The sequence below is a fragment of the Marmota monax genome, unplaced genomic scaffold (genome assembly GCF_021218885.2).
Source record: "Marmota monax isolate L192 unplaced genomic scaffold, Marmota_monax_Labrador192_F-V1.1 WCK01_AAM20220418_F8-fsc00010, whole genome shotgun sequence".
In the NCBI taxonomy this organism is placed as follows: Eukaryota; Metazoa; Chordata; class Mammalia; order Rodentia; family Sciuridae; genus Marmota; species Marmota monax.
In genome coordinates, this window is record NW_026692321.1 from 19,672,501 (window position 1) to 20,733,278 (window position 1,060,778).

A 1,060,778-nucleotide genomic window follows, 5' to 3' on the forward strand; every position below is an offset into this window, starting at 1 on the left:
TTTTTTTTTGGTGAAATCCTGTTTCTCTGAAATGAGGAAAACCCACTGTGTTTAAGAATCAAATCACTGTTTATAGAAACAAATTAGACTACATCAAGGTTTTCCGTTGGATGTTGTATGACTGGACTGAAATGTCCCTCTTTCACTTTTATATTTTCCTCATCCTCTTCTTGCAGTGCTGGTTGAAAACAGGGGAGGACCCCATGAGGCTGTCAGTGGAGTGGGAACCATAGCTGCTGTCTGAGTCATCAGGGCTCTGAGGTATTCCAGCTTCACTCATGCCTGACATGGGCTCCTCAAAGACATCACTGCCCAATACACCATGGCCAGAGACATTGCCTTCTTCACTCTCTTGGGGCTCCATTTTCACATGAGCCAGGTTCCAAAGAGGAGAGGCATTTACCTCTGCACCTAGAAATGTAGGCAAAAAACACACACCTAGTGGTAAGCCACCAAACAAAGGAGAATGAATATCCCACCAAGGGTCCACTAATGTACTTTGAGCTCAGTTTTTTCACTCTAATTGTGTACTTGGCTGGAGAATGTGGTTGTTATTCTCTGCTTCAAAATGTCAAAAATATCTTCCTTTCTTATTCTTCTACCTTACCTTTATCTCACCTACTTGCATTTTTCCCCAAACCAAGGAAGTAAAACAATACAGGTGGAACAATCCCCTGCCTTGTCTCAGTGGCACGAAGGCAGACCTTGTTCAGTTCATTACTTTCCCTGTCCTTCCTTCCTTCCTTTTATGGGGCTGTCTTATGCCTCTTCCTTTTGTTTGGGTGCCTCTGATGCTCTCTAAGACTATGAAAACTTATTGATCACTACAAAATGCTGAAAGCAGTTCCCTTCCTCTTTCCACTGACAAGAGACATGCTCCCTGTGTCTTTGCCTGTCTCCCACCCCATGTATTCCAGCAATGCTGTTCTGTGATCATTACTTCTTCTATGGTGAAAGGCTCTCTTCCCTATATTTTCATGCTTGTATGTTTGTTTTTATTTTGTGGTACTGGGGATTGAACCCAAGGGCACTCTACTACTGAGTTACATCCTCAGCCCCCCCCACCCCCCTTTTTTTTGAGTCAGGTTTCTCTAAGTTGCTGAAGCTGGCCTTAAATTTGTAATCCTCCTGCCCAAGCCTCCTGAGTTGCTGGGATTATAGTTGTGTGCTAGTGTGCCCAGCTATTCCTGACACTTCCAACCAAAAGTATGGTCTTAATTCTATTTGGGCCACATTTGAGGATTTGTTATTTGAGTCAGTTGAGCATTGATAAAGTGACTGTATTTGTAAATAACTGAATGCCTAGATTAATTTCCAATTTAACTGACTCAAGTTATGGTACTTAAGGTAATCATAGCATTTATTTGGAAGAAGAGGCCATCTGCCTCTAGCTTGGTAGCCCTGTTTCAATCTCCAATTTCTTGGAGTATTCTAGCAAGGAAACTCAAGTTTATCCATCTATCTGGCAGCCTCCTGATTCATAATTACAAGTTTTAGGACTTTCCATTCTGCTCACTCCTATTTTTGTTCTCCCACCTGATTCCAAAATGCCACTAAGTTCTCAGATTGGCAGATCTCCTAGAATCAAAACGAGTATGTTGATTTCTCTTACTTGAAGCCTGTGGGGAAGCTTCCACTTCCAGATTAGATGGGAAGCGCTCACTCTGAGCCCCGAGGACTCCCATGGGCAGGGACTGGTCTCCAGAAGCAAGGTCAGCCTCCAGTTCCTCACTGACAGGAAAGGTGATGTCACTCACAGGTTCCTCCTTGATCTTCACGGGTTTAGTGTCCTCTGTGGCCTTCTCAGGATTGACAATCCTTTCATATTCTTCAGAGAGTTGCTTACTAATCTGTTGGCAAGCAAGAGTTAATTTTCCAAGGATATGTTAGAAGCAAGTTGGAGAGTCAACTTGCAGCATCCCATGGAAAAGCCAACAGAATATGAGTTAACAGATGAGATTTAAATTTCCGCTGCTAGGCTGGGCATGCAGCTCAGTTGGTAGAATGTGCAAGGTTCTGGATTCAGTCTCTAGCAGAGTATAACAGTTAACAACAAAACAATTTCCACTGTCAATGGAGGGAATCTATTTAAAATAGTAAGTTCCAATTTATGTGGCAAAGATGTATGTAGAAAATTTGTCAGAAAATTGTGTATCATTAAATGGAAGTTATATAAAAGCAAAACACTAAACAGACTGTTTTACAGGTAAATCAGAACTAGGATAAAAGATTACATTTTTGTCTACAAAAACTAACAATTGACACTCATATTCTGGGTAGATAGTGAACAATGTGGGAAATCTGTATTGCTTAGCTAAGTCCGTTGATTAGTGTTAATAATTAACAATTAAATTTTAGATTTGGGGAAACTTGAAACAATACTTAAGGCTCTAGGGGTTGGAGAAATATCTGTAGTCTAATAAAAACTGGTGCCCCCATTCTGAGGGCAATATCACCTCACCCTGTCTTGTTTTTCATAGCACTTAATGTTACTGAAATCATTAGTTTTTTGTTTACCTGCCAGATTCAGGAACTTGTTAACTGCCATATTCCACAATGTCTGACTCACAATAACTTCAAGAAATTTTTGTTGAATAAAAAAATGCTAACCACATTCTCTCAGACTCCATATCCTTGTGTATAACTTCTTCCAGAGGAATTATCAATGAACAGGGCCATCCTTGATTTAAGGAGGCTGCTGGTACCTGCCAGGTCAGTGATGAGGCCAATGGAACACAGTGAGGGCCATGAGAACAGTGTAAGTTCACTGTTCCCAGATACTGTGCTCTATACTCCAGAGCAAATATTGTGGGATCCTGCTGAACACCCCTAAGCTGGACCTCTATGCCCACTTCTCCACCATGTCACCTCACCTGTAGCATATAACTGTGATAGTCCTTGATGCGGTGTTGCCAGAACTTCTGGAGGGAGAGTACACTGCCAATACCCACTTCATGGAATACCTGCTCCATAACATCAGGGAAAGGAGTGTGTCCCAGCCGGGCTTCCCGATCCACAGCAAAGCGCAGCAACTTGGTGAACTTAAGGCAATACTCATGTGCCACATCAGTTAGTGTTTCCAGGACACTTTCATTAGCACATTCAAAGCCTGCATGAGCCAGGATTGTAGCCACTGCCTGGTAGAGGAGCTGCCGACAGGACTGCCAGCTGAGTTCAGTCACAGGTTCCCCTTTCCCACTGAAAGTGAAGACACAGTAGTGTTACAAGTGACCTATCCTGTTTTCCTGGAGGTTTTACAATTCTAGTCCAGTCACTAGCCTACATTTCCAAGGAAATTCCATCTAGGTATGCAGCTCAGTTTCATCCTGCTCTCAGGGCATGTCTCAGCAACCCTATTACAAAGTTTGAACAGGGAATACACGTTTATGATAAGCAGTTCAAAGGTTATCTAGTAAAAATGAAGCTTCTTCTCCTACCAACTGCTCAATTTTGATCACTTCTAAGATTCATTTTAATAGTACAGTTCAGATATTGCTCCATGATACTCCAATTATTTCACCACAACGTTAGTTTCCTGGGTAATATTTGTTTTTGTTTTTGTACTGGGGATTGAACTCAGGGATACTTGACCACTGAGTCATATCCCAGCCCTATTTTGTAATTTTAGAGACAGGGTCTCACTGAGTTGCTTAGTGCCTCACCATTGCTGAGGCTGGCTTTGAAATCACGATCCTCCTGTCTTAGCCTCTCAAGCCACTGGGATTATAGGCGAGTGCCACCACACCTGGACGTTCTGGGTAATATCTGAACTTTCAGAAGTGCATAGTTCCAATTAGAAGATTCTTAAACAATTATAAGAGAAGCTCTTTAACTGAGAGCTGTCAAATCAATTTTATAAAACCAATTTAATACACACATACCTAAAAAACGTTTTCAACCTATCCTATGCTATGAAATGGGTAGGGTCCATATTATTACATTCCTATTTGTCAAGTACGGAAACTAAAGTCAGAGAGGATGACTTGCTAGAGGTTGTTTAGGTATTGTTACTAAAATAGTGGAGCTTCTTATTCCAGATCCCATATTCTTCATATATTTGCCCCTAACCATTATGGCAAAAATGTTAATTTTTTCCCCCCAAAAAAGCTGTCTACTTGACTAAAAATAACTTTTAACAAGCTTTTAATAAGTTACTGACCCCGAAATTTCCCATCTTGCTTCTGTCCCTCTTTGACAAAGGAATTTTTTGTATAAATAAAAATAAAACACAGCATAAAAAACCATTAGTTCTTTGTCCATACCTGGCATATGTACATTGTGCCTGAAATATCCATTTTACTATTTTCTCTCTAGTAGCAACTACTGCAATTCACATAATAGTTTTTTTTGTTTTTTTTTTTTTGCGGTGCTGGGGATTGAACCCAGGGCCTTGTGCATGCAAAGGTAAGCACTCTACCAACTGAGCTATATCCCTAGTCCTCATAAAATAGTTAAAAAATATAAGACAACCAATGGCCAAGTAACCCATTTAATATTTCCATTATCATCCCCATAACCAGGCTAAAAACCTCAGGAATGACTAAAAAACAGCTAGACCAGTATCACTTTACTTGATTCATACATGAACTTTTTTCAATAGAAAAAAATTGGCACCCTATAGCTGATGCAAATTATTTTTGTTATATAGTTTTTTCAAATATGCATAAAACAAAAATAAGTATAAACTTTTAACAATTACAATTCTCATTATCGATTAAAATAGAAATTTGACACACAACTACAAGAGTAATGGTGCACACCTGTAATCCCAGCTACTGGGGAGGCTGAGGCAGGAATATGGCCGGTTTGAGGCCAGACTCAGTAACTTAGTGAAACCCTGTCTCAAAATAAAAACTTAAAATGGCTGGGGATGTTGTTCAGTGGGAAAGCATCACTGGGTTCAATTCCTAGGACAAAAACTAACCCCCCCCCAAAAAAAAAACCCAAAACCAATAACAACAACAACAAAACTCTACAAAATTATAAATGAAAGCATCAATTTAATATGATGGTCAAGTAGAAACTACATTGCCTTCAAAATGTGAATTTGGTACTGATTGCTACATAGCAGGTTTTTTGATAGTATTCATGTTAGTTTGTGCCATATATGGAATAACACAGTTATCCCCCTCCCACTTTCACTATCCAGTGATGACTGGCATATGTACATTGTGCCTGAAATATCCATTTTATTATTTTCTCTCTAGTAGCAACTACTGCAATTCACATAATAGTTTTTTTTTTGTGGTGCTGGGGATTGACAGAACCTTTAATTACACAATGTGTTTTGCCATCATATGGCCTGACTGCAATCCTTACATATTTATTTCTGTTTTTTTTTCTCATTAGTTTGGGACAGTTAAAATAGTAACTATTGGGCTGGGGTTGTGGCTCAGCAGTATCGCGCTCACCTAGCACGTGCAAGGTCCTAGGTTCGATTCTCAGTTGAAGTAAACAAAATAAAGGCATTGTGTCCAACTACATCTAAAAAATTAAAAAAATAAATAAAATCCCCCCTCTTCTTCCTGATGGGGAGAGTCACAGCCTTTGGGACAGGAGTCCCCTGTCCCACTGACCCAAAGGGGACTGTTTCTCCTTAGCTAGCAAAGCAATAAACCTTTAAAAAAAAATAGTAACTATTGAGCTGGAGTTGTAGCTCAGTGGTAGAGTGCTTGCTTAGCACATGTGAGGCCCTGAATTCAGTCCTCAGTACCACATAAAAATAAAGAAAGAAAATAAAGGTATTGTGTCCATCTACAACTAAAACATATATTTTTTAAAAAAACAGTAACTATCATCACGAATAGGCATATGTAATAAATGATATATGTAATATTCTTGTCAAACATCTTTAACCTGAATTTAAACTTGAGGATATAACCAGCAAATCCAGTAAAGAGGACATTCTACAAGACCAATGACCTGAACCTGTAAAGATAGTAAAGAGCATAAAAATCATATGCAATGCATGAATCTTTGAATTGGGGAAAATATATCTATAAAAGATATTTTGGAGACAACAGGAGAAATCTAAATCCGGACTTTTGAAACAACATTATTTAATATTTATTTACTTTGGTGTGGTGATAGTATTGTGCTTATGTAGGAATATTCCTTTATTCTTAGGATATGCATGCTAAAGAATTCAGGGGTGAAATTATTGTGACATGTAAAACTTTAAAACGTTTGGCATAAGCAGTATGTGTATGTGCATAACATGTATTTATTGTGTGTACATGTGTGTATACAAATGTATACATACATAATGTGAGAAACTTAATATGGTAAAATATTAATCATTGTTGAATGTAGGGAAAGGGTATTTGGATGTTTGTTGTACTACTATTTGAACTTTCCATAGGATTGACAAATTTAAAATGAAAAAGAAAAAAATTTGAAATGAAAAGAAAAAATGTAACTGGCATTCTGAAATCTAGTAGTAATGCTAGATTACAAAGCAGTCATTCAGAGGATCTGGACCAGAACTTCTCAAACTTAAATGCCTATATCAATCTCATGAGAATCTTGTTAAAACTGCAGATTCTGATTCAGTAGATCTGGGTGGGATCTGAGCTTCTGCATTTCTAAAAGCTCCCAGGTGATGCTGATGCTCCTGGTCTTGGACCAGATTTTGAGTAATAAAGATCAAACATTTTGGCATTATCGTTTCTTAAACAATGTTATCAAAATGAAAATACACAATTTAAAAATTCTTCTATAGACTAGCAGATTCCTAATAATACGAGAATAAGTCCATAAAATCCAATTTGAAGCTAAACCCATAATATTCATTTTATATTAAATAAACTAGACTCTGAAGTCTACAAGGCCAGGGCCCTTTCTACATACCAGTGTATTATCTTGCTCTTAGTAAAGCGCTTGGCACATAGTAGGCACTCAATAAATTTCTGTTGCGTCGGAAAGTCTGTAACTACAGACTCTGGATTCTGAAGATACAGGTTCAAGGTAGACACTTCTCACTAATTGGAGGAGCAACCTTGGCCAAATCAATCACTCTTATCCTCAGTTTCTTCATGTAGAAATGGAAATTCTATTATAGGCTTAACAGCATTGCTGGGAAGATTACTTGAGAAAAATAAGATACAGCAAAGTTTTGCCTTACCGATAAAAGTCACTCTCTGGGTCACTGTGCCGGATCTGGAATGGTGCATTGGGATTCTTACAATCTAAAGGTAGGAGATCATCAGGTAGAGGAGGTGACCCAGGGCAGGAGGGAAGAGGTTCACTCTCCTCAGTCTTTACACCTTCCATCTGCTGTTGATTCTGGGCTTGAGCAGCAGCAATAAGGTTGCGAAGACGTCGGTTATGTTGGATCAACTGAATGGTATGGATGGTGAGGCTGCATGGCTCTGAGGGGATGTCTAACATAGTGGGGGGCTTGGGTTTGTTGGCTGAGGGTTGGTGCAGGGGTGGGTCATGTACTTCTACCAGACGGAACTCCCGTGGGAGCAGATCAAAGGAACTTCTGTTGGTCTGGCTTGAGGACATTGGTATCTCTCCCCAGTATCTCAACATTTTTGGAGTAAGAAGGGAAGAGCTCTCAGGTTTAATGTAGAAGCTATCCTAAAAATAATGTTTAAATCTCTGGCAACTGTAGGTTATAGGCTTCTATAGTGAAAGATATGAAGTCTAGCCAATTATTTACATAAAAAGCAAGTTAAGAACACTTCAAAAAATGTCAGTATTGGCAAAACTGTAGGACCAAAGATGTTCTCCCTGGAGAAATGAAGAGAAATAAAACCATTAGATGTAGACAAAAGACAATTCCTACTAGACTGAACCACAAGGTAGAATCTGAGTTATTAGTAAATTAAGAGCTGCAATGGTGTCTGGGACTTAGTAACCATGTTTTCTATTTCATTTCACTAACTCATTACCAGAACTACCATCATGACAAATTCTAAACAATTTGCAAGGCATGATACTTAAATATGAAACCTGGAGTATTTCTCAGAACATTTTTGATACGCTAGATCAATAGGAGGAAGGAAGTAGTAGGAGGGGTTCTTTTTGTGTGTGTTAAGCATGGTAACATTTAACTGATCCTTGTGGGAAACTCTGTGAACATCTAATCTAGTCTCATGCTTTCAACTTTTGACATATCTAGGGAAGAATGTAAGATCTCTCTGCTTCTCATTGATATCCCTTACTCTGGTCTCTCTTTGTATTTAATAATCACACTGCAGCTAGAAAATCTTTTAAAAACTCAAATTTAATGACTTCCCATTGCCCACTGGAAAAAGTCAGAATTTTTTTGGCTTACCAATCAGCAAAATTCACAATCTGGTTTCAACCCACCTTTCTAGATTCATTGCCCATACGTCTCTTCAAGTTTAACAAATATTTATTGAATGTCAGGCATTATGTGAGGAAATGAAGACCAATAGTGCAAGTTCTCTGTCCTGAAATGAGAGAGAGAGGAACAAAATACTTGTGTTAAGTACTGTTCTAAAGACATAGACCTGTTACAGTAGAAGCCAAAAGAAGGAGCTCCCTGAACTAAATGGCCACTTTAATTCTAACAATATCATACTACTCATTTTTTTTTGAAAACGCTAGGTATTCCCACAGTTTTGACCCTTTAAACTGTGATCTCTCGCAGAAATGCTCTGCCACACAGAATACAAGTCCCTAGCAGACTTGTATTCACCCATTAAGTTACCACCTTCCATCACTTCCCCAATACATATTCCTAATACATATGCTAATGTTCATTGCATGCCTCTATCACAGCCTTTATCCCTTAATTTTAATCTGTATTTAATCAAATTTGTTCTCCCACGTATGGGAGATTATGGCTATAATTTGGGTACAGTGTCTGGCATTTATTGATACCTTATTATGTGCTGGACTTCACCTTTATTATTTACTTCAATTCTCCCTAGAACTCTACAAAGTAAATGCAAATATCCCCATTTTTCAGATGCGGAAGTTGAGGCGGAGTCTTGTGCAATGTCACAAATACGGAATGTGAAAGATCAAGACAGTCTCCAGAGTCGGCACTCAACCACTGAACTATGCTACCTCAATAATTCATTTCGGAAAGGAAAAAAAATGAATAAACGAAGCAACAACCACCAAAAATCACCCTCTTCCCTAACGTCACCGAAAAAACTAGGAAGGACAGGTACCGAACCTAAGGAATGCCCAAGTTCCTCCGGGGGCGCTCCTCGGTCACCGTCAGCAGGCGCAGGCGCCAATCACAGGATCCGGGGGACGCCTGACGAGAGGGCTGCCGGGAGATGGGCAGGTGGGGGTCTGAGCCCAGACGAAGAGACGCCACAATTCACTGTCGTGTTCCAGGAGCCGGCTGGGTGCCTGTCCGACTCCGAGAGGTTGAGCGAGGGTCGGGTCAGGTCCGGAAAACTGATTTGTTGCTTAGCGGTCCAACACTGTGCCGGAAGTGCTTCTATCCTATCAGGCTATGCCACAGGAAGTCATTACAATCCTGTTGCAACCTCTAAAGATGTCCCCATTCTGTAAGGCACTACGACAGCCTTTTCCTGTCATTATGACCTGCCTGGGCCACGCACCCCTTTACAAAGCTCTGGGACTTGACGGAGCAACCGAATCATCCCTGCCCAGAGAAACCGCTTCGAGTTGGGACGAGGGCGACACGGTCAGGAACGTAGAGAGCGAAGGGTGAGGATTCCTAGGAACATATTTCGACATCGCACTCGGTTAAGGATGGCAGATATTCCCTCTCTGTCAGAGCCTCCAGTGTCGCTAGAACTGAGTGGCGACTTTAAGAAGCCAGCCCTGCCGGCGACCCCAGCAGTGCGGAGTAAGGCTCCGACCGCCAGTCCCGCAAACCCTGAGGAGGTGAAGAAGGAATGGCCCACGGAGCCGCGGGACTCTGACTCTACGGAGCCCGACGTTCCGCCTCGGCGGGACAGCGGAGAGACTAGGAGTGTCCAGGAAGAGCAGCTGCGTCCCCCCACCGCGGTTTCCTCCCCTGGCGGCCCGGCTCGAGCTCCGCGGTACCGAGAGCCGCCGTGGGGCAGCCCAGCCACGGCCCCCTATAGCCTAGAGACCCTGAAGGGCGGCACCATCCTGGGCACCCGTAGCTTAAAAGGGACAAGTTGCTACCTTTTTGGGAGGCTGTCTAGCTGCGACATGTGCCTGGAGCACCCTTCGGTGTCTCGGTACCACGCGGTGCTCCAACACAGGGCGTCCGACCCGGACGGAGAATGCGATGGCCACGAGCAAGGCTTCTACCTCTACGACCTGGGAAGTACCCATGGCACGTTCCTCAACAAAACTCGAATCCCTCCCCGCACCTATTGTCGAGTCCATGTCGGGCACGTTTTCCGCTTTGGTGGTAGCACCCGGCTCTTTATTCTGCAGGTAAGTAGAAAAACCTAAAATTGAAATCTCGATTCTTCACCATGCTGGAATCTTGAGCTTCGTAAGCTTTGGTTGAGGAAGGGTATTCTCCCAGTCAGCAGTGACAAAAGTGGAGAAATCAGTCTGCATCCTTATTTCCGGACCTTTCAACTTACTGCCTTATTTCTGAAAGTAACTCATTCTTGAACTCTAAAAGTTTGTTTTGTTTTTGTTTCGGTGTGGTTCATCAGGGACCAGAAGAAGACCGAGAGGCAGAATCCGAGTTAACAGTAACACAGTTGAAGGAACTGCGCAAGCAGCAACAGATGTTGTTGGAGAAGAAGATGCTAGGAGAAGATTCAGATGAAGAAGAGGAAATGGATAACACGGAAAGGAAGAGGAATACTAGTAACCAAGATGATGAGATGGGTTGTACCTGGGGAATGGGTAAGAAATTAAAATTGCTGCCTGAGGTTAATATTTTGAGTTACTAGTGGTGCAAATTTAATTTTTTTTTTTATATATATATGACTTTTCATTACTCCTTGAACTAGGACAATTTGCACACCAGGTACCCAAATTCCAGAGAGTCATTACCTTTACTGATGTTAAAAAGGATTTAAATCAAAGACACTAGGATGTATATATACACACCCCTCCTCCTGCCCAACTCCCTTTCTGGGAATTGAACCCAGGTGCACCAAGCTATATTCCCAACCCCCCCCCCCCTTTTTTTTCTTTTTGGTGTTGGGGATTGAACTCAGGGGCACTCCACCACTGAGCCACATCCCCAGCCCTATTTTGTATTTTATTTAGAGGCAGGGTCTCTCTGAGTTGCTTAGAACCTCTCCATTGCTGAGGCTGCCTTTGAACTCATGATCCTCCTGTCTCAGCATCCCGAGTGGCTGGGATAACAGGTAGGTGTGGTGACCCCTTTTTATTTTTAGATAGGCCACTTGTTTGGAATCCTCCTGCCTCAGCCTCTCTGAGTAGCTGAGATTACAGGCATGTCCCACTGCACCCTGCTTCTGTGGCTATTTTAAAATGTGTTTTTTTTTATACATCTTTTTTTTTTTTAATTTTTATGTGATGCTAAGGATCAAACCCAGTGCCCTGCGCATGCCAGTTGAGCACGTTACTGCTTGAGCCACATCCCCAGACCCTGAAAATGTGTTTTTAATTCACTTTATGTTTGAAACTTCCAGAGCATACAGGTATGCTCAGGTGAAAATTACATTTTTCACCATTTAAAGATATATATTAAGTGGGCTAGAGTTGTGGCTTAATGGTAAAGCACTTGCCTGGAATGTGTGAGGCCCTGGGTTTGAGCCTCAGCACCACATATAAATAAGTAAAATAAAATGAAGGATCCATTGACCAACAAAAAATATTTAAAAAGAAAAAAAGATATATATATATTAATTACTGACCTCATTGCTATTCAATTATCACTGGAAGAGGTGTAACTACATTCAATCAAATAAAATAGAATGTTATTCAATATAGAATATTCTCTTGAATTTTCATAGTTTGTTAAAATACCCCAAAAGGTAAACCATCATTAGAGAAAGCTGGTCCCTTAGCCAAAGGAATGAATTGAATTTCCCACAAACACTGTAATTTTAGAGGATGGATATTCAGACAATAGAACTATAAAAAAAAAAGAGAATATGTCCTTAACGTGTAGGACGGAGCACAGGGTAAATATTCTGAAATTATTTGTGCTAAGTGCCAAAGTTAGGAATCACTAAGGGAGCAGTTACTGAGACTTCCATATACCTTTGCTGTCTAGCATGGTAGCTACTACCATATGTGGCTGCTTGTAACATGTAACATGGTTAGTACAAATTTTCAAGTTTTGTAAGTGCAAAATTACACTGGATTTCAAACACAGTATGAAAAAAGAATGTAAAATATCTTGGTCATGATAGTCTTGTTACATGTTGAAATGACAGTAATTTAACCTGTTTCTTTTTATTTTTTCAATATAGTTAATAGAAAATTTAAGATTAACATATGTGGCTTTCTGTTGAACACCACTGATTTCTTAGCTTCTTGGAAGACTTTATAAGTTTATAAGCAGAAGGGTTTTTGAGCTGGAACTTAAAAGAAAGGAAAAGTAGCTCCTATGAAGCTGAGTGTTAGAATTGGTACTCAGAGTAAGGACTGAGGATTTTAAGGTAGTGAGTCTACCAGTCTATTTGACAGGAGAAGTACTAAGAAATTATATTAGAGATAAAAATATTAGACCTGAGTTTGAGAGAAAGAGAATGCCAGGCTGAGGAACTCAAAGTGTGGTAGGTAAATTTTGCCTTTAAAATAAGTGATGGAAAAAAATTAAGGTGCGACGGAAACAAGCTTTGACTTGTCATATAATTTAGAAAATCTGAAGATACTCATAGTGCTGGCTTTGTGGCTATTTCACTTCCCACACCCAACTAACTTTCTTTTCATCACATATAACTATATCTTTATGTAGAATAAAAGAATATTGGGTATATTTCAGACAATGTCCTCTCATGTCTCATTATTTTTCCATTCTTTCTTATATCCTGCAGGAGAAGATGCTGTAGAGGATGATGCAGAAGAGAATCCCATTGTCTTAGAGTTTCAGCAGGAAAGGGAAGCCTTTTATATAAAGGACCCAAAAAAGGCTCTCCAAGGTTTCTTTGACCGAGAAGGTACGTAAACAGTTTCTGACTTAACAGTAAAATGAACTTCAAACTTAGAAATGCTTTATTTTATTTGCTGTCTTCCTTGTTCAGTTCTTGCCCTTATAGTCAGTTGCTTCAGGCTTATTTGGTTTATTGGTTGGTTGGTTTGTGATGCTGGAGATTGAACCCAGAACCTCATATATGCCAGGCAAGTGCTTTACTACTGAGATATACCCCCAGTCCCAGGTTTATTTTGAAAATAATAAAAAATCTTGTTAGCTTTTCTTCCAATCTTAGAAAAAGAAAGTACTTTTTTCTTAACTCATTTCATTCTTCTTAAAAGATCTTGGACTTTGTTGATAGGGAAATTGAGCCAATCCCTTACAATTTTTTGTTTCTACTGCACCTGATCTTCATAGTTCTTAACATGGATTTCAACTTAATGTGATTTTAAATGTTTCCACAGAAGATTGTTTCAGTAGAGGTACTTTAAGAGAACATCTAGGGGCTGGGGGTATGGCTCATCACTAGAGCGCTTGCCTCGCATATGCAAGGACCTGGGTTCGATCCTCAGCACCATATAAAAATAAATAAATAAAAGTTATTGTGTACAACTATTAAAAAAATAAAAATAAAAAGAGAACATCTGTGTATATTTATATGTGTGTTATGCATATATGTATATTATTTTACATGCACATGAACACACATACACAGAGTCATTCCTGTGCATCCTCAGGGATTGATTCCTCCTCCTCAGGATACCAAAATCCAGTGATGCAAGTGGCATGGTATTTGCATACAACCTACTCCCAGCCTCCCATGTACTTTACATCATCTCTAGATACATACAATATCTAATATGTGTAAATGGTTGTTATACTTATTGTTTAAGTAATAATGACAAGAAGAACAAGTCTACATGTTCAGAACACAATTTTTTTCCCTCTGAAGATTTGCAATGGATTGAATTTTAATAATATGATATATAATCGTGTGTGTGTGAGAGAGAGCTGGTTGCTTTCTATACTTAATATTTATGCTTCTAAAAATGAACTGCAACAAAAGAACTTAAATCTACAACTTATAGAAAGTGTGAAAACTACTATGGAGTGAACAAAACTGTGTATGGAGAATTGGTTTATTTTTGTTTGATTTTTAGTGGTACTAGGGATTGATCCCAGGGCCTTGCATATGCTTACCATGTCATCTATTGCTAAGCTGCCCACCCCCCTAGCCCAAGTTGATTGTTTTGATATGAGTTTTCGTTCCTCTGTATCATGCTCATTCTAGTTTTATTATCAGATGGTAATCCCTAGGAATGAGAAGTAAAATGTATTGAAATTTAGTATTCAGTGTGATATGGAAATTTGATTTCCTCATTTAACCTTTGCCTCTCTTATTGTATCAACCCCTAATTTTTAGATCCTATTTTTAAAATTATATTTCTTCCACAGGAGAAGAACTAGAATATGAATTTGATGAACAGGGACATAGCACTTGGCTCTGCAGGGTGAGGTATGTTCTTTTTTAGTAATATCTATTTCTGAAAAAGGGCCAATTTCAGGTTAATTTATGGTTGTAGATAACAACCCAAAGAGTAACTTTAGTCTGAATTTTAGACTATTCCTAAATTTGTGCCTTGATACTATAACTACACTTATGATATTGGAAGGGGGATGAGATTTGTAAGAGGTAGAAGGAAAAAAACTTGAAGTCTAACCTTGGCAAGATAGAACAAAATTGAGAGATTGAAAAGCCATCTAAAAAACATGAATGTCATCACAGCATATTAATTGTTTTCATATGAATTGGAGCTTTAATTCCCTCAAATTCCCCCAATGCAGATTACCTGTGGATGATTCAACTGGGAAACAGCTGGTGGCTGAGGCCATTCACTCAGGAAAGAAAAAAGAAGCAATGATTCAGTGCTCACTGGAAGCTTGCCGGATCCTTGATACTTTGGGATTGCTGCGGCAGGAAGCAGGTCAGCATATGGGGGTCATTTTTCTTTAAAAAGGAAAACTTAAAAGGCAATAAAATCTCTTTTCAGGAGGAATATGTAAATTGTATAGAATGTTTTAAAGAAAAAATTCCCTTTCTCAGTATCCTAAGGTAGCTATTGTTTATGTTCTTCCAAACATATTCTATACATATGTGTTTAGAACTAGATCCTGCTGAGGTTATAACTCAGTGGTAGAGTGCTTCCTAGAATGTGCAAAGCCCCTGGGTTTGATATTTAGAACTTAAAAAAAAAAATTAGAACTAGATTCTCTAATAAGAAACATACACTTGTCATCAATGCAGTCTTGTTACTTGTGCTTTTTTTTTACTTTCTTAACATAAGAATGTGTCATGGATTATTTGTATCAACACAGTAGATTTTCCTCATTTTAAAAAAAAAGTGGCTAGCTGGGTGCTGCGGCACACTCTTGTAATCCCAGCGACTTGGGAGGCTGAGACAAAGGGATCACAAGTATGAGGTCAGCCTCACCACTTAGCAAGGCCCTCAGCAACTTAGTGAGACCCTGTCTCAAAAAATAAAAAGGACTGGGAATGTAGCTCAGTGGTAAAGAGTCCCTGGTTAAATCCCCAGTACCAAAAAAAAAAGTGGTGGGCTGGCTATACAATCATTTATTAATGAGGTCTATATTATATTTTCAAATATCCTAAAATTAATTAATTAATTTTTTTTTTTTTGTAGTATTAGGGATTGAAGCCAGGGGCTCTTAACCACTGAGCCACATCCCCCCAGGCCTTTTTAAATGTTTTATTTAGGGACAGGGTCTAGGTGAGTTGCTAAATTACTGAGGCTAGAGATGAACTAGCTGTCCTCCTGAGGCTGGTGATGAACTCACTATCCTCCTGCTCAGCCTCCCAGCAGCTGGAATTAAGGCATGTGCCACTGTGCCCAGCTTCCAAAATTAATTTTTAACATTGCCAAGTAACTTATGGCTGTCTTTATTACAATAAAATGTACCTGTTCCCTGCCCTAATCCTGTTCATTTGTCGAGTTTTTCAACTTTTTTCAGTCATTTCTTCTGGCACTTAAAAAATACCTGTATTTCCAAGAAATAAGAATATAGTGTTTTATTTTGAGTCACTTATTTTAGACATTACCTATTGACTCCATTTAATTATTCAATATTTATTTGATTATGTTGATACAAATAATAGAGCTCAACAGTTTTGTTTTCCCTAAAGATAATGTTTATGTTTTTTTTTCCATGTGTTTGGATTTGTTTTTGTTTTTTATTAACCTCTTTCCCATTCTTCTCATACTTTTCAATAGGCTTTCAATATATTTTTTCACATTGTTCAATCATATTAATTATCAGTTCTGAGTATTTTTTGAGACATTCCTTCTGAAGAGTACTACTTTCCTTCTTTTAGACCTTTAGGCATATTGCTTTCTAGATCTGCTGCAAGACTGTCACCTGAGACTTGACTTGCTATCATCCTTGAGGATTTCCTTTGATTTTCTCTAGGATCGGATTTTCTGTTTCTTAATTCTCATATTTCTTGGCTTATTCCTTTGTTTTAGTGGTCTTTTTCTCATTTATCTTTTTCCTTTTTTATGCTGATTTTTTTCATTACTCACTGATTTTTAAGAGCCTTTTGCTCAGTAAACTGACCATTTGTTTTAATTTTTTTTAAACATTTATTTTTTAGTTGTAGTTGGACACAATACCTTTGTTTTATGTATTTATTTTTATGTAGTGTTAAGGATCAAACCAGGGCCTCGCACACACTAGGCGAGTGCTCTACCACTGAGCCCCAATCCCAGCCCTGTTTTATTTATTTTATTGTTGTAAAATGTACATAAGAGGGCTGTATCTTAGTGGTAGAGTACTTGCTTAGCATGTGCAAGGTCCAGGCTTCAATTTCCTGCCAAAAAGTAAAAAAGTGTATGTGTATATACACGTGTATATGTGTGTGTGTGTGTGTGTGTGTGTGGGCGCGCGCGCATGCGCACACACGCACATATATGTATATATACGTATATATGTATGCACACACATACACAACATAAAATATACCATTTTAAATATATAATTCAGTGGCATTAGGCGTATTCACATTACAACTATTACCACTGTTCATCTCAGAACTTTTTAATTATTCTGTGTTGCAACCGTACCAAGTTCTTTTTCCTCTCCAGAACCTTGAGAACTACCATTCTATTTTTCCCTGTGTGAATATGACTACTTTAGGTACCTTGTATAAATGGAATCATAGAATAAGTGTCCTTTTGTGTCTGACTTATTTTACTTAGCATAATGTTTTCAAGGTTTAGCCCTTTTTTGTTTGTTTGGTTGGTTGGTTGTTTTTTTTTTTTTTTTTTAGTGTACCAGGGATTGAACTCAGTGGCACATCCCCAGTCCTGTTTTGTATTTTATTAGAGACAGGGTCTCACTGAGTTGCTTATCATCTCATTTTTGCTGAGGCTGGCTTTGAACTTTTGATCTCCTGGCTCAGCCTCCTGAGTCGCTGGGGTTACAGGTGTGCACCACTGTGCCCAGCTAGCCCTTTTTTGTGTGTGTGGGTTGGCAGCTTGTGGAAATCCTGTTTAATCTGCTTGCCTTTTTTCTCTTTATAAAATTTATTTCATTATTATTATTCATTATCATTCTTTCATTTTATGACCTCTAGTATCTCGGAAAAGGAAAGCCAAGAACTGGGAAGATGAAGATTTTTATGATAGTGATGATGACACATTCCTTGATCGCACTGGCCTTGTGGAGAAGAAGCGTCTTAACCGAATGAAGAAGGCTGGGAAGATTGATGAGAAGCCAGAGACCTTTGAATCACTGGTAAGTTTTACTTATAAAATTAGCTGTGGTAGCTTGTTTGTTTTGTTTTTGTTTTATAATCAATGCATTATAGAAATCTCTTTTGTGATAATTATAATTTTAAAGTAGTATCATTAAAATCTATAATCTATAAATTTAATGATAACAAACACTAGTCTTATCCAAGATGTTGGAAAGAAAAATATGACTTGCTGCTAGAAACTTTGCTCCAGGATTATATTAATCCATTAATGAACATTTTTTTGAATATGATATTCCCCAAAAAGAAAAGAAAAATTTCCAAATTAGGGCATCCAAGGTGAAATTGACTTTAGGACTGTGGTAGTCAAGAGGAATCGAAAGGATTTTGAGAAATATAGTATAGTGTCAGTCTGGAACAGTATATCTTTCATGAAATTATCATAAGGTGTGGTATGCATTTAACACTGTGTAGTAGAATTCAGAGCTTAAAAACATTATCCAACATCTGTTCTTTCGATTCATCAATGAAAACAAATGCCTAGAAGTGCTTCCTTTGAAGTAAAATCTGAGTTACTTATTCTGTTTAATTCTGAATTCTTTCATTTAAAAATTAATTCAGCTAGAATTAAACCAGCAAAAAGTAATAAGGATCAGATTTTGCTGGCCTTTTGAACTAATCCGCTTAAAGCTTGTAGTAACAATAGTGAAAATAGGAGGATGATAAACAATTGCAAAGAGGGAAAACATTTGCTAACCCTGTTGATCTGGATGTTACAGGTTGCAAAGTTAAATGATGCTGAAAGGGAACTCTCTGAAATTTCTGAGAGGCTCAAGTCCTCAAGCAAAGGTAAGGCTGTCATCAAATATTATTGAGCACCTAGTATATATACTGCATTGTGTTAGGCTCTGGTTAATAACATATATAGAATATGAAGGTTTTCTAAGGAGCAGTATAGTATAGCATTTTGGAGCTAGAAGGAACATTGTAAATCGTTTGGGCTAACCTCTTTATTTAACAGTTGAGTTGAATGAAACTCATTCTAAGTCACTTCCCAAAGTCACATAGCTATAATCTGTTTTCTTATTCCTAATCTCAGTAATGTTCTCTAACTAGCTTTATATAAGTGATTTTTCTCTAGAAATTTTGGCTGAATTTAAAAGTATTTGGAGTAATCTGCCTAAATATGTATTATCCCTTTCTTGGACAGCTCTGTCAGAGTCCCCACCTCAGGATTCTTTAGATGCATTCATGTCAGAAATGAAATCAGGGAGTGCATTAGATGGTGTGTCCAGGAAGAAACTTCATCTCAGAACTTTCGAACTGAGGAAAGAACAACAGAGGCTTAAAGGGTTAATAAAAATTGTAAAGCCAGCAGAGATTCCAGAACTAAAAAAGTAAGTAATCCATTGATATTTGGAATTTTAAATAAATGTGGTGTTTAATACCCTGAATTTCTCTTTTATCTTCTTAAATAATTATTATAATTATAGAATTTTTTTTTTTTTTTTTTAAGCTGTGCTGGAGATTGAACCTAGGACCATCATGCATGCTAGGCATGTGCTCCCATATCCCAGCCTAGCACGGAAAACCTTAAAGCATTGGTCTTATAGAGTAACTAAAACCCCATTTAATTTGTGAACTATGGATTGTTGGAGGATTTTCAGAAGAAACTATGTAGATTCCTGATTCACTGGAAGGCTCTAAAGTTTTTTACTTCATCTTTTGCTGCACAATAAACTTTTCATAAAAACAACATGCACAGAAACCAATTTAAGACCTGTGAGCCTTACACGTAATGCACACCTGTAACCCCTATTTGGGATACTGAGGTAGGAGAAGTTCAAGTTTGAGGCCAGCCTGGAAATTTAGTGAAACCCAGTTTCAAAATTAAAAAGAAAAAAAAAATGGGGAGGAGGACCTGGGGATGTGGGGATACAGCTTAGTGTTAGAGCAGTTGCCTAGCATGCACAAGGCCCTGGCTTCAATCCCAAGTACTGGAAAACAAAAAAACAAAAACAAAACTATGAATAATAAATAGATAACCAACAACCCAAGAGAAAAATAGGGAAAGGATATCAACCAGCAGGCCTCAGAAAAAGAAATACAAATTATTCCTAACTATATGAAAATATGTTCGACCTCACTTGTTGTAAGAAAAATATAAATACTACAATGTAACACATTTTTTATCCATGAAATTCACAAAAACTCAAATATACTGTGCCAGTGAAGCCATGACTAAAAGACATTTCTTGAAAGGCAAATTATTATTATTTTGTTATTTTTTTTGCTTTGTTGAAAGGCAAATTGTGATTTTCCCTATACGGGGCAAATTGGCAGTTTCTATCCTGGTTACAAATACATATGACCTTTGAGTTAATTATTATTAGATGTAATTATAATTTCTAGAAATTGGTTCTTTACATTCTTAGGAAATGAACAATATATATTGTAGCATTATTTATAGTAGTAAAAGATGAGAATCTACCTAAATATTTATCAAAGGGAATGGGCTAACTAAATTATAATATACATATATAATTGAATATTATGTAGCTGTAAAAAAATAGGCAACTAAGTAAAATGTGGAAACATTGTCAGATATATTAAGTAACAGAAAAATGTGCATCAAGGATTGTCTGTGGTAAAGAAAGAATACATCAGTAGGCCATTGCTTGATTATATATGTATGATCTGTTTAGGTCAGGTTCTCTAAACACAGACTCTGAGATAGATATTTGTATGCAAGTGATTTACTGAGACAGTGCTCTTGGGAGAAATTTGTAGAGGAGTGAGGGAGCAGGATAGGTAGAGGAAGAAGCTGGGCAAAGAAGTAGTTTCAAGAGCTGTAATGGCATCACAGATGCCTTAGAGACTAAGAGCTTGGGCTTTTATACCCGCCACCCAACCTTTTATTGACGATGGATAGTTGAGAAAGGACACACAGGAATTCTGAGAAAGGTGCAAGTGTGGACCTTTAGCCATCAGTGTCTGCAGTACCTGGTTGTCCTCATTAAGAAAATCTGAGAAGGATTCCAGCAGCATATGCTACTGTATATCTGGCAAGATTTATAAAAAGCTGATAACAAGGGGTTGGGGTTTTGGCTCAGTGGTAGAACACTTGCCTAGCATGTGTGAGTCACTGGGTTCAATCCTCAATTATTTATTTTATAAAAATAAATAAATAAATAAAGGTATTGTGTCCACAACTAAAAACATTTTTTTTTAAAAGCTGATAATATGCAAATATGGTACAACAAAGCCCACTATTTTGAATAATTAATATGCACCAATAAAGAAAAAAAAAGGTTTCAAGTGCTTTGGTACACACCTATAATCCCAAATACTCAGGAGGCTAAGGCAGTAGATTACAAGTTTAAGTCCAGCCTGGGCAATTTCGCAGTAAAAAAGTATTGGAGATGTAGCTCAGTGGTAGAGCACACCTGGGTTTGATCCTCAGTAACTCTCTGCCTCCCCTCTCAAAAAACTTTTTTTTTTTTTTTTAAGAAGCTGATAACATAATTGACCCCTGGGAATGGGAACTACAGTGGGTGGGGGTCAGCAAAAAGAGAGAGACTTTTCACAATATATATATACCTTTATATACTTTCTGAGTTTTGAACCAAGTGAGTATACTTTCTATTCAAATATATTTATTTTAAAAAGAAAATCCTATGTCAAATATCCATACTGCTGTAGGTCTAAATTTATTGTAATGTGGTTACAGTTTTAGTTTTAAATATTAAATAGCTGGAAAATTAAATATCATACTAACAACTGGAGATGTGGCTTAGTGTAGAGTGCTTGCCTAGCAGGATTGAAGTCCTGAGTTCCATCTCCAGCATTGCCAAAAAAAAAAAATAGTATTATCATCATATTATCCGTTTTGTTGTAGTGAAACTATTTCTTTTTTTTTTTTTTTTTTTTTAAAGAGAGAGTGAGAGAGGGAGAGAGAGAATTTTTAATATTTATTTTTTAGCTATCAGCGGACACAACATCTTTGTTTGTATGTGGTGCTGAGGATCGAACCCGGGCTGCACGCATGCCAGGCGAGCGCGCTACCGCTTGAGCCACATTCCCAGCCCCGAAACTATTTCTTAATAAAAGCAAATCTATCCCTTGGGGGTGAGGAGAAACATCTCACTATAGATGTGTGAATATTTCTTTGGGTACATTAGGCATATAGTAGGCAAAGGTTTAGATGCCCTTTTTATTAGAAAAACCCCAGTTCTAACAATGAATGTGCAGAGAGAGAAGAGGGAGATACCTATGATGAGGGACCCCAGGAGCTGGACCCTGATTTACTTCTGAAACAAATGGCTGGAAGTTGTGAAGTAGGATGTAGCTTGCCATCTTTCTCGTTTTTCTTTTCTTCTTTCTAGTTGTAAATCTGGGGTTAAACCAGCAGAGCTAGGTTAGAGCTCACTAGATTAGCCTGGACAAGGGCTTGACACAGCCGCTTTTCATAATCAGGAATGATGATCTTGTAAAATAGTTTTACAATTTTTTTTTTTTCTTCTAATGTTGGGAATTGAACCCAGGGCCTTGGGCATGCTAGGCAAGTACTCTACCACTGAACTATATTTCCACCCCCTCCCATAGTTTTAAATTGAGTCTGTACATGTCATTCTTGACATTCTTTTCTCAGGAGTGATAAATCTTGGACTTGGATGCTTCTAAAAACCACAGAGAAAAAGCCAAAAGCACAAATTGGCTAACATTTACTAGACATTGAACTCAGTGGCACTCAACCACTGAGCCACATTCCCAGTCCTAGTTTGTGTTTTATTTAGAGACAGGGTCTCATTGAGTTGCTCAGTGCCTCACTTTTGCTGAGGCTGGCTTCAAACTCGTGATCCTCCTGACTCAGCCTCCCAAGCCACTGGGATTACAGGTGTGCACCACCATGCCTGGCTTACAAATTGTCTTTTAATTCCTATATTTATCATTCTTAAGAACCAGTTGAAAATTGTTCAATTTGTGTGAATTTTTTTTTAAAGCAAAATCTCTTCCTTTAAAGGAAGGAAGCATAATCTAGAAGTGAATTTTGTTAACTTTGCATTTGGGAAAATTATTGGGTTAGATTAATTCAAATTCATTTGGAGACATCTAGAAGATTATCAAGTCATTTCTAAGTCAGATTTTGAGGATAATTTATGAGTGAGAGAGTATGTATAGGGGCTGGGGAACGATCCAGTCTTTCAACTTGACAGTATTTAAAATTTTATTCTATATGGTCTCATTAAATTTTGAAAATGTAGAATAGATTGTTATAGAAATAAACAACCCCCAGGAGCACAGTTCAGGTGGGATCTCAAAAAGTAGTACTAGCTACATGGGTTCATCCACTTCTGAAGGTGGTTAACTGCAGGAAGTTTCTTATTTTCATTAGTTAATACTATTCAATATAGCACCCAATAGGTAGGTACATGTATTATTAAAGCTAAAATTTCTTTTTTTCTTCTGTTTTTTGTTTGTTTTTGTGTGTGGGTTTTGTTTTTTTTTTTTTTTGGTTTTGTTTTGTTTTCAATACTGAGATTGAACCCAGGGGTGCTTTACCTCTGTGCTACATCCTTGGCCCCTTTTTTTTTTTTTTTTTTTTTTTTAAATTTTGAGACAGGGCCTTGCTAAGTTGCTGAGGCTAATCTCAAATTTGTGATTGTCCTTCCTTAATCTCCCAAATTGCTGGGATTATAGGTATGTGCCACTGTATCTAGCTAAAATTTCTCTAAATAACATTAACTGTTCAGTTTTTCAGTTATACTAGCCACATTTCAGGTGCTCAGTAGCCACATGTGGCTGGTGTCTACTGTATTGGATAGTGCAATATAGAAAATTTTCATCATTGCAGAAAGTTCTGTTGGACTCTACTTTAGTTTGTCAGTAAATACTTAAGTCCCTCATCCCTGTGTATGAAATTTGTAACCTGATGGCATTATATAGGAATATCTACATATTAAAAGGTACCTTCTCAAGCCAGGTGCTATGGTACAAATTTATAATCCTAGCTACTTGGAAGTTTAGGTCTTAAAGTAAAATAAAAAGGGCTGGGGATGTAGCTCAATTATGGAATGCTTTCCTAGCATGTATGAGGCCCTGGTTCAGTCTCTGATAACATACCCACACATACAAAGATGGAAAGACAATAAATTTGTGAATGTATGAATAGGAGAAAATAAATAAAGAGCTTAGTGTTATCCATAGATTTAGGTATCTACTGGAGATCAGAGAGGACTACTGTGTAGTGATTCCTAATCCTAATCACAAATGTCCAGTTAACCAGTATGACATCTAAATTACCTAACTTAATGATGGTGAGAAATAGGTTCCACAGAGTTAGACTTCCTAGGTTTAATTCTCAGCTCTAGCAATTACTTTTTGGGTATTTTGAGGCAAGTTAATTTACTTCTTTGGTCATCACTTTTTTCATTTGTAAATTGGAGGTAATGAAGATGCAAAGATTAAATGGATAGCACTTAAAGTGCTGGTATACATATATTATTGACATGATTGTCTTAAGTTTTACTATTTCTGTTGTGTCTAGCAACTATTCATAACATTGTTTTTGTAAGTAAGAACTCAGGGGACATATGCAGGGTAAACAAATTACTTGTGAGTTTAATTTCACCTTGATCATCCTTTAACTTGTTAAGTCAGCCCCTTGGGTGGTGTTCTGAGCTAAAAGACATGTTTCTGCTTCCTCTGGAGGCTCCCTTCTTGTTGGTGGTCTGTGTGGTTGCCTGATTTCTCTTTTCTTTCCCTTCTTGGCTACTGGCCAGATGCTCCTAACTTCTCCCTCCACTTCTCTCTCCAGAGTTGAATTTCCAAAGTTTCTACCTAACTCTGCCTCCCGGACTTATCCTCCAAGCAACTCCTAGTTGTGATCCTCTCTCCTGCTCTTTCACTTCCTTTGAGCCAGTCTTTGCACATCCTCCAGACTAGCCCAGTCATTTAATAGCTATTAAATATCTGCTATTTAATGTAGTAGAAAAACATCTGTGTTATTACCTTTCTCTGTCTATGAGGCTTATAGGGATGGGTGCAAAGGGTCATGATTTAGCAGAGGGTATTTCAGGGTCAGGCAGGCAGGATTTTTCTGGTGGTCATAAGAAGAGAATGGGTTCTGACTCTGATAGGGAGAAAGGTGGTGAAGCTGGATCCCAAGAATGCCACTAGGGAAGGGGACAAGACTTAATTCAAAGATGGCAGGCAGCAAGTGAGCTTCAGAATAGGCCAGGGTAGTCAGTTCCTCATAAGGTCTAAAAGTGTCAGTCCTGTCCTTATATTCCAGTTTGCAGGAGTGTCCCATGGTCCAGGTGAAGGCAACATGGGGCTTTTTTCCCTGGTCTAGTTTGGTTCTTTTAAGTTTTCCTGTTTCCTTAAGCCATCTCCTCATTGCCTTTGTGACCTCTGCTTACTTTCCCCTGTGTCTTCATACATCTTCTAATTATTGCCTTTGCCTACCTCTCATTGTCACCTTTGCTACTCTGACAAGTTCAGTGTCTTGTTAACTGCTGTCTTTTTTGTTTTTACTGTTCTGTTCCTTCTCTTTTCTAATTTCTTCTTTTTTATTCTTTTTCAGCTTTACTCTCTTGGGCTTGGCTTTTATAACCATCTCTAGCCAATTAGAATGTTGACAACCTCAATAGTTGCACTCTCTTAATTATGCAAGCTATCTGACCTACCCCCAACCTATGCACACACTTCCTTTTTTTTTTTTTTTTAATGTCTTTGCTCATAGCACATGGTTATGGTTAAGTGTGAACTCTGGATAAGTAAAGTAAGTCACTTCAGAGATTGGTGGGAAATAGGGCTTTACACCGTAGATCCATCTCCTGCCACTTAATGGAAATGGGGTCATGCTTAATGTATTCTCCTTTACCAGTGACCTTTGTACTGTAGTCATCATTTGATGATGACTGTAGCATGTTGTAATTTATTCATCTAAGGGAGCAGTATCATCTTGCCCTTAATAATTCTGTTCATGATAGTCAGCAATGTCATTGTCCATTCAAACTCTGCTTGCCTGAATACCTCCTTCTTGTTGTATGCTCCAGATACTCATTTTGTAGTCACTTTTGTTTTACCAGCAGTTTCTTTGTCAGTGTTACAATATTTATAGATAAAACCTTGGACTCACCAGAATAGATATGTATAATTGTTCTTTCTTCCTAGGACTGAAAGTCAGACTACAGATACAGAAAATAAAGCTAAGAAACTTACACTGCCTCTCTTTGGTGCTATGAAAGGAGGAAGCAAATTCAAGTTAAAAACTGGAACAGTAGGGGTAAGTTGTGAGTCAAGGTAGAGTGTTATTTAACTGGTGAGTTATCCCTGAGCTAATTTTTATTTTACGAGTGACTCATTACACCAGTGTGTTAAAAAGGGTTATGGGTTTGGTATAGTCATATCTTTCCCAGAATTTGCTTGTTAGCTTTTTCTGTTCAATTTAGAATTATAAGAATTGGCAAATTAATTCATACCAGTCAGTTTGTAAGTAACTGATTTGTAAATTCAAGTAATAGTTTGTTAATTTCAAATGAATATTGGGTTTAGAAATAGATCTCTTACACTGAATGCTTTTTTTTTTTTTTTTTGGCGGCGGGGGGCAGGTGGAGTAGGTGCAGTAGAGATAGGGTTTTGCTAAGTTGCCTGTGCTAACCTTGAATTTGTGATCCTTCTGCCCCAAATTCCCAAATACCTGGGATAACAGGTGTGCACTACCACATCTGACTCAGTTAAATGTTTTTAACCTGGTGAATGGATGTAATAGTCAGACTCAAATAATATTTATTAGGAATGTAACGTATATGCTTGTCTCTGCCATATGATTTTCCATACTCTGTTTAATCCTTCCGATACCTTATAACTTGTGGGAAATACTATGTCTTAAAGAAGAAAAACCAGGCAAAATACCATATAACACTATCAGATCCATCTTTTATCCTAAGTTTTATGATCTTTCTACTCTTCTATAATGTCTCACTGATGGTTGTTTTTGCTTTACATATATTCCTATTTATAGATTTAGCTTTTAAAAGTTTTTTTTTTAATCACTCTAAAGAACTGAACCTGTGGGGTATTAGTTTGCTAGGGCTGCTATAACAAAATGCCACAAAATGGGTGGCTTAAAACACAAAAATTTATTTTCTCACAGTTCTAGATGCTGGAAGTCTTAAGATCAAGGTGCTGACAGTTGGTTTCCTTCTTGACTTGCAGATGGTTGCCCCCTCTTGCTGCTCTTTCACTTGATAGTCCCCCTGTGCATTTGCACTTTTGGAGTATCTTCTAGTGACACCAGTAATATTGACTTAGGGCCCTGTCCTAAATGCCTCATTTATTATGTTTAAATACAGTCACATTCTGAGGTCCTAGGGATTAGAACTTCAAAATGTGAATTTGCAGGATATGGAAGTAGGGAGGATTCAGCCCATTAATACCTTGTATTGGGATATACTGCCCTCTGGTGGCAGAGATGAAGTCTCAGCTATGTGTACTGAATGAGTTGTGTGGTTTATGGAAGAGGGAAGCTTTGGGGTAGGGGCAGTGTTTATGTTTTAAATAGAAGAAAAATGCTTTCCTAAAATGACTTTCTTAGAGGATTACCAAACTAAGTTATATATTTTTTAAAAAAGATATAAACAAGGTATACTTTGAAACTTCTGTTCCACAAATATGATCAACTTTTCCTAATAAGTGCTCATATTGAAAGGCCTTGATTTAAACGTGCTTTTCTGGATATGGTGGCATATGCCTATAGTCTCAGCTACTTGGGAGGCTAAGGCAGGAGGATCACTGGGAGCCCAGGAGTTCTAGGTCAGCCTGGGTGACATAGGAAAACAGTGTCTTTAAAAAAAAAAAAAAAATTATGTTGCTTTATACTTTAAGAAATGTCTTCCTATTCTTCAGGATCAGTTTTACTGTTTTACAAGTCTTATTTCCTTGAAATTACATTAAGTCTAAAAGGAAAAAAACAATACGATGACTTCTTTCTTGGGAATGTGTGTCTGATTTACTCCCTAGAAGATTTTGTAATAAATTAGGGTCCTTTAATATTAAGAGGTCAAATATGATAGAATTCCTACAGCTATTGCTCCTCTGGAATAAATGTTTTAATTCCCTCCGAGCTGTTTCAAATGTTTGGTATTTAATAATCTTTAGCCTGTTCTCTCCCCACCACTGCAACCCACATTGCTGGGAATCAAACCCAGGGCCTTGTACATGCTAGGCAAGCACTTTACCATTGAGTTACACCTCAGTCCTAAAAATGTTTTGATCCTATAAACTAATAAACATACTTGTTAAGGGTCCATAGATGGATACCATTTTATGTGAAAATTTTACTTCCAGCCTGCTTTTGCAGGATTTATCAACCTAGAGAGTTAGACATTCTATGCATTTAGTTTAACCTCCTGGGAGAAATTTGCCTCTTTTTTTTATCATTATGTAGAACTACACATTTGTGGTTTTGTTTCCCTCATAGAAATTGCCCCCCAAGCGTCCAGAACTCCCTCCGGCTCTAATGAGAATGAAGGAGGAGCCTGAAGTAGAAGAGGAGGAGGAAGAAGAAGATGAAGAAGAAGAGAAAGAAAAGGAGGAGCACGAAGAGAAAATGGAGGATGGAAACAGCAGGTTGCCACAGGAGATAGAGCCAGAAACTTCAGTGCAGGAAATGAGTTCTCCCACAGATCTCACATGTTCTAAGGAAACAAAAAACCATGGTAATATCTTTCTCCACCTGGTGCTATTCAGAGGGCCAGTTGTATTACTTATGGATAGGGTTAAAAAAGCAAACTAGTTCTTGTCTATGAGTTTTGACATTGTATATTTGAGACACTGACTCTGTACTAAGGAAATGTAGTTAGTCCTCTTCCTTTGATTGCCAGTCATTATTTATTCTATTGCATATTAAAGGGAAGTATTTCCAGTGTGTTCCAGAATGATAGAGGATTGAAATATGTAGATTATGTCATCACGGCTGCTGAGGAATGACCCTGAGCTGATGCCACTTTAGAGGTGGAGGGCAGGGGAGAAGTGTGAGTGTTGGGGCCTGATTAGGTGATCTCAGGATGAATCTCCCCTTACTCATTTTTCTCCCCACCCTTAAACGAGGCTAAGCCTAATGAACTAAAGTTCTCAACAAGAATCATGCCTTATTCATTTTTTTGTCTATAGTATCTAAAAGAGAATCTGGCACATAACACTCACCCTCATGAGAAAAGATTTAATGAAAAATATTGAGAGAGGGAATTGATTAATTTGAAAATAATTTTTGTGATTATGAAAAGAATATTTATGCATTTTAGAAATTTTAGATATAAAAGTCCAAAGAAGAAAAAAGAAATCTTTCCAAATCTCATCTCTAGAAATTACTATTTATCTTTTAGTGCCTCTTATTCCTTATTAACTGTAGGAGTTATTTTCCTGCAGGTTGCCAAACTGTTTAGCAAGATTAAGATCTCACAAAAAATAGGGAATGTGAGGAAAAATAAACACTGGTGTTAAATGTGTGTGGGAATGTGTGCATATCTACTTCAGAGACTACACCGGTGTACTTACAACAGTAGGCCTGGGGTACAGTCTTCCTCTTGAGTCACCTTCAACTGTGTCTGAGGAACAGAAAAGTTACTGTTTCCTCACCTATTTGCCTTCTTTGTTTAGTTGTTGGCAAAATACTTGCCTTTTTAAAAAGATACTTATATGTAGTTTTTTCTGCACCTGGGACTTTGGGCCATACCAGTAGGAAGGGGAGCAATAAGTATTATATTTTGTTGTTTAGGGACCAAAGTATACCTGTGTATGAAAATGGCATAGGTTTTAAAATCTGGTTTATAAATTTAAATTGGTAAATCCGTGACTGCTGAGGGATTGTTCCAGGCCTTTTTTTCCTCTAGTTTTTTATTTTTACAGCATGAGGATCCTATTTTACATGCTATTTTATAGCCTGTTTTTTTCCCTGTCTTAAAATGTTTTTTATTTAATTTTGTTTTGTTTTGGTATCAGGGATTAAACCCAGAAGTGCTTAACTACTAAGCCACATCCTCAGCCCTTTTTCTTTTTTGAGATAAGGTCTTGCTAAGTTGCTTAGGGACTCAGTAAATTGCTAAGACCATCTTTGAACTTGTGATCCTCCTGCCTCAGCCTCCCAAGTCACAGTATGGCAGGCATGTGCCACTGCACCTATCTTAAAATGCTATTTTTAAATGTTGTACTTAGGGGTAGGGCATCACTTGGATATGTCATAATTTATTAACTTTTACTTATTAAACATACAAATCACTTCTTAATGTTTGCTATTGTAAACACTTAATCTTGGTGCTTGACTCTGGTTTTTAAAAAAAAAAAAAAAATGTTCCTGGGAGTACAATTTCTACACCAAGAAATATGTATATTTTTAAGGCTTTTGGTAAGTTTTGCCAGTAAGTTTACCTCAAAGTTGGCTGGGTTTTTTAAGTGGAAAATTGGTCCTGTTAGATATCTAGAGAGATACATTTATTGGAAACCTCATTAAAGTTAGTTGAAGCTGCCAGGCACGGTTGCACATGCCTGTAATCCCAGCAGTTTGGGAGGCTGAGGCAGGAGGATCTCAAGTTCAAAGCCAGCCTCAGCACCTTATTGAGACCCTCAGCAAATCAGTGATACTCTGTCTCTAGATAAAATACAAAAAAGGGCTGGGATTTGGTTCAGTGGTTGAGTGCCCCTGGATTCAATCCCCAGTACCGAAAAAATAAAAAAAGTTAGTTGAAGCTAATGACAATAAAACTAGATTATCATATATAGGCATAGATTCTTTTGCTTTTTGTTTGTTTGTTTGTTTTGTTTTCTTGTCTGTCCACCATGAATTAAATAATAACAGTAGGCTTTGGTACTGTTTTTTGTAGAAAACATGTCTCAAATCAGCCACATGGAACAGAAGAAAAATTATCAAGAGATTAATGAAACATCTTCATCATGCAAAGAACCATCAGGTAAGTAGCATAGCAGACTCTTTTGCCTCTCTGTGTGCAGATACATCCTAACTTTAAAAAGAGGGGTTGGCAGCTGACCCTAAGGCAGCATAGGAAATGGCCATATAGATCCTAGGTAGGTGCAACCACCAGCACCCTGAATGAAATTGGAGTATGTGAAAGGTTTGTGTTTGGTGCTATCTCATGTGCCTTTTACTCCTCTTCTCCCTGTCCTACAAAGCACCTGATGTCTTGATGCTTCCCTCTAGCCATACAAAGCCTACCCCAATTTTACATCTCCCAATTGAATATGTCTTACTATGGAAATGATTCCCAATCTATTAAATTGCTTGAAAGGTTCGCAGTGCTGAGGATTTTTGTTGGGAATTGATCACATAGACATTCCCTGCCTCACATATACCCAAAATCCAGACTCCTAAAAAGAAAGCAGGTTCAGCATTAACCACACTATTTGTACAGTAGAGGCACAGTGAGCCTGGTAAAGTAGGATTGCTTGCTGGGTGCAGTGGTACTCACCTGTAATCCCAGCAGCTTGGGAGGCTGAGGCAGGAGGATTGGGAGTTTAAAGTCAGCCTCAGCAACTTAACGAGGCCCTATGCAACTTAGCGATATTTAATATTTTAATGAAATATTAAAAAAGGACTGAGTATGTGTCTCAGTGGCTAAGCACCCTTGGGTTCAATCCCTGGTACAAAAATAAAAAAAAGGGCTGAGGATATAGCTCAGTTGCTGGAGTGCTTGCCTCACATGCACAAGACCCTGGTTCAATCCCCAGCACCACAAAAAAAAAAAAATTAAAAAATATCAATAAAAGAAAAGGGACTGCTTTTATCTGGTTTTACTTATAATGGTTAAAATGTGGAATAATAGAAATAGCCTCATCATCCTCATCATACCTCAAGCTTATAGCCTTGTTTTAAAAACTAGGGATATCAGTGAAAGAAAAATGCTCTCCTTTTAATATGTTTTTTGTGTGTATGTGTGGCAGGGGGACGGGTACTAGGGATTGAACTCAGGGGCACTTGACCACTGAGCCACATCCCCAGCCCTATTTTTTATTTTGTTTAGAGACAGTGTCTCACTGAGTTGCTTAGTGCCTCACTTTTGCTGAGGCTAGCTTTGAATTCTCTTGCCTCAGCCTCCCAAGCTGCTGGAATTACAGGCACAAGCCACCATGCCAAGCTCCTTCATTTTTATAGTAGTAGATTGTCACTGATGTTTTCTTCAGTAATTTTAACACTGTCTTAGGAGAAGATCTTTCTTTGTCTATTACTTTTTCAGAAAATAGTTATTATCATTTTTCCCCCTTAAATTAGCACCAAAGAATGAATATGAGAAAAGCAGAGATGAATTGAAGAAAAAGAAAGCTCCTGGTCCAGGCAAGGTAAGTACTTTTCTTTGAAAGTTGAAATGAATGCTCTTATGACAGACCACATCTAGGAGTGTGAATCTTTGGAAACTGACAGAGTTCCCAACAGCCTTAGCCTCCTCTCCTAGAAATCTGAACTCTTTAATTTTTATATTTTTGAATTCTGTATTCTTATCTCCATTCACCCTATTCCCTATAACTGCTCATATACATGCTACTTTTTTTTAGATTAATTTGTGAATTTTTCTTCATATCCTAATATGCTATACAGACATTTGAATAACATGCTGTTTTCATCTTTTTATTACACAAAAGATATAAACACACTCCATTCTGTATCTTAATTTTTTTTTTAATCTGTCATGGAAATCATTCTTTATCAATATATCAAGAGCTTCTTAGTGCATGAATATACCCTGTTTAGCCAGTACCCTTTAGATAGACACTTGAATTGTTTCTAGGCTTTCATTACACCAGTGCTATAGTGAATAATTTTATGAATACATAATATTATATGGATATGCTAAGTTCCAAGAAGTGCAATTGCTGGGTTGTGTTGGCAGGCCCAAGACACCTCTCTGTAATTCACAAGAGGTCTCACAGGACTCAACATATGGTTGTATTTGCAGCTATGATTTCCTACAGTAAAAGGATACCAGGCACAGTTGGCAATATGAACAGGGTTGGGGTGGAATCTGGGGTAAACTAAGTATAAGATTTGAATGGTCCTTTTCAGTGGAGATACACAGGACATGCTTAATTTCCCAAGCAATAAGTTGTAACAGTTGTGAAATCTTGCTAACTAGAGAAGCTTGTTAGAGACTCAGTACTATTTTTGGTGGGAATGGATCATATAGGCATTCCCTGATTGGCATGTACCACAAATCCAGACTCCCAGAAAGAAAACAGATGTTCAGCATAAACCACATTGTTTGTATAGTAGAGACACAATGAGCCACCCTTATCAGTTAGGGTAATAGTAATAATCCTCCAGAAGCTGGGTGCAGTGGCACGCGCCTATAATTCCAGTGGCTCCGGAGGCTGAGGCTGGAGGATCACAAGTTCAAAGCCAGCCTCAGCAACGGTGAGGCGCTAAGCAATTCAGTGAGACCCTGTCTTTAAATAAAATACAAAATGGGGCTTGGGATGTGGCTCAGTGGTCAAGTGCCCCTGAGCTCAATCATCAGTACCAAAAAATAATAATAATCTTCCAAAAACTCAAGTTCCAGACACCAGCCAAAGATCAATCCTATAAGCAAGCTTTCAGAGAATAGCAGTTATTCTTGCTCTGTTAATTCTTTTTTACACTTAGGTCAAAAGGCAAATGCCAGATTTCCCTCTCCAGAGGTTATTTTGTTAAGCACTTATATCTGCCGTGTGTTTACTGCCCCTTTTAAAAAGCATGACATCACTCTCACTAATGAAAGCTCAGCTTGTTGAGGCTTTATGAGGAAAAAAAAAAATCAAGACTCAATGTTCCCCCAAATGGGTTATTAATGGCCACATCATTAATGAAAACTGTGCTTAGTTTTTGTTTGCAAACAGGCAACTATAAAGCCAGTAATTTATCTTAGAGTTAAAATTCTTTTGAGTAAAATAGTCCATATTTTTTTTGCAGTTTCCCCCCACACTTTCTTCTAAATATCCCGAAGATGACCCAGACTACTGTGTGTGGGTTCCACCTGAAGGTATAGTTTTTAAATTTTTTTTTCCTTTCCTCTTAGATTTCTTTATGTATTTGAATAAGTCATACATGTTTAAGGTTCAAAATAATAGTTACAAGAGTATGTAGTGAAGGTTTCCCTTCTGCAAGAATAGGTAGATTAAAAGATCTGAGAAGACATATCAACTAAATATAATCTGTGCACCCTGTCCTTACTTTAAAACAGCAAATAGCTGTTTTAAAAATTATGAACCAGCTAGATAATTTTGAACACTAACTGGATATTTGATAGTAAGATACTAAGAAATTATTGATTTTTTTTGTTTTAAAAGTGAATGATGTTGAGTTACATTTTTTGGAAAAAGTCCTTATATTCTAGACAAATATACAAAAGCATTTGTAGATGGAATGACATCTGGGATTTACCTTAAAATAATCCAGATAAGCCAGGCACAGTGGTGCACACCTGTAATCCCAGTGGCTTAGGAGGCTGAAGCAGGAGGTTCACTATTTCAGAGCTAGCCTCAGCAAAAGCAAGGTGCTAGGCAACTCAGTAAAACCCTGTCTCTAAATAAAATACAAAATAGGGCTGGGGATGTGACTCAGTGGTGGAGTGCCCCTGAGTTCAATCCCCATTACCAAAAAAAAAAAAAAAATTGAGAGAAGGTACTGAAGGGGGGGGGGGGGGCGGTAAGAGATACAGCAGGATTGGCCACATATAATAATTATTAAAGCTGGATAAGAGGTAGATGGGGCTTATTATATTTTTCTATTTGCTTTTGCATATATTTCAAATTTTCTTTATCAACAGAAAACAAAGTCTTCTGTCTGTGCCTCAGCTACTCATTTTTTTCCTCTAAAAACAACAAAATATTATCAGTTTCTTAATAATTCCTATATATTAAACAAAATGCCTATATAGACAATAAAACACATATTTCACCACTTTGCACAAGTGGAAGCATCTTCTACTCCTTGCTATTTTGTGCTTAGCACTATATAGAAAGCCTTCCATAATTACTTACAAATTTATCATTTTCGTTTTACATGGCAGCATAGTTTTTTTTGTTTTTGGTTTTTTTAATGGTGTGGCTATACCTTTACTTATTTAAATACTGTGTTTCCAGTCTTTTGCCTTTATAACAACTCTGCAATAAGTAACCGCTAATATAATAAGTGAAGTATAGAGGTCCATTTATAGAAAAAACTAATATAAGTTAACATACTAGATCACAGTTATTTTTAAGATATTATAAATTGTATTCTATAAAGACTACCAATTTTGTGTTCATATATGCACACCTAGGGCAATATATTAGATGCTTCTTTCTTTCTTTCTTTTTTTTTTTTTTAAATACCTACCATTTATTTATTTATTTTAAAGAGAGAGTGAGAGAAAGAATTTTTTAATATTTATTTTTTAGTTATCGGCGGACACAACATCTTTGTTTGTATGTGGTGCTGAGGATCAAACCCGGGCCGCACGCATGCCAGGCGAGCGCACTACTGCTTGAGCCACATCCCTAGCCCCAGATGCTTATTTCTTCATATGCTGATTATATGTTGTGTTTTTTATGGATGTTATTTTTGTTTATTTATTTATTTATTTTAGTTGTGAATGGACACAATACCTTTATTTTGTTTATTTATTTTTCTGTGGTACTGAGGATTGAACCCAGTGCCTCACACATGTGAAGCAAGCGCTCTACTACTGAGCCATAACCCCAGCCCCTATGGATGGTATTTCTAAGATACTATAATCAGAAGAAGTTTAGTTACTAGAATGTTTGCTTCTTATCTACTAACAAATGTTAGGGTAGACATGAAAAAAGGACTATATTCCAAAATTGTATACAAAAAGTAAAGTTTCTATCATGGAAGGAAACCTCAATATTTATTTTACTTAGGCCTACAAATATATGAATATCTTTTTTCCTCTCAACTTTGAAAGAGTAAATATCTTTCTTTTTTATACTTTGATTTAGGCCAAAGTGGAGATGGCAGAACCCATCTTAATGACAAGTATGGCTATTGATTACATCAGAGTCCCAGAGGAAGATCTTGTGGACTATGTGACATAGAGTATTTGGAATAATATGTGAAGTTGAATGGCCAGAGAAGTTCAGATGATCTTATGTAAAATCTGGTGACTGACTTTTTCTTCCATGCTCTTGGCTTCTTGAATTTATCTTGTTATCCAGTTCTCCTGATTTGGGAATTTATGTTTAAAAGTATTTATGTTTGTATGTATATATGTGTGTGTGTGTGTGTGTGTGTGTATGAAGGGAACCATATATTTTGAGAAATAGTAAAGTGAGAAACAGGGACGCTATTATAAAATGAAAAGTCAAAGTGCCCCTAATACTGATTTAAGATGATAGCCTGTTTGATTTAAGATTTAGGGACTGTGGGTTAGAGGTGTAGCTTGTCTAGCATGCTTGAGGCCTTGGGTTCCATCCCCAGAAACACAATTTTAAAAAAAGATGGAGAATTGTGCTTTCCTAAGCATTAGGCTATGTCTGGCAGTTAGGGTGTAGAATTCACTAATATTGCTTCCTCAGATGTGAAATATGAATATTTCATGGATCTGACTCTGGATGTCCTTGTCATTCTTAGAACTAAATTTAGATTGACAGTGAAAGTTTCCTACTGCCTCCAACCCTAATCCTCCCTCTACATTTGAGAATAGACCCTGACTTATCAGGACAAGGTTAACCATAGCACCATCTCATATACTCGGGCCCCAGTCTGATAAAAACTCAGCCCATTGAATATCTTGGCTCTGACTAATCAATTAGTCATCCTCCTCTTACAGAAGGGTGCAAATATTGTTATGGAATGAAAAGTTGAATGTGTTCCGCCCAATGTGTGTTTTCTCACCTCTGTGTTTTCCTCTTGGGAACAAAGAAATGTAAAAAGATGTCTTACTCCACCCCTTTTCCCCATGATTAATGCCTCACTTTACTTCCATAGATAGAAAGCGGGAAAGTGAAGGGATGCAGCAAGGTAGAGAGCATTTGGGTTAGGCTTAAGGCAGACATTGGGGAGAAATGCTGTGGCCCAGCCAGAGAGTGAATGAGACTGGTTGCTTTTTTATAATGGATTACGCAGTATATACAACAGTAGGCAGGAAGAAGTAATGAGCCATTCCAGTTACCGTGACAGATGGGGGAAGTTCTGGTCTACTAAAAATAAGTCCTTCATCTTTCAAAAGAGAGTGTTGGTACTCTGAGAAACTTACTTTGGACTTCATTCAGACCAATAGGGAGAACTGATTGATGATATAAGAAGTGTCAGGAATTTGGGGGCAGTGTTCGTGACATTTGGATTAAAACAATGGACAGAGGTCTGAGCCACATCAGTGGTCTTTGCATATGAAATTCTATTCAAACACAGTTGTATGTGTGAGCCTAATATTTGAATGGTAAAAATATATCTGCTCTGGGTGAAGTGAAGGTGCAGGGATTGGAGCTACTACACACACACATCCTCTCCTCCAGTGACCCTAAGGAATCCCAGGAGCTATAGGAGGATAGACAGCTTTAGGAGGACAGATTTCTAAGGTTCTGGGAATAGTAGGTATGCTTTCGTTTCTACAGACACTGAAAGCAAGTGGGATTCCACATGCCAAAATAAAATCTAAATATGTAATTTGTGGGCAGTGGACTTGATTTAAATGACCTACACATGTTTCTTAGCTGCCTTTTACTAAATAGAGACTGGGAATAGGACTAAATTCTCTGAGTCTCAATTTTGTTATCTCAAGCAAGGCTAGCAAAGCTTCCTGCTCCTAGAACCTCAAATGTACTTAAGGATTGGATGAGATGATGGAGGTGGATTTAGTACGGGACTTTATAGATGTTAGTAGTTGTTATTTTAAAAAGGGGACACAAGCCAGGCATGATGATGCACACCTGTGTAATCTCAGCAACTCAGGAGAAATTTAAGTTTTTAGTTATAGTACTTGGATCTTAACTGCAGACCAATTGAAGCAGAATCCCTGAGGTGACCCCTTCTACAAGGGGTCTCTGATGTACAACCCAGGGTGACAAACCTCAAGAGTACTTTTTTCCTACAGCCAATTTTTTTCTATAAGGGCCAGGTATTTTAGGCTTCGTAAGCTGTATGATTTGTTGCATGCAACTACTCAGCTCTGCTTTTGTAGTACACTTGTAAATAGCATTAACAATATATGAGTGAGTGTGACTTCTTTCCAATGTGTTTATTTATAAAAACAAATAGCAGGCTGGTTGGCAGACCCCTGGTCTAGACTGATTCATCTTCAAGGTCTTATTTGGTTCAAAATGTTCCCTTATACCTTTTTTTTAAAAAGCGTGTCCCAGTTCATGCATATTTGGAAGATTTGTATTCAGAATACCAATTATCTCCTCCTGAATATATGGGTTGCAGTTTATGGTTACCAGAAGTTAAAGTAAACCAGTCTCTGCCACGCGACCAGCACGAGCTTCATGAAAGAAGGTTCGGTTCATAAGAAATTGCTAGTGAGTTTTAAATTAAAGAGACAGACTCTCATTACCTTTAACACAGCTCCAAGATGGCTTCTCCTAGCTCCCGCCTCTAGCCACCTAATGTGGTGGTGAGGTTTACAGAAGAGACTAGTGAGAGAGGGAGAGCATGCCAGGGAGTGAGATTTTATTGGAGAACAAAAAATTCCAGGGAAAATCCCATCCAATGAAGGTTAAGGGGGGCAGCATCCCAAGGTCAGGGGCGGCGATTGGGTCTTCAGGTCAGTGGCCAGGCACGTCTCTGCACAGACAAGCCCTCGGACCTGGGAAAGGGTGGGGAAGGCTTTTAACACCGCTGTGTTTAAGCTCCTCTCACCCTCCCTCTTGCCAGGGAGGTAACTCAAATCACGTGCAAAGATCGCCTCCCACAAGTCTCCTTTTCTCAGAAATAAAAGTAAGGTTATTTAGTCATTAGAAAAAAATACTTGGTCGCAGCAGGAACACAATAGTTAACTGCAAGCAGGGTGTCCCTAGTCAGCTGTCCTGGACAAGAATTCTGAACCTTGAATTCTCCACACTCAACCTATAGTGTGGAGAAAGAGTGAAAAAAGGTGAGAAGACTCGGGGACCAGTTAGGAGCCAGTGGCAGCAGTCCAGCTGAGAGATTATGATGGCTTGAATTCAGTGGAGATCGAGAAGGAAAGAGACACATGGATCTTAGCAATATTTTTAAAAGTAGAATGACTTAAGTTGAGTGGTGGGGGGGTTGTGTAGGGTAAACGAAAGGAATCCAAGAAGATTCCTAGGCTGCAAATTTCCACATCTGAGTGGATGATGGGTCATTCATTGAGGGGGGAAATAAGAAGCGCTGGTGTAAAAGTGGAGGGGTCATGAATTCAACACTTTGAGGCACCTAAATAAAATGTCCACCAGGCAGTTGAATACATAGGCCTGGATCTCAGAAGAGAGGGCCTAGGAGCAGTTATGGCTGTCCAACAAATGAACCTCAGCATTGGGATGGGGAGATCCAGTAGGATTCATTAGAATCTAGGTGACCGACAGGAATTATGCAGAGAAACCACTGTCTTGGGCAGCTGATCTTCCTATCTTGGTGCAGGGAACAAATTTTTTTCCTGGTTATAGGTACTCATTTGTTGTAAGAAAAAGATAAAGTGTGGTACCATGTGAACAGTGGAGAAAAAATGTCAATGTATGTATTTAACATCAAAATAAGTCTCTTGATTCACTATAGGAATTAGGGGCCTAAAACTTACCTAAAAGGTCAAAACTTTTCTTAATTGTTTTTTATTTAAAATTTCCAAAAATAGCTAAGATTTATTTAATGTCCCCAGTGTGTCAACACTATGCTAACTGCCTGTATGATTCATTTAATCTTAGATCACTGAAGTAGTTCTATAGTTGAGGAAACTGAGGCCCTGAGAGTTAAGACTTGTCTAAGGCCACTCAGTAGTCTGTGAATTAGACTGAAGCCCAAACAGTCTAATATCTAAGTCCGGCTCTTAACCCTCCAGTACATTGCTTTAACATTTTTAATATACTGTATTTTAATTTTTTTAAATATTTATTTCTTAGTTTTAGGTGGACACAGTGCCTTTATTTTATTTTTACGTGGTGCTGAGAATCGAACCCAGTGCTTCACACATGCTAGGCAAGCGTGCTATCACTTGAGCCACATCCCCAGCCCAATATACTGTATTTTTTTACAGAAGTTTTAGATTCACAGCAAAGGTGAACAGAAAGTACAGACTATTTCCATCCATGCCCTGTGCCCCACACATATAGTTGTCCCAGTCCCCACCAGAGCCTGCATTTGTCACACTCAAACCTACACTGATATGTTATCACTGAAACTCCATAGTTTACTTTAGGGTTCTCTCTTGGTGATGCACATTCTGTGAATTTTGATAAATGTAAATGACATGTACCCACTATTACAGTACCAAACAAAATAGTTTCACTGCCCTAAAAGTCCTGCATGATCCACCTGTTCATTTTTCCCTCCCCACCAATCCCTGGCAACCACTGATCTTTTTACTGTCTCCATAGTTTTGCCTTTTCTAAAATGTCATATTTGGGTATTACCTTAATTTTTAAAAATTCCCTGAATAATTAAACAGGCCTCACAGAACATTCTTTAACCTTTTACTAAGAATATTTTCTTTTCTGAAATAATATTTAGTGAAGAGGTGCTTGCTTCAGTACCATATATACTAAAATTGAAATGACACAGAGATTAGTATGGCCCCTGCACAAGGATGACATGCGAATTTGTGAAGCATTCAGTTTTTTTGTGATTGAGTTCTACGCAGGGCCAAGTTCAAGTTCCCTGGCTGCCAGAAGATACACATCTCAATGAAATGGAATTTTACCAAGTTTAGCCGATGAATTTGAAGACATGGTGGCTGAGAAGTGGCTCATTCCTGATGACTATAGGGTCAAATATATCCCCAGATGTGGTCCCCTGGATAAGTGGTGAGCTCTGCATTCATGATGGCTTCCACTGTGTTATCCCTTTCTTAATCATACCAATAAATAATTGTTGTAGCCAAGAAAAAAAATAGAGAAGAAAGTATTAAAAGAAGCATAGTCATTTTAAGGATATTTAGAGAAAAGAGAAGAAATGAAGCATGTGTAAAGAAAATTCAAGATATAAAAACCTTAGCATCACTGGGCACAGTAGCACATGTCTGTAATCCTAGTGACTCTAAAGACTGAAACAAGCAGATTGCAAGTTCAAGGTTAATCTCAGCAATTTATGAGGCCCTAACCAACTTAGTGAGACCCTGACTCAAAAGGTGCTAAGGGTTATGGTTCAGTGATTGTACATACCCCTGAGTTCAATCCTCAGTTCCCCCCACCATATGCACACACACAAAAACTTAGCATTGCCATGACGTGAATACTGGTAAGGTCCATTTATTTCAGTGGAAAATTGGGATTTCATCTTGGGAATGGATCACTTCAAGTCCCATCTTCATATCATAAGCACAGACTTTGTCATTGTATTGTAAAGTAACCCCTTTCCTAATTTAGAGACCTGTTCTGTGTGGCTTCACTGCTTAGTAGCCTCTTGACCCAGAGCACAGCGTGAGAATAGGCTGGGATGATGGGAGGGATCTTTAGGATCACTCATCACACCACCTTGGTCTGCAGAGGAAGAGACCTGGGCTCTGAGAAGCTGTGGCTCACTCACAACTGCAGTCCCCATCTACTCTCTCTAGCGTAGCTGGAGCTGGATCACAGTAGGCTTTCCCTCACCCAGAAACTGGAGATTAATGTGTGCTATGCTTGTCTACTAGAACATTTGAGAGGATCAAATAATGTACATGAAGACACTGAATACCATAATTTGCTGTAAGGTGTGTCTCTTGCATTTGCCCTCCCCATCTTTTTCTTTTATGCCTTTCCCTGGGGGTTAGGAGTGATTTTCCCACTGCCTTCCTCAGTCCTCTCCTCCAGGTATATACAGGGTTACTGTGGGCATTTGAGGTCTCTTTTGTAATTGTAATCAGAGTACATTTTCAAAGTATTTTTTAGAGAGAGAAGATCTTACGTGACATTCTTTTAGGGCTATGTTCAAATATATAGTCCCTTAAAAGGATCACTACTACGAGGTTTTGGTTGATTTGTTGTGTCTAAATTTTGTTTTCTTGGACACAGCACTCCTCACCAAGTGGAGTGGCTTTGGGTGACTTCAGGGCAGGAGTATCTAATAACAAAAACATTAAGAAACTAGTGAAGTAGAAAGGCATTACCAAAACTTTGGGAAGGGAAAAGCAGAGTAAAGAGATCAGCTATAAGACTCTTGCTAGAATTAAAACACCTTGAGAACAGGGACTCTTGCTAGGTTTTTTGCATAGTGTCTGGCACATTCAGTTAATGTTTCTTGAATGCTTGCTGTGAATATTTTCCCTGGAATTGTCCCAATTGTTTAGGAAATATGAAGCCTAGCTATCTCCTTGAAGTCCACACCCTTACCCATTACTACTTCACTGGAACTGGAACGAGTTAGCCACTTTTAGAAATATGACACAATTCCCAACTGACTTTGAAGCTGTTAGCCACAGTCTAAGGATCTGTTGCTACTATTGAAATGCTGCCACCTCCCGGATAGGGTGTGACAAGTGGCCAGCAGCTGTGGACGGATTCCTGAGAGAGGGAACCAGAGGGACGCCTGCCAGCCCTGTGGCAATCAAAAGCAGGAATCAGTCTTGGGTAGGGTGAGGGCTGAGTTCCCATACAGGATTTAGTCCAACCAAATGCTGGACTGCTGGGAAATGACACAAAACTCTGACTTTTGGTGTTAGGAAGATGGGTCATAGCATCAAATTGGTATGGTCCCTTGTGACTGGCTATTCAAGTCCTGAGAATCCTCACTTGATGTGGGCATTGACAAGATTTTTCAAGACAACTTCTGGTGCCTGAGCAGACTTTGCTCTGCTTTGGGTTTAGGTGTTTGGTACACCATATTCCAGGGTGGAACTGAGACTAATTCCATAGGAGACCAGAAATTTTTCTCCCCACTATGACCTGGCATTGATGATGATGCAGGTCAGAGGACTCAGCACATGATGGGACAGTGATTCTCACTAAAGGTAGCTCTGCCTTCATCTCTCAAGTCTATTTTAATTTCTCTATGTAGAGGTTTTACATTTCTTCCTTTGCATTGCCCACTCTTCTAATCCGAGCTCCCCTCACCTCTTATAGGTCTTCCTTCCTGGTCTTTACCTAATTAGCTCTCCTCCACATAATCTTAAATACAACCCTGAGTATAATGCCACATTTTGAAATCTCTAAAGGTTTTCTAGTATCCAAAGGGTGAGATCTAATTCCCTTGTGGCTTTAAATTCCCTTATAGAGTTCCTGTCCCTTTGGGTTCTATCCTTAGCACCTCCACCCCCCAAAAACAAATGGAATTAATACATTGATTCTTAAATCTCTTTTCCAGTGATTTTGGAATACTTTGAGAGCAGAGTTTTAGGTTTACAGCAAAATGGAGTGGAAGGTTGAGAGATTTTTCCATGTATCCCTGCCTTCACACATACTTAGCTTCCCATTATCAACAACCCGCACCAGAGTGATACATTTGTTATAATTGGTGCACTTACACTGACACTTGGGGTGATGACCCGAAGTCCATAATTTATATTAGCGTTCACTCTCAGTGTAATATCCTATGAGTTTGTACAAATGTTATGCCATATATATACCATTATAATATACAGATACAGTTTCACTGCCTTAAAAAATCTGTTCTATTCTTCCCTCCCCCAGATTTCTTATTTTAAAAATGTTCAACCTTGAGTCTCACTTCCTTTAGGAAATTTCCCTGATCCCCATGGTTGTCACCAATCCCTCTCTCCTACCAGTCCTGTAGCACTTTATTTCTACTTCTATAATAGTCCTTACTCTAATGGCTTCATATCTGTTAATTATGTCTGTTGCTGGGCATGATGGCACAGGCTTGTAATTCCAGCAACTCGAGGCTGAGGCAGGAGGATCACAAGTTCAAAGCTAACTTCAACAGCTTTGCAAGATCTCTGTCTCAAAATTTAAAATAAAAGGGTCTGGGAATGTAGCTCAGTGGTCAAGTGCCCCTGGATTCGATCCCCAATACAAGAAAAGAAAAAAAAAATACATTTAAACACACACATGCACATATAGTTTGTGTATGTACGTGGATTATTTACATTTGTAAGTTTTATGAGTTCTTGAGGACAGGACCACATATTTCATACCCCACTCTGTGAAACCTAGTAGTTTACAAATAGGCCCTTAGTTAACTGTTGGTTTCAATGGGCTGGGGAATTGGAGGACAGGTTCTAGTCCTTGCCTTTCCTTCTCTTGGAAAAGACACATCACAGTTGCCTTCAACTCTTTCCTGGACAATTTAGGAACTGACTGTTTTAGCAAGATAATCCAGAGGCCTGGATTCTTGTCCTACTTGGGGCAAGGAACTATTACTTCCCATCAAGTAGTTCTGGATTTCAGCATCTAGCTTTCACTTGGGTTTTAAGTCCTCTGCTCGCCCTGGGAAATCCTGATCTTTGGCTTGGGTCTCCTCAGGTCTGCCATTGTCACATACACCCCTTCAGAAGACCATGCAACCATGGCAGAGAGTGACCATACGAGGGCAGTAAAGACCTGTTACTGTGCAACGAACTTGCACATGTGGCTGAAAGATGATAAATAAATGTTTGAAAATGGAACAAAGAGTAAAATAAAATCAGAAACACAGGATTCCGAAGGAGTCAAGGGCAGCAAGCTGATTCAGCTCAACAATGTCTCCCTGGGCCCAAGACCTGAAGTAGCAAGGTAGCCAGGGACATTGTTAAGGTCTAAAGGCTGCTTTCCAAATCTCTTCCCAACCTGTTGTTACTGTGATTAGTTACCCCTTGAGAAAGTCGTTCTCCAGTTATGATTCAAATATTTTGTGGAGGAATTAGGATATCACCTATTTATTCCTTATGTCCTATATTGCAGCTTTATAGTTTACAGAGCATTTTTAAACACACATTTTTTAATCTGAATCTCTTTTATCAGTTTTGAATGGCAGAAAGAAGAGATATTATCACTGAAGGAAAAGGATTGGGAACATGAATTGACTTGATCAAAGGCATACTGAATTTGTGGTAGAACCAAGTCTAGATGAGTTTCTTTAACTCCAGAGCATCTGCTTATTCCTTCTAGATTTCAGTTGTCCATGTTTGGAAGCTGAGGTTTGCTTGTTTTATGGTGCTATTGCTCTACCACTAAGCTACACTTCTAGCCCTGTAAGCTGAGTTGTTAAGAGCAAGGACTTCATCCCTGTCTGGTACCCCTTAATCTTTAGGGCTAGGACTGAGTGTGTTACATAAGGTCTGTCCCTTAGGATTCTGATCCTATGATTTATGTCTTGTCCTCCATAATTCAATGATTCTTTGACTTTAAGGCACAGCTCTGACAAAGATAGCCTTGGCCTTTAGTGATACTACCAGCTGAGCATTTCAACAGGGCACCCATTTGGCTGGTAACCTTTCAAGATCCATCCTTAATGATGCAGGGATGGTGATGGAATAGAACATATTAAATATATATCAACACACACACGATTGCTAAGAATGAGATCAACTTTTAAAGTGAGTCTATTTAAGGAAAACATTAAGTAAATAATAGTATGGTGATATGCAAAAGAAGAAAGCATGAACTTGCCAATGACAAATTCAAGGAATTGTGATGAAGTAGGAAGATACAACAAAACTAATGAGTCACAAAAATAATTCTAAGTTTGGCTCTGTCATACTTAAGCCATGTAACCCTAATGAAGCTGCTAACCTTAAGTGAGCCTGTTTCCTCATTTATGAAGTCGAGAAAGAATTCCTACCCTCCTTCCCTTGGAATGTTGTGAAAGCATGTTAAAGCCTGGAATGTACCAGGCTAATGTCTGGTGCTACTGATATCCTAAGTCCTTTTTACCCACATTTTTCCAGACCTCCTCTCTGCCACCACAGATTATGCCTCCCACCCAGCCTCAATTTCCTGGAAGCCCAAGGACTGATTCCAGTTCAGTTTGTTGTCTACACCTGGGTTTGCTATTCTGAAGGTGGGGAGGAGGGAAGGGCTGGAGAAATGCTGGAATCAGTCTGGGAACAAGTCCCAGCACATGTCACTGTTTGCTTTGTCATCCTGATTCAATGACCTCATACTAGGAAGGGAGGAGCAGCAGGAGCTGTTCAGTTCCAGATACCTAAGGCGGCTTCTGACATCTACTGTTTTCCTTGGCATGAAAGAGCAGGCACTGGGCTGTGATTTTTTAAGGTCTGAGCTAATCTGGGAAGTGAAGAACAGTACCTCCTGCAGCTGACCAGACTCCTCTTCTTGGGAGTTGCTTTGAACAAAGGGGTAGAGGGCACTGGAGAGGCATCAGAATCTGTGCTGTTGCTCCTGCCCCTTGGAGGGACTCCAGAACACAAGGTCTATTCCTACATTTTCATCCGTCTTAGTACTACCTGAGGTGAGTGCTAAGAATGGGCATATTGCCCAGTTAAAGGAGAAAGAGCCTGGGGCTTGGACAGCTACTGAATTGTTTCTTAGCCTGATCCTTATAGGATAGCCAACAAGCATTCACAGAGGCTCCAAAGCCCTTAGAAGCCAGAGAGCATCCTCATCCTCATGGGCTCACACATTCACTGAGCATTTTGACAGCATTTACTATGTACCAGGCCTTTTGGAGAAATGAGGCAGTCACGGTTTTACCACCAGGATCCCTTATCCCACCCCACCTGGCACCCTGGGCTTAATTGAGGTTTAAATAATTTTGTTGGCTGAACAATTTGGCTTCGTTAATTATTAATTTCCAGGTTTTTGATAATCAGATATTTGCATAACTAAAAATAAATGTTTCAGATCAAATTTTGTCTTCATTGGATTTACCAGCTATTTTTAAAAGTAGCTGGCAAGCCAGGCTTGGTGGTGTATGTCTGTAATTCTAGCTACTTAGAGGCTGAGGCAGGAGGATCTCAAAATTTGAGGCAAAAAAAAAAAAAAAATTGAGGCTAGCCTGAGCAACTTAGTTAGGCCCTGTCTCAGGAAAAGAGAGAAGGAAAAAAAAAAAAATCTGGGGATGTAGTTCAGTGGTAGTGCTCTTGCTTAGCATGCATGAGGCCCTGGGTTCCATTCTCCAGTACCACACACACACACACAGAGCTGGTAGAATACAGGGGAATGAGTTCAAGGTTTTAGAGTCTTCAGCTGGATTTTGAGGGGTAGATAAGAGTTCATAAGTAGAAAAAAAGAGAACACTACAAGCAGAGGGAGCAGAATGATCCAGGTGCTAGTCCCAAAACCTGTCCCAAGGCCAATCTGTTGTATTGGACTGTGTCTTGAGCTCAAAGGCGTGAACATTATATAATGTATTTTGTACTGGAGATCAAACCCAAAGCTTTGCACATGCTAGGCAAGAGCTCTACTACTGAACTACATTCCCAGCTCTTTGAGCTTAGTGATTTAGAAACCAGAGTTTAGAATAGAATTGATGAGGGTGGAGATGAGAACTAGAAATCTTATGGTTAAGTGTTCCAGTTTTTCCACATCATCGTTTTGAGAAATGGAGGCAGGAAATCCCATTGAAGTCCCTTTGGTTCCCAAGGGCAGAGGCGAAAAGAATATAGCAAAGGGTAAGCTAAAATTTTGCCCCAGAGCTGGCCTCAAAACCTGTCTCCCATCTGACTGCCCCACCCCGTAGCTCTAAGAGCAAACCATTTATTTTGTATGATTTTAAAAAACTGGCTCATCTCATAAATGTTCCAGAGTCAGAACAGGCTGTGCCATGGCTGAAATAAACCTGCTGAACAAATAAACAAGACAGGCTGTGGGCTGGGGAAAGCACTAGACATGGGCCCCATCAGATCCGGACCTCAGCAAGGCTCTCCTGAGTCTGGGCCTCTGCTTCTTCCCTTTAACAGAAAGGGTGAGATTTTGGGGGTCCCTCCAGCTCTGTGCTCTAGGCAAATCATAAAAAGGAGAGAATTATGAGCCTTCTTCAGAAGCCTCCTTCCTTCCACATCAGGAGGCTAAGGGCTGAAGAGGGGGATCTCTTCATGAGCAAACATTGGAACCAGAGCTCAGCCATTCTCTTGTTCATTCATCATATACTACCTGAGAGTCTAGTCCCTGCTAGGTGCTGTGCTGCCCTGTCTCTCAAGGTACATACAAGGAGTCATAGTTGGGTTAGCAGAAGAGAGAAGACTGATAGTTCCTTACACACACCTACCTCTTGCCCCCTGTCCCCATGCTTGTTCCTGCTGTTCCCACTGCCCAGATTGCCAACTCCTCCCTTCTCCTTCAATCTCAGTTTAAATGTCATTTCCCTGACCACATTATATATGGTAGGGTACCCCATCTCCCCCGTCACTCTCCATCACCCTTATAGAATTTGCAGAACTTTGTAAGTATATATGTCTGCCTGTGTAGTTTGTCACTTATTTTCCATCTTTCTGGCTAGAATATAAGTTACACAAAGGCAAGGATTCTATTTGTTTATCACTTCTGGACTCTAAGCATACATTTATAGAGTACATGAACAATTTCTTGGCAGATACCATGTTTTTTACATAGACTTCTTCATTTAGTCTTCTTAACTCCAAGAAAGAAGCATTCTTTTATCTTCTTTAGAGTGAAGTTCATTAGAAGCCTCTGGATGGATCTTGCAGTTGGAAGATTGAGAGATTGGGTTCAAACCTCCTCTTCAAGTTGGGACTGTTTTTACTTCACCAAACTGCAGGGACAGATAATATGAGGCTCTGAGCATGGCATCTGAGCTCTATTTTTTTTTTAGAAAACAAAATTTTTTTTCAAACCCAGGGGCACTCTGTCACTGAGCCACGTTCCCCCACCCCCTTTTTATTTTTATTTCTTGGGACAGGGTCTCACTAAGTCGCTTAGGGCCTTGCTAAATTACTGGGGCTGGCCTCAAATTTGCAATCCTCCTGCTTCAGCTTCCCAAGTTGTTGGGATTACAGTCATGCACCACCACACCCAGTTTATTTTGACATCATTTTAATTTACCTAAAAGCTGCAAAACCAGTACAAAGAACTCTAGTGTATTCTTCACTCAGGTTTACCGAATGTTCACATTTTGCTACATTTGTTTTAATAACTGAGTGTATATATACATATTTATACTTATTTTCTTTCTTTTTAACCATTTGAGAGTAAGTTGCAGACTAGCAATTCTTCCCCCTTAAATATTTCAGTGTGACTTTCTCAAGAACTTGGATACTTTCTTACATAAATCAGGGAACTTAACATGGATATAATGCTATTACTTAATATATAATGCATAGTAAAGTTCATTCAGTTTTCCAATAATGTTCTTAACAGAGATAGTCCAGGATCCAATCCAGATCACACATTCCATTTAGTTTCATATCTCTTGAGTTTTTACCATAGAACAGTTAGTTCCTCAGCCTTTCTTTGTCTTGCGTGACATTGATATTTTTCATGAGTACAGGTCAGTTCTGTAGTATGCTTCTTGGTTTGGTTAGTCTGACGTGGGCTCACAATTAGATTCCAAGTTAGGCATTTGCTGGCAGGAATCCCACAGAAGTGATGTTGTATTCTCAGTGTGTCATATCAGGAGCCATATGATGTCTCTGTCTTGGGATTGATGATATTAACTTTGATCACTTGATTTAGGAGATGTCTGCCAGGAAAAGTTACTCTTTCTTCTTATAATTAGTAAATAATTGGGTGAAGGATTATTTAAGGCTGTGAGTATCCTTTCCTCATCTAACTTTTACTTCCATTGATGATTCTTGCTTGAATCAATTATTAGTATGGTAGTTGCAAAACAGATCTTATTTCTGATTTTAAGGCTGATGTCTATCAGGATAAATGGGTAGGATGGAAGGGAGGAGGGAGCAAGAGACCTAATTCTAAAAACACCTGGTTTCTCAAATGTCTACTGAAATAGGAAGTGACTGATATTAATTTCCTACCTTACTAAGTAAAAAGTGAAAGAATGACATGGGATTTTTCATGAAAAATAAAAGATGTTCATTACTAGCCAGGTGCTGTGGTACTCGACTGTAATCCTGCTGAGGCAGGAGGATCATAAGTTCAAAGCCAGCCTCAGCCACTTAATGAGACCCTAAGAAACTTAGCAAGACCTTGTCTCAAAATAAAAAAAGAAAGCAGGGTGGCCGGGATTGTGACTCAGTGATTAAGTGCCTCCTGGGTTCAATTCCTGGTACCTCTCCCCTGCAAAAAAGAAAAAAGTTCATTCCTAATGGAATAATGATTTCCAGTTTTCAAGCACAGACTAACTCCCACACACCACACCAACCATTTAGAATTCATTATTTGTCTCAGTCCTCACAAAAACTCTGAGACTGTATTGTTGCCTCTGATTTATAGACTGGAAACTTAAAACTCACTCAGAAAGTTTTAAGTGAATTTACCTAAAGTCATACGGCTAGAAAGTGGAAGAGTCGGGATTCAAATCAAGATCTATTGGGCTCCAAAGCCTTTACTCTTTTCCCTAGGAAGAAGTCTTTTTGTGTCATGGTAGTCAGTCTCCATACATTCCAGGCAATGCCAGTTTCCAACTGTTTTCCAGCCTAAGGGTGAGTTATGCTGCAAAAGGGAATGTTAAATATGGGGGTCTGAAGCCTGCAAAGAGGCAGGTGAGGCCCTCAGTATAGTTAGTTATGGCATCAGCCAGGTGGCTCCTGATTTACAGACATCACTGCTCCCTGAGCAGCCCCATGGCTGGCAGTGGTCTGAGAGGACCTCCCACCAATTCAGCTATGACCCCCTGTAGCCCAAGTGGCAGAGCCATCCCTAGACATTGACTCATCAGTTCCCCTTGCCAGGTACTGCTGCATCTCCTGTGCTTAGAAAAGCAGGAAGCTGAACTCTGACATTTTAGAAAGTCTTTGAACAATAACCTTGATTGAGGGGATTTTCCAGTTAACCCTGGAGAATTTCATTTAACCAAAGGCTTACTGTATTCTTGTTCTTTGAAATGTGGTAATTCATGTACACTGCGTGTTTATGATAATTCTCATTAATCAGTCAAGTCAACCAAAAGTGATTTCTTCACCAGTTAGGATACACCATAGAACCACAGAAATACCAAATTTAAAAGAGCTTTGAGACTCATTATTTAATAGGACTCTTCACTGTATAGGGGGAAACTAAGGCCCAGAGAGGGGATAAAATTCATTCACATTTATATAGCCTATTACTGGCACAACCAGAACTAGAAATTCTCAGTTCAAAGTGCTTTCTGCCACATCAAAAAAAATTTTCTTTAAAAAATGTTTTTGTAGTTGTGGATGGATTGACTGCCTTTATTTTATTAATTTATTTTTTTATGTGGTGCTGAGGATCAAACCCAATGCCTCACAAATGCTAGGCAAGTGCTCTTCCACTGAGCCACAACCCCAGCCCCCCCACATCAAAAAATTTTAAGTTCAGGGTTTCCTGCAGGTTGAATTTAGACTGCAACCATGTTTTGTTTGGGTGTCATAGTATTTTGGAAATTGGGAGGTTTCATGTAAAAATCCAAATTTCGTGAGTTTTTGTTTTGTGTTAAAAGTAGGAAATATGGCCACACTGGGCCTGATGGCAGTGGAACTACTCAATCCCCCTCTAGACTGAGGCACTAGAATCTAGAAGCCACTTCCTATCACTCCCTGTCATCGTGCACCTGATCTGTTTCATGACCCACCTGACCTACTAAGCACTGGAATTTGGCTTCTGTGCTTTCTGGTGAAGGGTGCTCTTTGGTTAAAAAAAAAAAAAAAAGGAGGGGGGCTAAAGTGAGTCAGATTGAAAAACAGGGAAGATAATAAGAAATTAGAAGCTCTTGATATGGAAGTGATCTATGTTAAAGGATGGAGAAGCTGTGGGCAGAAAAAACATCCAGGGAGCTACTGGAAGGAAGAGATGGATGCCAGAGATCCCAAAGGAGATATAGACAGGATTTGATGCCTGCATGCAGGTGGGAAGAGAGGGAAAGAGAAGAATCAAAGCTGATGGAACCTTTGTGTTGGATGATCAGAGGAATGGTTATGGCCCAAACAGAAAAGGGAAACCAGGAGGGAAAGCTGGTTCGGGAAAAATAAGAAACTCATTTTTAGGTAGGTATTATTGGAAATGACAATAGGGCTTACATTTAAAGTTGTGCAGTGGGCAACTGAATTTGAGACTGGAATTTAAGAGATCAGAGCAGGTACCTAGAGGATATAGCTGAGCCCATCAAATTCAGTGTGATCTCTTCTGAAAGGCAGAAGGCCAAGAACAGGGAACTCAGTGCAGCATGATGAATACTGGAAAGTGGCCACTGTTTAAAAAATCACAGAACAGCAGGAGGAGCCAGCAACAGATAAGGAATCCGTGAGGCAGGAAGAGATTGAGGTTGGGGTATCACTGTAGAAGACATAAGGCAGAGATAAAGAATAGAAACATAACCAGAGAGTATCCTAGAGAAAATGGAAGATCTAATTAAGGTGGGAGGGAGGTATGTTTGTAGGTTGTGCTTTGTAGGAGTCATGGGGGGCAGTGAAGTGGCCCTCTTTTAATAACTATGGAAAAATGGGGGAATCAAGATCAAGTAGATTTCAAAGGCTGATTCTCATATTAGCTACTCTGTATGTGCCTGGGAATGGGCTCCTGACTTCTCACTCATTATTCCAGAGATAGCTCATCTCACATCATTTCCTTAGTTTGGACTTAACTCTGTCCATTTTTAAAAACATTTACTTCTTAGTTATAGGTGGACACAATATCTTTATTTTTATGTGGTGCTGAGGATCAAACCCAGTGCCCCACGCATGTGAGGCAAGCACTCTTCCTCTGAGCCACAATCCCAGCCTCTGTTTTTGTCCATTTTGACAATGAAACAAAATGCTTTATACTGGGTCCTTTATAAACCACAGAAATTTACTTCCCAGAGTTCTGGAGGCTGGAAAATCCAAGATCTTAAGGCACCAGCAGATCTGGTGATCTGGTGAGGGGCCATTCCTCATAGATGGTACTTGCTACGAGTCCTCGTATGGTAGAAAGGGCAAATAGGCTCCCTCAAGCCTTTTTTTTTTTTTTAATAGGAGCACTAATCTCATTCACAGAGGGAACACTTCTAATCTGATCACCTTCCAAAAGTTCCCTGCCTCTTAATGTGGGGGTAGAAGTTAGGTTTTAATATGTGAACTTGACAGTGGGGAGGGTGAGGATGCTCTCATAGACCATACAGCTTTAACTAAAATGTGCTTGCGCGTGCACACACACACACACATAAACACACACACACACTGGATGTTGCCCATTCTGAGGGGCAGCAAATTATGTGTAATTTAAAAGATGCAAACTAGGCCTCTTCCCTTGATAGAGGACAGTTAAAAGATGCCTTCCCTTGTACCAAATTAGTCATGTGATGAAGCTTTATTATTAGAATTTCCATTGCCGTAAACACAGTAGAAGTTCTGGGATGTCAAGATAGGTGTTAAATTTGAACCCAAGTCTCTTGGAATCCTAATGTAGGGTCCTTTCCACTACTAGATGCCAGCAGGACCCTGGTAGCAAACTAGCATGGAAACCTGGATATGCCACTACCCTTAGGAAGCAGTGTACAATCTAATCTTCACTTATCCACTTGCATGTGAAATGCTTGCCCATAAAAATACATCTTTAAAAACACACATTGATTATAATGAGGGAGATCAGAGGGTAGGGAGAGAAAGAAGAGAGTAATGAATCTGGGTGGGATGAAACTCCCAAGAAGAGATAGATGTATGCAATACCTGGGACTGAGCTGCGGCTTTTAACCTGGAGCCTCGGATTCCCAGGGTTGGATGGTCCAACTTCAGGAGTTGCTCACACCCGAAATTACAAGCATCATTGTAGTGACTTGTGTGCATGTGGGTTGCTGTGGTCATTTTCTAGGAGCAGGGCGCATACTTCATCAGATTTTCAAAATGGCCCTTGCCCAAAAAAGTTGAGAACCACTGATGCGGAAGCATGTACAGCCCCTTCCTGGATTCAGAACACAATGGCACAGTTTATACCCGGTGCCTGTCATTTTTTTCTAAATTCTCGCCTAGAAATCTATTCCAACTAGACTCTTTCTACCCAGGGGGGAAATCCCTCCTCCTGAAAGCCTATTTTTAGGAAAGCCTGGCCGAGTGACTCCCCGCAGTCGCAGGGGTGCTGCGCAGGGCGCCAGAGGGTGCCCGTGGCCCTGGAAGGATCAGCAGCGCCAGAGGGGGCTGCGGGCGAGCGGATGTCACGGCTTACCTCAGAGCCCGAATTAGAAGCCTGAAAAAATCACAGCAGGAAATAATGTGGTGCCTAAAATAGAAGCAGCAACTGGGAGAGAGGCCGGGGAGTAGGTGGCATTTGAGGCTCCTGCCGCGTCCCCCCAGCGGCTGCCAGCAAGTGCCTCTGAGGCGTGAGGATGTCACCCGGCTAGAGGAGGCCGCCAAGGCCCAGCCGCTGTACTTATGGCTGCTGGAGGAGGGGACTTATTACAGTCACACTGGCAGGTGCCCCGCCAGTCTCCTCCAACCTTTCCCGCTCCCTCCTCCCCTCCCCCACCGTTCCTCCACTGCCTTCTTCCTCCCACCACCTTCCCTTCAGCCCCTTCCTCCTCTCAACTTCCCACCATTTCCTCCTTCCCCTCCCTACATCAAGCCCCTCCCTTTCTTCCCTGTCTAGCCTCTGCCCCCTCTGCTCTAGGCTGCCAGGAGGCCCTTGGTGCACCCTAGGCAATCAAAAGTCACTTAACAGCAGCTTCACCAAGGTCAGCCTCCTCTCCTGACTGGAGTAATTCCTCCATCATCCTGCCCTCAGCACCCTTGCCACCTCTTTGGGAGAGGCTGGCAGGGCTAGTATTCCTTCCCTGGGCTCTTGCTTCAGGAAGGCAGAGAGAAAGCCCAAGCTTGCCTGCTGACCTGGGCTGGCCACAGGATATCCCTCAAATAAGTACACTGGTTGGGTGTGAGGTTTGCTAAGCCAGAGGCACTCTGTTACCAAGCTGTCAAGGGCAAAGGGCAGTGGACAAAAATAAGGAGGGCCAGCACTTAAGAACTTACCCATAATTCACTTCAGTTACTCCTCAGGACACTATGAGTTAGGAATTTCTATCATTCCTGTTTTACATATGAAGAAAGGGAGACACAAAAAGATGAATTAACATGGCATGTTCATAAAACATGCTGGTGGCCAGGGATGTTTGACTGCAGCATCCCTAAACATCCTACTGAACTTGAACAGACCTGTCAGCTTAGTGCTTGAATTAAGCTTCTCCACTTAGTGTTCTGCTACTCAGCTTTTCTAAAAAGTAATTGATAGCTTGGAAATTTCAGATTTTTTTAAATCCCATATTCCTGTATTCTTATTTTTACCTCCTGAGTATCCCCCTGCACCACCACCACCCCAGCTGTTTTCTACTGAAAACAAGCTCTCTCGGTTTTTGCTAGTTTGAGATGCTGTGAGTCCTCGGTACCATCTGGAATGGAATGGGCATTCATTTGTGCTTGAGTGTGCTGCCCACACACATGTGTTCCACTTGTTTCCTCTGCCTCATGCCTTTCTGTCACTCTGGGGTTAGTGGTTTATGATTTACCAAACATTCATAAAGAGGTATGTGGCTAATGTGGCATCACACAAGCATTGTTCCCTGGAGTCTAGATATTATTGGGATAAATGGTGAGAAAAAATGACTGAGATTGTGGGTAAGGGTGCAGGCACCTCCAAAGACTAAAAGAAATGTCAGAATAAAAAATATAGGGCTAGGGTTGTAGCTCAGAGTAGAGCACTTGTCTTGCACATGTGAGGCGCATTAAAAATACAGTTAGCATGCATTAATATGTCCTGAATGCAAGGTTTTGTTCTATATATTTTATAAGAATTATCTCACATAAATGATAATAAGAATCCTGTGACATGAGTATCATCACCATTTGACAGAAAACTCAAGTCATATAAAGCTTAGAGCTAGGGTTCTGATGCATTTAATCAGCCCACTAATTGCAAACAAAAACAGGGTGCTGTTTTTTTCGTTTTTTCCCTCCAAAATAGAAATATCTTTGTCTTTTTGCTAGCTTTGAAAAGGTTTACATGCTCACTGTGAAGAATTAAAATGATACAAAGTACATAAAGAAAAAAATAAAAGCCTTTCTCCATAAGCCCCCTCCTCATGGACCCACATTTAAAGGTTTCTGATATTGCCATTGTATCGGGGGATCAGAAAGGTATAAACATAAACATTTTGGCCATATACTGAAATAGACAAGTTATTTTATTTCAGCCTTGTAAAATGAAAGGTAAGGATGTAGAATAGGCTTCTGTATTGCTGGTGACAGTTTAATTAGTACAATTTTTTTTTTTTTCCTATACTGGGGATTAAAACCAGGGTTGTTCTACTGCTGAACTATAGCCCCAGCCCTTTTCATTTTGAGACAAGGTCTTCCTGAGTTGCCAGGCTGGCCTAGAACTTGTGATCCTCCTACCTCAGCCTCCTACCTCAGCCTGTTGCTGGGATTACAGGCATTTCCACCAAGCCCTGCTAATTAGTACAACCTTAAAGCAATTTGTTAATATATATTGAGTGACTTAAAAATATTCATACCTTAAAAAATTCATACCTGATACTTTATACCAATTCTACTTATGAGAGAGAGCCTATCACAAAGAAATAAATAAATGAAAAGCTAATATGTAATATTTTCATATTCAAAATTTTGGCATAACTTCAATGTCCTTCAAAAAGAGAATGGTTAAACCAGGTGCAGTGGCACATGATTGTAATCCCAGCAGCTCAAGAGGTTGAGGCAGGAGGATTGCAAGTTCAAGAGCAGTCTCAGCAACTTAGCAAGGCCCTGAGCAATTTAATGAAGACTGTCTCAAAATAAAAAATAAAAAGGTCTAGGGGATATGGCTCAGTGGTAAAGTGCCCCTGGGTTCTATCCCCAGTACCAGAGACAGAGATAGAGAGAGAGAGAGAGAGAGAGAGAGAGAAAATGGTTAAATATGTCATAAAAAAAATTAGAGCCCTCTCCTTGCTAGAATAACATACAGTCATTTAAAATGATGTGTAAAGACTCTAATAATATGATGGAAATGTTTAGAATATAAAGTCAAATAAAAAAATACACAGCCTGGTACTGTGGTAATATACCTTTAATTCCAGTGACTTGGGAGGCTGAGGCAGGAGGATCGAAAGTTTGAGGCCAGCCTAAACAGATTAGTGAAGCACTGTCGTAAAACAAACATGAAAAAGGCTGGGAATGTGGAAAAGTGCCTCTGAGTTCAATCCCCAATAACAACAGCAACAACAACAAAAATACACACACACACAGACACACAGAAACACACACACATATTTATACTGCATGATTAAAATTGTATAAAAGGAAATAATAGCAAAATGTAGAGTATAGGCTGGGGCTCAGTGGTAGGGCACTTGCCTGGCATGTGTGAGGCACGGAGTTCGATTCTCAGCACCACGTATAAATACATAAATAAAATAAAGGTCTATCAACAACTATAAAAAAAGAAAAAGAAAAAGAAATAATAGCAAAATGTTACCAGTGATTGTATTAGTATATGGAGACTAATGTGGTTTTCCTTTTTCATTCTTTCTGTAATGTGGTTTATTTTTGTAATAAGAATTATATCTGCTTAAAGACTGGAAAATAGATGCAAATTATCAAAGAACTCTTATTTCTTCTCTCCTCTCTGAATCTGAGATTTACTTCTAAAATGAAACAGATTAGAATTAGATGACTTCTAAATCATGCCAGCTCTAATATTATATATTTCCTGATAGTCAAGTGACTCCCTCTGTAATTGATTTAGAGTCAAAATTCATCTCACCATTATGTACAATAATGCACCAATAAAAAATATTGAAAAAAAACAAAGTCAACATTCAAGCTACGTGCAGTGGTGTGCACTTATAGTCCTAGCTACTTGGGAGGCTGAGACAGGAAGATCCCTCGAGCCTGGGAATTTAAGACAAGCTGGGCAGCATAACCAAGCCCCATCTCTTAAAAAAATAACAAAAAGCCAAAATTCAGTCACCACACTGAAATTGAACAGAACAGAGTAGAACTTGTTCTGTGACCATTAATTTAGGCTCTGCCTACCTTTATCAGAGTATCCATTCATTTAAAAAAACCAGAAAGTTGTTTGGATCTGCATAGAGGCTCAATCTAGGTTCAGTGTTCCCACTAGAAAGACATTTTTTTTTTCCTTAAAAATAGATATCTTTTTCATTCCCCACTGGGAAGGAGAGACTCCCAAACTTGGCAGTCCCAGAACTGGATAATTGGGGCAGTGACTTCTCAGCTTATCCTCATTTTGAGGGACTGTGTCCCAGCTTGGCTCTTTCATTCCTCATTCTATGAGCTGGAATACCAAAAAAAATGGTATGTGAGGCTCCCATGGCCCTGCCTTGCCCACTCCTCTGCAGTGGCAAGGGATGGATGGAAACTGTTTACTAGGTGGAGAGCTCCTTGAAGGCAGGGACCAGGGTTTTATTCTGGCACCTGAACATGGAATGAATGAATGGGTTATCAACTAAGTGTGAAGAAGCCCATTGCATGGGAGATCCAGTAGGAGTTCCATGTATCTATGAAATAAGTAAGGCTAGCAGTCAGAAGAAGTATATTGTGAGGTCACTGATCTGGAGGAGTTGGGGGTGGGAATGTGTTTGGGAAGGCACAAGGCTGGCACAGACTTCGTCAGAGCCCTGAAAGGGGCTGAGTGGGCTCTGACTCAGTTCCATGAGTCACTCACTGTACTGCTGTCTCCATCCTCTGGGCACATCTTCTGGACCATTGAGCTCAGCCTTAAGTGGAGGAGGGTGAAATTTGGGCCTGCACTTCCAGATGAGTCACCTAGCTGAGCTGGAAGGAAGGAGTTGAAGCACCACCCTCCTGTCCCCCATCAACACCTGTGCTTCCTCAGGGGTTCTCATGCAGACTCAGACCTCATGAGTAGGTTCTAGTTGCTCCATTAATAGCCTACCTGGCTCTGTCACACTCCCCTGCTCAATCTGCATAATTTCCATGGTGCCCTCACAGAGTTGACTCCTGGGATTCTCGTGGGCATCTCAAGTGAGCTTATAAAGAACTTTACATGGCTGCCTCATACCACTTGTCATTCTATATTCTTTACCTCCCCCCAAACCTTTTCAGTTTGAAAAGCAGTTTTATATTCCTTGTCTCATTGATTCTTCTGAGACCCTGGGCAGCAAATACCACCATTCTACAGGGAAGAACATGGAAGCTCCAAGAGGCACAGGAACTAATGAAGGGATTCATGAAGGGCCTTGAAGGGCAAAGGCATGCCACAGAAAGGGCAGAGCTGGCCAGTGGAACTTCCAGGCATTGGGTTGGGCAGTGGGCTGGGGAAGAGGGACAGTGCTGGCCATTCTGTGTCATGACAAAAAAGATAGCTGATTGGGAGCAAAAGACAGATGAGGTACTTTGTCTTTTCCTTATGATGAAAGGGAAGCCATTGCAGGGAGCAACATGGGTTTTAAAAACTTGTCTTGGGTAGAATGTGAGCAGGGAATTGGAACAGGGCCAGCCAGGAGCTGGCTCCACAGTTCAGGGAGGGGCTGGCCTGGTCTGCCTGTGGGCAAGTGCAGAGGAGTCAGGAAAGGAGGGGGGAAGCACTCAGAGATCTTCTGGAGGCTGGCCAAGAAGGCCTCTAGGCTGGTGTCACACAGGCAATTGAAAGTAGGGGTCTAAGGCTGTTACCCCTGAATAAATTATATATATTTATTCCACTATAAAGGCCCTGGCATGCTAAGTAGGATACAGTCCACATGCAGATGTGATTGTATTCAGTCAGGGGATGACAATGACTCAGGGTAGAAGGATGGTCACTAGGGCCACCAACCCCAAGGAGCTGAGCAAAGGCAGGTGCCACCTCTGTGACAATGCTCCTAATAGGGGAAGTCCTTTTGTAAAGTTAAAGCACCTGCCCACCCATTAAAAGCCCTATAAAGGAGACAGGTGACTCTTGCCTCTTGGTGGCTCTAGAATGAAACTATGTTCTTGTTCCTCCCTCCACCCAACGTTGGGCTCCACAGATTACCACCCAGGAATGAGGACATAGCCCTGGCAGATAGGCAGGCAGCCAGGAAGGGGCCTCTTGGGAGAGTTCCTAGAACTTCTGGTGGAGTGTGGCTCTGGATTGTAGAGATAGGTCTGGGGTCCTTGAGCCCTTTAGCCCAAGAGGGTTGGGGAGGGGTTAGTATTTCCAGATAAGACCAATAAAAATAAATAAGGCCAATAAAAATAAAGAACAGGGCTGGAGTTGTAGCTTAGTGGTAGAACACTTGCCTCACAAGCATGAGGCACTGAGTTGGATCCTCAGCACCACATAAAAATAAATAAATAAAAATACTGTGTCCATCTGCAGCTAAAAAGAAATATAGAACAGACACCTAGTTAAATTTGAATTTCAGATAAACAACAAATAATTTTTATAAGTATATCCTAAATATTCCATGGGATATACTTATATCAAAAATATCTGATGCTTATCTATCTAATTAGGTATGTGTCCTTTATTTGTATTTACTAAGTTTGGCAACCCATAAGGGATGCCTTACTACTTCTGCATCCCAGGGCCTTGGGAATTTTTCTCTGTCTAGACCATGGAAATAACTAGCTTATGCATGTCCTGGAACTTATGTGGGCTTCAAGGTCACATTAGGAGACAAGCCTGTCTCTGATGGCCTTTCAGTTTCTGGCTCAGCCTAGCAGTCATCTTGTAAACAGCAGTCCACTTCACGCTTTGACTATAACCCTTGCTGCTCTGATACTGTGGCTTATTTTTAAATTAACATTCCCCCCATCCTTTTCCCTCTCCCCCTCCCTACCCACAGGGGAAGCAAGATTAACCTTCCTGTACTAGGCTGAGTTATCTGTCCTGCAGCTCACAAACCACAGGAATGAAGAAATCCAGACTTTGGGGCTGGCACCTACAGATCTAAGAAACAGCTATCTCTCAAGTCTACAAATGAATTATAACTCCTGACAGGGTACAGCTGGAGTGTAGCCTTTGTATCCCCTCTTTAAAAGCCCACTGTTCCCCCCAATACTTACAATCATAGCCTCTGGGAGAGAAGCCCATTTTTTTTTTTTCTTCTTTTGTACCAGGGATTGAGTCCAGGGATGCTTAGCCACTTAGCCACATCCCCAGCCCTTTTTATTTTTTTATTTTGAGACAGGGTCTTGCTAAGTTGCTTAGGACCTCGCTAAATTGTTGAAGCTGGTTTTGAACTTGCAATCCTCATACTTCAGCCTCCAGAGCCATTGTGATTACAGGTGTGCGCCACTGGGCCCATCTAGAAGCCTACTTTACTAGCAAAGCAATAAAGCTACTTTTTCCTTTTTCTCAAAAACCTTGTCCTTGTTATTAGGTTGGCATCAGGGACAAAGACTGAGCTTTCGATATCAATCTAACCCATGCTACTGTGGCCTTCCACAGTAGATGGATGAATAGCTGTCACCTCTGATCATGATCATGTGACCTAACAAAGAGGGGATCAAGGTTCTCTTTCTCTAGCCAGCAGCATCTGCCAACGTGTCACATCCTGGCCCTGTAGGTGGCCCAGAAGCCTGTAGCCATCATTCAGTCAGAACTTATACCAAGGTCCAGTTCAGAGGGCTGTGGAGGAAAAGGGAGCTGGGCTCTGTCCTGAGCCTATGCAGTGCAGATCATGGAATTCATTTGTTAAGAGGCTAGCTGTCAGGAAATAGCAGCACCACAGCTTGGCTAGACCCTGCAGAGTTCAAGGAGTTTGCGTTCTAACCTCATTTGGATCAGACCACATTGGATCCTCACCATTTCATTGTCCCATGAGCAAAGATGATATTCCAGTTGCATGATGCATGATCTGAGACTGACAATAGTTAAGTCTTCCCCTGTAGTCACAGATCCTAACACATGTGAGCACTGAGGCTTCACCCCTACTCAAAGGAAAGTGATTAAGGATGCTGGAACTCCAAGGAGCCAGTTGATGCCCTGGGTGGAGTTTCTTGGTTTCCACGATAGGGTACAGCCCTGAAGTCCTGCCAAATGGGGTGGCAGACCTGTAATCCTAGCAACTCTGGAGGCTGAGGCAGGAGGATTGCAAGTTGGAAGCCAGACTCAGCAACTTACTGAGACCCTGTCTCAAAATAAAAAATAAAAAGATCTGGGGTATGGTTCAGTGGTTAAGCATCCCTGGATTCAATCTCCAGTACCCAACAAGCAAAACAAAGAATCAGGCTGAAAAGCCCTGCCCTGGCTACCTGCAAAAGACAGAAGGCCAGCAGTTCCTGTGTGCACATCTGATCTCTACCTGTCCCACAGGTGAAGTGGACAGCTGAATCTTGATGAGGACCTGCCTGGGGCAGCAGGACAGAGTGCTATGAGAGCTGTGAGTGGGGAGGGAACCTGGAGTAACTGAGAGGAGGGCACCAAACCCACATTCCTCCTGTTCCCCAAGGGGAACCCAGGCTTTCAGTGCTAAGCGCAAGAGCAGGTCAACCACAGCAGAGTCTGTGGATGTTAAATAGACTTTGAAGAGGAAACAGAGGAGTGCGCGGCAGATATTGCAGAGGTAAGAGTTGTATGTGTTCATTCCACAAATATTTCCTGAGCATCCGCTACATGCCAGACACCATTCTAGATACTATGGAATCTAGCAATGAGCACTGATGTCTCACAGACAGTCCTCTTGCTTGAGAGTTGACTGTTTTGACTCCAGCCAATGTAATGTAAAACCCAGACCCTTGACAATCTTCCAAAAAAAGTATTTTCTCACCAAACATGGAGCAGAGGGTTAATTTTACTGAAGATTTACTGGGTCATGATGACAGGCAGTTGCTCCTCTCACAGCCTGGCTATGAGGTCCTTCTCCCAAGTCTCTCTTGGCCAAGGGCAGGGGGGAATCACCTCCCCTCCTCCAGCTCTAGCCCCCCTCCAGCAGTTTGCTTCACAGAGGTCTGGTGGTGTTCAAAGGGGAAAACATTCCTCTCTTTGCTCTCTCACAGTTGGAGTCAGAAGGACACAGCTTCTTTCCCCCACACTCCTCCTTTCGGATATAAGGCCATTGATCATATCCCATTTCTGCTTCTGGGGTGAAATGAGTTCACACCTAAGAATGGTTGTACCCATAACATTCTAGAACAATGGATTACATCAATCAGTGATAGCACAGCTTCTACCTCACAGTATTAGGTCAACCAGAAAACCAGGCTCCATGTTTTAGACGGGTGGGGCGGGGGGAGTGTTGAGCTGCTGCCCTTTTATTTTGGATTGGATATACTTTAGCACCTCCTTCTCACTCTTTTGTTAATAAAATAAAACAATAAACACACACTGCAATAGAAGAACACTGACAGCCTGTGTTTATGTGTTTATGTTGCGTCTGTCTCTAAGAAGCTGCAACTGCTATGTAGATTTTCAACAAAATGAGTTTTCCCTCAGTGTTGGGGGGTATGATAATTAAGAACAAAACAAAACAAAAAAAGGAGGGCAGATTCTTTCAAAATATGTCTTTTAATTCTTGCTCTCTTCCTTTTTCTTTCCCTTTCTCTCCCCACTCCTCACCCTGCCACCCCTTAAAACAGGCATTGACCTGCTTGCGGCCATCTCTGACAAGGCCTAGACAGAGAAACCAGGTTCTGAAACTCTGTTCCCTGTAGGAAGATTCCATCAGAGTCAGCACACTGCTCTTTCCATCAGTTGTTCCCAGTGGCTTTGTTCTTTTGCTCTGCTCTTCTCTCCCAGAAAAGGACCTCAGGGTGAGTAGAACCCCCTGAACACAGCACCTGGGGGAGGAACATGTAAATTAGGAGACTAAACTAGAGAACAGGAGATGAAAGAAAACTAGAGAATCTGTGTGAATCTGGAAACAATCCTCATCTATACATTTTAATCAGAAATTCAGTCTTTTGGCTGAAAGTAACAGAAACACATCTCTTATTAGCTTGAGCCCCAAAGGAGAAGGTGTTGGCTCACATAAGCTCACTATGGACACAGCAAGGAAGGAATGACCAGGTTCAGGACCCAGCTGTCCTCTGATGTGGCAGTATCTAATCTGACTTTAAATGTGGAAATGTGGATACTAATGCTACTTCTCAAAATCCAGACTAAGGAAACATACTGGAGGATGTTACTTGAAGTATTATTTATAGGGAAAAATTAGGAATAATCTAAATGTTCATGTTTAAGCCATGGCACATTTTGTACTCTGAAAATGTGGAAATTGTTCAAAAGAATGAAGTTATATACTAACTTAAACCCCTAAGACATCTTGGTAAATGAGAAAAGTAATTTGTAGAATGATACATACAATATGGTCTTGCTCAAGCATCAGCAAAAACAAAAACAAAACCTTGAAATAGTACTAGATATATCTATATGTGTGCTTGCAACATATATTTTTCTTTTCTTTCTTTGTACAGTGCTGGGGATTGAACTCAAAGCTTTGTGTGTGTTAGGCCAGTGCTCTACCACTAATCTATATAATTAGACTTGTATTTTATTTTGAGACAGGGTCTCATTTTGTTGCATAGGCTGGTCTTGCACTTGAGATCCTCCGCCTCAGTCTCCTGAATAGCCAGGATTATAGGCCTATGCCACTCCTCCTGCTTGCAAACATATCTTTCTAAATGAATGCAATGCACAGAGAAAGGTCTGAATTCACAGATCTTCATTTCCTCCAAACAGGTAAATTTAAGGGGTTGGGATTGAAGCAGACTGTCAGGTTCATTTTTATTTTCTTTTAATTTTTTAAAATATTTATTTTGTTTTAGTTGTAGTTGGACGCAATACCTTTATTTTATTTATTTTTATGTGGTGCTGAGGATCAAACCCAGGGCCCCACATATGTTAGGCAAGCGCTCTATCACTGAGCCACAACCCCAGCCCTCTTTTAATTTTTTTTTTTGGTGCTTGGAATAGAACCTGGGGCCTCGTACATGTTAGACAAGTGCTCTACCACTGAGTTACATCCCCATCTCTTTGACTTTTTTCAATGATAACATATCCATTTATAATTTATATACATAATTAATTTTTAATTAATTAATTTTTAAAAATTTAAAGGAAAAAGATGTGGAAACTTTCTGACTGGATCGGCTTGGGTCATCTGACTTTTCCTAGACCAATCAACTACAACCAAAGGGCCACTAGAGTTTGTGATTGCCCAAGCTGTTTTATAAGCTGTGAACTCTGGTGCAATACACAGATTGGCAGCTCCCAGTGACATGCTTGAGTGAGTGATATGAGAGCAGTTCCCCAAGAAAGGGAATAAATATCAATAGGGAAAGCTTTTGGACATCATTGTTTTCACAAGTTTGTGCGTCATCCAAATCCAAAGTATTTTGTTCAATATATTTCTATTACAATACAGGTGGAGCATCTCCAATCCAAAAACTTTTAAATTTGAAATATTCCAAAACTCTGAAACACATCACAGATTGTCCACATTGGTGGCCCAGTGACTTATGACTCAATGGTGCTTCCTTTCTAGGTGACAGGGAGTTTGCAAATGCTCCCCTAGCCCATGTCAGAGCCACTGGGCAGCAGTGGGAGACCAGCCACTATGCAAGAGAAGATGGGCAGTTCACCCAGGGATGGTTCATCAGAGTCTTCTCTCATCCGCAAAGTCTGTCCCTTATCTGGGGGTGAGCACGTCCTCTACTATCCATCACCTTGTAGTTGTAGAAGTATCAGTCAAAACTTTTCTGAGGAGGCTCACCATGAAGAAGAGCAGAGTCCCAGGGACCAAGCATTGGGAGCCCCACAGAAAGCGGGGCAGGTTTGTAAAGAGTCCAAGAAAGGAAGAAGGGTGGTCTGAGGGAAGAAGAGAGGTTGAACCCAGGGTCTCCCACATGCTAGGCAAAAGCTCTACCACTGAGTGACATCTCCAGTTCTTAACTCTGTGCTTTCATTCTCGCTCTTGCACCAGCCCCAGTGATCACCAGAAACCAGGCTGCATTTTTCAAGTTCGATGGGTTTTCTAGTCAGAGAAACTGGGGAATTTTAGGGCTGGGGATGTAGCTCAGTGGTACAGCTGTTGCCTAGCATATGTGAGTCCCTGAGTTCAATCCCAAGCATTGAAAAGAAAGAAACAAACTTTGGAATATTAAATGCAACAACCAAACCCATTTAGGTGCTGAACCTTGGGCTGGGTTTGACTCAGTTGAATTTCCCACAGGGAACCAAGGGGAAGGTGAGAGGTGTATGACCTTAAACTGCAGTCTCCAAGCAGAGCAGATTTCAGTCTGCATTTTTAGATTATACCTTCTCTTTATTCCCCATCACCTAACCCCTTACCAGCCCTGTCACTGAGCGATTTCACTCCTACCACTGAGACCCTGCACCAACATCCATCTCCATCCCTCGCTGTAGTCATATTCCAGCATTTATGAGTGTCTTCATTCATTTAATATCAAATACCGACTATGTGCCACATACTATGCTGTACTGATGTTATAAGACACACCATCACCCTCAAGAAGCTTCCATCTACCCAACACCCAACTCAAGGGACCACAGAGGTCACCTAAACTCATCTGGGTGACCTAAAGATAGCGTTGCACTCCTTTCCAGAAAAAAACACACATGCACAGAATATTGCCTACACTTAAGGGTGGCACCAATGCCCTGGAGCCCATTTATGATTGGAGGGTCTGTGTACTCCACATTGAAAACACTTGATATAATTCAACCCTCTCATTTGACATAATCAAAATGGACTTAATTATCTGACAGAAAAAAAACTTAGACCTAGAGAGGAAAATGTCCAAGGTCACACTGTGGGTAAGGTGCTGAGTGAGTCCCAGAAGCCAGGCCTCCTGGCTCCCCAGATGCTGCTCTACCAGGCTTTTCCCATCCCTTGTTGGTTAGGAGAAACTGGATGGAGGGAGTGCGAGTGCCCTGTGCCAGTCCCCTTTCCAGCTGCCATGCCTGGGATTGCCAAACCTATAGCCTCCCTTTTCCAGCACCTCTCTGACACCTCTGGGAGGGGCCAGTGGCCAGGAACTCCCTCAATAGTGGCTTTGACCCTGACCACCCCAACTTGTTACAGACGTCAGGGGAAATGCTCTAGAGTGAACAGGATATGTTTTCCTACAAAATCATTTATCTCATCAGATAATTTGCATACATGTGGGGACATAAATGTCATTCCTTGCCCATTTCCTCCCTAAAGAAAAGGGTTCCCATCACAGCTTTCTTCTAAGAGAGGAGGCCACCACGCAGGCCCAGCTCCAGCTCTGGAAGATGATGCCTTCCTGATGGGGGTGGGGACTGGGGGATGAGTGCAGAGGTGGGGCCAGAGGTTAGTCAAGGCACCCAGAAGTGATCTGTAATAAGGCTCCTTTCTCAACCTCTCTTTTCTCAGGGCTTGGCTCCTAGGAGAGTCCCTGCTTTAGCTCTGGCAAATGACCTGCTCCTGTTACCCCAGGACCCTGGGTATCCCACGTTGTTCTTTATTGCACTTTCTTGGGGCTTAGTTATTGAATATTCAGTTGCTACCAAGGAGGATTGAGGCTGTGCATGGTGGCATACACCTGTAATTCCAGCTACTTGGGAGGTTGAGGATCCCAAGTTCAGGGCCAACCTGGACAACTTAGACCCTGTCTCAGGGGGAAAAAAGAAAGAAAGAAGGAAGGAAGGAAGGAAAAGGGGCTGGGTTCAATCCCTAGTACTAGGTGGAAAAATAGTAGGAAGTGCTTGTGCTATGCTTCAGACATTGATTTAAGTATGCTACATGTGCTGAAAATTCACTTAATCCTCACAGCAATCTATAGAAATTGACTCTTATTTTTCCATTGTCCACATGAGAAACTGAGTTTTAGAAAGGGTAAGTAATTTGCCCAAAGTCACACAGCTGGTAAGAGGCACTGATAGACTTTAAACTCAGTCTTTCTGGCTCTCATATCTAGGACTCTAAGTACTATGTCATAAGAGAGAGATTTCGAAGGTTGTAAGTCTCTTTTAACCCCTGAAGGCAGTGTCGTACTGTAATGTTGGTGTGACATTTAAGGTCCCTTATGATCTTCTTCCATGATCCACTTGTGGAAGCAGCACACGAACATGCGGGGCTGGTCCCCACAAAGTTTCATTTGCTCCAACAGCACTTTCTCATTTCTCTGTTTGAAACTTTTCTTTAGCCTCTGAGCTTCTAATATGTTTAGTTTGAGCAGGGCAGGCCCTTCTTTTCTTCTTTCCCAAGGTGGCTTTTATCAAATTGTCCCCTCTAATTATTGGTGATAATAATTAGAGGGGATAATTTGATAAAATTGTCTCTTATTTCTAGGTTTCACTTACTTCCAAGGGTTGGGTGTCTATCTTACTCATGTCAGAATTCTTAGCTTTAAGTCTAGCGTCTGACATGTGGAAAATACTCAATAGATGCCTGTTATGTACAGTAAACAAAATATGTTACAAAATAATGTGTTCATATGCTAAATACTGTGTAACATATACTATGTATACTGTACATAACCCAAAATATTAGTTTATTAGTGATTTTTTTCACAGAATTTTAGGGGTTACTGATTTTTACTTCTTTGCTTATATATTTTCCATCATGAACATGAACTACTTTTGTAATAAGAAACAATGCATTATTTAAAAATTGTTGGTATATGAATAATAGCTAAGATTTGTTGAGCACATACTACATAAAAATTAAGAGCTTTGCCAGGCACAGTGGTGCATATCTGTAATCCCAGCAGCTCAGGAGGCTAAGGCAGGGGGATTGCAAGTTTAAGGCCAGCCTCAGCAATTTAGCTAGGCCCTCAGCAACTTAGCAAGACCCTATCCCAAAACAAAATCTAAAAAAAAGTTGGGAATGGTTGGTACAAAAAAAATACATGTGGAAAATACTCAGGAGATGTGGCTCAAGCAGTAACAAGCTTGCCTGGCATGTGTGGGGCACTGGGTTCGATCCTCAGCACCACATAAAATAAAAATAAAGATGTTGTGTCCACCAAAAAATGAAAAATAAATATTTAAAAATTTCTCTCTCTCTCTCTCTTTAAAAAAAATCTATTAAAAAATACATTAAGAGCTTAATGCATACTGTCTCTAACCCTTACAAAAGTTCTCCTAGGTATGTACTATTGGTATTATTACCATTTTACAGATGAGGAAACTGAGAGGTCAAGGTTATAGGATTAGTAAACAGTGAAGTTGAGTCCTGGTCTGTCAGACTACAGAGATGTACCACAACCTCTCCATAGACCAGCCTCTGGTGGAAGATGGGTAGATGACTAAGTTTCTCTCTTTTTAAATATCATCTTTTAAATTTTGAAATAATTTCAGATACAAGAATAGTACAGTGAATTTCTGAATATCCTCCCAATTTCAACAGTGGTTAATATTTTTTGCCACATTTTATCTCTTACTTTCTCTGTTTCTCCATGTGTACATATTATTATAACAGCTTGATTGAGGTATAAGTCACATGCCATATAGTTCACCCAAATTATATAATCCAGTGGTTTTTAATACACTCACCCAAATATGTGCAACCATCACCACAGTCCCATTTAGAACCTTTTCATCACCTCCAGAAGAAACTCTGTACCTTTTAGCTATTACTTTCCTACACCCCTCCACCTGAGCCCTAAGCAACTGCTAATCTACTCTGTCTTTATAGATTTGCCTATTCTGGAAATTGCATATAAATGGAACCATATGTCATCTTTTATGACTCACTTTATTTCACTTAGCATAATGTTTTCAAGATTCATCCATAACGTAGCATGTACCAGTACTTTATTCCTTTTTTATGGCTGAAAAACAGTCCCGTATATGGATATATCACATTTATCAGTTGATGGACATTTGCGTTGTTTCTACATTTTGGTTATTGTAAACAATGCTGCTCTGAACATTTGTGTACAAGTTTCTGTGTGGACATGTTTTTCATTTCTCTTGGGTATATAAATGCTGGGTCACACAATATCCATGCACACTTCAAGCCTTGTCCATTGGCGGGTGCTGAGGTCAAGTCGCTTGGCTGCACAGGTAGGGGAGAGACAAGCCCTGGTCTCTGCCCACCTTCTGCAGCCACAGGATCCTACGGCAGGACACAGGGAGGGGACACGGGCTGTGGAAAATTCCTCACCTGGAAGATTCACTGGGAAGTGCCAAAGCAAAGAAAGAGGTTGTGTGGGCTTCTTCTGGGGCCTTTCCCAGGGACACTACGGGGCCAGCCATGCAGGAGGGAATGAGCCGGCGCCGACGCAAGCGTTTCCCGAACCTTCTCTGAAGACTCCAGGCCTCTCCAGACGAGCGGGCCTGGGAAAGCCGCAGCGAAGGGTGGGGGGTCGGGGGTCGGAGGGTGGCGAAGGCTGGTGGAGCCCGGAAGGCGCAGCCTGGCTGGGAAGGGCTGGTGCAAACGCTGCGGCTACGCTTGCTGCAGGTCGCACGGAGAGGCGGCGAGGGAGAGGCGGAGGAGAGGCCTGAGGGGGGAGGCTGCTGGCTCCCGGGCTCCCAGCTAGAGGGAGTCCCTTCCAATGGGGCTTTGGGGGTTGCTGGTCGTTGGGGAGAAGAGCCCCGAGAATCTTCCTGCTGCCCCCCAGCTCCTAAGCTCTGCCCGAGGGAGGCCAGAGGCTCCTTGGTCCCTCTGTGGCCTGGCCCTTGCTCCTCTCCCTTGCAGGTGACAGCCCTGAGCCCACTCCTGCCCAGTTTACAGTGTGGGTGACAACGGCCACCTTCAGGGAAGGGCAGGACCTCCATGGTCCAGCCATCCAGATGTGAAATGGGCATGACAGGCAGTAAAGGTGAAGTGGCACCCCTTTCTCCACAGAAAAGCCCTCTTCACCATGGCTGATTTTAGGACTATCAGCAAAGAGTTTCTGCAAAAGAGTTCAATGTAGATAAACTTCCTATTTTCCTGTCGACCTGTTTACTTGGCCACTGGCCGGGAAGATACCAGCGCTCCAGGTGCTGGACACCCCCTTACTAGTCTTTCACAAACATATCCAGTATAGTACTTTGTAGAAATGTGCAAACAAGGCCTCTGGCCTTGAGCTGGGCTTCACAGAGATGTCTACATTTTTAAGATAAGTTACAACTGGGCTCCATGGTAACAGCTGGAGGGGGAGGAAAGAAGGAGAGAAGAAGCTCTCCCCTTCTCAGGTGTTGTCCTTGAAGGGTTAACTTGCCCAGAACAGTGAGAGAAAAAGCTGCTTTTATGTGAACTTCTGCAGACTGTGAACTTCTGAGCCCCTCCCCTTACATGCTGGGTATAAAACTCTGAAACTCCCTGAACTCGGGGTTCGGGGGATTGATTGATTACAGCAAAAGCTGTGTCCTCTGAACCTGGCTGTAGTCAAATAAAACTGTTTCCTGCTGTCTTTGGTGCCTTGCCTCGTTTGTCCCCACAACAAAAGGAGCGTGTGCTCCAAAACCTGTGGGACCCGTGGCCATGCACACCCCCACCTGATGACCTGCAGACAGGTTTTCTTCTGCCCTCACAGGGTTTTGAAGTTTGGAAAAGTTCACATACAAATCAAGATTTCTGATTTTTCTGGACAAATAAAAAGATTTGGTAACATCCAGCTTGTGTTTCACTCGGCAGCCATTGCTGAGCCAGGAAGCCTCCCGGCACCTGGCAGTTCCCACCCTCCTGTTTGTTTAAACTCTCTGGTCCAGGGCCTGTGAGCTCCCTGGGTCCTCACCACCGCCCTGGGGGACGACAGAAACATTAACTCCAGGTTATACCGGAAGAAAGCAAGGACAGGTAAGCCACTTTGCCCAAGTCACAGCCAGGAAGAAGCAGGGCTGGACTCTTCATCATCCGCCTCCCTGGTCCTTCCTCTTGGCACTCCCCTCTGCTTTTGCTTTTCATTTTCTCTCTCTCTGAGAGCTGGTCCTTCCAGCAGCAGTTGGATGGACTGCAGATGTGACCAGCAAATGACAACGCCTTAGCGTCAAAGTGTGGGGCCTTCTAGGCCATTGCAGAGTCCTGAACTAGGCCAAATAGCTCTTAACTGAGACTCTGGAGAGGCACTTTCCCAAAGCATGAAGCAGGAAGGCTTAGTCAAGGAACCCACAGTAAACTCAAGCAGGCAAGAGGAGCTGGGCACCTCTGTAAGGAGACCCGGGCTCTGGTCAGCCTCAGTGGTGTTCTCCCTTCCTGGCTTCCCTCTTCTCATGGAAACCGAGGGAGAACAGAGCCAGGACCTCCTTAGTTTCTAATCACAGTTCAGTCCAGCCGGGCTTCCTTGAACAAACTCTGCTGGTCACTCTTTCTTACTTTCTCTTCTTGGAAAGGCTTGCTAATTCATTTCCTGTGTGGGTTTATCAATACTCCCTAGCAGTTTCTAGAAATGAATCAAGGAACAGTATCTTAGGTCTCAGAAAGTTGGTGGGAGCCGGTGGAACTGCTTTCTAATAGTTCAGCCATCTACGGCACTCTACAGTTTATAAGACCCTTTCACATCCATGAGTATTATGTAGTTCTCACAACCTTCTGAGCCAGATAGGAGTAATTTGTAAGCATGGTTCATACAAGTTAGGGCACAGAATTCTCAGTTCCTCTCAGTCCTGCTACTTACCTTGAGCAAATTCAAGTCATCTTATTTTTCTCTTATTTCCTCATTGATTAAAAAAAAAAACAAAACATAGCAATCTACCTGAGGCAAGTCCACTGTGTTTTGTATTTCCAGGGAGTGCTGTTCATATCAGATATCATGTGATTGGTTCCCTGGGATTGTGCCATGGGTGGAACTCCTCTAATATATATCATGAGGATTAAATGCCATAATTTATGCATTAGAACAAGGCATGGGAGACAGTAGGTGATCAACAAATGCTTATCAGGTGAGTGAACTCACTCAGTCATGATGGATTCTGAGGGACACTCACAGGAAGAAGGAAGTAGTACTGGCTCCCTGCGGCTGTTGTTGCTTTTCCTGCCCACTTTTCTGTTTCTTGCCAAGTTGCCCTTTGTCCCAAGTCTCTGGATTCCCAGCCGGCTGGAGGCACAGTTATCTGTGGAGCCTGGAGTGCTGGGTCTGGGCTGTGTAATGACCAGCCTTCCGCTTGCTTGAAGTTTCCGCTGGGGAGCTGGAAGCCACAGAATCCAGATGGCTAATTGCTTTGTGCCTGTTTCTGCAAATCACAGTGATTCACTGTCCCTGCTGAAAACATGCTCTCTTTTCAAAGATTTAATGGTTTCCAAAATTAATTTAGCCTCATCTGTTATCCCCCTGCCCTTCTGCACTGTCCCCTCCCCCCAAAGCTCTCCTTCCTTTCTCCCTGCCCTCCCCCCAGGATGGAGCTTTCTGTTCCACAAAGCTGGCTTTGACTCTGAGGGCCCTTCCAGGGTCACCTGAGCACAAGCCCAGTGTGGAGCAGTTGGCTGGAACCCCAGGAGGGAAGGGCTGGTGCCAGTGGCACACTTACCTCCCACCATTCTGCGTGCTCGGGCCACCCAGACAAGATACCCCCAGACAAGAACTCTAGCAGCGCCCTGTTTGCATTGCTTCACTCCTAAAACTCCCAAAGAATCACCTGTGTTTTTACAAGTGAATTCTTGTTTGTTTTTTTTGGAGACACATTATGTGTCCAGGAGACTTTGGCCAGAGCTCGACTAAGAGGGCAGAGGTTCAGGGAGTCTGCCTCCTCTCATACTGACTCGCTTCCTGATCATCTTGGGGCTTCTGTTCTTTCCCAGTAGCATAAATATTACCTTCCTCCAACTTCTGCTCCCTGTTTATGTATTTGATAAGCATCTATTAAGCCTCTCTATATGCCAGGCATATGCTAAGGACTGGGGATACAGTGGTAAAAAAAAATGTAATCCTGGTCCAGTGACTCAATCTAGAGAAAGAAAAGGCTTGAGATCTACAAATCTTTCTCTCTGTTATTCTACTGGATTTTGCTTTATATATTTCAAGGCTGTATAGTTAGTTAAGCACATTGAAATTACCAATTATGGGGCTGGGGTTGTAGCTTAGTAGTTGAGTGCTTGCCTTGCATGCGTTAGGCACTACTGGGTTTGATCCTCAGTACCACATAAAATAAATAAATAAAACAAAGATATTTTTTAAAAATCCCAATTGAACCTTCTTGGTGAATTACTGCTTTTATCAGCATGAAGTGTCCCAAATGCTTTTTACCTTAAATTCTATTCTATTTTGCTCATCAGCAGGGGGCTGGTTAGATCAATCATGATAGATATCCACAATGGAGTAATATACAGTTGTGAAAAAAGAAGAGATAGCCCTATGTGCTATTTAGAATGATTTCCAGCATGTTATTAAGATGAAAAACAGCAGGGTGGAGAAAATATGTATCATATTCTACTGTTTAATTTGTATGTATGCATATATTTGCTTATATACCAAAAAGCAGAAAAAATCATAATATCAAAAGAAAATTGTGAACCCAGGGTTTTAGGAGGCTGGGGCAGGAGGATCACATATTTGAGGTCAACCTCCACAGTTTTGCAAGGCCCTAACCAATTTAACAAGATCCTGTCTCAAAATAAAAAATAAGAAGGGCAGGGAATGTGGCTCCATGGTAAATCACCCCTGAATTCAATCCTCAATACCCGCCTCCAAAAAAAGCAAATAAAATGAGAGGGTGAGGAAACAGGAAGATGTTGGTTAAAGGGTACAAACATTCAATTATAAGTTGAATAAGTTTTGGAGATCTAATGCAGACCATGGTGACTATATACAGTAACTTATTAGTTTTTGTTGGTGGTGATGTTTTAGTTTTGGTACTGGGGATGGAATCCAGGGGCACTTAACCACTGAGCCACAAGCCCAGCCCTTTTTATTTTTTATTTTGAGATAGGGTCTCACTAAGTTGCTTAGGCCTTACTAAGTTGCTGGGGCTGGCTTTGAACTTATGATCCTGCTGCCTTAGCCTCCCAAGCTATTGGGATTATAGGCATGCACCACCATGCCCATCTAAAATATTGTATTGTATACTTGAAATTTGCTAAGAATAAATCTTAAAGGTTCTTAATGCTGTACCACTAAGCCATATCTCTAGCCCTATTTTGGGGGGGCATTTACTGGTACTGGGCATTGAACTCAGGGGCACTCGACCACTGAGCCATATCTCCAGCCCTATTTTGCATTTTATTTAGAGACAGGGTCTCACTGAATTGCTTAGCACTTTGCTTTTGATGAGATTAGCTGAGAATTTGTGATCCTCCTGCCTCAGCCTCCCAAGCTGCTAGGATTACAGGCATGTGCCTCCACACCCGGCTCTCTAGCCCTTTTTATCTTTTATTTTGAGACAGGGTCTTGGTAAGTTGCCTAGGCTGTCCTGGAATTTGTGATCTTCCTGTCTCAGCCTCCCAAGTAGCTGGGATTATAAGTATGTGCCAGCCTCAAATCATCATTTTATTTACCTCAAATAGATACAGTTTTTTGTCAGTTATGCCTCAAATAAAATTTGAGGGGAAGGGAAAAAAACATAAAAAAGTTGCTCAGGAAAAATTTTTTTAAATTTAGAATTTTCACTTTGAGAAGTGGCAGACACTGGACAGAAGAGTCAGGGATAAAAGACTGTTCTAAATAGATAATTTTACAGATTTGACATTGAATTATGTGTATATTATATATGACTATAAAATAAAATGGAAAAATTAGTTCTTAAAAAAGACAATAATAACTATGTAAGAACTTGGTTTCAAAACTCAGAATTAAATTTTAAGAGGTTCTAAAACACAGTACTTTGATTGTATGACTATTGAGGGATATACCCTGTGGGACAACAAATAACCCAGCAAAAAAATTTCTCCTTTTATCCAGGCGCATGGGGCATACTTGTAATCCCAATGGCTCTAGAGGTTGAGGCAAGAGGATCGAAAGTTCAAAGCTAGCACCAGCAACAGCAAGGTGCTTAGCAACTCAGTGAGACCTTGTCTCTAAATAAAATACAAAATAGGGCTGGGGATGTGACTCAGTGGTTGAGTGTCCCTAAGTTCAATCCCTAGTATCAAAAATAATAATAATACTCCTTTTAAAAATCATATTTTTAGAAACATTATTGACATTATAATTCTGAAACTATTATATACGGGGCAGATGAAACAAATAAGCAATTATTTTAACATTATGAGGATCCAAGATTTTCAGTGTAAAGAAAAAGAGATATAGGGCTGGGGTTGTGGCTCAGCGGTAGAGCGCTCACCTAGCACATTCAAGACCCTCGGTCCAATCCTCAGCACCACATAAAAATAAACAAAATAAAGGTATTGTGTCCAACTACAACTAAAATAAATAAATAAATATTTTTTAAAAAAAAGAAAAAAGAGATATAGAGAGAAATCAAAGTGAAGTGAAAATCTCAAATATGAATAGGAAATATAAGTGTGGACTTGGGATCAGTTTAAAATAACCTATTTCCTAGCAGAGTCAATTGAGAAGACCTAGAAACAATCATCAGTCTAGTAATAATGAGCACCCTCTAGCCCACAGATTGTGGTTTCTAAATTCCATGTCAGATAAAAGGACCAGGGCTCCCTGGGGAAAATTTTCATGCTTATCTGATGTATTATCTTATCCTGTGTGTTACAGGATACAAATGTGAAAATTTTGTGAAACCAGATAGAAGGAAGTTGCCAAAGACTATTAGGATCAAAAGAACCTCGCACCAACTTGTAGAGGCTCCCATTGCCCAAAGATGTGATAATTAAGCATCAATAGAATGATAACTATTGCATTATTCAGAATAGCCAAGATATGGAATGAACCCAACTGTCCCTCCACTCCTCCCTCCCTTTTTTCAGTCTCTTTCTCCATAGATTGTTACTTTAACTCTTTTAGCTCTTTTCTTCTGATAATTTCTGCTGGGTATCAAACTCAAGGCCTTGCACACCTTAGGCAAGTGCTCTCTCTACATCTGAGCTGGACCTCCAGGCTGCATATTTCAACATATGCTTATACTGATATATTTCTCCATACCTCAGGAGCACAGCTCTACCATGGTGTCTGATGACCTTGCATATATATCCAAATAGTCCTGTTTGTTAGTCAGCTTTTTGTTGCTGTGACCAAAGTGCCCAACAAGAACAACTTAGAAGAGGAAAAGTTTATTTTGGCTCACAGTTCCAGAGGTGTAGTCCCTTGTCTGCTGAGTCCATTGCCCTGGGACCAAGGTGAGGCTGAACGTCGTGGAGGAAGGGCATGGTGGGGGGGTCCTGCTCCCTTCATGACTGCCAAGAAACAGAGGGAAGGAGAAAAGGGCCACAGGGAAGATGAACCCTTCCAGGGCACGCCCCCAGTGGCCCACCCCTCCAGCCACGCCTCACCTGCGTACAGTTACTACCCAGTCAAGTCAGCCCATTCAAGCGAGGATGGACTGATTTGGGTATAGCTCTCATCATCGAATCATTTTACCCATAGACATTCCTGTATTAACATGAGAGTTTGGGGGGACACCTCATATCTAAACCACAATTTTTATCAGGGGCAAAGAACTGAACACAAATAATGTGAGACTTGGTGAGATACCGTGTGATGGTCTCAGAACACAGGAGGGTAGGAGACTTGTTAGGAGCTGCTAAGAAACCATGTCCCACCCACCTCCTATCTTCCCTTCCATTTTCTTATTGCCTTCTGGATTTTGAAGAGATATGAGACTTTCTGCCCTTCCTCTCCCCACTTTAGGTAATTAGTTTTTTCACATTCTTGATGTTCTCTAGTTTCTGTTAGGAAAAACTTGACACAGGTGATGCTGTTTTGAAACATGTCCTCCATCTTAGAACAAGAGTCCCCTCCTGGTCACTCTGACTCAGCCTGACCTAAACCCCAGACAATACTCTACCCTCATACAAAGAAAGGAAATTGTTACCTGGGACTGGAATCCTGAAAACACCGGTTCAACATGGAACAGTGATCACTTCAAAGAATGGAGGTGATGACCATAGGACCCTTCCCTGACAACCGCCTAACCACAAAAATTCCCCCACCCCCAATAACCACTCCAGGCCAGAAGCAAAAGACAGTCTCGGTCTCTACTAGTCGCTCTGCCACAGGTTTGTCCTGAATAGACCTAAGTCACTGTTGAGCAGTCTCCTCTCTCGTTATTTCTTTCATTTGCTTCTTTCCTTACCATTTCACCATTAATGATTTTATATTTCCTCATTCCTTGAAAATTCTCATCCTTTATCTTTTTTTTTTTTTTTTTTGGAAGAAATGGCTTTCAGACAACCTTTCTACTTTCTCCAGAATTTTGTTTTGTTTTGTTGTTGTTACTAGAGATTGAACCCATGGGCACTTCACCACTCAGCTACTTTTATTTTTTATCTCCAGCTCTTCAAAAAAATTTTTTTTTTATTTTGAGACAGGATCTTGCTTCAGGGCTTGCCAAATCGCTGAGGCTGGCCTCAAACTTGTGATCCTCTTGCCTCAGCCTCCCAAGTTCATGGGATTACAGACATGACTTCTGGATCTCCAGAATTCTTATTACAGGAATCCTGAGGGCTGGGGTGTATGTTGCTCAGGGTTAGGTGCTAATCTAGTATGTGCAAGGCCTAGGGTCCATACTCAGAGCTGAAAAAACAAACAAACAAACAAATCTTAACATTTCCTTTTTTTTTTTTTTTTAGTTGTAACTGGACACAATATCTTCATTTTATTTATTTTTATTCTGACCAATGGTACAGAATAGAGGACACAGAAACCAATCCACAAAACTACAACTATCTTATATTTGATAAAGGGGCTAAAAGCATGAAATGGAGGAAGGATAGCATCTTCAACAAATGGTGCTGGGAAAACTGGAAATCCATATGCAACAAAATGAAACTGAATCCCTTTCTCTCGCTATGCACAAAAGTTAACTCGAAATGGATCAAGGAGCTTGATATCAAATCAGAGACATGGCATCTGATACAAGAAAAAGTTGGCTACGATCTACATACTGTGGGGTCGGGCTCCAAATTCCTCAGTAGGACACCCGTAGCACAAGAGTTAATAACTAGAATCAACAAATGGGACTTACTCAAACTAAAAAGTTTTTTCTCAGCAAAAGAAACAATAAGAGAGGTAAATAGGGAGCCTACATCCTGGGAACAAATCTTTACTCCTCACACTTCAGATAGAGCCCTAATATCCAGAGTATACAAAGAACTCAAAAAATTAAACAATAAGAAAACAAATAACCCAATCAACAAATGGGCCAAGGACCTGAACAGACACTTCTCAGAGGAGGACATACAATCAATCAATAAGTACATGAAAAAATGCTCACCATCTCTAGCAGTCAGAGAAACGCAAATCAAAACCACCCTAAGATACCAACTCACTCCAGTAAGATTGGCAGCCATTATGAAGTCAAACAACAACAAGTGCTGGCGAGGATGTGGGGAAAAGGGTACACTTGTACATTGCTGGTGGGACTGCAAATTGGTACAGCCAATTTGGAAAGCAGTATGGAGATTTCTTGGAAAGCTGGGAATGGAACCACCATTTGACCCAGCTATTCCCCTTCTCGGTCTATTCCCTAAAGACCTGTAAAGAGCATGCTACAGGGACACTGCTACATCGATGTTCATAGCAGCACAATTCACAATAGCAAGACTGTGGGGGAGATAGTGACGCAGGGATACAGCGCTGCAGTTTCTGCCAGCCGTGCAAGCACCGTACTCAGGGCTGAATTCTGGGTTCGAGACAGGGGAAGGAAGCAGTCCATCTCGGTTCTCCACACTGGTCAGACCACAGAGGAGGCCAGCAGCCACCATGTTGGAAAGCTGATGTCACCATACCTGTTTTCGACTGACCGCAGCTCATTCAGCCATAGAACAGGTAATTTCAGGCTGCAATTCACCTGCGGCTTGCAGACAGATTGCTAGGGTTCAGTGCCTGGGTGCTTCTTAGAATCTGATCTTATCGGAGCGAACACCGAGCGTGGGGCGGCCGAGTTCCGGCTCCCAGAACCGTCCTGGAACCGCCCTGGCCCAGGGCTGCGGAGCCTGCGGAGGCTGCTTCTTGGACCCTGCTCCTATCAGAGCATACACCAAGCACTAAGCGGCCGAATTCCGGCTCCCGGAACTGAGCCCGTGGGGACTGCTTCTTGGAGCCTACACTTATAGGAGCTTACACCGAGCACGGAGCAGCCGAGTTCCGGCTCCCGGAACTTCCCTGGCCCGGGGCTAGGAGCCCACGGAAACTGCTTCTCGGTCCGGGTCCTGCTGAGGGCCGGTCAGGACTCACCTGTTGCTTTGGTTGCCCGGCAAGGGGAACGAAATGCTGCCATTCGCATAGGATACCAACATGGCAGAGATCTGATGTCATCAGAAAGCGGCGGAGGAGAGAACTTCATCAATACCAGCAGCGACAGAAACAGTTGGTCTCCTGGTAGGGGCGGTGAGGCACAGACACCCCAGTCTCCTCAATTTGTCGTCGAGCTAGAGGGGAGGAGACGGGCCTCCGCCAGCGCCCGGAGCAGGCCCAGCGGCTCGCCAGCGTGGTGACCGCGTGACCCCAATTGGAGAGGGGGCGGAGCGGAGCCGCCACCCGCACCCGCAAGGTGGGCAGACCCGCGACCCAGTGGTACATGGGCATGGTAGGAGGGGCAGGGCAGAGCCGCCGTTCGCGCTTGCAAGGTAAACAGACCTGTGACAGCCTGGCGGGTCAGGCCCAGTGGCCTGCCAGTGTGGTACACACGTCACCCCAACTGGAGTAGGGGCAGAGCAGATCCTTCTCCCACGCCAGGATCAGGCCCTGCCGGTGTGGTGGTCACGTGACCCCAATTGGAGTGGGGGCGGAGCAGAACTGCCACCCGTGCCCGCAGGGTGAGCAGACCTGTGACCAACCTGCAGATCAGGCCCAGGGGTCCACAGGCGTGGTAGGAGGGGCAGGGCAGATCCGCCGCCCGCGCCTCCAAGGTAGGCAGACCTGCAACAGACCGGCGGATCAGGCCCAGGAGCCTGCCGGCGTGGTACACACACCACCCTAATTGGAGTAGGGGCAGAGCAGAGTCGCCGCCCGTGCCAGGAACAGGCCCAGCGTCCTGCAGGCGGGGTAGTCACGACACCCCAATTGGAGTAGGGGCAGAGCAGAGCCTCCACCTGTGCCCGAAAGGTGGGCAGATCTGTGACCGACCAGCGGGACAGGCCCAGTGGCCTGCCGGTACGACAGACACGTCACCCCATTTGGAGTAGGGGCAGAGTAGAGCCGCCGCCCATGCCTGCAGGGTAGGCAAACCTGCAACCGACCGGCGGATCAGGCCCGGTGGCCTGCCGGCGTGGTACACTTGTCACCCCAATTGGAGTAGCGGCAGAACAGAGCCGCCGCCAGCGCCCAGAACAGGCCCAGTGACCTGCCGGCATGGTAGCCACGACACCCCAATTGGAATAAGGAGAGAGCAGAGCCGCCGCCCGCACCTGCAGGAAAGATACGCAAACAGTATGAAAAGACAAGGAAAGAAAGGACCACAAGCAATGCAGGTCAACGCAACTTTAGAAGAGGTAACAGCTGCAGCAGATGGAATGTCAGATAAAGAATTCAGGATATACATGCTTCAGATGATCTGGAGAATCAAGGAAGACATTAAACAGCAAAATCAGACAATGAAAGATCACTTCGACAATGAATTACGCAAACAAATCCAGGAAGCAAAGGATCAACTATACAGGGAGATAGAGGTTATAAAAAACAAACAAAAAGAAATCCTAGAAATGCAGGAAGCAATAAACCAACTTAAAAACTCAATGGAGAATACTACCAGCAGAGTAGAACACTTAGAAGATAGAACGTCAGACAATGAAGACAAAGTATTTCAACTGGAAAAGAACATAGACAGCTCAGCAAGACTGTTAAGAAACCATGAGCAGAACATCCAAGAAATAGGGGATAACATTAAGAGACCAAACTTAAGAGTCATTGGGATACAGGAAGGGACAGAGATCCAAACCAAAGGAATGAGCAGTCTATTCAATGAAATAATACGAGAAAACTTCCCAGACTTGAAGAATGAGACAGAATCCCAAATCCTAGAAGCCTACAGGACGCCGAATGTGCAAAATCATAAGAGATCCACACCTAGACACATTATAATGAAGATGCCCAACATACAGAATAAGGAGAGAACTTCAAAAGCTACAAGAGGAAGGAAGCAGATTATATTTAGGGGTAAGCCAATCAGGATAACAGCTGATCTTTCAACACAGACTCTGAAAGCTAGAAGATCCTGGAATAACATATTTCAAACACTGAAAGAAAATGGGTTCCAACCAAGAATTGTGTATCCAGCGAAATTAAGCTTCAGGATGGAAGATGAAATTAAAACCTTCCACGATAAACAAAAGTTTAAAGAATTCGCAGCTAGAAAACCATCTCTTCAAAACATCCTCGCCAAAGCATTACAGGAAGAGGAAATGGAAAATAACAATGAAAACCAACAGTGGGAGGTAGGACAGTAAAGGGGGGGGGAAATAATCAAAGAGGAAAACAAACCATGTTTAGTAACAGAAATAAACAAATATGGCTGGAAGAACAACCCATATCTCAATAATAACCCTAAATGTTAATGGCTTAAACTCACCAATTAAGAGACACAGGCTAGTAGAATGGATCACAAAACAAGACCCAACAATATGCTGCCTACAGGAGACGCATTTGATAGGAAAAGATATACATAGGTTGAAGGTGAAAGGTTGGGAAAAATCATATCACTCATATGGACTTCGGAAACAAGCAGGAGTGTCCATACTCATATCAAATAAAATAGATTTCAAGCCAAAGTTAATCAAAAGGGATAAAGAGGGACACTACATACTGCTTAAGGGAACCATACACCAACAAGACATAACAATCATAAATATTTATGCCCCAAACAATGGTGCAGCTATGTTCGTCAAACAAACTCTTCTCAAGTTCAAGAGTCTAATAGACCACCATACCATTATCATGGGAGACTTCAACACACCTCTCTCGCCACTGGACAGATCTTCCAAACAAAAGTTGAATAAGGAAACTATAGAACTCAATAACACTATTAATAACCTAGACCTAATTGACATATATAGAGTATACCACCCAACATCAAGCAGTTACACTTTTTTCTCAGCAGCACATGGATCCTTCTCAAAAATAGATCATATATTATGTCACAGGGCAACTCTTAGACAATATAAAGGAGTAGAGATAATACCATGCATCTTATCTGATCATAATGGAATGAAACTGAAAATCAACGATAAAAGAAGGAAGGAAAAAGCATACATCACTTGGAGAATGAACAATAGGTTACTGAATGATCAATGGGTTATAGAAGACATCAAGGAGGAAATTAAAAAATTCTTAGAGATAAATGAAAACACAGACACAACATATGGGAATCTATGGGACACATTGAAAGCAGTTCTAAGAGGAAAATTCATTGCTTGGAGTTCATTCCTTAAAAAAAGAAAAAACCAACAAATAAATGATCTCATACTTCATCTCAAAATCCTTGAAAAAGAAGAGCAAAACAACAGCAAAAGAAGTAGAAGGCAAGAAATAATTAAAATCAGAGCTGAAATTAATGAAATCGAAACAAAAGAAACAATTGAAAAAATTGACAAAACTAAAAGTTGGTTCTTTGAAAAAATAAACAAAATCGACAGACCCTTAGCAATGCTAGCGAAGAGAAGAAGAGAGAGAACTCAAATTACTAGCATACGGGATGAAAAAGGCAATATCACAACAGACACTTCAGAAATACAGAAGATAATCAAAAACTATTTTGAATCCTTATACTCCAATAAATTAGAAGATAGTGAAGGCATAGATAAATTTCTTAAGTCATATGATCTGCCCAGATTGAGTCAGGAGGATATAGAAAACCTAAACAGACCAATATCAATTGAGGAAATAGAAGAAACCATGAAAAGACTACCAACTAAGAAAAGCCCAGGACCGGATGGGTATACAGCAGAATTTTACAAAACCTTTAAAGAAGAACTAATACCAATACTTTTCAAGCTACTTCAGGAAATAGAAAAGGAGGGAGAACTTCCAAATTCATTCTATGAGGCCAACATCACCCTGATACCTAAACCAGACAAAGACACTTCAAAGAAAGAAAACTACAGACCAATATCTCTAATGAACCTAGATGCAAAAATCCTCAATAAAATTCTGGCGAATCGGATACAAAAACATATCAAAAAAATTGTACACCATGATCAAGTAGGATTCATCCCTGGGATGCAAGGCTGGTTCAATATACGGAAATCAATAAATGTTATTCACCACATCAATAGACTTAAAAATAAGAACCATATGATCATCTCGATAGATGCGGAAAAAGCATTCGACAAAGTACAGCATCCCTTTATGTTCAAAACTCTAGAAAAACTAGGGATAACAGGAACATACCTCAATATTGTAAAAGCAATCTATGCTAAGCCTCAGGCTAGCATCATTCTGAATGGAGAAAAACTGAAGGCATTCCCTCTAAAATCTGGAACAAGACAGGGATGCCCTCTCTCTCCACTTCTGTTCAACATAGTTCTCGAAACACTGGCCAGAGCAATTAGACAGACGAAAGAAATTAAAGGCATAAAAATAGGAAAAGAAGAACTTAAATTATCACTATTTGCAGATGATATGATTCTATACCTAGCAGACCCAAAAGGCTCTACAAAGAAACTATTAGAGCTAATAAATGAATTCAGCAAAGTGGCAGGATATAAAATCAACACGCATAAATCAAAGGCATTCCTGTATATCAGCGACAAATCCTCTGAAATGGAAATGAGGACAACCACTCCATTCAAAATATCTTCAAAAAAAAAAATAAAATACTTGGGAATCAACCTAACAAAAGAGGTGAAAGACTTATACAATGAAAACTACAGAACCCTAAAGAGAGAAATAGAAGAAGATCTTAGAAGATGGAAAAATATACCCTGTTCATGGATAGGCAGAACTAACATCATCAAAATGGCGATATTACCAAAAGTTCTCTATAGGTTTAATGCAAAGCCAATCAAAATCCCAACGGCATTTCTTGTAGAAATAGAGAAAGCAATCATGAAATTCATATGGAAAAATAAAAGACCCAGAATAGCAAAAACAATGCTAAGCAGGAAGTGTGAATCAGGCGGTATAGCGATACCAGACTTCAAACTATACTACAGAGCAATAGTAACAAAAACAGCATGGTACTGGTACCAAAACAGGCGGGTGGACCAATGGTACAGAATAGAGGACACAGAAACCAATCCACAAAACTACAACTATCTTATATTTGATAAAGGGGCTAAAAGCATGCAATGGAGGAAGGATAGCATCTTCAACAAATGGTGCTGGGAAAACTGGAAATCCATATGCAACAAAATGAAACTGAATCCCTTTCTCTCGCCATGCACAAAAGTGAATTGAAAATGGATCAAGGAGCTTGATATCAAATCAGAGACGCGCCGTCTGATAGAAGAAAAAGTTGGCTACGATCTACAGTCGGTGGGGTCGGGCTCCAAATTCCTCAATAGGACACCCATAGCACAAAAGTTAATAACTAGAATCAACAAATGGGACTTACTCAAACTAAAAAGTTTTTTCTCAGCAAAAGAAACAATAAGAGAGGTAAATAGGGAGCCTACAGCCTGGGAACAAATCTTTACTCCTCACACTTCAGATAGAGCCCTAATATCCAGAGTATACAAAGAACTCAAAAAATTAGACAATAAGAGAACAAACAACCCAATCAACAAATGGGCCAAGGACCTGAACAGACACTTCTCAGAGGAGGACATACAGTCAATCAACAAGTACATGAAAAAATGCTCACCATCTCTAGCTGTCAGAGAAATGCAAATCAAAACCACCCTAAGATACCATCTCACTCCAGTAAGATTGGCAGCCATTATGAAGTCAAACAACAACAAGTGCTGGCGAGGATGTGGGGAAAAGGGTACACTTGTTCATTGCTGGTGGGACTGCAAATTGGTGCAGCCAATTTGGAAAGCAGTATGGAGATTTCTTGGAAAGCTGGGAATGGAGCCACCATTTGACCCAGCTATTCCCCTTCTTGGTCTATTCCCTAAAGACCTAAAAAGAGCATGCTACAGGGACACTGCTACATCGATGTTCATAGCAGCACAGTTCACAATAGCAAGACTGTAGAACCAACCTAGATGCCCTTCAATAGACGAATGGATAAAAAAAATGTGGCATTTATACACAATGGAGTATTACTCTGCATTAAAAAATGACAAAATCATAGAATTTACAGGGAAATGGATGGCATTAGAGCAGATTATGCTAAGTGAAGCTAGCCAATCCCTAAAAAACAAATGCCAAATGTCTTCTTTGATATAAGGAGAGTAACTAAGATCAGAGTAGGGACGAAGAGCAGGAGAAGAAGATTAACATTTAACAGGGATGAGAGGTGGGAGGGAAAGGGAGAGAGAAGGGAAATTGCATGGTAATGGAAGGAGACCCTCAGGGTTATACAGTGGAGGGGGTAGAGAGAGAGGAGGGGAGGGGAGGGGAGAGGTGGGGAGGGGGGAGGGTGGAGGATGGGAAAGGCAGCGGAGCACAACAGACACTAGTATGGCAATATGTAAATCAATGGCTGTGTAACTGATGTGATTCTGCAATCTGTGTATGGGGTGAAGGTGGGAGTTCATAACCCACTTGAATCAAAGTGTGGAATATGATATGTCAAGAAATTTGTAATGTTTTGAACAACCCACAGTAAAAAATTAAAAAAAAAAAAAGACTGTGGAACCAACCTAGATGCCCTTCAATAGACGAATGGATAAAAAAAATGTGGCATTTATACACAATGGAGTATTACTCTGCATTAAAAAATGACAAAATCATAGAATTTGCAGGAAAATGGATGGCATTAGAACAGATTATGCTAAGTGAAGCTAGCCAATCCGTAAAAAACAAATGCCAAATGTTTTCTTTGATATAAGGAGAGTAACTAAGAACAGAGTTGGGAGGAAGAGCATGAGAAGAAGATTAACATTAAACAGGGGTGAGAGGTGGGAGGGAAAAGGAAAGAGAAGGGAAATTGCATGGAAATGGAAGGAGACCCTCATGGTTATACAAAATTACATACAAGGGGAAGTGAGGGGAAAGGGAAAAAAAAAACAAGGGGGAGAAATGAATTACAGTTGATGGGGTAGAGAGAGAAGAGGGGAGGGGAGGGGATGGGGGATAGTAGAGGATAGGAAAGGCAGCAGAATACAACAGACACTAGTATAGCAATATGTAAAACAGTGGATGTGTAACCAATGTGATGCTGCAATCTGTAAACGGGGTAAAAATGGGAGTTCATAACCCACTTGAATCAAAGTGTGAAATATGATATGTCAAGAACTATGTAATGTTTTGAACAACCAACAATAAAAATTAAAGGAAAAAAATCTTAACATTTCTTTTCTTTTTTTTTTTTTAGTTGTAACTGGACACAATATCTTCATTTTATTTATTTTTATGTGGTGCTGAGGATTGAACCAGGGCCCCGCACATGCTAGGCAAGTGCTCTACCACTGAACCACAATCCCAGCAGAACACTTCTTTTTTTATCCTATTTCTTTTGTCTTTCTTACTATGACTTAGGAGACTTCTTCATTTTGATTTGGAAAATCACTTTGACCCCATACCTCAGAAGAGCTGAAGAATATAAAAGTGCTTGACTACCCCAAAACTGTCTCCTCAGCAAAGATACCCTAAACCCATCTTTCAGTCACTGGTTCCTTTTGTTTTAGTGGCACCCTTTTGTGGTGTGTGAAAAGGATCACAGGGAGCTGGCTCTTTTGGCTTGTTCTTATTTTTGCTCTCTGTATAAGTAGGAAACTGCCTAAGTCTAGAAGTGGTTCTTATCTTTGCTGGTTGAATCTGCCAGGCCTTTCCTTATCTTGAATGCATGAGTTTAACAGATAGTATCTATTGATTTCCTGCATGATAATTAAAATTTTAGTTTTCTTACATTTTCCCTTTTTCATAGTCCTATGTAAGTGTAATATGATTTTTTAAATGAAATAACTAGTCAATGTTTATGTTTTCATGACTTTAAATATTATTCACTGCCAAACAATGGCATCGTATACCTGTATTCCTTCCAACTTTGTGTTTTTCCTGCAGTTAATAGTTATCACAATTTTTCTTTTGCTTCCCTTTAAAAATAGCTATTGATAATATTTTTGAATTCTCTAAGTACATCTGTTAAATATCCAGCAAAGTTTTGTTTGTTCATTTGGTACTGGGGATTGAGTTCAGAGGTGCCCTACTACAGAGTCATATCCAGGGTCTAAGTTGCTCAGGCTGGCCTTGAACTTGCAATTGTTCAAGCCTCAGCCTCCAGAGGAGCTGGGATTATAGGCATGCACCACCATTCCTGGCTTCTAGCAATTTTTTTCCCCCAAATGTTCAAATGTGTCAAAAAATCTATCACTATCCCGTCCCCACACACCCCATCACAGGCACACAGCTGGAGGCCTCCTTTCCAAACCTACTGTCATCTTGATCCAATTTGCATGGGTTACTCTACACCTGGGGCTCAGGTGTCATCTTAGGACTTCTCATCAGTGTTCCCTTTGGGTTGCCACTTCGTTTTCTGGAGCACCTTTATTCCTTGTTCTTGGCTTAGTCTTTCATTTCACTGAATCATATATCTCTTACTATCTTCCTAAGAAAAGCTGTGTGGGAGGTAAAATTTTTGAGTTCTTACGTATCTGAAAATATCGTTATTCCATACTTATCCTTTATTTGGCTAAGTATAGAACTCAAGGATAAAAATGATTTTCCCTCAGAACTTGGCGTGCCCAGTACTACTTTCCCCAGCATCATGCACTGCAGTTAAGATGTTTGATGCCCCACAGATTCCTCCTCCTTCAGACATGACATGATTTTGCTCTCTAGAAGTTAGGTTCCCATTATCCTGGCATGCTGAATTTATTGCTTTGGTATTTTTCCCCATTGTATTGAACATATAGTGGGCACTTTTAACTTGGAGATTTATATCTTTCACTTCTGGAAAATTTTCTTTTTTTTTTCTTCAGTGGAATTGGAGATTGAACATGGGATGTCTTATAACTGAGCCACATTCCTAGTCCTTTTGATTTTTTCATTTTGAGACAGGGTCTTTCTAAATTGCTGAGGCTGGCTTCTAACTTGTGATTCTCCTGCCTCAGCCTCCTAAATCACTGGAATTATAGATGGGTATCCCCACGCCTGGCTTTTTTTTTTTTTAATATAGAATTTTCTATAGATGTTGGAACTCCTTGAATCCTAACACTCTTTCTTAAGTTTCATTTTTTTTTTAAATTGTTTTATTCTGCTTTCTGGGAAGTTTTTCAACTTTATTTTCCTACGGTTTTTTGAATCTTTTGTTTTAGCTACCCCATTTTTAATTTCTCAAAGCTTTTTATCATCTTCTAATCATTCCTTTTTCCCCACCAACCTATTCTTTTTACTTTTTTTTATTTCCTTTTTTCTTTTTGACCAAGGAGTCACATTCCCAGCCCTTTTTATTCTTTATTTTGGGACAAGGTCTTGCTAAGTTGCTTAGGACCTTGCTAAGTTGCTGAAGCTAGCCTTGAACTTGCAATCCTTTTACCTTGGCCTCCTGAGTTGCTGGGATTACAGGTGTGTTCCACTGCATCTGGCTTTTTTCTTTTCCTTTTGGTACTGGGGATTAAACCCAGGGCGCTCTATTTTTTGAGACAGGGTCTCATTAAATTCTTAGGCTGACCTTGAACTTTCAATTGTCCTGCCTCAGCCTCCCACGTCTCTGGGATAATAGGTGTGCTCCACTGTGCCTGGCCATCCTATTCTTTTTCATAGATGTGCATCTTCTTTTAGATCTCTGAAGCTATTAGTTAAATACATACATAAAACTTTGAAAATATTTTCTTCTCACATCAGCTCTATCTCCTTTGAATTCTTAATTTTTTTTCCTGTTTGCTTGTTTTGGTATCTCTCTTTATATATATATATATATATATATATATATATATATATATATATATTTTTTTTTTTTAACTTGTAGGTGAACACAATACCTTTATTATTTTTATGTGGTGCTGAGGATGGAACTCAGTGTCTCACACATGTGAGGCAAGCGCTCTACCACTGAGCTACAACCACAGCCCCTGGTATCTCTCTTTCTGTGGGATACTTTTTACCAATGATTGGTGATCCTGTATCTATCCAGTCATATGGAATATGATTAGCACCTCTGTGTGGGGGGCAGGGTTTGATTGGTGGGCTTTATACTCAGTCTGGTCATTGGGAAACCATAAAAATTAAAACCTTAGAAGAGTTTTATCTGGGGTTAGTAAGTTTTTTTCCCTCCAATCTGACAAGAAATGTACCCACCACAGGCGCTCGGTGAGTGACAACTTCCTGATGTGTCCCAAGTGGTTGGCCAGGAAGTGTTTGCCTTTGGTAGGAGAGAGGAGTGTGCTCTCTAGGTTCTTCCTCATTTTGGACGAAGTGCTCAGAAGCCACTCTGGCTTCAAAAAGAGATAGAAGTATTCCTTCAAGGGTGGATGTGGTTAGTACTTGTCTCCTCATCACCTAGTTAATCCAAATGTGACGGAGACTTGGTAGGAAGAAAAGAAAGCAGAAAAACAGATAAAACAAACAGAAGGAAAATAATAGGGAAAGAGTGGTGATGATATTAATAAGAAGGGTTATAATTAATGATGATAATAATTACTTGCATTAGCAAAGCACTTCCACATGCTCCATCTCATTTATGCAGTATGTATAACAACCTAAAAAAGTTTATATTTTTAAAAAAGGTATATGTTCTGATGATTTAAACTATCTATGGTTTAAAATGACTTTAGTAGGTTCTAGAACTTGCTTATCATCTGCAGCTTTGGTTTGGAGAGACTTGTTCCAAGTTTCAAATAACAATTTATCAATGGAAACCTAGACCATGTGGAAGTTCAGGACTGCCTGAGAGGGTAGGGCCCACCAGGGCTTCTCTGAAAAAGGAGGATTGCTCCACAGGCCTTGGCATGACGTCTCCTCTGCGCCAGCTGTGGCGCTGAGTGCTGGGGCAATGTGAAGACAAGTAGTCAGGATGGCCCCAGCCCAATGAGAGGATCTAAGAAGAGTGCACTTAGTGCTGCCAGCTGGGTCAAGGGGAGGACTCTCAGAGAAGGCATTTAATAAGGCATCTCTCCAGCAGAGAAGGAAGGAATGTCAGCTCACAGTCTGAGGTTCAGTTCCAAGATTGGGTGGCCCCTCGGATTTGAGCTGTCATGGCAGAGCAAACTGCTCACATCATGAGTCACGAAACAGAGAGGACTGAAAGGCTCCCACAATCCCTATGAAAGGCGTCTCCCTAAGGAAGAGGCATGGTCCCACCTCCTAAAGGTCCACAGACCTCCCAATGGTGCCATGTGGGGAACAAAGTCTTTAACATGTAGGCCTTTGGGGAACACACCTCATATTCAAATGATTATAATAGCATAGGGCATTTAGTGCACAGAACATCATGGGCAAACACACGAAGGTATGATGAATAATCTGATATGGACAACTCATAGTGACATTCCTGTAGTGGACATGAAAGTTGTTACTACCCAGCAAAGAGTCCTGCTTCTTTGGGTATCAATAGACTGACTTTCTGTGGGGGACCCATTTCTCCCACGATTTGGGTGGGAGCGGGTGCATAACCCAGGTCTGACAATTCATCAGAGAAATTCACTCAGGGATAGACACATGGCCCAAGCTGGGCCAATGAGAGGTGGACTGGGACTTCTGTTGGAACTGTTGGAAAAGAAGCATGTTCTCTCCATGTCAGGATTGTAAAATAATTATGGATGGATGTGAAGGAAGTATCCCAAATGTTGACATCAATTAATTCTGGGTGGTTAGATGATTGGAGATATTTCTCAAGTTTTCACATTTACATATTATTTATATTTTGTATAAAGTAGGCTGCTGTTGTTGTTTTTGGTTTTGGTTCAGTCTGGGGATTGAACCTAGGATGCTTTACCATTGAGCTATATCCCCAACCCTTTTTATATTTTATTTTGAGAAAAGGTCTAAGTTGCTTAGGGCCTCATTAAATTGCTTAGGGCCTCACTAAGTTGCTGAGGCTGGTCTTGAACTTGTGATCCTCCTGTCTCCGTCCCCCAGCTAAAGTAGTTTATTATGCTTGTGTTAAAATAGATTCTATGGGCTGGGATTGTGGCTCAGTAGAGTGCTCCCCTAGCATGGGTGGGACCTGGGTTCGATCCTCAGCACTACATAAAAATAAAGGCATTGTGTTGTGTCCATCTACACCTAAAAAAAGAAATATTAAAAAAATAGATTCTAATGTTATAAATGATTATTTTAAATATATTTTTATAATCTATTATGAATAGTATAAATATGTGATAGTGTATGTTTATGCTTATATTATTACAGAAATAATATTAGTGTAATTTTTATGTTAATATAAGACAGAAGTATTTTAACCATCAAATGTCCACTTTTCCTTCCCTTGGTTCCTGAAACCCGTCACCCTAAGCCTGGCAGGGCATGCATTCTTACTCAGGGAGATCCAATTTTTTATGACAACTTGTTCAAAAGAAAGCATTTTATCTTTTTACAATAAAGTATTTAGGAAAAAGAAACAATTCAAAGTAAAACATTTAGGACCCAAGAGTTTATACTGTCAGCTTGCTTTGGGAAGGAATGGCATCTGGATAGGGTTGGTGCTGGCCTTCCCCCCTCACAGAGTACAGTGGGAAGATTCTGCTCTCATGGAGGGCTGTGGCAGGGACCAGAGATGGCTAGGCCAGTGTCACCTGACTTTGTAGCCTTTTGAGAGGGAGCTCAGTGGGTTCTTTTTTTTTAATATTTATTTTTTAGTTTTAGGTGGATACAATATCTTTATTTTATTTTTATGTGGTGCTGAGAATCAAACCCAGTGCCTCACGCATACTAGGCAAGCATGCTACCACTTGAGCCACATCCCCAGCCCCCTCAGTGGGTTCTTGAACTGGCTTGGATGCTCTTGGTAACCCTGCCATGGAGAGGAATAGAGTATAACTCCCATCCACCTGTTACCTGCCTTCAAGGTCGAGGTCCTTCTAGTTACCAAACAGGAAGAGCCCCAGCACTGTCCTGGCCTCCCTGGGTTCCTTCTCCCGGGGTTTGTGAGAACTCCTGGATATTCGAATACTGCCAGTCACTCCTGCTGGCTCCTGAGGAAACAGCCCCTGCCTGAACTCCCCATGGCACAGCTTGAACAGAACTTCCTACCTGTGAGATGCCACTGCTTCCCACAGCACAACACCTTTCACCAGACACCAGAGCCCTGCTCCACACCTCCTCACACCACCTTGCCTCCTTCCCAGAGGAGGAGGTTCCCATTTTATCCTTGTATAACCCAAAAACCTATTAAAATATTTTCCTAAAAATAAAAGGGATTACTCCCTTGAGCAAGTTACTTCCACCTCTACAGGAGACAGGGGAATTGGAATAAAAATCCAAATCCCTGCAGCTTCTCATAGCAAGCGGTTTGTCCCCCTTTTGTACCACTGTTTTATTGTTGATGTTTTGTGTTTTAAAACAGCAGAGGCCACTTTCTGCTCTTTACCTATTTAGAATCCAGAGACAAAGCTTGAAAAGGGGGCAAGGGCTGGTTTGGGGGGTTATGGGAGACACTCAGGAGGAGGGAATGAGGTCAATGGGCACAGGAGTCAATAGCTTTTTTATACTGGGAACTTTCCTTTTGGGGTCAGATGCAATGATTAAGGTCCAGGTGTCAGCTAGCTCTGGGATCATGAGCAAATCTTGGAAGCATCTGGAATAGGTGGACTTTCAAGCCTCTTCTAGTCTGAAAACTGTACACTTTGTGAAGCCTTTGCTCTCAGGTGTGGTTTCCACCTGCCTCTTCCTGGATTGCATCAGTGCTGCACGAAGATTCATTCCCCACCCCCAAGGCACCCACGCTCCTTCCTCCCCCTCCCAGAGCTCTAGATAACATCCTTTTGTTCTCCCTGTGACTCCACACCCTTGGGGGCAGGGAATGAGGAAACCTCCAGGGAAAGTGCTGCCATATCTGATAGAGGGAGGAGAGAAGAGGGGCAGCCCTGTGCTGTGTGCCTTCCAGGTAGCTTGTTCCAAGGGCCACCACCAGTTCAAGAGGCGTTTATGGGCTGCCCTTCCTGCCAGCGGGGAGGGCAGATTTTTATTTTGGGGATTCAGTAAGGATTTTTTCCCTAAGGAATTCTCCAGTGAGGGGTTGGGTACCTTACAGTAGCTTCATAGCAGACTCAAAATTGGGCTCAAACTCCTTAGGAGGGCATCCAGGATTCTGCAGAATCTTGTCCCAACCTTCCTTGCTAATCCTCTCCGCAGACCCAAGGAGCTCTGCCTACATAGAACCACCTACTATTTCCCTGGATATGTCATTCATTTCCGTGCCTCTGTGACTACTTTGCATATGCAATTTCCTCTGCCTGGAGTGCCCCCTGTCACTTCTTGTCTTAAAGAACTCCTGTTCAGCTTGGCATGGTGGTTCCTACCTGTAATCCCACCTACTTGGGAGGCTGAGGCAAGAAGACCACAAGTTTGAGGCCACCCTGGGCAACTTAGTAAAGAAGCCCTGTCTCAAAGTAAAAAATAAAAAAGCTCTGGGGGAGGGGCTGGGGTTGTGAGTGCAGTAGAGCACTCACCTAGCACGGGTGAGGCCCTGGGTTCCATCCTCAGCACCACATATAAATAAGTAAATAATTAAGATATTGTGTCAACTACAACTAAAAAAAATAATTTTTTTAAAGGTCTGGGAATGAAGCTCAGTGGCAAAGAGCCCCTAAGTTCAATCCCCAATACCAAAACAAACAAAAACGTTGATTCATGCTTTAAAACCCTACTTAAAATTCAGGTCCCTCTTCAAAGCCTTGCTTGACTCCCCAGACTAGGTTGATTGTTCTGTGCTTCAAGGAATAGGGTTCTTTTCCTGGATCATTACCCATTAGGGCAATTATTAGGATTTGCATGCTTATCTTCCTCCTAGTTGCTCCTCCAGGGCAGGGACTGTGTCATTTACCTTTTGCCAACCTAGTACATAGTGCCAGGCCCTAATAATTCCTTAAGTAATAGTTATGGAAGGATAACCCTACTTCTTTTGGATTTGTTTATTTTTGAGTAGCATTAAGAGAATGCTTCTGTCACTATGGATAGTCCTTGGCTTACGGTGCCATCCCTCCAGATGAGTCATATAATCATGAGTCTATGTACTCACACAGTATCAGTATGGTACTCCTCAGGTAATCCTACATCTAATTTCTTTTACACATTAATCCTATGGGTAGTTGTTGTTACCATCATAAAATAAGAAGACTGAGATGCCAAGAGATGAAGCATCATGCTCAGGTAACAGGACATGGTCCCCAATGATGGAGGCCAAGTATTCTGGCTCCAAGATTAGTGCTCTTTTGCCTACCCCAGAGATTCTCAATAATAATCTGCCTTTGAACCAGCAGATTAGCATCACCTGGAAACTTGTTAGAAATGCAAATTTTAGGTGCCACCTCAGACCTATCAATTAAAAAACTCAGAGGGTGGGTCCAGTAATATGTTTTAACCAGGCTACAGGTGATTCTCTTGCAAATTCAAATTCAAGAATTTTGGCCCATACCACAGGTGCACCAGTGGTTGCCCAGAGCCAGGGGAGGGCGCTCCAAGGCAAACTAACACCCCCCCCGAAACAGTCCTGGCAGCCAGGATGGAACTTGTTGGACAGGTTGGAAGGGGAGGAAAAGCATGGACTGAGAGTTAGTAGCCAGAGTTCTGGTCCCACCAGTTCTGCAGCTATTGCTTAGTGATTTGAGGCACACTATTTAATATTTAACCTCTCTTAACCTCAGTTTTCTCATCTGTAAAATGAGGATGTTGATGGAATGTTCTCATTTCTAATTTCCCTTTAGATTCTGATATTCATTTCTTGCTTGGAATAATATATTGTCTGTACCAAGAATGGAATGAAGAGAGAGTGTGGAGTGTGACTATTCATTTTTTATAGATTTCCACTCCTAGGCTTTTTTTTTTTTCCTCCCAGTATTGGGTATTGAACCCAGGCCTTGGGATGTTGGGCAAGTGCTCTACCAACTGAACTACACCCCCCATACCTTTTTATTTCATTTTGAGATATTGTCTCACTAAGTGGCCCAGGTTGGCCTCAAACTTGGGATACTCTTACCTCAGCTTCCCAGGTAGCTGGGATTACAAGTGTGTGCCACCATGCCTGGCAGAGTTTTTCCATTTTTGGAAATGGATAGTCTGGGCAGGCTGATGCAAGCTAGCTGGGCAAGTCACTACTTCTTTGGGCCTCAATTTTATCATCTATAAAATGGAAATATTGTTTCAGAGGTCCTCTGAGATCTCCCAGCTCTAATGTTCTGAAATTCTAGGGTCCATTCTGGCTAAAGTGGAAGGCTCAAAGGTTTTGCTTGTCACCCCACCCATGCCTAGGCGGAGGTGGGAGGGAGTACACTCTGTCAGGACAGTGGGGTGGACTCTGGGGCAGTGGAGGACTTTTCCTTCATGAACTTGAACTTGAGGACAGCCTACTAGGTGGAGCCTGGCTGGAAGGAGTGAGGTAGCTTCCCTGAGACTCTGGCCTCCCTGAGTGGTTGCCTCAAAGGCTGTTAACTAACCCTCCTTACCACTTCCTGGGGTGGGGAAGGGCAGGGCAGATGGGTAGCAGCTGATGCAACAGGCACACCAGGCTTGTGTTGTTCTTCGAGGACAAAGGCAAGGTCAGTAGGGGCGAGCCAAGGAGGGCTGCAGCTGCAAGGCCCTGCACTTAGCAACTTCAGCTTCCTCTTCTGTCCTTGACCTTCTTCTTCTCTCCTTATTACTGAAATGGGGCTCACCCTCTGAGCATCAGAGCTGATACATGATATTTTATGTTAGGATTTGCCCTCATTCATCCATTTGCGCTCTTTAACCTGCAGCCGCAAACAACAGCCTTGCCCGCTGGGAACATAGGCTGTGGGGGTGCCCAGAGTGGGATGATAGTTTTCAGAATCTGCTCCCACCGGACCATGATTCCCATGAACTCTTCCAGGAAGAAATAGATCCAGCCAGGAGGATCAGAGAGTATCACAAGGTCCAAAAATGCTCTCTGTATGGCCAAAGCCTCAAAATATGCCCAGGGGGATGGCCATTTCCATTCAGGCCCAGTCTCTCCAATAGAAAGGACACTCTAGGCTACTTTCCCATCTGCCAAGAATTAAGACGCCTAGAACATGTAAAGTCTTCTAATATTTTAAATTAAAATAAATTCTGTAGTAGGGAAGACATAGTGCATCAAGTCCCTGACAAAAGGCAAGTTGCTAAATATCACACTGGAGCCAACTGGATAATAAGAACTATTCTTTCATCATAAATTACAGAGAACTTAGCTGAGGCAGGAGGATCACAATTTAAATGCCAGCCTCAGCAACTTAGTGAGACACTGTCTGAAAAAATAGAAAGGACTGGGGATGTAGCTCAATGGTAAAGAGCCCCTGCATTCAATCCCCAGTAACAAAATACATAAAAATTATAAGTCAATTACAAAAAACTTTATCTTACTAAAACCATACTTTATTTTTTATTATTTTTTTTAACATTTATTTTTTAGTTTTCTGTGGACACAACATCTTTCTTTGTATGTGGTGCTGAGGATCGAACCCGGGCCGCACGCATGCGGTCTATTTCTATCTCCATTTTACAGATGCAGAAACTAAGGCAGAGAGATTTGAGTAAGTTGCCTAAAGATGTGCTAACCTGTTCCCTGGAGCCTGGATCCTATTCTCACAATCATCAGAGAAGCCCACATATACAAATATGTGGGATACAATCCTCCAGATCACAAAAGGATTCACCAGAATATTCTCTAAACCCTAAATCTCCTATAACTTTAATAAATAAAAACACATAATTTATTTATTTATATTTTTATTTTATTTTTATGTGGTGCTGAGGATCGAACCCAGTGCCTCATACATGCTAAGCGATAGTTCTACCTCTGAGCCACAATCCCAGCCCCCATAATTTATTTTTTAAAGTTTCTTAATGTCCACCTTTTAAACGACATATATATATATATATACACACACACACACATATTTTTTTTTTACTATAACATACAGAATTTTGCTCTTCATGGGAAATCTCACTCCTAAGCTTTTCACTGAATCAGTTAATTTTGATATGATAATTCTGGCAATAATTAGTTAATGATTAATTTTTTTATTGGTATTGAATAACTAAATTTAGAAAGGTGCCTTCGGCAAGGTAGTTTATAATTTAAGTATGAATTTTATAATTATACTTTCATTCGCATATAGTCATACATAATCAAATTTAATCAAATGGACAGCCTGAAAGAGTCCAATTATAGTATTAGTGTGATAGAGCAGGAGTTAGGGGCTTTCTTCTTGCATCAGCCTTCAACTTGATTTATAGATGTTTTATCTCATTAACCTTTAAGTCATAGAGGTAATTAGTGACTCTGGGAACAGCAAAATGCACTGAAGCAATCACGTAGCTCTTTAACTTTACCATGCACCAGATTAAACCGGACCCAATTATTCCAAATCATGGAAGGCATCTTTTGAAAGGATTTGCTTCTTTTTTTTCCAAATGGCTCACTGTATCAAAAATCAAATTTGATGTAGACCCTGATTTTCTCTCCTAACTGCATAACATATTGCATTAAAACCATTTAAATCCTTCAAAAGTACCTGCTTTACAGAGAGAAGAGATGCAGAGTGTTGTGATTAACCCTGTTTGGATCAAGTTTTTCCAGGACCCCATGGAGAGTGTCACTCTGAGGACAGCATTGCCTGCCTTCCACCTGCAATTAGAGATCAGGGAAGCTGGATGGGACCCAGCTGCTCAGGAGGCCTCCATCTTGAGGTTGGAAATATCCCTTGGGTACTAGCAGACTTGGAGGCATTCTTTCCTCTTCCTTTCCCTGTTTCAGCTTCTGAGACTTAAAACTTCACACAACCGAGACAGGGACCAAGACCCTGAGGTCTGAGTAAATACAGCCTTTCTTCTCTCCCAGCCTTTCATGGGAGGGTTCTGAACTGCTTGGCTCCCCACTTTTTGTGGCTGGATTAAGGTGATGGTTAGTATGGAATGTTGATAAAAATCTACCAGGCTAAATTAATCTGCAGAAGGAAAAGCAGGACCCTACTCTCTGGATTGAGGATGGGATAGGTATATCTAGCTGCCAAGGGGACTTTGGTTCCTAAAAATGGCCACCTCTTCAAGGCACTTACTGAAAACTAACATTATTTTAGGGCATTTGGAGTTAACTTTGTTTTGAGTAGAATACCACATGAAAGTGAACCTTCATAAGGGAGAAAGAAGGCTCCAGTTTATTCAAGTTACAGTTCTAATAATTTTCCAAGACAGGAAAATGATTTGGGTAGAAAAACAAAACAATGGCTTATAGTGTGCTTCTCAGAATTCTCGTGGTCTTAGAGTAAGTCTATGAAGTTAGGGAGTAGAAGGATGTGATGTTATCATGGTGGGGGCTTTGCCTGCCCCACACTTTTGGGTGAAGCTGAGATTTCTTTTGGGTGATTCCACATGAAGAGCAAACTCCAATGCTGAAGGCAGGTGACACCAAATTTTAATTTCTTTTTTTGGTTTAGTTTGAAAATGATCTACGTTGTTAACATATAGAAGAGTTTTTGTGTGGGTTCTTGCTCTTTAAGTGCCAAACTGCTGTTCTAATGCCTTTTGACAGATCTCCAGCTGAGTGACTCAGCCCGAGTCTCATGGACCCTCCACAGGCTCTCCCTCCCTCAGGGATGCAGGTGTGTCCCCACTTGGGGCAGAGGCCAGGAAACTAACCACAATCTCCTGGCTATGAGACCAGGCTCCTGCCTTGAATGGCAAAACAGGGTGAAACACAGGCAAGAACCCAAACCACAGAAGCTCAAGTTAGGTCACTCTTGTGAACACGACAACTCCTTGTCTCTTTAGGTCAACAAAGTAAAACACAGGCCTATTTGAAAATGATTTTAAAGGACTGAGTGCATGACTGTGGCAACTTGCTGACTGAGGAAATTAATTGGCCATTCTTTCTCACAAGCCAACAGAGGTACTGGGGTATATTCACATGGGTCTGTAGCAGGAGAGTTGAGTACTTGGCACTTAAGTCACTTGTTCCATAAGTAACGAGCATGATGTTGATTTCTTGTTTCCTAATCACATGCACCTGGCAACTTGGGAGAATGCACCCTCGTCAGGAACCATCTTTCAAAGTCCCAAGAGAAGCTGCAGAGGATTCTTTATTTTTTTTAATATTTATTTTTTAGGTGGACACAATATCTTCATTTTATTTTTATGTGGTGCTGAGAATCGAACCCAGTGCCTCACACATGCTAGGCGAGCACTCTACCACTTGAGCCACATCCCCAGCCCTTCAGAGGATTCTTTAGGATTGTCCCTCTGTGGGACCAGGCTTTTGGGGACAGTTAAAAATGAAGTGAGGCTGGTCGCAGTGACTCAGGAGGCTGAGACAGGAGGATCATGAGTTCAAAGCCAGCCTCAGCAATGGCAAGCACTAAGCAACTCAGTGAGACCCTGTTTCTAAATAAAATACAAAATAGGGCTGGGGATGTGGTTGAGTGCCTCTGAGTTCAATCTCTAGTACACTCCCGCCACTCACCCCCCCAAAAAAACTGAAGTGAGGATCAGGCCAGTGGAGAAGAAGAGTAGTGGAAAATAATTGTTTTTAAATGGTTATTCTTGGGAACCCTGTCATGGCTGGAGTGGTAATTTCATTTTATCTTAAACATGGGATCCAGCCCAAGGTGGAGGTAGATGTGTCCTTGGGAATGCACAATTACTGTCTATTCTGTTCACTGTGGGAACAGCAGTCTTATATTCACAGTATATTTTTCAAAATCATTAGAAAAAAAGACCTAGTATTTTGAAGAATTTGTCAGAAATCTATGGCCCTATTTTTTCTAAGGCATGATGAAAATGGGTATAATTTGGCTGAAATCCTAAATTTTTTTCAAGTTTATCCAGAGAGTCTGCATAATATAATATAATATAAAGAAAAAACAGAGATACTTCCTTTTCTAGACTGGAATCCCTGAGGTCTAGGAATAACGATTACTTCAAATACATTCCTCCAAGGTTAGTTAATAGTAACACTGTTGTTCTTTGTAGGATTTAACATTTGCCCAACTCACTTATTTTTTATTTTTTGGTATCAGGGATTGAACCCAGGGGCACTTATCCACTGAGCCACACACCCAGCCCTTTTTTATTTATTTTTTTGAATTTTGAGATAGGGTCTTGCTAAGTTGCACAGGGTCTTGCTTAGTTGCTGAGGCTGGTCTTGAACTTGTGATCCTCCTGCCTCAGTTTCCTGAGCTGCTGGGATTATAGGTGTGTGACTGACTCAACTCACTTATATCAAAAGGAATTGGGACTTAATCCACAAGAGCCATACTGGTTGGCTTTGACCCTGGGAAGTGTTATATTGACATCTATTTTGAATGCAGGGGAGGACAAGATTATTCTGAGTGTATCGAATTCTACCCAGTATAAACATGATTTAGGCAGGGTTCATGGAATCACCCTACAGACCATATGAGTTATTTCTTAGCCTGGAGCATCTCTGGCCACCCACTTTTTCACTGGTTGGCCACCCACTTTTTCACCTGGTCCTTATAGCAGAACTGCCCGAGAAGGCCAGTTTATTTATTTATTTATGGCAGTGCTGGGAATTGAACCCAGGGCCTGTGCATGGGAGGCAAGTACTCTACCGACTGAACTATATCCCCAGCCCCTAGGCCAGTGTATCTCTGTGGCTACTTTTCCATGTAGCCTTTTTAAAATAGTTTTTCATTTTCTTTCAAACCCAGAGCTTTGTGCATGCTAGGCAAGCGCTCTACCCCTGAGCTACATTCCCAGCCTCTTGTATGTAGCCTTTTAATATTCACAGATGAGATGACATACTCTTGCCTGTCATGGCCAAGAGTTCTGTTCTCTACAAGCATAAGGACCAAGCTTGTCTTAGATGGGGGCAGGAAAGACTTCTGTTCTAGTGGTTAGCATCAAGCAGTGGTGATTTCTGGCCCTTCACTTATCTCAAGCTCTGGCTCTAGAAATTGGACTCTTGTCTATTTATTTGACAGATATATTTAGCACTTATTATGTACCAAGCACTGTATCAGGCTAAAAAGTATAGCGGTAACTAAAACAGATACCCTTCTCTTATATTCCACATTAGTGAACTGAGGTTTGTTCTCCCACTGCCAAGTTTCCATCTTTGTTAGCTAATCAGAAAGCAACTTCTTCCAGCCAGGTGTGATGGCACAAGCCTGTGATTCCAGTGACTTTGGAAGCAGGAGGACTGCAAATTCAGGCCCAGCTTTGGCAACTTGGTGAGAATGTAACTCAGTGTAAAATAAAAAGGGCTGAGGATGTAACTCAGTGGTAAAGTGCCCCTGGGTTCAATCCCCAGTACAAAAAAGAAAAAAAAATAATTTCTTCCATAACAATACTTCTCAAACTTTAACATGTGTTCAAATCATCTGAGGGCTGTTAAAGTGCAGATTCTGATTCAGCAGGTCTAGGGTGGAACCTGAAATTCTGAGTTCCCAGAAAGATAAGAAAGAGTTCCCAAAAGATACTGATGTTGCTATCTGAGATTCCCCTGGGATTATACTTTGAGCACTAAGGAGTCACAGCCAGCAGTATGGGCAGCATCTACTAACGTTTTTTTCATCTACTAATTTAATGGAAAAGCAGAATATCAGGTCTCACTTCAGAAACCACTCATGGTGACCCTTTAACAAGACCCCAGGGTTTGAGAAACCCTGATCTAGAACATGATTCCCAAAGCACATAGCATTATGAATTGTCCCCAGACCATCCCAACCTGACTGAATTGTGTCATCTGGAGATGAGATGCCAGGTGATTCTGATGGGTACCCAGTTTGAAAACAAAAGCATTTTAAGAGGAAACTTTTCTTGGTTTATGGGACCTCACAAAGTAAACAGCCTTAGAAATGATTTGATGATGGTACTGGGGTTGGGGCTCAGTGGTAGAGCACTCGCCTAGTACGTGCAAGGCGCTAGGTTTAATCCTCAGCACCATATAAAAATAAATAAATAAAATGAAGGTATTCTGTCCAACTACAACTAAGAAAAAAAATTTAAAAAGAAATGATTCAATGATATCGTGAGCTCTTCTGAAGTTTCACAAATCCCACTCTAAAAAGGAAAGGCCAGGGCCCCCACTCAGCATCATGGGGCTAGTAAAAAGTGGCATCAGCCTTTAGGTGGTTTTTAGTTTTCATTGGCAGCCTCTCCTGCTGCTGAGGCCCAGCCTCCCACCCACAGCAGGAATGCCTCTCCTTGACCATGACCCCAACGTTTTCCTCCTTGGGTTGAGCAATACAGGCCATTACCTCTAAACTGCCACACCCTCACAGGTGTTTTATTTCAGTACCCACATGCTAGTCTCTCTCATTCTTGTCACTGACCAATCAAGCCACATGTTCACTTGGTTGACTTTCCCCAAAGACTGATTCTGTCAGCCTTTGATAGTGTTTGCGGCTCTTCCTGAAGCAGGTGAAGCATGTAGGTGGGAAGGGTGTCTGATGAAATTCCATTCATCTTTCCAGAACGCAATTACACTTCCTGCTTTCGGTCTTCTGTCTCAGAACTTCTTCTTTTGCTAAGGATTTCATAGCCTTTTAGAATATATATGAGTACTACTCTTTGCTTACAGCTTCAGGTCTTCCTCATTCTTTCAAATTGGCCACTTTCCCCACTTTCCTCCCTTCCTTACCCAGATAAATTGCTGCTCATCATGCAATGTGAATTAAATGGACACACCTGGAACTTATGTTGTATGATAGTGGTCTTAGCTTGGAATCCATGAATCCCTGGCTCAGTACTTTTTAATCTTGCCTATACTTTTGAATCTTCTGGGAAATTTAAAAAACTCATGGGGGCTGGGGACATAGAGCAGTATAAGATCACTTGCCTTGCTTGCATGAAGCCAGCACCACAAAAACAAACAAAACTGATGTCTAGAATTCATTTATATTAATTGGAGAAGCCTTGGGGTTAGGAAGCAGGCATGAATAATGTATAAAGTTGCAGTCAAGGTTGAGGACCACTGGAAGGTGCAGGTGCCAGGCATGTGGTGCACGCCTGTAATTACAGTCACAGGGGGAGCTGAGGCAGGAGGAGCACAAGTTCAAAGCTAGCCTCAGCAACTTAGTAAGACTCTGTTTCTAAATAAAATATAAAAAAGGTCTGGGGATATGGCTCAGTGGTTAAGTGCCCCTGGGTTCAATCCCAAGTACTGAAAAAAAAAATTCAGGTAAAATTGTTTGTGAGTGGCTTTCTGGAAAAGCTGACCTAGAGCTTTTATTAATTTATTTTTTGTGGTACTTGTGATTTAATCCAGGAGCATGCTACCACATCCCCAGCCCTTTTCATTTTTTATTTTGAGACAGTGAGTGAGCTCTGCCATTAACATAGACCACTTGTTTGTGTCTTTCCACATGTCAGAATTGTTTTATGTAATTTTTTTGTGGTGAAGGGATCAAATCCCAGGGCCTTATGCAAGCTAGGCAACCACTTTACTGTGGAGCTAAGTCCCCAGGTAACAGTGGTCTACTTTATGTGCTTTGAATAAGCCCTTGCTGCTCTGCCACAGCAACTTATTTTAAAATGGACATGTTCCTTTCTCTTCCCCTCTCCTCCTCCCTAAGAAATAGAATTACCTTTCATCCTGGGCAGAGTTGAGCACAAACCCACCACAGGAATGAAGTAATTCACACTTTGGGAATCGCACCAGAAGATTTCAGAAATGACTATCTCCCAAATTAACAAGTGAATTACAACTCTGGACAGAACCCGTGGAATGTAGCTTTTGAATAACCTCTTTAAAAACCTGTTCCCCCATGAGGAGAATCACAGCCTCTGAGACAGGAATCCCCTGTGCCTCTCCTTTGCTAGCAAAACAATAAAAACTTCTTTTTCCTTTTTCTCAAATTGTGTCCTTATTATTAGATTGGCATTGGGGACAAGGACCAAGCTTTTGGTAACACCCAGGTCCATAACTTATTGAATATAAATTCACAAGTTATTTTCAATGGTGGCAATTCATTGAATAATTGCGGGTCACCTGATAGTCATAAGCTGTTCTCCAGTAAAATACACACCGTTAGCGCAAAAGGACCAGGCCAGATGCAAACTTTATGGATTGGCTCAGCCCAGCTTTTATTTAGGAATGAAATGACGCCTCTGACGGACCCACTTTCCTGGTGGAAGATGAGCCCCTAGCTAAAGGGGGGTTTAGGGCCAGTTTAGGGTGGGATCAATGCTTTGGTCTCAGAAACTGTCATTTCAGACTTGATGGAAATTTCCTCCTTAGGGCCTGTCTTGTCACTGGGAAAGAAAGTGACCCCTTCATTCCTTCTCCCTGGGCCACATTATTTGGGGTTTGTCTTTTTCCATATCTAACACACACACACAATTTGTACCTTAAGGTTGTGCCAGGCAGATGGTGGTTGTTTACTTGTACAAACAATGTGTAGTTATTCTATCTTGGCATTTTTGCTCAAAATGGAGTAGCTTGTGGCAAAATACTGCTTTACAAAATGGAGTCACCTAGGGTAGGAACAGCATGAGAACTACTTACTGTTCTATATATCATGGAGTAACTCAGAGGAGGGCATATCCAGCTATCCACTTGTAGGATCTCATTAAGTTTCTGAGACTTGTCTCAAATACAAGATCCTCCTGCCTCAGCTGCCCAAATCCCTTGGATTACAGGTATGCACCTCCACACTCAGCAGGAAGAAGTTACTTTCTGATCAAATAATGAAGGTTGAAAAGCCAAAGCTTTTAGCAAATTGTCAAAGGCATCTGCGACACAACTCTCCATCCTTTTCTCCCTCTCAAAAAGGTAATAAACATGAAGAATTTGCAAATTGTTAAGGAAACACCAAATAAATGTGTTAACTATTAAACAGTCATTAAAATGCACAGCAGGGAAATGACTATGGGAGGGGGGGCCTTTGGGTGAGATTGGAGAGTCACTGCCTCCTTCCTAATTAGGCAAGAAAATGGCATGATCTCAGATGCTGCTACTACAGAGTCTGAATGCATCTCCTAACTCTTAAGGCTGCACACAGAACTAAGGCCTGACTCCCAACTCTACAATCCTGGTTCCCTGATTACCTGGTCCTGGGCCTTCCTTTCTAGTTGACCTGCTTCACTTATTCCCACTCTACAACAGAAAGATGCTCACAGTCTATTTTCTAGGTCTGTCTGTACTTTTGCTTTTGTCCTGTCTGTTCTTCCCACTAGGTATGGTTGAGGAGACAAAATGACCTGAGGCAGAGTTCCCTGGTGTAAAAGGTGGCCAGTTCCTACTTGTCAAAATTGTGAGTAGGACAGCATCTTTGTCTTAGGAGGTCCTGCCTGAGTGGAGTAGGAAGTGATATACAGAAAATCAGAAGCCCTTAGATCCCAGAGTAGGGAGCAGACTGGTGACCCCAGGAGCACAGGGAAGCCAGGCAGGTACTCTGAGGTCAGAAGGTACAGGGTCAGAAGATTCCCCAAGGGTAATGACACCCAGCAGGCCCCAGTGAAGAGAGATGGGCCAAATTGGGAAGGGGGCAGATGATGAGAGCACTGAATGTCCACTGAGGACATCTGCTACACAGAGATTGAACCGGTGGGTGGCCCCAGCTTTCATCCTTATTCCTTCAGGAAGTCTTTGCTGTAATACTAAACAATTGAGGTAGAGGACCTAATTTTGATGATACCTGATCTGCCTGGAGGCAGCCGAGCTTGTAAAGGTTCAACTCTCTGCAGGAAGCCTGGGCTTCTCCCACAAAGTCACCCTTCCATCACTACCCATGTTCCCAGGTCCCTGGGATAGGTTAGAAAACCAACATTACTAACACTATGGCAAGAGCATGGATATGCTCCCTGACTACCAGGCAGGCAGGATGTAGGGGTGACAGTGGGCTGGACAATGGGCAGTCAGGGTCCTACCAGCACAGCAGAGGGAAAAGGCACAGGCTCCAGATCCCTGGGCTTGAATCTCATCACTAAGTGATGGCAACAGTGTCTGCCAACATAGTGCAGATGCCTGGACCCAGAGTGGGTGTTCTCTTCCTTCATCTGCTTCTCTGGGCTGGGAATCCAGGCTGAACAGCTACATCTTTTCCTCCCTTTGGCACCCCATCTCCCAAAGTTGGTGCTCCTCCTCTAAAGCCTGCACCTTTTACCTCTGGACTGCCACAGTACTGTAATGGTTCTGCACTTTTATAAGGTACAGAGGGCTCATTATGTAAGTTCAGGTGAAAAAAATCATGAATTACATTTGTATTAATAAACATTTTAATTAACACTTACCAGCTGCCAATAGTGTGTTAGGTGTAAGTAGCAGGTGGATGCTGCATGAACTAATGAAACTAGAAAGCCATCACCTCCTTTCCACTTTATTCAAGAATTTAAACCTGGCATTGTGGCGCAAGCTGGTAAACCCAGTGACTTGGGAGGCTGAGGCCAGGAGAATCACAAGTTTGAGGCCAACCTCAGCAATTTAGCAAGGCCCTAAGCAACTTAGTGAGACCCTGTCTCTAAATAAGATATAAAAAGGACTGAAAGCTGTGCATGGTGGTGCATGCCTTAATCCCAGCAGCTCGGAAGGCTGAGGCAGGAGGATGATGAGTTCAAAGCCAGTCTCAGCAAAAGCAAGGTGCTTAGCAACTCAGTGAGACCACTTCCTCTAAATAATATACAAAATAGAGGGCTGGGGTTGTGGCTCAGTGGTAAAGCACTCGCCTAGCACATTGGAGACCCTGGGTTAGATCCTCAGAACCACATAAATGCACAAATAAAATAAAGCTATTGTGCCCAACTACAACTAAAAGATAAATATTAAAATAAATAAATAAATAAATAATATACAAAATAGAGCTGGAGAGGTGGCTCAGTGGTCGAGTGCCAAAAAAAAAATAAAAAATAAAAAAAATAAAAAAGGACTGGAGATGTGGCTTAATGGTTAAACATTTTTAGGTTCAATCCCTGGTACCAAAAAAACAAAAACAAATACAAAAAACCAGTTCACATGGTATCTTTTTTTTGTAAGCATTTATTTTTTAGTTGTAGATGGACATAATACCTTTATTCTATTTATTTATTTTTATGTGGTGCTGAGGATCGAACCCAGGGCCTACCCACATGCTAGGCAAGTGATCTACCACTGAGCCACAAGCTCAGCCCCAAACATGGCATCTCTTTTAAAAGTATTTCCTGAACTATGAAACTATTAACAGTATAAAATATGTATCTTGTGTGCCATTTAAATGTAAATATTAATAACTTAATATTTGATGCCTCTCATCTCAGATTTATTCATTTATTTGTTTGACAAATATTTGTAGATGTGGCAGACATTGTTCTAGGCCCTGGAGATACAGCAGTGAGAAAAAAATAGACAAAGCTTCTAATCTTAAGAAGTTATGTTTTGGGCTGGGGTTGTGGCTCAGTGGTAGAGCACTGTGAGGCACTTGGTTTGATTCTCAGCATCACATAAAATTAAAGAAATAAATAAAATAGATTGTGTCCATCTACAGCTAAAAATATTTTTTAAAAGTTCTGTTTTGATGGACACAGACAAAAAGGAAACCAACAAGTACACAAATAAAATTAAATGACAGTAAGTGCCATTGAATAAAAATATAAAGCAGAGTAAGTAGAATAGGGAGTTGGGGGTAGAGTTCAAGAACTGCTATTTTATGTAGGGTAGGTAGAGAAGTCCTCACTGATGAGTTGACATATGAGTGACAGGACTTACTGATGGATGTGAGATAAAGAGGTGACAAGTTGTTTTTTCACTAGGACAACTAGAATAGAATTGTTACATAACTGAGGTGGAAGAAGCAGTAGAGGATGCAATACAAGTTTGAAAAATTGATTTTGGACACGAAAAAATCATAGGTGATGCTCTAAACTTCATATGGCAACATGTTGGGACCATAGTTATAGAGAGTATCTCTGTCTGTGAGTCTGTCCTCATGCTTTTGCCTCTGCCTTTCCATGGAAACCACTCTTGTGAAGACCCCCTGACAGCTGCCCTGCCAAATCCCATCTCAGGACTCATATTTTACTTGATATTCATCAGTATCATTTTACACAGTTGTCCACTCTCTTCTCTTTGAAACGTGCTCTTCACTTGGTGTCTAATATTCTTTCTATGGTAAGGCAGTGTGGGAAGGAAGTTGCCCAGAGTGGGAACTATGGCAGGGGTTGCAGGACCCTGTGTGTGTGTGTGTGTGTTGCCTAAAACTTTGAACTAGAATCCAGGGCAATGGGACTAGAAGAGAGTGTGGCCATAATGTATTGTAGAGCTTCTGGCAACCATGGAGTCCAGGATTCTGAGAATATCTCTTCAGAAGTGTAGCTTCATTTTATTTTTATATTTGGTATCAGAGATTGAAGGCAGGGGTGCTCAACCACTGAGCCACATCCCTAGTCCTTTTTTAAATATTTTGTTTAGATACAGGGTCTTGCTGAGTTGCTTAGGGGTTCATTAAGTTGCTGAGGCTGGCTTTGAACTTGTGATCCTCTTGCCACAGCCCCCTGAGCTGCTGGGATTATAGGCATGCACAAGCACAGCTGGCTGCAGCTTCATTTTATACTGTAAACTTCTGAGTTAGATTTAATAAAGATTCCATGATTTTATTTTATTATTATTATTTTTTAAAATATTTTTTTGGTTGTTGATGAACTTTATTGTTTTTATTTTTATGTGGTGCTGAGGATCGAACCCAGTGCCTCACGCATCCTAGGCAAGCATGCTACCACTGAGCCACAACCCCAGCCCCTCCACGATTTTAAATAAAGTTTAAAATCAACTAATCTAGCTGGGCACAGTGACACACACCTGTAATCCCAGCAACTCAGGAGGCTGAGGCAGGAGGATTGTTAAGTTTGATGCCAGCCTCAGGAACTTAGCAAAACCTTAAGCATTAGCGAGACCCTGTCTCAAATAAAAAAGGGGTTGGGGATGTGGCTTGTGGTAAAGCACCTCCAGGTTCAATCCCAAGTATACCCCCCACCCCACAAATCCACTAATTTAGTCCAATGGCTGTGTATTAGAATGTATCTTTGAGAAGGAGGCGGAGGGAGGAGGAGAAAAGGAAAAGAAAATAGCACACCTTGGGGAAATAACTGATTCCAGGTTTGGTTTAGGGGAAGAAAGGGAACATGTCAAAAGAACATAGGATTAGCTGTAAGAGGCTCCTAATGATCAAATTTGGGGAAATCTGAGCATCAAAAAGAATAACATTTTGGATGATTATAAAACAATGAGTAAAAATCTACTAAGATGATATTAAAAGAAAGTTAAAGGGGAAGAATATTTTTGTCACCATTGAAATCAACTGTTCATACTCTAATTATTGATAAAGACAAAAAATAACTTACTTTGCCTTTTTAGGAGGATCATTCAGCCTCAGGTAATGGTGGAAAGTTTTTCTCTACAGAAACAAGCCAACTAATAAAGAAGAAGGAATGATAGAAATTAAAAAGTCGCCATTGTGCACCCCCAAATGAAATTACAGAGTGAAGAAAGGATCATAAATGAATGCTTAAAGCCATGAGATTAAAATTTGTTGTGGAAGAGAATATTCTTATATACCAAGGTATTACTCCAGAGAAAACTGCAAAGAGAGAAAGAATTGTATTGGATAGCATCTCCTATGAAGTCCCCTTATTCTAAGCTGAATTTTCTTTTAAATAATTTCATTGCTTTCAGTCAAGATAATCCATGAAATAAAATCTTATTTTATAGGTCTGTAAAACTTAATTAATAAATTAAAACAGATTAGAATAAAGCCCCAAGTCCTGATTATTAGTTGGGAAATGAAGTTACTGATGAGGTCCCTGATGTTGGAGGAACCCAGTTCCTTGCAGAGACACGAAGAATTAATGATGACAAAGTGGTAGGTCTCCATGACTAGCAGGAAAGGCACCGGTGTTTGTAGTCAGGTCTAAGATCTGGGTTTAAATTCTGACTCTACTATTTACTAGTTTTGTGGTATTAGGCAAGTTATGAGAGTGCACCCGATCACAGTTATTCAGCCCTATTGCCACGCACTGTGCTCGGTGTTTGGATACGGCAGTCAAGGATGCACAGGGGCCTGCTCTCCTGGAGACCCGACAAGTAATTCAGGAATAGAAGGTACTCAGGTGCGGTTCCTGACTCCAAAGGGACTGAGAATAGGTCTCAACAAGATGGATGGAGATAGAGTTGAGTAGGAGGAGGCTTTCTAAAAGGGGAAAACATTTTAGTGAAATACGTGGGGGCTGTTGGTCTGCTGATAGTCCACGTAGCTACTGAGGCTCTAAAGCAGGTGGTTCCCATTATTTAATGAAACAAGTAAGGAAAGCGCCTAATTCTGACTGGGCGCAAACTCTGAATGCTAATGAGGGCCATTTCCAGACAGTGGTTCGAACTTCTACTACAACACGTAAAGAACAATCAGCCTGGGCTGGGGTTGTGGCTCAGCGGCAGAGTGCTTGCCTTGCATGTGTTGAGGCACTGGGTTTGATCCTCAGCACCGCACAGAAATAAATAAATTAGCTTAGTTTCCATCCGAAATTAAAAAAACCCAGCTTTTTTCCCACATCTTGGAGCCTGTGGAGGCCTGCTGGGAAAAGGACTTCTAAAAGGCAGATATGTCTGGAAAGTTGTGGTGCTTTTGCTGGCTATAAGCGGGGTCTCCGGAACCAAAGGGAACACACAGCTCTTCTAAAAATTAAAGGTGTTTATGCCAGAGATAAAACCGAGTTCTATTTGGACAAAAGATGTGCTTATGTGTTCAAAGCAAAAACAAAACACCAAAAAACAAAAAAACACAGTGACTCCTGGTGACAAACCAAACAAAACCAGAATAATCTGGGGAAAAGTAACTCGTGCCCATGGAAATAGTGGCATGGTTCGGGCCAAATTCCGAAGCAACTGAAATGCTGTGTGATGCTGTACCCCTCAAGAATGTAAACTAATGGAAAATAAATAAAGATGGATTTGTGCTCTTGTATTTAAAAAAAAAAGAAGAAGAAGAAGAAGAAAGAAAAAGAACAGTTAAAAACAAACAAACAAACAAACAAAAAAACAAAAAACAATCAGCTAAACAATGTGCGGGTTCCAGGTGGGGGCGTAGCTTCAGGCAGCTCCTGGAAGTCCCCTTCCGGAATCGGCCCATGCCCCGGAAGCAATTGTTGGTTGGGCGCTTTGCGCGTCACGGAGACCCCAGGGGTGCGGTCGCCATGTTCCTGTCGGTGGTCTCCTGTAAGTGCGCCTGGAGGTGGCGGCGGGGGCCTACGGCGAGGGCGAGGGGGCCGTGAAAGGGCCCCGGGAGGATGAGGGGTGGGGAAAACGAACCGGCCGGGATGTTGCTGGTTCGCGGCGGCCTCACTGCGCAGCTGAGTAAACTGCTGGGGTCTGCGGGACTAGTCTGGATTCACTTAGCGTTTGCGGGACTTTAGAGTCTAGTCAGGAGGCGTGGGGCGCTTTCCCTCAGGTCTCTGTAGGGATGTGTCAGAAGAATCACAGGACGTCCCGGTTGGGAAGGACCTCAGAATTTCTAGCTCACATATTTCGTGCCCTAAAGGTGAGGAAATCAATCCCGTGAGGGGCAGTAGATGGCCCGAAACAACACACCTGGGCAGTGGAAGCAGGCTCCCGAGTCAGTGCTCCCCTGCACCTGGCTGGCTTCTTGTTTAGACTTAGTTTACCAACCCACCTAAAATGACAGTTGTTGCAGTTGCACAGGTTGACTTGTCAAACAAGACGCTTGTTCCATGCAAATAATTTAAAACTTTAAAAGGGGGGAAACAATGAAGTAGATGCGACCTTGGAAAGATTTAAAACGTTTCCAGTCCATCTGAAATGATGGTACAAAGCATTATATTCAGAATAGCGTTGATCTGATTGGCTCTTTTACTCTTTCAATAAAATGCTGTCGGGTTCTCAATATCTAGGGTGAAAACGATGATATACTTCATGAATTAAATGTTTTTGGTTATTACTGACATTTGCATTAACTTTGCATAAGATAATAAATTTGTGTTTTTATTTTCTCTTCCAACCTTTTCTCTACACATACACAAAAAGTTGCCAAGAGCAAGTCAAAGTAAGTAAAAGTTTTTAAAATTGAGCTTTGCTTGTTTACGTTAGTTTTTTTTTCAGTTCAGTTGCTGCTAATGTATCCATATATTAAACATTTAATCTTGATTTTTCTAAAAGTTGTTTTAAGGGTTATTTGTTAGATTTTTGTTCTTGTGAGCTCTTTTAAAAAGTGCAGATGTTTCTGTATTTATGATGTTGTTACCTCTGGACAAACTTGTTGTTAGTGGAAAATATTATAGCCAAAAATGGATTTAATACACCTCACCTACAGAACACTTGTGCTGCCTGTGTGCTGTATCTTGCTGCTTATTACTCTTAAGAAATGATCAAGATTTGAAGTTTGGCTTCTACTGAATGCTCTTCTTTCATATCATGGTATAGTTGAAAAACAATAAGTTGAGAACCGTCTTTATTTCCCTCCTGTCCAATGAAGCAGCTTCTGTGAGCATTCCTTTTTGCTTAAAGCAGCTTTCATGTCTTTTCTAGGCCCAGGGTTTATGAGCTTATTTTCTTGTTTCTAAGTAAACCATTGGTGTGCTGTTTGGACTATCACCATGTTTTCTGTTTCCTCAAACTGGAGACCAGGGGCCATTTGTCTGAATCTAGCAGAATAAGTTGTAATCTGGTTAAATCACAGGGCCTGTTTTATGAGTTTTGTAATCTTTAGCATTCATGGTATAAGCACTTTAAAAATAGTAAAGAGTAAAGATTCCATGATACCACAGAGACTAGAAATAACAGACTGGTATTTTAATTTTAAGATAAATTTTGTAAACAATAACTGAAGGTTTTCTTTTAAAAATAAAAATTCTAAAGGCTGTTTTAAAACAGCCTTTTAAAACAGTAAGATGTTAGCTGAGCATGGTAGTGCATGCCTGAAATCTCAGCAATTTAGGAGGCTGAGGCAGTTAGTTAGGATTGAAAGTTCACAGCCAGGCTTTGCAATTTAGCAAGGTCCTAAGCAACTTAGCAAGAACCTGCCTCAAAATAAATAAATAAATAAAAGTAGCTGGGGATGTCTCTCAGTGGTTAAGTGCTCCTGGGTTCAATCTCTGATTTAAAACACAAAGCAACTCTTAAAATTAGTTTTTTAAAAAAATTAAAGTTAATGAAAAACATGTATCTAAGTGTTTTTCCCCCCAGTACTTTTTATTTTTTTGATTAAAAAAATTTTTTTTTGTAGATGTAGTGGACAGAATGACTTTATTTTATTTGTTTTATTTTTATGTGGTGCTGAGGATTGAACTCAGTGCCTCATGCATGCTAGGAAAGCGCTCTACTGTTGAGCTACAGCCCCAGCCCCCTTTTATTGATTCACAAAGTTTTTCCTACAGTGCTTCTTATTGATTCACAGAGTTTTTCCTACAATTCGTTTATGTCAGAATTTCCCACTGCTACGTTCTGTAAGAGTCCCATGCCTTTGGTTTTTGTTGAGGTATTCCCTGCCTCTTGCGTTCTTTATATCTTGTGACATTTGCCATATATGTATTGCCTTTAGACCCTATACACCAACTCAATTTTCATAGCATACCTTTATTTCCTGGAGGACATAGACAGATACAGCTTTATATTTTCCATAGTGCTTTTCTCAGAGTAAGCACTTGATTGAGATTTATTGTCCATCTTAACTATAATCAACAGATGTATGCTTCTTTGGAAGTACTGTGTTGAACATTGAAAGCAATGCAGTGATGTGGAACGTAGTCTAAAGTGTTTCAAATTTATTTTGAAATTATATGAGAAATGACATGGTCTACATAGGGAGACAAGACACATGAAAAAGTTAGTATAGGAGAGTTAAAAGGTCTTTATTGCATGGACTTCATCCTTTGGATGACTGTAACTTAAAGTATGAAGGGACAAAAGGTTTGCTATGTAAGTGATATAAAACTTTCTGTTTATTTTGTTCCTTCCTCATTGTGCTCTTATCACTCATACTCTAGAAGAGAGGGCTTTTATGAGACAACCATTTTTACAATTGCCTCATTTGGTAACTGTGATCATCAGTACTTTTCTATTAATACCCCCTCCTCATGTGTTCCTCATGAGAGGTGGATGTCTGAGGTTAGTTCCCCAATGTGGCTTGATTGTTCTTACTATTTTCATAAGTCATTACCAAATCACTGTGTGTTAGATCAAACCCCCCAATTCAAACCATTGAAACTGCTCTCTGGGAAACATAGGCTGTGTTAGAACCAAACTTTCTCAGGGTCAACTAATGTCCACAACTGATATAACTCCTCAAGCTTCTCAAAATGTGCCATCCACTTATGACTGAGTTTAGTCCATTTCCTGAGCTTGTAACAGCTTACTTTTTAATCTTAGAACCCTTCTGGTGAAAATGGTGAGCCAAGCTGGGACAGGTTTCTCCTTCAACGCCAAGAGAAGCCGACTCCGGGAGAAACTGACTCTTTTGCATTATGATCCACTTGGTAAGATTCAGAGAATTACTGCACCGTAGATTCAGATGCTTTTAAAGTCTGTTGCCTTGGAATATACCAGGACACAAAGCCAGATTAAGCCCTTGTGCTCTTGACACTAGATTCAAGTTTAAATAGAATATGTCAGGGAAAATCTCCAGGAGGAGATAATTAACTAAAGACATGAAGGTAAGAAACCATCCATGTAAAGAGAATAGGCAGTATCCTGCTAGAAACAAAGAGAGTGTCTTGAGAAGGGGAAGGTATGGTCTGACAGTGGCAAGTTATAGGGTCTAGATGTAAGTTAAGGGAATGTAGTGTCTTTTTTTTTTGATTTTGAGAATAGGAAATGTTATTTTCCATTTTGTGCCATCCATTAAAAGACCATCATGCAATTTTAAATGGTGTGTATTTGTCTAAAACAGACTTGTATTCCCAAAGCCAGATAATCTGCTCAAACCTGATTGCTGTTGGTGGAAGCCCATCCTGTTTCTGTATTTGATGTGAAGGTTTATGCCAAAGCAAAAGCCAAAACCTGGCAAGCAAAATTTTTTTTTTTGTTTGTTTGTTTTGGTATTGGTTATTGAACCCATGGGCACTCAACTGCTGAGCCACATCACTAGCCCTTTTCTTAATTTTTAAATTTATTTAGAGACAGGATTCTCATAGATTGCTTAGGGCCTTGATAAGTTCCTGAGGCTGACCTTGATCTTGTGATCCTGCCTCAACCTCCCAAATTGCTGGAGTTACAGGTATGTGCCACTACATCTAACCATAATTGCTTCTTAATAATATTGACAAAGACTATGTTAATGTCAGGAAGTGCTTTTAAAAAGTTCTGAGAAGTCCATTTGTCAGCTTAAAATTGCTTGAGTTCCATTTGTTAGTAGAAATACAATTTCCTGCTCATATTGCTGATCATTCATTAACATAATAAAAAAGGAATTCTAGTTTTATACCTGAGAATTAGGAACTTGCACACTACTAATAAATATTGATTGAAAAACCTTTTGCAATAATAGGATGAAAAGGTATTGGAGTTTTCATCCTTAGTGTGGAATAGGTATCGGGAACTTATTTGTCACATTGATTTTAAGTTTTAAGATTGGGAAAGAGGGCTGGGATGTAGCTCAGTGGCAAAGCATCTCCCTTGCATTCGCAAAGCCCTGGGTTCGACCCCAGTTCCAAAAAAGACAAAAAAAAGAACCCCACCAAAAAAAAAAGATTATAGCCATAACTAGTTTTGATCATAAGTTCAAAAAATGGGAGAAAAGACTCGTATATAAATTTTAGATACAATTAGGACTTTCTAATAAGGAATGGTTTGAGCCTTGATAGCACAATTTTTGTCTTTTCTGAAGAAAAGTATGTTCTGGGATAGTAGACTACCTGCCTTTCTGTCCACTTATTGGATCCTTTGCAGACTTTTGTGATGAAGATGTTTGCCTTGGAGCCTGTCCCATTGCCCAGGGTACCTAATAGCTTGGCAATTTTCCTAGCATATTTTACTGACATGAGTTAAGTTAGTTTGAGGATAATGTTTTGTTAGTTTTATGAAGGAAATCAGGTAAGGAAATAAATATTCCCAGTTATTTGAGCATTTTCTAGTAAACTCTTTGGCAAGAACCAGCTGTATCTGCTCCTGTCCTTTCAGACTCAACTTTCCTAATGTAAAACTAGATGCTAATATCCAGGGAGGAAGGATTAAAGCTGAGGCCTAAAGCTTATTAAACTTTGTTTATCATAAAGAGAATGAAAACTTGTCAGTTTTAATTCCTTGGTTGACTAAACAAGACGATATAGACTTTAATTGAAACAGAATAGATTTAGGTTAGCTGTAGGGGAAGAACTTGACAGATTCATTCTTCTATGAATTAAGCAACAAATATTTTGACAGAAAATTTATGTTTACGGTTGTGGATAGCATTGTGTCATTTCAGCTCAGTTAATACATATTGAGTCCTTCTGTGTATCTGGAAACAACTCTATAAGTGAGTTGGAGTTCTCTCTCAGGGAAAGAAATAGGATAGAGTATTTTGGGAAATTTGTCCAGGGACTCAGAGCTACAAATGATGGAGTCAAAGTTTGAATCCAATGATTCTAACCCCAATTCCCTGTTCTTTCTGTTATAGGGAGCCAGTTTGATCTTTCTAAACGTTTAATTTTTTAAAAAATCAGAACTTTCCCCTGTGTTCAGCCTAGTATCTAAGATCATGAAGCCTCACTGTGATTCCTGCCACCTATCACTTTTCCTCCTTTAGTCATCCAAGTGCTGCTCCAAATGCTGCTCCTTTAAGGGCTAAGTTTTACTCTGTTGGGCCTTCTGTCACTATTACTTTCACCTTAATCTTTAGGTTCTTAAAGGGTTTATTGGAAATTCATACGGGTACCTCATGAGTACTAAATCAGGGATTCTTTTTTTGTGTGTGTGTATGTTGGGAATTGAACCCAGGGACTCTTAATCATTGAGCTACGTCCCCAGCCCTTTTTATTTTATATTTTGAGACAGGGTCTCACCAAGTTGCTTAGGGCCTCTCTAAATTGCTGAGGCTAGCTTCAAATTTATAATCCTCCTGCTTCAGCCTCCTGAGCCACTGGAATTACAGGCGGGCACCACTGTGCCTGTCTTTTTATTTATATATTTTTCCTAAGACAGGGATTCACTGTATTGCCCAGGCTGTCTTTGAAAATGCAATCCTCTGGCCTTAACTTCCTGGAGGGTTGGGATTATAGACAAGTGCATCTCATACTTTTGTAAACTTTGCATTGTCTAGCACAGTTCCTTGGAATAAAATGTTTGTTCTTTTGAATTAAAGGAATTACTACAGTGAATGAAAGAATTTTCCTGAATAAAACCTTGTTGTATTAATCTTATTTGTTCCTTGCCTTGGTCATTTAAATAATCTCCTGATTGCTTCTCAGTGAGATAAGTCCCCTGCCTCCCTTTGTTTTCTTTTTTGGTGGTGCTAGGGATTGAATCCAGGACTTTGCAGATGCTAAAGTACTCTTATCACTGAGCTACAATGCCAACCCTCCTTTTAGCTCAACTTTTGCCTCTGTGAAGAAAAACACACAGAAAATATTTCTAAACAGCATTATTTTGGAAAGTGTGTTGTGTCTTTACTAATATCTTGTAGTGCTTTGTAGGTCCTCCTTAGAGGAGTGGAGTCTTAGGAGGAGTAGTTCTACTTATATTTTGGATGATATGAAGTATGCAAAAAATATCCCATATATACAATGTCTGTATTATGTAGTATTCTTACTCATTTCTTAGGTGAAGTTCTGTTGACTGGTTAATGGTTTTTAAATTCAGCTGCCTTTTAGAATTGTCTAAGGAGTTTTTAAAAATGTTGTTTTCTAGTCCAATTCTAGCTCTACTGAACCAGAATTAGTGTAGGGGTGGAGGTGAGAAACAAGAATGTATTTTAAACAAGCTACTTAGCTATTTTTTTTTATAGTTATAGGTGGACAGTATGTCTTTGTTTAATTTTTTATGCAGTGCTAAGGATTGAACTCAGTGCCTCATATGTGCTAATAATAAGCAAGTGCTCTGCCACTGAGCTACAGCCCCAGCCCTATTTGGCTAATTCTTAGTCACACTTTGGGAATCTCATATACAGAGATTCTGTCCATTGTGATAAAGAAGAAGAAAATACAAAGCTAAAATTATTTTGTATGGTAGAGACTATTCGGGAGTTACTAGGTCACATTCCTTGAGTTCCTGAATCTTCCTTGGGTGCATTTCCTTTTTTGGCAAAGAGGAATCAAGTGGGGTGAGTGTAGGGGGAAGTGGTTAGAAGTTAATGGTGGGTTCTAGGGCATTAGGGGACTCTGGAACCCTTATTTTCCTAGCATGTAGCGTGTGCGCACGCGCCAGGTTTCTGTTCTCGCAACTAAAAGGCTCAGGGGTCACTCCAGTTAAACTGGGCTAATCGGGCTGCACAAAATAACCATACAAGAGACACAAATACCTTTTTCTTTGGGGTCCTGTGACGGCTCCTCTGACCTTAAGGGTCTGCAGAAAGAGAGAGCGCTCGCGCTGACCCCTTTTATTGAGGAGAAGCTATTCAAATGAGGCAAGGGGTCAGGTTTCAGGGGGCTGAGTCTATCTTCATGATGTTCACTGTCAGCAGGTTGACTGACACCTGGGTAGGCCATACCCAAGGGCACAGTAAGAGAAGGGGACACACACAAGGCACTTCCATGGAAGATTCTATCCTAAACAGGACAAGGGGTAATATTACAAAGGAACAGGTGAGCGTAGCTTCACCCATGGGGCTGTAGCAAGCACACCCATGCACGATGACAATGACCCTTGTACCCAAGAAGGGTGGGGAAAGCTCGGCCACATTTCTGCGACTGAGCCCCTCAGCACCCAGCCGGGGAGTGTAACTCAGTCACTTGTAAGGTTGGTCTCCCACGTGTGTGTGTGTGTGTGTGTGTGTATGTGTGTCACTGGGTATGAAATCTAGGGCCTTGTGTCTGTTATGCAAGTGCTCTACAACTGAGCTACATCCGCAGGTAGCTACCTGTCTTTTATCCAAGAAGATAGGGATCCCCCACCCCAGGGAACTATATTCTTGTCATATTTACAATGTTGAGATTTTGGTTATAATACTTCATTACTAAAGTAAGATGTTCCTATTTGGGTTTATTAGAACAGCTCTGGAAAGTAGAAGTACCGAGGTATTTACTCTTTCCATTAGGCTGCCTTTTCTTCCTTGTCCTGCTCAGTTCTTGCTGCTCTGGTTCTGAGTCCAGCTCCCAGCCTGCTCTTGCTTACTTGCTCCTGGAGTGGACCTCAGCTGGTGAAGACATTGAGTGTTTCCCATGTTTGTCACTTTCTTTTTTAATGTGAATATTTCACACTGATTAAAGTATGACCTTGTGGAATACTAAGGAAGCTACTAATTTGCTGGCGAGTAGTCTTTCCCTCCAGTCATTTCTTGACTCTGGAATTGAGGAACTGAGTTCGCAGATCACCTTCAAACTCATGACAGAGGAATAGTAAAATGTGAGAGAGGAGAGGTCTTAATGGCCTAATAACATATTTTTATTAAAAATGATGATGATGCTTTTTAGTTTTCCTCTACAACCCTTTTTTCTCCCCCCACAGTGAAAAAAAAAGTCCTCTTCACGGAACAGAAAAAAATACGCTCTCTCTGAACAATGGATTGAAAATGAACTTGATTTATAAATGAGAAGACTGAGGGCGGGGATACTGATTCAGAAATCCCACAGCTTGTAATAAAAGAAGAGGAAATGGCGTGGCATCACTGCCTCCTGTGATTTCAAGGCCATTGTGAAGGGAAACAATGCATTGAAAGAAAGTTCTTCATATTAGGACAGACATCGTTGCTTCACATTTATTTATCTTTCTGGATATTTTTATAGCCCTTAATAAAAAATATTAAAATAGCCTGTGCCATTGTGTCTTAGTGATGTTTTCCCCTCCCATTTGAAAATTTAAAAAGCAACCACATTCTTAAGAAAGAAACCATTGTTTCATTTAATAGAAGATATTTTTCCATGGTGAGACTTATGCAAGAACTTCTAGATTGTTTCTTGTATTTTATAGAATAGACAGAGCAGCACTCCAGGTGATCTTGAAGACCCCCCCCTCCCCGTATAATAATGGAATTGGGTGACAAGGATGAGCAGGAAGGACAACAAAGGAAACTAAGATAACTTCTGTTTGTGATTTGTGCTTATATAATTAGGAAAAATGCCATTGGTCCGTATTCTCAAGTCCAGATCACCAAAGCAGTACCTAGGATTTTTAGACAGTTTCAGACTCCTTTATCCCCTAGATCTCTTTTCTTGCTTTCCTTTTTTTTTTTTTTTGGTGATACTGGGGATTGAACCCAGGGCACAGTGTGTACTAGGCAATTGCTCTACCTCTTGAGCTATGTTCCCCAACCCTAACCTCCTCCTTTGTTTTTGGACTGGGGATTGTACTCGCGGACACTTAACCACTAAACTATATTCCCGGTCCTATTTATTTTGAAACAAGGTCTTGCTAAATTGCGAAGACTGGCCTCCTGTCTCAGCCTCTTGAGTCACTGGGAAAATAGGTACGCACCACCATACCTGGCCATTCCAGATCTTAAAATTTTATTTTGGGACAGGGACTCACCAGGTTGCCCCGACTGGCCTCAAACTTGGTAATCCTCTTGGCCCAGATCCATATATTTTCTTGCATAGGCTACTGTTACCCTCATATTTTCAAAACACTCCAGTTTTCTCCTTTATTTCTCAAAATTCTGGCTGAAAGGATTATTATTACTTTTTTTTTTTGTCCCCTCCTTTTCTTTGAACTTTGCTGGTTCATATCCTGTCCTATCTTAAGCACTTGTATGGGAGACGGATGAGTGCCTGCCCTGTCCACAGCATTGAGAAGCAGTGCTGTTCCAAAGTAGCAGGTGTTCCCTCCCTATGGCCCAATCTGTCTCTAGAGGAAAAGCAGGCACAGCTCTCTGGAAATGGAATTGGATGTGAACAGTTGTTGAGTCTTAAGGGCTTGTGGCATTATAGTCAATCAGCTATTTTATGGCATCTTTTGTTAAAGCTGTGGTTCAAAGCAGTAACAGGTGAGATCTCAGTTATATTTAGATTGAAACTGTACACAATAGAGTCTTGGGTTACAAGAGAAATCTTACATGATCCTAACTAAGCCATGTGAAGGATTTGTGTCATGCATGAATTGCTTTAAAAAACAAAAAGCCTTAACATCTGACAAATGTGTATTCAGCCCTTAAGCTGAACGAGGCCCACAGGGTGTTTACATTAAAAAAAAATAAGTTGCTGATATATAAACAATATTTCAATAAATATGGAAACTTTTGGTTTATGTAGAAAACCGGAAGTTTGATAATACTTGAGCTAAAGAATGAGTATCGGCCACCTCTTTTAAGTACTTGGGAGATTGAATCCTTATGCCTTTTCTCCTCATTGAACATTCTGTTCTCTGGCTCTAGAGGCTGGTATCCACCACCCCTGCTGTATGGTGCCACATAAAATTATCAGTCTACAGGCAATAGAATATGCTGGTCCTGAGTAGCGATAAGTTTTACCCAGATCCTGATTGTGGAATCTAATTATAGTTGGTTCTTGTGAATGTATGAAAAGCAAAGGATCATCCTTATAAATAAGTAAATGAAAACTTGAATGTGTTTCCTAAATGAACATAATATTTACAAAGAAGAGAGAGGACATTTTCTAGTAAGTGTTAGCTAGGAATGGTCACCTCAGGTACATTTTATTTCCAGGTATCTTTACTTGAGGGATAACAGTAATCAGAACAGAGTAGGAGGAAGGTCTTTTTTGTATGGATAAGATGACTGTGTTCCTGCAGCTTGGACACTGACTGCTGCGATGAAATTGGATCTCCTGAGCATTTCTTCCAAGGACAAATTTGGGTAATAAGCCATGTAGAAGGCCAGAGCTCCCACAAAGCTGTCACCAGCACCCTGTAATGAAAAACACAGTTGTGAAGATAAGCATGTAGTCAACCTGTTGCCCACACTGTATAGTTTAAAAACGTAATTTTAGAATAGTTTTAGATTTATAGAAAAGGGACAAGGACAGTGGCGTTTCCATATATCCCGCACACAGACCTGTTAGTATCTTAATGTGGTACATTTATCACAATGATGAAATGGTACTGATATATTAACTGAACTCTATTAGGATTGTGTTTTTGCTTCATATCCTTATTCTGTTGCAGGATCCCATTTAGTTGTCATGTTAGACTCCTATGGGCTGACAGTTTCTTAGGTGGTTTGATGACTTGGATAGTTTTGAGGACTGATTAGGTTTTGTAGAATTTGTCTCATTGGGATTTGTGTATTTTTTCCTCATGGTCAGGCTGTGGCTATAGTTTTGGAAGGAAGACCACAAGAGTAAAGTGTCATTCTCATCGTATCAAGGGTAGATACTGTCAATATGGCTTACCACTGATGATGCTAACTTTCATCACTGGGCCAAGGTTTTGCCACTGTAGTCACTTTGCTCTCTCTCATTATACTTTTTTTTCTCTCCCTTTCTTCCTTCCCTTCTTCCTTTGTTTCTTTTTGTCTGAACTGAGAATCAAATCCAGCTTTGGCTAAGTTGCTGAGGCTGGCCTCGAACTTGCAATCCTTCTGCCTCAGCCTCTCCAGTTGCTGGGATTACAGTCATGTGCCACCACACCCGGCTTAAAACAATTTAGATGTTACATGATATTACTTGAAAAATTATTCTGGTATTCAACAGATTCAGGGGGCACTTTCCAGTTTTCCCATTTGCTAGTTCTTTAGACCCAAGAGTTTTCATGACAAATCCCGAGGCTGTTCTTCAGCCTTTACAAAGAGCCTTGATTGGCGTGAGATTGTTTTAGTTGCAGCTGAAGTATTCAATGAGCTATGTGCCCAGCACAGTGATGGGTACTAGAAAAGAAGCAAAATCCACTGTGGATCAAACACTAAACAGTGGCAGAGCTTATAAATGCAGTTGGATTTTAAGAAAGGATTTGAATAAAGCCTCCCTGAAGGGAGTCCTTATAGAATGAACCAGATTTCTAGAGAGAAGGCAGGCCTTGAAGAACAAAGACCCCAGAGGCGGAAGGAACAGAGTGAGCTCAGGGAGTGGCTTTAAGGAGAACCACATTTCCCTTTGTTTACATAAAGCAGTCAATATTACACTTGCCAAGGAGTCATAGCAAAGCTTACATAAGTGTTTCCTGCGTGCCTCAGTGCTGCACAGTGTTCACCACTCTTGTCTGAAGGATGCAATGAAAAAAGATATGATTCCTAACTGACCTCCATTTCAGCATAGCAGTAGACATGAGAAAGGTCTGAAACCAGAGGAACTCTGAGCTGCATGGAGGATATATTATGAAATACCATTAGAAAGTCTTTGACCTACAAGAGATGGACAACACTACAAGATATGAATAGGAGTGGCAAACTCTTAAGATTCTAAGACTTTATTTCTCCTCCTTAAATTATACACAACTAAATTCCAGGTAGTCAAAAGGTTAGATATAAAAAATAAAACAGTAAAAATAATAAGATGAAAGTTTAGGTGAGTATTTGTATAACTCTAGGAAGCAAGGCCACAAGTAAACTAGTAAACCCCAAAATTCATAACAAAAAAAGGGAAGTATTTTAAATTAAAAATTATATGTCCTAAGACACTAAATAAAGTCAGAGGTACAAAAGCACAAATTTGATGAAAATTCTTCCAATACACATGACATCTCTAATGGTCAAAGAACACCTTTCAACTGCTTGCAAAAAGATACAGACATGCAGATTCAGAAAAGGAAATGTAAACAGTAAACAATAAACACATGAAAATGTGCTCAATGATTAGGAAATGTGTACACCCTTTAATTTGGCAATCCTGCTTTGGGGACTCTCCAGCAGAAGTAAAAACTCCTGTATTTTGGGCATAATTAGGGGTATATGTACAAATATGCTTATTGCTGCACTGTTTTCCAAGGAAATCACTGGAAATAGTCAATGAAACAGGAGAATGGATGAACAGACTAGTAGATTTTTAATTTGGAAAAGTATGCAATTATTAATAAGAAAATGTCAGCAATTTGGAGAAATGTCCTTTAGTTAAGCCAAAAAAGATATTTGAGCATAAAAGATATTTTCCCATGGAGGGAAAAAAAAGAAGGAAAAAAGTAAAAAAAAAAAAAAAAAAAAAGTCTTATGAGTATGTATGTATTTAAGAATATAGAGAATGAGGACAAATATGTATCAAATTATTGTATTTTTTTCTTATTTGCAAGGTATGGGGGCAGTATTTTTCCCCTTTATATTGTTTGTTATAAGCTTGTACATTTTTCAAAAAATTTTAATAAAAATGTTTAATGACTAGGTAAGCCATGCCTCTGTGCCTCCCTCACCTTGACCTTTCAGCCTGATCAGAGAAGAGCACAGGGCCGAGGGGAAACATTCTAGCATCATGGACAGGAATTAGATTTAAATATTTAAAACTAATTGTTAGATAATGGGATATTTATTTGGCTACAGAAAGTTTAAAAATGTATAATACCACATGTTCTCACTCATTTGTGGATATGAGTAAGTCAATCTTGTAGAAGAAAGGAATGGAATAAGTGGTCACTAGGGACTGGAAGGGCAGTGGGGAGGAGAGATGGATAGAAGTTCAGTAGGGGTTCAAACAACAGAATGGAGGAATTACTTCAGGTTCTTCTTTGGCATAGTGGGGTAACTAATCATTAAAACAATATATATTTCAAAATGACTAGAAGAGTATCACATTCCCCAGCCATAACAATGATGCATAGTGGAAGACAAGGCAAGCTTATTACCCTGATTTGACTGTTACACATTAGGTACATGTATTGAATCACTATAAAATATCCCATAAAGATGTGAAAATGTTATGTCTCAATAAATCAGATTTTTTTTTCTTTTTTTGGAGTGTACCAGGGATTGAACTCAGGGGCACTCAACCACTAAGCTACATCTCCAGTCCTATTTTGTATTTTATTTAGAGACAGGTTCTCATTGAGTTGCTTAGTGCCTCACTTTTGCTGAGGCTGGCTTTGAACTTGTGATCCTCCTGCCTCAGCCTTCTGAGCAGCAGGGATTACATGTGTGCGCCACTGCGCCTGGCTCAGAATAATTTTTTTAAAAGTTAAAAAAAAAAATTACATCAGTATCTGAAACCATTCTGTATAAAACATTCAATTGCTTTTCACTATTGCTAATGCCAAGGAAGCATAGTGTTTAGTGGAGGTGTATGTGCTGCAAGCATCTTTAGACAACAAGGATTTTTACAACTTGATTTCCCTTCATTCTCAGTGCTACACAGTGCTGATATAAACTGCAAAGATAAATTCTTCCTGTCTTAAAAATGAGGGGTTTTCCCACAAAGAAACTCTAGACTAGATGTTTTTACTGGAGAGTTCTTGCAAACATTTAAGCACAAAATAATATAAATTCTATGCAAACTTTCAGAAAATAGAAGAGTCAAGGGAATATTTCCCAAGTCATTTTATGAGGCCAGCATTATTACTGTGATACCAAAATCAGACAATGGCATTGCAAGAAAAAAGAAAAAAAAACCAAACAAACAAAAAACCAGATCAATATCCCTAATGAACAGAAATGCAGAATCTTAATTTTTTTTGGCAAAATGAAAAAAAAAGTATGTGTGTATATAGATAGATATAGACATATATGTACTTATATGTCTCTATATAACTATATGTAACACATTATTATCAAGTAAAATTTATCCAAGGAATGCAAAATTGATTTTTGTTTGTATGTGGTGCTGAGGATCGAACCCGGGCCCCACGCATGCCAGGCGAGCGCGCTACCACTTGAGCCACATCCCCAGCCCTGCAAAATTGATTTTTAAAAAGTCAATATAATTCAATATATTAAAAAATTAAGAGTAGACAAGGCATGTGACAAAATTCTACATTCATTCATGAAGATAATTCAGGAAATTTAGAATAGAAGGTATAACTTGATATTCTTGACAGCACTTATGAAAACCTACAGTAGATCATATTTCATGAGAAAGACTTGAGTTTTTTTCTCCTTCATATTGGAAAAATTCCAAGATGTCTGTTCTCACTACTTCTACTGATGTTATACTGTATTCCCTAGGCAGTGCAAAAAGACAAGGAAAAAAGGTGTACAGACTGGAAAGAAAGAAGCAAAACTTTTTTTTTTTTTTTTTTTTTTTTAAGATGGCATAGTGACCTATGTAGAAATCCTAAGAAATCCAGTTAAAAAGGTACTAAAAATAGTCAGTTTAACAAGGTAACAGGGTACAAGGTGAATATAAAAAGTCAATTCTGTTTCTGTATAGTGCACAATAGATCAAAATTCTCAAAACTACCATTTACAATAGCATAAAATATGAAGCATTTAGGACTTAATATAAATGAATATGTGCAAGATAGAGAAATTAGAGAAAATTTAAATGAATGGTGAGAGATTCAAGGATTGGAAAATCATGGATTTAATAGATCAGAAAGCCTGGGGGTGGAGCCCAGAAGCCTGTGTTAACTAACAAGCCATCCACACAATTCTGACCTCTCTGCTCAAGTTTGAGAAACTCCGGTTTAGAAGACATGGATTGTTATTAAGATGTCAGTTCTGCTCAAATTGATCTATAAGTTCAACACGGTTCCAAAATAATTCCAACTGACAATTGTTAGAAGTTGAAAAACTGATTTGAAAATTTATATGGAAATGCAAAGGACCTAGAAGAGTCAATGTTGAAAAAGAACAAAGTTGGAGAATGTAACACTGATTTCAAAACTTAACAGAATCTACAGTAATCAGATAGTGATATATTAATGTAAGGACAGACATGTTGATCACTTTGACCAGAATCAAATATATCCACAGATTATTTGATCAGTTTATTTTCAACAAAGGTTTCAAGGTAATTGAATAGAGGAAAGGACAGTCTTTTCAACAAATGGTGCTGGAATAAATACATACCTACATATAAAAACACAAACTACTCAAAATGAATCCATAGACCTAATGAGTAAACAACAAAACTTCTAGAAGAAAACAGGACACAATCTTTGTGACTTTGTGTTAGGCAGATTTCTTAGAAAACCAAAATACAAAAAAAATTAAAAAATGATAACTAAAAGATAAAAAAAGTTTGAGAACCTGTTTCATATGAAAGGAGACTAAAACAACAAAGACAATTAAATGTAACATATAATCTTTGATGGGATCTTGGAAAAAAAATCTGAAGAATACAATTGGGACATTATGGGATTATGCACATAAGATCATTTCAGTGTTAAATTTCCTAAATTTGATAACCACATTGTGGTGCTGTTATGTTCTTGTCCTTGGGAGATATATCCTGAAGTATTAAGAGGTAAAGAGTCATGATGTCCACAATTTACTCTCAAATGGTTCATCAAAAAAAAAAGTGTGTTTATATATTTTGAAAGACAGTAATAAAATAAATGTGGCAAAATGCTAACAACTAGTGAAACTTGGTTAAGAGTATCTGGGATTACTGCAACTTTTCAAGTTTTATCTTTTAAAATGAAAAACTATTAAAGAATAAAGAACTAAAAGAATCATCATCAGTCATTCTTTGTGAATTTGCAAATGGGCTAATTTTTGTCTCTGAATGATTTCTCTCTTTTTAAAGACCATGTGCATATCTGCTACAAGTCAGTGTGAAACGAACTGAGAAACCTCCTGCTCATTTGGGACTAGCCCATCTCACAGAGGAGTCTCCTCTGCAACTCAGGACCAGGCAGTGGCACCCACCTGCAAGTTGAGGGGACTGAGAAGAACACTTCCTGCTGTGACAGTGGATGCAGAAAAATGAGATTAGAGCTATTAGTGGCAAGTACAGCTGTGATGGTAGGAACATGCCAGGACTACAGCTAGTTTCTTTTGTTTTTTACCAAAAAAATGGAGGTGAGGCAACCCCCATGTGTTAAACTCTTAGGAGAGATCAGACATCTTGTCTCTATCTTTCCTTGATGAATCCTTGGAGTTACAATGCCTTATCAATACTGCACATTCAGTTAATTCTTGCTGAGGAATTACTCCTAGTTGCCTGGTCTTGACCTCACCAGAACTGAAATGCAGGGGGTTCCATGTTTTTTTCACAAAGAGGCAGCAGTTGGACCATGAAATTTCCAAACACAAAGATGTAGAGTGGCACCTGGTTGACGGGGCCATCAGGTCAAAAACATGAAGGCCCATCTGAAAAGCCCCATTATATCTAATAATGGAAAAGCTCCTTGAAACTGAATCATGAAAGGAATCGAAAAGTCCTTCTACTCCTTGCAGAGGAGTGGAAGGTAGGTAACTTTTACTCTTTGCTCTGTAGTAGGAAGCAACCTAGGTGGTGTGTGTGTTTGTGTGTGTGTAACTTCATTTCTTCTTTATGACAGTCCCACTTCCCCTGAAATGACACTAAATTATTTGTCCAGGATCACATCAGCTAGTTAATGGCAGAGCTGCAACCTGCATCCAGACCCAGCTGACTCCATGCTCTGTTAATATTATACCACCTGTAAATGTTTGTTGGAGGCAGGCAGCAGGGAGGAAGGACTAAGGGAAGGAATCACCAATCTCTTTAAGTATCTTGCATCTCTTAATATTTCTCAGGATCCTGAATACCTTGTTCTGTGTGTTTTTTGTACAGGTCTGTGACATGAGACAGTTTGAAAACTCTCTGTCCCCTGTGTCTCTCCCACTGCCTTTCCCAGTGCTTTGAGTTGACCTGACATAGTGGTTCTAGTTCCTCCATGTGTTCTTCCCAAGATCTCTTCCAAGGTGGCCCAGCTTGAACCACATGTTACTTTTCTGTTAGTGAAAATGGAGGTTAGGTTGTCATGGCCCAGAGTTCCTTGATAGTCCCATTGTTGAATCTATTTATACCACAAGGCTTTCGAGTGCTATTGATTCACATCTTCAGTATAACTATTTTTATACATTGGTATGATTTTTTAAAATGGAAAGTGCTTTAAAAGTGGAAGCTGTATTGTATCACTGTGATTTTCTTGTAAGTAAAGTACTTTCCAATCAATCATTCTTGGAATAATGGAACGGTTCTCATTGATACAACATGATGGTTTTAACCTTTTACTGAAAATTATTTTTGTGCCAAAAGGGGTAATGGCATAATCCATTTTCTTTCAAACAATTAACTATGTGGCTACTATTCATCACCTTCTCAGAATGATTTCCTCTTAAGGAAGAGCTGCTCTCACAGAATGGATGTGGCATTCTGAAATCCTTGCTTTCCTGAGGCCTTCATACTCCTGGGTTCTGAGAAGCTCTGATCTGTGGTACCCATGCAGGCACCTGGAAAGGACAGCAAAACATGCCCCATGGCATGCCAAGCCATCTAGTGGGGTGAGTGGAGAGGCGGGTTGAGGCAGTCACCAGCAATGGTGGGGCAGGGATGACACTCAGGAGCAGCTGGAGAGATGACTCCAAGGGTAGAAGCTAAGAGATGGGAGCTCCTAAGGATAGCACCCCAAAGCCAGGGTGTGGGGTTAGGTGGGTGTCCTCTGCTGCTAGCCCCCAAGATAGTGTTACCATGGAGATAGGACATTGTCCTGCCCTTTCTTCTTCCCCCTATTAGACTATCAGTGCCCACCTCCCTATTCCCCCTCATTGCCCCTTGCCTTTCTGGGGCCCTTGTCTATGACCATGGTCTGAGCTCTCACTAAACGGACCATCCCTTCTTATCACTCAGGGCTTGGCTCTCAGGTGAAAGAGAGAAGCATACTGGTGCTCTGTGGAGCTGGGCAGTAAATGCTTGAAAATAGTGGAATGTGCTACCTAGCATGGCATGCCCACGTGGTAGTCCAACTCCCAGTGGTCTGCGGTGGCTCTTTTTTCTGAGGCCCTACTCAGTCAGGCTCTCCTCTGGGTGCTTCCCATGTTATTACCTTTATTTTTCACAAGGACTCTGTGAGAGGAAGAATTGTGGTGAATGGTTCTGCCAAGTGGCACTATAGGAGGGTACCCAGCTGAGGGGGTGAGCGTGTGCCTGTGGGACATGCTTTGCTCCCCAAGCTGTGAGCCTACACAGGAGTGTCTTCTGATGGGTACAAAGTGCTATGGAGGCCAGCAGCACCCCTGTGGGGTCTTTATATTAAAGGCAAGAAATGAAATCCAAGGTAAAACAAACTGTCCAGTGTAAAAGAAAAGGTAGTAAATGGCAGTCAAGATTTGTACCAATGTCATCTGTGAAAGTCCAGCAACAGAGCAGGCGGGAAAGCTATTTTGAGGATAAGAGATTGGGATTTTGGGCTACTGATCAATTTTTCTCTCTTCCTCACTTCCTCTCTTTCCTCACTTCCATGCCTAAAGCCTTTTCAATGTTTCTCGTCTTTCTTAGGATAAAATTTTAGTTCCTTAACATGGCACACATAGCTCCCTGAACCACTTTTCCAGTTCCACTTCTTACTTCCTATTCACTTGTGGGTCTTTGTTCATGGAGATGGCTCCACACACTCTTCCCTGGACTAACTCCTATACTTGATTTCTAAGACTCAGGCATTAGCTTAATCATTACATATTTATTACTTGGCACTGTGTTTTTGCTGATCCCACCAGTCTAGGTTAGTTACCCATTTCCATGTTCTCTGCCCTCCTCTCCAAAGGTAGGAAAACAGACAGTCTTCATCACCTCCACATCCCGAGACCCACTGCCATCCAGCCCATGGCTGAAATACGTGCTGACTGAATTAGACACTGTCAGGAAGGATGCCAAGTGATCAGATGAGAAGCACACTCTGTCCCAAGAATGCCCTGTAGGAGGGAGGGCAAAGGACAGGCTTGTGAAAGTCCTGGTTGGCCAATTCCAGTTGATAGAAACTGGATGAGTTGGAAGGAATGATGGGCATCAAGGGTAGCTGGGAAAAACCCCATGTGATGAAAATCCCCAAGGTGAGATGGTGTCAGGCGGCACAACAGACCCCAGACGATCTTGCAGGAGTGATGTCATCGCCCAGGCTTCACTTGTTAGGAATCTGAGCCCACGCGGCATGATTCAGAGCCCACACTGCCAAGGGACCCTCACAGTTAAAGCCCGTGCATTCCTCCCTGATGTCTTCACACATTCCATTTGACAAGCAGACACCACTTTCTTTTCTTTTAAGAACCTCTCCCTGCACAAAGCGATTCAGAGCCTGCACTGCGGGCCATGGATTGCTCAGCCAGCCTTGTGGTTTTAGAAGTCAGAGGAAAGCAAATGATGAAACATGACTAAATCCCAAGCCAACACACTGTTTTTTCTTTAAAAAGGATCTTGCAAGGGGTTCAGGAAACAGGGAGAGAGTGAATGTAAACTGCCAGGGTCTCTGGTACCTTCCACCACCATGCTGGAGCCTTGGATCCCACCTAGAGGGTCAGCCTTGCTGTCTACACTGGGTTTGGGTTAAAATTTCCTGAGGAAAGAACAGTTCATGGAGGGTTATGTCAATTGCTGCCATAGCTCACCCTTAGGCTACTCTGGTGGCCAGTCCTGCTCTGATATGGTGTCCAAATTCTAAGAAGGGTGTCTGCCTTGTTTCTGGGTGCAGGAGGCTGAGGCATGATTATCTTGATTGGGCCTGAAAAGTAAAAGTCACTCTTTGTCCTCAAAGGGTTCATTCCTCACTGGCAAGAGGTATGGGAGTCATGAACCTTGAGGAGGTGGCAGAGAAAGAGCTTTTAAATCCTGTTTCTGTCCCTTTTTGTTAGCTCTGTCATATTAAGAATGGCTGATTTGGGCGGCCTGGGTTGTGGCTCAGTGGTAGAGCGCTTGCCTACCACTGGTGAGGCACTTGGTTGGATCCCTGGCACCACATAAAATAAGAATGGCAGATTCCCTGCAGTGAAGTCCCCCTGTTATTTATTATTATTATTTTTTAACGAGGTGCTAGGGATCAAACCCAGTGCCTTATGCGTGCTAGGCAAGTGCTCTACCACAGAGTCACAACCCCTGCCCTGTCATTTTTAGTTCTATCCACACAACTGGGAAGATATTTTCTCAACTGGAACAATGTTGCAGATGGTTTAAGGACAGACAGACCTGGTTTAAGTCCTGATTTTACCACTTGCCAGCTGTGTGACCTCTGGCAGGTTACTCAACCTTTCTGTATCTGTTTATCAGTACAATGTACCTTAGAGGGCTGCTGTAAATACTGAATTAGATAATTATGTCAAAGGGCCCAGCACAGAGCCAGTGTGCAACAGGGGTGGGGTAGACTAGGTGGTACCATCTCAGAGGCCCCTTACTTTGCTCACAGTTTTAGAGTGAAGGCCTAGGTCTGAAGGGGCCAGACAGGGTTCTAAGGAACACAGGGGCTACGATCCTAGGACACCATCTGAAGGATCCTAGGGCAAGGGGACTGGCTTTCTGTTCCTGGCTTGGAGGAGAACAAGGGTGGCCAGGGAGAAGCGGAAGACAGTATCCTGTAGCCTTTGATTATAAGGGAGGCCAGACTCCTGAGAGGTCCATCAGTGGTCCTCTGTATGTGCTTGGATCTCTGAAATCCATTCCCTTATAGGCCAGGGGACATACTCTGGGGACCTTAGAGGTTGTGAGGAGGAGACTGAAGTCATGTAAGGTAAAAAGTATAAAGGTTCCTTTAGTCAGCGTGAGACTGGGGAAGCCTGGGAAGTTCTTGCTTTCGTTTGGGGACAAGGAGCAGAGAGTGAGCAAAGAGAGGCTCTGAGCAGAGGCACAGAGCTGGGTTGGGTGGGGCTGGGGACTGCCTGGGAGGGGGGTCACCCTCTGCCAGGAGCCCTGCACCTGCCCTGCCCTGTTCTCTACTGTCAGGCTGAGGGCTAACACCCAGGGAGGGGTGGTGCTGAGCCCTGAGGGTCACAGGCAGGCTGAAGGGATGGTGTGAAATCAATGTGATTTTGGAGGGAGATTCTTCTAGCAGTACTGGAACCTGAGGTCAGGGCTTATCCCGGTTAGTGATGGACATCAGGCTATCTGATCCACCTTTTCCATGTGACCAGCCTCACCACTCACCCCAGGGGTGAGCAGGAAGGCCCTGCCTACTAAGGCCTTTATTTCATCAAGGGTGTGCATTTTCAATTGAGGCCACATCTCCAAGGGGGCAGAAATCGGTAAGAGGGTGAAAAATTTTTTTAGTTATTACAATAATTTGTGGCTTTCAAAGAGTCACAGTATACAGCTGTATGTGCATGCCTCTGTGTGTGTGTGTGTGTGTGTGTGTGGTATCTGTGGTATTAATATTTATGGGGGAAGAAAGAGGGCAATTGGAAAAAAATCTTAAAAGGCTCTTTGGGGTTGGAGTGGGATAATAATGGTAAAAAAAAAGAGGGGGGGCTAGGAAATACTGAAGTAGGGTCTCTTGTTCCAAAGAATTGTCAGTGGCCCAGTCAGGTCTTCTGGCACACAAAGAGGTCCTAACCAGCAAGCTCTGTGTTGCAAGGCATACAGGGCAGGTGCTAGTAGCCCTTGCTTTCTTTCCACTGAGCCTGTAGTTCCCACATCTCCCAATCAATTCTTCTCCTCTTTGCCTCAGTTTATAGTCTCCACCTCCCTGGGCAAGGCCCAAGCCCCAGTGTGAGGAATTTAGCAAGAAGATGAAGACCAGGGTGGCTGAGTACCCTCCCAAGGCAGGAAAGGGCAGAGGTTGCCTCCTGTGCAGATATGACAGAGGGTTCGCTGGTGAACAGACAGGCGACGCTGCTTACACAAGAGCCCAGTTCCACAGCTCACACCTGAATCTGTCCGTCTTATCAGCATGTATTTATCTCATAAAGATGAGATCACATCCTTCCCCAACCTCCACCTTCCCAAACCAGCATAGTTTATGACCATCAAGCTGGACAGTGAGAATCCAGATTTCATATCATTATTGTGTAAGTGCTGCTGATTTTCATTCTAAATAAATCTGTAGGGAATATGACAAACTATTATGTCACAATGTCCATGACTTTGCCTTCTACTGTCAGCCACTTTAATTTATGATAGTTAAATTTCAATTATTAGGCTGAGATAGTCCATTTTTAAAAGTATTCTAATTTGGGCTGGGGATGTGGCTCAAGCGGTAGCGCGCTCACCTAGCATGCGTGCGGCCTGGGTTCGATCCTCAGCACCACATACAAACAAAGATGTTGTGTCCGCCAAAAAAAACAAAACCTAAAAAATAAATATTAAAAAAATTCTTTCTCTGTCTCTCTCTTTTTAAAAAAAAGTATTTTAATTAATAGAGTAAACATTCTCTGACTTGATATATTTTAAATAATCAGTATTTCAAATTAATCAAGTATGAAATATGCAGCAATGTTTTGGTATTATTTTCATTTGTCTTTTCAGTACGCATAATTTTTTTTCCTTGCTATACAATTTACTGGTTATTAGGTTTTTTGTTATTGTTGCTGCCAGTTCCAGGGATTGAACCCACAGCCTTGTGCATGCCAAACACATGCTGTACCACTGAGCTACATCCCCAGCTCCCTCCAAAAAGACAGGTTGGAGATATAATTCAGACCATACAAGTCATCCGCTTAAAGCATACAATTCGGTGTTTTTAGTACAGTCACAGGGTTGAGCAACCATCACCACAATCTATTTTAGAAATTTTCATCCCCCCTAAAAGAAACCTCATGGTCCTTCATTCTTCCCTCTACTCCCAGCCTAGCAACCACTAATCTACCTGTTGTCTCTACAGAGTTGTTAAATAGACATACATTTTTGAGTAAAATCATTTCATATTTTAATTCTAGAGTTAACCAATAGCATACTATGCCACAATTAACCAATAATTTAACCCTAATTAACCAATTATATTCATACCTAATCTCTTGATTTTAGCTGGCACTTTGTGTGAAAAGTGAAGCTGATACTGGCCCAGTGGGAACTGCTCCGTGTTACTGAAACTTCATTCCTAATAAGCACCGAGGCAACAGGCTTAGCTTCCTTCTTGCTCAGAAGTGTTCACCAAAGTTTTCAAATTAAATTATAAATGCATCAGGAGCTTGCTGTTTAACAATTCCTATGGTGAAATTGTTTGTAAAAGCTAATCTCTGAGGTAAAAATCAACCCACATTCTTCCCTGACACATTAACTGGTCTGGTTTATAAATCTCAGTTCTATAGATTTGGTTGGCCCGAGGATTTTCTTTTCAGTTTTCTGTAATGATTAATGTGTAGCAATAAACTTCCTTCTTAAAGGTCAAGATTCCCTTGAACAGCCCTGTAGTAGATGGTTTCTGGAGAGACCATTCCAGGGCTGCTATGAGCCATGTATTGGGCACGAGAGCCTCAGCATTCACACAACACTGTCTGCCCTCACTGATCCTCAGAGCTTTCCTGAGACTCAGAGAAAACAACATGTCTGATCATGGCTATATTTCCTAGCCTCTTGCAGTCACTACTCAGGCAAAGGTTTTCTCTCAACTGCTGAGCTGAAATGGCCGAATCTGAGACCCATCATGTCCAGGACACTATGGAGACAGAAAGGTGGATCTGGCTGACAGGCCTTTTCCCACTCACATCCTTGAATGTGATGCTGGCACCACAGAATACTGCCTGCAGAGTGATTTGACTTTCACGTTTACAGAGCACTTTCTGGTTTACCGGGCATGTTTGCAGATGTGATTCAATTTGAATCTCATTACAATCCTGTGAGGTAGAAGGGTGAATCTTTCATTTTCCAGATGAGAAATCAAGTGTAAGAAATGGCTTGAAGACATGGTGAGATGGCACAATTAGGGTGCCTTTGGTGGAAGCACAGTCCCATTAACTGTCCTCTGGGGAGGCCATAAACATGTCTTCCATCTTTGCCAAAAAATATTTTGAAACTTTTTTGGAATACTATCAAAAATTGTAGCATATCTTTGAAAATCCTTCCTGGAAGCAAACATATCTTCTAAACCAGAGTTTCTCAAACTTGAGCAGAGAGGTCAGAATTGCGTGGATAGCTTGTTAGTTAACACAGGCTTCTGGGCTCCACTCCCAGCCTTTCTGATCTATTAAATCTAATGTGGGGCCCAGGAATTGCACTTCTAATGAATTCTCAGGTGATACAGATGCTGCTATTCTGGGGTGTCAGGGGCCACACTTTGAGAACCACTCTCCAGAGTAATTTATTTCTGGAAAGACTGAATCACTTGAAACCAAGTCTAGTGATGTAGAATCAAGCTAGGGAGTCCACCACTGACCCCAAACAATAGGCAACTGTAAGGAGCAAAACTAGCCCTGGTGGAAACCTGAATAAGGAGCTTCAAACAGGTTCTGAACAAAGGCAGCTGGATAGAACTAAATGTGAAGCTCCCGGGACTGCTTTACAGGGAAGGACACTGGTGGATTCGTGCCAAAGGGTTCCTGTGAACCATACACAACAGTACATTGTTCATATCTATTTTTGATTTTCCAGCTTTGGAAAAAGACACCATGGAAGCGACACATTAGAGAATCAGTATCCAGGGGAATCAACAGCTCATGACAGCAGATAAGCAGGCAGAGGTCCTTCCTCGACTGCAAACATGAAGGGAGTGGAGCATGACGGGAAACCAACTCTTTTCTCCCCTGGCTTTTGCTGTTGTGATTAAGAATGGAACCAGTGAAAAAGTTCAAATTCAGATGCCATTGATAAACATGTAACATTTTATGGGGAAAAAATCCCAGTGGAAAAGAAAAAAATGAAATACATTAATACTTAGGCTGGGAGAAAGTCAATCTTTCATGTCACAGCAGGGAAATAAGAGGCGGAGGAATGCCTAAATATTGGTTCTATTTTAATTTCAACTCTACATTACATTAAACTCTCCTTGTACTCCTCTTTAATTTACAGCAAATGCTGACACAAATTGGTGTGCCTTTTCTTCTTTGACATCAGTATTCCTCTTGAATTATGTATTTCTATCCAGAATGAGGTTTATGGGGCTAAAGTATTCTTTCATTTAGATAGATGAGAACAGAGAAGGATCAATGGGAGGTCAAGTGTAAAATCAAAGTAAGGTGGGGCTGAGGTATGTTCAGGGCACCATTTCACTGCCCACAGAGACTGTAAGTGGTATTAAAAATGACAGTGGCCTTTCCATTTTCAATATATTGATTAAATTTCAACTACTGTAGAACAAGAAAAACTCTGCCAACCTTCATCCCAGAGCTTCCAGATTCTCATGTATTAGTGCCCTACTAGTATTTAGTAACCATTTGCAAGAGTACAGGTAATCACAATAATCGCCCCACTGGGATTTAATCTAAAATTGAAACAAAGACAAAAAAACTTCCTGTTGGATACAGTGTGTTTGGCCACCTCACACTTCACACATGGGGCACGTGGCTGTGGTGTTGACTGCATCAGAGATCTGGCCCCACTGTTGGTGAAATGGCTCCTGATCCAAGTTAGCCAATGGTTCATACTGACAGAGGCCATTTGCTGGCTCCATCTGGGCCTGCCTATGTCCACTCAGGTCCACTCTCAGCTTCATCAGCTGGTGATGGCCTCTGAGCTGGTCAGTCACACCAGCACTGATGTAGAGTGTTGTGATGAAGCTGTTTTGAGCTAACACTTGAATCCTAACGACTTCATAAAAAGGCAGACGCACTGTCTCCTATCACTGAATGATATGCAAAGCAGACATGCCTGAGTCAACTCCTTTCTTCACTTCATTTCCCCTCAGCCAAGCCTGGGTTCCCCACTGTAAGCCATCCTCAGTTATCTCTGAGTCCTCCCTCCATTTAAAAATTCCACCCATCACCCACTCTATTCCAGGAATAGGAACTGAGGAAAAGCTGTTTACATGCTGCCTGATAATTTTAAAAAGGAGCATTTCATGTTTTACTTACAATTATATTAGCAATGTAAAAACCTCCCTGTCAATAAAACATTAAAGCTGAAACGGGCTATGCCCAGCAACTGTGTCATGATGTCACTTCCTCACTGGTTCATTCCTAGTTGGGCCAGTGGTTGGCCAGCTCAAAGAACATTTGTGGGACACTGTGAACCTGGAGTGGGTAGGCCACACATACTCTGCCTCCTCAGGTTCCCAGGCAGGGCCTGAGTGGCAGTGCTGGCAGGCGCTGCCCTCAGCCACAGCCCTTACTCTCTGCTGTATGGCTAGCCATAGAGGAAGATGGCCCCTGGAGACTGAAAACTGTCTCAAACCCCCATTCTGCCCAAAATGTCTGTGGCGGATTAATTTATTCTATAATTAATGAAAGAGAAATGGAATCTTGAGTATGAGCTAAAAATGGAATAAAAAAGGGCCCATTCTTCAGGCAACATTAATGAAAGCTTTGTGTATAAATAACTTAATATATCGGTGAATAAATGGCACTTAAAACTAAAAGGTCTGTTAGTGATTCACTTGTTCTAAAGACTGGCCTTGCCTTCTGTGGTCAGCAATCTTTTTTCTTTGTGACTCCACTCTTTAGACAGAAAATAGTTAATCCCATATGATTTAGTATCTTACAAGATTTGCTAGAACATCTTCTGCCAAATGTTCATCTTTTAACAGCTGCTTTTTAATTTCAGTGAGAGGTACTTGAAATACAATCATTGTTTTCTGTGAAAATTCCATGCTAGATAATATAAAGCTACAGATTATTAAACAGCAAAGGCATTTGATAACATTAGCACCAACCGCAGGTTCCACTTCTGCTGATGCACAGAGTTTTGAGTAATTAGTCATTGCACAATATTGTATTTATATCCTTTTCTGCTTGAGCTGTTAGGCCACAAAATCAGCAGGCAGTTGCTATTATAAAAGGGTTCTTTGGGTTATTATTAATGTTTCTGCTTTCTTAAAGTTGCTGCTTCACTCTTGGGTCTGGAGCCAGGTCCACACTGTGAAAATGAAGGAAGGAACTGAGCAATTGTTCTGTGACTCTAACTGTCCTGAAAGTTGATGTGGGTGATTTACAGCAAACTGTATGCCTTGGCTGGCACACCTGGTATTTTTATCTACACAACCCAAATTCATCACATGCTGGCCAATCTGTCACTTCATCGGGAAGGAAGCATAGTTACGTGAGGCCATGTTTCTATTGACAGTAAGCTAGCATCTAAAGCGTGTGTGGTACGGCACAGTATCTGAACTGCGTCACACTGCAAAAGCTTCCTTCAAATGTTATCACTTTATGTATGTATGTATGTATGTATGTATGTATTTATTTATTTATTTGCTTGCTTGCTTGCTTGCACTGGGGATTGAACTGAGGGATGCTGAACCACTGAGCCACATCCCTAGCCCTTTTGTAATTTTAGGCCTTTAGGTCCTTGCTAAGTTTCTGAGGCTGGCTTTGAACTCAATCCTCCTGTCTCAGCCTTCCCAACCTCGGGGGTTACAGGTGTGTGCCACCATGCCTAGATTGTTACTTACTTGAAATGAAAGCTATATTTCTGCTCCAAATTCTTGTCTGTTATGCAGATGAGTGATTCCCCCAAATGGGGAGGCATGTATATATATATGCCCAGTGGAAAGGCATGTGGAAATTGCCTGAGATTTTTATCTTTTGTAAAATATATGGGTATCTCCCTGTGCTACCTGCAACCACTGATGATACTCACAATGGAAACAGTGGTTCAGGAGGCTGAGACAGGAGGATCATGAGTTCAAAGCCAGCCTCAGCAAAAGCAAGGCTGCCAAGCAACTCAGTGAGACCCTATCTGTAAATAAAATACAAAATATGGCTGGGGATGTGACTTAGTGTTTGAGTGTCCCTGACTTCAATCCCTGGTACCCACTTCCTCTCCTCAGCCCCCCCAAAACAAAAACGTGGAAAAACACTGAGACTGCCAGAATATTTATTTGTTTTTTAAATTTTTTTTAGTTGTACATAACACAATACCTTTATTTTATTTATTTATTTTTATGTGGTGCTGAGGATGGAACCCAGGGCCTCACACGTGCAAGGCAAGCGCTCTACCACTGAGCCCCATCCCAGCCCCCAGAATGTTTGTTTTGAACATGAAATGACCACCTAACTTAGTCTCCCTCCTCCCACTTTTTTTTTTTTAAAGGAAATGAACTACTGTGCATCTTCTAAATTCTTAAGAGCTCTCATACCCTCTGCTCAACATGCCCATTGCCGCTTCTCCAGTCTAGGCTGCCATCATTTCCTACCCAGATCAATACTGAAGCCTCTGGCCTGTTTTCCCTGCCTCCAGTCTCATAATTTCCAATTTCTTCTTTATGCTACAGCCACATTAATCTTTATATGAAGTTTAAGTAGGACCCAATCTATCCCCTGCTTAAAATCTTCAGTGGTTCCCCCTGCCCTTAGAAGAAAGCATTAACCCCTAGTGTGGAGGATGTGTGGAGTGAAGGCTTCACAACCCATCCCTGTCCCCTCTCCACCTCACCCTTCTGCATTTAAAAAAATTTTTTTTTTAGTTGTTGGTGGAACTTTATTTTATTCATTTATTTATATTCAGTGCTGACACTCAAACCCAGTGAGTCACACATGCGAGTCAAGTGCACTACCACTGAGCCACAACCACCACAGCTCCTGCATTTTTTTCTTGTATCCTGAACTCATTCCAGTTAGAGCTCCTCCTACCTTCCAGGTGTGTGATGAGCTGCTACCACTCTTCCCGGCTACCCCCTACCAAGCTGCCTCTGGCATATCCCTCTGCCCACCCCTTCCTTTCCCCTCTCAAGCAGCTTCCCTGGGCTACCACAGCACCCAGGGGCATCCCCGCCTCTGCACTTCTCATTCTGACCCTGTGGGCTGCATAGTCTTCTAGGTTCCAAGCTCTCTGTGGCCAGGGGCTATCTTACTACACCTGTTACACCAGCCTGTGTCCCACGTGTGGCGTGCAGAAATTTCAAAGTGAGCCGAATAAATGGGTTCATAGTAGGAGCTCATCACCAGATTGCCATACTTTCCTATAGAGGAACTTCTCATTTCATACCCCCCACCAACCCTTTTCCTTTTCTTTTATTTCTTTTCTCTCTGTTCGCATTACTGGGAATTGAACCCAGTGCCTGGCACATGTCAGGCAAGTGCTCTACCATTGAGCTACAGGCCCAGCCCTTATTTTAAGAGTCTTGCTAAATTGCCTAAGCTGGTCTTAACTTACAATCTTCCTGCCTCAGTATCTTGAGGAAGTTTCCATTTCTTTTTTTTTATTTTTTTTTTAATCTGTTTGATGAATTTTTTTTATTAGTTACACATGGCAATACAATGATCTTGACAATTCATACATTTGAATCAAATGGAGTATAATTTCTCATTTTTCTGATTGTACAAGTTGCAGAATCACATTGGTTATACAGTCACCTATAAACATACAGCAATAATAATGCCTATTTTATTCTGCTGCCCTTCCTATCCCCCCTTCCCCTCCCATCACATCTCTCTACCCAATCTAATGTGACACACTTCTTTTTTTTCCCTTTTTTAAAAAAATATATATTTTTAGTTATAGATGGACAAATACCTCTGTTTTGTTTATTTATTTCTATGTGGTGCTGAGGATCGAACCCAGGGCCCCTGCATGTGCTAGGCGAATGCTCTACTGCTGAGCCACAACCTCAGGAAGTTTCCATTTCTTAAAGAACTGTTTCCAGCTCTAGAGGCACATTTTGTTAAATGAATCCTGGAACTCCCATAATGCTCTGAGAATAAGATGACAGGCAGCCCAAGAATCCTGTCTGTGGTCATTGGATGCGATGAGACCCCACTTAACCTCCTCTTTCAAGCAACGTTGTGGCCTAGAGACCTGAAAACCCTCCAGATGCCCAGGATGAAACAGAAACCTCATCACTGTAACTATGCCTAACTAGAGGATTTTTCCAGAATCCAAAACCAAATATGGAACCAAGAGGCAGAAAGCTAAGTGCATGAACTATGGCTGTCCTGGGGGGTTGTGGTCTTTATAATCTTAAGGCTTGGGTTTTAATGCTCATGGACAGACAGAGGTGGGTTTCAAGCAGAGTGAGATGCTACAGTCAAGGTTCCTACAGAAGCTGGTTCTTTGGGACTAGTGAGGCAAGCAGTAAATATATGTATTTGAAGCAAATTATAGTCACTTATAATGAGGTCTAAATGATTAGATTTCTAAATTCTAACACTAAAAGTTAATACAGAGAAGGACAAATAGAGAAGGAGGATTTTTCTAACTAGGAACAGGAAAGTTATTTAGTAGTTATAAACATAGTCTTTCTTTTTTCCAGTTTTGGTTTGTTTTGACCAAGAGAAGAAAGGAATATAAAGATTTTAATTTTTAGAGAATCTCTCAGGGAAGATATACTCTGGACTCCTTTTATTCCCAAATCAAATACCCTTTTCAGGGGTGGACCATTGTATAAAGCACTTTTCTTTATATATTTTGAAAGGAATAGAAGTAGTACGAGGAAAGCAAGAGAGACTCGCTTTAAAGATTTAAGCTTTTAACTCTATTCCACTGTATTCTGTGCACATACAAACCACCACAAACACACACACAAGGTATTTGTGCCACTAACAGGTCATTCAAACACAGCACATGTCATCAGGACAATTAACACACAAAGTGCACGTCACCAGCCTACAACCTGCACCGCTAGGTTCATACAAAGGGCAGGCTGATGTCCAGCAGGCTGTGAGCCACATACCATTCTTCCATTCCCTTGCCTACTTCCACCAGCAGTGATGGGCACTGGGGCCAAGGGGACAGTTGGATTCCAGGTAATTTTCTCATCTCCTCATAGTTTCAGGTTTCCCCAGGAGACACCCACTCTGTGGAAGACACTTGGAAGACCTACAGCAGAGTCCTGCAGGTCTGTCTCGGGAAGACCACTTGAGCAGCCTAGGAAAACAGGCAAGGAGCTGACCAAAGGCTCACTGCCACGCTGTCACACTGAGAAGTGGGGCTGAGGTGTAGGGTGCGAAGAAAAAAAGCCCGATCATGGATGAGCAAGCAAGCTCTGCCACATCATGCCTTCCCTTCCTGTTGGGCAGAGGGACTACTTCCTGCCCAGGCCCAACTCTTATCTAGATTCAGATGTTTCTCTCTTGACTTTTGCTAAGGCTTAAATTATTGTTCCTTCCCTTCCATGCCCCCTTCTCCATGGCCACACACTACCTTTAGTTTTATGTCATATCTGAGTCTGGAAGTAGGACCAGTGCCCACATCTCTTCAGGGAGCCCTAGAATGTAGGGTACTGGGGACCTGTAAATGCATATCCAGTCCTGGGGGACAGTACTTTGGGAAAACAGAAAAAAAAATACCCTCACATTTGGCCTTGGTTCAATTCTTCCAAGTGAAGATGACATTTCTGGTAAGCAATTACAATTAGATTTTTAGAGCCCTGGGTTTTCAACTGATCACATGCAGGAATAAGAAAGATAATTTCAAATATTGAATTCTGCCTGATTAGCTAATAAATGAGGTGATGTGCTGATGTGGAAGTAATGTAATAGAGCCAGCACGGCCCCCTGGGCATGGCAGATGTCTTGTGCCTTGTCTATCGCCTCCTTGGCAATTACCTTGTCCTCCACCCTTTCTTTACAGTCAGTGAACTTCTCTTTGCCTTCTTCATCTTTTCTGGCAGCCAGTGTGTGCAGAGTTCGCACAGAGTTTTATGATATTATTCCCAGGGCTGGGAGGGCTATTCCAGAACCTCAGTTGAGTTTTCTTTGTTCTCTGATGCCAAGTTCAGAGGTGTCATTCATTTTCGCTAACTTCTTCTTCTTCTTTTGGCCTGGCCTTTATAAAACTGCAGGTAAAACAATCTGAAGATATGTTTTCAAATGGAAAATGGGGGAGAATTACTTCATTTTCAAATCACTTAAAAAGAGTGTTTGTACCTCAGATTCTTCTTTCTCTAGGCATCTTAAATGTGGAATGTGAGGAATGTAAACAGCCCTGAAGATTCTAATCCACTGAGAAAACTGAAAAGTGACTCTTGTGCTCAGACTAGTTATTTTCCCAGAAGGAAATAGAACTCTTTCTTTATTTACAGAGAGCCATTATTGTAGACTAAGCATTGTTTTCAGCACTGAATTTCCCCAAAAGACTCTCCAGGCTAGGCTTTGAGGATGGGTAAGAGTTTGCTAGACAGGGCAGTGTGAGTATCCCCCCCGCCCCCCTCCCCCAATTAGAAAGCTAGTTTGGAAATGTTAAAAAAGAGGAATCACATTGTCACTAGGCTTTATAGTTAGCAGTTCAGGTTCCTAATTAAAGAAGTTTAGTGAAAAGATTATTTGATTATAGTCTTTCAAAGTAGTGTCTCTCTCTCTCATCCAGTGACAAGAATGAATGGAGGGGCTGGGGCTCACAAGTAGAGGGCTTCCCTAGCAAGCTTAAAGCCCTGGGTTTGACCCCCAGCACCACAAACAATTAAAATACATAAATAAAACAAATGAGTCCTGGGCCGGGGTTGTGGCTCAGGGGTAGAGCGCTTGCCAAGCACGTGTGAGGTCCTGGGTTTGATCCTCAGCACCACAGAAAAATAAATAAATAAAATAAAGGTATTGTGTCCAACTACCACTGAAAAAATTAATATTTAACAAAACAAAACAAAAACCAAATGAGTCCTGTCATCCATTGATGTACCTAATTAAAAAAAAAAAAAAAAAAGAGAGAGAAAACAAATGGATGTGAATTGTGCCAGAGTCTTTGCTCTCTGGAATGGGCACAATCCTGCCACACCACTCCCAGGTATTCCAGCCCTTTCCCTGTGGAGAGAGAGGCTGGAGTGGAATGGTGATGGGACCTGAGTGTTCTCTGGCTCAGGTAATGTCCATTCTGCCAGACAGTGGGTGGAGCAAGTTCCTGGTACAAGTTATCTAGTAACTCCAAATGGTCCACATAAAATAAATAATGAGATATCGCAAGACACACTGATGAGCTAACATTTACTGAGTGCTTACGTGAGCCAGGCACTGTTCTCAGGGTATGCGTGGATTATTTAAGTGAGTTCACAGGGTACCGTACAAAGTAAGCAAGGCCTTTTCAAGATCTGGCAGCTTCTGAAGATCTAGAGAAAAGGAGCAATTATAGAAGCCTGTATCATGACAAGTGACAAGAAACTCAGTGCTGGAATGTCAAATCAGAGAGAGTGTGAAGGCTAGGCAGACTGTCACCAAATCAAGAAGCAGAGCAGTGAGGTAGAAAGTACATGGCAGTTGGAGTCAGTCAGACAGACAGGTAGACCTAAAATCAACCCTGGCTCTGCCACTCACCAATTGTATGTCCCCAGGCAGGTCATATAACCAGGAGTCAGTTTCTTCCTCTCTAAAACAGGCAAGAGCCCATCTTGCAGGGTTGTTCTGAGAATGGGAGGAAATGCCTGAGAGTCCAGCCTAATTTCTGGCAAGTAGTACCCAGCTTTTATTATCAGCCCAAAGAGTCCTTGTGTTCCAAGGATGAAGGAATTTTAGAGGTCACCCACTCCAGAGAAGTCACGTTTGGAGGCAAACATAAAAAGTCATTTGCCAAAAGCAACCTGGCTGGTTAATGTCTAAGTCAGGATTAGCACTCAGGACACCATCTGTCCTTAGCCACAGGGCTGATAATTACAGCTGAACCATTTCAAACCCTTGAGACATTTAACTAAAAAGGTGACTAGGCTGATCCTGTTGGTGTCCCTCCGATTGTTTTCTCCTTACAGGATAGGTGATTTTCCAGCATTCACATTAGTCACTTCCAAATGGGTTTACTTGCTTCCATTTGTGCATTAGTCTGCTAGAGCTGCCAAAACAAAATGCTATTCTTAAGTGGCTTAAACGACAGTACCTTTTTCCCTCACAGCCCTGGAGGCTGGTAAGTCCAAGATCAGAGTGCTCATTCTGAGGCCTCTTCTCTTGTCTTGCTCTGTGCTCACATGACTTAATTGTTTATTTTTCACATGTGTTTACCGGACCAGGATGCCACCCTATGACCGCATTCAACCTTAATTACCTGTGTCTAGCCCCTATCTCTGCATACAGTCACACTGGAGACAGGACTTCAACAAGTGGATTTTGGTGGGGGCACAATTTAGTCTATAGCATTGTGTCTTGTGTTCTCCCTCCCTCCACAGCCATTCCACTCAGGACTGTTTCAAATAGGAGGGAGCTGAAAGGTGAAGCAGATGTACTATTAGGTGCCTAAACATGAGGTACCGAATGCTGGGCATGGTGGCGCACACCTGTCATCCCAGCTGCTTGGGAGGCTGAGGCAGGAAGGAGCACCGGATCAAAGCCAGCCTCAGCAATTTAGCAAGGCCCTAAGCAACTTAGACACCCTGTCTCTAAATAAAATATAAAAAAGGACTGGGATATGGCTCAGTGATAAAGTGACCCTGGGTTTAATTCCTGATACCCAAAAAACAAAACAAAACAAAAGTACCTAAAATTTAAGTACTTAAAAATGAGGCATCATCTCTGGGCTGATCCCCTTATCAACTCCTCCTGGTTACCTATTAATCAAATCCAAGAGGTGTGGCAAAAGCCAAAGTTCAGATGGTTCAATATATTATTAATTGTGAGAATGCGAGTTGAAGAGTTAAACTGAGGTATATAAGTAGATTCATTCAGAAGGAAAATTTGAATATGAGGAAAGTTTCTCTGAAGATCAGTCATACATCTGAATGATGAACAGAAACAGTGAAGCTCTGACATTTATTCTGATATTTCCAAGGGGAACTGTATATAGTAACATATTTTTGAGGAAACGTCTTTCTTTAGAAAGATTAAGGGGAAAAAAAACTGTCAAGTATGTAGTGAAATATCCAGATTTAAGAAGCCTCCAGGGTCCTGAGGATGAAGGTAATGCAGATCAGTTTTTTTGGTATCAGGAGTCTTTCCATTGTAAGTTGTCCTAAGTCAAAGGGCTACTCAGTCCAATCACAGAGAGGTTTTGGAATGCTTGAGAGGTTCCTTGTGAGACCAGGAATAAACTGTGACCAGTAACTAGCTCCTTTGTGAAGATAATTTGTGAAGATAATGCTCAGCACACACTTGGAGAAATGATCTCACCCATCTTGTTTGGCTATGTCCCAAAGTCATATTTATTCCAAGTTACAAAGTAATACATGAGAAATACAGGCTTATAGAAAAACTCATAGAAAGCAGAAGTCCTCCTTTATCTTTTCTTCCCACCAAATTATTCCCCTTCCCATGAAAAATGATCAAAACAGTTCAGTGAGGTTTGTTCTAGATTTTAAAATATGCATTTACTTTTAGATATCTGGAGAGTTGCTTTTAAATAAATGGCACCATACTATGAATATTTAACCTTCTCACACTGATGATAATGTAGACCTATCTTCTCAGTTTTTCCTTTATTACAAAGTTGAAACCAACATTCTTAAGTAAATATTTGTATATGTGAACATATCTGTATGATCTCTTAAAAGGGGATGTACTAGGTCAAAGGGAAAATATATTTAAAAAAATTATATTCTCAAATTGCTTTCTGGAAACAAACTGCTTTCTGGACTTATATTTGCATTAGAATATATGATATGAAAGTATGTGTTTTTGATCTATTTGCAATTTGACATTATCAATCTTTGACTTTTAAATTTCTATTTTCTTGTTTATTTTTTTGTACTAGATTGAACCTGGAGGCACTTTACCACTGAGCTTCATCCCTAGTTCTTTTTATTTTTGATTTTGAGATAGGGTTTTGCTTAATTACTCAGGTGGGTCTTAAACTTATGATCCTCCTGCCTCGGCCTCCTGAGTCACTGAGATTACAGGAAGGTGCTGGTTTAGCCTTTAATTTTTGCCAACCTTTTGGGCATTAAAGTGGATCTCACTGTTATTTTAATTTGTATATTCCTGATTTTTAATAGTTCAGCTGGCCTCATTTCTTTACAATTTTATATTGATTTTTCTGTGAATTGACTATTTATATTACTCTAGAGAAATATTTGATTTTTTTGAGTTGTAACAGCTTTTTGTAATAACATACATTAATCCCTTAATGTTGTAAATATCCAAATCTGTTGTTAGTAGACATTAAATGACAAGTGGAAGTGCATAGAAAAAAAAAAGGAAGGATTTAAACCAAAAGGTTAACAATGATTACATCTAAGAGATAGGACCTGATTATATGACTTTCCTCTTTTTTTTTTTTGATTAATAAGCACCTTATTACTGTTTTAATTTCTTTCATTAAAATGCCTATTTCTATTCTAATCATATTTCTAGAGATGAGCAAATTGGTTGAATCTTTATTTTCCTGAAGGTGTTTCTATCTAAGATACAGTTTCATAATGCCCTGTAAACATCACATGTATATGTAGTTTGATACGTTTTTTGCATTTGAAAATATTCTGTATTGTAAGTGGTTTTACACAAATACTGAGTAGTAAAAATTTTACAATTACGATAATGCAATTAAAAGTTTTAACCAAACAAAAAGTGACTTGCACAAGTTAAGCAGTGAGTCTTCTGAGATATTTGTAATAATATAACCTGATGATTCCATAATTTTCTCTATAAATAATTTTCAGGTTTTTTTCCTTCATTAAGACAAATTTTCTGAAGTTCCCTCTCTTTCAATTTATATTCCTTGTTTAAAACCAAATATTAACTGTCTTGGTTTCCATACCTTCTCTTTATCAAGTTTTGCAAAAAATATTTTATTTCTTGCTCTTCTGAAAATTCTTGGTTTTGATTAGAAGCCATACCAATAAAGACTAGGTTTCTATAGATCTCTAACATCACATCTCCATATAAAGTCTGCTGAAGGGTCCAGGCATTTCCATTTCTCTTCAGAAAAATCAATGGCCACACCCCTTAATGTCAATAGTTCCATTTCTTGGCTTTCCTGCTTAGTGTTCCCCCCTATAGTCTTTTTCAGCTCCTGTGTAGCACAGAAACCTGGGGCTCCAGATCTAGGATAGTAAACAGAAATGGATTCATATACGACTTTCCTCTTTATCTCTTTTGTGCATGTGTTTCCTTTCCTCCCTTGAACACAAGAATACATTAATTGCACAAGCAAAAAAAAAAAAAAATTTCAACAAAGCAATTAGTGTGCTAAAGGAAATGGTGAAGCTTTTCATGACAATTGTAAATGCAGATTTATTAAGAAACTTTGAGTGAGGTGGTATCGATGGAGTAAGTATTCTAATGTAACAATAGTTACTTCTTTGACAAAAAATTGATATGGCAGCTAAAAATTAGCCTTACTACTTGTAGTTACCTATTCACATCCAAGATTCTATCATTGTTTACCCATGTCATTTTATTCTCCCCCCCAAGTATCAGTGATCAACAGTGAGGGACACCCAAACATCTTGCCAAGTTTCTGGACAAAAATGTGCACAGGCTCTACACAAAGACAAAATGGCTTCTGAGTCACCAGCAGCCTTCAAAACCCTATTCATTATTAACAAATGCAAAGAAAGTGCATGCTGATCAGAAAGAAGGAAGTAAGAGGGAGGAAATGTGGTCTGCTGGGGAGACACAGTGCCCATGTGAGATCTCAGAGTTAAATACTATTTAATATGGAATTAAATAGTCCTCCCAGCAGACAGGAATGCCCCCAATTCCCTGGGTTGGGAAACACCTCCTAAGATCACTTAAGGTTATCAGTTCTTATTACATGAGGCAATACCAGTTTGACCTTCCACTAGCACTAGTGGCACGGGTGCAGGGTAGGAGAAAGGTTACACTGAGATGGGAATAATGAGCCAGGCATGTTGGCACATGTGATCCCAGCAATTTGAGAAGCTGAGGGAGGAGGATCACAAATTCAAGGTGGCCTGGGCAACTTAGTGAGGCCCTGTCTTAAAATAAAAATGAAACAAGGCCTGGTACTGTAGCTGAGTGGTTGAGCCTTTGCCTAGCATGTATGAAGCCCAGTACTAGGTTCAACCCCCAGTACTGGGAAAAAAAAAATGATGGGAATAGTGACCCCTCAGATGTTGGGCTTTCACAGACTAAATTGTTACTAATTGTTACTAAGAGGTGCATCCTTGGGAATCTACCCTTAAGAGCAGCCTAGATGGCCAAAGGCCAGACCCCAGGGAATACACCAAAAAGGAACTAACTTGGAAATCTGTAGGTAACCTGCCAACCTGTGATCATCTCATAAAGTGCTTTCCCACAACTTCAACAGAAACTGTCTCCACTTCCTACTGGTGGAATCTCTAAAGCAAATTCTCAACCCTGACTAGTCCTCGGAGGCAACCAGGCAGCTCAGCTGATGTTCCTAGAGCCTCACCAGCAATTCTGAATACTACAGGACTCAAATGTAATGGATAGAAAGACAGGTAAATAAATAGGGAAGATGAATCCCCAAAGCTCCTAGCTTTTGTTTACTTTCAGCTTATTTATATATCCTGAATTATGTTGCATTACTATAAAGCAAGCAACACTTGAGAAGGCAGATTTAGCATATGGGTTGAATTCTTGAAAGGACAGTGTTATTGTAGATCCTAGGACTTAGCCATTTACATATAGAAAAGCAATTTATATATCATGAATTTTACAGAGCTTATAGGGCAATATAACTAATACTATATTATACTACCATGATAATCCTAAAATATTATTACCATGCCTAAGTCTGTATGGTAATGCATACAGAATGTACATCCAGTATAATCCCAAATACAAGAAGGTAAAGCCTTTAGGTTAGAAAGAACAGAGTGAGGACATGAACACCCTGTCACTTTGAGGCTAAGATCCAGATAACATATAGAAATGGGAAAGGAGATACATCTGTCATGTCTTCCAAAATGAGCTGAGGACATCTGCAGCTTCTGCCATCATCTCACTGTAGCACAACGGCAAAAACAGATGTAAAAATAGAAGTGATATATTCAACTATTAACAGTGAAGCAAAACTGAATATAGCAGCCTGCAGCAGCACTGACGTAAAATGGGGAACAGCTTCTTCTGGGGCAGGCTGTCTCGAGTGGACAATGTGCCAACGAACTAATGATGTTCTCTCCATCCGTGTCATCCCTGACGTCTTCAGAAGGGATGAGGAGGAGGAGACAAGCGAGAAGGTCACAAACTGACTGCAGCAAGTGATATTCTCCTGACTGCAAAGTGAAGGAGCCCATTTGTTGGGAAGGAAACCCCTCCCCCTGGGAGTGCACCACCCACTGCAGCGCCTCCTAATGAAGTTCATGGGCAGGCATAAAGCTGTGTGCAGCCTGCGGGAGCTGCAGTAGGGAGAGTGCTGGACAGGGGGACAGGAGAGCACAGAAACAGATGAGGGAGATTCTAGAGCCAGGAAGTGACCACGCTGGTTTCCTGTCAGTGTCACCTCTGCTCCACTGGGGAGGAAGCTGGGAGCCCATTTGGCAGGTTCTGCAGAGCAGTTCACAGGAAGAGAGGAAGACCCTCTATCAGGAGAATATTTTCATTAACGGAGCACCTGGAGCTTTCTGGTTGTTTATTATTACTTGACTTTATTTTTTTCTAAATTGAGACATCATTCATATATCATAAAACATGCTCTCTAAACATGTATACTTGAGAGTTTTTAGCATGCCACGAGACTGTTCAACCATCACAGTAATTGCAGAGCATTTTTTATCACCACAGAAAGGAACCCTTACCCATTAATAAGTCACTCCCCCAACCTCTCTAGCTTCAGTTTACTTTCTCTTTCTATGGATTTGCCTATTCTGGATAGTTCATATAAATGGAATCATACTGCATGTGGCCTCTTACGCCTGTTTTCCCCACTTATCATGAGGTTTTCAAGATTCATCCATGCCATAGCATGAATTAGTACTTTATCCCTTTAAAGATAATAACTTATTATCTAATAATTTAGCCACTTAGACAGTGGCATCTGGCACATTCACAATGTGGTACAACTTCTATATGTTTTAAAATCTTCCCATCACTCCAGAGTAAAACCCCTTACCCATTAAGCAGTATCTCCCCATTCCCTCCTCTAGCCCAGAAACCACCCATCTCTGGGCTTTACCTATTTGGGGAATTTCATATAAGTGGAATCATATAATATGTGACCTTTGTGTCAGATTTCACTTAGCATTACGCTTTGAAAGTTTATTTTTTTCACAACACATGTTAGGTATTCCTTTTAATTGTCAGTAATATTCCATTGTATAGCTATATCACAATTTGTTTATCCATTCATGTGTGGGTGAACACTGGATTGTTTCTAATTTGGAATAATGCTACTATGAATATTTGTGTACAAGTCTTTATGTGAATACATGTTTTCATTTCTCTTGGGTATATATCTAAGAAGTAGAACTGCTGGGTCATATAACTCTCTATATTTTACTTTTCCAGGTACTTCTGGGCTGTTTTCCAAAGTGACTGTATTATCTTATACTTCTACCACTACTGTATAAGAGTTCATATAAATGGAATTCTCCAAATCTTTTTTTTTTTTTTTAAAGAGAGAGGGGAGAGAGAGAGAGAAAGAGAGAGAGAGGGAATTTTTTAATATTTATTTTTTAGTTTTGGGCGGACAACATCTTTGTTTGTATGTGGTGCTGAGGATCGAACCCGGGTCGCACGCATGCCAGGCGAGCGCGATACCGCTTGAGCCACATCCCCAGCCCTCTCCAAATCTTATATAACATTTATTACTGTCTGTTTTTGACTTTGGCTTTCCTAGTGGGTGTGAAGTAGCCTCACTGTGTGTTATTTTTTTGTTTTAAAATCAAAGCCACCCCTATACATAGTTTAAAAAGATAAGGCTCAAGTATAGATGCTCCATTCCTCTCCATTTCCATTTCCACAAGACACATACTTAAAATTCTTTCAGTGGTTTCTTCTGGTATTTATCTTATATTTCTTGTATTATGCTTCCACTGTTATTTTTAAATCCATTTTAGATACTATCTCTTGACTTCCAACTATGAAAGATGAGCATTTATTTTATGTGCACAAAAACACATACTCATTTTATCCTTCCTTCTTTGCAGTATGATTATAATCTTCATTTTTGGTTAAATCAGTAATTGGCATTTACATTGTTATGTTTATGCATTTATAGCCATGTGATGTACAAAGATTCTACTTTACTTAATCATACTTTTTCCCCCTTAGATTTCAGATGACCTAGGAGGAAAAATCTGCCTCATGTTTTCTATTTCCTCAATTTTCTACATACCAATTACAAATTCATTTTCAAATTCTGCAAGAAGACTAAAATCACTCTCTATATATTCAAACACATTGGACGTTCTATTTCTTTCTTTTTGGGGTGAACATGTAGCCAAAGCTCATTAGTATTTGTTGAAGGAATGAATGAAGATAACTAGCCAGAACAAAGACCTAGAGCCAGAAAACAACAACAACAACAAAAAACTTAGACATTACTTCTTCCCCCCCTGACCTTCTGGGTTACAGTATTTACAAGATGGGTTCACTTTAGAGGTGAGAGATATTCCAGGCCCATAGAAGTGACTGGACTTGCCAAAGCGTGAGAACAAGAGTTCAGAAGGAGCAGGGCTGGAACATCAGTCTTCTGGGCCTTAGAGCCCCTACATCAGGTTGCTTCCACAGAAAAAAAGGGCATTTATCCTGAAGCGGATGTGGACTTTGGATCTTTATCCTTTAAATATATTCAATTTCCTGAAACCTAAAAAGTAACTGCTTGTGCTAAGAATCCAAAAGAAAGGGCACAAAGAGTATTATCATAATTTGTAAACCCTCTTAGTGCTCATTGCTTCATTTAATATCCTCAAAGCTATAATCAGTCAAGATCTATGAAATCCAAACTTTCCACATGTAATTACTCTGAGGATTATTACTATTAATTTGAATTTGAATATTGCCAAGTCTAGTTACTTCCTAACAAAGTCCCATGCCCAAGCAGTGCTGTGCATGATTGTGGCAGGTATGAATTGCTTTGGTCTGACCAGCATCTACTTCCCCATCCTCGGATAAGAGTTCTTTGATTTTTATTTGATACCAGGGATGGGGTATTTGATACTGGTGTGGAACATGATGTCAGCATAGAGCTGCCATGGATCATATTGGGAGAGGACCTGCCTGAGCTCAAGGGCCACTAAAAAGAAAGGAGAACTGACAGGGATAGCACATGAAAAAGTCTCCATACCCTGCTGCGTCTTCAAACTTTCCAACAGTGTGCACAAATAAAATCCTGGATTTGGATTGTGCTTCTGCTGCTTACAACCAAAAGGAGTAATGACTTACACAGACACTGTAAGGAGAGGCTGAGCCACTTCTGTGTATCAACCTCCCAAACTCATGTTTTGAGACAACTGGGACATTAATTTCATATTGATTTCTTGTACTTATATTTTTCTAAGTGTATTTGTTTCTAATACATCATCTGCTTCCCCAGGCTTTTTTTTTTTTTTTTTTTTTTTGGGTAAATGATCCACATTTTAAAGTTGTGTCTCAGCATAAAAACAACTCAGAACATATTTTATAAATTATCACATATAACTTCCTTACAAATAAAAACCCTAACATTTTTCTTTTTCCTCCACTCTAGTTTCTTATCCCTAAATTTACTTACTTTTCCAAGTCAGCTCTTTTAAATTTTAATACTAGACAATTCTTATTTCCGTAGCTATAGGGGAACCATACATCTTTGTTCTAACTGGTTTCATTCCTACTTTGTAGCCATGACTTTTCCACTCAGCATACTTGTCCCTCCACAGTGTCTTATACAAAAAATGTCCGGGTGGATTCCACAGACTGTCTTTGGAACACCTAAGGCCTATGATTAAAGTAGGGGTGAGGGGCTCCAGCCCGGCTTTCTCATCCTCCAGGCACTATCCAGTCATTGCCAATGATGTAGGATTATACTCACTTATAAGATACAGCTATTTGTGTACTGTCCAGAGTCCAAGCTTCAGGATAGAATTCACCTGTTCATTACTAATGCTGAGCACCTAGCATATGACTGGCATGTGGTATTCAATAAACATTTATTAATTGAATAAATGAAAATAGGCAATACAGGTATAATTTTACTGATCGTCTGATTTTATGGATAAGGAAACTGAGGCGCAGAGAGTTTTAGTGACTTGTATAAAGTTCCACAGTGAGTTAGAGAGGGGTTAAGATACAGTTCTCCTGCCTGGTTGTTCTTCTCTTCTACCACATCACTTCCTGAGCATATATCCCATTATCAAAAAATTCAGGTATAATATCTTAGTTATTAAATAAACGAAGATTTTCAAGTGCCCAAAATGATTCTTAAAGTTTAAGACCTACCGTGGTATCCACAGCCTTGACCTTTTCTGTGGGAATGTGCTTTGGGACAGGTTCTGTCTGGGACAGCAACACACATCCTTTGTCCCCCAAGGTGATGATTACAACCTTGCAGCCCCTTGCCAGGAGTACCATTGCAGCTTTCCCAGCCTCTTCTGGGTTGCCCACCGTGAGGCCTGTTAAAGTCTCAGCCTGGAACACACAAAGGAGAAGAAACAGTGGTGAGAATGAGTAACTCAGATCCACTTCCAGATTTGCTTTACTTAACACAAATGCAATGGGAACCTTGATGGATACCAGTACAGGAAAATAAACAAGAGAGAACAATAACAATGACAACCAAAACTAGCTAAAAGACATTCTTGGGATAATCAGGGAAATATGAATGTGGCTCAGATATTACATGACAGTACAGAATTATTGAGAATTTTTTTAAGCGTGATAGTGGTATTGTGGCTCCCTGTAGGAGATGCATACTGAACTTACTCTCAATGAAAACACAATTCTTGTTTTTAGTTACTTTTTAATAAAAACAAAACCCAAATATATCCTGGGGAGGGAGAAGCAAACAGCAAAATGTTAGTACCTGTGTAGGCGGAGTGTTCACTCTATTACTCTTTCAGCTTTTCTGCTCATAGAATAATTTTTATGAAAAAGAGAACAAAAGGAATTCTACAAATAGAAGAAGGAAAGATGGGAAAAAGAAAGAAAAGAAAAAAAGAAAGAGTCATTGCCAATGATGTAGGATGAAATTGTACATATATATATATATTTTAGCATCTAAGGATATGATTCTTCCAGGTGTCTCCTGGGCCATGGTGCCTTTCTCAGTTACTAGTTAACTGGTTACTAGCCTTCCCTGGCTGCAGACGACTCACTATTTTTGCTCAGTTGTTTCTACTGGAGCCGCTGAAGGCAGAGAAGAGAGGCACCGATGGCAGAAGCCCTGGCATTCACTGACTCTGTGACCTTCCCTGGTCACTGACAATCTGCAAAATGGAGGGCAGGGGTGGGAGGGCTTACACAGGATCAGTATTTCTCTCTCAGAATATAAAAGGCCTATGATTAAAGTAGGGGTGAGGGGCTCCAGTCCTGCTTTCTCAACCTCCAGGCACTATCCAGTATCTCCAAGGAATCTCTGGTTCTGAGATAGGCAGTTTAAAAACCACTAGAGGAATTACATGGTACTTTTTGACTCAGAAAGTAGATAACCAAATTCTCTGTTTTTGCTATTACAATTTAATCATACACTACCTCTTCTGGAGAATGGATCTGTCTTCTTTGGGTTTGCTCATGTCCAAATCAATGCTTTTTGTCATCTATAAATCATTCCACAAGTGTCTGCTCATCCTGAGTTTGCATTTTCCCAGTAGTACAGGTTAGCACATGCTTCACCAACTTGACCATGGACCCCCCTCTTACCATCTTTTGTGTAGACCTTTTTAGTCTGGGTTGGTTATACTTTGAGGTCTTCCTTTCTCCCCACTACTGGGGACCAAACCCTGGGTCTTTTTTTTTTTTTAAATAACTTTTTTTAGTTATAGTCAGACACACACAATACCTTCATTTTATTTGCTTATTTATTTTTATGTGGTGTTGAGGATTGAACCCAGCACCTTGCATGTGCTAGGTGGTAGTGCTACTGTTGAGCCACAACCCCATCCCAAATCCAGGGTCTTACATGTGCTACGCAAGTACTCTACCACTGAGCTACATGACCGGCCCTTTTTGTTTTATTTTGATACAGGGTCTCACTAAGTTTCCCAGGTTGGCCTTGAATTTGTGATCTTCGTCCCTCAGCCTCCTGAGTAGATGGGATTATAGATGTGCGCCACTGTGCCCAGCTTCTGATACTATTTTTTTTTTTTTTTAATAAATTTTGCATTGGTTTTCCTTACTGGGATCACTTACATCTATTGAGTTGGATGGTCTCTTTTCAGAAATACCAACTTGTGTCTTTAAAAACTTTTTTTTAATTTAAATTCAATTTTTGCAATACTGGGAATTAAATCCAGGGACACTCTACCCTTGAGCTATATCCCTATTCCTTTTCATTTTTTGTTTTGAGAGAGGCTGTTGCTAAGTTGCCCAGGCACGTATCCAACTTGTGATCCTCCTGCCTATCTCCCAAGTAGTTGGGGTTATAGGCAGGCACCTCTACTCCTAGCCTTCTAGAAACCTTTTAAAAAAACTACTGTTTAGGGCTGGGGTTGTGGTTCAGTGGTAGAGCATTTGCCTAGCATGTGTGAGGCACTGGGTTTGATCCCCAGCACCACATTAAAAAAAACTAAATAAACTAAATAAAGGCATTATGTCCACCTACAACTAAAAATATTTTTTAAAAACCAAAAACTATTGTTTAATGAAAAAAATCTTTTAACATAGGAAATAATGCAACCAGCATCCATTTACCTACCACGGACTTTAACAAATCTTAACATTTTATTTGATTCAGATACATTATTATTATTATTATTATTAGGGATTGACATGCTAGCAACCAGGGCCTTGCACATGCTAGCAAGCAGTCTACCAAGCTACATTCCCAGCCCAAGACAGTTTTCTTTAAAGAAATTAAATTATCTCTCACATAATATTGTTTAACAAATATTTTTCTCTTGTGTTGATGATATGATTATTCTTGTCATTTACATTTAATCTCTTTTTCCCTCTGATCATTTAAAAATATTTTTGTTTTTATTCTCAGTTTTATGCAGTTCCATTAAAATGTACCTAAGTAGAGAATCAGATTTGTTTATTTTACATGGCACTTTTTTTTATATGTATATATATATATATTTTGGTTGTAGGTGGACACAATACTTTTCATTTTTCTGTGATGCTGAAGATCGAACCCAGTGCCTCACACATGCCAGGCTAGCGCCCTACCACTGAGCTACAGCCCCAGCCCTCCATGGCACTTTTATACACTTTTGACCTGGGGACTTGTGTCTTTTCTCAGTTTTAGAAAGCACCTTGCAGGTTTTCCTCCAGTATTGCTTTTCTTGAGTTCCCACAGTTCTCCTTTTACTCCAATTAGATGCAATGGGACCTCTCAAACCTCCATCTCTCTCTAATAGTCTTCTTTAATATTTAAAATATTTTTCTTTCTGCCCTGCTTTCTTGGTGAACTGAATTTTCTATCTCTAAGTGAATGGATTAAGAATCTTCCAATTCACTATTTCCTTATTCCAATGTGTTTACTTATTTATTGCAGTTCTGGTGATTGAACCCAGGGCCTCATATATACTAGATAAGCGCCCTATGACTGAGCTACATACCCAGTCCTAATGTTTGTTTATTTACTTATTTATTTGAATAATTTTTAGTTGTAGATGGACACAATACTTTATTTATTTGTTTTTATTTGGTGCTGAGGTTTGAACCCAGTGCCTCACACGTGCCAGGCAAGTGCTCTACCACTGAGCCATAACCCCAGCCCACCTAAATGTTTATTTTTTCATGAATGATGTAAAATTTTTTTCAGTGACCACTTTTGTTTTCAAGATGTCTAATGAGTTGTTTCTCATATTACATATTATTGCTTTGATTCTGTTTTTCTTTCACAATTTCTTCTTCAACAAACGTTAATCATGTTTACTTTACAGTCTTTCCTTGCATTGTTTTATTATTTGAATTTCCTCTTCAGACTGCCAACTCTGCTGGTTGCTGGTGTGTCTGCTGCTTTGTGCGCAGGCTCACTCTCCTTGCTGTCAGAAGGAGAGTCTTCATAGTTCACCTCCCACCTGGCCCATCTCTACCTTTCTAGAGGTTTTAGGGTTCTATTTATCAGGCGTCCACGGATCTCAAAACCAGAGCAAGGTATTATACTGGTCATAAAGCGTTCCTGCTTTTCAGTGATTGGGACATTGACAATGAAAACTCTTAAGTCATTGTTGGTTTCCCTCCTCCTCAGAGGCAGTGTCTCTGTCCTCCTGTCACCTCTGGTGGGAGCCTTAAATATATTGTAGCCTTGTGGAAGGGGTAGCAGCTTCTTCCACCTCTTATTGTTCACAGGCCAGCCAGGCCAGCATGTGTGGTTTCCAGCTATGAGCACCACTAGTCTCCCCATGTGGTCCACTTTTAGTGCCGGTTACCTAAGGATGTGAGATGCCCATCACTCTCCCAGCTTCCCGGCTTCCTGTACAGCACACCAAGGGCTGAATGCTCTGTGAAGCTGTTATAATTTGATCTGTAGAGTTATTTAATCTTATTTTGAAGCTTCTGAGTATCTTTTTATTGTTTTTGTGTGTGTGGTGCTGGGATTAAATCTAGTAGTATTCTACTATTGAGCTATATCTACCCTTTTTAATTTATTTTGAACAGGGTCTTGCTAAGTTGGCCAGGCTGGCCTCTAACTTGCAATCCTCCTGCCTCAGTCTCCAGAATTGCTGGGATTACAAGTGTGCCCACTGTGCCCAGCTCGTTGTTTCTTCTCTTTCCTTTTTTAAAAAATATTTTTATTGTAGATGGACATAATAACTTTATTTATTTATTTTTTAATGTGGTATTGAGGATTGAATCCAGTGCCTCACACATGCTAGGCAGATTCACTACCACCGAGCCACAACTCTAACCCCATTTTTAAAAAAATACTTATATATCAATGATTTAGGTTTGAAACAGAGGCAATATCTTAAGCATGAATGTACATTATTAGTGAGAATTATTTGAATCAATCTATAAGAACATTAAAACTTTTAAAGTTTTTCTTTTTTTTGATAGAATTTTTGAAACTAATTTTCTTAAAGACCCGTGTTCATGCATTTAATAAGCATTTACTAGGTGCCAACTTTGTAAGGTACAATGTAGCAGATGTTATTTTCCAAAGATAACCATATGAATGTTGTGCATGCACTTTTTACACTATGACAATGCAGTCTTCTGTTGAGAGGTGGGGTACCAAGGTGAACCTTACTTCTTCAACCAACAGAATGGGACAGAATGATGCTGTGGGACTTCTGAAGCTAAGTAAAAGGACATCATGACTTCTGTCTGTTGCACTCTCTCTTTCTCAGTGCTGGGATCTGGGAAAACAGCTACCATATTGTGAGGAATCCCAGGACACAAGGAAAGGCCATGTATAAGTGGCCCACAGCCCCATCATGCCCCCAGCTAACAGCCAGCACCAAACTGTCAAGCATATGTGTGAAAAAGACTTCAGATAATTCCATCCCTCAGCCTTTGAGTCTCCCATGGAGGGCCCAAGCATTATGGAGCAGAGATAAACCATACTGTGTTCTGTCTGAATTCCTGATACATGGAAACTACGAATGACAATAATTATTGTTATAAGCCAATTCATTTGGGGGGGTAATTTATTACTCAGCAATTGATAACATATACACATAGGGATGGCTACCGGGGATACAAGTGAATAAGACAGGTGCCCTGTCCTCATGGAACTTGTAATTTAATGGAGAAGATAGGAGGACTGAATAAATAAATTTAGGCCGTGATGAGTGTTTAAAGAATACCTAGAGTGCTGTGTAAGTATCTAGCAGGGAAATCTGAGCCAGTTTGGCAGTTGAGGGTAATGTAACCTCTTATTGTGAAATGGTCACTCTCTCCCACAATTCCTTTTTCTTAGTCCAATGCCTCGCTATGGTGGTTGCTCGAAATATTGCATAACCTATTGTGGTTTGTTAAATTAGTTTCCATGTAGCAGTCTTCTTTTTTGTGTCCTCTATGTTCTAAAAGATGAAATTATCAAAAAAGCAGGTCAAGAAATCCTAGAGACTTTCATTCAGCCTTTGAACTAAATGGCAAATGACCTTACAGTTCATTAATGACGTTTTCTATGCGCATGTCGCATTTGCCAATGTGTCTGCAGGTCCTGCATCCCAATCATGGGAGAGAGCTCTGGTCTAATGCTGTCTAACCTATAAAAAGGAGGAAATACTGAATTTTCTTCCTAAAAATACTGACAATAGCCTCATATCAACATACTGGGAGAGATTTTGTGCAGATGTGTACATTATGACCCTCAGATGGACTCAGAGGCTGCTGCCCTCATGCAGTGGCCCCCAAGGACTTTGCTGCGGCATCATGAAGAACCTTTGTCTGTCCACCAGTGCTGTCATGGGGTCTCACCACAGAAGGCAGCAGTCACGCCAGGAGTTGTATACTAACTAGGGTCATTAGATAAAATACAGGAAGCTCAGCTAAATCTGAATTTCAGATAAACAACCAATAATTTTATAGTGTAAGTATGTTTGGTATATTATTCACTGACTATCTGAAATTCAAATTTATCTGGGCATCTGTATTTTTATTTGCTCAGCCTGGCAACTCTAATGCTAATTAGTTCACAGAATATGAAATAATTAGAAAAGAAAACAAAACACCAGAGTGTGAGGGCAGGGAGGGGACTAACTAACGGGTTTGATAAGTACCACATTAAGGAGGTGACTCAAAGAATTCCCCCAACCCCCAGAACTTACTGATTTCCTTTTCTTCACACCCCAGCAAACTGAAAAATCTGTGATCATTATGTCTAAGACACTTGTGATCCAATCGACGTAGTTCATCCTGCCTCTGCTTTATCCCCTTACATGCAAGTCTTCCAGTTTCTCAAAGAATGGCCACCCCAGTTCATCCTTACCTCGCTTTCATTGCAGCAGAACACGTCCGAGAGGCTGTAGAACTGCGGATCCAGGTCAGCAATGGCAGGAGCTGGATTGAACAATGTTTTCACTACAAAGGAATGGGAAAGAGGTTTGATGGTTATCATTTTTAACATGGTGCATTTACAGACATTTGGTAGGACAAATCCCTGATTGCAATCATGTTTGCATTCATCCGATTAAATATCCATTTAGTACAGATGTGGAGAAGTCTGAAATCTCAGTCTCCATGATAGTTGAGCACCAGTGCCTTCTTATTTCTATTTCCTCTACTTTTTTACTTTACTTTCAGCTTCAAGGGCAAACATCAATATTTACAGCCAAGGTGATCACAGAGTTAAGGTAAGGGCAGGGAAAACATTAAAGAGGAATAAAGATGTTGTGGCATGAAAGGTTGTGTATGAGTGTGAACAGGTGGGTGAAGATTTTTGTGGGTTCCTGTAAGTGCTTAGTTGCAAGGCTAGTTCATAAATCCATTTTCTAGGAAAGAAAAAAAACAATGAAGAGTTCAAAATTTTCCTGAATTGAGTAGAATGAGGAAACTCAGGTACACATGTATATTTTATATACCCCTGGGTGCTTCCCAAATATGTTACATCACACAGACACACAGACACACACACAAGCTTACGCTTTTGGCTTTTGTGAGCAATCTGGGAATGTTTAAAAAAAAAAGGATTGCGAAAGGAGGAGAAATTAAGTCAGAGGCTGAGTGGTGGCTCAGACTAGGAGGTGACTCGAGAAGGATGGGTGGAGATAACTATAGTGGGCAAAGGAGAAGGTCACTGCTATCACAGTGACAGAGAAGTGCATTTTTTACAAGAGGAAAACAAGGCCGAGAGATGAGATCCTGTGTGGAAGGCCCTCCCTGGGATGTCATCTGGCAGGGCCCCTACCCAGGGTCCTCTGATTTTAAGTTCAGGGTTTGGTCCTCTCTAAAATAGCTTCTGTAGGCCAGAACTCAACTCTAAGAACTCTAAGCAATACATGCCTCCAACCCCAATTCACCATATCTTGAAATAGCCTTTGGTGTAAAATTTTAAATTATTTTAAAGTCTTCAGAAATTTTATTTGCACGAAGAACCTTCTTTGCCACAACTCAGGTACATATGTGTATTTTATATGCCTCCCATATATATCCTGCAGTACACTAAACTGGACTGGCTGGTTTTCTTTTCCTCAACCCAGGTCCACTGACTTAGGTGTGAAGTAGTCTCATCTGTCTATAGATGGGTAGAGTAAATTCCACTAGTTGCGGTTCTCCAAGATTCTTCCAGAACAGTGGCTTAGAAACCTGGCTGCCTATCAGCATCAGGGAGAGCTTGCTCAAGTGCATGATTTCTTTTTTTTTATTTCTTATCAGCATTATTAAGGTGTATTTAAGAAATGTACATTGTGTGTATTTTGGTGTACAATTTGATGTTTTTATTTATGTATATATTGTTAAGTGTTTATATCAGGTTAATTAACATATCCATCATCTCACATTTTTTCTAACAGTGAGAACATTAGGATCTACTCACTTAGCAGTTTTCAATCATTAAAAAAATGACATACTTAGTTAACATGCTATGCAATTACACTCCAGAATATTCATATCTTTTAAAAATTTTTATTATTTATTCTAATTTGTTATATATGACAGCAGAATTCAAGTGCATGATTTCTGGACTCCACTTCAAACCCACGACTCCACTTCAAACCCACTGAGTCAGAATCTCTGGGGGTAAGAACACGGTCTCCAGGTGGCTCTCACAGAGCCGCTTGGAAGTGACCTATCCCACATTCCTGGAAAGATGCTAATGAGCATGTGGCTGATGGAAAGAGTCCACCACTGCAGTCCCATGAGGCTGCCTAGTCTGCACCCTCCTAGGTCTTATATGATGTTTTGGTCCAGCCAGTGATCTTGTCCTGTATGGGCTAACACTATTTCCACATTTTTGTTATTGTAGATTCCATAATGTCCACCCACAGAAATCCTATTGTATATTTTTGGCAGTTCAAATTTTTGCACACGGCTATTGTGCAACTTCAATTAGAAAATGGACATGAAAGCCCTGGGTAAACTGTAAAGTGTTATACAAATGTAAAGGATTATCACTGTTATTATATTGTCCTTTACACACAGCCCAACACCCCCGCCAGTCCACCCATCCCTCTGCCTTCTGTGTAGCCTGGCAACAATCTCGCTCATTGGCTCTCTGGCTTCTGCGATGTCTTGGAGATGTCAGTTATGCATAAAGGTCCTCATTGTCCAGCATTTGAACACACCCACTTACTTTTTAGGTTTTCTGAACAATATATTGTTCCTTATTTGCCTCACACCCACCTAGGGTGATCTTCAAATTGGTACTCATTAGCATCAAAGCACAGGTTAGAGCAAGGTACCAGTATGGAACAGCAGGGTAGAGTCATTTCCTTTTTCTTCCCCTAAAAGATGCCTGATCTAGCAATTCCTTTTCTTCCTTTCTTTCTTTTCTTTGTACCAGGGATTGAACCCAGGGGTGCCTAACCACTGAGCCACATCCACAGCTCTTTTTATTTTTTGAGACAGAGTTTTGCTAAGTTGTTTAGGGCCTTGTTAAGTTGCTGAGTCTTGTTCTCAAACTTGCAATCTTCCTGCCTCAGCCTCCGGAGTTGCTGGGATTACAAGTGAGTGCCACCACACTGGGCTAGCAATTCCTTTTCTAAATCTATGCTCACAGAAATCTATAGGTATTCAAATATGATACACAGTGATGCTCATGGAGCTCTGTGCTAGAAAAATACAAAAAGAAACCTACACATCTATCAAATGGATTGGTTAAAATTATGACATATTCACCTGATGTAATTCTCTGCAGCAGCTAAAAAGAATGAAGTAGCTCCTTCCTTTGTGAGAGAAAGATTTTTATAATTTATCCGTACGTGAAAAAGGAAGGTTTCTACCAACTATTCATTTTAAATAAAACACATAAAAACATAACTACATGGGGCTGGGGTTGTGGCTCAGCGGTAGAGCGCTTGCTTAGCATGTGCAAGACCCTGGGTTTGATCCTCAGCACTACATATAAATAAATAAATAGAATAAAGATATTCTGTTTAACTACAACTAAAAAAATAAATATTAAAAAAACATAACTACACACGTAGTTACATTTCTATACTTGCATAAAGAGAAAAGCCTGAAGTAATTAGTTATAAAAGGTTAATTGGAATAAATCTGACTGTAGATTAAATGTTGTACATCATGCAGTTAATCTTCCATCAAAAAACAGGTACACTGTTAATGAAATGATATAATAGCTGTGTTGTGCAGTGGAGGGTAAAGAGTAATGAGTTGGGGTACAGATGAAAAAAACCCTGGTCATGTCTTGACATTTGTTGAAGCTAAATGAGAGCACATATGGACTTACCAATATAGTATTCTATATCCTTACATATTTGAAATTTTCCACAATAAAAACAATTTTAAGCTGGGCATGGTGGTATACACCTGTGGTCCCAGCTATGTGGTAGGTTGAGGTGGAAGAATCACTTAAGCTCATGAATTTGAGACCAACCTGGCTACCACAGTAAGAACCCCATTTCAAAGAAGAAAAAAATATTTAAAAACCTCACAAATTTTATTTTATGTTATTGTTTTGTTTTTAGTTATATATGATAGTAGAATCTATTTTGATATAATTATACAAGCATGGAATATGTCTTTTTCTAATTAGGACCTCATTATGTGGATGTACACGATGGTGGGATTTACTGTGGTGAATTCATATAGGTACATAGGAAAATCATGTCAGATCTACACTGTCTTTTCTTTCCCTATCCCCCCATCCCTTCCTTTCATTCCCCTTTGTCTAATCCAATGAACTTCTATTCTTATTCTCCCCTACTTATTGTGGGTGAGTTTCTACATATCAGAGAAAACAAGTGAACTTTGGTTTTGGGTTCTGGCTTATTTTACCTAGCACGATAGTCTCCAGATCCATCCATTTACTGTAATAAAATGTAATAAAGTCATTCTTCTTAAGGGCCAAGTTTTGTGTGTATGTGTGTGTGTATATATATATATATATATATATATATATATACACACACACACATATATATATATATCTCACATTTTATCATTTTATGTATCCATTCATCTGTTGAAGGGTACATAGGTTGGCTCCATAGGTTAGCTAATTGTGAACTGAGCTGTGATAAAACATTGATGTGGCTGTGGCACTGCAGTATACTCATTTTGTTTATTTTTATTTATTTATTTTTAATTTTTTTTTTTTAGTTGGAGATGGACACACAGTATCTTTATTTATTTGTTTGTGGTGCTGAGGATCGAACCCAGTGCGTTATACATGCCAGGCAAAATGCGCTACCACTGAGTTACAACCCGAGCCCCCAGTATACTCATTTTAAATCCTACATTTTAAATATATACCAAGAAGTGGGATAGCTGGGTTTAATGGTGATTCCATTCCTAGTTTTATGGGAGATCTCTATGCTGCTTTCCAGAGTAGATGCATCAATTTGTAGTCCTATCAGCAATGTATGAACGTAAATTTTTCACCATATCTTCACCAACATTTATTGTTACTTGTATTTTTGATAATTGCTATTCTGACTGGAGTGAGATGAAATCTCTGTAATTTTAATTCTCAATTCTCTCTAGAGATGTTGAACACTTTTTCATATATTTGTTGACCATTTATACTCCTTCTTTTGAGAACTGTCTGTTCAGTTACTTTGCTCATTTATTGATTGGGTTGTTTTTTGGTGTTAAGTATTTTTAATTCTTTATATATTCTGGAAATTAATGCCCTGTCTGAGATGCATGTGGCAAAGATATTCTCCCATTCTATATGCTCTCTCTTCACATTCTTGACTGTTTCCTTTGCTGTGAAGAAGCTATTTATTTTGATGCCATCCCATTTATTGATTCTTGATTTCACTTCTTGTGCTTTAGGAGTCTTGTTCAGGAAGTCAGATCCCAATCCTGACATGGTAGAGTATTGAGCCTACATTTTCTTCTACTATATGCAGGGTTTTTGGTTTAATTCCTGGGTCTTTGATCCACTTTGAGTTTTATGCCCCAATAGTGGAGAATCTTCATACAACCAACAAACTCTTCTCGATATCAAGAACCAAATAGAGCACACACAATAATACTGATGACTTTAACATACTTCTCTCATTACTAGACAGATCTTCTAAACAAAAAATTAATAAAGAAGCTACAGAACTAAAAAATAAAATTAGTTTAGAGACTACAGAGAATATTTCATCCATCAATGACTGGTTACTTTTTTTTTTTTTCAGTAGTACATGGAACTTTTCTAAAATAGACCACATATCAGGCCACAAAATAACTCTTAACAAATAAAAAAAATAGACTTAATACCCTGCATTCTATCAGATCAAATTGAGTAAAATGATAAGATAAAAATAGAAACTATTCTAATACCTGGAGGCTAAATAATTCACTATTGAATGATGAATGGATAGCAGAAGAAATCAGAGGTGATATAAAAGAAAATACTTAGAGGTAAATGAGAACAGAGAACACTATGAAAGCAGTTTTAAGAGGAAAGTTCATAGCACTGAGCTCATACATTAAAAGAATAGAAAGACAAAAAAAAAAAAAAAAAGAGAGAAAGATTAACTAACTAATCTAACACTTATATCCCAAGACCCTAGAAAAAGAATAAGTCAATGCTCAAATCATAGAAAACAGGAAGTAATTAAAAACAGTGCTGAAATCAATGAAATTGAGATTTTAAAAAATTAAAAAAAAATCAACGAAACAAAAAGTTGGTTCTTTGAATAAACAAAATTGATAAACCCTTAGCCAAGCTAACCAAAAGAGAGAAAAACCTCAAATTATTAAAATCCATGATGAAAAAGGAAACATGACCACAGACACTAGTGAAATAAGAAGATAATCAGAAACTGTTTTGAAAATTTATAGTCCAATAAGCTAGAAAATCTTGAAGATATCAACAAATTCCTAGAGACATGGAGGAAAAATTGAACCAGGAGGACATAGAAAATTTAAACAGACTAATTTCAAGTAAGGAAATTGAAGAAGCCATCAAAAGCCTACCAACAAAGAAAAGCCCAGGATCAGATGGATTCTCAGCCAAGTTCTACCATACCCACAGATTTTAAACAATGATTACAATGAATTTAAGTATCAATAGCTGGAATAAAGAACTTTATAATTGTCCATAAATATGTATAAAAATTGATCACATCTTATTTGCTTGTATTTTACCGAGGGACAGCATTCTTACCCATAGTAACTGGATACACGTGCTTATAGTCTGATACACAGTTTAGAGTAACTAAATTTAGGGGAAAAGTGGAGATACCATTAAAAAAGACTCCTCTTGGCTCCTGCTTCTATAAATGAGCAGAAATACTTTACTATGATGACGAAGCATGAAGAATCAGTAGACGTGAAGTTAATCAAAGAGGAATGCAAATTTGTAAGACAAGATAGAAAAGATGATGTCATTCTGGGACTAGGCAGAACTAGAGAACACACACTGTATCATGGAGTGACCTGGAGCTGCAGAGGTGACTGACAGCATCCTACAATAATTATTATTCATTACAATGTAAGATGGACTAAACTCCTGGTTATCTTGGCCACATGTCAATGGCTGACACAGCAATGTCAACAAGGAAGAGGTGAGGCCCGGAGGAGCAGTTGGTAGGCTAAAAGGCAGGGTAACAAGGCGGAATCTATTATTGGTTTTGGGGGGTGGGGTAGGTGAAGGTGTAGGGTTGGACAGTTGATGGCTCTAAGAAGTAGTTCAGAGAAATGGGTATAAAAATCACCCTAATCAAAGAAACCACTAGAAGGCTGGGATTCCCAAAACATGGGCTTGGTTATCTCTTTTTTTGCAACTTGAGTAGCAAAATCTCTCCAAACTTGAGCCGTGTGCTGGACAATGTTATTGTGAAAGTCTAGGTGGCCAGCCAAGGAGTTGTGTTTGCCAAATGGAAAAGGACTAAAGTCGCATTAAAAGATACACTGTATCATACCTAGGATTTAATCTTGGCGATCTTACAATTTCAATTATGTATAATTGTTCCTGTAATGTTCCATTTGCTTTGAAATGGATATAAAGACCAGAACCAACATGCATAATTTCATCACAAGCAGCTCTGCAGTGGCCCCCCTCACTGCACTGTGACCTTGCGGGGATGGGTGCTATTCAGGGGTACCGATTTTTTTGATGTTGTAGGTGATGCTGTGGTGAAGACAGGAGAGAGTTTTCAGACAGAATATTCAAAGATGGAGGGAACATTTCCTTTGTATTTTTTAAAGAATATTTTCAGTTGTAGATGAACACAATACCTTTATTTTATTTTTTTATTTTTATGTGGTACTGAGAATCGAACCCAGTGCCTCACATGTGCTAGACAAGTGCTCTACCACTGAGCCATGACCCCGCCACTACTTTGTATTTTAATAATTGATAGATAATCTAGTCATACAAGGTATATAATTCAAATTTTAATTCTTGGAAGCAGTGATGCTATGACAATAAAGTCAGACTATGACAATGAGAACTTTACCATCTTTCTTGAGGTGGCATAATGCTGATCAGCACATATGCCCTGGGCAAGACACTCAGAGCTCGGCAGATGATTAACTTTGCCTACTTTGCTCTGTGATGAGTCCATGGTGACATCAATGAATTGAGAACTCTCAGTCCAGTTCTCTTGTTTCACAGAAGAAGAACTGGAAACTCTGGGCAAGAAGTTGCTTTCTTGATTGAGGTTCCCTATTTGCTTGTGATTGATTCTGAATTAAAAACCATTCTACATGAATTACCAAACCATCACTCTCCTTTTACTATACCACAGACTAAGTGCACACACATGCTAAATAAACATGCATACACACATGTACACGCACACACACCCCATTCATAGTGTAGAATCTAAGGTGCACTTGGCTGTTATCTACCAAACAGTGACCAACTGACTTGGTCAGAGAAAGGTGCCCGATTCGGCAGAGTGCTTGTGTGTGTGTGCTGTACTGCAGTGTGTGGCAATGCATTGATGAAGCTCTAGGGCTTCTTCACTGTTTGTTTTTTTTTTTAATTTTCTTTATTTTTTTCCACACTTTAAAAAAATTGGTGCATTAGAGTTGTACATAATCATGGGATTTGTTGTCGTAAACTTGTATGTGTGCTCTTCACAAAAATAGCAAACACTTTCCATACTTAGGCTGTGCACTGGACAGTATTAAAATGTATGGATTTTACTCTTCTAGAGAAAATTCTTCATAATGGCTTAGTTCCTTAAAGTCAATGGCGTGTGGCACTTTCTTTTTAAAGTGTGGTCTAGGAGACAGAACTTGGGTCTTATAGTCTGAAATTCTATTTCCACACATACTAAAAGTGTGATGTTGGTTGTACAACTTCCTAAGCCTCTTTGAGTCTCAGTCTCTTCACCTTTAATCCTGAGAGAACAATGGCTGCCAAATTTCTGTCATAAGGTTTTTCTGAAGATCAAATGGGCAAGAAAGAACCTTATAAGGTATAAAGTACATTTAAATGCAAGGTATTACTACTTCCAATATTATTACACAATCACCCCCCCCCCCCCCCACAGCCATCTGTGGTTTTGCTGTCCACAGTTTTACTCAAGGTCAATCAGGGTCTAAAACTATTAAATGGAAAATTCCAGAAATAAGCAATTCATAAATTTTAAATTGTATACCATTTTGAGTCGTGATGAAATCTCACATCATTCTACTGCACCCCACTGGGAATGTGAATTGTTCCTCTGTCCAGCCTCCCCACACTGTATCACCTGCAAGTTAGTCATTTAGGAGCCATCTTGGTTATCGAATTAACTGCTGTGGTCTCATGGTACTATACTGTTCAAGGAACCCTTTTTTTACTTAATAAGGGCTCTAAAGTGTAAGAGTAGTGATGAGGTAACTTGATATTTGCCAAATAGAACTTATAAAGTGGTTCCTTTAGGTGAAAAGGTGAAAGTTCTTGAGATAATAAGGAAAGAAAAATTTTTATGCTAAGATCGCTAAGCTCTACAGCAAGAATGAATCTTCTATCCATAAAACTGAGAAGAAGGGAAGAGAAATTACCACAGGTTTTGCTTTTATGTCTCTCAAACTGCAAAAGGTTTGGTCATAATATGTGATGAGTGCTTAGGATGGAAAAGATTACATGATAGAGCTTGGTACTACCTAAGGTTTCAGACATCTTACTGCGAATCTTGGAATGTATTTGCCCCAGTTAAGAAGGGACTACTATACGGGAAAGATCATGTAGGTGTAATACTTAGGCACACTGGCTCTTAGCCAAAGTGTGAAATAGGCTGGGTGGTCATAGCCCACTTTAACCTATCCCTCTTCCTAATGTCCCAGGACTTCCAGCTCCTCAGATGGAACAGCTGCATGGCAGGTGACAGAGGAAGCATTTCTGGATCCCACCCAGTGACAGCCTGAGGTTAGGCTGCCTGCCCAAGAGGGTTACTCTAGCCTCACCTGTGAGAGGTAAGCTCACTGTGGCTGTACCTTCCTCTCCTCCACAAGATGGGTGGGCAACAGGAATTCAACTAGGACAGAGGAAACAGTGAGAGACATGGGACAGTGGAAAAGAAAGAGAAGTTACTTGAGAATATGTTTTGATCTACCCAGAAACAGGAGCAGGGTGAAGGGCACACTGGATTCACATCTCCTGAGAGGAGCGCAGTGCAGAGAATGCCTACCAGGAGCATTAGCCTTTATTTGTGACACTTCCAGAAAATGCAACCAAACGGGTTTTGGCTTAGAATTCTTTCTGACAGCTTCCAGTCCATTAAAAATACAGTAAATGTCAGTGAGAATTTGCCACGGCACATTGTTTTGCCAAGAGGAAAATTTGTTAAATCAGGACATATACTTTCTTCACAAAATCATTTCAGTGGTTTATTTTCCATTTATTGCTATATAGAACACCACACACACACACACACACGAACACACACACACACAGTTCTTCTTTTAGTTTTTTTATCTTGCTGAGAAAGTCTTATCTGGGAAAGTCAATGTGAATCTCTATTTTATTCTTATTATAAATCAAAGAAATAATGTCACCACATCAAACTGAAGCCACTGTCTTAGATTGGCTACTTTTTATTTTGATTTTTTTGACCAAATAGTGCTAGATCAGGATATTATCTTAATTTTTAATGTAAAGAGAGAAGTGAATGGAGAGAAGAAAACTGGGATTTGTTGGCTTGTACCATCCCATGGTTGGCATCACATTTAATTTTATTCCATTCTTAGAATAATCCTGTAGGCATATTTCCATTTGCATTTTACAGACCAGTTCAGAAAAAGCAGCAAATTCTGCTAAGACCACAAAGCTTACAGGGACAGAAATGGGATTCTATCTCAGAAGATGCTCTTCTCATAGGCAGTGGAGAAAAGGGAGGAGGAAGTATAAAAAACCTGTTTGTTATTTTCCAGAGGAAGAGGAGTGGGTGGGAGAAAAGATGAAATAAAATTAACCTTAGGTTGATAACTGTTGGGTGACTGGTTTCATTATGCAGCTTTGCCTTTTTTGGTAGGTTTAACCATTTCCGAATCAAAGATCAAAGAAAACAGCTGCTTTATACACATTGACAACATAGAAAACATTACATACAAATAATCTTTGGTTGCTTATTGAGAAAATGATAGTTTTACAAAAAGGAGAAAGAAAAAATCTTTGATTCCTTTTGAGGTTTATTAAAGTGTAACTGGGTAGTGACTGGACATGACAGACAGCTTAACTGCTGCTCCTCAGTGACTTGACATGATAGACAGCTTAACCGCTGCTCCTCACTCCTCAGGGTGTACCTTAGCCAATGCTCCTTCAGAGATTAATTAGTCCCTGTATCATTCTGCTAACAAGACTGCAGATTATACTGTGGGATGTTGGAGATGTTCCTCATGTTGCTTCTGCCCTATTTGTAAGTCTTTCTAACATTATCAAGAACTAAAGACAGTGAATCTCACAGATGGAGGAACGAATATTTTACTACAGAAAAAGTATTGCTTTGCTTAACTTAAAAGGTTAACTTTAATTAAGACAGCGATAAAAGCTTTTAAAGAAAGAGTGACAAATATGTAAAATTACCTCCATTGCTATGGGCCATTGTCAGAGCTTCCAAAGAAGTTGCTGGAGTTATTTCTAGCTGGCAGATCATGACTTTGGCTTGGCTAATGACACTGGCTGCTTCCTTCAGGTCTTCAGTATTCAGAAGTAAATTTGCTCCTGCCACTATGACGATGATATTCTGGCCTATAAAGAAATCCTACATATTTATATTAAAACCAAGCAAAGCCAAGCAATGATATTCTGCAATGTTACAATCATCTTTATAAAGTTATTATACAAAATGTATTGTAAGTATTAATTTTGACATTTTCAGGACATTCCGGTTAAATTTTGCGTTTCAAATGTATCTTTTAGAATGTCTCTTGAGACTCACATTATTCAGATTACTTTTTTTAGGAGACACAGTTTTGCTATGTTTTCTAGATTGGCCTTGAACTCCTGGGCTTAAGCCATCCTCCTCCCTTGGCCTCCTGAATAGCAGGGACTACAAGTGTGTGCTACCAGGCCTGGCTTATTCTGATTACTTTGAACAAAATTTTTAAAAGGTTTCCCTTATTAATATTCCTATGTATAAAGAATGCTAGTTAATACATTTTATAAAACATACTTAAAAATTTACTTAATGGGAAATGCTAATAAATATATATGACAAAGATTCTGAATTATAAATGACAGATGCCATATAGATGAGTAAAATAGGAATAAACTTGTATAAGCTTAAAACTAATGCTCTATTGTACGAAAAAATAGTTGATGTATGAACCCAATGGTATTCTAAGAGGTAATTCTGTCAATCCAAACACATTTTATTCTATCTAGCAGACAGAAAATTGTACCAGATAGAAGACTATCTAGCCTATGCTATACCAGAACAAATTGAGGCGACAGGACCAAGGAATTGATACATTCCTATCACCTGGGCCCACTCTCTGTAATCCCCCAACATGGTGGAGGGGCAGTGGTGCATTTCTCTCAGGTGAACTCTTAAGAGCTGTGTTCTCCAACACAGTATTACAGTAGCACATGTGGCCATTAAACACTTGGAATGTGGCTAGTCTCAATTGAAACTGTGCTTTAAGTAAAAAATACACACAGTGGATTTCAGACAGTACTGAGAAAAGGAGGTAAAAATCTCAACTTTTAAAACATTAAAAAGGTTTTAAATTTCAAATGACACTTTTGAATACATTTTGAAATGGTAATATTTTGGATTTTGTGGCTAAGTAAACAGTGTCAAAATTAAGTTTACCTGTTTTTTTTTTTAACTTTTTAAAATGTGGCTCCTGGACAATTTAAAATCCCCCCTGTGGCCTGCATCTTCTTTTTGTTGGACGGCACTGATCTAGGGGAATGCGTTGCAACAGGCATTTTTTGTGCTCCAGGCTGCTCGTGATGATCTTGTATAGACATGACCTAAAATTACCTCTCAGCACAGAACAAATTCTAGCCTATCATCTTACCACAGATGTGTTTGTTGGCCAGGAGGAGGAGGACTTAATAAAGTGGGGATGGTTTAGCACAAACCCAACCTCGGTCCTGGAAAAAATTCAAAGTACCCACTTGCTGAAAGACAGCATCTCTGCTTCCTGCACTGGCCTCATTCTCTCTGTTGGAGGCAACTGTAGCCTCTGTGTTCTGACCTCCAAATCTGCATTTCAGGACTGGCCTTAGCTACTGAGCAACAAGCTCAAGACTACAGCTGTCTATTTTGTGGCTCACTCTTTCATCCCTCAAGTTGAACTTTCAAAATGCAACTCAGGATTTTATCTTGCGTACTCAATCTCTCGACGAAAGGAACCAAGTGTCCCATTTTTGCATTTGTCCTAGGTCTTCTGCAGTCCCTACTCTTTTTTTTTTTTTTAAACATTTTTATTCATTGTTGATGATTTTTTTAATGTTTATTTTTTAGTTTTAGGTAGACACAATATCTTTATTTTATTTTTATGTGGTGCTGAGAATTGAACCTAGTGCCTCACACGTGCAAGGCAAGCGCCCTACCACTGAGCCCCTGCCCCAGCCCTTGCAGTCCCTACTCTTAAAGGCACTGCCACCCTAAGAACCAGGCAAAGTCTACCATAATAGGCACTGATACATAATGTGAAATTATACCTCTGCATGGAAAATGCAGGTTTTGTTTCACAGGTAAAGAAAAGAAAACTTGAAGCTATCCCTGGAACAAAATAAAAGGTTTAAGACAAGGAATGAGCTGATGTTGGCAGCAATAATTACTTAAGAGATAGCTTAAAGTAATGAACACAGACTTTCTATTGTTTGAGTGAAAACTTTGATCTACTGTCTTTAAATGGAATTTTAAAAATTATTGAAGCTCTAGGATCACTTGAGTTAAAAATCCCACACCTTCTATGCAAAGTGATATTGTAAAACTGCGTCACATTAGTCCCCTTTTCTCTGTGGTTTTACTTTGCATGGTTTCAGTTACTGTGATCAAACATGGTCCAAATATATTAAATACAAAATTCCAGAAATAAACAATTCATAGGTTTTAAATTGCATGTTATTCTGAGTAGCATAACGAAACCCTATTTCACCGGGCTCCAGCCCATCTGGGATGTGGATCATCCCTTTGTCCAGTGTCTTGCCCATACATACTACCCACCAGGGTAGTGTTTGATTTTCCTATCAATTGTTGAGACCTTGCAGTGGTCAAATAACCTTTACACAGTAGCCTAAAGCTACAATGCCTACGTCATTCATCTCACTTTGTCTTATCACACAGGCACTGTGTCATCCACATCATCACCCAAGGGGTGAGTATAGCACATAAGATTTTGAAATAGAGAGACTACATTCATATCAATTTTATCATAGAAAATTGTTATACAATCTCTGTTATTTTTAGTTATTCTTGTTCATCTCTTGCTGGTCCTAATTTATAAAATAAATTTTATCATTGGCATATATGTATAAGAAAAAAAACATGGTTTATATCGGGCTCAGTACTACCCACAGTTTCAGGAATCCACTGGGTGTCTTGAAATGTATTCCCCCACAGATAAAGGGGGGTGCTGTGCAAATAAAGAAATATCTTGATAAATCCTAATCTAACACAAAACACACTGACTGCCTATAATGTCTAACTAGGTCTGTCCTAGGTGCCCATGAAATGCTTGGTCTTTTTAAAAAATCTGTGTAGGTGTTTTTATACTTAAAACAGTTGGCAGAAATTATGAAAACCTAACTTGAAGGCAATCACTTTTTTTTTGGTAGTCACTGTTTTTAAAGATTAATGTTTTAATTGTGGTAAAGCCTCGAGGTGCACTTACTTGTATAGACTTTTGAAATCTGATTGCTGTTTAAAGAGCAGACAAAATTGAACACTAACGATAAGTTAGAAGTGATTAGTTGCTGCCATTTACTCAGTGAAGATTCTATAAATATGATCCAGCAAACTTTCTTTTGCACCTATTTACATTTACTTACTGAGTGTAACGGAAATAACAGATGAATACTTGACTGCTTTTAGAGACAAATGTCAATTCTGAGTTCACATGAAGGATGATGGGAACATAACAGAATACAAATATTTGGGGGAATTATAATGCTTCGTATGTGTCAGATGAGTAATGACATATTTAAGCAATCAATATGGGGAGTATAAAAAGGAAAACATATTTGGATTGGAAAATTCACATTAGGCTGTGAAATGGTGGGTGGGTAAGAGGTCCATAGGACTGGAAGCAGTGAGTGCTTCCAATCTAGCTCTGGAGATGAACTATCCGTTTTAGGAAATGACGCTCTAATATGCGAAACACATACCTTCATCATTGACAATTATAGAAGCAGCTCCTGTAGCAGCATCTTTAGTCTGATATGTAAATTCTACAAGAAAAGAAAAAGAAAATTACAATCACGTACATACAGCCTGGCATGGATAACTTATTTTAACAATTTCAATGCAACACTAATCCTCGAAAAAAACTTTTTAACCTTTAACCATCTGGAATGAGTTAAAAAATAAGTAACTAGTGCTAATTTATACCCATCACCTATACAATGAGGAAAATAGACATCTTTACATTTAGCAGCACCTTTTCTGTGCATTAATAACAACCTATCAAACCAGCCCCACTTCCAGTTCCCCAAATTACTCATAATTGTATACATATGCATTTTTCTAGATCAACACATTTCTTTTCTTCACTGAAAAAACGACAGACTTGAGATAAAAAACCAAAAGGTCGAACATATAAAATGAACTTGTTTTATTTTCTTCATTCTCATAAGCTTTCATCTGGTCAAGAATTGTGGTCTGGCATGTAAACATAAATGTTGATCAGGCAGCCTCTGGCAGTAGGAAAGAGCTCAGAACTGGAAACAAAAGACCTCCATTCTAGATCTGGCTCTAGTTCCAACTTGCTGCATGCTCTTGAAAAGCCAGAGAACCTTTCTGACCTTCCATTTTTCCCTTCTGTGATCACGGTTCAGCCTTGATGATATCTGTGATCGGTTTCAGCTTTAACAATAACACTTTTCTTAAAATATCTTTTGTGAACTTATCACTTGGTTTTCCTTGTCATTTGTCCATGAGATGAAGGTTCATAACCTCCCACCTGATTCCTGTCTGGAGGAATGTACATTAAAGAACCAGGAGACATTTAAATAAGACCAGACAAAGCTGTGCATACAAATTCTATGGCCACCAGAGGAGGATGTAATAATTCTATTCCATGTTCAATTTTATTGAAACAAGATCACAGAAGAAACTTATAAAAATTCACTTTTAAAAAAGATGAAAATTTACCTGTAGAAATATCATTCTGTTTTAAGTTTTCTATATAATCATTGCCAAAAGAATCCTTGCCAACCTATGCCAAAGAAATGGTGAACGTTAGATCTTTTACATTTAGTAAAATGCTATAGTGTAGTTTTTAGAACACTTAGCATTTTAAAAGGGCATATCTGCACAGTACTTTATAAACATTAACTAATTAATCTTCTTAATTTAAGATGGGAGACTTGATTTCAGCCCAAAGAATTGTTATATACTGTATTAATGTTTCACTTATATCCCACCTAAAATGTGACATATTTAACGTGAATCACAAGTTCTAGAGCTTCCTTCTCCTTTTGATCTGTTCATCTGACAATTCCCATTGAGACAGAGCCATCCTCCATCATCAATCTTCAATATTTATGAGAGTTTACTATAAATGAGGGCATCTTTGAAATGACTTGCCTGATATTCTAGAATCTCTCTATCTTTTCCCTGACCTTGACATGGGAGACAAAGAGAAGGGAATTTTAATAGCTCTTGCTAAACTGGGTAACTTGGTATAGTGGAATACTATTGTTTCTACATGCTACTTACCATCTCTCTATTAATGGCCCTTTGATTTTTTTCTTTACACCTCTATTTCTTTTTCATTCATAGACAATCTAAGAAGGTTGTCCAAGGGTCCCAGGCCTGATTAAAAAAGCAAGTACTACTACTCTGAGTGGGTGTATGACCCAAATTAGTTCACTAAGAGTCAATCCTGGGGATTTTATGGAGACCTCGAGGGAAGACAAGTCTTCCTCCAGTGGGAATGCTAACTATGAGATACCGTAATCCTGGAGCCCCTGGCTCACCATGTGCAGCCAGCCTACATGGAAACAGACACATAGCAGACAGGGGAAGGTGAAGACACGGGAAGATACAAACTCCTAATAGACTAATGGGCGCCTAAGCTGCCCTAAGCCAGCTCTGCCACGGGGCATTTCAGTTATATAAGCCATTTCACTCCTTTATAGTTTTTTTTCTTAAGCTATTTTGAATTGGTTGTTTATTGTATTGTCCAAAAAGTCCTGACTAGTCTAGAGGGCTAGTCCGCTTGCTCTGACCCTGAACCATAACTCGAGTGGTTGTGCTTCTGTCGGGATCCTCAGACCAACCTACTGCTTTGTGGCCCACTTTGGTCACTGGGTCTCTCTGTCAGAATGAGTGTGAATCCTAATCATCTGGTTAGTTCCCTAGCTCATCTGCCTAGTCAACCATCCCCAGAGGCCAGGCCTTTAGGTCTAGGCTCAAGCCCAGAAGACACTGCAAGGCCTGTGACATCAGCTACTTCCCATTCACATCCCTATTGCCAGTTCTGGCTTCCTGGTGCTGTGATGGCTGCATGCTCTGGCATCCCCTGTCATGCCACTCTGATATACAGCCACTTGTCTGACTGCCACCTTGGCTGGATCTTGGCCTGACTTCTAAGTTGAGTCCATAGCAGAAATTATAAACTGGTGGGTGAGAGTTGAATCTGACACTTAGATGCATCTTGTTGGTCCTACTATTTTTTAAGATATACTTTATTTTTAAAGGCAGTTTTAGGTTATTAGCAAAAGTAAGTGTTAAGTACAGAAAGTTCCCATGTACCTGCTGTCCCTCCCATCGCCCGGTCCTGCATCCCTTGTCATCAACATTCTGCACCAGAGTGGCATCTTTGTTAAAACTGATGAACCTACACCAAAACATCATTATCTCTCAAACTCCACAGTTTACATGGGGTTCACTTTTTGTGTTATATACACTCTTTGTGTATCCTGTAGGTTTGGATGAGGGTATAATGACAGATACCCACCATTATAGTATCATAAAGGATAGGGTAAGTATCATTCCCCTAAAAATCCTCTGGTCTCTGTCTATTCATCCCTCCCTCTCTCAGCCCCTGGCAACCAGTGATCTTTTCACTGTCTCTGGAGTTTTGACTTTTCCAAAATGTCATATTGTCAGAATCACACAGTGTGTAGCCTTTTCAGACAGGCTTCTTTCATTTAGTAATATGCATCTGAGGTCCCTCTGTATCTTTATGTGGCTTATGCACATTCCTTTTTAGAGCTAAATAATATTCAGTTGTCTGGATGGACCATATTTTATTCCTCATTTACCTGCTGAAGGATATCTTATTAGCGTCCAGGTTTTGGCAAATATGAATAAAGCTGCTGCAAACTTCCAAGTGTAGGTTTGTGTGTGATTGCCTTGCTATTTAAAAAAATTTTTTTTAAACCTGGTGCTGTGGATTGAACTCAGAGCTTGTGTATGCTAAGCACATGCCCCATCACTGAGCCCCTCAGTCCCTTATTTTAAATTTAATCAGCAATCATATTTAAATATTAAGAGATTACACAAAACAGATTTCCAGGAGGTCCTGAAAATCCAGAGATTCTGGTGACACTGGGTTCACACTCCTACAAGGCAGGAACTAAGAGGTGATGGCCCCCAAAGTAGGCACAGGTTCTCAAGTTCACTCAGCCCTACTTGGCCTACACAGCTCCTGTTACCTGCCTGGTTCCCCAGGCCCTAGGCTTGCCACCTCTTCACGGTACTTCTAGTTTTCTGTTCTGCAAGCAGCACTAAGATTTCCTGGTGAATATGTTCCTTCACAGAAAACTGTTTCATTTTGGAGCTATCAAGAAACATGGGGATTTACTTAGGTTAAGATCCTAGGGAGTCAGATATTGTGGCGCACACCTATAATTCCAGCCACTTGGGAGGCTGAGACAGAAGGATCGTAAGTTCAAATCCAGCTTTAGCACAAGCAAGGCACTAAGCAACTCAGTGAGACCCTGTCTCTAAATAAAATACAAAATAGGGATGGGGGTGTGGCTCAATTGTTGAGTGCCCCTGAGTCCAATCCCTGGTACCAGCCCCCCCCACCCCCCCCCCCCCGAAAAAGATCCAGGGAATGTGGATAAAATGGTCTGAGCAAACTTTGGGATCACCTAGACCAGGGGGTTGGAAACTCCTTTAATGAAGGGCCAGGCAGTATATATTCCAGGTGTTATGGGCCACATGATTTCTTTTGTAAGTATTCAACTCTCTGTTATAGTGTGAAAGTAGCCAAAAGACAATCTGAGACAAATGGGTGTGGCTGTGTTCTAATCAAGCTTTCTTTACAAAACTAGGCAGGTAGGTAGGATTTGCTCTGTGGGCTACAGTTTCTTGATTCCTGACTTTTGCTGAGGCTGGTTCTGAACATGCAATCCTCCTGCCTCAGCCTCCTGAGTCACTGGGATTACAGGCGTGTGCCACCGTGCTCGTCTGATTCCTGATTTAACTGCCATATCTGATACCTTCTTCCTTAAAGAACACTCTTCCTTTTGATCTTTTTCTGGCCTAAATGCTGATTAGGCAACAATCTCAAACAATGTATAATAACTTCTTACCAGCAGAATTCAATATGTACAGGGAAGTATAACCCATATAGCAAGTACTGTCATGGGGAGGGTTCCCTGTTGGAAGGAGCTCATCTATCAGAGGTTTCCCTGATGGAGGCCAGTTATTTATTTGCTAGGTGAATGCAAAGGGATCTCGTTCAACAGGTTAAAGATTCATGCCAGAAACTAAATCTTTGTTCTCTCATCTTACTTTATATAATAACTCTCTCCTGTGGGCAATCAAGGTGTCACACAGCTGGGAAAAATGTCCCTATAAAAACATGGCAGGGATTAGGAAAAGGCCATTCATTCCTAGGCATGAAGAGCTTGATAGAAATTAGAGCAATGAAACTTTTCTTCTCCTTTTTAACAGTTTTATGCAAGCAAACTCTATTAAAGGTGAACATCAAGGGCAGCCCTAGCAAGTGGAGGTGATGATACAGACATTACGGAGTTTAGGGGATTAGGAAGAATGTTTCAGAGCAGAAGGAAACCATAGAGCCTGCAGCTTTGCCGTCAAGAAACTGATCATCAAGGAATAAGAAATACAGAGGCACTGTACAGGTGGCATAGCATGTGCATCAGAGGCGTAATTAGGAAGAGATTTCATGCTCAGGGTGCACTTTGGAGGCTTGCTGTAACTGAATCTTACTTAGAGGCTGCCATCTCTGTCTTCTTCCTGCTCAGGGAATGACTTGATTTCTATATCCCTTGGTGATGGTTATCATTTCTGATTTATTCCAACATGGATTCCCTGACAAATCTGTTTGGCTGGTCTAGTTTTAAACTCTTAAGTGAAACAAAACATTTTGCTTTTGCGGCTTAGTGGTAGAGCTCTTGCCTAGCATGTCTGAGGCACTGGGTTCGATTCTCAGCACTGTGTATAAATAAATAAAAATGAATAAAATTAAAGTCCATCAACATCTAAGAAAATATTTTTAAAAATTTTTTGCTTTTGTTTCTTCGATATTCCATTGTTAAAAACAGAAATCAGATAACTAAAAACATAGTGGAAAAGTAATGACACTGCTAAGGATTAAGAGAAGTCAACCCTAGTGCCATTAATTTTGCATCTAGTCATGGTGACCCATTATAAAATAAAATGAGGAATAAAAAGCCTAAAAATAGGAAGGTGATTTTTTTCATTTGTGTTATGAAAACCAGAATCCTTTTCCTGCTAGCTGTGTGATTTGGGGCAAGCCAATTTAATTCTCTCTAGGCCTCAGTTTCCTTATCTAAAAATCACAAGTTTGCTGTGAGGAGACAAGAAAAAAAAACTATATGAAAACATACTTAGAATTGTAAGGGATTAGGGAAGGCTTCTGTGCTACTATCCTCCTCCTCCTCCTGAGGGCAGTGAGGCTGAGGCTGCTTCTCTGGGGGTTGGGGGAAGGGGACAGGACTACTGTTGCTTGATTTTCCTCCACTCCCAGTGCTGGGGATTGAACCCAGCACTTCATACATACTTGGCAAGTGCTCTACAAACAAGAATTCCACCAACCCTGAATTCTAACTTAAAAACCACTTTCCCTCCATCTGGTTCCAATTCTTCCAGTTCCCTGTTTTCAAACAGAAGAACACTTGGTCATGGAAGCAAGTACTTATGAGGTTACATTATTATTATTATTCTAATAAAAACACAATAACTGCTATTAATGATTTGGTGTAATTAATACTGTTCAATGCAATCACTTATCTTTATTTTTATGAGAATAATATCGCCAACTGGCAGCATCTGTGCCTTGGGCATCAGGAAAAATCTTTAAGTGTTAAGTGGATCGAACTCACACATTAACATGTGGACAAGAGCAATGGAAATCTGTGTCCTTTTTAAAATGCTCCTTTTCCTTTCTGCATTATAGGGTCGCACAGATAATACATGTAATGTTATATTGAAAGAATGCCCTCTTCCCTAATTCTTCACCTTCAGAACCTTTTACACATTTATTTACTCATTTATACTTCTGGAATTACTATTTTAAAAAAAGTTGAGAGAAGGGTATACCTCCCTATCCCTTTTGCTTCCTTTGACTCAAATTTAAGCTTCTTTCCCAGTTATTGGAAGTTGATAACCAAAAGTCAGAGGAGTAGAATCCAAGCAAAGGCTTTGTTTCCTGCCAACGAGAGCTGAGAGTATCTTGAAAAACATGGTGAATATCACAAATGGGAGTTCTGACAAAGGAAGCTGGTATTAATGAACTTAATATAAGATGATTTTAAAGAAATCTTTGGAGGGCTTCTTCTGTTTCCCCGGTCACACTTTGGCCATCAAGTTGATAAGAAAACTTTAAATGTAAGCATCTTGGCCATGAGGCAAATGGTGCATATGGGAGTCAGGAAACTTGGAGTCTAATTTCAGTTCTGCCATTATCAAGCTAATTAAAATTCTTTGCATTTTGCCTCAAATTGTTCTGTCTGAGCCAGGCTGTAGGGTGGGGGACTGGTGTGAATTCTCTCTGGCAGGCAGGAAACCAATGGTTCTCAACCTTGTCTGCACATTGGCATGTGTCCGTCCGGGAACTTATACAAGTCCTGACGCTCTGGTTACACCCCAGATCCATTAACTCAGACTCTGCAGCTGTGACTGTGGCAGGCTCCCCAGGTGATGATACTAGGTGGTCCAAGTGGAGGACCACTGGATTGCAGAAAGCTGAACAAGTGTCTCTAAAGCTTTTGTTTGGAATAGATGATGAAGGAGCGTTCAGCCTGGTGGTTCTGTGCTGGTAACTCTGCTAAGTGGGAGAAGGAGAAGAGTGGCTTTCGGAATCTGCTGGGGTGAGGGGCCCAGCAGGCTCCAACACTAGGATCAACATATGGTGCAGCATAGAAGTTTCCTTAGCTAGTGTTTGCTGACCCAGGTCTCAATTTCAAGTAGCCCAGGTGTGCCACCCCTTGCTTCTTTTGCTTCCATCTTTCTAAAATTCATATTTATCACACTCCCCCGGGGGGGAAAAAAAATTCTGTTTTTCACAGTGGTCCACAGAAAGGAACTATGAACTTGACATTATCACTTGATTGTGTTAGAATACAATGTGAGTACAAAGTCATGTTTATTTCCTTGTCTTCACTTCTGAGGACTCAGGAGTCATTTCTTTTCTCCTTCACCTACTCAAGCCTGACTTGTTTTCAAGCAGCAATTGAAGGTCGACCTTCCTCCCTATTTTGGCTCTCATTAATCCTCTCATTTCTGGTACTCCTACAGCATTCTTAATCAGTGCCATAATTTATTCAATGCCATCAGATATTCTTCGCAATTTCGTATTTGTCAGTTTAGGCTTCCTAAACCTTGCTGAAGACCCTAGCCTGAAATATTGGGAACCCTTCCCAAGCCTGTATACTAGAGGTGTTCCTATTAGGAATGGACCATCTTGATTACCTTTCTGTTCATTTTTCTTGGACCCATCTTGTTCCTGAAGGGACATGACTACAATTACTCCCGTATTCTAGTTGTGGCTGCAGGATGTTCTACAAGGTTCTGTTCCTACGGGCCCTCTTGAAGGCACCCTCACACTCTTTTGGCTGCAGCAGTGAAATTCTGTTGGGCAGAAAGATTCTTGAAAACTCATATAACCTGAGGTAGCTTATCTGTGTATGGCTGTTCCAGGCGAAAAAGGCTAGATCATCTATGGTTTCTTCTGTGGACAAGGATTTAAGCCAAGGCAACTCACAGAACCTAACTGGCACCTCAGGAAACCCTAGGCCCAGCTCTGCTCTGAGTACTATAGAGCAGCGTCAGCCAATGGCAGTTGGTATAGTGGTGATGTGCTTTACATCACAGGCCCTAGAAATACAGCCTGTGTGTTTGAGACATCCAGTTTTTAGTTTTGTTTTAATTACATTGAAATCTAAATGGCCACATATAGCTGGTGGCCACTGTACTTGACAATGCAGCAAGGTTCATGGAAGACAAAAGAGCTGTATTTACAGAAGCAAGGGTGCTTCCTCCAGCAGAGCTGCTTCTTTCAATCGACCACTGCAGGTTCTCTGGCAGTGAGGCTGGGCCTCAGTGTGGCTTCTGCCTTCCAGAACTATGCTCAGTACTGAGGAGGGAAACTTCAGTTAGCTCTCTGATACTAAACTACTAAACATTTCTACATTTTTTCTTTTGGTACTGAGACTGGACCCAGGAGTACTTTACCACTGAGCTATTTCCCTAGTCCTTTTTAATTTTAATTCAATACAAGGTCTCACTAAGTTGCTTAGGACCTAAGTTATTGAGGCTGGCCTTGAACCTGCAATTCTCCTGCCTCGGCCTCCGGAGTTGTGGGGATTACAGGCAAATGCCACTGTGCCCAGAAAATTTCTACTTTTAAAATGATTGCAAAAATGGTTCTTTAGGCTGCTTGGAATCCTTGAAAGGCAGACCCCATCTAGTAATTCCATCCTTCAATAAATATTCAAGGTAAATAAAACAGAAAGGACTAAGGTATCTTGCCCAAGGTCACATGAAATTGAATACTTTGCTGAAGAAATTATCATGGATATTAAAACAGGTTATAGATTTTCAAAGAGCATATATGAAAATATTAACAATAAAACAAAGATAAATGTCATTTAACCTTTATGATTCAAGACCTTTTGTGACTTTTCAGTGCCGGTGGGGGGGTGGTTATGACGATCAGCCAATTAAGGAGATGATTGTATTGTTGCTATACAGCAAAGCCCAGAAGTTTTTTTTTTTTTAATAAGTCTTTCAGATTAAATTTTTTTACTTGTCGTTTATCATCATAAAAGATAAAAGAAGTGCTGGGTGAGGTAGTACATGCCTATAATCTCAGCAACTTGGGAGACTGTGGGAGGAAGATCTCAAGGTCAAGACTAGCCTGGCAATCTACTAAGACTCTGTCTCAAACTGAAAAATAAAGAGACCTGGGATGTAGTTTGATGATACAGAGGCCCTGGGTTCAATCCTTAGGAACACAGATGTACACACACACACACACACACGATACAAGAATATATACAATATCAGTTATTTAAGCTGCTGGTTGTTTAAATCCTGGATATAGGAGGGTTTACCTTAATAATAATCTTTAGTATATAAAGCTAATGTAATAATCACCATTATTAAGCCTGATCATCTGGGAGTAGTGGTAGGTTTGGGTCATCCCATTATTTTCTTTCATTTCCGTCACTTCTTCCTATGTAAGGTGACATAAGGTACATACTATTTGTTTTGTTGGGGTCATAAGATCCCCTGTGTTTGGAACTCCAGTCAGCACAGCCAAGTGGTTTTGGCCCTGTTGCCCTTTTACAGAGTTCAGGAAAGGACAGATTTTATTTCATTATATATTACCTGAAAGGACCTGATTACTAATTTTTGATCTCTGAAGATGAAAACCTCAATGTGCAGCCAGCTGATGCTCCCACATCATCTAGCACAGAAGGCAGCTTGTAGGGTAAGCTGTGGGCACTCTCATGAACTACTTTTCAAGTGCTCTGTGGTGAATGTCCATTTTTTTTTTTACAACCCATTATGAATTAATAATTTTGTAAAATATAATAATAGTGAAATAAAAACAAAAGGAACTCTACAAAATATAAGGTCTGATTTATTATTACTGTTATAGTCAACAACTACAACATTACCATGTCAAATTGCTATAAATGATTCTCTGCAGACTTTCAAAGCCGTGACAGCCTGCAGTCTGGTACAGGCCTGAATGAACTTGGAATAGCATTGCCCTAACCTACTGCCTGACCTTTCTGAAGGGAAAACAGATGGCTACCTGTATTAGAGAGTTTAGATAGTCTCAGGTTTGTAGGAGGGAAGACCAGGCAATGTTTGAAGGTCATTCCAGTTTGCTGATTCCTGACCTGGGTCATTTGGGTCCATTTCTGCTCATGGCTTCCATTCACCTGTAATGAAAGCAGGGCTTCTGGGCTCATTTGTGTCTCTGTGTCTTGGGCTCCTTGTTCAACACGGTTCTCCTAAACTGCCAGTGTTTGATGCTTGGAAATAACTCCCTCCTCCCCAACATTTAGCTTCAATAGAAAGGAGGAGGAAACATTTACAATATCTCCCTGGATTTTTAATCTCAAAATACCATCTTCAATTGTCATTGGACTGTACAGTTTTAGCCCATGACACAATTCCTTTTTTTTTTGTACTGGGGATTGAACCCAGAGGTGCTTTACCACTGAGCTTCATCCACAACTCTTTTTATTTTGAGCAAGTGTCTAAGTTGCCGAGGCTGGCCTTGAACTTGGGATCTCCTGCTTCAGTTTCCCAAGTTGTTGGGATAACAGGCATGTGTCATTGCATGTGCCACCTGGTCATGACATAATTCTTAACTACTTCAAGTGTTTCATTACATATGTATCACTGTGCAAATTTTTTATTTTATTTTATTTTTGCTTTTTGCAATGCTGGGTATCAAACTCAAGGTCTTTTTTTTTTTTTTTTTAAAGCTTGGTCGAAAGTATTTGAATGGACTGAGACATGCACATAAGTAACAACCACCTTTTAAAAATAATTTTTTAATACTTATTTTTCAGTTTTCGGTGGACACAACATCTTTATTTTATTTTTATGTGGTGCTGAGGATCGAACCCAGCGCCCCGCACATGCCAGGGGAGCGTGTTACCACTTGAGCCACATCCCCAGCCCCAAACTCAAGGTCTTGTACATGCTAGACAAGTACTCCACCAATGAACTGCATCCCCAGCCCCTTACAGTTTAAATGTTGATGTGACTCATACTTTTCGTCACAATATCTTGACAAATAATTCTCTTTAGCAATATGAGCATTTTTGCCTGTGCCACCAAACAATCTTGCTTCATTAGAGCTTGACTTCTAACTTTTTATAGAGTAGGGATAGGTAAATTAATGTTGCTAAGAAAGAGGGAATTTTCTAGTTTTCTTTTCTCCTATCTGTTCATTTTTATCCTGATTAATTTCATGATTTTGGTTTGTTTTAATCAGTTATTTTTTTGTTGTTGTTGCTGTGAATAACCAGAACAACTGTAGAGGAGGAAAAGTTTATCTGAGGTCTCATGGTTTCAGAGGTCTCAGTCCATAGGAAGTTGGTTCCATTCCTTGGGGCTCAAAGTGAGGCAGAACATCATGGTAGAAGAGTGTGGCAGAGGAAGGCAGTTCACATGATGATCAGACAGCAGAGAGAGTGACTCTACTTACCAGATACAAATATATACCCCAAAGCCATGCTCCCAATGCTCCATTTTCTCTAGTCACACCCAACCTGCCTTCAGTTACCACTCAATTAATACCATCAGATGATTAGACCATGGATTGGGTTAAGACTTTCACAACCCAATCACTTCTCCTTTGAAACTTCTTGCATTATCTCACACATAAGCTTTTGGGGATACCTCACATCCAAACCATAAGAAGGTTTCTAATTTGAATTTATCATCTTTAAAAAATTTCTATAATCTGTGGTGGTGCATCACTGTAATCCCAGTGATTTGGGAGGCTAAGGCAGGAGGATGACATGTTTGAGGCCAGCCCCAGCAATTTAGTGAGAACCACAGCAACTAGGCATGACCCTGTCTCAAAACAGAGAATAAAAAGCAATGGGGATGCAGCTCAGTGGTAAAGTGCCTCTGGGTTCAATCTCCAGTATTCAAAATAAACAAATAAATGAAAATAAAAAATTACAATCTGCTATAAAACAAGTTTAGCCAATTTGCTTAATAAAAATATAATTTACGGGCTAGGGGTGTAGCTCAGTGGAACAGTACTTGCCTAGCATGAGTGAGGCACTGGGTTCTATCCTCAGTACCGCATAAAAATAAATAAATAAAATAGAGGTATTGTGTCCATCTAAAACTAAAATTTTTTTAAATCAAGAAAAATATAATTCACAGTGGAAAGACTTCATGATGAATGGATAGATAATAACTTCTATTATAAAAATAGTTTTCTTTTAAGAAGTCTAAGAATATTATACAATTTGGTCAAACTTTTAAATAAATCCCCATCTAAGGGTTCCAGAGCAGCTAAGCAAAGTTGCCCTGCAGAGGTTTTACCTGAAGTCATGTTTTCTTATTCTTTACTGTGCGGGCTAAATTCCACTGTGGGACAAGTATGAGATGACTATGCTGGAGCCACAGTAGATGTGAAGAACTTTTGAAACTGTTGAGATGCTAACATAAACCATCACACTCCAGAAGAAGACAGACAGCACCTGTGCTTCACAACCAGCCTCCTAACTGGAACATTTCCCAAAATACAGCTCCCTGCCATTCCTCTCACATCCACTCATCTGGTTTCATGATTCATTTCCCAAGTTCAGTTCTACAATTCAAATATTTCTATTTTGTGTTTCTCTCTTTGCCTCAAATTCAACAAACCTAAAATAAAATCAATCTCAAAATCTCAGTGTTGGATGAGATCCCAGGGGACATCTAATCTTGACTTCAATGGCTACATGAATAGTTTCTATAAGGCTTCCAAGAGGGAAGTTTCTCTAATCTCTTATTTCACACCTCCAGCTCCAGGGAACTCCCCTCTTCCCAGGACAGCCATTTTGGGAACCCAGCTTCCAACACCAATTCTACGTCCTGGGTTTTCCTGCCAGGAAATTATATCATCCTCTTTCTAGCTCTTCTGTCCCCTTAAGTCTGCAGTATTTGATTACTCCTAGACTATACTATTTAATCAAGTATGGGATGGGTAAGGCCTAAAGCTTTTCCTCAGCCCCTTCTCAGAGACCTTTAATTCCTAGAACACAATTAATTGCTGATTAATTGTACTGATAATTAAAATTAATCAAGAAATCAACCTTAGCAATTAAGGATTTCTTACTTTGAATGTTGTACTTCATGTGATGTTTTTGACCAAACAGCCACATGAGAATTATATCATGTAGCCATAAATTAGAAAGAGAGATGAAGTGATAATTGTGTAGTTTATATATCACTTACAGACTCCTGCTGAGAGAAAAGTGTTGTGTACAATGGGAAATGATATTTCAGAGAGACTTTGGCAAAATCTGCACAGTTCACAGAAGAGGGCTCATTTTTTTAAGTCATGTTTTTTTTTATCTGCTACTCTGTAAACCTAGCCTGTTATTTCCTATATAAAACAACAATAGTGAATAAACACATTTTTACATTTAAAGGTAAAAAACCCAACATAATCTACTTTTCCTGTTATACTAGTAATGCTAGCACTTCAAATTACATGAAAGATGCAAAATTTGAAACTTTTCATTGATTTTCAAATTATTTCAGTAGGATGAATAGAAATAGAATCCCTGAATGTTACATATCATTTCTCTCCACACCTGAACACAGACGTGTGCCAAAGGATGAGTTATGTGTAGTTCATTAAGGCCCAAATTCCTTTCTAAGATATGGCACTGGAAGAAAATGACTTCGTGATGAGTAAATCACCAGTTACTGGACTAATTTTCCAAAAGCTGTGTTGCTGCAAAGAGACCTGCTAAACACGGGGTGAGTCATGCTGCTGTTTAGAAGCCCACCAAAGAAGGCTATTCCGTCGCATCTCACACTTGAGTTAAAAACGTGTTCCACTCAGGGAGGGCAGCACTAAGTTATTTGAGGACTGCTACTTCCTAGAGGATCCAGCGAGGTAGAAACTAATAGAGAGGACAAGGAGGATTACTCTGTCTTGTTTAGATCTTTAATAATGAGCCCAAAGACTTTTGACTTTAATAATGAGTCAAAAGACTTGTGAAGAGGTGCTCTAACAAATGCCCATGCTGGCGTGTTCACAGCACACTATTCACAACAGCCAAATGGCGGACACCGGGCAAGGGTTCATCCATCAATCACTTGGCTATGGATGGATAGACAAATCGTGATATAGCCACACAATGGGATAGTATTTGTCCATAAAAGAATAGGATTACTGATAAATGAGGCAAGGTGGTTGAACCTCAAAAACAGCATGTTCAGTGAAAGAAGACAGTCACAAAATGTCACATATTACATATTCCACTTAGATGAAATATTCAAAATAGATAAATCCATAGACATGGAATGTGGATTGGTGGTTTCCAGGGCAGGGATGGGGGTGGGGGGAGGACAGGAAAGAGGAAATGGGAAGAAACTGCTTAAAGGGTTTTACTTTGGAATGACCGTGATATTCTGGAACTGGATAGAAGCATAAGTTGCACAACACTGTGAATATCCCAAATGCCATTGAATTATTCATTTTATAATGGCTAAGAAAAATAAAAGCAACAGATTTGTCTTAAAGCCAAACTGTTGCTTTTAGAATCCTCACCATTGGGCTTACCTTGCACACCATGGACGTCTTTGCTCCAAGCTTAGCAGCTTGGACACACTGGTTGGCACCTTTCCCTCCAAAGCCAATAAAAAACTTGTGTCCGTGGATGGTTTCTCCAGTTTTTGGCAAACGAGAAGTCAGACTATTATAATTTAAAAAGAGAAGAAATAAAGCACATTGGTAACTACAATAAATTTAAGTTCTATAGAAGCTACCTGGTGCTGCACTACATAGTCTTAACATTAAAACTGAGAGCTGACACAGGGGAGATCGCCTCCCCCTTCAGGGTGACATTCAGAGTTCCTATCATTGCTGGCATGGCCATTTTTTTTTTTTTTTAGAGAATTTCTTTTTAATATTTATTTTTTAGTTTTTCAGTGGACACAACATCTTTATTTTATTTGTATGTGGTGCTGAGGATCGAACCCAGCACCATGCGCATGCCAGGCAAGCGCGCTACTGCTTGAGCCACATCCCCAGCCCAGCTGGCATGGCCTTGACAGAACTCTCTCTCTATAGCCCACTGATGCAGCTGGACTTTGGGGGACAGCTGCTGGGATGCACTACATCAGGGTTAGTCACAGGTACTTCTGTTTCATACTCCCTCCCCAGTGGCTAGCACTGGGCTTTATTCACAGTGGGAGGTACAAAACTGGGATGAAGTCAACGTGTATTTCTGTACAGGATTAGTAGGTCACTTCTATAAGAGGGGAGAGGTGTACTAGGATTCTAGTGATCATGTACAGGACCTAAGGAGAAGAGGGAAAGTGTAATTCCAGGCAGGCAGGAAAAAATTCTATTTGTTGCTGGGTGCTGGTGCAGTGGCTCACACCTGTAATCCCAGCGACTGTGGAGGCTGAGGCAGGAGGATTGCAAGTTTCAGACTAGCCTCAGCAACTTAGAGAGGCCCTAAGCAACTCAGCAAGACCCTGTATCAAAACAAAAATCAAAAAGGGACTCAGGGCATAGCTCAGTGGTTAAGTGCCCCTGGGTTTAATCTTCAGCACCATCTCCCCCCAAATTATTAATTTACTTGGAGGTAGAAATAGGAGCAAGGTATTGAGGGGGCAGGATCAGATTTGGATCCTAGTCCATCATGAATGCCACATTATTCCATGCATTGACTAACAAAGAACATCTATTTAAAGCAATGGATCCTAAAGAGCTATTTAGTTTTTAATTTTTATTATGGAATTTTCCAAACATTAGAGTAGAGAAAGTAGTGTATTGACTCCCCTCACTCCTGTCACTCATCATCCAGACTCAGTAACTATCCACCCACGGCCAATCTTCTTTCAGTCCCTACCTTCACTGACTTCTCCAAAAGCTAAGAACTTTTTACCATGTTATTGCCTAATCATGTTTGTTCCAATATAAGATTTTTAGCACCTTAAAGATGGAAGATGTGAGCTGGGGTTGTAGCTCAGCAGTCGAGTGCTTGCCCAGCATGTTCGAGGCCCTGGTTTTGATCCTCAGCACCACATAAAAATAAAGTAAAGGTATATATATATATATAAATGATGGAAGATGTGAGGAAACAAAATATTTGGAGGAGGACAGCAAATGATTGACTATAAAATGGAGGAGGAGTTCTGGGTATAACAGTGAATGGAGATGGGCTCTAATGGCAGGAGGACTGGGTGCCTGGTCACATAGAAGAGGTCCAAGGGCCAGATGGAGCAGTTGGAGGAGGGTGGTGTGACCAGAAAGGTTAATTTAGGTAGGAAAGAAAGAGGTAAATTTGCAATGGTACACCCACTGAGAATAATGAACAAATTATAAATTCATATTAATTTTCAGGCTGTGATGTATCTGAAGTCAGTATCTTATTACATATCATTACATTAGAATAAAGAACAACGCCAGTTCCTACAGGTCACTAACAGCTTGTTTGCAAATGGGCTGACGTATAGTTGATGCCAAGAACACATAATTTCTTCAAAAGACGAAGCTCAACCTGTGAACCTTCTTTATGTGATTCTAAAAGTGTCAATAAGTTGGGCTAAACTATTCCATTCCCTAGCAGTATGCTGTCAAATATGGCTGAAATTCAAAAAAGACTCATCAATAATTTGAAAACATCCCACTCCTCCCCTTTTCAATTCTATTTTTACCTTGGATTCTAAATGCATTTATAGTACTGATGAAAAAAATATACATCTAGAAGGCTCACTTCTGAAAAAGGTACTCAATCAAGAGAAAAATTGTTTTAATGTAATGTTATTATCCTGTCATTTAATTTAGCAATGACAAGTGATGATGAGATTTTGATTTGCATCAGAAATCTTAAACATTTTAGGATTCTGTTATGAACAGGCAATGATGAGTAATCTGTGTGATTGAGTAACTATGTGAATTCTTGGCTTATTGATGCTGCTACAAACAACACTCATAACAACCTTATAAAGAAAAAATATCCAATGTGGCTAAAAACAGGCCAAATAACTTAATTAGCAAGACTGTCACTAAAGAAACTTATGGCTCTCACTATATTTATACTTATATCTGGGTCACAATTTGCTGGTTTGAATAAAATATCTTTTATTATTAGCTGTGGGAAATCATGAGAAATGTATCACCAGATTATTATTGGGATGTATATGTATGCAGGGGAGGGTGGAATCAGGGTATAGTGGGTGTCTGATGTGGAAGCAGATGGCTGGAATTTAAGCTCATTTCTAAATAAATGATATTAACACAAGCACTGTATTAATTCATCAATCACTGAAATTCTTCACTCCTTTGGTATTTTACTATTTTCGCTTCCTTCTGCATCTTTCCCCTGCTCTTGCTTCTTTCTATTTCCAGTTGTAGATTTTCCCTATACAAGGACAGGGATAGTTTACTATGTTCTCCATTTTATCCAAAGGGACTGTCACTTAGCAGACATTGAACAGATAATTGCTGATAGAACAAAATCATTTAAGAGTCTCCCTTTGTCTCTTTTCTATGTCCCCCCTGTATACCATCCATTCTTGCTTCTGAATCAAGGATGCTGAGGTGGTGATTAGGGGAAGGAGGAGACTGGCAGGGATGACTGTACAAGTGTCTGGCAACAACAATTCCATGTTTAACCAGATCTTGCCCACTGCATTCCCAATTTTAGTAGCATCCCCTTCCATAAGCAAAAACTGTCTAAGTCATATTATTATTCCTTCATTCATGCAATAATCCAAAAATGTTGATTCAATGTTTCCTGATGTACAGGACAAGATCAACTTGCTAACAATGGGATAAAATCCAAGCCTAATGCAAGTAACAGATGAGTGAAAAAAAAATAACAAACTCTTTATAGAGCAAGGAACTTATCATGATCTGGTTTCTGTCTTTTAAAAGGAAAAATATATCTACAGTCATGCTTGGCCTAACCAGAGGATTTGTTTTGAGAAATGTGTTGTTGGGTGATTTTGTTGTTTCTGTCACAATAAGCTTTTGAGAGATCACCTTTGTATATCAGTCCATGGTTGACAGAAATGTCATTATGCACTGCATGACTGCATATGTTCTCATATGATATGTAAATGCACGAAAAATGAAATGTTTATGACAGAAATCCTGGTGGGTCTAAAATTTTCATGTTTTACTTTATATAATTATGCACATGTAAGTGTATACAACAAGAATATATTTGTGTATTACGGGATACCATTCATCACTACTAATTCATTGTCTTTCCTTATTTTCCAGTCACCTCTTCTTCCTGTGCACCAATTGGCTTCTTGCAGATGAACCTCATGGAGCTCTGCCAGGGCTGCATGCTTTCTACTCTGTTTGCTGTGGCTCTTTGGGCTGTACTGAAAGACTGAACAACCAGTTACTTGGAGGAATGTCAACTAGAGCATGTCAAATATCTTCATATGGGCGCTTCCTGTTTCCCTGCTTCAATTCCATTGCCCCCTTATTCTTGCTTCCTCCATTACATTGCTGAGTAGAGTAGGTGCACTAACCGTATCTTGTATGCTATGCTTCTGTTTAACATAAACTAAAATATTTTATTGCATATTTTTTTATAAAAGTAAATTTAAAGAGTAAAGAATGGAATAGAGAGAGCAATTGGAAAGTTAATTACAAACAGGCAGAAGCATTTCTGAATTTTAAATCCTAATTTACTTTGAATTAAGCTTTCCTAATTTTTGCCTTATTGAAATCATGAAATTATGCTGATGTTTAAGAAAGGAGCTGCATAGAGCACAACCCCCTGGATTCAAGCATTACTCTTCTATCTAGCAGGGTGTTGAAGACAAATTAAAGTGCTCAAAGGGTGGAGGGAGGGCAGAAGCAGAAAAACACTATTGCTACCATTTAAAAATTAAAATAGTATACATTTCTGAAGGAGGGAGAAATCCCACACAGAAAAAAACACCCATAAGAAATACATTTGAATCCGAAACAAATTCGGAGTTTTAAAAATGTTATAACATTTTTGAATTGGACAGAAATGACCAAGTGACACATGGCCCTGTGCTCTTCCCTGCCATGAGAGGTCTCATGCTTAAGCCTGAGTATTTGAGGCGGGAGGCCTGAGCCTCTTGTGATGTATTACTTGACAGCTTTTCCCTCTTTGAACCAGCTTCTTCTCTTGCAAAACAGTTTAATAATACTTGTCAACTCCTGAAATGCCTGGGTTTTGTGCTCTGAGTTAATTCACTGACAGGTGTTACCAGAACAATTTATCAATTGCTTTTAACTTCTTGACAATGAAGTAGTTGTTTCAGATTCTCAGAGATTATTCAAACTGAGGGAAGGAATGACCTGGTGATAGGGGATAAGTTTTTCAACCAAAGAGTCATGCTCATAATGGCTTCAGCCCAAAGTCAAGGAATATGTGGCCTTTTGGCTTTTGCATGGGTCTATTCTTCTGGCAGCAAGCTTCTGACACACTGTAAGCCTCTACAATAGGAGATCATGCCATTAGTTAATACCCAATTAAAATTCATCACACTAATTTATTATTCTTACTGCCTGTATTCTTCAACCATATCTGTCCTTCTCAACGTTTGTGTATGTCATATTTAAAAGGCTGAGAGTAATTTCAAAATCAAGTTGTCACTTACAACAACATGGATGAACTTAGAGGACATTATGTTAAGTGAAATAAGCCAGGCACAGAGAGTTGAATACCACATGATCTCATTTGTTCTCAGAATATACAAAAGTTGAACTCACAGGAGTAGAAGCAGAGTTGAATGGTGATTGGAGGCTGGAGGGGAGAGGTGGCAGGGAACAGGGGAGACACTGGCCAATGTATACAGTTACTATCACATGGACAAAGCAATGATTCACATCCCAGGTGGGATGGAGTAGGACTGCATGGGTTTTCTGGTTGTAAATTCTTTCAGCTATTTTCCTGAACAAAGTCTATTTCTGCTTCATATTTAAAGAGTGTAGAATTCTATGCTTTTATTTTTAAAGTACTTTAAAGATTTTATTTTCTCCTAGTTTACATTGACAAGAAATCAAATCCTTTTTCTTCTATTATATGTCCCCTCCAAATGCTTGTATTTTTTTTTTTTTTAATAATGGACTTGCACCTGAATTTGATTAGAATGTGCTTTAATGTAGTTTACATTGTATTTATCCTGCTTTGGAGGTCATTGAAATTCTTAGACTTATGTTAACCTCCAAACTAAAACCTTTATAGCTTTCATAAAATTTGAAAAAATTTCGGTAATTATTTCTTCAAATATTTTTGTGCCTCTAGCTTTTGCTTCTTAGGCTCTAATTATACTTATGGCAGACCATTTGTCCCCCAGGTCACAGAGGCTCTATGCAGTTTTCCCGTTTCCATTTAGATCAGTCTTTATCATTATGTCTTCAAGTTCACTTACGCCTTCTGCCATTATATTCATTCTGCTGTTAGGTCCATCCAATTTTTAATTTTGATATTGCATCTTTCATTCCTTAAATCTTGAACCAGTTCTTTTTTGTATTTTCTACTTTTCTTATGTTCATGTTTTTCTTTGCATTTGTGAGCACATTTATAATGGCTCTTTTTCCCCCTGTTACAAAAGAGCACACTACCATTGAGCTACATCCCAAGCCCTTTTTTTAGTTTTGAGACAGGTCTTGCTAAATTGCCCAGGCTGGCTTTGAACTTGTGATCTTCCTGCCTTGGCCTCCTGAGTAGCTAGGATTACAGGTGTGCGCCACTGCCTCCAGGTTATAAAGGCTCTTTTAAAGTCCCTTTCTACTAATTCCACTACCCCTACTATTTCTGCCACTCGTTTGATTACCATTTCCCCCTCCCTCTTCATCTAGGATCAAATTTTCCTGATTATTTGCATGTCTAGTAACTTTTTATTGTTGTAGTGAGGACTGAACCCAGGAACTCACACATGCTGGGCAAGCATTCTAACAATGAACTACATCCACAGCTTTATTTTATAATATTTACTTATTTAATCTATTTTTAAAAAAATTCTCAGGAGTTGTGAGCTTTGCAAAATTTCTCTCTATGCCGGCCCATTTAATATCTAGCAATAGACTCCAGGGAATTTTGAGGCAGATTTTTATTTAAATTTCCCTTGGTCAGCTCCTTCTGCACTAGTACACTCTCCCACACATTCCAGCCTCCTTAGCCTCCCTCAGTTACGAACTTTGTTTTCTCAAGCATCAATGAATCCATGCTTTCTCTGAATTCTTCCTCTTTATGGCAGTGTCAGGAATATGACTTCAGGACTCACCTTGCCTGTTTCTTCTCTCTCCTGAAACAGTTGTTTTCTAGTTGTTAATGGTGGGAGGATACATCTGGTAGAAGTTACTACAAATTGATCAGGAGTAATATTTTTGAGTGAGTAGCCTACACCTTACAATTACGTTATGTACATAATAAAAAATTCAATGAAGTAAAATCAGGGAAAAGCTGTGTACTACTGTAGCCCTAGGAGAAAAGTAAACCAGTTATTAAATTTCCAAGTTGGAACAGTGAAAATGTGGTGGGAGCCCTTATAATCTTTGTCCAAAAATAATGGTCTGAATACTTTATAAAGAGGGACATGTTATTTTTATTTTTCCAACGTGAAATGAAGGACTGAGTAGAAGAGGCATATAGTTAGTTCAAAATATTAAAAACATTTTAAAATAAAAAATACTATCTAATGTCAACAACTATTTTGGATAAGCAAGAGAAGGCAGGAGAATTACATATGTGTGCACAGGGGAACAGGCAGTGGGGACTGGCAGAAGGTATATATGGGGCACTACAAAGTGGGAAAACCAGGATATGGAGAAATACAGCAGAAAGGGGACTGTTGACAAGACATTTGTCAAAGTTCCTAATGAATAACTTTTAAATTCATTGAAGATAAGAAAAGTAGGAATTTATGTAATAATAAAAACGATAGTGACAAATTACAGAACCAATGTTTTCTTTTCAATTTTGCCAATTAATTATAGTAAATTTTAAATTCCAAAATGACTTCTGTTACCACATTATAATTATCTGGGCTACATCTTCCTGCCATCTGCTGGTATACTTTAAAGAAATAGAAAACGGATTTTAATTTTATCCTAAACAAAACAGAATTAGAATGATAAATCAGCATAGGAAAAAATAATATATGCAGGAATTAATTATTAAATTTTAATTTATCTACTATTCTTGGTCTTTGGTGATCACGACTCTTACATTCCTATCATGAATAATCAAGAACTGATTATATTATATTTGCACTTAATACGCTTGTAAAATAGATTGGGGTAGGCATTAATATCTATGTTTTAGGGAGAAAGTGAGAATTCAAAAAAGAAATGGCTTATGAAAAATCTCTGAGCTGTTAGGCAGTTGAACTCGATTTTAATTCAGGTCTTCTGAGTCCACTGCTACAGTCCTTAAAGTATGCTGTGCTACTTTCTTTGAAAATTTATATTCTCTCAATTTTGACTGTAATTGTGGATATTCAGTTCCTATAACAAGTATTTTTTAAATACAGAATTTGTAAAAGAGCATTTCAAAAACCAGATTCTGTATCAAAAAACACTCAAAGTTTATTCCATCCCACCACTCCCTTGACTTGAGCACTAAGTGGTGTTAAAGGAGAGTGGCAGCTTCCACTGCAATCTCAAGATAGGGTTCGATCCTGAACTCTTCCTTGTATTTCAAATCCTTTGCAAATCCTCTCCTCTGTGCCTGAAAGTTCTTTCCTTGTTTCTTAGCTGAGCTAAAACATTCTCATCCTGTAACATTCAACTAACCCATCACTTCCTCCAGGGGTCCTAACGTAACAAGTCCAGGTGGGGTTAGGTACCCTGCCCTATTAATCCACATGAGTTTCTCTCATGGCATGGTGTTTACTTTTATCATCACGGCTTAAGACTGTGCACACATCAATAAACATTTGCTGAAATGATACACTGTGGTGGCAGATACTATTTTTTGAATGCATATTGTACCATAAATACTGACCACCAATTCATTTAATCATTACAATAACCCCAAGGAAAAGGTACTGGTATTTTCATCTCATTTTACAAACAAGGAGAATAAGAATCAGAGAGATTAAACAACATACCCTCAAATAAACAAATCAAAAATATACCCTTGTTCACTTACTAGAAGGTAGCGGAACCAAGGCTGGTCTGACTCTAACAATCATGGTAAGACAGTATTCAAATGTATCTAGGTGTCCCTGAACCTGTTTATATTTCAGATTCTTTTTATTTCTTGTGTAACTTCTGGCAATTATAATTCTAAAGAACCTAGATACTGGGGTGGGAAGGCCAAATAATGGTGTTCCTGTCCTAGAGTTCAAAAGGAGATAATAGACAACATATTATCATATATAACTCTTCTTAAACTCTTGGATATACTGCTTTTTGTAAAACTACAATGTAACAGAAGAGAACATGCAATTTCAGATGAAACATGAAATGTCTTACTTGTACTCTACAAGTTTGAAAAACAATGTTCTACAAAGCAGTTTATGTAAAATAGTATGTTTGAAATGAATCCAGATACATTGGAACTCAAAATATATGTGAATGAATTACATTCTCCAGTGAAAAGACAACGTTGTATTTATAAAAAAGTAAAAACAAACAAAAGACTAATATCTAGCTATGTATTTAATAAGAGACACATATATAAAGGTTAAATTATAAAAGGTAGGAGCTGGGCACAGTAGCACATGCCTGTAAACCCAGTGGCTTGGAAGGCTGAGGCAGGAGGATGGAGGCCAGCCTCAGCAGCTTATCAAGACTATCTCAAAATAAAAACAAAAAAAGCTGGGGATGTAGCTATGGTAAAGCAACCCTGAATTTAATCCTGGGTGGCAGAGGTAGAGTGGGGAGTAGGAAAAGATATATTGGCAACCACCAAGGAAAATAGCTCTGGATAGATTAAATTCAGCAGGAAAAGGCAATAGTTCCAGACTGAATTCAACTAATAAAATTGCCTCAAAACATATAAAACTCAATTTACCAACAAATGCCATAATCTCATTTTTCTTTAAGGCTGAGTAATATTCCACTGTATATATGCCACAGTTTCTTTATCCATTCATCTGTTGAAAGGCACCTAGGTTGGTTCCATAGTTTAGCTATTGTGAACTGAGCTGCTATAAACATTGATATGGCTGTGTCATGTAGTATGCTGATTTTAAGTCCTTTGGGTATAAACCTAGGAGTGGGATGACTGGGTCAAATGGTGGGTCCATTCCAAGTTTTCTTAGGAGAATATTATGCTAAACAAAATAAGACACTCCCAAAAAACCAAAGGCCCAATGTTCTCTCTGATATGCAGAAGCCAATTCACAATAAGCAGGGGGGATAGTGGTATTTTGGACTAAATGGAGGGGATTGAAGGGAGGGGAGGGGATGTAGGGGTAGGAATGATAGTAGAATGAATCTCACATTATTACCCTATGTGCATGTATGATCACATGACCTGTGACTCTACACCGTGTACAACCAAACTCCCTCTCTTGGCATTCTGCCTTCTACTGTGTGATCATGTAGAGCATGAAAGCCCTTGAGAGATGTGGGTCCCTTGATCTTGAATTTTCCAACCTCCAGAACTGCTAAGAAATAAATCCAAGCATTTATTAATTCATGCCACAAACATTTACTGAATAACTCTTATATTTTGAAAAGACTTAAACAAATGCTTAATTCTGTTAAGTACAAAAAGGACCACTAATTTTCTAATTATCCTTAACTATTCTAGATAATACCTTGCTTATTTCTTTATGGTCTTAACATAAAACCAAAGAAATGTTTATAACTTTAATTAGGATAGCCTAATGGACTTTAAAATTGAGTTTCTAAATGGGGTGTGGTGTCCTTGGTTGTAATCTCAGCAACTTGAGGCTGAAGCAGGAGGATCACAAGTTTGAGGTTAGCCTCAGCAATTAGATGAGACTCCCAATAACTTAGCAAGACCCTGTCTCAAAAAGTAAGAAGGACAGGGGATGTAACTCAGTGGTAAATTGCCCTGAGTTCAATACCGAATACCCTTCCTCCATCCCTCATAAATTGAGTTTCCATAAGATTTTTGGTAGAGTATTTGGCCGAAAATTTTGGTAATTGAAAATTAGATCTGTATTTCTTATTTTAAAATGAAGTCCTTTAATGAGAAAAAAATCCCAATATTGTTATCACAGTGTATAAATTGTAACTTTTCAAATCATTGGTAAAAAAGCAGATGTAAAATCTAATTAGTAGGTGGGCATGGTGGCTCATGCCTGTAGTCCCAGCTACTTGAGAGGCTGACAGGGAAGGATCACTTGAGCTTATGAGTTTAAGACCTGACAGGGCAACATAGCTAGATCCTGTCTCAAAAAATTTGTAAATGGTACTTAGGAACGGTTGCATAAATTACTTTGTACAATATTACAGAAGAATTGCATTGGAAACAATTTTTTATTTTTTTTGGCCACAAGGAAAAAAGCCAACACCTAAAATGTGATGCATTTGGGAAACAAACAAAACCAAACTAAAACACAACATCCCAAAACAAAAAAACCCAAACCTAAAACAAAACAAACAAACCCCTCAAATTTTATTTAGAAAACAAGTCAACCATATGCATACAAAGATAATTTATAGTTGCCTTTGTAGCTATACAAGAAACATTTCAAGTCAAGCTAGTCATAAAAATTGTTAAGAAAATAAAGCTGGGCAGACAGAAATCTTTTAAATGCTTATATGAAGACTTCAAGATCTCAAAGTGCCTTCAATCAACTGTTATAAAAACCTTATACAATTCAAAGAAATCTTATCTTTGGAGATCATATAATAAACCAGTAATTTATCAATATATAGCAAATACTAAAATGTGATTGAATTTATATTCAATGGGGCAAATTTGGATTTAGCGTATCTACGGAAGGAATACATTGGAACTGTCAGGGATCCTTTTGGACACTCACTCTGCCTTCAGCACTATCTCCTTCAAGAAGTTTCCTTATGCTTCCACAGAGCCTGCAGGCACTTGCTACATCAGACTACAATGGTATCTTTTTGTGTTGGCCATCTTCCTTGGGCTCTAGGTTCCTCTAGATCATTTTACTAATTGCAGCATCCCTAGCACCTAGCACATTCCCATAGCTCAATATTATACACAAGGTATCAAAACACTAGGGCAAAATTCATCACAGATGAAAACGTTGTTTTCCCTAGAATAGACATGAAGAGTCGGGGCACAGACTTGGCAGAGGGATGGATTGCTAGACTGCTTAGCAGTAGTACCTTGTAGGTGCCCTTTCTTTGTCATATGTTCATATTCACTTTTTTAAACATCTATTTTCATTGAAGAGATCAAAATTACCACCTATCTCATGGATGATTTCTTTGATGTTAGGCAGAAACATATTTACCAAAATATTATTTAAAATGGTAACTGATGAGCAACTTTCACGATCAAATTAAGGAGCAGAAATAATGAGAGGGGGATACATTTCTCTAATATTGGGAGGGTATGATAAGTTTGGACCTTCATTCCTATGAATTTTATTTTCCTACAACTGTGATTGTAAAACAGATTTTTCTGATCTAAATAGAAAGAGGCTTCTGGAGGGACCCAGGTTAGAGATGACTATGGTAACCTTTTCTAGGTAAGGAATCAAATTTTTTTTAAAAAAAGTAATCTAGGGGCTGGGGTTGTGGCTCAGTGTTAGAGTGCTTGTCTCACATCCATGGGGCATTGGGTTCGATCCTCAGCACCACATTAATAAATAAAAAAAAAGGTATTGTGCCCATCTACAACTAACTAACTAACTAAATAAATAAATAAATAAAAGTCTTTACAAAAAAAAGTAATCTTCATCTGTTTTATCTGTAAAGGCTTCCAAATTCACTAATTTCACTATCAAATCTTTTGATCTTTTGAGAACTAAGCAATAATTTCCTGATTTGCCAAGGATTAAATTTAAATGCTCGGGAGAACATGAGCCTTCTCTCTAAAACCATTACTTTTAATTGACAGTATGTTAAAGGATAACATGAGGGTATTAGTTGACATTATAGTCTATTGCAATGGAAATGTGTTTGTAGTAAGATTGTCTCAAACAAGTTTTAGGGGTACAGAGACTTAAAGGCAAGAAATAAATCATATGAAAAATGCATCCTCTAAATGTTGAAGTGCCACATGAGTTCAGACTCTCAGTGAGCTCATCTTGCTTCCTGGTTTTAAATACTATCTACACACTGATAGCTCTCAAATTTATATCTCCAGGTCAGTCCTCTCCTCTGAACTCCAAACTCACACATCTGTCTTCTGGATCTTTAATAGGTACTTCAACCCTAGGATGTCCACCCTGAGCTCCTGACACAGTCCTCTCCCTGCCCAGTTCTGCTCACAATCTTCTGCATCTCAGGAAAGGTCAACTTCCTCTCCCAGTTGCAGAGGCTGCAGAAATCAGGAGTAATCCTTGACCTCTCACTCCTCAACAAATCTTATCAACTCTACCTTCAAAATATAATCAAAAGATGCTCATTTCTCCCCACCGTAGAGCTTTCAAGTTACCACCATTTCTTGCCTGGATCACTGTGATCCATCCTGAACCCGTCTCCCTGCTTCTGCACTTGTCTTCCTTAGCTTTTTTTCTAACATAGCCCCCAGAATGATCCTATTACAATCTCAGTCAGATTATGTTACTCCTCTGCTCAACTCCTCCAGTGATTTTTCATCTTATCGAGTATGACCCAATGTCCATTGGTCACTTATTGCCCTCCTCTTTTCCTCCATGCTGGACTTCCTGCTGTTTACTGCACAGGGCCTTTGCATAAGCTATTCCCTCTGCCTGGAATGCTCTTTCCTCAGGTATATTTATGGATTGCTTTCTTTCTTCCTTTAGGTCTTTATTTAAAATCATCTTCCCAGTGAGGCTTTCTGTGGTCATTGATTTATACTTAGTACTTCCATCCTCCTTTCTTGCTTTCTCTCTGTGGCATTTGTTTAACATACCATATATTTTGCTTATTTTTACTGATAGCATCTGTCTCGCCTCTAGAATATAAGCTCCATAAGGTAGAGATTTTTTGACTGGGTATCCTTTTCTCCTAGAGAATTGCCTGATACATAGTGTAAATGTAATAAAAATGAGTTGGATAAATAACTTAAAAAAAAGGTGATGTATGTCATAAGAATTAAGGTCTATTAATGAAATCATGATTAATCAAGCTATGAACCTAATTTCTAAAAATGTATCTTATGTTGTTAGGTTTTCATGGAAATTTGTCTTTGGAGCAACTTTTGTCTTTATTTTCTATAAGAACAGGATTGATTTATCTTTGCAACAAGAAACTTCAGAGATAAGTGTTCAAGAAGGAAGAGGATGGTGATAAATATAGATGGATATTAAATAATGCCTATTGTTTGTCATGTTGGATGAGCTAATGAGTTTTTAAAATTATTATAACATAGCACTTACTATTCATAGCAATCTGAAGTTAGAAATGAAAAAAAAAGTTGCTCATTGATTGAATTAGCAGTGTCTGGCACACAGTAATGTAATATATAAAGAAAGTTGACTTGGATACAATCCAAACAGCTTAGCTATTGATGTAGTTTTATTTCCGAAGTGATTCTACAGTAAAGGCATGGCGTCCAGGTTGGTTACAGTTAAACTCTAGAAGAAAATAAGGGTTAGGGTAATGAAGATACTATCTTTAGACACAAGAATTATAAATACTTAGTTGATATTCTTTATCATATTATAAGGGAAACACTTAGTGAATACACAGACTAAAAGCTTTCATGTTAGGGTCTGTAAACAAGTCAAGATGGCGCCTGGCATTTTGCCAGGGGGAGTGGTTTGTGAGGTGGCCCCAGAGAGCCATTAAGTGTGGAGATTCCTTATTGGTTGACTTCTGTATCTAGTTTATGTTAATTAAGAAAAACTATGTGAAATATATATATACACACCCCTCCTGTCCTACAATAAACGGCTCCTACTCCTGCTGTATCAATGTACACAAGCTGCTCATCACCCCCCAGTTATTTTGCTGCAGCCGGACTATGGCACTTTCATATGAACCAAAGATGAAAAGGGCAATGTTACTAGTCAGAATTAGAGGTAGAATGACAGAATGGAAAGATAAGGGGTGGGAGACCTGAGTTTCAGCCTTCACTATGCCATTAACTGGCTATATGACTTGGGGTGGGCTGTTTAAGCTTTCTTAGTTACCTCATCTGCAAAATGTGAGGCTAGACTGATCAGATTCAAGGTTCCCTGAAAGTTATACAATTGTTTGATTTCAAAAAGAAACTACAATAAAGTAAGGAGATTATCCTGAATTATTGGCACCCATTGTAACCTCAGGGTTCCTTTAAAAGCAGAATGGTGAAGAGTGAGAGTGATGCCACATGAGAAACAGACCAACCACTGCTGTCTTCAAGGACAAAGGGGCTATGACCAACTGAGGAACACAGGCAGCCTCTAGAAACTGGAAAAAGAAGCCAACAGTCATTGCTAGAGCTTTAAGAAAAGAGCCCAGCCCTATTGACACCTTGATTTTAGCCCAATGAAACTTGTATTAGACTTCTGATGTTCAGAAGTATGTAAAGGACAAATCTGTTAAGATTTTAAATTTGTGATTTATTTCAGGAGCATTAAAAAATAATACAATAATGATATGCATTGTAACCAGCAAAGTTGGCCCCAGGTTTATCACAGATGCAGGATTTTTATAAAAATCCTACATTCAGGCTGAGCATGGTGGTGCATGACTAATTTCAGTTCTTCAAAGGCTGAGGCAGGGGGATAGCAATTTGAGGCCAGCCTCAGCAACTTAGTGAGACCCTAAAACAACAGTGAAACGGTCTCAAAAAAAAAAAAAAAAAAAAAAAAAAAAAAAAAAAAAGAAAAGGGATAGGGATATGGCTCAGTGGTTAAGTGCCACTGGGTTTAGTGCCTTGTACCAAAAATCTTATATTCAGAAATTTTGGAAAAATCTTCCTTATGATGAAAGGGAAGCCATTGCAGGGAGCAACACAGGTTTTAAAAACTTGTCTTGGGTGGAGTGTGAGCAGGGAATTGGAACAGGGCCAGCCAGGAGCTGGCTCCACAGTTCAGGGAGGGGCTGGCCTGGTCTGCCTGTGGGCAAGTGCAGAGTCCGGAAAGGAGGGGGGAAGCACTCAGAGATCTTCTGGAGGCTGGCCAAGAAGGCCTCTAGGCTGGTGTCACACAGGCAATTGAAGGTAGGGGTCTAAGGCTGTTACCCCTGAATAAATTATATATACTTATTCCATTATAAAGGACCTGGCATGCTAAGTAGGATACAATCCACATGCAGATGTGATTGTATTCATTCAGGGGATGACAATGACTCAGGGTAGAAGGATGGTCACTAGGGCCACCAACCCCAAGGAGCTGAGCAAAGGCAGGTGCAACCTCTGTGACAATGCTCCTAATAAGGGAAGTGCTTTTGTAAAGTTAAAGCACCTGCCCACCCATTAAAAGCCCTATAAAGGAGACAGGTGACTCTTGCCTCTTGGTGGCTCAAGAATGAAACTATGTTCTTGTTCCTCCCTCCACCCAACTTTGGGCTCTGCAGATTACCACCCAGGAATGAGGACACAGCCCTGGCAGACAGGCAGGCAGCCAGGAAGGGGCCTCTTGGGAGAGTTCCTAGAACTTCTGGTGGAGTGTGGCTCTGGATTGTAGAGATAGGTCTGGGGTCCTTGAGCCCTTTAGCCCAAGAGGGTTGGGGAGGGGTTAGTATTTCCAGATAAGACTAATAAAAATAAATAAGGCCAATAAAAATAAAGAACAGGGCTGGGGTTGTAGCTTAGTGGTAGAACACTTGCCTCACAAGCATGGATTTGGTGACTTATTTCTACTGTTATCCTTTGGCAAAACAAGATTTAGGGACAGATGAGGTCTTACTGCAGTATGCCTAATAATTTTTTAATGATATAAACCCTCATTATAATAAAACACTGTTCAACCACACATTAAACTGAAACAATCTGAGAAGTAGGATTTCCTTAAAATATTTGATTTTTTTCATACAATTAATTTTGTAGTTAGAAAATCAATTTTCATTAAAAAAAGATGACAAATCAGAAGGATCTGTTCTCCAAAGTCATGGACCTAATTCGTCTATCTTCATTTAGCACGTTTTTGGCTCCTGCTTGATTATATATTTTTAGTGGTTGTAAAGATTGTTTATGGATTTTTGTTTTGACTCACACTTTGGTTACCATAAGGTAACCCGTGATTACAATACTGAAAAGCAAGCTGTAACCGTAAAATACGGCAGGAATGCCAATAATCAATACAGTGAACGGTGTCTTTTTGACCCCTGCTTAACTCATTATTTTACACAACAAGCTCAGACGAAGAATACCCAATTCAGATAGTGTTTCGGCTGACAAAATACTTAATCTAGTCCTCACAACAACCCTGTGAGGTGGGCCTATTCTAGGAGGTAGGATGACGTGGCAGTCACCTGGCAGGTCACGGGGAAGGTGCAGCAGCCTGGCCAAGGAGACAGGCGTAGGTCTGGAGGCGCTTCTGATTATACTGGAGCCTTCACTAAACCCTGCCCTCTACATCCCTCCCCTGCCATGTACCTTTTCAAACCCGAATTCTCCCTTTTCCATATCAGAAAGGCGGGCTGCGGGTTGGGGAAACCTGTAGCTCACACCCAGGGCGACCCTGTCGGTCCCCAAAGTCCCAGTGCTGAGCACCGTCCACCCACTCCCGCGAGTCGCATGCCGGCGACAGACTAACCTGACCAGGTCGGTCACGCAGGAGCCCACCACTACCACCGCCGCCACCTCCTCCTGCCACTGCCTCCGAGGCTCCCCAGACGCCGCCATGGCTAGATGAGGTGCTGTCCAACCTGGACTCTACCCTTTGCACTTTGCCGGACCCTGTAACCAGAGATGCCGCTCCTACCCTCTTATCGAAGCGGGCCTTTCACACGCCTACGCGGGTCGCCCACCCGAATGCCCGAACAACCCCGCCCGACAACGGCCCCCAGTTCTTTCAGGAATTGTCTCCCGCACCGCCTCATGTTCCAGGACCCTCCTAATACTACGAGTGCCAGGCTCCTCTCCACGCGCGAGGCAGGCGCTGACCCAGAGCTTTCAGGCACTGCGGGGACGCCTTTCCGAGCTCCAGGCAGGAGCGGCACGGGGGCGCGCACGCCGCCAGACTCCCGAAGGGGGCGGGGCGGGACGTCCGGGAGCGCGCACGCATCCGGCCCGCGGTGCGCGCTCAGGTCGGTGCGTCGGTCGGGGGCGCGCTCGGGTAACCTGTACCCCACGTAGTCGCCGGTTACCGATCGGACTAAGTTCCAGGTACCAGGACTGGGGCTGGTGAGGGGAGGTTGGATCCCGAGTCGCACAGGTGGCGCAGAGATCGATGGCCAGAGGGCTTGCCTACTCTTCCTATAGAGAAGGCCCCCTGTTTCAAAGATGCCCTGCTCACCCCCATCACGCTAGTCCACTCAAGAACGAGTCCCCCAAACCTCAGAGTTACCTGTCTCCCTTTCTGGCCCACCCCTTGGTCCCTAATGAGCCCTCAGGGTGATCCCTCTTTCCGCTTGATGAGGGGATCATACAATTTGGGAGAAGGGGGAGCGTCCTCTTTTAAATGTTCTTGGAGTTGGGTGGTCATTCTTTGAGTCTGAAACGATTTGTTTTTCCTGATTTTGCCCCTTGGAGAAATTGCTTCCCCAGTGTGACTTCCCTCGTGTGCTGTATGACGTTGATGTGACGCAGCAAGGGGGGCCACCCCTTTCCGTTCCATGACGTCAACCGGACACGTGTTTCCGTGCTTGTCATCCTATCCTAATTGCAAGAGCCTGGACAGTGCTTTAGACGTCTTTGTATTCCCCAGGCAGCCTACCAGAAGACCTGATGTGACCTTATTTTGGGGCATTTTTGCATTTTCCTTATGCAGTACGTCAAAATCAGGAAATACAAATTGCAGAACTAGCATTCAAAAGAGGCTGGCTACCCCAAATTTCTGGCTATCTGGAATCTGTTACAATATTGCCATTGTCTCATTTGTCTTATTTGGGGGGAAGTGGACCAACCCATGTCCCTGCACACTGCACCAAAGGACCACCTTGTTTGGTTGTTGTTCAATGACCCGATTTTGGAACCAGTATTCTTTCCCTCTTTCTTAGATAAGTCACTCCTTCTCATGATTGAAAAAGATGTTAATCCTGCATGGGATCTAGCACTATCAAAAAAAAAAAAAAAATAGTACTATGACTGTTCCAGAAATAAAGACAAATTCATTCCCTCAGTGTCATCCTAAAGTCATGATACTTGCTGAATTGTTCACTGTTAGTATGGTTAGCTTCTGGTTCAGGTTTAGAATTTAACTATTGAATCATTCAAGCCAACTTCAGCAGTAGGTCCATAGTAGTCCAGTTTGTCTCTGGTTTTGAAACAATCATTTATTTAAATTCTGACTAAGTCTTGATGTCAAGAAAAAAAAAATCACCTTGATGTTTTTTAATTTATGTGATTTTTTAAAATTTATGTTATTTGATAGGAAGACAGGAATAGTGGATTTTGAGAATCCTCAAAATTCGAATTTGAATTTAAATTCTCATCTGTTTGCCATGTTTGTGACTCTGAATAAGTATCTTGCTTGCAGAGCTTCAATTTTCATGTCTGTAGAATGGGGACAGTATTCACCAGGGAACAGAGTTGTAGGGGGAAGTTAATAATTTAGGAGGTGAATAATTTAATCTGTCAGTAGTCGAGATTGAAAATTTGTTGATTCTGTTACCCCCCTTTCTTTTTGTAGAAACGAGAGGTAAAATAATAGTAGGTACTGTGGGGAAAAAAAAACATGGAAGAATAATATCTATGAGATCCTTATGCTTTTTTTTCTGAGGTGAATATTTGTGTGTTTGCTTATGATCTAGATAAGCATCCTTTCAGGAACTGTGACATCAGTGGATAGAAATAAAGTTAGAAATGTTGCAGAATAGGAAGAAAAGCCTTCAAAATGATTATGTGGATTAATATACTGTACAACCCCCCCCCCCCCAGTTATCCATATCATCTGCAAAATGGGAATTAAAATACCTGCCTTACTACCCAGGTTGTTAAGAGCAACTGTAATAATGTATGTGAAAACTCTTTGTAAGTGATAAAATGTTATAAAGTAAAGGTGATTTCTATGGTTGATAGTATAATGCGTAAATTTTTTTTTCCTTGTGATGACAGTGGTGGAGGTAGGTCATCTGCTAAAGAGTTAGAATAGGAGCTTTTTTAATATTTGCAGAAAAGATCATTTGGGAACTAAACACATAAAGTATAAAGCTTTTGCTACCCCAGAGGTACTTCTTGGTTTCATCACTAAAGAGTGTGACAAAGTTCTTATTTTTTGAAAGATCACTGCAGCCCTTCCCTTTATTGCTGTCTGAAATGAAAAACAAATACTAAATACCGAAAATAGTATTTATTGTAATTTTTTCAACATTTGTATGTTCTCATGTGGCATAATTCATGAAAAACTAGAATGAGAATATCAGTTTCTTGTAATTGTAACTGGATGGAAACTTATTTGTTTTTGATGTGGGATTATTCTTTCATGTCGAGGAAGAAAGTGATCATTTAAATTGAATTATTCACCTCGGAAAGTAGGCTTTCATTTAGAATTCTATTAAGAGGAATTCATGTACTCCCTCTTTAGCCCCATGAGTTTCCAAGTAATTTAGATATGATTTATTGGTTTTGCTTTATATTTTCAAGTATAAGGACTTCTCAGTGCCTTAAAGTCGAAGACTGAAAGATTTGTATTAGTCTGTGTTGCTTAGCATCTACATAGGTGTGTGTTTTCATGATTTAATTGTTATGTAATTTTTTCCTCTCATTTTGTTACATTTATTCTCCTGCCAAAATTTTTATGGGAATATTATATTTTTCCTATCCCTAAATATTTTTCTAGCATTTGTCCTCTTACTCATTTGTAAAATGTTACTGAATGCTTAGTGTTTGCCAGATACTTTTGTTAAAACACTAAAGATTCAAGTCCAAGTAGGGACAAGCACACATAAGCAGGGGGTTAGAATACACTGTGGAGGAAGGTATAATAGCTGTAAATAATTTCCGGTAAGTAAGAATTGCAAGCTATTTGTGCTTGTTTTAGAATTTAAAATATTATTATAAATTTTTTACTCCTTGTGGGGATACCAAAGAAGAGCTTCTTAACTGAGCGGAGTATTTTTTTGTATGCTGGGAAATAATTGCTAGTGAATGCTTCTTGGTCTGAACTGAAGTGGGAGAGGCAGTAAAAAGATAGAGGGGGACAGCTTGTTGTTGTTTTGAGATAGGATCTGTGTTGTCCAGGGTGGTCTTGAACTTGTGACCCTCCTGCCTCAGCCTCCTGAGTAGCTGATATTATAGGTACACAGCACTATGCCTGGCTAGAGTGGAATAGCTTTAAATAGAGTAGAGCAAGAATCATCTTCAGAAAGGAGGAGAGAGTTGTACTTCAAGGGTTCTGTCTCTAAAAAGCAGTGGTGCAGTCTATGTTCTGAGTGGCTGAGCAACAGGGAAATGATTTCTTTCGGAGGGTCATTGCAAGAGGCTCCTTAGAGGGGGAAATGAAGTATTTATTCATGCAAGGGAAAATTCTGAGGGCTGTGCCAGCTTTTAGGAAGCTTTGTTGTATCTAATTTTTTGTTGTTGTTGTTGACTCTGATCATCATTCTTTCCTTTTGCTTTCAGTGGTAGCTTACAAGTCAAGTTAAAATGTCCCCAGAAGTGGCCTTGAACCGAATTTCTCCAATGCTTTCCCCATTCATATCTAGTGTGGTCCGGAATGGAAAAGTGGGATTGGATGCTACAAATTGTTTGAGGATAACAGACTTGAAATCTGGGTATGTACCAGAACTGATTCAACCTTTACCTAATAATAAACATTTCTTACCAGAGTCATAAAAATGAATACCACAAACATTCCTCAAGTCATGAACTCATCATGTGCTGATTCAATTGCTTTTTTTAAATATTTATTTTAATTTTACTTTGTGATATTGGGGATTGAACTCAGGACCTCCTCCATGCTAGATCAGCACTATGCCACTAAGCCACATCCCCAGCCTGATTAATTGGTTTTGTTTCGTTCTTCACTTTTTATGTTTCATGTATTTTTTTTTTGTGTTGTGGGCCATTGTATGACCAGAATGTTCATTTCCCCGCCACCCCTCTGGCTTATCTCTTTGTGAACAGTGTACCATGTAGGTTTTAGCAAGTGTGTTTTTCATTCATTGGCTTGCTTCCTGTTTACTGCAATCCAGAATACATGATAAGAATTGGACTTTGAGATTTGGCATCTGACATAATTTTATAACCTCTTTTAATACAGAAATTATAATAGTAAGTCAAAATGAGTTGTTCCTCATACTGGGGTTCTTACACCTAGAAATGTTGTATTAAAAAGGAAACACAAAATTTTATTTTGAAATAAAATTAGATTTACCAAAATGTTAGAAGAATACTATAGGAAATTAGCATCATTTCAATATTATTAACTATTCTACAGCTCTTATTTGAGTTTTGCTGGTTATCCCTTTCATGTCCTTTTTTGGTCGAAGAATCCAATTCAGAATACAAATTGCATGTGGTTGTCAAATGCCTTTAGTCTCTCTGAAATGTGACAATTCCTCACTCTTTCTTTGTTTTTAATAACATTGATACTTTCAAAGAGCACTGATTATATATGTTGTAAAATGTCCCTCTATGTGGTTTGTTTAATGTTTAATATTTTCCTTTTATTAGTGTGAGAAATACATTTTTTTCTCACAGAAGAATATAGATGTATTGGACCATCTTAAGCCTCAAAGTAGATGTTCATATCTTTTTACTGGTATGTTAACTTCAATAACTTGATTAAGATTGTGTCAATGAGGTTTTTTTGACAGTGAAGTTATCTGATTTTACCTTTGTAGTTGTGAGTACCTGGTGGAGCAATGCCTTGAGACTCTGTAGGTAGCTTGTTTCTCATCATATCTTCGTCCATTAATTTCAGCATCCAAAGATGGTTCTTGCCTGCAACTATTACTCTGGTGATTTTCTAGTTCCTTCATTCTTTTCATATTTATTAGTTTGAATTCCACTGTAAAGAACCATTCACTGTCCCTTCTCTCTCAAGTGTTTGTTTATTCAATTTTAAAAAAAATATTTTTCAGTTCTATGTGGACACAATAGAATTTTATTATATTTTATTTATTTTTACTGAGGATCAAACTCAGTGTCTTACATGCGCCAGGCAGGCACTCCACCACTGAGCCACACCCTAGCCCTATTTATTCGATTTTAAAATTATGTCAGTATGAATTTTTAGATATTTATTTGACTGGATGGGTTATAATTCAAGCACAGATAGTCCCTGACTTATAATAATTTAATTTATGATATTTTTATTTTTTTAATATTTATTTTTCAGTTGTAGTTGGATACAATACCTTTATTTTATTTATTTATTTGTATGTGGTGCTGAAGATTGAACACAATGCCTCGCATGTGCTAGATGAGTGCTTTACTGATGAGCCACAACCCCAGCCCCCATGTTTTTTTCCTTACTAGAAATGTTATATTCTTGATTGTCTTTTGGTTTTCCATGTTAGACTTTTTTGCCTTTTACCTTCTACAAATCTTACTATATTTCGACCAAGGTGAATACTTGGATATAAAGACATAGACTTATGTTCTTCAGTAGTAAGATAAGAAGACTGGAGTTAGATACTTGGAATAGTAGGATGCTTTTTTCAAGACTTGGCATTATCTTCTATTTCACTAATTAAATACTTGTTAAACATTTACTATTTGTTAGTCTTTTTGCTAATGTTAGGCATGTATTACTCCTTTCTTTGTTGAGGAAAAAGAATGTGGTAGATAGAACTCTGGAGGAGTTGATAGGAAGAAGGTTGTAATTTTTTTGCTACTTCAAATCTAGAAGTTATCTATATACATTAGAGTATTTAAAAACTGTCATCCTTAGAATAGTCAATGATTAGAAATTGACTTTCTGTTTTCTTGTTTAGAATTTTGTGCCATTTAGTCAAGCAACAGGCCAGGTACACAGGCTTCTCAACTTTCACATGGCAAGGATGTGGGGATTGTAAATCGGAGGCTATGTGTAGGATTCATTCAATCTGGATTTCCCAGATGATTATAGACAAGCTAGATACAGATCAAGCCTCCTAGATTACTTCCTTTAGATGAACTTTATCTCTGAAGTCATTGGGATTAGATCTCAGGAGGGTATTTTCCAGTAGCCTATACTGTAATTTTTGGCCTATAGAAAGTAGAGTGATATACTTCATTTGCTGTGTGCTCATATCTTATCATTTATGTTGCTTTGATTTCATCTTTCTGGGATCTTTAAATCAGTTATTGTTACTTCTAGGTCTGGGAATAAAGATTTTCAGATGAACTGTGGGGCACTTTATAGAGTAACTCTTTAGGTTTTACCCTACTTTGAATTTCTTTTTCTGATTTTCCTTTTAAAATTTATGTTTCTGCTTTGTGCTCATTTCTCTCTGTGTGTTTTTGGAGGTCTGGTCTTTTCTTAAGTTCCTTTGGTTCAATGAGATGATGAACAATTCTACTTATTTTCTCTTCCTTTCTGCCGCATCTCTTCTCCTGAAACCAGCATATCTTGCATTTTACTGCTCATATCTCACACATTAAGGATTTTCTTCTTTTCTAGGAAGCGGGTAAGCTTGGAGAACCAAAGGCATTTCAGGTGTGGATTGAAAGCTTAGGTGTGTGTAGTCAGAGGTGGCTCCCATTTTCTGACTGGATCTCAGTTTCTTTATCCATAAAATGAGCAATCAGATTAGATGACTAAGGTTTTCATGGGCCAGAAATTCCCATGAAAACAGTCCAAATGTCCATCAACTAATGAACAGGTAAACAAATGTGAAAGAAGCTTGTCATAAAATGTCACACATTATATGACTGCACTTCCATGGACATCTAGTATAGTCCAGTCCATCAAGACAGAAAGTAAATTAATGGGGGAATGAGAAATACTTGATAATGGGTATGGAGTTTCTTTTTTGGGGTGAGAAAAATATTCTAAAATCAGATAGTTGGTGATGGTTGCACAATTCTCTGAATATACTAAAAACAACTGAATTGTATACTTTAGAGTAAATGTTATCACATGTGAATTATATTTCAGTAAAGCTATGGTGTTAAAAAAAGCAACCTGTGAACCAGTGATGTTTAATGGCTGTTTGCAGATAGGATATAGAAATAAGTTTTTCTTTTTTAGTTTGTCACAACATTCTTCTCAGAGGTGAAGACCTGGCAGGGAACTGATGGCCGTGGGCTGGAGACTGCTTTTTGTCAGGTGGTACAAACCTGAACTTCTCACTTTTTATGCCTATCCTGAGAGACCATTTTTATCAACATTAAGTCATGTTGCTTCTTTCTGCAGATTCCCTTTTGAGTGCTCCCAAATTGCTGAACGTTTAGTTGAGTGTTTAAATGCAAATGGTTGAGCTGATGAAAAAAGTCTAAAATGAATCCACTAGTCCTGGCCCTGTCTGGACTAGCTTTGCCTGAAAAATATTTGAAATGGCATTTAGTGATATTTACTATTGTGTTAACTTTCTGTCACGATAATAAAATACCTGAAATAATTGACTTTTGAAGAGACAAGCCTTTACTTGGGTTTGCAATTTCTGTGACCATGTGGACACATTGCTTTTAGCTCTCTGGTGGGGGTGCTGGATGGCAGTTGTGGGGAAGCAGGTGATTGAGCAAACTGCTTACCTCATGGCCAGGAAGCAAAAAAAGAAAGAGGTTGGAGTGGGGTCCCCTAATCCTCTCTGGGGACATGCCTCCGTAACCTAAGGACATAATGGAGCTTTCACAAGGCCCCTCCTCCTAAAGGTCCACAGCATCCTTCAGTAATGCCACCCTGGGGACCAAACCTTTAACACAGGGACCTTTGGGGAACATTCAACATCCAAACTATAGTATTTATGGAATTTGCTTTCTTTAGTTTTAGAAAAAGAAATAAAAATATCTCAACTAATTTTAGCAAAATTGCTCTGCTGAAAATGATGTGAAAAACCTTGTTAATTAAGAGCATTGTTGATGTTTTCTTAAAATGTCTATTTTTTTATTGGTGCATTATAATTATACATAATAGTGGGAATCACTATGCCATACTCGTACATACACCTCACATAATTTGGTCAATTTTATTCTCCAGTACTTTCCTTTTTCCTTCCCTCCTCTTCCCTCCCCCTGATCTGTTTGCTCTGCTCTACTGATCTCTCTTCCGTTATTATTGTTACTATTACAATTAGTGCATTATTTCACACATACATAGAAAGAGTCATTGTGGTATATTTGTACATTGACATAGCATAGTTTGGTAGGTTTCATTCCCTGGTACTTCCCATGCCTTTCTCTACTCCCTTCCTATCCAACCCCTCCTTATACTCTATTGGTCTCCCTTCTATTTTCATGGGATCCCTCTTTCATTCCTCTCCCCCCAGCTTCTACATATGAGAGAAAATATTTGACCCTTGACTTTCTGAGACTGGCTTATTTCACTTAGCTTGATATCCTCCAGTTCCATCCACGTACCAGCAAATCACAGAATTTCTTTTTTTGTGTGTGTGTGGTTGAGTAAAGCTCCATCGTGTACATACCACATTTCCCTCATCCATTTGTCTGTTGAGAGGCACCTGGGATGGTTCCCCAACTTGGCTATTGTGAATTGCAGAAATATCTAGTTTTTATTAACATTAATTATGCAGATTAATGAGATCCACTGTGATATTTCCATACATGCATACAGCATACATTGATCATATCTGTATCCACCGTCTACTCCTGCACTCTCCCATGCTTCCCTGTCCCTGGTGATCATTATTCTACTTTCAGGTTGACATTTTTTTTGTTTGTTTTTGTTTTTTTAGTTTTTGCACAGGAGAGAGAACTTGTCTTTCTGTGTCTGGCTTATTGTGCTTAGCATGATGTTTTCCAGTTCCATCCATTTTGCTGCAAATAAAAGGATTTTATTATTCTTTATCGCAAAATAATTCTGATATATATCAGTATTATTATAAAAATATTTTCTTTATCTGTTCATCTCTTGATGGGAATCTAGACTGATTTCATATTTTAGCTATTGTGAATTGTGAATAGTGGTACAATAAACATGGGTAGGCAGGTATCATGCTTTCTCTTTCTCACTTTCTCTCTCTCTCTTTTTATGGTACTGAAAATTGAACCTAGTGGTGTTCTACCATGATGTTAAATCCCCAGTCTTTTTATTTATTTATTTTGTGATAAGATCTTTCTTGCTAAATGCTCAGGCTAGACTTGAATTTGTAGTCCTCCTTCTTCATTCTCCCAAATAGTGGGATTATAGGTGTGTGCCACTGCTCCTGGCTCAGGTGTCTCTTTTGTGCTGATTTCATTCCTTTGGATGTATAATCAGGAGTATTTCCTGTAGAAGATGGATCATATGGTGGTTCTATTTTTAGTTTTTTGAGTTCCTTTTTCCTTACATCCTGTGAGTATTTGAAATTTTTTTTCTCACAATTGCCATTCTAACTGGATAAGATGGTATCTCATTGTACTTTTGATTTGCATTTCCCTGATGGCTAATGACATTGAACATTTTTTTCATATACTTACTGGCTATATGAACTTTCAATAAGTGTCTACTCAGACCATTTGTCCATTTTTAATTTGGATTATTTGGGTTTTAGTTGTTAAGTTTTTTGAGTTCCTTACAAAAATATTTTGGGGTATTACCCTCAGATGAATAGGTGTAGGTCGTTTCTTTACTCCATTGATTATTTCCTTTGCTGTGCAAAAGCTTTGTAGTTTAACATAATCTCATTTGTCAATTTTTGCTTTTGTTTCCTATGCTTTTGGAGTGTTATCCAGAAAATCAGTGCCTGTACCCATAGGTTGAAGTGTTTTCTCTAGTAGTTTCAGAGTTTCAGGTCTTACCTTAAGATTCTTGATCCATTTTAAGTTGATTTTTGTTCAGGCTTAGAGATGAGAATCAAGTCTCAATCTTCTACGTGTGGATATCCAGCTTTCCCAGAACCATTTGTTGAAGAGGCTGTCCTTTCTCCAACGTATGTTTTGGCACATTTGTTGGGAATCAGTTGGCTGAAGGTGCGTGGGCTATTGATGGCTTTTATATAGTACTTGTCTGAAAGATTCACAAAAGTTCTTTAGAAGCTTATTAACAATTTTTCTTCCATCCTTCTGTCAATCAAAGCGAATTCTTCAAGTTTCCATAACAAAACAGTGTCAGAATGAAGGAAAAGAATAGCTTCTTTTTGATGTCTCCCTTTTGGCATTTCTCTTTCTTGTTGTTTTGTTGTTGCAGGGCACCAGGCATGCTAGTGGTGGGAGCTCTCTTCCACTGAGCACTATCCCTAGCCCTCCCTTTCTGTTGATCTGTAATGGTCAGGGTTATGAGAGTTGGAGACTTTTTTTTTTTTTTTTAAGTGCTGGGGATTGAACCCAGGGGCACTCAACCACTGAGCCATATCCCCTGCCCTTTCTGTTTTTTATTTAGAGACAGGGTCTTGCTGAGTTGCTTAGCGCCTTGCTAAGTTGCTGAGGCTGGCTTTGAACTTGGGATCCTCAGTCTTGTTACTTACTATATGTAGCTGCTTACCCTGAAGAGATAAGGCCTAAGTACTGGTATAGTAGATCTGGTTTATAGGGGGACAGTAATCAAAGCAACAATTTTTAAAAATATTTTTTTAATGACATTTAAATTTTTCTACCTTATTTAAGTCTATGTATCTTTCTAAACTCTGTTGCTAGGGCATCAGTATTTTTTTTTAATATTTATTTTTTAGTTGTAGTTGGACATAATACCTTTATTATATTTATTTATTTTTATGTGGTGCTGAGGATCAAACCTAGGGCCTCACACCTGCTAGGCAAGTGCTCTACTTCTGAGCCACAACCCCAGCCCAGGGCACCAGTATTTTAAGGACAGAATTCTTGTTTATTTTTGTGCCTTAAGATCTGCCATGGTACCTTCCTCATGTAGTATGTAGAGGAAGTCGAATGAGGGAATGGATGGGTTAGGGTTTTCCTAGAGAGGTAGTGTGGTTTGTTCTTGTCTTGGAAGGCTGTTTATTGGCTTGGTAATATGTCACTTAAATTCTGTTAGGCATAATTCTTAAAAATGGTATTCCCTGACAAATGAGTTGATGTTTTGGAAATGAAAGTATGTTCCAGAATTGGGTTTATTCATTTAGGTAAAATATATACTGAGATCTGAAAGGTCCAGACTATTATTTTTAGGGAATTATTCCATGAGTTTACTGAGTGTTTATTAATTCTCTGCTCTGCGTTAAATTGTTCACAAGCATGTGCTATTTGTAGGATGCCATATTTTGTCATTTTCAGTGATTTTTGTAATCTTGAAGATGTCTAAGTGTCTGTTCAGCATTCTGGAATGATGCCTGGCAGCTATAGCAGGGAAGAAAGCAGAGAGGGCTCATTGCAACCTGTGGCAGCTGAGCCTTCATATCTTTTTTCAGCATATTGCAGTGACTCAACCTTACTGGCACATGGCTGTGTTTGGGGCATCTGCTGTGACATCTCATCCACCCACAACTACCTGTTGCATTTTTTTTGTCCATGTTCTGAATTTCATTACTTAGTTAAAAATAGATGCTCAGTGTAAGTACTTGATTACTAACTAGAACAATTTAAAACGATGAGTGCTGTAAGCTTTGAAGACGGATCTCAGTCTGGCTGCATTAGTCTCTGTAGCCTGCAGGCTGAACCTTTCTATATTAGTCTTGTGTCTGGAAGAAAGCTGCTGTCCTGGGTGTCAATAGTTTAATTTTGAAGTTGGGCAGTTTTTAATACTTTATTATATACATGCCCACTTGGCTTTTCCACATCACTTTCTTTTCTTTACTCTTATTTCATCTCATTTTCCTTTCTTCCTATGCATTTCTTCATACTTTCTGAATTCATTACACATAACTGTATCTCTAAGCAATATATGATATTATTTTGTATGTTTAAAAAGTTTACAGATGATATTATAAAATACAAATTCTACATATTCCATCTGCAGCTTGCTTGTTTTGCTTTCCCTTAAGTTAGAGACTTATCCATGTTAATACTTATAGTTTTAGTTCTTTCATTTGTACTATTATATCATATTTCATGTATTTCTCCTATTTTTAATTCATTGTTTTATTTTTTTAACAGAATGCCATAATTAAAATTCTCTCACATAAGCATAAGGAAATATATATGAGATTATTTTCTGGGGCAAAGTTTCTAGAATTGGGTATGTTTACCCATTAGTGGTTGTAAAATCAATTGAGTGAGTCACCCTCACATTTACGAAATGAGTAAGAACAGAATGGAAAGTCTCAGAATGTGTCACACGTAGTAAGAATAAGCACTGTTTTGTGACTTTCATTTTAGTTAAATAAGTAAGTGTGTGTATAGTGGATGACAATGACAAATATGTGTGTGATCAACAAAGTTTGAAAGCTACCCCTCAAGGGTATATTCCTAAGAGTAGAATTACTGGCATAAGGTTGAATGCATCTTTTTAAAAAACAAATACGGCCAGATTGTGTCAACTTCCTCCCACCACAAATGAATGAGAGTTCCCATTCTTTGTAGCCTCACCAATACTTGGTATTGTCAGACTTAAATTTTTGCTAAGCCGATGAACGTGAAATGGTATCTCTCCATGGTTTTTAATTTTTTATTTTTTTAGTGCATTATAGTTATGCATAATAGTGGGGTTCATTTTGACATATTCATAAAGACATATAACATAGTTTTTCCTCCACTTCAATTCCCAAAACTATATCCTTCCCTGTCTTCCCTTCCTTGATCCTCTTCCTGTATGCTCTATTCATCTTCCTTCTATTTATTTATGTTTTAATTGATGCGTTATATATATAATTGGAATGCATTGTGGCATATTGATACATGTACCTAGTATAATTTGGTCAACTTCAGTGGTTTTAATTCATATTTCTCTGATTGTTAATATGATAAAGAATCTTTTCATATGCTTATTGCAGTTTGAAACTCCTCTTTTGGGGATATCCTTTGTTCATCTTTTAAATGGATTGTTTGTATATTTGTTTAGATTTTTAAAGTACTCTGAATTTTGGCAGTTAATGTATTATAAATAACTGCATGCAGTCTATGACTTTGGTGTTATTAATATCCAGGAATTTTAATTTTAATAAAGTCAAATTTATCATTATTTTCCTTTTCAGGTTTGCACATGTGTGTGGTGGGCAGGAGAGAGAGAGAGTGAGAGAGGGAGGGAACAGGGAGGGGAGAGTTTTAAGAAATCCTAGCATATCTAGAAGTCTTATATCTTCCTCTAAGAATTGTAGTTTTCATTTTTAAATGGAAATTTGTTTATTCTATAAAATGTGGTGTAAGATAAGGATAAAGGATTTTTTTCTATATGGATAATTTGAACTTGTGATCCTCCTGCCTCAGCCTCTTGAGCTGCTGGGGATTACAAGCATGTGCCACCATTTTGGGCTCCTTAGTGTCTTAACTATTACAGCTTAATAGAATGTCATGATAGCTAGTAGGACAATTCTCTTCATTCATTTTGTTTGAATTTTTAAAAGTTGTCTTGCTTAACCATACATTCTAAATGCTTAACCATATATTGTAAATACTTTTTCAATAGGCTCATTTAAATAGATGTATTCTTTTCCTCCAGGAAACCTGTCATAACTCAGTTAACAAAAACCACTTTTTAATTCAGTGAGAAAAGTAAATGAGAAAAGTAACTGACTTGGTGAGGTGCTGGTTGAGAATTTTTGGTCAGGAAAGTTCTCTCTGAGGAGATGACATTTGAGTTGAGTCATGAGAGATGGGAACAATTCAATGTGAAGAGTTAGGGGATTTGATGTAAAAATAATCATGTGCAAAGGCAAGAAGAATCATGTGGTTGGCATGTGGGAAATTAATTGAGAGGGAAATGAGATGAGATTCTAGAAGTAGTCACCAGCTAGGTTATGTTAGCCTGGTGGACTGGATTTGGAAACTTGTGTTTTCTTTTGGATAGAATGAGAAGTTATTGAAGGATTTTTTATATTTTAAAACAAAATAACTGGTTGTTATATGGAAAATGCCTTATGTAGGATATGGTATTCTAGTTAACTGGCCATTACGGTATATATACATTTTTTTATTTTTTATTTTTTTGTGGTGCTGGGGCTTGAACCCAGTGCCTTATGCATGTGTGGCAAGCACTCTACCAACTGACCTATATCTCCAGCCCTGGCCATTACAATAGACTGGGTGAGAGATGATGAAATCTTAGAAATGAGGTGACAATGGGGCTAGAAAGAAATGAATAAATGGGTTAAAAAGCTGTTTAGAAGGTAAAATAATAAGGATATTGAATTTGGGTTTAAAAAAAATTTTTTTTTAGTTGTTGATGTACCTTTATTTTTTGTGTATTTATATGTGGTGCTGAGGATTGAACCCAGTGCCTTACACATGGTAGGCAAGCGCTCAACCCCAGCTGAATTTGGGTTTTGAGAAAGAATCAAGAAGGGTTTCCTGTTTCTTAGCTTGAGAAAGTGGGCAGATAATCATGCCATTTGCTGACCTGGGGAAGACTGGTGTAGGAACTGCTTTAATCTGGGTTGATGACTCTGTGGGTCCGCTACTATTGTCATTTTAGGTGTTTTCTTTGTCTTTCTTGTTTGAGTCTCATTTCTTATTTTCTTGTTTTGCCTTCTTGCTTTATTGAAGCATATACTCCTGTAATATCCCAAGAAAGGGAGAGGAGGAGATAAATTTTGGAGGTTCTTGAAAGTTTGAAAATGTCCTTATTCTTCTTTTAAACTTGATTGATAACTGGAACAGGTGTAGAAGTCACCTGCAGAAGATTGCAATTATTTCCTCTTCAAATGAGAGACCCCCAACACATGTACTTTCATAGTTCCATGGATGCAGGATCTTTTCTTATGTTTGTAAGGATGTCAATTATAGTAAAAAATTCTTCTGAACCTTGTGTTATCTCTTTTCTGCTCTGTCTTGTCGATGGCTTTACTTGGATTGATGATTCTTACTTGTATGTGTTTATTAAAGAATGAGGCTCTACAATGTGGATTAGAAGCCACTTGGCCATGGGTTGAGATGATAACTACTGATCTTTTCTGTAGTACGATCAGGCAACATCCAGGCCTTTTTTTTTGGGTAATTGCCAGGTTCATTATCTGGAAGACTTTCTCTGGGCTATGAAATAAAAGTCATGTAGGTGCATATATTCTATGCATCAACAAAATTTCAATTATTGAGCCTAAAAGCATGCAAATTTTAAGATGACATATTTAAAATACTAGAACATTATATTTACTTACATATAAGGATATATAATGAGAGTGCCAATTCCTCTACATTTTTAATAACATTAATATTATAGATTTTGTAAGCTTATTTTCTAATTCAATAGATGGAAATGGTATCTGATTGCTCTTTTATTTCATCTTATTGCTGTGTGTGTAACAAATTCATGCCATTTGTTCATGTTTTTTTGGTGGGGTACTTGTCTTTTTCTTATTCATTTGTAATACAGTCTTTTTATGTATATGTTATGAAATTTAACCTATTCACAGTATATTACAGATATTTCTTCCCAGCTTTTAAATGTTTTTCAATTACTTTATTTAAAATGTAGAAGCTCTTAAATATTTTTTTTATTTTTGAAACAGTAATAAATTATTCCATGTAAAAAGAAAGATATAAAAGGGTGATAAGTGGACAAAGTCTCCCATCTACTACTTTTCTCTAATTTTCCTCTCTGGAATTACCTTTTTCTTCTAAGGGTATTCTTTGTATATATAGGTCCTCTTTTTTTTTTTAACCCCCTTTTCTTTCTGTATAAGCAGTAGCAGTGCTAGATTGTTATAAGAATGGCCCTGGTAAATTCTGCCTTCGGATATAATGTTGCCATTCCTTTCACCAAGATTTAGAGTTTCTTACCTCCCTTCAAGAGTCTGGACTGGCTTTGTGACTAGATTTTGCTAATGTAGGATGTGGTGTGATGTGGGATTTTTGAGTCTAGGCCTTAAGAGGCCTTGCAGTTCCATTTCCACCATCTTGGAATAGCATTATTGCCATGTCAGTGTAGTCTGTGTGAGAAAGAATGGCCTGCATCCCAGCTGTGCTCAGTCCCACAGACATCCTGTCTAGCAGGCCCTCTTTAAGACAGTGTGCAGGCTGGCATAGGGACTTCATTCTAAGATGAGGATCTCTGCTGCTGGGGGCAGTGAAGGAGTCATAGATGTTACAAGGCAGAATTTTGGCTAGAGCTCAGGGGGTTTCTGTACGTACCATAAACATCTGAAACTTAGTGACAGTATATGGTGTTTATATTTTGAGAAATCTTACTGAGTTCAGTTTGTCCTTCAGAAACTATTTCTCGAATGTTTTCAACCAGAAGAAACAGGCTTCACTTACTCTTTATGTCCCAGCCCAACTTTTCAAGGTGCTGTTAAATGGGGTCTTCTGAGGTTTTAAATTTTGCATTCTGTACTTAGGATTTTAAATAGGGTTATTGGTTTTGACCCAGTAAACCCTGGAATTACTGACCTCAGGAACTGAATTTGGGGTAGTAAGTACTAGGATAAATCTGGGTCTGGGATTTTAGGTGATTTTGAATCACCTAAAAGAAGTTTTTTTTTTATGGGCCGTAATGACCTTATTTCAGGGGGACTTGATTTGGTATGGAGGCTGGGGTTGGGGAAGAAGTGAAGGGAAGTAGCCAGTCCAATGTATGAAGAAAAGGGAGTGGAAAATTCATAAAGTCTAGGTCTAACTGTACTTCATATTGTTCAAGGCAACAAAACAAGAATCACCCCACTGTTTATCTTTTGTTTCTTCTATATAGTTTTAAGTTTGTATTTTGGGGCTAGTTCTTGTTTCATTAGGATGAAAAATTTGCAAGCTTCCTTGAGTTTAGAAGATAGGTAAGGATCTTTTTAAAAAATTATTTTTGTAGTTGTAGGTTGGCAGAATGCCTTTATTTTATTTGTTTATTTTTATGTGGTGCAAAGGGTTGAACCCAGTGCCTCACACATGCTTGGCAAGTGCTCTGCCACTGAGCCACTGCCCCAGACCATGGATCTTTTGGTGTATATTTTATGCACATAAATTTGTTATAGCATTCCAAATTGATTATTCCTGTACCATCACTTACATGTTAAAAGGAGTCTTATGTTCAAGTAAGAGAGATGGAATAGCCCACTTTTTAGCTTCCATGTTGCTTGAATAATATTACTTTTTGGTGCCATGGTGCTTGGGAAATAATTTTATAACCTTCCTTCTCAGGGCCGCATTTCCTGAGTAATTTGGTTATCTTTGCTGTGGCATGTTATGAAAGTTTTTATCCTACTGACCTTGCTGCTCTTGACTTTTTGAAAAACATATCCTTTTTGTTTTCTGAAAAAGATTTTTATCTTAACCTTTGCTCTTGCCAGTTTATGGATAACAAATCTTGAATCGAGTGGAAGTTTTGGAGGACATTTTGAGGTTCCACTTTTAAGTGGGTATAATGCCTTCAGAATATTTTTTTTCCTTTTGTAGCCTTCTAAGACTTTTTTTTTCATTTAAAAAGCATTACATAAATTTTTTTTTGTGGCTAAGTAAATTATTAACATATTGGTTCAATTTTGAACCTAGCACATACTTTTTAAAAAACTTGGTAAAATATATGTCACATCAAGTTTACATTTTAGCCATTTTTTAATGTACAGTTCTGTGGCATTAAGTACCTTCACAAATGTAGCATGTGGCTACGCACATGTCTGAGACTTTTTTCATTTTTCAAACCATACTATACTTATCAAATAATAACTTCCCACACCCACCATTCTACTTTCTGTCTCTATGAATTTTACTACTTTGGGTACCTACATATAAGTGGAATCATGCAGTGTCTGTCCTTCCATGACTAATTTTACTTAGCATAATATCTTTAGGGTTCATGTATATTATATCATGTGTCAGAATTTTCTTTCTTTTTAAAGTAAAGTAATATTCACACGTGTGTGCTCATGTGTGTGTGCACACGTGTATGTATATAAATAGTAACACATTTTGTTTATGAATTCATCTTATGGTAGACATCTGTCTGTTGCATCTACCTTTTGACTGTTGTAAATAATGCAGTTGTTAGTAAGGGTGTACAAATGTCTGTTCAAGCCTCTTTTTAGTTCTTTCAGGTGTAGAATCAGAAGTAGAAATGCTGGATCATATGGTAATTCTATGTTTTGTTTTTGGAGGAATTGCCATACTGTTTTCTATAACAACTACACCATTTTATATTCTTAACAATAATACACAAGGGCTCTAATTTCTCCGTATTCTCACCAACACACTTGTTACTTTGTTTTTTGTTGTTTGTTCATACACACACACACACACACACACATCGAACTCAGGGGCGCTTAACCACTGAGCCATATCCCCAGCCCTTTTTGTTATTTTGAGACAGGATCTTACTAAGTTGCTTAGGGTCTCGCTAAGCTGTTGAGACTGTTGGACTTGTGATCCTCCTGCCTCAGCCTACTGAGCTGCTGGGATTATAGGCATGTGGCACTGTGTCCAGCTGTTTTTGTTTTTGATAATAGTCATCCAAATGCATGTGAAGTGGAACCTCACAGGGTTTTGGTTTGCATTTCTCTAATGGCTAGGAATATTGAGTATCTTTTCTTGTGCTTATTGGCTATTTGTATATCTTTTTTGGAGAAATGTTTATTCATTTAATTTAAGTACCCTTTGGCCACTTAAATTTTTTTTTTGTTATTGAGTTATTGGATTTAAAAAAATAGATTTTATATTTCAATTTCTTGTCAGATAGATGCATGATTTTCAAATAACTTCTTCCATTCCACAAGTTATCCTTTTACTCTGTTGATAGTGTCCTTTAAGGCATGAAATTTTCACTTTGACAAAGTCTAAGGTACTTAATATATATTCTTCACTTGGTAAATTGAGCCTTGGGGAACAACTTCTCAGGCCGGCCCCTTTCTTAGTACTTTTTGTGCTTTCTTCTCTTTAAAGGCTAGAAAAATCTGTGCTAAAAGGGAGAGGAAAGCCATTTATTAATGTACCTACTTCCCCTGGAGAGAATTAGTGATTCATAATATTTTATATTGTTAGGATTATGGTAGTAGTGCATAGAGTATGCTAAGACGTCGGCTGACTCAAGCAACTCTATATTCAGCAGTAAGGACATAATATATAGCTGTTGCAAGGAATAATGTTATCATTGTAATATAAGTGTAACGTAAGTGTTCCGAAAGATGTTCTTGCATATAATCCTTACACAACAGTAGTCTCTCGCTTATCTGCAGTCTTGCTTTCTGTGGTTTTACTTATCTGCAGTTAATCATAGTCCTAAAATGTTAATATTTGTCTTGACTCTTGAGAGTGACCACATTCACATAACTTTTCTTGTGTATATCGTGATAGTTGTTCTATTTTATTATGAGTTATTGATGTTAATCTCTCACTGTGCCTAATTTATAAATTAAACTTCTTCATAGGTGTGAATCAGTAGGAGAAAACAGTATATATAGGGTTCAGTAGTATCCATGGTTCAGGTATCTACTGGGGGTGTTGGAATGTGGCCCCCAAGGATAAGGGGGAATACTGTAATTGTTGTCTTATAGAATGAGTTTTTAAAAATCTTAGAGAAAGTAAAAAAGTAAATCAATTAATATTGGTATAAATAATACCCTTTTGTATATGTATAGATGTTGTATAAATCCAAATATACAGTGAAAGATTTGGAAAAATTGTTAGCCAATTAATATAGTGCTTAACGGGGAAAAGAAAGGAGTGTGAATGTTGAAGGGGTAATTGGTGCCTTCATTTCTATATTATTAGAATTTTACACTTTTTTTTTTTTACAATAAGGACATTTTATTATGATTTGTATGAAAAAAGTGAATATGGCTTAAAATCAGTGTCTGCTATAGGTCAAGTGAGAATAGAAGTTGAAATTTGTTTGGTATTTGGAGAAAAAACAGATTTTAGGATAGAAAATAAAAGAAATGGATTGGAGGAGAAATGAAATTTAAAAGAAAGCATTTATTTTTTTAATTAGTTATATATGACAGCAGAATGGTCTTTGATTCATTATACACAAATGGAGCACAACTTTTCATTTCTCTGGTTGTACATGATGCAGAATCACACCATTTGTGCAATCATACATGTATCTGGGGTAATGATGTCCATCTCATTCCATCATCTTACCTAGCTCCATGTTCCCCCCCCGCCCCCCGCCTTTGCCCAATCCAAAAGAAAGAATTTTTGTCACTTCTTTGTGCCCTTCCCAGTGTAGGACCTAAGAATTTGAGAGGTTACTAAACTCATTCATGGTTACTTTTCTGATAAGTGGTGGAGGGCTGGACTGGATTCCCAGTCTAATCTATCAAATGTTATACATATTTTTTTTCTCAAGAAAATATTGGCCAGGAAAAGATAGGTATCACTTAATAATTCAGTACAATCTAGAGTGGGTTTCCCTGACATCTACATTTAGGAAACATCTTTGGGTACGACCACTTAAAGAAAATCTAGTTACTGTTTAGAATTCAGATAGAAATTTGTTAGGAGATGAAGACTAAAAAATCAAAACTAAAACTAGCTCATTATTAGAAATGATTTAGAGGAAGGATGTGTCAAAAGAATACTCGGAAAGAAATAAGTTTGTTTCTAGGCAATAATTTACCACACCTGGGATAAATCTCAGAGCACTAGATAATCTGATAAGAATCTGTTAATGTCTAAAAATTAAAGAATAAAGGGGAAGGAATACAATATAATCATTGAACCTGGGGCATAATTGGAATGCATGTAGTTATGTTAAGAATGTGATTGATTTACTTTTTGACCTAAAGTCTCAGTCTCTTTTATTCTTTTTGTTTTTTTTTTTCCCTACCATTATACATGTTATTGAAGGGCTAAAAGCTTGGATGATGTTGCAGATCTTAATTAAAAGTATGATGCAATTATTGGCATTATGGAATAACTTCTTACAGCATAGTACTGTGTATTTAATTTTTCCTTAAGATAGTGTTCATCATATTTTGTGTAATAAAAATATTTTTTGGAGTTGTCATTGGCAGGTTTTTATAATTATATTTATTATGTACTTCTTTGCACACATTTATATAAGAAATTAAAAGGAATTTGTAAGTCAGCAAAGGATTCCAAGAACTAATATATAGTTCAAATAGAAGATTGCCAGTAGAGGTAGATTGGCCGAATTTAAGGTACCTCTTTAATTCTTTTGCACCTGAATTCAGGATGTAACAGGCTATGATTCAAAAACAAGTTTTGAACCTGAATTCAGGATGTAACAGGCTCACTTCAAATGATCACTTCAAATGTGGACGCCTGGGATTTAAAACTGAGCTATAGCCAGGCATGGTGGCACATGCCTGTAATCCCAGCGGCTCGGGAGGCTGAGGCAGGAGGATGGTAAGTTCAAAGCCTGCCTTACAACTTTGTGAGGCACTTAGTAACTCCACGAGACCCTGTCTCTAAATAAAATACAAAATTGGGCTAGGAATGTGGCTCAGTGGTTGAGTGCCTCTGAGTTCAATCCCTGGTAACCTGTCCCCCCCAAAACAAAACAAAACAAAACAAAACAAAAAAAAAACTGAGCTATACTACCTTTAGAATTTCTAAAAGCTTATGAGTTACTTGCAAGGATTATGCTAGCATTCATCTTGCAAGGTTAGGTGACCCCTCTGATCTGAGTCATCAGATTTGTTAATATTATCATATGAAGAATAAATTCAAGAATATGTTGAACTATATCTGGATGAAAATGAATTAGCATGATAGGTTCTGAGTAGTCAGATAATCTGATGATAAATTTTAGGCAGTGAACTAAATTGATATTGCTCTTAACTTATATGAAAAGAATACTCAGAAAGAAATAAGTTTGTTACTGTTTGGAAAAACTAAGATGAATATGGAGATTGGGGGACATCAAAGTAAAGCAGTTTATCTTCATATCCAAGGACCTTCAGCATCTAAAGAATCATTAGTGAAGTGTTTCTCAAATTGTCTTTGATGAAAGACTAGAGTTTAAAAAAAATTCCAATTGGTCATGAACTGATACTTTATAAAATATCATAAAGATGAATTGAAAAATAAAATGAAAAATACAGGAAACACCATAAACTTTTTTTTTTTTTTTGTACCAGGGATTGAACCCAGAGGCACTTAACCTCTGAGATACCCCTTTTTAAATTTTTTTATTTTGAGGCAGAATCTGGCAGAGTTGCTTAGGGCCTCCATAGAGGCTGCCTTTGAACTTATGATCCTCCTGCCTCAGCTTCCCAAGCTTGTTTTTGGATTCATTACACTTAACATATTGATAAAAAAGTTTAAAAATTCCTACACTCAATTTCTGTACTTGTCTCATTGTGGGTTAATAATAGTTCATAGGCCCGAATTGGTCCATGGACCTCAATTTGAGTAGCACTTGTATAGAAAGGTTTTAGCATTCTGACAGTCCAGGAGTTGGCTTTTTTTTTTTTTTTAAAGAATTCTGTCTCACAAGTGAGACAATAGATTTTGGATAATCTAAAATTAAACAAATATGATAGATGATTAGAAGAATGAAGACGTCTCTCAATATTCCCCAAATTTTCTGTTAATTGGGTCAGTAAAACTCAAGGGATCATCATTACTTTGCATTTGCCATTACTGAAAAAAAAAACATGACTTTTGAGTAAAGAGAGAATGTTTACAATAGTTTTTTTTTTTTTTTTTTTTTTTTTGTAATCACTGTCTGTAGTGTACTATCTGTATTGCTCAAATTTACTTTTTATAAGAAAAGCACATACTGGGTGCCTGGTAAGTGTGAGGCAGTGTGGAAATACCAGTGTAAATAAAGTGTATAGCTTGAACATCAAGGGAAACACATTGAAGCTCAAGATTCCCTTGAGAATCTGAGGCATCAGAGCATGCCAAGGTACCTACTCTCCAGTCTTTTCCTCTATGGGCAGGAACTTAGATGAGAAGTAGGTAAATAGTGTACAAATGATACAAAATATAAAGCTCCCAGAGTTCAGAGTATAGGGGTATATTCTACTTAGAACATGTTTTGGGTCAAGCAGCAAAAATGATGCTTACAGGAGTATTTTTACTTAAAGTTAAGAGTGTTTAGTGTAACAATTTTTTATAAAATTACATTATATATTAAATGTAGAAAAATAGCATGTCAGTTGACTTTGGCCCTTATAACTTTTATTAATGTGAGAATTACCAGCATTCCCACAGTTGGAATCACTATCAATCCACGACATTTATGTAATTTGCTTGACTTTGCAGTGATCTTGGAGCGTGCTTGTCCACTCCAGGCCTATCCTGCTCACCAATGCTAATTCTGAATGTTAGCAGGTGCCTCCTGTGTGCCAGCAGTTGCTGTGAGAGACACTAAGAGGTCTGGGGCTTAATGCACCCAATTTCTTTTTAGAGCTTCCAATCAAACAGTGTCTGATTCCTAGGTTTTGCAACTGAAGGGCAATTATGGGGAATGTTTTTCCTTCCACTCTCTTGACCAGATCCAGCTCATTCTTAAAGGCCCTTTTCCCCAATAAGCCTTTCTTGATTACTCTAGTAAAAAGTGTTTCTCTGCTCTCTCAAATGCAATTGCACTTATATTCTTTAACCACTAATTTGGCAATTAATCATGTTAATTGCTTTGTGACTTGCATCTATTGTTGTCTTGAATTGTTATTTAAGTGGTGTCTTGACTTTCATGGTTTGTTTTTTCTCTTCTGATTGTGCAAATTTCTTGAGAATGGCGATTCCTTTCTGTAACTCTAGTGCAGTGATCTCCAAACTTTTTTGATTATCTACCTGTCTTTGTCCCTCATGGCTACTATAACAAAATACTTCACAATGGGTAATTTATTAACAACAGAGTTTTATTGTTCAGAGTTCTGGAGACTGGAAAGTCTAAGACAATAATGCCAGCAGACTCAATGTCTGGTGAAGACCCATTCCTCATAGATGGTGCCTTCTGTGTGTCCTTTTGTGGTAGAAGGTCAAGGGGGTAAACAAGGTTCCTCAGGCTTCCTTTATAATGGCACTGGAACCAATGAGGCTTCTCAAGACTTAATCAGTTCCTACTTCTTAATACCACACATCAGGAATTAGGTTTCATTATGTGAATTTTGGAGGGACACAGTCTATGGCACATCTCAGACCATTTGATTAGGATCCCTAATACATGTACTTTTATTTAACTATGAAAATATATTTATATATTATAAAAATACATAAAATGTAAATTTTATGTATTTTCCCCATATATTTATTGAATCCCCACTGAATATCCAACATCATGCCAGGCGCAGAGTATCTGACAATGAATTAGATAGACTTGGGCTTGCTTTCATAAGAGTATGTGCTCATTTTTCTTTTTAAATATAAATGAAAAAAGTGACATTAAGATGAAAGAAGCAATATTGTTCCCTCAGGGCACTTGAACAACTGTATAGCAACCAACCCCAAGTGCCAGGATCAACCTGTATGTCACATATTGGTGAGGATGAATTTCTTTTATTCACAACACATGTATATTCTGCTTTTCCTTCCTCAAGATTTTTTTCTGTACTCTAGTGTGTTGTCTTCCATATTCACCTGAAGATAGATAAGTCACCTGTAGCATTTTCTGTCACAGATGTTCAGTTCAGTAAATAGTTTGAATTTACTGAACATCTGTGACTGGTATAGAAAATTTGGAGAATAAATGTGTATCCCCAATAACAAACTTCTGGAAAACTTTCTAGTTCACTAAGAGTTAAAAAGAGTTCTAAAACAGAAGAGCCTGAGAATGGACTGAGAATGGACTCCTTCAAAATGACTTATTGTCACTGGAAAGGAAAATGTGAACCTGCATATACAGGTGGCTGTGTTGAACCAAGAACCATAGAAAATCCAGCTCAAATTACTGTGATCATGGCTAAGCCCAGAAAGTGGTTTTCACACTTCAGTGTGCGTTAGATTGCCTGGAGGGCTTGTTAAAATACAGATAGGTAAAACATACATTTACATTGTAATAAATATTAAAATGTGAACATCTGAGGTTTTTCAAGTTGGTGGGATAGAGCAGGTCACTTTCCTGGCTGCTCCGTGACATGAAACCAAGAAAGCATGCAGTCAGCTTCTCAGCAGGGTGGATGAACAAAAAAAGAAGGGGGCAGTGTCTTTGCTGGAATTTAAAACTGGACACTTAAAACAAATGGGGGACTCATGGGCTTGGATATAGTAAAATAAGGAAGAAATTTCAAGTGACATAGCTATTGCTGCAGCCAGGCTGGGAGCATCAGCCAGAGTGATTTCTCTGTGAGCAATGTGGAGGGATAAAGGAACACGCACTTTGAGGAGGACAAGGCATGTCTGGGTATGGAGCGTTTATAGATCAAGGACGTTGCCCAACAAACCTGAAAGGTGTGCTGCACAATAACCTTGTTCAGAAAAGAAGCCACCATCTCTCTAGGCAGCATGCTGCAGACAAAGAAAGGAACCAATTTTCAGCTGCAGCATGGGGACCAGCAGCTGAGGGAGCTGATTCCTAGCAAACCCATGTTTGGCCCCAAATACAGGTCTAGTAAACACACATTGTACAACATAAAGTGTGCTTAAGTGATGAGGTGAAAATCAAATGTGGAGAGAGGGCTACACAGACTGGTCATGGAAACCCTCCTAGCTCTTTCCCTCCCCATCCAAACTGGCTGTTTGCAGGACTGGGTTGGGGGAGAGGCATCTGGCCCAGAACTTGGAAGGGCGGGGGTGGGAGAGATTGAGTTTGGATATTGAACCCAAAACCAGGACATGGGGGTCTACAGGTGATGTAGGGGGACTAAGAATTGGCTCCTCTATCACATGAGTAGAACCTAGGGGAAATCCCTGGAGTATAGTCTTCCAGCCTGGAAGAGATTCTGAAAAACAAACAAACAAACAAACAAACAAAAAACCCAGCAGAAATCATCAAAATAAAGGAATCAAGAAACAAAATTAAAAATTTGATTGAAAGCACCCCCAACAGACTAGATCACTTAGAAGACAGAGTTTCAGACAATGAATGCAAAACATATAATTCAGAAAAGAAAGTTGATTGTGGAGAAAAGATGTTAAAAGAGGGCTGGGGTTGTGGTTCAATGGTAGAGCGCTTGCCTAGCACTTGTGACACACTGGGTTTGATCTTCAACACCCCATTAAAAAAACCCCATAAAATAAAGGTATTATGTTCATCTTTAAAAATAAAAGATGTTAAAAAACCATGAACAAAACTTCTGAGAAATATGGGATAACTTGAAGAAACCAAATTTAAGATTTACTGGAATAGATGAGGGCTTGGAGATACAAATGAAAGGCATGAGCAATCTTTTCAATTAAATGATATCTGAAAATTTCCCAAACCTAATGAATGAAATGGAAAATCACATGCATGAGGTTTAGAGGTCCCCAAATATACAACATTATAATAGACCCACATTAAGACACAGTTATAATGGAAATGCCTAATATACAGCATAAGGATAGAATTTTAAAGGGTGCCAGAGAAAAACAACAGAGGGAAACCAACCCTGATCTCGGCTACCTTTCAACTCAGACCCTCAAAGCTAGGAGGTCTTTGAATAATACATACCAAGCTCTGAAAGAAAATAGACACTAGTGAAGAATAGTATGCTCAGAAAAATTTTAGTTTCAGAATTAATGATGAAATAAAAACCTTCCATGATAGACAAAAGTTAAAGAATTCACAACTAGAAAGCCTGTACTACAAAATGTACTCAAAAAGATATTTCATGAAGAAAAAATGGAAAGTAAAAGTGAAAACCAACAAAGGGAGGGACTATACTGATTTAAATTAAAAACAGAAGTAAAATGATAGGGGATAAAAGCTGTATTTCAATAATAACATTGAATGTAAATCGCCTAAACTTATCAATCAAAAGACATAGACTGGCATATTTGATTATAAAACAAGATGTGACAATATGCTGTCTCTAAGAGACTCACTTTATAGACAAAGACATCCACAGACTGAAGGTAAAAGGATAGGAAAAACCATATCATTCACATGAATCTCATAAACAAGCAGAGGTTTCTGTCCTCATATCAGATAAAGTGGACTTCAAGCCAAAATCAGAAAGGACCAAAAAGGACATTTTATAAGGCTTAAGGGAATTAAATATACATCAACAAGACGTAACACACAATGAGGGGGAGGGAAGAACAGAAGTTCATTGGATTAGACAAAGGGGAATGAAGGGAAGGGAGGGAGGATGGGAATAGGGAAGACAGTAGAATGAATCAGACAAACTTTCCTATGTTCATATGTGAATATTTGACTAGTATAACTCCACATCATTTATAACCACAAGAATGGGAAGTTATACTCCATGTATATACGATATGTGAAAATACTGTCATGTGTAACTAAAAATAACAAACAAAAAGTAAAAAATAAATTTAAAAAAATGTGAACATCTGTGTCAGCACCACTCAGGTTAGAAATAAAGTGTTGGCAATACCCAGGAGTCCCCCATGTTCATCTTCCCAGTTACCACTTCCTTCTTCCCCCACTGATTAAACCAATGTGCTGATTTTTTTTGTCATAATTTTTTTTAGTTGTAGGTGGACACAATATCTATATTTATTTATTTATTTTTATGTGGTGCTGAGGTTTGAACCCAGTGCCTCACACATGCTAGGCAAATGCTCTATCCCTGAGCTACAACCCCAGCCCCACTATGTTGATTTTTATGGTAATCACTTTCTTGCTTTTGTATAATACTTTTATCACTTAGTACACAAAATGCTACAGTTTTTTTCTAGTTTTGAACTTTAAATAATAATAGAATCATAGTTATACATTGTTTCATCAATATATTTGTGAGATAAATCTATATCATTTCACATAGGTATGGTTTATTTCATTGCTGTACATCTTTATTTATTTCCCTGTTCTAATAGTTGATGGGCATTTGTTGCTGAGTTTGAAATTACATTTTAATTGTTCAGTGTTTGAGGTTATTTCAAAGAATGCTCAGGCTGGGGATGTGGCTCAATCTGTAGCACTCTTGCCTGGCGGGCGTGCGGCTCAGGTTCGATCCTCAGCACCACATACAAACAAAGATGTTGTGTCCGCCGAAAACTAAAAAATAAATATTAAAAAAAAAGAATGCTACTGCTGTGTGCATTTTTGTCCATATCTTTGGTGAGAATGTGTATACATTTTCCTGGGGGGGGGGTTTGTCTAGGATTAAAATTGCTAGATCATAAATGTGCATGTATTCACCTTTAATAAACACTACCCAACATTTTTCTAAAATGGTTTTTCCAATTTATTCTTTCATCAACAGTGGGTAAAGTTTCTAGGCATTTACATCCTTTTCAATAGTTGTTATTATCAGTCTAATTTTAACCATCTTGATGGGGTTGTGGTTCCTCATTGCAGGTTTATTTTGCATTTCTTGGTACTAATTAGATTCAGCACTTTATCATATATTTATTGGCCCTGGATCCACTTCTGGGAAGTGCTTCTTTAGGTTTAGAAACTTGTCTACTTCAAGTTTTTGAAGACATTATTCTATTTAGTCCCCTTCCTCAGATGATCTTCTTAAAACATTTTTCTTTTATTTTCCACCTGTACTTTATTGTTGTGGATGATGTGAAGCAAAGGTTATTTTATATTTTCCTGGGATCCAATTGAGCGAACACCATTTAAATTAACACCCATAAGTCAATTGTATATATATATATACCAATAATGAATCCGCTGAAAGCGAAATTAGGAAAACTATTCCATTTCATTCACAATAGCCTCAAAACCAAAACCAAAACCAAAAAAAATACTAAAACAAAATTTGGGAATCACTCCCCTTGAAAATACTTTCTTTTCTTTTACTGTTCTGCAGAGCGGCCTTTACCATAAATTAAGTATCCAGGCTTGTGAGACTGTGTTGGGTCTTTTTATTTTGTTCCACTTGTGTATTCGTCTGACTATAGCATGATTATATTTTGATAAATAAAATTTATGGTAATTTTTTATATCAGAGGTAACAAATTTTTTCAAATTTAGCATTTTAACCATTTCTTAAATGTTAAAATAAAAAGTTCTGTGGCAATAAAAATATTCAAAATGTTCTACATCCATCACTGATATCCCTCTTAGTAACTCTTTAATTTTCCCCAACTGAAATTCTATCCTATTTTTTTATACCTTTATTTTATTTATTTATTTTTATGTGGTGCTGAGGATCAAACCCAGTGCCTTGCATGTGATAGGTAAGTGCTGTACCACTCAGCCCCAGCCCCAGCACCCTCTATCCTATTTTTTAAAAAATATTTTTTATAACTTTATTTTATTACTTTATTTTTTGTGGTGCTGAGGATTGAACCCAGTGCCTCACACATGCTAGGCAAGTGCTCTACCGCTGAGTTACAACCCAGCCCTGAAATTCTTTTTTATTAAATACCAACTCCCTGTGTTTACCTTCCCTCAGCCATTGGTAACTGCCATTTTACTTTTTGTCAGTATAAATTTGAAAATGGAAGCATATAGTATTTGTTCTTTTGTGACTGGCTTATTTCATGTAGCAAAATGTCTTCAAGGTTGTGGTGTCAAAATTTCCTTCCTGTTTTAAGGCTGAAGAATATTCCATTGTAGATATGTATGTATACCACATTTAAAAAAATTATATATTTAATGTGTATAATTTGATGGCTTGAAATACATATATATTGTGAAATTGTGTTATATATGTATACTATACCACATTTTGTTTACCTGTTTATCCATAGGTGGGCCTTTTGGGTTCGCTTCTATCCTTTGGCTGTTGTGAATAATCCTACCACAATTTTCAGGAGAATCTTGTCTATGTTTGGTTCTTGGCATTCTATTTATGTATTAGAACTCTCTTTTCAGGTTCTAGATTATTCTGAGAGAACTGACATCTTTTCAAGATGAGTCTTTTAATCCGCCAACATGATATCTCTATTTGTTTTCTTTTTTTAAATGACATGACAGTAGAATTTTGACATATCCTACATACATGGAGTATAACTGCCCATTTTTGTGATTGTACATGTTGAGAAGTTACACTGGTGGTGTATTATTTATTTTATTTATTTTTCTTTTACACAGTAATAGCTTTCTGTATAAAGATCTTGCACATCTTTTGTGACATTTATTTTTATATATTTGATCACTTTATGTTATTTTATTTTTCTGAGATGCTGGTGATCAAGCCCAGGGCCTTGCATGCTAGGCCACCTCTCTACCATGCATTACATCCCCAGCCCATTTGATGTTATTTTAGATGGCATTTTTTGTGAAAGTTTATTTTCTAATTGATTTTTAATGTTATATAGAAATGCAGTTGATTTTCTGCATGTTCTTTGTCAAGCAACTTTGCTAACTCACATATTATTTCTTATTGTGCATATGAAGATTTAAAAAATTTTCTATTTGCATGTACTTTCTGCAAATAATATGGTTTTATTTCTTCCTTTTCAGTGTTTGTACCTTTCCCCATACTCCTCTATCCTGGTTAGGACCTCTAGTACAATGCTGAATGAAAGTGGTGAGAGTAGGTATCCTTGTTTCATTATCTCCAGGAGAAAAACCTAATATTTTGTTATTAAGTCTGATGTTGCTATAGGTTTCTTTTCTTTTCTTTTTTGTAGATAGTCTATCAGATAAAGGATACTCCTTTTTATTCTAGTTTACAATAGAGTTTTTTTTTTTAAAAATCATGAGTGGATATTTAATTCTATCAAACATTTATTCAAATTGGGATAATCCTACTCATTTTTTTCTCCTTTATTCTGTGAACAGAGTGAATTAAATTTGCATTTTAGAAAAGAAGAAAGGTTAAAAATTAATGGGCTAAATGTCTATCTAAAAAAGTGAAAGGATTTTCCCCATCCTAGTTAACTGTTAAAAATAGTATTTGAGCCATCATTCTTACTTAAATTATATTGTAATTGAAACCATACTTTTGTTATAGGAACACCTACTGACATTTAAAAATTCTTGCTACTCTAAAATTGAAACTTACCATTTGTAAATGGAGACAGGGCATAGAATCTTGGAATAACTTGATGCCACATGAACTGGCAAACACGTTTTCTTTTTTTTTTTTTTTTTTTTAATTTTTTATTGTGGGTTGTTCAAAACATTACAAATTTCTTGACATATCATATTCCACACTTTGATTCAAGTGGGTTATGAACTCCCACCTTCACCCCATACACAGATTGCAGATTCACATCAGTTACACATCCATTGATTTACAAATTGCCATACTAGTGTCTGTTGTGCTCCGCTGCCTTTCCCATCAACGTTTTCTTGAATATTTTAATTTTGTAATTTTTAAAACGTTCTGGATGAGTCATTTATTTTGGTAATAGAATTTTGGAATCTAGTGCTAGGAATTAAATACATCATTTTCTAGTAGGGTCTAGGAATAGTTTTTAGACTTTGGAGATATAAGGTTATATTAGGAATATTGTATGTCATAGGTTGATAGTCCCATGTCCCTGGAGAACAATGTAAAAAATTCTGCTTTTTTTTTTTTTAACCAGTTTTAATTCTTGCCTTTCCTTGGAGAAGACTGTTAAGACTTGACTTTGTGGGATTTGATAGAGTCAACTAATTGGGTTATAATTTCCTTCCAATGTTGTCTATGTAGTATTCCTTGGATCAGAAGTTCAAGTGCTTTGCATTTTGTAGGTTATTTAGGTAGATGTCAGGATAACCTATGTCAAGTATTTTACATATATATATATATGTGTGTATATATATATATATATATATATATATATATATATATATATATAATATTTTTTAGTTATAGGTGGACACAATATCTTTATTTTATTTTTTTTATGTGGTGCTGAGGATCGAACCCGGTGCCTCACACATGCTAGGTGAGCACTCCACCTCTGAGCCTCAACCCCAGCCCGGTCTTTTAGCTTTTTCACTGTCTGGAAACCATGATGATTTTGAAACTGATTTGGTCAGAGTCAAGTTATTGATATTAGATTTAAACCAAAAACCAAAATTAATTCTATAAAATGAAAATGTGAATATCAGCTAACAATTATTCACCTCAGTTTGTGACTTAAAAGTTTCCAAGGCAATTATTGGTCTTCTAGCCTATTTTATTTCATAGGCACCTGTTATTTTAGGTTGCCAAAGCTGAAAACTTCCTTCTCAGCTGATGTTAAATATTGGTCAAGCACAAACGTCACTATCAAGAAAACAGGAAGCTGAGTTAGGAGAGCATGCCAAATGGTAAATGAATAGCCAGGGTAAAGGAAACTGACGCAGACTCAGGGAAGGAACCCTGGATTTGTTCTTTTTAGGTGGCTTAAAGAATAGAAATGGTCTAAATCACTATTTTTTCCAGAGAGTGTCAAATAATAGGTTTAGCCTTAAGCCAGAAAGAATGTATTTTCTTGTATTTTGCATTGTCTTAAGAATACTAATTTGGGCTGGGGTTGTGGCTTAGCGGTAGAACGCTGGTCTCACACGTGCGGGACCCTGGGTTCGATCCTCAGCACCACATAAAAATAAATAAGTGAAATAAAGGTATTATGTCCAACTACAACTAAAAAATCAATATTAAAAAATAGAATACTAATTTGTTAAAAGTTGTAGAATACTTTCATATTGCTTTTTAAATCCACATTAATTATTATTATTATTATTATTTTTTTTTTTAATTTTTTAATGTTTATTTTTTAGTTTTCGGCGGACACACATCTTTGTTTGTATGTGGTGCTGAGGATCGAACCCGGGCCGCACGAATGCCAGGCGAGCGCGCTACCGCTTGAGCCACATCCCCAGCCCCACATTAATTATTTTTTAAAAATACTTATTTTTAATTTTAGGTAGACACAATATCTTTATTTTATTTTTGAATGGTGCTGAGAATTGAACCCAGTACCTCACGAATGCAAGTCGAGCATGCTACCACTTGAGTCACATCCCCAGCCCCACATTAATTCTTGATTGTCACTAAAATCCTACTTAGTGAAATTGCCAACTTTCCCCTTTTATAAGAAAAGCTTGATGATTTGAATCATGGCTCAGTAACTAGAAACATAAAATTTCTTTCTTTTTTTATGGTATTGGGGATTGAACCCAGGGGTGCTCTACCACTGATCTACACCCCCAACCCCTTTTAAAAATTTGATCATTTAAGTTGCCAAGGCTAGCCTCAAACTTGCAATCCTCTGTCTTGGCTTCCTAAGTCTCTGGGATTAAAAATAGCTATGAACACATAATAAGTATAAGAGGAATCAAATCTAACTTTACTTTTCACCATTTTTAAAGAGTTTATTTAAAGAGTTTCCTAAATCAACAAATAGAGGCAACATTGTAGATCCTAAGTAATCAACTTACAGGACTTTATTTTCTCTTTTGCATCATTGATTTACATATAGACAGTTCTTATACTTGCTGATAAATAATTTTCATTAGTGCATATAGTAAAGAACCTCTTTTTGGCAATGTTTTGTGAGCTTTTACTTTGCATTATTATGGGTACTTAACAAAATATAATCTAAGAATGTATAATTCACATTTTTCACTAATTCTGGTGATCTTCTCTTTAATTATTGAAAGATGGTTTAGTGGAATGATGAATAAAATTGACCCTGGAACCAGGTTTGTTACTTACTAGCAAATTACTTCTCATCTAGGTGCCTCAGTTGCCTCTTTTGCAAAATGGAGGTAGTAATAGTACTCATCTTGGAAGGTTACTCTTAGTTTAAGTAGTTTAATCTAATTAAAAAACTTAGGGGGCTGCGGATGTGGCTCAAGTGGTAGCGCATTTGCCTGGCATGCGCGGGGTGCTGGGTTCGATCCTCAGCACACATACAAATAAAAAAAAAATAAAAGATGTTGTGTTCACCAAAAACTAAAAAATAAATATTAAAAAATTCTCTCTCTTAAAAAAAAAAAAACTTAGGGCAGTATCTGCCACATAGTAAATGTCAAAAAAAAAAAAAATGTTAGGAACTATTATTCTTTATTGTGAACATAGAATAATTTTAGTTAATGTCTTCAGGTTAAATCCTGGTTGCATGTACAGCTCTTCAAAGGGAAGCCCCTGTACAAATAATCACACTTTGCCTTTCTCAGAAGTAAGGATGAGAATATCATTTCAATTCTGGTTAAATCATCAATTTTTGTCATAAAAGATCACAAAACTGGGGGCTGGGGATGTGGCTCAAGCGGTAGCGCACTTGCCTGGCATGTGTGTGGCCCGGGTTCGATCCCCAGCACCACATACAAACAAAGATGTTGTGTCCGCCGAAAACTAAGAAAATAAATATTAAAAAATTCTTAAAAAAAAAAAAAGATCACAAAACTGTAGTCAAGTCTTAGGCATTCATAGAGGTCAGTGTCTTCTTGTTGGATACCAGTGCTAGATGCTGGAGATTTAAAGATCATTGTAAAATATGGAGGCCAAGGAGATTGCAGTGTGGCTGGAGTGCCCTGAAAGTGGCTTATAACTCAGTGCTCTTACTGAGTGCTTTTACAGAAGCCTGGAGGTTTCAGTGTCATCTTTTTAATTTAGTTGATGATTATTAGTATGTTCTAAAATTTTGCCAGTGCTGCACTTCACATAAGAAGAAATACTATTGGTCAACAAATATATGAAAAAATGTTCATCATCTCTAGTAATTAGAGAAATGCAAATTAAAACTATACCAAGATTTCATCTCATTGTAATCAGAATGGCATCTGTCAAGAATACAAGTAACATAAATGTTGGGGAGGATGGGGGGGAAAAGCTATACTCACTCATTGCTGGTGGGTCTGCAAATTGGTGCAACCACTCTGGAAAGCAGTATGGACATGCCTCAGAAAACCTGGGATGGAACCACCATTTGACCCAGTTATCCCAGTCGTTGGCACATACCCACAGGACTTAAAATCAGTGATGCAGCCACATCAATGTGTATAGCAGCTCAATTCACAACAGCTAAGCTATGGAACCAACATAGCTGCCCTTGAACTGATGAATGGATAAAGAAATCGTGTACATACACACAATGGAATATTACTCAGCCATAAAGAAGAATGAAATCATGGCATTTGCAGGCAAATGGATGGAACTGAAAACTATCATTCTAAATAAAATAAGCCAATCCCCAAAACCAAAGGCCGAATGTTCTCTGATGAGTAGATGCTAACTAACCCACAATAAGCTGGGGAAGGGGGAAGGAAGAGTAGAAGTTCATTGGATTAGACAAAGGGAAATGAAGGGAAGGGAGGGAGGATGGAAATGGGAAAGACAGTAGAATGAATCAGATACAGCTTTCCTATGTTCATATGTGAATACATGACTACTGCAACTCCACATCATGTTATACTCCACGTATGTATAATATGTCAAAATACATTCTACTGTCATGTGTATCTAAAAAGAAAAAGTAAAAAAAGCAAATTAACAAAAAATTTTGCCTATGTTAGATGAATAGCACTGTGCTATATGCTGTGTTGGTCTTTTTATTTTATTTTTTAAATTACAGAACAATTATTGGCATCAAGAATTTTATAATCTGGTTGAGAAAACAAAGCACAATTAGGAATTAGATAAATAATACTAGGAATTATATGATTAAATGTAAAATAAAAACCTGTAGAGATGAGAGTGTTCAAAATTTATTATGCTTATTTATTTTATCAATGGTCAACTGCAATTTCTGTAATAAAGTTCTAGAGTAAACTACCTCCTTTGATATCAAGAATTCCCACTTGTGCTGGGGTCTAGGCTTAGTGGTAGAATGCTTGCCTAGCATGTGTGAGACACTGGGTTCAATCCTCAGTACCACATAAAAATAAATAAATAAAATAAAGTATTATGTCCAATTGTGTCCAACTTAAAAAAAATTCTTATGTGATAATTCCTGTGTGCATAATCTATAGAATGAGTTTAACTCCCTTGGTTCTCCCACATATTTAAGTTTAAAGTAGTGCATTACTAGTATATTGAGTTAAGTTAAAATTTGCAAAATATATTTAAAATCCTTTTTATACTCTGATACCAAAATATGATGTCACTGCTGTATTCTCAGATCTAAGCACAGTGCATGGTGTATAGTAAGCACCCAGGAAATGGAGTTGAGGAACAAATTTGAAATTACCATTTAATTGTCACCAATTTAAAAAATTATTTTAAAATAATTTTTGTTGTTGAAAGTTTATTGAATTTTGGAATATTGCCATTTTTCTTTTTCTTTTTTCTTTCACTACTGGGGATTGAACGAAGGGTCTTGCACATGCTAGGCAAGTGCCCCAGCCCTGAAATATTGGCTTTTAAAAGCTTGGATCTAACTGTGAGGATAAGTTGCCATTATACAAACATAATTTTGATAATGCCAGTATCTTTTTTATTTTATTTTTATTTTTTATTTTTTTATTTTATTTTTTTTATTGGTTGTTCAAAACATTACAAAGCTCATGACATATCATCTTTCATACATTTGATTCAAGTGAGTTATGAACTCCCATTTTTACCCCAAATACAAATTGCAGAATCACATCAGTTACACATTCACAATTTTTACATAATGCCATATTAGTGACTGTTGTAAGGAAATGGATTTCTAGGTGTATGAATTTCCCTTCCTAATAATTATCTGTGACCAAATTCTGATTACAGCTGCCTGGGAGACTTTTAGCCCAGCCCAGCCATTCCCAAAATTCTGACCAAAGAGATTAAAAATGTTAGAAATGTGAAGCTTTGTGGGCTGGGGTGTGGCTCACTGGGACAGTACTTTCCTAGCATATATAAGATACTGGGTTTGACCCCAGCACTGCAAAAAGAAAAGAAAAAAAAACAACAACAGAAAAAAAGAAATGTAAAGGTTTTCATATACTTTACTTGAAGACTCTTATCAATAAATCACCCTGTATTCTTTCCTTCTGAAAAGGAATGAGGTATTTTAGGAGAAAAAGATAAATATGGCCAACATAACATGTTTCCATCAGTCAAATATAAAAAGGATGTATTTAAATTAAATATTTTTAAATTAAAAATTTAAATTGTTAAATATTTTTAAATCTCCCTAGTCAAATATGAGAGTGTATTTAAATTAAAATATTTAACAATTATAAAATATTTCATATTCATTATAAAGCTGAGAACAATGTGAAAAAAAAAAACAACAACAAAAAAACTAAGAACAATGCAGAAAGCTAATCAGAAGAAAGTTGTAAAGGCACCCAAATCTTGGCATGTTTTGGTGATTCTCCTATAATCTACTTATGTGTGCAGACATAGATACACACACACACACACACACACGCACGCACACTTCTTCTTTCTGTAAGTGGAATTACACAGTTCCTGTGTGGTTTTTTGATCTTTTCTAACCCACGCTGTTTTTTTTTTTTTTTTTTTTTTTTTTTAAATTGTTGTTGTTGTTGTTCCTGGTACTGGGGATTGAACTAGAACTTGTGCTTGCTAAAGCCTATACTCTACCACTGAGCCATACCCCCTACCCCCCCATGCTTTTCCTTGATTACCAAAAAAATGAGTGCTCACCTCGACAGTGATTTGGTTTTTCACAGTAAATTAAATAATAGGATCCAAACCAGTTTTAGACAAGAGTAATTTAAGAGGAAAGATTTTCCTTGATCTTAAAAGAATCTTTGTGTATGTGACATTGGCTTGTTTTTCATAATCCCTGTTCATCCCAGTAACATGGAAGATAGAGTATAAGCAACATTTTCAATAATGTCTCAACATTTATTGGAGGAGAAGGTGAGTACTGCTCAGGAGAAAGAGACCTGCTGATGGCAGCTTCCTTTGTCATCCCTTGGCTCCAAATCTGTAAATTCCTTTCAGCAAATCAGAAGCTCTGCAACCTACTGGAGATTATACCTTTTCACTTGAGTGTGCTCTTGTCGTGTCCCCCCCCCCCCACACCTCTTTCCAGGGAGCGATCTTTCCAATATCATATAGCATTTTTTTTAGGTGAGTTTTGGTAAATTTTTTTCTCATACCTTTTCTTCAGTGTTTAATTGACTTTTGTAGGTTGGCCCACCCGTCTACCTGACTCTGTTACCATAGAAGATTTGGTTGCCATCTTGCACTTCTCACTCTTGGCTTGGCTTCCCTTTCCCCTAAACTTGCTCCTCTCTTGCTCCCTAGGTAGCAAGTGCGTTTCTCTTCATTCCCCTTGCTGCCAGCCTGGTCCTGGTATTCCTCATCTTTCTTGCTTTCTACGGTCCCCTCTCTGGTCTTCTTTCCATTTTTTTTCATACAGTCTTTTTTAAAACTTTTTTTTTTTTTTGTAGTTGTAGATGGACAGCATGACTTTATTTGTTTATTTTAAATTTTTTTTAGTTGTAATTGGACACAATTCCTTTATTTTGTTTATTTATTTATTTATTTTTACGTGGTGCTGAGGATGGAACCCAGGGCCTCGCATGTGCTAGGCGAGCGCTCCACTGCTGAGCCACACCCCCAGCCTTACCGTCCTTTCCTTTTTTTTTTTTGTACTGTAGTCAGTAATCTCTTCAAAACGTTTAGACAAATGTTACTCCTATGTTAAAAACCATCATATGTGCTTGGCATAAAAACTGAATTAAGGTCTGGGGATGTGGCTCAAGCAGTAGCGCGCTTGCCTGGCATGCATGGGGTACTGGGTTCAATCCTCAGCACCACATAAAAATAAAATAAACATGTGTCTACCGACAAAAAGACTAAAAAATAAATATTAAAAAATTCTCTCTCTCTCTCTTTTAAAAAAAATCTGAATTAGTTGTCACCGCTTGCAAGACTCTGCATTATTGACATATCCCTTGCTTACCTTTTGTCTTCATCTTTTGCTGTTTTCTCCCTCATTCACTGTTCTCTAGCCTCATTGCCCAGATATGTAAAGATTTCTTCCTAGACATATCAGACTTGATTGTGCTTTCACACCTTGCATCCTCTGTTTCCTCTGCCTGGGATGCTCTTCCCAGAACTTTTCATGGTTGGCCCCGTAGTGTTATTCAGGTTTGGAATTTCTCCTCCTCTAGAGGTCTTACTTGATTTTCCATTGTAAAGGATCTCTTTTTTTTGATAGCACCCTGTTTTATTTTCTTCATAACATTGAGCAATCTTAAACAGTCTTTGTCTCTTGTTTTATCATTTCTTCTTCCCTTAATAAAGTTGAAGTACCTGCTGTACTTCATAGACTGTAGTCCTGTTGATCGTGGCCACCCATATTCCTGACACCTAGAACTATGCTCAGTCTGTCTTATTTAATTAGCAAGCAAACATACAAATAAACAAAAAAACAAAACCCAACAAGGGTGAATGAATCACTCAGATGGAGAAATGTCCTTTTCAACACCCTGTTCTTTCTAGAACCACCTGTTGCTGTGGTAAGGGAGGAAGGTGAAATAGCAGGGCATAGAAACACTTTCCCAGTCCTGGTGAAGCATAAAATAAATAATATAAAGTATGGCCCAGCAGGGAATATTTAGCAATTTCACATGGAAGGAGGCATGAAATTTGGTCCTTGAATTCAAACAAACTAGAATCAGATTAATCTTGAGGATTTTCTGTACTACTGCTGACTTCAGTCTTTAAGCCATATAGACAGATGAGTTTATCTTCAAGCTCCAAAACACTGTTGTCAGCAGTGTTTTCCATCACTTTAAAGCATTGCAGGTTGGATGCTTGTAGAGTCATTACTATCATTTGATTACCTTGTATATTATATGATGCTGGAATCTTTGTGTTTTCCATAAATCCTTTAAAATAACTTTTGTGTTGTGGGCAAGAAAACATTTTACTGTAAGTTGTGCATTCCTAATCTGGAAATGCCAAATCTAAAATCTTTCAAAATTTAAGACTTTTTGAGTGTCCTCATGATGCCCCAATGGAGAATTCCCCCTTCTGCCCTGTCCTGTGACAGGTTGCAGTCAAAATGTAGGTGCACTAAAATTACTACATAAATTTCACCTTAAACCTATGATGTAGAAGGCATATATGAAACATAAATGCATTTTGTGTTTAGATTAGGGTTATATCCCTAAGGTATTCCATTTTGTATGTGCAGATATTCTAAAATATGAAGAAATCTGAAATCTAAAGCACGTAGAGAGTTCCTAACATTTTGAATAAGTAATACCCAACCTATAGAAGGGAAATGTTTTGGTATCTTTTTATAAAATATTCCCTGAAGAATATTTTATACTGACAGTAAATGAAGAATGTGTTTTAAAAATCTGTGAAAAATTAAAATATGTTACTATTCAGTTACTAAACTTTGTAACTGAATAGTAAACATTTTTTTGGTCCTTGAATATAAAGAGGAATAATCTAGTGTGTTAACTATATCTGAGGTAAGTTTCTTTCTCATTCTGTTTTGTTTTATGTTCAAATGAAAGAAAATTTACTTTTTTTGAGTAAAAGTAAATCTGATAGGAGACCGAGATAGTTTCTTTAAAGCCAACATTTCTTGAATTTATCTTCATATGATCTTTACCCTTCAAAGTGACCATCTATAGAAGTTGTACATTTATTCCATCTGTGTTTCCATTCCTTAAACAACTTTTTGTAGGTTCATTTTCACAATTGCTTCAGAGTCAGTTTTGGAATTAGGAGGGAAAATTAGTTCCTTTGCTTTACTCAATAAATTGAAAGCCTAACTTATTTTTGAAATGAAGGGCAACCTCTATTGGGGTCCCCTCCTGCCCCTGCAGGAGTTCTGTTTCTATTCTTCACACTTGAATAATTCCTACTCTTTCCACTCTTAAAAAAAAGAAAGATCTAACTTCCTAAGTTGGCTTTGTGATAGCATTTTATTAGCTCATGAGGCCAGTGCTGTTGTTATGCACCTGAGGTTTTGACTTATAAGATCATAAGAAGTTTTGTAAAGTAGATGTGTGTGAAGAACAAAGAACATTGCAGAACTTTGTCAAGTAATAGATTAAAAAAAATAACCAAAACATTGCGTCCTTGATGATTAACTCAACCACCTCCCTTTTTAAATTTACATTTTACCTGAAACCAAGTATAATGCATTGTGCTTTCCTGCAGATGAAAGTTGCAGTGTGCCAAATCTAGATGAAGCATCGTACCTTTGTGGAAAGAAAGAAAACCATCTGGTCCCAGAAAAAAGGCCAAAAGTGGGCTCTTTTCTGTTCTGAGAGAGCGAAAGCTAGGAGTCTAGTTTAAAATATGACCATAAAATTACTCTTATTTTATAATTCTTGGCAACAAAGACTAGAGACCTGTTTTGGATCATATATATAGTTTTAAAAGTCAAGATATACTTCTTTGAGGGAAGTAGTTGAAACTGTTGATGTTATTAGAAGGCATGTAAGTTTTCTTGTTAGATAAATGAATTACTTGTTTTAGGTGAAGACTTGTTGTTTTAACCTCTGTGATTAAAGACTTATTTTGTTCTGTAAACCAGTATTTTTAACTTTTTGTCTATAAAGTTCACTTTTTATTTACTTTACTAAATATTATAAATAGGTGAGCTTTTAAAAAGTTCATTTAAAAAAATCTTTTCTTCTCTCTCTTTTTTTTAAAAGCTGTACATCATTGACTCCCGGACCCAACTGTGACAGATTCAAACTGCACATTCCATATGCTGGAGAAACATTAAAATGTAAGAAAATTATGACTGTTTTGATCAAAGTAGAGTTGTTAATTATTGGACTTTGCGCTTTAGTTTTTATTTCTAGCCATTAAGTGTTCTCTCTTGCTTCTGATCAACTGACATATACAACTTTTCTTATCTGTCAATCAATCCTAGCTCTGTTAAAAGGAAGGCAGTTGGCAGGGAATAAGTTGTAGGCAAATGGGCATGTACAAATATTCTTTTTAAAAATATTTTTAATTGTAGATGGACACTATATCTTTATTTTATTTATTTATATGTGGTGCTGAGGATCAAACCCAATGTCTCACATGTGCCAGGCCAGCACTCTGCCACTGAGCTATAGCCCTAGCCTCAGATATCCTTAATGTTTAGGCATGCACAATAATTCTTACGTGTGTGTGTGTGTGTGTGTTGTGTATGTTTTTTCCATAAGTAGCTCTTCTGTAATACCCCAATAAAGAGATCCACTGCTTTAAAATACCTATTTAGAGAGTTTTTAGGTAGGAATGGCTGCTATTCACCAGTATTTCTAAGCTTCTGGAGCTACTGATGCCAGGAACCATTATCACTGATATATTTCCAGTTGCCTCCTGACTGTGAGAGTTCTTCCTCAAAGATCTTGGCATGGCTTAGGCATGTTAACATGTTATCTCTTTTATAGTAAGGGTCAGAAATGCAAATGACCTGTGATGGCCAGAGTTGTAACATGAATGAGGGAAGCAGACTGTGTTGACAAATTGGGGCACCTTGTCTCTGAGGGGGCTACCTCTCTCGACCCAGAAAGTAAAGGTCACAATTTTCGTATGAATTCAGTTTTAGATGTTGGTTACTTTTTCAAAATTAAAAATCTGGTGGGGCTAACATTATGCAGGCTAAACTGAATGTGATGGGACCATAGGTTTCTTACCTTGGCTAGATAGGGTACAAGATGTACCACTGGATTTAGGTTACCCCTTAGAGCATCTCACCTGGGTAGCATCAGCCTTCTCTGCCACTATTACCAGTGATAAAGTGCTATCCTAGTGTAGAACTGACAAGAGCTTTGGTTGGTTAGTATCAGTAATCTCACCAGGATTTTTTTTTTGTCTTGAACCTACAGTTGTGGTGAACAGGGCATTAAAATCTCTCTGTTCTTAAGGAGGAATATAGTGCGTAGGCATTAAAGATGGGCCAGGTGGGTAAACTGCTTTTTGGATTCTGGATATGTTTTACCACTATATACCATGAGGGGCCACATCTTAGCATTCTCTAGAATCACTTTGTATTAATTTACCAAATGTAGCATTGAATGAAAAATTTAGGACATGCTGATTTGTTAACTTTGCATTATTTGACCATTCTTTAAAAAATATTAAAATATAAAAAGAATTTCACCTGTTTGAGGTAGTAGGACAATATTAGATTGCTACTTGTTGTGAAAATATATTAACTAAATTTAAAAGAAATGATCAAAGTAGATTACTCATATAGTTAAAAATGGAAATAGTGGCTCAGTGGTAGAGTACTTGCCTAGCACGTATGAGGCACTAGGGTCTATCCTGAGGACCACATAAAAATAAAGAAATAAAGGTCTTGCATCCATCTACAACTAAGAAAAATATTTAAAAAAATGAAAATAGCACTGAAATTATTTTGTGTAGGAGAGCTATAGTCTTCTGTCCTGTGACTCCCTCTCCCAGTCCTGTTTTCTGAGAGAACAACTTATAATTAAAACAAGAAAATTGTTTTAGTTTAGTTCTTCTGAGTTGGTCTCCATTTCTTTAAGTAATATGCTTTTGCCTCTGTTTTTTGATTTACATATTTGAGACATTATTACATTTTCACTTCCTCCCCTGATAAATGAAGCATCAATTTATTTTCATCCTAACCTTTATGTCATTCTTCCCCTTTAATGTAATTATATCACTGTTGACGTTCCGGTGTTTGTTATCCTGTAACTTAATAATTTTTTACTTTTTCTTGCTGTGCCGGAATTGAACCCAAGGCCTCTCACATACTTGGCAAGTGCTGTACCACTGAGCTACTTTCTTAGTCCCCCAATTTTTATTTTATTTTTCCAAAGATCACCTTAAACCATATATTTTATAGTTAAATGAACAGACCCTAAGAGTTCTTAGTAAGTGCAAGGCACAGAGTTAGCGTTGTTACTACTTAATGATAATTGCTGTGCAATAATGACACTTATTTGGTTTCCTACGAACCATAGATAGTGTCTTTTGGTTCTTATTCCTCTTTCTTTGCCTTCCTACTTTTGTCTTCTATTATTTTCCTTTTGCATTTAAAAAAATCGCTTTAGTTGTAGATGGACACAGTACCTTTATTTTATTTTTATGTGGTGCTGAGGATCAAACCAAGTGCCTCATATGTGCTAGGCAGGTGCTCTACCATTGAACTACAACCCAGCCTTCCTTTTTTTGCATTTTCATGATTGATAATTTATTATTTATTCTGAATCTATAATTTTCATCAGTACTTCATTTGTAAATTGCTTGAGTGATTACTCTGTAGTCTTGCCCCTGCATAATAACCAACATGAGATTTGTCTTTATTATTCACTTCTATTTTACCTTCTTTTGTTGAATGTAGGTATCGTGGGTTCTGTGTTTTATAGAATTATCTCTTAGTAAACAGGTCACCTACTTAACTTGCTGAAACCCAGTCTCAAATAACTTGCTCAAATTCCATACTTCTCTCTCCCTTTTCTGTAGCCCTGATGATCATGTTTTATTTCCATGTTCACAATTTAGATATCGTATGTTCAAAGAGCTCTTTCTTGCTCTCTGTTCCTTTTTATAGCATCTTGTTCTAATTTAATATTTACGTTATATTTTAAAATATTTCAGAGACTAAAAAAATTTAAAAAATTTTTGTTACCTGAGTTATTTTAATTTTTCACAGGGAGTATATTTTTGTTTAACATCTTTTTTCCCTCTCTTATTCTGTAGGAATAATAAAAGATATCCATATTTATTTGAGATAGTCAATAAAATACTGATTAGGGGTTTTTATTAATTAGGTGAGCAGGGCTTAAGGAGAGTATAATGAATTATGGGCCAGCTAATAGTATGAGGGACCCTATGTGTCATATTTTGTAGTTCAACTGTTTTTCCAAATAATTGGTTCTGTTTATTCAGGGAGTCTCTCGTATTTTTGCACTGAGGATACGTAAGTGGCTACCATTTTTGGGGTGCTATATAGAGTATTCTCTGAGGAGCTTTTAGTTAATATCCTTGTTTATAGCCCAGTGCCTTACTCTTGCCTCCCTTTAAAAGTTGGTAGAGGTTTACCAGTACATCTGGCTTCCTTCTTATCAATAGCCTACTCCTCACATATTGCAGGACAAGGCGTCCTTTGCCTTGTCTTGTCAATCACTATGTTTCCTCTGCATTCTGCCTTCCAGAAATTTGCTGAAATTTCTCATCTACTGATTGCTACTTTCTCCTCTTTCTCTTTACCCTCCTGTTATTTTGAATTTTTATCTACCTATCTTTTCAAACAGGATGGGGGAACTCAGAAGAAAGAAGAAATAAATGTATGTGGTCAGTTCATGGTTTTGAGACAGAAGTAGTGTGATTTCATTGGCATCTTTCTAGCTGTATGAGTTTCTGTTAGGAAGCATTTGCTAATATTCTGTATCTTCTCATTACTATAATATTTTCACAGGAAATCTTTTATAATATTTATGATTAGTCCTATTGCTGGCATTCATTTTATTGTAATTTTGTTCTATCATGATATCACTTTTTTTAAGGACTTTTTTTTAGGCCATTGGGTGCTCTTTAATGAATGAATAGCTATTATATATTGGGGTTCTTACAATAAAGTGAGTTTAAAGTAAGTCCTATTCTTAAGCAGACCAAATAAAAGAAAAATGTAATTGATCATGGAAACTATGTTTCAAGTTTTCTGAATTAAATGGATGACATTATTTTCTCCTTCTGAAAAACTTGACTTAATTTAGGAATGCTTTCTGAAGAATGTTGGCCATATGTTTCAGTGTCAGGGAGTGCAGACCCAGAGGAAGATTTTATTTATCAGATTAGTAGAAGGTGGTGTTATGTATAAATTTGTTGGCAAAATTCATTTCTTTGTGAAGTTGTAGTATGTAAGGTAGCACTTTGCCTTTTGTTTGAAAAAATTACCCTCTCAAATTTGTATCCTTTGGGGTACCCCTGTGCTTTAATATGGAGGCCACCTCAATAAGCTTATTCAAATTTCCAGACCGAATTTGTTTGTTAAAATTTGTTGAAAATATGATCGATTCATCAAAATAAACAAATCAGCCACATAAATTATGAAATATAAGTCATTGGTCTATGATTGTAAACATTGTGAAATACACATTAACTTAGAAAATCGAAACACACCCTTTGAACATGTAGTTAACACTCAAGTAAAGTTCACTTGAGTCACCTTTATTGGGCTTGTGTTTTTCTACCTGCCCACATAAATTTGTTCTCGTCAGCGCTTACAAAGCAAGATTGTTTTATGTTCCTTAATTTGTATGATATTTAGGTCATGGTCATTTAAGATTTCTTTATTTGTAACTTATATGAAAATTATTTCAAAATTAGTTCTGGTTGTAATCTTTCACAAACATTTCTAGGAGGGTTTGAGTCATGGTGTGTTGATAGTAGTTGTAATGTAGGACAATTAGATATTTTATTACCCTCAGTAATTAGTATAGTTTCTCTCTTTATAATTTGAAATTCATGGAAGTAGAAAATTTACTATATTAACCAGAATTTACTGTAAAGAAAAATCATAGCGAGTCATGAATCTTTAAAAACAGTAACATACTGCTGTATTGCTTCAAAATTATGTTAGCCTCACTCATTTTTTTCTTAAGTCATTCTTTTATTTTACTTAGAAAAATTTTTACAAAGATGTAGACTTAGGTATGTTTCTACTCCATCAATTTTTATAACCTTAAATTGATTATATCCAAGATCAATAATGTCATAGTGGTTAATTATCACAAGACTTGTGATTGAATTGAACCTCTTATAACCAACATAATATTCATTCATATTTAGATGAACAAATACAATTCTCAATAACAAACATTTTAACAAATGTGGTTTGCTAACACAAACATAGTTAAATGTAAGGTTATATAGTTTTACAGTCCTTGGACGATAACTATCACAGCAAACAGAAAAGCTCTTTGACTTTTAAGAAACAGGACCTAGAATGAAACTTAATTTTATGTAGAAGAAAACGAATAAGAACAGGTTTAAATTGTACTACATGGAAAATAATAGATAAATCTTTTCTTACTTTCTCCTTTTTTATTTCTAAGCAAAATTAGTTCAAAATTAGTTCTGGTTATAATCTTTCACAAACTTCTTTACACTCTTAAGCGATTTCTTATTTAAAGTTTCTCATTAAATTCCATTGAAAACTTGTGGCATGCAAGTTAAACTATAATTTTAACCAAGGTTCAATCAACATATTTGGAATTAATTGAATTTTATTTCATAACTTTAAGCTTAGTGAAGTTAGAGATGGAGGCTGTTTTGTTTATTTAATTGTATCTTCAATTCCTAGTGCAGTAGAGATATGCAGCTAAATATTTGTGGAAGGAATGGAGTGAACACATGCATGAATTAATGAATCGTAGCGTGCAGGTTTTTGTTGATTGTAGTGTTAAAAGAACGCAGCATTCTGTCACTTGTATCAGCATTTTGCCAACAGAAATTCAGTCTTTAGAAGTTATTTATTATACAAGGAATTTGTAATTGGAGCATTGCTCTTAACAATTCAGAAAACAGGAAGGACATACAGTACTTTGCAAATTTGGATTCTGAACCAATTTTGTCTTTATATATTTTGCTCTGCCCTCTGAAAGCAGATTAATGAAATAGCATATAATTAAAAATTTATATTTCAAAATATTTTGTATATTAGAAAACACTCCTTGTCCAAATCTGTTTCATCTGTGAATAAAGGAAACTTTATGCAGTTAATGATGAGAATGAAAGGTGAAAGAGAGGGCATATTTCTACCCATGAATCCGTGAACTGATTCCTGCAGAATTACCCATATTCAAAATTAAATAATTGAAATTTTAGAAGCCAGAAGATTATAGTACATTAGGAATGATGGTATTATTTCCTCAGCTCTTTTAATGCGAAGAGACAACTGCTGGCTAGAGAGAGAGTTGCCAATTTGTATAAGATACTCTTGGAAAATGTCAAAGGATAGAGCTCTTAACTGAAGAGAAGTCCTTCAATCTCACAGTCATAGAAGGTACAACTTACACTTACTTAAACAGGAGTGGAAATGTGGATCTTCAGTGATCAGGATTGATGTGAATAAAATACACGTTAAGGTCTAAGACAGCACCACTGAAGTGGAGAAAATTTACCAGCGACAGCAAAATTCACAGAGGCAGAGCCATAAGCTTCATATAAACATGTATTTGTAAAAATAGCCATCCTATCATGCTCTGTAGAATTTAATTCTAGAAGAAATTATTGAGTTTATTTTTTGTGTGCATATCCTATTTAAATAGGGCAGGGAGTGAGGCTGTTTTGCTCATTTTTTTTTCCATTCTCTAGCTTGGTGCCTGACATTTATAGAGGCTTAATAAGTGTTTGTGGAATGAACGAACCATGTTCTTTCTTTGGATCTGGCAATGATGAGGTTTGATGAGGAAGTGACAAAACTTAATTCTGCAAGTTCTTTGAATAACACTGTTTATGCAACTATGAAGAGAGATTATTGAAATATTATAAGTTATATTGAGCAAGTCTGTGGCCAGTAAATCAGTTTGCTAACATTGGTTTCAAATTTGAAATTATCTTTTGTTTAAAATTTCTGTATTTCATACTAACAATTTATTTTAATCAGGGACTGTTTGGTTATAAGAAACCCATTGGAACGAACCTAAATTAAAGAATTTGTTTATTTATCTTTATAAGTAATCAAGCAAATTTTATGGTGCCCAAAGGCAGAAAGAATAGCCAAGCTTCACAGGGATCAGAACCAGAGTCTGGAAGGCCAGTAGACACCATAGTGGCTAGTCAGCATCTGTGTCCTGTTGTGCAATATAGTCTATTGTCACTTTATTTTTTTCCCCCCAGATTTCTCTTTCTCTTCACATTGGATAAAAATGACTTCCTAAGCTCCTACATAGTGACTTGATTGCAGGCCATCAGAGAGGAAGTCACTGAGTCTAAATTCCTAGGAGAGGGGTTCTGACTGGTGGCTTGGGCTAAAAAGTGTCTACTTGTGTCACAGTCATATGTCCAGGGGGCTCTGGGTCATTTATTATCAGGCTGGTTGCTAGAGGTCAGCTTTAACATAAGGTAAACATGAATTGGGCAGGTACTTTGTTATAGGAAATCATTCTAAAGCACTTCTAAATGAAACTACTGACATTTCTCTTTGTCTTTAACAATAGAGCAATACTGTTGTTTATCATCTGAGAGGAATGATGAATATTTATCAAAACCATTTGTGACAGAGTGAAAAAGTCATGCCAAAAAGTTCTCCCCAAAGGTTTCAAAGTTGAAATTCTTTCCCTTCATAGGACAAAGTATGAAAAAAAAAAAAAAGATTCCAATTTGGATAATACATTTCTCTTGTGTCTTCAGAGGTTCAGCGTAAAAGTACTATTCACTTCCAAGTATTCAGTTCTGCTTTACTAAATTTAAATATGCAGTTTTTGGAGAATGAAACCAATTTCAGAACTGCTATTGAAATGGAATGCACTATTTAATTAAACAGTAGCCAAACATAAATGCAAAGATTTTTATAGACAAGTTGCAAATAGCATTTTAGAATTCTCCTTTACTAAATCTACTCAAATTCAGCTTTATTTTTGATCCTTACCTCCTTGAAGGGTTTTCCTGTTACATGTGTGCATGTGTGTGCATGTGTTTGTGTGTGTTAGCACAATGCTTATTGGCATCTCAGGTCTATTACATGTTAATTTTTTCTAAGAAAATAGTGTAGTAAGCTTAGAATGTGCTTCTTTTTCTGTCCCTTGCCCTCTAAAAACTTGCTGATACAGCACAGAGTAGAGGCACTGAGGGATGTGGAAATGATGGCTGTCACACAGAAACTGGTAACCAACCTGATGGCACCAAAGGACCAGTGGTTCTTTGGGGAAGTTTGTGCATCAGCTGAAAAAGATACCCAGGGTCTATTGATTTCATCTCATGTATAAGAAATTTGTACTTTGCTTTGTTATTACACCTTACATTCTGAACTTTGACCAGTAGGTCCCAAAGCTGACTGGTGTGGCTATAGGTGCTGGCATTTTTGTTGGGATGACAACTTATTGTACTGTTTAAAAGAAACAATCTATTTGGGAAATGTTAACCTAGTAATCTTTCTGCTTCAACCTCTCCTTCTTCCCCTCCAGTATTTAGTGGGTTGAATTCCTTAGCTTGACATTCAAGGCCAGTCAAGTCTAACATTCTGGTTTCCCAGTCCACCCCAGTTGGAGCTCAGCTAACAATTTAATGTGTGTCAAAAGCTATGGCACAATGGATTTGCTCATTGTGCTTCCCAGAGGCCTTGCTTTTCCTGCTTCTGCTTTTGTTCACACTGTTTTGGCTTTAGTTGGACAAAACAAGCAAATAATAAAATAGCTTGTTTTGTGACATATGTATGATGTTTCATTTGCACTTACAAATCAGCCATCGTGATGGATGTACTCTCCATTTGGGAGCCTCCTTAGGCTAGTACTTTTCTGTCTCTTGCAAGGAGAGTAGGAGTTAACTGTTTTTACTATGACTTGCAGTTGAGCTAAGTGAAAAGTTGGGCACTGTGTCCAGGGACTTAGCATTTTGCATCACGCTGAGAGGCACTGTAATTTTCTTTAGTAGCATAGTCCATTTTACTTTTATTTTTATCTTTTAAAAAAGATTCACTTACTTAAAGATTATTATTATCTAGCATTCAAGGTATTTTTAGAGGCTAATTAGGGAGGCAGGTCACCTTTGATTTAGTGACTGTTCTAAAAAATGCTCACTGAAAGGCAAGTAAAAAGTGCTAATTTTGTGGATTAGACATTCTCTCCCTTAGATTTTCAGGATTCCTTTGCCTTGCTCTTTTGGAATATTTTATTTTATTGGAATTCATGGACTATTAGAAATACCTAGAGTAGCAACTAATATTATTTATTTAAATTTGTAAAATCAGATTAGTTATAGTTAATAATACATATGTAATCTGGCTTTAATGCCAATAATGGTTTATTAAGAAGTGACTGATATCATTGCTAAGCTAACTTGTGGAGCATGATTTTAAAGAAAATAGAATTAGCATACATTAGTTCATTTAATCAACACAACTTGGAAGTGGACATTTATATACCACTCTTTTATATCTTTTTGATATTGTGGTATGATTTACATACACTAAAATGTACCCATTTTAAGTGTAAAGTGCCATGCATTTTGGCAGTTGTAAAGACCTGTAACCTAGACCACAGTCAAGATATAGAATGTTTCTTTCCCTCAACAAATCAAGTCGGTCTTCTTCAGCACCCTTCCCCTAACTCCTGAGTGTTAGCTTTTCTCTGAAACTATGCAACACTTTTGCCTATTTTAGAATTTTATATAAATGGAATCATATACTGTGAATTTAGGGTTTAGCATCTTTCATGCAGCATAAATGTTTTTGAGATTCATCCATATTGTTACTTTTATCAGTACTTTGTTTCTTTTATTATTGAATAAAAGAAAGTATACAAAGTATAACATTGTATAGACCTACTGTAGTTGTTTTTGTTTTTTTTGTTATTCATTCATCTATTGAAGGACATTTGGATTGTTTCCAGGTTTTGGCTATCTATTGTGAATAAAGTTACCACTACATTTTTATAGATGACTTTTTGTAGAAATATGTTTTTATTTTTCTTGGACAAATACATAGAAGTAGTCTGATCATGTTTTAAGCTTTATAAATATGTGGTTAAACTGTTTTCCAAAGTAGTTGTGCCATTTTACATTACTGATAGCAATTTATTGAATGTTCTAGTTACTCCATATTCTTGCCAATTTGGTATTGATCCATTTTGACCTAATTTTGACCATATATTTGTCATTAAACCATTTTAGGGTGGTTCATTTTTGGACCTTCCATTGTATTTCCTTGGTATGTCTGTCCTTAACCAAAGAACATCCTCTCTTGATTCCTGTAGCCTTATAGGATGTCTTTAAATAAGATTGTGTAAATCCTATAACTTCTTTTTTAAAGCTCTTTGTTGAAAGTTACAGAAGTCCTGCTGAATAGTGCATTGAATCTGGAGGTCAACTTGTGGAGCGTTAATATCTTACTAACATTGAGTCTTCCAGTAGATGCAAATGGTAACCTGTCCATTTATTTAGGTAGTAATTTTTTTCAGCAGTATTTTGTAGTTTTCAGTGAACATATCTTAAACAGATTTTGTTAAATTTACTTCTACATATTTAATATTTTTGTCAGTTAATTATATGATTTATTTACTTTGTTTAATTCTATTTGTTTTTTTACACATTTTTTTGGTGCATTGTGGTTATACATAATGGTCGGGTTTGTTACATATTAGTACATGTATATAATATAACAATATAATTTGGCCAGTATCACTCCCAGCACTTCTCCCCTCCTTCCTTGTCCCTTTCCTTTATTCTATTGGTTTCCCTTACTTTTCATGAGATTCCCCCACCTTTCTTTTCTTTTTTCTTCTCTAGCTTCCACATATGAGAGAAAACATAAGACTCTTGACCTGAGTTTGAATTATTTTGCTTAACATAATGACTTCAAGTTCCATCCACTTTCTTGCAAATGACATAATTTTATTTTTTCTTTATGGCTGAAGAAAGTTCCTTTGCGTATATACACCGCATTCTTTTTATCCATTCATTTGTTGATGAACATCTATGCTGTTTCCATAGTTTGTCTATTGTAAATTATGCTGCTGTAAACACAAATGAATGTATCACTGCAGTATGATGACTTTAATTCTTAGGATAAATACTAAGGAGTAGAATAGCTGGATCATATGGTGGTTCCATGCCTCATCTTTTGAGAAACCTCCATACTGATTTCCTTTGTGATTATACTAATTTACAGTCCTATCAGCAGTGTAAAAGTGTTCATTTTTCTCTTCATACTCTACAGCATTTATTATTGTTTGTATTCTTGAAGACTGCCATTCTTACTGGTATGAGATGAAATCTCAGGGTAATTCTGATTGGCATTTGGCATTTATTTAATTGATAATGGTGTTGAACTTTTCTTATATATTTGTTGGACATTTGTATTTCTTCTTTTGAGAAGTGTCTGGTTTCATTTGTCCATTTATTAGTTGGGTTATTTGTTTTTTTGGTGTTAAGTTTATTGAGTTCTTTATATATTGTAGATACTAATTCACTCTCAGAAGAATAGCTAGCAAAGATATTTTTTCCCATTCTGTTGGTTCTCTCTTTCCATTCTTAATTGTTTCCTTTGCTGGACAGCATTTTTAATTTTATGCCATCCCATTTATTAACTCTTAGCATTATTTCCTAAGCTTTAGGGGTCCTATTGAGAAAGTCATTGCTTGTGTCTATGTGCTGGAGTGTTGATCTGACATTTTCTTCTAGGAGTTGCATAGTTTCTGGTCTAATTTCTAGGTTTTCAATCCACTTTGAGTTTATTTATTTATTTTTTTGTTTGTGTGTGCAGGGTGAGAGATAAGGGTCTAGTTTCATTCTTCTACACATGGATAATCAGTTTTTCTAGTACCAATTATTTACAAGGCTTTTTTTTTTTTTTTTCCTCCAGTGTATGTTTTTGGTACCTTTGTCAAGGATCAGGTAACTATAGAAGTGTGGGTTTTTTCTCTGTGTCTTCTCTTCTGTACCTTTGGTCTATGTTTCTGTTTTTTTTTTTTTTTTTTTATACCAGTATCATAGTTTTATCACTATATGTCTATACTATAACTTGATATCAGGTATTGTAATGCCTCCAGTGTTGCTTTTTTTTTTTTTTTTTTTTGGCTTAGAATTGCTTTGGTTATTCTACATCTCTTATTCTTCCAAATGAATTTTAAGACTGTTTTTTCCCAGTTCTGTGAAGAATGTCATTGGTATTTTGATAGAGATTGCATTGAATGTATATACTGCCTTTGTGTAATATGACCATTTAAACAGTATTAATTCTGCCTATCCATGAGCATGGAAGGTCTTTCCATTAAATACTTAATATTTTTTGATCCTGATTTATAGTGTAAGTTTTTTAAACTTTTTTTTTCTGATTGTTGCTAATATATTGAAGTTTATATACTCAACTTTGGTATATTGACCTCATATACTGCTGTGTCTCTAAATTCTTTGTGATTCACTTGTTAGTTCTAGTAAAAATTTTTTTGGAGATTCTTTAGGTGTTTTTTCTAAAAATAATCATGTCACTTGTGAAAAAGACAGTTTTGCCTTTTCCTTTCCAATGTGTATTTTTTATATTTCTCATTCTTGCTTTATTGCAGTGGCTAGGACTTCCATTACATTGTTAAGTAAAGTGGTGGAGTTAGACATCCTTGCCTTGTTCCCATTCCTGAGGTTGAAGGAGTTGAGTCATCAGGCTCAGGTGTTCCTTTTTCAGTATGAGAAAGTTCCCATGTCTTTTAATGTGCTGAGAATTATTATTATGAAAATAATTTTAATATGTTAAAATATTTTTTTCTCTGTATACTGGGATATGGTATTCTCCTTTATTCTAGTAATATAATGAATAAACCTATTTTCAAAGGTTAAACATTTGTTGCATTCTTTTAATTAGCCACACTTGATCTTTGTGCATTGTTCATTTTATGTATTGCAGGATTCGATTCGATTCACTCATTCTTATAAAGTGCTTTGTGTACCTGTATTTGATACTGTGTTTCTGTTCTTGGAATTTTTTAGATTAGTTTTGTTATCAGAGTGATGCTGGCCTCATAAAATGAGTTGGAAAGTATTCAATCCTTTGTTTTCTGAAAGAGTTTGTGAAGGGTTAATTTTATTTTTTCCTTAAATGTTTGAGAAGGTTCACCAGTGTAGTCATCTAGACCTGGAGGGAGAGAGCGAAAGAGGGAGAGAGGGACAGAGGGACAGAGGGAAGAGAGGGAGGGAGGAAGGGAGGAAGAAAGGAGAGAAGGGGGGAAGGAGAGAAGGGGGGAGAGACACAGAGGGAGAAAGAGAGAAAGAGGGAGGAGGAGAGAGAAGTTTGTAACTATGAATATAATTTCTTTAACACATATAAGGGTAGCAAGTTATTTGATTCTTTCTTTTTTTTTTGGTACTGGGAATTGAAATAAGGGACACTCAACCAGTGAGCCACATACCCAGCCCTATTTTGTGTTTTATTTAGAGACTGGATCTCACTGAGTTGCTCAGCACCTCACCGAATTTGATTATTTTTAAGTGAGTTTTAATAGTATTGCTTCTTAAGGAATTGTCCACTGCATCCAAATTGTTAAATTTTTGGCATGCTGTTATTCATAATGTTCCCTTCTTATGTTTTTACTGCCTGTATGATCTATACTCATGTCCCTTCTTTCCTTTCTGACATTGGCAAATTGTGTCTTTTCTTTTTCTTTTTTCTCTTGGTAACAGGGATTGAACCCAGGGACCCTTAACCACTGATCTACTTCCCCTGCCTAACACTGTTACCATATGTGAAAACAGTGCCTTCTCTCTTCTAAAAATTGCGCTTGTACCTTTGGCAAAAATTCATTGATATGTGCAGCTCTTGGACTTCATATTTTATTTTGTTGATCTACGTGTATGACTTTATGCTGATATTATACTGTTTTGTTTAGTGTACTATTATGAAATCAAGTCATATGAATCCTTCAGCTTTGTTCTTTTTTCCAAAATGGTTTTGGAAATTCAAGTTTCTTTGCATTTCCATATAAAAGCTGGAATCAGCTTGTTTTTTAGTTTTGTGTTTTTCAGTATTTGATGTACTGGTCTTGCACTTTTTTAAATGCTTTTATTTCTAATTGCTATTATATACAGATATAGTTTTTTTTGGGGGGGGTCTATTGATCTTGGAGCATCTAAGTATGGTAAGCTCATGTCCGAGTTATATTTTTTTGTAGTTTTCTTGAAACATTCTATGCAGAAAATTTTGTCATTTGTGAATTCCAGTTTTGGTTCTTCCTGTCTAGTCTCAATTCCTTTTATTGCCTTAGTCCACTGACTGGAATCTTCCAATGTGTTATAGACTGAATATGTTCAAAATAGACTCTCTTACTTATTACAGATTGTAGGGGAAAAGAGTTCTTTTTTTCACTATTAAGTATAATGTTGGCTGTATGTTTTTCAGAGTTGCTCTTTATTAGGCTAAGTTTCCTCTATTCCCAGTTAATTGAAAATATTTTATTTTATTTAGTATTTTAAAATCAGGAGTGAAGTTGGATTTGGGTAAATACTTTTCTTCATCTACTGCAGCATTTTTTCTTTTTTAATGTTATGAATCTAGTGTATTTCATTGACCAGTTTTTGAGTATACAAACTACGTTGCGTACTTGGGATAAACTCCAGTTATGATGTTTAATTCTTTTTACATGTTGTTGTTTAATTCAATTGAAGTTTTGGAAAGTTTGCATTTATGTATAATTTGTGAATTATACTGGTTTATAGTTTCTCTTTAATTTTTCTCCCAGTTTTTGCATCATAATTAAAATGATGTCAGAGCTGGGCATGGTGGCATGCTTGTAATCTCAGTGGCTTGGGAGGCTGAAACAGGAGACTGGCAAGTTCAAAGCCAGCCTCAGCAAAGGTGAGGTACTAAGCAACTCAGTGGTCAAATGCCCCTGACTTCAATCCCTGGGACTCTCCAAAAAGGATTTCAGAATAGAATGAATTGATAAGTAAACACTTTTCTTAATTTTTATGAATGTTTATGAAGAATTTGTGTTATGTTTCCCTAAGTGTTCAGTGGCATTTATCAGTGCAACGGTCTGGGCCTAGAATTTTCTTTCTCTCTCTCTCTTTCTTTCTTTCTTTTTCTTTTTTGTGGCACTGGGGATTGAACCTAGGGGCAACTTACAATGAGCCACTTCCCCAGCCCTATTTTGTATTTTATTTAGAGACAGGGTCTCACTGAGTTGCTTATGGTCTTGCTAAGTTGCTGAGGCTGGCTTTGAACTGGCGATCCTCCTGCCTCAGCCTCATGGCTGCTGGGATCACAGGTATGCACCACTGCACCTGGCTAGGATTTTCTTTTTGTAAAGGTTTTAAAGTGCAAATTAAATTTCCTTACTAGATATAGCACTACTCATCTTATCCACTTCATATTGCATGAGTGTGGCTAGTTTGTGTCTTTAAAAGAAATTATCCATTTCATCTAAGTTGCTGAATTTTTTGGCATAAAGTTTTCATAATATTCTTTTATTTTTACAAATATATGTAAAATCCATAGTGATATCACCTCTGATTTCCTAATTTTGGTAACTTGTATTCTCTTCCCATTTTTTTTTAACTTCCTGGTTAATAATTTATCATTTTTATTAATGTCCTCAATCAGCTTTTGGTTTCATCCATCTTCTTTGTTGTAATTGTCTTTTATGTTTTATTGATTTCTAATCTTTTAAAAAATCTTTTTAATTGTAGATGGACCCAATATCTTTATTTTATTTACTTATTTTTAAGTGGCAAGCGCTCTACCACTGAGCTACAACTCCAGCCCTCCATTCTAATCTTTACTATTTCTTTTTACTTTTGAGTTTTACTTGCTCTTTTTTTCTAGTTTATTAAGGTGGCAGCTGAAGACACTGATTTGATACCTTTCTTCTAATGTTGGTGTGTAGTGCTGTAAATTTCCATCCTAAGTATTGCTTTAACTACTTCCTACAAATTTTTTTATGTCGTGGTATTTTCATTTATTACACTTTCTAATTTTCTGTTAGATTTTTTCTTTCAACCTCTGGCTATTTAGAAATGTGTTATTTAGTTTCTATAAATTTCTGGATTTTTCTATTATCTTTCTTTTATTGATTTTGAATTTAATTTCATAGTGGTCATAGAACATACTTTGTATGACTTCAATCATTTAAAATTTTTCAAACTTGTTCTATTTATCATAATATTCACTGTCTTAGTAAATGTTCCATGTGCACTGAAGAATGTGTTTCTGTTATTCTTTATGGAGTGTTCTGTAAATAAGAATTAGGTCAAGTGGGTTAATAGAATTGTTTAAATATAACATTGCTTCTTATTTTCTCTTAACTTGTTTTCACAAAGAAGGACATTGAGATCTCTGAGTATATTAGGGGTTTATGTTGTTTAAGTGTGTACTCTATTGATTTCTGTCTAGTTGTTCTGTTGCTTGTGGAGAATGATGGGGAAATTGCAGACTATAATTTTAGATTTGTCTACTTGTTTTTACTTTTCTGTCAGTTTTTGCTTCACATATTTTAAAGCTCTGTTAATCATATGCATAAACATTTAGGATCATTATATCCACTTGACTTGATTCTCTTTGCCCTTGGGTAAAATCTGCTTTATTGATATTAATAAAACATGGTACAACTTTTTTCATTCTTTTATTTTTAACCTATATTTGGGGCTTTACATTTAAAGTGGGTTTCATAAGGCAGTATATAATTATGTCTTGCTTTTAATTCTGACAGTCTTTGTCTTTTCATTGGTATGTTTAGATCATTTACATTTAATGTGATTATTGATGTGCTAGGTTGATCAATGATTGAGTTATAGATAGTATCTTGAGACAGCATATATTGTTAATACATACTTATATTTCTAATAATTATCTTTGTTTTTCAGGATGATTTTCTTTTTTTGTAAGACTGTAGCACTGCCAATAGTGTCTTCATATTAGAAAAGAAGGGACATGAACTTTTTCAGAGTAGGTCAAGCAGAGATTTTAAAATTCTAGTTTGACCTCAGAATGAGGGGTGTTTACAAAACTAGGTTTTTACTGCAAGTATCCAGAGGGATTTGATATCCTTCTCTATTTTCAAGTAGTCCTTTTTCTTTTTTCTTTTTTTTTGCCTCTTTAAGGAATTAAATTGTTCTTATCTCTAGGATATTTCAAATAGAAATTGGCATATAACCTTTTGGGGCATGTTATGGCCACTTCAGATGGTGTAGATACTCCAGATGGATTCTTGTTGCATAGCAGGCTTTACATGGCGTCATTTGATCTCCCTTGATTTTTGTTGGGGAATATAATTGAGATTTTATATTTCATTCTCCTAAAAGAAACCATGCTTTATTTTCCAGTATATAACATTCATATTTACTCATATATATTTAAACTTTAAAAATATTTCTCTATACCTGTGTATATATGTAGATATTTATTTTTGTGTCAGATGTGACTCTTCCATATCTTGAAATTAAAAAGCAAAACTTTTGTGTGATTTAAAAGTCTAATTCTTGATTGAATAGTTCTTTTAATACTATTTTAATACTATTGCTGTCAAACCTCCAACTTAATGAAATCCTTCTTTACATTTCAGATTTAGACAATATAATCATCTTTTGATTCTTTAGCCATTTCTATATCAGCACATGGAAAAGAAAACCATGTGGCTTTGCCCTTCATTATTTCTCTTTTGATACAATTCATATTAATATCTTTAGTGACAACCCCACAAATTTCTTGTTTTTCTTCTATCACTGGCAATTGGCTAGCTCCTAGAAGAAAAGGAACAAAATGTTTTGGTATGATTTATATTTTAGTAGTGGAGAATTATAGCCATTAAAAAATAAGCAACTTAACCAAAAATATGGTAAAAAAAAGAAGGTAGATAAAAGAGGATTTGGGAAGCTCCAGGGAATTTTGTAGATGTGGGATTTCAGATGAGGATCAAGTACATCTAATATGAGGGGAATCAAGGAATAGAAAAGGGAGATGATGGGAATAGACCTAGTTTGAGGAGAAAGAGAAAGGGATTTAAGAAAAAATGTTATTTTTGCCTGAATAAAATTTATGTTTTCCCCTGTTTTGAGCCTTAGATATTGGAATCTTCTCCTTTATTGTCTTCCTGTGTGGGAAGCCGGTTAGATAGTGGCTACATTCAGTGTATAGAAAAGTTACAACTCATTTCTAGTTAGTTCTTCCTTTGTACTTAATGCCTAAACCTCTCCATCTGGAGAAATGCCAGTTTGCCACTAAATTTAAATAAATAAGAACATGTCTCATCAATAGGGGTGGCAAATTTAGCCCCTCTTCAGAGCACTGAGCAATTTATGACCATATGTTAAATACCATAAAACAGCTTTAAAGACTTGGTCCCTGGCCATTGCCAGATTGTACCGTAGGAGTGCAGCATCACTGCGAGGGACTGGGAATGTTTCCTCCGGCCCTTGGAGGCCTCAGCAACTCACTGATGTCACAGCCAGAGAGGCCTGTTTTCAAACATTCCCTTTTTAAAGGTGAGATACTAAAAGATTCCATTTTGGCATTTGGTGCAAAGAAGGCAAGACTTCTTTTTGATTCTTCAGGGTCAAAATTAGTATGGAAAGTGTTGTGTGGGAGAGTGAGTAACTTGGCAGCAGTGAGTGCAGAAGGCAAGTCTAGGAATAGGTAATAGATATCCTACTCATTCTTTTTCTTGGAGCATGAACTGGACTTTTACATGGCATAAGCCAACCAAATACCGCATTTCTCACTCATTTTCTTTTTGCCAATTTTCATGGAATTAATATTAATATTAAAAACATTTTTTAAAATTTCATACCAAAGAACTGCCAATTGTAAGGTTTTCTTTTCTTCCAGGAGGATGACTCATTATTTGGTGAACTCCAAGTATTAGTTTTTCTTCTTACCATCCTCACCGCCCATGACTCATATATGGCATTCAGTGGGCCCACCACTGACAATATGAAGGTGTGTGCCAGCTAGCATGTGATGTGTGGTCAAGCAATGCTCTCGGACCTCAGATGGGCCCTTAACAGATGTGAGGAAACCACTGGCTCCAGCAGGGAGCAGTGCTATTCAACAGGAATAGTCACCAAAAAGCTTTGTACAAGGTTTTTCTGACTGTTCTTTTGGAAGGGTAGCTCTTCCTACAAAGGAAGATGATGAAATTTGGCTGTCAAAGGTCCAGGATTCCTAGCCTTCTTCAATGTGTAAGTGCCAGCCTGAGGGCTGATTTCCTGTCAGTTCCTGTGTGGTTCGCACTACATCCTCTTTGCAGCAGATCAGTATTTTCAGTCATCCATCATAACTGCTCTCCTGTAAGTTTTTGGCAATGTGATCTCAGCTAGCAGAAGGCAGCTGGCATATTTCTCTAGGAAGGGCAGCTGGAGCGCTCCCGTCTCACCCTTCCTACGTCCAGGAAGCACACCATTGTTACTTGTTGCTGCTTTCTTCCTTTGAAAGAACAAAAAACTTCAAACTTGGGTAAATTCTGAAGGTGCTGGCTGGCAGTTTGAAACGACCCATCCATTTTGTTGGTGTAGGACACATACTTGAGTGATGTCGTCTGGTTTTTCCATAAGGTAGAGGTTTTCTAAACTCCAGTTGTTAATGAAGTCATACTTGAATCTTAGAGTCACAAGAGGATTTTTTGTTTTGTTTTGTTTTGTTCTAGGCTTTAATTTTCAAATTCAGTCTAATTACTTAGGCCATACTATTGCCCAGTTACTTCTCTTAATTTTTTTCTTCCCTTTAACACTGGAATTTTTCTGTTCATGTTATCAGCATCTGTTGGGTCTGTTCACTTGGGATATGCCTTGGGTATTTGCATTGGATTTTCAAACGATATGGAACACAGAGATATTTAAAGCACATTTCTTTGCTGTTGAGTGTTAAAATGAAAGTATCATTTTAGTTGCTCCAGGTTATCATGCCATAGTGGGTGAACCATTTTGTGACTTAGAAAAGTAAGCAATTTTCCTCCTTTCTCATGACTTAGAGGTCACATCTTAGCATCCTGATTTTCTTTCTGAGGAATGGGAAATACCTTTAGCCCATTTCATCTACGAGAATAACCCATTTAAAAAGGGAATTCAAACTCAGGCATGGATTATTTTAAATGGTATCCTTAATCATATGTGATGGCACAGATCTTTTCTACTTCTGCGTCTTCTTTTTGTCTTTAGAAAAAGCCTGATTTCAATAGGGTTCACTAGCATCGGCTCTTGTTTTTTTTTTTTTTTTTAATGTTCTGACTCATATGAATGAAGTGAAAGGAAAGATAAATTTTGCTGCTTTATTTAAAAAAAACTGAATATTCTGAAGGTGGATTTTATGTTAGATTTGGGAATGTCAGATAATTAAGCAGACCCAAATCTTGATAATGCAGTAGAGATGGCATGAAGGAAGAAATCTGGATTTGAGGTATGGGAAAATATGATACTCAGATTATTTCTATCAAAACAAATCTGTAGGGGCCGGGGTTGTGGCTCAGTGGTAGAGTGCTCGCCTAGCATGCACGAGGCACTGGGTTCGATCCTCAGCACCACATACATGTAAAATAAAGATATTGTGTCCACCTAAAACTAAAAAATAAATATTAAAAAAAAGCCAAATCTGTAGTCTTTGAAATAACATGTTGTTAAACTCTAGGCGCAACCCTCCACCTGTGATGTCTAAGGTCTCTTGCAGTGTATAACATATGTAGTAGACCATCAGAAAGTATTATAAATGAGTAAAATAGTAATACTAAAACATTGTTTTTTTAAAAAACATTTGCTTTTTTTAAATCTACATTTTTTTACTGATGCATTATGATTGTATATAATGGTGGGATTTATTAAAATATTAGGTCTCATGTGGAAAATCTTAATTGAAAGAACACTGATTTGGGGACCCATTAGTGGGACAATGAAGTATCTAAGGCTTTAAAAAAAAAGCATCATTTCTGTGTTGAAGAAGGAAAGGAGAACTGCAAAGGTTGTATAGACCTGCTAGGTTGATATGCATAGTAATTACAAAGCACTCAGAAAAGGAACTTGTCAAAGTAGTTTGCCAGCATTTGGGCTAGAATGGGGCTAACCAGTTTGACCTTCTAAAGGACAATTTTTTTTTCTTTGAAGGATTTTTAAAAAATTTGTTCTAATTAGTTACATATGACAGTAGAGTGCACTTTGATACATATAAAGGACAGTTCATTTAAAAAAAATATCTTTATTTATTTATTTTTATGTGGTGTTGAGGATTGAACCCAGTGTCTCATACATGTGAGGCAGGCACTATACCACTGAGCTACAACCTAGTCCCTAAAGGGCAATTCTTAACAGGTTAGTCTCTTATTTTAGGGTGATGAATATAGTACATTGGGAAGGAAAGGATAAGTTGAATTTGTCCTTAGTGTGGCAGGGCTTTTGATTTTGTCCTTGGGATGGATCTGATAAGCAGATCATGAAATGATTAGATATAAAATGTGTTGTTTGACAATATGCCTAAGATTTGTCATGATGAAAGAATGAATAGTACTTAATGTTGAAATCAGGCAATTTAGTCATCTCGGTATAGAGCAAATTGCAAAATTTTCTTCTTCAGCTAATTTAAAAAATTCTTCTTACCTCCTTCTTTCTCCTTTAAATTTTTTTTTTCTAAATGTAATTTTACTACACATGGGTAAGACAAATTCCAGCTAATTGCAGGGGTGACCATCTCCTGCGTTAGAGAAAGAAAAGTCCATGGATCTCAAAGCATTATGGTTCATATATGGGACAAGGAAGTATCTAAGGCTTTTTTTTTTTTTTTTTTTAAAAAAAAGCATCATTTCTGTGTTGAAGAAGGAACTGCAAAGTTTGTATAGACCTGCTAGGTTGATATGCATAGTAATTACAAATTACTATCTGTCTGCCCATCTAATTATTATCGAGACCCTATTTAGGGTGAGTTTTGAAGCAGTGTTTGAAACCTTCATTGTTTGGTACCATCATAACTTTTCCAGCATTATCTTTCTCTTTATCCTGTATTCTACTAAACCAAATTACTCTGACAGTCTGTCCCTAGCCTTCCTTTTCAGCTCTCTTTGCTGTTCTCCCTTTTGAACATTTTGTTCCTTGGTACATAATTTGCTAAGTTTTGCTAAGTATTTTTCAACTGCTCGTAAGTAACTTTTTATTATTTCTTTGTTTAAGCATACTGTTCTAGTCTGTTTTCTGTTGCTATAACAGAATACCTTAGTCTGAGTATTTTATAAGGAAAAAAGAGGTTCATTTCACTAATAGTTCTGGAGGCACAGGAGCATGGTATAGGCATGTCTTGGCTCTGAAGAGGGCCTCATGGCAGATGCCATCATAATGGCAAGAAAGTATATTAAAATGATGAGTGGCAGATACAGAAGAGGGATTCAAAAGAGGTTCCAGGCTCACTTAGAGCAACCCACATTTGTAGGAACTAATTGAGTTCTGTGAGATTTGACCCATTCCCTCAAGATAGAGTTAATCATGTTGCTGAGGGTGGGCCCCATGACCTAACTTCCACTACCACCTTAACACTGCCACACTGAGGACCAGGTTTCCAGCACATGACAAACCATCCCTAAACCATCACCTCTACTCTGGAAAATGCTAACAGTAGATATTTTAAAATGTTGAGCATGATTTTAGACTGAAAGGAATTTATCAGTCAAGTAGGAGACTGGGAAGTTGTATTTTCCAAAGATGACTACAGCAGAATCCCCTATCCCCGAGTTCTTTTGTGCCACAAAAGGACCTCTTGCTGTACCTTCTTTATGGGGTGGAGTAATTCCTCTTGAATTTGGGTGGGTTTGTGCTTGTTTGACAATGGAGTATGGTATAAACGATGCCATATGGCTTCTGAGGCTTGGTCATAAGAGGCACTGGGGCTTTCATCTTGCTAGTGGGAACACTTGTGTTGGAGCTCTGCACTACTGCATAAGAAATATGACTACTTTGAGGTGGCCATGCTGTCCAGTAGCCAAACCACATGAAGAGGCCATATGGAGGTGCTGCACTGGGCAGTTGTCTTGGGGTTATCCAGCCCAGGCACCAGACATGTAAGTGAAATGATATTGGTCCTTTCAGGCTAGCTGGATCCCACCAGCTAAATACAGTGCTCTCAGTGCTGCGGGGAGCAAAAGAATCATCCATCTGCATTCTGCATGTTATTTCTGTCCTACAGAGTCTTGTGAGCGTGATGAAATGGGGGTGGCTTTAAGCCTCTTAGTTTTGGGTAGTTGGGTAGGTAGCAGTAGAGACTGGAACACAGATACTGGAGAATAGGAGTCGAACAAGAGCCTGTCTATGTGTAGGAGAGATGAGGATGAGAGCAGAGGCACAGAGGGAAGTCTTCTGAGGCAGGGGAGGAAAACTAAAAAGCAATAGATAAATTTTGAGGTGTGGGAAATTCATATTTGATGACCTATTACTGTCAATTTTATACTCATACCCATATTCACTCCCCGCCCCCACCATGAAGTTGGAGTTGAGGTCATTATCAAGAGGTAGAAGGTCTGCACAGGGCCTGACTGCTTAGTGGAGAGTATCAAAGATAGCACAGAATACTGACCCTCAGCTTTCTGCCTTTAACAGATAACTCATGAGGAAAGACACAGCAGTGACTTTTCATTATTATGTGTGGTATGGTCTGCCTTCCTCAAAATTTTGTGTGCAATCTAAACTATCAGTGTGAAGTACTTTGAGTCCTGCAGAAGTAGAGGGGATCTTCCCAGAGGAGTTCTTGGGCCCACTTGTAGCTCTGTGTTGATGGGTTCTGAACCTCAAGATGACTCTTGAGGATTATGAATAACCAAGAGCCACTTGTGGTTTTGTGAGATGGAAGGATCCCACTTTTTGAGTGGGATTTGTAAATAGGAGCTTTCTTGAGAGGAGAGCGGACCAGATCTACAGTTTTAATTCTGAAGCTTCAGAGGGCTTTTGTCCAAACGGAGGACTCTCCAAGTGCTGTTAATTGAGTGGCAGAATTGTTTCTATGAAAGTTAGAATTGTTTTCTGTAGTATCCAGCAGTCTGGTCACCAGCCACATGAAAGGCCATTTATTGTTTCTGTGGAGGGTGACGTGCTTCATGTCTGAATGCAGTCCCAAGAGCTTGGAAATCCTGCAAGTTTTAGACAGTTTTCATTTTGTGAAACGAGACATCTTTTGTTGAAACCTTGAGGAGAAATGCTGTATAGCCTCATTAAACACTGTTACTGGGTGACAGAACGGTGCTTTCGTGACAGGATAACCACAGTGTGCCCAATCCACTTCGTTATTGTGGTCCGCGGACAGGCTCTGCCCTGTCTTGTAAAGGTAGTTTACTATATTCCAGTCTTGAGGCATGTGAGGTGCCTCTATTTCACTGTTTCTTAATGCTTTATCTTTTTTTCCACTGTGTTAGGGTGACCTTGGCACTTCTGAGATGTTGTGACTTGTGTTTTGCTCCTTTCTCCACCCCTTCCCTGAAAATTGCAGCACATGGACTTACTTGCTCTTGCAGACCCTGCTTGATTTGTTGCTTTCTGACTTGCGCAATTTTCCTGGCAGAAGCTCGACTGTCTCTGTCCTTTATCATCAGCTTAAATTTAAGTTATCAGAAAAATTGCCATTGCAATGCCATTGCTTTTGAAAAAACTGCTTGTTTTCTGTTGCTTTTTTTCCCCCTTTTTTACTTTCTATAAAGTACAGACAGCTTATGTGACTGTAACTATTTTTTCTCAGGTAGTAGTTTTATTTATTCATTTTAATTTTTTCATTTGTTGTTTCTGAAAAGTGTTTTCTTAAATTTCAATATTCATTCTTGTTTTTCAGCATCTTTATTTTTCATTCCATTTCAATAGACTTTTCCCCACTTTTGGACTCAGTTTTGTTCATTGTTTAGTTTATTGTTTAGATCTGTGGTGTGTGAACTCTAAAGAATCCTTCATTGCCACTTTTTTTTTCTTCTTTTTTCATCTTTCTTGATCCAGTTACTGGACCTTTCAGAGTGATTTGACAGTAGAAAGTATTATTCAGTTTTGTTTTTCATGAATTCCACAGGCTAATGCTTGGTTTTTGCAGCTTGTGAACACGGGTCGACTGCATGATCTTGTGGACACTGTGTGGTGGGAGTTGAAGCCCAGGGCCCAGTCCCAGATTGTCCCAGATTGTCCTTGGTGGCAAGTGTGATTCTGCTGCCACTGCTCTGGTTTGTGCCTATGTGTGCAGTCAGCAAAGACTCATTGTTAAACAATGAAGTCACAATTGAAAGAAAGATCAGTGTGGTTTCTCCCCCCACATTTAGCATTCTGTGGTTATTTCTCCTGATATTTTGGTAAGTGTTGTTTGGGTCAAACTGTGCCATATCAGCCTTAAATTTCTTCTTTGTATGGTTCAGCCAGGAATTAGAAAGAAGTATTTATAATCAAACAATATTCTCTGTTTTCCAAGTAGTTTTACTTAAATGATCTCCTTTAATCTCCCAGCAACTTTCTGAGGGACAGCTGGCTATCTTGGTTTTCATGTAAGAGAAGAGTCACAGGGTCTGAGTGACTCGACTGATTGATGCCCATGTAGCTGGACAGTCAGGGACCCAGAACTCAAATTCAGAACTTCTGAGTCCCAACTCATTATGTTTTCTACTGTAGTGTGTTAGAAAATAAATATTATTTATTACCATACACTTATAATCGGCTTTGCAGTAGAAATAATTAAGAGCAAATCAATGTGAAAAACCAGTAGTTTCAGGTAAGAAAGTTATGCAGGAAATAAGAATAAGCAGTGGCTTTGCTGAATAGAAAGTAAATCCAGCATTAAATGCCAATGGCTTCTGCCACACATCAGCTGGGAAAAGTGGTGGTTAGTTGGCCTGATTGGGAAGCGTATTGGTCAGCTTTAGTCACTATACCAAGTACTTGAGATAATCAATTTACAAAGAGAAACGGCTTATTTTTGCTCCAGTTTCTCAAATGATTTGGGTTTTTTTCCTTTAATATGGGAAAGATGAAGGAAGAAAACTTAAAGGTCAGGACAATTTGAAGGTTAAGATAATAAGGTGGATGAAATATGTGTACAGTTAAACCAAGCATTTTGGGTGAAAAAACTGGGTTTTCATTTTAAAACATTTAAAAAATTTATTTAGAAATGAAATTATCAAAAGACTTTAGTTTTAACATATGCTAAAACCAGTTTTATTGTATGAATCATAAGGGATCTGAAAGAAATTAGATATGATCAAAATAAAATTTAATTAAAATAGAATATTCTCCCCCTCAATCTACTAGTCTTGCTGCAACACCTCTTAAGACATAGCTTTGTCAGAACTTATGTCATCCTTATAATTAACTGATGCCAAAGAACTATATATGTATGTTTTTTAGAGCTGAAGACCTTTTCATGTCATGTAATTTACTACTTTATTATAGCAATTTCTCTAGTAGTATCCTTGGCAAGTGGCTGTATAGCTACTGTCATTAATTGGAATCTTATTATCCATGAGGCAGTATTACACTGGTCATTCAAAAAATATTTTTGTCCTAGGGACAAAAGAATTTTCTCATCTGCATGGAAGTCTCATGGTCTTGAAACTTGTTTCTTGTCTGAATTAGTTACCCACACCAATTGATTACCTGTTCCTTTTGTTGTGGTTATCTTTTTGACACATGGAATTACTAGTATTACCACAAAAATCATCCGGTGAAGAAATTTTAGGTAAGGACAGCAGCCTAACACAAATCATGGTCCCAATGTTTAAAGAAAGGGGAGATGTATTCTTAAAGTCACTGTTTTATCTTTATAATAGTAATAGGGTAAGACAAGAGTTACAAATGGAGAACATTTAAAAAGTGTTGTATCTTTAGTAGACAACACGGGTTTACTTAGAAGTAGGTTATGCTAAACTAACATTTTTCCCCCCATGGTAGATCAGCTGACAAAGCAATCATTTCAGCTGAAAATTAAAAACTTTTCCTGTGATGTCTTTCTGGATATTTTATGTATTGTAGAGGAAAAAAAAATGGTTGACTGCAGTAAGTTGAACAATCATTGGAAAATCTCTAGGGTCATATTTTTTTACTATGTTTTGTTCAGCTTTTTAAAGTGCAATTTAATTAAAAAGAATAATGGGTTTGCTCAACATTTTTGTGAATGATATAGACATACTTGATTAAATTGTGAGGGTCTCAAGTTTAAGTGTCAGCTCCTTTGATATTTGACAAAATTTAAATTTATCCTAGTAGTTTAGTATGTTGGATCAGAAATGGCAGGTTTTGATAAATGTAAAGTTCATCATTTAGGTTTCAAAAATTAGTTTATGAGTAGAGGAAAACAGTTACATTAAAAAAAGATCTGGGATATATGGTATGAACCAATAATGAAATCTGACTGCTGAAAAAGCTATCACAATCTGTGCTGGATTAGTGGAAACATTGGGTTCACGGCATGGAATGTGGTGGTTGTGCTATGCCTATGACATAGCAGCCCATGCGTGAGTATTGTGTTGAGATTTGGGTGCCACAGTATAGGAGCAACATTATCAGACTAGTGTGTGCTTGACAGAAATCACGACACATTAGACAATGCTTAAAGAAAGTAGGAATGCTAGCTTTTCAAGATGGAAAGTACTGGAAATGAAGGCTCAGAGAGGTTAAGTGAATTATCCAAGGTAATTTTCTTGGCTGATGACAGAGCCAGCTTTCTACTCTTAGTTCAGGGTTGTTTCTGCTTGTCACATTTGGTTCTTCCAGAAAGGAGAACCAGTACTATCAAGGTAAAGATGTAAAGAAACTGTTTTTGACTATGCACAAGGGTGTTTAATAATTGGTATTGTCCTGTAATTGTAAGGAACACATTTTGAAAGTAAGGAGGCCCTTGTTGCAAATGAATTGGAATAGACACCATGTAACTTCTTTATATTAGAGATGCATGTTTTGAGGGATAGTTCTATGTCAGAAACAGCTATAAGACATGTAGAGAACAATTCACCACAAACTTTTTAGATATCTTGACTTGGTTAATTACTAATAATGCCCACTTTCTTACTCTACCCATTTTGGGTTATGTTTCATGTATTTTCCATCAGTCTTTACAAGATAGTATTGAAGCAAATCCAAAGTATCATATCATGTCATCCATAAATATTCAATAAGTCTGTTAAAAATAAGGACAATTAAAAAAATAACTGTAATACTGTTGTCACATTATACAAATTAATATTAATTTTTAAACCTTCCATTACTACTCAGTATTCAAATATTTCTGGTGCTGTGTATGAACAGACATACATGTATGTATATATGCAGATATATGTACAATGTCAAATGTGTGTTTTATAGTTCGGGTATTTGTAGTATATATGTTGTAATAGGTTGACAGGTCACTTAGGTCTTGACCTACTTATTGTCATCTTGCCCCCTCTACATGTTCTTTTGTTTTTGCCTTTTTTCCCTCATATCCTTTTTCCTATTCTTATTTTTGCTTTTTGTTACTTATTTTCTTTCTTTTTCTTTGTTTTAAATTTATTTGTGAAGACACAGGGCCATTATGCCACTTATATGGTTCATTTCACTGTGCTGTATATCCTGTATGAATTTGTAGTTTGATCTAGAGGCTTAGTCAGGTTCAGGTTTATTCTTTTCTTTTTTGTGATACTAGGGGTGGAACCCAGGGCCTCACACATGCTAGGCAAGTGTTCTACCACTGAGCTGCAGCCCAAGGCTTTTTATTTTAGTATGAGACAGAGTCTTGCTGAGTTGCTCAGGCTGATCTTGAACTTGGACTCCTCCAGCCTCTTGCCTCAGCCTCCTGAGTAGCAGGGATTATAGGTGTGTGCCACCATACCTGGTGAGGTTTATTCTTTAGGCAAGAATATTTCACAGGGTAACCTGTTCTTATTAGGAGGCCTTCTGTCTGATTGTCTCTTTTTTGATGCTGAGAATTGGAATTCAGGGCCTTGTACATGCTAAGCATGTGAACTCCACCCCCAGCTTGGTTCTCTTTTCATGTAGCAGCCTTTAATGGTCTTTGCTTAGATTCGTTAAATTGCTAAGAGTTGCAAAATGATGATATTCTGTCATCTCCTCTTCATTAATTAGCTGAAATACTTCTATAAAACGATAGTTTTCCTGTTCAAATGTTTGGTAATCTGAGTATTGTTTCTTTAGGAAGAATTGCTGTTTTCCTTCATTTTCAGGTTTTCAAAATAATGAGGTTCCTTTGCTTCTTGCAAAGGTACCTATTGATTTTTAAAATATCATTAACTCATGAGTTTAAAGTGATTTAATATGACTCAATCTGTTACACTTATTATTGTTATTGATACTTAAATTGGCCCATCTTGGGCCAGTGGAAGCTTCCTGTTGATGGCCTCTGAAGCCTTGTTAGTATGATCCCTCCAAAGCCTTTGATAGCTTTTTGCTTCCTGGCATGACCAGATGTTTCAGGCTCCTCTTGTACTTTTTATTCTGGGCCTTGGGCCAGCCTTTCCACTCTTCTTCTCCCTGTTCCCCACCAGTTATAACTCTCATAAGAAATTGCTGTACTTTGCAAAAATATCTGGCTGCCTGTAGTGAACTGCTGAGCCAGGCTCTCCCAGGGCTCAGACTCTGCTGTCGGATTGATTGTCAGGCAGCTTTTATAGCTTGAACTATTCTCCTTCATTTTAAGTTACTTTTTTTGTTTAGTTTTTTTCTTTCTTACTTGTCTTTTGGGCCCAGGTATACTGCCTTCCTTTACTAGTTATGGGACAGAAATAGAAGCATTGAAGCTCTCTCATGGCACTGATCCTTGGTGGCCCAGACTGAGTGCTGGCTTATTGTGGGATTGTCATTTAACGAGCAGAACTGTCAGCAATGTGATTTTGAAAAATCACAGAGGGCCCTGGTGAGATATTAAACATTTTGTTTCTCTAGGCAGAACATCTATTTCATCACCGAACAGCCAGACTTCCTTCCATAGCTTGGATTCTAGAAACAGCAGACCCAGAGACAAGGATTTGGGCATGTATAGTTCATTTGGGTGGTGATCCCTGGAAGCACAGAGAGGGACTGGGGAAGAGAGACAGGGGAGGGAGAGTCGTTTATTGCAGTGGGCAGGTGTGCTTAAATCCCATCAGCAACCTCCCAGCTGTGGAGAATTCTCCTTGGTGTTGTTCTAAGGAGGGGCAAGGAAGTTGTTCTGACAGCCACTCTTATCTTTTGTTCTTGGGGTCATTGGCTTTCAGCCAGCCCAGCATTTCCCCCCCACATTTCCAAAGCACCCTAATTTGTCCATTTCTTATGTTACTACTCCGTTTTTGCCTTATACTGATTTTTTTCCTCTAAAATTGCTTTTTAAAATAACGTGTACCTATAAAATTTTTGAAAGAGTTATACAATGAACATCTGTCCTTTATCTAATTTGTCAATTGTTAAGTGATTTTTGCCATTTTAAAAAACAATCTCTCCTTAAAAATGTGTATGTATATACAGATATGGTATATAATATCTACCTATACCTAAATCTTTTTTCTGAGTAATTTAAAAGTAAATTGCAAACATGTTGATACTTCACCCCCTAAATACTTCAAGGAAAGAACACTTTTATTCTTTAGGACCTCAGTGCCATTATCACACTCAAGAAATTTAATATTGCATGGGAGGGAAAGAGGAAATAAGGATGAATGATGTTGGCCAAATTATATTGTTATATTGTGTGCACGTACCAACATGTAATAATGAATCCCACCTTTATGTACAACAATAATGCACCAATAAAAATATGAAAAAAAGAAATTTAATGTTGACACAGGAGTGTCTTGTAAGTGGCCAACATTCCCATTTCTTCAGTTTTCACTGATGTCCTTTTAGCTTCTCCCCATCCCATTAAAGATTATGGTATTATATTTACTGCTCATATCTCTTTAGTTTCTTTAATATAGAACAGTTCTCTTAGCTTTTTAATTCATTTTTAGTGGCACAGATGATTTTAATACTTAGTTATTTGAAGACACTGAGTTGGTAAGTCTTTATATAAATGCTATGATAACAGAAGTAGTAAATCTTGCATCTGCTCAAGAATGTTAAGAAGCAGGTCTACATTTTCATCATTTTTTAAAAATTTAAATTTGTTGTTTTTAGATATACATGACAGTAGGGCGAACTTGGCATATTATACATACATGGGGTGCAACCCGTTACAATTTTGTTCCCATTCTTGTGTTTGAACATGATGTGGAGTTACACTGGTCATATATTCATATATGAGCTAGGAAAGTTCTGTCCGATTCATTCTACTGTCTTTCCTATTCCCACCCCCTCTCCCTTCCCTTCATTCCCCTTTGTCTAATCCAAAATGAACTTTTATACTTCCCTTCCCTACCCTCCCTTGTTATTTTTTGTCACTTATGACATGAATGGTTTAGAAGAGTCCAGACCTGTTGCTTAGTAGAATGTCCCACAGTTTGGTGTGTGGGATATTCTTTGCATGATTGCATTGAGGTTTTAAAACACCTTTGTTAAGCTCTCTAAGTAGGTGATGGTGTGGCCTCGGTGTAGTCATCAGACGATCTGTGTCCGTTTTCCTGTTGTAGCTGCTGCTGAGTTTGACAGCTTGGTTTAAATTAAGATACGGGTATATAATATCTTCCCATGCAGATATGGGTATATAATATCTACCTATACCTAAATCTTTTTTTCTGAGTAATTTAAAAGTAAATTGCAAATATGTTGATACTTCACCCCTAAATACTTCAAGGAAAGAACACTTTTATTCTTTAGAACCTCATCTGTTAGATTTTTCCATCATAAAGATATTTTTTCTCTGTTACAATTAATTAGCAATCTATGGAGTGATGCTTTGTGACTGTATTCTGCTTCCAAATAACATTTCGCCATTGATGATCTTGTTTTAAATAATTTGTTTGTTAGTATTTATAGTTATTTTCATAATGTCATCTCAAAGGTCACATCTCCTAGATTGAATCCTTTATTGAAACTGAATCTTTCTATTACTGATACCACTTACAATGGTATATGTGTTTAATATTTTTTTGAAGGAATCGAGTGAATTAAGACTATGTCTTTTAAAAAATGAGAAAAAAAATCTATTAACCCAAACCTCTTACATGTGAGAGTGTTTAGTACTTTACCATTTTTTTCTATTGCTTCACATCTCAGAATTTTTTCATAATGTCCTCTAAATGGCAATGTCTCCTTTTCTTCTCTATAAGTGCAAAACTACTTATTTTGTACATTTAAGTCTATCTTTTAACCTAGGTCACTATGATAGTTAGCTTATAGAAAGTGAAGTGTAAGTGCATGGTGCTCTAGAGGCCACACCTGTGTCAGGTGTGTGAGTGTATGGCTGTGTATAAAATCAAGCTGGGCTGCTAAAGTTTATTTTTGTTTTCCTGCCTTTTTAATCTTTCAAAACAGTGATCATTACTGACTTGCTTTAAAATTATATTCAATTCCTAACCACTTTTTAAAGCTGCAACAATCATAGAAAAGTTGAGAAAGCTTTCTTTCTTTTTATGATATAAGATTTATTGTGGCCATTAAAAAAGAATTGATAATAAATTGCTCTAATGAAACAGCTTGTGAATATGCATTGGAAGATTATTAGGATTAAAACTTTCTGCAGTAGAATATTTATTGCTCAATAAAGGAATGCTAATTTATAGAATTTGGCTTAAAATATCATTATTGTATGCACTGAAATAAATATATGAAAATACAAGTTAAAAGTTCATTTAAAACACATTATAATGTCTGAAGATGGGACATTGTACCCTTTTCCTAATTAGTCGAAGTTTCTACAAATCAGTCACAAAGTAGAGTCCCTCAAATAAACAGATTAATCATGTAGCTTAATTTCCTGAAAGCTGTCTTATTAAAAACCACTGAAAGAATTGGGCATGTTTAACCTGGAAAAGACCAACTGAAGATGTGATCATCACCTGCAGATAATTGAGGGTCTTTTGTGTAGAAAACTGCTTAGAGCAGACTAGCATTAATGGGGAAAAGTGGTTGGTGGGTGCATTTTCTTTTTTTGGGGGGGGGGAGGGGGTACCAGGGATTGAACTCAGGAGTACTCGGCCACTAAGCCACATCCCCAGCCCGATTTTGTATTTTTTTAGTGACAGGATCTCACTGAGTTGCTTAGCACCTCGCTTTTTTTGAGGCTGGCATCAAATTCACAATCCTCCTGCTTCAGCCTCCTGATCGGTGGTGGGTGTATTTTCTTTTTCAATATAAGAAACAACTTTTCCTAGCAACAGAATGTGCTGCATAATGAAGGCATGATCCCATTTTACCTGGAGATGGTCATGGGAACCTGGATGACTTTCCTTTCTTCCCTTTGCCTCATTCCCTCTGCTCCCTTCTTCCCTAATCAGTGTTTCCACTTGGTCTATGCTGTCTGGTACTGTCACTGTTAGCCACATGTGGCAATGTGGTCAGACATGGCTAGTCTGAATCAACATGTGCTGCAGCTGTGAAGCACACATCAGATTCTGAAGTGTTAGTATTGGAAAGAATGACATTGCTCACGAATCACTTTTATATTGATTATAAGTTGAAATGGTTTGTCTGTTGGCAATGTAAAATACATTTTTAGGGCCAAGGAATTTTATTAATAATTAATCATTAAAAGATGAATTATCAGTTTCAGATAAGGAGAAATCCTCTCTTTCTCACTGGTTATAATTGAAAACCCCAGAATACCAGAGAATTCATGCAGCAGAGTGCCTGAGGACTCTGAAAAGGACTAAGCTGTTGATGCATTTGGTTGGATCTCAGATATCGTAAGCTAAGTGAAGGAAGCCAGTCTCAGAAGTTACAAGACTTCTGTTGTTTGATGTTCTGGAAAGGCAAAACTGAAGGGACAAGGAACAGATCAGAGCTTGCCAGGGATGAGAGTTGGTGGGAAAGCTTAAATACAAAGTGATAGCATGAGGATATTTTGGTGGTGTATCCTAATTTTGGTGATACCATACTTATACATATCTTTGTGTGAGATATAATAATCTTACATACAAAAGTAAATTTTACTGTATATAAAATTTAAAAAGTAATTACAATTTAATTTCACATTTTTCTTTTTACTCTTTCAATGTGGATAGAATAAGTTTAAAATTGTGTGACATGCATTATTATTTGTGTTGCACAGTAGTATTTTAGATTTTAGAAATGCAAAGGATTTGGGATGGTCTAGTCTTGAGTGAAAGCTATTGTGGAATGAAGTCTTATAAGGAAAACAGGCAAACTGAAATGACCTAAGTTTAGCTCCCACCCGACTTCCATCCTTTTTTCTACAGATGTTTTTTGAGAGTCTAATCCATGCTAATTATGCCAGCTCTCAGCTATGATATTTCCTTATAGTCCCTGTTTCTTCATATTGGAAAAGAAATTCTGCCTCGAAAGACAAAAAACATACTGTTCCATGGAATCACTAACACATTAATCATTAACCATTGATGATGTCCTTGAATTTGTAGGCAGAATGGCACTTGACAAATTCCTCAACAAACTGTGACGATATCCTTATGATGAATGTTTAGGTCCATAGTACTATTGAGTAGATTTTATTGTTTAAATGATTGCACCCAAGAGGTACTGATTAATTGGAACTGTGATTGCCATCAAGGGGGTTTCTGGCACATGCTTAGCCAATTTGGTTATGATTTGAAGTTAGAGGCAGTGTCAAGCCCAAATTGGAATCGAATCTCAGAATATAATGATGAACTGTAAATAGGTAACTCTAACAAGAATGAAATATAATAGGGATAAATTTAAAATCCTGAAATGAATTCTGAAATTCAGCTGTCCCAATTAAGAATGAAGGATATGTATGTTAGCAATAGTATATATGGAAAAATCTTGGGGGCTTTAGTTGTCAGCAGCAGAGTCACCACTGATGTGGCTGTCAGAAAAGCTACTTCAGTTTGTTGTTGTGGTTTTTGTCAGTAGGAATTGAGTATCTAAAGCAAGATATGGATTTTATTGTTTCCATGTTCTCTAAAGCACACCTGGAATCTTATATTTAGTTCTGGGTATTATCTTCTTAAGAGGGTGATGGACAAACTGGTGCACATTCAGAGTGGGGTGAGGAGGACATTAAAGGAACTGAGACCAAATCAGATGAGCAATAATGAAAGAAACTGGGACATTTACCCTGGTCAAGGGGTGACTTCATGGCGAGGTTGAAAAAGAGGTCACAGGCACTGCCTTCAAATAATTGGAGGATTTTGATATCAAAAAGAAAGTATATTTGTTTCATGAATTCTAAGAACCAGTGAGTGGAATTTTTAGAGAGGGGTTGGGGGTGGAGAAACTATTAAACTTCATTGTAAAGAAACACTAGGTGTTTGAGCTAACTCTTAGGAATGAGTCACCTCTCTAAGGTCTTTTGTAAAACTCCATTGCTTGAACATACCTACCTGTCTTTTGAGAATTTTGTTGAGCTTAGTATTTCTGTAAGATTCTGGTTTCTACTTCCCAGAATCTTGGAATTTCATTAAGTAGTCATTTAATCCAGCAACCTGTAAGAATAATTTAGTTTCTTCGAAACTGTTTTTCTGAAAATTATTTAAACCCTAAATAGAGTGGCATGAGAACATTTCATTGTGGTAAATAAAGGAAGGAGCCTGTGGATAGGCTGTTTTTGATATTGGGGGGTAGGACACAGGGTTCACTTGGCAGCTGCGTTGACTGGGTCTTCCTGAGATATGGCTGACAACTTCTGATACAGCTGACAACTTCTGAAGTGTGTCCTCTGGCAAGGCACATGCACACAGACTACCTCATGCATAGAATTTCTGAGATTGCTCATATGTGCCTGTAGATATGCATTTGGAAATAAAGGCACTTCCACTCCATTGGTTCTTCTAGTTTAGCTTGTCAGTTTTGAGGGAATAATGGAAAATAAGATGCAAAACTACCATTTTGTTGTTATGTGGTCATAATGCTTCTAGACATTCTAGGAGTGTGTTTTTTTCTTTAACATTGCTTTGTATCACCTCAGATCCTATTTTTCTTTCTTTGAACTCTTGCCGACTCTTCCCTTTTTAAAAATTTATATATATATATATATATATATATATAAATTTTAAAAAATATATGTGTGTGTATTTTAGTTGTAGTGGGCACAATACCTTTATTTTATATTTATGTGGTGCTGAGGATCGAACCCAGTGTCTCACACATGCCAGGCAAGTGCTGTATCGCTGAGCCCCAGCCCCAGCCCCATGCCAACTCTTCCTTTTTATGAAAAGTTGAAGTAAGCAGTATCCAAGTAACCTGTACTCAGGGTTCACATCATCTTCTCCAGGGTGAAATAAAGGAAATTCGGTGTTATTGTCCCTCCCTGTGATTTGTGTTGGTCTTTTCTCCACTATCTCTGCCTGGAGGTCAGGTGCTCTGTTTCCTACTTCCTATATAACTCCCCAGGTGTCTAGTGTGCGCATCTGTGCATTGTGGGTTTTTAATAAGTGTACTCGACTGATTTACTGACTGTTCTCCATAGCAAGAAAAAAATGCCACAGTTTATTTCAAAGAGACTATATAGAGTATTGAGGCAAAGTATTTCAGGTTTTTTTTTTTTTTTTAAGTTGAAGGTAAGAGTTTGAGAATTCTGAAGGGTAAGAGTATAAGATTATGAAAGACATCTAAATTTCTTTTGTTTTGAAAAATACTCATATAATGTTTAACTATATACAGTATAGCAAAAAATTCAGTTATTTTGGCTGCCTAAAGTTTTTCTTTTCAAATCAACTAAAAATTTTTTAAAAATACATCTAATAACTCCTAATACTTTCTCTTAAAAGGACACATTTGAGAATATTCTTGAAAAGTAAAAGATTTTTTTCAATATTCATCTGATAAGAATATTCTCTGCAGTTTCTTTGCAGAGTTCCTTTAAATGCAGAATTCTTAAGATTGCATTTCAAGACAATTTTATTTATAAAAAAATAAATTTACCCACAACCATTCAGTAAACACTTTGTAATTTATTTGTGTTTAAGATCAAATTTCTGTAAAGTGGGTCACATTTTTGCATGAAATTAAAAAAATAACAGCTTATTGAATATAATTCACATACTATGCAGTTCGCCCTTTAAAGTGTGCAATTCAGTGGTTTTTAGTACAATGTTGTACAACTATCAACACTAATTCCAGAACAATTCCATTACCACAAAAAGAAAACTTGCACTGGTTAGCATTTACCCCCATTTCTCCATCTGCAGCTCCTGGCAGTCATTAATCTACTTCTGTCTCTGTGGATTTGCATATTTTGGATATTTCATATAAATGGAACCATATAATAATAATACAACAAATGACCCTTTGTGTCTGGCTATTTTCACTTAGCATGATGGTTTCAAGCTTCATCTAAATTGTAGTGTGTATCTTTTTTTTTTAAAATTGTAATTGAATACTGTTCCATTGTATGTATATATTACATTTTATTTATCCATTCAACATTGGGTGCATATATTACATTTCATTTATCCGTTCAACACCTGATGGACATTAGTTGTTTCCATTTTTTTAGCCATTTTGAATAATGCTGCTACAAATACTCACTTGCAGGCTTTTGTGTTTTCAGTTTTCTTGGGTGTATACCAAGAGGAGAATTGCAGAGTCAAATGGTAACTGCATGTTTAACTTTCTGAAGGACTGCCAGACTGTTTTCAAAAGTAGCTATATCATTTTACATCCCTGCAAGCAGTATATATAAGGGTACCAGTTCCTCCGTATCTTCACAATACTGTTGTTATCTTTTTTATTATAGCCATCCCAGTGGAAATGAAGTGATGTCTTTGTGATTTTGATTGTACTTCCCTGATGGCTAATGATGTTGAGTGTCTTTTCCTGTGATGATTGCCCATATTTATATCTTGGAGAAACAATGAATAATACTCTTTGCCTGTTTAAAAATTGAGTGATGTATTTTTTGATTCAGTTGTAAGAGTTTTTTTTTTTTAATATATATTCTACATACGAGTCCTTTATCAGATGTACGATTTGCCCAGTTTCCTCTGATTTTGTGGATTTTCACTTTTTAGATAGTGTCTTTGAAGGAGAGAAACTTTTAATTTTGGTGCAGAATAACTTACCTTTGTTGTTTGATTTTTTTAAAATGTCTAAGAAGCTATTAGGGTTCTCCAGAGAGAGAGAGAGAACCAAAAAAAAAGTATAAAGATATATGAGAATAGATTTATTAGGGGAATGACTCCTGTGATTATGGAGCCTGAGAAGTCTCATGATGGGTCCTCTGTAAGCTGTAGGCCCAGGATGCTGGCTTGTAGCATGGTCCTGATCCAGTTGAAAGCCTGAAAACCAGGGAAGGCAGTGGTATAATTCTCAATCTGAGACTAAAGGCTAAAGGACCCAGGGGTCAGCTGGTTTAAGTCCTGGTGGGTCTTCCCCACTTAGTTCACTCAGACTCACATGCCACTCTCTTTTGAAAATATGCTCATATACACTGGTAAAATAATGCTTTAGCAGTTTTCTAGGTATTTCTAGATATTTAGGTGTCAAGTTGACACCTAAAATTAACCATCTTAGAAATGATTGCCTCATCCAAAGTTATGAAAATTTGCTCTTATGCTTCCTGAAAGATGAATGTAGTTTTTGCTGTTACATTTTGCTGATCCATTTTGAGTTTGTTTTGTATATGGTGTGACTAGTTGGGACCGAAGTGTGTAGCTATCCAGTTGCCCTAGACCCATTTGTTGAAAAGATGCTTTATAAAAATAAAATTTTTAATTATGTAAAATATATATAACAGAATTTACCATCTTAACAAGTTTTACATGTACATTTCAATAGTGTTAAGTATAGTCACGTTGTTGTGCACCTATCCCCAGAACTCTTTTCATCTGGCAAAACTGATTCAGTACTATTGAACAAAATCTCCCTATCCTTCCCTCCCAAGACACTCCACTTTATCTCCATGTCTCATGTAAGTGGTATGATGTAGTATTTGTCTTTTTTGACTTATTTCACTTTTCATAATGTCTTCAAAGTTCCTTTATATGGTAGCATATGCAGAACTTCCTTTAAGGTTGAGTAATATTCCATTGTATGTGTAGAATACATATTTTTATCCATTCATCTGCTATCGGACACTGTGGTTACTTTCACTTTTTGGGTACTATGAATCATGCTGTTGTGTCCAAATATCTCTTTGAGACCTTGCTTTTTCATTTTTGGGGGGTCCATGGCCAGAAGTAGAATTGCTGGATCATATGGTAATTCTATTTTTAATTTTTAAGAAGCTACCATTCTGTTTTCCAAAGCACCTACAACATTTAACATTCCCACCAATACCTGCATTAGGGGTTCCAGTTTTTCTACATCTTCACCCACATTGGTTCTTTTTCTCTTTTCATTTCTTTTTGTTAGTAGTAGCCATCCTAGTAGTGAAAAGACTCTTTAGCACCTTTGTCAAATATCAATTAACCATAAGTGAGATTTATTTATTTATGGAAGATGAATTCTATTCCATTTATCTTTATGTCTATCCTTATGCTGCTATCCCACTGTATTTATTGCTGTGACTTTGTAACAACTTTTGAAATTGTAAAGTAAAAATCCTTGAATTTTATTCTTTCTTTTTCAGGGTTCTTTTGGCTAATTGAATTCCTTGCATTTCCATGTGACTATTAGGATTGACTTTTCAATTTCTGCAAAGAATCCAGCTAGGATTTTGATATGGATTGCATGGAATCTGGGTAGTGTAGCCACTGAGCAATATTAAGAATTTTGATACATGAATGTGAAGTGCTTTCCCAATTATTTGATCTTCTTTAATTTCTTTCAACAATGTTTTCTAATTTTCAGTGTATAAGTCTTACATGTCTTGTGTTAAATTTATTTCTAAGTACTTTGCTCCTTTTGAAGCTATTGTAAGTGAAATTGTTTCTTAATTTCTTTTTTGGATTGTTAATAGTATAGAAGAAATGCAGTTTAATTTTTGCACATTTATCTTGTGTTTGGCAACCTGCTGAAACTGTTTATTATTATAAGTATTTTTGTGAATTCATTAGGATTTTTTTATATGGAAGACCATATCATCTCTGGATAGAGTTAGTTTTGCTTTTTCTTTCCAATCTGGAGGCTTTTTTTTTTTTTTGCTCTGGCTAGGGTCTTTGATAATGCTGAATAGATTCGGCAAGAGTGGATATCTTTGAATCAGATTTTTAATATTTACTGCTCTGGAAATAGTCATTACTGCTAGTGTTGTTTTGAGAAATTGAAAATCCACCTTCTGATCCTCTTATTATGGTAAGTAACTAAAGTAATAAAAATTCTACTGGAACATGTTATTTATTTTTTAAACATAAGGCACAATAGATTCCAGTTTGGTTTTTCCAAAACTCTTATGCCTCTGCTGTTTTTTTCTAAAAGTAACTAAAGTAAATCAACTGAAGGAATTTTAAAAATGTATTTTTAAAGAATCTCATGGATAAAAAAGTCAAATGGATTTTCTTAAAGAATCATACTTGCTGTGTGTGTTTGAATAGATTGAGTAATCAGGACATTCATGTTGTCTCTGCTAGTGCTTCTTAGCCATGGCTTATATGAATGCCATAATTCTTAGTGCTTATCATTCATAATAGCTAGAGTTGACAATCTGAGATGATCGTAGTAGAAGGAGAGGTGGTGCTTGTACTACTTTTGATAATTGAATTCTACACCTAACTTCCATAGGGTATATTTTTTTGCTTAAGCTTATTCCTAAGCTCCAGAATGCTCTGGGAGCAATCTTCCTATCCTTTTTTCTTCTTTCTTCTTTGTTTCCTTCTTTCTTCTTTTTAGCGGTCCTTAGGATTTTCATTACAATGTTACTAGTCTGAGAAATAAAAAGTTGAAAACCATGAGACTGGCAAATAACAAGTATTTCAATTATTTTAATGTCATGCTTTCTTTATTCTTTATTTTAGATTTTCTTAGTATTTAGATATTCAATTCAAAGAATGAATTTCATTCATGTTTTGAACAGTTTTTAAGTATAATCTATAAGTATTTTGCTTTGCTTTCTCAGAGACGTGAGATGAATGTAAGAATGCTTGGTTTTTGGATGGTTACAGTATGTTTAGGAAAACAAAAGTATTTACCTTGTAGTGCTGTGTATGTTTTTTTTGTGGTGCTGGGGATTGAACCTAGGGCCTTGTTCATATGAGACAAGCACTCTACCAACTGATCTATACACCCAGTCTTTGTGTATATGTTTTATTTTCCTCATTAAATATAAGCTCTTTGAGCAATAAGTATCTTTGTATTTACACAGTGTGTATCACAGTTCCTCATATGTAGCTTGTGCTTATTATGATTTAAAAAATTAATTCAACAGTAAAACAATAAAAGAGAATTTATAATCAAATACTCAATTGAGTGGGGTATGATAAAACTGTTTATTGAATTCAAGAAGTAACAATGATCAGTGTTTTCCAGGTTTCTTAGGGAAGGCTTTGTGCAAGAGAAGGTAATATGAGCTGGCTCATAAAGGATGGTAAGAACTGAGCAAGAGGAGAGAACATTTCTCCTGGGTGTTTTAGCATTTGAAGGGCATTCAGTGAAACTTACCAACTGGAAAGAAGATTTGTTATGGTTTGTTGATTGAGAGAAGGGTGGATAAATAGATAGGAACATATTTTGGAGGTATTAAATACAAGTTTGAGCCAGGCTTGGTGGTGCACACCTGTAATCCCAGCAACTTGGGAGGCTGAGGATGGTGAGTTCATAGCCAGTCTTAGCAACTTAGTAAGGCCCTAAGCAACTCAGCCAGACCGTGTCTCTAAATAAAAAATTTAAAAGGGCTGGGGATGTGGCTCAGTGGTTAAGTGCCCCTGAGTTCAATCCCTGATACCAAAAAAAAAAAAAAAAAAAAAAAAGGTTGAGAAGTTTGCCTTTACTTCATTTGCCATTAGAGAATCATTGAAGTGTTCTGAGTTAGGAAATTTTGGGATAAAATAATACTTTAAGAAGACTTACTTGGTGATAATGTATCTTATAGGCTGGAGGGCAGCTAGTACTAGGATGCCATTTAAAGAGAATATGATTGAGTTCTTTTAGTTTGCCAGCTTTTTAATAGCAGGGTTCTTTGATCTTTAGTGTCTTTCATAAGTACTGAAGCAAAGTTTAAGTCTTTATAGGAAAAAAATCCTCATTTGGGGGGGGGAGTAAAGAGATAACTTGTTTTATTTATATATATGTGTGTATGTGGGTGTGTATTTGTGTGTGTGTATGTGTGTGTGTGTATGTGTATAGATGTTGTGTGTGTAAGTTTCAGCATGGGTCATTAAGGAATAATAGTGCTCTCCCTGGCAATAGGGTGAGGGTAGTTGGCTAGAGGAAGAGGGGTGGGAACAGGGACAGACATAATCACGTTTTTATGCTCGCTGAGTCTGACATTGAAATGCCTAGTACATAGAGATTTAAGGGCTCAAATTAGAACTGAAGTCTGAATGTTTAAATTTGGATATCATTATGTAGATTTATCATTCGAACAATAAAAATGATTGGACTTATAAACTGTAGTGTGCACGTGTTCAGAGGTTTATGTGCACTTATACAAATATATATACCCTGACACACTGAAACCCCAAATGGGTATTAAATTGTCCATGAACTAATCTTAGTTTTAGCAAAATGATGAGGACTGAATCTTCTGATGAATAAAGGGAAAAAAGGAGTTAAAGAAGGAGACAGGAAAGAAATAAGAGGTAGGAGAACACAAATTTGCTAATTAGAGTTTGAAATTAGTCTTACATTTAAAATACTACTGCTATCAAGCATACTAGTACTCCTGTTTCACTTGTTGAGTACTTATTCTAGACATAAACTAGATATCTCTTCTCTTCTCATAACAAATTTGTGATATCAGTACTATTGTATTCCCCTTTCACTGATGAGGAAACTGAAGTCTAAAGAAGTTGAAACTTGCCCAAGATCTCTGAGCTAATAGATAAAAGAGTTTTATTTACATTCATTTTATTCCAAGACAAGTATTCTTTCCATTATACAAAGGTATGAATGTTTAATTTTTTGTAAGGCATGGACTATGTTTATACCAAATCAGTTTTTCAGTAAAAGCTTCTTAATTAGCAGGCACTGATTGGACAGTAATGTTTCCTATAAAAAGAATCAGCATGTATTTTGGATGGGGCGGCTTCAACTTTTTTACTTGGGTATTTATATTCACAGTGTATTTAACTTTTTTGATTGTGTGTTATGAATGTTAATTTAAAAGAAGATACCAGTTCTTTTATTTGAAGAATTAATCTTTCATAAGTATTGGTCTTATACATTTAAATTTCTTTAGGAAGTTTTTCTGGTACATTCTTCAGAACATCCATATGTTAACAAGGAAATAAGAAAGGCCTTCCATTTTCTTTTATTTCAGGGGATATCATTTTCAATGCCCAATACCCAGAGCTGCCCCCCGATTTTATCTTTGGAGAGGATGCTGAGTTCCTGCCAGACCCCTCGGCTCTGCACGTGAGTACTTAGGCTCACTCAGATGTTATTTTTTGGTTGAAAAGAAAACAAAATTGGCTTTCAACAGTTGCCTAACAGATAACATTTGTCAAATGTGAATTTTTTGCCCACCCCACTTTTCTTTATATCATGAAATAAGTATAACTCTTCAGGTGCCAAAATAGTTAAAGAAGAGATTTTTATTCATTGAAGTTTTAGTTTCAGATGATTTCAAATCAATGAAAATCTCCAGCATATTGGTTAAAGTACTTTTACTTCATTTTAGGGAGACATATTGAAAACATTTTCTTTGTTTCAACGTGGTATTTTATGCCTGCAACCAATTTTCTAATGTTTACTAACACTTCATCCCAGGGCTGGTTTGGAGAGTATTTCTTGGCTTTTAAAGAGGCTCTCTCTCTCTCTCTCTCTCTCTCTCTCTCTCTCTCTCTCTCTGTAGAAGTGAAAGTGGCAAATTTGGATTTGTATGTGTATTATCTCAGTTTCATTTATAAAAAGGGTAAAGACCAGTTTCAGTGGTCTTTACTAAGCAAAACCAAAATCTTTGTAGTTGAAATAAAATGTTTCTGGAATTAAAGCAGCAATATTCCTTGTCAGGATAAGGGGTGGTGGCACTTAGCAGAGCACATGAGGTTTATATAAAAGTTGTGTTTTGCATGGCTGATGGAGGAAGACACGTGCCATTTTGTTTAAAAGGTTCTAACCAGACAAAATGACTGTCTTTCCCTTGTCAAATTTAAGTTTGTTGTGATATCTGTACTATCAGAGGTTTAATTGTTGTTTATAACTGTGTTCTTAGTTTTGTTTTCTGGAATTTTTTTGTGTCATTAAAGTTGTGTAATTAAATGTTTTGATGACTTTAAAATCTTTGCCCTTTGTCATTCCTATTATTAAAGGGCAATCATTAACCAAAACTTGAAGAATGATTTTAAAATTTAGAACATAGCTATAAAAATGTCATTGGCTAGAGTAGGATGGGTATGTTGTAAAATTTCTAATAATTGAATATAAGCTCTTATTTTATTTGATTTTAAATAGACTGTAAGTCAAATATGGCCCCTTTAGAGGCCATGGGTCATATATTCATTCCATATTAAGGTTGAGATGCTTACCTGCCAGAAGATGAGGCAGAAGTATCACTATCAACCTCTCTTGCCTTAAATCTGCCCAGTGGAGGGAAACATATGCTAGATGCCAAAGATGTATCGCAGACTAAGTGCCCCTGGAATTTAAAGAAGGTGGTCAGAGAAGCTTTGCAGTATAGGTGAGGTTTATACTTATTCATGAAAAGTAAAGGGAAAATGAAAAGTGGCAGACTATTTCAGGTAGGGGGACGACATAAGAAAATGTGAAGAAGCCATGGTTTGTGTAATGTGTTGCAGAAAAAGGTGCTGACAGATTGGCTGAAATGGAAGTTGATATAAGAAAGGGCTAAAAAGGGTGAGATAAACTGGGACAAGATTGTGGAGTACAGTGAATGCTGGACTAAGTGCCACTGAAGGAAATGATAGGAGACTCTCCTAATGGCAGTGTGGTCAATATAATGGATTAAGGAGCGATCGAAGACTATAATTGAGGATTGTTATAAAAATCCAGGACAGAGAGAAGGGGCTTTGAGCTAGAATGATGTAGGAGGGAACACTACGATAGAAAAGATGTGAAAGATGTGTTTACAACTTCTTTTTTTAGAATTGTCTTTATAATTTGTAGTGCATATCTTCAGTATTGGCAAATATTGTGGGTGTAGAATTTAAAGAAAAGACCTTAAGATTCATCTTATTTCACTCTTCTATTTTAGTGCTGAGGAATTTACATGATTTATATAATTCTGTGTCAGAGCTGATATTGTAATTGTACTCTTTTGATGTTTTTGTCCCTGAGTATGGTTATCACATTTAAAAAAAATTAACTGAAAAAGAACAGCTGAAAAATCAGAGCACTGGATCAAGAGACAGATTGTAAATGTAGGGAAACACTTACTCTTTAGTGATAGTTAGTCTAAGGCCTGAGGTAGGATTACTTAAGGCTTCTTTGTGGGTCAGTGGGCTGGGCAGGCCTGGATAAGCAAGCAAAGTACACCCCCGCTAGCTGGGTGATGTCCAAATAGCCTGGGAAGTTACTCTTGATATCTGTCAGGTTAAAATGCCATGACAGGTTTAACCATTAGGCCTCCTCCCCAGCAGACACTACCTGAGCACAGCTCACCTTGGAAGAGACTGTTCATTCAACTCTCAACAATTATGGTTTAATTCTTGGATTTAGTTCATACTTTCCTCCTTTTCTTGAAGTGCTCTCAGCACAGTGACTGATAACCTGCTTTTCTACATATGGTTCTGAATAAAGAGGGATTACATATTTCATCACCCATGGAGAGGGAAATAGAAGGCCTTAGACATTTCTACTGAACTACACATTGCAGAAGGGAATGAATATGACCCTTAGAATCTGGGAGTGTCGTCCCAAGTAGTTCTGTGGCAAATATAGGATTTCCTTGAAGTGTCTGGATTTTATCTTGAAAATCCATGAAAATTTGCATTTGATTCTGAAATATTTATTAATAATAATACGATATTTTACCTGCATTTAAAATTTTTTTGTAGACATTGATGGACCTTTATTTTATTCACTTATTTATATGTTGTGCTGAGAATTGAATCCAGTGCCTCACACATGCTGGGCGAGTGCTGTACCACTGAGCCACAACCCCAGCCCCTACCTGGATTTTTTAAATGTAAAATATGCTATTAAATTATAAATATTTGAGAAAAAAATGGATTCTCCAGTGTGGCCCACTGTGAGAAATATAGTTTTAGAGAATATATGTGATCTCTTGTATAGACCAATTTGTTTAAACCTGCTGTTTCTCCCTGGGAAAAAAAAAGAAAAAAAAAAGGAAGAGGATTTGAAATATTATAAGTAAAAGGCATACATAAGGTTTATAGAAATATGTGCAGGGTTGCGATGTTGAATGAAGTCACCTCTTTCTAAACTCAGAATCATTATCAAGTTCCACTGAGGAACTCAAGATTTTCAGATGAATGTAAAACACTAGACAAATACCTAATGTAGAGATAATGCCTCATAGCCACCAGAGAATCAAAAAATCATAGAATAAGGGCTTAGTGGTTCATTGATTCCTTATTCTGGACGTATATTGGAATAACTTGGGAAGCCTGTTAAAATAAATCTTCCTGGACTCCACTGGACCTGGAATTAGATCCTTTGGAAATCCAAGGACTATTAAATTTTTTTGGCTATTTTTTTTGAATATTTATTTTTTAGTTGTAGTTGAACACAATACCTTTATTTTATTTATTTATTTTTATGTGGGGCTAAGGATCAAACCCAGGGCCTCACACAGGCTGGGCAAGCACTCTACGGCTGAGCCACACCCCAACCCTTCTTGACTGTTTTTATGTTCTAGTCTGTGAACTGTTAATTGGCAACCACTGACTGAATTATATCTTTTGTAGAAACTTCTCCAACAGAAGACTGTTTGTCTTTTTGTTTTTCCTTTCTTTTTGTGGTGCTGGGGAGCCATCCCAGAGCTTTGCACATGCTAGGCAAGTGCGCTGCCACTGAGCTGCATCCCTAGCCTGGGTGGTTGCCTTTGCTTGCCATTATTTCCAGTGAGTATCACTTTCCATTTGGAGGACAGCCCTACTTTAAAAAAATAACAGTTTTAGTGAGACAATTTATATACCTTACAATACACTTATTTAAAGAGTCTAATTCAGTGGTTTTTAGTATATTCATAAAATTGTGCAACTGTCACTACAACTTTAGAACATTTTCATCACCCCCAAGAGAAACCCTAAACCCACTTTTCCTGTCCTCCCCACCCTAGGCAACAACTAATCTGTATGCTGTCTCTGTGGATATGCCTATTCTGGGAATTTTGTGTAAATGAAATCATATCATATATGATTCTTTATGGCTGACTGTCTTCACTTAGCATGATGCTTTCAATGTAGCATGTAACACTTATTTTTTTTATTGCCAAATAATATTCCATTGTATGCCTGTACCACATTTCATTTTCCACTTGTCAATTGATGGACATTTTGGGTTGTTTCCTTGCTTTGGTTATTATAACTACTGCTGTTTATGGACATGTTTTTATTTCTCTGGGTTATATCCTTCAGGCTTGCAATTTACAAGTGGCTACCCTGTTTTAACATTTTGAAGAACCACCAGAACTGTTTTCCAAAATCGTGTCTCATGGGGCTGGGGTTGTGGCTCAGAGGAAAGTGCTCGCCTAGCATGCATGAGGCACTGGGTTTCATCCTCAGCACCACATAAAAATAAAATAAAGGTATTGTGTCCACCTACAACTAAAAAATAAATATTTAAAAATGGTATATCATTTTGTATCCCCACCAGCAGTGCATTAGTTCCAGTTTCTTTACCCCTCACCAACACTTGTTTCCCGTGTGTTTAATAATACTGTTCTTAGTGGGTGTGAAGCAGTATTCCGTTGTGGTTTTGATTTGTTTTTTGCCTTGATGGCTAATGATGTTGAGTATCTTTTCTTGTACTTATTGGCTATTGTATCTTCATTGGATAAATGTCTATTCAGGTGCTTTGTTTATTTTTAAATTGAAGTTTTGTTTTGGGTTTTTTTTTTTGGTACCAGGGATTGAACCCAGGGGTGCTTAACCACTGAGCTACATTCCCAATATTTTTTATTTATTTATTTTTTTAATTTTGTAACAAAGTCTTGCTAAGTTGCTCAGGACCTTGCTAAGTTGCTGAGGCTGGCTTTGAATTTATGATCCTCCTGCCTCAGCCTCCTGAGCCACTGGGATTACAGGCATATGCCACCATGCCCAGCTTATTTGTGCTTTTAATTATTGAGTTTTCAGATTTCTTAATGGATTCTGAGTACAAGTACTTTATCACACATATGATTTGCCAAGTTTTCTCCCTATCTATAGGTTTTTTTTTTTTTTAAGGGAGTGTCTTTTAAGTGTCAAAAAATACTTTCAATTTGATGAAGTCTATTAAGCTAAGTTTTGCTTTTGTTGCTTGTGCTTTTGGTTTTATATCTAAGAAACCATTATACAATTGAAGATTATGGAAATTTACTCTTATGCTTTCCTTTAAAAGTTGTATAATTTTTGCTGTTATATTTAAATCTTTGATCCATTTTGAGTTAACTTTTCTTTGGAAACTGGGAGAAAATGAGGTGTATCCCTTTTCTTAAATTTTTACAAAATTTTAAAATTAGTTATACATGACAGTAAATGTACTTTGATACATCATATATAATGGAGTATAATTTCTCATTCTTCTGGTTATATATGATTAGACTCCCATCTGTCGTGTGGTTATGTATGTACATAGGGTAATAATGTCTCATTCATTCTACTTTCCTTTCTACCTGCTCCCTTCACTCCCCTCTATCTAATCTAAAGTAACTATTCTTACCTACCCCAACCCCACATTTGAGTTTTAACTTTTTGGATGTGATTGCGGTTGGCAATGAACTTAATTGTTTTGCAAGTGGATATCCAGATGTCCCAGCACATTAGAAAGACTATCTTTTCTTCATTGAATTTTTTTGGCATTTTTTTGTCAACCCTCTATTATCAAAAATGGTTATACATGTGAGCATTTATTTTGGACTCTCAATTCTATTCCATTGATCCCTCTGTGTACACTTATAGTTCTGTGACTTTGTAATGAGTTTTAAAATTGGAAAGTGTGAATTTTTCAACTTCTTTTCAAGATTGCTTTGACTTTTATGGGTCCCTTGCATTTCCATATGAATTTTAGGATAAACTTGTGAGTGTTTACAAAACATCTAACTGGAATTTTGACAGGAATTATTTTGAATCTATATTTACTTTTTTTTTTTGATTCTGAAAATACTTAAGTATTTAATGTTGCCCACTTCTATAAATATAGACATACATAAGAGTATCAGGAAAGAATATCAAGTAGTTCACTAATAATTTTTCAAAGTCTTAGATAAGTAGCATTTTTGAATGACACCCAGAAGGATTAAAATATCATAAATATAGATTCAAAGTTAGGACTGGGGATGTACATCAGTGGTAGACCACTTTCCTAGCATGCGTGAGGCCCTGAGTTTAATACCTAGCACCCTGCCCCCGCAAAAATCCTTTGTTTGAAAAAAAAAGGCAGTTTTTCTTAATTTTTTTTCCTTAGACTAGGGATTGTCCCAATTCCTTTCCTTTTCTCTGCCTTATGCTTCTCATATTCCACTGGCCATGAAGGAATGTGAAAAACTAGATTTCAGCCATCAAGTCATCTTCAATATAAAGAAACTCACAAATTAGGTCAGTTGAACTTGTCTGCGCTCCTGATGTTGTTCTTGGAGGTAGGAACTTTCCCTTTCTGCCATTCTTTTCCTACCTGCATGCCCACAGGATTCTATCTTTATTAATAAGACTCAACAAGTCTGCAAAATTTGTCTGGGAGCATGGCTTGATTGTGATAGACCTTTTCTGGAATACAGGGTGGTCTTGCTATCTTCCTGGTCAAGTCTTTATTTCAGAAAAGTTTCCACTATTATCTATAAATCTTTCGTGGTTTCACTGGTCATATTCTATCCCCCATAAACATAAATTGCATATATATTATATGTCCCTGTCATTCTTTTGTCACCTTTTCTTCTGTTTTTTTATTGTGTCATAATACACATTAATTTACCATCTTAACCATTTATTTCAGTGGTATTAAATACATCGTAAAGTTGGGTGAACATCACCACCATTCATTTCTGTAATTCTTTTTGTACTAAAACAACTCTTTACCTACTAATCAATAATTCCCTACTTTCCCCGTTTCCCCATTGCTTCCTAGAACTTGGAAACCACCACTCTACATTCTGTGTCTATAACTTTAACCACTCTATATCATGTAAGTACAATAATAAAATACCTGTCCTTTTTGTCTGACTTCTTTAACTTATAATATTCTAAGATTTGTCAAGTCTCATAGGGATGTAGGTAGAAAAAAAATGGCAGGAAGAGAAAGTCCCTGCCTCCAAGAACAATGTAAAGAGTGCAGACAAGTTCAACTGACCTAATGTGTGAGTTTCTGTTTATCAAAAATGCCTTGATGGTTGAATCTAGATTTTCTTTTTTTTTTTTAAATTTTTTATTGTTGGCTGTTCAAAACATTACATAGTTCTTGATATATCATATTTCACACTTTGATTCAAGTGGGTTATGAGCTCCCATTTTTACCCCATATACAGATTGCAGAATCACATCAGTTACACATCCATTGATTTACATATTGCCATACTAGTGTCTGTTGTGTTCTGCTGCCTTTCCTATCCTCTACTATCCCCCCTCCCCTCCCCTCCCCTCCCCTCTTCTCTCTCTGCCCCCTCTACTGACATTCATTTGTCCCCCTTGTATTATTTTTCCCTTTCCCCTCACTTCCTCTTGTATGTACTTTTGTATAACTCTGAGGGTCTCCTTCCATTTCCATGCAATTTCCTTTCTCTCTCCCTTTCCCTCCCACCTCTCATCCCTGTTTAATGTTAATCTTCTTCTCATGCTCTTCGACCCTACTCTGTTCTTAGTTACTCTCCTTATATCAAAGAAGACATTTGGCATTTGTTTTTTAGGGATTGGCTAGCTTCACTTAGCATAATCTGCTCTAATGCCATCCATTTCCCTGTAAATTCTATGATTTTGTCATTTTTTAATGCAGAGTAATACTCCATTGTGTATAAATGCCACATTTTTTTTATCCATTCATCTATTGAAGGGCATCTAGGTTGGTTCCACAGTCTTGCTATTGTGAATTGTGCTGCTATGAACATCGATGTAGCAGTGTCCCTGTAGCATGCTCTTTTTAGGTCTTTAGGGAATAGACCGAGAAGGGGAATAGCTGGGTCAAATGGTGGCTCCATTCCCAGCTTTCCAAGAAATCTCCATACTGCTTTCCAAATTGGCTGCACCAATTTGCAGTCCCACCAGCAATGTACAAGTGTACCCTTTTCCCCACATCCTCGCCAGCACTTGTTGTTGTTTGACTTCATAATGGCTGCCAATCTAACTGGAGTGAGATGGTATCTTAGGGTGGTTTTGATTTGCATTTCTCTGACTGCTAGAGATGGTGAGCATTTTTTCATGTACTTGTTGATTGATTGTATGTCCTCCTCTGAGAAGTGTCTGTTCAGGTCCTTGGCCCATTTGTTGATTGGGTTGTTTGTTCTCTTATTGTCTAATTTTTTGAGTTCTTTGTATACTCTGGATATTAGGGCTCTATCTGAAGTGTGAGGAGTAAAGATTTGTTCCCAGGATGTAGGCTCCCTATTTACCTCTCTTATTGTTTCTTTTGCTGAGAAAAAACTTTTTAGTTTGAGTAAGTCCCATTTGTTGATTCTAGTTATTAACTTTTGTGCTATGGGTGTCCTATTGAGGAATTTGGAGCCCGACCCCACAGTATGTAGATCGTAGCCAACTTTTTCTTCTATCAGACGGCGTGTCTCTGATTTGATATCAAGCTCCTTGATCCATTTTGAATTCACTTTTGTGCATGGCGAGAGAAAGGGATTCAGTTTCATTTTGTTGCATATGGATTTCCAGTTTTCCCAGCACCATTTGTTGAAGATGCTATCCTTCCTCCATTGCATGCTTTAGCCCCTTTATCAAATATAAGGTAGTTGTAGTTTTGTGGATTGGTTTCTGTGTCCTCTATTCTGTACCATTGGTCCACCCGCCTGTTTTGGTACCAGTACCATGCTGCTATACCGCCTGATTCACACTTCCTGCTTAGCATTGTTTTTGCTATTCTGGGTCGTTTATTTTTCCATATGAATTTCATGATTTTTTTTCTCCATTTCTACAAGAAATGCCGTTGGGATTTTGATTGGCATTGCATTAAACCTATAGAGAACTTTTGGTAATATCACCATTTTGATGATGTTAGTTCTGCCTATCCATGAACAGGGTATATTTTTCCATCTTCTAAGATCTTCTTCTATTTCTCTCTTTAGGGTTCTGTAGTTTTCATTGTATAAGTCTTTCACCTCTTTTGTTAGGTTGATTCCCAAGTATTTTATTTTTTTTGAAGATATTGTGAATGGAGTGGTTGTCCTCATTTCCATTTCAGAGGCTTTGTCGCTGATATACAGGAATGCCTTTGATTTATGCGTGTTGATTTTATATCCTGCCACTTTGCTGAATTCATTTATTAGCTCTAATAGTTTCTTTGTAGACCCTTTTGGGTCTGCTAGGTATAGAATCATGTCATCTGCAAATAGTGATAATTTAAGTTCTTCTTTTCCTATTTTGATGCCTTTAATTTCTTTCGTCTGTCTAATTTCTCTGGCCAGTGTTTCAAGAACTATGTTGAACAGAAGTGGTGAGAGAGGGCATCCCTGTCTTGTTCCAGATTTTAGAGGGAATGCCTTCAATTTTTCTCCATTCAGAATGATGCTAGCCTGAGGCTTAGCATAGATTGCTTTTACAATATTGAGGTATGTTCCTGTTATCCCTAGTTTTTCTAGAGTTTTGAACATAAAGGGATGCTGTACTTTGTCGAATGCTTTTTCCGCATCTATCGAGATGATCATATGGTTCTTATTTTTAAGTCTATTGATGTGGTGAATAACATTTATTGATTTCCGTATATTGAACCAGCCTTGCATCCCAGGGATGAATCCTACTTGATCATGGTGCACAATTTTTTTGGTATGTTTTTGTATCCGATTCGCCAGAATTTTATTGAGGATTTTTGCATCTAGGTTCATTAGAGATATTGGTCTGTAGTTTTCTTTCTTTGAAGTGTCTTTGTCTGGTTTAGGTATCAGGGTGATGTTGGCCTCGTAGAATGAATTTGGAAGTTCTCCCTATTTTTCTATTTCCTGAAGTAGCTTGAAAACTATTGGTATTAGTTCCTCTTTAAAGGTTTTGTAAAACTCTGCTGTATACCCATCCGGTCCTGGGCTTTTCTTAGTTGGTAGTCTTTTGATGGTTTCTTCTATTTCCTCAATTGATATTGGTCTGTTTAGGTTGTCTATATCCTCCTGACTCAATCTGGGCAGATCATATGACTTAAGAAATTTATCGATGCCTTCACTATCTTCTAATTTATTGGAGTATAAGGATTCAAAATAATTTTTGATTATCTTCTGTATATCTGAAGTGTCTGTTGTGATATTGCCTTTTTCATCCCGTATGCTAGTAATTTGAGTTCTCTCTCTTCTTCTCTTCGCTAGCATGGCTAAGGGTCTGTCGATTTTGTTTATTTTTTCAAAGAACCAACTTTTAGTTTTGTCAATTTTTTCAATTGTTTCTTTTGTTTCGATTTCATTAATTTCAGCTCTGATTTTAATTATTTCTTGCCTTCTACTTCTTTTGCTGTTGTTTTGCTCTTCTTTTTCTAGGATTTTGAGATGAAGTGTGAGATCATTTATTTGTTGGTTTTTTCTTTTTTTAAGGAATGAACTCCAAGCAATGAATTTTCCTCTTAGAACTGCTTTCAATGTGTCCCATAGATTCCGATATGTTGTGTCTGTGTTTTCATTAATCTCTAAGAATTTTTTAATTTCCTCCTTGATGTCTTCTATAACCCATTGATCATTCAGTAACCTATTGTTCATTCTCCAAGTGATGTATTCTTTTTCCTTCCTTCTTTTATCGTTGATTTTCAGTTCCATTCCATTATGATCAGATAGGATGCATGGTATTATCTCTACTCCTTTATATTGTCTAAGAGTTTCCCTGTGACATAATATATGATCTATTTTTGAGAAGGATCCATGTGCTGCTGAGAAAAAAGTGTAACTGCTTGATGTTGGGTGGTATATTCTATATATGTCAATTAAGTCTAGGTTATTAATTGTGTTATTGAGTTCTATAGTTTCCTTATTCAACTTTTGTTTGGAAGATCTGTCCAGTGGCGAGAGAGGTGTGTTGAAGTCTCCCATGATTATTGTATGGTGGTCTATTAGACTCTTGAACTTGAGAAGAGTTTGTTTGATGAACATAGCTGCACCATTGTTTGGGGCATATGTATTTGTGATTGTTAGGTCTTGTTGGTGTATGGTTCCCTTAAGCAGTATGTAGTGTCCCTCTTTATCCCTTTTGATTAACTTTGGCTTGAAATCTATTTTATTTGATATGAGTATGGATACTCCTGCTTGTTTCAGAAGTCCATATGAGTGATATGATTTTTCGCAACCTTTCACCTTCAGCCTATGTATGTCTTTTCCTATCAAATGCGTCTCCTGTAGGCAGCATATTGTTGGGTCTTGTTTTGTGATCCATTCTACTAGCCTGTGTCTCTTGATTGGTGAGTTTAAGCCATTAACATTTAGGGTTATTATTGAGATATGGGTTGTTCTTCCAGCCATATTTGTTTATTTCTGTTACTAAACATGGTTTGTTTTCCTCTTTGATTATTTTCCCCCCCCTTTACTGTCCTACCTCCCACTGTTGGTTTTCATTGTTATTTTCCATTTCCTCTTCCTGTAATGTTTTGCCAAGGATGTTTTGAAGAGATGGTTTTCTAGCTGCAAATTCTTTTAACTTTTGTTTATCGTGGAAGGTTTTAATTTCATCTTCCATCCTGAAGCTTAATTTCGCTGGAAACACAATTCTTGGTTGGAACCCATTTTCTTTCAGTGTTTGAAATATGTTATTCCAGGATCTTCTAGCTTTCAGAGTCTGTGTTGAAAGATCAGCTGTTATCCTGATTGGCTTACCCCTAAATGTGATCTGCTTCCTTTCTCTTGTAGCTTTTAAAATTCTCTCCTTATTCTGTATGTTGGGCATCTTCATTATAATGTGTCTGGGTGTGGGTCTCTTATGATTTTGCACATTCGGCGTCCTGTAGGCTTCTAGGATTTGGGATTCTGTCTCATTCTTCAAGTCTGGGAAGTTTTCTCGTATTATTTCATTGAATAGATTGCTCATTCCTTTGGTTTGAAACTCTGTCCCTTCCTGTATCCCAATGACTCTTAAATTTGGTCTCTTGATGTTATCCCATATTTCTTGGATGTTCTGCTCATGGTTTCTTAACAGTGCTGAGCTGTCTATGTTCTTTTCAAGTTGAAATACTTTATCTTCATTGTCTGATGTTCTATCTTCTAAGTGTTCTACTCTGCTGGTAGTATTCTCAATTGAGTTTTTAAGTTGGTTTATTGCTTCCTGCATTTCTAGGATTTCTGTTTGTTTGTTTTTTATAACCTCTATCTCCCTGTATAGTTGATCTTTTGCTTCTTGGATTTGTTTATGTAATTCATTGTTGAAGTGATCTTTCATTGTCTGATTTTGCTGTTTAATGTCTTCCTTGAGACTCCAGATCATCTGAAGCATGTAGATCCTGAATTCTTTATCTGACATTCCATCTGCTGCAGCTATTACCTCTTCTGACTTTGAGTTGACCTGCATTGCTTGTGGTCCTTTCTTTCCTTGTCTCTTCATACTGTTCGCATTCCTTTCTACTTGGTGAAACTGTTGTGCTATTGAATTTTCCCCCTATATATTTATATTGGTCTTGTATAGTTGCAAAGTCTCCCTCGCAGGCGCGGGCAGCGGCTCTGCCCTTCCTCCAATTGCGGCAATGTGCCTACCACGCCGGCAGGCCGCTGGGCCTGCTCTGCCGGTTGGTAGCAGGTCCTCCTACCTTGCAGGCGCGGGCGGCGGCTCTGTCCCTCTGCGGGCCGCTAGGCTTGTTCTGTCGGTGGTCGCAGTTCTGCCTACTTTGCAGGCGCAGGCAGCGGCACTGCCCCTCTGCAGGCCTCTGGGGCTGTTCTGCCAGTGGGTCGCAGGTCCGCCTACCTTGCAGGCGCGGGGGGGCGGGGGGCGGCTCTACCCTTCCTCAGGCGACTGGGCCTATTTTGTCTGTCGGTTGCAGGTCTGGCCTATTCTGATGGTGGTCACAGTTCCGTCTACCTTGCAGGCGCGGGGGGAGGGGGCGGCTCTGCCTCTCAGCAGGCCGCTGCTCCTCTGCTTCCGGTGGGTCGCAGGCCCGCCTACCTTGCAGGAGTGATTGGAAGCTCTGCCCCTCCTCGGGCCACTGCGCCTTTTCTGTAGGTGGTCACAGTTCTGCCTATCTGGCAGGCGCGGGGGGTGGGGGGCGGCTCTGCCCCTCAGCAGGCCGCTGGGCCTGCTCTGTGGGTGGTCACAGGTCTGTCTACCTTGCCGGCGCAGGGGGAGGGGGTGGCTCTGCTTCTCAGCAGGCCGCTGCTCCTCTTCTGCCGGTGGGTCGCAGGCCCGCCTACCTTGCAGGAGTGATTGGAAGCTCTGTCCCGCCGCGGGCCACTGGGCCTTTTCTGTTTGTGGTCACAGTTCCGCCTACCTATATTTACTTTTTAAAAAATATTTTTCAATTGTAGTTGAACACAATGTCTTTATTTATGTAGTGCTGAGGATTGAACCCAGTGCCTCGCATGTGCTAGGTGAGCACTCTACTGCTGAGCTACAACCCCAGCCCCTATATTTACATTTTAATGATGCTAACCCTTCCTCTAATCAGAACATGAAATGTCTTTTTATTTATTCAGGTTTTCTTTAAATATTTCAACAATGTTTTATAATTTCCAGACTGTGAGTTTTACACTTATCGTGCTACATTTATTCCTAAATATGCTACTCTTTTTGGTGCTATTATAAATGATTTTTATTTTAATTCTCAGTTTTTCATTATTACTATATAATGAGTTGATTTTTGTATCTTAATCCTTGTATCTTGTACCCATATAGTTCTAACTTTTAATGTGAAGTTTTTCTACTGAGCGAGAACATCTTTTTACAGTCATATGTTCTTTATTTTTTTTCCTGCTTATTGAAAGGAGATACATTTGTTGAGGAAGCTGGATTACTGTATATTTTGATGTTGAGATGTGAGTATAAAATGGTGATATTTAAAAAAAAACTTAACTGATCTTATAGCATTTCCCAAGCTAGAAGTGGAAGCAGCTTTGCAGTAAGCTTATAATATTTTTGAAAACTAATTTTAAAGTCAACACTACAAACTCTAGATTTTCTTTATTGCTTTATATTATATATGCTAATAATTTTTTCATCAAACTGTTTACTTCAATCCTAATTGAATGTTAGAATGGCACTAGGCCATGGAGATGAGACCTGGACTCTGCGCTAGCAATGTTCCCTGGATAGTAGGGAAGAGACAGATGCAGAACTTTAACAGTGTGAGACAATCATGCAGATGCAACATTGCTACATAGAGGAGGGAACAGTCATTTTGTTTTGATGGTAATCATGGAAAAATTTTAACAAAAAACATGAAAATGATCCACATGTGTTTAGAAGTATTTTTCAGGGCCTCGTAGAGTTGATTCTTGATTTAAGAGGTTGTTATTTGTAGAGCTTTTTTGTTGTTTGTACTTTTGCTCTTAGCTTCAAGTCTTAAGATTTGACTGACTGAAAAGGTGCTCCTGAAATATAAGTTAGTATGTTAGTGGTTATTTGTCTACTGAATCCTATTCTATCTGTTGTCCTACTGTTTGGGGTATAATATTATGAATAAGGCATAGACTTATTGGTGTCCTCCTTTACTAATGCAAAAGCATACAAATCAACAAAAGACAATTGAGAAAACTCCTATCCTTTGGTATTGATTGTACACTGTATGTCCATTGTGTAATGTAGGATTTTGCTTCAAGGAGGCTAAATTTTAGGGGGAAATATACAGATACATGAAAAAAAAAACATAGATATTATGTAATTAGATGTTGGAATAATTGCTACAAAATGCTATGAGATAGTTGAGTAGTGTTTTAACATATACTATATGATGCAAGAAGAAAGGATGCTCAATAAATGAGGCAGAGGCTTCATTATAATGAGAAATAGAAATTACTGTAGGTTGGAATTATGGGATTAAAATCACTTTGAAGAAGTTGGAATTTGTGCTGAGCCCTAAGTGATGGGTGGGTCATGCTCTGTCACCCAGTTGCTTCTCTCACCTTGTCTCCTTACACTGTGCTTCTTGCTGACTCCTCTCTAGCCACACAGGCCTCCAGACATTTTAAGCATGGCCACCTTAGGGCCTATCATTAGGAGATCTCCAGTTCCATTTACTGCCTGAAACTCTTGTTCCAGTTATCTGAATGGCTTGTTCCCATCCTTTCTTTAAGTGTCATTATATTAGAGATGCTACCCCCAATGTCTTTGTATAAAGTGGTAGCTCCTTCCCATTATTCTCCAACATTTATCATATTTTATTTTCTTCAGTGCAGTTATCACTATTTGATGATGTTTACTTATTTATTTATTTGGATGTAGGGGCCTCGTAGGAGGCAGTTAGATCATTGGGGCTCTTTCCTTGAAGGGAACTTTGGGATGGTAGTCTATCTCTATCTCTTTGCTTCCTGGTTCCCATAAGATGAACAGGTTTGCTCTACCACAAGCTCCCCTCCATGATGTGTTCTGCCTTACCATAGGCCCCATGTGATGGGCCAAATGACCATGAATTAAAACCTCTGAAACCATATAAGCTATTTTTCTCAGGTATTCTGTCACAGTGATGGAAAACCAACATATTTAGTGCCTGTCTCTGCTGGAGTGACCAACTGCCTGGCTTTGCCTGGGACTAAGGGTTTTGTGGGATGCAGGGCATTCAATGTTAAAATAAGATAGTCGCAGGCAGACTGGGATAGTAGATCACCCTTGTCTCTTTACTGTAGTGACAGCTTCATTAGAGAATGGATTGGTTTTGCTCACTGCTAGTAATCAGAAGAGAGCCTGGTATGTTAAGGGGCAAACATGTATTTATTAGATGAACATGTTTCCTTTCAAGTTCTGTCTTCCTTAAAGGACTTGCTGGTTTTTAAGAAAGAAAAATATACTTCAGATTAAAATTTCAAAACAGGAGCAAAAAATTTAATGTTGGAAAAATTAGGGGGATAGAAATCAGCTCACATAACCTCCAAAGCAATGATTTTTGGCCTCTGTTTTGCAATACCCTTGGTAAGTTCAGCTGCTTCAAAAGGCATTTTGAATTTCTTTCCCCCCAAATAATGATAATTCATTTTAATTCAAAATAAACTTGCATCAAGGAGGAAGGGTGGATTATAATTTAAATGAGAAGAGCATGTTGCAATCTCACTATGAGATTGGAAACCATTGCTACCTGAATTTCTAGCTTGAAGACAATAAGGGCTATTTAGTGTTCAGGACAAATTCTTCAGTGCCACTGCAGCTACTACTCCCTGGTGGATTGAGTCTTTCTTGACTCTTCTCTGCTTGCATGAAGTGTGAGTGTACTGACACTGTCTCACTTTTCCTCCTCTGCTCTTTACTGTGCTATCTACATCAAGACACCCTTTGAATGAGTTCTTGCAAAGTAGTTCCCATCCCCTGTATACATGAAATATATGCTACAACTGTACTAAGCTGAAATTGACTGACTGCATGTCACACTATTGAAAAATGCCATCCAGACATGTGGTGCTCCTATTTCCCAGACACTTCCAAGTGTCTTGGCCTACAACACATTTTAAAATAGAATGCTTTCTCATTTTTCAAATTCATTTTGCCTTATTTGAGATCTATAAAAGACTTATCTATGGTTTTAAGCTGAACATAGTGCTCAAGACAGATAAGTAAGAGAATTGCAGCCTCAAGTATAAGCACTGGGATGGAGGCGCATGCATAGGGTCCTATGGGAACACAGAAAGGAGCACTTTACCACAGCCTGCTTGTTTACTAAGCATGAGGGCCTTAGAAACATTCTGGTTATTTGTACATAGCATGTATTTTAGTGTGTACTATTAATGAATAACATAACATACGGAGGAATGAGTACACAAATCACAAGTGTATGCTGTGATTTCCCAAAGTGTATATCGTTTTCTTTCCCAAAAGTAACACATCCATGCAACTAGGTCCTTGATCAAGAAAGAGACCATTTCCAGCTTTGGGAGGCCCCCAATTGTACCCACTTCCATCTATTTGATCTCCCTGCCTCAGAGGAAATGCTATGTTGACTTACATTACCATTATTAATTTTACTTCTTTTTGATCTTTATACAAATGGAATCAAACAGATGTACTTGTGTGTCTGGCTTCTTTCATTTAACATTTATTGATAGTTTTTTTGGTTATTATTCATGCTCATTGCCAATAATATTCCACTGTATGAACGTACCACAGTTTATTTATTTATCCATTCTACTATTGACTGATATTTGTGTTATTTTCTGTATTTTTGCTGTTGTGAATAGTGCTACTGGGAACATTTTTGTGCATGTCTTGGTGACTATATGTATGCATTTCTGTGGGGATTTGTTGAGGGGAGAACTTGCCAGGCACACATGGTATAGAGGGTAAGTCAGTTTGAGATATCTGGTCCAGCCAGAATACAAATCATACTGGTAATTTGAATAGGGAAAATTGAATATAGAGAATTATTGACTACTTAAAGGACTAACAGAACTAACTTTAAAGAATGAAGATGAGCAGTGTACAGAGTAGCAGTACCTAAGAAAGAACCAACTTGGAAGACCCATTCTCCATCCCTCAACCCCGCTCCCTGCCCCAAGACTGAGATTTCTATCTGCTTGTTGGAGAGGGTATGGTTGCAGCCCACTGGAAGATGGGGACCCTCATTGGGGTGCTGGGAGCCAGAGCTGGTGCTGGTGGCCTACTGGATGCTAGTTGCCTGGGGCTGTTGAGTAGAAATGAGTTGTATAGAGAAATAGGCTGGAGGGCGGGCACTGCTGGTGTCAGCATGCTTCCGGCAACTTCACCCAAAAGTACCCCAGCTTCAGTGTGAGAAGTTCTTTCCTCTGCTGTGACTTGCACTATCCCTACATCACATGGCAAGCTAGACATTATACCAGGTGGCAAAGGAAAATATCTACAGGGTCCAGCCCCAGTTTCATAAACAGGTTAAAGAAGGGTGGATTGAGAAGACGAGAATCAATAAATGAGTAAGCGACCCAAGTGGTAATGCCAAACTTATTTTCCAATTTAGTATTTTCCTCTCTTAAACTCACCTAAGGAGTTCTTAACTTTGGATAATGTATTATTCAATTCTCTAGTTCTCTTTGGTTCTTTTCTATAGGTTTTCAATTCTCTGGTGAATTTCTTTTATCTTTTTACTTATATTCTACACAGTTTCTTCATTGTCTTGCATATCTTAACCATGTTCTTTTTTCAAGTCTTTATGAACTGATTCTAATATCTGGACCACTCTTGGATCTGTTTGTTTTGCTTGCTTTTGTTTTTAGTTATCAGCCACATGGTTCTGTATTTGGTATTTCAAGTAGTTTTAAATAAATGTCAGGTATTCCAGTTAAAAAATCCAGAGATTGGGCTGAGAATGTAGCTCAGTGGCAGAGTGTGCACTTGGCATGTGTGAAGCCCTGGGTTTGATCCCCCACACCAGAAAAACAAACAAACAAACAAACCACTCCAAAACAAAACAAACAAAAAAAATTACAGAGGCTCAAGGATGCCAGTTTCTTCTGGAAAGAGGGTTCATTGTTCTCTATGATAGGCACACAGGCTGATCATCTCCTCCAGATGGGTACTTTGCTAGTTGAGGCTGTTTTATGGCTTTGGTAAGGCCACGCCTGTTCCTGTAGGAGCCCTCCAGGGGTTATTGGGAGCCTGAAATGGTCAGTGTTGGCCCATAACACATCTTCAAACAGAATGCCGTGCTATTTATCAAATATTTGAACACATAAATAGTGTGGATCTTCACCCTCATGGAATCCAGATTCTAAATTTTGACTTGCAAAATAGCTGTGTTCTGCTTTTCAGATGCGTTTTCTTAAATTTTAGCCTCTCATCTTGGACTGTGCCAGAATTCATCAAAGTCTTGAGGGCAACTGGCTGCATGTTTGAGGTCTCTCAATACTCTGCCAACAGTTCCCATGGTTTTTTTGAGCCTCAGCAGCAGCTCTGTGACTGGATGTGGACTAGATTCCCAGCTTTCCTGCTGTGCCCAGAATTTGCAAATATTCACAGGGTGAAAGCAGCTGCAGAAGTCAGCTTCTCTGAGGTTCTCTCCATACTGGATTTTCTGACCTTCCAGTTCTTATTGTTTCTGCTGAGAGCAGATGCCTTCCAATTGATTTCTGTATTTTATGTTGCTTTTGAGTTGTTCTTATTGGGAGTGCTGGTCTTTACAAAGCTGCTGTATCCCCATAGCAGCATGTTATTTGTATTGTATTTGGAAAGCATATGATTTTTATCTTTTATTTTCAAAGCAAAAGTACAAAAGTCTTTAGTGAACCATAAAATCCCATATACTTTTTTGGTAAGAATACAGAATCAATCAGAATTAGTAATTAATAAAATGTTTGATGCTAATAAAAATGGCCTCTAAAATTAATTCATAAAAATTACACAGTGTTCCGTAACTACTGCTTCTTAAGAAAGCCTAGATTTTCCTTTAAGGCAAAATTGGCTTTAAAGGACAATGGCTATTCCAGCAGATGGCTTTCTGGGACTACTATGAATGCCAAGGGCATTCTTGTCAAGCTCATACTGTCCTAGGTTCTTCAAGAAGTTGTGAAAGATCACTACTAATTAATCTCAGTTATTGAGTGTTTACTGCATCCCAGGAATGTGCTTAATATATAATATATATTACTTCAATCTTCTTTACACTTCTTGAAATATGTATTACTTTTCTTCTTTTAAGAAAAGGAGACTGAAGCTTGGAGAGGTTAAGAAAAGCACTTAAGATCATATGATTAATAAATGAGTGTCTGAACCCTTAGTGCACACTTTTTTCGTTTTGAGACAGTTTATCCCTATGTTGCCATCTGGTCATCCACCTCTGTTTTCTGAGTCCTGGGGCCACACACCACCACACTCAGCCCTCCTTCTCACTGCTACCTCTAGTGCCTTCAGTGTTTTCTTTGTCTGAGAATCTGGCTCAAGGGAGAATGCAGGAAGCTCATTAGTGTTTTGTTTTCTGATGTTTAATCAAATCAATGTCCATTCAATCAATAAATATTTATTGAACATCTAAAAAAAAAAAAAACCTGGATTTTTAAGCTTCAGTAGATTTTCCTAGTGTAGAATAAGAATTTTACTTAGATAGGGTGACTCTGGTTCTCTTAGTCAGATGCAGCTTGTAATCAAAGGATGCATCAAAAAATGACCCAAGAGAATATGAGAGAATTACTAGAAATTTTGATGGAAAATTGGCTTATGCATTGATAAATTAAAAACTCTTACTTGTATTTCCACTATCGTCTATTTTAACTTATCAGTCATGGAAGCATTTTATGAAGTGGGAAGGAAGTCGATGTTATTCTTTTTTTAAAAATGTGTTTCCTAAAGGGAGGCAGTGGAAGATTTAAAAATGATGATTTATGATTTCATCTATTTTTCCAAAATTGTTGCTATTATAGCCAATTGTGGATTAAGGAGAAGATTATTAATATGCATACACACGTATAATTTTGAAAGCATGTGGTATAAACAAGGCTTTTAAAAGCATAGTTGTAGAAAAACAGAACATCTTGAAAGTACAAACAAGGTACATTTAAAATGTTCACACTCATAAGACAAATGATAAAAAGGCAAACCAAGTTATTTTTTGAAATCCAATGGCAAATATAACATTTAGCAGATGTTGCCAGTTTTGATTTACATGACTGAATTTGTAAAATATGCCTTTGGGAAAATGAGGCACTGAGTTGAGTATAAACCATTGCAGTTCAAGAATATGCTTATCTAGAGGAGCTCTATAATGATTGGTTGCAGAGATGATCCATTACCTTTGGTTGGTCCTCTGTTTTTGTCATCCTCTCATTATTATTTCCTATTCTCTCCACCATTCCCTTGGAAGAGCTGGATTTTTAAGTTATAATAATGAGGGTTTTTTTTTTGGGGGGGTACTGGGGATTGAACCCAGAGGTGCTTAACCACTGAGCAACACCACCAGGTGCTTCCCCCCCCTCCCCACCTTTTTGAAACAGGGTCTCGCTAAGTTGCTGAGGCTGGCTTTAAACTTTCAATCCTCCTGCCTCAGCCTCCTGAGCTATTGTGATTATAGGTGTGCACCACCATGCTCAGTGTATTTTCATTTTTAACATCATGTAAAATGCAAAGATGTACTGAGAAATACAGCTTCATTTAGAGACGAGTGTTACCCTTTTAGCTTACTTCCACTCAATGCTTTTCTGTGTCCTGCCCATGCACTTATGTCCTCCACATTTTTCAATGTATTTTTACTTGGTGGATTACCATAGTATTTTTCCTAGATATTACAGATTCACCGGAAGCATCTTTTAAAATTGGATTCTATCCTTTTGTCCTGCCCCTGATTATTAGTACCTCCTCAGGAATGTAAAAAATTTATCTCAAACCAGCCCTTTCTCTTAAATGTTGTTACTCATAGAAAACAATGAGCACCATTTAACACTGTTGACTTAGTAAAATGGTGGTAACTTGTGAATTTGTAACCCTATTGTCCCTTACTGTGAATAAGTAATAGTTGGCTATGGTTAATAACTTACTGACAAGCCATCTATTAATTCATCATTTTAAGTCTAATGTCTATGAACAGAGATTTTGCTGGTGTTTCTCTCTAGAGAAATGTGCAAGTGTTACTAAACTAACGTCAGAATTGTTTCTGGTTAACTTGTTAGCATTGAGTAATAGAGGAAGAACTACTTTTCAGGAAGATTGTGTTTTAATTGGAGAAACTGGATGCAAACATTAAAAGAGAAATGTTGTACAAGTTGTAGTACAGTGTATTGTCACAGTACAGTCACACACCTTGCTACTGATTGCTTATCTTTTAGTCTTCTCTGTAATTCCAAGAGCATTTTTTTTTTTTTGGAAGGATGTTCAAATTTTTTTTAATTGGTTGTTCAAAACATTACAAAGCTCTTGACATATCATATTTCATACATTTGATTCAAGTGGGTTATGAACTTAACTGTAGTGTAACTTCAATTGACTTTTAATTCTTCTTTGCAAGTTTTCAACTATTTGACTTTTCTTTTTAAATGATAAGAACATGTCATTGAAATATTTTTTACACAGACTGAAAAGGGAACCAAATTCCTAGGCTACCTCATTTTAAAGAAGCTTTTAGTAAGAATTACATTTGTGCTGTCATATCTGATCCCTTGTTTCATAAAAGAGATTACTGGTTTTTCCACATTGCAAGGAATGATTTTCCAAAGGTGAGGAGCTGATTCCAAGAGCATTTTGAAGACTGAGACTCTTGTATTACTGATCTTTGCTTTTCCTAATACCTCTAAGGTACCAGTAAGTACACACTAAGGTTTTGTATTTAAATGAACGAATGTATTTAGTACCACATCAGTGGTGCAGGAATCCTGCTAAAGTCATGATTGTTGAGCCTTGGGTGATTTGAGGCTTTATGGAAGAAAAAGGGTTTTAGCTGGGTCTTCAAGCAGGAGTAGGATTTAGAAGATGAAGAGAGGAGAGACTAACACTGTAGGCAGGGGGACAAGCTTCAGAGAAGGATGACATGTTGGAAGCACTGAGCAAACCAGTTTGCTTAGAGTAGAGTTTGCTGTCATAGGCAAACACTAGAAAGTACAGTTATAGAGGTAGGTCGAGGCAGATTCTGAGAGGTTTGGAATACAAAGCTAAGGGATTATTAATTTCTAGTTTATGTTGTGATTTTAAGAAACTATTCCAGACATGGGTTTTGTTTTCCTTTTTTCCTTCCTAATATGGTTTACCAGCATGTTAAAGCTTTTGTGAGCTGCTCATGAGCTGAGGATCATAGTTTTCCCCTTAGGGTATTGAAGATTCCAGGAATTTTTGATGGTATGACTTTTTAGCCACCTACTGTTAAGTGTACGTGTAGAAATAGTTATGAACTTCATGTGGATATAATAGTTTTTCAAAGTCAATTATTATGCATTTTTTAAAAAAATGTACAGTTGATTATTGATTATATTTCCTTAAGATGTCTAAATTCTCCACTTGCTTCCAGGTTGGTCTTATAACTAGCTTGTTCTGTGTGCTTTTGGTAAATAGGGTCCTATAAGAGAAGGGCTACTTTAAAAACATTTAAAAAAATTTTAATTTATTTTTATTTATATATGACAGCAGAATGCATTATAATTTGTATTACACACATAGAGCACAATTTTTCATATCTCTGGTTATATACAAAGTATATTTACACAATTTATGTCTTCATACATGTACTTTGGATAATAATGATCATCACATTCTACCATCATTTATAACCCCATGCCCCATCCCTTCCCCTCCCATCGCTCTGCCCTCTCTAGAGTTCCTCTATTCTTACCATGCTGTGCCTCCCTACCCCACTATGAGTCAGTCACCTTATATCAGAGAAAACATTCAGCATTTGTCTTTTTGGGATTGGCTTACTTCACTTAGCATTATCTTCTCCACCTCCATCCATTTACCTGCAAATTCCATAATTTTATTCTCTCTTATTGCTGAATAATCTTCCATTGTGTGTATATACCACATTTTTTTTTATTCATTCATCTACCAAAAGGCATCTAGGTTGGTTCTACAGTTTAGCTATTGTGAATTGTGCTGCTATAAACATTGATATGGCTTTGTCCCTGTAGTATGCTATTTTTAAGTCGTTTGGGTATAGACCGAGGGGAGAGAGAGCTGGGTCAAATGGTGGTTCCATTCCCAGTTTTCCAAGAAGTCTCCATACTGCTTTCCATATTGGCCACACCAATTTGCAGTCCCACCAGCAATGTATGAGTGTACCTTTTTCCCCACATCCTTGCCAACACTTATTGTTGTTTGTTTTCATAATAGCTGCCATTCTGACTGGATTGAGATGAAATTTTAGAGTGGTTTTGATTTGCATTTCTCTAATTGCTAGTGATGATGAACATTTTTTCATATATTTGTTGATTGATTATACATCATCTTCTGAGAAGTGTCTGTTCAGGTCCTTGGCCCATTTATTGATTGGGTTATTTGGTTTTTTTGGTGTTTAGTTTTTGAGTTCTTTATATACCCTAGAAATTACTGCTCTATCTGATGTGTGAGGGGTAAAAATTTGCTCCCAAGATGTAGGCTCTCTATTCACCTCCCAGATTGTTTCTTTTGCTGAGAAGAAACATTTTAGTTTGATTCCATCCCATTTATTGATTCTTGATTTTAATTCTTGCACCACAGGAGTATTATTAAGGAAGTTGGGGCCTAATCTCACATGATGGAGATTAGAGCCTACTTTTTCTTTTATTAGACTCAGGATCTCTGGTTTTATTCCTAAGTCCTTGATCCATTTGGAGTTGAGTTTTGTGCATGGTGAGAGATAAGGATTTAATTTCATTTTGTTGCATATGCATTTCCAGTTTTTCCAGCACCATTTATTAGTTTTAGAACTTTCAGTTTTAGATTTACAGAATTATTGCAAAGATAGTACAGAGAGTTCCTGTGAGCCCACATCCAGTTTCCTTTATTGCTAATTTCTTTGATTACATTAGTGACAAATAATGAACCAGTATTGACACATTTTTATTAATTGAGTCCAGATTTTATTCATACTTTCTTAGTTTTCTCTTATGTTCTTTATTGGTTCCAGGATCCCATATAGAATACACGTTACATTTAGTCCTCATGTCTGTTTAGGCCCCTCTTAGTTGTGACAGTTTCTCATACTTTTCTTGTTTTGATGACCTTGACAGTTTTGAGAAGTAGCTGGTCAGATTTTAATTGAATGTCCCTCAGCTGGAATTTGTCTGGTGCATTTCTCATGGTTTGACTGTGGCTATGGGCTTTTGGTTGGAAGACCTCAAAGTTACAATGCTGTTTTCATCATATGATGTCAAGGGTACACACTATCAATGTGAATTTTTACTGTTGATATTAACCTTGATCACTTTTCCTGAGGGACTATACTGTTTGAAAGGGAGTCAGCTCACACAGCTTCTATTTAGAATGTGGAGAGTTAAGTTCTCTCTCTTTGAAAGAAAAGTTATCTATAATAGGGGCTGGGGATGTGGCTCAAGCGGTAGCGCGCTCGCCTGGCATGCGTGCGGCCCGGGTTTGATCCTCAGCACCACGTACAAACAATGATGTTGTGTCTGCCAATAACTAAAAAATAAATATTAAAAAATTCTCTCTCTCTCTCTCTCTCTCTCTCTCTGTCTCTCTCTCTTTGAAAAAAAAGTTATCTATAATAAATTATTTGAAATTCTTCCACATGGAATATTTGTTTATTCTCCTTTGTTTTTCAATCTTTTTTATATCAGTGTCTACTTATAGTTATTTATTTTGTGTTTTATAACCCAAACCTATGTTGTTGATTTTATTACTCAAAATTTTCCAGTTCTGGCCTATTGTTACAGTTAGATTTTTGTTGTTGTTGTTGGGTGGCCTGCTTTGCTTTGCTTTACTTACCACCCTTCTCCCCTGCCTCACTCTCTCCCTTCCTTCCTTCTTTTCTTTTCTGAGCACTTTCTTACTTCTGGTGCTGTGAGGTACTGTAGGCTCATCTACTGTAATATTACCTGACCCAGTCCTGGAATCAACCATTTCTCCAAGGAGTCCTGCTTTTTTTTTTTTTTTAATTGAAGAAAGATATTAGAAACCAAGGTCCATGCTGTAGGTATGCTTGCTGCTTGCTACTGGGGTGTGATTGCTTTTGGGTCCTCTCAGCTAACAGAACAAAGAAGTGTGTGTGTGATGCGCACACACACACACATACACATGCATATATATATTCATATATACAACCATTTGTATATATATTATATGGATTTATCCAATTCCAATCTTCTACCACATGGATTGTTCTAGGATTATTTTAAGATCCAACTTGTTTAAGTGCTGGTCTCTGCTATTTGTAATATTATTGCCGTCTTCTCATTGATTTGCTGATTCCTCCTACAAACATGTATCAAAGTCTTGTACTAGCTGATAGGGATGCAAAGATGAGTGACTCATTGATGTAATCACAGTTTCTTCGTTACCTGTTTATTGAACACCTCTCATATTTTAGGCACAGTGCTCCATTCTCACAGTTCAGTGGTGGAGGAAATCAGGCTATTGATGGTTATAAGGCAGAATGTGACTGTGATATAAACTAGAAAAGGAAGGTCATAACAAAATTCAGATGGAGAAGAAATTACTTCTGGAAGGGAAATCACATGATGAGTTGTAGTAGTTGGAACTTTTTGGGATAGTATTGGCATAAAATGCACCCATATTGGTTCACATAATAGAAAAGAACCAGTTTATATCTAGCTTGGCGCATGACTAATTTTAAGGCTCTAACATTGACATCTGGGACTTGCTCTGCCTTCTGCTCATGCTGGCATTGTTCTCAGTCTCATCATAGCATTTCCCAGGATCTTTAGGCCAACATCATAGGTGAAGAAGACAAAGTCTTAGAATTGGGACTCATGTGGGTTATTGTATTCATGAACATTGTTGCTCTGGGGGATAGAATGTTCTGATTAGCTTAGTTTTGTGCATGTGTTCCATTCTTTTCATAGTTATTAGTTTTGTGATTATTAAGTTGTACATCTTTATTTTGTAAACATCTATTTGCCTGTTATGTTTTATAAAATAATGGATATATCTCACATGTGAAAATTAATCATTGTAATTCTTCAGGTTCAGGAAGTTCAGTTGATCCTAACAGGCTGCCTTTTAAGCAATTCACACTAGATACAACATGGCAAAATTACAAAAACAAAATACAACCACAAAATATCTGAAAACAGCCAGAGGAGACAAAAGGCAGCCACTAGATTGTTAGCTGGCTTCTTAACAGCAGCAATGGGAGACAGAAGTCATTTTAATAATAACTTCAATGATAAAAGAAAATAACTCGCACTTAAAATTCTATATCTAGCAAAAATATCCTTAAAGAATTTAAGTTAAATAAATACAAATTCAGGTAAACAGGAGTTTGTCATCAGCAAATTTTTATTAATTCTTCAGGGAGAAGAAGAAAAGCCAGTTGGAGGGTCAGAGATGCAGAAAAGAATGAGAAGCAGCAAGATATAATTAAGGGAGATAGCTGTAAAGATGGCATAAATTTGTACATCATTCAGAGGGCATTTTAGTTAGAGTTGTTTTATACATTTTAGTGGGTGTATATTACATTCCCAATATACTTCATGTAGGCATGAAATACAGTAACTTTTTTCTTGTGATTTCTGACTTGGGAATGGAGAAGTGGGTGACTGGGGTGGGGAAAAAATGACATTTAAACTTGGTTTTACAAGCAGATAATTGAAGATTGACTATGTCTGCCATCCTACCTACCTTTCTTTTTCTTTCTTTTTTTTTTCCTTTTTTGTAGTACAAGGGATTGAACCCAAGGATGCTCTACCACCTCCCCCTGCTCCCCTCCACCCTCAGGGTCATAAGTCTGTTTTTTATTTTTGGAGACAGGGTCTCACTAAGTTGCCCAAGGCTGGCCTCAGACTTTTGATTCTCCTGCCTTAGCCTCCAAAGTCCTTGGAGTTACAGGTGAATGCCACTGAGCATTCTACTCTCTGTTCTTGTATGCTGCATATAGTCTTATGATTTTTTCATGAGGACATCTGGAATATATTGATGGCTGAGTCCTATCTCCCAAAGATTTGAATTTAGTTACTTAGTCTCGAGAAGAGAGACTGGGCAATGGCTGTTTTTGGAGAGCCAATAGTAGTATATAACCAGAGTTGAGAACCACAGGTAGTGAAAATAGTATGGGTGAAGCATAGATGATTCTAGTCTGTTTATGGGATACCGGATGCTGGTGGTTATACTGCTCAAGGCACTTAGCATCTGTGCCTTATTGATAAGACTGATAATATTTTTACCTTTCTCACAAGGCTTTTGTGAGTAATGAAGAAGATAACATTTGAATGAAAAAAAAAAGGAAACAAAAAGAAGTTTGGAGACCAAAACGACCAAGGGCAACACATAATCATAACAAGAAAGAGCTCAGCGAATGTCTGTGTGTACAGAGAAGTCTTCTAGTTCTCCTTTATAATGGAAGCAACTTATTTTGATTTTTAATCTTATATTTAATCTATTAATACAAATGAGTTGTACTTACTAAAAGTTTTTAGTTGGGGATTATTATGCTGTACTTGAGTTAGCTGCGGGGATGGGAACATTAACAAAGAAAAAAGGAGTCTTAAAATTTTGAACTTGGTTCTAATATATGCTGTCTCCAACATTTTAAAAGACAAAAACCTTAGCCATTAAAAAACATTTTTCAGAGAAATTATCTGCATCCGACTGAGAATTTTATGCCAAATTGCAGCCCCCACAAAAGCTTTGGAGAGCCAAGATATTCAAACCTGTGAAGTGAAGTGCCAGCTCTACCCTTACACTGTTCTGATGTAATCCTTTAACCACAGAGTGGTTTGTAGCCTAGCATTGACAATGACTCAGGAGACCCTGTATACATTTAACAAAATGTTTTAAAGTTGTTGAGTTTTGAAAATACCATAGAAGTACAATATTATTATAAGCAAAACATTCAACACATTTACTGCATTTTCTTGAATGTGTTTCAAGAACATTTATGAAGAAACCAGATTGAAAAGTAAAAAGTCTGAATTATTATAGAATTTTAAAAAGAAGGGCAACTAATTACTTAGAGTATCTAAAGTAGTCTATCAGAGATCTTCCGTCACTTTTGAAAATTAAAGGAGTCCTTTAGGATATTAAAATATTGATTTGTAAGAGGAGTGAGTGATATAACAATTACATATAATTGGTATAAAGGTACATTTAAAGGGTCGAAGAGCAGGAGAAGAAGATTAACATTAAACAGGGATGAGAGGTGGGAGGGAAAGGGAGAGAGAAGGGAAAATGCATGGAAATGGAAGGAGACCCTCAGAGTTATACAAAAGTACATACAAGAGGAAGTGAGGGGAAGGGGAAAAATAATATAAGGGGGACAAACGAATGTCAGTAGAGGGAGCAGAGAGAGAAGAGGGGGGGGAGGGGAGGGGAGGGGAGGGGAGGGGAGGGGGGATAGTAGAGGATAGGAAAGGCAGCAGAATACAACAGACACTAGTATGGCAATATGTAAATCAATGGATGTGTAACTGATGTGATTCTGCAATCTGTATATGGGGTAAAAATGGGAGCTCATAACCCACTTGAATCAAATTGTGAAATATGATATATCAAGAACTATGTAATGTTTTGAACAGCCAACAATAAAAAATTAAAAAAAAAAAAAAAAAAGAACTATTTGTTAATTTGGAGATGCTTACAGCTAACATGTTTAGCTTAGCCAGTCCCTATGTGAATAATTTAAAAATAGCAAAATTTATCCCAATGGTATTTGATTTTAATTTAAAAACATATTTGTTGTATTAAAAGTATAAAGTAACAATTCATTTTAGTTTCAACCTCTACCTCAGTACTAATCCTAAACCCAAATTCACTAAATCTACTCTTTAAATAAAAAATATAGTCAGGAAAAAGAAATGTTTATTATTTCAAAGTGAGTTTGTTATATTTATACTGATATATTGAACTGAATAGAAATGATTTGGGAATTAGCTATATATTTATGATATATATGTATTTTTCCAGTATCAGATAATTGGTAACAGTAATTTTCAAACTTTTTAAACAATTGAGATGTTGTTTATTGAATTAATGACTAATTTCCTAAAGAGAGACCAGATACATCCATTATTTTTCTTCCTTTTTTTTAAATTTATAACTATAAAAATGGAACTGTAAACTTTTGTGTTAATTTTGCAACATGCCCTATGAGAAAATTTTTGTTTTCTAAGAAAACAATGTTATATGTTTATAACATTTAGAATAAAGGATTAATGAAGGTTTTGAGAATTAAGGAATTATTTAGCCAGATTGAAGACTTTAGATAAGTATAGTGACAGAGCTTTTTTAAAAAATTTGTTCAAATTAGTTATACATGACAGTGGAATGCATTTTGATACATTGTATACAAATGGAGCTCAACTTCTCATTCCTCTGGCTATACATGGTGCAGAGTCACACCAATAGTTATTCATACATGTATATAGGGTAATAATGTCATTCTCATTCCACCATCCTTTCCATCCCCATAGTACCACCCTTCCCCTCACTCCCCTCTGCACAATTCAAAGTTCCTTCATTCTTCCCTCATCCCCGCCACTGTGGAGATTAGCGGCATCCTCTTATCAGAGAAAACATTGGGCAGCCTTTGGGATTTTGGAATTGGTTTATTTCACTTAGCATGATAATCTCTAGTTCCATCCATTTACCTGCAAATGCCATCATTTCATTATTTTTTAAGGCTGAGTAATATTCCATTGTGTATATGTACCACATTTTCTATATTCATTCATCCGTTGAAGTGTATCTAGATTGGTTCCATAGTTCAGCTATTGCGAATTGAGTTGCTGTAAATACTGATGTGGCTATGTCACTGTAGTATGTATTTAAGTACATTGTATATAAACCAAGGAGTTGGATAGCTGGGTCAAATGGTAGTTCCATTCCAAGTTTTCTGAAGAATCTCCATACTGCTTTCCATAGTGGTCGCACCAATTTGCAACGTATGAGTGTACCTTTTCCCCCACATCCTCGCCAACACTTTTTATTGCTTGTATTCTTGATAATGTGACAGAGCTTCTTTAACATTTTAGCATCATGTCATGTCTATAAGTTTGTAATTAGCCATTTTTAGAAATCTAAGCATAATGCTCTGTTATGATTTTTATAAATCAAATTAACTACAACTATTATATATCTTCATTTGAAAAAGCTTCCTCTTTTGGAGATTTTTAAAATCATGTTTAAAAGAAGGAAGTGTTGTGTATGAAACCCCATGGACCTGTCGCCTGGTTTCAGTAATTGTCAAGTTATAGTTTTGTTTCATCTATACTCCTGTCCACTTGCTGCCTAAGATAGTATTTTGAAGCAAATCCTAAAATTATGCTGTGTAATCTATAAATATTTCAGTGTGTTACTCAAAACAATAAGTAATCTTTTTAAAAGCATAACCAAAATACAATTATCTTTTTTTTTTTTTTTTTTTGGTACTGGGGATTGAACTCAGGGGGACTTGACCACAGAGCCATATCCCCAGCCCTATTTTGTATTTTATTGAGAGACAGGATCTCACTGAGTTGCTTAGTGCCTCACTTTTGCTGAGGCTGGCTTTGAACTTTCGATCTTCCTACCTCAACCTCCTGAGCCTCTGGGATTACAGGCGTGCACCACCACCATGCTATTATCTTGTTTAAAAAAATTTAATAGCAATTCCCTAGCATCATCAAATAACCATTGTTTGGATTTCTAATAGTTTGAATTAAGGTCTATGCATTGTGATTGTTATATTTTTAAAGTCTCTTTTAATTTATAGGTTTTCTCTATCTTCTTTTTTTTCTTTACAATTTATGGTTGAAGAAATAGGGTCAGTCGTTCTATAAAATACCATAGATGCCATTTTGCTAATTGTGTTCTCATGGCATAGTTTTTAAGACACTATGTCCCAGATATCTTTCATTTTCATTCACCTGGTACATAGTCACAAACCAAAAATAACTCCTGGCCTCACTCCACCCATAATATTTTGAATTTTTGAAACAGCTGTGATAAGGACTGTACGATTTATTTATTTATTTATTTATTTATTTATCAAAAAATATTTTTAGTTGTCAATGGGCCTTAATTTTATTTATCTAGATGGGTGCTGAGAACCGAACCCAGTGCCTTGCACATGCTAGGCAGGTGCTTTACCACTTTGCCACCACCCCAGCCCCTGCATGCTGTATTTTATATATGAGCCATATAGGCATCTTTTGTTTGTATTTAGACACTGTTATAACTGAATTAGAATTTGTAGTAATACTAGTTATGTCAAAATGAGATGAATATGCTTAGGAAGTAGAAAAGAACTATCCAAAGCAACAGAAGGGCTGTAAGATCCAGTATCTTGGAATCATTTATTTCAAGGACAGGTAGCAGCTGTATTCACTTAAATCCCCTGAATGATATCACTCATTTTAAAAAGGGCAGTATTATATATTCTTATAATAATGACCTTGATTCATCAGGATAGGTTAATTATATTAAATATGGTTTATTTTAAACAATAACAATAGCATCTAGAGAGTTGGTATTTTGGCACTTGAAGGATTAAAGAATTAGATACCAAGATTGAAACATAACAGTGTTATGGTTAATCTATAATTTCTGTTAATAATATATGTAATGTTTACTTTTTAAAGATGAGAATCATATATAAAATTACAAAAGTTCTACTTTATCAATGAAATAAGGTATGCTGATTAATTAAATATTCATACTCATAAAAATTTACTGTATATGCTATACTTGAATCAACATTTTAAACATAATTGAATTTTGATAAAATACCCTTTACCCTAAAAATAGAACATAATTTGATCTTTGATCATCTTCTTTGATGATTCAGAAGCATTTAAGGAATTGTTTGTTGCATTAGGATTATTATAACCAACCTTAATAATCATTGTATTGTAGCTGCATAGCAGTTGATTAATGCAGAATCCCAAAGTAATGTTAGATAGCTTGAGTGAGAGTCACAGAATCACTTAAAGAGACCTAACAGGAACTAGTATTCATGTATTTATTTATGTTTGGCCGCATATGTAGACTTATGTTTACCTGTGTACATAGGTATACATATTACTGTTACATTTATAATGTATATTGTTAAACATACACATATATATTGACTTGTGACATGTGCAGCCATTACCACTACTAAGGAAGCTGCAAATGGAAGGAATTTGATCAGAATTTACCAAGAGGAAATTGGCTCCAAAATATAACGATTTTGGCTGGAGAAGATAGTGATCCTGGCACAGTATACTCTCTATTTCCTTGTGAGAGCTCCAAGATTAAAAGAATTAGCTACATAGAGGCAGATGCTTGGTAGTTTTCTGGAAGCACAATTATAAGGTTTATGAAAAACAGGAAGATCAACATCTCATGCAGGTTTTTTGAACTGAGAACTGATTTTATGTGCTATTTTGTATCCCATAGACTTTGTCTTTTGAGCCATGATAATTGTACTTTGTTTTTGTATCTGTTTTTTTAAAGCATTCTTATTTTAAGTGTGCTAGCCTTTGAAAAGAAATTATATTTTAGAATGCATGTGAGATACTATGTTTCAGACTGTTCAAACTTTTAGTGATTGATAACTGTAATTAGTCATATTTCAATATTGCACTTTTAGAATTACTGTGTAGTTTTCTTTTGTCTACTTCTGTTCATAACCATCAGATAAATTTTGACTCCCAATAGCCAGTATCTTTATTGACTCTGTATAATTTTGGGATCCTTTAATATACCTAATTTAGTTTATATTGAAGTGTACTGATGATCAGTTGAAAAATAATTTGAGTCCCCATGTTTTAGTCTTTAATGTCTGACATAGTATTTTGTAAAAAATGAATCAGATATTGTCCCTGTTATCAGATATTTTTATAGTTACCCAGAAAAGCAGTCATTACTTACGTGTATTAGTAGGTACATTGAATCAGAGAACTTTCTTTTTATCTTTAATTTTCAGGGACTGAAGAACTCTAACTGCTGTCTCTGCTGCATTTTGCTTATGTGACACTGATAAACACCTGATGCATGTAGCAGACATGAAGGAGCCATGGAAGGAACTAAACAATCTCTTTAGGAAATGCCTTAAAGTCTTAATTCAGAGGTTACAAACAGATGTTTGAAGGAGCCAGTCAAATCAAACAAATGAGTGAAAAAGCCAGATATAAAATATCCAGAATTAGTGGGGATTGTGACCTACTGAAGTGTGTATGCCTTGTCTAAAGATTTTCAAATAAAAATTTTGTGTGGGTCAAAGAAAGCATGTCTGCAGGCTGAGGCTGCCAATTTGCAAATGCTCCATAATTCCGTAATATTATTGGCACCATCACAAAAACCTTGGAGAGAAAAGATGATATTTAAAATTAAATGCAAATAAATATGTCCAATTTAAGAATGATCACACCATTTAGAAGGGTGTTTGGTGCTTTTTCCTGGGTCATAGATGACTTGAAATCAAGGGTGAAGGGATCCTAGGAGGAACTTGGAAGATATTACAGATCCAGGCACATAAGGGAGTCAAGCTTAGTAAAATTCATTGCGGTAGGAGAAATAAAAAATGAGCACAAATGAGGTAGGCTCTCTATTGTTGAATTTTGTCTAGTCTGTTTCCCCTCCCCCATCTAGGGGCAGCTCTGGATTCTAGGTGTTAATCATTGTTAGAAGTAGGTCAGACGTCTCAGGGACATTCTCATACTTCCCAGGAAACATGGTGGCAACCAGTGGAAAGCTCTAGTGAGGGTGGGGGGGATTGGTTATCGTTAACTCATTGGATCTTCAGTGGAAGGTCTAATGAGTTTGTGTGAAATTATTTTGACCTTTAATCACAAGGAGAGTATCTGTCAAAAAGATGGTTAATTTTTTTAGGATTCAGCCTTGCTGTCTAATCATGCCTAATCATGCCTCCAAAAATCACAACACAGATTCTTTAAGGCCAAGGAGTAGATCATACCCCAGGCTCTTTGAATCAGGGTTTCCAAGGGTAGGACCTGTGAATAAGCGTTTTTAAGGTGCTTTCACGGTTGTTTTTGGGATAGCCAGTTCTGGAGGTGGAAAGTTTCATATACTTGCTGCAAGATTGCATTCTGGCAAGCTTCTGTTGAGGGATTTTTTTTTTTTTAATGTTGTATTGATTGAGAAGAGGAACCCTATTCTGTTTGATGGCAGTGGGTTAGTGGTGATAGAAATTGGTAGGGCTTTGTAAAGGCTCCTGAAGCACATCATTGGATGAGGCATATTCTTGTGATGACTTGTGAAAACATTGGAATGGATGCTTTTCTTCATTTGACTGTGAGGGTACCAGTTTTGAAAGAACTGGGAAGGATTGGCTTTGGGGCTGGAGAGGTCTGATGAAGTGAAAGTAGATGGAACAGGGACGGATTGCTAAGTTGATATATGGTTCAAGGCAGCAGGCACTGTGGCCACTTTGTGGGGGTCCATTTTAAATCTCTCTGGAAAGAGAGAGTATGTGCAGAAGATGTAAAGGTTTACTGGTCTAAGGCACACATTCCCAGCTTGGAATGGAACCAGAATTCACGTGACTGCTTGCACATGCTCAACAAGTGAAGGAAAGGTAACAATGTCTCCTTTAAGGGACCTCGAAGCTTAGGGATGATGAATGCCTGGGTACTGCTTGTTGTATTCACCCCAAGATATACATCAATAATCGAAGTGTCTTTATCTGGCCTGGACTGCTTGTTCTCTTTCCTTTAGTGGATCTATTGGCTTCTTTAGCAGTCTCATGTTATTACCCAATCAATTTCCTTACTAGTGTTTGAAAATCTCTGGGATGGGGAACATTTCAGATACCTGTTTCAGATACATTTGAATTTAAATCCATTACATGAGTTGTAATCTACAAATGTCTAGTTCTCCATTTTTTTTTTTTTTGTTTTTCATTAGCAGAAATCATCGAAATCACTGTTGGTAGAAATGCATTAATTTTTTTTGGTAGGTTTTCCTACAGATTAATAAAAGGTATTCAACTTTTTTCTGTGGCAGAAAATATAAATATCCAAACTGAATATATATCTTTACTTATAAGGGCTCTTACAGCTGTGCTTAGTAAGAATTTCTGTAAACCTCTTTGTCCTAGAGAATATAAAATGGCAGTACGTGTTACAATATATCAGTATTCTTTCCTTCTCCTCTCCCTTTCTTATTCTTTCTTTAAGCAACAGAAACCTGAATCTAAGTGGCTTCACCAATAAAGGGAATTCTTTGGCTTACAGAACTTAGAAGCCCGGAGTTGGATTCAGATAAGGTTTGGTGCTGTGGCTGACATAATGCCATTTAAGGACCCAGTTTCTTTCCATGTCTTTTCTTCTCTGCCTTCCATTATGTTGCCTTTTTGTCTCTTTAGCCACATAGCAGCTCAGGCTTCTTCTCTTTTGAATATAAAACTGTTATTCCAGTTCAGATTGTATATTCTCCTTCTGTGACAAGAAGGCAAACCTTTGTTTCTCAACAATCCCAGCCGACATCTTCATTTATCTCATTTTGGTTTGATGGGGTATGTGCCCCCAGTTGAATCAGTCATTGAGGCTAGGTATATGGGAAACATTGGTAGGGTTTGCACTCAGAACTAATGGAGCTTTGCTGGAGGTTCTTACTCAAAACCCATCCTGAGAATGGGGAGGGGTTGTTTCCCAAGGGAAATTTGGGCTGGTGTTATAGGAGGGAGGAATAACAGACGTTGGATATTAAACAATGGTTGCCTTCTAAATATAGGTCAAGGTCAAAGACATTATGTGGGCCTGGGTCAAGGGGGTGGAGTTTTTAGGGAAAAGAGTGAAGGCACTGAAAGCTCCTACTACTATATAAAGTGCTCTGTGGATAACTTTTCCTTTAGTTAATCGTCTATTTCTCATTGCTTTTTCTTTCTTGCTCCGGTGGCTGCCCATGGCTGTTACAACAGGAAGAGCTGAGCTAGCCTCCTTTCTATTGGAGTTTCCTCTGTCCATTTACACACAATGGATGGCATTACTACATTGGTGGCTTTAAGGTCACTGGCCAAGAAGGTCCTTAACTGGGAATTTTACTGAAAGGAGGAGGTTCTGGCAAATACTGCAGGTTTGGAATAAAGTCCTGGGATGTCAGCTAAGATGAAGAGAAACAGAAAATATAAATCATTATAGCCTGGGAGCCTAGTCTGGCTAGGGAAATCATACAGGGCAGGGGTCAGAAACCAGGTGTCCGAGCCTGCAAGTGTTTTTCTAATTATAAATAACAACTTGGTTGAAGCTCTTTGTTCTGTCTTTTTCCGTTCTGCCCAATCGTATGGGTCTCTGTGATTACCATAGGTGAAGGAAATGAGGATCTACCATGAGATCTGGTCCTGATTGAGACAGGAAGTTATTATCTTGCTGTGGGGAAAGGCTAGGAGTCCTATGATGTCTTGATTCACCTGTGGGTATAAAACACTCAGGACCAGCAAAGGATCGAGAAGTTTGACTGATCTTTCGTTGAAACTTTTGTTTGTTTGTTTGTTTTTGTTTTGAGACAGGGTCTCTCTGTGTTGCCCAGACTTTCCTCAAACTCCTGGGCTTAAATCTCAGCCTCGGCCTTCTGCCTTAGCCTCCCGAGTAGCGGGGACTAAAGTTGCACACAGCTGGACCCAGCTCTTCACGGTGATCTAAGTAATTTGTTCCAACTTTAAAATCTATGGACAGAATTAGGATTCTTAACTTTCAAAATTTGAAAGCCTCCTGAAGACATTTTCTAATGAAAAGTGAAACACTAACAAAGTGTTTGCTTTAACTAAATGATTGCAGTTAATTTCTCGTAAAGAAACACAGAAGCACACATTAACTTAAAATAAGCTCACACTGTTGTTTCTTGTAGTACAGCCAGGAAAAACAGTAACAAGCTGTCTCCTTCAAAATCACATCCCTGGATGATATTCGAGCAACCTGGAAAATTTAAATACATCCCCAGGAAAAACAATTTGAATTAAGTTGAAATCATATTTGCTAATTTCCTTTCTGCCATTGCAGTATTGTCACTGAAAGTCCGAGTAGCACTGACTGAAAAAAATGTGTGACTTCAGTGGTCCAGGTAAACAGCAACATTAATGTCAGAGCCACAGCCAGCCTGGGCTGCAAAAAGATTTTTAATATATAGAGTTCAATTTTCAAATTTTAGTTTATACTGGTGTTTTGATCTATGTTGAACTTACTTGTATTTTTTTAAAAAAATATTTTTTAGTTGTAAATGGATCTTTTATTTATTTATTTATTTATTTATATGCGGTGGTGAGGATCGAACCCAGGGACTCACACATGCCAGGCAAGTGCTCTACCACTGAGCCACAACTCCAGCCCCTATTCGTACTTTTTTGAGAAACAATAGGTGTAAAACTTGAGCATTTTGGTATCAAATATGGTATTTAAAAGGTAGCACCTTAAAATTATGTGGATTAAGACAACACCTATGGAAGAAATAAGAGTAGATTCAGTTATTATTCAGTCTGGAACTCCCCAAGCTACTTACATTCAGTAGTTTCTGTGTTTTTAGCGTTAGTTCTCTTATACATGTTGTAGGAAGAGCATTGTTTTTCTCAAGTGGTTGTAGTGTCAAGAAAGACAGGAAGGCTAATGAAATTTCTTTTCCTCTGAAGGTACACTTTCCTTTGTTTTCCTATCCCATTAGGGGAGTTTCCAAGAGAGAAAGAAATGTACTTACTTTCTTTCTCTTAATATATAAGGAAGGCTGGAGCAAGGGATGTGCTGTAAGGTTTCTTCCCTCCTGTATTCTCTCCCACCCTTGTTTCCTCCCATTTATTCATCAGTTCTAAAGACAGAAACATTGCTTGGAAATGAGCTGGGTGATCCTCGTGACTCAGCTGAAGTGGGAATTAGCATGGAGTGGGGCTGTGTCCTTCTCTAAGAGCAACTGAAAAGTAGTTTGTAAGAGCAGCTTCTGATGGGCAAGAAGAGATATTATAGGCTTTTGAATTTTTCTAAATGGAGTCATAGGTTTACTTTTGGAATACTTTTACATATTTGGAGTTTAAAATATTGCTTATGAATGGGAGAATGGGAGAAGCTCTAGTGATTCTGATACTCTAGCACAAAATTATCATGATAGAGAAATTCTGGGGTGATTTGCCAGTAGGTTCATATCTTGATAAATATTTGAAATTACCCCAGAACTCCCCTGTTAGTTGGAAGTTTGGCATACCTAACAATTGGGTAAGGCTGCCTACTGTTCACACTTAGGATTTCTTATTTTACTTTTTCTCTTTCACGAGTTTTGTCATTACTATCACAAAAATCACATTTTTCAGCTACTAAGGTATTTGGGTATTTTGTCCAAGAATTACCCTTGTCCTTCTCAAGGATATATAATTGTCATGATCTATATTGACAGAAGAGTCAAGATCATATTACCACTCATAGCTAGAAAATTTTACTAATTATAAGCCAAGGAATGGACTGGTAGATTTTATCCTGAAAGTCAATTAAAAACAACAACAACAACACATAACACACACACACACACACTAGGGAGGTTTGAGGGGCAGGTCAGAACCTTGGAGAGCTCTATATGCATTGGCTGAAGGAAGGCTTAGAAGGCCTGGAGTGCCTCCTACTTAAGCTAATTCTGGCTCTAGCGTTACCACTGAACACAGGTCACAAATCACTATGTTTCATCTGTACATTCGATTTAACAGTTTGTTATAATTCCCACGTTGGTGTGAGGACTTAATCTAGCTTTATTTCTAAGACAACTTTTCCTGGCCCGCATTAATCCCAGAAATGACCTTATATTTGTGTCTACTTTGCTATTCATTTGGATAATAGAGATTTGCATTTTTTCTAATTAGGTTCCTCTGGGTTTTTAAAGACTGTAATTATCAACTTCAAACATCACAACAACAACCTCAGATCTCAGACTCAATAAGCTCTGCTTGCACTAGTCAAGAGAATTATTAGAATATTTGAAAATAAAGCCACTGAGGATCACAAAGCCACCTTGTTTAATTTTTTTGCAATATATTATTATATTTTACTTTATTTTTAGTTAATTAATTTATTTAAGTTAGGTATATATGACAGCAGAATGCATTTTGATTCATCGCAAACAATTGCAGCACAACTTTTAATTTCTCTGGTTGTATACAATGTAACATCACACCATATGTGCAGTCATACATGTACCTAGGGTAATGATGTCCATCTCATTCCATTATCTTTCCTGCCCCTATGCCCCTTCCAATTCTCCTTCCCCTTTTCTCCATCAAAGCTCCTCCATTTTTCCCATGTCCCCCCCAATTATGGATCAGCATCCACTTATAAGAGATAACATTCAGCCTTTGGTTTTTTAGGATAGGTTTATTTCATTTAGCATGATATTCTCCAACTCCATTCATTTACCTGCAAATGCCATAATTTTATTCTTTTTTAATGCTGAGTAATATTCCATTATGTATATATACCACAGTTTCTTTAAACATTCATCTAATGAAGGGCATCTAGGTTGCTTCCATAGTTTAGCTATTATGAATTGAGCTGCTATAAACATTGATGTGGCTGCATTACTATAGTATGCTGATTTTAATTCCTGTGGGTATAGACCGAGGACTTAAAATCAGCATAGCTGGGTCAAACGGTGGTTCCATTCCAAGTTTTCTAAGGAATCTCCATACTGCTTTCCAGATTGGCTGCACCAATTTGCAGTCCCACCAGCAATGAATGAGTGTGCCTTTCCCCCCACATCCTTGACAACATTCATTGCTGTCTGTATTCTTAATAACTGCCATTCTGTCTGGCATCTTAAAGTAGTTTTGATTTGCATTTCTCTAATTACTAGAGATGTTGAACGTTTTTTCATATGTTTGTTGATTGAATGTATATCTTCTTCTAAGAAGTGTCTGTTCAGCTCTCTAGCCCATTTATTGATTGGGTGGTTTGTTTTTGCCTTACTAGTATGTATGTCTATGAGTGGACCAAAGAGTACATGTAGTTCTCTTCCCTCTGGCAGCTCCATTTTGTTCTTAATGATTGAATGTAAGAATAAAATCCAAAAACAATAATTTCAAGTTAAAAATGTAGTTGTAGGGGATGAGGTAGGCAGTGCTCTGTTGTCGTCCTTGTGAGTCACGTGACTATAAATATTTGAAGTATGGTTACATGGAAGAGGAGTAGACTTACTCTGTGTAGTTTTAAAGCTGGTTTCTCTTAATCTACTTCTTTTCCTCCCAAATTCACATTATATTATTTCTACCTTAAAAAGTAGAAGTTGCTATATTTAGAGAAACTATGAAAAGTAGGTTTTAAATAGTTACACTTTAATTATTTCAGATGATATATTAGAGGAGTTCAACATGCATAACTGTGCTAATGTATGGTATAGATTTTCATTGCTGATAGTACTCAGTGCTCTTACAAATAGGTCAGTAGCAAATTTATTTATTTTTTTTGTTATCTTTTGTATTCTCTGGATGAAGTGACATTTAAAAAATTCATGCTTGTTCAGTTACTGTTCTGTTAGAAATGTAAAATGTCATTGGTCATTTCCTAAGACTTCCTATTCAAATGAGTATAATACAAAATAGTAAGAGTTTTGATTTAGAGAAGCATAAGAAATTACTACAACTGTGACCACTACATTCTAGCATATTGCATTAGCTTTAGGGAAGTATTCTGTGAGGCTTAGAATTTAAGAAATAATGAGTTCAAGGTTACTTGAAGCATAATATTTTAGAGTTAAATGATGCAAGATTTATTCTCCAGAAGACTGTGAAACCAGCTAACTTTTGGTAGGTTTGAAGAGACAGTTGAAGTCTTATCTCATAAAATGTATAAATGGCAAATGGAAGAGAATTTCTTAAATCTTGAGGCTGAAAAATAGATTGAAATTAAATATGTGAATATGCTGTTCTGTTTTTTAAAAATTATTTTTCCATTATGAAAGTATGTGCATGTCTTATATATACACACATATAAATATACCCTCAAAAAATTTGGAAATATGGAAAAATAGAAAGGAGGAAAAAATCCTTCTAAATTTCTGGCAATTTTTCTGTGCATAAATGATTTTTGCTGTGGTGGCTTGGAGGGAATGGAAGTAACCAAAAGTTGTGATCATAATATATATCTGTATGTGCAGATGTAAATCTGTTCATTTAATATTTTAACAAAAGTATTTTCATGTTAATACAATATGTGCTTAGAAACACTGGTGGCATCTTATTCCTTCGGATGACTTTTAACAGTTTTTGAGACATTTCATGATATTATAAGTGATCCTATGTTCATTTTTGTTTATAAATGACTTTTGTACATTTTCCTCCCCTTTATCTTGAGTTGTTTTCTTAGATTTTTAGAAATGGTATTGAGAATTCTAGAGGTAATGAGAAAAACATTTTCAAGATTCTTGAATAGGTATTGCTATGAAGTGAAGCTACTTATACCAGTTTTATTCTTATGTGTAAAAGTACCCATTAAACTATACCCTCACCAACATTAGCCCTTTGTTGAAAAAACAACTTGAAAAATTTATATAACTGAGTTTCTCATAATTTTTTTCCCTCAACTCTCCTTTCTTATGGGGAGTGCTGGGTGAGGGGTAGGACAGATCAGGATTTCCATGGAAGTAAGAAATAATTAGTAGAGCTTTCTGGAAGTGAAAGTCAGGCTAATGAGTGCAGTCAGATACTGATTTGGGGGTGAGTGATTGATTGAACCCTGAGAGCAGGTGATGGAGCCTGAAGGAATAGGGGAGGAAGTCCAGAATGGGAAGGCCACAGTAATCTGTAGGGGTATTCAAGAAAGGTCAGACATTGGTGTCCTGTGCAGTCCCCATGGGTAAGGGTAGTCTTCTGGGGAGGCCATCTGATCATTTATGTTGGGAGAGAGACTATTTTCTGTATACTCTTTTAAGCTATTTGAAAAAAATTATCATGTGCATATATTATTTTTTTCAATGAGAAATTAGCTTTTGAAAAAGGAAAGATGAGGAAAGTTACATTTCTTTGATTACTAATAAGGTGGTACACTTTCTATATGTTGTTAATCAGTTTTGGTTTCCTTTTATTTTATTGATATGCTAGACAGTTGAACAAAATTTTATAGTAAGAAGTTTAAGATACTTTTCTTGTTTTATTTTTAATCTATTCCTATACTTTATCCTTTAATTAATTGAAAATTTTATCAGAAGATTATTTTGTAAAAGAAAAAGTTTTCTTTGGGAAGATTTTCTTCCCTTCATTAGGCAGTGATGGTTCCAAGTCTCCTTTGTTCATTTGCTTATTTTCCATATTAATCTCCCCAAAGTAATGAACTACGGATACATTGTTTCCCAATATTTTCCATTTATTGACATCCCCGTGTGTGTCTGAATTTGCTTTGGTGTAGCTGAAAAGCTTTGGTTTTGAACAAGTGAGTCGAGGGTGAGCTAGGCCTCTGAAAACATTACGAGTCCCTGTCTTTCTGATATAAGGAAGCTCAGATGAAGAGCTATGGATTGGATTGGCCCATTGGAGTCTTTAGGATCGCTGACTTGGGAGTATACAGTGTAGTTGGAGTGTAATTATGACAGAGAAATGTGGGAAGGATGAGGGTCACATGAGCTGGGGCATTTCTCTGGTCAGGCAGCCTGGGCAGGGGAGTCATAGTAGGGAATGCACAACTACTGCTACACAGGAGATGGTCCTGACAGCTAGGAGGCAGGTGCTGATTCTTTGGATAGGAACTGGTATTTTAGTAAACTTAATGGGGGGAGGGTCCAGATTTAACATTTACATTTTCTTGTTATTGTCTACACTTGAATATCAGCAGAGTTATTCGACCTCTACAAACAGAACTAGTTTACCTCTAGTTAACAAGTCTCTAAAAAGAGTCTCTAACATAATACCTTCTCTGAACAACATCACAGGTGTTTTAGTGAGAATGAATCAGTTTCTACCTCAAGATACTAGTTAATTATTTTTTCCTTCTGTTATATATTTTAATCCTCATTTTAAAAATTTACATTAGTTTTTAAATTTTTATTTGTTCGTTTTAGTTGTACATGACAGTAGAATGTATTTTGGCATATCAAACATACATGAAGTATAAACCTCCTCCCATTCTTGTGGTTGCACATGATGTGGAGTTACGCTGGTCATGTATTCATATATGAACATGGGAAAGTCATGTCCTTCTACTGTCTTTCATATTCCCACCCCTACTCCCTTCCCTTCATTCCCCTTTGTCTAATCCAGTGAACTTCAATTCTTCCCTCTTATTCCTCATGTTTGGATTCTCTTTTTTACTCCCTTCCCTTGTTAGTATGTATTGTGTCCTAGCTGATGCTCTGTGGCCATCCTCATTTCAAATTTCTTGGTTTACACGTTACCCAAATTAAGAAGAAAAAGAACTTTGTGAAGAGAGAAACACACTTATTTCTCCTTTCTTTGTAAAGAGGTCAGCTAAGGTTTTCTTCCTCCTGTCCTCTCCCTGAAGGAACTTTGGGCATCTTTCTTTATGTCTACTCGAGAGAATGGAAAGTTGAAATATTCTGTATTTCTCGACTTGTTTTGAAAGTATGTCTAGTTTTAAGGAGTGACAAAACCCTTGATTATTTTCTGTGTTCTCCCTTTCTAGGTAAAGTGGTTCAAACCACAAATTACCTAACTAATCAAAGTGGTCATGTAGCAACAGTAAAGGGATTGATGAGGTTGTGCTTTGAATGGCCAAGAAGGTCAAATGAATTTCTAGGTATTGGGAGATTGTATTTTAATGGAAAAGGAGGGGCAGGTTGGCATGTCTTTTCTATTCATTTAACAATTAGATTGAATCACTTGAAATGAATTCAAGTTGGTAGTGATGTTTGCCAGCATATATGTTTTGATGATGATGATGATGATGATGATGATGATGATGATATGTGTTTGTGTAGGTGGGTGTGTAGGCTTGTTTCTTGCCAAGCTGCTGAAGTGGTAGTAGTTAAAAAATATAAATGGAGGTAACTAAAAGCTTTTTCTTTTTTTCACTCTAATACTGCAGCAAGAACTTGGCAGAATATTTGACCAAGAAATGGAATATTGTATATTTTTCCTATTTGTCAATGTTTAATGATATCTGAAGGAAAGTCATAGCCAGCTATGTAATGATCATTTTAAGTCCTATACTTTCTTGTTATATTTTGTTAACACTTTGAATGGTGTCTTGCATAGCTCAGAAGGAATTTCAGGCAGTGGTAGTTGAGGTCAAAAGGTTTGCCAGGGAAGACTTTGCCCTCTTTTTATCAAATCGTTTTTATATCAAGATGTTGCTTTTATTCATTGTCCAATGCTGAAAGACTCACCTTCCTTCATTCAAGTCTTTATGTGAACATCTGTGAAGGTCTGTGTTTCCTATAAATGCAAGAGCACTTTCCCCACTGTCATTTAGTTCCTGTAAATCAACCCAGTCAATAAAGTACCATTGTTCTTTGGTATCTGTGGGGATTGGTTCCAAGAGACCCCGTGGATACCAAAATCTGAATATGTGCAAGTCCCATGTGTAAAATAATGTAATATTTGCATATAATCTATGCACATCTTCCTGTGGATTTTAAATCATTTCTGTTGTTTAGATAATAATGACAGAAAAAAAATCTGTGCATGTTGGTACAGAGGCATGTTTTTTTTCCTTAGTGCTTTCAGCCCATGGTCGGTTGACCTTTGGCTGCTCTCCTTTTAATGAAAGTATCCCTTTACTTTTCGTTTGGTTTCTTTTGATAAAAGCCATGCTTAGTTTGTGTTTAAGCAATATAATGTAGTCTCATGGATCTAAAAGTGTGGTCTGCAGACACCTGGGGACTCCTGAGACCCTTTCAGAGGTCTACAAACTCAAAACCATTTTCAGAATCACATTAAAATATTATCCACCCCGCTGCTGTGCTAGTATCTGTACTTACACTACAGAAGCAGTGCCAGGTACAACTGATGCCTGAGCCCTAATTAGGGCAGTGCATACAGTGACACTGCAAGTAGTCACTCTGTTCTCTAATGCTGCATATTCTTGGGGGGAAAAAGTTCACTTAAGAAGGTCTGAAATGAAGTTCTAAAAATTACAATTTTTTAAAGTCCCAGTCCTTGAGGAAAACCCCTGTTGTGTTTGAGTTGCAAGTTGAATTAGTTGCTTTTTGTTTGTGGTGCTGGGGATTGAACCCAGGGCCTTGTGCATGCTGGACTAGCGCTCTACCAACTGAGCTATATTCCCAGCCCCCATGTGCTTTTATTCCTTTGTCCTTGAAAGAATGATTGATGGATGAACTATAGTTATTCAGACTTGAGTAGTTGACAGACATTTTCTCAAAAACAAACTGAGAGGGCTGGGGTTGTGGCTTAGTGGTTGGGTGCTCTCTTAGCATGCGTGAGGCACTGGTTTGAGCCTCAGCACCTCATAAAATTAAAAATAAATAAAATAAAGGTATTGTGTCCATATACAACTAAAAATATTGAAAAAAAAACCAAAGTGAGTTTATTACTTCAAGGTAAACGACTTGACAATATTTATTGCCAATGACAATTTTTTATCCTTCAAGTGAAACTTAGTGCTTTGGAAAACTTGTGTTTACTACCCTGAGGTTAATATTTTTACACTGTTTAAAAACTTTTCTGATGAGATTGGTGTTAGTATTAATGAATATGATTTATTTTACTTTTTACTTTTTTTCTTTTTTTTTCTTTTTTTTATAATTTTTATTGTTGGTTGTTCAGAACATTACATAGTTCTTGATATATCATATTTCACATTTTGATTCAAGTGGGTTATGAACTCCCATTTTTACCCCATATACAGATTGCAGAATCACATCGGTTACACATCCACTGATTTAGATATTGCCATACTAGTGTCTGTTGTATTCTGCTGCCTTTCCTATCCTCTACTATCCCCCTCCCCTCCCCTCCCTCTTCTCTCTCTACCCAATCCACTGTGATTCATTTCTCCCCCTTGTTTTTTTTCCCTTTCCCCTCACTTCCTCTTGTATGTAATTTTGTATAACCATGAGGGTCTCCTTCCATTTCCATGCAATTTCCCTTCTCTCTCCCTTTCCCTCCCACCTCTCATCCCTGTTTAATGTTAATCTTCTTCTCATGCTCTTCCTCCCTACTCTGTTCTTAGTTACTATCCTTATATCAAAGAAGACATTTGAAATTTGTTTTTTAGGGATTGGCTAGCTTCACTTAGCATAATCTGCTCTAATGCCATCCATTTTCCTGCAAATTCTATGATTTTGTCATTTTTTAATGCAGAGTAATACTCCATTGTGTATAAATGCCACATTTTTTTTATCCATTCGTCTATTGAAGGGCATCTAAGTTGGTTCCACAGTCTTGCTATTGTGAATTGTGCTGCTATGAACATCGATGTAGCAGTGTCCCTGTAGTATGCTCTTTTTAGGTCTTTAGGGAACAGACCGAGAATGGGAATAGCTGGGTCAAATGGTGGTTCCATTCCCAGCTTTCCAAGAAATCTCCATACTGCTTTCCAAATTGGCTGCACCAATTTGCAGTCCCACCAGCAATGTACAAGTGTACCCTTTTCCCCACATCCTCGCCAGCACTTGTTGTTGTTTGACTTCATAATGGCTGCCAATTATTTTACTTTTTATTTTCTTGTGGTACTAGAGATTGAACCCAGGGGCTCTGTACCACTGAGCTACATCCCCAACCCTTTTTAAAAATTGGATTTTGAGAACTTCCTAAGTTGCTGAGGGTCTCATTAAGTTGTTGAGGCTAACCTTGAACTTGCAATCTTCTTGCCTGAGCTTCCTGAGCTGCTGGGATTACAGGCATGTACCATTGCACCCAGCTGATTTGTTTTTTATATTATATGAATGAAATTTGTTAGCAATGGGAAGATATGCATAACTCAATGAATCAATATTTACTAAATGACCAATGCAGGATGTACAAAGTCATAAATGAGTAAAAGATTCATTCAAAGGATAGGATAGATGAATGGAATTTAATGTAAGAATATAAAATATTTATTGATATAGTTTCAGATTCTGCATTGCAGCTAACCTTTAAGAAAATACCACTTGTTGAGTGTCTTAATTTTTTTATTGCTTAAAAATGGTCTTGTTGTTTTGCCCAGGCTGGCACTGAACTCCTAGACTCAAGTGGTCCTTCTGCCTCAGCTTCTCAAGTGGCTGGGCCAACAGGTGTGTGCCAGTGTGCCAGGCTCTACTTGTTGAATTTTGGGGTGGTATCAAAGAATATTTGAAAAGTCTATTTAAAATACTCCTTTTCTCAAACTGCCTGTTAGATTGAGGCTGGATTTTCTTCATATACTTCAGCCAAAATAACATACTGCAACAGAATTGAATGCAGAAACAGATATGAGAATCCAACTTTTATTAAACCAGACAATAACGAGATTTATAAGAATGCAAAACAATGCCATCTTCGTACTGTTTTTGAAAATAGAGTTATTATTAAAAATGTCATTCATATTAACATGGGTTTACTTTTAAAAATGAATTAAATATTTCAGTTTTTATCTGTTTTAATTTTTAATGCAGTATATATTAATTATAGTAAATATGAATCCACATAACTCACAGAAGTTTTATGAGCTCTTTATGTAAAAGTTTCCTGAGACTAAAATGTTTGAGAACCTATGGTATAGTTATTTAGAGCAGGGACTTGGAGACAAATTGCTTATGGGTAGAACCCAGCTTTATTGTTCAATAACTTTGTGACCTTAGGCAAGATACTACTTTTTGCCTCAGTTTCCTCATCTGTGAAATGAGATAATAATATAACTTACAAGGTGTCCATAGTGATTAACTTGAATATATGGAAAGTTTTTAGACTTTTTTATGATTTGGCAAGTATGCAGTTACTACCTGCTGAACATTTGTAATGTATTGGTGTTTTTTTTAATAGATATTATAGTTCTAGATTTGTAGAGTAGGTGTTTTTAGATATTTCCCTGGCCTGTTAATCAGTAAAGTCCCTGATATCTTCAGCCCTCCCCTCCCCGCTTTCCTGTAAGTCTTTGGTTCTGAACCTTTGTTGCTTGTTAGAACTTTTAGGAAAAAAATTCCAGTACACAGGCTACACCCTGTTTGACCCAGTGAAATCAGAATATGTTGTGTGTGTGTGTGTTCGCGCGTGTGCATGCATGTGAGTGGTAGGGGGTGGCAGGGTAGGGTCCAGGCAATGGCTAAGGCTCTTCCGTGATTTCTTTGGGAAGTTTGAGAATCCCTGTTCTAAAGCCCGGCCCCCTCTCTGCCCTGAGATTCTGCCTCCTTTCCTGTTTCTCAAATAAGTGGTTATTTGAGAAACAAATAACATATACATCAGTAGTTGTTTGTACTAATGTCTGTCTTACCCCTGTGACTCAATGCTTGGAGACACTTGCCTTGCTCTTCATACTGCTATCAAGGAAATTCCTTTTCCTTCACCCTCAGCTCGAAACTTAGCCAGCAGCCTCAAGGACCCTGTGCTCTCTCCTTGTTATTTAAAGACCCCTGAGTCCTTCTCTTTATTACTTGAGGGTTTTAGCATGTTGCTCCTGGGCACCCTCTCAGCATTACTCTTGTCATGATTCTGGGTGATTTTAATGTTCATATAAATGATTCTTCTAATACCCCTGCCATTCAATCCCTGACCTCCTCTCCTGTCATGATCTCATCCTCCACTCTGCCTTAGCCATGCCAACCCTTTTTGGGGGTAGTACACCAAACTGGGTTATACCTATTATACTACCTCCATTATCTCCAGTGGCTAGCATCCATTCTCTGAGCACATCCTTCTGTCTTTCCAGTTCTTTCTTTTTTTGTGTCTCAACTTCCAACAACTCTTTTGACCCACCACCAAGACCTGCAGTCCATTGGTCCAGCCACCTTTTCATTAACTCTCATTTCCCTTAAGAACTTAATTTGGCTTTATCCTGGCTAAATGACTGTGGTTCATGATTATAATCATTCTTTTGCAGCCCCTCTAAGATCTCTTCCCCTAGAAAGCTCCCTAGTACTTGTCTGCAAAATCCCAACCTTTGTTGAATCCAAATCCCCCCTCCTCCACATCTATTCTGAGGCAGTAGATTGTAGGTTAGCTGGTCTCACTTACAAATCACACCTCCGACCTCAGTGGGCTTTTGGTGCTCTCTGGACTTCCAACTGCATTTCTCCAGTTCATTTATTTTTCTAAATGACTATTTCATACTTTTGTTTCGAACTTCCAGTATCCCATCCTGCTTCCTCACTTTCAGAGATCATCCTCTTCTTCCCCATCTCATGGAGACGATGTCAGCCATCAGAAGAGAAGTGCCACAAGCTCCTGCCAGCAGGTGGAATGGCCTGCCTGCTTGTGTACTTGTTCAGTTGGCCTTTCCTCTGTTTTCTGGGGATAGACTGCTCCTTTCTAAGGCCAGCCCTCTTGGAGATCCAATCCATCGCCACCCGCCCCTGGATCCCCACCTGCCTCACTATCCTCTGTTGGTGTTCGCATCTTCTCTCTATTGTGTCATCAGTTTTCCCTGTCTGCAGGAAGACTGTGTCAGGCCAGGGACCTCCATATAAAGCATACCCCTGACCCCGCATTCCTCTCTAGTTTCCAGTTTGAACTGTTTGTACTAGCGTCTGCAATTTCTTTCTCTGCATTCTCTTAAACCCCTGATGACCAAGCTTTACTCTACCAAATAGTATTTGTCGGGGATGCTACTGACCTGTGTGTACTAGAGCCAGAATTGACTCCTTAGACTTGTTTTACTCATCAGCACCATTGGACACTTAATGATCACTTCTTTATCCTTGAAGAACTCCCTTTACTAGGCTTCTGGAATAATATGCTCTATTTTTCTCAGTGTCATTTATCACATCTACTATATTTATTTATTCTTATTTTTCCCATTAAAATGTAAAATCTTAAGAGTAGGAACTTGAACTGTTTTCTTCCTTGCCTTGAACAGTGGCTGATACATGATAGGAATTGATACATATTTGTGTAATTAATGAATGTGAGCCTACAATTACTGTATACTTCACAGAGTTTCACCCATTTCCAGAAACTTTCCTGGTCATAAAATGTCCTAGTTATTTCTTTCCTTTTTTCTGTTAGATATGCCTTTCTTAATTGTATTTCCCCTTGTTTCTAATCTGTTCCTCTCTTTTTCAGGCTGAACCATCACCTTTGTGTTTATAGTTCTGTGAGACTCTCATGTTTACATCTGCTGTTGCTGATGCAGATGGCCTGTGGATCTGGAGTTAAATTACTGTAGCATATTATGCTGAATTTTAGTGCCAATTGAAAAAAACGCTAAAATTGTAAAAGAATAAGAAACAAGTTCTGTCTTCTGGGATATTTAGGTTTCTTATTTTGTTAACTACCCTTCTTGACATTTTTCGATTGCCTCCTATTCATGGCCAAACTCCTTGATTTTTCTGCACAGAGTTTTGGAAAGTGGAGAAATCACCAAGCTCACAAGACCCTTCTAACTTCATCTCTGGGGTCATGGCTAATTAAGAAAAGTCTATCACTGTGAGATTTTTATATCTCTTTTCCTCTGTATTGATGTGACATGGGATTTGTATGAAAATCGTTTTCACCTGTCGTATTTATGGCTCTGCAGAACCTCGCCTCCTGGAACCCTTCAAACCCTGAGTGCCTCTTGCTGGTGGTGAAGGAGTTGGTGCAGCAGTACCACCAGTTCCAGTGCAGCCGCCTCCGCGAGAGCTCACGCCTCATGTTTGAGTACCAGACGCTGCTGGAAGAGCCTCAGTACGGGGAGAACATGGAAATTTATGCTGGGAAGAAAAACAACTGGGTAAGGTGTTCAGAAAATGGGGGAGAAGTTATTTCATCTGTAACAAAATAAAACAAAATGAACTAACCAATTTAGATGTCTATTCATGGTAAACAACAGTCATTTCTTTAGGTAACCTGTGCACTTTTCCATAGTTTAGAGTTAAAGGGACCTTAATGTTTATCTGGGTTATTGTTTCTCAAAGATATCAACTGGGAACTTTGTAAAATTCAGAATGTCATCCCCAGTCCCTGATCTTCAGAAGCTAGGGGCAGAACCTGATGCAGGTGACCCATGCGTGCGATCTCTCTCTCTCTCTCTCTCTCTCTCTCTCTCTCTCTATATATATATATATATATATATATATATATATATATATATAATTTTTTAAAATTTAGCATCAGGGATTGAACTCATGGGCACTCAACCTCTGAGCCACTTCCACAGCCCTATTTTGTGTTTTATTTAGAAACAGGGTCTCACTGAGTTGCTTAGTGCCTCACTGTTGTTGAAGCTGACTTTGAACTTGCCATCCTCCTGCCCCAGCCTCCAGAGTGGGCCACATTTGGAGATGTTAACAAGTTCCCCTTCCCTTTCAAGGAGGGATTTCTCCTCTATCCCAGTCAGTTAAGGGAGGTCAGTGGTTCTGATGGCAGAGTCTTTAATATTTCCTTTACAGGAGCCTTTAATACTTCCTTTTTATAATTTCTTGACATTGTATAATCCTTTTATACTACAAGTCAGATCATGTAACTCCTCTGCCCAGAGTCTTCAGATACTGTTCTTTTTTCTCTCATGGTAAAAGGCATAGTCCTTCCAGTGGTGTGAAAAGCATGATTGCTGTTGCCACTGTCCTCTGTCCATTGTTCTTTTGCTCGCTGGGTCTCCTCCTCTCTCATGTTCATCTCTGGTTGCTCTGGCATCTTTGCTGTGCTGCAGACACACCAGCTATTTTCCTGCCCTGGGCTCTTGGCATAAGTTCTCTGTTCCCTGGTATGGTTCCCCTAGATATTCACCCGGCTAATCCCTTCTTTCTTCAAGTTTCTACTAATGTGTTTTCAGTAATGCCCTATTGACTCTCCCACCCCGCCCCCCACCTTTTTTATTTTGAGATAGAGTCTTGCTAATTTGCTCAAGGCCTTGCTAAGTTGCTGAGGCTGGCTTTGAACTTGTGATTCTCCTGTCTCAGCCTCCCAAGCTGCTGAGATTACAGGCATGTGCCATTGTTCCTGCCTCCCCCAATTGAAAAAAAAAAGAAAAAACTTTCTTGAGGTATAATTTAGATACCATAAACTTAACCTTAACCTGTTTTAATTGTACACATGAGTTATTTTCTTTGTAATTTATTCATTCATTCATTTATTTTTAACTGATTTTTTACAAAATAAACAACAGTGGAATGCATTACAATTCTTATTACACATATACAGCACCATTTTTCATATCTTTGGTAGTATATAAAGACACCAACGTTGACACCAATTCGTGTTTTCATACATGTACTTTGGATAATGATGTCTATCACATTCCACCATCATTGCCAGCCCCCTGCACCCTCCCTTCTCTTCCCACCCCTCTGCCCTATCTAGAATTCATCTATTCCTCCCATGTTCCCCCTCCCTACTCCACTATGCTAGTCAGTGATTTTTAAAGTAAATTTGCTAATTAAGCAGCCACCTCCGTGTTCTAATTTAGAACAGATCCATCACCCCAGTAAGATCCTCATGCTTATTTACAGTTATTCCTGTTCTTACCTTCAGTGCCAGGGAACCACCAAACTAATAGATTTTCTTTTTTGACTATTTCATGTAAGAGAATAATATAGTATTTGGTATTTATGATTGGTTTCTTTCCTTCTGTGTCATAAGCTTGAGAGCTATTCATGAACCACATGTCAGCCTTTCATTTCCTTTTATGGCTGAATAATATTCCACTGTTAGACATACAACATTTTGTTTATGCTTTCACCAACTACTGGGCATCTGAGTTCTACTTTTAAAAAAAATATTTTTAGTTGTAGATGGACACAATATCTTTATTTTATTTATTTATTTACATGTGGTGCTGAGGATCCAACCCAGTGCCTCATATATGCCAGGCAAGCACTGTACTGCTGAGCTACAACTCTAGCGCAAGTTTCTACTTTTTAAATTTTATGAATAATGGTTTATAAACATTCATATACAAGTCCTTATAATACCAGTTCTTAAAATTCTCTTCCATAAAAATCTCTACTCTTCTTTTTAAGGTGTATCTTTTTAAAAAGTTATATGTTGCTGGGTAAAATGATCATTCCAGAACTTTGTGGCTTAAAGTGATAATATTTACCCTTGTAGCTTTTGTTTATCAAGAATCTGGGTGGACTTTCTATTAACCCTCCCAGGATGCACTGGGGTATTGGCCAGAGCTTTAATCATCTTGTGGCTCCTCTGGAGAGGGATTTTACAAGCTTATTTATGTAGTTGTTGACACAATTCAGTTCCTTGTGGACTGTTGAACTGAGGGCCTCAGTTAAGTGTTTTCTGGAAGCTTCTTTGAGTTCCTTGCCTCTCCTTAGGGCTTTCCACAGGACAGCTCATAAGATGGCAGCTGGCTTCACCAGAGCAAGCAATTAGGAGACAGCAAGAATGTGTGAGCAAGACAAAAACCACAATATTTTATAACCTGACCTCGGAAGTGACATGCCATCACTTTTTGCTATATTCTGTTTATTAGGTCCAGCCCACACATAGGAGAGGAATTACATAAGAGTGTGAGTGCCAGGGACCATTGGGAGCCACTTAGAGGAAGCCTGTTACACTTATTTATTATGTTTATGGTTTGTCTCTCCCCATGGGAATTTAAATTTCTTGAGGGCAGGGGTCTTTGTTTTGTTCACTGATATATCCTAAATACCTGAAGCAGTACCTACTATGTCTTTGGTATTCCATGAAAATTTGTTGAATTAATTAATGAATAAACTCTAGTTAAGCATAGAATAAGTTTAGGTACTCTTTTCTTGTTAATACTTTTAGATTTCACTTAGTCTTTTCTTAGATTAAGTATGTTCTCACTTTTAGTCTTTAGCTTTTTCTTAAAAGATATAATTTCCAAGGTCTTCCACATGATTAATACCTTTGAATTGGCATGACTAAAATTTAAATTTTAGTGACTAAAATTTAATTTTGTTACAAATCTTTTTAATTAAGTTTTAAAATAAAGGTTTTTTTTCTTTTGTAAATTATTTATATTATAGGAAAAGATATATAACTCTAAGCCATGGTTCATTACTATTAAGTATGATCTTCACATTGCTAGGACAGTTGATCTCTAGAACATTTTCTTCCTGTGAAACTGAAATTCTGTACCCTTTAAACACTAATTCCTCCTTCCCTTATCCCTTGGCAAACACTTTTCTATTTCTATGATTTTGACTCCTTTAGATGCTTCACCTGAGTAGAGTTGTGTAGTATTTGTCCTTTTGTGACTAAGTTATATCACTTAACTTGATGTCTTCAAGACTTATCCATATTGTAGAATGTGATGGAGTTTCCCAAATTAAGGCTGCACATTATTCCGTTGTACACATACATCACATTTTGTTTATCTAGTTGTCTCTTGGTGGGCCTGAATTGTTTCCACCTATTGACTATTTTGAATAATATTGCAGTGATCATAGATGTACAAATATCTCTTTAAGATCTTGCTTTTTTCCGAGTGGGGGTACCAGGGATTGAACCTAGGAGTACTTAACCATGAAGTCACATCCACAGCCCTTTTTATTTTTATTTTTATTTTTTTTTCAATGAAGTCATTCTCCCTTAGTATTCCACTAACTATGTACTCCTTTCTTAGTCAGTCTTGTTAAATGATTGGGTTTAACTCCTGTTAGCCACCAGGTGTCTTATTGTATGTCACAAGGCTTTTCCTTCAGCCCTGTTCTGTGGACTATTTATTTATTAAGAGCTTACACAGATGACATAAGGCATGAGTTTCAGTTTTTGTGGTAGTATAGAGCTTGAAAAGATAGCTATTATGTAAAATCATGAAAATTTCTTATTATAAAAGATCACAGAATCTAGAAAATTATTTTTGTGTGCTGGAATGTTGCACTAAACCAACAACATTCAATTTAACAGGGTTAAAAAGCTAGTATAGGACCAATGTACATTTATGGGAAGTCTACTATGCTAGGTTTTGGGTAAATAAAGATGTGTATCATATTTTATGCTTATATCATGGCTTATGCTTCAGAGGGGATAAAGTTAAGTTGAGAAGATTCAATGCGTATTTGTAAAAAAAAATGACATAGCAAAACTAGATTATTTTTCAAATGTGTAAGTGTTCAGCAATACAGCCAACCACTGTGGAATAGAGGGACCAAGGAAAGTCTTTTCTGGTTACCCAAAACTGACCTAGGTCCTGAAGGAAGATGGACAAGGCACTGTCAGTGGAGGAGATGAGTGGGTCACATGGTTGGGGAAAACCTAGAGGCATGGTGTGGTGTACATGGGGAACAAGAATTAGGAGCTCATTGAAACTGGTTTACTGAATCTATTGTTGTAGTAGCATGTTGAGGCCTGAGGAAATTTTTATGTGAAGTAAATTGATGTTTATTAATTAAAACATGAAAATTAATATGCTCTCTAAATAAAACACTAAAAGAATCAATGTGTTCTTCCTGGCCTGTCAGTCCATGTATTTTGGTTTCTCTGGTCCAGGGTCCTTCTGATGAATGCTGTGCATGATTACCTAATACCTAATTACCTAATACCTCTGCACATACACAGCTCTCTAGTCATTGTAGAGGATGCTCTTCACTGTGGTCATCATCAAATCCTTCTGTCACATAAGTTTATACTCTTAACCTTCCACTTCTGCTCTAAAAGTATGAGCTTTTGAAAACCTGAGGTGCCTCTGTTTTTTACTCTCAGATAGTACAAGAAAAAATTTAAATTCATGTAAACTTCAATTCCTTGTCAGCCCTCTGACAAGCCTGCTAATTTGAAATACAGTGTTTTCATTCTCTGCAAAGTCATTCTTCTTTTTTCTCCCAAACCACCTTTCAGAAAATTTTATCAAGTTCACATTTGATAGTAAGCCTTAAAAAAAGGGCGGGGGAGAAAGAAGACCCCCCCCAAAAAACATTCCACTCTTTATTGCTTAATTGTTTGCCTTTGTCTTTTTATGAAGTCGTTTCTTTTTATTGCTTTGCCATTTCTTTATTGAGTTTTCTGAACATTCTATTCCTTGTCTATGCTGGTTTTGTAATTTTTTGGAAGCACTCAATTTTTTTTAAACAGGTGATACATTTGGATGTAAGCTTATATATTCAGAATGAAAACATGTATTATATGCCTGCATGGTAGGAATTTAAAAAAAAATTTTTTTTTCCAGTACAGGAGATTGAACCCAGGGCTTTGTGCATGTTAGGCTGGCACTTTGCTATTGAGCTACACATCCAGCCCTGTGGATATTTTCTTAATACTGATTTATGCTTATACAGTGGAATAGAAAGCAACCCCACCCCCCTTTGATGTTGTATCTGACCTAAATCCTGCCAAGATTTTAAAAATCTGAAGCTTATACACTTAAGTTCTCACAGCATCTAAAAATACTATACAGAGAGAACAGGAGCCATTTCGTGATAGCACCTCGTTTGAGTAATATCTTATGTTTCTGTCAGCCCCCCTTGCTGTGATATTATACTTGAAGGGGAAGATCTGAGCAGTGGCAGAGGGCAAACTCCTCCAGGACAGAGTCCATTCAGAGATGTGCTGCATAAGGTGATCTGAGAGGCAGAAGCCTTGGATTCTAATTCTGTTCCTAGCTCTTTTTGTGTGACTATAGGTTCTTTATGGGACATTCATGGAGATAACTACACTATTGCCCCAAAAATAGTGCAGAAATTAAATTAGATCTTGTATGTTGGAAACAGAGTTAAGCTCAACATGGAGTTAAATAATAGAAAGTATTAATATTATTATCATCATTAGTTTTTTTGTATACCCTTGAAAAAATTGTTATATTCAGTGCCCAATGAATGACAGTCCAATGATTGTTCTTATATTATTCTTCAAAATACTGTTAATCATGAAGTTACCATATGTGGATCAGCAGAAGGTGTCATCACCAAGGTGTGGATAAAGTATGAAAGACAAGGTGTAAATGAGTTAAGAAAGAAAGTTGCTTACTTTGGATGGACTTTTAAGGATGGAAGAACAAATTTCATAGCTTCAGGAAAAGAAATGGAGAAGTAAAGCCAGAAGGTTTAGATGACACATAGTTGGAAGAAAAAGAAAAAAGACCTATTAGCTGGAAGAGGCAGTGGGATTCCGTGGTCATGCCCACTGACCTGGAGGTATGTATCAGTCTGCCTGTCAGGAATGTTTTAGGTTCCTGTCTTTTGGTAGCTTAAGTATCTCTTTAGGTGTTTGTGGCAGGGAGTATCGACTTTAACGTGGGGATTAATGTTAACGAGAAAATGTCTAGAACCATCTTGTTCACCAGAGAAGCCCCAAGCCATACTGTGAGCACTGGGGAAATGGCTAGATTGAATTGACATGTATGTACACGTAAGCTACACACAGGAATTTTGAGAGTTAGTATGAAAAAAATATCAGTTTTTTATGTTGATTGTATGTGGAAAGGCTAATGTTTTAGATGCATTGGGACATAAACATTTCAACTGTTTCTTTTTACCATTTTAAATGTGGCCATGAGCAAATGTTAAATAGTCTTAAATGATCTATGTGGCTCACGTGTGTGCTTTTCATTATTTTTCTCTTGGGCAGCACTGGTCTAGCAAGATGGGAGAAGGAGAGCAAGAGTGCAAAGAAAAGGATCAAAATATCTGGTGGCTGGGGAGTGGATGGCCTTTTTCTTGCTGGAAGTGTTTGTAGTAGGTGTTCTGGTGATGCCAGCCAGTCTCAGGTAGAAGGATGTGCAAAGGTCTCTCATAATTCCTCTTGAATTTATGTTGCTTCGGGGGTTATACTCTGATGACATTTGACTTGTTCTTAAAAAAAAACTCTAGTGTGATGGTCAAACATGCATACTCTTAGGAATTGACCAGAATCATCTGTTTTGTTTTTTAACTACATGGAACCATTAGGATTTGGTTGTTATTTGAAATAAGGGGACCCATTACAGAGGCTCTCTTTTTTATTGTTTTTGCTGAGGAATTTGCTATACTGAATTGACCTGTATGTCAGCAAGACATACAGGTCAATTCAGTTTTTGGTTATGGTTCATGCAGCTTTTATTACAGATTTGGTGGTTTATTACTGAATTCCACTAAAAACATGCTGGGCAAAACAGCAAAATTTAAAATGTGGTGAAGTCATTTTAACAACTAGTTTTTAAAAATCACTTTTATTTATTTTTCTGTTCATTATAGTTGTACATAATGATGGGATTGGTTGTTACATATTTGTACATGCACACAACATAAGAATATAATTTTTGCCAATATCACTTCCCCCGCACTTCCCCACTCCCTCCTCACCTCCATTCTCTGGTTCCTTTTCTTTACTGATAACCCTTTGATTTCCATGAGGTCCACCCCCACTTCATTTTTCTTCTCTAGGAATGCTTTCTTAGAGTCTTGCTCACCGTGGTTTATATATCGGCTTTTTTACATTATTTGTAAGATGTGTACCAAAATTACCTTATATGTCAGGGCATTAAGGTAAAGATGATAATTTCTTCAATCTGTCTGACACTTAAAAGGAAATTCATTATTTTTTTTTATTAAATAATAGAGATATCAGTAGGAAATTTAAGTTTCTTTTAGCTGCAGGAAACATTAAGTGGAAAAGACCTTGTTTTACATAAGCATATGAAACACACAGGAAACCTTTTCAATTTCCTTTACACACTTCCAGAACTGCTTGTAAGGAAGGGCTAGAATTGTGCCACCTCCTTATGTTGTGAGGCTGCTTGCTTGTTGGAAGTCTTGGGTGCTTTACCCCATGTCCCCCGCGGCCACTCAGATGTGGTGTATACCTTGTTGTCCACACCAAGGGCATGGACAAATGCCTGTAGCAAAAAGCAAAAGATGAAGAATCTTCCTTCTATACAAAATGTCTTGTTTTGGAAATGTACAAATGACTCAATCTGCTTTCCCCTTCAGAAAAGAATTTCCTAGTTTTTAAATTATTTTCAATGAACCTATGGTACCATTAACTTACTAATTGCAAGGAACTGTGGGAATAGAGTTGATTAGATCTGGGAGGCACATAAACTAAACAGAATTCTTCCCTAGGGATTTGGAGTTAGTACTGAAATGGGGAGACTTTTTTCTTTATGAATTAGCTGGTCTTTGACATGTAAATCTAGAATCTTTTTTCTCATGTCATCTATCTAGTCAAAATAATCCCAAACTGGCACATAGGAATTAAAATGAAGCACAGAGACTGCAGAGATAAGAGATAAATAGAAAATTTGGAGGCTATTAGAATCCTTGGAACTAAGACTGGGCTGTATTTTTATTCGTAGGATACCTCATCTCCTTTTTTGGAGGGTAGAGGGTACCAGGGATTGAATTTATAGGCACTTGGCCACTGAGCCACATTCCCAGCCCGATTTTGTATTTTATTTAAAGACAGTATCTCACTGAGTTGCTTAGTGTCTTTGCTGTTCCTGAGGCTGGCTTTGAACTCGAGATCCTCCTGCCTTAGCCTCCTGAGCTACTGGGATTACAGGCGTGTGCCTCTATGCCTGGCTACTTCATATTCTTTTAATTAATTATTTTTTATTTGCTTAAGTTATTTTAAATTGGAATTCTGTCACATGAAACTTAAGAGTCCTAACTAAATTTCTCCCAAAGCATCCTATAAACATCTCTGTCAAAGCACTTATCACGCCATAATATTTGTTTGACTTTCTAGTCAAAATTAACTTTAAGGTCCTTAAGGACTGCTTTAATCTGTCTTAAGGTCTCTATTACCTAGCCTACTTCTCAGTGCAGTACGTTCTCAGTAAATGTTTGTGGATGAATGAATGGATGAGTGAACACATGAGTTGTAAGCATTTCCTTACATACATTTTACTTCTAATTTTTAAATTACTTAAAATTTTTCTTGAATTGATAATATATTCATATTGTTTAGTATTCATTATTTTCTGTATACACCCAAATCATTCCACTTTTCTTTCATTCTTCCACTTGCTAAGTACTAATACAATTTTTTTTTCTAGTATAGCTTTACGGAATTTCTTTTTACATGTATTGGCAAATACAAATATATTGTGCCCCTTTTATACATATTATTCATTATTTTGTGCCTTACTTTTGACTGACTTAATATTGTTCAGAGATTTTTTTTTCATTTATGTACCAAGAGAATACCTTCATTCTTTTTTACAATTGTATATTGTTACTTTGCATAATTGAAACATAATTTATTAAATCTGGACTCTGTTCTTGGCCATTGTTTCTGATCTTTTCCTTACAAACAGTTCAGTAATAAATAACATTGTATCAATGTCATTTTGCCTGTCCATAAAATAAGTAACTAGAAGTGGAATTACTGGATCAAAGATTATATGTGTTTATATTTTATCACCAAAAAGCTCCATAAAGTTTATACCAGTTAATGAACCCAGTAGCAATATATGAAAGTGGTTGTTTCTCCACACTATTGTCAATAGTGTATTGACAGATTTGTAGATTGCTGTCAGGTTGCACTTCTTTTAATGGCCAAGTAGCTCTTGCTGACCTAACCCTTCCACAGGTAACGACTTATAGCTCTGGACAAAAAGTAAAGCCACTGCCTGAAACTGCTGTAGAGTCAAAGCAGGCAGATCATGGGTGGGGCCTGTTACTTGGAAGAAGGGAAATCGGGGCCTGGGTTATAAGACAATAGCAAAACATTGTATAAGACTATGGAATCATAGGATGGTAGAGAAGAAGGAGAGAGAGCAGGAAACCACTTGTTGAAATAGTGCCCCTAGAATTCCAAATATGGTGAAAGACATATATTTACAGATTCAAGAGGCTCTACAAGCCCCAACTGGAATAAATGCAGGGGCAAAATAAATAAGGCACACTGTAGTCAAAATACTGAAAACCAAACAAAGAAGAGATCTTGGGCTGGGGTGTAGTTCAGTGGTGGCATCTTTTTATGTAGTTAAGAGTCATTCATATTTCTTTCCTGATATATCCTTTGCCTGTTCTCATAAGCTGATCAGCTTTTTTCATCAAACTCTTATCTTTGTGATAGAGTCGCACATTTTCTTCAGTTTGTCTATTGTTTTTTGACTTCGCTGTTGATGTTCTTTTGCTATTTGGAAAGGTTTTATGTTCTGGAGCCAAGCTTATCAGCCCTTTCCTTTAGGACTTCTGAGTCTGGAGTCCTTTTAGAAAGGCATTCCCTGGTACGAGGTTATACAGATGTTTGTCGTTTCCTTTTTTATGGTTTTAGTTTATGCTCTGAAATGCTTTATTCATTTGGGCTTTATCCTGATATTTTTTTCCAGTTACTTACCTATTGTCAATTATATGCCAATCATATACTATCATCTTATACTGAGTGTATTTGAGCTTGTTTCTTGTCGGACTTTCTGTTCCATTAACACCCATACTAGCATGCTCTAATTCTTACTTTTGAAATTCACTTTACAATCTGATGTAGATATTCCTCTCTCTTTGCTTTTCTCTTTCATACCTTTCCTGGTCACTTTTTTTTTTTTTTTTGGGTGAGGTGGGGTACTTGGGGTTGAATTCAAGGGCACTTGACCACTGAGCCACATCCCCAGCACTATTTTGTATTTTATTTAGAGATGGAGTCTCTGAGTTGCCTAGTGCCTTGCTTTTTCTGAGGCTGGCTTTTGAACTTGTGATCCTCCTGCCTTAGCCTCCCGAGTCTCTGGGATTACCGTGTGCGCCACTGCACCCAGCTCCTGGTCACCTTTATTGTGTATTTTTCCATGTGGTGTTTTGACTTGGTGTTTTAAAGATTTCCTCAAAGTCATGAACCCCAAACCCTAAATTGGGTCATATCTCCAAGAAATTTGCTCTCAGAGCACTCTGCCCTTTCACATCATTTATTAAATGTTATAATTTATAGGAGTGATTATTTTGATTAATGTCTGACTCATTCACTGGACTGTAAGCTTCCCAAGGGCTGCGGTCTTGTCTCTTTTTACTCATTATTTTGTGGTACCTAGCATAGTGCCAACACGTTTTAAGTTGTTAATTCATGTCAAGAATGCACAAATACACCTTGATTCTTAAGGTTGAGCTCTGTGACTCATTATTCTCTCAGTGATTATAGGCAGAATTCTTGACTATACTTGGCTTCAGTTTTCTCATTTTTAGAGCAGGTGTAAATGAATTATACCAATTGAACAGAATTGGGGGGGGGATAATTTAATAAAATATCTTAGAAAATTTTTATATAATTAGACTAACAATGGCTTTCCCTTTCACAGTCACGCATTTATGTATATGTCAAAGAACAGTCTCCAGAATTAGGCTTATAAGTTGTCAGTTTGAAGAATCACTCTTACCAGATTGTCACCAAACTAAAGTTAAGTCACCCTTTGCTGTATCTTAGCTTTTTAAAAATTTATTTATCTATATATGGTGCTGAGGATCGAACCCAGTGCTTCACACCTGAGAAGCAAGTGCTCTGCCACTGAGCTACAGCCCCAGCCCCTGTATCTTAGCTTTTAACTTATCTGAGTGGTAACAGCCAATTGCAGCTAAAGGCTTATTTGTTGACAAGAAAAATGTCTCTAAGAAAGGAGGCTTTCCCCTTATAGGACAACCTGAGCGTGGAGTACATTCAGCAGGAGAAGTCTACCTGTCACTTCCAAAGGAGAAAACCGTGCCACAGCTACTCCTATCAAAAGAAAAGCTTAGGCCTAATAAATTGCCAGCACCCAGAGCCTTGTTAGTTGAAGTTACTTGCCAACGTACCATAACTTGATAAAAGGAAGGACACACATATTTATTGCTAATGCTGGGGAGATTGCCATTAAGGCAGTTGGCAGAAAAACTGACATTTTAACAGTCATAGGTCAGGTAATTTTCTGCATCTATCCAAGAGAAGATTTAACCAAGCACTGACCAAAAAAGAAAAAAAATCAAATAATTCTGTTCACTTGGCTGCATCTAAATGTCTCATTTTCAGCCTACAGGAAAGGTTGCTGTGGAAGCAATCTTTGACGTTACAACAAAGTGACCATAAATTACTTGAACAACTGTTGAAACGTCAAAGACGCACAAAAAGTCATTGTCGGAGGTAGAAAAGGATTTTTTATTTATGGTTTCCTTTTTATATAATGTTTGTAACTTAAATTTTACACGAAAATATGTTTTAAACTGTCATTTGCTTAGTTTCACAGAGGCAGATTAGCTTGCGGGCTACAAGGAGACTCAACAGTAGAACCAAAAAGTGAATTCCCAGCATTAACAGTGTGATTAGAGACCAGCGCCAAGTCCTCTTTTCTCTTTCGACAGCAAAATGAATCTGGTGGGCTTGGAAGTTGGAGATCATAAAGTGCTTTTTATGGTTTCTAGTAGAACAAATTCCCTTCATAGACCTAAGTTTCTTTTATTATGACTTTAGTTTTGTACATCAGCCTCTTGCTGATAAACACAAATTTATATCAGTCCTGGGACCAACATTTCTTTTATTATGACTTTAGTTGTGTAAATCAGCCTGTTGCCAACACACACAAATTTATATTAGTCCTAGGATCAACATTTTGAGAAGGGATAAAGTAGGGATCATCTGAGAGTTTTTAAAAGAATGTTGGTTTAAAATAGCTAGGAGAATAAAAATACATTGTACAAACTAAAACAGGGCAAAAGAGCTACAATGCAGTTTGTGGACAAAAATAACTAGCAGTTCAGATGAGTCCAAGTGCTAAATATGTAATTATTTTTCCTATTACCTTATATGTGCAAGAGTTCTTTTAATTTACAAAATCCTACATTTCATTTGTTTTTTTCCAAATATGCATGTGTGTGTGTGTGTGTGTGTGTGTGTGTGTACACACATGAGCTATTGAGTTTAACAGAAAGTTTTGAAATTGCCACTTGAACCTATAGATTGACATTTTATACTAATAGTTAGAAATGGATATTTTTTATTTGTGGGTAGTTTGCCTTTATAAACTGGAAATGAAAAAGAAATGAGTTTGATTTTATTATCATCTCTCGAGTTCCCTTCCTCAACCACTTTGAAGCTCATAGTGCGTTTTAAAGAGCTGCCTTTACACCCCCAGAAATGACTTAGGAAATGTTCCACATACTTGTAGTCGCCATTTTAGTGTTCACAAATTTTATGAATGCTTGTTGGCACAGTCTGGGGGGTTTCAGAAATTGCTCACACTAGGGAGGAGTCTTTCTGGGTGACCTTTAATCAGTATTAGTGCTTATTTGCTTCAGTAACACTAAACTTCTCGTTGTTCCCTGCACTTGCATCAACCCTCCTGACACTTGCTGTTCTCTTTCTCTGGGATGTTTTGCTTCTTCACCTCTTTTGCATCTTTGTTCAATTTTTCCTCATAGTACTCTATACAGAAGCCAAATCTCTACCATTAGAGATTTTTGAGCAAATGATCATGATCTGACTAATGTGTTAAAAGAATCATTTTGCCTCTTGAGATGAGAATAAACTACAGCCAAACAAGAGCTGAAGCAGTGAGGGGCATTTGTGATTGTCCAGCCTTTCGATCTTGGTGGCTCAGACCAGGTGGTGGTGAGAACTGGTTGGCTTCAGGATGTGTTTTGGAGGTGGAGTAAGTAAGATTTGCTGTCTCTGAATGTGGGGTAAGAGAGAAAGATAGAAATCAGGATGATTCTGGAATTTTTTGCCTGAGATATTAAAAGATTGGAATTCCCATTTATTGAAATGAAGAATAAATATCAAGGGAAGAGCACAAAATTAGGAATTTGATTTTGTTCATGGTAGGTGAATAAATGAAACTTGGATTAGGAAAAGGTCTGAGATGGAGATCGAACATTTGGGAGTCATCAGCACATATTATTTAAAGTCATGAGCCTGGATGAGCTCTAATACAGTAAAGTTGTCTTGGAGTTAAGCCCAGGTGTATTCCCATGTTTAGAAGTTGAGGAGAGTGCAAGTGGAGTAGAGAAGACGCTGGAAACCAACTGAAGGAAAGGCATGGTCAACTGTCAAAATGGTACTGACAGAACACTAAGACGAAGATTGAGAAGTAAATGACCATTGGATTTGGCAGTGGGAGGCCATTGGTGACATTTTGAGCTGTTTTGCTGGAGTGGTAGTGAGGAAAGGCTGGTGGTAGAGAATAGTAAAAGAGGAAATGCAGACCTCAGGATAGACTCATTTTTTTAATAAGAAATTATTTATCAAATATAAGATAGTTGTAATTTTGTGGATTGGTTTCTGTGTCCTCTATTCTGTACCATTGGTCCACCCGCCTGTTTTGGTACCAGTACCATGCTGTTTTTGTTACTATTGCTCTGTAGTATAGTTTGAGATCTGGTATCGCTATACTGCCTGATTCACACTTCCTGCTTAGAGTTGTTTTTGCTATTCTGGGTCTTTTATTTTTCCATATGAATTTCATGATTGCTTTCTCTATTTCTACAAGAAATGCCGTTGGGATTTTGATTGGCATTGCATTAAACCTATAGAGAACTTTTGGTAATATCGCCATTTTGATGATGTTAGTTCTGCCTATCCATGAACAGGGTATATTTTTCCATCTTCTAAGATCTTCTTCTATTTCTCTCTTTAGGGTTCTGTAGTTTTCATTGTATAAGTCTTTCACCTCTTTTGTTAGGTTGATTCCGAAGTATTTTATTTTTTTTTGAGGATATTTTGAATGGAGTGGTTGTCCTCATTTCCATTTCAGAGGATTTATCGCTGATATACAGGAATGCCTTTGATTTATGCGTGTTGATTTTATATCCTACCACTTTGCTGAATTCATTTATTAGCTCTAGTAGTTTCTTTTTAGACCCTTTTGGGTCTGCTAGGTATAGAATCATGTCATCTGCAAATAGTGATAATTTAAGTTCTTCTTTTCCTATTTTGATGCCTTTAATTTCTTTCGTCTGTCTAATTGCTCTGGCCAGTGTTTTGAGAACTATGTTGAACAGAAGTGGTGAAAGAGGGCATCCCTGTCTTGTTCCAGATTTTAGAGGGAATGCCTTCAATTTTTCTCCGTTCAGAATGATTCTAGCCTGAGGCTTAGCATAGATAGCTTTTACAATATTGAGGTATGTTCCTGTTATCCCTACAAATGGTGCTGGGAAAACTGGAAATCCATATGCAACAAAATGAAACTGAATTCCTTTCTCTCGCCATGCACAAAAGTTAACTCAAAATGGATCAAGGAGCTTGATATCAAATCAGAGACACGGCATCTGATAGAAGAAAAAGTTGGCTACGATCTACATACTGTTGGGTCGGGCTCCAAATTCCTCAATAGGACACCCGTAGCACAAGAGTTAATAACTAGAATCAACAAATGGGACTTACTCAAACTAAAAAGTTTTTTCTCAGCAAAAGAAACAATAAGAGAGGTAATGGGGAGCCTACATCCTGGGAACAAATCTTTACTCCTCACACTTCAGATAGAGCTCTAATATCCAGAGTATACAAAGAACTCAAAAAATTAAACAATAAGAAAACAAATAACCCAATCAACAAATGGGCCAAGGACCTGAACAGATACTTCTCAGAGGAGGACATACAATCAATCAACAAGTACATGAAAAAATGCTCACCATCTCTAGCAGTCAGAGAAATGCAAATCAAAACCACCCTAAGATACCATCTCACTCCAGTAAGATTGGCAGCCATTATGAAGTCAAACAACAACAAGTGCTGGCGAGGATGTGGGGAAAAGGGTACACTTATACATTGCTGGTGGGACTGCAAATTGGTGTGGCCAATTTGGAAAGCAGTATGGAGATTTCTTGGAAAGCTGGGAATGGAACCACCATTTGACCCAGCTATTCCCCTTCTCGGTCTATTCCCTAAAGACCTAAAAAGAGCATACTACAGGGACACTGCTACATCGATGTTCATAGCAGCACAATTCACAATAGCAAGACTGTGGAACCAACTTAGATGCCCTTCAATAGACGAATGGATAAAAAAAATGTGGCACTTATACACAAAGGAGTATTAGTCTGCATTAAAAAATGACAAAATCATGGAATTTGCAGGGAAATGGATGGCATTAGAGAAGATTATGCTAAGTGAAGCCAGCCAATCCCTAAAAAACAAATTTCAAATGTCTTCTTTGATATAAGGATAGTAACTAAGAACAGAGTAGGGAGGAAGAGCATGAGAAGAAGATTAACATTAAACAGGGATGAGAGGTGGGAGGGAAAGGGAGAGAGAAGGGAAATTGCATGGAAATGGAAGGAGACCCTCATGGTTATACAAAATTACATACAAGAGGAAGTGAGGGGAAAGGGGAAAAAAACAAGGGGGAGAAATGAATCACAGTAGATGGGGTAGAGAGAGAAGAGGGGAGGGGAGGAGAGGGGGGATAGTAGAGGATAGGAAAGGCAGCAGAATACAACAGACACTAGTATGGCAATATGTAAATCAATGGATGTGTAACTGATGTGATTCTGCAATCTGTATATGGGGTAAAAATGGGAGTTCATAACCCACTTGAATCAAAGTGTGAAATATGATATGTCAAGAACTATGTAATGTTTTGAACAACCAACAATAAAAATTAAATAAAAGAAATTATGTATGAAGTAAAACAGAGAAATGAGATGGAAACTGATGAAAGATATGAAGTCAAGGAAAACCTTTTATTTATTTTTTTAATGATCTTTTCATGCTGATGGGAGCAAATAATGAAAGAAAAATGGAGTATAGAGGAGAAAGAGAAGGGGTCAGTGGTTGGGAGTATGTATTCTTTGATGTGTTTCTTCATAGCATTGTATATGGCACCAGGGGGAGAAGAATTTTCTGTTTTCTCTTCTATATCTTCATCTCCCACTGGGTTAGGTGGTGTTCTTATGAACTCCCATTTAACTCCATGGTGTTCTATGTTGCCTTTATACTTACTCCTTTCAAAGTATGATCCTTGTTCTTAAAAGCAGACTGAGGTCCAGCTATGTCCTGATCTAAAGAACCACACTTGCTAGGATATGTTAGCTTTAGAGTCCTCTAGGAGTTATACATAACACCAGAACCACACCTTCTGGAAATCTTCAACCAGAATTATATCAGGATCTCACCAATCTTCTCTGAAACACCAGAGCATAGGTCTTTAGGTGGCTCTTAAGTATTCTCTCCTGCCCTGGGTTGTGGGTAACTGACACATAATGACATTGAATACTGAGAGTAGCTGCTCAGCTCTGAGCACCAGTTCTGTTTCTCACCATTGACATTCCCGGTGGTAGAGTGGCATCTGGGACTCTATCAGGCTTCCCTGGGCTTTGGTATTTTAGACTCAATTCTCATTTCTCCTTTTTCTGTCACAAGTTTAGGCTTGTTTTGTTTTGTCCTTAGCCCGAGGTTGATGCAAGTTAAAGATGTTGTAAGAGGTAAAACAAACAACTAGGCAGATGTTAGTTATCATTGTTATCTTCTGAGCTCAAGGTTTATATTTCTGCCCGCATTTTCAAGGTTTTAGGTCAGAACTTTAAAATTGGGGCCAGAACCTTGAAGCCAGTTCCTGAGGGGCTTGTAGAAAGAAGTGATGACAGTGTGGAATTGTGTCTGTAAGGGGTGTGCATGGGTGCCTATTTGGTTCATCCTTTCATCCATAATAAATATTTGTAAATGCTTGGTCTGTTTAAAGATGTGTTTTGGGAAATTGGCATGGCTCATTTTTTAAGGTGGGAAAACAGAAGATACCAGGACCTCTTTAGTAGACACAGTATGAAGAACATAGAGGATATTCTTTAGAGTAGTTCTCAAGTATCCCTGGAGTTCTTTGTTGAAACATGTAGTAGGGGAAAATCCCAAGCCATGCTGCCTGTTTGCAGTGAGAAAAGGTGAAGAACCAAACCCTGCCACTCACACAAATTCGTTGCCACTGGAAGCTCCTCTTCAAGACCATGACAAAGTTAAAAAGAAATATCACTTCCTAGTCTTTTCCAGCATAAAAATTAAGAAGGAAACTTTTTTCTCTTACTCAATTTTTTCTCTTAGAAAATAGAAACAAGGTTGGGATGCAGCTCAGTGGTGGAATGTTTGCCTAGCACACACAAGGCCCTGGATTGGATCCCTCACATAGCAAAAAATACAAAAAAAGTCGCTGTTATTTATAACTTAATTAAATGTTTTAAATAACTAAACCTCTGTACGTATTTCTTTTAGAGGTGAGTTTATAGATGGAATTACTGACAGACATTAGTTGATGATAACGATGTTAATGGACATTCAAGAAATTGGCAACTTATTTGAAGGGTCCACTCAAGTACTTAGCACACGTTGAAGTTTGACCTTTGTATGTTTTTCCAAACAGACTCTAAAATAAGGTGACATATGTCTTAGCCTTGAGAGATATAAATATTAGTGACGAGGCTACATGTTTTAATAAAAGCAAATGAATCTAAGGGATAGGACTGTTCCTATTGTTTAAATTTTTAAAAATAATAATTGTACATTCATGTATTTTCATGCTTTTAAGAAAAAGGTAATACTGCCATATTATTGTACATTTAAAATGCAAATTTTAATAGTTCAAATTATGCTTTTTAGTAACTAATAATTTCAGATTTCTTTTTGACCCTGTCTTGCCTTTCCCACTTTCTTTGTTTGCCTGGTGTTGGGAAATCCAAATTGAAAATGCAGGCATTTTGAACAAGTTGAATGAATTGTGGCCTTGGCTATAATTGTCACTTCTCAAATTTTAAAAATCTTCTATCTTTCTTTCTACAGACTGGTGAATTTTCAGCTCGTTTTCTCTTGAAATTGCCAGTGGATTTCAGCAACATTCCCACATACCTTCTCAAGGTAAAAATATATGATTATCAGCAAAGGAATACAAATGATACCACTTAACTCATTATTTGTATAAATGGTTTGTCAGCATTGTATTCAGATGATAAATTCTACTAAAAATGTTTATAGGAAGATTCATTGAACTATTTGTTTACCTAAAAGTAAACTAGTAACCTTAAAAGTCATTTAGACATGAGTTTTTTGTATAAGGTAAAATTATTAAACTTTGGAAAGATCAATTTAATTTTATGGGGGTGAAAGATTCTTAGAAATTGTCTAATGCGTTCTTTCTTTAAATACGATTGCATATTAACTATGCTTTGTAAAGGACATTTCATTTTATGTCAGCAGGTAAACTCAGGAACTTTCAAAGTTGGGTTGTCTCAGAGACTCACACTGCAGTTAGACCAGTGTATCTGGCTTTCTTTAAAATGCGATGCAGGCAAAGTATGACCTAGGGCAGCTAGTTTGGGGGAGGGGTCTATAATGTTTTACAGAGAAAAGATTGACCACAAGGCTGTGTTTTGCAGAGAGACACTAAATGGACCAAGTAGCAAGTTCTGAAAAGGAAGCTCTAAGTCATAGGCCCAGGTTCATTCCAGATGAAGATTTTGGTGGTGGTTTAAGATTTGGCTGGCTGTCCTCACCCTCTATTTCAACCTGAGGTTATTTAATTTCAGTATAATGTAAGAAAAATTTCTGCCTTCTAATTTGATGATGTTCAGAGAGCTAATGGCATTTATAATCATCTGGTGAGAAGACAGAATCCTTGTAGAAGTTTCCCTGCATATTATAGTAGTCAATAAAAAATAAGCAGTTATTAATCTTAATAATGGTTAAAAGTATGGTTTGGTAGAATATAGTCTATAACCATAGAAAAGACTAGGGAACCTGTTTTATACATTCCATTGAAGAGAGAAAATTCCCCCTTTTTCCCCTTAAGTAAAACACGAGATTTTTGTGCCTCATTAAACTTTTATTTTTAGTTTCCAGTTGACTGGTTTTCCACTTGGTATCCAGTGGTTGTGAAGTCCAAGTGATATTGGAGGTCAGCAATTTATATCAGTCTTTCCACATTGGGAAATATACATATTAAATCGGTGATTACCAAGAATAGTTAATTTGATTCCAGTAATTATTTTGCTCTATTGGAATAGCAAGCAGTCTCCTTAGAAATCCCATTAACAAATATTTAATGACCTCTTTCATATATTCCAGTTAAAGTCTACTTCAGCTCATTTTGAACCAAATACAACAGTTTATACAAGTACATTGTTCATACAAGCATCATAATCCATAATGTACAGTTCCAGTATCTTTGTTTAGATTTGTTGGTCCTTCTCTATTTGAGTAGTCTTCCTGTTTATTTGACATTGATTTTGCTTCTGCTCATGTTCTTGAAGGTAAAAAAAAAAAAAAAAAAAAGAAATGCATTAGCCTGTAATCTGCTTTTTTCTCTTTAATATCATATTTCATATTTTCTGTTTTAACTTTATATCATACTCTACTTTTTCCTTGTCAGTCAGATAAGAGAAAGCTGGAACCTATATGCCAAAATTATAAATTCTTTTTCTCCCCTGAATTATTATAAAGTGATTTTTCTCCTATAGATGAAGTGCCATCATTGCAATGTTAATGTCTTTCTGGATCTTTAGTTGATGCAAGGAGAATAAAACAAGTACCAAAAAAGGAGAAGCTTTTGAATAATCCAAAACAACAAAATAAGTAAAACCCTTACTTTAAAAAAATACAACAACAACTGCTTAGGAATTGCTTTACATGTACTTTGCATTTGGATGCTCCTGACCTAATTACTTGTCCTAGAATTGATAGTCCAAAAGTAAAATAAGCTTCCCCACTTCTTAGGGTTAGGATAGTCTTTACCAGCATCAGTGTGGTTTCATCTAATCATTCCAAGCAATTAAATGGTAAAGCAGAGCTTTTAAATATAGAGATAGCATGGACTTTGACTATGTTCACAATTTATTTGCTACAATGAATTTTCATTTCACTATGATGAAGCCATCATCTATTCAGAAGTTTAGATTACCAGTTACACCTATTTTACCTACTAACAGGAATGTAAGAATGAAAAAAAAAACATTAAATATTCAGTGATGTGATTTTGCCTAATATTATACTCCAGGTATATATAGTTTTTAAATGAATAGAGTGAATATATTTAAAATGAAGCCTGGCTTCAGAGACTGAATATTATTCTTGGTTGAGTTAAGTCAAAGGGTTAGATAAATCATTTACATAAAAACTCAGTAAAAAAAAAATTTCTGTGTTCATTAGGATTCTTTATTTGTGGGTGGTATAAATCCAGCATGAACTTGTGTAAACCAAATGGGAAATGTACAAATCCTCTGTTCCCATAGTCCAAGGAGCAGGAAACAAGACTCACTGTTGCATAGTCTAAAGATCAAGATAGACCAATCTTTCCATGTCTGTACCACTTTGGCTCAGTTACATACCCTTGAACTTTTCAACTGGTCTCTTTGTTGGGGAGAAAACATGATCCACAGAATAAAAGGGAGATTACCGAAATCATTAAAGTGTAAGTATTCATTACAGTATTGAACCAAAGAAAGATTATTTTATAATTATATGCAGTTGGCCCTCCATATTCATGGGTTCTGCATTAATGGATTCTGTATCTGTACATTTAGCTAACCACAGATGACAAGTTATTTGGAAATAAAAGAATTGTGTCTCTACTAACATGAACAGGCCTTTTTCCCCCACTGGTTGTTATTTCCTAAGTAATACAGCATGATAATTATTTTTTAAGTTGTTGATGGACTTTTATTTTTTATTTTATTTTTTTAAAGAGAGAGAGAGTGAGAGAGAATATTTTAATATTTATTTTTTAGTTTTCGGTGGACACAACATCTTTATTTTATTTTTATGTGATGCTAAGGATCGAACCCAGTGCCTCATACATGCTGTGTGAGTGCTTTGCCACTGAGTCACAATCCCAGCCCAATTATTTACATAGCATTTACAAAGTTCTAGAGATGATTTAAAGTACATTGGAGGGTCTGCATAGATTATTTGCAGATACTGTGCTATTTTATATAAGGGACTTCAGCATCTTGTAGATTTGTATATCTATGAGGGATTCTCTAATCCCCTATGGATACCCATGTTTCTGTTAAAGAAGAGCCAATCACTAGAAACGGTTCCTTTTAATTTTATTAAGGTGAAAACTGGCATTCATATTCTCATCTTCATTTTTGTTCTGAGAACCACTGAACCTAACAATGTAATGCTAATTTAAAAAGAGCCCTTTTCCCCTGGGAAGCCATACTCCATAGTGAGGGACCTAAATAAAAGGTTCTAATTTGTCTACTAAAAATTTTATCTAAACAAGAAATATTCAGAAACTAAGAATATAGTATTTTAGCGAGGAAAGAAACATGATACTCATAAATGTGTTTGTATCTCTCAAAATAATGAGCCAATTTTATACAGGATATAATAAAGTTAAAAATCCTAGAGTTAGGAACCCCTTCAGTAGAATCATACAGAAATATGTGGGGAAATTACTCCACCCCACTGGACTGGATGGTTAAATAGGATTTACTTCTTGCTGGTGGTGGATTTGGCAAACATAACTTTGCAAAAAAATCAGTGGTAACTTTTTCTGTGTTGGATAAGAAAATATGATCATATTTCTAGGTAGTCTAAATAGTTCTGGAGTGTCTCTGAACCAGGCCAGAAGCAGGGCTGTAACAGTTTACTGTGACTGAGTACTTAGACTTCTGGTTTCTGCAGTAATCTTTTTGGCACTATTCGACATGACATAGTGAGCCTGTTCATCCCGATGGAATGCTTGCTGAAATTTAGTCCCACCATGGAATCTGAATCATGCCATTTGATAGAAATGAATTTCTGGTGAAAAAGCTAAAATAGATCATCTATGTCAGGAGGTGAGGCAATCATCCTCCTGAAGCCCCTGTGTCAGTACTGAACAGTCAGGGCGCAATCAGTGCCACATGTAAGTCATACTGCCAAGGAGAAGCAGAAAACAGGGTTAAGGTCAGATTATCAAGATGCATTGAAGAGACTAGGTCAGGCAGAGAATTATAGTGAACATCCACGTTGTTAGTTGGTTCACACCATCACTGATGTTGGGGAGGCATGCGAGGGTCCCTCTGTGCTGAGATGATCTTGTCAATACAGGAGCAGCCTCTTCAGCCTGAAATTGGCTAGCAGGTTACATACTTATAGTCAGTCTGCTTTCAGTCAAACCTAGGAGAGCAAATGCTCCTGGGACCAGGCAGGTACAGAGTCACGCCAGCTTGATAAATATCATATAGTAGGACTTGGTGAGAACTGTAATGAACTTACAAGTATGTGCTGCATCCAGAGGCAGCAGCTGCTGTACAGCTGCAGAATTGTTTTCCATGTGAGAGTATGGGCCTGGCGTTGCCAGATCTGCAGATGTTATTACAAGGAACTCAGAAGCTTGGGGTTTTTATTTTTCTAATATGAAAAATGCTGCCTTTTAAGTGATGGCAATGATAAATATTTTTTTAAAACATTTTATGGGCTAAACGGAGCACCTCTGTGTGTTTGTGACCCTTGCTCTGAAGCCTTACACTCTGATAACCAGCTGGGCAGCAAAAGGCACTTCTGCCCTTTCCTTGACTTATATATTCAGTATGACAATAAGGGGGATCTCACTATGAATGACACAGCAGATGAAAGGAGGAGGACCTTGAACTAGGGTTTTACTCAATATTCTGAGCCCCACAGTGTCCTGTGCTGCTTGCAGTAACTGTAGCAGAGTCCCTTAAATGGGCAGGGTTTGTTTTCTGTGTGCAGTACTATGCAGGACACTTAAGTGTTGATTTTGACTCAAACTGACACTAGGATTAGACAAACCAAACAACCACACACACAAAAAGAAATTTTAAGCTTAATCATTATTGTCAAATATCTTTTAAGATATTTGGTAAGCTAACAAACATTAATTAGAAAATAGTTAAGTACTAACTTGAATGCTACATGTACAGCAGGTTTTTAAAAAAATAAAAATGCATTAGAATGGTGAAGGAGATGTAGGACCAAGTTTGGGCATAAGCTTGACCTGTGAACAGTGTGGCTTTTTGAAGCTGGAAGGGGTAAGGGGACGGCTCAAGTGTGGGTGATGATGCAGCCAGTGGTGGGACTGTTGGATGTATTTAATTTGGACACTGTGTAGTAATCTAGAATGCAAGAGAAATTTCTCACAAGAGATTAATGAGGGATAAAACTGGAAAGATAAAATTGTAAAGGTCTTGAATGGTAGGAGATAATTCAGACTTCTTAGGCAGGTAGTTTTCATTCCCTTATGCTGGGATTATCAGGGTAATTACTTCCTATTTTGTTTTCTTGGATTCATTCTCTCCCATGTCCAGGCTCCCTACAGTTTTGGAGTAGTCTATTTTAATCTTCTCTTGAAACCAGTTGAATGCTCCTTTGAAGCCTGCCTCCCATGTAGGGCAGAATCAGACACAGGAGCAGGCAGCCATACTCACTATCCTGCCAGTGCTGCATGATTTCCAGAGGTACTGCTTCGCGTATGCTCTTCCCCCCTGCTTTGAAGCCCCCATTAAAAAAAATCTTTTCTTAGAGAATTTATTTAATTGACATAAGAATAGAGAGCCCCAAACCACACATTAAAAGTAGTTTAATTTCTCGCCCAAGACTGTGTTTATTTGAAACTTTTGACTTAATATCTAGTTTGAGTTATTTGTAGCAAGGAGGGGGAGGAGCACTAAGAGGTCAGAATGAAAAAGAGAGATAATAAAACCAAAGTGAGCCTCCTGAAGGAGAAGGTTCAGCATACACCTATGGGAAGCTAAAGCCTGAACCTGGAAGATCCAATGGAAGAGAACTGTCATAGAGGCAGAAGGTCAACATGAGCCCAGAGTTGTATAAGCCAGAGTTTTAAAAATATTCATAGAGGGCTGGGGTTGTGGCTCAGCGGTAGAGTGCTTACCTAGCATGTGTGAGGCCCTGGTTCGATCCTCAGCACCACCTAAAATAAATAAATAAAATAAAGATATTGCATTCAACTACAACTATAAATAAATAAATAAATAAATAAATAAATAAATAAATAGCGGTAGAGTGCTTACCTAGCATGTGTGAGGCCCTGGTTCGATCCTCAGCACCACCTAAAATAAATAAATAAAATAAAGATATTGCATTCAACTACAACTATAAATAAATAAATAAATAAATAAATAAATAGAATATTCATAGAGAAGGGAATGGCCAGATGCCATTGAATGAACCAAGAACATTTGAGAGTGAGAGTAGAGAGAACACTCTCAGAAGAATGGGCAGGATAGAGGCCAGATTATTGGTATTAATAAACTTGTAACTGATTATTAAAATATTAGTAGGTATTTAACAAAAAGTATTATGGGAAAGGAAAAGAAACTTAAAGAGCTGAAACGATCAAGTGAAATTGTCTAGAAGAAAGAACTGAAATGATAGTTTCAGATAGATATACTATCCCAAATAATTATACGTTTTTTTTACATGAGTTTGTTTAAATTCATAATATTCTTGAACATAATAATCTTATTGATGTTCTTCCTTTGGAGAGTTTAAAGAAATGTCACTGGGCTACTTCTATTTCAAGTGGTGCTATCATTCTTTCATATAGTTAGTAAAGCTAGGTAATGACATTGGTGTCTTAAAGTGTATGAGTGACAGTCACGTTTTGTGACTTCTCATCAATGACTGAGTTTTAGTAAATTGGGAGTTTAGAAATTTCTCATTCTTCTCACCTTCCCTTATGATCACTGGAGGATTTTGCATATTTTTTACATTAAGGAGGAGGCCCTAGAACTTTTTCTGGGGAGTTATCATTGCATTGTCCTTCTTAATTTAGAATTGTTTGGAAGTCCATTTGGTTTCACCTATTTCCTAGGAAGGAAATTGGTGGTTTCCCCAAAATATTCCCTTTTATTTAAAATCAACAAGCTTCTTCAGGTGATAAGTGTTGATTATAATTATTTCTCAGCAAGCAGGAGATAGAAAACATAAAACACCCTCTGATCCTCACAAATGAGTGTAAATTCAAAGGCTGACCTCACAGAGATTTGTCTCTTTACCACACATTAAATGATCCCTCCGAATTTGAGGTCTTTTAGTTGAGACAATTGTTTTGGGATCCAGTAAAGTCATGATTAATAAGCAGCTTTTAGGACGAAAGACTGCTTTAAGTCACTCTTGTGCAATCTGTCTTTAAAGCAAAGCAGTTGTCTGGAACTTGAAAAAGCATAAGAGATTCCTGGGGCGCCCTTATTATCTTATTTTAAAGGAATAGTTTCTGCCTAATCAAATAGGAATAGACAAGCTTTTAAAAAAGTAGGAATGTACACCTAGAAATATGTTCTAGAAAAGTTGGGTTGCATTTATTCCTGGAATAAGCCTGATTTATCATTACTAAATCTGACCCAAAATTTGCATGTGACATGGTTTGAGCATTTACTGAGTGGGGAAATGTCCTCTATTCCTGCATCAAGGAGGGGACCCATGACCTTCAGTTAGTTGTCCTTGTCCCACCTCCTTTTCCAGAAAGAGAAGCAGGGTTTAGAGAGCAGTTCTCTCTGGCTGAGGGGCCAGCAAGCTTCTCTAAAGGGCATGATAGTAAAATTTTGGCTGCTGTGCCATATGGTCTCTGTCATAACTATTCAGCTCTGCTGTCATAGCACGACAGCAGCTACAGACAATATGTAAATGGAAGAGTGTGGCTGGGTTCCAATAAAACTTTATTTTCAGAAGCAGGCATTGGACTGGATTATAAGGGCAGTAGTTTGCTGATCCCTTTACGGATTATGGAAGGGCATGTTTCTTCATAAAGGCACCTGGTGCATCATAGATAAGTAAAAGGATTTGGTTCTTTGAGTGGTTTTTTACCACGGCTCTGTGTTAGCTTTCCATCACAGTGATGAAATATCCTAGATGATCAGTTTATAGGGAGGAAAGTTTATTTTGGCTCATAGTTTGAGTCCTTTGCCACTTGCCCAGGTTGCTTTGAGCCTGTGGCAGCATAGTGCATCATGTCAGGAGTGTGTGGCAGAGGAGGCTGCTCACCATATGATGCTAGGAAGCAGAGAGAGAAAGAAAAGAAGGGACCTGGTTTAGTCAGCTTTTTCACTGCTGCAACTAAAGGACCCTACGAGAACAACTGTAGAGGAGGAAAGGTTTGTTGAGGGCTCATGGTTTCAGAGGTCTCAATCCACAGACATCAGGCTCCATTCCTCGGGGCTCAAGGTGAGGCAGAACATCATGGCAGAGGGAAGCAGTTCACATCATGATCAGGAAACAGAGGGGGGTGGCGGAGAATCTCCATTCTTGAGATAGAAAATATGTACTCCATAGCCACACCCCATCTGTCTCCAGTTCATCCAGTTATTAATTCAATGATTAAGTTAAATCTGTAACCCAATCATTCCTTCTTTTGGGGGACACCTCACATTCCAACTATAACAAGGCCTTAGTCTAAATGTCCCCTTCAATGACAGGCCACCGGTGACCTAATATCCTAATTTCGTTAGACCCCACCTCCTAAAGGTCTTACTGCCTCCCAATAGTGCCGCAGGCTGGTGGCCAACCTTGGGGGGATTCTTAAGATCCAAACTATAATAGTATTTTAAAAAATATTTTACTAGCACCTTCAACGCTGTTGAAATCTTCCTCCCTCCTTTCTTCTTCCCTTTCTTCCTTTCCTTCTTTCCTCCCTCCCTTTGTTCTCTTTACCCTCTTACTTTTAAATAATTTGTTAACATGATATAATTTACTCATTTCTTTTTCATATCTTAGTTTCCCCAACTGTTAAAATAAAGTCAGCTATTGCTGTGGTATGAAATTTTGTGTCCCCCCCACCCCAAATTCACATGCTGAAATCCCAACCCCCAAGGCAGCAGTATTAGGTGGAGCCTTTTGGGAGGTGATCAAGTCATGAAAGTGGAATCCTCATGAATGAGATTATTGCCTATATAAAAAGAGACCACACAGAGCTGGCTAGCCCTTCTACCATGTGAAGACACTATCTGTGAATGGAACACCAAATCTGCTGGTGCCTTGATCATGGACTTCTCAACTTCTAGAAATGTAAGAAATAACTTCCTATTGTTTATAGACTGTTCCATTTAACTAGGCTATTTATAAATTTATACAATTATAATAATCAGAACTAAGACAGCTAGGCACACCACACAGGATGGTTGGGCATGTCCATGAGATAACAAATATGATAGTACTTAATTTACTTTTGTTATAGTTTGGATCCTGAATGTATCCCAGAGACCTAGGTGTTAAAGATTTGGTCACCAGGGTAGCACTATTGAGAGGTAGTGGAATCTTTAAGAGGAGGGACCTAGTGTCGGTAGGTCTTTAGGTCGTTGGGGTTGTTCTCTTTAAGGGGATTTTGTGACCCTTGTCCTTTCCTTGTCCTCTCTTTGTTTCATGTCAGTGAGGTGAGCGGTTTTACTCTGCCACATGCTTCCACCATGGTGTGCTGCCTTGCCACAGGCCCAAACCAAGGGGCCAGTTGATCATGGACTTGAATAAACCTGAACTGAAAGCCAGAATTAATCTTTTCTGTTTTTAAGTTGATTTTTTAAGATATTTTATTTTAGTGTGAAGAAGCTCATGAATGCAACTTCTGAACTTAGAGTAGATGTGGAGTAGAAAAGATTTCAATATTACCAAGTAATTTGATTTTATTTCAAGCATGGAATTTATTCTGGACTAGAAAGAAAGAATTTAATTAAAATTAAGATACTTTTAAATTTACTACTTCACTTTTCCTCTCTCCTGATTTCCTCCATCTAGAATTCAAAGTTCAAACTTTTACTTGTCTCAGATACCCAGATGTCACTTAGAATAATTCTACAGTTTTCCTGAGATGAAGAGCAGTCACAGGCAGCTCTGTGAACTTTCTCCTTTTGTTCTTCTTTTCTTGTTTTACAGTTTATTTTTGTGATGTGCTTGTGTTTTCGTTTCTAAAATTTCAGTTTTAGAATGTATCTATCTCAAATGATTATCAATTGACTATTCTGTTACTCTGTCCCCATGTAGTGGTAGTTTTTCAAGTGTACTCTATTCTGTCATAGAGCATGCTTCAGTAATGAATCACATACAGATTAGTCCATATGTAATTGATAAATAGAAGTATGTCAGTAAAATGCAAAAGTTGTCATAGTTTATAGTTGATCTTTTAGCACATCAGTATTTTGACTATTGCATAATAGCAGCTGGATGCAAAGTACACTAATATGAATGACACAGAAAGCTGTGGGGGTACGTTGTATTGCATAGTGCCCATTCACCCCCATATCCTCATGCTTGGCTCAGTTTGCCATATGTCCTGTAACTAAGTATTTATTGCACCTTTTTTCCTTATCTTGGTAGAAAAGAAACAAACACAAGACAGTGAGCCAAAGCTGTCCTTTATGGTATCATCATATTGTCCAGAATCTGCTTCCCCACTGTAACTTCAGATGACCATGTCCCTCTATTTTTTTTCCATAACTCAGCAGTTTCAGTCTTTCCTTGTAACTGGTTTTATCATGTTACTTTTATGCGAAAAACTTCAAAACATTGTTGAGAGAAACTAAGAGATCTAAACAGATATATCATATTCATATGTCTGAAGACTCAAGATTGTAAGATGTTCTTTCTAAATTGGCATATGGATCTGACACAATCCTAGCAAGTCAAAATCTGAGCAGGCTTTTTCGTAGAAATAGACAGTCTGATTCTGAAATTCAGTTTGAAATACCAAAGATCTGGAATTGCTAGAAACAACCTTGGAAAAGAAGTGAAAAACTGGAGAACACACTGATTTCAGGGCTTATTAAACAAGTCCAGTAACCAAGACAGTGTGTTAATGGTCTAAAAAAACCAAAAAAATATCAGTCTAGATCACTGGAATCCAATAGAGTATCCAGAAATGGACCCACACATATATGGATGACGGATTTTTTTATATATAAAAGTGCAAAGGCAATTCAGAGGAGAAAGGATAATCTTTTCAACAAATGGTGCTGGAACAATTAGATATCTACCAATAATAATAATAATAATAACAACAAAAACAACTTCAGTCTATACCTTTGTAAAATTAACAGAACCCATCATAGACCTAAATGTGAAGCCTAAAACCACAAAACTTCTAGAAGAAAACATAATAAAACCTCAAAAAGCTGTTATTTTAAAAATATGTTTTAATTTTGAACACAGTAAATAGCAACAGAGTTGACACAAATGAAAGTTCTTTGAAGAGTTCAATACTTGTGAAAAGGAAAAAAAAAGTTTGAGAACCACTCTGTGGACATTGTAGCTTATATTTCCCTGTGGGCTCAGAGCCAAACCTAAACGTTTCCAGGATTGTTACATGCTAAATAATAATAATGCTAAACCAATACTTAAAAGTTGTAATATTGTCAGCTCTTATCAACAAGAGTAGAGCTGGTATCTTCATAAATTGCTCTTGGAAATCAATCCTACTCATAAACTACTAGCATCAAGGATTTAGCGACAGTATCATCCATTTAGTCACATTTGATGAACACGAAAGTGTAGAAATGTGAACTGCTTGTCCCTTGGGCTTCTGATATCTGCCATTCTGTGTCATGACTCACAACCAGCTACTTATTCAAGGAATGTATGGCTTAATGTCACTGGTAGCATTTCCAGAAGGACTTTGATAAGAATCTTGTCATTGTTAGAGAGGACTATGGTACATATCCCTAGGAAGTGGCACAGTAGATGTTTGTAGTGTTTGTTGGCCTAGCATCTCTCTTCCTGTTCTTCTAAAAATAGTATCCCATGTTCTTTTCCCTACTCCATCTGTTATAGTTTAGATTTGAGGTGTCCCCACCAAAGCTCGCATGTGAGACAATGCAAGAAGGTTCACAGGAGAAATGATTAGGTTATGAGAAGCCTTAACCCAATCAGTGAATTAAAACCCCCCAGGGGATTAACTGAGTGTTAACTAAAGGTGGGGAGGGTGTGGCTGGAGGAGGGGGCATTGGAGTTGTGGCTTTGGAGTATATATTTTGAATCTGGCCAATTGAGTCTCTCTCTCTGCTCTCTGATCATCATGCGAGCTGCTTTTGTCTACCACACTCTTCCGCCATGATGTTCTGCCTCACCTCAAGCCCTGAGGAATGGAGCCTCCTGCCTGTGGACCAAAATCTCTGAAACCGTGAGCGCCTACATAAATTTTTCCTCCTCTTCAATTGCTCTGGTCAGAACTTTTAGTCACAGCAGTGAAAAAGCTGACTAAAACACCATCTACTTGATTTTGGTGGGACCATTCATCACAGTTCTCCTGTGTAGTGGGGATTAATCTAAGAACTGAATTACATGATCCAAGCTTCCCTAGTCAGAGTCCTTCTTAGGACATTTGGAAACTGAAATAGTAAGGGAAAGTCTTTTCCTTTGCTGTGACATTTATAAGCTGGAAGAGTTGAGTCCAGGACAGCAGGCAGCCGTGTTCCTCCTCATGTGGGAAAAGCCTCTAGACACACTGTCTAGTGGAATCATGTAAGCCACATATATAATTGAACATTTTCTAGTAAACACATTAAAAGAACAAGTGAAATTAGTTTTAATACTGTCTTTCTTAACCTATTATGTTTAAAATATTATAAAATGTTAATATGTATAAATAAATATATAAAATATACCATATTATTTAAACATGTAATCAAAATAAAATTTATATATTTGTATATAGACATATATAGTGCCAAGTCTTTGAAATCTTGAATTTTATCCTTTATTACCTCTTGATTCAGAGGAGTCACATTACAAAATGCTCAGTGGTCACATTTGCTTAGTGGCATCCATGCTGGACACTGCAGCTCTGTGTAGTGGGATAAAGGAAATTGACTTGGACAAAGAGGCAAAGATGAGAGATGAAGATTGAGTGAGAGAGAGAGAGAGAGAGAGAGAGAGAGAGAGAGAGAGAGAGAGAGAGAGATAGTTCTGTCAGTGGTGAGGTTTTTGGTTTCAGTTCTTGAGGTCTGAGGAGCTAATTTGGCTCAAGCTTCTATAACCAAGCTTTTCTTTGGAGTCTTTGAGCCTCTTTCATAGCTTTCTAATAAATACCACTTTTTTTTTTTTTTTTGCATGAGTATGAGTTGGGTTTCTATCCATTATAATCAGAAAAATCTTGACTCATACAGTAAGACATTGTTATCCCCATTTTTTTAAGATGAAGAAACTTAAACTGAGGGAAATGAAGTAGGTTGGTTACCTCGAATTACCCTGTGTATGGCAGCCAGTGTGTGGCAGCCTGGTCTCTTTCAGTCCACTCTCACTCTGCCACCATAGATTATCCTGGAAGCTACTTGTGGAGCAGGCCTTTTCTTTCTATGAAACATGAAATCAATACCTAACATAGTTACATGTTTGGTGCCTGATGTAGTTCTTTTAGCCTCTGATTTAATGAAATTGTGAAAATGCTTGTTTTATGGTAGGAACTTTTTGGTGGAGTCTCAGTACTCGTCCTGTTAACATTTCTTAAAGAGTAACTTCAGCAAGTCACTTGGCAGTGACTGGAACCTAGTTCAGTATCACACTTCTTGTGATCACATGCATGCTATCATAGACAAAATGGAGTAATCCAACTCCGTTTCATTAAAAATATATTATAGCCCATCCAGGGAACTTTACTAGCACCTCTAAACAATGACGTCATTAAAGAATGAGACTTATGAGAATTGTTAAGCCTGCATAAGATCTGTATTCCAATCTGAATAAAATTAAGCAAGTCTTCAAACAATTTCAGAATGATTCAGTCCAATAGTTGCCATGACTGAAGTTGCAGTAAGCTGGATATCGACAGAAGGCTATTGTTTTCCATTGTTCAGAATCCTCCTTTTGAATGATTCCAAAATTCTAATTTTGAGTTTATAGTCGATCCATTTTAGAAAGGTGTCATAGATCCATATCCTTGAGAATTAACACAAAGGAGGCTGAGCTTTCATACTAGGGCACCCAGGCGACCTATAATTGCAGTAAAACAATTTATACTTGCTGGTATGCAGCTAAGAGTTCAACTTAATTTATTTGCCTCATTAGCACACTATCAAAAGTTTCATTATTAAACAATAGCATAACAAATTAAGGCAGTTTAATTTTAGTTTGCAGTGTAACAAAGCTGTGCAAAATTAAAATCTACAAAGCAAAAATGCTGGCTTGTTTATAAGTGTGAGGTCTGAACCTGCTGCCACTGTCACAATTTCTCACTTGAAAATTCCATCACTGCCTCTTTTATGCCATGTATTATTTTTTTAAGATAACTAGGTTTACACTGAGTCTTCCTATTTGTCATATCTTCATATAACTCTAGCTTTTCGCCCATAGGTATTATAAACTGGCAGTCAAATTTCAGTGTCATAGAAACTCTACCAATGAGATTGTGGCTGTGACAAGAGCTACTCCTTTGGTCTGGTTCTTCTTTCATCTCCCCTCTATTTTTCTGAGCACAAATAATCTGCTTCTTTCCTTTCTAAGATGAGGGAAAGGAAACTACATCTCCACATTCACACACGGCTTGAGAGACTGTGGGGTAGCTAGCAAAAGTTCTACTTCTTGCCCAGGGTAATTCTTCTCAGTGGTCTTTGTTTTTTACTGATTTACTAAGCTATAGATATGTTTTGTGTTTTTTGCAACAAAAAGGTAATTTTAAAAGGAAACAGATGTAGAGAGTACCAGGGAATTATATGTTCTCTTCATTTGTTCTAGTTTTGCCTTTTACCTAGAAACTCAGGGCCATGGAATCTATATTATTGTGAGAAAATCTCCTTCAATCATTTCCTTTGAAAGGAATCCACTCATCCCTTCAGCAGTATTTATTGAATTGCTCTGTGAGTCAGGAGCTGTACTGGATCCTCAAGATAAATGTGGTCTATATCCTTACTTGATTAGTAGTCATACCAATAATACCACAAGTTAAAAGTCTACTTATTCTTTCTGAAGCCATTACTAAGCCTTGGTAGACATTTATTGTTAGGTAGTGTATTAGTTATTGATTGCTGCATAATAAATTAGTCCAAAGCTTAGTGACTTAAACCAGTCAACATTCTGGGGTTTTCTGTGTTACGTATTCAAGATTCATTTAGCTTGGAGGTTCCAGCTCAGCCTCTCATGTAGTTACAGTCAGGATGTTGTCAGGGTCTATAGTCAGTCACCTGAAGGTTTAAAGGGTGAGTGGACCCACTTCCAAGATGTCTTACCCACATGGATGTTGGCAGAAAGGTTCGATCCCTCATCACATGGACCCCACTGTAGTCTGATTGTGTGTCTTCACAACATGGCACTTGACTTCCTCCAGAAAAAGCAATCAAAGATGGAGCAAGGAGGAAGCTGCAGTGCTTTTTATGATCTGTGTCTGAGCCATGTACTCTCATATTCCCTTTATTCATCTACCTCTAAGAAAGTCCTAGGGGTAGATGACCTTGAATTCTGACCAAGGAAAAATGAGATGATTGAGTGTAAAATGGTGGATTGAAGGGTTTGAACTTTAAAAGGTCATTTAAGGTTTTAAAACAGGCAAGATACAGAGTGGAACATTAAGATGTCACTGGGGAGGCTGCGTGGAGGGAAGGAGCATAGGTTAAAAGAGACTGTAAAGGGCCAGGAGTGAAGTGATAGACTGGTGCAGTCCAGTGGAAAGGAAGGACGGGTGTTTGTTGACGCTCCTTGTGGTAGAATGGGTCTAATTCACCTCTGGGCTTCCTTGGATTCAAGCACAGTGCCCTTTACACAGACAAGACAGTCATCCCTTAGTATCCTCAGGGATTGGTTGCAGGAGCCCCACAAATACCAAAATATGCATATACTCAAGTCCCTTATGTAAAATGACATATTATTTGCATATCTTATTCATATACTCTTGTATACTTTGAATTGTCTCTAGATTAATTATAATTCCTACTATTATGTAAATGTTACACAGATAATTGTTAAATTGTATAAGGAATTTATAGGAAAAAAGTCTACGTGTTCAGTTCAGGTAGAGTATTTTTCTTTTCCTTCTTCTTTTTTTTTTTAGAGTATTTTCAATTCTTGATTGAATTTTTACATGCAGAACCTTCAGAAACAGGACTGACTGAATATACTCATTAAGGATTTTCTTTTAAGAAAAAAACATCGTGTGTGTGTGTGTGTGTGTGTGTTTACATATATATGTACATATAAAATGATTTAATGATAATATAGTTGAGTGGACCTTTTTCTATGGTTTCTTTTTTTTTCCTAAAGAAACATTTTGATCCACAATTATAGCAATTAAAATCTTGAATCTAAAAGAAAAATAAAAGGAAATATAATTCTAGAAACCATTCTGTTTTTATTCAGCATATATATTTTGCTTGGTATGATGAGACTAACCTAATAAAGAACAGAAGCAGACTTCTGATTAGGTAATACCCTGCAATTATTTTTATGGCTATTGCATTCCAATCTTCTTATGCAATATTTACAGTGAACATGTGTAACAAGGGCACAAAATGCAAGTTCTAACAATCTCAGCCATAAATCAGAACCAAGTCACGCAATGTAACTTTTCTCTTTGTGAACTCCTTTAGCTGATGCAGACGACCTTTATTAAGAATATATAAAATGCTACATGTACAACTTTATGGTAGATTTGGGATTTCAAGTTCTAAAACCTGATTACTCCTACCCCGTAATTAAAGATTCTGCCAAGATCAGATATTGGTTTAATTGTGAATATGGTGAAAAACTTATATTACATTTTGAAAAAACAAAATGTTTTAAATATTGTATGAGTGTGATGAGAATTTTAGCAGATTATGACTACAAAAGATTATGATTCAGCCTGCAAACATAACCTATGGAAGATCATCAACTGTGCAGAATGAGCTCTGCCAGATGACAGATCTTACCAAGAAAACCTGCCAATGAAAGATAGAGAATGCTAGAAGAAAAAGAATCCCGTTGACTTTCAACATATGGCCCCGACACTGACATATCTTATAGTTTTTAGTGAATAGCAACTCAGAATAACTGGGTTGATAAAAACTAAAAAAATGAGTACATGAATTTAGAAAACTTCTGCTCTAATTTTTTTTTCACTTTTATTTCAGAGGATGTTTTAATGCAGAGTATGTGTGTTTGAGAGAGTGACAAAGGGTTACATCTTAATTCCAGTCTCCCCTTTCAGGATAGAAGAGACTCTTAGCAAACTGAAAATGAAGGCAGCTAACCATGTCCCCATGAGGAAGTTCCACATGTCTTGTGTCCCCTTCATTGGTCTTGTCCTTACATATACTCATAGAGCTTATTCTCTTCCTCTGTATTCTCTGCAGGAATCTCTCTTTTTATCCCCTTTAAGTTTTTTAATGACTACTTAAAAACAAAGAGGCCACTAGAGAACACCTGATTAACTTTCTTGGTATTAGGTGGATTATGCAGTATATCTGAATGTTCTGTAATTGTCATCTCATATATTTATTTTCACTTTTATTCAATATTTATTGAGTACCCACTGTGTATCAGGCATTCTACCAGAGAAATCTCTAGTTGACAGATCAAATCCTATCTGGTTGTATTTCCAGATCTCTTTGGAAAGTTACAGAAGTTAAGCATACAGTTCAAGCCCACTTTTAACATTTTCTTCCCTGGAATGGAACCTATTCAGATAGGCATTTTCTCTAGAGAACTCTTAATTCCTCCTAAATGCCATCAAGTCTGTCCCTCCACCATGGGAATTGTGGTATTCATTTAGAGCAGGATTGGCCAACAGGAAGGTTGGCTGTTAAGTAACTGCAAACAGTGGATAAGTGCAGACACACAGGAAGTCAGTATTCCAGCGCTGTTGCTTTCAAGTTGCATGCCTTGGCTTTCTTGTCTGAAACAAAATGAGGCCATCACTACCTACTTCTGAGAGGGCTTGCTAAATGAGTTAATACATGTAACTGGTTAGTCTAATGACTACCACAAGTGTATCTGTTATCATTCCTGTGACTATGATTATTATAAAAATTAATTCTGAAGTAATGGCAGATATTTACTAATTACTATGATTTACACAACAAATCCAAGCTTAAATGTTACATGGGATATACTTATGCGTTAAATGCACCCTTAGATACAGTACCAGATAGCGTCATTAAACTTAATATAATCAAGTTTTTTTTTTTTCATTCTAATTTTCCTTACTCCTCCAAGAAAATTTTAAATTTGTATAAGAGCTTTCTAGGGTCTATTTCTGCCTGCTCTGGGGTGCTGTGGGAGCTGTCCCCATTAAGTTTTATTCTCTTTTTCTTTGAGAGAAGCTCCTTGTCATTGCCTACCTCCAGTGGCCTGAATCTTAGCTTAAAAAAAAAACAAAAACAGGGAAGTTTCCATTTTGTTCAGCAGAAAAGGAGCATCATTCTTGATTGTCCTATCTCCAACTCCAGGAAAAGCCCACTTACTACTGCAGTCCTTAAAGTCCTTTTCTTTTTAATCTTAGATTGTCAGCAACTAGGCTTTGCACTGAAAGATGTTTTCCTAAGGAGGTCACACATTCATCTCTTTATATGGACACTTAAAACCTTGAGAACAAAAAATGTTTCATATGTAAAGTTTGTCTCAAGTAGAGAAGTTATACTCAAGACTTGTGCACTTAGGTTTTTATAAGCTATACCAAAAAAAAAAAAAAAAAGATGTGAAATTTCAGTGAAGCCCTGGGTAAGAGTTCATGCTTATAGTCAGCGTCTGACCTGCACACCCACCACCTGCTGGGTATTCTTGACAAGTCACTCCACAACCTAAGCCTCAGTTTCCTCAATTATAAAATGAGAATTGTAGTATCTGTCCCAGATGTCACTGGGTCAAGAGTTCTTTCTTGACTCCGTGTGCACTATTCCAATCAGAACCTTCCTCCTCCCGCAAGAGTGACACTGCACTGACTGCTAGGTCGTTTTCATTTCCTCAGTGTGTGTCCCTCAACTAGGGTAAAGTCTTACCTGTTGTTTTCAGTTGGGTATGTCTTTTTAAGTCTTTTCATCTACAGGGCTTCCCCCTCTATTCTTTTCTTTTCTTTACAAGTTTTTGTTGATAAACACACATTATTTACTTATAGTTTCTTACAGTCTGGATTTTGCCAGTTGGATTTCATTATGTTCCTATGGATTTGTTGCAAATTAGCAGCTGAATGAAGGGCTTCCTAAGACATGGATTCAGTTCCTTTGGCAACACTATAGGTGTGGTATGTTCTTTTATCCAGACACATATAATATGCGGTTGTCACTCTTTCTTTGATGTTTGTAGCTGTTAGTGCTTAATATGTAGATATGTTAATTCATCCAAGGGTTTCAAATGGTGATACTATAAAATGTGCTATTTTATCATTCTCTTTTCATTTACTAGCTTGAATAATTTTATAAGGACATGTTCCCCCTTTGTCTGCTATTTGGTTACCCAGTGGTGCAGTTCCTATAGGAAAGGTGGGATGAATGCTTGACTCCTGTCCTGTATTTGCTCAGTTTTCAAGGTAATGAATTGGTGTTTCATCCTTCAAAGCAGACTAATTATTTATATATTTAAATTCATCTTGAGTTTATGACTTTAAATATGTTTGATGGGTTTCAATTTATTGTAATTCCTACCCCTATTTAAATTAAGATCGCTTCATCTTTGGCCAACTGTGGCCTCTTGAAGTTGGCTCCTGAGTCCTTTTGACACGACGCCAGGAGACTTTGATATCTGGGATTACAAGATGTTTGAAACTCATCTTGCGTATTTCCTGACCCAAATCAGAAGCCAGCTATTGCCCCTGAAAATCCTGGCTTCCTTTTAATGGGAAATATTTTACTCTCCCAGTCTAGGCTTTTGGAATGCTCATTGCTCCTAATTTGATTTTAGTTTTATCTATGTCTTTTTGTAGTGCAGAGCTAGGAAATACTTATTTCAACAGGCTTAAGAAACTTTTATTATAGAAAAATTTGAATGATACCATAATGTAACCTGTTATCTAGTTTCAGTAATTATCAAAATGCTATTCCCTTTCAGCCATGTCCTCTCCTTCCTCTCTCCCATGCCTATGGATTATTATCTTTTTAAAATATTTTTTTAGTTGTAGATGAATACCATATCTTTATTTATTTTTATTTGGTGCTGAGGATTAAAACCCAGTACCTCACATGTGCAAGGCAAGTACTATACCACTGGGCTACAACCCCAGCCCCCATGAATTATTTTGAATCAAATCCCATATATCATTTAATTCTATTTATAAATACTCGCTCACGTTCAAATTTTAATGCCACCCTCTGTTTTTCTTCTTCTGCACCACTGAGGTTGAGTCCTCTGTGGCAGACCTAGCTCTGCCACTTATCAGGTAGGACTTGAAGTGTCTCTAGTCCTCCTCTTCTCATCTCTCAAGTGAGGGGCTGTTCTAGATGATTTCCAATGCTTTGTATACCCTTAACCTTTTTATCTTAACCTGTTTACTTTTCTGTTTTTTATAAATAGATGATCACTGTAAAAAAAAGAAAAAAATGTGTACATGTGCATAAAATGAAAAGGGAACAATCCGTGAAATACTACCCCATAAAAGTGACCATATTAATACAATGATACCTAACATTTCAAACTTTCTGGGTAATTTTCTTCATTGGCTTCTTTGAGTGAACCGTGTATTGTGGGCCTACCTCTTCTTTTAAAAAAACAAAACAAAATAAAAAAGGTTGTATAGGATTCTAGATGTTATTAAATGAACATGTCATAATTAAACTAATGGGTCCTAGTGCTAGATATCCAGATTTAAAAAAATTTTTTTGAAGGGAGAAGAGGGACTTTTATAAAGAATACTGCAGTAAACAGCTATGAACACACATGTATTTAATTGTCAATTTATAGTGAAGTCTCAGAAGTGGTGTTGCTGGGTCAAGGAGTATCTGAGAGTTTTTATACAGATGTGCTTATATGTATGAAAAGCATATATAAATATATGTATATATATTGACATATTTTTTTTTACTCCTGGAAGATTTTATTAGTTTATACTTCTTCTTCTAAGTTTATGAGTGATGCTTTAAGTCCTGTATACACTTGTTGGTACCTTTAGGGGTTGGATGGTGGACAACTTGGAGCAGACACGGATTTAGTTGTGTGGATTGCCATTCCTCTCCCCAGGGTTTTTTAACCTCAGCAATACTAACATTTTTGGCTAGGAAATTTCTTTTTAATTATTAATTATTATTATTATTATTTTGCAGAGATCTGTCCTATGCTTCATGGGACATTTATCAGCATTCCTGCGCTCACCCACAAGATGCTAGTTGTACTCTACCTGCCCTTGAGTTGTGAAAAACCAAAATATCCCCAGACATTGTTAGATGTCTCCCAGGGGACAAAATTGCCCCTAGTTGAAAACCATTGACTCTTTCTTCATTCAAAAGATACCAAATACCTTTATTCTGAGAGAAAGGGGTTAAGATCATGACTTAAAAGCACAAAATTGAGATTTAGCCCTTTATAGATTTATGTGTTTGTGAATAAAGGAGGATTTTTACTTCCCTAATCCCTACCAAAGAAATAGTGCCATAATATGCTATGGATACAGCTTAGTGGATGATTTCCCATTCTGTGAGCTTTTTCATATTCTCTTTCTCTTCTTTTTTTACTGCCCCCATGGTATTAGTTGGAGTGAGGGAAGATAAAAGCTTGAAGTATTTATGGGAATAAAGCACAACCCAAAGGCGCTCTCTCTGTTGATTTAGGTACGTTTAGATTTTCAAGCTCTTATGTGTGATATAAATTTAAATAAATACGCATTTAGTTAAAGAAGTACATACTTCTGCCAGTATTTTGGGTGGGGGGTGGAGAATGTGAGGTTTGATATAGACCAGAATAAAGGAGGGAACTATTTGAAGGAGCCCCTCCCTGTGCCTAGAGTTAGCCACAGATTTTTACCTGTTCAAGGACCCTTGAGACCACATCTACATTGAAGATTTAAGATTACAAAGTCTTAAGTCCATTGTTGTCCTTCCTGCCTCCATATTTCTTTCTTTCTTTTTCTTTTTTAATGGTGTTGGCGATGGAACCCAAGGCTTCACGCATTCTAGGCAAGAGTTCTGCTGCTGAGGTGGACTGCAGAACCCTTTCTAATACAGAGTGCACCCAGTGCAGCTAATACAAGTTCTGACAAGCAAGCCCTTTTCCTGGATCACAAGGAAACCTGGGTCTAGCAGAGTATGTTAGGACACACAGTTATCTAGATTAGACAAAAGCTCTGTTTGAAAGCTTAGAGGATTGTTTTGTTTTATTTTGTTTTAAAATGCAGATTAACTGGAGCTTCAGGTTCCTAACAAGTTGTAATGGAGCTGTATTAGTTTGGCACCCCACCCCTAGAGTAAACAGTGGCTACTGTACTGTAGGCATTCTCTACTAGAGAAAGAGAGTTTGCGCTTTGGATAAAAGTTGGGTCATTAAAATTGACATATAAAGGGCTGGGGATGTGGCTCAAGTGGTAGCGCACTCGCCTGGCATGTGTGCGGCCCGGGTTCGATCCTCAGCACCACATACAAACAAAGATGTTGTCTCTGCCAAAAACTAAAATGTAAATAAAATATTTAAAAAAAAAAAAAAAATTGACATATAAAATGTTTTGAGTTTATATTCATACAAGCATTATTTCCAGTCTACCATTAATGAATGTTATATCACATTAAATAAAAGTTAGGTTAGATTTCAAATTATAGACAATATAAAACAAAGACTGTGTATGTGTGTTTGTACATACATGTACTGCATCTTATGGGATATCACCTGCTTTTGCTTGTTGTGCAAGCTTTGTGTTTTACAGTTTGTGATTTGGAAAATCATTTTAACCAATATTCAGATGCTTAGTAGACAGTATTTGCTATGTACACTTCAGAAGTCACTGCAAGTAGGCAGCTAATTAGGATTGAATTTTTTGTTTTTTTAGAATTAATCATTTCTGAAACAATAATAGAATTATTTTCACTTCAATTAAATAAGATTCAGAACTTCCCCATTATCTCATGTATTTTTCTTTTATATGGTTTACTTTATATTGTACACATTGTATATTGTAGATTATTAGATTTAATTAATTTTTTGAGGTAGAATATTTCATCTCTGCTTTTGTAAAATTTTAGATTAAGAACTTTTGTGGTAATAACTTCTGTTTCAATAATTTAACCTTTAGTGTGAGATCATTTAAATCATAGATGACCACTTAGCATTTGTTTGGTCCTGAGGATTGAACCCAGGGGTGCTTTACCACTGAGCCACATCCTCAGCCCTTTTTATTTTTTTAAAGTTTGAGATAGTGTCTAAGTTGCTGAGGGCCTCACTAAGTTGCTGAGGCTGGTCTTGAACTTGTGATCCTCCTGTCTCAGCCTCCTTAGTTGCTGAGATTACAGACGTGCATCACCACACTTGGCCCACTTATTGGTTTTTAAATTAATTAATTAATTAGTACCAGGGATTGAACCAGGGCTGCTTGACCATCATTGAGACACATCCCCAGCCCTTTTTATATTTTATTTAAAGACAGGGTCTCACTGAGTAGCTTAGGGCCTTGCTAAGTTGCTGACGCTGGCTTTGAACTCGCCATCCTCCTGCCTCAGCCTTCTCTGATACATGCCTGTAATCACTAGGATTACAGGCATGTGCCACCACACCTGGACCACTTAGCGTTTTTTATTTTTTTTTAATTAATCAGTCTGTTTATTTTAATTAGGTATATATGACAGCAGAATGCATTTTGATTCATTGTGCACAATTGCAGCCCAACTTTTTATTTCTCTGGTTGTACATGATATAGCATCACACCATATGTATAGTCATACATGTACCTAAGGTAATGATGTTCATCTCATTCCACCATCTTTCCTGCCCCCATGCCCCCTCCCCACCCCTCCCTTCCCTGGAGGAACTTTGATTGGGCCACTTAGAATTTTTAATGAAAAGTTTTATCATCTCAACTTTTTTTGTTTGTTTATTTCATACGAAGGTATCTGTGCTGTGCATGCTTCAAGGGCGGACTCTAGGCTCTATTAAGCATGTGTCATCAGAACCTAATTTAGGTAATCAACAAGGTTTTATCAACTTGACAAATTCTTTGATTAATTGAAAATCGGCAATAGGAATAAATGACTTAAAATATAAATATTCTTATTTATTTATTTTTTGTGTGCATGCTTATGCATTTGATACTGGGGACATAACCCAGGGATGTTCAACCGCTGTGCTACTTTTAAATTTTTATTTAGAAACTGGGTCTCACTAAGTTGACAAGACTAGTCTTGAACTTGTGATCCTCCTGCCTCAGCCTCCAGAGTTGCTGGGATTACAGGCATGTGCCATTGCACCAGGCCAAAATCTGTAAATGCTCTCTCTGGTGGTATTGTCTTTCATTTTAAGAGTTTCACTAGACTTTTCAGCCTTTGGGTCTTAGAAACAAACACTAAAATTACCCAAAGCTTTGCCTACTTATTGACAATAGAATTAAATATAATTAATAATTAATGGGAAGGAGAGACTAGTTAGTTATAAAATACATGAGTGTTTGTTACAACAAAGCCCAACCTGCTATATTTGAATATCTTCTTACAGAATATTTAACAAAAGTTTCTTTCCTTTAAGGACTAAAGTTTTAAGAGAGGACTGCTGTTCTTTGTTCCTATATCTTTTATGAATTCAAAATATTTTTATAGCATGTATAAGATGCTATTAAAGTTGTGTTAACTTTTGGCTTTTATTCTATAGCATAATTATCCTTGATTACAGACTTCAGAGAGGTAGTATACAAAGGCACTGTTTATTTCATAAAAATTTCACATTAGGTTCTAGAACTTAGATTCTGAGAATAAAGGCTGTTCTTTTTAAGATAACTTAAACCTAAATAAATGTAATTTCAAAGAAAGATTAAAGTAAGTTTTTTTTTTGTGTGTGTGTGTGTGTGTGTGTGTTTGGGCTAGCTTGTCTTAGGTTTTGAAGAACAAGTATTGACATGGGCTGTGAATACCCAGAATATCTAGCATTTTATTATTTGACCATATCTCTTCTATTTCTTTCCTAAACTCCCTTCCCAATCCCTTAATCCCACCTCAAAGAAAATGTCCAGGAAATAGAGTGCCATATCATGCTATGAGACTGCCTTTCCTTTGTTGTCTAGAGTGCCAGTATCTTGGGAAGATAGGGCAGTGTTCAATGTAGTTTTCATGAAACCATTTATATGTCCAGAAAAGGAAATACTAATGGAAAAGAATCAGGATGACAACTGGGTTTGTGGCTTGAGTAACTATGTGCCTTTTACTTAGATGAAAGGGTAGGATTGAGGTGGGGTACAAATTTGGGGTATGGTGAGCAGTTTGAGGAGTTGGTCAAAAATTATGGCTTGGAAATGTTCATTTGGACTTGCAATTTAGACATCTCAATGGAGATGTCCCATAGGAAGGATATATAAATCTTGAGTTCAGTGTAATAGAATTCAGAAGGGAGATTGAGATAGAATTATAAACTTTGAAGTGTTTGGCATAAAGACATTACTTATGTCTATTGAAATACCCAAGGTCACCTGCCTGGGGAGATTCTATATAGGAAGAAGAGCCCCAAATCCTCATCACTATCTAGAGGTCAGATACAAGAGAAGTCAACAAAGGAAATTGGCAAGGATGTTTGATGAGATGGTACAAACCCGGGAGAGGAGCATTCCAGAAGCCAAGAGAAAGCATGTTGCAGAAAAGAGCCGGCTTAGCAGTGTTTGGTGCTGCTGAGCGCTGTCTCAGAGGAAAACAAGGTGTGCAGTATGGCAGCCAACTTGCTAATTTGTTTATTTGTTCATCATTAAACAAGTGGTCCTCAAATTACATTTAGCTTACAGTTATTAATGCTTAGATCACGAGCCATTTCATCTCTTATTTTCATGTCAGTTAAATAAATTAACATTTTCGAATAAGTTGGGGAATATTGATGTCACCTCCTCTAGTAACTTTCCGTCTAATTTTAAATTTGCAGGGAGGAAAAAATGGCAATAAAAATAATTTCTTAAAAAGCCCTCAAGTGGGGGCTGGGGTTGTGGCTCAGCGGTAGAGCACTCGCCTTGCACATACGAGACTCTGGGTTTGATCCTCAGCACCACATAAAAATAAATAAGTGAAATAAAGTTATTGTGTCCAACTACAACTTATATATATATATATATATATATATATATATATATATATATATATATATAAATTATTTTTTTAAAAAAAGAAGCCCTCAAGTGTGCCAGTCTCCTTAAAACAAATTTCAGGATGGGAAGGTAATAGGTCAAGGGATGTGAGGGGGCAGGGGCTGAACAGGCACTTCCTTTGCATCTAGTGTTGTATTTCCTTATCTGCACGGGGAGAGATTGGCATTCATTATGTCAGGGTCTGGGGGAACTTCATCTGAGGAGAAAACAAACTCGCATATGTTCCTCAAGAAAGTCTTCAGAACTTGATGACTCCAAGGACAGAATTTATTCATTAATAGGAGCCAAGAATTAGAGATAAAAATAAAAGCCCTTTGTTTCCTTTAGTCAGGTATGTAGCTTACTAAAGAGCAGTTTTATGCATATTGAATTGCATTGTTTTGTTGATGTATACTTGATTCTATGTAGTAAATGAGCACAGCATTTCAATGTGGAGAAAGGATGACCATTGTATATTTTCTTAAGTAAAACTTTGAGCTCCCTACTTAGTCAGGTATCCTTTCTTTTTATAGGAAATTTAGAGTCTAATTACATTGTTTGGATTTACAGTGCATATTAAGGAATGTAATTATCTGTAAATCTGAGCACTACCTTTAATTTGAAGTAAGGGTGGGTGGATTTCATTTTATCGATTGAAACAGTATCCTAGACACTAGGAGGTAAACTAGTTGTGCTTATGTTTTCACATGAGCCCCTTCAGAAGAGCCAGAATATATTTTTTAAAAATATATATTTATTTTTTAGTTGTATTTGTACACAATACCTTTATTTCACTCATTTATTTTTTTATGTGGTGGTGAGGATAGAACCCAGGGTCTCGCGCGTGTGAGACGAGCACTCTACTGCTGAACCACAACCCCAGCCCCAGCCACAACCCCAGCCCCCAGAATATCTTAATGTTTTGATAGCAGTCTTTTGTAATTAAAATTATTTATACCATTTTACAAATACCTTACCTAAAAAAATCAATCATTAATTTTGTCTAATAGTGAACTTTATACTATAGATTCATAGGTACATAATTTTGCATTGTGAATTCTTAAAAAGGAAGTGCAGGACTCATTATTCAAGCAAACTTCAGCCAGTCCTTTTATAAAATGAATAGTCTTTTGTAAGTTAATGTTTTAGATTACCTTTTTTTAAAGTAGTTAAATTTGGACACCCTTCACCATATTTGTCCTTATTTAAGTGGTGAGAAGCTGGGGAAGTTAAGAAATATCTTTGAGCTTCAGGCTTTCTATCTCTAATTCCAGAATAAAACTAGTTATAATCTCTGCAGTTCAGCATTAAAATTCTGTGATGCTCATTTGAAAAATAACAGTTCCATGTAGCATTTAAGGAAAAGTGTAAGGGACCTGTGTATCCTTAAATGAAAACAACATTGGAGGAGTATCAACAAAAAAAAGGAGAGAGTAGGTTTGGTCTCAGTACCTATATTTGTTTGTGGGTAGATTCAGAATCCATATATCACCTTCATCAGGAGGGGAAAAGCATCTCTGGAAGTAATGGGAGAGATGATGGTTACTTCTTTAGATGAGATACCATCAGATGATGACTTGTTGTGGTGATGGTTATTGAATAATGAGTAAATAAAACAAGTATTATGTTATGAGAGATCAATAATTGCCCTGGGTTATCAGTTCCCTATAGACCATGCTGTTAAGAGCATGGTTCAGATAATTGAAAGAAAAAAGAATATTGCTTTTAAAACTCTTTAGAACTCTTCAAATCAAAACTACTCCAAGATTTCATCTCAATCTAGTCAGGATGGCATCTATTCAGAATACAAACAATAGTAAGTGTTAGTGAGGATGTGAGGAAAAAGATACACTCATACATTGCTGGTGGGGTTGCAAAATGGTGCAGCCAATATGGAAAGCAGTATGGAGATTCCTTAGAAAAATGGGAATGGAACCACCTTTTGACCCAGCTATCCCTCTCCTTGGTCTATACACAAAGGTCTTAAAAACAGCATACTACAAGGACACAGCCACATCAGTGTTTACAGCAGCACAGTTCACAATAACTAAACTATGGAACCAACCCAGATGCCCTTCAGTGGATGAATGGATAGGGAAATTTTGGTGTATATACACAACGGAATATTACTCAGCAATAAAAGAGAATAAAATCATGGAATTTGCAGGTGAATGTATGGAGTTGGAGAATATCATGCTAAGTGAAGTTAGCTAATCCCCAAAAACCAAATGCCAAATGTTTTCTCTGATATAAGGAGGCTGATTCATAGTGGAGTTGGGAGGGGGAGCATGGGAAGATTAGACTAAACTCTAGAGAGGGGAAAGGGGTGGGAGGGAAAGGTATGGGGGCAGGGGAGTAGAAATGAGGGAGCAATGAGATGGACATCATTACCCTAAGAATATGTATGAAGACACAAATGGTGTGAATATACTTTGTATACAACCAGATATATGAAAAATTGTACTCTATATGTGTAATATGAATTGTAATGCATTCTGCTGTCATATATAACAAATTAGAATAAAAAAATTTAAAAAAGTTAAAATTACCTTAGTATTCTCATTTTAAGTAGGCATCTGTAAACATATTAATTTTTATTATTTCAATGAAGTCCCTATCTGATTAATCAGTGACCTGATTTAGTAAACATTTGTCAGGCTTTGTCTTTCCTGGAAATATGTTAAGCATGGAGCATGTAAGGTATTTTTTCCTCTTCTAACAGCATTCAGTTAGGAAAGTGTCATGGTAATATTGTGAGCACAATAGTCTAAGAACACGAAGAACCTTCATCTGGATCTTCTGTAACCATAAAAGGCAATGTGTCATGCTTTCCTGTTTTGTGTGGAAGAGAAGGGAGTAAAAAACACCAAAAGAATTTTTATTGCATAGAAATATTTCCTTCCTTGCAGTTGGTGAAGCAATAATGAGCCTACAAAACAATCTTCCTATAGCAGGGGAAGGGAGGGAGGGAAACATAGTGAAATCACACAGCTGTGCAGGCTGGTCACAGCTCCTTCCTCCAGCCAGGGTCCCTTCTACATATCTGCATGACACCCTCTCTTTGCTCAAGGGCAAAGCACCCAATTGTGCTGCTTCTCACAGCCCAAGACAGTAGCTGCCACTTTTCTAAAAAAGGAGCTTGTCCAAGTGTGGTACAGATAATTAGTGACAAAGACTAGAGCGACACTCACCTGGTTTCCCATCTGTGGTTGAGACCAGACACGTGCCCACTGTGTTGAGAGGGTGCTTTCTGTGAGGAAAATCACTCAGTACAGAAAATGATGCTCTTAGTATATCCCGCGGTAACTTCAACTGTATAGACCTTGCACTAAAAAAGATTGATTCCCTGAACTGTGCATTTGATAACAACTAAAAGCAGTTGCTGCACTTTAACATGACCTAAGAACCCACCTTTCCACCAGCCTAATTTACGTGTAAAGAGAAAGAGATGTAAAGAGAAAGAAAATAGAGGAAAGAAAATTTCTTTTTTTGTGCCCCCTTTTCTTTATTCCTCCCTCTCTCCTACCTTCCCTCCATTCCTCCCTCTCTCTCTTCCTCCGTCTCCCTCTCCTCCTTCCTTCCTCCTTTCTATTCGGGAGCCCAAGGCCTAGCACATGCTAGACAACACTCTACCCACCCCAGCCCCTGCTCACATTTCTTAATGCTCTGCTACTCCTACTTCTTTTTCTGTTTCTTTCATTTTGGCTTTAAAAGAATTTAGGTTGATGACCAGAAATGACCATGAATCCCTTTTGAACCAAATTAGGACACTCAGGATTTCTTGTTTCAGACCCCATTCCTTTTCACAAGATTGGGATTGGATGGAGGTGCCGAGCTCCCTAAAATGCACACAAATGTTGTATCAAATGTTCTAAAGATGTCATTTCATGCAATTAAATGATTATTTAAAAATGATTATGTACTATGTATAAGAATTAGAGTAATAATGCATAATACATTTTATGCTTTTAATAGTAAATTAATAGTAACAAAGTAGAGACAGCCTAGATTCATTTGTGTTCTTTGGAAGGCAGGAAACATACTGAGATGAACAGCTGCCTAAGATTTTGTGATATGACCATGGCACACTGCTGTGGGGAAAAACAAACAATAACACAAAATAAGCCATTCACTGTGTTATCAGTAAATTGAAAGTGAAGAACAATGGGTTTTTTTAGCATAATACATTTTGCAGTTTGAAGTTCAACATGTTTCTGGGAAGACACTACAGTGCCTTCTCGGTATTATGCAAATAAATGTGGGGTGGTAGATCTCTGATGTGGTTGAGAATTGATATCACATAGCTTAAAAGAAATATTTTAAAGATAAAAGAAGGAAGAACAGGAGTAGTGGAAGAGGGGACACTATGTCATCTGAATTCTGTTAGTGATTAAGAACAGCAAGGGCTATCAAGTTGCACTTGAGTTCTAGTCTGAGCTTTGTCACTGACTCTGACCTTGGGCAATGTTATGGTTTCTATATGAGGTGTCCCCCCAAAAAAACTCCTGTTACTGCAGGAATATTCAGAAGTAAACAATCAGATTATGAGAGCTGTAGCCTAATCAGTCCATCCTAGTTTGAATGGGCCAATTGGGTGGTAGCTATAGGCAGGTGGGGCAAAGCTGGAGGGATGGGGTAACCATCCCTTGAAAGGGTACATCTTCCCTACATCTCCCCATTTCCTCTCTGTTTCCTGACCTCACCATGAGCTGAGCAACTTTTTTCCTCTGGGCCCTTTCCCCATGATGTACTGCTTTACCCTGGGCCCAGAGCAGTGGAGTCAATCCTCTGTGGACTGAAACCTCTGGATCTGTGGGCCCCAAATAAAATTTTCCTCCTCTGAGTTGTTCTTGCTGGGTATTTTGGTCATAGCAACACAAAAACTGACTAAAACAGGCAAGTTATTTAACTTATTTATGCCTTTATTTTCTCTTCTCCAAAATGAATATAGTGTCTAGAAATTTCTAAAGTCTGGTTCTGAGCATGAAACAATATGATCATGTAAAGCAGTTCCTATAATGCTTAACATATAACTCTCCAGATGATGATTCAATGATTGTTATTTTGTGGTACCTTGATTTAAAAGCTTTCAGAGTATTTTACTAGCAAACTCATACTGGATTAACCCAGGCAACATAATAACAACTGCGTTCTTTGACTTGGAGACATAGTCCGTCATTCTCATGTTTATTTTTTCTTGCTCCTTTATATTGATTTACTCCATCATCCTAAGTGGAAATTGATTCTTCCCATTGCTATGTTGGCTTCACCTTTTCTTCCTTTTCCTGACTCTTGTTAAAGTACTGAAAACATAGTCATTTGTCCATCTGCACCACACTCTTCAATTAATCATTGCTGATTCCATCAACCCTAGGACTCATTTCCACTTTGCTAGAAGACCTGGGTTCCCTCTTCTGTCCTCTGCCAGCATCTTCACCAAATTGTCATGTAAAGAATGATCCATTCCTCTCATCCTCCCCCGAAACCCCCATATCCCTGAGAGATGCCAAACAAAATGTTACACAGCCATATTGTGTTCCTGAGATCTGACTTAGCCTTTAAGTAACCAGACATGTAACTCTTGCCTTTGTCCTGTCTTTATAAGATGTCCTTGAAAGATGGTGTTTCTTTACTCATATGAATATATGTGGTCATTCTATATATTCATATATATTTATTGATACAGTGCATTTATTGGTACAGTGACCTACACTAGGTAGGTAGTAAGGAAAATTAGAAAGAGAATAATAAAACACATAGACCACTTTTCCTTTCTATAAATTGAAAAGGTAGGTGACAAACATACCTAATTTCAGTAAAGCTTTATTATTATGTACTTGGTTTTAACCATGAATTTGGTTACCTTAAAGGCATTCTGCTCTTTCTTGTGATGCAGGAGTTAAGATGCGCCTTGATAGTAGCATGGCTCTTTTTCTTCCATTGTAGGGCTAGGATAGTTGTGGCTACACACACAGGTAACAGGGACACACAGTAGCAACCAAGCAGAACTTTCACTTGTATAAATGACTTGAAGGGGTCAAAAGGTCTCTGAAGACTGAAGAAAAAAATCAAAGCAGGCTGTGGAAAGGGAGAGGTGTCATTTGGTGAACTAAGGACATCTCAGGGATTTGAGTGACAATTTCAGCCAGTATAGCTTGAGACCAAGTCTTGACACTGATGTGAGATGAGGGCAGGTAGGCATTTCTCTAGAGGAAAATGTATATGGCAACCATTGTAGAGCTTATAGATAAAATTTGCCCATCACATTTTTTTGTTTGTTGAATTGTATTTGAAAGTAGAACTTGGATGTAACTGGCTCAGTTCTTTTCCTTCTAGAGCTGTGAGTATTGACTCAGGGGCATATGGAAGAAAAAAAAGGTTTGCCATGCAAGTGCCCATGTACGTCTTTATTTTGAGTGATTTTTCCAAAGAGAGTGTTGATGGCTTCTACGTGAGCTGTTGGCATTGCGTCTGCTGCTGGGGAGAGTAATCATGGGGGTTGGATGCATTGAAGGAGTGCAGCGAGGAGCCAGGCTGTGGACCCTGACAGTTCTAAGACAGTTTAGGGGCATGGTCCATGAAAATTTTATCTGAGGAGCTTTTCTTCCTTTTCACAGTCTTAGGAAACCATGATAGAGAAACTTAAGGCAACCTTTAGTGTCCCCATTTTTGACATTTTCCCAGTTCTGTGTGATTTATTTTAAAAGACAGAATGTGTATTCAGGCACTCCTACTGTCATTTTAGTGTATCATTGGAAGCAAATAAAACTAATTTATTCTTTATTTGGGCTTCAAAAAATTAAAAGAAGATAGGGACTAGTACTAGAAACAATAAAAGGAAAGTATTACCATTCCAATTCTACAATTGTATACTTCTGAGCCTTTCTGTTTCGTGCCTTTCCTCACTCAAATGCCACTCTAAAGTGCCCCCCCACTTTTTGTCAGACATAATATAATGTTTTAAGTGCCAAATATCAGTTTGGGATGAATAGAACATTACCCGTATTATGTTAACAAATACACAAATGTAAATCGTTTTAAGGTGCGTATTAAGCTTTATTGGGCACAGAGTTAAATATTTTGTCTCTGTTAATGTTTAACTCCAGTAATAGTAAATCTTTTAAATCCACCAAAACATGAAGTCATTGCACAATGAATGGTACCTTATAAATGTATTCCTCAGAAGTGATTTATGCATCTGACTTTTATGGCACTGAATTTCAAAACCTCGTAAAAAAGTCATTTTAGAGAAATGTCATGCTGACCTGTGTTGCGAGAGGTAAAATTTGGCTATGTGATCAACCTCAACAATTTGAGTTTTAGCTACAGATGTACTTGAAGTACTTACATATTATAGGTACTCAATGAATGCTTGTTAAATGAATGAGTGTTACTTAAGTATTAATGACCTTTTTAAATGTTGAGATTATTTAGTTTCAGGTGACTGAGAGTATTTCTTAGGTGTCATGCTATTGATTCTTATTGTGCTGCCCTTAAAAACTTCAGCATTTCTAGGGTAATGCCTCAGAATCAGCATAAACTACTTGTATTTAGTTTAAAAATTCTTATAAAATCATCCTTAATATATGGCAGTTTTAATATTTTGGCATCTCCTACACATTGACTTATCACAGAAGATTTTGTCTTTATTTTACTTTAAATGAAGTACTGTTTTCAGAGATGATTTCCTTAAATCCATCTGCACTGAAAAAATGTAATTAATCTGACATTTTGTAAAGGTTTCATTGAATTATATTCTTGTCTTATGCTGTACAGGAATAAGTACTTATACATTTTCAGCTAAGATTAGCTTTAGGATGTGTTAAGGAAAAAAGATAACTACATATTTTATGATCAATATATTTTAATTAGTCAATCTTCAGATGAACTTGTCCATCTACAAATTATAGACAGGATATGCCCAAGTGTGGAGAAAAAAAATAAGACTTCAAGCTTAAATAAATAGAAGAAAGAATTTTGAATATATCTGTGAAAAGCTCACAGCTAAGAGTATGCCGACTGTGTGTGACCCAGTGTACTGACACATTCATATGGGGAGGAGTTGATTTGGGCTCTAAAAACAAACAATTCTCCTTTGAATTCATAGAACAGTTTTTTTTCCTGTTTCTAGTTAAATTAATTTTATTTTGTTATTTGTTTATTAAGCAGAGTGAGTTAATTAAGACCCCAAAGAAAACATGCCTGCATCTTGTAGGAATTTACAATTTTTCACTTTATAGAGGGACAAGTTTGTATGTAAATACTTGTTTAATGCGTGTGTTCACCTGTTTCAGGGCTGAACAAATTTTATTAAGTCTGCCATGGCCTATAGTTACTTTTGTGGTCTGATTAAAGTATTCTTTTGCCTAAAGGAAGAAGTATGTTGAAATATGTTTTGAAGCGCCTTTATCAAACTGGTCCTATGATTCTGTTATTTGACTGCCATAAAAATATAGGAACTTAGTAAAGGTGCACTTTCCCTCCCTTCCAGTTAATAATTTCAAAAGTTCTTAAGACAAGCATGAAAACACTCCTATAAAACTAGGGTACATCTTCCTGATTTCAATGTAGATTCTTGAATTGTTTCTCAGGGCTTCATGTGTCTTCAGCATATCTGTATAGTCATCTCTCTGGCTTTCTAACTTAAGAAAAAGAAACATTTATCTTGTTTTGGTTTTCTTCTCATCTGCCGTCATACTTGGACAACCTCTGATCTCTTTTTGTTTCAAGAATGCAAAATTAATTTTAATATAAGCTTATGCAAATCTTAATTAGCAGGAAGCAGTCTCATTAACTGAGGGCTTAACTCTGAGAATACCAGGTGGTGAGCCATCTTCTTCATTGGAGATCCTCACATGCCAGGCTCAATAGGTCTTTTCTGAAGGAGTTTTCAGTTTTTCCAGAAAATAAGTTTCTGGTCTTATGTCTGGGTCTACAGGTTGGGTTAAGAACATACAGGCCTGGCTGCTGCCATGCTCAGGATCAATTTCTGGTTTCAGCCATGATGTTAGGAACTGGAGTAACACAAGCCCCATCTTTACCACAGCTGGACAGACAGATTTTCATGATTCATCAGATAGCTAAGGTCACAGAATAAACCATTTTTCTAAAATCTGACCAGAGCCTTTAGTAAGACCCAGGACATAAGACTTGCTCACCTAAGGCAGAATCCACTGGGTGCTTGTAGGAAGATTAAACTAGAAATTTTGATGAATTGTTGGAGGCTGAGGTTGATGAGAATGTCAAGTTTCTGGGGCCCATAGAAACACAGGGGTTCTCACACTTTTGAAAACATTTATAGACTTTAAATCAACACCCCTCTCTTCAGCCATGCCTCTGACCTCAACTTGCACAGAACCTGGGAGCTCTGTCTTGCTTCGTGGGGACATTATCAATATCAGCTTTTCCTTCTCATCAGCAATGCTTTCTGCAGTTTAATCTGTTGTCTTGACAGAAGCCTCCATCACAGTATACTGTTAAATGAAAATAGCATTGCAAGAAAGAGGGTGCAGTATAATTTTAAAATTTGGTTTATATTTATACAAAGAAAGTATAACTTATAGAGATTAAGTCCTAGTTTGTGGGTGATGTTTTCTATTTGTATTTTCTAATTTTTCTATAATGCTGAGTAAAAAAGCACTTAAGAAAATTTTCAGAAAACAGAAATATAGGTTTTTTTTTTCTTGTCTGTTTTTTGGTGTTGGGAATTGAACCCAGGGGTTCGTGTGCACTTAGGCAATCACTCTACCACTGAGCTACAGCCCTAGCTGCAAACATGTACTTGTAATTAATCGCTGCTGCATAAGAGTCTCTTCAGTATGTTTTTGTCCAGCTTGTTCTCATCTAGGTGTTCAGAATCCTAAATGACTAAAATCAGAAATATGCTCCTGGCACTTGCCATAGATCTTTATAGCAGGACTTCAGTGATAACCTTAAACCTCACTGTCAGGATCCCTTGCCCAGCCTTCGGGCTTCAAGTGGAACTGCTCTGTAGTTGCAGATGTGGCTGAAAGTGGCCCTTGGGCTTCTGCAATTATTTACTCCTTCCAGGTGAGGAGACTTTTGTAGGACAGGTTGGTAATTTAATTCCCAGGAGATTTCAAGCTGCTTAAAGCCAATGGTGCTCAACCTTGACCATTCTGGGAAGCTTTAAAACCTCCCAGTCAAGGCTGCACCCCAGACCAATTAAATCAGAGCCTCTGGGACAGGGCTCAGCAGCTATAGTTTTTAAAGCTCTCTGTTGATTTCCATGTACTGCTAAGACTGGGAGATGCTGCTGTAGAAGAGACATTTTTCATTCCTTAGGAGCCCTTTGGAGTCTCAGGGCCAACCTGGAAAAGTCATCGCTGTACCTACTGTCATCTCAATATGGTTCTTGTGGGGATTTTGTAGCCACTACAGGGTGTGCTCACTCTGGTTGTGTGCACAAATATGTCTCCATGTAACAAATCTTAAGCATAAAAAGGAAAAGCCATCTTTCGTTTTCCATTGTATTCCAAATCTCTAGAACAATGTCTGGCCCAGTAACTTGTGAAAAGATATTGTAAAACTAGTGCATTCAAGTTTTTCCCCCTTTTTATTGGAAAGGGACACAGACTTAAATGGTCATGGCATTATTTTACATTCCTTGATTTTTATATTTTTAAAACTGATACATTAAAATAAAAATTGTAAATATTATGATGTACTATGTGCTCTTTTAATACATGTATACATTGTGTGATGTTTAAATTAGGGCAAACATATCTATCTCCTTATACATTTCTCATTTTTGATGAAAACATTCAAAATCCTTTTTGATATATACACTGCATTATCATTATCTGTAGTCACTACTGTGCAACAGCACACCAGAACTTCTTACTCTAACTAGAACTTGGAGTTGTTTGGTCAACCAGTTTCCTTGATTTATAAGAACTCTGCCAGCCCCCAATGACTGTGATTTATTGAGGGAAGACCTCTTCTTAATTCCTGTGACCTGCACATATTGAGTACCCATTGTTTGCACAGGGCTGTGTTGGGTGTGACAAAGCCAATATCCTCAGGCATGTACCTAGAAGGAAGAAAAGTGCAGAGAGCCAAACCTATGGAGAGATAACAAACATCCTGATACAGAAGTGCAAGTCACGGTGAACCAGATTTATTTTTCCATTGACTGACTACAGCTTGGCTACCCTTTCCTGTCAGCCAATGTTCTAGATAGCAACGGTCCTGAAGAAGTTTAATTTCTCTGATATTACCAACTTATTTAAAATTCAGCATTAGTGCTTGCTTTTCATTCTTTTCTTCACAAATGTATTTTGAGCTAGAGCTCAAATGATAGATTTCTAAGTATTAAAATAGATGATGAAACCTATAATTACTTTTGAAGTAATGATAAACAACCTGATGAGGAGAAAAATGGATGGTTATTTTTATTATCCTCATTTTACAGGTGAGGAAACACTTTTAATGCACTTTAAGTGACTTGCTCAGACTCATAAAACAGTCCTAGCTCATCTGGGGCCTCAGCCACAGTCCTGTGACTTGAAATCCTATGAGTAAGGTTTTCCACTCGCTACATAAGGGCAGAGTGGGTCTGGTTTTGTACTTAGTTAAGGTAAATACTATGAAAAAATTTGGTCATAACAAATTATCTCCAGTGCTGCTATTAATGTTTGTTTTGAAATTACAGTTAGCATTGTTTAACTTTGTGCTGTTTTTTTTTGTGTGTGTGTGTATGAGAGAGAGAGAGAGAGAGAGATATGAATTAGAATTATTTTACAGAAAGATCTGGGGATTTGGATTTGGACAGTCTTTTGGTGTCTTCGGATGAGTTGGCAGAGCTACAGATTGAATACAATGTAGGCAGAGTTTTTCAGTCTCCAGCGGTCACATAATCTTAAAATAATTTTTACCTGTCTCTGTTAATAGAAATGATACTTATAACTTCTTAACTTCTAATACATGAGTAAAAGGTAGTAATCTAGAGATGGCCAAATGGCAGAGTGCACATATCAACCACAAAGAGCTTAGGTCCTTGAGAAAAGTAAATTACCTCTTGTAGTTTCTATTCTAGAAGTTGTTTTCAATTGCTATTGGTTTTCGTGTAGATGTCACCTATCAGAATATTTAATTTTAGACTTGAAATAGATAGGTATGCTTCTAGCTCAGGATCACTCCAAGGAGGTGTAGTTCTTTAAGATCTCTCCATCCTTTAAGCTACAGGTCTCTTCTAATTTACCTTTGGAGAAATTCGTCTGTGGATTGTATGTATAGCCAGCCAAAGGGTCTGTAACTGAAATAAAAGTTCTCTGAAATAAAAGTCAAAGTTTCAAGTTCCAGATTTACCGTTGCTCTTAGTGGAAACTTGATCAAGTTATTCAACTTTTGGAACCTGTTTTCTCACCATGAAAATTAGGATATTATTATTTTATCTTTCTGTTTTCCTGGATTTTGGAAGAATCAAATGAGATATTTGAAAAACATTTTCTTAATTGCCAAATGCTATGTAAAATGTTGGATGTTATTGTTTTTTTACTTAACATGATGATTATGTTATTTGCTTGAATCATGAGACTTAATATTTTCCCCTTGTTACACTTCCCTTACAAATTGAATTTTTAATATCAGGTTTTATATAAAGTCAATTTGTTTTCACACTTGAAATGTTTTCCATTAGAACCTCTTGTTTTCTAGTCCTAAAACAATGAAAATGGGGGTCTGTGCCAACCAAGACCCTGTGCTGATTTAAAATGATATAAAACAATAGTAGCTCCTTTGATAGTCTTTTAAACAAATGGATAGGTGATGCTTAGGTGTCATTTGTTCAGGTTTCAAAATCTGTATTGCACTGCATAGGAAATGCCAGGAAAGGTCCTGGGTTGGAGGAGAGCGGGGAATTTGGATGGTGGGGGTGAGAAGGAGTGCATCTCTGCCTGTGTTGCTAATGGGCTGGATGATGTTGGACAAGTCATTTCTCATTTCTGGACTTGAAAATATTGAAGATGTTACAGTTGATGATCTCCAGAGCTTTTCCCAGCTTTAGACCTTGGTAAGCCTGTGTTGAAATATCAAAATATCAAAATAATGTGGGAGAATTGTAATTGAACTAAAGATAATAAACCAAGGCAGTTTTCTTTGAGTCAGAGAGGTATGAAGATGAGAGGTAAATAATTGCAAACATTTCAAACAGGGACTCTGGATCTAAAATGAAATAAGGCTTAATTTTCTCTTTAGGCAAACTTGGGGAAATATATTGTCAACACATACTTTGCATATAATATGTCTATGTAATAAGTTCTCTAATTGTCTTACACATGAAATTTAGCAACCATTTTCTGGGTTTAAAATTTTCATTCTTCCATGTTGCTAAAATCAGCTATGAATTTCAGTCCTTCAAGGTAGTTCAGTAAAACTGGTTACTCTGAGCTCAGAATAACTTCATATTATAAAAAAATTATTAAAAGATGACTCTGGAGGAACTTATAATTGAATATCTAGAAAATATAATTAAATTTATAACAAAGTTTACCAGAACAAAAATTGAATTTAGCAAGGGCACAGCATACAAGGCTAGCATGAAAAATAATTTATAAAAAACTTTAACAAAATATTAACAAAAACTGAATATTAATTTTTAAAATATAACAAGATATCATGACCAGGTAGACATTTCTCTTAACATATAAGGTTGATTTAACCTTTAGAAATCAATATATTTAATGACATTAACAAAACAAAGGAGAAAAATCACATGGCCATTGAACAGAAATGAGGAAAAGATTTGGCAAAATTTCATTTTATGTTTTTTGGTACTGGGGATTGAACTCAGGGGTATTTGACCACTGAGCCACATCCTCAGCCTTATTTGGTATTTTATTTAGAGACAGGGTCTCACTGAGTTGCTTAGTGCCTTGCCATTGCTGAGGCTGGCTTTGAACTCGTGATCCTCCTGTCTCAGTCTCCTGAGCTGCTGGGATTACAGGCGTGCACCACCATGCCTGTCTTTTGGCAGAATTTAATGTTCATTCATACTTAAGAAAAAAAAAAACACCTCCCAGAATTTATGGGTAGAAGGGAACATCCTCACTTGATGAGTGACATCTATGGTAAGTCATTGATTTATATCATATTTAATCATGAGATATTGAACTTGTTCTCCTTCAGATCAGGAAAAAGGCAAGGATGTCTACATTCACCTCTTCTATTCAGCATTGTGTACTATATGTGCTAACCAGTGCAATAAGGCAAGAAAAAATAAACAAAAGTCATAATAATTGAAAAAGATGAAGGTTTTAAAACTGTCTTTGTTTACAGACACTATAATTGAATATCTAGAAAATATAATTAAAAAAAAGTTTACTAGAACAAAAATTGAATTTAGCAAGGGCACAGCATACAAGGTTAGCATGAAAAATAATTTATTGTATTTCTATATACTAACAGAAAAAGTCAAAACAATTTCTGTATACTAACAGAAAAATAATACCATCTAAAATAGCATAAAAGCAGAAGATACTTAGGAAAACAAAATATAGATGATTTACAGAATATAAATCTATAAAATATGAAATCTACAAAATATAAATTACATTTTAGAAGATCTAATAAAGAGATATATATCATGGGGTTCAAAGCCATTGCTGAGGCTGGCTTTTGAACTCATGATCCAGGAACCTTCAGAGCACCTACTGGATGCTTTGAAACAGAAGCTTGTCTCCAATCTCCCTTTTTCATTTTCCCTACCCTCTCTTCCCTCCCTCCCTCCCTCCTCCCCCCTCCTCCTTCCCTCTCTGTCTGACACACACACACACACACACACACACTCATAATGCAAACACAGTATTTTGATTATTTGTATGTATTTATTCCTTCCACCTTCACTGGACAGTGAGCTCTTAACAGGGTCAGGATCATAGGACTGTGCTATCTTGTCTTTATATTCTTAGCATCTGGTCCCTGGGTGCATGGTACTGAGCGTGCTATGTAGGATCATTGTCCTTTTTGCTGGTATTGTCTTCACATTTTTCTTCATGATTACCATCAAATTATTAAAAGATGACTCTGGAGGAAATTAATGCTTTAGCTAAAATATAATTTCCTCTTATTACATTTAGTCTCATTGAATTTTAATCATTATTTTGATCCAGATGTGAAGAGTAATTATCCTTGTTCTTTAAATATGTATAATATTTTACTATTACAAAATTCTTTTATGAAAAGTGTTTTATTTGCTTATCCCAACAATTCCTTGTGGTAGGCAAGATAGGAACATATATATGTATACATATACATATATCTATATATATATTTTTTTTCATTATCAGAGAAGGAAATTGAGGCTCACTTGTTCAGGGTCCCATATCTAGTAAGTAGTAAAGTGAGATATAAACCCATAGCTTTCTATTTCAGAATCATTTTTCTTTACCATACCACTCACCCCCACTGAGTTGGGACACTTGCCCCCTTTTGGAAGATGACAATATGTCAGCATAGTGTTGGCACTCTGCTATCTTTATTCTTTATGTGGCCACACCTAGCTTTGGGCTGAGAGTCAGCATCCATGTGTCCTGTAATGGAAACAAATATAGAATATTTGGGTGTTTTTTTTTTTGGGGGGGGGGTTCTTTTCAGCTCTTAATTTAGCCTGAATTACTTAGTTTTGTTGTGATTTAATCTTTCCTTTGTTCACGTGTTCCATTCATTTATACATCCAGCAAATGTTTATTGAACATCTACTTTGTACTTTAGGTATTGTATAAGACTGGGTCTAAGCCCTCACAGTACTCATAGTGAGGGAAGTAGATAAGAAATCAATTATTATAATAATTAATAGCAAAATACAAACTCCTGTGTAAGATATTTAGACCCAGTATAAGAACCATTAATATCACTGAGAAAGATTGGGAACATGAGTATATGGGAAACAAACGGGGAGAAGGGGTAGTTTGTAAAATGATAGCCCAATTCTTACCTGCTCTGAGCCACTTGAGGGACTCATGGTAATAGCCAGAAGTGTTTTCTAGCCTGTTTCCACTGGCAGGATCTACTTCCAACTCCACTGGCAGGTCTGGGTTGGATTATCAGAACAATGGGCTAACTTCTGCCCCAATTTCATTTAAAACATGTAAATCAGATTTGAGAAAGTTTTCCACAAAAGTTTAAAGTAATACAAGTATCTGTTTTTATGTAGAGAGGTGATCATATTTAAATGTAGTTTTAATGTGTAGTAAGGATGATTCGTGGTCACTACAATAAATGCTTTATTAATTCAGAGGCTTTTTTGTTAATGTTCATGACTGTACCTGGCCCAGGGGAGATGCTCAATAAATGTTTATCGAATTACAATGAATTTTGAGGGATTTAAATAATTACAGATAGGTGGCAAAGACTGCATTAGCTGCAAAGTTTAGTGTTTTAAGGTATTTATCTTGTTCTGCCCTAAGTATCCCATCTTAAAAAACTGTAAGCTTAAGCATCCTAACAAAAAAACAGAGTTTGATGAATACTATCTTATTACAAGCTAAATGTGGGTTAAGCCATATGATTATGAAATGTTATGAATTAGTAAAGCTTTGCAAATCATCTAATTCGCCTTAAAATTAATGTAAATAAGTAGGTAATACATTTACATGACTGAAAGATACATAAAAAGGCATACATTGGGAAAAAAAACTCACTCCAATCTCATTTCCATCTATTCCATTCTGCTTTCAGTCCTCGATAGTTAATCACTTTTGTTAATTTCTTGTAGATCTTTCCAGGATTTCTTTATTAAAATACAAGAGTATATATTTTCTTCCTTACTCAGAAGATGGCATACGATATACACTACTCTGTATCTCCATTTTTCACTTAATAATCTATCTTGGCAGTCTCTTCATACCATCATGTAGCTCCATTTTTTTCTTTTCTAGTTTTTTCACAGGTGCTTAGTAGTCTATTGTATGACTAACAGAGCTTCTTTAATCCTTCCCTGTAGATACCTGAGTCGTTTCCAGTCTTTAGGGATTATAAATGGTGCTGCAAACTAATAGCCTTGGATGTGCATCAACTCCTCTATATGCTGATACATTTGTAGGACATATTCCCAGGAGTAGGGTACATGGATGTGTAATTGTGATGGCAAGCTTCCTCCATGATAGTCCCTGCATTTTATATGTGAGGAAGCCAAGGCATTGGAAGTTACCCAACCATTAGGAATGGCAAAGCCAGAACATCCCTCTTGGCCTCCCCAGACCAAGTCTGGGTCAGGAACCTTTCCTCCATGTTGCATACTAGTCTGTACCCCCTAACAGAGCTTTTGGCACAGATGTTGGAATTGTTGGTCTACTTATGTTTTCTTGCTTTCTATAAATTTTGTGTGTGAGGGTAGAGGCCATGTCTGCAAACTCACATGTGATACCCAGCACAGGGCCTGATCAGAGTGAGTGCTTAACAATTATTTGCTGGATGAATGATGAATGGAGACAAGTTAGGTCTTCTGATTTGTAGTACAGTGCTCATTATATTCCATTCCATACCTGTATTCATCTTTAAAATCCACATCAACCATACACACAAATACAGCATATGGGGAGACATATATTTAGAGCTGTTCATGTGAAAAAGACTAGAGTCCAAACCTCACATAGTACCATGCTTCATTAATGGAAGTGCTGTCTCCAGAACAAAGGAGACCATTATAGCACAGCTGTCTCTGAGGCTGTAAGTAGTATAGTCCTGGGTGCTACATCCTCAGAGGCCTGTAGGTAAAGAAGCCTAATAGTGGAAGGTGATTAGGCTATTGAGTGATCTGAATTTCTACCAAGACTGTTTAAAGAACCAGGGCTGTTTATGTAGGAAAAGAGGCAATGTAAAGAACACTTCAAGATATTAGGTTTTAGGTATTTTGAAGAGTTTTTTTTCAGAACAGAAGATTATTTTTTATATTTCCAGAGGGGAAAACTAGAACTCCTTTATTAAACTTACAGATAGACAGATTTTAAGCCAATGTAACTGAGCATAAACATAAAGTGTTATAAATCATTTGGCCTTTGGGTTCTCTTCCCAAGGAGGACAAAGGCAAGTCAAGACTGACAATGAGTGGGAAGTAGCCCAGTAACACAAGGCCTGGGCCCTTTTAAAGAGAGAACTCCTCTCCAGGGGAGACCAGCAGAAGAAAGAAAGCTGCTGTTGATTTCCATGAGGTTCATTTCAAGGGGTTGCAATGTCAAGAGAACATTTCTGAGGCAATGCAAGAGATGTTAGAAACAGGACTGAGGCCTGTGAGGAATTTAGCACCCTAAGTCAAGTGATCTGAAGTTTAGAACTCAACTTCAGTTTCTGTGGGTAACTAACAGTTGTGCAGGTGATCACATATGCTAATGCATAGGGGGACTGCAAGTCTGATGGTTATGAAGATAGTTCTTTTTTAATATTTATTTTTTAGTTGAAGTTGGACACAATACTTTATTTTATATATTTATTTTTACGTGGTGCTGAGGATCAAACCCAGGGCCTCACACGTGCTAGGTGAGCACTCTACCGCTGAGCCACAACCCCAGCACATTATGAAGATAGTTCAAGGGCTATTGAATGCTAATCATAAGAGCAGTAACTAAGAAATAATGTCACTAATTGAGTACTTATTACATGTGGGCATTTTATGCTCCCAGAAAGCCAAAGTAGATATCAGTCCTCTTTTTAAATGAGAAACTAAGGATCAGGGAACTCTAATACATGTTAGAATCAGACATTAAGTACTGGAATTTGAATTCAAACTCTGATTGAATTCAAACCAAAGCCTCTCCTCTTCCTTTCTGACTTATTGCCTTTTTCTAATTGTTCACTAGAGGGAAAGAGTCTCCTAAAATGCCAGGCTGGGATTTTGGTTCAGGACCTGGATTGGTTTGAGTCTAGCATTTGACATCACAGCTGGGTGACCAGGGATTGGAAGGGCCTCACAGGAAGAGATTTAGGCTAAACAAAAATTGACAATGGCTGAACCTTATCAGACATGCCATTATGAAAAAGAAGAAGAACTATATCTACATCCTGAGTTGTGCAAATCTTAGAAACCTGTTGATATACATTTAGATTCCCATTCAGAAACAGGAAGTTTGCAACAATTTTAGGTATTATGGATCTGAAAAAGAAAAAAAATTAAACTATGGTAGAAGAAAATAAAGGATAACTTTCTGGGGTGGCGATAGAGTTGAGAAAAGGTATAGAAAAAACACTAGATCTAGGCTTTGGGGTGGTCTTGGTGGTTGGAGCCAATAGTTACCATGTCCTTTGAGTTCTAATATCTGTAAACTATCTCCCCAATATTTTTCATAACCATTTCCACGTATGTGTGGTTTACACAGTTACCATTTTTTCAGTAGTTATAGAACATTCAGTTATGTTGACATTTTATAGTTTTAAATCTGCCCTTCTTATTAGATATTTAAAATTTTCCTTCCCTCCCTCCCTCCCTACCTCTTGTTTGCTTCTTTCCTTCCTCTGTGCCTTCCTCACCCAGTCACTCACTTTCTTTTCTTACTTCTAATAGTACTGCTCTAAACATCTTGTACTAATTCCTATTTTTTTTTACCTTTGGATTATTTCCTTAACATAATTCCCCAAAGTAGAATTATTGAGTCAAAGAATAAAGACTGCTTGTTAAGTATTTCCTGGTTGCATTCAGCAAAGTTTAGATTAACTTATAGGATTCCCAACAACGTGAAAATGTGTCTCCATGTTTAATCAGGACTGTTCTCAATTGGATGAGTCAGGCCAAAAATGCTGCCCTGATAAATAAACTGACTCATTGGGTTGGATGATGAATCCAGGAAGGTAACAGTGCCTGGTAATGGGAAGGGGTTTGAGCTGGTAGAAGGAGAATTACAGTAATTGAGCACGGTAAAAACCAGATAGGGCTATAATTGTAGAGGTACTGAGATGGCGGGCAGCAGAGGACCTGGGGATGGGGAAATAAAACTCAGATTCACTTACCAGAATAGTAGAGAGTGAGGTCTTGTCCATAAAGACCTCACGAACCCACGAACATAACCAGTACCAAAATATGGGACCAACTGGGATATGGGCGGGAATGTGAGACAGGGAGCTTTTTATCTTCTAATTTTCTCCTGATTGGGTTTCTGATGTTTTTATTTATTTTTGCTAAGTTAATAGCTATACAATAATAACTTCAAATGATATCTCTTTGCCTTGTCAAGTTGCACCTTTTTCTGGGTTCATCTCCTTGGACTGCTTGTTCAAGTAAATGTGGTTATCCATGCTTTTTAATTATTTGCCATCTCTTCTTTTGGGTCTTCTCTATTCTTTTCCTTTTGATATTTAATATTATATTTGATCTACTTGGGGGTGTAGAAAATTTTCTTTTTAATAGTGTATGAAAATATGTGTGATCCTCTTCTACTTTGGAGAGGGCAATTATAAAGTTCTTTCTCTTCTGAACAGAGTAAATACACTCGTCTCGTCTCTTCTCCGCCCATCTCCACTCTCGATCCTGCACATGAGCTTGTTCTTGGCCCATTGTTCACGCTCCAGTTGCTCACGAGTACTTTCTCCCTTAGTCATAGGATTGCTTCTGGCTTATCACATTCTACCCTTCCTGCTTATTTCTGGGTTATATTTTGAGTTTTTTTTTCTATTTAAACTAATACCATATCTTTTAAATTTTTTTAAAATTTTCTTTTTTTTTTTTTAGTTTTAGGTGGATACAATATCTTCATTTTACATTTATGTGGTGCTGAGGATCAAACCCAGTGCCTCATGCATGCTAGGTGAGCACTCTACCACTGAGCCATAACCCCAGCCCCATAATACCATATCTTTTTTAAGAAATATTTTTTTTCTATAAACTTAAAATTTGATTGCTTGAAACCACTATTATAACTTCAGTGTTTTTCCTTTGGTATATTTTGCCTACTTTTCCAAAATGCATTTTAGTACCAATATCGAGTTCTGTAAAATCAGTATTTTATTAAATCTACATAATAATTTAGGGAATGTTGTCATCTTTACTATATTTAGTTTTCCCAGCATGGAACAAATTATATTTCTCCATTTATCCATCTTTCTTTGATTCTGCTGTCAGACTTTATGTCATCTTTGAGTAAGCCTCCAATTTTCTGATTTAAATTAATACCCACTTATTGAATTTTTTTGTCAGTATTATAAATGGGGTCTCTTCCATTGCATTTCTAGTTGTGGCCCATAATATGTAGTTTGTAGTAGTTTCAAATGGATTTTTACATTGCAACTTTGCTAAAATCATTTTTTAACACTAATTATTTTAAGTTGATTTAAAAAATTTTAGTTACAGATGGACACGATACCTTCATTTTATTTATTTATTTTTTATGTGATACTGAGGCTTAAACCCAGTGCCTCATACATGCTAGGCAAGTACTCTACCACTGAGCTATGACCACAACCCCTTAAGTTGATTTTATTGAGTTCTATAATCACGTAATTTTATAACTTGATATAAACTATGTCATATATAAAAGTTTTTCTTTTCTTCCTATATTTATACTTTTAAAATTCTTCTTTCCTTTCTAATATCTATTTATTCATTTACTCGTGTGACTACCCTTGCTTTCCTAAGAACTAGGAAATAAATGAATCAGATTACCCTGTGAAAGTTGCAGCCAGCACATAAATGGATTGAGGTAAAAACATGATATTCTCTTTGAGAAGAAATGGATCCCAAGTGAGCAACATTGGACTTATTTGAATGTGTTCTTGTACTTAAAGAAAGAAAAACCAAAGCTAGGGAAAGATTAGGGGAAAAGAACATAATAGAGTCAAAATTTGGCAGTAACTAATTCAGCATATCCAAATAAAGGATGGTTTTGCCAGTGCACTTAGAATAATCTGAAAGTAGAGATGGATGCAGGAGGATTTATGTAGCTCGCAGAGTTTAAGCACTCTTGGTATTCCTATTAGTCCTGTAATACTAAGGTCACCTCTAGGGTGAGATGGGTGCATCAGGCTCCATTAAAATGCAATTCTCCTATTTATCTTGCCTTTTTCTGACCTGCTACTCACTCAGAAAGGGTTTCTCTTTCTTATAGAAGGAGAATACACTGAACTTATAATACATATGAACTAGATTATTTTTAGTACCTAATTACTTGTTACCATAGTAAATTATTAAGTTATCATTCTGATTACATAATGTCACCTACCTATGGACCATGGCTCTGCAGTTAGTGAGCAGATGGCATCAAGTTTCTGGGGCCAGAAGCTTCGGCCCAATTTTTAATTCTACCAAGAACACAAACTGTCCCTGGAAGTCTCTGGGAGAGTCTGATGTGTTTGCTCTAACAAAGATCTTAGAATGTGTGTTTTACTTTTCTGTAGGCACTTTATTGCACTAATGATATGATTCCTATATTTTCTTCATGTGATAGATTATATTATTTCCCTTGTGTCCATTCTTGCAGTCCAAGAATAAACTCTGCTTGTTCAAAATGGAAAATTATTTTAACATGGTCTTTTGTTCTGTTGATTAAGGTTTTTATTTAGTTATTAAAGCCATACTCATAAAAACTGTACATATCTATTTTTGGAAAATAAAACTATATTTGTCTTATGAAGTACACTGAAAAGAAGAATGTTCTCATCTATTTATAGAAAGTTTAAATCATTCTCCAACAAACTCACTGGCTATTGACACCTTTTAAAGCAGTTAATTCTTAATAACATTTCTTTTGTTGTAAATTACCAATTTATGTTTGCTATTTCCTGATACTGCTTGCAATTTTGAATTTTTATCTATTTCCACTTAATCATTAGATTTATAGCATATAACCCAGATTTATAATGACCTAATTTTAAAAAAAAACTGTTTTCTGGACACAATACCTTTATCTTTTTATTTTATGTGGTGCTTAGGATTGAACCCAGGGCCTTGCACATGCTAGGCGAGCACTCTACCACTGAGCCACAACCCCAGCCCCCAAACCTGTTTCCTAACTTACTTACTTACTTGATTTAATTTGAATTTTTCTCTTTTAGATCGGTGCTTATATTTATTTTGTGTCTTTTTTTTTCTTTTAGTTCTTATTTGTTTGCCTTTCCTAATTTTAGTTTGATATGGATTCTTGGCTCTTAACTCTCTTAGATAGCCCTCCCTCCTACCCCCTTCCACCACCAGGGATCAAACCCAGGGCTTTGGGCATGCTAGGCAAGTGGCTGAGCCACATCTCTGTTCACTAGATAGGGTTTTAATTATTTTGATTTTTTTCCCTGATTAATATAGACACTTGGAAAACTGTCTGATTCTTCTTAAGATGGCTGTCTGATTTTTAAGTCTTAGTAGGAATACCCTCCTGATGGGCATATGTGTGTGTGTCTTCTTGCAGTTGTGATTAGATCCTTTTGAGTATTTCTTTCCAATTTTCAAACTCAGTAAACGATTTCATTACCTGTGACTCTTTGAATAATAATAATAACAGGAAGCACAAACAAGTGACACTGGAAAGGAGACATGGCTAGACTAGAGAAGCTGATACCTGTTGAGGTTTTGTGCCTGCAGAAACAAAAACCAGGAAGTTAAGTGTCAAATGAGGGCAGAGAGGTCTATTGGCTTTTGTGGTGGGCCACTGAATTCAAAGCCCAGGGATGTGTGCAGGCCTGGCCAGGAGGGAGCAGGTTCCCAGGAGGCCGCAGTTGTGCTACTCATTCATCATGGGCAGGAACAACCAGACAAGAAATGAATCCTGCACAGACAGGCCAGGATTTGCCAACAAAAGTTATATGCATAGAAGGTTAATGAATAGTATCATTTCCAGGAAAATGGGCCAGGCTCAGTGTCCACAGCCAGGAACAGGTAGGTCAGATAGTCTAAGATGATCTAGGATAATAATGACAATGATGGTAGTTGTAGGAGTGGCTAGTGTTACTGATAACAGCACTTTTATAATTCTTCCCATCTTACAGTTGAGGAAACAGGCCAACCAAGTTTTAAGTAACATATCCAGCCAGGTTGACATAGCAAGGAAGCAGTGGAGCCATGATTCTCACTAGGCTAACTCCAAAGTCTGGGATCTTTCTACTGCACCACATTGCCTAAGGTCTAACATGTATGGACAGGTTCACGCGATGAATCAAACAAATGACACAGCAGGGTTATCGCTGCTGAACCTAGGACAGAGGTTGTATGTTTTTCAGATCAGGTTTTCCATACTTGGTGTGTGTCAGCAAGAACTGGCAGGTATACAGTGGCAGAGTGAGGCAGGGCCTCCCAAATTCCTGCCACTGAGACAATTATAATTCTAATACTTTCTGACTAGTTCCCTGCACCTGTGTTAGAAGTGAGGCGTGTAAGTTTATGGAGCAAAATGAGGGCTGAGATAGAGCCTCTCTTATCAAGTTGTGAATCAGGGGGCCTTTCTGGTAGTTGTTCTCCTTGGTCTAAATGAGGAACCTGCAGACCTCTAGCATGCCCCAGATAGTGAGCAAGCTACCTAATTTGGGGGAAATATTTTGCTTTATATTTATTTTTCTCTTACCTGCTTAGAAGGTACACTGTTTGTGCATGTTTTATGCTAGTCATAGTACATTGATGAATGTATATAGCTTATGAATAAATATATAGAAGCATATTGATGTGAAGCTCAAAAATTTTTTACCAACAGATAAGATTTAAAATATTTGGAGGTGAGTATTCTAGGACAGTAAACCCCAAACCTGGCTTGTCAATCCAACTGCCAGCTAAGTTTTAAGAAGTCCATATTTCCTTGGCTGACGTGATCTTATTGAATCATAATCCCCAGGAGTAGGATCCAGGAATGTGTCTCTCTTTTTTTAAACAAGCACTAGAACTTGAACCACTGCATTAGGTAGGGAATGGCCCCTAAAACCTGTCTCACTACTTTGTAGTTGCTGGAAAAAAATCTTGGTGCCAATTGTTGTAAATAGATCATTGGAAGCAAGACAGCAACTCCTGGAATAATTTGAGGACTGCTAATGAATTGGCTTACTCGTTTAATGTTTGTGATCCTGTGTTGAAAATAAGCTCCCAGAGGAAGACCCATATCTAGTTTGTTCTCTACTTGTTCCTAGAACAGTACCTAACACATAGAAATGCTCAGAAAATATTTGTTGAATGAATGAATGAGTAATAAAACCCTTTTCCCACTGTGTTTTGGTAGTAAATTTCCCTTCTTTCCTCAAATACAAAAGAACAAACTGGTTTTATCTGTGCTGCTGCAAATCTGAATGACCTGATAAAGTCCTTGGTTGTTCCTCTGAACAGATTGTACTTTTTTAATGCCCCAAATTACATTCATTTTCTTATTTTATTGTATTTTTAATACCACTTAAGAAAGTAGTGGAAATTGGAAGATGATATGGAGATTCACTTTTATTCTACTTCTCATTTCAAGTCCCTGTGTCTTTAAGGAAAGGGCTAAGCTCTAACTTGGTCATTCTCCAGATCCAAGAGGAAATGGATTGTAGCAGTTGTGCCTTTGTAGAGCAGATGTTTTCGTTGGAAAGGCTATCAGCCATCTGACTCATAATAAATCCTCAATTCCAGTAAATTCCCAGTTTTCAGTTACAGTAGGTAGGATGCAGGAAAACAGTGTCTTCCACTTTGGGATCTTTGAACTTGTTTCGCATATTACCACTGTTCCCGGTGCAGTACAGTGTGTGAGAAGAGGGGAGGCCAGAGCAATTCCAGGAATAGATTCAGTCAGTTGGTGTTTTTGAGAGAGGCCATTGGAGGTAAACCAAAGCCACTACCCTCTCTGACTTGGTACTAACAACAAGAAACATAACTGCCCTGCATTTTCCTTTAAGTTCCTGGGTTAAAATCATTCCTGAATTATATTAATTTGACTATACTAATTTGAATAAACAAATTGCTGTCTTGATTCTTGTGATTGATTTGCATACTCTAGGTTTTAGTTTTGTTTTCTGTTACCCCTTTTCTTTTCCTTAGACTTTGAAAGAAATCATATGTCCTTATATGATATCTTTCATTTTAGAGTATTGTTTTATGGGAAAGTCTACTCAATACATATAAGCTTTTCAGACTCCTAGTAAGGCTTCACAGCCAGTGTTACTGATGAATAAGTCCAAATTACAGATGGGACGTTGAATGTGTCCCGTTTTCTATTGTAAGCTTGATTGAGAGATTTATTATTGACTTAGTGGAGTAGCTTCTCTTCCTCCTCCTCTGCTGTTGTCTAGCCGTCAGTTTCTATTCCCACCATCACTGAAGAGGGAAGAGTGCCATAATTTCATGAAAATGAAGGATTCAACTCCCATTGCTTCTTTGGTCCCATTTCTCCATTCAGGGGCCTGGCTTTCATTTCTGAGAGCCTCTTAGGAGATCTGTTTCCAAGTGAAACATTGGAAGTTTTGGAATCAGAAGTTCACTTGTCTCTGCTCCTAGTATTTCCCAGGTTGGTCTTTGGCTCTTCTTACCCAACATCAAGTCAATTTGCAAGTAGTTAACTATTTGGTTCCATACACCTCCCGAGTCATTTGTTCTTTTCATTTTTAGGTGATTAGTGGTCATTGTAAATTCCATAAACTCATTTAACATAGAACATTTAAAAAACACTTTTTTACCTTTGTATTCTAACGCATGTTTGTAAACATTCAGAACTACTGTGGCATCTCTTTGATGAAATAGAATAAAAGGAAGAATGAGTAGTGACCCTGATGACAATTGGTATGTGAGAGAGTCAAGAGAGGGAGGCACAAGATTCCGACTGCAGCATAGCAAGGGGAAGGTGGAGCAGATGGTTCCCTGGAAACTTGTCTTATTCTTTTTTGTCTCCCCTGTGATGAGCACCAGGGTGGCCTGTACTAGGGAGGTCCTGGTGGAGTGGGGAAAGCACGGGCTGGGAGTTAGAAGACTGAATTTGTTTCTTGATGCTCTATTTACTGGATGAAGACTGGACATTTTGCTTAATATCTTCGGGGGAATTTTTAAGTTTGCACAATAGAGATGATAACAGTGTCCATCTTAACAGGTTGTTGGGATGTAATTTAATGTGTGACATATAGCACCCAGCCAGAAATAAACCTGTGAAGCAATGTCTGTGAGAAACACTGCTAACCTAGGTGTGTTGACTTTGGACATCAGATCCCGTTTGCAGAATGCAGGGAGTCCTGCCATACCCTCTAGATTGCTTCAACTAAACCTGATACGATTCTGTATCTGGGGAAAATAGCAATATTTGGGGAAATTACTAAACCCATGTAATGATCTGAGAATTATACATATTATGCAATTAAGTATGTGTTCTGTGAAGCTTTAAAGCATGAGTAATGTGTTTCTGTTTTATATTCCAGTTTCTCTTTCCTTTTGGTCCTCTTTAAATTTTTTTTTAAAATATTTATTTATTGATTGATTGATTTTTGTAGTTGTACACAATAACTTTTTAATTTATTTTTTATGTGGTGCTGAGGATCGAACCCAAGGTCTATGCACATGCCATGCGAGCACTCTACTGCTGAGCCATAACCCCAGTCTCCTCTTTAAATTCTTTTTAAAAAATTTTTGAAACAATCTCAAATTTATAGTAGAAATATAAAAACAGTAAAAGCACTCTTTTTAACAAACTATTTAAAAGTAAGTTGTTGACATAATGGCTACCACTTCAAAATGCTTTGGTATGTTTTTCTCATTAGTAAGGACTAATAAGAAATAATTGCATAAATGACTAAGTAATTGTCATAAAAATATATTTTACATATAAAATATATAATGTGTACATAATATACTTTATATATGATGCATTTTATCTATTAATTTTATATTCTGTATATTTCATATAAAATGTATATTTAAATGTATATAAAATTACTGTTATTTTATATCATCCAATTCTAAGACCCATTCAGATTTTACCAAGTGTTCCAGTAATTTCTTGGTCACAGAAGCATTCTGTCTAGAATCACATGTTGCCTTTAGTTGTAGGTCTCTTAAATATAATAGATCCTCAGTTTTTCCTTGACATTTGCACCATTTTTGAAGATGAGCCTGTTACTTTCTAAACTGTCTCTCAGTTTGGGTTTGCCTGGTGTTTTCTCCTGACTGGATTCCGTGCATACATGGGCAAAGAAATATCTGTGAAGTGAGGCTGTGTTTTCTTCACGCCTCCTCTCAAACAGCACACCGCAGCCATTTGCCTTGTTACTGATGATGTGTTTGTGTTCAGCACTTGTTTAAGGTGGTATCTATCATAGTTCAGATATTTAATGTCCCCCAAAGGCCCATTGTATTACAGGCTTAGTCCCCAGCCCATGACACTATGGGAAAGTAGTGGAACCTTTAGGAGGTGGGGCCTAAGGGAAGGAAGTTAGATCACTGGGGCGAGCGATCTTTGGAACTCCAGCTCCTTCCAGTTTCTCTTTTTGCTTCCCCGCCACCATGAGGGGAACAGGCCTCCACCACCACACACGCCTGCTATGATATATTATGTTGTCTCAGGCCTAAAGCAACAGGGCTAAGAGGCCATGGACTATTGCTATGAAACTATGAGCCAAAGTAAGCCTTCTTCCTTATACTTTGGTTATCTCAGGTATTTTATCACAGTGACAGTAAGTTGAGTAACATGGTGTCTACTAGGCTTTCTACCACAAAGTCACTTTTCTCCCTTTTTCATTGGTACATGTTTTGTGGTAAGGTCTTTTGAGATTACATAAATGTCCCATTTTCACCCAAATTAGCTGTACTAATTTATAGCAATATGGATTCATAATTTTCTTATTTCATGGGTTATTGTTAGTTGTTATCTTTTTTTGAAGCTAAGCATTGCTTCTCTATATATATGTATTGAAAAACCATTTTCATGTAGATGCCTCCAATTGCAATTGAACTCACTGGGTTCTATTTTTCCTTCTATGTATATTTGTAACTTCTTCTTCTGAAAACAATGAATCTGATTCCCTTAGCCTCAATATACTATTATAACATAAGGTATAGGTTACATGTATGTCCATTCCTCTGTGTGTGGCCGGTGTCCCATTGTTGCTGCTGCCACTCCTCAGGTGGGCACACTCCTCCCTCTGCCTGGGTTCTGACATGTTGCACCAAGTTGCTTTTCTGGGTGGACCACTGTAGATCTCCCTCCTCACCCCACAGTTATCCTTGCCCTCCTTCAACCCAACTTTCCAAAGCTCTTAGGATATTGTAAATGATCTGGTGATGTCACTGCCCACCTGTAATCTCTTTCCATATGACTCTTAAAATGAGCTCCTCAACTAGAACATATCAAGGTTGTTCATAGTCTGGCCCTTGAACTTGTTCAGACTCAGCTTTTACCACTTCTCCCTAATATCCAGAGTTTCACCTTCCTGTATAGCACTGTGGTTGTGTTCTGTGCCTTCCACCTGTTTTCACTTTTAAAAAATTTTTTTTGGTACCAATGATTGAACCCAGGGGTGTTCAACCACTGAGCTTCATCTTCAGCCCCCGCCCTCTGGTTTTAAAAAAATTTTTAGTTGTAGGTGGACACAATACCTTTGTTTTATTTATTTATTTTTATGTGGTGCTGAGGATCGAACCCAGTGCCTCATACGTGCTAGGCAAGCGCTCCACCACTGAGCCACAATCCCAGCCTTTGAACCACAACCCGAGCCCCCTCTTTTTATAAATGAAAGGGTCTCACTGAGTTGTTAAGTGCCTTGCTTAGTTGCTGAGGCTAGTTTTGAATTCATGATACTCCTGCCTCAGCCTCCCTAGCTGCTGCAGATTATAGGTGTGTACCTCTGCACCTGGCTCATTTCCACTTTTTATTCCCTGGGATCACTTGGCTTCCTTCCAACTAACAACATTGTTGCCTCCGAAGCCTTACATGACACCCCGTTTTGCCCTCTCTTTAGTGTACCTGCTTTGTCCTGCCATAGGGGAACCCCTCTCTTGGAATGCACCTTTATTGTAATAGTTTTAACCCAATGGTTAATTTACTAGCATACTTTTCCCACTCAACTGTTAAGGTTTTCAGGGAATATATTCTCAGTTCATCTAGGCAGTGCCCAAAACATAGGTGGCACATGTTTGTATAATGAATGAATAAGTGAATTCTGTATTCATGAATTCTGGGGCCAGCCCCAAGGGCATCCTCAATGTGATAGGAGAAAGGAAGTGACTAAAACCAGAAGATTAATGATCTGCAATATACATTGGGTCTAGCCATAGTTTATCTGGAGAAAAAGCCCAGAATTGTTGTATTGAGGCATTAGAAAGGTCTTTTGTTGTTGTTGTTGTTATTGTTAACATAGTTTTGTTTTTTAACACAGTTTGTGAAACCTGCTTTGGATTGTTCACAGGTTTTCTTGTGTCTTTATCAACATTTAATTAAGTAATAGACCCCCAAAACCCAGCTTAGGGGCCCAACCTATTCTGCTATTCTAATTACATTCTTTGATACCTATTTAGTGTAAACTTTTTTCAGTAAGTTGAATCCACGTTCCAAGTGAATTAGAAATGTTAAGCTGTTAATCGCTTCCTTGGGAATTACCACTTGCTAGGAGCCTTCGTTACTTTCATCATCATTTATGCATCGTGAAATGTCACAATTTCTGCTCATAAGCACAAAACTGCACATGTTCGTCAATTGATCTATCTTAAACCTGCTATTAGTTTAGAAATTAAAGAAATATTCTTCACTAACCCAGGGCAATGATAAAGCCTAACTCAATTTATAATTCTTCTAAATCTGGCATCAGCACTTCTATAATTAGTAAAGTTCTTACAAATCCACCTACTCAAGAGTTATGCTAAGTCCAATATTTATAGTTTTTCATTTATGGAGCTATTAATATAGTATGTTTTCCCTCATGAATATTTTAATTCTTCATAATTCACTGTAGAGACACTTTTCATCTATTATTCCTCTATAGGATCTTGCATTTCCTTTTTGATTCACAGAGACCTCATTTAGTAAGTAGCAAAGAGCTTTCAAAGCAAATTTGGATCTAGGAGAATGATGTAGTGGAAAACAGCACTGTGCCTGGGTTTGGGTTCCTGCCCTGTGACTAATTAGCTCTGCACATGGGAGAAATCATTTCTCTTATCTCAATGTCTCTCAAAGTCAGTGTGTTGGAATCAATGGTTACAAAACTTTCTTTTTATTTTATTTTATTTTTTGGTCGTGCTGGGGATTGAACCCAGGGCCTTGTACATGCAAGGCAAGCATTCTACCAACTGAGCTATATCCCTGGCCCCTAAACCTTTCTTTCTTAATATGCTGGAAACTTTTTTACAAGCAGAATCTTTCTGCCAATACCTGTTCTGTTGAACAGAACTGTGGCCACTGCAGCTAAAGTGGGGCCAGAGACCCCAAAGCCTGCCCATTTGGTTTCCCCTGGGTTGCTCTTAAGGCACATACTCCTAGAGAGTATGTGTGCTCCCTAAGTTCTCAGAATGCAGGATATAGATTGTGGACCCTGATTTTGAAGGCCCTTATTACCTTTAACATTTTCTATTTTATTTATTCCTTATCCTTGTCAGGACCAGTGGCACAGATTCACTGTTATCATTGATCCCAAGGGGTTGGTCTCACCAATGCCCCTTCTTTTTACCTGGGCCCCTTTCTCTGACTCATGCAGACCATGTGGATGTGACTGATTAGAAGAATGTTGGAAAAATACCTTATTGTAATTTCAATTTCCACTGTGATTCTTCCTCTGTTTTGGGTTTTTGAAATGTGCTATAAAATCTTTTTTTCTTCAGTTTTTAAGTTGTACATTGCATATAACATTAAAAGTCTTTCATATGAGCCATTTTCAAGTGTACAATTTGGCAGTACAAAGCACATTCATAATGTTTTGGAACCATCACCACCATCCATTTTTATAATTCTTTTCATTTTGTGAACTGAAACCCCAGAACCATTAAACAACTCCCTATTCTCCTTTCCCCACCACCAGTCCCTGGTTACCATCATTCTACTTTCTGTCATTATGATTTTGACTGTTCTAATATTGCATATAAGTGGAATTATACAGTATTTGTTTTTTAAAAAATAATGTTGTATTTTTTATTCCTTTATTTTATTTATTTATATGTGGTGCTCAGGATTGAACCCAGTGCCTCACACATGCTAGGGAAGTGTTCTATCACTGAGCTACAGCCCCAGCCCAAGTATTTGTTTCTTTGTGACTGTCTTATTTCACAGAATAATGTCCTCAAAGTTCATCCATGTTTTATAAGGATCAATTATATGTCTCTGTGCCATAATTTGCTAATCTACTTATCTGTCAATAAATACTTGGCTTTCTTCCATATTTTAGCTATTGTAGTAATGTTACTATGAACATGGGTGTGCACATGTCTTTTTGAGACCATGTTTTCAATTATTTGGAGTATAAAATGCCCTGAAATGGTATTGCTAGAACATATGGTAATTCTATTTTTAATTTTTTAGGAACCATTGTACTTTTCCATAGCACCTGTACCATTTTACACTCCCATTCATAGTTTATAAGGGTTTCAATTTCTCTACATCCTTGCCAACACTTGCAACTTTTGTTTTTTATTTTGTTTTGTTTTGGTGGCTCCCCTAATGGTGTCCCACTATAGTTTTGATTAAAGTAGAGTATCTCATCATGTATTTATTGGTTATTTGTAAATCTTTGGAGAAATATCTACTCAAGTTCTCTACCCATTTTTAAATCAGGTAGTATTTTTTTGTTGTTGTTGAGTTTTAGGAGTTCTCCATATATTCCAGATATTAATTCCTTAGAGGCACATGACTCGCAAATATTTTGATTTGTCTTTCTATTCTATTGATTTTGTCTTTTTTTTTTTTTTTTGGAGGGGGGCGGTACTTGGGATTGAACTCGGGCACTCAACAACTGAGCCACATCCCCAGCCCTATTTTGTATTTTGTTTACAGACAGGGTCTCACTGAGTTGCTCAGTGCCTCACCGTTGCTGAGGCTGGCTTTGAACTTGCCATCCTCCTGCCTCAGCCTCTTGAGCTACTACCATACCCAACTGACATTGTCTTTTGATGTACATTTTTTTTAATTTCATGAAATTTGATTTGTCATTTGGTCTTTATTTCCTGTATACTTGCTTTTAAATACTAAACTTTGTCTAAGATACCTTCCACTCTCCTAACCCAGTGAAGCATACCATTCATCTGTATTCTTTTATTACACATCACAGTCCATTACTTCTCAGTTCTCTCTTTATGTTTGGATCTATTTTCTTTTCTTTAGCTGCCAGTCCTTTAAGCCAATGCTTCTCCAATGTTAATGTAAGCACAGATTACCCAGAAATTTGTAAAAATATCTCCAAAGTACAGCAGTGCTGATAGTCTGAACACCAAAGCTCAGGGTAGCGTCATTCATTCACAGATGTTATGCCACTCCCTCATTGCGGGGCTGTTCCTGGTACTCTGTCTCTAGATGTTTTGAATTAGATAGTCTGAAATATGAAAGAGGTAGAATGATCTTCATTGGAAAACATCCACAGCTTTTAACTTATCATCTTGCAGCCTAAGAAAGCCAGAATCCTTCCTTACTTCTTACCACTTTTGGAAGTTCTCTATCGTTCTTCTTGGGGGTACCCATTACTCTTCTGCTTTTTTAATTGCCTTTCTTGTAAAAACCTACCTGCCAGACAGAAAGTGTGTCAGTCTGATTAATTCATTCCCAACACCTAGAAGTAGTGGATGAGTTCTTTAGCCTCTCCTCATGGGGCTCCTGACCATTAATTTTGCAGGATCTCTTACTGAAGACAAGAAAACCTTCTCTCATTTTCATGTGTTTATATCTGCTGCTATAGGGGAAAACTGATTCTTGCAAAACATTTTTTGACCTTTTTTATTCTTATCAGTGTCTTGCACACATGATTGAATATAGACACAAATGAATATAGACTTAGTGACATATATAGCATGTGGCATCAAAGTTTATTAACTTTGATTCAGAAGTCAGATTATAAATGGCAAAAATATTGCTTTTGCCTTTCTGTACTATACAGTTTGACCATTTGGTTAGGGTTTAAGTCTGAAGTTTCTTCTTATTCTAGGGGATAATCTGAACCTAGTAGAAAATTACTTATTCTCCCCAAACTCATACCAACTGATTATATTGGAAAATCAAGTTAATACTTTACTTAGATCTCTGCTGCTTCTGATAGAGATGCCCATTTGTGAAATTCATTTTTTAATCCAGTCTGTCCACTCATTCATACATTTATTCATCAAATATTTATCACGTGCTTCTTTCTGTGTTAGGCACCATAGTAGGCACTAGGTATATAGAAATTAATGAAGCAGTCACTACTCTTAAGGAACCCAATCAGATTAAATGATGAGTGCTTATGTAAACAACCTTAAGACACAAAAGAAACAATGAAATATTACTGTAGGAAGGGCGCAAAGATCTGGAGTATTTCAAAGGAGAAACCATTAGATCAGATGATAGTGTCAAGGAAGTCTCAAGAGAGGATGTAACATTTGAATTGGACTTTGAAGAATAGAAATTTTTTGGATTAGACAAAGGGGAATGACAGGAAGGATGGGGGGGTTGCGAATAAGATAGTAGAATGTATTGGACATAATTTTTCTGTGTTCACATATGAATACATGACCAGTGTAATACCACATCATGTACAACCATAGGAGTGGAAAGTTATATTCCATATATGTATAACATGTCCAGATACACTCTGCTGTCTTGCATATCTAAAAAGAACAATTTTTTTAAAAAAAAGTAATTAACACAATTTAAAAAAAAATAGAATAGATCCAATTTGAAGATTGGGGTTGGGAGATGCCAGACTGGGAGAAGGCATTCAGGATGGAATGGTGGAGTAGAGACCTAATAGAAGGACAGCGCATCACGGGACCCATGCTAGGGGTAGTAGAAAAACAAGAAAACTTGGAGGAGCTTGAATGTCAGCCAGGTGTAGACAGGAGAGGGCTTTTGAGGCTGGGAGAAAGGCCCAATATTTACACTGCTTCTCAGAGCTTATTTTTTACACAGGACCTTTCCTGTATTCAGTTTCCGAGAGAGATGGCTCAAGCCTCTCATTGTTTCAGAGCTCCAGGGTGCCCTTTAGGTTCCACAAATAATAGCAATATGTTCATCCAGAGAAAAACCAGTCACTTCAAAGAGGGAGTTTCTAGTAGACTCCATTCTCTGTTTAACACCTGTGACTTATGCTGGTCTCCAGTTAATGAGGATGCAGTGCCAGGTGGCTGAAATAACATAAAATAACCAATTGCATAGTTGTCATGTGCACCAGACAGTCTGAGCCAAGTGACCTGCTGGGTGCGAAGGTGTTATTAGCTTCTAGAGCCCGTCTGTTCTCACACACAGAATCATTTGGGAAGGATCTTCAAACCCCAGAACTCCAAAAAAAAAAAAAAAACTGGGGAGGATAAGACTGAGTATAGCTTTAATGGTAGCAAGAATGGCCTGGTAATGGAAAGCAATCTGGAAGGAGTAAGAAAAGCGAAACTAACATTTAATGAACATCATCTTCATGCCTGCTTCTGTGCTTGGCACTTGCACATACATTTGAAAAAGCTGTGCAAGCCTATTGCTTCCCATAATGCCCACATTTGGCATATCATATGGAAAAAACAAAAGCACGCAATCTCTTAGGGAAAAAAAAAATTCTATAGCTGAAAGTTCACCATATTTGGGCAGCTCTTAAGTTTCAGGACACATTTGCGAAACATTTCATGTATTCAAATGGCATGCCGCTGTGGACCATCTGCCTTTAGCATGGTCACATCTTACACCTTTTTGTTCTTTGGGTGAAGAGAAGCAGGGAATGTGAGATGTTCGGAGGTCCAGGATGGGTCATGGTGCTGCTTCAAGTCTTACCAAGGTGAAGAGGCATCGAGTCCAGAGACAGCCTCGTAGCAGCCACAGGCTGGCGCTGCGGGAGATGGCTTTAGCAAAGTTTTCCTCTGGCGCTCTCTCATCTTTGTCCTGAGGGTCTTTTCTAGGTTCTGATTAAAGCCCAGCATTCCATAGTGTGTAACAAGTATTCAAATGACCCTGGGATAAAAGCCTTTTTTTTAATCACTCAATTCTATAGATTTTGATTTACCATGGTATCATCTATTACCTCAGTTTAATAATTTACAAGAGAAAAATGTTGGTTATAACTGAAGGAAAACCACTTCAAACCCCTTAGGCATATAGGGCAATTTATTAGCTTTCTGAAGCCAGGAACCGATTAAATAGCCAAACCACAGCAAGAGCAGGGACACAGCTGGACAGAGACCCACAGGAACCAAGGATGTAGATATTGCCAGGACTCTGGCCTCTCTGTTCTCTGCTTTTCTCAGCTGAGTTGGCTTTATTCTTCCACTGCAGCCCAGCCTCTTCCATGTGTGGGAAATATGGCTGCTGATTTTTTTTTCCTCCCTGCCTCTGCAGAGGAGCTGGCCCACCCTCAATCAAAAATCTTGAAGAAAGGACTAGCCTTGCCCTAAACTCATCAGCTGTTCCCAGGAGTTAGAAACGGACAGCACTTTCAGGAGCTATAAGAATCAGGGTTGTCCAGAGGACTGGGCCAGGTGGACAGAATTACGGATGTCCACTCGATCAACTGCCACCTTAAAACTTTTTCTATCCTTTACAGAGCGTTATGTAAAAAATTTAGGAAAGAACTTGACCTAAAACCATCTCACAAAAATTGAGGGAGGTCTGTAGAGTAGAGGAAAGGGACCAGGGGAGGGAGGGAAAGGGCCAAATATTGGCCAAATTATATCGTGTTCCTGTACAAATACATAACAAAAAATCCTACCATTATGCAAAATTGTAATGCACCAACAAAACATAGGAAAGAATAAAAATAGACTTGACCTTTTCTCTAAGTTATGGAGATGTACTAAGGATGTGGGAAATAGTGTCCATCACTATTCCACATGTGGTCAAATAAAAGCTCACTAATTGTTTTCACTTGTTTTGTTGGATTCTTGGATAAAAGTCTGGCACAAGGTTCATTTCAGTAGGTCTGCATAAAATCACAATTCAGAGATATTCCCAAATGTAGTTCAGTATGATTTATAAAACAATTAAAAGAACTGATGCTTTAAATTCCAAAGACTCTTTCTACATTCATTAAGAGCACAGTTGTTAGAGCTATTGGGGGAACCCTGAGCTCTCTATTCTTTCTCTAAAAGCTTTGGTGTGTAGAGAAGTTGGAAGAAGTGAGGAAGTCATTCGCTGCCAGTGAGGACCCTGGCTGTGCTGCAGGGCTTTCCCCACCTAGCCTCTCTGGCCTCCTAGAGAAAAAGGCTCCACTGTGCACACTTGCAGAGTAGCACCTTGACCATTCAAAGAGATCCAGTGGCTGTGTCTGTTAAGTGTAATAACTGATGGGACAGTATTTGACCGACAGAATCTTGATCATCATTATTTTAAAAGAGCCAGGATTTTTCCCTCAAAGTTTATTTGTACAACATGTGTTTCAATTTAGCTTTATAAACAGCAGCTACAACTAACATATTAAGGGAAAGTACAGCTTCACAAGCAGATTCCTGAATAAATGAAAGCCACAAAATGATCTTTGCTTATGAAAATAAACAAGATAAAAATTTTAGAAAACCTAACTCCAAACTGTATGGTGTAGTAATGCACTCAGAATGTCACTTTTGGAAGACATGGGCAGGTGGCAACAGCTCTATGGTGTCCTGAGCTTACCCTGGAAGAGCTGGCTATTTCGAGAACATTGCAGTTATCCCTTCCTGACCTGACAATCAGCGCTCCTTATTTTCACTGAGTAGAGTTAGTTAATCATAGAATGTGCTTAACCATACATTATTGAAAGAAGGTTGATATTATGGCCTTAGAACTCCACGGTTCTCATGGATGTCCTTGGAGAAGCTATTCTCCTTCCTGGAGTCTGTGTAAAGATCAGATGAAAACATTTTATTTGGCAGATGACCTCTAGCCTTTATTCTTTATATATTTATGCCTTTATGAACTTCAGTTTCTTATAATGTTTAGCAATAAGCATTAAAATACATAAAGCATATGCTTTTTTGTTTTCAGTACTTTCTCAGTGCCTGTTGCATTCAGGGTAGTCAATTCTGGATAATAAGGAATAAGAAATGGTTGCTCATACTCTTTTGGAGCATATAGGATGTAGACATTAAGTGGAGAAAAAGTAAATGTGTAGTAACTCTCTGATACCGTTCCTGCACGTAGATTTTTGAATTTCTTATACTTTATTTTTTGACCATTGATACTGAGTCTTTTCCCTGTGCCCAACAGTGTGCTGGTGGAATGAGATATGGTATTGTGTTTGAGTCCAGGTTCTGAGTCAACATACTTGAGTTTAGTACTTATCTTCTCCATTTAATCTGTTTCTTCATCTGCTAGTGAGAATAATAATATAAGGTTTTTATGAAGATTATGTAAATGTATCTAAAGCACTAAGCAAAGTGACTGCTGAATAAACACTGAGTAAACGTTAGCTCTTGGATAGGAAAGAGAATATAGATTTCCACCCTGTCCTTAAGAAATTCAGGGTATTTAGAATTTAAACCTACAGTGCTCAGACAATATCAGGAATTCATGAAGCAATATGGTGGAAACTACCATGGATTAGATTGTAATTAAAAAGAATCTTAATGGAGCTAGTGAATTTGCAATCAATTAAAGAAACTAAAACCACTGTGATTAAGAAAAAGAGAGAAAGAGCTTTTGACAAGGGGAATGGAAAATGCAAAGATCCAGTAAAACATAAGGAAAGTGGGCCCAATTAGGCAAAGAGAATACTCCTATTTCCATTTGGAGAAACCAAACCAGAAGTGACTCTCATAAATGCTACCTTCATAAGGGATATCAAAATACTAAAATAGTTTTTTAACCATGAACTCATTATGTTGTAGAGATAGGCTACGACTGAGCCTCCAGAACCCCTAGTCCAGGGCCTGGAAAGAGCCAGCCACAGCATTGCTCCTCCTCATCTGTTTGGCCCAACCTGACTCCCTCACTTTTGGGTTTGTTTTGCTTTCTGACTATATTGCTTTCTCTGGCACTTGTACATTTCCTAGCACTTTTATGAAAAGGAAATGACTTGATTTCTACAAGGACCAGTGTCATCGTGGGGCAGAGACCCCCTTGCAGGGAGGTGAAGTTTTTAATGTACATTGTTTTCCTTATTCTTAAATATTTCTTCCGCTTAGATTTAATTCCATTCTTACCATATTCATTAACATGTCTTAATGCCAGTAGAATCTCAATTTAAATTTTGATTGGGGCTGCTGTTTTGATACACACAGTGAGTTAAGAGGATTTTTTTTTTTTAATCTTAAAGCTCTGTCTCAAGAAATGAAAGAGCTGCTGCTGATTCTCTATAAGGCCCTCTATTACTGCCTTTCTCAAACTTTCATTCCATCCTCCCTCCTCATCTCCTGTCTCTATTTTAATTTTTATCTAGAACATTTGTAGCATATTATATACTATACTTGTTAAATGCTTGAGTGAAAGGTAGCACCATAAGAAAGTCTTATTTTCTCACTTGAAAAAATTGATGTGAAAAATCTAAATTTATGTAACCTGAGGGTGACAAATCTATATTATCTAATACTGGAAACTCTGAAGTACAGAACTCACTCAAAATATGCTTCAGCTTTAGAAAGTTTTAGTTTGCATACAGCTTGTCAAAAACTCATAGCTTTTGTATAAAGAGATACTTACCTACACCTGGCTTTTGGTTACCCTAGGATCATGGTTAATCCCATGTCTCTTAATACCACTTAAAATGTAACTTAAGTAGTGCTAAAGAGTTTGATATCATATATAGCAGCTTCTTTATAGTCATTTTTATAGTCATTTATGCCCACAGACTGGTTTTACTAGTAATGGTTATATATTTGTTGTAAGTCCTTTTGAATTGAGAAATACAGTGGCTTTTTTATAGTCTTATGTGACCTTGCAACATTTTGGTTCACCTAATGTTTATCAGCAATTAGTTAATTGGTAGTTTGTGCCTACATCGACACTAATGTTCTCAACTTATAAGAACTTATTTAATGGCTGCTATCTTTATTTGGAATAATTAGCATATCAAAGGAGTGTAGCATAATGATAGATTAGACTTGTATTTATTTTCATTTCGAAGGTAAAATGTCATTTTCCTATACCCTTTTGATATCTGCAAGGAGCCTCTCTTGAGAATATTTATATAAAGAAATCATTATGATCCAAGAAATATTGACTCTTTTGAATAGGTGTGTCCTCAGCTGGTACCACGGTTCACATTTGAGTGTTCTTTAGTAAAATCTTAAGTAGTCATAGACTTAAGGAACTACAAAGATAAATTGTCAAATCTTCCTAATTGAAAGCATTTTCTATTTAATTCCACCAGTTTGAACCTTAAAACCCAAATTATTTCTCCCATTACAAAAGCAAGCTCAGTGGTTAATTTTCATTCATTTACTCATTCTTTCCATCATTCTTGCATTTTTTCCAGCCAATTTGATGTACTGTGTTCCAGACACTAGGGATGCAAAAATGAACAGGAAAAGCTCCCAGACTCCAAGGGGCTCATCTATCGTGACTATTCACAAGAAACCACAGGAACCCCTTTCTGTTGTAGTCAAGTCAAAGCCACTGTTACATCCCAGCAGCTGAATATCGTGGCTATTATTGCCTCCCCATATATAAATATATGAGTGCCTCGACAGGCTTTTATAAACGTCGAAGGCAGTATTCTTTAGCTTTAGCAGATTCGGCATCTTTCCCTGCATTTTAGCCTGTGGCAGTTTCAGATGGCACAGATAGAAAGCCCTGAAAATGTATACTTGTACACTTAAAAATGTCCCTTACTACGTTATAACCATCCTCTGTTTTTCAAATGCTGCCATTAGTGGTTAAAATAATCATCTGTAATGTTAGCTTCTAAGAACCATGGTACAAGGACTTCTTTTCTAATTTCCCAAATGGGAGGGAACACATGTTCAAGCCTGTTAGAGCTGCAGAAACTGGAAACAGCACTGTGTATTTGTATTTTTGGAACTCTTTAGGCTTATTTAAGCACTCAAAATCAAACTTAGGTATCCATTAGGAATCAAATATCAATTCAGGGAAACCTCATGTACTACACTAAGAAGAATAAAACATATTACAGAAATTCATGAAACGAACTCCTGGAAACAACTAGATTTTTATTCAGACCAATGTTTCATGTACTTTTCGCAGGATGTCAGATGATAAATGTTGATGATGTAAGCCAGGGTCACTCCTTTTCTGTGGATTATTAAAGCATTTCTGTTCTTTCCTGAAATAATAGTGAGATAGATAGGGAATTACAATGTAGGAAAAGGAAATAATTATAAATTATCCATAGGTATATGGAATAAAGCTACTAGTTAAAAAAAAGATTTCAAGCTGGGTGCAGTGGCACACACTGGTAACCCCAGATCCTGGGGTGGCTGAGGCAAGAGGATTACAAGTTTGAAGCCAGCTTTTGTGATTTAGTGAGACCCTGTCTCAAAATTAAACCAAAAAAAAAAAAAAGAAGAAGAAGAAGAAAGAAAAGAAAAAGGGCGGGGGTGTGGTGCTGATGCTGGGGATATGCTGGGGATGTGGCTCATCCCCTGGCTTCAATCCCTGGTACCAAAGAAAAGGCGGGGGGGGGGGGCGGTCAGGGGGAGAGGAGGGGAGGGTGGATTTTAGTGGCCCCTGGATTTTTGAAGTGTGTTTTTACAGGGGTTGGCAATTTGTCACCATAGTCTTCAGCCTCGACCTTCCATAAGGAAACTTCTCCATTTTCTCCCTCAGTTTGGGGGGAAAAAAATGCCAAAACCAAATAAAAACCCAAAGTGGTGCTTCTTATGTAAGAAGGTATTACATATCTACATATAAAATTAAAATAGTGGTAGATGAAAAACTAGAGAAATAGTTATATAACCTCAGGGTTATTGACCACATTCAACTCTGTAAGAATCTAATAATTTTTTAATAGTTTTTTTTTAAGTTGTAGATGGACACAATTTTATTTATTCTTTTATGTGGTGCTGAGGATCGAACCCAGTGCCTCACATGTGCTAGGCAAGCGCTGTACCACTGAGCCACAACCTGAGTCCCCAAAATCTAATTTTTTGTAATGACAGAGAGCCCCCAAAGTAAAAAATCAAAAGCTAGACTGAGAAAGAGTATTTGTAATAGCTGTGTTTGCAAAGGGCTAATAAGCCTACTAAATAACAATAAAAGAACACATATATTAAAAACAGGTAATAAACTTGATGAGGAAATTTACAGAAGAAATTTCAGTGTCCAAGAAACATGTGAAAAGTTGTTCAGCCTCATTCTTGAATCTAAATTGTGATACCATTTTCCAGGTCTCAGATTTCCAATACTAAATCTAAATAATAATGGCCAGTGTTATCTAGTTTTCAAGATGAAGGAGATTAAACTCTCTCATACTGATACTGAAATTTATGGTGCCAAATGTGAATTCCTGCAAATTTTTCAGAAAATAATTGTTTTAGATTCTACTGAAATATAAAATGTTCATATAATCTTTAATCCAAAGAGCTCAGTTTTAGTTGTTGATTAAGAAATAGAAGGATACATACAAATACACACAGGAGTATTTACTGTAACGCTCTTAAGTGGCTAAGAATTGCAGACACCCTGAAAGTCTGAAATCCATGCCACAGAATGTCATGTGGCTATTTAGAAAGCAGTTGGTAGAACAATATGTACAATATAACTCCATTAGGGAAAACAAAACAGAAGGTTAAAGAGCTGTTTACATGTAAGTTTTTATGAGCACAGACAACTGACCTACACATGGTTAATACTGCTTACCTTGAAAAGTGGTGGGTGAGATGAGTGTGGAAGAACTTTTTCTTTATAAACTTATATATGGCTTGATTTGTTAAAACCAGCCTAATTTTTGTAACTGAAAAAATTTAAGAAGTTAAAAAATAAAGAATGGAAACTGAAGGAAAGGCAGCCAAAGAAGTAGGAAAAGACCAGAATATCATTTTTCAGAAGGAAAAAAATTAAAAAAAAAAAAGAGTCTCTAGAGGCAAGTGATCATCCATGCCAAATACTGTGTGGAATATCAAGTAAGAAAGGACAGAGGAACTCTGCTGTGTTTAGTGGGTACCCTTGGAAATCTCAAAATGGTAGAGTCATTGGGCTCTTCCCATGATGTAGTGGGCTCAGGCCTGAGGGGGTCAGGGAGCAAAGACAACTCATTCTAGGAGAAAGACAAGAGAATCTGGGGGACTTGAGAAAGTCCAGCATGCTGCCTTTTAAAAAGTTCTAGTTTTTAGGATGGGAGAGACTTTATGGTCCTTGTCCCTGTGTATACATGTCACACGTGTGTATCTTATGGGCACAGTAGGAGGCAGAGCAAGGAGACTGACCATGTCAGAGCTGAGTCAGGTGAGTGTGCTGACCAGCTTCCCAGGCTGCAAGGAAAGAAGGGCTGGGGTTTTAGACAGATGAAGGACATTGTGTCTGAAGTTCTCAATGTTTAGGGGCAGCCCATCTTAAAATCCAGGTTGGGACCCCCTGCCTGGTATACCTGCTGAACCTACCTGCCTGAGGACTGGTAAACTGATCCAGAAATACAGATCAGTTCTTTCTGATCCCTGTGGGTGGAAGGTAAACAATTCTATTAAATATTTAAAATTTTTATATTCGAATTGAGGTCTCTACCAAGTTATTAAGGGTTGCTAAAGCTCTGTATGCACAAATTAAAATCAACATACAGTTCAGTATCTTATTCAGAACCCTGGCAGCCACTTGGTGCTTGGCAGTAATCATAAAACCATGCATGTAGTTATAAGTTGCACAGCTCTGATTCAGGAGACTTCATCAGTACAACAGTGTTGGCTTAAATTGGTTATGATACTCAATTGCTGTTATTCTCCCTCTTTAATTAAAAATTATAGTAAGTTTAGCTTTATCATTATCGGTTTAGCTTGTGGTGGTCCAAGTGTGCATTGGCACATTGATCAATAATAAACATATTTGGATCAAAAATGTTTTGTCCTTTAAGATTCTTATAACTAGCCATTTAAAGATATGTGTCTTGGGCTGGAGATGTAGTTCATTGGTAAAGTACCTGCCTAGCATGAATAAGGCCCTGGATTGATCTTCAGCACCATAAAAAAAAAATAGAAAATATGTGTGTGTTTTGTGGTTCCCCTGTCAATCATCTATGGTCACTTTGCTGAAGTACATGTGTACCTAGCCCCCCTGCTGTTTGCTTTTATGGTGATAAACTTCAGGGTGATTCTTCCTGGGAATTTCTGCTATTTAAATAACTTACAAAATACTGTAAAGGTAGAAATAATAAGATTACTGGGTATTGTAACCTTTTGTTCATGTTTTAGGCTATAAAGCATGTTTATAGCAATATGTTTACTACAATTTGTTAATTATGGTTTTTTGCCAATTCTTTGTTAATGCCGGATTTGCTCCTCTCCTCTACCTGGAATGTGGGAATGAGTGAAATAGGTGGGGGTCTTTTGCCTCTCCAATGGTGGCAGGCTTTGGGCAGAAAGTTTGAGAGCCATCACTCCAAAAAAGTTATGAGGTATGTGAGAAAGGATGTGCTGAGCTGCTCAGTTGGAATATGGGGAACTCACAACCACAGCTTCAGTGCCAGGGGACTGTGAGATGATATTCAGAGAGTAGGTGCTCATGGTGTTGTCTTTTTCACTTCCTATCTAAGGATGTAAATGAAGATCCTGGAGAAGATGTGGCCCTCCTTTCTGTCAGTTTTGAGGACGCTGAAGCCACCCAGGTGTATCCAAAGCTGTACTTGTCACCCCGAATTGAACAGTAAGTGTCAGGGTCATTAAAGTTATGTAGTCTGATGCTTCTATTTGCTAACCAATGTGTTTCACTCTCTTTTGCCACTTATGAGCTCTTAAAATTATTTCTCTTTATTAACCTTTGATTCCTTAAAGACTTGTTGCATTAGTTGTTTTGATTGAAGAGTATGCAACTGTAGTATTTTAATGAGTCTTATTGTATTCGTTGTATGAATATCGTGCCTACAGATACTTTAGAGAAAAGTAGGTAGAGTCCAAAATTGTGACTTCCTCCAAGTGTTCCTTAAAGTTCAAATAGTTGTAACCTAAAGAGGACTTCTAAACAATATCTGACTTGACTTTACATGTAATCATTAGAGTTATTTGTAAAATAAAACTAGTTGCTTTAAAAAATTAAGCAGTTCATTCAGAAATTAGTAAAGGTAGTATTAAAAGCAGATAGTTTTAAGTTGGGCATGGTGGTATATTTCTGTAACCCCAGCTACTTAGGAGGCTGAGGCAGGAGGATCACAAGTTCAAGGCCAATTTGGTGAGACACTGTCTCAAAATTAAAAAGGGCTGGGAATGTAGTTCAGTGCTAAGCACTTGCCTAGCATGCATGAGGTCCTGGGCTCCATTCTCATACAGAGGGGATAATGGAATAGATAGTTTTAAAAAGATGATTTTTGATTATTTCTTTTTAAAAAATAGCTGTATATAATTTTATCTAATATTCAACTACATGGTAGAAGTAGTTTGCTATCTCACTTGTGTTCTAACCAGTGACTTTACTCATCAGTATTGAGTTTTATAAGGACAGGCTTCACAATGTGCTTATTGTTGGCTAAATGCTTTAGAAGCTTATTCTACTTCAAAGGAAGCTGAGGTTCATTGAAAATGGATTATAAGCAGATTTGGTTGGGAACTTCTGACGGGACAGATTTTTCATCAGCAAAGAGAGTTTTTATAGACTCTGACTGAAATGTATTATTAAAGTTCTCTGTAAGTCATTTAGTCAGGGTTGACTGATTTCTGTCTGTGAGTAGATGTGGTCACCATCCAACATTCATATACTGAACCATTTCCACCCGCTCTGACCTTAGCTGCTCTAAGTTATGACTCATGGATATCCCATCTTACTAATATGATATGGCTGCTTATGCTGAAATGTGGGAGATTATAAAGATCAATAATCTACAGGCACGATCTCATTCATTTATATATCTCACAGCATCAAAACAGGATTTTAAAGTAGCAGTGCTTAATGATTGTTTGGTTTTGAATTGAAAATACTGACCCATGTTAGTAAGAAGCTATGTACGGGCTGCCGGAGGCAGTGCAGTAAAGTGGGACAAGGTAAGGCGTCTGGAGTAGGCAGATCTGGTTTAAACCCAGGTTCTGCCACTCACCAGCTAGCTAAGTATTCAACATCTCTGAGCTTGTTTCCTCCATCATAAAATAGGGATAATAATACCTATTTCATAATGTTGTTTTGAGGATTATATTAAATACTGTTCATAAGGCATTAACTGCAATACCTGGCAGTCTAGCAAACACTGAGCAAATAGTAGCTATTAGTGTTGTTATTATTACTGATACAGTTCATAGCAGGAGAATAAGTGAGTGAGTATTTGTCAGAGACAAGCTGGGGCAGAAAAGGAGAAGATTGGTAAACAAGTGAGCAAATACTAGTTCTCCAGGAACCTCTCAGTATGTTCTTTTTTTGGGGGGTGGGGGTACCGAGGATGAACTCGGGGACACTCACTCATCTACTGAGCCACATCCCAGGCCACTTTTGTATTTCGTTTAGAGACAGGGTCTCACTGAGTTGTTTAGCACCTCACCTTTGCTGAAGCTGGCTTTCAACTCGTGATCCTCCTGTCTCAGCTTCCTGAACTGCTGGGATTACAGGTGTGCACCAAGCACCCAGCCTCATTAATGAGTTAAATTAAGAGGATGTTTTGGTGGTGAGAAAAGAAAGTTAATGAAACAATCTCAAGATGCAGGGGAAATGAACAGATTCATTAATTAGTCCGCAGGCAAGAAATTTCCAACCCAGAAAAACATTTTTGCCAACAGCCAGATTATTTTTCTTCGAAGATACTATACCTCATTTGCCAATAAACCCGATAATAAAATATTCTTACTCTAAAAATATTTAGATACAATGAAATAAATTAGTAAGAAAGGACATATTATAAAAGTCATTTTTCTTATTTTTAAAATCTACCTTTCTATATGTTCTCCCTCTTTTTTATGTTAAGAAATGGCTTCAGCATATCTTTCCAGATCAATTGTCTGTTACTTCCCCTCAAAAAGACTGTCCTTTTTAGCCGGGCTCATTTGAAGTTTTCTAGTTCTCTTCTACTCTCTTGCCTCTGTGCCTTCTGCTAAAGCTGTTTCTTCCATGTACCAGGTCCTTCTCTAACCTACTCTTCTTATTGAAATATACATTTTCTAATCCTTATTCAAATGCTGTCTCTACGAACCATTTTCCCTGAGCACAATTAATCTAGCCTTCCCTGGAGCCCTTTGTAACACTGAATTTATATTAATCTTATAATCTACCCACATTGCTTTAGTTTGTGACATACATTTTTAAAATCTTTTGCTAAACTACAAACTAGTACTAGAGTATGGAATGAGTCTTGTCCGTCCTTTAATGCCTTCCATAACTGTGGTGCATGGTAACAATGGCCTCATTGGCAGCCTTATAGGTTTCTAAGTATTTCTCACACACAAAAAATTAGAAAGTGCTGAACTGAAAGGAAAGGTCTTAAACTTTTCCTGGTTTGACACAACTTTAATTGGTATAACTGTACTTGTAATATCAAAGTAAACAACCCAAAGTTCTTAGTATCCTTAAATAAAGGTTTTCAAAATGAGATTTTTAGAGAAGGGGTAAAATAGAAAGTAGTAAACTTAGGGTACAACTTTGTAAGGGCTTACATATTTGCTAAAGTTATTGTAGCAGTTTCCCCTTATCTGCAGTTTCACTTTCTGGGGTTTCAGTTACCTGTGGTCAACTATGATCTGAAAATATTAACTAGAAAGTTCTAGAAATGAACAACTTACAAGTTTTAACTTGTACAACACTCTCAGTAGCATAATGAAATTTTGTGCCATACTGCTCAGTTCTGTTCAGTTCTGTATGTGAATCATTCCTTTGTCCAGCGTTTTTATGCAGTATATGCTACCTGCCTGTTAATCACTTAATAGCTATCTTGGTTACCAGATTGGCTATTATGATATCAGTGGGTGTGTTCAAGCAACCCTTATTTTAATTAGTAGTGGCCCCAAAGTATAAGAGTAGTAACACCAGCAATTCAGAGATGCCAAAAAGAAAAAAAGGTGAAAGTTCTCAAAAAAAAAGAAAAAAGAAAAAAAGAATTAAAAAGCTGTATGCTAAGATTGCTAAGATCTACAATTTAAAAAAAATCTATTTGTGAAATTGTGAAGAAGGAAAAGGAAATTTGTCATAGTTTGTCTGTTGTAACTCAAGCTATAAAAGTTGTGATCTGTCATGTTAATTCTTATTGTCTTATTAAACTTTATCACAAGTATGTATGCATAGGAAAAAGCATAGTACATTTAGGGTTTGGTACTGTCTGCAGTTTCAGGCATTCTACTGAGGGTCTTAGAACACATTCCCCATGGATAAAGGGGAAGGACTGTAATGCAGAGTCCAGAGCATAGAACAGAAGTAATGACATTTCAGGAAGGCCTTGGCCATGGGATAGGTTTTAAGAACTGAGTCAAGAGGGGTTGGTACCATCTTTGATAGTGTTAAGCTCTGTTCTGTTACCTGGGTCTCATACTATCTGGTCAACTCTCTGCTATCCAAGCATTAGTTGTAGACTCAGATGTGGAAGGTTCTTTTAGGAGTCATGGGAAACATGTCCCATGTGTACCTGCCCAAAGCTGATGCCCACCTCTTGCCTTCACTGAAGTTTGTGCTTCTTTTGACTTCTGCCATGGCTCTTTCTAGGAAGTCCCAAGCCCTGTGCAGCAGGAGGACCAGTAACCTAATCCACATTGGTAAAAATTATCAGGAGAAGGCTTGCGTTCCCATGTCACAGTGTCCAGGCAGAGACAGAGGTCTTGAACTGGGAGGAACGCTGTATCTGGTGTATCTATTAACGTCTTCTGGTGTATCTATGAACGTCTTCCCCAGCTTGTCTCTGCAGTGGGTAAGGACATTATACTCATATTAATTAGTGCCAGAAATTGGAAAAGAAAAAGACTTTGGTTCTTGTCATCACACATAAGAAAAAGGATCAATTTGTCATATCCTAAAGATTTCTAAAGACACGAACACCAAATGTCCCTACATTAGACAATCTCAAAGAAATGGAACATATGTTGGATCCATTGGTAAAAAAAATTCCCCAGTGTATTATGATTTGATGAAACTGAAATGCAGTCCCACTTCTGAAGTCTCTGTTCATCCAGGGTCTAGGAATAGCTGTCTGGTGCCCGTGGCAGCCCTGCTGAACATGGCTGCTGCCCATGTGTTGAGATACCTGTTGTTTTCCATTCTCCTACTGCACATGTGTATGGCTTGCGAAGTCAGTGGTTCTGAGAAGAACTTTGTGTTCTTCATGCACAAGGGACATTTATGAAATAAACATATTTCAGGCTTTATACATTTGTTTTTCAAGGAAACAAAATTATCCAGTTGAATTAGCCTCTGAGTTCTGTTCACTGAAAATAATAAATTGTGAGTTATGCAAAACAGAAAAGGAAGAAAGAGAGAAAGAAAATAAGGAGCTCTAGTAGTCAGTGATGCAAAGTAGATTTTGGTTGACTATTAGGAAAAAGAAAAATCTAGTTTCTAAAGCAGTTGCCTTTTCTTTTTCCTGGCAGAAAAGCTGTGGATTTAAAGGTTACGCCAGCAGAGCTGGCACTAAACATGCCCTACCTTTCCCTTGTTCCCAGACTGTTGGCAGTTCCCACAATGAACCCAAAGGTTAAATGGGCATCAGAGACTATGCAGTCCTCCCCTGCCTGCAAGGTGTGGGCCCTCTTGGCTCCAGCCAGCTGGTGGGAGTGGTTTGAAGAAAGCCAGCATCGTCACTCCCTGTGCTGTTCCCACTCAGTGCATAAAAAGACGACTTCAGCCCCTGAGGCGGACCAGGTGGCATCTTTCACAAGTACAGAATTTGTTTTTAGAACTTTTTGTTGTTAAGTTACGGTCTGCCTTGGAATAAGTACTCAGTTTACCAGCCCATAAATGCTCACCATTAGCAAGGCCTGTGTGCTGCAGGCATGTGTGTGCTCCTTCCTGAAACAGCAGCAGCCCAGCGAGAACTGGCCAAGTATAAGGCCCTTTACTAGGTGCTTTGGAGACTGTCAGCATACGTGCAATATGGCCCATGGCCTTAATTTGTTTATTGTATAGCAAGGGGGATAAGAACAAACTTGCAAGTTGCAACTTTTCATTAATAAAAATGTCACAGAAAAATTTGGCATCAGAAGCCTCTGTCCCTCCACTGAATGGCCGGCCATCTTGGTTCAAGTGACTTAAGCTTTTTGAGCTTTATTTCTTCAGTTGTATGCCCAGTGCTTCTTGAATTATGTGGATACTGAAGAAAATAATTATTCTGTAAGAGGTTGAGGGAGGAGACATTTTCTTTTGGCTTGGTGGAGAGGGACCTTTGGAAGCTTTGGAAGCCTGGCTCTGCCAATGTAATGTGGCTTCTCTAGAGTTAATTATATAATTCTGTAACCATAATAAAGATCCATTTGTTGAGTACTTTAAAATGTTTACATTACTTTTCATTCTATCCTCCTCTCTGATCCTCATGATAGAGTTCCTAGCATGTGTGTCCCTGTTCACAACATGGTGTTCTTAGACCCTTCCTGGTTCTTTTACTGCCTTTACTTCATTTTTTCAATTCATTAAATTATGCTAAATTGTTTCCCCTGGTTGTATTCCCAAGCCATTTTCATGGACTTAATTTTTTTGTGGATGACCCCCAACTTCCCCTTTCTGCTTTCTAGTCACATGATCAAATGTCCACATGTTCAGTTGTCCCTCCAGTTTAAAATGTCTAAAGCTAAACTCATCATTTCCCCCAATGAGTTAATAACATTTCTTCTTTGCATCCTGTTTCTTTTTATGGATTTAGAAAAGTTTATCAAGTTTTCATTAGTGAACTTGGCCCTTTATTTTGCCTGTGCTTCCCAAAAGATCAAGAGCTCAGCCTTGGCCTCAGCATCTCTTCTGCTCAGATGCTGTACCTCAAAGTCACCCACCACACCCCTCCCACTCTGAGCTGGTCAATAGTTTTGTATTAGAAATCCTCTTCTCGTGCTCCCTTTCATTCTTCATCATTCCTACTGGCATTACCTGGCTCAGCCCTTCATTGCCCTATTTCCTGATGGCCTTTTAACTTCCCATCTCTTCCTGTTTAGCTTCCAATCAACTCCCAGTTTTAACTTCCAGTTTATTCCTTTCCAGCACAGAACTGATACTCTTCCTGAAGTAAGTTCTAATCATGAAATATCCTTGCACAAAACTGTCAATGCCCACTGGACTGGTACGCAGCTCTCAATGTGACTCTCCTGCATCCTTTCAAGGCTTCTCAATGACCATTTTCTACATGGAATCTTCTTGACCACCACCACCTGCCTCCTGTATAAGACAACAATTTTCCCTCCTGTGTTGGTGCCGCTTATTATCTTACTGTCTCCCTGGACTGTAAATTCCTCAAGGGTTGGGCCTCTGTTTCCATCAGTTGAGGGCCAAAGAACTTTAGCCCATCTCTAGCCAACCTGGCCCTGCCCAGGGCCCTACTAGAGCTCAGCCCACTTCTCACTGATGGGACTCCTCACAAGAACAAATAGCTGAGATCCATGTGCAGGAAAGGCAGGTGGTCTCCATGGTCATCTCTTGTTGCTGGGCCTTTGACTCACCAGCAGGTTAGTTTCCTTCATGGTCCTCTGGTCTTGTTTCTGAGAAATGGAACCAAATGGAACTTCATTTGGTTCAAGTGGGTCCTCAGCTGAGTCCTGGAGGTGGTGAGTGTGGTTTTGTTCTCCTGTGACCTCTCATCTCCCCCTATTATGGCCTCTCCTGCCTCCTTTCCCCTGCTTTTAAGCCACAGTGTCCCTCTTAGGACATTTGGGCAGCCTGTAACCCACAGAGGCTGGAATAAACTGAAACTTAATAAAGAGCGTGCAAAAAGATAAAGGGAGCTGAAAATTAAAATAATACTAGAAATTATGAGTGAGGATATTAAATTCAGATAAATAAAATAGTTTTTAATGCAATAAGCAAATCTAATATATTATTTTACTGAAATGTACTACTGAATTCAATATTTAACATAATGGAATATTTTCATGTTCAATGCTCAAAAGAATTTTAGAAAAATTTTATAACTGAGTATAGATAAATTTGAAAGAAAAGGTAATTCTTGTCTTAAAAAATTCCTCTATTAGTTGTTGCAAAAAAGGAGACCCCTGAATCTCTTGAGGTGATTTTGTGTCAGGATATAAGTAATAGAACATCATAGTAAACCTGGTTTAATTTAGCCTTACTAATGTTTACTTGAGTCAACTCAGATAATCCTACAATAAATGTTGTGCTCCTGGAGAGTTTTTTTCTCTTTGATAAATATACAGTCCAGAATATGCTAAGACAACCAGCTGTCAGGAGAGAGGCATATTTAGTTTTGGTGGAAAGGAGATGTCTTAGCCTCTAGGGACTTTAGATGTTCGTTTTACTAGTCTGGGAGCAAGGCCAAAAGGGTTCTTCATGACTTAGAATGGATTTAGAAAAGTTTATCAAGTTTTCATTAGTGAACTTGGCCCTTTATTTTGCCTGTGCTTCCCAAAAGATCAAGAGCTCAGCCTTGGCTTTGAAATATTACCAAAAAAAAAAAAGTAGAACAGAATTTAGTTGGGGGAGAAAAATCAGCCCCCAAATATCATATTTTTGGGAACATTCTCATGTAGAACTCCCACCTCACCAGCCGCTTAACTTAGTGATAGCTCAGTATTTTTATTTAGGCTTCTTCTCAGAAAATACGCATGCGATAACTCTGATCTCATTGGTACTTTTTTCTTAAACTCACTTGACCTTTAAGTTCAGTTTTGGGGTTATTTTCTGTCTAGAGGCAGTTCTGTGCCTTATTTCTCTTAAATACTGTCCTCTCGACAGTATAATGATCACTGTAAGATGTATTGTGTCTTCATTTAAAATATCAGGCCTAACATTTTTCTTCTAAACCTCTCAAGGGTTTTTAGCAGTTTTTTCCTATAACAAAGATGAGATTTTTATGATTTTCAGTGTAACATTATTTTTTAACAGCAAAACTCTGAACAATCATAACTATTTTATGCAGTCACTGCTTACTTGTATTTATTCACAAATAGGAAAATGTCCTTTGTTGGAGAGTCCGAGATGTAAAGTGGCAGTTAACAAAAACATTGTGCCAGAGTGTAGGTAGGAGCAGAGAATTTAGAATATGGAAGAAGAAATGCCCTAAAATGTTCCCAATCTAATGGAAGATACCAGCCCTCAGAGGGAGGAATACAGTGAATTTCAAACAAGCTAAATAAAAGAAATTGACACCTGGATGCATCATAATGACACTGCAGAACACCAAAGATTGAACACAGAATTGATGCATGTTTAAAGGAAGAGAAAATTGACACAGACCTCTTTGAAAATCTGATGAGAGCAATGAACTTCACAGAAGCAAAATGTTTAGTTGTGAGAACAACATACCTACCTAAAGCCAGTTTCTGCAATTCATTTAAGGATCATTGTTCTAGATTTCTTCATCTTTGCTGCTTCCTATACTGTCTCATGCTAGAATAATTAGTGTAGCTTCAAATCTAATATCCAAAGTACAAATTATCATCTAATGGTTCCTGTCTCCCCTGCCCCTCAGATTCTCCTATGTTCTTTATTTTCATTAGTGTTTTTTTTTTTTTTAAATCATCCTTCTAGTGACTCTGACCATGAAACCAAGGTATGTATTTTGACCTTCCTCTTGCATTGTTTCCTATCTTAACAGCCACCAGTTGATTTTGCTTCCACATTGACCTCTCCCAACCTTATTTCAGGCCTCTGTATAGCTTACTTTTTACCAGATTGATCTTCCTGAAGTACAGCCTAGGTCCTGTCATTCCCTTTATGCCCCATTGCTGGACAGGTCATGTTTGCTTGCCTACCACACTCATGTCCCTGTGTGCCAACCAGCTACCTGTACCTTGGGGTCCAGCCAAGGTTTGATGCTCTTGGGGATTCCCCTTCACTTGAGGGGAATGTAACTATCTTTGTTTTAAAGTATTGTGTAGCAGAAGGTCTCTAGGTTACCTAGTCAGCCATGTTGTCTGCCAGCATTGTGTTTCAATTGTTCTGCTTTTCCACAAGGATTGAAGACTGGGATTATAGACGCACTCTGAATGGTATTCTAGGAAAATTCTAGCTGCATGGTTATTGAAACACTTTCTAGTTCTTCTTGTGCTTTTAGATTAAACTTGTGTTCTTTGAGATCACGTATCTGAGTTATTGTTCTCTCTAACTAGACAACTGACTGGTTTGCTGGCATCCACTCCTTCCCCACTTCCATCTAGTTCCTATATTGCAAAGAAAGGGGTTAGGGGAGGGAGAGAGAGAGGTTTTTTAAAAAACCCAAATCTGGCAGGGCATGGTGGTGCACATCTGTAATCCCAGATCCTCAGGAGGCTGAGGCAGGAAGATGGCAAGTTCAAGGCCAGCCTCTGTAATTTATCGAGACCCTGTCTCAAAAAAGTAAAATAAAATAAAAACATTTCCATCATCCTAACAATTGGTGCCTATTTGTAGTTAAGCCATCCTGCCACCTCATGTAAAAGGTATTGACATTAAAAACAGGTCATCACACTTAACAAGGACTGGGATAACTGCCCCACAAAAATAAAATAATTTTAGCTGGGCACAGTGGCACACACCTGTAATTGGAGTGGCTTGGGAGGCTGAGGCAGGAGGATCACAAGTTCAGAGTCAGCCCCAGCAAAAGCAAGGTGCTAAGCAACTCAGTGAGACCCTGTCTCTAAATAAAATACAAAATAGGGCTGAGGATGTGGCTCAGTGGTCGAGTGCCCCTGAGTTCAATCCCTGGTATTCTAAAAAAATAAAAATAAATTTAAAAAGCTGGGATATATTTTGTGGTGCAACACTCCTGGGATCAGTCCTCAGTACTGCCAAAAGAAAAGAAAAGAACCACCATGAATCTGATCTCATCATTATGTTACTTAAAAGCAAAGCTCCTTATTTTTCTTCACAAATGATCACTCATCAGTGCGTCTAACCCAGTGTTTCTTCAGCCTCTCCCAGCATATTTTTTTTCCTACCTGTATTCAATCTGTCATCAAATTTTAGTACCTTATTCTTCATACTGTCTTTAAGTCTGACCTCTACCAGGTCTTTAATTGCTCCTAGCCTTTTGTTTCAGTTCCCTTCCCCTTTAATCTTTTATGTCAAATACTCAATGGAACAAGAAACCAGGATATAAAAAAGGTGGCTTAAAATTATGAAACAGTTGGTCATCGACACTGTGAGGCAGTTATCCCAGTCCTTGTTAAGTGTAATGACCTGTTCTTAGTGTCAAAACCTTTTATATGAAGTGACAGGAAGGCTCCACTACAAAGAAGTAGCAATTTTTAGGGTTATGGGACTGTTCTGTGCCATGATTGGGGTGGTGGGCACAATTCTAAGCATAGAGCTGTACCTCATCAAGAGCAAACTGTATTGGGGGGTGGAAGATAATTTTAAAAACAGTTCACAGACTCCTAGAAATGAAAGTCATACTTTAAAAAAAGAAAGAAAGTCATACTTTTTGTATTTCATTCTAAATAATTGATGACTTCATAATGCCTTTTAAAATATTCTTTTATTAATACCAAGAGTGTGTAGACATTTGAAAACGGATACATATATGTGCACATTATGTATATGCTCGATGCATGTGGATGTGTGTATATATGCATGTGTGTGCATGATACTTGTATCTGTGTGTATGCATATGCATAGATGTGTATGTACACACACACACATTGTCTTAGTTAGCTTAGACTTCTATAACAAAACACCATAGACTGGTGACTTAAATGACAGAAATTTATTTTTCACATTTGTAATTGTCTAGAAAGTCTAAGATGAAGGTGCCAGCAGATTTGGTGATGGCCTCCTTCCTGGTCTGCACATGACTACCCATGGCAAAGAAAGGCACTGGTATGTCTTCCTCTTCTTATAAGGATCCTTATCCCCTTGTGGGGACTGTACCCTCATGACCTTTCTAAACCTTATTACCTCCCAAAGGACCTTGCTTCTTACTACCATTACATGGGCATTACGGCTTCAACATGAAAATTTTAACAAGCATTCAGTCTTTAATGACACATATATGTATACATAAGTGTATGGCCTACACACGTACACACAGCATTTATTCTGTCTTCAGATCATGCTGAGTGCACAATAGATTAGTAAACCTGTTCTGTCAACTCCAAGGCCCCATGGTGCCATAAGACAACAGACTGGGAACATTTTTATAGGGGATATACAATAAATGATCATTTTTTCAAGAATACTTTGTTTGGATTTATTGATAGTTGCTTAAGTAAGAGCACATTTTAACCTCTTTCTTTCAAAGTAGCTAACACAATTACTATGTTAGGAAGGAATTTGTAAACCCAGTTGTTTTGTCTCATAGTGGGACAGATCACAAAGAGCCCTGCCACTCTCTAATGCCTCACTGCCCAACACAGACACCCAGGTTTCTTAATTTAGTTAGTAGTAGGGACTGAAGAATCCCAGAAAGAGCAAGACTCCAGGGTATTGAACCAGTGTTTTGGAGCTTTCCTCTGATGTTTTGGCCTTGACCTCCATGAAGCTTTTGTGGTTCACATCACTTCTCCCAGGGCTCCTGGCTCTCAGGTGGTCTATCTTTTCTCATGTCAGTAGATTTCTTTTGACACAGTGATCTGAATTGGTCTATTGTGAGAATAAAGTATTTTATTTAGTTTTCAGAACAGAATGTGAATGTGGACAAGGGGATGTATGTCTGTCGAGTTTTAAAAATGAAGTTGTTCATCTTCTCCATAAAAAGTATATGGTGTATTTTGTCCACAGCTTGGTTTCAAAGGGTAATTATTTAGTCCCTAAAGTAATGGCCTTGTTCCTGATTACAAGTGTTTGGTCTAAGTGGGTAATGACTAAGGCTCTTAATGTGTAAAATTCATATATAAAGTGGAACTCCTTATACTGTTGTTGGAGGAGGAAAGGTTCTAATACCAGTGTTGTCAGATTTTACTGTGTGAAGTTTTATTAGAAAGCATGTAATTTGATCCTGGTATGTCTGATTTTGAGTTCCATAATAGAGGGCTAATGATTATATTGGAGTTTTTCTGTACTTGTTAAAATTCACACACGCTGTCTTTTACTAACAGCACTAATGACTTAATGAATGGAGTAGCCTTTGGTTGAAAACAAAACAGATGATGAGTTAACATAATATTGTCAATAGGGCTGTAAGAGGGAGTGAACATTCCATCTGTGAATATTATCTTTTATAGACAGTTTCGACAAAATAGAGGTCATTCCTGAGAAAGTCTGAAATCTACTTCCTCGCCAGATTTCAGCTGAACCAGACCATTAATTTGAAGAAGTTCTATACATCAGTGGAAAATTTATTTTACTGACAGACTTCTTTTTCCGACAGGCATAGAACTTTCCCCTCCCGCCTTTTAATCCTTGCCTCCCTACTCCACCCCAATCTTTTAAAAGTATGATGTAAGATTGAGCTGCTTTGTGCCAAGTTTTCATCCTGGAACAGATTTTTATAGCCATGTTTCTCTGAGAAAAGGAGTTTATGACCAAATGGTGATAACACTTCCATGTTTTCATTTCCTCCTCTGACCTAGTATTTTTTTCCTAACTTAAACTTCGTCAAAGTTTAGTGTGACTAACTTAATGTGTTTAAAGCTAAGGAAAACTGTTTTAAAAACTTTTAAGGATTTATCAACTATAATGTCATATAAAATTCCTTGCAAATAAAAAAACAGTTTGTAGACATTGTCATTTTAAAATTTTAGATTTTTCTGTTCACCTAGAATAATAATTTAAAAAAAAACCCTCAGAATATTCGTGTATAGATGCTAGTTATTTTGATGTTTGGTCTTTGTTTATTTCTAATGTTAGGGTTATTTACCAGAGACTATGCATTTACTTCTTGCATATTTCTTTTTTTATTTTATTTTTGGGGTACTGGAGATTGAACTCAGGGGCACTAAACCACTGAGCCACATCCCCAGCCCTATTTTGTATTTTATTTAGAGACAGGGTCTCACTGAGTTGCTTAGCACCTTGCTTTTGCTGAGGCTGAACTAGTGATCCACTTGCCTCAGCTCTGAACTCATGATCCACCTGCCTCAGCCTCCTGTGCTGCTAGGATTGAGGAGGCATGTGCCAACATGACTGGTGCAGACTTCTTTTTTAAAAGAAATAAACTGGTACAGTGAAAATGGTGGAAACAACCAAAATGGTTAGGAGTGTTTTAATAGGGAAATAACCTTGATGTCTAGCAATTGATGAATGGATGAAGAAATTGTGGTATATACAGAAAGAGAGAGAGAGGAGAGAGAGAGAGAGAGAGAGAGAGAGAGAGAGAGAGAGAGAGAGAGAGAGAATATTAGTCAACCTTAACAAAGAGCATTATGCTTAAAAAAAAAAAAAAGCCAGACACAGAGAGAAAAATACTGCAGGATTTTACTGATATGTAGAATCTTTTTTAAAATGTCAAGTACATTGAAATAGAGAACAGAGAGTTGAAGAGGACAAGGAAGTGGAGAGAAGTAGTTTAGAGACTACAAATTTGCAGTTATACAGAATGATGAATTTTGATATCTAATATGTAGCATGAGGACCATTGTTAATAATATCATATACCAGAAATTTTCTAAGAGTATAATAAAGAAAAAGTAAAAAAGTAAAAAGCTAAGCATCAAAACCATGTTTTTTACTTCTGTTAGGAGAATGCATTGCATATGTAGATATCCTAGAACACTACTGAACACTTTTGTCACATGTTTTAAGTGTTCAGCTTTTTTTAGGGTTGAACATTTTATTTACATTAAGTTTTAAAAGCTTTTCATTTGTTTTTTTAATATTTATTTATTTATGTATCTTTAGTTTTAAGTGAATACATTAGTTTGTTTTTATGTGGTGCCCAGGATCGAACCCAGTGCCTCATGCATGCTAGGCGAGCACTCTACCACTGAGCCACCACCCCAGCCCAAAAGCTTTACTTTTATGATGCACAAAGATATGAGTGCTGCTGCTAGAACAAGTTTTCCTTTAGCGTTCCTTGGTTTAGAAGTTGTGGAGCTTTACTATTAATTCATTTGGTCCTCACAGCAACCCTGTGAGGTTGGTTACTACCGGTGTCCCCATTTTATGGATGATGGAACCAAGATTCAGAGAGGGTCAAAAAGTTGCCCGAGACATACACCTCCCAAATACTGGCACTGCCATTTGACCTGGACAGTTTGACTGTAGCAGGGTTGACAGTAGAGATCAATGGAACTTTAGTCTTATTGGTAATATTTTTTAATTTTTTTCAGGGTGAATTGGCATTCTAATTATAAAATTAAAAATTAATTCATTAAAATGTAAAATAACCAGATTGGAAGAAATTTACTAGATATTTACAAAGTCATTGATGACTGACATACTTTTTGATGGAATCTCTGTTCCACATTCCATGAATAATATTCTTTGCGGGGCAGCTGAACATGTGCAAATTGGCTGACATACTAGCGTATAATCCCTCTTGTCTACCACATACTTTCTCCATCTTGGCATTGTTGACATTTTGGACTGGATAATTCGTTTTGCAGGGATAATTCATTTTTATTCAAAGACACTTAGCAACATCCCTGGCCTCTACACACTAGATGTCAGGAGCATCTACCAACCCCTTGGGAGTTGACATTCAACATTGTCTATCCTGGGCAGAAGAGAGGGTTGGGGGCTGGGGCAAAATCATACCCAATTGAGCACCAATCTGGCTATGGAACTTTGAAGAGCCTAATTTTACCTGTGCTAATGAGCTTCAGGGAATCCTTCATTCATAATATTGATGCTTTTCCTTTAGTATGTTTAAAGATTGTCGTGCACAACAATTAGAAATTAAAATCAAGCCTTGGACCTTCAGGACTCCCTAGTTACTCTGCTCTTGCCACCACCACCCCAAACTCCAGCACTCAAGACACTCAGAGCCAGTGCGCCATGTCGCTAGCCTGCTTTTCTGCCTTCCTCCTGTTCTCACTTAATCTCAGAAAGCAAGCCTGCAGGTCTCTACTTGGTACCATATTTAAAGTGTGTTTCTCCATTTGTGTCTTTGATCATTTTGCTACTTTCCATCCTACAGATAAGTATTTCTTAGTTCTGTCGTTCACGTTTGGTTGGTCAGGGAAGTTTTGTGTGTTTACATTTTTGGGCTGCTTTTTATAGCCTTATCAGAAAGTGCCCCACTCCCAGCCTTTTAGTTCCAGTTCCAAAGACTGACATATCTTGAAGACTATCAGGGCACTGAGCCCAGTTCTGCCTTTTACCCAAATTCTCAGTCCTCGGAAGGTAAATGTAGTTCAGCCAGAAGTGGAATCTTCGTCTCTCCCTTAGGGGCCGATTTACCCTCTGTGCTGGCCCCCCCTCTCCTCATAAAGATGAAATATGTAGTGATAGGCAAGGCACACACTAGTTCAGACATGGCTTGGTAGTAAGATGGGCTTGGAGGTGAGCCCTGACTTCCACTTTCAGGCTGTGTGAAGTAGTGTAAGTTACTCTTGTAACTCAGTTTCTTCACCTACAACCCTCAAAGAGTTTTGCAAGGATTAGATGAAAGAATGTGTTTGAACTATTTAGAAATGTGCGTGGCATGTCATAAACACTTGGTACTTGGTAAGTTGCTGTTCTTATTACTGTGATCACAGCCAGCATCACTATCTTCTTCCTCCTCCTCTTAAAATGTTCAAGGACCTCTTTTTCAAAACTCCCCTCAGATGCTGAGCATGGAGACCTTAGGTCACGTCAATGACCTGAATTCATTTAGTGTAAGCTAGTGGGAAAAATGGAAGAGTAGATGTCTGAAATGAGGAACTGAAAATTTCTATAAAGGAGCAACTCTTGAGTTTTGGGGGGAATCTCATGAGATTATCCATGGTCCCCCTTGCCCCAGATCATTTTGCATATTCTGGGGATTCACAGACTTCCTGACATATAATCCCATACCCTTTAGGGATTCCCTGACCCTGAATTAAGAACCCCTTCCCTAAAATTTCTAATTGAGAGAGCAGGGAGATGTCTGCTGGCCACAGTGGTGGGCAAGCTGGCCAAGAATGAGAATCACAGACAAAAATAATCCAGAAGCCACTGAGCCCCAACAGTGACAGCACATTACAAACATTACTTTATTCAATCTGCATGATAACCCTGTGCTATAGAAAGTACTGGCCCTCTTACACATGGGGATGTTATGGCACAGAGGTGTTAAGGAATCATCAAAGGGCAACACTGAATATGTGGCAGCAGCAGGATTCAAAGCCAGATCTGTTTTTTCTATGCTACTTGACACTTCCCTGGAGGGCATGCCAGGGTGTTGGAGGCAACAGATCAGGGCTGGGTGTCACCTGCAACAGTACAACCTTGGGATTTGGTTGAAATCAGATTTCTAGGGATGCTCACATTCTGAATCTTAAGTTCTAGAGGTGGACTCAGGAAGCTATGCTTTTATCAAGTACTCTGGGTGATTCTTAAACTCACTAAACCTTTGAGAATCTCTGATCTTTCTTGTGTGACATGGCTTATGGAAAGTGTTGGCCAGAATAAGAAGACAGAAGAGGAAGCACAGAAAGAGCTAGGAGAATGCCCTCCAAGTACTTGTTCCTTTAGACACTAACCTCCTCTCCTCTATCACAGCCCTCACTGTTTTAATCCAGGCTCATGTTTTAAGTAGTTATCATCAAAGGCAATAATCATCAAATACAGACTTGGGTCTCACCTTTCCCTTGCCAGAATCCTGGCTTCCTATTTTACTCCTTTCCTGACTTTCATCACCTTTTACAGGTTGTCTTCTGCTCATGTTTTAGTGACCCCTACCTCCAGAGGCCCAGAGAAAAATACACTGGCTGAAATCTGAAATTCTTACCCTAAGTTTAAGGCGTTCTGTCATTCTTTCCCTGTTCTTTACTACTTTGCATCAGACTACTCTTAATTTTCTTAACAAAACTTTCATTAAGGTGTAATCCATATGCAGTTGCCTAATTGAAGTGCACAGTTGAGTAGTTTTAGTATATTCACAGAGTTGAACAGCTATCACCAAAATCAGTTTTAGAACATTTCCATCACTCCCCCAAAAGAAATCCCACTCCAATTAACAGTTGCTCTTCATTTTCCACCAACCTTCCCAGCCCCTAGCAACCACCAATCTACTTTCTGTCTCCATGGCTTTGCCTATTTTGGATATTTCATATAAAGTGTAATCATACAATGAATAGTCTTTGGTGACTGACTTCTTTGTCTTAGCATCATTCATATTTTAGCATGTATCAATGCTTCATTCCTTTTTGTGGTGGAATTCTCCTCCATCATATAGATATATCAAATTTTTTTTATCTGTTCATCAGCTGATGGACATTCCTGTTTCCACTTTTAATCTATCATGAATAATACTGCTGTGAACATTCAAGTTACAAGTTTTAGTTTATGTGTTTTCAAATTCCTTGGGAGGGATGCCTATCCAGATCTTTTGCCTATTTTTAAATTTTTTTCTTTATTATTGAGTTATAAGAGTTCTTTATATTTTCTGGGTACTAGACCCTTATCAGATATATAATTTGCAAATATTTACTCTCATTTTCTGTGTTCTTTTCACTTTTATGTTGTCCTGTGAAGTCAGTCAACTATTTCTTTAAGCTTACTTGTTGAAGTTCCTTTTAGCTATTGTTTCTATCAACTTCCCACTACAGTCATATTTGAAAGTATTCCAGTGTGTGTATTCAACATTTCCTACATTAGATCATTCATGCCTCTGATCAAAGATCCAAATTGCCATTTCTTATTCCCAGAACATTTAAAAATACAAATTACTAGAATAAGATATATTCCATGCATGTATAATTTTATCAAAATGGATTCTACTGTCATGTATAACTGAGAAGAACCAATAAAAATAAATAAATTTTAAAAATTCTGATTACTAACCTAAAATAACCATTACAGGATTCATATTTGGATTGAAAGACTCTTTAAAATTAAGAAGATGGCAAATAATTGGGTAGAAAGATGGGCAAAAAACATGAACAAACTTCACAGACAGAGAAACATGAGTGGCTCCTTAAGTATAGACAGTTATATCATCCAGGGGCCTTAAAATATGGAGTGACTGAAACTACGGAGTGAGTTTGGATCATTGCTAAGACTCTGGGATCTTAAGGCTGAACTGGGTTTTTGATCAGAACTAGCAGGCCTAGGCAGTTTTCAACCCCCTGGTAAATCAGTTCTCATCCTAGTTTGGATCTTAATTTCCAGAATCATTACATGTATCAAATTTCCAGCATTTCTAGGAATTTTAAGTAAAGTCAATGTGGGACTTTTCCATTGAGTTCAAATATGAACTAAATTTTCTGATTTCAGTAGATTTTTCTAGACCCAAAATTGGACTAGGAGCAAAACATGGCATTCTAAAGGTTTTGCCCATTCCAGATCTAAAAATTTGGGCTCTTTTTAGAGATCTGAAATGAGGAATTTTTTCACTTTCTTTTACATCATTTGCATTTTATCACCTTTATGATCTAATGTTCTCTTCTCCAAAGAAATTAAATTCTTTAAAAACATTATTTAGATATTTTGCTCAATCTTTTTATTTATTTATTTTTATTTTTAAGGAAGAAAGGACAAATGGCAAGAAATACATTAAAATTTATTGTTTTTCCCATTAGGAAATTCTTCCAATAGTGTGCCAAATTCCATGTGGATGTTACACTTGCTTTGTTTTGTGTTTCTGTCTGGTGCAGCACAGGGCATTTGGCTTCCTTGGTCCTTGCCTGTGGGATAAGTTAACTCCTTAGTAATTGAGACCACTTGATACATCTCCATACATTTCCATATGCCCCATAAAGAAAGTACTATCCCAATTGAGAAAGAAAGTAATCCACAGTTCCAGAGGGTGGGCTGTGGATTTTATTTGAGAGTCTTATTTGTGTTCTTAGAATAGATTTCTAGGAATCACAGAAATGCTTCACACTTACTCTGTGGTTGTCTGGTCTGTTACTTTCAGATCAAGATCTCCTCTGTTTTAATGTTGCATATTACAGAAACAATGTCATGTAGCCCAACCTGGCAAGCTTTAGGTTTGGCTCTCCCATTCTTCTGCCCCTTATGTGATATGGTGCCCTTCAAATGGGCTCCACCAAGGTGTTCTGCTTTGATGCCATAATATGGTTACTAAGATTGTTTTTTAAGCTTACTAATTTTTTTAAGTGTGGGCAGCCCCCCACTAATAAGTTACATTCCAAATTGCATGTGTAGGTTGGTTATTTGGACTCTGAACCATGTTTTGCCATGGAAACCATTTAGTACACAGTTAGGTTACCAAGGAAACTGGATGTACTGAAGGAGTCCATCGAGCCACAGTGCTGCCTAATCACATTTTGTGGGACAGAACCCAACCCTTTTTCTTTCTTTTTGGTGGTTTTAAGTTGGATAGCTTGCACTGTTGGGGGATGAGCCAGCCATGAGCCCCTAAGCAGACTGAACCCACTCAACTCATCCTACGTAAGTTCATCTACCGGAGGACCCCAAAGCCCAGTCAGATCTTCTATCTATAAAGTAAAAGTGCAAGGTAAACATCAGCTGAGCTGTCACTCAGTTCTGGATTGTTACCTGGAATAGCACTGAGCAGCTCTCCTTGTTGCTTATAATACTCACCATACATCTCAAAGCCAAGGGAACTGGTATCAGAGTGAACACAGTGCAGAAGAGGGCTTTCCTTTCTCCCTTATGTTTCCAAGTGTCCTTGCAATAAATCATTGTCTCTCCAGGTAGTCTGTGTAGACCTGATGTCATCCAGAGAAAGCTAGTTCAGACTGGATATGGGGCTTATCCACAAAAGCTTGTTCCCCTATGATCTAGATTCTTGAGTATTATAGCAAGGCATTTCCCTGTTATATAATATGTCACTCATCACAGTGAAGATTGGAATTGTGAGAACTAAGACAAAGAGTGGAAATTATTAGAGCATATTATTGTGATGTATTTATTGAGTCTTTTTCTCATTATTTTGTTTAATTTTGTATTTTTTATTTTTGGTACCAGGGATTTACCCCAGAGGCACTTTACCAATGAGCTACATCCCCAGCCCTTTTTATTTTTGAGACAGGGACTTGCTAAATTGTTTAGGGACTAAGGTACTGAGACTGGCTTCCAACTTGTGATTCTCCTGCCTCAGCCTCCTGAATTGATGGGATTATAGGTATGCACCACCATGAATGGCAAGTCTTTTTTTAAAAAAAATTAAACTGTTTATTGTACCTGTTTATACCAGAGCTTGCCCTGTTTCCTCGGCATAATGGGATCTAGTTGACATACTGAGTGCTGGCCAAATAGTCCTCTGTCAGCTCTTTTGTGTCATGTCCTAGGACTCTTCATTTGGTATCCTCCCAGTCAGAGTGACGGCTTCCTTCCTCCTGTCTTATAATCACCCTATGGGCCATCCTTATTTTCGTCTTTTATTTCCCATTTTTGTATGCTTAGTAACAAAAATCTAACTTTATATTGTATTCCCTGCTTTCCAAAATGTTATCTTAATGATTATCTGCAAGCTGGATAGGATAGGCATCACCGACCCTATTTTCCAGAGTTCAGATTAATACTCAGGTACTTTAAAGGACTTGCTCTCTCTCACAGACAGTACTAGTAGAGCTGGAGTAAGAGCCCGAGACATCCGAGGCCAGGCTTCTCTTGCCGTTGCTGTCTCCCTTGGTTCCATTTATTCCTTGCTGGATGGTTGCTGGCTCTCTTTGGATTCTTTCTTTAGTGCTCATCCTCTCTAGGGGAGAGCTAACCTCCCATGGCTGGCTGCTATAGTCAGTGTTCTGGGTGTTTAGGCCATAGCACGCCTCTCTCTTCAGCAAATTGGCACCTTAGGACAAGCTCTGCTGTAGCATATTTATTAGTGAATTGGTACCTTTGCATATTTTATAAAGTGAATGAATGCCTTCAGGTATTCATCTTGATGGTTAATAATCATATTTTGTTTTATGTAGTGTCTTTTCATCCAAAGCATATATTATCTTCCATTATATAGGGAAGGCTGCTTAAATTACTTGTCTAAAATATTAACAGTAACAGCAAAAGAGGAAAAGAAGGAAACAAATTTCTTTGAGGAGCTCATGTGAACTAGACACTGGACTGTATATTCTTTGCATATATGATCTCATTTCATCCTTGCAAAAACTGTATGAAGTAGGTGATGATTTATGTTTTACAAGTGAAAAAAATGTGGTTCAGACCAAGCTAAGTAACTTACACTACAAGTGCAAAGTAGAGGGATATTGAAGCCTAGCCTTCTCTGACTCCAAGGACTCCAGTGTCCTTGCGAATTACAGTTTTTGATAGGGGACTCCATGATAACCACTCTCAGAGGCCTGGCTATATCCCCAGCCCCAGTCATATTTTTATATAGTTCTTAGTTACTGAGCTGTAACTAACAACTATCTACTAATATACAATAAACATGAAAACAACTATAATTTGGCACAAGATAGAAATACTTTACTAAAATTTGGTCCCTTCCTTAATAAATTAAAATTTTTATTATTGGCTACCTAATATATTGCTGGATTTTTCTAAGTAGAAAATTCAGTTCAAACTTTTTCTTGGAAAGGAGAGCTTTCAGGCCCTTTTTGAAACTTTGGCCCCTTTGGTTGTCGGTAGTTTTAAAATAGAGATTTCTCCTCATTTCATGAACACTGACGCCTCCCCAGAGAGTGGTCAGGTTTGCTTGGTGTGGCAACCAGATTATGTACTCAGACTACGAATAAGTGATAAACCTCATCTGCCAGTAGCTGTTTTTATTTTTTAAAAATGGCTTTAAATGGAGTAATCTAAATGAATTCATCATGCTAGAGCACATGAGTCAACATTCTGAGTGTCGTGTTTTCCATTTAAGCTCTAACAGTGCCCATAGCTCTGCTCCTCCATGCTCAGAAGGTCATACCTGAAGCCCAACAACCTACCTCATTAATAAAGAGCTATGTGCCCTTATGTACCCTCAGCTAAGGGCTTTAAGCCCCTCTGCCCAGGTCCCCTGGGACTTCCAGATCATTCACCACAGGGCTTTAAAATATTTTTGCCCTGATCACAGCTTTGGTTTCCATCTGAGCCAAACCTTCCCCAGGGAGAAGGTCACTCAACTTTAAGGAATCTTTTTCCTCTCTCAAGTCTAGCCTCAGCATTTTTGTTTGTCTTTGTTTTTGGTGTATGGAGGGGAATGCAGGAGTTGAGAGGTAAGGAGGGTAAGTAAGCCTTACTGCTTGACAGTGAAGGTGTCTGGGTGAGTGGCTAGGGAGGCAGGAACAGGCGGGGGAAGAATTGGAGAGCGCCATGAACTGGAGAGAGCCAAGGAAGAGCTGCTCACCCACTCTGAAATCGTGCTGTCACACCAACAGCAATACTAATATGTGGGCTTATAAAAATAGAATGGTACCAGAATACCAAAACCAGTATAGTCATCACTGGTGAATTTCTTTTGTGGAGTTGAGGAAGGGAAGGCTTCATGGGAGAGGTGTGATCTGAGCAGAATCTTAAAGCTACCAGGCATTGAGTCTAATTACAGATCCACTTCTTTTGACTAGTGATTTATGCCAGGAGTTTGACATAAAGTTTATGAGCTGTTCCTTGCCAATAGCTTAGTCTTTAATTTAGTTGGGGAATGAGGGATGGATAGTTGTTCTGCAAAACCATCCTCTTCATTCAGCTACATCTCTCCTATCCCTATTTGTAATAAAACCTTGCAGTAATCACTTGAGCAGTTTTGTGTGTTATTCTTAGTGGGTAACACTTTGATACATTAACACCTCATAACATTTTGCTTCAAGTTTTTTTTTTTTCCTCTCTCTCTCCATGACTTTAGCATTTAAGAATGCAAAAACACATTAGGATTTTGGATCCTATTCCTTGGATGCTCCTTCTTACAGAGGCTTATTCACAAATTGCTTTTTTTTTTTTTCTCTTTTGCTTTCTTTATTGGGCATTGTTTGCTACACCTGTTTTCTGGGCTGCTGGTTGGTGTACTTGAAAACACAGTATAAAATAGGTAGCAGCTACTTTTGCTATCTAAAAGGCTTTTCTTCTGTTGCATTCTGACCATAGGCATGGGAATTTCCTGATAAGGCATTTTGGGAAATAATTTCTCATTTTGACTTGGTCAAGAATTTGGAATTTGTAGTTCAAGACATAGCCTATAGTTGCTATTTAGTTGAATCTGTGTTTAAAAGTAATGTTTCACTTGGTGTTGCTGTCTTTCAGACTAATAAATCTTTGTTGACATGTTTAGTCAGAATTTTTCTGGACCCAAAGCAATGTTTCAGGTGGGCAGTAAGTGTACCTGAAGATCAGCCTTGGGAACTTGGTAGTAGTATAGATTCCTTGAACCCATCCCAGTCCTACCAAATTAGAAATTTTGGAGCTCAGAAATCAACATTTTCACACACTTCATAGGGAATTGAATAAATAGTAAACTTTGAGAACATCTGCCTTGAAGTTGGCTCAGTTCTTATTTATTTGGAAGTTAGTACCTGATTTTCTCCAGAACATTCAGTTTTGGCCTTTCTTCAAGTCTGCCTTTTATTTGAATTCTCAAAAGACCACTCCTAAGAAAGAGAAGGGGCTAAACGTTCCCTGGGATTCAGCAAAGTTACAGAGAAAGACTCCAGCAATATCACCAAAGCCCAGGTCACAGGTCCGCCTCATGCCTCCTGGGCCTGGCTCTTTAGAGATATGTAAAGACAACGGACCTACTCGTGACACTTGGAAATCACCTTTCTGGGTCATAGATGACTACTTAGTACATTAGACATTAGAATATAGCTAGTCTAAGCTCTGGAGCCTTATAATAATAGTAATTAAGATAATGATACTTTGTACTTCTCAAGTGTCTTTAAACTGAGGCCTTAAAGTGCCATATTAAACAAAGTATGCAGCACCTTGGCAAGAGAGGTCGGTGTTAAGTTCCTCATTTTATAGCTTCAAAATCTAAAGCTGAGTATGAAAATTTAGCTTAGACACTTCTCTTGGATAGTAACACATTCAGCTGGAGAAATGGAATCTTTCAGAGGGAACCTTTGTAATTGGGAGCATTGGAGCAGTAGGTGTAGGGGGAGTTCGCTGTTTTGGCAATGCAGAATATCCTCAGTGCAAACAGCTATATCTGGTTACTATAATTAATGCCTTAATAGCTAGAGGTGTTTGTCTGGAAAACACTATCATTTTTCTTACTAGCATTTCTGTGTATTAAATCCTATGTTATTCTGGCTTCTTCATTCACCTTTCTCTGATCTTCCTTACTTTTTAATCATTTCTAGACTCAGTGTTCTAAACAATAAAAACTACAAGTGTCTTAAAGATCACATGGACAGGCCATGTGATTGTTTTACTGGACAAGGTACTTGTGATAGTAGTGAAAGTTTAAATAAAAGAATTGTTCAAGGGGCTGGGGTTGTGGCTCAGTGGTACTGTGCTTGCTTAGCATTTGTGAGGCACCGGGTTCCATCATCAGCACCACATATAAATAAATAAATAAAGTTATTGTGTCCATCTACAACTAAAAAATATATTTTAAAAAGAAGAATTGCTCAAAATGGCACTGAACATATTTATGGGAGATGTGACAACAATTGAGCCATGTGTAGAGTTCATATATTTGGGGCTTTACTTCCTTTCTCAAACAAGTATATATTAAATGAATTAAATAGAATTGAGAATCAGTTGAGATACTTCACAGACCTTGTTTTAGTTATCACCATTTTTTCTTCTCAGTTTTCTTTATTTAATAAAACCTAATTTTTGACCCTATAGTATTTCCTTGCTATTCCTACCTTTTAAATGTTCTCCCATTTGCTTTCTCTGTATTCTTCCTATTACCTCCTTTCTCACTCTTTTACTTTTATAAGCTAATACAACTTAAGTATTTAAATTTTACAGAAGAATAAAATTTAATCCATTTTTAAAAATTTTTAAGGTAGAAAACTTTTGAAAAAGCAGGCTAAATCAAAGGATAAAGTAAAGGTACTTGGAGACTTCTGGAATATTGAACTTTTTGTTTTAATCACTTCAGCAGCTGTAGAAGTGGATGGTTCCTTATTTTCCCAGTTTTTTTTTGTTTTTTGTTTTTTGTTTTTAAGAATTTTTCTTCACAACACCTTTATTTCATTTATTTGTTTCTATGTGGTGCTGAGGTTTGAATCCCAGGGCCTCATATATGCTAGGCAAGCATTCTATTACTCAGCTACAGCCCCAACCCGCTATCCTCATAGGTTTTTTTTTTTTTGTGTGACTTGATTTATTTCTCAGTATCTAAACTTTTCATTTCAGGGTTCAAGCAAATATAGGTATTTTGAAAGGCTGGGACATTCTGCACCTCTCTATCCTCACATTTAGCTTGGTCATCTGAGCTAAAAACTCAGCTTCAAGTATATGTGTAAATAGTGTACCTCTTATGCATGATTTTTGGTGTCGCCAGCCTTACAGATAAAATGAAGAGCAATTCCTAAGATAAGAGAAGAAGAATCTGAAGAGAAAAGATAGAAAATTTATTTACTTTGTTCAGCAAACAATTGAACAGCACACAGGGGTCATCTCCTATGGAGCACACTGTGTTTTGATACAAGCAAATGAGAATCCTGGTGGTTATGCAACATTTCCTCCCCTCTTCATTCTAAGATGACTGAGCTAAAGGTGCAAGATAATAGATGTTAAAGTGCTGGGGTAACATGGCAGGGACCATACAAAAGCCTTGTGTTAATGAGTTTTTATCAAAATAGCTTGGTTCTACAAATGGCTACTGAGAATCTATAAACAGATATTTGTTTGCTAAGGGGCAGGTGTTGGAGATACTGGAGAAAGTATAGACAAAAGATAAAATGCTTTCCTCATTCTTCCAGAAAAGAAGTAGGGGGAAAGGAAGACCAAACTACCAAATTCCACAACCAGATTCCCCACATCAACCACCAGATGGGGCTGTCAGCCATAGGTGGCTCGGTTGCTGTTCCAGGGGATTTCCTGTTACATTATCAGAGGCAGAGGCAGAAAGTGTGCAATTATTGTTCCGTGTATAAAAATTTAATAATGTGGAATACTTGCATTTAGGCAAAATATTTATCTCTATGTTCTAGGTCACTTTGTTATTGTAGGTCTACCTGGTTATCTGAGAGGAAAAGTAGAGTAATTCAATTAGATTTATTGGTGAAATAATCCTGCAAATGTATTTTCATGAGTACCTACACCCAGAGTTAAGAGAGTTAGCATGAGAAAAGCTATTTTGTATTTTCTCTGCTCATAATTCTGCCTTCCTTGTTAACTTCTACTCCTCCTTTAAGATTGATCTCAAGGGGCTGGGACTGTAGCTCAGTGGCAGTGCACTTGTCTAGCATGGGTGAAGCACAGGTTCCATCCTCAGCACCACATAAAAAATAAATAAAATAAAGTTATAAAAAATATATTAAAAAAAAAGATTGATCTCAAATGTCACCTGCTCTTGATCATTTCTTACCACTCTTCTACCATTTAGTTTTAGAAACACCTTTTTTATGCTTCTGTTTGGCTGTTTATGCTCAATAATAGTTGTTGTATAACCTATTGAATTAAAATTATTTTTCTACCTATCTGTGCCACTACTTGGGAGATTCTTGGGACCACATATTTTGATATGTTATTTACATTTATATACCCACTGCTGACTATAAAACTTGGCAGGTAGTAGTCATAGAATAAGCAAGTTATAAATATTCATGAATTACAGTCTTTCATAGACCATTTAAAGAAAACTAAGTTATTAATAGTTCCTGAGTAGTCTTCTCCTAGAATGTAAATAAGCTATCAGGAGTGATCCTACTAAATCATTGATTTTAGAAAACTTTTAGAAAAGAGAATTTATGTAAAGAGAGAAGGATTATAGGGTGAATTTCAAAGACCATCAAGGCAAAACTTACTATAGGTCTACTATCAATGCAGCAGACGTATGGGATTTTTTTTATTTGGAATTTTAACTTTGTGTCTTATTTGAAATATGTTTTTATTAAATGAATTTAAAGTAGTTCAGAGACATCTGTGAGTAGTAGGCCAAACTTCATTCTATATTACACACTTTTAAGTGGAACTTAATGGGAGAATATGATTCATGCCATTCAGTTCAATTGATAGAAATGTGTTTCATAGCCAGCTTTACTTTTTAAGTGAATTATGAATTTCTTTTTAGAAACAAATGTATTAATCTATAATTTTTAGACTTTTGTGAGAATGAAAATAATATGCTCTTTTACTTAAAGAAAACTGTATGATTTTTTTCCCCAATAAAAATAATACCTCAGTTATTTCCCTGTGTATGGAAAATTTCCATCTCTGTAACTTGGCTGGAAAAGTTTTGCCTGAGCAGTTTAGAAAACTGGAGAAAAATATTTCATCATCTTCAACAAACATTTATCAAGTGCCTCCTATGGGAAGGGAGTATTGCTAGTCCCCTGGAAAAAACCCACTTAGCCAAAGGTGAGACTCTGGCAACCCCTGGGAAAGAGCTTCAATCCCTGGACTCAAGGAAGGGAATCTGAAAGCTGAAGACCCTATTTTAAAAGCACAGTCAGCCATTTTGTTTTACACTGCCCTTGGAAAACTTAGTTTAGCTATTTGATTTTTACACATAGCATATGTGAAACAGTAGGTGAAAAGTGGTGGGCTCCTATGATAGACATGCTTTGCTAGCACAGAAAAGCCCATCTCTGATGAAACCAAAAAGAAAATACCTTAACTGGTGTTCCCAATTATGATCCCTTCTCATCAATCAAATTTGCACCCAAATTTATTAATTTTGTTCAGTAAATTACTTAAGGACATGGGCTGTGGCAACAGATGGGGCTGGGTTCTAATCTCAGATAGGCCACTGCTGATATATAATTGTGAGTAATGTATCCATTTATTTAAGCTGAGCTTTTCTTCTTTGTTTCAGATATATCATGGAAACAATTAAAAAGCAAGCTCACTGGAAAAATATCTATCAAAAATATAAGCAAGGCTGAGCACCATGGCATATGCATGTAATCCCAGTGACTTGGGAGGTGAGGCAGAAAGATCGTGAGTTTAAAGACAGCCTCAAAAACTTAGCAAGGGTCCTAAGCAACTTAGTGAATTTATAAAAAGGGGGTGGTGGTGTTAGGGATGTGGCTCAGTGGTAAAGTGCCCCTGGGTTCAATGCCCAGTACCAAAAAAATTAAAAAATAAAATTATATATCTATACACACACACACACACACATCCATATGTATGTGTGCATATATATGTATCTGAAAGTTAGTACCCTTTCTATATAAATCAGTCAGAAGAACATTTAAAATCCAAGCAGGTAAAAAGACAATAATGTCATTCCAGGTACAAAAGAAGAAATAGAACTATTGATGAATATGGAATGATATTTACCCTCACCTATGAGATTGCAATTCAAAATAAAAAGAAAATATTTGGGGCTGGGGATATAGCTCAGTTGGTAGAGTGCTTGCCCCGCATGCACAAAGCCCTGGATTCAATCCCCAGAACCACCCCCCACCCCGCCAAAAAAAAGAAAAAAAATTGTATCCGATTTAAATCAACAAGATAGTAAAACTACTTAGATTAACTCAATGAAAAGCCTCCCATAGGAAGAAAGTACAGAGATCTGAAGGAAAAACAGAAATGAGCACTTGTATAGCATTCATCATAACAGGAAAGTTAAAAGAACTATCTTGCTAAGCTAGCTCTACTGTCTGCTTCAGCATGGCCCTAATGCAGAGTCCTGGTATGGCCCTCTGCGCCAACTTTCTGGATCTCTGTGCCTTGTTCCCAGTAAGAGTTCCTAGGAGCATTCATCTCTTATAACTGGCAATATCCACGCTTAAATTTGCACTCTGACTTGACCTAATCCTCTGTTTCCATCATTATTTGAAAGTCACATTCTTTCACATTCATTCTCAGACCAAAATAGCTTGGGACTTCTCTTCTACTTATTGATCCTTCTTGCCTAATACAGCTTTGCCTACATTCATATTATTTATTATTGGATAATTTATGTTTTGAATTTTTACATAAGGTTTGTGGGAGGGTTTTTAAAATTAAAAAAAAAACAATCTATAGTTGACAAAGTAGAACATTTTTGTTTGTTCTCATTAAAGATTTTTTTTCTTTTCTCTGAAGTTATTGCTGGTGATTTAAGCTATCTGACAGACACAATTATGCTTATAGTTTATGCCTTGGGAATTTTTTTGAGCCTTAACATCATCCATAAGGTTCTCTTTTCACTTGAATGGCTGAAATCAAAAACAATTTGATCTGAAATTCATACATTCTGAGGGAATTAATCTATGTCAAATCATCTTATGGGTTTTGTTTGTTTGTTTGAGAGGAAACGTGAAGTATAGATATTCATTCATTCCAGCCGCATTTCTCAAGTGCGTCTCCTGGCAGTCTTTCCCTAGCATCATTTAATCTCCCATGCCAGGTACTCTATTGATACTGTTTGGGAGGGGATCAGGTAATGGAATAAGGATGACCATGTCCAGTCTCAAGAAGAACTTGGTCTACTGCAGAAGTAAGCATAGCAGTACCTAAGTGGGACTATGCACTGATTTCTGACTGGAGATATGCACCCAGAGCCACCCAGTAGAGAGAGTTAGGAACCCCATCTTCTAGGGGGTCCAAGAGGGACTCACATAAGGGGCAACATCTAGATGGAACCATGAAGGAGGTGTAAAAATTTTCCAGTAGGTGGAGGAAAGGGTGAACATTCCAGGCTGAAGGGACGGGTGAACTAGGAACGGAGGTAAGAGTTCCCCTGGCATTTTTCAGGATATCATGAGTGGACTAGTGTGTTTAATCAGGAGTGATTCTCACTGAAATTCAATAAATTCTGCCTAAAATTTAAAAAATGATTGTTTTCCGTATATTCAGTTTCGACTAGCCCCCGTGCACAGAGCTTAGGTGATTTGTGCTCTCTGTGTTAGAGTGGCAGCCAATGCCCCTCTGTGTCCCTCAGACTCTCACCCACCTCTATTAACATCTCTTGCCACATGCTATATTGAGAGCATTCCCCCCTGTTCTCAGCTACCATGTTGGACTGGCAGGCAGCACTTCCAAAATGCCTGTGCATACTCACCTTCTCATATTGTGTGGGGCACATAGTCCTATAGATGTGGGGTTTCATTTTTTGTGGGATTTCGTTATTTGCATTTCGTTCCATTATTCCTAATAAAAAGTTGAATCCAAAGGAAAGACTTTCTGAATGCTTGGTAACTTTTTTTTTTGGTGGTGGGGGAGCAACAAGCAAAGCACTTGCACATGCAAATTATATATATATATATATTTATATACATATATATATATATATTTTTTTTTAAGAAAACTGAATTACGTGAAAATGGAAAGGGACACATAACTATTTCATTTTGTTCTTTTTTTTTCCCTCTAAGAGTAGGGAAGTGGGACATAGTAGTAAAATAGTGTGGGCAGATGAACAAAGGATGTGATGGGGTGGGTGTTAGAAAGAGAAGTGTTAGAAAGAAGTAGAGTCTGGAAAGTACAGAAGTTTGTGGTCTGCATACAAGTTGTCAGAATCCGATACATGAAAGATTTCTACTTTCCACACTTTTTTAAAGACAGCATAATTTAGTTAAACTTCTCAGGACTACTACAAAGTTAAACTATGAAGCAAGGTTCTCTATCAATTTATTAATGCTTACTTGTGATGGTCCCAAGTTTTCCAGTTGTGCAGAGCCAGCTTTCCAACAGATTCCCATTAGAGGAAAGGCACATAACTGAGAAATTGTTTAATCCAGCCAGACATCTTCAGGGAATTAAGGGTAGGCAGTTTTCTTTTTAAGTGGCTTATAAAGCATTTAAAGAATGTATTGTGGAGCAGAGAGCACATGCTCAACTGTTTCCCTTTTGGGGAGAGGAACACTGGCTGGCACACTCAGGGTTTGAATTGCCGGAACCTGGAGGCTGCTCTATGACTCTAGGGTTCCTGGGTGGCTCCAAAGGGACTAAGAGCTAGAGGAAGCTGGTGGTCCATTCAGAGCCGATGTTAGGTTTTCATTATTGGGTTATCACAGGTTTATCTATCGTTAGCCAGCTCCATCCCTGTGAGCCGAAGGTGTGGCAGAACATCATGGCAGAAGGTCATGGTGAAAGAAAACTGCCCAGCTCATGGCAGCCAGGAAGAAGAGAAGGAAAGGAGGAGCCAGAGGGACAAGAGACAATCCCCAGGGGTGCACCCCCAGAGAACTATGTCTTCCAGCTATGCCCAACCTGCCTAGAGTTACCACTGTTGCAACCCTTTCAAATCCACTGATTAAGTTACAGCTCTCAAACTCTAATCATTTCACCTCTGAACATTCCTGTATTAATACAGGAGCTTACTGGGGGTCTCCTCATATCCAAGCCACAACAGAGCCTGAACCTGTTTCTGATCCAAAAGACTCCAGAGGTTGGCGCATTGCTGGTAGGACAGCAAATTGGTGCAACCACTAGGTAAAGCAATATGGAAATTCCTCAGAAATCTTGGAATGGAACCATCATTTGACCCAGTTATCCCAGTCCTCAGTTTATATCCAAAGAACTTAAAATCAGCATACTATAGTGATGCAGCCACATCAATGTTTATCGCAGCTCAATTCATAATAGCTGAACTATGGAACCAACCTAGGTGCTCTTCAACAGATGAATGGATAAACAAACTATGGTATATATACACAATGGACTATTACTCAGTCTTACAGAATAATGAATTATGGAATTTGCCAGTAAATGGATGGAGTTGGAGAATATCATGCTAAGTTAAATAAGCCAATCCCAAAGAACCAAAGGTCGAATGTTTTCTCTGATATGCGAATGCTAACTCACAATAAAGGTGGTGGGTTAGGAAAGAATAGAGGTATTTTAGATTGGACAGAGAGGAATGAAGGGAGGGAAGGGGGTAGGGGGATCAAAAGGATAAATTGGACATTATTACCCTATGTATATATGTGATTACATGACCAGTGTAACTCTACACCATGCACAACCAGAAGAATGAGAAGTTATACTCCATTTATGTATGATGTGTCAAAATGCATTCAATTGCATGTATAGCTAATTAGAACAACAACAACAAAAAAGACTCCAGAGCTTGGTACTGGGGAGTGAGGGCAAGAGCTAGGCTGGGAGTAGGTGGAAAGCAGAAATTAGATATAGGCCCTCAAGGAAATTTTATTTTATTTTCCCCATTTTCAGAGTCTCTGGTTTGGCCCGACCTTCCAAAGTATCTCAAAGATCCTTCTTCCTTTTATTCTCGAACTCCTTCGAATCCACACTCTCCTTCCACTTTTCAAACCAGGGATAGCTAGAGCTCTGTGGTGGAGCTGGGCAGGATCTTACCCTGAAACTTCAGAGCAGTGCTGAGGCCCTGCACACACCGTACAAAAGGGAACACAAGTGGTGCATGTGTCCTTTTTGGCACTTGTCCCCCTCCAGATGGGTCTTTTGTGGTCAAAATGTCCTGTACAGCAGTTACATATGCCAAGTTGGCACAACTGCAGCTCATTCTATTTCCATTTTGCAGTTGGGGTAAACTGAGGGATGAGATCTTGATTTGATTTGGAGCCAGAGATAAACTCTGATAGGCCCTGAACTAAACATTTGGACATCCTTTTGTTTGCTTTCCATTTAAATGTAATTCACTAGATGATACTGTTTCCTCTGTCTCAATTAGTATAAATTTAAATTTTATTAACTGCAATCATCTCTTCAAACCAGTTCCTAATTCCTAGAATGAAGACTAGTGATTTCAAAGGAAACCTTTTGAATGTATGGCCAGGCAGCTTGGAGTTATAATTATTGAAATGGGAATTTAGAAACTTGAAATGTTATACTTTGGCTTTTGTGTGTCCTCCAGTAGGCCTAGGCCCAAGAGGGGACAGTCTTGAGGTTCTGATGTCCATGACTCATACTTGGGCAATAAATGTAAAGGGCACCCAAAATGTACTGTTTTCTGTAGAAGGATGCTTGTGAGAAACTATATTCTTGAATGAATGGTTAAATCAGACTCCAAAGCCAGACAGACCTGGGTTTGAATCCTATCTCCAGTATTTAGTAGGTGTAATTCTGGGAAAGTTCCTTGACCTCTCTCAGCCTTAGTTTTGCAATCCGTAAACTGGGCATGAGGATTAATTGAATTAGAGCATGTATAACTGGAGAATAGAGTCTGGCATGTTCTATTCCACAGAGTGAGTACCTGGGGACTGACAGCTGCTCTACCTGGCTTGGCAACAAGGTGCCAGGCTCCTCACGTGGTGCTGTTACAACACATCACCTCATTTCATTCCCCACCGACAGCCAGGTCATCTCTTCCTTGCGCAGCTAGAACAGTATGAGTAGAACATTTGAATTTTTAAGCATCTTGACTGAATATGACACTGCATTGGTGACATTTTGATAGCTGTCATTGCATGGTTTAGTTCCAGCATCTTTCAGCACATTCAGAAGCATCAACCTTTACATGTTGGGGCTTCTCCAGCAGCAATTATAGCCACAAGTGAAGAAAAGCTATACATGTTCCCCTAAAATATCATCGAGATTTGTGTGATGGGCCTCTGGTGACAAAGATTTGTTTAACTCCTAGGTGTCAGCACCGCCCCCCCTCCTCCAGATAAAATTAAACTGTAGAGTAACCATTCAATCCATAAGTGTAAGAATAAATTGGTTTTTCAGTCATGATTCTGTAGAAAATCAAAATGTGTCCTTAATGCCTTTATTTATACATACTTCTTATTGTGGGCGTGTGGACAGACAGAGTGGGGTGCCCCAAAGACAAAATGTTGGAATTGTCTTTCTTGGCCAGTCTGGTGAGATCCTTGCTCATTCCAGATGCTCCTCGGCCTCAGCCACTCTGCATTCTTCATGACTTTCTTTTGAGTGGAAGGTTTGTGCCAGTTCTTCCTGTGGCCACCTTAGCAGGTAGACCAGGAGAGGTTTTATAATTAGCTTTCCTAACAGCCCCAACTGGACACTCTGAAAATAATTCTGTCAAGTGTAGTCTCTTGTGTTATATGGGATACATCAGTTGCTGGCTGTCCCAGAGGCTTTGGAGACCCAGAGAGCTACATGCCTGTGGACAGGGAGGTGAGGGGAACATTTTTCTGGACTTGAGGCAGGGCCTAGAAAATGTGTATCTGAAACAAATCACATGTGACTTAGACAGCTAGGGCACCGTGGGTATCAAGGCTATAAAGTCCTTGTGTGGATCACATAGGGCTAGGAACAAAGGTTTGGGAAAGAATCATAAGGTAGGTCACCCCTGCCTGATATTTACAAAAATGCCAGTTAGACATTTCACCATGGGAATAATGAAAAACTTCTAGAGTTGGGCCTTAGAAAGAAAAGAGAGGTAAATTGGATGATATAGCAAGGGAAGCTATGAACAAAACCAGAAGAAAGAAAGAGGTGGAGTCTGCCCCCACGTGTGCTCCTATGGGTGGGCTGGGCTGAGCAGAGGACACTGGGTCAGAGGCCTTGAAAATGGACCTACATTGCCCAAGGCTCTAAGATGGCCTGATCTGGTTTCATGAGGATGAAAATCGAGGCCACCAACCCCTTGCAGGTGTTTCCCTAAGGACACTCTTACCCATTGAAAATTTCTATCTCATTCCTACCCAGCTTCACCTCTAGGCTGAACCTACATTCCTCTACTCACTTGGGGAAGTGGAAACCAACAGCTGATGTGGAAAATTGTAGAATTTTCCGGGGAGATCTTTTCTTAACAGAATCTCCTGAACTTGGTGGTAGAACGCAAGGGTCAACAGACCCCTTCAACTTGTACTTAATATCCTGATAGCAAGTGTCATAGGGTTGGAGAGTAAATACCAGTCCGCCTAAAAGTCTCATGTCTGGTCACTTCCATGTACTGCAAAATATAGCAGTGGTAGAAACCTGTACAAATAGAACAGGGCAGCTCTGCACATACACACATTTGCTCGTCCCTTCCATGTGGTGTTTGTTGTGTCAAACACACCTGAGTGAGAGTTACCCACCCCTCCCCCTCACTGGTGTCACTGGCCGGGAAGAAGCCTCTTTCTGGGCTGTCTGAGCTGTGGAAGCACAAATAGCAACCTCGGGCACATGAGGACACAGACAGGCCGCAGAGCCTGTCAAGGGCTCTGTCATGTTCCGAATGAACAGATGTTTATCCCACAACATTTTTTTTTCTCTCTTTGGGGTTTGTCCAATGCATTTTTTAAAAAAACAAAAACCTAAACTGTTTACACTAATTATTCCCTTTTGCTGCCTTTGCTTGTTTTGTTTTGCTCTTTTCTTTTTCCCATACATTAAGGAGGAATATTCGTGTGAGGAAATTCTGCCCAGCTGCTTTCTGGAACAGACCCTTCCATAGCTTAAACTAGGAACCCTTTGTTCTTGGACCCGAGTGGAGCTCAGATTGCCTCGTCACGTGTATCTTGGCCCAACTTCCCTGAAGTTTATAGGCTTTTTAAAACCTATTTCCTTTTTGCCCCATAGATAATCAGCTTCCATGACTTTTCTTCAGTAAATAACTCCAGATCCCTCCATTGTTTCGGGTTCTCTCCTGTGGTTTAATCAGAATTTTATGCAGCAATCGGTTATTAAGCATTATTCAAATGTGGGTGGGTATCATACCACTGTATGAGGTATTAAAAGAGAAGTTAAGCCCTTTCTTCTTTCATTGGCTCATGTTTTCACTTATTTTTTCATTTCCTTCATTCAAGAAATATTTTTTCAGCTCCCACTGAGCATCAGGTACTGCTCTGGGTACAGAGGAATCCATGATAAGCAAAAACATACGTGGTCTTTGCCTTGAAGTAGTTCACATTATGGCGGGGGGTGCATATAAAGAATTAATTGCAATTCAGAGTGATACATGCTCTAATAGTAGAGTGTTCAAGGTTCTTTAAGGCATGGGAAGGGTGTAATTGGCTCTGCCTCAGGCAATCAAAAATAACTTCACAGAGTACTTCACATGTGCATATTCTAGAAGAGAGAATGGCATATGTAGAGACAAGGAGGCATGAAAGAATATGTTTAGAAAATGGTAATTGGTTCAGTGGGGTAAGTATCTAGGGTGCAAAGACAGGAGACGCAAGAGATGAATCTGGAAAAGTAATCTGGGCAGCCAACTTGTTAAAGTCATTTCGCATGTATTTGGAACTGGGGAGAGGGGTGGTGAGGCCTTTTAGACAGAGGCAGTGCCTACACAGTGCCATGGGCTGATGTGTTTGTGCAGAATCTATATATCACCATGCCAATCCCTAGTACCTTGTGGCTGCATTTAGAGATAGGGTCTCCTGCAGGAAGCCACCCGTGAATTACATGAGAGTCTTCTCTCGGTATGGTAGCCAGGGAGATTTAGGTTTGGCATTGCGAACTATCCGTGGCTCTCCCACGACAATATATTGCCTAATGCATGTGACCTTTATCTCTGCTCTGCTAGGAAAATAACTCATAGTAGCTCTATGGACATAACCTGTTGGGAACTGAACAGCTCACCCTTAGCCTTTTTTGGTGAAGAACATTTTATGGAAAGCCTTTGATGTTTCTTGATATAAACAAAGCAAGTGCCTGCTCCATTTTGCCAGAGTCTAGAAGCTCAGTTCGTCTGATGGGCTTGCCTATCCTGTCCCTGCTTTTGAAACTATTTTCTGTGTCGTGTGTGTGTGTGTTTTTTTGTTTTTTGTTTTTTTTTTTTTTTTTTTTAGAGAGAGTGAGAGAGAATTTTTTGATATTTATTTTTTAGTTTTCGGCAGGCACAACATCTTTGTTTGTATGTGGTACTGAGGATCGAACCCGGGCCGCATGCATGCCAGGCGAGCGTGCTACCGCTTGAGCCACATCCCCAGCCCCTGTGTCCTGTGGTTTGTCATTCTTTTTTTCCTAGCTTTTATTTCTCAGCCAGCGCATTCCACTGAGGGGAACCCCATTTCTACCGCCCACATGGGACACAGGTGAGAGCCTCCCAGGGGTCATTGAGTTTAAATGAAGTCATTATGATGGGCCTTACAAGAAGAAGAAATTAGGACAGGTACACACAGAGGGAAGACTATGTGAAGACATGGGGAGAAGATAGTCAGCTATGAGCCAAGGAGGCCTCAGAAGAAACTGACCCTTGTCAATACCTTGAGCTCCCACTTCAGCGCCTAGAATTGTGAGAAAATAAATTTGTTATTTCAGCTACCCATCTGTGATAGTATGGCAAACTAATACACTTGGGTTTATGTTTCATAGAAGTTAATGGAGTTCAGCTGAGAGAGGAGGGTAACTTGAGGTAGGAGGAGAAGTAATGGGAGGCTGTTGCAAAGATCTAGGTAATGATACAGGGGTTGAGTGACCAAATACTGTACTAGAGACTTAGCCTTTTAATTAAGAGAGTGTCTACTGTAGAAAGGGACACTTTGAGGGGAGTAAGGGAGAGGAGCAGATGCCAAAATAGTGAATTTGGATTTGGATCACTTTGCTTGTGGCCTTGGTGGCTCACCTGTATTGTCTACATCAAAATGCGCTTTCTTGTCTTCTGGCCTTTGGTTGGTTCAGTAACAGGAGATTAGAAGGTGGGAAGAGACAAAGGAGGGATGTTTTGCACTGACTCCCTCCTACTGTGCACTGGTGTAGCTGGTTGGAGCCCAGAGATAAGTAATGTCTTCCTGTTGTCGCTAGCCCTGGGGTGCTTCTCTTCTCTTTTTAGCTTCCTTTAACCCTGTTTGGAACTTCACGAAGAATAGCTTCAATTCTTCACTAGACTCTGTTCAGCCTCCCCTTCAAACACATCATCCATTCCTTGCCATCATGGTGAGTTTTATGTGCCTGCTGGATCTCTAGGTGGAGATATCTAAGAGACAGTTGGAAGTTTAGGATCAGAGACTTGGAAAGAGGTTGAGGCTGGATATAGATTTAGTATCAACATGTAGGTAGGAGTTGAAGCTATCAGTTGCCAACAATATAGTATAAAAAGAGAAGAAAGGGTCTTGGTTGGAATGCTGGAAAAAATAAACTTTTCAGGAATTGGCCATTTTTTGTAGCAAATGTATCACTTATGCAGTTCTTCATTCTGATTGTGTGAATAAATCCAAATGAATCATTCAGACTGAATATTCTCATTAGTCACTAGTTACATAGAAATTGAAGTTTGACTTTGTCATGAAAAAAGGAATTGATAGCCAAGGAGCAGTGAAATCAGTTTCAGAGAGAATATTTAAGTGGTCTAACCAAGGAAAGCATTTTAAAGCATCCTTAAGAATTTCAGAAATATATTTATTTATAACTAATTCATGCATTTAATGACAGGTTATTTTAAAATATCTGTTTAAGCAATTTACTAAATCCCATTGGAAGGCAGTACTTTGATGGCTGAGATTTAGTTACTCCATATATTCCAAAGCAGTAAGCCTAATATCACCTGTAAAATTGAGATAATGATAATGTTCAGATGCTACGTGTTTTTCCTTCAGTCTCATTTAATCTGCATTTATGCACCATGAAGTAGGTACCATTAATATCTTCCTCATTACTGATGATGAAACTGAACCTTAGAGAAGTCAATAATTTTCCCAAGACCACACAGCTAGTAAATGTTAGAGTCAAATTCTTCTATTTATCCAATGAGTGAGCCTTTTCCCTAGTACTTGGAAAGATTTTCTTGGACTTCATCCAAGGGCTTTTTGTTACAGAAGAACTTAAGGAGCTCAGTGCAATGAACTTTCACCTAAAAAGTGCTCCTGTGGTTTAGACTTGGAAGATGCCTTTAATGAAGGTCTAGCACATACACCGTTGACCCACTGTATTAGAAAGGCCAGAATTTCCTGTTATTTGGCTAGTTTAAAAGTTGTTGCCTTTGTATCAAATTAAATATTTTAGTCAGATCTGATTTTCTTGGATGGCCATGTCTCATTGGCCCACATAGTATAATCAGAGTTTATCTGGTACTTTTATAAGTCACAGTCTGCTACTTCTGGAAGTCTGCTTGTGGCTTGGTATCATGGGAGTGTGCCCAGTCTGTTTTGTGTGATCATTGTCACTCCTGGTGGCTATGAATTTTTTCCTCTCATTAATTCCAAATTTTCCCTCTTTTGAGGTTCAGAAAAGTGAAGAGCATGAAAAAATTAAATGCCTTTTTGGCCTGAGGTCCTTATTACCTCTTTGTCCAGTGCCTTGTTAAGTGTTATCAGCATATTTCTCATTCCCAGAAGACATGAAGTCTAGTTCTGAGCAAGTTTCACATCTCCAAGCCTAAAACTTGAATGGTTTCATGTCAGCCCCTTGAGCAAGGTGGAATGATCTTCAGGTTGTTTTCCTTCATGGCCTATCCAAGTGCAGGTCTAGTTTCAGATCTGCTCCCCAAATCAATGAACTCCACCAAAGTTTCAGAAAGGCATCTGCACTGAGAGAAGGGGCAGACGTATTCCTCAGTCATCCACAGGTTGGACACTAAGGCCCTCTCTTGTTCTTCTGAGCCTCCGGCTCAGCTCCAGTTATGTGGGCTGCTGCTTATTTCACTGCTTACATTGAACATGGACTTATTTAAAACTTCATTATTTTCAAACTCCAGTAAGGATTGTGGATCAGTTTTTAAAAGCACTTTTCTGAACCACATAATAGGAATTTATTTCAAGATGTGGTCACAAAGTAAGCCTGAAACATATTACTTTAATTATTGTTGTAGGTGTCTTTGATTAAGAGGGAAAAAAATCACTTTCTTTCTAACAACTTTTTAATTTTACTCTATGACCAGACAGTATGGATAGCACTGTTCCTTGTTAAAACCATTCTCGATAGTAATTTGACAATATGTCTTCTAAACTTTTAAAAACCACATACTTACTAGACCAGGTTGATTCCAACCTAGGTGGGGTGCTTTTTAGCTGACAAGCATTTATTTACCTATCTTTCTGTTTTTTATGACCTCTTCAAAGGAATGATATAAACATTCAGCAATAATGGGTTAAGTTAGTATTTGATGACACAGCAGCATAACAGAATCTTGGCAGCCCTCTTAAAAGTATAACTAATGACCTGGGAACATACTTCTAATATAGGGCATTCCAAAAGTCTTATTTAAAAAAAAAAATTATTTTTTAGTTGTAGTTGGGTACAATACCTTTATTTTATTTATTTATTTTTATGTGGTACTGAGTATCAAACCCAGGGCCTCACATGTGCTAGGCAAGTGCTCTACCCCTGAGCCACAACCCCAGCCCCAGTCTTTTATTTTTAAGCTTGAATAACTTCAGAAGTATAAATGCTTCAAACTTTCAAAATGCATTATTTGACAGTTTAACTTCTATTGTACTTTGTGAATTTTGGATGAATTTTGTTTTGCTTAACATCAGAAAGATTTAAACAAAAAACCCCTGAAAATTTAGTTGATTTTATAAGTATATTCTATAATCTTAGGCACAAAAATTATAAAACAAAAGATAAGTAGGGGTGGTACATTATTAAATTAGACTTTTAAACAATAAGTACAGCTTGATTCCAGTTATGTAAATACTATGTACTTGTATGCATTGGAAATAAAAAATAAGGCAGCTTTGTATCACAATAAATAGCAATTCTCTCTGGGTTGATGGGATTATGAATTGTTTTCATTTTCCTCTTTGCTTTCCTATTTTTCAAGTTTTCTACAATGAATGTCTACTTTCTCTTCAGAAAAATATTTTTAAGTAGCTTTAAGGATAAAGCTAATATTTTGACTTACTCTGATGCCCAAAGTATCATAATCAGCATGTACAAAAAGCTGAGATTATCAGCTTCTACCAGTTGCCATTAAAGTAATTTAACTATTAATGCTGAAAATAAAGGACAATTAAAATATTAGAAATCTTTCTTGCTAAAATAGCTGAAAGCTATGATCCATATCTTTAGGTTTGATGGATATAGTACAACACATTTAAAAAAGTTATTTTTAGATGTTTGCAAACTACTATAGATTCAGATAAAATGAAGAGCAATAAAGGGATGTTAGAGGGCTTTCTGTTGTTGTTATTGTTTGCATTTTATCATTCTAAGAGAATAAAGATTTATAAGAAGAAGCTCTAGAGGAAAAGAATTTACCTTTGCAAGAAATTCCTTTCTCACATTTTTAAATATTTTTGAAGTAAAGAAAAATTATTTTAAAATATTTTGAAGTAAGGAACATGATAAAAAAGGAAGGATATGCACTGCGAAGTGACTTTCCTCCAATCTTCGCCCCCCAATCTTCCAGTTCCCTCCATGAAAGCAACCAGTTACCTGTGTCCTTCCACAAATGTACAAGAATATACAAACTGTTCTGTGGCTTGTATGGTAGTAAACTGCTTTTTTTTTTTTAACTCAATATATCTTGGAGAGTGTTCCACATCAATCCATGCAGATTCATTGCATGGTTATAATGTAATTTGTTTAACCAGATTTTACTGATAGACGTGAGTGTTTTCTCTCGGTGGTACACAACTAACAATGACTATCTTTATATGTGCACTGAGGGCTGCTATTCTAACAGTCCACATCTATGCACTGGTGAGAAGAAACGATGGGATTCTCGTATTCCCGCAGTATTTGGTAGTTACCTTACTTGACCCATGTGCTTTAGAATGGTCTCATTTTAGAAATGGTTAATTATCTACTGCTCGAGGTGGTCAACCACGGCATGCATTTACAAGGTTGCCACAAAGACATGATCAGTCCCTGAATGAGCTTGCCCTCTCCTGTTTTCCTGTCCAGGAGCTCTTCTCATAATAAGGATAAATAAGTAAATGTGTGTGTGTGTGTGTGTGTGTTTAGCAGTTGGTTTTCTTACTAATATTATCTGAAGACAGAGTAAGGAACGAAAATCTCATTGTGTTCTAATTTTTTTCATGTTTAGTGCCTTATGCCTATTTAAATTCAGACTGTTGTGGTTGATATTTTTATTTACCCTGTGCTTGGAGAACCTTCTAATTCCATATTAATTAATAAGTGGTGTCATTGATGCGTGTGGGCCTGATCTTCTAGGCACATGTAGCACCTGGAATGTATAGCGAATGCTAAAAGACATGTCAATGAAGATTAAGATTGGGGCCTTATTTTCTTCATATTGTAAAATTAATTTTATTTTCTTCTTGTTAGCTAACTTAGAAATGATGGCTATTTTATTTCTTTGTGTAATTTTAGAACAAGAAACTTTCTTAACATGTTATATGTTATTTTAGTTCAGGGTTGTGATTAAAAGGGAAGAGAAGCCAGAGGAATTCAGGAAATATAACCCTGCTAATAAAAATTACTGACTTTTTTTTTTTTTTTTTTTTTTTTGGTACTGGGAATTGAACCCAGGGACAGTTTACAACTGAGCCACATCCCTAGTCCCTTTTTATATTTTAGAGTCTGGGTAGCGCCAAGTTGCTTAGGGCCTCACTAAGTTGCTGAGACTGGCTTTGAACTTGCAGTCCTCCTCTTTTGTGCTCTGTATGTGTATGTGTGTGTGTGTTTACATTTTCCAGCATATGATCCTTAATAGATCTAAGCATTCCTTTTTTTCTGGATCTGATAGCATGATCAGATGAGTATACTTGTTCAGGTTTTATGAAGATTTAACATCTGCAATAACATACATGGGTTTTGTCCTCATTTTTAATTGTTTCTTTGTCATTGTATTGATTTTTCTTTTTCCTTCCTTTTTTATTTTTACTTTTTAATTTTTATTGTATTATTGATTTTAAACAATGACAGCGAAATGCAGTACAATTCTTATTACACATATACAGCACAATTTTTTATATCTCTGGTTGTATATAAAGTATGTTGACACCAATTCATGTCTTCATACATGTACTTTGGATAATGATGTCTATCACATTCCACCCTCCTTGCTAATCCCCTGCCCCCCTCCCTTTCCTTCCCACCCCTCTGTGATTTTTCTCATCACAAGGATAAGAACAAGTTCTTATAAGAGTTTGGTGATGTCCTCTGAAGGGTTACGGAGCAGGCTGGTGCATGTGTTTCATGGCCTTCGCCCCCTCACATACACCTTTAGCCCCAACACACCCTCCCTGCATATTCTGCTTTTGTGGCTCCTTCAGACAAGCAGAGCACTGTAGGAACACTGGGCCAGAAGTCCGGGGCTGTGGGACTCTGCCCAGGCATGTCTGTTTTCCCCAGGTTATTCTGGAGGTGCCCATTCTATCAGCTTCTGCTTCCTGCAGAGAAAACCTTGTCTCAGCAAGGTGTGGCTGTTCTCAGAGCACTGTGTGTGTAATGGTGTGTAATGGGGATCGACAAGTGTTCCTGTACTCTCTTGTTGAGTAGAAGAGATCAAGTTAAAGTATCATCAATAGACCATTCCAAGTATCATTCTGGGACTTAAGCTTAAAGCAACTTTAAAAATCTATAACCTCTTGAATTAGTTGGCTCAGGCTGCCATAAAAAAATACTAAGATAAGATGGCCAAAAACAACAAAAATTTACTTCTTATAGCTCTGGAGGCTGGAGAGTTCAAGATCAAAGTATACTTGATTATTTTTTGGTGAGGCCTCTCTTTGTGACTTGCCCAGCCACCTTCTCCCTGTGTCCCACATGGTGGAGAGAGTGAGCTCCTGGTGACAAGGACATTAGATCCCATCAGATCAGAACCTTACCCTCAAGGCCTCATCTAACCCTGGTTACCTCCTCAAGGCCCCATTTCCAAATAGCATCACATAAAGGGATAAGGCTTCAACATTTGAAGTTTGGGGACACATAGACATTCGTTTTATGACATTTCCTTTGGATTTGTCTTGTGGAAGTTGCCCTGGTACAAGTTACCATTAATTTTGACAAGTCTTTAAAGTGAAAACTGACTAGTGCTATACAAATAAGTGGCTTTATTTACCTTTTCTCCTTGGGTGCATGAAAATCACCATGTAGTCCAAGACTTTAAGCTTCATAAGACTTGGACTCAGGACCAGGTCAGCTGCCAGATCCCCAGGATCCAAACAGGCCTGGGAGGAAGTGAGGAGTGGGTTTTTGAATTAGGTACTTGGGCTGCCCTAGTGCTCAGAGCACTGGAAAGTATATTTGTACTCATTAAAAGCAACTGCAGTACCCCAGCACAGCTCCAGTGATCTGGCTGCCAGGTCTTGGGCGCAGCAGGGGGCAAGACTTCTGGATCCCACTGAGTGTGGTTTTAATATTCACAGACTGACTTCACGCTGGGCCCACAGCATCCTGATCTTCCCTTGCTGTTTTTAGACTTTTAATTCCGTTTAGGCCTAGATGTTGGATTGATGTGATACTGTCCTTTCTGTTTATCAATGCATCATTTGACAATGTACTGCCAAGAAATCAATGACAGCTCTGTATTACCAAAGAAAATTTCTGACAGCTTAAAGCATTCTATGATACAGGTTGGTACATGACCTTTGGGTTTGCAAGCCTTGGATGTAATCCAGAAGAAAACAAAAAATGAAGACAAGATTGAGAAATAGGATTTATGAAGGTTAAGAGAATTAGGAGGATGAGAAAAAGAGAAAGATTAACCATAAATTCTCTACTTATATAGGTTTCATGTGAAAAACAAAAGAAAAAAATGTTGAGGAACAGGCTCTTTCTTAGCCACTTTGTCGGAAACAGCTTCTCTCAGGAATTTTAATTTTCCCATTAGTCTTCATAATAAAATCAGAAATGTGATTCTCTAGAGGATTGTGTTCCAAGCCTTTGGAAAGCCATTTGTTCATCTAGTAAACAAAAGGGGATACAGGAGTGAGCCGAAAAGACAAAAAGCCCCTGTCCTCGTGGAGATTCCGTTTCAGCTCATGGAGGTAGACCAGAAATAAACAAGCCCTATGGAGAAAAATAAAGCAGGTAGGAAGGCCAGGGAGGGGCAGGGAGGGCTGCAGGATGAGGTTGCTGTCTTGGATAAGATGATCAGGGAAGAGCTGCACTGAGAAAGTGACATCTGAGCAGAAGAAAATGCCCATTGAGCTCCAGGGAGGAGATTCAGTAAGCACCCAGGCCTGGAGTGGGAGCTCACTGAGCATGATCAAGGGCCCGCAAGCACCCCAGTGTGGCTGGAGAGGCGGAGGGGAGCCGGGAGGAAGATGAGGCAGCAGAAGTGCTGATCACGTCAGGCCTTATGGGCCCCTCTGAGGACATTGGCTTCTACTCCGGGGGCTTTAGGAGTCATTGGGATGTCTTAAGCAGAAGAATGGTGTATCTGTCATTGAGCAAGAGCACTCCGACTGCTTTCATGAGAGTGGATGAGGGGGCAATGGTGAAAGCAAGGAGATCAATTAGGAGGCTCCTACAAGAATCCTGGTGTTGTGGCTCAGTGGTCGAGTGCTTGCCTAGCAGGTATTGAGGCACTTGTTTCGATCCTCAGCACCAGATAAAAATAAATAAGTAAAATAAAGGTATTATGTCTATTTACAACTAAAAATTTTTAAAAAATTAAGTACACTGGTGGGAGGCAATGGTAGCTTTGAGCTGGGCTATGGCACAAGAAATCATGATAATTGGTAGGTTTCTGGAGATACCAAGGTGGTTGAGATTTGCTGATAGATTGAATAGAGGGGAATTAAGGCAATATCAGGGATTTTGTTTGATTAGTTTTCACTGGCTCAACTAGTAGAATGGAGTTGCTCTTCACTGAAATTTTTAAAAGTCCATGGGAAAGCATGTTTTATCAGGAGTTAGGTTGTGAGTGCATTACGTGGAAATGCCTGTTCGCCCTCCAGTTGGATGTGCAACACACGCCACTGGATTTGTGAATTGGTGCTTGGGGAGAGATTGGCCTGGTGAGGCACAGTGGGGAGCTATTGGTAAATAGGTGGCATTTAAAGCCGTGAAACTGGATGAGGTCATGTTGTAAATAAGTGTAGTTGAAGAAGAAAGAGTCCCAGAGTTCCAACATTAACCAGTCCAGGGCCAAGGTCAAAGTCAAGGGTCAGCAAACTTTTTCTGTAAGGGTTATATAATAAATAGTTTATAATCTGTGGACTGGCTATTCAACTCTGCCATTATGGTGCAAAAGCAACCGTAGATGACGTGTAAGCTAACGAATGCGGCTTTGTCCAGTAAAACTGTACAAAAGCAGGCAGCAGGTCAGATATGGCCCATGGGCCAGAGGTGGTGACCCCTTGGTACGTGCTAGCACTTGTCTTTATACCAGGACTTTTCTTCCTCTTTCTTAGACTTTAGAACTTTCTTTCATTCCAAGAGTCTCTTCTATTTAGTTAGTCATAACGTACAATAAAACCAGACTAGAATGTTGTATTTTACTATTAAGTTTGTCTAGCTTATTCCAGCAGAAAAGTCCCAAATTTTAAGAGTTTGCTTTTAAATTCTGTGACTTTTTATTTTTTAATGCATTTGTATGAGAAGAATTACCTAATAATTACTGTAGATATGAAAATATGCAATCAACAGAGTTACAGAAAAAGAGACAAATTTGTATCAGGAGACATTTAGGTTAAATATAAGTAATATTATTTTGATGGTAAAGGTTTGTGAAATAATTTACCCAAGATAGTTCATGAGATAACTATCTTAAAAAATGTTAGTTTTCTTTTGTTTTTTTAAGGGTTATTTATACAATCAGAGGTAACTTGTATGCATTTTATAGTCAAAGGACAAAGACATAAATATATGGCACTGAGTTTCCTTTTGATCAATGAATTCAAGTATCTGATGATAGGTCAATTATCAGATGATAGTTCAAAAGAAACCTCTGCTGTTGGTATATCAGGTGGAAGTGAAAATATATATTTTCAAAGACTTGGCATAGATAGAAGATCCTTGTAATTAAATATTGAATAGTAAACAAGTTTGCTAGAGGCCAAAAAAAAAAAAAACAACAGGATTTTTGTCCTTCAAAGAAAGTTTAACTCTAATTAGAATCGGTTATACTCCATGTATGTATAATATATCAAAATGTGCTCCACTGTCCATGTATATCTAAAAAGAACAAATAAAAAACTGGCGGGGGGGAGTATACAGTTTTGTCTCATGTCACTTTTGAGAAATTAATTCTTTAAGATGATGACTTTGACATAACGAAGTTTATCACTGTGTTACTTGCCTAGAAATATATATCTATCAATTGATAGCATCTCAGTGTACCAATGCCAATAATAAAGTTCCCAAATATCATGAAGACCAACAGTTGGTCTACACTTCTCCTTGGGGCCTCATAACTTTAGCATCTCAAAGGATTCAGTGATATTTGGAACCTTGGGCCTTATTCTGAACTTTTGGAGAAAGAGTCACTGTAAACCTTCTTTGGTTTGTACAAGCAGGCCTCCTTTCTGCTCTAGTCAGCCTTCCCTCCCCCACCCACAGTTATAAGTTTTCTGGAAAAACCAAGTATGGACACCTTCAGATGTTATCTGACGTTCAAAGAGTTGTTTCCTAAGAATTAATCTCAATTTCTCTCTCTCTCTCTCTCTCTCTCTCTCTCTCTCTCTCTCTCTGCTTTTGGGAGGATGGAATATATCAGAGGTTATGACCTTATACTCAGGATGAAGGATTCTCCTTCTGTAAGTTCTGGGTTCCAGCCTTTGTACTGAGCACTGAGTTGGGGTGGGGGATCAGCTACAGAGTTATTGCAAAGACTCCGCAAATTCATATGTATACCAACTGTTGTTTATAGACTAAATCATGTCTAACATCTGTGTACCATTACTTTAAAAATGAATGTTGACTCTGCTGTGATTAATAAGTTGGAGTTTTATTTTCAACTGTCACTGCATCCAAATTTCTTTTTGTCATTGTATTTTCTCATTTCACAGATAATTTAAGTATAACTGCTATCATTTGATTAGTCTGACAGAGGCTTTGATGTATAAAATGTCCCTTGTTCTTAAAAAGGTCGGGAAGCACAAATTTGGTGCATACTTCCAACTTGCTTGATAGGTTAGGAGACCAAAACTTGAGGAGTTACTTTCTGCCTTAGAATTGTGGAGATTGTATTAAAGCAGGAACTAGCTCCTGGTTCTTTTGGAATCCAAAAGTGAGTGGTTCTTCTTCTTCTTCTTCTTCTCCTCCTCCTCCTCCTCCTCTTTTTTAAGGTATATCATCCTAATGATTCCCAGTCATCCCAGATATCCCTAAGAATTAGGAAAATTCTCAAAACATACTTCTTCCCTGAATGTAAATGAGGCATGAAGTAAGCAAACGAACAATAGCTGTACAATGCCACCCATGCTGGCGCTTGGGCTTGCTTTGCAGAGATTGAGCATTTCTCTCGTCCATCAACCACCTGATCATGGAGCCCGTCACCAGTTCTGCTGGACAGGTGTTCACTCCGTTATAATTCTTAAGCAATTTTTACACATATAGTCAAACCATCCATGTACCGTTTCATGTTACTCTGGGATAGAGGATGCTACACACAAATAATATACATTGATTTGTTTGCAAGAGCTGAGGGCAGGTGACAACAACTGTTGGCCATGGTAGTAGTGCACAAAATGTATCTCCTGTGTGTGTGTGTGTGTCCTTTTCTTTTTTTTCTTGTTTTGTTTTAAGAAAACAAAAGGGAAGACCTCCTATCATGGAATCATGGTATAGTTGTTTGCTCACAGGTATGCACACAGGACAGACACATGTAACTCCTTCCTTCATGCTCTTCTTATTCATACCAAACTAACTCCGAGTCTGTTGAGCAATCAGAGTTTGCATTTGGGCATAGGGGATAAGTGTGTACTTGCTCAGTAGGATCAGTAACACCATCACTGTTATTAGCCTTCTTTTGTAAATGAAAGTATTCTCTGGCTTACTTGACCAAAGATCCAGGACCATTGTGGTATCCAGAGCCAGGACTGCCTTCTGTAGTTCACTTTTCCAGGTGTGTGTGTGTATCTGTAACTGTCAATGTCTGTCCTTCTCTCTCTCCAAGTATTTTTAAATTCTCGAAACATTTAATGTATGCTGTTTATATATGAACTGTGAAATATTAAATGAATCTTCAGATTAAGTATACACACATTGTTTTGAGAGATGACTTTAAATAAGCCACTTATTTTCTTGGTTTATAATGAAATGGAAAACATTTATACTTCTACTGTCCTAAAACTTTATACACTCCCATGTTTATGGAGACTGAAAAGAGTAAATAAGTTTATTTAAATTATAGGTAACTCTAATCCTATTTCTCAGGTCTTTAAAGAGGTTAAAAATAACATAAAGGCAGGTGTAAAAGATGCTTGTCAGCTGAAAAGACACTCCCCGCTTAAAGAAACATTAATATATTAAAACTCCATTTCTTATCAGAGCATACTTATATCAGAACAAAACTTTACAGATAAATTCATCTGCCTGCAGACAGAGCTATATAACAGAACCCCAGGTGGATGTTTGTGTTTGGGTCTGTTTCTAGGTAGAGTGATCTCATGTTCTCTCTTACCACAGAATTGTGCAACATTGATACACACCTGTGTTTTGATCTTTGAAATCTGTCGTGGTAACATATCAAGCAATTTTAAATAGCTTCATAGATGATCCAGAACGCACGTCTGCCAGAAACGTCCTTGGGCACAGTTTCAGAGCTGACTTGCATTCCTGTAATACTAAACTTAAGTCATTTTGTTAAAAAAGAAAGGTCTCAGGTGCCGTCTTTCCCTGTCTTTTGTTTAAAGGTATACTGGTATGTGACTAATCACCTGGCAGGGGTCAGTGCCTGGATTCTCCCCAGTTGAAAGAGAATGAGACAAACTATATAGAAAGTAAAGCAGATGTCCTGGATCACCAGGCTTCTTTTATTTTACAAATATTTGAAGTATTTTTTTTTTTGCCCTTTGAAATATATCTTTTTTATAAAAGTTATTTTCAAAATGTGACTGTTACAAAGAGTGCCTGTTACAAGAGTTGGTCTTAGGAGTAATATCACTCAGTTCTTTCTTTAAAAGTTGGTGAATACCCGGCTGACTTATAAAGTATCAGGGTTGGATGTCGTGTGGGAGAGGGTACAGAGAATGAAAGAGTTGAAGCCATGATTCCTTATTTTAAACGAGAGTGACTCATGCATGCAAATTAATGCAGTTCTGTCGCACATTCAAAGCCATGGTTAATTCCTACCTTAGCTTACCATCAGATTTTCGGGCAAAATATTGATGTATGTACTTTTTTCCACCATATTTATTTTGTTTTAACTTTCTTTATGGACAAGTTCAAAAGGAATAGAAATAAAGAATATAGAAACCTCAGGTACTCCCTACCCCACTTCTTTTATCTGTGGTCCATCTTGTACCCTGCACACTTCCCAGCCCCAGTCGCCTCCACTGGATTTATTTTGAGGAAGTACAGAAATCTGTGATAAGAATTTTTGTCTTCACAGGGACATTTTAAAGGTTTTAACTGTCACACACATAGGAACAAAAGCTAGGGAGAGGAACATTTTAAAGAAGAAAATGGAGAGGAGAAGCAAGGCACATGGAAACAGTGTTAAGGAAGGGTGTAGTCTGGCCTAGCATTCTCTACTATTGGATGTCACATCCTGGATCACAAAGAACTAAACATTTTTAATAATGGGGAGGCAGGTTTTTGACTGTGTGTCACTGGCAGCTGTGCCCTGTTTTCTCTCAGGTGTACTCCCCAGTCTCAGATGCACCTCTGCAGCTCAGCATGTATCTTGCCTGTAAAAGTGGAAGGAGGGCAGGAAGGGAGCTCATTTAGACCTATAGAGAGTGGCCGCTAGATGAGCATCTTGAGGGCAGGAGTCACATCTTGCACAGTACTCGGCACCTAGGTGTTGAATGAGGGAACTCATCCATCTGTAGAGCTCTCGTTGGATAAGTGGATGCCATAGTTTGGATCTGGAATGTCTCCTAAAGGCCCTTGTGATAAAGGTTTGGTTTCCAGTGTGGCATGATTGAGAAGTGGTAGAACTTTTTAAGAGGTGGAATCTTATAAGTTGGGAGGAAGTTACATAGTGGAGGTCATGTCCTTGAAAGGGATATAGGAATCCTGGCTCCTCCTCTTCCTCTTTTTGTTCCTGGACATGAGGGCTTCCTCTGCCCCACATTCCTGCTGTGATGTGTGGCCTTGCCACAGACCCAAAAGCAACATGGACTGTGAGCCAAAGCAAACCTTTCCTATTTTTTAACTGATTATCTCAGTTACTTCGTTACAGTATTGGATAGCTAACATTGAAGGGAGGAGTTATGGGTCTCTTTTCATGTACAGTTCCCCATAGGAGTGCTTGAAAAACACAGCAGAGTCATGGAATTTTTTAAAGATGCTTCGATATTAGTTTATAATTTAAAAGAATACAACTCTCCCTCTTCTTGACTCAGGCAGTCAGCATATATGAGTTCTTTGGAGTTGAACCGTAGGATTGGTTGCTTGGTTGCTTGGTATCAGAAATAAAATGCAAGTCTACCATCAACTGTTCATACCATTAGATTCATAAATATCACCACATTGTACAATGAAACAGCTGATTTTAAACTATTTTTTCTGAATTGTGATATAGTGACAGCTTTATATACCCCCCTCTTGTTTTTTTGCCTGTTACTAATGATTTCTGATTTCATTTTCAAGAACATACTGGATAGGAGATCCCTAGCATTCCCTTTAGTGAGTTTGTGTTAAGCAGCTATCTGTCAATTTCAGTGCTACATATGGCTGTCCCAGCCATTAGCTTACAGTTTCTGTTAACTACAGCCTGTGATGTGGATTGAGATGAATGACATGGAGACAGTCAGAAATGTTGAGGCTCAGTTAAGAAGACTGTGTAAATTGAAAACATGGACAAGAACCTCAGTATCTTATTTTCCAAGTTGAGGATTGTAATCTCTGAGATATATGCCACTACACAAGTGACACCAGAATACCTGCCTTATTTATTGGTTCCTGATGCTTCCTGTGCTGTTTTTTCGTGGGCAAGCGTCACTACCTACATATTCATCTCTGTGACAGTGGCATAATGTCCCATCCCTCACTACTAGCTCACTACTTTAAAAATGTTGTTGATGGCTCCTTTAACTGTTTTCTATTCTTGGTGATGGATAAACTTGAAATTAATTTGCTCTGGGGGAAGGCTTATGAACAGGCTTATGAACAAGCTGACTACAAGCTTAAATTGTACTGAGAAGTGCGTAGGACCAGAAACCAACAATGGACCTGAAATCACTGGAAATAATTCTTGGATATCCAAGGGTAAAATTTGGCCTATGTCTTATAAACAGCAGCCTGCATCTTGTAAACAGACTCAGTCAGATACTAACAGCTATTTGTCAGAATCGTATGTGCCAGAGACTGAAATGGAAAGTGGACAGAAGCCATCATTGAACAGGCTTCCCCAGCAACAGGCTCAAGGCCCTTTGACTTCTTCCCTTTAGATACATAGGGGATGGCCTCTTCAGTGACTTCTTCCTTGTGAGCTCCCTGAGGACAAGGAAGCAAGCCACACAAAGTTCCTTGAAACCCCTTACTCCATGTTGAGTGCAAAAAACACACCATCAACATTTCAATATTTGTTTCTTATTGATTAATTGTAAGTTAGTATTGAACACACACAGAATAGAATCACAGACACAGTTTTATTGGTTTAACCTTATGGGTCCCTTTATTTAAAAAAAAAAAAAGATTTATCTCCTGTTTTCTTATTAACATCCCAAGCATTATGGATTTATAAATAAGTATGAATCATAGTTTTTACTCCTAAGGGGCTTACCATTTAGTTGGGAGGGGAAGACACAATCAAGAGGCAAATAACACAGTAATATATACAATAAGGTGTTGAATCATATGATGCAGTTCAAGTAGATGGTACTGATTAGGTATCACAGGCAGTGAGAGCCAAGGGAAGACATCAGCATGGGCCGATGATGTCGCTCTTCAGATCCTGGCACTTGGTAGTTGCATAGAAAATGTTTTCTGAACAGAAGGATGGAAGATTACAGATAGGCAGAATAGAAGGTCAAATTTGCATCCTTTCTGCAAAAATGGGTTGTTTTTGTTAAACTAAGTACATCCAAAATATGAAGTGCTCAAGGATAAATTTGATAAAAGATGTATAAACCCTATATGCTAAAAACTCGAAAAGTAAAATTAAAGCAGACCTAAATAAATGGAAAAATATATCATTCAGAAAGCTCAGTATTAGGATGTCATTTCTTCCCAAATTAATCATTGATCTAGAGATGCAAACAAACATCTCAACAGATGTTTTTGTAGGAATTCATAAGCTAATTCTAAAATGTATGTATAAATACCAAGGACACAGAAGAGCCAGAGCAAATTTTAAAGAACAAAAGTTAGAGGAAGGACTTACACTACCTGATTTTAAGACTTCGGGCTGGAGTTATAGCTCAGTGGGGAGTGCTTTCTACACACATGTGAGGCACCATATAAAAATAAAGGTATTGTGTCCATGTAAACTAAAACAATTTTTTAAAAGACTTATATAAAGCTACAATAATCAAAGCAGTATTGGCATAAGAGAAAGATAGATAAATGAAACAGAATAGTAAATACCAAAGTAGACCCCCACGTAATTTTGACAAAAGTGTCACAATAATTCAATGGAGAAAGAATAATCATTTCAAGTGAAGCTGAAACAATTAGACAGTCATAGCCAAAAAGTTGAGCCTCAGTCCTTTGCCCACATCATCTCACAATGGATTTGTAGACCTAAAGGTAAAAGCTAGGATTGAACTAGCACTGCGTTAATCCACTTAGAATGTTATAACAGTCCTATAGACTGGGTGGCTTTTGAACAACAGAAATTTATTTCTCGTGATTTGGAGGCTGGGAATTCCAGCCTCAAGGCACTTGCAGATTGGATTCTGATGCTGGCTGCTTCTGCATAGATGAATGTCCTTTCATTGTAACCTCACATGGCAGAAGATAGCTAGTTGTAGCTAGCTCTCTGTGTTCTCTTTTAAGAGGGCTTTAATCCCCCAAGAACCTTCATGATCTAATGCATCACCTTAGAGGTAGGATCTCAACATTTGAATTTGGGGGAAACCATAGCAAACATCTAGAAGAAAACATTGGGAAATAATCTTTGTGATCTGGGACTTAGCAAAGATTTGTTAGGTATTATACACAAAAAGAACGTGTAATGTAAAAGAAAAATCAATAAATTGTCCTTATCCAAATAAAAATGTGGGCTCTTCAAAGGCACTGTTATCAGAAAACAAAACAGTAACCCAGCAGACTAGAGAGAAAAAAAAATTGCAAAACATTACCTACTTATCTATCTGCCACAGATCTTTCCTCTAGAGTATACAAAGAACCCTTACAACTTCTGAATAAGACAAACAACTCAATAAAATTTAAGCAAAATATTTCAACAGATATGTAGTCATCGGGGAAGTTCAAATTAAAGCCACAATGAGATAATACTATACACCCACTAGAATGGCTAAAATTAAAAAGACTGACCAAAATAAGTGTTGGCTAGGATATAGAAGAACTAGACCTTTCATGGGAATGTAACATGGTACATTACTTTTTTAGAAAAAGTTTGTCAGTTTCTTACAGTTAAACATCCTCCTGCCGTATAACCCAGCCATTTATTACTAGGTACTTTTGTCAAAGGAGATGAGGGTTTATGTTCCATCAGGTGAATATCCTTAATATCTTTATAGTAGCTAAAAGGCAGAAACAACCCAAATGCCCATCACAGAGAATGGCTAAACAAATTGTGGTACAGCCATAGAATGGTATATTATTCCTCAGGAAAACTGAATGTACTGTTGATACAAACAATAAAGTGGATGAATCTCAAAATAATTATGCTGAGTGAAAGAAACTAGACCAAAAAGTGCATTTTGCATGATTCCATTTATATAAAATTCTAGAGAATGCAAACTAATCTATATTGACAGAAAGCAGATCCGTGGTTGCCTGGGCCAGGGGGTGGTGTAGTTGTGGGAGGGAGAGATTACAGAGAGGAAAGGAAACTTGGGGGCATGCTGGATATGCTCATTACCCTGATTGTGGTTTCTTGGATGTAAACATATGCCAAAAGCCATTAAAATTGTGCATTTTGAAAATGTGCAGTTTACTGTACATCAGTTATTCCCAAAAGCTGTTAAGATTTTTTTTAATTATTATTTTTATTTGCATAATGACAAATCAAAGAGCTGTTTCCAAAATGAGCTCAGTGTGTCCTATTGATATTGTCAGAAGATTGTACTTGAAACCAGGTAAAGAAGCTAACATCATAATTTGTAAGTCTTTGTAATTTGAATGGGTCTGTTTTTAGCTTGAGTTTGCATTCGTTTGAAGAAAATTGCTCTTGAGCAATAGTTTTATTTATGGTGCCCATGGAGAATGAATTGGGCACATCATTAAATTAGATTTTGATTTGTGTTTAATTTGTTTGAGATAAAGGTTAAATTCTTCTGCCCTCTCAAGACCCTGCTCCCCAGGTAATGGGCAAGGTGCTGGGTTCACACACTGCTACTAGGCCCAACTCCACCCTCACCAAGAGTTGGAAGGCCTAGTGTAGGGCTCTGGTTCTGTCACTCAATGAATATGTGACCATGGCAATTCAGAGTCACTGAACCTCAGTTTCCTCTTGTATAAGATTCTGCCTCCCAGAATTGATAAAAGAATCACAGAGCCACTCTTTAAAAGTTGTAAAGTGGTTGAAAAACACACAGTTATTGTTATTTCTGTTGTTAATCCTGCTCAGGAGCTCCGAATCTACTTATCTGTTGCTCAAGCAAACCAAAGGTGCATAATTTTATATTTTATGTGAAGGAAAATAAAACTATCATGATATAACCTCTGTGTAAAAACACATCGCTAAGCTGGGTGTGGTGGCACATGCCTATAATTCCGGTGGCTTGGGAGGCTGAGGCAAGAGGATCGCAAGTTCAAAGCCAGACTCAACAACTTAATAAGGCTCTAAGCAACTCTGCAAGATCCTGTCTCAAAATAAAAAATAAAAAAGAGCTGGGGATGGGGCTCAGTGATTGAGCACCTGGGTCCAATCCCTTATACCCAAAACAATGACAACAAAGTCATTGAAATTTATGACACTAGTGCTATGAACACCACCCTGCTCCTTCAAAAGCAGTTCCCTCCCTCTTCCCTCTCTTCTCTCCTTTGCTTCCTTCTTTTGTTTTGTTCATTTAATCAACAGATATCTCTGATCCCTGCCAAGTATCAGTTCCTTCAGGGCAATAGAAAGAGAGTGGGGAAGAAGACAGATGAGTCACTGCCTCTGAGGAGCTGGATTCCCATGGGGGTAGAGTGCATTTTGACAACTGATCTGAGAGGAACATAGGATTCGCCCTGGAGCATCTGAGAGGACCACTGACCCAGATCTGGGGAGTCAAGGGAAAGAGACCTGAGGAATAAGTAAGCGTTGCAAGAAGGGAAAGAATGTTCTAGTCAAAGGGAACAGCATGTGCACAGGCATGGAATGTGCGGTGTGTCTGGAGTTAAGTGTGAAGGCAGACAGGCGGGAGAAGGGTAGGCAGGTATGCTAGGACAGATGGGCTGGGGCCTGCTGAGCCGGTGAGAGCAGCCGGAAGTGGACATGATGGACTGACCATGTGGCCGACTCTTGCTCACATCTCCCAGTTTCTTGTGAAACCCTCTGGGTGGTCTTTAGGATTAAGAGGGTTGCTGACCTCTTTCTAGGTGAGATTTTCTTGGATACAATTTAGCTTACGATGACCAAACTGGCTTTGTTTACATTGTTTTCTGAAAAGACAACCAAAACCTCTCCAAATAAAGTGACTATTACACTGGTTAGTGAAACCATAATTTTCAGTGTTTCCCTCACAATTTGTCGTATGGTTCCAACATAGACATTTTAAAGGGAATCCTATACCAGAGAGAAAATTTGGCACTAGCAGAGATGAGAAAGGTTTGAATACAGGGAAAACTCTGAGATCAATGCAATGAGGTTTCTTTTGCTTTTATTTTTTGTTGAAGAGATGGGATCTCTTCTTGCTTTGATGCCCAGGCTGGCCCTGAACTCCCTTGAATGAACTCTTAGGTGATCCTCCCTCCTTAACCTCCCGAGAAGCCGAATTACAGATGCACAACACCACACTCTGAACTCTTGGGGTTTTTTGTTTCTTTGTTTTTTGAGGGGGGAGGATGAATCTAGGGCCTTGCACATCCTAGGCAAGAACTCCACCTCTGAGCTATACTGCCAGCCTTCTTGATTTTAACAGTAGAATAAATAATTTGGTTCCCTTCCCCACCCAATGCTACACTTGCATTTGAACAAAAATGACAACAACAATAAAAAACTTTGGAATAGCTATGCCAGCTTTTGTAGGCCACAAGAGCCCTATTAAGAATGTGACCTTGGCTTTTGCTTGTTTGTACTTGTGTTGGTCTTTCCTTGATCTTTCTATTTTACTGCTTTAAATTTCTTTGGACAGGATCTCTTACTATACTTTTCAGATGCCTTGGTCTTGTGTGGGCAATAATAATATAAAATCTATACAGAATTTCCCCAGTTATTGGGGTAGCTTCTTTTTGATTTTATATGCAATTTTATATCTGGGAAAATTTTTCCTATGATGTGATAATTCCAAGGGGTAAAGGTTATGAACCTTGAGGAACAAACTTGTGGACTCTTTCTTTATCAACTGAGAGCACAGTTTCCATCCTTGGGGTACAGATGTCCATGCAGAGGACCAGGGTCTTTATGGACACCAGAGAATTGTTGTTACAATAATTGGTCTGTTTTGATATATTATATATACATATGTGTATGTGTACACAAATAAAATAAGATGAAAAAAATAAAACCAAAAAGTAACATAATCTCAGAGGCCAGAAATCATATTAAGTAGGAATCCAGAAGTGTAGGCTGTCACTAAAGATAGTTCTCAGAAAACCCAGAGCCAGCTTCCTAACCAGATATCCTCAAACTAAACTTTTGATAGCACTTGGGTATAGGGGACAAGAACCAAATCCAAGGTTTGCCCAGGACTGGGAGTCCAATAAGAGGGTTCCATATAAAATTGGACCTCAAAAAAATTCTCTCGACACAGTTGTGGAGTGTTGGTAGAGGTACCTTCTTGCTCCATTTTCAAATACCTGCTCCTTCCTTTCCTTCCATCCCTATAGCTCCAGTGATTAGGTGCCCCAGAAACCTGAGTTGTGTCTCTGACTTTCAGATATTAGAGTTTGTAGTCAGCTGAAATGTTTTTCATTTATATCAATCTCACCTCAGCCATTTAGGTGAGCAAAGAACCACTATGGCATCAAAACTCTTTGGTCTAGCTGGGCACAGTAGAGCATGCCTGTAATCCCAGCAGCTTCAGAGGCTGAGGCAGGAGGATCGTGAGTTCAAAGCCAGCCTCAGCAAAAGCAAGGCACTAAGCAACTTAGTGAGACCGTCTCTAAATAAAATATAAAATAGGGCTGGAGATGTGCCTCAGTGGTTGAGTAAGTGCCCCTGAATCCAGTCCCCAGTAATAAACAAAAAAAAATAATAAACTTTGGTTTTGACCTGTAGGATATAAATAGGAATAGAAAAGAGAAGAGAGCCTTTTTTTAAAAAATGCCCTAACAGGCTAAAAGCATGCAATGGAGGAAGGAGAAGGATAGCATCTTCAACAAATGGTGCTGGGAAAACTGGAAATCCATATGCAACAAAATGAAACTGAATCCCTTTCTCTCACCATGCACAAAAGTTAACTCAAAATAGATCAAGGAGCTGGATATCAAATCAGAGACTCTGCATCTGATAGAAGAAAAAGTTGGCTCCAATCTACATATAGTGGGGTCGGGCTCGAAATTCCTTAATAGGACACCCATAGCACAAGAGTTAAAAACAAGAATCAACAAATGGGACTTACTCAAACTAAAAAGTTTTTTCTCAGCAAAAGAAAAAAAAAAGAGAGGTAATAGGTAGAGGTAAATAGGGAGCCTTCATCCTGGGAACAAATCTTTACTCCTCACACTTCAGATAGAGCCCTAATATCCAGAGTATACAAAGAACTCAAAAAATTAAGCAATAAGAAAACAAATAACCCAATCAACAAATGGGCCAAGGACCTGAACAGACACTTCTCAGAGGAGGATATACAATCAGTCAACAAGTACATGAAAAAATGCTCACCATCTCTAGCAGCCAGAGAAATGCAAATCAAAACCACCCTAAGATACCATCTCACTCCAGTAAGATTGGCAGCCATTATGAAGTCAAACAACAACAAGTGCTGGCGAGGATGTGGGGAAAAGGGTACACTTGTACATTGCTGGTGGGACTGCAAATTGGTGCGGCCAATTTGGAAAGCAGTATGGAGATTCCTGGGAAAGCTGGGAATGGAACCACCATTTGACCCAGCTATTGCCCTTCTCGGACTATTCCCTGAAGTCCTTAAAAGAGCGTACTATAGGGATACTGCTACATCGATGTTCATAGCAGCACAATTCACAATAGCTAGACTGTGGAACCAACTTAGATGCCCTTCAATAGATGAATGGATTTAAAAATGTGGCATTTATACACAATGGAGTATTATTCAGCACTAAAAAATGACAAAATCATGGAATTTGCAGGGAAATGGATGGCATTAGAGCAGATTATGCTAAGTGAAGCTAGCCAGTCCCTAAAAAACAAATGCCAAATGTCTTCTTTGATATGAGGAGAGCAACTAAAAACAGAGCAGGGAGGAAGAGCATGAGAAAAAGATTATCATTAAACAGGGATGAGAGGTGGGAGGGAAAGAGAGAGAAGGGAAATTGCATGGAAATGGAAGGAGACCCTCATTGTTATACAAAATTACATATAAGAGGATGTGAGGGGAAAGGGGAAAAAAAAAGGGAGAGAAATGAATTACAGTAGATGGGGTAGAGAAAGAAGATGGGAGGGGGGAGGGGAGGGGGGATAGTAGAGGATAGGAAAGGTAGCAGAATACAACAGTCACTAGTATGGCAATATGTAAAAACGTGGATGTGTAACCGATGTGATTCTGCAATCTATATACGGGGTAAAAATGGGAGTTCATAACCCACTTGAATCAAATGTATGAAATATGATATGTCAAGAGCTTTGTAATGTTTTGAACAACCAATAAGAAAAATGCCCTAACAGTATTTGAAATTGATTTTAATGATAACACCACTGCTACCACCCCACAAAATGCAAAAGACCTAAAGCCAACCTTTGTGGACTCCAGGGAGGAATGTGGAGGGTGCGGACCAAGAGGGTGGCAATTGGGGCAGCAGAACAGAGCAGGGAGCATCCTGACCAGGGCAACACAACCTCCAGAGCAGCCAGAGGAGAAAGTAGGCCACTGACTTAGGGATCCCCACAGGGACACCCTGGAAATGTGGGCTCAGGAGTACCCACTGTTTACATAAGATTATTAAAATGCAGTATTTGTGGTTTGTTGGTGAATTTGTGTAGCTGTTACCATGGTTCTACTCCAGCATACCTGTAATGCCTTGTTTTGCACTTCTTGGATCTGTTTTTAAAATGAATGTTAATCCCTCTGCTGGGTCAGCATTGAGGGCAAACAATTGATTTCAGAAGCACTGTGCCAGCCGGTGTAATCCTAGAAGCAAGGTGGCATGTGTTGCATTACATGCTGAGTTGACTTCTTGGCTGACACACATCCTTTGCTCTTTCATTATGTGCTTGTAGCAAGTTGCATGTTTTACGTGCATACACTTGGCGAGGCTGGCACAGGTAAATGCCACCCAGCTCTTCCTGTTCTCAGCCTGTATTTGCTGTTTGGGCGGCTGTAAGTTTTTCTGGCAGATTACAGTCTTTGTTGTTAAATTTTAAGAAATCATGAATGACTTTGCTTGTTTCTGTACTAGAATTGTGCTTGGCAAAATAGTAAGTGCTCAATAAATTTTTGAACAAATTAGTATGTTGTATGAGCGGCAGTGAGCGTGCAGAAGATACAGCAGAGACTAGCTGAGGCTGAAGAAGCATTCAAGAGCTGTATTGTTCATAAAGCAGGTAAAGAATAGAAAACCAAGTCTCATGCTCTGGGTCAGGTCAACAGAGGGTTTTATGAAGATAGTGGGCAGTGATTGGCAGGTTGAAAAGCCCAAAGACTGATTTGTTTCTGGCCATAATTTAGTTGCCATTGTTAGCAGGTGTGGAACAAAATACCCTGAACCAAAGACCTAAATAAATGTTCTTTGTCTAGGATTGACACTAAGGCGGAGTATAGGTGGAGCTGGACAGTTCCTAACACCCTGTTATTTTGTAAATTAAATATTAGGAAGTCCCTGTTCGCTCTCTATGTGCTAATCAAAGTGAACTGCTAATCGCAGTTCGCACTTTTATCTCCTCTACCAAATGTGTGAAATGTGCCTTTTAGGGAAATACAACATGTTTTCATTTTTGTTTACCGTCTTCATAGCTGGCTTAACACTGACTTTCCAAAACAACTTTTCCCACCTTTAGACCACTAACAGTGACCGCCACTGCCAAGAAGACGGGACAGGAAACCGAATCTTTTCATTCAGTTCTTCTCCCTCCCTTGTCATTGCTGGGTCTCCTGCTCTTCTTTTTCACAGATCATCACCATTTGCACTTCACTAAATATCTCTCTGTGGAATATGTCTGTCCCCTAGCACCCTCTACTAATAGGAGGCTAAAAAGGTTCATTTGTTAGAGAAGTGAATGAAATACGGTACACCTATAGATACCAACCCTCTTCTTGATTCCCCATTAATAAAAACAGTATATCATTTCAGAGGGAAGAAAAGACCAAGAGCTGTCCATTCGTCACCATACCGCACACGCACTCAATTAGCCACAGGGCAGAGTGCACATTAGTAGGCAGCTTGGGAGTGTGCAGTGGCAATTAATCGGCCTTGTCATCCATAAATAATAGTTTAAATAACTTCCTCGTCTTGCTCACTTGACTGAAATAGCCAATCAGATTCAAACAATAGATAGCATCATTGACCTTTCCAAAAATAGGCTTAATAGTTCAGTGTTTGTCTTTTGTTATCTAAAACTCTAGGCTGTCTACAAGGTTGCCAGGGTTTTGTGGATTGTTCTGTTTTGTTTTATGGGAAGGGAGAGGGACATCAATTTCAGTACTAGGAGTTGTGTCCTATATTCTATTTTTTAAAAAAGCATTTTTTAAAATTAAAGAGGAGCTGCTTCTTTTTGTATGGGTTTAACTACAAAGAAAGAAATCCTAGTATATATCGCAATAGCAAAAATACAAAAATTGCCAGATTTTGTAGATTAATATGTATTTCATAGTCTTTGGTTGTAAAGTCACATAATGATTGTTTTTCACAAAAATACCAGTCTCTTCAACACACTCAGCCTCACACATACATTTTCATGTATAACTCTTTTACTGTATGTGAAGCTCTCTGCAGAATGCTGAGCGTGATGCTGTTTAGGGAAAGCCAGTGTTCACCTAAGGAGGAGGTGGAACTGGCCCAGGTGTGGCATGGTGTGCTAACACTCTGTGTGCTGAGGAGCAGCCTTTTGTTTGTGGTTTTAGCTGTCACTAAGAGACCATTGTTAATTTTGCCCAAAAGCTCTTCTGCTGGTTGAGGTAGATTTTTAATATAAAGAGAAGAGGAAAAAATTCAAGAACGAATTTAGCCAAACTCTTTAACATTTGGCTGTATCAGGAATTTCATCTCCATTTTGAAGCCTCAACTAATCCCCCACAGCTTCTTGCCAGAGATTTCTTAAGTCTTGGGACTTACAAAGACGCTGGCAAGAAACTATAGTCATCAGCAGGAGCAGGTTGCAAAATGAAGACAGAGCCTCTGTCAAGACACGGGAGGATTAACAGAGGCCAGGCCACCAAGTGGAAATGCAGCCCCGAGTGGGGAGAGATCACTGTGGTCACAGCAGACACACCCGCATTCCTTCATTCTGGGAATCGTGTGGGGTCAGCTCTGGGCCCAGTTGGCTAGAAAACAACAGGTCAGGGGCATCTTTGCCAGAGGAAGTTAAAAGCTTTTAAATTGAGAGTGCTCCAAGGTCCCAGGACAATCTCTGGATACAGTCCCCACCTCCACTCTGATGTGTATGAGACTAGCTAGAAAAACTACTGAGAATGAAAATAAATCTCAGAGAAGATACCAGAAGGATTTGGTCAAGTACTACTTTCTGGAATGTAGTTCCTCACCAGGGGTCCCTTCTGCCTTCCTAGTACTGGCTCATTTTAGTCTTGCCCTATCAGTACTCCTCAGTTTGGGCCTCTCCTTTCTCCTACCCTGCCTCCTCCCACATCCCACCTTTCCCCCTTTTCTTTCCTGTATTCTCTTCCCTCCTTCCCCCATCCCTGTCTTTTCAGGTTCTTTTTCTTTTCTCCTCCTTTCATTTACAATGTAGCTTTATCCCAATGTATCAAGGATTATTTATATTCTTACAATGTTGAATAAGAGGTTTCCCAGAAAATCTACTTTCACTCCATCATTTAATCATTGCAGAAAAGCTGGCTAACTTGGTTTTCCAAAGCCGAACTCAGGAATGTTGCTGTAAGATATATGACACGAACATTTTAGTTGGGAGTTTTTGTTAATTCAGTACATGCAGCTAGGGGAAGAAATGGCGTTGTCTAACTTTTCTGCAAATTTAAATTTGCAAAAAATAATGAATCTCTGAATATAAATAATCAGAACTCCCATCCTCTCTTTAAACTTAACAACAGAAAAAGAACGAATAAAAAAGACCAACAGTGCCACAACCCAAATATATGCCTAGAGTATTTCAGTCATGGAAGTTTCCTTCTGGTTTGTACTGTGGTAGATTATGGCAGAGCACCAGCGTGGATCTGGTCCCTGAACCTCACCTGTGTCCCCATACGCCCCCATGGAAAGAATACATTCTTATTGATGAATCATTGAGGGATACATCCTGTCTCGTGTCTAGGGTAATGGTGTGCCAAAATTAACTCGTGCTAGAATTAAGAAAGCCAAAATGAAGTGTCAGTGTGACTTAAGGTGGCAGATTTTACTTGGACCTTTGTAATGTATTCACTTTAATTTATTTCTTTTAACTCTCTATGAATATGGTCTGCCAAACCTGTCTTATATTTTAGGATCCAGTTTCTCATTCTAAAACATTGATCAATTAATTTCACAAGAAAAGGTCTCACCCCTCAAGACTACTGAGAAATGGTTTTGATCTTCACTAGCATTTAAAAATCTCTGTGCAGGTCACCAGCACCCCATAGCCTACTTCGTGTCATCAACCAGGAATTTTAGGAAGAACTTCATGGATGAACATCAGCTAATTTCTGCTTCTTTGTGTAGGTGTGGGGTCTCTGGAACCTAGGGTTAGAGATCTGGATTCCCTGTGCTGGTCAGCCAGTGGCTGTCATCCTCTCAATCTGTATAAGGCTCTACTGTTGCCCTTTTTTTTTAACTTCTCACCAATCCCCCATTTCCGTTCTATTTTCAGTCCCATTAATATGGTTCTTGGTTATTTATATGCCCATAAAAATATAGTGTGCTGTTGGGTGGACTGATATGAGGTGCTTTTCACCGAATGGGTATATCTTTTTTAAAAATATTTATTTTTTAGTTATAAGTGGGCACAATATCTTTATCCTTTTTTTTTAATGTGGCGCTGAGGGTTGAACCCAGTGCCTCACGCATGCTAGGGGAGCACTCTGCGACTGAGCCCCAGCCCCAGCCCCCAGATGGGTATATCTCAATTCTCATTCTGCTTCTTACATTCACTTGAACCCTGTATTCTTAAGAGCTTTCCTTTTACATTTAGGTTGTTGGAGCTCATTGCCACATGGGTCCCATAGCCAGCAGCCACTGCATTTTTCTTTTCATCTCTGTGATAATGAACATCTGAGCGTTTGGCTTGCTGTGGTGAGCACCCTTACAGCACCTTGCCGGATTGCCCTTCCAGAAAGGCCAGCACAGAATCCCACCAGCAGTGCTTAAGGACGCTCGTTTCTCCACTGCCCTGTTAACGCTTCGTATTTTTCAAATTTATGGTTTTTGCCACTCTTTATGGCATCTTGCTTTAAATTGTATCTCTCTGATTACTGGTAAGTTGCTCATCATTTTATTTATTGACGCTCCTTCTGTGAATTGCTTGTTCATGTTTTTGACCCAGTTTTACATTTGTCTCTTGTTTATTTGCTGGATTTCCTTATACATTCTGATGCTAGTCTCTCTTGAGTCTTTGTTAGTATCTTCTCCCTTTAAGTCATCTATGTGTCTCTGATGTCCATGTTTGAACAGAAATCCTTATTATTTATCCTATACTTAAATTTGGTAGCTTTCTGAAAAAAAATATAATTTTTTATTTGCCTTGAGCTAGAGACTGGCAGTAGAAGATATGGAGATTGAATATTGGGCCAAGACCTTAGAGAACTCCAGAATCAACCTGATCTCTGAAACAGAAAAAGTTCAGAATACATTTTCTAAGAACTTTTAGGGAAAGTCTAAGCATGGGGACTTAATAATTACCAATTATCTATACCAGGACTCAAGTCTCTGTGGGAATTGTACTTCCTCTTTGGAATACGTTTTCTCTTCACACTTGGGGACAGGATCATTTCAAACACTCAGATAAGGGCAAAAAGGTCACTCATGCATTGAGTTATAGTAACTGAATCCGAATTTTGATTCAGTGGGAAATATTTGAAGATAAATATCTTGTGCCTTAACAATAATAGTGACCATATTTTATATTTTTAGCAAACCTATAGTGCTTACCATGAATCATGTATATTCTGAGATTTGTACATTTATTATCACATTCAATCTGTATATTAACCTGACGAGGTAGGTATGACAGAAATAATGTTTTGAGTTTACCAAATCCCATCTCATATTCCTCCACCTAAGCACAAAGTATATGATATCTCCAATCACCCCAAAGTCGACCTGGTCATGCAGATAACTCATTCTTATCAACATGACATGAGCAGAGTTGACAGTTATTCTCAGGTTGGATTGGTACAAAGGTACTATTCATTCCAGTCACTCTTTTCTTGGGCCAGCCTGGATCACTAAATCATAAAAAAGAGGTGTCCAGGACAGTCACTCATTTGTGCAACAGGCTTTCCATGAGCTTTTGCTGTGATAAGATACTGATGTGAGAAGGTGGGAGGAGTTTGTTACTGCAGCATGTCTAGCCTTTCTTAATAAATTAGGAACTGTCATTACCCTTACTTTATAGATGAAGTAAGCACAGAGTGTTTAACTTGCCCAAGTTCCTTTGGTTTAAGTCTGCTGTCTTAGCTTCAGCACAGTTTTTCCTGTAAAAATTAATATGATGTTAAAAGGTTCCAATAGTAAAGGTAGCAGAATACAACAGTTACTAATAGGGCATTATGTAAAAATGTGGATGTGTAACCGATGTGATTCTGCAATCTGTATTTGGGGTAAAATTGGGAGTTCATAACCAACTTGAATCTATTGTATGAAATATGATATGTCAATAGCTTTATAATGTTTTGAACAACCAATAAAAAAAATAAATTAAAAAAAAAGGTTCCAATCTTTTGTAGAGAATGGAGTAGCAAAGCTAAATAACATTCCTTGTTTTATTTAAATAAAGATGATGACCATTCAGTGATGTATATGGGTGTGTGTGTGTGTGTGTGTGTGACTTATAACAATAATGGACAAATATAAATTAATCCTCCCAGAAGATACTAGAACAATTTGGCTAGTTCTAGAGAAGTAAATTTTTTGCCAACACTAAAACTTTTTAAATGCTTAAGATACTGTTACTATCTTTTTCTAATTGGGCCATTTATTCTTCTGGGTGCTTGGGATAGGTTTGAACAATACAGACAGAAATCTAAGCCCTCATATTACTCATCTTCTAGCCAAGGAGGAAAGGATGGGCAGGTATTGGCAAAGCTGCCAGGTTGTAATAGAGAAGGTAAAGCTTAAAAGTAAATGAGTACCCTCTGGAACCTTGAGTGCCACTCTGAGGAATTTGCGTGTAATTCAGCAGGAAGTAGAGCCAGGAGTCTCCTAAAGAGGGGGATGACACACTCAGAGCTATGGACTGCTTCCAGTAAACAATGGAATTCAGGAACATTAGAACGATTAGTAATGGAGAATAATCAGAATTGTCATGTTTCTGAGCCTTAGTTTTCCTTCCAATGCTTGGTGGTGGTGGTGACACAGCCATGATGGTGACACTGACTGGTGAGGTGGTAAGTGGGGCCAAAATCTCCCGGTGCTCCACTTGCTCAGCTATTCTTGCCAAGCCGTGCGCCCTTTGCTACGTTCCTCAATCCAGAGGAAGAGCACCTCTTGTCCTTCATCTTCCAGGGGTGGCATCCTTTTATAGTTTGCATAAAGATTCCTGTAGCAGCCCTCCTTAAGGGGCAGCACTAGGATTTGACTCCAGTTTTACCTAACTACAGATGCTGTGTGACTTTGCCATCATTCATTCATCTTATAGTGCTGTTTGCCATGACTCTTACAATACTCTTTGCTACTATTTACATCTATTACAACAGCCACCCCCACAGCTACTACTACTGGGAAGGAGGAAAGGGAAATAATTGGCATCTGATGTTCCTTGAGTGCTTGTTTTGTGCAAGTCCTGTGTTCAGTGACTGACACATGTTTTTTCATTTAATCTTTGCGATCTCCCTGGGAGGTTGGTACTGTGACTTCTTGCTTAGGGACAATAGGAATGGAAGCATTTTTCAGACTGCATATTTGAGGACTTAACCATTATTCTAGAATCTCCCCTGGATATTTAAAGATGAAACAGCTCATAAAATCAAACAGTTGTGCTATTACAAGTCAGATAAGGCAAAAACAAGAGCAAATGTGTAAAGCAAACTTGAGGAAGGGATAGTACTGATCTAGCTCCTTGTCATGCCGGGTGCTCAATGACTGTTTAGCTTTATTTGTACCTGCAAGCATTTTGAATCCTTGAGGGAAAGAAAATAAGGTTAAATCAGAGGAGGTTAAAATAAATGGAGATTTTTGTGCAACATCTGATGGTTATTTCTAGATGCTTGTAAGGGGTTTTAAATTCAATGTAATGGACTGTTAACCAGGTCTAATTTCAATTCTTTCTCTTAAAACAATTATGTCTAGTTCACTGCTAATTACTCTGATGCTTCTCTGTGACTTAGTACCCTGATCTCTGCTGGTTTAGTTTTGTTTGTTTCTGTGCTTCACAAGTGGAACAAAGAGAAAGAATACATTTTTCCTGAACATGTCATTATTTCATCAAGAGCTGTGAGAGGGGGAAGTGCTAAAGGCTGTGTGTGTGTGTGTGTGTGTGTGTAAGAAAGGGATTGATCACCTGAAGCAGATCTCAGTGGGCTGTGAGAGGAATATACTCAAGTCAGATAGTTAACTTCCAGTTCAGCTCTTTAGAGTTCTTTGCTTGTCCAGAACAGCCTGGTCACGGTCAGAACACATGGGTCAGAGGGATCCCAGCTTAAACTATAGTGTCTAGACCAGACTGTTTAGTTTATGAAATATTTCCTTACTAGATGTTCCAGTAAAAGGAAAAATTGAAAAGCTAGATTGCTGATTTTAGTTTATAATTACTATAGGACTGAGGTTTTAAAACTTTGAATTGTAGAGAGTTTCTAACCCTAACTATGCAACTTAGTACCCAGCCCAGTGACCCAGTCTTTCCCATATTTGGAAGGGGCCTCCTAGGCACTGCCTTCTTGGCAAATTCTTCATTGTGCATTTCCTACAATTTCTGTTTATTTATTTTTTCTCTTGCACATCTACTTGAGTGCTCACTATTACCTTCTGTTCTTCAGAACATTACATAAGTTCCTAAGCAGTTGTAGCCTACCAAAAGTTAGAGCCTCTAAATGTTTGCATGGGATTTGGCAAACCTACCTGGTTGGGCAGGGGCCCTGGAGCTGACAGGTGGAGGGTTGTGGTAGCAACTTCTAACCTAGTGTTTCTAGCTGCAGCCACTCCTAATGAACTGAGGCAGGCTTCATCACCCCTCTTTCTCCTTTACTCCTTGGTACCTTTCTCCTGAGAAACTGGATCCCCTGCCAGCTCAGTTGTCCACAGTTTGGTTGCTGGCACCATCCATTCCCACAGCTCAGAGACTGCTTACTGGCTAAATGTGACAAGGTGGGTGTGTTGTGTCGTATCAGGAAGTCAACATCCCTCTCAGCCTCCTGATTCCGCCGTCTAGTGGGGGTGGAGTTGGGATGCTGATTATTCTGTTTGTTTCTGGGGTGACATTGTTTTCTAGTAGCTACGTTGGGTAGAGAAGTTTATGATTACCTATTAGCAATCTACTAGGGTTGGCATCCCACAAATTGGAGGTGGGAACCTTGTCCATAACAGAGACTTTGGACTTTAGCCTGATCTTCAGAATCCTTCTAGAAGGTGTGGCCTGGGGAATAAGAGTTACCTTGATAAGAAATAGCAATAATTTATAAATTTCTAGATACTGGATTAGAAGCATTGCTAACTGAGGAAGAGGAAGGTGGGCCTGTCAGACCAGTAGAACCCGATGTATGTACTATAATTGGACTGTTGTTGTCACATGACTCATTGACACATTCAGCATACATTCACTGAGCACCCATGTGTCAGACACTTGTCCAGCCACCAAGGGTTCTTTATTCCTCAGGGCCGTAACTGGAACTGTTTGTTTTTTCTTAGACATTTGGCCTGCAATTATGGTTTCCTGCCATCCAGAGGCAGTGATTTTGTTGATCCAGCTGCATAATCCAACCCCAGGGACAGGAACACAGACATGTTTTACCTGAGACGGAGATTCTAGTGTGCTTTTCCTTTTTGGAAATCAGAATGTTTAAAATAGTTTTATTTGGGGGAGTAAAATCATCCCAAACTTTAAGGCTAGGTATCTCTATCTTAAAGAAATGGATACAGAGAGAAGTCTAAAAGAAAGCAAAGGTCAAGGTATAATTAGACCTTTGCTGTTGTAGTTGTTAACCTGTGGCTCCATTTCCACAGTGTCTAAAAGAGAAACTCCCCATTCTTGTTTTGCACTTCTGTCCTTGGATATAGAAATCCCTGGGTTTATGTACGATTCACAGGCACCGTGGCTCCCTAAGTCCTTCCGCTTGTTTAGTATTTAGCTTCTTGAAGAAAAACAGGGGGCAGAGCTGCTGTGGTAGACAGGGGAGGGCCTTCCTCTCTGGTTCTCCTACCTGCTTTCCTGCCTCTTATGAATTTTAGGTGTGCAGTACCTAAAGGTGTATAGGAACCTAGTCCTGTAGCTGCAAAGATAAATTAGAAAAACATGTCTCTACCCTTAAGCTGCTCACAGTTTGGGGAGGGAAAACAACATATGAAATAGTACATTTCAGCACCGGTGAAAGTGCTGTGTTTGAGTTAGGAGCAGAGTGCATTAGAAGAGCGAAGAGAGTGTTGGTAACTTCCTGGAAGGCCAGAGAGAGGGTTGAGGTGTGATGATGGTCGAGTCTGGATTAAACAAGGCCTCAGATCCTGCCAGGTGTCAAAGGTGGTGGCAGGAGATAGGATTTCACCTTCACAACTCAAGAAAGGAGCAAGATACCCAAAGCATGAGTTCCAGGGACCCCCACCCCAGTGAAAAAAGAATCATTTCTATCTTTCACTTGAGAGAGAGAGACTGATTCATAAAATGTGAGAGGAAGGAAAATCAAAGGCAAGCAAGCAGGCTCCCTCCTCCACACCAGCAGAGCCAGTAGAAGCTCCTGAATTAGCTGTTCCATGAGGCAAAGTACAGTAGAGGAACTTAAGTCATGAAATACTTTGGGGTCAGTCCCTTATAAATAAATCTCCGTAAAGATAGGAGAAAATGTGCTTCTTCAGAGCAAATGTACTGAAATGATTATTTTTCTTATAAATAAGATGTTTTAGACATTTAAGAAGAATACCTTACAGAAATTTTGAAACACATACAGAGTGATTTCATCCCAGTGTTAATTCTCAGTTCCATATGGAAACAAAGGACAGTGGCAAAGACATCACAAATATTTTAAATCTGATTTTAGAATATAATCCATATGATTGGGTTTTCCAGGTTTACTATATACTTTTATTGGATCAACATTAAAAAGAGTTTTAACATTGTGTTTTTACGTTTGTGTATCCTGAGCTAATGGTAACCAAAATCTTCAGAGTGGACACAGAGTATCATTCTGATTTCCTAACTGGTCACCAAGAAAAAGAGAATATAGTCAGGTAGCTTTTAGAAACTCCAAGAGATCAGCTGCTATCTTTATACTGAATTAAGTTGGAACTTAAAATATTTTTTTTAATTAAGAAAGTTTTCAAGTATACATAAAATCAGAGAACATGTATAATTGATCCCCAAAAGTCATCCTCCATATTTAACCACATTTGGCCATACTTATTTATTTATTCTTCCTTCCTTGTTTTTTTTTTTCTTTGAAGGAGGGCTTATTAAAATCTAGCATTTTTATTTCACTTTAAATATTTCCATTTGTATCTTTAAAAAGTAAAGAAAATGTTTTGCATATCAAATACCATTATCACAAATATAAGTTAACAATACCATAATTGTTCAATGCCATTTAGACTCAATACACATTTAGATTTACTCATTTGTCTCACAAATGGGAAATTTGGTTTGTTCAGAGCAGCAGCATTTATTGTTTTATCCCACAAGTCTTTTAGTATAGAACAATCTTATTTTTTCCCCCTGATTGAAGAAACCAGGTCAGTTTTCTTATAGAAGTGCCACATATCCTATAGATACCCACTTACTTTCTCATGGTGTTATGTAACTTATTTCTCTGTCTTCTGGTATTTCCTGTAAATTGGAATAGCTTGAAATTTTTGAAATACCTGTATTTTTAGAAAATGTTAAAAGTCCACAAATTTAATTTCAGTCATGTGATTTCTTTTATATTCATTTATTCAAAAACATTTGAGTGCCTCCTTTGTGTCAGGTACAGTTCTAGGTGCTGTATTTATTGGGTCATACTTTATACTTTATTTTCCTTTTGCTCTAGTAAAAATTAACTCAATTCCTAGGCTTCTTTTTTTTTCTTCCAGTACTAGGCTTAGTGTTTGCCAGGCAAGTGTTCTACCACTGAACTACATCCCCAGTTCTTTTTCTTTTTCTTTTGAAAAAAGGTCTCACTAAGTTACCAGGGCTGCTCTTGAACTTATGATCCTTCTGCCTTGGCTTCCCAAGTAGCTGGAATTACAATGTAGACATTTATGTTTTAATTTAAATCAGCAGATACAGTGAATTTTTCACCTTTGTTCCCTATCAAGCCAAATCCCAAATAATTATATTTTTAATTTTATGTATCCTTTAGAATTTTCTCTACATTAACAAGATAACATGAGTTCCAAAAATGTCATTTTTTTCTAGTATATCTTTCATATCAACATGAAAAGTAATTTGCAAGACCAGAGTCAGTTGGTTGATAAGTACATCTTCTTTGTAATGTTGAAACTAAGCTCTTCTAACCTACCTCCCTTTTTTAAAGGGAAAATAATGATAATTTAACTTTTAATGATAAAATAAGAGAGATTATTAAAAATTATAGAACACATTGCCCAATGTCACCTGAAAGCAGTGTTATTGACAGTACTATTAAAATTAGTAGTGTTAGCCAGGTGCAGTGGCATGTACCTATAATCCCTGCAATTAGGAAGCTGAGACAGGAGGATCGTAAGTTTGAGGATAGCCTCAGCAATTTAGTGAGATCCTGTCTCAAAATATAAATAAATAAATGGACTTCAGATATAGCTCAGTGGTAAAGTGCTCCTGGATTTAATCCCCAGTACTAAATAAATAAGCAGTAGTAGTAATAGTAGTAGTAGTAGTAGTAGTAGAAGAACAGTGTTCCTAAAAAAGGACCTACTGAAAATTGTAATTTCTTACTGCTTTTAATTTGAGTGACAGCCTAGAGGCCTGCCAGTTATTAAGCTTTTTTATAGAGATGTCTATTTAGAACTGGGAAGAAATTGAACACCTAAAGGGGTGACTTAGAACTCAGTAGGATCTTTTCTTGATTTGTGGCAGTAGTTTGCATAAGAAGTAGAGATATTAGACCTACTACTGCTTTGGAATGTACATGCAGATTGTCAGAAAATAAATGGAATTTCACTAAAGTATTATATTTGCAACATAGCACATTTAATGAGACCAAGAAACAAAGCTATGTTTATGTGTAACATTAATAAGGAATGTAACTAACTTCTTGCTAAATCAGAACTAATTAATTTCCACTACTTATTTAAATATTTGCTTTATTAAAATATATCTATATTCTGTTCCTTTTCAAATAATAATTGAAATGACTTAAATAAGATACATATTATCTGAGTTTGGAAAATAGGAATAAGCAAGGGATATTAAAATTAAAACACACTTTGGGGGGTTTTGTTTATTTTTATTTTTACATTTCTCATTAATAAAGTTTTTGTTATTATTCTTCCATTTAAGAAACACAAAACCTTCATATTTTGACATAAAGACTCTTAAGAAGCTAATAAAAATAGTGCAAAGAGTATCATGTATCCTTTACCTGGCTTCCCTGAGGGGTGTCATCTTACATGGCTGTGCTAAAATATCAAAAATCAGGAAATTGGCATTGCTACATTACTAATAATAAAACTACAGATCTTATTCAATTTTTAACAGCTTTTAACCTGCATTAATTTTATATGTGTTAATGTGTATGTAGCTCTGTGCAGTTTTATCAATGTATAGATTCATGTAACCACCACTGGTTTGCATTGTTTAGATAGTTCTCTTTCCTTCTCTCTGGAAAGCAATTGAAAGTGGTACTGTGGTATTGCATTTTTAATTTTGGTTTCTGCATATTCACTGTTAGTGTGTAGCAATACTTCTAATTTTTGTATGCTGATCTTGTATCCTATAACCTTACTGAAATCATGTTAACTCTATGAGCTTTTATTGTAGATTTCTTGGAATTTCTGCGTAGACAGTTATGTCATATGCAAATAAGGACAGTTTTAATTTTTTCCTTTTTGATCTATGTGCCTTTTCTTTTTCTTGCCTTATTGCATTGGCTAGGCCTTCTGATACTATGTTAAATAAAAGTCGTGAAAGTAAACATTCTTGCCTTGTTCCTGATACTAGGAAGCAAAAAGTTCAGTCTTTTGTCATTAAATATTACATTTGCAGTAGAATTTTTGTCGATGTTTTTTATCATGTTTAAGAAATTTCCTCCTATTCCTAGTTTGATGAGAGTTTTATCATAAGTGGTTATTGGATTTCATGAAATGCTTTTTCTGCTTCTGTTGATATGCATATATGATTTGCCATCTGAAATCCATCCTGTAACTGCTACCTTTCCCAGTTACTCAAAGCAGTTCTCAAATTGCTAATTCTAAAATGTGATAATTTAAAGAAAAGGAAGATTCCAGAGAAGACAAGAAAATATTTTTGATGGGAGTCAAGAAGAATTGATTAGATATTTGTTAAGGTCTAAATTTTGCAGTTCTTCCCTTTCTTTTCATTCCTATAATATTCATTGAGGTAGGTGTAGTGCAGAGGTGTTAAGAACAGTCACTTTGGAGTCAACCTTTGTTGTAATGTGGTTCTCCTCATTTAATAGGTATAAGCAAATTACTTATCTAAATTCCAGTTTTCTTACCTGAAAAATGGGGCTACTATCTTATGTTGTCTCAGGAGATAAATGGAGATAATGCATGTAAAATGCCTTGCACATGATAGGGTTTTATTGTTAGCCATTGTTGCAGCATTCACGTGTTTAACAGTAATTTATAAACTCCCTTACATCCAAAGCATTGTGCTAGACATGTGGGATAACATTATTATATGAAGTACATATGTAATATTTTTTTAAATATTTTTTTTAGTTATACATGGACACAATACCTTTATTTTATTTATTTATCTTCATGTGATGCTGAGGATTGAACCCAGAGCCTCATACTTGCGAGGCAAACGCTCTACACTGAGCCACAATCCCAGCCCCAGATGCAATCTTAGAAGAATTTAATTTCAAACATCCAATAAGATTGAATAAGTAAGTGAAAATTTTCTTCTCTTACACCCACCCAAGAACACTTAGTCTTTGGTTCTACCCCTCTTCTCCTTTCCTTTGTCCTTTATCTTCTCTTTCTTTTGCCCACTCCTTTTTCCTTCTCTCCTCCACACCTTTCTATATTTCGGTAGTAATCATCTGTTGCTTGCTTTCATGGATATGTTCTCTTTCCTTTTCTCTCTCATTTCCCTTTTTTAATTTTAATGTGCTTCATAATATCCTTAATCTCTTTCATTTCCAAGGAACCTCAGGACAGCCCCTTCCCATGTCTTACTCTCCTGTTTCTGAGGCAAAAGTGACTATGATCATGGCTAAGCTATCTGAGACACCTGAATTCAAAATAATAATAATATTAATAATAATAGTAATTAATGGTATTAGTCTCTAAGAGCCTTGATGATGCCTAGAATCCCTTAATAGCATCTCCACTAAATTTGCCACTTCTCTTCTGATTATCTTCTAATTAAACTTACTTTTCTTCAAATAACAGCATGAAGATTAATTTTTGTTTAATTGTCACATGTTCAAAGAATTCATTTCTATTATTTTCTCAATGCAAATTTATAGTATTTCATCTGTTTTATGAATTTTTAAAAAGCTTTCGTGGGTTGGCCTAAGAGTCTAACCTCCTTTCAACATAATCTCTAAAGGCAAATGCATTCTCCAGACTCCTAACAAACAAGCCTTTAGGGACCCACTTTGTTGGTAAATTGGGTACTCCCTATACTAAATGTTCAAACTTGCAGAGGATTGCAATCCTTGCAGGTATTTTAAAGAACCAAACCAGCCCGTAACTGCAATATTTAGTTCATCTCCTTGGAAAGAAAACCATCTAATTAGAGTTGCCATGACAACTCTGTTTTCCCGCAATATAACAGACCTATTGATCTGAAGTTAAGGTTGATGGAGCAAGTGTATGTGTTAGTGACAGGAGCAACCATTCAAATCTTAGAGAGTCTGGCTCCATTTCCTGCTAGTTTCGTTTCTAATCTGTGTAACTCAGACATTTAGTAAGCACTTATTGTGTTGATAGACCATGAAATAGTCATCAAAATAAGAAACAATACAAAATCCTCTTGTGGACATAGGATAAAATCCAGACATCTTGCCCTCACCTTCAGAATCTTGCCCTTGCCTGAATATTTGATCCATCTCCTCCTACTTCCTCTTGTACCCTCCACTTTGGCCACATTTGTCTCTTTCTGTGCCTCAAACTCAGCTCCTTAATACCTCAGGGCTATTGTACTCCCTTTCCCCTCTGCCAGAATTTTTTCCTGGATGCTTACATGTTGGCTCTACTTTATCATTTGGGTCTCAGTTTAAATTCATTTCCTTGAGATGCTTTTCCTGATTGCTCTAAAGTTGCTTCCTACCACCTCCCCACATATTAGTCATGCACTTTGACATTCTGATATTTTATTTTCCTATTTTAAATCATTTTTAGTATTTATTATCTCTTACTAGAATATAAATTCAATAAAACCAGAAACCTTATTTGCCTTGTTCACTGAATGAATGAATGGGGAGTAGAGTGGTTGCATTTCCTGGTGGTCAACAAAGGCCTTGTTACTTTTCTTCAAATAACAGCATGAAGATGGACACCTATTGAGGTATTTTAGATAAGGTGATAAACATGTTTGAGCATACTGGTGGTCAGAAGGCATTTTATATGTTAGGAATGAACTATATACTAATGCTATATAGTGGTCAATTACCCTTTGTTTAACAAGAGGCTTTTTAAGCATCCGGCTGAACTGTGGGATGAGACCACTTGAAGACTCAGTGAACATGAAGGGTCTCGATGGGTGGGATTCAGAATGTGAAGGAAGCAGTTCATATTTGAGCAGACAGATAAAGGAAGCTGTTGTAGATTGAAGAAAATAAACAGTGGGCTTAAAGCAAAAAAAAAAAAAAAAGTAGAAAATCTAGCCAGTTTTCTATTTAAAGGAACATATTTAATGTTAGTGTCTGAGGGTAGCCGTGGTTGGCTGGGGTAGGAAGGGATATGTAAATTGGTCAGTCAATTAGACTAGAATGTTTTAATATCACTTTCCTTCAGGGCAAGTACTTTTAAGTTAATTAAAACTATGATTGTTTTCAAGCATTTGGCAATGAGTACCCACAAAATGAATTTATTTTTTATTTAGTTTGAGTATTGTTTCTCTTTCTTATAAAAGAAACAATTAAGCAAGTACAGAAGCATTAAAACTCAGTTATAATAAATAACATTTAAAAACTATGGTTTTTTAATTTTTTTTTCTTTAGTTTTAGGTGGACACAGTATCTTCATTTTATATTTATGTGGTGCTGAGGATCGAACCTAGGTCCTCATGCGTGCTAGGCGAGCACTCTACCACTGAGCCACAACCCCAGCCCACTTGCTAACTATCTTAAATGACTGATTCTGGAATTTAATTTTCACAGTAGCACTGTGAGAGTTAGTATTATTATCCCCATTTCACAGATGAACGGACTAAGGCTTAGGAAAGTTTTAAAGTACTTGTCTCAGGTCAGCATATTAAGTGACCAAATTGGATTTTAAACCTATGTGGCCAGTCCAATTCCAGAGCAAGGACTGTTAATTGTCTTATTTTTCGGGATTATTCATACTTGGCTAATTTTTCAAGTTTTTATTTCTTCTTATATTATATATCATTTTGCTTTCATTTGGGATGATGATTTCCTTACTAAAAGTTAGTTACTTGATGTTCAGTCTGTAGATATTTACTATTTGCCTACCATGAAGAGATCTTATAGCACACCATTAATTGAAAAATCATACTCGTTGCATTACATTAAGAGAAAATGGGACCGGGGTTGTAGCTCAGTGGTAGAGTGTTTGCCTAGCATGTGTGAGGCACTGGCTTTAATCCTCAGCCCAACATAAAAATAAGTAAAGAAAATAAAGATCCATTGACAACTAAAACACATTTTTAAAAAAGAGAGAAAATGAACTTACTGAACTTGTATTTTCTTTTCCTGAAATTCTCTGTATGTGTTATATAACAGGAGATCTACTCTAAGTATGAAGATAATTTGCAGAGTTTGAGGGATAACTTTTTGCACTGATATTTATACTTATAATAAGAAGTTGCTAGAACGAGGACCTTCCTTATACCTTCGACCCAGAATTTCCAATTGTGCACATTTGGCCCCCTTGCCTTATCATTTTCTCTCTGTGTTTGTATTACTCTATTATGCCTATGTTCTGAGCCATTCAGGAGCAAGTTGGGGACATAGTGCACTTACACCCATAAAATGCTTCAGAATGTATTTCCTGAGAACACAATCTCTTACATAACTACAGTGCAGTTATCAAATCAGGAAATGTAGCATTGACACAGTACTATTATCTAATCCACAATCCATATTCTAATTTTGTCAATTGTTCCCATAATATCTCTTTTTGCTATTTTTTACCCTGGTCCAGGATCCCATCCAGGATCACACATTGCCTTCAAGTTGTCACGTCTTTGGGTTTTTTTAGTCTGGAACAGCTTCTTAGGCTTTATCTTTTTTGACTTTGATGTTTTTGAAGAGTATAGGCCAGTTATTTTGCTCCTCAATTTGGGTTCACTTACTGCTTCCTCATGATTAGATTCATGTCACAAGTTGTTGTCAACGATGCCACAGACATGATGTTTGTCCTGAAAACATCATACCAAAAGGCATGTGATGTCATTTGTCCTGGGCTTGACGATGTTAACCTCAATCCTTGGGTGAAGGTAGTGTCCACGAGGTGTCTTTACTCTTATGTGACGAGGAGCTCACTTTCTATTCTACCAGAGAAGACCTCAGGCAAACTGTAATCATGGAGTCCTACTATAGTTCTCCCTTACTCTTAGGTTCACTCTGCAAGATGACTTTCTCCATTGCCAAGTGGGAAGTGGAGTAACAATCCCCCTCTTTGTGGGGTTCCTGTTACTCTAGAGCTTCTATCCCCTGCAGGCAGGCCCTACTCTCTTGGTTTCTCCCTTCCCTGCCTTTCTGATTATATTTCAGGGGATGTGCCCACCTAGTACTGTAACCCTCTCTGCTTGTGCTTCTCTGACCTGGATGGTAAATCCTCTTCCTCTTCCTTGGGACAGTGAGCTTCAAATCTCAGCTCTGATGAAAGGACAGAGGGGAAACAGGATTTACTGAGAAATGCAAAATACATAGATTTGGTATTTAAGTCAGTTGGGAGTGTTTCTTAATTTTTGTTGCTCTAGACACAAAAATATATGATGTAGCACATACTATTAAACAACTTGCTCTTTTCCTTTAACACTGTAACATGGCCATTTATGTAAGCCTGGAGCTGCAGGTCACTCTAATTGTTTTTGGTGACTGCATGTGGCTTCATTGAAAGATTTCACTATGATGTGTTCAGTTCCCAATCCACTTCCTCAAGTTGCTTTTTGAAATTTGTTGTTTACATTTGTGATTGGCCCTACCCTTGTGGACTTGTCATTTATTCCCTCCTACACTTGGCCTCCCCCTTCCCAGGAGGCAGAAGATACTCAGAATAAGGCAAGTGGTTTGTTGAGTCTGCTAAAGGAAGAAGCATAATAGTGGGAGGATGAGATATGAGTGAGCTTGAGGGTTCTCTTTGTTCCAGTGTGACCGTGATCCCAATTAGTCCCTAGTAAAATGAGGAAGCTTCCAGAAAAGTGAGTCACTCTGAGTTAGCCCCAACCTGTATTGAGAAACAGTCTCAGTCTAGCTGGTGAAGGGAGGTGCTGGTGTGAGCCTGGCCCCTGGATTCCCTCCTGAATGGCTGGAAGCTCTGAGGTAGCCCCTATGTATTATAATCCAGCAGCCCAAAAGTTGTGGAGTCATCCCTGCCTTTCTCCTCAAAGACTGTGTCTATATGGAATTCTATTCTTTTCATTGCTGTGACCAAAATACCTGACCAGAACAACTTAGAGCTCATGGTGTCAGAAGTTCAGTCCATGATTGACCGATTCCATCACTCTGGGAAAATTAGATGGAACATCATGGCAGAGGGCATGGTGGAGAAGAGCTGCTCCCCTTATGGTAGCCATGAAGCAGAAAGACAGAAGATCTGATTCCCAAATGCACACTCCCAATGACTACCTCCTCCAGCCATATTCCATCTGTGTAGAGTTACCACACAATAACTCTACACAGATGGAATATTATTAATTCATCAAATGGACTAAACCACTGAAGATTATAGCTCTCATAATCTAATCATTTCACCTCTGAACAATCCTGCATTGTCTATCGCATGAGCTTATTGGGAGACTCCTCATAAAGAGTACTAGAACTGCGGAGAGTTAAGAGTGTGCTGAATCCTTATTCTAAGAGGTCTATTCAGCATTTCCTTCCATATGAGTCTGGGTGACATTGCTTCATGTCCATTGATGTCACCTATGCAGTGTTGAGGCATTCACATCCCACAGAGGTGGGACTAAGAGCTATGGATCAGCCTCCCACCTTTTTAATGTCTTGTTTACATTCCCTTTTATGCTATATAATATTGCTCTTTTAGTAGATTTTGAATGTTTTGGTTTTGAAAGCTTAAGAAAATAGTTGTAATCAAAATTCTCAAGCAGCCAAGAAAATGGTTTCCAAAAAAGTTATTAGATCAACTTCAGCTGTATCTGGCCAATTCAGTTGGCCTTGACCTCATCTCTATTTACAGAACCCCTTCCCTTCCCAACTAATCCTTTCTTCTTCTGTTGTATCCTATGCCACTGGTCTACAGAAAGTAAATACAGCCACTACTGGAGTGGTCAGGCCCTATACATAGCCCAGGTTCCCCTGAGCCCTGAGAACCTGGACTCCCCAGGCTTCTCCCTGCTGCATCCGGGGGGTGTAAGCCCTTGTTTACTGCCATAGCTGTTTCAAATCATCTATTTTAGAGAATCAGATAAGAATATACTTAAAACAATAGATTTTTTAAAAATAAAATATATAGGTAAATAAATTATGACATTCAAAAACAGGCTCCCAGTTTTGCACAGATGGCTATTAACAGAACTGAACTCCCACTTTCTCCATTAGTAAGTAAACAATTTCTTTAGTAAGATAAAATGTTTGCTAAATGACAGAATCTACAGAATACCTCTTAATTTTATTAAAATACTAACTTAGAGCCTCCTCAATCCTCCACCCCTCCAGATTCCCAGATGTCCTTTCTCATCATCTTTTCCCTCAATTTCCTCTTCCCAGTTTGTTCCAGAAAATGGCTTCTCTTGCTTGCCAGGTGGTTTTGGAGCATACTCTCTATAGAGGTGTGGTGGGTCTTGGAGAGGAGCCTTACCCCTATCCAGTATGTGTCCTACTTCAGCAGCACAACAAACAATGTCCTCACCTTTGAGGGCATTTCCTGGGCAATGGCTGGCACCAGTGCCTGGCCTCTGGCCACTGAACGTGTGTATGTGTGTTGGGTGTGTGGCGGGGGGACTTCTGAGCAAGCACCAGCCCGCAGTCCCCATGTCCCCGATCTGTACTTACCTTGATTGTCCACCCCCTTGACTTTATCATACTCTCTGTTCTGCTGGGCAGCTCTGGTATATAGGGCTGGGGATGGGAAGGGAGTAAGGGGGAAAGGCAGAAAGATCCATGGACAGCTGAAATGGGGTGATTTGGCTTTTAAAGGTGGAACTGGGGCCAGGCTGATTGTTGCCAAAATTGGGACATCAGCAATTTTGCCTATTAGCTAAGAAAATCTTTAACTTTTAAGGACAGAGAACTCTTCGACCCGTATGTTTGGCACCGTGTTTCTCACACTGGGGTGGGCCAGTTGGAAAATCTGTTAGCCGTTATCTGGACCAGCTATTGGGGTTTTGTTTTTGTCATTATTGTTTTCAACTAGCACATTTCTCCACCCTGAGATTTTTAATAGACTACTTAGTAGAACAGGGGAAAGATGCTTTTCCTCCTGCCCCTTCTTTTTTCCAAGAGAATCTCAACACAGTACTTGGGTGTGGAGAATCCCTGCCTAGTATGTTGGCCGTTGATGGTTTATATACTCTAAAATGTTCGAGAACAGCCTGATTCCAACATTAACCAAACTGGCATGCAAGCTAAACCAAAACAACGTAAAAACACTTACCTTCATTTTATGAACCACTTAATTTACCAAGCTAGTCACAAAGATAAAATCACTAAATTGAAAGTGCTCTACCTGTAACTGGTGTTTTCCTTAATGATGAATATTAGCAGGTGCTGTTAAACACTAACTATAACACTCATGTCCTGAGGACATAGAATGAGACTTCTAAACATTTTGGTTTGAAATCATGGCACCTTATTTCAGTCTCTGGATGGTTTATGTGGTGGACATGTGTTCTTAATTAGCAAAGAAGCAAAACAACCACTTTACACAAGCCCATTTGTAAATAGCTGTAGATATCCTGAGTGTCACAGAGCCAGACCCAGGTGATGCTGCCAGTAACATGAATATATCTAAAATCGTTGCAAGCAGATTCAGTCTAAACCCTTCTCTGGCTTACCAAATTTGGGGCTGCTCATGCTTCAGCTTGTGGTACTTGGAGTGGTACTTGTGGTACTTGCTTTAGAAACGTGCCTAAATGGTGGTCAGGAAGCTGCCTTAGGCCTCTGCTGATGACCTGGAGCTCACACAAGACCTTGAAGTTTTGGCCTGGGTACCAGAGAGGAGCAAAATTCCCATCCTAACTACAGGCCTGGCCTAAGGTTAGCAGCAAGACCAACATTCTGTTGCTTCATTTTCCTATTAAGCTCTGGGTTGCTGATGGAAGCAGAATTCCAGGGTTCTGACACACCACCACATTGTTAACACGATAGGGAGGATTTGATTATGGGAGAACAAGTCCAAAAACGGTAAATTGACAAAAAAAAAAAATGGGGCCTTGCTTCTCGAGGCAGCTTTTGTGGTTGCATTCCTTCATTTGATGTGGTTCTTCCTTCTGTGCCAAACGGTGCAATGTGGAAAAATGATGAAGTTGCAAAAAGTAGGGGGAGGGGACAGGGAGAGATCTGTTTAGTAAGAAGAGAAAGAAAACAGAGTGTAGGGATCAAAGAATACCTGTTTCTCCAAGCAGGAAGAAGGAAGCAACCCAGGAGTCCTTTCCTGTGCTCAGGGGAAGACTGAGCCCTGCTGTCCGCTGGTGCCTTTCAGGCCCAGCCGGGAGAAACAGGGAGGCCATGCATGCCGGTGGGTGAGAGGATCAGCCACTCGATAAAAGGCGAGGCTGAGCACGTGGGCTCCCCAGAACAGGGGGCCCCGGGAGGCGGGAGGGGAGCTAGGGCTGCCTTCCAGGCTCAGATTGTGCAACTGAACGTGTTTTCACATTTGATCATTTTAACACCAGCCAGCCTTAGAAGGCGAGTCCTAAAGAAGCATCGCGATCCAAACGAGGGAAAAGGTTTCCACACAGGAACAGGGTTTTATTTATTTACAACTTTAAGGCTGGACAGCTTTCCTATTGTGTGGTTTGTGACTTCCCAAAGTGACATTTTCTGAGTTTTAAAATTATCTCTTTTTGCACTGTGAAAAGAGCATATATGATTCATCTTAATATTTCTGAAGATCAGTCACCAACTAACAGCTAGCATTTTGGGTGGGTGGAAGGCTTTTGTAGGCAGCTTTTCACCTAACATAGAAGTAAAAAGCACCAGAATATGCCTCGAGCTTCGTTCAAAATCATAAAAATAGCTCTCTCTTGCACGGTTACAATCCAGTACCATTGTGAGAACTCCCACGGTTCACACACTGCCTGATGTTCACCTCGCCCTTGCCTGAAGAAGCCCAGTGATGCTTGTGGCTACAGCCTGGCTCCCAAGAGGTTCCACCAAAGCACATGCTTTTCATTTCTGCTAATGACCTAATCTAGGTCTTTTTGCCTGAATTTTTCCTGGATATGTGTCCTCCTTTCATAATCTGTACAACCATCAAATAATTCTGTAATCCTAGATCAAGAAGCAGCAAGCAAAGGCCCCCTGGGCAAATCCAGCCTGCAACCAGTTGTGGATGGCCTGTGAACTTCGAATGATTTTCACGTTTTCTAAATGGTTAGAGAAACGTCTAAAGAATAATGTTTTATGACTCGTAAAAACCATATGGAATTCGAATTTCCATATCCATAAATAAAATCATATTGGAACACAGCCAGGCTCATCCACTTACATGTTTTCCATGATGGCAAAGCCAACATTTGACCCTTTTCCAATCCCTGCTCTAGACCCTTAAGATCTTCCTCTCCACAGTGACAGTTTCAGAAAAGACATATCCATCTATTGATTTTTAAAGTCCGTTTTGTAGATTCAGTTCCCACTATCTCTTCCCTATATTCTACTTTAATACAGATTTAGTATCCCTTATCTTAAATACGTGGGACCAGATGTGTTTTGGACTTTTTTTCAGATTTTAGAATACTTGCATATACATGAAGAAATATCTTGGGAATAGGACCCAAGTCTAAACCCAAAATTTATTCCTATTTCATATAGACCTTGTACATGTGGACTGAGGTTAATTTTACATGATATTTTCACTGCACTCATGTTTTGACTATGACCTGTTACATGAGGTCAGGCTTGGGACTTTCCACTTGTGGCATCATATCAGGACCCAAAAACTTTCAGATTTCAGAGCGTTGTGGATTTCAGAGTTTCAGATGAAGGATGCTCAACCTACACTATAATGTTTATTGTGTCTTAATATAGCTTGGCATTATTCTTGTTTCCAGGGTTATAGAAGTCAACAAAATAGGCAAAGATTCCCATTTTGGAAGAGTTTACATTCTAGTGGTGGGTGGTGGGGGGAGACAGTGATCAAATGTAATATGTAGATATCTTATGGAGGTACAGATCCTGAAAAGAAGTCTACCAGAGAAGAAGGGCACCAGAGGCGGCAGAGGGTATGTTCGGGAGCATAGGAGTAAGAGCAGGTGAAGAAGCAAGTCCCACAGACGGCTGGCTAGAGAATTCTCAGCAGAGGGAACAGTGGAAGAACTGGGCCAGTGTCCAGCAGCCTTGGCCTCTCCATGGAGGAAGTGATCTAGATGGGCAGCTCTTGGTGGGTTGGGCCAGGCTAGTTGAATGTGGGGTGGGAGAAAAGAGGCAAGATGGCTGGCTGGGGTCTGGGTCTGGGAACCAGGAATTGGGAGCTGCCATTACTGAAGTGGGATGCATGGAGGAGTGCTAGGTTTTGTGGGTAGGGTTTGCCTGTAAGTGGGTTAAGTTCGAGGTGTTTTAAATCTCTAAGTGGAACCTGCGAGTAGGCAGTCAGATAGGTAGGCCTTCAGTTCAGAAAAAGTCTGAGCTACAGATGTAAATTTGGAAGTTTTCAGTGTAACGGATAAATTTTAAGGAAAAAGACCAGTTGAGATTCATTCTTGAAGCCCAGCCTTTTTTTTTTTTAATCTCCAGTACATCTTTCACTACATAACCTAATAAAATTTCTTTCTGACCTCACTTTGTTTTCCAGTTCACAATTGACTCTACACCAGGATCTCCCATCATCCTTCTTATTCCCCCTCCAGGCAGATGCCCTCTTACCAGGAGATATCCTAGGCAGCCTGAAGTACTAAATATGCCTTTCTCAATGGGCCAGAAAACTGCCCAGTGTGGCCCATGACCACAGTCTGCTATCCACACTGAATTCCTGGCCTGTGATCCTCAACCTGTCTTGCTAAGAGCTATCTGTGTCCTCCTGACTTGACCCCAGTCTTGGTTTGCTTGCTCCTTTTCCCTGCTTTCTGGTTATCTGAATATGATCACACTTCATTTTCCTATGTAAACACTTAGCCAAAAGCACTTTTTCTAGTCTTTTCCATTAATGTCTCATCTCCCATTCCAGACCTTAAGAGCATGCCTGTTTCTTTTACCTCCCTGTTGTTTACAGTGCCTTTCAAATAATCAGTGACCTGACCCCTAGGAATGGAAGGCAAATTTGCTTTTACACTCCTCTCCCTGTCCCCAGCCCATGTGCACTGTCAGAGTGAGGAGCAGGGCAATATTCAGAAGGTGGTGTGAGGACCACCTGCATCTGCATCGGTGGTTAAAATGCAGATGTCCAGGCCCCATCTCAGACCTGCTGTACCTGATAAATTGCCTTCTCTTGGGACGGTCCTGGGTTTATGAGTGTTCAACAAGCTGCCCAAGTTATTCCTAAGCAAACATGAAAACTGCTGGTGCAGAGAAATATTACAATCCCACTTTCATTTCCATTTTGGGCAAGTCATCCATTCCCAGCCTCAGTTTTCTCCTCTCTGCGATATTAACACTTGCTATGTGCTTTGTAAAGCTGTTGTAAAAATCAAGCAAGGAGCACTTTGGAAACAAATTATAAAGTGCTGAGTACTAGTTCTCTGGCTAATCTCATCTTCTGGTGTCTTTTTCATTTTTGTGTGTGAGCCAAACTCCAACTACGTACAGAATAGTCCTTTGAGCCCAGAAACCGGCAATGTCTGCATGCTGTTCGTGTGCCTAGGCCTTCAGCAAATGCCAGCTAACAGGAATCGGGTGAATGCCTTTCCCTGCCCTGGGAAGACCAAAGTATTTTTTTCTTATTCTCTGCCTCTGCCTTTGGCCATCATTAAAACCTGTGTGCAATGAGAGGGAGGGATTTAGAAAAATGTTCGTAAGTTTAGTTTAGGGTAACTATTGATTTCTTTAAGCATTGATTTTTTTTTTCCAGAAAAAGTGCTTTAAAGGTAATTCATAGGAAAAGTAACCCATATAATAGTAGAGTAGTAAAGACTTTCAGTGGAGCTTCAAAATTGTAAATTTTTAACAAATTTACAGTAAGTTCACTTGTTTCCGACCACTGGTATTTGAAAATAGTTTCATTCCTCAAATAGATTGCAGTGGAATTAACTGCAGATCACAGGCCAAGGATAGAGATGCAGCAAAAGCTCTTCTTTCCCGTAATCTGTTCGTGTCCTGAGTGGCTGGGCATCATTCTAAGTAGTTTGTACCAAATCTTAGTATAACAACATCTGCTGAATCCATTGTTGTTGGGGGGGGGCCTTACTTAAACTGCTTTTCCACATGCTAACAAAATCCTGATGGTGGACATCTGTTAAGATTACTGCCCCTTAAAGGCTTTTGTGAGATGTTAACAAACTTAAAAAAACACATCTCTGAACAAAGACTTGGTTCGTGTTCATGTTGTTAGACATACTCTGTTTGCAATTACAGTACTCGCTTCTTTTGTATTTCTTAAAATGTAAAATTTCCTTGCTTCCATTCCACCTCTTCTCTACTGGAAGGTGTCCACCAAGTCCTCTGGCCCCCAGAGTTCTTCCAGGTTTCCAGGAGTTTCTTTTCCTAGAATGAAAAGGGCCCTAATGGCTTCAGCTCATGTACCTAAATAAGTGTTCCTGGAAACAGCTTTAAGGGCTTGGTCAGCCCACATGTAGAACCAGATATCACGTCTGCAGATTGGGATGTAGAAGTCCAAAAGTGCTAATCAAAAACCTGAGAGTGGGCAGATTTAGGTCCGAGAGACATGGAGTTAGATGTGTCCTTGCTGTCATCATCTGCATGACCTTAGAAAGGTTATTTAGCTTCTCTAACTTCCAGCCCTCTCATCCATGAAATGGAATGACACTTTTCTTGTAGGTTGGAGAGATGGATAGATGATACCATATAGGAGAAGCACTTGGTCTAGTGCCTGATCAATAGTTAGTGCTCAGTAAATGGAGACTTTGTTCTATGGAGAATTCATTTACCAACCAAGTCCCCTTTAACTGCCGTTTAAATTATTTTTGTTTATTTTATCCCTGGGTAGAGAACAGCTGATGAAACTCACCCTTATAGTATACCTTCATATTTTATTTATTTACTTAAATATTTTTTAGTTGTAGTTGGACACAATATCTTTATTTTATTTATTTATGTTTATGTGGTGCTGAGGATTGAACCCAGGGCATTGCACGTGCTAGGCAAGCACTCTACCGCTGAGCCACAACCCAGCCCTGCCTTCATATTTTAAAATTACTCTATTTAATAATTCCATAACCCTCTAAGTATTTTAACTTAGCAATTTCAACTTCTGTAGACTTTGCTCCAAAGAGGAACATTTTCTGAGCATTTAATCATACTGTTGTCTCAGAACATTTCCATTTTTATATGTCTCTCTAAAAATGGGAAACAAGAAATGGAACACAGTACTCTAACAAAGACCTTGCTTATGTGAAGTGTTATTTAGTGAAGTACTAAATCTATCACAAACATGCCATGGCCAGGTCTGCACTGATGCTTCCCTGGGCCCCTGTCCAGTGTACCTCCCCAGACCTCCTCCCCATCCTGATCTCCTGTCTGTTATTTCCCTCTTCTCTTGTGCTCCTTGAGATTTTTCCATACTGGACTATAGTTTGATTTTGTTTAGCTGAAGGATTGAGAGCCTCTGGAGATGGTTCACAGTTGAATCTATAAAATGATAAGAGAGGACTGATAAGAAGTCTAGAAAATTCTTTACTAGAAAAACAAATCCAGTTGGAAAACCAGACCCTCTCCTCAATTTATTATTTATGTCCTTCTGGGTTTTTAGAATCTGTAAGTAACTTTTTAAAAATCCCATCAGATTAACTTGTTGCAAGATATGTTATCTTAAGATAATAGAATGTGAAATGACATGGTGATGAATTTTATAGGTAAAAGTTTTGAAGACAATGAACAATCACTTAGTCCACTATTCCACTAGTTCCACACCATCTTTCTGTGAAAGAATTCCTAATGAAAAAAGGACACAGGCTTTGGAACCAGAAAGATCTGAGTTCAAGCCCATCTCTGAAACTTATTTATTAGGTTATCTTGGACAAGACACTTGAACTGTTAGAACTTAAGTTTCCTCATCTATAAATTGGGATAATTAGATCTACTGAATAGGATTGTCATATGATTTAGAGATTATGAATACCTAGTAGAGCACCTGGCCAAAGTAGGTACTCAGTAAATAATAGGGACTTGTTTTATTGCGGTGGCTCTCCCGGCAGGCCCCCAGGAAACATACTCTTATATCATACAGTGCCCCAGATCCTTGAGGTCCCTGGCATTTGTCTACCTTGAAGGGACTTGACAGTGGAGTCCTAGTCACATAGTCAGAATGGGAAACTTGAGTCCTTAAACAGAGCTGGGCACACAGTGGATGTTTGTTGATTGGAGTGAAGGCCTTGCACCTTCCTCTGGCCTTTCCCTTAGCTTGGGGGCTAGAGGCAGCTTGGGTATATTTACCACCTTGAAGTTCCCCATTTCCATGCCTCAGCCTCTTACACTCCCCTGAATCATGCTGTGGTAGAGGAGCCAGGCCAACTTTCTGACCCTTAAAACGTAAGTCAAGGGAAAGAGCAGGGCACTAAGGCTGACCCAGGTGTCTCTGAAAGTACCTTGTCATGACCCTTAGACTCAAACCAGAGGCATTCTAGAATAAAGTTTCTTTTCAAGTGCTTGGTGTCATCTCTGTATCAGTGTAATTCTCATCATTATTCTGACCCTCTTTCAATGCTTTAAGGGATTGGTATTTTCTTTTTTGCAAGTAGTATTATCCTCAGCTGCACTGGTGAGAAAGTTGAGTAGAACTAATGAGACAAAACTTGGCAGAAGTAGGAATGATGATGGAGAATCTCTAGCCCTCTGGTCTTCTCCAGTCACAATTATGTTTTGCTTATTTTATTTGGGGAGTTGCTCTTCCGCGATGGTCAAAATCAAACCCATTGACCCAAGTCAGACTTTCAGACAGCCTGTCTCCCCTCATTTTTCCATGTTGCAGTACTCAAAAATGATTCCTTCGCACTGTCATGCTGCCGCCAAGTCAAGACTTCGATATTTGCAGACAGAACCAAGTTCATAAAGGTCTCTGTTAACTTCATCTGCATGGAAAAGAATATATTAATACCTTCCACGGAGATAGTTCTTAATGTTTATCCTTTAGAGCCCATAAGGCAGAGCTGGAAGTGCTTTTCTGGTTACCCTTTGGTCTAATTAATTAACTCCATTGGTGGAAAAGCTTTTCAAACTGACTTTATCCTTATCCTTATTCATATCCACAGATTACTTTCATTTCTAAGAATTATTAACTCATTTCATGGTTCACATTAGTCCATGAAATCATAGAAGGCGCTTTCTATCAAAACAGCCCTCTTCACCCTTTTCTCCTCCCAAGTTCAACCTAAAACCCTTGACACCCCGATTACTTTTCCTCACCTTTTTGTCCCTTCCTGCTCCCTGCCCCTCTCTAGAGATCAGAAGCAGTAGCACCAAGTGATCCCTTTCATCTGCTCCTCACCCCGCCCTAGCCCTGGCTCAGCCAGGAGAGAGTTAGTCAGGCCCTGGGTCTCCTGCCAGCTGCATTCCTGGGGGCATCTCAGTGAGCCCTGGAATCTCTGCACAGGTGAGTTTTCTGTTGTACATGCTCAGCCTGGTTTTTTTTCCCCCCTTCATCAGTATTAACTAATTAGAGATCACAAGACCTTACCTCCACCTTCCACCCTTTAAAAATATAATAGATCTTTTATTTCATGGCACTTGACTTTGTTTATTCAGTATGGTTGCAGCAGCATTGGAGCTATAGCAAGCCTGTTAAATATTTACCCATGAGGCGGATATTTATACATGAATCAGCAGCACATATCAGTGTGTGACCCTGAATGCTAGGTTTTGTACCCTTACAAGCTAAGAAACTACTGAGTTAAACAAAGGGTGAAATAAGCATCCTTTAAAAAATAAACTCACCTAAAATAGTCTGTCATGGGTCCTGAAGTGCTTCACACAAGGAGGCCTGCCCTGCATAACTGGCTAAGTCACTCAAAGTAGACATGCTGGAGTGGTTGGCCCATCACATCCAAGATCAAGTGAATCTGATAGTTGAGGGTGGGGCGGCAGTGGGGGTGGGGATACTGGTGCGTGAACAACTGGAGGAGGAGAGCTCCCCTGGCTGCTGAGCAGATGACTGCAGAAAAGATGAACTGTGCCTCAGGGTCTGCCTTAGCCTTGGTCTGAGTGCCCCTAGGGGCCCTTTGTCCTAAACCAGCTCAGCACTCGCACACAGCCCTGGACACCATTCCCAGCACCCCCCCAAAAATTAAATAAATAAAAATCCCCCTCCCTCAAGGAGGCAACCTATTTCATCAGAAACAGCATGGACCCTGGCAGCAGGCAGCAGGTTGGGATCCCATCTTGGTGCTACTACTCACTGGGTGTGTGAAGCTGAGACAATTCCTGTGCTCTCCAGGCCTTTTCTTCACCTGTGAAATTATAATGGTAATTCCCACTTCATTGAGTAGCCGGGGGATTAAGTTAGATAATAAGATCGAGCAATGAGTACCAGGGTAAGGTCTTAGTCATCACTGGAGCAGGGAGCAGAAACAGGGGCCTGGCAGCAAAGCGGTGGGATTTCTTCGTACTTCTACATCTTTCCTTCATTCTAGGTAATTTTTGCCTCATGGCTGTCTTTCAGAATGACACAAATCAAGCAGAGAGAGAAACAGAGAGATTCAAGTTCAGAGGATTACCCACAGACTAGTTTCCTTCCTGGTGTGCAATTCAATGAATGATTAAAGACTTGCCCTATAATATGTTATATAAGTCAAAGCCCATTACAGTCAATTCCAAGGAACCACCCAAATTATTTCTTTTTTGGAACAGTGTAATGTGAAAGATTGGTTCTGTAAATAAGATATGAGCAGCCTGGAGCTTGGCATTGTCTATGTTATATGGATGTTTAATGAATAGCCACAAGGTATAAATAATGGATTGATTAATTTATTTTTGTCCTGTAGAATCTTCTTCTTGGTCAGTTTTCCATCCTAACGGAATCATTAGAACCTTCTACTGAAATGTGTGCCTTCTTGCATCTTTCCTGCATGCAAAGAGAGGACAAAAAACATGGCTCTGGTTCACAGGAAGTCATGGGAATTTTCCCAGAGTTTAGGTTACATCTCATGCAGCATCGACTCCAACAGTAGCAAAAGGCAGTGATAGTGCTGCTGATTGTGTGCAGTTGCAGTGCGCAGATGATTCGTTAATGTCATACTGAGGCAAATGCTGTCTTATGGTGCTCTCCGTTGTCAGAAGAGCTGCACTTTTAGTTATCATCTGAGTAGAAAAAGTCAGTATCGAATATTTACACTCGAATACTTCGACTCCTCACAGTACCTGGACTTTTGCTTGTTGGAATTTTTCATTCCCATAAACAAAGCATAAAATTTATCTTTGCCAGAAAAATTAATTTCAGAAATCCACTCAATGTAGGATGGGTCTGGAGTCCTTTTAGTAATTAGACATGTTCCCTGTGTCACAAACCCTAGACTCAGCGAATCCGCCCTGACCTCTTTAGGAATGATTTTTTTAGGCAGTTCTTGTGGCATGCTTGTTTTCCATTTATAACCTTGTAAGTGTGGGGACTTGGATAATGAGTAATCACAGAATTAAAGGATTTTAAAGTGTTTTTTTTTAACATCCCACCATATTACAGAGAGGTTTTAAGGGACTTATAGAAATATGTATATTAAAATAAAATTAAGAAAAACAAATGAGGGCAAAAGGAAAAATTAAAGGTGGTAAAAGAAATGCAAGCTATAAAGTTCTGAACAGTTTCTTCTAATAATTATATGCTGGGTAATTTAAACTGAAAAAATTTCAGTTCCATGAAAATTCTGGAAACTATTTCTGAATCATCGTGTTTTAGCATTTGGATCAATGATTGTTGACTATACCTTGTTTAGACCATACATTCTCCTTATATGCCTTTAAAAACAAGATAACACAGCTTATAAGCTGGAGAACTTTAATATACTTTTATAATATTATGTTATATCTTCATTTTAGTATAGTACAGCTGTTCCATGAATAATTTTCAATGAATTGGGCATAAAGAAGAGTCTAAAAGTATGTTTCAATAACCTATTGGTAAGCCAGTTTACCTGGGCCAATCAAAATTTGCTAATTTGTACTGTTGGGTGAGAAGACCCTCAGTTGTTTTTAATGATGTGCCACATAATGTAATATAGAAATTTAATAGTAAAGTAAAGCTCTTTTCCCATCATTATTGATTCAAAGCAATTGCCAGCTGGGCTTTGATTGAAGAACCCACGTCTGCTTGGCAGTGTCCCTGCCTGTGTTGCTCGAGCCCTAAGAACAATGTCTTGTACTCTTTTCTTTTCAGTGCACTTGGAGGCTCCTCAGCTCTCCATATCCCAGCTTTTCCCGGAGGAGGATGTCTTATCGATTATGTTCCTCAAGTATGCCACCTGCTCACCAACAAGGTAAAAAAGCAAGTACCCTGTCTCCTCCAGCTGTGACTCCTCCAACTGTGACTCCTCCAGCACGGACCCAGCACCATCGTGTATCACCCACCTCAGACTGCCTTCCTGGTTTCGTCTTCCATGTGACACTTTCATTCCTACTTTGAATTACAGTTCATCTGTTTCTTGTCCTATTTCTTTGACTTCTAAGACTGCTGACCTCATATTCCAGTCTTATCTTTATCCCTTAACTCAGACTTGGAAATTTAAGTCACCTTTTTCATGAATTTCCTTTATTCCCTAAGTTTTTGCTATATCTTGTATCTTCTTGTGGTTTTGAATTTTTGAACCCCTTCATTTCCCAGTTATCTGGTGCATGCATACATCTATGCATGTTTGCCAAAAATTACTATCAGAATAGTTCTTTAAAACTGCCTTCATTTCTTTCTGATTTTTTTGGTAACTCACTTTTTAATAGTCAGTCCTTGGTGCTTCCTGTCAGGTCTGGAAGCAGTTTGCTAGACTCTTCCTCCTCAGGGCAAGATTCCAGTTCAGCTGGTCTTCTACACAGGCATGTCACTGAAGCTTTATCTTAGGTGCATTAATGAGCTATAACATTGCCAAGTAAATGATTTTACCATAATGGTGGTCGTCAACTATTTCCAAAAAATATAAGAATATATTTGTTGGGCTGGGGATGTGGCTCAAGCGGTAGCGCGCTCGCCTGGCATGCGTGCGGCCCGGGTTCGATCCTCAGCACCACATACAAACAAAGATGTTGTGTCCGCCGAAAACTAAAAAAAAATAAAATATTAAAAAAAAAAAAAATATATATATTTGTTAATGTCCAATCAACATATTTAGCTGAAAACTAGAGGTGTTAATGCATAATCAACTCTCTCTTTACCCTCCCACATGGATTGTGACTCAGTTTATTTAATTGCCAAAGTACTTCTCTCTCTCTCTCCCCCCCTCCCTCTCTCCCTCTCTCTCTTTTTTGTACTAGGGATTAAACGATTAAACCCAGAGGTGCTTAACCACTGAGCCACTCCCCCGCCCTTTTATTTTTTATTTTGAGGCAGGGTCTTGCTAAGTTGATGAGAGCCTCGATAAGATGCTGAGGCTGGTTTTGAACTTGTGATCCTCCTACCTCACCCTCCGGAGCCTCTGCAAAGTGCTCTTTTCTTTACTCCTGTTGACTTGTGTATATTAGCTTGGAAAGAGATCTTTTGTTTGTTTGTCTCTCCTGGTTCAAAACATTGTTCTTCTCTATATAGAAAAGACTTTAAAAGAACAATAATATTTCAGAGGCTTCCATATTATTTTTCAAATATCAGAGAAACTAAAATCTGGCAACTCTGCAGTCTGTGGGCCTGGCCCAGATTCCAGGGCATTCAACTGTCTTGGAGGGGTGGCTTCTCATGAGACCAAATTCCCCTAGCTGCTGCCCTCCTGCAGGACTGAGGGGAGGGCAGGATTCTTATTTACATTCTGGGCTTTGCACTGCTTTCCAATCTGTGTCCCAGAATTATAGAGAAAAATGCAAATTGGGTCTTCCAGAACTGAGAAGAAAAGCCTTTTTAAAGCTCTCCAATTGAGATTAATTTCTAGTCATATATTTTCCTCAAAAAATTTTTTATCATTTTCCCAGAAATATAAGAATCAGTCAGTTTTTCTTATCTGTTTCCCTTTCATTAATTTTACTTGTCTTTTGAAATTGGTGTTCTTCTGTTTGCTCCAAACGAGGACAGTATGGGCTGCTTTTAGGAACAATCTCTTCAAATGAATTTCCATAATTACATTGGAATCTATCTTTGTAGCCAGTTTTGTTGTGGGTTTCTGTTAAAATGGTTTTCTGTTTTTAAAACCAAGTACACAGAACTGTTTTCATCCCCTTTTTAAACAAAACCACTTAAGCAAACTTATCATCTGTTTTTCTTTTCCGAAAATAACATTTCTGATCCTGCATTAAGCCTGCAAAGTAAGCACTGTTTTTATAAATTGACATAAAACCCCTATTGTATAAATAGAATTGTTTTACTTTTAAAGGGTGCAGCATGGCTATCAGTACCAATTGTGTCAAGGTTATTCCAAGCACTTTATCTTGAGCTTTCATTAGCCAAGGAAATGCTGTTTGGCTATAGCCAGTATAAACAATTTTGGGGGTCTCACTTTCCCAGTGTTTCTTTCTACCATTATGAAGACATTACAAAAAACATATTTTCATGTTGGAGGCTGGTGCATAAATGACTTTCAACTACCTAGCTTAATGAGTTCACATTTTTTAAATAGAAACTGTCATTTGATGATAACAAGGAAATATAAAAAGGCAAAATAAAATCTCCTATTGTAATATGTCTTATTCTGAACACTTATTTCAATTTAAAATCTAAAGGATTTTAAAAAGAAAGAATAAAGCATTATATTGCCTTTTCAATAGGAGTTCAAGATAACCAAAAAAAAAAAAGAGAGAAAAAAAAAACCCACCCCAAATTAGTGAGAAAAAGGGCTTCTTTGCTGAGAACATCAGCTTATAAATGCAAAGGGAATGATAAAGTTCAAAAATCACCATTTTGCAGGTCATTATGAAAAAAATTGATTCAAATAAAAATCTCCCAACAGATACCAAAACCATTCAGTGAATGTTTGATGATGATGATGTATTAGGTGGTCACCTGGGGTGGGGGATATATTATGGTTGATACTCACTGTGACAGGGCAAAAGCCCTCTACAGTGGCGTGATCTGGCTGTCATCTTAATCAAGTGATCCATTGATGCCCCATTTTACCTATGAAACTTTCTTTCCAAAAATGTTTAACCTGAGTCTAATCACACTCCTAGCTTTAAATTTCAATTTATAGGAAATACATAAGGTAAAGGAAAAAGAAAGGAAGCAGTTAAGAGAATTGAGACATTTTCTAGGCAGCTAATCCAGTTTCTTTGAAAAGTCAGTGTCTTGTGTGTGCACACATGGACACACACAGACATGTACACATACTTGAGGAGATGCTATTATTCTTGATTAAAAGACTTGAAGACATTAAAACATTAAATATCTCATCCTTGGGTTGTACACTGCTTTTTAAAAAATGTTTTGGGAATAGTTGGGAAATTCTGAAAATGGACAGGGAACTAGATGATATCAGGAAATGACTGCTAAATTTGTTAGATATGATAATGGTATTATGATTATGTAGGAGAATATCTTAGTTTGGGGGTTACATACTGAAGTATTTAGGGGTGAACTGTCATGATGTCTCTAATTTCCTTTGAAATGTTTCAGCAAGATTGATTGATAGGTTGATAGGTAGGTAGATCCTTGGATAAAGCAACTAGGCAAAATATTCATAGTTGTCGAGTATGGATAGGAATCTTTGAAATTTTTCATAATAAAGCATTAAAATTTTTTCTGTGCTAATTCTCAGCTTTGGGATCCTATTCCAGGTGCAGTATGTGATTCAAGGATATCACAAAAGAAGAGAGTACATTGCTGCTTTCCTCAGTCACTTCGGCACGTAAGTTCTGCTCTGTTTAAACCCATGTACCAACCATGCCCTCACTTGCTCATGAGTCTACTATGGAGACTTAAGAAAATAGCATTTAATTATTACATATGAGATCTTTGCAATGCCATTTTGATTCTTTTTGGCATGTTGTTTACACTAAAGTTCCTGGGGTGACATTTTTTAAAGCATTCTTTAGCAAATAATAGAATCAGATATCTCCCCCACCCTCGCAGCAGCATGTCTGCCCCCTACCCCAGCAATAAGCAATAATGGTAGTACTGCCTACAGTAATAATGGGAGCAAAACCTGCAGTAATAATGGTAGTACTGTGTGTAGCAATAATGGTAGTGATGCCTGCAGTAATAATGGAAGTAAACCCTATAGTAATAATGGTGTTAATGCCTGAATTAATAATGGTAGCAAAACCTGCAGTACTAATGTTAATAGTGCTTATAATAATAATGGTAATAATGCCTGCAGTAATAATGGTAATAGTACCTTCAGCAGTGATGGTAGTAATACTGCTTCTTGTACAGCTTTTTGTAGTTCATACTGCGCTTTCACCTCTGTCTTCTCACAGTACCCATGAAGTGAACCAGGCAGGCATTTTTGACACATCTGTGAATCTGTTGGAAGTTCAGTAACCTGATAGAAGTCACACACCTAGAAGAGGGGAAGCCGGGCAGAAACTGAAAGGACAATACTGCCAATGGTGCCACACAGATTTGCAAAGAAAATCTAACACTATGGGCTGGGGTTATGGCTCAGTGGTAGAGTGCTCCCCTAGCATGCGTGAGGCACTGGATTCAATCCTCAGCACCACATTAAAAAAAGAAAAAATTGTATCCACCTACAACTAAAATAAATAAATAAATAAATAAATATCTAACACTAGACACAAAAGTGAGTTGGAAGGCCAGGCACAGTGGTGCACTGTTGTGATCCCAGAAGCTCAGGAGGCTGAAACAGGAGGATCATGAGTTCAAAGCCAGACTCAGCAATGGCTTAGCAACTCAGTGAGACCCTTTCTCTAAATAAAATACAAAATAGGGCTGGGGATATGGTTCAGTGGTTGAGTGCCCCTGAGTTCAATTCCTGGAACCAAAAAAGAAAAGTGAGTTGGAAGAAGGTACCATGTGGGAAAAGGGAAAAGTATGTGACTGTAGGGACAGTGGTACCTCCTGCTGCCGCTGTCCCATGTGTCTGCCCTTTCCTCCTCTGCCAGAGGCCATGATACTCTGTGGCCCTATTTACTTTTATGCTGTTGGCGCCTTATCAAGCTTCTGCTGAGGTTCAGCTCCATGGAAGAGGCAGTGCCTTTCCCTCGGGTCTGAAGAGATAGAGCTTTCTGCCCATTGGGTGGAACTGAGCACTAAGGATTTTAATGGTCTCATTATACCCAGCCTTATTCCAGAGAAGTTGGATAAATTTTATACACACACATGCACACACATATGCACACACACACATGCACACACGTATGCGCGCACACACACACACATATAGTAACAAAATTTAAATTTTAAATAATAGAAGAAATTAGGAACTTGGGAATAGGTAAGAGAGAAGGAAACCAAGAATAAGGCTGGCAGCTCCCTGGGGTATCATTTTCAAACTGGCACAGTTAAAGCAAAATGTCTGACTCCCCAAAACAATGTTAAGCAATTTTCTTATTATCCATTATGGAATTTTCCTTACTCCAAAACAGAAATGTCAGTATCCAAGCAAAATGACTGTCTTTTACATGACTCTCTAATAATTGAGATTTTTTTCTGTTTTATTTATCAACATTTTGAGGAAGTATTTTTGATATAGTGACTACGAAATGATACCTTTGATCTTCTAATTTTTGAGTAAGATTATCTTTAGTATATATAATTGAAAATGGTAGAAGCTAGCACAGTGCCCTCCAAAGGACACAACTTTCCTGGGGTACAAGAAAATTATGATATGTATTTGTTTTAAAATATCATTCTTTTTTTTTAATATTTATTTTTTAGTTCTCGGCGGACACAACATCTTTGCTTGTATGTGGTGCTGAGGATCGAACCCGGGCCACACGCATGCCAGGCGAGCGCGCTACCGCTTGAGCCACATCCCCAGCCCCAAAATATCATTCTTTTTTAATTTACATGTTTGTGTATGTTTTATGCACATATTATAATAATATAGTCATACTTATATACAATTAGTGCTAAATTATAAATAAGTACTACTGTGTTACTGTATTGTGAGCATAATAAAAAAATGTGTGCTTATTTTTGCCTTTGGGTACAGGATCTAAAAAGTTTAGTTATAAGTTTTATAATATTGGGTTAATTATAAATAAATTTATAAAGAAAAATAAAACTGGTCAACAGAATAGTTGACTTCAGGCACATCTGAGTGATATACCAGCCATCTTTTGAGCAAATCCCTTAGCCCTCAGGATCCTTGTTCCTTTACCTTTCCAAGCAACACAACTATCTCTTCCTATGGGAGATCATCAATATTGATGGTCTGATTGGACTGATTTGGCCAGGGAAAGGGCATTTCTAAGGACAACAAAGATCTTCTTGGGAGGATGAATCACTCCCTTTCAAAGATTGTGGCTGATATTGTCACATTATAGTAGTGATACCCCCTGGCACAGTCTGCTCTTGAAAGAAGCAAATGGGGCCAGCAGACCAGCACTTTGCTGGCCCCTGCACTCACCACTCTCCCATCTGACATTGCTACTATCTTGAGTCCATTGGGAAGGGAGGGCAGGGCAAGAGAAAGGATTCCACATACTTTGGAAGAAAAGTAATATCTGATCTCAAACGTAATAATATTGTCATCGTTCATTGCTGTGTAGTCCCAAGTGAAAGTAAGACTTTAAAGATCATTGTACAGATAGCATGGTGACATTTTGGTATTATGAGGTCATTGCTGACCTGATTTCTCAACTTTTCCCTTTAGTAGCTAATATTTGCATTTTATGGTTTGTTTTGTTTTTCACAACCCTGTAATGAAGTTTACAAATATAAGTATACTCATTCTACAGATGAGGAAACTGAGATTCTAAAGGTTAAGCAATTTGCTTATGTTATAGCAAACAGTAAATAGAAAAGCTGTGACTTAAACCTAAAGGCAATGCCTTTCCCATGATCCTATTCTCTGGAATCCACAAAAGATTAAGAGAACCTGACCTCACCAAGATATTCTTCACTTGGCTCCATCTCTTCTATACTTTATTTTTATGAGGGTTTTTGTGTGTGTTTGTGTTACTTAGAGGAGTCGTGGAGTACGATGCAGAAGGCTTTACAAAACTCACTCTGCTGCTGATGTGGAGAGATTTCTGTTTTCTTGTGCACAGTGAGTATACTTTTGCTCTCAGCATTTCCGCATACTTTTTTAAATGTCCAAATAACATGTAATAATCAGTATGAGATCCTTCAGTGTCTGACTTGGTCCCTTTTACTTTAGCATATGTACATAATGGTATGATCACTAGGGTGATTTTACCCTTCAGGGGACATCTTTGGAAGCATTTTTGATAGTCATGACTTAGGGAGGAGTATCATTACTGGTATTCAGTGGCTAGAGGTCTCTGATACAGCTAAACATCCTGTAATGCATAGAATGGTCCCACTCAACAAAAATTATTGAATCTAAAATGAGGATATTGCCAGGTAGGAGAAGCCCTACCCTAAACAGATTTCCTTTCTTTTCTATTCTTCTTCTTCTTCCTTTTCTTTCTTTCTTATTTTTCATTTTATTTTATTATATATTATTTTTTTTATGGCACTGAAGATAGAACCCCATGGTGCTTCACCACTGAGCTACATCTACTGCCCTTTTTTTATTTTGAGACAGGGTCTCATAAGTTGCTGAGGGTTTTCCTAATCTGCCAAGGCAATTCTCTTGCCTCAGCCTCCCAAGTTGCTGGGGTTACAGGCATGCACCATTGTACTTGGCACTAGACAGATTTCTATTTCAGAATATCTTTCTAGTGGCAGGTCTCAAAACTTTCAGAATTACTCAGAACCTACTTGCTTTGATTATTTGGTTACCATCCTTACTAAGTGAAAAGTCTATAACTGTGATAATGAGTAAAACATAACTTAAAGCTGGGCAGCATTTTAATACAATCCCAGCATAACTTCTCAGTGTTTTTCCACAGAGGAGGCAGATTTAAGTGGTTGTTATGTTGTATTAATCAATCAGCCAATAAGCATTGTGCAGCTTTCTCTAAGCAGATAATATCTTTTAATCTTGTTCCCTTTGTTTCTTTTTTTGTTTAGTTTATTTTTCTTATAAATATGTCAGGTTCAAGTTGCAAGTCAAGGACACCTTCATTCTGTAGTAATTTGATATGCAAAATGCCTAGTCTTCAAGGCCAAAGTGTTCCAGCTTTCTCAACCCAAATGAGAAAAAAGCAGTGGGTTTGAGTCGGCTTCACTCGGTAGGTAGCACTTCCCCTGTCCCCAGTGCACCATTAGGAAGGAACACTTTTTAGCCCCACATAGCCCAGACATCAGATAGTGCCAGGATACTGACTTCGGAGATTTTTCCTCCCCTGAAGACCTACCTTCCTGGTTGTAATTTACTAGATTAAAATAGTTTCTAAATCCTTCCCTTTTTTTTTTTTTAAACCTGATTCCACACCACCAGATAGTAAGAAGCTCCTAAATGTCTAGTGTCAGAGGGAAGAGGACCTCCAAGTGAAACCTTATGTGGCATTCTCCACCTGGAGCTAGCTGAGAGCTGGCTGTCCCCGGGCAGCTGGCCTCCCTGCCTTTCCATGTTGCCTGACAATCACCAAACTGCTCCTGTCATGCAGTGCTTTGTGTTGAGTTCCAACTCTAGTTCATCAAATGTTGGGGCCATCTTTTCAAATGCGTCTGAAAATACATGCGTGTTATTTAGAATTACTTATATGTGTATTAAACAGAGGGTTGGGGAAAAGATTTTCACCAGGACAAGTCTACATTGGCTAGGTCTCCTCATGTGGACACGCAGAACCTGGCTGCCAGGTCTCATGGAAACACTGGCATATGGAGCTTAACCTACAATATGGGTCCAAGTGGAGGAGGATCTTCACACTGAGCTGCTCACCAGCTTCTCTGGCATTACTGATCTTAGCCAAACACGATGCTTCTGACCACCACTTTTAACTCTCACTTCATATGTTGTTGTCTTGGTTTGTGTTCTGAGCCTTAATTCCTTTGTGAGATCTAACTTGCTATTTGCCACATCCACTTCATGTCACCCCCTTGGAATTAGTGATTCTATTTCTAATCCCACCCCACACCCTGACTGCATCCTTGGTATATTTCTGATGACTTGAGATAATTGTCTGATTGTCCTAGCCCAGCTCAGCCAAAGGAACCTGTACCCTGTTTCAAATGGTGGTGGCAACAGTCAAATGCTCCCAAGTGGCTTTGGAAAACCCCATCATGTCTGGACATTTACACATGGTAACTTAGAAGAATGCTTCAACCATTCCTTTCCCAAAGTGCCACAGATCGTATCAGATATAAGGAAAAATATACATTCTTGACATTGTTCAATTCTAACCTGTTTTGGCAACATACAACTCAAAAATTACAACTCTGATGGTGATATATTAGTCTGTTTTCTGTTGCTATAACGAAATACTTAGCAGGCTACTTTATAAAGAAAAGAGATTTGTTGAACTCATAGTTTTAGAAACTATTATTCAAGATCAGGGGCCTGATATGTTTGGGTCCATTTGTCTGGGTCACAACATGGCAGAGGAATAGAAAGGGAATCAGCTACATGCAGAAGGATCCAAGTGCAGTGGGTGGCCTCACTTACTAACAATCCATTACCATGAGAACTACATTAATCTCTTCCCAAAGCAGCACCCCCAATGACCTAATCACTTTCTACTAAGCCCCACCTCTAAATGGTTCCAACACCTCTGATATCTCCACACTGGGACCAAGCCTCCAGCACATGAGCCTTTGGGGGCAAACTATTTCCAAGCCATAGCAGCTAGCAAGAGGAAATTGTAACTTTCATTAAAGTTCAGGAATAAAACAGCATTCACCTCTCAGCCCCTGTCAGCTCTCTTGTCAGTACATTTAACATTTATAGAATTGCTTTTGCTTTTGAGTTTCCTACAGAATATTGTCTCTGTGATATTGTGTATCCAATATTTCTTACAGTTTCTTCTCCATTTCACTGTCTTAGTTTTCCCAAGTTAGACATGCAGAATTAAGTCCCAAAGTCATATTTTTACTTGGTTTGGAATTACCTTCTTCAGAAACACAGAATCCCCAAGCCCCCATCAGAACATCTACAGTGACCTTGGGATTTTAATTTGCTTTTTCCAAAGTATTTCCTCAGGCTGCCATTCCTTTCCTCCCCAGATCGTTTGTTCCTTGTCCCCTAAGGTCACTGCCCACACTCTTGGCTCCTCTGGCGGATAAGACCTCATATGAATCGAGGGAGTTTGATGCAGTTTCCTGCTCTACCACTAACTCACAGTCTGTCTTTAAATAAAGTATTTCCACCCTTTTGCTTCTTTCTTATCTAAAATGTAGGACTTGCTGCATCAGAGTGCAGCTTGGTTAGATAATGTGTTTTCCTCAGTCATGTAGTTACGCATCTGACACTTACCTCCCTTTGGAAGCATCTGCTTGCTTGATTACAACGCCCAAGGGACCATTTGTTCCTTTTTTTCTTCCATAAAGATGGGGAGGTGAATATGGGGTGGCAGAGACTTGACAAAGAACACTGCAGTGAATTATTCTGGGATCTCAAGATGTGAAAGAGGAGGACGGAAATGCCTGGAGATGGAGCCAGTCTTCTGGCTGTGGGTGGCTCCACTCCCTCGTGGAGGCTGGAGACCTAGCAGGACATGAAATAGCATCTCTGCTCCCCCTTCCCCCTGCCTTCTCCCTGGACAACAAGATAGCTGCCACCTGGGCAGGTGTAGGTGGTCATTCTGAGCTTTTTGGATGCCAGAGGAAAAAGGCACCCCTGTCTGGAGGCAGGTGGCTCTGACCTCAGACTGCGCGAGTGTGGGCAAGCAAGAAAGTCTCAGGGAAAGCCATCTTGCATATTTCAGGACTCTCAGGAGGCGCTGCGATATCCTGACATTCCAGTGATTCCAGGCGTGGGGACTGTGGCCATGATGATCTCCATGGAGCTTCCCTATCCACTTATACCTTCCTGCTTCCTTCATCTACTACCAGTATCTCAAGAATGGGAACTGTGGCAGGTTCAGAAACTTGCTCCCATCCACAAGCTGTTTTCAGGAGGGTTCCTGGCTGTCATCTGAGCAGTGCTGGTAGCAGTTGAGTAGGTAATTCCATATTGGCCAAATTCTTCTTCCCTCTGGAGGCAGTAGTTACCTTTTGACAGCATTTTCAGAGTGCTAGATGGCAAGAAAGTCTTCCTAACTATCAAGGCGAGAGAGCACAGCACAAGAGCACCTATGGGGAAAGATGGCTTCTTTCCAGGGCCCAGCCAGCTACACTGTAAATAGGAGCAACAGGAGCAGCTTCCTGGAAGGGGAGAATGTCAGGAGCTGGGACTTCCAAGGCTGTGGGAGAGGACCTGTGGTGTGGGAAGTTCTTCTCATTACCTATAAGTCCTTGGGTCATCAGCCTGGGCCACAGGCCATGTCTTCCTAGGAAACACCTATTACATCAAACCTGGCCTCTTTTCTCTTCTCTGCCCCCAATTCCAATCAACTTCACTGAGTTCTCCTTTACTGAGAATACCTACTTTGTGCTCAGTACTATGCCTGGTATAAGGGAATACAAGTAAAAAACTCAGGCTTGGACTTAAGATGCTTACAACTTAGATAATGTGTTAGTGTATAGCACAGAAGTTGGAAAACTACAGGCTGTGGGCCAAACCCCACCCTCAGCCCTTTTTAGTACAGCCGTGGAGCTGAGAATAATGTTTACATTTTTAAACGGGTTGTTAGAAAACAGAAGAAAGAAACAATGTGCAACATTGTATACGGCCTACAAAGCCTAAAATATTTATTATTTAACACGTTACAGAAAAAGTTTGCCAAGGCCTGGTCTGAAGACCCAGCAGGACATGAAATAGCATCTCTGCTCCCCCTTCTCTCTGCCTTGTCCCTAGACAGCAAGACAGCTGCCACCTGGGCAGGTGTTGGTGGTCATTCTGAGCTTTTTAGTTGCCTGCTGGGTCTAGTTATGAGAAAAGAGATCAGGTAAAGGTGAAGTACAATGCTGTGCATTTTAAAACAATTATTTTGTGACTGGCCTATTACCTGCAAGGCACAAGGTGATGTGTGAAAGAGAAAGACCTTCCTGTTACATAATGAGAGAGAGTAAAGAAGAGAGAGAGAAGCCCTCTCTAATGGAGTCTAATGTGAGAGATGACAAAGAAGTACATGAAAATATATAAATTGCAAATTTATGTGATGAAGGGCTATGCTGGGGGAGACTGTTGTTAGGATAGTTAGGAAGACTTCATCTGAGACCTTGAGGGGCACAGGGAGCCAGGGAGGAGGTGGCAGGGACAGGAATGCACTTGTGCAAAAGCCCCGAGGCAGCCACACCTTGCCTGAGTCTGCCAGGCCTGGGGCACAGAGCCAGGGGAAGAGCTTTCAATGATTTTTTTTTTCTTTAGTATATTTTTTAGTTACTTTGACAGCAGATTGTTGTGAGATTGCAGTGCACATCTTTTTTAAAAATTTTTTTATTCTAATTATATATGATGGCAGAATGCATTTCAATTCATAGTACACATATAGAGCACAATTTTTCATTTCTCTGGTTGTACACAAAGTAGAGTCACACTATTCGTGTCTTCATACATGTACTTAGAGTAATGATGGCCATCTCATTCCTACCCCATGACCCCTCCCTTCCTTTCCCTCCCCTTTCAGATCTAAAGTTATTCCATTCCTCCCATGCTCCCCACCCCACCCCCATTATGGATCAGCATCCACATATCAGAGAAAACATTTGGCCTTTGTTTTTTTTGGGATTGGCTTGCTTCAGTTAGCATGATATTCTCCAACTCCATCCATTTACCTGCAAATGCCATGATTTTATTCTCTTTTAATGCTGAGTAATGTTCCATTGGGTATATACACCAAAGTTTCCTTATCCAATCATCTATTGAAGGGCATCTGGGTTGGTTCCACAATTTAGCTATTGTGAATTGTGCTGTTATAAACACTGATGTGGTTGTGTCCCTGTAATACACTGTTTTTAAGTCCTTTGGGTATAAACCAAGGAGTGGGATAGCTGGGTCAGATGGTGGTTCCATTCCCAGTTTTTCAAGGAATCTCCATACTGCTTTCCAGATTGGTTGCACCAATTTGCAGTCCCACCAGCAATGTATGAGTATGTCTTATTCCCCACATCCTTGCCAACTCTTATTGTTGTTTGTATTCTTGATAACTATCCTTTTGACTGGAGTGAGATGAACTCTTAGAGTAGTTTTGATTTGCATTTCTCTAATTGCTAAAGATGTTGAACAGTTTTTCGTATATTTGTTGATTGATTGTATATCATCTTCTGAGAAGTGTTTGTTCAGTTCCTTGGCCCATTTATTGAGTTAATTGTTTTTTTGGTGTTAAGTTTCTTGAATTCTTAATATATCCTAGAGATTAGTGCTGTATCTGATGTGCTTGTGGTAAAGATTTGCTCCCATTTTTCTGTAGGCTCTCTATTCACCTCACTGATTGTTTCTTTTGCTGAGAAGAAGCTTTTTAGTTTGAATCCATCCCATTTATTAATTCTTAGTTTTAATTCTTGCACTATAAGAGTCTTATTAAGGAAGCTGGGGCCTAATCCTACATGATGAAGATTTGGGCCTACTTTTTCTTCCATTAGGCGCAAGGTCTCTGTTCTAGTGCCTAAGTCTTTGATCTACTTTGAGTTGAGTTTTGCACAAGGTGAGAGAGAGATGTTTAATTTCATTTTGTTACATGCAGATTTCCGGTTTTCCCAGCACCATTTGTTGAAGAGGCTATCTTTTCTCCAGTATATGTTTTGGCTTCTTTTTCTAGTATGAGATAATTATATTTATGTGGGTTTGTCTCTGTGCCCTCTATTCTGTACCATTGGTCTATACGTCTATTTTGGTGCCAGTACCATGCCATTTTTTTTTAAGAGAGAGAATTTTTTAATATTTATTTTTTAGTTTTCGGCAGACACAACGTCTTTATTTTTTTTTTTAATTTTTATGTGGTGTTGAGGATTGAACACAGTGCCCCGCGCATGCCAGGCGAGCGGTTACCGCTTAAGCCACATCCCCAGCCCACCATGCCATTTTTGTTACCACTGTTCTGTAGTATAGTTTAAGGTATGGTATAGTGAAGCCTTCTGCTTCACTTTTCTTGCTAAGGATTGCTTTGGCTATTCTGGGTCTCTTATTTTTCCAGATGAATTTCACGATTGCCTTTTCTATTTCTATGAGGAATGTCATTGGGATTTTGATTGGGATTGCATTGAATCTGTATAGTGGTTTTGGTAGCATGGTCATTTTGACAATAATAATTCTGCCTATTAAAGAACAAGGTAGATCTATCCATCTTCTAAGGTCTTTTAATTGTTCTGTGGTTTTCATTGTAGAGGATTTTCACCTCTTTATCTTTGAATTGATTCCCAAGTTTTTTTTTCTTTTTCTTTTCTTTTTTTTTTTTTTTTTGTTTGTTTGTTTAGGCTATTGTAAATGGGGTAGTTTTCCTGGTTTCTCCTTTAGAGGATTTGTCACTGATGTACAGAAATGCCTTTGATTTATGGGTGATGATTTTATATCCTTCTACTTTGCTGAATTCATTTACTAGTTCTAGAAGTTTTCTGGTGGAATTTTTTGGATCCTCTAGATACAGAATCATGTTATTGGCAAGTAGTAATAGTTTGAGTTCTTCTTTTCCTATCCGTATCCCTTTAATTTCTTTTGTCTGTCTAATTGCTCTGGCTAGTGTTTCAAGAACTATGTTAAATAGACGTGGTGAAAGAAGGCATCCCTGACTTGTTCTAGTGTTTAGAGGGAATGCTTTCAATTTTTCTCCATTTAGAATGATTTTGACCTTGGGCTTAGAATAGATAGCTTTTATGATGTTGAGATATGTTCCTATTATCTCTAGTTTTTCTAGTGTTTTGAACACTAAAGGGGTGCTATATTTTGTCAAATGCTTTTTCTGCCTCTATTGAGAAGATCATATGATTCTTATCTTTAAGTCTGTTGGTGTGATGAATTACACTTATTGATTTCCTTATGTTGAACCAACCTTGCATCCCTGGGATGAATCCCACATGATCATGGTGCACTATCTTTTGATATGTTTTTGTATTCGGTTTGCCAGAATTATTATTGAGAATTTTTGCATCTATGTTCATTAGAGATACTGGTCTGAAGTTTTCTTTCTTTGATGTGTCTTTGTGTGGTTTTGGAATCAGGGTGATATTGGTCTCATAGAATGAGTTTGGAAGTGTTCCCCCTTTTTTTATTTTATGGAATAATTTGAAGACTATTGGTATTAGTTCTCCTTTGATAGTCTTATAGAACTCAGCTATATATTCATCGGATCCTAGGCTTTTCTTGGTTGATAGGCTTCTGATGGCATCTTCTGTTTCATTACTTGAAATTGATCTTGTTTAACTTGTTTATATCATCCTGATTCAATTTGGGCAAATCATATTACTCTAGAAATTTGTCAATGCCTTCAATATTATATATTCTTTGGAGTAAAAATTTTCAAAATAATTTGTAATTATTTTATGTATTTCTTTAGTGTCTGTCATGATATTTCCTTTTTCATCACAGATGTTAGTAATTTGAGTTTTCTCTCTCCTTCTCTTCATTAGCATGGTAAAGGTTATCAATTTTATTTATTTCAAAAGAACCAACTTTTTAGTTTATCAGATTTTTCAATTCTTTTTTGTTTCAATTGCATTAATTTTAGCTCTGATTATTTTTTATTGATTTTTTTAAAAAAAATAAATGACAGCAGAATACATTACATATACATATACAGCACAATTTTTCATATTTCGGGTTGTATATAAAGTATGTTGACACCAATTCATGTCTTCATACATGTACTTTGGATAATGATGTCTATCACATTCCACCATTCTTGCTAATCCCCTGCCCTCTCTTTTTCCCTCCCACCCCTCTTCCCTATCTAGAATTCATTTATTCCTCCCACGCTCCCCCTCCCTACTCACTATGAGTCAGCCTCCTTATATCAGAGAAAACATTCGGCATTTGTTTTTTTGGGATTGGCTAACTTCACTTACATTATCTTCTCCAACGCTATCCATTTACCTGCAAATGCCATGATTTTATTCTCTTTTATTGCTGAGTAAAATTCCATTGTGTATATATGCCACATTTTTTAATCCACTCATCCACTGAAGGACATCTAGATTGGCTCCACAGTTTAGCTATTGTGAATTGTGGTGCTATAAACATTGATGTGGCTATGTTCCTGTAGTATGCTGTGTTTAATTTTTTTAGTTGATTTTTAAAAAAAATGATAGCGGAGTGCATTACAATTCTTATTATACATATATACCACAATGTTTCTTATCTCTGTTTATATATAAAGTATGCTGTTTTTAAGTCTTGTGGGTATAGACCGAGGAGAGGGATAGTTGGGTCAAATGGTGATTCCATTCCCAGATTTCCAAGGAATCTCCATACTGCTTTCCTATTGGCTGCATCAATTTGAAGTCCAACCAGCAATGTATGAGTATACCTTTTTCCCCAAATCCTCGCCAACACTTACTGTTGTTTGTCTTCATAATAGCTGCCATTCTGACTGGAGTGAGATGATATCTTAGAGTAGTTGTGATTTGCATTTCTCTAATTGCTAGAGATGATGAACATTTTTTATATATTTGTTGATTAATTGTATATCCTCTTCTGAGAAGTGTCTGTTCAGGTCCTTGGCCCATTTGTTGATTGGGTTATTTGTTTTTTTGATGTTTAGCTTTTTGAGTTCTTTATACACTCTAGAGATTAGTGCTCTGATGTGTGAGGGGTGAAAATTTGCTCCCAGGATGTAGATTCTCTGAGATGTAATGTTCAGTCATTTATTTGTTGACTTTTTCTTTTAAGGAATGAACTCCATGCAATGAACTTTCCTCTTAGTACTGCCTTCATAGTGTCCCAGAGATTTTGATATGTTTTATCAGTATTCTCCTTTACCTCTAAGAATTTTTTAAAATATTTATTCTTTAGTTGTACACAATACCTTTATTTTACTTTTTTTTATGTGGTGCTGAGGATCAAACCCAGGGCCTCGCACATGCTAGGTGAGCGCTTTACCGCTGAGCCACAACCCCAACCCGCCTCTGATAATTATTTAATCTCCTCTTTGATGTCTTCTGCAATTTAGTCTCCAGGTATTGGTGTAGCTTTTATATTTTATTTTATCATTGATTTCTAATTTCATTCCATTATAATCTGATAGGATGCAGGATAGTATCTCAACTTTTTTGTATTTGTGAAGTTGTTTTGTGGCATAATATATGGTCTGTTTTAGAGAAGACTCCATGTGCTGCTGAGAAGAAAGTGTATTCACTCATTGATGGATGAAATAGTCTATATATGTTTGTTAAGCCTAAGTTATTGATTATATTTTTGAGTTCTGTGGTTTCTTTGTTTAGTTTTTGTTTGAAAGATCTATCCAGTGGTGAAAGAGGTGTGTTAAAGTCACCCAGAATTATTGTGTTATGGTCTGTTTGTGCAATGCACATCTTTAACCTAACAATCTACTTCAGGTTAATAGTGAATTAATTTTGGTGAAACATAGCATCTTTTGTTTCTTTTCCTCCCCCTAATTTGTGCTATTAATTTTTTATTTGGTAGCTACATCAATAAGCACTAGAGTGTAAACACAATAGGTATCTATTATTTATATAAAACATCTTATATTTTTAAAAGAAGAAAAGAGAAAAATATTCTTTTTATATTTTATATTTCTATTTTATATTTCTATTCCCAGCATTCCTTTGCAGGACTTGGGTTGCTCTGACACTCTGTCTTACAGCTGGATGCAGGCTCCCTGAATTCTGAGTTTCTTCCTCTGATTTTTTAATTGATTTTAATGATTAATATTGACACAGATTTTCTTAATGTTCTTTTTGTATCTGTCTTTATTTTTCTCTCTGTTCATTCACTTGTTCATTCGTTCTAAGTTTACATTAAGAACTGCAAATAGTTATTTAGTTTTTCAGAGGGCTCAATTTCTTGTAGGACTTTTTTAAGCTAGAGGAAATGGACAACTTCAGACTAATTCTGCTCATCATTTAAATAATTCTTTCCTTAATCAAGGCCAATAAATTAGAAATCAGGACAGCTTTTGAAATTTTAAGTAAAAATCAGAGGCTTCTGTTTATTGCCGCAAATGCCCCTTCCAAGCTCCAAATTTGTCAGGCTCCATGATTCCTAGTATAACCCAGGAAATTATCTGCATTGATGTTCTACCTTCACCTCAACCACTAAGAGGCAGGCCATCATGACAGCAGCCACTCAATTCCTGGCAAAATGGTGTGGCCTTTCGTCTCCTTGCCACTGCAACAATGTTCTACAACAACCTTGCAGCATATTAATAGTCAGCAAACAAGAGTGCTACTAGATAATCAGTAAAACCAAAACTGTAATGTTTCTCAAAACTCACTCACTTTTTTGGATACAGATCACTTTTTAATGAAATGAATATGTTTGAAGAGCACAGCAGAATTGGTAGCGATTAAAATTAGGAACACAATGTGGGTATTGAAGTTTGTTTTAAACCCAGTCTGTGAAAAGTATAAAGGGCTGGGTTCAAGGTAGACCACTTGCCTAGCATGTGTGAGTCTCTGCCTTTTGATCCCAGGACAGCAAAGGAACACACACACACAAAAAGGCAAAACAAAAAATTAATATTCTAGTACTAGTATCTTTACCTCATATCAGGGATACAAAAAAGATTCTAGTATTAATATTAACTATCAAAGCATCAGGAACTAAAATTGATTATGAACAAGAAGTGAAACTAGTCAGTTCTCTTTATGGTTTAAAATGATAAAGAATATGGAAAAGATAAAAGATGATCTTTCCAAATGTCTTTTTGCTCTGAGTATAAGAACTACTGGGTTCTTTTGATATTTAAAACACTTTGGTTAATTTTTATTCCTTCCTTGAAGGTGGTTAACCCTACTAGGCCAAGTGGTTTTCATTTTTGATTACATACACCGGCACGCCCCGCTCAGAGTTCACAGCTCAGAAGAGTTCAGATCCTTTAGCAACCAATACCAGTGTTTTGATTCAAACTGAAACTTAGTTTTCATCTTTAGAATTTACTTTTTAAAAGTTTGCTTTACGAGTTCTGACATGGGGATGAAAATTTATTTCATTAATCTTCATTGGGGATATTTTCTTTATTATAATACCTTGGATTTACTTGGCATCTTTTTAAAGATCTTAAAGGATTTCTTCTGGGGAAGGACTTGTAAATCACATGCACAATGATGCAGTGATATCGCCCCCCCCCCACGTTCTTATGTTGTGTGAGTCTTTTCAGTTGTAATTATGCATTAAAGTAATCACAAAAGTGAGTTTTTATGATTAAAAAAAAAAGGTCATGAAAACCTTCAGAGATTTTGACTTTAAAATGTAGCTATCCTGTAATTACAGGCACTAAGGGGACAGGGTTCAAGGCCAGCCTAAGCAACTTAGTGAGAGACCCTATCTGAAAATAAATAAAAAGGACTGGAGATGGTGCTCAGTAGTAGATCACCCTGAGTTCAATCCCCAGCAAATTAACATTATAATCAGAGAAGGCATCTTACTCAGTGAAATAAAGTATAATTTACAATATTGATGTAGCTCAGGAAAACCTTTTCTTATAATTAATATTAAAGTATTACTGACACTGGTGAAGAATGAGCTTTTTTTTTGCAGTCCTGAGGGATTGAACCCAGGGCCTCACGCATGCTGGGAAAGCTCTCTGCCACTGCACTACATCTCAAATCTTTTTATTTTGAGACAGGGGTCACACTAAGTTGTAGAGGTTGGCCTTGAACTCCTGCCTCAGCCTCCTGAGTAGCTGGGATTATAGGCACTCATGGTATAGAAGATAATGGTGATGATGGTTAACAGGTATTCATTGTATACTGTGCCCCAAAACACTATTCTCCATATTTTATATATTATTATTTAATCCTTCCAGCATCTTTCTGAGGGTAATAACCAGATTACCTCATGTTACAAAGGATAAAACTGGCACAGCAAGATTGAGTGACACTTAGGATTTAAAATCCAGAAACTAATTCCAGATCCCATGTGCTAAACTGTATTCTGATACTACTTCAGATAATTGGTTGACTGCAAGCCAAGTGTGTGTAGTGATTTTCAAAATCCTTAGAGCATCACAAGAGAACCTGTAAGCCCCAAGAACAAGAGCAGAGGGTCAATGTGGAACCACATACAGAGATGTGGAGACTATCCTCATCTCTGAAGAATATGAGTAGACATCTCATCAAAGACATTACCAGCCAAAGACAGTGAGACGTGAGGCTGGATTTTTTCCTCAGTGGTGGTAACAACTAGTTCAGCTGTTATCCCCTGCCCCTGTTTGTTTGTTTTTAAGTAGAATCCAAACAGTTTTCTGGACTGGATCTATCTAGAGTGCCTGTGGATCTTTCTACACAACAAACCAACAATAACAATAACACAAAACCTTTTAACATAGAAATTTGAAACTAACACAAAAGTAGGGAGAAAAATATAATGAACCCACATGTGCTTATCACTCTTATTGTAGTTTTATCTACCTTGTTTATTTGCTTCTTCCCTCTTTTTAATTTAATTTAGTATTTTTATTTTCTGGAATATTTTGAAGCAAATGTGAATATCATATCATGTCACTTATAAATACTTTAACATGTTTTTCTAACAGGGAAAGTTTTTTTTAAAGGACACAGTATATCCACAATAACATTGTTACATTTCGTTTTTACTATCACCTAATTCCTGTCTGCTTCAAACTTCCCTGTTTGTCTTAAATGTGGTTTTTAATGTAGATTTGTTCAGTCAGGATACAGTCAGGATTCAAAGAGCTATGGTCCCAAATAATGGACATCACTACTCATTTTCCTTTCCCATAGTTTAATTAAGGAAATATGGTTAAGAAACTATTAAGAACATCACTTCACCCTAGACCTATGGAAGTCAACATCTTACATCTATATGTTATGCTTCCTTTTTAGTAGAATTCTTAGCACTGAAATAGGCAATTAGAAGACATCTATCTCAGGAGTTAACATTTTTTGTACCAAAGGCCTCTTGGGTCAATCCTATAGATTCTTTCTTTCCTCCTTCCTTTTTTTCTTTGCTTCATTCTTCTTCTTTTCTCTTCTCTTCCCCTTTCCCTCCTACCTGCCCTCCCTAGGGCCTTGTGCATGCCAGGCAAGTGCTGTACCACTGAGCTACATCCCCAGCCGTGGATCTGTTCTTCAGTACAGATTTTTACATGCATAAGGCCCTGGGTTTGATCTCCAGCTAGCACTGCAAAAAATATAAATTACATATATCATATGACAAAGAAACTCATTATATTAAACACTTTTAGCATATCTTTAAAAAGCTATGATGTACTTCTAATTTCAGAATTTCATGGGCTCTATTGTTCCTTTAATTTGAAAAACAACTCTTAAGACACTTTGAAACACCTTCTTGGGCTAGGTTGTGTGGTTCTCCATAGTTCCCTAGGTTTTATACTTAGGTTTAAGGCCAGTTTTAGAAACCAGTGAATTCAGGAAGATTAATTCAGAAAAGTTTTATAAACAGAACTGTTTGTTTTAAACCTAGCTGGAAAGGTTGTAACTTCTCTCTAAATTATCCAGAAAGCATGCATCACTTTTCTTCAAGAAAGACAAGGTCAGAACATGGCATTCTAAAATGATCTCTCAGACTACATAGATTATCTTCTTGATTATAATTAAATAAGAAACCTCAGCAAAGCAGTATTTTTATCCCATGTTTGACAATTGTACATACTCAGGACATTAAAATCAACTGGATTGTAGAATGGAACTAAAGGATAATTTTCACAGTCAGCTACTATAATACACTGTTGGTTTAAATTTCAAAAGCAAAAGCACCAGCACCCCCAAGGATCCCTCATCTATACATATATAAGTAGGAAACAAATACCTGAAGGGATTAATGCTTTAGCTTTGGCAGTTTTTGAATACAGTAAAGCTTCATTAATTTGGAATTTGCAGGACTTCAGTAAGGAAGAAAGGATGGACTAAGGAAAATCCATCCTTTCTAATCAGAGTCATAAATGATATACATTCAGGGTGAATACATGCCACAAATGCTGTTTACTCAGCATTCAACCCTGCAAATGGAGTCATTTTTTATGTACATTGATTACTAATGTAGTCTTGTCTAACTTTTTAGGTTTGGTACATGTATATTATTTATTGATTTACAAATATATGATTTATTAAATGTTTATTTATTTATTTTTATGTGGTATTGAAGATTGAACTCGGTGCGCCACACATGCTAGGTGAGCGCTCTACCAATGAGCCACAACCCCAACCCTTATTAAAGGTTTGATTAAGAAAAATAAGTTGTAATAAATGAATTCAGCAAAGTAGCTGGATATAAATAAAAGCAACACCCATAAATCCTCTGAAAGAGAAACTAGGAAACCCACCTCATTTACAATAGCCTCAAAAAAAATAAAATAAAATACTTAGGAATAAACTTAACAAAAGAGGTGAAAGACCTCTATGATAAAAACTACAGCATACTAAAGAAAGAAATTAAAGAAGACTTTAGAAGATGGAAAAAATCTATCTTGTTCTTGGATAGGCAGAATTAATATTGTCAAAACGACCATGCTAACAAAAGCACTATACAGATTTAATGCAATCCCAATCAAAATCCCAATGACATTCCTCATAGAAATAGAAAAAGCAATCATGAAATTCATCTGGAAAATAAGAGACCCAGAAAAGTCAAAGCAATCCTTAGCAAGAAGAATGAAGCTGGTGGCATTACTATTCCAGACCTTAAATTATACAGAAGAGCAATAGTAATAAAAACAGCATGGTATTGGCACCAAAATAGACTGGTAGACCAATGGTACAGAATAGAGGGCACAGAGACAAACCCACATAACTACAGTTATATGAGATAAAGGCACCAAAAACGTTCATTGGAGAAAAGAGAGCCTCTTCAACTAATGGTGTGGGAAAACTGGAAATCCACATGTAACAAAATGAAATTAAACCTCTCTCTCTCGCACCATGTGCAAAACTCAACTCAAAGTGGATCAAAGACTTAGGCACTAGGACAGAGACCTTGCGCCTAATGGAAGAAAAAGTAGGCCCAAATCATGTAGGTTAGGACCCAGCTTCCTTAATAAGACTTCTATAGTGTAAGAATTAAAACCAAGAATCAATAAATGGGATGGATTCAAACTAAAAAGCTTCTTCTCAGCAAAAGAAACAATCAATTAGTGAGGTAAATAGAGAGCCTACAGAATGGGAGCAAATCTTTACCACAAGCACATCAAATACAGCACTAATCTCTAGGATATATTAAGAACTCAAAAAACTTAACCCAAAAAAATAAATAATCCCATCAATAAATGGGCCAAGGAACTGAACAGACACTTCTCAGAAGATGATATACAATCAATCAACATATACGAAAAACTGTTCAACATCTCTAACAATTAGAGAAATGCAAATCAAAACTACTCTAAGAGTTCATCTCACTCCAGTCAAAAGGGCAGTCAGTTATCAAGAACACAAACAACAATAAGTGTTGGCAAGGATGAGAAGAATAAGACACACTCATACATTGCTGGTGGGACTGCAAATTGGTGCAACCAATCTGGAAAGCAGTATGGAGATTCCTTGAAAAACTGGGAATGGAACCACCATCTGACCCAGCTATCCCACTCCTTGGTTTATACCCAAAGGACTTAAAAACAGTGTATTACAGGGACACAACCACATCAGTGTTTATAACAGCACAATTCACAATAGCTAAATTGTGGAACCAACCCAGATGCCCTTCAGTAGATGAATGGATAGGGAAAATTTGGTGCATACATATAATGGAACATTACTCAGCATTAAAAGAGAATAAAATCATGACATTTGCAGGTAAATAGATGGAGTTAGAGAATATCATGCTAAGTGAAGTAAGCCAATCCCAAAAAAGCAAAGGCCGAATATTTTCTTTGATATGGAAATGCTGACTCATAATGGCAATTGCAGGGAGGAGCATGGGAGGAATGGAAGAACTTTTGATAGGGCAAAGGGGAAGGAGTATATGTATGAAGACACACAGGGTGTGAAAATAGTTTGTGTACAATCAGTGACTTGAAAAATTATGTTCTATATGCATAATATAAAATGAATTGCATTCTGCCATCATGAATAACAAATTAGAATAAATAATTTAATTTTAAAAAAGAAAAATAAGTTGTTATGTAGAGATATAAAACTTACTTGTTAACACCATTTATGAACATGGTATACGTTTCCATTTATTTTGATCATCTATAATTTCTCATAGCAATGTTTTATAGTTGTCAGTATATAAGTCTTGTACATCTTTTGTTCAATTAATTCTTAAATATATTTTCAAGCTACAGTGAATGGAGTTTTCTTAATTTTCATATTCTCATTGTTCATTGTTAATATATAAAAACACAGCTGATTTTTGTGTATTGACCTTCAGTAGATTCCTTAGGATTTTTATGTATGTGCTCATATCATCTAGAAAAAAAATGGTTCTACTTCTTCCTTTTCAGTGTGCCTGCCTGCTTGCCTGCTGCCTCCCTCCTCCTCCTCTCCTTCCTTCCTTCCCTCCCTCCAGTATCCTCCAGAACTGATCTATACCGGGGGTCTATTCATTTGTGTGTCCATTTATCCCTTTGTTCACTATGCATTGAGCACTGCTCTGCGTCAGGCAATACCAGACTCAAAGATACCAGGTGATATCTGCTCTGAAATGCCTCACAGTCTAAACATATCTAAACAACAATGCACTGTTATTTAAATTACTCAAAGAGTTTTGGGGAGTGGCTTCTAGACTACAATGATCTTTGGCTAAACTTCAACCCTTTCCCTCCATTGGAAGGAAAGTGAAGGGGGTATCTAAACAGTTCATCTCACCCAAGGACAAATGCAGTGTAGCTCCACTTATATGAGGTAATGAGAGTTGACCAGTTCATAGGGGTAGAAAGGAGAATGGTAGAATGTGTTTTGGGGAGCTGGGCAGAAGAGGAATGGGATATGGAATTTCAGTTTGGGGTGGTAAAAAAGTTCTGGGCTGGGTAGTGGTGATTGTTGCTCAACACTGTGGATGTACTTCATGCTACTGGTTAAAATGGTAAATTTTATTATTTTAACCACAGGCAAAAAAATAAAAAACCATATTTCGTCATCAGGAAGGCATCTTACTGGCAGCACTTCCTCAGACCCAATTTGGTTTTTTCTCATTTAATTAATTCTCACTCACAGGTCACTGGAAAGATAAAAAGTGACTTCCAATAAAAGTTAATATCATTGATATATATCAATAATACCACTTTATTCATTATGTGCAGAGTCTTATGCTAAGTACTTTACATTTCATGCTTCCATATCATTCTCTCAAGAGCCCCATAAAGTCGAGCTGCTTGTTAGTCCCATGTTACAGAAAAGGAAAGTAAAACCCTTGCTAGAAATCCCATACTCAGAAGTTGAAACAGCATTTGAACAGAGCCCTGATTCCAGATCTCTCGTTCTCAACAGTTCACCAAAGCCCCCAAGTCCATGATCTGGGGCCCACTGCTGGGTTAAGGATAGGCTACTGTCTCCTGTCAGTCCCTGGGGGAGCTGGAGCCCTCAGTCAGTATCCTGCCAGCCTCTCATTTTTCCTAGTGTGCCATAAAATAATATCACTTCTGGTTAAGAATCATGATTTGAAAGAGGTTGGCAAGCACTGTACAGCCAACACTCCCTCTGCCCAGTGAGAGGGTCCTACATAGACATGTGGTCAGGAGAACCCCAACCTCTATATATATGCTGGGTAGGGATCCTCAGTTCCAGTTCCTTTCTTCAAATGAGGTGCTCTGGGGCTTCCCCAGTGCTGGCCTCTGCCCATCCCCAACCCCGCCTCTCTGAAACTGTCCCATTGTACTGTCAGTCTTTTGAACTCTACAGTGTTGAAAAGGTGGATTAAGGATTCCCTGTCTCCAGGGAAACCATAGTACCTGCCCAAGATCAGCAAACTTCGCATACAGGTGAGCCTAGTAAAGATAATTGCCCAAAGGAATCTATCAGTGTGACTGAGGCCAGGCAACCAGCAATTACATTCGAATTTTGGATGTCAAGGGCCTTGCAATCCTGATGTAGACCATTGTCTACATGCAGCTTTGTTTCCCAAGAAGCTGTAAGTTGAGTTCCAAGCATTTTCTCAGATAGTCTTTCAGGTATGAAATTGAGCCTTCTTTAGTTTTAAAGGCCTTGACTTTTATAGCGATGGGTTGCCTTCTGCACCCTCAGGTGAAAGCAGAATTGAACTCTGAACATTTAAACCTATTCTTTGTGTCCTGTGTCCTACTGATCACTAAAGACGCTGAGCTGGATGAGAGTCCTTTCCTTAGAGACACTCGCAGCCTAATATACTCCAAGGCCCTGAGGCTTTTCCCAATGAACATTGACCCCCCTCCCCCTTTAATCTCTTTGGCTGAACTAATATTCCTCATTTTTCATCTGGCTATATGCTTGGAAACCTCATGTATTGTAAACTGTCTCCTGTGTCAGACAAGTTAAAAGAATTTGCAAAGTTTATCCTTAAGCTCTTGTTTGATTGAGACCTCAGAAATGAATTGTGGTCTCAATCAAAAGCATCTCCAAATGACATTGCCTTTGTTTTATGTTGGAAGACCTGAGTGGGTCAAACCCCTCAATTCCAGTGTTCTACCACAGGCAGTCAATGAGAAGGTAGAGGCCATTTCAGTGGCACGGGGCTTGAACACTGTATTTATAAGATGAAAACAAGCTCTGTTGGCTTCTCACCAAGGAGACACAATACTTCAAAAGCTTCGTTCTTCTGGGAGGTGAACAGCCCAAGATTGCAGACTCAGTGGACTCCACAGAGAGTAAACAGAAGGAGACCATACACCCTCATGTTCAAAGGCAGTTTATTCCAACACCATACGTTGTTTTCATCATTCCAGAGGCTACGGGGCTACAGAAAACCAACCAAATCAGAAAGAATTGCTCCTTGATTTCAGCTTTTCAAGTTTGATTCTTTTAACCACTAGAAAATCCTTTGAAACAACCTGGCTTTAGCTTTGATATTCTGAGAGAACATTGTTTTTTAAGCCACATATGACCCAAGTATGTGCTACTATGTAAAGAAGCAAAGAAGAGGAAGTTAGGACCTTAGCTTCTGTTTCTTTTGTTCTGTCAGAGCTCCACCAGCCTCATAGATGGTAATAATACAATTAGATGGGTTGGTATTCTTAAACAAGGTAACCAGAGAGGCAGAAAAACTGAAAAGCAGGGTAGTTACTGCAGTGTCCTTTCTCCAAGAGTCCTGGATCTCTGTGACATTGAGGGACAAAGAGAGAGTTCATAGCCATGATTCTCTGGCACATGCAGGTTTATTCATGCACACACATAGACGTACACACACATTCCCACTCACATGTGTACACTCTTGTGATAACACTCAGCTAACTTGTATGTTCCTAGAACTAAGAAAAACAAAAAAGTAGCTGTCCTTCTCCTTCCCACCCCCAAATATATGGGCTCTCCTAAGAATGTTCCTTTTTATATTTTTTGTGTATTGAACAGCAGTATATTCACTTCAGTGTGTATAATGCACAGTGTCCCTTCACTCTCACCCCTGTCCCTTCTTCTCTGTTCCTTTTCTCATCACTTTGTTCTTTCTAAAATTTAGCCTTTCAGATGAGAGAGAGCCAAGCATATATTGTTAGTTTTCTTCTTGTATGAAAAGTAGCCTAGGACACACCCCACGTGCACCTGGAATGAGTCCTTTCCATGCTTTGCTACGTCTTGTGTGGTTCCTAACCTCCCCTCCACAGTGGTGCTGAGATAGTAGAAGGCCAGAACCTTCAACTTTACACTCTTCACTAATAATCTTATATTTATAACATGCTTCTGTTGTTTCCCAATTGTTATTAGAAATGTCTCTTAATATCAGTAATAAGACCTTACACATTTCAAAGTACTTTCCCATTTATCATCTCATTCCATTTGATCTTCCCAAACCCCATGAAGTGGACAGGGCAGATAGTGTCCTTGTTTTTAAGGGAACAAACCAAAGGTAACTGTTGACATTGAGTCAGACATCTAAGTCTTAAGGCTCCTCTTGTCTTGATGCCACTTTCTGTCTGTTTTTCAAAAACAAGGGAGAAACTGCCCTCCATGGTTTTGTTAATATTTCTTGGTATTTACCAAAAAACATAGTAAATGGTTTTTAAAAAACTTTTTATTTTAAGGTAATTACAGTTTCACATGTAAGTATAAGAAAATAATACAGAGTCTGTGTACCTTTTACCTGTTATGTCAACAACCGTGCCGTAATATCAACAAGCAGGATATTGACACCTAGGCAATCAAGAGGCAGAACAACTCACCACCATAAGGATTCCCTCCTGACGCCATTTTGTCACCACAGCACGTCATTTGCCCTCAATACATGAGGCAGAGACCTCCCTGACCACCAGCTCTGACAACATCTTAGACAAACACACACATACACACGTACACACACACACACATATTTTGAAATGGAGATTGTATTAGGAAAGTCTGTCAGCGTTAGCAAGCAAGCCCATCCTCTGCAGCTAACACAGTAAAGGTTTATTTCTTGTGATATCAGTTCAGTGGTGGCCAGCAGGGGGTCGGAGAAGACTCTGCTTCCTGCAGGACTTCTGGGGCCCAGCTTCTTCTCTTTAGTGGTTCCCCCAGCCCCTGTGGCCTCGGCATCCTCCACCACCCGCTCTGCTTCAGGCTGGCGTGTCAGGTGTGGTAGGGCGAGGATGAAAGCGGCATGGATTCCTCCCACACAGTCCATCAGCCAAAATTCAGTCATATGGCTCCACCTCACTGAAGAAGGCTGTACCCAGGAGGAAAAGGAAGAGATGTTGATGAGCAAATGTTCAAGAATAATCAAGGAAGCCTCATAAGTTGTGGTTAAAAACTAGAGGAAACCCAGATGTTACCAGATGGGAAAGGATAAATAGTGTTATCCAGTCACAGTCTTTTAACAACTGTGAAAATGACAGACTATGTGTACTCACAATGAAGACGAACTATTAGAAACCAAATGTTAACTGAAAAGAGGAAGCTAGAGGAGACATTCAACCTGGTAGAATTATTATATATAAAAAGTCCAAAACAGATAAAATCTAACAATTTATTATTTAGGACTCCAGAAATCCTCATTTAAGTGATATGTATGTGTGGGTTAAAAGTAGTCTCTGATATGTATCAAATAATGCACAGTGATTTTTGAAAGAATTAACTTAAGCACTATAATTAGTAGTGATAAAAATAAATCTGTATCAGTTGAAGAATGTAGCAAGGAACAGCCCCATCACTGGAAAAGATGATTCTTATTTATTGATTTTCCTAAAGCTGTGGAAGGAACCCACTCTGTTGCTGGACCTAAGATCAAATGCTAGCCCCAGTGCCCAGGTCATAATCCTGTCTAGTTCTGCAGTTTGCATGAATCAGTTACACTCATCCATTGATTCTGTTGCCTTCAGGGTCTGTCGTGATATCTACTGTGGAGATCTTTTCCCTGCAGAGGGGTCCTGCAGAAACTGTATTGAGATCCTTTCTGAGGACATGCAAGTCTTACCTATCTAGACCCACTCAGTAACCATCCCTTAAAAAGTATCTCATATCTACAAAGGTGCAACCAAATCCAGCATTTCAGCAGACCAAAGTTGAGGCTTGTAACAAACAGAAGTAATTGCTATACAGATATTACCAGAGGTGCATGCCCAACTTCCAGAGTAACCAAATAACTTAGTAAACATGCAAAATCTCTTTTATCTTAAAGTGAAAGACCTAAATGACCCACCACTCTAATAGTTGCCAGCAGTGATCTCCCTTAGCTGGCTGCGAGCAACTGTCTGTAAATAATCAATCTAGAAAGCCCTGGGGTTTGCTGCTTTTTCTTATCCTCTCCCCCCTTCTCCTCTGGTCTTGGAAGTTTGGGCCTTTGCATTCTCCACCCCTGTAGGGGATTCTGTGCTTTCTGCACCCGGAATGAGTCAGCATCTGGATGCATACCCACATTTCCATGGAAATGGACTGAGGTTATCAAAAAGCCCGATCTGTTCAACCATAGATAAAAATCAAGGCATTTTATGGCAACCCAGATAGTTAGCTCAGCAACCACTCTCTGGAACATACAGTACAAGTCCTTTGGGAAATACCTAGTTGGGGAGTGACTTTTGGTCTCCTGGGTAAAATGTTCACTTCACAGACAGCAGACCCTTTGTAAGAGGGAAACAGGCTCCGTCAAAACTGGGTGGTGACGAGATAAAAGGCAAGCCACTCCTGTTTGAATGTTTGTCATTTTGGTGGGGATTTTGTTTAACAAGGTTCCTACCTTATCTATCTTTTTTCAGATTTATAGCTCCAGAGCCCATAAAAGGGAGGCCACAGATGTGAGCTATGGAAAGATTAAAAACAAACCTGGGCTAGTCAGTAAAAATTATCTTGAGATATTTTGGATTTTTGTTTTATCGTCTTTTTCTTTTCCCTCTTCTTCTCCTTCTTTAGCATTGAAGATCACTCAGGGGCTCCAATTGTATTTGACTAATAGTACTCATCGTACTTGGCTAACTGTCATATTATGGAAATGCTGGAAGGGATATTGCCTTGGCATTATTTATAATATGTATGCAGTTTTCCACTCTCTTCTGGGAAACAGGGTTAACCACTATTATAATTCAATTAGAAATTATTTTATTGTACACCTGTCTTGGGCAAGGCACACTGTCAGGTGAATGAATAAGATATGGGTCCTCCCTGATGAAACTTAAAGTCAGAAAATCATTATGTCTTGCCATTCTGGAAAATAATTTTTAAATTATCTCCAAAATAAAGGGGACCAGATCTAGGAAGAAATGCTTTAAATGGTGGTATCTGGCACCTTCATCCTCACCCTAAGGTCTTTATGAGTTGGAGAAGGTTTTAGCCACTACTGTATTTGATCATATCTGGACCAGATAACTACCCTTGTCGGACCCAAGAGCCAGCCTGTTATTCACCCGGATGTCATGAATCTTTGGTCTGTTGATATCTTCTGCTACTTCTGTGGAAGAGACAGAATCTTGGCCCTCAATCCAATCGTACTATTAGCTGTCATTTATGAAACACTTCAAGATAAAAATCATAATTGCCATTCTACAACTGGAAAGGTAGAAAGCAAGGAGGTTTAGTAACTCACTTAAGATCCCACGGGTGATAAATGCAGAACTGGATTTAAACCAGGTCCCAGATGTCCTAATTCAAACTCAAGTCTTTCTGTTCTGCTTACCTTTCTGTTCTGCTTACTCACTCAACAATGCAACACTGTTATTTCTCGATCCTTTAGTGTTATGATCTTGCCCTATTTCTCTGGGATTCGGGAATCGGGTCTGCAGGGGATGCAGGCTCACTGAGTTGACATGTACAGATTATGTTCCAGAAAGTTGGAGACAAAAGAGGATATGGAGTATCTTACTTAGTTTTCCTAGTTGGGAAGATGGACATCCATAAACACAGTTAGAGCTGCATGAAATGCTTGAATGGTCTAGCAGAGTTGGCGATGAGGCAGCTGCCCTGCATATGTGGACTTCATTGGAAGAACATGGGCCTAGCAGTCCTGAGGGGACCCTTTGCCCCGGGAGGTGATTTTAAGATTTAGAACAGTTTATTCACCCAATACCCCAATGGAGGAGATTTTGGTAAATGCAAGGTGATTGGGTGTATTTGATTTGGTGGGGCTTGAAGCTGGACCAGGGGAACTTCCTGCCGCATCAGGGAGTTGTTCCTTCAAGTCTCCCCACCCAGCATGACCTCCTCTCCTCAGGACACTGCCCTCACAGGGACTGTTGCACTTGCAACTCTAGTGACATGACTTGGTCACAATCTTCAGGTAGTTTATTGTTGTTTTAAAATAAATTTTGAGAGATATATGGAGGAAGCAAGCCCCTTCAATATCCTTTACAGGGAGTAGTCCACTAACATATCAAATCAAAAGAATCCCATGGTTTTAAAAAGTATTTTAGATAAATACAGAAGGCATGTATCACTCTAGATCCATCCTTGATGGAGCTGTAAGTTAAAAAAGAAAGGGCCATCCAGACAGATTAGCTAGACGATGTAATATCAGAGAACTCCACATATCACTTTGAACATGGTAGGTTTAAAATGGGTTCTTAGATTTCATTGTGTGTATTTGTGCTCCATCTTGATAATTACCTTAGCTTATGATGTTTATGTGACTCAGTCACAGTTAACCACCTCAGATGATCACTCAGTCAGTTCAGGCAATTGGTAGAATCTAGAGGTGGTTTCTACTTTCAAGGGCACTAACTTCCTGTTTGCCTGTGTGTAGAAAGAAGGAAAGTACAGGTACAGAAACATTTTGGGAGGGGATGGGTAGGGAGAGTTGTGTTGGCTGGTAGAAAATTGTGAGAATTCTTTTGGGAAAGTATCCAAGAGGAGGTGATTTTAAGATCCCACTTTGAAGGCAGAGTATGGTGTGATGAACAGAAGATGAGAGATTCTTTCTATGATTTAGACCAGTTTACACACAAAAGGAGCAACATGGGTCTAGGGCCACACCATGTTCAAAACTGTAATTGAAAAGCCTGATAGAAATCATTTATCCACAATAAAATTGTGAACACTGAAGGAAATGTCAAGGTTTTCGTTTGGGGTTTGGAAATGTGTCAGCTGAGTTTAGTAATTTGGATAACCCATGGGGAAAATGACCATTAAGGGAAAATCCTCTCAAACTTTTAGCTTGAGGGAAGGAAAGTGGAACCCTATATAATAAAAAGTGGCACCTTTTTGCTTAGAAAAAGGCTCAAGGTAAGAACACAAGTTTGGCCCAGCTCAAGAATTCAGACCTCAGTATAAGTCAGAACAGTCAAATGCAGTATGGTTTTAATAGAAGTTTGCATTTCTCCAAAGGATGATAGAGTAGCAGAAAGCTGAGAAGGAGGCATTGAGATTGACTGCAGAGGGCTCCCCAAGATAAACAAATAGTTACAGAGCCCCTGTCATGTAGAAAGTACAAGATGATCCAAATGGTGTCACGTTGCTCATTGTCTATCAGTCCTGTGGGGACCAGAAGGGACCTCTCTTTGCTACAGGAAGCTGGGGATGACTTCACAGATGTGCCATTTGATCTTGAGTGAAATGATTAACACAGCCCCTGAGACAGGAGAGCTGGGGAGAGGGCCCTGCAGCACCAAGCCTCTCCTGGAGTGGGGAGAGGGCAGCGCCCTTGCCTCAGGAAGTTGTCCTCACAGCCACAGTCTTCTGGAACGCCACACGATTGCTCTGCTCTGGCTGGTGAGGAGAAAAGAGAGCTGACACAGGCTCGTGGAGCTGGTGTGGGAAAGAGCTCTCATCCAATTCCCTAAACTGAACCTCTGCTCCACCCAGCTTTTAATGGCAGGACTGGACTCCTGGGAACCGAGGCTCTGAACCTTGGGATGGTATGTTGTTTCTCCTTCCCTCCTGTCCGTCTGTTTACTCAGGCATCACTCGGTGCAGGGTGGTGTCATGCAGTGGCTCCTGCCCCAGCGCTGCATCAGAACCCCCCAGAGCCTTGAAAAACTCTGATCTGCTTCCTCCCCTCCCCTCCACCATGAATCCAAAAGGAGTGGGGGGAGGTTAGTTGCCAAACTTGCATGTTTTAGAAACAGCTTCCTAGTCAAGGCTGCTGCAAAGCTAGTTTTGAGAACTGCACAGATGGCAGAAAGAACACTCATCCCACAGTGAGAAAACTGGGTTAGGCTGGCCAAGGTGGCGCACGCCTGTAATCCTGACTCCTCAGAAGGCTGAGGCAGGAGGATTGCAAGTTCAAGGCCAGCCTCAGCAACTTGGTGAGGGCCTAAACAACTTGGCAAGACCCTGTCTCAAAAAAGAAAAAGAACCAGGGATGTAGCTTAGTATAGCCTAGCATGTATGAGACCCTGTGTTCAACCCTCAATATAAGAGGGGAAAAAGAAAACAAAAAACAGATTAGGTTCTCAGCCTCATCACATACTGTCCCTGAGATTCTGTCTCTTCATCTGTGGAATGGAATTGCAACTTATCTTGACTGATATAATCATGAGAATTATATCATGAAAGCAAATTGGAACCTATCACATGCTTTAGAAATGCAAGGTGTTAGTTATTCTTGTGTTTGCAACTCCCATGGCAAACACACCAGTTAATACCCAGTCACTCACTCCAGGGTTATTTTTACTGGCTAGCTCTTGTATTCTGCCACTATATTTATCCTATCAAGATACCACCATCATCCCTGGCCCCTCAGGAGACCTCCCCGGCCCAGCAGGCTTCTCTCCTGCACAGCTGCATCTTACTCTGACCCTCCTTGTGTCTCTTTGACCTCCTCATCTTTCTTGAACATGTCTCCAGTTTTGTTCTTTAACCTGAGCACCTTCCCACCCAGTAACAAACACTTGATCTGAATACCATAATTATGAGGTTCTAGCATACATCATCTTGGATGGTCCTTTAGTTACCATGTGTGTTGGCTTCATTGTTCTGGTTCATTTGCTCACTGGGATCCAAAAGTAAGTCTGAATCATGTTTTAAGGTATTAGTGTGCACCATGTTGTGCACCATGGTGAGCAATTGGCAGGGTCACAGCCACTGCTTGCTGAAGATGGAGAGCTGGGGATCCCAGCACCTTGCAGTCTACACAGCACCTAGATGCATAGAGTCCTTTCACTATCGCAACCCTGAGATGTACATGGTTCTCCCTGTTTTGCAATAAGAAGCTTAGAGAGGTTACAAGCCACCAAACCTTGTGTCCCCATGGGGAGTGTGGCAGAGCACACAGTGGAGCATGGACATGAGGTGAACTACTCCTGGGTATGGTGAACAGGCCACAGCTGGACTGGGGACCAAGGCTAAATCAGCAAAGACCTTGCAGAAGTGACCAGACGCAACATGCTACAGTAGGTGCCACAGCAGGGGTGCTACTCATGCTGCTGAGGAGCTGAACTCAGGTGACTCTGACTGACCTTGTTGGATAAAGTCAAGTGAACAGGAGTTGGAGGGACTTAGGTGACTCCTCCTGTACCCTGGCAGATGCCAGACAGTAGACTCTGCTGCCCACTTCCTGGGGGATTTTCAGCAGGACCCATGATTTCATCTGTGTATTCTTAAGCACACCAGTAACTGGGAGAGACTGTTCACATGACCATCTGAATGAGTCCAGAAGTTCTGATCCCTTAGAGGAGACACTGGAACAGCAGTGCAAGTTTCTAGGCTTGGTGGTATCAGTAATTCCATTCCTGGCTAAACACGAATGAGAAACCTTGCCAGTTTGCTGTCACTGGAGCCAAGTGTACATTAACACTGTACATGAACAGTGCTGTGATATTTTGGTATCACTCCCTAATTTATGAAGGTATAAGCCCCATGCAGGTAACCAGCTTCTGCCCCAGATTATACTTATTGCCTAACTAGGACATGCCTGGGGTGGGGCTGGTGAGCGCTGGCAATGCCAGGCTCAGAAAGGCAAGCTGAAGGCCAGTGGGCAGGCCTGAGGGTTGGAAAGCTACACAGTAAACGGGTGGAGTACCAAAGCTTAGTTGTATGTCTAGAGAATTCAGGGTGTGGTGCGGGATCAGCTCCTGGGACAGCAAAGATGAATATTTAATACATATGCATTTATTAGCGTGGCTAGGTCTTTTGTCCAAAATGTCATAAATTTACAGTTCAGGATTTTAAAGTAAACAGAATTACTAATTCTTCTCTTTCAATAGCCAGGATGCACTCCTCACTGAAAGTCTTTGATTAATCTTTGCCTGAAAATATTAAAATTCTAGTTTCCACAAGCTGTTAGGAAGTACTTTCAAAGAATTCCTTCCTCCACTCGAACCCCATACCCTAGTTCATGTCAAAGGTTAGGAGTAAACCATATTTGCTTTAAAACATCGATGAAATCTTTTTCCCAGTCAACCAAATTTTTATTACAAAGAAAAGAAAAAGGACAGAAAAATGGGGGCTAATATGACAACAAGATTTGTACCTTCACAAGTAAATATTACAATTTAGCTGGGTAACTACTTGTGGAAGCTTGTTAGGTCAAAGTGACTCACTTGCGTAGATGAGGTTATTTTTAGAGATGTAATTTGTACTGTTTAGAAAAGAATAAAGAGATGGTAAAAGGCTAGATCGCTCATTATAGTTTACAGAGCTCATGAACCCAGCATCCATGCAAAAGATGACTAAGCAAGGGGTCGGTTGGTACTTTCTCTCAGAATTTTACAGACATGAGTCATCCACTTTAGTCTGCAGACAGAGCATCAAGGCATCGAGGTACCTGTGACTCAGCTCCCATTTAAAAAGAGCACTAGAATTCAATTCTGATATACTTTTGCAGTTAAGTAGTGAGGAAATTACATACCAAAGCAAAATGTGCCTTTGTACCACACAGCCATGAGATGTTTTTAGCAAGGATTGATTGATCTTCATCTCTGGCCTTTGTGATCTGTGCTGGGCAGCGTGGCCATTCATTCTGCTGCTGCACATTGTGGTGCCGCCCTCTTCCCATTGACTGCACTGACCCAAGTACCCCATGGGAAGCTCAGCCTCCCCCTTCCCCACTAAGAGGTCCAGCATGAAGGCCTACTTCCTTCAGCAAGAAATGTGTAAGTGTACATGCATGCACACATGGAAATCCTCAGCCTGCCATATTTTTTTTAAGATTTTTTTTTTTAGTTGTTGATAGACCTTTATTTTATTTATTTATATGCAGTGCTGAAAATCGAATCCAGGCCCTCACACATGCCAGGCAAGTGCACTAACGCTGAGCCACAACCCCAGCCCCCCTCAGCCTACAATCTTGACATTCTGAATTTCATAGACTGGCAGAAATAGCTTCCAGGGGCTTCTTCCAGAGGCTTCTTTACATATGTCAACGATTAGAAGGAAAAAATTCTATTTTCCATTTTTTTTTTTAAGCAGCACACAAATACACATACACCTAAGATTTCTTCTCATAGCAGCCTTGTCAAGGGAAATGCCATCTTTCTGCAGGACTGCCACTTTGTTTTCAGGGCAGGCCTCTGCTGACCAGGTGACCTTAAGGTGCAGCTTCACATGCAGATCTCTCCCTTGTCATTTCGCACACAGTGATTATACACAGCCTATTCAGAGTTAAGCCCTCAGAATATAATCTGTCCTTTCAAATATGAAGATCTTGGGGCTGGGGTTGTGGCTCAGTAGAGTGCTTGCCTAGCACTTGAAAGGCCCTGGGTTTGATCCTCAGCACCTCATAAAAATAAATAAAATAAAAGTATTGTGTTCAATTACAACTAAAAAATAAATATTTAAAAACAAAACAAAAAAAAGAATATGAAGATCTTTCGCAGTTTGCAGACAAACCCATTGATTATTCATAACCAGCAAAGATTTCATTTATTTATCAAAAAAACACAGGCATGATTATAAAAGCAAATGCTCCAGAATGAGATACAATGAAAAACAAGGGCACTCTGCCCCCTGCCTGCCCAGTGACAGCCACTTTTAACCATTTCTGTCACTTGGCAGTTGCCTCTGTGACCTCTGTGACCAGCTGTGTCTGTCACAGTTACTAAGAACGTCAGGGTGTGCAGAGGTTGAAGTCCTATTGTCAAAGAAAAAAGCCTTGTGTACATGCAAGTCAACTCAGCAAACATTTGAGTATCTACTCTGGACCCAGCCCTGTGTCAGGCCCTGTGTCACAGAATTGGGTGTGTCCACTAGGAGTTTGCACTCAGGTGGGAAAGACAGACAGGCAGACCCAAAAGTACAAACACCATGTGGAAACTGCTATATCACAGGTGCATAATGCAGATGTAAAAAACCCCTTCTGAAGGGTTCTACAGAGATGTCCTAGGGCTCAGACTTTGAGTGCATATGGAAATTTTCTAGATAAAGGGGAAAGGATGTCCCAGACAAAGAGAACAGCAGTCTCATGGACGGATGTGGTGCATTCTGAAGAATAGAAATAGTGCAGAAAATTGAATTTGGAGGATACATGAGTGAGGGAGTAATGGGGAGATGAGGCAGGAAAGAAACAGAGCTGATGATGAAGAGCCTTATGCGTCAGTTGTTGAAAATATATCCCGTTACTGATGGGAGCCCTGGAAGTATATTAAACAGGGATGTGGCATTCCCTCAGTTACGTTCCAAGTCTGAGGGCAGAGGGAAGATGAATGCAAGTGGGAGGAGGCCGGGGGTAGAGAAGCCACTTTAGTAACTAGTTCAGGCAGAAAATGTGAGGTACCAAAGCAGTGGGAGTAGGGAGAGAGCGGAAAGGCCAGATTCTAGAAATACTTCAGAGTGGAATCAGGACTCACTTCAGCACTCACATTTGGGGTGAGGGGAGGGAGAAACTGCAGACTGCTGTGTACTTCCCAGCTCTGGTAGCTAAGGAGGACCAAGATCGGGAAGAAAGAGAATGAGTTTAAATATATTGAGTCTGAGGTTGTGGATGTGATAAGCAAATGGAAATATTCAGTAAGTAGCCAAAAAATGTGAGACTAAATTTTGTGACCCACATAGTGGTGGCAGTTGAAGTCTTGGGGCTGGTGGAATTCCCATAGGACTAATCTGTGACATGAGGAGACTGGACACAACTCTGGGGAAGACTAGCAGCTGGGAGAGCAGGAGAAGATGCCTGAGGGAGACCAGTGAGCAGGAGACGGGGGACATGAGGACCAGGAGAGAGGGCACCAGGAAGGCAGGAGGGGCAGAGTTTGTGAGGGAGATGAGAGGGGCAAGCATTTCTTCAGTCATGGTTGTGGTGAAAGAAATGTTCACGTGTGAGCACAGGTGGAAGCCAGGTGTGACCTGATAGCTGATGATGGAGTTCACTGAATACCAATCCTCTTTCGAGAGTTTGGGGAGTTGAAGGAAGAGTGAATGAGCTGTAGCTGGTAACAGTGATAATCAGGGGGACTCGTTTTGGGGATCATAGAATCTTCAGCCTGAGGAGAAGGAACTGGTGAAGGAGAGGTTAAAACTTCTTGGCAGTAGAGTTCAGCCTTCCTGAGAAAAACATGGTAGAGTGAAGCACATAGGTAGGCCCACTACCAGCCACCCCTGAAGACCACTAAGGAATTTGTGCTTTGCTTTCTCTGCCATTTGGGAGGCAAAGAGTAGAGCTGTCCCTGGATTCAAGGTGTAGTTGGCACTGAGTATGGCCAGGCCAGATCATGAGTATACCATCTACAACTTGTTATGCTGGAGAAAATTGTGGCATTATGAAACAGATGAGAAGTAGCTGTTCTCTCTGCCTCAGAACCTAAGCAGCATTTAATGCATCCCCCTGTTTAGTTCTACTTACACTGTATTGTGATTAGTTTTGCTTACTGACTTTGCCCAGTGATCAACCTTGTGAGGCAGAGTTTATTTTTGCTTCATCCCAAGTTCCCTCCTGTTAGCCCAGGGTTAGTGCACACAGGGCAACTCAGAGGCCTTTAAGTGAACACACAAACTCACATACTCTTTTCTTATTTGATTTCTAATAATGCAATTAGTCCTAAATAGTTGAAATCCCATAGGTCATTCTATGCTTTGCTAAATGAGGCTTTAACACTCACTGGTCAAAAGTCCTATGGTCGGGCTGGGGATGTGGCTCAAGCGGTAACGTGTTTGCCTGGCATGTGTGCGGCCCGGGTTCGATCCTCAGCACCACATACAAATAAAGATGTTGTGTCTGACAAAAACTAAAAAAATAAATAAATGTTTAAAAAAAAAAAAAAGTCCTATGGTCAAGAATGCTCAGACAAGTAACTTGGAAGGTTCAGACAAGTAACTCTCTTGTTTTGTACAAGTCTTAAACTACCCTTTAGCCAACACCCTCATGCACACATTTAGATACAGGTATGTGCCTGTGTGTGTGTGTTTGAGTGTGCACGCATGCGTGTGTACGTCTTAGTAAAGCATTCTTCTAGGCCCAGGGTTCAGGCATCTCTCCACCTGACAATGCTGCTGCCTCTTTAGGTACTACTTTACAGATATCAGTTTAATTTTTTTTTTTTTTGAGCTAACGTTAAGTGATGACTTAGCAAGTTGAACAAAGAACCAAACCAGTTTTTCCATGGAACCAATTAATAACATACCTAAAATGAACCACTTGGTCTCTAGCAACAAAGAGATTCGCATCCCAGAGTGTTGGTGAGGGGTCACGGGTGAGGCGGGGCAGATAAGAGCACTGTCCTATTGTAAGAGCAGCAGTCAGGCTTAGCAAGAAGGAGTTACTGTTGAGCCCACTGCTGAGTCCCCTGAGGAACACTTAGGTTTATGGTACTTTATTTTAAAGCCCTTTGGACCTGGGTTCCTTTTTACTTCTAATCTGATCATTTCACCTGTCCTCATATGCTCTGTGTGTATGAACTTCAACTTGTCTATTCAGATCTTGGTCTTTTGGACTGAATTGTAAGGGCTGTGTTACATTCTTTAGCAAGAGGCTCAATAGGTCTCAACAAAACGCCCCATCAGCATTCAGGAGTTGTGTTTTTATCCAGAAGACCTTGCTAGTCCCTATACCTCGAACAATGGGTGGAATTAAGACCATTAAATGGGTGTCAGTGTGTAGGACAGATTGGAAGCCAATTCCTGCAGGCAGAGGAAGCTTTCAAGTTACTTCAGGTCCTCCCTGATTAGTATCTGGAGGTGACCTCCCATGGTGGTGTGGGAGGCATAACCAGCTGCTCGTAGGTTTAACCGAAGGTGCATCTAGTGGTAGAGAGTAGGTTGATTTTTTAAAAATATACATTCCCACTTCTGTTTATCCATGGTGGAAGTAAGAGGAACCTCCAAGCCCCACCAATCCCTACCAGCATGACAGTGCCCTTTGGGCAGTCCTCTCCAGGATGTGGGCCCTTCCAGAGATGGAAGAAGAATGAAGAGTCAAAGGCGACTCAGTTTTTGTGCTTAGTAGAACATGAGACCCAACTTGGCATATGGTGAGTGCAGAATAGGCTGTAGCTTTTATTTCAGGTCTGCGGTGCCAGTCTTCCCCAGTTGGTAGCAGAATATTCTAGTGGCATCACAACCTTAAGATTTTAAGTCTGAGGGCTTGAATTCAAGGTGAGCTTAATTTTCACAAAACTGATTATAAACAAGCTACTCTGTGTTTCTTAGGATCAGAGTTCCTGACTGTAAGAGGAGTAGTAGGCCCTAGAAAGCTACCAATTAGATGATGTTGGTAAAAGTAAATTTAAGCCATAAAGCTTATATTATGACATTCTCTGGGCTTCTGGAATGATCAGAGTATAGGTGAGCATTCAGGGAAGGATATGGAGATTTTGAACTCATTAGAGGGTATTTTTAGATGGGATATTCTGAAAGAAGAGAGCTGAGGGGCCAAGCCTTCAGGGTTAGCAAGTCCCTCACTGGAGCTTTGGGTGAGAAGGGGTGCTGAGCAGAATGAGAAAAGAAGGCAGTAACAATTTTGAAAGGAAGAGAAACAGCAGGTCAGTGCAGTGTTATGGAAACTGGGAGAAGAACAGGAGTGAGCCACAGTGTCAGAGGCCATTAGAGCCTCCTAGATAGGACCCTAAAATGTTTTACCAATCAAAAGGAAGAAGACAAGGAAATGGAAATGTCCAAAATAAAATTATTAAAAATCTGAGATCACTGTATCCTTGAGCTTAACTTGTCTGAAAGACAAGTACACCATGACCCTCCTCCCTGTCTGTTCTGACTGTTCATGTCAGTCTCTGTCTGTTAGACTTTTGTGCTTTCTTGATCAAAGGCCAGAGAATTTGCTTGCCTGTAGCAACCCCTGACCAAGATGGTGGATGAGCCAAAATGCCCAAGGAGAAGCTCCTTCAAGAATGTTGGAGGCAAGCAGTAAATCAGATATGCAGCACTTGTGCAAGAGAGTGCATGGGCTCCAGACCCAGGGGACAGAGATTGAATCCTGGCTCCCTCTCTTCTTCACAGCATTAAAGCCGTTCTCTGGCTTGCCCCTGGGACAGGCTCACCCCCTGGTTAGAAGGGGCAAGGCAGAATCATACAGAAGAAAGCACCCAGCACAGTTGTAGGCATTCAATAAACAATGACTTCCTGCCTTTTTCTTATCATTTAAAAAATTCTTCATTAAAATAAAAAACAAAACCCACCATGAAGGGATTTTTCAGATTTGGGTGAACAAAGAATCCAAAGCCATACTATAAAAACATCATTACAAGATGGTTATTTGGCTAGTAGCCAACTACAATGTACCTTACTGGACTCAATGTCAGGACCCTGGTGTCTTCTATAGGGCTGTTCATGCAGTTGAGGCAGATCACACCCCTGTAGAACAATCTCCTCATTTTAAAAATGTATATGATTTCCATGCCCCTGCTGAACTGCAGTTTGGGTGTGTCTTCTGTTGTGACAAAACATGGAGATTTGGAGATTTACTGGGTGTGGTGGCACACACCTATAATCCCAGAGACTAGAAGGCTAAGGCCAGGAGTATAGCAGGTTCGGGGCCAAACTCAGCAACTTAGCAAGGCCCTAAGCAACCTAGTTAGACCCTGTTTCAAAATTTAAAAAATTAAAAAACAGCTGGGGATATAGCTCAGTGGTTAAGCACTCCTGGGTTCAATACTTAGTACCAAAAGGGGGGGGTGCGGGGGCAGATTCTTAAGTAAATATCTCACCTCTCTACAACTCAGCTGGGACTCTTGAGCATCTCTGTCAATAAGCAACTAAGAGGAAGTAGACTGAAGAGGGTCCCAAAGTCAGTGTGATTCACTCACAGGGCACCCCAGGCCTCTCACCTTCTATTAAGCCTGGTGGGCTAGTTCCCAAGTCTCTGGAAGTTTAATCACTCGGAGTTCTATGGTACACAGGTACGTTACCATTGGAGGAATTCCAGGTGGATAACTGAATGGCCCAGGGCCAAAAGCTGGAGAAAGCTAAGAGCTTGGTTTCCTGGAGGAACCAAGAAACTACAAATAGCAGGTGCTAGTCACCTGGTTGAGCCTTGGCATCATGACTATGTGGCCCACTTTAGGAACTGATATTCATAATTTTGACTTTGAGTCATTTAGAAGGGGATACAGGAAAAGTAAATATGAAGTCTACTTTAGAAAGATTTCTATCAAGAACATAAACAAAAAACTTTTAGAACTTTCCATAACAGACCCTCAGTTATCTGGAAAGCACAACTATTAGGACTAGTTTGCTGAGCGGAAGTGTACTTTTCTTAGGATGACAGTGAGCCCCAATGCCTTTGATAGAAAATTATATTATTACTTTAAATTTGATGTGCAAGTCAAACAGCTCATTTACACAGGGACTTGTCTCAACATGATCACCTTATGTTTACAGTGTATTCCCTTTGAGTTATGGATGAGAATAACATGACAGCTCAAAAACCTCATTTTAGGCAACAACCTTTCCTTTATCTCAAAGGAAATTCTCATTGGAATTTCTGTCAAAGAGAACATTAATTTCCACTCCCCCATTCCATTCCCCACCTGTTCTTTTAGGAGAAATAATGACCAAGGAGCTGGCCAAAAAACAATGACAAAACAAAAACAAAACATGGGTAACTCAAAGATCTAATAGGAAGTTCTTAAATTTACAAAAATTGATTATATTTCTGATCTTTTCTGAGAAATAGGATCACTGACCAGTAAGTGTGCCATCCAATAAAGAAAAGCTTAAAGGAAGCACCCACAGAAATGGGGTAAGCACTGGCACAATCGAAGAACAAAGAAACTGGCCAAGTTTCCAACAGGCTGCTTCTCTATTCACATGTTTTCTGGTCTGTGGCAGCTTTTGCTACAAGACCCCATGTGACCTGAGATTCTCCAAGGCTATGATTTTTTTATTTGAAGAAAGAAGACCATAGAATTAAAAGGGAAGAGTTCCTAAGGACTACAGCAGTTGCCTCAAATAAAAAGGAAGCCATTACTAAGTTGAAAGCTGAGTCAAAAAAGCATGACTCCTTTTGATCAATTATTGTATTTTTTCACATCTGGCTATATTTTCCAAGTGGCTAAAAAAGATTATATAGACTCAAATTTGTTTGTTTTTAAATTACTTCTAGAGAAAACAAGTAATAATAGACATCATTTATGAATACCTGCTGTGTGCCAAGCAGTCTACACATATATTCATCACAACATGTAAACTACCCAATAACCTTCCAAGGTAGGCATTATCCCATTTTAAAGATGAGAAAACCTAGACTCAGAGAGTTTAGTAAATTGCCTGAGGTTACCCAGGTTATAACTGGCAGAGTAGGAGTCAAGCCCAGATATGTCACATTCCAAAGACCATATTCCTTCCAGTACACCATCCTGTTCTGACATTCCTTTAGGTCCCAGCCTTTTTCATCCAGCACTTTCTGTGTGCCAGATACTGTATAGCATGCTTCACATGCTTTATTTTTAACCCTGAAGTTTTAACCCTGAGTTTTTTCCAGTTTTATAGATGGGAAAAGGGGCTCAGAGACGTCAGTTAATCTGCCAAAGCTGTGCCACCATTAAGGGGAACTTGAGTGGTCCTCCTCCAGAGCACACACCTTCCTCTGGACATTTGACTTCACCCAGAGAAGCTTCTTTAATAATAAATAATAACTTATTTTTGATTTGTGCATTATACCAGGCTTCTCCATTCTGGAGGAATTACACTGTGTTAGCCACTGGAATGAGTGGCATATGAGTTTCCCTAGAAATGTCCAAGGGCATTTGCTCACAGAAGAGTGTCCACACTCCTTTGCTCTGTTCAGAGTACTCCACAGGGTGGCTTCTTTGTCTAGGGCCCTCCACACCAGACATTTGCTGCCAACCTGTGTCCTGTCCACACTGATCACCCACGTTCCCTGGCACGCTTGTCCTCGGCCCTGACTGTTCAGTACTGTTCCCTCTGCCTGAATTCCCTGCCTTTCTCCCTCCCTTCCCAGTCATTCTCCTCCTGAAACTTCTTGTCAGAATCCTAGCTGTCTTTTAAGGCCCTGCTCTAAGCCATCTCATTTACCAGACCTCCTAGCAGCCCCTCGGTGGGATCCATTTCCACCCCAGTCCCATCCCGTGCTGCCAAGCTCCTCTGCTGTTCCCCTTCCCATGGCCTCCCTTCCCAGGAATGATGGATGTAAGTGTGTGCTAGCAGGGTGACAAGAAAGAGCCCTCCTTGGTTTGACTTCCCTTGAGCTGGTTCATGGTGGATGTGCAGGGGATATTTGTCAAATTGGATACACACTGATTTCTCTAGAATATAAAGGTCATAACTAGATCCTTTTTTTAAATAAAAAGACTAGATTAGTTTGAGGAATTTTATTTTCTTCTTAAATCCACATTAGTCATCCTTCACATTGGGGTAGTCACAATATTTGCAAATTTATATCTAGCTAGTTTGTTCCAGTTTTGTAAGATGCTATTTAAGCTGACCGGTGTCAGCCCCCCTGCTTCAACCAAAGACACTGCCTTTGTCCTTTTCTTTCTAATCATGTACATTTGGTACATTGTCCATGAATTTTTTTTAAATTAGAAGCTTATGACTTTTTAGAGATTTTTGCCTAGCTTTTAAGTGCTAAGGATTTTGCAGTTGAATATATTTTAATTTATTTAAAGATTCTTTTAATCAAACTCTTCCCTAATTTAGCCAATCTCTTTTTTTTAATACTCCCAGGCCAGGAATTTATTTATTGTGATTAAATTCTTTTAAAAATAGAAGTTAAAACAGTACTTCATGCTATTTCTGGTGTGGCATTCTCTCTTGCTGGATTTCTTACTGCCAGTCATAATAACATGCTCCTTGCCCATATGTCTAATGTACACCTCACTGTGGTGTTTTGTGCCAGCCAGTTACTAAGTGTATATTGACAACCTACTGTGTGTCTACCCCAGTGGGGAGGAGAGCACATAAAAATAATATGCTGAAATGGTCAGCAGCCCAGCTGAGAAGTGGATTATGTGAACACAGAGGTTGGAGGAAACACTGACTGAGCAGGCATGGAGGGCTTCCTGGAAGAAGGTGCATCTTGGACTGTGTCCAACAGTTAGAAGAAATAATAGTCCAAAGGGACTCAGCAAGGAGCCAGGCCTGAGGAGGCAGTGTCAGAGCAGTAGCGGGGCCTGGATCCTAGTGGGGAGCACGTCTAGTGGACACCACACCCAAATGGCATGGCCTGCAGGAGGTGCAGAATTCAGCACATGGCCCAGCTCCAGTGTGTGGACCCTCTGTTCCAGTATGACCTGGCCCAGGGAACATGCCCATGAAGTGAGTGAGAGATGAAGCAAGGGGACAGAGAGGCAGACGGGAGTGGAAAGGGTTTCCATGCTGGGGACTCCTTGGTTCTGGCCTCCGCCGCTGGAACTCTTTTTTTCATCCTGAGTGAGCACTCCTTGGGAGCACAGGTTGGGAGCATGCAGAGTTCTAGGACAGAGGCCTTTCTTGACACCTGTGCCTTGATGAGAGGAACCCAGATGACCCAGAAGAGCAAGGAGGGGTGGCCCGCTTGGCCTGTGAGCTCCTGAGACCAGAGGCCCCTTCCTTCAGGAGAGTCATGGGAAAGCAATGAAACTGGTGAAATAGAGCAGGTTCTGCTGCTCTGCAGCAAATGTATGTGGAGACCAAGAGAATGAAATGCAAAGTAGGAAATTATTAGTTTACACAGTACTGAATGCTTTATTGACTTCTTCTTATTCTATGGAATATTCCCCAGACTCCAATTCTGAATCATCCTTTAACCTTCTAGAACCGACTCAGAGTCCATCTCCTCTGCAGAACTTTAATTCAACCTCAAGCAGAGTTCCCCTTTTCCTTTGCATGTGCACCATGTGTGTGTGTGACCCAGCTGTTGCCTGCACGTGCTAAACTGTAGTGAATGATTGACCTTTTCCAGATCTCCTTTCCAGACCAGAGGCTCACGGGCATGGACACCCTTGTTCTTCCTGGCATACTGCCAACTTTTGTTTCCTGAAGACCATTGTGTTTTCTTGACCTTCTTAGTATATTATAAATGCTCCCATTTTTAAAAGTTGTATTTGTTTGAGAAAAAGAAAAAATAGAGTCACAAAGATCCTATTAAACATACCCACATACTTCACAGACTAATAAGACACACCCAACTTTGGAAGCAGAAGTAGTGCCAGTGTCTTAGCAGCCCTGAGCTCCCGTGAGCCTCACTGAGCTATCCCAGTGAGTTCAATGTTAAGTGCCCCTTAGTTCCTTTTTTCCCCCTTAGTTTCTTAACAGCTTTACTGCCTAGTGAATATCCATGAATAGCTAATCACTTTAAACATCATAGTATATCATTGATAATGTGTCTGTTTTTGAACTTTATATAAATAGAATCCCACTGATTGTTTTCTGCTGTTTTGACTATTCTTGTCTTGGGAGGTGTGGCTGAGTGGTAGAGCATGGGCTTAGCAAGCCCAAGACCTTGGCTTCCTCCCCAGCACCAAAAAAAAAAAAAAAAAAAAAAAGAAAAGAAAGAAAAAGAAAAATTAATTAATTAATGTCCTTTTTCTTAAAAAAAATAAAAGGTTAGCTACTTAAAGTTTGCATGTGTATACAGAGTACAAAAACAAACACCCATGTATTCACCCTAGTCAAATCTTAATATTTTACTGAAGCTGATTTTGATCTTCTTTTAAAGAAATGGCACAGTCTGTTCAAGCCCACTGTTTAGTTAAAGTCCCTTAAATGCCCCTCCCAGATGCATCCCATTCCTTTCTCTTTCCCCCTTACTCCCAGAGATAAGCACAATCTTTTAACTTGGTTTGCATGTTTCTATACTTGAACTATGTAGGTATTTATAAATAGTATATAATAATACATACATTATTTGTATTTTATAGTTGCATTTTGAAGTGTTCATCTGTAACTTGCTTTTTTCACTGAACATCGTGTCCTCTAGATTTACGTATGTTGGTGCATGTAGTCCCAGATTATTCCTTTAAACTGCTCTAAGGCATTCCATTGAAAGAACATACCACGATGTATGTGTCCAGTCTCCAGTTGATAGACATTTAAGATGGCTCCAGTAGTTGTTATCACAAATGATGTTACAACAGGGCTCTGCCAGATTCTGGGTGTGAGTCATGGAGTACATGCATCTTCATTTACTGTACAAGAGGTTCTAGCACTCACTTGCCATCTGTGAGTGGGAATTCAGTGTCCCACACGGGACATTATCTGGTTTTTACACTCCAGTAGCTATGAAATGAAATCTCATTGAAGTTTTCATTTGCATTTCCCTTATATGTTCCTTGCAAATATATGTTCCCTTACAGTTCAGCAAATATTTATTGAGTGTCTCTCATGTGTCATGCTCTGTGTTAAATGCGAGGAATACTAAAATAACTAATTCACAACCCCTGTCCTTAGGGGCACACAGTCCTCCATGGTAATTTCTGCCTGGGGAGGCATGGCAAAAATCTCCTGAGGTCTGGATAGGACCAACCAAGCCTCTGTGGTGTTCAGTTCCATCCATGGTGATCTTAATACCAACTCACAGTTCAGAACCTCTGATCTGGTGGGAGAAGGAGCCTAGTGAAGTTGGTCTAGATTCATTTCATTGGGCAGAATGAGAGAACTTGGATCTCCACCAGTCAATACCATGACACCTCTTTGGTCTTGAGAGTTTTCTTATAGATTTATGTGAATGTCTCATTGGGTATTAGAATGATTAATTTGTATCTGTAAATTACCTCAAAAGCACATGCCAGTTGAGCATGGTGGCACACACCTGTAATCCCAGCTACTTGAGAGGTTAAGGCAGGAGGATTAGAAATTGGAGGTCAACCTGGGCAACTTAGCAAGACCCTGTCTCAAAGTAAAAAATAAAAAGGGACTGGAAATGTAGTTCAGTGGTAAAGTACCCTTGGAGTCCTATCTAGTACCACCAAAAAAAAAAGGCAAATAGCAAGCAAAATGAAGGGGCCAGATGTCCTAAAACTTCAACTATCCAGGAACTGCTGTAAACCTGGAAGCAAACTAACAAATGACAGAAGCAGCAAAGGGGATGGGGGGGTAACAGTCCAAGGTGCCCAAGGATGGCAACAGGAATTCACAGTACATCACCGCACATTAGCAGAGCACCTGCTCCCCACCAGGTGTGTCCAGGGACGTGTGGCTAGGTGGAACTTTCCTTCAGAAACAGAGACACATGCACAGTGAAGTGGATGAATGAGAGACAGTGCTGAGACAGAGTTGGCTTTGGGAAAAGGGATTGACTATGAAAGGGAAACAGAAATAAAGAAGAGAAATTCCGTAGTCAGAGGTCAAAAGTGTGCCACATTCTCCAGCCTTGGGGACCTCAGTGTGCCACATTTAACAGCAGACAGTTGTGGGGGCACCTGGGAGACAGCAGCCCAGTCTTCCTTAGACCTCAAAGCCTTATTAGCCTGTCTCTTGTCATCAAGAAAAGGCTAAATTATTTTTAGTATATTTACTGGGATGCAAAAGTATGTACAAAACTTAGAAGAGATTTCCATCAAAAGAGTTCAAATTTAAGCACCTAATGGCTTATGCTGTAGTGACCACAGATTTCACAAATATGGAATAGTGTGTAAAGCTACACAAAAGAGGGGAAGAAACCCAAGGAAAAAGGATGTAAAGGAAAGGAGTTAACATTTGTTTAGGACATGCCCAGTTTTTGTTTAATCCTACCAATAAACACAGTGAAGAAGGAATTAATATCCTCATTTTACAGGCAAGAAAAAGGGTTCAAAGAGGCCAAGTATTTTGCCTGTGACATGACCACTAATAAATGCTGGGGCCTTTTTGATCCAACTGCAAGGGTATATAATGGATCTTCTTCCATAAGAGGATTTTTAGCATATACAGCAGAATTCAGGAAGCATTTAGGCTTCAGTTCAGTAATATGAAAACCCCAAAGGTAACCTGTTTATAATGATCAGATCATACAAAAGAGAATGAAAATTTGAAACCAGTTTAAACTAGTAAAAAGTAAAACCAGTTTAACAAAAGTTGTTTAATATCTTCACTCCTCACCCCTGAAATGGAAGGCAGTGATAAGAGGAGACACCATTGGTTTTTTAGTGCCTTGAATACGGGTATTTCTGAACTGGAAAATTTTACTTTCTTATTTTTTGTAGGAGAGTTATTTTGGTTATGTGGCGTTTAATTTCATTGTGGTTGGAATCTGTGCATCTCAAAGATCTTGTGTGTTAGTAAGACGGAGATGGTCAGTAATAAATGGCAGTTTGCCCAAATTGGTTGCAGGATAGCCTGGGAATGAGATGTGTTCAAACTGCTCTTGGGAAGAATCGACCTCAAAGGGAATCATCATTGTGGGGCAAGCTTACAAGTTAACAAGGGGTTAGAGCTGCCTCAGAACGAGGCTTCGAGGAACTGAGGAGGCCGAAGAACTCTGGCCACCCCAAAGTGGATCCAGGAGGATCTTCCCTACCAATCTGAGAACACAGGGGAAAGCTAAGGAATATGCAGTTTGCAAGGTCTGAGGAAACAACTGTGTCTTGTGAATAATGATAAAAATATTTGATGATGTGACTTCCAGAGAAGCAAGTATGGTTAACCCCTCATTTGTTTGGCATTTTCAAATTGAACTGTCTCACAAAACTGAATTTTCCAGACAACTAAAACTTTCCTATTATGTGCCTTAAATGTTTTTTTAGCCATTTTTGGTGGAAATATATCTGAAATAGATTATACAGTTTTCCTGCCTTCTTAAACAGAAGCTATAAGTAATAACATTTCCTTAGATACCTTGAGTGGTATTAGACCTGGTAATACCGGACTGGTATTAAAAGAGATTTAAATAGTAAAGATTTGTAATTGTCTGGCAAAGCAAGAAATCAAGAGCTGGGAAGTTCCAGGGATGATGAATTCAGTACCCATGATGCCAGACTGACCTCCTCCTGGTCACAAGATGAGTGCCACATCTCCAAGCCTCAGGACCTTGCACGATGGGATTAAGGCTAGAATGAAGTGAGAACTTCTCCTTACACGTGTCTTTAATTAGAGAGGAAAATATTTCTCAGAGGACCCCTCACCAACTTCCTCTCAGGTCCCACTGGCAGGAGTGAGTCACATTTCCATGTCTTGGCTTTTGGGAGTCCAAGAGCAAATATCCAAGTGCTTTCAAACTCTGGGTGGGAGGAAAGGCTCTGTCCACAAGGAAGAAGGTGCAGAATGGCTGTTAGGTAAGCAGCTAAGGATGCATGTCACAGTTACCAGGAAGGAGTCCATGTCACTGACTGGTGACAGCTTCAGGAGTGACTGGGACATATAGCACTTTCTGTTCCTGTACAGAGAATCCCCAGGTGGATTCTTTTATTTCTGCTTTTATTTACTATTCTTGCCCCTTCCCTTGCACCAGACTGCTAGTTATCACTATTTGATGTCAAAGTGCCTTGTTCTCATCTTGCCATGGCTAAGATATGCTTTAGTCTTTTCTGGAAAAAAAAAAAGAAATCATATAATCAAATTTGTCAGAATGATGCCTGAAATGTGCTCAATGGCTGACAGGCTGCCCTGTGAGTCAGATGCATAACATGGTGTTTCTTTTGGTCTCTTGGGTCCTTTTTCCATTGTTGAGGTATTTGGAGAAATGAGGGGTTTTCTAGAGTTTTGCAAATTTGGATGCTGACTTTCCTGGCATTGTCTTATGGTGAAAGGATTTAGGGACAGATACGCTTGTTTTCTAGGGAGGGTGAGCTGCAGCTGCACACCTGAACCTCAACGGGGCTTAAGAGAGGCACACACTTTATCAGTGCATTGAAGTTTCTCTCAAAGCTGTGTGACTGGTTGTCACGTGGAAAGCACCACTAGCTCTGGGACTCTGTGTGACCAGTAGAACCTGTCGTTGCAGCAGCTGTCCAGAATGAGGCTAAATCATTCCTTCCTTTTCCCAGGGCTCTGTGGATAAGTCTGGAAACTAACTGCTCAGTTTGTGCAGAATTAGGTATGTTTGGTTTGACTGATTTCAACAAGTTTTTTAAATCTATTTATTTCTTTAATTAATTTATTTATTTTTTGCAGTATGTGTGGTTGAACCTAGGGCCTCCTGCATGCTAGACAAGTGCTGAGCTACCTTCCCCCAGCCGTTTCTATTTTGAGTCAGGGTCTCTCTAAGCTGCCCAGTCTGGCCTTGAACTTAACATCCTCCGGTAGCTGGGATTATAGGTGTGCACCACCACACTGGGCTTCAAGTTCTTGAAGAAAGAAGTTATTGAACAAGTGAGGACCATCCCGTATGTGGATAGAGAACTGACCAAAATTCATTGTCTGTGTAGGAAGGAGGAAAGAGGAAGCAGCTGTGGAGACAGTGGTGTCAATAAGTAACTGAATCAAAGGGAATGATTCTGCTCCAACCGTCAACTGAGCTAGCAGGTTCTGAGGAAGCTCGCTGTTAAAGTGTTGGAATTTGGGCAGGGGATATAGCTCAGCTGGTAGAGTGCTCGCTTCACATGCACAAGGCTTTGGGTTCAATCCCCAGCACCATCAAGAAAAAAAAAAAAAACATGTTGGAATTTGATATAGTGGATACTCTAAGCCCAGACTGCTTGGAAGCCAGCAGCTTCCCCTCGGAACAAACAAGCCATTTAAAGGCCTCAGGTCATTATTTTCCTAGGCATCAGAAAATCACAAGTTAACCTATAAGCAAAAGTGACAGAAACATTTGAGGGTAAGGAAGACAAGTTTTGGGGTTTTTCAATTCTTATGAATTCAAATCATTCTTAGAAGAAAAATGCAAAGAATTTCTCATAAATATTTTAGTTATTAACTCATGCACAAAACATTTTTAAAGAAGCCACCCTTTGGTTGACCATTAACTGATATAGATAGGATATAACTTAGTCTAGCAAGATGTTTGTATTTAAAAAATTTTATTTTCTCATACATGAACTAACAAACGTGGATTACTAGTTTTATCTCTGACAAGACTCTTTCTGTTCTAATAATCCAGTTACTGCATGCATAGAGAAAATATTCAAGTTTTATTTTTGGCTTCTACTACACTTTGTTAGACAAATCTCCATGGAGAAACGAAATATAATAACAAAATAACATTTAAATTTTAAAAACTGAAAATCAATGCTTTTGGGAGTTCATAGTCAGGAGATCTTGCTGGACTAGGTAAATAAATCGCATTCACATTTTGACTTGTTGCTGATACCAGCTGGGCATTTGGGTCAGAGAAAATGGTTCAGAAATAGGTGGAAAATGATTTCTCAGCATATCAAAATACTAATACCAGCAATTCATTTCTACAAAATAAAACAAGAACCAAAAAAGTCTGCCAGCCAGATAGGATGGTGTACGCCTGTATTCCCAGCTACTTGGAAGGCTGATGCAGGAGGATCACTTGAGACCAGAAGTTTGGGACCAGCCAGAGCAATTGAGCAAGATCTTGTCCCTTAAAATTTTTTTTTCAAGCCAGATGCAGTGGAGCACACCTGTAATTCTAGCAGCTTAATATGCTGAGATAGGAGGATTGCAAGTTCAAAGCCAGCCTCGGCAATGCAGAGACACTAAGCAACTCAGTGAGACTCTGTCTCTAGATAAAATACAAAATAGGGCTAGGGATGTGTGATCAAGTGTCCTTGACTTCAATCCCTGGTACCAGAAAAAAAATTTTTTTTTTTCAAGAGAGAATGCATTCCCAGGCCCCAAAAGTTAGTAGCTTGAGAATCTCACTGCCTATGATACTATCTACATTGTTCTTGATTTTGAGTAATGACTCTATTTAATTTAAATTTATTAATTATTGCCATTAGATTCTGTTATTTTAAATCATTGCTCTTTTGGATTTTTATTTGTTTGTTTTGGTACTGGAGATTGAACCCAGGGGTGCTTTAACCACTGAACTATGTTCCCAGCCCTTTTTTTTTTTTTTTTTTTTGAGACAGGCCCTTGCTGAGGACTCGCTAAGTTGGTGAGGCTGGCCTCAAAGCTTGTGATCCTCCTCAACCTCCAAATTGTTGGGGTTACAGGCAGGCGGATGCAGCTGCAAAACTTCTAAATCATTGCTTTTTTTATAGGCCAGCTTGAATGCTAAATGCTTTTATGTTATTAATGATAGCTTTGGAGGTTAATCTGAATCTCATTTTTCTTTGGGAATTTGTATGTAATATAATCACTACAGTTGAAGTCAAAGTAAAGTATATATGAAGGTATTTTTCTAAAATTAATCATAGGAAATTAAATGAATAATTAGAAAAGATATAAAACATTTAGAAAGCAATATTTGTTCAAAGTGATGAAGATGTTACAGGTCAAGCTTTGTAATATGAAAGGGTCCAAAGGGCTTTTTGAATTGAGTCACTTATCATTTCTATTAGACTTTTTCATATTTTGCTTTGTTCCTATGTGCTGTGAAATCTCTGCTTTGGCATGGACCGACATGTATTGAGACTGCCCTATTGTGACTCTTGAAAAATGTGACTAAAAAGTGGACATTCACAGTCCTGCCACTGTTGTTGGGTTGCAGCGTGATTCATCTGTAGAAACCCCCTGCAGTGCTGAGTCAGACGTCTTCAGGGTCAAGTGCACTCAGAGTTCTGAGAGACCCTACTAGCTGGATAGTTTTTTGTTTCTTGGGATTTTTTTGTTGGTTTTTCTTTTTTCTTTTTTTTAAATTTTGCTGTGAACCTAACTTCCTTTAAGAAATCATGTTGGGTGCTTAGAGGGCTTTGTCCAAGTTGAGTGTCACCCACGCTGGGGTGACAGATGCAGAACTGTCTAGTATGTACCTTTTCATATGCCTGCCTCAGGTAGCCAAAAGACCATCCACCTTCTTCACAGTGGAGACTTTTCTTACTGAATTGTAATTGTGACATAGTGAGTGTAAGCAGGTGATTCTCCTGTCCTTCAGAGCAGGAGGTGGCCTTGTCACATAGAAGGAACCTGGGATTTGAATCATGGTTCTGGATTTGACTCTTGTCCCTTCCTGCCTATGACATTGAGTCTCAAGTTTGCTCACCTATTAAATGTACATGGTCAAAATAATGTCTCTTTCACAAGGTTTTAAGTAACAAATTAGACAAAGTATGTAAAAAGTACTCTGTGAGGTTAGAAAACTCAATACAATTTTTTGTTGTTTATTTTCAGTGATGTGCCTGTTAACATTTCACACATTTACACATCATCCACCTTAAAGAATATGCTATAGAAACAATTAGTGTTTTTAATGGTAGTTTATCTCAACCGAAATTGGCACGCCATTTTATTTTTAAAAATTGAGTTAAAGAACCACAAAATGAAAAGAATAATATGTGTTAACAGTGAGGATTAGAATCCGCCATCCTGCACCAGCAGGCGTATGCAGTGCTTAGATTGGTCCCTGTTGTGTTCCATTAAGGAGCCCCCTCTGATTTAGGAGATATAAATAAATGTCATAACACATATGGAAAAAATGGAAACTGCTGAGTATCAAAAATCACTGCTTGATTGGAAGTAGCGTGATAACTTTATTTTTTCTGGTCTAGTTGCCATATATAGTTCCTACAAAAGATGATCACCTGCCCTCTTTATCCCTTTTCTACATCCATTCTGTCACAACAGCCTCTGTCCTACCTCCCCCACCAATTGACAGATGAGGAAGACCCTGCCTGGCCCTTGAAGAGCTGATGGTGTGGTAGAGACTTAGAACAGTTTCACAGCAGCCTCTGCAGTGAAAGAATGGACAAGGCAAAGGCCAGGGAGTTCAGGGGGCAGGGGGCCCGCTAGCCTCTACCTGGCCTCTGCCCAGCCTCTGCCTGGCCTCTACGCCATCTCATGTTGTTTCTGCAGCACCTGCGCCTCGAGCCCCATATTGCTTACACTTGCCCTCACATGGGACTCACCTCTTTCACTAGGTTTTGAACTTCTTAAAGTCAGGGAGGACACCTTGTATTTCTTGGTCCTCCCTCCACACATTTTATCTAAGCCTCAGCCAGAATTTGTGGTTCCAATAGTCTTGGACCCAACATTCTTGATTTAGCCAAAACAGTGTCATAAGATGTGTTTATATCTAACTTGCTTTTCCTCTCTTCTGTCTTTCCAGTTGACCTGCCTTTGTTTTTCCCTCGAGATCAGCCGACTCTGACATTTCAGTCAGTATATCACTTTACCAACAGTGGACAGCTTTACTCCCAGGCCCAGAAAAATTATCCTTACAGCCCCAGATGGGACGGAAATGAAATGGCCAAAAGAGCAAAGTAAGTGAATCCATTATTATTTACTACAGAGAGGAACATTTTGTTTATCGTATCCAGGGGTTGCAAAGCTACTAGCCACTGGCTAACTCCTACCCTGTGCTTATTTTTTTTTAATATATAAAGTCTTATTGAGATACAAAAAATGCCCTTTTTTTTTTTAACCTGTTGGCAGTGGCTGCATTCATGCCACGTGGCTGAGTAAACAGTTGGAACAGAGACCTGCAAAGTCAAAATTATTTACTATTCAGCCCTTTATAGAAAAAATTGGCCAATTCCCTTATCAGGAAAAAGCCATCCTTTGTCTGCAATATTTCCTTGCTCCACTGTTTCTCCTGGTCTCTAAAATTAGCCATACCTTTTTTCAAATGGGTTATAGGATCTATCAGAAATTAACCTATTTAGATTGGAGAAGAAGTACTAAACAAGAAGTAGGGTTGTGGGTAAATGGTGTCAATAATTCAGATGTTTACAGCCACTTTCATATTTTTTTGAAAAATGGAAAATTTTAGCTGACAGTAAACAAGTAAAATTATCGCTAGTGGTCAATTCATGAATGCAATAGCTACTTTTTTTATATAGAACTGAATCTCTCTGAATTATATATTTAATTGCATTTCTGCAGTGCATTTTACAGGCATTGCCCAAAGTGGGGCCTGCACATTTCTGAATAGAGTAAACAGATACAGAGATTCCTTAGACTTGTGGATGTCACTGTACAAGTAGCAGTTTGATGGAGGTTGAAGTTAACTGATGTTTGGGGCTTAGAGGTACAGCAAGGCACTTAGTCATATGAAATAGGTAAATACTGAAATGTGTTTTTGTGTAGGTAAGACTTTAGTATCTGAAACATCAGCTTTTGTGAACCCTGGCCTCCTAGATTGAAATGGCAGTGGATTGAAATGGTAGTTTCCAAAAATAAATCCTAGAGTGGCATGTGGTTATTACTTTATCACTCTGAACAGCCATATGCTTACACCTGTGATCCCAGCTGAAGGATGAGCAGATCCAAGGAGTCACACAAATGAAGACTACCTATTAAGCATCCTGTTCATTTGCTCATCTGGTATTTATTAAGCATCTACCATGTTCCAGGGTTCATGCTCCATGCTGGGGACATAATGATAAACAAATTGGAAATTGTCCATGGCCTCATGGAATTTGTAACCTAGCAAGGGAGATAAATCATATCAAACTTCTGACAGTTTAAAAGTACCTTACTAACAAAGCCTGACCTTCCAAGCCGAGAAGGTTCTCAATTTCCCCTGATATCCCTTTCCCTTCCAAGGAGCTCCTGGCATCGCTCATACTCTCTATGGTAAAAGACCTTTACTGGTAACAGGCTTGGGACTCCTTTATGGCAGAGTGGCTTGCTCTAGAAATCCAGACCACCTAGATTCATGTGTGGAACCCAGTGTTGTTAATGAAACCTCAGTATACTCTTTCTCCCTGTATTGTCCCTTTTTAATCCTGACACCCAGTCTGAAATCCTATTTAAAAGGGAAGAAAGCAGCATCTGGAAACATCACTAGTACAATCATTAAGATTTCCATGTCTTGAAATAAACTTGAAAAAAAGGAACCACAAAGTGAGTCCTGTGCTGGAGCATGGCGGCTGTTTAGTTCCTGGGCTTCCCCTGTGTGTGCCCGGGATCTGCCCTTACAAGACAGGCCGTTATTTGTGGTATGTGCTGTGGAGTCTGAACCAGACGTGTCTTTGTGGTTTCCATGGCAAAGCTATCTTGGTGTGTGCATGTGTTTGTGTGAGTGTGTTTCTTAAGTAGATGTTTTAGCATGTATGAATCGAGTCTTAAAGGAGCTACAGACCACAAGCCTGTGATTTCAGTATAGAAATATCATAAGTGAAGCCTGTTTATCTTAACAGATTGGTTCAGACTTTCAAGAGACATTTGCTTTATGTTAACACCAGTCTAAAGAAAACATCTGAAGAAACGTTACAAAATCTGCTTTCTACTGTAGTGAAGATGGATCCATTTTAAATGCAGTCAAAGAGAAAGCCAGCAGCCCATGCTAGCAAGAAATAATTTAAAGACTCTCTTCTTCAAGTGAGCTGAGTATCCGCACTGGGCTGTGTCAGAGGCCAGCTGATGGGTAAACAGCCAAATTGCTGTCCTGTAGTACAGGCGGGAGGTTGCTGGAGAAGTTTGGAGAGAAAGGATAAAAAGGGAGAAAGGTCAATTTCAGCATTCCATACATGCCCTGTTTCCTTCTCTTGTGAAAATCCTGTACACAGTACATAAAAGGCTATAATTCACTTGGAGATCTCTGCCCATGACATAAACACTCTCAAGGTTTATGAACAGCCCTGGAGCCCATTGAGTGAAATCAGCTGTTTATTCCCTCCTGTAGAGCATAGTTCTGGACATGTGAATGCAGAAAGGATACTACCTGGCACTGACCAGGGCTTCTGCCACAGTGCTTGCCCTTGCTCATGGCTATCCAGCAAATCCTTTCTTCACAAGTCAGATATCCTTTGCTGGAAGAGCACAAGCTCTAAGGTCATGCGTGTCCCTGTTCCTACTGCAGAGTATAATCCTGTGAGCACCCTTGGGTAAGGTGCTTAACCTCTCAGAACTTCATCACACGATTATAGAGCTAGGAATTTAGCTCAGTAGTAGAGCATTTGCCCAACCTGTGTGAGGCCCTGGGTTCTATCCCCAGCACTGGGAAAACAAAAAACAACAACAACAACAACAAAAAAGGAGAATTATACTTCCTCCTGTTGGCTGGTCCTGCTGTGACTAGTCAAAAGAGTTAAGCTATGGAAGGCCCTGTGGTTTAGCTTCTGCTCAATCCCTCAGTGCCTCTGCTCATCTTTCCTCCCACCCTGTTTCTGTCTCCTCAGGCCTATTCATCCTCTAGCCTTCTTCCTTGTGGGTTTTCTCGTGTACTCTCAACTCCCAGACAGCTCTTTCCCTCTTCTTCCCACTCTCATTGGACTACATCTTTGCATTACTTTTTGTTTTTGTTTTGTTTTTCACATCTTTTTATGTGTTTCTATGTATATGTGTGTGTGTATTATACTATATACATATATATAGTATAATTCACTTGTAATTTATAACACAGTAGACAGATTTTATAGTTTCCAACTTACAATGATTCAACTTAAAATTTTTCAACTTTACCATGATATAAGAACAAGAACATAGAAACCATACATCTAATTTTTAATTTTATATTTTTTCCTGGGTTAGCAACATTTAGTACAACTCTTTCTTCCCCTCAATAAATCAGCCCACCCACTCACCCACCTCCCAGCCACCACTCCCTCCCCTACCCCTTCCTGGACAACAGCAAGGAATTGTAGCTCACAGTCAAAACAACTGGTACTCTTAAATGTGCGTGCTGCTAAGCTGTGATGTCCCAGAGGTCAGGTATATGAATGCATTTTTTACTTGTAGTATTTTCAATTTACCATGTCCTTATCAGGAAGTTATCCCCTCATAAGATGAGGAGCATTTGCTGCTTATGTGGATAAGATACACACATATTTAAAATGCTAATGTCTTCTTAACAAAGTGATCATTATGAAATGACTATTTCTGGTAATATTCCATGACTTGAAGACTGCTTTATTTGATGTTACAATGGTTCCACCATCTTTCTTCTGAATATTTTTACATGTTTTTTTAATTTCATCTCTGTGTCATAAATATGTCAGGAAAACTTTTTTGTAGAACTTGATCTTTTTAATCTAGTCTGATAATCAGGAAAACTTTTTGTAGAACTTGATCTTTTTAATCTAGTCTGATAATCTCTGCTTTTAATGGGAATATTTGTCTCATTTACACTTAATATAATATAAATGAGCTCATTAGGTTTAAGTCCTACCATCTTGCTATTTGTTTTTTAATTTCCTGTTCTTTCTTCCTTTGCTCCTCTCTTCCTGTGTCCTTTTGCTTTACTCAAGTACTTTTTAGTGTAGAATTCTTTCTCTTCTATTGACTTTTTAGCTATTTTCATTATTTTATACATGGACAATACATCTTTAAATTGTCACAACCTAAAATGAATTAATATTACAAGGTTTTACATATAATGTAAAAGCCGAAAATAGCATGATTCTCTTTATATCTTAAATTAGACTTTATGCTATTGTATTTGTATATTTTACTTTTACTTTTACATATCTTATGACTTTTAAAGATTTTTTTAAAGAAAAAATTGCATTCCATCTTTATTCTGTAGTTTCCATATAATAGATAATAGGGAATCATTTCCTCTAGAGAAAATTTATTTTTCACATCTTCCTGGCTTCTAATGAAGATGACTTCTGACCTTTCTTCACATTCACACCCAGGCAACAGATACAGTTTCCGAGTCTATCATTTGTCTGAGGCCCCTTCCTCAGAGACCTGGTATCTGAGTAACATGCCTGTGGAGAAGAAGTGTCCGTAGCAGTTGAGAGCACTGACCCTGAAGTTAAGACAGCTGGGTTTAAACCCATCTCTGCCTCCCACTAGCTATGTGACATTGGGTAAATACATAATCCTCCTGAGTCTTTGTCTCCTAGTCTAGAAAATGGTGAAGGCTAGCTCAGTGGATTACTATGAATATCATATATGGCATATAAATTTCTGTGTTGCTAACAACCACCATAAACTTACCATCCTAAAACACCACCAGTTTTTAATCTAGTTTTTCTGGATTAGAAGTCCTACACAGCATTCCTTGGTTCTCTGTTCAGGGTCCCAGATAACTAAAATCCAGTTTTGGGCTAGGGCCATGATCTCCTTGAAGCTTAGACTTGTCTTCCAGGCTCATTCAGGAGGCTTGGCAGAGTTCAGTTTCTTGTGGTTGTAGGACTAAGGTTCCTGTATCCTTGCTGGATGTCACTGGAGACCATTCTGAGTAACTAGAGGCTGCCCTCATTCCTTTCCATGTGGTCCCCTCCATCTTTCAGTCAGTAGTAGTACATTGAATCTTTCTCATGTTTCCAGTTTCTGACCTCTGTATCTCTGACCCCTGTACCCAGATTTTAAACATCCAGTTGATTAGGTCTCTTTATCTCTTTCTTAAAGTCCTCTGTGCCATATAAGAAAATCTAATTATCAGAATGAAATCCCTTATATTTGCAGTCCTGGGGATTTTACAGGGAGTGGAGAATCTTAGAATGCTTCCCACTACCTAGAGTAACACAGGTGAATTGTCTGGTGCAGTCTGGCATGCATTGAGTGTGTAGTCAATGTTAACTATCAGTGTCATCATCCCTTGGAGGAAAAAAATAGATAATTTTAGTTAAAAGATAACAGAGCCAACATAGATACCTTCACATATACCCTAGTAAACAATTCCCCCAGTCCCAGGGACTTGGCCAGAGATTTTCAAGTTCTAGACTGCCTGTCCTCAAGCTGCTATCCTCAGGAGTTTTATCTTCTTGGTACCAACACAACAGTTTGAAAAGTGGAAAAATTCCATCCTTCACTTGCTTGATCTACATAAGAGCAACCATCACTTAAAAAAGAAAAAAGATCTCAAGGTATCTTTTACACAGCTTTAGACCTGCCTAGAAGGGAGCAGATGACTTTTTATAATTCTTTCCAGTCTAAGAAATCTATGAATAGCTGGAGTAGTTTTGTTTGTTTTCTTCCATAACTTTCTTTGTATTAAGTATTAGGTTGATCGTGGAGGCCAGAGTAGTATCTTAAAATAGAATTTAACCCCCAAACCACCTACAGTATAATGGCTTGGCACACATAAAAATATTATTTAGAAGGAATCACTAAAGAATATTTCAAAAAATAGCTCCTTCATCAATACATGGGAGCATTCATCTTGAACCTCCTAAAGTCATTTGTTATTATCCCGTCTCACCTCAGAGTCAGAAAGGGATGTCATTTTCTTATTTAGAAGCCTATCCAGATGCTCCAAGGCATTCTATAACTTCCCATATGTTACTCTTCACCAAGCAGACTTATTATTTCTCATCCAGTTGTTTTTCCAGAATAACTTTCTCTCTTAAGACTCTTTTTAGAAATTCTACATTCTTGACTTTTTTGGTTATTTTTCATTGTCATTACCCTAAGATTCTAAGAGACACCATTTTTTTTCAAACTTTTCATTAGCTGCCAAATACTTTAATCCAGTCTCATGTATTATTCCTCTAAATAAAACAACTCAAAATAGAGCTCCTCCCCCTGATTCAAGAGATGGCAGTGGATGTTCCCACCTGATTTGCACCCTATCCCTTATATGGCCCCTGAGGGCCCCTTTGGTCCCCTGGGACTCTGGAACACAGTGTAGAAATCCTAATCCTGACAGTGTCTTCACCAAATGGTCATAGGAGTCCTGAGTATGAGAATTCTTTGGGAACAGGATGGTTCTGGAGGGCTATTCACACTGTGCAGTGGTTAGAGAGTGAGGCTGTGCGTGTATTTGTTTCTCCTGGAAGAAATCATTCCCTGGCTCCCTGTTGGGAGCTCCTTAGGGTGCCCACACTGTGCCTTGCTTCTAGACTGGGCTGCAGAGTCAGGCCCATCTCTTCAGTTCTCTCATGCCTTGTAAGCTGGCTGGCTGGAGCCCAGGCTGGACCTGCTCCAGAACCAGAACCAGAACCGGTAGTTCTGCACCTGTCTTCATTCCTTCTCATCCAGACCCAGCTCAGTGTTAGGGAAAACCCTGTGGAGATTTGGTAACTCACTCTTTCTCTGACATCCCAGAGTTGTGGGGGTCAGTCAGGAATTTTGGCTCAAGAATTTTGGCCATCTGTAATTGCTCCCTCCCCTCATCCCCTCTGCAAAGAGGAAGCTGCTGTGAATTGAGCCACTCTGGGCAGGAGGGGTGATTGCCAAATGGCAGAGCACTGAGGTAGGCAGAGAAGCCCAGCCTGGCTCCTGGGAAGCTCGGCCCCGGAGGCCCATCTGGGGTCACACTTCAGTGACAGAACCTGCAGTCCGACCTGCCTGTGATTCATGGGCTTTCTCTTTGCCTTCTGTTTACTGTGAGTTTCCTATGAATAGTTCCCTTTAAAAATTCCCAACCTCGTCCCAGCCAAACTCCCCCTGGGAGAGAAGAGGGAATTTTTCAGGCCCAGGCCAACACAGCCTGGGCCGTCCAGGCACCCTGAGAGGACAGTAAGGGAACCAGTGCTGATGAGCTGGCAGGGGAATTGGGGAGAGCTGAGGCTGCCAAGGCCTCCCCTTCCTGTCACCCAGGTTCCTATGTGAGCAGCTCTCCTGTCCCTCCTGGGCTTTTTCCCTCATGGGGTTTAGAAATACAGAAGCTGTGGAGAGAGAAGTAAAACAGATAGATAATGTGGAATGATTAGTTGCTTAAATTCTGAAAAAGAATCATTTTGAAAAGTATCTTCAAGGGATTTGGTCTGTTTTCCTCTTAGAAGAGAGCGTAACAGGGATGGGGAGGAATCCAGATCTGCTTGACATCCAGACATCCTCTCCAAATCGCGTAGGTCAGAGAGAGCGTGTTATTTATTCGAGTCTGACATCTGTTGCTGTGAAATGATAAGCTCCATTAAAAAGCCTGGCCATCAATTACCACTAACACAGCCTCAGCCCCCTGTGTGGTCAGTCGGCTGCATAGACCCGGCTGTACCAGGCACAGGGCTGAGCCCAGCCCAGCCCCTCTCCTGTGAAGCGGAGCAGATCAGTCCCCTTGGCAGGACCCCTCAGACCATCTTTTCCCAGGCCCTCCATCTTTGTTCCTCCAAGGGCTGTTTCGAGGACTGAGCCGCCATTCATCCTGCCTTCTCAGTGGGAAGCAGAGCAAGCGTGTATGTCCTGGCTGCAGTCACACAAACCCAAAGAAGCTGCACTGAACTTGTTGACCAGGAGAGTCACATGAAGTAACTGGAGTCAGCACATCTTTGTGGGAGAAATTCACTTAGTTTTACCATTATGAGAAGATCTGAGTGCTCAGGCTTGGGTTTCAATTGTATCACCCGCCCCTCCCTACCACTCCTCACTCCCACATTAGGAAGGTGTTCTCAGTCCCCAAGTACAGTCATCTACTTGTTTTTGAATTGTTGTCACTTTTTTTTTTTTTTGCTTTGATTTTGGGTTTATTTTGGTTTTTATACAGGGGATTGAACACAGGGATGCTTACCACTGAGTTATAGTCCCAACCCTTTTTATTTTTTATTTTGAGACAGGGTCCACTAAGTTACCTAGGCTGACCTCAAACTTGTCATCCTCCTGCCTCAGCCTCCCGGGTCGCTGGAATTACAGGTGTATGTCAGCGTGTCTGGCACATTATCTTCTTTCTTACGAAATACACAGGTGACTTAGAGTCAGGAAGGAAAGGGTAGAGGAACTAGTTTTAGATTTCTATAATGCACTAAAGAGAACATACTTTTATTAATAGAATCAGTTGCCTTTGAAGAAACATACAGTAAGTGAAAATAATGCAAAGAATAATGACCTGAGAATTAGGAGACCTGGGTCTCATATGAGCAATACCATTAATTTCTTGTGAGATTGTGAGAAAGTCACATCACTTTTCTGGGCCTCAGTACCCTTGTCTGAAAGTACTAAACTAGTGCCTACCTTATCTGATCCATTTCTGAGATTTTAAGTGAAAAGTATGTTTAAGGTAGCTTAGCATGCTCTTATTCCTGTTGAGAAACTTGTCTCTGTTGCCAGAGGTCAGACATAAATCGAAAACCTTACTAAATGGAATTAAGGACACCCTGTACGTGATGCTTTTTGTACAGCCTGCATCTGATATTTATAGAACACTTCAGCTGTGGAACGTGCACACATATGCCCTGAACACACACCCTGTAAAATAATTCTAGATGCAGTACATTTTCAGATGTCAAGTTAAAACAGCTTCTTGGGAATTAGGCTTGACTGTTCAGATGTGCGTGTTGGTTTCTGACAAGTGCCGCCAGGGCTGCTCTGGGCTGTCATGGGTGATGTGGAGTCCAGCCAAGGCAGGAGGGCCAAGCCTCTTGTTTCTATCACTTCTCATTAAGGCATGAATTCTAGAAAAAAGGGAAGCATCAAAGAACGATCAGGGCAGTCATTCTGTGCAGATCACAATAAAAGCGAGGCTTTGCTTCTGCAGAAACAGGATGCTGTCTTCTCTGTTGTCAGATCATTTAGCACAAGGGCTCTGTGAAAACGAACTAGATCATGCCTTGCTGAAGTAGAGGATTGATAGAAGTGAGCAAAATGGCAACTAGATATTGGGGCTGTTACACTTACTCAGTAATCTCTAAAAGCCACAGCATTCCAGCAGGAATGCATCCTAGGAAGGTAAACTTGACAGTGGGGACCAGCTTCAGGGCATGGAACACAGAAGGAGCTACAGCCAGGTATGATCATGCTAAGCATTAACCATTGTGGTGGAAATTAAATGAAGTCCTTAACTGATATAAAACTGTTCGCACAGTGATTGGCAGAGAGTTGACATTCAATGCATCATTTTCATTTCCTGGAAGAACTTGTTCAAGGCATACAGTATGAAGATTCAAAGCCTGTGCCCCACGCCTGCTCCAAGGCCCAGCCCAAGCAACCTCTGACCTCCTGACTTTTCTCTGCCTCTTTCCTGCTCTCTTGCTCACAGGGGTGGCATTAAGGGCAGGAGATTTGTGTGCCTAGATGCTTGTTTTCATCCACCCACCTACAGAGGGGCCCAGAGAGCTTCTGCTTAATGGCTCACCGAGGAGACTGAAGACCTCCATGCCTATGGGGAAAACCAGGGTATTCTTGGCAGAAACCATACTTCAGAAATGCTTGGCACCAGGTACCTTTAAGAGAAGGTGAAATGTTCCTGTGGCCAAACTTAATACCAGGGTTCACAGCAAAAGAAGGGAGCGTACTGTCATGGAGCAGGCTACAGGCAGCACGTTACTTCACAGCTGCCCCCGAGCCAGTAGGGAAGCTACACAACATGAGGACAGAAAGCTCCAGTGTCTCCTGTCTTCCCAGACAGACCCTTAGTCATGCTGATGGAAAATGGAAGCCAAGAAAGCAGAAGTGAGGCTAGGGCCACCTCGGGTAGTCTAGAGTCACTTCTGAGGGGGGAAATGTAGTTGGCTTCCTTTTATGCCATGGTGGGCAGAGCCAAGCTTCCAGGTAGAGATGCTATACTGTTGGGAGAGCAGGTTATTTATTTATTTATTTTGGAATCCAGAACCACCTACTTTGTAACAGGGTCTCACTAATTTGCCCAAGCTGGCCTTGAACTTGTGATCCTCCTGCCTCTGCCTCCCAAGTCACTAAGATTACAGGAGTGCAACACTGTGCCCAGCCAAGACCAGGTCTTAGAGCAGCTGTGATTTTAAGAAGCAGGGTGTGACAGTGGTTTCCTGGAGCTGATCAAAATGTACCTAATAAGGCGACACCTCTGTGTAGCTGCAGCTAAGTTATTGTTAGGTCCATTTAGCAAATATAAGAGCTCACCACACATAGAGAATACGCAGAGCCCCAGGGATCGCCTCCCCGCCCCCCACCGCCAAAACTCAGACCCCAAGTACAATGCCTGCTAGTTTATTTCTGGAATGATCCATCACTGCTTGAGATTTCATTCTGGCAATGGGGCAGTGCAGGGCATTAAGCTGACTCTCTTCCTCAGACTAATAGCCTGAGTTATCCAAATTCACCAGGCAACTGTGCCCAACTGCCTTTTTAGGGCTGCAGAGTGTCTAGCCTGCCTGCCTTGGTTGACACTCAGGTTGGGTACTGCAGTGAGGATTTATAGTGGCAAACATTTGGATTAGATTTGACCCAAATCACCAGCACATTTCCCACTCATTCATTCAGTCATTCACTCAGCAAATTCCACATAATTAACTCTGTTTAAAGGAGTAACTTGCACCACATTGCAGGTAAAGAACATATTCTGTAGAATTAACTAACCAGAATTCAAATCCTTGTCCTACAGCTTTCTTGTATTTTTTCTTTTGCTTTGTTTGTTTTTTACCTGTGTGGGCCTTGGTTTTCTCATCTGTACACGAGGGTAACAATCCTCCCTCACAGAAGAATATGAGTGTTAAATGGGGAAATGATTGCAAAACGCCTGCCTTATTGGGCTTCAAGTAATGGTAGCTCTCAGTACTGACTGTCATGGTAAGACATTCGTAGTTAGTAAGATAGTAAGGACTTTTTTCTTACGGTTAGAAACTGCACATCAATACAATTGTCTGCCCTTGGTGTAGACAGGTAAATTCTACTTGATCCTTCTTAACCTTGGAAATATTAATAAAGACAGTGAAAACTTCAGTTCTCAGCTCACACTCATGCAACATTATAAAGGAATGTTTGTCTTGGGTCCTCTCACTTCTTCTTTGCCACCTCAATGCTCAGGCTTCCTCAAACCCACTGTGGAGTTTCTTGCCAATACAGCAATTAAAAATGCAAGATGCCTAGGGACTGGGATTGTGGCTCAGTGGTAGAGCGCTTGCCTAGCATGCATGAGGCACTGGGTTTGATCCTTAGCACCACTTTTTAAAAAATAAACAAAATAAAGATATTGTGTTCATCTACAACTAAAAATATTTTTTTAAATGCAAGATACCTAGTTAAGATAAAAACTTAGATAAATAAATAATTTAGTGTGTGTTCCATCCAGTATTTAAGACTTATTCCTCCACAGGGGGGCTGGGGTTGTGGCTCAGCCATAGAGCACTTGCCTAGCACGTGCAAGGCCCTGGGTTCGATCCTCAGCACCACATAAAAATAAAATAAAGATATTGTGTCTAACTACAACTAAAAAATAAATATTAAAAAAAGACTTATTCCTCCTATACATTATTTGTTGTTTATCTGAAATTTGAATTTAGCTAAACATCCTGTTTCAAGGGACAGTTCAGCCTGCCAGCCAGTCTGCAAATTCGAGGAGGAAGGTCACATGCCTGCTAGGCCCCCTCAAGTCATAACGTCTTCTCCACACAGCAGGCTTTGGGCAGAGGTTTCATTCACTTCCTGGGAAGAGACACAAAATGCTTATGGTCCCACTTGGGGATGGGAGTGGGGGTGCCGGCCTTCACCTGACACTGGCCCTCTCTGCCTCTGGGCACTGACACACATCAGCCTTTACTTCCCCAACTTATAGACCTGGTGGAGGATTTTCTTTTCTTTCTTCAAAACATGTCTCACAGAAGTGGAGACATCCTCTGTGGCCTGGTAACTTGTCTATCAGGGTAAGAACAAGCCTCAGAGTAGGTTCACCTTCCACAGTGTTTCTTCCAGGGTTTGGGACAGTCATCAGGCGTGATGCTAGCAGAATAAATGTATGCTGCTCCAGGAAGCTGAGGGTTACAGCATCAGGCTGGAGGGGCAATCCAGTGGGAGTACTCTGCCTGGCATCGTTAGCTCTTCTGTCTACAGCCTCAGGTTCTTTGGTGACCATTCAGGGGATCTGAGAATCCCCAGGACACTTGTTCGTTGATTTCTGAATCATGTCTCTGGATTCCATGGTAAGTGGTTCCCAGACTGTGCCTGGCACTGTGCCCTCCACACCCCACACTCGGCTCTGCTTTAACTCTCTCCTGCAAGAGAGAGTTTGTTAAGCCCTAAGAACAGACCAGTGCTGGCGGAAGCTAAGGGCACTTTCTAAGGCCAGCCTAGTCCTTGCCCGCCCAATCATGTCTCCTTGCTGCCTTCTTGCCCCACGCTGACCAAGAGTTCTATGGTTGAGATGGAAAAATCCACCTCCAAGCAGTTAGCTTTTAACCTCAGTTTCAGGAGAAGAATCTGTGCACGTAACATGAGGTGAAAATTAAAACAAAGCAGGGTGTGGGTTGGAGCAGAACAGCATCCTTGGGCTTAAGAATGACTTTGACCTCTTAGTCCTCCCAGACTGGAATGATTATCCAGCTGCCAGATAGTTCTTAGAGGAATCATTTTATTAAATGGTGTCACTGGCAAGGTGGTATTAACCCTAAGACCAGCTTTATCTGAACACTGTAGAAGCAAACTTGACCGTGCAGGCACAGCCAGCCCACGTGGAAGCCCAGAGCAGCGATGATGGGATCTTCCACTCTTTTTATTTTCTTGTTCTTGCCACAACCTGTCATGAGACCAAGAAAACTTGTTTTGAAAACGCTTGACAGCCCAAACAACCTGTCCTCAGCCCTGGACCAGAGGGCCCGTCCTCTCTGGCCATTTATGTGCTGTTAGGTGTCTGGCCAGCCGCTGACTGGAAAAAATGAATTTGCTGTTTTCTTCTCATATTGTTCACAGGCAAGTGCCAGTGGCTTTCCAGTTCCTTTTTCCCTTTTTTTCCCTGCCCTTCTCCAGACACACTTGAAGACTGTACCTGAGTCTAACTGATGAGTGAACATTGGCAACATCTGCCCAGGAGGCTCCAACCCGCACGTTCTAGCTCTGCAAGCCAAGCTTTGTCCAGGGTCAACTTTCCCAATCCCATTAGGTTTAGCCTGGACAAAGGTTTCAACCCATAATTTCCCACTCGCTTCATGGTTCTCAGTGGGGGGAGTTAAGCATCTTAGTCAAAATCTCCAGTTATCCAAATGGTCATTTTGTCCTCTACTTTGGTGGCTCTCAGCCTGCAGTGTGTATCTCTGTTCCTCCCTCCATGCCTTGCAAGCCCAGTTCTGGTCTCCAGAGGGACCTGAAATGGCCCTATGACTGTAGGCCCTGTCACTTCACCTCTCCTCTGCACAGGGAGGGGTTAATCTGGATAAAGGACTGGCAAACAGCTCCATGGCAAAGCTACTAGTACACCTATTTTTATGAATAAAGTTTTATTGGAATACGACACACCCATTGATTTACATCTTGTACTTCGGCTGTTGACACTACAGGACAGGCTTGAATTGTTGCAACAGAACATATGGTCTGTAGAGCTGAAAATTTTTATGTATTATCTGGACCTTAATGGGAAGTTTGCTGATATCTGGACTGGATGGTCTCTGGGTTTCCAAATCCAGTATTCTAGGCTTTTGCTCTGCAGCCATTCTCTTACAGGAAGAGATCCCAAAGGTAACTATTTAGGGACTAGCTACAAAAAAAAAGGCCTTTTTCTTTTTTTTCCCTGTGGTAGCTGGTGATACAGAGCAGGCTTTGACATTGTTGAACTCTGAAAGGGTGAGGCTTATTTTGCCGTATGTCTATATTTGTTTATTGGTCTGGTGACTCTGGTATCCACCAGTTTGGGAAAAAAATTCCACCAGCTATGTAGATTTGACTGTGCTCCTTGGCATGGTTCAAAGGCAGGGCATGCTTTTGGACCCACGTGAAAGGGCATGCTGATCTGCTTGGTTAACATGGCAGGAAAGGGAACCAAAGGCAGCCTTTGAGAACCTGTTCATCTACCCAAACCTTGTCTTACCCCTGCTCTCTCTTAGCAGTAGGAGGGGGAGCATAGCTAAGTGGTGGGCAATTGGAAGACAAGCATTAAGAAAAGCAGGAGTAGGTTTAAGAAAATACCTTCAAATGCAGCCTAGAGAAGGAACTTCTTCCCCCAAGGCCAAGCAAGATTCTAGCTTACAGAATTTGCATCCCACTGTTGTTCCCCGTGTGTCTGTCTGTACCAGATACCTAATAGAGAACCAGAAACACAGAATAATCTAGAAGAAAAGAGACCTGTGTGCAAATTAGAAAAAGGTCCCCCTTTGGGTTAATACAGTTTGACTGGTAGCTCCAGGTAAAGCAAAAGCTGTCCCTTTCTCTGGGCACACGTCCCTGTGCAAACACACAGCCTAGCAAGCTGAACACAGGCTAGATTTTAGCTCCTACCTGCTCCTAGGGCCCAGATGCCACACTCCCAAATGCAGCAGCTCATGGGACCCTGCCACAGTACTCTTACCAGCAATAGTAGGTTAACTCTAATTGGCCTTGGCCTTGGAGACCACAGCACACTGGGCTGGCCCCAGGCACACCCCCTTCATACCTGTCCCCTGCAGCAGGGCTTCGGTGCCAGTGTGGCTCCCAGGCTCAGGGCCAGAGGATGAGTGCCCTGTGACTGGGAGCTCTGTAGGCCTGATAAGTTCAGGTGCTAATGTTGGAGAGCCCAACCCCTGGCTCTTCCTTGCCAACTTCTGACCTAAAACTGGCTTAGCTTAAGGAATGCACATGATTTTCCACGTGGCATAGTTCCATCTCCAGGGCAGCACACTAGCAGCACAAAGAAATGTTCTCAGAGGTCCAGAATAGATGGATTCTTGGTGGGGACAAACTGACCTCACTCCCAAGGCATTGGGTTCCATGCTGCTCAGCACGTGTAATGACATTTCGCTGGGACACCCTCCTCTGCAGGATGTGTTGTCAGAGCAGTTTTGAGAAGGCTTTGATGAACTCTCGGTGGGTGACACAGCATTGTGAACTCCTCAGCTCATGCTGAGAACTGTACTCAGGCTGGCCGTGTGAATGAATCTTGAAAGATTCCTCTTCCACCCTTCTCGCCCCGCATCTGTCAGCAGGTTCCAGACATCAGAGGCTAGAGGAGTGGGAAGAAGGAGACTGAGAGCCTGTGGTAGCTGAGGACTTAATGTGAATCTCTGTCCCTATCTCAGTTTTAAAAGACAATGAGAACACATAGGAATGCAGTTTATCATGATCATGAGCCCCTGAAATGTGCAGAGCACATGCTAAGGAATGGTGCCTCTTGTGGGCACAGCACTTCCTTCTCTGTGGCCTTGAAAGCTGGAATTGGGAAGATGAAGGATGGACATGTACACCAGCTTCCCCCATTGGAAAGGGGGAAGGTAGGCCAGTAAGGTCAACTTGGGATTGGCTGTGTACAGTAGCATGGGACCATAGCTCAGGGCCCGAGAGAAAGACACCTGCCTATTGACAGATGTTCCTAATTTTAAAAACAACTGCTGCTGGTTATCAGGCTATGATGTTACCCCTGTAACATTTAGCTGCAGCGAGCTATGGTCAGACGTGGGCTTGGAGCAGTGCCTAGAAAGGCCCATGTGACGGAACATGGAGACACCCATGCCACACTCTTCCTGCTCAGTCAGCCCTCAGTGACCACAGAAGGCCCAGAAGACACTCCTGAACCAGCAGTGTGCTGATGGCCGGGCACTGACTCCCTCTGTCTTTCCCCTGTGCCTGGCCTTGGGCAGGTGACTTCCCCTTGGAATCTATTTTACATGCATGATTTTTTGGATTAAAATTTGCTATTTTACAAACATATTATAAACTGCAAAATACCAAGTGTCAAGTTAGTTCATTCGTGTATTCAACAAATATTGGAAAGCTACTAGGTGCCAGGCACCAGTTAGACAGTGGCTGTGGGTGTTTCAGGCCCTTGGCAATAATGCTTGTTGAATTGAAATGAAGCAGGAGTTCCTTGGTGTGTGTGTATGTCTGTGTGTGGCTGTCTGCTGGCAGTAGAGTGGGGAGGAATGGAAAGTATGGTTTGAGGTCTTACCATGTGCCCTGCACTGTCATCTTACCACAGCTGCAGTGGAGAAAGAAATACTTACTACCTGTGACTTCCCCAGACACACAGGTAGTAAGTATTAGATCCAAATTTGAATTTTGTTCTCTCTGAGACAAGATCCATGTTCTCTCTGCAGCAGATAGGGAATAATTACAGGGTGTTCTCCTTGCCCCAGAATGATACCAAGAGGTTCCATCTCTAGTCTTCTCCCAATCATCTCCCAAATTAAAGGCCCAGGTCAAATCCAAGCCAAAAATGATCAGCCCTGATTGTAGATCAGAAAGTAAGAATCATGGGAAATCAAAACAGAATAAGGCTGTGTCACCACAAGCCAAACCTCCTGCTCATATGTGGTGCAGGTTTTAGGAAAGCAACAGCCTTTAACGCATGCTCGAAATTCCTTCCACAGTAAACCACTGTGAGAAAAATCTCACCCAAACACTGTGCTCTTGGCAGAGTGAGGGTGGGTATCTTTTCAAGCAAACTAGTGAGGACCCAGAAATCACTCTAGGGAGCTCTTGGTTTCCCCAGAAGATCTAGCTGTTTGAAGATAAACTTATCAAAGGATTTCATTTGCCCTGTGCCTCCAACCCCACTCTTGACACACCCCTTGCCTCCAACCATCTGGTGCGGAAGATCATGGCATTCCATGTCCTTGTATCAGTTGCCAGCTCAGCACTGATGCATTCTCTTCTCATGTTTAACCCCAAGTATTTATTCTGATAATGTAGGGTTAAAAAAGAAGAAAGAAAACAAAAAACTAAGAGATTATTATCTGGCTTGGTCTCAATAAACTAGTCTCTGGAATTGACTGTTATTTATAGACTTTAAGAATAGATCTGTGGTAGCTCAGTGGAGGAGCACTTGCCTAGCATCCGTAAGGCCCTGGGTTCAATCTCCAGAACCCACATAAGCACAAAGAATAGATCCTTGGAAGGAAGAATATTCATTCAGTCAGTCATTGAACAGAAAGTTAGGGTATGTCTGTATCACCGGGATGCAGCTCCCCAACATAAACCTGAGTGGGACAGGGTAGTCTGAAAAGCTACATTTAAAATCTGGGCAGACGTAGAATCCAGGGACAGTGACACCCAGGGCACTTCTTGCACAGTGCTCAGGAGACAGCCTGTCTTCAAGGCCCAATGTGGAGCCTCCAGCTGCCCCACCACTCAGTTCTCGAGGCCTTGCTGCATCTTGAAGTCTGAGCCACCAAGTTCTACCCAACGTTGACCACAGAGGCAAACAGCTTCTATGCCAGAGACATCTACCCACACCCCCCAGACAGTTTATGTAGCAAAGCTGTTGCAGAGAGTGGAAGCAGGCCTGTGGGCAGGAGTCCAAGGGACCCGATTGCAGTTCCAGAGAAAGAAGAACATTCTTAGATATGGCTGGAAGTACTGAGCTCTCTGTCACAAAAGGTGCTCAGGAAGATCACCCCTCAGAGAGCTGCTAGGGCAGGCCCTGCCTTGCACAGCCTCCTGAGACCTCTCCCAGCTGTGAGTTTCTCTAATTAAAGCCAGATGAATGGCTCAGCAGTGCACACTGGGGAACTTGGAGGCAGGAGGAATGGTTGGCCGCAGCAGGCTCCATGAATGCTCAGGCCAGGCCTTAAGAGGGTAGCTTTTGCATAGGTGGAAAGGCCCCCCAACTTGTTTCATGGCCCAGGAAAGTACCCTTTACCTGCAAAATAAAGGGGCTCCTACTTAGCTGGCTCCCAGACTTGCAAAGGAAAATTAATTATTGTTTGTGATGCACTTTAAGATTCCCCCGATGAAAGACCTTGTGTAAATGCAAATTATTATTATTGTCATTAAAGGTGCTAGACGTCTGGCCTGCTGCATAATGCCCTGGCATAGCTATAAGCAGAAAAGAAAGCAAACTTGAGGCAGAAAGTTTGCTCAATATCAAGCATTCAGTGGGCCAAGAAGGGCTTGGCCTGTTAGAGGATCAGCCAACCTCCTTGGCTCCTTTCCAGGGTTAGGTTAGCATGCAGCTCTCTGCCCTGGGAGTCAAGTGTCTGTGTGTCCCCTGAGGGCCAGGGCCCTGCTCACATGCATTCCTTTAGCCTTGCAGGAACCAGCCCATTCCTAAGGCGGGAGCTATCCATGAGTCTGTGAATGTTTGCTTGTCTGCAGCCTTGAAGGATGGAAGAAAATGACCAGGATGGATACTGACCATCATTCTTGGAATCCTAAGTCAGATTGGGAGACAACGGAGGCATATTTAGAAACCTCAGATGTGTACAGTGCCTTGCTGAGACTTATTAAGGCTTTTGAGGGAACCCCTCTAGCAGAGCACAGGGAGAGGTCACTTATTAAATTACTGCTTCCACTTAAGAAACTGACTTGGATTGATACCAAAGTGATAATCAACATCAACAATAATGGGTAATAGTATACTGAATCCAGCATGGTCTCCAAAACCATCCCTTCCCTCTACAGTTGAGACATCTGGGGCACAAGACAGGTGAAGTGGCTCATCCTAGGTCACATAGCCAATGAGAAGCAGAGCTGCAGTGACTCAGTATTCCCAGTTCCTAGTCCCTACGTTGATCATGTTGGGACAATATGTTCCATTTAGAGCCCTTTGCAGAAGTTTTACTTCTCAGCCAACCTAGGGGATTTTATGATGCCAGATGACTTCCAAATTAAAGGAAGCTTCCACATACCCTTTGCCCTTCTGGGACTTATTACCTAGAGAACTTTCATGATGCCTCCCATGTCACCTGGGTGGGCTGCATGTGCCCTTCTTGATCTTTCTTTTTCTCTCCCAGACATTCAGAGTTCACTAGTCCCAAGAGCCAGATGGGCAAGCAAGAGGGAGGTCAAGTTCATCCCTTTGTCCCTCATTATCAGAGTAATAATCCTATTTAGAAACAGCTTCCCAGTGCAGGTCCCAAATGGGGGTTTAAGGTACCAGTCAACACCTCTAGACACACAGACCTACAAGAAGAGGAAGGGCCATTTAGAGAGTTTTTCAAGAGCAAATGTGTGGGTATAAGGGGGTTTGGCAGTAAATAGCTCCTGAAATTCATCACTGGGTTATTGGCAATTCTAGTGAAAATGTTAATGGAGGAGGCCAAAATTCAGCTAAAATGATGTTAGGGAGGGAAAAGACCACCAAATCAAAATGTCTTAGGAATCATATATCTTACTCCCTCATGTAGATAAGAAAATGGAGGAGTGAGTCACATGACAGAGCCAGAGACGGAGCCCAAGGCTTCCATTTCAACTGCCAGCCAGTTTTCCACTGGAAATTATGGCAAGGTGGAAAGAATGTGCTCTTTGAAGTCAAGCAGCTCTGGATTCATAAATAGCATTGCTCCCTCTTAGCTGTGTGATCTTAGAAAAGTCACTTGTCATCTTTGAATCATAGATTTTCTCACTAGCAAAGATAGACGCTGACCCTGTAGTGGGCCTGTTAGAAGAGTAGGTGTCAAGGAGTACAGATGAAAACCAACTCAAGGCCTAGCATGTAGTGACATCTCCTTTCCTTATATTACAGCTTCCAGACTCTTCTACCATAGTCCACAGGAAGATATGTATATCAAATCCTAAGTCAGTGTATTTAACTCAAACAAAAGTTTCACAAACTGTATTTCTCCCTGCCAGCGAGGTGTACTCTGACCTGACCTCACTTCATTTCAGCGCTGATCAGGGCCCACAAAATGGATCTCACAGCCCTCTGTGTAAACAAGCCCACTTTTCTACCGTGTGTGGATATCATTTATCCACACTGTTTGCCTACCCTTTCTTTCCTGCCCTCTTTCTCTAATGAACACCTGGGGCCACAGAGCTACTTGTTGATGTCAAATGCAGAGACACCATGTGCAGGGCCCTGGGCTGGGGCTGAGTGAAATGAGTCCTGTGGACCCACAAAGCAGGTGGTTGGCCCTTCCCCACCCATCTACTGCACCTGTCATGATTTGAGAGGACCCACAAGGCCTCCACCTGCCAGAAGTTCAGGTCCCCCTAGCCTATGTGGATTTGCCCCACACTTACTCCAGCAGAGCCTACCTCCAGTTCCCACTGTAAGAATAACCCTTTTCTCTAAAGATCATTGTCTCCAGAAGACCATTGCACCCACCCCAGCAGGGAGGGTAGCCCTCGGCACACTCTCCTATTGAATAATCTCATCTTTTGGAATTGTTGCTTTTTGGCCTAAAGCCAGAGAGCCAGACATCTGGGGATATTATTTCAGCCACAGAGTGAAGGGTTGATAGTGAAAGGGGATGGACCGCGGCCATCTTGCTGTTCCTCCCACTACATCTTTGAGGGCCATCTGTGAACACCTACCCAGGAAGATGAAGATACAGATTGCTAGGCTGACCAGAAGCCAACAGGCAGGGCCCCAGGCAGCTGAGGAAGATGTGAGCTACATGCTGAGATCTGATGGGAGAAGCCAGGCAAACAACACCTGAGATCCCCAGACTAGCTCTGTGGGGAGGAGTTTTATGCCCCCATTGAGTTGAGGTCCTAGGTAATCTCTCTGTCCTTTGAGACTAGGACTAGACCACAGGTCTAGACTGATCCCTGGCAGGGCTAAGCAGAAGCCTTGAGGCATGGTCCCTGCGGAGTGTGACTTGGGGCCTGGACCCCACACTCCACATGGTCAGCCCTACTGGTACCATGGGCACTTCCCCTTGAGGGCCTTCCTTGGTTTTCCCCCTTTTGCTGACTAAAAAGTGGAGGGTGATCTGTGACCTCGGTAGTGACTCACTGCCATCAGACAGTGGCCACTTCTGCCCAGCAGGTGAGTCGCCTTTCTCATGGCCACAACTGTGGTTAGGTCCTGCATTCTCCATGGGCATCCATGTGGCCACCATCATGGCCTGTGCTGAACTCCTGCTTGTGCAGCCATGGGCAGAGCAGGCAGTGGACCTGACACCCAGACACACAATACAGGTGGAGACGGGAAGAGCAGATGAGCACAGGACTGGGGCTCTGCTTTGGTCCCCAGGGCCTAGGCAGCACCATGTTCCTTAGCCTCCCATGCCCACTACCTGGCCTCGGCCCCAACCCAACTAACTATGCCTCATTTTTCCCAGCCTTTCTCACTGGCCATGTGGCCACACAGCCACCATAGCCTGTCACCAAGCAGATTAAGATGGAAGCAGTGTCCACCTGAGAGGAAGGAGATGGAGCCCACTCTGCCTACTAGCTCTGGGCCAGGGGCAGGCTGCATTGATCCACGTACCAGATTGCAGCTCACCTGCTGTGAGGCCCTCAAGGGGAGCATCAGGGACACTGAAGATGAACTGTTCCCAGATTTGGCCCTCTATCCAGGGACTGCATAGAAGGCCTATGTGACATAGAATTGTTACCTGCCATAGTCGGGGGACCATTGCAACCTGTCCTCAGTTTTGCACCCAGCCCTCAGTTTTCCCTTCCCTGTCCTGATTGACTGTGTGGAGGTTTCCTTCTGTTATAGAATTCTGCCATTCTAAAGTATATCTTCAAATAAGCCAAATATTTGCATTTTTTTGAGAAATCTGCATTGAGCTACTATGTGTTGGGTACTAGGCTTGAGGCTGGAGATGCAGAGATGGGCATATGTGACCAGCGGTCTTATCCTGCAGAGGCTTGTAGGCGTGTGTAAGAGGAGGTTCATATGTGACAGATATATGCACACTAAGATGGAAACCCGAGGAGAAGGCCATTCTGTGGCCAAGTAGGCTTAGGGGCCCATTAGGATTCCCTGTCCCTGTCCTAATGGAATTCGGCCAGCTGGTCCTGTGTTTTCCTCCTTCCCTGTCTCAAACACTGCACCAAGGAACAGAGAGACCTGCAGCCCCTGGGAGCAAGTCCTGGCCACTGCAGTTGCAGAAACTGGCTGCAAACTGTGTTAGCCCCCAAAGAACTGGCAAGCTCCAGACAGCTTCAGAAAGAGAGAACTCTAGGTAATTTTGATCACTTTAATATTTTTAAATACTCTGTGATTTGGCAGAAACCAGATTTCATCCCAATACTTTGATGTCTAGGAATGGATCTCTGAAAAAACATATTCACTTTAACTCAGCACATTCTGAAAGTATAGTCTCAGCCTTCTCACAGCAAAAGCTGCGTAAAGCAGTCTAGATAGGAATCTAAATATCGCAAACCAAGGCAGACCATGGCTAGGCCAAAGTTAGTGCCCAGTGTGCCATGGATCCAGTGGAGGGGAAATGGAGTCCAGCTGAGGGTGAGGGTAAGGCCTTGTGCAGGAAGCTGTAAGCTGTGATCCAGTGTGATATCAAGCCTTCGCCTCTCAAGTGTGTTAATTCCTCACTTGACAAGCTTAGATCCCCTGCAAACAAACCAGGCCTACTCACAGGTGTATGTGTATGGGGACTGTCACAACCACTTGTTTGTTCCTAAAGCCAGAGAGCCAGGCTGCCATCACCCAGGGCACTACTACAAAACAAGCTCCTCTCATGCCAGTCACTTGCTCACCAGGGCACCTGAGTCGAATGGGTAGTTGTGTCACGTAGGCCTTTGGAGAGTTTGGGGTGGGGGGGCACTGAGATAGCACCAACTCTCTTTGTAGAGATCCTATTGTAGGGACGATGCTTTGACACGAGGCGAGGACCCCGAATGAGTCAGTATTTACAGTGGCGGTTCAGGACAATGAGGACAAGGCAAGACCACGAGGCATGATTAGCGGGACTTGTCTTACACTATTTACAGGACTGCTTTGATTTTCAGACCACAATCGGTTTTCATATGACTGATTAAAAACATGTGCCGGTTGAAATCACAGCTGCAGAATAAAACTGGAAAAAGCAATGAGATTTAGATGTTTGGAACTTGCCTCTATTTGCAGAAATGACCTCTGACTTGATTTATATGTTCTTGATTTCCTGACAGTGAGGGTCATGTCCCTGGACCACTTCTCCCACCACCCCCACCCCCCAACTACATTGGCCTGGCTCTAGCAAACATCATATGTCTCATCTTACGATTGCCCAAAGAAAAGCATTTTTGAGTTGCAGAATTCAAGTCCTGTTCTGGAAGAAGACAATTGTTTAGGCTTTGGCAAAATGAAAAGGTCTGCCCAAGGACCAGGCTGACTGACATTGACCTTTTTTTGGCAGCCAGAGCCACATGATTCTTAACATGTTTCTGGCCAATAGCTGTGACCTCCTCCCTGATCCAATCTTTGACTGCACACAAGGAGATGTCCTGCACGTGTGGGCAGAAGACAAGGACCTGTTGGTGCCTCTGACTGCAGTTTGCCCTTATATACCAACAGTATGCCACAAGCAGCTCAGGACTAAATTTTAAAAGATACACAATATAGCAGTGGCTTTGGCTGAGTGACCATCTTTGTGCCTCTCGCTACCCGATCAATACAATAAATGAGAAGGGAGGGGCCCATCCAAGGAGCCCCAGGGAAAAGTATGAACTGAGGCAGGGACCTTAGGACCTCTCTCCACATACGTTTCTCTCTTCTGCAGTTGCACATGCTTGTGGCTGTTTCTAGAATTCCATTAGATCCAACTTGGTACCCATGGTAACTGTTGGCATTATTGATCATCTGTATGCCAGGTACCATGCCAAGTATATACTTGGACCATCTCATTGAATCCCCACAAGAACCCTCTAAGGCAGGCACAATCAATTTCCACTTTACAGATAAAGAATCTAAAGCTACAGTCACTTGCCTAAGGGATCCAGCTAGCAAGAGCATGACTAGGCCTGCAGCTCAAGTCTGGCCGGCCCCAGGGCCTGTGTTCTCCACTCTTGTCCACATCCAGCAGCATGTGGCATGGAGATCCTCCACTCAGTCCTCAGCTGTGTAGATGAGGGAATGGAAGCCTAGAGAGGGACAGACTGATGCTGGGCTCCAGGACTAGAAAAGTGGAGCCTTTGAGCATCCTGACTCTGGTCCAGGGACTCTGCTCCCCTCCCTATGCTGTGCCTGTGAGCTGAAGCCTAGGCCACCTCCCCTCCTGCTCTCAGTCTGTGCAGAACCCACCTAGCCTTGGCCTTGGATTTGTTCTCTAGGCTTTATTCTCCTGAGACTTGAAGTGGACTAAGTTATGATTTTCTGAAACCCTGAGTAAAGCAGCTGAGGTCAGTGAAGAGGGTAAGAATCTTATTTGTCCTCAAGCATACTGAGCTCTAATTTGGCCTAAAAATAGATTCCCTTCCAGTGTGAGTACAGTGAGGGGCTTGGCTAACTCCAGGCCTCTCTCCTGTGGGCCCCCCCTTGGCTACCTAATGAGAAGACACCAGCATGTATTTCCAAAGCTTACCATACATTTTGCCTTTGGGTCACAGATTTTTTTAAAAAGATGACAGATAACTAGTGCCATTAGCAAGCTTCACTCCGGGAAGCTCTCCATTTTCTCTGATAAAAAGTGAAATAAATGAAAGCAGTGCTTTACAAACATCTATAAATGGTGGGAGCTAGTTGTCATTTTTCCCCTTCTCTCCCCTCCCTCCCCCTCAACTGACTTGACAAGGATCCAAATTGAGAAGCACCCACTGCAAACAGCTGGTAGCACCCTGCCTTTAAATAGCCCTCACTGCGCTTCCCTTTGGTGGCACGCAGTTTGCCCTGGCAGGGAAAGCCCGGGACACACAAGAAACTGTGGAACTTTCTGCAAATGAGAGTCTGCCTGTCAAGCTTGCTCCCTCTTGCCAAGACCCTTTGGTGTAAGGAGCTTGCAGCCCCTGTCCTCAGAAGTTTCCAAGGAAAAACTGAGCTGGTGGATTAGCTTCAGGTCCCATGAGGGGCGGTGGAGAGCCCCTTGGCTGATGACTGCCAGGCTCAGGCCAGTACCCCGGGAGATCATTGTGGCCAGAACCATCCACTCATGGGGAATGTCAGGGGCCTTGGTGTAGATAAGCTGCAGCCTCTCCCTTCCAGCCCTCACCTGGAACATGGCCAGGGTGGGGGCCATCCCATGGCACTCTTGAAGCAGTAAAGCAAAAGCGCAGAAGCTGACAGTGACCTGTCCTTCTCTGACCCCCAGAACAAGGACCACCAGACTTTCCCCAGACTGCTGGAAAATCAGCAGCTGAAACGTGTAAGGAATGGAAGGCTGTCACATCTGGGCAGCAGTTGACAGTTGCCACACATTTTTCCAAGCAAGGATCGCCTCAGGGTGAGCTTATCACCCCTACTCACCATAGGGAATGAAGACCAGGGCTCCCCTTGGCCCACCCAGTCTCACTCCAGGTCGAGGGTTCCTTCTGCCACCATCATAGTTCCCCTGGTGCATTAAGGATAATTATGGCCGGCTGATCACAGGCAAGGGTTTTTGGGTCCTAAGTATCAGAGAAGGTGACAGCTCAGCTGACTGAGTGCTTTCCATCAGGAGTGGATGGAGGAGGGTGCCTTGTCTGTCTTTCTCAAACAAATTAAATTTTTTTTCATTGGTACATAAATTTTACATTGACTGCTTTCTAGGGTTGCTATCTCTCCCACCTTCTTAAACAGTGTGTGATGGACCTACTTTATCGGCTTCTTGCAAACTAGTGCCATCATGAGTTACATTAATTAGAACCACAAAGCCAGACTGAGTGCTTTCCATGGGCAGCATGCTGAGCCAGGCCTGGGATCCCTGAGAGGAGGACACACCCCACCCCAGCTTTCCATGGGCCAGAAGTGTAAGCCAGTGAGAAGGACATGAATACATGGGACCGGGGCCCTGGAAGAAGAACAAAGAGTGTCTGCATGCAGAAGAGAACTTTCTGGTGGCCAGGGAGGACTTAGGGAGCAGGGGCATCTGGCCTGAATATGCATAAAGCCCAGAGATGAAAAATGGCACATGTGAGCAAGAGCAGGTGGCCACAGTCAGGGGAAGATATGTAGACCTGGGCTCCTGTGCCGGACCATGGAAGGGCTTCCGGACATCATGTAGTGGCATGTGGGGGTTCATGACACCCTACAGTGGCATGTGCAATTGGGGGCCCTCGCACATTTTCTGGGGGAGATAATCCTTTACTTTATTAGCTTTTAAGAGGGGTATGAGACCCCAAAAAACATACTAGAGGTCAAATCTTTTTTTTTTTTTTTTTTAATGAGTTGGAGTCGGTAATTGTCACTGACAGTCAGGCTGAGAGTTTAGAAAACATTAAGGTCTTGGTCAGGTTGGTGCAGAGACCACACTCCAGAAAGGGGGAAGAAGCTTCTACAGCAGTTTCATTGAACAGTAACAAGACCAGAGCCAGAGATGTCACCCAGAATGGAGGGACATGGGATAAGAGAGGAGATTCACCACAGGGATTTAGGGAACTGGGAGCTCCATTGCAGAAGTATCAATTGGACATAGCACTGTCAGCCCTGTAACAGTGATGAAGGTGCCCTGTGGGACAGGCTGGTTTGAATGCCAGAGCAATTTCCAGGTCAGAATGTCCCACAGGTGGTTGGGAATGTGGGACTGGAAGTTCAAGAGGGGAAGGAGGACTGGAAACCAGGCTGAGGAGTGCTCTGCTAAGGATGATGCAAGCCTTTGGTAACCCAGCAACCATGATCTTGACCTTGCTCTGCACGAGGGGAGAGGAGAGCAGGGAGGGACAAGCTCAAGGAAAGATTCCATCTGAAAGCGAGGAAGGAGATCGGTGACGTTCAATGTCATGGAAGTTCCAGGGAAAGAGAACTTCCAGAGAGAGGAGCCAACATTTAACTGCTGCAGAGAAGCTGTGTGGCAGCTAGGATTGAGAAAGAGCCAGAACATTCACAGAGGCCCAGTTGGAAAGAGTCTCAGTTGACTTGGTGGGGAAGAGGCAGTGAAGTAGCATCAGTAACTTCATTCATTGGTCTAGAGATGCCCCCAGGCCTGTTGAGTGATGGAGGCCATCACCCCCCACACAGGGGATCCCTGTTGAGCTAGCTGTCTCCTAGGTAGTTTTCTGTTGTCTTCTCGCAGGCAGTTTGGTATACATTGTTGCTTCTCACTAGTGAGGCAAACCTGCCTCCTGCCTTTAAGGTAGCCTGATTTGATGCTTCTGATCTTCTGGGAGCCAGAGGCCGGTAGTCAGGCTTATTAGAATCATATTCTAAATACATAGATCTTTTAACTAATTGACAATCATTCAATTTTATAAACTATTCTTTGATAAACATTTTGTGAATGCATTTGGTAGAACATCAGACTGTGTGGTGACAGGTTTTCCTGGTGGCCCTTCCCAGTTCTTGTCACTGTTCTAGAGGGCGAGATTGCTGAGTGAGCCACCTCTGTGTATGTAAAGCGTCACCATGGTTGTGTGGGAGTTGGTGGGGGTCTAAGAGGTAAGTCTGGGTAACCAGGGCCCCCGTCTCTGCAGCTCCCTCCTACCAACAAGCCTCGGTTCTTGCTGTGTCCTTTGCCCATAATGCCCACTCCTCCCTCACAGACCCGCCCTTGCCACAGCACCTCCAGAGATGCTCTTGCCACCTGGCATGGTATTATTTCTATGCCTGCTACCTCCTCTGAGTGTTCCCACATGGCAGGTGCCATGCCTGGGCCATCTTATGCCCCAATTCAGCACATGGCACAGAACGGGCTCAGCTCATGCATACCTCCTGGTGTGGAATGTGGCCCCGTTTCTATAGATCAGACATTGGGTATCCAGAAGCCCATATGATTTGCCCCAGATCCTGCCACATCTTTGGAGAAGTTTCTTTTAAAAATATACAGCCCCCAGGCTGGATATAGCTCAGTTGGTAGAGTGCTTGTCTTGCATGCACAAGGCCCTGGGTTCAATCCCCACACCACCAAAAAAAAAAAAAAATAGCCTGGCTTTCTTTCCAGTGGACCAGACTGCTTATGTGTTTGAAAATAAATGCAGACCCTGTCTCTATTATAAATTCTTATTAGGTCCTCTTTGTGTATATGAAGGCAAGGGTCCAATTGAGGGGAAAGTGCAATCCCGCTGATATTTCAGACTGCTGAAATGATAGGGTGGTTGAAACAGACACTCTGTGTTATGGCTTGGATCAGGTCATTGTCTTAGTTCTGGGAACGGACAGCAAAGCCTGAGTCCTGATGTGTCTTGAATCCGCAGCCAGGAAGATCTGTGTACCTGCCCTTAAAATATCCATGAGAGAGAACACAGCAGTGAGCTGCATGTACCTCCCTGGGAAAAATCCAGAGGGCTTTGCATTGGCAGAGGAGGAAAATCCACTCCAAGATGCACAAACAATAAATAACAACTGTTCTGAATTAGAGTGAAAAGCTCTGAGTTGCACTTTTTTTCAAGTTGTACTAACCACAATTTTTTTTTCTCCCTTCTTTCCCACCAGGGCTTATTTCAAAACCTTTGTCCCTCAGTTCCAGGAGGCTGCATTTGCCAATGGAAAGCTCTAGGAAACACCAGTGTTGAGAGGGGGCCAGCCAGACTGCTCGGCCCACATGCGTGTCAGCACCCATGGCTGCTTCCTGGAAGCCACTTGGAATTCATGGCAGTTGTGTTGCTCTCACGGCAGCTTTGCGTGCCCCAGATGGCCCCGCTTGCTGGAACCCAAACTTGAGCTGGCTGGTGGTACCCCGAATCCTAGCACCCTCCATTGCTGGTTGCTCCCTCTCTCTCTCCCCTTCTTTATATTTCTTAGCTGGAAGAAATAAACTCACAGGCCACGATGCAGTAACTTTCCAGGGAGAGTTAAGACATCATAAATGTACCTACCTTCTTCTAAAGTCTTTGTCTCCGAGACTTCTGTTAAGCTATGAGGTTGGCCAGCCCTTGGCTTTTTTTTCCCCCCTGAAATGAGCATCTTACCCATGTGGCCCTTGGAGTTGTTTTACCAGGGGACCCCCAAAGGGAACGGGTTCTGGGCCTGTGGGGCTGGTGAGGCTGCTTCTCCTTCCTGTATTTCCAGTCCAGGAATATTGTCAGGAGGCTGGAGAACAGCCCTCCTCGCTGGGCTGCCAGATGAGGAGCTGCCCCGCTCTGGGTTCGCCAGCGGGCACTGCCCCCCACCTGAAACCTTGGAATCCCCAGGACGCAGAGCAGTCTGTGTTCCCCTCTGTGATACAAGGAGGGGGCTGGACCAGACCATGGCCTCGGCTCATCAGAATTCCCTGGGAGGTTTCTAGTCCCTCCTGTAGGCCTCTTGAACCATACTCTCATAAACTGGGATGTGGGTGTCTGGATCTTGGTGAAACTCCCCAGGTGACTGTCCTGGGAAGTGGCCCTGACCCACTAAGCCAGCTGGCCATCCCGGATTCTCTTCTGACCTGTCCAGCAGCTGCCCACAGGAAGGTGCCTCTCTACTCAGGGCAGTTGGGTGCCAAGCTGCAGATCCCCTGTACAGCTCCATGGCACAGTCCCTTAGGATTGTTCTGGCCACTCTCTGCCTGTGGAGGCACACGCGTTGGGCTCTGCTGTCCCCTGAGCCAAGAGCTGAGGGAGCCAGAGCTTGCACTGCATTCGGTAGGCATTTCTAGCTCTGGTTCTAGTAGAGGGTGGCCTGCAGCATGGAATGGGTGAGCTCACATGGACTGGACCCTCCACATTCCAATAGCCACTCAGCCCTGGCAGTAGCCTATAGCAGGCGATGTGATCTGTTGCCCTCTGCTCCTGCCAATTTCTAGGGGTCCACACATGCTCAGGCTGGCGGGATAATTAACGACTCCCTCATGTACCAGCAAAGCTCGTGCACTGTAAGTCAGAAGTGCTGTCGCAGACATGGGCCCAGTGCATCCTTACAGCAGACCTGAGATATCAGCAAGTGAAAAGAGTTGGCCCTGTCCCCCAGATAAGGAAAGAGGATCAGAGAGGTTAAGTGAGTCACCCAGGATCACCAACCAGGCAGTGCTGGCATCAGGACTGAGCCCAAGCTCCTGGCTTCCAGTCCCATGCCACCTTTCACATACTTCACTGCTCTGAGGCTTATTTTTATTTCCCAGAAAAAACTGAGGTACTATGTGTTGGTTTGTGGGGATTGGAGATTATATGATTTTTGAGAGGACTTAGAAGACTTTCAGCAACCGTACCCCAGAGGGAGGGTTTGAGCTGGTTTTCTTTGGGGAAACTAAATGACAAAAGAGACAATAACCATTTTTATGTTTCAAATGCCAGTGATTCAATCATCAGGGTTTGTGTGATCTCTTTCTCAGCAACAGAAGCAAGTGGCACTTGGAAATGAGCAAGGGTCACCTGCATGTTTTCGAACACTTCTTGCTGGTTTCTCAGTCATCAGGGGTTGTACCTGCAGAGTGCAGCCCAGGACTAATTAGTAAATGGCTATAAATGCTTTGAAGATGAGAAGTGCCAGAGAGGAGAGCACATTATTATTACCTCGTAAATCCTGTCTCCAGCTTCCTCAGCCCTTGTAATTTAAGTCGAATCTTTAGCTCAGCACAGATAAGGAAAAAGGCTCAGAGGTGTTTACTAATAATACTTGGATCTGATAGGGCATCCCCTGTGGGGCCAGGGAGGAGGGACAAGGGCCCTGGGCAGCTAATGTTCTTCCCAGCAGTTGGGCCTTCAAGGGCACCCCCACCCACAGGCTGATGGTGTGCTTTTAGGGGAAGCTCATTTTCTGGGCCATGAACTAGAAAGAACATGAGCTTCAGGAGGAGACTTATATTTGACTCCTGGGTCTGTCCACTTAGGATCTGGTATATATTTAACAACCAGATGATTGTGGTTACAAAAGGGGCAGGGGTAAGAAGACTTCTTGCCAGTTTTCCCATTGGTACTTCTTGCCAGTTTCCATGGTATAAACGCCCCCACCTTGACCAATTTCAAGCCACCAAGGTGAGGTCACTGAATGCAGAGGAGGAGGGTCATCGTGGTGGAAGACCCAAGGGTGGGGAGTAGGCTTTAGCACAAGTCTGCTTAATTTGATTTCTGCCATCCTTACCTGTGAAGTGGGAATAAATACCTGCCCTCCAAGGCTGTGAGAAGGACATAAAGCACCAACTGCTCAGCCTGCAGTGACATTTGGTAAACAGTGACTATTACTGCAAACCAGAAAAAAGATTTTCTGATGTTGACTTTGGCCTTTTTCTAAAAAGTCAGAATGCCCCTGTTAGAAAGTCCTGCCAGCGAATGTGGCCTTTGGAAGCGTGGCCCTGTCTGGATTACCAGGAAGACAAAATGATGAGTCATCTTGAGTTTGAACGAATGAGAGATGAGCCACATTGTGGGACCCCCCCACACACACACATGCTCTCTAACTCAGCAGGATTCTGGGCTGCACTGTAGAACAGTGACCCAGTGACCTGCTTATCCTCCTGGCCCATGCTTTCTCACAGCAAGGACATCAGAGCAGCACAGTTCACTTTTGCCTCTTACTCAGTTTTGGTTCCTGACGGTGTTTTGGAGTCGCGGCCTTGCCAGCACAGTGACCACACTGGCTTTGCCTTGTGCTTGAGCCTATTAATAGAACCACCCCAGAACCTGCCCCAGTTCCTGGGGACAGGCCTGACCCACAGTTCTTAATGTGAATGTTTGGTGGGATGCTTTTTATTTCTACCAATAGCATCAGTATTAATTCTTCAGTCCTTAAAAAAAAAAAAAAACAAGAAATACCACCTTTGGTTTATGCATCTATAGCTCTTACATGCAGTGACAATAGAAGAAAATTAAGTGCCAACTAGAAATAGAGGATTGGTGGATACATGGTCTTTTTGAATCCTTACAGCTAAATGAGGCCATTATTACTACCATTTTTTAGATCAAAACTGAGTCTCAAAGAGGTAAATAACCCACCCAAAGACATGAGGTCAGGATACCTACTTCTTGATTTGCCCATTCCACTCTCTCCCCCAACCCTGTCTCCTTTCCCTCCACCCATCCCTTCTCCTACTCTCTCTTTTCTGTTCCTTATAACACAAGGAATTGTCCTAGGGTCTCTGTTTCTTTCCAATTCTGCTATCCAGCTTCCCCCAGTTCAAAACATTTATTGAGCATCTACTGTGTATGGGCCCTGCATGTGACATTCACATACAGTCGTGTGCTGCATAGCAGCCTATTGGTCAGTGACAACACGTATGACAGTTTCACAAGATTATATTCCTAGTGACACTGTAGCCATCTTAGTTTGTGTAACCACACTCTGATGTTCATACAGCAACAGAATCACCTAACTAAGCATTTCTTACAATGTATCCCCATTAAGCAATTTGTGGCTGTACTCATTTTTGCGCTTTCCAACATGAGGAGAGGGGCTTGGAGTGGGGAACCAGACAAGGTCCCATGAAACTGGAGTCAGGCTCAGGTATCCTGGTTCCAAGGCTAGACTTGCCTTAGGGTATTCTGTGTGTCTGCATGCCACCAACTAAAAGGTACTTTGAGGTAGTCTTTGCATATGTGGATAGATTATCTATGTGGCTACATAAATATCTATAAATGACAACTTATCTTCAGATGGTTGAGCCAGGGCCAACCCACAGGTGGAGGAAAAGAATTCTGACTTCAAAGTTTGTGCAATATTTGCAGGTTAAAGTCCAAAATGCACTTGTTGAAATAATGGCCTACTTGCTGATGAAAATATTTGTTACAGTTATTGAGGAAAATTACCAAGGTATTACCAAGATGGTAGAGTCCATGAACTAATTTCAGGTTAAATATGAAAAAAACTCCAAGAGACCTAACAACATGTTTTCCATCTCTAGGGTTCTTGTGTTTATTCCTTCGTTATTCTCTAAACCTCTTGGAAGCACCACTCTTTACAAATAGGGGAGGTCAAGCCTGGGGTCATGATAAATGTTAATCCTGGCAATAAAAGTAGCCCCCAAAGCAGCTGAGGAATGTTCATCCTGACCCTCCTGCTCTGGGCAGCTGCGGTGGTGTGGCAGACCCATCTGCTCCTCCCAGACAGCCACTACTCCCTTCTCCAAAGTCCCCGTGGAACACACTCCTCCCTGGAAGCCTCCTCACACCAGAGGTTCCCTCTGGAACACGCCCTTTGAGCCACCCAAGAAAATCGATCTCTTTCAACTCCAGGACTTCATTTTGCCCCCAAATGGAACACCCCAGCTCCTGATGATCTTTGGCTGTTTGCACAGGTGCCAATAGAGTCACAGTGAGGAGGGCACCAGGTGTCACCTAGAAATGAAGTGGTGACTGAGGGGTATTAGTGAGGACAGCTGCCCCCTGCCTTCCGTAGCACCATGCCTAGTATTCCAGACCCTCTTCCAGGTGGTTCATCTCCATCATCTTCTTGGTCCTCAAGGCTTTGGAGAACTGGAGCCAAAGGAAGACCCAAATTCCCTTGAACAGGGCAGTGTTCACAGGCGAGTGCCACTTCCCCAGGAGCAGCTGTGGAAGGTCAGTGAAGTAGGTGCGTGGAGGGGTTTTATCAGGGGTTTGTTCCATAGTCAGCTGGGAACTGATGTCATGCCTGAGAACACAGGGTCAGGGTCAAGGATCAGCCTCAGACTGCCAGATTGCTCTGGGGGAGACACCTCAGGCTCATTCCTTCACCACACACAGGTATGCATGGTCAGGGCTTCGAGTGGCTCTGGTCCCCTTCATCCTGCCTCAGTGCTCTCTCCTGGGACTCGAATGCTTGCCAGGTGGGAGGAGGACTCAAGACTCTGTGCCTCTTAGCGTGCGTGGGCTGCCGATTGCACAACCCAGACAGCTGCCCGCCGGTCTCTCCCGCCTCTGCCTGTACTGACTCTCAGGCTGTCTCTGGGGCGTTCCTCTGGCTCACCTGCCCTGCCACAGCCACCCAGGCCCAGTGGCTTCCCACTCTCATTCACTGCAACTACCGCCAGGACTTGACCCTGTCACAAAACTAACTGGAGCCCTGCTGCAATGAAAGCCAGTCGGAGGCTAATTGGCTTTGTCAAAATTGAGGCCCATGGGCTCTGGAGCCAGCCTGCCTGCCTGAGTCAAATCCTGGCTCCACCACTTACTAGGTGCATGAACTTGAACAGCCACTTGACCTTGGTTTCTTCTGCAACATGGGGCTCCTACAACCTCATGGGACAGACAGAAAGGTTCAGTGAGTCAGAACAAGCAGTGCTCAGGGTCTGGCACGAAGAAATTACAGTCGTCTCTTGGGATTTAGGGATGGACACACACCAGGCCCCACCCCACACACAACAAAATCTGCAGATACTCAAATCTCTTGTATAAGATAGAATAGTATTTGCATATAAGCATGCTATTGTATAAACTATCTCTAGATTACTTACAATACCTAATTCAATGTAAATAAATCATTGCCATATTGTATGATTTAAGGACTAATGACAAGAAAAACATCTGCATATTCAGTACAGACGCAATTTCTTAATATTTTCAGTCTGCAGTTGGTTGAATCCACAGGTGCAGAACCCCCACCTTTATTACTAGTGCCCTGGAGGTCTGGTTCAAATTGCTCCTCGCCCCTTCCTTCCTTTCCCTTTCCCTGTGCCTAAGCATCAATTGACCCCATCCCCACATCCACTCTCTCGTTCTCTCTCTCTCTCTCTCTCTCTCTCTCTCTCTCTCTCTCTCACGCTCTTGCTCTCTCTCGGTATTGAGGATTGAAACCAGGGGCGCTTAGCCCCTGAGCCCCATCCCCAGCCCTTTTTAATATCTTATTTAGAGATAGGGTCTTGCTGAGTTGCTCAGTGCCTTACTAAGTTACTGAGCCTGTCTTTAAACTTGCAATCCTCCTGCCTCAGCCTCCCCGAGCCACTGGGATCTTAGGTGTCTGGCTTACAGTCCTCATGCAGGTGCTGCCTCCTCCTCTCTAGGCCTCCAGTGCCCTGCTGCCAGCTGTCACAACACCATGAGCCCCCAGGCCGGCTGCCCGAGGCTCTTCATGTGCTCACAACCCCATCTTTTCCTGAGGCCCTTCCAGAGACTGTGCTGACCAGCTTGACCTGCGAGCCCCACTCCTGGTTGACAAGCTCCTAGGACCTCCCATTTGCAAACGTTTTGTTTAAGCCACCTTAACTAAGTAATCAGTTCCCCCACTTAACCAATGATTCATACACCTGCCTACAAAGGTTTCCAACGAACAATAGAGATCCCCCCATATTCCCCCACTGAGTGGGCATATTTCCTGTCAAATCGAGAACGCTGTCACCCAGGGGTTCCTGCTCAATGATGAACATACAATCAACATGAGTCTTCTGTAAAATCTTGACCTTCAGGCCTGGAGCCCTGCTACCACCTTAGACCTGAATGCCCTGGGAGGCTCTTCCTGACTTTTCTAAAGAAGTAGGATGAACGCACAGCGGGGAGGGTTCCCCAGAGCAGTGTCCTCTCGCTCTTATGTGAGCCACCCCAGGCTCACAAGCAGCTTGTTGTGAGGAATGGGTTTCCAGGGCTGGACAGGGTGTCATCAGACACTAAGGGGACTGTCCCACACCCACAGGCACCAGCCAGGCTTGCAGAGGTGATAGGAAGAGATATTGACTTCCTGGAACCAAATGGCCTTGACTGAGGCAGGTCCAGCCTGATCAGGACTCAGGAGCCCACAGGTCTGGACTCTGACGGGTTAGGATGGGAAAAGCAGTGCCAAGCCAGGCAGCTTACTAAGCACTTCCATGCACTGGAGGAAGGAGAGGCAGGAATTAAAGTTCTTGGACACATTCGACTGCCGTCTGTTGAGAACCCTCTCTGTTCCTGACTCTAGACCATGCTTCCAGCTGTGGTAAATCAAGGAGGGCTTCTTGGAGGCGAGGTCAGCTGGACATAGTTCTAGCCTTTTGGTAGTTCCATATCTTACACTTTTGCTTTGCTTCCTTGTGGCGGTTTGGCTCCCTGGTGATAGGGCTGCAGGGTGATGCCTGGTTCTCAGGCATTTGATTTGTCTATTAAGTAACCATGAGATGCCTAGTCTTGCACTCCTTTAGAGATAGAGAGGCAGAGTAATAAAATGTAGCAATCCCAGCTCTCCTGGAGCTTCTGTTCAGACATGGGGGAGAGCATCAAGTAGATACATGTATGTTAGCAAGTAGAGTAGGGAAAAGAAAATTAAAAAAAGGGCAGAAGCTGCAGGAGGGCACTTTGAGCCAGGTGGGCACTGAGACCCAGCTGAGGAAATGACATTTGACACTTGAACCTAGACTAGATGGGAAGGAGGTGAGTAAAAGGGGCAGGGTGTGGCTCTTCTTCTCCTCTCCAAAGCTGCCCCATGCCCAGGCTGCAGGTTCTGCCTTGGTGCCCCACCCCCAGAAACCCAGTGGAGTTTGTCCCCACATCCAGAAGTGGCAGAAAGCAGAGAGCAGGTTGGGCTGGCTGCACAGAGGGGACTTCCAGGAGCCCCGGCTCCCTCACCTGTATGACCCTGAGCCCATTGAGCAACCCGCTGATGGGAATAAGCAGACCAGGTCTGTGGATGCTCTAGGGACTTCAAAATGTCACAGCTGCGTTAAAAAGTAAGCTGATGCCCCCACCTAATGCAGTCACTGCTGCCGCCAGGGCAGGGTAGAGGCCTGGTGGATGTGCCTGGAGGAGGAGGGGAAAATACCACGAACTGCAAAGGAAACGCGTGACGCCCATCCTGCCCGCCCGCCCTCCCCAGCCCAGCCCTCCTCCCTGCCCTGGCTGACCTGCGAGGTCTCAGGGAGAGCAGGGAGCAGGTGCCCCAAGGCAGGCCACCTTCCCCTTCCACTCAGCCCTGGAGGCCCCAGCTGCCTGAGGTGAGCAAACAGCCCCCTTGAAAGGGGGGTGCCCTTGAAGGGCCCATCACAAATCCCACCTTAAAGCTCTGCCACTGGGTTCTGGGTCAGCTGGAGGTGATATGACCTGGCCCTGGATCTAGACAGGTGTCACAGATGGCAACCCCCTTCCACCCTCCCATCTTTCCACCAAACATCAGTATCAGTGTCTTTTCCCCCTTGAGGAAGGAGCAGAGAACAGAAATCACCCATAATCGCATTCCCCTGGCATAACCACATTTATTGTTCAGGTGTTTAACAGTGCCAACAAATATTTTGTACCTATTCTGAAACGGGAAATGCCACCCCAGCCAGGGCCTGAGGAATAAAGAGGCTTCCTTCCATTCTTCTTCTTCCTATTCATCTTTAACATGTTTCAAAACAAATAAAACCATTCTGGAGCCTGTTTTGTTTTTTGCTTAACATTATTATTATTACATGTTTGCAATCTTGCTACATCTTCACGCCCTCTTTGGAGGTCTCTGCTTCACAGTTCATATACTATATCCTGTGGTTTTGGTCATTTGAATTATTTCTTAATTATTTCCCTATTACACATATGTCCCATGAATATTACTGGGGGAAAGTGCTTGGGCCAGACTAATATTGGGAGATCAGGTGGCAAAAAACAACAAGGTGCCAGTTCATGCCTCAAAGACTGTAGAAACTGAGACAGTGCTAGAATATTCTGGCAGGATTTTCCAGAATATTCCTTCCAGTGGAGGAAGCACTGAGATAGGTGACTTCAGTGAGACAAGGAGGAGGGGGCTGAGGCTTCCTGCTGAGCGGAGGAAGGATGAGGAGAAGGGAGGCAGTCATGGAGATGGAGATGGCCGGTGGGCAGGCCTTCCCAGGCGGGCGGAGGGGCCCAGCTGCTGCAGAAAGAAGTAGACAGCAGCTGAAGGCAGGGGAGGCCAGGACATGAGTGACGTTAAGGAAACCTGGCCAGCGTAGGGGTAAGGTCAGCCAGTACAGGGAGAGGGAAAAGGCAACTTCTGAAGGAATCACACCTTGGGGGCGTGATTGGCACTGGAGCAGGAGAGGATGTGGGGAAGGGGTCAACAGGAAGAGATGGAGTTAAGAAACATTTGGAAGACAGCTCCCCAAACTCTGAGACCAGTGAGCATGGTACCCAGTAGGGGCCACGTAGCCAGGGAGCTGGTGCCCAGGCTTCGCATCTGGGAGGACACAGCCAGTGTGGGGAGTCTGCCTCCTTCTGCATTTTGCCACCTGATTCAAGCCTTGGGGGTGGAGGCAGCCTGGAGACTGGGCATGGGCTGGCCTGGCTTGGTCCTGGGAGTGCCCGGAAACCTGGGTCTGTACAGACATGCAAGGGTGGGAAGTGGGAGGGGCTTGCTCCTGTATCAGAGTTCAGAGAATGGTGAGAAGGCCCTCCCCTGCCAGCCAGGCCAGTGTAGACTCCACTGGCCAGAGGGAAGGCCTCAAGGAGTCAGAATGGTGAGTCCAGGACTGGAGCCATGAAGTGAAAACCCTCGCTCAGCCACTCACCAGCTACCTATTCATCACCTATCCAGACCTAGTTGTCTCTAACTGGGAATGGTGGCAGAACCCACCTAACAAGCCTGTGTGACTACCACTTTGCTTACTATTAACGAGCCCTCAGGTCATCCCCAACTCTAGCCAGCCTGGGGACACAAGGTGGGCAGCTGGAGATTTTAGTGCCAGTGGCCAGCTTGGCTCCCTCAGGTTCACCACTCAAGGCCCTAATCACCAACCTCAGCAGGGTGCTGTGCTGCAAAGGTAATTGGGGCCTCCCTTCTGCCCCCTCTCCTCTGGAAACCTGCTGGTCACTGAGAAACCACCTCCAAGAGATAGCAGCCCACTGCCCACACAGGGAAGCTAAGTTCCAAGGAAGTTCTGGGTGCCAGAACTGGAGAACCAGGGGATAAAAAACTGGGTGGGAGTGGCAGGGGAATCAGTGGGGCACCAGGAGGTGGCACCGATGGTAATCAAGGTGACTGCTTGCTGATTGTCTGCCATGTGGCAGCCACAGGTCCAAGCCCTTCCCCACATCATCTCTTGCTCTCACAATAACTCCAAGAGGTAAAAAAAAAATATTATCCCCATTTTACAGACAAGGATATAGGAGCTCAAAAGCAACCACACAGTTCCTAATACACGTTGCAGGTGGAGGGGGGCAAGCCACCTCTCAGCCCCCAGGTAGGAATGGTGGGGTCTGAGTGGAGGAGGAGACGCCTGAGTGGGCAGGCCTTGGGCCTCACCACACCATCCAGAGTTGTCCCTGTCACTCTGGGAAGAACAATTGGGTCCCCAGAGTGTAGGCTCTTCCTGAGTCATCTCTTTGGGACCCAGAAGAAGGCCTGGAGCCCAGCCTTCTACTTCCCACTCCCTCAACACCCTCTGCCTCTCCCTTGGAATTTGCTTCACTTGGATGGCTCTATCCCTGTTGCTCTGAGCAAAAGCAGGCAGGCAGTTTTATGGGGCCACCCTAACCTTTACTGTGGGGCTTATCAATGTCCTGAGTTTCTTGGCTATCAAGACTGTCTGCTCCCCAGATAGATAAACTGAGTCCCCAAACCAACTGTTAGTTCAAGACTTTTTATTTTTAATGTGGTACTGGGGATTGAACCCAGGGGTACACTACCACTGAACTATATTCCCAGCCCTTTTATTTATTTATTTATTTTAATTTTGAGATAGAGACTAGATGTGGTGGCACATGTCTATAATCCCTATGACTCAGGAGACTGAGGCAGGAGGATCTCAAGCTCAAGACCAGCCTCAACAATTTAGTAAGACCCTATCTCAAAAAGGACTGGGGGTATGGCTCAGTGGTGAAGTGCTCCTAAATTCAATGCCAAGGACCAAGCCCAAAAGCAAATAAATTTTGAGATAGGGTCACACTAAGTTACCCAGGATAGTATCAGACTCACAATGTTCCTGAATCAGTCTCCCAAATAGCTGGAATTGCAGGTGTGCACCATTGCCCCCAGGTCTAGTGGAAGGCTTTTTACCTGGCTCTTGGACTCAGCTGCAGCAAGACCCAAACTGGATGCCCCATGGTGGATGGGGCAGGGGCAGAATGGAAAAGAAGATCTCAGAGATCCCATGGGAAGGCAAGAGGTCCTGGATCTGGAGGGGAATTTCCAGGGCAGGAAGACCTGTGCAGCGAGAAAGAACGATTGGATACAGGCAGCCTGTACAAGGGGGGAGCAAGGATGAAACACAGCACCCCATCAGCTCAGCGAACCTAGGCTTGGGACTGCAGCTGCCCAAGACACACTTTTTTCTAACATGCTCACAGCCTTTAGAGGTCACCAGGATCTCTGATTCACTTCCCCTCTATCAGAATGGATCCCTGGCTGGCCAAGGTGGTGGATGCAATGTAGACTATTGTAGGGCCCCTTGGGCCAAAGAAGGAGGGCATGAGGGTGCTGCCCACTGGGAGTGCCAGCCTTGGCCCTGGACTCCTTTCCTCCCCAGGCCTAGTGCCTGCTAGGTACCAGTTTTCCTAGGGGCTCTTCCCCCACATTGTCCCCATTCTTCTGAGAACCACTTATACCTGCTCTTGGCTCTTATCTCTCTGCTGCTAGCCCCTGGCCCACACAGAGCCCCACTGAAGCAGCCTTAACCTGTATGGGGCTGCTACACCTGTTTGGCCACAGTGGGCCAGGGCCACTCTCCAGGGCCTCTGACCCTGCTTGAGTCCTAGTGAGCCTTGTGTCCGCTTTGACCTCATAATGTGCATGCAGCATGTTCCAGGGCCAGCAGCTAGCAAGGCCCCACATGCATGAGCCAGAGCCCTGGCACTTCCTCCCTCTGGTGGGGTATGTGGACTAGGGCCAGACCATCCACTTGAGTCCCCGTGCTGGATCCAGCCCACCTCATCATTGATAACAGGAACTATGGCCATATTGGAGGTGACTATCGTCTGCCCATGTCAGGGCTGATCCCAGGCAGGCCTTGAGATGGATTCCAAAGCCATGTCCACCCCCAGACCACCTTGGCCAGCCCAGAAGGTCCCAGAGGAAGGGGAATATTTTTCAGAACAGTCAAGACTACAGACAGGTGCCTCTGCCAGCTTCCTGGCATTGGGCAACCCCAGGCCGCCAGATAGTCATCCACGACTGATCCCAACACTCATTCTGGGCCTGGGCTTCCTCCTTCTCCTCCCGTTCCTCCATTCTAAGACTCAGTTACTCTGGCCGCCTGACAGACTGACCGAGGGCTCGGGGATGGAGCTTTGTGTTTGGTGCCTCCTTTCTTCCAGGGGCTCAAAGCATTTTTATAAGCGTTAATCTCCTTCATCCTCCCGGCTGTTGTCTTGTTTGTGCTTTATATTGTGTTATTAGCTGAGGTGTTGTGTTTAATCCGAAGCATCCAGCGAGGGGGAATTCCCCAAGCCAGCCATGGAGGAGACAGGATGCAATCCTGACCCGTGGCTGAGACCTGAGGGCCAGGTCCCACCTGGACTTGCCCCAGATCCTCTTTTCCAAGGGGCAGCAGGGCAGGAGTCCCGGGGAGACCACCAGGAAGTTGTAAGGCTGTGAACCAGGGGCAGTAAGGTCAGGACACTCTCCAGGAAGCCAGGGAGCCCAGGCTGCTGTGTGACCTTGGGGAAGTCACTGTACCTTTAAGCCCTGGCTTTATGAAAACATAGAACAGGGATGATGAGACTCTCCCAAACATGAAACCAGAGTCTGTGGAAGTGCTTTGTAAAACCTAAAATGCTGCTGTGCTAATATCCTGGGCACTGTCCCCTCCTCTATGGCATGGGGTGGTGGATAGACAAGATGACCCCGTATGGATGCCCAGCCCAGACATCTCACTCTGATTCTGCTTCTAAGATGTAAGGAACTTGTTCCTTCTTCTGATACCTGCCCTGAGCCTGAGCCCCTTGGCCCAGGAGAGCAGAAGAGAGGGTGACAGAGGAAGGTGGCTTAGAAATCATGGCCCAGGGAGCCATTTGTTCTCGTATGTCTCTGGATGGATGGCCAGAGCTGAAGGAGCTCCATCCAGAGCCCCATGCCGGGGGCAACCTGGGTTATTCATTACCCTGTGGCTACAGGCTGGCCTTCAAGAACAGTGTCAGCCCTGTATCCCCATCAGCCTCCAGTGCCACACTGCTTGGCCTGTGGTTCCTCCAGAGGAAGGGACCCTTCCTCAGCACACAAGCTCTTACCGTCTGCTCACTAAGCCTTACCTCTGGGGGCTGAGCCTGCGGGGAAGGTCACACCTCTCCACAGGGCTTACCCCATCCCTTCTGGCAGAAGAGATAGCACCTTGTTCCCAAATAATAATAGTATAGGTCCCTAATTGATTATCCATAATTCCAAACTCCCCCAAACTCTGAAAAATCCAAATATTTTTCATGACTTATTTAGTAAAACCTGGCCTAATCAGATACGAGATTACCCTCAGACTTTATTATCCCCACTTAGGGTGAATATTCACACTTCAGTGAGGAAATGTTAATGTGTTCGATGGTGGGCACTGTCCCAGACCCCACTGGATTATACATGATATTAGAACATGTGTAATCTTACCTTTCTAAAGAATCTAGAAACGGGTACATTCTGAAATAGGTGTCAGGTTTCTGTTTAAGACAGTGCTGAGGGCTGGCATAGTTGTGTCCTAGACACCGCTAAGCACTTAGCAGGCTTCAGCTCACGCTGTGCCAACAACTCTATTTCCACGTCACAGGTGAAGGGACTGAAGCCCAGGAATATTAAGGAACCTTGTCAAAGTCACATAGTTAACGAAGGGGCATTGCCAGATTTGAACCCCGGTAGTTGGGGACTTTGGAACCCCCAGGCCGTGCCCTTTCCTGCCTATCGGGGCCTCTGGTGTTCCCCACGCTGTCTCCCAGGAGCCCAGAGCCTGCTCAGGTTGAATTTGTCCAGCCCATTAGGGAGGAGCATAAACGAAATGAAGTTCCCATGGAAAGTTTTCAGACTTCACTGGATTGGAACCAGATGACCCTGTGCAAACAGACCCCACCAGCAGACACAGAGGCTGGGCGGGAGCTGTGTTCTCCTTGCATGTTCCCAGCCTGTCCCCAGGAGGGAAACTGCCTTGGGGGTGCAGACAGGCCAGTGGGGAAAGGAGCCCGGGGACCAGGACTCTAGCCGGGCAGGGCTCAATGATGGGAAAGGGCGGGAGAAAATTTCCCTGACGGGAGAGAATCGAGAATCATTCCCAATACTTTCACTGGCTCTGTTTTCCAGTTTCTGAAGATGAACAGAGGACTTTGGGGGAGTATCCCCCAACTCCACCGTTTTCCCTCTGTTTATCCATTTATTTGTTCTCTCCACAGTTCATTCTACACTCTGCCACCCAGATGTGAAACACCTCCTGAGCTGATCGCACCACAGGCTGTGCTGTGACCTGGTGCTACAGTCTCCCCTGACCTAGAAATTAAAGCCACTCTGCTCCTACACGGGCAAGATCATCAGGGAAATTTGGGTCTAAACTAGGTTTTATATGATTTTGAGAAATTATTGATTTTGTTAGCAATTGCTAAGATTCGGCATTGTACTTATGTTTTAAAGAAATTTTATTAGACTGGAGTTAAAAACTCAACTATTTATGGATAAAATATTATGATATCTCAGACTGTTTTAAATGTGAGAAAGGTAGGGAAATGTTGATGAGCCTTGAAGCTGAGTGATAGGCTCACGGGGGTCTTGAGAGTCCCTTTTCCTTCTCTTGTGTATGTTTTAATTTTTCACCATTTGATTTGCAAGTAGAGACAGATGTGTGAGTTTCTAGAGGGCTCATGGTTTCCTCCTCTCCCCCACCTTGGGGGTCCGTGTGCTCAAGGTGTGCACAAGATGATGCAGATGAGAGATGAGTGACAGGCACAGAGTGGCCCTGGGTCCAGATAAGCCACACAGGAGGATGAGCAGCCTCAGGCCTCTGGCTCAGATGATGGCCCCTCAGCTTATATAAGAGATAACTGCCTGCTATCTTTAATCCCCACATCCAACCAGTCACCAGTTCCATTTCTTGTCCCTCCAAAGTCTCTCTCAAATCTTCTTACCTTGCCCTGTCTCCTCAGTCACTCGTTTGTCCTACCATGTCTTTGCCCCACCTATTCCAGCAGCCCCTGGTGGATGCCCAGGCACCCTGTCTCCATAAGTCCTCCCTACATCACCCACTCTGCTCACCCCAGGCCTTCAGCAGCAGGCAGCGACACTGAAGACAACTGAGGACACACTTGGCACTTGAGGGCTTTTGAGGTAAACTAGACCTGGGAGCCCTCTAGAAACTCACACATCCTGGTCCAGCCCCCAGGTGTCCAGGCTGGGACACTGGAACAGAGAGCAGGCTCTAGGGATGGCCCCACCTGGGCATCATGCTCTTGGACCGCAGACCTTGAGCAGCACTTTGCCTTGGATTTAGGGATCTGTGTTGGATGTCTTCCAGGGGAGTCCTGGCTGGGTGTTGGTTGCTGACCCTTACTCTCCTGGCCACCCGGAGAGGTCACTGTGGTCACAGCTGCCACTGCAAACAAGGTTTCTGAGGGTCCAATCCCAGACAACTGCAGAGACGACAATAGTGTCCTGGGGGAAGGGGTGCTTGGCTCCTTTCAGATTCCAGAGCCAGGAACTACAGCTGGACAGCCAGCAGCTGGACAGCAGGGAAGAATGCCACCCCTCCCCCACCTCCAGATAAGTGCCCAGAGCTGATTCCCCCAGCAGCGGGGAGAACCCTAAAGGACTGAGCAGGCAAACCTGCTTCTCCTGGAGCCCGGCCACCAGCCCGAGTCTGGATAATTGGCAAGGCATTCCTATTGATTCCATCAATCTCCACCCCAGCCTTAATGAAGAAAGGGCCTCTCCATGTCTCCCCAGTCGCCACACACAGCCTGGGCAGCCCCACAGGGCCAAAGGCCCAGCGACTTGATTTTCCCAGGCCCCTCCCACCAAGAGCAGGACCCAGGAGGCAGCTACTCAGTCACGAATCAGCTTGTGAGGCCGGCTCTGAGCCTGGGCCTGCTGCCAGGGGTGTGAGGCAGGGGGAGCCGGGTTCAGACACCATCCCCAGCGCCTCTGGCTCATGGCTCACTGTCCTTGGCAATGCCTCTTCTCCACCTCCAAGTCACCCTTGGGCCTCGGGGCCCAGCTCAGGGCTTATGGCCCAGCTCAGGGCCCTGCCTGCTTCTACTCTGAGGCCCCAAAGGACCAATTAGCCGAGGCCTAGCTCCTGAAGATGGAGGATGGAGCAGGAGTGTCGGCTGATGAAGGAAAGGGTGGCCTGTGCCTGGGATGGAGAGCTGCCAGGACTGTGTACAGGCAGCTGTGGCTGTCTAGATGTGGCTCCTGATGTCCAGGGATGACTGGGGACAGTTTCAGGGGTTCTGGCTGTCCTGCCACCAGCCCAGCCTGCAGCATGGATGGGCCTGTTCCAGCTGAGCTCCAGAGTCCCAGCCAAGGACAAGCCAGCCCTGCCTGTTCCTCCCAGGCTCTCCCAGAGACCACCCACGTGGGCTCTATCTGCTTGGATTAGTCTCCACATCTCCAGTTCAGCACACAAACCACTGTCTCCGAGCTGTTCCTGCCTTTCTCTCTGGACTGCTAAGCCCCACAGCTGACCCTGGCAGGCATCAAGGCCACAGGGAGAGAGGTTCAAGGATGGCTTGGAACAGAGGAGGGGGGCCTCATGCTGGGGCAGCTCCAACTGGACTGGCAACTGAGGACACAGGCCTCTGAGAGGAGCCCAGGCTGAAACTGGAGGAAAGAGGGACTGCAGCTAGCACCGGCTTCATCCTGGTCTTCATCTCTCTTGGCTCTGTCCCAGTGACACTACTTGCTGCCCCTCTCACAGGACCAGGGGCTCCTCTCTTGAACCATGGCTTGAGCTGGTCTTTTTCTTGAGTGTACCCTGCCAGTCTACATTCTGCCTGCTCTCACCACCCAGGGCCTTGGCTCTGCAGGGGCACACAACGCATAATTTGGGAACATGCATCTCTCTGCCTCAGGCCCTGGTCCCCAGTGCACAATGGTCAGGACCACAGGCCCTACCATTGGACAGCCCCAGATCCAAATTCTAGTTCCACTCCTTCCTAGCTGGGTGACCTCAGGCAAGAAACTAAAGCTGAGTTGCCTCATCTATAAAATGGAAATAATAGTGGCCACTTCACAGGTTGTGTTTTAACAAGGACTAAATGAGAAATGTGTGACTTGCTTCGTCCGGGCCTTGGTGCATGGTAAAGCTCAGTGATTATTCAATGCTGCCGTGATGGTGGCTGTAGTCATTGCCCATAGCATCATCTCTGAAAAGAGAATAGTTCTCTGAGGACAGCGTCAGGTCTTTTTGTGTTTTCTATATATTCTTTCCCCACCTGCTCCACCCCTGCTTTCCTGCCAGTGTCGTACGTGACCAGAAAGAAGCCCAATAAGAATTTGGTTCAAGGGAAAAGAAATGCCTCCGCAGCCCCTGGGCAGAAGGCAGAAGCGTTATCACTTTCCCAGGAGTGGACACAACTGAAATTGAGATGATTCTGGGTTGCCCCCCTGACCCCAGCCTGCCATCCAACGTCCTTCTGAGGAAGCAAAACTCACTGGCTTCCTAGAAAGAAGGATGCAGCTCTGTGGGGCCACATAGTTGCCAAGGGCTTATCTGTGCTGGGAACAGTGAGCCCCAAAGATTCCTGGCTATTCCTCCTAGCAAAGGTAGCATTTTCTTCCTATCCACGGAGAACCCACTCCATATGCCAGGCCATTGCTAACTGTGTTAGTCCTGAGAGAGGTTTGGAAATGGGGCTCTATAAAAAGCCCTGCTTCAAGACTGTCAGAATAGTTAATGAGATAATAAAAGTGAGTATTCAACAGCTCTGTCCCTGACCCCTGGCATGCGCCATCCCTCTACTGGTTGGAGGCAAAGAAGCATTGGGGAGGAAGGACTGGTCAGGGAAGAGAGGTCTCTCCAATCTCAGACTGCTGCTACCTTCCTGCCCTTCCTGTAGAAGGTGGCTCAGGGCCTGGTGCTGTTCAATGGGACTGAGAAGGTCTACCCCCCCTTGTGTTGGGCAGGGGTGGCACCTGGGGACTTCAGGACAGGGTCTGGCTGCTGTAGCTCCCTGCCCCTTCTCCATGAGCCTCAGCAACCCCTGGGCTGTACCTGAATGCTACACTTAGAGAATACTGATCACCAGTGACCTGGCTGCCTGAAAACCCCCTTCAGCCATCCCAAGTCACCCTGAATCTTGACTAAGTCTGGGGATCACTTTTCCCAGCTGAGCCATGGCCAGCTGCCCCCTCTGAACCTTCCACAATCGAGTCAGAGCAGGCGCCATTTCCTCAGGGCTGCTGAAATTCTGAGCTGTAAGTTTCTTCTGGTTTATCTAGAGGAAGGAAAGTAACGTCATGAGGTAAACCGCACAGCCTGACACCACCAGCCTGGGTGCCCCGGCGATGTTCGCTTTTCAACAAAAGTCACTCGTGTGCTTGGAGGGACAGGGAGCCTGGGGCATTCTGGTTAGAGAGTAGCTGGGGAAGACACGGGATTTTCAACATGGAACCCCAAGGAGAAAAGGTCACCCACAGTGGATGAACGTCAGAGGCCAGGCAGGGAGGGCAGCTGGTGCTGTGGGAGCCACATCCTTCCATGTGGAAGGTCAGTCTGCTGGCTGCTCACGAGGTCTTAGGCTGGGCACCTGCGGTATTCAAGACCACATTTACCGTGGGGAGCATAATACTGCCAAGGAATAATAATATCAACAATACCTACCATTTATGTGTCTCTGTTACCCTTTCACCTCTTCCACGTGACGCCACGAGATGGCATCTCTTGAGGTGCACCGTCCCCATGGATTGATGGTGGGGGTGGTGAGTGCTGGTGGCTCTCTGGTCTGTGCTTCTAACTCTAACTACAAAGCTTGTTTGCCAACAGGCTGGACCTCTATCTGCCTGAGGTCTGTGTGAATGGTCCCCTGGTTCAAGCCCCAACTCCCACCTACTAGCTGTGACCCTGGAGAAGCCCCCCGGCCTAGGTTTCTTCATCTGCCAATGCCCTGTGGGTAAGAGGTTGTAGAAGATGAAACTTGGTCCCTGTATAATTTCATATTCTTGGAAGTGCTTTGAAAAGGCTTCTCTGGAGAAATTGGCTCCGCAGTGGGCTGGCTGAGGTAGGAGCTCTGTCTGACAGGAAAGGGTAGCAGTGGCAGGTGGAGTGGTGGCTGTCTTCTGTGGAGTGGGGGCAACTTGACTGAGGGCAGAGAGAGCTGTCCGGGAAGCTGGATGGGCATCATTGTCCTCAGGACTCCTGGAGTCTCCATACCCCCATTCCATGCTTTGGGGGTTGGTGCCTAAAGGAGATTCTCCCTGTCTGCATATCTGGGTGGGAGCTTGGGGCAAGTGTGATGTGACAAGGGACCCAACAGCCTGGACTCTCCATGTGCACTACCTGCCCTGGCCCCAGGTCCTCTATCTCAGGGTGGGCCCCCAGGCCAGCTTTGACTACTCTGAGGGCCTGCAGGACTGCAGTGCCAACACTGGGCACATGAGGACCCACCTCAAGGGTTGCCTGGCTGAAGACCACCCAGGTCCTCTCACGGGAGCCCAGGCTCACCCGTCAGCTCCTTTTCTTTATAACAAACCCCACATGGGAGAGGCAGTTCCTCCTGCCCCAGAGTGCAGAGTGATATCTAGACCCCCAGCCCAAGTCCCTCGCTTTGCAGGGGACAGCTGGGGCCAGCGAGAGGAAAGGACGGGCCCAGGGCCACACAGCTGAGGGCAGTGCAGGGGCAAGAACCTGGGTCTCCACTTTCACTATGGGGGGTTCTCTCTCCATCACTGCTGGTATGTTCTGTCTTAATCTATTTTCTGTTGCTAATAACACAATAACAGACTGAATACGTTATTAAAAAAAAAGGTTTATTTTGGCTCATGGTTCTGGTCCAAGGTCTAAAGTCTGCCTCTAGTAATGGCCTTCTTGTTGGCAGAGTCCTGAGGCCTCACAAGGTACCACATGGCAAGAGAAGGCAGCACGTGACAGACCTAGCTAAACTGGCTTATATAAGCTGAACTACTCTAGAGATAACCCATTAACCAATTAATTCATCGATCCATTAATCATATGAATTGATTAATCCATTCATGAGAATAGAGGCCTGATCACATTTTTTTTTTTTGGTACCAGGGAATAAACCCAGGGGCACTTAACCACTGAGCCACATCCCCAGCCCTTTTTCACATTTTATTTAGAGACAGGGTCTTGCTGAGTTGCTTAGGTCCTCGCCGAATTGCTGAGGCTGGCTTTGAACTTGCGATCCTCCTGCCTTAGCCTTCCAGCCTCTCAGGGAATTATAGGTGTGTGCCACCACACTCAACTAATCACCTTTTAAAGGTCCCACCTGGTCCCATCTCTTAATATTTTATAATAGGGATTACATTTCAACATGATTTCAGAGGAGGAAAAACACATTGAAATCACAGCATCACCCTAACAGATCTTCTCAAAGATGCCACCAGCATCTAGCAGAGGGCAAGTCTGGGGCTGAGGAGCTTTGTATGGGGTGGGCTGGACTAGGGAATGGTCCTGGGAGGCAGAAGCCAGAGGATCCTGTCACACAGAGATGGCCTCTTTTGCCACTTTCCCAGGGCTGACTGGGCTCTTCAGGCATGTGAATTAATCATAAGCAACTTCCTGACCCCAAATTCATCGTTCACTGGGTTGATGTCCCCATGGTGCTTTGCTGACTCGTGGCCCAGGATGACATGAAGTCCCAAGGGACAAGCTTGAGATCCTGCTGGCCCAGCCAGATGCTCCCTAATTTCTCTTGCCTGCAATTCAGAATTGGTTCACATCCTCCTGCCTGGTTGCTGGGTCTTTGCGGGGAAAGAGCAGGGGGCAGTGGGAAGGTTTGGCTGACAGGCAGGGCTGCTTACAGGACCTGCAAGTTTCTCCTCCCTTCTCTGAGCCTCAGTGTCCTTGTCTATAAAATGAAAGTTCAGATCAGATGGTCTCTGGGCTTCTCCCCAACTCTTCCACCAGATTCTTCCTCAGCTGCTCTTGGGAAGCCAGGGTAAGCAGGAGCCGGCATGGGTTTGAGGCCTGTGCCCTCTTTGTGCTTCAAGAACTTCTAGAGCTTGAAGCTCACCCACCCTGACATCCCATCCTTCCAGGCCTTACTAGGGCCTAGCTGCCTGACCCTCAGTTCACTCTCTGCACGGAGCATGAAAACCAAAAGGCCTCCCAGATCCTTGAATGCCACTAACCATTTCCCAAGTGAGTGGAGTGAGGCCAAGACCTCTCTTGGCTTATCTAAGACCTCCCAAGGGCTTATCCAAGGCCACATAGCAAGACAGGGACCAGGAGCCTTCCCATTGCTTCCCACTGCCTCATGTTTTCCCCTGAAGGAAACCTCTCACAGGGACCTGGACACAGCCAGGCGAGGAGGACATCCATCAGCCCTTCATTGCCAGCGTCAACCCTTTAGTTTCTTGACTGTGTAACAGGGACACTACTACCGTCTTCCTCAGAGAACTGTTGGGAGCTTAAATAGCTCAATCTCAAAAAGTGCTTAGAGCAGGGTCCCACATGCGAGGTGCCCAGTAATTCCTTCATTCATTCCTTCACTTATGCTGTCTTGCCTGGTTCCAAAAAGATTTGAGATGTCACACAGAGGGAGCACAGACGTAACAGGCTTGGAGGTAAGCGTAGGATTGAGGGGGAGAGTGCTGGGCTGAGTACGCTGTTGCTCCTAGGCAGAAATTCCTGCCAGGCTCTTCTAAAAGGTAAAGATTTTGGTATTAAATTCTCCTTTTCTGATAAAAAGAAGCCAACCAACTTCTCAGGAGACAAGATTTTTCTGGTTCAAATTTATGAATGATCTGAAACAATGGGCAGGGTCTCCTGCTCACATTGCCCCTCTTCCTCCAAATCAAACTCTGAAAATCTGGGGTTCTCCTCCCACCTCCAGACTTTGAGGAAGATTGGGAAACTAGGGAAACCAAGAACCGCAGCCCACAAAGCAAAGCCTTCCAGGAGACGGGTGCTCAGGGAGCCAGAGATGTCAGCTTTCTGCACCCGTGGAAACTGGGAAAAAGCCAAGTCCCTGAGACCAGGAGGGTCTTCCCTGTGATGGGGAGAGGGAGCCTCTTTCTCAGGGGCCACTTCCCAGCAGCCAGAGCTACTGCCCCAGGGAGAGCAGGGACTGGAAATGGTCACTGAGAAATCCCAGAGTTGCCACACACTTCCCCTTCTCTCTCCAATGCAGCAGACACCAAGAGAAAGGTGAGCAAGGTGCTTTGCACTGAGTCACCTGAAAGATTAGGGGACCCAGCAGGGAAGGGTCTCATTTCTTCTCCTTCAGAACCCCTGGGGAGTGGTGTGGTTCTGGGACCATCTCCATAGACTTCTGGAGAATGTCACCTTCACTGGAGAATGGAGCCTTCAAAGGCCCCCTGTACAGTATGTGTACACAGATGCACGCACGCTTCCTGGCTCACCACTGCAAGATTAAGGGAACAGCAGGAATCTCCCTTGTCCTGTGAGGCTCTGCCTCATTTTCTAAAGACTCACAGAGTCCCCATTCTCCAGGAGGAAAGCTGGCCCAGTGGCTGGCCTAGCTTTTGGCTTGAGTGTGGCAAAACATGGCCAGCCACGACTCTGGCTCACACCTGAGTCATGAGAACAGTTTGCCAAGAGGGGTTCTGAAGGTAGTGCTAGACATGAGTGTGCAGGAAATCCCCGCTTGTCCCTGGACTCATCCTAGAAAGCCGACATCACTGGGGCAGGGTGGGGGCTGGGGTGGAGTGCGTGCTGGGGCCAGTGGGCGGATTTACCAGTCCCACCCCCACAGCCCACTCAATCCTGCCACCTCTCACCTGAGTGCAATACATTCCTCTCTGCCCACAGCTTTGCCTTGCTAATGACCCTCCATGCCTGAGCTTCTGCTGCTTCCTGAACAACACTCAGACGATGCACTCTGAGCCCACCCATAGCTGAGTCTCCCTGGCTCATAGGTTGTCAGGGACTCTCCACTGCCCATGGAAACGAGAAGGTGACTAGAATTTGTACCGTTGGCCCCACTCTCACCCCTCCCCCAAGAGAACTCTTTACTTCCAACCCAAAGCCTTGGGCCCTGCAGGCTCCAGGCGCCTCCTCCAGGGGGGCCTCCCTCCCTCTCTCTGCTCCAGGCTCTAATCCAGTGCCTGGTGTCTCTGGAAGAAGAAAGAAATCTAGATACAAAGCCACCCAGGGAAAAGATCACAATGACAGACACAGAGGCTGGAGGGAAGCAGCTGCAAGCCAAGGGATGCCAAGGACTAGCACAACAACCAGAAACTGGGAGCAAGGCGGGCTGTTGCCTCTGCAGAGCCTCCATCGAGGTTCCCCACTGATGTCCACGGGAGACGCAGGTTTCTGACACTATGACATCGCTAGGATGCTCCAGCAGCTGAAGCAAACCATCTAGTGGACTTTCCAGTTACCAGAATCAATATATTCTCTATTTTACTTCAGCTGTTTCAACGGGGTAATTATCTGATTTAACCAGGAGAGGCCTGACTATCGCTGAGATATGGGATGTGAAATGGATTGCACGGTGTCTGCTGTTGGGAGGACCTCTATAAATGGGAGCTATTGTTATTGACGTTGCTGTTGTTTTCATTTCCAACCAGATGGAACATTCCAGAGTAAGGGCCATATCTCTTTCATGTGTCACAGGCTGGGTTCCCTGGAAAGCAGACTCTGAGAACAAGAGGCCTTGGGATATCCCTGTGGACAAGAGGCAAGGACACATGATGGGACAGAGGGAAGCTGGGTTTGGATGGGGCCCAATGGCAGCCTCTGACAGTCCTGCCACATCGGGCCAAGATTGTCAGGCCTTCCTGCTTTCACAGCCAGAACCTTGAAGAGGTCCCAGCCCTGAGAAGAGTTAGGATCCTGGGAAAGGCTTCCTTCTGCAGCTGAGACCTCCCTGAAGAGGCAAGTGGCAAGTGCACACTGTGCACACCTGGCACCTAATAAATATGCGCTATTGAAAGCATCACTCATTCACTCAAAACCCAAGGTTGATGGGGGCAAAGTCAGGAGGCCACAGAGGTCTGAGTTGCAGGAGCCATTCAAGAATGGTATCCTGGTGGTGACTGAGGGTGGGGAGGGATGAGAGAGCAGGGAAATACCCTGACAGGGCTGGAGGGGAGGTAGCCAGGTTGGGTGTGGTGGGGCCTGGCCTTGTCCAGTGACTGGCCCTGAAGAGGTCCCAGTGGGAAGGTGCTACAGCCGAGTGGGTGCTTCTCCGTAGAAAGGCAGGCTCCTGAGGCTATAAAATTTCTCTTCCTTTCCTGACAACTTCTTTGTGTGCAGGGTGGAGGCTGCAGGCTGGCTAGCCCTTTTAGAGTCTCCTTTTGTGGGGGGTCCTCTGCCTCCCTGGGGAGCTCTTCCTTCAGCTCTGGTGCCCCCCGTATCCCAGCCCCAAATGAGGGCCTCTTGTCAACACTCCACAGACTCAGGACCCACATCTGTGCCAAACCCCACCCTGGCCAGACCAGCCCCTGGCCCAGCCCTACCACAAAGCAGGTCCCCTCTTATCAGCTGAGAAACCAATACTCCGAGAGAGGAAGCTAGTTGTTCAAAGTTAACAGTCGGTGGTTGAGCCAGGAAGCAGGACCCACTTCTCCCTCCTCAGCCTTCCCCTGCACAGTGCAAACCTCTCCTCGAGCCCCCCCTCTTCTGTCTAAGGGTGGCCAGCCCCTCTGTCTGCATCTGGCTTCACGCACAGGGCTGTCCTCCCCACATGGTGTCCTAAGTGCTGGGCCTGCCAGAGAAAGCCACAAGGACTGGAGTGTGGACCTGGCCCAGGATGAAGTGGGGCCTGTCACCCCTCCCAGAGCTTCCCCAGGAAGTGGGGAAGCAGCCAGAAGGGCTCCCTGAGGCCACGTGGTCCTATCCTTCTCCAATCACAGGTAAATAGAGAGTTGTGTCCGCAAGGTGAGGAGGACACACAGTGAGTTGTCCACCGGGACAGAACAAATTTCACTAAAATTGTTCTCACCAAATTTACATGGAGCCCCGGTAGAACTATTTTTAAAAAAATATTTTAGGTCCAAATGGTCTTAACAGAGCACGATGCAAAAACAGGCTTTATTACCTTGACTAGACTATAAACTTCTCAATGGCAGGTGGAGGGTGCTGGTGGCGGGAAGCCAAATCACTTCATTTTTGCCCCCTTTAGTTTATTCACTCATTTATTTTATTTTATTTTTACCAGTACTGTGATTAAGCCGGTGACCTCCATGAGGACCACATTGTTCTGTGGGGGTTGCATGTGGCAAGGTTCTGAGGTAGGGATGTTGGGAAGGGATTGGATCACGGGGGCTCTGACCTCATCAATGAATCCTCTGAAGGATTCAGAGCTGATGGCATTATTGGGAGGTGGTGGAAACTGTAGGAGGTGGGACCTCTGCTAGTGGGTCCTTGGAGATGTGCCCTTGGGGACTATATCTTGTCCTTGGCTCTTTCCTGTCTCTCCTTGCTTCCTGGCTGCCATGAGCTGAGAAGCTCTCTTCTGTCACACCCTTCTGCCATGCTGTTCTGCCTCACCTAGGACCAGAGCAATGGGGTCGGCCAGGCATGGACTAAAACCTCTGAAACTATGAGCCAAAATGACTCTTTCCTCCTATAAGTTGTTCTTCTTGGGTATTTTGTCACAGTGACAAAAAGCTGACACAGATGTGCAGGGACGGGTCTAAAGGAGTCAGACTAGGAGCGGGGGAAGCTGGGCCAGCTGCCTGGCAGGGGGAGAAGGGCAAGGGGGAGAGGGGAGAAGGCAGGGAAGGACCAGGCTGTGAGAGGCCCAGGCCTGGGGCCTCGTGGCCAGGGCCTTTCAAGGGGAAGGCAGGTGGGAACTCTCCAACAGAGGAGCAATTGCAGGGCATCCTAAGCACCATCTGTCCTCCCATCCATCCTGCAGCAAAGACCTCCTCCAGAAGGACAAAACAGAGAAGGGACAGATGCCAAACCTAGGTCATCACAGGGTGGCACAGAGAGAGAAATGCAGAGGCAACACTCCAAGGCTGAGGGGCCCCTCAGAACCTAAGCCCCCTCCTCATCCCCTCTCCAGTCACCCTGCAGGTGCTGTGCACGTGGTGTGGGGTTTCACACTGATCTTGCCCAGACCTTAAAGGGCTGGAAGACCCAGGTGGCGTTCTCTGATTTATTCCTTTCTTTATCTCTCTGAGAAAATTATATTGTCCTTACTTTCCACCAGAGGCTTCTGGTGAATAATTCTCATGAGACCCCACCCCCAACAGTTAATAGTTAAGTATTTGAAGGTCTAGTTTTGCAGGAGACCACGATCCTCTGGCTCTACCTGGCTCTGCCACACCATCTGGGGAGTGCTGGGCTCACCCAGACCCTCACCAAGTACTTGTGCACTGTATGGGGAGTGATGGCCATGTCCAGGCTCTGGGCTTCATAGATCTGGGTTCAAGTCCTGCTCCGACCCTTACCACCTCTGTTACCTTTGGGAAGTTAAGGTCTTGGGGCTTCAGTTTCTTCCTCTGTAAAGCAGAGGTTTGCGCTGGACAAATGTCAGCTGCACCATCAGTATAACATTCTTCCGAGCCCCTGGACGGCAGTCCTCTCTGATCAAGCCCCGTCTGCTGAAGGCATCCCTCACCCTTCCTGCCCTCTTTCCCCTCCTCTGCTCTGTGATAAGGGTTTTTTAAAAAGAATCCAAGCTCAGCCTGACTTTTCCTGCAGGTTCTGTCCCTTGAGGAGTGAGGGTCCTACCCCCTGACAATGGGAACCTTAACAGGGACCCTGAAAGGGGCAGTTACCATACAGGGCCCTGAAAGGGGCCTTTGGGACTAGGACCATGTCCAGAAATGGGCCAGATGGAGGTGTATGGTAGTGCCTGGTGGCTTAGTTCCCAGTTTAAATGAGGAAGTGCAGAGGCCACCAGCCTAACTGCAGGTGTAGGACCTCAGCCTTTCTGTGCTCCTCTGCCTTGGAATTCCCAGTGTCTGGATCACATTCCTGGATCTTAAGGCATGGCAGGTCACCACATGGATGAACTGGGAAACCTGCTTCCCATTCCTTCTCCTTCCTGTTCCTCTGTCAGGGCTGTGGGAATCTGGGCCCTGGCTGGAGCCCGCCCCCTTCTCTCTCCCTTCCCTTTTCTGCCCCTGGGATCTGCTCAGCTCTGAGCACAACCAGCCCTGTGGCACTGGGTGGTCCTGGGCTCCAGGCACTGTAGGACTCAGGTGGCCTGCATCATAGCCTACCCATTGCTAACCCCATGAGGCCTCACACCATCACCCATTTTATAGAAGATGCCGGATTTGCCAAAGTCCACCCTGAGGAGAGGTCCCCAGCATTTCATTCTCCTTAATTCCTGACCTTAGAAGCGAGGCCTTCAGCTTCCCCTGGGCGAGGACCGGGTTCCTCTCTTCCAGTTCCTCTTTGGTCTGTATCAGGCTATTTCACCTTATTTAAAAGAAAAGCTGCCACCTTTTTGAGGTCTTCTGGCCAGCTGGGCCACCTCTCCTCTCCAAGTCACCATCTCTACTAGCTTCCAACCCTGGCCCCACTCTTCTTGGCAATGCTCAGGTAGCTTCTTTGCCTCCACCTGGAAAGCTTTTCACACCAACTTGGGCAGCCCCTCCAGCACCCTGGCCTCAACTTTCATAACTTCTGCAATTGCATGGCCTTTCAAGTTTCCTTTGGCAAGCTACATACTCCTGGCTGAAATCTGACCCTTGGTCCCACTTGGAAAACTCCATTCTCAAAATCCCCTTCAGATGGCACCTGCCTCTGCGTCTACCTCTCCCTGTGCCCTACAGGAACTCCTCCCTGCCCCGTGTCTCCTCTTTCCCCTGCTCTGTGCCCCCAGGACTTGTCACTCTGCTAAACTCAGGTACATCTACCTTTCTACAATGCCAGCATCTGACCAAGACAATGAATGAGGACGCACTCCATGCACTCATGCATGCACTCTCTCTCTCTCTCCATATATATATAAACGCACCAAATCAAACATTATATTATAAAAATACACCCTCCTCAAATAGAGTAGATTCAAAGAAAGCAAGAATGGCTTAATACTGCTGAACTGTATACAATAATTCATATAAATAGGTCAAAGGAGGAAAAACAACCTCTCTAGATAGAAGCCTCAAAAGCATATTTTTAAAAGTCCAACATACATACTTACTACTTTATTTTAAAAAATTCTTAGATCAAAATAGCAGGATTCTTCTTTAACACGATTAAAGAAAAATCTATGTCAAACCAATAAGCAGCACCACATGGGATACTGACACACCCGGACACCGCTATTAAAGTCAGGCACAAGAAAATGATGCTGATGTTGGCCACTATTATTTAACAATGTTGTGGGATTGACAGCCAATGCAACTGGTTAGAGGAAACTGCCTAGAGGCAATGGCACCCCAGTAGCAATAAGTTACCAAACATCTAGGTCTTAGTTTAGTTTTCTTTTAGGGGAGACTAAAAATAACCAGAGCTTGGAGACATTGTTGACCCCAGGGCTGGAACAGGGAAAGTACACAATGAGATTGAAACATCTTTTTTTGTGCCAGAAAGTGAGGAAATACTCAAAGAAGGATGGAGACGCCAAATGACATAGGAGTCTGCCTGAAGCGGCTCCCACTGGCTAAATCTGGAACAATTTGGGCATCAAAATAAATAATTATAGTAACAAATTATAGTCCTTTGGCTAAAATAGTCATCCATGAGTAATATGGACACAAATGAAGAAAGGAAGGAAGGAAGGAAAAGAGGAAGGAGGAAGGAAGGAAGGCATTCCTTACAACGAAATGCCAGAAAATAATGTAGGATGAGTGACAACCCCCATAGTGGTGGTCAAAGCTGGAGTCACCAAAGGATGCGAAGGCTGGTGGGCAGAGATTTGAGGAGGGACAGAGCATTGGTGTGGCCCTGCAGTATCCCTTCACCACCTACTTACCAAGTACAAAGGGAAAGTTGGTGAGTGTACAGTGGGGAAACTGGCAGACACCAAACTGATCTGGTGTCAAGGTGCACATCACGTGGTGGGCAGTCCAGTAACACACGCCTGGATGTGAGGCCCTCGGAAGAGCATAGTGTCTTTCTACGGTATTCTTGCCAAGAATGCATGCTTGAGAGTGGACAGGAAGAAACCATTCACAAACCTTGGGTTGGGGGACATCTAATGACAGAACGAATGGCCTGTGCTCTAAGATTGTCAAAGTCACAGACAGAGAACGATTGAGAATCTGTTCCAGATTGAAGGAAACTAATGAGGCGTGACAGCTTATTGCACGTCAGAACCCTGACCAGGATCCTGGACCGAAGGCAAATGAGGCATCACTGGGACAGCTGGAGAAATTTGCATGAAGTCCATGGGTTGGATAATTAATTTTGATTTCCTAATTTGGAGAGTTGGATGGTAGTAATGAGGAGAGGCTGTTGTTTGGAGGAAATAAACATTGGAGTATTTAGGAATCAAAACAAAGGTCTTTCTCTGCCTCTGTTTCCGTGTCTCCATGTCTGTCTCTCCCAGCCCCCCAGTCATCAGTCAAGACATACAATCTTCTCACTATTATGTGTAATTATAATGCACCAATTAAAAAAATTTAAAAATTAATAAAAATAAAAGGCATAGCATCTTATGCCCATTTCCTTAACAACGTGCCTGCTGCTTCACAAAGAAACTTCCAGAGAAAGAACCCAGCCCAAGGGAACAAGAAACTCAGCTCTCCATTTCTCTACTTATGCCAGGCCTTTGTCAAGGACTTTAACAAGGAATTTCATAGGAATTTTTGGTAACTGAGAAAGAGCAATGAAGGAACCCCTCTGAGTGAGAGGTACTTCCCCGTCTCTTTCCTGTGATATCAGTTAAGTCCCCTCCTTGGGGAAACACACCTCAGGTGATAGCAACATGAAGAAGCTGCCTTAAACCAATGGCAAAGACAAAGTTTCAGGAATTCAGTGAGCTGATTGATTGGTAGCTTGAAATCATCCAGGGTTAAAGGACACTATGGAAATTTTCAAATGCTATACATCAGATTGTTGTTGTTGTTGTTGTTATGTGTGTGTGCTTGTGAGTGTTATTATTGTTGTTTTAAGAGCTGGTTATGAAACATTCACCAGCACACCACTGAACACCAGTGGCCCTCATTCTGTGCTCTGGCTCCTGGGGAGTGGGGCTGAGCAGCAGGACAAGTTCCTGGAGTTGTGCCACATGGCAGCTCTGGTGGGGATGCTCTCAGGCTGGGTTGCTGCGGAATACCTCTGCAGTTGGCTACCTTAATCAATTAACTTTATTCTATGTACTTAGAATGGTGCCTTATTGTGTGAATAAGTACAACCTATCTTCAAATTATTACCTCTGGGATGCTTTGTTCAAAAAAGTTATCACATAAAATATATGCATGTATGAAAATGTCATAGTGAAACCCATTAATTTTTGCAATTAATTGGAGTTAATATTTATAATTAAAAAATAATCATGGTATCCACATGGCAGACTACCAAGGAGCCAGTCACAAGCACTAGGGGCTCCTGACTGTCTCCAGAAAGCAAGTGGCCTCCTTCAGACCAGGTGTATCGGGACTGTCTTGTGCACTGAGCCCTTGATGGGGTCCGCAGCCTGGTACCTGCCCGCCCCCACATCTCCTGTCTTATGGCCTCATGTTTCGCCCCCTCTTGGATGCTCCTACAAGAATTGCTTGGGAGTCTGGCCTTGGTTCACTGCAGCCTGAATGTGACCCCATATAAGGTGACCAGAGGGGTCAGAGGAATGAAGAGGAAAAAGAGAACCTGTTCCCTGAACGCTAGAGCAATGGGGCTGCTCTGGGTCTCAACTCCCTGCTCCTTTGTGCTCTGTGCCTCCATCTCCTGCTGCCACCCTCCTTTCAGGTCCCTTGGAGTCACCTTCTGCTGGACTGGGCATGGGCTGCCCTGAGCACTCTTCCTGGGGGCAGTGAGTGGGGAGGGAAGAATCTGGGAAATAGGAGGTGAGGTGCCCCCTCTGAGTCTCTTACCAGCCAGCCCCTTGTGGACCCTGGGAGGTGAAGGTGAAGAGCCAGGGCTGCAATAAATTCTAGGAATACTAGGTTGGCTCTTATCCCTTCTGCTCTCTTCTGACTTAACTTGTGTCTGTGCCTTGGTTTTCCCATATGTGAAATGGAACTAATCACCCTCAAAACACCCCTGCAAGGTACTAATTACTGTCTGTGAGAGGCTTTGAGATCCTTGGATAGAATAGAACAGTTCTAATAATGGATAATAACACTCTGTCCTTCTCCAAGGTCTTTCATCCGTGGATCTCAAAGTCTTTTACAAACCTTAATTAATTCTCACAACACCCTGGTGCAGGAGGCTGATGGTCATTAGCCCCATTTTACTGGTGGGGAAACTGAGAGAAGCCAGGAGACTGGCTTGAGGCCACACAATAAGTTGGCAGCCCTGTGAGGGTTAGAACTCACAGCCCCCGGCCCCTGGGAGGGGCTCAGATGATACAGGCTTCTGCCCAGCTCAGCAGGGGGGTGAGGTTGATGGAGTGGCAGCCGCTTCTCCCAGTGCCTCAGGGTGGCTGTCAGAGGGAGTCTCAGCCATGGAGCTCTAGGGAGACTTGGGGAAATAGGAGGAGGCCCACAGGCATGGGGTTTGCTGGCAACTGAGAAAAGAAGTCACATTTATGGGGCACCCAGTGTATGCTGCCCCTGTAAGAGGCACTTCTCTGCTATTTACTCTTATCCTGTCTGTGAGGAAGGACCTTTCACAGATGAGGAACCCAACTTGTTGAAGGAGCCACCAGTTAATGTCTCCTACTGTGGACCAGACAACGAGCTTAGCCCTCGTTAGCAGTACATACCACGAGCCAACGAGGCAGCCACTACACATTATTCCCCATTACTTTAGAGATGGGGAAACTGAGGCACCCAGAAGAAAACTGACTTCCTTGATGGTGTGACTGCGGACAAGCCAGTGTTCTTCTCCAGCCCCTGACTCCTCTAACCTCATGCAGGCAGGCGAGGCCAGATGAGATCATTCAGGAAGGACTTTGAAGTGCTTGCAGGCAGCAGATCTGGGTCCTCCCAGGGGAAGATGAAAAGCTTTGTGTCCTGGACTAAGTGTCATCCCACAGGGACGTTCTCAGAAGAATGGAAACAGCAGGGTCACCCAGGATGACTGGGGATCACCTGGGGACAGACTATCCATGGACTGTCCCCCAGGCCTCCAGGGCAGCTTCCCATGTCCTGCCTGTGGAGAGGACCATCCTTCCTGGGACAGAGGTGTGAGTGACAATCCCCCTGTCCCCGTCACCTGTGCAGGACCAGGAGGACCTGAGGCCAGGGCTGCATTATAACTGCTCCCCTGTCCTGGGCCCAGCATTCTAAGGTGATTGACACAGGAGACCTCTGAGGTCCCTGGCCACTCCTACAGTCCCTGATCCCCAAATGTAGAGCCACACACTCCACAGTACTGTTTTTAAAGACTGCCCCTCAGCAAGCTTAAAGAATTTGTTAGAAAGCAAATGCATCCCAGTGACAGCGGCAGGACCTTGAGGACTGGGCAGGGCGTCAGGCAACCCGGCTCTAACACCTGGCCATCTCTCCAACAAGCTGTGTGGTCTGGACAAGGGCCTTCCTGCACCCTGTCTCAGTTTCCCTGTTGGTAAAAACCACAGTGGAAAACACCAGGGCACTAACTCCTGAGAGGACTTTTGAAGCCCAGGAAAGAAGTGCATGGATGGCAAGGTCAGCTCCTGTCTTGGCCAGGGTGAGAGTGTGCGGAGAATAAAGAGCAGAGGAGTGGGGTTAGGAATCTTTTGGAGAAAAATGCTAAAATCTCCATTAGAATTTTGCTCACAGTTTGCTCAGTCTGGATGGAAGTAATATTTAATATTTGTATAACATTTGGCCTAAGTTAGCAAAATACTTTCTCTCCTATGGTATCTTTTTCAACCCATTTGTACCCCCAACTTTCAGATAAGAAAATTTGAGCCTCAAAAAGATGAAATAATATCTGCTGGAGGTCACATAGGATGGTACTGGGCAAACCTGGGACTCTAACTGGAATCTATCTCAGAGACATTTTCTAGAAAGTCTTGTGCCAACAAGTCCCTCTGAGGGTTGGGAATGTGGTCCCCACATGTGCAGGTGGAGGGTTTGGATCACAGAGCCCACTTACTGGGCCCTTTTCCTTCTCTCGAGGGCCCCGGAGAGGCGGGCGAGGTCCCTTGAGGTAGGGAGCCTGCCACACAGAAGGACCCTCAGGATGGTGAGACCAGGGTGTGGCCAGCAGTGGGCGAGAGGTGCTGGAGGCTGCTGGCTGGCTGGGCAGGGCAGGGCAGGGCAGGGCAGGGCAGGGCAAGGCCCTGAGAACAGGGTGACCTGGACAGCCCGACCTGTGATATTTGAGTACAGCACACAGTGGTGGTGGCAGCAGAGGTGGGGAGGCCCCTCTGTGCCTGGGGCCCCCTCCAAGGGGGCCAGAGCTGGCTCCCCTTTGGGCTGCTGCTGCTCTGCAGCTTCCAGGAGGCACGTTCTTTCTTTCTCCCAGCAGAGCCTCCCCAGAGCCTGCTCAGACCTGTCCTCCCCACAAAGCGAGGTAGCAACTCCCTGGGGCAGAAAGTGTCTCTTCTGAAAGCAAGACAAGAGTTTAATTAAGCCCTAAATGTGCACAGTTGAGCCTGAAATTAGGGTGGTGAAGGGAGGAGGAGAAGGCAGTTGAGGACAGGGGGGCTTCGGCCCAACCCTGCCCCAGCTGAGCAAAACAACCTGCAAGCAAACATTCACCAAGCCCCAGGGTGGCTCACAAGAAATCTCTGACCTAGAAACAGTTGAATGCCCTCTTTTGCCCCCCGTAACTTCTGTTTGGGGATGGGTATAGGGGTTTAATGAAGAATTTGGAGATTGGGAAGAGAAAAATCAGGAAGCACCTAGAGGCCACTTCTGAGGGTAGGCTCCCAGGTCCCTGGGGGTGGGGCTTGTGTCCCTCCTGCTGGCCAGTGTCAGGGAAACCCGAGGGCCACTGGGCTCAAGGTGAGCCAGTCAGACTGCCTGGGGCTCCTGCTCAGATCACCTGCTCTGCTCTCCCAGGTGGGCAAAGCTCATTCTACTCTACCAGGAGGAACGCATTAGCCAGCCCTTATTTGCTCTCCTGGCTTTAGGGACAAAGCAATAAGACTTGCTTTAGTGACCACTGCAGGCATCTGGGCCATCTGCAGCTTATAGAGGGGTGCTGGCTCACCCCTCTCTCTGCTATACCCAGGTCTCCCCAAACTGAGGCTGAGACATGTAAACCATAGCCTCTTCCTTTACCTGGTAATTGATCCTCTTTTGCCCTGCAACTTGGGTTTGGTCTTAATTTGCCAGGGACTAAAGGCAAGAAGAAACGGGCAGGCGGGCGAGTTATCGCTTGTCCCCGGGCAGAGGCTGTTGGGACAGAGCTCTGGGGTGCGTGTGAAAGTGCATGCGTGTAGCAGAGGGAGGAACAGACTGTACTTGGGGGGGTGGCTACCCTCCCTTGAGCAGGTGTGTGTGTGGTGGTGGGGGGGCGCTTATTGGACTGAACTCTGCTACTGAATCAGGGGACCCAGGAATGAGAGCAGACAGAGCTGCTGCATGGAGCTGACCCACCTCCTAGTGTCTACTGACTGGGAAACTGCCTGTCCAGCTTAACTCCTCACCCGGTGTTCAGGGCCACCAGCCTGGCAGGCCACCTGACGATCACCTCTCAGAGAGCCTCTGAAACTCCTGGGGCACAAAAACAAGCTGTACGTTCTTTGACTTTAAAGAAACCAAAGTGGGTGACTTTGCTGGTGGCCATGGCAAAGCTATGGGAAGCCACAGAGGTCATGAAGTTGCGTTCACTTGCTCTTCCTGACTTGGGTCTGGTACACCCATGATTTCCCTTCCCCAGACAGACTGGAAATCCCGGTGCAGCTTTCCCATTACTGAAGGAAAGGCACCTCTGTCCAAGTTAGTTCCTTGCTCTTCAGCTCCTAAGGGCTGTGGCCGGCACACTTCAGCTTGTCTGTCTGTGCTCATCTTCCTGTCCCCCTCACCCTTGCCTCAATCTTATAAGGACTTTCGCCACTGAATTTAGGGACCACCTAGAGGATCCAAGATGATCTCGTCTTGAGAGCCCTAGCTTTATTACATCTGTAAAGACCCTTTCTCCAAATAAGGTCAGATCCCCAGGTTCACATATGAATATGAACACATCCTGGGGACCACCATTCAACCTGCTGTACCACCCAGTGATCAGTCGCCTGCTTCTCTCCAGTGGTGGCAGTTTGACTCCAACCACATCCAAAGGGGTCCAATGGTTTTTAAGTTTTTACTTGGGTAGAGTTGAAATTATACCCAATAGAAACCTCTGCCCATTGGCCCTAGTTCTGGCCTTCACAGGTGAGTAAATAAACCCTCCATTCTCACTACCTCTGCCTCCGATTACAATGAAAAAACAAAATCCGGAAAAGGATGAACTGGGTAATTTTTTTTTTTTTTTTTTTGCAGGGGGCAGGGTACTGGGGATTGAATTCAGAGGCACTCAACCACTGAGCCACATCCTCAGTGCTTTTTTGTATTTTATTTAGAGTCAGGGCCTCACTGAATTGCTTAGGGCCTCACTGTTGCTGAGGCTGGCTTTGAACTCGAGATCCTCCTGCCTCAGCCTTCCAAGCCGCTGGAATTACAGGCACATGCCACCACACCCAGCCTGGCTTCGTCTTGATGTTAGATAAAGAGCACAAGCCCTGGACACCATGGTGGCTCTGTCCCTAGGATCTCATGCCTCAGTTTCCTCACCATAATGCCCGAGGGCTGCAGAATCACTGTTTCATGGGACACTATTGGGTAATGCACCTGGAGAGTCACAATTCACACTGGCATTTTAAAGGCTCTGAGAAGAAACACCCTTTTAGCTTAGTATTTTCCAAATGTATTTGAAAAATATTTCTTTTATCAACTACCATCTTTTCTTATCGCCCTGCAGAACTTCTCATTATGTTGGGAAATGCTGGCCTCTGTAGCGCCTGAAGGTTTTTTTCAGCTGTCTGTTGAGTCAAACCAAATGGTTGAGTTCCACAAGGTGGGTTCCCATCTCCAGTATTGTTACCAAGCATTTTGCTGGAGGTAACAAAGTATCCATTAGAAGATGAGGTTCAAGATTCTGGAAATTAGCCCTGTCCAATGCCTGGTGGGGAGGCTGAGGTGGAAGGATTGCAAATTCAAGGCCAGAGCTACTGACAATTTAGCAAGACTCTGTCTCAAAATAGAAAATCAAAAGGGCTGAGGATGTAGCTAAATGGTAGCAGGTCCCTGGGTTCAATCCCCCAAAATAAACAATCAAACAAGATTCTGGAAATCATTGGCTCCTCCCTCAAACCACAGAGAGCTAGAACAGGGAAAAGCCAGGGGAGGAAGAAGCATTTCCAAGGCTCTGCTCCCTGGGGACTCGACCTCAACCCCATCCTCAACACTGCCACTCAGCCCTCCCTCCTTAGGTAACACTGCCTATGAACCTGAGTTTTCTGGGAACTTTTTTCTACTAAATCTTTTTACCTTTGCTGGGGGGATGGGGGGCGGGGAGGGGTGGAATCTCCAGGAAGTTGGATCTTATGAAATGGGAGCAGGAAGAATACCTGGACCTCTGGGGAAAGACTGCTGGGGAGGAAGAGAAGGGTGTGTCCCGAGGGGGAAGGGGAGAGGCTGGGATGACTCACGCAGGTGATGGGTGGGGGTGGGCTCCAATCCGGGGTCAAAGAGAGACGGAAATGTTGAAATGAAGGCTGACCTGGAGAGCAAATTGACCCAAACAGGCCACCAAGTTTATCCTCCCTGTCCCCAAGTGAGATTATGCCTGAGCTATGGCCTTCTCCTGTCCTGAAGACTCCAGAGGGGCTGGCCACCCAGCCTTAGATCAGTCTTCATGGAGCAACCGTGACCTCGCTGTTACACAGGGGGTTCTCTGTGCTGTAGATCCAGTTTGGCGCTATTCATTGAGCACCCGTGTATCAGGCACCATGCCAGATGCTTTCACAGATAGATTATTTAATCCTTACCACCTCTAAAGTTTTACAGGCAAAGGCACCAAAGCCTAGGGAAGTTTAATATCTTGTCAAAAGTTGAGAGGCCAAGGAGGAATTTGATCAGGTCTCTCTGGCCCCCGATCCTACACCACCACAGCTTCCAATGTCAGTCAGGCAGCCCCTGGGTCCTGATGGTGTGGGAAGTTCTCCCTAGGTCTGTCTGACCTGAGTCTCTCTTACCCTCACCCAAGTTGGATCCAAAGGAAGAACCATGTAAGGACGGGCTCTGCTCCCAATCCAGCCTGGAGGGGCAGCACCCATCCTCTGGAACAGGTAGCAGTCTTCCAGTTACTGGGGTGGAGAATGTTTGCCCTTCTGTTAATGAAAAGAAATAAAGTGATAATAAATAAATGCCCTACCCAGTGCAGTGATCGGTGTCCCTAACAATAAGGCTCTGTGTTTACTCTTGGCTGTGGGTTATATATTCATTGGCTATAAGCACTGCACAGGAGCCCCTGGGCATCTCAACCAGGGTGGTGCCCCGAGCATACTTACCAGGGGAGGGGACCCAGCTTTCTGCCTTTCTCCCAGAATTCACCCTGGGAAGTGAGGCCCCTGCATGCCAGCTTCCAGATGCCCCAGCCACAGAGAGAGAAAAGTGCACAAAGTCCAGGTCCACGGGCATTGGAAATGGCGTCTTGTACTTGCCATCAGGAAATGAATCTGGCCCCAGCTCTGCCTCTGCCACCCAGATGACTTGAAGCGAGCCCCTCCCCACACTGGGCTTCAGTTTTCATTTATACAATGGTGTATGAGGGCGTTGCACCCATTGAGCTCCTGGGTCCCTTCCAACTCTGACATTAACAGGACCCTTTAGACATGGCTTCCCCTGTTGCTTGTGCTTCTCATGTCAAATAGGCACAGTGGGCAGTTAGAAGATTGAGAGCTCCAAGAACCCAGTTTGCAAGACATTTCCAGAAATATCCCATTTGAGCCTCACCACAACCCTGTGAGACAGGCAGTGCTGTGGGCATCAACCATGTGCCAGATTCTTCCCCATACCATAAAAACCCTTTCAGGAATAAGGCAGTGTATATGTAAGACAGATGATGTCTATTTCAATACAGAGGCACATGCACAGACCTCACCATGGCTCTGAGATCCTGGTGTTACTATTGTCAGCATGTCACGAGGGAGGTAAGTGAGGCCCAGAGGGGTCCAGGAACTGCCCAGAGTCCTTATCAGGCAACAGAATCAGGACTGAAACCCAGGCCCCTGGCCCTTTCTGCTGCTTTGAGCTAAGCATAGAATCAGCATTCTTTGCCCCACTCTGCAAGTAAGTGATGAAGTTTAGAGATGTAGTGACTTTGTCAAGGTTTTTATATAGCAGCAAGTGGCAGAGCCAGGAGTCAAATCTCTGTCTTTTGCCTCGAAAGCTGGGGCTGTTTCTAAAAACATCACACACAGCTGTGTCAGAAGAAAACCAAAGGACTCCCTTCTATCCTTCCTTCCTTCTTCACTTCCTTCCTTCCAGGAAATCCCCTCCCCTCTCAAGTGCTCACGTGTCTGGACAGGAAATTGCATGCTGTGCTCATTGGTGCAGATATCTGAGCTCCTGCTCCCCAGGCCCTGTGCATCTGAGAAGGCGTGGGGGTGCCCCACAGCAACTAATCCATGGGCTGCCAGCATGGGCAGTGCCAGTCCTACTGTGTGTGTGCTGTACTTGGGGTGCCTGGCCAAGTCTGTGAAAGTCTGCCCTGTCCTTCTGAACAGACCCCAGACAGATGGAATGGGGCATCGGAATCGGACTCTTCCTCTGAAGTGCACTGGCCTTCCCCTCACCTGGCCTTCCCCTTCCCCTCCAAGCTCCCTCCCTCCCTCCCTCTCTCTGGGACAGTGGCAGCAGCCACTATCTCCCAGTCTCCCCTGCGGGCTATTGCCATTTCCTTCCTTCTCTACCCTGACACCTGGATGACCAGCTTGAAGCTCGATTTTCATCATTATATCTGTCCCTTAGGACATGAAAGAAAAGAGAAAAAAAATCTCCCCCTGGAGGGCAATATTCAAAATTGTTTGGAAAATGTGCTCAAAGCCTAGTCCAGGTCATGTCTTCTCCCCTCTTCTCAAGAATTGGTGGAGGAGTCCCGTTGGCTTCACAGTATGTGTGTGTGCAGGTAGAGGGTGGCTCTGGGGGTAAATGTACTGAAGCATTAAAGCATACCTATCATGTGCACAGCTTGGTGAGTTTTCACAAGTGTGCACACCTGTGCAAGCCTCGTCCAGTCCAGAAATGGAACTAGGTCAGCACAGAGGCCCTCCGGCTCCTCTGTCTCCACCCAATCCTAACTTTATAAGGTCAACCTCGTTCTGACATCATAGATTCATTTTGCTTTTAAAACAAAATTCATATAATGGAGCAATATGTATAATGTGTCTGGGTCCTTTTATTCAACTTTCTATTTGTTAACCAGCTATGGAGATGCATGTAGTGTATACACATACATATATAATATACATGTATGACCTCAGTCATATACATATGTGTAGGAATATATATATATATATATATATATATATATATATATATATATATATATATGCACTTGTATATAATTTGTCATGTCCCAATTTTGCTGAAATATTTATTTATTTAAAAAATTTTGGTGATACTTGGGATTGATCCCAGGGGCTCTCTACCACTGAGATCCCAGATCTTTTTAGTTTTTGTTTTGAGTCAGGGTCTGAGTAAGTGACACAGGCTGGCCTTGAACTTGTGATCCTCCTGTTTCAGCCTCTGAAATTGCTAGGATTTCAGGCATGTGCAACTGTGCCTAGCTGAAATATTTTAAATCAAAAACCCAAACACAGGGTTATAGTTCAGTACTTTGAATGCACAAGATTCTAACCCACCCAAATAATAATAAAAAAACACCCAAACATTATGTCATTTCATCCTATGTCTCTTTAATATGCATCTCTAAATGATATGGATATTATTATCTTGTGTAACACAACTAATGTTATCCCACTGAACAAATTAAAAACAATTCTAAGCATCATTTATATCTAGTATATATTAAATACACATTCCCAAATTGTGTATTTATAAAGGAAATTCACAGGTGCCGGTGAAGCTCTGCACCCACATTGTCACTCCTACCTTCCTTCCTCTGTCCTCAAGATGGCCTTGCCTTTGGCATTCAGTCCAAACCTTCTGACTCTTCCATGGTAGATTCCCAAGTCTGCAGGACACTCACAGAATTTTCAGGGTCAGCTGATTCCAACCCCATTGGGTTTCTTTCTGTCTTTCTTTCTTTTTGGTACTAGGGATTGAACCCAGGGGCGCTTAACCACTGAGCCACATTCCCAGCGCTTTTTTATATTTTATTTAGAGACAGGGTCTCACAGAGTTGCTCAGGACCTTGCCAAGTCATCGAGGCTGGCTTTGAACTCCCAATCTTCCTGCCTCAGCCTCCTGAGCCGTGGTGATTATAGCTGTGTGCCACTGCAGCTACCTACTCCCCCCATTTGATTTCTGAATTCCCTTCACAAGCTCCATCTCTTTTTGAACATCTGCCCCAAACTTTCAGGTAGAGCCATCTTCCTTAATTTGAGGTCAACTCTACCTCCCTCAACACCAGCACCCTTCTTGGTCCTAACCTTGTCCTCTGGGGTCATTCCAAATAGGCTCAGTTCTTTTTCTTTCTTTCTTTCTTTCTTTCTTTCTTTCTTTCTTTCTTTCTTTCTTTCTTTCTTTCTTTCTTTCTTTCTTTCTTTTAAGAGAGAGAGAGAGAGAGAGAGAGAGAGAGAGAGAGAGAATTTTAATATTTGTTTTCTTAGTTTTCGGAGGACACAACATCTTGTTTGTATGTGGTGCTGAGGATCGAACCCGGGCTGCACGCATGCCAGGCGAGCGCACTACCGCTTGAGCCACATCCCCAGCCCTCAGTTCTTTTTTTACAAGAAACATCTTCAGATATTTGGAGTTACCTCAGGACCATTCTCTCCCCACCTGGCCCCCAGACTAGATTTCTGATGATTCTTCTAATCTCAGTCAATACCTTCAATTTGTTCTTGTTCCTGGAACCAGTCTCTCCTAGACCTGAGCCCTTCTTAATGCTGTCTGCTCACCTTCCTACCTTTGCCTGTCATGATCCTACAGATTGCTGAGGCCAAGTGCACTGCTATTATCTTCACAAGGAGCCCTGGGACAAGCAACCAGGACTCTTTCTCCTAACACTCCTCTGAGCCCCTTTTATTCCCCTTTTATGCAACTGTGGATCCATGACTTACCTGAACCTCAGTTTCTTTATTTGAAACTTGGGGCAATAATGTGGGCCCTGACTGCTGTCCAGGCTGTTGAGAAATAAGATGAAATCCTGCTTGGGCGACCTTTCTGAATACATAGAGATGGTTTCTATGTAATTTATCAATGTCATGCTAATGTGAGAGTTCAGTAACCTGGTCTGTACCAAGACTTAGGGGCCAGAATGCTGGCACTGAAATCCCAGCTGAGTTGCTTTTTAGCTCTGGAAACTTGAGCAAGTTTGCCTGTCTTGACTAGTTTTCTTTATTGTGGAATGAGGATGATAATTGTTACTACCTCATAAGGTTGTTGCAAATATTAACTGAGTTAATATGTATGACCCAATTAAAATAACATTTGGTACAAGGTAAGCCCTGTAAAAGGTTTTTATAGGTGTCCCCATTGTTACTGCCTTATGGCCCCACTATTTTGTGTGCTACTCTGTATTATTCTCAGCTAGACTGTAAGCTGCCTGAGGGCAGGGCCCACCCAGACTTCCACCTTCCTCAGTAAACACTGAACAAACCCCTGGGTCCAGATTGACTGGTGGCTGAGAAACCACCAGAAATCATTTCTGATGGGTTTGGGCCCACATTATTGCCCCAAGTTTCAGGTAAAGAAACTGAGGTTCGGGGTTGGGGATGTGGCTCAAGCGGTAGCACACTTGCCTGGCATGCGTGCGGCCCGGGTTCGATCCTCAGCACCACATACAAACAAAGATGTTGTGCCTGCCGAAAACTAAAAAAATAAATAAATAAATATTAAAAAATTCTCTCTCTCTCTCTCTCTCTCTCTCTCTCTCTCTCTGTTTAAAAAAAAAAAAAAAAGAAACTGAGGTTCAGGGAAGTCATGAATCCGGGGGAATAAAGGGAGCTCAGAGGAGTGTTAGGAGAAAGAGTCCTGGTTGCTTGTCCCAGGGCTCCTTGTGAAGATAATAGCAGTGATCTTGGCCTCAGCAATCTGTAGGATCATGACAGGCAAAGGTAGGAAGTAAGCAGACAGCATTAGGAAGGTCTCAGGTCCAGGAAACACTGGTTCCAGGAACAAGAACAAACCCATCAGAAATGAACAGAGCCTGTCTGAGCCTCCTGTTCACCAGGGAAAGCTCAGCTGGGGGCCTGATAGCATGCTCCCCCTTAATTTCCCCAGGTCCTCAGAATAGAGGGCTGAAGAGTGGGATTTCCAAGTGGGCTTTGGAGACACTTGGCCGGAGACTCATCCAGATGGATAAGTAGAAGAGAAAGCTTCACCCTCTAAGGGACTTTCATTCCTCCTTTGCCGTATGACACACCTTGAGTGAAGTCTGGTCTTGTGGTGCAGATGGGGAAGCAGAGGGCTGGAGATGTGAAGGGGTTCAGTCCAGGTCACATGAGCAGACAGAGCCAGGGGCTGTGCTTGGGCTCTGTTTTCCAGGTCACCCTCAAACCCTGGGTCCCCTCACCTCCTGCAGATCTGAGAACAGAACAAGTAGGGAAGTTGGCCTGTTTTTCTCCCAACAAACATTCCTTCCAGGGGTGACTTCTGTTCTGACTCACAAAGATTTCTGTGAATAGCAGCACTGGTTACTTTATCTCTGGAATGTATCTGGCTTTAAAAGAACAATAAAGAAAAAACAAAGTTGCTGAGAAGGACCCTCTTCTGCCTTCTAGGACAGCGATTACTCAGTCTTCATGGCCCCTGGTGGTGGAGGTGGCCAGAAATGCCTAATTTGCATAGGTTTCTGAAGTCTTTCAAGAACTTCAGCACACAGTCACATATCGCTTAAGGAAAGATCTCGTGTATACATTCTGAGAAATGTGTTGCTAGGCAGTTTTGTCATTGTGCGAACATCCTAGAGTAAGCTTACACAAACTAAGATGGCTGAGATGGTTGTGGGTGACTGGGACATTATTATGGAGTGCATGGCTACAATTCTAAATGTGGTCCCCAGCAACAAAAAGACTGTTGTTTGCTTGGTATTTTAAAAATTGAGGGCACCATAATTCATCAAAATCAATAAAATACCATAATGTCCAGGGTTTTGTTGATGATTTTATACATACATATAGGCCTGGGTAACCCCCACCAAGACAGAGAATGTTCCATTAAAATATGATTATTATGATTGCCTGTAGAGCAACAGCTTCTGGACTTCTTTATCACCTGTTCATCTTGGTGAATATCCCATACATGAAATGGGATTCATATTGGGAGATCCCCCTGGGACTTAAGAAGGTGATATAAAGCCACTGGAGGGAAAGTCACCCTTGCTCACTCAGCTTTTGCCCCCAGATGCAGCCCCCTCTAGATCAGCGGTTATTACCTAGTGTTCCCTTGGTCCCCCACCTGAGATGCAACACTTCTTCAAGGTTAGTGGCTCAGTGAAGTTTAGGGGTGGCAGGAAGTTTGGCTTAAAGAAGCTATACAGGCTATTCTGATGTTCACCGCCACTCTAGGTGAAGCGTGACACTCAGTGATTTCCCTCATTCTGAAATCCTATTCATGGTAAGAGACCCTGAGTGTTTAATAGTATCTATGTAGGTTTCTCCCATTTGTTTAGTTTGTTGAATGCCCCTCCCCACATCCTGCCAAACCCACTTCCACCAACCTTCTTTGCCCTTCTCTGTGCCCTGGAAGGCCAACCTCCCTGGACTGCATTGATCAGGTCCTCTGCCTTTCAGACAGAGATGGGGAAGGAGGTGGGAGAGATGGGTCTGGTACCCACCCCCACCTTCAGTGCTCTATTTCAGGCAGCAAATGCTTCTCTGCTGGGTGGGGGTCCTTTTTCATGGCCCCTGTGCTCACTAGATTTGATAACACCATTTCTTCCCCATGGATGGTCAGTTTCCACCTGCTACTAGACTCCAGATGCTTCAACTTCCCTTGTTCTCCAACTCTGCCCAAGGAGATTCACCACTGAGGATGCATTTGGACTGAAACCTGCTTTTTGATGACTCTCTCCCTGATACACAGGCCTCTGGACAAATAGGAACACTGTCATAGCAGTTATCAATTACAAGATGCATCTGGCTTTCAGAAATGATAAAACACCATCAAAATCTATGATTTACTTTAAAGAAATAATGGCAAATTTGCTCAGGCATGATGGATAGGGGGCAGTTTATTATTAAGCAGTAGAATTTGCTCCTAACCTTTTAAGGTTGGCAGAGCACTGGGTTTAAGGTCTGGGGAGATGGCTTTGTGTTCAGGTTTAGACGCCCACAGGCTGGGCAATCTTGAGTAGGCTGCTCAGTCACTCTGTTCTCTGGCTAACCAGAGTCAACCTGACTGCTGTCCTTATCCCTGGCAGGGATGTTGTGTGAAGGAACAAGTGAGGCCACACACAGGGAAGGGCTTCATGAGTGTCCAGCGCTCAAATGTGTGGGCCAGTATAGCCCAGAGGGCGCAGTCACTCTGAATACCAAGTCACCTCTCAGGAGCCAAATGGTGGGCTAAATGGACAAAGAAACTGGCAAAGGAGGGAAGGAAGGTCCTAGAAATGCACTGAGAAGACAACCGAAGTTTACCTTCTCCCCTCTCTCATTTGACACAACCCTTTCTCAGTGCAGAGTGATGAGCTGGAGCTGTTTATTTATTCAGCAGAGTTTTAAGAAGATTTTCTAAATTAAAGCCATGTGACTGTCCATGTTTTTGAGATCAGTAAGAGACAAAGATGTCCCAGTAGAAGACAGGTAACCCCACAACCTGAGTAAAACAAAGAGCCTGGTGCCCTGCAGGTGTGGTGGTGCACACCTGTAATTTCAGCAGCTCAGGAGGCTGAGGCAGGAGGATTGCAAGTTCAAAGCCAGCCCCAGCAATTTATGGATGCCCTAAGCACCTCTGCGAGACCCTGTCTCTAAATAAAATATAAAAATGGCTGGGAATGTGGCTCAGTGATTAGGTGCTTCTGGTCCAATCCCTGGTACCAAAGGAGGAAGGAAAAAAAAAAAAAAAGGAAAGAAAGAAAAAAGGGAGCCCGGTGGCAAAGAATCCCGGCTGCACGTCCACTGGTCACGACCCACTAACCAACTGCCCTGAACAAGTTACTTAATCCCGCTGCAATGCGGGGAGTACAACCGGCCTCAAATGTTGTGAGGGTGACTTGAGACAGCCCTAGTTTTCAGCACCATGCCTGACTGGTTAAGCGCTCAGTAAAAGTTCCCCCTTAATTCTTCGTAGCATCTGTTGCTCCAGGGAGCCAGAGGACCCTTCCTAACTGGGCGACCCCTGTAGGATTTCCCAAGAAGTGGGACACTGAACTGGCTTGCGGCTGTGTTCTCCGTTGGGCAGGCAGTTTTCACCCAGGTACCAGCTGCCAGGGGAGGCCAGTCCTGCGGCAGCACTAGGGCGCACGCAGCTCGCGGCTTTGTCTGGAGCTGAAGGGACTGAAAGGTGAGGGCAGGCTGCGAACGCAGGCCTCCGGCGGGCAGAGAAGAGCACAAATTCTGGAGTTGGACAAGGCCGGGATCAAAGCGCTCAGAGACAGGCCGGGGCGCACCAAAGGGAGGCTAGCGACTTGCATCAGCACAGATTCCGTGATGCTCTGCAGACGTCTGGGGGCTGCTGGGCTTTACGGGAACCCACAAGAAAGGAAAAGGACTGGGGGAGGGGGCAGGGAGGGGGCGGGCGAGGGCGCGAGGGTGAGCTCGCCCGCAGGCGCGCTCCCGGCGGCGCCTGCCAGTGGCTGGGCGCGCCCGGGACGGCTGAGGCCGTGGAGGAAGCTCCTGTTCCCCTTCCCCCTCCTCCTTTTCCCCTGCATTACTGGAAAGACTGTGTGGGAGAGACCCAGAAGCGCCCGGATTTCAGAGTGTAGGATGGGGGAGGGTCAGGCAGCCGCTGCTGCTCAAAGAAAAACCAAAAGTGCGTCTGATAGCGCCTCTGCGACACGCGGTTGCTCCTGGGAGGGCTCTGCGCGCCCCGGGTCGCACCTCCCTTTGCAGCCCCCAAGACCTTCCTAGGGCAGCCAAGGCCCCGCGTGGGGCGGGGAGGGGACTAAGAAGAGAATGGGAAAGTGTCACGATTTCTTCTTACGCGCCCTGCCTCCGTCCCCACCCCCAGTTTTCTGGGTTTTGCTGCTGCCGCTGGGGAAGGGCTGATCCGTTTTGCGTCAAAGGACTGCATTTACTCAGTCCTGCTGGGAGAGGCGCGTAAACACCCCGGCAGGCCTCGACGCAGGGAAGAAGGCGGGGGGGAGCCAAGCACCCACGGCCTGTGTGCGTGTCCGCCTACCCCACACCCCTCATCTGGGCCGGCGGAGTTGCAGGCTCTGAGGGGCGGGCAACCGCGGAGGTGCGAGGAGTCTGGCCGGCCTCGCCTCGCGCACACGTCCTTGGGGATGGAGCTCAGGACAGAATGTGTTTAATAGCTGTAAACAATGACCCCGAGTATTGTTTGGGATTACCGTATCTTGGGGCCCTTGGGGCGGCCAGATGCCGCCAGCCGTCCCGGAAACGCCAGAGCTTTATATAGAGCCCCGGGAAAGCTTCGAGTTCCCGGCTCTGTTTTTCTTTCCTAGTAACGCCCCCACTTCACAGATAAGGAAACTGAGGACTAGAACACACGGTGTTTGACAATCCGCGATGGACCCCCATCCACACATCTCCTCGTTTGGTCCTCATAAGGACCCTTTGGGATAGAGACAGCACTACTTAAGAATTGGGTAAACTAGGGCTAAGGCAGATCCTGGACCAGAAGTCCAGATACAGCGCTTCTGGCCGCACCACATCATCTCCGTAGGATTAGTGCTCCGGAGCAGACAAGGGCCTTAGAAGGTCATCTGTCGTAAACCCTTCGTTATACAGGAGGAAACTGAGACCCAGAGAGGTTGAGGGACTCGCCCAAGATCTCACAGCTCGTAAATAGCAGAGCCTGGCGTTCGTACTCCAAGCCCTGTGCTCTTTACCCTGCACCCCGCCCCGCCCAGCGAGGCGGGAAGGCCTAGAAGTCTGGCTACGCGTGCCTTGAACTTCACTCCCAAACAGCTGAAGACAACTCGGGGCACACCCTCTCGCTGGCCTCCCCCTCTCCCTGGTGTTCCTCTGTTTAATTCTTAACAGTCTGGAGTTTGCTTATAAGGCCCGATTACTCCTATTGGTTACGTCCTGATTGCCTGGCGCAGAGGATCGCTGGAATGTCTTGACTAATTTCGTCTTCAAGGCTACTCCTAACAAATTAATTGTAGGACCGAAAACAAAACAAAACAAAACACAAAAACACACAAAAAGGGAAGCAGTAGGCCGACCAACACGCAGGGAAAGATAGGCAGGCCAGCCCCGCCTGGCGGCGCCGCGCCGCGCCCGGCGAAGACCCGGCCGCAGGGCGGCGCGGATACCCTGCGCGCCCAGGGTTCCCGCTGCACCCAGCGGCGCCACGGAGGGCGCGGACGACCGCGCGCGGCCGCGCCCTCCCTGCAAGCGGCTCTGCGAGCTAGGTTCCCGGCCTCGCGGTGGCGCCGCACTGAGCCGCCCGTCTGGTCTTGAGGACTGTGATTGTTTTCTAAAACCTAGAGCTGAGGCCCTCTCGGCCTCTGTCGGGGCCCCGCCCCAAGCCCCTTCCCGGGGCGGGGGAGGCCGCGGTGCGCAAGAGAGCGGGCGAGGGAATCCCTCTCCCTCCACGTCACCCGAAAGCGAGGAAACCCGCACTCGCGTCCTCTAACGCAAATGACCATCTTTGGCAACGTGCGCCAATGGAACAGACCAAGGGCGCTGGGCCCGGGGGGTGGGCGGGGGTGGGGAAGGGCCAGGGCTGCCTCGGCTCCCCCAAACCCTGTGGGCTGCCTGCTCCCACCCTGGCCACTGCCTTCCTTCCTCGCGCGGGGTGTTCGGCTGGCGTCAGCGCTGCGGAGAGCCGGGCCAGTGAGGGGAGCGCTGCGCCCGCCTCCTCCCCTCCCGCGCCTCTTCCTCCTCCTCCTCCTGGGCCTCCTCCCCCCGCCTCCTCGCGCGCTCCTCCCTGCAAGGTGGAGTCGAGGTTGACGTGAGTGAATCCACATGGTACGGAGCTGGAGAATAAAGAGTGTGGAGTTGAACTCGTGCCATTGTAGTGACTCATCTCAGGCCGAGCGCAGGGGCTCCAAGAGAACCGGGGAGCGAGCAGCGCTCGGCAGGGACAGAGGGAGAGAGAGGGCGAGGCGCGGACGCGCGAGGCGGGCTAGTCCGGGAGCGGGCGCCGGGCAAGGGGTGCAGGTCGAGGCGCCGGAGTGGGGCCACGTCCCTCTCAGCGCCGGCTCAGCTGGAACCCCACCGGCCGCAGTTCAGCGGGCGCGCTCTGGAGCGGGACGGGCGCACGCTGCTTTCTCCCAGTCAAGTGTCCGAGCCGCTCAGAAACTCAGGCAGCGAGTCGGCCACAGGAAGTTTATTCTCGGGCTCATTTTCTAAAAGGAGGAAATAGAAGTTTCTCCAAGCGAGCAGCCTTTCTTTTCGCCTTTTTTGCCCTGTCTGAATTCGGGGGTCCCCGGAACTGACAGGCGAGGCTCAGCCGGTTCCTGTTCTTTAATTTCCAATTTTTCTTTGGGCCGCGGGTCCAGGCTGAGCTCCGGCAGAGCGCGGGGGCGGGAGGGCGCGCGCAGGGGAGGGACCGAGGGACGCGCCGACTTTTTAGAGGGAGGGACCGGGTGGACAACTGGTCCCGAGGCGCTCCCGGAGCAGGAAAGAAGTGCCGTGCTAGGCGCGCTGGGACACTTCCCGGGTGTCACCGCCTCCTTGTCCGCGCCGGCCGCCGTGGGGGAAAGGCAGGGAACGAAGATTAGAGCCCGCGGCGCGGCCGGCGGACCAGCGAGCACGCAGCAGCCTGTGCGCGGCCGCGGCGAGGGCGGGGAAGAAAAACACCCTGTTTCCTCTCCGGCCCCCACCGCGGATCATGTACCAGGATTATCCTGGGAACTTTGACACCTCGTCCCGGGGCAGCAGCGGCTCTCCTGCGCACGCCGAGTCCTACTCCAGCGGCGGCGGCGGCGGCCAGCAGGTAGGTGTGGGCCCCGGGTGCACCTGGCGGCGCGGGAGGACCCCCGCGCTTCTCTTAACGCCCTGCCTCTCTCTCTCTTTTTTCCTTGCATTTCTTCGCTTGGTGAGAAAATACCTACGGGGCACAGTTGTAAGTTGTGGATTTTTGTCCTGTCTGCCCCACCCACCCCACCACTTTTATTTTTTAAACTGGAGCAGGGAATGGGCTCGAATAGTCAACAGATCCTTCCCTTCTCACTGCCTCTTATTCAGAAAAGCTCCTGTAATTGCAGGTCTCCCCGAAGACTGCTACCTCCTTCCACCACCTCCCCCTTCCCCTCTTTTGGTGGTGTACGGACAAGGAAATCTTTGCACCCACTAACCCCTCCCAACAGCCAAGTCCCTGATCCTGCTGGAAAGCCCTCTTCCTCACTTCTGTTCTCCATCAGTCTTAACTCATTTCTGAAAAAGGCTGGGTATTCAAAAATACAGTTGGGCTCCTTCAAGTACTCCGGAGTGAGGGCGAGGGTTGCCTCTGGGAATCAGGTGCGAAGGTCAGGAAGGAAGGGGCCGGCCTTGATTGGCTTCTGCTGCTGCTTGTGTGCTCTGCGCGTTTCCTGTAAGGGTCGGGGCAGAAGCCTGTACTGCCTCTGAGGAGCTCCTTGAGGGTCTTGGGGTACCTGGTGCAAGGAGACCGGCAGAGAGAAGTGGGAGAAAGAGACATCACTTGGGCTCCTGGGTGGTTCTGGAAGCAGAAAAACAACCTGCTTCTAAAGCAGCCAGACTGGTTTGCTCTGGAGGGATTGTGCCTGTGTTTCTGTGCCTATAAATACCAGAGAGGTACTGGTGGGGTATCTGCCCTGGGCATCGGCTCCCCACCCCCTCAGTCTCTTTGAGCCTGCAGGGTCAACACCCAGGCTTTTCTCTGCAACCTGAAGCCCACCTTGGTCAGCGTCTGTGAAATCTCTAGCCAAGTCGTTCACAGCAAGAGTTGCTCCATAAAGTGGTGGCCTTGGCCTCTAGAAGCCCTCCAGGCAGCAGGGGCTGGGGTGGGCTTCCAGGGTGCACCCAGCTGGAGAATGTAATGGAAACTGGCTGTCTTTTGGATCTGAAGAGGGACACCTAGTTCAAAGTGAATCCTCATACCTGGTGAGTTCCCCAAATGGCTTTTCTGTGTCTTTCCTCTACCTTCTGGGTACTCCCCTAAGCACCTACTGTAGAAAGACTAGTCTGTGTATTGAGGGTGCAGTCATTTCACTCTTAAAATTAGCATGAAGTTGATGAGTTTAAAATCTTACCTGAAAAGTTTGTTTGCTTCCTAGCCCAGTTGGAGGTTTGTGTTGACTCCAATTATCATTAATTAACCAATGGGATGGAGTCATTTATACTTAGACCCGTTTCTTTGCTTTCCAATTCAACAAACCCCAAAACACCTCTTTCTATTCCAAATCAGGAAGGGACCTTTGGATTTCTTCTCTGTTCTTTTGCTAATGTGTCTGGGACATTGATCATTGAAATAGTGTAACCTCCCTGCTTGGCTTTGCTCCGACCCTGGGGCCTGGATGGGAAGTCAGACCGGACATCAGTGCCCCAACTGAATAATCTGTGTCACTAGGGCTTTGAGCCCAGGATGTGAGTGGAGGCAATTCCCCGTTTTGGAAGCAAATCAGACAGGAAACCAGTGTTAGGAAGAAGGAAAAGAACTCAGTCCAGCAGAGTGTAATGGGGCCTCATTACCGAAGCAAAAAGCAGCTGTTGGCTAATTCCTAGCATGCTGTAACACATGAGGATTTTGCAATTAGCGACAACCAGTGCATGGGGTTCTCGCGTATGCCTGCCTGTTGGACCCAGCAGCGTGAGTGAGACGCCTTTCAAACCAGAGTGATTGGAGAGGTAGTGCCGCTTCCTTGAGTTTCTCTGCTGGTTCCTCAGTGGTGGTGGTGGCTAGGGGGACAGGGTAATGAGAAGCAACAGGGGGAAAGTTTTTCCATCATCACTGTGACTTTGAGCAAAACTGTTCTATGGCCCTAAGGACTGACCTCAGAGGCTTTTGTTACTTTGCAAGTTTGTGGCTATGACCCCGCCCGAGCTGAGGCTCAAGGTAACTTTATTACATACCAGATAAAACCTGTAATCACTTTATTTCTCTCAGCTTCCTTTATGGGGAGACTTTTCTGGCCGTTAGTGGATGGGCCTTCCTCCTTTATGGCAGTGCAATGGACCAATCAGTCCTCTGGTTTTCCCTCGGGCAAGTGAATATTATGTTTTTCTGGTCTCCTTGTTTGCAGGGTCTAGTATTTCTGATAAGTGTTCTGCCGGTTACTAAACTCAGAGCTTTCCTCTCCTGTCTAGCTGCATAAGATTTGATCTTAACACAAGGCCACGGGTTCCAGTGACTTGGGGGATGAGGGGGCAGACAACTCTTTGTTAAAGCCTCCGTTCTTATATATGGCAGGAACTTGAAACATGAAAAAGATTTCCTGTCACAGTTAAAGTTTTAATCTCAAAGGTGGCTCGTGGGTGATTCAGTTTTGTTAGGAATAGTTGCACCTATCTCCCTCTCCCGGGTTTTGCTTTTTGTTGTTGTGTTCTCTCTCCTAACTTTCCTAGGATAACACCTCCCAGATATATGCCCTGCCTGGCTGCCTGGCTGTTACGGTTTCAGGGCCTGAGCATTACGCAATCTAGCCAGTTACACAAACATAGGTCATTTCATAACTTGTTTTCATCAGCCAGGCCCCCTTTTAATGAAAGAAAAAAACAAAACAAAACAAAAACAAGACACAGAACTTTTCCAAGGCTACTATTTGCCTGTTTCTCAGATAACTTGTGAAAATAAATCAATTGGGGTATTTCCTTTTTGGAATCAAGGAATACCAGGCAAGCTCTCTCCTTCTCAGCCACCCTTTCCCAAGACACACACACACACACACACACGTACACACTCACAAAATTCCCCAGAGTGAACTTTTGCCAACTGTACCAGGCTGGGACATTCCTCACATCAAAGAACTTTTACCAGAAATGACTGTGATTCCCAAGTCAGCCTCAAGCATACCTCTCTAGTGCCCCCTACAGGACATTTTTGGTAGAACTATCTTGGAAATGTATTTTTCCAGCCCCAGAGTGTTAACTTGGTTGGTTTTTGGAATTCTTAGAATTTTTTCTTTTTATTTAGAGACAGATAAATGTAATATATTTAATAGTGGTTATCTAGGACCTGCTTGATTTCAAAATGAGTTTCTTGCCTGGCACAGTGGTAATCCTAGTGACTCAGAGGCTGAAGCAGGAGGATGGCAGGTTCAAGACCAGCCTCAGCAACTTAGCAAGACCCTGTCTCAAAATAAGAAAAAAATAAAAAGTACTGGGAATATAAAAACACTCCTGGGTTCAATCGCCAGTACCAAAAAAAAAAATTCCTTTTAATCCCCCTACCCCCAAATAAAACCTAATTAGAAAAGGATTGCTTTTTTTTGCTAACCCTATTTTGATGTCTATCTGTTTCTTAGGGTACTAGCATGATGTTTTCAAATTCCTAAGGCTTGCTTTCTTGCTATGTTTGTATTGGGGGGTCGTAGTTCAGAATTGGTGGGAAAGTAGAAGATGTACATGAAGTGTTTGGGTGCTTTTTCATTTTAAAACTTTTTTTCTTTTTTGCCTTGATCTTACAGATGTTGTAGATTAGGATCAAACAAAATGTTATCCCAGGAATTTGTCTGTTCCGCTGATTCTTGGTGGTGGAAGTCAGCTTCAGTTTTTCATCAAAGTGGATGGGGTGAAATAGCAGTCACTTATTGTCTGAGTGGTCCTTGAATTTCCCTATCCAAAACACTGAAGGCTTTTCCATTGCTGTATTTTATCCTGTCTTCTTATTCAAGATGAATGTAAAATTAGGAGACTTCTTTTCTACCTTAATACAAACAGCAGAACTTAAACATCCAAATCCCTGTTGTCCCTTTCACTCTTGTTCTTTAAGGAGGCTAAATACTCATTTGAACGTTGTAGCTATTGGTTAGAAAGGATTTGCAGTGACAACTCTTTTGGAATTGCTTTCAATACATTCTTCTGAAAAAACCCTCCCTGCTAAACAAAAGTTTTGTTTTTAAAGGGTGAATTTGATATTGGGAAGTTACCAAAAGATCTTTTTTAAAAAAAAATAATTAATTTTTATTGGTTCTTTTTATACATGACAATAGAATATATTATGACATAATTATTAAAGCATGGGATATAATTCGTTCTATTTCAGTCCCCTTTCAAGCAAAGTCTGACACACAAAGTCTAAGTGATCAGGCTGGGTCCACTGTAGAGTATGTCCCTGAGTCCTGTTGGCATTAAGTCTCAGGAATCAGCCTGGGAGAATGTGCCCTAGGACAGAGCACACCAGAGCAGGCGCCGTTGGTGACAGCATCTTCATTGTCATCTATACATTGGGTTTTATACTCTCCTGTTAAACAGGAATAAAACTACTGATTTTGGAAATTAAAGAAATGAACCTTCTGGTTTATATGTTGAAAGAAAAAACAGCACCATTACTTTGTGGATAATGTCTCATCCATGCTGTATGTGGTAACTTCTGGTGGCCACTGGATTTCAAAATGATGGCAGCTGTTCTGACTGAGGTAAATATGTCTGTGCCAAACCCCATTTGGTAATTCTACCCCTCCTCAGCTCCCTGGGCTGGAGAGGGAAGATTTCAGATTTCTCGTGGCCAGTGCGGTCTCAGCCCTGTCACGTGGCTGATGTCACCAGGCTCACCCTCCTGTGGTCCTCAGGCAAGTCCTCCCAGTGAGTAAGTGCGAGCTCCAAGGGTTGGTGGTAGTGGTAAAGGGGTGCAGTGGAGTGAACCCTCCAGGGCTTTGGGGTGGGGCTTCGCTGGAAGGGCTCTGGGAGCAAAGAAACCCGGGAACCTGGGGTGACTCCAAATCAGCCACGGTCATTTTCTCGTTGCTTTTTCTTTTCTTCTTTGCTTTTCTTTACCCTGGTAGTAAGTTGGCAGAAGTTTGAGTCGCTCTTTCAAGTGAACCTGGGAAGGAGAAGAGGCTGTCAGGAGGCAGATCAAGGGAGATGGTGTTTGTATACTGTAAAACTTTGGAAAATTATGATTTATTAGCAATGATTTCCATTCTGACTTAAGCAGCATTTCCTCAGAGAAGAATGAAGGGTCAGAGATCAGAGTGATGCCCAGTGCAGAATCTTGTGAAGACTGGTTGAATTCCATTCTGAGGGTTTTGGAGGTCATCCCAGGTTTAGTAAAAGCAGAGTGTTTGCATTGTCTTGGTAAGGGGCCTGCCGGGGTGGCTTGGGAAGTGTTGAGAGAGCATTTGTCCTTGTCCTTTTTCTTCCCCTGAGCCATCCTTCTGGGATGTTGGAATTTTCCTTTCCTAGACTTCACGCCTGCCTTCCTGATGGGACAGGTCACAGAGTCCAGGCTCATGGCCTTAATACTTGGGGACCCTGACAAGAATCAGTCTGGAGGAGAAATGCCAGGTCCAGGCAGTGGGCAGCCAAAAATACCAACCCTGCCTTCTGTCTGCCGGGCTTAGGAGTCCCTGGGATAAGCCCTCTGCTGCATCCAGTCATGTGGGAAATGTGTTCCCAAACCCTTATTTGGAGACCAGCAACAGACTATGGGTGTGGCCTCAGTTTTGAATCCAAACCCCTGCTCTAGCGCCCCCAAAGGCTGATTTTCCAAGTCAGCAACTTCTGGGCTGAGGTTTTTCTAGCCTGCTCGAGTGGGTCCTGTGATCCTAGCTCTTATCTTCCATGGGATACTCACTGAGGAGCCCATGGCACCCCAGGGACAGGGTGCTGCAGGGTGACACTGAGGTTCCCATGCCCAAAACCCACAATGAGGCTCATAAGGGCTTCACCTTAAGGTTGGGGTCTGGAGATCCAGTTATGGCTCCCTGGGTTAGGCGGCTATCTCAGTTCTGATTTTGCTTTCTTATTTCCTCTTTATTCTTATGCCATCAACCTGAGCTGAGATGAGAACAATCCTTTAGGATTAGGGTCAGCAAACTCTTTTTATAAAATGAAGTTGAATGAAACCCAGGCACTCCCGTTTGCTTACATATTATCTGTGGTTGCTTTCATGCTAGGATGGGGGAGTCGAGTTGTGACACAGATCGTGCGGCCCACAAAGCCTGAAGTATTTGCCAAACTCTGCTCTTGGAGGGCAGTGGGGCCACTTTGTCCTTTTCTAGGCATGCATCTAGAAGTCAACAGGGTTACGCATCTGAAGTATTTGGAGGCTGTGCCAGGCTGGAATGCCACAGCCACCCAGCATCTTCAGTCCTGTCCCTAAAGGAGGAGCTTCCTAGGGGCCAGAGAGCCCCAAGGGGAGCCAGGTTCCTGGCTACCCCCCAATCCTCACTGCCACCACACACCTGGGAATGTGGCAGGTCCCGTGGCCCTAAGGCCTGCACCTGAGAAGCTTGACTTTGATTCCTGTTGAATGTTAACTCATTTGAGAGAACCATGATTTATCCCCAACAGGACATTTGGCTGATTCTGGGGTGTGGTGGCCATAGAACGATGCCAGGATAACTTCTGGGACCTCAGACTCCTAGCCTCACCTCCTCTCTCTACCCTAGTGTCCCTTTCTGAATAATACCTTTGGAGTTGAGACAAGACCCATCTGCCAGATCTAATTGAAACTTTTGTATGTCTCCCAGAGAGGCTCCTCTGGAGACAAAGCCTTCTTTATCAGGCCCCATTCCCTCTGGGGAGGGGACATTGTTTTCCTTGCAGTTTGGAGCCAGTGTGTTATCCAGATGGCTTTACCTCCCGTCTGAAACAAGGTGTACATGCGTTTCAGAGGCAGTCATTACCTCCCGCCTTGTTTTTATTGCTGTCTTGTTTTGTCTAGACCAAGCCACTGCTGCAAGTATCCTGGCTGTTGATTCCGGGAAGCACATTCTGTGGGCCTGCCATCCACAGAGGGGAGGGACCAGGAGGGGCTAAGAGGCACCCCCCCCATCCCAAAGGAATCTTAGTCTCCAGCCTGGCTTCAGGTTTTCCGCTTGCTTCCCTAAGCCTTAAGCAGGTACACTTTTGGCTGTTGGAATGAATGGATTTCTTGGGTGCTTTCCTGATAGGAAATCTGACACCTCTCTGGTGGAGAAGGGGGTCACATTAGACCATTGGCGCTGGGTACCTCTGGTGCATTTCAAATCTAGAAGCTGATTTGGGGAGAGAAGTTAATGCAAAAGTTGGGTGCTTCCCAGGAGTGGGAACCTGGCAGTTCTCCCTGGAGCTGCCCTGTGCAGAGTACACACAGCCATGTAACGATGATGACATGATAGTGGTGGTGGTGGTGGTGGTGGTGATGACAATGATGACAGTACCTTCCATTTGTTTGGAGCAGTGTTTCTCAACCCTGACTGCACATTAGATGTCCTTGGGAGTTTAAGGAAAAAAAAAAAATCCCTTTATCAGAACTCTGCCTCCAGCCAGTTACTTTAGAACTCTAATCATGAGGTTATGACATTGTTTTTTTTTAAAATATAATTTCCTCAGAACATTCCAGTGTACAGCAAAGGTTGAGAAGCACTAGTGTGCTTTGTAGCCTGTGATTACGAGTAGCTGCTTATTTAATCCTTGTGACAGTGTAGGGAGTTGGGGGTTAGTGGTCCCCTTTACACCCTGGAATTGATTCCGCAGCAATGTGCCCAGGGCAAAGCTCTTTGAGGCTGAGCCAGGCCTCTTGACTCCAAGTGCTGACTCCCTGCCCTTCCTGTCCAGCACCCTGAGAGAAAGAGCTGCTGTCTGGGACTCTGTCTGTGCTTCTGCACACACTCAGACGAGGTCACCCTCCCCTCTCTGTCTCGTCAAAAAGGCCAGCCCCTTTTTCTTCCATGAAGGTCATTTCCCACTTCAGTCCTTCCTTGCTACCAGACTTTTCCCTCCTTCACACACACCTGCTTCTTTCCAGTCAGGTCCTGTTTTAGCCCAGTTATCTTTGACTTCAGAGTGCGACTCCAAGGCCATGGCCCTAGGCGGTTGTTCTCTGCAATCCCAGAATCCTCTGCACTGGTAACCTTTAGACTCCCAGAGCCCACTGGGTAGCCTTCCTCATAGAATCCCAGAATCCACTGCATTGGGTAGCCTTCCTCACAGAATTCCATATCCATTGCTCTGAGCAGCTCTCTTCCTGGAGGTCAGGGTTTTCTCTTCACTGAATGCCCTTGGCCTGGGACCCTGGGACGGTCAAGTTCCACGTCTGGTACTGGGGTCCAGGTGGGTGGCGGGGGTGTGGGTGGCAGGAGTCCCTAGCTCTGTCAGCTACAGTGAGGTAATCTAAGTTTCATTTTATTTACACAGCAGGTATCCAGATGTTGCCACCAGGGGCAAAGAGCTGAGTGGTAGCTGCTAGTGGTTCTAATCTTGGTCCGTCTGACTGGGTTGGAACAGAGGATACTGGAGCATCTGTGCTAGGTGCTAATGATAGGAGGAGGTCATCTGGGGCCAAACAGATCTGTGGGACCTCCTTGGGGAGAGGGAAAATCTATATGGACCCTTGGCCTCTGCTTTTTAGGAGGCATCTATCCAATGTGACCTGACACTGTCTGAGGGTGATGGGGCCCGACGTCAGCGCTTATGGCTGGATTTTGAGGAAGAAAGAAGTCATGCTAAATAAGCTTGTCATGGCCTCTCTGTCAGGTTGAACTGGGTTTGAATCCTGACGCCACTGCTTGTTAGTAGTGTGGCCTAGGATAAATTACTTAATCTCTCTCTGACCAAATTTCTGCTCCTAAAATAGAGATAATGGCTGTTCTTACCTCAGAGGGAGAATTAATGAGATAATCTAGGTGAGACATTAACGTGGCGTGGGCCATTTAGTAAGTTAACTGTTATTATTGAAGTCATTTCATCAACCATTTTGGTGATGTGAGGGGAAGCTGGTGAACATTTTTTGGGGTGTATGTGGGGTTAGGGGGGTACTGGGGATGGAACCCAGGGCTTCATGTGTGCTAGGCAAGTGTTTTAGCACTAAGCAACCCCCCTGCCCTTTTTAGTTTATTTGAGACAGGGCCTTGCTGAGTTGCCCAGGCTGGTCTCAGACTTATGAGCCTCTTGCCTCAGCCTCCTGAGGGATTACAGGTGTGCACCACCACCCCTGGCTTGGAGATCTTTTTGTGGACAAAGAAATAAGCTGAGGATGAGGATTCACCTGGGTTCCATTTTTTTTTTTTTCCCCCTGAAATGCTGGAAATAGGGCTCTTCCTTCCCACACGCTGTCCAGTAGCTGCCTTGGAGAGAGGTCAAGCCCAGTTCCTGAGGAGCTGGCCCATTTTCATTTTTGTACTCTGTCATCATCTTATATTTTAAGTAGAATGCTTTCTGCAGCATGTTCCAGAGAGTTCTGCAACGTGGTCTAGGTATAAATTAAGAGACAAGGAGAAAACTCTGAGCTGGCAGCACTGAAGTTTACCACAGATAATGTGTGAACCCAGAGAGACAAAGATGTGTCGATAGGTAGAGCTAGACACAGCGTGTCTGCCCTAAGCAAGATGCAGATAGTGGGAAATGAGGAGGGACAAGGACATCAAGAGGAGGTCTGGCTGCAAATGCCAGCCTCATATGAGTTTTAGTCTAATGGGTTGCAGACATCTTCTCATGGATCTGGCCTTGCCTGGATGGGGTCATAGCTCAATCCTGAACCTCTTTGGGAAGTGACAAATGTAGACAAAGTATGCTTCTTGGTGACCTTTCTTGTTCCAAAGCTGCTGGTATGCACATTCCAAGTCAAGGTGTCCTGAGCCAGTACCTCAGGGATTAATTGTCGAGTGACTCAGAGGCTTGGGAGGCCTGGGTGTCGCATCCTGCAGATGTGTGCCCTGGAGGGCTGCAGGGTGAGTGTGGGCAGCCAGGCATCACATGTGTCCTAGAAGTCATTTGGGGGTATGACACCATCCTCACTGAGCCCCATGGAGATGGAGTCCTGAGGACCCCAGTCATCAAGTAGATCCAGTGTGAGGCCCCAGGAATGGTTAGATCATCCTGATTCATGGATGTGTGGGACTTTCCCAGGATTTGTCCAGAGATGCCCACCTGGGGTCCTGACCTTCCCCTCCAAGTATTGACTCTGCTATCTGTGGGCTTTGGCTTCAGTTCGGCTTACTCTGTTCTGCTCAGTGTCTCTTGATTCAATCATGCCTTTCTCCTCATTTCAGAAGTTCCGGGTAGATATGCCTGGCTCGGGCAGTGCCTTCATCCCCACCATCAACGCCATCACCACCAGCCAGGACCTGCAGTGGATGGTGCAGCCCACAGTGATCACCTCCATGTCCAGCCCCTACCAGCGCTCGCACCCCTACAGCCCGCTGCCTGGCCTAGGCTCTGTCCCTGCGCACATGGCCCTCCCAAGACCTGGCGTGATCAAGACCATTGGCACCACCGTGGGCCGCAGGAGGAGAGATGAGCAGGTACAACTCAGGCCAGCAGAAAGGAGCCACTTTGGTGGCTTTGGGTGCCTCCTAAGCACAGAATGCTTTTCTGCAGACTGGTGCAGAGCAGAGTGAATGTTCTAGAAGCACAGGGGAGACAGGGGAGCTAGGCAACGAGCTAGGCATCAGAAGCAGAGCTGGAGACCCGAAACGGGTCTGTCCCTGTCATCTCGCCCACGTCCCTCAGAATCTGAGTCTGTTTCCTTAGCTGCCAAATGGGAATAATGGTTCCTGCCAGCCAGGGCTTGTTGGTGCCTGAGGGAGATCATACATGGGAAAGCCTGTCATAGATGTAACCAAAGAAGGGGAACTGTCATGACCTGAGCCTTGACAGAGGGCCACAGGATAAACACCAGTGAACCCTGGCTGTGTTGGATTCACCATTAGCCCCCTCCCTGTGTCAGGTGCAGGCCAGGCACCCAGCTGTCCTAAAGAGCCCCACTCAGGGCTGGTACTGGCCACATGCTTTCATTCCTCTTCAGTGGCCCAGGCCTTTGACTTAAAGCAGGGGTCCATTTCCAGGGCCTGGAGTGTACATTCTGGAAGTACAGTGACTCTGGGGCCTCAGGAATCTGTTCAGCTGCTTTAACTGATGGGACAGGGGAGGTCAGACATAGATTTTTAATTTTTTCCTCAAGGGTCTCGAGAGATCTATTTTGGCTGGAGAGAGGTCAGAAAATATGGGGCCTCTGCTTTTTAGGAGGCATCTACCCAGTGTTCTAAAGGCCCACCACCTGCATTGACAGTGAGCCAGGGCGGTGCTGAATTCCCTAATTTCTGAAGGAGAAATGAGAATCATGTGTAATACCCCAAAGAAGGAACTTAGGCCTTCAGACAGCCCCATCTGCCCGCTTCACAGATGATACGTCCTAGGCCTGGACCCACTTGCTTATTCCCACTGGGCAGTTGAGAGAGGAAGCCTGGACTGGTGCTAAACCAGTTCCCTGGACTTGCTGTGCAGTGCTTCTCCTGCAAGGCCAGGCCACTGTGAGCCCAGCAGAGGCACAATACATTAGCAGTGGAGTCCCCTTTTCAAATGAAATATGAACCTGGAGAAGTATTCCAGGAATACTGTGGCACAGCATTGGAACCCCTCACCATTCCAACCCCCATCCGGTTCCACTGTGGCATCCCCAGGGAGGATATGCCAGTACAAGGCCTTTAAATATGGTTCCCAGTGGATACTGATGGATCTAGGGCCCGTAGTCCTCAGGATACTTAGACTTACAGGGCTTACCACTCCAAGGAGCTAGAAGCTTCCTGGGGACACTTGCTCCTCCCAGGACAAAGCTGGGCCTGTATCTAGAACCTGTTGAAAGTAGAGCCACAATCAGGGTCCTATGGGGGGAGATATGAATAATAGATGCCATAATAGTGCTCACGGTTGCAGGGTGGGCCTCTGCTGCTGGGGTAGGAGGCGGTTGTAAATATTGCAGTCGTGATCATGTGTCCTTCCCACAGGGAGTTCAAAGTGCAAAGCTTTAGAGTCACTGATGAGCCAGATTCTCTCAGGATGTAAGTGACACCACATGAGAGCCAGGCTTGTAAGGAGCTCTCCCGGGCCAGAAATTCAACCAAGCAAGATGTGCCCAGCACTCTCCATTCTCTGCTGGGCCCACCTCATAGCAGCTTTAGAAGTTTGTATCCAGAAGGCATTTTGGAGACCATCTTTTCTTATTTTCCCTCTGTACCCATCTTATAGATAGACCAGTGGAGGCCCAGAGAGAAGGGCCCTGTTCAGCCACACAATGAGTTGGTAGCAGATCAGGGACTGGAATCCACCACTTTGACCTTCGCCCTGTGTTTTTCCCACCACACCACCTAGGCGTGCCCTGAGACAATCTGTCTGGAGAATTTCCTTCCTTTTTTGAGAGGGAGGGAGAGAGCCAGGAGCATTTATTCCCCCTTCAATTAGGACTTGAAACAGTCTTGCTCCAGTCTTGGGGAAGCTGAGAAGGGCATCCTAGCACCTTGGCTTTTAGGTTCCCAGCCCCAGGGTCTTTCTCTGAGGCTTACTTTTGCCTGCCCCAGCCTCCCCCTGCAGAGGGCCTGCTACCTGGAGCCTTATAGCCCTCTTCCAGGGCTGGTCCTGGAGGCTCCCTCGGAGCCCAGGGGCAGTGACTGAGGAGCTGTGGAGGAGAGGGTATGTGGGGCTTGTGGGTGAGTCCTGGAGCTGCTGACACACTCAAGCTGTGGCCAAGTTGATCTCACCACCCCTGAACACTTCCTATGTTGACAACTCCTGCTAGTTGTCCCTTACCTCCCAGACAGGGGAGAGGTTTCTGAGGCCAAAAGTTAACAAGGGGGAAGGAAGAGTTGAAGTGGATCAAGGCCAGCCCTTCCTCTTTACTCCTCCACCTTAGTAAGGGCTCTGGAGGGAGCATGTTGGGCCTTCAGGGCGATCCTGGTGGGAAGCTCCAAACCCAAGCCAATAAGGCCCTTGGCTCTCTTGGTAACCAACGCTGTTGGGCTCAGGTGGAGGCAGTTTTAAGGGTAGCCAGTGTTTGGAGGCCTTGGCCAAATGGACTTGTGACCTCCACCAGGCCTTGGGGTCACCTCTGGGTAGATGGGCATGGGATAGTCCTTGTGGATACTGTGCCCTGCTTTGCTGTTCAGGACATCACAGCAGTAGACTTCCAGGTTGCCTGATCTGGGACTAGCCAGGACTGTGGGGGTGACCAACATTTGAGCAACATTCTTCCACAGGGAAGCTTCTCTTTCCTTCCCTAAGAGTGCCTTCAGCTTTTTCTCCACCTGTCCCTTGAGAGCAGGACTCAGGTCTTATTCCCCTTGATATCTCCTAAGCTCCCTGTACAGCACTGGACGCGTGGTACATGTGCGTCAGTGTCTGACACCTGAATGGGGCATGGGAAGCCCTTTTCTTTGCCTTGCTTCTGCTTTGGCCCACAGCCATCTCCTTGGTCCCCTTTGCCTGAGAGGAGGATGGGGTCATGGCTTTGAAGGGCTCTCGCCTGCAGAGCAGAGCAGGCTTCTTGTCCTCTAGTGTGAGTACTGAGTTTCATGGCAAGGAGCTAGGTGCTGAGTTCTTTGTAGGGAGATCTTCTGGTTCACAGAAAAGTCCCAAGCTCCTAGAACTGTGTCTATTGGCGGAAAAGGTGGGCAGCAGGACTGAACGAACTTTCCGTGGAGCCCAGTGCCATGCCAGGCTTCCTGGGGAAGCTGTGAGCGGCTGGCACTCTAGAGTTGGCAGCGGAAGTCAGAAGTGGAGTGGTACCTGTGTCCTCCCACTGGCAACAGAACATTTCTCTCTGGGCGAGTCTTGCCTGTGTGGGGACTCTGGGCCCAGCTACTTAACCAAATGGGAATAATGAGGCTGGCAGAGCAGGCAGGGTAATGGGGAGGAGTAATTAGCCCAGGTTTGGAAGGAGCTGCCTGAGTGGGTGGGGCTGGGCCTGGCTAGCTGGAGGGGCTCCTCTTGGCCTGGGCTATGCTCCAATCCGCTGACATGACACATGTAGCCATCGTGCAGGGGCCAGTGAGTCCCAAACCCACTTCACCCTGCTCTCCCTCTAAACATCAGATGTCACTTTCCAGGGCAGATTCCAGGGCAACAGGTGTCCCTCAGGCAGCCAGGCCGCAGTGTTCTCTGCCCACTACACTCCTCTGGCCCTGCCTTCTCCCCTCCCAGGCCCAGAGGGCTGTTTTCTTTACCTAAAATACAGTTTTTAAAAATGCTGTGAACTACTCACCCCATTCTAATCATGATTCTGGGCTTCGGCCTCTAGCTGTCTCCCGAGGAGGAGGAGAAGCGTCGGATCCGGAGGGAGAGGAACAAACTGGCCGCTGCCAAGTGCCGGAACCGCCGCCGGGAGCTGACCGAGAAGCTGCAGGCGGTAAGGACCTCTGTGCGCACGAGGGGCATTCTGGGTGGCTGGGTGAGGGCCCAGGGCTCAGGCCCTCCGTGCCCTCCCCTTGCTTACCAGTCCCCTAGGGACGAGTCAGTGGAGCTAGAGCACCCTTCCTTTGGGCACATGGGTCGACATGTAGCTGAATGAAAAAGTGATAGAAGGAGAAACTGGTCTTCTCCACCTGCCTGGGCCTGGGGAGAACTGGACAGCCTTCTTGGGCCAGCACCTTTTTTCACTCCCTGTCTCAGAGCTCTCTCTCTGCTCTCTCGGCCCAGCTCCTGGGTGAGGGGTGGCAGGGCTGTTGGTATTGCTAGTCCACAGGAGTCCGGGCAGATCCAGACCTGCCCCTCCAGGGCTAATTCCCAGCTAGAGGCCGAAGACAACCCCACTGGGCTGGCATAACCTGGCTTAAGCACTATGGTTTGAGCTGGGTCAGTGTCGGGGGGAATCCTGCTGGAGAGAGGTCACATGCCAGCTGAGTTGCTCTTTCTTGGGGTTTTCTCATATCCCCAATGGGCAGGAGGCTTTCCCACCGTTATCACAAGCCTAGAGCCCTGGCCTTGGCACCTGAGTCTGCTCTTGTGAATCACTCTCCATGCTCCCTGATTGCCTGGACCTGGGGGCCCATGGTCCTGCAGAGTCTGGCCCCACAGCAAGGGCTGTGTGCCACGTGGAGGAAGCCCCAAGCCAGGGCTGACTCTCCTGGGTGGAATGTTTGCAAAGTGAGGAGATGAGAGAGACTCCGTCAGTGGTCCTCACAGCGACCAGCCAGGACGGGGCTTTGGCAAACATTCCTTTGGTTGCTTTTGTCCTCCTGGATACTGTCTGTCTGCTCAAGCCTCCCTTTGGCCGTCCTGCAGCCTTTGACCTTGGGCATCAACTGTGTGCTGTGTGAATTCTGTGGTAGTTGCAGTAGTGTCCCGAGGAGGTGTTAGAGCCAGGGAGGATGGACCTGTGAGTGACCAGCCCATCATGGGAGACTCCTTGAGCAGAGCTCTCCCCATCGCCAGCCTTTTTCTGGTCTGACACTTCAGGGAGCCATGCCCTGTGTGTCTACCTGAGGCGTCCCTCACCACCACCCCAGAATAGATCCTCCCCTCTTCCCAGAAACCTCACACCTGCTCCCCCGCCCCCTGACCCAGCCGCCCAGGCCCCGAGCCACATCCTCCACAGGAAGCCTTTCATAAGCTCATGACGTTCATCAGACCATTGAGACAGATGGAAACTTTTTTTCACTGCAGAATGTGCCACTCTCCGCTTAATGAAGCTCTTGCCCGCGTCTCCTTGTTCATGAATGGGAATCTGTGTTAGGGACAAAGTGGGGAGGAGGCTGGTGACACACACCTCTCCCCTCCCTCTGCTGCGCTTCCACGTGCATTTGCTCCCTTCTGCTTCTCTGGCTTTATGTGAAAGAAGGGGGCTGTCACACAGAAAGCCTTGCAGGATGGTCTTGGTGTCCTCACAGGCTCATGCAGGTCTCAGGTGCCTCTTCCATTGAGCATGTGGCTGAACTGAGTGTTCTCTGCTGTTCCGACTGTCCTGAGACAGAGGCTTCAGAAACTGGAGCAAAAAAGGGGCGGTCCCACAGGGATTGGGTGAGCACTTATCCAAGCCAGACACTGTCCTGCTGCTGGAGAAGACCGTCCCCCTCTCATGGGCTTCAGGTTCAGTTTCCCTGCATCCACAGGTGGGCTGGCAGGAAGCTGAGGAGGAGGAGCCAAAGGGGTAGGGCTCCATCCTGTGCTTCTTTCTCCATGGAAATCTCGCTTACCCCTTGAAGGGACCCAGGGACAGTCCTGGCACCAAAGCAGTAGAATAGAGTAGAATGTATCCCACGTGAGATGCATTGAGATTCAGATCTGGGCTACCCAACAGTTAGCTCTGTGACTTTGGGCATGTTATTAAGCCTCTTCAGATCTCAGTTTCCTCATCTGCAAATGGGTTGATGATAACATCTGCTTTCAAAAACTTTTGGAGAATTGAATGAAATAACCTATGAAATGCTTAATACAGTGCCTGGCACAATTAAGTGTTCAATCATGAGAGCTACAATTGCTACTTCATTTCTTCTTCAAGCCAGCTTTCCTTCTATAGAAATAAAAGAAATCAGGAGCCACCATGTGACTCAGAACCAGTAAGGTCTGTGGCCAGGTGTGTACAGGAGGTAATCTGAGGACGTTGCTGGTTCTCCCTTTCTTGTCTGGCTTGGAACTGTCCCCTAGTGGGTCCTTGGCAGGTTGTTGTTCCTCACACCCCCTGCTTTCCCCTGCAGGAGACAGAGGAGCTGGAGGAGGAGAAGTCAGGCCTGCAGAAGGAGATCGCTGAGCTACAGAAGGAAAAGGAGAAGCTGGAGTTCATGTTGGTGGCCCACGGCCCTGTGTGCAAGATCAGCCCTGAGGAGCGCCGATCGCCTCCAGCCCCCGGGCTGCAGCCCATGCGCAGTGGGGGCAGTGCGGTGGGCGCTGTGGTAGTGAAACAGGAGCCCTTAGAAGAGGACAGCCCCTCGTCCTCATCAGCAGGGCTGGACAAGGCCCAGCGCTCCGTCATCAAGCCCATCAGCATTGCCGGGGGCTTCTATGGGGAGGAGCCTCTGCACACCCCCATCGTGGTGACCTCCACGCCTGCCATCACTCCGGGCACCTCGAACCTCGTCTTCACCTACCCCAGTGTCCTGGAGCAGGAGTCGCCCGCGTCACCCTCCGAGTCCTGCTCCAAGGCTCACCGCAGAAGCAGTAGCAGCGGGGACCAGTCGTCAGACTCCTTGAACTCCCCCACTCTGCTGGCTCTGTAACCTGTGCTCTCCTCCCCAGCTCTGGAGGGGTCCTCGGCACTGCCTCCTCCCAGGGACCAGCACCTTCAAGAGCTCCAGAGCCCTGAGGGCCAGAGGAAGCCCTGCCAGGGAGCTTCCGGGCTCTGGGGGACCCAGGTGGGACTTGGCAGTGAGGCTTTAGAAGACTCGGGTTGATCCTTGTAAGCCATGGGACCTCCTCCCTTGCTCGTCTTGCAGAGAGTTCTCCTCCTCGAAAGCCAAGGAGAGCTTGGTTTGGCAGACGGGACCTGTCTCTGGCTTCTGAAGAGCCTGGAGCTTCCCAGATGGTCCTGCCCCTTTGTTACCTGTTGTCTCTGGAGTGATGCTGTCCTCCCCACCCCACCAAGCATGCTCAGTGCCTTTTGGTTCACCTTCCCTCGACGTGCCCCCTCCCTCCCACAGTGTCAGTCTCACTCCCTCTTGGTTTTTATCAAATTTGCCATGACATTTCATCAGGGTGGTCTGGATATTAAAGCTCTTCATTTCTGGAGGCATGGCAGCAGGTGACTCTTCCACGGGGGCTGACTTGTCCAGAAGGGGACAAAGTGCAATACAGAACCTTCCCTCCAGGGGTACTCCCCAGTGCACCACTGCCTCCAGACCTCTCAAGCAGGGGCCAACCTCACTGGGAGTCTTGAAAGAACTTTCCTCTGCACCCTCGGAGGTGGCTTGGGACGACCGGCCTGACCAGAAGAGGGGGTGTGAGACAGCCAGGGCACGGGCGGGGGGGGGGGGGGTTGCCAAACACCTAATTATCAGGCCAGGGGTAGTGCCGACAAAGCCACCTGGGTGTCCTAGCCAGCTTCCCTTCACCTGGTGTCTTGAGCAGGGTGTCTCCTGTAATTACTGCCTCACCATTCTGCCCCTGGACCCTTCTCTCCAGACCAGGGAGGCGTCCCTCCCAGGAACCACACATCACTCCAAGGCCCTGCTGGGCTCCACCCTTCCCTGGCTCTCAGGGTGACGCCACCCACGGAGATTTAATGAGCGTGGGCCTGGACCCTCCCCAAGGGAGGCTCCTCTCCAAGCCTCAAAGGATGGAAGAGCCAGGCAGGAAGGAGGATGGGGGTGGTGTCTGCAGCAGCAGCTGCCACTGCCCCAGTGCCCAACCTTCCCTGCTGTGGCCCTGCAGCATAGGCCCTGTCTGCCCTCTGTGGTCATCTGCCATCTGGTGGCTCCAGTGCTTTCTCTTTCATGCTCCCCCTGCCCCATCCCGGGGTGCTCTTCTGGCCCAATTGACAAGCTGTGAGCAGCTGGCCCATGAGCTTTTGCTTGGGGCTCGTGTGCCATTTCTAGTTGTTGAATCTTTCCAGCGGCTGAAATTGGAGCTAGGATGTGTTGCTTTCCACCGCAGGAGAGCTGCCCCCTCCCACGGGTCCCCTGGCCTCCACCCCTCTCAGCTTTTTCTCCCCAGAGCATGTGACACATGTCCTTGGGAAGCAGCTTCTGGTCAGAACTGGCCTCTGTGGAGCTGATACTCTGAGGGAGTCTCACTGTTGGTGACTCAGCTCCAGAGAGATCAGTGTCCATCCATTCAAAACGATGTCAATGCTACTTAAATCCAGTGGCAGTTACATTTCTGAGTCCGACTCTGGAGAGAGCAGGAACAGCTTTACAGACCGGTTCCTATTATACCTGAGGTCACAGGTGTTGGCCATTATTTAATTCCACCCCCAACTCCCCCTTGATGCCCTAGACACGCACGATGGAAGAGACTTAGGCTGAAGATACGCGGCCCAGCAGGACCAGAAGGAACGTGCACAGGGGTCAGCCACAGAGAGAGGAGATGAAAAGGATTTTGTTTAAACACTTTAAACGTGTTCTTTCCCATGTTCCCTGGCAGTGACGCTGTGCTCTGGTTTCCCAGGGTCTTTGGGAAAGTGCTTCTAAGAAGAAAGGGCAGCGGTGTTTCTGGTCTTAGATTAATTAATCAAAGAAGGAGGGCTAGCAGGCGATGGCCGAGGAAGCTGGGTGCTCTCAGCTTGGAAAGGCTTTATCATCTCAACTCGTCTTGGGAGCCAAGTGGGAGCTTGTGCATATAGATATTTCTTAAATGAAGCTGCTTTCTGGTCTTTTATTTCTAAAATCCCCTTTTGGCCCCAGTCTGTATAGCATGGACCCCAACACCGGTCATGGTCTGTGACTTGGAGCCACGCTGGACGTTCCTGAGCCAGAGTTTGACTTCTGATTTCAAGCTCTGCTGGCATCGGAACCTGCAGGAGGCACAGCCCCAGGGACTTCAGAAGCCTATGAGGTGTGACCTTCACGACTTTCTTGCTGTGTCTTAGGAGGTTGTTTGGCTTCCCCAAAGCCAGAGGTCTTTTGGGGAAGCCCGAACATTCACTCCTGAGTCATGAGCCTGTCCTAGGTTACTGCCTTCTGGCTTGCTCTCCAGGTTCACTCCTGCCCGCCACACACACGCACGCACTTGCTCTGGAACCACCAGACACCCAGCCTTTGCTCCCTCCGTGGCTCCAAACAAGGGGACAGCTGCAGCGGAGATGCCTTTGTGCTCAGGAGAGGAACTGCTGGGCCTCCCCTTGTCTCCAGCCAGGAGGCAGCTGGTGTGGACCTGGGTGGGTCTGCAGGTGACTGGGATGGCATGTGGAGACACCCCTTGAGGGGCCAGTGTGAAACACACAGTCCTTGTGGCTGCCTGGTTGGCCTTTCTGGGAACGGTCCTGCCCCTGGCTGGGTTGATGGGGACAGTTGCTGACCTAGGAAAGAGGAGATGGTAGGTGAAGCTTAGGGAATTGCTGGAGCCAACTCCAAGCTGAGAAGTCCCTGGGGAGGTTTTTCAGAATGAGTGGAACGTTCTGTGTGGAGGCCAGGTGGGCCCGCTGAGGACAGTCGCACAGGCATCTCAGAGCTGAGAGCCATCAGAGCTGGCTGCTGCTTCTCTCTCCAGCTTTGGGGAGAGGAATCTCCCTCTGCTCCTGATGGACTCCAGTGGAAGTGGGAGACAACTCTGGAGCCTTGGGGGGTTTTCTCCAGACCCACAATGCACCTTGCTATCTCGCCACGTAACTTCCTTCCCTGATCAGACATCCCAGGCCCCTTTAGGGACAGAAAGAATAAATACCTACTATGTGCCAGGCACTGTTAGGCACTTTTCTATTTATCCTCTTTGAAACGAGGGCATCCCATATAAAGGGCCCCCAAATGATGGCTAAAAAGAAACAGTTGGAGGTGAGAAGTTTCCAAAGAACGAGTAAGATCGGCTTCAGTCTGATGTTTGTTCTCAAAGACCCACCCCCCAGAGCATCTGCCCACCTCCAGACCCTCCTTCTCCTTGGCCTGTGCTCATCTGCACCCCTCAGATGTCTGGAGGGGTAACCGAGTCCCTGCAGAGTTGTGGGCCCATAGAATATGTGCTGTGCATAACTTTCTTTTCGAAACTTAGGTCAAGGGGTCTTACTGCATTCTGCTTATTGATTCTTCTTGGCATTCATCTTAAAAGCCAGCATCTCACTATTTATTGACAGGTTGTGGAGTGCGCGTGTGTGAGAGAGAGAGAGTGTGTGTGTGTGTGTGTGTGCACGCATGTGTGCGTACATATTTCCAGGAGTGCCTGAGTCCTCCTGCAGCTATTTAGAAGGAAACCCAGTCACCCCACTACTAATTTGGCATCTTCTCGTGCTTCTAGTGTCTTGGCCATGCATCAACAAAGCGTTTTAATAGCTGACGACATGTTCCGGAGGGGCTGAGTCAAATTTTGACAGGGGTGGGGACATGGAAAGGGAGGGGGAGAAGAAATTGACACTTATTTTATTATTTATTTTAAATGTTTACATCTTCTTTGTGTTGTACTAAGCCTGAATAGAAACGGATAGCATTAAAATACTCAATTCCTCTCTCTCTCTCTCTCTCTCTCCCTTTTTTTTTTAAACTTAGGATAATGATGCTTTTTTGTTTCTAAAGTGATTTGTGACTTGTGCTGTATAAACTGTATAAAAAGGTTCTGTTTTTAAAGATGGATTGTCATTCCTCTGGGACAGTAGCTGCCAAGAAATCTATATTGTAAGAGAACACAATGATAGATCCAGCCCTGTCCCTCAAAATTACTTTCTCTGTATTATTAAAAACCTATTCCATTTATTTTACTTTGTGGTTACTTGATTTTGAGGAGAAAAATATTCGACTGTGTATAAAGAGTAGGTATCAGGGTGTCTTTTTTTTTTTTTTTTTGCAGTGGGAGATGTATATATAGTATTTTGGTATTTAGTGGAAACTCATGAGCTCTGTGCATCTGTATTTGAGATATGTCAATGAGGTGGAGTGAAGTCTTCTACTAGACCCTGGAGGCAAACAAGTCGTACAAGGTTTTTGTCACTCTATGGGGGAACTTAATGACCTTTCTGGATATCTTTTTCTGTTTTTTCAGTAATGGTGAAATGGTCCCCATTGGAGGATCTCGTACATTGACCTCTCTAGGCAGGACCCTGAACTCAAAAAATCTTTGTATAGTTTTGAAAATTGAGGAGTATCTGTGCTCTGAAGCATCTCTGGTGTGTTCGTTGCTGTTGTTATTTTGTCCTGTTGTCTTACTGTATGTGACACAAGCCTACAGTATTTGCACTAAAGAAAGCTTGTTAGAAAAAGCTTGCTGCTATGGAAGAAAGAACATATTACAACTTTTTTTCCCTTGCGGTTATTTTTTGTTGTTAGCTTTTCCACTTTCCGTTGAGTAGCATTTTGTAGAATAAAATGAATTAAGATTGAAGAGCCTGTGATGGTTGGTTTATTCCATCTTTCCCCCCATCTCTTCCTGTGGCTTCTGTTTTTCTTCTGTTCCTCTCTAACTCTGGCCCTGGCGGGCGAGGGTGGTCTCTCTGCTGGGGATGGGGCTCACCTCGAACCTCTTTTTGCAAAACTGAGAGGTGGATGGGTGGGCTGCTGAGAGGGCATTCGAGCCCCCTGCTATCCCTTCTCATTCTTCCCCTTTTGACCCTCTCCCAGTCCCTCCCTACCCTGTGGGGGCCTCATTCTCAGCCAGCTGCCAAGTGTGAGCCAATAAAAGTTTAAGGGTATTTTGTTTGAACAGGTTGACTCTGGAAACCCAGAAATCTTCAAAGGACAAATTAAATGCATGCCAAAGTTGTCATGATGGTCAGATGGGATCAAGCCGCAGGAAAGACTGAAAATAACCGAAGCATGCAAATATGTGGTATGGATGCAGCTCTGGACTTTGTTTTTGAAAAGTCACAAGTTGTTAGGTGCCCCATTGTCCTGTCGACCAGGAAACCTGGAGTGACTGAGCAATATCTGTTCTGGGGGGCTCTTTCCTCACAGTGTAAATGGTAGGGAGACAAAACTGTCATCACTTAGTGCCCAGAGCTCGTGCAGCTGGCTGAGAATTAGCCCTAGAAACACACACTGGTTTCAGTGTGCTGTAGACAAGCTCAGAGTGCAGGTCTCATTCTCTGGAAGACTGAAAGCCAGAGGGTCCCTGAAACCGAGGCCTGTCCGCACTACTTTTTGGCTGTTGAGGTTTGAAGAAAGCCATTGAACCTCTCTGAACCTCAGTTTCTTCATCTGTGAAGGAGGGGTCAATGATAGTATCATAATAGCACCCACTTAGGGATAACAAGATCCCCTCCCTTGTCTTTCCAGTGAGCCGGTGGTGTGGGGGAACAGGACTGCTCAGAAGTTGCAGTATCAGACCTCACTGTGACCACTTCTGCCTGGATGGACAAGGGAACACAGAGTCCAGAGTGTTTCAGTCGTACCTGTGATTTCCTGAGCAACTGATGTGTTTTCTTGGGGCAACTGTCAAAGAGGCAGATGCTCAGAGTGTTTACATCTGCTTCTCCAGGCTGTGGGGGTGATGCTGTCCCCAGAGAGGCTCCTGCTCACATTTCTGTGCTTACATTTCTGTGATCACATCTGGGCTCGTCCATACATTTTTCATCTTCCAGCAATGCCTCAGAATCTACTTGGCTTGCTTGAATTTGCAACTCTTCACCCACATGGCAATTAGAGCAGCTGATGATTGCCAGGTACTTATTAAATGGAATCTAAGTTTCTTTGTGCAGCTGCAAATGCCTTAAGAACATCTGGACAGTTGATCAATTTTTTTTTTTTTTTTTTTTTTTTTTTAGTGAGGAGGGGTACTGGGGATTGAACTCAGGGGCACTCAATCACTGAGCCACATCCCCAGCCCTATTTTGTATTTTATTTAGAGACAGGGTTTCACTGAGTTGCTTAGTGCCTCCTTTTGCTGAGGCTGGTTTTGAACTGATGATCCTCCTGTCTCAGCCTCCTGAGTTGCTGGGATTACAGGAATGAGCCACTGTGCCCAGCTTGATCAATCCTTTATGGGAAAAAAAAAAATTAAAAAGGGTGACCTCCACTGGGTTCTCAGGCCTCCAAGTTGTCTGCTTGGGAAATTTTGCAGTCACCTGTTAAGTCTAGGCTGAATTGGTTCAAACCAGTTCTGTGACCTGGGTTGATGATAAGCTCTTGATTCCATTTCCTATAAATACAGACTTTCAAAGATTAAGCAGATGATAAGTGTAGTGGTAAACACGTGTAATCTCAGCGACTTGGGAAGCTGAGGCAGGAAGATGGAACGTTTAAGACCAACCTCAGCAACTTAGTGAGACCCTGTCAAAATAAAAAGGGCTGGGGATGTTGCTCAGTGGTTAAGCATTCCTGGGTTCAATCCCCAGTACTAAAAAAAAAGCAGGGTTCTTTTTTTCAGCAAAGACATCTTGGTGGAGATTCCTGGGATAATTCCCTTTTCTAGTACATGAAATCCCTAATTGAACACAACTCTGTCCCTAGACTTCCTTTGTTCATTAAACCCACCACTATGTGAGAGAAAATTAATTTCTTCTGGAGTTATTTTCCAACACGTGAGCAACAAGGCCATTTATGTGAAGGTATATGACAATGTCTGAATGCTAAAATCAGGAGGAAACAAGTCTTTAAAACCCATATACCTTGATGCCTGATGCAACTTGATTATGGTACAGCCATTGGGCCCTAGGCTCCAGGGCCATATTTGAAATGAAGGATGTGATTTTCCTTTAGCCCTGTGTTTAAAGGATGGATAGGATACTTGTCCATAGGCAGCCCAGCCCTGCTGGCCACAGAGCCCCCACCAGGCCCCACGTGGAAGGCCATAGTGTGAAGGGGGGCCAGTGGCCTCTGGGATGTGCACCTGAGCTGGGGCATTCCCTTGGTGACAGAGGTTCTGTTCCTTCCTGATGAGACGACAGAAGATGGCTTCCCAAGAAACTGTGAGCTGTTGGGACTAGTCCACTCGGCCTTCTTTATGATCAGGCCTGTCTGGAGTGGGGAGAAGCTCTACTGGGACTTTGCCGGTTGGGCAGGAGCCTCCTCCCTCTTCTCCAAGAGGCCCCCAGAGGACAGACGCGAAACCTGTTACACTCTGCGAGTTGTCTCTGGAAAGTTCCACTCAAAGAAAGAAAAAAAAATTGCTTTAGGCTCCACCTCTGAGCTAAATTAGTCAAACTAAACACCTTAACTAGTACTTACATTAGCCAAGACAGGGAACAAGCAAAAATACAGATACAAAATGATGGTGGTTGGTAATGGTATTCAGTCGAGTGGCTCTGAGGACACTGGGACATGGCCCTGAATGTACAGAGGGACCCCACTCCTTCCCCAAGGGCCAGGTGCAGGCCATGGTGGGAACTGAGATCTGGTGTTCTTCCAGAACACAACACTGCCTAGTCCCTTACAACACTTAGGACATAATTTGGCATTATTTAAGTGATATGTATATTTTTAATTAAGTGATATGTATTTTTTTAAAATTGAGGTTCAATTCAACATAAAATGAGCCACTTAAAAACAAATAATTCCACATCATTCAGTTCCTTCATAGTATTGTGCAACCACCACGATCTAGTTCCAAAACATTTTCATCACCATGAAAGGAAACCCCGTACTGCTAAGTGTGTGCTCCCATCATGCCTTTCCCTGGTCACCTGACAACCACCCATCTGCTTTCTGTCACTATGGATTTAAGTTGGGGTGGTATTTTTGGAGAATCCCAATGATTCTACTTTCTAAACAAATAAACAAAAATAGTTTATATTGAAAATAAACTAATTGCTACCAGTAGTGCGGTTCCCTCTTTTCCTAACTTTTCATATGCCTTCACAGACATGGTCTCCTCAGTGGCCCAAGAGACAGATGTTACTGAATCTGTCAGGAAATATCAGCTCCGGGAAAAATTCCTTTTCTCTTACGCAGTGGCGTGTCTGGTACACTGGCAGTACAATCGCTACCCCCATCCCGTTCATGAGGCATGCATTCATTTCCTAAATAAAGAAAGATTAAACCTGAGAAGACAGATTTTGTTCACTCATGAAAACACACATTTTGGGCTGGGGTTGTGGCTCAGCAGTAGAGCCCTCACCTAGCTCGTGCGAGGCCCTGGGTTCAATCCTCCGCACCACATAAAGATAAAGGTGTTAAAAAAAACCCACACATTTTCATGTTGTAAACATAAGAGAAGCACATTTTAAAAAATGAGTGTGTACATGGGGACTCTCCTTCCTCTTCTCTCACGTATAAGGGAGAAAATCTCTCACTCATTGAAAAATATTCTTTTGTCCCTATTAGGTGCATGTCATTACACAAGGCACTCTTTAGGACATAGTTGGACGAGATACTCTTTGTACAAGCGTGATATAAGGTGTCTCTTTGCTTCATAGCCAACTGTTTTCATTGTAAACAGAAATGAACTTCAAACTAAAGTTGCTCTTGAGGAAGTTACTGTCTGATCAGGGTTTCCATTCTGATCTTGGAGATAGGGAACCTAAGACATTTTGGCCTCTGGCAAATGGGAGCATTTCAGAGAAGGTTCCCTGGAGGAAAGCACCTGGCGCTGGAGCCTGGGAGGCCAAGTGGGATGACCACAGATAAGATGGAGTGGAGAGCGAGCGTGCCTAGTGGTGGGAATGATTTGAGCAAAGACTTGGGGGAGGAAGGAAGGCGTGGATGACTGCCAGGGAGGAGATTAGAGCATACACTCCTTTGGGAGATGATAGAGACTGAGGCTGTAGTCTTGAGGACCTTGAGTGACAGGCTAGACTCTTCCTCCAGGTACTGAGTGCCTATTCGCGTCAGGCATGTTCTTGCTACCAGGGAAGCAGGGGTGGGGGGGTAAGGAAGCCCGGGTGCCACCACCCCAGCCATCATCTCATGAGAGTCTCAGAGAAGATGTATAAGGTGTCAGGGGGGGGCAGGTACAACTGGGAATGTCCCTAATCTGGGGAGGCATGGAGGGGAGGTTAGGAGAGGCTTCCCAGAATCAGTGACATTTAAAAAGACCCCAAATGTAAGTGGAAATGACAGCCCTACTTCTAGGTATTGGAAGCTGCAGAGGGTGCAGCTGAATAGGAGGTGACAGAGCTGCAGTCTTGCTCTAGACTGACCAAAGTGGCAGGTGCATGGGACAGATGGGGTGGGGAAGAGACAAGCAGGGAGGGGTGAAGCCTAGGGGAGGCCCACACACAGCCTGGAGAGTTCCAGTCACACAGTCAGGATGGCCAGAAGGTGTTGCTGGAGAGATTGAGTCCTAGACATACATCTGGTTTCAGAAATAGAAACTGGGGGGCAAGAGGACGGATTGGGGGGCTGAGAGGCCCAGGCCCCAAGTTCAGTTTTAGGCATGCTAATTTGAAGGAGCTGGGAGATTTGCAGGGGATTTGCAGGGGTCCCACCGCTGCAGGGCTGCAGGCCTGAATTAGAAATTTCCTTCTGGGGAAAATCACCCGACCTTGTAGCCTGGTGCCACCATCGATTCATGTTTCCAGGCTGCCCTGGGCCTTAGGTCTTGGTGCTTTCCTGCCCAGGTCTCTCTCTTGTTCCTCAGAAGGGAGACTCCAACTGCCTCTTCTCTTCTCAAACTGTCCCCACACACTTTCCACAGATGATGTCACCTCCCACTTCACAGAAAACGGACACCCTCACAGGGGATCTCCTCAATTTCTTATCACTGAGTCCACAAACCTACTGGCTTCTCTCCCGCCTCCCCTGCTTCTGCTTTAACAAAGGGTCCCTCCTGCTCCCGAATCCCCACCCAGCTCTGGGGACCACCATCTTCCTTCCTTCCTCTCAGGGACCCTCTTCAACCTGGTCCCTCCTCTACTTGTCTTCACATTGGCCTCTCCTGCTACAAGGACAGGATTAAATCTTGCTTGTCTTAAAACATGACAGAAGCCCTCCCTGGACCCACCTCCCATTTTGGCTCACTGTAGAGTCCTGGAAGAGTGATCTCTACCCTTGGCAGCCACTTCCTCACCTCCCACTCTTCTCTCAACCCACTGAAGTCTGGCTTCCACCCCCTCTGCCTGAGACTCTGCACTTCCCTGCGATGAAATGCTGCAGACACGTCTCAGCCTCTGCCACCCCTGACCGTGGCACTGCCAACCGTGCCTCCTATGAAATGCCATTGACCTTGACTCCTCTATTCCCACAACTCTCCCTCAAACCCCACGGCACTGCATCCTGCCACCACATCCTGTCTGTTGACAGTGGAAATGTTCCGTCCAGCCCCTCTCCCATTATCCCAGCACAGTCCTTGCATCCCTCAGCTGGATAGCACAGCCCTCCCCAGTCCATGCTTTGGAGCCAAGACATCACACCCATCATGAGGGCTCACAGTCTGATTCCTGCTGCTGCTGGTTCCAGGGCCCTAAGCCCACACTGTCAGTGGAAGTCTCCTGTCCAAAGCCTGCTGCAGAGGGACATCAGCTAGAGTAAAGTCCGTTGGCTGTGATCTAGAGCCCACAGAAACAGAACCTCAAACTTACCAGGTTTTATTCTCTTATATCAAAGTCTGGAACCAGCATTTAAAGGCAGCCCCTATTTTGCTCCCCCAAATTCTCTTGTTCACTGTCGGTGTCTCTGGGCTTTTCCTTCTGGGAAGTTCTTCCTGGCCCACCCTTCCCCACAGCCACCCTTGAAATTGGCACTGGCCAGTAGATTTCCCTGGGGACTTCAGAGTGTTCCAGTCTACCTTCTATTGCTGCAGTTTGGGGACCCAAAAGCTGTTTTAGGATGTAACTCTTAAGACTATGACAGGCCAAGGTCATTTGTATTTTTCTTCAATGTATTGTCTTTTAAAACAGTCTTGGGCTGGGGCTGGGGCTCAGTGGTAGAGTGCTCGCCTAGCACATGCAAGGCCCTGGGTTCCATCCTCAGCACCACATAAAAGTAAAATAAAGATATTGTGTCCAACTACAACTAAAAAATAAATATTTTTTAAAAGCTTGGCAGTCTTTCAATTTATCTCCTTCTATTCAGTTTCTTAAGCAAAAACCACAGCTGAAGATCTCACGGAGATATCATTTGAAACCACATGGGAACCCAGGGTGGCTCAAGAAGGTTAATTTCAAACCCTCCCTGTGCCTAGTGACACAGAGCCACCAAGTTTGCCCTCTGGGTAGATATTGGAGGACATCTCCTGGGCCCCAGAAGGCCCCCTCCCCCCATTTAACTGCTCCCTGGGGCTTAGCTGGAAGATGAGGCTGCACATCTGACTTCCTCTCTGGCCTCCTCTCCACCATCCTCTTTTTTTTTTTTTTTTAGTTGGACACAATATCTTTATTTATTTATTTTTATGTGGCGCTGAGGATCGAACCCAGGGCCTCGCACATGCTAGACAAGCACTCCACCACTGAGCCACAGTCCCAGACCTCTCCACCCTCCTCTTGACTAAGGATCAGGGTGGTTTTTCTTTCTTTTCTTCTCTATGTAAATCACCGTCAGGACCTGCTTCATGATATCTTTTTTTTTTTAATTTGTACTAATTATTTATACCTGACAGCAGAATGCATTTCTATTCATTGTACACAAATGGAGCACAACTTTTCATTTCTGTTTGTACACAATGTGGAGTCGCACCAACCCAGCAGTCATACATGTACCTGGGGTAATGATGTTTAGCTCATTCTACCATGTTTCCTGCCCCCTCATGATATCCTAAAGCAGATATTTTAAAGACATACAGAACCTTCTTTTTCTCTTAAGACTATTGTCTGGCTGGAAAAAAAAAATCTCATTTGGGGAAGTCAGAAACTAAGTGTCACCTCTTTCTCTTCATTGTTTTTCTCTGATAATCCTGATTTCACTCCCCAGATATGTAGATCTGTGAGCTGACCAGGAAGGCCACACGTATAGAAATGTAAAAGAGAAATACAATTACCCTATTTTTCAAAACAGGATCCTGTTTACACATTTGAGGACTTCCTGTTTTGCTTAGGGTAAGTCCAAAATGTGTAAGAGGGTCCTTGGTCTGACCCCTGCCTATCGTCCCACTTCAGCTGATCCAACTCCAATCCCCCACTCTTCACCACGACTGCTCTGGACTTTTCTCAGTTCCTTCAACATATTTTGCTCAGGATCTGAAAAGCTGCAGTGTAGTCTGGAAAGCTCTTTCCCTCTGTAACTGACCAACTCCTTTTCACTTCCAGGTTTCAATTTAAAGCTCAGTCATTGTCTTGAAGAGGATTTGCCTGATCCATGGCATCTGTCAAAGCACCTTGCAACCCTATGATGATTGAATTCATGATATTATTATTATTATTATCATTATTATTACCACTATTATTATTATTTGATACCAGGGGCAGTACTTTACCAGCTTTACCACTGAGCCACATCACCAACCAAATATATATATATATATAAATTAAACATTTAATTTAGATACAGGATAGGGCCTCGCTAAATTGCCGAGACTGGCTTTGAACTCACCATCCTCCTGCCTCAGCCTCCCAAACCATTGGGATTATAGGTATGCGCCACTGTGCCGGCCTATTGAGTTCATGATTTTAAATGACATATTTAAGCCCCTCTGTTCCCTGTTGGAACCTCAGTGCAGGAGAGCAAGAACAAAATCTGTTTTGACTTCCTGAACTCTTCTTAGGTCATCTTTGTCTCTAATCTGGATTAGGAAGATGAGTTTCTAAAATGCAAATCTGCTTTAAAATTTTCAGTTGTTCCTTTTCCCACTCTGGTTAAAGTCCAACTCCTTTCTGCAGTTTCCAGGCCCTGCCTGATCACACCCCATCTTTTCTCACCTGTCACCCCCTCTCCTACCTTCAGACTAAAACGTCTATCAGTCTATTAGAGGGCAGAATGTCTTGCTTGCAAATCTTCAGATCTGCTTTCTCTTTTTTCCAGTGTAGATAACGCACTCTCCTTCAGCTCTTAGCTGAGAGATGGATGGCTTGATTGCTTGATTGACTGATTAATTGACGTCTTCGTCCATTCCTGTTCTAGGTGTTAGAAATTGTGCTAAGTGCCGAGGTGAAATGGTGGACGAGACAGGCCTAGCCGCAGGCTCTGGCATGTTATCATCCCTGACCATCTGCACCCCAGGCTGAGTTAACTGCCTCTCTGTTGCCTTATCAGTTTTAATGGCCGATTACCAGTCTGTCTGTCCCCTGCCGGCCCATGAACTTTTTATTGAATGAATCTATGAACTCTCAAAGCACTCTGCTAGGGGTAGTTAGAAGAATAGGAAACGGCATCAACTGGATGAACCAGGCCACATGTGCTGTGGACAGGGACACGGGGCAAGGTGACTAGGGACAGGGAAGGGGCAAAGGCAGAAGGGGCCCCCACTCTTCCTCCTTTTTCCTAAGGGAGTTATAGAAAGTTTGGTCCAAGGAAAGTGCTTGGAACCAGACACAAAAGGCCACCAACAGCATGTTCCATTACTAGAACAGGGAAACCCAAAGAGACGGAGGGCAGATGGGTGGTGGCCGTGGGCTCCGGAGAAAGCAGGGAAGGGGAGAGAGACTGCATGATAGGAAAGCGGGGCTCCTTAGGGGGTGATGCAAACATTTTGGAGCTAAATAGAGGCGATAGTTGCATAGCATCGCGAAGATACTAACGCCACTCATCCGTTCACTTTATCATTTGATACTATGTGAGTATCACATCAAAAGGAAAAAAAAGAGAGAGAAAGGAAGAATGAAACAACAGAAGAACAGAAGATCAAAAGCAAGCAAGCCTGGGGCTGATGGGACACCCAGGTCTCCTCACGCTCAGGGCCTGGCTGGCTGCTTTGACAGGAGAAGGACCTTGCAGATCCCCCCTGGTTCTTCTCGGGGTGCACAGAAGCCTGGAGCCCTGGACCTGTGTGGGCCAGGGCCCTAGGCCGGAGCATTGTGAGCTTCTCTGTCAGGGCTGGATGGGGACAGGAGAGCCTGGCACAGGGACTTGCTTTGAACACCAGGCTGAGTAAGTGTTGGTGTTTACGAGGGTGTGAGCCTGCGAGGCTGGCTGAGGGGACAGCGTGGTCAGGCAGAAACCACCCAGAAAATGGAAGCAGGTCACTTTCCATCTCTGACTAAAAATGAAAGTCTCGTTCAGTGCTGGAGGGCATGCAGAATGGCACAGCCACTGTGGGAGACAGCTGGGTGGCTTCTGATGGCACCTTCTTTGTCTCTTTGGGTTGGTGGGTCCTGGTAATAGAACATACTGTAGGCGGCCTTTTGTGTCTCGCTCTAGTCCTTCCCATAGGATTCAACTGTCGTGATCCTCAGCATGTACCCAAAGGAGAAGGCAGTTTACGTCTACCCCAAAATCTGCACCCAAGTTTTATAGCAGTTTTTTTTAAAATATTTTATTAGTTGTCAGTGAACCTTTATTTTATTCATTTATTTATATGTGATGCTGAGAATCGAACCCAGTGCCTCACACGTTCTGGGCAAGAGCTCTACCACTGAGCCACAGCCCCAGGACCAATGTAGCAGTTTTATTCATATTTGTCGAAACTTAGAAGTAACCCAGATGTCTTTTGGATAAATAAATATCCCAGACAATGGGATACTATTCAGTGCTAAAAAGACATGAGCCATCAAGCTAGGAAAAGACCGGCAGGAAACACAAATGCATATTACTAAGTGAAAGAAGTTACTCTGAAAAGGTTAAATACTGTATGATTCCACTATATGACATCCTAGACAAGACAAAACTAGGGAGACTGTAATAAGAGCAGAGGTCACAGGGATGGAATGGGAATCTGGGGAAATGACTAAGTGGAGCAGGGAGAGCTTTTAGGACTGTGGAACCTTCTGTATTCTGCATCATGGCGGACGCACATCATTATACACTTGTTAAAACCCATGGAGTATCCAAGTTCAGGGGAGCCCTGATAAAGCTTCAGACTGTGGGTGATAATCAGGTGTCAGTGCAGGCTCGTGGATCGTAAAAACCTCCTCAGGCTGGAGGTGGTAACAGTGGAGGATGCTTTGTGGGGATGGGGGAAGGGGTATGGGAATCTGGATTTTGTGCTCCATTTTTCTGTGCACCTAAAACTGCTCTAAAAAAAATAATAACAATTAAAAATTGGACCTGAAAAATTAAAAATAGAAGCTATTGTTTTTGAGGGTTTCATCTGCCGCCGTCAGTGGGAAATTTTGCGTGTCTACTCTGCGTCTGGTTTTTGCAACAATCACCAGATCTTACATGAGAAAGCTCAGGCTCCCATGGTTGGATGACTTGTTCAAGGTCGCCCAGCTGGTCATGGAGGAGCCTCAGATGACTCTGCAGTGCCTGCCCTTGGTCGCCTTTTTGCCTCAGTTGACCATCAGAGGGATGATAATAATCATCTCCCCTGCCTGGGAGCATTAGATGAGCCCTGGGTGAAAGGACTTTGCAGACTTCTGTGGTAGTTATTATTTTATTAAATGGAAGATAATGAAGTCTGCATGCAAAGGACTTGTGCACTAAGCTTGTGCACAGAAGAACCCAGGGGAGACTCAAGGCTGCATGCTGTTGCTCAGAGAGAAGAAAACTAGCAAAGACCTCAGGAAGCCTGCGAGAGCAGGGGACAGAGTGGGTATGGAGGTGGTCGTCTTTCACTTCTCCTCAGTGGCAGGCCAGAGCCATCCCTGCCCACCTCTGCTCACCTAGTTCACAACCCAGTCCTCAAAGAGCAGCCAGGTGAAGCCCAAAGGAACCCAGACAGCTCCTCCCACTTTTTCACGCTGAGGATGGAGCTGACCCAGAGGGATTTTGCTGGGATTTCTGCAGGCCCTTTGAAACTGGACACTCAAGGGTTTAAATCCTTTTTTGGCCACTCATTTGCTGGTGATCTTACACAAGTTACTTACCCTCTCCGAACATCCATTCTCTCATCTGCAAAATGAGGATTGTACTATCTACTTCAGAGGGTTGTCATAGATTACGTGAGATAATGTCCTTAACATAACTCAAACCTCCTAAGCATTGCCTAACGATTTACACTATTATTGTGTAGCCATCCTTCTCCAGTCTAATGAGAGGGCAGCAGAACCCAGAGGATCGAGGCAAATTGTCGGGCTGTGAATCTAACTAGCAGTGAGGCTGAGCCTCCTCTGTGGCCATGGTTTCTACCCTGCCGTGCTCAGGCCCTTTCTGAGAACTCCCAACAGATAGATGAATCGATAGCCTGCATCTGGCTCTTCTATCTGTTGTCTTCCAGGTCCGTGTGGCAATGACTTTAGGTAACCGCAGGCTCTGTCCCAGCTCAGCCACTACCTTGTCATTTGCTGGTGACCAGGGAGGGTTTGTGGAGCTGCGCCGCCGAGGGAGGGGGCCTCCCTGTGGGAGGGGACTGTGCTCCTGCATGGATCACACCCTCTTCCTCTCCACTAGCTATTTGGAGAGGCCAAAGCCCCTGGCCTGCTTGTCCTGCAGCCAGAATCAGTGTCCAGATGCTCCCCCCTGTTCCTGCCACCTGCCCTCGCAGAGTGGACCCAGAGTGTCAGTATCTCTTCAACGTTGTGACCTCTGTCCCCTCTGTCTCAGAAGAGCTGCCTATCGCACAGGTCTCTTCACTGCAACCCCTGAGACCCTGTCAGATGCCTCTGCAGTGTGCCACAGGGCTGGGGAGCACTGGCCCACATGAAGCATCTCTGATACCCTGACCCTGGGCATTCAGTGACCGGCAGGTGTGCCAGCTCTGTGTCCTGGGCAGACCTCCCTGCTGGCACATCTGCTACCCTGGAGCCCTGCCAGAGTTGCCACCCCATGAGCACCACCTGTAATGCCACTTCTTCCCTTGCTTGTGCCACAGGCCACAGGCCATACTGTGGACTCCAGGAGGTATGAGCAGGGGACTGGTTGGGAGTGGAGGCCTTTGCCTCCAGGGCCCAGCTGGGAGACCCAGGGATAGTCCACAGGCATGGCCTCAGGCTGTTGCCCTGTGTACCAGGAGGTGATATGAGTCACCTGAGGCTGGTGCCGTCATGGTCCCCACACTGCAGGTGCGGAAATGGGCAGAGAAGGGTTGAGCAGCTTGTCCAAGGCCACACAGCTTGAAGCTGGCATTCAGGGATTGGAACCCATCAACTGGCCAGCCTGTAATCCAACCCTGCTAGTGCCCTGTGTCCAACCCTGCTGACCCCACTGCCTCTCCCTGTGCCACTGTCACATACCATCTCAGCCCTGCAGCTGAACCCTCAGGATTGGGCTGTGTCCTCTCGGCAAGTGAGGGGCTAGCACCCGAGGAGAGAGCTGTTGGTGGCAGCCCCCGCTGCTCCCCTGCTGCTGGCCCAGCCCACTCCTTCAGGGTTCTGTGCATAGTCACCTTGCTGCAGGGTGTCCTGGGCCAGGCCTGGGGCTGGTTCCCTTGAGTACCACTTGGAGACCATCAGGTCTGGGGTCAGCCACCTGGAAGTCCCCAGGCCCAGCCCTCTAGGCTGTGGAGTCCTTTTTTCTGCAATCTGGACCTTCCCTGGGGTTGAAGTAGAAGATGGGGCCGTGGGAAGCCCAGGAGCCAGGAGAAGCCTGGGGAGGGGTTGCCTCCTACTCTGGCCCTTCCTGCTTCCTTCCTGCCCCTCCGCTATCTGCCTGGGCTGCTCCCACACATTTCTGGTCCAGAACAGCCCTCTTTCTCAGCTTTGGCTCACTTATGTCTAACCAAGACTTGCCTATGCGACCGCTGGGCCCAGGCCTGCCAGGCGGTGGCTGGGCAGGTGTGGGCTGCCCATCCCTCCACCCCCATCTCTGCCTGGGGCTGGGTACAGCTGGCCCTGGTGCAATCCCAGCCTCCACTGTGTGGCACACCCTGCTGCTGAAGGGCCTGCTGCTTTTGGCCAGTGTCAATGACGTTGTTCTTCTCCTTCCCCTTGACCTGGAGAACTCCTTCTTACCCTGAAGAACCCTGCACCAACATCTCCCCTGGAGCCTCCAGAGGTCCCCCTGCAGGGAGCCCCTGCAGCCGCCACAGTGCTCTGCACACACCCCTCAGAACAGTTTGGGGGAGCTTTTGGTCCTGTTGATTTGTCTGCTGTCCCTAGCCTTAGTGCCACAAGGATGGGTAGATGTCTCGTCTTCTTTTTATGGTTTTTTTTTTAAATGACACAAGTAATTCGTGAAGATCTGCATATTGTGAAATAATAATTTTCTTATTGTGAAAAAGTTTAAAACTGCAGAGTGTAAGCCCCCCGACTTGCTCCCCAGAAAGCACCACAGTTAATTTTGTTTCTGCCTGTGTTTTCTCTTTGCACAAATCTATTTAGTATTTTTATATAAATGAGATGAATCTGTATGTGCGGTCCTGTGGCTTACCTTTTTTACTTATTAATATACCATGTGTGTGATTGATAGACAGAATGATGTTTTCCCAAAGATGTCTACATTCTAATCCCCCAAATCTGTGACTATGTTGTCTTACATGGCAAATTCATTTTACAGATGTGCCTGAGTTATAGCTCTTGAGATGGGGAGGTAATTCTAGATGATTTGGTGGGCCAACATAATCATAAGGGAAGAGTGCTGGGGGGGGCGGGGAGAATACATTTGAAGATGCTATACTGTCGACTTTGAAGTTGAAGGAGGGGATCATCAGCCAAGGTCTGCCGGCAGCCTCTGCAAGCTGAAAGAGGTAGGGGAGTGGATATTCGCACTTAGCCTTCCTAAGGAATAAAGCCTGATGACACCTTGCCTTCATCCCAGTGACATTTCTGGCCTATAGAACTGTAAGGCAATAAATTTGTGTTGTTTCAAGCCAGTAAGTTTGTGGTAATTTGTTATAGCAGCAACAAGAAACTCATACAACAGAGATACTGCTGACATAAACAATATGGTTTATGGCAGTAATTAGCATTTCTTGAGTGTATACTATAGGCCAGATACTGTTCTAGTGCTTTGTATGGCCTATTAGTGTGCTGGAACTGTCATCACCAAACGTCACAGACTAGGTGGCTTAAACAACAGTCATTTATTGTCTCACAGTTCTGGAGGCTGGAATTCCAAGATCAAGGTGCAGGCATGTTAGTTCCTCCTGAGGCTTCTCTCCCTGGTGTTCAGAGGGCTACACTCTGGCTGCCTCTCCCATGGCCACCCCTCTGCACACGCATACCCTCGGTGTCTCATGTGTGTTCTTACATGGTCTTACCTCTGGGCAGGTGCATTCTAGTGTCTCTTCCTCTTCTTTTATGAGGACAAAAAAGTCAGAATTAATGAGCACTGCCAATCCCCTTGGCCTAATTTTAATGCAATCATCTTTTTTAAAAGTCCCATCAATACCATCACATTCTGAGCTGTTAAGGGTTAGGATTCAGCACATGACATGTATATTGTCTTATTTAATTTCCACAATAGCCTAGAGAATTAATATACACAAGGAGGATTGGGGATCTAGCTCAGTTGGTAGAGTGCTTGTCTTACATGCACAGTGCCCTGGTTCAATCCCCAGTACTACAAAACAAACAAACAAACAAAACAAATGAAAAACCCCCCAAAACAAAAAAAAACACAAGGAAACTGAAACAGAGTGGGCAAGTTACTGGCCCAAATTAACACAGCAAGTAAGTGTTTGAGTTAGGTCCAGGAATTTCCTGTTCCTGTCCTTTGTCCATTTTTCTTTGAGATAGTTGTCTGTTCTTTGAGGGTGTCAGGGACATAGGTGCTCTGTCAGCATTTATGGAAGGAGGGAAGGAGTGGGAATGGCTATCAGGACTCTTAGATGAACACAGGCCAGGGTGGGCAGAGCCCCAGCCTCACCCTAAGTTGGTTGTTCATACCTCCAGGAGAGAAACATAAACCAAGCAGGTGGTGGGCAGGGGTGGGTGGGAAGGGGCAGACAGTTTGGGAGGAAGGGGGATGTCACCTCTTGTCACCAAGTGAGCACAGCCCTGGGGGCTTTCTGAACAGGGGTTGATCTGGTCCACCTTGCCCTAATCCTAGCTCAGGGTGCCCCATGGAGAGTGCGGGGTGCTACCATCAAAGCCCACCACCAGAAATTCCAGGTTCTGGACTCTCCAGCTGAACTCCTCCCAAGTGATCCACCCAGGACAGCTTGTGAAGCAATGGCGGCCAGGGACTCAGCCAGCTGTCTTCTGAACGCAGGTGGCTGGCCAGCCCCCACTGTCAAGTCGGGGCTTGCGTCACCCAGCCTGACAATTCATTATGGTCACTGTGGCGAAGGGGACAGCTGCCCATAGGGCCCAGGCAGTCTCTGGCTGGCTGCCCACATCAATACGGATGCCCCAGTTACCTTCAGAGAGGGCAGAGAATGATGACCTTAAAGAACCCGGCTCTCCAGAAGCACCTTCCACGACAGACCTTCTGCTTGCTGTCATCTGGACACACACACACACACACACACACAGACCCTGTCCTGCTCTGGCCCTCTTTCCCCAAGTCCATCCCAGGCTGTAAGAGCAGGAGGTGGACACTCGTGACAACTCTAATTGATCCAATATGGCACCAGAGGAGGGGCATCAGGGGTCCATATTCTCTTGGGATGAACAGCATGCTTCCTGTTCTTCCTTCTCAGCTCTCCATGTTTGACTTTCCTCTATAACATTCTCAGGGAAGACTGTTTCCCAGTTTTTGCCTGAATTCCTCCAGCAACGGGGAGCTTACCATCTTTCAAAGCAGCCTGCAACAGCCCAGGTAGTTCTCATGGCTGGAGAGCCCATCCTCACACTGTCCCGGCTGCTTCCGGCTTGGTTCCCCTAGAAAGACTTATTCTGAGTGGCCTTTCAGACGTTCGACTTCATTCCTTGAAGGGGAATATCGTGGAGTTTCACAGGAAGAAGAAATCCAGCACTTCCAACTCCCAGGAAAGGTTTAGCCTAAGGTTCAGGCCCATTTCCTTCTCTCTGGACTCACACATGGTCCTGGGACGACTGCATGGTTGGTCTCTGGGCCCTTCTAATTGCCAACCACAGAGCCTGTGGAAGGGACTCAACCCACATTCTGGGTCCTGGTGAACCATTTTTGGGTCTCTAATCCTGGAGAGAGGGACACAGTGTGCTGGAGAGAGTTCTGTTCTTGGAATCTGACCATCTTACAGGCCTGGTTTTACCACTTTCAAGTTGGGATTCCTTAAGCCACCTGCTTAAACTCTCTGAACTTTAGTTTTGTCATCTGTGAAATGGAGAAACGCCTATTGTGTTGTTAGGCGGTTCGAATGACATCATATATGGGAAAAATGTTTTTTAAAGCAAAACACATTCTGTAAATAATTAACCAATTCAAATGGCAAATAAAGGAGCTTGTGGAACTCGGGACTTCTTTATCCTGGGTCCTCCTAGGGGGTGAACGTGTGGAGCATTAAGAGGACCCTGGACTCATCCTCAAGCACTTTGGCCTGTTCTTGCACCCCAGGGCTCCTGGGCAGTGTCCACAGACCTCCGTCTTGCATGACCCCTGCAGGAGCTCTCTGTCCACAGCTCCAGAAGAGGTCTCTGAGCTCAAGGGTCTTGGCCCTGGCTTTGGAGATCTGGGAGCACAGGGTTGGGATGGGGCCTCTGCTCCGGGTTGTCAGTGGGTTCCTCTCTCTGACTCCTCTCCTCTCCAGAGGCCCCAGGCCCCAGGGCTGCTCCTGCACAGCCTCTGCTCGTCAAGGGCACCATCACTCCCTGCCCAGCCTCTAATTTGTACTGAGGTTAATTCTAATCCCCAATTAGAGTGGATTTTATTGAGAGAAGCAAGGAGAGATTGAGAGCTGGGGAATTCAACCCAATGACAGTGGAGGACTCACGAGGTGAGAGGGTCTCATTTAATTCGGCCTCCTCATTGAATGCAGAGGCCAGGGAGGGAGGCTGCCCTAGCTGGTCAGTGGATGGGCTGGGCTTGCTGCCTGGGAGTCTCTGATCTCAGGCAGGACTTGCTGCCTCTTCCTGGCTCTCTGTACAGACCCTGTAAGTCCATCTTGGCTCTCTGTGTAGTTCCGTGCCCGGGGAAACATGGCCGCTGCCCTCACCTCCTATGTCACAGGAGCAGAAAAGCCAGGAGCAGCAGGTCACCACCTGCCTAACCTCAATCCGGTTTATCCTGAGTTGGCAGAAGCGTCCATGAAATGTGGGGCTGGGCCAGGCAGCCTGTCCTTCCTCATGCCACACAGTACCTCAAGGGTAGCAGCGCTGCAAACAAGGGGACCCTGCCCAAAGGACCTTGGGAGACAGGTGGCCCTGGTAGAGGGCGGGAGCAAGGTCTGGATTTTCTGATGTGTGTGTGTGCACGTGTGTGTGAGTGTGCGCATGCGGGGTGGGTGGTGGGCAACAGGCAGCCTGCCTCAGTCAGGGCACTTACCACCTCCAGGGGGCAGCGGCACTGGCCAGCAGGGCTTTGCCCTGGTTCAGGGCAGGTGCTGGCTCTGCCTGTGGCCTCCTCTCCATCTGCCTCATCCTCTCTGCTTGGGTTCCCCAGCTATAAATCAGGAACAAGTCCCATCCCTTACCTGCCTGGGGGGACATTGAGCAGGAGTGAGATAATGTCTGCTGACGCTCACCTGCCACAGAGGGAGGCAGTCTCTAGACAGAGTCTATTTTTACCACCTAGAGCTCAGACCAGCTCGCCCTTTGGGGCCTCTGGCTTCTCCGGGTCCTCAGGGAAATGAGAGCAGGGCCTTCCTGCCGGGACCCACAGGCCTGTTCTCAGCATGGTTAGGGAGGATCCCCAGGGCCAGCTCGGAGCTCTCTGGAGCCCAAAGCCTGGGCCTGGATTAAGTCCTGCACACCCCATTGTTGAGGGTTCCAGGGACCCCGCCAGCTCCCGGCATTCTGGTTCAACCAGGAGTGGGGCGGCTGGGCGTGGCGGGGCCTAATGATCAGGGTGTGCCTGGAGGAGTTGGGAGCCGGGTGACAGCTGTGGGCAGATCCCCACCCACGCAGGTGGGCAGGCGGCTTGCACAACAGTCACCTGTGTGCTAGGGCCGCACAGCATTCTTGCCATGTGTTTATTTTTAAAAAAACAAATGCTCAACTTTGAAGGCAATGGTGGGGCTAGTTCTAAATATGTAAAGACATTGCATTACCACTTTTGAACTCCCAATCTATTGTATCAGGAAAGCAGGTGCAAAGAAGGCAGAGCTGGAAACCCTAGCAGGCCCTGATCTCCCTCGGTTCACCCCTCCCCCACCATTTTCAAGGAAGCACCTTGGTGGTCACTAGAGGGTAATGGGCAGGTGGGCCTCCAGCCTTGCCTCTGTGGAAGATGAGCTCCTTCCCCCAGGTGCTCTGCAGGCAAACAGAACTGTGGCCCAGCCGCCTGGGTTCTTCCAGGGCGTGTCGACAGGAGGCAGGGTTCTGGACCTGCTCGGTTGCTAAGATCTCTGGCAGAGTTTGGAACCAAGTGAGTCCTCCAAGCAATGACCAAGTGAGCTCAAAGTACTGTGTGCGAATCGCTGCATCTCAAGATCAAGATCAGAGAACCGATCTCGGTGGATCAGTTCTCTATTTGAGAGAAGCCGGCTTCCTCTTTTGCAGCACATTTTAGTGAGGTTGGGACTGGGCCGTGGAGTGGCTGTTGCTGTTGCTGAAATGCCTGTGTGTGACCTGGGTGGAGACTCGCCTTTCGGGCTGTGTGGTCAGTTGAGAGGTTTCTAGCATAGAGACATTGGCTCCTGGTCATCAGAGGCCTTGATGGGAAAACTGTGGAGAGAAACCGGGCAGGGGTCCTGGGAAGAAAGCTGAGATTGTAAGACAGTGTGGCTGCTATTCAGGTCTCACAACGTTCAGGGAGAACCAGAAGCACCAGACTTCAGCGTGGGGGTGGGACCTGGAATGGAGGTGGTTCTAGAATCCTCGAGAATCTCCTTCCAATATCATAATCGCTCAGGCCACAGCTGGGCATCTGCTAATACTCATGCCGTCCGTCATTTCCTTCACAGAACGGTTTGCAGCTCACTGGCAGGATCTGTGGGCACCCATCCACCCTTGTGAGACCTCTCTTCTGAGCCCCAGAATCTCAAGCTACCCACCTAACATCACTAATTCAGTCTCCACAGGGCAGAAGGTGGTGCCATTTCACAGAAACGCCCTTGGAATGACACAGTCCCTTCCCCGTCCTCACACTGTGTCCAGTCAGAACAGCCCCTTCCGGCTCTTGGACAGGCTAAGCTTCTCTTTCCTCAGCCGTACTCTGCAGTGCTCTGTGATTGCTCTTCTCACCCACATTTCTCCAGTTTATTTCAGAAAAATGAAACCCCTCTCCCTCTGCTGAAGAGCATTTTTCCACTTTTCCCTTAAAATGTGACCCAGTGGCAGGGCCCATTTGCAGGAATCCAAGGTAATATTTTTGTAACAGGGAATTAGCCATGAGTGGCTTGGTTTAAAAACATAACAGTAAGCCAGGTGAGGTGGCACACACCTGTAATTCCAGCAGCTTGGGAGGCTGAGGCAGGAGGATTGCAAGTTCAAAGCCATCCTCAGCAAAAGCAAGACCCTAAGCAACTCAGTGAGACTCTGTCTCTAAATAAAACACAGAATAGGCCTGGGGATGTGGCTCAGTGGTCGAGTGCCTCTAAGTTCAATCCCAGTCCCCCCCGGCAAAAAAAAAAAAAAAAAAAACCCATACAGTGAGAATCTGGAAGCATCAGATTTTAGGATCGGAATAGAACCTGGAATGGAGGTGGTTCTAGAATACTCTAGAATCTCCTTCCAGTATCATGATGGGGCAGAGTAGAAAATCTGAGTCTTTTTTAGTCTTGCAAGTGAGACATTATATATGGTGACAAAGGGACTGAAGCGCGGGTGGGGGCCGAGGCTACGTGTAACTTAGTGTGAGAACATGGGAGACTCCACTCCCCATTTTGAGCTTCTTTTTCCCCTGTCCGTGAATTGGGAGTGATGACTCCCTGTCTCAGTGTCCTGAGGACCCAGTGAAGTAATCCTTAGGGACACTTAGGAGGGACTCGGCCCATGGGAGCTTCATCACTGCCAGGGCTCCTCCCCCTCCCACAGGTAGCAGGCCAGCGGGAGCCTGTCAGTGCCCCCAAAGCCCTGACTTCCCCTGGTGTTCTCAGACCAAGGAGGAGATGGACGGCCTGGTCTGCAGGGGTGACGGAGGCTGTGAAGATGGTGCTCACAGTCTCCTGGATAGAAGTCATGATCGGTCATGATCAGCTCTTAATTGGCCTGAGTTGGTCCATTCATGGTTTGCTGCTTCGCAGGGACACAGCCCTTTCTTTTGCTTTCCTCCCACCTGGGTCTGACGGCCGCACCCCATTCCACCATCTACATTATCCTTGGTCCTGAGGCAGGCTTCAGTCCACCCACCTGCGGGGTAGCTCTCCTCAGTCCCCTGAGCCCCCAGCTCTGTCCCAGCCTTGGTCCCTGGACTGGCAGAGCCAGAGGAGAGGAGAGTCCCATTCAGGGCTAAGAAACTCAGTGTAGAAAGGCCTGAGCTAGTCCCCTCCTTGAGTCCCTCTTTAGTTTAGGCTGAGAACTTGGCAAAAGCCACGAGGAGTGTTAGCCACAGAGCCCAGGCCCTGGGCGAGGCTCCACTGCAGGGGGTCAGGAAGATGGGCTCATCCCTGCCCATCCCTCTTCCTCCCCTGCTTCCTTCTCTCCACCCAGCACAGACACATGGCTGGACAGTGAGGAAGGACTGACCTCCTGGTACTGGCAACCTCCAGGGACTTACTGGGCTCATGGGAAGCCAGGTCCTCAGAAAATGGGCTCATGGGGTAAGATCTCATCCTTCCAGATTCCTCTGGTAGACATAGACTTCAAAGTTTAAAATGGCCCATGACATTCTCAGTCTGAGAACCAGGTGGTCCCACAGAGCCAGAGGTCTATGCCATGTCCACCCCCACCTTTCTCCACTCTACTAGCTCCGTCCTCCATGTCCACTCTTTAACAAGTCACCACAGCGACCTGGGGAGGGATGGGGGATGCTGCTGAGTGGAGCAGGTAGAGGCTGGGTAGGGAGCAAGCCCAGCTTCTGGAAAATTCAAGACCTACCCCACCCCAGTCCTTTCCTCCACGTCTTTATTTTCTTCTGAATTGTCTGAAAAGAGAGCAAGACGTCGAGCATGGTAGCCAGACACTTATGAGGACCTTGTCCTCACCTGGGACACAGGGAAATGTGGGTCAGACCCAGCCTCCCTGTTAGGGGGACTCCCAAGGCAAGCAGGCCCAAGCCACTTCAGCGCTCGCATCCCTGAAGGCCATCCCTTCACCTGGGTCTGTAGGACCCGGAGGCATGATGGGGAGGGTAGGAGGACTTTGACAAGCACCTATTGGTGTTTTTACCTGGGGAATGCTGGGATCGGGGCAATGGGAGAGCAAGGGTGGAAAAGACCCAATGTAGAGCTGCGTGTAGCGGCACATGCCTGTAATCCCAGTGGCTCAAGAGGTTAAGTTAGGAGGATCACAGGTTCAAAGCCAGCGAGGCTATAAGCAATCTAGTGAGACCCTGTTTCAAAATAAAATATGAAAAGGGCTAGGGACATAGATCAGTGGTGAAGGGCCCTTGGGTTCGTCAGGGTCTATTTCTGAAACATCTTTCTCCCAATTAGTAGCACCAACTAGGCAGGCATTTGACCACTTCTCCCTGACAAAAATCATTACGATGTCATATAGAAAGTCACAACACTTTCAGGAGACACTGAGTGCCAGCAGTCGGGACAGAGCCAGGACGTGGGTGCCCTGAGAGCAGGAGCTTGGTGGGCTGTTTCATTTTGTTTATTTTATTTTACAATATCATGCTAAAAAAAAACCTAACACAAGACTTACCTTGCCTCTGTAAGAAATTACATAAATATTAAGAAATCAAATTGTTTGTGTTTCAACTCCTCATGAATAAGCTTTGCTAGATTTCGAGTGGTAGCATATTTTGTTTTTTTATTTTTGTTTTTCAAGTTCTGGCAAAATACACACGAGAATGTATCATCTTAACCATTTCTAGATGGTACAGAAATTCTACATATATTCACATTATCGTGAAACCAATCTCTAGAACATTTTTAACTTCAACTTTCTACCCATTAAACAACCACCTCCCATCTTCCTTCTGTAACCTAGTAACCGTTTTTGCTTTTTATTGAGGTACACCCTACATGCAAGAGATGGGTAGATCTTACGGGTAAAATTGCATGAACTTGACAGGCACATACACCACGCGACCACAGCTCCAACCAAGATATCAAGCATATCCACCAGCCCACAAAGGGGGCCTTCTTCCTTTTTCTGTCAGTCTCCATCCTCATCCTCAGGCAAACAGTGTTCTGACTTCTATCATCATAGATTAGTTTCACTGTTCTAGAGTTTGTATAAATGAAATCACACATTACATACTCTTTTTTTTTTAATTTTTTTTATTTTTATGTGGTGTTGGGGATTGAACCCAGGGCCTCGCCCATGCTAGGCAAGGCTCTACCTCTGAGACACAACCCCAGCCCGACATTAAGTAACTCTCGTGCTGGCTTCTTCCCTTCAGCAAAATGTTGAGGTCCGTCCACGTGGCTTTGATCAATTTTTCCTTTTCATGACAGAGTAGGATTCTATTGTATGAGGAACTACAATGTTCCTTCCACCTGTTGATGAACATATGGGAGGTTTCCATTTTTTTTCTCTTATGAATAAAATTGCTATGAACATTTTTAGAAAAGTTTTTGCGTGAAATGTATTTTTATTACTTTTTGGAAAACACTTGGGAGTGGAACGGGTGACTCATAGAGTAGGTATGGGTCTAACTTTATAAGAAACTGCCAACAGTTTTAAATAATGGTTGGACCATTCTATACCCCCACTAATCTTATGTGAGTCATAGTTGTTCCATGTCCTCACCAACTTTTAGGATTGTTGGTCTTTTTACATTTAGCCATGCTAGTGGGTGTGAATGTTTTTTGTATTGTGGTTTTAATTCGCATCTCCTGATTGACACATTGATGTTGAGCAATTCTCATTTGTTCCCTGGCCATTTGTGATCTTCTTTTGTGACATGTCTGGTCAAGTCTTTGGCTTTCTTTTCTTTTGCTTTGCATATTTTTATTATTGATTTGTTGGCATTTTCATATTCTGGATATGAGAACTTTGTCAGATATTTGTTCTGTGAATTATTATTTTTTTCAGAATGGCTTGCCTGTTTTCTATTTATTTATTTAGTTAGTTGTAGATGGACACAATATCTTTTTTATTTATTTTTGTGTGGTGCTGAGGATCAAACCCAGTGCCTCACATATGCTAGGCAAGCATGTTACCCCTGCCCTTGTCTATTTTCTTAATAGCGTCTTTTGATCAAAAAAATGTTGACAAAGTCCAATTTTTCAATCTTTTTTTAATAAAAAAGGTCTGTGTTTTGGGGGACCTATTTAGGAAATCTTGGCCTTCTGCAATCATGAAGATTCTTCCTCTGTTCTTTTTTTTAGAAGATTTATAGTTTCAGGTTTTTTGCTTAGGTCTGTATCCATCTCAAAATGATTTTTGAATAAAGATGTGACATAGAGTCAATGCTCATTTTTAATATCCAATTGTCCTAATTGCCTTTAAAATTAAAAAAGACTTTCCTGCTGGTGGCACATGTCAGTAACCTCGGGGACTTGGGAGGCTGAGGCAGGAGGATCACAAGTCTGAGGCCAGCCTGGGTAAATCAAAGAGACCCTGTCTCAAAAACAATTTTTTTTTTTTAAAGGACTCGGGTGTGGCTCAGTGTTAGAGCTCTTCTGGGCCCAATTCCCAGTACTGAGAAAGAGAGAAAGAAAGGAAAGGAGGGAGGGAGGGAGGGAGGGAGGGAGGGAGGGAGGAAAAGACCAGACAAGACTTTCCTTTCACCCCTGATTGACATTGTCCTTCTGATCACTGGTGGAGCTCGTGTGTGGATCTGCTTGTCCACTCGGTGGAGTTTCCTTGATTGCACTGACTCTTATCCAATACCATAGTGACATTATTGCTACAGCTTTACGGCTGGTCTAAATCAGGTGGTGATAATTCCCCACGGGGCAGCACATGTGGGAACTATCACCCCATTCCCCAGCATTTCCATGCCCTGCGCTGATTGCCCAGGGGAGAAGGACATGATAGAAGGCAGTGCAGGGGAAAACAGGACTTCCTGGCTTCCATTTTCAAAGTCAAGTCCTTAGGGGAACAGGGACACGTCTGGGGAAAGAGCATGGCAGAAAGCAGCTCCCACTCCCACTTCTAGCCAACAGCCCTTCTGAGACTGAAGAAGAACCCCCAGGATTGGGTGGAGAGGGGAACAGGAGAGCAGTTATGTGTGTCTCTGGGGTTAGGATCTTGGGGGTCAGCAAGACTCAGGGAGGTGATGGGGCAGTCTTAGAGCCTCCCCATGTCTCCTAATGGTCCTGGAGCAGCAGAATGTATCCTGGACTCTCAGTGTGACCCAGAGAAAGCTGCACCCTGAAGGAACCATAGGGTCAGAACAGTGGCCATCCCAGCAGAGGCCAGCATGGATGGGTGGCCCTGAGGAATGTTACCCCAATGCCTTGCCTCTGTGAATCTCCTAGAAAGTCAATCGCCTCGGTGAAGGGTGTGGGGGAATCTTCAGATGACTGATTAATTTTTTTTTTGCCACTCTGGTGACGAGGGATCTCAACTGATTTCAGGAAGGGAAAGAAAGTATTCTTGAACACGGGATGAGTTGCTTAAGATTTTTTAATCCCCATTTTTTACGGAACTTCTAACAAACCCAGTCTGATATTAATGAAGAGGGGAAAGTGGGGAGGGGACCCAGCCCTCCTGATGGGATAGGAGCTGGTGGCAAGGTGGCAGGGAAGCCCTGGCCAGTGGATTTGCTGTCTCCCTCCAGTTCCAGCCCTGTGCTTGGGATACCAAAGTGCCATCAAACACTTCACCCTCGTAACCTGCTCTTTCTGACTTCTAGTTCCTGGGTCCTGAGGGCTTCGATCTGGTCTTTAGTGCATTGCTGTCATCTTGAACACTCAAAAAGCAGATCCTGTAGGTCCCCAGCAATAGGCCTTAAGATCTGTGTGCAGCCAAGTTCGGAGCAGTGGCTGTCTAGGGGAGCTCAGAGCCTCCCATGAAGACATCATCTTGTGCCACTGGCCACAGAGAACATTGAGGTGAGGCTGCCACATGCCTTGAGGTCCCTGAGTGATTTTCCATACCCGCCCAGTCCTGACTCCGCCCGTTTTAGGTATGGGGAAACTGATGCCTCAGCCCTATTTATCAAGTGCCAGGAAAGTCTAGCTTGCATGTTGTTTTGCTTATTTGAGCACGTTCAGCTTGCACTGTGTCTCCAAGAATGTTAAAGAGACATTTCAAAATGCTCTGAATTAATACATTCCTTTGCTGTGATCCCATGTCCACCAAATGTTCTGAAATGAGACACGTGGAAAATGGAAAACAGACCAAAAATATTTGCTTGACTGACACTATGGATTAGGGTGTCCCCAAGAGTATAAACACACACACCCACTGCACGCACGCACCCTGCAGGGTGGGCCCCAGGATTAGGGCCCTGCCAAAGCAGCTAAGGCTGGGCTGCCAATTTCAGGGCTGCCCCTGGGCCAAGCTGTGCTGGTGTGGAGCCAGGGTGCCTGGGTCAGAGGAATGCAGTCTCTTGGAGCTCGAGGGGGGTCCCTGTGCCTGCCCAGGCAGCTTGTTGGGGCTGCCACTCCATGCTGAGAAGGGTACCCTCACTCAGGGTCTTAGAAGATGGAAGAGTGGATCAAAACTTCTACTTCATGCCAAATACAGCCCAGCTCCCCCTGGGGTCCTGTGGCCTGGACTCCTGGTGCAGGTCTGAGTGGCCGTGCTCTAGGGAGCACTGAACTCACTCACCCTCTTGGCAGTCAGACTGTGACGCGCATGAGCCTCTTACTCATCCTCAGTCATCAGTTATGTTTGCAGGAGTGAGTAATTTGGGGAGGGTGGGGTGGGGGAGGACTCCAGGCTGGAGGTGGGATGAAGTTGAGGAGGCGATGTGACCCAGAAGCAGCCTTCAACCCTCTCTCTCCAAAGAGGGATCTGCTCTGAGCTCTTAGTCGGATCCAAGTGGGTGCGCATGCGTGGAGTGCTGGCAGCCTGCGGAGGCAGGGAAGCCATGCTGGCCTACGGGAGGATGCCAGCGGGTCTTTTCTTGACTTATTAATGAAATGTGAATTCACGTCTCTATAGTGTTTCATCGCTTTGAGAGACACGGGTGAGAGATTGTCTTTTCACTATTTGCTACTATCCCATTACCAGGAAATATCAGATCAGGGATTAAACCCAGGCCCTTCGATGACTAGCCTGGCCCCTGCACCTGGGGACTGTGGGGGCTTCCTCTGAGCCGAAGGCCCTGCCAGCTTTTGGACTCGTCTTCCCTTCACGATCCACCCTCCGCGGCTGGACTTAGCACAGTTCTGCATGCTTTCCTATCTTGCTAGGCTCACGAGGTCTTGGCAGTGGGTGCTCCTGGGTGAGGTTCAATTCCAGAGCATTTTCCCTTCAGGGCTCAGGAGACATGGCTGCCTTCAGAGTAGAGGATTTTCCAACGAAGTACTAGGTGGAAGAGTCAGGAGGCCACAGGAAGGCTGGAGTGTGCTGAGTGGGTCTCCTGGGACTGGATGGTGGCCAAGCATCCTTCTGGCCCTAGGCTGAGGACTTAAGTAAAGTGCCAGCATTTCAGCTATCGACTTGCAGAGGGACCTGACATCTTGGCTCTGTGCCTTCGTTTCTCGAATTTCCCAGTCTGCTCCTCCCCAGAGAATCATTAGCACGCATCCTTAGTTCCCCGCAGGAGGAAACCCAACAGGAAACATGCCTGGGAAAAGAACTCATATTTTGTTCCACGTGGATGGTCTCTCTCTGGAGCTTTGCAGACATTTCCTAGGAGGCAGCCATTCCCATTCTTATACTGCTGAGGAAATTGAGGCTTCAAGGTTATGGAGCTTGGGTTCCATCACCCAGCTCATCAGTGAAGGGGGCTGGGTGTAAATCCAGAGCTGATGGTGGGGTGGCCATTGCCTTAAGCCATCCTTCTGTAGAACATGGACCCTGAGACATCTCCCTACACTACCTTGTCCCAATTTCTAACCTCAGACAGTGATCAAAGAGAAGGAGGAGGCACAGGAAGAGGACTTTCGCAGATAAGGGGCCATAATGGGCTGTGTTGTGCCCTCACCCCTCCCAATGCATATTGAAATCCTAAGCCCAATACTTCACACTATGATTGTATTGTATAAAGAGATAATTAGGTTAACCTGAGGGGTCCCTACTCCAATGTGACTGATGCCCTTATAAGAAGAGGAGATTTAAACTCAGACACACACAGGGAAGACACAGAGAGAAGACAGCCATCTTCAAACCAAAGAGAGAGGCCTCAGGGGAAACCAGCCCTGCTCACACCTCCGAGGACCTCCAGCCTCCAGAGTGGTGAGAAAATAAATTTCTGTTGTGTTACAGCGGCCCCGGCAAGTGAACACAGAGCCCCTTTACGAAGTCACTTCTGTGTTCCCAGACCCTGCACACAGTAGGCATGGAGTCTACATTGGTTGACTTTCTGAAGGAAGGAAGTGCCACCAGCCCTGGGCCTCTCCAATAGGCAGGGACGATTCAAGTGTTGATCTCTGCAACCAGCCTCCTTCCTTCTGTTGAAACTTCCTGTTTCTGAGGAACAGAGATTTTTTTTACAGATCCCAGAGGGCATCCAGTAAACCCAGCAGCTCTTACCAAATCGTTCTGGTTTTGATGAGCTCAGCGGGTATGAATCAGAAGTGGGCAGACTTACATTTCCCTTGAAATATACCCAAGTACCCAAGGTTAAACATTAGAGGGAGAAGCAAAACTATGTTTGGGAATGTATGGCCTGCAGGAAACAGGGGCAGTGCTGGTGTCCAAGGCCAGGTGGAAACCATTCCTCCTTCCTTCTCTGTGGAGCAGGGGTGATGGCTGAGGCTGCTGTCCATGCAAAAGCAGCTTCACATCCGCCGACCTCTTGGTGCTCACTGATCTCCTGTTGCAAGAATTCCAGGGCTCCTTCTGAAGCCTGTCTTCCTGGTGGCTTCTGTGGCCTAGGGGAGGGCCTGGCTTCTCTAGTAGGGAGCACTGGTGGCTTCCTGGAGACAGACCGAGAGTATTGGGGTCTGCACAGCAGGACCCCCTAACCCCCAACTCAAGCTCTAGGGCCCAGGTCTTGCAACAGGATCTGTCAGGGCAGGGGTGAGGAGGTTGAGGCTGGGCAGGTGTCAGGTCACAGTGGGCCTGACTGTTTTTAAGGATATCCTGTGATACTGGCAGGATCTGCTCAGGAGCTGTGAAAAACTGGTGACCATGCCATTCTAGCAGGGGGTCCTTGTGGTGGCAGGGAGGGGTTTGGAGCTATTTAAGACCCCAGGTTTCTGGTGGTACATGGCTATAATCCCAGCAGCTCTGGAGGCTGAGACAGGAGGATCATGAGTTCAAAGCCAGCCTCAGCAACCTAGCAGGGCCCTAAGCAACTCAGTGAGACCCTGTCTCCAAGTAAAATACAAAAAGGCTGGGGATGTGGCTCAGTGGCTCAGTGCCCCCAGTTCAATCCCTGGAACCAAAGGTGGGGGGTAGATCTCAGGCTTCTTATTCTGGCTCTGACACCTGTCAGTCAAGGGGCCTGGTGATCTCTGTCCTCTACCAGACCTCAATTTGTCCATTTGTCAGCTGGTGCCATCAAGCCACCCCTGAGGATTGATGGGGGTGGTAGGGGTGAGCACAGACTGTAGGCTTGATAATGGAGCCAGTCCTGCCTCCTGAGCAAGCTGGGTATGGTCCATCAGAATCACACTTGCCAGCCCCCATGCTGGGGCTGCTCTCAGAAGAGGAGGGCCTGGCTGTGCTTCCCAGTTGGATCATGTTCTTGCCTCTCTCTTCTCATCTCAGGAGCGCCTCACAGTCTCCCAAACCTCCCCATGCTCCCACCTCTGGACCTTCCAACCTGGTGCTCCTCCTGCTCCCTGGAGTGCCCTCCTGCCCTTATCTAGCTCCCCCTTCTCCTTCTACCAGACTCCTCTCTGGCAGCCTCTCCCCACCCGCATCCCTCCAGCGGAATCTTTCCTGGCCACTCCCTCTGAATGGAGCCTGTCCATCTATCTACCAGGCCCCTGTCCTCCTGGGTCTTCCCTTCAGGCATTGAGCTCTCAGACTCTGGTACTGATCTCTCCCTCCAGGGGCCTAGTCCTGAATCTGAAACATAATAACAGCTCAATAAATGAGTGTTGAAACAATTAATGGCTTGCTAAATGAATGACTTCTCGTGGATCCAAAGCCCATTCCTATAAATGAGTCATACCCTGAGCCACTGGGCCCTGCCCCCACCCACTGACCCTGGTGAAACCCTCCCCATGATGATGTCATTACCCTTGATTCTCAGAATCACCCCGGCCTCCTTCCTTCTTCTCCTTTGCTCCTATCTGCTTCTCACCACCCCCCTCCTCCATCGTCGCTTCCTGCTCCCGGGCAACACATCTAAATAAGGCAACCTCTACTGACTGGGAAATCCTGAGATGGGATCAGGAGATCCATCCCCAGCTGATAAGGAGAACAGATAAGACTTCTGTGGAACGTGGAGGTGTGGACTGGAGACTGTTGCCAGAGGGTGGCCTTGAACTGAAAACAGGAGGCCCTGTGTCCAGGAGGATGAGAGGCTCTAGTGAGAAGGCCCTGGTTGAGGAGAGTGGGGTGTGGGGAGGTGGCAGAGGCTTGGCCTCCCACAGCCTGCACATCCCAAGCCTCCCTGCTTCTGGCCCAAGGGCGGGTGCTTGGCTGTCTGTGTCCTTTGGACAGGAACAGCCATCCTTCCCCAACCCAACTCAGAGGACCTGGCAGGAGCCCCAACCCCCCCCAGTAGCAGGCCTCTCCTTCCCTCTCCTTTTACTCCTCTTCTCCGCTTCCCTAAATGTCACGGAGGTGTTTCTGGCACAGGTGGGCAGGAGGGGGTCGCTCGGTGTGTGCCTCCACATCACTGCCACTTGCCTATCATGCACTTTCCAAGAGAATGAAAAATAAATGAGGACCTTGCTTCTGCAAAATTGATGTTTATAAGATCCTGAAGAGAACAGATGGGATTTTAGTGATTCTTTTTTTTTTATGCCACAAATATCTGAATAAAAGGCAGGATCTGAGAATATTATAATGAGTCAAAGAACCATAACTTCATGTATCAGGAGGAAAATGTTTGGCAGGAATTAATCCCAAAGTGTTTTGTAAATCCATAGAAGTAAATGAACCCCAAATCTCCAAAGATGTTTCTGGACAGGTTCTCAAGGGGCAGAGGGGCCATGGCTGGCCACCTGGCAGCACATCCAGCCCTGACTTCTCACTGCGTGTGCGTTCCTCCTCGTCTGTCTCCCACTCATTGGCTGGTGAACCCTGGAGGGCTTTGGCTGCATATGCCATCTCTCTCTCAGTCCCCTGTGCCTAGGACAGGATCTGGCACATAGTGGGTGATCATATAACTTATCATCCAAACTGGGACACTTCAAGAGTGAAAGGAGCTCTTAATAATTGTGTCAGCACAGGGTTGTAATAAGGGACACTACTGGACAAACAGGTGTTTGTTCTCTATCCTGTGCCTAGGTACCTGTTGAGTGAATGAATGAATGATTCTTGAATGAGTTCAGGCTCTGCGTTGAGGTATCCGTGACTTTCTACATTCACTGGTGTCACCGTCAAGAAAATTCGTCTGTCTGTATGATGCACATCATGGGTTTCAGAGTCCAACTTTGTTCATATCTTGCAGACAAGGACTCCACCAGAGACACAGCTGGGGCTTCCTCACCAGGAAGGCTGCTCCCCCGAGTGCCAGCGATGGAGCTGTGTGCTTTGTGTTCTTTATTGTGTTAATCCTCATGCCTTGTGAAGTAGATACTCTTGTTACAGGTGAGTCAGCTGAGAGGTAGAGAAGTCAAATAATGTGCCAAGGTCAAGCAGCCACCAATATCAGAAATACAACCCACATCCAAGTCTGCCGGATGCCAAAGCCCAAGTGGAACATGCCCCACTGGAGAGGCCGGGGAAGGGCAGGCAGGGGCTGGCCAGGCTGAACTTCAGAGAAGGGTGGCCAGGGCCAGGACTCCTCTTCTCCCTTGGATTCCCAGGGTTGGTTAGGCCCTCTTTGCTGGGCAGAAGGAGGAGGGGAAAGGAGGTGGCCATGCCAGGTCTCAGCCAGAACAGGGCTTAGCAGGGCTCTGTAAGGAAGCAGAGGTTGGACACTTGCCCCAGCTGGTCTCCACCTTCCCTCCTGGGGCCCCTGGCACCGTCCAAGGTAGAAAGGTCCCCGCACAGCTCACAGGCGCCCTCTAGTGCCTGCTTCTTGCGACCCGGTTGACCCTCTGGGGAACAGGACACCTGACACACAGCTGTCCCCTTTAAGCTAAATCAGTTAGGTCCCCAACCTAGATTAATCTTCTAGATGGGGCCACTTCTTAGCCCGAGAGCGGACTTTGTTGATAAAGACAATAGACATAAAATGGGACTGTCCCAGGCAAGTGGAGGCATCTGGTAACACCACCCAGGTCAGAAGCACCCCCTCCCTCTCCCCTCACCGCCCCCTGAACCGTCTCTGGGAGCCGCACCCTGAAGTGAGTGGGAGAACACCCGTGAAGTGAAGTGCTAGCTGAGGGATGGAAGAATAGGTGACCGGCTAACGTGGTCGGTGAACAACCCTCAGCCCCCTGTGGTGGTAGCCGTCATCTCCTTGGTCTGCTGCTGGGAGTCCACTTCAGATGAGGAGAGGAGAAGCTGCACCCAGAGCTCCTGGGCCGCAGGAAGAGGACTCCAGTCTGCACTTAGGGTGGTTTGTGGAGCCGAGTGTGTGTTGGCTCAAAGACCGAACCCAGAGCACCCGCCTGTGATTAATCAAGACGTCCCTCCTCCGGCAATTTTGGGAACTGCCAGAAGGGAGACACATCTTCAGCAATAGAGAGGAACATCTGACACCAGGCCTTCTCCCCCTGGCTCTGTGGAGGCCTACTGCTCCCCAGCTTTGGGGATAACCTCTGCCCTGCTGGGTGCCCTCAGTGACTAACAGGCAAGTGTGTGGGCTGCCACCTGCCTGGCTTCCAGCCCACTCTTGGCCCTCCATTTCCTTACCACTGCCCTCATGGCTTCTGGGGGGAAGTCCTCAGGAGGTTTGCTAAGCTGCCCTTTCCTGGGGCTCCCTGACAGGGGTTGACGCAAGGCTGCCCGTGTCTGACTGTGTCTGCACCAAGGGACCAAGGGAGGTCCCACAAGGGCCTCAAGGCTTGCCCTGGGGGCTCGCAGTGCCAAGCAGACAGCCACATCTGCGCCACCAGTCTAGTGGAAGGCCCCCGGGGGCAAGGCCAGAGCGGAGCCGCAGAGGCAGCCTTGGAGTACAGAAGGCAGAAGGTGCTCAGGAGCAGGAAAAAGAGAGACCCTGCGGAATGGGCCAAAGGTCCCCACAGGTGGAGGTGGGGTGGGGGAATGATGGTGTCATCGGGGCTTCTGGGCAGAGTCTGTGGGTCCCAGGCTGTGTGTCTGTGGCAGGGTCGAGATGATTCAGAGAGACATGTAAATGACCTTGGCAGATGGTGGAGATTTGGGACTAGGCAGACATGAAGAGTTCTGTTTGCGAAGGGGCGACAGGGCAGGGCTGGTGCCTCGTCCAGGAAAAGGGAGAAAGCTCTGAGTTGACTTTTGTGTTCCTCAAACCAGTTTGTCCACATCTTTGGCATCTGTGCCCTGTGAAGGACCTGCTGGGAGCTGGACCTGTCTGGGCCCAAGGGTGGCCGTGCCTACGTGGGGTCACCTGGTCACTGCAGGAGCAGAGGGGGGCCCGGACCTGCTTGCCCACTGCCCTCTGCTCCTCATTCAGCTCAGGCAGTCCCAAGCCACACACCCAGGTGGGGGCTCAGCCCCATCTGTGCTCAGTCACAGCAGGTCTTCTTCCCTCTGTCAGCACCCTAGCTCTCACAGGGGTGTCCTGCTCTTGCTCCTGCTCAGAACTTTGCTCGCCCAGCAACACGTAGACGCAAGGTGCAGCACTAGGTCTGGAGGCACTGAGATCAGGCTCGGCCATTCACCAGCAATGTGGCCTTGGGCAGGTCGAACTCTTTGAGCCTCAGTTATCTCATCTGTAATTGGGAATAATAACACTTAATGGCATTTATCTCATGGGGTTGTCACGGGGATCCTGTGAGATGATGTAGGCACCAACACCTTGTGGAGGCCTCACGATGGAAGGGGCTGTCATTGCTGTCTTAATTCCACGCAGCGCTTACCCAGGAATGGAAAAGAACGTGCCAAGTGCTGCTGACCCATGCTGCTCCGTCCCTCACCCAGGGGCTCTTTGTTGTGTTCCACACACTTGGCCGTAAAGATCAAAGGGACCTGAGATCCCTGTCCCCTTGGGTTGACGTTCTAGGGGAGGAACACCCACAAACCCCATTCCACCCAGCACATATTCTGGCCTCCCTCTTGCATCTGCAAACCCCAGTCAGGAAGGTTAAGCAACGTCAGCTCACTAGGAATTCTCCTCCTCAGAACCTCCCAGCTATCCCCATGGCCCGAGAAGCCCTGGAATAGAAAAATAAGGTCATTCTGATCCCAGCTAGAACACTCAGAGCGTTGTGGCAAGAGCACGCAATCATTAAATGTAATTGCCCATTTTACAGATGAGGAAATTGGGGCCCAGGGAGGTTGACGTCCTTGCCTTTGGTCATGCAGCTGGTCAGTGACAGAAGTGTTCATTCAGCCAGCATAGATTTACTGAACTCCTGTTGTGTGTCACCCACAACTCTGGAGCTCTATTCTATTGGGGTCGGGGGACAGAAAGACATATAAACAAGCTCATTTCAGTTGATGCTGCATTTTAGGTAAAAAGTCCTACAGGGAAATGGGAGAGAGAATGACCGGGACAGGTTTGGTCAGGGGAGGTCCAGAAGAGGTGGCATTTAAGCTAAAGAACCAAGCAGAGGACTGATTCTGCAAGTTACTCCAAATGGGGGTTCAGGGAAGAGACTTGAGGGCTTCCTCCCACTAATATAAAAGAAGAGAATTAAAGGGGCCCTGCACTTTCCTGGGTAGGGGCCTCTGAGCCCCAAGTGACTGTGGCCTGAGAAGCCAGCTGGCTTTCCTTGTTACAAAGAACCCCAGGCTCCTTATTTTATTTTATTTTTTTGGATAGACCTTGTTTTTTAGAACAGTTTTAGGTTCATTGCAAAGTGGAGCACAAAGTACTGAGCGTTCCCAAATACCGCCCCCAATGCCTGCATTGGTTACAGTCAGCGAACCTGGGTGGAGGCGCCAGGATTGCCCAAAATCTATATGTTATTTAGGTTAGGCTTCAATCTTGGTGTGTATGTTCTTTTTTTTTTTTTTTTTTGGTACTGGGGATTGACCTCAGGGGCACTCAACCACTGAGCCACATACATCCTCAGCCCTATTTTGTATTTATTTAGAGACAGGGTCTAACTGAGTTGCTTAGCACCTCGCTGTTGCTGAGGCTGACTTTGAACTTGCAATCCTCCTGCTTCGGCCTCCGGAGCTGCTGGAATGACAGGCGTGCGCCACCACACCGGCTCTTAGTGTGGACACAGCATAACTTGTGTCCACCATGGGGCAGCACAAGGGTAGTTTCACTGCCCTAAAAATCCTCTGCTCCATCTGTTCATCCTGCCTCCCCCAAGCCCCGGACTACCCCTGATCTTTTAAGCATCTCTATACTTCAGCCTTTTCCTGAATGCCATATAGCTGGGATCAGATACTATGAAATCTTTTCAGATGGGCTTCTTTCACCCAAAACGTCCTTCTAAGTTTCTCCATGTCTTTTCATGTCCTGATGGCACTTTTCTTTCTAGTGTTGAATAACATTCCCCTTGCTGGATGTAGGGAGTGTTTGTTGATGCTGTCTGTTTCGGTTTTCATTTGGCTTTTCCTGCCATGATTTCACTCTGCAAACCTTTTTGTCCCTCAAGGCTGGGGTGACACAGGGATGTGGTCAGAGTGGTATACTCTCCCCCAAAGATAAGGTCTTTCTGGGCCTCAAGGCTGCACTACCTCTAGTGTCCAACAGGTGGCCAAACGACCTTGTTCTCCTTTTTTAGAGACTATGACTGTGTGGGGCAGGGGTTCTTGGGGGGATTACATGAGGGAACAAGATAGAAATAGAGGCTATTTCTCCACACCCTCTCTCACCCTCCCCTAGGCAATGAGCAGATGTCATTCTTGGTTTGGGAAAGGACAAGGATCTGGAATACTTTGTCATGTCTGTTCTTCAAGGAAAGAAGAGTTCTGATATCTTGTCCTCTTACAGTATTGTCTCCTAGAAGACTAGAAACTTCCAGGAAGTTGCCGCGACTTGAGAGGCTGAGGCAGGGGAATTGCAAGTTTGAAGCCAGCCTCAGCAACTTAGTGAGGCCCTAAGCAACATAGTGAAACACTGTCTCAAAATAAAAAATAAAAGGGACTAGGGATGTGGCTCAGGGGTAAATGGCTCTGAGTTCAATCCCTAATATAGGGCAGTGGGAGACACTTCCAGGGAGTTGTTCCTCACAAGAGGATCTGATCTCAAGTAGGAAGTTTCCTGTGCATATGGCTCCAATGAGTCAGGAGAGCCTTGTGGGATGAGGAGACAGGGTGCTGGGGCTGGCAGCCTAACGAACAAATAGTTCAGGTGAAGGAAGCTGCTACTTTTTGCAGCAAGATGGAACTGTATCCACGGTTAAATGGATAAACAAAATGTGGTATAATGTGGTATATCCATACAATGGAGTACTATTCATCCTTCAAAGGGAAAGAAATACTGACACTTGCTATAACATAGAAGAACCTTGAGGACCTCAGCTTGTAGTGGCATCCCCTTCTCCAAGGGAAATCTTAATTAAGCTTCTCAGAAACTCTCACCATAATTGTTCTCAGACTCTCAGAAAATTTTTGCAAAAGAATTTTCTGCTATGCTTGCAGAAGCCGAGTACAATAAAAAAGACTGACCCAAGGCCTTCACAGAGGTGTTTCATTTCATAGGACAATAGTCAGGTCCTGTGGAGCCAGCAGGAAGAAAGAGGAGGGGAACTCTCCCTTTCTTGGGCACTGATTTTCGCAGAGTGTCCTTGATTTTGTATCCAGGCCTGGTTGATCTCCCAGAACAGTGGAAAAAGATGCTTTTGTGTGGATTTCTGCAGATTGTGAGCCTCTGAGCTCCTCTCCCTACACATGGGGTATAAAGTTCTGAAACTTTCTGAATTCGGGGTTCAGAGGGATGATTGGTTTAGTTGAAAGCCCCTCTGGACCTGGCTGCAGCCAATAAACCTGCTTCCTGCTAATTCCTCAGTTTCTAGCCTCGTCTGTCCTATAAGAAGCCAGTCGCAAAAGATAAATATTTTTATGATTCCATTTCCCTGAGGTGCCGGAGGTAATGAAATTCCCAGAGATACAGAAAGGACAGATGCTCCTTGACTTCCAGTGGGCTGCAGCCTGATACGCCCATTGAAAGTTGAGAATGTGTTTAATACTCCTAACTATGGAGCACCAGAGCTCTGGTGCACAGCACACTATGGGCCCTCCGTCCTTTCCCCTATGACCTTGGAATTCACTGGAGCTGAGATTGCTGCCTCTGCCCAACATTGCAAGGGAGGATCAGACTACATAATGCCAGCCAGGGAAAAGATCAAAACTCAAAATTCTAAGGATAGTTTCTACTGAAGTTTCACACTGTCATAAAGTCAAAATATCATAAAGTAGGGGCTGGGTTATGGCTCAGTGGCAGAGCACTTGCTTTGCATGTGTGAGGCACTGGGTTCGATCCTGAGCACTGAATGAGATGAATAGATAAAATAAAGTGTTGTTTCCATCTACAACTAAAAAAAATTATAAATTTTAATTAAAAAAAATATAAGTAGGAGCATTTTAAGTTCCTCTGTGGGACAGATGTTGCTGGAGGAAGAGGGAAAGAGGGAGAGAGGAATAGTGCTTTAACAGGGGCAGATTTCAGTTAAGATGATGAAAGAGTTCAGGAGACCATGGGGGTAATGGTTGCTTAACACCGTGAATGTACTCAGTCTATTGAACTCTACACTTCTTCAAAATGGTTAAAATGGTAAATTTTATGTATATTTTACTACAATAATTTTTTTAAAGATTCTTTTTTTAAAAGAACTTTGTAGTCCACAGAGCTGATCATGTCATGTCGCGTCACCGGGCTTCACAAGAGCTGTCTACCTGGAATCCCTCAGCTTCCACTGAGCACTACAAGGGTTGTCATCTCATTCCTTAGAAAGAAGAGCATGGAACCTCGAGTGGGAAGACCTAAGAGCGGAGCCTGAGCCTCCTCAAATATAAAATGGGGGAAATGAACGCTTGTCCTACCTGCCTCCAGAGCTGTCACAGGTGTGATGTATGCAAAAGCAATTAAACTGCACTCTACGCAGATAAGGGGGCATTAGCATCCCAGTTCTCATTGCTGATCTAGGTCACAGGCTCATCTGGGGACAGCTGTAAAGTTGCAGCAGTGCCCAGCAGTAAGGGCTCTCTTGGTATCACATCATACTCACACATCTTGGTATGCCCTCCCTCCTACCAGCTCCCCACTCCATCCCTGCCTGTTGCTCCCTTGCCAGTGCTGACCTCTCACCTACAAGTCTGGAAACCCAGACATCACTTCCCCCAGGAAGCCTTCCCAGAGACTCCCTCCTCTGGTGCTCACCTGAGCCAGTGGTGTCTTGAGACCTCTGTCTGATGCAACAAATAGATAAATAAAATCATAAAGACCTGGTTGAATTCTGCTGCTGTCATTGACCATCCATGTGTCTTTGACAAAACACTAAACTTTGTTGGATCTTGATATTTCCCTGGAAGTTAATGGTAATAAATCACTTAACAGGATGGTCATGGAGATTAAATAATATAACGTAACCAAGAGGGCTACAACGTGGTGGCTACTCAATAAATAATAGTTTCTCTGCTCTTTATCTGATTTTTTTCAGTCTCAAATTTTAGATACCTGTGTCATTCCACAAGTGTTTAATTGACGATGAAGGTGATATGTCAAGAAGAAAACTAAGAAAGAGATGGAGAATGTGTTGTACTGCGATTTTATTTAGGGTGGTTAAGAAACCACCTTTCCTGCTAAGGCCTCATTTGCAGAAAACAGAAGTGAGCCAGGTAGTTATCAGGAAGATATCAGGACAAATGCCAAGTCCTGGGGGCAGGAACAGTGTGTTTGAAGAATGGCTGGAAGCCACAGAAGCCAGATCAGAGTGAGCAAGGAAGGGAGGAAGCAGCCTAAAGGAGACAGGATCAGAGAATCACATGACTGTGTCTCTCGTGTCCTCAGTGAGGTGGGAAGCTCAGGAGAGTTGAGCACTCCATGAAGGAACTGGCACACGTTTTTTGCCAGAGTGAAAATGGGGAGACCAATTCACAGTGAGAGTGATCCAAGCCACTGTCATCTCTTGCCTGAATTACCTCATTAGACTAAGAATTGATTCCACTATTTCTCCTTGATAGTGAACTTCCATTGAAAGTTTCCCTTTCAAGACCCACATCAGTCCTCCTGTTCCCTTGGTCACTCTGAGTGGCCACCCAGCTTCCTTATTGTTTTTGCTTTGAAGGTAGAGCCAAGAATCCATCCTTGCTGGGGTGTGAGAGAAAAAGCAAATAGCAAGGTTTGCCTGGGGGACTGAGCGGTTCCTCCCTCCCCAGGGAGGCAGACCTATGGGGAGGGCAGGTGTGGCTGGGGGTGGGGTGGGAACCAGCATTTTTGGTTTTGTGTTTCCATTTCCCCATTCTTCATTTGTTTCCAAGGATCCAAATTTCCCTCTTGTATTATTTCCCTTCTGCCTGAGAACTTTCTTTAGCATTTCTTATAGTAAGTATCTGCTAATGGTAAATTCTTTTTTTTTTTAAATTAAGGATTTAAACATTTTAATGAGAACACAAACATAGACCCCTGTTTAACCCTCCCTCCTTACACAGAACATTTGCGGAACAGCTTGAAATATACAACATTTGTGAAGGATAAACATGATTTGGATCCTGATCAAAGGTTTCTTACCAATACTGTAATAGTCCCAGTATTGGTTGTTTTTGCTGGCAACAGTTCAGCCAGCTTAGCGTGTTGCTCTTGGCAACTTCCGAGGCCCCCCAAAATATGCATCATACCGAAAGCCTAATGACTTGAGGTTGTGGTTGGTGTACATGCTAGAAGTTTCCACTGCTAGTGGAAACAACTGGATACCCTCCTATTAAACATCAACTGCCAACATGTGAAGATAGGAGAACCCAAAGAAAGGACCAGCTCAGAATCAGAGTGGACAAGAGTATCTGCACAACTCGGAAGCAGCCATACCTGTGCACTGTCACAAGGTGTACACTCTCAAAATAACCATACTCACAGCAGAAAATGAACGCCTTACCCATGCAAGCTTTTCTTTCAGTGCAATTCTAATCAAATAGACTAACACGTCATACTTCTAAATTAAGCTGCAAGTGATCTTTTTCTGTGAACGTGATGTGACTTGGTGTCACACAGCTAAGCTTTCTCTACCTAACAGCAGCAATGTCATCAGCCATGGTAGAAAAGAAATGTTAATTCCTGACAGCCCATGGGCTCCCATCCAAGCACCTCCATAGAGCCTGCGGATACCTATTCTGGTGAAGTTTCAGATGAGTGAAAATGACCATTGTGCTTTGGGTCGCAGACCTTATGAAGTATGCATGAATGGTGACAGCTAAAGGACAGCAGCTCCTTGTTTACCAATAAAATCCTTAGGCAGAGGGTTGGAGTGGAAAGAAAATGCTTAAAATGGAACAGGTTGCAGAAGGGGGCTGGCATTCACAAAGAAGGCCATGCCAAGATCAGATCCATGTTGACTCAATGTTCAGCTACAATCTAAAGAACTCTGAGCCCGAAGGCCCACACACCAGGCAGAGGAAATACAGGACTCACCTGATGATGTCTTCTTCAGTGCAGAACAGTAATTTCTCACAGGGGCAATCACAAAAGGGGAAACGAGATGCCATCATGCTTTGGAGAAGGTTCTCAGGGCCACCCTGACTTTTATATCATTGAGTTGCCCCTGTGTGTTGGCAGAATTCCACCTCCTCCCTTGAACCACATTTGGTTCTGTATGGAGCTCGCTGAATTCATTCCACAGATAAGGTCCCCTGATCCTCCCTGAGCATGCTTACGATTTGTGTGCTCTCCTCTCGTGAGTTGGTCCATCAGTCATGGCCTTTCCCTCCCTCTCCCCTTCCTCTTCCTCCTCCTCCCCCCTTCCTCCTCTTTCTTCTTCCTCTCCTCCTCCTTCTTCTTCCTCTCCTTCTCCCTCTACCCTCCTCTTCTCCTCCTCCACCCCCTCTCTCTCTCGTTCTCCTCCTCTCCCCCTCCTTCTCCTCCTCCTCCCCTCCCCTCCCCCTCCTTCTCCTCCTCCTCCCTCCCCCCCTCCTCCTTCTTCCTCTTCCTATTCTTTTTCTTTGGGTGGGTACTGGGGATTGAACTCTGGGGCACTAGACCACTGAGCCACATCCCCAGCCCTATTTTGAATTTTATTGAGAGACAGGGTGAGTTGCTTAGTACCTCACAGTTGCTGAGGCTGGCTTTGAAATCTTGTTCCTTCTGCCTCAGTCTTTATAGCTACTGGGATTACAGGTGAGCATCACAGTGCCTAGTTCTTCCTCCGCCTTTTCTTCCTTTTCCTCTTCCTTCTCCTTCTTCCTATCCTTCCTCTTCCTCTCCTTCTTCTTTGGTTTGTGGTACTGGGGATTGAGCCAGGGGTGCTCAGCCCTTTTTATTTTGAGACAAGGTCTTGCTAAATTGCTCAAACTTGCAAGTCCCCTGCCTCAGTCTCTCAAATCACAGGAATGCAGGCGCAAATAAGGGTCCAACAGATTTTTTTTCCTTTCTTTCCTTCTGATTTCACGGAGACTCCTTTATGAACTGATAGACTTATTTATTAGCAGGAAGGTGTGAACACTGCTGTCTAGACCCAGGGCCTATAGCAGGCCTTCAGTCCTGGTCAGAAGAGCCACTTTCTCAGCTGTCTGCATTGAAAACACACCACAGTCTGCATTCAGATGACTCCGTAGGCTCATTATCAGTAGAAGTTGCTCCTGAAGGTTTCTTCTTGTTTGGGTTCTGATCAAAAGTCCACACACTCAAAACTGGCCCTACCATTCTGGCAGCCTGCTCTGGCCACAGCTGCTGGTCTCTGGTGTGGTGGGCCCTTAGCATACTGCCCCCCCTCCCCCCCCATCATGCTTCAGTGAATTCTTTAAGTTTTCTTTTTTCTGGGAATATTTTTATTTTAACCTTAATTTTTGAAAGAAAATTTTGCTGGATATAGAATACTGGGTTGAAGGATTTTACTCTCAGTACTTTAAAGATGTTGGGTACTGGCTTCTGGCTTTCACCCTTCCTTCCTTCCTTCCCTCCTTCCATACTGGGGATTGAACCCAGGACCTTGCACATGCTAGGCGAGCTCTCTACCAATGAACTACATCTCCAACCCTTTAAAAAGATTTTTTATTTTATTTTGAGACAAGGTCTCCCTAAGTTGCTCAGGCTGTACTCAAACTTGTGATCGTCCTACCTCCTCCTCCTGAGTCACTGAGATTACAGGCGTATGTCACTGCTCCTGACCCGCCATCATTTCTAATGAGATCTAATTCAAGACAGCAGTGGCTTGAATTAGATCTCCTGCCTGTGTATGATGTATCTTTTTTCCTCTGGTTGCTTTCGTGATTTTTCTCCTCATCTTTAGTTTTTGGTGATCTGGTTATGATGTGTCTAAGGGAGGTTCTCATAGTGTTTATCTTCCTTGGGGAACACTGGGTTTCTTGAATCTGTAAATGCCTGTCTTTTACCAAATTAGGGGACATTTTGGCTATTTCAAGTATTTTTTCCCCCTTTCCTTCTCCCCCTTTCCTTCCTGGATTCCACTTCTACATGCTAGACATTTTTTAAAAAAATATTTATTTATTTTTTAGTTTTAGGTGAACACAATATCTTTATTTTGTTTCTATGTGGTGCTGAGAAGCGAACCCAGTGCCCCACACATGCTAGGCAAGCGTGCTACCACTTGAGCCACACCCCCAGCCCCTAGACATTTTGATATTGATTTTCAGGACTCTGAGGCCCTACTCCTCTCCCCCATCTTTTTTCCTCTTTATTCTTTAGACTAAATACTTTCTGATATTTTCTGTTATCTGCATTCTCTTGTTAAGCCAATCTGATAATTTTAAAATTTCAAATATTATCTTTTTCATTTCTAGAATTTCCATTTGGTTTTCTTTTACACTTCGTTGATTTCTCTGCTGAAGTTTCCTGTCTTTTATATTTTATTTGTTAAAAACATATAATCCCTTACCTATAACAGTTAATTTAAAATTATGATCTGTTAATTTCAACATCTGTGCCATCTCAAGGTCAGTCTTTACTGTTTTTCTTTTCTTTTAATAATGGGTTACATTTTCCATTTTCTTCAAATGTTGAATAATTTTGAATACTCTGGACATTATAATTGTTTAGTTGTAGTGACTTTGGATCCTGTTATTATATAGGTCCTAAAATTATGATTTCATTTTAGCAGGAAATTAACCTGGTGAGATCAACCTATAAGCTGTCTCGGATAACAGCTCAAATCCTAGCCTGCATGGATCAGAACTTGGCCAGAGGCTTGGACAGAGTTTAAACACAGAATTTATCATCTCTCTTTTCATAGATTCCCCCTCCTTATTTTCTTCTTTTTGTGGTGCTGGGGATTGAGCCCAGGGCCTTGTGCATGCAAGGCAAGCACTCTACCAACTGAGCTATATCCCCAGCCCTCCCCCTCCTCACTTTCAAATGGCCATAGCTGCCTCAAACTATTCTTCAGGCCAGGATGACTGCAGGTTTTCTGTCATCATTTTGCCTGTTCTCTTTGACCCTACTGAGGCCACCTTCAGGCTAAAAGCCATTAAGAACGGGAAACTTGCCTAGCACAATGGCAAGTGCCTGTAATACCAGCAATTTGGGAGGTTGAGGCAGGAGGATTGCAAGTTTGAGGCCAGCCTCAGCAACCTAGCAAGGCCCCAAGAAACTGTCTGAGATCCTGTCTCAAAAATTAAAAAGTCTGGGGATGTGACTCAGTGGTTAAGCCTCCCTGGTTCCATTCCCAGTACCAAAACCAGACAAAACTGGGAAACTCATCCCATGCCCCATGCATTCCCCTTTTCCAAGGATTGACTCTTCTCTAGAAAGTGTTGTTCCTCTTCAAACCCCTGCCCCCGCCCCTCCCTCCCTTTCTCTCTCTTTCTTCTCTGTGCTGGGGATTGAACCCAAGGGTTTTCTACCACTGAGCTACTGTTTTTCCTTTTAAGACTGGCTCTCACTAAGTTGCCAAGGCTGACCTCGAAGCCATGATCCTCCAGCCTCTGCCTCCCGAGTTGCTGTGATTATAGGTGGGCACCATCATGCTTGGTTTTCTTCTTTTCATATTTTGTTCAGAGTTTAGTGTTATTTGCAGGGATTTATGCAGTACAGCTTATTGAGCTGCTCTGGAAGTAGAACTTCCAGCTTTGTTTTGGACTCATTCCGTTTGAGATGTCCAGTAGATATCCAAGTGAAGAGGCTCACTGGCTGGTTGGATAGACGCACCTAGTATTCTGGAGAGAATCCATTTAACCTTTGGCAGGGTATAGATGGTACACTTGAAGAGGTATCCTCACTCAGGGTGAGTGTCGCTGTACAAGAGAGAGGCCCAGAACCAAGACCAGTTCACTCCAGCATTTAAAGATCAGCATGGTGAGGAAGAATTAGCAAAGCAGTCCAAGAAAAAAATGGGCAATGAGGGAGGAGAAAACCCCCAAGAGTGTTAGCTTAAAGTCCAAGGGAAGAAAACATTTCAGTAAGAGAGAGAAGGGTCCGCTGTATCCAATGCTGCCCATCTAAGTAAGGTGAGGATTAAAACTTGATCTGGGCTTAGCAACATGAAGGTCCTTGGTGGCCCCAGAGCTGTTTTGTTCAAGTGGTGGAGACAGAACCTGCTGCCATGGACAACTGATTTCTCTAGGAGCTTGGAGAAATCTTCCAAGGAATTTTAGCATCAAAGAAACTGGGGAAATGGGTCTTGAAGGGAATATGACATTTCAAGAAAAAGTTTGATTTTGATTTTTGACCTTGAGAAAAATTCTACTGTGTTGGTGTGCCAAGGAGGGAGAATGGAGAAGGAATCATGGGTGGGTCACGAGAGGGCAGGGGGCCCTGTGCACAGGCAGAATCAGCCTCTGATGGACTCGTGGGCAGCTCATTTGCAGCATCTGACAAGGCTGCCCTCTGTTTTCTGGGGCAGATTATGTCTGAGATCAGCTGAGTTACCTGTTTACTCAATTAAGAAATTCAGGCATCTGGAAGAGGGGCTGTGGACTTGCTGTCGATTCATTGGCATTGCTGAGGCACATAGGTGATCCCAGGGGAGAGGCGCCAGGGACTGATGTAGAAGGATCCAGAGAACGGATGAAGCCCTGGGGCCGACTCCAGAGGCACAGGGGGCGCAGAAGCCTCTGGCTTCCTCCTAGAGTGGAGTGAGGAGTCGGGGCGTTGTAGAAATGTCAAGGTGGTGCTGTCCTTGTGTAAAGGTGAGTCTACAAGTGGCAGGACACAGATCTCATTCGAGATTAGTAGCATCTCTCTGAGGGTAATCTGGGGTCGCCTCCCTGACGGGGGATGGAGCCCATCAGGGGACAGGCCCAGGCCTGATGTCATCATGCTCCAATCAGGACTGGGCATGGTCTCCATCTTGCCCTAGCCTGACCAGAGGAGATTAATCTGAGACAGGATTTGGGCCACAGCCGGGTAGCTCCATTTCTGATCTAGTGACTTTCAAACTTTCTTTTTACCAAATTTTCATCATAATTCAGCACACACTTGCAGAATATTAGCACTTTAATGAAACAATTTGTACTTGACTTGTGATTTTGCTATGATATTTTCTCTTTTTAATATATTTTTTTAGAGCGGGAGAAGGGGAGTTGCACAGAAGATGGGAGGAGAACCTCATTGTTATACAGAATACATATATGATGTTGTAATGAGAAAAAGAAAAAAAAAGAGTGTGTCACATTAGATTGGATAGAGAGAAAGGATGGGAGAGGAGGGGAGGAGTAGGGAGGATAGGAAGGGCAGCAGAATAGAATAGACAATATGGTTGATGTATGTACATTCCATGTATGTATTATACATCAAAATGCATTCTACTGTCATGTATGACTAAAAAAATAATAAACAAAAATTAAAAAAATATATATATATTTTTAGTTGTCAATGAACTTTTCATTTTATTTATTTATATGTGGTGCTGAGGATCCAACCCAGTGCCTCACACATGCTCTGCAAGTGCTCTACCACTGAGCCACTACCTCTGCCCCTCTTTTTCTGTTTTTTTTATTTTTTAGTGTGAGTTAAAACCAATCAAATGGTTCTCATAGTCCACTAGCGGGTTCTAACTTGTAGTTTGGAAAACACCACTTAAATCACATAAGTTAATTGGGCCTGATATGTCTCATTCTCTCAGGGTGGTGAGGCCCACGGAGCCTCATACACAATCCATTATCTCTGTGTAAGCTCTCCTTTCCATAGAGAAACACATACAAACTTGAGGGCACATTTATATAAATGCACAGTTTGCCCCTTGACCTGACGTTGACTAGACTCACCTTTTTGTGAGTGGCACAGCGCTGAGCTCACCACTTTGTTCCCTGGTTCTCTCCTTATCTCATCTCCTGCACCCCACGCTTTATGTTTCCCTGCTCAGTCCCGTGGGAGGCCCCTGAAGTTAAGTTAGTTGAATCATAGAATGTCCAGGGTGAAAAAGACCTTAAGGATCATTTGACAGGATCATCCCTTTGCTGCATCTCCGTGGTCTCCGATTCCTGTTTGATTGCTCCAGGGAGAACTCTCTACTCACCCAGGTGGCTCCTTCCGTCTTTGGACAATTATTTGGCAAAATGTATACTCCCATGGCCTCTAGTTATTGGGGTTTTATTTTCTTTCTTAATACTAGTGAGATAATTGTGTGCTTGGAACATTGCCAGGGGCATAGTAGGCACGAAGTAACTGCTTTCTGGTAGCATTATTATGGCTATATTAGTGCTAGGAACCAGTAGTAACCCATCCCGAACAACTTTTCTCTCACGGCTGTTCTTTGTATGTTTAAAGAAGCAGTCACACTGCCTGGCTCTTCTCTTTTCTACTCTGAACATCCCCAGTTCCATCAGTCTCATGCAGTTAAGTGTCCTTGTCCCCTCATGTCCAGCTCCCTGCCTTCCTGAAGCAGACAGGTTTCTAAGCAATTGATGCTTCTCTGAAAATGTCAGCTCCTAGAGTTATACGCTAGCCTCCTGATGCACAGGGCCAGGGCAAAGAACAGAGAGGCTCTCACCTGCCATGACCTGGATGCTCTGTGGCTAATGATGCTGCCCACACTATTAATAGCCCACATCAGAGCAAGTAGAGGCATAGAAATGCCATCGATGGTGGAGTGGGAGGATGTGAGCTCAGAGAGTGCTCCCTTGGGGCAAGTTCACAAGTTGGCATTTGGGCAGGGGTCAGGCCTGCAGTATGCACAGCCCACCCAGGAAGAACTAAATATCCAATGGCTGCACCAGGGAGTCTCAGATGCAAATAGGATTAGGGTCCCTGCAAGATCTGGGAACTTGATTCTCAACAGCTCTATCAGGAGACAAGAGAGGGCGACGGGGACTTGGATGAACTTGGACAGTGCATGCCCCATCTGAAGGGAGGGGCCTGGCCTCAGCTCAAGCCATTTATGGCCAAGCAGGAATGTGGGCCCCAAGGTGTCTAGATCATCCACATTTTCAAAAGAAGCCAGAAACCTGCATTTTAAAATATAGACTCATCCCATTTTAAACTATCAATGCATGGGCCAGCAGTGTCCAGGCTGAAGGAGAAGCCTGTGGCTCAGCTGTTCTGTACCCACAGGGCTGGGAGCTGGCTGTGGGAGACTCCAGCTTTTACTCTAAGTCTTTCCAAACAGTTCTCAAGTCCCTGCTGTAGCCATGGCCAAATTCAAGGAAACAGGTACTTTAGTCAAAGAGCCAGGGAAGCATGCTTGAGTCTCACACTAGGCGATCTCTTTGGCAGGTGGAAGAGAAGTACAGAGTCTAGAATATGATAAGGTGGCCAGAGGGCTGAGGAGGGCTGAGGAGGGCTGAGGATGGAGTCTAGTCCCCCAGCCCAGCAAGGGCATCCACTTCTTTGGAGGAGAGGAAGCTTCAGTCTTTGCTTAGCCTCTGGCTTCCTGAATGAGTTTAAATTCTTCCAAGGATTCTGGGTGTCTACTTGCAAAGTATTTGAACATCATCCGCTTTAGTGTACTTTCAGAGGTAAATCCTGCTTATCATTAAAGTTTAGCATCATCATGGGCTCATCATAGATGTTTAGAGCAAGAAGAGGACATTCAACCTGCTGACTGGTCAGATGAGGCAAACTGAGGCAGGGAGTGACTTGCCTAGTCTCACTACTTGTTCCCTAGTTCCTCTACAAGATCAAGTGATTTTTCCCAGTGCCTGGGAAGATGAGTTGCAGTTTCATCTCACCCATCCCATATACTTTTGAGATAGCATGGTATTTTATGCAAATTAGGAAATTTGCATAAAATACAATAAATTTGCATAAAATATAATTTAAAGATTTGTTTCATTTAAAGGTAATATTAATAAAATATTTAAAAATACTCAATTTATATGCAACATATAAAATAAAATGGGTCATCAAAGGTTTAAAAAATTCATGCTGAGTGCAGTGGTGCATATCTGTAATCCCAGAGACTCAGAAGGCTGAGGCAGGAGGGTCACAAGTTTGAGGTCAGACCCAAGAATTTAGCGAGGCCTTAAGCAACTTAGTGAGACCCTTTCTCAAAGTAAAAAAAAAAAAAATTAAAATGGCTGGGTTTGTGGCTCAGTGGTAAAGCTCCCCTGGGTTAAATTTACCCCAGTACCTCCCTATCACGAGGTGGTCAGCACCTCACCAGGGTAATTTTTCCTGCTCAGAAGGAGAGAAGCCACCTGAGGAAAATAAAGTCCAAAGTAGTTAGTGAAGAAATAAGAGGCAGAGTCAAAGAATAGGCTTTACTTTATTTTTTTGTTTAATTTTTTTTTTTGGAGTGACCAAGAGATCTTTATTGCAGCAGTGCAAAAGAGGAGGAGGAGGGGGAGGAGGAGGAGGAGGAGGAAGAGAGAGAGAGAGAGAGATAAGAAAGAGAGAGCAAGGGAGAGTGAAAGCAAGAGAGGGAGACAGAGAGAGCAAGAGAAGGGGGGCCTGGCAGGAGGGAGTTTTTATAGCCAAAATCTAATGGGGTCTCTGGGTCTGCAAGCTGCCTTGTTGGCGTACAATGATTGGACCACACAGTAGTTGCTAAGGGTGTCATCTTCTGCCTTCAGGCAGATGGGGTAGGGGTCAGATGTGGGTTTCTGTTGCATCAGATGGGTGGGGGTCGAGTGTTCAGCCTTGAGTGGGGTTGAGTGTTCAGACTTGATGCAAACAGGTGATAAAGGACCAGATAGAGAGGGGTTTGAGTGCATGGGTTATCCTGCAGCTAACATTCGTTCAGCCTGCCCTGCAGACAACATAGTTCAGCCTGTCTTGCACCTAACATTCCCCCCTTTTTGTTTTTCTAAGTGACATGGGGACAGCGTAAAGTCCTCTGTCTACTTCCTGCTTAATGGTAGGCGGCGTGGGACCTAGGAGGGAAAGTGGAGGAATGTTCAGGGACAGGTCTGGGAACACCAGGCAGCCATAAATAACACCCAGGGGCTACAGACAGTTATTTCGGCAGGTGTAAAGTCCATAAAAGTTCCTTGAAACCACAAGTTGTCAATGGCATCAAATTAGTCCTGGGCGGAGGAGATCCTTGGTATCAGCCATTGGTCCTGCCGTAGGGACTCTAAGAAGTATCAGAGGTGGCTTGGTTGAATCCAGTAATGTTAAGGGTGACAGCCTGATTTCAGCCAGTGGAAGGGCAATCGCCCTGACCCATAAATTGAGAGTGGGCGGTGTCATCCTGGTGTCATGTGCCTTGGATGTTAAAGCGCCATCTGTGGTTGGGATAGAAACTTGAGAGAGGTTAATGATTAGTAAAAGAAGAAGAGGATTGGTGAGAAATCTTGAGTTTGGTGGGTGTGATGGAAGTCCAGGACTGGACATTTGGAACAGATGCCTTTTTAAGGTGGGAGTCATGGAACCAGGGAAAGTGTCTAAAAGCTTGGTCACCATTGGGGTAGTAAGTATGACTGTATGGAGTCCCATCCAGCGAGGTTCCAATGATTGAGAATGCAGTTCCTGAAGTAAGACTGAGTCACCCAGTTGAAGAGGGTCCAATTCGGTTTGTGGTTGTGCTGGGATTGAGGCAATGAATGGCGCAGGAAGGCACTGGTCTGCGTGTTCCCTGAGAAGTGAGGGCTGGACCTTTGTCTGACTGGGTGGAGGCGGGAAATCTGAACTTGGGAATGATCTGCTCAATGAGGATGGAGGCAATGGTGTCAGCAGTTTCCCTGGATGTAGGGAAAGCTTCTATCCAACCTGAAAAAGTATCAACCAAAGTAAGTAGGTAGCGAAGCTTTTTGTGCTAGGCATGTGAGTGAAGTTGATCTACCAGTCTTCATCTGGCTGGTGGCTCCTCTTCTGATGTGCGTGGAGTTTAGGTTTGATGCTTCCTTGTGGGGATGCTGTAGAGCAGACAGAACAAGCAGAGTGGACCTGCAGGAGAGTAGTTCTCATTCCTAGGAAGTGAAAGAGGGGTTGTAAAATCTGGAAAAGGGGTTAGGGAGGGTTTTAGATGGGTGCAGAGTCTCTGGAGCTAGAGGAGTTGGTCATGAGTCGTAGGTCTCCGTCTTGGGCATCAGGGCTGGTAGTCTTAAAGAAGTAGTTGATTGACCGGCTGGTTGGTGAATTTGTGTTCTGATCTTGCAGGAACTTCTGTAGGCAATTTAATAGACATGGTCCTATTAGGAGAAACATAAAGAGGACTAACAGGGGTCCTGTGAGGGGGGAGGAGCCAAGGCCATACTTGACTGAACATTCCCCATGGAGCCTGTTGGCCTAGTTGCTGTCTCCCCTTTTTTAGCTGTTCTTGTCCTTCATTACTCCTAGGAATGACTGTGTTTTAGCTTAACTGTTTTTGGTAGGTGTTTAAGATCAAGCTGGTCAAAATTAACTTTTTTTCTATTGTTAAGAGTCAGCCGAGTTCCCATAGGGGTCACTCGTGGGGGAACTTGAGAGTAGCTTCTTAGTTCTGCTAGTGCCATTTGCACTAGGATGGGTCCAGGTCTTGCTTGACCATGTGGCTTCCCTTGGAAGCATCAGGGATGTCTCCTGTCTCCAATGACCCTCCTATTCACAGCAAGTGCTCTGATTGGCTTTTCATTCTCCAGTGGTCTCATTAATCTCTCTGATCAGGAGGTTATGTGGCCCAGAGTTGCAAAGCTCTTTAGAGAAGTTCCCTGTTCCCTGGATTCAGACTGACTCAGAGGGCAAGAGCCAAATATTGGTTTTCTTGGACATTTTAATTGACCTTTAAGTCTTGATCTTAAACATCCAGCAAAGTCAGTTTCACCTTAAATTAAGAGTACTGGGCTTTAGCTGAAGTCTGGCCTACTTTGGAGTCATTCTGACATGTAGTAAGATGGGAGGCAGAGCCTTATCTCAGGTAAGGCAGGGCTCTTTATAAATCTTAGGTATTGAAGTTGATCTTTGTTTCTTAAATATCGTTTTATAAAGTTTACATATATTGTTGCTTGATGTTACGTGAATACTAGCTAACACAATATGATGTTACATTTAAATTGTACCTAGTGTATAGAACTTCATATTTATCTTATTGATAACAGGTTCAGTTATAGAAAATTAAATGATATAAATAAATCTCCAATATGTTATTCTTATAAGCCTAAAATTACCATGCAACTTTAGTTTGGAGAACACAAGCTTGATATAATTTTTTTAAAGCTTCTATCTTAAAGACTTATATACCTGGAAAATATGAACACATTTAATATACAAAGAAGAGTAATAGTACCACAATTACTATTGATGGTTTTATATTAATCAAGTTTAGCTCTTAAAGAAATAACATATTACAACATTGCAAAATAACAGTTGTTATTTAACCATAGTTGTGTAATGCTTAATTCCTTCAAGATTACTTGCTCAAAAAACTTACGTATATAACCAACTTACACAGACCTTCTTTATCACTTACTTAAACCCTCTTATTTACTTAATCACATAGACTGTCTTATCCAGAAACACATTTTCCTTCTATTAAATCCATACTTAGAACCTTCTAATTTCTCTTTCCCATCTGTTAACTCCTTATTTATTCACACTTTGAAACAATCCTTGTAAATTTCTGAACTTAGGCAAATTATTCCATTTTAATAAGTGATATTTTGTTATTTGAAGTACACAATTAATCACATCTGTTTACCATTTCATGAAAACATAAACAATGCTTAAGTGTGTAGAATTATACTGTTGTAGGGATGGACAAGACAAGGCAACTAAGATAGCACTGAGGATAGGGAAACAGTTTTATTTGGTTGCAGCCAGATTCAAAGGGCACCTAACAGGAAGACCTTCTGGGAATTGGACAAATGGTGTGGAAAAAGCCTGTCCCAAGGAACTCACGTACCATGCTGCATCCAATTTCAGAGCAATTCATCCAATTCCAGACACACCCTAGGCAGCCCAACCGGACCGAGGGAACCAGCTGTGAGCACCGCTGGGAGAAGGACCAGAGGCAAGGAAGGGGCGCAGGCCCATCCCACCATGTCCTAGCAGTGCGACTTTGGGCAGGTCGAGCATGGAAGCACACAAGTTAAGTGCCGGGCACACAGCAAAGTGGTGCTGCCATGGCCAGAAGCACCAACCTTGCCACCCTGGGAAACTGAGGCGGCCCTGAGGTCGCACCCAGGGCGAGGACTGACTAGCCAGGGGGACTGGCCCACGGCAGGCAGGGACCAGGCCACACTGCTGCAGCCGCAGGGGGTGCTGGCTTGCCTAGGAGGACACGGGCCACCCGCCTGACCTGCTCTCCTTGCCCCGACCTCCGTATCTGCCACTCTCAACCTCCCCAGCCCCCAACAGAGGCCACCACCACCCACTGCTCACGTCTCGGGCCCCCGCCACCACCCGTTTAATTATTTTTATTTGGTAAATTACCACAGCATAAAATTTATTTTTCATGTAAAATTTTTTATTTATATATCACAGCAGAATACATATAGAGCACAATTTTTCATATCTCTGGTTGTATACATAGTATATTCACCCCGATTCGTGTCTTCATACATGTACTTTGGATAATGATGTCTGTCTCATTCCACCATCATTTCTAACTCCCTGCTCCCTCCCTTTCCCTCCCACCTCTCTGCCCTATCTAGGTTCGTCTATTCCTCCCATGCTCCCTGCTCCCTACCCCACTATTAATCATCCTCTTGTATCAAAGAAAACATTCGGCATTTGGTTTTTTGGGATTGGCTAACTTCACTTAGCATTATCTTCTCTAACTTCATCCATTTACCTGCAAATGCCACGATTTTATTCTCTTTTATTGCTGAGTAATATCCCATTGTGTATATATGCCACATTTTTTTTTGTTTGTTTTTTATCCAAAAGAATAGGTTTTAAAAGCAGAGTGCCTGATAAGTTCTCCAGTCCAGATAGGAGCTGGAACCAAACAGCTAGAAAATGGCTCCAGTGGTTTTTTAAAAGGGGTACATTAAAGGCAAGATAAGGTTTCAGTGGGAGGAGTCTTGCTTCTTGGTGTGGCAGGGCACTTGCAGCAAACAGGTTGATTGGCATCTTGACAAGCCACACCCATGTCTGAGAGGCTGTGTTGCTATGTGGCTGCAGCAGGTGACCCCATCTCTGGTGCTGTGTGGGACCGTGGGCAGAGCGTCTCACCAGCAGGAGTGCCTGCTGGGAGTTCCCAGATACCAGATTTTTCCACTCAGTGGCTACCGTGCTGGTCTGGTCCACACACAGTACACAGGGATGGTTTCTGACACCCCTACAAAAAAAATTCTACATAAATTGCAAAATTTTTGGCAGGTGAATGAATTATAAACTATTTACACTATTGCCACTTGGTGATAGAACTTTATCAGGAAAATGGAAACTACTATCATCTCTTGTCAGGATTGGCCTTCATATATGTGGGTTCTCAGTAGTTCAGGTTTTCAGAAAACATTTGTCATATGAAATGAGATGCCTGGCTTGGGTACACCTGTTCTGGCAGGAGAGCTCTTGGTGAGCAATGCTGGGGGAAGGGTGGGGGACAGTGGGGGGACGGCTGCTGCACCCCCAGCAGAGTTCCTCTTTTCCTCCTTGTTATTAATCTCAAATTTGTTAGTCATTGATCAATAGTGTGCTTGGGGGAGGTGGGACCTGCCCTAGGAGATGGGTCCTGCTGGGTCTAAGCAGACATAATAATCTCAATGCCCTTTGCCAATGATTGCTTAGGAGTAGCCACATAACCCAGAATTGCTCAGTGACAAATGAGTTGACTGCAGACCTCTAGGAAAGATTTCCTAAAAAAAGAAAGATAATATGAAGAGAAAAGAAGAAAAACCAACAACTTTGCTTTTTCTTCCTATCTTTGGACTCCATGATTACTACTACATGAAGATAGGATGCTTGGAGATGTGGTAGCCATTTTTCAACCTGAGGGAAAGCAAAGAGAATCATAGAGAAGACCAAATAGAGGCCAGGTTGAAATATGGATTTATGGTAGCCATAAAGGGACAGAGAAAAAATACCCAGGCACAGAAAGGTGAGGCATAAATGGCAAAACCACCCAGGAAGTGAGGAGCAAAACTGGAAGGAGTTCCCAGGCTCGGCTTTTGCTTTCTCCTACACTAGGAATGTGGAAGAAAAAAGTGCACATGTGGTGGGAGCAGTGGGTGCTCACAGGGTGTGGGGAGGTGGGAGACCAGAGCGCCTGTTCATGAGGAGGTTTGTGTGTGGAATATTGCTTGTGCCATACACGTGCACTGGAGAAGGCCCGAGGGATTCCCCAGCCCCTCAGGAATATATGGAGCTGGGTGATAAGTGGATCCCTCCTTGGAATCTAAGCCATTCCCACGCAGTCATTTCACTAATTTACAGAATTCTGACTTTGGGCCACATTCTTTGTCTCTTTCTTGGCGGGTGGAGATGAGCAGAGTCCAGGCTGGCTGTCTTTTGGGGACTTACAGTCCTAGGTAGAGGATTCAGTACTAGCAAAGTACCAGGAGTGGAGTCCACGCAGCAAGGGCTTGGGGGTTCAGATTTATGGTAGCCATAAAGGGACAGAGATGGTTGGGAAGAGTTTTGTGGAGGTGAAGGGCAAGAAGGAGAAGGGATCAGATAGAGGTTTGGAGCCTGGAAGATAAAGAGAATGGAGACACTCAGACACAGTTTGGGAGGGCAAATTCTAGGTCTTCGTCTGCATTCTAATTCATGACTCTGTTCATGGCAACACTTTCATTGAGAAACTACTTTGTGCCAGTGTACGTTGGCAAGAGGGGCTACAGAGAGGCAAAGCTCTCAAAGAGTTCTGTGTCTGTAAGAGAGTCCCATGATCAGCCAAAGACTAGGAATCAATGCTGTTGGGGTGGGAGAGGGTGGAGCATAGGGTGCTACCAGGTCTGGCCAGAGGAAGAACACCCAGACAGTTAGGGAAATGGCGGAGTGGTTTATCAGGCGACACAGGTTATGGTTTTAAGACAAAGTAAGAGATGTCCCAGTGGGAAAGGAGGAAGGAGGAGAGAAAGTGTTCTCTACTGAGAAAATACCACAAGCAACGAGAGGCTCAGAAATGAGCACTTGTAGTACTTGGTACAATGGGGCAGGGGGCACGGGGGCACAGCATGTGTAGAAGGTAGGAGAGGGGGCTGGGATGGTGAGCCCCAGAAAGCCCTTTCCATTTCTTGGGGGCTCTAGGAACTTCTTAGGCCGGGGCAGGGGCTGGCTGATAACTGGCCCTCCGCTGAGCTTTCAAGTGAGGCCCACTCCCCCAGGACAAGAGCTCACCCTCATGTGTGTGTGTGTGTGTGTGTGTGTGTGACAACTCCCACCAGTCCTACCGTCCTACCAGAGGAGGTGGGTGACTGAGGAGGGACCCTGCTCAGCCCTTTGAGAGGATTCTCTTTGCTTTGAGTCATGTGGATATGGGGGAGTAGACACTTGCTGTCGTGTCCTTTGTAGGGGATGGCATGAGGGGACAGTTTGCCTCCTTTGTAGACAGAGCTCAAAGATGACTGGGGGGAGGAAGGTAGAATGCAGTGGCCCTGAGCCACCTCCGAAGCCTGCCTCCTGCTCTCTGGGACCACCAACACTACCATTTAAAGGAATGGAGGCAGTCCCTTCTGTGGTCATCTGGTGGGAGGGGACACCAGGGGCCTTAGGAAGGAAGTGTCCCAGGTTAGCCCAGGAGGCTACAGGAGGGCTTCACTCTGTCCCTATCCTTGGAGGGTTCTGGCCAGATAAGACAGGTAAGGCGAGACTGTCTTAGTCACAGTGACAGCAGGACATAGGGGACAACATTGGTAGTGTGATTCCACAGCCATCCACCAGGCATCAACTTGTAGACGTCTCTCAGGGGACGAGTCTGGAGATGGCTAACCCTGTACTCTGAGAAAGTCCCTCGGGGAAGCTGGGTTTACAGAGAGTAAATTCCTGCAAAGACAGAGTCTAGGCTCAACCCCTTTGTTCGTTTCCTTTTTTTTTTCACACATATTGTCTTTACCTGCTTTAAATAATACCACATCTTTGAAACAATTTTAATCAATACACGATCTATAAAAGCCATAGATCTTCTCCCTTGCCCCTTCTCCACCCTTATTTTTTTCTTTTCTTTTTGGTACCAGGGTTTCAACCCAAGGCCCTTAACCACTGAGCCATATCACCAGCCCCTTTTGTATTTTATTTAGAGACAGGGTCTCACTGAGTTGCTTAGGGTCTGGCTAAATTGCTGAGCCTGGCTTTGAACTTGCCATCCTCCTGCTTCAGCCTCCCAAGCCGTTGGGATTACAGGCATGCGCCTTAGCACCTGGCTCTCCTCCACTCTTGCCCTTCTGGGAGGACCATGGAAGTTGGGAGGATGTCCTAACGAAGTCCCTGCTCTGTGCATACAAAAATATAAACAGCATTTGGTTTTGATGAGCTTTGCTTTGATTTTCTTGACAAAAATGAAATCATTCCATTTGGACAATTCTAAATCTTGCTTTAAAGATTTAAAAAGATAAAGTCTCAGTAATGTTGTCTGGGCAGGGTCTGAGGACACTGGGCTTCTTACCCTGTCAGAACCTGCAAATTCACCTGGCAGTCTCTGGGCACCTTTCCTGTGGCAGAGCCACATGTGGCCCAGCTGGTGAGGCTGGATCCATCACTTATGCACGGCACAGCTCCCTCTTTGGACGCATGGAGGGTCGTCATCTCTGCTCAGCCACATCCTTCCCTGGCTGCAGCCATTGTGCTGGAGGGACAGCAGGAAGCAAGGAGAGGCCCAGGTGGTGTAGGGCACTGGCACAAGGTGTAGACAAGGCACAGCACAGGTCTCCAGTTGCCGAGGCCTTTGGTGGTCGTGGGCAGCTTCAGTCACAGGCAAGTGTAATCAGGACCGGTGGATTCTCATTTTCACGTGACAAATATCTTTTGTGTACAAAAGGGGTACTAAGAAGAAGCCCTGCATAGGGGTGTTGGCCACCTATAGCAGATAGCAGATTTGGGTGCTGTCCCAGAGCTGGGCTGTTCAGGAGCTCGACAGAGGCAGATCACCGCTGGTGAGGGGGCCTGAAACAAGCCACAGCAGCACGTGCTCCTGAGGACCCCGGGGCAGTGGAAAGCTTGTGTGGCTGTGTTTCCTCCTGGGCTTCTTGGGAAGGGATGGTTCCCCGCTTTCATTAATATTAAGCTGAGTCGTATGTGTGTGTGTGTGTGGTGCTGGGGTTTGAACCCAGGGCCTTGTGCATATGAGGCAGTTCCCTGCTTTCATAAAGGAGAGACGGAAACACAGGAAGCAGCTTGCCTGGGGGTGCCCTCTGCAAAGGGGCCTTGTAGGGATTAGGTCAGAGGCCCCTGACTTGCATTTGGCGTTGTTGACACCTGAGATAGGTGGGGTTTGGCATGAACCTGGAGGATGGGAAGGAACTTGTCAGCTGCAGAGAGGCGGCAGGCACGCCCGGCTGGAGGCGCATCTGGAAGAGCTGCAGAGAATGGCCTGGTGAGTGAGCCCCAGGGACTCTTTGAAGGTAAGACCAGATGACGGGGATGGTCCTTGAGGAAGGCCTCCAGGGCCTGGTGGAGGAGCCCGTGCTCCTGCCAGAAGGCCACAGGCATCACAGAGGGAAGGGTCAGGGGACTCCCACTGGAAGCACCAAGGAGAAGCCCCATGAGGAAGGCGGGAAGGGGGACAGAGAAGGGGTGAGGGCAGGGAGACGCAGCAGGAAGCAGGCTTGGGGGGGAGGAAGAGGGAGCAGCTGCCTCCTTGTGTGGGCAGCGGGACGTTCTTGGAGATGAGTCGCCCGGAGGATCCTGAAGGTACAGCAGGTGGACCTAGGGAGAAGGCCATCAGCACCTGCCACTCGGGGGAAGGTAGGAGGAGAGCCGAGGCTGCCGAGAGGCGTGGGAAGAGGAAGACGGGCTGCACGTGGTCAAGGTGAGAGACCAGCCCCGACAGACCTGGTGGGAGGGTGAAGAAGGGCGGGGTCTGAGGACACTGTGGCCCTTAGCTCTGGTGTGCTGTGAGTCTGTGTGTCCCAGTGTCTTGGTCCAGGCTGCAGTGACCCTCTTGCAGAGCGAGTTCCTGAGGATGGCATCTGTCCCATGTTGCAATGAACCTGCAGTATCAGCCACGTCCTGGGCCTGGGTATGTGGACCTGATGGAAGCAGCCACACCCCTGTCACCCTGTCTCTGGAAGTCCCCATGCCACCCATTCAGAGCTGCCAGGTTGAGCTCACACCTCCCTGCTTTGGCAGAAGCTTCTGCAGTCCCCTCTTCTGGACCAGGCTGGAAGTCAGCCGTGCCTCGCTGCGTCCCCCAGGGCCCCTCTCGCTCACCCTCGTGGCCCTGTGTGGCGACTACGCTCTTTCCTCTTACTGGACATTTCTAGATGCGACTATAGTCTGTGAATGCTCATCTTCTCTCCTAAAGAGATGGCGAGGAAGGACTTTGAGGGCAGGGACTGTGTCTCCCATCTCTTTTGACTCCCTTGTAACACCCAACGTGCGGTTGACTCACAGAAGGCCAACAGGCCCAGAATGTCGAGTAGGAAATGCCTTCTACCCACACGTGGGCCCCGTGGCTCTGGGAGCGTGACCCCAAAATGTACAGGTGTGGAGCAGGGGCAGGGAGGACCCGAAGCTGCCTCCGCTGTGATGCTCTCCGGAATGATGGTCAGCTGAGGAGGGCCGTGGCGAGCTCCAGGCCTCCTACTGTACTGACAGGCGAGACCCAGGAGGGGGACAGATGCCCTGGGGCCCTGAGCAGAACCAAGCTCCAAGGAACCCCACCAAGGTCAGCAAGGGTAGACCCTCTGCTAGAACCCCACCTTCCATGCCTCAGGTCCTTGACTTCCCCACTTTGGAAACACTGTTCTTCCCCTGACCAGCCATGGAGTGCCCACCTCTCTGCTGCGTCGGTCTTCCCCTCTGCCAGGCCACCACCTCTGAGCACCCTGTATCGTTTGTCCTTGGCGTCGTCTCCTCCCTCTAGTTTGTCCCCACAGGCTCCTCCATTCCACAGCTCGAATGTCCACATCTGATTCCCAAGAAGCTCTGAACCCTCTTCTGAGTTTCTACCTCTGTGGCATCTCTTGAGCGTGACCACCAGGCATGGCACATGATGTCCAGTCTGATTGTGCACTTCTCTAGAGTTCTCCTGGAATGCTCATGCCAGCCTGGTGACTCCTACTCAGGTCACGAGCCAGTGTCTATGACAGTGCCCATGCCAGAATCTGTCCCCCAACCCTTACCGTCTATCGGTTTTACTTCCTGAACATCTCTTTACCTGCTTCTTCCATCTCCACCACCATGAGCCTCCTCCAGCTCTTGCATGGCAGGCAGTGGCCTCCTGGTGAGGCCCTTGCTTCGGTCTTTGTCCCCCACCTCTCACACTCCGTGCAGTCAGCAGTCAGCTTTTTAAAGCATGAGGCAGATCTGGTCACTTTCCCACTGACAACCAGTTTTTTGTTTCCTGGGGATAGTCCCCAGGTCTCGGGGCCCTGCCTGCCCCTCCTTCACTCTGCATTGCAGCCACCCTGGCCTTTGCTGGAAGAGCCCCAGAGGAGCAAATGGAGTCACAAAGGGACAGCAGTTGATGGGAGGCACTAAACTGCCATTCGCGTGACACTGAGGCCCACAGAGGTCGCAGCTCATCTCACTGAGACTTTCGACAATGCTCAGGGAGGGTGCTCTTCCCATTTTAGAGGTGAGAAAACTGAAGTTCCCCAAGGCAAGGCACTCAATCCCAATACTATGCTAACAAGTAGCAAGATTATGTGTCATCCAAGTTAATCAATGTATCACCTCATCATCTAGAAGGTTCCAAATTTTCTCTTTCTACCTAAAAAAAAAAAAAAATGTCTAGTTGTTCAAGTGATACTGGAATACATTCTCCATGTAAAAAAATAGATATAATCCCACAGCACTGCACCAGCCGTTGGGAAGGAGCCCCCGGTTTGAATGCACTTGTGATGAAGTCAAGCCCACTTCCCCTCTTCTGGCCTCAGTTTCTCTTTCTTTGATACCAGCGGTTCTCAACCCTGACTGCACGTTTGAAACACCTGGCAGCACTAAATAAACAAAAACAAAACAAAAAAATCAACAACACCGTGATTGGGCCTCTGTCTTGGAGGTTTTGATTCGATGGTTCTGGGACAGGGTTCTTTCTGTTTTTTTTTTTTTTTTTAATTTTTTAATTGAGTTTTTTAAAAATAAATGACAGCGGAATGCTTTACAATTCTTATCACATATACAGCACAATTTTTCATATCTCTGGCTGTATATAAAGTATGTTGATACCAATTCATGTCTTCATACATATACTTTGGATAATGATGTCTATCACATTCCACCATCCTTGCTAATTCCCTGCCCCCTCCCTTTCCCTCCCACCCCTCTGCCCTATCTAGAATTCATCTATTCCTCCCATGCTCCCCTTCCCTACCCCACTATGAGTCACCCTCCTTATATCAGAGAAAACATTCTGCATTTGTTTTTTGGGGGATTGGCTAACTTCACTTAGCATTATCTTTTCCAACGCCATCCATTTACCTGCAAATGCCATGATTTTATTCTCTTTTAATGCTGAGTAAAATTCCATTGTATATATATGCCACATTTTTTTTTTATCCATTCATCCACTGAGGGTCATCTAGTTTGGCTCCACAGTTTAGCTATTGTGAGTTGTGCTGCTATAAACATTGATGTGGCTGTGTCCCTGTAGTATGCTGTTTTTAAGTCTTTTAGGTATAAATTGAGGAGAGGGATAGCTGGGTCAAATGGTGGTTCCATTCCCAGATTTCCAAGGAATCTCCATACTGCTTTCCATATTGGCTGCACCAATTTGCAGTCCCACCAGCAATGTACGAGTGTACCTTTTTCCCCACATCCTTGCCAATACTTACCGTTGTTTGTCTTCATAATAGCTGCCATTCTGACTGGAGTGAGATAATATCTTAGAATAGTTTTGATTTGCATTTCTCTAATTGCTAGAGATGATGAATATTTTTTCATATATTTGTTGATTGATTATGTATATCCTCTTCTGAGAAGTGTCTGTTTGGGTCCTTGGCCCATTTGTTGATTGGGTTATTTGTTTTTTTTGGTGCTTAGCTTTTTGAGTTATTTATATGCTCTAGAGATTAGTGTTCTATCTGATGTGTGAGGGGTAAAAATTTGGTCCCAGGATGTAGGCTCTCTGTTCACCTCACAGATTGTTTCTTTTGCTGAGAAGAAACTTTTTAGTTTGATTCCATCCCATTTATTGATTCTTGGTTTTATTCTTGCACTATAGGAGTCTTATTAAGGAAGTTGGGGCCTAATCCCACATGATGAAGATTAGGGCCTACTTTTTCTTCTATTAGTCACAGAGTCTCTGGTTTAATTCCTAGGTCCTTGATCCACTTTGAGATGAGTTTTGTGCATGGTGAGAGATAGGAGCTTAATTTCATTTTCTTGCATATGGATTTCCAGTTTTAGGATAGGGTTTTTTCATCAGTCATTTTTGAAAATGCCCCAGGCAATTAAAACATGCAGTGAGGTTTGAGAACCACTTCTCTAGGTCAGGGAATTGCTCCTAAATGGCACTTCCTGATTCAGGAGGTCCTAAAGTCCCACTCTCCATAGGTTCCAAGATCCTATATTTCTAAGCTGCCGATAGTGCCTAAGCCATATTTTGCATAGAAGACCAGACCCTCTAAGCCGACCGTAAGTCCAATTTCCTCTTTGACCATCAATTTCCATATTGATCATCAGCCAACTAACACTGGGTGAGGATTTTATAGCTAAAGTGGTTCTGAGAACCAGGTACAAGACAGAATGATTCCCCAGGACACTGCAAGGCAACCAGGGAGGCATGTGGCTTAGTCCCAACCATAGGTGCATTGAGCCTAGAAAGGAGTGGCAGAGGGTCAGCAGGGCTGGTGAGGCCTGGCTTTCAAAGTGGGTGCTGCTGTCTCTTGTAATTTCTGCAGTGGCTGGCCTAGAAGCTTTTAGGAGGAGGTGCTATGCCATCTGAGCATGTGGCAGGAAACCCAGGGTGGGCAGCAATCATTTGAGAAAAGGTGGTCCCCTGGACACCTGAATTAGATACCTGGAAGCAGTTTCCCCAAAAAGACCAGCTGGCAGAACCCTAATCTTTATTTGCATTTTTTAAGCCCAACTTTCCCCAGTGTTTCTGTGTTGACAACATTTACAGGCATCTTTATCTACAGGGAGCAATTGGAATTAGGATCACCTCATTATTTTATCTGCAAAACCATATAGTTATCTTGAGTTTTATAGCCAAATAAACATTGCAGAGTCCTGTCCAAGTGTTCAGTTAGGTATTTTAGTTCAGACAGTGGGGCGATCTCTGATTGTACATTTTGTTTGCAAACCGGGTCTCAAATTTCAGACTGAACCCCATTTACAAAATAATTGAGAGAGTCAGGATAGGTCGGCTTTGGGATGACTCTGCGTTTTGGTGAAAGGCAATGTCTCCCTCTGAAATCTCCCACCGGTTCATCTTTTTTTTTTTGCTTACCAGACTGTAGCAAAGTCCAATCAATGTTTGCTGCCAAGGTCCCAGAAATTTCTTTTAGTAAATTCTCATCTATTTTCTGTATCCTGTTCCTTGCCCTTTGATATATTGTGCATATAGGGATCTCCAATGTGAACCCGAATTATCTAGTCTGCTTTTCCTATTGAAAATTCAGCCTCTGATATTCTTACCAACATGTGAATTCATTGGAAAAATTCCTGGATATGACCCCACAGGAGATTCTGAATTAAAGAGATGGTTTTCTTGTCAGAATTTTTGACAAGAGCTCTTAGGCCAGGGTTTAAAGTGTATGGTACAGGCATGTCTAATTCTTGAACAGGGTGTTGTTGTATTATCATTGTTGTATTATGGTGAAACGCACATAAATTTACCATCTTAGCTAATTTTTAATTGTACAGTTCAGAGGTATTAAATACACTCACAGTGTTGCATAACCATCACCACCATCTATCTCCATAGATCTTTTGTTCTAGAAATGTCAGTGTGCCAATCAAAAAAATGCCACTTGTTGGAACTGAGAAATTTCATTCTGATTTTGTTCTAATGTGCCTCTCAGATGAGCTGTTCCAGTTACATTAAATGTTCTACCAAATGTCCACAGAAGGCCCAAATTATCATTGCTGAAATTCTGCTCTTTAGATAGAGATTGCAGGTATAGTAGTCACATGAACACCCATGAAGACTCCTGCTGATGGCCAGTTAGAAGTGACAGTCAGTTGCTTATCCAACTCCATGTCCCAGACCTTTGACCTAATAGGCATTTCCAAACACAGACTCAACAATCTGAGGCCCCCCACAGGTGGGATATATCAGGGAGACTCTTCTCTCAGAATCAAAACCATGTTCTCAAGACAAATAGCCAGAAGAGGACAATCTCTTTAGGGGTGACCCACAGCAGTACTTGTCCCCACAGAGGGCTCATTTGGGGAGGACTGCCAATCCTCTGGTCTGTGAGACCTGCTCAAGCAGCCAACTGCTGGGAACTGGGCCTGCATACTGTTCTACATCTTCCTCTTCATGACAAAATGATGCTCAAGAACACAGGATCAAAATCAAGGGACAGGTAGCAAGTCACCGAGGACACAGTTCCAAAGAGCCACATTAACCAATTAACTAATTAATTAATTAATTTTGGTGCCAGGGATTGAATCCAGGAGTGCTAAACCACTGAGCCACATCCCCAGCCCATTTTTAAAAAATATTTTATTTAGAGACAGGATCTCACTGAGTTGCTTAGGCCCTTGCTAAGTTGCTGAAACTGGCTTTAAACTTATGACCTCCTTCCTGCCTCAGCCTCCCGAGCTGCTGGGATTATAGGGGTGTGCCACTATACCTGGCTAACCCTAACCAAATATAACCCCCACCCCCAGAACTGAGAAGTAAATAAATGCCAAGGAACTCAAAATAAAGAGAGGGGAGTTGACGCCTATACAGATTTACATCACCAGCAGACGTTCCATGAGCAGCTAGGCTTACAGGACCTTGGTGGGCTCTGTGCCTGGTCAGGAGCCAAGATCCACAGTGACAAGCAGGTCAGGCTAGATCCAAATCACAGCTTCAGGATTACAGTAAAAAATTAAACAAACCCCGAGACAAAATTAGCAAAGGCTGTTTACTTACCGACTTACAGACACAAGGGAATTATCTGCATGATTTCTGCTTCACAGGGGGTTCAAAGGTGTCTGAAAGGAGCGCGCATTTTATAGAGGAAAAGAGAGGAGGTCCTGAGACAACCTCTGATGGGCAAGTGTTCTATTAGGGTGGAGATTTTCTAAATGAGGGGACCCTAATTGACCTCGCAGAACATTTGGCACCTTGAGGAATCTCTCCAGTTTTCCTGGCTTTAAGGAGGACAGTTTTAGGAGCTCTCTTCACTCTGGGTAGGGAGGGAGGCATATTGGGCCAGGTAGAGGCCAAGCAGAGCTCCCTTGCACTGTCTAGTATTTGTGGCACTAGTGGGGGCAGAGCCACTGAATCAGGAGCTGTGCAGGCAGTTACAAAGATGTCTGAGAGCTGGGTGTGGTAGCACATGCCTGTAATCCCAGCAATTTGGGAAGCTGAGTCAGGAGGATCACAAGTTTGAGGCCAGCCTGAACAACTTAGCAAGACTCTGCTCAAGAAATAAAGAGGACTGTAGCTCAGTGATAGAAGACCCTTGAGGTCATTCCTTGGTATCCACACCCCAACACCAACACGGTGAATACCAGCAAAGAACACAACCCAGTTGGCTTGTTTTTGATCCCAACAAGGTGAAATAAGTGGTGTAATGGAGCTGTGAGCCAGCTGCCAGAGAGGACAGGGTAATTAAGCCACTGTGAAGTAGAATGTGATCCCGTTCACCAGGGCCCCAGAAGTTTGACCAGAGTGGGTCTGGATTTGTACACCTGTGCAACAATTGTTGAGCACTTACTTATGTCAGGCCCTGTACTAAGTTCTGGGGGCACGCAATGAACCACAAAGTCCTTGTGGTCCTGGAACTTAAGGTCAGACCAACAGGATAGACTTTGAATAAGCAACTACAAGTTCAAAGACATGTTCAAGGTCATGAAGAAGCCCAGTGGGCCAGAGTGAGACAAGGATGGAGAGTGGAGCTTGAGTCTAGAGAAGAGGATGGTACACAGGACATCATAAGCCACAGAGGCACTTAGTCTTTGTCCAAAAGGAAGTGGAAGCTGTCAAAGGGTTTTTGTACAAGAGTGTGACATCAAGTGTGCACACTGACAAGATCATTCAGGCTACTGTGTAAGAACTACAACAAAGAGTTGAAGCCACTCTTTGGCTATTTGTGTTTTGGGGGCAGTCATGGCAGCTGAGCTCAGCTTGGGTGGTGGAGGTGGAGAACAGAGAGACGTTTCATGAGGTTATTCAGGATATAAAATTGATGGGGCTCAGCAACTGATGACCTGTTAGGACTGAGGGCAGCGAGTGTCTAAGGATAGTTCCTGATTCTGTCTTCTGCCGCCATTGCTGTTCCCCACCATTGCTGTTCCCCATAAGATAACCAACAATGGTGGGAGATGACCCTGTCAGTCCTTCTGTCCTGGAGTCTGAAGAGCCTATGAAACATCAAAGTAGGGACGTCAGGTCAGTGAGTGAGTTTATGGGGTCTGAGGCTCAGAAGAGAGGTCTGGCTGGAAGTTGAAACGTGGCAATGATCAGCACACAGGTTTTAAATGAAGCCACAGGGTGCATGTGAGCACCCTGAGAGACAGGAAGAGGAGGAGAAGGATCCAGTCCAGATCCTGAGGAACTCTGGCAGCACATAAGGGTCTGACAAAGGAGTCTGAGGAGGAACAGCCTGAGAGAAGAAACCAGGAAGCCAGAAGTCTGCAGGCCAAGGACAGAGTTGTCCAAGGAAAGGGGGAGAGGGCAGCTTGGAGGCCTGAGCGCTCACTGAGGGTTGGATTGCACAACCTGTTGACCTTCATGTACTTCCGGCAGAGTGGTGAAAGCAGAAGTCATGGGGACAAGAGAGTGTAAGGTGTTTCAGAAAGTCCACCTGGTGGTGGGTGGAGATGATGGATGGGTGGTGAACTGCAGGAGTCCTTACCGGAATCCAGGTGAGTGGTGCCAAAGTGCAAGAACTTGGAGCCTCAAGGCAAATAAGGAAACCTGGACCTCGGTGTCAACAGAGGGGAACAATGGAAACCTGGCCAAAGGTGGCTCTGTCCCAGAAGTAAAGAAGAAAGTGAATGGAAGGACACCCTCTGAGATTCCAGCCACTCTGGAGAAGCATGTCCCTGCGTGTTCCTGTTCCCACAGGCCCCAAGGAGGCCTCTGAGGGTCAATAAGGACCATACTCAAATGAACAAAAGCCAGGAGGTGCCATGTCTTAGATTAAGTGATTTGGGGCTTTTGGAACACAAAAACCAGGACTTAACATCTGGCTTTTATCATCTGCTCTCTGGGTGACAAGAATGTAGATATTTCTATAGATTAAGTGATGGCATTTTCAGAAATGCCATATGACATTTTCAGAAATGTCATAATATCAGGATGGAGAACATGTAGAATTTGAAAACTCAGTTTCCTCTTCTGAGTATCAGCCTCCAGTTACGAATAGGCTGATCCTGAATCCCTAAAGGAAGAAAGGAGCCTGATGTTGACCAGTGGTGCCGGGAAGCAGAGGTGCATGGACAATCGCTTGTGATGGGGTCTGCAGGAAAACAGATCCTGAGGGGGCCAACTCCTCAGCAAGGTGCCCAGTCCAGCCCTGACATCCCAGTGGCTCAAGCTCGGCACAGAACCGTCTGCCCAGCCAAGCCTGGTAGCTGGTCTGCATCAGGGCCCTGGGGACAGAAGTCCGGGGCCCCAGCCTCACCTCACCTTCTCCCCCCCCTCACACCACAGCTCTCTCCCCAGGTGGTGCCATTAAACGTAAACAGTGACTGAAAGGGAGCTGGTTAAGCAAACAAGCTTGAACATCATTGCCAAAGCCATTAACACCCACATGCCATTCAGTGTCTAGTGGTGTCAACAGCCGAGCTCTGGCCCAAGCTGTGACGCCATGCCTCAGCAATCCCTTGCCCCACAGCCAAAAGCCCAGAGGCCCCACTCCACAGCGGCTGTGCGTGTGGTGCAGATGGAGTGTTGTCCTGCAGGTAAGCTGCCCCAGGTGGATCTGGAGAGTCTCTTGTTCCTGCCCAGGCCCTAAGACCAGGAGAGCTTTCCTGGGCAGGCGCTGTGTTCTGAGCACAGGCCAGAGAGGCAGGTGAGGTCAGCGCAGGATGTGGCTTGGGGCTGTGGGAGCCAGGACCCTCTCAGCATGATTCCCATGGGAAGACAGGGAGTCTTGCTTATTCCCTTTGGATTTGAAAGACAGATTCCAGCTCCCACGGATGGGATGCAAAGGGGATGGAGGAAGGGAAAGATTAGCTGTAGGAGCTCCCGCAGGGTCTCCCTGGCAGATGGAGCATCAAATTCTACACCATTTCTCTCCCCAGGGCTCCCCCTGGCCCTGCCACCCAGGAGCAGGATGTGCCAAGTGCAGATCATCTTGGTTCTGGAGCATCCAGGGGAGAGCTTCCCGTGTGCAGGGCCCACTATACACACCATCCTATTTCCAGGAGACCCCTGTCCAGAGTGGAGATGGGAGTGGGCTCTGGCTTAAAAAAAAAAAAAAAAATATATATATATATATATATATATATATATATATGTAATTGGACACCATATCTTTATTTATTTATTTTTACGTGGTGCTAAGGACCTAACCCAGTGCGTTGCACGTGCTAGGAGAGCACTCTACCGCTGAGCCACAACCCCAGGCCCTCTGTCCACTAGCACAGGGTCCATGCTGGGTGAGTCTCCGCGGCTCCAACTTAGTTCCCCTGGGCTGTGATGAAGAGGCAAGAGCTCTGGGCCCTACCTTTCATAGCTGAGCAACTTTGGACAAGTTACTAATCCTCTCTGGGTTTTAAGTTTCTTATGTGCAAAACTGGATTAAAGATACCACTGCTGCAGTGCTCCTGGTGGTTCAGCCCTGGGTGATGAGTGGGAAAGAACATTGGGCTTGGATCTGGGAGTCCTAAACCCAGTCTAGGCTCTGAGTCACAGAGTAGCTCTGCTTTTCCTTGCCTCAGTTTCCTACCCTGTGTAATGGGAGTAAGGAGGAATGGACTAGGTCAAGCGCTCTCTGGCAAGTTCTGCCCCAGTCCTTGTTGTTTTCCTGCCACAGGGTGGGGTTGTCCCCAAGAAGAAGGGAAGGGGGGGACACAGCTGGACATCTATCCATCCATCCAACTGTGGTGGGTCAGAGGGTCCTGTCTAGTTTTCTAGTCCTTCTGGTATGGGACCAAGGAGGACATTGTTAAGGGCATTCTACCAGTAGAAGTGGTGCTTCTTTCCTAGGTTTGCCAGGGCCCCAGTGCCCAGGCTGCCCATTGGTCACCTGGATGGGTCCCTCAGACTCAGGATCCAGGAGAGAAGGGTCACATTGCCAGACTTTGTTACTGAAGTGGGCACCTAAGCCAAAGGCTACCAGTTCAGGATCTAGAGCCTTCCCTGGGCTTCCTCCTGAAGGGCTAAAGCCACTCACCACGCAAATCTTCCAGTCACCCTGGAGAGGACTGAATGGATGTGGAGGAAGAGACTTGGACCAGAACCTTCTTTTGAACTTCCTGTTGGGGGACTTTAGTCAGGACTTTTAACCCCCGAGGAAGGTAGATGCTATTCAATGAGACATTCATTAGCTTGAAAAGCTGAGGTCTGGCACCTAGTAGGTGCTCACCAAACACTACCTAAATCTGAACCTGGTTGTAGGTGCATTAAGGTGTTACAGATGGGAAAAGACACTGACCCTCTAGCCCTCAGGACCTCCAGGAGGGTCCTAGAGCAGGTGCCTCACATGTCCCCATCTGTAAAGGGCAGCCAGCCAGTGACGGTCCCCTTCTCAGAGCTGATGGCTGGGTAGGAAGTGGGCCATGCAGTGAGAGGCTCACCTCACCCCTTCCCCAATGCCGAGAGCCTACTCTTCACATGCCCATTGGAGATGGAACTTGGGCTGTCAGCTAAGGAAACCAGGGCAGAAGGAAGAGGAAATGACTACAGGGATAAAAAGCATCATCTGATGCTCCATGCCTGGGCTTCCCTAGGCACCTGAGTCCAGTTCTCTCCCATTCCACCTCCTGACCTCTGAGAAATAAGTCTGAGCATCTTGCCCCATATATTTCTATGGATTTCCTCTCTAGAGGGGTCACAGGTCAGCCTGAGCTTGCCAGCTGTCCATAGCCTGTTCTGGCATTGGTGAACTTTTGGTTTGTAGATGCAGCAGAGTACTGGGTGCTGGGTGGTTCCCTGAGAGCTCTGGCTGAGTTGGGATCGCAGCCCTGATGGACACCAGAATCTTTATGAAAAGAACCTATGCTTAAGTTGCACTCTAGGCCAACTAAATCCAAATGTGAGGGTGTGTCCCGGTGGATATAGGTACCTTTAAAAGATCTTCCCAGGTAGCTCCAACATGTAGCCACCATGTGGAGGAATAACAGTTACCTTAGGTCAGAGCCGTGACCATGAACCTCAGTGTTTTCCACTGTCTATTCTCGTCCTGCTTCATGGTATTGAGAGCAATGTGCTTCTCTTTTTCTTCAGTTCTCTAATCTAAAACATGATTTGTATTCCTTTCATTTTTTTTTCTAGAATGTTCTGTAAGCGAATCTTCTTGTAATAGTCAAAGCCTCTGTCCACCGGGGCTCACCCTCACATTTGGATTTAGTTGGCCTAGAGTGCAACCTGAGTGTAGGCTCTTTTTCAAGATTCTGGTGTCCATCCAGGCAAGCACTCCTTCCTTTATTCTGACTTTAATTCATTTATTTATTCATTCAATGCTAGCTGCTGGAGATATAGCAAAGGTCAAGGCAGGCCAAGTGTCCTCTCTCAGGGGGTGACCATCTTTTCTGTAAGTATTTGCTTTGTCAGTCTTTCTCTTTTCATTTACAAGAATATAATATTTAAAACTTGTGGTTTCTTTTTTTCTGGTCCTTCTTTCTTTCTTTATATATATATATTTTTTTATTTTATTTTTTTTATTGTTGGTTGTTCTAAACATTACATAGTTCTTGATATATCATCTTTCACACTTTGCTTCAAGTGGGTTATGAACTCCCATTTTTAGCCCATATACAGATTGCAGAATCACATCAATTACACATCCATTGATTTACATATTGCCATACTAGTGACTGTCATGTTCTGCTACCTTTCCTATCCTCTACTATCCCCCCTCCCCTCCCCTCCCCACCCCTCTTCTCTCTCTACCCCCTCTATTGACCTTCATTTCTCCCCCTTGTATTATATATTTTTGTTTTATTTATATTTTTATTTATTTATTTATCTATAAATTTATATTTATTTATTTATTTTATTTATATATTTATAAATATATATTTTATATATTTATTTTATATTTTATTTATTTATATTATTTATTTATTTTATTGGGCCTTCTTTATTTTCTCTCTTACTTCTTCACTCCTCAACGAAGCGCTTCTGGTCATTAGTATCTTGATTGTAAGCAAAGCCTCTGCCCATGGCCAGCCAAGCCAGTCCCACTACTAGGATGCTGTGCCTAGGTCCTGTGCTAGAAAACAGGCACCAGTAGGTCCCTATCCAAGATGACAGGCCACTGCACACTTCCTGTCACATGGTTACAGCTTGGCCAGCATGAGGACCTGGGTTTTCCTTGTGGGAGGAAGAGGATGAGAGGTTCCTTTGACCTGCACTCTGCTCATATAACCTGCACTTACCCTTCTTCCTGATGCCCAGAGCAATTAGTGGGCCTTCATTCTAGCTGTTCCCTAGCACAAGGGAATTGTGCTAGTTACGCCTTTAACCAGAAGAAAAACAGATCTAAGTCTTATTTTTATCAAATTCTAGAGATTTCTTTGTATTTCCACTAGTAAGATAGTTGTTTTCAAATATTTTTGACTATGACCCTCCTTAGGAGATGCATATGCCCTCACTACATGGGGCTGTAACAAGTTTCCCTAATACATTACTTACCCTCAGATATTGTGTTCTATTTCATTTTTTCCCCCAATGGGCTGATCATTTACCAAGTTAAATTCTTTGGATAAAAATGAGTTCTAACCCTCTTTTCTAAGGCCCATTCTGTTTTAAACCACAGAGGCCCTGAGCTAGAGGCTTGGTCTCGCGCCCCCTTGTGGATTCTTGGGAAATAGCAACTCCTTAGCTTTTTCAACCCCCCAGATGCCTTCTGAGCAAGGCATGCACTGCCACCCCTTCACGGTGGGAGTTCCTGAACCTGTGTCTGTCCCATAAATCTACAGTGGAGCATCTTAGCTTCTCTGGGAACTGTTCCCTTCACAGAAAATCAAAGAACAAAGTTTATGGACAAGTGACAGAGTTTATCTCTGGCTTTAGATGACTACTTTTCCCCTAATTTTTCCCTCCCTCCCTCCCTCCCTTCCTTCCTTCCTTCCTTCCTTCCTTCCTTCCTTCCTTCCTTCCTTCCTTCCTTCCTTCCTTCCTTCCTGCTGGGAATTGAATCCAGGCCCTTGTGCATGTGAGGCAAGCACTTTACCAACTGAGCTATATCCCCCACCCTCCTTATTTTCATAGACACATAGAGAGGCAGGTGTCATTCAAGCTCATTTGTCTAAAGGGGCCACCATAGTCCCTGGCAGGAGTGTCCATGAAGTGCTGCTGCTTTCCCCGCCTCTCACAGCTGATGAGGATTCCTGGATGTATTGATGGGACTCTGAGCTCCTTCCATCTAAAAGGCAGTTCAGCCTGGTTTATACCACATTGCCTCTCAGAGATTAAATACTTGTTAAAAAGGCATTTCTCATTTTTTCTAAATGTAAAGAGGTTAGAGTCTGGCCATGCAGAGGGCAGGAGTGAGTGCCTGGCAGGTAGAGTTGTAGGGACAGACCAGGCAAGGCACTGAAGATAGCATAAACAGTTTTTATTTGGCTGCAGCCAGGTTCAGAGGGTACAGCTCTTGCTATAATCAATCAATCCCCTGAACCCCAAGTTCAGGAAGTTTCAGAGTTTTATACCCAGCATGTAAGGGGAGGGGCTCAGAAGTTCACAGTCTGCAGAAGTTCACATAAAAGCAGCTTTTTCTTTCACTGTTTTAGGCAAGTTAACCCTTCAAGGACAACACCTGAGTAAGGAGAGCTTCTTCTCTCCTTCTTTCCTCCCCCTCCAGCTGTTACCATGGAGCCCAGTTGTAACTTATCTTAAAAATGTACACATCTCTGTGAAGCCCAGCTCAAGGCCAAAGGCCTTGTTTGCACATTTCTACAACGTACTATACTGGATATGTTTGTGAAAACCTAGTAAGGGGGTGTCCAGCACCTGGAGTGCTGATATCTTCCTGGCTAGTGGCCAAGTAAACAGGTCGACAGGAAAATAGGAAGTTTATCTACATTGGACTCTTTCGCAGAGACTCTTTTGCTGACAGTCCTAAAATCAGCCATGGTGAAGAGGGCTTTTGTGTGGAGAAAGGGGGTGCCACTTCAGAGTCAGGCTGCTTCTGCCCTTGCCCAGCATCCTCCCCACCCATCTCTAACTGGACTAAGGATGAGCGGGGAACCTGTGGATGTTCACTCCATCCAAGCAGGTGCAGTGATGTTCCTTAAAGTGGCTGGTGGCATGAGCTGGTTCCTACCAGAGAGACAGAACTGTCAGTCTCTCATTGAACTTGTGGGCAGTTAAGTAAAGCAGACAGGTGTCCAGGTACTTAGAAGCATCTGTGCTCAAATGATTCCTCTAGACCTTGACCTTAGGTACATTTTATTCTTCCTTTACTGTGAATGCTGCCTTCTTCCACGTCCTGGGGCTAGAGCGTCAGAGCTCACATCCTAGCATGACCCAACAGCATTATGCAGAGGCTGAGGCTCAGCCTGTGACCTGGCTACATCATGTTTTACCAAGAAGCTGAGAAAGGAGGACAATAACCTAAAATCAGGGCTGTAGGGATAAAGGGCTGCCCACTTCAATAGAACTATAACTGTGATTTTTCAAATATGAGAAAAGTGTCCAGGTCAGCCAGAACAGCAAGATCTGGGATGGATAACAGGGACCAGCTCGGGACTCCAAGCTAGATCCTAGGAGTCAGATTCTGGGTCCTGCTGTCACAGGGATGGCCACAAGTCAAGGACAGTTTAAATATATTTGTGCATATTAATCATTTTTTTGGTGGGGAAAAATGACAGTTTCACTCTTAAGGGATTTTGTCACTTGGGCTTTCAATTCCAGCTCTGTCTGCCCCACTTAGATCCCATCCAACATTCCCAACTTCGTGTACCCAAAGGAAACTGCTGATTGTGTCCAATTCAGTTCAGTGGCTCATCTCTCTGGCTCGAGACTCCCAATTCAACACTCAGACAATACATAAGTGGTGTGTGCATGGGCCCAATGCTCTCAGCCACCCATAGATTTGGAGGTGTGGGGGACAAACAAACCTGTTTGTGTCATACACACCAGAGAACCGGGTGGCACTCCTGAGATATGGTGGGAATATATTCCAGACTAAGAAGAGAATTTAACCGCCACTTGGAGGGGGCTTTTGTGGTTTACAGTTGTCACAAAATACCTGTATTCCCTGGGTCTTTTATCCCCTGGCTTGCAGTGGAGAGGGTTGAAGCCAAGTTAAGGGACATGCCCAAGTTCTCATGGCTGCAGTGGATTTGGAATTCCAGTCCAGAGCATGGAATTTCCCAGCCTGCACTCCTCCCAGTGCAGTCTCTACTGATGATTTCTGGTCACTCGTCCCCATGGAAGGTTGCATGAAGGCAGCTGTGGGGACCTGGTGTCTGTGACTAGAACATGCTACCTGTTTGACTCATCTGCCTCGATGTTAATATTTATCATTTACAGCCAGTCCCTGCCCCCTTTCAAAGGTGAACACAGTAAAATTTATGACAGGTGCACTATCAGATCCCAGAGGAGCACAAAAGCAGCAGGAATCATCCCAGCCCATCTATCTGTAGAAGGAAGTCATTCACCCAGAGTCCTGAGACACCTGGAGCATTCTGGAATGGGGCTGCGGCAGGGTGTGTTCCTCTCGTGGCTGCTGCTGCTGCTGCTGCTGGGGCAAGGTAAGTGTGCCTTCTGCTCAGAGACAGCTGATGCCTCCGCCCTGTTGGTGTCCTCTATTGCGTAGGCATGGTGTGTGGGAGCACAGTGTCTTTTTGATGAGACAAAGCACAAAAGGAACAGTTCAAACGCAACAAGGCTGTTTGGCCTCTTGTTGGGTGGGAGGTGCACCTATCTGCAAAGTGACCCAGGGTTAGGTGCCCCAGAGGCTGTAGGTTGAGAAATGCAGGTAAGAAACGCAGCCAGGGTGCAGCGCTGGCTGTGGTGGGCGACTGTGTAGAGTCACGGAGGCCTGTATCCTAGCTCTTTGTGCTGTATGGCCTTGGGCCAGTTCTTCTACTTCCCGACCTTGATTTCCACCACCCCACCCTACCCAGCCCCGTCTTTAAAATGTAAGTACCACTAGTAATGATGCTTTGATCATTACTATTACTATTTATGGGCTTTGTTTATTGCTGAAAGGATACAGGAAGAGAGATCAGGATGACAAATTCTAGGAAACAGCCTATTGAGCTTCCACAGAGCTGTGTGGGCTACAGGCTGGGTCTGCCTTCCCCCTGGTGATCAGAAGCAATGGTCCTTCAGCCTCTCCTCCCTGTCTCTGATTCTTCCTTGGTTTAAGAAGGTAGAATCTTTCAACTCTTGGGCCCTTAAACATGACCTTTCAACCTCTCAAGATGAGATGCCTGAGCGTGGAGCAGGAAGGCCCTTGTCCTTGAGCCCCCAGAGGTAAAGGAGGTTTGGGGCAGAGACCTGGCCTTCAAGCCAGATCCTCACCAGCCTCAGGGGATGAACAGTGCTGCTTCACAGGCTGCTGCATTTCCCGATTACTGAGGAAGCTAAGGAGTTGTTTTTTTCTTTTCATGCTTCTCAATCATTAGATTCCTCTTTTCTTTAAGTCTTTCCCCCAGTTTTTTTTTCCGTTGACTTTTAGAAGTTCCCGTGTGTGCTCTGAATTGGTTCTTTGGTGGTAATATATGTATGGTAAACATCTTCTCCCACTCCAAAATGGTCTTTCCATTATCTTTTTTTTTTTGAGGGGGGTTAATTTTTTAGCTAGGTATATCTCTTTATTTTAAAATTTTTTTATTAGTTCTAATCAATTATACTTTATAGTAGAAAGCTCTTCATTTGATTCATTGTACACAAATGGAGCAGAATTTTTCACTTTTGTGGTTGTGCATGAATTAGAGTCACACTATTTGTGCAATTGTACATGTGTCTAGGGTAATGATGTCTGTCTCATTCCACTGTCTTTCCTCCTCTTTGGCGCCTCCCTTCTCCCCTTTGTCCCATTCAGAGTTTCTCCACTCATCCCGTGTCTCTCCCATAAGAATTAGCATTCACTTATCAGAGAAAACATTTGGTCCCTGGTTTTTTGAGATTGGCTTATTTCGCTTAGCATAATATTCTCCAACTCTATCCATTTACCTGCAAATGCCATAAGCTTATTCTCTTTTAATGATGAGTAATATTCCACTGTGTATATATAACATAGTTTCTTTATCCATTCCTCTATTGAAAAGATAGAAAAATGGTGGGCAAAATTCTCAATTTTGTGAAAGTAAGCAAAAACCACCCAAACGAGAACAAACAGAGGCTATTTATTCAGAGCTTGATAGAGTAAGCTGCCATAATTCGCCCTTGGTGGAGACCCAAAGACAGACTGGGGAGTAGGAAAGCTTTGGGTCTGTTGATTGCAGGCTGGTGGTGCAGGGACACGGGAGGCTAGGGGCATGGGTTGGCATCTTGGGGAGCATATTTGGCTTTCTCTGGTTGGTCCTGAGATGGAAGCAGGAAGGAAATATCCAGAAAGGGGCAATTGTTAACCGAGCCCTGACCATCTGGGCTGATGGCTGCAGAGGTCATGGTGGCCCCTGGGTCAGTTAGGGCAGATCACAGTTCAGAATTCTGTACCATATGTGGGCTGGCCATTATCTGTTTGTATATTCTGTGTTGATTCCTAGGTATATGAATTTGTAATGTTTTCCCTTATGGACTGTGCTCTTTGTGTCTTAAATTATTTAAGAACTCCTGTGGGGCACCTTTTGCAACTCAGGAGGCTAAGGCAGGAGGATTGCAAGTTTGAGGTCAGCCTCAGAAGCAAGAACCTCAGCAACTAGTGAGAATGTCTCAACACAAAAAGTTAAAAAGGGCTGGGGATGTGGCTCAGTGGTAGAGCACCCCTGGGTTGAAATCTCCAATACCTTAAACAAAAAAGTCTCTCTTACACTCTATTACTGACTCCACCCCCAGCTCTTTCCCACAGCTCTGAAGAGCCACCTCTGTCCACAGGTGAAGGATTCCCTATGACTCCATGTGTTTCAGAGGGCCCTCTTTTGCTTGGTTACCCCATTTTTCTATCCCTGGACCAGTAAAACCTTGTTTTAATTCTGTAGTTTCATAGTAAGTTTTGTTATCTGACAAAATAAGCCTTTGGAAGCTTCTTGGCTTTGAATTTCCATATAAATTTAACTATCAGCTTGTCAATTTCTACCAAAGAAAAATCTATTCGGATTTTGACAGAGATTGCTTTGAATTCCATGAATCAAGTTGAGAAAACAGATTTTTATGACAGTGAGTCTTGCCAAACACGAACAAGCATTTAGATCTTGAGTGCTTCTCAAAGATTTCTCTGTGGAGGTCTTGCACATATTCTGTTAAATGTATTCCTAGGTATTCATATTTTTATTGTATGGCAAATGGTTTTTTGATTTCTTTATTTTGGAAATATTTGCTATACATATATAGAAATGAAATAGATTTTTACATCTCAATTTTTGTACCCAACAAAATTCTTAGAAATTTTAACTTACTTTGCACATTCTTTAGGGTCTCCTATGCACACAATCCTGACAATAATAGTTTTGCTGATTCCTTTTTAACCTGTATACCTCATTTCTGTTTTGTACTTTATTGTGCTGGCTGGTGCCTGGTCTGTACTTTTTCATAGAAGAGATGGTTGGAAGCATTTTTACCTTATTCCCAAGTTCAAAAAGAAAATGTTTAATTTATCATCAGTAGGTATGGTGTTTGCTCTAGGGCTTTTTTTTTTTTTAAGATACTGTTTGACTAAAAAACTTGTTCTCAGCAAAAGCAACAATCAGTGAGGTGAATAGAGAGCCTACATAAAGGGAGCAAATCTTTACCACAAGCATATCAATACAACACTAATATGTAGGATATATAAAGCACTCAAAAACCTTCCACCCCAAAAAGAAACAACAAATAGCCCAATCAATAAATAGGCTAAGGAACTGAACAGACACTTCTCAGAAGAGGATATACAATCAATCAATAAACATATGAAAAACTGTTCAACATCTCTAGCAATTAGAGAAATGCAAATCAAAACTACTCTAATATTTCATTTCACTCCAGTCAGAATGGCAGCTATAAAGAATACAAACAACAATAAGTGTTGGCAAGGATATGGGGGAAAAGGCACACTCATACATTGCTGGTGGGACTACAAATTGGCACAGCCAATCTGGAAAGCAGTATGGAGATTCCTTGGAAAACTGGGAATGGAACCACCATTTGACCCAGCTATCCCTCTTCTCAGTCTATACCCAAAGGACTTAAAAACAGCATACTACAGGGACACAGCCATATCAATGTTTATAGCAGCACAATTCACAATAGCTAAACTGTGGAACCAACCCAGATGCCCTTCAGTGGATGAATGGATAGGGAAACTTTGGTGTATATACACAATGGAATATTACTTAGAATTAAAAGAGAATAAAATCATGGTATTTGCAGGTAAATGGATGGAGTTGGTGAATTATAACACTAAGTGAAGTAAGCCAATCCCAAAGGCCAAGTGTTTTCTTTGATATGAGGATGCTGACTCGTAATGGTGATGTGGGGGCAGCATGGGAAGAATGAAGGAACTTTAGGAATGAAGGCAAAGGAGAGGGAGGAGAAGGGAGGGGTTAAAGGGGTAGGAATGATGGTGGAATGAGTTAGACATCATTACCCTACGTACATGTATGAAGACACCAGTGGTGTGAAAATACTTTGTGTACAATCAGCGATTTGAAAAATTCTGCTCTGTATGTATAATTGAAATAAACTATATTCTGCCATCGTGTATAAAAAATTAGAATAAATAAATAATTTAATTTTTTTAAAAAAGATACTGTTTGAGTATTCCTAATCTGAAAATCCAAAGTCTGAAATGCTCCAAAATCGAACTTTCTGAGCATAGGACAATTTGAATTTTAGAGTATTTCTGAACACAAATTGGATGCTCATCAGGCCCCAGCCATTTCAGAGAAGGGATGCTTGATCTGTACTCCTCACGAGACTAAGAAAGTTCTATTTTATTCCTAATTTGCAAAGAAAATTTTTGAAAGTTGTAAGTGAATGTTGAATTGTTGTCTGGTCCTTTTTTTTGTCATTTATTGGCTTGATTGTGTAATTTACTCCTCTGATCTGATAATCTACTGAGTTAATAGATTTTTATTTTTTTAACCCTTGGTTATTAGATTCATCAAAGACTACACATTGCATTTATTTATTATGCATCTTCAATCTCTTTAAATCTAGAATAGTTCTTTGTCCTTTTTATTTGTTACTTTCTTTTGTGTCTCTAAGAAATTAGGCTGTGGGCTGTGTGCACGTGTGTGTCTGTGCACCTTAAATTGAATCTGTCCAAATTCTTTCTTTCTTTTTTTTTTTTTTTTTTTTGGTATTGGGAGTTTAACTCAGGGTCACTTTTTCTGACCTATGTCCCCAAACCTTTTTTTTTTTTTGAGATAGGGTCTTGCTAAATTGCTAAGGCTGGTCTCAAACTTTGATCCTCCTTTTCAGCCTCCCCAGTTGCTGGGATTACAGGCATGCTGCTAAAATCTGATTAAACTCTTTTGGCAGAAATACAGCATAGATCATTTTGTGTCCTTTGTGTGCATTCAGGCAGGGAACACAGTGATGTTGGAGAATTCCCGCATTGGTGACTTTAAATTTGATTATTTGGCTAAGGTGGCTTCTGCCAAATTTCTTCCTTGTAAAGGTAGCTCCTGTCTTTGTGATTCATAAATTATCTGCAGAAGATCCTGTGAGCCCGTGTGACTATCATTTACCCAGTGGGTTTTCCCATGGTTTTAGTATTCACTGATGTTTCTTGCTGAGTTATTACCAGAGTGAGTGTAAAATGGAGATTTTTTTTTGTTTCTACTCTTCCCTCTGTCTTCTATTGTTAGTTGACTTTTCCCCATAAATGAGATTCCCTTCTCTTATAGGGGAGTTCAATTAAATATTTTTTGATGGAATTGATTTGTTTTTTTAAAGATAAAAACATATAGTATAGTAGCAAAAATAAGTGCACAACTTTAGTTATAATTATTATTTTTATACTATAATATAAGGTGCTTTTTCAGGCATATTATGAAGCAGTTAAAAGTGAGAGGTTGGACACTGCACATTGTATTCATTTCCTAGGGCTGCTGTAACAAATTAACAAATTACCACAGACTGAGAGACTTAAAATAGCAGAAAATTATTTTCTCATATTTCTGGAGGCTTAAAGCCCAACATCAAGGTATTGACAAAGCCACACTCCCCCAAAGGCTCATGAGAAAGCTGTTTCCTTGCCTTTTCCAACTTCTGGAGTCTGCTGACATCCCTTGGTTTGTAGATACTTTGTGCCATTCTGTGCCTGCATGTCTACATGGCCACTTTCCCTTTGTGTGTCTCTTATTTTTCAAACAAGTCTTTATTCGTGCATTATAGTTATGCATAATAGTGGGATTTGTTGTTACGTAGTCTTACATGAACACAATATAATTTGGTCAATTTTACTCCCCCAAACTCCCCTCTCCTTCCCCTCCTCTTTCTCTCCGGTCCCCTTCCTCTACTCTACTAAGCTGTCTTCTATTTTCATGTTTTATCTTTTTCACATGAAATGGATTTAAGACTCTCTTATTAATCATTGTGTTGTAATTTTCGTTTTTCTTTTCTGTCATCATCATCATCACACACACTGGGGATTGAACCCAGGACTTTGCACATGCCAGGCAAGTGCTCTATCACGGAGTCGCATCCCCAGTCTTCTTCTTCTTCTTTTTTTTTTTAAATTATTTTGAGGCAAATTCTCACTAAATTGCCCAAGCTGGTCTGGAACTCTTGATCCTTCTGCCTTAGCCTTCTGAGTAGCTGGCGTTACAAGCATGCGCCACCCTTTTTGACTTCATTTTTTATGTTGATGCCCAAGTTACTATTGCAGATTTGGCCAATGAGAGCCCCTTCAAGGTGACTCCTCTGTGCTCAATTTTCAAGTACTTTTGAAATTCATGGAAAAAGATATTCTAAGTTTAACTTCCTATTTCCCGTGGAATATGGCTAACCTCATATTTTCCACTGCTGGAATTGGCTGTTTCTTCAAAGTTCCAAGTGGTAAGGGATGTTGTTTAGCAACCAAGGTCTGCGTGCTAGGAATGTTTGTTGTTGCTGGAGTGTTGCTATGTCTAGGCCCTTTGGGTGACAGAGCTTTGAAATATAGTTTTCTTAAGAAAAAAAAAAAATACAATGAATTTATACAGATATCTTTAATTTCAGTCAGAATTAGTCTTTCTCCTCTATTTCACCCATTTTGTGCCTATGTTATCCTTCTGGAGAGCAAATCTAAGTTATAAAATGTATTGATGAATTTATTTTTTCCTAAATCCTATAATATGTACAACATAATAGTGGAATTGTTATGAAAATAACAACATTCAATTCTGAACAAATGAAGGTCAGGATTTCTTTGCTGCTCTTTTGTCCTTAGAACCCAGCATACTTGGGGTGTCTAATAGAAATACTGTGTTCAAAATCACTTGGATTGCATCTTTTATTCCCCTCTATGTTATGACTATGTAATTGACATGTTAAACTTGTCTGTTTATATTCAGTTTAGTGTTTCTTGTTGATTTCACTTTATTTTTTTGAATACTTAAATGTTAACATGATTCCAAAGTGAAAATTATAAGAAAAGGTAGACTCAAAGAACTTCTGTCCCCTTATTTAACCTTTCCATTCCATTTCTACCACCCTGTAAGGTAACCAATTTCACTAATTGCATATCTTCTGTTTTTTGAAAACATGTGTTCTTATTTTCTTTATCTTAAAAGATAACTATTGTATATGTTTTTGCAACTTGATTTTTTCCCCTTTTAACTATATATCATGAAGTCAACTATCTAAGTTCTTTAATTTTTTCCAACTTGAGAATATTCTGTCATATATATATTCCACCAGTCTCCTGATATGAAGGTTGGGTTGTTTCTAATATTTTTTTTTTATTATGAATAATGCTGTCGTGGACATTATTATACTATGTCTCTTTCATGTTGTTGGAAATATAGCTTAGGATAAATTCACAGAACTGGGGATTTCTGGGTCAAAGGATAAACACACATATAATTTTGTTAGTTATTATTAAATTTTACTCCTTAAGGATTATACCATTTTTACATTTCCACCAAATATGTATATAAAAATGCCATTTTTCGGTGAGGGATTTGTGGCTCAGCGGTAGAATGCTCGCCTAGCACATGTGAGATGCTGGGTTCGATCTTCAGCACCACATTTATTTATTTTAAATAAATAAATAAATAAATAAAGGTATTGTGTTCAACTACAACTAAAAACAACATTTTTTTTAAATGCCATTTTTCTACAACCTGATAAGTGTGTGTCTAGGCCTTAGAATTTTGGTAAATGTCACAGACGAGAAATGATATTTTAATTTTTCCTACAAAAGAAGTTGAATATGTTTTCATATTTCTAATGACTGTAGTCTCAGTGTTCCCGAAAGCAATGGGAAATGAGTATTTTCTTATTCAGGTAGATGATGGCCTTTGGGAGTGATACATAAATGCATATATAATGTGTGGTCACATTAAGGAAGTTGTCATAAGTTTCCATTTCATTGGGTATTACCCAGAAATCAATATTAAATTTGCAACAGTATTTTCAGCATCTATGAAAATAATCAAGTGTGATTCTTTTCCCTTAGATTTATTATTATGTTAAATTATATTAATAGATTTGATCCAACTATATGTTTCTAGTTAGACTCAAGTTGATCATGGTATGTTTTATTTTTATATATTGCTGAACTTTGCTAACATTTGCTTAGAATTTTTTTTCTTATGTGCTCATGAATGAGATTGAATTTTAATTTTTTTTTTTTTACCGTCTTTCTGGATGTTGGTTTCAGTGTTATAAATTCTCATAAAATGAATTTGGAAATGTTCCTATTCTGTTTTCTGGAATAGTATGTAGTAAGAATGGGACTTTCCCCTCTGATGTTTAGTAATATTATTTTTGGTAGATTTTTTATTGACTACCGAGTCCATTTTTTAATGGTTATAGAATTAGTCATATATTCTATTTCTTTTTAAATTAGCTTTGGAAAGTTTTATTCTAAGAGTATGTCCACTTTGAGTAGATTTTTTAAAAATTGGCATACAATTTGTGTATGATATTCTGTTACTATCTCTTCAATATCTGCAGGTTTTACAGTTATGTGCCCCCCCCCCAACGCACACATGTTTTGTTTTTGAAACTGGTTATTTGGGACTTTTTCCTTTTCCTTTTTGTCCTTTATTGGCAGGGGACTGGAGATTGAACCCAGAATCTTATGCCTGCTGAGCACACACTTTACCTCTGAGCTACATCCCCAACCTCCTTTTTCTGTGATTCATGTTATCAGAAGTTTGTCAACTTTGTTAATATTTTTCAGGAGCTAAGTTTTTATTTAGTTGGTTGTTGTATTTCAGAGTTATCTTTTGCTGCATAGCAAATTGCACTAAATCTTGGAGACTTACAGCAGCAACCTTTGTATTTACTCACAATTCAGCAGAGACATTTGGTCCCTGTTTCCCCATAGTGTCATCTGGAATTAACTTGGAGGGGGACATGTTTGGGGACATTGTGGTGTCTTGGTGCTCCTCCACACAGTCTCAACTTCTTTACATGGAGACTTCAAAAGAGCACAAATAGATGCCACAGGCTTTCTAATGCTTAGGTCCCAAAGTCACTTCTGTTGGTCAATACAAGTTTCAAGGCCAACGCAGATTCAAGGGGAAGGAAATAGACGTCACAGCTTGATGGGAGGAGTTACAAGTTTCATTACCAAAGGCCAGTCCTTGCACAGGGGAGGAAATGCCATGGTCCTCTTTGGAAAAACATACCACAGTCTATATTGCATGTTTGTTTCTGAGTTTATCAATTTCTCTGAGTTTATCTTGCTTGGCATTTGTAGTGTATCTTGGATCTTTGGCTTCACACCTTTGTCAGTTTTGAAGAATTCTTGGTCAGTAGTTCTTGAATTGTTGCCTCTATTCCACTAATTCTGTTTTGGAGGCAATGCTGATAAAATGTTTTTTATTTGGCTTTTTCATGTACAATGTCTTTTATCCTCTCTTCCAATGTAACCATCTTTTTCTATACACATTCTAAGTAATTTATTATGATATATTTAATTTATTCATTCGTTTTCAGTTATGTCTAACTTGCTATTAAAGCTGATCATTGAAGATTTTGAGAATTGGTAATTTTATTTTTCACATTTACACTTAGTTCTTTACCAAATTTACAATTTTTATGTAATTTGGCTTTCTATAAAAACCTCAAATATAAATTGTTTTTAAACCATAGCCATTTTATAGTTTTTGTCTGGTAATTTCAGCACCCACTTTTTTCTAATATTTATTTTTTAGTTTTAGGTGGACACAATATCTTTATTTTATTTTTATGTGGTGCTGAGAATCGAACCCCGTGCCTTACACATGCTAGGTGAGCGCGCTACCACTTGAGCCACATCCCTAGCCCTCAGCACCCACTTTTTGTGATCTGTTTGAGCTTTTTTTTCCTCCCCTGCTACTTCTTGCACATGGATATCTTTTTTTCTTTATGTGCTTGGCTACTTTTTTTGTATGCTACTCAAACTTCTTAAAAGTTTATTTGTGAGATTTTTTGAGGCCTAGAATGAAGGTAACAATCTTCAAAGAGTATATAAATGTTCATTCTGTTGGGCACTGGGAACATTATCATTCAAGGATGACTTCAAACTAGATTCATTGTGTGAGGTTCCCTAAAACAATCAAGTCCCATGCTAAGCACTTACTTACAATTGTCCCAGGACAACCCCACCCCTAACAGTCATGTTTCCACGATGCACAATTTCCTCATATAAAATGCATAGAATTTGTGTATTCCCATGCCCTGTATATTTTAAGTCATCTCTTGATGACTTAATACCTAGTTTAATATAAATAGCTATGATACTGTATTATTGATGGAATAATGATAAGGAAAACATCTGTTATGTGTTCAATGTAGATGCATTTTTATTCAAATATTATCAATCTGCAGCCAGTTGAACCTGTGGGTACAGAATGCACAGGTGCAGAGAGCTGACTATGTACCAGCTCCCATGACCCCCATTCTACAGATGAGAAAACTGAGAAGTTAGGTGACTTGAACAAGGTCATCCAGCTAGTAAATAATGGAGCCTGAATTCAGTTCCAAGTCTGAGTCCAGAGCCAGGGCCATTTGCCAGCCCTCTGTGTGACAATAGAGTCCAAGGGAAGAAAGAACCAAAATTAAACTTCTGTTTAAATTTCAAAGTAGACTCAAGAAACAAAACATACGAAAACAGATTCCTACTTTCAAAATTTCAGCTTGTAAAACAGAAAGAGCATTATCTCCAAACTGCAATTGGCAAAAGCAAGTTGGCAAGGAATCACTGTATCCAATAAAATACAATTTTTTTTCTAGAATTTCATTTTCCTCGAGTGGGTCAGAAGTTCCCCAGGAGATTGCTGTGCCTGTGAATAAAAACTCGTTGCCTTGGTAACGCACCCATGACAGGCCTGTCAATGTGCAGCCAGGAGTGGGAGGGGGATGAACTCATTGTGAGAGCAAAGAAATACCTTTTCCCTACTAAAGCAGGTAAAGAGGTTTCATGTTTGTTTTGCAAGAACTCGGAGTCCTTCCTAGAATTTGGCTTCTCTCCCTCTAGGAATACTATCTTTCTAAATAAGAATGCAGAGGCATGTCAGAGAACTTTTGGTGGCTCAAGAATTTCAGATTATTGACGCAAGAGGGGAAGGGCACCTGCTAGGTCACCTATGTGGCTGGAACTCAGGTGTCATGTCAGGCTCTCTACATCGCTTGCCTTGATCCCTACCCCACCTCCTCTGCATTGACTTCCAAATGCCTGCCCTCAGCAGCCAGCACAGGTTTGGAATTTTCTGTGGGGCCTCAGGAGCTCTGCTTTCCCAAAATGTCACCTGTGACTTACAGATTTCTAGGACTTCCCTGTCAATCATACTTTTCATCAAGTTGTGGTTTCGCTGCTGTCCATTAGCTGAGCACCCTTTGAAGGACACAAGTTGGGCTGAGCCTGACTGGCAGACACTAACCCAACTCTGAGGAACCCTCTGGGGACAGAGAATGGATCTGCAGAAAGCCACTGGAGAAGAATTAAGCACCCAAATAGGTGCCAGTCGCTGTAATAGGAGTCACTGGGTCTCAGGAACCAATCTAGGGATGGATGTGGGCTGGAGAATTCTCAAGAGGGAGGTGAACTCCTTGAGTGCTGCAAATAGAGTGACTAAAATAAACCTAGAAGGTGTGCAAGTGGAGGGAGTCATGCACCCATAGGGGGAGTGGAGCTCTCCACAGGCTGAGGAGCAGGGAGCAAGCTGGCTGGACTAGAGCAGGGCTTGGTTTAAGGGGGGAGGGAAGAGATGGATTCTGTGAGATGTTGACATCTCAGCACAAGGAGAATAATATGATCAGAGTGTCTTTGGGCTTTAAAAGACTTCCAAAATGATTTAAGCTTGATCTTTTATTTTATAGTTATAAAATAAAGGTTGAATGACTGACCCAAGATCACATGGCTGGTCTAGAGTTTAGATTTGCTGTAGTGGGCAATGGGGCTCTTGAGCTGGGGAGTGACATGATATAAGTGGTATTTTAAGCAAGATGAGTCTGCCAGCTTCAGACATAAAAGGTCATATGTTGGAAGAGACGACAAACTGGTGAAGGGAGGCCTCCCGCGGGCTAGGCAAGTGCTCTACTCCTGAGTGACATTCCAGCCCCCAGCAGGCAGTTTGCTGGGCTCTGGGAAAGGCCAGTGTGTTTCTCCTGCTCAGGTCACCATTTTCTTGGTAGGAACAGTGGTTGCAAGGCTTCCTTCCTCCACAACCTCCCATTTGTTTTCTGGGAGAACTTCCTGATGGCGAGACTGTGAGGCCCCCTCATAGTTCCCCGAGATTCCCTTTCTCTTGGGGGCTTCTGGATCATCACCCCTGCTTTCATCCAGCCTTGACCTGCAGTGGCTGAGGCAGACCTGGAGCAGGGAGTGGTTATGGAGGGACTTTGGATAGAAGGAGGCAGAACTCTGGAACCTGCCCTGGCAAAGGACTGCTTGCTCATGGTCACCATGAGACTTAGATCTGGGTCTGCTTCAACTGTCCCCCTAAAAAAGTTGAAAAAGTACAATCTCAAAGTTAATCAACCTCAAGGGCAAAACCGCTGGTCAACTTTGGATATGCCCTCTCCTGTCGGGACTGCCTCCTCTTTGGGGCCCAGGAGGTATGGTGTTGGATATGGAGTGGGCACCAGGGGATGGAGACGAAGGCCCCACTCACTGGTCTCTTTAGAGAATGGATCCTGGAATGGGTGGAAGTGTCTGCCTTTGGCCACTGTTACAGGACACAGTGTTCAGAGAACGGTGGCTTGGGATTTTTCAAACTATCTCTTATGGTTTTTGTAATGTCCTCAGACTAGATGTTGAGGCTATCCACAGGTGGTGACATTGTTAATTCTCGATCATTCTTAGTAAACCTGGATTGACAGTTGAAAATACTGGTCTCATAGACATAGCACAGAAAACATTTCCCACATGCTGGCAACTCGGGGTGGAAGACCAGACTTCCTATAACTTCCTTCAAAAAAGTCTGTGGTCTCCAGGAAGGCATACCCCAGACTAGGTTAAAGAGAACTGAGTTCCACCCGTGTTCTGTTAGCCACTTCCCAGTGGGCTGGGCACATTTGCTAGCCTCTCTGGATCCCAGTTTTCTGAGGCAGCAAACAAGGTAGTCTCAGAGGCCTGCCCCATCAGCGGCTCTAGAATTCAGAGATAAATATTCAAAAGCCAACTGAGCTGCCCTAAAGAGGCTCTCTGGGCCCTGGTGTCACCTTCCATTGGCTGTGGCATGTGACTGACCCAGCATCACCTGACAGAGAGGATGCCTGTGCTCTTCTGAGCTCCTGGAGTTTTGAGGTCAGAGCAGCAGCCAGGCATGTGACTCGTGGTTTTCTGACTTAGTCCCACAGTTGGTCACAGGAAGGGAACAGCTCACAGGTTCACAGCTGCCCACAGGCCCTGCATATGAACGAGAATTGACAGTCACCCAGAGGACCTGCTTACAGTCCAACTTGGTGCGGGGACCACACTGCTGGCTTCCATCCTCCCCTTCCCTGCTCACCAGCATGGCTTTCTGCTTAGCGGATGGCAGTGCGGGCTTGAGGCCTGCCCTCCCCTTGGTTTCTGGGAGCCTGTGGCCTCTCTGAGTCTCTAAAAATGCCAAGAGGTTCATAAACCCTGCCTCTAGAGTCGCTGTGAGGTCATTACCCTTCACAAAGGACCCAAGAATTTATTGTGCACTGAGGCATGACCTCAGTTCCATGGTACTGTCCTTGGCCTCCCTCCCTAGTGCCCAGGGGACGCACCTTCTGTTCATCCAGGAAGACCAGGCACCTCCCGAGTGTCCCGACTGCCCTCTCCTGCTTCCACAGCAGTTTTCTGATCTTTGATCCTCCCAACAACCCCAGGAAGAAGGCAGGGAAGTCTCACTCCATTTATAGGTGAGGATGAAATCCTTGACCAAGGTCAGCAAGTGGCTGTCCTTCCTCAAGGAAGGGCTCAAGGGAGGAAAACTGTGCTCCGGACACAAAATAAGTGGACAAACATCAAGGGAATCTACAAATTAGACAGCATGTGCTGCTCTAATTTGGTTTGTGAAATTACCCCGCCCATCTCTGGCCAGCTGCTGGGCTAAACAATTTGGGTTTCCTCGTAAAGTCAGGCTCTTAACCTTAGAAGCTCATGAATGTCACCTGAAGGACTTTTTAAACTGCCCATGCACAGCTCACCCAGGTCCCACCCAGGTCAATCAAATCTGAATCTGTGGAGGGGTGGTCCAGGCAGCTGGGGAGGGGTCAACAGACACTGCTTTAGAAAGTGTGTCTCGGGTCAGGTGCTGTAATGGCTCTTTTTCAGTTTCAGACCCTGAGGTAGCAGCTCTGTGCTACCTGGATGACTGAGCTCAGCCAGGTGTTCCTCTGAGTGTGCACAGGTGTTTTTCTCTTTCATTGCCATTAGAGTGGAAAAATACATGTATTTTTCCCTTGCTGACATTACTGAGGTGGAGATTTTTCAAGGAGCTCAAAGCCCTTCATAGATTCATGAGCTTGAAGAGTTCCCTTGGGGTCTTGTGATTTGGGTTCAATGATGCCACAAGTGTTTTGATAATTTCTTCCACAGTGTCTCAGGGTACTATGGAAACAAGCAAGAATTTTTCTTCCCATATACCTGGTAGGAACAGAGAATGGGAATGGGACCCAAGTCTTTCTAAGAGTCAGTGGGGACATAATTGAAGAGCCCTAAGTATCCACTTGGGTTTTCAGGTCTGGACACTCCTGTTCAGATTCCAGGTAGAGCCTCTGTGACATCCCAGGGCAGTTAGCATGCATGACTCACACCATCAAGTTAAACACAGGGACTCTGGAGCATTTAACTTGAAATCCCAGAATACTGAGGCTGGAAGGAGCTGAAAGATTATCCATGTCAGCCGCCTCTGATGCTAAGATTATAATGACTATAATTACCAATTAGTACATCTTTCTGTGTGTCAGACACTGTGCTATGTGTTTACATGCATTTAGTTCTCACAAGTGCATGAGAAAGGTATTACCAGGTTCAATTTATAGGTGAGGAAACTGAGGTTGACAAGTCCAAGGGTGTCTAAACTTTTAACCTCTCCCTCTATGTGTGCCACATGTGCACCATGATTCCTGGCACCTGTGTGGACCAGTACCCTGGATAGTGCCTTCTTGTTTGAGTAGCTCCAGCTATTCTGACAAGTGGTGGCCTGTCTCTGCTGGCCCAGCCTGGTTTGGGGGCCACATAATCAAGGCAAGTGCCCTTGGTACCTAGTCCTGAAGGTACTGAGGAAGCTCCCATAAGCCCTTCTCCGGGTCCTTCTTGCTGTGTTTAGATATAAGAGCTGCCTGTTTAGGTTTTGGTGTTCACTGTTCAGTCTATGGAATTCACAATTTCACTTTGACCATCCCACCCTGAGGGGGCTGGTGCTAATCACCAGCGATGCCATCCTCTGGTTTCACCTGTATGACCTCCTTTCAGTAGTAGTCTAGATCAGGAGTTGGTTGGCAAACTGTGGCCCCTGGGCCAAATCCAATCTATTGCATAATTTGATATAACCCCAAAGCTAAAAGTGATCTTTAAATTCTTCTCCTTTTTTGCATGTCTGCATCCAGTTGTTCCAACACCATTTGTTAAAGCATTTCTCTACTGTGTTGCCTTTGCTGTTTCTTATTTATTTATTTATTTATTTTTAGATGGACACAATATATTTTATTTATTTATTTTCATATGGTGCTGAGGATTGAACCCAGTGCCTCACGCATGAGAGGCAAGCATTCTATCATTGAGCTACAACCCCAACCCTGCTGTTTCTTATTTATTTATTTATTTGGTACTAGGGATTGAACCCAGGGGTGCCTTACCATTGAGCTACATCCACAGCCCTTTTTAATTTTTATTTTGAGACAAGTTCTCACTAAATTGCTAAGGATGGCCTTGAACTTGAGATCCTCCTTCCTCAGTCTCTCATGTTGCTGGGATTCTAGGTGGGTGCCACTGCTCCTGGCACCTTTGCTTTTTATCAAAGAAAGGTTAACTATATTTATGTAAGTCTATCCGGGTTCCCTGTTCTGTTCAAATTGATCTATTCATGTTTTCTTATGCCAATATCACATTGTGTGATTAACATAGCTTTATAGCAAGTCTTAAAATTGGATAGGATCAGTCTTCTCACTTTGTTCTCCTTTGACATTACATTGGCCATTCTGGGTCTTTTGCCCCTCCATATATGCATTCTTTTCCATTTTTGTTAATAGCCACAAAGGTTTCTACATCTTCAATTGGTTGCTAAAATAAATAATTTAATGACACCTGAAATAAATAATTTAATGACACCTGAAATTTCTTTGGAATCCAAGTTGTAGTCCCATTAATAAAGTTAATTTGTTTACACATGGCCTATGACTGCTTTCATAATACAGTAGCAGAGCTGATTAGTTATAACAGAGGCTCTGTGGTCTACAAAACCCAAAATATGGACTAGATGGCCTTTGTAGACAGAATTGGCCAGCCACGGCATAGATCTTGGGCATGGGGCTTGCACTTAGCTTGTTGATTCCAAGCAGGACCCCTGGAGCTGGATCAGTCAGATTACCATTTCCAAGTCCATTAGTCACCATTTGCTAGCAGTAGCACCTTGAAAATGCCACTTAACATTCTGGGCTTCACTATCCTATCTGTAAGATGGGATGATGGTATTTGTCTCAAAATTGTTGTGAAGATTAAATGGATTGTTTTGTGTAAGTGCTTAGAACAGTGCCTGGTACAGAGAGTTCTGTATGAAAGTGATGGCTGCCATTTGTATTTTTATCTAAATATTACCAAAATAGTCTCTAATCTCTGCCCTGATAACTCATCTACCTGCTACGCCCAAAGTGATGATCATCTTAAAATACACCTTAAAGTCATTTCTTCAGAGCAGTTAGGGCTCTCAGTCACTCCTGGGCTAGCCTGGCATCTGTGACTCTACAGCCCTGTCTCTACAGTCTGTCTGGGCAGCCTCGTCTACCCTGCCCACTCTTCCCTGTGCTGCAGTTACAAACCCTGTGTTCCAGCCTTTTCCAGCACTCTGAACTTGTCCACACCGTTATACTTTCCCATCGTGGGGCTCTTTCTGCTCAGAAAGCTTGCTTCTGGGAATTTCAAAAGGATCACTGAGATCTGGAGACAGGTTACGGCCATTGTTCCTTGGGTCAGCTTCCCTGGGGAAGAAGGGCCTGACCTCACAGTGGGCAGAAAATAGAAATGTACTGCCTCTCCTCATGAAACACTAGATAAATTATTTTCAGGGTCAAAAAGTAAAACTGCAGAAGAAGGCTGGAATGGAAAAGAAATCAAGCCTTGTCCCCAAGTCAATGCTTTCCTGAGGTATTGTGTGATGCCCTTTGGGGTTTTTTTCCCTTGTAAGGGAAAACCAGGTGGAGAGAATTCAGAGCAGATCAGAAGTGTTGATCAAATATCAGGATCATCAATGTGTCATGTAGCAGTTGGAATAAGTACAAGATTATGTAATAGCAAAGATACTCACAAAGTAACATTTAAAGGAAGCTGGTGGGGTCAGGAGTTGTAGCTCAGTGGTGGAAGCACTTGCCTAGCATGTGTGAGACACTGAGTTTGGGCCTCGGCACCACATAAAAACAAATAAATAAAACAAAGGTAATGTGTCCATCTACAACTATAAACATTTTTAAAAAGCTGTCAGGATACAAAATTGTGTGTATGTTGATTAAACTGAATGAAAAGTATGTTTAATAGTGGTCATGAGATTATGAACAGATAGATGAAGTCACATATGAGGCTGAGAGTAAATGCATTGTTAGTAATTTTTTGTTTTCTTTATTTATAGTGCTGTTAATTTGACCACTTATATAGTTAAGCTAAATGTTTTATGGGAAAACAACTTGCACATTTAAAATGAGTCCAATTTATTATACGTAAATTATAATTTGAAAAGTAAACCTAATTTTTACTTTTAATAAAATAAAAAGTTTAAAAAGACTGGCCCAAAGTAAGTGGGACAAGAATCTTCTCCCTTTGCCTCACATTCAACAAGACCCTTGGACACAGCCCCTGTCTGGGTACTTAGTACAGTTGTGTTTGCTAGAAATTTCATGGTTAGCTTTGCTAAGATCACATCACCCTTTGGACTATTCTGGAATGTCCTTTGCCTTCCCTGATTTATCCTGGATCCACAAACAATAACAGTTTGTCCAATATTACCTTCATGGAAAGTTCTGCCTCTTGATAAGGAATCAACGAGGCAATCTGTGATAATGTGCTTGTGCGTGACACAGTGTGATTGCTGACCCCTCTCAGGTAATAAATACCTTTGCATTTCAACTTGGGATACTGCCCTGTAGTTCCCATTAATGGAAGCACAGTGTCTGATGGCAGGAGGAATGGAATTGGGGTTTTCTTAATACAAAGGTCACCATTGAGCTGGGCACATAGTTAGGGCTGGGAGGAAGGGCGTGGAAGACACAAGTACGGGTGGGTGAGTGGGCGTTAATTTCAGCTAAAATATCTGAACTATTTTTGCTGCTTTTTTTTTTTTATTAAAGGGACCACCCAAATCTATTCTTCTCCTGAAGAAAACACATTGGAAGGACAGCAATGGCCCAAGGTGAGGGCTATTCCTGGTGGGAGGTGTGTTCCTGGTAGAGGACAAATCCAAGTCTGGGTGCAGGTTAATGGCCTCTTCTTGAGACCTGGAGGGGATGGGCAAGATGAGCTGCTCCCCTAGGACAGTGGCTGCCTGGCAGGGCGTAACCATATCTCCTGGAATTTGGGGCTCATCATCCCAGACTGAGTGGGTGATTCCCAGAAGTGTCCACCAAGCGTTATAAATAGACTTGTTATCTCTGTGAGCCTTGAAGCAGATGTTGTGAGTTATCTGAAAGCATCTGGATGAGGTCTTCCCAGAACATCCATCCATAAGATAAGACATGAGAGTAAATGCTGTATTTCTTACTGTAACCAAGAGAAATTCACTGGGTCCTTCTGTGGTCCTGAGATGTGGTCCAGCACTTGATTTACTGCAAACTGACCCCCCTCCCAAGTTGGAGTATTTCCCCTTCTACTCTCAATTTGGGGAGAAAATACACCATCTCCCTTCCCTAAATTTTGTTATTCCCTGAGACGGAAGCTGCTCTGGATTCTTAGCAGCACCTGCAGAGGCCCAAGTGGCCTTGAGGATGTGAGTGCTGGTCGCTCTCAGCAGTCCATCTGATGGGGACACAAGAGTCTTCCAGTTTCAAGTTCATCTAGGTTTCAGCATAAAATGAACATAAGGGCTCATATGGTTTCTTTTGTATAATCACAATAAAAGAGGGAAAGTGATGATAAATAAATTTAAGAAATAATTTTTAAAAATTTAATGTAGGTGTACTGGATTTCTTAATTATGTCTTTTTCATTGTAGTAATGTATACAACATAAAAGTTATTGTTTTAACTCTGAGTGTACCATTCAATGGGATTAAGCACACTCACATTCTTATGTATCCGTTAGCCACTATCCATCTCCAGAACTTCTCCATTAACCCAAGAGCAAAATTTTATTTTTTTTCATTATCTGTTCCCTGCCCCCATCCACCCTACTGTTCTGGAACATCCTTATACGCCACCTACTAAAACATTATCAATAGACACTGTCTCCTCTCACCAGGGCAACCAGGTATGGAGTTAGAAGAATGTGACCATGGGCAGTTGTTGCTTCTGGGTTTTTGAACCTAGATAGAACAAGTGTGCGGTCATTTCTATACAAAGTGTTCCAAACCTGCGCTACTCCCATATAAGGCAGCTGATGTTTCAGATGTTTGATTTCAGTTGCAGACCCTGAAGAATTTACCAATCCTGTGCACCCCAGGCGGATCGAGTGCGTCTTCTAAATCAGGTATGTGCCCATTGGCCACGAGCAGGAAGGGCCCAGCATCTTCTCTTTGATGTGGCTAGCAGAGTCTCCAACCCTACTTTTCTTGTACCTTTTGGCCATTTAATTCTCCCTCTTCATCCTCAGTCCCTCATACAATGCCTGTTTCCCCCTCAGCCATTTCTAAGGAGGGACAGAGTCCAACACACACCTCAGGGACAAAAGCAATTCGGGGCCACAGTGCCTTTCTTGGTTGGAACAACCTCTAGGATCTCACCTCCCTGTGGGTAGACAATGTCATGGCAGCTGTGGGTTGGAGCTTTGTCACTCATGTGGCTTCCACATTTTCTGTAATGGAGCCGCAGTGGCCATTCTAGCCATTTCCCCTTATCCTGAGCTAGCTTTGCCTAATACCTGGATATTATTACTGCTGCTCTTGAGCTGGTCTCCTTCTCTGGCTTTACCATGTTAAATGGCTGGCTAAGTTTAATGGCTTTATGTATACTTACACTGTACTGACTTGATCAGTGTTTCCAGTTAAACTTGCTGTTCTCATTATTATGCTGTGTAAAGACCTTGGGTAGTAAAATAAGCAGGTGTGCTTTTTAGGAAATGGCATCTTTAGGAGGTTACATTTAAATACTCCCATAATGCAAGCAGGAAGTTTGGTCAGTGGTTTCTAGGGAGATAGTTTCTAAAAATGCTGGTCACTCAAGTGGGTCGAGGAGGTTCCCGTGGGTATCGTTTACATACAACGTGCATCTGCTCTTTCTGTGTGTTCACAGGCTTTGGGTACTGTTTTAGTCAGCTTTTTCCACTGCTGTGACTAATAGACTTGACCAGAACAATTGTAGAGGAGGAAAGTATGTGAGGGCTCATGGTTTCAGAGGTCTCAATCCATAGGCAGCTGGCTCCTTTCCTCAGGGTTTGAGATGAGGCTGAACATTATGGCAGAAGGAAGCAGCTCACATGATGATCAGGAAGCAGAGAGACTCTACTCTCCAGATACAAAATGTACCCCAGGGGCATGCCCCCATTGACCCATCTCCTCCAGCTATACCCTACCTGTCTTCAGCTACCACTCAGTTAATCCCATCTGGAGATTAATTAATTGATTGGGTTAAGGCTTTCGTAACCAAACTGTTTCTCTCCTGAACCTTCTTGCATTGTCTCACATATGAGCTTTTGGAGGACACTCACATCTAAACCATAACAAGTATTATTCCAGCCTAAGTTAAGCATTGGGTACTCAGGTGATTTTAATTTTAATCTGCTGCCCTCTTATTAATGGTGGTCCAGAAATGAATACTAAGCCATCGGGTAGAAGGAAGTGAGAGGCAGACAGAAGACCAAGTGAGAGGGGAAAATGGAGATCAGGTATGACCTTCCATGGGACACCTGCTTGGAGAACCCACATCCAGGTAACAGTATGGCATCCAGAGAGAGGAGAGCCTCTCTTCCAACATGGTTCTCAGTACTGCCTGATCTTCAGCTTTCCACTCCTAAAGCAATAGACTGAACCTCAGCAACTGTGCAAGGCTTGTGAGATAAGGGTCTGCTCCCTGCACCCCATGGTCTACATTGTGGGGAATATAGATCTGACCTTGCCATGTGGGTTCTTGTCTTCACAGTCCACTCTCTGAGGCCTTCAGACATTAAACTTGTGGCAGCCATTGGCCACCTGGAAACTGTGAGTATTTTAAGTAGCTTGGGGAAGGAGACGGAATTTGATACAGGTAGACTCTGAATGAGCTGCTGGTAATTAGGCAGAATGTTTTATCTGGAGAGAGCATTATATGAAAAGAAGAAATCCTAAAATCCAGGAGGTTCTGAATGTTTTCATAAATTAAGCCAAATGAAAGTTTACCTCTACATCAGTGAGGAGAAATCTTTGGAGCTTCTCATTAATAAATTAAATCCATTGATAAATCAAGTATTGCACAAAAATTTAAAGCAACCTTTTAAACTTTATTTTTGTAAGATAAAGAAAACTCCTTGCATGCTTTGTAAGTTAAAAATACATCAACCTTTACCAACTTAAAAATATTTTAGTTACAAGTGGGGTAAACATATACCCATAAAATTAACCATTTTTGACCATTTTAAAGTCTACAGTTTGGTGTGAAAAGTATATTCTCATTACTGTGCAACCAACATCCAGAACGTTTTCATCTTATAAAACTGAAACTCTCCATCCACCAAGGCACAACTCATTCTCCTTTTTCCTCAGCCACTGGCAACCACCATACCTCTTTGCTTCTTTGAGTTCAAGTTCTCTAGAGGGCTCAAATAAGTGGAATCAGACAGTATTTGTCTCATGACTGTCTCATTGCACTCAGCGTAATGTCCTTATGTGCCAGAATCTCTTTCCTTTTTAAATGATGAATGATGTCCCATTGTATGGCTATACCGCATTTTATTTATCTTTTGTTCATCCATTGATGGACAATTGGGTTGCTTCTACCTTCTGACTATTGTGAGCTGCTGTGAACATGGGTGTGCAAATATCTCTTCAAGATCCTGCTCTCAATTCTTTGGGATATATATCCAGAAGTAGAGTCGCTAGATCATTTGGTAATTTTTAAAAATTTTTTGAGGACCCGCCATGCTGTTGTTCATAGTGGCTGCACCATTTCACATCTCCACCCACAATGCACAGACTTCCAATTTCTCCACATCCTTAACAATGCATGTTTTCTGATCTGTGTTGGTGTCTGTTTTTTAATGGTAGCCATCCTAATGGGTATGAAGTAGCACCACATTGTGGTTTTGATTGGCATGTCCCTAATAGTTATTAAGCATCTTTTCATGTGCTTGTTGCTCACAAATTCTAGTGTATTTTATATGGTCAAGTAAAGGAGAAAGAAAGGTATTGTGCAAAGAAAGGTCCATCTGGAGAGAAGAAAGCTAGAGAGCAGAGCACCCCAATCCCCTTACACACACAGGCACATCAGTTATGGCTTCCCAAATCCCACCTGCCCTGGTCTTTGCAGGGCTCAGCAGCTGATCAGACATTTCCTTATCAAGCCTCTGCTCTATTTCTGGGCCATCTTACGCCTTCCAAGCCTGAACCAGGACGCTGTCCTCTCTTTTCCAGTTCTTCCTCTCAACTCACCCCCTCAGGTTCTTCCCTGTATCCTTCCCTGTCCCTGTGATACTTTCCTGAACCTCGGCCTCTTCTTCAGGCCTGGCCTCAAGCCACCACTTCCTAGTCAGTGCCAGCAGACCCAATGCCTCCAGAGATTTTAGGTCTGTCCTCCGACCTCATCTTCTTGAATAATCAACCTCTCTGGGACACTGAGCCCTGCTGGGGTTGGCTCCACTTCTTTTTGAAGGCCACCTTTATGTGAGCACTGGGACAGGCCGCCCAGAACCTTCCCTATTCTTTTGGCAACTCCATGGCATGGACATGGGTGTAGGTATAGCAGGCAGAGGGTGAGGAGGTCCTGGTGTGTGGAGGTGGGGATTAACACCAGGAAATGGCGTTAGGCTAGTGGCGTCTGGTGGCTGGAGCTTCCCCATTCTTGCTCTATTCTTTCTATAACTGTGGGGCCCTGTGTGTGTGGAGGGGGACGAAGGGGGGACTCACCACGAGAACAGTGTGAAAGGGGGATGGAAACCAGTGAGGAAAGAGGTCTCATGTCTGGACAGCAAGTTGACTTGGCTAAGCCTGTGTCTCCTGCTGATGTTGACACTACAGAGCCCAGCAGATGTGACCCCACTCACTGGAGGACTCTGGATTCCTCCACCTGGGGCAGAGAAATCTCCACCAAATTAGATTCCTAAAATTCAACCCCTTAGGAACTTCCATCCCCCCGCCCCATGTCTGAAGGCTCCCCAATTCATGAGTGAGTCAGGCCTGGCAGCTCCTGCTGTCACCCCCTCCCCTCCTCCCTGGGGGGGCCACAGCAATGGAAAGAAGCTCTGTCTGGATGTTCTCCAGCCCCGGAATCATCAGTCCACGGCCAGGCACCTCGCACCTCGGCCTTTAGGATCCAACCTGAAAGTGAGGTCCCCTGTAGGCCTGCTTCTGTCTGCTCCAAGAGGGGTGTGAACCTCGCTGGGTTTGAGTGCTAAACAGGAAGGGAAAACAGTGGAAGACAATGAATTTAAAAAGGAAAAGAAAAAAAAAAAAGCATCTGTAATGCTGATGCTTTTACTTTGAGTTCCTGGAACTTTCGGTGACCAATGTGCAGCCATTTATTTGGGACCATAATCAACACTTTCTAAATTGCTATAGACTCCCCCTTTCCCCACAAAACTTTAAAAATCAGATATGCAAACATTCATAAAATTCATTTCCAAGTAATACTTGTGTTACATATTGACTATGAGAAATAATAGGACACATACAGTGTGAAAAAAATAGAACCCTTCCTCTTATTCCTCTGCCTCACCTCACACGCTCACTCTCTCACATATAGCAATACACAGGGACATAGGTGACATATCAAACCTAAATGAGATCATACTGCAATAGCCTATCTGGGATTTTTTTTCTCTAGTTAACTGTCATAGACATTTCCTATTTCGGTGCCAGGAAAGGGGGAAATTATAATCCACTCTATTGAATTCTTGAGGAGAGAGCCTGAGTCTTGCCTTGCTCTGTGTCCCTGATGTCACAGTACCTGTCGTGAGGCAGATTCCCATAGAACGGGACCGAGGGGAGAAAGTGGCTGGCAGTGGAAGAAAGGGAGCAGTGGGAGCTGGAGGGGCTCACCCAGCCCTCCCTGCAGTTACTTCCCACTGAGCTCCCACTCACCTCCTGGCCTTGTCTCTCTTGTTCTCTCACCTTCCTTCTCTGCCTGACCTCTCGGCACCGTTGCTGCACCTCTGAGGACAAGATCTGCTCTCCATCTGTTAATTATCCAAAGAAGCAAACTGGGGGGCCCAAGACGTACTGTGCCTTTAATTGGATCAGCTGCCAACTGAAATAAGATGTCAAATAAATGTTCGTGTTTCCAGCTTCTCTTGAAAAACAAGAGCTGGCAGCCGCGGGTCCACATTCCCTCCAGCAACCATCCGCTCAAGCTGGTGGACAGCGTCCCCTCTGGTCAGGCATCCGGTGTCCAAATTGCTCCATCCCAGGAGGCCTGTTCCCTCACTGTCTAACCTGCCATGCTCTTTGTTTACGACCCCTGACTTGCATCGTAGTGTGATTTTTGTTGACCTTGTCACCACTCCCAGAAGACTGACCTTTCCAAGTCCTCTTTTTGACAAACAAAGGCCTCTGCCCCCAGTTGTGGTCAGCCTGCCCTCCCTCTGGAGATGTGACCCAGTTCTGTGGTCTGGCCATGGACTAAGCCAGTGGTTAGGATAGCTGGTCTCTGCAAAGTGCCACAGCAGGCTGGGTGCACACAGTGAGCGTGTCACTGTCTACCTATCACCACCTCACCTGACGTCTTGTCTTCAAGGAGTTTTGGGAGAGACGATGTGTGTCAGAAACTGGGAAGATAATACTAATAACAGTAACTAATATCTGCTGAGCACTTTCTGTGTCCTGGGCAGAGTTCCAAACATCTTTTGGAGCTTGTAAAGGACATGACTGCCCTCAGGGGTGGGGGTTTGCTGTGGATTCACTTACAGCCCTACATTAGGACTTCTCCAACAGGTAGTGTCCTGTGCTGTCCAGCATTTTACCAAGGGGAAACTCAGAAACTTACTTTGTTCATTTAGAGAATATTTATTTAACAAATATTCGTTGAGTGCTTACCACATACTGAGCACTGTTCTAGGTCCAAGAAATAGAGTCAAGTACAAAACATGAAAGTTCCTGCTCATGGTGCCTGCATTCTAGGGAGACAGATTGTAAGCAAAGTAAATTTTAGATTATGGAGGGTCCCCCATAAAACAACCTTTCCATTCCCTATAGAATGTAATTTGACTGTGCGATGCGTTTAAATCAAAGCTCTGGGGAAAACATTCACCCTTCTGGGGCTCAGAGGCCTGGCAGGCTTGCTGCTGGGGCAGCACCTTTCCCTCCATGCAAAATGAACAGGGGAACTTGGTCCTTCTCTGGATCTGGAGGGTCCCTCTTACTGGCAGGAGGGGTGTTCTGACAGGCAGTGTGGAGTCCTGGGAGAGGCTCTGCCCTCTCCCTCGCTGGTTTGTTAACGCCAAGTGTCTTTTCCAGCTGCCAGACTCCGGGATGGTGGACCTGGAGATCCATGAAAGGTACCTGTCCTGGAGCAGAGTGAGCGGAAAAGCAATCTGAATGCACTCTGATCTAATTTTCTTGCTTGATTCATGGGGGGAAACAAGGCCAGAGAGGTCAGGGACCTTGCTCAAGGCCTCCCGAGGAGCAGGGCACAGACAGGGTCCAGAACCAAGTGGCCCAACGTTCCCAGAGCCTGTGAATCCAGGTAGTTCCTCTGGGTTATCAGGGGGAAGCGGGAAAGCCAAAATGATGGAGTCCCTCTGGGGATGGAACCCAGCGCCTTGTGTATGCTAGGCAGTTGCTCTACTGCTGAGCTCTGTCCCTTGCCTGGAATTCCTGCTTCCTGTCACCAAGGCCTCTCACTCCGCTCTTGGGGAACCATGCAGGAATTGGACCAGGGTCATTTGACACTAGGATCAGCGTCCCCTCCTGGCTTTGAGCCAGATTAGAGAGCTGGGAAGGGGGGTCCAGAGGGAGCCGTTTACCCCATTTTAGCTGCTGTGTCACCTTTGAGGTTTGCCTCCGACTCCAGAAAGAATAATTCCAGAAGCAGAGCAAGGCCAGGCCAAAGCTTGTGATGAAGTAGCCCCCCACAGTGGCCAGAGGAAAGGGCTGCGGGCAGTGACAATGCCTTCTGACCCCTGCACACTGGCTTCTGCTTGCAGGACAGAGGAAAGGCCAGACAAGACGTGCATGCAAGTGATGACAGGTGAGTTCTGGTCTTCATGGCAAGATGGTCCCCGTCCCTCGTGACTCAGAGGCAATTTTGTTAAAAAACAGAATGTACTCTGTTGGCCACCTTCTCACCAGGGCCCGGGGATGAGAAGCATTCTGAGAGGGCAGGTAAGGGAGCCTGGGTACGGAAAGTGGCACTCCCTGAATGGAGGGGTAAGAAGTGTGTCCAAGGGTCTCTGCTCAGACAGAAGCCAGGAGACAGTGGCTTAAGATTGAAGGTCATGGGAGAGGGGTGACTGGACCAGAATCCTGAGGTTCCTGCTCCCCTAGGGCTAGCCTCCCGGCTCTCATCTGGTCTAGCCATGCCCTTGCCCACATGGCCATTTTGCAGGTGGGAAAACTGGATTTTTAAGTGGGCTTTCCCAAATGATGTGCTTAGGAAGTGGGGCAGAGTCCCTGGGAGCCCATGTGGTTCAGTCCCCTAGGTGTGCCCTTTGTTCTGACCCCACTGCCACCAGGGAGCCCTGAGAAAAGCCGGTGAGGACAGACCAGAAACACAACAGAGGAGACAAAACGACTAGAAAATTTATCTGAAAAGTTCTGAGGTCCAATTTGCTCACCAAGAAGAGATATGACACAGATACCTTTAATTTGGGGAGCAGTTCTCTTTCAAAGGCTTATCAGCACCAACTCATGTTTTGTCATTGATCCTTATAGACCATCCTCGTATAAAGGACAAAGTGTTCCCCATACACACCCTCACACGGTCCCTGTTTTCTTGAACTGGGCTCAGAGCTTTCTGATTCCCCACCACGTGTGGGCATGGGCGCTTTTTGCAAACTGGTTTGGGTTAAGGAGAGGAAAATGGAATCACATGGCATTAGGTCTCTGTCCAGTCACAAAGCCGAGTGCCTGGCCTCCTGACTTCCAGCCCAGCTCCCTGCTACCTACAGAGTCGGCTTCCCTTACAGAGAGCCTCTTGCATGCTGCCTTCTGTTTCCTGCTCCTATGAAGCCCTGAGGCACTCCTGGATGGGGGCAAAAAGAAAGGGAGACAGGAAAGTGGGTGCCGACATCTCCTCCATGACACCCTTCCCGCTCTGCCCTCTCCTCTCTCGGGAGCAAGACACAACCGCTCCTGACAGCCCTATTTTTAGCAGTCTCCTGGCTGTCAGTTCTGGGATGTGTTTTCTGTGAGTTCCCCAGAGCTTTCCCGCCCTGCTGTCACTCAGGAGGAGGGAGGGGGGCTGGCAGACAGCCCAGACAGCTAAAAGCTTTGGCATCCCAGGGCTCTGGTTCAAATCCCAGCAGCCTCCAGTAGCTGGAAGACCTTGGGTGGCTTGCTTGGTTTCTCTGTCTCAGTTTCCCCCTTGCTAAGTTGGAAGTCGTGTTGCCATGAGTTTGTTCCTGAGGATTGAATGACAGATGCTTAGCACCGGCCTGGCTCGTGCTAGACAGATGGTCGTTCCTAGCTCCATTTACCTCCAGGGCCTGCTACAGGGGGGCCCCACAGCCCAGGGCTGGCTGTGAAGGCTGTGCCCTGTAATAGGGGCAGTGACTCTGGCACCTCACCCCAAGACTCCATAGTCTTTAGAAGTGGCCTCCAGCTGTCCCAGCCAGGACACAAACCGGCTGTCTCTTTAGTCCTTGCAGACATCTTCCGACATTTCAATCCTTCTGTTGTGACGCCTGTGTGCCCTCCTAGAAAGAGCATTGTCCCCAACAATGATGCTGAGTAAGTTCCCTTTCTATCTCTCCAGGGTGGTGTATTCCTGCTCGTCTGGGGTACGCAGTTGGTAGAATTTGGGAGACAGGCAAAGTCAAAGAGGCTTAAAAAATAGAGGTCATATTAAGTCTAAGTCAACACCCTCCCAGTGCTGAGTTCAGTCTGCCAGGTGGGCCTAATTTTAAAACGCAGGTCAATGTCTGCTCTTCAGAAGCCAGGAGTCCAGCATGACCTCAGGCTCAGAGATTGGCTCCTGAGTTAGGATCAGACTTCCAGACCCTCCAAACAATATTTTACTGATTTTTTTTTCTACTTCCCTCCCTCTGCACAGAGACCTGTGGACTCAGGCTAAGGAACTGGTGAGACGGTTGAAAGAGAACCCGGTAAGGTCCCTCTAACTCTGATGTGGTTGAGCTGCCTCTGTCTGCCACAGGCAATGAGACTGATCACAGGAGTAAGGAAGCCCTGGCTCCATCTTGCCATGAGCACAGCAGCCAGTGTGGCCTGGGCTCTTCAAAGGCACGCTTTCCACACTGACTCTCTGAAGGTCACTAGAAACAAGGCCACCTCTCGTGTGCAGAGTGGTTTTCTGTGTAGTGCTGCCAAAAGTTGGCAGATGATTTCTCAAATAGGGAGGCGGTTGGGTTCCAGAGTGAGCCTGGCTTGAGTTCAGATCCTGAACTTTCCACCTGAGGGTCCTGGGTAAGGCACTCAAGCCCCCTAAGCCTCAGTTTCCCTGCTTATGAGGAGGGAGTAATAAAAGAGCCTGCTGCATGGGATTTACAGAGGATTAAATGAGGTAGTAGATGTCCCCGGCACCGAGTCAATGCTCAGTAAAAGTTGGTAGCTGTCACTGTCATTACCATTGATTGCTCAAAAACTTGATCTTTTTTTTTGTGCTGCCTGTATGGGCAAGTATCAAATCAAGGCAAGCCTTGTACCAAGCTGGTTCTAACTAAGCACCAAGCCTGAATTCCTCAGCGCTTTATATATGTTAGAGTTTAGGAATTAAAATGGAGGTCACTCCAAGACACATAGGGACAGCACCCAATGCAGGAGCTATGCCACAAAGAATTCCGCTAATGGTTGAATTCCAGAATTTCAGTAATAATAATCATATAGAATTTTCTGCAAAATATCTGGGAGGTTCTGAATTCAGCGGTATAATTTCACAGATGAGGAAACTGAACTTTCAAGAAGTCATGTGACCAGTTCAGGTTCACACAGATAGTTAGAGCTAAGCTCTAAAATATATAATTCACAGTCTGATGTACCTCAACTACACCGTGTTGTCTCGGAAAAAACAAAAGTTTATTTTTTCTTATACAAGTAACACATAGTCATTAAAGAAAAATCACAAAAAAATATAAACAAGGAAAATTAAACCATCCTTAAACTTAATATCCAAAGATAATTACTGTTAATAACCTGGTGTATATTCTCTTCTACATTTTTTTCTAAAGATATCTGTATATCTTTATATATTTTATAAAACCAGGATATTACTAGATGTAGATTTTTTAACCTATGTTTCTCAATATATATTTTCCCATGACAATAATTATATTTTCCTGCATTGTTTTAATTGCTACATCGTGTTTCATTTTATGAGTCCATAATTTACACAGTGATCCCCTATTTTAGACATTTATTTCCGGTTTTTCATTCCTATGAACAAGGCATCATTGTAGCTAAATCTTTTTTATGTCCTTGTTTCTTTAAAATACATTTTGTGAAATAAAACTATTGGATCAAAAGCCATGCACTTTTTTAAAAAAGTTTTTGATGTTTTGCCAAATTGCCTTCTAGAACAGTTATACCACTTGAGACTCCCACTGTATGTTTCTTTTGACAAAAAAAAAATCCATAAATATGATTTTAAGGGGGTGGGTGCCTGAAATTGAAAGACATGAAAAGAAATTTCTTTGGGCTTAAGGTCTTACCACTCTTTCTTTTTTATGCAATTGCTCTTTAGCAACTTGACTTTCAACATGACTGGAAACTCATCAATGTGTTCTTCAGTAATACAAGCCAGTGTTACCTGTGTCCCTTTGCTCAACAGGTAAATGGCAGGCTGGGAGGCTGAGGGATTGAGAGTGCTGGGTGAGAGTGGGGAATTAGACAAACCTGCCTGATTCCTACCTGGAAATAGGGGCTGAGGCCACCTATTCAGAATTAGGGCAGGTGGATGGCCGAGAGGCTGAGCAGATGGATAGATGCTTAAGGAAACATGTAGGGACAGGTGTTTTGTGTTTGCGTTTTTATCCAATTTTTTTCTTTTATTATTGTGGTAACATACAGGTAACACAAAGTTGACCATCTAACCGTTCTTGGGTACACAGTTTGGTGGTTGAAATACATTCATAATGTGCATTCCTAATATCACAGGGGATAGGGGTTTTTGCCCTACCATCCCTCATATGGGGAAAAGGAAATGAAGACATAGATAAGTTGAGTCGACGGTCATTCTATAGCTAAGGAAAATCAACTTCCTGATTGGTTTAAAATCATTTTGCCTTTCAATTCTCATTTCGTGTAAGTACTGACTTTAGGAAATGAAGCAGGACGGGGATTCTGTTGTCACCCTTGGCTATGAGCACTGGTGGTGGTGGGAGAGCTGACGTTCACTTAAGGTTGATTGCAGACTGTACCTATATTCCTACAAGCACACCTCAGGTATGATCTTGCCATCAGTAACCGTCAAAGTGTGTTCTGCAGAGTCCCGTGGGGCCCCTGGAGGTGCCTCTGGAGGCAGACATTGACCAGGCAGTTTCCAGATCCCACCTGTTTTCACAGAGTCACTGTGCCTTTACCTGTCTCATGTCAAGCATTTCTTGAAAGTTCCTATGAGAACAAGAGTTTTGCCATTAAGAAGAAACTTTTTATTTATTTATTTATTTATTGGTACTGGATATTGAACCCAGAGTCACTTAACCACTGAGCCACACCCCAGTCCTTTTTTTATGTTTTATTTAGAGACAAGGTCTTGCTAAGTTGCTTAGGGCCTCGCTAAGTTGCTGAGGCTGGCTTTGAACTCACGATCCTCCTGTGTCAGCCTCCTGAGCCACTGGGATTATAGATATGTACCACTGCGCTGGGCTGACAAGAAATGTTAAAGTTTTGTCCGGCCTTAGGACCCGGATTTCTCTTCCCCTAAGAATTTTGGGTCCCTTCAATGAGGATCAGATAAGGCATTGTGCCCCCACTTTTTCTTTAGGGGCTTCTTAAGACCAAAGCCCAAAGACAGTGCCATTGGGGACCATCCACTAGGCATTGCAATGTCTTGTCTTCAGAGGGAGCTAGTAGCCTGGCTCACAGCAGTGCACAGGATGATTTCAGGGTCTTGATGCTTGATGCTGCTCCCTAGTTCAAGTCTAGTTTTATTAATGAGTGAGATTAAAAAATCATAAGAGAAAAAAATCCTATGACATGGAGAGAAAACACACACACATATTCATTGCAAATGCCATTAGGAACAGGTGGCAGCGTCTTGGAGGATACACTGGCAGTGTGATTCAAGAGACCTAAAACATTCTTATCTTTGGCTCAATAATCATCTTCTTTGGAAAAAATCCCAAGGAAATAATTTATTAGAAAATGTTAAGTCTGGTCTCTGATTATAGGCTATCTTCTGAATCTGGAGAGAAAAGATATCTTGGGAGAAATAACAATTTACAAACTTGGAGCTCAAGGAGTTTATATGATATGTGACCTTAGAGAAGAGGGACATTTTATAAGAGTATAAATGTCTTCCACTAAGAAACAGGGACAGTTGTGTGCCCAAGTAGGAATCATTCAGAGCCAGGAATGATTGGGTGAGCCTGGGTCCCATCTACAGCTGTGAACCAGCACCTTGATTCAGGAGCTACTAAAGCTGGGTTCTCATTTGGGGGACAGCCAAGCAGGGCTTCCCCAGCCCCCTAAGGAAGGTGAATGTCCTGAATGTGGTACAGATGGGCAGCAAGGACACTTTTAGGCTGAGTTCCCAGGGCTCCTCAGGAGGGAAAGTGTGATGCCTAATGTCATGCTCAGGAAGAAACTCAGAAGAAGACTAAGAAGATTGAAGGCTTTGTCACTGGCCATTGGATAGACGGAGCTGACCTAGCTGCCCAGGGACAGCCTTGCCCCAAAGCACAGAAACAGATGGGAGACACGGGAACTTTGCACTACCTAGCATGCTGCAGGCAGTGGGCCACCCTCCCCACAACCCTGCCTAGTGATTGGCAGCTGTCTCTCGAGTCCTTGCCTGAGTCCCCCAGGAAACAGAACTGCTCTCAGCCTTCCTTATCTTTCTGTCTAAGTCGCCTCAGGGGACAGACAGGTGTGCTGGCAGCTAAAGAGTTTGCCTTCTTGTAAATTTTATTTATTTATTTTTCAGATTGGACAGGTAATCCAGGGTTGGTTTTTGAGGTGATTTCATTTGTTTATTTTCATTACCTGCAAGGAAGGAGCGGGGTGTGAGTTGGGTAGGTAGCAGATGTGTTTAGACTCAGGTGATGGAGCCCTCCTGCCATTCCATCAGCCCCTGGGAGGGTCTCCCACCGGACTCCCACCCCTCAATGTGAACATCAAAATTGCAACAGGGGTTTCCGATCTTGGTCTAACCTTGGGTTTGCCCTTTCCTGGCATAGGACTTCTCACCTGGGGGAGTTTGTTTTTGTCCCTGGTGAATGATGGTTTGGGGAAAGCCAAAGAATGGACCAAACCAAAAAGCAAAACGAGGAAGTCCAGAAACTCTAACTGGTGGGGAGCCAGGGCCTCTAATGGCCTCTCCTGATGGGCTGGCCTGAGACCTGTCATGCTCAGCCTCGTCCCTGCTGCTGCCTCCCTTGCTCAGTCCAGTCTCCTCCCATAGGAAAGGCAGCTGACGAGCGGCATGGACAAGCTGGCTGGGATGTTGGACTACCTGCACCAGGAGGTGAGGCTGCGGCTCTTAGCACTGTGGGACCTTGGGCAAGCTTCCTCCAGGCACCTCCTGCCATGCTTCTGAGGGCTGGTGGGCAGTTTGTGCTTTACTCTCAAATGGCCTCTTCCAGGTTAGGAAGATGGGCTCCTGTGAAGGACAGCAAGACCCTCAGGAAAAGCAGATCTCCAGAGGACTCTGTCCAGTCATCCTCTAACATGACAAGTGCTCAGGAAATAGTACTTTGCTCTTGAAAAAGGTGTTTCTGAGGGAGGCTCGGTTCCTCCCAGGGACCCAGTGGCCCAGCTCTTTTCTGAGGCTGCTCTCTGGCCTGGTCTGGGGCAGTGACCACCAGGGTCTTGAGGAATTGCAGGGCTTCTCTGCCTAGAGCCACCAGGCAAAGCTGCAGGTTCTAAGGGGCCAGCACAGTACGGTGACTCTGGCCTGCCCGTGTGCTCCCTGGGGGTCTGTGACCCCACTGACACCATGCTGGGAGGTTCCCTGCCCACCAGCTGCAGGGGCCACAGCTTAGGATCAACCCCAATCAAACATCTGCCAAAGGGCTAGTCTGTTTAACCAATAGGTGGCCCCCCAAACCAGGAGTTCCAGAGAGCCCCTGGGCAGCCATGTGACTTGGTAAATGCTCACCTTCCTATTCCTCATGTCCTCCTAGGTCCCCAAAGCATTTGTGAACCTGGTGGATGTCTCTGAGATTGCAGCCACATCACGGGGGCTTCAGGGGACTCATCTCAGGTAAAAGGGATAGCAGAATGGGACGGACATCTGCTGTGTGGTGCCACATACTGGGCACTGCGGGAACCCTCCATTTAATTGATCCCATGAGCAGACCCAGAGCACGGAGACCGGGAGGGGATCTGCAGCATGTGTGAGCTCACACGCTAGCGAGTGGCAGAGCTGGAGTGGGGTGGGCCTGCTGCCAAGGAATGCTTTGGGGACTGAGTTAAATTTGGTCTGGTTGATGTCGTGCCAGACCCCCCCCCCGCCCCCACCTCCTGCAACCACCGGAATGATTTGAGAGTTTAAAAAGCGGGTTTAGCAAAACATCTCTAAACCAAGAGGTGTTACTTCTAGAAATTGGATAGAAAATAAATGTAGCCTGAGTGTATTTTAACTTCTCAGAACTTGATTCCTATGTATTTCAAAAACTTTTATAGAATTTAAACTTCTTGGACCCACATCCTAAAATCCTGGCTTTGAACCTAGAAAAGAAGTTCATGTGGAAGAAGTCAGGGAAGAACAGCTGGAGAGAGGAGAGAGAGCCAGTGCTGAGGGAAAGGGGTTCGGAAGGGGAAGAAGGAGAGTGAGGTAGATGAAGAAGGGCGGGTTGTGGATTTCTGGGATGAAGAGCAAAGGAGAGGAAGAGGAAGCTCAGAAGATGGAGGAGCTGGAGAATACCTCCGCAGCCCATGCCCACCTCCTGGGGACAAACACTCCAGTGCCTCTCCATGTGCCTTTCTCCTCCCTAGTATTTGCCTCCTCCCTTCTGCAACCTGTAGACTCCAGCTTGCTCCCTAAGCAACTGCAGGAGGCAGCCCGGCACCTCCTGACTCCTGTCCCTGCGTGTGTGTGTGCGTGTGTGTGTGTGTGCGTGTGTGCAAACACACACACACACTCAGTTCTCTCGTTTCTGACTCATTCTGACCTGCAACAGACCTGGACCAGAGCCCTGCAATTGCTCAGGGGACACTTCAAAGCTGGCCAAGGTTATAATGCAGTGGTCCTATCAGGTGAGCCCAGGGGGACCCTGAGTTGCTGGCTCACAGGTTGGAGTGGTCATGAGGGGAACAGGGATGCTGGGAGCAAGGGGTTACTTTTGCTCCAATGGAACTTATTCAGCCAAATTCAGAACCAACAATCAGGAACTAAAGTGATAGTAGCTTTGGTTCCCTGTGATGAGCCCATCGTCCCATATATAACTCAGGGGCATTGCAATACAGGGGGATTGGGAGTAGGGGACCATGACCTCTTGGTGCCTTGGCTCTATATCTAGACAAGAGAGTGAAGAACTTTGCTTCTTGTCATCATTTCCATATTTACCACCACATCTGTGGCTGGTGATCTGGTTTTGCCCAGGTGGTACCTATGCTCCAGACCACAGCCCAAAGACAACCCAGGGCTTCCAGAGACATGCATGCCAGTTGACAGAGAGGCCCCAGCAGAGTCTAGAGGGCTCAATGAAAGTCATCGTCCTCATGAGCAAACACCTCAACGCATGGCTCCTACTAACATGTTAATGTGAGGATTTGTGTTTAAGAGAAAAGTTGTAAATGAAGTTGTGCGATACTTCTTTCACTCTGGAAATGACAGCATTTTGCAGTGGCTCATGGCCCATTCCTCTGCAGAGATCAGACCTTGAACAGAGTCTGGGGCCCTGTGGCATGCTGGGCTGCCTTATATTCTTTATTATTTTTATTTTTATTTTTTGGTACCAGGGATTGAACTTAGGGGCATTTGACCACTGAGCCACATCCCCAGCCCTATTTTGCATTTTATTTAGAGACGGGGGTCTCACTGAATTGCTTATTAGAGCCTCACTTTTGCTGAGGATGGCTTTGAACTCATGATCCTCCTGCCTTAGCCTCCCCCGTGGCTGGGATTACAGGTGGGCGCCACGGCGCCCGGCCCTTATATTCTTGAACTTCCAGAGACTATCTTCAGGTACCTCTGGTCTTACCTGATGCTGGGGTTTCAGAGGCAAGTGAAAACTGGGCTTAGCCCATCAAGGTCTCCAAACCAGGAGGCAAGAGGGACCCTCCCCGTAGCTTGTTTGTGCACCATGCGTGATGGCAGACCCAGCGAGGGGCTGCTGAGAAGCCCCTGCCGGGGCTGGGCCAGCTCTGGCCTGCTGGCGCTCCTGCATGCGCACCCCTCTGCTCTCTTCTTCAGGAAGCCTGGGAAAGCCTCCTGGCCTCCAGCAGGTTCAGTGGGCAGGAGTCCTTTGCAGTGGTTTTCCAGCCCTTCTTCTATGAGATGTCGCCACCTCTGGTGAGTGAGGGGCGGGAGGCAGCAGGAGCATGGGGGGCGGGGAAGGCCAAGGCCATGCATCTGCTCCCACCTCCCTCTCCCACCCTTCCCCTGGCAGAAGCCCTAGCCCAGTCCAGCTTTTCAAAACCCAGGATACATAGTCTCAAGGGGCCGTGATGCAAAATTCTCTTATGCTTTCTTAAACAATTTTCCCAGGGGGTTGCATAGCTGCATGAGGCTGGGTAGCCCAAAGGAAAAGAGCAGGGACACAGGCCAGATGGCCCAGCTTTTAATTGGGTCTCCAGAATGGGCCAACCACTCAGGCACGTGTTTTGACCTCTCTGTACCTTGACTCTGCATCTATAAAACCAGGACTGTTGGTCCGATTCCCTCCCTCTAGGGTGATTGTCAAGGTCACATGACAGGGAGAACTCAGAACAGTGTCTGGGGCTGGGGAAGTGCTCAGTACCCCTTAGCTGTGGTGATTATCAAGTTGGCATTTCCACGGGTACCAACTCTTCTCCTCCCTCTGCACACTCCTCCACCTCCATCCCTGAAGGGAGGAGAGTTTGTGTTTTCCTCTCCCCCAGGTCATGGGGTAAGAGGCCACTGAGATCACGCAGTCCTGGGGTGGGTCCACACTTAACCAAGGTTTCTGAGGGCATCTGGAGATAGCTCCTGCTCCAGGCCCCCAGCTCACGCTTGTGAGGACCATTGTGTCAACCCCAGGGCTTACCGACATTTAAAGCAATGGTTAAGGAGGCAGAAGAGGAGGGTTAGCCTCCCTTCTCACTTCACCATCCTACTTCCACCACACCAGACTGCTTCCCTGCCACTTGCTCCCTCTGTTCCTATAATGCCACCATATCGCTGAGGGGAGGGCCTAAGGGACAGAGTTGGGCCAGGCCACCCAGCTCAGTGCTAGGGAGTGTCAGCATGTGCAGAGGCCATTACACCCTGGGGGCACACAGGCTCCTATTTTATCTGCTTCTCTTCCAGGAGAGGCCCCTGCACCAGGATCCCACCACCCTCGCCTTGAACCTCTGGAACAGCATGGTGAGTGGACGGGGCTGGGGCTCATGCTAGCCTGGGAGTGGCCCACAAGAGGGGCAGGGCTTCCATCGCCACAGAGCCCCCTCACACTGCCCCGAGGAGGAGGTGCAGGATGTCAGGGGAGCTCGTCGCACCTGGTACAGGCCCAGGTCTCCTCTGAAGAGTTTGACCCAGGTCCCAGAGCTGGGCTGCCACCTGCCAGTGACAGGCAGTGGGGGGATAGTGGGGGGCCCACTATCCCGCTGTCCCCAGAGGAAGGTCCATTTCCCCAGAGTCGGTGTGGTAAACCTCTGCTTTAGTGGGGTTCTGGGCACAGGAACCCTTGGCCGTATCTATCCAGTGTCCTCACACTTAGATATCCTTGGGTAGATCTAAAGGCCCAGGGGGCACCTGGAATGAGCATGGACTTCAGAGTGGTGAAGAACTAGGTCCCATCTGAAACCCGAATCCCCTCTCCCAGCTGTGTGAACTCAGGGTCTCAGCTCCTTTCTGCAAAACCCTGACAGCGCCTCCACCTGCATGTCCAGTGTGTGGCTTGCTTCCGGCTCTCAATGACTCTGCTGCTCTTTGTACTGTACCGATAGCGCTCATCCCCACATCCTGAAGCCACCCAGGGTCTTGGGGTTAGTGGGTGGATAGAATGCCATACAAGGCTTGGAGCCTTTCCAGGGCACTAGGCAGAGGCCTCTTTTTGTCATTTATCCCCTGCCCTGCCCCTACCATCAGAGCTGCCCTATTTTTAGAATTCTAGCGACAGAAATTTGTTTTTCTTCTTCTCTGGATTAGAAACATTTCTTCCATCTCCTCCACTGGGTGTGCTCTCTGGAGTACACGAGCAGCTACACTTTGGCACGTGTTTGGCACAGAGCAGAGAGGGAAAGGGAGCCTCCTGGCAGCCCCTGAGGATGGAGCCACACTGTCCTTTGGAGAAAGCACTTGATTTCTTTGAACAGGAAAACTATTCTATGGCTCTGATCTTTGCGTAGGAAATTCCCGCAGGAAACCACTCCATTGGTGATCTTCCATGGGGGGCAGAGAAGAACCTGGCCCCTCCAGTGGGAGCTGCCCTCCCACCCACTCTCTCTGGGGTGAAGGCTGATTGTTCCATCTCAGCCAGATTCTCCATCCTTCTCCCACGTCACCTTTCTCCCGACCAGCAAGCGGGTGCCTTCAACACGCCTGATGGGAGCCAAGGAGTATTCAAGAGATACCAATGTGGGCTCCATCCTCATGGAGCTTAAGTGTGTGGCTGGGAAGGTCAGGGGGCCAGCAGGGATATCCAAGCTGTGTACCCAGAGGCAATATGGACTGGGAGGTCAGGAGAGGCAGTGAATGGGATTAGAAGAGGCTGAGGGTGTTGGGGAAGGTCAGGGAGGACATTCTCAGTGAGAGGATCTTTGTGAGCAAGGGGCATGGAGGAAAGAATGGACCAGATGTAGTAGCAAGGGGTAAGAAGGAGGCTGGTCCGACCAGAGAGGAAATGTGGGGATAGTTATCAGGCCCCGAGAACAAAGGGAGCCCTTGAGTGCAAGACAGGGGAGGCACTGGAGGGAGACTGGGGAAAGGCTGGGTTCCTTTCTCTTTCTCCTTTCATCATGTTATTTATGGTCCTTGGTGTTGATGGCAGCAGTGATGATTATCGCCTTTATTGGGCTGCCCAGGGATGTCCCTGTGCACACAATATGCATGCTGTTTCTCCCAACCCACTAGAGGGAAGCAGGGACACCAAGGGGGATAGAAGTCCTCACTCTCAAGGCCAAAGGACTGGGGCACAGTTCCCAAGTGCTCTAAGAGGAGGTAGAGCTTTCCTGGCCAGGCAGCTACCCTACTCTCTCCAGACCTGGCCAACCCACCACAAGTCCACAGAGCCCAGCAAGTCCCTTGAGGCTCCTGCAGCCAGGAAGGAAGGGAGGAGTTCCCTATGAGTCCCTTACCTAGTTTCTTCACTGGCAAAATGCCAGGCCACCCCACAGCTGTGCTGGAACTCACGGACAGCTCCTACAGGCCGGAACCCATCCCTGAGAACATGACATGTTAGGGTGAAGGGTCCTGGGCTAGGAGCCAGAAAACCTGAGCTCTGGATCCAGGCTCACTCTTGGTGGTTTCCTGAGGCAAGTCACATGGGTCTCCCTTTTCTCTACCTTCCAAAAGAATATATTGACCCTCTGCCAACCTCAGGGGGCTTGTGAAAGCACAGAAGCCTTTGGGCGCCCCCATGCCCTTTGGTTCACTGACTGTCTTTCCCTGGAGCACAGGGAAGGCAGGAATCTCTGCTATACCTCCTAAATTCTGTGTTGGGCCTCACAGGAACCACCAAGGTAAGAGCCAGGTGTGCACATTCTATGCCCACGTTCACAGACACTCGGCCCTGGCAAAGGCCCCACAAGTGTGAGCTCCGAGGGCCAGAGAAGAAAAAGTTGCACACATCCAAAACATGCCTGGAAGTGTCCCAGCTGCACAGGCCCCCACCCTACCCCCAGGCAAAGCTTAAGCTCCTGGTACCAGATGAGGAGGACTTTGTGTTTGGGACATAACTCATGCCCTAGCCCTTTCTGCTGCCACTGCCTCAATAATTTCTCAGAATTCTTACACAATGGTGGCATTGAAAGGGACCCACCCTTAGAGAACTAGTCCCAGATCCTTCCAGCAATCACTGACTCCCACCTTCGATCAAGTCCTGAGCAAGGTGCTAGAGCCATGGGCAGGGTAGGGAGCAAGAAGGATATGTGTGACTAATACAGAGACATTTAGGACAAGGTTCTTCATAGAAATTGATTTATTGGGAAACCCTATAAATTTTCCTTCTTTCATATCCTTAAAAAGTAGGCTCAGCTCTACTGGCTGTGAGGGACTAATCTGTGTTCCATGTCTCTGGTACCTATTCTACCAGAATCCTTCAGATGTCACTTGCTCAAGTTTACTTTCCAGATTATTTTATTGCTTGAATTCTTAAAAGATGGGGGAAAGAACAAAAGCAAAACATATTAACATGTGGCCTTCAAACCAGGCCCACTGAACATGCCCTTTGCAAGTGGCCCTGAATGTCCTGGGTGAGCCCTTCCCCTTCTAGGAACTGCCACCATCAGAATAAAACTGAAAGAAGCTGGGGAGCCCAGTTCCTCCCTAGCCCCAGAGCTAAGGAGCTGCCACTCCTTTTCTGACATTAATTATGCCCTCTTATCTGACTCTCCTTCCATTTGGTTAAGCCAGTCCCAGGAGGGGTAAAGTTCCTTCCTGGTTCATGTTCACCGAGCACAGAGGCTGGAAAGGAATTTTGTAAAGGATCTGAAATCCTATGGCAGATGCAGACCGGTGACTGAGCCAAGGAGGGTAGCCCAGCCAGTAGCCTCCTGCATCCCCTGCCAGAGTCCTTAGAAGGATACATGAGGGACAAAGGTGTTACCAGAGCTCTGCACCTTGGGCAGCAGGGTGACTTCAAAACATGAGGCTCCCAAACTGTAGAAAACAGCACATATAGAAGAAGATCTGTGATTCCTCAAAGCCATTGTGTTTTCTTTTAAAGCATTTATCTATGTATACTGAATGATTTAAAACAGCAAAAAAATCTTTTGGAAAACCTTCCTCCTTCATCTAACTCTTCAACTGCCTTTATTTATTTCTTAGTACTTTTCTTGTTGTTGTTGGGGGTGTATCAGGGATTGAACTCAGAGGCACTCAACCACTGAGCCACATTCCCAACCCTATTTGGTATTTCATTGAGAGACAGGGTCTCACTGAATTGCTTGGCGCCTCGCTTTTGCTGAGGCTGGCTTTGATCCTCTTGATCCTCCTGCATCAGCCTCCCCAGCCGCTGGGATTACAGGCATATGCCACAATACCTGGCTCTTTCTTAATTACTTTTACCTAAATTTTTTAATCTTCTGGTTCCCTTTCTGCTATACCATACTCTTTTGAGGGGGAGGGGAAGGTGCTAGGTATTGAACCCAGGCCCTCAGGCATGCTAGGTAAGTGCTCTACATGAGCTACACCCCCAGCCCTTTTTAAATTTTATTTTGAGTTGGGTTCCCTAAATTGCTGAAACTGGCCTTGAACTTGAGATCCTTCTGCCTTAGCTTCTGGAGTTGCTGGGATTACAGGCATGTGCCACTGTGCTCAGATTGGCTTATACCACATAACTTTTGTCTGTGTTGTTAGTAGCTTCATGGTTTTCATTTAAGGAGCTACCAACATCAGAGCTGATACCACACCACTCATTCCTATATTGCTAGATATCTTGGTTGGCTGTGAGGGACTAATCTGTGTTCCATGTCTCTGTGTTTCTGCATCTTGGTTAGAGATATGGGCTTGCTTGCCCCATAATTTGCCCCCTCGCAGCTGTGAAAACTGTGACTAGAGGGTCCTCATTCCCTATTGAGAATGGCAGCACATTGTTGGCACCCATGTAGGTGATGGGCATGGGGCGGGGACCTGGGCAAGGACATGTACTTTACACAGAAGCCACGGATTTTCCCTTCCTTCCCATACCTGCGCTTCTCTCTAAGGGAAATTTCATCACTGAGCTGGCCAAAAGCCAGGCAGCAGGAGAGAACAAAAAAATACCCTTGATAACAGGCCCCCAGGCGACCAGGGAGCTGTGTGACCCACCGAGAGAATTTTGTTTGGATCCAGGACAGCAGTGTCATAGTCTAGCTGTGACTAGCTGGTGGGGCTGGCTGGGCTCCACCTCACCCTCTCTGTGTTCAGTTCCTCCTCCCATACTGTCAAGAGGGAGGGACCAGGAAGACCCTATAACGCCAAGAATTCGCTGATTCTTCTCAAACAGTGACTCTCCAACTTGAGCAGGCCTTGGAATCCAGAGGGGACTTGTTACTATGCTGAGGGCTGCACCCCAGCCCCGAGCTTCAGACTCACTAGATCTGGGATGGGGGCAGGAAATTTGCATTTCTCATGAGTTCCAGTTGGCACCAATGCTTCTGGTCCAGTGGTCAAACTTGGAAGCGCTAATAAGTGTTTCTTAACAGTACCTCAGAGGGCTGCTACCTGCGCGAGAACTTCTGTTTAAGATCACCTTATTTTCTAGATGGAGCCAGTGGGGCAGAAAGATGAGCCACTCAGCACAACAGAGAGGAAGCCAGTGAAATGTCCGTCTCAGGTAGGAGGGGCTGGGGGTAAGGGACCAAGTGACTTTGCTGAGAAGTGGGGTCTTCCCTGACTGAGACTTTAGCCCCCTGAGAGTATTGGATCTGTTCTTTGCATGTGGGCCACTAGAAGAGTTCTAGAAGAACCAAAGCCCTTCACATCTGTGGAAGGCACAGGAGCAAAGGCACTGCTCACCTGGCCACCAGGGATGGTCCCCCTCACCTACTCTGTTTCCCTGGCTCTGAGCCCCAGATGCCATTTCCAGCCCTCCTCCTCCCTCTGGGTAGAGAAGGAGTTAGGAATGATGGCATCTCAGTGGTGATGAAGGAGAGTCATTGTGGATGTGTCCAAAACATGCATCTGATATGTAGCAGGTGTGTAATGCACATTGCCAATTATGAGGACAAGAAAATGACTGCAAATAAATAAATGAGATGTCTTCTACCTTAATACTAGTTAAAATGTTTAGCTTTGGTGATGAATTGGTAAATTTTGGGTTCCTAGGCAGTAAGAAATACATAATTCACCCTGTTTCTAACTTGGCTTTGGCTGCCAAGAAGCTTAGAATTAATTTCTCTTCTCATCAAGATGCATGTACTTAGCCTGGTAGCACCAACATCCAGGGTCATCCAAGAGAGAGAGAGAGAGAGAGACAGAGATGCTGACTTGCAAATTGGGCATTTCATTAGTGAGCTCCTCCAGGGAATGATTGGGCATCGCAGGGAAGAGAGGCCAGACAATGGTTCTGTCATTATTAAAAGATGATGTGAATGCTCCCCATTGGCCAAAGGTATTGCTGGATAATAAGCCCTGATTATTAAGGGATACAGATTTCTGGGTCAAGGTTACAACATATTACATTTCCCTGCAGGAGAGCCCCTATCTCTTCACCTACAAGAATAGCAACCACCCGAACAGGTTTCGAAAACCCCAAGAGAAGCTTGAGGTAAGGAAAGTTCTTTTGAGACTAACAAATGAGTGGATGGACCAGTGGCTGCACACCTTGATGAGTTTTTGGAACCTTCCAAATGGGTTTTATTTTATTTATTTATTTATTTATTTATTTTTGTACTGGGGATTGAACTCAGGGACACTCAATCACTGAGCCACATTCCCAGCCTTATTTTGTATTTTATTTAGAGACAGGGTCTCACTGAGTTGTTTAGCACCTCGCTGTTGCTGAGGCTGGCTTTGAACTCCCCACCCTCCTGTCTCAGTCTCTCAAGCTGCTCAAAAGGTTCTTTGTGTCCTGGAATTCCATTTGCCTCTGGGCACACTGGGAGCTGCAGAGGGCCAGAGGCTGCCATATGCATCTGAAGTTCAGTCAGGGTAGGCTCTGAGAGAGTGATGGGTCTAGTGTGTGGCTAGCAGATCTTCCTACAATATCCTCTTGGAACTACCCTGGCACCTGCTCTTATGGCATGGTGGGGTATTCATGCTGCTTGTTATTGCCTGTTCCCAATTAATGGGATGCAAGACAGGACTCCTCAGACACTTCCCAAACCTCTGACAAGCACTTCTATGTAAATGTGAACCCTTGATCTGACCAGAAAGCTAGGGAAGGGTAGAGAAAAGTGGTGCAGCCTGGAACCAGACAGTATGCAGACCAAAAGGCCCTCAGGGGTTGTCTACACCCACAGAGGACAGGTCACACTCTCACATCTTGCTTATGGCTTATCTCAGGCTTGTCTTTCTGATACCTCCTGTGGAGATTAGATAGGGCACTCTGCACTCCTCTGAGGAGCCAAGAAATACTTAAAGGTGGGTGCCTTTGTTTTGAGGGAACTGGGGACCAAGGTGGGCCAAATTGAATTGGGGCCTAACCCTTGCCTTCCTATTTGACAAAAGAGGGTAAAGTTTATTCCAAGTGCTGAAAGTTAAGTTCACGGCCTGGGCCTCCACCCTGAGACCCTGTGTAAAGGACTTGATGGTCAACTTGTCCCAACATCACAGCTGAGTCACATCAGGAGGCAGTGTGGCCCAGTGGGTAAGATAACTGGCTCTGGACTCTTCTGCTTACTAGCTGGGTGTCAGTGAGCAAGGTCCTTGACCGCTCCATGCCTTGTTTGTTTGTGTTTTTCTTTAACCTGGGAAGTAGTGACAGTATCATCCTACCACAGAATTATGAAATCACATGTTAATAAATACAAAGCATTTATAATATTTTTGTGGCATAGCATGAGTCCTATATAAGCATTGCTCTTATTATCATCTGATAGGAGGGAGTAATAAACTCCTTCAGGACACACTTAGGAAGCACAGGCTGTATACTTCTAGGCTCAGTGAGTGCAGAGACTCAGGGTCAGTACTCCATAACTATTTGTTGACTGAATAAATAGAATGATAGATTGATCCAGGGAATAAAAGCCTATCTTGGGACATTACTTACCATGGGAGGGAGGATGGACTTCATGCCGAAGTTAATACAGAGTAGTAATTTACTTCTTCAACCAACAAATACTTGTTGAGCATCTACTGTGCCAGCCGCTGTTCTAGGTTCTGGGGACACAAGAATAAAGAGCACAGACAAAACTCCCTGGCTTCATGAAGAATTTGGGCAGGGGAGTGCCATAGCTGTGTTCTATTGAGAGAGGCCACTCTGAAGGGACTTGGGAGGCTGCAAGCCTATGAACCAGAAGTTGGTGGCTCTGGGGAAAGCTGCAGTGTTCCAGCCAGAAATAACCAAGGCTGAGCTCAGGCAAGGAGGAGGCACCAGAGAGGAGGCGGTGGATTTGGAGCACTGGGAAAGGATGCTGTGGACAGTGGGATAGGAGGGACGAAGGGAAAGGAGGAAGAGTAAAAGTCACCAAGGTTTTTGTTTTCTAATTTTAAATTATAGTTTTCAAAATAGAGGTCTACTCCTGACCCAGTTTCCAATTTAGCAAGATCCATTTCTTCTTATTTCTCTGTGTGTCTCATTTCAGGTGAGAGAAGGAACAGAAATCATATGTCCTGACAAGGACCCCTCCAACACGGTCCCCACCTCAGGTCAGTGAATTTTAAACTCATGGGAAGCCTGAAATCATCCGAGTCAGAGCAACCTCAGGACAGTCAGGCAGCCTAACCCCACACTATCTGAACTACTCCCCAGGGGATGTGCAAGGACAACAGAAATTGTTCTCTCTGTGTGTGTATTTACAAGGGCACATGAGTATTTGATTAGTCTTTAAAATATGATAGCATCATTATCAGGAAGCATTTATTAAGCACTGATCCTATGGTAGGCCGTATTCTGAAAGAGCCCAAGGGTAGTTGAGTGAATTGAGGTCACCATCTCTGATTTGAAAGTGAAGTGACTCTTTGTCCATGAAAGGAAAAGTACATTTAAACTGAGAAAGCAAAACTAGCCAGTCCATAGTTCCCATCCAGGTTACCTGCGGGCTGCACTTGAATGCTACACAGTGCCCACAGTACACACACTCCTACAGATGTGCATTCTCATGCCTCTCAGTATTTCTTAAATATGAGCCTGTTGCTGGGTTCTGAATGTGAGACTCATGGAATGTTCTATGAAGTCATCAGCAACCTCCTCAAAGAGGTGCTGACCAAGGACTGCCCCTTTTCTTCCAAACAAGGAACCTAGGAATGAAGGCTTTGTGCATATGGCCTATGTGATGTCACCTGGTAGCTCTCATGACTCAAAACATTAGCCCAAGAGCATCCGTGCTGTGAGTCCTTGTGCTTGGTCCTGGAGGGTGACTGGATGTATTCATTTATTTGTTCACTTCATTAGTTAAAGAATGGTTTAATGCCTCCTGTGTACCTTCTAGAAGTTTACAGTCTAGTTGATCTATTGCTCTCATGGCTTCAAGATTATCAAAAAGATAGAAAATTAAGTTTGGAGATGTCACAGTGCCTCCAAGGACTTTCCCTGGATGAAAAGTCTTTTCATGATGAAAAGTGGTCAGATTGACTCCTTGTGCTGTGAATAGAGGAAGTAAATGCCATGGCTTACACTTGCCCTCCACATATGTCAAATTAAGCCAAATGCCTGTCAAGTAAGTTAAAAATCTTGATATTGACTCTGTTCCATGCTATAACACATAGTTCACTGTATTTAGTCTCTTTTTTGTTGCTATAACAAAGTATCCGAAGCTTATACTTATAAAGAAAAGAAGTCTATCTACTCACAGTTTGGGAAGCTAAATGTCCAGCATCAGGTGACCTATCTGTTCAGCCTCTGGTGATATCACCTTGACTAGGTCACAAAGTGGTAGAGAAATGGGAAGGGAATTGGTCATGTGTGGACATGCCAAGTGCATGAGGTGATCGCACTGTATAACAACACACTTTTATGAGAACTAATTCATTTTGTGAGACCAGCATTAATGTCTTCCAAGAGCAATGCCCCCAGTTACCTAATTACCTTGCACTAGGTCCCATCTCTTAAAGTAATACCACTACACTGAGGACCAAGGCCAACACTTGAATCTTTGCAGGACAAACCACATCCAAACCATAGAAGGGACATAGATCTTACCATGCATTTATCTCTAGACTTTTTGTCCCCACACTTAGTGACAATTCATTCCTATTGGTTAGTTTACCATTGGACTTTAATAGCAGAAATAAATGGCCAACCTTCTACATGGGACCTCCTATGGCAAAAACCCTTACTCAGAGATAGAGATATGTGTGTGTATGTATATCTGGATAGAGATAAAATGGCAATCTGAATGTTTTAATAGCCATACTTTTTACAATGAAATAAAATCTATTCCTTTCTAATCTTATCACTCTGAAAGGATAATCTATGATTTTTCAATCTTTTGATTGCATTTTGATTGATAACATTTTGCAATCTTTCTGAGTTATGTTTCTGTCATGACAACCAATCCATTAGGACATATCTCAACATCTAAAAACCAGATAAAATATGAGCCTCTTTACCCCCTGACCCTGAAGATCCTTGTACTTATTGGTGCTTGAAGATTAAAGAGCAAGAAATCTCAAGACCTTAAGATCTGAGATCCCTTGGTGATAGGGGCTGTTTGAATAAACAGCTAGGTAGATTTAGGGCTCCCTGAGTTAGCTGATGTGACAGGGGACCATAACACTCACTTCATCTACCCGGGGGGAGCACTCCTACATGAGTGTTCCAGATTCTGAACATCTAGAACATTTTTTTTTCTGGAAAGTGTTATCCAGAAAAATGACCACTGCTAACTGAACAATAATGAAAAACATGTTTCTATGACTAACCATACTTGTTCTATTGTGATCAACGAGGGAGGATTGATAAGGAGGCACAGGATCACCACATTATTTTCCCTTGATAATTATCATGTTTCTAATGAATTCTTTTCCTCTTCTGGAGACCATGTTTGCAGTCATGCCAATTCTGATATATGTCTTGGAAGAACTGGTTACCTTATGTTGATATCTCCAATGCCTCAGCATGTGATAGAAGCCCAATAAATGTTTGTTGGATGACTCTGAATTACTCTAATTCATCAAATCAATTCTCAGAGTTGAAAAGATCTAAAAAAATCAACCAGACCAAAGTGACTTCCATTAAAATTATTTTGCACTATCATAACTATTTTGCCTTCAGAATTGTTTTCAAAGCCTTCTTTACAGTCCCCTTTCTTAGTGTTCCTCTCAATCCACAGATGCATGGATCTAAATATCACCCAAAATGATATTTCATAATAGGATAGTGCAAGTCATCACAGTCTATGGCCTTTGACAATCTGGGTACCTCATTCTCGTCACGCTTCATAGCTCATGGGTGATGAACCTCATCCATTGATTTGTGGGGCTTTAAGATAAGATATAGAGAATTGATACATGTAATTTTTTATAATCAATTGGCATTTGGTAGTCAATAAAAAATAAATGCTATTAAGTTTTCTTTCCCAGTTAATGCATATGTGCAATTTGCTGAGTGCTCTGTCTCAAGGGCTTGACAATTTTGTAGACACTTGAATCAATATTTTATGTTACTGGCTGGCCCTCTCTCACATGGGGTTAGGATAGCCAAGAAAATATATGGTGGGTCTAGTAGCTGACTCGAGGTTTTCCCAGTGAAAAAACTTCCTGCAAATAAGAATGGCCATGAGGAGCGAGAGGGAATGTAGTTTGGTGGCTATCTAGTGGAACTGGCTATCTGAGGTCAAACTGCTAAGTCCATGGAGAGGGAAAATTTTGTAGCTTTTGAAAATAGGGGTCCCCAAAGCTAATTATATGCTGCTGTCACCAATATGACAAGCCAGCAAGATTCATTCATTTTAAACCATTGATTCCTGCTTTAGTTTCCAGGATCATTTATTTAACCCATTTAGCTACATTAAACTCTTCAAAAACTAAAACAGGCCCACTTATAGCACCAGGTGGCCATTGCTAGTGGTCCCAACCCATTGTGAGCCAGCAGTGTAATGTTCACGTACTAGGTCCTGAAGCTGTTTCTATGGTCACCACCTGCTCATGGCTCCTGTGAGTTGGCCTAGCGTGTCATCAGGAAGTCATGGTGCCCCACAGGGCCAATAGTCTGCTCCTCCCCAGGTGCAGCCAGCCTATTGAACAACTGCAAATTCACCCCCAATACATTTATTCATGTTTCCTTGCCCCACAGTTGTTATCTTTTAAAACTTTAAGAGCTGTAAAATCCCTGTCACAGACCACATAGCCTTTAATTTAATTCTTTTAAATTAATATATATATATTTTAATTGGCACATAGTAATTGCACATACTTATGGGGTACAGTGTGGCATTTCAATACATGTATACAACGTGCAAGGGTCAGACCAGACTAATTGGCAGACTTACCACCCCGGGCCTGTATCATTTCTTTGTGAATACATTTCTTGAGCTTCTGCTCCGTGCAAAGTATAATCACATAAACTCATACCAAGGACTCCAAGGGCAGAAACAAGGTTTCAGTCTGTGCCAGCAAACTGCTGCCACTGTGGAGGTAATTTCACAAATCCTTAATATCAGAGAGTGAATGCGATGGGCAGCCCTAGCTGACAATTAAGAGTTGGTTTTTCAGATCATAGCTGCAGTGGTTTAAGTTGCTGGGGTCCACAAGACAAAACACCAGTGCCCAGCCCTGTTCCTGGGGACAGCTTTCCATGTACTAGAGACTGTCTTCCCCATTCCTTACTCTGTGGAAGTTTCCCCGCTCTTCCTAATACTTCATCAGAGCTCAGAGGGCCTTCTGATAAGAGGCTCTCTCTCTAGAAATCTCGATGAGTTAATCATATGTTTATCAACTTCTTTCAAGGTAATGGACAGTTTGTTCCAGATAATGTTTAGCTAATCAGTCCACACAAATTTAATCTTATCTCTAAATGGTTCTTTTTCCAAGGAGAGCAATTTCTAAAGCACTTTGCTGTATTCAAGCCATGCCTTTGTCGTATATGATGACATTATAAATCTCCAACCAAGGTCTACAGAAAATTAAACCAATGAAATGCTCTGGAGTCCATCCTAACAATAAAATCCCAGATAAGTCACCTCCTCCCACCCAGGCTGATTCCACTGATTTATTATCTCTTGCTGAGAATCCTTCCAAGTGATCAAGTGGAAACCAACTCCCCCCCAGCCCTGAAACAATTTGTCTCTCTTTTTCTACACACACACACACACACACACACACACAGAGAGAGAGAGAGAGAGAGAGAGAGAGAGAGAGAGAAATGGACAAATTTAGAGAAAGGAATGGCCAATTTCGGCCACCTTTTTAGCAAATCATAATAACAAAGCTTTTTGAAGCAAATCTGTCTATCTCGTCCATATTTTACTAGCCTCCAAAGATTTCCCCTACCCTTTGCATACCAGCTCATGTTCAGAGAATTCATTCTATTGTGGCAGTAAGAATGTAGTGATTCACTGTCATCACTAGGAGCTAAAATAATCCATCTCAGGTTGAGGGGGAAGGGGCTTATTTTCCATTTGGCTGCCTTTTTGACCCACAGCCTGACTCCTTTGAGAAAAGGTCATTTTCAAGGTCTCCAGCTTAGCCCTGTAGATGTGTGCTAACATGTGCAGCTGCCTTTGTGATTGTATATTGTTCTTCTAACCACATAGTGTAGCTGTGGAAGGCTGGGAGGTATCAGCTATAATCATGTAGAAGTGTGTGTGTGTGTGTGTGTGTGTGTGTATTCAAGGCATGGTGACCAGGAGGAGGGAGGACTCAGAAGGAGGTCACTCAGTGAACCCACCCTCCGGCTTTACACTATGGCTGCAGTTGTGTAAGAACCAATTTGTACATAGACATGGCAGGAATGGCCCTGGCCTTTTCATGTACATCAAAGATAAGCCACTGTCAACAGCTTCAAAAATAAAGAGCGTCTCTACCATTAGTTCTCAAAGTGTGGTCCCAGATAGGACTGGCAGCCTCAGCAGTACCTGGGAATTTGTTCGACTTGCAAATTCTTGGACTCACCCCAGATCTTCCAAATCAGAAATTCTGAGGGGGACCCGGCTGCCTGTGTTTTAACAAGCTCATCGGGTGACTGACGCAAGTATCAGGACTGCTAATCTGAATATTTTGTATGCATATATTCAGAACTTTGGGCGTGTCAGTTTGTGTCCTATCATAGGAAGTAGCAGGGACTTTTCCCATGAGAGCAAATGCTCACGGGCATGGCACTTCCTCCTGTACAGACAGCACGGCCAAGGCTTCTCATGCGAGGAGACAAGACCTGAAGGTGCTTCTGAGCATCCTTTCCTCTGAATGCCGAACAGCCTGCTATGCAGATATCATTACTCAACTATGATTTGGGTGTTGAGGGGTGCTACGGGTTGACTGTAGTCCAGCTATGCCAAAAGGATTGCCCGTGATTCACTGCAGCAGAGAAAGCTGCCCAGGAGGCCTCCTGAAGACAGCTCCAGTTTATTCATCAAGCAATGGGCCACTTAAATGATAGGCTTCTGGTTCCAGGGTGGGCCAGTCCCTGGAGCGAACACTATATTAGCTTCTTCTGAAGCAGGAGAACTATTCTCACAACTTACTGCAGCGACATTGTACCACCAGAGATAACAGATCGCATGTGTGAGAGCAAAGATGAAGCCATGGCAAAGTCAGAGTGACCTTGGGAGTAAGGTATTTGGGGGGAGAGGGAGGAAAGTTTATGACTGAAGGGACAGAGCTATATATATGGCATGAGGAATTCTAGGTGTGGTTCCCAAAATGTGCTTGGAATCATGTTGACTTGTGTGTGTTAGGCAAAAGGGATAGATACCCATAGGGTAGATGCATGTATGTTCATAAACACATACACAGCAACACTCATCTTCATCTCCTGACTTGTTAGCCAAGAATGAAAGACCCCTATCCCTAGGCTACCTTTCCAGTGTTATTTTGTGTTAGTCTCACAAGTCCTTAAACCAAATTGTACCACTAGCTGTGCTTTAGATACATACATTTTACTCTACTGTAGCCCCTCTACCCTTCCATCCCAAACACCTTGCCCTCCCTCAGACTCATCCCACCATTCCCTGGGGCCTAATTCATGTGATGCCTTCTCTATGAAGTCTGCTCTGACATCCTCCCCTGCCATGCCCCTGGGGAGCCCATCCCTCCAGCTCTGGACCTTCTTAACAATTTGCACCTCCTACAGTGCTTATCAAGCTATAATTTTCATAAGTAGGGATGCCCCCACACTCTCCATAGCCTGTGAGCTAAGGGAGAGCCATCTCCATTTCTGGTCACTGTGTTGTCCTTAGAGCAGCAGCTGCTGCCCTGGTGCCCAGCAAGCTTGTTGCTGGAGTCAATAGCTACATGACAGTATGTGATAAAATGCAAGAGATTCTTAAAAAACTAAGAAATTTTTTAAAACATTTAAATTATAAAATCCGATATAAAACAGTTTAGTACTTCTTCCCCAAAAGGTTAAGCATAGTATTATCACATGATTCACCAATTCTACTCTCAGGGTAAATAGCCAAAATAATTGAAAGTAGTTTTCAAATAAATCTTTGCACATAGATGTGTATGGCAGCACAAATGCCCATGGATGCATCCATGGGTAAAGAAAAGTGGTATGTCCATTCAGTGTAATACTACTCTGCTATGAAATATCTGGCATATTGATGTATCCAATCATATAGTTGAACCTCGAAATCATTATGCAAAGTAGAAGAAGCCAGACACAAAAGGCCACATATTGTGTAACCTATTTATCCTAAACATAAGTAAATTCATAGAGAGATAAAAGCAGATTACTAGTTGCTAAGGTCTGCAGGGAGGGAAGATGGGAAGTGATTTATTGATGGGTACAGGGTCTTCCTTTGGGGTAATCAAATATTCTGGAACCAAATAGTGCTGCTGGTTGTACATTATGATTGTTAACCTTGAAATAGGTTATGTTTGGTGACTTTTACCTCAATTAAAAATAAAAAACTCAGTGGTAAAAGTACTTCCCTTTTCACTCCAGAGAAATTTGGTTGCTCTTTCATAGGATGATGTAACGTTTTATCCCAAATCATATCAAAGCCTGGAATAGATTAAATATGGATTCCATCTCCACTACAATTCCTTCTTTACTCACAAATAGCCTTGTAGCATCTGTGTGACCCACAAAGCAGAAGATCCCCTTTTAGAGCTCCTACCTCTGCCCCAAGGAGGAGACCCACACTTGGGCTCCTGGCTGCTATTGCTTAACCCTAAAATAAAATCCAATATAAAACAGTTTAGTTTAGTACTATCCCATCGGCAGGATGGGATTCTCAGATCTTTTGTCCAAGGCGTGTTCCTATAAACTCACTTTCTCTCCATTTTCCTGGAAGATGTTCACTGGTTTTCAGGGGAGAGAGGTCCAGAGATTTCCTGGAACTCCTACGTGCCATTCACTCCAGCTTGTATCCTTAGTTCACAGGCTGAAGGCGGCTGACATCAAGGTCATTGGAGCCATAGGTGACTCTCTCACGGTAAGTTACTCTGATTTTAGAAGGGAAGGGTGGGAAGGGAGGTTTTGATGGATTTGAGAATGTGGAGGAGGAAATGGAGAGAGGAAATTTCACTCCTGGCTCTTAAAGATGGTCCAGGCCTCATCTCCGGGCCTTCCCCATTCTATCTGCCCACCCCAGCATCCAGCGTTCCTGGCCCACCATGTTTTCCCATCTCTACTCTGACCTCATCACTCCCCCTCCCCTCATACTGGAGTGAATGGGAAAACAGGAAGTGGAAGGACCTTTGAGAGAGTTTGGGTGGCAGAAGTGGCCACCCCAAGTCACACAGCCCATCAGTGGTAGGAGCATTGGACTAGGTCTCCTGGCCATGGTGTAGAATGTCTTCAGACGCAGTGGTTTGATTTGTCCATATAGGAAAGCTGAGGGAAGGTGCTGAGGCAGGGGTGAGGAGGCCCTGGGACGGGGACAAGTGCTAATGGGGGCAGGAAGGTACAGGGGTGAGAAACAGGAGTCAGTGGAAGAGGTGCATGTTCCAAAGATAACCAAGCCCATCTCTGCAGCTGCCCCATGGTCTACCCTAGACATCACAAAAAGCAATCCACAGAGAACAGAATCAGGCCCTTAGAGAGCCTGGATCTGGGGTTCCCAGATGTCTCCAGACATAAGCACCCATCCAGAACCCAGCTGCTCTTCCCTGAGGGGTTAGTAGAGTGCAGACTCTCCCCAGGACTGGATGACACCTTTCCTGTCTGTGCCTGTTCACAATGACATTAGCTTCCTCAGTATACCCACAACAAGAAGTCTGACTTTCCTTACATTCAGCCAATAATGAAGGTGTAGTGAGTGCCAAAGGCCACCCAACTTGTGCCCAGGCCAGAACTCAGGGATCTAAGTCCAGGATCCTACCCTTGTATTGTGGCAGCCTCCTCCATGGCCCTCTGCAACTCCTTACCCCCAAGGCCCCACTGTAGCTGCACAGAGGCACCTTCACACACTGCTCATCCCAGCCACATCCTGCTCAGTGGGGCCTGATGTTCCCTCCATCTAACCCCCTGGGCTCCTGAAAGATGCTCTTAGGAAAAGGAGCCATCAAGAATCCTATGGCTTGCCAGGCACAGTGACACATATCTGTAATGCCAGGCACAGTGACACATATCTGTAATGTCAGGCACAGTGGCACATATCTGTAATCCCAGTAACCTGGGAGGCTGAAACAGGAGGACTACAAGTTCAAGACCAGCCTCAGCAAATTAGTAAGGCCCTAAGCAACTTTTCAAGACCCTGTCTCAAAGTAGAAAAAAATATAATAATAAAAAGGGCTGGGTATGTGGCTCAGTGGTTAAGTGTCCCTGGATTCAATCTCTAGTACCAGGGGAAAAAAAATCCCATATCTGCTCAGGACTACCTGGGGAGGCAGCATCTTGAGTGTGACATACCAAGCAGGTAGCATAAGAATTGGGTACAGAAGATTGGGGAGCAAACCCTGGGAGCATCCTCAACATGCCCTTTAGAATGACTCTGCTCAGGAACAGCATGCTTCAGGTGACGGACATGCACCTGGAGAGGGGTTCACACTGTAGGGTTTTAAAAAGCCCTACTTTTAGTTCAGCTGGATTAAGAAACATGGGATTTCATCATATTGCTATTTTTAAAACTGTACATGTATGAAACATAAGGATGTGAAAGGATTATGGTGTGTTTCCTTTTAGGATGTATTTCACGACTTTAAAAACCGAGGAACATAGGACCCTGAAATAGGCCCACTAAGGAATACATGCCATGGCTTGTTTTGAGCCCTGGGCTTGCTGCTTGCCCTTGGTCCTGGCCCAGGCAGCCTTTCTCAGGATGTGCACAGTGCCAGGCTCTCCCCAGGGGAGCCTTTCTGAAGAGGCAGGAAGTGCCTGCAGATGTGGCACCATCTAGATCTGGACTGCAGAGAGCATCCAGGCAGTGGTGGCTGGGATGAGAATGAGGAGGCGGGCAGCTGGGGGACCAAGGGAAACTCATGCCTCATTCTTCCCTCTCAGGCAGGCAACGGGGCCGGGTCCAAGCCTGGGGACATCATTGACGTCATAACTCAGTACCGAGGCCTGTCCTGGAGGTGAGTGAGGGCACAGTAGGGCCCTGAAGACCACAGAACCTTCTAGAAAGCAATGCTTCAAGAAGGGGATGGGCCTCCTAGTTCTTTTCCATGACTAATTCTAGGTTTAATTTGAGGAAGGTATTTACCAGCTCCCTCAAACCCCCATAGTCCCTAATACAGGAGGTGAGATCTGAACAGGAGTGGGGAATGGGGGCTGGGGGAGAAACCACATAAATGTTTGGGTTGGAAATGCTTCTCTGTATTCTGTTTCTCCCTCTGTGATGTAATCTCAGAAGGAGGTAGTGGCCTGAGTGATGAGTGGGTCCTGGCTTTGAGAACTGAGTTGTATCTGAGCCCCACCTACCCAGCTCTATGTGACCTTGGGCACATGTTACTTAACCTCTCTGAGCTTGTCTCTTCATCTTGGATGCAAGGATAATGTTATTGCTCAAGGATTAGTGAGAATTTAAGTGTCCTGCCCAGTGCCCGACACAAAATAGGTCTAAATGGTAGATGGGATCATTATAAATGGCCTTCATTCTTCAGAGGAAGCAAGGCTCAAGAGAGGGCAAGCAACCTGTTCAAGATCATACAGCCAGATGATAAAAGAAAAAGAAACCAAAAAGATGGTTCCTGACCCTATTTGGCTCATTCTCCCAACACATATTACTTCAGGCAGGCTGATCCTGCTCTACTTGTGGTCTAACCACTGCCACAAGCCGTGGTGAGGAGGACTCGCACCGTGTGATAAAAGGCTGGCTCAGGCACATTTGGTGTGTCCTCAGCCTGGAATGTGGCATCTCCATCCTGCACTGGCTTTAATCCAAGTGCAGAATCCCTGGCTTCCTTTTCATGTTGTGCAGTTAAACCCTGAACATGGGGGGAACCTTTTTGATGCTTCTAGCTGTACTTGCCACAGAATAAGAGGAAACAGAAGAGCAGAGATTCTGGATAATGCCATGTATTTCCATGCCTAGGAACCCATCTACCTTTGGTCTTCTTGGAATTTTAGCACTGGACTGGGAGATGGTTTTCATCTAGACCGTGCCCTTTAAAAATTACTTTTAAACAGGAAGAAAAAGAGCAGGGGAAAATGTTTAAATTGTATTTTTACTAGTAATAGTAACAGGCAGCTGTGGTGGCTAGTTGGGGAAGGGCTGGCAGAAGGATGGCCACTGTACCTTTGTAAAGCAGGGTGTGGGGAACCCACCTAGTCACCCCCGCCCCCTGCAGACAGGTCATCGGAGCTCAAAGTTCAAAAGCAAACAAAGCAACCATGACAGCTTAAATCCATTTTTGGTGTGGATGTGACAGTTGGTGGGAGAGGGAAAAGCATTGTACTCTGGTTTGCTGTTCAGTCCTTTACCTACACGATGGGGAGAGGGCCCGCCCTCTGGCTGTATTTCAGGAGAAAGGTCTGTTCTGATTGTCTGAAGCAGTCAGCATCGCTGGCATTTAAACCTCCGTTTTCTTTTTTGGTTCCCAGTGTCGGCGGAGACCAGAACATCAGTACCGTGACCACCTTGGCCAGTGAGTAGCGCAGCCTGAGTGCCTTATGGCAGGCTGGGGGACCTGCGCCCTCCTCAGCTTCTCCTGGAGCGAAGCACGGGCGGCGGGAGCCAGCTGCGTGCAGTAGGGGGCGCTGCTTCCCCAAGGCTGCCACCGCGACCCAGCTTTCTGAGTGGGATTAAAACTTTGGAGTTTGGGGTTTTTAAAGAAGAAGGGTAAGAGAGGGAGGAGAATTTCCTTTGTTCAAGGAGGAGTACGAGAGGGAAAAAGAGCTCAGACCAAATCTTAGTGCAGATTATTAAAAAAATGAAGAAAAGGGTGGGAATCCTCTCTACTTTGCCTGTCATTCTGAGCAGAACATCCTAGAGGCCCAGAGAGAAGCATGGGCTGCCTGTTGAGATTCTGTGTGTCGCTTTATGAACCGCAACGAAAGATAAAGCTTCTTTGTTCAGACTGTGCAAACACAGCCGTGTTTGGAGCTTAACATCTTTCTTGATTACTTCAACAACAACCTGCTTGGAATGATTTTTTTTTTTTTTTTTTAAGCCTGGCTGCATTCTCTGGCAGGTCTTATTCATCTTTTGATTTTCTTTGGTACATACACATCGCAGTGCTTTCTTAAAGTACACCTGCAGTGAATGTTAATGTTGAGTTATTTCCCTTCAAAGTCTTCTGGCTAATAAGTTTGCCTAAGAGGGAATTAATTGGTCTAATTCACATTAACTTTTCTCCTAGATATTTCTTTGTAATATATCTTTAGGAGCTAAGAAATTATTTAAATTATTTTTGTTGTACTAGGGATTGAACCCAAGGCTTTGCATGTGCTAGACAAGTGCTCTACCACTGAGCTACACCCTAGAACTGCCTTCCCCTTTTAAAAAGTGTGTGTGTGTGTGTGTGTGTGTATTTATTAATGGCACTGGGAATTGAACCCAGGGGCATTCTACCACTGAGCCATATCCCCAGTCCTTCCCCCGCCCCCCATTTTGAGACAGTGTCTTGAGAAGTTGCTCAGGCTGGCCTTGAACTTGTGGTACTCCTGCCTCAGCTTTCTGAGTAGCATGAGCCACATTTTAAGTTGCTGAGACTTTGACGACAGGGATGCTAATCTTCACTTAGGCAGAACTGATCAGACTTTACATTTGTTATCTGGTTGGGTTATTGGCATATCATATTGAATTTAAATAGGTACAGTTCTATGCCCCAGTACTCCCTGTCCTCTTGATTTCTAGTCTACACGCAAGAGCTATAAATAAACTGCCCTACTGCTAGGCAATAGTTTGGGATGCTTTTGTGAGCATGATTAACTTGGGTATGACATAGCCTAGCATATACAACAGTTTGCTGGACTTTCTCATTCCCAGGCTGTTATTGTAGACAAGATGATTGGAAATCATCTAGTTTAAGATCTTTTGCCAAAGTGATTTACAAAGGATTAAGGCAACATCAACCCTCAGGTGGATCCCACCCTCTGATACACTTAACCCAAGGAATGGTGACTATTCCGACTTCTTTTTGTTAGACATGCAAAGATAATTTGATTGTAGGGGCTGAATTATTCTTGGGAGAAATAACTACAGTGAAATGCGTGAGAAATTTATGAGATTGTAAGCTCAAAAAAGAACCTCTTCCCAAGCCCCTGTTCAAGTATATTGGCATATACTCCAATATACTCTACTGCTGGGTGCTCAAAAAATAGGAGAACAATGTTCTGATGACATCACTAACGTTGGCATTACTCCCTAAAGAGAGACACGATTATCCACGTACTGATAATTATAGCCATGAACAAAATCTAGGGAGGAATAAAAAAGAAGACTGCTAACTCTCTCTTCTGAAAAGGAACTTTAAGAACCAGATTCTATCAGGTAAGGAAACAGGATGGAATGTTCCTGGCAGAGATAACTGCATGAACCAGCAAGTTCTTGCCCTTTCCAGTGTATCATTCCTTTCTATGACATTCCTGCCGAATAGCTACATAGCTGGTGCTCGACTCCTCCAGTAATGTAGAACCTGCTACCTTCTAGGACAAACAGTTCCGTTTTCAGATAGCTCTAGTGTTTTAATCAGCTTTTTCATTGCTGTGACCAAAAGATCTGACAAGAATAATTTTAGAGGAGGAAAAGTTTATTTGGCATTCATAGTTTTAGAGGTCTCTGTCTGGAGATGGCTGATTCCATTGCTCTGGGACAGAGGTGAAGGAGAACATCACGGCAAAAAGATGTAGAAGAGGAAAGCTGCTCAGGTCATAACAATCAGGAAGCAGAGAGAGAGAGAGAGAGAGAGAGTTCCACTCACCAGGGACAAAATGTAAACCTCAAAGCCCCCCCACCCACCCACAGCAGCATACCAACTCCAGCCACTCCCCACCTAACTACAATTACTACCCAGTTAATTCACATTGGGATTAATCCACTGATTACGTTATTACTCTCACAACTTAACCACTTCACCTCTGAACAATTCTTGCATTGTCTTACACATGGGATCTTCATATCCAAACCCTAAGACCTGGTAATTTCAGTTTTTCTATTGAAGCCATCAGGATAAGCCCAATCTACCTGTATTAAGTGTTAAGAAGAACCAGCAATGCTGGGTTCTAAAGAGCATCCTTCTGGATGACACGAGGCCCTGATATCCCATCTGCCATACAGTTAGTCCCATCCCCACCTCCTAGTAGACTAGGACAGGGGAAAGTGCCTGTATTGGACCCGAGACACCATGGTTCTAGCCTAGCATTCTGTTTTCAGTGGCTATAGGACTTTAAACAATTCTCCTAGCCTGTCTGAACTTCATTTTATCTCACAAACATTTAATGAGCAGCTTGGGAGGCCCTAGAGTATGTACAGACCCTGCTCTGAGGAGTTCTCCACGAAGTTGGGGAGATGGGAAAATGACAAGTGAAGAGTAGATCCATTGTGGTAAAGCCCAATAAACTAGATAACTTAGATGAAATGGGCAAATTCCTAGGAAAAAACAAACCATTGACGTGAACTCAATAAAATAAGAAAAATTAAAAGCCGAATAGATTTATAATAATAAAGAGGTTGAATTAGTGATTTTAAAACTTTCCATACACACGGAAAAAAATTAAAAAAGGCCAGGCGTTTCTGGTTTCACTGGTGAATTCCATCAAAACACTGGGAAACCAAGTCTTGTAATATACCAAAAAATTATACCACACAATCAAGTGGGATTTATTCTAAGTCCAAGAGTACAAAGTTAAAAAACACCAAAATCGATTAATGTCATATACTATGTAAACAGAATAAAGGATAAAACTATATGATTGTTTCAATTATGATGATCCAGAAAAGACATTTTGTAAGGTCTAGTACCCTTTTGAGATGAAAACAGTCAATAAAGTAGGAACAGAATAAAGAATTCCCAAATCTCAGAAAGGGCATTGATTAAAAGCCCACAGCTAATGTCATGCTTAATGGTGCTGCCTGCTGGGGAATAAGATGAGGAATAAGACACTTTACTCAACTTTTTACTGGAATTTCTAGTGATGACAGTTAGGCAAGAAAAATGAAAGAAAAAGTATCAAGATTGAAAGATTAGAACTAGTAAATGAGTTCAGAAAGTTTATAGATAAAAATATATACAGAAATCAATTGTATTTCTATATACTAATTAATAATCTGAAAATGAAATAAAACAATTCCATTTACAATAGCATCAAAAAGAACAAACTACTTAGGAATAAATATAACAGAAGAAGTGCATTTCTTTTGGTCTTAAGGTCATGAAATATTGCTAAATGAAATTAATGTCCTAATTAAATAAACATCCCATGTTCATGGATCAGATTTGATTTTTATATTTCCCAAATTAATCTACATATTCAATATAATCCCTATCAAAATTCCAGGTGTTTTCTTTGCAGAAACTGGCTAGCTGACCTTCAAATTTATGTAGAAGTTCAAGGGACTCAGAATATCCAATATAGTTTTGGAAAAGAATAAATTTGGAGAACTCATACTCCCCAGTTTCAAAACTTAACTATAAAGCTACAGTAATTAAGATGGTGTGGCCCTGGCTAAGAATAGACTTATAGCACAATCCACTAGAACTGAGAGTGGGAAATGAACCCTTATACTTATGGTTAACTAATTTTCAAAAAGGAGGCCAATACCATTCAATAGGGAAAGAATAGTCTTTTCAACAAATGGTACCAGGACAATTGGATAGTCAAGTACCTAAGAAAAAAGTTGAAGTTTTACCACCCACAATATATAAAATTTAACTTTAAATGGATCATAGACCTAACTGTAAGAGCTAATATGACTTCTAGGATGAAAATATAGAAGCAAATCATCATGATTATAATTTAAACAAAATCTTCTTAGATAAACTACCCAAAGAACAAGTGGAAAATAAGTAAATAAATATTGTTCTTCAAAGGATATCATCAAGAAAGGCAACCCAAAGAGAGAAATATTTCTCATATGTTTAAATGAGAAACTTATATCTAGAAATTATAAAGAACTCTTAAAAGCCAATAGTAAAAAGATAACTCAATTAAAAATGGACTAAGGATGTGAATACCGTATCTTCAAAGAGGACATACAAACAATCAATGAGCACATGAGAAGATGCTGAACACCAGTAGCCATTGGTGCAAATCAAGAACACATTGAGATACTGCTTCATATCCATAGCATAGGCATAATAAAAAGACAGATCAAGTATTGGTGAGGATGTGGAGAAGTAGGAGCCCTCATGCACTGCTAGTGGGAATATAAAATGGTACAGTTGTTTCAGGGTAAAGGCCTGGCAATTCCTCAAAAGGTTAAGAAGAGTTACCATGTGAGCCAGCAATTCTCTCTTAGGTATGTATCCAAGAGAAATCTACACAAAAATTTGTACACAAATTTTCTTAGCAGCATTGTTCATAATACCTCAAAAGTGGAGACAACTCCAATGTCCATGAACTGAAGAATGGAGAAATATAATATGGCATATCCATACACTGGAATATTATTTAACAATAAAAAGGAATGAAGTACTGATGCATGCTACAACATGGGTGAACGCTAAAAACGTTATGCTCAGTAAAAAGTGCCGGCCCCGAAAGACATTGTAGTGTATGATTTCACTTAATATGAAATGTCCAAAGTAAGAAAATCTTTAGGGACAAAGTAAATTAGTGGTTGCCAGAGGGTTGGAGGGAATGGGGACTGACTGCTGGTGGCACAGGTTTCTTTGGTGGAGATGGGAAGGTTCTGAAATTGTCATGTTGGTGGCTTGACTGTATGAATATACTCAAAATGATCACACTCTATGTCCTTTTAAGTTGGCAGCTTTTGTGTCATGAATTATATCTCAACACAGCTTTATATATTTTGAAAAAAGACAAAAATGCCTGAGAAAGCACCTAACCTGGACTTGCATGCATTAAACAGTAATTTGCTGGGCATCTATTACGTGCTGCCCATGGGCTGTGTGGTTAAGCTGGGCACATTTTATTCTCATGCTGACTAAACAGTAGGGTAAGAGGGAGGACTGTCCCTAACACCCAATGGGACTCGTCATAGGAATTTGATGATTGCTTTGGGGTACTTGCTAAACATGTCTCTCCCTTCCTTATGTTTCCAGACATCCTCCGGGAATTCAACCCTGCCCTGCAGGGCTTCTCCATTGGCACGGGGAAGGAAAACACTCCCGGGGCTTTCTTAAACCAGGCGGTGGCAGGAGCCAAAGCTGAGTGAGCCGGAGCACCCTGGGGGTGGGCAACGCTGAGCCCAGGGGGTTGGCCTCAATGGGGGTTTATGGCTGAAGGTGGGGAAGGAGTATTTGGGGTCAGAGGCTGGACGGGACTCTCCTAGTGTCCCTTGCTGTTGGAGCCCCTGGTTCTCCTCTGCCCCTGGTTCTTCTCTGTATCTGATCTGCTCTCTGCTAAGTTTTTCTCTCAGTCTGTGCTCCTCATCCCACTTTCTTCTGTGTGTGCCCACAGGGATTTACCGACACAGGCCAGGAAGCTGGTGGACCTGATGAAGAATGACTCAGTGAGTCTGGGGAGTCAGGGAGGGACTCCTTGGGACAGGAAGTAGGCAGGATAAACCCATGGACATAGAGAAGGTCGGGTGGGGTGAGAGGTACATGGGAGTCAGGCTGGGAATCTAGCAGTCACGGTTTAGGCTTGGACCTCTGCTCCTCTGACAAGAGGCTTCCCATTCATTTGTTTGGTCAGTCAGCCAGCTGTTCAGATTAAACACCATGAGCTGGAAATTGGACTGAGGTTGGGAATGCACAGAGGAGTGGAACACAGTCCTGTCCTCAAGAAGAAGCTCAAGGGGAAGAACAAAAACCAGGAAACAGTCGACATATGCTATATAAAGAGGGTTATGTGTAAGGTAGAGTAGGGGTGCAAAAGAAGGGGCAGGCCCCTCTGCTTGGGGGGTCCAGGGAAGGGGACTGAGACAGTTAAGCTAGATTCCGAAAGATGAACATGAGGTTCTCCCGCAAATGAAAGCAGATTCTCAATTCAGACCTTTTGGAGCTGTTCCCAAGTGGATAAAATAATTTTTTAAAAAAGAGGAATTGGGATTAATTATTTTATATGTATTTTACTGTACTCCAAAGTCTATTATTGGTAAGTTTCTGAATATTTCTATCCTTATGTCAGATTTCTCTGAATTTTTTAATCTTTCTCCTTTCACTCTTCTGGAAGCCAAAGAAGCAAAGTTACATAGATCAGAGACAATGTAAGAGATTGCAAGGGCCACAAATTCTTGGGCCACCATTTATAGAATTTGTATGGCCAGACCCTTCCACCCAATCCTGTGACTTCAAATATTTCCCCGGGTCCCTCCTGGAGGATGCAGGTGCCAAAGGTTAAAAAATAACAACAAAAAAAAAACCCCAACCTTTTCTGAGCTTCTGAGCATGTGCTTAGAGTTGCCATCTTGCTCTGACCAGCATCTCTAGCTGATCTGTTCATGGGCAGCTTTGACTTTAGTGTATGATCTGAGTTTGAGGGCTCCCTTACTTCATGGAAGATGGTCCTTTCTCCCTTAAGGAAAAGTAAGTATTCCAGGTTTTTAGAAGGTCCCAGAACTAAACTTCCCTTCCCAGGGCAGGGTCCAGCTTCTTGTATCCCCCACCCAAAGCTCAGAAGGCACCAGCATATCCACTCCCACCAGGACAATTGAAAATTGTGACCTGTATGCTGCTATGTGTACACAGAGCCACATGGAAGTCCAGTGACTCCATCTAAAATAAATGAACCATTTAGCATTGATGACCTCAGGAATCCAAAATCAAAGAACTGGAAATATGAATGTCCACTACATTCTCTGGCCTGTGGAGATCCTTCACTTCCCATGTTCAGCACTTTGTATTTTCCTGGACTTAACTCTGAGACGGGTACTTACTTGTTCCTATTCATTTCAGAGGATAAATTTTCAGGAGGATTGGAAGATAATCACCCTGTTTATAGGAGGCAATGATCTCTGTGATTTCTGCAATAACCCGGTAGGTCTCTGGGCCCTTCAAGACTCATTCTCACAAAAAAACACCTCCTTGTTCTAACACCTCCATTTCAGAGGGGCCAGAGGAGGGACAGGCCTTCACTAAATCACTACATCTGGTCGATGTAGTAGATCCAGACCTTTCTGTAGCTCCATGTAAAAGAAAGGCCATTTCCCTGAGGACCAGGAGCTTGGGATCAAAGATGGAACCATAATGCTGGTTGCTTGGCTTCTGGAGAAGCACATCTAGGTTCGACAGGGCTCATGGTTTGGATTGGAACCAGCCTGAGATTAACCCTGGAACTCAGAGGGCATTCACCTCCAGGGAGAGATGCAACAGGACAAGCAGAATCTAGAAAATTGATCCTGATGAAGTTTCCTAACCAGAGGATCCTGGTCAGATCATTCTAGAAACCGGGATAACATTCCCATGATCCAGAAAAGTCTTGCCTGTCTTCAGACATAATTATAAATCAGCTTCTTAATCATAAGTCCAGGCTTGCCATGATTTTGCGCTGTCACTTGTATAAAGTTGATTTCCTAGGAGGGTGGTTAGGCTGGGGTTCAGAGCCACATCATTTGGGGCTAATGGGAAGCCCAAGATTCAGTTGCTGCACGTCTTCCTGGAATCCTAGTATCTCTGACCAGAAAGAAACCCCTGGGGCCATATTGATAAGTCCAGCACCCATGCACCCATGCACTGCACTAGGAGCTGAGCAGTAGTGAATGAAACCGGTTCTGTCCTTGAGGAGCTGCCCTGTGGGAGAAGGAAGAGATACAGGAAAATCACAATAACAAACATCACCATGTGCTCTGGTGCTGCACATAAGGGAGTCTGAGTCGGCGGTACTTGGTGTGTGTGTGGGGTGGCAGTCGTCAGAGCACAGCACGGAGACTTTCCAGCCGGGGCTTGAAGATGGGTGTGTTAGGTAGGCAGAAAGGGGATCAGTAGAACAAGGTGTGCGAGGTGATGATCTTGCTGCAGCTTGTGAGTGCCTGCCCAGAAGGGCAACCCTGCTCCCAGCCCCACAGCCCACAGAGCTGTATCCTGGATCAAAATCACATGGGGCCAGGGCCTTTCAAGTTGTGATCTGAAGCATCCACGAGGAGGCAAGAGGCAGATGGGGAGCCGGGACCATGGACCCCTCCCTGGCTCCCTTGAGTGACAGCTCTGATCTGTTTCATAGAGCAAGGCTCTTAGTTGGATTTCATTCAGAGAAAGAGTTCCTCTGTTTTAACAAAAGTTTACAAACCACAAATAGCAAGATCAGGGGAAATAAGAGTAATGTGTCTTTGCTTGGGGGCAGGTGTTCCATGAGACCCCTGTCCCCTCCTGTTATCTCCATAAGCCAGCTGCTTAAGATATGGCACCCCAGATACCTGAAGCCCAAAGTCAGGGTGCAGGAGATCTCAGAGGCCAATTGTTCTATCACCTCCATTTCAGAGGGGCCAGAGGAGGGACGTGCCTTAACTAAAGCACTACATCTGGTTGATGTGAAGTAGATCCAGAGCTTTCTATAGCTCCATGTAAAAGAAAGGGCAATTCCCTGAGGACCAGGGGCTTGGGATCAAAGATGGGACGCCCAAAGATAAACCCTCTATTTCAATATTGCCTGCTCTGACTCCAATGCAGGTTAAGGAGAAGCTGATAGAGAAAATGGCCCTGGTCTTTAGAGAGATTGGGGTAAATGGGGTTCAGGAGACATTCCCTTTTCCTGCAGGTCCACTCTTCTCCCCAGAACTTCACGAACAACATCATGAAGGCTTTGGACATCTTCCATGCTGAGGTACGGAGGCAGGACTGCCCATCCTCTGGCAGCTCCACCGCAGCCTTCATCTGGGGCCTCCGACCCAGGCTAAGTCAGTTCTGGGTTCAAACACCTCCCTGCAGGTCCTCTGTGTCCCCAGCAACCTGTGGGCACGGGCCTCCAAGAGGAACTGAGAGGAGGGAGAAGGGAAGGAGGAAGGAAGGGACGGGGCCAGACAGACCTCTCTCCATCTGGACTCCAGCAGGAGGAGCAGCCCGGGTCCACACAGGAGGCTGGAGTCGCCCAGCCTTGTTCTCTTGGTAACAGATTCTTCCTTTTTGCAGGTTCCTCGGGCATTTGTGAACCTAGTAAAGGTGCTGGAGATCGTCAACCTGAGGGAGCTGTACAAGGAGAGAACAATCAGCTGCCCGCGGCTGATCCTCAGGTGAGACTGAAACTCTCCTCCAGTTCCAAAAAGGGCTGTGGACCCTTAGCAGATTTGTTAGAAAACCCCAGGGCAGAGTGTGGAGGAGTGCGAAGGCTTCTCTATTTTCTAAACTGAAAATGGCTCATGGGGGGACATCCTAGGGGTTCTGAGCTGGGCATGGGCCTCAGCACCTTGCACATGAAGCCCACCCTGCTTCTGACACATTGGTGGGGAGAGAAAGGCATTAGGAATGGAGTCGGGTCATATGGGTAAGGTTTACTTCTCAGTGTATCCAGAGTGTCACCTCCCAGAGGTCAGCCCATCTCCAGGACAGACAGTGCCTGTGGTTGGTATGTATACTCCAGGCTGGACATTCACAAATACAGAGCCATTGTCACTTGTTAAAGAATGAGGTAGCCATATCAGTCAGCAGTGTGCAGAGAATAGAGTCTTCCCCAGAGAAGAGAGAAGCCTGGTCCTGGGAGGGCCCCTAAGAGACTCTCTTCATTAATCAGTCTCCAAGACCAAATAAAGATGGCTTCCCTCTCTAGTATTTCATATTTCCATGACTTTCAGTAATAAGATGCTTTTCTAACTGCCCATTTCCCACAGCATTCTTTCTTACAAGTCCTATGTGAAACATTAGCCCAGGTTACGATGGCTGTGCAACCCTCCCCCCAGCTCTGAATCCCGGTCCAGGCCCTTCCATATCCCTGAGCACATCATGTGGTAATTATTAATTATCCCCCACCGCCCAAGAACTCTGAGTCACTGTTAGCACAGCACAGGGGCTCAGCAGCTGTTTGCTGAATAGCTGAGTGAATAATTCACAAGGGCCAGATTTGCTCTTGGAAATTAAGGGGTACGTTGGCAATCCCCTGACAATCCATGCCAAACCTTACTTAGGGGGCCCAGACTGCACAGGTCCCCTGGGAAATCATCAGGGACCATGAGCAGAGACAGGAGGCTGCTGGGTGACACGCGCTGATTAAGGTGACTGGTGCCAGGCATGCTATTTTCAAATACTGATTCATTCACTGGCTCCCACTTTCTCCAATCACTGGGCCACACAGGGGGCTCAGGGTATTCATTCCACTTCAAGAACAGCTCTCCAAAAAGTCTGCTACTGGTTGCTGCAGGGTTTTTTAGACTATTAAAACCAAAGGTTCAGAGTAGGCACTTGCCAAGCCTGTTTGAAGACCTGAAATGGCCAGGTCTGTGAGTGTCACAGTTGGATAGAATAAGGGGCACCTTGTCCTGTGACTCTTCTCCAGTGCTCTGCGAAACCCTGTGTCTCTGCTGTCTTTAGTGGCCAAGCCGTCCTAGGTGGGGCTGGGTCTACGCTGAGCCCTCTGCACTATTATTACTTCATCCTCCTGGTCCAAAACCCAAATGTGCTGGATGGCTAGCCAGTGCAAAGCTGCAGATCAGACATGAGCACCAGAACAATTTAGTACAGAGACTCAGAGCTCAGATTCAGAGCCAGAGAGACTCAAATTCAAGTCCAGGCTCCCACACTCGGCATCTGTATGGCTCTGTGACTTTGAGAAAGATACTTAACTATCATGAGCTCTGATTTCTCATCTATAAAACAGGAGGATTAAACAAGTTAATACCCATAAATCTCATATCACCATGATTGGCACAGTTAGCACTTAATGTACATTAACAATTATTTTTGTCACTGTTACTATTTAGAAAGACGTGGACCTCTCAGCCCAGGATGGGCCTCAGACAGCCATAAGGTGACTCATCTCCGAAACAATCACTCCTACAGTTGTCAGAGTAACTGTTTCATTTTCAAGAGCAAATCTAGGTCAGGGACACCTTCATTGACCCTTAGCATAGCTTTGAAATACATTCAGAGTCTCAAGCCAACATTCCTGCATCACTTATTCGACAGTGTCTCTTCTGTTTTATCTACAGGGCTATGTGTCCCTGTGTCTTAAAGTTTGACGATAACTCAACAGAACTGGCCTCCCTCATCGATCTAAACAAGAAGTATCAGGTGAGCTGATACTTACTCCTATAGGGAAAGGGCTTTCCAACTGCCAGGGACTGCTGTGTGGGTTAATTGCTGTGTTCTGAGATGCTAGGTAATTTGGCCCTGACTGTGTTGGCAATGAACCCTGACTAGCATGCAGTTCTCAACACCCCCCAGGGGCAGCAGAGGCTGCGGTTCTGTTTATTTGAATGAAGCTACAGAGCCAAGTCACAGGATGTACTTCACTGAGCCCGAGTTCCTGGCCTTTACATGAAAACAGATGATTCCAGTTGTCATGACAAATGTGTATCATGGAAAGAAAGCTCAGTGTGAATCCACTTAGGTCCAAGCCACTATGCTCTGAGCTGCTGTCACCGGGAAGCTCAGGAAACAGGCTGCAACATCTCCTCCCTACAGGGTCATGAGGATCCTGAGAGGACGTGCACTCCCTTTGCCCTCCCATCCCTGGGGACAGCTGTTCCTGGAGAGCACAAGGAGAAGGGGTCATCAGATGGCCTCTGTCTTGTGGATTGTTCTTTTAATTCTTTCATTGCCAAATCTTTTTATCAGATAGCTGACTCCCTTGACTGTCCTGAGTTACCCTGTAAGTAATTGTTCAGTCATTTGAAAGGGACTGTGGTGGCCTTCCTTTCACAGGCTGCTAACAACTTGCAGAGGTGATCTACCCCTCTCAAAAATCTATGGACTCCTTGGTTGATACGTTTGAGGCAGCCGTACTTGCTAGGCATTCAGGGGCTCTGAGAAATGAACCTATATTCACCATCCTCTGGTGACTGACTCCCCAGCCTCATTGCCTTCTACCATGAAGAGTCATCGGTCACTCTGATGAGGAAGTCCATACTTCAGTCTATCAGGAGAGAGAAGATAGCTGAAGTTATGACAGAGGGATGGGTGCAAGCAACAGAAATTCATGTAGATTTTAGCTAATTTAAGCAGATGTAATATTGAAGCAAAATCTTGGAAGAGTTAGGGAGCTCTCAGGTCTGAGGCTAAGCTGTTAAGAATTATAGAATCAGACAATTCTAAGGACAAGCCAGAAGAATTAACATGAGGCCAGAGACCTCATCCAGGGGAGACATGGTGGATACCACCGTCATTGCTGCCCCTAGGGACTGAAAACAATGGCTACTCTTGGTGGAATGGATTCTGTTGTATCCCTGAGACTGGGCTTGGGTAGGGGAGCCTCATCCTGTGCCCACACCCTCTCTGCAAGGGGGGTTGGAAAAATGACCTTTGTCTTTTCCAGCTTCTCCAGTAGGAAGACTGCTTTTCCCACAGTGGGGAACTTAAACCTAGGAAGTGAGTTCAGATGTTGAGTCCAAAAGGAGAGATACAGGTGGTCCTTTATATTTGCAGATTCCATATCCCTGGGTTCTACCAACCAGAGAGAGAAAATACTCAGGAAAAAAAAATTGCATCTATTCTGAACATGTACAGGCATATTTTGTCATTATTCATCCCCTAAACGATATAGTATAACAACTATTTTTATGGAATTTATGCTGAATTTCATATTCTAAGTAATCTAGAGGTGATTTAAAATATATGGAGGGTGTGTATAGGTTCTGTGCAAATACTATGCTATTTACGTAAGGGACTTGGACACCCATGGATTTTGGGATTCGTGGGGAATCCTGGAATCAACTCCCCACAGATAATGAGATAACTATGTTTTACCAAAATGGCCTTCCTGGACCTCTGTTGATAGGCCAGCTCTTCCCAGGTCTGATCTTGTCCTGGAGATGTTCAGATGTCAGTCACATGAGGCCATCACACCCTCTCAGGATCATCTCACTTCCCATTCCCTGCAAAAGCTATGGTTCTCCTCATTCTCCCTAGATGTCACCTTTACTATTAATAATCACAGTCATTTACTTAGCACTCACACGCGCCAGAGGCTCTGCACACTATTTCTCTCAATTGTCCAACTATAAGTCTTGTGGTTTATCCCTGGAAAATCAGTAGCATTGGAAGGGCCCCAAGAGATGATTTAGGGCTTACCCAACATCCTCCATTTACAGATCAGAAAAAGGAATCCAGAGAGGGTAGCAGCTTGCTGAAGGTCACCCAGTTAGTTAGCACTATAGCACCTTCCTCTCCTCTTTGGAGAGGCCACCTTCTCCCCACTCCCCTGACTTTCTCAAGGCTTTGCCTGTTACTGAGGAAACTAGTCCAGGAGGTCAAGCATGAGTCTTCTCTGACACAGGGGATCTCTTTCTCTGGCCCTGGGAAATGACAGTGATTGCATGGTGAATTCTAAGGTGACCACACTAATGTTCCCAACTTCCCGACTTCCCTCTCTGGCCAGAGTCTGGGCCCCAAATGCCAGAAGTCCTGATGAGCAGTGACATGGCAGAATCTGGCAGAAGCTGGAGCCCTAACTGGGGTGGCTGGTTTTCCCAGAACTGAGCCCAGGCAGCACCCATGAGGGTTACTGCTCTGTTACCCTCCTGGATGGATCCAAGAACCTTGAAATAGCACACATACGTGTGCACACATCCTGGGGCACAAGCAACATGAATATTCCCTAAATGGTGTTGATTCACCTTTGATTTTTCTGGACAAATATAGGACAGAAATAAATTAAATGTAAGAATTATCTAAAATGTCATTTAATCAACCCCCCCCCCCCCACCAAGGCTTTAATCAGAATAGCTTTAAAAGGGGCTCAAGCTGACAGACTGTCACTTACCTTTCCTTTTTCACAGCCTGAATCAAGTATATAAAGTTGCAGCAGAGGTGGGGGCCAAGGGATGAGATTGGGGCTGACCCAAAAATTAGCTATCTGGGTCCTGGATCAGTTGAGATTTTACTGAGGTCTGATTTACCCAACAGCCAGATTCTGTTTAATTCTGTATCAGAGAAGAGATTGATCAAGGGCCAAGAAGATGCCAGAGGACCACCTGACCCATTCATTTCTTTTTCCTCCTGCAGGAGGGGACTCAGCAGCTGATTGACACTGGGCGTTACGACACGAGGGAGGATTTCACCGTGGTTGTGCAGCCATTCCTTGAAAAAGTGGACATGCCAAAGACCTTGGTAAAGCCAGATGTGTCCTGGATGAGTAGAACCCCTAGAGGCACACAGCTGTTCTGAGTGTCGGTGGTGCCATCCAAAATCTCTAAAACGGACTCTTTTTTTCTGCCTGGTGACCAGGACGGCTTGCCCGACAGCTCCTTCTTTGCCCCTGACTGTTTTCACTTCAGCAGCAAGGCTCACGCCCACGCAGCCAGTGCCCTCTGGAAAAACATGGTAAGATGGCTAAGGGAGGACATGCCCTCCGAGTCCCGTTCCTTCATCTCCTCCACCCCGACCTGCGTCCTGACCTCCCACTCCAGCTGCCTCTCTCTCACTCCCCATCTTTCTGCTTCTTGCTTCAGCTGGAACCCGTTGGCCAGAAGACGACACAGCATAATTTTGAAAACAAGATGGATATCGTGTGTCCGAACCAGGTACAGTGAGAAGCATGACCCCGCAACACCTCCAATGACAGCATCTTCTCCAGGTCCTGGCTCTCATTAGGCTTCTTAGTTCCTCTCATCCCAGGCATTCACCCCAGTCCCCGCTCTGCCCACATATCCAGCCCACTCAACACCCCAGGTTATTCATCCAGGGTAACCCCTTCAGTTGACCTGAGAGGGATGAGGATTGTGACTTGGAGGCCCTGGAACATTCCTGTCTCTGCATGGTAGGGAGCCCTGGCATAAATCCAGGCTGGGCCCCACTGTTTTGAGTAAACAAGGAGAACATGGCAGCCAAGTCCAGCTCTTATACTGAAGGCTGGGAGCAGTGGAGAATTTTAGGGGCAATGGGACAGAAGGATACCCAGTCTTGATGTACCTCCATGACCATCTGGGAAGAGCAAGAAACAAAGAACTAGAATGATCTCTGATTGGATGGAGGGTGGAGGCGGGGCGGTAAAAGGGAAGCTAGAACGAGGAGAACAGACACTAAGCAGGAAGGAAACGTGGAACAAGACCCCTGTTTTCATCCACAAATTGTCAGAAACATTCTTGGAGCTCTACAGCTGCTGCCCTCATCCCCAGGAGTTCCTCTGTGTACCCAGAAGGGTCCCAGGCGGCCTGACAATGAGAACCACTGTACCGGGGCTTGCATGGGAAAGAACCAAATCCTGAATTCCTTGCACGAGCAGGAAGGAGTCCATGTGGCTGCGGGGTAGGGTGGGCATGGGGTAACAAGGGAGCCCAGGAAGTGGAGACAAGAACTTTAATTACCAGAAAGAGTTGCACTTTGGGGAAGGGATAGGATGCAGAAAGAGAGGCAGCTTCACATCCTCAGCCAGCGGGGTGGCAATGGAGGGAAGACCTAAGCCTTCCTGGGAGTCACTTGAGGGTTTTCTAAGGCTTGGTGCTGGATTTGGATTGTAGAGGCCCCAGTGCATCCTGGTAAGAAACCCCCAGTGGACAGCCTGGCTGGCAGAACCTGGGATCGGAATGTAGAGTGGGGGAGGCCAAGGGTGTGTATCCAGGTCCACACTTACTGCAGGTTGGTAAACAGAGAAGGAAAGCAAACACGCTGCTCTTGTGCCCCTCTTTCCACAGGTCTGGCCGTTTCTGGGCACCTCCAAGAACAGCATGCAGGTATCTGTTGATTGCTTTCTTTGGGCTCAGCAGGGAGGGTGATAGGAAGCTCCTGAGCAGGAACTGGCCCAACAGGGTAGGTTCAGTTCCTGACAGACAGCCCAGGGAATGGAGAGTCACACCCTTTTATAAAGACCATTCACTGGTCCACACCTGCAGCCAGGGTAGAGGGCAGAGTAAAGTCCATCGTTAATGGCTGAACAGGAAACCAGCCAACCAAACCACAGCCCATCAAGATGTCATGGAGACACCCATCCTCACAAAACTGGGGCAGGAGTGGAGGTGTTGTGGGCACAGATATTGAAGCTCCAAGTCTTCATTGGCTGGAGGAAGGGTCTGAACTGGACTACAGATTATCTCAAGCTGGCTGGTATTCAGAATCACCTAGGGAAACTTCAAATGCCCTTTTGAGACCCTTTCCCAGGTGTAGGGCCCAAGATCTTTTATTATTTTTAAAGTCCTATGGGTATGTTTGGTACCTAGCCGGCCTCTCTGGACCCTTCCAACTCTGAGATTCTGGGATTTATTCTGTTCCCTTAGGCCCACGGGACCTGGCTTCCATGCAGGGACAGAACCCCTTCTGCATCGCCGCCCACTTCAGGTATGCCCCCATGACACAGCAGGATCCAGGGCCCTTTCACAAGGACTTACATACCAGTGAGCAGTCTGGCCAGACTTTCCATAGCTAATTGCATGGCACAGTTGTGACCGGTGCTTGCTTCCTATCTGAGGTGTATACCTGCTTTGCCTTCCTATGACCTATGACAGCGTCATGCTAGGAGCTGTTTGCTTCACCTCTTAGAGGGGGCACAGGTGGAGAAGCCTGTGAGGTTACAGGGGGTGGCTCAGTCCTGTAGTGTGGTGTAGCTCAGAGGGTAGGCCAGGGAGTCCCATGAGAAAGCCTCCTCCTTGGACTTGGGACCTTAGGCTCTGCAGTCACTGCAGCCTACAGTAAGGCCTGGAAGATTCCTTGGGCTCTTCAGAAGAGATTGGGGAGGGGGGTAGAGAAGAGTGAGAGAGGAAAAGGCCCCACATGATTTAACTCAGATTCTTGGTGGAAATTCAAAACCCAGCTCTAAGAGGGCTGTATGCAGGCCCTGTTCCTCACCTCTGATGGTCCAGTGCACTCAGGCCACAGCTGACCTCTCATAGGACCATTAGCACTACAGTGGTGGATCCTACTCTGTCCATCCTGCCTTCCCTTTCCGTCTTTTGGTTTCTCTGCCCTCTCCCCTGATATAGGTCCAAGGTGAGTTATGGGGAAACTTCCTTCATATAACCTCCACTTCTGTGGCACTACAGAAGCCCAATCCTGCATGGTCCAAATGTACATGTAGGTTGTGTTTCTGGTCTTGCTTAAAGCAAAAAAGCACTAGACTCTGACTCCCGCTTCCTTCCCGCAGACTCAAGAATGTCTGCTTATCTTTCCAGTGCATGCCCTGAGGCCCGCAGATATCCAAGTGGTGGCTGCTCTGGGGGATTCTCTGACTGTAAGGACCTTGGGCCCCGGGAGGTTTGGGCACAACAGGGCCAGTTCCAGGTCCCTTTCCTCCTCATTCCAGGACCCTCACTGCACAATCTTGTTCCTTTGTCCTGGCTTTGTCAGTCCAAGAGAGGGGCAATGATTGAATTTTGCAATTACCTTTTCAAGCAGGAGTCAGGGGAAATCTTTTCCAGGAATGAACTGAAATGTGTCAATCAGCAGAGGTTTTGAACACTCAACAACACTTTTTTAAAAACATATGCAAAAATATGTCATTTTGATTCAAAATTCTAAACCTGCCTGTGTGGGTGCTCTTTCCCCTCTGGATTATGCTTGATGATTCATCCCGACCCCCATCTGTTTCCTCTTTGCATGGGCAAGAGGACTCCTCCGTAGAGGAAAAGCTCTCCTGAATGCCCAGCCATTGGTCCATGCTGCCATCCCGGAGGACCATTCTCTGGTGGCACTCTTATACCTTTGTGACTGCCTTGTGGAATGTCCTGGAGGCAAAAAGGAGAAATGGGAGATTTATGAGAAATCTGTCCACCACAGTGGCTCAAGTCTAGGAGCTCTTCATGTTCATAAAGGACTGAGAAGCATAAAGTGGGAACAATATTATTAACAGTCTCTCTGCATCATTTCTAAAGTACTTGAGAGTGTTCAAAAGAGTTTTTACAATTCTGATCCAACTTGGCCCCCAAACCCCGCTTTGAGCAGGGCTTGTCCTTAGTTCAGTGAGGAGGCAGCCATGCTCAGGGGAGGCACACAAGATGGCAGCCTGGGTCTTCTGGCTCTGGATCTCATGCTTTACTCCTGCTGCTATGATGCCCTGGGAACTGTGTCTTCAGGAGTCCTGGGAATTCACAGCTTCCCTTTTCTCTGACTTTCTGCTTTTTCTGTGGATTTGCTATGTTTCCAAAGGCTGGCAATGGAATCGGCTCCAAACCAGGTGACCTCCTCGATGTCACCACACAGTATCGGGGACTATCATATAGGTAACGTTAACCTTTGAGACTTATTCATTCTCAGAGCTTGTTTTGGAGGTTGGGTGGGGGGTTTTCTTGTAAATACATAAATCCCAAAGAGCAGGGACTAGGTAAGTCTGGAAAGGGCTTTCAGCAGGAAAACAGATTTCTGTAAAGTGTGAACATTGGCTGGAGGGAGAGGTGATTTGACCATTGATTATGTTTTTATTTTTAAATTGCACAGAAAAAGTAAACCAAGGTTCTTATCAGACTCCTGGGACAGAAAATGCAACAGGAAATGTACCCGAAAGACACCAAATCCCTGAGTGTCCATCTGCCTGCTTCCGTGTCTACATGTACATGTCGATGCTTTTCCGTCTCTGTCTGCGTGTACTTATTCATGTCATTCAGTAGTTGTACCTTTTCCTTTGTGTCTATGTACACATCTGTACACAAAGCTTCTGAGATAAAGTCACAAGCAACGGGCATCCCTGAGCCTAACTGGTGCTGTCACAATGTTAGGAGGTGATGTGGGTGAGGGAGGGAGCTGTATGTGCCCAATTCGTAAGTGTCCATTAAAAATAGAAGATACCCAAGCTCTAGAGGACTAGCAAAGAGGGAATAATCAACCCTACCAGCAGGAAGTTTCAGGAAGGCTTCCCAGGGATGGTGATACCCAGCACCTCTAGAAAAATTAGCATTAGACAAGTAGCAGAGGTGAGAAGGGCACCCAGACAAGGGAGTAGAGAATGCAGGTGTTGGATGAGCAGTGGGTGTGGGGATTCCTAAATTTCCTTCTTTCCTAATAAATAATCCCAGTTCTTGCAAGTAGCTCAGAATTTATCTGTAAAGCAACTAGACCAAAGGCAGCCAGGAGAGTGCAGAGCGCAGATGAGCAGTGGGTGGCACGTGAAGGTGTTTGCTGCCTCACATGAAGTCATGTGATGTATATCAGCCCCAGAATGAGAGGGAATAGGGTGGGGGTGATCAGGACTGTGACCGTTCTCTGGCCAGAGCTGAGGACAGTCCCAGAGAGAAAGGTAAAGAGAAAGGCTCTTCTTCCAGGGCAGAAGAGGCAGCATCACACAGCCTGTGGCCACCCACGGGGAGGACAGGGTATCCTCAGCACAAGAACAGAACCTCTCCTCCCCTACAGCTGAGGTCAGTGCCTTCCAGCTCCCAGGTGCCTGAGTTTCCATGTGTCCCTAGCCCAGTCAATGGTCTGGTCTGAGGACAAAACAGCCTGGATTACTCCTCACTCCCCCAAATTGCTACTGAGACTAGAAGAAAAGGAAGAACCACAGGGAGAGACAGTGGGCTTGTTACAAGGCAGAAAAAGCAGTTGGGGTGACCGCCCTTGGTCTCCACTAAAGAGGGCAGGTGGACCTCACATCGTAATGTGGGAAAATAGAAAATGAAGCAGGCAAATCATACAACAGGCAGGTAAGCTGCACCTTGTGGAGTGACCCGGGCAAGTGAGGTGATTGGCCCAACTTTACAGACCGTTCAACTCTCTGGGCTCCCAGGGGTCAGGTACAAAGGCAATCTTCTGCTCAAAGTTTCTTTCTCTCTGCAGCCGTAGAAAAATGCAGTCATTGCTCTCTTCCTTCCGACAAGTGAAATGACTGAATTTTCTAGTGCCAACTCAAGTGCCCCATGTTCAGTGGCTGCTATCCCTTACCCAAAACCCTTTATTTGTCCTAAATGTTTCAAATATCTGCCCCCAAATGAACCTATGTTAAAGATGGAAGTTTCAGTTCAGAGACTGAGAGACAGCTTGACTCTTGGTGGAGCAGATAGACTAGTATTTCTCAGAATGTGTTCCAGGGAACTTTAACTCCATCCAAGAGGGAAAATTCCTTCGTATTTACTGGGAAACATAATCTACCAAATCCTTCCTCTGGAGAATTCATATATATATATTAGCATATTAAAGGCTCTGAGAAGTATTTCATGAAAAAAATCTATTTAAGTTTCTTTTGATCCAGCAGTTCCCTTAATTCCAGAACTCTTTGTAATATCTATTAACATTCCCTGAGAAATGTCTATGACTGATCTGAGAAAAGCCGCTTTCTGGGGCCATTAAAGATTCTAGATTGTAAATAACAGGCAATTAATGATTCCAGGTAGGTTAAGAATGTAGTTTGATCCTCTTCCACCAAGGAAATAGAAAGTAGAAAAGGTGGACCTCATAGAGTTAGGGGAGAAGTAGACCCAGGATTCTTGGGGGATAGTGGCTGTGAACAGGACCTACAGAAGAGGTTTGTTTGTGAATATTTCAAGGCCCCTTGACCTGTGAAATCAAGCACCAGTGGATTCTTCCAACTTCCCCTAGCTTCCCCAACCAACAGGGTGGGTCAGAGGTCTTTAGAGCAAAGCCTTTTCTTCCACTGAAATATATTGGCCGGTTTGGGATCATTCAATGGACCAAAATAAAATTTACTTACCAAAAACAAAATGCATTTCTTTGTTTTTTGTTTTTGTTTTTTTAATCAACAGTTTAATTTTCAACAAAAGTTATCAAGCATCCACTTACTTTTCTGTAGTGCTCTGTAGGGGAACAAAACCTAGCCATTGAGCTCAGAGTGTCATAGAAATTACATTCAGTGAAGGGCCTAATGAAGACAAGCTGTTTGACATGGTTCCACTTCCTGTCCTGTTTCCATAGCTCTGCTCAAAATGGCAGCTTAGTTTTCTTCCTCCATATTTACTTGTGTGACTATCTTATTTTCTCCTAGACAGGGAGAGATTTTCTTACCAATTGGCCTTCATCTACCATGACACTTGTTTTAGCACCAAAATACCTTTAAATCGAAAATGACAGTAGAAAGTACTTGATGTGTGTGTTTATGTACATGTCCATGTTTTTGTGTTTATTGAGGGGGGGAAAGAAGCAGAGTTAGAAAGTAGTGAATGGAGGCCATGTGTGGATTTAGTTTTCTTTCAAATATAAAATACTCTGATTTGGTGCTTTTGGTCCAAAGAAAGAAGGTTTAGGAAGCAACTAAAACAGCGGCTTCCTACAGAATTGGGAAAGAATCCAAAGAAGCACAAATGCCCGACCATAGGCCATGAGGACATGGTGGAAAGAGCAAGATAGACGGGCAGGCCTGATTTAGCTTCTTTTTGTCCACCACCTGGGCTGCTCACTGAGCCTGTGAACCAAGCCCTTGACCAGCCTGGTACAAAACAGTCAACTTCATTCCAAGTATTCCTTGAATGAAGAACAACTACCACCTATTCCTGGCCTGTCCTTTGGAAGCCTCTCCTCGTGGGCTAGATGTGCCCTAAAAACCTATTGTCCTGGAATAACGTCTTGGGATTGGGAAAAGAGGCATAGGAGAAAAATAATAATAATAATACACCTGAACATCAAGTTTTGTTAAATAGAAATATTTTTCTCTTTACCTCTTGTACACTGTACTCAATTCAAGCAAATGAAAAGAAATGAAATATTCTAGAACACGTCTGAAGGTTAGTCGGAGGAAATTAGACTGGGCATTGGAAAGCAGGATTCTGGCCTCCCTCTGAACCTTCCAGTGAAATGCACCTAATACTGGGCAGAGAAGAGTTTATCTAGGTTCTAAAGTTTTCCAGCTCAGGCTAGGTTTTAGTTACCTTTAGCAACCTAACTAACCTCCATGTGCCTCAGTTTCTCACTCTGCACAATGGACATGGTCACATCTACCTCATAGGCTTGCTGGAGAGAGGAGAAAGAACCCACATAGAAAATCTAATTTATTCTTAGGTATTGACTCCATCTCTCTCTCCCTTACTGACTTCTCACTCCCTCCAGTTCAGGCGGGGATGGCTCCCTGAAGAACGTGACCACCTTACCTAGTAAGTAGCCACCAAAGACTTGAGTCGCTCATTCCTTCTGACCCCCAGGCCTCTTGAGAGCACCCAACTAAGAAAGGAACCGCCATTAAAGTAGGAGGGGAGGCCATGGGCAGACAGCTGGAGGAGGGGAATGAGCACTGGCTTTGGAGCCGGGTGGCTGGGTCCAAGCTCTGTCCCCTTTCTGCTTATGGGGTGACTGAGGATGAGCTACCAAACATTATGAGCCTTAATTTTTTTCAGCAGCTCATGGGATGCTGAGACAGATCGGCCAGGGTCCCGTCACTTCACTGTGAATTGCATAAAAATATTTTTTTTTAAGTGAAGTGCTCTTGCTGCTGTGGCTGTCCCTATCATCAAGTCACTTCAGCTTATATCTCCCTGCAAGCCTTGTGGCCTTCCCGCCTTTCCCCAGTAAGCATGAAGATGATGGGGACCTCGCTGTGGGGACCCTGGGCTGGAGGAGACATCCGGCCTTCCTTTCTGAGATCTCTGTGCCCTGTCCACCCCTCTTCTTTCAGATATCCTCCGGGAGTTTAACGGAAACCTCACAGGCTACGCAGTGGGTACTGGTGATGCCAATGACACAAATGCATTCCTCAACCAGGCTGTTCCTGGAGCCAAGACCAAGTATGGCGTGGGGCGTGGGCAAAGTGGGGGAGCAGAGGAGGCACACAGTCCCTTTGAGATCACATTGCCCACTTCTGTGCACAATGATTTCAGAGGCCAAGGCCACTTTCCCTTCTGTCCCTGTGACCAAGATGGTAGCAGGGAGGCTGGAGAGGCTGTGCCCTGGGAAGGCTCTCCACAGAAGTTGCTCATGCCCAGCCAGGCTTCACGTGTGGCATTCTCTAAGAACTGAACTAACTGACCAACTTGCCCAGTTTTTACAATTTACCTCAGCACAATGGTGCAGGAGAAATCCACTCTTCCCAGAGCCTCAGAAGTGGCAATTCCCCAAAAGTTCAGGCAAAGCCCACCAAAGTGATAGGCAAACAGAACCTCAGCCTGGGAGGCCCCTGGGCGACAGGGCATGTCCTCTCCCTCACCCTGTTATGGACCTATCAAGAAATGAAGTAGAGATGCCCAGAGGCTGCTGAGGTACAACTGCCTGGCCTCTTGTGATGGTCTCCAAAGGGGGCCTTCTGCCTGCTCCTGGAGGCCCCAGAAGCCTGGGTCTCCTGTCTCAATCATCTGAGCCTCTGTCACATGATCATCTAGCTCAAGCCTAGACCCTCTTGTTGATGCGCAGGGCCCCCAGATATGCTCAATAGCCTGGGAAGACTCTTTCAGGTAACAGAGCAGCTCAGGACATGTGGTCCCACCATCCATCCCAGGAGATAGTCATTCCATGGGTATGTCACTCAGGAACATAACAAAAAGTGGGGGTCAGGTGCCCAGGACCAATTCCTTCTGTGAATAAGAAACCTAGGCATAGGCTGACTATGTGTTTACTCCCCACCTTCTAAAAGAAGCATTTAGATAAATTCACAAAAATAATATATTTAACATGAGAGAAAATCATAGCCATTGAGGGAAACAATTGTCTGTGTGAGCATTTTTATGGTTATTGGGCTTGAACATCAAACTCTCAATTTCCTGGCAGCTAGAGGGGAAAGAAGAAGCATGAGAAAACTTTCATAGGACAAATTACAAGGTCTATAGTCTTGCAAGTGTTTCAAAAGAAACAAGTGGCTTTTAGCCTGGAATCCTAGAAGACATTTTGCATTGAAGCTCCAGAAAGGAGACTGTGAGCAACAAATGTAATTGGCCATACTTTTAACTATGACTTTAGGATAAACACATATCTGGCTTTTCAAATGATAATTTGTTATAATGACTCTCTAGAAGAGGCAAGTAGATTCTAGTCTTTGAGCGTTAGGATCTCTGCCAGCTCATGCAGTAGGGATGATATCATAGAAGCCTCTAGTTTAGATCCTTTAGGAGAAAAAATATGGGCATGTTCTACAACAGAAGGACTGAGTTTTCTCTCTTTCTCAGGCAACTTGCGAACCAAGCCCAGACTCTGGTGCAGAAGATGAAAGATGATCACGTGAGTCAGATTTAATTTAAGGTTGTTTATATAAACATTAATTTTCTAACCCAATAAATTTGCCCCCACATGAAACAATCTACCATGTAAAGCAGTGAGACTCCTGTCACCAGAGGCACTCAAGCAGTGGTAGTGCAGACCCCTGTCCAAAGACGCTATGTCAGTGGGGAAAGGGTTGTTGCTGGTCACAGTGACCGTGAAAGTCCCTCCTGATGCTAAGATCCTGTGTCTTATAAATAAACCTCTAAAATTCCAGCAGCTCTGAGATTCTGGTTCTATAAGTTCAAGTGGGCAAGGAAGTCAGAAGGTTGAATGGATTTCTTAGAGCTGTGATGTTTTTGTTTGTGTCTTGGAAATCATCAAGCATCTCCCTCCCTCCCTGTAGAGAATCAATTTCCATGAAGACTGGAAGGTCATCACAGTGCTGATTGGAGCCCGTGATCTATGTGACCACTGCACAGATTCGGTAATGGGGGTGGGGTCTGTGCCTACTCCTTGCTCCTGACTTTGACTAGATTGGAGATTCTGAGAACAGTCCCTAGAACCAACCCGAGGACTGTCCAACCACACCTTTATCTGCATGCACACACGCACACACACACACACATACTCACACACACATACTCGTGCATGCCCGCTTCTGACTCCACAACCCTGGGGTTCCTAGTGCCATCTTCATATCCCAGGTGACCAGGCAGCAGGTGGCTGACATATGGTGCATCTTCTCCCCTTTCTTACAACTCAAGATCTCAGAGAAGAATCTGCAGACACCACACAGTTGGGAGAGGGTGCTCCACTTTCTGCTCCTTTTTAAATCTCGGGCTGCAGGCTCCTGTCTTCTGGCTGCTTGGTCTTTGACAATGGCGAGCAGTCACCTCTTCAGCTCCGATTCTGATGTGCTGAGCTAGTCACCCTCTGGAGGCCACAGGAAGAACAAGCCCCTGGGGCTGGAGCCAGCAGAAGAGCCTACCACTGCCCCTCTACACTCTCATCCAAACCAGCAACTCCTCTTCCTCCCTTGTCTCTTTCCAGAATTTGCATTCTGCAGCCAACTTTCTGGATCATCTCCGCAATGCCTTGGACATCTTGCATAGAGAGGTGGGTGGGGGCTCCCAGGGTTGAAGGTAGCTAGGGAAAGAATGGTGGAAGTGCCCCCTGCCTTCAAGGAGAGAGCCAAGAGCACAGGCTCCTTCCCTGTCCAGAGGTTGAAGTCCACTCCCAAGCACGTTTCATTCTATGTGGAGTTAGTCCAGAAGGATCTGGGGTTTTTTGGGGGGGTGGGGGGGACTGGTACCAGGAATTGAATGCAGAGGCACTCAACCACTGAGCCACATCCCCAGCCCTACTTTGTATTTTATTTAGAGACAGGGTCTCAATGAGTTGCTTAGTGCCTTGCTTTTGCAGAGGCTGGCTTTGAACTCATGATCATCCTGCCTCAGCCTCCTGAGCCACTAGGACTACAGACATGTGCTGCTGTGCCTGGCAGGATCTCAGTTTTGAAGAAATGAAGGCAGTGCATCCCCCCACCACCACTATTCCTTGGAGGCAGCAGCTGAGTGGCAAATAATCTGGGCTCTGCATTCTGAGCCATTAGAGCAAGCTCCTGTCTGGTTCTATACCCATTTTGTGTCCCCCTACCCAACTGCCATCTCCTGGCAAGGACAAGTTGCCCTGGCTGCCCAGGAAGGGCATATTATGACCACTAGATGCTCTGCTGAGTGGCTGAGTCCCTGTGCCTGCTCAGCAGAATAGGCCAGATTGGGCTAGCAGGAACTGGTCAAGGGCCAGTGGCCTGGCAAACAGATCACCTGTCTCACCAAATATAGAACCGACCTGTGTCAGCTCACTAAATGAGGCTGAACAGAGCTGAACTCTAAGCATTGATTGTTGGCTCCAGGAGGGGCCACTCCTGCTGCAGCCCACCGGGCAACAGCACCCTATGTTGGGCGTGTAGTGTCCAAGGTGGTGGCCCTGTGTAGATTTCTCTCAGAACTGCAGCCAAGGGACACACTGAGCTAGAGGTCTAAAGGGAACTTGAACTGGCTCCTACTTCTCAGGGGCCCAAGGCAGCTTGAGGAAGAAACCCGGGAGCCCCTGGCTCATCTGCAGCTTTGCCCTTAGGTGCCCAGAGCCCTGGTCAACCTTGTGGACTTCATGAAGCCCAGTGTCATACGGCAGGTGTTCCTGGGGAACCCGGACAAGTGCCCAATGCAGCAGGCCAGGTAGGCAGTGCTGACAGCCCCAGGCTGGAGACACCCTTACCCCATGGTCTGGCCCCCATGCAGCGGTGACTCATCCGGGTCTTTGTGACTTGATCTGTCTGTGTGTCCATGTCTATCAGAGAGGACTTGTGTCAGAATCATCCCTTTCTGGGAGATGGAGCTTTGGCCCAGCCCCCACTCACCTGATCCCAAGGTGCTAGGTAGGAACTTCTGTGACACCAGGAGCCACAGGGCTGGTGTTTGGGAGACCCAGACTGTGAGGGGGCAACACCCAGGGAGGTACGTGTATGTGATCAAACATAAGAAAGTGAGGGAAGAAATTCACAAGTCAGTTACTGATGGGGAAGAAGAGGACGGGGAGGGACACATGGGACCTTCAAACTGGAATTGTTCACGGCTTCCACTGGGTGGCAGGTTCATGGTGTGTTTCACTATTCTTCGTGCTTCATGCACACCTCCAGCAATTTAACAAACTGTACAGAACTTACTGTGTGCCAGGCACTGTGCTAAGAGCTTTAGAAACACAGCTGGCTGGGGCTGGAGCTGTGGCTCAGTGGTAGAGCGCTTGCTTGGCATGTGTGAGGCCCGGGTTCGATTTTCAGCACTGCATACAAATAAATTTTAAAAAATAAAGGTCCGTTAACAACTAAACAATATTTTTTAAAGAGAGAAAGAATTTTTAATATTTATTTTTTAGTTTTCAGTGGACACAACATCTTTTATTTTAGTTTTATGTGGTGCTAAGGATCGAACCTAGCGCCCCGCGCATGCCAAGCGAGTGCGCTACTGCTTGAGCCACATCCCCAGCCCAAAACAATATTTTTTAAAAAGAAAGAAAGAGGGGCTGGGGATGTGGCTCAAGCGGTAGCACGCTCGCCTGGCATGCGTGCGGCCCGGGTTCGATCCTCAGCACCACATACAAATAAAGATGTTGTGTCTGCCGAAAACTGAAAAATAAAATATTAAAAATTCTCCCTCTCTCTACCTCTCTCTCTCTTTAAAAAAGAAAGAAAGAAATACAGCTGGTTCCTGACTTAGGATTAGTGGCTTTATTATGATGCAAAAGCGATTCACACCCAGAAGAAACCATACCTGGAATTTTGAATTTGACCTTTTCTGAGTTTGGTGGCATGTAGTACCACACTCTCAGGTGCTTCTGGGTGTAGCTGTGGACCACGGCCCACAGGGTGCTGTAGTCACCATGGGAAACAACCTACATGCTACAAGTGAGGTGTGGCTGAGCTGTTATGTTGGGCAGGTTAGATGCCCACAATGCACTTCTTTGTTGTTGTTGTTCAAAAAAAAAAAAAAAAAAAAATATATATATATATATATATATATATATTTAGTTGTAGTTGGACACAATACCTTTATTTCACTTATTTATCTTTATGTGGTGCTGAGGATTGAACCTAGGGTCCCGCATGTGCGAGGCCAGTGCTCCACCGCTGAGCCACAACTCCATCCCCCCCACGACGCATTTCTGACATGCTATTTCACCTTACCAAGGGCTCATTGGGATCAGCCCCACCGTAGGCGGAGGAGCATCTATAATCTTTCCTTTTAACATTAAGGATGGACGAATATGAACAAATTCATATAAAACAAAAGGGGACGGTGTGGCACTGAAGGAGATGTCTGAGGGTAGGAGCATCAGAAGCCCCCAAACTCCTGCTCTAACACTAGAGGATGAGTTTTTAACTTTTTAAAAAATCAAACCTTGCATCCTTATGGCTTAAACTCCTCTCTCATAGTCTGTTGCAGGCCTAGCACTGACATCCAGTGCGGGCACCGTGTGAATATGGGCCCATGCCACCACCGGCTTCTTCCCCAGGCGCTCTCTCCAGTACCCCTAAAACCTGCCCCTGGGCAGGTGCGTTGGAGCCTCAAGGCACATGTGCTCCTAACCTGGGGTTGAGTGAGCCACTGCACCCTGACCCCAGGCAGCCAGAGTGGCCCCTGAACGAGTGTGGGCTCTGAGTTCCGCTCTTCCTTGCGCAGCATTTTGTGTAACTGTGTCCTGACCCTGCGGGAGAACTCCCCCGAGCTGGCCAGGTTGGAGGCCTTGACACAAGCCTATCAGGTGAGTCAAAGAAGGGCATCACCCTGCATCTTCTCCCCCAGGTCACTCTGACACCACGGCCCAGGGCCCCTGGGGAGGGGAGGCGCAGGAAGGAAGAGCTATGCAGGGGTTGAGGAGAGACACGTCACCCTGGGCTCCTTCTTCTGCCTCACCTGGTTGAGTGTCTCAGGTGCCCTGTGGGAGCCGTCCCAATGGCATCCAGTGACAAAACTCTCATGGCTGAGCTTAACCCAAATCTTGGCCAGTAGCCCTGCATGGCCATGGACCACCTTAGAGGCCCACATGTTCCTGTTCCTCCCATCCTCAGTCCCCTTGCTCCCAACCGCCCCCACAGGCAGGCTGCAGGAGGGAGGCTGCAGGAGGGAGGCTGAAGGAGGGAGGCTGGGAGACTGGGCCCCCTGGAGTCTCTTCCCAGCTGTCTATTCCTCGTGGACCTCCTACCCGGCCCCTCAGATATTGCAGACCACTTAAAACCAAAGCCAAAATGTGATCTATCCAAATTCTCCAGAAAGGGATTGGCCATCGTGCGCATTTCTGTTCTCAAGGGCTGGGCTGAGTCAGTTCTGCTGTCCAGGAGAGGAGGGCGGGGACACAGCCCACATCCCCAGCTCCTACCCTACCCTGTGCTGAAGGCCCCCATGTGTGCATGTGTCCCCAGAGCAGCATGCACCAGCTGGTGAACTCAGGCCGCTATGACACGCGGGAGGACTTCTCTGTGGTGCTGCAGCCCTTCTTCCAGAACGTCCGGCTCCCCATCCTGCAGGTATTCACTCCCTGTCCGCATGTACTGTGGGGCCAAAGAAGGGCCTGCCACAGGTGCCCTCAGGGGAGAACATTCTAGGAAGAGATTCCACATGCTTCTTGTATATGTGTGTGTGTGTGTGTGTGTGTGTGTGTGTGTGTGTAGAATGGGAAATGCACGGAGAACTCTTCAGATGCTATTCTGGCAGGTCCAGTGTCCTTGAACACCTGGGCCACATTCCCAGAGGCAGCCTGATGTGGGACGTGACAGGAGTCTCCATAGCTCCTGAGAAGAGCTCCATTGTGTTGAGCTCTTACTACATGCCAGGCACTGAGCTTCCCGTAGGTAAAATCATCACAACTGCCTTTGGAGTTATCATCATCTCCAGAAAACAGGGCTGCAGGGATGGGAGGTGTCCTGCCCCAAATCAGATAGGGCATAAGGGACAGAAAGGCCAGATTCAAAGGTATCCAATTCCACATTATTAACTTGCTGCTATGCACATCATCTTTCTCTCATACATCCCTTCAGTTATAAAGTAAGGTTCTGGCCAGGGCCTGTGGTGCATGCCTGTAATCCCAGTGGCTCAGGAGGCTAGCGCAGGAGGATCACAAGTTGGAGGCCAGCCTCAGCAAGGCCCTAAGCAACTTAGGGAGACCCTGTCAAAATAACAAATAAAAAGGGCTGGGGATGTTGCTCACGGGTTAAGCACCCTTGGGTTCAATCCCAGTCCAAAAAAGTAAATAAAAATAAAGTAGGGTTCTGGTATTATGTTTTCACCCCCCTGCAAAGGCCTGGTACTTCTACTCAGAACAAAAGAGATCTGTGAATGGAGAGATAAAGGTTTCATACCAAGAGACTCTCTTAACTGGAGGGAAGCCAGAAGGAGAACACTTTGTATATCCCACATGCCACAAGAGAGGAGCTGGAGTCAGGTGGCACCCTGCCCTGCTTCAGGCGTTGCACAGACCAGCCAAGGCTTTGGCTTCCTTCTCCCCATGGAGACCAGCAGGACCAGTGGCCTGTGAGCTGAGAAGTAGCTGGTCAAGGCTGGGGTGTTATACAAGTGTGCGGAAAAATAAAGCAACATTTTAAAAATTAAATAAGGGGGAACTGTGGAGCCAGAAAGAAGGGAGGGAGGTTGGAATCACCCGAAGCTCCCCACCTGTGGTATTGCACTCATCTCCCTCTTAAGGTGAGCAGGCCCTAGGGCCCTGACCTGGAGCCCTCCCAGGAGGAGGGCATTGTGTGGTCAGTCCCAGGGATGAGATCAACGGGCTGTGACTCCCTCTGACCCAATAAGATCTTGAGAAAGTATATTTGTCTCTTCCAGAATGGGCATCTGGATACATCCTTCTTCGCCCCAGATTGCATCCACCCAAATCAGAAATTCCACTCCCAGCTCTCCAGAGCCCTTTGGGTCAACATGGTAAGATAAGTGAGTGTCCCTGGGGCTCTAGTCTACAGTGGAGCTGCAGCGCCTATAGAATGGGGCCTGGCCCAGGGCAGCAGTGGCTCGTTCATCTGTAGAAGTCGATAGAAGGGAAGAGTCTTTTGTTGTTGTTGTTTTTAGACAGACATGACAGGAGAATGTATTTTGGCATATTATACATACATGAAGTATAACTTATTCTAATTAGGATCCTGTTCTTGTGGTTGTACATGATACAAGAGTTACCCTGGTTGTATATCCAAACACAAGGAAAGTTATGTCCAATTAATTCTACTGTCCTTCCTATTTCCCTTTCCCTCCCTTTCCTTCATCCCCCTTTGTGTGATCCAATGGACTTCCAGTCTTCTCCCCTTCATCCTCCCTTGTTGTGTGTTAGCATCTACATATCACAGAGAACATAAAGCCTTTGGTTTGGGGGACTGGCTTTTTCACTTAGCGTGATAGTCTTCAGTTCCATCCATTTACTGGCAAATGCCATAATTTCATTGTGTCACATTTTCTTGATCCATTCATCTGTTGAAGCTCACCTAAGTTGGTTCCACAGCTTAGCTATTGTGAATTGAGTTGCCATAAACATTGATATAGCTGCATCACTGTAATATGCTTATTTTAAGTCCATTGGGTATAGAACGAGGAATGGGATAACTGAATCAAATGGTGGTTCCATTCCAAGTTTTCTGAGGCATCTCCATACTACTTTCCAGAGTGGTTGCACCAATTTGCAGTCCCACCAGCAATGGATGAGTGCACCTTTCTCCCCACATCCTCACCAACACTTATTGTTACTTGTATTCTTGATAATTGCCATTCTGACTGGCGTAAGATGGAGTCCTTTAAGGGTCTGCTTAAAGGTTCCCATCCACACTCTCTTCTGTGCTTGGATTGTGCTGAGGGATGCTTTCTACATGAGAGCCAGGCAGAAGCCACATTTCAACAGATCAGGAAAGGATCTGTGAATGGAGATCTGTGAATGGAGAGATGTGTGCCAGCACTGTGCTAGGCATGATCTCCTTTCAGCCCCTCCACAGCCCTGCAAAAGAACGTTAGATGTTTCTGAGGGAACCGAACCTCAGAGAAGCTGAGAGATTTGCTTAGTGTCCTACCACAGACACCTGGCAGAGCCAGGAGAGGACACCAAGCCCTCTGAAATGAAATTCTGAGCCTTCCCCATAGCAGGACAAATTTTTTTAGTACTTCAGCAAGGACAAATTAGTACACCTGCATCTCTCTTTTCTTCCCCAATCAGCTTGAACCACTGGGAAGGAAAACGGATACCCTGGACCTGACAGAGGATATCCCCCTGGCCTGCCCTACCCAGGTACTAAAGGAGACCGTCTTTGCACCTTTACAGAAACAAAAGCTTGAGCCAGCCCAGCTTCCACGTCGCCCATCTTGCCCCTGAGCCAACAGAGATGTGGGAGATGGGCTTTGGGAAGTCGGTGAGGAGAGGACACAGAAGGCAACAGAATGCAGAAGCAGTTCCACCTGTGGGAATGAGCAAAGCTGGGCCCAGGGAGGCGATGGGGTGCAAAAGGTGGGGGGGGTCTCCAGAGGAGCAAGAAGAGCGGGGAAAGGGCAGAAGGCTTGTTTTGGCAGTGGTATTTGGGACACATGGGGATGTCCCACTGCAGGTTAGAGGGCCTAGGGAGGGACCAGGCGGGCTCAGAACTGGTGGTCAGAGAGTGGAGAGCCTGGACTGGGGAGTTTCTGGCAGGAGAGGGGCACAGAGGAAGTACCCAAGGGGAGAGCCCAAGCTGTGGAGGAGGGTGGGGGAGGACGGGCCTGTATGGGAGGATCAGCTCAGGCTCCTTTTAAGGAGGAATATGTAAGCAGTTGTTAAACTTGATTTCAGGCCTGGGGTGGGGGCCGTGCCCGTTCCCATTGCCTTTAGCTCCCGTTCCTAGGTTCTGTCTTATGGCTTTTTAGCCAAATAAGGCCAAGGCCAGAAAATCCTCTATGGCAATAAAAGCAGAGGGCCTGACCTCATCTGGGAGGCTGTGTTTCCCTCCTGAGTTGAGCTGCGCCAACCTCTCCCACCCTCCTGGCTGAGTAGAGCTGGGGAATGGGCCTGCAGCTCCCCCATGTGTCTGCTGGGGTCCCTGGAAGAGGGGCACCCCTGCCCAGACCAGCCATGGGCCCACGCTCAGTCTGATGTCTTTTAGCCTCACCAGGAGACAATAGTGGCAGTACAGGCCAGGATTGCTGGGTGTGGTGCTCAGAGCAAAGGAGAGTGTCAACCCAGCACCACATGGATGCCTGCAGTCACATGATCAGACACAGGCCAGAGGGCTGGGGCACAGCCAGGTGTAAACCCTTTAATTGCTAGATCCTGAGGAAGTCCAGGATTCTAGGAGGGGCCAGGGCAACCTAGCTATAAACTACACTGTAAATATTTAATTGGGGGCGGGGGGAGGTCCTGGGAATTGAGCCCAGAAACCAAAGATGCTAATCACTGAGCCACATCCTCAGTCTTGTTTTAGATCATTTAGAGACAGGGTCTCACTGAGTTGCTTAGGGCCTCGCTAAATTGCTGAGGCTGGTTTTGAACTCGTAATCCTCCTGCCTCAGCCTCCCAAGCTACTGGGATTAAAGGCGAGGTGCGCCACCTCACCCGACTTTAATTATCGTTCAACAATCCAGATAGTATACTGTTGACTATCAGCCATGAAAGGGCCTCTCTAAACTGCCCACTCCCCTTCCATTAAACAGGAGAAGTAATAACTCACACCAAGTAGTCATTGCTCGGAGCCTAGGCACAGGGTCAGGGACATCTCTTTCACCATGAACCTCAAGGCAACTGCTGCCACTCTGTCCCTGCCCCCAGACTCGGCAGGGAGCCCCAGATGGGTGGTGCACCAGCCAAAGCATCTCAAGCCGCAGTGGGCTCAGCCCCTCTCTTCTGGGCGAGGCCCCACTGAACCTGATGGGCCAGGGAGAGCCTATCCAGCCTCCTAGAGCCCAGAGAAGCCCCACTCAGGAGAAGCTGTTGCTAAGCAGCCCTGGAGGCCATTCCCAAAGGGTCCATCTGTTGGCCAGCCCAGCTTCGCTGCACTGTGCCTCGGGTCCCATCTGCTCTGTCTCCTGAGCCTCAAAGCCATGCAGAAGTCCACCCGCATCTCTGAGCCGAGGGGCCAGGCAGCATATTTTCATCCTAGCCGTGTTTAAACATAGAAGCAACAGGCAGGACGCAGGGGGAGGAGGTGGCCCAGATGAATGAGCCACTAGTGAGCTCAGTGAGCACCAAGGAGCTTTCCCAGCCCCCACTCTCCTCCCCCACCCCCAGCCACACTGCTAGTACATTCTGCCGTGCCAGGTAGGGCGCCTTCACAGCACTCTGTGGATTTCTGTTGTATTTCCAGCTTGGACAAGTGGTTTTATAGCCAATTTTAGATTCGTTCTGTGGACTCTATTTTTTCTTCCATGCCTTCACTGGCTCTCTGCCCATTCCTTCCCTAGCCCCCGGCGGAACCATCTGGAAGGTCAGCTCTGTCCCTTTTCAGCTTTTCTTCTCAACCTCCCTTGTCAACAGAACCACCTCCTCCTTGAGACGGATCCCTCCCTGGGCTGTGGATATTCAGCCACCTCGATTTGTCTGTTCTGCTCTCACTCCCCTTCTCCTCTGTGAATGACCCTGCTCTCTTCTCCTAACCCGGACGGCGGAGACCTTCTCCACTGTCACACCCCGGGCCTGTTCTCTTCTGTCCCTCCACAGCCCCTCATTCAGAGATCTTTTTCATTTCTGGGATTTCCTGCTGAAATTTCCTTACCATGGATTCCTCTGTGTCTTCATTTTTTCTTTCCTAAACTCCAAACATGTATTTCCACACCTTAAAACACGTTTCTCCTTGGAGGTGTAAGGTCACCCCCATGTGTGGTCAGGGAACCCACAAAACAGGGAACCAGAGAGAGGAAGGGGGAGGGACGGGGATGGGAGTAGGTATGAAATGATGTCACCCTATCACAAGAAAAAGCAGAAGTTTGTTGGATTCCCGAAACTTTATTATTTACCAGTTTTTCTATTTTGAAGTACACACAGGGACACCATTATCTTTTAGATGCTCAGAGCTTCTAAACCTCCTAATCCTTCCCTGACCCCCCTTCAAACTCAATTGTCATTCAAAAGAGAATTGTTTTGTTTGTTTGTTTGTTTGTTTTGGGTACCAGGAATTTAACTCAGGGGTGCTTTACTATTGAGCTAAGTCCCCAGTCCTTTTTCATTGTGAGACAAGTTCTCACTAAGATGCTGAACCTGGCCTTGAACTTGCAATTCTCCTGCCTCAGCCTCCCAAGCTGCTGGGGTTACAGGCGTGTGCCACTGCACCTGGCCAAAATATAATTGTTTTGTGTGAAGAATATCTACATAGCAACTAAATGTCTGTCTTCTCAAAGTCTTCTCCTCCGGGCTTGGCATATGTGTGTTATTTTTCAGGCACCCTAGCTAATGGGATTCTTCCCAGGGCCCACGCATCTGCTCCTCTTTCCATGTATCACTGTTGCATGTAAAATCATCTCATCCTACCTTCCCATCATAAAGCCACAGAGGGGTGGAGGGCTTAGAGATCTGTTGACACACAGGAACCACATCCCTCCCCAGGCAGCATGGCCTCTGGTCTATCTGCTGCCCTCTCTTAAGGATGCTTCTCAAACTGCAGAGGGCTACCCATCAACAGACAGATGTTGCCATCAATGGAGGTAAAGGACCAGCACATTCTATAAAGCGTGGACTGGAATGCACAGAAAATACCAGAGGGCATTCCATGGAGCACTGTTATACACCCCCTCCTATTACCACCCAAGACCACCTCAGCCATTTCTTGCAGCCCTGACCCCAGGTGGACATTTCCTTTTAAAGTTGGTGACCGTGTACTTTGGTTTGATTTAAGCAGCATAGAAGGGAAGAACAGCACCCCTTTTTCTCTCTGGAATTCAACACCTAGTACTGCAGTCAGGGTACTGTGGCTTGTCCCATGGCCACTGACTCAGCTGCTGGCCCACAGCAGGTGATCATTTGGGCTCAGCTCTTGGGGCAGGCACACTATCTCAGCACAGCTGGGACTAGACTGCTTTCTGGTGCTGGGATTCAGTCCACTTCACTTTCCACCTGCTTGTGCTCCAAACCTCGCCCTTGAGAGCCACCCAGCCTCCCCCAGATCTCTCTAACATAAACCTGCTCCACTCCAGGCAAATCACTGGGACTCACTTCTGCATAAAGTGTCAACGAAAACAAGCCCCGGGACCCCATCTCTCCTGAAAACCACTGCCTGGACCTGTTCTCGTGGTGCCTGCGCTGGCCTCACTCCCCACCACATTTTAGTGTCACCTTGACTCTGGCCCCTTCAGCACCATCTCCCCTCCCCCAACCCATGGATTTCTTCATCAAATAGATAAGACCACATAAGCTCTCTGGTTTGACTCTCCATTCTCCCGAAAAGACCGAGATCATCTTTGCCCTCTGCTTCTTCCTGTCACTCTGGAACTAGTTCCAGCCCCTGGACCCTAAGCCCAGGCAGACCCCCTTTGTGGAGAGAAAAATCATAATCAGCACGTGCCGCCACAGTCTCCTATGGAGAAGCACATGTCCCAAGGACTTGCAGCAGCCCCTCCACAATGGCTGAGCTCGCTGCTTCGCTGCCTCGGAGCCTCTCCTGTCTATGCCCCTGCCTCTTGATAACCTCCCTTCCTCCTGGTGCTTAGAACCCCACTCTTTTTGCGGGAGCTGCTGCACAGGTATGTGGCACTTCTTACAGACTGCCCTCCTCAGAGATGACTATTCAGGGGACACTGAACCACACTGACCGAGACAGCCTAGAGAGCCGTGCAGGCCTGCCATCACAGCCCTCCTCTGTCTGGCACTATGTGGGGCCATACAGGGCACACTTCTACCCTTGGCCCTGAGCACTTCAATGTCCTCTGGTTCAGCTGGGAATGCCGAGACTCAGAGGAAAGGGGGACTTGCTGGTACCCTGGGGAATCCGGCTCTGTGCTAGGGGCTGAGGCTTTGTGTATATAGACTCTGTCCTCCAAAGTGACCTTCTTTGTGTGGCCTTCAGCGTCTGTTGTAGACCTGGTTCCGGGGTGAGGAGTGGAAGCAGGCCAGAGCCTGTCAGTTCGGGGGAGGGGGAGGGGGCAGCCAGCTCTGCATTCAGACTTGCTCTCTAACCTGGAACAGCTCCCTTCCCCACTCTGGGCCTCGACAGTAAACTGGGGACATTTGGAGTTGCAAAGTCAACTGTCTACAATGCCAGGCAGGAAGATGATTGCCTGAAGGGGTCAGGTATGAGACAAGAGGAAGAACCGAAGAAGGCATGCCCCTCCTGAGGGCCCTGAGCTCATCCTCCCTCTCCTCCTCTTCTTCCTCAGTTGGCCACAATAAAGCAAAACATCTGTCTGGGCTTGGCCCATATGGAGTCAATTTCCCTCGTTCTGGATTTCCTTTCTTATTCCCATTTTATTTCCAAAGTTTCAGGCCACGGCCTTTCTAGTTCACCGCAGGTTCTGTGCGTGGTCCCCACCCTGGGCCGACTTTGATATTTCCTGATCTGGGTCTTATTATCTTGATCCTGCTTTGCTCTCATTTTTACATTTCCTCATTAGCTTGCTTTTCCTGTTTCTCCTTTGCCTACTTCTTCTTCCTCCTTTAATTAACCCTTCACCTGCAACTGGGTGGACCTGGAGTCTTGATTGTGAAAACTGATTGTGAAATAGGTAAGTTACAAGGAGGAAAAAAACCTCTGAAAATAGAGGAAGCCAACCTAAATGGGATAACATATGTAGTTCCAAGAAGACAGTCCAAGAAGACAGAAAGAGAGAAATAACAGATAATTAAATATATTGATGATCATACTATCTCCTGTAAAAGAAAAACATTGCTGTGTGAATCGCTTGCCAAAGAAATCACAAAGAGAAGAAAACAGGTAAGCCTGAGGCTCTGGAAGCCCATGCACAGCTAGGGTGACAAAGAAAACCTAGGGCCCAGAGTGTAATAAGCATGGAACATTTTTGAAGCCTTTTATTGGACACCCCTTGCTAAAGCTGTTATGTAAAAACCTCCAGGGAATGAATGAAATTATGTTTACACAGTTCTTTCTATTTAAATGCATCAGAACCTTGTTAAGTAAAAGGAGACAGAAGGATTGATCTTCAGCATTTTTCAGCTGTCTGATCACCCCTCCCTGTGTTTTTTTTCTCCCTAAGGATGAGCCCTTCCTGAGAACCTTCCAGAACAGTAACTACACATACCCCACCACGCCAGCCATTGAGGTAACCCCTGACTCACTTCTGTCTCTCTCAGATGCCATTTCCACCTGTCAGGGACCTGGGGCGTGGTCCAGGTTTCAGACTGTTGGATTAAGCAGAAATGTATCCTCCTTACGTACTGGGAATCGGAATGTACAAAAGGCTCCGGAGCCACGAAGCCCCAGGATTGTCCTGACATGTTCTCAAGTTGCCTACCTGACGTCAGCAGCCAAGCAGAGGAAGTGCCTAGGAATCCATTGTCTTTGACCTTTGCGATTCTGTTTCTGATTAGGCAGTGCAGCTTTTCAAGGGGGTGGCGGCAGGCACGGTATGCCATCAGCTTCCTGAAGGTGGAAGCCCAGTGGGAAGGAATCTCAGTGCCGGGGTGGGGCCGGACAGGAAGCTGACTCATGTCCATGGACCCCAGGCAGGCCCTGTTTGGTTCACGTCATTTGTTCCAGCTCTAAGATTTAGTCACTGCTACTCCAAAGATGGCCTGTAGGATCCTGGACCACACTGAGCCCTGCAGGGCAGGCCTGGTCCAGACGAGTTCTATTGGCCACCAGGACAGGGGCTCAACCACAGTTTCCGTTCCACACCCGTGGTTCCACGCCAGTGTCACACCAGTCTTATGTTAGGGGCTGGTGGAGACTCAGAGGAGAGCCCAATAGAGATTTCACCACCATTTCTTGAGTACCTACTTTGTGCCAGGCACTGTTTCAGGAGTTAGAGGAGTAGATGGAAGGGTCCCAGTTCTCATAGTTTACCATCTGCTGGGGGAGGCATCCAGTAAATAACTAAAACTTATTGTTTCAGATAGTGACAATGACTCAGAGGAGGATGAAGTGGAAAAAGAGGGATGGGGCCAGGGGAAGGATGGCAAATTCAGATACATCATGCAGGCTGGGCTTCTCAGAGGAGGGGAGATTTGAACAGAGACATACAAGATAAAAAGACGCTGGCTACATGGACAGCCAAAAGCAGAATCCCAAATGGAAAGGCCAGAGATTGCAAAAGCTCAGAATTGAGGCTGAGTTGGGTGGAAGAAGAGAAAGAAAGTCATAGTAGTTGGGAACTGGTGGTGGGGGAGGGGGCGGGACAAGGAGGGACGTGAATGAAGTAAGGAGTGCAGGAGAAGAGATCAGGGGGTGCTCAGGGCCAGGTCTCGCAGAGCCCGAATCTCTGAGTAAGAAGGCTAGATTTTAAGTGGAGAGAGGCAGGAAGCCTTTGGTGGCATGCTCTGGTTTATGTCTTTAAGAGGTCTCCCTGTCGGCCATGTGGAAAATGGATTGGAGATCAGAGACTGGGGGCAGGCCTTTTATAAGCCAACTGAAGAGTTGAGATTAACCTACATCCACAGATTAAAAGAACTGCCAGGTGCTAAGCTTTGGGGTACAACCAATAACAGCCTCATTGCTAAGGGTTACGCTCTCCCCAGCCTGGATGCTCCCTAGTGCACTTAGCCTAATGGAGTCTTTTCCTGGTTGAACCAGTGCCCAGGTCTGTTAAAACTGAAGGGTCAGCTTCATCTTGTCAGTCAAGCCTTGACTTCTCTATTTCACACTGATTTACTGGGTGCCTAAATGGAGCAGGCGCTGTGCTAAGTGCTGGGTAGACAGTGAGCAGAGGGCTCTGGGGCTGCCCCCTGGGATCGTCGTCTTCACCCATCATTTCTTTAGCTACTGGAAGAGGTAAAAATGCCTGTTTGAATAGCTTCTGCTTAAAGCAGTCACAGATCTGTCACATCAATATTACCCAGAACTTGTCAGAAACGCAGAATCCTGAGCACTATCCCAGACCTACTGGGTCAGAATCTGCAACTTTACAAGATCCCCAGGGAATTAGGCTGCACTGGTTTAGGACACAACCTGTGGTTCCTCCTGGTGACAGATGAGCATGCTCAAGCTCCAATCTATGTCTGTTAAATCACAGGCATCGTGCATGTCTCTGGATCCCTGACTATCTAAAGCGCCAATGGTGGTATCACTTTTTTTTTTTAATTGCATTTTCTTCAAGTATTTGTCATTGGCACTGAAGCCTGTTCTTGATTTCCATAGAGTTTCCAAACAGGAGAAGAAATCCATCAGTGTGTTGAACTGAGCAATCCCTTGGGATAAACTGAATTCCACTGGATTAGGCAAATAACATTTAAGTTTTATTTTCACTCCCTCATGATAGGGATATTTTAACAAGACTTGCCTTCCTCTTCATCTGACCAAACTGATGAGAGGAGTTTTCTGGCAGCCACACTCCAGGGGAACCTGTCAACTGTCAGTGGAGTCCTACTGTGCGTGCAGATATAGGAATTTGCATAGAAATTGAGTTCTCTGCCAGCCTCCTTGAACTAGCTGTGTCTGTGCCTCTGTTACCCCCACCCACTCTCCTAACACCTGGAAAATACATCCTGTATTACAGAGATGAGGAAAGTTTACCAAAAGCATCCAGGCATTAATTTATACACATAGAAGCAAGTTAAATATGCAAAAAGATTAGTGGCTCTTAAGTTAAATATGCAAAAAGATTAGTGGCTCTTAAGTTAAATATGCAAAAAGACGTACAGGTGTACAGAAAAGATAGGCAGAAGCCAGAAGCTTTGCATTTGGAAAAGTTTTGTGTCTTCTTAAAGATATTTTAATTAATGTTTGGTTAGGCCCCAGTGTTGTAATTAGTGTCGATTGGTTAATGTTAATAGCAAAGCTCCTGTGATCTCTGGTAGCAGGCATTCAAACATGAGGTTACTTTGGAACGAAGTCACTATTTCTTCCCTGCTTTGGGGCAGCTGCTGGCTCCATTCTAGAGTATAGAGAAACGTGAACAGGAAAGGCTGTGTGAGTGTGCATAGGTGTGTGCCCGAAGAACTATACATGGTACATGAAGTAGGCAGATTCCCATTTTCCCCTCTAATTTCCCTCTTAGCCCATCTACAACTAACAACCCTTGCCCTTCCCTGACCCCTTCCAGTGATGTTTTCCTACCCTCCACCAAAAATTCATTAGTTGGTCCTTGCACTGACACTGCCTGCACAATGACTGTGTCTCCTCTTGTTGATTTAGAACTGGGGCAGTGACTTCCTGTGCACAGAGTGGGGTTCTTCCAGTAGAGTTCCCACCTCAGGTGAGTGAAATGTCAACAACCCCTTCAACTAAGGGCTTTATGAAGCATCAGGCTGGAGGGGGGACCCCACAGACATACTCTAGGCTTGGAGCAGGCCTTGCTGATTCCCACACAAGGCAGAACTTGGTCCTGGGAGACCCAAGAAGCTGGCTCAGAGCCACAGCATTGGACTCCCATGTGGAGGGGTACAGGCCTCTCCCCAAAATCACTCTTCTTGTCTCCTTGTCATCCCAATGGCAGCCTGTCAGGCTTCCATGTCCAGTGAGGCAGTACAGTCAGGAGTGGGCCCACCTGTGTATACTCCGTGGACCATTGGGCTCCTCTCAGAACGGGTGATAGCCATCAAGCCTATTGTTGTCAAGCCTTGGTTGCTCTGAACAAGTGGGAGGGACAAAATTGCTAAAGCTTTAGGCTGGAAATAAGTGACCTATGGGACTCTGGTGACCTATGGGACTAGGGCAGAGCCAGGGGCCCTGGCAAAGTTCCTACTTTGAAGAGCAGATGCTCCACCCCTACTGCAACCATCTCTCTTCTTCCCCTAGTCCACGAGCTCCGTCCAGCAGACATCAAGGTGGTGGCTGCCCTGGGAGACTCACTGACTGTGAGTACTGAGCCACGTGCCAGGGTGGGTCCCAGGGAGCCCAGCCAGGCCCTGTGCGGTCAGCCCTTTCTCAGCACGGGCTCTGCAGTCAGCAGTGCACCCCATGCTATGTGTCAGACACCAAAGTAGGTGTCCTCCTCCTCCATCATCCCCCCACCCTGTTCAAACACCACCTGTTCCATGAGCCCCCCCCCCATCTCTGGGGAAAAGCCATCCCCCATGTCCCTTGTTCTTAGGTATTTCATTGGTGCATCATGATACTTGTCTAAGCCACCTGCCTTTATCAGGAACTCATCTGCACCAACTCAGATCCAAAGGGTGGTAGGTCTTATCACACACTGCCCACTGTCACCCCCAACTTAAGGGATTCCAACTCAGCACAACAGCCCAGTCTCTCCAAGTGAACGACCTGAGCCAACTGTTTAGCTCTGGCTGTGCTCATGATGCTCGATCATCCGAAAGAAAAGGATGAGACATAGCCCTCCAGTAGGGCCACAAGAAAATTATGCAGAACCATGGAGGTGACATCCAGGACTTTCAAAATAAGAGTATTCATTTCTGTGGAAACAAACCAGCCCCATGTGTGTGGATGTTTTCATTTTGGTGTAAACATGAGAAAGCTGCAGAGGGCACTTCCCAGGCTGATAGCCTTGAATTCCCCCTGATGGGGTGGGAGAGGGGGATGACCTCTGGAGCAGGGGCAAGATTCTTGAGGTGGAGTAGATTGCTCATTTTTTAAAAAAATCTTTGTATGTTTTGCTGATTATTGAGTTCCTTTCATAAATTTCAAAGAACTTCTTCTTTTTAAAGACAGATCATATAGAGAAAGCTTTCTGGAGGAGGTGGGAGCTAATGAGCATCTCAGGGCATGCAGTGGAGGTTAGGGGCTGGAAAGGAGGGTGCTCAGCCCTTCAGGAAGGACGGAGTAGATGGGCACGGGCAGAGCAGTGAGGCCATAAGGCTTTGAAAACAGTGACAGATCAATTTGCGGAGACCCAATGATTTGTGTGGACAGGGAAGGAGGAAGGAAACAAAGGGAAGGAAAGTGGTACCACATGACGGTGTCCACATTGGTGAGAGTTTGGCCTTGACCCTTGGAGATGCTCTGAAGGGTCAGAGGTGTACTGTCCAGGGAGGCATGCAGAGACAGAGATGCTCAGAGGAGCAGGTGGCAGCCCTGCTGGTGGGAGGGGAACAGAGAGGAGATGGAAGGTCAGGCAGGGGTCCAGGGTGCTGCCCACAGCAGGGAGATGAGATGATAATCCAGAAATAAGGCAAAGACAACGAGAGACAGACACAGGTGCCAGGGGGCTGGGAAGAAAGAATCCACAAGATTAGGTTCCTGGCTGTTGGGAGGGGCCTGGGGAGAAGAATGTGATCATTTGGAATTGAAGGTGGCCTGGAGAAAGCCAGTATGATTTTCAGAGGGGCAAATCTGGGTCCTGGTTGTACCCCCGAGCCAGAGGCACCTCTCCCAGTATACTTGCTCTGCAGCCTGGCCCAGCAGCCACCTGGAAACTTCTCGTTGCTTTTCACAGACAGCGATGGGAGCTCGACCAAGCAACTCCAGCAACCCACTCACATCCTGGAGGGGCCTCTCCTGGAGGTGAGGGATTTGGGGCTTTTCCTCTGTTGACAATGCTTCCCCCAAGAAAGTGTGAGGGTGTGTTTCCCCTCTCACCCCTCCAGGAATGAAGTCAGATCCCATGGCTCCGTGCTGAGACCCCAGAGGATGCCATGATGCTTACCTTAGCTCTGAGGGTGGGGGTGTGATGCTCCAGGGCAGATCCTCTGGGTCTGGCTCATCACGTGCTGACACATGGAGCAGCAAGTCAGGGTGATTTTAACCAAGTTTCTTGTTCTTCCCCAGCATTGGTGGAGATGGGGCCTTGGAGACCCACACCACACTGCCCAGTAAGTAGCCAGCACCAAGAAGCCACTATACCCCTCACTGAGGCCAGGGCCTACTTCCTGGAGGAGGGGAAGAGGAGGTTGTCTGCAGGGAGGGAAGTCAGCCAGCTCCAGAAAGACCAGAACCCTCTTGCTCCACACCTGTACTCCAAGACTATAAGCCTCTTTGTTCCCAAGGGCTCCTGCCTCCTTTCACCTACGTTCTCTGTCCCACTCCTCTTTAAAGACATTCTGAAGAAGTTCAACCCCTCCATCTTTGGATTCTCCACCAGTACCCATGAGGAGACAGCAGGATTAAATGTAGCAGCGGAAGGAGCCAGAGCTCGGTGAGTAGCTCTGGGTGTAAGAGGAGGGTTGGGGGGTGAGGCTGAGAGATCAAGATGGACATGGGAGGAGGCAAGGAGGACAGAGTCTGGGAGCCTAGTCCCTGTTGGGTCATAAGAGCTGTGCAGATGCACTTCCTGCATGCCGAACCCTCCCTGTGAATTAGCTCATGTCATTCTTACACTTTGGACACTATGATGAGGATACTGAGGCTTAGAAAGTTTCCTGAGCAGCCAAGGTAACCCAGCAAGCTCTCCGAGGAGCCAGGATCAGACCATGCCTGAATGCAGCTCTGGTGGTGTATATTACCACTTCTCCAGGGCAGCAGGAGGAGCACATCCGCCCTGACCCTGGTGGGCACTGGCCCTGCTGACTCCTGCTCTATCTCCTGTCCATCAGAGGCACATGTCACACACACAGGTTGGCTCTCAGCAGAGAGGCTCAGTGCATGACCCTGTGCGTGTCCACCCTTCCTTTCTTCCCCATATTGCTTCAGAACCTTGAGTCTGACTCTGAAAAATTCATATTCTGACACTAGGAAGTTCAATGTCAGGGCCCCTCAAACAGCATGGGGGTTGGTTGTTTTCACTGGGGTCTCTGCTGTTGACAACAACCCAGATCATTAGAGCTGAAATGCCTGAGCGGGTTCATTGATTTTCTGCATGGAGTGGAGCGGGCTGGGCCTTTGCTTTGTAGAAGGATCGCTGCGTTCAGATCACCAGGGAAACCACACTGCCTTCACTCACTGTTTACAGGGAATGTTCCTTTCAGAAATGGTAACCCGGGCCCCGGTCTCGGCGTGAGCCTCTGAGCCACAGGAAACACTGTCAGTTCCTCAGCGTCATAAGCAGGAAGGACTTATTTTTCTACCAAAAAACTGGGCTAGGTGGGGCCATTATAGGAACATGTACTTTTATGATTGCCATCATCAACACCTAATTATTACCATGCAGCTCAGCAGCTGATAGCTCATTCTGTTGGAACATGAGCCCCTTTCTCCTTCTCTATTGCTGCTTAGCTTCCCTGCCAGACAGGGTTAATAGCAGGAGAGGTAGCTGAGACCTGCAGACATCTCTGATGTCTGGTGTTAGGAAAAAGAGAGTAAGTCACTGACTTAAGTAAGGTTGAATGACTGTCCTATGACTTTTTTTTCCTCTGTCACTTATTAGCATGGATAAGAATGAGTTCCCCCGAAGAGAGATAAACACCATAGCAGAGCACCTAAAATCATGAGATAACCATCTCATGATCATGGCCAGACCATTTGTGTCCAGATTCCAGCTCAGAGACTTGCTAGCTGTGTGATCTTGAGCAAGTTGTTTAGCATCTCTGAGTCTTAGTTTTCTCTATGAAAATGGGATAATAATAATATTGCCTACCTCTCAGGGTTGCCATAAGGATTAAATGAGGTAAATGATCCTTGAAAAGAATTTAGAACTGTATATAGTATGCATGTACACATAAAAATGTTTGCCGTTATCAGGTTGCTTAGTTTCAAAGTTTTACTTAACAGTTAACTTCTCTTCCATCAACCAACAAGCAAGAATTCACTCAACACCTGCAAAGGAGGAAGCCTCAAGGTGGTTACTAAGAGACACAAAAGAATCCAAAGGTGAACTCCCTACTCACAAAGAGCTTGCGGTCTACTTAAGAAGACTAAGCAAACAGGAAATAACTTTTGGGGAAAGACAGTGTTGTGTGTGGCGACACTGCAGACTGACATGATTTGATACTTAGTCACGCACAACAGTTAGAACAGAAGAGTGTAAAGCGTGAACCAAAGACAGATGTCCCACTGCCCAAGGACAGGCTTGCCCCGACTGGCACCTGGTAGAGTGTGGGAAAATTAGCGAGAACCCCCCAACATCATTTAGCCCAACCTGCTCCTTTACAAGATGCAGAGCCAGCCCCAGTAGGCAGGATTCAGCAGGCTGTGCGAGCTCAGAGCAAGGTAACAGCAGCACTGAAAGCAGAAGCCCCGGGCTCTGGGCAAGGAGGAAACGGAGAATGTGGACAAATGAGCACAGAGCAAAGTCTCCTGGGGAAGCAGGACTTGGTCAGGGCCTGAGGGTGGGGAGAACACGGCTGGGAAGAAGGAGGGCATGGACGTTCCTCACTGTCCCTACTCCTCCCGGGAGGGCTTCTCACCTGCAAATTCTCTTCATCACATCTTGAACCGATCAAAAGGTCACAAGCATGCTGTGGTGGGTCACCTTTACCCAGGACAGGCTTCCTTTGTAGTTTTCTGATGTTCTCATCAGTAGCACTAGTGCACAGGAAGCCAACTCTCCTCCAGGGGAAAAAAGGACAGGCGTGGTCCCCTGTGGGCTCGGCCACACAGAGGTCTTAAACGGCCATCCCACATCAGTTATTACTTTTATGGCTTCTTTCATAGAAACTTCCACTGTCTGTATGCATTTTGATGACCTAACTTCTCATATACATCTCTTTTTTAAAGAAACAAATGTAACTAACACGTGATAAATGGTATGAATTTAAAGTATACAATTCGGGGCTGTATACTTTATACAGCTCAGTTGGTAGAGTACTTGCATCACATGCACAAGGCCATGGGTTCGATCCCCCCCCCACACACACACACACAAAATAAGTATGCAATTCAATAAATCCTGACACATGTATATACCTGTGGAGCCACAATCAAGATCAAATGTGCCCATTACCCACAGGAGTTTCCTTGTACCCCCTCATAATTTCTCCATTCCACTTCTTCCTGGCTCTACCCAGTATCCCCATCTCAGACCACCACTGATCTGCTTTCTGTCACCATAGGTTACTTTGAATTTTCTAGAACTTTATTATTTTTAAATATTTTTTTTTACTTATAGTTGGACACAATACCTTCATTTATTTTTATGTGGCGCTAAGGATAAACCTAGTGCCTCATACGTGCAAGGCGCACGCTCTATCACTGAGCCATAACCCCAGCCCCAATTTTCTAGAACTTTATATAAATGAAATCAAAGAATGTGTACTCCTGTGTGTGTGTGTGTGTGTGTGTGTGTGACTTATTTCATCCAGCAAAAATTATTTTGAGAAGGATCCATGTTGGGTGGAGCCATAGATCATTCCTTTTTATTATTAAATGATATTCTTTCGGCATGCATATCACTTTTCCAGAATGCAGTATTTATTGTTTTCTATATGGCAGGCATCTAGGGGATGAAGGGAGAACTAACCATGTTTTGTTAGAGAGAGGCAAAAAAATAAATAAATAAAAAATAGGAAAGGAAGGAGAAGGAAAGAAAAGAAAGAAAGAAAAGAAAATGTGAGGAGACATCCAAGTAACCCCAGGGAAGAAAAACAGAAGGATTAAAGGAGCAGAGAGTGGGACTTAGAAGTAAAGGTTAAAGGAGTCATTAAGCTGGGAGAGGAGAAAGCTGAGGGGTAATTTAGGTCTGTGACTTTTTTCAAGTATACAAAAGGTTATTTTTAAAACAGGCAATCGAATAAGAAATGAACAGGCTCAGCTCCCAGGGAAGCAGACTGACAAAGTAGCAAGAAAATCCCTGACGGGAAGGTTGACCGCGTCTCCAGCCAAGTGTCCAGTGAGGCCCAGCCCTGCCGAAGCGGGTAGTTGGATACAGATAACGAGGTGTCAGGGTCTGGGTCAAGGTGGCCTCAAGGTCCACAGCAGTTCTCTGAGGAGGACTTGGCTGAGATTCTGGAGAGCAGAAGCTGGTTGACGGGTTCGGAAAGAGTAGCCTTTGTAGAATGTTCTTCTTCCTGAAGCATCGCTCTTCCCAGGCCAAAACCCACAGCATGAGCCCTTGTTTCTGGGTGACTCTAAGGTCCTTTCTCTTATCCCTGCCTAGGGACATGCCAGCCCAGGCCCGAGACCTGGTGGAGCAGATGAAAACCAGCCCTGTGAGTACAGGCCCTGGGCCCCCACTGACCAGCTGTGAGCACCCAGGGACTCCTACTCCCAGCTGGCCTTGGAGAGGGGCCAGGGGACCTCCTCGGGCCCTGTGCCCCTAGGGTAGGCTGCGAGAGGGCACGGTGGAAGAAAGAACAGACGGGGCCTGGGACTCTGGCAGCCTCCTCTTTACCCAAGAGCTGGCTTCTCAGAGTCCTATTATATAAACGCAAGGTACTAAAAATAGGCTCCTCATTCCAATCCTTCCTCCTTCCTGCTCACCCGGCCCTTCTGAAACTTTGAGCTGGCACTTTTTTTCAAATGCTCTGTGTTTATGCCTTGGAAGGAGCTCCTGGCAGGACTCCTATTATGGTGGTGGCTGAGCGGGAAGCTGCTGCTCCCAGGGCCTCCCCGGCCCCCACCCCGCCTCCTGGCCCTGCGGGCTGTGGCTCCAGTTCTCCCTCCTCAGACTCAGGCCCCAAGAAGGCTTCTAAGAGGCAGCCCGGCTTTGACTTCTAGCTGCATGTTTGCCCTCTGCTCCTTGGAAGGCTTTAGATCACATTTCAGAGGCGTGTTAATCCAGTCAGCCTTTAATGGGCTCAGGGAAGGGTGGAACATGTCCACTCCCCACTTCATGGACTGCAGTTCTTTTAAGAGGATTTCAAAGGGAAATCGACTCTGCTCGACTGTGTGAGCTGAACACTCCCCCCGACACACACACACACACACACACACACACACGCACACACACACACACACACTTTGTAGAACTTCCTCCACCTCCTAGGCACCAAGATGAGAGTGAGGCACCCTCCCCTTCAACCTTCTCTGTCATGGGATCTGTCTGGGTGGCCTGGTGGGTGCCACCTCACATGCCCCAGGGCTTAAACTCAGGATCTGTTCCCTCAGGAAGTCAACCTGAAGAAAGACTGGAAGCTCATCACACTCTTCATTGGGGTCAATGACTTGTGTCACTACTGCGAAAATCCGGTAGGCCCTTGATCAACTCCATCAGGGACCAGAAATGAAGTTGCTGACCTTGGTCATTATGCTTGCCCAGGGTCCTGACCCTGTCTCATGTTCCTCTCTCATGGGAATCACACTAGCCTAGGCTTCCAGTCTCCTGAATCTGCCCAGGCAACACCCCCCCCCCAATCCCTTCACACATAGCAGGTGAGACTGGCCTTTCCTACTGCCTGAGTGGCCCTTGGATTTCAGAAGAAGGGTCTAGATGGACCCGCTCTTCCAGCTGATGAGGAGACTGTTTCTCTTAGGCACTTGGTGCCACCATCTGGTATCCTGCTCACTCAGATAGGTGCCTAGTGCTTCTCTACCCCATGCCCACCTGGGGTCTTCTCCCCATTTTGCAGAGGAAGTAAAATGATCCTATAAATGAGGTTGGTTAGAGTTGATAGGGTGGTCTGCTGCCTTCAGGGCTCTCGTGAGTTAACCAACCTCAGCTGGCTAGCCTGGGAGCCTGACCCCATTCCTAACAGTGTCTCTATGGGGAGACGTGTCCGGGCTAACAAACTTTGGGAAGTCGCAACTTTTGGAACACATCTTGTTCTAAGATGGGGACATCCTGTATTTTATGTGGCCAGAAAAAAAGGCAGCTTCCCTGACTGAGGGGGTGTGATCGAGTACTGGACGGTCAGGGTGTGGGGAGAAGCCATTTACTCTTTGTGGCTCATGGAGGACAACTCTGAAGCCCTCAATGGGATCATCCTTGCCCACACAGGGGTCAGCTCTCCCAGCCCCTTCTCTTCCTCCTGCCCAGGCTTGCGAGGCAGGAGGGGCCCAGCTGCCTGGGGACTTCAATAATACTGTGTCCAGGCCCACAGGACTCCCCGGAAACCAGAGGTGTCCAGGTTGCCTGTGGACACTTGGTATAAGGAAATGCTTTCTGCAGCCCCAGAATACTTGTCCTTCCTGCAAACAGCCAAGCCCATGCTCCTGAGAGCAGGTTTTTGTGAAAAAGGATGTGGAGGCCACCACCAGGTTACTCAGGCCGAGTTGCAGAAGCAGGAAAGGGCAGACTCCTGGAGAAGAGAACCCCAGGCCGCGCTGCAGCTCTTCAGCCTGGCTTTCTTCTTTGTTTGCTTCCCCTCCTCGCTGACTCTCAGCACCTCTTCTGGCATCTGGGGGCAGGAGCTCATCCATGATCAGGTGTCCATGGGCCATGTCTTGTGTCTAGCAATGAGCTGGAATTGAGCACACAGCCCTCACCTGGTCGAGGCTCTTTGTGTTAAGAAAAAGAAATAGATTGTCTGATCCCCTACTTCCTGCCTGTGAGCCTGGTACGGCGCCAGGCACCACACTCCTGCCAACAGGCATTTATCCATGTTTGGCGTGAGAGCTTTGAGCATCACCCATCCTCTGGTGTCAGTCTTCTTCTGATGCCTTCTAAGGAGCCCAGAGCTATATCCGAAAATATGACTGTCTTCCTCATGCTATGAAGCAAAACCCTGAGTCAGTCAGCAAGCACTTACTGAGCACCTACTATGCTCTCCATACACATCACCCAGGGCACTGTGAGGTACCTTTAAATCAGCCTCTAGTCGGGGATATGGGTCATAGGAGTCCCTTGGGTTGAGTCACAAAGCATGACAGGGGGATATAGGAGCATAAAGGGTTCCACTTCTTATAGGGCACGCTCGATCAACCAGCAACAAGACTGGGCTTTCCAGCCTGGCCAGGACCACCAAAGCCCCTCTGTGCCCCACCCCTTGCTATCAGCTGAAGCCTCCTGTGCTCCTATCTTCTGAGTGGAATGTAACAACTGAAAAGAGCCCCCCATGTTCTTTGCAGGAGGGCCACTCAACCGAGGAATATGTTCAGCACATTCAGCAGGCCCTGGACATCTTCTATGAAGAGGTGGGAATGGCAGGTCCTGCCAGCAACCCAGCTGCCTAGTGCCTCCCTGGGAGCAAGAGTCCCCAACCCCATAAAAAGAAAAAAAATTAAACAGACAATCCCTCAGACTCCTTCCAGCAGTGGCCAGTGTCTTCTCCCCACAGCTGTGTGTGAACTCATGAAGCCCATCCCTCTGTTCCCTGCAGCTTCCGAGGGCGTTTATCAACGTGGTAGAGGTCATGGAGCTGACCAGCCTGTACCAGGGCCCAGACAGGAAGTGCACCATGCTGCTGGCAGCTCTGTAAGTGAACAGGTCATGATCCCAGGGCAAGGGCACCTGGGGAGGGCAGGGCTCACAGGTGGAGGAGAGCAGTGCAGGCAGAGCCAGAATACCTGTCCAGGGGCTTGGAGAATCATTTGAAAGTGCCTCTATGTTACTGAATCATAGTGCCTCTATGTTACTACCCTGTGCAGGTCCATTTCTCTGGACCCCAATTTGCTTTTCTGTGAAGTGAGAGACAAAGACCAAATGATCCTTAAGACTTAAGGCAAGGTCCTGGTGGGCAAGGCAAGAATTCCTGTTGGAAGCTGGACTGATCTTCTTTAAAGATCAGCAGGACCCTGACAGGAAGTCACCATCCTCCGAAGCCAGATGAACTCTCCCAGAGTTTGTGTGACTGTTGCTCTGGGGGAGGAGATTCAGTGGGTCACTGAGGAGCCAGTCTTATCTGAGGTCAAATGGATTTGCTGTGAAGGCGGCCAACCCATTTCCATTCTTGCTAGGAACCAGGCCCCACGTGGCCAGGGGAGGTTCTGAATGATTCCTCCAGTTTTGCTGGGGTTGTGCTCCACCTTGTCATGGTGTCTCAGCTCCCAACACATTTCCCACACCGGAGCCCTGAGGGAGGGCCCAAAGCACTCAGAGGTGGAGCTGAGGGGCCTCAAGAGCATGGGGAGTGATTCTGTGCCAAAAGACAGAGCTGTCATGGTGGTCTTCCCCGAACTCCAGCGCTCTTACCACCCAGTCCTTCTCTGCAGAAAACCTAAGGGCTAAAGAATTGGGAAGGAGTCATCAGGGGCAAAGAAAACAGGCAGCCTGTGCTCAAGGAAACCTGACAGTAGGGCCAACTCCCCCAACCTCAAAAAGCACCTCTGGACCTCATGCCCCCCAAGTTATGGTTGTGTGATCTGGGTCTAGGAGGCAGCAAGGGTTTGCTCTGGGGGTATTTGCGTGTTGTCCTTTCACCCCATGTGAGGCAGCACAGGCTGCGGTCCCTGGGGGGTAGCTGCTGCCTCTGTGTCAGAGCAAGTCTCCCAAGAGGACAGAGCCAGGCAGCCCCAGGGGAGCCTCGACATGAGATTCCTTTTCTCACAGGAGCAACTGCACTTGCTTCAGACACTCTCAAGATGCCCTGGCGATGCAAGAACTGAAGAAAGTGAACTGGAACCTCCAGGTGAGCCCCGCTTCCCCCCAACTCCTGCCCCAGTCAGGAGCTCCCCTGAATCCCCAGGCTCAGAAACGGTGTGTTTGGCAGGGTTTGGATGGACAGCATGTCATTCCCTAAAAAACAGACTGTAGCCCCCTGAAATATTTAGCCAGACAAACTGAACCCCAAGGCCAGAGAAGGGGGTTAGGAGAGATCCCAAAGTGGAAACTGGGAGAATCCCCACCTCCCAGCCCAGGCTCAGCCCTGAGCAGATGAACAGGACTTGACCACCAGAGTATACTCCATGGAATGTGGTCATTCCCCCACAGAGCCTGTGTAGGGGCCACATCTCCACCCAGGGGAGGTAGGTGACGGTCACTGTGCCTGTCTCTCACCTCTCCACTCCCAAAGAACATAAGACTCAGTCACACCCACTTTCCCCGACCCCCATTCCCTCTTCCTCTCCCACCCTCCGGCTGCTCTTGTGGCACATTCCTGCTTCTGTCTCTGCTCCTGTCCTTCCCTCTCTGGACAGGCCGGCCCTGAGCCTTTCTGCAAACTGACCCATCTTCATTCATGAGGTGGTCTTCTTCACCCTTCTGAAAAACTTCCCCTGACTAAACTTTAGCCTAAGATGTCTCCCCAGACCAAGTCCAGTCTGCACCTGATGGACCCTATAGTTCTCTATGATTCTTGTGTTTTTAGATCTTATTTGCTTTTCCCAGATGGATGACAAACTCTTTAAGGATAATACATCTAGATTGTTCCTTTTATAGTCTATACTTTGGAATTTAAGTCCCACAATTGGGACTTCTCATTCCCCTATGTTCACAGGCATTTTGGGGAGCTAGTGCTAAGATGCTCCCATATGAGCTGGATCTGTCATCTTCTCGCAGCAAGGGTAGGCCAGGCCTCCGGCCCAGGCAGTTTGATCAGTGGCTCAGATTCAGCCTTGCAGAGGCCTCAGAAGGAGCTGGGTGGGTGGGTGAAGAGGGGGGAGGCTTCTCTCACTGTGGCCGCTGGGTTCAGCTCAGCTTTGATCCTGACAGCCAGCACAGGGCCTCAAGGAGCAGGGTGCTCATTAAAGGATACAGAAAGAATAAATGCATGTGTCACTCTAGCTTTGCCCTTGTAAGTCACCTTTGTCTGGAGTAGATTGGCTTCTGTCACAGCCCACCCAAGGCAGAGGAATAGACCCTGTCTGTCCAGCCCTGCCAACGGGGCTGAGCAGCCTCTCCCCTCCCCAGAGTGCCATCTCCAAGTTCTCGTACTGGCACCGGTACATGCAGCGTGAGGACTTCGCGGTGGTTGTGCAGTCTTTCCTCCAAAACACTATCGTCCCACTGAACCAGGTGAGCTGGGCGGTACAGAGAACCTCTGTAGGTGGAAAGAAAATCAATAGTGGTCAGCCTCCCCCATCAGGGCCCTGATATTTGCTGGATTGGGATAGAATGGAAAGCTTCTTAAAATTATTATTTTTCAACTTTCAGGGCAGGGATGGACTGTGGGTAGCTACAATTCATGTCCGTTAAAAAAAAAATCCAAAATCTTTGAGATGGTCCATCGGTATCTGAACCCGTTGAAAGGAGGACAGGAGAAATGGCCAGGGCATCTTCAGGGAGGAGTATGGTGGGTAGTGGGGTCAGGATGGTCATCTCCTTGCATCTGGTTGCAGCAGGGTGGCACGGACCTCACCTTCTTTTCTGAAGACTGTCTCTACTTCTCAGAACGTGGCCACGCGGAGATGGCCATCGCACTCTGGAACAACATGGTGAGTGGCTGAGGCCCTGCATGGGGTGATTCAAGGACATTGAATCTAAGGCTCACCACGAAACCTTACTGAGATGGCTCCTTTCTCCCAAAGATTGAAATGGAGGCATGCCTTACCTGTCCTGATGTATTATTTTCAAAGTGTGTGAAGTGTGTGTGTGTGTGTGTTCACGCGCGCACATGTGTGTATGCATTGCACACTCACACACTTTATTCTCTTGGTCATGCCCAGGTGAGAGGATGGGATGACTTTGTAATCAGATAGACTGAATGTGAGACCCAGCCTGCTTCAGTGGCTGACCATGGGACCTTGGGCAAGTGATCTCTCTGGCCATCTGTATCAACAACTATGATACAGTGAAAACGAGACAGAAAGTTAATTGAGATGAAGCGTGTGCAGCTGCCAATACTGTAATTAGCTTTCAACAAATGTCCACCCGGTTACCCTTCTAGCACTACAATCTCGACACATTTCCAACTATTATTTCTTTAAACATCAAAAAGGAGATATCCACACAACCTGTTCTCCCAAACTGAAATCTATTGCAGTCCTCTCCAACGGGGAAGAAGAGAACTTTATTAAATGAACATAGTACACCAGGGCACAGGGGGTCCCTGGCCTTATGCCTCAACTCTGCCCTTTGTGGCTGACCACTCACTACTGAACCATGGTCAGCTGTGTGTGAAGTGCTTGACAGTCACCCGGATACCTGCATCCTCTTGCACAGAGCAAATGAAATGCCTTCCTAATCCAATGACCTCCTTTGATGTAGCCCCAAGGTGTAACCCAATCCCCACCCTGACCTGCACGTTCCCTCATTTCTCTCCTGGTGACTAAACAATCTACAATCCTGCTCTTTTATTGCAGTTTCAAGCCTACGGTGTTTCTGCCAGCCACCGCTGTGCAAATATTCCCACACCTGTCAGCTCCTCCAATATGTCCAGTGTCTTTCTCAGCTGACTCACAATATTGACTTTTTCCTTGGCTACACTTCCTCCTCCTCTCTAGCAACCTCTTCTTTCCAGAGCTGATTCTGAGATGTTTGATCTTGGCCTAGTTAATTGCAGACTCAGCCTTCCTCTACTGGGTTGTCCTGGGGTTTTCCTCTTTAAACATCAAAAAGGAAAGATTCACACAGCCTGTTCTCCCAGGTTGAAACCTAGTCCAGTCCTTTCTGATGGAGGAAAAGGGATCCTTATGAAATGACAACCAGATAGCTGTTGACATCATCTCTCTGCCCACTTCTAAAAAAAAAATCACATCATACTCTTTCAGCCTAGGACTCTGAATTGCCATCAAAACATCTTTGAATTTCCTCCCACCCACCCAACCCCTACAGGATGTTTTAAAATCAAAGTTTGCACAGGGGAATTCCTAAGATCATTTATGTTTCTTTTGTGGATTTCTTTCAGTTTTTCTTCAGAGGCTAAGTAACAAGATTTTATTCCTTTTAAAATACCCTAAAAGACTGGGAATCCCAATTGCGTGTCTCATATCCTCCCCGAGACCTCAGGAGAATCCAGACTCCAAGAAGAGTCAGGAAAGTGAAGCCCTTGGCCTTTCCTTCCCATCTTTTCCATCAGAGTATGTCCTTCCTACCTAGTGGTATTCCGAGTCAGCTTAAGTCTGGGACTCTCCAGAGGCCTCCTGAGGCTCGATGACCATATTGATGACTTGATCATGACAGAGTCCACTGGTCACTTTCTGTGTAAATTAACAGTGTAGTTCTGGCCTCTTCCAAAGCATCTCAGTAGGTCTTCCTATTCACCCAGATGAGGCTTTTTCTTTCCTAAATGTAGGTATGTAGGGCTTAGATATGAAAAAAGGAGGTGGACGCTGCCCTGGAGTCATATTGATAACCAGCCAAGACTAACCATAGCTTCCTAGCCGCTATTATTACAGCCATACCCCAAATTTTAAAATAACAAAAACAAAGCAAAACTAAACTAAAATCACCCCCAGAGTTTCTTATCCTGTACTATATAATTTGGGGAAGTAATTATAGAGTCTAATGTTTTCAGCCCAAACCACCTAGACGTAAAGCTATAGCCTTGTGCCAACTTTCCCAAACATCTTTTTACTGGAATTTCACCCTTAGGGTGACATCAAATAAATAACAGGCTGTTAGAGCTGGAACAGATCTGAGAGGTCATCTAGCCAGAACATTCTGTCACTAAAATACAGAGACACAAAACCATCTGCCCCACATCACAAAGATGGTCAGTGGCACAACAGAGAGTAGGTTGTCCATGTCTTCCCCTAGCATCCTGACCACACATCAACCTCCCTCCTGCTCCCAACCTGATAAGCGCGTGTATAACCAGTGAATTCATGAATTATAATTAGAGTCCTATGACATAGTGTCTGCAGTCTTTTGGCCGCTGTTCCCTGGGTGCCCTACTGGGGCAACAAACGCACTAAATTTTTTCATCTCTTGCCTCTCCTCTCTCAAAAGCTCTTATATCTTTCTTCAGAGACCTTTCTAGAGGCAAAGCCAGAAACACCAGGAGTACCAGGGAAGTTTTCCTCTTCCTTTACCTTCTTTTGTCTTCTATAAAGAGTTTTTATTCCTTCTCTTCTGAGGACTATTTCTCCCATGTGGCATGCTCCCTTTTTTCTAGAAATCCTACTCCGGCTAATAGTTGCAACCTCTCCTAATGGGCACCACTGTCTCCAGACTTACAGCTCATAGAAAAGCAATTCCCAGCTTTCTGACTGCACATTAGAACCACGCAGGGGCTTATAAAACAATGAGTACCTACAACCACTTTGGAAAACTCTTTGGCAAATGTAATAATGTTGGACATGTGTTATTTCCTGAGACCCAACAATTTCACTCCTGGTTATACCCCCACCAAAAAGGTATGCACATGTCTACCTTGAGATACATACAAGGAGATTCATAGCAGCACTAGTCTTAATAGCTCCAACTGGAATTTCTCCACCCAAGGAAACCAGCTGTGGTACATCTATAGAGTCAGCAGACTTTAACAGCATGGAAATGAGTACATAAATTTTGAAAGCTAGCAATTCCTGGTGTCAGAGTCAGCATGCTGGTCTCTCTTACTGGAAGTGAATGGTACTGGCAGGGGTGCCTCTGGGTACTGGTGATGTTCTGTTTCTTGATCTGAATGCTGGTGTGTTCTCTTTATTGAACCAATGAGCAGCTCACTTGTAGACTGTGTTTGTTTCTCTTCCATTAACAGTGCCTGTGCTTGGCTGGGCTCATCCCAAAGATGGTCTGAGTTGGGTCCTAGATTCAGCACTTTAAAAAAGCTCTGCAGATGATTTTTAACACGCAGGGCTTATGAACCACTGCCTTAGATCTATTTTTCACAGACCTAAGCAATAAAAGATAACCTGACCAAATCATCCCCTGCCTTTGAACTTTCAAAATCCTACCTTCGAAGGAAGCAGGTTAGCACCTTAGCCCAGCACACAGAGCCTTCTGGGACTTTACCCCTTTTTCATCTCTCTGGCTACCACACCCACCAATCTCTGCCTCCACCTTCCAATCTGTTAACTCCTGAAGCTTCCTGCACCACCCATGCCGTTCACACCTCTGAGCTGGCTCTTGCTCATCCCCTTTTCTTAGGTTGCCCACCCTCAGCACTCAGCTCAAGTGCCAGCTCCTTCATGGGCCTCCTCTGAATCCCTAGGACAGGCCAGTGGCCACTAGCTCCATCACTTCCTGCCCAGTCTCGTCATTGGCTGCTCACATTGTCGGTACCATAGTGCCCAGCTTAGGAAAGGTTGGCTCTAGGAAAACCACTCACTTCCTGTGGCCACTCCATGCCTTCTTCCCTTGAGCTTCTCCACTCAGATCTTGGTGACTTCAGTTCCTCCATCTATTCATTAAACAACTATTGCAGTCAACCACCGTGTGGTTGACCATCCAGGCACCATCTCAACCTCACAGTAGGGGAGGACAGACAATAAGAGGTAGACAACTAAGTCACCAGGGTAATTTCTGGCCACATCAGGGCTTTAAGAAAAGCAGAGCAGGGGATGGGACAGGGGGTGATGGCGAAAAGAGGGAGGCATCACTGAAGACATGATTTGTGAACTGACAGCTGGATGTCAAAAGTCTATCAGGCAGGCAGAGGGCCAGAGCCACAGTGTCCCAGGGAGAGGAAATAGGACCTCTTGGGCCTGGAGTCAAGAATGATCTTGAAGTATCTGAGGAACGTACAAGCCAGAGTGACTGGAGGGAAGTGAACAAGGTCAAAGAAGTGGGCAGGGGCAGGTCCTTGGCTGATTTTAAATCAAGGCCTCCCCACTGCCCGGAGCTGTGCAGAGCAGGACTGGAAGCAAGGGTGCAATTGGAAGGCAGGTTTCCAGCTGATGCATGGAGGTGGCTGGGACCAGGGCGATGGCAGTGGAGGAAAGACATGGTCAGACTTAGGATATGTTTGGGATTGGATGAGGGTCAAGAGGGACAAAGGAAAGATTCTCAGTTTGAGGTCTAAGAAACTGAAGAGAGGGTTGACTGATGGCAAGAAATTCATTTGGGAGGGAAAATTCATTTAGGCTTGGGAAGTGGGAACTGCCTTCTAGACATCCACGCAGAGGGATCAGGTAAGCTGTTAAATATAGGAGTCCTGAACTCAGAGAAGGAGTTAAGGTGGGAGATTTTTAAAAAAAGAAAGTGGGGTTATTAGCATGACATATGGTATTCAAAACCCATGGGATTCACTGAGAGCTCCTGGAGAAAGAGCAGGTAGAAAGGAGTGCAAAGCCAACAGTCAAGGCCTAGAACATTTATTCAGCCTTTTGAGGCCAGCTCGAGACGAGATGGAGAGTCCAGTGCTGGAGGAAATGGAGGAAGGTACGTCCAGGGATCCAGGAGTGTTCTGAGAGGGAGGTGTCGATTCTGTCCAGTGTTTCTGAGAAGCCAAGCAAGAGGAAGACAAAAAGTGACCCCTGGATTTAGCCACATGGAGGTGGTTGGTGACCCTGACCAGAACTTCTGTTAAGTTGTAGAGGCTGCCCAGCATTCAGAATGAATAGCCGAAAGAATGGTAGGTTGAAAAGGGTAGCCAGAGACTCCGGACAACTCTGAGCAAGTTATAAGGAGCTATACAGCCAAGGTAGCAGAGGACATGCCAGGCAAGGAGAAGGCAGATGGGGAGTGGGAGACTGCAGAGTAGACAGCACTGATGAGAAGGAACCAGCAGGAAGGGAGACACTGATATGCCAGTTAGTTTCTGGAATATTCCAGAGAATCAGCTGACCCAACCTCTAGCCTCCCTTCTACCTCTGGGTTTTTCCTCAGCCCTCAGAAAGTGAGAATAATGCTTTCTTATATACTTAAGCCACCCAGCTCACACGTCACCATCTCATTTGATGTTCAAAACAACTGTCTGTGCAGTTTTCAGGACAGTGTTTAACACCATCCCCAGTAGGCTGCGTGACACCATATGGTCCTCATCAGCAAAGCCAGGACCCAGACATCTGCCCACTGTGCTCAGTGCGGTCACTGTGGAGTCTCTCTTAGGACCTCCCTCCTTTAATTCTGTTACTAAGGAATGAGTGCAAAAAGCTTTAAGAAAACAGAAAATGAGATCATGGCTCAGGTGTGCTCATCAATTTGGATAGACTACTTTCACTTCCTGAATTGGCAGTCCCTGGTGGTCAGGAACAGTCAGGAAGCAGATTATACAATGCTTGGGAGGCTGGATGGAATCCGAGGTCTGTTCTTCCCAGTGCTGGTCACATGTCAGGGTGCAGGTTACTGGGTAAAGATGCTGAGGAGGGGGTGCAGCAGCTCCCAGCTCATACTCAGGTGCAGAGATAGCATTCAGCAGAATCCCACTGAACCACACTTACCCCCACGGATATTTCAATTAAATCTTTTCATCTAGGTGACAAACACATAAAGCAGCTCAAGGGAGAAAATTCTAACTTCTTAAGGTTGACAAACCAAGTGTAGTAAGGATGTCATGGTAACCAATATGTTTTCAAAGTTTTTCTGAAATTGACTAGCCCCACGCACTTGGAAAAGTTGGTAAATATGATTATCACCATTTTATAAAATTGAAAATACAGTGTCTGCAATCATAGCCACCCACGAGGGGAGCCTGGCGATGGGCGTTCTGGTCCCAACCCTTCCAGAAACCTGTTGTGGACTCTGGGCTCATTGAGCTTTCCTGGACTTCTGTGCCTCCTCGGGGCCATTGATTCAGGGTCCTGCTCGTCGCTCTGTGAGTCGGAAGCCAGTTTCAGCTCCAGCCAGGGCTGCTAGTCTCTGCTGTGGCTCTTGCCACTCTTCTGGTTTCAACAAACCCTCTCAAGGGGACAGAATATGGTATAAGCTACCTCCTCCATCCTCCACCCCAGAAGTCTCTCCCAGCTTTGGAGAGAGACTCAAAGCATCCTTTTTCTCTCTTTTTCTCTCCAGCTAGAACCAGTGGGCCAAAAGACGACCTCCAACAACTTCACCCACAGCAGAACCAAACTCAAATGCCCCTCCTCAGTGAGTAGACCGCCTGCCTGTCGGGGTGGGGGGCTGCCACCGGGAGGAACAAAGGAGGCCCCTGGAGGCCTTCGGCGCACTATCACTCACTGCCCTCATTCCAAAGTCTGCCCTCATCTCCCTGCCACTGAAATTGTCCAGTTCCTTGGGGCAGCCATGGAGTAGGGGAGGGAGAATCCGGAGCTCCCAGGACATGAGTGGTCATTCAGGTGGCAGCAAGCACTGGCAGGTGCTGTGAGCTTTTCTTTACTTTGGAAAGGTCAGAGCATCCTTGGCCTTGAGCAAGCATGAAGAAGCTCCCCCGTGCCAGGCACTATGTGAGCAGTTGGCGGTTGAGAGGCAAAGATGTAAGAGGCAGTGTCTGCTCGTGGAGCCTACCATCCTCTTCCTCACTGTCAACACCTGGATCACTGACAAAGCTGCTCCCTAGCTCTCCTCTCCCCCTTCTCTGTCATCCCACACTTGCTGCGGGATGCAGATCAGCCTTCCTATAATTAACTCCCACCTTGTCAAGTCTGGATTCCACTGCCCAGTGACCAGAGCCCAGAAGGGAGGCCCACATCCTGCTATAATATATTCTACACCCCTGGAAAATGGATCCAATTCCCAGACAAGCCCTATGGGCCCATGTCTGTGCTTACTTCTACCATCTGCTCCCGGAGGCTCCCCCTCCTCCTCTGCCTGTGAAAGTGTTCACCTCCTTCCAGGCCCAGATGTTTCCCTCTCTGGTTACTGTTCCTGCCTCCTGGTGTACCCCTGTGTTGACACGTTGTCCTTTATGATATGATTGTTTCTATACACATTTCATCCCCCTACTGAGCCCTGCAAGCAGGTATCCATTCTTAACCCTCAAGGACTCATCATATAGGGCTCCACACAGCAGGTACTCAATTAATGTTCACTGAGAGAGAAGAAATTGGAGACAGGGGAGAAAGAAAAGGACCGTGGGAGGCAAATCTAGATGCCTCCTACTCCTGGGTTCTTTAATCTGCTACAAAACCAGCTGTTTCTCTGCATCGATCTTCCCTGATCCTTGGGCACTTCTGAGCTGAGGGGCTGAGAGGAGATGTCCACTAGTGACCCGGAGGACACAGAGGCAGGAACTCTATCAGCTTCCCAGGACTCTCTTCCAATGGTCACCTCCCAGTTCCCAGTCTTTTGAAATCAGGTTTGACAGAAAAGGAGACGCTGGTGAGAAACCAAATGGGAGTTATAGCTGGGTGTTGACATTTGAGAGACCCATCCTTATACAGAAGTTTCCAGCACAGTGTAAATGAAGGAGTTTACAAACCATGAGGAACTGTGGCCATCCCTCTCAGGATGGGGACTAGGTGAGTCCCAGGCGATGGTTGGGTGAGAGCTTCACTTCTGATGTCCCTTTCCCCCTCTCCAGGACAGCCCTTACCTCTACACCCTTTGGAATAGTGGGCTCCTCCCAGACCGGGCTGAAGAAGCCCCCAAGGTGCTCTACTGGGCTGTGCCGGTGGCAACAGTCCTGGGCATGCTGGTGGGTGTCCTGGCAATGAGCTTGTGGAGAGGCAGAAGATGTAAGCAGAGGGCAGATCCTCCCATGAGCCTGAACACCTCCAAATTCTAGGACCCACAAGTGGATGCTCATCCCGACCCCCACGGCCACACTCTGCCGCAGCAGCCCACCCACCGCAGACAGACTTGCTTCAAAAGCCAAAGGCACCATCATGACTTCTTGAGGCCTGGGCTTCTTCCAGGCCTGTGCTCCTGAAAGTGGCACATTTCAATAAAGGCCAAAGCTGTTCTGTCCTTGGTTCAGTCCTCTTGGAGCCCTCACCTCCCATCTGCCAAGTGCACAGGTGTGGGAGTCAGTCTCTCGGTCCTGTCTCCAGCAGAGCTGCCCAAGAGCTGGCGCAGGCTGGAGCCCAGACTGGCCTGTCGGGCTCCATCTCGGCACCGTAAGCACACCCCCCACTCACCAGACCCATGCTTTTAGAGGGAGGGAAAAGGCTGGTCACCAGGTGGTGACTAGAATTTTTGGAGTTGACTGGCCGCTCTCCAATTCAATTCCAACAGATACCTACCTGTTCAGCACCTGTTTTGTTTTGTACCCAGGACAATGGAGAACATTGTGGCAATGGTCCCTCCCAGGCTGTGCATGTCACTGCCTGGATGGGAAGACCAATTCCTTCAACAAACAAGAGGCTACATGACAGCCTGTTATTAAGTTCTGGGGCATCAGTAGGTCGATGTGTGACTGTTTTAGAGACTCTGAGAGGGTCCTTGGGAAAAGTTTCCCTGAAGGAGAGCAATTTGGGCATGCCATTTTGAGAAGGAAAAAAAAAAAGAAAAAGAAAAAAATTGGGCCAGGATTATGCCACGTAGCCTCAACCTTACTTTCTATGTGAGTATGTGTATGTGTGTGTGTGTGCAAGTGTGTGTGCAGGTGTGCGCAGTGCTGAGAATTGAACCCAGGACCTCATGCATGCCAAGCAAGCACTCTACCACTGGGTTACATACATTCCCAGTCCTTTTATTTTCTTAAGGTGCTAATTTAGGCAATAATTCCCAGTTCTACATTAGCAAATTTCTGAGAGAAAGTTAGAATGTGAAAATATAGGCTGCTGCTCTTTTGGTCCCTGCTGGGGACTCAGGGAGGGGCCAAGGAAAAGTTTTGGAAAATGGAAGGATAGTCACACACATTATGAATGCGCTAAATGTCACTGAATTATTCACTTTAAAAAACTTGTATGCCACATAAATATCATCCCAATAAAAGCAAAAAATGAATCCAGGGAGGTAGACATCATCATCTACATCTTAAGCATCACCCTGATCCAAAGCCTGGGGTGACAAACAACCTGAGTGACAAAGTGGGGGGAACCATCTAAATGGAGCAGGCTTAATGGCAAACCTCTTCACCAACCTGAGCCCCAATTTCTCAATTATAAAATATAGATTCCTCATCTATAAAACTGAAATAAGAGAACTTGTTTTACTTGTCTCATAACATTTTTGGAAAAAAAATTAAAAACTGTGTAAAAATATTGTCACTCTAAAATACTGCACAGATAGAAACTAAGCAACAGGAGAAGCCCAGAGATGGGTTTGGGGTATGGATGAACACTACCTGCCTTTCTCTCATGAGCAGTCAGCATCTCTTTTTGGAAAAACAAGAGTGGACCCCTGCTGGGCTTTTGGGTTCTCCTGGGCTTCCATTTCTACTTCTGTACAATGCACACCTTCCCCTATCTTCCCTCTGGACTGAAGTGGGCACTTCTGCCTTAGGGCAGTGTAACAACAAAAATAGTCCATTCAATCTGAGAGTTTAAAACCACACCTCTTTAAATTTTTTTTCCCTGCAAGTTTCTATTCCTCTGGTACCCCCACTTCAAAGCAGTATGTAATTCCTAACTATTTGCATCTAGTTTGGGCTAAGGATTGGAATTTACACTATCAGAATAATCCAGGCTAGGGGCAGGAAAGATGGTGGAATGAGATGGACATCATTACCCTAGGTACGCGTGTGACGGTATGTATGGTGAGACTCTGCATTGTGTTCAATCAGAGAAATGAAAAGTTGTTCTCCATTTGTGTACAGTGAATCAAAATGCATTCTGCTGCATGTATAACTAATTAGAACAAGGACAAAAAAAATAAAGCTGTCAAAACAAAACCCCTCCAAAAAAATGAATAATCCAGGCTAAAAAATGTAATAAAGAGTCCTAAATAGTCCTAGGCTGGTTAACCGAAGATCACTTGGCAGAAACAAATTTTCCATTGAGAGACACAACCACAAACCAAGCCCTAACTCCCCAACAGATATATTCTAAAAATCCAAAAATTAAGAATACATAGCACCTACTTATAACCGTGGTTTTTATACAGGTTGAACATCCATACTCCAAAAATCTGAAATGCTCTGAAACCTGAAACTTTTAAAATACAAACTGGACTCCCAAGCAGAAAATTCCACATCTGAACTCATAGGATGGGTCACAGTCAAAACACAGATACCCTGAAAATGTAGAATTACCTTCAGGCTATGTGTACAAGATGTATGTGAAATGGAAATGAATTTTGTGTTTAGATGTGGATCTCAACCTCAAGACATCTCACTTTGTATATCTAATATTAAAAAAATAAAAGCCAGATACTGCCAGTTCCAAGCATGTTGGATAAAGGATCCTCACTCAGTATACACTGGATATGTGGCATGCTCTTGTCTTTTAGAAAAACATTCAATCTAGTTTAGATGACACCCAAAGCCATACCATGAACAAAGCCACCAAATCCTGAAGAAGCTACACTCTATGGTAGGCCCATAGAGGCTTTTGAATTTATATATTATACAATTACATATACATATATATATATGTGTGTGTGTGTGTGTGTAATTTATAATTAGTGTAGATTAATATATATTTATATACATATATATTAGGGTCGATTAAACTTCATCAACATCCTTCATAAAGACTTTCAGGGGCTAGGGTTTTGGCTCAGCGGTAGAGCACTTGCCTCTCACGTGTGAGACCCTGGGTTCAATCCTCAGCACCATATAAAACTAAATAAACAAAATAAAGATATTGTGCCCATGTATAACTAAAATAATTTTTAAAAAAAGACTTTCAGAATTTAATTGAGCTCTGAAGGATGGAGAGATGATTTGCTTGGAGGCCCAGGAAATGGGGCCTTTGAGACGGAAAATTCCATCTTGGTAGAGAGAATGGAAAGCTTTGTATGTATAGGGGATGACAAGAAAGCCCGAAAAAATGAGGATGGAGGAGGCAGATGGTCAGATAGAGCAACACTGTGGAAAGGCAGGAAGTTAATAGTGATTATGTGGTTAGCTACCTTTGATTTGGGACTATAATTGTTAGTGAGAAAACATTAGCGTAAAGAAAGATGTACTAGTAAAAGTTGACAGAGTGCTTGCACTAAGAACAAACACCCTAGTGCATAATAATGAAACTTCATACACCCTGTTACCCTCTTTTTATGGAGGAAGAAACCAAGACGCAGAGAAGAGGGAATTGGCTAGAGTTACACTTTCATCACAGAACAGAATATTCATCAAAACCAATACTAGCGTCATGAACAGGGGACCAACCCAAACATAAAAAACACACAATGCCAGCAGGAAATGGGACCAAATGGCAAAGGAGTGTTTTATTTTAAAATAAAATCTAGAAAAAAAGGGAAATTATCTTCCCAAGGTAATGATGGTGCCATCCTTTCTTGGCTTCCAATTAGTCTGAAGAACTCAACCGTATTTGGTTAATAATCTGTGACTTAAAAAAAATTGACTTTAGGGAATAAGTTTATTTTAATAGGCTTGTCTGACTGGGCTATCAGGGTCATAATACCTTCAAAAAATTAATTGGTCCAGTATCCTTTCTGTCATAGTCTTTTAGTCAAGAAGTCACTGAGTCCAGATACAAGGGGAGGAGGAAACACAGGCTTATCTCTTGAAGACAGGAGAGCAAAGAACTTGGGGGTCATATTTTAAGGCCACTGCACCTTCCTACAAAAATATTAGGCATCTGAGTTTGGACTTAAAATGCATTATTTCAGGAACTGAGCAGGTAAAATATTGGGCTACTCTTCCATTAACAAACCAATTGTTTCAGGAACAATTTAATGATGAAATAATACTTAATGTGCTTTTAGAATATCAGGCTAAATCCCACAAAACCAAACGCCAAATGTTCTCTCTGATTTGTGGATGCTAACCCAGAACAAGGGAGGTTGGGGAGGAGAATAATAGAAATCCATTGGATTAGACAGAGGGAAACAAGGGGAAGGGAGGGGGAAGGGAATAGGGAAGACTGTAGATTTAATCAGTCATAACTTTCCTAGCCTTCTATTTTATACATGACCAGGGTAACTCCCCATCATGCACCACCACAAGAGTGGGACCATACATAGAACAAGTTATGCTCTATGTATGTATAATCTGCCAAAATATATTCTACTCTCATGTATAACTAAAAAGAACAAATAATAATAATAATAATAATAATAATGAAAACTACTCATCAGAAAAGGGACTATGAAAAAAAATACAACATATAAAGTATGATAAAGTTCAGAGCAAAAGTAATTTCTGTATGGGAAAAGGACACAACTCAGTAAATCTTTAACATTTCAAAAAAAAAGTCTTTTAATTAGAAAAAAAAAAGAAACAATCTTCATGAGAAACAGACATAATTGGCAAATTGGAACCCACAACATGTTAACGTAAGAAAGAAAGATCACAGACATGTTGCTTAATGATGGGGATGTGTCCTGAGAAATGCATTGATAGGTGATTTTGTCACGTGATCATGGAGGTCACTTGCACAAACCCAGATGGTTTGGGTCTGTTAGCCAGCCTGGCTCTCTTGATGTCATCAACAAACGTGGTGAACACTACATGCCTGAAGCTGCTGCTGGTGCTGCAACATGGTGTACTGTTCTACAATTCCCTTTTGGTGTAGTAGAAGGAATATAGCCCAAATTCATGACAGAAAGTCTAGTAACATAATGATGCATCAGTACACAATACTGCATACATAATTGAACGTGCTATACTTTTATGTGACTGGCAGCACAGTAGGTGTTGACACCCGAATCACTACCAACACGTGAATATGTGCTAGGACATGAGGTCACCAGGTGATGGGGATCTTTTGTTCCATTCTGACCTCATGGGAACACCATCCTGTATGTAGTCCACGGCTGACCCCAAAAGCATCATGCAGCACGCCACCGTGTAAGCATCTTTAGAAAGATTAAAGACAAAAGGAATTTAAAACATGAGATAAGAACAAGGCATTGTTTGCTTTAAAAAATAAGGCAGACTTAGGAAAGAGTGAAGAACCAAACAGAACTTCCAGAAATTAAATATATTGTTGTTAAAAAAAATAAACTTCAATAAATGTATTCAAGCACCAGGTGAGGCTCTCAGTGAAACCAACATTTCTTGTGTGTCCACTGTCTACCAGATTTTTAGCAGTAAGTCTTTAGATTTCCTTAGTTCTCATGATAGCATGATGAAATAGGTACTGACTCTGCTAATCTTACAAAAGAATAAAGCAGTGTCTTGGATGTTCAGACATTTTGCAAGAATTAAATGAGAGCCAAACATGTTAAAATACAGGTTTTCAACAATTAGTTCCCTCCCTCCTTCCTATATCACCATTGATCCAATATATGAGTCAAGGGCTTTGTAAAATAATCATCTTAATTAAAATATATCTGGCAACCTACTTGCTTGCAAAGCACTTGAATACATTCTCATTTGAGCAGCACCACAAACTTGTAAAATAAGCAATGTTAAGAAAAAAGTATCCCAAACTTGGAAATAAATGACCACGTGTCTTGTCAATGTTGTTTAACAAGCTCATCCAAGAGAAATATGCTGTTGTCCAGAAGACACCCATGTTTGGCTTTGAGATTTACTATCTGATTAGAGAGATGCTGTGAAATCCTGTTGACTCGTGGATTTCTGACTATTAAAAAAGTTACAACCTCAAGCTTATGGTTTGATGGCCGCACGGGGCATTAACCAGTTTTGTATCTATCAGCAAAGACATCGCAGTTTGCCAAGGTTCTATTGTGTACCCCCTGCATCTCCTGGCCATGTCACTCTAAGCTCGTTTCACTGTTCTGGCAGCTGGCACTGTGACCTCCTGGACAGGCCTGGAGTCCAGCACTATGGGTCTCTGACTGCATCATTCAGCAACAAGCATGCTATTATCAGAATGATTTCGGATGGTGCCAGGCAGCAGGCGCAGGGAGGGAAGAGAGGAAGGTAAGAAGAATCATCAGAGGTGTCCACCACATGAGTGGACTACCCCATGTTTCAGGCATTTGGATTTCATTCTTCATGATCAGTTAAAATCTCAAGCACAGTCAGGCTCCCTGGCTGGAGAATACACGCTGCCTGGGGAGTCCGTGCAAGCCGGGACTACCAGTACATCCACCCGCCCTGCTCTCCCCAGCCTCTGCAGCGTGCGGCCTGCCCTGGTTCTGCGTGTTTTCAACCTAAGCCTCGAATAAAATTTTTGACCTTCTATATCTTTGGCAAAGGCTTAGCCTTACGCTGCCTCCAGCGAGGCTGTATGTTGGGTGGAACAACTGAGTCAGCAGCCCTGTCAACACTCAGGGTTGGGAGAAACAGCCACAGGGCACCCTTGGGGCTGTTCTTTTGTTAGCATTGTTAAGATTCAGTTTGGAACCCACTGCCTTACTGATGTCCAAAAGACCAATGAAAGAGTTTGATAGTGTAGCCTCCTTCTGTTAGCATCTTTGGGGGACCAAAATTCAAAGTCCAGGAATAAAGGGACAGCAGGCTCTCCGCTACTAGTCCCCAAGTCACCCTGGGAGACAACTGCCTGCTCTGCCCACTTTGCCGGGGGACTTTGTCGTAAAACTATATAAATGCTGCTTTATCTCTAGACTTGATTTCCAAGGTGGCAATGGACCGGAGGTTGGTTGCCTGCTGGAATAAATCCTCCAAGCTGGCCCCCCACTGGGACGACCCTGCCCAGGCCTAAAACAAACCATATAATTTTCAAAATTAAATTACAGGGTGATTTGTTGAAAACTGAATAAAACTTTTAAGACCACGATAGCAGAGTGTTAGACCAAGCACGAGGCTTCTGAACATGGAGCCCTGTGTGACTTCAAGTTCCACACCCACAAAGTTGGTTCCGCCTAGACCATCTAGTATCAGAGTGACAGCCCATCCCCCCACCTCTGTCCCCTGCCAGGGGCAGAAAAAAGGAGGTGGCTGAGAGAAATGTCAAACACCTAGAGAGGAAGGTGCCCCAGCCCCAGGGTAGAGGACAGCAGGGAGGCCTGCAGGGCAGCTTGGTTTTTCTCCAGTTGCTGGGAAAACAGTTCAGAGTCTCTCTCTTGGAACCAGTGGATCAGTGATAACGTCATTATATATGGAGGCTTGATTTTGACCTTTCTTTTCCAGTTCTATTTTTGTAACTTGTTTTAGACAACAGGGTACAGAACCAGTCTCTCTTTGAGTCTGAAATCCCCTGGAGAGACAGGGGAACCTAAAATTTTTCTGAATGGTCCCAGGGCAGCCCCCCTTCCAGAAGGTTTCCAGATACTGTGAAAACAAACCCCTAGCATCCCAACCTGACATGTATCTCACATGGATGTTGTAAGAATGTGGGGGGGTGCAGGGCGGGGGAGGGGGCGGGGGCACTGCCTGGCACATAGCATTTCGAGCATATCATAAATTGAGCTATTACTAGTATTCTTCATACAAGGCACCCTAACTCCATATTTTATTTGAATCCTTTTGTTGCTCTGCAAATGCTAACTTACTGGTTCAGCACTGTGGCCCCCCCTGAACTGAGATTGATGTTGTTCCTGGACACCTAGACCAGCCTGAGCCTCCCTTCCTCCAGCCAGCCACAGGGTGGAAGTTGCCTCTCACCTGCCCTGGGCAGCCATGGGTGAGGAGTCAGGTAGGAGGGAGTCACAGGCCTGAGGCCAAGATGTCAGAAACTGCCCTACAGATCCCACTGTCTCATTTTGTGCCTGTTCAGCAAAGGTGATTGACACACGCACCCCAATATAGAGCTGTTAATAAATTTTACACCTATGTATCACTGTACTAATATGCTATATAAACCACATAAAATAGAAAAATTTAAACATGAAATAGATGAAGTAAGCCATTTGCTCTTACTAAAATAATACTACTATGTGGAGGACAGCATTTTGATAAAATATGTTTTACTATTTCTAAAATCTGGATAATTTAAAACTATATTACCTTTATTTCTAAACTTGATTTCCAAGACTCTCATCACTTATGAGATTCCTTACAAAGATGGGTAGCTCCAAATGGAAGACATACCTCATCGGTTGTGTTAGTGAACTGACAATTCCCATTCAACATACAAAGATTTTTGTTGAAATGTCACTAACTACCTTTCTGCCCCATGTCAGTGGAGGATGAGTAAACTAAAAGGTATCCCATTTTTGCAAAGGGTTGATATGTGCTGGTATTCTTCCATTTGAAATTTTAAAACAGGTTGAAAAAGTTTACTTCCAAATGTGTTTGTTTGTTTGTTTTCTTAATGTCTGCAGATGAGCGTTTTTAAGGTTAGAGTTTATTTTTAGCTATGGCATCACATAGCAGTAGCCACATTTCTGAGCATGGTCCTGATTTGTTTTTAAAAATCACCTTTATACTGAGTGCTACAAAGTTACTTCTCAAAAAGCAATTCTTTCTTCCTCTTTCTCATGAAAGTGAGTTTATGAATTTAAAAAAAAATATTCATTAGGTAACATGTTATTGACAATCAGTAGTAGTCACAGGTAAGGGCAGCAGGTTTGAAACAATTTGTCTATTGATTTAAAAAAGCATAACTCATCTTTAGGTTTGGCTGTCCATACAAGAACTTTGCCAGAATACTTTCATAGTGACTCCCCATGTCATTACAAAACATTTTAAGAATTCTATACCTAAAAAAAAAAAAAAAAAAAGAATTCTATACCTAAAAGTCTTGTTTTGTGACAATTATCACATCAGTGATATCCTACCACATTATTGGGCATTTCTGACTCTAAGGCAATAGTTTTGCCAATAAATGACAGTGAGAGAATTTCATGTATGCCCCTGTCTTGATATTCTTTTTTTTAGATGGTTCTTTTTAGATATAGATGACAGTAGAGTGCATTTTGACATATTATATGTACATGAAGTATAACTTCCCATTCTTGTGGTTTTACATGATATGGAGTGACACTGGTCATGTATTCACATAGGAAAGTTATGTCCAATTCATTCTACTGTCTTTCCTATTCCCATCCCTCCTCCCTTCCCTTCATTGCTCTTTGTCCAATCCAATGAACTCCTATTTTCCCTCCCCCTCCCCACTTATATTGGGTTAGTATCCACATATTAGAGAGAACATTCAGCTTTTGGTTTTTGGGGATTGGCTTATTTCCCTCAGCATGATAGTCTCCAGTTCCATCCATTTACCAGCAAATGTCATAATTTCATTTTTCTTTATGGTTGAGTAATATTCCATTGTGTATATGTACACCACATTTTCTTTATCTAATCCTCTATTGAAAGGCACCTAGGTTGCTTCCATAACTTAACTACTGTGAATTGAGCTGCTATAAACATTGATATGGCTGCGGCACTATAGTATGTCCTTCGGGTATTTGACCCAGTTATCCCACTCTTGGTATTCTTACTCAGGAATCATTTTATTCCAGTTAAAGCAGTGATTTTATTAGGGAAGACACTGCCACAGTATTTCCAAAGCATAATCTTGTTTTTGTGCTGGGGATTGAACCCAGGGCCTGGCACATACTAAGCACACGTTCTACCACAGAAGCATAGTTTTTATTAAATAAGTAATTTTGAGAATGTTTTATTAAAGAAGTAATGTTGAGAATATATCTTCCCTGAAACTCTTTTCCTTTATTGGTGCACACAGACACACATAGCTCTGCATGTGCATTTCATAATTGAAACAATTTAATAAATACCATAGGCTGAGATGTGTTTTTTGAAAATCCCCATCTTGCCCAGCTGCCGGATGCTGCATGGCACGTCCCACCACTTGGCGGTGCCTTTTATGTGTCTCCAACAGTGTGCGCAGGCAAAGTCGGGTTCTTTTGGTTGCTGGGTTGTTTTATTTAGTCATCATGACATGTGGCACTTTGCCACTGCTGGTACGAAACCAAAAGGAAAGTGGGGTAGAGAGGGAGGAGGGGGGGGAAAGAAAGTTTTCTAATTTTGTGAGGTATAGAATTCAGAACCTTATGATTTCAAATTTTGCTTTTTAAAAGTAGACTGGCTTGTCAACTCGGACCGAGGGCTTACCTGTCCTGTCAGTCACCATGTCACCAGCCTGTGTCTGATGGCAACAGCTGCACCCAGGGAGGGCTGGGTGGTGCCAGGGAGGGACGCACATCAATCCATATCCAATGTCGGCTTCGCCAGTGCCGTGTCTTCTCCTCAGCTCTGGTCGGATCCCTCACTGGTTTTATTTCATAATGTGACTATGAGGTGGCCAGAGAGTCAGAGGCTTGCCTGCTCTACCATTTTTCTTGTTGCTTTAATTTATTTGATGACTCATCATCAGACAGACTTCAAATCCTAATTCTGTTACTTGTGAACTCCACAATTCTGGGCGACAATCATGGCACCACATTAAAAGAGAAAGCTGCCCGTGTGGTATATGACACGTGACACGTGAGATCCCCAGGGTTCCTCACAAATATTAGAAAGGCAAAATTCTCCCTTACTTTTAGATGAAAAATACATGTAAATAGTACATTTAGTATTTCCTTCCCAGGTGCTGATGGAGCCTCCTCCCTACTCCAGATCGGGGTTGGGTTCTCCATTAAATGGATTTTGTCCCAGGAAGCAGTTATGGAAGTACCACAGGTATCGCTGCAACTCATCATTCCACACTTGCAACCCACTAAGCTTTCCCGATTAGGAGGGAACAGTCAGCAGTCAAGGTCTCTGGCCTCGGGCTTCACCGGGCTGCCCATGGGAATGTTCTCTGGGGCAGGGGAGAGAGTGTCATGTGTGTATGTCCCAGCCCTTGAGAACCTCTAGTTTGGGTGAAGAAACTGACCTATCATCAAATGAAGCAGGTGCTGTGTTCATATAAAGGTGCTTAAAGGGACTGTGATGCAGGGGAACGAGAGACAGGAAGATGCAGAAGAGATGCAGGGGACCTTGGAGTCAAGCTTTGAAAAAGGGCTGCATTTCAGTGGGAAGGAGAAAGAGCAATTGGAACAGCATCTGCCTGTGCACAGAGTTGTGGGTAAACAGGGAGTTGTGTGGGGAACATCCAGGTGGTCCAGGATGATCAGAAACTGCAGAAGCCAAACCAGTTCCTACCAAGGACCTAGGATAGACCTGCCTTATAGTTACCGTGTGTGGTGTTTTCTTGAAAGAGAATTAGGATGTTTTATTTCCTTAGTGAAACACAGTCTCCCCCTGCCCTGTCTTTGGTATTGGGCATTAAACCCAGGAGTGCTTTACCACATCCCCAGTCCTTTTTTGTTTTGTTTTGTTTTGAGACAGGGTCTTGCTAAGTTGCTTAGGGTCTTGCTAAGTTGTTTAAAGCCTCGCCAAGTTGCTGAAGCTGGCCTTGAACTTGGGATCATCTCAAGTTGATAGGATTACAGGACTGTGCAAGAGTCAGCATCTCCCACAATGTTTTTGCCTTTATGACTTGATTTGGGAAGTAGAAGAAACTTGAAAGCCATGTAAAAGAGTTGGACTTGGTCCAGGATGCATTTGACAGTATCTCATAGAGGATCAGGGAGGATTTTGAAGCAGAGGCATGGTGTGATTAGATATTTTCTACAGTATTGAGGATATGATCAAATGCAGTCCAAGGTCCACTGGGATCAAATCCCTTGGGAAGATTGTTAAAGAGGCAGATTTCTGGCACTGCCCCTCCCCCCCTGCCAATCTTCAGAATCTAAATTGCGAAGGCTACATACAGGTAGCAATTTGTATCTCAGCAAACTCCCTGCTATTTTTTTCCCCTGCTGTAATCACACAACTGCTGCCTCATCCCCAAATGTTTCCAGAACACATTAAAATTTGAGAACATTAAAATTGAGGTCAGTGTTCCGGAAAACATCCCTACACTCTGCTGGAAGGGCAGCCGCCTCCAGAAGACTTGCTCGCCTTGCCTCCACCCAAGCCCAGCAAGAAGCCTTCCCGGGGGAGCCCAGGCCAGGAGCAATGGCAAAGCTGTCACCCTCCCTGGCCTCTCCTGAGCAACCTGTGGATCAGACACAGGCCTCTGGAGGGCAGGAAGAGGCCACATCCTCTGTTCCCTGGAACCCAACACTTTTTGAGTCATTCAGACCCAACTCCACAGAGTCCCTTCCCGTCTGTTTCTCTCCGTCTTCTCCCAGCCTGGTGCTCTGATTTCCTTACAGCCCTGTAATCCAGGATCACTGTAACGGCCCATGAACAGCACAAGGGGACCGCATAAGCTATTCTTTGTGTGATTTCCCTAATGTCTCTGAACGGACGGTGTCTCACTGTTGTTCTCACAGGCCGGTGGCATCATAGGGAGGGACTGATGGATCCTGCCAGTACCTCTGGATCAATGCCCAATACAAACTCGAATGTGTTAGCCCTCTAAACACCTAAGCCAGAAGCTAACCAGCCACTCCCACAGACAACTCACTTGGTTTTTCAAAGACCAAGGGGCTTGCATGAGTTTTGTGCCCACAAAACCTCAAAGGGAATAAGATGAATTGCAAACGATTGCACCAGGTAGCTTACTATAGGATTTCATTTGTTCCTTGCTTGGGACAATTATAATTTTATCGACATAAACTAAATGTAGGCCCTTTTTTGCACTTTGCTGAATAAGGACGTATTTCTAAGTCCTTTTGTCCAGCCTAATGGAGCAGAAGCCTGTCTAGTTTCAACCCTGACAATGGATTTGGGCCAACTCATAACTCACACAGAGGAGGAGGGGAAGGATGAACACAAAGGCTCTGAGTTAGGCCCCGCTGGGACCCCAGTTGGAAGTAGGAGGCTCTGAGGTCTTGCAGGCTCACGATGAGTCCATGGCCTGGTCAGATGAAGCCAGGCCTGTACCAAGAGCAGAGGCAGGCGGGAGTTGAGAAGAGATGACAGGTGTAAGCTGGAGAAACCAGAACACACGTGACAAGGAGTAATGGTGAGTGGGTAGCAAGATACAGACAAGGGCACTGGTGCTAAGGAGACAAAGGACAAGGCAGAGAGCAAGGAGGACCAAAGGCAACGCTTTAGGATGGAGGCTTAAACAAGAGGGCCATGGAGGGCAGACACATGGAGGAAGGAATTCTAAAGGGCCAGTCTTATTTTTCTTCCTACGGAGCCTTCTCTTGGAGGTGTTGCCCAAATTCTGCCTTTTCTTACCAAAAATTTTGTGTGCCAGCAGGGGCTAGAATTGTTAGATGAAGTGTAGGATGCGGCGGAGCTTGAATTTCAGAGAAACAAAAACTAACTTTAGTATAAGTATATCCCAAATACTGCATAGGACATACTTATGCTAAAAATTTTTTTATTGTCTCTCTGAAATTCAAATTTTACTGGGCGTCCTGCCATCCTAAATCTGTCAGCCTTAGGAGAAGTAGATAATTAAGCTTCCTCACCAAATAAAATGTGTAAGAATTGAGCCTGACTGAAGTCTCCCACCAAGCAGGAAGTTTGCAGACATCCAATGATGTCGCCCTTACAGGGTACTGAGTTTCTTGCAAAGGGAAGCAATAAACCCAATCTTAAGCGCTAAGCAAAGTAAGTGGATGGCCTTCCTAAGAGAAGAGGAGCCCTACAAATGAGTGGGTTCAAGCAAGACGGTACAAGGTCAAGAAGAGGAGGGGAGAGCCAGGTTCAGCCTGACATGGAGATCAGGGGAACAAGCTCCAGCTCCAGACCCCGCATGCCACTGCTTCCTTGCTATGCCATCCTGGGCAAGTTATTCAGCCTCCTTGAACCTCAGATTCTCAGCTGCAAAATGGAAATTGGGGTGGGGGGTAAGAGCCTCTTTTATGCCCTAACTCTTACATGTGTTGCTATGGATTCCTTTTTACCCTTTCTAGAGTTTCATATAAAAGGAATCAGAGTATGTGCTCTTTGATGGTTGGTTGCTTTAATATTTTTCTGATTCATCTGTGTTGTAATTTTTTGTGTTCTTTTTCATTGCTGAGTAGTAGTCCATTGCATGATACATCTGAATGGGTTTCCTCACTCACTCACCTATTATTGGACATTTAGGCAGTTTCCAGTACTAGACTGTTGTGAACAAAACAGCAACAACATTGTATATACGTATGATTCATTTCTATTGGGTTAATACCTAGATCTGGGGTTGCTGTATCATATAGTAAGGACACATTTAACTTTAGGATAAATTTCCAAGATATTTGCCAAGGTAACTACCATTTTCCATACCTATCAGCAGTGTCTGAGGGTCCCAGTCCTCCTAAATCTTCACCAACACTTGTTAGTATTAGTCTTTTTAGTCTTGAAAGCACACATTTCGTAGTAAGTGGATAGCCTTCCTAAGAGAATTCTAGTTCTGTTACATGCTACATCCATACCCATGACTGAGTCATTTTATTTTATTGAGAACTTTTCCTTCATTTTTAAAACAAGAATAGTTTTCATGCAATGGAGTTTTAAATGACAAGTAAAAAATGAAAACTGTGGGTTCGATTTAATTGTTTATCATATCTAATTGCATCCACATTATACCTAGTTAGTCTCAATTCCTTTGTCTGAACTTGTAACATAAGAGCCCCTCCAAGGTGTTGTTGTATAATCACCTGAAATCATGGACAAGCCAACGCCCACGGGCTCCCTATTATGGTTCCCTGGATCTAGTGGAGCCATGGGTTCTGGTTGCACTCCTGCCCCCAGGTAAGAGAAGAGGGGCTTAACCTCTGAACGAGGGTTTCTACACTCCTCTGGAGTGTGGCCTCCACACACTGGTGAATCAGAAGGACCCTGGGATTTGGAGTCACTAGAAAATTTCTTACATCTTCTGAGCCACAGTATTTTCATATATAAAATGGGTCCAGTGATACTTTTCCCACAGGATATTGTTGAAGATCAACATTGACAAACTGTAATTGCTACCCAAGTGATAGTTTTTATTTCCACTACTGGAAAAAAAGAATATATCCCAAGTCAGGGACATTAAAATTAATCAAATAACAAATATAAGTCCTTTTTCTGGACTTTCTAGCCCAACTGGAGGGGATAAGTTTCCATGCATTGGATAGTTGAGGAGGAGCCTACATCCCACCTCCTTATTTGGCACAGGGAGAGGCCAGGCCAGAGAGAGGCAGGCAAGACACTGACCACCCCCACCCGCCGCTGGCAACTTTGAATCAGTAGGTCTGAGCCCCAGGAATAAACACTTTAGCCCAAGCTTCCCAGCTGATTTGGGTTTGGAAGCTAAACCAGTAATTCTCAAAGCATGGTTCTCTGTGTTAGCATCATGTGAGAACTTACCAGAAAGGCAACTCTAAGTTTCCATCCCAGTTCTATTCAATCTTAGAAATTCTGGAGGTGACTATAATCCCAGTGGCTGGGGAGGATGAACGCAGGAGGATCACGAGTTCAAAGTCAGCCTCACCAAAAGCGAGGTGCTAAGCAACTCAGTGAGACCTTGTCTCTAAATAAAATACAAAATAGGGCTGGAGATGTGGCTCAGTGGTTGAGTGTCCCTGAGTTCAATCTCTGGTACCAGAGATTGAAAAAAAAAAAAAAGAGAAATTCTGGTGGTGGGACCCAGCAATCTGTGCCTTCAAAACCCTCCAGGTGATTCTGATGGACACCCAAGTTTGAGAACGACTGGTAGACTAGCAGACCAATGGCCATCAAAGACCTTTCCAATATGGAGGGACCGAGGGCAGAGTGGGAGCCACAGGAAGGGTGCAGAGTCCAGACAGCAAACTCAGGAGAATTGCCAGGTCCAGCCCAGATGGGTGTGGTCACTGACAGGGTGATAACACATCCAAAGGGACACCCAAATATGGCTGCCCCCGCCCCAATCTGTCCCTCCACTTCCTGCTCACTTGTCCCAACAAAGTGGGCAGGTTAAATCTGGGTAGTCAGAGAAAGACTGGGCTTTCCAGGCCTTGTTCTCCTTTTTTATGGCACTTTATATTTTTTTATGGTCGAAACAGGTACCAACCCCAGAGTAAAACAAACACTGAAGTGTGCTAGTCTGCAATAGCAAACAAATTTTAGCAAGGCCCAGGAGAAAGCACTGGAAGAAAAAAACAAAGATGAAGTGGGGTGGGACTACTCCCAAAATCACAGTGCTGTCTTGGTCTGGGGTCTAACCCTTCCCCAGCGTGCTCACAACAAGGGAAAAGTCAGGGGCCAGACGTGGAAACCAGGAAGTATTGCCGTCAGCCCCGATGGGGGAAAGCTGGACTGTTTCCCCAGCTGCATTCCAGGAGGTGTTAGCCTGTGTGCCAAGGTCAAAGAAGCTTGGAAAACTCTGCTCTTGATGGCTCTCACCTGTACACATTGCATCTGTGCTTATTCAAAGTGCTGTCCATTCTTTTATTAAAGGACTTGATGAGTTTCATTGGATCCAGGATTTCTCATCTTTATTGCACACAGACGGTTCTTGACACACTCAGAAGCATCCTACAGAGCAGGATGTCTGTTTGAGAAGCAGAGCCCTTCAAAAATAGCATCGGGAGCTCGCCTAACCTCCTGCTGCAGTCCGCTGATCTGCCTGCCCTCCCAGGTGGACCCAGCCAACCTAAACATGCAAACCTAGTTCGCTCTTGGGTGAGAGCTCTAAAAACAGCTTCTACTCTATGCAACCCTCAGTTAATATCAGGCTTCTTTCTTGGTTTTCTCAGTCTCTGACCTAAACCCCTTCCCTCTCTGCTTTTTGTTTTTCTTTTTTTCCCCCGACTGTTACCAGACATGGGTACTTTGCAATTTTTTCTCCAAAATTCTGGGCCTGAGTTTTAAAACCCAGACTCCACCCCATCTCTTCCAACCCGACCTTGACCTTCCAGCTGGCACACTTCTGCCTGCCACTTCCTATAGCAGCTGTCTCTGGATGTGACGTCTGATCTGCTGGTTTCCAGGACCTATGCATTTCCCATTCAGAAGTGCCCCGCCCCTCTCCCGGGTGGACCTCCCTTGTTCTCACTTGAATACCTGCTCGGCTCTCTGAGCCTTTTTTTTTATTTTTTGGTTCATCTTTAGGCCTTTTTCTAAAGGCTTGCACTTTTTCAGTAATAAACAATGATAAATCACTGGTAATAAGTCTGTCAGGGCTAGACAGTCCCTGCCGGATGGTGATACTCTGTCTGAGGCAGGCAACCAGCACTGTGTGTCCACTATGGTCTAACAAACACCAGCTTTGGAGGAGGACCATGTACATCCCACCCCTAGATCAGAGACCTTGGCCAGGTCCCCAACCTCTGCAAGCTTCGGTTTTCCCATCTATAAAGCAAGAGTAATTACACCTTTCCTGCCCTCCATAAAGGAGGATTAAGATGAAATCAGGTTTGATGGACCCTTTGAAATTGTACATCCCTGTAACAATACAAGGTGTTTATTATCAGTACTTTACAGCTTAGCGTCTTCTGTCCACATCACAGGCTCGGGAGGAGGGGTGTGGTGAGGTGGATTTTGCTTTATTTATTTAGAAGCACAAATAAATGTCTTTCAAAGGCTGATTCTACAAACTTATGAAGTGGCAGTGACATCCTTGGCCACGTCCCACATCTATCCCATTGAATTAAGAGTTGGAGGGACACGACTTTTCAGGCCCATGCTCTATCTAGCACCAACATACCAGGTTGGCTTCTGGACTGGGGAGGTGTAAGTTCCCCCTCTGGACAGGAGAGGCACAGTGCCCAGGGTAGGAGGGGTCTGCTTCTCTGCCCAGAATAGGCCCTCCCACCAGAATACAAGCCACAGACCCTGGGAGGAGTCTGCAGTGGACAAGGATGCAGACCCTTAGAGGGGACATCAGAACATGGGTGACAGCATCTGCTCTGGAGTCCAGAGACATAGATTTGAGACCCAGCCCTGTCGTTTACTGGTTTTGAGACCTCAGACATAGAACTCAGTTTCTCTGGCCTTTATGCTTTCTTAGAATAGATACAATGATGCCTACACCATAAGTTGATTTGATGTCGATATAAAAGCTATCAAAGCACTACATGAAGACAAGTGAGGGGTGCTGGAGGTGACGCTGGAGGTGCCAAGGATGTGGCAGGGGCAGCCGTGGTAGGAAGATGCTGGTGGAGAAGGAGGCATTAGTAGTCATGGAAAGCTGAGGTTAGATTTCAGGGCAGAATATTTGGGTCTGTCCAAAAATCACAAGATTGTCCAATTTAGAGAGGGAACCTTGAGCCTCAAGGATCCCAGACCACAGCAAAGCCCCAGAGCAAAGCAGCCCTGGGTCTCACATGCCTATGGGTCCTGTGGGGATTTAGGAAGGCTTTGGCCACAAGGGGGGCCCAGTGGGAGCTGCAGAGCTCAAAACTTTGCTGTGCAGCGTCCCAGGGGCCTGCAGAGGAAGGAAAGGGGATGTTGGCCTTCTTTTTCTGTCCAGTCCTGAGTCCCTGGGCCACAGAGCTCAGCAGGCTGCAGACAAGGTGGGGACCTTAATTTCTGAGTTCCAAACTATGATCTTCGACTCAAAAGCACAGCAGCCTCAGGCTTTTTTTTGGGGGGGGGGGGCGGGGGGGCGATGGGGAATTGCTGAGCATTGAACCCAGGGGTGCTTAACCACTAAACCACATCCCCAGCCCTTTGTATATTTTATTTAGAGACGGGGTCTCGCTGAGTTGCTGAGTGCCTCAGTAAATTGCTGAGGCTGGCCTTGAACTCTCGATCCTCCTACCTCAGCCTCCTGAGCAGCTGGGATTATAAGCATGTGCCACCTTACCCAGCAGCCTTTAGACTTTTCTAATGAGATTTTTAACAAGATCCTCAGGAAATTAACATGCACACTAAAATCCAGGAGGTGCTAATGTCATATGCTGTGTCTAGGCAGAAAGCCCCACTTTGGTCTCTTTTTCACCATTTTTAATTAAATATTTGTTCCTGGTCAATAGATATTGACTATGCACCTCCCTCGGGTCAAGCATTGTGCTAGCAATTAAGAGCAATCTGTCTGCATTCAGGGAGAGGTCCAGAGCCTTGGCCATTCATCATGACACCTTCCCCTAAAGCCCCTTCCCCTTGCTGTTGAGCAGCCAAGCCCAGAGCCAATAAAGCTACAAGTGGCAGAGCCAAGCTCACATCTGGCATACACTAGGGGCACACTGAATGCAGAGCTGAACTGCTCAGCTGCGGCTGCCTATCTTCCTGCTTCCTCCTCCTCCTCTACTTTCCCTCCTCTTCATCTCCCCCTCCTCCAGAATTGTCTTACCCAGAAGAGGCCTCCTTTATTCTTTCCTACCATTTCCTTTACCCCCTTTCTTCCAAAAAAAAATTCCATGTGCCTTTTACCAGTCTGTGTAGTAAAAACCAGTGGAGAGGCAACAGCTCTTCAAAGTTTCTGTTTCAGCCAGGGTGACAGACACATCACACGCTCTACATACAGCAGTGAGGAGCATCCGTGGCTGTGTGACCTCCACACTCTCTAGAGTACTCTTTATTTCACACTCAGAGTTGGAGCAGGCCAGGCATCTGCCCACAGGCGCCGCGAGGCTGGGAGGCCCCTATCGGCTGTGCTTTGGGAAGATTGAATGCAGCTGTAGAGCTCTGCCTGCCAGGAGGCCCTGCAGCTGGATTACATTTTGAAGGTCAGGTACCTCCCCTTCCTCTGGTAGATTCTGTTTATAGCAGCGAACACACTCAAACTCCAGTGGGGACAGAGGAGCACACAGAGCAAGGAGGGCTGTTTAAAGTGGTATGATGCAAATTCACATCCCGGTTATGAGGCAGGAATGTTAGAAATGTATTCCTCCGAGGGAATAAACCACTGGGTTGTCCCAAACTGGTGGCTGAGAGGATGACCTGCCCAAATGCCCAAGCTCACACCTCACCTTGGTCCTTGCAACCCAAAACCAGAGCCAGACTTTCTGTCCATGATCCTGTTGTGCATGAGGTTAGATCCCAGGCTTTCCTGTAATTGTAAAGGATATTGGATGACCAGACAACATGCCCAGAGACGGAACTTGATCTCTAGGATAGAGTATCCAACGTAGATTCTCTCTCACTAACAGGGAAGAAGGAAAATTGCCTCTGGCTTCCCAAATGAAAGAAGTCAAGCGGATTCCCTCGCTCCAAGCCCACATCTCCAACCAAGCTGACACAGATGGGCTAGACGGGGTTCACCCCAAGGCCTTTGGGTTTTCAAAGTAAGAAAGGAACTCCCACCTCCAAGATGTGTGCAGCTGGGATAAGGGACTGGAGGAAAAAAGAGGGCTAGACACCCCCTCCCAGCCTCCTCCGTGCTCAGTGAGATGCTGGACCCCCTTTATCACCATTGCTGAAATACTACTTGGGAGCCATTTTCTAGATGAGGAATCAAGCTAAGCATGGCCAAGAGACCTTCCCGGGAAATGCCCAGATTCACAGAGTAAAGCCAGCGTTCAGAGCCCAGCTGACCCCATTCCAAAATGCTTTACTCTGCGAACCTGCTGTGTTCAGAAAGCTCCAGAAACCTCCCCAGGGCAGGCAAGGGCAGGACCATCAATGAGGAAGGTAGATTTGTAATGAAAGCTTGGAAAATCCATGTCATCGGTGGAGGCTCTCTGACAGAGAACTCTTTCAACATATTTGCCAGTGGTGACATCAGGGCTCAGGTTCTGAGTTTCCGTCTCCTGCAGGTCTGGGCACCTTTCATCGTCCTGAGCCAATCCCGGGCAGGTGTGTGGCCAGGTGTGCAGTTGCCCTTCTAACCACACATCTGTTGCAAACACCCACTGTCCTCTTCACACTATCCCCAGTCACTACTCTCGCTCCCCAAAGCTCCTTCCTCTAGGCTGGAGCTGCTGTATTCCTGGCCGGTCCTGACATAAAGCCATGTCCCACCTGGCTTGCTGTCTAGTGGGCTTTCAGGTAGCTCCTGTGTCACCCTTGCTTCTCAACAATGTCAAAGAGATGTCCCTTTCTGCATCCCACAGCTGGGTCCTGAAAAACCCACATTTTGTCAAACTGACAAAAAAGACATAGTGGCTTTTTTGGTAATCTCCTTCGGAGTCCAACTCCACAAATGGGCTACCTCTTCTCTCCCAGTGCCTGCCTCTCAATCCACCCCCCCCCTTTTTTTTTAATTCATCCCTGGTTCCATTGCCATGATGGCCTCAGCCTAAACCCATCTCAGCCAGGCCTTCTCATTGCAGTGAGCAAGACACAGTTGCAGAGGAGCGAAGCATTATTTAACATAAACGTTACCTACGTCTGCAAAACCAGACAGGAAGAATAGAACTTTTCTTGCCTGATAGTGAAAATGGAGTTACAGGATTTAATCACAGAACTGGGACAATTCACGATTTCTCACCAATAACTTTTCATAATTTTATGAGTTATTGGTCTTAACAGGAGACACCTAACTCAGGCATCTCCTGACCCCATGTCATATTGATATGGCCCTCATCTTACTGTGGCCAGAATGACACTGCCCTGGGGCAGAACTGTGAAACAAAAGCCTAAATGCCCAATAAAGTAGATAAAGCGGCACACCCTTGGGCATGCTGCCCCACACCACCATGGCAAACTGCTGTGGGAGGTGGGTCAGCAGCTACGAGGTGCCCAGGATACTGCAGAATGCAGCACCCAAATTGCTCAGTGATCATGTCAGCTCATGCAAGGCCACAAAGCAGGGCAAGAGCCAATATGTCACTGACAGCAGGACTACCTGGAATCATTGGCCTGTGCCAGGAACACACGAGTGGCGCTAACCGGTCTAGCAGGGCCTGCCCGTTCTGGCTGCTACCTGTACCGTCCCTCTTCAGGGGCCTCCTCTAGTTTCCCTACCTGGTGTCCCTTGCTGTCGAAGGCTCCTCCTTATGAATGGGTTTCCCCTGCCTGGAAGCAGGCTGCAGAGGGAGGATGGTGGCCTCAAAGTCATCACTGCAGCTGGACCAGGATGCAGCTCCCCAGCCTCCACCAGCCCAGCCTCCAGCAGCCCAGAGAGGCCCCCAGCCCCGCTCACTGCACTTTTCAACTCTGCACTGGGCCCCTTTTTGAGCAGTACTTCTCAGAATCACCTGGAAAACTTGGAGGGGGAAAAAAAAAAGACTGCTGAATCCATCCAATTTAGCAAGTCTAAGAATTTGCATTTCTGACAAGTTATCAAGGACTTGAAGCTGCTGGGACTGGGACCACATTAGGATCCACGAACAAGAAAGCGCCTTAGCAGGCTTTGAATCCCCGTGGTGCTGCCAGGCCTTCACCAGCCTGCCTAACCTGACTGAAGGAGCCCGAGAAGGAAGTAGAGAGGAAAGTACACAAACAGCCCTACTCTCTCGCCCAGTGGAAGATTTTGTTGGCCCTGGCTGTATTGTTGTCCTGCCTTCCTGCTTTGGGACAATCAACACTTAAATGAGACCTTTATGGCACTTTAATAGCACACCATATGGGATGGGCTCCGAGGCAAACTTCTTACTGAACTCCATGCAACGACAGAGGTCAGGGGCTTGGCTTCCCTGCTTTACACAGTGATTGACAGCAACCTGATTGACAGCAGGCCCACCGGGGAAGGCAGGCCCTGTGGGGCCTCCCCCAGAGTGGCTGTTTCCTCCTGAAGCTCTCTGTTTGCTTACAGAATCTGGAGCTTCATGTGCTGGAGACAAAGCAAAGCAGTAGTGGACCCTGGTTCCCACTTTCTGGGGAAGAGAGCCCCGGACTGGGCGGGAAGGACCCAGATTCCAGCCTCTCCAGCTGGATATGTGACCATCTGTTGCTTCCTTCATCAAAGAAAAGAAAAATTCTGTCCTGTTGAATGTGTGAAGCTATCACTAATGGCATGATGAGGCTGGATGACAGTATTTGTTTTTTGTTTTGTTTTTTTCCTAGAACAGGGTTTTTTGGGGGTTTTTTTTGTTTGTTTGTTTGTTTTAATCCAAAGGCAGCTTCTTCCCTATTCTGAGACAGCTTCTTTCGTATTCTGGGACACTTTCCTGAGTCTCCACCTTCTTCTCATAATTTTTTCTAACAGCATCTGTTTGTTTACCAAATACGGTTCCGCCCCTTCTCTTTGCCAGGCACTGTACCAAATACCAAAAATGAGGACGCACACAAGATTTTCAGGCCTAAAGAGCTGTCAGCCCAGTGGGAGTGATAGCAACTGTCAAATAACCCCAATGCAGTGGGATGTGTGGGTGGGCGGGTGTACTGAGGACACACCAAAGCAGAGAAGGCGGCTCCCTCCCCAGTGTCTCTTCTGTCTTCTCCCTCAGCAACAGAACCCCAAACTTCGAGTTTGTTATAGGTCCACCTAGAATAGGATTATGTTTCCCATTCCCCCTCAAAGCTAGATGTGCTACTTCTAAGACACCTCCTTAAAGGGCAATTGACATTTGCCCTTTCTCACCCCTTCCTCCATCCTGTTGGAATTATGATGTGATGGCTGGACCTCCAAATGCATTTTAAACCTTGAGGTTAGTAATGTTCTTGAGATAATAAATCAATGAACTCCAAAGGGTCTAGTAGATTCCTAACAGCTTTGTGGAACTTCTGTACCAGCAATCTCCAGAATTCATTAAACAAGAGAAAGGAAATTTTTACATCATTTTAAAAACCACTATTATTTTGGGTTTTCTGACACACAGCTAACTGAGCCTAATCTCAACTAATTCAAGGCCAGATTATCAGTGGTCTGAGGACTTTGGACTTCATTTTATAGGCAATAAAGAGTTATACATAGTTTATAAAGGTGTAGAGTAATTTTACATAGAGAGAAAAATGAAGATGAAATAGAAAGGGCCCAAGATTTAAAGAGATTATGGAAGTATATTTCTGTCTATAGAAATGAGGAGCTCTGAGGGGCTGGAGTTGTAGCTCAGCGGTAGAGCACTTGTCTCACACCTGTGAGGCATTGGGTTCGATTCCTAGCACCACATATAAATAAGCAAATAAAATAAAGGTTCATCAACAACTTAAAAATATTTGAAAAAAAAGAAATGAGGAGCTCTGATTTGGAGGGAAGAAAGATGTACATGAGGTTAGATCTGTGGACTTTGAGGCAACTAAAATTCATTTATGTTCAAAAAGAATTCAAAGGGAGCTGGAGATATAGAAGTAAATTTTCAGAGGGAGGTAAAATCAGAAGCCAGAGATTTGGGATCAGTGGTGTAAAAGTAATAGTTGACAGGCTCCCGTCAACTATCCTTAGGGACCTTAAGCCAAGTGAAATAACCAGTCCCCAGAAGTAAAGATACTGTATGATCCCACTTACAATAAAGAACCTGGAAGTCAGATTCACAACACAGCGAGTAGAATGGGGGTGGCCAGGGGCGGAGGGGAGGGAGAAATTGGCTACTGTCTAATGACCACAGCTCCAGTTTTGCCAGATGAAGAGTTCTGGAGGCAGGTATGGTGCTCTAAATGTACATAAGGCCACTGACCAGCACCTTTTAAAAGTGGCTAGAAAAAAAAAATAAAAAAAAAATTAAAAAAAAAAAAAAATATATATATATATATATATAAAAACATGAATGTATAGGTAAATAAAGGAAATGTTTAGTAGCTTTAAAAAGTAATAATAATTGAAACCCCGAAAGTGCATGGGGCTTCCTGGGAGAGAGAAAGTGATCGAGGAGGACTCACAGGTGGGGGACAGAAAAAGGGAGCTAAACCAAAGAAGGAGAAACATGTGGCACGAGAGATGGACAGAGAGAGCATGAAAGAACCTGTGCCATGATCAACAAACCTTCGGAAAGTAGCAACAAGAGGGAGAGATCATTCAACAAGCTGGCTGAATTGTTTTTCCTCTAAGCAAGCACCCGTCACAGGTGGTGACCATCTAAATGGGTTTTTTCAAAGCTGGCCAAAGAAAATGTCAGGTGCAAGAAGACCAGGCCTGCATGAAGAGTGACCGGGCATCTATTCCTTTGTCATCACCCTCAAGGCAAATAGCAGTTCAGTGGATTCAACCAGGGGGAAGGAAGGGGAGGGAGGAGGGACGGGAATGCGAAAGACAGTAGAATGGATCAGACATCACTTCCCGATGCTCATATATGAACACACAACCAGTGTTAACTCCACAAGAATGGGAAGTTAGACTCCATGTATGTAGGATATGTCAAAATATACTCTGCTGTCATGTAGATCTAAAAAGAACAACTTTTTAAAAAGATGTTTGCCTGCATGAACTACAGTGGTGTATTTGTCAATTCAGAAGTGGATTTCTTAGCTAAGGTGGAAATTCAGTAACGTGGAATAAACAGCACTTACACACCCTAGGCAAAACCCCAAGCCAGGGGAGGGTAAAAGATGGTCCCGGAGAGAAGAGATTCCAGAAAAGAACAAACAGTCACTCCACTCTGACTTCACTTGGGGAGATGACATGCAACTTGTGACCCATTCGGTGATCACGTTAAGACCTACAGAGGCATTTGAGCAAAGATCTTGGCTCAACATCTGGGGACAGAATTCCTCTTAGGAACAAAATTATTTTCCCACTGCAAAGTGCTTTTGGGAGTCTGGAGATGTCAGACTAGAAAGCTTAGCTCCCAAAAGGCAAGCTAACAGAAGAGAAAAATGAAATGGAGCCACACCAGCCCAGGGAAGAGAGGACAGAGGAGGCCAGCAGACTGCAGGGGTGCCCACGACTGCTGGGAAGAGGAGCTTCTCACGGGCCACTAAGTGCGACTATCATAAATATGTATGCGTCCATCTCCTAAAATGCTGGTAAAGAAGGGAGGTTTGGGCAAAAATTAAGGAACAAGTATGAATTCCGAGTTGGCACACTACCAAGGTAGCCATAAAAGGAGAGGCTCTGGGCAGATACAGAGAACAAGAAGTGGCTGGAGAAAGAAAAATGGAGCCAGCAGCAACCAAGACACCAGGAAGCCCCTGGTCACCATCTGGGTAGGTCACTGCTGTGGCCAAAACATTCACTCCAAACCCAGGTGGAAATTGAACTGCCAGTGTTAAGAGGTGGGGCTTTTGAGAAGTGATTAGACCATGAAGTCTCTGCCTGCTTGGATTACTGCTGTTGTGGAGGGAGTGGGCTAGTTATCATGGGAGTGGGCTTCAGATAAAAAGGATGAGTTTGGTCCCACTTCCTCTCTGACTCACACATGCTCACTTCCCCTTCCACCAAGTTGTGATATAGCTCAAAGGCCCTCACCAGAGTCGGTACCAAGTCCCTGGACCTCCCAGCCTCCAGAACCATGAGCCAAATAAGCTTCTATTGCTTATAAATTATCCAGACTGGGGTATCCTATTATAACAGGGGGTGGGGAAAAAAAACAGCCTAAGACAGCTACCTTGAAAGACTAGCTTAGTTGTACTGAAGTTGTTGCAATAGCTAATCAATCTTTTTAGTCATATACCACTATCACAGTCCAATCTCCTACAATCTTACACAAGTTGTAGGGGTGAGAGAATGATCCACAATGTCAAGAGAAGCCAAGAGACCAAAGAAAAAGACAACTAAGGGAAAGTCATCAGGTATGAAAAATGGCAAGTCGTTGATGATATTGGAAGGGGAAATTTTAGCAGGAATGGGGCCAGAGTAGTGGTGCCAACTGTGCACTGCACAAAGGCAGCATATCTACTGGGTCCCACACCCTTCCTAGTCATTACAGATTGGATGTTTATGACAGTTTTCCAGGCAAAGGAAAAAAAAAGTGTCTTAAGGGATGGGAACTTTTCTTAATTGGCACAAAGGTAAATTATGGGCTAGTAGCAACCTTGATTAAAAAAAAAAAAACAGTAGGCACATGGCAGGAAAATTATGAATGAGAAGTTAAGAAAGAAATTTAAGCCGTACACTTGGAGCTCCAATATGGGGAAATAAATTATTTATCTTTTGCTGCATTACAAATTACTTAAAGCTTAACAGCTAAATAACAAACATTGTCCCTCAGCTTTGTGGGTCAAGAGTCCAGACACAGTTTAGCTGAGTAAGCCTGACTCAGAGTTTCTTATAAGGCTGCAGTCATCTCAAAACTCAACAGGGCAAAAGGATCCACTCCCAAGCTTCCTCACAGGGAGTTGGCAGACTTCCATTCCACATAGGCTATTGGGTTGAGGGTCTCAACTCCTTAACACACCTTGAGGGTGTCTCCATAGGGTTTCTCACAACACAGCAGTTCGTGCCAGTCCCCCAGTAGAGGAATCCAAGAAAGAAAGGAGGAGAGGACTCTGAAGAGGAGGAGGAGTGAAGGCCCAATACAGAAGCCACAGTCTTTTTATAACCTAATCTCTGAAATGACATTCTATCCCTTTTGTTGCATTCTATTCGCTGAAAGAGCTGAGGGGAAGGGAATGACACGGGTCTGTGAATACTGGGAAATGGGATCATCTTAAATTTGCTTATCAGGATGTGAAGGCTCAGCCACTCTTTCAGAAAGCAAAAATTTTCTCTCATCTTTGGGGTGAAATAATCAAGATCCAAAAAGAATTCAGGAAAAGGTCTAAGTTAACTTTAAATAAGAACCAGAGTAGGTTCCAGTTAGTAACCCAGTGGCTGAATTGAGTAGATGACAGAAATAATGGCCATTGACTGACACACAGCAGGAGCCTGGTCATCAGCTTCACAAGGCTTTATTCAGCTTTGGCGTCCCAAGCAAGTTGCCCGCACCTACCTTACTGGGTATGAAGAAAGTTCACAAATGCCAACCACAGGTTTCTTATCCAGAATGAACAACTCATGTAAAAATCCAAAGAGGCGTTCAAGGAAAACAAAGAGCTTCACAGACAGGCGCTGCTTCTGCTTCCTGTGTGGGCAGGACCTCTGATGCTGAGGTGAGGAGGTAAGAATACTCTCCAGATCAGCCAGTAACAGGCAGAACCTGTTTCCAGCACTCCCAGGGCTCCTCAGGACCTGGACAAGGGGCTGGGCTGGAGGCTGCCAACTAGTCCCAGATATGGAACTTCTAGGTGGAGGGTTGCCCCACTCCCACCCTGACTCACCCAACATGGCACCCGCCCTTTCTTCTACCCTTCTGGAACACAGAGAACCACCAGGATGATCGAGAGGTGTTTCCAATGTGGAATGAACATACTATTAGACTAGAGACAACTGCTCCAGATTCTTCTAAAGGGTCCTGGAATTTCTGAACTACTGCTGAGTTGATTCAACTTCATAAATATTTATGGAAGCCCTGTTAGGATGATGGGTCAGATCCAGGCCATGGGTTGCCTCAGAGGCCAGGCAAAGACAGAACAAGATGAACCAAGAGCTCCTGGGCATAGTGACAGGATATTGCCTGAGGTTGTAGTTGGGCGGGGGTGGGGGGCAGTTCAACCAGGAAGGAGATGTGCAAGTACCATGAACACAAATGTCAACTCGGAGACTGGCATGAAATCAGAGCAAAGATGTAAGGGAGCCAAGGCTGACGCTCAGCAGTTCCAAGTGAACAGGAAAGGCAGAGCTCAGTGCTGACCAGAGAGTAGGCCAGGAGCCAGCTTGTGTCCCTGAGAGCAGGGGTTAGGTCTGGCTTGCTTAGCATCCTATCCCACAGTGATAAATTTAGGTGCTGAAGCCAGGGAGGAGAACACAAGGTATGGACCGTCATATAGACACCAAATCAAGATCTGGAGTCCAAGGTGGAAATCAGGAAACAAGCAGAGACTGGTTTTCAGGCACAGAGGCTGGGAAAGGCAGCTCAGGACCCAGAACAGATGAGTGGAGACACTTACCAGCTCAAGTTATAAATACTGATCCTAGGGCATTCTTGGGTGTAATTGTAGAATTAATTAGTTCTAGGATTAAGAATTTGCAGCCAGGGCTGGGGATGTGGCTCAAGCGGTAGCGCGCTCGCCTGGCATGCGTGCGGCCCGGGTTCGATCCTCAGCACCACATACAAACAAAGATGTTGTGTCCGCCAAGAACTGAAAAATAAATATTAAAAAATTCTCTCTCTCTCTCTCTCTCTTTAAAAAAAAAAAAAAGAATTTGCAGCCATCTTTCTGCTTCTGCTGAGGACTGAAAATGTCTGTCTTGCTTACTGGGTATCCCCTGACCTAACACAGGGCCTGGTAAGAAATAGCTGCTCCGTAAATATGTGTTGAGGGAGCAACTGCTCCCAGAGCAAGTGAAAATCTGCAAGGGAAGTAGCACATATCTACATCAAGGTCAATGCAGAAACAGTTTTTTGTTGTTGTTGTTGTTTATTTTTATCCTCCCAGGTTATAGGTAATCAGGGGGAGGCAATAGAGCCCAGATTTCAAGTTGAAATCAAATCAACCAGTATGATACAGACCTTGTATTCCATAGTCTGAATCTTCTTCAGATTAGAGAAAGGATTGAAATGACCACAGCCACTCACCTTGCTCGGGATCTCATTTCCAGATTGTGGGTCTACCTAGGTGCAAACCAAGCTAACACCTTCAACACGAGATGGTAGCTTATTCCCTCTACCCATAACTAGGCCTTGAGCAAGTCATTTAAACTGTCTCAATGATAGCCTTAGACTATTTCCTCATCTGTGAATGGAAGGCATTTGACCAGAAAGAATACCTTTTCTGGTATTCTGAGATTCAATTATTCTGAGAATATGGATCATGTTGGGCCCACCATGGAAACATGCAATGGCTCATCTGTTTCTAACGAGAACTGGAGTGGGCCTAGAAGAAATGCCACGTCCACACCCTCTGCTTTCTGTTTCCATGGAGTCTGACTCTCCTGGAACTCTGTGTCTGTGGAGGAAGCTGGAGCATATTTCCTGTAGGCAGTTGCTTCTGTTTCCTCAGCCCTCTGGGGAAGAGGAGCATGACAAAGCTGAAAACTCTCTGGATGGGAAAATGAGGAGACCTGGGTGTTGGCCCCAAACCAGGATGTGAGGCTTGGCCGTGCACCGTTTGCTCATCTGCCGTGGACAGAATACCTGCCCACCAACGGCTAAGGCTCCTGCAAAAAGAAAAGACCCCTTTAAAGCATCAAGAGTTAAAACAGGTGTGTAGTACTGTTAGGGAATGAATGGTGGGATGCAAGAGAATGAGTGAGGCAAATGGTCCATATTTTGGAAATTTAAAGGACTCTTAAAGGTTTGTACATTCTGTAGAATTAAGTTTAAAGCAAGACTTTGTAAGTGTCTCTGGGAAAAGGTGATGTGGTGTAAATGTCAAGCCATTAAACCAGAGGATCACAGTTCCAATTCAGCGTGAGCATCTCATTTCATCTGAGTGTCTATTTTTTTCTTCTATAAAATGGGTATAATCTTCTTGCCCTGCCTGTTTTCCAGAGTTGTCACAGGTCAACCTTGATTGATCAAACTTGATCAAATGATCAAAAAGAGTCATGTTTCCAGTAGACACACTGAACATAACTTTCCTATGTTCATATATGGATATACCACCAGTGAAACTCCACATCATGTACAATCACAGGAATGGATCCTAATTAGAATATATTATACTTCATGGATGTATGACATGTCAAAATATACTCTACTGTCATAAAAAAAAGTCATGTCTGTAAAACTATGGCCTACTGTCAAGGTTCACAAAACTGGGTATCTTAGTCTGTTTTCTGTTGCTATAACAGAATATCTGAGACTGGGTAATTTATAAAGGAAAGAAGTTAATTTTGTTTATGGTTCTGGAGGCTGGGAAGTCCAAGAGCATGGCATCAGCATCTGCCCGGCTTCCTGGTGGTGAAAGGCAGGGAAATGGCTGCATGCAGAAGAGACAGAACAAGGGGAGCCTTGCTCTATAACAACCTGCTCTCACTGTAACTAAGCTGTCCTATTGAGAAAGGCACTAATCTCTCTTAATAACCTGATGTCTTTTGAAGGATCCACCTCCCAACACTGCCACAATGACATTCAAATTTCATCATGAGTTTCAGAGGGAACCAACCATATTCAAACCATGGCACAGGCATCGGTGCTACTGATGAGTTGGGCTATTTGTAGGGGCTCTAGCGATTAATCCTGCCGAGTCAGGGAAGCACAGTCCAGCTTGCAACGCCAGCTCTCAGAGTACGCGGAATAGACAGAAACGTGCATGAGCTGACTCGTGTGCGTCTTCAGGCTTCACCTGTCCCCATAACTTGCCCCTCCTCCCTAAACTAGAATCCCTCCTCTGGAGTTCTATTCAGGGTGGGACAGCTCAGAGCAAAGGAGTGTCTAGGCAGGGGGCAAGTAGAGGCCACAATCCAATCCAATCTCCACCGACCAAGGCCTGTGCCTGCCCAGAGGGAGGGGCTTGGAAGGGGGGGCAGGAGCTACCATATGGGCCAGCACATCCCTTCACCTGGAGGTCAGAAAACAAGTTATCAGCGTTTAGATGAACAAATGCTACCTGGAATGGGAGGGTACTATCTCCCAGTTGTAAATACAATCTGACCCTGGAGAGAAGAAATGCCAACAGGTGGATTGTGTGTGTGTGTGTGTGTGTGTGTGTGTGAGAGAGAGAGAGAGAGAGAGAGAGAGAGAGAGTCAGCTTTGCGTTGCTGTGACCAAAATACCTGCCAAAACAACTTAGAGGAGGAAAAGTTTATTTTGGCTCACAGTCTCAGAGGTTTCAGTCCACAGTTGGTGAACTGGGCCTGAACAGCATCACGGCAGAAGAGTGTAGCAGAGGAAAGAGGCTCAATTCATGGTGGCTGGAAAGCAGAGAGAAAGAGGAAAGGGGGCTAGAGAGCCCTTCTACGGCACATCCCAGTGACCTTGCTCCAACAGCTCCTAGTAGTCCATTCAGCTATCAATGGATTCATCCACTGACGAGATTAGAGCTGTCAGGATCCAGTCATTGCCTAAAAGCCCCACCTCTGAACCTTGCTCCACCGGGGACCATGCTTTTATTTATTTATTTATAATATTTTTTAGTTGTCAATGGACCTTTATTTTATTTATTTGTATGTGGTGCTGAGAATCGAACCCAGTACCTCACGCATGCTAGGCAAGCGTGCTACACCAGCCCCCGACCATGCTTTTAACACGAGACTTTGAGGGGCATTCCAGACCCAAACCATTCCAGTGTGTGTGGATGTGTGTGGAGGAGAGACAGAAACAGACCCAGAAAGAGCGTGTGTGCATGTGAGAATGCATTCTCAGTGCACACCCTCAGTACATGCGTACACACACACCCATTCTCACTTGTGTGAGCCTTAGTCCTTGAGGGCACAGCAGGGGAGGGAAGTGGGGTGAGACCCACCAGGAAGCCCAGTGTCAGCCTTGGGAACTGGGAGAACAGCTGGACAAGAGGCTAGAACAGCGAGGTAATTATCTGGGATTGAGGGAAGAGGCATGAATGGCAGTTTGACCAACACAAACTCACCTGACCTCATAATCTTGCCTAAGGTCAACCTTCCAGCTTAGACAATAGGGAAATAACAACAGCATGTGACACTGCCCGAAGAGCCACTGGGCTCTGTCTCTTGACCTCCAAGACAGGCCTTCAGCCGTGGCCCAGAGCACTTGCCAGACTTTCCCACCACTCCTCTTTTTGGCACTGTGGTCAGAACCCTGAGCTCTACTGGGTGACTTCAGTTAAACATGAACAAACAGTCCCGGCCATTTCAAGGTCACTTGTGGAATTGTGTCTAGGAGGACCTGGGTGACTCCCACACTTCTCCTTTTGCTGCAAATGAGATGGCTTATTGTTTGAGGCTTGAGAATCCTCCGGGGAGTTCTGGGAACTGGATGCTGGACAAGGCAATAAATAGAGATGGCAGAACGTGCCCTTCTGCCCTTCTGCCCTTCGTGGGAAGGGAAGGAGCTCTGCCTTCAGGGAGGGCAGCACAATAGCCCACGAGTGCAGCTTCCTATAAACCTTGCCTCGCAGGCTCCAGCACCGAGGGTGCGGTCCCCTTACAGCAAGAGGGCAGAGCCTGCGGCCCAGCAGCTCCCCAGCTCCTAGACAAGCTGCAGGGCACAGACAGGGGCTCTCCTCCCAGTGGTAGGAAGGCTCCAAACTAGCCCTTCCCTGGAGCCTCCATTCCTTCACCTCTGGAGCCTGAGGAACTGATCCAAGTGAGAAGGAAAAGGGAGAAGACACCTATAGATAAAGCACACACTCTCCCTGGACTGAAATGCTCCTGGCTCCCAACCTTGTGGGTCTGGATGAAAGCCCAGGAATGAACCCTGCAAAGTGTTTTTTAAATAGTTCCTTCGATTTGCATGTAAAATTGATCCAAAGGTTAAAGAGACACCTCTTTCCAAGAATGAATGCAATGATATAGCACAACGGATCCTTCCAGGCCTTGTTGACAGCTCATTCACATTTCTCATCCCATCGCTGTGCTTTTTGGTATGTCTGAACCTTTATGGGACAATGGGAAAAAGAAACAAGAAGAGAAGCACTCAGCCATGCTCTTGAAGTCACCTCAGTGGGCAATTCTCTGTCTTGTTGTCAGGGTTCCTCTTAGGGCTCTCAGATCACTGTGACATGCTCCCCCCCCAACATTTGTGGGGCCCAGTACAAGACTACAAATGTAGCCCCACATATGAAGTTCTAATATTTTAAAATTATAGATCAAGCTAACAACTTAAATAAAATATGTCCTACCATCCGTTCTTGACAAATATATATTCACAATGGCCTAGAAAACCAGATTGTAATTTAGAGTTCTCACCCTGTTTGGAATTCTGCTACACAGAGAGTGCCAGCTCCCGAATGCTCAGTCTTGGGCTCATAGACCTGTCTTCCCATCCAACTTAAAATTGAAGTAAGGATGAAGGTCCATCCCATGATTCCTAAGCGTTCAGATGGAGGCGGGCTGGCAGGCATGTGGGAATCAGGTTTCTCAATATCTTTTCCATTCCCGTAAGATTCTCCAGAGCTTCACAGTCCCCATTCTGCTTCTGAAGACCCTGCTCTTCAGTCCCCTTGATTCATGTGCTACTTCTCCTTGGTTCACTGGCCCTCCTAGGACCTGAATTTATTGTTTGACCTTGGGCAAGTTTCTGAATTTTCCAGGTCTTCATGTGCTCAACCATTTCCTCAAGTGAGCCTTCTGCAGAGATGACATCTGGCACCAAATAAGCAGTCAGTAATCAGCAAGAATTAGCATTGTTTTCCTGTCAAATGGAAGAGCAGAGAAAAAAAGAGAATGGCTACTCTGGAGCCAGATACCACCCTCTGCCCGACCCCCAGCCAGACACACCACTTCAGACCTGCCTCCACCTTCCTTTCTTCCTCAGTAGTCTTCCTTGCAGGACAACATGCTGCTCTTTCCCTGAGGACTTGGGACCTTGGCATGCTACACCAGGCACAGGACAGCTTGTAGTCACACAGCGTGGACCAGCCAGCCAGATTGCACCCCAGGGCCTCGTCAAATATTGATGCCATATATAAAGTCTTCCGAACACAATATGTGCTTCTCAAACAAGATCCTGCCCTTCCGTGACCCAAAGGAGGGTGAAGGTCTTTTGCATCCCTGAAGCACCTGCACACCTGGCCAATTTTGTTGCAAGTCAGGGGCAAACGTCACATGTGCCATCTCTTTCAAGGTAGGATGCAGAGTCCAGTTGCCTGAGTTTGGAGTTTTCCTAACCACCCTGTCCTGGTTCCTCCAGGAAGGGAAGAAAGGAAAGGTCCGGGGTAGACCTGCTACGTGGACTGAAGGGCAGGCATGCCCACCCACCGAATCCCACAGGATCCCTGCCAATAGGGAGCTGGCTACTGTTTACAGAAAAGGAAGCAAGGTGGGGAGATTGCAAGCAAGTGAAATTGAGCTCTAATTTCTGCATGAAAACCTGTGTACTTCTGCTGCCACCACTCAGGACATGAAGGATGTGGAAGGTTCCCATAACCCCAGGAGGTCTGTGCCCAGAACTATGCCTGGGGTCAGATATGCATAGCTATGCCAGTCTCCTCAAAAATTTCATCATGGATTAAGGAATAATTAAGGAGTAACTCCTTATGATTTGTCCCAGAGTGGAACCACATTAAGACTGGGAGTTCTCTGGCCCCTGCCAAGCAATCCCTGACCACTGCTCTTCTCCCACCCCTCAGAGGCCACCTTGTTTCTTCTTTTGCCCTGTCTCCTCTTTCCTCTGAGGCCACAGATTCAGAAAGGTCTGGCTGTGTGGGTAGGGGAGAAGGTACTGGGGAATGAAATACTGGGAGAAAACAAAACAAAATTTGATTCATACAAAAAATATTTTCCAGCCACATATGTATCATGTAATTATCTGCACATATCCACCCATAACCGAGAGAGTGAAAGTAGTTGATCTTCACAGAATAAATGTACTTGAGGGAAGTCTTACAGCAAGTAAACACTGACCAGCAGAGAGGAGAGGAAAGATGAATTTTTCTACCAAGCAAGCCAAGGGATTTCCATATCCTTCATAGGGCCAAAGAAGTTGAGAGGAGATAGTGAGATGTCTCCTTCGTGTTCTGATTCAATGTGGGCCACTAGGTTCATTCATTCTTGAGAACTTAGTACGTACCTAGTACTGGGGATTCAGCTGAGAGCAACACAGATGCTAAAGGCATACAGTAGGTCTAGGACTGCAGGAGCCAAGAGGACAGAGGATGTAGAAAACGGACAAGTGCCTGCCTCCCCATGCCCATTCCTCCTGGACCAGCTCAGGCCTTCGGGAGAAGCCAGCCCCTCCCTTGGTCTGACACTGCAGCTCAATGACACCATCCACAGCCTCATCTCCTGGTCAAGAGATTGCTTGACAGAGCCAGGAAAACTTGTGGACTTTTGACTTTGCTCAACTCTCTGACTGTCCCTCATAGAAAGAGGTGCAGCTGAGTGGGCCTGACCCTGAGCAGGGACTCTGGGCACCAACCTGTCATGGGGACTTGCAATTCCTTCAGCCCAACGACAGCCAAAAAACCCAACTCAGGATCACAGAACAAGAGGTGGGTTTTGCCAGGTGCCTCAGGGGAAGAGTTCCTTGCTCTTTGGAAGCAGTCTGCAAAATCCTTCTCTCTCCTGAGTGAAGTGAGATGCGTAAATGAAGGAGAGAGGGGCAGAGGCCATTTCCCCCTCTGAGGGGAAGGAAGCCCTGAAGCATCCTACAGAAGGCAGAGCAGAGGCAGGTTTTGTAGAAAAAGATATTATTTGTGTCAAGTCTTCCTGAGAGATCAACCAGATCAAGGAGTAAAACAGGGTCCTCAACTCTAGCATTAGATGGAGCAGGATGATCACCACACTGAGGACCTGGGAAGACACTGTTCCATGGTAAGGGAAATCAAATGGCTCCTTGCAAATGGAGTCCAAGGACCAGGATGGCCTTGGTCACTAAAGGAGGTCACATCGTGAAACAGCTCAGAGCTGTAGCAGCGGTGGCCTGGCCTGGAGTGCTGGTTCTGCCACTGAGCTGTATAATCATAGCAAGTGACTTCAACCTCCAAGAGCCTGTTTCCTAATCTAAAAATAAAGACAAATACACCAACCGCAAAAGGTAGTTGTAAGTCTCCAGCGAGGGAAAGCACTTGCCTGGATCCTGGCATGTGGTCAGCCTCCATGAGCATCAGCTGTGGCTGGGCCAAGTGCTCAAGGCCCAGACATTCAGGTGGATGCCATAGCCAAGTGTCCCCAAGGGCTGGCAGCTCCCAGGGGGAGGGGCAGATGTGAGGTCACATGTGGCGCTCTTGGCAGAGTGCCTGCTCACGTTGAGCCCTCAGTGCGCAGCAGCTGCGAGGAGCAGTATCAGTGTTTTAAGTCTCCCCTTCCTGGAGACTCTTTTCCCCTTCTATGGACCCCTCCACCGTAGACATAGGCCAGGCAGAGGAGGCGGAGCACTCGCCATCATCTCAGCCCCAGCCCCAGGGACCTGTGTCTCCTTGTATCAGCACAGCCCTGGACCTTAGGCTTGGCCCTGGAGTCTAGTTTGAAACCTGCTTCCCAGCACAACTCTCACATTCTTTCTGGGTAGAAGGGCTAAGAGGAGGTGAAGGGAGGGAATGCCAGACTTCATTAACTTTTTACAAACTTCTACCAAAAAAAAAAAAAAAACCCCACAGAAGAACAATTCCTCCTCAATGCTTGGGAAACACTGGCACCAAAGGAAAACTTTCATTTGGTTTTTATTCTGCTTTCCTCTTGGGAGACCCTGTAGTGCTAGTTAACCAGGGTGAGGATCTGTCCGAGCACCTGGGGACAGGAGTGAAGAATTCTGGGGGCAAGAGAGAGTTTGTTTTGTTGGGTTTGAAGTTGGCAAAACTCTCACCTTCCTACTATGTGCAAAACATAGTGTGGGGTTTACAACATTGGAACAGATTCAATTCTTGACTTTGAGGTAGGCCCTAAGAGTAAATAGATAGTGGGGAACACAAAGCATCAAGTAATCTGAAAGGAGGGTGCACCCCTAGACCACCAAGCACTCGTAATTAGCCTTAGTTTTGAAGGAGAGGCCGAACTGATAAGGGAAAAACCAGGTGCGGCTATGTGATCCCCTCTTCCCTCCCCCAGAGGCTTGGCCTTGGTTAAGGTCAAACAGGAGAGAGGATCCCCGCTTATCTGGGACACATCCGCTGCCTGCCTGCTGCAGACTGACCAACGTAACCCTGCCCGCCTTATCAGGAGTCCTGTCTGGCATAGTGAGGGTCAGCCCAGCAAGAAGGCCAAGAAAGAGGTTCAAAAGCCCCATCAGGAAAATGAACTGCTCAGGTCATTGATAGACTATAGCAACAGGCTTTTAGGTCACCCTGGTCACTAGGACTCTATTTCCATCCATGCTAGATAGGACTTGCACTCTGACTCTGAAAGCCAGCGCCTTCACCTGAAACACCTCGCCCTGGCCTCACTGCCCAAATCCTGCCCACTCTTTCAGGTCAGCCTCAAATACCCTTGCCCTCATGGAGGCTTCCCTGGTCTACCCATATATAGACAGTGATGTTAAAAGTGATGGGCAGCCAGGCATGGTGTCACCTGCCTGTAATCCCAGCAGGTTGGGAGGCTGAGACAGGAAGATCACGAGTTCAAAGCCAGCGTCAGCAATGGTGAGGCACTGAGCAACTCAGTGAAACCCTGTCTCTAAATCAAATACAAAATAGGGCTGGGGATGTGGCTTAGTGGTTGAGTGCCCTGAGTTTAATCACTGATACCAAAAAAAAAAAGGTGATGGGGGAACAGAGCAAGATAGGTGACATTCACAACACCGAAGACTTTGGTGTTGTCATCACCAATTTATTGTGTGTGTGTGTGTGTGTGTTTTGCTGGGGATTGATTCTAAGGCCTTGTGCATGCAAGGCAAGCACCCTGCCAACTGAGCTATGTCCCCAGCCCTGGTGTTATCATCTCTATAGGATAAATTTGAATAAGAAAAAGAAAAACTGAAGTCTAGGGGTTAATTCAAAGGAAAGGGACAAAACCATACTATAGCAAGAGCTGGGTTAAGCTCTGTATCAGCAACATAGTCCTTTCTTACAGGCTCAGTTTTCCCATCTGTAAATTGGTAGTAAGACCTGGGCTCCCTTCTAGCTCTGTGGCATATGAAGCTTTTATAATGTGAGGAGATGGTTATCCAAATTAACCCTTGGCATAGGATCAGCTAAACCTGACTGCAACCCATAGTCCTTCCTGAGCCTTTTGGTCCCAGCTGCCAGCTCCTGTGCCCATGTTGCCTGCACCATGCATGGGTGACTTTGTCATACACCATGAGGTTTGGAAGATTATGTCCCCCGCTAAGCCCACAGCCCCAGGAAGACTGAGGGTGGTATTGTCTTATGCTTCTCTGAGTTTTTCTCACAGCATCATGTTCTGTGAACAAACACAACAGAACTTCACTAAAGACATTCCGGATTTTAAATAACCTGCCAGGTGTGTAAGTCTGAGTTCCCCTGCCTGTGCAGGCCTGTCGTTGATGTCATGGGGGAACCAGGACATAGTCCCACAACAGGGCTTGGAACTGCATGGGCTTTGAGCTCTTGCCATAGCCATAGATCCCTTCTCTGGATTTTATGCCCCCAAAGGTCACTTCATGCCTGAGCGATGCTTAATCTCATCTGTAAAATAAGACTAGGATCTATGTGTTTTATTTTAAATTGATAAAATTCCATTTGATTGGTAATTTTTTAAATTGTAATCTTAATACAAGTCAACTAATGGGAAAAATGGAAATATTTAGGGAGGGGAATAACATTTCACCTAAGAGTTCAAAGCTTATATTCAAGGATGTTTATGTTAATGTGTCTTGAGTTTTATGAAATAATATATCAAAAAAAGAAGAAGAAATAGAACAATATATCAATATGAAGTCATAAATTCTTCAAGGCACAGAGCTAGGTTCAAGCTCTGACTGCAGAGTTGCATGACTTTGGACGAGCCATTGAACCTCAAGTCTCTTCCATCTTTGCATGCATGACACCCTTTAAACATTTCCTTGTCCAATCGACATGCCCACACCCTCCCTCCCTACTCCCAGCTTATTTCTTAATCTTTACTCCTGGCCTCAAAAGCCCTGATGCCCTCTCAGGTCAGAATTGCTTCTCTTTCCTTTGGGCCATCATTTGGGAATGATCTCTATCACTGTGCCACTGGCCTCATCCCAATTATGCATCTATCTTCCCCTCTCTACCAGAGGCCAGGCAATCTTCTCTGTAAAGGTCCAAAAAATAAATGCCTTAGAATTTACGGATCATATGACTCCTGTTGCAACTACCCAGTCCCCTGGTTACAACAGGAAAACAGTCATAGACAATATGTAAACGAATGGACACTGGGCCAGAATTGACCCTCAGACAGCAGTTTGCCCATGCCTGCTCAAGACTGCTAGCTCCCTGAAGTGCTGACCAGACCTTATTCATCTATGTACCCTCATACTCCTAGCCCTGAGGCCAAGCACAGAGTTTAACTTCCAGAAGCCTCAAAAAATAAATTAACAGCAATAATAATAATAATGCCCTTTAATGAAGCCTTATGGAGGACAAAACTCCTGGAGTTCTAAGGTGGGTATTTATCATTCCATTTTATGGGAAAGGAAAATGAGAGATTAAATAATTTGCCCAAGGGCTGGGGTTGTGGCTCAGTGGTAGAGCACTCGCCTAGCATGTTTGAGTCCCTAGGTTCGATCCTCAGCATCACATAGAAAATAAATAAATAAAATAAAGGTATTGTGTTCAACTACAAGTAAAAAATAATTTTAAAACATTTTAAAATAATTTGCCCAAGTCCACATAACTGGTAAATGAAGAGCAGGGCTCACACCCAGCTCTGTGCAAAACACAGTGGCCCTGCTACGCTGCGCGTACTTGCAAGGTTTCATTGGATTGAATATGAGAGATGAGTTTGAGCTGGGTGTCCTCCAGTTCTCCCAGCAAAGTCAGGAAAAGGATCTTGGGGTCCTGGCCAAGCTTCCGGTGCAGTCAGGGGCTGCCTGGCTGGGGCTGGGACAAGCACAGTCTGATGGGCTCATTTGTCTCCTCACTTGCCCAGAGTCAGGCCCTGGCACACCCGCTCGGCAGAGGCTTGGGAGACCTGTCCGAGCGTGAACAAAAACCCACAGGAGGCTGGCAGCTTGTGCCCTGAGAGCCCATTCTATCTCTCAGGAGCTGTGAGAAAAACTCAGGGAAGCATTAGACATTAGTTTTCCTGGGGCTGTGGGCTTAGCTGGGGACATAATCCTTGGAACCAAAGTCACCCTTGTATGGTGCAGAATGATGAGAGCTGTGAGTGACCTCCAGGCTACTGGGGTGGGGCCACCATCTCAGACTGGCAAAGAGCCAAATGAATTTATGGCAGAGGTGGGGTGAGGGAAGGGAATGAGGTCAAGGGCAGAACTGAATTTAGTTACCCAACTTCCTATTCCCCAACCCCGACTCAGATCAGAGGAGGATCCCAGGCTTTAAAGGGATGAACCAACCAGCTTTAGGGAACAGAGCTGTGCATAAAAACATTGCCTTCCAAGGAAACCATCCCCCACACACATTCTGGGCCTGGAGAACCACAGGAAGGCCCCAGGTTTAGAAACATGTAACGGAAGACGAGGTTCACACGTACACAGCAGAATTTACTGGTCACACAGCTAGGAGCCACAAAAGCATTGTGGCTCAAGCAACTGAGATGGTGTCTTTGGATAAATCTCCTGAAGCTGTGGGAGATCAGGAGGTCAGGAGACCAGTTAGGAGGCTGTTGCCATAGGTATAGCCGTTCAGAAGACCATTCAGAAACAAGGTGAGAGGCTTGGGAATGGAGACAAATTCCACTTAACCTTTGCCAATACTATCTGCAAACTCTACCTGTCCCTTCTACTTATTTATTTATTTACGTATCATTTATTTTATTTGGGGAGTACCTGGGGTTGAACCCAGGGCAACTTTACCACTGAGCTACATTTCCAGTCCTTTTTATTTTTAAGTCAGGGTCTTGCTAAGTTGCTTAGGGCCTCGCTAAATAGCTGAGGCTGGTTTGAACTTGCAATCTTCCAGCCTCATCCTCCTGAGGCAGTCTTAGTCGCTGTAATCTCAGTCTCTGGGTTCCCGGAAACTCTCTCAGCTCTCCAGGGGGCTCCGTGCAAACTCTCAGGGAACCCCATGAAAACTCAACGGGAGCTCAACAGGAAACTCCGTGAGAACTCAAAAGTAGCGGGTGCCCGAGGCAGCAGGAGCCGCCCTATTGCTGGACAGCAGGGTCCATATACAACTGAATGCACAGCCTGCCCCAATCCAGCATCATCCAGTCAGAGCAATTACACACAGTTTAACTTAATCATCATCATCTTAATGGCTCGCTGGAGTCACCTCTCAACCACTCCTTCTGGCAATGCCAGGTGCCATCCCTACTAGGCTGTGGCTCTCAACAGGTTCGATCCTCAGCACCTCATAAAAACAAATAAACAAAATAAAGGTATTTAAAAAAAAAAAGAAAAAGAAAGAACGAAATAGCCCCCTCATGGAGAATCCTCTAGTGACAGTCTCCCATAAACAGGCCTGTGCAGTGTGGGGCCACAGTGCACCTACAGAAGGAGGTACGGGGGAGTGGGGGAGCTCCGAGGAGGGCATGGGCAAGAAAGGCCTCCCCAGGAAGCTGAATCACGAACAGGTCATAGTTTGGAGAGCAGAAGTTCAGACACAGGCAGCAGTCTGCAGGAAGACATGGAGGCAAGCAAAGAATTATAATCTGATGGGGCAGGGTGTGAAGGCAGGGAGAAGGACAGGCGACTTCAGATAAACAGACAGGGCTAGTTGCTACAGGGTAATTGAGGATATTTCTCCTGGGAACTATCAAAAAGGTTTAAAGCAAGAAAAGAAGTGTCTTAGACTGTTCAGGCTGCCATAGCAAAATGCCATAAACTGAGCAGGGAAGCCCAAGATGGAGGCACTGAAAGATTTGGTGTCTGGTAAGAGGAAAGGGTGAGCAAGCCCCCCCTGGGCCTCTTTCTTGAGGACACTAATCCTTTCCATGAAGGCTTCACCTTCCTCACCTAATCCCTTCCCAGAGGCCCCTCCTCCCAATACCATCACCTTGAGGGTTAGGATTTTTTTTTTCATACATTTGAATCAAATGGGGTATAATTTCTCATTTTTCTGATTGTACAGGTTGCAGAATCACATTGGTTATACAGTCACGTATATACATTCAGCAATAATTTTTACTTATAAAATCTGGGGAGCAAACAACATTGAGGCCGTAGCAGGAAGCTCATCAGAATTGAGCTTTAGCAAGTTGACTCTGGCTAGGGGACAGAGGAGGAGTAGGGCTGAGACCTGAGGGTGGAACACAGGGTGGCCACAGAAAGCTGGTGTCCCCACAAAAGAAAGTGAAATCAGTGTCCCTGGGAGGGACTCCCAGGACCTGATGACGTTTGAGATTTGATTATTTGCAAAAGAAGGAGGAGGAGAGAAAGGGGGGGGGGAGAAGAAGAGGAGAGAGAAGGAGAGATGAGGAAAGAAAGAAAGGAAACAAACCTGCTAGGAGAAAGTTAAGCTTTTTCTCCAATAAATCAGTTGTCAGGGGCTCTTGTTGCTAAGCTACGGGGAATGTGGAACAGCCCGAGCTCCAGCTCCCTAAAAGGAGCTTTGGGGGAGGCGAGTGTAATCAGTGAAGTTGTTCCCTCCCCCAGGCCCAGAGCTGGGAGCCTCGCCCTGGGTGGGGTGGGGGTAGAAGGCTGCTCCACCTGTAGGAAGGACCCAGGGTGCAAACCACAGGGTGCCTGCAGCAGGGAGAGGCTTGGGGCTGTAGCTGTGGCAGCTGGGATGGAGCACCAAAGCTCCAGGCAGCCCTCACATTGCCAGATGCACAGGCGAGCTTACGCAGAGCCCCATGCACCCTGCTGCAGACCAGTTAGTGCAGCACCCCTCTGCTAGCAAGTTCCAGTCCCTCTTTTAATGTATATTTAAGCAGTGGGTTTTCCCTGGATTTCAAGAAATTCTCCTGTGATGAGCCAAATAAGTGCCTGACCTTATTCAAATAAATAACAAAATGAATTCCATTTTTTTCTACTCATTCAGATTTGCTCTGTGTAACCGAAATGATTTTTTTCTTTCATTATCAAAAACTTGATCACCACTACCTGTAGCTTCTTCAGTAAATTCAGGTACCGGGAATAAGGAGAGTTGCATGACAACAAGAAGCCCAGGAGTGGGAGCTTAACTGACTTTCCAATGTCTTAAGGGCATGGTTTTGCCCCTGGAATTGAAACTGCATGGCTTTCTGCTCCTGGTGCATGTCGGGCCTGGGACTGTGTGTGACCAGGAGCCTCCAGGTGCACATTCCTTCAATTCCATTTCCTTAAAAGAGGCCTAGCACGTGCAAACTCTGTGTGTTTTGTAGAATAGTTGCTTGGAAACAGACTGATCTTAAAGGTCACCCACAGGCAACCTCCTACCTTCTCCTCTGACATACAGACATCCCGACAGTCTCTGCCAGGTCCCACTGGGCCCATGGCTCCTGCAGGCAAAAGTGTGGGTAGCTGAAGGCAGTGCATGCCTCCTCCCAGGGTCAGACTTAAAGAAGGAAGGAAGGAGTTAGGAAGACCAGAAATAGGATGAAATCTAAAATTTTAGATTTTGCAATTAAAAATGTCCAAAGTAAAAATAATAATAATTGACAGAAAAAGTAAACTGATCAGAAGGGCTGCCACTGAAAAATAGCAATAAGTAAATCAGGGCCTGAGGCAGAGAAGAAAATGCTAGGGGAAGATGGTGGGAAAGATCCAGAAGGAGAAACCAATGTCCACATGCCCTGCTGACTTCCCACACTGAGCTAAGACCGTGAGAGGAACAGGCCTGGCATAAGGCCAGATCATCCCCAGACCTTGCAGGTTTCCTCCCCGCTAATCAGAGTCCTGTCCCAGGCCTTCATCTGCACCTCTGCTCCTGAATGTAAGTTTCCCACTATCTGTTGGGGCTTTGTGTAATTAAATTAAACTTACCTGCGTCAGTTTCCTCATCTGTAAAATGAGGGTAATCTCTAGGAGATTTATTGTAAAGATTAAATAATATGGGAAGTGCTCAGAACAGTACTTGGGAATTACTCAAAAAGGTTAACTATGTTGAGTCTTATTATTATCATCATCCAGCCATTATGTTATGCTCCAAGTACAACATGATAGAGAAAATGAAGCTCAAGGTCAAATACTTGTATAAAGACACATGATAATTGTGCTTTAGTGCCAAGATTCAAACTCAGATCTGTAGGACCCATAGCTCAGGGTCCGACACTGAGTCAGGTTCATTTCTCTTGGTTTGTTGACCCGTGTGGGAAGCAGTGGAGGTCGCAGAGGAGAGTACAAGCCAGGAAAGAGGAACGCCTGTGTTCCACATCTTCCTTGCTGAGACCTGGGACAAGTCAGCCCTGCTCTGAACCTCAACTTCCCCATGAAGAATGGATCACATACCCACCTCAAGACAATAAACTATGACAGTGTAAACACAACCCAGCACACATTCTATGCCCTGGTGTAGACAGCCTAAGTGTTAGATGGTTCTAAGTCTCCTTCCCAGCTCATGTGGAGCTTTGATGGCTCTCCTCTGGCTCCCTGTCTGCTTCTCCTGCCCTGGGGAATCATTTCTGAGCTACCTGTCTTCCCTTTGCTCATCCTTTGTACTTGTTTTCTTTCCCTGGAAGTTTCCCTCCCTCCCTGTGGCTCCAGACATAGATCTAGGCAATTCATACCTAGACCTATGCCTGTACTTGGGCCTTTAACTGGAGAATTAAAATCCTGTGTTATCATAAGGATCGACCTCAAGCAAAATGTTAGATTGGGTAGAGCCAATCTGTTGTTTTAGATGGTGTCCTGCATTAATTAACATTTCATTCTCAATTCTCATGCCCCTATCCTGCTACAACCTCCCCACTCCCAGTCCATGGAACCCAAGCCCCTTGGGTTTTCTTTTCTTTTCTCTCTCTCTCTCTCTCTCTCTCTCTCTCTTTCTTTCTTTTTTTTCTTTTTTAAACTTTTTCTACCAGGGATTTAACCCAAGGATGCTAACTTGTGAGCCACATCCCCAGCCCTTTTTATATTTTATTTAGAGCCAGGGTCTTGCTAAGTTGCTTAGGGCCTTGCTAAATTGCTGAGGCTGGCTTTGAACTTGAGATCCTCCTGTCTCAGGCTCCTGAGCTACTGGGATTACAGGTATGCAACACCATGCCCGGTACCCCTTGGGTTTTTTTCTCCCTCTAAATGGATCCAATCATTGAACAGAATCTGAAATTCCTTCCCACTAAAATGAAAGTGACAGAGAATCACTAATAGTTCCCAAGAGCATGGCTCTTTAAAGGGTCCAAAACTTCTGCCCAAGCACCAAAGCCACCCTGCCCAATTTCATGTTGGTTCATCTCTAAAGCGAGGCTGCTTGCTCCTGAGAGCCAGGTCTTCCCTGGAGAAGTCCTGCCAGGTGCCCATTGGGACCCTCCTGGGCATTAGCCAGGTCCTGACCATGTATGTGCCTCGACAGCCTCCTGGCCTTGTGGGAAGTATCACAGTCACCCTTGTCACACCTATGACAGACATCTTTTATCTTTCTATCTCAAAGAGCTTTGGAAATGTTAATTAATGCACGACACCATCTAAAACAACAGATTGGCTAGCAATGACTGCATTTCCTTTCCTACTCATCAATCTCCTTAAGAAAGAAATTCAAGGTTTCTAAAGCCTATACTTGCTGTACTTGTTCCAACACAGAGGTGGTATGGCCCAGCGTTCAGACCACAGCTTTGCCAATATTCCTGGCTGATTTCTAAAACACCATTTTGTTGGTTTGTGCCATTTGTTTTAGTCGCCTATGTCAGCATTTGGGTTCAAGTCCCAGCTCCCAATCCCAACTGCAAGACCTTGGGTAGGTCTGGTGACCTTCCACCTTGATTTATTCATCTATAAAATGAGATAATAGGCTGTCACAGTGGTACACGCCTATAATTCCAACAACTTAGGAGGCTTAGGCAGAAGGATCACAAGTTCAAGGTCAGTCTCTGCAACTTAGGGAGACTCTCAGTAACTTAGCAAGATCCAGTCTCAAAATAAAAACTAAAAAATAAAGGACTGGGAATGGAATTCAGTGATAAAGCACCCCTGGGTTTACTTTCCAGTATCAAAAATAAACAAAATAAACTTAAAAGATAAATAAATATTGGTTTCTAGCTCTGCAGATCGTTGTGAGCCTTAAATGAGATAATATCTGCCAAGCATCTACCTCAGTGCCTTATACTGAGAGATACTCATTAAGTGAGTTCCCTTCTGTCCCTCCCCACTGTCCCACCCCTTTGCTACATGGCATCATTGAAAAACAACAGAAAGACCCTCTTAGGTCTGGCCAGCACAGCCTATTCTAAAACGAAATGTACTTGCTAACTAAAAATCACAAACCTACATCCTTATGTATAAAATTTCAAGTTTTCTTTTTTACCTTCCCTACTCTTTGCCAGGAAAGAAGGGGAAAAAAGGAATAAAAATGAAAGATGAACTAGAGAGAAAGTTGTAAAGAGCTGTCCAGGGTGACCATTGTGTCAGACACATCAAAATCAACAGAGTGCTTTGAGCAGAGATTGTTTACAGTCTGTGGCTGCTATTATTCACCTGACTGAGGCTGCAGTGGATAAGAAAGAACCAGCAAAGTGTTCCTCCTTTGGAAGCTGCGTGACAATTGAGCTGTCTGTTGGTGTGGTTGGCATTCAGCTCCAGACCCTAATATCAGAAATCTCACCCAGCTCCTTGTGGCTTGCTTAAACCTGCTCTTGGTGACCCATGTCCTAGAGCCAGGCAAGTGGGGCAGGTCAGTAACTGGGAATCACTCACACCCCTTTGGATTTGTTGCCAGAATCAAGAGAGCAAGCAGAAGTCAAAGCCACTGAACCAAACAGGAGGCAAACAAGGCCAGATATTAGGAGGTCAGGTCAGAAAAATAGAATGGCAAATTGTGGATGAGGTCCATGCCAGGGTGCTGGCTGAATGGAGCAGTCGGTGCCAGCTGATCCAGAAGTGCCAGGCTGGGCCAGGCATACAGCAGGAACCAACTGCCAACCCTGGAAAGGGAGGGCAGCTGATGGAAGAGGAGCAGGGACCAGGAAATAGCCAAAGCTGAAAACAAGAACAAGAACAGGTTAAGGTCAAAGCACATCTGCAATCCCAAGGTCAAATCCCAGCATGAGTGATGGCAAGAACAGAGCTACAGAGACAGGCAGAGACTCATCTGGCTCCTCCAAACTGGAAATGCTGTGTGCTCAGGACCTCAAGCCGGTCTGGTAGGCACATGGTCAGTGTTTCCATGACTATAAGTTGTCCTTGCTACTGTTGAAGTTGGCAGAAGCCAATGAGTAAACAAGGAGAACGAAATGGAGTCAGACTCTGTCATGTATCTCAGCGCATGCCCTGACCTGTCCCTAACTGCTGGTGCCCAACACTTTTCGTCTGACATACCTCAGACCTGCCCTCTTTCCTTGGAGCCTAAGTTGCCTATGGCTGCTGTAACAAATTAGCACAAACTTGGTGGCTTAAAACAACAGAAACTTATTTTGTTAGAGTCCTAGAGGCCAGAGTTCAAAATCTGTATCTCAGGGCCAAAATCAAGGTATCAGCAGGGGCCCGCTCCCTTTGGGGCTCTTTAAGGGAGAATCCTTGCCTCTCTAGGTGGCTCTGTGTTGTTTGGCTTGTGGCTGCCTCTGCCTTCCCAGGGCTGTTTTTCCTCGTTCTTCTCCATATCTCTCTCCTCTGAGCATCTCTGATAACAATGTTTATCATTGGATTTAGAGCCCACCTGAATAACCAAGAACGATGATCTCATCTCCAGATCCTTAACTTGATTTCATGTGCAGGGACCCTCTTGCCAAACAACGTCACATTGACAACTTCCAGGATCTGGGCATCTCTTTTGGGGGCTCTCATTCAACTGACTATACCTCCTCTGTCAAAAGCCCTGTGCTTTCTTCCCTCAGGTCCCAATGAGATGTGAAATGTTCTAAGCAAAAATGTTAATGATTTAATATCACCTCTCTTTTGAGCAGAGAATTCCAGGAGAATGAGGGCATTGGTTAAAAGAATGTCCCTCTAGGGGCTGGAATTTTAGGCTCCTCCAGGTCCCTAAAGAAGACAGCTTTGGTAAGAAGCTTTTTGTCAGCAGCCCTCCCATAAACTCACTGCTGGCAAGGGATGTGTCCCTGTCACCCACTCACCAGAAGTCATGGGAGAGTTGGAAATGTTCCTTGACCATTCCATCTCTTCCTGGCTTTGTAAACAACTTCCACTTCTTTCTATGCTTAATTTTTTCCCATTGAAACTACTTAATGGCAGCTGCGCTTTGTGCTAAGCCATTGACAAGCATCTCATTTTTCCTTGTAACATTCCCTATGAAGTGGGGATTGTTGCTACCACACTTTGCAGACAGAAAAATTGAAGTTTAGAAGTCAAATAGCAGAGCCAACACCTGAACCAGGTTCTCTCTTGCCCCAAACCCCACCTTTTAAGTACCCTACAGCTTCTGCGAATCTTTGACTGGCGCTGGCCTGGGAACTGGACTGTTAGAAGTCTGATGGGCATTGTCAGGGGAGTGTGCCAAGAGCCTGGAAGCTGTGGAGGGAGGGCTGCTCATCTGCTTCCAGAAAGTCAAGGATGATGGAGTTTGAGGATTGACTTGGGGTCAGCATGTGCCTGTCTATTTATTAATGCCACCATATTGAGAGACTCCATTTTCTTCAGGAGTGAGCTAAGACTGGTTAAATTCTAGAGGGGCAGATGTACAAAAGGATGGAGTGGAATCCCTCCAGGTGTTTCCTGTGAGCATTGGGGGTCGGGGGAGGGGAAGGAGCTGGGGAGGAGGGGTTGCGGGGGGGGGGGCAGGGGGGGGAAACAATTGAGAAAACCAATCTAGTTCCCCCAGTGAGGCGGGAGGTCTTTGACATCAGGCAGCACGATTGTCCCACCCCCAGCAAGAAGAGCATTTGTTCCAATGACCATCTGTCAGGCTCAATGCCTTACCTGGCAGGAAGGCAGGAAACTAACAGTTATTTGAGCAGGTAAATTTTCAGACTATTTCCCTTGCCTTGTAACCCTCCAAATAACGCGGGAGATCACACACACATAGAAACAGACACACAGAGGACAAGGCCATGTGAAGCAAAGGTTGTAGTGATGCAGCCACAAGCCAAGAAGTGCCAACAGCCCTCAAAAGCCAGAAAAAAAGCAAGAAACAGGTCCCCCTTTGGTGACTCTGAGGGAGCACGGTCCTGTGGCACCTTGCTTTTGACACCCTGAGACTGATTTTACCCCCAGAACTATGAGAGAAAAGGTTTCCACTGTTTTAAGTCACCAAGTTTGTGATAATTTGTTAAAGCAGCCACAGCAAACTAATCCAGGTCCCAGAGGAGCTGAATTTTCTCTCTTGGTTTCTGTCAACCTCACTAATTTTAAATTGTCTTATCTACCTTTCTTCTGTTTCTTAGCCCCTTTCTCTAAGAACCTGGACCAATAACCGTGATTTATTGAGCATCTACTCCATGCCAGGCACCAAGCCAGGGGCTCCATCTGAGCTACATCACTAATCCATACAATAACCCCATGAGATGGGTGTTGAGGTTGAAATAGTTTAATTTGCCCATCATCTTACACTAGAAAATGCTGGAGTTGGAATCTAAGAATACATCTGTCTACCTCCACAGTCTGTGGCCATAATCTTGGTGCCTCCCTGCCCAAATGGGGTCCTTCTTTGGTTGATCAACCATCAGTGCTTATGGGTCTCTCCCCAAAAGCCTACTGGCCTCTGAGGCAATATCAAGTGCTTATTATGTGCAAGGCCGTGGGCTTAGGACATTACACACTTATTTTATTTTTATATCAAAGAGACTCCATGAGGCATAAGCTATTATTATACCTTTTTAGACTAGGAAACAACCACTGGTAGTAAAACCAGCACAAGGCCCTGGTCTCCTGGGGTCCTGGACCAGTGTCACTTACTCTCATCTGTCAGCTTTCCATTTGCATGGGCCCTCTGGGCTCTAATTTAACTTGGACTCCATTCAGGCTTCTGAAAGGACTCTGTGTTGTCCAAAGTTTGGAGGACTTCCATCGACTTAATGTGTGGAGCTTGCTTGTTCGTTTCCAGAGAGTTCAAAACACCCACAGTGCCGTATAAATATTCCACTGCCCAAACATTCGCAAGCACCCTACCCACATTTTCAAAAGCCTCTCCATCTAATCCCACCTGCATCCTTCTCCTCCCCCTCATCAGAAACCATTACACTGCGATGTTAATATGCTAAAAAAAAAAAATTTGCAAAATGTAAATTGTTATAACACATTATGTTGATGATAATATAAAAATTGAGAAGAAAAATGTTAAGGGTTTCACCAAAATATGTATTCTAAGTCTTTTTTAAAAAAATGCATCTTAATGGAAGTGGGTGGAGGGAAGAGAGCCAGGGAAGAGAGAATGAGAGGAAAAGCAAGATTCTCTATATTTATAAACCCCCGAATACCTAAATTGATTTATTTAGAACCAGTGGTAATTTGCAAGCTTTCATATGAAACAGTGAGAAACTTAATTGAAACAGCAATGCATACGGCCTGGCTAACAGAAAGCAACATGGCTTTGAAAGTGAATTAGGATTCCCTGAATTTCCTGGATCATCCTGGCTCTGTTTAGGCTTCTGGAAGAAAGAAGAATCCACTGAAAGAGAAAAAGAATTCTTCATGGTTGTCAACAGATGTAGAATAATAAAAGGGAATAGGACCAGAAAGCCTGGATCTCAGTCTGCTCTTGTATTCATATGCTGTGTGATCTCAGGCCAGATGCTTTCCTTCTCTGGGTTTCAGTTTTTTTCGATCTGCTGATAATTTCAATGGTACCATCAAATTCCACTAGGATAGTTTTAACTAAAATAGTTTCACAGTCGTGTTTTTCGTTTTGCATTTGTTTTTCTTCTCACTGTCACTTAATGAAGCGAGGAGGTGTGATTGCTGCCGAACTCACACAATTTATCCAGAGGGCAAAGTGACACAGTCATTGGGTTTTAAAAACCTTCTGACAAAAGCTGTGTCTCACACTGGAATTCCAGGCTCAATGGAACTGCTCTCCGTTGCTGGCTGGGGCAGCCTTGCCTGGAGGAGGTTCATGCCGACCTCTGTCTGAATCTCTTTCATTACGCCACTCCCAGAAAGCCAGCACCGTCATTAAACCTGCAGAGTAAACATCACCCTCTGCAAAAGCCCAGTTAGCAGCTGCCTGGAATGAAAGTTGTCACCACCCACCACTCCTCCAGTGCCTGCTGCAAACCATGAAAGCAAACACCGGACCCCAAGGCTCTGGCCTTTCACCAAAACCACTGGGTCTGTGGGCAGGATCAGAAATGTGTTTCCTGACTACAGTTTGTCTGGGGAGAGAAACAGACCCAGAAAACAAAGAGACAGGTTTGGAGGGGCACAGGTAAGAACAGGGCCCCATGGCTATTGTTACAGAAGAGCTACAGGAGGTATTAACAGGTCTGGAAAATTTTACTCAGAAGTCCAAAATTTAGACCTCTACCAATAAGCATTTCCTGCCCCAAATGTTCCTCGTAGGTCCATCAAGTTTGCACCATGTCATTTTGTTCTCTTTCATTAATAAGCATCTTCATGGCTGTGTTAAAGCTACACCTTGTGTGTCTTGAATTCTCACTTAGCTGCAGATTCTTCAAAGCAGAATCACTTCCAGTTATTTAGTTTCCAAGCCCAGAAAGATGTGTGGTGCAGAACTGAGCAAGACAGTTCTCTGCCTTCGCCAGAGGTCAACCGCAGCTCTTCATGGGTCCCCAAAGCCCCTCTTGCACCAGTTCATCCCTGCCCATTGCTGTGACCCAACAGCATTGCTTCCTTCTCCAGGTCTGAAAAGATTCAGCAGGGAGTTGAGGAAAGAGTTATAAGGTTCCTTTAACAGCTGGGACTAGTTGATAATTCATTTTTTTAAAATTTCCAAATAATGATAATAATGATGGCTAGCATTTATTGAGCACTTAATTTGTGCAGGCACTGCTAAGTGCTTTATCTGGTGCACAGTCCTCATGACGCCCATATGAGATAGCTATACTTATCCCCATTTCACAGATGAAAACATTGAGATTCAAAGCTCATAACTAAGAAATGGTAGATTCAGATCAGGGCGGGCTGACTTGAATACTGTGTTTTGCTGGGTAGGATAGATGGCTTCCCAAACTAGTTTGTAAATTCCTTGAGAGCAGATCCTGTCTCTTCTGTTCTTTCACAGAGCTTGGAGTCATCCTGAGCCATAGTAGACTCTTGGCATCTACCACTTAACTGTCTGATGAAAGATCCAGGCCCAGGGCAGTCAAACAAAAAGTGTGACAGGCAGTTGGAGACAGATCTTGGCAAGGAGAACTAGGAGAGCTGTTACTGGGCAGGCCAATTTGGGGGGGATGAAGCATAGGCACAGAGGCTCCCTCTAGGCAATTTGTAGAAGCTTCCAGAAAGCCCTGGGCAAGAAGATGTCCTTTTCTCCTCTGAGGTAAACTCTCCAAGGAATAAAAGGCACAGGGTGGCTGCGGGACCATACTGAATTCCATGTCCTTATCATTTGATAGCCACTAAGGAGCCAATATTGCTCTTTTCAACAAACTGCTCATCTCTGTCCTGGCTAACTTCCATTCAGAAAATTGTGCAGTGCCCAAATATTCTTACAGTTCAATTGGTCTGTGGAAGTTTCTTTCCTCCTCCTGCACTACAGATGGGAAGGATGTAGCCCCGCTTTCCTAGTGGTTTATGTTTCAGTGTTTTATTTGTAAATTGATTATTTGGAACTGAGAACACATTTCCCAGGGTGAAGCATGTTATTTATAGGGTTGAGATCTCAAGTTAGGTCCTCAGGGTCTCATTTCAGACAGTGTTAGTAGTACTGAGTTCAGTGGTACATGTCACCTACAGATAATCCTGATCACACAGGAAATGAATTCCCAATTTGTGCTCAGCAGGCCAGCGCAGATGCTCCCCAACTCCAGAAGTAAAGTACCTGACAGCTTCCTGAGTTGAAGAGAACAGGACTTGAGGGTAGGAGATCATGCTGGCCTTATCACAGAAGCCATGCACTCTGAAAGCAAGTGTTTACCAGCACCCCTGATATCTGCCAGCTCCGGATGGTATGCAAGAGGGTATAAGTCACACTCCTGACCTCCTGGGGCATCTTGAAAGTTTGAAAAATTTATTTTATTTTTTTTAAAGAGAGAGATTGAGAGAGAGAGAGAGAGAGAATTTTTAATATTTATTTTTTTAGTTATCGGCAGACACAACATCTTTGTATGTGGTGCTGAGGATCAAACCCGGGCCGCACGCATGCCAGGCAAGCGCACTACTGCTTGAGCCACATCCCCAGCCCGCATCTTGAAAGTTTGAAGGGCTATCCATGCTATTCAGGTTAAATATCTGAAGCAAAGAGTCCAATGCTTATCTAGACCCAGTTCCATCTCAGATTTCCTCCCTATACCTTCTCAAAGAATTCCTTATTAATAAAAATAATAATAAAAAAATTAAAAGACAGCTATTATCTTTAAAGGCTTTGTGTGTTAATTTACTAAATTCTCATGACCATTCTATTTATAAATTTAACCTCACTTAAGATATGAGGAAGCTGAAGTTTAGCATGATTGATTAAATACTTGCCTTAGATCATGTAGCTAGTACAAGGAACTCAAAACCTAGTCTGTATGAAACCCCACATTCGAGACTATTAACTGCTGTGACATACTTGTTACCACAGGGAAAAATCTAAAAGTGAGACTACAAAGCAATACACTATGTTAAAATTGTTTATCTTTACCTAAGTAACAATCCTTAAAAAGATCCATCTAATTGTATTTTGCATTATCAGGCAGTGCAATTATAACTGAGTCCTGCCATACTATTTAATGGCTCCCCTTTGTGTCTGTTTGTGATTGATTTGAGCCAAGCAGTCAAATACCATCATGGCATACTGAAAGATTGAGGTTTATGCTGCAGATTAAATGGAGACAAGACCTGGGAGACTTGATTCCACATAAAGTCATGCAACACATACAGCATACTGAGCTCCCAAGGCCTTCCCTGTAGTGACCACCCTCCCCCTGGGAGCAGACACACTGCAAAATCCATGCTTCTGTATCCAGAATTGCACACCGTGACCACTCGTCATTTTGGGAACTAGCTGCCTAGTTGTTCAACTGCCTTAGTCCCAGTGAGAGTTGTTAAGAAATAAAAAGTTGGTTGTTTTTCTTTCCCCAAGTCTCCCCTTTAGCTATTCCCTTTTATTGATGATGCAATGAATAATTCTAAATATCCCCTGGAATCTTCTCATTTTCCTACTTAAAGGAAGAAACAACATAGGAACCTACTTCAATTGATCCTCCCCTATGAGAAGCACATCAAACATGTTTGTGGAAAAGAAGACTCACAAAGTTTAAGTGTGGTACACCACGAGAAAAAGCTGGAGAGAAGGAATCACAGAGAAAGCAGCACAAACAGAAACCACAAAATGAAATATAGAAATAAATAAATAAATATAGAAATGAAATCCAAAGGTGAGTAATCATAATAAAGTAAGTGGATTTAACTCACCTATTAAAGATAAGGAAATATTAAATTTAAAAATCTTATAAATCCAAATATATACATTTTATGAAAGACTTGCCAAACTATAGGAGCCAAAAATGACAGAAAGTAGAAATATAAGAAGAAGGAAAAACAGAGCTGGAAAATATCCCCTCAAAAAATCAGTGTAGCTATTACGATCATCAGACAAGTAAGTTTAAAATAAAAAGCATTATTAGGAACAAAGAGAGTCGCTGTGTTTTGATAGACATTTTAATTCATCAGAGAGATACAGGAACTCTAAACTTACATGTACTTAATAATATATATCTTCAAAGTATGTGATCTAAAATTTAATAAAACTTTAATTACATTTTGAACTGAGAACACGCATGACAATGAGGATAAATAATTGAAGAAGGAAAGAGGGAACCAACATTTGTGGAGGGCTTACTATTTTCAAGACTCTGCCAAACACTGGGAAAACAAGGGTGTGGAGATATTGTTTCTGCCCTTCACAAATTTCCATATGAAAATAATTAATGTATAATGTGACACAGGCTATGCAGGGGATATACAAGTTAGAGTGTTGGAAGACAAGTGAAGTTATAATCAGGACAGTGGAAGGTAAAGGAAAACGCACTCAGGAGAAGCATTTTGAATGAGTGGAAGCCCACCAGATATACAAGGGCAAAAGGGAGGACAAGGAGAAGGGCCTTCCAGAGGGGACATCATATATCAAAAGCCAGAGGTGAGAGAACAGCATGTACAGAGATCTAAAGCATCAACTACATCGAGAAAGAAAACTCAAAACATGTCGCTGTAAAAATTTCACATCTAGGGAGCCTTAGTCTCTGGGCACTTACCTGTACCAAAACTGGATGAGGTCCCTCTTTAGTTTCAAACAAGAGCCACTAGAAAAATAATGCTAATCATATGGAGCATAGGAAGGGGGCGGAGCTATTAGTTCATTGTTGCTTGGCAAGTCCTACACTGCAGGGTTGCTAAATTCCGGTGTAATTTACTCTGGGGATGTCATTTTAGTCTTAGATGATTACATACCCCAAACAATCACATGACTAATACCTTTGGCTGACACCGGGAGTCTCAACAATACTAGAAGCATTGCTCAGCCTCAGTGTGCTAGCAAGAGGCCTCAGTTCCTCATAATTATAATCTGACTTGTTCCAAGTACTAAACAGAGGATAAGAAAGGAGAAAGAAAAACAAGCATGGAGACTATTTCATAGTTGGGCCGTGACCTAACACACTTGATTTCAGTTGGCAAAGGAAGCTGAAGATCCAGTTTAGCAAAAGAAATCAAGGGTGATTGCACAATGGGGATCTGAGTTGGGAACATCCTTTATGTATTGTCGGTCTCTACTGTGACAGGCAAGTCACTCAGCTGGGAACAAAGCACCTTAGAGGTAGCCAAAAGGCCTCAGGAAACAATGTGCACTGTAGAAGGGACTGCTTTTTTATTTTTCCTTCCCACAAAATGATGTCCCTTGAATTTGGATCCCTCTTATGCTGATATGTTTAAGAGATTGTTTAATGTGCAGTAGGAATTGACACCTATCGAACCATTTTTTTTCTTAATTTTTGGTGACAAAAACTGGAAACCTTCTCTGGTATCTTCCAAAATGTGTTTTTTCTTTAAGTCAAGCCTAGTTTTTGTTTTCATGGCAGCACAAAGCAATTACCACCTCAAGGAAAGTGAGAGCAGGCTTCAGTTCCCATTTCCTATTTTCTCTCCAGCTGTCATTTTGTCCTCTGCTCTGCCAGGAGCTCTGTTTCCCTCTCTCTTATCCGCTCCTCCTTTCTTTGTTCATTCCTTCGTTCCTTTTTTGCCTAACACAAAATGGCAGAGATTATGCAACTGGTGCTTTTAACAGAGCTGCTTTATCCTAACGATTCAGCAAAGATCCATCAAGTGCCTGCCAACGGCACTGTTCCAGATGCTGGGAACACTACAGTGAACAAAACAGACAGAAGTCCCAACTGTCACTGAACTGCGATTGAGGACATCAGGGAAGGCCTCCAGAGGAAGTGTTATGGGAGCTGAGATCTGAGTAATGACAGGGAGTGAGCCACTGGAGGACAGCGGCTGCAAGCAAAGGGGACAGCCCAGTGCAAAAACTGTGGGGGATCGAGGGCCACGCAGTGCAAGAACAGGAAGGATAGGGCAGGTGTCTTCAAGGGGCAAGCCCTCACTTTGGTTAGGGGATGAAAGAAATGGAAAAAAAAAAAAAAGCTGGGGGTGGGGGTGGGGAGAGAGGCATTTGGCCCATAACACAAAAAGGGCTGCCTCCAGGTCTAGGAGGGAACATAGATAAGACCAGCAGAAGGTTGGGTTCCAGAATCTTCTTTCTCTAGAGGTCTAAAGTGGGAGAAATGGGGACATGGTGAACCAGAGAGGGAAGACAAAGTTCTTTGAGGACCACGGGGTGGGTCAACCAGCACTAACCCCAGAGAAGTACACATGCAATCTCAGGAGCACACGGCAATAGCAGGTGCCTTTCCAACATGTGCCAGGCTGAAGGAAATGAGCTAAATGTGTCTTTTTAATTCAGTAAGGAGGAGGGCAGAGCTCCTGTTTTTATGGACTGCATTCTCTACATTTTTTTCAACATATTTCTAACGCTTGTTTCCTTGTAGCAAAATTAAAAAATGCATATGCCCTCTTTTTTAAATGATTTGAAATTTCAAAACAAATATAGTGACCAAACCCAAACTAAGGTATTTCCTAAGGTTTCTTCAAGTTACCTATGCCCCCTCAGCCCAGATTTTTGGTTTCTACCCACATTCCCTATCAACGGATTTACCTACCTCCCCTACTCCCAGAGGAGAACTCCTGCTGAGTTGTCTGAGGGGTGAGGGGAACCTGTAAGTTTGGCCACATCTGCATACCTCAGGTGGACTCAGTAATTCAAAAGGGAAAGGAAAATGTCAACTGTTTAGTGGGCTGCCAAAGCTTGTCTTTAAAAATACATCTGTGGAGTTTGTCCTTGTTTCAGAGCAAAGCTTGACTTAGTGACCAAAAGTTTCAGGAAGGGGAGGGAAAGGAGGAAGAAATAAAGGAAGGAGGAAGGAAGGAAGGAAAATTGATTCAGGAAAAGATTTTAGATTAGAAAAAAAGCAGGAGAAAGAGAAGGAAGAGAAAGAGGAGGAGGAGGAGGAGGAGGAGGAGGAGGAGGAGGAGGAGGAGGAGGAGGCAGCTCACTGAAGATGAGAGCTTCCTGACAAGTAGAAGTACTGAGAACCTGGCCTGCAGGTTTGAGAAGTGGGGTTCCACCCTCCTTTTTCATATTTACAGTTCATGAATTGGCCTCTTGTCTAAACACCTGACCATAGTGATAAAGGGGGCTGTTCACAGACATTTGTACTCTTCCTCTCTTTTCAGAAATAGCCAATTAAAAAAGAACTATTATCATTTGTCATTAGGGAAATTTCAATGAGATATCACTTTTCATCCTCTCAGATGGTTATAATAAAAACAGATAATAGTAAGTGTTGGTGAGAATGTGGACCAATGAGAATCCTGTTGTACTACTGATGGGAGTGTAAAATGACATAGCTGCTTTGGAAAATAGTCTAACAGTTCCTCAAAGGGCGAACATGAAGTTAATGTTTGACTCAGCAATTCACTACTAGGTACATACTAAGAGATTGACATACATGTGTACATAAATATATGTACATAAATGTTTATAGCAGCATTATTCATAGCTAAAAAGTGGAAAGAACTCAAATGTCTGTCAAACTGATGAATTATAAACAAAATGTGGTATGTCCACACAACGGAACATTATTTGGCAATAAAAAGGAATGAAGTACTGATCTATGCTACAACATGGGTGAAAACACAGATGAAAAAAATAAATAATTAAATAAATAAATAGCTTCTAAAAATAAATTAATAAATCCATTTTAAAAGATTTAATAAAACATTTTAAAAGTTAAATTTTAAAGTTCAGCTTTACTTATTTTATTTAAAATGTTGATAGCATTGTTATTTTTCATTTTGACTTCTAATTTAATAGATAATATAATATTTTAGGATAATAAAATGTGCAAAGTAATTATAATTTTAAATTTAACGTTCACTTTATATTTTAGTGAAAATATACTCAAATTTTAAGCATTTTGAATACAATTGCACTTTAATTTTTTTAATATTTATTATTTTTTAGTTGTAGAAGGACACATTATGTTTATTTCATTCATATGTGGTGCTGAGGATCGAACCCAGGGCCTCATCGGCGCTAGGTGAGTGCTCTAGGCTGAGCCGCAATCCCAGCCTCTGTATTTTACTTTTAATCTGTTAAATTGTTGCAATCAATTGAACACAAAGTATACAAAAACCTTTATTGTAACAATAATGATTTTTGCTGGCATACAGGAAGTAGAAGAAATATTGTAGCATAAATGAATAAATCATGAATTACAGGTGTCTTTTATCATTCCTACAAAGTGTCACTAGCTCCCCAAACATGTGCAATAATAGTTAAATTCAGTCATCTTTGATATTCTTGCTACCTTTCATCATATAAACACCACAGCTTTACAAATATTCTTGGATGGTGTCATTGATTTGTCAAGATAGAAGAACAGAGAACATTTTATTTATTATTTTTTAGTTTGATGTCTAACTTTCGAATGTGTGCCCAAAGGGTCTAGGCCCCTGTTTGCACTCCTGGCCAGGCCTGCATGAAGGGGCAGCCTTGCTTCCTGAGACTGCTCAGGTTGGGAGTTTAAATCAAAGCGAAGCATTCAGGAGTTCACTCCCAAACTAAGAATTCCAGGAATTTCTTTGGGTGTTAGACTTTTCTGATTATGCTTAACATGCAGATTCACCTGAGAAGGAAAATGAACCCAGTCCCCAATGCCTTGGAGGTGAAGAAGCTAGAGTCTTCTCCTTGGAGTGAAGGAGGCAAGTAGAGGAAGAGGAGCCTAAGGAACAAGCCCAGTCTACTCCTGAGTTCTTTGGAAAAGGGTACCCACCCTGATGCTTCTCAGCGGGGACAGAGGAGGCCTCTCAGAGCCTCCCGCCTGCCTCCCTGCTTCAAGTCCACAGCAGACATGACAGTTCTGGTGATACTGCTCCTCAAGCTGATCCTAGGGACTGCCAGGAGCTGTGCAAGCCCTGGGGACACAAGGACCAGGAAGACAGGAGCAGGAATGAAGTCTGAAGCTCTCCCAGGAACATCCACAGCCTCAGGCCTGGACCTTGCCAGCATCTAAGACTTTGTGTCAGTGAAGAAAACTATCACCCTTCTGGGCAGAGGGAACATAAAAAGTACCCTTTCCTCCTTGCAGAATCAGCCCCAGCCCAGGGAGCTGGACTTGGCCAGAGGAGATTGGATTGGACTTTAGCCCTTAGTGCCCCCTTGGCGATGCACTGAGCACAGGATACAAACCGCACTACCACACAAGTGGCCGTGGCCAGACAGTGGCCATTTTATTGGAGCAGGAGAGGTGACCCAACTTCTAGTAGTAGGCTTACTGGAGTGGAGATTCCAAAATTCTACTTCATATACCCTCAGGTCCCACTGAGGCTCCTGTAACGCTACCCTCATGTTACACATGGACCGCAGTAGGTGTCTTTCATCTGCTATAGAGAAAGGGTTTGAATTTTCATGTTTTAAAAAAGGGATTATCCAGGGCTGGGGCTGGGGCTCAGTGGTAGAGCGCTTGCCTAACCTACATGAGGCACTGGGTTCGATCTCCAGCACCACATAAAAATAACTACAAATAAAATAAAGGTATTGTGTCATCTACAACTTTAATAAATAAATAAATAAGGAATTACCTACTTTTTTTTTTAATTTTGGATCTAGATCAGCCATATCATGGTCACTGAAAGCATCAAGGAAGGAAACTTTTCAGAAAATTTCAGCCACTAACTTCTGTCCCCTATCTCAGAGAGGGTATGCCTCTTCTTGACCCCACCAAGCACCATAGCTAACAGTTACTTACAATTTTTCAGGACCTTGAATTGGAGTCTCTTCAAATAAATCCAAATTACTAAGCCAAACATACAAAGTACACACACACACACACACACACACACACACTTATGTATGTATATAGATATAGATACAGATATTTTAATATCCACATTTGAAAACTATTCTAGGTATACTCCACTATAATGTAGAGCCAGCAAAGCAACCATACCATTCCCTCATTTTCCTAACTAAATTTAGAAGCAAACATATTCAGAATATGAAATTAAATAATAAAGGTCAGAGGACAATGAATAACACACTATGTGTATAGTTAATTATACTGGTTCTAAAAAAGTCATCCTTGCCTCTATGTAAAAATTTTGTGTGCAGTTATTTCACTTTGAAATGTCATAGGGTTACTTGATTTCAAAAAGAAAGCACAAAGATATTTATGTAATACTGAAAGAAAATATTTCTTAAGAGAATGTAACATTTAATTCTTTATTGTTTTCCTTTGTCCTGTGGCTGGTTTATAAATAGCACAATTCTTTGTGCTCTTGAAATTAAGGGTTCACAGTATTTTTTGTTTTGTTTTGTTTTTTTCAGAGAAAAGAACCAAATAATTTAGATATAAAAAAGATATGATTGTTTCCCAACAGCTATTGAATCTGATGAACCATTATAATCATAAGGTGGCTAGAATCATGTTTAATCTTTTTCCATGATGAGATCATCTGTACTTTTAACTTCAAACAAGATGCTCTTTTAATCTATCCTTAGTACTTCAGACTTCAAAAGGAAAACGTATCTGAAATACTTGAATGAAAGTCATTTGTCTGCCCAATTTTTATTTCTGCTATAATTAAAGTAGAGAACTTAATTGGGAGTGAACTCATCTAATATTCTGATCAGACAAAACGAGCAAGACAGATTCATAGTGACAATGGAGGTGGTATCAGTGAGCAGTCTGGCAGATGCCTGCCTGTAACCTGGGCTGCTCACTTAAGAAAAGAAACACTGAGGTCAAGTTCACTTTTGCTTTTGGGGAAATCTTTCCCTGCAATACCACGGGGAATCAAACAATACTTTACAAGTATTTTTATATTGCCCTTGCTTTTGTACTCTTGCTTCTTCTAATAGTGTAATATATATAATTTGCTTCTTCTAATAGTGTAATATATATAAATTTGGATGCTAAGTTCCAGACACTGTACTGAATATTAGGAATTGAAAGATAAAGAATATGATCTTCTATTTGGGAGGTTGAGGTAGGAGGATTGCCAAATTTGAGGTCAGCCTAGGAAACTTAGCAAGACTCTGTCTCAAAATAAAATAAAAAGGGCTAGAGAGATGTAGCACAGTGGTAGAGCACTTGCTTGATATGCATGAGACCCTGGGTTCAATTCCAATGCTAAAAGAAAAAAACAAAAATAGTCTTTGTGGTCAAGGAGCCTAGTCTCAAGGATTCAAACAGTGTAAGTGTCTTTTTATCTGTGCTAAGTTCTGGGTCAGAGAAATATACAGGTTCCTGGTTCAATCCAACTCACAGATTTTGAGTAGGGAACAGGGATTCAGTTTCTCCACCTGGACAATTTCTCTAGGATCCATCCAAACTCTAAAATGTATACAATTCTAGCTGATGACTCTTATTTAATCACTGCATTGCACACAGCTATAGTACTTTTATAACACTGATGCCAGAATGAGTCTTAGGTCTCTTTCAGGAGCCTCTTAATGTTTTTGTATTTCTATTAACCTCCTTAAAACCCTACATTTACTTTTTATTCATGGAGGCAGGATGTCATTAAGGGTATATTTTCAATCCACCTTCATTGAGTGTAGAATATTTTTGTCATCTTAAGTTACTTGCCACAGCTTCAAATTCTAAAAGGTTTTACTTTGTTTTGATTCTCTTGAAATGAACACAATGAGTCTGAGACACATTCCTTTCTTCTGTTTTAAAAAAGAGAGGCCTTTTCATGATTCTACCTTGTGATTTATTGGATGAATCCTAGCCAGTGAAAGAGGATGATCTTAGCCACTGCCTCTGGCTGTGAATCATCCAAATGTGGTTTTGCCTATTCAAGAATCACTCTGTTTTCTATGGTTCCTCTGTTGGCCATTTTAAAACAAGTAGAACCATTTTCTACCTTGAGTTGTCAAAGTCCTGTTTTGTTTTGTTTGAAGAGGTTTCAAGAAGACTCAAAGAAAAATGACATGAACTATAGATGAGTAAATTTTAACTACAGGTAATGAGGGCTAAGCGGATTGGATAGTTTTCTCAAATTGCACTCAGTTGAATGGGCCTCCCTGGAAACTGGATCCTCTAGACCCAGATACAACTGAAATAATCATTTCCTTGAGAGAGGAATAAGACTTCCTGAAAGGACCTAACTTAACCAAATTCCACTGCCCTCTCTTTCCCTCCCTGCCCCATTCCTGTCCATCACAGTATGTGAGAACTACCACTGTGGAGAGTAGAAAGAGGATGTTAGAACATGGAACCCTCCATTTATAATTCTATCACCAACTCCCCCACTGCCCTGTGATCCTGACTTACCTATTGGTCAATTTCATGACTCTATTCATTAGCATATTTTGAAATGAAATAAATAAAAACTGAAAGATGTTGAGAGCCACAGACGAGTCGGGATGGCTCCTGGCATTTTGCCAGAAGGAGTGGTTGAGAGGTGATGCCAGCAAGCCATTAAGATGATGATAATTAAGTTAAGCTGTGTATAATTGCTGTGACTGGATGATGCTGGATTGAAACAGGCTGTGTATTCAGTTGTATATAGACCCCTGCTGCCTGGCAATAGGGTGGCTCCTGCTGCCTATTGCACCCCGCTACTTTTGAGGTCTTGCGGAGTTCCCGTTGAGCTCTCGCAGAGCCCAGTTGAGGGCTGGGAGAGTTCCCCGGGAGTGCGTGGGGGAGTGCGGGTGAGAGTTTGGGCAATAAAGTAGTTCCTGTTTGAACCTACAAGTGCCTCTTGGTGGCTCGGTTATTTTGTGCCCAGCCAGACTGCGGCAGAAAGTGATTCAAATTTCAAAGAATGAAATATATAATTAATAAGCTGTCTTAGAAATAGATAGAAATAGCAAAGTTGGTTAAGTTGGGACTCTCAGGAAGTCTTATTCCTCTCTCAAGGAAATGATGATTTCAGCTGTATCTGGGTCTGGAGGATCCACTTTTCAGGGAGGCCCATTCACTGAGTGCAATTTGAGAAAATTATCCAATCTGCTGAGGCACTTATACTGGAATAAATGGTAAAGAGCTGATGGGGCCCTGCAGAGCCTGGTGGTGATAAGCCACAGAAGGCAAGCCTAGGGTTTGGAGGGCCTTTAGGAGATGTCTGCAAGATCCCTTGGACTTGGTACTTCCACCAGTGACCTGAGCTAAGCTCATCCTTGGCTAGAGGCATTTTCTCCCTAACTTTCTCTACAAAGACTTATCTTTGGTTGAAACTTTATTCAAACAACTCCTCCTCTCCTTGGCTAGGCCCCACGCACCCTCCCAGCACACTACACTCCTCACCACCAGCTTCCACACAAATTCCCTTGCAATTTGCTCCTCCTCATTTGACCATCTGGCCCCACAGACTGGCAAAGGTAGAAGCCATCAGCCTGGAGAGGAATAAGGCAGATTATGAGGTGACCATTTGTCTGTTAATAAGTGAACACATTTTATAAGTAGCTTTTCCAAAAGGTCTCCCCCATAACAAGGGGCCAGATCAGAAGTAGAGAAGGGCCAGAAAATAAGGCCTTTGGGCAAATCCAACCAGAAGCCTATTTTCAAACCAAAAGCAGAGAATGTGTTTTATATATTTTAAAAAAATATTTTTTTAGTTGTAGATGAACACAATACCTTTATTTTATTTATTCATTTTTCTGTGGTGCTGAGGATCAAACCCAGTGCCTCATACCGAGCCACAATCCCAGCCCTGTTTTTTATATTTTTAAAATGGCAAAAAATATGTAACCAGGATTATATGTGACCTGTGAAGCCTAATATATTTATTATTTGGCTCTTTACAGAAAAGCTTTGCTGGCCCCTGGACTAAGGTATCCACATCTCATCTATCTAGGCCTTGTGGCCTCTAGAAGATGAGCCAGAGTCATACTCCTGGCCTCTCTTCTTCCCCTTGCTCAGTGCCATATGAGTTACATGAGAGTGAACTTGAGAGAACTGAGCTAGACCAGCCCTCTGTGGAGCTATCTTCTCAGAGCCAACTGTATAAATTTTGGTTCATTCTCTGCCTCGTAGTCTGGGCCCTACATAAGTCACAAGTCACTCTGCTCTGGAGCTTTATCTCAAGGGGAAGACTCACACTAACTCAAGCCAAAAGAGACTGTTGAACAGCCAGAAGTCAAATTTATCCCATTTTACAAATAAATGCAACCAACTAACAGATGGGCCATCACATCTCCATATGAGGGCATGTGTTCCCTGTAGACTAACTGAGCACCCAGGAGCCAGGCTGCTAGAGCATGAAATCTGAGTAAGAGGAGGTAGATAGATGGTTTGTCAAAGGATTCCTTGCCAAAGAGGTCTGAGAGCTCATGTCCTTGGGCATGTCCTTCTCTCCTGAATAGGGCTTGGCAGGGGCTACCCGCTTCTGGCTTCTTAGGCTAATGTTTCCCAGGCTACTGGCTGACAGCTCCCCTGCCTCCTCTGATCATGCAGGCTTTCATTGATGAGTTTTCTACTGGTTAAACTAACAGGAACATTCTGGTGCTTGCCTTCCTATTCCCAGGTCATCTGGGTGTCCCCAAAATCCAGTTACATACTGGTCACCTCCGATTACTCCCTCAGTTGATTTATCCGTGTGTGTGTGTGTGTGTGTGTGTGTGTGTGTGTTACTGGTTTAATTCTCAGATGGCAACCTTATTTCCTATTTCCAGGCTTTTTGGAAGACTCTTTACTGTTATTCCCATTTGCTGCCAAGAAGGTATTTTTGAGCTGTGTTGCAAGAAAATCTTTAGTGCAACTGTTTTTGTTCCACTTTGAAACTTAGCTTCTTGAATTCAACCACTTACACAATTTTTCCTGGTTTCATATTGTAATAAATTATGAGACTGAGCTAATGATGACAAATATCTAGTAAAGACTCTCAGTGTAACTCATTTGTTTTCTTAACTACTGTTAAACAGTCTTATGCAATAAACTCAACACATCTTCAAGATCTCTGATTTGTTTACAAAGGAGGTGGATAAAAATATTTTACTGTTAAGCAAAGACACAACCCAGTTGGATGCCTCCAGCAATCAGCCTCAGATCAGAAGCATCTTACACCGCTGTCTTCATTTTTCTCCTTCCCTCCTCTCACCCTCCCTTTCTGGTTTCCTCCCTTCTCTTTCTCCCTTTCTTTTTTCTTTTCCCCTGTCTCCCCAAGAATGTATACAGCATTTTTTCCTGCGTTAGGCACAATTTGGGGCAATGTAAATATAACAGGGAAAATATGATATGGGGGAGACAGCCTATAAAAAAATAAGAAAAATATCAGTAATTGGTGATGCTATCCAGAAAATAAAATTAAATGATGTCATTTAAGTGGGCTTGTCAGTGAAGGCCTCTCTGAAGGTAAGAGTTTAGCTGAGATTTGAGTAATGGGACCAATCATCAGGAGAAGAGCTAAGCACAGGAGGCTGAAGATAAAGAACATGACAGACAGGTGAGGCAAGGCCAAGAAAAGTCAAAAAGGGAGAACAGGCTTGGGGAATGCTGGGGAGGGAAAAGAGGCTATCAAGGAAGGCAGAAATCAGAGTAAGTCTCCCGTCAAGAGCACAAGGGGCAAATACCTTCAATAATGTCCTCTTTAGGAGACCAGGAAAACTGCAATTGCTTTACCCAGCCTTTTTTTTTTTTTTTTTTTTGCCCTATTTTAAAATGCATATAATAAGGAAAGGAGGGGGCATGATATGGGTTGGTTCAGTCTCCATAGCATTATCTCTGGCCAAGTTCATTGTGTGTCTTTTCCATTTACTGAGTTATGCCTCATACTGTTAAGGTGAGATTGCAATAAATCACTGAGTCGATCTTAAAGCAGGAGACGGAAATTTTATTCACCAGTTAGTGGTCTGGTTACACTAGCTGGCGGGCCAAGGGGTGGGTTGCAAGTCTACACCCTCTGACCCCCTCCTGGGGTTTGAGTACACCTTTTATAGTCCAAAACCATATTAAAGCATTCAAAACCATAAACAAATGTCATGAGATCATAAACAAAAAAGGTAGTGGGCCAAAATGACCCTAGTTGAGTACAAGCTAAAGATGGTTTCTAATGTCTAGACAATCAATCTCTGACAGTCCAAGAAAAATGGAAACCAAAGAAAGAACACTTTTACATTGTATAAGAATTGCCATTTTGTGTTGTCAAACATGCTATGCTAAGCAACTGTTGATGTGTACAGAGGTGGGGCTTTCCATGGGAGAAGCATTTCTTACATGACATGGAGTCTGGGGGCAAAATGGAGTCTGTTTGGTCATTGCCCATATAGCTTGGCCCATAACAATTGAAGCAGACAAGTGGTATTTGAAAAGAGGAAATGAGCAAGGGTGTTAAAAACTTATCATCATGCTCCTCAATATCTCAGAGGTCATAGACATTAAAGCCAAGGGTGAAAGGTAGGACCCAGGAGACTGACTTTTTATAAATTATTTTATTAAACTTAATAAACTTACCCTTTTGTAGGGATAAAAGTTCAGGATTTAGAGTCTCAAAATGAGCTTTCCAGGGCTGGGGCTATAGCTCAGCGGCAGAGTGCTTGCCTAGCATATGTGAGGCACTGGGTTCACTCATCAGCACCACATAAAAATAAACATATAAGACAAAGGCATTGTATCCATCTACAACTACAAATTTTTTTTTTTAATTTTAAAAATGAGCCTTCCAGCTCAGTGCTATGGGAATACTAAAGGAAGGCCTCAGAATGTGTGTTAGCTCTGAGGTTTGCATGTTCATAATTCACTGCTTGCAGCTCATTTAAGAGAGGGCTAGCTCTCCAGAAATGACTCATGTTAACCTGAGTTATAATAGATTGATTAATAAAGTGCAATACCATTTAATCATTGTTATGGTTTAGATAAGAGGTGTCCCCCAAAAGCTCATAGGTGAGACGGCGCAAGAAAGCTTAGAAGTGAAATGATTGGGTTATGAGAAATTAACCTAATCAGTGCATTAATCCTCTGAGAGGGATTAACTGGGTCTTAACTTCAGGGAGGTAGGATGTGGCTGGAAGACGTGGGTCATTGGAGGCCTGCTTGTAGGATATATATTTTATCCCTGGTGAGTGGAGATTCCTTTCATCTCTCTCTGCTTCTTGGTGGCCATGTCCCGTTTCCCTCTACCACATACTTCTGCCCTGATGTTCTGTCCCACCTCAAGCCCTAAGGAATGGAGCTGGCTATCTATGGACTGAGAACTCTTATTGTTCTCTTATTGTTCTTCTCAGGTTTTTTGTTTGTTGGTTGGTTGGTTGGTCACAGCAGTGAAAAAGCTGACTAAAACATTCATTACCTGTGAGAATTATAACTACCAGGTTAAAATACATGTCTGTTTGGTTATCAGATTCTTTTTGGTAGGTAAATCTATTCAAGAGACCAAATTAAAGTCAGAAGGTTAATGGTAAATATGAAAGCTAGACAAATGAAGTTGGATGTTTTGAAGGACTACTTTCATTCATCAATGGATTGGCGATAACTGTTTTTTTTCTTTTTTAACAACAGGGACATATAGTCCCAATTGGGCAAATGACCTCCTATTCAGCTAGACAGGGAGAGCTAGTACTGGAGAATAACTGGCAAATTCTTATTCTCAGCTTTTTAACTTTTTCCTCCTAGGTCTGGGCTACTACCACCCAAAGGGTGATATAAAGGCTTGATTTGCCTGGGGTGCTTATTAAAATGCATTTCTTCTTAAAATGCACTTGTTTTGATCACATCTCGCACTTCTGAATCAGATCTTCTGGTCTTAGGCTGGGAATATCACTTGTAACCAGTTTCTGAAGGACTGTCATGCAACGAACACTTTGAAAACCACCGGTATCTGCTAAGCAGTGTAACCTTAAATGAGTTAATTACTGCACTTCCCCAAGCCTCAGTTTCTTTGTCTATATAACACGTATATAATATGTTCTACCTTCTAGGATAATTGTGGGGATCCAATGATATGTAAAATTCTTGGAACCGTGTGTAGAACTTCAGAGCATACTTGTTATACTTGTTGTTATCACCACCATCATTGTTATGGTTTTCACTGTTATTATTTGGCTCACCATATTCCTGTTTGCTCACATAATTTGATTTTTTTTTAAATCAAGCACAGCCAAGTTTATTGGCTACTAGATAGAGAGGCCACACTCTTGACAGTACCAGTTTCCAAATAGTTTTTTTTTCTTTCCTATTGGTAATATTTTAGTGTTTCTACTTCTTAGAAATGGAGAAGATGGTATTTGAAGCCATTTCCAAATCATACAGAAGGATGAATTGATTCTTAGGCAGGTTGCTGATGACATCCACAGCATGTGGCTTACCTTTGATCTCAGGATTTGGCACATTTTTCTCTGCCTCAAAAGTTGGGTTGCATCCTACTTTGGGGTTAAAAGTTCTTCACTGACAATAGCAACAGATCAACTTGTTAAGCCATCCTTGAAATGTTGTCACTTGTGGTAATTTATCTTGTATTTCTACCCACCTTTGAAAAATGAACAAAATATAGAAATAGAGGCCTCTCAGTTGGCTGAGTGACATCAATTCTAATTCAATCAGGTGGATTAGGAGGTACCCTGCTAATACATTTGCAAGGGGACACCACATCCCATGTTTCAGAGCTTGCTGAAGTTCGTAAGTAGAACTTAGAATGGCACCATTCCTATCAACTGCCTTCATCTCAACACTTCAAAGTGGGTTATGAACATTAATTAAGCTTCAAAGCATCGCTGTGATGTGGATAATTACACCAGCCATCCCTGTAGATGGGTGCATGAACAAGGAAGAGGTTACATGACGTTCATCCCTGCAACCTAAACACTTCTGCACCCAGTTTCCCCAAACATCAGCACAACATTTAAAACCAAGCTGTGGAAAAGTGAATCTAAAAACAAAAACTTGAAAACCCAACCAAATGAAGACAAAAGGAAGGTACGCTCTGTGAATAGGCAGGGTTCGGCTGCTCTGAGTTCCTTTGTGTCCAGCCTGCTTCTCCTGAAACTTTTTTCTCTGTGTCATTTCCACTTCCCAGTAGACTGAGATCCTACATGCTGCTGCTGGCCTGAGTTCCTGGTGACAGGTATGGCCTACCCAGCCTGCTCAGAGCCATCCTTCCTAGCAGCAATGTCCACTTGGCTCCGCCCCATATCTCTTTGCCACTTTTGGCTAAACATAGCCCAGTTCCCAGCTGGCAGGCCTGGGGACTATTTTTAGGTCCAGGGCTCAGGCCAATAAATTGAGATAGGCTGCTGATATTTTAAATTTAGTGTTTTTTTTTTTTTTTTGCTTTTTTTAGTTTTTTGTTTGTTTTGCTTTTTTAGTAATAACTTCTATTGTTTTCTCAAAAATTAATTGTGTCATTTTAGATGTTTTGGACAACATAGCCAAGAAGAGGGTGATATATGAAAACAGCAAAAAGAAGAAAAAAATATCCTATAATACTGTTTAGTGAGGCACTACATATATAGCAAAGCACACTAATCTTAATGTACCTGTTGGTACAATTTTATGTAAGCATGTTTTTGTTTACTACCACTTAGAGCAACATAAAGAACACTCCAGAACTCTAGAAAATTTTCATTTGCCCCTTCCCAATCAATGAAAAATGCATATGCCTCAGAGGTAAATCCCATTCTGACTTTTAACACTTTTGATTAGTATTACCTGTTTTTGAGTTTCATATAAATGGAATAAAACAATAGACAATTGTTATGTCTGCTTCTTTTCACTCACTATAATGACCGTAACATTCATCCACGTTGTTCCATGTAGTAGTAGATTGGGTTTGTTTGATTGGGTTTTGTTTGCTGTATAAAATTCCACCATATGAACACACTACAACTGATTTATCAATCTGCTTGTTGAGAGATATTAAGCTTGTTTCCAAATTTTGTCTGCTAAAAATAAACTTCCATGAACATTTTGTGCATGTCTCCTGATGGTCATACCTAGGAGTGGAATTGCTAACTCACAGAGTAGGCTTAATAGTCACTTTCAAAGATGTACCTGTTCATTCCAACTGGCTCTACCATTTTACATACCCAACAGCAGTGTGTGAGGGGGCTAATGGCTCTATATCCTTATCAACACTTGGTATCATCAGTCTTTCTAATTTTAGCCATTCAAGAGAGTATGGATTGGTAGCACATGGTTTTCATTTATGTTTCCCTGGTAACTAATGATGAGTTGCATACTTTTCAGACATTAATTGGATATTTGCACATTCTCTTCTGTGAAATGCTTATGCAAGTATTTTTCACCCTCCCCCCTTCCCATCCCCTACATCCACTTTCATGAGACAGGGTCTAAATAGCCCAGGCTAATCTCAAACTTGTGATCCTCCTGCTCAGCCTCCCTGGTAGCTGGGATTGCAGCCACCTCACCCTGCCTGTTTTACCCGTTTTTTAATTGGGTTGTTTGTCTTTCTCTTATTGGTTTATAGGATTTGAGTTCTTTGATATATTTACATATATTGCAAATACCTCCTCTCAGCCTTTGACTTGGCCTTTCACAAAAGCTCTTAATCTTAATGAAGTTCGATTTATTAATTTTTCTTTTCATGGATAGCATTTTTGTACATTTTAAGAAATCTTTGACTGCCCTAAAGTCATGAGATACTCTCCTGTGTATTCTTCAGAAGCTAGGCTGTTTTATCATTTAAGTTTATGATTCACCCAGTTAATTTTTTTATACATAAGTAGAAGTCAAAATGCATTTTTTCCACAAGAATACTCAATTGTTCCAGAATTGTTTATTTTAAAAACCCATCCCTCTTTTTTGCACACCATTTACTATGATAATGTATATGGATTCTATACTCTCTGTTCCATCAGTTTGCTAATTCTCTTACCAATGGTACAATGTCTCAATTTTATATTAATCTGATAGTGCGATCCACCAACTTTATTATTTCTCTTCAAAGTTGTCGCACATATTTTAGAGCCTTTGTATTGATATGTGAATTTCAGAGTCAGCTTGTCAATTATGACCACCCCTTAACCAAGAAAAAGGCACTTGGGATTTCTTTAGGAATGAAGTAAATCCATGGATTAATTTAGAGGAGATGGACATCTCAATGCTGTGTTTTCCAATTTATGAACATGAATGTGACAGGTGGTTCCATTTACCTAGGTCTTCTTTAATCATAATCTAGTCTTTACATTTTACTTATATATATCTGTGTCATTAAATGTTCCTCTACAACATGATTTGTAAGGATTTCATGTATCCCACTACATGGAAATACCATAGTTACTTTAACTAACTCCTAAGCATTAGGCGTTTGTTGCCATTTTTTGTTCTTATGAGCAACACTGTGATAGTCATCATTGTATATCGTATCAGAGTAAAGTGACTACTATATAGAAGGAGCTTGTGTGGGTGTGTATCCATGTGTGGGTGTGTGCGCAGGCATTCTGGAGATTGAACCCAGGCTTTCATGCATGATAAGCGAGTGCTCTACCACTGAGCTATGGCCTCAGACCTAGAAGAGACTTTGAGGAGAAAAGACCAGAGTATTCTTCCTGTCTTACTCTGTGTATCCCTCTCCCCCTCTCTCTTTCTTACCACACTCAGATACCCAGCAACACACACACACACACACACACTCACAGAGTATGATAGTTGGTAGGCAGAAGGTGTTAAACAAATGTGTTTTTCTCAGACTCTGAAGAGTTTAAACATTCCATTATATACATCTCATGGCTGAAGCAAATGCCATTTTATAAAGGAAAAAAATTTACATTTTTCTAGTTTTTAGAAACTAGAAAACATTCTATTCACCCTAGTGAAATGAGAAAAAGCTTTAACTACTAAAAAATGATATTTTGTGGCATGAAGTAGATTTCTCAGATCCTTGGTTTCTTCATATATAAAGAGAATAAGGATCATGGTGTTGAAGTTCCCCCAGCCTCTAACATTTCACTATTTGTCTTAATGGAGTGGTAGAGATGAAAGAGATGGATTCAAACAAACAAAATACATTAAAACATAAAGGAAAACACAGAATGAAGAAAGTTACATATGGAAAATATAAGCAATAGGAGTTTCACATCCAAAATATATTGATGAAAATCAATACAAATATATAAATTCAATATGTAAGGTCAATATCCAATTATATACCATAAATAATCAAGGAAATGAGCAGGAAGTTTGTACACTTGATTATAAATATAAATTATCATACAAAAAAGAAAACTCATTAAAAATGAAAATTAAAATGACATTAATGTATCACTATGCATATTAAACTAACAAAAATAAATAGAAATCAGGGGCTGGGTTGTGGCTCAATGACAGAGCACTTGACTAGCATGTATGAGACACTGGGTTCAATTCTCAGCACTGCATACAAATAAATGATAAAATAAAGGTCCATAAATGTCTGAAAATTTTTTAAAAAATAAATAGAAATCATAAATATCAGCAATGGATAAACCATGGAGAAGCCTGATATTTAATGGCTGTGTATTATTCAGCTACACAAAAATACCGTTTTCTACTAGTTTCCTAAAGATGAACCTTTAAATTGCCAATGGGTAAATTTTACTAAAGAAAAATCTATAAATATATACAAAAGGGCTGTAAAAGTTTTTATATTGTTAACTAATGATTCCGTGTTGTGAAATATATTCCAAAGAAATATTGCAAATGAAAATTAAAAGTTTACAGAAATATTAGAAATGGTATCTTTTTACTAACAAGATTTTGGACACAGTCCAAATGTTGCAGTCAAGAAATAGCTCTGTAAACCAGAACAAAGTCTTTAAAATAAGATTCACTTAGGTCTTCATTCAATAAACATCTAAGTGCATATTGTGAAACAAAAAAAAGAAATTTAAAAAAATGAGTTAGAACTCAGACTCTGGGATATAGATGTAATATCTATCTATAGGCAATGTTTCTTAAAGGTTTACTGTGTACTGATATTTCAGCCCTTTGTAGGTATTCATTCTTAAAATACAATTCTGTGAAGTGAGTATTATTATTATTATTATGCCTGAAAGTGATGAAACAGGTTGGTATAAATCAGCAGTCCAGTGTGAGGAAGTCTCAGTTTATTTAATTAACTCCTAATCATTAAGTCCAGCTATAAAGCTGCTGGACTGGGATTGGGAAGAAGGTGGGGGTGCCTCTAGAGCCTGAACTCCAAATGCTTTGCTTATTTTAAATAGAAATAATAGGAAAGGAAGTTGTGGTTGGTGTAAAGCATCACAGGAGAACCAATAACAAAACCGTGGGCTTGGGCAGAGCTGGAAGACTGGGCGGGACCAGCCATGGAAGGAAGCCAGGGAGGAGGTGATACGGAAAAGGAGGCAGAAACACCAGGGATTGTGCAAGGCCCTGTGTCCCAGCTCAGGTGTTTAGATTTTATCTTGAAGATGGTGTGGAGTACCTGAAGGATGTGAGCAGGTACGTGGTGTGATCCCGATATTCCAGTGAAGTGTGAGTTGCAGGGTGGGGATGTAAGGCAGGTATGAATAGAGTCGTCCCAGTGAATATGGAGAAGAGTGTGGGCCCCACTGACCAACAGAATGTGCTCAATAAGGAGTGGGTGTGAAAAGCACAAAACCATACATATATATGTAATATTTGTTATAAATATTTATTATGCAAATTATAATTATGTAAATATTACATATAGCTGATTAGTGGTGACTCATACACACTGAGCTCTAAGAGTATAAATAGGGGAAGAAAATGAACCTAGACTGAGGGCTCACCATGTCCCACTCTAGGTTCTTTGTGACATGACCTCATTTAGTGCTCCCAGCTCTGCCAGTCAGGCATTTGATTCCTATTTTATTGGCGAGGATGCTGAGATCCCAGAGCTTAGGTGAGCTGCCTGGTGGGTGTGGCTTGCAGGTGGTGGAGCTGGGGTGTGAGTCCTGGGTTGCATGATGCCAGGTTCCTGGTCCTGCCACTCTGTCATGGGACCTTCATTTTAATGGGAAAGATTATTTCACATTCTTTTCTCCCTGACATTTGGATCATGACAATTGAGAAAGACTTCAAACTTAGGCAATGAGAGAAAGATGAGCTTTCTTTCCCCTATTACTGTGGTTGCAGTGAGCCCTAAAGTTCATGTGTTGGATACCTGATCCCCAATGCAGGAGTTGAGAGGTGGGACCTTTAACAAGTGATCAGGTCATGAGGGTAGATTAATGCTGATATTGGGGGAGTAGGTTAATAATAATTATCAAGAGAGTAAATTTGTTATGAAAGTGAGTTCAGTTCTCTCTCTCTCTCTCTCTCTCTTTCTCTCTCTCTCTGCCCCTCTCCTTTCATCAGATGTACTCCCCCTCTATCTTGGACTTTCCAGCCTCTAGTATTGTGAGCCAAACAAACTTCTATTGTTCATAAACTACCCCATCTATGGTATTCTGTTACAGTAGCACAAAACAGAATAGGCCACCAACTTCAGGGAATCCCCTCTCCAGGAAATTCTGGGGGCTTCCTCTCCATTTCTAACATCATCACTGTACAGTAGCCGGGCTCAGTCCAACACTGCCCAGTCTGGTCTGTACTTTAACAGACACATCCTTTACTGTTTCTTGGATCAAACATTTTGAATGGCCTGGCGCAGTGGCATATGCCCATAATCCTAGCAGCTTGGGAGTCTGAGGCAGGAGGATCATGAGTTCAAAGCCAGTCTCAGCAATGGTGAGGTACTAAGCAACTCAGTGAGACCCTGTCTCTAAATCAAATACAAAAAATAGGGCAGGGGATGTGACTCAGTGGTTGAGTGCCCTGGAGTTCAATCCCTGATACCCCCCCAAAAAAAAATTTTTAGAAGGGATTCTTGGAGATTACCTAATGCCGATGTTTTGTAAGAGGTTTCACGGCTTCCATGCTTGGTTTCCCTCACCCTGTGAGCTAGTAGTTCACGCCTCTTTTCTCCATCCTCTGGTGATCCCCATCACACTGGGAACATGATCCCACAAGCTTACTTCACTGAACCCTTCTCTACTTTTGCTTCTACAACCTTTCTGGTAACTTACTTATTTTTCATCTATGCTGAGCCTGTTTGCACCCCAGGACCTTTGCATGGTAGTTCTTTCTGCTGGATATAATCCCTCCCCAGTGGGCCCTCAGATATTTACATGGCCTCTTCATTCAGATTGCTGCTCACGTGTCACTTCCTCAGAGATCTTCTCTGACCCTATCAAGAACAACATGCTTCTTTATCCCAACCTCTTAGCCTGCTTTACCATTCTTCTTGGCTTTTACACACATACACACACACACACACACACACAGTCTACCTCCTAAGGAACTAACCATCCTGGTTTGCCCAAGGAGTTCTGGGGTGGACTTTAAATGCTGAAAACTGGAGAATCTCTGGCAAAACTAAGATGAACTGATCACTCAATCCCTCTCCTTTCACAGTATAAGCCTGATGAGAGAAAGCACGTTATTTTGTTCTCTATTGTATTCCCAGCACATGATACAGGGCCCAGCATAGAGTAGGTTTTCAATAAATATGTACTGAATGAATATATGAATAGTTTCCTGTGTCAGATGGCATCAGGTTTAAACTCTCCTACCTACCATCAGTTCCCTCTGCACCTGGCTCTTCTTTCTTATTCCACCCTATTTCCTGCTACTTCCTGATGCACAATCTTCTCCACTTATCCCAGTCTCTTTGCTCTTTCACAAACATCACCAGAAACAATCTCTTCCCTGAAGAGCCCTCCCCTGTCTCTCCCTCCTGAAGCATTCTCTTTGACCTACTATGTTTTGTTTCGCTTTTGAGATCTGCATTAGTTAAAAAAAAAATGTGGGAGGGATGTGTGGGTCCCTATCAGAATTCCCTGGGGCATTGTTTCAAAATATTTTTTCCTCCGCTCCCAATGCTGAGAGTTAGTGAGGACATTCTTGGGAGGAGAAGGGGAAATCAAACATTGATATTTTGAATAATAATAATAATAAAGTTCCTGGGCTGATTCTGACAACAAACACACAGCTACTTTTAACAGAAAGTCATTGATCTAAATCCCACAATCCTTCACAATCTGGTCCGAATGCTTTTGTGGCATCACTGCTGTAAACATCTCGTCTAATCTCATGGTCCCCTCCCTCTCTGGAATTTGAAAAAGCTCAGGATTTGATCCACACCCCCAGGCACTGGTCACACAAGACCTGCTTAAGAATATGGATGGTGATGGTCGCTTACCTGTGTCTGGCCAGGGTGTCCCAGGGATGTGCACAGGGTGGGAGACAGGGGATCCCCCCCTTCCCCTGGAGGTAGTTGAGATTGAGCTCCTTTTCCTTCTGTCCTAGAGACTCTGCCCAGCTGCCAGCGTCACCCACATTCTGTCTGCTCCATTTCTGCAGTGAGGTCACCGTCACCGGGCACTACCACCGCTGGCCCACTTTACCCCCTCTCACTTTTTCTCACTTCCTCTCACAACTTTGACCTAGAGCTGGTCCCTAACTAGCCCAAGATGGCTAGAAAAAAGCCAAAGCCTCTGAGGCTCTGTTCCCACGTCTATAAAAGAGAAGGTAACTTGCTGTAGAGGGTTTCCTGGAGGCATTCAATGTAATAATGTCACTGAAAATTCCTAGCACATGCTGGGTGTGGTGGTGCACCCCTGTAATTCCAGAAGCTTGGGAGGCTGAGGCAGGAGGATTGTGAGTTGAAAACCAGCCTCACCTTAGCAATTTAGTGAGGCCCTAAACAACTCAATGAGACCCTGTCTCTAAATAAAATATTTTTAAAGGGAGGGGCTGGGGATGTGGCTCAGTAGTTAAGCACCGCTGGGTTCAATTCTCAGTTTCAGGAAAAAAAAAAAAAAATCCCAGCACATGGCATATCCAGACTACTATGTGGAACCCAGGCTCTCCCAGTCAGTATAGTTTTCTTAACAGTAGCATCATTATGAAGAGTACCCTAATGGAATTAGAGTTTGTGCTTGTACAACTACATTCTCTGGGTGGCTTGTTCAAACCAGAACTGGAATATGATGGACCAGAGCAACCTTGGGGAAGCAACTAGGAAGTCACTCTTTGAGTTGGTGGCACTGTCAAAACATGTAGGGACACATGTTAATTGCCAATCATGTGAGTGTGAGTGGGCTTGGGATGCCAGATTCTAGAGAATTTCTGTGCAGGGGAGAAAAAGAGGAGGTTCTCACACAGCGTAGTGGCTTTCTAGTAAAAATCTGAAAGAGACAGAAAGATGGAAACAGAGATCCAGATTCAAGACCTAGTTTTACTATTAAGTCAATGCAATTTAAACTTTCTAGATATCAACTTCAACTGCCAAGTTGAATGAGATTAAAAGTAACTGCACCTTTTAAATAAAAAGTTCCCAGCCCAATATATTCCCTCCCTTTTTAACTTCTGTCCTTACACTCCTGTTTGGAAGCCAACTCCTTCCTAACAATCAAAACCCAGACCCCATGACCTGTGCTCAGCCCATCCTGCCTATGGACTCAGGAGATATCTGAGCATCCTCACTCTCCAATCCGTTAGTCCAAACTTTGTCTCCCATGTTGGGTCCAGGGCTCTTTGGGAATTGGAATTAGAATTGTCGTCATTCCTATTGCTCAGGGTAGTAAGAAGCAGAGATGTATTTTCTGCCATATCAAATTAGAATCCTCAATGGATTTTCCCTGTAAACTTTTGTGTTAATTTGTGGTAAGAGTCCATACTATCATGGATACTTTTCTACGGTTGCATTAAGGATTAAATTGATTTTGCAGACTGATGTGGGAATTTAACAACCATTTGTACCATGGCCTCTGTGGGAAAATATATTCTGTGTTCCAAACAATTGACCTTTTGGACTTGATCCAGTTCCTAACTTGGGGACAGCTTGTACAATATTATGTATGCTATGTTTTGGGCTTCATTTGTGTGTCTTAGAAAAAAAAAAGATTTTTTAGAGCTGGAAGAAACATTGAAAATTGTTAAGTAATGGACACAATTTATAGGTAATAAAACCAAGACTCAGAAAGACAGATTTGTCTGAGGGTATTCAACAACATTGAATACCCATTTTGAAGCCAAAGCTTTTCCCACGAGCCAGATCATTTTGTGGTCATCTTCCCTCATAATCATTAAACTACTTGAAGGTTGGGAGGTCATGCCTTCTCCGGTACAGATTCAAACACACTAAGTGTTTCATACATACTTAATTGGTTCAATATACATTTTGCTTTAGAGGTTTATTCATTATGAGATCTTTTAAAACAACAAGTATCATTGGGCATTTTAATCCCATATTTATAATACATTGGGTCTGCTTTAAATCAAGATTCAAATAATAATTCATGCATATCCTATTTAAGCAATGTTTATGTTGAATGTAACCCCAATGAACGTTTTTCACAGCCTACAGATACATCTGGTTTTAGTTTTAGGAGCTACATGCCATTACTTTTAATGTGTTCTTAGTGGGAATTTACTAATTTTATAGCTACATTAGAACACTCGATGCTTCTTCTTCTTCTTCTTCTTTTTTTTTTTTTCGGGGGGGGGTCTTATTTAGCAAAACCAGTTAAAACAGAGACTTAGAAAACCATTCAGACGTAAACCTTCTCCAATCAAAAAGGTAAATAATACATAATTTGGATACACTAAATAAGAAGAAAGCAACCATCATTAGAAATAAAACAGTTAAACTGTTTCATTTGAAGCAAGTTTTCACACTGTGTAACCTTTTTTTGGGGAAACAAACAGTTATTGGTTATTTCCTGATATCTTGCCTGCAGGATGGGAGAGCATTGAAAAAGAAACAACTCCACATCTGTAGATGACATGGTTTCATTGTAACAAACTAGGACTGACCTAAATATACCCCTGGCCCTGCACTCTCATTACAAGATAAAATGAAGGGCTGCAGAGCAACACTTCAACGATTAAATGATGTGGTTAAATAGTTGCTATTTGTGGTAGCTGTTCAACAACTTTAACTGCCTTGTAGTTAACAGTTCTCTATAGCTAGTTAACTCATTCAATTACTAGGCATTCATTTTGCATTCAGTTGGATGTTTTAGAAAGTTAGTTTAACATAAAATACTCCACTGAAAATGTGTTTGTGTTTGTGTGTGTGTGTGTGTGTGCACGCGCACACACATTTTGGGATAAAAGGAAGGTTATTGCAAAGAGGCATTTAGTTATATTTGCTTTAAAAATGTGAGCTAGAGGCTGGGCGTGGTGGCTCACATCTGTAATCCCAGAGTCTTGGGGGGCTGAGGCAGGAGGATAGTGAGTTCAAAGCCAGCCTCAGCAACTTATCGAGGCCCTAAGCAACTTAGTTAGACCCTGTATCTAAATTAAATATAAAAAGGGCTGGGGGATATGGATCAGTAGTTAAGTGCCCCTGGATTCAATCCCTGGTACCAAATAATAATAATGATGATGATGATATTAAAAATTTTGAGCTATGATTTAAAAAAAGACATAAATGCCTTATGACTTAATTGATAACTTTGGCACTTAAATTATTCTCTTGTATGTGTACTGAAATTAAATCAAAACTAAATATTAAGGAAAAAGTCTTGACCCTGCCCAGGTATACCACCTAGGTGTTGTACTATATGGAGAGGGTCAATCTCCTACTAATGTAGACAGATCCCTATTTGATGTTTCAATTTTCTTGAATTGAGCTGGCTACAAAAGCTTTTGACATTTGGCATAAAGAAGGGCTGCCTTCCAGGTATACCTAATAAAATTTAAACTTAATGCCACTCAAGTCTTTATTGAAGACTTGATGGAGAGAATTTCTATTGATGGATTTCTATTTCTAGTATTTCTATTGATAACTCTCTTAAAAGCTGTCTTAGATTAAGCCAGGGCATCAAAGAGCCACATACTACAGCCCTCACACTTCACTACCTATTCCTACTCACTTTCACACCATATTGGTGATTGACCAATACTGAGTGGCATATAAGAAAAGCATCCCAATAAAAGTCTTTGTTGTGTTTACTCTAAGGAGTCACAGGCTGCTATCTATTTTGTTCCCAAGTGCCTTCTTTGAGGACAAATCCATAGGGACGTGGCTCTTGTCTCAACACAGTGATTGTTGGCTTTCTCTGAGCCCTCTTTTGCCTTTTTCTATGGACACTAGGGTGTCCCAGACATTACCTATTAGTAAATAAAAATAAGATCATGATTTTATTAAGACCTCCAAGCTGTGAAGCCCCAGACTCCTTTCAATCAGGAAGTCCAAATAATAATTAGAAGTTTACCTCCACAGACATTTCTGGAATTACCCCAGGATATTGACATGTGATCCAGATGTCTCCCTAGACCTAATGGTATGCTGGTAAATGTTCAATAACCATTCTTTAGAAATAAGGCAGAAAAGTAGCTATCTATGACTGGTGAGATTATAGTTGATTTTTATATTTTTCCTTCATTTTCCAAATTTCCTCCAATGAATACATCTTTACTCTGAAAAAGAAAAAGTGGGGTATAGTACCTACTCTAGGGGCAAATGAGACCTGAATTGAAGTGGGTTAATTTTTGTCCTTATTTTATACAATGTGAATATTCATATGATTTTCTTAAAAAAAAAAAAAGAAATCAATGTTTTAAATGATGGTGAGTTGCCCCCAGAAGCTGTTGGGGTATTAAGTAACATAGTTTTTGCATCAGTTAAGAATTCTGAATTCTTGGGCTGGGGTTGTAGCTCAGTGGCAGAGTGTTTGCCTACCATGTATGAGGCATTGGGTTCAAGTCTTAGCATCACATTAAAAAAGTAAACAAATAAAATAAAGGCATGCTGTCCATCTATAACTACAAAAAAATTTTAAAAAGAATTCTGAATTCTTATACAAGTATTTTGGAAAAGTTGGTCGGGCCCCTAGTGATAAAGCTCTTTTATTTTCATAATGGCCCATTCTTTCCCAGGATTCCAGGGTCCTGGGAAACCTGGTGGGGTTGGAGAAGGGAATAGCTGCAGACAGTATTCAGAACTACTCTCCTAACTCTTCTAGCTCTCACAACTCTGCTGAGACTGATCTCTGATCCTCTCATGGTGATTTCCCCCCAATGCTCACTTTCTTTCTGTGCAACCCACTTTCCTTTGGTTGTCCCTGTCCTTTAAATGAGACTTTTAATAAGTCCTTTAAGTATTTGAACCCTAAAGGTAGACAAGGATCAAAGTTATTTTTCATAAGATTCATGGAAGAGATTTGGGGATGTGGTATCCAACTCTGCAAGCTGCTGTATTCAAGTCCCAATTCCTGCACAGCCAAAACACCTACTCCACTTGTAACTGAACTTTTCTTTGATTGCTAGATATCTGGGAGTCATATTTATGCTCTTTTCTATTTGGTAGTACTGAGGATTGGATCTAGGGGCATCTACCACTGAATTACATCTTCAGCCCTTTAATTTTTGAGACACGGTCTCCCTAAGATGCTGAGGCTGATCTCTAACTTTCCATCCTCTTGGTTTAGTCTCCCCAGTATCCGGGATTACAGGTGTGTGCCACCACACTCAGCTCCTGTGGCCAATCTCTAGCAAACGAATGGGACCTTATTACACCAAGCATTTTCTTTTGTCCTACTTTTTAAATTAACTAATTAATTAATTTAGGTTCCAGAGATTGAACCCAGGGGTGCTTAACCACTGAACCACATCTTCAGCCCTTTTTACTTTTATTTTGAGACAGGCTCTTGCTAAATTGCTTAGGGTCTCACTAAGTTGCTGAGGTTGGCTTTGAACTTTCAATCTTCCTGCCTCAGCTTTCCAAGCTGTTGGGATTACAGGCCAGTACCACCTGGCTCTTGAACTTATTTTAAATTTACCCTGCTGCATACATTTATGTAAGCTATTTTGACTCCTTTCTTCTGGGATGAAGTTGGGTATAAATAAATGTACAACAAAGAAGAAAAAGTGATGATGAGCTATTTCTTTAGATCTTAAGGCCCCAAATGAACTGGCAGTAATTGCAGAGTTTGTGAAATCTACTCCAGACAGACCACAGTTATGACTGGTTGCCTGTTCTAACTTCATACACCGAGCGGGAGTATATGACAAATGTTCAGAGTGCAGATGTTGGCACTAGATGTCTGGATTTGAATCCTAGCTCTGTTCCTTACTTGTGTGATTGAGAGCTAGGTAGGCGCTTAATATTCTGTGCCTGGATTAACCACATCCACAAGGTAAAAATAGGGCTGTGTAAGGATTAATAGAGATAACAAGTATATAACATCTAAAACACTGCCAGGGCACCAGCATGAATCTCAATAATTCTTAGCTGTTGTAAGTGATACATGGAAGGAGGGAGCGCTGCCTTGAGCTTGGGGAAGAGTCATGTCTGAGTGTCCAGAAAAAACACCCCTGGAATGGGTCAAGGCCATCCCTCTAAGCACTTCCCAAAGCAGGCTAAACACTATTGCTAGCCTAGATCCTTTAGACGGATACTTTTTATCCTGCCCTTTTAAAGGCAGTTATTATGTGGCGGAAAGCCAGCTGAGCAACTAACCTTCCCTAGTCCCCGTGTTTCTCCCTTCTATGTGACAGAGACTTGATGGGGGCTGCAAGCACAAAGATAAATGTGTTTTTCGCCTCTGGGAGCTGAGTGTGGGAGATAAATGCTTAAACAACGACAAGAGAGGAAGATTAAGCAACAAAACAGACGCATGAACAGAAAAGCACCGTGGAAAAATGGTATCCACAGAGTGGATACAGTTGTAAGGTGTGATGTACGCGCTAGTGTGAACGTAGAGAGCAGTACCCATGCAAATTTTTACTACTGAGGACTTTTCCAGGGTCCACTTTAATGCTTGTTTCATCCAGGGACACCTGGGGAACTAGTCTTGGAGAACAGTGGGTTATAAAACCCCTTGTTTGCAATGTCAAACTTTTTCAGCAGAGTAGCCCCTTCATGTTTCCACACACCTGGTTTTCAAACAAGGGTGACTGCAGTCCACGTTTCCTACTTAACGGAAACGTGAGAAATTGCTTGCAAAAGCAGGGAATGACGCCAAGAAAAGAAAAGCAAAGCGGGAAGGGCACAACCACTCCGCCTGCAGTGCGAACGCGCCCGGGGATGCAGCAAAAGGGGAAGGTCAGCTCTGCCGACGCGCCCTCTGCGTAATGGGAGCTTCCTCGGCTAGGTAAGCCGGAATCTCTCCCCGCGCCTGCGCCGCCCCAGAGATTCGGCGCAGTGGACGTGGAAAAAAGAGGGCCGAGCACCTCGCGAAGTCTGCCGCGGCGGGCAAACCGCGTCCACTGCGACTGCGCGAAGGCCTGGGAGGGGTGGGGAGCACGAGAGAGCAGGCGACGCGCCTGCGCGGAGGGCGGCGTGGCGCGGCGGCGGGCAAGGGCCGTAGGGAGTGAGTGGCGCTGCGGGTGGGGCCGTCGGCGGCGCTGGTGAGCTTTGCGGAGCTGGGCGGTGCCGAGGAGGAGGAGGTGGCGGCCTGGGTCTGACGCGGCCGGGTTCGTGGGGGCCCTACTTGTTTATTTATTTATTTATTGTGGGTGCCTCCGAGTGTGCGCGCGCTCTCGCTGCTCGGCGGGGAGGGGGTGGGGGGAGGGCCCGGGAAAAGGGGGAGTTGGAGCCGGGGTCGAAACGCCGCGTGACTTGTAGGTGAGAGAACACCGAGCCCGTCGCTGCAGCCTCCGCCGCCGAGAAGCCCTTGTTCCCGCTGCCGGGAAGGAGAGTCTGGTGCCTACAAGATGGCGGACGGGGAGCTGAACGTGGACAGCCTCATCACCCGCCTGCTGGAGGGTGAGTGCGGGCGCCGGGCATCCCTCGCTGCCCTCGCTGCGAAGCCGGAGGGGCCCCTGCCCGCCCGGGCATCAGTCCCCGGGAGGGCGGAGGGGCGGACGAGCGAGGAGGGGATGGAGAGGCCGGGGGGCGCGGGCGGGCGGCCTCCGGAGCGGCCGTGCGAGAGGGGCTGGGCCCGGGGACCGAGGCCGACAAACCCATCCGCGGAGACAGCCTTCGGAAAGGGCCTCGGGACTCCCCTGGCCGTCTTGCTGGCCTTCGGTGACCCTTCCAAGGAGGGGGCGAGGGTGCCTGCCGCTGGGCATTGTGTGTCCCTGGAATGTGTATTTCTTCTCTGTTCTCTTTGTGCGTTGCCCTTGGTTGCCTCCGATTGTCGTTCCGGGAGTGGGTTTTATAAAAATCCTTCTTTTAGGTAGGACAGTTTCATCTACTATCCATTTTAAACCAACTCTTCTTTAAGGAAAAGATCGAATTAGCGGGAGTTTACGGACAGTTTTATTATTTGGCGTGGGAAAAAAAAGTGAAACAATGTTGATCGGGTTGAAGATACATGTTAAGAAAAGAGAAACATACTAATACGTTTGTTTAAGCAATTGACTTTGGGATTTGAACGTTTAACAGGTTTAAACGGAGTTTAATTACTGCATAAACTTAGTGAAGGTCTGTTGTAAAGCCTCTCTTGGGTTGAAAAGGTATTTGCATAGAAGTCTTCGCAGCATTTAAAGTTTTCCGGGCCCTGGTGGTTTTGATTAGTTCTGTGTTGGAGATAAGGGGGAAAGGAAGAGGTGGGCAGGCCAGTGTATCGATTCGTTGCAGGATTTTATGCAAAGTTAAACGCAGTTTTCTGCCAAAGGGTCCGTTTACCCTAAAATTTGCATTATCATTAATTGTTTTGTATATAGCAAAGAATTCAAGTCTTTTCAAACAATTTAGAGTCCTCTTTGTCAAGACATCGTCGAAGGATTACATATAATCTGTTGTTATTTCCTAAAAATTACCTGAAAGAGGTTGTTTACTATAGCGAAGCAGTATGTACTTATATTTGGAAAATCATCAAAGAAGATTATTTGACTTTAGGGGAGGGTACTAAGTTTCTTTTTTCAACTAAAGCTTTGGTATCTAAAATTTTTGAACAGTTTTGTGTGTATCCCTTGTGTAGTTAAATTGATATATTCGCCCCAGATATGAAAGCCTTCCAGCAGTCTGCAGACTGAATAGGAAGCAGAAGTTTTATCAGGAACTCTTATTTACCTTTCTTTTACTATGAAGTTATTCTTGGGAGGCCCCCTGGTGCTTGCAGTCAGTGTTCACTACTTAAGACTTTGTAGTCTTTCACAGATGTGAACATTGTTGTTGTTTTTTTTTTTTTGGGGGGGGGGGAATTGTACTTTGCATTATCATACGAGGAAAATATAGTTATTTTTAAATTTTTGTATCTTGATAGTCTTCAGAGTTTACCTTATAAGCATAAAATAGTAAATTTGTCTATTTTAAAATGTGCTCAATCTAGAACCTTTCAAGTCAGACAAATGCACCTTTTTAGGATTACAGATCCTTAAATAACTTCACTAGTGGGTTGAGGTTAATGGGGGAAAAACGGCACTTGGGAAAGTAGCCTAGTGATTTCATTGTGAATCCAACTTAAATGCTTGGTTCTGGTTTGGGGTAATCTTTTCTTTTTGTTTCAAGAACTCTAGACCAGATATGTTTTCCTGGTTTAGTTTAGCAAGTGTTTATTGAACTCCTCTGTGCCAGGCACAAGGAATCCAAAGATAAGACATAGTCTATTCACTCAAGGAGCTCCCAGTCTAAGCAAGTAGTGTTTCAGTTTTTTCCCAGCATCTTTGTTTTTATGTTTAAATACTATTAGTGAAGTTTCATACTTCTTAATCCTGTAGAAGCATATTTAGTTTGAAAGTGCCTCCCTGGGATTCTAAAGTATTACATGTTCCTCCCCACCTTCCCAAATCTAGACCATCTAAGGACTTGTCCAGAGCAGACTCAGATTTTCTAGTAATTATTATTAGGCTTCAAAGAAAAACATTGTCTACCTTGGTTTTTAATGATGATATGTGCTAATTAAACTTAACTCAGATTCAAGTGATGGAATTTTATAAAGCTGCCTAGCAAAATAGCCATGGTTAGATTTTTTGTTGCTGTTTAATGAAATTATGACCACCAAAAGATACATAATTAAAGTTAGATAAGAATAAATTTCAAGAGTTCTGTAGTGTAGCAAGTGACTATAGTTAATTATGGTACATTGTATTCTTGAAAAACTGTGAATATGTGCCCTCACCACAAACATAACCATGTTAGAGGATACATTTGTGAATTAGCTAGATTTAACCATTCCTCTGTATGTGTGTGTACACATATACACACTTTAAAATATTACTTTGTGAACAATAAAAATATACAGTGTTGTATTTTTTTTTTTTTTTTTGAATTGGCTGGAATTTCTCTATAATAAGGGAAAAAATTCAGCAGGACCTTATGTCATTTTTAAATGCTTATTGTAGTTCCAGAACATATTCCTGCTTCTTCTTTTTATATGTGTTTGTTGTTGTTGCTGCTGCTTTAGTTTGATTTTGGTATTGGGTATTGAACCGAGGAGCACTTTACCACTGAGCTACATCCCCAGTCCTTTTTATTTTTAATTTTTAATTTGAGATAAGGATCTCACTAAGTTGCTTAGGGCCACCCTAAGTTGCTGAGGCTGGCCTTGAACTTGGGGCAATCCTTCTGCCTCAGTTCCCAGAGTCACTGGGATTATAGGCATTCACCATCACCCCTGGCTCTTCATTCTTTTTTACTATATCTCTTCTAGTTTCTCTTTTGGTTGGTCATATCTAATGTATTTTTAGAGAGCCTTTTGGATATTTTAATAAATTTATGCTATTTAGTGTAAAATAATCATGCTGGTTATTTGGACAGTGCATATTTCTTTGTATATTTTCTTGGGTTAAGTTTTACTTAGAACTAAAAGCCAAAGACTACTACCACTTTATCCCCTGTGGTGACCCTGCTACCACATTTTTGTGGCTCACCATAGTGCCCTTGACTCAACTGAAACTTCTTTGTATGGGTAATCTGAAAAGTCCAGTAAAAAAGTTTTTTTACTTAGATTAGTTATTCTCTGAGGAGTTAGGGTAAGAGTGGGAGTATAGCAGAATCACCTGGGGTACTTAGTTCAAACTATAAATCTGAATTTATTTTTGGGGAAGGGAAATGGGATGAGTTGAATCTGATGCATTTGGGAGGAGGGTAGTATGGAAAACTGTTGCTGTGTGATTGAGATAGTGCCAGCTGTGTTGCCACCGACATGACCCATGTATTTAAAAACTAAGCTGATAATTATGTATCATGTATTCTGTATTACATATGAAACCATGTATTTGGGATTTGCCTATTTTCTAATAATGAAAGTAAGTCATTCTTATTGTAGAAAACTTGGGAATGGAAAAATGTAAAAGTGGGGAAAGGTTCCCCATAATTTACTGTATGATAGATAGCTTTTTAAAGTTTTTTTTTTTTTTTTTTTTTTTTTTTTTTTTTTTTTTTTCACACACACACACACAACAGGCCCAAACAAAAGCTTGTACAGGGCTTTATGTACCAAGTGAGTCACAGAATAGCAGAACTACATAAACCTGCATGGTAAAAAGATGTGTCTCTATTTGGAACCACTAATAGCTTAATGAAAACCTTGGAATATGTTTTGTTCTGCTTTGTTTGTTTTTTAAATCCATGTTTTTTAAATCCATCAGATGTTTGAATTTGTAGAACTGCTGTTATTGAATGTGTATCTCCTTTCCTTCCTTGTGGATCACATACTCTTCAGATTTAGTTAGGCTGACAGACTAAGCATATAGGAAATTTTCCTCTTGGTGTCCTTTTAAAGGTTGAAGAAAAGAAATGGATTTGCAAAATGAAAGAGATAAATGAAACCACATTAAAAACCCCTTCTTTTCAAATGACAGCTTTATTAAGATATAATTCATATATCATATAGTTTGCTTATTTGAAGTGTGTATTTCAGTGGGTTTTTAGTATATCCACAGAGTTGTATATCTGGCACCATAATCAGATTTAGATCTCTCTCTCTGAATTCTGGACATTTTATATAAATGAAATCTTGTAACATGTGGTCTACTGTGACTTTTTAAAAAATGTTTTGAAGTTTAATATATGTTGTAACATTAGCCCTATATTCTTTTCGTAGTTGAATAATATGTGGACATATATACCATTTATCAATTAATGGACATTTGAGTTGCTTTCCCTTTGGCCTGTTGTGAAAATGTTGCTCTCAACATTTGTGTACATGCTTTTGTGTGAACTTATGTTTTCCATCCTTGGATATATAGCTAGGCATGAAATTGCTGGGTCACATGGTAACTAGCATTTGAAGAACTAATGCCTTTATTGATAAAATTGTTTAATTCTGACCCATCAGTCTAATGATTAGGAAGTGCTAGTTGCTCCTGGCAACCTCTGCTTCCACAGTGAAAGTTGTATATAAATCTGAGGCTAAAGTTAGTAGAAAAGAGCAGGTTGATCACCTGAAGGTTATTTTGTTTCTTCTCTTGATTCTTCTGGATGAGAGGCTAGAGGAGGCATGAAGATGGTGGCATACTTTATAACTGATTTGTAGGTTAGTGAGTTCCTCCCATCTTGTTAATAGTTCCAGCAAGTGAGGGAATCTGACAGTTTGAAGAAGTAGCCCAGAAATGTTTTTATTTTATGCTATTTGAATGCAATATTCATGGGGGATTTAGAGAACTACTTAAATTTGAGACAGGATTACATTAAGATTTAGCATTAGTGAGGAAGATAGTAAATTGTGTCTAGTAGATTTTTTTCCTTTTATATCCCTCTTCATTTTTATCCAGTGGCATGTATTCTCAGTTATATCAGCCATAAAATACGTATAGAGAAATGGTAAGATACTCTAAAATATTGACTAAAATCCTAGTGTTTCTGAAACAAAGGGTAATCCTGGAAGTGTGGGATATAGGGAGGCAAGGAGAAGAAATGGTTTGTAAATATCAGTGGGCTTGGCAGTGGTTTGGTGGGGTGGGAGATGGGGATTTCCAATTGAGTTTTCTGTGATTTAATTTTGATTGGATACAAATTTATGCCATTAGGCAGAGACTGTTGCCTCTCTAGCAGCTGTAAATAGCCATTTTAAGGTTTATTCTTTCTGAAAAAAATAGAAGATTGATGACAGTAGGAGAAAAAAAGTTCAAGACCAAAACTCTTCTTTTTCTTCGTATACCACTCACCTTACTCCCATTAAATTGGTTCTCAAAAGCTGTGGTTATTAGTAGGTAAAATGTAATTTTTACACCTCATTGTTTGAAGTATACCCTCTAACAGACTTTTCATCATATTGATAAAATGAAAATACTTCAATGGAGACAAAATCGATCTGTTTCTAGAGGTACAAAGACCAAAAAGAAGTTTATTCTGAAGTGTAAATCACTAGTAGCTAGCATTTTCCTGGTTTGATTTAAGAAATCAATCTCTGGGTCTAAGTGGGTTCTTGTCATACAGAGGGGAAAAGGCAGTGGTAGCCTTACTCTGCTTCTGCAGTGTTCGAAACTGGAGTAGAGTGGTTCATGAGGGTTTGTGTAACCTTCCTGAAAGTCATTGGCCTCAAGGGCCTCCCTTCCCAAATTCACCTGCATTTATGCAAGGACAAGTAGAAGTATTAAGTTATGTGCATAACATAAAGGGATATGCCTTTCATTCTTGATGCATACCCACACTGTGTAACTTGAGATTTTGACATAGCGTATTTCACTGTGAAGGAATTTTATTCTAAACATGTTCATCAGAATATCCCTTAGTAATAGAAGTTCCCATCTGGTCAGTTACAGGTGACCAAAATAATACTTTCTTTTAGTACTTGTCTGACACCATTTCAGTTTCCCCAATCTTATTTCTTATTTTCAAGGTTAAGAGAAATCAAAAAAGTTAACTTGTCAAAATAAAATAGATTTAAGGATATTTGGTATTACATAGCTTTCTCTGATTTTATATCTAGCAGTTTGAAGAAGTAGCCCAGAAATGTTTTTATTTTATGCTATTTGAATGTAATATTCATGGGGGATTTAGAGAACTAAATATAAATCTTTAAACTAGCTCAATATAAATGTCTTTAAATAGTAAATTAAAAAGGAACCTTCATAGGTACTTCATGTATGTTGTAATATAACTAAACAACGTGTATGTTGTTTGATTATCAGATAATGGAGCCAAAGTAGTGAGAAAAAATGACCAAATTTCTGAGTGGGAAACTTGCAAATTGTTAGAAAATAAGGCCTAAAGTAGATGATGGAAGGGAACAGATTTTGTGAATTTCAGACCCCAACTTCATGTGAATACTGAATAATAACCAGATGTTTACACAATTAAATGCTTACCCAGAAAATATCAGGAAGTATTGATACAGTGGGGAAGCCATGTTGTATAAAGGTTAAGGATACAGGTTTTATGTGTACCTTAATTTCAGCTCAGCTTCAGCTTATTCTGCATATTGAGGATGATAATAGGTACCTAGTTTATAATGTATGTGTAAGATTAAACAGGTAAGTCACTTCAAACAATTCTTTTTTTGGGGGGGGGGGTACCAAATTTCTTTATTTGAAGGAATGGTACAAATTAAAGAACATAAGTGGATGTTTTGGTACAACTTATAGAAAAGGTAAAGGTAACCCCAATATGCATGCACTGCCTTGGTGACCAGGGAAGTCACTTGCACGGCTCTGGGAAAGTCAGGCTGAGGTTTAGCTCTCCTTATCACTGTCTCCCAGGGTGTGCTTGTCAAAGAGATACTCTGCCATGCCCGATTCTGGGGCTCCCGTCTTGCGCAAGTTGGTTACATGGTCACCCAATTCTTTGATGGATTTCACCTGCTCATTCAGGTAATGAGTCTCAATGAAGTCACACAAGTGGGGGTCATTTTTGTCAGTGGCCAGTTTGTGCAATTCCAGAAGTGACTGGTTCACACTTTTCTCCAAGTGCAAAGCACATTTCATTGCATTGAGCCCACTCTCCCAGTCATCACGGTCTGGTGAAGGAAGATTCGGCCACCTCGTTGGTTCTGCAGCTTCATCAGTTTCTCAGCATGTTCCCTCTCATGAGATTGGTGAAGAAAATATTTGGCAAAGTTCTTCAAAGCCACATCATCACGGTCAAAGTAGTAAGACATGGACAGGTAGACATAGGAGGCGTAGAGCTCCAGGTTGATCTGGCGGTTGATGGCAGCCTCCGCGTCCTGGTGGTAGTTCTGGCGCACCTGCGAGGGGGCGTGGTAGCCATGAGAGGCGCGGAGCTGGAGCGGTGGCAGAGGCCTGGGGCGCTGTGAAGAGGTGGCGAAGGGCTGCTGGCTCTGAGCGGCGGCCGGGGTGGGGGTCGAGCACCGGGAACGTCCAAGCACTGTTGAAGCAGGAAACCGCGGCGACTCTCAAACAATTCTTGACACACAAAAACTTAGAAAATGTTCACCGTTATTATTGCTTAATACAAGCCTGATGCCGAGTTGTACACCTTTCCTATATGATACTAAATTTTGAGAAGGCAAATTCTTCCTAGTACCTATTTAGTGTGTCTTTCACTTTGTGGCATACAACCACAATTCATATATATATATATCACACATTACTTTCCCATTCTTTTTATCCATAGTGTATTATCTGGTCTGTCATACCAGTATTGGGGCTGAACAGGGAGAATTATTTCTGAGCAGAATAACATGGTGCAAAGTTCTTTTAGATGATGTGTTATACAGGTTTTTGTTTTGTTTTGTTTTGGTCCTGGGGTTTGCATTCACAAGCTTTACCTCTGAGCTGCATCCCTAGTTTTTTATTTTTTGTTTTTTTAATTTTTATATTGAGACTGTTTTTTTGAGGTTGGCTTCTAACTTGCAGTCCTCCTGCCTCAGCCTTACAAATTGCTGGAATTACATGCATGCCTGGCTTGTGACTTTCTTTTGACTAGGGACTAGGTCATTAGATCTCAAACTTGGGGCTGCTTTACGCTTAGCCCCCTCATACTTTTTAGAAGTATTGAGGACAAAAGCTTTTATTTATATGAGTTATTGATAAATAACTTATAAATAAATATCTACTTTTTATTTCATTTAAAGTAGTAATAACCTATAATATTTTAGCATAAATAAAAATAACAGAATGCTGTCATATTCATGTAGATCTCTTTAGTGTCCATTTTCATAGAAGACAGCTGAATTCTCATTTCTCCTGTCTAATTTGAGACTCTGGTTTGGTTGAGTATGTTAAGGAAATCTGCGTTTATAAACATGTAATTGGAAAAAGGAGTAATGCTTTTTAATAGTATTTATTAGATGATTATGAGTATTGTCTGGTATTATATCAAAATTCAGCAAGTGGTAGTTGTTTTTGTTCTTGTTTTTTGGGGGCACTAGACCACAGAGCCACATCCACTGCCCTGTTTTGTATTTTATTTAGAGACAGGGTGTCACTGAGTTGCTTACCACCTTGCTGTTGCTCCTGTCTCATCCTGTGGAGCCGCTGGGGTTACAGGTGTGCACCACCACACCTGGCTGTAGTGGTAGTTTTTAAAGGTTAGTTGTAAGGTGAATCTGAAAAGATACCAATGAATTTTTTCTCTATACATTGAAGTCCATTGATTTCATACTTTAAATGAATCTTTCTCATGACTTTGTAACATGCATTGGTCATTTGTAAACTGGTCCCTGAATTGTGTAGATTTCCCAATGTCCACACATCATGTACAATACTAACCTGTTAAATCTCAAGTTTTCAGTTCAACTATTTCAATGAAGTTTACAAAGGTAAGTTAAAATAAGTTTCAAATCATAATCTAGAGCTTATAATAATCTAGTCCTTTATATTTTCATATTCATACACATATGGAAAATATATTTTTACGGGACTTTGTTATTGACTTATTATTTTTCTTAAAAGAATAGAACTGTAAAAACAGTATGTATTTAAAAAATTAGTATAAGTGGTATGTTTATTGCTCAATTTTTTATGGGTGTTCCACATCTGGGACTATGGATTTTTAACAATTACATTTGTTAATATTATAACAGAATATCATCAGAAGAGTCCTTAAGTATGGAAAAGCCAAAGAACTAAAACAGTCATGCAAGTGTTTTTGAGACAATATAACCAATGTGTCATGGTATGCAGTGGGTACTTTCCATTTTATTGTATAAAACATTAAAAAGATGTATATTCAAGAGTTAAGGTTTAATAAAATCAATCATTTTTACTTCTTCATCAAGGGCATTGTTGGTGAAGCTGACCTCTGTGTTTTTTTGCAAGTGCATGTTAGTGAACAATACACAGTGACTTTCAGTGCTGTTTAGTGCCTTTGACTTGATGTGTGTTGAGGTACCAGTGATTTTACCCACTGTAGCTTTTGCACCATTGTTGCAGATGCTAACACCATGAAAAACCAGCTCATATTTTGAAAATAGTATGGCTAGGACACTCTTATGAAATGTCCAGAGTTCACCTCTTTGTTTTCCTGTTTACTCTTTTCTTATTATACCAGCTATTTGTTATTCACTGTGCCTGGAACGATTTTTTATTTATGATGATTCACGAACCCTTGGAGAATTCATGGAAGTCATAGGCCTTCTCAGAAAAATATTCATGTACATACCTACACAATGTTACAGATGGTTTGGCATACTGTGCAGTTTATTGGGCAGACTCAAGATGAATTGAAAGTATGGCAACTGCCTAATTCTTCAAATTAAAACCAAAATTCCACATTTTCATTAGTTGTAAAAAATTTTTTCCCCATTACCAGGGATTGAACCCAAAGGGTGTTTGACCACTGAGCTTCATCTCCAGCCCTTTTTATTTTTAGGCAGGGTCTTGCTAAGTTGCCAAAGCTGGCTTCAGCTTCCAACCTGTGATCCCCATGCCTCAGCTTCCTGTGCCACTAAGATTATATAGGCGTGTGCTACTGTACCTGGCTAGTTGTAAAATTTTTAATTGTCCTTTTTTGTTGCATACAGACAGACTTTTGTGCTACATACAGACAAATTGACCCCACAAATTTAGAAAATCTAGATTGACTATCATCAGTTAGTATATAACCTTGAGTGAATGGGGGAACAGGGTAGAGTAAATGGAAGTTAAAAATCAGTGGTTAATGAAGATTACTAAGATTCCATCAGGCAAACATGTATAAGGTGGAAGAATTAGTTTTTTTTTTTTCCCCTTGCTATCCTTCCTATTTTAGAGACGGTAATTCTAAGTAAAAACTTGCTGGAGAAAGACAGATTATTAGTGAAACATAACACTTAGTGTATATACAACACACACAAAGCATTATCATACACCCTTTGTAATTTAAAAAGCAAGCCTGCATTGGGAATTTTTTTACACAAAAAAGTTGGAATATAATGGTCGAGTATAATTTTTTATAACAATGAGAAAATGGAATTTTTTATAAGAGGATAATATTTTGCTTAATTTAGGTTCAAACTTAGTATTCTCCATCCAAATTGCAAGTGGTTATCTGGATAGTGATCTGTAATGAGATTTTATGCATTTCATCTTGGAAGATGTCTTCACACAGATTAAAATTGCCAAATATTACTGTTAGTCTATGAGCATATGATTTTAGTTGAGCATATTCATCATTTATAGAATTCTCTTGATATTTGCCATTTAACGTATCATTACTCTGAGATTAAATACCTCCAAATAGAGAATTAGGTAGAAGCTCAACTGCACAGTTAAAAAGATTTTGATGTCCAAAAATTTATTTTGTTCTTGAATGGAGGTCTGAAGAATGCTATATTTTGAGCATAGAAAATACATCTGCTGCTTTTTTGTGGGGGAATAAAGATCTCACTTGTTACAACTTTTGGCATCATGAGAACAGCAGAAAGCAGCTTGTTTATGATTCAAACAGGGTTACTTGTTCTCAAATGACTGACTTACCACAAAGTATGTTTACAAATAGGGTGGGGTTTTTTTCCCTTACATGTCAGGGTTGAAATTATTAAGAAACATTACCAGGTTTGCAGCTAAATCTAATTCCTAAAACTATTCTGTTTGATAATAATAAATTCTTCCCATTCACAGAAATTTCATTTCAGCCCTAAGTTTAAAAAAAATTACAACAAAGTTATCACTGCTAGGCCATGAAACTGCTATGTTGATGGGGCAAACCAGCATATTTAAGAGCAAGGGAAGTTAACCATCAATACTACTAGTTTAATAATATATGATATATTAAGATGCTTTTCCACAGAATAACTGCACCATAGTGTTTAAGCACCCTACATTTCACAAGGTAAAATTGTCCAACTACGTCTTTTTCTGCTCCATGTGTATTTATATCACTATTGGTTAACAATATGTCTTGGGAGATTGTACTTCAGGTTGTACTAAATTTTCTCAGCTTATTTGAAAATATTCTTGCCTGTAGTTGTTCCACACACACTACTCTTAGAGCTAACTTTTCAGCCACTTCAAATTCAGCATTGGCTCCTTACATAAAGAAGTATTGATGATATCTGTCAGTTTTCAAGAACCAAATAAAATCACTCAAAATCATTTGTCTTGTTTAAAAATGTTATTGATCTGAATGTCCTCCAGTCTTCAATTACCATTCTTACAGAAAGGCTAATAGCTTTTAAAATTTATTGTCTCAAATTTCTTTGACTTCAAATCAAACACAAAACTATCCCACCATTGGTAAAATGGCTTTCCTCACTTGACTAACAGATGAGCCAGTTGGAAGCTTTGGTTGTGCTTTTGTGTGTGTGTGTGTGTGTGTGTGTGTGTGTGAAGAAATTCTACTGTGATGAGCCAAATAAGTGCCTGACCTTATTCAAATAAATAACAAAATAAATTTCATTTTGGTCTTAAGCTCAACATTCAGAGTCCTTTTTTTTTTTTTACATTGAGTATGCACGGGTAATAAAAATAAATAAAAGTAAATAAAATATCATGGTATAGCAATAAGCATAACACTTGATGCTATCAAGTTATAGCTGCATCTCTGTAATATGTAGTACTCTGAACAGTAGTGCCACATGTGGTTTCTATTGCAGCTACTCAACGCTGCTGTAGTAGCATGGTAGCTCATTGATAATACATAAATAAAAAAGTGGTTGTGTTTCAGTAAAACTTTATTTATGGACGTAGAAGTTTGAATTTCATGTATTATTAAAAACTTTATTATACAATGTAAAAGTTTTTATGTGTAAAATGAAAGAACATTTTCTTTCATTTTGAATTTCCCTAGTCATTTGAAAAATGTGTATTCTTAGGTGACAGGCCAGTAGCCTTAATGGGCCAGATTTGGCCTTCAGGCCTTATTTTACTAAATCCTGGTGTAATTTTTCCACCATTCTTATGTAAACATGTTGTGTAGAGAGATTACCTTACTAGGATTTAGGAAACTTGGATTCCTACCAAAGTTGTATTACTGATAAATAAAGTAAAATAATGGGGTTAGGACCCATGGGACCTAATCCTTGGCAAGATATACCTCAAAATTTTTTACGTAATCTGAATTTCTAGTGTGTACCCAATAATCGCATTTTATGTGCTTCTCAGTTCTTTCTTAAGCAGCTATCCCATTGTTGAAGAGCAACCAACATAGAAAAATTTTTAGGGGTTTTGATCTTTTGACAGAAGGGAAGCACACAGTGTGAGCTCACCATCACCTTGATTTTTTTCCTGGAGGCATTTCTTAGTTTGTGGCATAGGAGAAAAGATCCCAAACAAAATGTGGCAATCTTAACTGATCTAGAAAAGATAGATAGAAATCTGGGGCTGCTAAAGTAGTTGAATCTTAATTCCAGAAGACAAGGGAATAACACAGAAACTAGCCTCAAAATCTGCAGTTAGACCAGGTACAGCGGTGCACACCTGTAATCCCAGAGACTTGGGAGGCTGAAGCAGGAAGATGGCAAGTTTGAGGCCAGCCTCTGCAACTTAGTGAAATCCTGTCTCCAAATTAAAAAAAAAGAAAAAGGCTGAGATGTAGCCAGTGGTAGAGCACTCCTGGGTTTAATTCCCAGTACCAAAGGGAGGGAAAACCTGCAGTCCATTCATTCTGAAGTCATTAGGTCATTAGCTGACTTCAAAGGTACAAATGTACAAGAGAAGATCCTAAGAAAACCAACAGAAAACAATAGCTGGGAACCTAAAGATCTGAGCAATTACCTTAGCATTCTCTTAGTGCCAGAGTTTTGAAGTTGAAACTTTACACAAAGTTAGAGAAACCTTGTTACATCCTAAGTTTTCTGCTGAGACTCTATTATGGCCACTCTCTATAGATTGTGGGCAGAACTGAAATAGAAGAGCTCTCAAGAAAATGTGAGTGAGTCATTGCTACTCTGCTAAAAGAAACAACTCTTTGAAGGAAGACATCACCTAGAATTTTACAGTGTTTCATTCATGATCCAGTATTTCATTCAGCAAAATGCCATAGCACATGCTAAAAGGACTAAAATTGACCAGAAACAGATCCACAGATGATTCAAGTATTAGAATTATCACACAGGGATTTTAAAATAATGATTAATATGCTCATAATAAAGAGGAAGAAGATAAAGAATTTGATCACACTTGGAAACTACTATAATAACAACAAAAATAAAATGACTACAACTCAGAATTTGGTTGTTGGGTAGTGTGCTAGGAAAAAAAAAAAGTTCAGTAGAACTTATTCAGTGCTGAGAGAACAAATGGAGGAAAAATGCAAAAAAGAGAATGAAAGATACGTGGACCCAGTGGAAACATCTAATGTATAATAGGAGTCTCAGGATACAGTCAGAGAAGAAATACCAAGAAAAATGTATTCCTAAACCAGAGAAAGAAATGGAAACACAGATTTTAAAAGCTTTGTGGCTTCCAATCAGATAAGTAGAAAGAAAACCATATTGAAATCAGTCATAGATTAATTGCCAAAAACTTAAAAGAAAATCAGAGAAAAGATGTCTCCCTTCAAGAAACTTTAATAATATGTCTGATCTGTCACCTAAAGCTATGGAAGCCAGAAAAGCATAGAACAGTTGCTTTAAAACACTGAAAGAAAAAATGATGCTAATATTAAATTTTAAATCTAGTGAGCATATCCTTTAAAAGTAAAAGCAAAATAAAGATAACTAAAGCTGAGAATTTATTGTTAATAAACTGACACTAGAAAATACTATAGGAAGTTCTTTATGTTGAAAGAAAATAATGCCAGATTAAAAACACAGAACTACATAAGGAAATGAACAGTAAGAATAAGTAAACAAATCTATTTGAACTGTTTAAAATAGTAATTGTGTCTTGAAAGGTTTAAAATATGTGAAAATGATAGGTAACAACTGTAGGACCACTAAATGAGAAATAAAAATATATAACTAGGAAAGTAATAGACAAGAAAGTGGAATAATACAAAATTTACTCCCAAGAAGTGCCAAAAAGAAAGGAATAGGGAACAGATGGTGCTAGAGAATGATATGGGCCAAATATAACAATATTATGGGTGCATAATATTGTTATATCATGTACATGTATTAATTTGTAACTGAATCCCACCATTATGTATAGTTATAATGCACCAATTTAAAAAATGGGGGAAAGAACAGATGAGTCAAACCCAACTTTGTCAGCAATTATAGTAAATATGAAGGAGCAAATATTGAAATTAAGATAAAGCTCAGAAAACTTATAAACTGTTTACAGGGGAAGTATTTTAAATGTAAGGACATGATGAGTGGGTTAAAAAAAAAACAAGAAAAATAATATCATGCACCCCATTAACCAAACTATATTTATGTTAGGAAGAGCTGTACACTATGAAGTACCACTAGAGTAAAGCATAATGCTTAGAGGGTAAATATAAGGGAAGATATAATAATCTTACATTTTTTTAATGTATCCAATAATATAGACATAAAATAAAACAGAGTTGAAAGATTTAAAAGGTTGAAATAGATAAAACCCACAATCATAGTAGGTTAATGTACTTTCTTAGTAACAGGTAATACAAATAGGGAAAAAAAATCAGAAGAGTATAGACACCTCACTGGACACAGGCTTTTCAAGTATGCATGGAACATTTGCTAAAGTATACCATTTAATGTACCGTAAAATAAATCTCAGTAAATTTGAAAGAAATCAAATTGCAGGCTTCATTTGTAGTAACCTAGAAATCAGTAATAGATGACAGCAGAATCCTTAGATAGTTGGAAATTAAGTAGTATTCTTTTACATCTTATGGACCAAAAAGATATAGCAACAAAAGTGATAAAATATGTTGAACAGAATGATAAAGTATGTGTTGAGGTGTGTGTGATTGCAGCTAAAAACAGTGCTTAGAGGTTTATGTATAGCTTTAAGTATAAGTATTAGGGAAAAAAGGCTGGGCCTTAAGCTTCTATTTCAAAACAATAGAATAAGCAAATTATCAAAGAAAGTAGGAGTAGGGAAGTAATATAAATCAGATATTTTTAAAAATGAAATTATTGGAAAGTATTAATTTTAAATCTAGAAAGGCTGGAAAAATTGAAAACATTACCATTATCAGTGAAGATAAAGGAAACATCACTATTAAAAGAGACTAACGAAGCAGAACAAATAAATGCAATATGTAATTTTGTACTCAAGGACAGGAAAATTCTGTAGAGGGCATGTTTGGAACACTTGATAAAATTGTGGTATGTTCTTTTAAATATTTGTGTCAATGTTAAATTCCCTACACCAGAGAACTTGTATTGTGGCTATCTGAGAATATTTTTAGGAAATAGATACTGTTGTATTGAGGTATAAATGGGTGTGATATATGCAGCCTATTCTCAAATGGTTCAGAGAAAGGTAATACGTGTATTTTTTTTTAAAAAAAAAAGAATAGTATAAATGATGCTAATAAATTTAACTATATAAATAAAAAACTCATTTTGATTAAAATTGGAATGTTTATATTCCCACATTCTAAGGCTTTATAAAAAGCTGCATCATTTAAGACAGTGTGGTATTGATGTAAAAATAGATGAATAGTAATGGAGTACCAATATCCAGAAACAGACAGTTGTCTATGGTCACTTGATTTTCTACAGAGCTGCCATTGCAGTTTAATGGAGAAAAGAATGATCTTTATGATAAATGGTACTGAATCAACTAGGTATCTGTATGGATAAAAATTAACCTTTCACCTCAAACTATATATACAATTAGTGTGAGATGGATTATAATATGAGAAATGGGCTACAACAATAAAGCATCTAGAAGGAATCACGAGATATTCCTAGTGAAGGTGAAGAAAGGATATCCAAATGGCATTAATCATATGAAGAGGTGCTCAACAACCTTAGTCATTAGGAAATGCAAAATTGTAATTTCAGTGAACACCAGTATATTTAAATTTAAAAATACCCATTGTTGGCAAAGATGTGAAGCACCAGTGTTGGTGGGATTATACATTGGAATAACCATTTTGGGAAATCACTGGTATCTGCTAAGTTAATTAAGCCTTCTGTGACCCATCAGTTTCACTCTTATACTATAGACATACCCAAAAGAAATGTGCATGGATATTCAGAGCAGTCATAGTAACCCCAAAATGGAGATGATCCAAATAGAGTAGTAAATATATTGTGGTATATTCATATAATAGAATACTTTATTGCTAAAGAAAATTACATGGTTGTATCTCACAGATATAATAATGAGCAAAAGAGAATATATTTTTGTCTAAAATTCTAAAACAAATCAGATTATAATGAAATAAATAAGTGACCATGGGTATTACTGTTGATTAGAACATAAGGGTACCTTCAGGGCTGCAGGAAGAAGTATTCTATGTCTCAGTCTGATGGTTATTCAGGTGTATAATAGTTAAAAATTCATTGAGTTATACATGTAAGATTAGAATACTTTAGTATTTGTATGTAACACCTTAAAATATTTTCTTTTTAGTAATAGTGTGGTAGTTACTTACTGTGACAATTTACCAGGCTTGAAATAATTATATACTGAAATCCCCTCCCCACCCCCCGGTAAACTTTTGGTCCCAAAAGTCTATATGGCAAAGTGGAAAGGGTACTGACCTTTGAGTTTTAAGACTGGTTCTAAATTGTTCTCTCCTGCTTTTCACTTCTTCAGTCTTGTAAAACCTGGATGTCAGTAACTAATCACTGTTACTGAATAGTGAAAGTAACTTTTTGATTCCTGGAATATCAAAAGGACTAAATGAAATGGTTGATGCAAAGTGCTCTCTACCTTATTTTGCTGAACATTTGGCTAATTCATTTCTAAGATTTGGTCACTTATCAAAGACTTAACCTTTGGAAGAACCTTTAGTTTCTCTGACAGTATTTCATTGACTTTTAAAATATGATTGATTATGGAAACATGCTTTTTAGTGTCACCAAAGGGGGGAAACCAATGGCATTTACAGTCATATGAAGGTATTGATTACAAAATAACTCACAATTTTAGAGATATGATTGGGGGCAAAGTACATCTTAGAATCAGTGAAATATGGGATGTTTTTGTGCAGTTTCATTTTGGTAAATTTTAACTCTTGTAGATGAGCATGATTGATAAAATTGAAGCATTTTAAAGCTCTGTAAAAATGTTAGAGAAAGTAAAATAATAATGTGGATACTTTAAATGGACAGATTGAAGTGACTCACACTAGTCTTTTTACTTTCTTAATAATAATTGCCATCAAGGGCTGGGGTTGTAGCTCAGTGGTAGAGTGCTTGCCTAGCACATGTGAGGCATTGGGTTAGATCCTCAGCATCACATAAAAATAAATAAATAAAGGTATTGTGTCTGTCTACAACTAAAAAAAAATATTTTTAAAAATTGCCATCAAGTTGCAACTAAATTTTGATAGCTTCTTTCTCCTCCTCCTCCTACCTCCTCTTCCTTCCTCTCCTCCTTTCTCTTCCTCCTGTTCCTTCCTCTTCTTCCTCCTCTTTCTCCTACTCCTTCCTCCTCTTCCTCCTACTCCTTCCTCCTATTCCTCCCTCCTCCTACACCTTCTTCCTCCTCCTACTCCCTCCTACTCCTTCCTCTATCCTCTTTCCTGCTCTCTTCCTCTCTCCTCCTCCTCTCTCCTCCTCCTCCCTTCTCCTCCTTCCTCCTCCTCTCTCCTCCTCCTCCCTTCTGCTCCTTCCTCCTCCTCCCTTCTGCTCCTTCCTCCTCCTCTCTCCTCCTTCCTCCTCCTCTCTCCTCCTTCCTCCTTCTCTTTCCTCCTTCCTCCTTCTTCCTTCTCCTCCTCTCCTCCTTCCCCCTCTTTCCTGCTCTCCTCCTCCTCTCTCCTCCTCTCTCCTCCTTTCTCCTCCTCCTCTCTCCTCCTTTCTCCTCCTTTCTCCTCCTCTCTCCTCCTCCTCCTCTCTCCTCCTTCTCCTCTCTCCTCTTTCTCCTCCTCCTGCTCTCTACTCCTTCCTTCTCCTTCCTCCTCCTCTTTCTCCTCCCTTCTCCTCCCTTCTCCTCCTTCCTCCTCCCCCCTCCCCCCTCCTCTCTCCTCCTCTTCCTTCCTCCTCCTCCTTTCCTCCTCCCTTCTCCTCCTCTGTCTTCCTCTCTCCTTCTTCCTCCTTCTCCTCCTCCTTTCTCCTCCTTCCTTCTTCTTCTCCTCCTCTCTCTCCTCCTCCTTCCTTTCTCCTCCTCCCTTCTCTTTCTCCTCCGTCCTCCCTCCTCCTCCTCGTCCTCCCTCTTCCTTCCTCCCCCCCCCCTCCTCCTATTTTAGAGACAAGGTCTTACTATGTTGCCCCTGCTGGCCTTGAATCTGAAATTTTTCTGCCAAAGTCTTTTCAGTAACTGGGATTACAGGTGCACACCACCATGTCCTGGCTTTGAGTATTTTTTTTTAATAATAACCAGTGTTTCACTTATCTTGTCTATTGGTATTACATTTAACAACTAACACATAGTAGGCTTTCAAGTATTTGTTGAATGAGTTTTAATAAATTTTTAGAATAGTCACTTTTAGCTGTTTATTTGTCATCTGAAAGCAACCAGAGGCCTTCAGTTTTTCAAGAGTGATACTAAAATTCCCCCCATGTAAAACTCATGTGATATTAATAATTGTTTCTGAAGCCAGGCACAGTGGTACATGCCTGTAATCCCAGCAGTATGGTAGGCTGAGGCAGGAAGATCTGAGTTCAAAGCCAGCTTCCGAAATTTAGTGAGGCCCAAGCAACTCAATAAGACCCTGTCTCGAAATAAAATACAGAAAAGGGGCTGGGGTGGCGATTTAGTGGTAAGCGCCTCTACGTTAAATCAATCCCCAGTACCCAAAAAAGAGAATTATTTCTGAATCTAAGCTAATATTCCAGATACTTAATTGAAGGTACAAAGCTAGATGTCTTTTCTGGTCTTGGATAACCAAAATGTTCATTAGAAACAAGTAATTGAAATTTGAGAGGTATTAGTAATGAAGAAGCTATGTTAAGTTCCTGTAATAAAAGCAGTTTTGTTGATTATTGAGTTTCGGAGATAGTCTTACTAACTCCGGCATGTTTGCTAATATTCATTTGTACATTGCCTCCTTTTATCTCCTCCTTGTTACCTTTTTATTAATGGATTAATGAAATATACAGCTTTTAAATATGAGGTCCTGACTTCTTTAAGCCTGCCTTCTTGACCTGACAAAGGAATTGTAGCAATTTTTAGTAAGAAATGTGTGTACTTAATTATAAATGGAAAGTAATAGGGATGTGTAGAAATACAAATCTTTTTTTTTCCCCTTCTTTTTGACTGTCACTTCAGTTAAGACTGAGAACTTAGTGTATTTAAAGATTAAAGGGAAAGAGTCAATAGAGATGAATATAAAAGGGAATGATTGCAAGTTTGGTACAGTAGGACAAATAACTACCCTCTGTATGTACCATTCTATCACTGCAGAACTTACTAGAAATCATACTATTTTGCTCACTCATGTGAAAAAATGCTTTACTTCATGTAAATAGCCTTTTAGAGGTCTTAATATAATATCTTATTATGAATATGATATAATAAAATTTAATGAACAATCTGGCACATTTTATGCTTTTTAATCAAATGGAAGTAGTGCTTGCTAAAATTCTTGGTTGCTGATAATATTTCAAGAAAGTATGTGAAGCTAAATCATTTACAGTAACTTTTAATCTCCCTTTCCTCATAGCTACTAAGTTCTAAGTGATGCTATTCTTGCCTCCTACTAGATGCAGGACTTGTTTTGATAAGCGAATAGGCCAGACCTTTGGGGGTGCTTTCTCTGAAACCTTTTAGGTCTCTTGGGCTGCTAGACCTCAAGTTGGCCCCTGAAGAGCAAAGAAGAGGATTATATTTCATTGGCAACAGACTTGAGGAACTTTATTGGATCTAGCAACATTGGAGATAGAAGCCAAAAATCATAGAATAACCTTCTCATTAGCCATAGGACACCAGTGGGGTAGTTAGCTCCTGTGTGACTCTTCTGAACCTCAAAATAGGGTCATAACTTTTTTTTTTTCAGGATTATTATTTTATGTATACACTTTAGAAAACTGACCATGTATTCATTGTTTATCAGTACGAGGATGTCGTCCAGGAAAGATTGTGCAGATGACTGAAGCAGAAGTCCGGGGCTTGTGTATCAAGTCTCGTGAAATCTTCCTCAGCCAGCCTATTCTTTTGGAATTGGAGGCACCACTGAAAATTTGTGGTATGTAAATGGATAAAGTTGAAAGCAAGTCTTTCAAATCATGTTTTTCTTCCCATATTTATATTGAAACTTATTTTCAATTATAAAATTGAAACTTTCATAAAATGATGTTATAGACAACAAAATATTTGTAGCATTACAACAGAAAAAAAGGTTCCAGAAATCATAACAAATAAAGAGTCCTTAGAAGTAAGAAAACAACAGTACAATAAGAACAAAAGATACGAAGAGGCCAATCTTAGAAATAATAAAATGGCCACTAAGCAAAGTCCTCACTCTACCTCACTTATAATCAGTGAAATGCAATTTAAAACAAGTCCCAACCAGACAAGGAGGCCCATGCTACGTGGGAGGCTAGGGCCGGAGTGTTGCAAGTTCAAGGCTAGTCTGGGCAACTTAGCTAGACCTGTCAAAAATAAAAATGACTGGGGATGTAACTTAGTGGTATAGCCCCTGCCTAGCATACTCAAGGCCCTAGGTTCAATCCCCAGTACCACTAAAAAATTAAAAATAAATCAAGTCTCTTATTCCAATCAGATTACCAAAAAAAAGTTCAAAGATTGATATTTAATGTTGTCAAAGATATGGAGAAATGGCATTCCAGTACACTACTTTAAAAAATGTATAGAATTTAGAGGATCAATACAGACCAGTATCCATGGTCTTCTAATTTTTTGTGGGTTTAAATTTATGTTGCAGATTATATTACTTTATACATTGTATTTGTTCAGTGTCTTTTGGCCAAAAGCATAAAGTTATGAGCTTTTAAGTCTAGTGATCTTGCTGTTGCAATGATTTTTATTCTCTTTCTTTGTGTTTTATATTAAATCATGCACCTGATATTACTTTGTGTAGTGCCCAGCAAATAAGAGATATTAGTATTAATTGAATAAATTAATTAGCTTAGAGTAATATCTGTAAGAGGTAGACGTTTAGAATTCTCTAGAAATGATCATTCCCTTTTATGAATTTAAGTGAAGCAAATGTAATTATAGATGATCTTAAAATGATTTATTATTATGGGGCTGGGGATGTGGCTCAAGCGGTAGCGTGCTTGCCTGGCATGCGTGTGGCGCTGGGTTCGATCCTCATACAAATAAAGATGTGTCCGCCAAAAAAAAAGTAAATATTAAAAAAAATGATTTATTATGCTCCTCAATTTATGATAGGGTTATGTCCCAATAAACCCATGATAAATTGAAATAACTTAAAGATACATTTATGCTGGGTCTGGTGGTGCAGGCCTGTAATCCCAGCAGCTTAGGAGGCTGAGGCAGGAAGATCATGAGTTCAAAGCCAGCCTTATCAAAGCAAGGTGTTAAGCAACTCAGTGAGACCCTGTCTCTAAATAAAATACAAAATAGGGCTGTGGTTGAGTGCCACTGAGTTCAGTGCCCCCCAAAAAAGAAGTATGGACTAAAAATACATTTATACACCTAACCTACTGAACATCAAAGCTTAACAACACAGTATGCTGTGAAATATCAGTTGTTTACCCTTATTGCATGGCCAACAACTGGGAGCTGCAACTTACTGCTACTGCCTGCCATCTCCAAAGAGTATTGTACCACTTAATCACTAGCCTAGGAAAAGTATGGTTTCTACTAACTGATATTGCTTTTGCAGCATCATAAAATTATAAGTAAAACCATCATTAGTCAGGTACCACCTGTACTTTTTAAAGGTACTCTTTCAAATGTTTTTTTAATGTAAAAATAACTTAAAGGTATTAGAAGTTATTTATACTGTGTATTTCTTAGTTCTTACTATTAGATCAAAGTAAAAATATTATACAGTAAGAGTAACTATATTATCAGTTATATAAAAAAATTGCCCCCAAAGTTTGTGGCTTACAATATTAACATCCCACAGTTTCTGTAGGTCAGTAATTGGCACAGCTTTGATAGTCCTCTGGTTCTGGGATAAGGATTGTCAAGGTTCAATAGTGAGAGGATTCCGTTTTTTATAGGCTGATAGACTGAGGGCCTCAGTTTCAAATGAACTGTTGACCAGAGGCCTCCCTCAGTTCTTTGCTGTATGAGTTTCTCCATAGACCATTGACAGGGAAGAAGGTGTAAGAATGCAAGCAGAAGTTGTGATCTTTTATATCCTAATCTTGGAAGTATTTGCCTATCTCATTTTTGTTGTTTTCTATAAGTCACAAGTCACTAGGAATAGCCTTTGCTTAAGGGGAGGGGATCGCACAAGAGTTTGAACATTGGGAGCTGTTTTGTAGCAGCTGCTTGTGACAGTAATCAATTTTTCTAAAACTAACTTTTTCTGTTTTTTAGGAGATATTCATGGACAGTATACAGATTTACTGAGATTATTTGAATATGGAGGTTTCCCACCAGAAGCCAACTATCTTTTCTTAGGAGATTATGTGGACAGAGGAAAGCAGTCTTTGGAAACCATTTGTTTGCTATTGGCTTATAAAATCAAATATCCAGAGAACTTCTTTCTCTTAAGAGGAAATCATGAATGTGCTAGCATCAATCGCATTTATGGATTCTATGATGAATGTAAGTAAAAATAAAAACTTACAAAAGAAATTAATAGAGAAAGGGTCAGGCAGCTGGGGTAGGGGCTATGGTGGTGGTGGCGGGGGCAGGGGGGGGCGCGTGGTGGTGGGATGACACAGGGTTATAGTGGCCACGGGGTTAAAAAGAAACGCTAAAGTTCCTAGGGAACCAAAGTAGAATTTTGTAAGAACAAAATGGATAAAGAGGAGAGAACCTCTGGTGGCTGTGAAGGTCCTGATGCCATATATGTCAGATTGATATCTTCTGATGGTCATGAATTTATTTAAAAACAAAAAACAGTGCACTAACATCAGAAACAATTAAAGCCATGTTGAGTGGCCCAGGTCATTTTTCCAAAAATGAAACCAGTGCATTCAGTTTTAGAGAGATTGCTTTTCATGTGCTATCAAAAGTATACATGTATTTTACTTACAAGGTTTGCTACATTAACTGCTCCACCAAGGTTCCTGAATTCCCAAATGCACCCAAAATTTCCCTGGAACTACTGATAGCTGCAAAATTCCTGGATTGTTAAGTAAATTGTAATACAAACTGTTTAAAAAACAAATTAAAAAAAAAACATGAAAGAAAAGTAAATTATAGAAACATCTTCTTAATAAGTTTCCAGATCAAAGGAATTCCTCCAGTTCAAAGTTTTTTAAAACTAAAAAACAGAGGCCTAAGAAAGGAAACTTGAAACTGGGAACCATATTACTAATGAAATTAGTTTCTTGGGATCTCCTTGGTCATGTTGTTTCAGATTGACTGTAGTTTCCTTAGGTGAAAAGGCCCTGTTTTAATAATTAGTTTACCTAGTAAGGTATCCAAGTGAAACAGGTCTCTATCAGTAGTGGCTTCAGGTTTTCTAATGTCCAGAAGTTTTTAGCTCACAGCATTCTTATGATATGACCAAAGCTCTTATTAGCACTGTGTCACAAGAACTATTGAAACATTCTGTGAAACTGTTTAAAAGTCAAAAGTTTATGCAGGCATAGTGGTGCATGCCTGTAATCCCAGCACATCCAGTGGCTGAGGCAGGAGGATCACAAGTTCAAGGCCAGACTCGGCAACGTAGACCCTAAGCAACTTAGTGGAACCCAGTCTCAAAAGAAAAAATAAATAGAAAGGGTTGAGAATGTAGTTCGGTAATGAAGTTCCTCTGGGTTTAGTTCCTGTTAATCCTCCCCCCACGGGAAAAAAAAGGTCAAATTTTATTTTTAGAATTTTAATCTGTATTTACAAACCCAGACAGATACTGAATACTCTGGGGTATCCTTATTTTATTGTGCTCTTTTTCATCAGTAGGAAATAACTGATTTAATGTTCTGTAGTAGTATTTCCAAGTATTATTATTATTATTATATTACCCTACTATATTCAAATTTTGTCTGTTAGTTTTGTTAGATTGACTGGGAGTGAGTATGTTTGGTTAATTACAATTTAGAATCAATTATGGTAATTTTCTAATTGAATTTATTCTTTTTTTTTTTTTAACTGTAGCATTCCCCATTAGAATCTACTCTTGCTTTTTTCCATCTTTAAATATGGTAGAGTCCTAATTAAACTCTTGTCTCCTTGATTTATATAATGATTTGACAAGTGTTTGAGGACAATATATATGTGTGTATACATGTGTACACACACACCAGTCACTTCTGAACACTGGGGATATAGCAGTACATCAGACAGATAACCTCTATTTTCATGGAGCTTATGTTCTAATGGGAATGATTCTGTATTTGGTTTTATATTTTATTTTTAGTTATATAATGTAGTGTGTGGTTTGACTTGTTGAAAGCAGACCTGTAGAAGGGAAGTAGGTTAAGAACATGAAATCACATCTTCCTCAAGCTACCTAAGGAATAGAAGTATATAGGTGTGTTCTTAAACGAAAATAGAGGTATGAATATTCTTGAGGATAAAAGTGACATCAAATGGAATAATGCATGGGAGAGCAGCTTGTAAACAGTGCTTGGAGTTACACTTACTCATTAAGAGATAGGCTGTAGCCTAAAAACATAGGAGATTAGTACCTGTGTCTTTCATCCCTTTTCTGGTAGTTGAACTTAAAGCCAAATCGGGAAAATCAAGTAAGTCTTAAAAAGGTGAACATGCACTTGAGGTCATCTTTGTTGTAGCTGTTTAAGCTAGGCTACAGGAAAATTATAGCCTTTATGTTGTTGCACTTGCTATAGTGCCAAGATGTAATTCACTCAAAAGTGAATATCAAGTTAAGCACTTGCAAATTTTTCTTTTTTGGCAGTAATTTTATACTTTTACTCAGTGCATTACAGTTAAAATGGACCCCTTTCACTTCTGCTTACTCACTTGGCTAGGTATTTAGTGCTAAAGTTGAAGGAAAAAGATGAACCAATACCTATTAGGCTATTTCTAAACTTCTGTATTATAGTGATCTTAAAAGACAAAAATTGTTTGATGTGTTTGTTTCATAAAACACCCAACAAAATCTTGGAAGTCTTTGTAACTTTACTGAAGGTGCTAGTGTTTAATATATTTGTTACCTTTTTTGAAGTGTTAAACTTACTCTTCTTCTTTTTTATTTTTTTCTTTTCTTTTTTTTTCTGGCTTTGCAGTGCTTGGGTTGAAACTCAGGGCCTCACATGTGGTAGACAAGTGTTCTACCACTGAGCTACATTCCCAGCTCATCAAACTTATTTTTATATAACTTGTACTTCTAGGGGGAAAGTGCTGGTTAAGCAAAAGAGAAAATTGAAATCATATGGGAAAAACTTTTAGATTTTTAAATTTATTTGCTTGTTCTTATTACAGGCAAACGAAGGTTTAATATTAAATTGTGGAAGACCTTCACTGATTGTTTTAACTGTCTGCCTATAGCTGCCATTGTGGATGAGAAGATCTTCTGTTGTCATGGAGGTAGAGTAATAAATTTGCCTTAGGAGTTTTCCTTATTGTTCCCTAACTCAGAAAAGACTATAATAATTAGAATGCTATGGGGGAACAAAGTAGTACTTATGTGAAAACTGAAGCAATTAAAACTGTATTAAGCATAGCTAAAACAATTGGAAATTTGTGATATGTATGAGTAATGAAAATTTAATTCTTTAAAAAATTTCTCATATATAAAAAAAGGATAACTAGAAGTTGTGGTTTTTGTTTGTTTGGTTTAGTTTTTAAACGTCTTGTCTTTGCCTCTATTTGTTTTGTGGTGCTCAGGATCACACCCGCAGCTTTATACATGTTGGGCAAGTGCTCTACAAGCGAGCTGCATCCCATCCCCAGTCTGTCAGTAAAAATTAGATGATCATTATTTTCTTGCCTATGTATTGCAATGTAAATACCTTTCATCAGAATCCAAATGTAATTGAACTTAATTTTTACATATTGCTGCTTTGTGCAATGTGTCTCCTTTAGTCCTAAAAGTAATTTCTTGGTAGAATGTAAGTTATTTTATATGATTTGAATTTGTAAAAATTCATTGGAATAACTAACATGTTTAGCGCTTAGGTAGATGTTGTAATGGATCATCTTGAAGAATTTTCAGATCTATTGTTAAAATATATTTAAGAAACATTAAGTAATAAATGATTTAATTACATCAGTACTTCTAGAGACAGTACATTATTATGAGAAACTAGAAAAGGGAGAAAAGTGTAGGGCACGTGTTTGTGGAGGCATGAGTTTTAGAGGGTAAATGGACTTTAGAGAAGTGAAAAGGACTTGAGACAGTCTGTGTATTGTCTAGTTTAGGGAATGTGTGCCTGATTAGAGTGTCAAAGACACATTGGGGAATGATGATATAAGACTAGAGATTTGAATACTGAGCAAAGGAGTTTGTTAAATGGTTTAATAGTATCAGATTTTGGATAGGGAACTAATTTAATGAAAATAATTGAGGGGCTGGGGATGTGGCTCAAGCAGTAATGCGCTCGCCTGGCATGCGTGGGGCGCTAGGTTCCATCCTCAACACCACATTAAAATAAAATAAAGATGTTGAGTCCACCGAAAACTAAAAAATAAATATTAAAAAAAAAAAAAGAAAATAATTGAGAAAATTTGTTTTCATCACTATATGGAAAGAGTTACACTGGGAAAATGCTGAAAAGACAGATGCACTTGATTAGACTTAAGGCAATAAATGATTTATTTTCTAACAACACATTATATTGAGACATGTTTTCCAGTAGGTATTAAACATTTAAGGGATTATAGTTCTTACACATTGGTATAGCTAAGAATAGAAATACAGCAGTATGAAATGTGAATGTTTAGCTTTGTTCTTTGTGATGACACTTGGATTGCCTACCAGAGAGAATTAATAGCTTATGTTTGTATACTACAAATATTTTCATGTGTTTTTTATTGTTTATCCTTCTGGTCAGCAGATCCTGCCTTCATGAAAATAATGAGCATGTTGGAGTGGGATGTGAGGAAAGATTCTTAGGGAACCAATGAGGCATTTTAACTTGGGAGTAAAAATATTTAAGATTAGATAGTTCATAAAGTGGCAAGTGGTGGGAAGGGTTGTAATTAAGTGTCTTTGTACAAAGGACAAGAAATGGTTGGAAAGAAAGGGGGGTCTTTCCTTGAGAAATTTTTTGAAATATAATAAACAGAACTTCATTTCCTTGGTAGGAAAGATGGAAAAGACAACATAATGATAATGTTCTGTAACATCAGGATTATGTTTCATCTTTTTATTTATAGGACTATCACCAGACTTGCAATCTATGGAGCAGATTCGGAGAATTATGAGACCCACTGATGTCCCTGATACAGGTACATATGTAAAGAAGTTTGTTTTGTGTAAAATGTTGACATATTTGAACCTAATTATATTTAGTGGAAGTAGGATTGGTTTAATAAATAATAGAGACTACTTTTATAGTCAGTAAGCTAACTACAGAGTATTCTCACTAACCATTCCCCAAAATGTATGCCTTTTAAAATTTTATGCAACCTTAATGTGGTTCTTTCAAATGTATCACAAAAAAAGATCTTGCTGTTGATTCCACTTACTTTTCTAAGTTCCCTCATTCATACCTTTTAAATTGCCGGGCATGGTGGCACACACCTGTAATCCCATTGGTCCTGAGACGGAGGATCTTGAGTTCAAAGTCAGCCTCAGCAAAAGCGAGGTGGTAAGCAACTCAGTGAGACCATGTCCCCAAATAAAATACAAAATAGGGCTGAGGATGTGGCTCAGAGGTCGAGTACTCCTGAGTTCATTCCCTGGTACCAAAAAAATAAAATACAAAAAATCCCTATTAATCCAAAGATTTTAGTTAAAGTTAGCCAAGGATAGTTGCCTTCTTTGTTATTTTTTGCATCATCTGTATTTCGTTCAAACTTTTAGAGCTCTGAAAGCTCTAGAGACATGATTAATTTTTTGAAAATTATATATGAAGTTGATTAAAAATTTTTGTGTAAATTATTGACTATTCCAACTTTAAGAACAACTCTTAAGTCAAATAAAAAAATGAATCGAGTAGGGGAAAAGCAAATAAGTCTAGTTGATGATAAAATGCTGAATTAACAAATGAGCCTGGTGTAACTTTATAAATAGATGATAGGCATAGTTGTTACTTGTTCTAACATCTCTATTGGTTTTAAAACATTGCTGAGGGCTGGGGCTGTAGCTCAGTGGCAGAACACTTGCCTGGCAAGTGTGAGGCACTGGGTTCAATCCTTAGCACCACATAAAAATAAACAAATAAAATAAAGGCATTCTATCCATCTACAACTATAAATTAAAAAAAAATATTGCTCATATTTGAGTATTGTGTATGTACTATGGTATCTAACCATGGCATTTGTATTGTAAAATGCCACTGAATTGAATGTAGTTAAATTCCTCTGCTTCCTCCTATGAACTTTTGGTTAAGCCAGTATGTCCCATTGTCCTATATATAGACACTTAAAAAACTTAAAATGAATAATTTATAAGACTTGGAATTCTCTTACCTCACCTTTTTATTTATTTATAGTTTTTATTTTATAGTTTTTATTTTTTCATTTTAAAAAAATTAATTGATTTTAAAAAATAAATGACAACGAAATGCATTACAATTCTTATTACACACATACAGCACAATTTTTCATATCTCTGGTTATATATAAAGTATGTTCACACCAATTCATGTTTTCATACATGTACTTTGGATAATGATGTCCATCACATTCCACCATCCTTGCTAACCCCCTGCCCCCTCCTACCCCTTCCATTCCTTTGACTGATCTAGAGTTCGTCTATTTCTCCCATGCTCCTTCTCCCTACCCCCCTATGAATCAGCCTCCTTGTATCAGAGAAAACATTCGGCATTTGTTTTTTGGGGGGATTGGCTAACTTCACTTAGCATTATCTTCTCCAGTGCCATCCATTTACCTGCAAATGCCATGATTTTATTCTCTTTTATTGCTGAGTAAAATTCCATAGTGTATATATGCCACATTTTTAATCCATTCATCTACTGAAGGGTATCTAGGTTGGTTCCACAGTTTATCTATTGTGAATTGTGAGCCAAGCACCAAAAAAAACAAATAACCCAATCAATAAATGGGCCAAGGATCTAAACAGACACTTCTCAGAAGAGGATATACAGTCAACAAATATATGAAAAAATGTTTATCATCTTTAGCAATTAGAGAAATGCAAATCAAAACTACTCTAAGAAATCATCTCACTCCAGTCAGAATGGTAGCTATTATGAATACAGACAACAAAAAGTGTTGGTGAGGATGTGAGGAAAAAGGTACACTCATACATTGCTGGTAGGACTGCAAATTGATGCAGCCAATATGGAAAGCAGTATGGAGATTCCTTGAAAAACTGGGAATGGAATCACCATTTTACCCAGCTATCCTCAGTCTATACTCAAAGGACTTAAAAACAGCATACTACAGGGACACAGTCCTGTCTCACCTTCTGAGTAGCTAAGATTACAGGCATGCACCACCAGGCCCAGCAATTTTATTAATTTTTTTAACGGGATGATAGTACATAATGGGTTAAAACATCAGTACCTTTATGTGTTGTGTTCTGATAACAAATGCATGTGGATTTTCAAACCATAATCAGTTCTTCAATACCAACTGGTGTCTGGATAATTTCTGGTGCTAACTTCCAGAATTAGCACAAATTCCACACGTTAAGGGCTCCATTCCACAAGACTGTCCCTACTTTAGACACCAGCTGCATGTGGAATCCTCAGGTGACCCATTTACACCCACCTATCGATGAATTCAGCACATCCTCCTTTTCTGATATATTTGCTTCTTCATTATAAAGGTTATAACTGAGGAGCAGCCAAATGGAAGAGATAAACAGGGAAAGACACTGTGGGCAGCTAGCCCAACTTCTGGGCCCTCTCCAGGCATGTCTCCTTCCCAGCATGTCAGTGTGTTCATCCACCCAGAAGCTCCCCAAGTTGTGTTGTTCAACAGTCTTTTTAATAGAACTTTATTTCCAGGCCTGAAGTGGTAAGAGAAGGAAAGGGCTGAGAAATCCAACCCTTTGTTCACATGGTTGGTCTTTCTGGTGAATAGCACTTATCCTGAAGTTTTTTAGAAACTCCTTTATGAATCATCTTATTACCATAGAGTCAGAAGGGCCTTGTTACTGAAAACAAAAGATAACTCAAATTGCAAGGGTTTTAGGAGATCTGTGCTAGGACAAAATGGGAACAAAGACAAAACATCATTTCATTATATCACACTTTTATACTACTATTAAAAATATTAACATTAGTAAAACTGCCCTTTCCCTGTTTCTGCCAAAGAGTTTTTTTTTTAAACAAAATTACTTTATTAATCATTCCATTATTACTTATGTAATCAGATCTCCACTTACTGGATTCATCAGTTCTCAGCAAATTTAAACATATTCACCATGGAAATTGGGGTAAGAGAGGGACTCAGAATTCTATTAGGAACATAACTGTATATGGAAAAAAAAAAGTCCTAAACTTTCTGATGAGGATTATTTGTAATTTTTTTAAAGGGGGATGAAAGTTTGAGCTGGATAGTAACCAAATAAGTTCATTTCCTAAAGACTCGAAGACATCTAGGCATTAAAAATTATTCATTGTTCAGTACCTGAGTAAAACAAGGTTAAAACTCTATTTTTTTTAAACTTTTTTTTTTTTTTAAGAGAGAGAATTTTTAATATTTATTTTTTAGTTTTCCGCGGACACAACATCTTTGTTTGTATGTGGTGCTGAGGATTGAACCCGGGCCGCACGCATGCCAGGCGAGCGCGCTACCGCTTGAGCCACATCCCCAGCCCCATAAAACTCTAAATTGGACTTCACTTGCATTTAGTTGTTCATTTTGAAGTATCATTGGATTGTTTTGCTCAGTGTACTGAAAACCTGATAGTATCACTCTACATGCAGTTCACGAATACACATTAGCCATTATAAATAGTTGTACAGTCCTCTGATATCAGTAGGCCATCTCAAACACTGAATGTTGTAATGTTATTTCACTGCATATATCAATAGCTTACTTGTATCACTTATCAAAGAGAAAAGTGTTGAATGTCCCCACAGATTTTGATTATAATTATTGAATGTTTGACTAACCCTAATAGAATTTTGTCTTTAAATAACATTTTAAAATGCCATTTTAAAATAAGATATAATATAAATATATATATATTTAGTTGTTTATACTTTCTTTTATAGTTCAGATATAAATCAGTGACATTAAGTCTCTATTTTCAGTATATTTTAATGGAAATTTCTGAGTTGCTGAAAAACGGTTATTTTGATCTTTGGTGTTCTGTGCAGGCTTCAGAAATTAAATTTATAAATTAACACAGTCTTTGAAATAGTATCCTAATTGATCGTGGTGCTTATTCATTAATCATTGAATCTTGACTCCAGGTTCTTTTGTTTGGTTGTTTTGGTGGTGATACTAAGGCTTGAACGAACAGGCACTCTGCCACTGAGCTGTAGTTCCAACCCTTTTTTATTTCTATTTTGAGACAGGGTCTTGCTAAGTTGCCTAGGCTGGCCTCAAACTTTCAATCCTGCCTTACCTTCCCAGAGTTACCAGCATTACAGATATATGTCCCCATGCCAGACTAAAGAATTTTAGATTCTTATTGTTACTATTGTGTTTCACTTTTTATGCAACAAACTATCACATTTTCTAAATCTTAAATAACTATTTTAATTTTGTATAGTTTTGTTGTCACTCTGAAATTATGAATTCTTAATAACATGGTTTTCTGCTCACTGCTTCATCCCTGAAAACAGACTAGAATGTAGAAGCATTATAGAAGACTGGAGGTGTGTGTGGTTTTTCAAGAGTCATCATCAGTCATAACTAAAGACTAAAAACCCATAGGTTTTTGTGTGCTGGTAGATTAAAACATCATAGCAAGAGCTTAGTAAAAAAAAAAATAATAATTATTATTATTCAAACATTAAGTAATTATTATTATTATTATTGCCTACCTAATGTTTGAATTCCTCAAGATTTCACTTAGTAGTCTTTATATTCCCAAAGGTAATCTGAGTCACCCCTATGATTTCTACTACTATTACTATCATGAAGATGCCCAGATAAATATTTTTGTCCTGAACTCTTGCTAGACCCAGAACGTTACTAGAGTCAAAGGTTTGATCTGATTTTGTTCCTTCACTTTTTTTTTTTTTTAAGTCCTCCAGGCCTCATTAAAAAATGTTTTATTTCCTTAAATTGGCTTGTAGATCTGATGTAATTACAGTGCTATTGCATCCTAATTCTGAAATTTATGTGGAAACACAAAGGAAACCAAAATAATTCTGAAGAAAAAAATTAAGTGTATATTAGCCCTATCAAATATAGCAACTTATTTAAAAACCTTAGTGTGTTGGTGACTCAAGGTTAAATAAAATATGCAAATAGAACAGAACACAACACTCAGAAACACAGTTTGTGTCTTTTTTTATTAAAAAAATATATGTTGTGTGTGTGTGTCTGTATGTGTGTATATATATATGTGTGTAAAGTTGTAGTTGAACACAATACCTTTATTCATTTATTTATTTTTATGTGGTGCTGAGGATTGAACCCAGTACCTCACATATGCTAGGCAAGCACTCTACTGCTGAGCCACAACCCCAGCCCTCACAATGTATGTCTTAAGGAAAGGATAAACTAACTATTCATGGAATGATGCTGATCACCTGGTTATTCAGATGGAAAACTATACACAGATATATTGTTGTGCTCAGAGTGTGCTATACACATATTTCCTATATGTGGAAAATAGTGGAAAGTACTACCTTAAAAAACCAGGCAAGATTATATTTGCATAGTTGCTTTATAAGACAGATGGGCGTATCTTGGGGACAAGTGATTTGTCTTGTTTATTACAGTAAATACAGAAATGTCTTTTTTTTTTTTGATTTAAGGAAATAAGACATTTTGTGAGGGTAAAAGTGAAATGTGATGGGCCATGTTTTTTACAGGGTGTGAGGGTAGAAGTGAAATGTGATGCTTTATCCTAACTTGTATTTTTCATTACTGTATTGTTCTCTAAAGGTTTACTCTGTGATTTGCTGTGGTCTGACCCAGATAAGGATGTGCAAGGCTGGGGAGAAAATGATCGTGGTGTTTCCTTTACTTTTGGAGCTGATGTAGTCAGTAAATTTCTGAATCGTCATGATTTAGACTTGATTTGTCGAGCTCATCAGGTATGAAATAGAAGACTCATGGATATTTTATTATTTGTTAACTTCATATATCCCTCTCATTTTATTTTCAAGGAAACATCTAAAAAAGCTCAAATGACTTAGTATAAGGAAAGCAATAGGAGAGGCAGAGCCAGTACTAGATCTCACAGTTGATAGTTGATCTATTAACCTTATCTTGCCCTACATGAAATGTTTGAAAAGAATGTTTTTGTACACAGTATAGTGCAACCCTAACAACATTTTCAGTGCTTTGCTGAAGCTTTCTATATGATGTCTAGATTTTTTATTTGGTCTTTATATATTATGGACAATAGTCAAATGTTATCCTTAATTATGTGGATATCGTTTTTTGATAATGACAAACTACACTATAAAAAATGAAACATTGAAGAATTAGATTTTAGACTGGATATTAGATATCAGAATGTGGGGCTGGGGATATAGCTCAGTTGGTAGAGTACTTACCTTACATGCACAAGGCCCTGGGTTCAATCCCTAGCACTGTCCCCCCCCCAAAAAAAAGATATCAGAATGTGATCATTGTATTAACTGTGATACAATCATTGTTATGTAAGAAAAATTCCCATGTTTTCCAAACATAACTAGTGTAAAATAAATTGATCGAAAAGCATTTTGGAAAATCTTTCTTGGCTAGGAATATATCTCATTGGTAGAGCACTGGCATAGCATGGTGGAGGCCATGTGTTCTATCCAAAGCACTGCAAGAAAAAAGAAAGAAAATGGAGAGGAAAGATGAAAATCTTTCTTGGCCACATTTGAGGTTACTGAGTTTTTTAAATTTACAAATATATTCAAGATTTCTTGTTATTGATTTGTTAAAGCAAAATTTATTAAATTCCTTCTATACTGTCTATAGTACTTTTTTTCTTTAGGTTTTATTCCCCATGATGCTTGCCTAGTTCTCTTTCTTTGTGTAATCCTAAATGATAAACAAAAATGACCGTTTTCTTCTCCTCTGTATGTTATATATGTATCACATGTTTCTCTTGTCATTCTTTTTTTTTTTTTTTTCATCCATACTTGCCATTTATTAGTCTTCTTGTTTGGAGCAAAAGGCTAAGAATTCACAAATACCATGACCTAAGCACCTGTTTCAAATTAAACGTCAGCCTTCAGCTTGCAAAATAATTTTTTGATAATTAAGCAAATTGCAGAAGAGCCATCAATTGCTTTTTTTCTTCCGGGAGAAGTCAGCAGGATAACTGCACCCTAAGGGCTTCTTTCTGTGTTGAATTTGAAAGGTGGAACAAAAGAAAAGCAGTCTTTTCCAATCCAAACCATGGAGGTAATGTATAGAAAGGTATCCTTATTTCAGTAGGGAAAGTGGCTGGATAAAAGAAGCAGGACTACCCGCTCTAGAAGACAACATAGAAATACCTGCCACATCCTGAGTTCAGAATTTTGTTTTGAGATGAATAAAAAGCACCTAAATGTCAGGAAAGTGTTCATCCTGTGTGACAAGAATTCTCACATGGTCCATCAGACGCATTCGGCTTCCCTGGGGCCTGCACGCCCCCCAGCCCAGAGGCCAAATGGCCGAGGCGCTCCTCGCTCTGTCATCTTCGCTTCTTCTCTCTCTTGTTATTCTATTGAATGAAATTCTCAAATCCTTTTCTTTTTGCTTTTGATTGTCTTTTAATCAGTAAGTATTCTATTTATAATTTTGACAATTAAGCATTCTGTTAGGTTTCAGAGCAGACTTGCTAAGTTTCCTAACTAAAATCCCCACTGATAATTATTTTTCCAACTGTGTACTTTTATTCAGTGGTCTAAATACATGTAGGTAATGATTTTTAAAGCTCAAGTTATTGAACTATCTACTTTGTTTGCTGTTTTCTTGAAACTTCCCAAATCCTGTTCTACTTGGTTTTTGGTTTTGGTTTTGTTTTCTCGGCAGTACTGGGAGATTGAACCCAAGAGTGCTCTAGCACTAAGCTGCATCTGTAGCTCTCTTTTTATTTTTTATTTTGAGAGGGTTTGGCTAAGTTGAAGAGGCTGTCCTTGAACTTGAGGTCCTCCTCCCTCTCTCCCGAGTCTGTGAGATTACAGGCATGTGCCATTACACCTGCCGTTCTGCTTGGTTTTAGTCATGTTGTTTCAACAGTTGAGGCTTATAATAAGAAATAATACAAACTTCACATATTTGCTTTAAAAAAGTGTTTGAAAGAATAAACAAACAACTAAGAAACATAGTACTGAGTGCCAAGCACTACTATGAGCTGGGGATAGAAGGGGTGGCCACAGTTTTTAATATTTTTTTAGTTGTTGATAGGCCTTTATTTATTTATTTTATTTATTTATAATGTGATGCTGAGAATTGAACCCAGTGCCTCACACATGCCAGGCAAGTATGCTACCACTGAGACACAGCTCCAGCCTGAGGTGGCCACAGTTTTAATTGAAATGGATAATATTGAAATTTTATCATAAGGTAAATGTCAACAGAAACATGTTCCTAATACTGAGGTAGGAGTTATTTTTAAAAGTAAATTATTTTGGGCTGGGGATGTGGCTCAAGCGGTAGCACACTTGCCTGGCATGCGTGCGGCCCGGGTTCGATCCTCAGTACCACATACAAACAAAGATGTTGTGTCTGCTGAAAACTAAAGAAAATAAATATTAAAAAAATTCTCTCTATCTCTAAAAAAAAAAAAAAAAGAAAAGAATTATTTTGGAGGCTCTTTCTTATATTAGCAAACATTGTAGTATAATTTTGCTTGTTGAAGGATGTCTAAAATAGACTTCAAAAGGTAATCTTCTGGGCTGGGGTTGTGGTTCAAATGTTAGAGTGCTCACCTAGTGTGCGTGAGGCACTGGGTTCAATCCTCAGCACCACATAAAAATAAAATAAAGATATTGAATCCACCTAAAATTTAAAAATAATAAAAGGTAATCTTCCTATTGTAAATAAATATAAAATGCTAGTACCTCTCATTTGTAGAGTTGATTGTTTAAATCACTTAGGAATTGACAACAGAATTTAGAAATCATATTAAATCAATAAGGAAAAACATTTTAATAAAAGTTCAATTTGTCAGCAGCTAACAAAGGAGCATGTGTGACTTAAACCCAACTTAGTAAATGTTTTCAGTATTTCAGTATGGTAAGTTTAAAAGTGAAACAAGAAAAAGGCTCTTAGCAAAGTCTCTTTTTTGTTTTTGCTCATTTAATTAAGAATTCTGTAATTGATTACAGTGTTATCAAAGATGTGCTTGGTATTCCAGCTCCCTGTGGACATTATACCTACCAGGTTCTCCCTCCTTCCTTTATGAGTGTTGGAAATATGATTTTTTGAGTTTTTAGTTAAGTGTTTTTCACTTTTAACATTTCCTTTGACAGGTGGTGGAAGATGGATATGAATTTTTTGCTAAACGACAATTGGTGACCCTATTTTCAGCCCCAAATTACTGTGGCGAGTTTGACAATGCTGGTGGAATGATGAGTGTGGATGAAACTTTGATGTGTTCATTTCAGGTATGATATATATGTAAATTTTTAACAACTGGAAATCTAATTGAAAATATTGTCATAATGATTTTTCTTTTGGATTTGTGATCTTCCCTTGAGCAAAGTGTTAAAAATCAGTTTAATGCAGGAATGATTGTCACTGAAACTCTTTAGAGATCCTATTTCTAATCACAAAAAAGTTTCCAGCCTCTTTTGGTATATATTAAATTTAAGAGTTTTAGGAAATCTGAATTGTGTCAAGGGATCCTGATTCAGTTGAATTCCTCCATATGACTGTTGGATATTGGCTTACCTAGTAATGTGAAGGCAATGGATAGGTTTTGTTTTCTTTTGCAAGATGAACAGGTAGGATAGACATTGAGAAGGGAGAGCAATATATTATAAATTCTTATGAAAATGAAGTAGAAAATTTACCTAAGGTACTTTCCAAATCATCTTAAAGTATCTTTTGTAAACATAGAAACATTGATATTTTGAAAAGGGACCTTTTCAAAATATCAAAAGTAGCTTTGGTGTGCTGCTCACAGATGGTTCTTGTTCACTGATTTAAACAGCTTCAGTACTTTGTTTTTGTAAAGGTTATTTTATATCCTTCACATGTACACACTGTACATTTATTCCTTGGTATCCATGGGGTATTAGTTCTAGAGCTCCCTGTGGATAACAGAATCTGAGGTTGCTCAAGTCATTTTATATAAAGCAGCACAATGTTTGCATATAGTCTATGCACATCCTCCAGTATTCTTTAAATCATCTCTAAATTACTTGGGCCAATGCAGTGCATATGCAGTGTAAGTAGGAGTTGTACTCTATTGTTTAGAGAATTAATGATGAAGCAGAAACATCTGTACATGTTCAGTATACATTTTTTCTTCTGAATATTTTCAGTCCACAGTTGAATTTTCAAATGCAGAGCCCATAAATACATAGGGCCAACTGTATTTCTCTTTCAGGTCTTATCCTAACAGTTGCTCTCATGGAAAGTGGGATTAATATGTTCCTTTCACCAAGGCATTATCAAGCTCTGAATAGTTTTAAGAAATACTTTATAAATGTTCTCTGTATATTTTTCCTATAAAGTCATGGTATTTTCTGTATATAATGTAGGTTAAATTTATACTTACTAGGGAGCTAGATTTGTGGCTTAGCAGTAGAGTGCTCCCTAGCATATGCGAGACCCTAGGTTTGACCCTCAGCACAAGGAAGGAAGGAAGGAGGGAGGGAGGGAGGAAGGAAGATTTTTTAAAAAAAATTTACACTCACTAGGATGAGTATAAATTTAAAAAGTCAGATGGTAGCAATGGAATAATTCAAAACTTTATATAGTTGGTACAAATGTTTTAGAAAACAGTTTGGTAGTCATCAAAAGGTTAACCATGCCCAGAACCACCTCCCAAAAAGGATAAACATAGAGTTGACCCAACAATTTCTCTTCTAGGTATATACCCAAGAAAAATGAAAACATAGGTCCACACAAAATCTTATACATGATGTTCAAAGTAGCATTATTCATAATAGCCAAATAGTGAAAATAATCCCAAAGCCCATTGGAATAACAAAATGTGGTATATCCAGTGGAATGCAATTTAATAATAAAAAAGAATGAGTTACTAATACACATTGTATTATTGGGAGCTTTGGAAATAAAAGTTGAAAGAAGCTGGTCACAAACAACCACTTAGGATGCCAGTTATGTGAAATGTCCAGAATAGACAAATCTACAGAAACAAAGTAAGTTAAATGATTGCTTATGATTGGAGGGAGACAGAGAGCAGAAATGGTGGGTGACTGCTAATAGAAACAAAGTTTCTTGTGGGGGTGGACAAAAATGTTCTAAAATAAGATTATGGCCATGGTTGTATGTGTGCTAAAATCTTGGCTTGCTGGGCACTGTGGTGTATGCTTGTAATCCCAGCTACTTGGAAGACTAAGTCAGGAGGGTGCAAATTTGAGGCTAGCCTCTGCAACTTAGACCCTGTCTCAAAAGAAGAATAATAAAAAAAGGTGGGGGATATAACTTAGTGATAGAGTGACCCTGAGTTTAATCCTTAATACCACAAAATAAAAGAAAATAACCTTGACTTGACTACTTCAAATAGATAATGTTTATGACTTGAAGATTAATTACCTGCTAAACAAAATATGTCAGGATTATAAGAGCTTGGGTCTTTTGACTCTTGAAACCGATGAGATATACTAATTTGAAAAAAGTCTTAAATTTAAGGTGGGTACTTGATAGAGTTAGTGTACTCAAGCTTTCTACTAAAATATTAATAGAATAATACACAATAAGTTTTCGGATATTTGTATCTTTTGTTTATTGTTGTTTAGTCCTGGAGATTGAATCCAGGGCGTTGTGCATACTAGGCACTTACTCCACCTCTGAGTTACACCTGTATGTAGCCCTTGCACAGTCTTCAAATATGAGAAATATTTATCATATTTTGCTATTTTATTCTACATTTTGTTACATTTTGATAAATTGTGCTATTTTGAAAGAATAATATTGTGGATTATTTACTTTAAGATATTGAAACCATCTGAAAAGAAAGCTAAGTACCAGTATGGTGGACTGAACTCTGGACGTCCTGTCACTCCACCTCGAACAGCTAATCCTCCGAAGAAAAGGTGAAGAAAGGAATTCTATAAAGAAACCATCAGATTTGTTAAGGACATACTTCATAATATATAAGTGTGCACTGTAAAACCATCCAGCCATTTGACACCCTTTATGATGTCACACCTTTAACTTAAGGAGACGGGTAAAGGATCTTAAATTTTTTTCTAATAGAAAGATGTGCTACACTGTATTGTAATAAGTATACTCTGTTATAATATTCAACAAAAGAAGTTAAATCCAAATTCAAAATTATCCATTAAAGTTACATCTTCATGTACCACAATTTTTAAAGTTGAAAAGCATCCCAGTTAAACTAGATGTGATAGTTAAATCAGATGAAAGCATGATGATCCATCTGTGTAATGTGGTTTTAGTGTTGCTTGGTTGTTTAATTATTTTGGGCTTGTTTTGTTTGTTTGTTTGTTTTTGCTAGAATAATGGCAACTATTTTTAATTTTTTTTCTGAAACATTTTTAAAAGTGAAACATGGGAAGAGCTTTAAAGACATTCACCAACTATTATCTTCCTTTACTTATCTATTTGCTCTTACTAAGAAAACATGCCTCATTACAGTAAAAGGAATTTTAGAGATTGATAGTTTTAAAAATATGCAAACTATTCAATCCAATAATTTTTAATCAAACAGTTTGGGCATACATACAGCTGATAGTGAATATTTTGCTTTTTACAGAAATTGCCACTGATTTGGATTTGTGCACTCTAATTTTTAACTTATTGATGCTCTATTGTGCAGTAGCATTTCATTTAATTTTAAGATAAGGCTCATATAGTATATCACCCAACTAGTTGGTAATGTGATTATGTGGTACCTTGGCTTTAGGTTTTAATTCGCACGAAACACCTTTTGGCATGCCTACTTCCTGATAACACCCTCACCTGCATCAGTTTTGTTTTTGGGGTTTTTGTTGTTGTTTGTTTGTTTGTTTTTAGATCCACAGAACATGAGAATCCTTTTTTTGACAAGCCTTGGAAAGCTGACACTATTTTCCTCCCTCTGTATGAAGGATGTATTTAAAATGGATGCTGGTCAGTGGGACATATTGTCAACTATGGGTATTGGGTGCTTCACTGTCTAATATTGCCATGTGAATGTTGTATACGATTGTAAGGCTGTGTCACTAAAGATTTAATTCTGGTTTTTCATAATCAAAGGTCATATGATATTGTATAGATATGCTTTGTAGTGAACTATAGTAGCAATAATTTCTGTACATGATCAAGAGTTTATTGCAGCATTTCTTTTCTTGTTTTTGTTTTGTTTTGTTTTGTTTTAAGGGTTAGAATTAACAATGGCAAGGAGTAGAAAAGTCAACATAAAGATTTTAGAAGGAGAACTTATAGGACACAGGTTTGTGATTCATTGGATGTGATTCTAAAATCTTTTATTGAGCATTGTCAAATTTGTAAGCTTCACAGAGATGGACATCATATTTATAATACCCTTCTATATGTGCTACCATAGACGTGAAATTCTTGACCTTAATATTGTCTTTGAAAATGTTAAATTGAGAATTCTGTTAACTTACATTTTATGGATTGGCGCATTGTATTACTGCAAGAAATATTTGATTTTCAGCACAGTGCAAAAGTTCTTTAAAATGCATATGTCTTTTTTTCCTAATTCCATTTTGTTTTAAAGCACATTTTAAATGTAGTTTTCTCATTTAGTAAAAGTTGTCTAATTGATATGAAGCTTGGCTAAGTATTTTTATTTCGTTTTTTCTTTCCATTGAGACATTTAAGTATATATTTTGACATTGGAGTCTTTTCTGAAAGTGTTCATGAACTGCGTATATATTAGATTAGGTCATGCGTGTGTGTGGGGGGGGGGGTGGGAATTGAACCCAGGGCCTTGTGCATTCGAGGCAAGCACTCTACCAACTGAGCTATATCCCCAGCCCTCACACATGCTTTTATCTAATGTGATTTAATAACTTCCTGATTGAAGTATAAATTGTGCATTTTCTAATAGAAGCTTTCTATTGAAGACATCTACTTCAGAAGTAGATCTATAATAAAAACCTTTAGCAAGAAAAGAGCAATCTTTTACATCAGTATTTGTTAATTCACAAATACTGGATCCTGGCTTTTTGTAAAAAGTCATCTCTAAGTCAAGACTAAATGTGAAAAAATAATCACTAAGCAAATTAATATTGGACATAAATTTAAAGTATAGAAATTTACCATGTTGAAAAATTATTTAAGCATTCTTAAAAGCACTTTAATAACATTCACAAGTAGTGTGTTCATCACAAGTTGGTAATATTGCTACTGAATTAAATTTCTCAGGAGAAAAATAACCTGGAATTCCCATGTCACTGACTTATGTTCTTCCTTTGCTTTTTTCAGTGTAGTGATTTTCTGTATACAGTTTAACCCAAATGTTATGACATTCAAAATTATTAAACATACTAGATATGTATTATAAGGAGGATCATATGGATTAGAAAAAGCAAGGTTATTATGGTCAATTTGTTTGTTCTTGAAAGAATCAACTGCAGTCAATCTTTTGCACTTAAAATTGTTTAACATTATTTGTTTTAGTTTTGTCTAAGGACAGGTTTTAATTATCAGCAAAGGACTGATTGGTTTAGTGTTGTCATCTTTTACTACTCAGTGTTACTTTATTTTTGTAGAGTACTCAATCAATCCTGAAGTTTGTTGTTTTTTTTTTTTTTTTAAACTGAAAAATGCCAGGAAGAAAACTTTTAAAGCTTTAAATAGGAACTATGCTTTGTACATCAAAAGTATCTCATTACAGTTATAATGACAAAAATATGAAGAAAGCATGAAGTTACCTACAATGGGATTATTCAGATATATTCCCAAATTAGGATGCAGTTTCTTCATGTGTTAAGTTGTTAAAGGTTTGCAATGTACAGAGAGGCAGGCTTAGGTCAAGTTAAATAGTTCCCATCTTTTCAATCATGCCTCTCAATTTTGTATATTGAACAAAACCTTGGGGCACTAACACCACTTTCTGTCACTATCAAATGGACATGTTTGGTCTCAGTACCTGATTCACAATTCACATTATTGAGTTATTTGAGTGATAGTCCCTGAGTTTAAATTATTTGACTTAAAATTTTGAATTTTGATCTTTTTACAGGCTAGCAGTAAGTTCTAGGATACTGTGTCTTGATGCTGGAGCAGAGGCTATTAGTTCCCAGTCACACAGAATATAATCAAGAGAGCAAATGAATTATAATTCTTTGTCTACTGTTTACCCTTTGCACAGACCAGTCCTTTGTAGTAAATGCATTTTAGATTTACAATATTTTCAACTTCTCATGGATTTATCAGGACATAACTCTGTTGGATGTGTAGAAACATCTGTCCTTGTAACTAGTAAAACAGCTGAGTCTCAGCTAATCATAGCAGCTGAGCTTTCAATAAGTCAATGCCCTCAAACTGCCAGAAATGTCCATAAAAGGTAAATGCTGAACCATAACCAGTCAGGCTGTTTCTGTGTGTCCTTTGCTTCTGTACATACTGCCTACCCATGGGCAGAGCTCTGAATCGTCATGCTTCGAGAATGCTAGCTCAGGGGTTGTGGCTGTAGCTCAGTGATAGAGCACTTGCCTAGCATGTATGAGGCACTGGATTCAATTCTCAGCACCACACACACACAAAATAAACAAATAAAGGTATAAAAATTGCAAAAAAAAAAATGCTACCTCATTTATGATTTGTTTCTTTGATTAAATAAATTCAGCTAAATTGAGAGGGGGAAATGGATTAATTTGGAGTATGAATGTGTTTGGGGCAACACACCTTTCAAAAGAATTCATCAAAGGCAAGTCAGGAACATCTTACACTGTGTCTCTTAAGAACACAAAAGTCTGTTATATTCAGCCAGGGGAATGAAATATGCTCAGTTTTATAAGTTCCTTTTTCTTTGTAAGAGCCAAAACTTCTGAGCCAAAAGAACAAATTAACTTTTTTACATCTTTATGCTAAAAATTCAGTTAGAGAACAATGATGATCAGGCTGAATTTGCTATCACAGCCGACCTAATTTTCCATCTCCCTTTCCTTGTGAGATCACACCTGAATTAAAGATGCATCTGAACCACATAAAGTAACACACACCTGTAATCCCAGCAACTTGGGACCCTGAAGGATTCAAGTTCAAGGCCAAGATCAGCAACTCAGCCAGACCCTAAACAATTTAGCAAGACCTTATCTCAAAAACAAAAAGGACTAAGGATGACACAGCTGTAACATTTGAAAGGACTAATTGCCTGAGGCTTCTAAGTTCAACATTCTTTTCAAGTGTTACACATGCAAAAAGATATAACCTAAGATCTATTTCTGAAGGCTTCCGGTTCAATCAGGCCTGCATCACCAAGTGAAGTGTGTGTTAATTTTTACAGCTGCCTCATCTGAGTAATTCAATAGATGTATAGGCCAATTTATTCCCCCCAAAGCAGTGACGTCACAGCTAAACATCTGGAACTATCACAGATTGTTATGCAAATTTGTTGAAACATATTAAAACCCCTAGTATATTTCTTGGGGGTGGGTGGGAGGTGGTTGAGAAAATAAACTACAGTGATAAAACTTTTTATATCAGACTACCCTTAGCATATTACCCCCTGGTAACAGTTGCTGAAAATGTTGACACTTAATAAGTTATTGATGGGCTGACACCTGTTCTACCATTCATGAATTAACATGAACTTTGTCTTTTGCTCTTGATTTAATAAAAATTCCTGAGAGGAAAGATGTGAAGTTTAAGTTATTTGAGGTTTATGTCTGGTAGAACTCATGAGTCTATTCAGTTTATCAAATTAAAATTAGTAAGATACTTATTACCTCAGAAAATCTTGTGTGAGACCCAGGATCCAACTAAGCACATGCATTTGTTCCAAACATATCAGTAAGAGATTTTAGAAACAAATCTCCTGTTTCCCAGGATAATTACCAGGTTTTGTAGCCCACTGGGGCTTGGTGACTCCACCTAATTCAACTAATCAAAGATTTAGATTAAAATCTTCCTGTTATTATACTGCATGGCCTCTTTTGAGTGAGAGACCTAATCTGTTTTAGCAAGCAAAATCCTTAAACTCTTTGAGTATGTTCACTGGCGGATTAACACGAATTGTAATCCATTCCATTTTCCATCATAGCAGTTACTGATTTGGAACCATTAAGACATTGGGTGTTCCTTAAGACTGTTAACATTTGGCCCTTAAAATCTTGGGGTCTAGATCAGTCTCACTGCTCATGGGCAGAGATCTTTTTTTTTTCACTGACTGATCTAGAGTGCTTGACCCTTTATAAATGATAGAAAAGGTCTGTCAGTAACAGTATTTGTTTAATGAATGGTAAGAGTTTCAAAATGACTGCTTGTATTACTGTTTTGACACCTTGGCCTTATGAAATTTGCCACAAATAAACAGCTCAAATTTTCATTCTCCATATAATTGCTTTTGTCTCTTTAAGAAAGAAGTCTCAGGGGGCTGGGGATGTGGCTCAAGTGGTAGCTCGCTCGCCTGGCATGCGTATGGCCCGGGTTCGATCCTCAGCACCAAATACAAACAAAGATGTTGTGTCCGCCGAAAACTAAAAAATAAATATTAAAATTCTCTCTCTCTCTCTCTCTCTCTCTCTCTTAAAAAAAAAAAAAAAGAAGTCTTAGGAGAAAGTTGATTTGAGTGTGTGCTGCCCAAATGATTCATTGTCAAAACTGTGGCTGTTATTTGGTAAAATATTGGTAAATCTAAGAAGTAAAAGTGATGAGTTACTTGAACATTTTGCAGCTAGCATCTGACAGCCACATTGAGGAAGTTGTCTGTTCAAAAACCAACCAAACATTTCAAGATACTTGTAATTACTTTCTTGCCTTCCTTTCTATAGGTTATATTCTTTTTTGCTGATCTTAAAGCAACTTCACATTTTTTAGGAAAATAGTATAGTTTGTGTGATATTTTCTTTCAAATTTTGCCCCAAAAGTAAGAGCACTTAAACCAGGAATAAAAACTTTAAAGTGGAGAGGCAATTTCTTCATATAACAAATAAGGATTAAGTCAAGATAGAAGTACAGGGAGAAAAAAAAATGTTTTACACACACACACACACACTCTTCAGTAAGGAACAAAATAAGTGGTACAGTGGAGAAAACTCTTCCAGGCAGAAATTATTAATAAGTTCTGTTATTTTGTTAGATTGATTATTCCCGATACCCAGAGTTTATTTATATCTTGTCTTTTCTGTTTAAGAGTAATTACCCAGGCTCCATTCTTGGAGACCCTATCTCAAAACAAAAAGAACTGGGGATGTAGCTCAGTGATAGAGTGCACCCCTGGGTTCAATCCCTAGTACAAAAAAATAAGCCCATATGACTCCTACACGGTGAAAAGGGGGGAGATTGCAGAACATAGCCACTATCCCTGCACCCAAATGGCTTGGAGGGTTGGGTAGAACACATAGAAAAGGAGTGCTGAAAAACTCAATTGGTGTCCTCTATTTAACCTTGTAAAGTTGAACATGTATATTTCCCAATAGCTCATCGGTTTTATTTTGAAACATTTATAGAAAAACTGCATGTGTGCATCATAGGGCATATACAAGAAGTATCAAAACTATTTGACTTTAAGCCATGAACACTGACCAATCAGACCCCGTGCCAGGTATAAACATTGCAGCTGATGACCAAGTCTGTATGAGAATGCTCAATGCATTCACAATAAAAATAAATAAAAGGCCCAAATGCCCATTGACAGGAGCATTGATGCAATATATTAATGGAGCAGAAGAAATGTAATAGTGATCTGCAGTGTCATTCATTAGCATGGTCAAATCTATGATGAATACAAAGGCTGAGTATTAATTCATAAATAAAACTTGTGTTTTAGGATAAATCTGAAGAAAAAGGAACCAGGGAAAAAGTGACCTATTGGAGACTAATGGAGGGAAGAGGACCATATAAAATCTAAACAGTACTGTTGTTCTGTTTCTTGGATATATGAGTCATATGGTTTTGGTGGATGGTACTTTCATGAGTTTTTGTTTTAGGCTTCAACCTACATATGTGTTACATGTAAATTTTGTACATATATTTCCTTTCTTTTTTTAACCTTTCCTATTTTTAAGTTTATTTATGTCAGGTATTTGTTACAATAGCAGAAAACTAACACATTCAAGTATGAGAACTGAATTTACCTTTTTAAAATTTTTTTTATTTAATTAGTTATACATGCTAGTAGAAATGCATTTATGCACTTTGATATATCATACATAGATGTGATATAATTTCTCAATTTTCTAAGTGTACATATTGCAGAATCATTGGTCATGCAGTCACATATATACATACAGTAACAATGTCTGTTTCATTCTATCTTTCCTATTCCCGCATCCCCTCCCCTCCTCTCCCATCACTTACTTCTATCTAATTTAAGGTAAGGTGGTAATGCTATTTTCCCCTAGTCCCCCCTCACACACCCCCCCCCTTATTGTGAATTAGCATCCGCATATTAGAGAAAACATTCGTCCTGTGGGATCCGGCTTATTTCGCTTTGCATGATATTCTCCAACTCCAACCAATTACTGGCAAATTCCATAATTTCACTCTTCTTTTAAAAACATGCATACAGATTCCTTCATGTAAAAGTATATACACAAAAATATTTTTAAATAACTGATTAATAAGCTTCTGTAAAATGAGAACTGCAGAAAATGTTATAGGAGTTCAAGAGTGGCACAGAGCTCTGCACTTATTACTCAAATGATAATGGGATGATATAAGCTGGGTGTTAAAAGATGGAGACCAGATAGAAAATTTAAAGAGTAATGAAGAGAGCATACTATATGCAAGGTCAAAGAAGTGGGAAAAGTTTAAGACATGTTCAGAAAAAAGCAACAGAGTTAAAGAATTCTTACTTGTAAGAATGGAAAGAGATACATTTGGGAAAGTAGAATGGGAACAAACTGGAGGAGTTGTGGACACAGTGCAGAAGATGGTCAAGGTTATGGGCAATCAGCAATGATTTTTCAGTAAGGGAATAAACAGGGCCATCTTGAGAGATGGTGAACTGGATGGATAAGAGAGAAAGAATAGTCAAGAGTCTTCATTCAAATGCTTGGGTCCTCATTCAAGTTTCAGGTCAAATGAAAGATACAAGGAAAAAGCTAACAAAATCTACTTATGTTCCCAACCACTGCTTAACTGTTTACCCACAAAATGAAATTGTCCTACTTTTACAAATCAGGTGGTATCATTGCACACGTAGATTTGTTGATGTATAAGGTAAAATAATTTTCAGTAAGCTGTTTCCCCCAAAACTTTAACATTTATGTGTGTTTGCTGAATTTAATATTTTACAGATTTTGTAAAATGCAAACTGCAAAGATTTTGGGATTCTGATGGGGACTATTTGTGTGTGTGGGGGGGGGGGGCGGGGGTATGACTGAGGATTGAACCCAGGGCCTTGTACACTGGAGGAAAGCACTACTACCAACTGAGCTATCCCCAGCCCAAGATTTGGGGATTCTAAGGAGTACTTTCACCTAATTTCCTTTTGATATATAGTTGTGTATTTATCTGTCTAGAAAGTTCTAGAAGGGTAGCGCCATATTGTTTTAATTTATTTTCCTTCCCAGTTTGTTATATTGTGTTGTAGTGGGTAGTCATTATTCAGTACAACAAAAACACAAGTCTGGAAATTGATAATCACAGGAAACCCTGATACCTTGTAAAAGAGAAAAGAGAAACCTTGGACGCATCCTTGGGACCTCAAGAAATAAACTTGAAGCAGCCATTTTCCTGAAAATTTTACAACTAAGTGGTGCTCTTGATCCATTCCCCCATTTAAAGGTCGTGAAGAAAATGCCAGAGGACTTTGTCAAGAAAAATTAGCTCTTAAGATGTCCTCTCTTCTTACCTGTAGGTGATTTTGCTAAGAAGGGACCCTAAGACTGGGTTTTCAGAGTTGCTGAATGAAGAACTAAGGGAAGTATCACAAATAGGCAAGCCTAAATTACTTTTCTAAGTGTAATAATTATAGTAGCCAAAAAATCTGCAAGAAATCTAAATATCAAGTGATTTAAATACGACCCATCCGTTCTGTAATATTATGTAGTCATTAGAAACAAAAGACGGGCTGGGGATGTGGATTAGTCATACAGTGCTTGCCTGGCACGTGTAGAGGCCCTTGGTTCGATTCCCAGTACCACCTAAAGAAAAAGGTAAATGAAAGACTAGCAACGTGAAAAAAAAAAAAAAAAGTATTTTTTTTTAAAGTGCATGAGTGTGAACGGAAGAAAAGCAGGTTCTGCGTGGGAAAAGGAAAGGAAAGGTGTGTGTGTGGGGGGGGTAAAAGCTGTGAAGGATCGTTTTATTATTAAGTACCTACTACACCTCAGGCGTGGCGGGGGGCAAAGTCCTGCGGCTGACGAAATTTAGGGCTTAAAACAGTAGAACATTACTGTGTCATAAAAAAAAAAAAAAACTTAATAAAAAACACTCTTGGTTTAAGCGGGTAACGTGACCGCGTACGTGGTAACTGCGCTGCTGCATTCTCCCGGGAACCTCTCAAAGTAGGGACGAGAACTGTGGCCCCAGCCCTGCAGGGCCACACGGTCTGACTGCGGGAAGCTAACCGTCTCATCACCGACTGATTTGGGGGCGTGTCGCTGGAAAAGAGAGCAAACTAGGAGGTGTCGCGAGCCGTGCAAGGGCCTCGCCCCGCAGCCGGATAACGGTAGAAGTGGGCTGAGCCGCCTGGGTCCGCGCAGGCGGGGACTTGGCGAGGCGCTGGCGTCAGCCCCGCCCTGCGGCCTGCCCTGCGCGCTGATTGGCCCCTCGGGCCACGCGCCGCCGGCTGCGGGCGGGGGCTCTGCTAGGAGGTGGTGAGGAGTCGAGCGACCTGCGCACAACCGCCCGAAGCCGGGAGCTGAGGCAGAGGCGGGCGGCGCACCCTTCGTGGGTCTCCGCAGGTATCTCTGCTCGAACCGCGCGGTGGGGCCGGCAGACCAGCTTTCAGAGAGTTTCGGCTGTGTCTGGCCGGTCGGTGGCCGCTGGCGGCCCACTCCGCCGCCCACCTGTGTGAGAAAGTGGCCGCGTCTCTGCCCCCTAACAAGCGCCGCGGCCTCGTCCCCGACCCACACCCCTGCACCGGTGAATTCCGCGGGTGCCCTCGCGGCCTCGAGCGCACGCCAGCTCCTGCGGCCAGGGGCTCGGGAGAGGCGGCGTCCCGGAGGCTCGGGAGAGGCGAAGGCCGGGCGGGGCGGGCGTGCTGGTGCGGAGCTGGGGGAGCTGGGCAGGACGGGGAAAGGCCAGGCTAGAGGGACCGGGGGCTGGAGACGTCCCCGCACTCATTCACGGGGGTCGTAGGCGGTCCGGGTGCCGCAGGGAGAAACCCGGGGCCGGGCATCCGCCCGCCCGCCTCTTTTCCCCGGAACAGGGGCGGCGGTCTTGGGGTAAGTCCTGCCTTCCCCTCTTCCGCGGGTCCCAGGACACGCACCCCCGCCCCGGCGTCCGCACCAGCGTCCAGAGCGCCGGCCCGCGGTGGCGCCGTGCTGTGCCTTAGCCTGTACCTCCAGTTAGGCAGCTGCCCTCTTACAAGACTCCAGTACGACTGGGGACCACCTAGCTTCTAGTCCTTAGAAAAGCCTGTGACGTAGCCGGGAATAGAGGCGCACGCTTGAGATCCCCGGGACCCAGGACGCCGAGGCAGGAGGGTCGCAAGTTCAGGGCCAGCCAGGGCAACTTAGCGAGACCCTGTCTAAAAAAGGGCTGGGGATACGACTCAGGGGTAGAGCGCCCCGGGTCCAACCTTCAGTGCCTCCATCCCACGAAAACCAAAATATTGAGGTAAAGTACATTCTTTAGAGACGGATATGCTGTGATGAAATTGAGAACATGTACGTGTAGTTACGAATTCTATAACTAGCATGTTTCCAAATACCAGCGAATTCCGTTACCAATAAGAATTTAACATTTAAATATATTTAGTACTTGAAGTGAAACTTGGCTCAAACTCATATTCAAACCCTTCTTTCCTTGAAAGACACCCTTCCTGGTAAAGAAGATACAAAAAATGATGCTGCTACAGTTTTTGCTAAGCATTCAGCACTGTGCTAGGTATTACCCATGTGGTTCCTTTTCTCAGACTCTACAAAATATGGTATTATTAATAATACCTAATGTGTCATTTTTACTGAGTACTTACTATCTACTGGATTCTGAGTAAACCTAAGTGCTTTTATTTCAATATCATGAGTGAGGAAACCGAGGCTTCCAGAAGTTAAATAACCTAAGGTCACATAGCTAATGAGACATAATCAAGTCTTAAATCCTGAACCAGTCCCTTTTGCGTTTAGACCGATTTAAGTACCCTCTCTTTAGAAAGAAACAAAAAACCCACTCATTTGAATACTGTTCTAGCTGTTGTTCATTTTCTTCTAATCATTGCATGTTCATACTTCCTGCCTCATTTTCTAACTTTAATTCTATTCAGCTGAATATTCTATTCACTCCTACCACTACATGGAAGTGTATTATACGTAATACAATTTCTAATCAGATTTGAATTCATCAAAGGAACTGTGCCAATTAATTATTTTTAAAATGCCTTAGCACTTACTGGGATTGTGGTTCAGATGTAGAGCACCCACCTAGCATGCGTGAGGGCACTGGGTTCGATCCTCAGCACCACATAAAAATAAAGATATTGTGTCCACCTAACTAAAAAATAAATATTTGAAAACAATGCCTTAGCACCTAACAGTTGGATGAGGTCAAAAGCCTTTATAACCATTAGATGATTAAAAATTGAAAAATTTAAATCATCAAAATTATGGAGATATTATATCTCATAATAACTGTAGCAAAACTTCCAGCAATTTGCCAGAATATTTTTTCTCAATTTGCTGTATTATTTTTCAATAATTAGATAATGCTGGTTATGATAGAAATGTTGTAGTCATTTCAATAAAGATTCTTCTTAAGTTATTTTATCAAAAAGATTATTATATACAAGGCCCTTGGTTCAATCTCCACCCCAACCCCCAACCCCCACCCCCCAAAAGTGGTTCTTCCTCATAGTAGTGGCTTAACTCAAACATTAAATGAAGCCAGGTATAGTGGCATATGCCTATAATCCAAGCTAATTCAGAGGCTGAAATGGGAGAATTATTTGAGGGGTTTGAGACTAGCATGGGCAACATACACCCCAAAGACAAGAAGCCACTGCCACAATTTATTGTGTGCAGTTAGACTGCAAATGCTAGAATTAAATTTGTATATTGTTTGCATTATCACTAGGTTTATGTTTTCCTCGCAAGGTGATAATAAGTAACATTGGAATGCTAACTGTATGTCAAGTATTTGACAATGATTTCATTTAATGTTTAAAATAGTTATTTAGTGGTTAAAAAATGAGATTTGGAGTGAAATAGTCTTGGATCCAAGTTCTACTTTTATCACTACTTGGTTTATGGGCAAATATCCTAACTTCTCTAAGCCTCAAATTTTTCATCTAGAAAATAAGGTAAAATACCCAACTTACTGAGATGTTTTGAGAATTAAATGAGATTATGTCTGACACATTATCAAGTGCTCAGTGTGTGATTGCAATTATAAGGCAGCTGCAACTTACCTGACTGCCCTGACTTGAGTTGCCAGTGGATTTGCTGTTAGATCAAATAGACAAATGAATCTCCAAACTACTTCTGCTTCTCTTGTATGATTCTATGCACATTGTGCCAGAGAAGAATTATTTCAGATACCCATAGAATTTATTAGATATATTTACAAAATATAATTTTAAATCTCAGATATTTTATTCAAATATGAATTTTACTTTTGCTTTTCTGTGATGATGGGGATTGAACCCAGGACCTTGTGCATACTTGTGCATACCTTTCACCATGCCAAAGGGCTTTACCTCTTGGCCACTCTCCAGCACCTTGGTAAGATTTTTTTAAATGTTAGTATAACCCATGTAAAAATTCATTAAAGAATTTTACTATAGGAGCAATAGTTTCTTCTATTCCCCCTCTTTGCCTATCTCTTGCCCTCAAAAAATGGCCTGTATTTAGATTTGCCTTTCATTCTTTTCCTCTTACTTGAAAGCAGAACTCCTCTTCTCTTGATATATCTAAACAAAAAGCACAATTGAGGTGAATTTGATTGAGACTATAACATTGATATCTCCTTGCCTTAAGCCCTTTATCCACAACTTTCCTATCAAAGTTTGCTTATTAACATCTGTATATCTCTATTTGGGAATTTCAGATATTTGCTTTCTTTTGTTTTTCTCAAATTTTATATTAAATATCCCAATACATAACCAAAGGTTTAATGGACTAATGTAAAGAGGCCTACTGTAAGCATGATATTTTGCCTTTTTGAGTGATAGAAAAATTGCATTGTATTTCATGATTTATCCATGGTTGTTTTTATATGAAAACTACTTACAACTATTTACCATTGAATAAAAATCATATCCTGAAAGATGTGCTACAGCTATTCTGTATTCTGGTACATCCCACCTCTGAGCCTAGCCCACACCACCCAACCCAATTTGAGATATCTATATCCATCTAGATATAAGGCTGCTCTTACTCAGAAAAGATGCAGATGAGGCCTCCAGCTGTCTCCCAGATGAAGTGGGTAGGAAAGAGCAGAAAGTTCTTACACACATTTCAAGGCTCATGTTATCACTTATTCATCTTTGTATGGAGTTATGGCACCCCTACTCCAGTTTCATAATTACTTTTAATTTGGCTGGACCTTAAGATAAGATCTAGGAAAAAGGATGGGGGGAGGAGAGGGAATCAAAATAGGAGAGAACCAATTAAGGATAATTTCTTCCTCCAAGTTCTTTGTAATGTGGCATCTAATACAGTAGCCACTATCCACATATGTCTATATTCAGTAGCTGGTGCAACTGAAGAATTTTTTACTTTAAATTGAAAAAGTGAAGGAGTATAAAATATTTTCCCTTATACACAACTTTATTTTTTATAGGACTTACATTTCATGTGAACTGTTAATTTACATTTCATGTAAATTGTTAAAAAAAAGCACCATAATTGTAAATAAGTGTAAATAACACACTAGATTTCAAATATTTAGAATATAAAATATCTTATTAATTTTTATATTGATTACCTGTTAAAAATGATATTTTGGATATATTGGTTTGCCTTTTCTTTTTAAATGTGGTTCTAAAATAGTGTAAAATTATATATGTGGCTCTCATTATATTGGACAGTGCTGCTTCAGCCTCACTACATCCAATCTTATTTTCCATTCCTTCCTTCAGCAGGGAAATTTCTGAGGGTCAGGAAGGAGAATCTGAACCTAAATCCTTGAACACCAAGGGAGGCATGGCTGCCTGGGTCACTGTGAGTCATGGATTCAGAGGTTCTCATTAGGATCTTAGAGTAGTATACTGCTTTGCCCATTCATACCTCCATTTCCCAAGTACCCTAAAAACACACCACAGAAGTAATACTAACTAGTATCTATGTTTAGTAATCACCACCAAAGTAATGTTCATGTATATGGTTAAATACTGATGGATTAACTTTGTTTCAGATTTTATTAGATCATAACACTGTATATTCATATACATTTATTATCAGCCATTCCAATAGGATGATCATATACTCAAAATGTTTAAAAATAGAACAATTTATGAAATTGTCATACATTTCTTTGCTAGAATTATTTTCAACTAGTCAATAAATACCAATAAATGCTATTGAATAAGCAACTGTAACAAAAAAAAGGAATTTACAGATATTTTTATGGAAAGGGTTGCTTTTCAGTTCAACACTTGACATCAGTAATTAAGTTCTAGTTGTTAGACAAGTTTCAAGTCTCAATTTATCACCTATTTATCTTTCTATGGAGTTTATAGTACCCCCACCCCAACTCCATAATTACCTCCAATTTAGTTGGACCTCAGGATCTAAGAAAAAGAATAGGGGGAGAGGAGTGAAACATAATAAAGGAAAGAGAATTATGGAACCAGTTAAGTGCTATAATTGGTGATAGTTTGCCTTATTCTATAAAATAATTTGAGGGTGGTGTTTAACAACCATGTAATAAAATTATGCCAGTTCAAGCAGAATAAAAAAAAATCAGGTAAAAAGAACACCACAAATAGATAATGAACTCAGCATGGTTTTTATACTTTCAAATTTAGTTCTAATTCCAGAATAGTCGAAGCAAAGTGGTATACAGTATCTGATTATTTGGGAAGAGAAAGTATATTAGCTACCCAAAAGAAGCATAGCTTTTCCTGGCACTGAATTCTAAAAGCAATTTCTAATGTGAGTCACTATCACAAATAACATTTTTAATAGCAAGTTCAGTAACAGTTCAGATGACTGCTTCCGGTAGATTACTCAATTAGTTTTTATATAGAAATGAATTAATGTGATAAATAATTAATGTTTTATTTTTACAGGAATCTTGGGGAACCAAAATGAGGCACAATCAGATGTGTTGTGAGACACCACCTACTGTCACTGTTCACGTAAAATCAGGGCCGAATAGATCACATCAGCCTAAAAAAACCATTAATCTGAAGCGTCCTATTTTTAAAGATAGTTGGCAAGCATCTGAAAAAAATGCATATAATAACAAATCTAAACGCCCTAAAGGACCTTGTCTGGTTATACAGCGTCAGGAAATGACTGCTTTCTTTAAATTATTTGGTAGGTTTAAAATATCTAATAGTGTAATTATAAAATATGTTAAATTATAAACATATATTTTATCATTTTCATAGAGACCTAAGAGAATAATATTATTTTCTGTGTCAAATGTTCCATCTCCAACCAAGTTTGCATTTGTTTTTACTAGTCTTTTTTTAAATGTTGGAGTTTTGATTGCTTTTCTTGCTAATGGATTAAAAATTCAGATTCATCTAAAATGAGCAGTACACATATGTAATTCCAGTAACTCAGGAGGCTGAGTCAGGAGGATCAAAAATTCAAGACCAGTCTCTGCAATTTAGTGAGATCCTGGGGATGGAGCTCAGTTCCCAGTACCAAAAATTAATTAATTCAGACTCATCTAGCTTCTAGACTACTTAAATCCAAGTGAATCAAATGTAGATTATGAGCACTTTTGGATCATAGCATGAGTTTTATTTGACATAAAATAAAATAATACATGAAGACTCAAGTGAGCTACCAACCCAGGCTTAAGGGTTTCCCAGGACTTTCACAGCTAAAACCAAGCAAATGGATGTTGGTTTCTCTAGAAAAGTTCAGTATTACAAGTATTATATCTTGGGAATATTATAAAAAATTAACAAATGTTTTATCATGTTCACATAAAATTTGAGTTTGAATTTGTTCAAATCATGAGACAATGCTCCTATGCTGATAAATTCTGTAATAGGCAAAAAGAATCTTCTTTATAGTACTTCTACTAGCCAAGAAAGAACAGGAATCTTTATTTGGAGATATGGTAAGTAAGGTAGACAGATTAGAAAATGGGGTAGGCTACATGGGTTCTGGGAAGTACCTTTGGGAATGAATAAAGTCAATTGATACCGTGATTTGGTGGACATAGGTAACAGTTCTCCTTGTTTATAGAGGAAAGCCAGTTTCATTAAGGCAAGCTGGTTAAGATATAAAGAAACCAATGAAAAAAAGTGAGATCTTTAAAAAGAAGAAGGAAAAGGAAATATATATAAGGAATAAAAGTAGAAGAAGATATAAAAAAAAAATGCTCCCTCATCAGGAATTAGAATGTTAACACAAGTTTCCCTTTCTCCTTATTAAGGATAGGACATAGGCTGGGGTCATAGCTTAGTGGTAGAGCATTTGCCCAGCGTGTATGAGGCATTAGGTTTGAGTGTCAGCACTGCATATAAATAAAAACATAAAGGTCCATTGACAGCTAGAAAAGTGTGTGTGTGTGTGTGTGTGTATATATATATATGTATGTGTGTATATGGGTGACAGTGACAAAAATTGGGGAACATAGCTCAGTGGTGGTGCTTGCTTAGCACATGTGAGGCCCTGGGTTTGATCCCCAATACCACAAAAAAATTTAAAAATTGTATAGGATAAAATTATTTCTTATAAACTTCTTTAATACCGATAACTGGTCATCAGATACACGAGAAAATACCTACTGTTAGCTTTGGTAACAAGAAATAAAAATGGAAGCTCGTGTGGTGGCACATACTTGTAATCTCAGCAACTCAGGAGGCTGAGTAAGGCAAGAGGATTGCAAGTTCGAGGCCAGTCTCTGCAATTTAGCAAGACACTATGTCAAATTTTAAAAGGGCCAGGATGTAGCTCAGTGTTAAAGTACCCCTGGGTTCCATCCCTAGTACCACCCCCTCAAAAGCCAAAAATTAATTCTCAGGAAAATCAGTAGTTATTCTTAGAACTTTCCAAAATTTTATTACATTGATGATATTTGTAGCATGTAAAATGACTATAAAGGAATTATGCTTTGTTATATAAAATGTGGGGTGGGAGAATGAGCTGGGCCCAATGCTGCATGCCTTGTAATCTTAGCTAGTTGGAAAGCTAAGGCAGGAGATGACAGATTCAAGGCTAGTCTTGGCAATTTAGACCCTATCAATATAAAAATAAAAAAGGCTGGACTGTATCTCAGTGGAAGAGTGTCCCTGTGTTCAATCCCCCATACCACAAATTAAATAAATAAATAAAAATAAAAGGAAAGGGTAGGGGAATGCAAAAAAGCAGATTTTCCTAGATTATATCCTAAAAACTACCAATATATTTTGAGATTATGTATTTTCACCTTTAGTATTTATGTTTTCCCAAATTAAATATTAATTATAAATAGTAAATTTTGAACCTCTTTTTTTTTATAAATATTTTCATATGTATTTGAATAATAGATAAGTGAAACAGATAAATAAAAGAGAAAATCCAACACTAAAATCCCTGGAAACTGAAAGGAAGTATTCATGCTGGGTACAACACTTATAATCCCAGCAGCTTGGGAGGCTGAGGATCATAAGTCTAAAGCCAGCCTCAACAATTTAGCAAGGCCCTAAGCAACTTAAGCACCCCTGGGTTCAATCCCAGTTACCAAACAAAAAACCAATAAAACAGTATTCATTAAAGAATTTGTTTAAAGCTGAATTATCTATCAGTTTTCATTTCCAACTGTACTTTGGAACCGGGCACAGTGGTGCATGCCTGTAATCGCAGTGGCTCTGGAGGCTGAAACAAGAGGATCTCACAAAGCCAGCCTCAGCAATGGCAAGGCACTAAGCAACTCAGTGAGAACCCTTGACTCTAAATAAAATACAAAATAGGGCTGGGAATGTGGCTCAGTGGTTGAGTGCCCTTCAGTTCAATCCCCAGTACCCCCCCCCCCAAAAAAGTTTGATTTTGGAAAGAAATGATGAGCTAGAATTACATAATATGCTATTAGGTAGTCAATAAACAAAACACATACCATTCTCCCTTAAAGCTGAGCTTCATACATAGGGAGGGGAGGCAAATCAGATGGAAAGATAAAAGATAAGGCAGTAGCTTTTTGTATGGTACTTGCTATAGCAAATATGGTAACTACTGACAATTACACCTTAGACTACACTGGTCTAGCCATTTTTGTTGGATTTCTAAGCATCATTTATAATATCTTGATATAGAAAGTAAGTCTTCAAAAGGAGATATTTTATTATTAAAAGGTAAGTCATAGCTGTGTTTTGTTGTAGATGATGATTTAATTCAAGATTTCTTGTGGATGGACTGCTGCTGTAAAATTGCAGACAAGGTAAATTTGGTAACAATATAAATCATTAGCATTTATTATGTTACTAGATCATCAGAACTTTAATAAAACACTAAGAGCTTATTTTACTAAGACTAGGAAAACAGACTGCATTGTTTCTTCAACACAAAATCCTTACACCTTAATTTTTGGAATAATATACTACATAGATTTCAGTGAATATTATTGATTAGATTTAAATGAAGTTTATATCTAAGTTTATATCTTTTATTGAAAACAAGAATCAATATAGACTTGATACATTTTTATTAGAATTATTACCTTTTATCAGGCTGCAGGGAAAATATTTTGAGATTCACTCCTTTTGTAGCAGTTTCTTAAACATTTGAATATTTGAATATTTTATTAAGATAAAACAAGGGCTGGAGTTGCGGCTCAGTGGTAGAGCACTTATCTAGCATGTGTCAGGCACTGGGTTCAATATTCAGCACCACATATAAATAAAGAAAAATAAAAAGGTTTAAAAAAAAGAAAGCTATAATTGGAAAAAAAAAAAAAGATAAAACAAACAAATAGGTATAATCTCAGTGATTCCAGAGGCTGAGGCAGGAGGATTGTAAGTTCTAGACCAACATCAGCAATTTAGCAAGATCCTGTATCAAAATTAATAAAAAGGCCTGAGAATGTAGTCAGTGGTAAAGTGCCCCTGCACCTGCTGCCCCGCACCAAATCTCAATGATTTTGTGGGGTAAAATTAGTTTATCATGTTTTTTATTTAGGGCTATTCAAGTTTACATAATATCTAACTTACATTCTCAGAACAATGCTGTTTTTATGCTTTTTTCTTTAATAAAAACAGTGGAATACATTACAACTCATATATAGAACTCAATTTTTCATATCTCTGTATACGTAGTAATTCACACAAATTCGTGTCCCATACGTGTACTTTGGATAATAATGATCATCACATTCAACCATCATTAATTACCACATGCCCACTCCCTTCCCCTCCCACCCCTCTGCCCTATCTAGAGTTCATCTATTCCTCCCATGCTCCCCCTCCCTATGCCTCTATGAATCAGCTTTCTTAAAGAAAACATTCTGCATTTGTTTTTTTTTTTGTGATTGGCTAACTTCACTTAGCCACATTTTTATGCTCTGTTATTAGACAAAAGAGAATTGTTTCTATGCTTTTTGAGTTAGCTAAATAGTTACAATTTCAGCTTTGTAAGTGCCATTTTAGACTAGGCAGTCATGTTGACAGTTCAGCATAACTTCACATCACACTTTAAATGTGTAAACAAAAGGAATGATTGGAAATTTAGCTTATGATTAAGTACTACTAAGTATTGAAGTGAATGTTTTTACTTCCCACTTAAGATGGCAAAGATAAAATGAAAAGTGTTTATTTTAAATTTTGGAAACTTCATTTTTGAAAATTCCAAATATATACAACTTAAAGTAAATCATATTGTATGAAGGCCCACTGGGTACTTCTCATCTGGCTACCACAGTCATGAATTCATGGCCATTTTTGTTTCTTCTAAATCCCTGCCCTTGAGACTGGATTATCTTCAGGCAAATTACAGACATCCTAGCCTTTAATCTATAAATATTTTTAAATAAAGGATTTTAAAACATAATCACAATGTCACTAACACTTTAAAATTTACAGTAATGTTTTAATATCAAATATCCATTTTCTGTGGAATCGTTTTTTTAAACTTCATGGCTTTTTTTATGCATTAAAGTTGTGGACAGCAGGGGGCAGTAGTTGAAAAGAGAACTGTATCAATACTACTTTAATAATCCTTTACCAGAAGTCACGTGAAAACTTGGAATCACCTTGGTGCCCAATACTGTGACTATAAGATGAATGGGTATTTTATGAGAAAGAAAATATTACAATTATAACTTGTTTGTAATTTGAATAGTAAGATCCTGTTGTGTTCTAATAACAGGTTAGCCATGTAGCTTTCTAATAATACATTTAAAATATGTTTTCCCCGTGGGAGTGGAGTCATCTTATTCTGATTTCTTGAGTTATTTAGAAAACTCCTGAAAGTTACTTGAAAAATAAGTATCAGGGTTCAGTGGTAGAGCATATATTTAGCATACATGATGCCATATATTTAGCATACATAATCACCAGCACCAAGAAAAAAAGGCAGGGAGGTGAGCATGGATGTCTACAAATAAAAGTTTAGAAGAAAAGTGTATTGTGTGTGTGTACACACACACACACACACACACAAATATAAAGCAAATGCTGCAAAATAATAATTTGTGAGTCTATATGAACCATGTATAGTTACTTTAATATTACTTCAACTTATCTATAGGTTTGAATTTTAAGTTAGAAAAATGGGGTTTTAATTCAAAAAATTATTTACAAATAAAATTTAGGAGTCTTATCTAGTTAATAAATGGTCAATAACTATCACTATTGACATGGATTGATTACAGGAAACAAAGTACTCAAATCGATACTATAATAAAGATAATGCTTTTTAACTTGTTTATAAAAAAAAATTTTAAATTTAACTATTTGGGGCTGGGGATGTGGCTCAAACGGTAACGCGCTTGCCTGGCATTCGCCATTCGCGGGGCGTTGGGTTCGATCCTCAGCACCACATAAAATAAAATAAAGATGTTGTGTCCACCGAAAACTAAAAAATAAATATTAATAAATAAATAAATAAATTTAACTATTTGGACAATTTATGAAAGCAAATGTTAATTTCTAACTTTTTTCCTTATAGTATCTTTTGGCTATGACCTTTGTTTATTTCAAGAGAGCTAAATTTACTATAAATGAGCATACCAGGATAAATTTCTTTATTGCTCTGTAAGTATGCTTTCTATGATGTGATTTTATGTTATTTATAATGTATGAGATAACTTATTTAAAACAGAAGCAGTTAAAACTTTATGGATATCTTTGCTGGTGTGGTGGTGCATGCCTATAATCCCAGTGGTTTGGGAGGCTGAGGCAGGAGGATTTTGAGTTCAAAGCTAGCCTCTGCAAAAGTGAGGCACCAAGCAACTCAGTGAGACCCTGTCTCTAAATAAAATACAAAATAGGACTGGGGATGCGGCTCAGTAGTTGAGTGTCTCTAAATTCAATCCCTGATACCCAACCAACCAAAAAAAATTTATGGGTATCTTTGAATAGACCTTCCTGTATAAAATCTATGCATTTTTTTACCTTAATATGATATTTTTATGTTCTTTTCATTGAGCTTATCATGCTGCATGCCTAAGACTTATTGTTCAATATTCCTCTCGAGTTTGTATTGTGCCTTTTACAGTTTTCAGAGTGTTCCCATATACATGATCTCAAATTCTCTTCTTTATGACTTAAATTAAAAAAAAAAAAAAAAAGCTAGGATTTTGCCGGGGCTGTAGCTGGGTGGTGGAGTGCTTGACTGGCAAGTGTGGGGCACTGGGTTCAATCCTCAGTACCACATAAAAATAAATAAATGGATTAAAGGTATTGTGTCCATCTACAACTAAAAATATTTTTTTAAAAGCTAGGAGATTCTCTTTTAAATTTCCAGTTAATATACAATAAAAATCATTACTATCATTGCCCTTTTACATTGAACATTTTGTGGGAAATAAGTCTAGACATACTCTTTTGTGTATCTATGTCTATAAGATAGCAGTCATTCATGTTTAATTCTTTTGGTATCCACTGACTATTTTACTGAACACAGTGAACAAAGGAATATAGTTTGTTTTCCATTAACTTTGTGTTAGTTCATGTAAACTTTGTGATCTGTTAAATGATTTTAATGATGTGATTTTCCAATCTGTAAGTCAGAATTCAGCTAATAGAAATGTAATTTTAAAATATATTTTGGAGGGGCTGGGGATATAGCTCAGTTGGTAGAGTGCTTGCCTTGCATGCACAGGCCCTGAGTTCCAGCACCACACAAAAAACCATACAGTCACACACACACACACACACACACACATGTATATGTACGTGTGTGTGCGTGTGTGTGTGTGTGTGTGTGTATGGGCTGGGGTGTTGCTCATTGGTAGAGTACTTGCCTAGCATGTGTGAGACCCTGGATTCAATCCCCAGGTCAAAAAAAAAATTATATATATTATACATACATACACACACACACAATTTTTTTGTTTTCTATCTTATATCTGGATATAATGCAACATCAAACTTACAGTATCTATCAACATCAAAGAGTAAGTTTTTACCTAAAGTCTATTTTAATTTGGAATTAGAGTTATTAAAGAAAAAAAGAGTTATTAAAGGCATAAGACTAGAAGAAACTGACTGTTGCATTTATTGAAGAGACATACTTTCCAATACATAGGAAAAAGTGAACTCAAATTTAAAATTTGGTGATGATCGCTAAATTGGAAGAATATAATAGTATTAGCAAATACTGAGTATTACATACAAAGCACCATGACATTTTTTATATATTAATATATTTAGTTTTCCCTGTGAAATAATTTTTTCTGAGACAGGGTCTCACTGTGTTGCTTAGTTGTTGGCCTTGAAATCGTAATCCTTCTCCGTTAACCTCCTCAGTAGGTAGGATTATAGGTTTAGTCACCATGCCTCCTTGAAATGCATTTTTTTTTAAATCACCGGTTTACAGATGAGGAAACAGACTCAGAAAGATTAATTATTTTTGAAGATCACGAAAGTTAGTAAGGAGCAGAGATGAGGTACAAATTCAGCTGTGATTTACCAATAGTCAAATTCAGCCATTGACACCAAGTTAAATGGCTGTTTACATGTCTCAGTATTATATCTGTATGTTGATATAATATCTTTTATAGTTTTTTCTCACCTGAGAATTTTTTTAAAACCTGGAACTTTAAATCTTACTAGAAGCCTTAAATTGGATTTGTTTCACATGTTTTGTAAAGTTATCATTAAAGCACTTGTCAGCATGTACTATGTAGTGAGTAGTCTGTAGGTTGCATCTCATGTTGTAATATAAGTTCTATGTTAAAAATAACATGAATTGTAATTTCCATTCTATGTCTAGTCATAATTTTTTGTATAGCCTGACTCAGTAGTTCCTATATTTTCTATTAGCTACAGTTCTAAAACTGAATTTCTTTTCCTTTCTATATAATCTTAGTTTCCTTTCAATATATTCTTATAACACTCTGAACTTCTATTATCACTCTTCCATATTCTCTTTCATGGTTTTTTGTTTCATATTTACTTGCCTCCTCTACTTAACTGCTCCTTAAGATCAAAGAACATGTATTTTTTTTCCCCACATAGGAAGGGTTACATTCAGGGCCTCAGTGTTAAGAAAATGCTCTACCAGTGAGCTATATCCCCATTCTTTTTTAAAATTTCATGTTGAGACAGTCTTGCTAAATTGCCCAGGCTGACCTCAAATTTGCAATCCTCCTGCCTCAGCCTCCTGAGCAGTTGGGATTACACATACTCCCTACCACACCCAGTTCATTTATCTTTTTTTTTTTTTTAATTTCATCCTTCAATGACTACAATAGGAAGTTCTTAATTCTTTACTTGAATAAACATAATTATTACGCAAAAGAAATGGACTCTGCACCAAGGAAATCTGTTTCAAGTTGGAGGATATCTTCCTCATATGTGATAGAGATTTTGTCATACTGAACATGAAAAAATTGTTAATGTAGAGTAGAATCATGATGTGATCCCAATATGGCTCCAAAGTACATTATAGATTTTTGATATTTTTCAGATGTATTTATCCCCTTATTTTAACAGGGTACTTTTTAAATTTTCTGCCCATGATTCCTTGTTCCCTATGTATTTTGTAATATTTTTGTTGTATATTACCCATCTTTCCTGAAAAATCAACTATGGGGCTTGCATTATTTCAGATGGCAAATCTGCTCCATCCTTAACTTTGTTCCTGTATTATCTAACATGTCTCATATTTTTTCTGACTGCTTTTAATATTTTTTATCATTAGTTTTGAGCAATGTACTTTGGTATAATTTTCTTCATGTCCATTTGGCTTTGAAGATTTATAATTTTCATCAAATTTTTAAAATGTTCAGCCATTATTTCTTTAAATATTTTTCTGCATACCCACTGACTTAAGAGACTCTAATTTCACCTTTATTAGACTTTTGGGGGTTATCCCACATCTAAATTATGCCCTGTTCATGATTTTTGTTCCTTTTTTTTTCTCTGTGTATGTCATTTCAAATAGTTTCTGTGCCTTCAATTCACAAATCTTCTATAGTATTTAATCTGCCATTAATTCCAGTATAATTTTCTTCTTCTTCTTTCCTCCTCTTTCTCTCCTCCTTTTTTCCTTCTCCTTCCTCCTCCCCCTCTTTTGCTTCCTTTTTCTCCTCCTTCCTCCTTCTCCTTCTTCTTATTCCTCCTCCTCTTTCCTCTTCTTTCCCCTCCCTTCTTCCCTCCTTCCCTCCTTCCTTCCTCCCTTCCTCCCTTCCTCCCTCCCTTCCTTCCTTCCTTCCTGGCTTCAAACTCACAATCTTCCTACCTCAGCCTCCCTAATAGCTGGGATTACAGGCATCATTTAGTGTAGTTTCATCGTATTTTCATGTCTAGACACACATTTTCAATGTCTATTTTTTGAGCATATGGATTAATTTTAACTTTAAAAATATTTCAGTAGATGGACATAATACCTTTATTTTATTTATTTTTATATGGTGCTGAGGATTGAACCCAGTGCCTCACACATGCCAGGCAAGTCCTCTACAACTGAGCCACAACTCAGCCCTAATTTTAACTTCTAATGTCCTTGTTTAGTTTTGATTGATTGGTTATTCTTATTATGGATTGTTTTCCTTCTTCTGTGCATGCCTGGTCCCTCTCAAATATTTGATAGAATTCTGATCTCCATTCATGTATACAGAAACTACCTGAGTCTAGGGAAAGATTATTTTAAAAAATATTAGGAAACAGTGTTTAACATTCATTCACATAGAGCTGGAACGATGTCTGTTTCTACCAACCAGACTGAAAATTCTTAATTTATGAAGTTTTAAGAACTCAAGAACTCAGGAAGTTCTTGCCTCAGGTAGTTATCAGTAATTAGCCTCAGACTCAACATTGCTCCAGATACATATAAGAAATAATAAAATCAGGACATGGAAGGATCCAGTTGTTTCCAAGTAACTTAACTGCATCCCAATATGAAACTTAAGATTTATAGGAGTACAAAAATACCCAGAACCCAACAAGGTAAAATTCCCTATATCTCTATTTTTGGTATGCCTTTCTTTAAATTATGAGTAAAGTTGAACATCTTATATGTGTTTAAAAGCCATTTGTATTTCTTTTTGTTGTTGTTAACTATTCTTTCTGTCCTTGCCCATTTCTTTTTTGGGTTATTGGTCTTACTAGGTATCTGGCTAATACAGTTGAAGAAGATGAGGAAGAATCCAAGTATGAAATTTTTCCATGGGCTCTAGGGAAAAACTGGAGAAAACTGTTCCCTAATTTCTTAAAGTTAAGGGACCAACTCTGGGATAGAATTGATTATAGGGCTATTGTAAGCAGACGATGCTGTGAGGAGGTAAGGACTTTAAAATGCTTACATATGTAACCTTTGTCTTCTGTTTATTTAATTTTCCTTTCTTTTTAATATGGTTTTAATGTTTCTTTTTTGTTTTGTAAATGTAAGCACATATAATAAACCTGACCATTACTATGTCTACCATTTCTGAATTACCTTATTGGTATTTGAATTTGTGTCATAATAATTAAAAATTGTCATTTCTGTTTTTCAGAGCAGGCTACTCCTATAGTACTTTTATTTTAATGTGCTTCTCGTTCCTAGAAGATCACCAATATATTAGGAAAGAGTGGTGTGAGCATACCAAAATAAATGCTTATTAAGGATTGTAATAACTCTGGAATTGAATCAACAATTTATGCTAAATATGTGATATTTCAAGTTCCCAAGATTGAAGTATATAATTTAAATTAAATATTTTTTAAACCCATATCTCTATTCACATAGAATACGTTGTTTCCTTGATGTTAGATTTCAAGGTAAACCAAAAGGACACTAAAAATTTTAAAGTCAATTATTTGATCAAATGTTTTGGTTTTTAATAAAGAAAGCTAATGTTTCAAACTAAAGGAAAATTTGAGAGAAAACTAAATGGAGAACAGTGATCACTGTAAGCTCTTGTATTAGTTTAGAAATTTTGATAAATGTAAGGTAGATTAATTTATCACTAAGTTAAATCCTATACAGTTAAATGATTATGGGCCAAAAGGAACCAATTAAAAGATTAGTGGCAAACCTAAGTGAAGACTTCAGTGGTATGTCACAGAATTCTGCCTAGAACCAATCTTGTTAATTAATTATATTTATTAATGAATGAAGATAAAACAGACATACATATTTATAGGATAAATTAAGAGGATTGTTGACTCTTGGGAAAAGATTCAGAAATAACTTAAAAGAATACACAGTAAGTCAAGCTTTTACAAGATTAAATTCAGTAGATGAAAAGTTGGATGTATGAGGTCCCTTCAAATTAATGGATCCTCATTAAGGAATTTAAATTGGACTCATTCCAATTAAAGAGCATTGGAAGAGTACTGTATTTTCACTTTGTCATTCCCTCCCCAATTTAAGAGTGGATAATTTGCATATCTGTTGTCATCCTTATGGACTATATTTGAACACACTAATTTTTTCAAAGTAAATGCTTCAGAACCTGTGAGACACCCAGCTAAAAGAATAGAAGGGGGCTAGCTCAGTTGGTAGAGTACTTGCCTCAAATGCCCAAGGCCATGGGTTCAATCCCCAGCAACACCAAAAAAGAGAGAGAGAGAAAGAGCGCATGCGTGCGTACCAGTAACAAGACTCCAGGAGGACTGGCAATACTTTATCTGATGACTGACCACCCCACTACTTTCTAGACATTTTCACACCAGCAGGGTTAATATACTCTATTAGAGCTGGAAACATCTTATCTGCTGTACCAGACTGTAAAAGAGCCAAAGAGAATGCTGTGGCTTAATAGTGTGGACTTTATAATGAAGCTCTGAAAATTACCCATGAGTTTCCTCAGTTTTTTCCTTTAGGGGTTGCACAACATGATTGGTCTTAATGAATTTTCTTGTGATTGCAAGTGGCTATGGTAAAGACTATTAAAGGAGGCCTCACTTGTTTGATGGAGAGGCTCATATGATTTCTAATATTTAATTTGCTCCATTTAAATTTTCATTTACTCAACTTTAGACATTCTAATCTGCATTTTTGTTGGAACTGATATATTGACTGTTCTCACCCAAGTCCTTTTATAAACTATTGCCACTCCAGTATGTGGTCAGATAAGATCAGAGTCAGAGCAGTTTACACAACTGCTATTTTACTAATTAAAAATTTTAAATAAAAAAATAATGTGAATATAAAAGATTAAAATATTATAGACAGCTGAAAATTTAGTTTTGGAATGGGACTTCCAGGAAGTTTAGACTTAAGCTGCAGAAAAGAGGTAATCATCAGATTATAGCTAAAGTATTGCATTTAGTTCTGCATACCACACTTGAAGAATATTGAAGAACAAATATATAGAGAGAGGAGAGCAACTAGAATAGAGCAGGGTCTCAAAAGAAAAATGTCATATGTAGAATAACAAAAAGTAGAGATTTTTAGTATGAAGAAGAGAAGATTTCGGAAGCTTACTAGCTGCTTTCAGATATTTAAAGTACCATAGCAGGACAGAAAATATATGTGAATTTTCTTTTTGGAATGTAAGCAGAGGATTAAGATCTGTAGATGGAGAACTAAAATTCAATAATAATCGTTCAGTTGTTCTAACAGTTATGTGAAAATGAGATAGACTGTTCGAGAGGCAGTGATTTCTGTCACTGATGACTTTTTAAAAACAAGCAGTTGATTGTTATACAGAAGATTCATCCTTTAGGTAAGCAATTAAACTAAAGTTTTTCCTAACTTTAAATTTTGAGAGTTTAAAGGTATATAAATTTTTATTGCCTGAGCTTTTCCTGGGCAAGCTAGCTTGTTCCTTAATGTTTGACAGAACTCATTCATTCATTAAGTACATACTGATTTATTGATTATGTAGTAAGTCTACCAGATCCTTTATATTGCTTTTAACTTAAAAATGCTTAAAGCAAAAATAGCAGTAACATCCATTCATTCTAGGTCGTAGAAATATGGATGCATGATTGTTATTGTATCCCTTATGCTTTTTCATATGTCAACATTTAAAAACTGTTTTTAAACTGATAAAGAAAAACACAAAAATTGTACATATTAATGGGATACCATGTGATGTTTCATTACATGATTTCATTGTATAATCAGGTTAGACATATCTATCTCTTCACAAACATCACTTTTAAAAAAATATTTATTTTTTAGTTGTAGTTGGATGCAATACATTTATTTTATTTATTTATGTGTGGTGCTGAGGATCGAACCCAGGGCCTCGCACATGCTAGGCAAGCACTTTACCGCTGAGCCACAGCCCAAGCCCCCGCATTTATCACTTTTTTGGGGCAAAAATATTTTAAAATCCTTTTTCTAAACAACAAAAAAATCCTTTCTTCTAGCTTTTTGATCAAAAAGTTCACCTTATTTAAATCTGCTTAATCCCTTTATCCTCTATCACAATATCTTATTTGTTTCTATAGCACTGAACAAATTTTGTAGTTATTTACTTGCCTATTGTTTAAACTATAAACTGAATATTTTATGAAGTCAAACATATTACACTTCTAATATCTCCCATTTCTGTTCTCACACTCAATTGGTAACAATAATGCATTCTCTTTAACTGAGAAAATAAAGCAATCAGAAAAGAATGTCAACATACAGCAAATCTGTCATTCTAACTGTATGTTTACCTATATATTCTGCCTCCCTTCAATATTGTGGAAGAACCATCTTTGCTCCTATCCAAGTCCATTCCCTCTATTTGTGCACTAGATCTCATTTTTTCTTGCTTTTTTCATAACATCACTCCAGTAATTGTCTCCCTTTCCAGCATTTCATATTTTGTTTTACTAGACCACTGCCATCAGAATACAGAATTGCTCTAAGATTGTCACCAACTTAAACAAATTAAAAAGTTTCATCCCCCAGCTACATTTCTGTGCCCTGCCTCTTTTAATTAAACCCCGTAAAGAGTTTGTACTCTGTCTCTACTTCCTTCATTTCCATTCTCCTTGAAACTATGTAAAGTCTTTCCCATCATTACACAAAAACTTTTCAAGGTATCAAATAGTTCTGAATTGCCAAATCTGAAGTTCTTAGCCCTCAACTTAGCAGCAGCAATTGGTAGATGTCATTTATCCCGATATTCTCTTCATTTGGTTTCAAGGATATCAGATTTTTCTTTTTCAGACCTATTTGTCAGTTCCTTTCCACCTCACTAATCTCATTAGAATGCCCCAGGGCTCAGGGTCCTAGGAGATGACTTCTCTCTTCTACTGATAGTACTAATATCATTCATTCCCAAAGCTTTAATGAGGATAGCTAACATCTCTTCCACATCCTGGTCTGCATATCAAATTGCTTGTTCATATTTTATTGCCTAAATAATAACCCAGACTTAACATGTTTAATACTGAACTCCATATTTCTCTACACAGACCTCTAAACCTTTTATTCCTTACTGTCATCCATATGTTAGTAAAAAGCAACTAAAACTTTTAGTTGTTCAGGCCAAAAAATTGTTATTGTTGATTCTTTTTTCCTTTTTCTCACATCCATACTTGAAAAAAATGTCATTTCTTATAAACCCCACCACTAATATCCTACTGTCATCTTTTGCCTTGATTTTTTCCATAACCTTCCCAATGGTCTCTCCTATAACCTTTCTTCCCTGTACTTTTTTTGTTCATACAGCAACTGAAGTAAATCTTCTAAAAAATAAGTGAATCATGACTCTTTTCATCAAAAGCCCCCAGTGGCTTCTCATCTCATATAGGGTAAAAGGCAAAGTCCTTATGGTTCTACCAGCTCTCCTTTCTTATCACTTTGACCTCATCTGCTATCCTTGCCCACTCTACCTCAGCTACACTGGCCTCCTTGCCATACTCTTCAAATACACCAGGCTCATTCCTACCTTAGGTTCTCTGCACTTGCTGTTCTCATTACTTAGAATGCTCTTTCCCTAGAATTGAATATGCTTCACTTCCTCACTACATCCAGGATTATGCTTAAATGTCACCTTAAAGAGATCTTTCCTTATGCTACATAAGGTAATATTCCCTCAAAGTAGTATTGAAGTGTCTAGAAAGCAACCATCACTATTTTGTTCAATTGAATTTTGACAAGGTTGTCAAGAGAATTCAATGGGGGACAAATAATATTTTTTTTTCAACAAATGGTGCTGGACAACTGACATGCAAAAGAATGAAGTTGAGTACCTCCCTTATACTATATATAAAATTTAACTCAAAATGAATCAAAGACATAAAAGTCCAAATTAAAACTGTAAAACTCTTAATTAAAAGAAAATGTAGTGATAAATCTTAGTGACCTTGAATTAGGTTTCTTAGATATGAGACCAAAAATACAAGCAACAAAAGAAAATATGGATAAAGTAGATGTCATCAAACTTAAAAACTTTCAGCCAGGCACGGTTGCACACGCCTGTAATCCCAGCATCTCAGGAGGCTGAGACAGGAGGATTGCAAGTTCAAAGCCAACTTCAGCAACAGTGAGGTGCTAATCAACTCAGTGAAACCCTGTCTTTAAATCAAATACAAAACATGACTGGGATTGTGACTCAGTGGTTGAGTGCCCCTGAGTTCAATCCTCAGACCCCCCTCAAAAAAGTTACAATTTTTGTCCTTTAAAAGATATCAAGTGACTAAGTTAAGGAAATTATATTCCATACTTTAATGGCTATGTCAAAATGAATCCTAATATTTTGTATAACTAAAAAGAACCAATAAAAAGGGAAAAAAAAAAATGCAAAGATACCAAGTGAAGAGGCAATCCACAAATTGGGAATGGGAGAAATTTTTCTTGCAAATCATTTATTTGATAAGGGACTTGTATCTAGAATATATAAAGATCTCTTGGAACTCAATAATAAAAGACAACCCAGTTAAAAAACAAAGGAGGGGCTGGGGTTGTGGCTCAGAGTGTGAGGACCAGGGTTCGATCCTCAGCACCATATATAAATAAATAAAATAAAAATATTGTGTTCAACTACTTCTAAAACATAAATATTAAAAAAAAATAGACAAAGGAGCTGAATAGACATTTTTCCAAATAAGATATACAAATGGCAAAAAAAACACATGGAAAGATGTTCAAAGTCATTAACTATCAGGGACATACAAATCAAAACCACAATGTATAATTATCAATTCACATTCACTAAGGTATAAACAAAAAGATAAACACACACACACACACACACATACAAATAGATAGATAGTAAATATTTGCTGGTACAATGCATGGAATTTAAGGCTTCCAATCCTTTTTTGTACCTTTTTATTCATGAAGTAGGAAAGCATTTTAAAAACCCAATAAATTATAGAATAATTCTTCACTGAGCTCACTTTGCATGCCCCTTACTCCAGGGCAGTTAAATAACCTATTTTTGGCTGTTTCAAATAGGTACATTTGGGGCTGGGGATGTGGCTCAAGCGGTAGCGTGCTCGTATGGCATGCGAGCGGCCGGGGTTCGATAATCAGCACCACATACAAACAAAGATGTTGTGTCCACCGAAAACTAAAAAATAAATATTAAAATTCTCTCTCTCTCTTAAAAAAAATTGTTAAAAAAAAAAAAAAACCAGGTACATTTGAGTCATTGGGGTATAGAGAAGACAACTACCAGCCAAGCATGGTGGCATGTGCTTGCAGTTCCAGTTACTTGGGAGGCTGAGGCAGGAGGATCACAAGTTTGAAGTCAGCCTGGGCAACTCAGTGAGACCCTATCTGAAAATTGAATTTAAGAAAAAAGAAAAGGCAACTATCTAGTAAACTTTATCCTGTTCTCTTTTTAAGTATTCATTCAACAGTTAGTTTATGAGTAACACATGAAGTTTATTGTTGTGGAGAGGGTTATTATAAACAATTACATCATTAGCATTCTATGCATTTGGATCTAGCATATTGTTTATCAAAATATTTCTTTAGTCCTATATCCTAAAATGAACTCAAATTGAGTTGGCTACAAACTGACTTAAAATAATAATATTTTAAGCAGGGTCCGGTGGTACACACCTGTAATCTCAGTGTCTCTGGTGGCTGAGGCAGGAGGATCACAAGTTCAAAGCCAGTCTCAGCAATGCCGAGGTGCTAAGCAACTCAGTGAGACCCTGTCTCTAAATAAAATACAAAATAGGCCTGGGGGAGGTGGCTCAGTGGTTAAGTACCCCTGAATTCAATCCCTGATACCAAAAAAAAAAAAAAAGATAATAATACTTTACAGTTGCCTAGTGCAACTGTAAAGTTATAAATATTTTCGTATAAATTATTTTCTTATTCTCACAAAAATTCCTGTGAGGGTGGTGGCACTCTAATTTTACAGCTAATGAAACTGAATACCAAGGAGGTTGGGATTTACTCAAGATCATACAAGTAAGTAGCAGAGCCAGAACTTCATATTTAATGATTGTCCAGTGTTCTGTTTGCTCTAAGACATCTAGCCTATGTATAAACCTCTCATATTAGTTTAGAAAAATGCATTTATATTTTATTTTGGGGATTAAGTAGTAGTCTTTTCATTTCAGAGATGAAAAAAACTTGTTTAGTTGTGACTTGTCCATAGCCCTAAAGTTAGTGACAGAGATAACTATACTTACATTCAGCACTTTCCATTATATACCACTGTCAAAAGATAATGACTTTTATAATTTGTCTCTCTCTCCCTCTCTCCCCCCAACTGTGCTATATTTTATTACTGGTATGCCTGCTTTCCCCTTTTAGCCCCATTTTCCTTTTTGAGTCCCTAGTTTAATGAGTTTTTTTTTTCTCTTTTTGTCAGCTACCACAAATCTGAAAAATATATGTAGATCTTCTCCAGAACAATAAGACTATTTCCCTACTTACTCTGAACTTATTTTCTTATGATTAGGTTATCTTTTTGGACATCATATTCTTTGAGGTGGAATTTGTTTACCTTGGTGATGTCTTAATTTCTAGACTGGTTTACAGATTAGGGAGGATGCCTATACAATGAGAGAAGAATATTCTAATTCCAACCTCTTTCATGCATCATGGAAGACAGCAAATTGAGAGGAAGTTTTCCTGGATTCCACTTATGTTCTATAGTCTGAATGCTACAATATCATTATAGCCAAGTTCTGTTAGTGTCTACTTGACTCCAAATTAGGAATTCAGAAAGCAGTGAAGTAGTAAACAGTGTTTTCATTTTTTTTTAATATTTATTTTTTAGGTGTAGACGGACATATAACACAATGCCTTTATTTTTATGTGGTGCTGAGGTTTGAACCCAGTCCCGCCCATACTAGGCGAGCACTCTACCACTGAGCCACAATCCCAGCCCCAAAAGCTTTTATTTTTTTTTTTTTTTTTGTGGTGCTGGGGATTGAACCCAGGGTCTTATGCATGCAAGGCAAGCACTCTACCAACTGAGCTATATCCCCAGCCCTGTAAACAGTGTTTTTAGACAGAATAGTGTAGTGATAGCATGAAGCAAGGATGTGAACTAGATAGCAGTACTTAAGAAAATGAAATCGATGTTAGAAATGTTACAGAATTATAATTGTCATTACTTGGTGACTAGTTGAATATAGGGCACGTGAGAGAAGGAGCTGTTAGTTTCACATCTTTATAGGAGGAGTGAATCTATGCAGGAAGAGTGATGCATTCCATAATGGAAATAGTGAAGTGAACTGAAGCAATCAGGAAGATAAGGAATCTGCTATTTAGACATTTTAAGGTGATAACTGGACAATTAGATGGTCAATGGTGTGGTAAGATAAGTCATTATATGTAAGTGCTGTTTAAAGCAGTTAGCCAGATGCAGTGTCACACCTGTAATCCCAATGGCTTGGCAGGAGGATTGCAAGTTCAAAGCCAGCCTCAGCAAAAGTGAGGCGCTAAGCAACTCAGTGAGACCCTGTCTCTGAATAAAATACAAAGTAGAGCTGGGGATGTGGCTCAGATGAAAACTTCCCGAGTTCAATCCCTAGTACCTAAAACATAAAAATAAAAATAAATAAATCATAATAGTTAAAATTTAACACTTTGAGGATCTGCCATGTGCTGCTATATGTACTGCATATGTATTATTTCCCATAGCCATTCTTAGAGCTAACTAGGTAATTCCAGATAAGAAAGCTAAGGCAGGGGCTGGGGTTGTGGCTCAGTGGTAGATGTGAGGCCCTGGGTTTGATCCTCAGCACCAAATAAAGATAAATAAATAAATGTATTTTGTCCATTTACAACTAAAAAATATTTAAAAAAAAAAAAGAAAGCTAAGGCAGAGTGAACTCTCCAAGGGCACATAATTAGTAAAGAAACATACCAGTATTCAAATTAAACAGTCTTAACTCCAGAGTCAGTACTTTTAATACTTATACTACCTCTTGAGATCTCAGAGAAGTAAAAAGGGAAAAACAGAGAGCCTGTAAAAACAGTATTAAATTTTAGAAACACCAGCCAAAGACACAATAACAAGAAAAAACCCAAATCACTAAAAATGACAGAAGTGTAAGTTAAATGAAAAAAGGAGAAAAATGTTTCTTAAAGTCAACTGCTACCAATGCCTTAGAGAAGTCATTTTCCTAGCATTTGAAAACTGCACATCTTCAAAAGATAACCCTGTAACCCAGAAAGTTATGTGATTTTTCCAAAGTTAAGAATTATGTTTTGGGGGCTGGGGTTGTGGCTCAGTGGTAGAATACTCGCCTCTCACGTGCGAGACCCTGAGTTCGATCCTCAGCACCACATAAAAATAAATAAGTGATATAAAAGTATTGTGTTCAACTACAACTAACAAATATTTAAAAAAAGAATTTTGTTTTGGGCTAACTCTATTATTGTGACCTAGTAATTTTATTTTTAATTCACTGTTGTTATTCAAGTAATTATATGTGTGTATATATAAATATGTAGACATGTTAGAAAGTAAGTGTGGCTATGTATTTTTTAACTGAGTTGGCATGGAAAGATACTATGATATGTCATTTATTGCAAAAATAAGTTTATCAAATTTTCCATTTAGTAATGGAAATTGCTATCAGTTTCCCTTCACCCTTCTCACCAAGCTTTGTTGTAGGACTGCTACAAAACTCAACGTTGTTTAAGGTGTGTAATGTCAGTGAGCTCTTATTTTTCTCTATCATTTGAGAACTAGACACTTACATGCTAAAATCCCTAAAGTAGCATTAATATTATGACAAGAAAACTTGAAAGCTGAAGTTTATTTATTTATTTATTTTTAATATTTTTTAGTTGCTGATAGATCTTTATTTTTTTGGTACTAAGAATCTAACCCAGTGCCTCACACATACCAGACACGTATGCTACCACTGAGCCTCAGCCCCAGCCCAGAAGTTATATACACACATTATGTTTTATGGTAGTCTATATAACTAAAAGGATTTTTAATCCTTTTAGTTATGTAGACCTTGTTATGTATTCCTTTTAGTTATGTAGACCTTGTACTGGGTCTTCAGGGAGAAGTAACTAAGACTAAGGGAAAGGACAGTCCAGATGTGGGAAATAGAGATACAGAAGTATTGAGGGAAAAGTAATAATTAAAATGCAAAAAATAAGAAATTCTAATATTCTACTTCCTCACTTTAGATGTAAACCTAGTTTTACATTGTTTCAGAAATGTTTATATATAAACATTTATATATATATATATATTTATATATATATAAATGTTTATATATAAACATATATATATCTTCATTTGCTTCTACTTTTTAAAATAATATAACTTTTTACATGTTGAAAACTTTTTTTGAAGGATTTAAGAAGTGAATTATAAAGTGAATTCAATTCTAAAATATATTTTAAAAATAACAGGAAACTAGGGGCTGGGGCTGTAGCTCAGTGGTGAAGTGCTTGCCTAGCACATTTGAGGCACTGGGTTCGGATCCTCAGCACCACATCAAAATAAAGAAATAAAACAAAGGTATGCTGTCCATCTATAACTGTAAAAATAAATTTAAAAAAATAATAGAAGGCTGGAATGGTAGCTCAGTGATAGAGTAGTTGCCTTGCGTGTACATTCTTGAGGCCCTGAGTTGGTTCCCCAGCACTGAAAAAGCATACTATTAGCACAGTATTCTTTATGTCATTATCTTGGGGAGTTATAGTAACGCAATTTTTTGAAGAAACTATTCTAAATTTGTTTTTTCTTAAAGGTTTTTACTTTTAACAGCAAAACCCTTACTTTCCAAACAAAAATTATACACACAATCCCCCAAATTGAGTTGATTTGCCTGTTGTCTTCCCTTGTCCCTCCTGGTATCCCTAAAATACCCCTGAAACCTTAGGGCTCTCCAAACAGTTTGATAATCACTGGTCAAAACATTGGTTATTGATATGTTGTAGATTTCATGAGGTTCCCTAGTTGACTTTTTAAATGGCTATCATCTGCCAGTAAATGGCTATCATTTGCCAGATGCCTACTATGTGGTAAGGACTTTACACACCTATCTCATCCAATCTCAGAACAACCCATGGGATAGATACCATCCTCATTTTAGAGAAGAAATTGGGGCTCATAAAGGTTAAATAACTTGCTCAGTATCACACAGTTAGAAGTGGCAGAGCCAGGATAAGAAACTTAAAGTCTACCCTGACTGTAAAGTCCATGTTTTGTTTAATAAGCCTTATAGAACAAAGCTTGATAGTGAAGGACTCTTAAATACTTTATAGGTAATCTCATCTATTGCTCATAATAGCCCTCTTATTCTCATATTACAGATAAGAAACTGAGGAACAAAGAGATTAAGTAATTTACTTTTGTTGTTATTCACCATATCCTTTCCTAATGACAAATTTTAGACTAGTCTAACATACACACATTTGAGAACCTTAATTAATTTTTTTTTAACCCAGCACATTCCAAAGTTAAGAATCATGTTTTGTTTTGGGCTAACTATATTATCTTTCCTAAACTTAAAATATTCAAATTTCTGAAAACAAACACCCTAACAACCTGGAAGTTTGTTTCAATTCTGTTTCCTGTTTTGACATTATTTAAATACTATGTCAATATCTGAAGATGTTTTGTTGCCGTTTTAAAATTGGTAACTTAGATTTTTTTTTTTTTTTGGTACCAGGGAGTGAACTCAAGGGTACCTGAACACTGAGCTATATCCCCAGCCCTATTTTTTGTTTTATTTAGAGACAGGGTCTCACTAAGTTGCTTAGTGCCTCACTTTTTGCTGAGGCTAGCTTTAAACTCTTGATTCTTCAGTCTCAGCTTCCCGAACTGCTGGGATTACAGGTGTGTACCCAGCACCTGGCTGGTAACTTAGATTTTTATCTCAGAAATGGCTGAGGTTCTTTTTTTTTTTGGTTTTGTTTTAGGTACTGGGGATTGTACTCAGAGGTGCTTTTAACACTGCGATACATTTCAAGCCTTAATTTTTATTTTTTCAATTTTGAGACAGGGTCTTACAAAGTTACTGAGGCTGGCCATGAATTTGTGATCCCTCCTGCCTCAGGCTCTCAAGTTGGTAGAATTATAGGCATGTGCCAACACACCTGGCAGAAGTGGCTGTTCTTCAGTTAAATTTTTGTACACTTTATTTTAATAAATTTAAAAATCTTATTAAATTCTAAAAGTAAGCTTTCCATTACAGGTTATGGCCATTGCACCAACTCATTATATCTGGCAACGAGAACGCTCTGTGCACCACAGTGGAGCTGTAAGAAACTACGACAGAGATGAAGTTCAACTGCCCCGGGGACCTAGTGCCACACCCGTAGATTGTTCACTCTGTGGTAAAAAAGGAAGATATGTTAGACTGGGATTGTCTTCATCATCATCTTCATCCAGTGACACAGGAGAGCTGATGGAAAAACACTCTCGGGAATCACACAACTCATTATCAAAGGACATAATAGGTGCTCCTTCTCATGCTTATAGCTATTCTCAAGGTATGATTTAGTGATAAGACAGAATTAGATTTATGCATGTTATTTATTGAGTTCTAGTCAGTCCTTACAGGTAGGGATATATGATTATTTATATATTACAAATAATTAAATTAGTTTGAAAGTTTTCCCCTTTTCAGTTACTACTTTTGTCTTGTGTATGTTTTATGGTAGTCTACATAACTAAAAGGATTTTTAATGACATATGTTAAATTGAGAACTAATGCACTATAAGCATTAAGTATTACAGCCTGAACCATTTCTTTGAAATGTTTATTCAAAAAGGATTTCAAGATAAAAATAAATTTACTTTTAATATTACCATCTAACTATTGGCTTCCTTCTATAGACTTTTTCATTTCTAACAAAATTAGAAGTATACCATATCTAAGCCAACTTTTTTTTTTCATTTATCATAAAGCATCTTCCTATGTCATCATGTAGTCTTTGAAAGCCTTATTTTTAATCCTGACATGGAACAAGTGCCATAATTTATGTGCATATTTCATTTTTGTTGAGATTTAAGTGTTTTGAACAATGGTATCTTATATTAATTAGAAAGTAATTATATTAACTGGGAATATAACCACACTATTTTTCAAGTTATTTTTATACATATAGTATTTCTCTGGCATTTCTAAATGGAAATAGTACTAGAAAAAATATTCTGAAATATGAATCTTCGTTACTTATAAAGGCTTTCCTCCAGATTTTTTTCTTCTTTTTTTTTTTGTGTGTGTGTGTGTGTGTGCGCACGCAGGGTACTGGTGATTGAACCAAAGGCCCTCTACCACTGAGCACACCCCCAGCCCTTTTTATTTTATTGAGACACTACTGACAAGTTGCTGAAGTGGGCTTTCAACTTGTGATCCTCCTGACTGAGTCCCCTGAGTTGCTGGGATTACAAGTGTGCATCTGGCTGTTTCTTCCAGATTTTCACCCATCTGAAGATAGGATTGACAGGTGTCTTATAATTCTGTTTAACTCTATCATAAGAAATTAACTGACCTGGATTACTTCAGAATTTTACCTATTTTTATCCCAGCTTTACTAAAGGAGAAACTAGACTCTAGACACTAGAAAGTAGAGGTTGTGTCCCAGAGTTCCCTGGCCATAGTAATCATTCAACAAACTTGACTGACAGTATAACACCTCAAGCATAATTTTTGTTGTTTTACTCATATTTGAAAGTAAATAGGGTCTACATGGTCTTTCTTTGGTATTCATAATAGGTAAGATGAACTGAATTTTTAAAATGTCCCAGGTGCCGAGAGTAGTAATTATTTTAGATTCATAATATCATTTAATATTCACAGACAACCATATGGTAAATACTGTTCTCTCCACTTGGCAGATAAGGAAACTGAGGCTTAGAGAAGATAAATAATTTGCCCAAGTTAGTGATACAGAGGGATACAAAGAGCTGATGCTCTGTTCCAGGTTTGTATGCTAAACCTTAGCATAGGTAGTTATCAATGCTTCTGAGTTTCCTTCACACAAAAGAAAGCAACGCCTCAATTTTCAGGTGAAAACATGTTTTTCTATCTTTAATTTTTTTTCCTTAAAAATGTTCCAAAAGAGCCAGGCATGGTGGCTAATGCTCGTAATCTCAGTGACTCAGGAGGCTGAGGCAGGAGGATCACAAGTTTGAGGCCAGCCTCAAATCATCTGAAACCATCTCAGAAACTAAATAGGACTGGGGATATAGCCCAGAGGTAAAGCACTCCTAGGTTCAATCCCCAGAATCCCACTCCCCCAGAAAAATTCAAAAAAACAAATCTGAATTGCCTGTGATACTTAGAAATGTTTTTCACTTGAAAGGTAAAATGAAACTGTCAAAACATTTCACTTTTGGGAAGGAAGATAGATGAGATCTTCTTTATGATTTACATATAACACAATCACCAATCTCATTTGAAACCAATCCCCCAAGAAATCCTGAAATGGTATTACGTTATTCTTTTTACTGATGAAAAAACAAGCACCAAAAAAGTCACACTATTACCAGGTAAAACAATACCAACAGAAACCAAGATCAGAACCCAGTTGTATCTGAATACACAGCATTTTTTTTTTTTTTTTTGCTGTGGGAGATTGAACCCAGAGCCTTACACAGGCTAAACCCATGCTCTACCATGGAGCTACATCCTCAGTCCCCACAGCACTTTTTTATACTAACCAAACTATTATTGTTTCTCTTTATGCTATGGTAAGCTACATGACACCTAAGCTGGTCCAAGTGAAACATGAGATGCATTATTATGTATTATCTGAGGACCCCTCAGATTTTAGAATGAAGCCCAGGGATAAAATTGTACCAAGCCTTAGTACTGGTGCAGGGCAGGCACAGAACAGTCCAACTGATAATTATACTCAAATAATTTTTCTCAAAAATACATACTACTTTATGCTTTCCTATTTATTTTTGTCATTACCCTTGTTATAGTCATACAGGTTGAAAATCCTTACACTTAATGAAGACATAATCAGCGTATATAAATTAATGATGTAGCTGGACATGGTGGTACACACCTCTAAATCCCAGCGATTTAGGAGGCAGAGGCAGAAGATTACAAGTTGTGAGGCCAGCCTGGGCAACTTAGTGAGACCGTATCTCAAACTAAAAAAATAAAGGGGCTGGGGACATAGCTCACAGGCAGAATGTTTCTGGGTTTAATTCCTAGTATCACTAAAAATAAAACAAAACTTTATGTATTACTATGAAATCATTGACTTAACAGGCTTTTTTCTCCCTTTAAATACTCAGACACCAAAGACAGTTTAACATTTGTGTGTGTGTGTCTTGCCCTGGGTACCAAACCTAAGGCCTTGAGCATGGTAGTCAAGCACTCTACCAATGGAGCTACATCCCTATCTCTTTATAAAAAATCTTCTTTTGAGCCAGGCACAGCAGTGCACCTGTAATCCCAGCTATTCTCAAGGTTGAGGCAGAAAGATCACAAATTCAAAGCCAGCACCAGCAACTTGGAGAAACCCAAAAAAATAAAAATAAAAAAAAGGCAGGGCTGGGGTTGTAGCTCAGTGGTAGAGCATTTGCCTAGCACACATGAGACACTGGGTTTGATCCTCAGCACCACATAAAAATAAATAAATAAAGGTATTGGGTCCATCTACAGCTTAAAAAAAGGACTAAGGAAGAAACTTAGTGGTAAAGTGCCCCCTGGTTTAAATCCCTAGTACAAAATATATATATACTTTTGAAAGTGTCTTACTAAATTGTGTGCAGGCTAGTCCTAAACTTTCTACACCCGCCTCCCGTACCCAGTAGCTGAGATTACTGGTGCAGGACACTGATCTGACTTAACTTTCTTCCAGTATCTCCTTTTATATAACCATGGAACATTCAGAAATTCATGCTATCTCTGAAATATAAGGTTCAAAATCAAAGCCTTCTACAATTCAAGAATTATATACCTAAATCTTCCCCTTAGAACAACCAAGACAACAGACGAAACTACATGATCCAGTGCAGGAGTAAAGCCATCAAACTTATTTACCAACTTCTGTCTGGGAAAGGTGGAGCAAGACCTGAAAAGCAATGGGAGGAAGGTTTTTTTTTTTTTTTTTTTTAATTTTTTTATTGTTGGTTGTTCAAAACAATACAAATTTCTTGATATATCATATGGGAGGAAGGTTTTGAGTCATCCCAGATCTCTAAGAGTTTACAGTATGATATCTGAGAGTCAGGCTTGGACATAGAAAATTAACATTACAAAATATCTATGTTATATATAAACCAGTTTGTCAACATTCTCAGTGGACTGAAGAAAAGGCTTAAACTGGGACTTGATTAATTTTGTAAATAAATTCTTACTTGCTTGGTCTTTGACTCATATTTAGAATGGAAACCACATAAGAGAGGTCTTGTTCAATTCCATATCTACTGAACACATTGTACTGAAGAGAAGTTCAGTGTCCTACATAAAACAGAATTAAAGGACAGCCCATTCCTTTGCTCTTAATCCTGCCCCTCTACAAGTAGACAATTAGAACCTGACACATAATGGGCATTTGAAACTATAGTTATGCAGAAATATAACATCAAAAGAATACTCTCCTCTAGGTGCAATCAGTTCTCTGATGTAACCAGAGTGATTTTTTTTTTTTCAAAAACACAACTCTAAGGCTATTATCCTTTACTTAATTCAATCTTTCAATGGTACTCCATTTTTTTCTTAGGATAGACAAATTCCTCAAAATGCCAGAAGATCCTACATGATCTATGTACCTTTTAGTCTTTTTCACTCACCTCTAGCATCACTGGCCCTTTTCTCATTTTCCCTGCCTAGTCAATAATTATTTACCATTCAGGTCTCAGTTCAAGTGCTGCCCCTATTATGTCTATTCATAGTACCCTCTATTTCTATGGAACATTTATTATAGTTTTATTTTTATATTTGTGTAGTTGTTTATTATCTGGCTCTATTATGAACCATAAACTCTGTAAAGCAGGTTTTTAGGTTAAAATTCTCCACATTCTATAAACTGTTATAAAAAAATTTTTACATACACACACATATACACACAAATATATATATTTTATATATATATAATTTAAAAAAAAAATAGTTATAGTCTAAGGGACAAATCCAGGAATAGTAGCATTTATCTGCCCAGGCAATCCTATTTCAAGACCTGTAAAAGATCTACAATTAAACAACTCAATCTCTTAATCTTATCCATAAAATATGGATAACAAATATGGATAACTTTAAAGATGAGTTGCAAGTTTGAAATTAATATATGTAGTTCTTTAAACAATGTATGGTAGATAGTAAACACAAAATAACTGATACTTATGAATAATAAGCCCCATTCATTCCTAATCAATTCATATTTCTAAAGTATATTTCTCCAAACGTTACATACAGTGATTTTCGATGTTCTTTCAAGCCAATTCAAAAGATACTGAGAGGGATAAAAAAGATTTAAGAGGGGCTGGGATTGTGGCTCAGTGGTAGAGTGCTCACCTAGCATGCATGAAGCACTAGGTTCGATCCTCAGCACCACATAGAAATAAAATAAAGATATTTTGTCCACCTAAAAATAAAAAATAAAAAAAGATTTAAGAATTGTTATATCTTAGGCATATAGTTCAGTGGTAGAGCACTTGCTTAGCATATGCAAGACTTTAGGCCGACCGGCCAACACCCATAACCCCCCCAAAAATCACGTCTTTATTAGAATTTTTAAGGTGATTATATCATTCTTATCAGTTTAGCCCCTACTATAGGGGGAGGTGTTACTGATAATTGAACCCAGGGGTGATTTACTACTGAGCCACATCCCAAGTCTTTTTATTTTTTATTTTGACAGGGACTTGCTAAGTTGCTGAGGCTGCCTTCAAATATGCAATCCTCCTGCCTTAGTCTCCTGAGTCACTGGGACTATAGGCATGTACCATGGTGCCTCACATGCCCCCTACTATCTACTATAGCCAGGATTTCTCATTGTTTCTAAGATAACAAGCAATTAAATTATATATTTAAAATATACAGATACATCAAATTTATCTTAAAATGCATTTTATTTCAGTAGCCAAAGACCATCAATCAAAGAAAGGAAAGAACACTAATTTCATGAAGACAGACAAATCCATGGAGTGGTTTACAGGAAGTGAAGAATGAGATGGCTCATCTAAAGCAACTTGGAATCATTAGCTACAAAAACTAAATACAAGACGTGTCAAAATGGGACATTTAAGCAGTTTTGCAAAATTTCACATCTTTTTTTTAGCTTTTGTTATTTTTCAAAGTTATATGTAAAAGTTATACAAATCATAGTAACAGCTAAAAATACTAATCTATGAAAGTACTGATTTATAGCTTAAAGTTCTAGTTTGATATTTTTCCATCTTCAAATAGGTTGCCATCATTTGGGATACTCAGTTAAGTTGTGGTTTGAACTTCCTCAACTTGACAAGAAAAGCTAATTTAAGAAGAAAAAAATATAAGGTCATTATATTACATTAATTAAAATAAAAAATAATTTAATATGGCCTGAGAACATTACTCACCTGTATGACCAGCTTGCCAATGTATAGGTCTGGCAATATAGGGAAAGGATCCATATGGAAAATCAGAATGTGATCCTTCTGTTGTAGAACAAAATATGTACTATAAGCTACATAAATATTTTATAACTTGTTTATAATAACTGTTAAAATATTAATTACTATCCCTTTACTGAAGTTTTTTCCTCAGACTTTTTTTTTTTAAAGCCATTTGTTTTGGAACTACTCTGCCAGACACTATACAGAAACAATTCGTCAATGATTATATAATAACTGTATCATATGGTTTTAACCAAAAGGATAAGCCCATATCATAAATCAATGGTATCTGAAAACTTTTTCATGGTCTAAATAATATGTATAATACAACAAGAAGCTAAATTTAATTCTCTGAAGAATTCCAGCAGCATCTTGGGAGATGCTTTTTGCAATAATAGCTATCTGCATATCAGGTCATATTAAATTCATCTTATCAGTAATAATAATCACTGATCTATGTTTTAAACATCCTTTAGTATATTTAAATTATTTCACAAACCAAGCTCATGGTGACAAACAATAAATATGAATCATATACAATGTTCAATTCTTCAAAGATACCAGAATTTTAAAAGTACAAAAAGTCATTATTTCTCCTATTCATTCTAGGAATATTTTTTATTATATAATGGTCAATACACTTAAGTTCTCCATTTATCACAAACAGATGCATAAAGTAAAATTTAAGCTCACCATGGTCATTCTCTTGAAAAATCTCACTTTCAATTCCAGTTTCCTTTTGGGTATGTAATTGTAAATCTTTGTTGATTTTAGGTTCTACTTTTTTAACTAAAATTCCATTTTTCTGTTTTGCAAGGCAAACCAACCAATCTCTGACAATGACTTCACTTATCTTTTCACATGAGAGAGCAAGTTCACAGATGCGAATTCCATCTAAAAGTTCAATAACCTGTGTGATGCTTTCAGAAAAGTGAAAAATATACCTTTACATTTCTACCAAAATAATAACTCAACATTTATTTTAAGTTCACTGTACATCTTACCCAAATTTAAGTGATATTACCCAAATTTAAGTGATATTACCCAAATTTAAATGCTATATATAATTAAATTAAGGGGAAGGGGATTAAAAATGCAAGTTGACACATAAGTAATGTCACAGACTACTAAATAAAAAATAGAGACATTAATTTAACATTAGTGTTCACATTATGATTTGAAAAATTCTTCCCAATTGTTGGAAGAAACATGTATCTTATTATTTATGTAAAGGATGATTTAAATAGCAATATAACTGAATTTGGACCATACGTCATGTTTTGCCTTAGTTATAATATGAATGTATATACCCAGTTACAATATGAACATTTTAATCCAGTATTTAGGAAAAATAAAAAGTGTATTTAAAAATCAGATTAGAAAGAAAAATGTCCCTATTACTCACTTTGCTAGATATACAGCACATATACCACCCTGTTTAAGATTTGGATATAAAACAGGCAAAGCAACTTGAGGGTTTAACATATCCAAAGCTACCTGTGGGGAAGGGGGAAAAATGAAATGGATCAGTCTGATTGTTTAAATAAAGCATGGGTTTTCTATTCTTAATTGTGGTGAAATGACACTTTTAGAAAGCTATTACCCAGTTATTTCTTCGAATATGGTACTTTTAGAATATTAACTGTCATTTTACTGCTCCCCAAATGGTTGTTTATCACTATACAATTTGTCATAGCATTTGACTATACATAAAAATCATAATGGTATACCTTGTACTTGGCAATATTAATAGAGAAATCTTTCTTTGGCTATTTATGTATACGTGAATATGGACAAGAATTCCTGTATTAATATTGCCATATGGGGCTGGGGATGTGGCTGAAGCGGTAGCGCGCTCGCCTGGCATGTGTGCGGCCCCGGTTCGATCCTCAGCACCACATACAAAGATGTTATGTCCGCCGAAAAATTAATAAATAAGTTAAAAAAATTCTCTTAAAAAAAATAAAAAATATATTGCCATATGTAAGACATAATGTTATAACATAAAAAGTTAAAATGTATTTGAGGTCTTGTAATTTTAAAAATATATCTTTATTTTGTTGTTTATTTTTATGTGGTGCTGAGGATCAAACCCAGAGCCTCACATGTATGAGAAAAGCGCTCTGCCATTGAGCCACAACTCCAGCCCTCTTGCTAAAATATAAATTTAAAATGCTTTAGTTCAGTTTTGGTAGTAAAAATTCACATTATTTTAAAATGTTTTAATTTTTGATGTTTAAAGGAGAAGCTCTGAATATTAATTTTGGAGGGTAAGAAACGTGCCCCTTATTGCTTTTTTCTTTATTCAATTGTAGATTACAGGGCTGTAACAGATGACAAGTACAATGAGTAAATGAATGATTGAAATTTTCAAGTAAAAAATTAATTAAAAACAGGGGCTGAGGCTGGGCCTCAGAAGCAGAGTGCTTGTTTAACACAGGTGAGGCACTAGGTTAGATCCTCAACACCACATAAAAAATGAATAAAGTGGGCTGGGATTGTGGTTCAGCAGTGGAGCGCTCGCCTAGCACGGGCGGGCCCGGGTTTGATCCTCAGCACCACATAAAAATAAAGGCATTGGGTTGTCCATCTACATCTAAAAAATAAATATTAAAAATAAATAAGTAAATAGATAAATAAAGTTATAAAATATATATACTTTAAAAAATTAATTAAAAACAAAAAATCCAGTCAAAGTTCATTTATTGTTGGAAAACTCCAGAAAGCTTAGAGTTATTGGCACATCTATTTATTAAATGATATATTATTGTTTATGTGTTTGTTTAAGTAGCTCAGCGTGCTTGATTAGTATGTATGAGGCCCTGGGTTCAATCCCCAGTACTCCAAAAATTCAAACAAACAGTGGGGTGCGGTGGCAAACGCCTGTAATCTCAGTGGCTCAGGAAGCAGAGACAGGAGAATGGGGAGGTTCAAAGCCAGCCTTGAAATGGCGAAGTGCTAAGCAACTCAGTGAGACCCTTGTCTCTAAATAAAATATATAAAATAGGGCTGGGGATGTGGCTCAATGGTTGAGTACCAACTGAGTTCAATCCCTGGTACCCCCCCCAAAAATCAAAACACCACCAGTACATTAGACCAATGGACATCATTCACTATTTACCAAATTTTTTTTTAAATATTTTTTAATTGTAGTTGGACACAATGCCTTTATTTTATTTATTTCTTTTTATGTGGGGCTGAGGATCGAACCCAGGGCCTCACACGTGCTAGGCAAGCACTCTACCGCTGAGCCACAACCTCAGCCCTATTTACCAAATATTTTCTAAGCACGTTCTTATACATGTCAAGCATTTTCCTAAGTATCTAATGGGAAATTACAATCTCTCTTATGGAAATCTAACATTTTTGCGAGGATGTTGATTGACATGAACTATAACCATACAGCAGAATAAGAGGACAAAGACTGACAGGCATGGAAAGGTGCCATTTTATATATGAGCTGGTCAAAGAAGAAATCTGAAGAAAATGATTTACAATGGAAAGTTAGGGGGGAAGTGTGCTCCACGCAGGAAAATAGCAAATACAAATGTTCTGAGGCAGTGGGCTACTTGGGGAGTCTGAAGGTGCCACTGTTGCTGACAGTGGAGATGAAAAGGGGAAAATGGTAGGGATATGTGGAAGTAGAGGGGAGACGGCTTACATAGAATTTTGCTGGCTTTAGCTTTACTTAGGGAACAGTCTCTGGAAAGTTTTAAAGAATGACATGATTTTAAAAAAACTTTTGTGAACAATAAAGCATAGTTTAAGCATATAACTTGGTGTATTGACCTCCAGGGGGACTGAATTCAGGGGCGCTTAACCATTGAGCCACATCCCCACCCCTTTTTAATATTTTATTTAGAGACAGGGTCTCACTGAGTTACTCAAGGGCCTCGCTAAATTGCTGAGGCTGGCTTTGAACTTGCAATCCTCCTGCCTCAGCCTCCTGAGCCACTGGGATTACAGTTGTGTGCCACCATGCCTGGCTGAACTTTGCTTCATTTTTCACTGAAATAAGCTAGCCTTACAGCAACAAGTTAAGGAAAGCAAGGAAGATCCCTTATTCCAGGCCTAAGACCATAGTGCCAGGCTATGAATGTTGAGTAGCACCACCAAGGACAAGGCAACTCCAACACTGTAATTCTGAAACTTTTAAGTCACTTAATACCTACACATTCCACATCTCTACCATCTTTGGTTATTGCTTAAAATACCATCCTTTCTTTTCATCTGTCCTTTTATCTATTATACTTCTCCCTAAGTTAACCTCTCACTGCTATAAATCCCTCTAATTTCCACATCTTTAATGAACACTCCTGAACATCCTGACTTCTAAAGATGCTGCTTACCTATTCCCTCTCAAATGGAGGCTATTTATCTCCCTACTTCTCACAACTGAGGTTAGGCTCTGGTCTCAAAATGCTCCCAATGCTGCTTCCTAATTATTATTCCTTTATCCTGGAAATGCTGAGATTTATGATGATCAACTTTTGCTTCTAACTTCTGGTCATTATCCAACATTCATGGACAACTGTGGCACTTGAGTCAGTTTCTCTGCTCCAAATCCCACCATGATATTAAAAGGTATTAAAGAAAAATACTCATCTCTAGTTATAGAAATAGGGCAAATATAACAAAGACTGTTGCCCAAACACAAGAAATCCAATTGTTTTCTTTGTACTCAAATAGGACCTACTTTAAAAAAACTTACCGCATCAAATGTTAAAGATTTGATATCTTCAGTTGCTCCAGAAATATCCTTATGAATAAAATTCACATTGTCTGGCCATTCTTCAATGTGACTTAATTTCCATGAATCACGCCAGTGCTTGTAATTCTTCTTGGCTAGATAATGGTGGTCTTTCCGTATTTCAAAACTTATGACTTGTCCTTGTAATCCAACTTAAGTTAAAAAAAAAAACCAAACTTATATTTCATAGTATAAAGTGTCAATCTATTTTCCAAAGGAATTATTAAATGTGAAAAAAATCTAAACAGTTCAAGTTTACAAAAGTACTTCTCCCATTCCTGATCCACCATCTTCCTCTTCGTAGGTAGCCATATTACCCATTACTTACACTTCCCACACTAGTGGGTGCCTATACCAGCATGCAAGTAACTCTGCTTTTCATATATATCATGACAAAAATACACTGTCTTGTACCTTACTCTTACTTACCAATGTTATTTCAGCAGTTATGGGTATACTTTTAACAGCTAATACATTACAGTGTATGTCTATACCATAACTTATTTAATAGTCATCTGCGATGAACATTTAGCTTGTTTCTCATCTTTTGCTAATACAAATAATACTGCAATGAACATTCTTCTGCCTAAGTCTTCATAACATATGTCAGTTTATCTTTATAGGACAAAGTACTAAACATAGAATTAGTAGTCCAAAGGGCATGTCAATTTTTTATTTTGAAAAACAATTGTCCTCCAAAAAGGTGGTGTTGATTTATACTTCCAACAATGTATTAATAGTGTCTACTTCTCCATACACCCTCTTCAACAGTTATCAAACTTTTTATCTGTGTCAATATAAAAAATTAATAGTTTATCACTGTAGTTTTACATTTCTTTATTATTGATGAGGGTTGAGCCTTTCAGATATTTAAAAAGGATTTGAATTTGGTATGTGTCTGATGAATCTTCAAATTGTTTAACATAAGTAAACACTACAGTTCCAGAGAATACTATATCTTAAGGCAATTAGGAGGGGAGACAAAAGGAGGCATCTGTGATACACAAACATATTCTTCATTAACCTACGTACTAAATACATGAGTGTGATCACTGTATACAAGTTCATGGAGGGTTGAAGATTTAACTCAGTGGCAGAGCACTTACCTAGCATGCACAAGGCCCTGGGTTTGATCCTGAGTAGTGGGGGGGAAGTTCATGTGGTATAAACTTATAATCTGTGTACTTTTTGCTTCATTAAAAAATTTACTTTATGGGGCTGGGACTGTAACTCAGTGGTAGAGGGCCTGCCTTGCACGTGTGAAGCACTGGTTTTGATCCTCAGCACCAAATAAAAATAAATATATTGTATCCATCTACAACTAAAAATATGTTTTTAAATTTACTGTAAAAAATGGTAGAAGCAGCTGGGAATGATAGCACACACCTATAATCCCAGCAACTCTTGTGATCCTCTTGCCTCAGCTGATCACAAGTTAGAGGCCAGCCTCAGTAACTCAGTGATGCCCTGAAAAATAAAAAGGGGATGTGGCTCACTAGCTAAGCACCCCTATGTCTAAATGAAAGAAAAGAAGGAAGGAAAAAAGGACAGAAAAAAAGAAGGCAGGCAGGGAAGGAAGAAAGGAAGAAGCAAGTGAGGTACAGTGGCACATGCCTCTAATCCCAACGACTCAAGAGAATCACAAGTTTGAGGCACCAGCCTGGGCAATTTAGAGAGCTCTAATCTCAAAGTAAATAAAAAGTGACAGGAAATGTAGTTCAGTGGTAAAACGCCTGTGCATTCTACCCCCAATACCTGGATGTGGGGGGCAGCATTAGAATGGAGGGATTAAAAGAAAAGAAATGGATGGAGGGTTAAAAAGAGTGACTGGAATAAATGTACAAAACATGAAGAAAGACAGTGGCCTCCATTTGGTTTTCAGGAGAATGCTATTACAAATTTATGTATTCCCCCAAATATCTTTTTGGCTTTTTTTGCAGTACTGGGGATGGAACCCAGAGTTGAACATGCTATGCAAGCACTCTACCAGGGTCTCCCTAAGTTGCCCAGACTGGTCTTGAACCTGCATCCTCATGCCTCAACTTCCCGAGAAGCTGGAATTAAGGTATGTGCTACCTTACTCATCTGTATTTTCCCAAATACCTTTATCTCTTTATTATCATGAACAAACTGAATGCTTTGTTATCTAGGTCTAGCTCATTTATCCCAATCTCTTACCTGCTTTTGATAAAAATAAGCTCATTCCACCAGAACCCGAACCAGCTTCCAAAACAGTATCACCTGGGCTGATGTCCATCATCGATAGTATCATATTCATATCCTATGATTGAAATATGGAATGTGACTAATAACAAAATAATAAGCACTCATTCTTATGCTATGTTGGAGAAGGAAGCAAAAATTTTTAAAAAGGATTGACTTCTAGTCCTACTTACAAAGAATCTATATTTTGCTTAACAATATAAGGAATTTCAAGCCAGGCATGGGAGTGCATACCTATGATCCCAGTGACCAAGATAGGAGAACTGAAAATTCAAGACCAGCCTGGGTAACTTTGCAAGGCCCTCAGAAATAGCAAGACTTTGCCTCAAAAAAAAGTACTATTTTTATTTTTAATATTTTTTTTTAGTTGTAGTTGGACACAATATCTTCGTTTTTTAATTATATGATACTAAGGATCGAACACAGCGCCTCACACGTTCAAGGCCGGCACTCTACCACTGAGTACAGCCCCAGCCCAAGTACTGGGTTTGCAGGTCTGTGGTAAAGTGTCCGTAGGTTCAATCTTTAGTTACACCACACACACACCCCCAAATAAAAAGAAAGAAAAAAGAAATTCAAGAATCAATTAGCAAATAAGCAATTCAGAATAATACTCAAAGTATAGATGCTAAATAATACTAAAATAATAATACTAAAAATATAGACATAATAATACTAAAAGTATATAGCACGATACAAATGCAGAGGAGAAAGCAGAGGAAACTTTGCTTAATGACAAAAAGTAGAGAATAGAAACAGCTTTGACAAAGCATACGTGGAACAGTCTGCTCATCTCAGGAGGAGATGGAAACATGTTTTCATGTTGTTTAATCAGACTATGAGGAAAGTATCATCATTCTCATTATAAAGATGAGAAATCACACGTTAAATATTTTGCCCAAGGCCATGACACCAGGAATTAAATGGGAAAGTTAGGAATAAAATCAATATTGAACTCTAAAGACCCTATTATTGACTATTACACTATAACAATTGTTACAATGAGAGAATTTTAAAAGTAAGCATTTATTACAGTATGTCCCTCAATGCCAAATCTTTAAGTTGATAATAAATAGCATATCTAATAATTTTTTACTATCTTTTCTGGGAAGAGCTACTTGTGAAAATTCTAAAAGGGGTTTCTAGTATCCTTCTATCCAGTCACAAAATTATAAATTAAATATGGTTTTGACTGGAAAATGTAAATATTTTACAAAGTATAGTTGTCTAATTAAAAGCTAAAATGTATTTGGATTAAGGCTTGTGGACCAAATGAAACAGACATGATTTTTAAGATGTATTAGTCAAAAAGTCTCATTCAATGTTTAGTCTTTAAGAAATACATATCCTCTCCTATGTGCCAGGCATCTTGGAATAGAGATGGGAAGAGGTACAGACAACTTTATATAAATATAACAGCTAATATAGTGGGAGGTAGCTTGGGTAGTCATTTCAGTAAAAAGTCCTAGAGAAGGTACTTCTATTTTCTTGGTCCTTTCATACAGAAATGTGGTACATTATAAAGTAATTTGTGCATATTTTAGCTTTTGCTACCTGTCACTGAGGTTATATGGTCTCAATAGGATGAGCTTTCTAGGCTACACATACAACAGTCATTTCAATTCAAAATTAGGTGGAACATTGACATTCATTCATTTTCCTGCTTCTTTCAAAATGGGCTTGAGGCTGCTATGAAATATCACTTGACTACTAAGTTTTCTTAGGATTTAAAACTTTGGGCTATCAAACAACCCTTTGAGACGTGTTTTTTTCTCAACAGGTATTCTAACCTTTCTTCATTAGTTTAATAATATAAATCTAAGTCTCGGCCTAAGGATTTATAACTGACAAAATGGCAACAATCTCTATTAACCATTTGTTTTTAAGAATTACAATCAAGCTGAGCATAGTGGTGCATGCCTGTAGGCTTGGAAGGCTGAGGCAGGAGGATTGGGAGTTCAAAACAGCCTCAGCAACTTAGTGATGCCCCAAGCAACTCAGCGAGATCCTGTCTCAAATGAAAAATAAAAAACGCCTGGAGATGTGGCTCAGTGGTTAAGTGCCCCTGGGTTCAATCCCTGGTACAAAAAAAAAAAAAAAAAATCCGAGGATTGCTGCCCTTTATGCTTCTATTCCAAAGCTAAAAGTGCTTGATATTGACCAAATGTGGACATGTAGTGCTGGGTGTGGTGGCACTGGCCTTTAATCCCAGTGGTTTGGGAGACAACAAGAGGATGGTAAGTTCAAAGCCAATCTCATCAATTTGGTACCCTAAGCAACTTAGCAAGACCTGGGCTCAAAATAAAACATAAAAAAGAGGCTGAGGATGTAGCTTGGTGGTTAAGCACCCCTGGGTTCAATCCCTGGTACAAAAAAAAAAAAAAAAAAAAAAAAAGCATTTCAAGTTGTAAAGGTCAAAGTTCAAAGTTGAACTTCCTAATTTCCCACAGTCACTACTTTAGAAATAAAGAGAGGGGTCAGTACCTGGTAAGTACATTATTTAAATTCCTTCTTAGAGCAGAACATTGACTTTTATCTGTGACAAATGTAAAAGTGGGAATTGAAGAAAAGATCTAATTTTATGACCCTGTCTCAAAAAATACAAAATTAAAAGGATTTGGGGGATGTGTCCCTGTGTCCCTGAGTTCAATCCTTCAATTCCCAGTACCAAAAAAAAAAAAAAAAAAAAAAAAAGAGAAGTGATGTGTAAGAGAGAATGCAAGTTTCTATCAAGATCACCCAACCCCACTAGCCTAAAACTCTGGGGAAAATGGAGTCCTTGGGTAGAACTTTTAAAATATTGATTGGATTCCATTTAAAACCTCCCAATGCCCCCCCCCCATAAATGAAATAAAATACTCTATTATGTCTACAACTTGACCCACCCAGACCACAAGAGGAACTCTGTTGAGTAAACTGTTCCACGTATGCTTTGTTCAAAGCTGTTTCTATTCTCTACTCTTTGTCATTAAGCAAAGTTTCCTCCGCTTTCTCCTTTGCATTTGTATTGTGCTATACTTTTAGTATTATTGTCTATATTTTTAGTATTATTATTTTAATATTATTTAGCATCTATACTTTGAGTATTATTCTGAATTGCTTATTTGCTAATTGATTCTTGAATTTCTTTTTTCTTTCTTTTTATTTGTTCCCTTCAAAAGAACACTCTGGAGGCTGGGGTTATGGCTCAGCAGTAGAGCACTCACCTAGCACATGCAAGACTCTGGGTTCCATCCTTAGCACCACATAAAAGTAAATAAAGTGTTAAGTCCAACTACAATTAAAAAAATAAATATTAAAAAAAAAAAAAGACCACTTTGCTTCTAGGCCTTTGCAAGGCTTGCTCAGCCCTATTTAGGTTTCCTATCAAATATGCTCAGAGATCTCTGATCACCTGACACCCTTCTCCTACTCATTGTTCATGTGTTTGTCTTCATGGCACTTGGCACTACCTAAAATGACCTTTTTCCTTCATTTATTTGTTGTTTGTCATTTCCTCCAGAGTGTAAAGTTTATGTTGAGTGCAATACTGTGTATAACTCCCTGGAAAGTAAAGGTAGTCAAATTACTTGCTGAATGAGTCCTCCATTGGAAAGAGGAACTGTTACAAAGTAACATTCTACTCAAGGACCATGACTGAGGATTGAAATAAATCACTAGCAAAGGATGAACAAGGAACTTGGCAGTTAACTCATTATTAAGAATATTCATGGGGCTTGTGTTGTGACTCAGTGGTAGAGTGCTCGCCTAGCATGCACGAGGCACTGGATTTGATCCTTAGCACCATATAAATATAAAATAAATATATTGTGTCCACCTAAAACTAAGAAATAAATATTTTTTTTTAAAAAAAAGAATATTGATTTTGCTGGGCACAGTGGCACACTCCTGTAAATCCCACTCTGGAGGCTGAGGTGAGAAGGATCCCAAGTTTGAGGTCAGCCTCAGCAAGTGAGACCCTGTCTCAAAATAAAATATAAAAAGGGCTGAAGATGGGGCTCACTGGTAGTGCCACTGTACTGCAATAACAGAAAAGAAAAAAAAAAAGTATTCATTTTATGTTTAATGTTAGCCATTTTGTTATAAAACTTTATTTTTTTCCCTAAACAGAAAAGCATAGTAATATATATCTCTACTGTGTTATTTATTTTAGCAGCGCTAGGGGATTGAATTCAGGGCCACACGCTTTCTAGACAAGTGCTCCACCACTGAGCTACACTCCCAGCCCTAGTATCTATTAAATATACCTCTAGTAAGCAAAAACTATTTTACATATGTGTGTGTGTATATATACACACACACACACACACACACACACACAAATGTATACCTCTAGTAACATGCCTTACTAAATTAAATATGATAATCAAAATACCACTATAAGGGTACTACAAAATTGTCAACACTCTTTTAAGTATTGAATCTGCAAACTTAAAGAGTAATGTGAAGGGGGCTGGAGTTGTGGCTCAGCAATAGAGCACTCCTGAGCACAAGTGAAGCACTGGGTTCAATCCTCAGCACCACATAAAAAATAAATAAATTAAAAATAGAGGTATTGTGTCCATCTACAACAACAAAATAAATAAATAGTAATGTGAAAGAAATATAAATATTTATTATGTGTCCTGTGAGTCCACATCACTCTAACAGTAAGCTGGCACACTCTTCATTTTATAGGTTAGTGAAATCGCAGCTACCAAACTAAAATCTGGTTGCTTCCTCTTAATAAGCAATATCATAGATAGGTTGGTTACATCCATCTGGCTTATTGAAAAAAAATCTGAGAAGAAAATTTTCAAACGTTCTGAGGTGTGTTTTGAGTACATTCATCAGGACTGTGGTACCAATACCCACTTAATCCCTCTCTCATTACCTTTGGATATGTGATGGCAGGCCCTCTTTTCATCATTAATACATAATCTTCCAATGCCGGCCTCATCAGCATGAAACTCTTACCACAGGAACTCGTCAGTACCTGGCCTGGGAACTTCCCCACGATCTCGCTGTACGGGACTGACCCCCAGCTACTATTTAAGTGCCCGACACTGCTCAACCTAAATAATTTTCTATATTGTGTTTCTCTTTTCCCAGTCGCAGCTAAAATCAGCTCCCCGGCCCGAAAGGGTCCCTCTCTGGAAGTTGAGCAGGAAGAGGAGTCGTGAAGCTCTGTGGTCTCAAAAGTGGACTGAGGCACGGGGGTCAGCAGGAGATCCCCGGATTCCGAATATGCGGGACCAAATTGAGCCCGCTCTCCGCTCGAGCTTTGGTGATCTCGAGGGGGTGACTCGTCCCGCGGCGTCTCCAGTGACGAAAGACATGTGTTCCCAGTGCCCGGGACGCGGAGAGGGAGAGGTGGAGACGAGTCTGCGTCGGGGGCTTTTCTTCGTGTCGCCTCTGGCTCTCTGTCTCCATCTCGCACTTCTCTAGGCGAGGACTCGCAACACAGTAACCGAGCTTCTTCGAAAGGCGGTCGGCCAAGGCCGCACAGGGTCGAATCGATCCCGAGCCCCAGAAGCCTACCCAGGCGCCGCAGCTCCAGCAAGCCCTGACTGCGACGAACAGCGCACAGCATGATTTCCCGCGCAGGCGTCGTCTCAGAGGAGTGACGTAGGGCCGGGCAAGGCCCCGCCCCTTGATTCCCGGCGCACTGGGGCATTGACATAGGACTCCGCAGCAGCGCGGGAAGGGTCGCGGTACTGCGCCTGCGTCCAGGGGGCGCTAGTGGGCGGGGCGTGAGGTGTTCCCTCGGGGGCCTGGTGGAAGAACTGCTAGTGTAGCGTGTCTACTTGCGCAAGATGACGGTTTTCCTCTACCGAAAGTGAGCACAGTAAAGAATTTACCGCTGGTCAATCTCCGCCTGGCCCGTTCGGTGACAGAAGGGTTAAAAAAGACAAAACCAGTTAAAGTGCTTTGTAAAGGCTTTCTCCCAGAGTTAGCTTGCTAGTAATCGTGACCACAAACGTCACTCGGGATGCGATTGTTAAACGTCCTGGAAGAACGCGCCACCTGCTGACCGGTGCTCCTTTCCTAGCTGCCTACGACTGTGCCCCCACTCCCACCCCCAAGCCCGAGTCCTTTTGACAGGTTTGTGACCTCCTCCTTGTTCCCACTCGCAGGCCCAGAGAGTCTATTAAAGTGATAGTATTCACTATGCGCTTATTAAACTGTGTTTTAATTAATTAAAATATCTAGACTTTAGGCTCCCCAAAACTAAATAAGCTTTTTA

At 41.3% G+C, this 1,060,778-nt stretch overlaps 11 protein-coding genes, 2 long non-coding RNA genes, 1 other non-coding gene and 1 pseudogene across 30 annotated transcripts in view; 9 read left to right on the forward strand and 6 right to left on the reverse strand.

Moving 5' to 3' along the window:
* Supt7l (SPT7 like, STAGA complex subunit gamma) overlaps positions 1-9,297 on the reverse strand; it is a 9,712-nt gene extending 415 nt beyond the window's left edge. The window contains exons 1-6 of one of the 3 annotated variants that reach the window (XM_046441528.2): positions 9,158-9,297; positions 8,320-8,423; positions 7,124-7,737; positions 2,874-3,198; positions 1,613-1,850; positions 1-411 (exon numbers count right to left, since the gene is read on the reverse strand). The exon at positions 1-411 is cut by the window's left edge and continues 415 nt beyond it. In XM_046441528.2, the coding sequence (XP_046297484.1) occupies positions 149-411; positions 1,613-1,850; positions 2,874-3,198; positions 7,124-7,536 (1,239 nt within the window). In that variant the 5' untranslated portion in view covers positions 7,537-7,737; positions 8,320-8,423; positions 9,158-9,297 and the 3' untranslated portion in view covers positions 1-148. Of the gene's footprint in view, positions 412-1,612; positions 1,851-2,873; positions 3,199-7,123; positions 7,738-8,319; positions 8,424-8,856; positions 8,990-9,152 lie in introns of those variants that run through there. The other 2 variants (XM_046441529.2, XM_046441530.2) reach the window with 2 other exon arrangements.
* Positions 9,298-9,509: 212 nt separating this feature from the next.
* Slc4a1ap (solute carrier family 4 member 1 adaptor protein) lies at positions 9,510-69,680 on the forward strand. 3 transcript variants are annotated; one of them, XM_046441525.2, is made up of 14 exons: positions 9,510-10,368; positions 10,599-10,794; positions 12,906-13,028; positions 14,459-14,519; positions 14,849-14,988; positions 17,655-17,815; positions 18,554-18,623; positions 18,985-19,171; positions 25,953-26,064; positions 28,261-28,498; positions 30,659-30,745; positions 32,062-32,129; positions 33,733-33,802; positions 65,293-69,680. In XM_046441525.2, the coding sequence occupies exons 1-14, from the start codon at positions 9,709-9,711 to the stop codon at positions 65,448-65,450; spliced, it is 2,331 nt and encodes a 776-aa protein (XP_046297481.1). In that variant the 5' UTR covers positions 9,510-9,708; the 3' UTR covers positions 65,451-69,680. The 3 variants fall into 3 exon arrangements, with proteins under 3 accessions (XP_046297481.1, XP_046297483.1, XP_046297482.1); XM_046441527.2 differs by lacking the exon at positions 65,293-69,680 and adding an exon at positions 60,652-65,253; XM_046441526.2 differs by lacking the exon at positions 65,293-69,680 and adding an exon at positions 35,763-40,392.
* On the forward strand, positions 40,451-40,554 carry LOC124090874 (U6 spliceosomal RNA). Its single transcript, XR_006851260.1, has one exon. It is a non-coding gene; the product is annotated as a U6 spliceosomal RNA (small nuclear RNA).
* LOC124090732 (uncharacterized) lies at positions 48,267-54,300 on the reverse strand. 2 transcript variants are annotated; one of them, XR_006851205.1, is made up of 3 exons: positions 54,042-54,300; positions 53,549-53,780; positions 48,267-48,519 (listed from the first exon to the last, which is right to left on the reverse strand). It is a non-coding gene; the product is annotated as an uncharacterized LOC124090732 (long non-coding RNA). The 2 variants fall into 2 exon arrangements; XR_009226558.1 differs by lacking the exon at positions 48,267-48,519 and adding an exon at positions 48,784-50,003.
* Positions 69,681-111,965: 42,285 nt separating the features above from the next.
* Positions 111,966-120,742, forward strand: Mrpl33 (mitochondrial ribosomal protein L33). Its single transcript, XM_046441533.2, has 4 exons — positions 111,966-112,064; positions 112,890-112,908; positions 115,230-115,336; positions 120,441-120,742. Exons 1-4 carry the CDS (start codon positions 111,977-111,979, stop codon positions 120,488-120,490), a joined length of 264 nt encoding a protein of 87 aa, XP_046297489.1. The 5' UTR covers positions 111,966-111,976; the 3' UTR covers positions 120,491-120,742.
* Positions 120,743-122,550: 1,808 nt separating this feature from the next.
* On the reverse strand, positions 122,551-209,403 carry Rbks (ribokinase). 5 transcript variants are annotated; one of them, XM_046441534.2, is made up of 10 exons: positions 209,175-209,403; positions 192,010-192,142; positions 178,395-178,458; positions 177,410-177,472; positions 173,651-173,815; positions 162,503-162,594; positions 155,902-156,090; positions 134,896-134,974; positions 132,310-132,422; positions 122,551-122,793 (listed from the first exon to the last, which is right to left on the reverse strand). In XM_046441534.2, the coding sequence occupies exons 1-10, from the start codon at positions 209,261-209,263 to the stop codon at positions 122,620-122,622; spliced, it is 1,161 nt and encodes a 386-aa protein (XP_046297490.1). In that variant the 5' UTR covers positions 209,264-209,403; the 3' UTR covers positions 122,551-122,619. The 5 variants fall into 5 exon arrangements, 3 of the variants coding, with proteins under 3 accessions (XP_046297490.1, XP_046297494.1, XP_046297491.1); XR_009226559.1 differs by lacking the exons at positions 132,310-132,422; positions 134,896-134,974 and adding exons at positions 135,632-145,751; positions 145,957-146,043 and having other exon boundaries at positions 122,553-122,793; XM_046441538.2 differs by lacking the exon at positions 132,310-132,422.
* A 214-nt stretch (positions 209,404-209,617) lies between these two features.
* Babam2 (BRISC and BRCA1 A complex member 2) lies at positions 209,618-613,655 on the forward strand. Its single transcript, XM_046441540.2, has 12 exons — positions 209,618-209,746; positions 213,143-213,294; positions 251,055-251,131; positions 294,347-294,441; positions 345,485-345,679; positions 364,504-364,578; positions 435,416-435,525; positions 528,769-528,868; positions 532,293-532,363; positions 535,608-535,690; positions 584,558-584,711; positions 613,262-613,655. The coding sequence occupies exons 2-12, from the start codon at positions 213,167-213,169 to the stop codon at positions 613,323-613,325; spliced, it is 1,152 nt and encodes a 383-aa protein (XP_046297496.1). The 5' UTR covers positions 209,618-209,746; positions 213,143-213,166; the 3' UTR covers positions 613,326-613,655.
* A 48,190-nt stretch (positions 613,656-661,845) lies between these two features.
* Fosl2 (FOS like 2, AP-1 transcription factor subunit) lies at positions 661,846-684,627 on the forward strand. Of its 2 annotated transcripts, none has more exons than XM_046441541.2 (4): positions 661,846-662,797; positions 672,954-673,205; positions 676,973-677,080; positions 679,368-684,627. In XM_046441541.2, the coding sequence occupies exons 1-4, from the start codon at positions 662,693-662,695 to the stop codon at positions 679,884-679,886; spliced, it is 984 nt and encodes a 327-aa protein (XP_046297497.1). In that variant the 5' UTR covers positions 661,846-662,692; the 3' UTR covers positions 679,887-684,627. The 2 variants fall into 2 exon arrangements, with proteins under 2 accessions (XP_046297497.1, XP_046297498.1); XM_046441542.2 differs by lacking the exon at positions 661,846-662,797 and adding an exon at positions 662,827-663,924.
* A 66,968-nt stretch (positions 684,628-751,595) lies between these two features.
* Plb1 (phospholipase B1) lies at positions 751,596-878,197 on the forward strand. 5 transcript variants are annotated; one of them, XM_046441546.2, is made up of 60 exons: positions 751,867-751,910; positions 754,639-754,705; positions 758,701-758,873; positions 777,379-777,440; positions 778,644-778,710; positions 780,318-780,376; positions 784,820-784,860; positions 785,509-785,552; positions 787,162-787,252; positions 787,575-787,626; positions 789,219-789,305; positions 792,099-792,161; positions 792,820-792,899; positions 793,819-793,894; positions 795,054-795,152; positions 796,131-796,187; positions 801,226-801,297; positions 802,156-802,230; positions 804,209-804,272; positions 812,103-812,161; positions 814,171-814,244; positions 815,713-815,756; positions 821,337-821,445; positions 821,695-821,746; positions 823,134-823,214; positions 824,932-824,997; positions 825,303-825,403; positions 827,312-827,393; positions 830,325-830,429; positions 830,547-830,642; positions 830,771-830,842; positions 831,953-831,991; positions 832,532-832,592; positions 833,423-833,481; positions 834,396-834,469; positions 838,236-838,279; positions 838,798-838,906; positions 840,278-840,329; positions 840,715-840,795; positions 841,362-841,427; positions 842,451-842,551; positions 844,553-844,634; positions 845,293-845,397; positions 846,710-846,805; positions 848,076-848,147; positions 854,024-854,089; positions 857,119-857,179; positions 857,722-857,780; positions 859,319-859,386; positions 859,651-859,694; positions 859,918-860,017; positions 863,852-863,903; positions 864,802-864,882; positions 866,701-866,766; positions 866,952-867,046; positions 868,121-868,199; positions 869,420-869,524; positions 869,851-869,943; positions 876,344-876,418; positions 877,812-878,197. In XM_046441546.2, the coding sequence occupies exons 3-60, from the start codon at positions 758,813-758,815 to the stop codon at positions 878,013-878,015; spliced, it is 4,380 nt and encodes a 1,459-aa protein (XP_046297502.1). In that variant the 5' UTR covers positions 751,867-751,910; positions 754,639-754,705; positions 758,701-758,812; the 3' UTR covers positions 878,016-878,197. The 5 variants fall into 5 exon arrangements, 4 of the variants coding, with proteins under 4 accessions (XP_046297504.1, XP_046297501.1, XP_046297502.1 ...); XM_046441544.2 differs by having other exon boundaries at positions 751,869-751,910; positions 869,848-869,943; XM_046441545.2 differs by lacking the exon at positions 754,639-754,705 and having other exon boundaries at positions 751,786-751,910; positions 869,848-869,943.
* Positions 878,198-907,219: 29,022 nt separating this feature from the next.
* Positions 907,220-933,842, reverse strand: LOC131424078 (uncharacterized). The gene is made up of 3 exons (XR_009226561.1): positions 933,760-933,842; positions 911,590-912,034; positions 907,220-907,920 (listed from the first exon to the last, which is right to left on the reverse strand). It is a non-coding gene; the product is annotated as an uncharacterized LOC131424078 (long non-coding RNA).
* Positions 933,843-962,275: 28,433 nt separating this feature from the next.
* Ppp1cb (protein phosphatase 1 catalytic subunit beta) lies at positions 962,276-1,004,424 on the forward strand. Of its 2 annotated transcripts, none has more exons than XM_046441551.2 (9): positions 962,276-962,385; positions 962,603-962,743; positions 983,291-983,422; positions 985,714-985,944; positions 988,735-988,839; positions 990,631-990,702; positions 996,457-996,608; positions 999,969-1,000,103; positions 1,002,625-1,004,424. In XM_046441551.2, the coding sequence occupies exons 2-9, from the start codon at positions 962,692-962,694 to the stop codon at positions 1,002,727-1,002,729; spliced, it is 984 nt and encodes a 327-aa protein (XP_046297507.1). In that variant the 5' UTR covers positions 962,276-962,385; positions 962,603-962,691; the 3' UTR covers positions 1,002,730-1,004,424. The 2 variants fall into 2 exon arrangements, with proteins under 2 accessions (XP_046297507.1, XP_046297505.1); XM_046441549.2 differs by having other exon boundaries at positions 962,344-962,451.
* On the reverse strand, positions 969,376-970,605 carry LOC124090815 (ferritin heavy chain-like; annotated as a pseudogene).
* LOC124090741 (elongin-C-like) lies at positions 986,065-986,667 on the forward strand. Its single transcript, XM_046441552.2, is given in 2 exon segments — positions 986,065-986,234; positions 986,237-986,667. Coding segments are annotated over 2 exon segments (339 nt in total). The 5' UTR covers positions 986,065-986,138; the 3' UTR covers positions 986,480-986,667.
* Positions 1,004,425-1,011,190: 6,766 nt separating the features above from the next.
* Positions 1,011,191-1,047,198, forward strand: Spdya (speedy/RINGO cell cycle regulator family member A). Of its 2 annotated transcripts, none has more exons than XM_046441554.2 (7): positions 1,011,191-1,012,679; positions 1,018,166-1,018,415; positions 1,021,418-1,021,476; positions 1,024,200-1,024,285; positions 1,028,807-1,028,978; positions 1,041,212-1,041,509; positions 1,047,063-1,047,198. In XM_046441554.2, exons 2-7 carry the CDS (start codon positions 1,018,184-1,018,186, stop codon positions 1,047,152-1,047,154), a joined length of 939 nt encoding a protein of 312 aa, XP_046297510.1. In that variant the 5' UTR covers positions 1,011,191-1,012,679; positions 1,018,166-1,018,183; the 3' UTR covers positions 1,047,155-1,047,198. The 2 variants fall into 2 exon arrangements, with proteins under 2 accessions (XP_046297510.1, XP_058434422.1); XM_058578439.1 differs by having other exon boundaries at positions 1,047,066-1,047,188.
* Positions 1,047,036-1,060,223, reverse strand: Trmt61b (tRNA methyltransferase 61B). The gene is made up of 7 exons (XM_046441553.1): positions 1,059,426-1,060,223; positions 1,054,508-1,054,610; positions 1,052,291-1,052,481; positions 1,048,985-1,049,076; positions 1,048,273-1,048,499; positions 1,047,544-1,047,621; positions 1,047,036-1,047,455 (listed from the first exon to the last, which is right to left on the reverse strand). Exons 1-7 carry the CDS (start codon positions 1,060,212-1,060,214, stop codon positions 1,047,412-1,047,414), a joined length of 1,524 nt encoding a protein of 507 aa, XP_046297509.1. The 5' UTR covers positions 1,060,215-1,060,223; the 3' UTR covers positions 1,047,036-1,047,411.
* Between the last annotated feature and the right edge of the window lie 555 nt (positions 1,060,224-1,060,778).

Bases quoted from the DNA above. Each gene is read 5' to 3' on its own strand.
- Trmt61b (XM_046441553.1), bottom strand. From the start codon at position 1,060,214: ATGTCAATGCCCCAGTGCGCCGGGAATCAAGGGGCGGGGCCTTGCCCG. The intron at 1,052,482-1,054,507 runs GTAAGAGATTGG...TTTTAACTTAAG, and splicing joins CTTATTTTTATCAAAAGCAG to TTGGATTACAAGGACAAGTC. The intron at 1,047,622-1,048,272 runs GTGAGCTTAAAT...GTTCTACAACAG, and splicing joins TTTTCAAGAGAATGACCATG to AAGGATCACATTCTGATTTT.
- Ppp1cb (XM_046441551.2), top strand. From the start codon at position 962,692: ATGGCGGACGGGGAGCTGAACGTGGACAGCCTCATCACCCGCCTGCTG. The intron at 990,703-996,456 runs GTACATATGTAA...TGTTCTCTAAAG, and splicing joins CACTGATGTCCCTGATACAG to GTTTACTCTGTGATTTGCTG. The intron at 1,000,104-1,002,624 runs GTATGATATATA...ATTTACTTTAAG, and splicing joins CTTTGATGTGTTCATTTCAG to ATATTGAAACCATCTGAAAA.
- Plb1 (XM_046441545.2), top strand. From the start codon at position 758,813: ATGGGGCTGCGGCAGGGTGTGTTCCTCTCGTGGCTGCTGCTGCTGCTG. The intron at 789,306-792,098 runs GTAAATGGCAGG...CTCCTCCCATAG, and splicing joins TGTGTCCCTTTGCTCAACAG to GAAAGGCAGCTGACGAGCGG. The intron at 868,200-869,419 runs GTGAGCCCCGCT...TCCCCTCCCCAG, and splicing joins AAGTGAACTGGAACCTCCAG to AGTGCCATCTCCAAGTTCTC.
- Rbks (XM_046441534.2), bottom strand. From the start codon at position 209,263: ATGGCGGCGTCTGGGGAGCCTCGGAGGCAGTGGCAGGAGGAGGTGGCG. The intron at 162,595-173,650 runs GTAATTTTACAT...ATTCCTTTGTAG, and splicing joins AATGGCCCATAGCAATGGAG to TGAAAACATTGTTCAATCCA. The intron at 156,091-162,502 runs GTAAGGATGAAC...TGTGTGTTCCAG, and splicing joins TCTGCTGCAATGAAAGCGAG to GCTGAGACTTTAACAGGCCT.
- Fosl2 (XM_046441541.2), top strand. From the start codon at position 662,693: ATGTACCAGGATTATCCTGGGAACTTTGACACCTCGTCCCGGGGCAGC. The intron at 673,206-676,972 runs GTACAACTCAGG...TTCGGCCTCTAG, and splicing joins GCAGGAGGAGAGATGAGCAG to CTGTCTCCCGAGGAGGAGGA. The intron at 677,081-679,367 runs GTAAGGACCTCT...TTTCCCCTGCAG, and splicing joins TGACCGAGAAGCTGCAGGCG to GAGACAGAGGAGCTGGAGGA.
- Mrpl33 (XM_046441533.2), top strand. From the start codon at position 111,977: ATGCCCCGGAAGCAATTGTTGGTTGGGCGCTTTGCGCGTCACGGAGAC. The intron at 115,337-120,440 runs GTAAGATTCAGA...CTCCCCCCACAG, and splicing joins TTTGCATTATGATCCACTTG to TGAAAAAAAAAGTCCTCTTC.
- Slc4a1ap (XM_046441525.2), top strand. From the start codon at position 9,709: ATGGCAGATATTCCCTCTCTGTCAGAGCCTCCAGTGTCGCTAGAACTG. The intron at 14,989-17,654 runs GTCAGCATATGG...TATGACCTCTAG, and splicing joins ATTGCTGCGGCAGGAAGCAG to TATCTCGGAAAAGGAAAGCC. The intron at 18,624-18,984 runs GTAAGGCTGTCA...TTTCTTGGACAG, and splicing joins GCTCAAGTCCTCAAGCAAAG to CTCTGTCAGAGTCCCCACCT.
- Spdya (XM_046441554.2), top strand. From the start codon at position 1,018,184: ATGAGGCACAATCAGATGTGTTGTGAGACACCACCTACTGTCACTGTT. The intron at 1,018,416-1,021,417 runs GTAGGTTTAAAA...GTTTTGTTGTAG, and splicing joins TGCTTTCTTTAAATTATTTG to ATGATGATTTAATTCAAGAT. The intron at 1,021,477-1,024,199 runs GTAAATTTGGTA...TTTTCCTTATAG, and splicing joins GCTGTAAAATTGCAGACAAG to TATCTTTTGGCTATGACCTT.
- Babam2 (XM_046441540.2), top strand. From the start codon at position 213,167: ATGTCCCCAGAAGTGGCCTTGAACCGAATTTCTCCAATGCTTTCCCCA. The intron at 364,579-435,415 runs GTAAAAATATAT...TTCCTATCTAAG, and splicing joins TTCCCACATACCTTCTCAAG to GATGTAAATGAAGATCCTGG. The intron at 584,712-613,261 runs GTAAGTGAATCC...CTTTCCCACCAG, and splicing joins GAAATGGCCAAAAGAGCAAA to GGCTTATTTCAAAACCTTTG.